The sequence below is a fragment of the Cervus elaphus genome, chromosome 11 (genome assembly GCF_910594005.1).
Source record: "Cervus elaphus chromosome 11, mCerEla1.1, whole genome shotgun sequence".
Lineage (NCBI taxonomy): Eukaryota > Metazoa > Chordata > Mammalia > Artiodactyla > Cervidae > Cervus > Cervus elaphus.
In genome coordinates, this window is record NC_057825.1 from 74791571 (window position 1) to 75791149 (window position 999579).

The 999579-nt window shown below is 43.9% G+C and overlaps 7 protein-coding genes and 1 non-coding gene across 15 annotated transcripts; 2 read left to right on the forward strand and 6 right to left on the reverse strand.

Moving 5' to 3' along the window:
• Positions 1-1227: 1227 nt before the first annotated feature.
• Positions 1228-11601, reverse strand: CRIPT (CXXC repeat containing interactor of PDZ3 domain). Its single transcript, XM_043918102.1, has 5 exons — positions 11465-11601; positions 9183-9248; positions 5412-5466; positions 2130-2233; positions 1228-1812 (listed from the first exon to the last, which is right to left on the reverse strand). Exons 1-5 carry the CDS (start codon positions 11478-11480, stop codon positions 1748-1750), a joined length of 306 nt encoding a protein of 101 aa, XP_043774037.1. The 5' UTR covers positions 11481-11601; the 3' UTR covers positions 1228-1747.
• Positions 11602-11677: 76 nt separating this feature from the next.
• Positions 11678-42071, forward strand: PIGF (phosphatidylinositol glycan anchor biosynthesis class F). Of its 3 annotated transcripts, none has more exons than XM_043918098.1 (6): positions 11678-11818; positions 13955-14203; positions 15339-15430; positions 16917-17033; positions 30689-30797; positions 41766-42071. In XM_043918098.1, exons 2-6 carry the CDS (start codon positions 13976-13978, stop codon positions 41877-41879), a joined length of 660 nt encoding a protein of 219 aa, XP_043774033.1. In that variant the 5' UTR covers positions 11678-11818; positions 13955-13975; the 3' UTR covers positions 41880-42071. The 3 variants fall into 3 exon arrangements, with proteins under 3 accessions (XP_043774033.1, XP_043774034.1, XP_043774032.1); XM_043918097.1 differs by lacking the exon at positions 11678-11818 and adding an exon at positions 11952-12141; XM_043918099.1 differs by lacking the exons at positions 11678-11818; positions 30689-30797; positions 41766-42071 and adding exons at positions 11859-12141; positions 17128-17398.
• RHOQ (ras homolog family member Q) lies at positions 39149-79421 on the reverse strand. Of its 2 annotated transcripts, none has more exons than XM_043918101.1 (5): positions 78988-79421; positions 78364-78422; positions 47022-47186; positions 46619-46714; positions 39149-42429 (listed from the first exon to the last, which is right to left on the reverse strand). In XM_043918101.1, the coding sequence occupies exons 1-5, from the start codon at positions 79127-79129 to the stop codon at positions 42397-42399; spliced, it is 495 nt and encodes a 164-aa protein (XP_043774036.1). In that variant the 5' UTR covers positions 79130-79421; the 3' UTR covers positions 39149-42396. The 2 variants fall into 2 exon arrangements, with proteins under 2 accessions (XP_043774036.1, XP_043774035.1); XM_043918100.1 differs by having other exon boundaries at positions 39149-42433; positions 78988-79414.
• ATP6V1E2 (ATPase H+ transporting V1 subunit E2) lies at positions 79259-103731 on the forward strand. 3 transcript variants are annotated; one of them, XM_043918096.1, is made up of 3 exons: positions 79662-79757; positions 95784-96097; positions 102860-103731. In XM_043918096.1, the coding sequence occupies exon 3, from the start codon at positions 102868-102870 to the stop codon at positions 103546-103548; it is 681 nt and encodes a 226-aa protein (XP_043774031.1). In that variant the 5' UTR covers positions 79662-79757; positions 95784-96097; positions 102860-102867; the 3' UTR covers positions 103549-103731. The 3 variants fall into 3 exon arrangements, with proteins under 3 accessions (XP_043774029.1, XP_043774030.1, XP_043774031.1); XM_043918094.1 differs by lacking the exon at positions 95784-96097 and having other exon boundaries at positions 79259-79757; XM_043918095.1 differs by lacking the exon at positions 95784-96097 and having other exon boundaries at positions 79657-79757; positions 102764-103731.
• A 37121-nt stretch (positions 103732-140852) lies between these two features.
• TMEM247 (transmembrane protein 247) lies at positions 140853-145321 on the reverse strand. The gene is made up of 3 exons (XM_043917194.1): positions 145158-145321; positions 143923-144276; positions 140853-141158 (listed from the first exon to the last, which is right to left on the reverse strand). Exons 1-3 carry the CDS (start codon positions 145272-145274, stop codon positions 140853-140855), a joined length of 777 nt encoding a protein of 258 aa, XP_043773129.1. The 5' UTR covers positions 145275-145321.
• A 95922-nt stretch (positions 145322-241243) lies between these two features.
• EPAS1 (endothelial PAS domain protein 1) lies at positions 241244-332415 on the reverse strand. Its single transcript, XM_043918103.1, has 16 exons — positions 332312-332415; positions 281427-281617; positions 272240-272391; positions 271741-271825; positions 268209-268327; positions 267915-268120; positions 258212-258318; positions 251787-251934; positions 250920-251134; positions 249663-249853; positions 249023-249133; positions 247280-247770; positions 246192-246318; positions 245877-245994; positions 245495-245668; positions 241244-243471 (listed from the first exon to the last, which is right to left on the reverse strand). The coding sequence occupies exons 1-16, from the start codon at positions 332335-332337 to the stop codon at positions 243320-243322; spliced, it is 2613 nt and encodes an 870-aa protein (XP_043774038.1). The 5' UTR covers positions 332338-332415; the 3' UTR covers positions 241244-243319.
• An 86656-nt stretch (positions 332416-419071) lies between these two features.
• On the reverse strand, positions 419072-961574 carry PRKCE (protein kinase C epsilon). Of its 3 annotated transcripts, XM_043918106.1 has the most exons (17): positions 960572-961164; positions 959825-960367; positions 753320-753383; positions 615844-616003; positions 613738-613772; positions 612315-612400; positions 609310-609439; positions 595821-595963; positions 592122-592218; positions 589289-589488; positions 586448-586621; positions 510516-510670; positions 456708-456846; positions 450148-450336; positions 446515-446661; positions 441257-441286; positions 422247-422362 (listed from the first exon to the last, which is right to left on the reverse strand). In XM_043918106.1, exons 2-16 carry the CDS (start codon positions 960170-960172, stop codon positions 441272-441274), a joined length of 2082 nt encoding a protein of 693 aa, XP_043774041.1. In that variant the 5' UTR covers positions 960173-960367; positions 960572-961164; the 3' UTR covers positions 422247-422362; positions 441257-441271. The 3 variants fall into 3 exon arrangements, with proteins under 3 accessions (XP_043774040.1, XP_043774039.1, XP_043774041.1); XM_043918105.1 differs by lacking the exons at positions 441257-441286; positions 960572-961164 and adding an exon at positions 961438-961574 and having other exon boundaries at positions 419072-422362; XM_043918104.1 differs by lacking the exon at positions 441257-441286 and having other exon boundaries at positions 419072-422362; positions 960572-961163.
• Positions 504403-504509, reverse strand: LOC122704099. The gene has a single exon (XR_006343730.1). It is a non-coding gene; the product is annotated as a U6 spliceosomal RNA (small nuclear RNA).
• Positions 961575-999579: the final 38005 nt, after the last annotated feature.

Below are 999579 nucleotides of genomic sequence, written 5' to 3' on the forward strand. Positions count from 1 at the left end.
GCTTTATTTCCAAAACACACAAACAGTTCACGTAATTCAACACAAAACCCAAACCACCCAACCAAAAAATGGGCAGAAGACCTAGACACTTCTCCAAAGAAGACATACAGATGGCCAACAGGCACATGAGAAGATGTTCAACGTCACTAATTATTAGAGAGAAGCAAATCAAAACTACAGTGAAGTACCACCTCACACCAGTCAGAAAGGCTATCATTGTAAAGTCTACCAATAACAAATGCTAGAGAGGGTATGGAGAAGAGGGAACCCCCTTACAGTGTAGGAATGTGAGTTGGTACAGTCACTATGGAAAACAGTATGAGTGTTCCTCAAAAAACTAAAAATTGAACTAACATATGATCCAGCAATCCAACTCCTGGGCATATATTCAGACAAAACTACAATTCAAAAGACTGACACATACAATGGAATATTACTCAGTCATAAAAAGAATGAAATAATGTCCAATTAACATGACGGCCTTAGAAATTACTGTACTAAGTGAGGTCAGAAAGACAGATACCATATGATTTCACTTAAAGGCAGAATCTAAAATATGACACAAACGAACCTATCTAAGAAACAGAAACAGACTCGTAGATAAAGAGAACAGCCTTGTGACTGCCGAGGGGGCTGTCAGGGTGGGGAGATGGATTGGGAGTTAGGGGTTAGCAGATGCACAGAATGGATAAACAACAGGGTCTTACTGCATAGCACAGGGAACTGTATTCAATGTCTTGCGATATACCATAATGGCAAAGAATTTAAAAAACAATGTATATATACGTATAACTGAATCATTATGTTGTCTACAGCAGAAATTAACACAACACTATAAATCAACTACACTATAGTTAAAAAAAAGAAACCTCAAAGCAGTCTTTTAGCAGTCTATATTAAATATATATTTAAAAAAAGAGTCAAAATGTTTGCTTTGTCCATTTATTTTTGGTGGGGGAGGGAAAAGAAGAGGTTAAAAAAATGTTTGGTGTCTGCTTCAAAGCACTTTCCCAAAGAATGGTGATTCATTCACTATACATCATTATGGATGCACAATGTTCTTCTGGCTTTCATGATGGTCTGAATTCAAGGTGATATGTGTTTTTCTGAAATCCAGTGTATTTTTTGGACATATGTGGGTTGTCCCTTGAGTTTCTGTTCTCATATGAAAGGTACTGGCACGTTGGCTTCACAAATGAATAAAAAATAACATAAAAACAACTTTTGTTTAATTTGGGTCTGGGATAATTTATTTAAGGAACTATTAAACAACAATGGGCTCAGATATTTAAATGTCCTATGATACTGCAATTAATTAAGGAACGGCTGATTCTAAAGTTACACAACCAACAGGGAATGAGGGAAGGATTACAAGTCCGAATGCCAAATTCAAAGCCATATATCAATAACTTCCTTCTTTTGCAATATCTATAATGTAGAGGGAAAAAGAATAAAAATTATGAGTAATGATAAATTAAAAAGTGCATACAGAACTAGGAAAATACTTTTGTTAGATTTGCTACTTACTCCAGTTAAATAAGATGTTTGTAAAGAAAATAAAAGCTTAAGGCAGAAAACTAGTTACATTGCTGCTGAATTTCTTAACAGCAAAAGAAAGAATACCAGTCTACTTCCCTGGTTTAATTGTCTTAAGACATGTTATTTTGTAACTTGAACATCTAAGTTGTGCCTTGAAAATTCAAAGCAAAAAGTAAAATTGTACAGAAAACCAGAAACTTCAGTACACTTAAACAGACGTTTGCTTGTAGTTTTTGGTATCCAAAACCTTTTTTCCACACATAGCACAGATGCCTAAAACAAACAAACAGAAAACTCATGTAAGCAATCAAATGTTAACAACAGCTAATTATATCAATCAAATATTTAACTAATACCAATGATTTGGTTTATTTAAGTCACTGCCAAAGGTAAAAAAAAGAAAAGCATCAGAAAAGAGAAAATGTATATATTTTTAACTATGATAAGTTCTATATATTTTGCCTTAGAAAAAAGAGCATTTATTTGACAAATAAGATTTATGAAGGGCTACTTTTTTACTGTGTTATCCAAATCAGTATCAAAAGAAGTACTTTGATATGAATATAAAAGTGGTATTAAGAGAAACTCACCCTTTTTGTAGGCACAGCCCTGGCAATAATGAGAACCCGGTTGGTGTACAGAACTTTTACAAATTCTGCAAGTGGAGAACTTATTCTTTCCATATGGATCAAATCTAGAGATTTTTTTTAAAAAAAGAAAAATGTACAATACAATAGAAATACTCTTAAATAACCTCACTTAAGCAACAAATGTGATTAATCTATGCTTTCTGCTCCCTCTATAAAACTCTACAAAATTGATAGGAATAGAACTCTTCTAACTGGCTACTCTCTTAACATACCTGCACACTTCTGCCCCTTCCATGTAAGCTGTATGCTTATAAAGAGTCATCTGTACTTAATCCCAAACCTGTTTGTAATAGTTGTATTTGTCAATCTATTCATGTGATACAATTAAATATTACGGAAACTCATGAAATGAAGAGTACAAAAAATGTAACTGATCTATTAAAAACTAAGTGAATACTTTAGGATGACCAGGAAAGAGTGAATCATTAAAACTGCTACAGCATTAGTCATGGGTAAGAAAACTTAAAAATTGAGAAAAAATTCTAAATGGAAGGACTTGGCCCTTGAAAAGTGTCAGTTCTTGAGCTACTTTAAAGATACTGAAAATATATATTCTGGTTATGATTTGTATAAGGCAAATGATAAAGTAGACTCATATTCAAAAAGTCTTATCTCAATGTAAAATGATTGATGAAATATATGTACAGCTATGTGCTTTGACTTAAAATAAGGTATGTGTATCTCTTCATGATTGCCTAGTTTAACTGATATTTTCAATTAACTGATGTAAACTTCTTTGTATAAAAAAGTTTCTATTAAACGAAAATGTCATCTTACTGTAACTGGAGTGCAAAATAACTTTAGAGGAAATACTTTCCATCAAATTGGCAATAACTTTTTGTAACTGAACTCATATACCAAATACCAACACTGTCCAGACCTGGTTTCTTCTCTTGGGTACAATACGAGAGCTCATTTTTCAAAGGTTAATTTTTCTAAATCCAAAAGAATGTCACTTTACTTCCCACAAGGGAAGTTAAAAGTGAACCTGATTCTTCCTTTGAATAATAAGCTCAATTTGTTTGGACCTACAAGTCTACAGATTACTTTTTCTTAGAATCATATTTTTTCCTAAAATGTACATTTTAATATATTAGAAATCTTACGTATACTTCCCAAAATGAGACATTTAAAATACCCCAAAGTAATAGCTACTTATTAATGATACTGAAGTCAGTTTGGGAGCATAAAGGAACTAGAAGGACCTAAAACTGTATGCTCTGTAAAAGAAACAACTTGGTCAATAATAACTGAATGATCTCAGAAGACATCAATACGTCAGTCAACAATACACAATGAGACAATGTACTGAAGTTTAAGTCTATTATGCTATTTTATACTCATTATTTAATAAACACCTCTATGTGTAAGGCACTTTATGTATTAGAAGCTTTATTATTAAAAGCCAAAGATGAACTTGACAAAGCTTCTGTCCTCATCCAGTTGACATTTGTGAGAGGAGACAGACAGTAAGTAAGGAGACAACCACACTTTTAAGATAGTAATACCTGTCGTAGAGAAAATTCAAAGAGGATAGTGTGGTGGACAGGAGGGGAAGGAAGGAAGGAAGGAAGACATTAGTTTAGATGCTGGTTAGGGACTGTCTCTGAAGAAATGACATTTCAGCTGCAACTCAAGTAACCAGAAGGAGCCGGCTATGTGAGCTCTTAGGGATGAGTTCTAGTAAGAGAGCACAGTAAGCAAAACCTCTTCCAATGAGAGTGGGCTTGGTAAATCTGATTCAAGAGCTGGCTCAATGGGAAGTCACAGAGGTAGGAGGGGCCAGACCATAAAGGACCCTGTGAGAATGTGGCACAGGGCCTGGATTTTACTCAATGTAAAAAGAAACTCAATGGACAGTTTTGACCAAAGGAGTTACATATCCTTTAAGGAACCACTCTGATTATTATGAGAATGAAGTATAGGGAATCAGAGAGGAAACAGGGAGACAGAAGCTATTACAGTATTCAATAAGAAATAATAATGATGGTTTAGAAGTGGATAATAGCAGTGAGATGAACAGAAGAAGGTGGATTCAGGTTACTTTTTGGTAGTAGAGCCATAGAACTCACTAATGGCTTTGGGAAGTGAATGAAATGAAGAAATCAATGAGGAATTTTGGTTTGTACAAGCAGGTTGAACCCCAGAGCCATGATGAGAAGACTATGATTAGACTGAAGGAAAAAGAGGATGCTTGTCAAACATCAAATTAGAAAAGTCAAGGAGGCAACTGGATATATGTCTGGAGTTCAGAAAAGTCAGGATGAGATATACATGTGGAAGTCATTAACATACAGTTTGAATTTAAAGGTGTTGGACTAAAGTCACTTGGGGAGAGATAGCAAATTTATAAATGGGGAAAAAAAGTCTAGGATTAAGTCTAGAAGCACTGGACTGAGAAGGAACAGTTAAGAGGAGTTAAGAGGAAAGGAGAATGTGGTATCTCAAAGCCAAGAGAATAAATGGTTGCAAAAAAAAAAAAAAAAGAGAGAGAGACAGCACACTTTTGAAAGGTTAAGAAAGGTAAGAACTGAGAAGCAGCCAACAGTTTCAAAGGTCATGTGTGATCTTGACAAGAGTAGGTTTATGAGTGTGGTAGAGAGGGAGGCCTGACTACAGTGGCTGAAGGCTGAATATAACTTAATGACACTGAGAAAGTACTCTCTAGATATGGCTTTTGAAAACTTCTGCTATAAAAGGAAGCAAGAAAATGGATGGCAGCTGGAAGAATTTATGGAGCTTTTAAAACTGAATATAGTAGAGCATGGTGTCAAAAATTGTTTTTATGGTAGGAGACATTTTTATCCCCATTCCTTGGTAAAAAAGCAATGTCCAGGAAAGTTAAGGAACTGTTTTGACTTGCTTAAGGTTATAGAACTAGACAGTAAAAAAGTCTAGATTCAAATTTATGTCTGACTTTAGAGCTCATGATCTGTCCACATTTGTCTGCTGCCTGTGATTCATAGAAAAACTAAGAACTAGAAAAAATAAGTACTATTTTCTGGTCAAATTATAAAAATAATATATATCTTCATATATTGATACAGTGAAAAGAACAGGGTAAAACCAATAGGATGTAACAGATAGCTTGGTTATACACCCTGGGAGGTACCTAAGTCTATGCTTTATTAAAACACAATGAGGCAAAACAAGTTCATTCCAATATACTTAATATTAAAGAGTGGAAATTTATGACTGCTTTACAGATGATCTTTTACTTACCTTGCTTTTTTTGAGGTCAAAGCCTTATTTTCGTTCAGCTTTCTTCCACCACTTTCTGCATTGAAATATACACACACTTTAGTGGGTTATTTCTACACATTTCACATAATAACATAGCCATGCAACATTTAACAATTAGAAAGTCATCTTTTGACTTCTAACCAATCAGTTCAGTTCAGTTGCTCAGTCGTGTCCAACTCTTTGCAACCCCAAGGACTGCAGCACGCCAGGCCTCCCTGTCCATCACCAACTCCCAGAGCCTACAGAAACTCATGTCCATTGAGTCAGTGATGCCATCCAACCATCTCATCCTCTGTTGTCCCCTTCTCCTCTTGTCTTCAATCTTTCCCAGCAGCAGGATCTTTGCATAATGCAGTTTTTCCCATCAGGTGGCCAAAGTAATGGAGTTTCAGCTTTAGCATCAGTCCTTTCAATGAATATTCAGGACTGATTTCCTTTAGGATGGACTGGTTGGATCTCCTTGCAGTCCAAGAGACTCTCAGAAGTCTTCTCCAACACCACAGTTCAAAAGTATCTATTCTTCTGTGCTCAGCTTTCTTTATAGTCCAACTCTCACATCCATACATGACTACTGGAAAAACCATAGCTTTGACTAGACAGACCTTTGTTGGCAAAGTAATGTCTCTGCTTTTTAATATGCTGTTTAGGTTGGTCATAACTTTTCTTCCAAAGAGTAAGCATCTTTTAACTTCACGGCTGCACTCACCATCTGCAGTGATTCTGGAGCCCCTAAAAATAAAGTCTCTCATTGTTTTCATTGTTTCCCCATCTATTTGCCATGAAGTGATGGGACCAGATGCCATGATCTTAGTTTTCTGAACGTTGAGTTTTAAGCCAACTTTTTCACTCTCCTCTTTCACTTTCATCAAGAGGCTCTCTAGTTCTTCTTCAGTTTTCGCCGTAAGGGTGGTGTCATCTGCATATCTGAGGTTATTGATATTTCTCCCGGCAATCTTGATTCCACCTTGTGCTTCATCCAGCCCAGTGTTTCTCATGATGTACTCTGCATATGAGCTAAAAAAACAGGGTGACAATATGCAGCCTTGACGTACTCCTTTCCTGATCTGGAACCAGTCTGTTGTTCCACGTCCAGTTCTAACCGTTGCTTCTTGACCTGCATACAGATTTCTCAAGAGACAGGTCAGGTGGTCTGGTATTTCCATGTCTTGAAGAACTTTCCAGTTTGTTGTGATCCACACAGTCAAAGGTTTTGGTGTAGTCAATAAAGCAGAAGTAGATGTTTTACTGGAACTCTCTTGCTTTTTCAATGATGCAACAGATGTTGGTAATTTGATCTCTGGTTCCTCTGCCTTTTCTAAAACCAGCTTGAACATCTGGAAGTTCATGGTTCACATACTGTTGAAGCCTGGCTTGGAGGATTTTGGGCATCACTTTGCTAGTGTGTGAGATGAGTGCAATTGTGCAGTAGTTTGAACATTCTTTGGCATTGCCTTTCTTTGGCATTGGAATGAAAACTGATCTTTTCCAGTCCTGTGGCCACTGCTGTGTTTTCCAAATTTGCTGGCATATTGAGTGCAGCACTTTCACAGCATCATCTTTTAGGATTTGAAATAGCTCACCTGGAATTCCATCACCTCCACTAGCTTTGTTCGTAGTGATGCTTTCTAAGGCCCACATGACTTCGCATTCCAGGAATTCTGGCTCTAGGTGAGTGATCACACCATCGTGGTTATCTGGGTCATGAATATCTTTTTTGTATAGTTCGTCTGTGTATTCTTGCTGCCTCTTCTTAATATCTTCTGCTTCTGTTAGGTCCATACCATTTCTGTCCTTTATTGTGCTCATCTTTGCTTGAAATGTTCCCTTGGTATCTCTAATTTTCTTGAAGAGATCTCTAGTCTTTCCCATTCTATTGTTTGCCTCTATTTCTTTGCACTGATCACTGAGGAAGGCTTTCTTATCTCTCCTTGCTATTCTTTGGAACTCTGCATTCAAATGGGTATGTCTTTCCTTTTCTCCTTTGCCTTTAGCTTCTCTTCTTTTCACAGCTATTGGTAAGGCCTCCTCAGACAGCCATTTTGCTTTTCTGCGTTTCTTTTTCTTGGGATTGTCTTTTCCCTGTCTCCTGTACAATGTCACAAACCTCCGTCCATAGTTCATCGGGCACTCTGTCAGATCTAGTCCCTTAAATCTCTTTCTCACTTCCACTGCATAATTGTAAGGGATGTGATTTAGGTCATACCTGAATGGTCTAGTGGCTTTCCCTACTTTCTTCAATTTAAGTCTGAATTTGGCAAGAAGGAGTTCATGATCTGAGCCACAGTCAGCTCCTGGTCTTGTTTTTGCTGACTGTATAGAGCTTCTCCATCTTTGGCTGCAAAGAATAAAATCAATCTGATTTGGGTGTTGATCATCTGGTGATGTCCATGTGTAGAGTCTCTCTTGTGTTGTTGGAAGAGGTTGTTTGCTATGACCAGTGCATTACCTTGGCAAAACTCTATTAGCCTTTGCCCAGCTTCATTCCGTACTCCAAGGCCAAATTTGCCTGTTACTCCAGGTGTTTCTTGACTTCCTACTTTTGAATTCCTGTCCTCTATAATGAAAAGGACATCTTTTTTGGGTGTTAGTTCTAGAAGGTCTTGTAGGTCTTCATAAAACCATTCAACTTTAGCTTCTTCAGCATTACTGGTTGGGGCACAGACCTGGATTACTGTGATACTGAACGGTTTGCCTTGCAAATGAACAAAGATCATTCTGTTGTTTTTGAGACTGCATCTAAGTACTGCATTTTGGACACTTTTTGTTGATTATGATGGCTATTCCATTTCTTGTAAGGAATTCTTGCCCACAGTAGTAGATATGATAGTCATCTGAGTTAAATTCACCCGTTCCAGTCCATTTTAGTTCACTGATTCATAAAATGTTGATGTTCACTCTTGCCATCTCCTGTTTGACCACTTCCAGTTTGCCTTAATTCATGGACCTAACCTTCCAGGTAGACTAGCCTATATCAACATTGTCAAAAATCTTCATTTAAAAGCCAAGTTTTCAAGACACTACTTAAAAATAAAAGAATTTTTTACTAAGAGAATAAAATTTGGATAAAAGGCAATCATTACAGGAACTCCCTGGCAGTCCACGGTTAAGACTCTGCGCTTTCACTGCCAAGAGGGTGGATCGATCCCTAATCAGGGAACTATGATCCTGCAAACTTCACAGCATGGTTGGGGATGGGGGACAGGGTGTGGTGGTAGAAAAAAAGCAATCATCTTATTCCTCAGACTCAATGTAGGACTTTGGGAATGGGTCTATATTTACTCTATCTAATGTAAAATCTAGACACCACTACTTTAGTGCCAATGACATTGAATAGCGAAAATATTTTTTTGTTTCCTCTGAAAAAATCCTCACTGTAATTAATGATTATAACAGTGAAAACATTTAAATAATTTGTTCAAGAATATAAAAATCAGGTGAAGAAAAGGGACTTTCAATACTAACCCTAATTAAGCTTAATCAAATCAATTATTAATACTATGATGCACTCGTTGCTTAAAATTCATTTTTTTGCTATTTCCTTTCTACCAAATCAGGAACCCTGATGTGTCACTGAAAGAACAAAATAGAAGAATATATTAAAACAGTTGGGAGATCTAGTATTCTTTAATGTCTAATAAATGAACTATGCTGTACATATAACAATATTTCATTTTACAAATAATGTGAAAATGGAAACATTACTTACAGGAATTATCTCATTCAATATCTATGTTCTAAAAGGAAAAATACCTGTGGTATTCCTTGCACCATCTTTCCATGTATCTGGAGTGATAACAGTACCAAGTTTCTTTTCACCTATTATAAAAAGACAGTAAAAACAAGGGGGATTAGTGTTTACTATCTAATAAATACACTACATTATGCCTAAAGTTCACAATGGTATCACCAGTCACAATGTACAAGCCTGTTAATGCTGGGGTCAGGGCCACTGAACTGAGACTTAAGGTATTAACTGTGGGCAATGGATAACTGACTCTCAAGTAAAATTTGTGGATAACAGGATGGCTTATAATAGGCTTCCTCTGTACATGTATAAACAGATCTGATAAATCTATTCATTCCATAAATATTTACTAAGCATCTCTGATGTATAAGCCATTGTACAAAGCATAGAGAAAAGTAAAATGAATTAGATAAAGGTCTAGATTTCAAGGAGTTTATAGCACACTGATTTCCCTAACAGTAGTCCTTAGTCTGAGTCTCACAGGTAGGCCACAGACAATATATGAGTAAGACGAAACCGTACAGAAACTTCTTGTATATTCATTTTTAAGTAGGCTATATTAAGTCCACAGCTTTCATCACATTCTCAAAGGGCTCAGAGAACCACCCCCAAAAGTTAAGAACTATTCAACTAAAATATAAGCTGGAAAATAAACAGTATAACAATTCAGAACTGTAGTACTAGGAGAAATCTCATGGAAGAAAAAATTAACCTTGATCAGGGAAATCCAGGAAACCTTTGTGGGGAAGGCAATAGAGAGGGTTAGTGGCAATGGGACTGGTAAGAGAGAGGAGAAAAGAGGATGAAGGTAACCTGGATAAAGGACACATCCTGGGGAAAGGCATGAAAAACTCAGGGTATGTACATACAGGCATACAAAACAGTTTGGTTTGGCTGAAGTGAAGAAAATAAGGAAAATAAGGGTTAGTGGAAATGAAGTTTAAAACGTAAGCTAAGGCTTTATTGTGGAGGGTCCTTCCGAATGCCAGGCTCCAAATATAAAAAGACCAAATTATTTTCTGTACTCTGAAAATTTAATAAAGAAACCATCCATGGTCATTCTTTCACCTAATACAAAAACTCTGATTCAAACTCATGGGTGTCTGTGTTCAAAGTTTTATATACTATGGGGATATAAACAAAATGGATCATGTTAATTATCAGGCTATGAGGACTTGAATCTTTTTTACAGAAGAGTCAAGACATACCTAACGGTAGGAAAAAGGTATTTGAGGATATGACAGCTCATTTTAAACCTATAAACAGTATGTGAAGTCAAAAAATCATATTTTCTAGAACTCTCAAGGGTTGGCATTAGAGTCACTGAATAGCAACTATAAGGAGGAAAGTGTTAGTTGCTCAGTCCTGTCTGACTCTTTGCGACCTCATGGACTGTAACCTGCCAAGCTGCTCTGTCCACGGAATTCTCCAGGCAAGAATACAGGAGTGGGTTGCCATTCCCTTCTCCAGGTGATCTTCTGGACCCTGGGATGGAACCCGGGTCTACCTGCATTGCAGGAAGATTCTATAGATTCTGAGCCATCAGGGAAGTCCCTAAGGAGGAAAGACTTCTCTAAAAGCCAGAGAAAACTACAGAGACTTCTTTGAAGATGGTAAGATTCTCCTAGCCCCATGCCTCAGTACTCTAGGCATTCATGCAAAGAGCACTTAAGCCATTGGGTGGGATCCTGATTTAGGCTTGTTAGATAAAGTACAGGACACCCAGTGAGATTTAAATTTCAGATAAACAAAGAATACATTTTCAGTAAAGAATATCGTAAAAGTGCGTGCTTTGGGACAAAACACTTAATAGTAGTAGGAGCAGCAAACAGGGCCAGGCCTCAAAAATAGCATAGGACATATTCACACTAAAAGTTATTCGTTGTTTACCTGAAATTCAAATTTAACTGGGCGTCCGATACTTTTATTTGCTAAATCCAGCAACTCCAGATGTTGTGGAAGTGATTTTTAAGATCCATTCCAACCCTGAGGGTCTGTGAAGCGAGGGAGCCTGTCAAGAAGCAGCACAGGATGATAGCCGGGGTCGAGGGGAAGCAACCGAAATAGACAAAACGGAGCAAAACTGGGACCACCCTGAATCCAACAGATACAGGACTATACGGTCATTGGGGAGGGGCCAGAATGGTCAAATAGCAAGACAGAAGGACAGAGACTTAAGAGTCAGAAGCCTGTGGCCGAAGGATAAACAAAAAAAGGGCAAAGTTCCCGGGGAGTTCGAATTAGGGTCTCCCAGCCTCTTTCTCCCGGAGAAGTCTCCTTAACTCACATTTTTCGCACACCATCCTTTCGCGACGATACCCTCAGCCGCAGTACAAGCAGCAGCTGGAAGATATCAACACTACAGCCAGGAAAGAACTCCTCTTCCGGGTTACTAAAACTCACTTCCGGCCCCACCCGCCCTTCGCCCCGCCTATCCTGCACCTGGAAAGCAGCGGGAGGAATAAACGCGAGAGCGAAGGCGGGGCTGCCTTCTTGGTCCGCCCCTCCACTTCTGCGATTGGCTGTGAGGCCTTGGGTCTCCGCCCCACAGGCTGCGCCTGCGCGAGGCTCAGGGCAGTGAGTGGCACCTGATGGTGGGAGGTAGTAATCCTCCCTTCCATTCCGCGGGTGGGAGAGATAGGTAAGCCCAGCCGAACGCCCCCCGCATGCAAGCCTCCCGAGGCTGCAGGCCACTTTCGCCAACTGGCCGGAAATCTCTGTCCCCGGCCAATTGACGCCTGCCTGCTCCTCGAGCGCCGCCCTTCCGGCGTTACCCAAGGGCTGCCCTGATGGACTGACCTCTTTCGGATACGTCTTTCTGTGTCTGTACCTCCTTTTCTCTTGGTCTCCGCCTCTGTGTTCTTTGATTATGCTTCTCAGCTCGTCCCTCGCTGCCCACACTCCGGTCGGCTGAGGCAGGCTTAGGCAGAGTCCGGAGCGATGCAATTTGGGATGAAGCTGCAGGTTAATGTCCCGCCAAGGCTCCTCTAGGAGTCGCTCAGAAGGGCCTTCTCTACCTCTGCAAGCCTTGAGTGCCTGGGTCAGGTCTGACAGCGGATTCCGGGTTCCTGGCCACCTGAGAGGGCACCTGACCAGAGTCGTCCTCGGCTGGCCAGGGCCTGACACAGGGCTGGTTTCTCAGAAGGGCAGCACTGGACCAACTCTTTGTTCACTCACTCATTCCGCAAGCCATCTGAGTTTGGGTGCCGCTCACTGTGTTAGGTCCAGATCTGCTCGGTTAGTTGGGATTCTGAGGGTGGCCCAGAAAAATATCTGAAGGGTTGTCTATTGAGAGAATATATTCTAGATTTCCCTCCCCGCCCCTCAGCTGAGCGTAGCACCTGTGAGAAACATTTCCTTTCTTGCCATTCATTCCCTTCTTGACCCCTTGGTGCGTATATATCAGCGAGGCTAGGTTTTGAAATGGCTTTAGCACTTGAGAGCTTGAGACCTTGGAGTATTTCTTAATCTGTTTTAGCCTGTTTCCTTATCAGTAAAGTATTAATGTTTGCATTTGAAAAGTGTAGTGTGAATTAGAATGTTGGGATAAGGTGTGGATTCGCCCTTTTGCCCTGTGGGCGCCCTGTGTGTGTGTGTGTGTGTTTATAAAATATATACATATATATATATATATAGGCTTCCCTGGTGTCTCAGTGGTAGGTAGAGTGCTCAGTCACTCAGTCCTGTTCGACTCTCTGTGACCCTGTGGGCTATAGCCTGTCAGGCTCCTCTATCCATGGGATTTTCTGGGCAAGAATACTGGAGTGGGTTGCCATTTCCTTCTCCACAGTGGTAAAGAATCTGCCTGCAAAGCAGGAAACTCAGGAGACCTGAGTTCAATTTTGGCTGGAACAATCCCTTGGACAGAGAAGCCTGGCAGGCTACACTGTGGGGTCACAAAGAATCTAACATGACTGTGTGAATGAGCACGTTGTCCATATCTATATGTATGTATATATAATTTTTTCTGGACTTTTCACCACAGTGTAACCTGTGGACTATTACTTTAATAAACTCCTTACTTAACATCAGTCCATACCATGTATAGGCTCTCTGTTAGATAATTTGTAAATATGTACATACATCAAATATGTGTTTCATAGAAAGAAAGTAAATATTTTTCTTCCTTTCATTCATACCCTGCTTTTGCTTGGAATCTGGCATCTGTAACAGACATTACCATTTTGGTATTTTTGCAGCACTGGGATTCCTTGGTTTAGCATAATGTTCTTTGAAGGCTCTTGATAACACTGGCCACCACTTGAGTATTCCAGTGTGTACCTGGTGTTACTTGGCACTTGATAGAAAATGTGAACTACTGTGATGTTAGACAAAGGTCCATAATGATAAAAAATGCCAACAGTCCAGCCAAAGTGTATTATGGGGTTCCTAGAATGCATAGCTTATAATTCCAAAAGGGCAAGTTATTAACCTATGCCCTTTGTTTTCACCTCTGATTTTGGCAAAGAAAAAAAGGAAAGGAAAAATACAATGGATTGCTTAAATAGTCCTAGCACATGACCATGTTGCAGAAACTAAACACAAATAATTAAGAAATTAGTTAATGTGTCCTTTTTTAGGCTGTGAGAACAGTTTGTATCCTCTTAGTCTACATGTATATTTCCATATATGCATCTCCCTCTATTCTAGCACTTAGACATTTTTGCCCATAGAAAACTGACTTTGGTTCATGGCTTATTTTTAGAAGTCGAAGCATTTAGGACAATGCAAAAAGTCATTATTGTCTATGCTCTTTTCTTAATTTGTTTTTCATTAGATAGCCACTCAAGAAAACACCATGAAAGATACTGACATCAAGAAACTACTGTATACCCATCTTTTATGCATATTTTCAATTATCCTAAGCATCTTCATTCCATCATTCTTCTTGGAGAACTTCTCAATATTGGAGACACACTTGACATGGTTATGCATCTGTTCTGTTTCTGTAACTGCCGTCAATTTAGTATTGTATTTAGTACTGAAACCAAATGTGTCTTCTAAAAGAAGTTCATTATCATACAAGGTAAGGCTTATTTCTTGATAAATGATTTTTAGATGTAGGTAATTTTCTTTTACTGGAAGGATAAAGTATTAGTCAAGCACTTATTAGGCTATTTACAGTAAATAAAGAAGCTGATATTTTCCCCCCAAATCAGTAGTGTATTGCTTGCTGAAAGATTGTCCATAATGTTTGATAGATTCTTGCCATGAGTTCATTGGATATCATAGCATTGTGAACCTATATAGTCATGTTTTACATCATCATAAAACATGATGAAGATAAAAACATGCAGCAATTGCACCTTTAAACCTTATAAGACATTTCAGTTTATTTTCATACGTCTTTTGCATTTCTGAAAGACACACTGAGTTTTTTAGACATTATAAAATAAACCACCTTGGTAGCTCTTGTTTCAAACATGGCCTTCCTTGACTAAATAGTAGTTGAAGTTTCAGATATTGGAATCTATTTTCTGGAGTATTTATTAAATGTAACACGACTATTATTTGAGAAGTCCTCACTCAACATTATTCAGTACTATATACATATGCTGTTAGGTAATTTAAAACATGTTTACTGCCCTTTGATATAAGAAGCTCAATGTGAGTTTTACCATTAGATCTTCTTGAAGTCAAGTAGGTCCCACGCACTGATTTTCAAACATGCAGGTCTTTTTTATAGTAACATAAATATGATTTGGGGAATTACTTAATATTGTAATTTTTTGTCCAGTTTTTCTAGGAATTTTGTTTTAAAATGAAAAAGATTTATCATAGTTATTTTCTGTAAATATTTCACGTGTAACATTATCACACAACAAGAACTGTATTTGTGTTTTTGTGTATCCTAGCACTCTTATCGGTAGATATTTCATAAATACTGCTTAACAGCATAATTCAGTACATAGCAGAGGAACAAAAATGTTTTCTGATTCTGCTGTTGGTTAGGTGTGTGGAATATGGGGGTGGATTCTTGTCTTTTAGGCTTTTTAAAAGTGTGTAAGGCATGTGTGATCTGACTTCAGGAGCAAATCCAAAGAATAGTCCCCCTGTACCACTCAATGTGGGACCAAGTTGTATTTGTAGATAAAATTCAAAGTATCTGCTGTCCTTCAGGCACTCTCTTGATTCATTATATTGTTCATTTCTTTTTTTAGGTAACCAGATTTTTGAAATGCTGTATCTACTTTCTTACATCTTGTTTCTTCTTTCATGTAATTTTTGTTCTGTATGGCGCACCACTAATAGAGTAAGTCTGAAATGTGTACCTTAAGCCAATTATATTTTATAACAGTCATTGGTAAAACCAAATGCTGATTCTGTTGGTTACTAGAGAAAAAAATGGTGTGTTCAGTTAATGGATCATGGAAGGATACTGACATCATTGCACGCTTCCTTGCCAGTGTATTTTTTTTTTATTAAAGACAGTGAAATAACTTAATTCACTAAATGCTCCTATTACCTAGCCTTCTGTTACCCAGTTGCCTGAGGAGGGAGGTACATGAGAAATTGTCCTATAGCAGTAAGTGTATGATACTGGTAATCATAATTCCTTAGAACCTCTAAGAAAACTAATTATAATGATACATATAAATTAGTTACAAACAGCATATCAGTTCCTAGTAAATGTGATTCTAAACTGCTCAAAAAGTTTGTTTTCTTAAAAGTCAGTAGATCGCTGCATTGGAGAAGGCAGTGGCACCCCACTCCAGTACTCTTGCCTGGAAAATCCCATGGACAGGGAGCCTGGTGGACTGCAGTCCATGGGGTCGCTAAGAGTCACACACAACTGAGTGACTTCACTTTCACTTTCATGTATTGGAGAAGGAAATGGCAACCCACTCCAGTGTTCTTGCCTGGAGAATCCCAGGGACGGGGTAGCCTGGTAGGCTGCCATCTATGGGGTCTCACAGAGTCAGACACAACTGAAGCGACTTAGCAGCAGCAGCAGATTGCTGTATTTAATTACATAATAAGCTAATGTTTATAGTTGAAAGGTAAAATTTGACTGAGTACCTTTTCTAAGCTGAAAAATTTTAAATTAGTGAAAGGCAGATTCATGAATATGTCTTATGCACACAGTAGTTGAAGAAAGTTCAGCTTAGCAGTGATAAATGATCATGGCGAAATGAGTGATGTAATACACACACACACACACACACAGCTGTGTGTGTGTATCTGGTTATATGTGCACACAATAAGTTAATAGGCAGTTATTTTCTAGAGCGGGGACAAGACCTTTATAACAGGAAATGGTAGTGTTCTATCTAATCCATTTAGAGTAGTGGATGTCTGGAGCAGTGGTTCTCCAAGTGTGGTTCTAAAACCAACAGCATCAGCATTTTATCAAAATGCAAATTCTCAGGCCTTAGTCAGAAACTAGTTTACTAGTTCTTCACATGCTTCCAGTATAAGCTAAATCAAACCATTGGTTGCATAGAAAGTTCCAGAGACTATTGAGGAAAAAGTTAATGATCTAGAAGTGGGTTTTCTTGCAATGGACAGTGTCAGTGTCACAGGGCATTTAACACTTCTGAAGTCTATAGTTAGAGCCAGATATCTGCTAGATTGTTTTTTTATAGTTTGCATTTCATTAGTAACATTTTTTATAGTCGTCATTTTGGTAGGACAATAGGTTTATATTATTAAATTTGTTTAAATAAAAATGACACAAAATGTGTACATGCACGTTTAACACTTCTTAAAAAGTTAATGAAGGTTTTCTTTTTTTCTAGGTTGGCACTGGAAACATTTTCACTTGCAGTTATTTTGTCCACTTTTACTACTGTACCTTGTTTATGTTTGTTAGGACCAAACTTCAAAGCCTGGCTAAGAATTTTCAGTAGAAATGGGTAAGTTTTAATTTTATATTCTAGAGATGTTTGAAGTATTAAAAGAAACTAGCTAGTTAGTATTAAAAAACTAACAAGGTACTTTTCTATTCAGGGCAACTGTTTCTCAGCCCCGGATGGTTCTCAGAGATGCTTTCCGGGCACACTGCAGCTGGGGACCGGGACCAGGGAAGGATTGTGTGCACTTGAAGGGAACCCAAGCAGGCAGAACTATAGGCCTCTCCCTCCACTTTAGCATGATTAGCTCTGCTTTTTTACCCCCTGTATGGTAGAATTTCACTTAGTCTTTTGTGTGAAAAAGAAAACTGCTACCGAAAGAAAACTTTGGAAACACTCCCTGGGGATACTTTTGTCACTGTGATAAAATTGCTGCAGATAAAATTGCTTCCATACATCTTTTAATGTAGAATTGGTGTTCATTAGCGAAAAATGTTTAGTGTTAACAACCATAGTTTCTTGTTCAGCCTCTTTTGTGGTGAGACATCCAAGTGCAGGTTTTACAGGATTTTATTCCCTTAGTAGCTGTATGTATTTTCAGCATCACTAAGTTAAAATTTTAGCTTCTTAAAAAGCGTTGAAATTACTTGTATCAGAAATGGTTGAGTCATAACTAAGTAAACTAAAAGTTAGTTGGTACCCATGATTTTGTCCTATTTATCATCCAGCAGCAAAAACTTCTTGAGCCTTTAACTCTGTTTAGAGTTTGTACAGAGTTTGTACAAACAGTTTGTGGAGTCTGAATCACCTGATTCTCTCCCTGAGGGGCTTGGATATTTGAGGGGCAGGGATGAGACAAGCAAAAACATAAGACTAAATTTGTGTAAAGTTTTAGAAACTCAGTAGTGGGGGAGATCCCTTAAGAGTGAGCTGGAATGGGGATCTATGAAAGACTTGGATCAGGAGTAAGAGATTTGGTGAGACTAAGGGGAAAAGGGAGACACTGCATGCTAGAGGAATGAATGAAATCATAGAAACTGAAATGAACGTGGTATTTTTGTGTGATTTGGAAGAGAACAGCCCAAGTAGAGCAAATACTTGCCATGTAGCTAGACTCCATACATTACTGACTTTTTCCTTTTGAAATGCATACTGTTTGTTCCCCTTCAGGACCATCTTCTAGTGTTCATAAAGTCTCTAGAAAACAAAAGTGTATCACCATTGAATACCTTTTCCCACATCATTACCATAGTATTCCAAATAGCACTGATTTCTTTTCACATTTTAGTTTGAACATTTTAAACAGTGAAAATCAGTTGAAATCTTATTGGTTTGGATTGCTGATTTATCCAGCTTTGATTTTGGTTTCTGATGATAGCACTGATGGTGCATTTAGGGTGATATTGTCATCTGATTGTACAGTCAGTTCTGCTGTATGATGGCATATGCATATCTAAAAATCCTTGCCTTATACAAAACTAAGCAGGAAGAAATACAGAGCTAGTGAAGAAAATGGATTTGAGGTGCAACACTCAGAAACTTCGTCAGTAACACATCATAAAAGATATTCAGTACTCAGAAGAGCATGTGCACGCATGCTTAGTTATGTCCGACTCTTTGCACCACCGTGGACTGTAGCCCACCAGGCTCCTCTGCCCATGGCGATTCTCCAGGCAAGAATACTGGAGTGGGTTGCCATATCCTCCTCCAGGGGATCCTCCCAGTCCTGGGATTGAACCCCTGTCTCTCGCATCGGCAGGTGGATTCATTAAAAAAGTAGGAACTTAATAAAAATGATAGGGCAGTTTAAGACATGTTAAATAGCTAAGAAATACATAAATATTGTAATCAGTTTGTCACTTTTCCTTGGGCTAAACCTGAAATTTGCTTTTGGAAGTAGATGTGGGAAGGGTTGCCTCTTGTAAGGAGAGTTGTTGACAAGTTAAGGCAGATGGTGGAAGGTGTGGCTCAGATACGTGAGGGGAGCTGAGATGGCTGGGAGACGGGTTTTTTTAAACAGTATGGAGATATAATTCAGACACCATATATGTCACCTATATAGTGTGGACACTATAGTGTGGACATTCATTGATTTTTAATGTATTCACAGATATGTGCAACAGATATGTCAGTTTTGAATATTTTCATTACCTTAAAAAGAAACTGTATCCTTTGGCTATAACTCCCTATTCCTCTCCGCTAGCTGTAAGCACCCTGGAGAAGGAAATGGCAACCCGCTCCAGTATTCTTGCCTGGCAGATTCCGTGGACAGAGGAGCCTGGTGGGATACCGCATGGGTCACAGACACTTAGCAACTGAACAAGCCCTCAGCAACCACTAATCTATTTACTGTCTGTAGATTTGCCTGTTTTGGACATCTCATAACAATGGAATCATATAATATGTGATGTTTTGTGATTGGCTTTTTCATTTATCATGATGTTTTTGAGGTTTATCCACGTTGTGTAGCATGTTGTTAAGTCATGTCTGACTCTTTTGCTACCCCATGGACTCTAGCCTGCCAGGCTGCTCTGTCCAGGGGATTTCCCAGACAAGAATTCTGGAGTGAGATGCCATTTTCTTCTCCAGGGTATCTTCCCTACACAGGGTTCAAACCCTGTCTCCTTCTTGGCTGGCGATTCTTTACCACTGAACCGCCTGGGAAGCCAGTTGTAGCATGTGTTAGTACTGTATTCCTTTCTATGGTTGAATAATAAGGATGGATATGTACCACGTTTTGTTTATCCATTCATCAGCTGATAGACATTTGAGTTTTCACTTTTTGCTGTTCTGAATAAGTTGCTGAAGGAGTCTGTGTGCAAGTTTTTGTGTGGATATATTTTTAAATATGGAACAGTTTTTTATTTTATGTTTTTAAACTTTACTGAGGAAAAACTGATGATATAAAATTATACATATTTAAAGTGATTTGATATACATTGCAGAATGATTCCAAGATCAAGATAAGTAACACATATGGATAAATGTTTTTATTTCACTTGAGTATATGCCGAGGAGTGGTGTTGTTGGGTCATATAGTAACTCCATGTTTAATCATTTGAACAACCGCCAGACTTTTTCAGTGTGGCTGTTCCATTTTACATGTCCATAGCAGTGTGTGAGGGTGCCAATCCCCCTACATCCTCACCAACAGTTGTTAGTATTTGACTTTTTAATTATTGCTATCCTTATGGGTGTGAAGTATTATCTCTTTGTGTTTTTCATTTGTATTTCCCTTTTGACTAGTAAGGTCAAGCATCTTTTCCTGCTCCTATTGGCTGTTATATGTTTTCCTTGAAGAAATATCTCTTTAGATCGTTTGCTCATTTTTCAATTGAGTTTTTTATGTTTTTATTACTAAGTTGTTAGAGTTCTTTATGTATTTTGGATACAAGTCCTTTATCAGATGTATGGTTTGCAAATATTATTTACTCTCTTTCTGTCTGTTGTTTTCTCACTTCCATGACAGTGTTCTTTGAGACACAAAGGTTTTAATTTTGATGAAATCTAATTTATTTTTTTCTTTGGTTGCTTGTACTTTTAGAGTCATATCTAAGAACCCATGGCCAAATCCAAGGTGTTAAAGATTTACTCCTGTGTTTCCTTCTAAGAGCTTTCTAATTTTAATCCTTAAATTTGGGTCTTTGATCCATTTTGTGTTAGTTTTTGTGTGTGGTGTGAAGTAAGGGTCTCCCACTTTATTCTTTTGCATGTGGCTTCCCAGTCGTCCTAGCATCATTTGTTGAAAAGCTGTTTATCCCTCTGAGTGATCTTGGCACCTCTGTTGAAAATCAATTGATCATAAGCACATGATTCCATTTCTGGACTTCCAGCTCTTATCCCATTAGTGTATATCCTGATGCCAGTACAACACTGTCTTGATTAGCTGCTAGATATTTGAGGGGTGTGCATGTTTTATGTATTCATACGCTGCTCAGTTCAACTGGGTGCAGTTTTTGTGTTCACTTAGTGTTCCTCACAGACCAAATCACTCCTATTGTTCTTTAATATATCAGTCAAATTGGAATAAATTCAAATTTTCAAAACAAGCATTATAGCAGAACTAAATATATAAATTCCTAATATTTTAAAATAGAAAAAAGTCAAACTTTAAAACTGAAGGGAAACAGTAACCATTCTTAGTTTCTCTTAGTAATTTATCATGAACTTATTATATAGACATTTTCTGAGCCTCTTTCTTTTGATAATTTGTTTGAAGTATAGTTGTATTATATGTTATATGTTACAAGTATATGTACAGTATAGTGATTCACAATTTTTAAAGGTTATATGCCATTTGCAGTTATTATAGAATATTGGTTGTATTCCCCCTGTTGTACAATATATCCTTGTAGCTTATTTTGTACATGATAGTTTGTACCTCTTAATTCCCTGCCCCTGTATTGCCCCTCCCACCCTGAGAGTCAAGTGAGATTATGAAATAGTAAGTGCTCAAGAAATGTGTGTCAACTGGGTTAACAGTTGTCAGGAGACATTTTTATACTTCATACTCCCAATCCTGACTGCCATTTGTCTTAGTACCTTTCTTGGTTTAGGTAACAGACCAAGGAGTGCTAAGCAGAGACAACCACAGGAAGGAGGGATGGTTTTTACAGGACATTAAATGTAAAGTTGGTTTGAACTTTGTCGTGGGGAACTTAAGTCGTCATGGCTCTACCATACATTGGTGATATTTCAGTTTCCTCCTATCACTTCCCTATCACTTTTATCATACTTCAAGGATTTAATATAAATATGTCACATGTCCAATTTTGAATGAGGGAGGAAATAATCTGATACAGTAACTTGTTTAATGTTAGAGTTAGCCTTAAATGTTCACTTTTATGCAAAAAATTTCAAAAATTCAAAGATCTGGTGATTCTGCAGTGGCTTCATATTAGTATGAAATACCTAAGAAAAACAATTACTTGTGTGTTATTTTGAAATTATTTGAATATATTGACTTTATTTATATTGAGTCACAACTTTAATTTAAAATAATGTTATTATAATTTAAGGAGGTTATATAGAACATATGAATAATACTTTTCTTTCTATCCAGTAATCATTTTCAACAGAAATTAAAGTTCTGATTTGAAGTACTTATGCTGTAGTTCTAATTCACTGAAAGTATTTAAAATACCTTAAAGTACTGATTGAAGATTTTAGAATTTTAAATTTTTATCATTCATCCTGTGTTTTAGTATAGAAGACATAGTAGAGTAGTTGAGGTTTTTTCCTTTTGTTTTGCTTATTTAAAGTTGGCCCTTGTATTATTTTTGAAATATAACTAGTTCAGGTGTTCAGTACGAATAGCTCAATTTTGAATTGGGCTGACATCTTGTTCAGTATTGAATCAATATTTTGTACTATTTTTAAGTGAAATATCATTATATCCTAATTTTTAGTGTATTTATTTGCATGTTTAACACTGAGTAGATGATAATCAAATAAAGACTGAAGACACCAAAGCTCTGAATTTGAGAACTGTGTAGGAGATGCGTCCCAAGAGTAAAGGGCCAGTTCTGACACTATTCAGATTGAATAGTAATTAAATGACTGTTTTAACAAGACTTTTTCTTAAAGTCATGTAAAGTTATTGTAACTTTTTTTTTTAAAGAATGCTATTTTAAAGAAGCTTGAAGATAGAAAAGCCATTTGGTTTCCTAAAAAATTCTAGCAACTTCTTTTTGGTATACTTTATTACTGAATATACTCAATTTGTACTAGTTTACTTCAATTTGTTGCTTTGGTGTTGTAATTATTGTGGGGCCTTTTTTTTTTTTTTCCATTTGTTGACTTCCTTATGAAGGAAAATAATAATTTGACTGTCTTCATCCTATATTTGTCATTCAAGCTTGCTTTTTCTTTTATCAGTTTATTTTATGCTTTTATTTGAATGTTTCAGAATCTGATCACTGTTCATGAAATGAAAAAATTTAATTTCTGAATACATTCCTGAATCTGTGATTATCTTGCCAAGCTAAAGACAGCCTATAAGCCCTATTTGTATAGTGAAAACAATAGGCCTCTTTTTGCCATCTTTGTGTTGAAATGGACTTTATATTGAAAAAACCACTGTGGACATTAAAAGTGAAAGGACAGTGAATGACCAGTTTTTATATGTATTAAAATTAGGTAATTTAGTCTTAATGTGGGTACAAAAATTTAGTAGCAAAGAGACATTGGTTTTAATATTTATTCAGTGGGGGAAGGGGAAGTTTATGTAAGACTTCTTTAAGTATCTTTAGCTACTAGGAGGAGTTGTTTAGTGCCTCTTTTTTAGATAGAGATCAACAGTTAAAAAGATCAACTCCATCTAAACAAGCACTGTTTTGATGACAGGCTGTCTGAGCCATAGTATTTATTGTTAACTATTTCAGATAACTGATACAGTGTCTGGAACATAGATAGTAGGTATTTGAAATGGTTTATTTCAATTAAGATTTCATAAAATGAATTTCAGTGGAGTCAAATAATGTGGACATTTACTTAGAATTCACTGTCATAAAGACTGATCTGTAATATTTAGTCACTTTTAGGTTTGTTTACAGAATAGTGCACTATGTATTCTGTTCTCATATATATATATAAAACTTAACTATGAAGAAATTAGCCATTAACCACTGAATTCCAATGGCTTTATGTGGAAATTTATAAAATGAAAATAAATCAATGTCAGTGCTGCTATAAATCAGTGAATATAAAGGAATTTATGCTTTTTGTTTTTTACAAAAGAATATTATAAGACTTCAAATAATAGAAAAATATCAAAAGTTAAAGATCTTAGAATGCTATGTAAGGAACAGCCGTTACTAACAGATTTTATATGTTCCAGATTTTATCTATACAAAAATATATGTAATTTAAAAACAAAACTGGTTATACTAGTCACTGCTTTATAATTTGCTTTGCTTTTCACTTATTGGGCTGGTAGGGAAATGGCAGCAACTTCTCTTCTCTCCTTAAATCTTCCTAAACTAATCGTTGGGAAAGAATGGGATCACCATGATTTAATTAGGCTAATCATCAGAGATGAGATGAATGTTGGCAACTAATCATCATTTTAAGTATTCCATGTACCATGATTTAACTAATTTCCTATTGAGGGTTATTATCAAATTTTCATGATATAAATAATGTTGTTATGAACATCTTTGTACAATTTTGTATACTTGTACACTGATTTCTGTATACCAGATTTCTGGAGTGGAATTCCTAGGTCAAAAGAAGTTGATAGACATCACCAAATTAAAATTCTAATTTGAAATACACACACACACATATATATACTTTATTATTTTACATATATATAGCTTCCCAGGTGGCACAGTGGTAAAGAATTGCCTGCCAATGCAGGAGACCCAGGTTCAATACCTGGGTTGGAAAGACCCCCTGGAGTAGGAAGTGGCAACCCACTCCAGTATTCTTGCCTGGAAAATTCCATGGACAGAGGAGGCTGGCGGGCTACAGTCCATGAGGTCGCAAAGAGTTGTAAGATCATCTGAGCACATCTGACCCACATCACACAACTAGGCACACACGTCATCATCAGAACTCACACACACAAACATACATACACCTCAGCAGAGTGCCAGTTTCCCTGAATCCCCATCAGTGCTGTTTATACTCTTTATCAGTCTCCCAGGGCTGCTGCCTACTGGGTTTTACCCAAGAAGCAGACTGTTCTCCTATAGTTTCATCTGATTCCTAATGGGATCCATAAGTCCTGGTCAGAAAATTTTTTTTAATTTATAGAACCACCATTCATTAAATTTCAGCTGAATATTTCTGATTAAATTGCAAAGACACCATTTCCCTTGCCTTGGCTCTCTGCCTCCATTCTTTCCTTCTGCCTCATGTCACCAAAAATTTGATAGAACATCCAGTCCTCAAAATGCAACTTCAAGACTTGAAAAATTGATGTTGGTTAAGATGGGAAGGCAGCTTCAAGTAACGCATTCATTTTATCCAAGCAAATGGGTAGTTTGGGCAGCCTGACCATATGAAGTATGGGCAAGTTGAAAAGAAATGGTCTGACAACGCCTAGAAACAAGCTGTAGAAGAAGAAAAAGGCATGTAGAAGACAAGGAACTCAGCCTGGAAGAAAATACTACCCAAGGAACACAAACACAAAAGCTCCACACAGTTTACCACAGAAAAAAATGTTATTAAGGATATTAATGCAATAAAATAAGAGTTCAAAGATGAGATAATTAAAATGAGGTGGAGAAGGAAATTGAAAAATTAATGAAATAAATTGAGGATCCAGATCATACTATTAGATCATAAATTAGAAACATAGATGAATTACAAAATCAAGTTGTAGCAGCAAGAAAGGTTTGAGCTAATCAAAATGAATGAAGGCTAACGGGGGTTGGGAAGAATAAAACAATTAGAGAAGAAATGATAAATATAGAGAACACACAAAGGAGGTCAACTTAAGACAAGTTAGTACCTCTAAAATACAAAGCAAAAAATAATTCAACGATATGATAGAAGAGAGTTTCCCCAGATGAAGGAATTACTGAGTGTGTATATAAGGGGGTTACTATATCAAGAAAATAGTTGAATGAATTGGAGTTCAGAACAGAATATAAATACTGTATAAATATCGTAGTAATGGAAGTTATACAGTGGGTGAAGGGAAGATGGAGAAAGATGCCCCCACAGCCACTCTGGCTACCCCCAGATCCTGAGCCTAGTTGCTACAGTGTCTTCAGGAACGCTTAAAATTCTACATACTAAGCAATGAGTCTTTACCTTATGCCTAGTCCTTTCTATCTTCTGGGCCCAGAACACTGAGAGCCAGGCTTGTACCATCTAGGCAGAATACTGAAATGACTTCTCTCTGGGAAGAATGGTACCAAACACCTATAGACACTGACATTTGAGATTTCTCTTAACGGGCAGGGTTCCGACCCATTTCCTGGAGCAGTGAAGCCCAGCAGTTGAATCATGCTACTCGTGTACAGTGATCATCCAGCCATCTGTTTATACAGCTTCACTTTTTTGTTGTCTTTTTAAAAAGCACATTATTGAGATATAACTTCAAGCCATAAAACTCACCCATTTAAAGTGTACAGTTCAAGGGGACTTCCCTGGTGGTCCAGTGGTTAAGACTCCACGCTTCCACTGCAGGGGACAGAGGTTCAATTCCTGGTTGGGTAACTAAGATCCCACATAACGGCCAAAAAATAAAGCAATAAAATGTATAACTCGATAGTGTTTTTGTATAGGTACTGTTTTGTAACCATCAGCACAATCTAAGAACATTGCATCACCCCAAAAGAAATACCTGTTAACAGTCGTTCTCCATTCCCATCCTTCTCTCCCACCCACCCCCTTACTCTCCATCCCAGGCAAACACTAAAGTACTTTCTGTCTCTATAAATTTGCCTTTTCTGGACATTTCATATATAGTGTTTTACATTTAAGTAGAATGGTAACTGAAGAATCACTAGACATTTGAAGGACACCTCTAAGCTGAAAACCAGAAATGCAAACAACAAAAAAGAAACTCAGTGGAAATAAAAGCAGTGTAAGAACCAGAAAATAACTTTAAAAATATATATTTTTACATCCATAAACATGAACAGGAGGTAATCAAAAGGAATATTCAGAGAAGAAAGCTTCTTGGGAATTAAAAAATTCAACAGAAGTAGGGACAAAGTTGAAAAGATCCTTTAGTCAAACAAAAAGGCAAAGATATGGGAAATGGGTTAAAAAGTAAGAAGATTAGAGAATTAATCCATAATGATAGTATCCCCAGCAAAAGAGTAAGAAAAACAAAATTCTTAAGGGATCTGGGCGTCAAAAGGCAAGTCTTTAAATAAATGAAAATTTCAAGAACTGAAAACCTGAGAGTCTAAATTAAGAAAGCCCATGTGTATTTCTGGCATAATGGATAAAAAGACCCACTCCAAGACATATTAATGTGAAATTTTAGATAACAAGAAATAAAGAGACGCTTCTAAAGGCTCCCAGAGAGGATGGTGGGAGGGTGGGGCGTAGAGAACATGTCACTTACAGAGAACTGGGAGCCAGATGGCCCTGAACTTTTCAAGCAGGAATCAGAAAACAGTGTAGCAATGCCTTCAACATTCTGAGACAAAATGATTGCCAACAGTTACAGTAAAGTTACTGTCAGACTTTAAACATCTCTAAACTCTGTTTTCCCCCTACATTTTCTCAGGAATGTATTAAAGGATGTGCTTTTTAAAAGGGGGGAAGTAGAAGGAAGAAGTCTTGAAATTCAGGAAAATGGAGACCCAGAAGCAGGGACAGAGGCCAAGGGAATTCACGAGATGGTGTAGGGCGCTCGCAGGAACACAGCCGCTCCTGAGGCTTAGACAGCAAGCAGGGCAGTTTAGAGCAGGTAAGGTGTCCCCCCAAGAGAGTGGGGGAGATCAGAGAGGGGAAGCACCAACAAGCATTTACAGGGACGTTTGGTTTCCTTGGAATATTTGAGAATGACTTAGTGACAGCTATGTAAACAAATGGAGGGTAAGAAAGAGAGGCATTCTTAATATCCAAGGAAAATGAAAATTTTACTCGAAGAAAGAGTGTAATTATGGTTAGCTGTGTGCTTCAGCTGTGATGAATGTTTCCATAATCATCATAATGCAGGTACAGCTGAGAGGAGGAGATATTACCGTCAAAGAGGATGAGGAGTCAGAGAGAAATGTGTATGCGGGGATGGGAGGCTTGTGGGTGAAGAGTTCTAAATCCTCTTCTCCCACTGTAGAGAGCAGAAAGTAAGTAAATCTTGAAAAACTAAACTAAATCTTGAAAAATCTTTAAATATGAGGTACATGGAAGAAACAGTGAAGAGCTGAAACTGTCTGCTATTTAGAAGCTGAAATCAGGAGTGAGAAGGGATCAGAGAGGGGTTATATTAGTCTAATTGTGATCTTTGATTTTAAAGATATTTATATATATTTTTGATAAATATAAATTTTTAATTTTAAAAAGATAGGCTACAGATTTCTTCTAATTTTTAAACTAGGTCTTGGTTCCATTTTTTTCTGCGTTTGTTGTAAGATCGTAAATACTCTTCATACATCAAACAAACAAAATAGAGGACGATCTCTTGGATATTTGCCCTTATTTTAACAAATATAAGATGACCACAAGTGTACTTATAACAATGAAAAACAAAGTGTGAAGACATGGATCTTGCCCCTTGAAATTCAGGAACTTGGAGCTTAGATTAGACATGTACATAAATCTTATTAGACATGTACATAAATCTTATTAGACTTACCTCATATTGCTGATTGGATTTAAAGCCTTCAGAGACTTCTCTTGACTTCTTTTGACTTAAAAAATTTGACTTTAAGGCTTTTATAAAATCCTAACCCTAAATCTACCACAATGAGATACCACTTCACCACTCACTAAGATGGCTATAATCAGTAGTAGCAAGTGTTAGCGAGGATCTGGAAATTGGAACCCACATACACTGCTGATGGGAATATAAAATAGCTCAGCTGCTTTGGATGATAGTCTGGCATTTCCTCAGAAGGTTAAGCACAGAGTTATCAGCAAGTCTATTTCTTAGTATATCCCCAAGAAAAACATATGTCCACACAAAACTTATATATGAATGTTTTTAGTAGCATTAGATGTAATAGCCAAAAAGTCAAAACAACTCAGGTGTCCATCAACTAATGTGTAGAAAAAATAAAATGTGATATATCTGTATAACAAAATGTTATTTGGCAATAAAAGGGAATGACATTTTTACCTGCTACAAAACTGATGAACCTTGGAAACTATGCTAAGTGAAATAATCCACTCACAGAAGACCACACATTGATTTCATTTGCATGAAATGTTCAGAATAGGCAAATCCATAGAGACAGAAAGTGGATTAGTGTCTAGAGGGAAGGGGAAATTGGGAGTGACTGCTAATGTAAAGGGTTTTGTTTTGTGGGTGATGATTGTGCATTTCTGTTAATATACTAAAAACATTGAGTTGTGCACTTTAAGTGAATCGTATGGCTGGAAAAGGTTTCTCTGTAGCATTTTTTTTTTTTTTTTTACTGTATTCAGTAAAGCCATTATTTTTTAAAAAATCCTACTCTAACCTACTTTTCCAGTGTTGTTACCCATTCTTCCACTTGGGCTCAACCAATTTTACTTATGTTCTTTTAACCTATAATATATCTCTTTCTCCATTTCTTCAAGACCAAATACTGCTCATTCTTCCAAATTCAGCTGAACTTCCTCTTTCATAAAAAAATTAAAAAAGTAAAACTCTTCTTAGCAGAAAGTAAACTCTGCTCTCAACTTTTGTTTCTCTTGGCAAATCACTTTACACATTGCAATACCAATAAGTGTATGTTTTGGTGAAAGGTAGTCAACATTTCTCAGCAACATAAAGTAAAAAATTACCTTAGACAAACCTTTTAAGCCTGAATCGTACAATTCTCTCTTTACATTCAACTCATCAGTTTTTTCACCTCTAAGACTAGAATAGATCCCTGTTCTGTTGAATGTTAGTTGAAGAAATTGACTTTTCTTTTTAAGTGTTACACAAAATAGAAAAGAACAATTAAGCCTAACAAGTAACACAGATGTGGATATATGGGGGTTGCTTCCGATCTTCTTCCCGCTCCAGTTTTCAACAGAAACAGGCTGAAGCTCTTAACTCATTGTAGGTGAGGGAAAGGTAGTAATGAGATGGATAGGTGATGGGACGTTGGTTTATGGACTGACTTGTCATTCTGGATGGTTTTAATTCAGTGTACTTTATGTGTATAGTAATTAACCTGTTTCTAAAGCAGTCATCTAACAAAGCAAATGTTTCCCCCCTTTACCACACTAACGGAAGAAACTGCTTTTCATAAACTTCAGAATAACTAAACACTGCATTTGAAACAGTTGAATATTTGGACTCCAGTTACTGCATTTTTGGGGAGTGGTTTACTCCACTGTAATGAGATTCTTATTCCACCCAGTTAAGTGATCACATTAGGGGCAGACTGAAGCCAAGACTTACTAAGAGACAGGCAGAATTATGTCTTTCCACCTTTACACTGTAAGATGTGCACTTAATAAATAAGAATGGTAGGCCACATCATTGGATCTTTTGTAATATTTTGTTCTCATTCTCTACTCCTTTCCCACCAAATAAGAGTTTATTTTCTTAAATGAAATGTGCCGTAAGGGACTAGTTGAATAAATGATGCTTCCTCAGGACAAAGGAATACTAGTAAAACTGTTAACGGGAAGATACACAGCAAAACCGTGTTTATGACATGGTACATTTGAGTTTTGTTTTGAAGGGTTTATACATACATGTGTGCATATAAGCAAATGTGCATATATCATTCTAAACAAAATTGTGTGGTTTTGTGTGTATAAAATATTTCTGGAAGGCTATGTACTAAGTTGGTAATAGTCATTTCTGGGAAAAGGAACCAAAGTTGATAATAAGGGTGAGAGGAGGATTTAGCATTCATTGCAAATACTCTTTTGTATTGTTTGACTTTCAGTATGTGTATATGTTACTTTTCCAACTGAAAACCACTTATATCTTCTTGCCAATTAATTGTTAATGATTCATGGCAAATATTTATGTGTCAATTTGAGATGCTTATTTGAAATGAACAAAACACGTACATATGTATGGTGTTAATATATGCTATTCGTTTGATTTCCCAGCAGCTGAGATCTGTTCCACCAATGATATATATATTTGTGTTTTACAGAGTTACGTCCGTTTGGGAGAATAGTCTTCAGATCACTACAATTTCTAGTTTTGTAGGAATATGGCTTGGTGCTTTTCCTATTCCACTGGATTGGGGAAGACCGTGGCAGGTTGGTTTCAACTCCTTAAAGCAGCAAAGTAAACGTTTGTACAGTGAGGGTAAAACTGATGATGCCAACGAGTGTATATATAACTTGTTTCATTGTTCAGTTAAGTAGGGATGTCGGTTCCCTCTGTCACTGTCATCCGGGTGACTTATTGGGGCCTCAGTGCTACAGGTATCCAGATTAGCCTGTTTCTGTCTTCCAGCACTATTTTAGCATATAGCAAAGTTGATTTTGAAATAAGTGTTTGTGAATTAGAGGAAACTTAGAAACATCAGATTTTTCATTTTCTATCACAATAGGGTATAGCTAATAAGCTAGGTGAAGCACCGTAAGTATTCTTTTTATCCGCATTTTACAGATGAGAAAACTGATACCTAGAGGACATGTGATATTTCCAAGGTCACTGAGCTAGTGATGAATACATCTTTGTCATAATTTTTAATGGCTTTGTAGTAAATCATTGTATAGTTATTCTAAAATTTAACAAATTTGCTATTGATCATTTAAATTATTGCTAATAATTTACCATTTTTACTATTTTATTGTTATAAACAATGTTATGATAAAGATCTTTTAATCTGTGTCTTAATGGATGTTTCCAATTATCAAGATAATTTCTCCCAAATCAATTTTAGTATTAAAAAATAAATATACTTTATTTTTTTAAAATGAAAAGTTTTCTCTTGATTACAAAGACAGTATACATTTATTTAGAAAACTTCAGCAGTACTAATAATTATAAAAAGTAAGTAAAAATGATCAAATATCCAGCCACCCAGAGGCAACTCCCATTTGTGTTTTGGTGACAGTTTTTGCAGCTCTCTCTTTGTGTAACTATTCATAGTACACATATTATTTTTAATCTGTTTCTTTCCCCTTCCACAGTATATTATGGAACTCATTCCATGTCAGTGAAAAGTTGCATGGGTGTAATACTGTATTATTTGGGTAAAATCATATATGAATTTCTTATGAATGGATATTTAGATTATTTACAGTTTTCACTATTATTATCATAATTATCATAAAACATACATCCTTGCAGTTTTGTCCAGTTTTCTCCTTAAATTTGTCTTAGTTTGTCCAGTTTTCTCTTTAAAATAAATTCCTAGGTAATGAATCTCTAATATGTGTCTCACTTTCCGAAGGCCATTGAGGGAGCTGGATTGTATGTCTTGCACTTAACTGCCTACTTTTTAAGGCCATTTTTTGTGGTTTCTATTAGATGTTGTGTCTCCCTAACAAATGAGTTGTTGTTTTACATTCCGTAAGTCTGGTCGGTTTGCCCTTCCCTGTAATAGTTCTTCACCTACTCATATGTTATAGAAATCCCTGGAGGTTTGGCATGCGTGGTGTCACTGATACCATTCCCAAGGTTATAGTATTAATAAAGGTTTCTTTTATATTCTCTTGGCCATCTCAGTGATTGCTGGGAAATAGAGATTCATCTGTACTCAAGTTACCATCTTATGAAACTTAATTTCATTCTATAGTGTCATAATTTCTGAATTGGAGGACAATCAAAATCACTGAAAAGTATACATAGGAAATTGTGTCTTAATCCCTTATTTCAGATATATGAAATTAAATCTAACACAAAGTATCAATACATAACGCACCATGGGCCATCAGCTTATGAGTTAGTAAGGTAACATGTAATTAGCTTGTTAGTTTGCATATAGATGGAACATTTTGGAGTATAAAAGTTTGATATCTTGTTGTTGTTTAGTCACTAAGTCGTGTCCAAGTCTTTGTGATCCCATAGACTAGCACACCAGGCTTCCTTGTCCTTCACTATCTCCTGGCATTTGGTCAAACTCATGTCCATCAAGTCAGTGATGCCATACAACCATCTCATCCTCTGTTGCCCCCTTCTCCTCCTGCCCTCAATCTTTCTCAGCATCAGGGTCTTTTCCAATGAGTTGACTCTTTGCATCTTACACCTGTATAAATCGTCTTAAGACTATGCAGGGACATCCCTGGTGGTCCAGTGGTTAAAACTTTGCCTTCTGGTGCAGGGGGCATGGGTTTGATCCCTGATTAGAAACTAAGATCCCACATACTATGTGGTGCAGCCAAAGATGGGGGGAACGACAGGCAAAAAAGACTGTGCAGAAGTAGATGTTGAATTATGGGGAGTAGGTGCATATTTCTAAAATCTGGGTTTAGGTTTGTGTAGAAAATATATATTTCAATTATTTACAATTCAATTATCCATTTTTGATTGTTTAGGCTTCTAGCTAGTGACTCTCATTTTTCTATCTCAATTCTTATTTACAGTAAGAGGTGAACTGGATCCAAATTAATGGTATCAGACTTTTAAAATTAATATAAATGTTCTATTTGAATTGTTGACTTAAAAAAAAATTCTAGCTAGCTAATTTAGTATGTAACAAATGTTGGTCTTCATTAGGAATGTTTCATTTGACTGGAATATTACTGGTTATTTAATAATCTTTACTGCTGGGTTGTTTTAAGAGTATTCCAAGTTAATGAGCCACTTATTTGCTATCATCTTTCAAAATTATGATAGATATATATTCACTATCATCTTTTAAAATTATGATAGATATATTAGAAGTGATGTATGTATAATTAATCATCTTTTATTCAAATAATAATTACCTGCCCCTCCCCAGTTTAGCAATTATTTACTAGTTTAACAATTATAAACTAGAGAAATGATGTCTTTTTTTTTCACTTTTTATTTTCATCAAAGTTTTCTGTTCTGTTGTGTTTTTTTCTTTGTAAACCTAACCACACAATAAGTACTCAGTGTGGCTCATGATGCTGACAGAATCTGCCAGAGAGACAATAAACCAGATAAAAGATTATGGCATTATTTCAGAATGGAGATTTTTCTAAAGTAGAATTTCAGAAGAAGAAAACTTCTGTCTATACTTTATTATTTAAACTTTAATATTAGGAAGAGATTTTATTTCTGTATTCCTTGTAGCCCAATAAAGATTTGATATGTTTGTGGTAAAGTAAGCTTTTCTGGGTTGTGATCTGATTTTACTTATGTTTAATAAAAATAAGTAAACTTGGAGAAGCAAGAGTATCTGGTTAAGCAATTACACTTTCTTTAAAAACACATACACACAAACCAACTCACAAAAACTTTCACATATTTTAGTTCCATTTTTCTACTTTGTACTCAATCTGTGTATAAAGTGCCCAGAGGCCAAGCATAAGATTATATACTGATGCGAGTTCTATATTGAACAAGTTCAAGAATATTTATAGTTTTTAAGTTGTTTCAGAATTTAGTGACTGGGAAGGCCCATTGAAAATACGTAACCTTAATGAAAAGGTTTTTCACTTACTAAAATAGAAATTTTAAATAATTTTAAGTAATGACAAATGACAAAAGATACCAGGCATCTTTATAATTGGAGGAAGCCTTCCATTTCTAGTAGGCAACAAGAGAATTTGGTGAAAGGGAATATTGTTGATGGCTGCCTGCTATGTTGTTGGTCATCTTTATTGTTTTCTTTGAAAGTAATTCAAAGTCATCTTGCTTCTCTTCCCTGCCTTAATTATTACATTATAAACATTGAATTGTCCATAATCCAGACTGCCTTCTTCACCCCCAGAGAAAACTTATAGCTGCAGTAACTAACAAAATTTTTGACTATGGAAAATCTTTTTACATTATAATTTGATGCTTCCATCTGCTGTAAAAATAGCTAATCAGTAAGTATTTGTTGAGTTCTTACTGTGTACAAAGTACATATTCTATATAAGTTATAACAGAAATATTACCAGGACTGGAATTTAATTGTTTGGTAATGATAATTTAGATCCAGATTGTGAGTTAGATTCTGATTCAGATTTAATATGCTCTATTAAATATTTTCAGAATATATGGTTATCAGCCTTTCATCTGGAAAATGTCTTAATTCTTTACTTATAAAAAATCGGCACTTCACATTATTAAAAAAATTAGTACAAAGTTAAGAATTGATCTTGGTCATTCTAAACAAAGGAAATTTACATGACGTTTTTAAACCCACATGTTTTATTAATAGGTAGACAGACAACAGGATTTTTAAGAGCTGAGGCATCCGATTACTGGGTTCAGACCCTGGCTCTGACACTTCCTAGTGAGGATTAAATAGTACAATTCTAAATTACTTAGCTCAGAACCCGACAGTTAACTGCTTAACTGGTGTTATAGGCATTTATGACCTATAAAAGGAGTAGGTTAATGACTGTTTTTTCTTAGCATTCCCAAAAAACTGCCAATTCATTATTTGAATTCTCCAGAGAATGTGCATTAGCTCAGCTTGTTTTATTCATTCTGCACAACAGTCCTTAAATTGGTAGAGTGGATTGTTAACTCATCTTTTTGTTTCTCTGGTATTTGGGTATTTAGGATATTTGGATTTCACGTAATTTTCAATCCTGTCTGACATTTCAGATGGCAGTAGAGGGAAAACACAGTATCTCTTTGTTTATGGACCAGACATGGGGCTTGGCACTGTCACACAAGTAACTTAATCCTGGTAACCATAGTGCAAGGCCGGTTTCATCCTCATTTCTACACATAAGAGAGCCAAGTGTGAGGAGAGGAGTATGCATCTTGTTCAGCATTTCTTGACGGATTAGAGGAAGACTCAGAATCTAGCGCTCCAGCACACCATGATTCTTTTTATCCCTGTTCTTTAACAATGGCCATGGCTTAGATTTTTTTGAAAAAGGTCGAGTAGTTATTATATTGTATTTCTTTCCCCACACGAGAATCTCATTTAAATGCCACAACCCCTCAGTTGGTAGTGTATGTTAGACCAAAAAATTTAATATATTTGTAGGAGAGTATTTGAAGCTAATACATGAGGATTTTGTACCTAGAAAACCAACAAATACCTTTAAACTCTGGACTTCCAGTGCTACTATCTCCAAAATGGAATTGAACACAAAATCAAATCTCTTCTGAGTGTATTTGTTTCTTATAAAGTTAAAAAGTGAAATGGAGGGAGATTGTCTTTAAAACAATTTAAAATTGTTAAATATTTGTACTTATTCCCATCAGATACAAGATAAATGAGGCATTGTTATATTTAAAAATTATTTTTTGTTTTCTCCGGTTTTATCAGATTTTAAAATTAATATCTGTGAGACATATATTCATTATTAAAAGTCACAGGTGCCACAGATAATACTTTAATAAATTGATGCTGGAGATCATTAGGAAAATTAAATGAATCACAGCAAATAATGGTAGAGAAAGGGATGAAGCCAAGATTATGGATTTAATTATTGAAAAAGTGCATATTTTTAGGTTAATTGGTGTTTCTGTTACTAAAGGTCTTACATAGTGTTTTAGACAAGCCAAAATAAAATATTAATTTATATGAATGTGAGTTACATACTTCAAGCATGGGAAAAATGTTAGTATTTAACTGATAGAAAGTGGTTTGGGATTTAAAAGGTAGGTTCATTGTAGGGCAATGATACTGAAGATGATATACTAGTAGGACTTTCATGTGATAGAGGAGTGCTGGCTAAGGTAAAACTCATTTGCATGGTCCTGGCAGGGACCTTATATCATCACTTTGACAAGAAGTTCCAGCCTGGAGACTGTGGCCCTCTCCACAAATAGCTCTTCCTAAATCTGTGTTCTTAGTCACGGGAGAGTGGTAGATATACATGGCTCAGGGCAGAGTTACAACCAACTCTGAACCAACCAACTCTGAGCTACAACCAACCAGAGAAACGTACCCAGATGAGTAGATCCATCTGGTCATGTATTCTCACACCAGACAGTAGCATCTACTTGAAGGACATCTGGAAAAACACATCATTTAAAATGAAATTCAGAGGAAAATATAAATGATCATTTAAAACCAGTTGAAGTTTGAAAGTAAGTAGGTTTTGAAAGATCAATTCTATCAGTCATGCAAATGTAAATCTATGGTAAGCATGATAAAACATATTAAAAAGCAGTTTGTGTGAAATTTAGAATTGCCTGGGTTTTATCTTCGTTGTTTATCTGAAAGAGTGGAGTTGTTCTAAGTATTTCTAGGTTTTCTGATCTGCAGATTAGTCAGTTTTCCCTTGAGATCTCTCATATCACATACCTCTCCAAAAATTATATTGCAACACATTTTTTAAAGTTTGTGTTATTAAAATTTATCTAAAAAATAATCTTAGTTTGCCCCTTAATTGCTTGATTTATAGTAGGGGCTCTCAATACATAATTTTGAATGAATAGAGCCATTCAAATGGAGACTCTTAAAAATGATAGAAATGTCTAGTATATATAGGTAGGTGTAGTTTTTTAGAAATACTTTAAAAAATAGCTGTAGAGATGGTGTATTTGAGGAATGATAGGGTTGCAGATTGTAATTACAGCTTACTTCATATGTGCCTATTTAAAAATATGAGCTGAAAGATTATCAGTTATAACTCATTGATTGGTCACTTGTCCTATGTGCCAGACCTATGTTTTAGGTATGATTGTAAGTACCACATAGGACATTACCTCATTTGGTCATTACAGTAACCCTGTGAGGTGCGTTTTACAGTGATCCTCATTTTGCAGATAAGAAACCAAGGCACAGAAAGGTTAGGCGACTTGCCTAGGGTCATAGTTTTGTTAACTTTTTTTTTAAGTATAGTTGATTTACAATGTTGTGTTACTTTCGGTGTAAGCAAAGTTATTCAGAATATATATATACACACACATATATACACAGAGAATACTATTCTCTACTACTTAGAACATGCTTTCAAACTCTGTATTAGTACATTTTCCTTTCCAAAAATGTAAAGCAGAGTTTTATAGCAGTGCCTGATCAGAAGAATGTAGTGTGGCCTTTGTGTAGAAATAAGCTTAATGTAATTTTGAAGTGTCTTTCAAGCAGCAATAATAGTCATTTTTCTAACAGAAAAACACATATCTGTATTATTTTAAAAGTTTTTTTAAAGCTTATTAGGGTGAAATTGTTTTCTTTCTAAGAGAAAAATAACCTATTGCTAGTACCATGTACTAAGATCCTATGTATCAGGCCTTTGTTAATGCTGATTATTTTAAGCGAACACTGACTTTTCAAGTGCTGAGACACATAAGGAATTATTTGATTTCGAGCAAGGATAATAGTAGTACTCTAAAGCAGGGTACTTTCTTCACATGATGTAGCTACTTATTTTTTTAGTTTTTCTTTTTGACAGTAACTATAGTAATTTTACCCAATTGCACTATATTATCTTTTGTTATGCGATAGAAAGTTTTCTTTTATTTAGTGATTTTTAAAAAAAAATTTTACATTTATAAAAAATTGGATAAAAAGATGGTCTTTTGGTGATAAACACTTGTGACTTTTACATGAATGTCTTTGAGTTTTCTACTTTCCTTAAACAAAACAAGATAATTATATAGCTCCATCTCAGACGACCATCATTTGGAGACATGTTTATAGCAACGGAGTTGAATTGTCTGTTCAATAGATACCGTGTGTGTGTTTTTAATCCTATTTGTAGTATGAGGAACGATAAACAGAAACATCTCCATATGTGAGATGATACTTTTAAATGGAAAACTTCAAAGTCTATTTATGAAAATACGTGACAAATCTAGGCTTGTTTGACAATTCAGTATGATCTGTTGCCACAGGATAGTTTTTAAATTGTTTTAAAGCAGTTACAAGAAGGTTAGTAGCAAACCGTTTGAGGAAAGGTTGTTTGTTGGCAGCCTCCCGCCCCTCCCCGACCTCAACTCCCTCCAATAGTCTCTGTGCCATCCCTATCTCAGTTTATAAAAATCAGGAAAGTTTGCCCTTATATAAAGAAAATCTCTTGTTAAAAATGACTGTGTTACAGATAAGGATTACTTACTTAAGGACAATCAAGCAGGAGAGTGTGACCTGTCACTAGCAAACAGTGTCCACAGCTAGTCCAACATTCTGATTTGTTGATGGCATGGATTCCTTGAGATGTTGAATAGCAAGTGTTTCAAACTTTAACCCCTCTTTAGGCAAAACTTTTAAACTTTTTCATATTTACTTCATTTCTGGCATTCCACTGGAGGTGAGGTATGGCAGCTATTTGAAGAATGTGTGTGTAAATCTATCTTTGTGTTTGGAAACAAAGAGCCACACTGAAATTACAAAGTGATTAAAATAGAACTTAGTAACCCAAATTGGAATCTGGCTGGATTCATGAGGGATTATGATTCTCCTTATACTTTGACAATGTGCTCTTTACCAAAGTGCAGGTGCTCACAATTGGCCGATGATGCATAAGCTCACAGCGATGAGAAACACAGGAAAATCGAGTGTTAGTCCAAATGTTTACATAGAGTGTTAAATAAAAACTACTAAGGTAAGAAGTTCAATACTTTACATAGGTAGTAAACTATGCATATTATTTTATTTGTAACCCCATGTGTTGAGATGGGACACTGTTAAAGTAACAATCACTTAAAAAGCAACAACCAACAAACGAGTATTCAATTTGGTACGTAAACTGAATAATTAAAATCAAATGGAAGCAATGCCTAAAGTAACTAAGATAGTTCACAATAAAAACCATTAGTTCAGGCTCTACTTATTGGAAATATGATAATTCAACATAGGCTAACCTAAAATGTACCTTTAGAGATTGAATAAGGATATAAGCAAAATATTAAATAAGATGTCAGGAAGTCCCTAAAACTATGTTTAAGGACTTCAAACTGATTACTTACATGCAAAAAAACTTAACTAAGTTTGAGTTCATTCATACATGATCTTATTTGAAGCACTGTATTTTCATTCACTAGCAAAATTCATGTCAGTAAGATATTTTTGAAGTATTTTATTTTCCAGATATTTCACTATGTTGTTCCAGTGATTAGCCTGAATTTCTGTGGAAACCTAAATTTTAAATGAAGACATGCTTCTGAAAATAAGGCAACTTTTCTATCATCTGTTTATAAACAGAAAAAAAGAAATCTTTGGTTTTAGTTAAAGTGGCTGAAAGGGTTTTGCAAAAAAAAAAAAAGAGAGAGAGAGAGAGAGATACTAAAGAACCAAAGCAATGAAAAGGCTCTTCATAAGCAATGGGAAACTCCAAACCCCATCAAGGTCAGTAGAGTACCTAAGGCACCTCAGGTTCAGATGATACAATCATCTTTGCTTAGAGTTCTAGTAATCTATATACAGGATTTTTACCATCTTAAGAACATGAAGCCGAAAAGGTAATGTCCAACAGTGATTACTGTAAGAAAGAAGAAAATCATAGCAGTTGATAGGAAGAGATATTAGAATCCATATTTAAAAGATGAGAAAAATGAGGCCCAATCAAGAAACAGATGACACTAGAGTTTGTGTTTCTAGATTCCTAGTCCATTTCTCTTAGGGCAGGGCAAATTCTAGATTTTAACTTTATTGGCTAGGAAACCAAGTGTGAAGAGTTTCAGATATGTGAACTGAGGAAGAAAAAATTCCCATCAAATCCCCAAAGGCAAGCTGGAAATAAATATATAATACTTTACTGTCTTAATTCCTTTATATCATGTGTTGGACAACTTGGCTAATATACTAATTGAGTTATACAATTCTTTCAGTTCTATCTAAAAATAGCAGACCAAAATTAAATGAGAAAGTTACATCAGATTCCATTTGAGCATACATAAGGCCATGATACTTAACACGAACCACTGCTTCTTGGGAAAAAGAAGATATCCACTGTCCAGTTCAGGAAAGAAAGCTCCTGACCAGTTATCCAGTAGATTCTCCACTCTTCAATGGGGAAGATGATGCTTGTATTTTTAAAAAAACCTCTACAAAGCTCACATACAAGACAATACATCCTAAATTTGTGACTGCTATGAGCATTTAAGGCTGTCATTTTCAAGTATAAAAGTTTAGTGTTCCATTACCCAATCTGTGCAATAGACATAGCTATAAGCTCAAATCATGGAAATTAACAGAAGCTCACCAAAGACATAAATCATAATTTAGACAACAGCAAGTTTAAATGTAGGAAAGACTGGGGGGGGTGAAATTATGTATTAGATTATGCTTCTCTGAACTGCATCAGTTGTTCACACTGAATCTTTGCCTAACACACTGTCTGTTGCATGGCATTTGGACTAAGGTAGATCAACAGCAGACCAAACAAGGAAGCTTAATTAGGTAACAGAACTATCATTAAGATGGTTCACCTCTAACACAGTTATACGGCCTGTTTCCCTAGAGAAAAATTAGAAATGGCTCCAGTATACCAAATGAGCTTCACAGATAAACATGAAAAAAAATTTTTTTTAAAGCAGGACCTTTCACCTTAGGACCACCATGCACTGCTCACGGATGATCAATAAATCAATGTTATTTACTTCTGGCTAGAGGTAATATTATGAAATGTAACATGACTGGAGAAAAATGGGTATTTGGAAGCCAGCACGTCATTTAACTTATACTGTAGATGTGTACGTTAAGTTGTAGTTCTGTAACTTCTACTGTGGTTTCAATATCTATGTCTGAAAGGTGACATCAGTTTTATTATGAAAGCAGGTGCTTTGTTATAAATTCCATGTAACATGCTTGAATTCTAGGTCATTTGTCTTTACATGATTTAAAGTTTCTTGTGGTTTGGTCAGCATACACACTTTTTGTCTCATTTGATATACAAGCCAATGTGGAAATTAAAAACCTACCAACTAGTTCAGAGAGCTGAGCTGAGTCCAGGATTATGACAAAGTCTGACCCAAAGTTTTTAATCTGTAATCTCAGCATGTATCTCATGCAGTCTGGGGAGCATCAAACTAAATCTACAATCGCCAGAAGCCTTGTTACAGTTGAACGCACATTAACTAAAATGTGTACATTTTTAGTGTTCATGATAAATGCAGTTATGACCTTATTACACTTTTGGCATTCTTTAAGAAAGCACGTTAAGCTTTAATATAGAAATATTTAGGTTACACTTGTGCTCAAGTAATAATAAAACATTTGTTCTTTTTGATCTCATACATTCTCTCCTCAGGAATGGCCCATCTCCTGCACGCTTGGAGCAACCTTTGGCTACGTGGCTGGCCTTGTTATTTCACCACTCTGGATATACTGGAATAGAAAGAAACTCACATACAAGAACAATTAATTGGAGCAAAGGGAGAAGAGATTTCTTTGTGCAGATTCCATAAAGACTGTGCAGAAATGTATATGGTCTAAGCCAGGCAGTTCCACTTAACAGCACTGTTTTTTACTGTTACATGATGTGATTGTAGCTTTTTAAACTATGAAACCCCTGAGAGATTGTACCTTCTAGTTGAAATAAAGTATTTATAATAGATTGTGGCTTCAGATGCTGTTTGCTGCTTCTTGGACCTTTAAGAAACATTCTTAATGAACTTTTATAGAATTCTGAGGACAGGGTTGGTTTTTTTTTTTCCTTTCAAGTTTTAAACTGCTTCATTATAAGAGGTCTGGGTACAGCTGTAGCATTTCATATGCTTTCTGAGAGAAATGTACAGTTTCCTTGGCCACTGAAGATGTTTCTCACGTAATCAAACAACAGTTTATACATCTTGATCCTATTCTTTTTTTTACTGTGTGTTTCTTTGGAGTTAAAATGGCTATGATAGCCTCATCAAAAACAGTCTTCAATCCCTTCTGTGTTAAAGCTGAACATTCCACATAGCAGCACGCACCTATCTGGGAGGGAGAAAAAAAAATCACAAATATATAAAATCTTTTTTTTTATAACTGGTACCACACAAACATACCATTATAAGGAAAATCATAAAATGCAAAAAGAATGAAATCATATTTATGATTCCCTAGAGATAGCTAACTGTTAAAATATTAGTGTATATCCTTTCAGACTTTCTCTGAAAAATTCTTTAAATCATCAGATGTTTACTGGATACCTATTATATGCCTCTGAGAAGGCGATGGCACCCCACTCTAGTACTCTTGCCTGGAAAATCCCAGGGACGGAGGAGCCTGGTAGGCTGCAGTCCGTGGGGTCTCTAAGAGTCGGACATGACTGACAACTTCACTTTCATTTTTCATTTTCATGCATTGGAGAAGGAAATGGCAACCCACTCCAGTGTTCTTGCCTGGAGAATCCCAGGGATGGAGGAGCCTGGTAGGCTGCTGTCCATGGGGTCGCACAGAGTCAGACACGACTGAAGCAACTTAGCAGCAGCAGCATTATATGCCTGGCACTGTTTTTAGGTGCTGGGAATCACCTATGAACTGAGCAAAAGAGCAAAACCCCTGCTGTGTGATGCTTACATTTGCTTAAGTTCTACTGGGGGAGGAACACATGAGGAATATAGAGGAGATGGTAGCACATGCTATGGGTTAAAAAAAAAGGGAGGGAGAGGGTGCAGATGACAGTGGTGGTGATGGTCAGTGAAAGCTGCTCAACAAGGTAAAGTCTGAGCAGTGAGGGATACCTGCTGGCAGGGTTTCCAGGCCTACAGAGCCACGGACGTAAAGATCCCTGATGGAGGAACATGCTTGGAACATTCAGGGGGCAGGACAGAAGCCAGAGTGCCAGGGGAGAGGGTGAGAAGGGGCAGTGGCAAGAGATGAGGTCAGTGAGGTAGCCTCAAGATAGTGACTTCGAGTAAGGACTTTGGCTTCTACTCTGAGAGGGGCCCCATCCATCCATCCGTCTATACGTTCACCGAAAACTTAACAGAGCACTGATTTGCCAAATCAGAGGAAGGAATTTGTTCCTTCCTACAACAAGAACAAAATTAAGTCCCTATGCAACTTTCAATGAAATGTATTTTAGAGGAAGAAGACCATGGATTAATAAATACAGAGGTAGAAGTGGTTTGGAGAAAAATGGGGAAGGAGATAGGGAGTGGAGACAGCTCAGGCAAGATCGCATTGAGAGAGTGATATTGGAGCAGAGATCTAAAAGGAAGTGCTTTCCTAGTAGCTCAGCTGGTAAAGAATCCGCCTGCGGTGTGGGAGACCTGGGTTTGATCCCTGGGTTGGGAAGATCCCCTGGAGAAGGGAACGGCTACCCACTCCAGTATTGTGGCCTGAAGAATCCCATGGACTGTATAAGTCCATGGGGATAGGGAGGGAGACAGGTCAGGCAAGATCTCATTGAGAGAGTGATACTGGATCAGACATCTAAAAGGAAAGGATGAACAATGTCTACATCAAGAAGACTCCCAGGCAGAGGAAGCAGTGAAAGGGCAAAGGCCTGGAGGCCGAAAACGGGAAACAGCATGGAGGCCGTGTGTCTGGAGCACAATGAAGGAGGCAGAGGTGGCTGGGCCTGGATGCCACAGTGGGGCTTTTATTTATTCAAAGTCAGCTGGGGAGCCACTGGAGGATTGTGCACAGAGCAGTGAGCTAATGCAGCTTCTATTTTTAAAGACTCAATGGCTGCTGTGTTGAGAACAGGTTGACAGACACAGACAGAAGCAGAAGGGTGAGTGAGAAGCTGTTCCAGTTAATCCAGGCAGAGAGGGAAGGAGCCTGGACCAGGCTGCCAAAGGAGGGGACAGTGAGGAACATAGGTATTCTGGATATATTCGAAAGCAAAAAAAAAAAAAAAACAAAACAAAACAGGTTTTGCTGAAGGGTTCACTGTATGGTATGAGAGGAAGAACAAGGTCAAGTGTGACTTCAAGGTTTTTAACCTGAGTAACTGGGAAGACAAGCCTGGAGGATAAAATTGGGAATTCTGTATTGGATGTGTTAATTTTGAGATGCTTACCACCAGGATGGACTTGTTGGAGGAAAAGTTGGACTACCAAGTCTAGAAGTCCAGGCTGCAGATGGGAATTTGGGAAGCTCAGTAGTAGATTGTTCAAACCACAAAACTGATAGAAGCTCAACAGTCCTAAAGGACTGAGTGTGGATATAGAAAGAAAGACATCCAAGAAGCTGAGGGCTGATCCCTGGACTCTCCAACATTCAGAGACAGGGAGACGAGGAGAAGGAGAAGAGGCCAACGAGAGAGCAGAAAGCCCAAGAGAGGGCGTTCAAGGAAGCCAAGTCAAAGCATTTCAGGAAGGGACCAATTGTGCCAAATGCTGCTGACAGGTCTAAAAATGGGGTCATAGTGTTCTGCAACCATTTTTCCCCCTTAAACTATATAATAAGCATGAACATTGTAATAGGTATATTAGTATAAAATTTTAATAGGTGCAGGATTTTGTGGTTTTTGCTGTTACAAACAATGCAGCAACTTTATGGCCATCTCTTTAAGCACATCCTATATAATTTTTTTAGGATACACTCTTACCTATGGAATTGCTTGATCAAAAGCATTCATGACTTTAAGGCTTTTGCATGTTGCTGGGGCTGCTTTTACTCAATGACCAATAAAACAACAGAGTACCTACTTCCTTGCCCCACTGTGTGTTAGTCGTTCAGTGGTGTCCGACTCTTTGCGACCCCATGGACTGTAGCCTGCCAGGCTCCTGTTCGTGGAATTCTCTAGGCAAGAATACTGGAGTGGGTTGCCATTTCCTTCTCCAGGCAATCTTCCCAACCCAGGAATTCAGCCCAGGTCTCCCTCATTGCAGGCAGATTCTTTACCGTCTGAGCCACCAGGGAAGCCCTTGTCCTGCTGGGACAGTGTTTTTGCCAGTTTTATAGATGGAAATTGAACTTACAGTTGACCACTAAGGAGTATGAACGTATATCTTATCATTGATGGCAATCTGCATTTTTTGAAGAATCTGAGACCCTTTTCCTATTGGAGTGTATGAATATATATATATTCATACACATATATATATGTATATATATAATATGAATATATATATATATAATATGAATATATATATCATACACACACACACATATATATATATATATAATTCCCAACATATGTATACTTGTCTTTTTCTGATTAATCCATATGCAATGGGGCTCCTGAACACTAAGGATATTAATCCATTTTTCTGCCATAAATGTCAAGTTTGTTAAATGACTTTTAACTTTATTTCTGACATTTTGATGTATTAAGTTTTTATGTAGTTAAATCATCAGTGTTTTCATTTATGACTTTTACCTTTATGACATTTAGAAATTCCTTCTCTCCCAAGATGACAGAATTTACTACTTGGAATTTCTAAAGTGACTTGTTAGTGAAACTATTTCTCTTTTGCTTTAGGAAACACTATCCTCCAAAAAGTTTTGTTGCTTTTTTCTGCCTCTTGATAGTGTTTTTAAAAAGACCTTGTTAGATTCCATTTCCACAAAAGTCCTATTAAAGTCATAACATCTAAAAATAGAATCCAATAACGTTATGGCCAAATGGAGAAAAAAGTATGCCTTTCTTTGGGGATAGGAAGACTCTAAGTTAGGAGGCATTTTGTGCATCAGAGTTATATTTTTAGAATGATAATATTTTCCACCTTTCATAAAAAGACTGCAACACATTTCCTCTCCTACCTAGCCATAATTTTTTGTTTTTTAACTGCAGATTTAAATTGCCCTCCAATTGCACTCCACAGCCTACTCCATGAGTCTTCACTGAAGACAGGGCCTGATTAAGAAGCCCTCTTTTCTGACACCTCTTTCTAGACATGACTTATTAGGAGAATATTGTTGGCAGTGTAGCACAGGTTTGAAGGCTGCAGTCAGGTCTTTACTGAACTCAACTCTGCCATTTATTACCTGCAGGACCTTACAAGCTACCTGACAAGTTATCTGACATTGCCATGCCTCTGTTTTCTCCTTCAGAGCAACTGGTCAATCGACCTCACCAAGCTGATGCAACAATTAAATGATTGAATGCATGTAAAACACTCAGCACAGTGCCTGGCATATGGTAAACGCACAATAAATATTTGCTTCTATTACTACCTTAGCTTCATTTACATTTATTTTTAAATTCCGTAAAGGTTGCATTACCTCTTTTGCTAGTTTCTGTCCTTGCTCCACACATATAGGTTTTTCCTTCATATCATTCAGTCTTGCTAAAGTTTTGGGGTCATCTCGGAGATCAATCTAGTTAAGAAAAGTTGATAACATCCCATAATAGCGTCAGTCTTTAAAGATAAAACATGTAGTACCATTTAACCCCCACATATAAAAAAAAAATTACAAAGGAACTTGATTTTTAAAATGGACTAATATAGTGATTGTTTTCTTTTGACACTACCTTTCCCAAAAGTGTGACAGAATTTATTATAACTAACAACTAAGATTAAACATGTATCTCATTTGCTAAACCTTGGGGCCATCATCTAAGAGCAACATCACGAGGCAGGCCAGAAAGGTTATTCTTGAACAGGTAAAATCAAAGCATACATACCTGAGTTCCTATTAATAAAAAGGGTACATTTGGTGCGTATTCTTTAAGTTCTGGTACCCACTCCTCTTTCACGTTTTGAAATGAGGCTGGATTCACCACAGAGAAGCATATAAGGAAGACATCAGTCATTGGGTAAGATAAAGGCCTCAGACGATCATAGTCTTCCTAAGGAAGAAAGAAAAACCTCATTATTTCCATCACTGTGAATTTACTAATAAATATGTACATTAGATTAGATGGTCAAAAAAGCATGGTCGGGACTATTCCACAAATGAAATGTATGGCATTCTACATCAAACAGCATAATTCCACTCATTTTTGCTGTTCTTCTTTTAGAAGTTCTGAACACCAGGGGGGTAAAAACATGACGATATCATTAACAACTACAGGAAAACTTTGAGAAAATACATTGTTATGACCACAGTTCTCACTGGAAGCATCTTTACCTGAAAAGTTTGCACACAGAATTGATTGTGGCTAAATATCTAGGTATAGTCATGTATAATAACTAATATTATATACTGAATGTTACTATGTAAACATACAAATATGCTCTCTCCTGTTACTTATTTAATTCTTGTAACAGCTACATGACAACTACAACCACTCTCTCTGTTGCATTTGCGTAAACTGAGGCGCCCAAGTTAAATGACTTGTGTAAGGAAGCATAATAAGCAAGTAAAGGAAACAGGATTCAAACACTGGCAGCTTCACTCTAGAATCCATGCCTTAACCACTATACATCTTCACTGAGACCTTAAATCTTTGTTTTCCCTGTTAATATAGTTTTCTTAATTGTGTGTATGTTACATGTGCATGTTTGTGTGAAAAATTAAAGATAGAAACATATGGAATAAATCTACAAAATCCTTCTTTCTCCCCAGTTTCCATTCCTTTCCTGAACTGTAGATTTTTCAGATGTGTCTTTTCTGTTGTTTTTTGTGCATGTATATGCCTACAGCTGTATGTATTTAAACATCTGTACATAGAAGAGACCATGCAATCCATGTTGTTCTGCACCTTTCAGCATGTCTTGGAGCTGGTGCCAGACTAGAACACACTAGACTGCCATATGATTTTAAACTGAAGTGTAGCTGACTTACAATGCTGTGTTAGTTTCAGGTGTATAACAAAGTGATTCACATATATATAATGAGTATACATGTGTGATTATATATATATGTGCATGTGTGTGTGTTAAGTCACTTCAGTGGTGTCTGACTCTCTGCGACCCTATGGACTGTAGCCTGCCAGACTCCTCTGTCCATGGGGTTCCCCAGGCAAGAATACTGGAGTGGGTTGCCATGCCCTCCTCCAGGGATCTTCCTAACCTAGGGATTGAACCCGCATCTCTTACATCTCCTGCATTGCCAGGTGGGTTCTTTACCACTAGCGCCACCTGGGAAGCACTATTTCCTGGGTTTGCTCAAATTTATGTCCATTGAGTCAGTGATACTATCTAACCATCTCAGTCTCTGCTGCTACCTTCTCCTTTTGCCTTCAACCTTTTGACAGACATACAATTTTAAACTGCTGCTTCATATTTTACAGAAGAGCTGCACTATCAATGGCTGTTTTAACATCTCTCCATCACGAAAGGCAGTGAATATCCTGTTTGCTTAGGTTATTTCCTAGGACACAAAATTCTGCTTGCTTACATTCCAGGGAGTGAGCAGAATCAGGATTCCATTTTTGTCACGGCGAGCCTCTCATCTGGTTTCAAGGAAATTTTATTTTTGGCCTAAGCTGCCACCCCTCTTAAATGACCCTTCACTACTAGAACTGCATGAATGTGGAACTAAAGGCGTATTAAAAATATCTTCCACTAGGAGTTTCAGTGGTAGTATTTCTCTCATGGGACGATTTTCCTTTCATGTCATCTTCTGACATTTTTCTTACTACAGTGTTACACTCAAGCATATTGTTATCTCAAACTCTTGACTTTGGAGTTAACCCTTCTGGTTTTTTGCAGTGCTTTCTAAGGGCACATGTGCAGTCTGGGGCCAAGGGTATTGAAAGATTTCTCAGGTGTTGGCTCGGGACAAGACGGGAAATGCCACCCCCAGTCTTCTTGAACATTTGTTTTTAAAAGTGGAGGCTTCTAACTGGTTTCAAAAGCAGAGCTCTAGTGTTAAGAAGTTACTAATGATGAGCTCAAGTAGAATGGGTGTGAAACCTGTTGGCACCCCAGTCAGTTACAAAAGGATGATTATAAAAAACATGTTTTAAAAATCAGTTTGAGTCCATTCACGTAGAATGGATAGCTAGTGGGAAGCTGCTATAGAGGGCAAGGAGCTCAGCTCAGGGCTCTGAGATGACCGAGAGGGTGGGATGGGGGTCCAATACGGAGGGGCTATGTGTATACACACAGCTGATTCACTTTGCTGAACAGCAGAAACACATACCCCAATAAAAAAACTAGGTAAGCAAGAACAAACATCAGTTTGAGTGTTAAATAGTACAATCTGTTGCATTAAGTATACTTTCTGTACTCTACTCCAATTTCAAACTGCATGTTAAGAAGGAGAATTAAAGGGACAGCATCTGATCTTAGCATTCTACCTAGCAGCTGTCTGTTCCTGAGCAAACTTGCCCACAGCATGGTCAGGGAAGGAGGGTGGGGTTCTTGCTACAAATTCTTCCTCCACCATATTTTGAGATCTAGTTTTCACAGAATTAGAAATGAGGATACTGTCTCATAGGATTATGAGGAATAAATGAGATAACGCAATTAAAGCACTCAGTAGAGTGCCAGGCACATAAAAAATTCTTTCAATGCTTTAACATAAATTCTTCAATCTCACGGGAAACTGGTTCTCCTACTCTCTGCCATCCACACAGGGTCCCATCAATCCCATATCAGTTCTGGCTCTGCATCTCTCTCTCCAACCACAGGGAAGAAACTCTTCTAGTGAGAAACACAAATTTTCTAGCCTGGCATCAAAACACACAAATGAAACTGAGGTCTCTTGAGGACAGTATAATTTTCAGATTACTATAAGAGAATGGTGTATTATTACTGTACTAATTAGTCATTTGGGGACTCAAGAGCCTTAAGACTATTTATAATGTAACCCCCCAAAAGAATTATATATTTTTCAAGAAAATCAAATTAGATTTTTAAAATGAGAAATGTATCTCATCAGGGAAACAGAACGTGCACTCTTTCTTGAGGAGGGTATTGAAAGTGAAAGTGAAAGTCGCTCAGTCATGTCCGACTCTTTGTGACCCCATGGACTATACAGTCCATGCAATTCTCCAGGGTTGGGTAGCCTTTTCCTTCTCCAGAGGATCTTCCCAATCCAGGGATCGAACCCAGGTCTCCCACATTACAGGCAGATTCTTTACCAACTGAGCTATGAGGGAAGACAAAAAGTAACTGAATGGAAAGTTCTCTAGAAATGCTAAACATTCATCCAAATATTCTATAGCACATAAGTCTACTGCAAGCATTCTTTTCATAACCTCAATGAGAGACGTGGGCACAAAGGAAGGAACCTAGACTAATCATTTCTAGATTTGCTAAATTCTAGATTTTTGTTACAAAAGTTAAAATATGAAGAACTGAGGTTGAAAAAAAAAAAAGACTACTGTGTTTAGAACTCCTTGGAAAGAAATGTTACTTAAGTCTGAACTATCTAATATAAACTTCTGCCTATAATCTCCAGCTAAACCATTGGTAGTGATTATCAGAATGAAATCTTTCTGCTTCCATCTAGCCTAAGTAATTAGAAGTCTAATAATAGATAACAAATTAAAAAAAAATGATTCCCTGTGCATACTGTACCATGCATCATATAAAATTGTTTACATCCACTGTGCAGTATCTTGAGAAAACACAATGTGCAATTTTAGATTTGGGGATAAATAAATTGATGCATGTAACCCTTTCCTCCCCAGCTATATATTTAAAATTTGACAACACAAAGAAAGTTAAATGCGGAACTGCCCTTTCTTTTAAAAGTCCTAATTCCTCAAAGTCCATTCTCGTGTCCTCCTAATTCACAAGTTAATCATATTTTAGTCCAAAAAAATTTTTTTTAAGGTAGATATTTAAATATTGCAGCCTGGTAATTGAAATATTCTCAGCGTATTAAAGACAAGTGTCTTACGTCAAAAGCTGAAAAACAATGGTGAACTTGGTCAACAGGATTGCCGAACTGCTTAGTCAAAGCTTTAGTTTCTTAGCAGCTGGCTGAGGACCAGTGGGATCCATTTCCTCACAGTGGGTTCTGGTAGCTCAGTGATGGGTTAGACTCTCCGTGCTCATCAAGAGCGCTCGACCTGTGAGGATGACAGGCTTCACCCTTCAACAGTACCACAGCTGACGATCTGACAAGAGCCCAAGACAGTGAGACCAGTGAAACATGCTCTGAGAGGACACAACAGAGAACTGGTGCACAACAATCAGGTGCAACAGAGAACTGGCCACCAGTCAGAAGACGCCTTTACCGCCCAGCTCAGCCAGCAGTGTTCTTCAGGGTGCCCACTTCTGCACCACCTTGGTTCCCTTTGTGGGGACCTGAGTGCTCCCTCCCACTTTAGTGAGTTCTCTTTAAAATACAAGTTTTTAGAATGTGTACACCTACTTAAACTACATATCCAAAATATGTACTTTAAGCAAACCACTCACATTGGGTGGTGTAGCCTCTGCCATGGTTTTTGTGGTATTCTATCATATACTGGTCACTGAAAATTAGCAAAGATGTTCCAAGGACATGTACACACAAATAAAAGAAAGAGTCATCCCCTCTGGAGCTCATATTTAGTTGGGAATTCAAGACATGAATACAGAAAAAGATAGATACAGCAATGGGAGAAAGAAAAGTGTAAACTGCAGCAGGTGAACATATAAATGCTTAATCAAAAAGACATTAGTAAGCACCTACATGTGTCCAGAATGTGCAACCATCAGGGAAATGAAGTAAGGACAAGAGCCAGCCATTTCTAACTTATAACACGCTTTATAAACATTTGCAAAATGCTCATAAGACATCTGCATGTTAAAAATGTCGCAACGAGCTTGAATGAGCAACAACACCCATGGTGTGCCCAGGTACCTCACTAGAACTTTGCATACCTCAAAGCCATAGCCTAGAACAGAAGAAACTGTGGTGCTGATGAGAGAACATGCTAAGGTTGGCACTGAGGAGGAAGAATTGATGGAGAAGAGACAAAAACGTTTATAACAGTTTTTGCTCTTAGGGAGTTCACAGCAAGGGAAACAAACCTATGCGGACATTATATTACAAGTCAGAAAGTGGTGAAAACCAAGGGCAGTAATTAGGAGGCGCTAAGAAAAGACTTCTTAGAAGAGGTGGCATTTGAGTTGGCCCTTACGCGGGGCGGGGGGGAGGGGGGGGGCGGGGGAGGATTGGAACATATGTGACGTGTTAGCATGTGCCCTTCGTCAAATCATTTATTTCTTAGAGCTTTCATCTATTAGTTTGTAAAATGGGAGATTATCAATGACAAGTGCTTTGAAGACTATAAAGTGCTATAAGAATATATTATGCTTCTGAATAATCCAGGATGTTACTTTGATTTAGAAAATAGTTATTTATCAAAACCTGTAAGCGTTTTCCTCTTCAACAATCTATAATGCGAAGTGGGACCACAATTGAATAATTCTTTTAACAGTCAAGTCCCAGACTTCTAAAGTCTAAAACAGCTTCTGACTACTTCAAGATATATAAAATGTAAGGCAACTGAGTAAGAATGTCCCTGACAACTGGTGGCTTGTGGTAAATGAAGGAGTAGTCATCTCCATCTGAAACATCTGTTTCTGGTGAGAAGCCCAAAATAGGTAGCAGGCATGGCTCCTGAACCACTCCATCCCCCAAAGGGTGCCACACTAAAGCCAGGAGGACACATGGACTGAAGCTAGCTTCTGAAGATGAAAAGTATTTTGTCAGAAATCTTACAAATTATCAACATTTCTATAATTCTTGGTAATAGCAGTCTATGAAACCTCATCTTCTTTGTGTCGTTCTTTTGTCGATTTCATGTCACTTTTTGAAATATCACTTTTCAGCCCCTTAAAAATAACTTTTTCAAGGAAGCTGGGTTGGGTTCTTTGGAGGAGTATTTTGGTAAGTTTGGTTCAGAATGCATTGACGATGAGTTTATTGGACTAAATAAAATTTAGGGAGAATTTTTTTTAAGTGCTAGAAATTCCTAAAAGGTCATTGTTTTTCAAAAACTTAAAAAAATTTTTTACTTCCTTAACATCGTTTTTCCTTCCTTTCTTCTTTTCTTCCACCCTCCCTACTTCCCTCCTTCCCTTTTTTAAAAACATCTTCTGTTCAGCTGTGAAATGGTGTTTACTTATCATAAGCCTGATTAGTTCCTGGCGAAAGAGTTCTTAAAATTGAAGGCTCAGCTTCTAACTTTAAGCAACTGTCATCTTCATATATTTTGATTAGAATAAATCCATTTCCCAGTTAATTTACTAATTATCTAGGAGCTAGTGAACTAGATCTTTGGCTTCTTTTCCATTATTATCTTGCTTTTGGCTGCCTGACTGGTTGTAATTCCTGTTTAGGTTAGCTGGAGAGAAAAAGAGAGAAATGTAAATATGTGGTAGCAGAAAGACAACCAGCTGAAGCATGGACTGTGCCGTTATCTAACCACGTCTCATGAACCTGTACTTCCTCATCTCTAGAAGGAGAGGACTGAACTAGATTGCCACATCACATGGTGAGACACGCTCACACTAACACTTTTTACCCTTGTGAGCAGCCCTAGTAACAGATTTCATGTGGGTGGAGGTTTAAACTACCGAATAAAAATTGAGTTTTAGGGTACTGTTTTTATCTAAGCTGACCCCCCAAGGCAGGGGATCAAGACTTAGCTAAATATGGCCCTTCGGCAAGCTTCATTTCCCCATCTGTGAGGGGAGAATAAATATAGCATACACATGTTAAGATAAATGAGAGAGCTGGTCAAGTGTTTTGAGCTCTTCAACAAGACAAGCCTGACTTTCCAAAAAAAGACAAACCACAACTTCAGAGGCAGTGCAATTTCTTTCGTGCGTGGTGAGATGACTTCCTTCATTGTAAAGGATTTAGAGCTGCAATTCTACATTGTCTGGAGCTATAATTGCAAGTCTCTTTCACTAAAACAGAGGTCAGCTGGCCTAAGGCAGGCAGAAGGATGGTCAATGTCAGGTCACACTTCTGGGCAGTGTGTTCCTTTTCTAACTTCTTTCGGTACAAATTTCACATTGATAGAATAGTCATGCATTCATCTATTCCAACAAATACTACCCACTAGGTGCTAAAACCCTGTGCTCCAACGAGAAACCGTCGTGTACCCGGCCCTCGTGGAGTTCACCGTACGGCAGAGGCAAGTGCTTCCCCACTAGGGCAGGACTCCTGCAGGTTCAGGGGACACTGGGAACATGCAGGAGTTATTTCTGATTGTCCACATGAATGTGGGAACCCTACCAGCATTTAGGGGTTGGGAGCCAGGGTGCTACCTGACCTGTGTAATGAAAACTGGTCCTGGGTCCCGCATGATTGATGAGTGCATCTTGCTAGGCACTGAGTGACTCTGGGACCTATCTCTGCTGCATGTGAGACAAAGGTAGATTTCCTTGGTGTTGTTCAAACATTACAGGAGTTGCTTACCACTACAGAAAATTGTGCACCACTGGCAATACTACTTCTAGTACCCTAACTGCCACTAAAACACAACCCTGTTAGTGAACTTTTGGCGTTATTGCTACAGTTGTTCACCTGATGACTTCATTATGATTTCTGAAGTACTCAGCCCTGGGAACTTAGGAATTTAATACTGACATAAATGCTTTTATTATGAATTACTTTCCTTTTATTTCTCCTTCTTACTACTGCCAGGTTGTAACACTGATTTAAAATTATGTATACAGAGAGGTTAGACTTCCCTGGTGGCTCAGACAGTAAAGCGTCTGCCTACAATGTGGGAGACCCGGGTTCGATCCCTGGGTGGGGAAGATCCTCTGGAGAAGGAAATGGCAACCCACTCCAGTATTCATTCTTACCTGGAAAATCCCATGGGAGAAGCCTGGTAGGCTACGGTCCATGGGGTCGCAGAGTCGGACACGACTGAGAGACTTTACTTACTTACAGAGTGGTTATGTTACCTATTCATTTGAAGATAAGTATAGGAGAACTCTATTTTAAAAATTGTTATCAAAAGGGGAGAAAGAGATTTCCCTGGTGGTCCAGTAGCCAAGACTGTTCTCCCAATGCAGGGGGCCCAGGTTTGATCCCTGGTCAGGAAACTATATTCCATATGCCACAACTAAAGATCCTGCATGCTGCAATGAAGATCAAAGATCCTGAGTGCTTCAATTAAGACATGGCACAGCCAAGTAAATAAATAAAAGGGTGGGGGGTGTGGATCCAATGTATCAATACCAAGGACTTCCCTGGTAGTCCAGTGGTTAAGAATCTGCCTTTCAATGCAGTGGATACGGGTTCGATCCCTGGTTGGAGAACTAAAATCCTACATGCCTTGGGGCAACTAAGCTGGCTCCCCACAACTAGAGAAAGACTGTGCACCACCAGGAAGACCCAGTGCAGCCAAAAAATTAATAAATAACCACTGGACTGGCAGTCCAGTGCTTAACAATCCACCTTGCAATGCAGGGGATGCAGGTCTGATCCCTGGTCAGGGAACTGAGACCCCACACGCAGCTGAGCACTAAGCCCAGCACACTGCAACTAACTGAGTTCGTGCCACAATTAAACAGTCCATTCGCCGCAATGAAAGTTCCTGGATGTTGCAACTAAGACCCAAGGCAGCCAGATTATATATAAATGAGAGGCACTGAGTCAGGTATTTAACAAATTGGGACAAAAATGATTATGAATGCAAACTGGGATATGCTGAGAAGGAAAAGAGCCAGGAGAGCGGGCAAGCAGGATGACCAGCTTTAGCCTGGTTGGTGTGAAAAGACCTCGTGGAGGGAGTGATGTCTAACCTGGGATCTGAGGGATGTGTTGAGGAGCCAGATACATGATTGCAGGGGCAGAAGGCCCACGGCAGGAAAGCCCTGACAGATGCTAACGCAGGAAAGGCCAGCAAGACAAGGTGAGATTGGAGAGGGAGCCCGCCTGGATCCGTGGAGCTTACTACAACGGAAAGTTATGGACTGAGTGTCTTGTAATTTGTTTTTTTTAAAAAAAGGCAATTCAGTCTGCTTTGTGGTGAATGAATGAGGTGGGCAGGAGTATAAGGAGAGACAGTATAATAATAATTTAGGTGAGAGAAGATGGTGGTTTAGATTAAGTGGAAGCAGCTGATAGCTAGAGAAATGGTGGATTCTACATAGATTCTGGAATTAGACTCAAGTTTGGGTGATGGATGTGGAGCTAACGGTTGGGGAGGCTTCTGGGATAATCCAGGGTTCAGTGTGTGCAGCTGGATAGGTAATGACTTTTACAAACGATGAGGAAGACTGAGGGTGGAGAAGCACATTAGGGAGAAAATGCATGAGACCAATTTTGGGCCCACTAAGTTCAAGATGTTGACAATGGAAAAGTGTATCTGGAGAAGTTCTCTGCCTCTGACTCAGCTCTGGAAGTCTCCTTTTGGCTGAACCAGATGCATCTGAAATTTCACATTTCTAAAATGAAGTCATTTCTTCTTCCTCAAATTTTCAAGTCCTCCTAGGTTCACCATCTCATGAAAAGACATCACAACTCAATCAGGATCAAACCAGAACTCTGGAAGGCCTCAGTATCAACATCAAACACAAAATAAGTCAACCACTTGCCCAGTCAGCCTGTTGTCCCTTCTCCACATCCCTCACCTGGGTACCTCACACTCACCTTTCAAACCTTGGTCTAAAAATCTCTTGGTCCAACAAACTTTCTTCAAACCCGCAATTCAGATTAAGGTCCCTCTGTAACACAATGTCATCCCATTGTCATCCCTGTTCTGTCATCCCATTTCTTACATTGTAATAGATTGCCTCTTTTCTTTTCATTTTAAATCTGTATCCTTCGCAGGACTCCCTGAGGGCAGAGGACAACTCTTCAAAGTCTGGCTTATAGTAGCTGCTTTTAAAGTCTCACTGAATGAATGAGGAAAGCATGTGGGAGGTGAAGTCAGAAGAGCCAATTGCAGCCAGATCACAGAGGCCTGCCCCTCCTTCACCAGCTACAAAGCTGGAGACAGTGGGTAAAGCATTTGAATTCTCCACTAACAGGTGAATTTTTCAAGTTGCTGTTACCACTTTCTGCCCAGAATCCAACTGCCTGTCCAACCCATCTTCCTAAACAATAAGGTGAGCTCTAAGGAGCAAAGCCTCAGACTGAGTGATTCTTCCAGTATTTTAGTTCCTGCTATTGTTTTTCACTGCCACCTTTTTTCCATTGTCTTGACACTTATTCTACTTATTCTACACTATTCTATCTATGGAGGATATCATTGACTGTCTACCCAACATCCTTTTCCTGCTTGTTCCCTCTTTCCAAAACTGGTTTAGTTCAGCACCTACCTCTCCTCTATGCAGACACACGACCCCATACTTAGCTTAAAGTAAGTCCTAGTTGGATTTAAGCCATACATGGAGTTTCACTCCTTACCCCCTGGCCAAAGTAAGTACAGAAGGATTTACCACTCACTGGCCCCATCTCCAATACTTTGGCCACCTGACGTGAAGAACTGACTCATTGGAAAAGACCCTGATGCTAGGAAAGACTGAAGGCAGGAGAAGGGGATGACCGAGGATGAGATGGCTGGATGGCATCACTGACTGGATGGACATGAGTTTGAGCAAGCTCCAGGAGTCGGTGATGGACAGGGAAGCCTGGCGTGCTGCAGTCCATGAGGTCGTAAAGAGTCAGACATGACTGTGCGACTGAATTGAACTGAACTGGCCCCATCTCTGCAGCCCCTGAAGACTGTTCAGGGACTCTGCCCAATGCTGTGGTCCCTCTATCACAGGGGACTAGTTTTTGCCCAGGGCTAACTATTTCTGTGCAGGCATGAATAATTTCAATGCAGGCCTGACACTTCCAGGGGAGCAGCCCTCCTACCCTTCCAACACCTGAGCTGCAGAGGACCCTTGGGCACTGTGGATGCAGGTCACCTGGGCTTCCCGTGGGTGAGGGTGCCAACGTAGAACTAGGAGTTATGGATGGGCCAAATCCAGAGGAAACACCATTTTCCTTGGCTGTGGACTAAGACCTACATTCTTTGCCTTTGAGGGTGAGAAAGAGGCTGCTGCTGCTGCTGCTGCTAAGTCACTTCAGTCGTGTCTGACTCTGTGTGACCCCATAGATGGCAGCCCACCAGGCTCCCCCGTCCCTAGGATTCTCTATGCAAGAACACTGGAGTGGGTTGCCATTTCCTTCTCCAGTGCCTGAAAGTGAAAAGTGAAAGTGAAGTAGCTCAGTCATGTCCAACTCTTAGCGTCCCCATGGACCGCAGCCCACCAGGCTTCTCTGTCCATGGGATTTTCCAGGCAAGAGTACTGGAGTGGTGTGCCATTGCCTTCTCCGGAGGAAGAGCCTGATGATGACTAAAGTCTCTCATTGGCAGACACCTTTACATACAGACTTCTAACATACTAGGGACAAACAGCAAGAGAAGACTCAGGAACTACCCTCTAATTAAGCCTGAAACGCTGGTTTTCTCCATGCCCACCTGAGGCAGCCACACTACACAGAGGAGTTAAATCATAACTAGCAAACATATTTAGAATCTGAATACTTGAACTACACTCCCTGGCCAAACACGCAATACAGGCAGATGGGGGAAGGAGGCTTCCGGGCAGGTAGGCAAAATCAGGATGACCTAAGGCCATTCACAAATACTGTCACAGAACAGACCCTTTAGGAAGTACACACAATATCTGTTGTAACTTGACGGAGGCGGTGGTTGTGCAACATTGTAAATGTACTGAAAAGAAGTCAAGTGTAAGTGTTAGTAATGTCTGACTCTGTGCGACCCCACGGACTGTAGCCGGCCAGGCTCCTCCATCCATGGAATTCTACAGGCAAGAATACTGGAGTGGAGGGCCATTCCCTTCTGCAGAGGATCTTCCCAACCTAGAGATTGAATGGGAGTCTCCTGCATTGCAGGCAAATTCTTTACCATCTGAGCCACCAGGGAAGCCCATAAAGGTACTACGTGCCACTAAATTGTACACTTAAAAATGATTAATGTTACATTGTGTGAATTTCACCTTAATTTAAGGAAAACACATGGGTTAACAAGTGTGCAAAGCCAGGTCCTTGTGGGCACCCCCACACATGTGTACACACACACACAGATTTCTATGAAATTCAGAGGGTTGCTTGCACATGGCAGAAATACTCTTCCCCTGCAGAGAGTCCCTGGCAGAAACTCCCAAGACATCCACTCCTCAGGAGGTGCGTTCATCACCATCATACGCTTCCACATTGTGGAGCACGACTTACCCTCCTTCAGGCACGTCTCAACCCCCTACTCTGCCTGTTCTGCATAACCTGCTTCATCTTCTCCCTCCATTTCTGGCCCCCTTGTTCTACAGGAGGCTCCCAGCAGAGCTCTTTGCCAGGCTTATTATGGAGTGACTGCACCACGCTACTTCAGCCTTATTTCACTTCACAGCAAGAACGACTTGCTTCTGCTACCACACTAGTCCAACCAGCCCACCAAACCTTTGGCTCCCAATATAGTGATGAGGAAACTGTGGCTCAGAGAAACTCATCATTTGTCCAAAGTCACAGTTGAGTTGGGCAGAAGTGAGGCAGGAAGGCAGTTTCTCCTATCAACTAGTTTAGGACCCTCATGGCCTCTTTGTTCTAAGCAAGCAGTAGATTTTAGACACAGACCTTTTAAATCTCTGAATCACAGTCTTACTGGCTATGTGGCCTCAGGCAAGTTACTTACTGTTTCCATTTCCTTCTTCTATAAAATGGACTCAACTGTTGGAAGATTAAATGACAGACACAGCCTGTGTGGTGGCTGCAAACTTATCACCCCACCCGATGGCACAACTTCTCTGCTCAGTTTCAGGAGAGTTGACGCAAAGGAATAAATTGGAGGAAATGAAGGATGGAGGGGAAAATCGACTTTGTGAAAAACACACTGAGAAATTTGGCTGCTTACGAAGTGTATGTTTACCACGGCAGGCAACAACTGAAATTGGAGGTTTTACTAAAATAACTGAAGATAGCTAAATCAATAGACCCCAAAAGTATTGTTTTAAAACAATGGTTAACGAGACCTGAGAAGTGAAAAAGAGTCAAGATGCGTGTGGACTTTGATGTGGCCGCCCGGCCCTGCACACAGCACAGGCAGTTCTCAGCTGCTGCCTGTAAAAGGTTCATTGGACCCACATTTGCACCAGCATCTTTGTGCTCCCAGAAACTCAGCCAATCCAGGAGCTGGATTGCCCACTACAGAGAACCTGTCTAGAAGAAAATGTGACACTGGCCAAAACACGCCAAGAGCCAGAGCAACAAGATCAAAAAGCAGCATTTGACAAAACAACATTTTTAAGAAAAACCTGTCACTTCTAGCAGTTTCGAATGTCCATTCTCTTTCATAGATCCTCTAAAACACTTGAAGGCAGCACTGGGACAGGAGCTGTCCCCCAAGTAGGGCAGAGAGCATCAGCCAAGCCCAGAGCAGTGGGTGAAGTGCTGGTGAGGCCGTGGCTGGAGCAGTTGGGCCAGTTAGCATGGGGGTGGAGGTGGTTTTCAACCGCAGAGGTGTGGACCCTAGTGTCTGGTCAAATCGCCAGGAACCTGTGAGGTTCCAGCTCTCAGCACCACCCTAAGTCACCGAGTAAGCTGAGTCCTGTCCAAGCTGACATGTCAACCCTTTTATGGAGTCTGTGTTATGTGCTTCCTGGAAAATCAAACAGCCTACATCTCCCTTCAGAGAGTCACTAGTTCAGTTAAGCAATCTAGTAAGTCCCTGGCAGCAGGGGAAGTCACTAATTAGAATAATGACTTACAGATATAATGTGGGCCTGGTCTGAGGTCCAGCATTGCTCTCCTGGGCTGTGCGTGTAACTCATACAAGTCATTTCAATGTGTCTGTTAATAGCAAAGGCAGGAGGAGGGGTAGATAATATCACCTACTTCAGAGGTTGTTGTTATGATCAAATGGGATACACAGGCCCAAAGATGGCCCCCTGAAGAGACATATATGCTAAGTGCCATGGGAATTCATATGCTGTCTACCGCCTGAGGACTAGAGAAGGCTGCATGGAATACCTTGTCCTACCCATATTCCCTCTGAACCTCAAACACACATGCTCCTGTCACCTCCTCACCTAAGAAAACTGTCCTGACCCTCCCTGTCCCCATCCTCAAAGTGGAATTGCTCCTTCCAGCTTCCCAATGTCAGCATCTGGGAATGCAGTTAATAAATATAGGGGAACTCTAGTAGGACACCCTAATAATTTGACATAACGCTACATGTTGAGAACTAAAGTCATGAAAATGAAACCATAATCATCATTAGTCATCTGCAATATGGGTCATTACTAAGAAATCACTGACATGCTTGAAAACACCCGAATCTAATCAAGGTGAATAAAATGTAACTAAAGGAAGCTGTAACCTAATAGAATATGTTTTAGCCTATCTGAAAAATGTTGACTTAAAAATCATTATCTATAGAGACTCTAAGTAGACTCTTGTTGTTGTTTATTTGCTAAGTCATATCCGCCTCTTTTGCAACCCCATGGACTGTAGCCAGCCAGGCTCCTCTGTCCATGGGATTTCCCAGGCAAGAATACTTAAGTGGGTTGCCATTTCCTTCTTCAGGGGATCTTCCCAACCCTAAGAAGAGTCTAGCAAAGGAGAAATTGCATAATCAGAAATATTCATGCCCATCCAGCTTTGCCCAACAGTAAGATGCTGGACCTGGTGGACAAACAGATCCTGGACACTAGAAAGCCAAGCTCTCACATGGAAGGGACAGTTAACCATATGGTTCCAGGATCCTGATGAAATTCATATAGCCTCTACCACCTTTTGTTCCAAACCCTGAATCCCAAGAAAGCTTCTAATGGATCCATTTCCCCCGGTACCTAAGGCTAAGGGAAGATACACTGGATAACAGGCACTGAAAAGGTATCTATCACTATAGCTTTGCTCTTCATATGTATGTTTTCTGACTATTAAAACAAATTCGAGAAGAATTCAGTTAAATCTTACCCAACTGAACACATGCATCTACCTTTGATCTTTCCCAAATCCTCTGACATATACAGTAATTAAAAAAAAAAAAAAAAGGAATAAAGCCACAGGACAAATTAAACAGTCACATAATTTTAGAAGGTAGAAAGCCAAAAAACAAGTAAGAACTGATATGCAGACCCTGGGAGCCAAATCCTGGATCCTGGGCCAGCAACAAGGGGAAGTTATAAAGCACCGTGTTCTGCTCAACAGAACCCCTTAAAGGTGTGGGAGCTCGCACAGTGTGTTCTGAAAGTGGGTTGAAAGCGGAGCCACGAACAAGGGGTGGGTTGATAGTCTGCTTGTAAAGCAGTTACACCCCAGATACCGTTCTCTATCATGATAAATGCTCTCCCCAACCCTGACAAAAGGCAGAGATATTTATTCCCAGGAAAGTGTAGAACAGAGGGTTCCCTGGGTGGGAAGACAACAGGGCCCAGTTGCACATACCTAATACACAAGGCCAGAACAGCGGAGCCTAGCAGGACCATCTCAGGCAGCAGAGTGGAAGATTCTTTTCTGGGGAACATGACCAGTGCAAGAGGAAGGACCAGGTTCCCCAGGGAAAAGGCCCAGACAGCTCACCCTCCAGCAGTGGTTCTCAAATGGGGAAACGGGAAGTAAGGGGTGGTGTTGCCCCAAGGGAACACTTGGCAATGTCTGGGACATTCTTGATCATCATGACTGGGGTGGGAAAGGCAATAGGGATGCGCTAAACATCCTACAATTCACATGACAGCACCACAGCAAGCTGACCAGCTCAAAATACAATGGTGCTAGGGTGGGAAACCCTGACCTTCAGTAAGGACCGGAGTCATCCAGCTCCACGTATACACACAGCATTCCACATCCTCTAGTGTCACTCCCATAAATATTATCAGACACTTGAGAAACTGCCACAAAAGGCAGAGACCACAACAAAAGACTGTGGGAAAACAAAAAGTTCAAAAACCTATCGTTAATACCCTCAGAGACTTCTGATGTTTGCTTTATGTAAATTTATCTTTGTTGTTAAAGTGTCTAATGGCTTATGATGTCTATCTTCTTTGGGAATTGTACCTTTTATCATTAAAAATATTCATCTTTATTTAAAATAAATAAATTTTTTAAAAAGACAAAAAAAAAAACCAAAAAAACCCTACCCTCAGAGAAATTAGAGAAGATATTCAAACCAAAAGCAAGCCAAGCCAAACTTAGAAGAAGCTAAAGAAAAAAAGAAAGGAACATCCAAAGAACAGGAAAAGGTTCTGCTAGAATGACATTAAACAAACAAACAATAGTAAGGGTAGATGATACAATTGAGGAACTCTCCCAAAATAGAGCAAAAAGACACTGAAAGGGCAAATATAAGACAATTGTGGCTCAGTTGGTAAAGACTCCACTTGCAGTACGGGAGACTTGGGTTTGATCCCTGGGTTGGGAAGATCCCCTGGAGAAGGGAAAGGCTACCGACTCCAGTACTCTGGCCTAGAGAATTCCATGGACTGTATACAGCCCATGGGGTCGCAAAGAGTCAGACATGACTGAGCGACTTTCACTTTCAGAGAACCACCCCAAAGCTCCAATATCTAAAACCTGGAAGTTCTAGTGTAACAGAAGAGATTAACTGGAAGTGAAGAAATCAAAGAAATAAACCAGGAAAATTTCTCAGAAGGACACGAATCTCTCGAGTGAAAGGGCGCACAACAGTTGGCTGGACCCTAACCCAAAGACCACGAGTGTGAAATTCCAGAGAGGAAAACCAGGTTCTTGACACTGAATCCAGGTCCAGATTGGGATCAGACTTTCCGACAGCAGAAACTGAAAGTGGAAGACAATGGAGCCATGCCTTTAAAGTTCTGAAGAAAAAATGATTTCTAATCTATTTTCAAAGCGTCAACCAGGTATGATGGAAATTAAAACACATTCAAACATACAGGCATCAAAAAATTTGCCTACGACGCACCTTTTCTCAGGAAAATAGATGCTTTACCAAAATGAGGAACTAGACTATGGAGACAAAAAAATAAAAATAAGGATGTAATACATAAGATAGAGTCAAAGGGAATCCCAATGATGATGAAGGAAAATCCCAGGATGACGGCTGTGCAGCCATCTAGAGGCAACTAGCCCAGTCTGAAGCAGAACAGTAGGCTCACGGCAAAAGTCTCCAAGCAGACACAGACAGAAGACTGGATACACTGGAATGCCTGGAAAGGCAAGTTCAGGATGAAACAGACATACAATGAAAACTAAGCAAGGGAAAAAGCAAAATAATTAGTAACTCCAGGGAAACAAAAAGTGGCACGAGGAAGGAAAAGTAAGTATAGTGCATTACATGGCTCAGCGGCGCTAACACAGCGCGTGCGTGCGTGCTTGGTCACTTCAATCGTGTCCGACTCTCCGTGACCCCATGCACCATGGCCCACCAGGCTCCTGTGTCCATGGGATTCTCCAGGCAAGAATACTGGAGTGGGTTGCCATTTCCTTCTCCAGCGATAAAGTACGAAGTGAGTGAAGTGAGTGAAGTAAGAGAAGTGAAGTCACTCAGTTGTGTCCGACTCTTTGTGACCCCATGGACTATAGCCTACCAGGCTCCTCCGTCCATGGGATTTTCCAGGCAAGAGTGCTGGAGTGGGTTGGTGCTAACACAGTAGTAAAGATATAACCATGGATCAATAATCAAACAAAAATTACCATATTGCTCCTGGGGATGGGTGGATGGGAAGTGGAAGATACTCTGATAGAGAGCTAAAGCCTCACCATTCACAGTGTGAAGGCAACAGGGGATTTCTTTTACCAAAATAAACTGCTAAGAATTGAAAGTGCTTGCCTTGGGGGAGTGGAAGAACTTTTCTGCAGAGAAGTTGAGAGCAATCTTGTTTTTTTCACAACAGGATCTTACAGAACTGTTGACTCTTTAAAACTTAAGCCATTTGCATATATAACTTCAACAAAATAAGCCAAACTTTTTTATAAATTGAAGGAAAACAGAATAAAGTATAAAGAAGTAAATTTCTAAAAATATTCACCATCACTACCTAGAGCCAACAGACTAACATTTTGACAATTCTGCACCAATTTTTCTTACACATTATACACATGCATATTTTTCAAAGTTGTAATCATGCTACAGTTTTGCTTCCTGCTTTTTCACACCTAACATACCACCAGCCTTTTCATATATCTTTAAATATCTGTTGAAAGCAGTTTTTAATGGCTGTGATTACTCTAATACACCTCATGCTATCATTTAACAAATCCCTTTTTACTATGCGTTAATGTGTTTATATTTATCACTAATATAAGTATCACTATGAATAACATTTTATGTAAATCTTGGTGTACACTGAATGTTTCCCTGGCATAAATTCATAGAAATGGATCACTGAAAATGTAACCATCTTTGCCAAATTAACTTCCAAATGGACTGTATCCGTTTTTACTGAACTGTACATAAAGCATCCTCTTCCCTGACTTCTGAATATCAATTTTTCTCATGTTCAATTTGATAAGTGAAAAAAAGGTTTTATTTTCATATCTCTGCATATTGTGTGTTCATTGGCTATTGGCTTTTCTTCCTTGTGAGCTACTGGTTTATGGCTTGTGTCCATTTTTTCCGATGAGACTACATGGTAAGTAAATCCCTCCACAGTCTTGTTTATATCTGGATGTCTATGAATTAACACAAATCAGACCCATGGAACTGATGATGTGTGAATGCCTCAGTGAAATCAGGTTTCTAAGTCTCAATGGCCCCACGGAGGGCTGAGCTCTCTGGGAGGCTTCAGGCAAGCAGCATGGCAGTCAGGCACCTCTGTGACACTCCTCACACTCCTACCCTTTCTTGGCACATTCCATTTTCTGCTTTCATTTTGATCATATGGACTTCCCTGGTGGCTCAGGTGGTAAAGAATCCACCTGCAATGTGGGAGACCTGGGTTCCATCCCTGGGTTGGGAAGGTCCTCTGGAGAAGGGAACGGCTGCCCACTCCAGTATTCTGGCCTGGAGAATGCCATAGACTGTATAGTCCATGGGGTCACAAAGAGTGGGACATGACTGAGCAACTTTCACTTTCTTTTTTTTTCTTTTTTTTTTTTTTGCAACTTTCACTTTCATAGTACACATCTTCTCTTTGCAATAGACTCTAAGCTCCTACAGAGGAAGAATCCTATCTGATGGATCTTTATGTTTCTCACATCACCTATATTTAACAGATACTCACGTACTTGAAGGATAAAGACAGAAGGGTGTGGATGATGGGAGGTGGGGGAGGTTCATGAACACAGGCAGCAGCAGAACTGGAACACTGAAAGAATGAGGGAGACCCGGCCCCAACCCCTTCTGGAGGCTGGGGTGAAGACTGCACCAGAAATACATGACCAGCAGAACTTCAGAAAGTGGTTTCCAGGGTTCAGGCAGAATGTTCATGTAATGAAGACTGATAAAAAGGAATAAAAACGACAGGCAAGGATTATTCGGCCACAAAAAGAAATGAAGTACTGGTATACTCTACAACATGAGTGAACTTTAAGAACATCATGCTAAGTGAAAGAAACCAGACACAGGGCCACATATTGTATGATTCCACTTGTATGAATGGCCAGAATAGGCAAATCCACAGGGACAAAAAGTAGGTTAGTGGTTGCTAAAAGCTAGGGGGAGAGAATGGAGTGTATTAGTAGGTACAGGGTTTCTTTGGGGAATGATGAGAATGTGTTCTGGAATTAAACAGTGGTGAGGGTTATACAATTTTGTGAATATATAAAACCTGCTGAATATGAATAATACCTCAACTTTTAAAAAGGAAAGAGGAGTAAACTTATACATCAAGCAGTCTGACCCATGAAAAACTTCTGAGGAATCACTTTGCTCATAATACCAGCTTGCCTAGAGTGATGCTTCCACAATGCCTGACCCAGCAGCAGGGTGTCCGGGCTCCCCACTAACCCCCTGCTTTTAAGAGAGGGATACCTAACATAAAACACACTGAAGGGATCCCAGAGATCCAGACTTGCTGGAGAACAGCAAACATCCTATCCAGTATGTTATCCAAATAGACCTGGAAGCCTTTCTGCTAATGGCATCCATGAGTTAAGAAATGAGTTTTACTGTGCTTCAGTGGACAACACATTGCAATGACCACCTATAATCTGATTTTAAAGAACTTCAATAACATCCAGACAGGCCAGGATCCCCTTTAAAATGAGCTGATGGAGGAGATGTAAAGTCAAGGGAAAAGTACTTTCCGTGATTATCCTTCTGACAGAGTCCCCTAAATCCAACACACATCTGGCTGTGACCTGTGCTCAGTGTATGTGCCACCTGCAGCCCGCTCCTCCCCCATTCCCAGGGCTTACAGTCTGGGGGCTGAGCAAAGATTTACACAGAATAAAATGAAATGCTAGACGACAGCCTATACATGATTTTTTCAGCTGAAATTCAAAGGAGTTCAATCCTTAAGAGGGCTGGAGCCTCAGAGGAGGAGCTCATGGGATGCCTGGGCCTCAGAAGGACCTTCCCACTTTCTGCAGGCTGGATAAAGACCACAAACTCCCTGCTGCCAGACAAGGCCCCTGTCTGAAGACTGCAAGAAACCCTCTCACCTCCAGCCCTTCCCCATTCCTCCAGGGCCAGGGAGGCCACGAGAAACACCTTAATTACGAACCCTTAATCAGCTAACTAAGAAGGACAGCTCTTTGAAAATTAAGCTGGGGTAAATGGAATTTTAATCAAGCTGGACAAAAAGAATTAAATGCTTCCTCTCAGTGGCAGCTCTTACAGGGGGCATACTTGAGCCAACTCATTTATAATCCCAACCATTAGCTCATTTGAAAGAGGATGGTCTTTCTACACTGGAACAAGTTTTGAAAAAAAGAAAGAGCAAGAGAGAAAAAAAAGAAGGAAGAAAGAGCAGAATGAAGGAGGAATTCAAAAGTGGGGGAAGGGAAGGGGAATGGAGGAGGAGGACACTTACACAGCCAGCCATGGTCAGCCCGAAAAGTAATTACAGCTGAGAAGAGTGAGTAATGGCCTGTCCCAGTGACCTGCCTGGGGAGTTTCAATACAAAAGGATGTCATGCCCACCTGTGGCTTTGTAACTAATTTAGCACAAACTGAACCAGCCTTGTCCTCAGGGGCGGGCCTGTCACCTCCCAGAGTGCTAACCTCAGCTATGGTGAACACAGCAGGGCCTGAGCCTCAAATCTATCTGACTGCTTACAGTACAGGGGAGAACATGGCTTGACACTTGGGTTTCATCAAAGTATACTCATGGAGCCTACTGTGTGCACACCCTGCGTCAGACAGCATACCACTGGAGCCAAGGGCAGCTTAAGGAGTTCTGCTTCCATTTTCTGCTGCTGATACTGCCTTGGCCCCATCTCCACCAGACAAGTGAGGAAGGCAGCACCACTGGCTGAATGATTCAATTCATTCCAACATATACAGAGCGTCCCAACCTCATGTAAAGAACTAGAGATGAGGGTGTGTGTAGGCGTGTTTGGATGGATAGGGGTTAAAAGATGAAGAAGTTATGTACTGCACTCTGGAGACAATGTGTAAGTATACCTGCGTATACTTACATATACATATACACATACATATACGTGCGTGTATGTGTGTGTGTATACACACGTGTTGGGGGAGGGGAGGTGGCTTGTTGTGAGGAGATACATGAGGTTCACAGTTATTCATTAATGGTGGCTCTGATATTTCAGTTGTATCAGAATCCCCTGGAAGGCCTGTTATACCAGAGTTGTCCCAGATTTTCTGATTCAGGAGGCCTGGGGTGAAGCCTAAGAGTCTGGATGGCTATCAGATTCCCAGGAGACACATGTTGGCTGCAGGACCACATTTGAGAATCAGTGTAGTTTAATTCAAGGGCTTGCCAAGTGGGGCTAGTGATAAAGAACCCACCTGCCAAAGCAGGAGACATAAGAGATTCGGGTTCGATCCCTGGGTCAGAAAGATCCCCTGGAGGAGGGCACGGCAACCCACTCCAGTATTCTTGCCTGGAGAACCCCATGGGCAGAGGAGCCTGGTGGCTATAATCCCTAGGGTTGCAAAGAGTCGGACATGACCGAAGCAACTTGGCATGCACGCACGTAGCAATTCAAACCCTTGCTGAGCATCGAGTACATGTACGAATCCAACCTGGCACTTTTCTTCACCTAAAATCGACCTGGAGAATCCTAGGCAGCTTAGCTGTTAGGGGCAGTTCATTGCTTGGGAAGGACAGAACCCAGCCCCCTCTGCGCCCCCTGATGAACAGGCACCTACTCCCGTGGCCCTTCTGCTGAACTGTGAGCTTCTGGCGGCAGGGCCTGACCTGTCTTGTAAGCCCCGCCCCTGGCAGAGGGACTGGTGGCCCAGACTGGTGCTCAAGAAATGTTTGCTGACTGAGTGAGTGAATGTTTTCATCCCGTCCTGGCAGCCTCAGTGGCGGGATGCAGCCCAGGTGGTGGGCTGTGGGAGCAGACGTGGTGTCAATGGGATACTCAGGAAGGCAGGCAAAATGAGGCGCAGGTGGTGGAGGGAGCCTCTGGGTGCACATCCAGGGCATACCCGATGGACGAGGGACAAACAGGTTGAAAACAGCAATTTTTACCTAAATAAGAAAACTGCTAAAGGGAGAAAAAGAAAAGCCTGGGGCAGCCCCTATGGGATGGAACAGACACCGGCCATGTGCTGGCTGTCACGGCTCTGCCCAGTAGCTGCCGCACACACACTCCAGGCAAGTCGGGGTGGCAGGCGAGCGGGGTGACAAGACGCAGGGGCGCCGCGCACAGCCCGGTCCCCCTTCCTGGGAAGGGGCAATGCAGGCCCCAGCCTCACTGGCCATGCAGCCGCCAGTGCCACGCCGAGGACGGCGTATTTTTCAGCAAGAGTGGAAGTTAATGAACACATGGACAAAATGCCCTTAACCTCCCAGGGTGGGGGAGCGGTGGGGGTCTCTTTAAGGGCCGTTTCAGCAGCAGCGCCTGGTGTCCCAACTATAGATACCATCCCACCCACTCTTCCATCCAGAAAAGCAACAGGCCTGGAATACACTGTTAAATGAAATAGCAAAGGAGTGATGTAAAGGAGACACATAACACCATCAAGCTGATTCGTGTGAGCGATTTAACATAAAGAACCCAGGCCTTGGAGTTGGGCAGTCCGCCCTGCAACCTTCATTTTGCCTTTTATCAGCTGTTGTGGTAAGAGCAAGTTACTTAACTTCCCTGAACCTGCACAGGAGACAATGGCAACTGGCTTTCTTTACTCACAGAGCAGGTGAGAGGCCTCATGGAGGCAGGACATGAAACATGCTTTGTACCCTGTAAGAACACCATTCCATGACGAGGGTGTCATTATTGAAGCCCAGAGTCCACCCTCAGTCTGGAAAGGGCTGGCTTGTGTGGGGATGGGGACGAGAGGTGGCCAGGCCTCTACTCAGGCACTTGAAATGAAACAGTAGCCCCTTTCCCCCATGTTCTGCTCTTTCTATTAAAATCAACAAGCAAAAAAAATAAATAAAAAAAATAAAATAAAATCAACAAGCAACGCAGCACCAGATTAATATCTAATTACTAAGCTGTCACTTACCAGGTAAAAAACTCCATAATTTAGGACTCATCCCTACTCCACATGTTGACACTGATAGCAGGGATCTGGGGTAGCATAAAAAGACACATTTGGGACACCTCATGCCTGCACGCCCCACGCTCTTCCTCTCTACCCAGAATACCAGTTCTCCATGCCCCTCTGCCTCTGTGACCTCATTTAGTCCCTTGCTTCTCAAGCTTTCACTCCTTGGGAGAGAAAAGAGATATGTGTTTAGCACACAGTGGGTCAGGTAGAGGGGCCCTGGGGTAAGTGACTGAGGTCAGGCTGATTGAGCTGGAAGGGACAACCTGAGCCCAGGGCTGTCCATCCTAGGCCCCACCCAGCTGCCTTGAGGCTGAGAAAAATCCCTTACTTGGGAGCTGGAAAGCTCTGATTTGATTTTATAATCCCCATTTTACAGATAAGGAAAATGAGGTTTTGAGAGGTCAAGACCCTTGTTGAGAAGTGGATCCTGGCAGTCCAATGTGGGGGCCCACCATAGTAACCAGCCTACTGTGCTGCCTTCTGTCTCTCCCTGCAAGCCAACAACTTCCAAAAGCTCGTCTGGACCACCTCCTCCCAGTTGGACCATGTGGCACGTGTTTCACATGAGGAGTGTTCCCTATTGCATAGGTGGACCTTTATGCCATCTGATCCCCCTTCTCTCCTCCCCCAGGAGACTGACACACAGAGCCAGCCCTGAACCAACACCAGCTGAACTGAACCGGGGTGAAACCCCCAAAGCTGGCCTGGACCATCGTCACAGACTGAGTGCCGGGCCATTTGGACCATCTCTAACCCTGATGGAACCCTGCAAGGTGCCCATTATCTCCCCACTTTATAGGGAGGGAAGAATCCGGGCTGCCTGATGCTCTCACAGAGAGAGGAGGAGCGCGATTCAAAGATGTTCCAGACAATCCAATACCCATACATTTACTGCCAAGCTGCCTTCTCCTCAGGGGATTTGAGACAGAAACCTCAGGAAAGATGCTTGAGACAGCATTGGGGGACGGACCCACAGATGATACTAAAGGCCCCCAGGGTCCAAAAGAGGGGATAACACTGTTGGCCTGATGCTTATCTACATACCTGTCACTCCTTTGAAACTTAAGACACTCTTAGAGAAAAAAAAAAAAAAAAAAAGACACTCTTACTAAATTTACAAAGCTTTTTTTTTTTTTCCCAAGAAAGGGGGTGTGCCAGAAGCTCTTATTTAAGAGCAATAACCCTAGTCTTTGGTTAACCTTTTAGCAGAAATGGGTTGGCAGCCAAATGGGAATCAACTCAATTTAAGAAATATTCACTGTAGGCTTACCACGCACCAGACACTGGGCTACCAGCTGGAAACACCGTAGAGAAAAAGAAACACAGTTGCCTGTCCTCACGGAGCTTAGAGCGGAATGGAGCCAGATCTGCAGGCAAAGGATCCGGAAGGACTGAACCCAGGAGGGCTGGGAGACCCGGGAGAAGGCCCGCGTGCCACCGTGTGCAGCCTCCCTGGCTGGGTCTCCCCTCGCTTCCTCCTGCAAAGCATCTGTCTGCCAGAAACTAAAAGAGGAACGGCAAACTGCTGAGGGCAAGGAAAGCTGCTCCTTGACCCAAGCATGCCAAATTAGGGCAAAACCAAGCCCTCTGACTGAAAAGAAATTCAGCTGAGGCGCACAAATTTTAAAGACATGTGTGGTCTCGGGCTTAGTTTCTTTGTAACAGCCTCTCTTTCCTCCTCCTTGTATATTGCTATTCTGTGTCTGAGGCTTCTCAGTAGTACCAGCTGCTGCCAACACATGTGTCAGCCCCGTGGAGAGCGGCTCCGTTTTGTGTTGTTTAATACCATTAGGGCTCGTCTCTTGAAACCCCCAATTCCACAACAAAACTGCAGACGCCCAGCTCCCCTTAAGGCCTCTGACCCATGAGCTTTAAAGCAGTGCTTCCCACCTTTTTCACATCCTGGCACACATAGAAAGGACCACATCTGCTCCGCTCCCTGGAGGCTGCACACTGCCCCCCGCCTCCCCGCCCAGAGCCGAGCGGATGGTATCTGGGCACACCTGTAACACCGTTCCTGATACACCTGCTGCGAAGCTTTGGTTCCCAGAGCGTAAATGTCACCAAACGTCAAGAGAATCATGACAGAAGTGAAGCCAGATGGATCAGAGGACCACATCCCAAACCTGTATCAGAGTCCCAAGACAGGGGACACAGGACCTTTGGCCACCACAAAGGCTTTGGAGCCAAAAAAGGCCATCCACCTTCCCCAGGCGGAGGAGGAAAGCAGCATTCCCTATGATGCAGTGCAGGCTAGAGATATAAATAGCTTCTAAAAAGGTTAGCAAAATGCAGAGATGACAAATCTACAGGAGGTTACTAAGGGAAACCAGGGTGCTCAGTGCCCGGATCTCACCTGTTGCGGCTGATGTCTGAAAGGAACACTGCAGCTCCTCTCAAACTCTGCTCCCCGGGTCCCTCAGGGTGAGTGAGGGGGTACAGGGACCTGGAGGCCTGGTGACGTGAGCAGGCACTTCCTGAGTCTCACTGATGTTCCCCGCAGACCCCTCCAAACTAAGGAAAACCTTTCTCTGGGTCTGCTTTTCACAAGCCCACTCCCTCCACTTCCTCAGCAGGGAGGAGTCCACCTTGGGAGGTTTCGTGAGGATGCTGGCCCGAAGGCAGGAGGTGTTCCATGAAATTCCCTGGGCTTTCCCCTCCCCCTTCCCATGACCCTGGGCCCTTGGGTGCTGCCCAAGGAAACACTGAAGGCGGGGCATTCCAGAAGGCGGGGCATTCCCAGGCTACTGGCCCTGGAGATTCCCTTCTGGAAGGGAAGTGCTTTCCTGGGTACCCAGAGAGTTTGCAAGGGAGCCACAGCTGCTGGGCTACGACAAGTAAGAAACAGACCTTGCCAGTCCCTGAACCAACCCCCGGGGACACCCAAGCTAAGGTATTCATAGCTCTCCTGTATGCATCCTTGAACTTGTGTGTGTTCAAGTTAACATATATAGCAACAGTACACCCCGAAGCACGCATATGGATGTGTACACACTGAGGCAGTGACTAAATGTGGAACTCCCGGGAACCCAAACTCAGCCCCAACACACACCCTCTTGAGTGTGGGTGTTCCGGGACCTGGGATAAACTGGGCGTCTGTCCTTCCCTCTTCAAGGTATCAAGTTCTGCCTTCCTGCCAAGGATTAAGAGATCAGCCGGGTGCTGGAGAGCAGCTTGCCAGGCAGCTCCCACCGGCTCATCTGCCAGAGCCCTTTCCACTTCCCCCAGGCTCCCTGCACAAAGGCAGGAGGGGAAAATCTCACCCTCTAGCCCCTCTGTGGGCAGACAGAGGGGCTGCAGAGCCGATCTCAGAGCCCTGAAAGCTGGGCAAGAAAGGAGAAGCACTGCAGAGGCCCAGGCCGGAAGCCAGACCCTCCAGCAGGCCCCAGGGAGCAGGAGGGAGTGTCCACAACTTCCACTCTGAAAAGCTTGGCAGTAAAATATTGGGCCTGCTCCTGGGCCACCCAGGGTCTTGGCCAAGACAGGGGGGCTTCCCTCTGGCCTAATGCTGGTGGTGGTGCGGGATGTGCCCAGGCAGACCACGTGACTGGACTAACACTGCCCATCACACTCATGTTTTCTCTCTCTCTGCCAGCAGCAGAGGTGAAGAGGGAAACTGCCTGCTCTGGAAGGCAAGAGGTCATCTGCTACAGCCACCTCTTGAATTGTTCCAATATGTTCTTTAATATATAAATTGGGCCATTGTTACATGGCTTTGAACTCGACTGGGGTCAAAGAGGGGACCCAATGGGACTTCCCTGGTGGTCCAGTACTTAGGACTCCATGCTGCCAATGCAGGGGGCTCAGGTTCGACCCCTGGTTGGAGAATCAAGATCCCACATGCCAAACAGGGCAGCTAAAAAATAAAAATTAATAAGTTTTTTTAAGAGGGAACCCAAGAGTAGGTGCCCAGACTAGAAGTCCCAACCAACCTGAGGAGGGTGTTGTTGCTATGAATCAAATACAGAGAGCACCCAAGTACACAAGGGAACATTGTACTTTATTTTTTAAAACTTTTTATATTTTTTTCTGGCCTCAGGTAGGATCTTAGTTCCCCAACCAGGGATCAAACCTATGCCCCCTGCATTGGAAGTGCAGAATCCAAACCACTGAACCATCAGGGAAGTACCCACAAGTGAATATCTGAAAGTGCTATGAGTTCCTTCCCCATCCCAACCTACCTCCCAAAGTAGCATCAACTGAAACCTACATAGCCCACTTGGTTCTCAACACTGAACTCTTCATTTTGCTAAGAGTTCTATCATTGGGGATGTAGGTTCTGATCGAGAAAGGAAAACCATCTGACACAACAGGGCATTTAGAGAAGGGAGCATTCAACTGTGTCCATGGGTAGTGATGGAGACTGTGGGAATTCTGAAGTACAAAGTTGGCACCATGGCTCCACTCAAAAGGCTCTAGGATCTGGCATCCTAGTTGAATTTCTATCAACTCCAAGTATAACACACTGCCCTCTTCCACCTGCGACCCCTTCACCCCACAAAACTGCCTACAGTGGAGCACAGTAATTTCTCCAAATATTTATTACACATCTACTACTATGAATGAAGAATAGTGTCAGCTGCTTTTCCACACATTAAACAATTTAAGTTGGCCTACAACACTGCAGTGCAGATTTTAATTATCTACATTTTTTACTAGATCACAAAGAAGGTTAATAATGTGGTAAGAATCACAAGAACAGTTCAGCCAAGTAGAGATCCGGGCCCAAGCTAATTTGGTTCCAAAGCCCATGGGCTTTTTTCTGGTGCCCTTTAGACTTTAACATTTCTCTACATATGTATATGTGTTTCTTGATCACTATTATTATTATAAGATTAATCTGATATCGATTCATAAAGGCATGAGGCCTTAATGCCCAAGTACAACACAAGTACCTCCTAGATAACACTCATGGCATCTAATTCAAACACTTCCACCTGTGCTGTCATTGGCCGTGGCAGATCCCTATCTTAAATTTATTCTTTGTAGCCCCCAGGTGCTTAGTGCAGGGCTAGGTACCACAGAGTTGCAAAGAGTCGGATATGACTGAAGCGACTTGAGCACAGACACACACAGGTACAAAGTGGGCACTCATTTAATCTCATTGAGGATTATGTTGCTAAGATTGCTTATTAGTAATAAACACTTGGATGCTGAAAGATGAATTATTGCTAAGAAAAGTCTTAGACACTGAGAGAAACACCAAGGGGGCCTAGTTCACCTCGTGGTCAACAGAAAAGCTGATCCACCACTGGGTAAAAAGAGTAAACTTTAATCACCAATAGGTTGATCCCACTAGGTATACAGCTTACAATCTCCACTGGAAAGAGCAGTTGACTCTTTGGACCTGGGTTCTTTCCTCTGCAGGACTGGCATATAACCCCCGCTCAGAATAGCTGTGAAGACTCCAGGGACCATGTCGACAGACATACAAGCAACCCAATCAACCCAGGTGTTACCTCAGCACCTCCCATGGCTTCCTGTGTATATAACCACCTCTATATTCAGACCCATGTCCTAACCCCAGCAACACCCTTCAGTAGCTGTGTGACCTTAGATCAGCGACCTAGCTTCTTTGAGCTCCTTTTCTCATCTGCAAAGATAGTGGACCACCTATCTCATGGGGTTGTTTAGTGAAGAAGATGATACAATGTTTGCATGTGGATGACCCTGGCTTGATATGTACAATAGAAGAAAGTCAGCAAATATTAGTCAGATACGAATGTGCACAGAACAGCTCTGACATACACACGTCCTGTTGAATAGGGCTCGTGGCCAAAACACAGTCATGGTGACAAGTAACAAAGAAAAGGGAAGAGGCACTAGTGAGAGAAGTTAAAATTAGAGACGATTCTTAAAAACCTCTCCTTTCAACCAATAATTTCAAACTGTTGTTTACCAGCTATACTGCTTAAACATTGGTCTTATTTGATTGAATGGGTTCTGCCTCTTGCCGTCCATGACAGAAGGAGTAGCTACAAGGCAGGTAATGAAAAGTGGCCCTGGAAAGCTAAGAACTGGTTATACTGGGACTTCCCCGGTGGTCCAGAGGTTAAGATTTTGCCTTCCAATGCAGGGAGTGCAGGTTCTATCTCTGACCAGGAGCTAAGACCCCATATGCCTCCGGGCAAAAAACCAAAATATAAAACAGAGCAATATTGTAACAAATTCAATAAAGACTTTAAAAATCGTCCACATCCAAAAAAAAAAAAAATCTAAAAAGAACCAGTTATACTGACCTGGGTCAGTTTGGTGAGAGGGGGTGGCCTTGGTCACCTCTCTCTGACAACAGTCTCCCTTTTGAGGCTACTCTATAGAGTCTGTTCTAACAGTCTCTCTCAGAGGCTCCTCTAACTTCACAGCACAGAAACCAGAGGTCACACTGAGGCCCCCAGAGAAGACATTTTCCAGAATCTAACCTGATACTACAATTCTGAAACCCAGAACTAGATGAGTTACAAAGAAAACCTCCTCTTTATTGACCTACCAAGTATGTGCCAGACTCAACGCTAAGCATCTAGCATATAATACATGCCCAGGGGAATGGTCTGAAATTTTTACACCCCATCTTACACATAAGGAAACTGCACTGTTGGCTATTCCCTACAGACACTCTCTAAGGCCCTCAACTGCCCACATGTCCTCAAGAACTCGTCAGGATGACACGTAGAAACTTCCGTCTGAACTTTCAGGTCTAATCACAGGGCTGGATTTTGCAAAACTTCATCACACATCTTAGGCCCACAGCAAAAGTGGGTTTGGGAAAAGGGTGGAGCTGGTACAGAGTCAGAAAGGAGACTTCAATCCTTCAGAAGCCACCTCTAATTTGCCAATAATGCTTAGAGGCTGACAGGAGGAGGGTGCATTTTCTTTCTGCACAGTGATCTCTACCAAAGAAAACCCAGACAAAGTCACCTGGCCTTCCTAGGGAACAACAACAACAAAAGCTCTTCCTCCAAGGTTCAGGCTGAACTCCTAACCCTTCCTTCCCCTCCCTGCCCCAGGGAGTGGCTGGATGGTTGTTGTTTCTTTTCTTTTTTTCCCTGTGGTCCTCGGTAACACCACAAATTACGTTTTCAGGGACTTGAGTCCCAGAGTGCAATGATGTTGTAATAAACATAACCAGGACCAAATGCCTTCCCATCATATTAGATGATGCCATTTCCCACCAATCAGGCTCCTCGGGCAGGCAGACCACTCACCAATGAGGGACCAGACAAAGGCTGTGAGGGGAGACCTGGTCATCTGCAACTAAAAATAAGGGCGCTTCAGGATTGGCTGCTGCCACTTTGCAACAGGAGTTGGGACCCACACACCAGCCACCACACAGAAGGCACACACAGGCAAAAACTTTCAGCCCAGGGGTTCCCGTGGGGTGGGCTGGTCTGCCTTTGTTGCTGAGGTTTTATCTTTTTCCCAATGTGCTGACTCCAAGAAATACTTGATCCAGAGGGACACACCCTCGCTCCTAGACACCTCAGTTTCTAAAGGCTCTTCGCGATCACCGTAAATTGGGGAAAGGGAGGGGGGTGTTGGCCGGGGCCAAGACACTCACCTGTCCCGCAGTATCATAGAGTCCCAGGAGGTACTGCTTGCCCCCTACGGTGACGCTGACTGCAAGGGCAGAAGTGGGGGCGGGGAAAAAAGCTCAATTACCTAGACTCTGGGGCCAATCTGTTCCCCACCAGAACCCTCCCCTCCCAAACCAGCGCTCGCAGGCGGGAGCTCCCAGGGAGATGCCACCCCTTTTCCCAGGCTCACGGTGAAGCGGGCGTGAGGCTGGGATGAAGTGGCCCCCGGCTGCCCACTCCCTTCTCCCAAGTCCCGTAGCCACGCTTCCCCTTCGGGGTTTGAGACGGTTGGGAAGGCGACTGTAGGAAGGTCAAGGAGGTCGGCCCGGAGCACCGAGGGGGTTGGGAAGTGCCGGGCGCCGGGACGCGGGACGCGGGACTGAGCACGGGGATTGGGGGGGGGGGCGGGGTGGGAAGAGGGGTGGGTCCAGTTGGCAAGGGGGCTGCCCGAGGGATAGCCTGGGGGTGGGGCCCGGCGCCCCGTGGAGGGCGCGGCGGGGGAGGGGGGAGGAGCGCACGCAGGGGAGGCGGCGAGGGGGCTCATCCAAAGTTGCTCCAAAGTTCCCGGCCTGGGGAGATGCCCCTTAGTCATCACTTCCGAAGCTTACCTGCGTAGTGGTCGAAGACGGTGGGCACGTACTCCTCCGGGAAGGCGTCGTTGGCATAGCTCATGAGTAGGCACGTCTTGCCCACCGCCCCGTCACCGACCACCACGCACTTGAGCATCAGCGCGCCGGGCCCGTGAGCCATGCTGCGGCCGGCCGGCCTCCGGGCATGGTCCCCCCGGAGCCCCCGCCCCGGCCCCGGGCTTAGCCCCAGCCCGCCTGGGGGGTCCGCCGCCGCCGCCGCTCAGCGCAGCAGGGCCGACCCCCCGGCCCCATGCAGCGGCTCCCCCCGCCCGAGGGGAGGGGGCGACGGGCCCGGGGCGCTGCCGCCGCCTCGGTCGCTGCCCGGATCCCCGCCCGGGCCCCGGTCGCCGCGCCCGCCCGCTGCCCCCGCCGTTCGGCGCCCGCGCCCTCTCCCCGGCCCGGCCTCCCCAGGAGGATCCACTGGATCATAAGACTGGCCGGCCCCGGGGGAGACGGCAACTTTGGGGAGGGCAGTGGAGGGGAGGGGCCAGGCGGCTCACCCCGCCCCGCGCCGGGCCGGGGCCCCCTCCCCGCTGGGCCCCGGAGGAGGGCGGGCCCAGGCGCCTCCCCCGATTGCGGGCAGCCAGCCTCGCGCCCCCGCCCGCCCGCCCGCCGGCTGGCTCCAGAGCCCCGCGCCCCGCCCGCAGCCGCCGCTCTGCCCTGCCGGCTCACCCTAGCTTGGCTCCGCGCGAGGGCTGCGGGGAGGGGGCGTGGAGGAGGAGCCGAGGAGCAGCGTAGCGGGGAGGAAGGTGAGACTGGGGGAGGGGGGCCGAGAGACCCGCGATGGGGCGGAGCCGAGGGCTCCTCGCGAAAGTGTCCGCAGCGCCCAGAAGCGTCCCAAGGCCCCGAAGCTGGGAGAAGACGTGGAGCCCTCTTGGGGGACCACAACGACTTTTATGATGACGCAATAGTCGTGCAAAATTATTCATATATATTTAAACTCCACCCGGAAGGCAGGATCCATTCTATTAGCCTCTAAATGCACAATAGAACTAGAAATCGGGAAGGAAGAAGGGCCATGAGAGTTTGAAAAAAAAAATTTTTTTTTTTTCAGGCGCACGGGGGTGACGGGGGAGGGGTGGCGTTAAAGTAGGAACTCCTACATTGAGACTTGGTTTCCACTCCTTCCCCTCCACCAACCCAACCCATGCTGTCCACATCAGAGCTTGAATCATTTGCTCTGAAACTGGTGACTAAGGGAGTTACAGCATCTTGAACCACTGACGCACTCTCCACCCCCCCAACTAGCCAGAAAAGGTAGACTGGGAGACTCTGGATGCTGCGGGTGTACCTGTGCTCCCCCTAGAGGCGACATCTCTGAGGCCCCTTTACAGTCCCAGTATCCCTCGAAGGTGTTAGGTTGGGATCCCTGAGGAGTGATACACCCCAGAGCTCAAAGACGTGGCCAGTGAGCCAGGCGACAACCCCTGCCCTCCCGCCTGGACGAAGCTTGGAAACACCCATCTGTTCACTGGCCAAAAGTGCTACTTCTAAGTTTAGGCCTTGGAGGAGAGGGGAGGCGGGGATGATACACTCCACGTTGACACCACACCCTCCCTCCCCTTGCTGACGCGAGATAAATCGCTTCCTGTCATCAGTTCACAGGATCAGAAAACGCTGTGTTGAGAGGCACAGCAGAGGTCAAACACACGGTCTCCCTGAGATCTCTCTCAGATTGTGGGTAAGCAAATTGAGACGCAGACAGGTGAAGTGGTTATCCCAAAGGTCTCCACCTCTTTCCAGCATTCAGGTTCTGGGAACACACCGTGGGAAATGCTCAGTTAGTTATGTCCTCACACCATGCTTCCGAGGCCTCAACTCTCAAATCCCAAATCTGATTTCCATTGTCCTGAAAGACATCCTGGCTTTTCAGAAGTCCTTGTGGAGTCCCACTGGATGTCTCACCAGACCCCTGCATCGTGTTTGAGTGTGAGTACTTACACTGCCCGCTGCTTTAGATTATGCAGTCAATCTGAAAGACACTTTGTATGTAGTGAATGATGGGTTAAAGAAAGCAGTTCGGTGTCTTGAAGTCAGATCTCGGTTCTGCCACTTCTTTCTAGAGGGGAAGAAAGGAGGACTTACCTCCTTTGCCTGCAGGACCACTTCTTCAGGCAGCACTTGCTGGGACTAGAATTCTGAAAGGAGTCTATTGAGAGAGGTTAAGGAGCTACTGCATACCGTCAGCCGAGAGAGGTCGTTTGGTTCCAACTCTGACAGTAGTCAATCCTAAAGGAAATCAACCCTGAATATTCACTGGAATGACTGATGCTGAAGCTGAAACTCCAATGCTTTGGCCACCCGATGTGAAGAGCTGACTCACTGGAAAAGACCCTGATGCTGAGAAAGACTGAAGGCAAGAGGAGAAGGGGACAGCAGAGGATGAGATGATTGGACTCAATGGACATGAGTTTGAGTAAGCTCCGGGAGTTGGTGATGAACAGCGAAGCCTGGCAGGCTGCAGTCCGTGGGGTCGCAATGAGTCGGACATGACTGAGCAACTGACTGACTGACAGTGGTTAGCAGTGTAACCTTGAGCATGCCACCCCTCTTCTCGGGGCCTCAGGTTTCTCATCTATAAATGTGAGCTCATCCATAGGGTGTGATCAAGGCTCACCTTTGACAGCTCTAGATCTCTTCACAACATGCTCTGAAAGATCCTGGTAGAGGCTTTGGGCCAGTTGCTAGAGATATGGGGAAGGCTTTTATGAGGAACAACGAGGTCTGTCCCAGGACTGGGAGGATGGACGCTTCCTCCATTCAAGACTCCAGCCTCTCAGTCCTTTTGCTGCTTTTCAGAAGGGCAGATACTTACTGGCGATCCGGGGAGCTGGATGATTAGCTCTAGAACCTTGACAGATGGAAGAGTCTCCAGGTTCTGGATCCTTTGGGAGAAGTTCTGGGAATATTTGGACATTCCAAGTGGGGAACTGAAGTCAGATGAATCATGCAATGGTGACTTCACTGATGATGGTGACCTCATCCCTTTGGCCCTAGAAAAGCCAAAACAGACTGCCAGGAGTACTTCAACCAAAGGGTTGATTCCACCAGTTGTATATGGAGTAGGAGGCAGAGGGGAATATTATCCCAGATGCCCAGGTCAGCCCACTGATAGGTTAACTAGAAGAACCAAACAGATCTCAACAGATAAGTACTATATAATGTGTTCAGTGCTGTGGTAGGGAATGAAGAACAGCCTTTGGGAAGTGCTGGGAGGCTGTTAGTACCTAGCTCTGGGTGTGCAGAAGGGTGCCATTGGCCTGGGGTTTAAGAGGCTAATAGGAGTAAGATAAGATATGCCTGGGAAAAGCAGCAAGAAGGAACAGCACACAACTTCTTGGGAATGGTGAGCCATGTAGGGTGGACAGAATGCAGGATTAGTGGTGTGAAAGAAGTGGTTTGTGTTTAATTGAGAACTGTGTGATACTACCAGGCCATGGGCCTCTGGATACCATGTTAAGGGCATGCAGGGCCAACCTGGGCTGGGCAGTCTGTGCACTGCACAAGGCAAAGAGAGAAATATGATACCCAGAAAGGCCCACATGATACCCGCAAAGCCATGACCCTGGCCTAAGACTGTGTACATGGGAAGAAGGGGTACTTTTTTCTTATCACGGAGGCAACTTCCACTTATCAGACCTGTGCCTGTGGGGTGGCATCCACCCACAGAGGGACATCTTTTTCTATTTGTTATTGTTGTTTATTCACTAAGTCGTGTCAGACTTTGAGACCCTGTGGACTGCAGCACACCTGGCTTCCCTGTCCTTCATTATCTCCCAGAGTTAGCTCAAACTCACGTTCATCAAGTTGGTGATGTCATCCAACCATCTCATCCCCTGTTATCCCCTTCTCCTCCTGTCTTCAGTGAGTTGGCTCAGGGTCTTTTTCCAATGAGTCATTTCTTTGCATCAGGTGGCCAAAGTATTGGAGCTTCAGCTTCAGCATCAGTCCTTCCAATGAATATTCAGGGTTGATTTCTTTTAGGATCCACTGGTTTGATCTCCTTGCTATCCAGACAAAGGAACTAGCTAGGTAAACAGTGGCTCTGGGAGTAAGGATGTGATGAAGGGAGGAAAGGAGGATTTGCTGTGAGCTGTCACTGTGTACTGTGCCCAGGCACTGTCCTGGGTATTTGCTGCTCATTTCATAGGTCATCCTATTACACCCCCAAAATAACCATACAAGATAAAATTCATAGAGAATACCTATTGGCTTCTCTATCCAAAACAACACCCTTTGCTTGTGTTACATGCTCTTTCTGTGAGCATGTGGTTTGTTTTCTTTTTCTTTTAGAAAACATTTACCTATTGATTTATTTGGCTGCTCCAGGTCTTAGTTGCGGCATGCAGGATCTTTTAGTTGTGGCATGCAATCAAACAAACCCAGGCTCCCTGCATTGGGAGCATGGAGCCTTAACCCCTGGACCACCAGGGATGTTCCAATCATATGGTTAAATGGTAGATGCCCTCTTCTTACACATCCTGTCCTTGATTAGCCCTGGGCACCTGACACAAGATGGGATGACCAGAACCCTTCTTGAGAAGTTTGAATTTGGGATTCAAAACTGGTACTAACTAAACTGGAAGATAAGAGCCTAAAGGTAGTGGGTCATTCCTGCTTCATGTTTCAGACATTTGCAAAATAGTCAACCCAAGGAAATGAAGCAACAACACACAGAGAGACAAATGGAGAGAGATGCTCTCCACCTGTCCCCCTGAAAAGTGGCAGGGATGACACAGGATATTTGTGAGTTCCTGATTCTGGGTATCCCTGAAACTCTGTTGTATACTCCTGGGCTTCAGTTGGTCACTTAATAAGTCCTCCCTTCTTTTTTGCCTAGACGGTGTAGATTGGTTTTCTGTCACTGGTAACTAAAGGAATCTTGTCTATGATAGTATTCTCACTACAGTCAAGATAGATGATGTGCAGAGAAATTAAGACATTTACTCAAAGTCACGTAGCTGCTAAGTGGCAGAGCTAGCTTTCAAAAGGATTGGTCTGAGCTCATGTTATTTCCCGTGTTCCCCAGGAAGGAGGCATTAAAAGTTTTCAGTTGGAAATGACAAGTTTAGAGCTATCTTTTGAGATGATCACTCTGGGAGTGGTGTAGAACATGGATTTAGAGGGGACCCAAGTGAAGGCAGAGAAAGTGAGGAGGAGAGAGGTCATGAAGGTCTGGATCAGGCTTGGCTGTGAAAATGAAGAGGAAGCAGGATGTTTAGATGACCAAGTTCACAGGGCTTGGTAACACAGAGAAGGGCTGGGATACTCTGAGGTGTCTATCTTATGATTCCATTGACATATCCCCTTCTCTCTCTTCCTTTTAAATCTTCTCTGTTTTATCCTCTTTACTTCTTTAGGTTTCTTCCTAACTTTTCAAAATTTACCAGTCTCCTCTTGGTGACTAAACATGTGACCCACTGCCTAAATCAAGCTGAGAGTAGAACTCCAGAAGGACACCAAGTTTCTAAAATGTATTCACTTTCTGTCATTTTGCTTGTGTCCCTTCACATTTACTCAGAAATGGACAACTGAATTCTAGTAGATCATTTGGTGTCATGACACTTTGGGTTTCAAGTAATAGGAAAGTCAACCCCAAATGGTTTCAACAGCACAGGGAGTGTATGGACTTCTTTGATTGAAACAACTAGAAGTAGCTCAGGCTTCAAGTATGGCTTGATCAAGACCCTGAAACTATTTTTTTCCTGCACTTCTCTCAGTTTTTCTCTTCTCTTTGGGTCAGCATCCTACTTAGGTTGCTTTCACTCTTGAAAACAAAATGGTTATACCAGGTCCAGGCATTACCTCCCATATACCACACTGCCCAGCAGGAGAGAGAGCTTCTCTTGACTCACTTAATACACAAAATTCTTGGACTTCCTCTCATCAGATTAGCTGAGTTCATCACGATGGCCAGCAGAATGTCAGATGCTCATTGCCTTAGGCCTGGGCTACTGGCTGTCCCAGAAACCAATGCTGGGACGGGGGCTTGGAACTATCCTTATTAGGCCTGTCAGGGCCCACCCCAAGGCCAGAGTTTTATTCCCCCTCAATTGTTTCTTGCACAGTGGACAGCAGACATAGGGGATAATATATGCTGGGGAGGCAACCAATAATACCTATTACCTCCGGATTGTTGCCAACAGTCAAAGTTTCAAGGTCTCCCCAAGCTATACTAGAAATAAAGAAAAAGTAAATTTCAAGGGATGAGGGAGGTGAGAAGAATCCAAGTCATATCTATGATTTGTTTTAAATTTCAGTCAGTTGATTTGTCAGTACATGAATCCAGGCTTGGTGTGAGTCCCTAATTCTTGGCTGATAGTAGGTACTCCTTTCCCCCTTCAAATTTCCTTCTTAGAGTTATTGCCAAGGAGGTAAAATGGTAATCATTCTTTTATCTAGTCCCTTCTGCTCTTTTATTTATTTGGCTGCAGTTGGTCTTAGTTGTAGCACACTGGATCTTTGATCTTTGTCGCAGCCCTCAGGATCTTTAGTTGGCAGTATGTGGGATCTAGTTCCCTGACCAGGGATTGAACCCGGGCCCCCTGCATTGGAAGCCCAGAGTCTTAGCCACTGGACCACAAAGAAAGTCCCTCCTCTGCTCTTCAATTATGCTTCTTTCCTCCATACTTGCCCAGTCTCTTCAGACTGCCGCCTCTTCACTCCCCAGGGCTCTCCTGCTTCCCAGACTCTACCTGCCCACCTTTGTAGCATCACACTGTGTGCCATACCTATTCCTCTTTTTCTTCCTACCACTAAGACCCCCCATCTGCATCCTTTTCTCTTAGGGCTCAGATGTAATGTATTATACAATTTTTTAGCTGAGATGTTAATGACTTAAACACTGCAGCAATTTCTTAAAGGTCACTGGTTCCTGATGATCAGGATGACTTAAAAAATCCAATACATCTGGTTTCATTAGTTATGTTTCTAGAATACATCTAGATCTCTTTTTTTTTTTTCCAGCTCGTTACATGCCAGAAACTCAGGAGTAAATCCCAGCCTCTGAGAATTTTAGCTCAAGCACCCTTAATAATGTTTTTCCATCTTTATTTCTAACCATCTTTTGCTGCAGCCTAGGTCAGGAGACCAGTCATTATAACAGATGGAATTGCCACCATTGTTGAATCATAGAAAAGGACACTTCTTAAAGGCTGCTGGTATGGAATACCTCTATGATCTGGGAGTGGCCACCTCCTGTAAGGTCCAAAGGAGGCTGGATCATAGATCCATCTTCCAGAAATGAAATTAATGATTTTATTCTAGGCTTCAGTTCTGACAGTGCCAGAAAAGGATCCAAGGTTTGTTGATGATTGTTTTTCCATAGTGGATCCTGTGGTCACTGAGTGTTATAAGCACATTTTGAATTTGGGGAATCTTCCACTTTGTAAGTCTTGGTGGGAAGGAAAAGATCACCCTTGTGGAAGCTGTTACAGACTCTTGCTTTCCTTGTCAGACTCAAGAGCTGGAGTGACTACAGTTAAATACAGAGCAGACTCTTGCAGCTTTGGTGCTGGGTCCACAACTCGGTGCTGAATACAGGAAGTGGCACATAGGGTGGGTGGTGGTGTTGGTTGTGGTGTAATTGAGTTCCTGGTGCAGAAGTGACTACTGTATAAACTGACTATCTAGAATTTGTTGGCAGCAACAATACCAGAAGTGGTTTTCTCATCGGAGCAGGTCCAGAGGCATATGTTGGGTATGGTTCCTGTAAAGATAGTCCTGAGCAGCTTTTCTAAGTTAAGTCAAGTCACTCAGTCGTGTCCGACTCTTTGCGACCCCTTGGACTGTAGCCCACCAGGCTCCTCCGTCCATGGGATTCTCCAGGCAAGAATACTGGAGTGGGTTGCCATTTCACTATCCTGTGAGCCATGCATGATCCTTAAAATTTCCTTTTCTGTTTTGTTAACCACGTCCAGCTTCTTTTCCTCACAACCACAGCCTCCTGAGAAGACATTGGAGGACTGGATTGCTGTATTCAATGTGCTTCATGCAGTGTGAGCAGAGATTCCAACTTCTACCATACCCAAATCCCTGTTTTCAGATATTGAATGTAGCACAGGACTGTGATTTTTGAAAGAAAGGAACGAATGAGGGAAACTCTACTATTACCCTTTCTGCTGGAAATATTTTCTGAATCGCAGTGCACAGTTGAACCAAAGCTGACCTTAGTGGTCTTGCTGAGTTGAGGAGACTTTTCAAGACTGAGTACCAGAGAGGAGGGAGTATTCTCTTGAGTCTGTTGCTTATGCTAAGTTGCTCGTTGTTCAGTTGCTAAGTGGTGTCCGACTCTGTGAACCCGTGAACTGCAGCATGCCAGGCTTCCCTGTCCTTCACTGTCTCCCAGAGTTTGCCCAAACTCTTATCCACTGAGTCGGTGATACCATCCAACGATCGCATCATCTGTTGCTCCCTTCTCCTCCCGTCCTCAATATTTCCCAGCATCAGGGTCTTTTTCCAACAAGTCAGCTCTTCGAATCAGATGGCCAAAGTATTGGACCTTCAGTTTCAGCATCAATCCTTCCAATGAATATTCAAGTGTTGATTTCCTTTAGGATTGACTGGTTTGATCTCCTTGTTGTCCAGAGGACTCTCAAGAGTCTTCTCCAGCACCACAGTTTGAAAGCATCACTTCTTCAGCACTCAGCCTTCTTTATGGTCCAACTCTCACACGACTACTGGAAATAGTATAGCTTTGACTATATGGGCCTTTTTCAGCCGAGTGATATCTCTGCTTTTTAGTATGCTATCTAGGTTCATCACTTTCCTTCCAAGGAGCAAGTGTCTTTTAATTTCATGGCTGCAGTCACGTGTCTGCAGTGACTTTGGACCCCAAGAAAAAAAAATCTGTCACTGTTGCCACTCATGTGCAGACACAGAGTGAAACGCCACAGGGAGTTAAATTCTTATTGAGCTCTATGTTCCAAGTACGTGGGTGGAACAGGAGAAGGTGTCTCCCTGGGGCAACCACTGCAGCACCTCTTCACATTCCTCTCTCCTCCATCTGAAAAAGAGCTGCAGATCCCTAGGATTGTGACAGTCTATACAGAAGACTCTTTCCTCACTATCCATCCATTTGTCTGTGAGTCCAACAGATAATGCTTAAATGTTATGTACTGGACTCTGTTGTTGTTCAGTCACTAAGTTGTGTCCGATTCTTTGCGACCACATGAACTGCAGCACACCAGGCTTTCCTGTCCTTCACTCTCTCCTAGAGTTTGGTTAAACTCATGTTCATTGAGTCGGTGATGCCATCCAACCGTCTCTTCCTCTGTCGCCTCCTTCTCCTCCTGCCCTCAATCTTTCCTAGCATCAGAGTCTTTTCCAGTGAGTCAGCTCTTTGCATCAGGTGGCTTGGAGCTTCAGCTTCAGCATCAGCATCAATCCTTCCAGAGAATATGCAGGATTGATTCCCGAGCACAGAGGGTGTCAGAAAGAGCATTTTTCCCAACTATGTCATATGGAAGTCCCTGTGAACGTGAGGGACACAGTTGAGTGGATACACTCTCTTCCTTGCAAGCCAGTAGCTTCCCTGCTTCTGGGCTTGAGCTGTGTCTCTTAGCAGAGGTGAAGCCTGTCAGGACCTATAGCAGCAAGCGTTAAGTCAATACTAGAGGAGCATTTGGCATCTGAATGCATCCCCTGAACTGGGGACTGGTAGCAAACATTGCTCCTAATGTTCCTAAACAAGCAAAGCATCTGCTCTTTCTAGGCTGTCCCTGACCGTGGCCCACCAGCTGGAGACTTGGCCAGCCGGCTCACCAGGAAAAACTTGTGTCCTGGGGCTCCTGGATGACCTCAAGACCACCCTCCACTTGCCTGGAGGCTTTCTAGAGTTCTGACTGCTGACCTGTACCTACCTCAAGGCAGCTTGAGGTTCTGGGAAGGGCAGGATGATTGGGGTGGTGTTTTATGAATGAGGACACCTGTGGTTCACCTAGCATTTAACACAGCTTTGTAACTCCTCACCGCATTTGGCTTTCACAGAATTCCTCATTAACATCTTTTCTGTAAACAGATGAGGCTTTGTGTCTTTATCCAGAGGGAATTCAAACAGATTGTGAGCCTTTATTCAGATCACCCAGCCTATGAGTGGCATCAGGATTGAATCTTTTACCTCTGATGCTCCATCCATAGCACTTCTCATGACACCAGTTATGGCCCATGGGGGCATCCAGGGCAGAGAGAGGCCTCTTCAGGGGCAGCCTGGTTCCTACCCTCAGTTACCATCCCATGATGTCCTGTGACCGCCCAGCCCCTGGGGGCATGCTCAGTAGATATTAGCCATGTAAATTGCTCATGCTTCCCAGGTGGCTCAGTGATAGACTCTGCCTGCCAATGCAGGAAGACACAGGAGACACAGGTTCAACCCCTGAGTCAGAAAGATTCCCTGGAGGAAGAAATGGCAACCCACTCCAGCATTCTTGCCTGGAAAATTCAATGGACAGAGGAGCCTGGCAGGCTACAGTACGTGGGCTCACAAAAAATTGGATACAACCGAGTGACCATGCTCCTCATACATCATGTAGCCAGAATCTCAGACCACTTCCACCCACCCCCATCCCCACCTAGAAGAGATGTGTTTTGGGGATGAATACTTTCATAAATCGATTGAGGGAGAATTTCTAGGGTCTGCTTGAGTGACACTGGTTGCTTTCTAAGGAGGTTGGATTCAATTAACTTGAGGTCAGAGTTTTTTGTTGTTGTTTTGTTTTTGAAACTAGTATTTATTTTGCTGCACCAGGTCTTAGTTGCAGTATGTGGGATCTAGTTCCCTGACCAGGAATCAAACCCAGGTCCCCTGCGTTGGGAGCACAGAGTTTAGCCACTAGACCATTAGGAAAGCCTGGAGGTCACTGTTGTTCAAATGTTTTGTATGTTAAATCACAGTTAACAAATACATTTTCATCGTGCACCAGAATACGTATGTACGTATGCATCATATATATGACAAAAATTTGATAAACAACACTTAAGCTCACTACCTGTAATGAATTTTGGATTTTCTATTCCTTTTGGTTTCACAGCCCACACTTTGAAAAACCCTATCTAGGAGCTTTGTTTGCTGGCTGGCTGGCTACCTGGCTGGCAGCTGGAGTGCTCAGGACCACAAAGTGATAAGAACTCCTACAACTAAACAACAAAAACAACCTGGCTTTTAAAATGGGCCTGAATAGACATTAATCCAAAGAAAACACACAAATGCCCAATAAGCACATGAAAAGATGTTCAACATCACTAATCATTAGGAAAATGCAAATCAAAACTATAATGAGTACCACCTCACAACCATTAGGAAGGCTTTTGTCAAAAACACAGAAAATAACAAATACTGGTGAAGATGTGGGGAAATTGAAACCCTTGTTGCATTGCTGGTGGGAATATAAAATGGTGGAGCCATTGTAGAAAATGGCAGAGTTTCCTCTAAAGAGTAGAGCATTGCCATGTGATCTAGCAACTCCCTTTCTAGGTAAATACCTATAATAATTGAAGGCAACGACTGGAACAGATATTTGTACACCCACACTCAGAGGAATGTTATTCATAATAGCAGAAAGGTAGATGCAACCCAAATGCCACTGACGACTGAGCAAAATGTGATAGGTACATACAATGAAATGTTATTCAGCCTTACAAAGAAAGGAAATTCTGACAAGTGCTACAACATGGATAAACCTTGAATACATTTTGCTAAGTGAAATAAGTCAGTCACAAAGGACAAATGATTCCACTTACAAGAGGTTTCAAGAGTGGTCAACTCTAGAAAAATGAGCGTCAAAGAACTGATGCTTTTGAACTGTGATGTTGAAAACTCTTGAGAGTCCCTTTGACTGCAAGGAGATCAAACCAGTCATTCTTAAAGGAAATCAGTCCTGAATATTCATTGGAATGACTGATGCTGAAGCTGAAACTCCAATACTTTGGCCACCTGATGTGAAGAACTGACTCCTTGGAAGAGATCCTGGTGCTGGGAAAGATTGAAGGCAGGAGGAGAAGGGGATGACAGAGGATGAGATGGCTGGGTGGCATCACCGACTTGATGGACTTGAGTTTGAGCATGCTCCGGGAGTTGGTGTTGGACAGGGAAGCCTGGTGTGCTGCAATCCATGTGGTTGCAAAGAGTCAGACATGCCTAAGCGACTGAACTGAACTGAACTGAGGGTGGCCAAATGCATAGAAACTCAAAGTAGCGTGGTGGTTGCCAGGAAATGTGGGAGGAAGGAATGAGGAGTTAGTGTTTGATGGGTACAGCATTCTGGAGATGATTGGTGATGTCTGTCACACAACAGTGTGAATGTATTTAATGCCACTGAACATTACTTAGTGGTTAAAATGACAAAGATTTGTTACGTATATTTTACCACAATAAGACAAAGAAAAAAGATAAAAGGATTTTACTTTTCAAATGGGATTTCCAGCTTCTCTAAAATATGAGAACTTGTGCCCCCAAGTCCCCATTTCCAAAAGACTCAGAAGCCTGGGCCCTTTAGGCAGGGATGAAATAGAGGGGTTTTGTTTTGGAGGTGGGGGGAGCCACCACTGAAAACCTTCAGCCATGCAACTTTGTAGCACATTGCTCTTGGGAGAACTTGACTCCTTTGAAGTAACCTTCCTGCAGATGTGTGAAAAGGAGACACTAAGTTGTAAATTCTTAAGGTACATTATTTGGGGAAGAAATATCTCTGACCCTCCCTGGGTCTCTCCTTTATATTACCTGCCTGCCTCTCGTGGGCACTAGCTTTCTCCAGTCCCAGCCACAGCCTGCTTTGCCTCTGGGATGGAGTTCTTGGATTAAAACTGTATGTGTCCCCTTAGTTATCAGCAACTGAGGCAGAGATAAAGCTTTGTGGACACTTCTGATTTCCTCTCTGGGGGGACGGGTCTTTTAATTCCTCTCCTTTCATTCCAAACCAGATGAACTCCCTGGCTGTTGCTTTCTCTACCCCCAGCTGGCTCTGGAAGGAGCAGGGTGCTTCACACCTGCTTTTCCACATCTTCACACTGAGTTGAGCAGCTCAGCCCTGTGGGTGGAGCTTCAGCAGGTGCTGCCAGGGTCAGACCCTGAGTCTTCAAACCTGCCAGCTCTTGTACCACATCTCCTTCCACCCCAAGCCTCTGTTCTCATGTTCTTGTCCAAGCCCTCATCCATGCAGTCTCAACCTGGCATTTACCTAAAGCCAGACTCTCCAGCTTTCACCACCACCAGGCTAATCTTTCTAAACCCGGGTTTGGCCAAGTTACATCCCTACTCAAAACCTGTAATGGGTCTCCTTAGCCTCATGTCCCAGCCCTCAGTCTGACATTTCAAATCTTCCCCAATTGAGCTCCGACTTTCTAGACATTGCTCACTCCCACTGCCACTGGAGGCCTGTCTGCTGCTGCTGATCCAATCTGTTCTCTGCGCTCAGACCTCCTACACATTCCCAGCACAGTGCCTCTGCCCACAGCGTTCTCCCTGTCTAAACACTCTCACTTTCTCTTCCTGCTTCTCAAAAGTATCTGTCCTTCAATGCCCATCTGTGCTTCTCCCTCCTAGGTTGACCCTTTGCCCAGAGGGCCACTCCTTCTACTGAAGTCTGCAGTCACTCAGCCTGTGTTTTCTCCTTTCTCTTATTCCTTCCTATGTTGGGTCCAGGTACCTTTCCATGTTTCTGAGCCAGAGTCCTTCTGGAAACCCCAAGGCATTGCTTCGAGTCAGGTATCCCTAACAACTTGATTGATTCTTATCTATTTGGAAAACCCTCCTTCGTGAATACTACCAACTTGCTACCTTTTCCAAGTGGTGGTGATGGTTTAGTCATTAAGTTGTGTGTGACTCTTACGACCGCATGGACTGTAGCCTGTCATGTTCCTCTGTCCATGGGGTTCTCAAGGCAAGAATACTGGAATGGCTTCTCTAGGGCATCTTCCCGACCCAGAGAGAGAACCTGGGTCTCTTACATTGCAAGTGGATTCTTTACCGATTGAGCTACCAGGGAAGTGACCTTCATCTAAAGCATTTGTTGTCACTAATGATGTGTCTCAAACCACCCACTACATAGTTTAATGGTTGCAGAGCAATTTATTATAAAAGAGCCCATGGTGAACTTGGGAGGGGGGCGTTTAGGCATTGGATCCCTTCATTTGCTAAGCCTTTTTTTTTTTTAATTTTTACTATATATTTATTTGGCCATGTCAGGCCTTAGTTGTGGCATGTGGGATCTTTAACTGCAGTGTATGGGATCTAGTTCCCTGATCTGGGATCGAACCCTGGCCCCCTGCATTGGGAGCTTGGAGTCTTAGCCAGTGGACCACCAGCGAAGTCCTCACCTAGCTGTCTTGGAGCTGCTGATTGCTCACAGGCCACCCTGTAGTGTGACTTCCTGTTGACCTGTTGGTTCCCACCCCCCACCCCCCCGATGACATCATGGGCTTGGGAGGCAGGGCTGGTGTTTGCTTGTTCTCTGTCTCTAGTGCCTACGTAGTGCCTGGCATGTAGTAGATGTTCAGCAAATATTTGTCCAAAGACAGAAAAAAGGACACCCCCTTTCCACATACTAAGTATTTTAACCACCCCCCCCCCCCCCACAAGAAGTGCTTATTTTTCTAAATTTCCTCACCCACTTCCTGGGCCCTGCAAGTTGCCCCATGCACCCTCCGGTTGCTCACTCTGTCATCTCTAAGTGTCTGGAGGCCCTGATTTGATGCTGCTTGTCTTTAAACCAGGGAGCCCAGACCTGGACACATGACCCCTCAGACTTACAAATCCCAGCTGGAATGAGGAACAGTGGCATCAGGGTCTGGACAGAGCTGCAGGTTGACAGACACATTTGGCCCCCCAAGCATGCCTACCTCCCCTCCTCCCTCTCGTGGTGACAAGGATTCTCCAAGGTGCACACAGGCTCCTGTAGGTGAGGACTGGCGAAGAGAAATTTCCAAGCCCACACATCCTCTAAGAACACCTCCTATGCCTTTGAATACAAAATCATCAGTTTTGAAATGTCTTCTTCCCCAAGATCATAAGGAGGGGTTTCTGGGGGTGCTGGTAATGTCCTTGTGCTTGACCTGGGTGCTGGTTACTGCATGTTTGCCTCATAATAATTCATTAAGCTATATACTTTTCTGAATGTGTGTTATAATTCATGATTAAAAAAAAAAAAGCACTCCCCCCACCCCAGCCTCAAGCCTTTAATCCAATCAATTCATGTTTGACGAGTGCCTGTCTGCATCCAACCCCTGCTAGAGAAGGTGATTTTTGTCCTCAAGGAATTTCCTGGAGGAAGCAAGGTAACTGGAGCATCAGAAGACTGTGAATTATATCTGGAAAATAGGCCATGCTGTCATTTTGAGGAGGAGTCCAGAGGTTGAGGAGGTAGTGGGACTCACAATGGGCCGAAGATGTAGATGTGATTTAGTTAAGTTGAGAGAAGCAGAGGAAGGCTCTTTAGCTGAGGGAACTGTGTGGTCACAAGCTACATGAGTTAGGTAGGGCTGAGCCTGCTGTGTCTGGGGGGGCAGTGAAGAGACCTCGGTATTGAATAGTTTATGGGAGTAAGACTGTCTTGAGAGCTCTAGGTGCTGTCCCCTACCAAGCATGGGCAGGACAGATGCCATTACAGTGCAAGCCTGCCTCGTGGGACGGGAGAGTCCTGTGCCCTTGTGCAAGAGCAGACATGTATGTTTCATATTTCTTAGCTCCTTTTCATTGTTTTGTTTGAGCCACAGACTCATGTGAGTTCATAATCCCCATCCCAGACAGACTGGAAGTTACATCAGCCAGATGCATTATACAGGCAGCCGCGTTCCTGTGGAGACACTTGCTCAATCCCTGACTTCTAGCCCTGCCCCACCCTGCAGCTGCTTTCAAGTCCCAGCACCGAGAGACTGATTAGAGGTGGGAGTCCCAGAGGAGGTATGAGAACTCAGGACTGCAGTTTCAGGGACTGTTACAGGCTGTGAGGTGACTCCACCTCACCCCCAGCCCAAGAGCCCTGAAATTCCGGGACTTTGCCTCCCATCATCAAGGATATGGCTGGCCACCTTAGACGAATTTTATGCTGTGAAGCGCTGGGAGGTTCTCAAGCTTCTTGCAGGGCTACTAAGTTTAATACAAGGAAGCAAGACTAGGATGTGTTTCTACTTACTTTTGAGAATGGAAATCAAAGCAGTCATAAGTACTCTGTACATACACAGAGTGACGATGATGAGGCTTAAAGCAGAGAATAGCTAGTTATAAAGTGGTAGCAGTAGTAAGAGTGATGCTGATGACGACGGTAACTACCAAGCATGATGATTAACTGTGCACTTAGCATTATGCTAAACACTCACTTCTTTCATTTAAGCCTCACAGTAATCCTATGATGTGCATGCTATTATTATTTCCATTATACAGATGAGGAAACTGAGCCTTCAAGGCATGAGCTGTTTCCCCGAAGTCATACAAATGTTAAGTGCAGAACTGGGATCTCAATTCCAGCAATCTTACTCCAGAGCCCATACTCGGAAGCCAGTGATGCCCCCTTTAAGCCCTGTCTGGACTTGGAGAGGATGTCCTCACTTGTGGACCAGAGCATGCCAGCGCCCGTGGCCACTGTGCCACTCTTAGAGACCATCTGGCACATTTTGTTTGCCCTGGTTTCTCACTAGACAACTTTTGCATTTGGCTTCCCATGTGACTCACATACAGAGAAAGAGGGCCATGACCTGCCAGCTTGACGGCTGTATTTTTCATTAGTAAATTAGTAAACTGGCTGCCTGGGTTCACTCACGTATCTGTTTCTGATGGTTTGGTTAAGGTGAGCGGCCCCCCGCCCCCCCCGAGTTGAAGCCCACCGTGTGCTAACTTAATTGAGATTCTGGGCGTGCAAGCGCAGCCCCCAGCCCAGGCCTGTGTGCCAGGGAAATTCCTCTTGGCCTCCTTTGGCTGGCTTGGCTCGCCTTCTCCAGTGACAGCCTGGCTCTTTCGATCCGAGCTGCCCGGTCAGACTGAGAGGGTCGTCTGCAGAAAGAGGGAAGCAACAGTGCCAGGTTCCAGTGGGTGTTCCAAGTTCCACATTCCGCCTGCAGACGCCCGGCGCCAGAGGAAGGCTGGCCCTTGGCAGGGGGGCTGGTAAGGATTTGTCTGGTACATTTTTTCCTCTACACACTTAACCTGCGACTTCCTGCGTCTCCCGCTCTCTGTCTTTCATTCACAGTGGCTATCAAAGCTGGTGATCAGCAGGGTTACCCAGAGAACCTTAAAAAAAAAATTTAATGGACTTGTCTTATTTAGGAACAGAGAATGTTTTTCTCTGTTTACAAAAGCGCAGTTTAAGGAAAATTACATCCTAAAATAATGGAGAATGGATGGGCTAAATTATTTTCGTTTTAACTTCCGATGACAGTTTGCAAAGTTGAACCCAAAGTCTTGGTCTTTGTCACGAACATGGGTGTGTTTTTCCAACAAGCTTGGTGAGTGGTACATCTTTCTGGGACAGCATTCTTTTATTTTTTTCTTTCAATTAAAAAAAAAAAAACAGGTAACATAAAGTCTACCCTCTTAACAAAAAACTTAAGTGTACAGTACAGTACTAGCTATATACACATTGTTTAGCCGATTTCTAGGACTTTTTCATCTTGCATGATTGAAACTCTATACCCATTAAACAGTAACTTCCTAATTCCCCTCCACTTAGCCCCTGGAAACCATCATTATACTTTCTGCTTCTATGAATTCGATTACTTAAGATACCTCATTTAAGTGTAATCATGTAGTATTTTTCCTGTGACTGACTTGTTTCACATTGCATATTAATGTCCTCAAGGTTCATCTATGATATAGCATAACAGAATTTCCTTGTCATATTAAGGCAAAATAATATTTCATTGAATGTATATACATTTCCTTTATCCATCCAATCATCAATAGACATTTAAGTTGCTTCTACCTCTTGGTTTTTGTGAGTAAAGCTCCAGTGAACATGGGAATGCAAATATCTCTTTTGAGATCCTATTTTCAATTCTTTTGGGTAAATATCCAGAGGTGAAATTGTTGGATTATATGGGATTCTTTAATCCATTTTGAGTTGATTTCTGTGTAAGATAAGGGTTCAATTTAATTCTTTTGCCTGAGGATATTTAGTTTTCCTAGTACCATTTGTTAAAGAGATTGTCCTTTCCCCATTGTGTAGTCATGGCACCCTTGTTGAAGATCATTGTATTGTGCTTGTGTGGGTTTATTTCTAGGATCTGTATCCTATCAGTCTATAGGTCTCTCTATCAGTACTATACTGTTTTGATTACTATAGGTTTGTAATATATTTTAAAGTTAGGGGTGTGAAGCCTCCAGCTTTGTTCTCTTTCAAGACTGTTTTTGCTATGAAGGATTCCTTGTGGTTTCATATTAATTTTAGGGTTGTTTTTTCTATTTCTTAAAAAAATGCCATTGGGCATTTGATAGAGATCACATTGAATTTGTAGATCAATTTGAGTAGTATGAACAGTATTAAGTCTTCTAATGAACATAGGTTATCTTTCCATTTTTTTGTTATTAAATTCTTCCAACAGTAATTTGTAGTTTTTAGTATTCAAGTGTTTAGCTTCTTTGGTATAATTTAGTAACGGTATTTTGTTCTTTTTGATGACATTGTAATTGGAATTGTTTTCTTAATTTTCTTTTTGGATTATTCATTTTAATATTATAGAAACAATTGATTTTTGTATGTTGATCTTATATGTTTCCAATTTTGATGTCTTTCTCTTGTCTAATTGCTGTAACTAGGACTTCCAATTCTATGTGGAATAAAAGGGGCAAGAGTGGGCATCCTTGCCTTATTCCTGATGTTAGAAAAATAGCTTTCAGTTTTTTACTGTTGAGTATGAATGATGTTGTATGTTAAGTCGATTCAGTCATGTCCGGCTCTTTGTGACCCCATGAACCATAGCCCTCCAGGCTTCTCTGTCCATGGGATTCTCTAGGCAAGAATATTGGAATGGGTTGCCATTTCCTTCTCTAGGGGATTTTCCCGACCCAGGGATTGAACTCATGTCCGTTATGTCCCCTACATTACAGGCAGGTTCTTTACCACTAGCGCCACCTGGGAAGCCAAGTGAATGATGTTAGTTGTGCACTTTTCATATATGACCTGCATTATATTGAGGTAATTTGATTCTATTCCTACTTTGCTGGTTGTTTTTTTATCATGAAAGGGTGTCTAGCTTTCTCAAATGCCTTTTCTGCATCTATTGAAATGATCATATGATTTTATCTTTCATTCTATTAATGTGGTATATTGCACTGATTGATTTTTGCATGTTGAATGATCATTTGTATCATCATTGATTTTTATATGTTGAACCATCCTTGCATTCTAGGGATAAATCCCACTTGGTCACAGTGTATAATTCTTCTAACGTGCTCTTGAATTTAGTTTGCTAATATTTTGTTGAGGATTTTTACATCTGTGTTCATCAAGGATATTGGGCTTCAGTTTTCTTTTCTTGTAGTGTCTTTGGCTTTGTTATCAGGGTAATTATTGTTGTTCAGTTGCTCAGTCATGTCCAACACTTTGTGACCCCATGGACTGCAGCACACCAGGCTTCTCTGTCCTTCACCATCTCCCCAAGCTTGCTCAAACTCATGTCCCTTGAGTCAGTGATGCCATCCAACCATCTCATCCTCTGTCATCCCCTTCTCCTCCTGCCTTCAATCTTTCCCACCTTCAGGGTCTTTTCCAGTGAGTCAGTTCTTCTCATCAGGTGGCCAGAATATTGGAGCTTTAGCTTCAGTCCTTCCAATGAATATTCAGGGTTGATTTCCTTTAGGATTGACTGGTTGGATCTCCTTGCAGTCCAAGGGACTCTCAAGAGTCTTCTCGAACACCACGTTCAAAAGCATCAATTGTTTGGTGCTCAGCTTTCTTTATGATGGTCCAGCTCTCACATCCATACATGACTACTGGAAAAGCCATAGCTTTGACTATATGGACCTTTGTTGGCAAAGTGCTTTTTAATATGCTGTCTAGGTTTGTCATAGCTTTTCTTCCTAGGAGCAAGCATCTTTTAATTTCATGGTTGCAGTCACTGTCTGCAGTGATTTTTGGAGTCCAAGAAAAAATGCTGACCTCTTAAAGTGAGTTTGGAGGGGCTCCCTCCTCTTCCATTTTTTGGAAGAGTTTGCAAGGAGTTGACATTAATTTTTAAATTTTTTTTGGTACGGTTCTCCTTTGAAGTTATCTGGTCCTGGGGTTTTTTCACTGGGAGATTTTGATTACTGATTCAGTCTCCTTACTTGTTATAGCTATGTTCAGATTTTCTATTTATATTTAGTCTTGGTAGGTTGTATGTATCTCGGAATTTATCCATGTCTTTTAGGTTTTCCAATTTGTTGGTATATGGTTGTTCATAGTAATCTCTTATAATCCTTTTTATTTCTGTGGCACCACTAGTAATGTCTTCTCTTTCATTTTTTATTTTACTTGAGTCTTCTCTTTTTTTCTTAGTCTAACTAAAGGTTGTCAGTTTTATCATTTCAAAAGCTCTTAGTTTTATTGATTCCACCCCCCCCCCCCATTTTTCTATTTCATTTATTTTTGCCCTAATTTTTATTATTTCCTTCTGCTAACTTTGGGCTTAGTTTTTGTTTTCCTAGTTCCTTAAATGTATAAAATTAGGCTGCTTATTTGAAATTTTTCTTCTTTTTTTAAAAAATATTCATTTTATTTTTGGCTGTGCTGGGTCTTTGTTGCTGTGAGCAGGCTTTCTCTAGTTGCAGTGTGCAGGCTTCTCATTGTGTTGGCTCCTCTGGTTGTGGAGCACAGTCTCCAGAGAGTGCAGACTTCAGTAGTTGTGGTGCATGGCCTAAGTCGTCATGAGGCATGTGGAATCTTCCTGAACCAGGGATTAAACCTGTGTCTCCTGCGTTGACAGGCAGTTTCTTAACCATTGGACCACTAGGGCAGTCCTTTCTTCTTTTTAATTGTAGGCTTGTAACACTATAAACTTCTTTCTCAACACTTTGCTACACTTCTTTGCTACATCCCAAGTTTTGGTATGTTGTATTTCATTTTCATTTGTCTCAATATTTTCTAATTTCCCTTTTGATGTCTTCTTTGAGCTATTGGTTGTTCAAGGGCATTTTAATTTCCACGTATTTGTGAAATGTCCATTTTTTCCTTCTGCTACTGATTTCTAGTTTCATTCCATTGTGGTCAGAAAAGATGCTTGGTATGATTTCAGTCTTTTTCAGTTTGTTGAGACTTGGTTTGTGACCTAACATGTAATCTATGCTGGAGAATGTTAAAATTGTGCTTGAGAAAAATGTGTATTTTGCTGCTGTTCGTGGAATATTTTGCTATGTCTGTTAGGTCTGTTTGATCTATATCATTGTTAAAGTCCTCTGTTTCCTTGTTGATCTTCTCTCTGGATATTTTATTCATTATTGAAAATGGGATATTGAACTCTCTTACTATTATTGTGTTTCCGTCTGTTACTCTTCAGTCCTGTCAATGTTTACTTCGTGTATTTGGGTAGTCTGATGTTGGGTACATATCTATTTATAGCTATTATATCTTCTTGTTGAATTGACCTTTATTATTATAAAATGTCTTTCTTTTACTCTTATGACAGTTTTTTACATGAAGTATATTTTATGTAACTTAAGTACGGCCATTCCTGCTCTCTTTTGGTTACCATTTGCACAGACTATCTTTCTCTATCTTTTCACTTGAAAGTAAAAGGATATGTGTTTCACAGCCTATGTGTGTTCTTAAAGTGAGTCTCTTGTAGACAGCATATGATTGGATCCTGTTTTGTTTTTAATTTCATTTAGCCACTCTATAGCTTTTGATTATGGAGTTTAATCTATTTACATTTAAAATAATGCTTATAAAAGAAAGATGTGCTATTTCCAGTTTGTTCATTGTTTTCTGTCTGTCTTCTAGCATTTTTTGTCCCTCTCTTGCTGTCTCCGTGTTTCACTGATTTGTTTTAGGGACATGATATGGTTACTTTGTCAGTTTTGTTTGTGAATCTGGATGTCCATTGCCTTCCTTAGACTTGGGGAGTTTGGAGTCATTCTTTCTTCAAATAAGCTTTCTGCTCCTTTCTTTCTTTATCCTCACCTTCTGGGACTTCCACAGTGCGTATATTAATCCATTTGATGGTGTTCCATATGTCCCTAGACTTTCTTCACTGAAAAAAAAATTTGCTTCTCCAACCATAATGGATAATTTCAAATGGCCTATCTTTGAATTTGCTGATTATTTCTTCTCCATAATCAAGTCTGTTGTTGAACACCTCTAGTGAATTTTACAATTCAGCTATTATATTCTTTAGCTTCAAATTTTCTGTTAGGTTCTTTTTAATATTTTCTGGCTCTTTATTGCTAGTCTTATTTTTTCATATGTCATTTTAAAATTTTCATGTATCATTTGCCTGGGCTCATTAAGCATCCCAGAGAGTCTTTATTTTTCTTTTCCATTATGGTTTATTACAGAATATTGAATATAGTTGCCTATGCTATACAATAGGACCTTGTTGTTTAACCATGTTATATATAATAGTTTGCATCTGCTAGTCCCAAACTCCCAATCCAGCCCTCCCCTGCATCCCATCCACCTTAGCAGCCACAAGTTTGTTCTCTGTGTCTGTGAGTTTGTTTCTTTTTTGTAGATAAGTTCATTTGTGTCATATTTTAGATTCCACAGATAAGTTATATATATGATATTTGTCTTTCTCTTTCTGACTTACTTTGCTTAGCATGATAATTTCTAAGTCCATCCATATAGCTGCAAATGGCATTATTTCATTCTTTTTTATGACTAATATTCCACTGTATATATGTGTGTGTGAATATATATATATACCACATCTTTTTTCCATGCATCTGTTCATGGACATTTAGATTGTTTCCATGTCTTGGCTTTTGTGAATAATGCTGAAATGAACGTAGAGTTGCAGGTATCTTTTCACATTACAGTTTTGTTTGGATGTATGCCCAGGAGTGGGATTGCTGGATCATCTGGCAACTCTAGTTTTTTTAAGAACCTCCATACTGTTCTTCACGGTGACTGCACTGATTTACAGACCCACCAACAGTGTAGGAGGGCCCAGAGAGACTTAAAGATATGGATTCCCACCCAGACCCTACTGGCAGAGATTCTGATTCAGTATTCTGGAGTGGGGCCTGGAAAGCTGAATTCCTGAAAGGTCCACAGGTGATTTATATGTACATCTAGGTTTGGAAACCACTTCCAGTTAAAGGATTACCATCAAGCTCTCCCACCTCCACTTCTCTCCAGGATGCCACCATCTGCCCACAAGTATTGTGTCTCTTCGTATCATTTGAGGCACTAAAGATATTTCTTTTTCCTGGGAACCTTCCTGGATTGAATCCTGTTTAACCACAAGTTTCTTATGACTGCCCCAGCCCTCACCAACCTGAAATGGGCCTACACTTTCCATTTTTTTATTAATTTGACCTTTCCATTCTCTCCACTTGTTATCTGTGATTGAGCCATTGCTGGCTAGAAATCTTTTGTCTTGATCATCTCATATTATTTGATGGCAAAAAGGTGGTGAGTGTAGTAGAAATGGACTCTGGGAACCCAAGTTTGAGTCTGATTCTACTAGGGTATGACCTTGGACAAGTTGCTTTCCCTGTCTGAACTTCAGTTTCCTCATCTGTGAAATGAGTTGTCAATAAATGGTCTCCGTGATCCTTCCCTTTGGACCCTACATCTATCCTTCCTCCCCTCGGATCCTAACTCTATCCTTCCTCCCCTCATACACTCCACAGCTCAGAAAGTGGAGCTCCGGAAACACACCTGAAATTCTGCCCAAAGTCAGAGAAACCAGAGGGTCCACCAGTTCTCCCTCTTACCTCCCTTTCCAGGAGCAGCCATGGCCCTGAGTGATTTCGATGTGCAAAAGCAGATTAAGCACATGATGGCTTTCATTGAGCAGGAAGCCAATGAGAAGGCAGAAGAAATAGATGCCAAGGCTGAGGAAGAGTTCAACATTGAGAAAGGACGCCTTGTGCAAACCCAACGACTGAAGATTATAGAGTATTATGAGAAGAAAGAGAAGCAGATAGAGCAGCAGAAGAAAATCCAGATGTCTGCCTTGAGGAATCAGGCAAGGCTGAAAGTCCTGCGAGCCCGAAATGACCTCATCTCAGAGTTGCTGAATGATGCAAAGCTGAGACTCAGCCGAATGGTGACAGACCGAAAATTTTACCAGGGGCTCCTGGATAAACTAGTGCTCCAGGGTCTGCTCCGACTGCTGGAGCCTGTGATGATTGTACGCTGCAAGCCACAGGACCACCTCCTGGTGGAGGCTGCAGTGCAGAGAGCCGTCCCCCAGTACACCACAGTCTCCCACAGATGTGTGGAAGTGCAAGTCGACAGAGAGGTGCAACTGGCTACAGACACAATTGGAGGTGTGGAGGTCTACAGTAGCGATCAGAGAATAATGGTTTCTAATACTCTGGAAAGCCGACTGGATCTCTTAGCCCAGCAAAAGATGCCAGAAATACGAAAGGCCTTGTTTGGAGCCAATGACAGCAGGAAGTTTTTTGTATAAGCCTCTGGAAAGTGAAGCTCCTGTTGAACTTCTAAGCCATAAAAGCATAACTCATTAGGGCAAAGCAAACTGGTAATATCTCCTCCTCTGTTTTGCTCTGGGATTAGTCTGTCTTTATGAAATACTCTCTGACTAGCTAAAGGCATTATACTTTGGAATAAAGCCTGACTTAATGCTTATAAATCTGATTCCATTTTATCTATACATTCTAGAGCTCCTGGTCAATTCTACAGTCTGGGCTGAAAGAAGTAGAGACATCTACATGGTCGCAAAGAGGGGGACACGACTGAAGTGACTTAGCATGCACGCCCACACAAAACTCTTTTTCTTGTGTAGAGGGTCAACTTCATGGGTGTAGGATGAGTGCAGTCACACAGAGCTCCATGCTCAGAATTGCCCAGCAGTTGGGGTCTACGACAGAGGATGAGATGGTTGGATGGCATCACCGACTCAATGGACATGAGTTTGAGTAAGCTCCAGGAGTTGGTGATGGACAGGGAATCCTGGTGTGCTGCAGACCATGGTGTCACAGAGGGTCGGACACAACTGAGTGACCGAACTGAACTGAAGTGGGGTCTAATGCTCTGTAGCTAACCGTCTTGAAGTTCTTAATTTTATCTTTGTATGTGTGATTTATAAGTGAAGTCCAGTAGGACTTCAGTGCATGTGCCAGGGGCTTGGGCCCTGGCTCATGTGTGCAAGTACTAACTCTTGAAGTCTACGCATCTCTCTGGGATGGGTTCTTGACCACCCACTTCTCAGCTCCCTGGTACTCCAAGATCCTGCCTTCCTCTCCCTCAACTAGTGAACACTAGTGCCCTCTGCCCCTGGTTAGGGCCCAGTGTATGCAGGGAAGGTCTGTATCCTTCATAGAAGCTTACGGCTGGATGTAACGGTGGCCATCTCTGCCCCAGGTTGGCAGCTCCATGGCACATCCAGCAGGCAACTTGGTGAGCGTGGGTTTCTTACCCACCAGATACCGAGCACATCTCAGTGTGGAGGTAATGACCCTGGGATTCACCTGCCTACTGTGAATTGGATCAGCCAGCTTATTGGAATGGGAGATTCGTGGCCTCACTTCCCTGACACTTGGCACAACACATAGATCTGGAGACTGGTGGGAAGGAGGGCATAACATTTGTTAGGGTTGCTGGACCTGAGTCTCAGGGTGGGACTTTCAGAAGCTTATGAGGGTCTGTACTTGCCTTGTAAAGTGTCCTGTGCCTGGTGGAATCCTCCATTAGACAACTCAGTGCATGGGGGAACTTGGGCTCATCTCATCTCTTGTTGCCAGTTGGATGCATCTTCTGGGAGAAGCCAAGAGATACAGTCATTTTGGTGATTCTCCATATGGGCATTGAACAATATAAAGGTAAATTATAAGATTCATGCTAAGTATTTTATACTGTAATTTTTATTTACCCAGACATTAAATAGCAAATAAACACCATGACAAGCTGAAAGAGAGACTGGAGAAATAAGTAAAAAGCTTTATAAGTATTTCTGTGCCTTTAACTGTACTTTGGGCTTCTCTGATAGCTCAGTTGGTAAAGAATCCGCCTGCAATGCAGGAGACCCTGGTTAAATTTCTGCATCAGGAAGATCCACTGGAGAATGAATAGGCTACCCACTCCAGTATTCTTGGGCTTCCCGTGTGGCTCAGCTGGTAAAGAATCTGCCAGCAATGCGGGAGACCTAGGTTCGATCCCTGGATTGGGAAGATTCTCTGGAGAAGGGAAAGGCTACCCACTCCAGTAGCATGGCCTGGAGAATTCCATGGACTACAGTCCATGGAGTTGCAAAGAGTCAGACACAACTGAGCGACTTTCACTCACTCAACTGTAATTTAAAATAAAAAAAAGTTTTTAACTTATTTTTTGTCTGTGGTATATCTTCATTGCTGCATTTGAGGGCTGCTTTCTAGTTGCAGTACGCAGGCTTCAGTAGTTGAAGAGTACAGGCTCAAGCGCACAGGCTCAGTAGTTGCAGCATGTGGGCTTAGTTGCCCCGTGGCATGTGAGATCTTCCCAGACCATGGATCGAACCCATGTCTCCTGCATTGCAAGGTGGATTCTTAACCACTGGACCATCAGGGAAGCCCTAATATACTTTTGAACAAAGGATCCCACAGTTTCATTTTACATTAGGCACCATAAATTATGCAGCTGGTTCTGCCTGTGTATGGTGATTTAAAGTCTAATTTATGCCTGAGTATGATTTTTGTATTAAAATAGAAGTTTTTTGAAGAAAAGAACCCTCAAGATATTCTACCAAGGGCAAAGCTTGGCTTGTGTGGTCAGGAATTTGTAAGTAACAAATCCCATGAAGCTCAAAAACAGAATAGGAGGCAGGCTATCCATAAACAGGGTCACCTCGCAGAAGCTTGCGACAGGTATCTGTCATAGTCTCAGGGGACGGCAAAACTGAGTATCAGAAAGCTTTATGAAGTCCTCTAGATGGTTACTTCATTCTCCTTTTTTAAAGAATGACATTTTATTGTCCATTTTAGGTGGTAGAGTTTGCATTCCCCATACACTTTATATCCCAGACTCTACATGATGTGGGCTTCCCTGGTGGCTCAGTGGTAAAGAATCTGCCTGCAATGCAGGAGATGCAGGTTTGATCTCTGGTTCAGGAAGATCCCCTGCAGAAGGGCATGGTAACCCGCTCCAGTATTCTTGCCTGGAGCACCTCCATGGACAGAGAAGCCTGGAGGGATCCATGGGGTCGCAAAAAGTCAGACACGACTCAGCAACTAAGCATGCATGCACTACATGTTGTAGTTTCAGAAACAAATTTGCTTTTCTTAGAGTCACTTCCTCTTTTCTGAGAAGGAGTCCATTTGGCCCAGCTCAGATCAGATGTCCGTCTCCAGTCCAGTTGATGTCTGGGGTCAGTTCTATGAAAAAAGGGTGTCTTTGTTAGCTGGACAGACTCCTTAAAAGATGTCATCTTTGTGGGCCCTTTTGAATTGCAAACTCAGTCATTCATTAAAATTTTCTGAATGCCAGGAATGAGCCAGGCACTGCGCTGGCTGCTCGGCTGCAAAGAATACCATCTGGCCCTGTTCTTTCACTAGTTACAGACACGTTCACAGATGATAACTTGGTGATGAAACAATGCAGAAGTGCCGTATACAGCATGCTGTGGAAATACAGTAGTAGGTGGAAGGAAAGGGTCACAGAAGGCTCTGGGGTGTTGGCAGTTGAACTGGGGAAAAGAACTTCAGGTAAAGGTGGGAGTGATGGGTGGGGAGAGCATTTGGAAAGTCCCTGACATGTGTAAAAGCAAATTATGTTTGAGAACCTGTGTGTAGTTCAGTGTGATGGAGTGTGGGAGTGACAGGAAGTGACATGGATGAGGCTGAAAAGATGGATGGAGCCTGATTACATGGTGCTGTGTGCCCTGCTCAGGAATTAGATGAAATCAGGTAGGTGAGGCAGGGTGTAGGTGATGAGGGGTCATTGAAGGACTTTATTTATTTTAAATATTTGACAGAGCTGCGTGGCATGCGAGATCTTAGTTCCCTCACCAGGCATTGAACCCACGCCCCCTGCACTGGAAGGGTCTTAACCACTGGTCCGCCAGGGAAATCCCAGAGAGCTGGACTTCCAAAAGATTCTTCTAGTGCCACAGTATGTGGAGGACACACTGCAGAAAGGGAGAGACTGCAGGCAGGGGCCCCCTTGGAAACTGTTCATCAGCCCAGGTGAGAGATAACAAATAATCTCCGCATCTTTTTGGTGAAGTAGCTTAAATTCTTTGATACACAGGCTGGAAGAGGTCAGAGTTAGTGACCTGTGTCCTACCCATTCTCACCCCCCTTCCTTCCATCCCAATAAATCCTTTCACTTGTCCAGGACTTGAGACTTTCCATCAGTTTCACACCATCTGACAAGTCCCACTGGACACCCCCCCAGCCCACCCGCTTCTCTCCCAGCCATCATTCCAGGCCCAGCAAAGAAAGCATTCCCTTCCCAGCTGCCTGAGCCCCCAGCCGCCTCCCCTTCTGGGGACTCTAACCCCACTTCAAGCTCTATAACCCAGGAGTGTCTGATCCCCTGGCCAACCCCAGTTCTGACCTTCTGAGTTGGCCTCAATCCATTATTGGGGCCCCAGCGATCATCCATATCCCCCAGATTGACATGAATTCATCTCCTCTGCAAACTCGTTTTAATGAAAGGTTTTGGGGAAAGTCGAGAGCTTTACAGAATTTCTGCCTGTCCCACTTCAATGTCTCTCTGTTTTCCAAAATGTCTCTTCCAGAGCTGCCTGATTCTCTCTCTCCCCCCAGCCTCCTTCTCAGCCTCTCAACCTGTGTGTTCCAGTCTACACCATCATAATGTTCCCCTCCACAAAACAAAAACTGGCGGTGGACCAAGCCTGCCCTCCCAGCCCCTGGTTGCCAGGAACCACAGCCCCGCTTGATGAGATCTTTCCCCTCATTGCCCTTATTTCCGGTCAGCAGCTTTGTCTGCTTGGCCCACCATCTTTTTCAACACGGCTCTTTGTGGGCAGGACTGTGTCTTCATCCTTCTCTGTGGTCCTTGCTGCCCTGTTGTTTTATTGCTGACACTGGGGGGTGCACGTTGTAGGGTCTGAACAGACATTTATGCTTGTCACAGTCTTCTGCCCTGGCCTGGCGCTGGTCTCTGGATGGAGGCTTCCAGCATCTGTCTCTTCTTCAACTATGGATTGTGTCATAGAAAGGGGTGCTTAGTTGAGGTGTGGGCCAGGCAAGGATGCCCACCCTGTAACACAGAGATGGTGTTTGATAAGAGAATCCTCCTCTCCTGTTCCTGGTGGGAAGGCTGTAGATGCGTGGAGACTGAACTCAATCAGGACTCACTTCAGTCAGGGTTGGTTCCTTCTGGACGAATCTGGGTTTTATTGCGTCCCTTCCCTCCCTGGGAAATAAACAGGGGGAGGGGCTTGCTTTGGACCTGGGTGCAAAGGTAGGGGGCTGTGGATGAGCTAGGTCCTCAGCCATGAAGGGGCACCTTTCTGTACCCCCCAAGCCTGCCCTCGACCTGCGGGTGTGGGTTGCTGGTCAACATCCTGTCCTTTCCCGCAGCTGCACTGCTGTCCAGATCTTTGCTTTAGAAATGTTTGCACTGGGCACTTTGTTTGATACCTGCTACAAACTGACACACATTATTAGCGTTAACCATCTTACCCTCAAGAAGGCGTGTTCCATGTATAAGTTCCTCAGTGCCTGTGAGCCAGAAGGAGCAAACTGTTACAACCACAAGCAGGCACAGCCCTTCCTCACTGCTCTCCTCATTAACACTTCCTGCTGAGGTGCGAGGGAAGCTGTTTGCTGCTGACGCAGTCCCAGACTGTGCTCCAGCGGAGGCTGTTCTGCAGGCTCACTCCCTGCTCTGGGAGAACTGGGGGGAGCTGAACACTGGGTGGCCAGGCCCCGCCCCTCATTTCCTGCTGCCCCAGGAAGGCAAGGATAACTTGGTGGATGGAGAGTGTGGATTTCATTCTGAGCCTGAGCTGCCTGGAGAGCCGGAAATGGAGAAGGAGCTTTGCACACTTGCTAGCATTTTGGAAAATTCTGCAGGGCTTCCTCTCTGTCTCTAGGGTTCCAGGGACCCCTGAAGGGATCAGCAGACCTACACTGGGCCAACCCCAACCCCCACACCTCCCGGGAGCCAGTGCAGCTCCTCGCTCGACTCGCCAGGGAGATGCTCAAGTCCTTGCCGCTTCCTCTCTTCTCTGCATCCTTTCCGTACCCTCCCAGCCCATTACTCTGACATTACGCCTGTTCATTGGCAACACTGCGTACTCAGTCACTTTATTCGTGCCCGACTCTTTGCGACCCCGTGGACTATAGCCTGTCAGGCTCCTCTGTCCATGGGATTCTCTAAGCAAGAATACTGGAGTGGGTTGCTATGCCTTTCTCCAGGGTCTACCGGATCCAGGGACCAAACCCTCATCTCTTATGTCTCCTGCATTGGCAGGCGGGTTCTTTACCACTAATGCCACCTGAGAAGCCCGTTGACAACACTAGGAAGGACTGAATCTCTCCTGCCACCCCCACCTTCCTAAGCTCTGTTCTTTTTTTTCTCCCCTTAAGCTCTATTCTAAAGCATGATAAACCCTCACTTTGTCACAGCACCCCAGCTTTCCTTCACAACCTCACAGCTCACCTTGTGGTCTTTTCCTGCAGTATGGGACCCCTTTCACTATAAGGCAAGCTACTGCATTCTCTTTGCAGATGCAGCAAAATAGATCCCCAATTCAGAGAGAGTCTTGGCAGACCTTGTCCCAGCTCACCACCCGCTCCTATACACCCTTGGAGTGATGGAATTGAGCACTTTCTTTTTTTTTGTCATTGGGAAATGAGCCCATAGAGAGTGATGTTTGACTCATCCTGGCTGCTACCAAGCCTGAGTGAATTTGTGTGCCAAAGATGACACAAGATCTAGAACTTGAAGGGATCTCAAAAGCCAAGTGTTCATTTGAATCTGAGGCTCAAAGGAAGCAAGAAAGTAGTCCTGGGTCATAGCTAATAAGACTCCTGGGGCTACAAGCAAAAAGCCTGATAAGACCAGGTTGTTGTCATTCATTTTTATGAAAAACAGTGTATAGGAACTCTAAAACTTTGACTCCCAAGAGGATAAATATATTAGCGAATACATGCCTGGAGTTAGCTGGTTCCTTGGGGAATCCTTCATTTTTCTTTCCCAGGGTGTCTGTCCTCAGAGCACAGAGGTCCAATGAAGGTCCAGGGAGAAGAGGTACCAAGGGTGGGGGTGCGTGTATAAGGGATGTGGCTTGAGGGGGCCTAGGGTTAGCTGGGGCCCTGGGTGAGGTCAGGGCACTGGGCACATGTTGGGGAGCACAGTGGGTGGGAAGCTGGGCTTATCACACAGAACCTAGCCAGAATAGGTGCTCATGAACCTCTGTAAAAGAAAGAAGCGAGGGAGGGAGGGAGGAGAGGAGAAAGTGGAAGCAAGCTGCCTGGGGCTCAGTTGAAAGGAGGGAGGGAAGCAATAGGGAATGTGTGAAGATTCTCATCTTTTCTCCTTTGGAATTTGAGCTCTGAGCGTTCACTCAGTTACATTCTGAGCAGCAGATCTCTTTTTCGTTCATTCATTCCACAAATATGTATTGGCTGGTTCCCAATGTCAGGCGCTCTGCCAGGCACCACATCCCTTTTAGTGAGCAGGGCAGTTAAACCCCAGGTTTTACAGAGGAACCTACGGAGGTGGAGGGAGGGGCACAAGTGTGAGGAGTCAGGGCTGGGGGTGGTGGTGGAGATACTGGCCTTGATGAGCAGGTAGACAACTGGTGACTGGGGTCTGATCTAAGTACTATGGAGAAGTAAAAGTTTATGCTCAGGTAGGGAGCAGAGGGAAGCAGGAGGCAGCCTAGCAAGGTGAGGGGAACGGGGCAGAAAGGATAGATGTTCTGAGCAGAGGGACCCACAGTGTAAGGCACCAGGCAGAGACAGCTCTGTTCCGTTGAGGAGCCGAGAGGAGGTCAGTGGGGCTTCCTTGAGTGAGTGAAGGTGAGAAAGGGGCAGGGCCAGATCCCATGTGACACTTATGGGATCTGAGTTTATTCTAGAGAAACTGGGAAGCCACTGAAGGTTTGCAAGCATGGAATGGACATGATTTCATTTTACCATCTCCCTGCTTCTCTGTTAGATCCCCAGCACAGCACTCGCACCTCTTCTTTACTCTAAAGAAATCCCACAGACCCCATGGAAATAGGAAAGCAAACACCGAGTTATCATCAGCTCAGATCAATGGACAGGTCTCTTTATAGGCAAGATTCCCCACCCCCACCCCCCCCACCCCCCCCCCCCCCCCCCCCCCGCCAAAGCCTCTTTGTAAATAGCACTTGGGGCCACTTGCTTCCCCTTTCTTTACAGAAAGTATCATTACCTTCACCTTTGTCTTCAGTACTGCTCACATTCAGGTGTTCCATACTTTCCGCTCCAGTTTGGGGACAAACACTTAAATGTGCTGTTTATAGAAATCACCCTATCCAAGCACTTCCGCCTCCCATTCTCCTGACTAGGGACCCTCCCCTGACGTCAGGATTGGTAAATCTAGGCCTTCCTCCCCCTCTTAACTTTTTGTGCCATGACCTTGCCCATGGAAATCCTTTGGTTTTCTTTTAGCTCTTTAGAGCACGTACATCCTCCTGGACCACTCGAGTCATGTCTGTCTGACTCTTCCTGCCTTCAGAAGCTTTCTCCACTGAGCCCTGGACTTGTCACGCCCCTGGACTCAGCCCATTGGTTTGTTTTCTGTGCTGTGGAGTTTGAATTTGTTTCTCTGGAGGAGTAATTGCCCCCTTGCCTGTGACATCCAGATTTCCCTCACCTTGAGTCATAGGGGTCACCTGATCCCCAAAGGAGAGGGGACTGGGGACAGGGTGCTGGCTCTGGACCCACGACAATAGGAAGATCTGATCAGCAGGAAAGGCACTGGGTATATCTTGAATGAATTAATGAAGCCTGGCTCTGTGGAGTTGTGGCCTGGTCTCTGACTAATTCCCTTGTGCTTTGGATTGGGCTTACTCTTGCTCAGCCTGACTGTGACCCTGGCAAGTCACATCTCCTTCTGTTACATGAGGGACCAGGACCTGCTTCCCTGGGGTTCTTCAGCCCCTCCGGTTCCCCACTGCTGGCTTGGCCCACCGTCGCTGAGACTTGAACTCTTCTGATCTTTCTCTCTCTTTTTTGATTGAAGTATAGTTGATTTACAATGTTGTTAGTTTCAGATATATAGTAAAGTGATTATATATATTTATTTATATATAAAAAGAAAAAATATGTTTGTATATGTATTTTTCTTTTTCAGGTTCTTTTCCATTATAGGCTAGTTATAAGATATTGAATATAATTCCCTGTGCTATACAGTAGGTTCTTGTTGTTTATCTATTTTATGTATAGTTTTGTGTATCTGCTAATCCCAAACTCATAATTCGTCCCCTCCTTCCCCACCTGTTTCCTGTTTGGTAACATAAGTTTGTTTTCTATGTCTGTGAGTCTATTTCTGTTTTGTAAATAAGTTCATTTGTATCTTTTTTTTCTTTTTAGGTTCCACATATAAATGATATCATATGATATTTGTCTTTGTCTGACTTACTTTACCTCAGTATGATAATCTCTAGATTCATCCATGTTGCTGCAAGTGGAATTATTTCATTCTTTTTTATGGCTGAGTAATATTCAATTGTATCTGTTATATATATATATATATATGATTGTCTGTATATATATGCCACATCTTCTTTATCCATTCTTCTGTTGATGGACATTTAGGTTACTTTCATGTCTTGGCTAATGTGAATAGTGTTGCTCTGAACACTGGGTATATGTATCTTTTTGAATTAGAGTTTTTGGTCTTCCACATACATGCCCAGGAGTGGGATTGCTAGATCGTATAGTAGCTCTGTTTTTAGCTTGAAGGAACCTCCATACTGTTTTCCATAGTGGCTGCTCCAATTTACATTCCCACCAACAGTATAGGAGGGTTCTCCTTTCTCCACACCTGCTCCAGCATTTGTTATTTGCAGACTTTTTAATGATGGCCATTTTGACCAGTGTGAGGGGGTACCTCATTATAGTTTTGATTTGCCGTTCTCTAATAATTAGCGATGTTGAGCATCCTTTACTGTGCCTGTGGGCAACCTGCATGTCCCGATGCTCTTCCCAGGCCTGTTTGTCTAGTGCCTATCTAGTTTGCAACTAACCTTTGACACATGCTGGTCTGTGGGGCCCCTGATCCTCCTCCTCTGGGGACTCTTGGTGAGACTGTACACCAGACGGTGTGGGGGAGGATAAACTACACATCTCTTGGCCTCTCTCTCCATCCGAGACCAAGGCATGTTCCCAGGGAGCCTGTTTTTGGGGACATGGCTGGCTGTGTGTGTTGGGGGTGGAGTTTGGAGTTTGGGGGGAAAGCCTTAGGCCTTAGACATTCCCACTCGGAAGACAGAGAGGAGCAACAAGGCATGCTCCCTGCCCCCTGGCTCTGGCTCACTGGAGAGAATCTACACTCAGATCTCAGAGGTGGCGGTCTTAATCATTGTTTTTATTCTCCAGGCAGCACCATCAGCCTTGGCATCAGGAAATTGGTGTGGTTTATAGGCCAGAGTTATGGGGTTGTAGGCTCTGGTCCCAGGGTTGCCATGCATTTAGTAGTTTACTCCAAGTAACTCATTTGCCATCTTAATGCCTTAACTTTTCTATAGGTAAAATGAGAAAGAGCCTAGTCTCATTGGGATGTTTTGGCAATGAAGTGAGATAAAACAGAAAGCATTCTGGAAAGGTAAAAAAGATTCCTGTGTGCTCTGTGCTAATTTTGATATGGAACCTTAACACAATAAAATATTATTTATAAAATAATAAGATAAAATATTAAAATAATAAAAATATTTTTATTAGTATAGAAGAAACAGAAGATATTATAGAAGTTCAAAAAACTTTTTAAAATCACACATAATTTTACCATCCTGATAGTTATCTTTTGATATTGTTTTTTCTTTCAGATTTTACAACAATATTTTCAAATAATTGTGTATAGTATGCCTACCATTTTGTACCTTGATTTTTCACATAGTGGTATCATTTGATCTCTGTACCTTCCATTTTCAGTGCCTGCAAATTATTGCACCTAATATGTTTTAAAATTCATTTAACTATTCAAAGAGTAATTGTCATGAACTACTTTGAAGTTTTCATTATATTAATAATAAACGATACCATAATTAAAACATGACTTTTTAGTGAAATCAATCTGCATATAACATTTTGTCTACTTGTTAAATGAATACATACACACTGCATTAATTTATAATACATACACACTGCATTAAAACATTTGGAATAGTATAAAGAGAACTTAAATCGCTGGTAATTGTGCCACTGGGGGATACCACTGTGAGAATGTGGGTGTCTGTCCTTCCATTCTTTTGCTATTCATATACTGTGTGTGTGTACACACTCCTGACCTGATGGTGTGTGTGCCGTATTCATACTGATTTCTTGCCAGTTATTACTGTGACAGGCAGTTAAGAGCATGGCAGTTAAAAGGCTGGACTCTAGCCTCAGATTTTGTGGGTTCAAATCCTGCCTCTGTCATTTATCTAGGGAAGCCCTTTGGATCACTGCTAAGCCTCAGTTTTCCCACTTTATTAGCTAGTCAGCCTTAGGCAGGTTCCTTCTCTAGGCCACAGTTTTTAGAAGAGGGGTAATAATGGTATCTGTCTCCTAAGGGTGTAAGTATCAATCCATAGAAAGCATTTAGCAGAACATCTGGCACATAGGAAGTGCTCAGCAAATACGCCCTGTGGTCATTGCTTCATACATTTTTCCGTGTCATGAAAGATTCTTGGAAATCATTTTAAACAACTGAACAATATTATATTGTTTTTTTATACGCTCATCTATTCACTTTCCTTATATGGTTTGTTAATTTCAATAACAAAGTGACTTTCATGTACCTAAACCTTTGCCCCAGTTTGAATTACTTCCCGTACAGGCACGCTAGAAATGGAATTAATAGGCCATACGAAGATTGTTAAAAGACCGTTTAACACATATGCCAAATTGCTTTGACAGAAAAGATTTTAAGGAGCCTTAAGCATAATTTTCAAACTGCAGCAGCAGGAAGTGCTATCTTGGACTTTTTTTCTCTCTCCCCTCCTTTCTTTCTAGCCCAGCCCTTTAAATTGTAACAGACGGAGCCAAATCCTTCAGGGTCCTACACTTTTGAGACGGTCCCTTGTTGTGAAAGGGCCCGGAGCCTGCGAGAGCGGGAGAGGGAGGGAACTGGTCTGAATGTCGCACGCCCAGACCGGCTTAGTAATTATATCACAGTTGACAGATGCGGGAGCGGTCACGTGACCCGTGCATGACCTCATAGCTCCCGGCTCCCCCCAACCCACTCTTCAAGTCCATGGTTCGGCCTCCGGCACCCAGAGCGGACTCGGGGGCGGCAGCGGTGGCGGGAGCGGGAGGGCCTTTCCATCACTCTTACTTGGCAAGCTGTCGAAAGGAGACCTGGGGTTTGGAAACTCTCTTTGGTTCCCTGGGCGTACAAGGAGGACGCTAGGAAGCCCAGACTTCTGTAATCACTGGCCAGAGGGAAAATTCTACTGCGCGATTAGCAAGTATTTGCTGAACGGAGCTGGGTACCCAGTTCTGGCTGCAGGCCAGGCTCCGTGCCAGTACGAATTTCATCTCGCTGAATTCTTTATATCCGCCTCTTCCTGCTGAGAAAAGAGTCTTGCAGACACAGATGAGAAAACGAATGGCTTAGCTGGGGAGTGAGGACACTCGCCCAAAGCAAGAGAAAACTGGAGGAAGCTGGGTGCAGCACGTTTCCGAGAGGTGTTAGACTGCCGTCAGCGAGTCTGGGGAGGGCAGGTGGGGGCACTGCCCACCTGAAAGCTTCTGGAAGAAAGGAACTGTGAGGCGGGATACAAACAAGCCGAAGAGATCTCACACTGACCGGACAGGGCATCTGTAGTGGAGAGAATGGGATTTGGGAGGAAAGCTGAAAATAAAACAAGCGAGAGAATAAAGAAGACGGAGCAAAGTGTTGATAGGATGAAGGGGGAGCGCCTCGGCCCAGTTTTGCACCAGTGAGAGGCCCCTACCCCCAGCCCAGCACTTTAAGGGTGCCCCCAGGCCCCTGGAGACTTAGGAAATCCTTAAAGGTGCTGATTTTGCATTCACTGAAGGCCATCCCCTTGCAGGCAAGAGCCAAGCTCTGTCACCCTGGTGCTCTAAACGTTTTTCTTGTGGACTCCATTTTTTTTTCCCGGAAAATCTGTGTACCCCTTTGCACATTTTTAGGAGCAAACGTTCAAAAATTTTCCATAGTTTAAATAGTTACATAGGGTGTACTTTCTGGTGTATGCAAATATTGACATTTAAAGATAAAACTGTTACAGTACTCTGAAAAATGTTTCTAAATGAAATAGTATAGTGATTGGATACCCAGCATAATCCTTTTAAAAAATACATGAAGTTCTCCCTTAACAGTTGGAAAAATTTCATCTCTTTTTTTTCTCCTTGAATTTATGTTTCCTTTTTCTTCCCCAACAGAATTTTATCCTAATACATTTTTATGATTGAATATCTTTTATTCACCGAATCATACTTCTCTCCAACAAAGCTACGTATATAAAAATGAATTTATTTTAAAATGTTCTTGTTACCATAGATTCTAGATATTAGAAAATATTTTGTCTGGACTTGTACCATGACAACTAATCACAATTAATCAAAACAAATGCTATTAGAAAATTTAATAGCTACTTAAGGAAGCATAAAAAATAAAGCTTAATTGAAGATGTTATCTCTTAATGAGGATGAAGTGCTTTTTTTCCCACCCCAATTAGATCATATATCCATAGATGAATATTACTCATTGCTAGGAGGAGTCAAGTTTCAGTATTTTTCTATTTTAAAAAATAGATGCAATAGCTGAGCTCAGAAAAGTTTTCACGTACGTAAATACTAAAGAATGTAACGAGTTTTGTTATAGCAGTGTCACTCAGTTTTATAAACTCTTTTTGAGTTATATGTCAAAAATCGTATGGGTAATCACTAAAAACCTATCAGTTGACAGACAACTAGAATAGATTCTCCTTCACTTTGAATGAAAGCAGAGAACCAGAAGCTAGTTGATCTGCCCAGTCATTTAGCCACCATTTTTCTCCACATGGATACAGGAATTTAGACTCTCACTTCGTTGTGCCATACATTTTCCCTCAAGCCAGTGCACCATGGGAAGATTCAGGATGGGTAAGAAGTATGCTGCTCTTTGGGAAAGTGGGAGAAGGGTGATGGTGTAAGGGAAGCAGGAGGGAGAACCAGCAGCCTCCCTCACATGTGTACTCAGATGAGACACTGTTTAACACAGTCCTTGTGAAAGGCGAGGACTTGTCACGTGAGGCTCTTAAAATGGCCCATGCCAAAATACCCTTTGGGAGGTTCTTCGTGTATGCCCAGGAGCACCGGTACCTTAGTTTTTGCCGGTCCATTGCTGGATGGATGAGCAAAGAAAGGGAAGGTGATGGGATGAGGGGTCACTGCAGGGTCTTAAGGTCTGTTTGTAGGAGGAAAGATGCTCTGGGCATTGGAGACATCCCTGAGGGGTGACCACCTGTCTGTAAGGCCTTTCTGAGGAAGGGACAGAAGCAACAATAATCTGAGTCCAGGCGCACTGACTGCTGTGTGTCTCAGATCCAGACTCTTTTCTTAGAGCTTTCCTTCTCCTTTTGGTTCAACCTACCTTGAGCTCTTGAAAGAACTTCCTTCTCATTCTTCCATGAAGGGCCTCTGCAGGAGGAGCGAAGGTGTCCCCACAGACCAGTCAGAGCAGAGAGGAGCTTAGCGGGGCCAACAAGAGGCCCGAGATGCTACAGTCCCCGTCGGACCCTGACGGAAGGCTGGCTGCTATGCTGGCTCTCTCCTCTCCATCCCAGGGCACGCTGATTCCTGGCTGGCCCCTGGTGCCTTTGTCACTAGGAAATGGTCTTCTTTGGGCAGATACAGCACCATGGGCATATGAGGTGGGGAGCACAAGACACCTTTGTACGAACAGCAGTCTCTCCTCCAGACTGATGCAGCCCAGTGCCAAGGGGCATGTCTTGGCCAGGAGAGGGGAGCTGTGTGTGAGTCCCTGCCTGTCCCCTCGGCTGGGCACCTTTTGACATTGCACAACCTCATAACCACGTGGGTCATGCTGCTTGTTCTGAGCACACCGTCCCCCATCTTGGAGGGCTGTCCTTCTAGCCGGATTCACCAGTTCCTACTCAGCCTTTGAGGCCCAGTTCTGGTGCCACTTTCTTCAAGAACTAGCTCTTCCAACCCACAATCATCTCCCCCTCATCTGTTGTTGTTCAGTCACTCAGTTGTGTCTGACTATGACCCCTTGGACAAAAGCATGCCAGGCTCTCCTGTCCTTCACGATCTCCCAGAGTTTGCTCAAACTCATGTCTGTTGAATCAGTGATGCCATCCAACCACCTCATCCTCTGTCATCCCTTTCTCCTCCTCCCTTCAATCTTTCCCAGCATCAAGTTCTTTTCCAGTGAGTCGGCTCTTCTCATCAGGTGGCCAAAGTATTGGAGCTTCAGCTTCAGCATCAGTCCTCCCAATGATTATTCAAGGTTGATTTCATTTAGGTTTGATTGGTTTGGTCTCCTTGCTGTCCAAGGGACTCTCAAGAGTCTTCTCCAGCACCAGTTCAAAAGCATCAATTCTTTAGCTCTCAGCCTTCTTTATGGTCCAACTCTCACATCCATACATGACTACTGGAAAAGCCATAGCTTTGACTAGATGGACCTTTGCCGGGAAAGTGATGTCTCTGCTTTTTAGTACGCTATCTAGGTTTGTCATACCTTTTCTTCCAAGCAGCAGGCGTCTTTTTATTTCATGGCTGCAGTCACCATCCACAGTGATTTTGGAGCACAAGAAAATAAAATCTGTCACTGTTTCCATTGTTTTCCCATCTGTTTGCCATGAAGTGATGAGATTAGATGCCATGATCTTAGTTTTTTAAATGTTGAGTTTTAAGCCAGTTTTTTCACTCTCTGCTTTCACCTTCATCAAGAGGCTCTTTAGTTCCTCTTCACTTTCTGCCATTAGGGTGGTGTCATCTGCATATCTGAGGTTATTGATATTTCTCCTGGCAGTTTGATTCCAGCTTGAGCTTCATCCAGTCTGGCATTTCTCATGATGTACTCTACATATAAGTTAAATAAGCAAGGTGACAATATACAGTCTTGACATATTACTTTCCCAATTTGGAACCAGTCCGTTGTTCCATGTCCAGTTCTAACTGTTGCTTCTTGACCTGCATACAGGTTTCTCAGAAGGCAGGTAAGGTGTTCTGGTATTCCCTTCTCTTTAAGAGTTTTCCACAGTTTGTTGTGATCCACACAGTCAAAGGCTTTGGTGTAGTCAATGAAACAGAAGTAGATGTTTTTCTGGAATTCCCTTGCTTTTTCTATGATCCAGTGGATGTTGGCAATTTGATCTCTGGTTCCTCTGCCTTTACTAAAGTCAGCTTGTTCTTGGTTCATGTACTGTTGAAGCCTACCTTGGAGGATTTTGAGCATTACCTTGCCAGCATGTGAAATGAGTGCAATTGTGTGGTAGTTTGAACATTCTTCCCTGGTGGCTCAGCTGGTAAAGAATCTGTCTGCGGTGTGGGAGACCTGGGTTTGATCCCTGGGTTGGGAAGATCCCCTGGAGAAGGGAAAGTCTACCCACTCTAGTATTCTGGCCTGGAGAATTCCATGGACTGTATAGTCCATGGGGTCGCAAAGAGCAACTTTCACTTTCACTTTGAACATTCTTTGGCACTGCCTTTTCATTGGGATCGGAATGAAAACTGATCCCCTCATCTGGCTTCCTGTAATTATCTGTCTATAAACATTAATTATACCGGAAATGATGGGGGGCTGTGTTTATACTAGAGCAACAGTTCTCAACTGGGGCAGTTTGGGCCCCTATGGGACATTTGGCAGTGTCTGGAGATACTTTTTGTTCTTACAATGGGGCAGGGAGCCTGTTACTGGCATCTAGTGGGTGAGAGGGCAGGGATGCTGTTAACATCCTGCAAAGCAGAGGACAGCTCCCCGTCTCTCCAAGCAAAGGGTGGTGGTGGTGAGAGTCACTCAGTCGTGTCCACCTCTTTGCAACCCCATGGACTATACAATCCACAGAATTCTCCAGGGCAGAACACTGAAGTGGGTAGCCTTTCCCTTTTCCAGGGGATCTTCCCAACCCAGGGATCGAACCCAGGTCTTCTGCATTGCAGGCGGATTCTTTACCAACTGAGCTATCAGGGAAGCCCAAGCAAAGGGTAATGTAGTCCAAAGGGTCAGCGTGCCTAAGAGAAACTGAATGAGATGATCTCTAGTCTTGAAAATGCTTTATGTCACATGCTGTTATATCATGGAGTTTTTATATTGTGTGTGTGTGTGTTTAATGTTGAGCATCTTTTCTTTCTTTGATATTTATTTTTATTTATTTGCTTGGCTGTGTTGGATGTGCAGGCTTCTCTTTAGTTATAGCACATGGGCTCTAGAGCAAACAGGCTCTCTAGTTGAGGCTTGGACTTAGTTGCCCCATCATGTGAGATCTTAGTTCCCTGGCCAGGGATGGAATCAGGGTCCCCTACAGTGGAAGGTGATTCTTAACCACTGGACCACCAGGGATCATTGTGTGTTAATGACCCACATCAGTGTTACTTTGTAGCCAGATGATACGTTCTTGGAGGACAGAGACCAAGTGTGTCTTGAAGGTCTCTCCTGCAAGGGCACTAGCTCACGATTCCTCAGAGTTTTTGGCCAACAGGAAGATGTAGGGGAAGGATGTATGGATACTTCCTGGCCAGCCTCAGTCCTGCTCTCAGACGTTTCCCATGAGCTTCTGCTGGGATCCTTTGCCAGTCGGACTCCTACTACATTATATCTTTTTTTTGTGTGTGTGTACATTTATTTATTTTTTTTTTAATTTTTTTTTTTATTCTTTGAATCAGCCATGGATTTACATGTATTCCCAATCCCGATCCCCACTCCCACCTCCCTCTCCACCCGATTCCTCTGGGTCTTCCCAGTGCACCAGGCCGGAGCACTTGTCTCATGCATCCCACCTGGGCTGGTGATCTGTTTCACCATAGATAGTATACATGCTGTTCTTTTGAAATATCCCACCCTCACCTTCTCCCACAGAGTTCAAAAGTCTGTTCTGTATTTCTGTGTCTCTTTTTCTGTTTTGCATATAGGGTTATCGTTATTACCTTTCTAAATTCCATATATATGTGTTAGTATGCTGTAATGGTCTTTATCTTTCTGGCTTACTTCACTCTGTATAATGGGCTCCAGTTTCATCCATCTCATTAGGACTGGTTCAAATGAATTCTTTTTAATGGCTGAGTAATATTCCATGGTGTATATGTACCACAGCTTCCTTATCCATTCATCTGCTGATGGGCATCTAGGTTGCTTCCATGTCCTGGCTATTATAAACAGTGCTGCGATGAACATTGGGGTGCACGTGTCTCTTTCAGATCTGGTTTCCTCAGTGTGTATGCCCAGAAGTGGGATTGCTGGGTCATATGGCAGTTCTATTTCCAGTTTTTTAAGAAATCTCCACACTGTTTTCCATAGTGGCTGTACTAGTTTGCATTCCCACCAACAGTGTAAAAGGGTTGCCTTTTCTCCACACCCTCTCCAGCATTTATTGCTTGTAGACTTTTGGATAGCAGCCATCCTGACTGGTGTGTAATGGTACCTCATTGTGGTTTTGATTTGCATTTCTCTAATTATGAGTGATGTTGAGCATCTTTTCATGTGTTTGTTAGCCATCTGTATGTCTTCTTTGGAGAAATGTCTGTTTAGTTCTTTGGCCCATTTTTTGATTGGGTCATTTATTTTTCTGGAATTGAGCTTCAGGAGTTGCTTGTATATTTTTGAGATTAATCCTTTGTCTGTTTCTTCACTTGCTATTATTTTCTCCCAATCTGAGGGCTGTCTTTTCACCTTACTTATAGTTTCCTTTGTAGTGCAAAAGCTTTTAAGTTTCATTAGGTCCCATTTGTTTATTTTTGCTTTTATTTCCAATATTCTGGGAGGTGGGTCATAGAGGATCTTGCTGTGGTTTATGTCGGAGAGTGTTTTGCCTATGTTCTCCTCTAGGAGTTTTATAGTTTCTGGTCTTACATTTAGATCTTTAATCCATTTTGAGTTTATTTTTGTGTATGGTGTTAGAAAGTGTTCTAGTTTCATTCTTTTACAAGTGGTTGACCAGTTTTCCCAGCACCACTTGTTAAAGAGGTTGTCTTTTTTCCATTGTATATCCTTGCCTCCTTTGTCAAAGATAAGGTGTCCATAGGTTCGTGGATTTATCTCTGGGCTTTCTATTCTGTTCCATTGGTCTATATTTCTGTCTTTGTGCCAGTACCATACTGTCTTGATGACTGTGGCTTTGTAGTAGAGTCTGAAGTCAGGCAGGTTGATTCCTCCAGTTCCATTCTTCTTTCTCAAGATTACTTTGGCTATTCGAGGTTTTTTGTATTTCCATACAAATTGTGAAATTATTTGTTCTAGTTCTGTGAAAAATACCGTTGGTAGCTTGATAGGGATTGCATTGAATCTATAGACTGCTTTGGGTAGAATAGCCATTTTGACAATATTGATTCTTCCAATCCATGAACACGGTATGTTTCTCCATCTGTTTGTGTCCTCTTTGATTTCTTTCATCAGTGTTTTATAGTTTTCTATGTATAGGTCTTTTGTTTCTTTAGGTAGGTATACTCCTAAGTATTTTATTCTTTTTGTTGCAATGGTGAATGGTATTGTTTCCTTAATTTCTCTTTCTGTTTTTTCATTGTTAGTATATAGGAATGCAAGGGATTTCTGTGTGTTAATTTTATATCCTGCAACTTTACTATATTCATTGATTAGCTCTAGTAATTTTCTGGTAGAGTCTTTAGGGTTTTCTATATAGAGGATCATGTCATCTGCAAACAGTGAGAGTTTTACTTCTTCTTTTCCTATCTGGATTCCTTTTACTTCTTTTTCTGCTCTGATTGCTGTGGCCAGAACTTCCAACACTATGTTGAATAGTAGTGGTGAGAGTGGGCACCCTTGTCTTGTTCCTGATTTCAGGGGAAATGCCTTCAATTTTTCACCATTGAGGGTGATGCTTGCTGTGGGTTTGTCATATATAGCTTTTATTATGTTGAGGTATGTTCCTTCTATTCCTGCTTTTTGGAGAGTTTTAATCATAAATGAGTGTTGAATTTTGTCAAAGGCTTTCTCTGCATCTATTGAGATAATCATATGGTTTTTATCTTTCAATTTGTTAATGTGGTGTATTACATTGATTGATTTACGGATATTAAAGAATCCTTGCATTCCTGGGATAAAGCCCACTTGGTCATGGTGTATGATTTTTTTAATATGTTGTTGGATTCTGTTTGCTAGAATTTTGTTAAGGATTTTTGCATCTATATTCATCAGTGATATTGGCCTGTAGTTTTCTTTTTTTGTGGCATCTTTGTCTGGTTTTGGAATTAGGGTGATGGTGGCCTCATAGAATGAGTTTGGAAGCTTACCTTCATCTGCAATTTTCTGGAAGAGTTTGAGTAAGATAGGTGTTAGCTCTTCTCTAAATTTTTGGTAGAATTCAGCTGTGAAGCCATCTGGTCCCGGGCTTTTGTTTGCTGGCAGATTTTTGATGACAGTTTCGATTTCCTTGCTTGTGATGGGTCTGTTAAGATCTTCTATTTCTTCCTGGTTCAGTTTTGGAAAGTTATACTTTTCTAAGAGTTTGTCCATTTCATCCAAGTTGTCCATTTTATTGGCATAGAGCTGCTGGTAGTAGTCTCTTATGATCCTTTGTATTTCAGTGTTGTCTGTTGTGATCTCTCCATTTTCATTTCTAATTTTGTTGATTTGGTTCTTCTCCCTTTGTTTCTTAATGAGTCTTGCTAATGGTTTGTCAATTTTGTTTATTTTTTCAAAAAACCAGCTTTTAGCTTTGTTGATTTTTGCTATGGTCTCTTTAGTTTCTTTTGCATTTATTTCTGCCCTGATTTTTAAGATTTCTTTCCTTCTGCTAACTCTGGGGTTCTTCATTTCTTCCTTCTCTAATTGCTTTAGGTGTAGAGTTAGGTCATTTATTTGGTTTTTTTCTTGTTTCTTGATGTAAGCCTGTAATGCTATGAACCTTCCCCTTAGCACTGCTTTTACAGTGTCCCACAGGTTTTGGGTTGTTGTGTTTTCATTTTCATTCATTTCTATACATATTTTGATTTCTTTTTTGATTTCTTCTATGATTTGTTGGTTATTCAGAAGCGTGTTATTTAGCCTCCATATGTTTGAAGTTTTAACAATTTTTTTCCTGTAATTGAGATCTAATCTTACTGCACTGTGGTCAGAAAAGATGACTGGAATGATTTCAATTTTTTTGAATTTTCCAAGACCAGATTTATGGCCCAGGATGTGATCTATTCTGGAGAACGTTCCGTGTGCACTTGAGAAAAAGGTGAAGTTGATTGTTTTGGGATGAAATGTCCTATAGATATCAATTAGGTCTAGCTGGTCCATTGTGTCATTTAAGGTTTGTGTTTCCTTGTTAATTTTCTGTTTAGTTGATCTATCCAAAGTTGTGAGTGGGGTATTAAAGTCTCCCACTATTATTGTGTTACTATTAATTTCCTCTTTCATACTCGTTAGTGTTTGCCGTACATATTGCGGTGCTCCTATGTTGGGTGCATATATATTTATAATTGTTATATCTTCTTCTTTGATTGATCCTTTGATCATTATGTAGTGTCCTTCTTTGTCTCTTTTCACATCCTTTATTTGAAAGTCTATTTTATCTGATATGAGTATTGCGACTCCTGCTTTCTTTTGGTCTCCGTTTGCATGAAATATTTTTTTCCAGCCCTTCACTTTTAGTCTGTATGTGTCTCTTGTTTTGAGGTGGGTCTCCTGTAGACAGCATATATAGGGGTCTTGTTTTTGTATCCATTCAGCCAATCTTTGTCTTTTGGTTGGGGCATTCAACCCATTTACATTTAAAGTAATTATTGATAGGTGTGGTCCCGTTGCCATTTACTTTGTTGTTTTGGGTTCACGTTTATACAACCTTTCTGCATTTCCTGTCTAGAGAAGATCCTTTAGCATTTGTTGAAGAGCTGGTTTGGTGGTGCTGAATTCTCTCAGCTTTTGCTTATCTGTAAAGCTTTTGAATTCTCCTTCATATCTGAATGAGATCCTTGCTGGATACAGTAATCTAGGTTGTAGGTTATTCTCTTTCATTACTTTCAGTACGTCCTGCCATTCCCTTCTGGCCTGGAGGGTTTCTATTGATAGATCAGCTGTTATCCTTATGGGAATTCCTTTGTGTGTTATTTGTTGTTTTTCCCTTGCTGCTTTTAATATTTGTTCTTTGTGTTTGATCTTTGTTAATTTGATTAATATGTGTCTTGGGGTGTTTCGCCTTGGGTTTATCCTGTTTGGGACTCTCTGGGTTTCTTGGACTTGGGTGGCTATTTCCTTCCCCATTTTAGGGAAGTTTTCAGCTATTATCTCCTCGAGTATTTTCTCATGGCCTTTCTTTTTGTCTTCTTCTTCTGGAACTCCTATGATTCGAATGTTGGGGCGTTTCACAGTGTCCCATAGGTCCCTGAGGTTGTCCTCATTTCTTTTGATCCTTTTTTCTTTTTTCTTCTCTGCTTCATTTATTTCCACCATTTTATCTTCTACCTCACTTATCCTATCTTCTGCCTCCGTTATTCTACTCTTGGTTCCCTCCAAAGTGTTTTTGATCTCATTCATTGCATTATTCATTTTTAATTGACTCTTTTTTATTTCTTCTAGGTCTTTATTAAACAGTTCTTGAATCTTTTCAATCTTTGTTTCCAGGCTATTTATCTGTAACTCCATTTTGTTTTCAAGATTTTGGATCATTTTTATTATCATTATTCTAAATTCTTTTTCAGGTAGATTCCCTATCTCCTCCTCTTTTGTTTGACTTGGTGGGCATTTTTCATGTTCCTTTACCTGTTGGGTATTTCTTTGCCTTTTCATCTTGTTTAGATTGCTGTATCTGGAGTGGGCTTTCTGTATTCTGGAGGTCTGTGGTTCCTTTTTGTTGTGGAGGATTAACCCAGTGGGTGGGGTTAGACGATTGGCTTGTCAAGATTTCCTGGTTAGGGAAGCGTGCGTCAGTGTTCTGGTGCGTGGAACTTGATTTCTTCTCTTTGGAGAGCAATGGAGTGCCCAGTAATGAGTTTTGAGATGGGTCTACGTGTTAGGTGTGACCTTGGGCAGCCTGTATGTTGATGTTCAGGGCTATGTTCCTGCGTTGCTGGAGAATTTGCGTGGTATGTCTTGCTCTAAAACTTATTGGCTCTTGGGTGGTGGTTGGTTTCAGTGTAGGTATGAAGGCTTTTGGACAGTCACTTATTACTTAAAGTTCCATGTAGTCAGGAGTTTTCTGGTGTTCTCAGGTTTTGGGCTTAAGTCTCCTGCCTCTGGATTTTAGTTTTATTCTTCCTGTAGTCTCAGGACTTCTCCAACTATACAGCCCTGATAAGAAAACTTCTAGGTTAATGGCTAAAAGATTCTCCCCAGTTAGGGACACCCAGAGAGGTTCACAGAGTTACATGAAGAAGAGGAGAGGGAGGAGGGAGATAGAGATGAGCAGGAGGAGAAAAAGGGGGACTCAAGAGGGGAGAGACAGATCTACGCAGCTGTCTGTTCCCAGAGTGTTCTCCGTAGCCCAGTCACCTACAAAGATTCATAGAATTGGATTGGGAAGAGAAGGGGAAAGGAGGAAATAGAGGTGTTCTGAGGTAGAAAACAGAGAGTCAAGATTGGGAGAGAATAATCTTCGGTTTAAAAATAGGGCTTCTCTTCTTTTTTTTTTTTTGTAAGGTTATAGTGTATTGAAAATGAAAATTAAGGAGTAGTAGAGGAGTACTAGAGGACTTTAAAAGAAATAAGAGAAAAAGAAAAATAGAAAATAGAAGAGAAAAAGGAAAGAAAAAAAAAAGAAAAAAGAAAAAAAAAAGAAAAAAAAAAAGAAAGAAAAATAAAATTTTTTTTTTTCCCCCCTAATTAAAAAATCGTAGAAGTCTATGGAAATGAAAGTTAAGGAGTAATGGGGGAGTAATAGGGGATTTTAAAGGAAAATAAAAGAGAAAAAATAAAAAATAAAAAAAGGAAAAAAAAGAAAAAAAAAAAAAAGGGGGGGGGGAAATGTAAAATTGTATCTAGGAGTTTCTCTGGAGCTGCTGCGGTCAGTGTGGGTTCGGCTCAGTTTCAGATAGCTCCTCGTTCCAGCTTACACTTCTCGATATCTACAGGCCTCTTCCGGTGTAGTCAATGTTTCCTCCTTTCGAAGACAATGGGCTGCTTTTCTGGGCGCCTGATGACCTCAGCTAGCGATCAGAAGTTGTTTCGCGAAGTTTGCTCTGTGTTCAGTTATTCTTTTGATGAATTTGTAGGAGAGAAAGTGATCTCCCCATCCTACTCCTCCGCCATCTTGGCTCCTCTACTACATTATATCTTAAAAGTAACAACAACAAAACTGAAAGACAAGAGAGCCTCTGAGAACCAGAGTCTCCAGCCTGCACCTCACTATGTGCCTAAGCTGTGGGCTCAGCTGAGAAGATGTTGAGAGACATCCTTAAACTTCAGGTTGTGGGCAGCTATGTATCAGCTTTCTCTGTAGCCTGGAGCAAAGAATCCATGAAGTTTCCTAAATCCGTAAATGCAGCCTGGGAAATCCCTTAGCAGGATTCTGTAGAAAGAAGAGCTCTGATAGATTTCTCTCAAGTGAAGCATCTCTCAGCGTCAGATCTCTGTGTTTGCGGGAATCCAGAGCATGAAGACAAATGGAGGTTCACAAGCCTGTGTTTACGTATCTTACACCTATAAAGCGTCACGAATTGTTAAATGTTCCAGCTTTCTGTCTTGAAAAATACATCTTCATGATGACCTGAAAGGTCAAGTTTGAATTGAGAATGCTCATATTTCTCTGATCACTTGCTGGAATACTTGGTGATTGTGGGGAGAGCGGGCCCCAGGCTCCCCCCTCCCCGACCCTGCACTCATGGCCCGTGGCCTGTCCCTTTATCCTTCACCCCCCAGCTCTGCCTCATTCTTCGAGGGGCCTGGTGTGGGCAACCAGCCTGCATATCCAAGTTCCAGTCACACCTCTTGTATGTGCAACACCCCGCCCCCCCTCCCCCAATTCAGTCTACCCTGTGGAGGATGAACCTGGGGAAGAGGACTGCAGGCTCGAGAAACAGGTTTGGGACCTTTTGGGCAAGGAGTTCCTGGGTGCTGTATGCCTATGGTATGTTCTCAGGAGGTGGGGCACATCCACGTGGCCCTACGGCCTTTCTACCCTGTGGGGAGGGGTGAGGCTAGATAAGAGTCAGAGGGGAGCCCTCTTACAGTGCTGGCCCAGAGCGAGGTCTCTCTTGTTAGATCTAAGGGCAAACTCCCTCCCAAAGTCTCAGCAGCTTCATCAAGTGCCCTGGGTCACCTGGAGTCTTCTGGAGGCTAACCTTTCACCTTTATCCCCACCCCACACAGGCTCAGCAGAAACCTCAAGAGCCATTTTGGAGGGTAAGAACTTTATTGAGATATAATTCATATACTGTACAATTTCCCATTTCAAGTGTGCAATTAGATGACTTTTAGCATTTCAGGTTTTGCAACCATCACCACAGTTAATTTTAGAACATTTCATCACCCTAAAGGAAACTGTGCACCCCTAGCTCTCATCTCCCAGTCCCTCTGCTCCCCTGGTCCTAAGCAACTACTAATCTACTTTGTTTCTGTAGAGATTTGCACATTCTGGACATTTTATGTAAATGGAATTACAACATTTGTAGTCTTTTATGTTTGGCTTCTTTCACTTAGCATGATGTTTTCAAGGTTCAACCATGTGGTAGCATGGATCAATGCTTTATTCTTTTTTACTGCCAAATAATATTCCACGGTATGGCTGGCCCACATGGTGATTATCTACCCATCAGTTGATGGACGCTTGGGTTGCTTCCAGACTGTTCATGGCCTTATCATGGAGCCTTTGTGATTGTACAGACTATGCTTGTCTATGGTTTTCCACTGGGCATCCCCTCTCAGCGATGCCCTGCCACCATTTCCATTGGCAGAGACATCAATACCTCAGCCCCTCATGGTGCCAGAGCAGGACTGTTTTCCCTCCAGAAGTGGAGTAATGACTCCCTTCCCACATGTGAGTTCTCATGTGTACCCCCCTAATAGCGCCACTTCTCCCCGTGTCTCTCAAACTCCCTTGTTTAGGTTTATCTGCTTAGCTTTCTCTATAGGACAGGCTGGAAACAGATGCCAAGTTTCCTCCATTAGCTATTGCTGAGCTCATGTTCCAACTCATATAATTCTCTTCTCCTTAGCCAAATGGGAAAGCCCTTGCATGCTTCAGAACTTTTGGTTCCAAGTGACAGAAACCCAATTTAAATCAAAGTTAATAGCAACTGAAAAGCTTAGGGATGTCTCTTATTTCAGGTGGATCCAGGAGCTCAAATCATGCCAACCAGGTCTCACTCTCTCTCCTTCTCCTCCCTCCCTCTCTTTCTCTGAGTCTTCTTATCCCTTCTTGGCTCTGCTTTTCTCCATGTAAGCTGTATTCTCAGGCCAGGCTTTCCCAAGTGGAACAAGACAGCCACCAATCACTCTGGACATTTATTCTGACTAATTAGTACCCAAAGGAGAGTTTATCTTTCCCAGGAATTCCAGCAAAAGTCCTAAGTCTGAGACTCATTGGTCAGACTTGGGTCATGTGTCCACACCAGAACCTATCATTTGGCCAAAAAGATGAAATACTGTGATTGGCCAGGTCTGGGTCTGGGGCCCACCCTCAACTGGAAGTCAGTCCACTGGAAATTTACAAAGATTGATGAACAGGGAGTTCCCCAAAAGAAAATCAATGGGGAATGAACACTGGGTACACATAGCAGATGTCACTGGAATCATGCTATAAACTGACCTGTCTGGGGTCTATCCTTCTAACTTATCATATATGTTTAGATATGCCTGAATCCTAGTGGTAGACAAACCTAGGCTGAAGCCAAGACCCCTGCTACATGTGATAAATTAAATTATGAGATTCTAGAAGTTAATATCCAAGACATTACTCTTCCTAAGGAGGGTTTGTAATTGAACATGAACAAATCCTTAGTCCAAGAATTTTTGCCCTGATAGTTGAATTACAGGCTTTCATAGCAGGACAGTGGAGAAAATATTTTTTAATTCAAGAGGCCTTTTGGAGGGACTTCCCTGTTGGCCCATTGGCTCAGACCCCATGCTCCCAATGTAGGGGGCCTGGGTTCAGTCCCTGGTAAGGGAATTAGATCCCACATGTTGCAATTAAGAGTTCTCATGTCATAATTAAAGATCCCATATGTTGCAACTAAGACCTAGTGCAGCCAAATAAACATTTTTTTTTAAAAATTTTAAAAAGAGGTCTTCTAGAGACTGATGTGAAGTACGTAGTTACACATATAGGATCTGAATGCCTTTGACATCAGTTCATAGTATTTTATCCATGCCAAGGTTGAGTGGAGTCAGGTGGGGGAGGTGGTGGAGGGCCCTGGAGTTATAGACAAGGTGCCTGGATGGAGGGGAGAGACCTGGCTGCAGCAGCACAATATAGCTCTTCTCTGAGATTCCCCTCTCCCTCCTTTTCTCCCCTCCCCTTTCCTTATTCCTTTGTTGCCATGGCAACTGATGATGTGCCCTCATCCTCTTCCCCTCTCTGGCTGGATCCGGTCCCCAGGCTCCATCTCGCTGTCTCACCAATCTCACAGGGCTGTTGCCAGCCTCTCTCCACATCCCTCAGTGAGGGCACCCAGCTTTGCCCTCTGCCTGCAATGCACTCTCTTGTCTCATTTCTCCACCCCAGGCCCCTGCCTTGCCCCTTCTTTAATCCTGATCCAGGCTTGAGTCAAATCCCCATTTTCCTTCAAGTTGTATGAAAATTAGATTTTTCCCATTCTAACTTGATTTGAAATGCATAAAGAGATCTGTCTCTTGAAACACCTCAAGGTGAGGTAATTTGTGAAGGGAAGAAACATCCTTTACTGCTGCTTCTCTGCTTAATGCAGGGCTAGAGTGAATCACATTCTATTTTTGTAACTAGGAGTATTTTTTGTTTAAAGAATCCCCCAGCATGTCTCTGAGTGAAACAGAAGACTGTATCATAAAGGAAATCACATCTCAAGTTCAAAGGTTGTGAGTTGGTGGGCCTGCAGACTTTTGTTAGGTCCATAGAGTGCATAAAAAGAGAGTCAACAGTTAAAAATCAGCGGGTATCACTTAAAAAGACTGGATTCCTGGCTGCCCTTGAACTAGACACAGGGTGAAAATGGGCAGGAGGTGGGGGGTGGGGGGTGGGGGGGTGCTGCCTCTTTTACACTGATTCTTCCTTTCTTGTTAGCTCCACCTGGCCAGCTCCCCTCTTTCACCTGCCCCACCTAAGCCAGTGAGTGAGGCCTGACATACTTCTCCCCTTTCAGAGATATTTCCCTCCACAACCTTTAGTGGGAGGAAGGGAGAGGATGGGTGGAATAAAAGGGCAGATTTTTCAGTCGAGTACCTTTGAAGCCGCCATCCCTAGGTGTGCACAATAGAGAGAGATACAGCGGCCCTCACAATAGCATTTGAAATACGGTAACATCACTCTTCACATTTATTATCAAAGCAGCTCTGAATCTCATTGACATCCAAAAAGACGAGATAGATTTCTCCGCATTCTTTAAAGGAACTTTCAGCTCCATGCTATACTTGGTCCCTGCCAGGCTTCCAGCTCAGGAAGCTCAGGCAACTCCTGAACCTGTCTGAGTCTCATTCTCATTTGCAGAGTGAGGATGGTTATAGTACTATCTCACGGGGTGGCCATGGGATGAGATGAGTTGACACGAAGTGTGTTGGACGGGGCAGAATATACAGTAGCTACTGGGTTAAGTGCGTGAGCCCTTCCCTTCTCTCCGGGACATCTTCACAGAAGGCTTGAGCTCAGAGTCCTCTCTCAGGCTGTTGACTGCATCCTTTTGTTCATCGACTTGTTCACTCATTTGCTCCTCAAGCATTGACTGAAGCCCCTGCAGTAGGGTGGTCCCTGCAGCACACAATTAGCTGGTCCAGCTGGGAGGAGAGTGGCTCCATAGTAGAGAATGTCTGGCATACGTCCTACCTAGGGGTGGGGGAAGCTCCCAAGGACACCCCCACCTCCCTCCCGCTGACCCCCACCTTCTCAACCAAGGGTTGCCTTGCTCAGCACTTTCTGCATGGCTTTCCGGTGGCTCTCTTCCAAGACCTGCTTTCTGCCCCAGGACCTTACAAAGCCTCCTTTGATGCAAAGTTTGAGGCAAAGTGACTGTGTCATTTGATACAAATGAGGCTCATGAGGGTAAAAAGTGTAGCTTTATTCTCTTATTTGGGGATTTTCTAGCCCAGAGAAAAGCTAGTTGCTGGATGGGGCCGGGGAGGAAGCCAGGAGGGAGAGGAAACGCCAAGAATTGGGGAACTCAGTGCTTGTGTTAGCCCTGAGATTAGCAGCTGCAAGCCCAAGGCGTGACCTGCACACCAAGAGGTGTCTCCCACTCAGCCAGACTCTGCTTCCAGAGCTGGTGGGCGTATGAGCTGCCCCCTCCCCACCCCGGACATTGCCTGTGTGGGGACCTTTCCTCCCCCTAGACCACCAGACTCAGCATCCTCGGCAGTTGGGTCTGCTCCCGTGGTCCCTACCCCCTTTCAAAATGCATAGCACCTGTTCCTCTTCCTCTGGCTGATGGGGTGTCAGGGATCAGAAGGGGATTTCAGAGGATCCACAAAAGCTCCCTACCCCAGAAGGTCTCCCACACTCACTCGAGGGCCAGGCTCATGGGTGGACCACCACAGCACTGGGGGGGGGGGTGGGGGGATAGCCTGCACTTAGCCAGACCCCACAGTTGGTTCCAGGATCCTCTGTCCCCACCTTGAAATCCTCAGTGGTTCTTGAACAAGGGACCCTCATTGTCCTTCTGCACTGGGCCCCGAAGATCCTGGAGCTGAGTTCTGATTGCTCCACATCTCTCGTTTCTTAAAGTCAGGTCTCTGACCCCTACATTCTCTGCCCTTCTCTTACTAACACCTCTCATTTGTACAGCTGAGCCTGCACCCTCTTATCACATTGTCACCTTGAGTCCCTAAATCACTGACTTTTGGCAGAGGCATTTGGGGGATTTGTCTCCTGACTCCAGGCCACACCTTTGATGCCACCCCTTTGTTCTTGAGGAACCAAAATGCTTGCCTCCTAAACCTCTCCAGGATCCCCTCTTTCTTAAAGTATAGGAAATTTGCAAGTCCAAAGCTCTTAAAGAGCAGCAGACCTAGCCCTCTGAGGGTGCTTAATAAATACCAACTAATGAACCTGCAGCTGCTACTCCTTTGGCTAATTAAATCTAAATGAGTCACAGACTTTAAATTATGCAACAAGGCTTGGCCAAAACAGCTTAAAATTGCGGGAGTCCCAGCTTTTCTGCTGTGCCCTGTGGAAAAAAAATCCCGTCTTTTAATCATGCTTAACCTTCCTGAAAGAACAGTGGCAACCTTTAAATAATGAATGAATGTATATTAGCAAGATTTCTCCCCAAGCTACAACAGAGCCAGATCATAAAAGGGACAGAGGCAGAGACAGGCCTGGGGGGATGCCGGAAGTTTCTGGTGAATTGCGGAGTGCTGGGAGCAATTATTTGGTTGCTCAGAAGCCCAGAGCAAGGACTGGTGAAGAGCATGGAGGGGAGGGGCAGAAGTATGGCCACTCAGCCTGTGCTTGCCAGCTATGAGGGGGGCTCCCACAGCCCTCCTAGGGGCTGCACGCTTGGTTATCCTCTCTTCTTTCTTTCCTGTCTTGCCTCCACACCCCCCCCCCCACCCCCGACTCTCCCCTTGCCCCCAGCCCAAGACCCTCCAGGCTGAGAGCACTGTCTTTGCAACTGAACAAAGGTTGAATCACTTCACCTAGAGCAGCGCTTTTGCGACGTCCACGTGTACAAGAGTCATTGAGAATATTGTCAAAAACAAATGATCAGTGGGTCCAGAGTGGGGCCTGGGATGCTGCATTTCTAAGATACCTGGAGCTGCTTGTCCTCAGATCATGTGTTGAGTCACAAGGATTTAGTTTTTGTAATGAAGCTGAAAATGTTACAATCAACTGGGGCAGTGTTCAAGTTACCAAATTCTCTGGACATGATCTCAGACCAATTAAATTGGAATTTCTGAAATCAGACCCAAGGCTTTTTGGTCCTATTCTCTCCACCCCCCCACCTTTTTCTTTTCTTCTTTTTTTTTTTTTAAACCTGAGCACCTAGGTAATTGGTAGGTCACCCAAATGAAGCCTAGAAAGCTTAACCAACTTGCTTGCCGTCGCCTGTTGAAGTGGGATTAGAAACTGAGATGGCAGGGAATTTGGAAGCCAAGCCTGCTCCTTCTTCCCTCCTTGCAGATCTGAGCATTTCCAGGATCCTAGCCTGTCCCTGGGCTCAGGGTTGCAATCTATGTGATTCCACTGTGACAGCAGGCAAGATTCTTCTATCTTTCTCTTCCTAAGACTGCTTGAAACTATTATTAGTGCTTAATTGCTTGGGCTGTAGTGGAGTGTCCTGTGTAGGATCTGTTTGGGTTCTATTCTGCGGGATCTGGGACTCAGGAAGGGGAGGGACTCTAGGGGCAGACTGGCCTCCTCCAGCAGCCTAGCACCAAGGGGTGTGCCCCCAGGCAAGGCTGAGGCCCTTGTTGTGTAAGATCCTGGGGCCTCAGGCAGAGGTCAAAAGGATGAAGGCAGAGCTGTTCCAGTCCAGTACTGGGAGAAAACTGTGACCTTCTTGCTGTGGTATGTGAGTGAGGCCTTAAGGCAGAAGTGCAGCCATGCGCCAGACCCAGTTTAGCCATAGCTGTGCTCCACCCAGTTGTCTCAACCCAGACAGGACTGTGATGCTGGCTTAGCACTGAGGCAGGGAGCAGGAGCTGGGCCTAAGAAAGCAGCAAGGTACTGTAGATACAGTTATTTGTTTATTCAATATCTGCCCCTCTCTTTCCCCTCCTCCCCATACTATCAGAATCTTAATTTTGTTCAAGGCTGGAACAGTGTCCAGGCAAAAAACTTACTATTCTAAAGATGTCTTGAAGTTAGGAGCAGCAACACGACCAGTCTGACCCATGAGATGCAAGCAGAAGTCTCTAAGTGGATCTTTCTGGAAAGCTTTTCAGAGGTGGCTTCATTTCTTTTCCCCCTTTGCTGAACAGGAGTTGATACCTGGAGCCACGGCAGGCATATTGAGATTATGAGGCTAAAAACCATGAAGTGAGCAGGATAAAAGTCATATGCTAAAGATGGTGGAATGAAAAGAAGGGTCCTTTATGACTGGGTTCTCTATGACTTCCTAGAGAAATTTCACCATCACGGAATTTCACCATCACATGCCTTACCAGGGATTTCTTAGTGTCTGAGACATGTAAACTCCTACTTTGTTAAGCCACTGTGACTGGGTTTCTTTTACAGCTAAATGCAATCTTCACATGGGGACGTTAGAGTGAATGTTCCTAGACTGGAAATGGGAAGAGAAGGTCAAGGCAAAAACATGGTCCCCAGGAGAGGGGATGGGTGAAGAATTTCCCCTTTTTGGGGGAGGGTCACTATTGTTGTTATTCATTCACTAGGTAGTATCTGACTCTTTGTGATCCCATGGACTGTAGCATGCCAAGCTCCTCTATCCTCTGCTATCTCCTGGAGTTTACTCAAATTCATGTCCATTGAGTCAGTGATGCTATCTAACCATCTCATCCTCTGCCACCCACTTCTCCTTTTGCCTTCAATCTTTCCCAGCATCAGAGGCTCTTCCACACAGGTGTTTCTTCTCATCAGGTGGCCAAAGTATTGAAGCTGCAGTGGCTGTCCTTCCAATGAATATTCAGGGTTGATTTCCTTTAGGATTGATTGATTTGATCTCTTTACAGTCCAAGGGACTCTCAAGAATCTTCTCCAGCACTACAATTTGAAAGCATCAATTCTTCAGCGCTCAGCCTTCTTTATAGTCCAACTCTCACATCTGTACATGACTACTGGAAAAACCATAGCTTTGACTATACAGACCTTTGTTGGCAAAGTGATGTCTCTGCTTTTTAATACACTGTCTAGGTTTGTCATAGCTTACTTCTAAGGAGCAAGCATCTTTTAATTTCATGGCTGCAGTCATTGTCCACAGTGATTTCGGAGCCCAAGAAAATGAAATCTGTCACTGCTTCAACTTTTTGCCCTTCTATTTGCCATAAAGTGATGGGACGAGATGCTATGATCTCACTTTTTTAAATGCTGAGTTTCAAGCCAGCTTTTTTCACTCTCCTCTTTCACACTCATCAAGAGGCTCTTTAGTTCTTTACTTTCTGCCTTTAGAGTGCTATTATCTGCATATCTGAGGGTGTTGATATTTCTCCCAGCAGATTTGATTCCAGTTTGTGATTCATTCAGCCTGGCATGTCACATGATGTACTCTGCATATAAATTAAATAAGCAGGGTGATAATATACAGACTTTCCCAGTTCTGAACCAGTCTATCATTTCATGTCTGGTTCTAACTTTTGCTTCTTGACCAGCATACAGATTTCTCAGGAGACAGGTGAGGTGGTCTGGTACTTCCATTTCTTTAAGAATTTTCCACAGTTCGTTGTGATCCACACAGTCAAAGGCTTTAGCATAGTCAATGAAGAAGTAAATGTTTTTCTAGAATTCCCTCGCTTTCTCCATGATCCAATGAATGTTGGCAATTTGATCTCCAGTTTCTCTGACTTTTCCAAATCCAACTTGTACATCTGGAAGTTCTTGGTTCATGTACTGCTGAAACCTAGCTTGAAGGATTTTGAGCATGTGAAATAAGTGCAACAGCACAGTAGTTTGAACATTTCTTATTTCCTAGGAGATTAAGTTCACATTCCTCAGACCAACATTCAAAACTATAAAATTTGGTTCCAAATCACTTTTCCAGGTCTGTTGTTATTCACCAGAGTGAGGATGAGCCTACTCCTTTCTTTGAATTAAGATCCCACACTGGTCTGAATTCAGGTGAGTTCTCCCTGCTCCTTTCTACCTGTCCCAGGCTTACCGGCCCCTGTGAGCTGCTCTTTTGAGAAGACTTCCGATCATCCTGTACTCCAGGGCCCTCTCGTTTAATCTCCTTCATCACTGAGATCTATGTGCCTGATAGTTTCTTTACACTTTAGTGTGTATCAGCTGCATCTCCCCAGCAAGGCTGTGAAATCCTCCGAGGCAGGATTTTAGGAGTGTGTAAGTATATAAAGATCATGTGTTTTGGAGTCAGACTTGAGATCTCAGATGGTTTGGGCGCATCACTTAACCTCTCTGAGCCTCAGTATCCTTGTCTGTGAAATGGGGATGATATACATGTCTACCTCCCAGGCCTCCATAAAGCATGTAACCAAGTACCAGGCACATTGGAGATGCTCTGGAAGGGCTTGTATGTTGCCTTGTTGCCTGCTTGGTAACTCTAGGCTGTGCCTTTTTCTATCCCTTTCATCTCTCTTCGTTTTTCTCTCTCGCTTCCTTCTGATTTCCTGCTTTGCAACTGAACTGGGAGGCCTATACCAAGTTTGGGGAGTGACCATGAGTTGCTCTCATTTTTACTGAGGGCACATCTTCTCTTACTGGCTCCGGTCTTCTATCAGAGTAGGAGGAGGGACAGAAGGGAGATTTCATGCACATTGCTAAGGGGGTGAGAAGAGATGCTAACAACTGAAAGTTTACTCAGTCTTTCTCTAAAGATTTATAAGGAAAATGGGTGTATTTAATCTAGTTTTACCTGGCAACAGGTTGATTAAATAAATGGTATTATAGCACTTGTTTTTTTGCAAACTCTCAATTCTATTTGCTCTGGCAGATTAAACACCTGGGCCCTAATCTTTTTGATATCCTGATCTCCTCCTTCAGTTCAGTTCAGTCACTCAGTCATGTCCTACTCTTTGTGACCTCATGGACTGCAGCATGCCAGGCTTCCCTGTCCTTCACCATCTCCCGGAGCTTGCTCAAACTCATGTCCATCAAGTCGGTGAAGCCATCCAACCATCTCATCCTCTGTCATCCCCTTTTCCTCCTGCCTTCAATCTTTCTCAGCATCAGGGTCTTTTCCAATGAGTCAGTTCTTCACATCAGGTGACCAAAGTATTGGAGTTTCAGCTTCAACATCAGTCCTTCCAATGAACATTCAGGACTGATTTCCTTTAGGACTGACTGATCTCCTTGCAGTCCAAGGGACTCTCAAGAGTCTTCTCCAACACCACAGTTCAAAAGCATCAATTCTTTGGCGCTCAGCTTTCTTTGTAGTCCAACTCTCACATCCATACACGACTACTGGAAAAACCATAGCTTTGACTAGATGGACCTTTGCCGGCAAAATAATGTCTCTTCTTTTTAATATGCTGTCTCGGTTTGTCATAGCTTTTCTTCCAAGGAGCAAACGTCTTTTAATTTCATGGCTGCAGTCACCATCTGCAGTGATTTTGGAGCTCCCCCAAAATAAACTCTGCCACTGTTTCCATTGTTTCCCCATCTATTTGCCATGAAGTGATGGGACCAGATGCCATGATCTTAGTTTTGTGAATGTTGAGTTTGAAGCCAGCCTTTTCACTTTCTTCTTTCACCTTCATCAAGAGGCTCTTTAGTTCTTCTTCACTTTTTGCCATTAGGGTGGTGTCATCTGCATATCTGAGGTTATTGATATTTCTCCTGGCAATCTTGATTCCAGCTTGTGCTTCATTCACAGGCCAGCGTTTCTCATGATGTACTGTGCACATAAGTTAAATAAGCAGGGTGATAATATACAGCCGTGACGTACTCCTTTTCCTATTTGCAACCAGTCTGCTGTTCCATGTCTGGGTTCTAATGTTGCTTCTTGACCTGCATACAGATTTCTCAGAAGGCAGGTAACATGGTCTGGTATTCCCATCTCTTTAAGAATTTTCCACAGTTTGTTGTGATCCACACAAAGGCTTTGGTATAGTCAATAAAGCAAGATTTTCTCCTTCTTTTGCCTCAATCCTTGCCCCCCAGCAACCCAGATCAAATTAAGAGATTGTGAGAAGTGACCCATAGCAAAAAAATTCTATTGAAAGTTTAATGAGAAATGACAGTTTTATTACCTTCAAGTAAATACCTGCCACAGGCAGCTATAAATGGGAATGGACACATTGAACTGGGTGGAAAATAAGAAGTCACTGTGGACTGGTGCATGATAATGTGTCCTGACATTGAATCCCAGAGTGGTCTTCTCTTTTCATGTATTTTCACTCAGCATCACTCAGAGAGCCCAACAAGACAGAAATGTATTCTTTTGTTCTTCTTAAAGCAGAGCCTCATGTCCAGGAAGAAGAGGGGTCAAAAAAAGAAAAAGACTTGACTGATTGCACAGCTGTGTCCATTCAGCTTGCTGTGTTATTCTTGAAGTCTCCTGCACTGACCATCATTCTCAGATGGGGCTGGTGGGGTTGGGCAGCTGACAACCTTCTGTGTGTTTTGGAGGGGGGCGGGGTAGGGGATAGGGGAGTTGAACACACACACACTGGGCCACTTCATTTGTGCCCTCTAGTGCCCAGAGTCTGTTCCTTTTAGTTGTTGCTGCCTGCTTATCTGTGTACCTGTCTATTGTAGACCGCTATTAGCTGTGTGTGTGTGTGTGTGTGATTTGAGGGTTGGACTGTGTGGCCTGTTTGGTTTTGTCCCCTCTCCTTCTACTTTTCCACGAGAGCAGCATTGCTGACTTGTTGTGGATCTAATCAGACATCAGTGCCTCCTTCCCAAGGCCCCTAGGAGTATGCCCAGATTTTGCCCCCACCTCACCCAGGCCTGTACTGCCCAATGATTAGGCTCCCTGGAGCTTCAGCATCTCTGTTCTTGGATCGCATGTGACTGAGGGCAGGCTCTGGGCCTGTGTGATGGACTGTGTGCTCAGGCCAGGGTTAAATGGGCCAGCGGCATGGTGATGCCATCTTGACATGTCTGCAGAGCTGGAAGGAGTTTACAGAGTTTTGGCTTTTGTGTTAGTTTCCTGTGTTAGTTTCGCTGCTGTCATAAATTATTACAAATGTAGTGGCTTAAAGCAACTTATTTATTCTCTTACAGTTCTGGAGGTCAGGAATTTAAAATGGCTTTGGCAGGGCTGCATTTTTTCTGGTGACTCTCGGAAAGAGTCCGTGTGCTTGCCTTTTCTGACTTCTATAGGCTGCCTGCATTTCTTGGCTCGTGGTCCCACATCACGCCCCACTCTGTTCCCGTGGCCACATGTTCTCTGCCTCTCACCCTCCTGCCTCCCTCTTATAGGAACCCTTTTGATTACACTGTGCTTATCTGGATAATCCAGGGTCACTTCTTCATTTCCAGGCCTTAATTTAATCCCAAAGTCTTTTTTTTTTTTTTAATCACATTAGGTAACATATGGGAACTGGGATGTGGACGTCTCTGGGGAACCTCCCTCAGCTCCCCACACCTCAGACAAGATCTGTCTAAATGAGCAGATTCAGTGGATCCCAAGTCAGCCCAGTCATGGTATAATTTCTGTGATTCTGGAAAGGCTTTCTAAACCCCTTCTCCCTACAGATGCCTCCTTAACCTACTACCTTCTGAAATCCTCCTCTTGGGAAACAAAGTGTCTTCACCCACAGTGAGAACTCAGGCTCAGTACAAGGCCTAAACACGTTTCTTCACACTAAGGTGTAAATGTTTGACAGCAAACCTTTCCTAACAGCAAGTTCTGACTGGGGGAGGGGGGCGCAGGTGAAGGAAGGAGGTGCCCAGTGATGGAGAGAGAGCGAAGGCACTTGGAAGTATGACCATAAAGTTTTAATCAAACAGAGCAAAATGGCCGCAATGCAGAACAGGTAGTGCTTGGAGAACAGAAAGAAGATCATCTCCTTGGTGACGTAGATTATGTGTATGAAGATGAAGCAGTACAGGAACATGGTGAACTGGTTCTGGGGAAGCAGGAGGTCCTGGAGGCCTCCCGAGAACTGTGGGGAAAGAAGAGAGTGGAAGCGACCAAGCAGGGCCGGGGCACCAGGCAGACCTGGGCTTCCTTCCTGCTCTTGTCCCTTCTGGAATGTGACCTCAGGCAGGCTGTCTTCCTCACCCAAGGTGAGGGTAATTGTGCCCACCTCACAAGACGGTGAGGAGGAAGCGTGAGACAAGAATGAAAAATTCCAGGCAAGGCTACTGGCACAGAGGGGACTCATCCTTTTCACTTCTTGAGCCTGGCCTTCGCCCTCCTTTCTCTGTACGCTCCATGCAGCCTCTGGGCCCCACACGTGGGCAGTCTCTCTCCTACTCAGAGATCCCCAGATCTGGACACTGGATCTTGGGCTAGCTTCCTAGACGGTCTCCCCTGACGCCCCACCATTTTTGCTGGATGGTGGCCCAATGAGAGGGCATCCCTTGGGCACAAATGCCTGTATCTGATTTTCTGGGTGCTGGCTTGTGTCACATCGGGACAGGCTGTGATCCTTCAGCCCAGGGTGTGTCTCTCCTGTGGACAGGTAGTAGACAGGTGATGGGGCCTCCCTAAACCCTCAGGGTCTTGGGTGTGGGGGAGGGTCAGTTTCTGCCTGTGTGTTGCTCTTTTCCAGGATCTATGTGATTAAGGTCAAACAGATCCCCAATTAAACTGTAGAAAGCATTAACATATAAGTGGAGTAAAAGCTGATGTAACTAGTATGATCTGCAGTTAAGAAGGCATCACACCTATGGTTCATTCTTTAAAATATCTTTTCAACTCATGCCGTATTTTTTGTAAGCGGGGTTGGTGATGCTCTGAATTCACTAGAAACATGAATATGTTTCAGAGGTATTTTTCAATACAATAACAACTGTCTACCTACTCACCCACCCACCCAGAAAAAGAGAGTTGGGAATTTAAAAATCAACTCAACTCCTCACGGAAATGCACAGGAAGTAAAACGCTTTTGTAAAATATTGTTAAAGGTGGGGTTTTGAACACAATACTGTTGAAACAACTACATAAAATGTGAGGGCAACTAAATAAAACTGAGGAGGGCAGAAATTGACTCCAGTAAAGCTGCCTCTAGAATGAATGGCAAGGAAGGCAGAAGACCAGAGGAAGAAACCAGGTGTTCTGGGGTGGGATTGGAGGGCTGGACGGATACTGTGTTTCTCTGCAGACCAGGTGTGGCTCTGTGTCCACAGACTCTTTGCCACTGTTGGTGGTCTGCACGCTAATGACTGACATCTGTGATTTTGATAACAAACTGTGCATTTGTGAAATCTTTTAGACTTTTCAAAACACTTCCAACGTCTCTTTTTTTTAAGTTAAGACAGAGAGCAGGTAGGACTATAAAGATTTCCATCTCCTCCAGCAAGGAGAAAGATTTTCAGACTAAAAAGCAAGTATTTCATGGGCAAGAAAAACAAAAGATAATTGTTAAGAAGCCAGCATGTATTCATTGAGAGCAAATCATGCAAAGCCAACCTAATTTTCTTTAAAAAGAACATGGACCAGACAGTTGGGGAAATGCTGTCATGTAATATCTTAATTCTGGGAAACTTAATTCTGATACTGTGTGTATCAGTACAGTTTTCTGGACAAGGTAGAGAAATGTGAGCTGGAGAAAATGTAACTCAAGGGTGCTGATTAATGGAACATTGCTAACCTGTAGGGAGATCTTTCAGTGGTATTTACTTTAGGTCATATCCTCCTCAACAATTATAGCAATGACTCGGATAAAGCCAGAAGGCACGTTTCTCAGAACTGAGGATGACTCAGAACTGGGAAGCATAGCTAATACATTACATCCCAATAAAATTAAAAAGTGATGAACATAGGTTGTTGCATTTGGGTCAAGAAGTGAATTGCGTGAGTACATAAAAATGGTAATAGCTAACATTTATTGAGTGCTTACCTCAATGTGCCAGGCTCATTTCAGAATGCCTCACATGTATTCTTTCATTTAATCCTCCCCACAACCCTATGAGGTAGGTATAGCCTTAGAGATGAGCAGACCAAGGTTCAAAGAGGATCAGTAATTTGCCCAGTGTCATGCAATTCATATGTTTCAGAGCCAGGATTTTAACCTAGAACTGTCTGATTTAAAGTTCAGACAGTGCTGCTTTAAACAATAACATCTTTCATTATTTAGCGCTTTATGATGGTCCAGCCACAGTGTTAGGAACTTCCCATCCCATTTAATCACACACAGGCTTTCTATCCACTTTTAGGTTAGGGGAGAGTGGCCCATTTCTTGCCAAAAGATATCTAAGTTTTAGTTGACAGCAAGGCAGTGTGATCCAATAGAACAAATGCAGCCCTGATCAGGGGAGGTGTGTGTCTGTGTGTGGTGGGGCGGGGGATGGTTCTATCAGAATCCACCGGCCAGGCAGCAGTGGTGGGGGGGTCAGGGCTGGGGGTGGGGGAGCGTTGGAGGGCACATGATGGGGAGGGGGCGCGAAGGGTGGGGGTGTCTGCAGTCTAGGCCCAGGCATCCTGTTTTAAGAGATGCCGAGAAGAGAGGAGGGGGGTGGGAATCCAGCCCGAGAAGAAATGTTGAGTTTTCCCTAAGGAGGACAACCGTAGACAAGGTGGTTCTGGGGTCAACCTTCCTGGAAGAGCTGGATCTGAGTTTAGCACGGAAGCGCTAAAGCCGCGAGCGGAGGTAGGGTGGGACGCAGCCGCCAGACGGATAAAGGCGGCTTCCTGTGCAGGTCCCGCCGGGCCCCCTCCGCCCGAGCGTCCCGCACCCTCGGCCCGGCGGGACCGTCACCTACCAGGCGGGGCGCCGCCTGCTGCCGCAGCTGCTCCATCACCTCCGCGTGCTGCCGCTGCCGCTCGTTCTCCTCGTGGAGGAACCTGAGCCGCGTGAGCTCGAACTCCATGCGCACCTTCTCCAGCTCCATCTCGGCGTTGCGCTCGCGCACCGGGGTCCCCGGCGCCGCCGCGGCTGGGACCGAGGGCAGCTCCGCGGGTTCGGGTCCATCGCCCGCCTGTCCTTTAGTGGCAGCCGGGCCAGCCTTGGAGGACAGTGACTTAGGAGGCCCCGGGCAGCCTGCGTCCTCACAAGTTTCCATCTCCTCCAGGTGGTCGTAGGAGGAGTCTGGCTTCGGGGTGTCTGCCTCCTGGGGCTGGGGAGACGGAAATGAGGGGATGGGAGGAGTCAGCCTGGGGCGGCCCCGTCTCCCACCCCACGTGCACCCGCAGCCCCAGACACCGTGCCCCGGGGGGCGCTTGAAAGTGTGTTGTGAGCTGTAAGCATCTAGACTGAATTCTTAGGAGAAACTTACAAGGAGTTATCGGGACCTTGGGAGTTAAGAAGATGGAGAGGGAAACTGACAGAGGAATGGCGCCCTAAATTTGCAGGTGGGTGTGGTGGGGGTATTGAGTAGAAGTCTGTCTTCCTGGTGATCTTCAAATCGCTGCTTGCAGGTGACTCACCCCACCCCCACAACTAGTTTGGGATCAGTTAGATACTAACTGACAGAGGTAGGAAGAAACCTAGGATCTGCATTGAGTACCCCTGTATAGGAGGACCCGGATCCCCATCTGTAGGAGGAAGAAAGCCACCCCCGCCCCCCACCCATGGAGAGGTAGATGTGTGTATGTGTGTGTGAAAGTCGAGTCTGACTCTTTGGGACCCCATGGAATTCTCCAGGCCAGAATACTGGAGTGGGTAGCCTTTCCCTTCTCCAGGGGATCTTCCCAACCCAGGGATCGAACCCAGGTCTCCCGCATTGGAGGCAGATTCTTTACCATCTGAGCCACCTGGGAAGTGGAGAGGTAGATGTGGGAGAGCAAAGGCAACTTCAGGTGACTTCACAATCTTACGAAAGCTCCCTGGTCCCTGGATACAGCCAGGTGCCAGTGTGGGACGGGGTGCATGTCAGCCCCCTCTTAGCTGCTCTCTGGAATCTCCTAGCACTCAGCCCCTAGCTCGTGGTGTCCCCATTGTGCTCTTCCTCCCCTCACTGGGACAGGCTGGGGAAGTGGGAAGAGGCATCCTCCTTACCAACGAAGCCCTTGGCTTTCCTTCAGACATGGGGTCATCAGGCGCCATCCTGGGGAAGGTTGGGCAACTTTCTCCTGCCCCTAGGCCTTCCATCATTTCCCTATCCTCCATTGCCATCCAGAAAACCACAACACTGCCAGTTGGGGCCAAAGGACATTTTCTGAGGCATTAACATTTGGCCTCACAAGATTCCACAGCCTGACCGCCATCACAATCGCCTGTCCTCATAATAACACACATTCCACCAGTCGCTAGGGCCCCTTTGGCAGAAGGTGGGATACCTTTGAGGTGCCTTTTAGGAAGAACTACAGGGTGGGCCTTCGGCACCCCTAGGGACCACTTTGAAAACTAGAATTCCCCCACTTGAAATCCAGAATTCCATCATTTGAAGTCTCTTCTTTTGAAGTTCCTCTTTTAAATGCAGGCTGCATTGAGATGAGTCACAGTTAGCTCCACAAACCTTGTTATGGGCCGGAGTTTGCCCTCTCACCCCCCACACTCATATGTTGAAGTCCTAGCCCCCAGTACCTTAGAATGTGACTTCATGAAGAGATAAGGGTCTTTACAGAGGTGATTATGTTAAAATGAGGTCATTAGGGTGGGTCCTTATCCAGTGTGACTGAGGAAACGGAAACACAGATGTGTACCTGAGGAGATGATGTGAAGATGAGGGAGAAGATGGCTGTCTGAAGACCAAAGAGAGAGGTCTCATATCAGAGTTCTCCAGAGAACCAACAGGAGCCCCATCTTACGTTTAAATAGAACTTATAAAGAAGGGGCTCAGGTGATTATGGAAGCTGAGAAGTGGCACGATCTGCTGTCAGAAAGTGGGAGACTCCTGAAGGCTGATGTATAACTTCCAGCCTGAGTCTGAAGGCCTAGTAACCGGGAGCGCTGCTGGTGTAAGTCCCGGTCCAAGACTGATATCTCAGGCAGAGAGAGTAAGTTCAGCTTTCCTCTGCCTTTTTCCTCCATTCAGGCCTTCAAAGGATGAGATGATGCCCATCCACACTGAAACAGAGTAGTCTATCTATCCAGTCCACCAATTCAAATACTGATCTCTTCTAGAAGCATCCTCACAGACATACTCAGATATAATGTCTAACCAGATATTTGGGTATCCCAGGGCCTAGTCAAGGTGACACAGAAAATCAACCATCAAAAGCCTGGGACAGATCCTTCCCTCACAGCCTTTAGCTGAAACCAACCCTGCTGACACCTTGACCTTGGACATCTAGCTTCCAGAACTGTGAGAAGATAAACCACTGTCATTTAAGCTACCCAGTCTATGGTGCTTTGCTATGGCAGTCCTAGCAAACTGATACAACCTCGATTATTCCTTGAACGCATTGAGTGGGAACAGTAGAGAGATTGGGTGCTGGGGAAGAGTCTTTGTTGTCTTCAGTTTTGTGGAAATGACAAAAAACATTGCTGGTAGCTGGAGGCAGGGTTGCATATGGAGAGAGAAAGGGGTGCGTTTGAATTCTCGCTTTGCTACTGTTTCTAGCTGGATGTCCAAGGGAAAGTTATTTCACATCTCTGATGTTCCGTGTACTCATTTGTGGAGGGGAATAAGGATATGCCCACTCGCCTGCCCTGTAGCTTTCCCAGTGACCCAGCGGGCAAAGAACCTGCCTACAATGCAGGAGACGCAGGAGATGTGGGTTCGATTTGTGGGTCAGGAAGATCCCCTGGAGGAGGACATGGCAACCCGCTCCAGTATTCTTGCCTGAAAAATCCCGTGGACAGAGGAGCCTGGTGGGCTACAGTCCACGGGGTTGCAAGCGTCAGATACGGGCACCACTCAGCGACTAAGTGCCGTGCTGCCCTGTAGCACTGATGTGAAACTAAGCTACTGCCTTTGCCCGTTACCTGCCTACACAGGGGCTGTGAAAATGATAACCACACCATCTCTATTACAAGAGGGTTTGTCACTGGAGAGAAGAAAGTGCTCAACAGCTACCTTCTTGAAAGGTGTTTTTTGGCCATGCCAGGCAGCTTGTAGTATCTTAGTTCCCCAACCAGGGATTGAACCCAGGCCACAACAGTGAAAGCCCCAAATACTAACCTCTAGGCCACCAGGGAACTCCCTGTTGCAAATCTTTATCTGAACCATGGCTTTCCTCTCCCAGAATTATGATGGTGACCATAGGAACTATCTCACAGTTATTGTGTAAGATGTTGATCCTGCTTCGAGCACTAGGAGTAGGATTGCCAGATAAATCTATTTAAGGATGTCCAGTTAAATTTGAATTTTAGATGAATAATTTTTAGTATAAATAAGTTCTGAAACTTGCATGGGACATATTTATATTATTCTTTGTTGTTTATCTGAAATTCAAATTTATTATAACTGGGGATCCTGTGTTTTCATTTGCTAAATCCGATGGTCTTAACTAGGAGAGACCTGCCCAGAGAAACAATTATGTATGACTAATGAGCTGCTATTAAAAATCACCAAGTACTCAAGTGTATAATAAGTGGTAAGTGTAGTTGTATCAGTTGTTTATCAAACAACCATAAAATCTCAGTGATGTAACAACAATAAACATTTATTTAACTCAGACATCTAAGAGTTGACTGATCTAGGCTAGGCTCCTCTGGGGGCTTGGTCAAGGCGGCTTCTTCCTCTTCTTGGGGCTAGTGGGCTGGCCTTGGCATGCTCTTTTCATGGCAATGGGAGAAGCACAAGAGGTCTTGGAATTGGCATACCATCACTTCCATCTTATGCTATTAGCTTTGGCTTTGACCAAACTCAAAGTCGAATGATGGGGAAATGTACTCCATCCTTTTAGTGGGAAGAACTGTGAAGACATAGTATAAAAAGTGTCGATATGAGGCAGGAAGAAGAGTTGGGGCCCATAATGCAATCTCTTGTTGCTGTCAGGAAGGTTGGTGCTGCTCTGATTGGAGCAGCTGGGGAAGGTTTGGTGGAAGAGGTGACATGAAGGGCAGGTGGGATTTGGGCAAAAGGATCAGCATGAGCAAAGTCTTGGCTGATAATTATTATCTATTTGTCTTTCCATTTCTGCTCTCTGCCCTTCCCCATCCTGCCCTTTCCCTAGGAGGTTGTCCTCCATGAAACTGCATGAATTCATTAAGGAAAGCAGTATATTCCAAGCAAGCCAGATGCACTTTCATTTCCCCTGTCCCAAGGTAAGAACTGCATATACCTGTCCTTAGGGGACTCTCTAGGAAGCTGGGGAGATAGCTCTCATGAGCCTTGGGTTGGTCTGGCACTTCTTCACCATAAAAAGAATCTCCCCTCCTCCACTGAGCCCAGAGAAAGGAGGTTATAGTAAAGCCTCTTGAGGGAATGAGGAGACAGGATCACATGGGCGCCCCCGGGGACTGTGCTGCCTTCAGCAGCGAGCACTGGTGTGCCTTCGTGTGCTTGGTCATTGTTACCTGGCTGGCTCTGATGTTTCTGCTTCTCTGTGTCCTCTCACTTTAATCAACACCCTTTCTCATTTTTCCCCCTATCTCATAGCTCTAATGTATGTAAGGTTTCTGCTTCCTCCCAATTGCAGCATATTGTAACTTGAGCTTCTAAAAACCCTTCACAGCCCTGACTGCATGACCTCTCTCTATGCATTCAGTGTTGTGTTTGTCTTAACTGTCTTAGTCATCATGATTTCCTAGTTGACTTTCCCAAGAGCAGGAATCAGAATGACCTACTTTATCTCTATGTGGGCAGAGCTTCTCATTCTAGTTGCTGGGCAGCCCATCGATTGGAAAGGTGTCCAGCCCGGCTGGGTGGGCAGTGGAAAAGTGGAGGGATGGGGAGGCAGGGCCATACAGAACAGTGTGCAGCAGCCTTGGGTGGTTCCTAAGCAGGAGCTGAGGGTGGGGGGCGGGGGGGTCAGCTTCCCTTAGAAGGCCCACTGGGTGCAGCAGGCACCATGCTGAAAGTTGGTGGACAGATTCTTATAGTGAAGTGTCAATTGTTTTGGCAAATAACCTGATGAGAGATGTGTATGTATATTAGTATGGCACTCACAAACTTCCATGCCCATTATCTCATTTGATTCTCAGAATGCCTGATGAGGCCATTTAAAGCAGGTGTAATTATTGCTTCCTGACAAGCAAGGAACCTGAGTCACACAGAGAGATGAAGTGATCAGTGTCTGAGTGCAGAGGATGTTAGTGGTTGAGCTAAGACTGGAATGCGGGCTTCCCGTCTCCTTCCCTGATGTGTTTATACTAGACCATAGGATGGTCTTTAGGGCTCCAACTCTGAGAGGTAAGACAATTTTCTACTTCAAATAAAAGAAAGACAGGTGTACACGGATGTGTATTACACACTGCTTATAATAGCAAAAGACCGGAAAAAAGTTAAATTTCCACTAGAAGCAATCTGGTTAGTGCTGTATCCATATCAAGAATACTATGCAGATTTTTAAAAGAATAAGACTAAAGAAAAAATAACAAATAAGGTAGATGCATTCACACAATTATGGAATGCTCTCCAAGATATATTACTCAGTGGAAAAGCAAAAGCAGTGCTTTCCTGTATATTAAAAATAGGAAAACATATTATACTGGTATATGCCTAGAATATGCCTGTAAAACCATAAAAGAAACTGGTTCCTGATGGCTGTGCCTGAGGTGGGAGGATGGGGGGATTGAAGGTTTGGGGTAGGACAGAGATATTCCTAACTGTATAGCGTTTTGTAAAAAGCAATGTGCATATATTATGTTTTCAGTTACAATTTTTAAAAAGTGTGTGGAAGAGAGAGGTTTGCTCAGTATGGGTCAAAGGAAGTTCAGGCTGTGTAATCTAGTTGAAGACAGGTAGGCATCTTTAAGCCACAGGGTCATACCCACCCCACATGCCATCCCCCCACCTCTGTGCCCCCTCTCCCATCTGGGGTTGCCTTTACTTTCACTGGGGACAGATGTCCAACTGCCAACATGTCCTCTTCCCTTTCTGGCTGCCTCAGCTGCAGACTGCTGGGATTTTGAGACATTTCAGCTCAGGTGTGCTAGAGCATTTAGGCGATTGTATGAGTTTGAGTGAGCTACAGGAGTTGCTGATGGACAGGGAAGCCTGGCATGCTGCAGTCCATGGGGTCTCAAAGAGTCGGACACGACTGAGCTACTGAACTGACTGAATAGTAACACCAACAATAGTTTACAATGATCGGGCACTAACCATCTACCAGGTACTGGGAACTTTTCATGGATCATTTTATGTAATTTTTCAGAGAAATCCTATGAGTTAGGTACTATGATTGTCTCTGTCTTCACAGAAGTAGTAACTGAGTTTCAGAAAGGCTAAGTCTCCTGCCCCTAGTGATGCAGGTAGGATCAGGTGAAGCCTGGACTTAAGCACCAGAGTCCCTGTATTAAATCCCTTCCTGCTGGAAATACTGAGAGCAGTTTCTATTTTCCTGATGGATCCCTGGCTGATATACAGTGAGTATGCAAAAGGAAAAGGAGACCTAAATGCCCAGAGGATTTGCTGCGCGTATCTGATGTAAGGACACACGCCCCCAGGGTGTATGCCATGATGTATATGAAGGCATGTATATGGCTTGCTGTCTGTATGACCCCTTCTCCACCAGTCCCCGCTTCACCTGCTTCCTCCTTACCTGACTATCCAAACCTCCTAATCATGGAACTTAACCAGTAACTGCCTACATGTTTGCCCCTTGCCCCAGCTAGGGATTGTTCTAATCCTTAGTTCAGAACAGATCTACCTGCTAGTTTATTAAAGGGAAATGTCCACCCTCATGATGCTTGCTAACCAAAGGAGCTGTGAGGGCTGTACCCTAGCAGCTGATTTCCCTGGTAACTGGTGAACCAACCTGACATCAATTCCCCCTATAAACAGTAGCCTCCCTGACTTCAGGCGTGTAAGATCCCCTATCCAACAAACCATTGATATTAACAGCTCTGTCGCTGTTTCCAGGCTCTTTCTTTGGCCTGCAGATTGGGCCATAACAAGACTTTCAGGCCTGAGGAGTGCAGTCCCACAGCATGTATATGAGCATTTTATCAGTCAGGGCCTGATCAGAAGACAGAAGCCACACAGAAATTCTAACAGGGAAGGCAGAATGTAAAGAATTATTAACTAGTGACAGGGAATTGGCTACTTAGGAATAAAGACAACTGTAAGTAATACGGGAATGAATTTGGGAGTGGTGCCTCTTAGAGGCTGAGATTCAGATCCCACTAAAAAGGGTGTGGCTGGAGTCATCAAGCCTTGTTCACTGAGGTCGATTCCAAGCTGGAAACTGACCATGGGGTGCCAACAGATCTCACCTGGAAGGTGCCTAGAAGCTGGTGTTAAACTTTCCAGGAAGTCATTGGAGAACCTTAGCTAGGAAACCTGTTGGGACAAGCTTCTCCAAAGGTGCCCCTGAGACTCTCTGGAGATGAGTACCATGCCCAGCATTGAGACAGGAAGAAGAAAGCGGAGTCCCAGAGCCAGAAGAGGAGCCCTTTCTTCCTCTGATGTCTCTTCAGTTCAATTCAGTCACTCAGTTGTGTCCAATTCTTTGCAACCCCATGGACTGCAGCACACCTCCCTGTCCATCACCAACTCCCAGAGTTTACCCAAGCTCATGTCCATTAAGTCAGTGATGCCATCCAACCATCTCATCCTCTGTCCTTCCCTTCTCCTCCTGCCTTCAATCTTTCCCAGCAAGGGTCTTTTCAAATGAGTCAGCTCTTCACATCAGGTGGCCAAAGTATTGGAGTTTCAGCTTCAGCATCAGTCCTTCCAATGAACACTCAGGACTGATCTTCTTTAGGATGGACCAGTTGGATCTCCTTGCAGTCCAAGGGACTCTCAAGAGTCTTCTCCAACACCACAGTTCAAAAGCATCAATTCTTCAGCGCTCAGTTTTCTTTGTAGTCCAACTCTCACATCCATACATGACTACTGGAAAAACCATAGCTTTGACTAGATGGACATTTGTTGGCAAAGTAATGTCTCTGCTTTTTAATATGCTATCTAGGTTGGTCATAACTTTCCTTCCAAGGAGTAAATGTCTTTTAATTTCATGGCTGCAGTCACCATCTGCAGTGATTTTGGAGCCCATAAAAATAAAGTCTGCCACTGTTTCCACTGTTTCTCCATCTATTTGCCATGAAGTGATGGGACCAGATGCCATGATCTTACTTTTCTGAATGTTGAACTTTAAGCCAACTTTTTCACTCTTCTCTTTGATTTTCATCAAGGGGCTCTTTAGTTCTTCACTTTTTGCCATTAGGGTGGTATCATCTGCATATTTGAGGTTATTGGTATTTTTCCAAGCAATCTTGATCCCAGTTTGTGCTTCATCCAGCCCAGTGTTTCTCATGATGTACTCTGCATATAAGTTAAATAAGCAGGGTGACAATATACAGCCTTGATGTACTCCTTTCCCTATTTGGAACCAGTCTGTTGTTCCCTGTCCAGTTCTAACTGTGGCTTCCTGATCTGCATACAGATTTCTCAAGAGGCAGGTCAGGTGGTCTGGTATTCCCATCTCTTTAAGAATTTTCCAGTTTATTGTGATCCACATAGTCAAAGGCTTTGGCATAGTCAATAAAGCAGAATAGATGTTTTTCTGGAACTCTCATGCTTTTTCGATGATCCAGCAAATGTTGGCAATTTGATCTCTGGTTCCTCTGCCTTTTCTAAAATCAGCTAGAACATCTGGAAGTTCACAGTTCACATATTGTTGAAGCCTGGCTTGGAGAATTTTGAGGATTACTTTATTAGCATGTGAGATGAGTGCAATTGTGTGGTAGTTTGAACATTCTTTGGCATTGCCTTTCTTAGGGACTGGAGTGAAAAGTGACCTTTTCCAGTCCTGTGGCCACTGCTGCGTTTTCCAAATTTGCTGGCATATTGAGTGCAGCACTTTCACAGCATCATCTTTTAGGTTTTGAAATAGCTCAACTGGAATTCCATCACCTCCACTAGCTTTGTAGTTAGTGATGCTAGGGCCCACTTGCCTTCACATTCCAGGATGTCTGGCTCTAGGTGAGTGATCATGCCATGGTGATTATCTGGGTCATGAAGATCTTTTTTGTACACTTCTTCTGTGTATTCTTGCCACCTCTTCTTAATATCTTCTGCTTCTCTTAGGTCCTTTATTTATATCAATTCTGTCCTTTATTGCCCTTCTTCGCATGAAATGTTCCCTTGGTATCTCTAATTTTCTTGAAGAGATCTCTAGTCTTTCCCATTCTATTGTTTTTCTCTATTTCTTTGCATTGATCACTGAGGAAGGCTTTCTTATCTCTCCTTGCTATTCTTTGGAACTCTGCATTAAAATGGGTATATCTTGCCTTTTCACTCTTCTTTTCACAGCTATTGGTAAGGCCTCCTCAGATAGCCATTTTGCTTTTTTGCATTTCTTTTTCTTGGGGATGGTCTTGATCCCTGTCTCCTGTACAATGTCACAAACCTCTGTCCATAGTTCATCAGGCACTCTGTCTATCAGATCTAGTCCCTTAAATCTATTTCTCACTTCCACTGTATAATTGTAAGGGATTTGATTTAGGTCATACCTGAATGGTCTAGTGGTTTTCCCTACTCTCTTCAGTTTAAGTCTGAATTTGGCAGTAAGGAGTTCATGATCTGAGCCACAGTCAGCTTCCGGTCTTGTTTTTGCTGACTGTATAGAGCTTCTCCATCTTTGGCTGCAAAGAATATAATCAGTCTGATTTAGGTGTTGACCATCTGGTGATGTCCATGTGTAGAGTCTTCTCTTATGTTGTTGGAAGAGGGTGTTTGCTATGACCAGTGTGTTCTCTTGGGAAAACTCTATTAGCCTTTGCCCTGTTTCATTCTTTACTCCAAGGCCAAATTTGCCTGTTACTTCAGGTGTTTCTTGACTTCCTACTTTTGCATTCCAGTCCCCTATGATGAAAAGGACATCTTTTTTTGGGTGTTAGTTCTAAAAGGTCTTGTAGGTCTTCATAGAACCATTCAATTTCAGGTTCTTCAGCATTACTGGTCGGGGCATAGACTTGGATTACCGTGATATTGAATGGTTTCCTTTGGAAACGAACAGAGATCATTCTGTCGTTTTTGAGATTGCATCCAAGTACTGCATTTCGGACTCTTCTGTTGACTATGATGGCTACTCTATTTCTTCTAAGGGATTCCTGCCCACAGTAGTAAGTATAATGGTCATCTGAGTTAAATTCACCCATTCCAGTCCATTTTAGTTCACTGATTCCTAAAATGTTGATGTTCACTCTTGCCATCTCCTCTTAGACCACTTCCAGTTTGCCTTGATTCATGGACCTAACATTCCAGCTCCAAAAGAAAATTGGATTAAAGATTTACTGAGCATGGCTCCACCCATCAGAGCAAGACCCAGTTTCCCCCTCAGTCAGTCTTTCCCATCAGGAAGGTTCCATAAGCCTCTTATCCTTCTCCATCAGAGGGCAGAGAGAGTGAAAACCACAATCACAGAAAACTATTCAATCTGATCACATGGACCACAGCCTTGTCTAACTCAGTGAAACTATGAGCCATGCTGTGTAGGCCACCCAAGACGGATGGGTCATGTTGGAGAGTTCTGACAAAATGTGGTCCACTGGAGAAGGGAATGGCAAACCATTTCAGTCTTCTTGCCTTGAGAACCCCATGAGCAGTATGATGTCTCTTCAGCGCCCTCTACTGACAAGGCTTAATATCAGGGGCTGGCAAGAGATGTTTACAGGGCTTTACTTCAGTATCAGGAGCTGGGCAATTAAGGGTGGATTTACAGTTGAGAGGCAATAAATTGATAACTGACATAGCATGGAGGTACTAGGAATTCAGTTCCCTGTCAACACAGCTGCCTCAGTACTCCAGGGGAAGGTGCTGCCTTTTGAGAAGTTCACCCAAAATGATACTTCACAAGCCCCTTCCAGGTTCATAACCCTGTGCTGGATACCGAGGCTCATCATATGTACTTCTCACCTTTGTGGAGCGTGTGATCTAACTGGAGAGGGACAATGCTTCTTGACATTCTCTAGGCACACTCAAGTTCACATGCCTTCCTGACTTTTTGCTGGCAGTTTTCTCAGATTACAAAACCCTCTCTCCTTTATCTCTACACATGAAAGTCCCTCCAGACTTCAAGGCCTGTCCCAGATACTGCCACCTGTGAAACTGTGTCCTTTGTGTGTCTCTAGCTGCCTTGTGTTAAGTGACCTGCCGCTTGTCTCATTCTCCCTCTAGAGCAGCAGTGGGATGAGGGCAGGACAAGCTGTCTCACTCACAGCAGGGGCAGTCCAGGGTCAGTGTGGCCGAGGGCCCTGGGCAGGCGGTGGCTCCCTTCGGCTAGTGAGTGGGAGGTAGGTAGGCCAGAGGGCAGGCCAGAGTGGCAGGCCAGAGGGTCAAAGAGCTGCATTTTTCCTTTTCGTCCTTACACCCTCCAAGGAGAACCAGAGGCCTCACTTCTGACCACTTTACTTGTTTGTTCTCTCTACTGTGATATAAGTAAATTAGCAGCAGATGAATCCCCACAAAAGTGGATATAAGTTAAATGCTTGAGAAGTAGGGTGATAGGTGTGGGAACCTTGCTATCTAAAAGACTTATATGTATCACTTCACGAAACTGCTCCCCCCCAATCTATAATTTCTATAAATCCAATGGCCATTTATATACTGGACTTAGTGAAGCAAAGCCCACCGGTGGTGAAGCCTGAATACAGGTGCCCTTATCCTCTAACCAGGTGGAAGCTCCTGATGGGAGGCCTACTCCAATGAAGAGTTGACATAAGGGTGAAATTCTAGACTTGCATCGTTCAGAGCTGGAAACAGGGCGTGGAGACCCTCCAGCGTGGGCCTCAGGGGCTTTCAGCACCAATTTCTGAATAAATCCTCTGGGGTGGCAGGAAGGGCCCAGTGGAGCACCGTGGAAAAAGTTCTGACCCAGGGATTGAGGTCCTGGGGTCCTGGGTCCAGCTCTGCCATTGGCTAAGCCAAGACCCTGGCAAGTTATTGGAACCCTCCAGGAACGCAGTTTCTGCACATAAGCACTGGGGCCATGAAACCTGCCCTGCTTCATGCAGGCCTGTTATCCTTGTTCCCCACATTACCACAGGTGAGCTGGGAGCTAGATGGTACAGCTGCTATTACCCTTGCCCTGAGCTGGTATTCTAGAATGTCCTGAATGAGGTATAGAATATCTCCCCTATGCTAACGCTGAAGTAGCCCCCCAAAAGCCTTGAGTGTTTCATCAGACACTCCTTTTTCATTTCATGTAACTTAACATAAACTTAAAGAACGTTCCATCCTTCCCTCACAGCTACAAGAGGAAGGCGACCTTAATTCAGTTGGCCGACACTGCCCCCTTGTGGTCCAGCTTGTCCTTACGGGGCAGCTTTCAACCTGGGAGTTTTTCTGGAGGTTCTTTTTTTTTTCTATTTCAAAAAACATTTATTTACTTATTTATGTTGACTGCATTGGGTCTTAGTTGCGGTACACAGGATCTTTAGCTGTGGCATGTGGGATCTAGTTCCCTGACCAGGTATAGAACCCACCTCCCGCCCTCCATTGGGAGCCCAGAATCTTAGCCACTGGACCAACAGGGAGATTCTTGTTCCTCCCTGTCATTTGCAGAATTCTGAGGTCACCCCAGAAAAGCTAAATCCACAAGCCCCCTGGGAGGGATTCCAGCTTGAAAGAACTCCTGATGGCAACCCAGATCTCCAGAACTGGCTGTGGAGTCTGTGTTCCAGAGGGGAGAGTAAGGTGGGGAGGAACATGTCATACTCAGGAATACTCATCAATTGATTATAAACAGAACCGTGGGAATGAGACCAGCAAAGGAAGGAGCCATTGGTGGGGGGTGGGTCTTTGTCCATGGGGACCTCTAGCAGGAAGGAGTCAAGAGCCATCCAGTAGGAGGGGGCATAGGAGAACTATTGTAGCAGCGTCTGGCTTTGTCCTGGGCCCTGGGGTACAACCCCTAACCCTTGCGGGGGTGAAGGGCTATGGGGCTGCAGGCCCCAAAGTGGAATGACAGGCAGAAAATTAAGATACAAGAAGGGGTGAGTGTGGCAGGGAATCAAATTCTGGGCTTGGGAAATAAGGTGATGGGGCAGGACCAAAGCACTAAGGTCTTGGACCTGGGGTAGCAGGTGGCTGGGTTTCCAGAACTGGGGGCTAGGTTGGAGCAGGCCTGGCCCTGAGTGTGACCTGTGCCTAAAAATGCTATGTCATCTCATAGGGACTAGAGGCCTCTGGATAGACAGAAGTCGCCAGAGGGGAGTCAAACCTGTGGGAAAGGATTAACAGCCTCTCGCTGCGAGTGAGGAGATATCATTACAGGCCAGTGTTTAGATTTTTACAGGGTTCCGGGTAAGCCGTGGGCTTGGCAAATTCTGAAGGAGCTTAGATTGTGTTTCTTCTCTGCTGGCCCGAGCAGGGCCCTGGCTCCCCTCTGACGGCTCAGGTCGGCTCCCTCCCACCCCCCGCCCCCAGCTTGTCTACCTGCTCTGAGACTCAGAGTAACTGCCCAGTCCAGAAAACAAGGGTACCACCTGTCACTCGAGAGGGGTCACATCTACCGACTCACGCCTTGTGCTGGTGGCTGACGGAGGCTCAGGAGCATATTTGCACTTGAAGTAGTGTCAAGGCCTCCACATGCTGACATGGAATTTTAGGTGCAGAAGCAGAATAATGGGAGAGATGGCTGGGAGTTTGGGGAAGGCCTTTGAAAATTCTGCGCTGTGCCACAAGATGACAAAAACCCCATCAGCTTAAAACCCCAGCATTCACAGTGGGAGCCTCCCTAAAAACCCACACGTGGGCCATGGCTGTGGTGTCTCTGCTGGTGAGCAGCCGCTTGCATTGCTGGCAGGATCAAAAACGGTTCACTCCGACAGGGACTGCTTAGCACCTGTGTCTCACCTGTGGTTTACAGGAGTTTTTGATGTAATTTTTGCTTTCAAGTGTCATCTTTGAGCAGTATTTCCTGGAAAGCCAAGACTAAGGGATGCATGTGAAGATCAAGTTCCCAGGACCAGATGGGACCTGGGAAGCACTGCAAACCTTCTCCCCCTCTCCTTCTAGAAACTCCCAGTTCACATCAGCATAATAAAGATCTAGCCTTGAAGGAACCTGTTTAACTGGCAAATTTATTTGATCTAGACTCACTTTGCCTTGTGTGCCCCGTGTTTCCTGCTCTTAGAACTAACTGCCTACAAAACTCAAGGGACCCCACCTTAGGGATGCTGGGTCATTATTAGAGGGTGGGCTGAAATGAGCTTTGACCTGCAGAAGTTGCCTGAAAATCTCTGACTCTGGTGTGCCTGAGTTCCCAGCAGCTTCTAGGGGTTTCCATAGCAGCGTCAAACTACTTCCATTATCTATCGTGGCTACTACCTTGGCTCATCCCCCAGGGGGATTGGAAGTAGGTTTGCCAGATTTAGCCACTGAAAATACAGGAGGACCAGCTAGGACTGATGGCAAAGCTCCAATCAGTTGGCCATCTGATGCGAAGAGCCAACTCACTGGAAAATACCCTGATGCTGGGAAAGACTGAGGGCAGGAGGAGAAAGTGGTGGCAGAGGATGAGATGGTTAAATAAAATCATTGACTCAGTGGACATGAGTTTGAGCAAACTCCAGGAGATAGTGGAGGACAGAGGAGCCGGGTGTGCTGCTGCAGTGCATGGGGTCACAAAGGGCTGGACACAACTTAGCGACTGAACAACAACAAAGCTAAACAAGTAATCGTGTTTTAGCATAAGTATATCTCATGAGGTGTGCCAACCCTATTTGGAAGATGCCTGAGAGGTGTGGGTGCCTCTGGGAACAAGTGGACACAGAGCTCTACAGAAGACCCAAACTGGGTCCTCAGTATCATGCCCCGAGGCCTCCACAGCCAGTCAGACAGGCCTTGGGCTAGGGCTCCACAGGCATCGCCTCATTTAACTCCCCTCAGCAGGGACTGTTCTCATCACTCCTGTTTATGCGTGAAGAAACCGCAGCTCAGAGAAGTTAAGTGGTTTGCACGTCACACAGCTGTGATGCAGCCAAGTTGAGATCCAAACCCACTTTCCTTGGACTCCAAAGTCTGGTGTTTTACTTCTTGGCCACAGCATTTACTGTCTGTCCCACACCTGCGGGCTGAACCGCGGGCTCTGCAGCATCCCCCTCCCCCAAATCATCTTCAAAAAGACCCCATGACCTTTCACCTCTTCACCTTCTCTAGACTCTCCAAGGTTCCCACCCAAGTTCAACACCCGCCAAGGTTCCCAGTGACCAGCTGCTAACAATGTTCCCATCTGCTAGCAATGTTGCTGGCCACTGTGGACAGGGGAGGAAGAAGGGGAGTGGCCGGTGACTCTGAGACTAACTTGAGCTTTCCCTGCCCTCCCTTTTTGGCTTCTCACCACCAGTCAAATGTCACCTTCTCTGTTCCCCTTGGACACTTTTCCTTTCTGCCCCAGGCAGACTTCCTCCTTCCCGGGCCTGATGGCACGTGGGACACCCCCTCGTGGCATGGATCACATTGCAATGTTACCCTTGCCTCACAGGTTTCTGGACCTCTCAGACTTTAGGTTTTTTGTTTTTTTTTAAGTTAATCTTCTAGAGAAATTTTTGGTTCGTCCAAAGAGACTCCAGACTTTTTATTTTTTAAACTGAATTTTAAGGAGAAGTTTTAGGTTCCTACGAAAAGACTCCAGGCTTTCTTTTAAAACAGGGACTGTGTGATTCATCTGCCCCCTGCACGTAGTATGGCCTCTGGCTCATAGCCGGGGTTCAAATGCATGCTTGTTTGGTGATCAGTGAGGCAAGACACACTGGGAATGATTTAAAAACAACAACAAGAACAACAAAGGGATGTATCTTTACACACATCTTTGCTGTTGAAAATGAAGTCCGTGAAAATAATAGCAAACGAAGCAACAGACAAAGGATTAATCTCAAAAATATACAAGCAACTCCTGCAGCTTAATTCCAGAAAAATAAATGACCCAATCAAAAAATGGTCCAAAGAACTAAACAGACATTTCTCCAAAGAAGATATACAGATGGCTAACAAACACATGAAAAGATGCTCAACATCACTCATTATCAGAGAAATGCAAATCAAAACCACAATGAGGTACCATTACACACCAGTCAGGATGGCTGCTATCCAAAAGTCTAAAAGCAATAAATGCTGGAGAGGGTGTGGAGAAAAGGGAACCCTCTTACACTGTTGGTGGGAATGCAAACTAGTACAGCCACTGTGGAGAACAGTGTGGAGATTTCTTAAAAAACTGGAAATAGAACTGCCATATGACCTAGCAATCCCACTTCTGGGCATACACACTGAGGAAACCAGATCTGAAAGAGACACGTGCACCCCAATGTTCATCGCAGCACTGTTTATAATAGCCAGGACATGGAAGCAACCTAGATGCCCATCAGCAGACGAATGGATAAGGAAGCTGTGGTACATATACACCATGGAATATTACTCAGCCATTAAAAAGAATTCATTTGAATCAGTTCTAATGAGATGGATGAAACTGGAGCCCCTTATACAGAGTGAAGTAAGCCAGAAAGATAAAGACCATTACAGTGTACTAACACATATATATGGAATTTAGAAAGATGATAATGATAACCCTATATGCAAAACAGAAAAATAGACAAAGATGTACAGAACAGACTTTTGGACTCTGTGGGAGAAGGCGAGGGTGGGATGTTTCAAGAGAACAGCATCGAAACATGTATATTATCTAGGGTGAAACAGATCACCAGCCCAGGTGGGATGCATGAGACAAGTGCTCGGGCCTGGTGCACTGGGAAGACCCAGAGGAATCGGGTGGAGAGGGAGGTAGGACGGGGGATCGGGATGGGGAATACGTGTAAATCTATTGCTGATTCATGTCAATGTATGACAAAACCCACTACAATATTGTAAAGTAATTAGCCTCCAACTAATAAAAATAAATGGAAAAAAAAGAAAACTTAAAAAAAAAAAGAAAAGAAAATGAAGTCCGTGACAGTTTTCTGGGAATTCAAGAGTAGTTCTTTTTCATGGGCCCTCCTTGGTTAGTTTTCAAGCTTGCCCTGGAAGCCTCTGCCGGAGCATCTTCCGTCCAAACAGCCTCTTGCTGGCAGCAGTTCTACTTTCGTCCAGAAGATGGCGGGCGAGGCCAGCGAGCGAGCTTCGCAAGGCAGCCAGGCGCCAGGCCTGCGCAGGTGACCCTTTTTTTAACAGAAGATGCTGGCACCTGAAGCCTATTTGCCAACCCTATAAATGCGCATGGGGGACACGCACTTCGGGATAGGTTCTCGGGCTGATCCCCGTGGAAAGGAGCCTTTTTGAAAGGGTGTTTCAGGGGGAACATGGCAGCAAGTGGTTAAAGGGCAGGTCCTCTAAAACTCCCCTTTGAATGGGGAAAACACAGTGGAAAATGAACTTGCTATAAAGCAGGCACAGCCCTCAAACTCTCCGTGACTCAGGACGACATGCTTTTTTGCTTCTTGAAGCTTACTTGCTTTGGAAATGGTTCCCGGCTCCCTGGCCACCTCCCCAGCTGACCGGAAGCTTCTCTTGGGCCACAATTCCTCCTCCTCACAGGTCTGCACAGTCCAAACAGGTAGGGGAAGAGCTTCTGACTTCAGCTCACTGGGAAGTGGTGACAACTGAACGAAATGGCAAAACGGGGAATTTCCAGCCCAGTGGGACTTTGCCGAAGAGCTGTTTTGCAGGGCGGATGGGGCCTACCCACATCTCCTCCTAGAGTCCGCAGTACTGGCTGAGGAAAGGCCAGCCGCCCCCTGCGCCTGCCGGAGGGGCACAGGTGTGACCGTGGGGACCGTCTCCATCTTGCGCTGGGCCAGATATGAAGGCTGCAGCCACCCCCCGCCCCCATTTTCCTTCTGACCTAAATCTTCCCTGAGGCTGAGCTGGGCTCCCAGCCAGGGTGTCAGCTGTGGACAAAAGCGCCCTGTTTGGAAGGCTTGGCCACTGTGTTTTCCTATACAGCCCAACAAACTGTGTCCAACTCCCCCAAGTCAATGTGATAACGCAAAAAGATGCAAAAATGGCAGTGGCCTCCGGGCTGCCTTCCAGGAGACCAGAAACACTGCCCCCTCGTGTTTTTACCACAAGGCAATGGGCTTGTTTATAGGAAGCGGCCCCCCGGCGCGGTCTCCGCCCCTGGCTGATCACGTGGCGGGTGCTGTGCTGGGTGCTCCGCAAGCTGAGCTTGCCCTATTTTTTTCTGGCTGACTGGGGGAGCCGACCATTACTCACTGCTTCTCCCCCACCCTCCACAACCATGGTCCGTACTCCCCTCCCCCTACCTCTTCCTCCTCCTCCCAGCTCTTCTGCCTCAGGCTTTGCAGGGGTCCCAGCAGAGGGCTGGACTAGGCTGGAGACCCAGGCGAGTTGTGCTGCAACTACCCGCTGTTGTGTGGACTTGGGGAGATGGCTCTTTCAGCTCTTTGCCTGCAGGCTCTGCTCCTGCTAAACGGCAGTAATGACATATGCCCTAACTTGTCAGTTGTTTGCAGGCTGTGTTAGTATGGCTGGTCCACAGGACAAATGGGGTGTGCAGTCAGGATGGGCACGGCTCTCTGCGGACCTGGCCGGTGGAAAGGATGAGAGGGACTTAGTTCACATTATGGGGGAGGGAGTGCCAGCTTGGGGAAGTGGTGGGAACAATGGCACAATGACAGGAATCCATGGAACATTTCCTAGGAACAGTGGGGACGTCATTCTGGCTTAATCAAAAGCTCTGCATATGTGTGTGTGTGTATACACACCCGTGCAAGCATGCCCATAATGGGGACACGATTCTGGAAATTTGGTTGGCAGCCCAGTTACGGGGGGCCTTGAAGTCGCAGCTCATTACCTTAGGCAGCATTGCAAGTTGATGAGCAAGGATCACATGCAAAGGAGTGTGAGGAAGAGAATGTGGCCGTTTGTGTGAGAGAGGATTAGGAGAGATCAACTGGAGGGACCCATTTTGGAGGCCCCTGTAAGTTCCAGGCCGCAGAGGATGGTGCGAGAGACCAGGATGGCACCCCAGGGGACATACATGAAAGCCATCATGTAGGAAGGGTCAACAGGACTTGACTGAGGTTAGGCCTCTGAGACGGGAGGCTGGTGGGACTGTGGAAGAAGCCAGCAAGGCTAGAGAAGGAAGCCTGGCGAGGGGAGAACAGTTCAGCTTCAAAGGCATTCCACCCAAAGTGACTGATTTTGTTTGGCCAAATACAAGCCATAAGCAGTGAGGAGGAGAGCGAAGGCCCTCAACTGATGGGACTCCTCTAGCAGGCTCTCCTCTTCTGGTCTCCCGGGCCTTTCAGAAAGTGCCTTCCAACCCTGCGCCTACATCCTGACTCGGCCTATAGCTACCAGTCAGTTGAAGAAATGGAAGGCAGATCTTGGCCTAAGTGGAAAGATCCAGGCTGTGCCTGGGCTTTGCTTCACCGGGGACTGTTGTTCCTCTTCCCGCTGAACCAGATTCAGCTGTTTTTGCTGGATAGGTTGACAGCTGAACCTCATCTGGCAGGCTCTGTTTTGGGAATAGAGACCAGGAGGTCTGCCTAAGAAGTGGGGAGAGAAACAAAGGTGGTAGATCCTTTTCTGGAAGGGCAAAAGGCAGCCGGAGGCGTTTTGTCAGAGTCATTCAGACAGCTGCTTGTATGATTGATGGAGATGTTTATTTGCCACAGTTTTCTTGGAATCGCTAATCTCTAGTAAATGCTCAGCACCCTGCAGGAGAACACTGGTAGCATTGTGAGGTGTGCATTTTCATTCTAACGGAGCCGCAGATGCAGGCAAGACATTGATTAAATATAGAACTGGCAGGAGCAGATAGGTGTAAGTGCCCACAAAAAGGAGCTGGGTGGGGGAGGGAGCACCTGGCTCTGTGGCTCACCAGCCCCTTCCTCCCTCTAGACCTCAGTTTTCTCACCTGTCAAGTGAGGGTATTGGGCTGGAGGGCCTCCAAGTTCCTGCTGTACCCGGAGATTCTACAGTTTATTTTGTGTCCTGGTCCTAGCCTGGACCTGGGTTCTGCGGGCAGTGGTGAAGAAAAACACACAGACTTTGGCATCTGGAAAAGGCCACCCCAGAATTGGCCCTCGTGAGCCTCTCGAAAGCTTTTGAATCCGTCTTGGTCAGCTGAACAGAATTCTGGTCTTGTGTGGGCCAGTGTCAGTTTTCACATTGTCTGCAGTTTGGCTCCTATCACGAACTGGTTGTAAGGAGTAACTTCTATGAGAGATGAGCAAAGATTAATTTTCAGAAAATTTTAAAAGCAATTAAACCCTTTTCTTCCAAGGGAATTTTGTGTGGACTTGAGATAGGACAGATAAAACTCTGGCTATTCTGGGAGGGGGTACTGAGAGACCCCAGGCTCCTCTGCAGACTCTGGAGCACAGTTTGCAAGTGACCAGCCTGAGGGTCAGACAGTCTAGTGACAGCTCTGTGGACAAGTGAGGTCCCTGATTCCATGTCCATGTCATACCTTTGCTTTTAGCAAAGGTAACTTAAGGACCAGCACATGAATGCCTCCTCTGTATCTGCTGTGAGGTTTCTGGTGAAGACACTGTACATTGGTTCATGCAGTGTCCTCCGTGGAATACTCCCATGTGAGAAATTTCCCTCAGCAGTTTGTATGAGGAAAAACTTTTTTTCCCTAGGAACTAAAATGCCCTTTGGGTCTTTGTTCGAAAACAAACAACCGACCAATGAGCAAACACGGTCTCCCCTGAGAGGAACTTTTCCATAAGAAGATGTGTGATTTCCTTTGTGCTGTGTGGGAGATGCCGTGGGTTGCCTCTTGGTGTCCATCTGAAGCTCATGTGTGTCTTCCTGTGCCCGAGAGACTGTAAAGTTAAAAATGCCATTTCGCAGGTTCCCCTGCTCCTAGGATTCTAGATTTACGTTCATTTCCACCACTAGATGGTCTAATGTAGTATGTGGAGGCAGAAGTGAAGGGAGGTCATTTTCATGCTGCACTGGCCCTTGCTGGTGACCGGGGTGATCCTGGCTCTGAGTGGTCCTGCAGTCATGACTTCATGTCCGGGTGTTAGTGCCTCCCAGATTTTGAAACTGGAGTCATGGCAGTGTGCTCTTGATTTCAATGATTCTATGTGTTGAGATTTGATTCTCTGCCATCCTGATTATGGCAGAGGTGGTAACTCCCCTGATGGGCCGGTTCTGATTGCTATTTCTGATGGCCTAGCCTAGAGCTCTCTTCTCACACTCTTTCCATGATCCATTCTGTAAGCACTGAATCCCCTATGTTACAACATGTTTCCTTAACAAGCAAGAGTGATTTCTGTTTTCTGTACTTGAACCCTGACTAATGTTCCATGGTTGTCAGGATGCTTAGATTCTAGTTTGTTGCTTCCTGTTGAAGACTGAAGGGTCTTTGAACCTCAGTTTTCATATCTGAAGCTCCACGGTAGTAGTAATCTACTTATTTGTATTGTAATTGTTTCCATGTATCTCTCACGATTGACTCCTGCCTCCCTTCATGACTAAGAGCTGTTTGAGGTTTTACAGCTTACCAAGCCCTTTCTCCTTTTATGACTTGACTCTTACAACTACCATGGGAGGTCAAAGGGAGGGTTTATTATAATCATCAATACAAGCCCACAAGGTAATTGGTAATGGTGGAGTCAGTTACATAATGTGGCTGAAGAATGAGTGGAATGATCTGGGTTGCTTGGAGGAATTGGTCAAGGCTTTAGGAGGACGTGGCACCTGACATTTGAAGAACTTGATGTCTAGAGAGAGAGAGGCAGGGTGAGGGAACAGCATGTGACAGACTTGGAAGCCCGCACAGGCGTGCATGTTCAGAGGAGGAGGCAGGCATGAGTTCAGTGAGTGGACAGTGGGAGGGCTGTGACGTGAGAGGCACTGGGACTCCGGCCTGCGGGAGTTCGTTTTCCCCCGTAGATGGCCAAGGGGCAGGAAGCAACCTGAATGATCATACTGAGGCTGGAAAGGGCTGGAGGGGCGAGTTTAGAAGCAGAAAGAGTGAGCAGTCTATAATGGCAGTTCAAGGAAGCAGTGACCAGAGATGGTGCTGGGAGGGGAAACAAGGGTATTGGATGTGGAGGGTGAGAGGGAGAGATCTAGGACGCCTCCTGGGTCTCTGGTTTGGACACCGGGGTGAGTGGTGCTCACTAAGAAAGGGAGCTCGGGAAGAGGAGCAGGTTTGGACTTACTGAGTTTCAGATTATCTGGTAACCAGATGCTTTTCATGGGTCTGAAGCTGGAGAGAGGTCTGTCTGGAGGGGTAAGTTTTAGGTCACATTCAGGTGGTGGTTGAAACCTCGAGTAGATGAGCTTGATTAGGGAGAATGTGAAGACTGGGGAGAAAGGAAGATTGAGAACCATCACTGCTTAAAGAAAGAAGAACCTGGAAACAGGAGTAGAGAAAGATATGGAAGGAAAATTAAGGGAGAGGAGAGAGGTTTGGGGAGATGCATGGGGGCACTGTGTTAGAATTACAGGGCTATCTACACAGGTGGAACTCGGAATGTTTCCGTTGGATCACTGGTGAACATGGTAATTCAGTTCAGTTTCCACAAATATATATTGAGTACCTACTATACTATTCCTAGAACGTGGGATTTCTTCAGCAAATAATTCCATTCTAGTGAGGGGAGACAGCTAATAAAGAATGAACAAGTATTTTTATAGCATGCTAGAAGGGTGTGTAAGTGCTATAGATAAAAAAGTCAGATGTATTAAGAGGAAAACCAGGAATGTTGGGTAGGGGTTGTGATTTTTAATCTGGTGGTTACATGTGAGCAAAGACTTGAAAGTGATGAGACCACATGAATATCTTGGCAAAAGCATGTCAGGCAAAAAGCATAGCCAGTGACAGGGCCTCAGGGTGGAATCTGCCTGGAATAACCAGGAAGCCAGCATGACTGAGGTGAGTGAAGGAGAGAAAACAGAAGGAGATAACATCAAGGAGGTAAGGGGTGGGGTGGAGGCAAACCTTCTAGGGCTTGGCAGACCCTTGGAAGGACTTTGACTTTGGGTAGCAATGGGATGTTTTGTTGAGGCAAGAAATGATAACAGTATAACTTATGCTATAAAAATACAGATTATTCTGGCTACTGCATTGAAGATAGACTATAGGTGGGGGTGAGGAGCAGCAGGAAGACCTGGGGAGTAATCCAGGCAAGAGGAGGTGATATCTTGAGTTAGGACAGTGGAGATAGTCAGAAGTGTCAAATTATGGATCTGTTTTGTTTTCTTTCTGTTTGTTTTTTTCCCCTTTTGAGTCCCCTCAGACTCTAAACTTTTTTATTTTGTGTTGGAATATATCTGATTTGGATCTGTTTTGAAGATATACACTACAGAATTCCTGGTGGATTGGAATGTAGGGTATGAGAGAAAGGATAAGAGGAGTGTTCTGAGTTTCTTAGCTTGAGCAGCTGGAAGGATGGCATTACCCTCAGCTGAGCTGGTGAGGATTGTGAGTGAAGATATGAGAAGTCTGGTTTTGGACATGTTGAGTTTGAGCTGTCCACGAGATACCTGAGTGTAGATATTGACTAGATATTTTCAGGGATGTGGGCGGGGTGGACTCCAGATTGTCCGTATTGAGGAGTGGATTGGAAGTGAGAAAGTGGAGACTGCTATAAGCTTGCCTGTGGAAGAAAGGTGAACTGTATGACTGCATAGTGAAAGTGAGAGGGAAGGGATGGACTGGGAAAATTTGTTTTTCAAAGGAGAAGCATGAGCTTGTTTACAGGAAGAAATAACAAGGAATTCATAGGCTGACAAGTACAGACAGAAGGGAAATTGTTCCCAATGGAGCCAGGTTCTTGAAGGAAGTCCATGATAATGGATATATCTGAACATCCAGAATGTCTTATGGCCCTTGAGGAAGGGCCATGTGAAAGGTAGACCTAGACAGTTTTCTAGGTAGAGGCAATGGAGGGGCAAAAAGTTGAGAGATTTCAGTGTATATCTCTCTGAGATAAGAATTAGAGTCAACGAAAAGAGAAGGGAACTGAGTATGGAAGTTGAGGAAAAACACAAAAGGGGAGTGGGAGAAGTTGAGTGGCTGAGAGTGGTGAGGGTGCAGTTGATGCTGTGAATTTGTGAAGCACAGTTCTTCACTGCAGTGAGCTCTTCTCTAGCAGTCCTGAAAGTAGCCTTGGTGAAGAAGGCAGAGACTTAGGTTAACCCAGGTTTAGGAGTTTATGGGGTAGATGTGATAGAAAGACAAGCAGATGATAGCGCTGGAGAGAACAATGGAAGTGAAACTATGTAGATGGGGAAGGAAGTGAGGTCAGGAGCTGCTGACAGAAGTGGAGAGCCAGGTAGAGTTAGGAGCTCAGCGGTCAAGATGAGGTCAGAGAGTAGGTGTAGTGGGAGGACCTGAGTGAGAGCTAGAGAAATCAAAGATGTGAGAGTGGATTATTAAGGTTAAGACTGTAAGGATGAAGTGGTTTTGGGTGGTTGTAGTATAGAAGGTGGGACCAAGGGGATGGGCAGCCCAATATGGAAAGGAGGTGAAGGTCCCTGGAGCTGAGAACGTGAAGGACCTGGAGACTGGGATGCTAGCTATTTGCGTGGATGCAAAATTCCCGAGATGATGCCGGGAATTAGGGTGAAAAGGAAATCAGTGGGTCTGGATGATCGACTCCTCAATCTAAGTTGGGGAGAATTCAGGCAGCTCCTAGAGAATCATGATAATAGGCAATTGGGGACAATGAGATGGTTGGCTTAGCCACCAAGAAGGGAGGAGATTTTTCCCAAAAGCTGAACAAGAATGGCCTCGTAAGCTCATTCCTCTTTCTGAAATTCATCTGCATATTTTTTGCAGCTCTGTGATAGCCTGTCCTTCATTTGGCCACCTCCTACTGCTGACCTTTCTCAGTCGTCGTCTTTTTCAACAGTGTTAGACCTTTGAGGGAAGGTATGATGTCTTCTCATATTGGAGGTACTTAATAAATGTTCATTTAGAAATGGGAAATTGGCCAGATTGTGACTGGTGTTGTTTGTTACTTGAAACAAATACAAAAATGCTTCATATTCTGTCCACCAGTGTGTTTTCAACACAAACACCCCATCCCCTAAACTCAAGGTCAGGATGGCTGGTCTCACATGGAAGATACAAGAGAGATGAGATTCCCATATGTGTCACCTCCTGGGACCTTGTGTCTGGAAGTGTCTCTGAAACCCAAGTGTGCTCAGGTTCCTGGTGACCTGACAACTGTTGAGGAAACACAAGGAACTGGAAAAGATGCCAAGCCCAGAAGTGGCTGCTGGAAACTGAAAACTCGACCAGAAGATCAGTTGTACAATGAACAGCAAACTACTCAAAGGAAAATATTTAATTTAAGGTGGGGCTTTATTTTCCTTATATCAGAATAATACAGACTTTGGATCAAAGCCTCTGGGACTAATGACAAAAAAATTAAATTAAGTGTAATTATATGCCACTCAAAGACTCCTGGGAAGCCATTCAAATATGCAAGTGTCCTGTGTGAAAGGTGGTGTTGGTTATTCCTGATTGAGAAAGGCAAGCTGAAGAGGAGGTGGGCTGAGTGGAGGTAATTTCATTTGATAAACTCAATTACCACTTCTCTGTGACTGTAATGGGTTCTGCTCAAACAATGGAAAAATGATTAGGTGTTTTACCCCTTTGATGATCCAAGTGAATAAAAGAAATAACAGTTTCTAGAACCTGGCAACTTTAAGACAAGACCAGATCCTAAATTGTGAAAGATACTACAGATGCATTAATAAGTATTGGACTGACCCATTTAGCTCCCTAGCCATAGCACATGTTTGAATGCGGGGGGCAGAGGAGTTTGGTTGCCCCTGAAGGCAGGTACCATGCTTAATACTCTTTAGTATCCTTTTACCCTTGGCACAGACAATGGCCATAGTTGGTTTGAGGAATGCTCTGTTTTGCTGTTTTTCTGATGCAGTTGGCTACCTAGTTTTCTCCTTAGAATGGTTGTAAAAGGCAGTTTTATTTCCCACCATGATTCCACGTTAGCCCTTAGCAACTTAGGTTTCCGTGTCCTCCAGGAAAAGCAAGTTGAGTGACTCCATTCAAGGGGGCAATAAAGTGATGCATAATAATTTCACTTGATTAAATTAGCAAACAAAACCATAACTTTCGCCAAAAACTAGTTATGAGTTGAGTTGGATTCGCCATATTCTTTTCATATCGCTATGCATGCTAACAAATGTTTGGCCTCCTCAAGTTTTAGCCCCTGTCTTTGTCCTAACAACCTTTGGACCCACATGCCCAGCAGTTTCCTGACTGTCCCACAGGCACTTCAGATTCCATCCTTCTCTCCTCCTCTCTACCCTGTCCCCTGCTCCCCTCCTCAGCTCCCCTGTCCAGCTCCTTGTAGTAGCCTAGCCTGTTGGTTCCTTCTCAAGCGCAGCGTACCTCTCCCAACTTTCCTTTAACTCTATCCTCTCTTCTCCAACTCCAGGAATACAGCCGTAACTCAGGTATTTGTTACCCATCACTTGGATGGGGGCAGCCGTTTCTCAGCTGGTTTCCCAGACTGTTTCCTGCTGGCCCATCCTCTGTATTGTTGCTGGAATACTCTTTGAAAGCAAAAGGCAAATAAAACCAAGCCTAACGGGATCCTACTGCACTTGGCATGGTTCTGGAAGGCACAGTCGCTGTATTAAGAGGCCTGATTTGAACCCCAGCTGTACCACTTCCTGGCTGTGAACCTTAGTGGCCTCACTGGTAAAACTAGGACTAAAAATAATCCCTACTTCAGAGGGTTATGGTGACAGTTCAGTGAGCAGACCAGCAAAGATCAGTGCCTGGTACAGAGTTCGTGTCCAATAAGGGTTAGTTGTCTTAGCCTTATGAAAACCCTTCAGTGTCTGCCCGCAGCTCACACCAAGAGTTTTCACACTGTGCTTTAGGAGGGCTGGGGTTTGCGGTGTCTGTGAGTTTTTTGTCATTCTGGAGGAAGGAGGGAGCATTAACACACAAAAGATTATTCAGGGTTTACTTTCACTTCAAAATTTACATTTACGTGTTAGACCAAAAACACTAGTTTTCCCCTGGGCTTTTAAGTTTAACCTGCAAATTTCATAATTAGTCTAGCAGATATTTAGAATCATGTTGAAGGGGGCCCATATAACATCCACTAGAATATTCAAACTGCCTTTAAAATTAAAATTCTATTAAGTGCTGCAACTATCCAACTAATCAACACTATCTTCTGAGGTATTTTGTAATTTTTAAAATATGTGAAATTAAACATATAAATAAGGTCATTTCTGATATTCTTTTTAAAAAATTCCTGACATTCTTTATAAACCTAATGTATCTTAGAATTTTCAACTTAAAATCATTAGTGTAAAAGTAATACGCACTATAAATTAGAATCACAAGTCTAATTTGATAGATACTATAATATGTAAATCCTCTTAAACATTATATGGACTTAGACTAACACATATTTTTTCTCAATTTAACATTTTACCTTTAGTATCGATTTGATTTATTTATTTCTGTACTTACTTACTTTTGGGTTTCTCTGGTAGCTCAGCTGGTAAAAAATCCACCTGCAGTGCAGGACACCCCAGTTCGATTCCTGGGTTGGGAAGTTCCCCTGGAGAAGGGATAGGCTACCCACTCCAGTATTCTTGGGCTTGTATGTTACCTTAAAGAATCCACCTGCAATGCAGGAGACCCTGGTTCGATTCCTGGGTTGGGAAGTTCCCCTGGAGAAAGGGATAGGCTACCCACTCCTATATTCTTGGGCTTCCCTGGTGGCTCAGATGGTAGAGTCCACCTGCAATATGGGAGACCTGGGTTTGATCCCTGGGTTGGGAAGATCCCCTGGAGGAGGGCCTGGCAACCCACTCCAGTATTCTTACCTGGAGAATTCCATGGACAGAGCAGCCTGGTGGGCTGTAGTCCATGGGGTCGCAAAGAATTGGGCGCAACTAAACACAGCACATATTTAATTTTATTATTAAAAAAAAACTTTTTTACCATGCCACTCAACATGCGGGATCTTAGTTCCCTGGCCAGTGTTCGAGCCTGTGATGGGACATGGGCACACATGTTGCTGGCGTGGTCATGGCAGCTGCTGGCCAGCTTTGGACCTTGAGACATCCTGGTGACCAGAACACCCTGGCAGCAAGAAGTCTGAGATGAGCGAAAGTCGATTCTTTCTTTCCCAGGCCATCTACTTATGCACATTTGAACCATTTTCCACACTCAGATCAACCCAAGCCTTGAGATTCTGGGTCACCTTTATGGATCCAAATCTTACAAGGGGAATGATGTCACTTAATTCTCTTGCAGTTAGATTTTCTGGGCTCAGGCAGAGGAGGTGTTTGTTTTGGAAAGGGACAAACTTTCACACACTTGAATTCCTTTGCCTCCAAAATTAGTGTTAGGGGATGACCACAAGCTTTCCATATTTCTTACCCTTTGTCTTGCCAAACAGATTGTAAATGCCCCCAGGGCCGCCTTTGACTTCTGTGTCCCTGGCAAAGCCAGCCTCCACAGGAGGTTCAGAGGAGCTCTCAGAAGCCTCTAGGACTAAGAGACTGTTCTAGATCTTTTCTGACTTGTGTGACTTAGGAAGGTAATTTAACCTCTTGTATGTTTCCCATTCCTAAATGGGGGTTACACACATTAACTGCTTTCTAAGAGTACTATTATTATAAGCTTGAAATGAGCTAGGATTTCAGTGAAACCATGCCTTTATTTATTTAAAAAAATTATTGTTTTTTGTCTGGGCTGCACGGCTTGCAGGATCTTAATCCCCCAACTAGGGGTTGAACCCGTGCCGCATGCAGTGGAATCGCAGAGTCTTAACCATGGGACCACCAGAGAAGTCCCTATAGTTAATTTTTAATCTCCTAGTGTTAGGGTTGGGAAGATCCCTTGGAGGAGGGCATGGCAACCCACTCCAGTATTCTTGTCTGTAGAATCCCCACGGACAGAGGGGCCTGGTGGGCTACAGTCCATGGGGTCGCAAAGAGTTGGACATGACTGAGTGACTAAGCACACAGTGTTAGAAAGGCACTTCTCCAATAGTATTCTTTGTGTTGTTGTATTATTTCAATTTGAGTGACTCAGGGCTTCTGACACAAGTTTCTCATCAATCAGAGAAAACCCTGACCAGGCCACAGGGCTTGATTCTTGCCTGTGATCCTGGAAGACAGGTCTGTTCCCTGACCTCCAACTGGGCACTGTAAGCCCATTCCTCTACATCTAGAAGCAAGTTACACATTGCCTAATTTTTGTGACAGTTTATTACTTTGCCAAGGTTACAACAAACTCTGCCACTCATTCTGTTAAAGTTTGCATTTTTAAACTGACTTGACATGTTTGAATGAATTTTGCTCCTGGCTCTTTATGCCCTTGCAAAATAATTTTATAACCTCTTTGAATTTTATCACCTGATTTAGGAGCTGATAAACCTTTTTATCCCCTGCATTTTTCACTGTGGCATGGCTTCCACTAGAGCAGAGAGTAAAATGACCCACAGTCCTGACTGCCACTTCTGCCCAATATGGAATATCAGGAACTTGATTGATCCTCCTGCCTAAAATTCCTTAAAAAACAAACGAACAAAAAACCCAGACAAAATACCTCTCAAGACTTTGGATATCAGGCAACAAAGAACAGTAATCCTTGAAGGACTGATAAATGAGTAAGTCCTATAATTTCCCCAGGTTACTGCCTGGGGAAGAATTTCAGGCTGTGGATTAGGGAAGGGGAACCTGGAAACTGGCAGTCTTGAGTTAAGGAGATAGAACTGAAGTCTAGGGAGGCCAAGATGGCTAGACTTTTTGGAACAGTAACCAGAAGACAACTGCGCACAGTTCCAGAGATCTGTAGAGGGTCCCCCTCAAATATGCTGCTGAGTATTGATCAATGCATGCATGTGAGGAAACTACCTGAGGCCTGGGAAAGAACCACCTGAAGGTTTAGAGGATCAGATAGTCACCAGACATCACATGTAGTTGAGCATAGTGCTTAGTCCCAGTGGCCAACTAGAAACCCCATAACTTACAGGGTATAGGTTAGAGTAACTGAGAAGGGTTTTCCCTTGGTAATGGGGAAAATGCACCCTAGACAAAATGCAGTTCTGGTTCATAAAGGAAAGGCCTGAATGAATCAGTGCTTTCAAGTAACTCCATCTTAGAACAAAGCTTGAAAATTTTTGTAAGGATACAAAACATTCAGTACCCAGCAAGATAGCATTCACAATGCCTGGCATCCAACCGAAATTTTCTAGGTGTGCAAAAGAAACAAATGGAAATACAGCACATAATTGGTAAGATCAATCAATTGAAACTGACAAAAAAATGATATGGATGATAGACCTTGTGAGCAGAAGTTAAAACATTTACTGTAACAACATCCAGTATGTTAAAAAGCTACATAAAAGGCGGGACATGTTAAGTAGACACCTGGAAAATATATTAAAAAAGACTTGAATTGAACTATTAAAGGTGAAAACTGTAATGTCTAAGGTGAAAAATACACTAGATGGAATTAACGGCAGGTTATAAATTGTAGAAGAAAAAATGAACTTGAGACAATAATGGAAACTATTCAAAATGAAATAGAGGGCAAAGAGACTGGAAAGGAGAAAAGAAAGCACAGAATCAGTGAACTGTGGGACAACTTCAGGAGTCAGTTATACATGCACTTAGTATAGTGCAAAAAAAAACATGAACACTAAATCAGTGCACATGATAATCAAATTGCTTACTACCTATAGCACAGAGAAAACCAACTGAGCAACCAGGGGAAAAGGACAGAGGAACAAAGATAAGAGGGATAACAGGATTTTCATTGGAAACAATGTAAGTAAGATGACAGTGGAACAATATCTTTAAAGTACTGAAGTTAAAAAAAATACATAGAATTCTTTGCCCAGTGATATATCCTTCACTGTGAAATAAAGATTTTATCAGACCTAAAAAAGCCTAAAAATATTCATTATCAGCAGACCTGCATGACAAGAAATGTTAAAGGAAGTTCTTCAAGTAGAAGGAAGATTGTATTAGATGTTTCCAGGCAAGAGTACCGGAGTGGGTTGCCATTTCCTTCTCCAGGGGATCTTCCTGACCGAGATCAAACCCAGGTCTCCCACATTGCAGGCAGACTCTTTACCGTCTGAGCCACCAGTGAAGCCCATATTAGATGTTATCCTGGATCAATATAAGAAATAAAGAGTACCAGATATAGTAGTAACTATGTGGGTAACTGTATAGGCTTTTTTCTTATTGTTTAAATATCTTTAAAAGATAGTAGAATTTTAAAGCAAAAATAATGTGTTTTATAACTTGTAGAATTAAAATGTATGACAATGATAGCGCAGAGGACTTTCACATTAAGAAAGCAGAATAAGAAGGGCAAATAAAACCCAAAATGTAAGCAGAAAAGGGGAACTGGTAGAGACCAAGGAGGAAATCAGTGAAAAAGTAAATATACTCAGACTCCATAAATGTAAAAATATCAAAAGCTGGTTCTGTGAGAAGATCAAGAGAAATGATAAACCCCTTGTCAGGCTTAGCAGGAAAAACAGCACAGATGATTCCAATATTGGGAATGAGAGGTGATGTCACTTTGAAGAGTAATAAGGAAATATTATAAACAACTTTATGTCAGTAAATTGATAATTTGGATGAAATGGAAAAAATTCTTTGAAAGATACAAAGTATCTTCTTTTGACTCAAATGAATAATTCAAGTATTAAATAAACTGAATTTAAATGTGCTTTAACTATATTAGAATTATGTTCTTAACCACATGCTGATTTTCACTAGGCTGGCTTTCTTTCCTGTTTTTCAAGCAAGCATGCATGCTTCTGTGTTCGTGTGCCTGTGTGTGTGCCCATGAGAAGTTTTGCACATGTTTTCTATAATTAAAGTATTTTAAAAGTTTTATGAAAAGGAAGCTTCCTTTCCGTGAATGCAAAGTGCTTGAGGGGAAAGGTCTGTCCTCCCCAAGGACTGAGTGTATGGATATATAAAACTTGAAACCACTCAGTTCCCTTCCTGTTTAGAATTCCAAGCTTCTGAGTGTTTGCAGGGATTAGGAGAGTGCTGTCCCCGGCTCTTGGCTGTGGGAAGTCACAAGTGCTCCTGGTGTAAGGAGCAAGACACGTGGGAGGGCCAGAGTCAGCTCACTGGGTCAGCTGGGTGCCTGGGAGCTCCCGTGTTTCCTGGGGCTCTGCTCCTGCCCCAAGAAAGGGCTTTCAGGGCTGAGGCTCCAGCGTGAGATGGGGTGCTTTCCCTGGAGTCCTGGACAACTTGAGTTTAGGGCATCTTAGACTGTCCCACTTTAATTAGTGCAGACTAAGCGTAGTGCCCTCCTCTCTCTTGAGGGTCACTGGCTGGAAGCTAGGTGACTGGGAAAAGGCTCACCCCTATTGCCTGAGAAATGTATAAACAGAAAAAAAACAACAAAAAAACAGGACCATTGGAGGACGGGGACTGAGGGAGACTCAAAAAGGACACTGGCAGTGAGAGAAGCAGGAGGACTGGAGACACTGGAGGGAGCTGGGGGCACAGAGTGGGCTCCAGGAGGGCTGAACCTCTGGCTCATGAGTGCCCCGGGCTGGGGAGAGAAGAGGGGGGTGCTTTCTGATGCACAGCCTGCGTGATATTCTCAGTTACTTAAACTTTTAACATTCCTCTGTGGTTAGAGGAGTTATTCTGTGTTTCAGATATTCATAGATGATTCTGGCAAAGGGGGCTATGGCTGCCAGCCACATTCCAGAAACTAATACCTTGAAGGATTTGAATGACAAATTACTTTGATTTGTGTGTTACAGATAAGCTTACGAATGGCATTCCTATTGGATTATTAAGGGCTACTTAGGCTGTTTGGGAATGCCTCTGTTTGGAGTTGAATTCCACAAGTCCCTGGGGAGCACACGCTATGGGTCCCCAGCCTGTGCTGGGTTCCCTGGGCCTGGGTTCCAGGCCCTGCCAGCGGGAGCTTACTGTCCAGTGAAGGAAATGGGGCAAATGAGAGGAGGATCAGAGACAAGATTGACAGAGTATGACTCACAGAGGCAGGGCCAGCGTCGGCTGGAGTTTGGGAAAGGATGGATCCTAAGCCAAGTGGAGGTAGGATGGATACCAGAGGGTGAACACTGGGCTCCATGGTCTATTTGGCCACCATACGATGACTTTCCCCCTGTTATGAAATGTTCAACAACTCCAATGAAATTGATGTGATTGATCAACCAAGTGAATAAAGGTTAGTGTCTAGGGGTTTAGGATTTAAGGGACTGGAAACGCCTATGTGGTTCCATCTGGGAAGACCCTTTAGGATCATTGTATGGGGGGGAATCAGGCCCAGTGGAGGGATGTGAGCGGTCCAGGGCCCCTGCACATGTATTCCTAGGCACTGTTTTCTCCAGGGAGATGGGAGAGGAGGGGGTGCATTGGCTTTGGTCTGCAACGTTGAGGTTATCAGTAAAAGTTCTTTAGCTTTCCTCAAAGGTGAGAGAGATCTCTTCAACTGTCAGATTGTGGGGAATGTTAGGTGATAACTCAGGAACACTTTGGGGAGAGGGTCCTATTTTGAATTCTTTGATTGTGTGCTCTTTTGTAAGAATTGAGGGTACCAGAAGACAGGGATGGGGTCCAGAGAGCATGACTTTCCAGCACACATTTCTTCATGGATTTCAAATAATTCTCTCTTCAGGCTGCATAGCATTGCAATGCATGAACAGTTCAAACTTTAACAAGATATTAATAGTGCCCTTGGATTGGAGAGCTGGGTTGTTACTGTTTATACACAGTAGGGCCATGTCAAATTTAATGATTTCTGGAAAGAGGAATGTCTTAGGTGCAAATTAGAAAACAATTTAAGAAAGGAAATCTGAGCCATGGACTCCGTAATTGGGCACAAAACTGGAAACCAGTGTAAGAATGGCTGCAGTCAGCTGTCCCGTCTTCCAGGATGCTCTGGAGTTTGTTCTGAACCTCTGCCACTGCCCTGTGTGAGGTTCACCCAGCTGCTGTGTACTTGCAGTGACTGCATTTTATTCTTCTCTGTACAGCACAAGAAGGGTGGGCCCCTCTCTATGATAGCCTGATCAGAGAAACGGAAACTAACAATGGTATTTTTCTACTTTGTAAAAGGACAGTTGACTTTGCAAAACCTTTAACTGATCATCTCTATGCATCAAAACTGTTATACTCGATCACACCCGTAAAGACTTCTGACTGGGAGAGGAGATGAAAATTAGGGGAAACTTTAAAGCAAAAGCCTGCAAGTCCCTGCCCCCTTAATGGAAAAAGCAATGAGCACAGTCAAAGCACAAGATTCAACTGTGGTTTGAACTCAGGCAAGTTAAAAAAAAAAAAAACACACAAAAAACCAGCTAGAAAGTAACGCAAACAGCATTTGCTGAGCTTCATTGTCAGTTCTAAGGTAGACCTGCAGAATGTCGGCCTTGACCCCTTGCCCTGCGGAGTGTTTGAGGCTCTCCTGGCAGATGGGCCCAGAGCCTTTGGGTCAAGAACATTTCCTGGGTCAGGGAGGTCACTACCCCTGTGAGATGCCTTTGGATGATTTTACTGTGGGCGAGCCCTTCTTCCAGCGGCGATGTCATCTGTCTCCCTCGGAGCTTCCTGTGGTGGCTGTCGGTTCTGCTCTGTGGAGTGACACCAACCAAACCTACCCTTTCTCTCCACCTTTCAGCTGCTTGTGGTCATCATTGTGCTTCTCTCGAGTCTGCTCCTGTTCAGCCTAAGTGCCCTCACTCCTGCTTGTTCATCAGACAAGGTGCCCAGACCCTTGCCATCTTATTCTGTGTCCCCCGGCAAAGGTCCATCTGTCGATACCTAGAAAGAAGTGTGAGGCTCATAATGATGTTTTGGTGACTAGGGCTTGATAAGCAATCCTACTTAAAGCCTCAGTGGGGAGGAGAAACCTCCCCACAGTGACTTTTTCTTCTTTGTGGGGGCAGTGAGAGTAACAAACAGAAAAAAGCAGACCTACGGATTCCACCTCACTTTAGTTATTCGTTGGCTATCTGAATAATGGGGCTGGTTACTTTCCCAGGTCATCAAGTGTTGTGAGGGGAAGCATCAGAAAAGAAGAGTTGGGCCTAACCTACCTCTGCGCAGATAGAAAATAGGATCTCTTTCATTCGCAGTCCTAGAATGTGAGAGTTGCAAGATTCTTGGAGGTCATTTCCATCAAACAACTGATTGTCATATGACAAAATGAATGCCCAGAGAGCTTCAGTGACTTGCCCAAGGTCACAGAGAGATTTAACAACAGGCCCTAACCTAGAGACCAAATCTCTAGGGTTCTTTCTATTAATTTCTGCTGCCTTTCTGTCTCTCCTCTGATGTTTTCAGACTCAACCTCTGTACTTCCCCCCTCAGGCCATGAAACCTCTGTCCCTCTGACCATTACTCTTACCTGAAAGCTTCATTTTGAAAACTCAAACACCCAAGTCAGAAGATGCCTTGGCACTTTTTTTTTTTTCCCATGAGAATATTTTGTGCTGTGGTTTGTGAAGGAAGCTGACTTTAGCAATCTAGGTGATGTGGTGGTTATCAAGAGAGAGCAGTGGCCGTTGAGATAATGTATGTGTCTAAATATGTCAGCAGGTACAAGAGCTGTCTTGTCCCTCTGGGGCTACAGGAAGTGTGTTCACCCAAATATACAGGTCACAGGTAGGTCAGAGGGACAGCCCAGGCCCCAGGGGTCAGACCAGCCCCAGCGTGCTTTCATAGACATGTGGCCTCTCTAGGGTGAGAGGGACAGTAATGCCCATCTCCAGAAAATTCCATAGTGTTCTTGTGGGCACCTGTAGAGAAAACTCATTGAAACAAAGTCCTGCAGAGTCAAGGGCCACTTTTAACCTCGGGCCTCTCACTGTCTCTAGAATGTGTCGTGGACATTCCCACTCGTTCTTTTGTTTCTCTATGCTTTCCATTCATTCACTCACTCAATAATTATTTTTGAGCTCCTGTTATGCCAGCAGCTTTCCCTACCTATCTGAATTCTTCTCTGATTCCATTAGGATTCAACTGGAATCACACATCCTTCGGGATGCCTCAGTTGTCCATCCTAGCCCACTGCTCTTGGAACTGCCTATTCCCATCATCTGCTTTGTACACAATGCTCTCAGTGGATAGGCTCTGCCTTACCAGTTGGATAAGCAACTGGTTTAGCTATGTATTTAAACATTTGGTTAGCCATTTGCTGTCAATCAGATTTATGTGTATTTTCACATTTCATTCTTATAACGTTAGGTTGGTATTGTCATTCTCCTTGCAAAAGGGAGAAAACCCAGGGCTCAGACAGATTAAGAAAGGTCCTACTGTATAGCACAGGGAACTCTGTTCAGTGTTATGTGGCAGCCTGGCTGGGAGGGGAGTTTGGGGGAGAAGGGGTACATGTGTATGTATGGCTGAGTCCCTTTGCTGTCTGCCTGCAACTATCACAGCATTGGTAACTGGCTACATGCCAATATAAAGTAAAAAGTTTTTTAAAAAAGAAACTTGCTTGTCACAGGACTGGTGGTAACACTGCAAAACTCAAAAACTCTGGTTTGCCCATCTGACTCTGAATCTCCTGCTTTTTCACCGCTTTATCCTTAAATTTCCTTTTATACCGTATTGAATTGTACACATTGTCAACGACATTCTCATTGATTTAATTGTTCTCAAGTTTTCTGTCCAGCTTGATAGTTACAGAAAGACATAGTCACTTGGAAGCCATTACAGAAATATGGAAATTTTGGACTGTATTGTGGCCATTTTTGTTTCTAATGTTATTCTAATTGCTTGGGTTGAGCCTGGAAGAAGATGGAGAAAAAGATGAGATAGATTTTAATACACTACCCTTACAATGCAGCTTATTAGTATACTACACAGCTATTGCATCATGCCTTACCCTCCAGAACAAGAAGTTTATTTCCAGGGTGAAGGAGGAGAGGGACAGTGCTACTGAGCTGGCCTAATCAGACAAATGACTAGATAGGTGGCATCTAGTGAAATTTCTAAGTGGCTGAGCATCAGTATCAATGCAGTTCAAGTTTGCTATTTAAATTGGGAATTTGGTGGTGGTTGCTTGTTTTTAATGTGGCCTCTGGCAAGACTCTACTCCAGCATGAGCTTAAGAAATTAGTTCCACTCTAATCTAAAACATGATAAAAGGAACTTATTTACAAAACAAACAGGCTCATAGATTTCAAAAACAAATTTATGGTTTTCAAAGGGGAAAGGTGAGGGGGCAGAATTAGGAGTTTGGGATTAACATATACATATTACTATACATATATATAAAAGATGGTAAAGTGTCTGCCTATAATGGCTCAGAGGTTAAAGCGTTTGCCTGTAATGTGGGAGAGCTGGGTTCTATCCCTGGGTCGGGAAGATCCCCTGGAGAAGGAAATGGCAACCTACTCCAGTATTCTTGCCTGGGAAATCCCATGGACAGAGAAGCCTGGTGGGCTACAGGCGACGGGGTTGCAGAGTTGGACACAACTGAGTGACTTAACTAACTACTGTATATAAAACAGATTATCAGTGAGGGCCTGCTATGTAGCACAGGGAACTCTACTCAATATTCTGTAATGACCTATATGGGAAAAGAGCCTGAAAAAAAATGGATATATGTATAACTGAATCACTTTGTTTAAACCTGGAATTAATACAGCATTGTAAATCAAGTATATTTCAATATGAAATAAAAATTAAACAACAACAAAAAAAGAGCCCTTCTTTATTTATGTGAAAAGAAGGTTATCTATGTGAAAAGAAGCAAAATAGACTTTAAATGCATTTAATTCTGTTTGTCACAGAACAGTATATAAACAGTAGATCTTTTCTTTTACAGGAGTTTAATTTTTGAAACACCCCCAATTTATTTTACCTTAATTTTTATTATTTATGTATTACATGTTTTGCAAAAAATAATGCATTTCAGCTGTAGAAAAGTTAAAAAATATAGAGACAGAGAAAAATGTCTCTACCTCATTGACTCTAAATGGCTATATCCTATTCCACTGTTTGATGTAGCATCTGTGTGATTCAACCATTAAGGGTTGGCTATTTCTCCCCTAGCTGTTAGCTTTTGTAAAGAATGTTATAATAAACATTTTGCTCAAGTTAAAAAAAAAAAAGACATTAGTTCTACTTTCTTGATTCAAAATTATTCCATGAAATTAGGATCCTTCCTATACTGGGTGCCAGATCAATCTGTTTTTCATAGGTAATCATACCATGCATGAACAAAGAGTTCCCTTCCTTTCTCATCAGTATACATTTTATTTCCTTTTCTTGTCTTACTGCAGTAGCTAGGACTTCCAGTATGCTGGTGAAGAAGAATGGTGAGAGTAGACATCTTTGCCTTGTTCCTGATCTTAGGGGAAAACCCACCCACTTCTCACCATTAAATATGTTAGCTGTAGTTATTTGTAGATGTTCTTTATCATGCAGATGAAGTTCCCTTCTTTTCCTAGTTTGCTGAGGGTTCTTACCATGAATGGATGTTAGATTTTGTCCAAAGCTTTTTATGAATCAATTAATATGATCATATGTTTTTTTTTTTTTTTTTTTGTAGCCTATTGATGTTGTGGGTTACACTGATTTTTTTTTTTTTTATATGTTGTTGGATTCTATTTGTGAATATTGTTTGAGGATTCAGATTAAACTGTTTCAGTCGCAGCCATGAATAAATCACCCCCTTGTTCAAAAGCTTCAATGGCTCTCAAGTGCAGTCAACTAAAATCCACATTCCTTAGTCATTTGAAGCCTTCTATTATCTGGCCTCATGTTACCTTTCTATGCCTCTCTCCCACTACTTTCTTGACATACCCTCTATTTCCCAAAACGTGTTCTATACTTTCTTACATCTTGTGTTTGAACATTCTGTTCTCTTCATTTGGAACTAGGCATGATATTCAACTTTCCTCCACTCCCATTTTCTGAAATTCAGCTTTTCTTCTGATACCCAGCTCAAATTATAACCTTTTTTCCATACTGGGAATTGTCTTTTTCATCTCTATCTCTTGAAACAGAATGTCTCATTTATAAGGTACTTATGAAAGGACCTGGAATTTAACTTTGACCTCATTTCTCTGAATCAGACTTTCAGTCTTTGTTTTTGTCTTGTTCCCCCCCGCCACCCCGCCCCGCCATATATTGAGATCATTTAGTCCAGCTTTTCAAGCAGAGTTTCAATCCCCTGTATATTATCTTAGAAAGAAAGTTGTTTCTGTGATGAAGCATTCACTGTCTCATGACCTATTCTGTTGCTGGATTTTGTAACTGTTAGGTTTATGTGGTATTTACCCAAGTTTTGCCTACCTCTGACTTCCATTATGGGCTTAGCAGTCACTGGAGAAACTTGTAGCTTTCATAATATGCTTTTAGGGAGGCTTCATGGTAGAGTGGAAAGATATTAGGCTTTAGATTTGGGCAGTCTTGGGATCAGAGTCCACTCTGCTACTTATTAACTGTACTGTCTTGGATGAGTCAGTGGATTTGTCAAAGCCTCTGTTTCCCCATCTTTAAAATGGGGACAATGATATCTTTCTAGGAGAATTGTTAAAATGAATGACAGAGTGTTTGCTTGAAATAAATTATGTAAAGCTTCAAGCATAGAACCTGGAATAGATAAAGTATTCATCAAATAAGAGCAATTATTGAACTCCCACTGTGTACACAATACTAGGTATCATGGGGAATCAGATAAGTGTATAAACTAATCCTGCCCTCTTAAGACACTTAAGGCTAGTTTCAATTGTGTCCTGAAGTTGTTGCTCCAGATGGAGTGAAGTGAAAATTTTGTCCCTTCACTTGCCCAGGCAATGAGTCCAGCTTGGCAGATGAGGGTTGTCATTCCTGGCGGGGACAATGTCACAGTTTTCTGGCATCAAGACTGGCCTGATATATGATCGATTCAGTTGAAGTTTCCAGTGGTGGTTTTCAAAGGCCAGACTGTGAGTGTGATGCTTGTGTGGGAAGGAAAAAGTGAAACAGACCCTCAGGGTTTACTGGTTGAACTGAGTGAGCTGTGGACAGTGGGCAGGAGGGGGTAAAACAAATTGGAATTCCTTAGAACTTTCTTTTCACGTCATCAGAAGACCTTGTGGGGACAAGTATCTATTTTCAAAGACAATAATTCACAGTGATATCCAAACCTTTTCTTTCTTTCTCTTTTAACACTGGTATACTCTTCTCCCTCTTTCTCACGCTAACACTCTCATTTTGTGACCTGTAAAGATAACAGTATGTAACTAATTTTGGTTGGGTCAATGCAGTGGTTTTTTTTTTTTTTTTTTTCCAAACTGTGAACTGGTATTAAGATTCTAAACACCCTGGGCATTTTATTAAATGTTTGGTGGACTTAATGGACAGTTGGTAATGGCTGCTTTGAACATTTCCTAGGCTAACATGCCAGTGGCTGATTTCTATGATGTATAGCCCTTGGGACTTTGCCACAGGTTGGAGTAGATGTAGAACTAATTCCTGTGGGAAACTTCACTGCTCTTCTTGGCCCCCTTCTGGGTGGAGGTTCAGTGGGTTTTCTTGCTGGCTCCAGTCCTGATTAGGCTCCTTAACTTGGCAAAAGAGGACATTGGCCCCACCTTCCACTTGGTTTGTGGCCAAAGCATATTCAGTCTTCCCTTAATGGGAACAATGGATTATCTTAAACCTCAGACTTTTGCCTGATAACTTCAAACCCTGCAGCTCTATTCTTATCAGAAGCTGATTTTAAAGAAATAATGCTCAAGGAGGATGACTTGAAGGATAAGCCATTCATCTGTTTCTCTATATTCTAAATATTATCCTAGAGCCAAAGGATATCATCTGATGGGGGCAGACTTGGACTGCGTTGTCTTGGTCTTTCAAGTAATTCATTTTGAGGAGTTGAATTTTGTCTATTCATCCATTTGGGTGATCAGTCTGTGGGCTTCCCAGGTGGTGCTAGTGGTAAAGAACCCACCTGCCAATACAGGAAATGTAATGAGATGTGGGTTCAATCCCTGGGTTGGAAAGATCCCTGAAGGAGGGCAGGGCATTCTTGCTTGGAGAATCCCATGGACAGAGGAGCCTGGTGGGCTGTATTCCAGAGGGTCACAAAGAGTTGGACACCGCTGAAGTGACTTAGCACACACGCATTAGTCTATACTGAAGAAGAGCCCTTTGAAACCTGCTGTTGTATTCACTGTGGGTCATTGCTACAGGTGGAATTCCTTCCAACGCACTATATTGGGGCCCGAAGAAAATACTCCCTGGTTTTAGTATCAATACAAGCTGTGCTTCATCTGGGGACCTATTTTTACCTTTTAGAAACCAGCAGACTTGTAACTAGTATTACCCTCTGTGTATTTGCCCTGGGAAGCATACTGTCAAATTTGTGTCTCTCTGCTTAGCATTGTGTCGTCTTGTTTAATCTCTAAGTCGTGTCTGACTCTTTGCTACCCCATTGACTGCAGCATACCAAGCTTCCCTGTCTTTCACTATCTCCTGGACTTTGCTCAAGCATTCTGTCTTACTCCCTGCTTTTCTCTCATTTGTCTGCTTTATTTTATCTTCAATTCAGTCTCCTCGTTGAAACAAAACTCTAGTTACACCATATGGATTTATATAACTGGCACAAATCCCTTTATAAGCAGATCAGGGCAGGTCTAAATTTGTAAAAGCCTCCTCTCCCTTGATGAAGGTCAGCATGGTATGTGGAAAATTCCAGAGGAAAAAGCAAAGGGGAGGTATTCTCCTTAGAGAACAAAGGTCAGCATCTGTTTGCATCTTAATTCCACAAAACTCTCCTCTCTTACTGGCTACATGCAATACCTCCCAGCCACAAAGTTTAGTTTTCTCAGGACATCATGGCAGATGTTCCTGAAATGGAAGATGGGGCTCGTTGACCAGAAATGCAGCCATACTGGGTGGAGATTGTGGTCACAAACAAAGCCAAACACATCTTTTGTCATGACCCTACGTTCCCAGTCTGTCGCACCACTTAGAAGACGAGCAGCTGTTTTGAACACCCCTCACCACCCACTCCCCCCACCCCACAGCATGACCCAGCCTCCAGAGTTCCATGTACCTCTGGGGCCCTGCTTGTATCTGATTTTACAGATCTCTATCTTTATTTCACCCACAAAGAGATAGAAGGGCCAGTGAGCTCTGTAAAATCTTGATGAAAATTGGGGGTGTACTTGGGATGACCCCTAGGAGAAGTCATGGACTCCTCAAGCCGAGAATGTCTTCCTTAGCCGTGGCCTGTCCTCTTGATGTGTCCTCACTCCTCACGCTCTGTGCCCTTTTCTCAGCCAATAGCAGTCTCCCCCTCAAGTGCTATCCATCCCTCAGGGCTCACCTGAGTCCTTGACATTCTGTCCACACCACTAACAGTTACCACTTCACACCTGGAATTATGGCAGCCTTAGGCCTGGAGCACGCTTGGCCCTTAAATTCTGCTATCCCTGTAGTTAGGCCATTTCATTTGTCCGTGGTTCCACTCCAGCTAGATTGTAAGCTTCTAGAGAACAGCACAGACCTCCTAACCTTGGTCTTTCATCTCTCTCAAACATTCACATGATTCTGAGCACCTTTGGGTACTCAAAAGTTTCTCCTCTCCTGTCCTACACTTCCTGTTCCTCCTGCTGTTCCTTCTGTTTGTGGAGCTCTGTTTTAATCAGTTCTATGGTGGTAACAAGTACCCTCCAAACCTCAGTGGCTTAGAAAACAGATTTGTTTCCATGTCATGAACACTGCAGGTCAGCTATGGCTCTGCTCCCTCTGCCTTCTCACTGGGGACCCCAGCCAAAGGCAAAGCCCTCGTTTGAGATGAACCGTGGCTGAAAGAAAGAGCAGGAGAACTGGGAGAAACTCTTGTTGTCCCTAAAGCTTTTCCTCTGTCATTTCCATTCACATCCCATTGACTCAAGAAAGTGACACAGGCCGCCCTGACATAGGTGATAGTGTGAACCAGACCTGTAGGAAAGCTCTTAAGCCTCCTGGCAATGGTGAGATGTGTGATCATGTTTCAAAAGGGAGCCAAGAGTTGGGAGCAGTGACTCCTTTTATCACCGATTGCTACTAGGTACTTGGTCCTGCTGATCACGTAAGGCAATGTGTGTCCATCTGCAGGTGTAGTAGTTTTCTGGCATGAAATGGTGTTAAGTCTAGAGCCACCTGTCCCTCTTTCTGTCCCCCATCTGCCTGAGGGGGCTGTATGCAGTAGAGAATAAGGGTCACCTTTAGAGAGAGAGTGTGTGGTGGTAGTTTGAGAGTCAGAGGGAGAGAGAGAGTAGAATACATACCAGGTTGAAGGGAGCACCGTTTGAGCTCTTGGATCCATCTGACCTAACGCCTGGTTCACCACTTGTTTCCCCAACATACTTCTTTTCTGGAATAAGCTAGTTTCAGTTTGATTTCTGTCCTTTTTTATCAGGAGTCCTGATCTTTGTGGTGGATATGACATTTGTGTGATTTTCTAAAAATGCCACTTCAGCTCTAGATCTGTTAACATAGCTTTAGTTTAAAAAAAAATTCCTTTCTTCTTTCCAAAAGTATTTATTGAGCAGGAAAATGTGCCAGGTACAATGTTAGATCTGGAAATAACAATTATAGCTCATTATCTGAAGCAAGTTGTCCTTCAAGTTTTTCCAATTTTTGTTTAGTGTAAAAAAAATATTACATTGGGTTTCTCTTTGAAAACTTTAACAATGTATTTTTTCTGTTTTGTTTTCACCTAGTGTTCCTTTAACATGCAAGATAGTTTTCCATGGTTATAATCATAGTTTAGCTCAAATTTAGAATTCTGCTTTTGCTCTTAACATGAAATTGTAAGGTCTTCATATTCATAATATTAAATTTCTGTTTCTTGGCATGATTGACATTTTGGGGCCCGTGTTATTCATCATAGAATGTTTAGCACGATCTCTGGCCTCTTCTCATTAGATCACATGGAATTCACCCTCCATCCCCAGCTCAGACAACAGAAGACTTCTTCGGACGCTGCCAAATGTTATTTGCAGGGGCAAAATTGTCCCCGCTTGATATCTAATGCTATGTAAGACTCCTTTGATTTTACACTTTTTTTTTTACTGTGCTGGGTCTTTGTTGATGCGTGTGGGCTTGTTCTAGCTATGGTAAACTAGAAGTTGTGGACTCGGGTTGTACTGTTTTGTGCTTTTTGCTCAGTCACGTCCAACTCTTTGCGACCCCGTGGACTATAGCCTGCCAGGGTTCTCTGTCCATGGGGATTCTCCAGGCAAGAATACTGGAGTGGGTTGCCATGCCCTCCTCCAGGGGATCTTCCTGACTCAGGAATTGAACCGGGGTTTCCTGCATTGCAGGCGATTCTTCACCAGCTGTGCTGCCTGGGAAGCCCGAACAGGGGCTGCTCTCTAGTTATGGTGTTTAGGCTTCTCATTGTGGTGGCCTCTCTTGTTGTCCAGCCTGGGCTTAGCTGTCCTGCGGCATGTGGGATCTTCTTGGACCAGGGATCAAATCCATGTTCCCTGCATTGGCAGGCAGATTCTTAACTACTGGACCACCAGGGAAGTTTGAAATGGTAATTTTCTTAATCAACTTTTATGTTTGGACCTTTAGATTACTCCCAATTTATTGATGATACAAATAATGCAGAAATAAATATTTTATACTGTACCTTCTTATTTTATAAATTTTTTTTCCTGAGAATAAATTCATCAAGGTCAAGAGGTGGTAACACTTTCAGGACTTTGATACTTATTGCCAAGTTGCTTTTCTAAAGAATCCTACCAATCTTCCCTATGAGGTACAATTAATGAATGTAATCGTTTCCCTGCCCTCTTGCTAATACATAGTCTAATATGCTGTAATTTCAATGCAATTTCAGCTTCATGTGAAGATAGGAATCTAGAATTTGGAGTCAAACTGGTCTGGATCAAAACCCAACATTAGCGCTGATAGCATGTTGACCTCAGTGAGTTTCTCAATCTCTCAGCCCTGATGGCTTCTTTGTGAAATCAGTAGAACAATCCATACCTTGCAGGGTTGTTATGTTCAAAAGAAACTATTAACTGTCATTGTCCATTATCGCCTTGGATGCTCAGAATACCTCTCCCTATGAAGTAGGCACTGGAAAGTATCATTCTTGTTTTATGAAGGCTGGAGAGGGGAAGGAATGTACCGGGATCACACAGGAGATTTGTGCTTCCCACAGAGGTGGAGGTTCATTGCATCAGCGAGGTTGTTGCTTCATTTTGACCATCTGTACCTGCTTCCCCAGTGCCTGCCCTGCTGGCGGCTGTGGGGGCCATCAGAGAAAGGGGTGGCAGAGATTACTGTCTGATACCTGAAATTATAGGAGGGGTAGGCAGAAACAACAAGACTGATGGCTGAGCTGGGTGGAAGCCTATAATAAAGGCTGTGGGTGCTGTGGGTGTACCCAGGAGGATGGGAGTACCAGGCCCCATAGGGTTAGGGGTAGAAAGCTTTATAGGGACTTAGGATGACTGCAGGTGAGCACTCTGGAGGTAGAGGGGAAGACAAGGAGGCTTGTGGTTAATGAGTGTGTCAGTTAACGGGGACAAGGAGGAGCCAGGACGAATGAGGAGCCCAAGCCAGCACCGAGGGTAGCAGGAGGGTGCTTAGGAGCAAGCAGTGAGGGGGTGAAGGAGGGCAGGGAGGGTGGAGCACAGGTAGAGTCAGGACACGGTGACAGGATGGGCCCTGCATCCTGTCCTGCTGCTGGTGCGGGGGTGTTTGGACGAGGCATTTGTAAAGGAATTGCCGGGTGGCTGAATGGACCAGAAATCTGATTTGAGCCCATCATAGCAGTATTATTTTTTTTTAAAACTATATTCCTCTGCATAATTAAAAATATTATTTTTTGGCTGTACGGGGTCTTCATTGCTGCATGTGGGCTTTCTCTAGTTGCAGCAAGCGAGGGCTGCTCTCCAGTTGCAGTGTGCGGGCTTCTGGTTGCGGTGGCTTCTCTTGTGGAGCACAGGCTCTAGGTGTGTGGTTTCAGCCGTTGAAGCACATGGGTTCAGTCGTTGCCATGCGGCATGTGGGATCTTAATTCCCAGACCAGGGATCGAACTTGTGTCCCCTGCACTGACAGGCAGATTTCTAACTGGACCACCAGGGAAGTTCACAGCAGTATTCTTGATGGAGGTGACAGAAATTCAACGTGTACAAGTTTTATCTAAATTGGAGTGTAGTTGATTTACAACGCTTCAGATGTACAAGAAAGTGGCTTCCCAGGTGGCACTAGTGGTACGGAATCTGCCTGTCAATACAGGACGCGTTAAGAGATGCGGGTTCGATCCCTGGGTCTGGAAGATTCCTTTGGAGGAAAGCACGGCAACCCACTCCAGTATTCTTGCCAGGAAAATCCTATGGACAGAGGAGCCTGGTGGGCTACAGTCCAGAGGGTCACAAAGCGTCTGACACTACTGAAGCAACTTAGCACGCACACATGCACATAAAACAGAGTAATTCAGTTACTTTTTAGGTTATTTTCCATTTTGGGTTATTATAAGATATTGAATATAGTTCCCTGTGCTATACAGTAGGTCCTTGATGGTATCTATTTTATATATGTGGTTTAGTTGCTGAGTAGTGTCCTGCTCTTGCTACTCCATGGACTGTAGCCTGCCAGGTTCCTCTGTCCGTGAGATTTCCCAGGCTAGAATACTGGAGTGGGTTGCCATTTCCTTCTCCAGGGCATCTTTCCAACCCAGGGATCAAAGCTGGGTCTCCTCCATTGCAGGCAGGTTCTTTATTGACTGAACCACCAGGGGAACCCATTTTTATATGTAGTAGTATGTATCTGTTAATCTTAAACTCCTAATTTGTGCCCGCCTTCAATGTGTAAAACCTTAAGCAAAAAGAAAATACTGCTATTCGTAGTTCCTTGAAGTTGGAAGGAATTGCCCTGTGACCCAGCAGTTCGACTCTTAGGTGTGTGGCCCTCAGAATGGAGAACAGAGGCTCAGACAAAAACTTGTATGTACTTGTTTATAGTAGCACTGCTCACAATAGCCACAAAGTGGAAATAACTCAGATGTCCGTTCATGGATGAATGGACAAACCAAATGTGGTATATACATATGATGGAATGTTATTCAGCCACAAGAAGGAAAGACTCTGATACACTCTATGTGGATGAACCTCGAAGACTTTATGCTAAGTGAAAGAAGACAGAGACAAAGTCACACGTTGTATGATTCTGTTTACACAACATTGTGAGTGTGCTAAATGCCACTAAAACATGTACTTTATAGTGGTTAATTCTATGTTGTGTGAATGTCACCTCATAAAGGGTCACTCCCGCAGCTTTAGGAAGGACAGGCACACGTCTGGTCCTTAGAAACAGCCAGAGACAGGGACCGCAAGGCCACTAGGAGGCTTTCCTGTGCTGCTCCCCATGCATCCATGGCATGCTCTCACCCCTTGTGCAGGGAATGTGGCAGTTGATGGCATCAAGGTGCCTGAGCATGGCAGCCTCCCTGTCTCTCCTCTGTGACGATGTTTCCTTATTGACCCAACATCCATCATCCGCTCACTCCTGAGTCATTCAAATGCAGCGGAGAGAGGGTCATAACAGCCTGCAGGGGGTGGTGAACAGGAAGCACCAACAATGCTGGGGTAAGACCAACTCTGGGGCCCATACATAGGTTAGAGTTCAAGGGAACATAAAAAGATCTTGCCAAATTAGGAATTATTCAGAGTAAGTATTAGGAATGTTCAGAGTAAGCACCGCCTTTCCGAGGAACTCTTGCTTCCCGGCTAAGTTATTAGGATGAGCGATCTTCCTCCCTGTGTGCATCCTGCTTTCCTGTGCCATCATTGTCCAGTGGGTTCCCTGCCAGAACCCCCTTTTCTGCTGTCATCTTCCCCCACAGTCCACGTTTCACAAAACATCAGCCCTAAAAGATAATCGGATCACGCCACACCTTTCCCCAGACCCTTCAATGCCTCCCCAGCATTTAGAATTAATTCAGACCGTGTACTAGGGTCTGCAACTCTCTACCTCAGTGGCTATCAACCGTGCGTAAGCTTTTGAATCACCTGGAATGTGTTTAAACATACTGATGCCCCAGCTCTCTGCAGACCAACTGTGAAGCAGAGTGAGAAGATGAGGGCCCTCGGCAGGAGTATTTTCTAGAAGCTGTGGAACTGACTGCATCTTTGCAGCCAGAGTTGAGAACTGCTCTTTATGTGGTCTCATAGCTGCCTGCCTGTCTGAATTCTTCTTCATCACCATCCCCTTCATTCCCACACTCCTGCCACATTGGCCCTCTTTCAGTTTCCCAAGCCCAGAAAAAACTCATCCAGACCCCAGGGCACTTAACTTGGAATGCCTTACCCTTCAGTCTTCTCTTGATTGGCTCCTCCTTGCGTTTCAGATCTCTGCTCAAATTTTACCTTCTCAGAAAGTTCTTCTAACCCTCTGATCATTTCTTTTTTTTTAAAGTTTTCTCCATAATTTTCTTCCCTGTTGCTTTCTAGCAAGTCACCTTATTTTCCTCTTTTCACAGCACTTGTCACCATCTGAAACTTAAAAGAAGCCTGTTCATATTCTGTCTCATAAGAATGTCAATTCCATGAGAAAAGGGATCTTTGAGAACAGTTTCTGAAATTTAAAGTACAGTGGAACCCTTGCATCCCAGTATCCATGTCATTTCTACCTGGGCTGTTCATATGGCTGTTGAGCACTTTATCCAAACGGTGGATAAAAAATGTGTGGGATGGAAAAAAACAGAAGCATGGAGGGTTCTCAAACCATGGTAATGAGGGTCATTAACTTGGCAACTCCATGGGATGTTGTCTGCAGAAATGGGAACCAGTGAGGGTCACTAAACATTCCTGGAACAGAAACTCCAAGAACAGGACTACCAAATTGTGTGGGCTAGTGGGGAACACATCACTGCAAAGTGAACTGCACTTTGTCCAACAGCGTAAAACAGCTTACAACAGTGTTATAAGTGTAAAATACACACCGATGTTTTAAAGACTTAGTATAAAAAAATAAATGTAAAATACCATTTTAATAGTTAGAGCTTTCTTAATTGAAGTAATTTACAAAGTTGTGTTTCAAGTGTACAGCAAAGTAATCCAGTTATATATGAATTACTTCTCAGGTGGCACAGTGGTAAAGAAGCCACCTGCCAATGCAAGAGATGCATGAGACATGGGTTTGAACCTTAGACTGGGAAGATCCCCTGAAGCAGGAAATGGTGAAATACTCCAGTGTTCTTGCCTGGAAAATTCCACGGACAGAGGAGCCTAGTGGGCTACAGTTCATGGCGTTCAAAGAGTTGGACATGGCTGAGTAACAGAGCATACACACACACACATGCACTTTTTCAGATTCTTTTCCATTATAGGTTATTACAAGACATTGAGTATAGTTTCCTGTGCTACACAGTAGGTCTTTGTTGGTTATCTTTTTTTATACATAGTAGTGTGTATATTTTAATCCCAAACTCCTAATTTATCCCTCTCTCCTCCTCCCGTTTGGTAACTCTAAGTTTGTTTTCTATGTCTGTGAGTCTATTTCTGTTTTGGAAATAAATTCATTTGTACTTTTAAAAAATTCCACATATAAGCAAATCATGTATTTGTCTTTTTCTGTCTGACTTGCTTCACTTTATGAGATAATCTCTAGGTCCTTCCATATTGCAGAAGATGTTATTATTTCATTCTTTATTATGGCTAAGTAATATTCCATTGTGTATGTATACCACATCTTATTCATCCATTCATCAGTAGTTTTAAAAATTTTACTACATGTTTAAATAATATTTTTATATATTAGATGAACTAAAACATTAAAATTAATTTCACATGTTTATATTTTGTGTAATGTGGTTATTAGAAAATTTAAAATTATGTGTGGGTCATATTAAATTTCTGTTGGACAAAGTGCAGTTCATTTTGCAGTGATGTGTTCCCCACTAGCCCACACAATTTGGTAGTCCTGTTCTTGGAGTTTCTGTTCCAGGAATGTTTAGTGACCCTCACTGGTTCCCATTTCTGCAGACAACATCCCATGGAGTTGCCAAGTTAATGACCCTCATTACCATGGTTTGAGAACCCTCCATGCTTCTGTTTTTCTCTGTCCCTTCCTTGCCATTCAGTTCAGGTCAGTCCAGTCACTCAGTCGTGTCCAACTCTGCAACCCCATGAATCGCAGCACGCCAGGCCTCCCTGTCCATCACCAACTCCTGGAGTTTACTCAAACTCATGCCCATTGAGTCGGTGATGCCATCCAGCCATCTCATCCTCTGTCGTCCCCTTCTCTTCCTGCCCTCAATCCCTCCCAGCATATTAGTTTATCATTATTTTCTCCTTGAGTTTGCTGTAATCTTTTCTATCAACAATTGAAACTGTGCTGTTTGGCAAAAAAAATTTTTTTTTCATTATATCTTTTCTAAGAGCCACAGAAACATTTCAGAAGCAACCAAGGAGTTGTTGAGAATTAGATGGAACCTTAGAGAATATTTTGTAAATTGTTGTGTGTTGTTGTCATTGTTCAGTTGCTAAGTTGTGTCCAACTCTTTGTGATTCCATGAACTGTAGCACACTAAGTTTCTCTGTCCTCCACTGTCTCCCAGAGTTTGCTCAAATTCATGTCCATTGAGTTGGTGATGCTAAACATCTCATTCTTTGTCACCTCCTCCTCTTTTGTCCTTTATTTTTTTCCAGCATCAGGGTCTTTTCCAGTGAGTCGACTGTCTCATCAGGTGGCCAAAGTATTGGAGCTTCAGCTTCAGCAACAGTCCTTCCAGTGAATATTCAGGGTTGATTTCTTTTAGGATTAACTGGTTTGATCTCCTTGCAGTCCATGGGACTCTCAAGAGTCTTCTCCAACACCACAGTTCAAAAGCATCAGTTCTTTGGTGCTCAGCTTTCCTTATGGTCCAACTCACATCCATACATGAATACTGGAAAAACCATAGCTTTGACTATATGGACCTTTGTCGGCAAGGTAATGTCTCTGCTTTTAATATGCTGTCTAGGTTGGTCGTAGCTCTTCATCCAAGGAGCAAGTGTCTTTTAGTTTCATGGCTGCAGTCACTGTCCTCAGTGATTTTGGAGCCCAAGAAAATAAAATCTGTCCCTGTTTCCACTTTCTCCCATTCTATTTGCCAGGAAGTGATGGGACTGGATGCCATGATCTTAGTTTTGTTAATGTTGAGTTTCAAGCCAGCTTTTTCATGCTCCTCTTTTACCCTCATCAAGAGACTCTTTGGTTTCTCTTCACTTTCTGCCATTAGAGTGGTGTCATCTGCATATCCGAGGTTGCTGATATTTCTTCCAGCAGTCTTGATTCCAGCTCCTGATTCATCCAGCTTGACATTTCGTATGATATAGCCTTGTCATACTCCTTTCCCATATCTGAACCAGCCAGTTGTCCCATGTCTGGTTCTGACATACAGGTTTCTCAAGAGACAGGTAAGGTGGTCTGGTATTCCCATCTCTTTAAGAATTTTCCAGTTTGTTGTGATCCACACAATCAAAGGTTTAGGTAGTCAATGAAGCAGAAGTAGATGTTTTCCTGGAACTTCCTTGCTTTCTCCATGATCTAACAGATGTTGGTGATTTGATGTCTGATTCTTCTGTCTCTTCAAAACCCAGCTGGTACATCTGGAAATTCTTGGTTCACATACTACTAAAACCTAGCTTGAAGAATTTTGAGCATTACCTTGCTAGCATGTGAAATGAGTGTAATTGTATGGTGGTTTGAACATTCTTTGGCATTGCCCTTCTTTAGGGATTGGGATGAAAACTGATCTTTTCAGTCCTGTGGCCACTGCTGAGTTTTCCAAATTTGCTGATATATTGAGTGCAGCACTTTCACAGCATCATCTTTTAAGATTTGAAATAGCTTAGGTAGAATTCCATCACCTCCACTATCTTTGATTGTAGTGATACTTCCTAAGCCTACTTGGCTTCACACTCTAGGATGTCTGACTCTAGATGGGTGACCACACCATCGTGATTATCCAGGTCATTAAGGTCTTTCTTGTATAGTTCTTCTATGTGTTCTTGCCACCTGCTCTTAATCTCTTCTGCTTCTGTTAGATCATTACTGTTTCTATCCTTTATCATGCCCATCCTTGCATGAAATCTTTGCTTGATATCTCCAATTTTCTTGACGAGATCTCTAGTCTTCCCCATTCTATTCTTTCCCTCTATTTCTTTTCACTGCTCATTTAAGAAAATTTTCTTATCTCTTCTTGCTATTCTCTGGAACTCTGTATTCATTTGGGTATATCTTTCCCTTTATCCCTTGCCTTTTGCTTCTCTCCTTTTCTCAGCTATTTATAAAGCCTCCTTAGACAACCACTTTGCCTTCTTGCATTTCTTTTTCTTTGGGATGGTTTTGTTCACTGCCTCCTGTACAATGTTACAAACCTCTGTTTGTAGTTTTTCAGGCACTCTGTCTACCAGATCTTATCAACTGAATCTATTTGTCACCTCCATTGTATAATTATAAGGGATTTAATTTAGGTCATACCTGAATGGTCTAGTGGTTTTCCCTACTTTCTTCAATTTAAGCCTGAATTTTGCAATAAGGAGCTCATGATCTGAGCCACAGTCAGCTCCAGGTCTTGTTTCTGCTGACCGTATAGAGCTTCTCCATCTTTGGCTGCAAAGAACATAATCAATCTGATTTTGGTATTGACCATCTGGTGATGTCCATATGTAGAACCATCTCTTGTGTTGTTGGAAAAGAGTGTTTTCTATGACAAGTGTGTTCTCTTGACAAAATTCTGCCCTGCTTCATTTGGTACTCCGAGGCCAAACTCACCTTTTATTCCAGCTATATCTCTTGACTTCCTACTTTTGCATTCCAATCCCCTATGATGAAAGGACATCTTTTTTTGTGTGTTAGTTCTAGAAAGTGTTGTAGGTCTTCATGGAGCTAGTCAACTTCAGCTTCTTCAGCACCAGTGGTTGGGGCATAGATTTGAATTACTGTGATGTTGAATGGTTTGCTTTGGAATCAGACTGAGATTATTCTGTTTTTTTGAAATTGTACCCACGTACTGCATTTCAGACTCTTTTGTTGATTATGAAGGCTACTCCATTTTTTCTAAGGGATTCTTGCCCACAGTAGTTAGATATTATGGTCATCTGAATTAAATTTTCTCATTCCTGTCCATTTTAGTTCACTGATTCCTAAAATGTCAGTGTTCAATGTTACCATCTGCTTGACTATGTGCAATTTACCCTGATTCATGGAAGTAACATTCCAGATTCCTATGCAAAATTATTCTTTACAGCATCAGACTTTACTTTCACCACCAGACACATTTACAACTGAGTGTTGTTCCCACTTTGTCCCAGCTGCTTCATTCTTACTGGAGCTATTAGTAATTGCCTTTCACTCTTCCCCAGTAGCACGTTGGACACCTTCTGACCTGTGGCTCTCATCTACAGGCATCGTATCTTTTTGCCTTTTCATACGTTCATGGGGTCCTCCAGGCAGAAATGCTGGAGTGGGTTGCCCTTCCTTTCTCCAGTGGGCTGTGTTTTGTCAGAACTCTTCGCTGTGACCTGTCTGTCTTGGGTGGCCCTGCCTAGCATGGCTCCTAGCTTCATTGAGTTACACAAGCCCTTTCACCATGGCAAGGCTGTGATCCATGAAGGGGTGTGTAGTGACTTTGTTTAAGATGACCAGGGAGGTAATTGGCAAGTCCACACTCAAATGCAAAAGTTAATAAGGTGTGTAAAATATGAAGTCATATACAAGTCACAACCCCTTTGTTCAGATGACCTACATTATCAGTGGGTAGACAAGGCATAAAAACAGATGAGGACGTTGCAATATGTATGCTTCATAACATGAGAGGAGGAGAGATCCCGGGGAGCTGTGGGCTGGGGCTGTTGCTTACAGTAGACTCACAGCTAGTAGGAGGCTTGAATGTAAGGAATGGAGAACTCTTTAAAGTAACTAATTTGTCATCCTCCCAAGCTTCATTGTGACCCAGAACTACAGGACAAGTGGTTTGTCCAGGTTTAGACAGCTCTCAGAGTTGGTCATCTTAGCATACGGATACTCCCAAGGATGTGAGTCAAGTCCAGTATTAAAATCCTTACATTGTCAGGCTGATTGGACTTGTATGTCTATGAAAAACCAGGAAATAAACCTATTCATTCATTTTATAAGGACACTTAGAGAACCTGCTCTGTATTAGGCACTGGAAATTTAAAGTTGACCAAGACACACGGTCACTTGGTACCACAAGGTGAAGTCCTCTGAGAACAAGATGGAGAGATGGAAAGGACCTGGGCCCTCCATGGAATTGCTAAGCCTCTGAATATGCCAATCTTGCAGTTTGCCCTGTGTTTGGATCTTATTATAAGGCATTATTAGTCAAGGTTCCTGTTGCTTGGAGCTGAAAATATCCTAATATTAGATAGGACCAGCATTCTTGAGGAGGCATTTCTACTCCTGACTGGTATCCTTGGGAGAGTTTATCGTATCACTTCAAGATCTCCACTGCCTCTGAATGAGACAAGCTATAGAAAGGTACAGAATTAGATGAGAAAGATGAAGATAAGGTTTTCCTTGGGACATTCACTTTCCACCAATCCCTTTCCTATCTCCCAGCTCCTTACCACCTCCATTCTTCCTGTCCTACCTTATCCAGCTTAGATACCATTTTCTGCCATTTCAGGATCACTCTTGCTAGTATCTTAAAACCCCATCCCACCTTAGTTTTACTGTCAGCTATCTTTGTATATTCATGCTTTCCAATATCAAATACATACTTGGGACTGGTCAGCAATTATACCATGTCTCTCTTGTCAACTGTTTTTCTCACATTCTCCAAGGATAATTTAAATCCTTTACTGTTACAAACTTCCATTTCACTTCTCAATATCTCCTATGTTGCTAAGAAAATTGATGTTGTCATTTGGGAACTCTCTTTAATTCCCATATAAAATCTATAAACTAACATATGTTTATACCCACCTGTTCCTTCAGTCTACACATTTTTATAGATGACATGCTCACTTTTCTTTCTAAAGCCATTCTTTCCACCTGGCTTGGGTCTCATCCCTTGCAACAATCAACCATTTCTCACTTTTAAGTCTCTCCCATCCTAAAAAAAATCCTTTCTTGATCCCATGGACTTTCCCAGCTATTGCCCTATTTTTTAATCTCCCTACACAGTCAGACTTCTAGAAGGAGTTGTCTATACTTGCTATAAGGCTGTTGGGATTTTGATTGGAATTGTATTAACTCTGTAGATCAATATTGGTAGAAATGATGGTATCTTTAAAATATTGTCTTCCTATCCCTGATCATGGTAAAGTCTTTCATTTGTTTTCATCTTTACTTTTTGTCAGTAATGTTTTATATTATTCTATGTGAAGGTCTTGCAGAACCTCTGTTAGATTAAGTCCTAGTTATTTGATACATCTTTTTGCTATTATAAGTGGTATTTAAAAAAAATTTTTTTTATTTGGCTGTGAGGGGTCTAAGTAGCAGCATGCGAGATCTTCAGTTGCAGCATGTGGGATTTAATTCCCTGACAAGGGATCGAACCTGGGCCCCCTGCATTGGGAACACGGAATCTTAGCCATTGGACTACCAGGGAAGTTGTAATGGTATTTTTTTTTCAATTTTAATTTTCTGTTTCTTGCTTGCATATAGAAGCATAATAAAAATTGTTTATTAAACTTGTAGCAGCAGCCTTGCCTGATTCACTTATTAATTGTAATTATATATCTATGTATTTTCCTGTGTGGGATTTATGTCATCTGCATGCTGTGCATTCTCAGTTGCTCAGTCATATCCGACTCTCTGCAGCCCTATGGACTGCAGCCCACCAGGCTTCTCTGTCCATGGGATTCTCCAGGCAAGAACACTGGAGTGGGTTGCCATGCCCTCCTCCAGGGGATCTTCCTGACCCAGGGATTGAACCCGCGTCTCCTGTATTCCAGGTGGATTCTTTACTGCTGAGCCACCAGGGAAGCCCTATATCATCTGCAAATAACATGTATTTCCAGTTCTGACTGGCTTATGTACTTGTTTAGTACCTCCAATACTATAATGGATAGAAGTAGCAATAATGTGAAAACTTGTCTCATTTCTGACTTTAGAGGGAAAGCTTTAAATGTTTCCCTATTAATTATAGTGTTTGCTATAGATTTTTATTTTTAGTTTTTTCAGATAACCTCTCTCAGATTAGAGAAGTTCTATTCTTGGTCACTTAGAAGGTGTTTTTTTCAATCATGTAGGAATTGATGTTAAATTTTATCAAATACTTTTTCATGATAGTATCTACTGATACATATTATTTTTCTCCTTTTATATTATTAAAGTGACAAATTATATTAATTAATTAATCAACTTCATAGTGAAACAAAATCAGTTTGCTTATAATTTATCTTTTTGTATACCGCTGGATTCTAGATTCAGTTCACTAATATATATTTTAAAATTTTTGTTTATTTTTATTTGTGGCTGTGCTGGGTCTTTGATGCCAGCGGGCTTTCTCAAGTTGTGGCGAGCAGGGGCTACTTTCTAGTTGCAGCGTGCAGGCTTCTCACTGCAGTGGCTTGTCTTACTGTGAAGCACAGGCTCTAGGGTACACAGGCTTCAGTAGTCGTGGCACACGGGATCAGTAGCTGTGGTGTACAGGGTTAGTTGCCCCACAGCATGAGGAATCTTTTTGGACCAGGGATCAAACCTTGGGCTCCTGCATTGGGCAGGCGGCCTGTTCACCACTGGACCACCAGGGAACTCTTCTAATATTTTATATAGGAAATGTTCATCTATGTTCATAGTGGGATTGGCCTGTAGTTTTCCTTCCTTAAAACATCCTAGTCAGGTTTTAGTATCAAGGTGATGCTGATCTTATAGAATCAGTTTGGAAGCTTGCCCTCGCTTTTGGGTCTATGAAAGAGTTTATGTACAACTGGTAAATATCTTCATTAAATGTTTGGTAGAATTCACTTGTAAGCATTTAGGCTTATAATTTCCTTGTGAGGTGGTTTATAGATTACATTTCTTTAATAGTAAAATGACTCATTAGATTTTCTATTTTGTTGTTTGTCAGTTTTGGTGTCAGTTTTGTCAGTTTCTTATTTTTCTAGGAATTTGTCCATTTCACCCAGACCTTCAAGTTTCTTGGTTTAAGTTGTTCAGAGTATCTTTTATAATCTTTGCAGTGCATACAGAATCAGTGGTGATGCTTCCCTGTTAATGCCCCTTTTTATTCATAATGTTAGGTATTTGAAATTTCTTTTTTTTAACTTCAGTAATGTCACCAGGATTTATCAGTTTTATTAGTATTTTCAAAGACTCAGCTTTTGGCTATATATATCCTCTCCTGTTGCAAATACCCATCCCAAACTTTTGTGGAGTCTAGGGCAAGAGTACAAATGAAGGCTTACATTGCATGTGTTTACAATATATATTTAAAATGACACCATATATTGCTTCTTAACAAGTAAAACTATACAACAATAAAACTGAAAACTATGTGAAAGCTGTGGCTTTTAGGGTTTGAGTTGGTAAAAGATCAAAGACAATTGAATTTAGTTTTTATTAGGTGTATCTAGGTGCTCTGACTAATAATGTTTTGATTAAGCATTTTTCTTGTTTTAAATAAAATTAATAATTATGGAGTTATAGGCAAGGCTTTCACATAATTTGTGTTTGACAGTAATGCCAAATTAGACATCCTTTCTTGAACCTTTATAGTTCTCAATCTTTAAAATTAATTTTAATTGGAGAAACTTCTCTCTGCTGAGGCAGTAGCAACTGAAATTTTCAATGAGCTACCTATAGCATAAATTCAATTTGGAATAAATAAAAATTTACATATAAGCACAATCATTGTAATAGGGTTGTTTAACATAACTTGTTACTGCAGAAATATAGCAATATATTTTTATTTCATTAAATAAATCCTTATAAACTAAAGCAATATCTGAATCCCTACATATATGTAAGTTCTTCTTTTCTCACACTTTTTAATGCTTAGACTTTACCAAAAAAACCTGAAAGCAGCATTGTTTGCTCATTTTTTTTTCAAATTTCTTTCAATCAAGATTATGTTTTGAACTGTAATTGTCAGAAGATAAATTGTAAAAATTATTTGGGAGCATATTTGTATGTGAATGCTTTTCTTCATATTCATGCAAGTAGTTTTATTATTTACATTTCTCATAACTTATTGGAATGTCACATTTTTGGATATTCTCATGTTTCTTTTGACTGAAAAATCATTTTCACTACAAATTTTTAAGAGTTTTTAATCCTTTCTTTTTATAAGTAAAATAGGCAAATGTTGGTTTGCCTGTTTTGTTTTTTTTTTGGTAAGTTTATCTACAGTATTAATAGCAAGTAAAAGTTTATGCCAACTAACTGTGGATTTGCAAATTAAAATCATCTTCCATCAGAGACCATAATGTACTTTTTATTTGAGGGTCTTGTATTGTTTTACTTAACTCACCTAGTGTATTTATTATCTTGTCTAAATTAACTATACTTATTCTAAGAACAGGCTTCCCTGGTAGCTCAGCTGGTAAAGAATCTACCTGCAATGCAGGAGACCCCGGTTCAATTCCTGGGTTGGAAAGATCCCCTGGAGGAGGGCATGGCAACCCACTCCAGTATTCTTGCCTGGAGAATCCCCATTGACAGAGGAGGCTGGTGGGCTATAGTCCATGGGGTGGCAAAGAGTTGGGCACGACCGAGCAACTAAGCGCAGAACAGCACCTTCTAAGAATTTTTAGTTTGTGTTTCCATCACGTGTCCTGTTGTTACCATGACATCAAATTTGATCTGTGTTTCATCAAGACTCTCCATATGTAATGCTATGTATACTCTTTGGATTTACCAAAAAAGTATCATTATTTATTGGCACAGTTGGACCTGTTTCTCCTAGAAAAAAATTCCATCCATGTACTCTATGTTAGCACAAAGAATGCTTCTAGGTTTTAGACCAAAATTCTAGCTTATATATCTTTTTATTTGCCAGACACACTGGTGCCATTGTCATCAGCTTGCCCCTTACAACCTTTTAAATCATTTCCTTCATTGAAAGCAATTTCTGTAGTTCTTTCCTCTGAGGCAAAATCTATACTTTTCATGATAGGTGAAAACTCATTCCTGGTTTGTTTCTTCTGTTAGCTCAACTATATAAATTAAAGATTGTTAAATGAACTTTTGTCTTTGCCAGAATCTAGTTGAATGAAATAAGCCTCAGTTTTATTATATGCATTTATTTTATGTATTTTTAAAAAACTTTATTAACTATTAACATAATCATCATCTTATTTTGATTTCTTCATCTTAGATGGTGATCATTTCTTTTAAACATCTCTCATATATCTTGTCAGTCTAGTAGCAAGTTTCAGAGTCGTTTCTACTAAACCTAAAAATTTTCCTTAGTTTGTTGTTTATTCAGCCTTTTAAAAAAGTTTTAGTAATTATATGTATACATTTTGTGTACAAAATATATTTTATTGTCTATTAACCAAGAACCTAAGTCTTACCAGTCACAAGTACTTTTATGGTCAATCTGATCTTGAATATTGATTGTAAAATGGTAGTTATGTAATTTTTTGTCTATAGTTTCTTTATTTGAAATAATTTAGTATTAAAAATTAATCTTCTACCATATTTTTCCAGTGGGAAACTGTAGACCTCAGTTTATATCAGATTGTGCTTTGTAAGAAGTATTCTCTTGCTGTGAGAAGATGAGTACCATTTCCTAGAGTCATTGTCCAGTAAGTACAGTAAAGTTATAGAGGATTCTTCTTTCATAGCTAATATCCCAAATTTATGAATGCAGCTTTTTCCCTTTTAATTGGTACGGCTAGAATTTAATTTGTTGCTTCTGAGTTGTGAATTGGATCAGTTCTTTTCATTGTCATTGTTTTGAACAGCAATCAAAATCTTTTTCTGTTACAAAAGGCTCATCTGATGTGTTTAGATTGTAGATTTGAGAAGAATCATTTTCTTGCTCATTTTTACTATCTTGGTAAAAAATGTAAGACTTCATTAAGTAAATTCTAATGTCTTTTTCTCATTCTGTTTTGGATCATATTTGACAGATGTTTGTTTAGTTTCATTGCTTCTGTTATTTAGAACTTTAAGCAGACCATCACTTTGGCTATTTTTCTGTGACTTTTTTCTTTTCAATTTTTTTTCCTTTCCTGAGTTCTAGTTTTCTATTTTTAGCATGATCTCCACTTCTACACATTCTCAAAGATTTAAAACACAAAAATTTAATGCATTTAAATGAAATATGTGTCCAGATATATACATATAAAATTGAATGTATTTTCATCAAAAATTATAGCTAATATTAAAAATTAAAATTACCTTTCATATATGTATTTAAAAAGTTACTTATTTTTTCTGAACTATGCTAAATTCTTTACTAAAGATAAAAAGTAAAATACAGAGAATAATTGAACTATCAATATTTTAAATTTTAAACAATTTAAAAATTGTTTAAATCTGACATATTGAAATATTTTACAATTTGTTTAGAACATTAAATTTTTATTAAAAGTTATGTACATTTCTAATATGTGATGTTTATCTAGTTGCTCAAAGGAAAACTCAGAATTACATTTTGTGCATATAGCATCTAGCCCTACATATATACAAATTTTAGAATAATATGAATGGCTTAAAACTGTAAAATGCTCCTCAGCCATTGTGATTACCTATTGTGAAATCTCTAGTAATTTGTGAGTACCTCCAAACTGCCAGTTGGAATATAAAAGAAGCAAGAAAATGTACACTCAGCGCTACTGGAAGATAATATTAATAAATTCAATGCAATAATCCATTGAATTCATCCTGAGAGTTAGGGTTTGACAAGTTAATTAGTTTGTGTTTCCTTTAGCCTAAGTGCTTTGTTACTTAAATCTTCCTTTCACTATAAAGGAGTATGCATCTTTGATACTGGCAGTGGCAAAGCCTATAAATCTTCCTGGTCGTCTGATGGGTGAAAGGAATTCTCTGAGAGCCTGAATGATGTTAGTCACGACAGTGGATGTTTAAATTATGCATTGTGTTGGTGCCAAGCAGCAGATTCTCGGTGACAGAAGTGACCATGCCTTCTTTAATAAATTGTGTGTGCGTGTGTTGGGTGGAAATTTGCTTTTTATGCATATGGATAGCCAATTGTTACAGCACCATTTGTTGAAGATATCCTTTCTCGACTAAATTACTTTTGCATTTTTGTCAAAAGTCAGCTGACCATATCTGTATGGACCCATTTATGGACTCTTATTTTGTCCCACTGGTCTATTTTTCTATCTTTACACTGCCTTGATTATTAGTGCTTTTTATTTTTATTTTTTACAACTTCTTTATTGCTGTAGCTTAATGATATCCTAAAATCATCTCATGTAGTTCTTCCAACTTTGTTCCTAGTTTTCAAGGACATTTGTATCACCATTTGATTTTTAGAATCAAATTCTATTAAAAAAAAAAAAAGGCAAGCTGGAATTTTTGGAATTGCATTGACTCTACATACCAATTTGGGAGAAATGGCATCTAAACCAATAGTGAGTCTTCTATTTATGAACATATCTGTTTATTTAGGTTTTCTCTATTTTTATTTCAGCATGTCAACACATTGCTTAGTCTTTAGGGTATAGGTCATAAGCATCTTTCGTCAAATATCTTTCTAAGTATTTATATACTTATATACTTATATTTATATTCTAAGTATAATTTTGATGTATTAAAATATTTTTAAAATTTTATAATTATTTATACTTTAATATATAAAAGTATAATACAACTGATTTCTTTCCTACAATCTTGATAAATTCATTTATTAGTACTAGTAGCTTTTTGATTGACTTTGAAGGATTTCCTACATAGATAATTATGTCATCTGTGAATAAAGATAGTCTTATGTCCTCTTTTGTACTTTGGAAGCTTTTTTTATTGTTGTTGTGGTTGTTGTTGCCTTATTACAGTGGCTAAAAGTCTAGTAAAATGTTGATTAGAAGTGATGAGAACACTCCTTTTTACATTACTAATATTCTTAGGGGGAAAGTATTCAATGTGTGCTATTAAGATGTTAGCTGCGGTTGTTGTGGCTAGGACTTTCAGAACTATGTTGAATTATAGTGGTGAGATTGGGCACCCTTGTCTTGTTCCTGATCTTGAAGGAAATGCTTTCAGTTTTCCACCATTGAGAATCATGTTTGCCACGGATTTGTCAAATGTTGCCTTTATTACGTTGAGGTAGTTCCATCTATGCCCACTTTCTGGGCAGTTTTTTATCATAAATGTATGTTGAATTTTGTGGAAAGCTTTTCCTGAATCTGTTGAGATTATCATATGGTTTTTATCCTTCAGTTTATTAATATGGTGTATTATAATGATTGATTTGCATGTACTGGAGAATCCTTGCATCCCTGGGATAAACTCCACTTGATTGTGGTGTATGATCCTTTTAATGTATTGGATTCTGTTTGCTAGAATTTTTGTATCCATGTTAATCAGTCATATTGGCCTGTCATTTTCCTTTTTTTATGATATCTTTGTCTGGTTTTGGTATCAGGGTGATGGTGGCCTTGTACAATGAATTTGGGAGTGTTCCTCCCTCTGCAGTTTTTTGAAAGAGTTTGAGAAGGATAGGCATTAGCTCTTCTCTATTGGATAAAATTTGATGTGAAGCCATCTGGCCCTGGGCTTTTGTTTGTTGGAAGATCTTTTATCACAGTTTTGATTTTAGTGTTTGACTGGTTTGTTTCCATTTTCAATTTCCTCCTGGTTCAGTCTTGGAAGATTGTACTTTTCTAAAAATTTGTCCATTTCTTCCAGGTTGTCCACTTTCTTGGCAGATAGTTTCTTATAGTAGTATCTTAGGATCCTTTGTATTTCTGTGGTGTCAGTTGTAAGTTCCCCTTTTTCATTTCTGATTTTACTGATTTGAGTCCTTTCCCTTTTTTTCTTGATGAGTCTGGCTAAAGGTTTATCAATTTTCTTTATTTTCTCAGAGAACCAACTTTTAGTTTTATTGATCTTTGCTATTGTTTTCTTCATTTCTTTTTCGTTTATTCCTGCTCTGTCCTTTATGATTTCTTTCCTTTTACTCACTTTGGAGTTTTTTTTTTTTTTTCTGTCATGTTGTTGTTGTTCTTCTTCCTCTAATTGCTTTAGGTGTAAGGTTAGATTGTTGATTTGAGATTTTTCTTGTTTCTTGAGGGAGGATTGTACTGCACTGTTGGTGGGAATGTAAATTGATACAGCCGCTATGGAGAAGAGTGTGGAGAATTCTTAAGAAACTAGGAATAAAACTACCATATGACCCAGAAATCCTACTGCTGGGCATATACCCTGAAAGTGAAAGTCACTCAGTCATGTCTGACTTTTTGCGACCCCAGTATTCTCCAGGCCAGAATACTGGAGTGGATAGCCTTTTCCTTCTCCAGGGGATCTTCCCAACCCAGGGATCAAACCCAGGTCTCCTGCATTGCAGGCAGATTCTTTACCAGCTGAGCCACAAGGGATATACCCTGAGAGAACCATAATTGAAAAAGACACATGTACGCCAATGTTCATTGCAATACTATTGATAGTATCCATGACATGAAAGCAACCTAGGTCTCTTAACAGATGAATAGATAAAGAAGATGTGGTACATATATACAATGGAATATTACTCAGTCATTAAAAAGGAACGAAACTGGGACATTTGTAGTGATGTGGCTGAACCTAGAGTCTCCTATACAGAATGAAATAAGTGAGAAAGAGAAAAACAAATATCATATATTAAAGCATATATGGACTCTAGAAAAAGGGTACTTATGAACCTATTTGCAGGGCAGGAATGGAGATACAGATGCACAGAATGGACTTGTGGACATGGCTGGGGAAAGAGAAGGTGGGACAAATTGAGCAAATAGCATTGACATATATACACTACCATGTATAAAATTGATAGCTACTGGGAAGCTACTGCATAACACAGGGAGCGTAGCTTGGTGCTGTGTGATGACCTGGAGGGGTGGAATGAGGGTGGTGGGAGGAAGGTTCAAGAGGGAGAGGAGATATATTTTATATATACACACACACACACACACACACACTTATAGCTGATTCATGTTGTTTATAGAAGAAACTAACACTGTAAAGCAATAACATTGTAAAGCAATTATTTTTCAATTAAAACAAGACGTTAGCTGTGGTTTTTCTTTTTCTTTTTTTAAGATGTAGATGCCCTTTGTCAGTTTAAAGATGATCTCTTCTACTACTGGTTTGCTTAGAGTTTTAAAATCAGGAATGGATGTTTAATTTTACAGAATGCTTTTTCTGTGTTACTTATATTATGGTTTTTCTTTTCAGTGTGTTAAATCAGGTGATTCTTTGGTCATCACGTGTTACCTTTTATATGCACCATTGGACTCAGTTTGCTGAAAGTTTTTAAAAGAATGTTTGCACCTTCATTTGTGAGAGATACTGATCTACGATTTTGTTTACTTGAGTATCTATCAGGTTTTGTGTAAGAATAACGCTGGATTCAGATAATAATTTGGGAAGTAGTCCCTTGTCTTTACTTGTTGAGAAGTTTGTATAGAATGGATAGTATTTATTCTTGTGTTTGGCAGAATTCATCAATAAAGCCATTGGAGCTGGGAGCGTCTTTGAAATATATAAAGCTGTCCAGGTTATTTATTTCTCTTTGAGTGAGCTCTGTATTTTGTCTTTCAAGGAATTTGTCCATTTCATCTAAGTTTTTGAAATTATTGGCATAAAACTGCTCATAATATTCACTGACTATCTTCTTAACACCTGTAGAATTTGTAGTGATATCACCTCTCTTCCTGATATTGGCCATCCCATCTTCTCTCTTTTACTCCCGATTTATTTGGCTAAGAGCTTACAAATTTTATTGCTCTTCTAAGAACTTCCTTTTGGTTTCATTGGTTTTTCACTATTGTTTTCTCTTTTTCTTATTTCATTGATTTCTGCTCTTTTTTTTTTCTTACTTTATTTGGCTTCTTTTTTTTTAGGTATGATCACCAAGTTCAAGCCATATCCTGTTTTCTAATAAAGACATTTCAGTACTATGAACTTTTCTTAAAGTACTGTTTACTGTACTCATAAACACTGGTATATCCCAATTAGTGGTTTGATATTTTGTGTTTTCATTTTCTTCAGTTAAAAATGCTTCATTTCCTTTTTAATTTCTTCTTTGATCCATGTTTCTGAATATTGGGGACTTTTCTAAATATTTTTTTGTTATTCCTTTCTGACATAATTCCACTGTAGTCAGAAAACATACTTTATATGACTTGAAGCCATTTAATATTCAGACTGGTCTTATGACCTAGAATATGTTCTTAGTGAATATTCTATATACATCTTAGAATAAATAGTATTTCAAGTATAGTAATATATCCTGTTATTGTTGAATGAACTGTTCTATAAACATCAGTTATAGTTGCTATTTTGTCAAGTTTCTTAAACGTGTTTTTCAAATATTCTGTGTCCCTGTTCTGTCTTCTTATTCTATCAGTTATGGAGAAAAGGGTGTTGATATTTCTGACTATAATTTGGATTTTTCTATTTACTGGTATACTTTTATGAATTTATACTTTTTGTATTTTGACTCTGTTATTAGCTCTATGTACATTTAGGATTATGTCTTCTTAATAAACTGACTCCTTTCTTATTATGAAATATCCCTGTTTATCCTTGGTATTATTCTTTCCGGTGGTTATTGTTAGCATGGTATATATATCCTTTTATTTTAAACCTATTATCGTCTTTATACATAAAGTGAATTTCTCGCAGGTCGGATATAGTTAGACCTTGCTTCTTTATCCAATCTGACATTTTCAGTCATTTAATTGGAAATTTTAGACCATTTACTTTTAAAAATAATTTTTATTGGACTATAGTTGATTTACAATGTTGTGTCAGTTTTAGGTGTACAGAAAAATGAATCTGATATTCATATACTTATATCTACTCTGTTTTTAGATTCTTTCCCCATATAGGCCATTACAGAGTATTGAGTAGAGTTCCCTGTTTTTTACAGTAGATCCTTATTATATATATCTTTATATAGTAGTGTGTATGTGTTAATCCCAGTCTTCCAGTTTTCCCTCTTCCACATTTATACCCATGGTAACCACAAGTTTATTTTCTACATCTGTAACTCTATTTCTGTTATGTAGATAAGTCCATTTGCAGCCTTTTTTTAGAGTCCACATAAAAGTGATGTCATGTGATGTTTTTCTGTCTCTGTGTGACTTGCTTCACTCAGTAGGACAATCTCTGGGTCCATCCGTGTTGCTGCAAATGGCATTATTTCATCCTTTTTTTATGGCTGAGTAACATTCCATTGTATAATATGCACAGTATTTTCTTTATCCATTTCTCTGTTGATTGAAGCAACATTTAGGTTGCTTCCATGTCTTTGGTATTGTAAATAGTGCTGCACTGAATATTAGGGTGCATGTATTTGTGCACCTAATTTATGGTTCTCTTTATGAATATATATATATATATACATCTCTCTCTCTCTCTCTCTCTCTATATATATATATATATATATATATATTTGGATATATGGGCTTCTCAGGTGGCTCAGTGGTAAAGAATCTGCCTGCCAGCGCAGGAGACATAGGAGACATGAGTTTGATACCCTGGATCCAGAAGATTCCCTGGAGTAGGAAATGGCAACCCATTTCAGTATTCTTGCCTGGAAAATTCCATGGACAGAGGAGTCTTGCAGGCTACAGTCTCCATGGGGTTGCAAAGAGTCAGACATCACTGAGCATGCTGGATATATGCCCAGAAGTGGGATTGCTGGATCATAAGTAGACCATTTACTTTTAATGGTATTAATAATACGGTTTGGCTCTCTTGTTATTTGTTTCTCTTTGCTCCATTTGTTCTGTCTTCCTTTTCCTCCTTTTCTACCATCTTTTAGATTTATTGCCCATTTTTTATTCTGTTTTCTTTGTTGGATTATAATTATAATGTTTTGTTTTGTTCATTTTGTGGTTTTAAGGTTTATGGTGTATATACCTGTTACAGTATACCTTCAAGTAATATTATACTGCTTCATGGATAGTATAAAAATGTACCATACTTACATTTCCCTCCTCCTGACCTTTGTACTATTGTCATACATTTTAATTCTACGTGTGTTGTAAACCTCATAACACATTGTTATTATTTTTGTTTTAATTTTTATTTATGTTTTAAAGACTCTAAATCTAAGAAAATAAAATTTTAAATGGTTACTTACATATTACTCCTTTCTTTATTTCTTTATTTGGTGTCATTTTTCTTCTGCCTAAAGTACTTCCTTTAACACTTTTTTCATAATAAAGATTTACTGCTCAATAATTATTTCAGCTTTTATATTTCTGAAAAAGTCTTTTTTTGTGTGTGTGTGTGTGTTGGTTTTTAAAAGATTTTCATTGGGTCTAGATTGCTAGGTTGATCGTTTTTTTTCCCCGTCATATTGTAAAGATTTTAGTCCACTGATTTCTAGCTGCCATTGTTTCTGATGAAAATTCTGTGTGGTCTCTCTGTTACTCTTTATATAGTGTGTCTGTTTTTTGTCTGCCTGATTTTCAGATGTTCTCTTTATTGCTGGCTTTAAGTAATTTAATTATGACACTCTTGGTGTAGTGTTCTTCACTTTTCTTTTGCTTGGGGCTTGTTGAGTCTGAATCTCTGGGTTTGTGGTGTGCATCACTTTGGGAGCGCTTTGGCCATTGTTTTTCCATTACTCTTGGTGTAGCGTTCTTCACTTTTCTTTTGCTTGGGGCTTGTTGAGTCTGAATCTCTGGGTTTGTGGTGTGCATCACTTTGGGAGCGCTTTGGCCATTGTTTTTCCAGTAGCATTTCTGCCCTCCCTCCGCCTCTCCAGTGTGTTTTTATTCACTCAGTTCACTGAGGCTCTATGTTTTTGTTTTCTCCCGGTCTTTTCTTCTGTTTCATTTTGGATACTTTCTGTTGCTCTGTCTTTAAGTTCACAAATCTTTTCTTTGGCAATGTGTAGTTTTTTCTGTTAAGTTTATCCAGTGTTTATTTTTATTTCAGACTTTGAATTTTTCATGTTTCGAGTTTGATTTTTTTTTTTTTTTTTTACATTTTCCATGTCTCTAACTTACCATACCCAATCTTTCCTCTACCTTCTTGGACGTATGATATATAGTTATACTAACTATGTTAATATTTTTGCCTACTAACTTTAATTTTTTTATTTTCATATGTTTTTACTGATATTTCCCCCTTTATGAGTCATACTTTCCTGTTTCTTTGCACACCTGCTATTTTGTTTTAATTAGATCTCAGGCATTATGAATTTTGCTTTATGGGTGCTGGATATTCTTGTATTCCAATCAGTATTTTTAAATTTTGTTCTGGAATGTAATTAAACTATTTGGAAAGAGTTCAATACCACTTAAGCTTGCTTTGAGTTAGGTGGCAATATCATACCTTTAGTCTAGGCTAGACTAAACTAATGTACATTACTGAGGCAATACCCTTCTGAGTGGGGCTTCCCTGATGGCTCAGTGGTAAAGAATTCACCTGCCAGTGCAGGAGACTTAGGTTCGATTCCTGGGTTGGGAAGATCCCCTGGAGATGGAAATGGCAACCTACTCCAGTATTCTTGCCTGGGAAATCATATAGACAGAGGAGCCTGGAGGGCTACTGTCCATGGGGTCGCAAGAGTCAGACATGACTTAGCAACTAAAAAACAAACAAAAACCCTCTGAGTCTGCTACCTTATGTATTGTAAATTATAAGGTTTTTATTCTAGCTGATGGGAATACAAAATACTCTTAGCCCTGTGTAAGCTCAAGTGGGAGAAGGCAAGGGACCCGACTCCAGTACTCTGGCCTGGAAAATCCCATGGACAGAGGAGCCTGGTTGGCTGCAGTCCATGGGGTCGCTAAGAGTCGGACATGACTGAGCGACTTCACTTTCACACATTGGAGAAGGAAATGGCAACCCACTCCAGTGTTCTTGCCTGGAGAATCCCAAAGACGGGGGAGCTTGGTGGGCTGCCGTCTGTGGGGTCGCACAGAGCCGGACACAACTGCAGCAGCAGCAGCAGCAAGCTCAAGTGATTCTTTTCCCTCTATTTTTTGAGTAGTCATTTCCTTAGCCTCAGTATGAATGCATGGATTTGTTCCCCGCTGAAGACTCAAGGGGGACCCTCTGCAGATCTTTGGATATCTCCCCAGCCTCCATATAGCTCTCTCCTCTGCCTTGTGACCTCTAGCTGTTTTAGGTTTCCCAGATTCCCAGCTCTGTCTCCTCAGATTCTCAGAAAGTCTACCAGACTCTGCCTGGGTTTCCCACCCCACGCTGTGGCTTGAAAATGCACTTTAGGCAGTAATCTGGGGCAATAATGGGATTCGCTTTGTTTCCCATCTCCCAGGGATCCCTGCCCTGCACTGTCTGGTATCCACTGTCTGAAAATTGTTGTTGTTTTTCCCCAGATTTTTGTTGTTGTGGAAGTTGGGAGAGTAAATTTAGTTTGTATTACTCCATCTTGGCCAGAAACAGCTCAACTGGATTTTAAGGCCTCAAAAACACTAACCACACTCTTTTGAACTCAGTGGATATTGCCTTTCTACTTCCTACAGTGAACTGTCCCAAACTTAGCTCAATACTCTAAATGACACACAGTAATGTGAGCTAAAGCCTGTTTTATTTATTTGGCCCCACCATGTGACATGTGGGATCTTAGTTCCCTGATCAGGGGTGGCACCTGTGCCCCCTGCAGTGGAAGCATGGAGTCTTAACCACTGGACTGCCAAAGAAGTCCTACGTGAAGTCACTCAGTTGTGTCCGACTCTTTGCGACCCCATCCATGGGATTTTCCAGGCAAGGGTACTGTAGTGGGTTGCCATTTCCTTCTCCAGAAGATCTTCCTGACCCAGGGATTGAACCCGGGTCTCCTGCATTGTAGGCAGACTCTTTACTGTCTGAGCCACCAGGGAAGCTCAAGGAAGTCCTAAGCCTCTTAAAATTCTCTTTGGTTCTAAAACTGTAGGTACAAAAAATCCAATTGGGTGTCTTAATATGCCTTTAGATTCATTCAGTGTTGATTTATTGCCTACTATGAGGCAGGACCGGTTCTAATTACTGGGAATACAGCAGTGAATAAGTCACATGAGACTTCTCGCCTTTCTGAAACTTACATGCTAGTGAAAGATTGATAGATTTAATCATGTGTTGTGTATTAGTTGCTCAGTTGTGTCCTACTCTTTGCAACCCCATGGACTGTAGCCTGCCAGGCTTCTCTGTCCAGGAAATTTTCTACACAAGTCATCTCAGAGCTACTCCAGTTTCTCCTGCCCTTTATGTCTCTGCAGGCAGTTCCATCTGGTGCTGCTGTGTCCCTGTTAGAAACTGCAACTCTCTACCTCAGCTCACACAAACCAGCTGACTGAGCATTGCTCCTAAAACAAAAGTCAGTTTTTGTGCAATGAATTATTAACTGGGGCTCCTCTGTTCAACGTTTTACAAGAGATGCAGGCAGGCGGCAGGTAGAGCTTTTTCATTTTAGACCTCAATTACCACACCTTGCGGGGAGGTCAGTTCAGAGTGTTAAAAAAAAAATGGGGCTGTTGGCATTTGATTCTGGACAGAAATCAGTAACGGGATTGGGCTGAGCTGCTAGCCATGACTGAAAAAAGATCCGTCCGAGTCATTGAGCTGGCAACTTTAAAGTTATTGGGCCTGTGCTATATTAGCTTTCTTTTTTTGGTTGTTTACTTAAAAAAATTTTTTTTAATTAATTAATTTTAGTTGAAGGCTAATTACTTTACAATATTGTGTTGGTTTTTGCCATACATTGACATGAATCAGCCATGGGTGTACATGTGTACCCCCTCCCACCTCCCTCCCCATCCCAGCCCTCTGGGTTGTCCCAGTGCACTGGCTTTGAGTGTCTTATTTCATGCCTCAAACTTGGACTGGTCATCTATTTCACATGTGGTAATATACATGCTTCAATGCTATTCTCTCAAATCATCCCATCCTCGCCTTCTCCCACAGAGTCCAAAAGTCTGTTCTTTATATCTGTGTCTCTCTTGCTGTCTCACATATAGGGTCATTGTTATCATCTTTCTAAATTCCATATATATGCATTAATATACTGTATTGGTATTTTTCTTTCTGACTTACTTCACTCTGTATAATAGGCTCCAGTTTCATTAGAACTGACTCAAATGTGTTCTTTTTAATAGCTGAGTAATATTCCATTGTGTGTATGTACCACAACTTTCTTATCCATTTGTCTGCCAATGGACGTAACCTAGATGTCCATCGGCAGACAAATATATTAGCTTTTATTTTGCTTAGTCTACCCAATTCAGACTAAGCTTCTTGGGAGATGAATCCTGTTAACATTCAGTTAAAGGAGAATTCTGGAAAGTGTATTTGTATTGCCTGCCATATCTATGACTACAGTTGGTCCATTCTTATCTGTTTAGACCAGCTGTTTAAAAACCCTAAATATAGGAACTTCCCTGGTGGTCCAGTGGTTAAGAATCTGCCTGCCAGTGCAGGGAACATGGATTCGATCCCTGATCTGGGAAGGTTCCACATGCCTTGGGGCAAGTAAGCCCATATTGCCATGATTGCTGAGCCTACAGTCTAGAGCCTGCAAGCCACAACTACTGAAGCCCGTGTGCCTAGAGCCTGTGCTCCACAACAAGAGAAGCCACCACAATGAGAAGTCCAAGCACTGAAATGAAGAGTAGCCCCTGCTTGCTGAAGCTAGAGAAAGCCCGCGTGTAGCAATGAAGACCCAGCATAGCCATTAACAAATAAATATTAAAAATCCTAAAAAAAATATAAGTAAATATTTGTATACATATAAATAATTAAAATTTTTGGCTTAATTATGAATTATATATAAATTATGTAGTTACAAATCAATCAAAATAACAAAATACTAAAGATAGTAAAACTATTTTGGACACTGTCATCAACATAATGTGGTGACGTGTTGGTCTGATGATTTATTTTATGAAATGTCAAAATAACTTTTGGGCTCAGAAAGTCATTCTAAATTTGTAACTTCTGTTTGAAAGTCCTAATTTTAATGGCCATATATGACTTCGAACAGCTTTTGGCCAATAACCACAAGTCTCTCCCTACCCAAGTTGTGGCTGTTTGAGCCAAAAACCTAAAGGAAATATCAATATTTGGCTGGAGAGTAAGGGTTGGTCTATTTGTTCTGTGCACAGTGGGTATATTTATTTTATTTTTTTGTTTTCAATCAGGAGCATGAGAACTCTGGGCTTTATTTCTTCCTGCCCATTTTGGGCTATTCACTTGTGTGCTTGGCAGAAAGAAGAACTTGGAGAAATTAGCTGCCCAAATGTATGATTTCTTGGTCTGCCATGCTGGTCACAAAGCAGATGCTCCCAGGACATTCATGGGCTGTCCAGGTGCTTGTCAGGGGCCAGGAAGGTGTATACTCTGTCTAGACAGTGCAATAGCTTCAGTGGCCAGCCAGCTCTGGCAACCTGGGCCAGTCCAGATTTTTCCAGTTCTCTGTGACAGTCAGTGGCTGCTGATGACATGTGGGGCCGACAGTGACCCCTAAAACTTGGAGATGAGGGAAACAAGGGCACAGGCAGTGCTGTAAGGCCCGTGGAGAGTACGGGAGAAGGGTGGATGTGGCTCTGGGACAGGTCTGGGAGCAGATGTGGGGTTAGGCTCAGGGCTATTGAAGCCACTTCCAGTCCTTCTTGTCTGGAGCCTGTGTGCTGCAGGGACAAGAATGCTGAGTGAACACTGAAGGCCCTGGATCTTGTGCCTAGCTTGTCATGGGACACATAGTTTCCTCATCTGCAAAACAAGAGGGTAGAATGAATGAATGACGCATCAGGTCCCTTTGAGGACACGTATTCTGTGTTCTATGATCCCCACTTCTCTCTTTTTTTTCTCTTTGCTGTCACCACTTTGGAGGCCAAAGATTGGTGCTGTATGTGAGTGGAAATAGGGAAAGGGTGGCAATGGAGGGTGGGGGCAATTTTTCCACCTTTTGACTCTCTTTCTTTCTCCTTTCCTCTCTCTTTTTGTGAAAATTGAAATATATTGAATAGTTGGTGCCCAGTGTTATGTTAGTTTCAGGTGTACTACATAGTGGTTTGACATTTGCATACATCATGAAATGACACCACTGTAGGTCTAGGAACCATCTGTCCCCATACAAAGTCACCATATTATTTACCATAGCCCTTACGTATGTGTGCTAAGTCGTTTCATTCGTGTCCAACTCTTTGTGACCCTGTGGACTGTAGCCCGCCAGGCTCCTTTGTCTATGGGATTCTGGGCAAGAATACTGGAGTGGGTTGCCATTTCTTCCTCCAGATAGTCCTTAGACTGTATGTTATATGTCCATGGCTTATTTATTTTATAACTGGAGGTTTGTACCTCTTAATTCCCTTTACCTATCTCGCATCCTTCCCACCTGCCACCCCCAACCACCTGTTTGTTCTCTGTATCTATGAATCTGGTTTCATTTTATTTTTTAAGAGTCTATATATAAGTGAAATGAGGTATTTGTCTTTCTCTGACTGACTTCACTTAGCATAATACACTGTATATTCATTCATGTTGTTGTAAATGGCAAAGTTTCACTTTTTATGGGTAGTACTCCATTGTGTATATATATCACATTTTTTATTTATTCATCTATCATTAGACCCTTATGTTGCTTCCATATTTTGACTATTGTAAATAATGCTGCAGTGAACATTGGGGTGTGTGTGTCTCTTTGAATCAGTGTGTGTGTGTGTGTGTTTTAGTGTATTTGTTTTCTTTGGGTAAATACCAAGAAGTGAAATTGTTAGGTCCTATGGTAGTTCTGTTACTAATTTTTTGAGGAACCTCCATACTTTTTTCCATAGTGGCTGCACCAGTTTACATTCCTAACCAACAGTGTGAAGGTCTCCCTTTTCTCTGCATCCTTGCCAACACTCTGTATTTGTTGGTTACTTGTCTTTTTTGATGACAGCCATTCTGACACGTAGTTCTTCCTACTTTCTTACTGTCTCCTTTTCCCCAAGGTGAAACTGCTGCAGGAATCTTAGAACTTGCAGCACCCCTAGGTAATTTTAGAAGCTCATTCTATGAATTTTTGAACCAGGCAAGACTCTTCTTAACTGACAGCTCTTAGCTAGATAACCTGTTGTGCCGTGGAGAGAGATGCCAGGTGCTTCAGGTGAATTTGGCTGGGGTTGAGGTGACTCAGGCAGCTGGCTCCTGGGGAGGGAGTAGGGTGTGTGTGTGTGTGACCTCACCTGGGCCCATGACACACCCAGACGGGACCTGGGCCAGCAGCTGTTGGGGCTGAGGTAAACATTTTGAGATGCTTTTGTCAACAGAGCCTCAGCCCTGTCTGCATGTCTGCAGCCCTTCTGCTTGCAGAAGCCCAGAGAGGCCTGGCGTGCTTCCACTGAGAAGACTCAGTTTTGAGTGGAGCCTGATCCTTTCAGCTCTCTGCTCCCAGTGCCTCTCGGGGAGGAAGGTAGTGCTGTCCTGGCCTCACTGGGCTCAGGGTGGTTATGCAACCCGCTCCAGGCCCCGGGAGAGGGCCAGGCCTGGCCATGTTCTCTGTGGGTTGTGGCGAAGATGGCAGGGCAAGAGGCCCAGTCCCCGGGCTGGATTCCCTTCCTGTGGTCTGGGGTGAAGGGAGAGGAGGATGTTTGCTGGCTCCTCCTGAGAAGCTCCTGGGCTCAACTGATTCTCCCAGGACCGTTGGCATGTCAGAAGCCCCTCTCCCCACATTCAGCCTATGCCCCTTTTCTCCTTCATTCTTATTCACTCCAGACCATCTCATCCCCCAACAACTCTGATGACTCCTGGCTCCCAACCCACGCCTTCCCACTAAGCAGTGGACATATAGCCAGCGTCTCAAGGTCAGTACGGAGCCGAGGAGTAGGACTGCAGACCCTGGGGGACACACCACGGCTCTGAAACAAGTTTTCAACCACTCTGTGCCTCGGTTTTCTCAGCTGTAAATGAGGGTGATAACAGTACTTTCTCAAAGTGTCCGTGTGAGGATTAAATGAAGTAATTCATCCACAGCTCCTAGTTCAGTTCCTAGCACCTCTTATTGTTGTTTCTCCTCTTTACCTTCCTCTCAAGCCCACCCTTGCTCCTGTCTTCCTCGTCCTGATGGTTGGCTCCGGGTTACCCAAGGCGTCCCGGCCTCAGCCCATCCTCCTGCACCCAGTCTCCTCCACGTCCCAGTGGCTCACCTCCCCCCTCTCTCTTCCTGCTGCCACCAATTTGGTTTCAGACCTCTTCACCTCTCTTTTCTTCCACTAGGCTGCCAGCTGGGCCTCTTACCTCCAATCTCACTTCTTCCAGCCTCGCAGCCTCATGACACAACCCCCAGTCACTCTCTGTCAGCTCCAAGGCCAAGTCCACCCTCCAAGGTGTGCACAGCCTGGCAGCTTCTGGCCCTTGCCCACCTTCCTGGCTTCGTTTCAGCACATGCTCCCCGGTAGCAGGCATGCCACCCCAGCCCATGCTTCCACATCTCTGCCTCTTCCTGTGGGTCCCGCTGCCTGGAACACCTCCTGGTGTTCTTCCTCATCTGCAGAATGCCTGCTTTTTCACAATCATATTAATAAATACATTTATAGACCCTCATAGTAGACACTGTTCTAAACATGCTTTAAATGTATTAATTTATTTCATCTTTTCAACAACCTTAGGAAGTAGATGCCAGTTCCAGAATGAGGAAACTGAGTCAGAGAGAGGTTAATAAATTGCCTGAGCTCACAGAACTAGTAACTGCGAGAAGTTGGGTGTAATCCCATGCAGCCAGCCTTAGAACCTGGGCCTGACCGCAGTACCACCTTCACGATCCTCATGGCAGTGCCCTCCCTGGAAGCCCCTCTGCCCCTGCCAGCCTCTCCTGGCTCAGTTAGGCGACTACTGTTCCTTTGTCACAGCGTTGTTCACAATGCTTTCCTGTGAGCCTCTGAAGAGCAAGGACCATGCTCTGTTCAGTTCCACATCCCTCTTGCCCACCGTCCTGGGCACTTGGTGGCCCATATTATTAAATAAACACCAAAGAGCCATAAGTAAAGTATCTCGTTTTCACCAAAGTTTGGCCCTTGCTTTCCACGACTTATTTGGGACTTGCCTCCTCGCCCACTTTCTTTCTCTTCTTTTGCTCAGAGTGTTCCTTCCCCTGCCCCAGGCCCTGGTGTGTGTGGTCAGCTCTTAGGTCTGCTGATGGCCCAGGAGTCACATGGAGCCAACAGACTCGAGGGAAGCCCTGGTTCTCTCTGCTTTGGGAGAAGGAGACTTGGCGGACTTGGGTCAGATCATGCCAAGCAGGAAGCGGGATGGAGTGAAGATGGGGGCTGGGGGCAGGAGACACAGACCAGCAGTGGGTCCTGTAAGGACGTCCCCCTGCTTCCATGGCCGCCTTCTGCCCCGTTCAAATGACAGAGTAGTGAGGAATCCAGATGCAGACGTTAGGGGGCCAGCCTGCTCCCACGTGACTGTAATCAAGGAATCCATATACAGAAGAAAGGAAATGTCTTTCTTGCAAAGTATTCATTCTGAAACCAAAACTGTGCGTCAGGGCCCAGGCAAGGTATTTTGAAGCCGATGTAAAGTTCCCACAGCACCCAGAAGCTTCCTTCGACGTCTGAGAGTCTGTGCTTCTGGGGTGGCTGGCAACATGGCGCTGAGACTGAAGGAGTTCCTCCTGTGTGCCAGGCCCTGGGCTGGGCACCCTTCACACTTACTAGTCCCATGCCATCCTCATGGAGACTCTCGGAGCCGACGCCTGCCCTGTGTGCAAGGCGGAAGCTGAGTCAACAGTTGGTTTGCCCACCCCAGGTGTCCATTACCCGGGAAATCTGGTGGCTCGGATGCCAGCCACTCAAGGTTTTAGACACGTCTCTCCAGTTTGTTCTGTCAGTGGAATGCCCGCCTTGCCCTTTGTCTCTCAGCTCCTGGGAGGAAGTGAGGTCTGTGAGCTTCGGCTCTTCCTCCAGGAGGCCTCCCATCCTTAAACATGTGTTTTTTTCTCAGATGCTCCTTTCAGCCTCTATCCCATGCTTCCTGTGGAAGCTGAAGCTCAGAGAAGGCGTGAATGCTCTCTTGGCTACCTAGATAAAGTCATTTTGGTTGTGCATGTGTGCTAAGTCGCTTCAGTCATGTCTGACTCTTTGTGACCCCATGGACAGTAGCCCGCCAGGCTCCTCTGTCCATAGCATTCTCCAGGCAAGAATACTGGAGTGGGTCACTCTGTCCTCCAGGGGATCTTCCTGACCAGGGATCAAACCCGCGTCTCTTACTTCTCCTGCATTGGCAGGTGGGTTTTTTTTGTTTTTTGTTTTGTTTTTTTAACCACTAGCACCACCTGGGAAGCAATAGGTTGTGTATGCATCCAAATGGCTGTGTCCAAATGTGAAGTCACTGGTTGTTTTTAAGTTACCAAATAATATGTCCCTCTCTCAGTCACCTCTCCCTCTGTTTGCACCTCATCTGTCCTCCCTGTATCTTGATCCCCACCCCATCCCTGACTTCCTCAGCATCCCTCAGCCCCCGCTTGACTCTCAGATCTCAGAGGATCCTGTAAGGGGTCAGGGAGAGAAGAGAGCATTTGCACATTACTTTGTATTTTTTCCAAATGCAAAAAGTTTAGGTTCGTGTTGCTGTATTGGTTTTAGGTGTTACTAAAATGTCCCTAACAAGGCTCTCTTACAGAGTCTTGAACCTTGGGGATTTCCCTGGACGTGTCCTTATAGATGGAGGGGCTCTCTGGTCACAGCTGGGTCTGATCAGAGATCAGGCTGGGCCACACACAGGTTGGCTGGGAAGTCAGTGTTCTCAGCCCCTGGGCCTGCTGGCTCCCTGGCTGACAACAAGAAGGGCGGGAGTGGTGCCAAGAAACCCGGAGGACACAGAGGAGGGCTCAGTGCGCAGGCAGACAAGCCGCCCCTGGGGCCCAAGTGGGGCCCTCGGGGCAAGTTCAGCCATTTCTGGTGGCAGCTGGAGGGAAAGCACTCAGTGAGCCAGGCCGGCTTTGCAGCCAGGCCGCTGAGCTCCAGCTTTGCCCCTTACTGCCTGGATGACCTGGGACCAGCTCCTCAACCACACTGGGGCTGTGTCCTTGTTCATAAAGGAGAGTGATAACACCTTTAAGTTGGCTGCGAGGGCTAAATACCAGTACATTGCTGCAGCTGTTTGCCCTTCAGGTCTCATAATTCCACTGACCTGTGTTACCTGCACACTTATGCTCGTTTCCTAGTGTTTATTCATCTTCCTTCACCCCAGACCTAACAGGACTGGCCTGAGAACATAGAAAAGTAATAACTGTGTTTCATATTTCCAAAAGGACTTTCTCTATAACAGTGGTGTTGCCTGGGAACAGGGATGGAAGAGGGGAGGGATTATATATATATTTTAAAAACTTTTTATTTTGTACTGTGTACAGCCAGTGAACAACGCTGTAATAGTTTCAGGTGAGCAGCGAAGGGACTCAGCATAACATTGAGCCGAGTTCCATGTGGTATACATTTGGTTATCCATTTTAAATATAGCAATGTGTACATGTCCATCCCAAAGAAGGGAAGGGTTATAAAGGGCACAAGGAAACTTTTGGGGTGACAGAAACATTCACAGTCTTGATTGTGGTGACGATTTGTAGGTGTACGTCAAAACCAGTTCACTTGTATACTTTAAATATGTGGAGTTTATTGTACTTCACTGATAAAATAAAATTTAGGGAGATTATTAAAAAGGTGTCTTAAATGAGCACAAAGGAGGAAAATATGCTTTAATGCTACTTTCATATTACATTGAACTACAACAATATTAAAAAAAATAAAAGCTTTGTCAGGGGTCAACTCAATAGAACATCACAGTTTATCTGTGAGCTGGGCTATTATGTGCTAAACTCAATCATTGCAGAACTGTGCTTATGCGTATATTCCTCATGCCTAGCCCAGAGCAGTGTGCCTAGTAAGCATGCAACAAGATTGATGGTTGACTGATTGTTGAATGAATGGCTGTGAAAACTAAGATTCAATTAAAAGAAGCTGGGCATACAACCAGCTCTTCTATATCAAGCCTACTTCAAAGCAGAATATTATCAGTAGTTCTCTCCTGTGTCCCCCGTCTCTGCTCTGCCCAGGGTGCCATGCAGGACCCTTGGTGATGGCCTTCCCCCCCTGCCTTGTCACTTGCACCCTGCCCCAGAAAACCTGCTTTTCCTGTATGTGTTTCCTGGGGCCTTAGCTGCTATCTGACAGCTTCATCTGCACACAGGTAGAAGGGTGACGTGGCCTCCCGGAGCATGTGTTTTCCATTCTGAAGGAATGCAAACCACAAGTGTCTTGGTCTCCTCATCTGCATGATGAGGAAGTGGACCTGATGGCCTCTGAACGCCTGCCCTTTGAGGCACGCTGTGGCGCTGTTACTCCTGGATGCCATCGTGGGGCCTGTGCCGCGTTCATTTGGATTGAGTTTACATTCTGACATGATACAAAAGTCAGATGGTACAATAGGGTAATGCTCCTCTCACCTCCGTGGTTCTGTCCCGTCGTGCCGGGTCACAGAGGTGACCACCGCTGCCAGTTCTTCCTGTGTCTTCAAGGGACATTCCAGCATATATAAATCTAGGATGAGGCCTGAGGACGTGGGCTGGGTTGGGTTGACATTCATTTGTTTCTAATGCTGAAATGCTACTATTTAGATGCCCCATAATTTATCCAAACATTTTCCAACCCCTGATCTGTAGGCCTGAAAATATTGCTGTACTATATATCCTTGTGCATGTATCTTTGTACACAAGTGGAAGTGTAACTGTAAAAAACACTAAAAGTAGAATTATTGGTTCAAAAGATAAATATGGCATTTCACTGTATAGATATGACTAGATTACCTTTCAAAGATATTTACATCTTCTACTTCCATCCACAGTACAGAGTGCTCATCTTCCCACACGCTTGTACCAATAATATTTACCCAATATCCAGGTAATAAAATTTTATTGAGGTATAAAGTTAATGTAGAAAAGCACACAACTTATAACTGTATAGTTAATTATCCCAAAGTGAAACTGCTTTCGAGGTCAGAGATAGAACATTAGTAGCATCCCGGAAAGCCCCACTCTTGTGCTTTTTCTTCACTAGGGTTCTGCCCAAAGGTGACCAATATCCAACTTTTACCACCATAGGTTAGTTTTACCTTTACCAAACTTTTGCGTGGAATCATATGCTTTGTAATCTGTTCCTTCTGGTTTCTAACACCCAGCACTTGTGAAATTCATCCACGTTCCTGCATGTGGCGGTAGTTCATTTTTGTTGCTGTACCATATTCCATATTTTAAATATATTGTGCTTCATTGCTCAGTCGTGTCCAACTCTTTGTGATCCCATGGACTGCAGCCCGCCAGGCTCCTGTGTCCTTGGGGATTCTCCAGGCAAGAATACTAGAGTAGGTTGCCATGCCCTCCTCCATGGGATCTTCTCAACCCAGGGATCAAACCCAGGTCTCCCACAATGCAGGCAGATTCTTTACTGACTTAGCCACCAGGGAAGCCCAAGAATACTGGAGTGGGTAGCCTATCCCTCCTCCAGGGGATCTTCTGACCCAGGAATCGAACCAGAGTCTCCTGCATTGCAGGAGATTCTTTACCAGCTGAGCTACCAGGGAAGCCCCTTACTACAACTTATTTGCTCTTTCTTTCTTTCTTTTTTTTTTTTATTGTCACCCTGCTTATTTAACTTTTTTTTTTTTTTATTAGTTGGAGGCTAATTACTTCACAACATTTCAGTGGGTTTTGTCATACATTGATATGAATCAGCCATAGATTTACACGTATTCCCCATCCCGATCCCCCCTCCCACCTCCCTCTCCACCCGATTCCTCTGGGTCTTCCCAGTGCACCGGGCCCGAGCACTTGTCTCATGCATCCCACCTGGGCTGGTGATCTGTTTCACCATAGATAGTATACATGCTGTTCTTTTGAAATATCCCACCCTCACCTTCTCCCACAGAGTTCAAAAGTCTGTTCTGTATTTCTGTGTCTCTTTTTCTGTTTTGCATATACGGTTATCGTTACCATCTTTCTAAATTCCATATATATGTGTTAGTATGCTGTAATGTTCTTTATCTTTCTGGCTTACTTCACTCTGTATAAGGGGCTCCAGTTTCATCCATCTTTCTTATATTTGGGAATGATATTTGGGTTATTTTCATCTGGGGCCATGGGAAATCATGCTGCTATGTATATTCTTAAACCTGTCTTGCAGGACAAATGAACTTATTTCTCCTGGGTAATTCTATGAGAATAGTTGAAGAGTATGCTTACATTCAGCTCCTCTAAGTGGCTGTATCAATTTACCAACAGCCAGCCAAGAGAGCCATCTTGGGCTTCAGCTCAGCTGGGCAAAGCAGTATGCCTTTCCAACTTAGTTATGGTGAGATTTAGGGGAATGGCTGGTAAAGGCAGACCTTTTTATCTTGTTAGCACTAGCTTATGCCTTAAAACATGACAGAAAGTTAAATATACTAATTTTTTTTTTTTTACTACCCTCTGGTTTATTTACTTCCACCAGTATTGTATGAGAATGGCAGTTGCTTCATGTCCTCTCCAGAGCTTAGTGTTGACAGCTTTTTTCAACTTTAGCTATTGTGGTGGGTGTGTAAGTGGCTTCTCATTAGGGTTTTTTTTTTTTCCCATTTATTTTTATTAGTTGGAGGCTAATTACTTTACAATATTGTGGTGGTTTTTGCCATACATTGACATGAATCAGTCAAGGGTTTACATGTGTTCCCCATCCCGATCCCCCCTCCCACCTCCCTCCCCATCCCATCCCTCTGCGTCTTCCCAGTGCACCAGCCCTGAGCACTTGTCTCGTGCATCCAACCTGGGCTGGTGATCTGTTTCACCCTTGATGTATACATTAGGTTTTTATTTCATTCTCCCGAATTTGAGCTCCATTTTATATTTTCATTGGCCATGAAAACATTTGTGAAGTGTCTATCCAAGTCTTTTGTTCATTTTTCTATTGTTTGCAAAACTGATCTGAGGAGTTCTTTCTGTATCCAAGACATGAGTGTTTGGGTCAGATGTAAATATTGCAGATATTGGCTCCCACTCTGTGGATGGTCTTTTCATGGACAAGATGTCTTGCTTACTTTGAGGTCATAAAGATATTCTCCTATATTACCTTCTAGAAGCTTTATTTATCTTCTACATTTAAATCTACATTTTATCTATGAAAAATTTAAATTTGGAGTGAAGTAGGAGTTAAGAATGTAATTACCCTCTGCCCCTGTGGATATCTTATTAACTCGGTACATTTGTTGAAAAGACCGTTCTTTCCTCTTTGGTCTGCAGTGTTAACTTTCATCATGGAGTGAGTGTCTAGATATGAGTGACTCAATTTCTGTACTGTCTTTTCTGTTTTATTGGTCTATTTGTATGTCCTTACATCATACCATACTGTCATAATTTTTTGTGATTTTAAAACAAGTTTTGATATTGGACAGTATAAGTCTTCCACTTTTGTTCCTCAGTATTGTTTTTTGATACTCTTGGTCTTAGCATTTCCACATAAATTTCAAAATATGTTTTTTAGACTATAAACACATACACAAACTAAATTCTAGTGTTTTCATTGGGATTGCATTTGATATATAACTAAATTTGATGAAAATTGACATCTTAGATATATTGACTCTTCCAATCCATGAACATGAGATAACCCTTAATTTATTTAAGTATTTTATCTTTTCAATATTTTTTGAGGTTTTATATTTAGCACTCATGTACATCTTTTATATCTGTTCATGGACATTTTGTTTTTAATTGATTTAGCTCATATTACCATTTAAAAATATAATTTTCCAGTTATTGATAAATAAGAATAGTTGATTTTTGTATATATACTGTTGAATTCTGTAATCTTGCTAAATTTACTAATAAACCATAATGGTTTATCTAAAGATCTATTTGTGTTTTTATTTATACAATCATGTACACTGTAAATAGTTATAGGGTTTTCTTCTGTTTTTTCTTCCTAATCCTCATAACTTTTATTTACTTTTCTTTTTTAATAATTTTATTTATCTATTGATTTATTTTTGGCTGTGCTGGTACTTTGTCGCTGCATGGGCTTTTCTCTAGTTGGGGGTGCGTGGAGGTTACTCTCTAGTTGCCCTGCACAGGCTTCTCATCATGGTGACTTCTCTTGTTGTAGAGCAGGGGCTTCTAGAGTGGGCAGGCTTCAAAAGTTGTGGCGCATGGGCTCATTCAGTAAAGAATCTCCCTGCAATGCAGGAGACCTCGGTTCAGTTCCTGGACTGGGAAGATCTCCTGGAGAAGGGAATGGCTACTCACTCCAGTATTCTTGCCTGGAGAATTCCATGGACAGAGGAGCCTGGCAGGCTACAGTCCATGGGGTCACAAAGATTCGGACTTGACTGAGCAGCTAAATATAAACATATATGGACTCAGTAGTTCTGGCTCCCAGGCTCTAGAGCACAGGCTCAATAGTTGTGGAGCGTGGGCTTAGTTGCTCTGCGGCATGTAGAATCTTCCTGCACCAGGGATTGAACTGGTGTGTCCTACATTGGCAGGCAGATTCTTTACCACTGAGCCACCACTTGTTGTTCAGTTGCTCAGTAGTGTCCCACTCTTTGCAACCCCATGGACTGCAACATGCCAGGCTTCCCTGTTCTTCACCATCTCCCAGCTGCTTGCTCAAACTCCTGTCCATTGAATCAGTGATGCCATCCAACCATCTCATCCTCTGTCATCCCCTTCTCCTCCTGCCCTCAGTCTTTCTCAGCATCAGAATCTTGTCCAGTGAGTCAGCTCTTCATATCAGGTGGCCAGAGTACTGGAGCTGCAGTGTCAGCATCAGTCCTTCTAATGAATATTCAGGATTGGTTTCCTTTAGGATTGACTGGTTGGATCTCTTTGCAGTCCAAGGGACTCTCAAGAGTCTTCTCCAACACCACAGTTCAAAAGCATCAATTTTTCGGCACTCAGCCTTCTTTATGGTCCAACTCTCACATTCATACGTGACAAATAGAAAAACCATAGTTTTGACTATATTGACATTTGTTGGCAAAGTACTGTCTCTGCTTTTTAATACACTGTCTAGGTTTGTTGTAGCTTTTTTCCCAAGGAGCAAGCATCTTTTAATTTTATGACTGCCATCACCATCTGCAGTAATTTTGGAGCCCAAGAAAATAGTCTGTCACTGTTTGCATTGTTTCCCCATCTATTTGCCATGAAGTGATGGGACCAGATGCCATGATCTTCATTTCTGAATGTTGAGTTTTAGCCAGCTTTTCCACTGTCCTCTTTCACCTTCATGAAAAGGCTCTTTATTTATTTTTTTTTTTCTTTTTTTTTTTTCTTTTTTTTTTTTTTTCTATAAGTATGTGAAGTGAAATTGCTCAGTCATGTCCGACTCCTTGCAACCCCATGGACTGTAGCCTACCACCCTCCTCCATCCGTAGGATTTTCCAGCCAAGAGTACTGGAGTGGGTTGCCATTTCCTTCTCCAGAAAAGGCTCTTTAGTTCCTCTTCACTTTCTGCTATCAGGATGGTGGCATCTGCATACCTGAGGTTATTAATATTTCTCCTGGCAATCTTGATTTTAGCTTGTGCTTCATCCAGCCTGGCATTTCGTATAATGTACACTGCATAAAAGCTAAATAAGCGGGGTGACAATATACAGACTTGACGTACTCCTTTCCCAATTTGGAACCAGTTGGTTGTTCCATGTCCAGTTCTAACTGTTGCTTCTTGACTTGCATACAAATTTCTTAGGAGGCAGGTCAGGTGGTCTGGTATTCCCATCTCTTTAAGAATTTTCCAGTTTGTTGAGATCCACACAGTCAAAGCCTTTAGCATAATCAATGAAGCAGAAGTAGATGTTTTTCTGCAATTCTCTTGGTTTTTCTATGATCCAGCAGATGTTGGCAATTTGATCTTGGGTTCCTCTGCCTTATCTAAACCCAGCTTGAATATCTGGAAGTTCTCAGTTCATATACTGTTGAAGCCTAGCTTGGAGAATTTTGAGTATAACTTTGCTAGCATGTGAAATGAGTGCAACCGTGCAGTAGTTTGAACATTCTTTGGCATTGCCTTTCTTTGGGATTAGAATGAAAACCGACCTTTTCCAGTCCTGTGGTCACTGCTGAGTTTTCCGTATTTGCTGGCATACTGAGTGCAGCACTTTCACAGCATCATCTTTTACAATTTGAAATAGCTCAACTGGAATTTCATCACCTCCACTAGCTTTATTCGTAGTGATGCTTCCTAAGGCCCACTTGACTTTGCACTCTAAGATGTCTGGCTCTAGGTGAGTGATCACACCATCACTGAGCCACCAGGGAAGCCTCTCTTTTTCTTCTTGATTATGCTGGTTAGGTTCTCAAATATACTGTTGAATATATATGATGATAATTGACCTCTTTTATCTTGTTTCTCCTGGGGGAAAAGCTTTTAGTATTAATTTTACCATTAAGTATAATATTTTTAACTCTTTTAATTAAAACCCTTTATCAGATTGAGGAAGCTACTCTGAATTCCTTTTCCCCCCAATAATGCACTTGAAACTTTATTAAATATCTTTTATGCATCTATTGAGTTTTTCTTTATTCAGTTAAAATGTTAAGTTACATGAATCAGTTTTTCAGTGGTAAATTAGCTTTGTATTCCTGTAATAAACCCACCTGCTCACAATGCAGTTTCCTTCCCATGTGTTATTGTTTGGGTAATATTTTGTTGAAGATATTTGAATTGATGTTTTTTAGAGAGAGTGGTCTCTTCTCAGTTTTCTTTCTGTTAAATGTTTGTTAGACATTGGTATCAAGGATATGTTGGCATCAGGAATGAGTTCAAAGTGTCCCCTCTATTTTCTTAATGTGTTTGAGAAAGGGTAATTTTCCTCAAACATCTGGAAGGATTTAATGGTGAAGCCATCTGGGACTGAAGTTTTCTTAGTGGGAAAGTTTTATTTAAGGATTTGATTTCTTTAATAAATATGGAATCATTCATATTTTCTATTTCTTCTTATGTCAGTGATTTTGAGTTTTCAAGAAGTTAGTCTATTTCATCTGGCTTGATGGTAAAGTTTTTTCTCATATCCCTTTATAATCTTTTATTTTCTGATATTAGAAATTTATATCAACTATCTCTTTTGCCTGATACATCTTGTAAGTTATTTGTAAATTTTGTCAATCTTTTCAAAGATTAATACAACATTAGCTTTGTTTGTTTTTCTTGCTTTTACATTTGTTTTCAGCTAGTTTTTCTCTCATATTTTTCTTTTTCTGTTAGGTTTAATTTGCCTTTGTTGCCTAAATTCTTGATAATACTTATATCATTGGTTTTCATCCTTTCTTCTTTTCTAATGTAATCTAATAAGGCTATAAATTTCTCTGTAAGCATGGTTCTAACTGAATCCCAGAAGCTTTGACACATTACTTTCATTAATATTCAAAATATAGTCTAACTTCGTGTGATTTTTTTTTTTGGACACATGAGTATTTCAGAAGTGTACAGCTTAAAATTCAACATGTGATTCATAAGTTTACATTTGGTTATAGCTTTCTTTTTTAAAATATGTTAATTTTTTCAGAAAAATTTTATTGTAGTTGATTTACAATGTTGTGTTAGCTTAAGGTGTACACAAACTGTAGCAGTTATACATATATCCAATCTTTTTTTAAAAAATTCTTTTCCCATGTGGGCCATAACAGAGTATCGAGTAGAGCCCCCTGTGCTATACTGCAGGTTTTATTAGTTATCTATTTTATAAATAATAGTGTTATATGTCACTCCCAATATCCCTATTTATCTCCCCACCCCTCCTTATCCCCTGGCAATCATGTTTGTTTTCTACATCCATGACTCTACTGTTTTGTACATAAGTTCATTTGTACCCATTTTAAGATTCCACATACAAGCGATGTTGTATATAATATTTGTCTTTCTGTGTCTCACTTACTGGTTATTGATTTCTAGTTTAATTTCAGTGTGGTCAGGAATATACTCTGAGTCATTTTAAACCTTTGAAATGTGCTAAGGCTTGCTGAGTACTAATACTATGACTTCTAGTACATGACTAATTTTAGTAAATTCTCTGTGTACACTTAAGAGTTCTGCATATGTCAATGAGGGCTTCTTAACTGTATACTTCAGTCTTTTATACCCTTGTCTACTTTCTTATTGATATATAATGCACAAACCATAATATTTACCCTTTAAGGTGTACAATTCAGTGGTTTTCAGTATATTAACAAAATTGTGCAACCATTACCACTATCTAATTTCAGAATGTTTCATCAGCCCCAAAAGAAACCTTCCCCATTTTTTCCTTCTTCCAGCCTTGGTAACCACTAATTTTCAGTATCTATGGATTTATCTGTTCTGAATATTTCTTATAAGTTGAATCCTTTTGCATAAGTTCTGGCCTTTTGCATTTGGCATCTTTCACTCAGCATGGTGTTTCCATGCTGTGGCACATATTAGTACTTCATTACTTTATATGGCTGAATAATAGTCCATTACATAGGTATTGTTTATGTATTCATCAGTTGATGGATGTTTGGGTTGTTTGTACTTTTTGGATGTCATGAATAATGCTGCTATAAACATTTGTGTAGAAGTTTTTCCATGAACATGCATTTTCAGTTTTCTTGGGTATATGCCTAGGCCTGGGTTTGCAGAGTCATATGGTAATTCTGTGTTTGAATTTTTGAGGAACTGCCAGATTGTTTTGTGAGGGGCTGTATCATTTTACCTTTCCACCAGAAATGCATGAGGGTTACAATTTCTCCACATATTTATGAACACTCATTGTTGTCTGTGTTTTAGATTTTAGCCATCCTAGAGGTGTATGAAGTGATATCTCATGGTTTTACTTGCATTTCCCAAATTGCTACAGACCCCGGACATCTTCTTTCTGTGTTTAGTTACATTTCTGTATCTTCTTGGGAGAAGTGCCTAAAATTTTGCCCATTTTAAGTTGGATTATTTTCCTTTCAATTATTGAATTATAAATGTCTTTCATATATGCTGAAATTAGTCTCTTATCAAACATATAATTTACAAGTATTTTCTTCTGTTTTCTGGGTTGTCTTTACTTTTTTTCTGCTTGTTCTATCAGTCACTGAGCGAGATGTGTTAAAATCCCCAACTATGATAATAGTTTTCTACTTTTTCTTGTATCTGTATCAATTTCTTAGGCTTATTAGGTGTATACAAATACATAATTATCTTCCAGTGGCATTTTATTATTACGAAATATCCCTCATTTTAGTAATGTGTCTTTCTTAAAGTATACCTGGCTAATATTAGTATGCTATAACACCTCTGTTTTGTTTAGTGTTTGTACTGTTTTTCTTCCTTTTACATTCTATCTGTATTCTTATTCAGAAGTCATGTTTCCTAAAAGCAGCTTATATTTATTTTTTAAACCCAGCCTGACCTTTTAAATTTAATTGAAATATTTAACCTACTTATATTTTATGTAATTACTGATATGGTTAGATTTAAACCTAGCATCTTATTTGTTTTCTATTTGTCCCACTTATCCTATATTCATTTTCCTGTCTTTTTTCATCTTCTTTTGGGATAATCAGATTTTTTAAAAAAAGATTTCATTTTCCTGTTCTTTTAGCTTGTTACACATTATTTTAAAACACACATCTTTGACTTATTAAAATCTAATATAAATCAGTACTTTTACCACTTAATTTCTAGGCAATGCAGAAGCTAAAAGTCATTTTACTACATTTACCTTTTCCTACCTCTTGTACTATTGCTTTCATATACAGTAATTTCACATTTATTTAAAACCCCACAATATATTATCATTATTATTGTTTTAACAGTCAATATTCACTTAGATTTATTCATTTATCCTTTTCTTTGCTTCTCCTTTCCTCCTGTATTTCTCTGTTTATATCTGCCATCATTTTTTAATTAAATATTTTTAAGAATAGTTTCAGGCTTATGGAAAAATTATAAAGATAACACAGAGAATTACCATTTGTCCTGCACCTACTTCCCCCTATTATTGGCATCTTACATTAGTGTGGTGTATTTCTTACTATTAATGAACCAATTCTGAAATACCATTATTAGCTAAAGTATATACTTTATTCAAATTTCCTTGATTCTTTACCTAATGTTCTTTTTTCCCCATCCGAGAAACCACATTATATTTAATCATTGTATCTGCTTAGGCTCCCCTGGGCTGTGACAATTTCTCCAGCTGACTTATTTTTGATGACCTTGACAGTTTTGAGCAGTACTGGTGAGGTATTTTGTAGAGTGTTCCTTGATTTGTCTGATATTTCCATGTGATTAGATTGGTGCTGTAAATTTTTGAGAGAAAGAACCACAAAGGTAAAGTGTCATTTTTATCATATCATGTCAAGGTTACCTACAGTTAACAGGTCTCTCAAAATCTGAATCTGCCGCCGAAGGTGGGTAACTATGCCCATTGACCAATTCCAAGAAATGACCACGTGCCCCTAGGATAGGGTGAGGAAGGAGTTGTGGGTTGGATGTTTCCTCAAGGAGTCTGTCACCACACCCCTCTCAAAGTGTGAGCTTCATTTAAAGATGTGTCTTTTCTTTACAACATGGCCCTGAGCTGGAAGCCAACTACTTCATCCGGTGCTCATCCAGAGAAACCACACTTGTTCCGACTGACCCTGGAGGGGGAGCTGGCTGTGCTGGGCTCAGAGGTGGGGTGCTGGCTTCCAGCATAGTCACACCTTCCATAGGGGTTCTTGAGGGCAATTTTGACGCCGGAGGTTTTTACTTTACTGACTTCAGATGTGACTCCCCAGTATCTCCCAAAGAGAAGCAGTACTTCTTAAGAGACCATACGCTATAAATCCATATGAAGAAAAATATTCTAAATATTTAAGTTCAACATAATTTGCACTTTCTTCTGCACAGACAGAAGATAAGAGTTAAGGTGCAGTGCTGGTCCCCCCTCTGCCTATCCTAGGTTTCATGCGCCACCTTCATGATCTGATGGCCAGACCTGAACAAAGATGTGAAATTAAGATTTTTCTTTATCTTCATCAGATATCCTTAGATGGCATTATCCTCTAAATAGCTCTCTTGGGTGAGCGAAGTAAATGTTACTTCCTGTTATACTGAGCAAACAGAAGCTGACACATTATAAGAGGAGTGAGGTTTACTTTTGAGTATACTTGCATTGAGCTGCTGTTTTCTGAATCTACAGGCCTAGTTCTCTATTGCTAAAAAACCAGTATTGCTCAAAACTGTCAAGGTCATCAAAAATAAGTCAGCTGGAGAAATTGTCACAGGCCAGGGGAGCCTAAGCAGATACAATGATTAAATATTATGTAGTTTCTTGGATGGGGAAAAAAGGACATTAGGTAAAAATCAAGGAAATTTGAATAAAGTGTATACTTTAACTAATAATGATACTAGGGGGCCATCCAGAAAGACTCTTCTCCAGATATTTGAAAGTGGTCATTTGAGCTCTCTCAAAGTGTCTAGGACAAACTGTCCCAACTTCTCCAGTCAGTTGTGCTGTGGTTGCAAGTCCCATCACTATTTTAGTGGTCCTTCTTTGAACAAATTCTTGTTTATGTGTATCTCTATTAGAGTATGGTGCCCAGAGAGGGACAGAATATATTGGGATTGCATCTCGCTCACGCTATTATAGAACTATCAGCTCAGCAATGCTGGTGCCTCCATCACGGCTCCTTGGAGAGTGGGATGGTGGGCATAATCTCCCCATGGCAGAGGCCACCTTGGTTAGCACGGCAGCCGCTCCATGTTTGAAGCCACAGCAGGAGTGGACACACATGTCCTGGATTCCCCACACCCATCCTGGCCATCCTGCCTTCCCCAGTCTGATTGCTCTCATCCAGATTTGAATCTTTTAGCTGGAGCCCTGCCTTGGCCTTTAAGCAAGGCCCCCAAATGATGTCAATGTTCATGCTCAGCTGCCCTCGCCTCCACCAGGCTAATGAGGACGGGAAAACATCACTTTGTTTCAGGCCACTGGGTCCTCCAACTGCACTGTCTTCCTTTGTTCCAGAAAATGCTGGGCACACCCACAGGGTTCAAAACCAAGGTCCCAACAGGCAGGAAGGTGGGGAGCCGCCCCCTGCACCCTCACACCTGACTCAGAAGCAAGCCCACCTTACGTTCAGTGAGTGCACTCATACAATGGTCCCTGGGTCTGCCCGAGATAAGTAGAGCCTACAAACCTCCATGAAGGTGGTGGAGAAGCTGCGTGCCTCCCCAAGGCTGCAGGAGGGGTCGGCCCCCAGCCTGCCTGCCGTGAATCTCCAAGAGGCCCTCAGGAGGATACACGATCTCTCCCACTCCCTGCCCCTCAGTCACCAGTGGCCGATCAAGGCTTCCAGGCTACGTGTCATCCCCAGATGACATCCCCAGAATCCTGAGGGTTCTGCACATCTATCATTTTCCCCATCTCCCACCCTCCCACTCTGCTCCTCTCATGCAGTCTCTGGAGCTCTGTCTGACATTAACCACCACCTAGGTTGCGCTTCTTCTCTGAACATATCATCAGTCCCCTCTTGAACCGGAGCCTGGCTCTCAGCTAACCCTAACCCTGTCCCCCTCCCACAAGCCCTTCTCCTCCCTCTTCCCTTCTGCTCATGTGACTGGATGCTCCTCACAGCTGTCAGCCTCGGCCTGCAGTGGCTTCATTCTCAGGGGCATGCCTCTCCTTTACCTTTATGAGCAGTGTCTCCATAACGCCCACCTCATAACCCTGACAACATCCTGTCTCCCTACTTCCTCTGACCGTCTCTGCTGTGTTATTTCAGCTGCCTCTAAAATCTCAAATTTTGCTTTTATTTTAAAAAGAAATTTACATACAGTAAATTTTTTTTTCTGATGTACAGTTCTATGATTTTTGCACATGCATGAATTCTCGTAATGACCACTATGGACAGGATACGCAACAGTTCCAATACTCCAAAGAATCCCTGTGCTCTCCCTTTATATTCAGACTTCTCCCACCCTTAGCCCCTGGCAACCAGTGATCTGTTCTCTGTTCCTATACTTTTTGCCTCTTCCAGAATGTCATATAAATGGAATTACATAGAATGAACCTTTTGATACTGGCTTCTTTACTCAACACAATACTTTTGCAATTCATGCATGTTGCTACCTGAATCAAATGTGTTAAAACTTTGGTTGCTGAGTGGTAGTCTATGCTATCAATGAAGTACAGTTTTTTGTTTTGTTTTTTTTTTAAATCCATACTTCTGTTGAAGGACATTTGGGTTGTTTCCAGTTTGTGGTGAATACAAATAATACTGCTCTAAATATTTGTGGGCAAATTTTTTTTTTAATTAAAAAATTTCATTTCTTTGATAAATACTTAGAAGTAGTATTGCTGGGTCATGTGTAAGTATACGTGATGCCCCAATTTTAAGTTTCCCCTCCTCTGACAATGACTGTCTGCATGATTCCTTCTCTCTACACCTCACTCTGACCTCTCTTTCACCTCATTAGGACCTCTAATTCACTGAGCTTACTTTTTTCACTGACCATCAACCTCTTCATATTTTTTATTCCCTTCTCACACAGTTTCATTTTCATGGTCTATCATAATAGTCACTCTCTTAGAAACATTCCTTTCTGCCATCACAACACAAACATTTCCTAATATAGCTCATCTTTAAAAAACTGCCCCTAAAAAATCAGTAACTTTGCAGTGGAGCACTCCGACAAACGTGACCTCAGCTGAATGATCAAGATTAACATCAACAGTGATAAGTCACATTGAGAGTATGTTACCCTTGATATGAGGTGATGACAATGGCACTGTTGTGGTCTTCCTCCCTCAAACCCACAATGTCTCTCTAACCATGAGAAAAGCATCAGACAAATCCAAGTCAAAGGATGCTATTCTATAAGAATATCTGACTAGCACTCCTCAAAACTGTCAAGGTCATCAACAACACAGATGGTCTGAATAACTATTATGATGGGCCATGAAACTGTCAGTCTAGGGAAGCTGAAGGACGCATGACAGTTGGATATGACATGGTCTCTTGGATGGGATCCTGGAATAGGAAAAAAAGGTAAAAACTAAAGTCTGAATAAAATACAGATTCTACATAATAAAAAACATAATACCAATATTGGTTCCTTAGTTGTAATATACGTGCCATAGAAAAGTTAGTGACAGGGGTAATTCATTGCAGGAACTCTGTCTAATATTCTTGCAATTTTTCTGTAAATCTAAAATGATTCTAAAATAAAAGTTCATTAAGTGTTTAAGAAAAACTTCCCCTGACCCCTTCTGCCCACTCCACTCCATTTCTCTACTTCCCTTCACAGGGAAATTTAAAAAAAAATTATTTTATTGATGTATAGTTGATTTACAATGTGTTAATTTCTGCTGTAGAGCGAAGTATTCAGTTATCCATATACATAGATATACGTTCTTTTTCATATTCTTTTCCATGATGGTTTATCAAAGGGTGTTGAAAGTAGTTCTCTGTGCTGTACGGTAGGCCTTTGCTGTTTATTTTTTTATACTTTAATTTTATTGTGGTTGATTTACAATGTTGTGTTAGTTTCAAGTGTATAGCAAAGTGATTCATTTTATACACTGACATATATCCATTCCTTTTTAAGATTCTTTTCTCATAGAGGTTATCACAGAATATTGGGTAGAGTTCCCCAGTATAGTAATACTGTGCTATACAGTAGGTCAAGATCAATGATGATCTCTGTATTGCCAAACCCCAGAGTCATTTTTTTCCTTCTCATTTTACCTGACCTTTCAAGTTTAGTATGTGACCCAGTTAACTATTCCTACTTGTTGAAAAAAACTGTCTTCTCTTGGCATATGGAATACTGGAATCCTGTTTCTTTTTTTTTTTTAATTAATTAATTTTTGGCTGTGCTGGGTCTTCATTGCTGTGTGGGCTTTTCTCTAGTTGTGGTGAGTGAGGGCTACTCTCTATTGCAATGTGCGGGCTTCTTATTGCGGTGGCTTCTCTTGTTGTGGAGCGTGGGCTTCTAGGGTGATCGGGCTTCTGTAGTTGCGGTGCGTGGGTTCAGTAGTTGTGACACACGGGCTTATTTGCTCCTCTCCACGTGGGATCTTCTTGGACCAGGGATTGAACCTGTGTCTCCTGCATGGACACATGGATTCTTTACCACTGAGCCACCAGGGAAGCCCTGAAATCTTATTTTTTTTTTCCCTACTTGTCGCTACTCCACCAGCCTCCCTGCTGGCTCCTCCTCTCCTGGACTTCTACCAGCACTGCCATGGTTAGGGCTCTGTCTTAAGGCTCTATTGTTTCTCTATGCTCTTACCTCCTAGGTATAGTGCATCCTGTCTCAGGGATTTAAGTACAGTTACCCTATGGGCAACCCCCAAATCCACATCTCCAGCCTCACCCCTACAAGGTAGGAACTGTTATCATACTCCTTTCACAGGAAAGCAGACACAGGCTATCAGACATGAAGGGGCTTCCCCAAGGTTACTCGGCTAGAAGCAGCAGAGCCAGGATTTGAATCCAGGTCTGTCTGACTCCAGACAGGTGCTGGGAGTGGCCAGGCTGCCCCCCACCCCCACCTCCTACCCTCCTTCCATCCCAGCTCCTGGTCCCACCTGATCCCAGGGTTTCCTGCAGGACTGCTCATTCTGACTTTGTGCCTTTGTCCCCCTTGTCCATCCACATCTCCTAGAATGACCCCCCACCTTCCTCTGCATCCTCTTTCTTCCCAGGTCTGACTGGGGGGATTCTCCAATTCTCAGGTCCACACTGATCTGTCCCGGCCTCCTCTGAACTTCCCCAGGACCTGGGGTTCACCCTAAAGCAACTGAAGGCTCATTTGTATCTATAAGATTCTTGTTTTCTGAACCCAAGATGGGGGTCAGTACCCAGTGTGTACAAGCACACTTGGGGGGACATTGAGACATGATGTCTGTGACTAGGACTGCCTGGGAAAATGTGGGCTGTGGGCTTCATCATACACAGGCATACAGGAATCTGAGTTAGCCAGGGTGGTTTCTTTTACTAGCTGGTAAACTCTGGAAGAGACCATGACTTTACCAAATAAGTATCATTAAAAAAAAAATAAAACCCTGCTGTGTATGTGGTAGGGTGTGGGTAGAGAAGTACCTCAAAACCCCTTTTTCCTGGGGTCTGGGAGGCCAAGGAAGCTTCAGTCTAGAAATGAAGGAGGTGGTTTAGTTTTCACCAAGGTCACAGAGAGGCCAAGCAGTTCCTCCAAGGGTCACTGAGCTCAACAGAATAGTTTAAAGAAATGGGGTGATGCCGTGATAGTGATCATTTTAGAGGAACTGAAAGTGCCCTGCGGGGGAGACAGAGGCTGGGGCCTGTGAGATGGCAGAGGGAAGGGCTGTGGGTGGGAAGGGCCTGTGCACTGGCTGGGAAATTGAGACCTGATGTCATGGGGCAAGGATGTGGTCCCTTTCGCGTATGGTGAAGTTGGCCTCAGTCCCTGTGATGCTGGCCTGGGTTCTGCACCCAGCCCTGCTGTTCACTCACATGTGACAGCAGGCAAGTCCCCTTTGTCTCTCTGGGCCTCAGTGTTCTCATCTCTAGAATGAAGAGGTTGCAAAAAATAGATGACAAGTTTGGGCTACATCATTTCCAGGCCTATTTTAGCACCTTGAGTCCATCTGGGACTAGTACATCCAGTACTGCTGTCTTACTGGGGATACCCCTGTCTCAAGACAGGAAGAACCTGGTTAACCTGCAGGCCTCCTGACAGAAGTTTTTTGGGGGACTTTCCTAGCAGTCCAGTGGTTGAGACTCTGTGCTCCCTGCAGCCCCGCCAAAAAAAAAAAAAAAAGATTCTGTGCTTCCAGTTCTGGAGGCATGGGTTCAGTCCGTGGTTGGGAAACTAAGATCCTATGTGTCATGCAGTGTGGCCAAAAAGAATAAAAATTTTTTAAAGTTCTTTCTCATATAAAGCAGAGGGTGGGCAGGGACTGAGGAGAACAGGGCTACAGAGGGTTGAATCTTGTATGTTATGAAGGAAATGGGCCTGTGGGGTGTCTCTAGGGAAACCCACACTTGACCCCTCAACTCCAGTTTGAAATCTTCATTAGAGACCATGCTTCAGGAGAGGGTAAATTCTGCCCTACTCGGATCACAGGGAGCCACGGCTGGCCCTTCTTCACCAAGTGGGGCTGCCTCCTTCCTCAGCTTTGGGTCTGCGTGTCCCTAGCCCTCAAAAGAGGGACTTCTCATCTGGAGGCTGTTAGGCAAGGTAAGCTCTGGGAAGGTGAGTTTTGCATGCCTGGAGGAGAATGTATCTAGAGTCAGGAGGAACCCCAGTGGCTGATCTATTGTTAATTCTTGCAGGCTGCTGCCCCTGAACACCTGGCCATGTACGCACACACCTGCTCGTAAGTGTTGGTCGCTCAGTTGTGTCTCTGTGACCCCATAGTGGTAAAGAACCCACCTGCCAATGCATAAGAGATATGAGAGACATAAGAGATGCAGGTTAGATCTCTGGGTTGGGAAGATCCCTTGGAGTAGGAAATGGCAACCCACTCCAGTATTCTTGCCTGGAGAATCCCATGGACAGAGGAGCCTGGTGGGCTATAGTCCATAGGGTTGCAAACAGTCGGACACAACTGAAATGACTGTGTGCAGACTGTAGCCCGCCAGGCTCCTCTGTCTGTGGGATTTTCCAGGCAGGAACAATGGAGTGGATTGTCATTTTCTCCTCCAGGGGATCTTCTTAACCCAGGGATCAAACCCAGGTCTCCTGCATTGCAGGCAGATTCTTTAGCACGGAAGCCCACCTACTCCTAAGCCACCTGCATTTAAAAATTTTTTATTTCTCAAAATCCTTCCCATAAATTTCTGAAGCCAGGGACCATGACTTCTTTTCTTGGTGCCCTTCCAGAATACAGAAAAAGAGGCCTGTGGCAGACAGAACGACACCTGCAGAAGTATGGACGATGTAGCATGGCTTCCTGGTCTTAGATAGTTGGAAAGGTTTAATAATAGCCTTTTTTTCTTCATCCAGCTTCCTGTCAGTTGTCTCACAAAGATCAGTGCCCATGTTCCTTTTCTGTAAACTACTCAATAGTTCACTTTATATCGGTGTAGCCCATGATCAATCCACCAGAAACAAGAGCCACCAGCAGTGGTAGGATCAGAATACTTTAATAAGATATCAGTGTCAAAATACATTTCCTTATAAAGTTAAGCTCCCATATAGTAATAACGTTGTCAGTAGGAATTTGACAAAATAATAATGTTCACGAAATCATTATGTTGATAGATAAGGTTAATATGAAGCTTGGAATATTTTTCAGAGTGTTTTAGTAAAACTGCAAGGGTAAAATGCCCTTAATGCTGAGGCAAACACAGAAAATCAAACACCAGCGCTTACACGTCAGTAGCCCTTCAGGTTGTGCAGCCCACTGTGCGTGAGGCAGGGCTGCGGTGCTAAAGTACAATTTGGGCAACACAGTGACTAGATAATTTTTCTTTTGAAACTTAAATATTATTTTGTTTTGGGCAATAAGCTCATCCAGCTTACCAGATTCTCGATTTGCTGTGTTTTGCTTTGTGTGTTTCTAGAAACTTCGTCGTTGTACCCATGATGGAAAAGTTCCATGTGGCTAGTATTTTGAAAACAAGTGATACTGTCCCTCTTACCTGGTGAGTTACAAGGCACTTTTAGGAGACTGTTTTCAGTGCTTCCTACCTATATATGTCACTTCTGGGAACAGACAGACTTCAAGGAGGCCCAGGGGCCATCCCCGGAGGTCTGCTTGCTGCACCCTGATATTGCAGGGTGATCTGAGGGCCTAGCCCCATGGGGAAGGGGCATGAGGATGAGGCTGGTCAGGACCAAGGGCCCCCTTTCTGCACCTTCACCCCACCCCCGGTTCAACTCCATGGGCTCCAAGGTGGTGAGCTGGACGTGCACTGGATCACTATACTATTTCTGAATCTGCACCGTTTCATGAATTCCCATCTAAACCACCTCATGGTAGTTCTGGAAGTATCCAAATGTGCCACATGAGAGACCACTAGAGTCACATAGCTCAGTGCACTTGAAGGGCTGGCAACAAAATCTTAAGAAGAGTTAAAGCACTTCCCCTCCCTTAGATCATCCCACCCCCACCCCTGACGTGCCATCAGACCCTCTTGGCAGTAATAATAATACATACATACATACATACAAAATACATATAGAACATGAGGAGAAGACAGCTCGCAATGCTCCCACTTAATGATTCCACTTTCTGGATTATTTGTCACGCCTATGGCATATCCCGAAAGCAAAAAGCCAACAGAGAGAGACCTTGAGCAAGGTTAGTACAGGCCCGTGGGAGTTCTGTACAATTCTGCAGTGTCAGCAACATCAGGAAAAAGATCAACAGCTTAAAAAAAGATTTTAAAGTGATTTTGTGAGCAGGATTCCATTTCCGTTTCTGATATTACAAAGTACCCATATATATGATAAACACTTAACCCAGATATAAATTTTCTTTCTTAAAAAACTCAGTTATGCTTTTGAATAATAATAATTAAAAAAAAATCCACCAAATGCAGGGGAAAAACACCAGTTTAAGAAAAGCCATACTGTGCAACTTTCATAGATAACCACACACAATGGAGTTTACCCTTCACATTTCTTTTTTTACCCCCAAAAGTCATATCAAAATTAGAGCAAAGAGTTGGCTTTAAAAAAAAAAAAAAGATGGAAATTTACAATACAGTGATTAGTCTTAAAAAAGAAAGGAGGGCTGAGAGATAGAGGCCAAAAATCAAGCTTAGAAAGCAAGATTATTTTGTTTCTCTTTGGCAACAACAACAAAATCTTTTTTAGTTAAATGAAGCCAAAGCTTTCCCGAAAGGAGAACAAACACACCAAACTTGTTAATATGAATATTGTTTGTGTTTGTGAGAGACAGACCCATGAATATTATAAATTAGAATTTGGGGAAAGAAAAATCTTATAAAATTTAAGAACATTTCCATTGACAGAGCAAAACATAGCAGGTAAAACAATTATATTTTAAAAATATGGATAATAAAGTGAGCATCTTCAGAAAAAGGCCACTACTCAGTGACCTGGACAAGTTTGCCAGGTAAGTATATCTTGTAAAAAGTGTGGTGGTGTTAGAAATACCTAGTTGCAAAAAACAGACGGAGAACGTGAAGCTGGTGGGACGGCGTGGGAAGGGTGCCTGTCGGTGGGCGGCCCCGGCTCAGGTGGCCTGGTCCAGGGCTCGGAGGAGATCCCCTCCTTGGAGGAGCGTGGAGGTTCCCGGAACAGGAACGTTCACCTCACAGTCATATCTGGTCAGTTCCGGCAGCAGGTAGGGCTCAAACGAGGGTCCGAGCAGCCGGCTTGCCATGCCTGAATAGAGAGTTAGTGCTGTCATTTAAAAACCCTGAGTCAACCGTGGGGGGAGCGTCTGTTCCTTAAAAGGCTAGCAGGGATGCAGTGGGTTCGCAGAGCAAGAGGCACTTCCAGTTTCCATGACTCCGGGGCACAGTGGGGCAGCCCTTATTTCACTCTTCAGGGTTGTCTTTCCCTAGTGACCTACCCTGTGCTCGGAGCAGGGACCCAGCAGACAGCATGTTCACCTCTCTCATCAGGTGAGGGGCTGAGACCCAAGGTGGGGACAGAGTGCGCAGTGCAGAGAGGACGGGGAGGGTGGGTGGAAGGAGTCCCCACGAAGGCTTCCTGGCCTGGGAGGTGGAGGCGTGAGCCAGTGCCTGGGCAAGGCGCGGAGCTGCTGACTGAGCCCTGCCCCCTGTGCCCTGGCAGCTGGAGGGAAGGCCGAGCAGAGAGATGGAGTTCTGAACCAGTTGGTGCCTGTACACACCTGCACACACATTTACACGCACTCACATCATACACAAATGCCACAAGCACATGGACACGTACATACATACATGCTTGCGCGCGCACACACACCCCCACGGGTCCTTCAAAGGCCTGACTTCCAGTTTCAGGATCCCCACCCTTGGCTGCTGCTCTCCTGCTGAGAAGGAAGATAAAGGGACATTCCCAGCTCAACCCCCACCTCCCACCTTCCGGGAAGAGAGGGCCTGGGTGCCTGGAGGCAGACCCAGAAGCCCTTCACCAGCCCCAGTGATGTGAGTCCCTGCTTCCCTTCCTGACTTACGTGAAGCATCTCAGCCCCGGGCCCTCTCTCCCTTCAGCCCGTATCTTAGCCACCTCCTAGGGTCCATGCCTGCCTCCCCCACTCATCCTTGCTCTCCTGTGGACTGGCTGTGTCTCATGGCTGTCTGCAGCCCCACAGTATAAAGGGGTACTTGCTCATCATCCTTTTCTAATCCCCTCTTCTTTTACTCACTCTCAGAACTGACCTAAATTTAAAAAATTATTTTCCCCTGAAAAGAATGAGTTTCTATTCAAGGAAACTCATGGGTTCACAGCAGGGATAATAATGCTGACTACCATTTCATGCAAACATATACACAAACATATACACTTTGCACAGGTGTGGGCATGGTCAGTCTTTGCAAACCCATGGATTGTAGCCCACCAGGCTCCTCTGTCCATGGGATTTCCCAGGCAAGAATACTGGAGTAGTTTGACATTCCCTTCTTCAGGGGATCTTCCTGACCCAGGGATCGAACCCGAGTCTCCTGCATTAGCAGGTGGATTCTTTACCCGCAGAGCCACCAAGGAAGCCCCCACTTTGCACGCAAGCCTCTAAATTAAATGTGTGGGCTGCTACTCCAACCTAAGGTAGGTAAGGAGCAAAGCTGGAATGTAAGCCCAGGACTATCTTGTGACTCTAAAGCCTGGACTCTGAAACACTGAACAGCGGTCTGTCCCAAACCATAGTGCTGAAGAAATGACCCTCTTTTAGGGCAGGAGTTTGGTATGTGTCACCCAAAGTATGAATTATGTTCCTGTTTACATAGCAACCTCTTCGTAACAATATATTTCATAGGATGCTGAAAGAATAAGGGGGTAAGAGGGAGGCATCAGGTGGCCAGTCCTCCCAGAAAGCAAGGTCCAGCAGAGGGACCCCTCCAAGGGCAAGCCTGGCCGTCCTCCCAGCAGTGCGTCCTCATCTCAGCATGATGCCCCAGCAGGTCACTGCATCAGGCATTACAGTAACGTGAAGAACTGAGCAAAAGGCACAGGCTCTGGGGCTCCGACAGTGGTATGGCCCTGAATGTCACCTAGTCACTGGAGGGCTCCTACAGCTCTGTGCACAGGTTGCCTTCCAGTCTGCTGTGGTCCCCCGGGGAGAGGAGGGCTCACCCCCTCAAGGCAGCTGCCTTGCATGAGCAAGTTCATCCTTGTGCTGAGACCTGCCACCTTCTCCACCCCTGGCTCCCACACTCCCACAGCCCCCAGGCCCTGGCACAGCAGTCCTGGTCCTGAGTGCACCCACCTGACATCTTGTGAGCCACTGGTAGGCTGTAGTCCTGGTACTGGGGGGCGTAACACTGCGGGGGGAACCCACTCTTGGTGGGCTCCCCCGGGCTAGGGGCAGACGGAGGCTGTGGTGGTGGTAAGTGTCTCAGGGGCTGGCTCCTGCCCCTCACGGGATTCTGGATGAACTCATCTGAAAAGGTCAATGTCAGAGTGAGGGGACAGACTGTGACACCCCCGGCATCCCTCTTCCTCCACGGGAGAAGCCCAGAGATTTCTGACAATGTCACCCTCAGGTGGTGAGAGACAGGAACTAGGGTGGGCCCGGAGCTAAAACCCTAGCTCCAGTGGCAAATGCCCCCTCCCAACCCCACCCCGCCACGGCCCAGGACTGCACTCACCATTAGGGACGTTTGCATTTGGCAGCTTGTCCGGCATCAAAGAGCAGGTCCCACCACCCCTGAGACTCTTCATCCTTTTCCACATCAAATGTGAGGTGCTGCCGCCTGGCGGATCCCCCTGCATGTGGAAGCGCAGACGTAGAGGGAGAGGCCAGAGAACCCAGTCCCAAACTGCGCTGGGGTGAGGTGGGCCCTGCTCGCTGTGAGAGACCCTCCCTGTCAGCCTGGGTTCTCTCCATTCAGCTCCGGCTCCCACCGAGCCTTCCCCAGGGCTGTGGAGGGAACCTGCGGCAATGCCCCCAGGAGATGGCTTACCCCACTCATGTCCTGGAAGGCTTGCTCCTCATGCTCCAGCTGTCGCTTCAGCTTCAGCTTGTTGGAGAGGGCAATCATGGCCGGGCTCATCACATCTGGACCCTGAGGCCCGAAGCCCTTGGCAGACCTGCCAAGCCGGAGAGAGTGGGCGTGAGAGAGTCTGGGGCGCCATGTGCCCAGGGTCCTCCCAGGAGGAGGATCCTGCCAGCGGTGGCTCTGGAGCCCCAAGGCAGAGTCCGGGAGGAGGGCAAGAGGGCCTGGGCTGGGGCTCTCCCCTTCCTCAGTGTCGTCTGCCTGGTGGACACTGGTGGTCCAGTTGTCTGCACCTCCCTCCACACGTGCCCATCTCCTGACTGGCCCCCGGTGGCCTTTGGTCCTGGCCTGGCTTGTGGCTGCCCAGCTCGGTGACAGCCGTCTTTGCGAGGGCCGCTTCTGCCCCATCTGCCCTGCTCTGCTCCCCACCAGGGACAAGGGAGGATGCCCTGTAAAAGGCAAGGGCCTCAGGGAAGCCTAACCAATGGGCCCTGGGAACTTGAAGTCTATTCCACCCATGTCACAGCCAGGGGAGCTCCCAGGGGTTGGAGGGGCCTTGTAGGGGTGGTGGGTACAGGCAGATGCTGGGAGGAGGCAGGACGGGGAGGGCGATGCTGGACTCTGGCAGCCGAAGTCAGGGGCATCGTTTCACTTTTTTCAACTAGACTTCCACCCTTGAACTGAGGAAATGGCCCTCCATGTTGTGTGTGTGGGTGGTCTGCGGCTCAGATAATGAAAAAGGCACTCTAAGGGGTAGTTCAGGAAGCCACTTCTTTCCCTTTCCCTGTCTGCAGGCCTCTCTTGGTCTCTTCCAGCTCTGATAAAACGTGTCCCACTCGAGGCCTCACATATCTTAGGGCCAGTCCCCTAAAGCCCAATCTCTCAGAGTTTAGAGAAGGGCTAAGCGGTATATCAGATCTCTGTCGAATGGAAACTGGTGATGGGGCAAGGGGCCTTTTGGAGCCCCATACCTGCCTCTAGTGGGCACCTGTCTGTACCTCCTCCCCCGTACAGCACAGCCTTAGCTGAAGCAGCCCAGGGTCTCTGTCACTGACCTCTTCTTGAACATGGCGAGATGGGGTGTGGCAATGGGAGGCCCCAAGGGTGCTGCCCCCAAGGCCTCTGCGTGCTGATCTTCACCAGGCCACTTCATGGGCCCCAACTGTAATGGTGGGTCAGGGGGCCACTGTGTGTTGGATATGCCTCCCATGGAGGAGAGAGGGGTGCAGGTCTGGCCACAGCACTGCAGCAGGGACACCTTGCTCCCACCGTCAAAGAAGGCGAAGGACACACGCCGCTGCTCAGGTTCCGTCTTCTTGCTTTCCAGCTGCTGCTGATACTTGTCCAGGAGGAAGGTGCTGTGAGAGGCCATCGGAGCCAGCGGCTGGAAGATGTTTGACATGGTGCTGAAGCAGTGCTGGGGGGTCGACTGGGGGGTCTCCGGCAGGAGGCTCTCCTCAGGACAGATGGGGCTGAGCTGGAAGTCCTCTCCGTCCATGGGGATGTAAGGCGCCAGGGTCTCCAAGTCCAGCTCGTTAAAGTCAGTCTAGAAGACAGAACAGGGGCAAAGCAGTTGAGCTGTGGGCGCTGCCTCAGGGACACTGTCTCATCTCAGCCCCTCGTTCTGCCACCCCTGCCCGGGGCATTCCTCCTGCACAGCCTGACAGTGCTAAGCTCTGGAGGGCCCACGAGAGGAAAACACAGATGTGTCCACAAAGTGTGGAAGGTCTTCTGACAAGTGCTTCCAGCCTTCCTGTGTCTCCTTCCATGCAGTCATTCTTCCACACACCCCACTGCCTACTCTGATGAGCACGATGGCTCCTGGGGGCCAAGGGCAGCTCTGTCCTCCTCTCCCTGTATCTGTGGACAACTCGTAGGGTAACCGTGGCCCAGTGCTCTCTGTGGGACCTTCATTCAGATCAACAAGGACTCAGAGATGGCCCCTCAGGTTCCCAGTATGGGCACCATAGGGAATTCTCATAAGCAGATGCAGCAAAACAAACATTTCAGCCCTCACTGGGGGCAGGTAGCTTGTTAAAGGTTACAACTACATGAAACAGTTGAAGAGAAGCAGCATCCAGTTGTACACGTTCTCTTTTCAAGGGATAAATCTTAGAGGAGTTCAGAGAAGAAAGTGCAGTGTTGAAGTAGGGAAAGATTGCAGAATGAAGACACAAACTGAGGAGGCAAGGCAGAAATTTGGATGAATAACCCAGAGTAAGACAAATAGGGATTAATAAATTTCCTTTAGGTTTTGTGATACACCTACCCATCCACCCACACCCTACCCTGTTTACACAGGTTTTACAAGACTGTTTAGCCTTATGTAATATGTTCCTGAAACGTTAAGTGTAAATAAAAATTTGTCAGTCAGATGTCATTTTAAAATTCATTTAATGTAAGTTATTTCAAAGAATCCTAAAATGAAAATGTTTGTAAAGGGAATTGTTCCCTGTGCTTAGAAAAGTCTTGTACATCTGGGTATGCTTTTTAAATGCAGGGCTCCTTAAAGAAAGGTTCAGTTGTGGTTTTGACTTTCTGAGCACTAATAAATATCCAAGTTAGTAGGACATAAATATATGGAGAGTTAAAAAGAGCTGGATTTGACGTGGGAGAAGCAGATGACCAGAGGCTCCATTTCCCTGCACTGTCACCCAGTTAAGGGACTAGGGCATTGGCCAAGCTTTCCCACCAGTCTTTGCAACAAAGGGCCAAGGCTGCAAGAATGGACGTAAGCCTTTACCACCAGCAGCTGGCAGGCCTGGCGCACCATCCTGATCTTCTCCATGACTACGTACCTGGGTGCCACACTGGTCCTTCGTCTCCGTGTCCATGGCAAAGAGCTTCTCGATTGCTTCAATCTTCAGATTGTCATCTAGAGATGTGTAATAGTCTCCAGGGCTACTGGGCTAGGGGCCAGGAAGGAAGGTGACCAAGTCAAGGCTATGGCACTGCTTTCCCCAGGAGTCCAAGGTGGAAGGAGAAATACACCTCTGGACAGAGTCAACTCCATTCCATGGAACAAGGGTTTGTAGACAGGCCACTCCACATGAGCTATGTGAACCTCTCTGAGCTCAGTCTCCTCACCATAAAATGAGGCTGTTTTGAAGAACAAGCCAGACAGGGGCATGGCTGGCCAGGCCCTTTGCGCCCAGCAGGATGGTTACTGTCCTGCATGGGGACCGCGCTCAGGGCTCACAGCTATGAGTGACTGAGCTCCTGTCTTCAAGGACCTTTTTCTGTAGGTGGGGGTGGAGTGAGTGCCAACAGCAAGCCTCTAATATGTTGGCAGGTAAGACTCACAGCCACCCGCGGGGTCTGCAGGAAACCTGAGGAAGAGGAGGGCAGTACTGGGGCCTGGTTTGTCCACTCAGCTATCCGGCAGCAGCCAGAGGAGCTCCCCTTCTCCACGACCTCAACCCAAGGCGGGGGGCTCACCGTGGAGCAGCTGCTGCTGCTGCTGCCACTGGGGGTGCTGTTCCCCAGGGCGGCCGCCTGGGGCACGGTGAAGGCGGGCAGGCTCCCGGCCTCGCTGTGGCTGCTGTGGCTCTTCAACTCTCCAGTCCACTGCTGGCCTGGGGGCAGGATGGCCTTGCCATAGGCTGAGGACTCCTCAAAGTTCGGGGTCCCTGTGGAGACAGGGCCTGGCTTGGTTAGCACCCACAAACACTGGGCTCAGCCCCAGGACCGAGGAAGCCCGAAGGATGCACAAGAGTTCCTAAAAGGGTCTGCAGCATGCCTGGGGCTAGGCCCTGGTTCACTGAGGCTAGGTGGGTTAAAGAGGCCTTCAACCCAGGCTCCGCTTCAGTGTAAAGACTCTGTTTAATGGGAACATCCTCTTGGAGCCGCTAACTTTCAGAGATTAAATGTATCAGTTGCCTCTCTTCCCTGGAGGGCCATCTAGAATGCAGAGGAGAAGGTTATGAGAACTGGGCAAGTTACCTCGTTATTGCCACAAAACTGGGACGCTGCATGACTCCTTGGCCCAGGTTTGCCCTTTGTGACTCTCTGCAGTCACGATTCCCCTGTGGCTTCTCAAGAACACGTCTAGCAGGGCCAAGCCAGTTCAGAGCAAGCACAGGGAGCTGTAGCTATTCCTTGAGTGGCCACAGTAAGGCTGGGGGTGATGGTGGTCAGTTGCCACATGGGGAGGAAGGGGCTTTGCAGGTACACAGCAAGGGTCAAGAGCTGGAAACCCTGCTGGGGCCACCAGGACTCGCATCCCCATGGGACAGGTAAACGTTTAAAGACGTGCATGTAAGGACTTACTGCTGGGCCTGAATCTGTTTCTCCATCCATGTTTCTGGGATGATTTCTCCCAACATTATTTCAACCTAGCAGCCTTCTGCCTAAACATGCAATCTGTCTCTCAAGGTGGAGACCTGCCGACTCTGCGAAAATATGCCCAGGGCCTCAGAGCAGACCCCTGAGACCTCTCGTCTCAGACTCCCACTGCCCATGATGGAGAATCGACCAGACCCCACCCGGATCAGTGCCTTGAGAGGTCAGACATAGGGCAGTCCTGAGCCATGGTGAGTGTGTATGCACAGCACAGGGTCTGGCCACACTAATGGATGATTAGCAAGACTCAGAGAAGGCACACGGCAGCTCTGCTTAAGGGAAATCTGTGCCAGGGAGGTCTCCCCTCATCCCCAAGAGGGTCTGATGGCCCCAGCCTAGCTAAGATGCACCCACCGAAATCCAGAGAAATGATGGTGTCTCCCGCAGTGGGTGCCAGCTGGGCCAGCTCCTCGGGCTCCTCCTTCAGCTTGGTAAACAGGAAGTTGCTCTTCTCAGACACAGCCACCTTGCCGCTGTTATCAAAGATGCTGTTCATGGTCAGGAGGTGCGGCTTAAACGGCGACTCCGTCTGGTCCATGGAGAACACCACGTCATTCTTCTCAATTTCACTGTTGAGATGAGAGGGAGCTTCAGACCCTCTACATTTTCCATCAAAACCCTTTTGCCCTCCCAGACACACCGAAGCCCTGACAGCTAAGCCTCTCAGACAAAACCATGGGGATGGACAGTGTGTTAGCATTTAGTAAAGAACTGCGCAGTGGTAGTTTGGAGTCCTGGAGCCTAGTGATGCCAAGAGCGCCTCACAATATGCATCTGTCTTGGATGCTGTTTTAATATTGTACGTGGGCTGCGTGGTATGCACAGACTTGAAGGCTTCTGCTTTTGTTTTACCCCAGTGCTGCCTTTCTCCAGCTGTCTTCCCAAGTTCTACATAGCTAGGGTGTTACATCTTCTCCCCAAAAGTATGAGCAGTTCTCTTCCCTTGATCCTCATTCAGAAAACAGGTTAGGTGATATCTATGTTCTAGTTGCCTCCCCCACATAGAGTGGAGGCATGACAGATGACAGACGAGAGGCAAGGGGCAGAAAAAGCGCTGTCAAAGGGAAATCCCAAAGTCCCATTGTTCCCAGGGTGCCCACTGTCAAGAACTCTAAGATGTGGTGCCCGGGTCCTGAGGGGCCTGGTGTCCCTGGGTTGCATCGTCAGTCTCAGGAACACCCCGCCCCCCAGCCTTGTGTCCCCCAACCCTCACACGCTCACCTCAGGACGTAGTTCACACACATGATACACTGGGGCTGCAGGTTGCGAGGGTTGTAGATCACCGTCCCCTGTGTCTCCAGCCACACGTAGCCCCCATGCTTGGCAAGCATCCGGTACTGGCCGCTCACCACCTGACCCTTGGTGCACACTAGGGGAGGAGAAATGGGGCCTGAGGTCAGGGAGGTGAGGGCAGTGCACGGGGAAAGATGCAGGAGGATGAGCTGGAAGGGCGCTGAGAGCGTGTTGCCCAACACTTCACGTTGACCATGGGGAAGGTGGTCCAGAGAGGATAGCTGACGTCCCTAGGCTGGCTGTGAGGGAGTGGCCATGGCCAAGCCCTTGACAGGTCAGCTCACACCGGCTCAGCTGGGAGCAGAAACCAAGAATAGTACCTGCCCTTTTTTCCCCTCAAGGTCAAGAGGAAGCCGCTCCACAGGGCACCAGCCAGATCCATGCATGCACCCAGGGTGCAGGAGTGCCTCCTCTGCCCCACACTGCAGGTGGGGGGAACCTGCAGGCAGCGTGCAGAGTGCCTGTTCTCGGCAGCCCCTGGTAGCAGACCCACCATCAACTATCTGCTTGTGAATAAAGGCAGTTTAAAAAAAAACAAAACAAAACAGATAGATTGTTTCAAGTCATTGGTCAGACCTGCCACCGTTAGGGCCACAGAAGGTTTGGGACCCAGAGCAAAGGCAGAAGGAAGCCTCCCAGGCTCCCACTGGGGGCTGAGGCAGTACTGGGCGCCCAGCCACCTCCACACAATGCCTCTTCAAAGCCTGAGAGTCCTCTGCACTTGGCCTCCCAGCTGCCCAGCTAGGCTACCTGCATATGACTTCTTTCCTCTCCCAGAATGTTCTAAATGTTCATTTAACATTTGCTTTTCTCTATAAAACACTGGAGAAAGGACCCTGCGTCCCAAGATGGTTCTCTTCCCCAGTCTAGAATGCTCTAACTGTTCCCATTAAAAAAGGAATCAGCAAGTCCCTTCAAATGAAAGTTTACTAATGTTAGGATTTCTGATAGTTTTCTGAACTGCCCACTTACTTTCATTCCTTGGGAATTCATTCTTCTGAATCCCAGCTCAGAAACCCCCAAATCACAGAGAACTAAGAAGAGGCATGCCAGCAGGATTAGGAAATCTTGGTTTTGGTTTATTCATCTGCAAAATGGGGTACTGATAATAATTAACAGTAATGATAATAGTTATTATTAGTACCCAGTATCCCACAGCTGTTTGTACTGAGGACCAAATCTGCCCACATGGTAGCAGGTATAAAAATGCTGGCTGAAAAAAAAAAAAAATGCTGGCTGAATGTCACTGACAAATGCTGTGAAGGAACAAGCACCTCTGCCCCACAGTTACTAACATGTACAGTGCTCAGGCCCTGCCGCATCTACAGGACACATCTACAGATAATGTCTTGAGGAGCCTAATGTGAGAACATGCGGACATTCTGTAAACACAGAGCATCTCTCCAGCTTTCCTTGTAGGCACCTGAACCACTCCCCATTCACCACTCCTGTGCGACTGAGGAATACAGCTTGGTTCACACTAATGCTGCTTGTAATCCTTTTACATTTATGTTTTTCTTGGCACATGTCACCCTGTTCAGAAATCTAATAAGCACTTCCAAGATATAGGAAGCACTATAACTTACATGTGTATAGTGCTTTGCAGGGTTCAAAACCATCTCATAAGATAAATTCATTTCTGCAAAGGAATTAGAACAGTGCTTGGCCCCTAAAGCATCCACAGGATTAGTGTCAGCACCACCTAACTTACTGTACAGTAACACCATAAACTGATTATTAATATTCCTGGTTTTCATCTGAAGAAACTGAGGCTTAGAAATACTGAATTATTTGCTAAAAGGCCCCCTCAGTGGAACTAGTACAGGACTGTAGCCCAAACTGAAGACTCCTAATCTAAGTTTTTTTTCTGGTTTGGTTTGTACTTTTTAAAAAAATCAACTTTGTGTGCTAAGTTGCTTCAGTTGTGTTTGATTCTTTGTGACCCTATGGACCATAGCCTGCCAGACTCCTCTGTCCGTGGGGTTCTCTAGACAAGAATACTGGAGTGGGTTGCCATGCCCTCCTCCAGGGGATCTTCATGACCCAGGGATTGAACCTGAGTCTCTTATGTCTTCTGCATTCGCAGGCAGATTTTTTACTGCTTGCGCCATGACCACCAATAGAAAATGCATCCATTTTAAGCATACATGTTTTGATGAATGTACTGACCCTTGTTAACAGTCACTACAATCAAAGAACTTTCCCTTATCCAACCTCCCAAATTTCTTATACCTCTTAACAGTCAATCCCCATTGCTCTACCCCAGTCCCAGGCAACCACTGATCTGTTCTCTGTTAACGATATATTGAAATCATCTTCTCTCCATTTGCATGGAAGTGGAATCATACAAGAGCATGCGCTGTTTTGCATCTGCCTTCTTTTTACCTAACATGTTTCCCAGAACCCTCAAGTTGTAGATATTTCTGGCTTGCCCCCTTTTTAATTGCTGAGTAATGTTCCACTGCACAGAGATACCATTATTAGTTTATCCGTTCACCTTTCAATGGATGTTTGAGTTGTTTTCAGTTTTTGGTTATGATGAATAAAGGTGCTATGAACATTTATGTACAAATCTTTGTATGGACATACAGTGTGGGTGTAGCTAGGGGTGCAGTGGGCAGGTCATATGGTTAAGTACACCTTTCCTTTATTAGATACTGCCAAGTTACTTTCCAAAGTGGTTATATCAGCATCGTCTAATCTTTTAAATAAAATCCTGTGCTGTAGGGAAGACAGATATTATTTATTTATTTTTAACATGAGGAAACTAAGGCCAGAGGGATTGTGACCTGCTTTACATCACACAGGACAACAGTCTGGGCTATGAGACAGCCTTTGTGGCCCGCAGTATGGTGCCCTCCTACTACATTCCCCTGGGCGACACTTCACTGGGAAGACTGAATTGGTGGTTGCTGCTGTCCTAAATCATCATGGACCCCTTGGCCAAAGAAATAACTCTGTCTTCCCTCATCTCCCTTTATCTGCCCCACTGAGGCTCCCTTGCTCTAGCGACATGATTCTTGCACAATTTCAAGTGCCTGGAGTGAACTTATTTATTAACTTATTAACTTGTTCTTAATACAGACAAGATTCAGGGCTCTTATTCTTTTTGATTAAACAGTGCAGTGAGCAAAGGTTTTTAACTGCATTTCTAGCGACTGCAGGCAAGGGCCTGCTCTGTCAATAGCATATAATTACACCAGCTTTCTAATCATCTGCTCATTAATGCCAGCCTGGGTGAGGGGCCTGCTACTTGGTAGATAGGCTTTTTATGGCCTTAATCTTGTTTTCCTAAGAGCACATACTGTCCTCACACAACAAAGAGAAATCAGCGCCCCCCCCAAACCCTTACCCTCCAAGGGTAACAAATGTATAAACTACTAATCCATTTGCAAATGATGGCTTTCAATTATCTAAATCTGGTATGAGGCTTGAACTTCCCCAGCAATTTCAATGGTAAACCTTCACAGGCTAAGATACACATACATGCCTAAATTCGGGATGCTGGTGTGTAACCCTGGACCAGCCTCAAGCCTGGGACTCCAACTATTCCATAGTATGAGCGTGGGTCTGTGGTGCAACTTTATCTGGATAAACTCAATGAGAAAGAGAGAGACAGAGTCAGACAAACAGAGAAACAGATTGAGATAGATGGAAAGATTGAAAGAGAAAGAGGAAAAGAACTATATAGCACATGGAACTCTACTCAGTTATGTGGCAGCCTGGATGGGAGGGGAGTTTCGGGTGAGAACGGATACATGTATATGTATGGTTGAGTCTCTTTGCTGTCTACCTGAAATTATCACAACATTATTAATCGGCTATACTCCAATATAAAATAAAAAGTTTTAAAAAAAGAGAGGGGGAAAGAGAGACAGAAATAGTTGCTTCTGTTTAGCTGGCATTAACCCAATTTCCAGGCAACCCATGCAGATTTCCTTTTGTGGGTTCAGGCTGATTGGGTAGAGGCCTCCAAACTCAGAGCTGCTTTGCTTGGCTCCATCAGGTAAAGAAGGGAACCTGTGATTTATATTTGGTCTGTGAATTATCTTTAAGTGTGCCTAAAGCTTAAAAACACAGAGTCAATGAAAAGCACCATACTGCCCTTGGATTTGGCAGAAAACTAAACTAGTATGACAATATTTTACCCCAGACCTTTTTTGAGGATCAAAGCTTTTCTAAGAGAAGGAAAAAAACCCTTTCATAGGCCTACTGAGAAGTCATCATTTTTGTTCTTTTTGACAGTAGCTTCCTCCCCTTTCCCACCCCAGAAGATACAGTCCAGTGCTGTCCTGCAAGAATTCTCAGAAACATTTGCTAGTGTCCCTACTTTGACTCACCCTTGGCTGATAAGGAAAGTTAGGCTTTTCTGCAGTTTTACATATAGAGGAGGGAAACCCCAGAAAGCCAAGCACTAGGGAATCAGTGGGTAAGCTGGGCCAGAGCCAGGTCTCCCAGTACCAGTATCAGGACAACTTAGGGAGCTGGAACCGCTATGGATCAGAAAAGCAAGGGGAATCCCAGAGTGGAGGCTGGTGCCACATCCTACAGTTTCAAACTGGGGCAGGTTAGCGCTGGGTCACGTCCATGGCACGTCCACCTCCCTCCCCCATCCCTGTGTCCCTGAATGTGGAATACGGATTTTGGATTTTTTTTCTTTTTTGCCAGAGACCACAATGAGAAACATCTTTGAGATATCATTAGGGGCCCTGCTGCACTGTCAGATTGAACACTAAAGCCATGAGGATGAAGCAAAGAAACCAATTAGAGAAGATCTTACTGTTTGAGAGAACAGTAACTGTGCTTCTGTACAGTTTATGGGCTGCTGACCTGTTAGCTGCTCTGAACCTCAGCTGTCCTAACCTCGGGATAGATGGATGGATTTAGGAGCAATGGGGAAATAGCTGCATTTCCATTTTCTTCATTGCCACTCCAAGCCACTCTAATCCTTGGATTCCAAGACCAGCAGGACCATTGGGAATCTTCTCAGACTAACCCATTTTAAGTCCTTCTGTAATCCTCTCAGCACCTCCATCTGCACTGGGGGCACATTTTTGAAGCATTCTTTCCAAAATATAGTTTTTGCCCTTGAGTTTATTATTCACTTAGTGCCTATACAGTACCAAACACTGTGCTAGATACTGAGGCTGAAGGTACCAGCCAACTGGCTCCCGGGAACACGTAGCCCTCCGTCTCCCTCAGAAATGAGGTCCTTTAGGGTAGAGATCAATCCTATACATTTCTATCTCCCCCAGTAGGCCAAGTGAGGAGGGTATGGCAACCCACTCCAGTATTCTTGCCTGGAGAATCCCCATGGACAGAGGAGCCTGGCGGGCTACAGTCCAGAGCGTCACAAAGAGCTGGACATGACTGAGCGACTAAGCACAGCACAGGCCAAGTACAGGGTTATGGACCCATAGACCTTGCATGCTGATAGGCTGTATGGATTCAAGAAAATTGTCTTGGATCATTTGCAAATGAGAAGACTTAACTGGGACTAAGGTCAACTGAAATGCAGTAGAACTGCTCTGTCTAATATGGTAGCCATTAGCCAAGTATGGCTACTTAAAGTTAATTAAAACTAAAATTAAAAAATTCAGTTCTTCAGTTGCATTACACATATTTCAAATACTGCAAAGGTTTTTGCATGGACTCTGCAGAGGAAGAACATTTCCACTGCAAAAAGTTCTTTTGGACAACCTTGCTCTAGAATCCTTTCATAATTCAGGTTTTTTTTGTAAGCTGCAAGGCACAATTTCCACATGCCATTATTGGGTTGCCTGGACATTCTCATCCAACTGAGTTCTCCTGATTCAGCAAGCAAGCTCTTGGAAAACCATGGCCTATCTCAACTAATCTAGTAAGTTGGTACTGTACAACCTGCACCTCTGTTTACCCCAATGTTCCCTCATCCTTCAAGTTCAACTAACGTGCCCTTCCTCTCTTTTCCTGAACTGTCTCAGCCCTCTTCTTCTCTGAATGGATGTACTTGCATCTAAAGCATATTACCCAAGCTGATCACACTCTATGGGGCTGTTCCATAAATTTTTGCAGTCTATTAACTGCAGAAATGTGCCCAGTGGAGGTGGTAAGGGGGGAATGAGATTCAGCCCACCCTCCATTCTCTAGGCAATATGCGTTGGTGTGTTGGTCCCCTTATCCTATTTGCATCAACATGCCATATAGGCTGGTGGCAATTTTGGTTTTCTAACTTTCCTGAGGACATGAGTCGTGTCTGTCACACAAGACAGTGGGCCCTGTGACAAAAGTGATTGGATTTTCTTCCTTCTCACCAGTCACATTTCACTCAAGGCCAGATTCCACAGATGTATGGGTGTACTCCTGGAACTTACAGTTCTGGTGGCTTTTGGTCATGTTCTCTGAGTCCAGTGCATGGTAGAACTCATAGGCTGAGCGGCCAAGTAGCTCTTCAGGGTGGTAGCCGACCAGTTCTGTGATTCTAAATTAAAAAAAAGAAAAAGCAAGGTGGGGAGATCATATGAATATGAACGGGGTGCAAGGACCTATATCCAGAATGTAAGTCAAATACACACATTCAGTGAAACACACTTCAAACTTCCTGGTCATATCATTCATCCAAACAAACAAAAATATGGTGATCAACTTGCAACTATGGGTCTACTGAACCTCACTCTTCTTGCCTTTCCTGAATTGTGTTTGGAGAAGAAGGAAAAACAGCTATCTAAGGGTTCCCTAACTCTCACACCTAGACAGACACACATGCATATTCTCCAGTGACCAGTGGAAGGGGCTCTCATCAGCCCCCTAACTCCTAGTTTTTGTAGACAAGTGAGCAGAAATGCAGAGATGGCAGACAATTTACTTGATGTTTACACAAGTGTCTGGGGACAGAGCAAGAATAAAAATGGGAACCTCCTGATTATTCAAGCTTATTCTAGTAGAAGTCATTATAAATGAAAAGTGAAAATTATGCGATCCTGAGTTAGAAAAGCCCAGAGGTGGCCTTTGCTTGTGTGTTAACCATGGGGCAAGAGGAACCCGGGCAGCAGAAGCTGGTCTGTGCTCAAGTCTTCACCCCTTAGGTCCTGCCTGGTGACCTGATACCTCTTAGACATCAGGTGTGCCACTGTGGGTTCTCCAATTTGTCCCTCCCTACCTCAAGGACAGGAGGGAGGGCATAAGGTGCCGAGAGGAACAAATATGAAATTATAGCTCTAGAAATGTGCCCCTTTGTTAACACTCTGATAAATAGGCAGCTCTGAAAGGACAGGGCTTGGCTGGGCCCTGTACAGTGTCTGCTTTTGATGGGAAGTGGGCAGAGAAAAGGCAGATGTGGAGAAGCATGTAGAATCAGGTACCTTTCCAAGAACCCTCTGCTCGGCACAGGAATCATTAAAATAAACAAAGCCCTACCCAAGAACCACAGATAAGCCGCTTTCCCACGTCATACCTAAACATATTTCTCATAATCTTTGTTCTCTTACATTTTTTCTAATGGGCTTGCTGTCTTGTTTACTTAGCCTATCACGAGCTAGAAGTGATGCTATCTCCTCATCATTACAAGCTCTGTTTTGGAACACATGGCTTCTGGAGCCTGGCCCGGTCACCTGTCCATGCTGGAGATGCACGACATGGAGAGGAAAGCAGAAGCTGTGACTCCTAGGTCTCCCGTCTATACTCCTCTCTCCCACTCCACTGGGGTTTTGTATAGGTCAGACTAAATCATCCTAGAATATTATTTCTGTTCTGTCCCTCCCCTCTACAAGCATCTCCAGCTCACCTATCACCAGCCACATCCAGAGGAAATAAACTCTGCCTAACTTCCAAGTTCCCCCAGTCTTATCTCCATCTTCCAAGCAGTTTAATTTGCAGCTGATCGGCAGCATGCCATGTCTCCTGCTCTGGTATATCCCCTTCCTCCCAGTTTCCATTGCTGGCAAAGCTAGGCTTGCTGCAGAGCCTCGGGGCCTTCTTTCTCCGAGCCCTGATGATGACAGGGCCAGTTCAAAACTGCATCTTTTTCACTGAGCTTTCTCCAAGTCCCCCTTCTTGAGCCTAATCAGTGAACACAGTATCACAAGAAATTATGTATTCTTCTGTCCACATCCTAGGCTGCCAACCCTGAATTCAGGGACCACGTTCTCCTTTGGCCTCCGCGACAACGAGTGCTCAGTAAATGCCACAGCAGCCGACCAACAGAACGATTTTCTCTGGGGGCCTAAAGTACAATCAGAGCCCTGTCTAAGCCAGCACTGCTAAGGATCCTGGGCACCAACAACCCGCTTTTCTTCCTAGAACACAACCACCTATCTTGGTGCATGACAATGCACACACACAGCCTTCAGCGCAGCCCTCGTGGTATAGAGTCCATCCTTCCTCCATTCCCCAAGGTGTGTCTGCTGTTGAAGTGGGCAGAGAAGAGGCAAATTTTCTGCCTAAGTGAGACTTGGGGGTGAAAGGCTTTGTCAAATAACAGGCAACACGGCAAAGCTGAGATGCTTAGGTCTCAGCTGATTTAGGCCCGCAGAGATTTCTCCCGTGAGATTTCAGCAGTTCACTTGCATCAGCCAACTGGTTTCAGATGGGGAGGACCTGTCCCCTCACTTGGCCCTGAGCAGAGAGGTCTTTGAAGCCATCAGCAACAGACATGTTCCTCAGTGGCCCAACTCTGGGACTGCCAATGGCACCTTAGCCAGAGTGGAGATTCAGGGAGAAGGAGATGGTTGAACAGAGCTGGCGCTTCCTTTCCTACAGCCAAGTAGCTTTTCTGATGGGTTCCATGTCTTTCAGGCTTAGCCTGGGAGTCAGAATTGCACCCGTAGGCTGTGCTGACAATGGGTTGGCTGACAATGGTAGGCTCACCAGTTTGCCACAAAAACTACTTCTGAGCCTGCACTAGTTGTAGATTTCCTAGAGACCCTCAAAAATGAGGCTGTCCTGGGAAAGTCTGATTCTAATCCATGAAGAGACTACATTTTCTTTCAAGATTAGAATCTTTAAAATGCTCAAAGTAAATGTTTATTATAATCAACCTCAAATAAAATATTTTCCGATCTAATTAGTATACTATCCATTCAGGGGACACAATGGGCATGTTTTGGAAGTGGACAAACAAGGGCTCAACTTCAGGATTGCCAGCTCTCTTCCCAGTAGCAGCCTTCATTTATCTTGTCAACTAAAATAAATATTTAACGTCTCCTTCTTCATGCCTTTAAACAGACGACTATAAAAACTGGGAAATACACATACTCCAAACACAATTGAAGAACATTCGAGTGGTTGAACTTCACAAAACCAGGAAACCCCAACTCAAAGCTAATGGTCGTTGCCCTCCTTCGGCAGGCACGCCGACGCCAGCAGGGAGGCTAACGAACCCGGTTTGTTTACAGGGTCAGCCTCCGCGGCACACAAGGGTCCTCCCTGCTCATTTCCCTCTGTCCCAGGGAAGTCTCCAGAGCTGGGCTGTGATAACATAATTTCATCTGCTCTCTTCATCAGAGGCAGGGGAACTTTTTTTTTTTCTTTCTAATTAAGGGTCCCTGACTCTCTGGAGGGGGGAAAAAGTCATTTTGGGGTCACCCATAAATTTCAAAAGTCAATTCAGTATGGCTGTTCTGTTTGTAGAGAAGAGGGACATGTAAAGGGGCTTAATTCACCAGACTTCAGAAGTGAAAAAGCACAGAGGTTCCTTTTTAATAATAGAGTAGGAAGAGAACCGGACCGAGGATGAGGCCAGGAGAGAGACATAGACATTGACAGGCAGCCACAGGAGGCAGAGGCAGGAGGAAGAGAGAAGAAAAGAAACTAGAAAATGGAGAGGGAAAGAACGATAGTTAAAATCTGAAGTTAGTGTCGCCCCAAGTTAATATGTGGGTCAGAAAGCTGGGCTGTCTGAATTTCAGAGTCAGGTTTGCCTCACAGCATAAAACGACAGTTACTGGTCATTCATTGCTCTCTACCCTTCATGCTGTGAGGCCCTTTCCACAGCGTGGCTGAGCGCTGGGAAGACATGGACTCTCTCGTGGTAGCAGGGTCAGGGCCGTGTGACTTTGAAGGCAGAAGAAACAGTGTGGGCCTGAGCCGGCTCGGCCGCCCACGAGCAATGGGGCAGCGAGCTCCCTGCTTCACACGCCACGCCTGGAGTCAAACAAGGTCTGGCTGCAGGTTTTACTCATTCCCTACACGGGCACAGAATTTGCTCAGTAAATTAATCATGTAAACAAGATGGTTAGAAGAGTATTTAAACTATTTGAGAGGATGAAAGTTTTAAGTACTTCATAACCACCTATTTGTTTTTGAAAGAATGCCTTTGCTAATAAAACCATCCTTCTATTCAGGTCTGCTTTCTTTCCTTCCCTCCTCTGGCCATGGCCTCTCTGAAGTAATACTGGGTTCACCTCATTTTGGTTCCTGTATGTGCTTTTTTTTTTTTTAGCTTTGAAACTGCATTTCCTTAATGCAGACTAATTTCCAGACTATTCACTACCACAGATTTCAATGTCATTTGTTTTAATGTATTTCAATCCAGATTCTCTTTGCTTTAAACAACACTCTTGCCTTGTGTTTTCCTCCAATAGTACATGGTTAAGTGAATATCCAACTGGCTCTGTAGTTAACAGATAATTAATTTGCATCCTGTCAGTGTTACGTGTTACAGGTGGGGTGAATATATACATAGTGTACATAGGAGGGTAGCCCTGGTTCAATCCTGAACTGACTCTGAGTGACACCAAATGCCGCAACGGCCTTTCATTACCTTGAAACCCACAAGCAGGAAGGGGAAAGTTGCCTTGAATTGTAGCAAGAGAGAAGCAAATCATGCAGATGAATAAATTTTGAATTATGAGGTCTATCACACTTGGAAATAAATTCCAAAGAGCTGCTTCTTCCAAGGAATATTTTGAACAGATTAGACAGGATGATATACGAGCATTTCTCATAAATATGCTCAGTCCTTCTTAGGACTGATTTAAGAACATTGTTTGGAAGAGACATAGATGCACAAGGAGAACATTTCAAGTGTCTTCTAAACTCAGGGGCTTAAAAAACACATTATATATACCCTGCTACATACGATCGGTAGAGAAAGACTACTATGTTTGCAAAAATATTTAGAACAGACTATGAAACTAAAAATGATATGTAACATATTAGGCTAAAAGATCACTTTGCATTTAAAGATGCTACCTAGCCTCTAAAAAAAAAAGTAAAATAATTTGTTAAATGTATCTCAGTATGCAATGAAACTGTATAATTTTTTACTATTAATTTGCCCAAAGTCAGTCTATTTTCTTCTTGGGCATTAACACTATCACTTTTCAGGTGTTTTGATGTGTGTGTGTTTTACATCTCATGGCTTGCTATAATTTTACTGACAGTCTCTTAAAGATTCTCAACTATCCCTCACTTTTATCATTACCATTCCCAACTTCTTTGTAGAAAAAGAGTTAATTATAAATCTGACCCACAGAATTTGAAATGTAGGCATCTTAATTCACTAAACTGTAACTTCTGGTATTATTACATCCTATGTTGCCCTAATTCAGTGACAAAAAGGGGTTGCCCTCAGATTCTTTAGGGATGGGATGGAGAGGGAGGCGGGATCGGGATGGGGAACACACGTAAATCCATGGCTGATTCATGTCAATGTATGGCAGAAACCACTACACTATTGTAAAGTAATTAGCCTCCAACTAATAAAAATAAATGGAAAAAAAAGAATGAAGTAGAATTTTAGAGCTGAAATATATGCTAACTGAAATCAAAGCTGAGTGGATGGTACTGAAGAATTTATTTACAGGGCAGCAGTGGAGAAACAGACATAGAGAATAGACTTATGGACATGGGGACAGGGGAGAGGGTGAGATGTATGGAAAGAGTAACATGGAAACTTACATTACCATTTGTAAAATAGAGAGCCAAGGGGAATTTGCTGTGTGGCTCAGGAAACTCAAACAGGGGCTCTGTATCAACCTAGAGGGGTGGGACGGGGAGGGAGACGGGAGGGAGTTTCAAAGGGGAGAGGATGTATGTATACCTATGGCTGATTCATGTTGAGGTTTGACAGAAAACAACAAAATTCTGTAAAGCAATTATCCTCCAATAAAAGCACAAATTAATTTAAAAAATAAAAATTACATGACCCTCTTTGTTAATCTGAAAATTTTACTGTTATGATAACTTTCTCCCCACTGATACTTCTATTATCCACATAATTTGCTTTTATAATTTATTTCTAAGATACAAAAAGACTCATAAAACACACAAAGTCACAGCGGGATTTTGTGTATTACAGATTTGCCCTGCTCTCCCTGATGACTTGGCTTCTTTCAGAGTTATTTTCTTTTTCCACTAGATGGCGCCTCCATGTGAATTTAAGAACCACCCCATCTTGAAGTTAAACTTGGCAACAACTTTTGCCTTCCTTTTGGGTGAATGGTTCTTAATGAACTCATGTCTCCAACTCCAGACTTTTGGAGATCAAGAATTATCTCTTTCCTTCTTTGATATAATCAGTCTCTGGCACTGAGTTAGATACATAGTAGATGTTCAATAAATAACACTTCATTAATTGGCTGCTCATTTTAGGAAACTATTTGAATTGTGAATGGAGACAAGTTCATCCATTACACTGATAATCAGGATATTCTTCTTTAAACTTGCTGCTCAGTTTTACTGTCTCCATTGAGAGCAATTGATTGTATATACAAATAAATGTGACTGACATAAACTGTCATGGAATTCTCTTCTAACAATATTTGCTGTTTCAGATAATACAGGGCTTGGTATGGTCTTGACTCACTATTAAGAGAAGCAGGATGAATGCATTTTGAACCATTTGCATTCCTTTATTCAATTTCAGATCTTTCAGGACAAGTTGCTTCTGGTTCAACGGATTTTGGAAACCTGAGAGTTAAGTACAAGATTACTCTTTTTTCTATTTTACTTCTCACTTTCCTGCTCCCTTTCTTCTCCCTTCTCTTTTTCTCCATGATCCTTTTTTTGTTTGTTTGTTTGATTATGCCTGTGGTCTCAATACAACTAAGAAAAAGTACCAAACAACCTTAAAAGTGATTTTGTGTATTCTAATTGCCTTACATTTTCACCAGATTCTTTCTAACTTTCCCACTGGAAAAAGAATCCCTTTGTGGGAAATCACAGCCTCTCATGTGTGCCAGATGTCATTAACTCTAGTGAATTCCCTGATTAAAATGAAATGGTCACCCTATGTAAGTGTTGGTTTTTGAAGCACTGATCTTGGAAGAGTTGTGTGTGTGTGTGTGTGTGTGTGTGTGTGTGTGTGCGCACACGTGCGTGCATACCTGTGAGAGAGCAAGCATGAATGTGTGTATACCTTTCCCCATCCCAATACAAAAAGTAAAAACAAGATAAGCTACCAAAACCAAAAAATCCTAGTCCTCATCAAAGCAACTGAGAAGTAACACATAGGTGTTAAGGACTTAAAATAGTCACTTTATAAACGTCTAAGCCATGTCTGTGCCCTTGTGAACTAATCTCCTAATCCGTTAAACACAACTTATGTGTGGCACAGCCTTCTGTGTCTTTAAATGCCTCTGCATCCATCTCTCCAGCACCATTGAATTCAGAGTTTGGCCCATGTAATTAGGTTTTTGAAAGACAAGATTTTGCTGAAAGTGCACTATATCCAGCAAACCTTACAAGTAATATCACCCTCCACACTCTTGAGTCACAAAGCCCTAAATCACAGGTTCCTTCAAGTCAGGATCAACTCTGCCTACCAGACCTGAAGCAAACTAAGAAGTCAGTGCAGGGTCCCTCTCCTTTCTGGGAGGAGGGTCTTCCACATTCTTAGGCCCCCAATTCCTCATGTTATTGCCCCTTCTTCCTTTCATCCAAAGATTAGAAGCTTTCAGGAAATGACCTGAAATTCATTCAAAACATGGTAAAGAGTGAGGAATAACTTCAAATTACTCTTTCCAGAGGAATTTTCCCTTCACTTTAACAAGGATCAAAGTCTTAGCATTTAAAAATTTCTTCTTTCCTGTTATCTAGGGATGAGAAGTTATTTTCTAGGACAGTAGGGTTTTCCCAGTGCTTCTGGGGTCACATTAGGGCTGTGCACATTACAAAACTGTATCTTCTGCCCAGAAGGGTTCTTTGAATACAAAGACTACATCTGATAAATAACCTTACACAGCACGGATTTCTTGGGTGCCTGCCTTTGCAATAGTCTTTCTCTCTAATTATCCTCATATCACAATAATGACAACATGAATAACCATAATAACTGCTGGCTGTGCCAAAGTTCCAGGACATAGTCTTCATATGGGATATTTTCTCCCTATGAGATTAGAGCACTTCTTTCTACATCTCAAACCACCCACTACCTGCAACAGCCTTGAATCCAGCGCTATGGTGGTCAGAACTAGGGGACAGGAATGACTCTAGGGCACTTTCACCAGAGTTCTTAAATCTGTCTTGGAGCCCAGTTCTAAGGAGTGGCAGCAGCAAACACCAGGTCAGTCCAGAATCAGGGGAGACAGGCTCGGCAGAGCCTGGAAAGTAGAGCCCCATCCATGAAGAAATCTGCACCCCTGGGACATCCAGCAGAGGAGAGGAAGGTGGGTGGGCCTGGGGGCTGCTAAGCAGGAGCTCCCTCCTGGGGTCTGTGGCTTCCTGCTGGCTGGGAAGGTGAGGCAGTTTCCTGCTGGCCTCTCCTCCTTCCAGGCCCCCAGCCTCTACATATCTCCAGAAGTGGTTTCGGCCCCTTAGAGTTTAGCAGGGAGACAAGCTTCAGGGGAGGACAAGGGCAGGGAGCAAGACGCCAGCAGGAACAAAAAACCTCCATCAGTGAGGGGCTTTGTGCTTTTCAAAGTGCTTCCATGGCCATCACTCATCTTACAGTGATCCTGTGAAACAGGAGGGAGTAAGTATGCATTTTAGAGAAGGGGAAGCCACAATCTCAGGGTTTCTGGAGAAAGCTAAAAGGTGAGAGTGGAGTGCCTGCCGCAGCAAAGAGCTGCTCCCAGAACTGTGACTCTGGACAAACATAGTGACTCTGGACACTGCTGAAAGCGGGAGTCGGGTGGGGAGATCCCCAAGGGCCCACCCCATCATGCACTAGATGGCGGGTGGCAGGGGCATCTCCTTGGGCCGGGCCTGCCGGGCCCAGCTCAGCCCCTGGCCTGTCCCTGCCTCCCTGATGGCAGCCATTGCCCATGGCATCCTTGCTTCTTCTACCTCCTGATCTGCCCACATCTCCAATGTCCCGGCACAGAGGGGAGGGCAGAGGCCAGGCAGTGGGGAGGAGTCAGAGCTGTTCTGCCCGCCCCTCCCATGACAACTCTGACCTTTTCCCTACCTGTTTCGATCCTCACCTTGAGCTAAAACTAGAGTGACATGGATTACATGTATAGCCTTGGGTACTCTTTCAACTACTTTAATAAAGAAATAATTTAGGGTGGGAATCATAGCTAATACTGAACACTTCCTATCGGATTGGAACTTAGGCCATCTCACTGCATTAAGGCTCTTAACCACTATACTCTCCCGTAAGAGAATTTTCCAGTTGGGCCTGGCTTCAGGGATTGGAGTCTGACTTAGTTTCCTTCATCAAAAAGCTTTCCAACCGGGGCTGGACACTGGCTGGAACGGAGGACATAGGAGGAGCAGAGGCTGAGGAAAGAGCTCACTAATGGAAGAGAACACACAGGAGTCACGTGACTACAGGGCAGCTTCCAGGCTCCCAGCGGGCCTCGGCACTGGCTGTGCCAATGGAGAGACCTCTAGACCTTCTTTTCCCAGGAAGCGGAGTGGAGAGAAGCTTGGAGATCTAGGAGTCTCTCTCTCTCTCTCTCACACACACACACACGTGTGGAGGAAGATGTACACACCACCTCCATCCACGACAACAGCTGCACTCTAGAACAGCTCTGGGGTGACAACAGGGGACAGTCCAGTATGACCCTTACCAGCACTGGCGGGATGAAACTGTGACCTGCCCCCAACAACACAACATGTCTGCCGCGGACCCGCCCCCTGACCACAGACACCACACGCGCATGCGCACACACGCTCCCCGCCGGGCCCCACCTGTCGTCGCAGTAGGTGAACTTCATGTCCATACTGTGGCGGCTCAGGAAGGTCTTGCTGTCCAGTGGGATGTCCATGTGGGACGGGTGCTGGATCGGCTCACACATGATGATGAGGCAGGACAGCAGCGGCTCCTTGCAGCCGCAGAGACTGCTGTGAGGGGGGCAGTTGTTGTAGACCTTCACCTGGCCCGTGCAGTGCAAGACCTGGAGACCAGCCGCGGAGGGTCAGACATGGGGTCGGGGGCGGGGTGGAGGGCACCCCGGGACTCCAAACCCAGAACTGACGTCCTACCTTCCAGGTGGCTGACTTGAGGTTGACCGTGCGGCCTCTGTTGGTGACCGTGCACTTCATCCTCATGAAGAAGTCCCGCTCTGTGGACATGTCTTTGCTTTTCTTCCCAAAACCAGAGCCTGGATGGAGAACATAAGCAGAGCCAGCTGAAGTTAGCTCTGTTTGTAGTCAGAAGCAGGGCAGTTTTTCAGGGGGGTGTGTGTGTGTCTGTGTGTGATCGCTGAGGAGCTGCTGTGAGCACCCGTAGCCTGCCCAGAGCGCTCTGTGCTGTCTTGGCTGTGGATCAAGGCTCCCTCATCTCCAGCCTGTCTCCCCTGCAGGGTGAGCTCCTGAAGGGTTGGGGCTATTCCACTGTTTTATTTCCCACCGCACCTCACAGCGCAGAGTGGTCAGGCGATGAGTGACCATCAGCCATGATCTCAGCAAACCTCTCCCCTGGGTGGGCCCCATAGAAGGAATTCCAAAAGGATCATCCAAGCAAGATCACAATCGCTCCAAGGGGATAAGCCTCTCAGGTGGGAAATTTCCCTTAGATGCCCCTGTCTTTTCCCCATTCCTGTCCCTCCCATGCCCTACTGTTAACCCACAGTGGCTACGTTCAGGATCCCACACCATGTGCTCCCTTCCCAAAGTGACACAGGTCAAGGCTCATGGAACACCGCTGGTCCAAATCTCCTGTGGTGAGCAAGTTCACCTTGAGGATTAACTCAGTATGGATCATATCCCTTCTCGGTCAGAATTTAAAAAATCACCAAGACAAACAAGATTGCTTCCTTCCTTATGGTCTCCAAATAACCTGCCCACTCAGGACTTCTCCCACTGAAAAAAAGAAAAGTGATGAATGCAGTAAACCCTAGAGGTGTCCCCCTGTCCATGTCTAAATTCTGCCATTCTGGACCTTCCAAGGTACACTCCCGCCCCACTACCCAGCATCTCAGAACAACCCAGAGCCTTGTTTCTAATAGTCACATCCTTCCTCTGGGCATAGCCTCAGGACTGAAACCCCCAGGGGTCAGTGGCTTGAGTGACACAGCCCCAAATCGCTGTGTCAAATGGGTTGTGGCACTTTTTAATCTGTCATAAACCTCAAATGAGAGGCCACTAAGTAACAGACCAGATGGTGAATCTTTTTCTTTTTCTTATGAGAGGGTATTCCTCCCCATCACAATCACAAAATCATCTCTCCCATACTCAATGATGTTTTTCACAATTCTGGCTTCCATAGGTGGCATTTGTACATCATGAGACATTCTTGTATCTTGGGGTCTGGACACACTACCAGGACCAGCTCAGGTGCTATGGAGCAGTGGGCAGGAGGGACTCATTTGTGGCTCTTGCATGGGTTATGGTTATAGTCTCCTAACCTGTTAACATCGGGATTTTCCCCATCCTGTCATTTGGTTAATCTCTCTGAACACAGCTCCAATCAGATTACCCCTATCTCTGCTCAAAAAATTCCAACAGCCCCCTCTGTCTACAGGAAGAAGTTCAAGGCTCAGTTGCCGGCCTTCAAAGCTTTCCACAAGCAGCCTCACAGCCTTATCTGCCTCTGGGTGATCACACTAACCCTTTGCTTATAGATCACGAGTCCACTCAGGTCGGCACCTTCAAAGCCTTGATGAGTCACTGATTTTGATCTCAAGTCCTCAACACAGGGACCGAGAGACCTAACGTTCAACTCAGATCAACAGAGCAGAGTCATGCTGAGTCACAGCCCTGGAGAGTGAAAGGTCCTAGACTTTGCCTGGTCCAACACTGTCACTTTGAAGAGAAAGATTCCCAGGAACAGAGCAATGAAGGGGCTTGGTTCAAGTTGTATGATCAGACTAAGACTAGGGTCAGAGGTTGAACTGAGACCGAGAACCCAAGGGTTTCCAGAGTAGAGAAGAAATAAGGGACGTTGGGGTTTTCTCAGGCTTCCAGTGCCTGTTTTAGAAAGGGATTCAGAAGATCTGGTAGCCTTTTTCTCACAGAACTAAACAAGACTTTCTCAACACAGAGAAGACAGTGAACAGCCCCGAGAGCTCCCCAGCCTGTGCCTGACCAGAGCCAGGTGGCCTTCAGGAGGGAAAGCAGAGGGGCTGGGGGAGGACGGGGTGGTGGGGTCGGGGAGGTGGTGGGAATCCTGCACTCTGCAGGCTCAGTTGGTAACATGGGTAGAAGTAGGCGAATGAAATGTGTGCTTTTTCAGCATGTGTGATAATAAGAGCAAAACCTTGTAGGGTGATACTACTGCCTTGCCTCTGCCATTCAGGCTGGATAAGTACACGCTCCATGTCAGTGACAGGTGAGAGCTGTAAAAAGGGATGTTAGACTCGGTACAGTCTGTCCAGGGCAGAGACTGACTCTCAGGTTCAGAAGGGACCTCGAAAGTCATTGAGTTCCCTTCTTCTTAAAGCTTCTGTCCACTTGACAATATGTCCATTAGAGCTTTTGCGCGGCTGTCCCCAGTTACAAGAGATGAAGCAGCCAGCTCTGACTGTCCCTGAAAAATGCTTTCTGTTTGTTTCGGCCCTTCCATCCCCTGGCACCTGCTGGAGCCCCCGCAGGTAAGAGTGTGGTGCACAAGACCTTTTAAACTTTCTCCATCAAAACCACCTGTTCCATGTTTTATTACCGGGGGACCAGACTCCTTCCTTGGCCCCGATGGTAGCAAGTCTCTAAAGGTGGCCCCAGTGAGCCACATTTCACAGTATTTAGGGCCTTGTATAGCCCCCTCCCACAGTGAATGGGCCAGGTCTGTAACTCACTTTAACCAAAGCGTGGTGCTGTACCAGTTTCAGGACTAAGCCTTCAGAGGGCTTCTGGCAGCTTCTACTTTTGCACTTTCGGGGAGCTAGCTCCCCAAAAGGGAGCTAAGAATATAAGAATAAGAAGTTTGGCTACCCTGGAGAGACCATGTGGAGAGGAAGAGGCTCCGATACCTTATGGAGTGACAGAGAGCTCCAGCCTCTAGTTACCGCCACAAGGTCCCAGAGTGTGGGTGAACCCTATGCTTATCCCATTGGGTTGAGCCCCCTACATCACATGGAGCATAAGAACCACCCATAGAACCCACTGAATCATGAGAGACAATAAAAGGACTGTTTAACCCACTATGTTTGGGCAGTCTGTTACACAACCATCACATGGACAGCTGCAACAGTTCCCATGAACATTTTGGCACAGACAAGCTGATTGGTTTGGATGGTGTCATTCGGAAAAGATGCTGGACACTCAGCATGAGTGATGAAACCTCCTGGAGATGGTGTCCTAACCCACAGGAGTGCCCTAGGAGTCTGATCTCAGGCACCACAAGAGCCAGCAAAAGATAATTCTGAGTACTAGGTACTCAGTCCTAGGTACTGAGTACTAGTCCTTCCAGGGCCCTTGATCTCATCTCCAAAGTCCTGTTGGATTTTCTATGGGTGTCTGTTTTTTCTGGATCGTGATGGCCATGATCTATCCGTCCTACGTTAGTACACAAAGGGGAGACAGGTTCCTTCCCCATGTAGTATTAAGAAAGAAAGAAACACACCCAAGAATACCTTACCATTTTTGAGACTCAAGTTCTCACGGATCTCCTCATGGTCACAGGGATGAGTGAAGTCAAAGATACTGTGTCCTGTTAACTCTACCTGTTTCAAAAAACAAGGTTGGGCTCATTATTCCTGACAGTGAAGAAGTCTCCGAGAGGAAGCTGGGCCCCCTTTCAGGTTTGGAGAGAGGGAGGAGGCTGAGTCAGATCTTCTCATATTCCACTCGGCAGATCCACAGACACACAGGTGTAATAGAGGTCATGACAGACATGACTGACAAGGGTGGGTCTGCAATCCAGTTGGCAGAGCTGTCTGCCAGGATGGCCACTGGCAATGCTAGCCCAATGCCAGGGGCTCTAAGTTATTTCTAAGGTTTGAGGCTTGAGATCAGAGAGGAGGAGGGTGGGTGCATGCAGGAAAAGGTCAGGAGGGAGGTGATCAGAATCTTCCACTAATTTCTACCCCCAAATGGAAACATTTTCCCTTTCTGAAGGAGCCCGAGGAGGGTGTCACCTGTGTGAGTCCCATGAACTTGCTGATGTTCTCCGACAGAAAGATCATGTCACCATCTTGGGTCACCACGGCAATGAAACCCTCCAAGGCTTTCAGGTACAAGTTGTCCATCTGCTGGTCAGCGTCGGCTTCAGATTCATTTTCAGAGCAAACTGGAAAGACAGGGGGTGGGATTGAACAGTTTGCATCAATGTGGGGTTAAAGCAGATGTGACTGGTGTGGATGGGTGTCTTCCAGGGATGGCTCAAAGGCATCAGATGGATTTTTCTGGAAACGCACACCACCAACCACCTAAGTGTCCGCCACATGCCCAAGGAGCAGGCATCTGATGAGCACCCCTGCACGGAGGACCCCCTGCTGGGGGCTTCACGGGCAGAACAGCTGTGGCACCGTACTTGTGGTACTGGCAGCAGTGGGGTCACCGACGTCAAGGCAGTTACAGGAGTAGTCAGGACTGTCATTTTCCCTAATGGATGTTGAGCAATGACAACATACCAGCCTATCACTGAGAATGCTATGTAATCTTCAAAACACCTGTGGGGTAGGCCCTACTTTTTTGTCTTATCTTACAGATGAGGCCCAGAGAGATTAAGTCATTTGCCCAAGGCTATAAAGGTTGTGGACTCAGGCAGCTGAATCCAGAAGCCACACTCCTAACCATTCATTGGCTCTGGAGTCAAATAACCACTGACTTTATTCCTCCTATTAGGTTATGGCGCTAACTGACATAACAAAGAGTAACTGAAAACCTCTTTGAATATCAGTTTCCTCGTCAGCTAAATGGAGGTAATAATTCCCATCTCTTGTGAGGATTAGGTAAGTATGGACAATGCCTAAAACATACCAACTAGCATAAATTCTCTCCCTCTCTGGCTCCTTCTACAACACTGTCACTGTCTTCAAATTGCTCAGAACCTGAATGGGGGCTGGGTGGTACAGCAAACCACAAATCTAAGTAAAAAGTTCAGGGTGACAGAGGTGGGCGCCCAAGAGGAATACAGACAGTGCGGAAGGGTTCCCAGGAAGAGGGGGTCGCTTTGAGGTGGTCACAGACAACTGTTCAAAGAAAGGCATTTGAAGAGACTCATGAAAAGCAAGGATCTCACTCTGTTAAATGAAAGTAGGACTTTCTGGGCCTACTGGCTTGGGCAGACACTGGAAAGCATGGAGGAGGCAGAGCCTGGAAGGAGCTGTCCAAAGATGAGAACAGGCCCACCCGGCAGAAGGAGGGTCTGTGCCCCAGGCTCATCGACTAGACTCGTGAGTCCAATGGCCTGGAGGAGCGGCATCTCAGACCATTGCTTTGGGGAGATTCATCCAGCAATGGCATGCAAGATGATTTGGAGAGAGTGAGGATCAGAGGTGTGAAGCCACAGGAGGAGGCTGCTGTGTTAGTGGCAGGCTGTGGAGGTGGTTGCTAGGGGCAATCGAGAAAGGCATCCTCTCCCCAACCACTTTGGGGGGCCCTGGCCTATCAAGTAGACCTCTGCTGTCTCCAAAATGTGGCCTCAGCTCTGGCCCCAGCGAATAAAGCTCTCAGGCCCCAGACCCTTGGTTGTTATCGCTCAGACCACAGACTTTAGTTCAGCCCTGCTTCTCCTAGCTCATTGTTTAACTCCAAACATACATTTACTTATAAAAACTTGTATTCATCCACTACAAACATCAAGTCAAGTATGCTTACCCTAATTTACAGAACGAGAGGATCATAGAATAATTTGTCACTTATGAAAGTTAATATTCACTTAACTAAAAAACAAGTCATTCAAACTGAGTCTATTGGAGGGAATGTAAAATGCAATTGAATTTATGGGCCACTTGGCAAGAGACATGTGGATGCTGTGCAATAAGGTTCAAGGGACTTCCTGCAAGGGCACTGGATTTATTTGATTCTCTTTTCCCTTAAGCCCCTAAATTTAAGCTCTGGGCCATACACTGTTATTCCTCCAGAAGAACAAGTCCAAATTAGGAGATGTTCCTACCAAGGGGCTTCAGTGGCACCCCTGGGGACCAGCCACCTTAAGGACACAGCATCAGTGAATGTGCCAGGGTCACTGATGCTGTCCAGGGACAGGCCACCCTTCAGAGCCAAGAGCTGGGCCATACAGAGTGTATCCTAGTGACTTCCCTGTGTTTTGATAAAATGGTAGAACAAAATGAGGGAAATTCTTTCATCTTCATACCCTGATTCAGGCAGCTAGCCTATGGGATGGGAGACTGGGAATGGCCTTTTTACCACACACATGCCCACACCTGATCCCTGCTTAGGGTCCCTGCCAACCAACTGGTTAGCCGAACTGATGATAATGAACCAGAGTTCTAGGTGTGGGGGGTGCTGCGGCCAATATTCATACTCCTGGTTAATACCTAAATTTAAACAGGGGCTTCAGAAGAGACCACGACTTGACCTAGTGCTTTCAAAGTGGAGCAAGCACCAGGACCATTAGAGGACTTGCTAAAACAAGGATTTCTGAGACCAGAGCAAAGTAAAAATGTGGGATCTCTCACTGAAACATCAAAGCATGCCCAGGGCCCTTCTAATGGTGGAAGTCCCCAGGGGACCGCAGAGTCACACAGAGTCGTACAGCCAGCCCCGGATGGGCCCTGTGAGCAGTGTTCCTGACTCAGTAGGTCTCAGGTTGGGGGCAGGGCTTCCCGGGCGGCTCAGTGGTGAAGAATCCACCTGCCAATGCAGGAGACACAGCTTCAGTCCCTGAGTTGGGAAGATCCCCTGAAGGAGGAAATGGCAACCTATTCTAGTATTTTTGCCTGGGAAATCCCATGGACAGAGGAGTCCAGCGGGCTACAGTCAAGGGGGTCACAGAGTCAGACACGATTGAGTGAGCATGCACTCAGGCAGGTTGGGGGCTGAGAATCTGCTTTTCTAACAAATTCTCATATGATGTGAATGCTGGTGACCACAGGTGGAGACCATCACTGCCTTAACTTCAAGTTCTATAAGCCACTCTAATGCTGGGAAACGGAGAAGGCAATGGCACCCCACTCCAGAACTCTTGCCTGGAAAATCCCATGGACAGAGGAGCCTGGTAGGCTGCAGTCCATGGGGTCGCTAGGAGTTGGACATCACTGAGCGACTTCACTTTCACTTTTCACTTTCATGCATTGGAGAAGTAAATGGCAACCCACTCCAGTGTTCTTGCCTGGAGAATCCGAGGGACGGAGCCTGGTGGGCTGCCGTCTATGGGGTTGCACAGAGTCGGACATGACTGAAGTGACTTAGAAGCAATGCTGGGAAAATCAACATGTTTTGGCAAGTGGTGACCTATTTGGGGGACATAAGAAGAGACTTTCAGCACTGTTAAAAATCACACTAGACAGGTGAGCGCCTTCTCCAGACAGCAGAGGCCAGTCCTGTGATTCCTGGCCTAGTGAAAAGATTTTTCTTCTCTTCAATTTCTTTGATCTCAGTGGCAACCCTGACTTCAAAATCTGGAGTCATCCCAAGACAACCTGATTTGGGTTAGCCAGGCCCAGAGGAAATAGTTCTGCTTAAAGTTTCCTGTTTTCAACAGTTCCAGCACAGCCAAACTGGTTTCCATCTGTGCCCAGTACACTTGCTTCCAGGAGGTGGTGAAATTGGCTACAACAGCTGGCCAGCTGGACTCCGGGAGGGAGGGAGAGGGGCGCACAGAGCCCACGAGTGGAAACAGAGCATCTTGGGACTGAAGTCACAATGGCTGGGGGACCAGGAAGCCAGCAGGCCAGCCCCATGGGGACCTGGAAACAACAGGGCCTCTTTCCTCTGTGGAACCATTTGCTCCCGCAGCACCTGCCTGTCCTCCTGGGGACTTCAGACGGAACCTGGCCAGCTTGCTGTCAGCTTGGAGCTGAGGGTAGAGGCTGGGGGCCGGAGGCAGCGCTTTACTCCAGGGGCTGGGGCTCCAGGCACATCACCTGGCTGAAGACGCCTCTGCCTTTCCCTTTTCCTCTCTCATGGGAGCATCAGGTCTCCTGAGGGGATCACTAATCTCTGACTCAGTGCTAGGCACACAGACAATTCACTCGCCCACAATGCAGCTATCACACTCCTGCCACATGTCTGCCCCATGCTGGGCATGAAGCCAGGCCACCTGTCAACAAGTGTCACTTACTGGGTGCTCAGCCCTGTCCTCGGGAAAGTCAGGTGTAAGAGCATCCTTTCCGCAGAGGAATCTACAGACCAGCGGGGAAAAGACAGATAAGCAGCTGTAAAGTTGCACAACAATCCGGAAGAAATCCTCAGTGCCCAGTGAAGAGGAGCACACAGTAGGTGCTTGATAAACCCTCAGCAGACTCTTTAAATAGCCCTGGGCTCCGGGTCTCAGTTACTTGCTTCCCAGGACCCTTCAGGGTCTGACCCCCAAGAAGAGGAGTGGGTCATGCAGATCAGAGGCACTCTGCAGAGACTCAATACAGTGCAACCGAGAGCACAACAAGATTCTTTCAAGCTAAAAATAGCCCCGGTAAACAGGCTTTGATGACTCCCCACAGCCAGGATATGCGCGGGCTGAGGTTTCGGAGCACTTTTTCCGGAGCACCGTGCATTTCCTTCAGGCAGCACCGCCTGGGTGGGGTTGGACCCGGGGCGGGGGTGGTGGGGGCAGCAGGAGCTGGGCATCTGGGGTGAGCAGGCAGCGGTGGGGCAGACGCTCCCGGCCGGGCCCCTGGGGCCAGGCCGTCACAGGTGCTGCTGCGCAGGGCACCAGGGTTATTTTCCCTCTGTTCCTACTCTGAGAAGTTCCGAGTGTTCTGACTGGTCTCCAGACCACTCTGATGTGATCCTCCCGGGGCATATGTGCTTGGCGGGTAGTCACCCCGTAGTTATCATCGAAGGGGCTTCCCTTTTACACTGGTTCTTTCCCTCGGGCTCTCCTGGGCCCAGAGACCCATGACTCCAGTGGGCCCTGGATGTGCTGACTGCAAAAGCAGCCCAGTCAAGCCACGAGGAAACTGTTTTTGAATGGCTTATCTGGCCATCAGTCCCACGTTGAAACGCCACCATCACCAGGTAGTAGGCTGAGGTTACCCTCGCATCTTTGGCAGAGGGCACTGTGTTTTATCTGACCTGTGGGCCTCCCAAAGGGCCTTGAAAGTCCACCATTAGACATGCATTTCTTTGGCCTGTACGTGCCTTACTGTCCTGTCTCACCTCTCTGTATGACCCCTCATAAAACACGGCACAGGGCTGGGGCAGCAAACACCCGCTGACGGACCAGACTTATCAAATCTAAGCTAAGGGAATGACTAGGGGCTCTCAGCGATCAAGATCCCGGCACGAATCAACCTTTCAGCTCTTCTCCAACAGGACGGAAAGAGGCCTTGGTTTGGAGGGTGGGTGGGACAAGACGGTGAGACAGAAAGAAAGCAGGGGTGAACACCTGGGAAAAGAAGTCTGAAAGAGGGGCATAAGAAGGCACCAGAAACCATAGCTGCCCCCACAATTTTACCTTTGCGTCTCACTTTTTCCTGCGTGGAAAGGTCATGGCAAAAAGCTAAAATCACTTGTCTCACATTTTAATGCCTTCCCCGTGGTAGTCTAGAGATGAGGAAATCATCATCTCTTATTAACAGCGATGGCTTCACTAAGCAAATGCCAATGAATTAATCATAAGCCTGACATTTGTCTTAGAAATCTTGCTTCACATTGATCTCTAGCTCTTGTGTAAAATGAATTTGATTTTTTCCTCACGAGTGTGTGTGGGGGGGGGGAGCCAAACATCGATTTCATAGTGAAAAGCCAATTTTGCATATTTACTGCTGTTGAAGGTCCTTCAAATGCAGGAGTGACCCTCATTTGCGTACAGTTTGTGGGGCTCCTCTTGAAAGAGGATTTAAGACAATCAAGTGGCATTTCCACTGATGTTCCCGTCAGAATGTGTTCTGTTCTCAGCCCAGCGTGGAAGCTAATATCATAAAGCTATTGTTTCAGTTTGCTTCCTGTGATACAAATCTCAATCGGCTGCCGAGACTCCCAGCCTGAATTTCTCAGCGCTGAGGTTTCCTCTCCAACATTCCCACACAGAACAGCCTACTGTGAAAATCAAAGGGAAACGTGTTACTAAGTAAAGAAGAAACTTTTCTAAAGCAAAACCTGGTCTTTTTTAGCCTTTTGAACTCTGAGGTATGCAACCAGCTATTTCCTATCATAAAGGGAGCCAACATCGACGCTCACCTTTGTTAGAAATGCTTCAATCATGGATCTGTGGTTTATTTTGACTTAGTAAGGCTTGGCGACTCTGCATTTTGCTAGAAATTGCTAGAAGGTAGTAAGAGGACAGTAAGGGTTTACACTGGGTTTTCATTTATATCATTTTCCCCCAAAAGCCTATACATATCAATCTATTTACTTGATCATAGCCAGTTTTTTTTTTAAATTTTTATTATTATTATTTTTTTGATCATAGCCAGTTTTATCTCTAGGCTGTAACTTATTGAGAACCTAATACATGGCAGCAAGAGAATAAGGGTTTTTATATCCAGCATCCTTGGACAGCACTGCAAGTGAGTACTGGCAGCCCCTTTGTGCAGCTGAGAAAGTGAGCTGGAGGGTGGTAAGGAGGTTTTCACAAGGCTGCAGAGAAGAAAGGCAGCCTGACTGAGGTTCTAGGGCAGGTCCAACTGCCCACAAATCCTGTACATCTTTTCATTGCACTGCATGTTTTAAACAAGCAAAATATGACTAAGATCGTCTCACATACAATTCCTAAAAACAACGTCAATAACTGGTCTAAAGAGTGTGCGGCAGCAATGTGGAAGAGGGGACACAGAGAGCCATCCATCACCTCCTCCCCTGGGTGATGCATGTTTTATGAGAACTGCTCCTTCAAGGACACCTAGATCAGATGACCAAATGTGGACACTTTTTATCCTTTTCTGTCATTTCTTTCCTTGGGACCGAGAGGATCATGCTGACATGCTGAGTGCTCTGGTGGGTCCCGGGAAAAGCCCAGCCAGAGGGCAGGCACTTTGTGTCCACAATTTGCAACAGGCCCTGGGCAGGGATATGTGAGGTCTTGCTGTGGCCACCCTGGTCCCATCTCCCCAGGTGTGTCTGGCCCACAGGGGGCTCTCGCCAGCACACACGCAGGCAGACATGCTCAGAGCCTCTGATACGTGTCCGGTCCAAGTCAACCCTGAACACTGAGGAGGGGGTGGCTATGCACGGGAGAGCTTGGAAACCCAGGGCCGTGCACCAAGAGCAAGCGTAGAAACAGTCACTGAGTGTGTAAGGACCTCCTATGGACCCCACTGCTTAGGACCAGCCCCCCACGCCTCCGTTTAACTTTGCTTCCCCACCAAGGGAGACCCCCTTTCTCCCCAGTCACCAGGCCCCATCCACATCTTCAGGCGATGACGACCAAGTCTGCAGAATGCTCCTGCCCTCCTGGATTGAGGATTGGATTCAAGAGGACGACTTGAGCTCCAGGTGCTAAATGTGTGACTTTGCAGCAAAGTTAACTTTTCTTTGCCTCACTTCTAATCATCCGTGAAATGAGCAGAAACATCCTCCAAGCCCAAATTCAATCAGAGAGCTGTCTCAGGATTAATGTATTACTCCTTTTGGGGACCCCTGTTGGTGGAGGAACAGGGGTGATGGTGGTGAAAGGAAGTAGTGATGAACCCAAAGAAATTAGTGTCTAAAAGTGGAATTTCATTTAGTGTCTCAGAGTGGAACTTCAAGTACTGGAACAGGGAAGACGAGATGCTTCTGGGTGTGGGGAAGGGGTCTTTGTTTAGCCCTTGAGTCCTCCACTCCCTGTTCTGTGCAAATGGAAAGATGATTCCAACACGGCCAGACACTGCCCTCACCTGTCCTAGAGGACATGCTTCTTTAAAGGAAAGAGGTACATCCCTGCCCTGTGATGGCATCTCCAGGCCTTTCTTACACTTCAGCCCATGGTTCCCTTTCTCTGTAGCATCTATGACACCATGCCTGCCATCGCCTTGCACTGTTTCTTTCAAAGTATTTTTAGAGGAAGTTTTCCCCCTGGGTTCTCTCCCTCCTGTCTGCTCTTTTCTGAGATGCTTTAGATTTTCAGGCCAGGGTTAGCCCTCTAACCCCTGGACCCACTGCACTGTCATCCTATTTTCTGAAAGTCTTCCCCCCATATCCTTCCTGTGCTCCCGGGCCCAGAATAGCACATGGCGCTCCGGCCTCCCCGCCTCACACTGGATTCCCTCTGTTCTGGGTTTCCTTCCCAGAATAGCCGCTGCATAACAGGATGGCAGAGTCTACCCCGCTCCAAGGTACACGGCTCACTCGGGAAAACTGAAACCCAAGCACGAGAGAACTCCCCCTGCCGCCCCGCTCTGCTCACCACCTCGGACGCGGCCGCTGACAGAGCCACGGCCGGGTGGGGGTGGTGGGCGCGGAGGGGCGCGGCCCCCTGCCCAGTTTCCTTACACAACTGGCAGACTAGAAAGGACTGACTCTCTATCTGTCAGATCTGATATTGGCAGAAGCCCCAGGCCTCCTCCTTCTGGTCAGGACTAACAGGAAATGGTATTCTGAAGAAGGTGAACTCTGAGCAGTGGGGAAAAAAGTTTTGTGACCTTGAGACCTGCAGAGATAGCAGGGAAGGTGAGAATTCGTGGGTTCTGAGGGGAGATGGTTATCTGTCCGGGGCTCCCCGGTGTGGCCGGGCCTGTGCTTCACAGACATTATCTCAGTTTATTCTTAAAGATACCCCGAGCAATAAGTATTCTAACCCCTTTTATGGATGAGGAACCGAAGGGCACAGACACTGAATAATCTGCCTGGCATCCCGGCTAGTAAGAGGGAAGGGTCATACGGGCACGCCTCTGCCGTCTGGAGAAGCTGGCCGGCAGACACACACTAAGATGTTCCCTAAAGGATTCATCCAGCCTGGACTGGAAACTGGATCTGCCAGCCGCGGGCATGGTAACTGGGAGCCAGCACCAGCGGCTCTCACCCCCCCAGCCCTCTGTGTCCCCTCAGCGGCCCAGGGCTTCAGCCCATGACTGTAATCACCTCCAAGGCCACTGCTGGAAAGAGGTTCAACAAAAGAGAACTAAGTGCTAATGATGGCATTGCTGTGGGTGGAAGGTGTGCAGAGTGGGGGTTCCTGGGGAGGAAAACCCTCCCTCTGTGCCTGTGGCTTTCCAACTCGGGCTCCTGTGTGTGAGAACATGGGGGAGGCGGGGAGCCCAGGGTTCGCGGCCTCACCGGAGGACAGGAGCTTGTGCGTGCGCAGGAAACTGATGGCCAGCCGCATGATGGAGGCCTTGTCCAGGTGTGAGCTCACGCTGTGGGGCAGGGGCAGCTCGTGCGCCAGCTCGTAGAAGACCTCTGTTTCCTTGCTCCGCCGGCACCTGGCTGCATCTCGGGACTTCTCCTTCCTCCTCTCTGAGCTGCTCCTGCGTTGAGAGACAGGGGTTAGTCTCCAGAACCTCAATGCCATCCCATCACACCCCCGGTCTTGGACACCCTCAGGACTCCCCCATCCAAGGCATGGCCAGACTCTCCCGCTGAGCTGATGTGGGCTCACATCGGTCACCTGAGCCACAGGGGACAAAGAGCTCTGCCCGTGTGCATCTCGTGTCTTCTCAGCAGCCCTCCCGTCCCGCACGCCATGGAGTCCACACCAGGGCTTCCAGTGGGTGAAGTCTGAGCAAAGACTTGCTGGTTGAGTCAATCCACTGGCAATGCCTGGGGCTATTTGGGGACTAAGGTGAACGCCCAGGACAGACAGGGAAGTGTAAGGAAGCTGTGGCCAGTGGCTTAGATGGCTGTGTCAAAGCCTCTGGAGAACAAGATGAAGAACTGCTTCTGGGTAAAATGCTTGAACAACTAAGCCCAGTACTGGACCTTAGGTTCCATTTCATATCAGTGATTTCCATCACAAAAATGGAAAACGCCACTAGAGCCCAGGAGCCATCAACCAGACGGACACCTATCAGTCTGATGTCCCAAAGCACACACCTGCCAAGGGTTAAAAAGGACCAAGCACAGACACGATTCCTCTCTGATCTACCAGCATAGGCTTCCAGTCAGTCTCATCTCCCTTCTCCTTGCAGGAGAAAGGTCCACTCGCCAGCTCTGTACATTTGTATTATTTAAACTGATTAGCCTCAGTCTTCTCACCTGTAAAATGATAATACAGTACTTGCCCCACAGAGTTAATGTTGAGGACTAAATGTGATAACATATGGAAAATCTTTAATGCCAGGTCTATCCCAATGGTAAAGCAGTGTTAGCTAATAGTAATAACAAAATTGTCCATGAAAAGATAAGCATGAGAGTAAAAATGTTACAAAAGAGTACAGCAGAATCCTATCTTCACGGAAATATATGTATTATACATAACATTTCTTATATAGGAAAAATCTAGAAATATAATAAAATACTAATGATTATTATTCTCACAGCTGCCCTGTATATGGTGCTTACTATATTCCAGGGATTATGTTAAGCACTACTGGACTGGCTTCTTTAATTCTCACAACTACCCTTGGAAGTAGTTACTATTATCCCTAATTTACAGATGAGGAAATGAGTCTATAGAGGTCAAGTATCATAGTCCCTCCTTTATTCACAGGGATTCATTCCAGGATCCCCAGTGGATGCCTGAAACCACCAACAGTCCAGGAACCCTCCATGTACTGTTTTTCCCTAGACTAATGGGCAGGTAGCATATACGGCACAAATACACTGGACAAAGGAATGATTCATGTCCTGGGTGGGACGGCAGGAGATTTCATCATGCTACTCAGAATGGCATGAGACGGAAAACTTATGAATTGTTTATTTCTAGAATTTTCCATTCAATATTTTCATCCTGGGGTTGACTGTGCGGAACTGAAATCGCAGAAAGTGAAACCATGGATAAGGGGGGGACTGCCATAATTCACCTGCAGCCTCTAAGACAGCCTCTAGGTAAGGAAGTGGGACCCTACACTAGGCATCTAGGCTCGTACCCACCAACGATGTCCTGCCTCCCTATCTTCAAAAATGTTCACAGTGTCAGGTCAGTGAGGTAGAGGAGATGTTTTATTAAGTGCTTATCCATATTTTCTTATGTTTCTATAAAATACCTATATTGCTTGTTTAATAAACAAGTGTCCAATGATGCTCATAGCTCTCATGGCCTCACCCAACCAGCTCCGGCTTGCTCTGTCTATCCTTATTTCTCCTGAGAGTTCTAAAACCAAAGGTTACTTCTCCTTTTGTTTGGCTTTGCACCCTGTTATCTGGACAGAAAAAAAAAATCAGTATTTTGGGGATTCCCCAAATGTTGACACGCCATCTCTCAAACCCCTCAAGATTTGGGGACGCCATCTCTCAAACACCTCAAGATTTGGGGCAGACTGTTTTGACTTTACAACATGCTTTATTTTAAAAAAAACAGAACATCCAGCTCCTTGGATGGATTAAGCATTGCAGATTCAGGATGCAAGAAGAAACTCTAGCAGCTCTCGAAGGTCTGGAAGAACCTTCTGAAAAATTGTGAAATGGGTGGGATTGTTTTTCTTGCCCTATCTATTTTCTGTTTCCTTTACCAAACCTGCTTCCTCCTCACCACCCTCCCTCCCCCACGCTGACTTTCAGCTGTTACACCTCTGGGCCTAGCACCCTGCCCATCCTCACACCCATCCCTCAGAGCCTGCCCATACGATCATCCTGCTCTTGCTCCAGCCAGTAGTGGCAGTTTGTATGCTAGTCCCTCCCATTTGCCTTTAAATCCTGACCTCTGACTGTGGAGCACAAGCAGCTGGTCAAGGTTTGTAGGCATCCTGACCCAGGAAGGGAGGGTGGGAAAGAGACAGGATGCTGTGACTGTACCCACTGCACCTGTGTGTCATGACAGCAGGTATCTTTAGGACATTGATTCCACTCTCCAGCACCTATGTTCACGCTTTCTGAAAAAAGCTTCATCAACACATGACCAACCATTAGGAGCCTCTAGAGAAAGCCTGGGCTTTCCTGGTGGCTCAGTGGTAAAGAACCCGCCTGCCAATGTAGGAGATGTGGGTTTGATCCCTGGGTTGGGACGATCCCTGAAGAAGGAAATGGCAACCCACTCCAGCATTCTTGCCTGGAAAATCCCATGGACAGAGGAACCTGGTGGGCTACAGTCCAGGGGTAGCAAAAAGCACTGGACACTACTTAGCAACTAAACAACAACAGCAACAAGAGAAGGTCTCCTGAGTGAAACAGACACCAGCACAGGCTGTGACCTTCATGCCAAGATCTGCACACACAGTGCTTCCCTTTGCCATCACCCTTTCCTTGAAGTGGAAGAGCAGACACAGAGGAAGAGCCAGGGAAAGAAAAGGTTGTCTGGAGTTGGCGCTCTGTCCGGCAATGGCCTTTGAGATTTGGCTCCTACTATGTTTCCTTGGCTGCACAAATGTTTACTGACACTTTTGTGTTGGATGCTGCACTGAGAACCTTACATATAGTACCTCATTATAATCCTCTTAGTGGGACAGTTATGGGAGGCATTGTGAGCATGATTTACACATGTGGGAACTGAGACTCAGACATCACATTTAACTTCTCAAGGTCACAAGCTAGTGCCTGTATAAGCCCCTGGAGATGGTACAGTCAGTGAGCAGATACATAGAAGTCCTGAGACACGTAGGTGCTCCCTGTCTAATTCCATCTGCATGTGAGATGGGCAAGGCAGGCACTGCTGTTGTCCCCATTTCACAGATCTGGAAACTGAGGCCTGGTCAGGTTAAGTTACTAGCCTAGAACAGTTCAGCTAATTAGCAGCAGGGCTAGGACTAGAACCCATCTCTTCCCAGTCCAAAACATACTCTTTCTACTGCTTAATGGTAGGAGATAGTGGCTTTAGCAAAAATAAACAGCAAAGTCTTAACACTGAGAAAAAGAAAGGTTGAGAATCTCACGCAGACTCTTGGTTTAAATGTCTGAGCTCTACTTCAGGTACCCTGTTTTTACAGTAGTGCTCTGGGACCAGCATGACTTTAATTGGATTATCTAGTTAACCTTGACACATCCCAGAGATATCTGTCTAATTTTGACTCTTGGAAGAACAGACAAACATGTGTAGCCCTGCCATCATTGAATCAGCAACACGAAGAATTACAGCTAAATGTGAAGGTAAGACCTGCCTTGACCCAACTGATGCACCCAGATGACCTCACCCCATCACCCACAGGTTGGGCCTCTCAAGCCAACAGACCAGGGGACGGGAAGTTAGGAGGACTGGTTTTAATACACTGGTTAATACACTGTATTAATACTGGTTTTAATACACTGGTAACCCATTTGTTTTGCTATCTGATGTTGAACAAGAAAATGCATTCTCAGTGCCCTGATGGCCTCGTCTGTGAAATGGGAGCCTTCTCCTGTCTTCTTTGTCAGGATCAAGTGAGATGAGTATAGACGGGATGGGAGTACTAGAAGGCTCTCCACCATGGCTGATGTTAATGATCCCGCTGCCAGGCTAATCTGAGCACTAGTCGAAGTCAGACTTTGGCCCTACAGCTGCTTGTCACCAAGTCACCACTGTGTCAGGGCTTCATCTGTTGGTCAGGCTGATTTTGACCAGTTTGTTGGGTCATGTTGCTGGTCCTTCTTAGGTCAACGAGGCTTCATGTCCTAAAGTACATATGCCTTATTTTCTCTCCCTAGATGGGTCCTAGAATTCACTGCAAAGACCAGATTTTTTTTTTAAATGATAATTCTAGACATGGCACATTACAATTCTCTGGTTTATTTATTTTTTAGTAAAAATATATTTTATGTAAGTTTTCCAGATCATCAGAAATGTATTTCTCACTCCGGTTTCTCTTTCTACAAAGTCCCTGCTCTTATCCTTCTTGGTGGCCTTCCTGTGACCATGGGGCGGTCCTGTACAATACGTGGTATATGGAATCTATAACTTGAACATGGCCCTGGTTAACTGTGTCCTCATGCAGACCCAGAAGTGTTTACTGAGCTCCCTTCTGGACCTTGTGGCTGAGATGCACATTCCTTGTTCTCAAGGAATATACAGTCTGATTGGGGTGTCAACTTGAAACATCCCCATTAACCAGACAAATAAATACAGACAAAAAGCACAATAGGTGGTTAAGATAAGAAACAAGCTGGTGGCAACAAGCAAGGTCAAGGCAGGCTACCCAGGAAGGCAGGATCCCAGCTGCTCCTAGAAGTACAAATGGCAATACCCTCATAGTATTTGAGGGGTGTATAAAGCACTTTTCTTTTTTTACATGTTATCTCATGTGAGTCTCATAAAATCCCTGAGAAATAGAAATCCCCATCCCCATTTAATAGAGGAAGAAGTGGAGATGTAGACAGATGAAGTGACTTGCTAAAAGACATGGTCTCAAACCTAGTTCTGGGTTCAAGGTCAAAGTTTTTCCACTGGCAGCAAGGAAGCTTCTATTTGCTGTCTACTTTCAATACGGACCAGGCTGTGTTAGGTATTTTCCGACCAACTGGATGTCCATGTACACTACAGGAAGGAGGAGGGGGATGATGTGGAAAAGACACAGTGACATAAAGATTCCTTGGTGGGGTGGGAAGAGAGGCTGCCTTAGGTGAGCATCCCACTCACCTTGGAAAAAGACCTGGAACCTTAGGAGTAGGATTAAGAACCAATTGTTGTTCAGTCGCTAAGTTGTGTTTGACTCATTGCGTCCCCTGACTGCAGCACACCAGGCTTCCCTGTCCTTCACTGTCTCCCATAGTTTTCTTAAATTCACGTCCATTGAGTCAGTGATGCCATCCAACCATCTCATCCTCTGTCGCCCCTTTCTCCTCCTGTCTTTAATCTTCCCCAGCCTCAGGGTCTTCTCTAATGTGCCAACTCTTCACATCAGGTGGCCAGAGCTCAAAAGGAGTGTGAGTAGGAAGAAGGGGAATTGGGGCAGGATGCAGGCTGCATCACTTAGGGCTGAGAGTCTGGTGCAGGGCTATCAGAAGTGGCTGCGTGGTGCTCTGTAGAAGCGGCAGGTCCAGCCTACATGAATGTCTCTCTTCACGCTGCAGCTGGAGAACAAATGGCATCTCTCTCTTTGGGGGGACATTTTCATATACACAAATGTATACTCTCTCCAAGTTAGAATCTCAAATTCTGAAACATTCGATTTCAACTAAGGGACACAACCAGGCGGCCAGTCAAAAGATAAAACAAAGATGACTGTCCTACAGCTTCAGCAGGTCCATGCTACAAGTTAAACAGGGAAAAACCTCTTTGCCCAGAGCTTCATTTTCTTAAAAAGTCTCTAACTTTGGAGTCATTGCTCTAAGCCTGGCTTAGGGATCCCTACTTAAGTCAGTAATGGAACCATTATTAGCTCTTGGTCAGCCTGGCCTGGGGCCCCGGAGATGTCACCCTCTACACCAAGGGGGTTGGTTGTTTAATGAGCCATAGTCTCCTGACCTTTAGCATGATTAGGGTTCCCATGACTAATGCCTGTAGGCCATCAGGGTATCAAAACAATACACCTGTTCCCTGTAAGGTTAGATGGCTTAGAGGCAGAATGGATTTTTAGCAGGTTAGGGGGAGAGAGAGACTGAAGCTAATTAAGCCAGCTTGGATCAGTCTATTGGCTGGTGGTGAAATTCTAAGCTGGTACCAATTTACAGGAGGCTGTAAATGGATGAAACAAAGGTCAAATGCAGTGGGGAGGGTGTCCTTTCACTGAGGCTCACTGCTGCTGCACGAGGGGGTGCCTGAAGGGAGGAATGCGCTCCAGATCCCAGCAATCAGGATCCCACCCAGGAGTGACTACCCTACACCGAGGGGTTGACGGCTTCGTGGATTAAATCAGAGCAGAACCAAAGCTGGTGCTACTCAATCTTGGCTGCTCATGGCAATCACTGGAGAAGCCTCAAAAAATGGATGCCTGACCTGGCATCAGGGAAGCATCACAAGCTTCCCCTGTGATTCTCCTCTGCAGCTAGGGCTGGGAACCACCACTGCAAAGCAGTGAGCTTTAAAAATAAAAAGGCTTTTTTTTTGGGGGGGGTGGTGGAAGAAAAAGAAAAAAAGGAAACTGATATTTATTCAGCTCCGGGGCTAGGTGCATTTCATAAACATTCTCCTCTGATCCTTACATTATGCAGTGGTACTGGTCCCAATTTTGTAGAGCAGTGGATCTCAACTTTAGCCTGCAGGAGAATCACTTGGAGGGCCTATTAACAGATTTCTGAGCCTGTGATCACGGGTCTTTGGAGGACTGAAATAAATGCAGATGTACTTAAACCTAACCACATCTCTTCTCCTATCATGGACTGTGTCCACACTCATTATGTACAACAAATCTGAGGTCACCATTGTAAACCAAAGTTATTTTATCTAGGAGCTCATGTGACCATCAGTGCCCCAGAGGTAAAACTGACCAAAAGAGGGAGGTGAAAATAAGGAGACAGATTTGAATCGAGGCTACAAACAAGGCAACAACCCTCCAATACTGCCACCTGAGGAGAAGGCACAAACTTTATTCTAGTGAAATGGCCATTTGTTGTTGTTGTTTAGTTGCTAAATGGTGTCCAACTCTTTGTGACCCCATGGACTGTAGCCCACCAGACTCCTCTGTCCATGTGATTTTCCAGGCAAGAATACTGGAGTGGGTTGCCATTTCCTCCTCCAGGGGATCTTCCCAACCCAGGGATCGAACCCACATCTCCTGCATTGGAAGGTGAATTATTTATCACTGAGCTACCTAGGAAGCCCGAAATGATCACTGCACTAAGTATTTTAGGAGGTCTTTTAGAAAGGACCTCAGAGCCACACAAATCCATCATAATACTTCAGAGAACTAACTTCATTTCAAACTGCAAACAGTATTATCCTGTTTAGCCACCCCTTTTAGTCACCAGACTTGGCTGTAGATGGATCTCAGTTGTTTGAAAGAATAAAATATGCCCTCAAAGATAAGGCCTTGCCACAATTGAAGGTATTGAAAAGAATGGTCTTTGGCTCTGAAGGCAATTCCAAAGGAGTGGCAAAAATGCTTTAGAAGAGGGGGGTGTGGCCAGCTTTCTGGATGTGTTCTGATGTTTGCCTAGAGGCAGTAGTGAAGTGTAGGGGACTCTATTACATAAGTTATATATTATATAGGGGAGGAAAAGGCATCAAAATTATCCAGGTGAAACAGAAGAAGTTAAACAAGCAAATTCAGTAGAAACTGGGCAGATCAGACGGAACTTTACAAGGGTGGAAGGCACCATTCACCCTGCAATATGCGTGCCTCAGGGAGAGGACTGGCCTCTGTCCTGAAAGAGAGCACAGGCCAGCTGGGAGATAAGACTAATACTCCAGACTGGGGCATCAAAAGCCCTGAAAGAAGGGATACAAAGAAGAGAGGAGGGCTGGAGAGGCAACAGATATCTTCACTCAGCCCTGCCCTTAAGGAGGGATCCTGGAAGTATCTCACTTCTCAACCTCCCCACCACCCCTTTCTTGAGGCTAAGCCCCCAGGCTGCCTGACCCCTCTGATGGTCTGTGCCTGGGAAGACAGGGCCTGGACTGCATTCAGTACTGACAGTAATGTCTGGGGCCTACCCAATATGGCCCTCTAATGGTGAGATCTGCTCAGGGCCCACTGGTGATGCTTATCTGGTGGCCTCCTAGGCCCCAGGCAGCCTTGGGGAAGAGAGCAGCAGACCCAATTACCAAGCAGCTCCGTAGGTACAGCCCATCTGGGGCTCCAGATAACCCAGCTCCTCACGTCTTCTGAGGACATGTGCAGTCCGCAGCCCAGCTGGGAAAAGCATGCATGCACAGGAGTTAACAGCTCTATGCTCAGCTTCACCAAGCCCAAGACTTAGCGTCATTCTCTATTCAACACATTGCACTGGTATCACTCATTATAGCTTACAGCACACTTTATACATTAATCTGTAAATCTTACCCAGCAGTGCACAAAGAGCAGGTACTGTTATTCCCATTTTACAGATGAGGAAAATAGAGGCTCAGAAAGGTACTGGAATGTGTGGAGCTGGAACCAAAGCCCTGAGCTCTGACTTTTTCCAGGACACCTAACAGAGCCCATTGCCAAGAAGCACTTGATGGTTTACACAATTGGAAACAGACCTTCATTATGCATTACCATCACAAAACCTAGTTTAAGATACCACTTTTTAAAAAGGCTTTGGTGGAAGTAAGGGTATTGCACATTTAGTGCCGGCAATTTTGAAAACACAAAAAGTACAGAGAAAAAAATTGGATACATGGCTTGTTACTTAACATTGTATCACATTTTGGAGAACTCTCTAAGGATAATCCTAACAGCCAGCAATGTCATACTGTATGGGTGGATCACAATGTGCTGGACTGTTGCTCAGAGTATGGCTTCTAATTTCTAGCTGTTATAAATAACACTATCATAACTACCTTTCTATCAGGTGTTGCCTTTTAATTTATATATATATTTTTATGATATAAGATGACACATATCCAGCTTGCTACCAGCTCCCCATGATTTTCTCACCATGGTCACCTGTGGAAGTTGAAGAGATGAGTTCGGGAGCAGCATCTTCAAGACCACGGCTGCCATTACTGAATGCACAGCCCCAGAGGAGGTGCTATCACAGGGAGATAGCCAGAGAAGGACAGCGGGGTGTGCACACTGTCTCAGCAACTTTCCCTGTCCTCTGACCAGCTCTCTCAGGCTTCCTCTTTCCCTCATGCCATGCCCAGGTTAAAACATCTGAAGAGGGATGACTAATTGAACTGAAACTGGAGAATCCAGTTCTGCAAAGATGGCCACTCCTGTTGGTCAGTAGGAACTCAGCCCCAGTGTAAAAATAAGGTGTCATTTCTGCCTGCCCTGATCACATCATGTCCCGTGCACTGAGAGAGGACTCCCCACAAGGAGGGAGGAAAGTGAGCAGGCACAGAGCATCTGCCTGGCTCCCTACTGGTCTCGCCGGCCTCCGATGCCCACTCCCGCCTGCCCTACTGCACCATACAGACTCCAGCTGGGGGACTAATCAATCCCAGCAAGCTGAGGGGCTGCTGCCGCTGCTAAGAAAGGACCACATGCAACACCTGTCCCTTGATAAAGAACTCTCACCGCCCTGCCTCTGATTTAATCCTGAAACAAGCTGATGAGGTAGGCATGTATCAGCCCCATTTCACACACGAGGAAACAGACTCCAAGGATGTTAGTGACATGCCCTCTGTCACCCAACAATGGAGCCAGCACTCAGACCTACCATCTGACCCCAAATCCCACACTGTGCTGTTGATGGCAATCGGGCAACCTTCCCCAGAATGCTCACAGGAAGATCCCACTCACGGGTTCAGAAGGTTTAGCTGTATTGGGGTGAAGCCCTCTAATGATATTTAATGTGATGAGTCTTGGTCGGGATGCAGCAGAGGGAACATCAGGTTCACCCTCTTGTCTTAGGTCAGTCTCACCAGTCCCACAATAACCAACCAGGCCCACTAAGATCCCCCTTCTCTGCTTGGAGACGTCTGTTTGACAAAGAAAAAAAGTTCCTACCTTGCTATCAGCATCTACAGACACCAGAAAAGACTAGGGCTTCCTTGGTGGCTCAGATGGTAAAGAACCTATCTGCCTGTAATGCGGAAACCCTGGGTTCAATCCCTGGGTCGGAAAGATCCCTTTCCGAGGGAAAGAGAAGGAAATGGCAACCCACTCCAGTACTCTTGCCTGGGAAATCCTATGGACACAGAAGCCTTGCAGGCTACAGCCCACGGGGTTGCAAAGAGTCAAACCACAACTGAGCAACTAACACTTTCCCTGGCTTTCTACACACACACAGGTTACACATTCCACTCTTGCTAAACGCTCTTCCTTGGTGCCATTTCCCTGGGCGTGAGGGTGTTGCCCCACAACCAAGCTAGTACCAGATCTGATCAAGGGTTTTCCCTAGGGCTTCTCTCTGTCAGCAGCCTACTTCCTCTGAATCCCACAAGCTTCCAACAGTACAATCTGTGGTTTGGCTCCAGCCATTCTGCCTAGGCAGCCATCCTGTTCCTACTACACTGCCTTCAACTAAAAGAACTGATAGAGAAATTGCACAGTAGAGGGATAAAGAAAAAAAAAAACAAAAACCCTGCCCCAGATGTAAAATGATTCCCTAGCAGGAGGCAAGCACTTACCCTGGAGGGAGCGGGAAGCAGCTTACTGTCCCCAGAGAGGCTAAGCCCTAGCCCTTCTCTTCTACTCCCCACACCTTTCCTGGAGGACATGCTCTTCATCCGTAGGTTTGTCTAATCGCACTCATCCTGCAGGACCGCCCCAGGTCCATTTTCTCCAGGAAGGCCTCACTTACGTTGACCTCTCCGCCTCCCAGTTCAGAGCCCCTGCATTGCACCATCGGGCCCTGTGTTGTCCTCCACTCACTTCACTTCTGTAGCTTTTGTCTCCTCGCTAGAACCCACCCATTCTGGAGGGAAAGGACCCACCGTCTGCTCCTCTGGTGTGCTCCAACGCATACATAGTACAGAGCGGGAGGAACTGGAGACATTAGATAAAAACCGCTGAAATTATTTCCATTCTGTGAATTCTTCAAAATTGCTTACTTTTCTAGACCATTCATGAAAATTCTAACCCAATTCTTAATTAGAATTAAAGATTTCCATCTAAGAAGAGCCCTAGTGCAGAGACAATTCAAGATGTTTGTGTGTTTCCCCAACTCTCTGAACCAGAGTTGAGGTCTGAACTAGTGCTGCTGACAGCTGCCCGTGGAGTCACACAGACCAGCACTTCCCAAACGTGGCTCTGCCCACAAAGCGCCCCCAGATCCTCTTACAATGCAGCTTTTGACTCGCAGGTCTGGGCTGGGGTCTGATGTTCTACCTTTCTAACCATCTCCCAGACGATGCTAATTCTACTGTCTGTGTCCACAATTTAAACAGAAAGAGACCCAGGGACACATGAGACCTGGAGACCAAGGACGTGAGGGAGATGCCAACGTCTGGCTGGGTCAGTGGTACCCAGAGATGCCGTCCTTATCCATCCATAGTCACCTGAAGTCTAACAAGTCAGGTTTCCTCTTCTGCCAGGAAGCATCTGACTTTTTCTGTTTTTTGATAGGATTTCACCAAGCCCTACTTTGGAGTTCCTCTGCTCCTTCACATCTTCACCACTATCATCTCATCCCTTCTTGTCTCTTAAAACTCCATCCCTTGGGGGGCAGTTCCAGTCCTACTCCCCCAGACACTTCCCTGGCCACTCTCATTCCCTCCTCCAAGGCACCTCCCACCCACATTTCTCACTGGCCCTCCTTAAAGGTTTCCCAGTCTTGCTGGCTTTTCTACACAAATCTCCTGCTGCTATAACTAGACTGTAAGAAAGTGCCTTGGGGGTAGGGCACAGACACAACATCATCTACTTCAGTGCATCCTTCAGGGAACCTTGGACCACGGCAGACAAATTAAGTAAATAGCTGCTACTCGACTTTTAAGGACAATTCAAGTGTGCCCTTTACTTATCTCGTTTCCCTCGCAGGGAGGAAAGAAAGTGATCCCGGCTGTCTTGGCCTCCATCCCCACACTCCTGGGCCTTGCTCCTCTCCCGGGAGCTGCAGCTGGGCCAGCCTAAACTGTGTTTTGTTCTCCGCGGCTCCTCTCCCCTTCAGGGAAGAGTTAAAGCACTGGGAAGGCTGCTTCCCACTTGGAAATCTCCATTTCCTCATGCAGTGTGAACAAGAGAACATCTATGATCAGAGGCCGAGCGAGCCAACTGCTCAGGGAGTGAACTCGCTCTGAATGGGGCTGCTCTGACGCCCGCCAAGTCAAGTCATTAAGATGCCATCCCTGAGGTGCGGCCCCCAGCGTCACCTCGACATAGTCCCTCAAATCTTGCTGGCAGAGGGGATGAATGGGGAGCCCAGAGCCTGCTGAAAGCAGGCTCTTTCATGAGCAGGGGGGGCCGGGACCTCTGCACTGATACCATCGGGGCTGGGGGGGCTGCGGTGCTGCAGAGGAGGCAAAGGAGAAGTCCTTTCGCCCCTCTACTTCCCCTCCTACTACACAGAACTAAAATTAAGCCCCTGCTCTACACTGAGTTGCCCAAATGATTGCTCCTCAAAAGGCAACCAAGGCGGGGGCGGTAGGGGTGGCGGGGGGAGGTAATAACATTAGAGAAAATATGCACAATGCCAAAAATAATCACTGTGTCATGAGAAAACAGAACTGGGCCGCCTCAGGGGCCAGCACTGGGTATATTCAGGAAGGAGGGGGCAGAAATTCCCCTGGCAGTGTCGTCAGACATTCTGGCTGAAAAAAAAAAAAACTTAAAAAGCCCCAAACTGGAACAGACAGTGGTCAGGGAGAACTCAAGCACAGAACATGATTTTAAGGGTCAGTTCTCTCCTCTTTATTTTAGACACTTTAATTTAAAGAAATTTTTTTTTGTTCAGACTTCTAATCAGAACTGATGCCTGATCATATGTTAATAGTGAAATACCCACAGGATCTGCCTTACTAATCCCAATTTGACAACAGAACTTGTGGTGCCTGGTATTTAAAGTATTTCAGAACAGCAAGGGTCAGGGTTGGGGGGAGGCACAGGTTCTCTCATTCCTTCTCTGATTCCATACCCCTTCTAGCCTCCCTGTTTATAGAAAGGAGAGAGCAAAGACCAAAAAAGAAAAAAAAAAAATGGAAAGACAGAGAAAGGAACCCAGAGAGAACCCAAGACCCTTTCTCTCCTTTAGAACCACAATTTTCAGCCTGTTTACATGGTCAAAGTTAAGTTCCTGCTTTGTTAATTTCTGCCTCCTCATACTATGATGTGAAGTGAGATAGATATTCATGCATGTTTAGGAAGCTACATTCCATTTTTTTGGTACCGAAGTCATCAAAAGCCATGGGAAATGCCAGAGTCTTCCTCACATTACTATCATGCTCTCAAGTGATAATATTGAGTAATTTGGGAAATACGTTGTGGTTTCCCACCCCCCCCCCAGCAACCACTTTTTCTCTCCACTCATTCAATAAATATTTGTGAATCCCTTTTCATGTGCTGGGGCTGTGAGCAATAGAATGAAAGATGGAATGACTATGCTAACCTCAGGGAGCTTACAGAGAAGTGAAGAGTCAAGTCCTGAAGGAACGGCCTGGGGGTCAGCAGATGCCATGGGAGGTTGAATGGAGAAAGTCTGTAAGGATGGACAATATGGGGAGGGCCCATCACTAAGGCGGAATTGGAAGGAGGAACAGATACAGGGAGGTAACCACGAGGGCAGGAGGGGTAAGAACAAGATGCTGCTGGGGAGTGAACAGGGGTACCAGGGGTCAGGAGACAGACTGGAGGCGAGTGCAAGGCAGGAAAAGTCCAAATGGATAGAATAACTTCACTCAGCATGCTTGGCTGAGCGGCCAAGCACGGAGGAGGGCTGTCAATGATAATAAAGCTGCTGAGTCGGTAACCACCTGCCCCACTGAGGAGTTAGCGGTTGACCTAGCGGGCGGTGGGCAGTGTAGAACCCAGCCTGGACCCCTCTTCTGCTGGTTGTGCTTCTGTCACAGTGGACAGCAAATATGAGAACCCTTCTTCCTTGGGAGCAGAGCCAGGAGAAACAAGTCCCTTTGTTAAGAGCTCTAAATATGGCCGCAACCCTTGGGCCACCATGAGCGGGAGCCTCGGTCCAGCCCGCAGAGACCTTGGCAAGGCATTCTTGCCGAACAGTTACTCAGACACTGCCCAGGAGGCAGAAAACAAACTTGAGCAAGGTCGCACGCCTCCTCGGGCTCCAGCGGTGTTGCATTTGTTTTCAGACTTTAGCCCCCATCCTCTAGCTGTTTTCCCTTGCCTCTCACCTCCTTGACCATTGATCAAGAAGAATACATTTCCAACCCGATCTCAGAGAGAGGACCAGCACACCAGCCCACCCCGGCTTCCCTCAAGCTATTTCAGCATGTCACTCCCCTATGTAAAAAAAGAGGGGCAGCTCCCTACTGCCCACACCGTGACGTTCAAGCTGTGGATGCCCCTCAAGATCTATGCAGCAAACCCCTCTGCTCCAACCAGACTACCCTCTGCACCACCGCCCACAACTCAGCTCCCTGCCTGCTGCCCAGTTCCTTTTTCCTTACCTGAAATGCAATCCCTCCTTTCCTACATTCCAAACCCTGTACCTTCAGAACCAACACAGGCCCATCAGCTCCACAGAGGTTTTCCTGGTCACACTACCCAGTCCACACTGATCTCCCCTCTCCTGCCAGCCCTGAACAACCAGAGAATTGAGCTGTTTCACTTAACTACAAGGGAGCATCACCTTAGTAATCCCTGTCTTAAGGATCTTCTCTGACGGCAGACGCAAAATGTCAAGAGTTAATGTATCAGAGGCTGGGGCTGCCTCTTACCCCAACAATAACGGCTTTGTCCAGCTCTTTCAGATACAGTATAGCGAGCTGGAGTGAAGGCTAAACCGGTGTGATCCCCCAGCAGTGTGATTAGGACGGCAGAACTATAATGCTCTGCTGCTTTCCAGGTAGAAAGTGGGTTACTGAAGAGGTGTGAGGGTGGCTGCATTCATCACCAGGTTACCTAATATCCAGTGACTCCTCGTGGTTCCCGGGAACCAGCTCCTCATACCCTCAGGACGTTTCCATAGGACGCTGCTGGCTGTGCCTGTGTCCACATCATGTTCAATGTGCCAGACGCCAGGCAGCTTTCATTAACACTGGTGAACAAGCCTGGACAGGGGCGGCCCGCTCCTTCCCCGCTCCCCCTGCCCCTCCCCTCCCTCCTCTTTCCTACCCTCCAGAGGAGCCCAGGGAGGCTTCTGCCTCTGACCCCACCTACCAGAGACGACAGAGTGATCTGTTGCCAACACCACCATCACCCAAAGCCCTCATGTCACATGTGGACATGCCCTTTCGGGAGTCAGATTTCTGGCAGGGAGGATGCTGGAGCTTGGGCAGGGTTCCACCCCTTTGGTGATGTAAAATCGAGGTGAGAGAATTGGCCAAGCCAAAAAAAAAAAAAAGAAAAAGAAAGCTACTAAACACAAAAACCTAAGGGGGACAAAAAACCCCATTAAAAACCCAATACAATCTTAAATGCAAGCAAGTAGGGTTGGAGAATGACCTACACTTTGAAATAAACCATTAGCCCACACTTCAATCTTTAAAAATCTAGTCCCCTAACCTCAACCCTGCCCCCTAATATACACACCTCCAACATACACATACACCCCAGACTAGGAGGGGTTAATAGAACCCAGCTGCTCCTCTTATCTGGCTAACCTGCTAATGGCAAATCTCTGGTACTGAGATTCTACAAGTGATTTCTGCAAATCACTTTAATTAGAGATAATGTCATTTTTACTTCATTATCCAGCCTAGCAGTCAAAGAGAAACAAGTCAATATTATTTCTGTGAAACACCAGTTCTGCCCTTTAATGCTGACAGGTGACAGGGAAGCGAAACTCCTGCCTTTTCAGGAGATTTTGGTCAAAAGACTGAAGGGTTAACCCTTGGTATCCTGGGTCGAGCAGAGTGCCCCCAGCAGCCTTTACCCCAGAGACTCTAAAGCAAAGGCTGGTTTCTGTGTTTGGGACGAGGGCCCCCTGACTGCAGCACCGTGTAACACCCAGGCAAGCGAGCGGGGCAGCGCTGCTAATTCCACTTTGTGGGAAGCAATCATTAACATGTGAGTCAGCAGTAAAGAAAAGACTTTAAGCCCAAGGAAAAAACAGCCCCAAGTCCCTGTAGCCTCAGAGGCCACACTGGGTTTGATTAAACCATTTAGAAGATTAGCCGTGTGTGGGAGACCTGAGTGGCTGTGCAGTCCTGGTAGCTCTCAAGACTTCTCTCAGCTCTGCCTGTGCGGAGTCCCTCAGTCGTGTCTGACTCTTTGCGACCCCGTGGACTGCAGTCCGCCAGGCTCCTCTGTCCATGGGAATTCTCTGGGCAAGAATACTGGAGTGGGTTGCCATTTCCTCCTCCAGGGGAATCTTCCCAACCAAGGGATTGAACCCAGGTCTCCCGCATTGCAGGCAGATTCTTTATGGTCTGAGCTACCAGGGAAGCCCAAGAATACTGGAGTGTGTAGCATATCCCTTCTCCAGGGGGGTCTTACTGACCCAGGAATTGAACCAGGGTCTCCTGCATTGCAGGCCTGGGACGTTTCAAATCCTGCTGCCACACTGGAGGAGAAGATTCATTTCTTCAGAATCAAGTAAGAAATGCTCTTTGCTGGGTCTCTGCTTACTAGTTTCTCCTAATTATTTAAAAAATGCCAGATGCAGCTCTGGTTTCATTGGAGTGACTTCTGATCGCCTTTGAGATTGTGAGAAACCTGCCTGCCCTACGCCCACCAAACTGTACAACTCTGGCACGTAGGGGAAGTCCTGAAGCAACCGGGGTTCTAAAAAGCACCATCACTGAGCTCAGAGAACAAGGACTCCTTTGCATTTTAGCCTTCTGTCAAGAAGTGTGGCTCTTTGGAATTTAAGTCCCATCTGGAGTTTACGTTTGGTGAGCTTTTGTTTTCATCGAGTCAACGTTTACTGAGTGCCTGCTCAGCACCAGGCCCAGGGGATACAGGAGGAAAGACGGGGCCCTGCCCGCAGTGAGCTGACGGTATAGTAAGGGAGACGGACAAGCAGGTCAGGGTCTAGGGCCAGACAAACAGCCTGGGCGTGGGGGCGCAGATGTTTCCTCTGTGACCCGGGGCAAGTCACTGAGGTTTCTCTAAACTCGTGTCTTGTAAAACAGTTCATCTCAAAGTCCCTGCCTCCTGGGCTCTTGTGCAGAATAAGTGTTACATATGTGCAGCACGCTTAGAATCACGCCTGACATGTAGGGTTGACTCTGTTGCTGCTGAAGTCAGTAATGAGAGCTCTGGGAGCACAGAGGGTGCCCTGACCTAGGTGAGGAGAAAGGGAGACCTTGGAAGGCTTCTCAAGGAGACAGTAAGGACAACAGGAGTGAGCCAGGACAAAGAAGGGGTGAAGGGGCTCCCGACAAGATGGGCCAGAACCAGGCCTGGTAAAGAGTGCTCAACTCAGGTTTGGGAGCACAGGTCTTAACCAATTGGGGTTGACCCAGAACGGCGCAGCAGGGGGGGTGGGGGGGAGCTTGTCCCTCCCGAGGTGTACCAAGGTGTCCTCAAAAAGGAGCAGAAGCCTGGGTTAGCGGAACCATGGGGCAACCCCGTTTGTGACATTTCTTCTATTTTTGCATTCCTAGTGCTTTGACAATGAGATGATTGTGTGGATATTACAAGAGGTGATTATCTCCATGGGTGCTGACCTTGTTCTGGCGCAAAGACCTTGCCTCTCCAGAGCCAAGACTTGTGAGGTCACTGCTAAGCTGTTGATTCTAGAGAACCTCGACAAACCTCAAAGCCACCAGGGGAACCTGCTCTTGGCAGGATGGCTTATTTTAAAAGATAAGCTGCAGTGAACAGCGCAGGACAGGAGGCAGCCTGTACATGGGGCACTTTCAATTCAAGGGCTGTGTACTAAACTTCCCCATGTGCAGGGGCCGGGGAGGGGTCAGAGGAAGGCTGCCTCTCCACGAATCGCTGACAGCTCAGCAACGGACATCCACACTGCTAGGTGCCATGAAGCCCTGGTCCCGCAGATCCTCTGTGGGACTGGGGGTGCCCAGGGCACTTCCTGCCATCACAGGGACGGGGGAGCACAGAGCTGATGGCCTCTGTCATGATTAAAGCCTGAAGATGGAAACTTGGAGGAAAAGTTTCAAGGAAAGAGAAACAAAATGTCACCGAGTCTTCTACATGTTACAACAAACCCAGGCGTCACAAATATTCCAGGACCTCAAGCAGAATATGTTGAGCAGTGACACATTTCTAGTTGGATTTAAGTCCTCCTGTGAATGATTCGTCTTGATGTCTAGTGATGAGCTTCTTGGCTGTGAGGAAAGAAGAGCTAAGGAAATGAAAATGTCTGATAATCCATGTGAGGCAAGTAGAGGTCATAGAGATAGCCAATAGTGTTTTACCTTTGGGAATGTTTAACAGACATCTCATTATTCTTTCTTGGAAACAAAAATGGAGAGGAGTGTAGGCCAGTGAACAGGAAAGTTCTTGGGGAGAAAAGCTCATCTTAGTGGGAGGTCTCCTCGGCCCTGTTACCTTTCAGCCATCAGGTTCTCTTGAACATCTTCCTGTTCTGCTCCATGCCTCCCCTTTCCTCACCCCGGGACAGCCTACATGCTCTGCTCCTGCCCAGAGAGGACCCAGAGTGGAGAGGCTGAGTCCTAGGAAAGTCAGCACATCCTGGAAACCACGTCTCCCATGCTGCTGTTGTCTAGCACCCAGATGACAATCCCCAAACCAGCGTCAGTAGCCAACTGTAGGTCTCCGCTTTTGGACATGGCCTAATCATCCAGGAAGGATTTCTGGAACTGCCCTTATTAAGGAAAAGAAATGTAATATGTAACTTGACTGAAAAAAACCCAGGAAACTCTAACACTCTATCGAGTTCTTAAGACATTTTCTTTCCCCCATAATCCTTGGCCAAGTTCAAAGGTGAGCACTTTCCCAGAGGCTCATTAGGAATAATGTTTATTTCATACATTTGGAGGTTGCAAAGTTTGATTCCATCTTGCTTATTTGGGGAAAAAATAACTTTTTTTATGAAAGGAAGTGGGGGGGAATGGGGAATGAGACAAGGGTACAACTGGCGAGAGAAGAAAGGTGCCTAGGGTACTGGCCTGGAAGGCAGACCCGGGTTCTGAACCGTTTTCATCTCTGATTTTCTCCAAAGGGTTATAACAGCAAGTCACCGCCCCCTCCACCCTTCTAGACCTCCTGACCCCATCTGTCCTCTTTACCTTGGTGGGTGCCTATGTTGAGGTGTGTTTTGATGGCAAACATGATACGTCCTTGTGCCTTCACATAGGGTGCCATATAAATGAAATGTACTGATGTGTTGTGAGGGTTTGTGGTCTGCTCATCTGAAACCAGGATGCCATGAACTGGCCTATCAAGCCAGGCCATCACTGACCACTTGGGTGATGAGCAGGAATTCTCAGTGACCATTTGTTGGCTGGGGGGTGTTCATGTTTGTGTCTCATCTATCTCGCTTCCTTTCCGCGCATCTAACTGGCTTTGCCACCTCCTGTGTTTGCTTAGCGAGGAGCAGTGGGGGAGGGGGTCACTGTGGGGGAATGGATGCACCTGGTATCTCTACCCATCTTATCTGCTGACCTGACCTGTCCTCCACTCATCCTCCCAGGCCCACTCAAGCCCCCAGCTCCACCCTTCCAGCAGGAGGTGCCCCTAGTTTCCTGGACAGGGTAACCTTGCTGTCTGTATCAGTCTTCTGGCACTATCAATATGCCAAGTATTGTTAAGCTTCCTGTCACCTGTGTAGGCCAGGGTCCCTAATGGTCTGGTCTGCATATCCACCTTGAGAAAGTACGAGAGTAGGGCTGCAGGAGGCAGTTTCCTCAAAACCTAAGTTTAAACACTGTTGCAGAGAGTGGACCTAGTCCAAGGCATGGAGTGAGGAACCTTAGGAGCAGAACTCATCTTTGATAAGGAAGCTTGAGGAATACCAAGCTGTACCAAAGCTGTGGCTGGGGAGCTCTGCAGGGCCCCCTCTGTGTGCTGCCCTCTAGAGGAGGGGCTGAGAACACCACTGGGATGCCCAGGCTGTTAGGCGCTGAGGAGTCAGATGAACTGACACAACGTTCTGCCAGAATGATGTTCTACTACAATGACCAACCAGGAACACACGGAAAATCAGTGTGAGCCTCTTTATAGTTTCAGAACATATTTTTTTCTTTGAGCAAGCAGTTTTACAGATCTTATTCCATCTAAATCCTAAATAGGTAATTTTTTTTTTTTTTTATTTTGCTGTGGACCATTTTTAAAGTCTTTACTGAATTTGTTGCAATACTGTTTCTGTTTTATTTGGTTTCTTGGCCATGAGGTATGTGGCATCTTAGCTCCCCAACCAGAGACTGAATCTGCACCCCCTTGCATTGGAAGTCCCAACTGTTGTTTTTCTACAGTTCAACTTTAACTTAAATATTAAGCAATTTAACTTAATTGTTTATTTAACTTAAATATGAAGCACTGTTTCAAGCTTCAGAATTCTGGGATTTGATAAGCAAGGCTGAGCTCTTGTCTATAGTCTTTGTGGTTCTACAGATTGAACTGATGGTTGCTGTGGAATCTCTTGACTATTTTGGTCTGCTCTAAACTCTCTATTTCTATTCTGTCACACCCGTATAACCAAGTTTTTAATTTCCAATATTCTCTAATACTCCAGTACTATCCTGAACATTAATGTCCTCTCCTCACATAGATTATGACTTCTTGAGGGTTATATTACCTTTTTTCTTTCCCACCGTGCTTAGCACAGTATTGGATACCCAGAAAGCTTTTTGTATATAATCACAGAATAATAGAATTTTAGAATAACTAAAATATTAGCATTTATTCAGTCTGAGCCAGTTCTTTTAATGTACAAATGAGGAAACTGAGACCTGGAGGCTGTCAGTCACTAACTCAAGGTCAGCACAGTCCCTCCATTTCTAGTCTTGGAGCTAAAACCAACTTTAGGAACATTAAAACATACCCTCTGGCATAGTACTAGAATGACTCTCAGTTTGCAGTTAAGGAAACGGAGGTACAGAGTGTTTAAGAACTTATCCCAAATGTCTCAATAAATAAGGGGAGACCCAGGGCTTGAATGCAGGCTATGTGGCTCCAGGACTGCTCTACTAACACCACTCTAACCCGCTTCTCCTCTACAAAAGCCTTAAAACCACTTCCCCCACTTCCCTGTCACGGCATTCACCATATCCTGCCTTGGCTGCAATCATCTCTATGCTTGTCCTCCCCATTCCTGGCCCCCACGAGACTGTAGCTCCTATGGGTAGAAACAGAGACATTTTCTTCTGCCTTGATCCTCTGGGGTCTCCGGCCCTGTGCCTTCGCTACAGTGGATGTTTGTTGACTAAAACTCTAAGAAAATACAACAAAAGTGTGCTAGACTAGATAAAGCAATTGATTTCTTCCTCTTAAAATGCTTAGCAGAACTTTAATACTTGTTTTCAGGGAGAAGATAGGAATCTATTAGGAGTGCAAATACTTTTGCCAAGCCCTCTCCACCCTGGCCAAATGTTGCTCAATTCTTGCACAACTATGAAGTCCTGTGGAAGGTTTATACCACCCCCCGCCCCCAGGCAGGTGACCCAGGCACTCCTTTCTGCAGCCTATTCATGGTTTTTATTCCCTTATCCTTTTAACTCTGTACAGAAAACTTCATCCTGGCCCACGACTGAAGTTAAACCTCTCCAAGAAGTCTTATTTCCCTGATATTAGGCAGTTGGGACTGGAAGCCAATGTGAAAAGCATATTTGCCACTTCTGGGCTCTTCCACTCCTCTGAGCTTCTCCCAGGAGCTGCGGGTGGGAGTCAATCAAACCCACACAGGAGAGGAAACTGGGCTATCCCCAGGGGCCACCAATGCCTGGAGGGAGCTGCCCCAATCCCAGCAGTGCAGAGTCATTCCTATTTCTCATTGAATGTCACTCTTTTCTCAAATATTCAAAATAGCATCCATGCTATTCCAAGGCTGCCCCTTATGAAGACTAACTGAGCCCCAATTTTATAGTTTTCTTTGCTGAAAATAATCACTAGAGCTCAGCTATTTTCTCTCTTCAGGATTAAAATGGGGGTGGAGATGAGAGGCTTTCATTAACCTTGTACAGAGCTGTTTTCTGTCTCTTCCATATTTGGTGTCCTTGTTTTAAAAGTCAAAGGCCCTAACACACATTCTGAAAATGATGATGGTAATAGTATTTTGCTTTTCACCCACGCAGTGGCTATGGATAACTATAAATAAGACATTCTGGGAGTGAAGGTGCACATCCTGATGGAGGTCTTCTGTAACAGGAGACCAAACAGAGAAAACAGTTATGGAACTTATCCTCCAATATCTTCCTGATGCCGCTGGTCCACAGACCAGGATGCTCTTGCTGAGAGATGGAAAGGCTGACCAGTGACTCCACAGCCACCCTCTACTGACCTGATTCACCTGGATTCTTAGATGGACTACCAGGAGGGTACCACCCAAGTGAATCATGTCATCCTTCACCTGCCTATCAGACATTCTTACATCGAGACTATGAGTGCTTTACCATAAAGGAAGCACACCCTCGGTGCCTCTCCCAGTTGCTTGCCACAACAAAACACCCACATCAGCAGAGTTTTTCTTTATGCTCTGTCTTGCATGCTCCTCTCCCACCTCCAGTGGATGGAGCAAAACAGGACCCCTCCTCAAATAACTATCTAAAAATATCAAGAAACAGCAATATTCTAATATAATATTGAGTTGGCCAAGAAGTTCAGCTGGGTTTTTCCATATGAACTTCTTGGCCAAGCCAATACAATGCTTATTTTTAAGAACCCTTTTTCATTTAAGACTCTTGACTTACAACATCCAGAGGCACTGATCACTGGACAGCAATGGGTCAAAGAAGTCACCTTCTTCTTTGTGCTTTCTGGTAGGGAAGTAGGTTCTTCCCAGGGGCCTGCCCTTAGGGGGCTTCACTGCTCCATTTGGAAGGGTTCATTGACCCTAAGGATTAACTGGATCATTTGTCTTCTCTTTCAATGTCAAACAAGCTATAGAACATACCTAAAATATTAAACAACTTCTCTATCAACGGGAATTTTCCAACCCAACACTGTAGCTAAAGCCTCTACCCACTCTAAGCAGGAGGGAAGTATGGCTCATGCAGACTGTGAGACTGGCTCCAGTTAAATCCATTTTCAGAGCAGAGCAGAAATATTAACGAGTTTTAGATTTCCCTGGTGGCTCAGATGGTAAAGTGTCTGTCTACAATGCGGGAGACCTGGGTTTGATCCCGGGTGGGGAAGATATCCTGGAAAAGGAAATGGCAACCCATTCCAGTATTCTTGCCTGGAAAATCCCATGGATGGAGGAGCCTGGTAGGCTACAGTCCATGGGGTCACAAAGAGTCGGATATGACTTCACTTTCACTTTCACCCTTGACATCTAACAAAAAAGCCTCCAAAAGAGGGCTCTGCCTGCACGTTAAACCTTTTATAAGGTGCAGTTAGTTCCCCACTATGTAGTTGGATTTAATACACGGCTTTAAAAATTCACTCTGGAAAAACCTTGGCATTAAGAAAGAAAGAAAGATAGCGTTAAGTCGTGTCCGACTCTTGCGATCCCAGTAACTCTAGCCTGCTAGGCTCTTCTGTCCATGGGATTCTCCAGGCAAGAATACCAGAGTGGGCTGCCATTTCCTTCTCCAGGGGAACTTCTCAATCCAGGAATTGAACCCCGGTCTCCCACATGGCGGGCAGATGCTTTACCGACTAAACTACACAGGAAGTCCCATTGGCATTAAGAAGCTTCCCAAAGATAAATAATTTTAATTCTAACCAACCCCAGTCTTGCCCACCACAGGCATCATCACAACCAAAGTGGGCAGAGATGATGCCATACCTTTCTGAGGACAATGTCTGTATGTTATTCTCAAACCAAGGTGGATTTCTCAGGGTGTGTATACTATTCAGCCAGGACAGCGGACAGACATCATGAAAGAACCCCCTTTTCCCCTCTGGAGGCCCTATGTTCAAGTTTTTTTTAACCATTAAATAACCTGTACTTACTAACCTATTTCATTTGATCTGCTTGGCCATGGTCACGGCTTTCAATGGCCAATTGAGTGATCCTCGTGTGATACATGAGACTAACTTCCAATCCCATTAATGGTTTCATCAGAGACCCACAGAGGGACTTCTCTGTGGTCCAGTGGTTAAGAATTCGTCTTCCAGTGCAAGGCATGTGGGTTCAATCCCTGGTTGGGAAACTAAGATCCCACATGCTGTGGAGCAACTAAACCCATGTGCCACAACTACTGAGATCACATGCTACAACTAGAGAGTCATGTGCCTGCAACGAAAGATCTTGCATGCCACAACTAAGATCCACGGCAGTCAAATGAGTAAACAAATAAAGTGAAAAAACACACATACAGCATCTTGGAAAGCTTTCTTTCCAACACAATGTTGAATGAAATATTCCTTCTTCCTTTACCAGCTGGGCTACAGATAATGATACAGAAAGTATCATTAAAAAAGAAAAAAAAAGAGCATGACTATAAGCATGCTCATGTAGAAACACAGGTATCAGGAATGTGCAGAGAGAGTTGAGTTTTCTATACAAAGGTGTGGATGCTAAAAACCATCAAGTCTTTCCTCTCAAAACAATCCAGAAGGCAAGACTCAGGAACACCCTTCAAGGCAATAAATATAAATGCTCCCTGTCACTGCGTACTGGTTTGGCCAGACAGCCCTGGACCAATCTGTTCTCAGGGTTATTTTTCCCCATTTCCAACGTACACCTTCCCTACTGATGTACTTTTCAGCCCTGCCACTTCATCTCTAATCCACCTCTCAACACCATCTTGTGCCCAATTCAGATTGAAATGCAAATCACTTAAAAATGCATACACACAAATGTCCAGACACCTGCTCCCTCTTGTTTCAGATATAGAGGGTAGACGCACATATAAGCACATCTTATATGTACACTTATGGACATTACACTCTTTTCCCAAGAGATTTTTTGAAAGAAGATCTGTAGCATTTTTAAATGATGAATGTGTGTTGAATATCTGCTATATACAGGTCTTGCTAAGTACTCTGGCACACTCAAAACTCATAAAAACATAATTAATCTCACCCTCACTTTGAAAAAACAGCAGGTGAGACAAGAGATCTCCCTGTACACACACGAGCAACAGACTAAATATTTGATGTTGGTAGTGATGCGGGTCAGACATTGTGTGGGCTGGCAGAAACAGGAAAGATAGTGATGGATTATTCTAGAAGACAGGAATCACACCTCACACAAGCGGCTTCCTTTGGTCACTCACATATAAAGTTTAGAAGACTCCTGACCTTTGTAAAACTCTTCTTTGGCGTCCATTGACTCCCTTTGGAAAAAAACATATCCAAGGGCTATAACAAAGGCAATGACTCAAATAATTCACAATTTTCAGAGGGAAAATTAATTATTCCCTTGATTGATCAGTTTAATCAGTTTTCCACCACTCTCTAGTTTCATAGAAATGCAGAAAGATATAAGTCTGTGGATGACTTTGGAAGCCCTAGAGGAGCTATGTAAATTCAAGATGTTATTCTGTTCAATCTTATTCATTCCTCCTGTCCATTTACTAAAAGATCTCATCAAGCAAGGATGCAATTGCCTGTGGCACCTACTTTGCCTTCCTTAATTATTTATTGAACACTGTTTTCTATTTATCACTAAACTTACTGCCAAATACTGGAATAACTCATTTTTAGAATAACGAATAGTAGATGTAAATTAGACAAATAATGGCAGCTTAAAAAAACTCCTTATTGACTTTATCTAGGTTTTAAACTTGGTAAGAGCCCCTAGTCAAGGATCCTGCCTTGCCTGGGTGCCGAACGAAGATTCTAGCTGATGGCCCACAAGGTCCCGGCATACTCTGGGACAGCTATACTTCCCATAGCTCCCAATCCACCAACTACTTCCCTCCTAGGCAGAGCAGACTTGAGCTCAGGTAAGGGCTCTTTTTCAATGTTAATAGACCTGTCTCTATTTTAGAGAGGATGCATTCATTGGTACAAGAATGACTCATTTCAGTTCCAGTGAAATGGGTAGGCCTAGCTATCAGGAGCAGAGTAGGAAGGATTCCAAAGCCACCTCTGGGTTAAGAAGTCCTGTGATCGATTAATACTGCCTATCCCCAGGGGTAGATTAGATGAGGGGTGCACAAGGGCTGTGCATCTACTACTCTTGATATGATGGGAATTATACCAATACAGCAGAGGCTTTGGAGTGAGGGCCCCCTGCTTCAAATCTAGGCTTTGGCACTCTGTCTGTAGGACCTGAGGCCAGTCACTTTGCCTCTCTACAACTCAGCTCTTCATCTGTAGATGGGAATAATTTCTATTTCATAGGGTCCATGTAAAGCAGTTAAACTCAAAGTGTAGTCTTCTGGCTAGCAGCATCAGTATCATCTGGAAACTTGTTAGCAAGGCAGAATCTCAGGCCCCAACCAGCCCTCCTGAATAAGAAATTCTGGGGATAAAGCAATCTGAATTTTAATGAGCCCTCCTAGTGGTGCTGATGCCTGCTAAAGTTTGGAAGCCCTGTTGTAGAAGTCCATATTAAATTATAAGACCTGTAACACTGTTTTAAGGACAAAAGTCAGGTCTTTCATCTGCTACACACTGACCAGCAAAGTGCCCAGCTTACCACAGGTACTCAATACATCCTAAGTCCTTTCCCTTTCTTGTCAAAATATAAGCTGCCAACACAAGAACTGAGTGGGTAGGGAAGAGCAGGGGGGTGTGTATGTTGTTTCAGGTGGAGAAATTAGACAGTGGGGTGGTTCAAAGAACTAAGCAAGCCTGTGGCAAGATGTCTGGGGGATTTCCTCCCCAGGGAGAGGAAGGAGGATGGGCCCAGGTCTCTGGAGCTGATGACAACAATGATTATTCTCAAGGACAAGGACTACTTATGTCTATACAACACACTAAAATGGGAAAGATCACACAGCAGGCTTGTCTTAGTTAAACCTCATCCAAAGAGATGACATTACTTCACCCCAAAGCCCTCTGTTTTGGGGGGTTTTTTTGAAGTATAAGTGACTTACAATTTTTTATCAGTTTCAGGTGTCAAGGGCCTCTATTTTAAAATTGCTTCACTTGTTCCCCAGTACAGACTTTGACAACAGGATTACTGAGGCGGCTGTACTGTGTGTAATAATCGCACAATGCTCCCCTTCCTCTCACCTCTCACTCCCAAGAAGCATTACCACACTGACAGTCTCACTTGCCTCACAGGTATAAACAATGGTGTGGAGATTTCCACCCCCACAGTCCGTTGTGTGTGTGTGGCAATGCATTTACAAAGACAAACTGTAAATCATTAGGGAAATGCAGATTAGAACCACAGTGAATTACCACCTCGCATCCATGAGGATGGCTTTTATGTGAAAACAACAACAAAAACAAAAGATGGCGAGGATGTGGAAATGTTGGAACCCTTGTATTTTGCTGGCGGGAATGTAAAATGGTACAGCTGTTATGGAAGACACTAAGGCAGTTCTGTAAAATATTAAACATAAAATTACCGTGAGTGTGCGTGCTAAGTTGCTTCAGCCCTGTTTGACATTTTGTGACCCTGTGGACTGTAGTCCCCCAGTCTTTCTGTCTATGGGATTCTCCAGGCAAGAATACCGGAGTGGGTTGCCATTTCCTACTCCAGGGGATCTTCCCAACCCAGGGATCAAACCCGCGTCTCTTGAGACTCCTGCATTGGCAGGCGGGTTCTTTGCCATAAGCACCATTGGGGAAGACCACACAATCCGGCAACTGCACTCCTAGGTGTATACCCTAAAGAATTGAAAGCAGGGACTCAAAAACAGATATTTGTATGCCCATGTTCCTAGTAGCATTACTCACAATAGCTGAAGATAGGAAAAAAGCAAATGTCCACTTAGGGAAGAATAATGTGGGGTGTGTGTGTGTGTGTGTGTGTTATTATATCAGTTCAGTTAAGTTGCTCAGTTGTGTCTGACTCTTTGCATCCCCATGGACTACAGCACGCCAGGCTTCCCTGTCCATCACCAACTCCCGGAGCTCAGACTCATGTCCATTGAGTTGGTGATGCCATCCAATCATCTCATCCTCTGTCGTCACATTCTCCTCCTGCCTTCAATTTTTCCCAGTATCAGGGTCTTTTCCAATGAGTCAGTTCTTCGCATCAGCTGGCCAAAGTACTGGAGTTTCAGCTTCAGCATCAGTCCTTCCAATGAATATTCAGGACTGATTTCCTTTAGGATGGACTGGTTTGATTTCCTTGCAGTGCAAGGGATTCTCAAGAGTCTTCTCTAGTACCACAGTTCAAAAGCATCAATTCATTGGCGCTCAGCTTTCTTTAGAGTCCAAGTCTCACATCCATACATGACCACTGGAAAAAACATAGCTTTGACTAGACAAGACCTTTGTCGGCAAAGTAATGTCTCTGTTTTTTAATATGCTGTCTAGGTTGGTCATAGTTTTTCTTCCAAGGAGCAAGCGTCTTTTAATTTCATGGCTGCAGTCACCATCTGCAGTGATTTTGGAGCCCAAGAAAAGAAAGTCTGTCACTGTTTCCATTATTTCTCCATCTATTTGCCATGGAGTAATGGGATTGGATGCCATAATCTTAGTTTTTTGAATGTTGAGTTTTAAGCCAACTTTTTCACTCTCCTCTTTCATCAAGAGGCTCTTTAGTTCTCCTTCACTTTCTGCCATAAGAGTGGTGTCATCTGCATATCTGAGGTTATTGATATTTCTCCTGGCCATCTTGATTCCAGCTTGTGCTTCATCCAGGCCAGTGCTTTGCATGATATTCTCTGCATATAAGCTAAATAAGCAGGGTGACAATATACAGCCTTGATGTACTCCTTTCCCAATTTGGAAGCAGTCTGTTGTTCCATGTCCAGTTCTAACTGTTGCTTCTTGACCTGCATTCATATTTCTCAGGAGGCAGGTAAGGTGGTCTGGTATTCCCATCTCTTGAAGAGTTTTCCAGTTTGTTGTGATCTACATAGTCAAAGGCTTTGGCATAGTCAATGAAGCAGATTTTTTTCTGGAATTCTCTTGCTTTTTCGATGATCCAGTGGATGTTGGCAATTTGATCTCTGGTTCCTCTGCCTTTTTGAAATTGAGCTTGAACATCTGAAAGTTCATAGTTCATATATTGTTGAAGCCTGGCTTGGAGAATTTTGAGCATTACTTTGCTAACGTGTCAGATGAGTGCATTGTGAGGTGTTTGAACATTCTTTGGCAGTGCCCTTCTTCAGGATTGGAATGAAAACTGACCTTTTCTAGTTCTGTGGCCACTGCTGAGTTTTCCACATTTGCTGGCGTATTGAGTGCAGCACTTTCACAGCATCATCTTTTAGGATTTGAAATAGCTCAACTGGAATTCCAAGACCTCCACTAGCTTTGTTCATAGTGATGCTTCCTAAGGCCCACTTGACTTCACATTCCAGGATATCTGGCTCTAGGTGAGTGATCACACCACTGTGGTTATCTGGGTCATTAAGATCTTTTTTGTACAGTTCTTCTGTGTATTCTTGCCACCTCTTCTTAATATCTTCTGCTTCTGTTAGGTCCATACCATTTCTGTCCTTTATTGCCCATCTTCACATTAAATGTTTCCTTGGTATCTCTAATTTTCTTGAAGAGATCTCTAGCCATCCCCATTCTATTGTTTTCTTTGCATTGATCACTGAGGAAGGCTTTCTTATCTCTCCTTGCTATTCTTTGGAACTCTGCATTCAAATGGGTTTATTTTTCCTTTTCTCCTTTGCCTTTCTCGCTTCTCTACTTTTCTCAGCTATTTGTAAGGCCTCCTCAGACAACCATTTTGAGTCATCCTGTCATTTTTGAGATTGCACCCAAATACTGCATTTCGGACTCTTTTGTTGACTATGAGGGCTACTCCATTTCTTCTAAGCGATTCTTGCCCACAGTAGTAGATATAATGGTCATCTAAATTAAATTTGCCCATTCCAGTTCATTTTAGTTCACTAAATATGTATATGTAAATATAAATGCATATATATATATATAATGTAATATTATTCAGCCTTAAAAAGCAATGAAATTCTGACACATGCAACAACATGAATGAAATTGGAAAACACTATATAGGCTAAGTGAAATAAGCAAGACAAGAAAGGATAAATAGTGAATGATTCCACTTATGAGATACCTATTGTAATCAAATTCATAGAGAAAAATAGAATGATGGTTACTAGTGGCTTGGGAGAGGGAGAAATGGGAGTTCTTGTTTAATGGATAGAGACTTTTCAACTTGGGATGATGGAAAAGTTCAAGAGATGAATAGAGAGGTGATGGTTGCCCAACAATGTGAGTATGCCTAATGCCAGTGAATTGTACACTTAAGAAATGGTTAAAATGGTAAATTTTTACAATAAAAGAGTACTTAACTAGCTTCATCCCATCATGACCACAAAAGGAACATCACGATGCAAACCTTTTACAGTCCTCCTAAACTCTGATTAAAATAAATACCCTAAATAAAAAGGACTTCAAAACCTCTGCATGCTTGGAAATCTAAACTGATTATGGCAGAAACACCATTTCAAGACAAACAGAATTCTCAACTTACTTTGGCTTGCCATGCTATGAGAATATTTAATGTAAAAAAGAGACACAGCTGAAAATGGAGATTTGGCTGTGGCTTTCCGATGTGTTCACTCAGAGGCTTCAAAATGCCCATCCTTCTTCCCATTAATGAAGGTTTGATTCAACCTTTCCATTAGCCCACAAACTACTATTAAAAAAGCCATTTATCAGATTAACACTGAGTACTGCAAAAGTCATCTGCAAGCGTCGTGCTCTTTTCCACGTAGGGGTTGCCATGCCAACGGCTGCTCCATGTTCACTGTACAGGAGTATCAACTTCAACAAAGTCCTGTTTCATGATTCTGAGGGCTAGCTCCATCCTGTTGTCCCTGACCACTTCCCAAATGTGCACACATGACAATGACCCCCTCCTCCCTGCCCCACCAAATCAGGGAACCAAGAAAGGGAGCAATGACAAAATCAGTTTGCTAAATGTCCACATATTGAAAATGTTGCAAGGCAGACATTATTATTTCCTCTAACTCTTATCCCCATCCTAAAGAAGTATAGACAAAGAATTTGATGTAATAACAGTTCAGATGTAATTCCTGAAAAAAGGGTGAAAAAAACTGGAGGCGAGATTATAATTACGCAAATTGTTGTAATAGACTGTGCCTGAAGAGTGGACAACTATAAATAAAATCGGGTAAGATATTCGGAATCTACTGGTGCTAAATTTTGTTGCAAACTTTGTTTTCAAGAAGGCCTGAAAACTTTTAAGTAAATGTGTTTAAATTGACTAGCAGTATCCAGCTTTTTGATTCAGAAGAAAGGCCTGAAACAGAGAGCCCTAGGAAACAATTTATCTTGACTCAAAACTAAATCTAACAAGTAATTACCAACCACAGTCAATGAGCCTAGCCTCATACCAAAAACTCATCAGTAAATCAAAGAAGTATCCAATCCAGTTTAAAAACGATTCACAGGAAACAAGCAAATGCTGTATAGACAATGGATTCCCAACTGAACAGGAGTCATATTATGTTGAAGTCTGCTGTAAATCTATGCCACACTTCCAACCACAATCAGCAATGGAAGAGAAAAAGGTCATTACAACTCTTAAACATATACAGTAAGCTCCCTCCAATATGAATGAGTTCCATTCTGAGAGTGTATTGCTAAATCCAATTTGTTCATAAGACCTGCTAAGTTAGCCTAGGTACCCAACTATTAATGACACAATTGGCTACATAGTACTGTACTGTAAAAGGTTTATGATACTTTTTTCACAAATAATACATAAAAAACACATAAAAAAATTAAACATTTTTGATCCTACAGTACAGTACCTTGAAAAGTACAGGAGGACAGTACAACAGCTGGTATACAGGGCCTGGCATTGAATGAACAGGCATGAAGAGTTACTGCCTGGAGGAGGGGGAGGAGTTGGGAGATGATATAGTTGAAGGACCCTCAGCAACAGGAGATGGAGGGTACACTGCAATTTCACTCATGCCTGATGTTTGCATCTTTGAAACTTTGCAACTTGAAGGTTCCTACCTACTGTATGGCTTTTAGGCATGAGATAGAAACATTGTATTGATAGCATCTACTTCAGCTAAAAAAAATTTTTACTTTTATTTGCTAGTTGTCACAAATCTGAAAGATATTGTATATGCATTAAAGTTTAATATTATGAACACACTACTGTGTAAAGAAGGAAGGATGTCTTGTAAAAAGATACAAATAGTGTTACAAAATTTCAGGAGGGCAATAATCAATCAAAATTTTAAATGACATTTGTTTGACATCTTGGGCACAGGAATAACATCACTGAAGAAAAACTTGTTCTTCTAGTTAGTGGCTCCTGGTTGAGAGCAGACATATAGGCCACGCGGGGTGATGATCTTACCCAAGAGACACCCAGCCCAGTCTTGACAGCCCTCATCGCCCCAGCCTCTTCTATGTAATCACAGGAATTATTCTAAGCCTAGAGAAAGGCCTACATGGATACAAAACCTTTTAATTTGTAGTTACTTCTGGGACACTAGAGCTTACACATCGGTCAGGCGTATACAAGAGATGCTGCCTTCTCAGTCTTTGAACATCTCTGGGCTGCTTAGAGCTTGTTTTCTGAACCTGGACATGTTGATGGATCGGTGTTGTGTTATGATACATCTGTAAGTGGAACTAAATACAGCTGTATTAAATCTATGTACTGTGATAGCAAGAGAGAATATTGATACTTTGCTGTATGAGAAATCCATTTTCCACAACCGTACATAGTATGATCATATTTGCAATTACATGTCCATAGTTACTGTATTGAAGAAAATATGTTCACCAAAGTGTTTACAGTCATTATCTCTGGAAGGTGGAATTCTGGTGATTTTTATTTTCATCTTGATGCCTTCCTGCACTATGACGTTTTACAGGGAACATATGTACTTTTTATAATCAGAAGGAAACAATAAACTAATTGTTTATTGATTAAACTAAATCATAATTTTACAGAAGAAACAACTTATAGGGTCTGGGGTGTGTGTTTGTGTGTACAGGCACACACACTTGCCCAGTCTCCCTAACTACCCTAATGCTAAAATCTCCTTCTAAACATTTTGGGGAGCACTGCCTTCCTCCCGTGGGGCCCAGGCACCCCTGGGTGATGTCTGCACATCCCCATCCTCCCTCCACATCCTGCTGTCCGTCCAGCAGCGTCGGGGAGCTGCCCCCGCACTGGGGGCAGCCATTCAAGAAGCAAGGAAATATTATGCAAGAACACAGGAAGTCAGAGGAGACAGGATTCTGGGCAGGCCTGGCAAGGAGTCTGTGTGAACTCCAGTGAACACGTGGACTGTGCTCAGCGGGGCTGAAGCCAGCAGAAAGCCTTCCCAGGGCGGCAAGAGAGAGCCGTCCACCTCAGGTCTCCAGCCAGAGGGCGGCCATCCAGAACTTGATGTACCTGATGTAAGGCAGATAAACCTAAGTCCCCACATTTCTATTTCTTGGCCCAAGTTCAAGGTGACTCCCCAGCACTCATGCACCATGACTCACCTCTGCCCCACATCACTCTCCCCACTACTCCCCCCAAATACAACATGACTCCATTCAGCAATTTCCAGGCCTGTTCCTCTCAAGGCCACCAGCTTTCTGACTCAGTCCTCTCACTGCCTCAGACTAAGGGACTCAGTACTTTCAGGTAGCTTACGTCCCTCATCTCACGTCAGTATCAACCCTGAGTACCCCAGATACGTTTATTTACACACACACACGAATCACAGAAGTAACAACCCCTTCTTTTGCAGTGGTTTATATTTTCCAAGCCCCAATCTAATTGGCAGAGCAGTGGTTACAGCAGCTATCTGACAGATGAAGAAACCGGGGCTCAGAGTGCGGTAGGAATGCTGTGTCTCTTGTTACCGGTGCTCTCCTTCACCCCAGAAGCCTGCCCCCTTCTTCCCTGGGATTAGGAGATGAGACAGCCTCACCTGGTAACACGGCTGCTCCCTTCTGTAGGAGCTGTGGGACAGAATGTAGACACACTCTGTCCCATCTCAACCACTTCCTCCTTAAGGAGGAGGGTCCGGTTGCTGCCAATGCAGTGAGTCCAGAACCTGCTCTCTGGCATCATGCCATGCCCAGGACTGACTCTCAAGGCTCTGGCCCTCTCCACTTTAACAGAACCTCCTCTTGGAGAGGGGGAAATTACAAGGGGACTGGGGAGGCTTTCGTCAAAACCCTCACTGATCACCTTTAACCTCCCATCTTCCTTCCCTAAGGAAGCACCTGGAAACAGGAGTTGGGACCAGGCTCCACCTGGATTTTACTTCACAATGGAACTGGGTCCCACCTACTGGCCCATTTTAAAGATGGAAAAACTGAGGCTCAGAGGTCACTTGGCTGGTTAGCACTCCTGTTTCCACCAGGTCACAGGAATTTCACTAGACATACAACAGGACATTTCCCAAGCAGAAAGGGCCTAGATGTAAGTGGCAGGATAGACAAGACTGGAGAGAAATCAGACTGAGGTCCTAGGCTCCTTTCAGTCTCCCTAATCCCCACTCCCCTACTCTCCCTTGCCTCTGTCAGGAGCAGACAGTGGTATTTTAGCACATAAAACCAGCCACACAGGGAACACCACCCACCCAGTCACTGCCCCTGGCCCGACAATTGCTAATTGTGGTGAGGACCGACAGTGGCATTCTCCTGGGACTCTCTTGTGTATTTCCAGTCGCCACCAACACACAATGGCCCCTACTTCTCTGGTGTAAACATTGCCAAATAAGACAAACAATAACATCACCATGACAGAAAAATAAGGTGCCCGCAGAGGCAGCACCAGCCAGGGGAGAGAAGGTTCTGCTCACACGGGCTCTTCTGCATTCTGGCTTTGCGATCACATTTTTGTGCCTCTGTTGTTTTGCCTGTATGATGAGAATGACAACTACTTCATCACGAGCTTTGGGGAAAAAAATTGAGCATTAAACAAATCTAAGAAGTGATGCCAGGTTGAGGACAAAGACCCAGCAACCCTGAAGTAATTATTTCACTTAACAAATATTCAAGGAGCACCTTATAGGTGTCCAGCACTGTCCCTAAACACTAAGGATACGGTGACAAAAAAGACAGAATGGCCCTGCCCTCAAGGACCTTGCAAACTAGTGGGGAGCCACAGAGAATAGACAGACAAGTGAATGACAGCACATTGGGGAGTGCTGTCTTTCAAAAAAAGAGAGCGAGAGAAGAGGGCTGGAGGTCAGCTGAGCGGGTCAGGGTAGGCTTCCCTGAGGACGTGATATTTAAGCGGAGCCCTAAGGCCCTGACAGCTGTCCACCTCAAAACAGGGCTGCAGGAAAGGCCAGCTCAGGCACGAGAGGTGTCAGGGATGTGGCAGATGACAGATCTGAGGCTGGAGCGCATGCCCTGCCAGGTTGCATGGTCACTGTGTGGCAGAGCCAGACTTGTCACATCCAAAGCCTCTTCCCACTACCAGGAAGACCACGAAGCACAGGCATCCCAAGGCATCAGCGTGTCCCTATTGCTATGTCTCTCGCAGCGAGCTGCCCGGCCTTTTAAACACCTTGGCCGCAGCACTCAGTCCCTCCAGCACTGTGCTTTGCTCAGCTCCTTAGTCACGTCTGACTCTTTGCCACCCCATGGACTGTAGCCCACCAGGCTCCTCTGTCCATAGGGATTCTCCACGCAAGAACACTGGAGTGGGTTGCCGTTCCCTTCTCCAGGGGATCTTCCCAACCCAGGTCTCCTGCACTGCAAGCGGATTCTATACTGTCTGAGCCACCGTGGGCCTACAATTAGGTATCACTTGTAAAACACAGAGCAACAAGTGGGACCCAAGCAGAGGTGGTGCAGACACAGCCCTGTAGGTCTAGAGATCTGGGGGTGCTGAATCAAAGGGCAAATTCCCACTGCATCAGGATGGCAGCAGCCCTGGACCCTGGACCCTGGACCCTCATCTTCGCAGATGAGGGGAGAACAGGCCAGGCAGAGAAAGGGGCATATGTAGGATCAGACCAATTTTTAGGAGTCCTGGAAGGTTCCTTAGTCTCTTGATGCTATCAGATTTTTCTCACATCTCAGGATATGGGAGAAATACAACTCAAATGTGGAAATCACTCTTGGCAAGAGCCCATAATCTTGGGGAAAGCTGGGGGTGAGGGCAGTTAAAAGCCCTTGAGAGGCTTGAGAGCAAGTGAGATATCTTCATTTAGAGTCGGCTAAAACTCCCTCCCAGTTGCAGTCAAATCCCTCCAACAGGCAGTGATGTGCCAAGTGATTATAAGGCTGTGCTTGTTAATAATGATGCCTTAATGGTTTGTACTTTATACTTTTCAAAGGTCTTTCTATTGAGATAATCATTGCAAAAATGACTTTCAAAGCATAAAAAAAGTCTTATTTGTCTTTTTTCAAAGTATTTTTTATTGAGGGAAAACTGCTTTGCAATGTTGTGTTGGTTTCGGCTGTACAACAACACAAATCAGCCATAATTATACCGACACCATCTCCCTCTTGGGCCTGCCGCTCCACCCCCATCTTACCCCTCTGGGTCAGCACAGAGTACCAGGCTGTGTTATGTAGCAATTTCTCACCAGCTATCTATTTTTACACATGCTTTTTAAAATGCTTTTAAAATGCATGGTTTTAGGGAATTCCCTGTAGATCCGGTGGTTAAGACTCTGAACTTCCACTGCAGGGAGGGTGGGTTCGATCCCTGCTTGGGGAATTAAGATCCTGCAAGCTGTGCGTCACAGACAAAAAAAAAAAAAAAAATTAAAAAATAAAAGGCATGGTTTTACTGAAATCCTAGCTCATTTCAAACTTATAATAATAGTACTCTTAGAAAGCAGGTAGTGTGTGTAACCCCCATTTAGGAATGGGAAACATATAAGAGGTCAAATTACCTTCCTAGGTCACACAAGTCAGAAAAGATCTAGAACAGTCTGTCAGTCCTAGAGGTTTCTGAGAGCTCATCTGAACCTCCTGTGGAGGCTGGCTTTGCCAGGGTTACAGAAGAAGTCAAAGTTGGCCCTGGGGGCATTTACAATCTGTTTGGCAAGACGAAGGGTAAGAAATATGGAATGCTTGTGGTCTTCCCCTGACACTAATTTTGGAGGCAAAGGAATTCAAGTGGGTGAAAGTTTGTCCCTTTCCAAAACAAACACGTCCTCTGCCTGGGCCCAGATCTAACTCCAGGAGAATTAAGTGACGTCATTCCCCTCGTAACATCTGGACCCATACAGGGAGCTACAGGTGACCAAGAATCTCAAGGCTTATGTTTATCTGAGCATGGAAAAGGTTCAAATGTGCACAAGTGGATAGTCTGGGAAAGAAAGAATTGACTTTCGCGGTCATCTCAGATTCCTTGCTGCCAGGGGGCTCTGGTCACCTGGATTTTCCAAGGCCCCATACTGGCCAGCAGCTGCCATGACCACACCAGTACCACGTGTGCCCATGACCCATCACCAAAATGACCCAAGTGGGAAAACAGCTTGCTAGGAGTTCAACAGTGGCAAAAATTGTCATTTTCAAAGGTAGTTTTACTTTGGAAAGGAAAAGAAAAGAAAAAAAAAAGAAAACCCCAGAGAGGAGTAGACACGGTGAGTGTCGTTACAGATCAGCCAGGTTAGATTTCCCTCCTTTCCCTTCCGGAGGCCTGTCTGGAGCTGTGGGCAGGCAGATGCTAGACTCAAATTCTAGCTCTAGCTAGACTAGGGTAAACACCACTTCCTGGGCTGTGGGGTGTCTTTGGCCGTTCCTTGAGGCTGCTTCCCAGGGACTGCCCAGGGCCCCAGACAGCCCCTGTGTCTGGGCTGCCTGCCCTGGGCTCTGTGGCTCTCTGCCACCTGCGGGCCTGGAGGACAAAGGCTCCGTCCACCTGGCTCCAGAGGGGGCCCTTCCTGGGCTGCTCAGGCCCACAGTTCAGCAGCCTGTACAGAGGAGGTATCAAATGTGAGCTCACCACTGAATAAGGCAATCCTCCCTGGGATGGGTGGCAATTTCCCAGTCCAACAACCATTTATGGATGACCGAGGGGCTGGGAAAGGAAGAAAAGACGAGGCACACAGTTGTCATGATGAGATTAAATTCCAACCCAAGGGCTTTCAGGAGCAGTGGCCTCCCTCAAGATACCCCTGGACATGGCACAGTAAAGTGACATGCTTGGCCTTTGCTGGTCCCTAGTGTGGGAACTCTCCCAGAGACTTGGGATCTCTGGCCAAGGCCCTGCTCACAAATGTCCAGCCCTGACCGCGAGTGCTTCTAAATACCTCCGGGAGAAGGTCATACCTGCTGGTGGAGGGAAGAACCCCAGCGACCCCACCAGGTGACTCCAAAAGATGGTCTTGGACTACACTTAGCCAAGAACACCAGAGTCCAGGCTTTAGGGAATGGTGCAGCCACACAACAGGAAAGGGGTAGGCCAAGGAACAGCTCAGTTGCCTCTTTGTGCAAGGGACACAATTCCCAGTGATGGGTACAGACTGCCAAAAAGCATGGATACCTCTCTCCCTTCAAACAGTGGAACACTGAATATCCTTTCACAGTGACCAGACTCAGAAACCTAAAATCTATGATGACAAAGGGCAAGAAGAAAGAGGATGAAAGCACCCATCAAATTATGAGGGGTAAGCAGGCTTCACATTCAAAATGAGAACATGAGATGAGCATCACACACTCAGCCACAGAGCCTGATGGAAGCTATTTAGAACACAGCAAGTTGTCCCCTTCTGGGCTCCCACTCTGGACCCCAAGAGGCATTTGTTACCCTCGGGCATGGTACAGTCCAAAAAGAAATACATTCTAGAGCAAACTGGGCACATTTGCAGATGACTGATTTCCTGAGATGCAGAGGGACATTCTCAGTCTCTGAGGTCATTCTTACAAAGGATAACCATGGTACCCTCCACCCACCCTTTGGTGCTTATGTTATAGTCAACTGGAAGATAATAGGTGTGCCCTGGGCATCTCCCTTAGGTTAAATAACCCAAGAGAAGCAGGCACTGCTCTTGTGGCCTCAAGGCAGCCCTAAGGTTCCATCACGTCATGACTCAGGTATCATGGTGTCCTCAACCTCTCAGCACCAGCCTGGGCCTCACCCCTTTCTCCCATACGTTTATACAGCTCCAGATTCAGTTCTGGAAGGAGCTGATTCACCAGTACTGGTCTGTACACCCTAATTATTCCTACCTCCTCATTTAACTCCAGCTGGTCACCCCACTGGAATGCCCAAAACCCATCTGCCTATCTAAATTCTACCTAATCTTCAAGACCTAGCTCTTAATGCTCCTCCATCAAACCTCCCTTTAAGACAGGCTGATCAGTTCCTTTTCTAACTATTCACAGTACACAATACTTACCCTTATTCACACTCAATTACTATCAATCTTCCAATTTGCTCAGTGTTTTGTCTGAGCTCTTTTTGACTTCCTAACAAGATAGCAACATCATAAAGATGGGGTGAGGACAACCATTAACATCAACCATTTTGCATGATTTTAAACAAATCAGTTTAGGAATTATTTGACTCACCAGCTAGACTCTAAGCCCCCTGAGTGCAAGGTCCATCTAAGCCTCTTTGAAACCTCACTGCATGGCATGGCACCTGAATTTAGTAGGTAACCTAGAATGTTTGTACACAGTGATGATGACAGTAGCCTCCCAAACTTCACTACATGCATGGTGGGGGATCCAGGAAGATGGGTAGGTTGATCTGAACAAAGGTTTCTGCCTAAATCGCTAACCCTCTGCATTAAGCCCAAAGTTCATGACATAAGATCAAGCTACTGAGCCTACAAGCAATTACTGGGCACCAAGTATGGGCCTCTGTTTTGAGTGCTGAGAACAGAAAAAGTTAACAGCACTTCTGTTCCTAAAGGGCTTACTTCCTAAGTGGTGATCAGAGAGATACACACACACACACACACACACACACACACAGAAAAGCAAACTGTAACAGCATCATCCTAGTAGCATGATACAGACTAAAGGCCATGTAAATGCAGGGGAAACCAATGTGCTGCAAACCAGGAAGGCTCCGTAGGGAAGATGATTTCTAAGAGAGAGTGGGTACTCCCCTACGTACCCTTTCCCGCCTGGCCATTTTAAACTTTCACCTGGAGTTAGTACTTTGCTGTTTGGCTTGCACTTGTCTTGGTGTATTGGGCATTCTTAAAGTGAAGCCCTGACTTCATAATACTTGCCTAATGCTTGCATTTGATGTAAAATCATGAGTCAGCCACATCTGTCTATGGTCTTCTGGGTTTTTTTTTTTTTTTTTCTTTCCTTTCTCCTCCTTTTTTTTCTTGTCAAGGAAAATTTAAAAAGGGCTCAAATCTACATGAACAAAAAAAGCACAGTCCAAGAGGCAGGCTTTCCTGCCCAAGTGACCCAAGAGACATCGATAAAGCAACTGTATGTTTTTTTAAATTAAGCATGATTTTAGGGACTCAAAATGTGCAAGATGTTTACAAGGCACATAAGAAAATCAGACATCCTTGCCCTTGAGCAACATGCAATGTTGTTGGAAAGACAAGACCACATGAAATGTCATTAGATAACAAGGAAATATAATCAGGCAGGCTCTGGCGAAAGCAACCAAGAGCTAGAAAGGAGTGGAGGGGGAGGTGCCCTACAGAAGGTTCTGTAGGACCTGGGGGACTCGGCCTCACACTAGGAAAGAGGAAGATACTCGAGCAGAGAGAGAAGTGGGGAGAACATCTGAGATGGAGAGACTGGGCTGAGGCAGCAGAGGTGGGAAGGAGTCCCATGACGTGGGGTGGGAAAGCCCCTAAGGCACAAGGAAGAGACTGGCATATTTGGGGTTCAGGAGGCTCACTGGGTGATGGTGAATGGGGTGCTGGGGCTGAAGTGGGGTCCCTTATTGCTAGTGAGATGAACTCCCACTGCTGTGTGGGCTGCCCTTGGGAAGAAAACTGGCCCAAGGATCCATGTCCTCATTCAGGCTTAGAGTGTGTCTGGCTAATCCTTGGAAATCTTTCAGAGAAACACACAAATCCATGAAAGGAACTCCCCTGCCGCCCTAAAGACTCTCTGTGCTCCAAGGACACGACAACCCTGCCTAAAACCGGGGCAGCAGCAGCACCTTGCAAACCGGTTCGGAGAGGCTAGGAAGGCTATTGTATCTTAGCAGCCAGGCTCCCTCCCAGCCAGTCACATAGCAGGGAAATGCATGCGGGCGGGCGGGGGATAATTTCCAGAGACTACCAGAAAGTTCGGGAAAGTGGGGCAGCCACACAGTGGACCAAGATTTCCCCCTGACATCCTGACCACCTCAAAGGGCCTTGCCAAATGGGAGGGACATGTCAGCTGCACCAGGACATGCAGAGCACAGGCAAGGAAGCCAGAAGACTGTGAAGGGGCTGGCTCCCAGGCCCCACCCACCACTCATTCCCCTAAATCCTTGGTACAAAAGAAAAGACAGACTCCTGCAGCATGGCGATAAGGTTACTTTTATAGAAGTTTCCTTGTCACCCGTGAAATGTGACCTTCATACTTCTCTTATCTTAATATCTGGATAAACACGTGTTGTGCAAGCACATAAATAAAGGTTCTAAAGGTGAAATGTGGTGTGTCCGGTAACACCACACAGCTCTTGAACCCAGGCACCAGAAAGCCCTTTCAGCTCCAGAGAGGACTTCTGTCTACCCCGGGCACCAAAATTAGCTTCATCAACCTCAGCCAGTGCTGGAGTGAAGGCTGCCATTCTAAAATAGCATCTGAGAACTCTTGGAAACACAGGAGAGAAACACAAGGGTATGGTCGTTTACAGACACCAAAGAAAGCAATTTCACTGGAGTGCTTCTTTAACCAACTACAGAGGAAGGAGGCAGTATTGTGGTTTATTCTGAAATCTTGATGGAGTGGATGATATTCTTCTAGTCCCTGAATTCCCCACATGGCATACTTTACATACTGTGATATACTTAATTAAGCTTGATTATCTTCATTCAGAAAAACAGCGCAGAGGTCATATGTTCTTTAAAAAGTAGTTATCAAGCGACCTGTGCTTTACTGGCACTGTCCTATAATTTCCAGAACACTCTGCAGAAACATCATGTGTCCCACTCCCCACACATCTGACCGTCCGGAACTGATTTTTCAAATTTTGTTTTCAAGTTCTGAAGAATGGGCCCTTGAACAGAAACCCTCCCAGGCACAATTTTCTGTTGTTTCCACATGGAATTCATAAACAGAGCGCCTGCATTTCACGTTAAAGCCATTCTTTCCTGCCACTGGGTATGACGTCCTTTCCAGGATCTTTCTCAATGCTCCAAAGTGCTTCGGCAACAGGAAGTCGTAAAGGTAGGAAGGAGGCCTGTAAATATTTGCTGTAATTACTCATTAGTAAGGAGAGTAGTTGGCCCTGAAGCTTGAGTCACCCCCTTTGTGCTCCTGCTCCTTTGCTACCCTGTAGCAGGAACCAAAGGGGACACCTGGGTCCAGTCCTGGCTTTCACTGCAGGTGGCATGGCTCTCTTCTTTTCACAGCTCAATTTGTCAAGCACAAAATTAGGATAACGTGTTGCCCTTCCTTCTCTCTGCTCTCCACACAGAGGCACTCAGAACAAATCTTCTTCAAAGTGGTAACAACATGAATTTTTGTTTTCGATCAAGAGTAAAATACACATCTTAAATTGATGGAAGTAGGGAAAACCACTAGGCCATTCAGATATGATCTAAATCACATCCATTATGATTATACAGTGGAGGTGACAAATAGATTCAAGGGGTTAGATCTGGCAGACAGAGTACCCGAAGGACTATGGATGGAGGTTCGTAACAGTGTACAGGAGGTGGTGACCAAAACCATCCCCAAGAAAAAGCAATGCGACAATTCAACGTGGTTGTCTGAGGATGCCTTACAAATAGCTGAGAAAAGAGGTGAAAATACACGTTTGTTAATACAAATACAACATTGAGAGAGAGACAGAACTGTCCGACTCGATACCCAGCACAGTGATTTAAATGATTATTACATAAACCCCCCCCCCACCAAAACCAAACATACACTTAGATGTATTTTTAAAGGATTTATAAAATGCTTCTGAATAGATTGAGACCATGTGCCCCCTTATTCATAGGGAACCACGGACTCCCCACAGTGATAGGTCATGAGCAAGGAGACTCAGACTGAAAATAAGACCAAAAGAGTCAACTAAAGCTGTTACAGAATTGATGAGCTTCTAAAAGACTCTCATACTGACTGTATCCCCAGCTATTGAAAGCAACCAACACCACAAGCAGGGTTAGTTAACCTCCAACATTACAACTATGACTGCAGAAAATGGACTCATTTCCTCACTCATGTATTTTAGTACATAGTCTCATCCAATAAAATCATTAATCTGTTGTGATTCCTAGCACTAACCTCTCAGGTTTGATTTTTTTTTTTTTTTTATCGGATGGTACCATGGAGGTGGGATGTAGAAAGTCACTGGAGGAATATAAGAAGAGATTTCTAACAATCCACTTCCTTGGTTTTGTAGAATTGGGAAAGTAAACCAGACACAGGCATGGCAAATCAATACACACATTTTTAACAGAGTTGTTTTCCTTACTGACATACCATCTTTTCTGAAATACCTTTCCACATGAGAAAAAGAACTGCTTCCCAGAGTGATTATCTCACATAGAAGTTACTTGTAACTTTAAAACCGAAGAATTTTTCCAAGCTGGTGGGGGGAGTGCGGAATGTTCCTAGGAATATGCAAAGGTTCTGATGGTCATGACAGATAAGCTTTGCTGATGTACAAGTGACCTCTGGAAAAAGTCTAAGGTGGTCAAGCTAACCGGTAGTCTTAAAAATTTAGAGGGAATTAAAAAAGACCACTTAGAAGTAGGTAACATTCTAGTCCATTCCACACCTGTCTTCTTGACTCCAGAGGGCTCATAGGGCCCTGTCACTCTTCTTGAGATCAGACCATTGGTGACAGATTGCACCCAACCCCTACCTGAAAGAGCTTCCCTATTGGCTCAGATGGTAAAGAACTTGCCTGCAATGCGGGAGACCTGAGTTTGATCCCTAGGTGGGGAAAATCCCTTAGAGAAGGGCATGGCATTTGGCACCGCATTCCAGTATTCTTGCCTGGAGAATTCCATGGACAGAGGAGCCTAGTGGGCTACAGTCCATGGAGTCACAAGAGTTGGACACGACTGAGTGACTAACATTTCATTTCATTTCTACCTGAAAACCACAGATACTGCAAAGGGCACGCCATGCATGGCTACCATACACAGAGTCATGTGCAACTGCCAACATGGCTTGCTTCTCTCCTTAATGACATGTTCACGCAATTGTGTTTTAGAGCACTGGGAAAACTCAAGAAGCCCTTCGGAGTTCACAGTGCAGAGGCCAATGGTGTGATGACTGTGAAAGCTTAGGACTCATCAGAAAAAGGCCCCTATAAAAATGCACTGTACTATTATTGTAATGATCATAGCTATTCTTTATTCTCCCCTCCATTCTCTCCTTCCTGTGATTACAATTTCAAAAGATCATTAGAGCCAGAGGCTGTTTTGTGCATCTTAATTTGGAGATGGCTCTTCAAAAGTTATAAAGAGCTTCTCACAGGTTCTTCTGCACAACGGCGTCCGAAGTTTGCAGTAATTACTGAATTACTGCCACCTGTTAAGAGTGGGACATGGAGGGCTTCCCTGGTGGTCTAGCGGTTAAGAATCTGCCTGCCAGTGCAGGGGACACGGTTCAATCCCTGGTCCAGGAAGATCCCACATGCCCTGGAGCAGCCTGGGCCTGTGTGCCACAACTATTGAGCCTGTGTTCTAGAACCCGAAAGCCAAAACTCCTGAGCCTGCGTGCTGCAACTAGCGCAACCCTCTTTCCCTAGAGCCTGTGCTCCACAACAAGAGAAGCAACGAGAAGCCTGTGCACTGCAAGTAGAGAGTAGCTCCTGGTCCTTGCCACTGGAGAAAAACCCGCACACCATTGAGGAAAACCTATGAAAAATAAAGAGCTTCCAGTGCTTCCAAGTCTGCCCTTCAGATCCCTGTCTGTGTGTCAGGGTCAAAACAAGTGATGAGTCACAAAAGAGAAAAGTAATTATAATAATTATAAATACAACAGCAAAAGCAGTTATCGTTTATAGACTACTTGCCACAGGTCCGGAATGGTATTTACAGACATCTTAGGTGAGGTAAGGTGGTGTGGATCACCGGTTAAGAGTAAAGGCTCCGAAGGCATTTTGCCCCATTTGAATCCGAGCCTTGACCATAGGCCATACTACCTATTTGACCTTTGGCATCTCGCTTTTCTCTGCTTCAGCTTTCCCATCAGGGAATTGGGGATAATAACAGGGCTTATCTTATGGGTGGTTATGAGGATTAAAAGAGCTCATGCATGGAAAATTCTGAGGATGGTGCCTACACAAACAAGACTGAGGGTTTTTTGTTTGTTTTGTCCTACTGCAGATATAATTAATATTAAGGACACACATTCCTAGTATGTAAAAAGACCTCCAATAAACTGTTTGAGGATGGTGGAAAATGTGAAGATAAAATTTCATGGCCATTTTAAGAAGCAGTAAAAAAATGAACCACACGAGAACTAAGCCTGTGCCGGGCACTGGGCTCCCCATCCCCCCATTACCAAGGGCAGACGTGTGGGTTGACAGACAGGTGGGTACAGGTAAGGTTAAGTCACACTACAGAATTTTAACTAGATGCACACGCCAACCTCCTCCCCCATCTCCAAGGGAGGGAGAAACACTGGCGGTGAAATGTGGACCTCTCTGAGACCTGAACAGTAAGACCCTGAAAGGTAGGGCAATCACCAAATCAGACATCCAAGAGCAAGGGCTCACCTTCTCCAGATCACAGAACTTACGAAAGGCTATCAGTGCTGAACTGACTTCCCCTGGGGGGAATAATACTTATATCCCTAACACTAGCAGCCATTCAGAGACTCACACACCACCCTCTGAAGCCCACTCACAAAGCCCAGATTAAGAAGTTCCCTCTCCCTTCTGGGTCTTCCTAGAATCTCGGCTGTCTCCACGATTACCCTTAATGGGACCAGAATCTCCACCCCATCACTCCCAGACCCCTACTAGGTGCCTCCCTTCATGCCCCTCACCAAAGCAAGTGTGCAAAAAATAGCAAACATTCAATTCTGGGGGCCCTTCTGTCTATGGTGTCGGAGAACACCCCAGGGATACTCTTGAACCCTCTACTCATCACTCCTGACACTATCTGTGTCTGACCTTCACTCAGAGCCAGTCTTTATGCTGGTATCAGGGCCTCTCCTGTGTGATTCCAGGGGAAACTAGGAACCCATTCTGCCACTCCCAAACACATAGTACTTTCAATAATTATGCTTATATGTGATTAAGAACTTCTTTAGCTTCAAAAGGTTTGATCTCGATAGAAAAGTGACAAGTAAGCTGCCAGCTGCCTATATTTTTAGGTAAGCTTCCTTGTGTGTCCTTCCCTCCCCCCAAACTACACAACTTGAAGACCAAGACCAAATCCCTTATTCCTTAATGTCTCAACATTTTATCCAGAGAGGGAGTAGGTGTTCCATACACATTCGCTTTCATATTGGTTTATATCATGGTATGAACAGCAGAGCTAATTTTCATCAAGATACTAGACATTAGTACTGGGCGAGTGAGGATAAAGGGTACTGGGAATCCTGGGGGCAAACACTGCCAACTTCACAATATTGGCAAAAGCCTTACCTGCTATGAACTATAAATGAAGGTCAGTACCAAACGCAAAAGGGAAGATTCATCAGGCTAAAACAAAAAGTCATGTTGGTATGAGCCAGAACTGAGGGGCGGAGGGGGGGGGTGCGGGGAGCCAGTACTACTGGAGAGATTTCCTGAGAAGTGGAAAAGCCTAAATCTTAAGATAATTAATGACAGCAAATATTTTCAAATGTATTGGGCTAAAATCCTGGAGTACTAAGAATTATCTAATTGGTTCTGTTCTATTTGTAAACATTTTACAGAATAGATTCCTAGAACATTGAGGATCCCCTATACACACACACATACAGAGAGAGAGAGAGACCGACTGATTTACATTTGAAGTGAATTAAACAGTTTTGTTTCATGGTTTTCACTCCTAGTGAAACTGCCAACTTATTCAGTACAGGAATCAACTTAGTACCCTCTTGGATGTCTCCACTGACAGGTAGTTCTCGACTTCACAAAGAAATCTTCTCCACTGGGGAATAGTCCTTACATAAAACTGTAAGATTCCCATAAGCAATATTGAAAAAACCTGTAGTCACAGCATTCTTTTGAACTTCACAAAAGCTGTGTGAGTTAAATTTTATTCACCTGAATCTAACTGTGTTACATCAATTTCTTATTACCTAGTAATGCAATTGGAAATAGAGATCAAATGTTAAAGGAATGTTTATAGAAAATATATTTACATTGAGAAAAACTGCCTTAGATTTGAATAAGAGGTGGACTTTGATTTTACTTTAGCAGAGGAACAACTACATCCAGGGGCAGGAGAGGAGATTTCTGATCCTCTTTCCACGGAGGCCCTACATTAAGCAATAGAAGCCTTCAGGGAAGGAGCTCTGAGCTGTCTAGCTCCGGGAATGGACTTTGATCCCTGAGCATCCAAGGATCTGATTTACATTTATCCAAACCACTCTCCAATCCCCATGTACCTAAGAACTTCCTGACTCTTTTGTCTTTCAGGGAAGGGACTCAAAAATTGTCTGATCAGGAAGTGAGTAGCCCAGACAGTTTCTAGTTCTTCACACCCAGGAATCCTGATTAAAGGGACCTTCACTTCACTCCTGACAGGTGAGTGCAGAAAGTGAGTGCAGCACCCTTAGCAAGTTTCGGGTTCCAGCCATCTCTGATGTCAGCAGGAATGCCCACTACCACTAAAAAAGCACACTTTGAAACCCTCTGTCAAGGCCAGCCAAACGTTTAGAAAGTAAACTCTTTATTATTAAACATTAACATCTCCATCGACGCATGAATGTTCTGGAACAAAACAATCCTGCCCACTTCTTGATCGACTGTTGTTAGAAGGAACACTGTGAATGTTCCGTGCATCTTGAATTTGGGGGAAGAAAAGACTGCTGAACCAGAAGAATCGCATCTTAAGAATCTATACACAGAATCCTAACCTGAAAGCCTCATACAGAACTTGTGAAGCACTCTGGCAAAGCTAAGGATCACCACTTAGATGACACACCAACTTTCAATGCTCTGGTTCACGTATTTTAATTATACCTTGGTCCTTCAAGGAGCCTGCCCCCAGCAAACAGAGCCAGACTAGAAAAGTAAATATATCTCAAAACACTTAGCCCAACATGAATTGGACAGCCTCTCACAGGACTCCGGATGATGAGAGACACAAATGTTTGTCCCGTCGGTCTGCGACATAAAAACCAAGGCAAGTCGCAAAGCAGACAGGCAGGGCCACCGGCTCTGGCCTCCTAGACATCTCACAGGCAATCCCCACAGTGGTTCTTAAACCTGAAGCTCTCGGGAATAATTCAGAGCCTGATTACCCAACTCTTTTCCAGCTCCGATTCTGGCTCCCTCTATCTCTAGCAAAAGAGGCACTACAGTCAGGTATGTCGAAATAACTTCTCCGCTGCTCCCAAGTTTCCTGAAACGATTAACATATGTAACAGCACAGAACCCGCGCACAGCCGCGCGGGAGAAACTGACGCCTCACACATCTGTCAAGACTACAGTCAGGCCCCACCTCCGCGATTGCAACATTCGCCGATAGGCATCACAGTTGTAAAATGTACAATAAGTTCCCTCACCGGCTCCGGAGCCCAGCGTGCGCGCAGAGGAGCTGACTATAACTTTGTTTTTTGACTGTTCAATCATTGTTATTGGCAGGCTATACTGGGCTTACAAAATGCGTTGGAACCTTAATGTCCCTTCCCTGCTTCGCTGCCCTTCAAAGACAGAAGACTCCAGGGCTGCTCCGAGGCCTCCGGGGGCGCGCGCCCGCTGCGGTCTCCGGGGCCCAGATCGGCCGGGGCAAGACTCCCTCAGCCATCTCAGGCCTGGGGGCGCCGCAGTGACGCGGGAGGGGCAGCTGCGGCCGTAAACTCGCAGTTAGACTCAATCCCCTCCCCTTCTCCCCTCCACCACCGGCAATCCGGGAGCGAAGGGCCCGGGCGCTCTGCCAGATAGGGCGCGATTTGCTCCCGTTTATCAAACCCTTATCGGTGCCCCGAGGTGGGAACCGCCGCTTTCGACCAGAGGATACACGGTTTCTGGCTCCGGTCCCGAAGTCGGAACACGAGTAAATCGACCCAAGCACTGAGCTCTTCGGGCTCCCGGGTTCGAGGCCGGTCACTCCCGCCCATCGCGGCTGGGTCCCACATCTCCGAACCACCGCACAGCCCCCCCGCCAGCGCCAGCAGTTGATCTCCGGAGGCTCAGATCCTTCAGCCGGCCCAGCACGCATTCAATTACAGTTCTCCGCACCCCAGCCCCGCCAGCCACGGTCGAACACCGGGCCGAGAGCTCCAGCCCGCTGGGGCGGCACGAGTGGAGGTTGAGAGGAGAGGGGAGCCAGGCTGCAAGCTGCGCACGACGGCAGGGGGCAAGGTGGTTCCCACGTCTGCGCGCCACGCCGCGCACTCTCACCCTCGCCGGGAGAGGGCAGGAGGGCAGAGAGAGTTGGCCCGCGATGCCTCTCACCCAGTGCCGAGAGGCTGGCGAGGGCAAGCGGGCAGATCGTGGCTGCCCTTCTCTGTCCTCTTGGGAGAGACACCGGGACCTGCCGCGAGTGCCCGGTGTCGCCATCCCCTCCCCACGCACGGAGACGGCTGCTTCCGCGAGGCAGCTGGGCCCACTACCCATTCCCCCGCCGAGGCAAGGTGCGGGATCAGGAAAGGGACTTCTCCCAACTTCCGTGGGGTCTGGAGCCCTGGAGTGGGTCCCTTCGCTGCGCCCTGGCCGCTCTGCCGGGGCCCCTGCCAGCGCCGCGTTCTGCCTCCGGCCCCTTGCCAGTTCTGGGAGGCAGCGCGGGCAGAGCTCATTTAGAAGGACCCCACGGGTCCCGAGGAAAAGAGTGGATGCTGCCCCTCAAGTGGGCCGTGAGAAAGTCGAAAAGTTGACTTGAGCGAGTCAACCAAGAAACGTTTCAAGTCGTTTCAAACGTTCACGCGAGTCGCGTGAGTTTGGTGCGGGGCTTGGAGGGGGATAGATATTGGAAGGTACCTCGGGAGCACCTCCGACCTCTAGGGCCATTTCCTGGCTTCGTTGTCAGATTCCCGGCGCGGATTCCCAACTCCTTCGGGCCACAGAACTCTCGACCGCGAAGCCCGAGCGGCGTGTCCCCAGACTGGACACTTGCGCTCCCCTGCCAAACCTTCCAAATCTATCCCTGGGTCTTCAAAGTCCCCTCTGCGCTCCTCTCCCAGCGGCGGTCTCGCGGGGAGCCCCGCCACCCCCACCCCGGACCAACTCCCCTGCCGGCTCGGACGCCTGCTTACCTTTTCTTCTCCTTGTCAGCTGTCATTGTCGCTGGGGCCCTTTGAGGTTCCGAGCACCTGAGCTCCAGGGCCGGTGGGGGCTGCAGCCGCTACTTTCGCTGTGGCCCTAGCCCACTCCTCGAGGCCCACGCCGGTGTGAAAGGTGCCAGGTGCTCGCAGGTCCCGAGCGTCCGCACGGTCAGGTGGAAGTTGCGGGCGGCAGGCTTGGTGCGGGGGAGGTGGGTGGAGAAAGGTGACAGGGAGGAACCTGCACCGGGAGGCGGGGTCGGGAAAGGAGTGGAAGGACGCTGTCAAACGCAAAAAGAAAAGTGGGGGGCGGGGGGCAGCGAGCAGGGGGCTGAAGTTTCTTTTTCCTTCGAAAAGGAGTCAGGAGTCGCTTTTCTGGGTTTTCGAAATACAAGAAGTGGCTTGAAAACGACGGGAGTTGGCAGAGTCCAGGGCCGGGCAGACGCGGAGGCTGAGATGACCATACAGTCTCAGGACACTGCCGAGGATTGTACGGCCGCCTCAGGAAAGCTGGGGCGGGAGGCGGCGGGCGCCGGAGCCGTGCGTCGGGCCGCTCCCGAATGTCGGGCTCGCGGGGCGGTCAGCCCACTTTAAAAACTCCGGCGGCCGGCGGGGGTGGGGAGGGCGCGAGGGGCGCGGGCGCAGCGGGCGGGGGGAGGGCACGCGCAAGCAAGCAGGCCCCGCCCCCGTCCGCCCCGCCCCGCCCGCGCCGCGCGCGGGGGCGGCCCACGGCGTCCCGGCCAATCGGGCGGCGCGGCCGCAGCCTGTGCCCTGACCCCGGCCCGCCCCGCTGCCCCCGCTCTAGGCTCGGCAGCGGCCCGCCCGCCCCGCCCCCGCCCTCTGCGGTTAGCGAAGTTGTTTATGAGGTCGGCGGGGTGGCGGGAGGTAGGCGGGACCCCGCACCGAGGAGGCGCACCTTGGTGGGGCTAAGCAGCAGCGAAGACTGGGTTTCGGGGGGCACTTGCAGGAGCGGCTGTGCCCCCGTAAGCCGGGGTCCTCCCACCTCTGCCCTGTCCTTGGGACCCGGGCTCAACCGCGAGCTCCCAGGGTGCCGCGCTTCGTGGAGCCGCTCGGCGATGCTGCGCTCCCGCGTCCCTCGCCCCGCTGCCTGTCACACCGGGCCCGGGGCGGGAGATAATTCAGATGCCCCCAAACGCTGCGCACTCGGTCTGGGCGATGTGTTTTTCTGGCAGAACACAGCTAGCTTAGCAGTCCCGAAAGAGAGAGGCAGGGAGACCGATCACTTGTGCCTGTCGGATCCGGGGAAACAGTGCAGTGAAATGGAGTTATTGCTGCCTCTGCTCTTCTTTTCTTCCTTCACCTGGCACGTCGGTTGCCTGCGGGGTTGCGCCGAGCTGGAGGGGATACCTGATCGAAGGTCCTAAGGGCGGTCTGGCTTGCCGCGCCCAGCTCCCAACTCCTGGCCACCGCCGCGCGGGTCCCGGCCAGTTCAGAATCGGAGAAGCAGTCTGGCTTTATAGCGTGATCTCGGGATAAGAGTTGACAGCGTGTCCTGAAATCGCATAATTTCAGGGCTGCTCATTGTATCTCCGCGGTCCAGTTGGTAACGAAAAGACTGCAGGTGTAGGGAGATCAGAGGTCCAGGGGCCGTCAGAGCCCAAGGTTTTCCAGCTGCTCTTGCGGCGCTGCCGGGGACCCGCGCCCGCTGGAGATCCCGTGCTCTGTGCTGCCGCTGACTCCTCTCCCAAGAATCCCACCCTATTCCCTACCTACATGGTGGCGATCCAGCAGGGATGTTTCTGGAAGGGACCGGGAGGATTTTAATCTTTGAAACTCATTTGAGAAGGGCGCACGGGTGTGAGTTGAAGAGAAAGCAAGGATGGCGGAACTGGTCCACCCTGGGACCCTAAGCCTTGCTGTTCCTTTCCCACCCTTAGCTTCCCCATATTTTATACAAAAACCATCTGGTAAGGTACCTTCAGTACTGTTAGGCTAAGTGAAATAAGCTAGTCACAAAAAGGCATATGCTATGTGATTCCACTTTTGAAGTTTCTAAATTAGTCAGATTCATAGAAGAAACAAACCAGAAGGGGGTGGTGTGAGGGATTCATGTTTAATATGCATAGAGGTTTAGTTTTGCAGGATGAAAAAGTTCTAGACGATGAACAATGTGAACATATTAACAATACTGAATTGTATGCTTAAAATGGTCAAGGGGGTGTTTATGCTTTTTAAAACATAATACAAAAGGAAATATCAAGAAATAAGATACATAAGAAGAGTTTGTTTGGTATAAGTTTCTGTCACCACCAAAATACAAAATAAACATGTGTTTTCCCCCTGGCAACCTGCAAGAGGGGCGGGAGCACCTTTCAGGAGCTTTTGGAAGGCACTGGCAAGCGGAATAGGAATAGGTGAAAAAACCAGCAGAGAACTGGGGAAACAGGCATATTTCCTCATTTTCCTAGGGTTGCTGAGCACTGTGCACACAGACTTTGAAATCAAATAGGCCCGACAGTTAGGAAATTCAAACAAAAAACTGCAAATCCCTCTAGGGAACATTTTCTTGGTGTTGGTGGGTGTTCAGTTTAGTTCAGTCACTCAGTCGTGTCCGACTCTTTGCAACCCCGTGAACCGCAGCACGCCAGGCCTCCCTGTCCATCACCAGCTCCCGGAGTTTACCCAAGCTTATGTCCATTGAGTCGGTGATGCCATCCAACCGTCTCATCCTCTGTCGTCACCTTCTCCTCCTGCCTTCAATCATTCCCAACAACAGGGTCTTTTCCAATGAGTCAGTTCTTCGCATCAGGTGGCCAAAGTATTGGAGTTTCAGCTTCAACATCAGTCCTTCCAATGAACACCCAGGACTGATCTCCTTTAGGATGGACTGGTTGGATCTCCTTGCAGTTCAAGGGACTCTCAAGAGTCTTCTCCAACACCACAGTTCAAAAGCATCAATTCCTCGGTGGGTTTTAGGAACGAGTTAATTTCATATTGGACTTCTCCAGCCAAAGGATTGGTGAGACACAGTTCTCCATTAATTAGCAGTAAGCTTACTCACCTCACTTGGGACTGGAGTGGGAAAAGAAACAGGTATTTTGACGACTTTCAGGTGCCCAAAGCCTTGCATTCCCAGAGTAAGGAGAAATCTCTAGGTCCTCAGCTGTGCTTGCCGGTAGCAAAGTGACACCTCCAACCCACAGAGAACATTTCAACAAGGTTGAGCTTAGGAAATTAACCTGTGTTAAAAAAAAAAAAAATCCAAGAAGAAAGGTAAAGCATCAGACAAAAACACATCAACCATATTAACAGATCCTTCTCATGGCCAGCCTGCCCATCTTTCTAATCAGGATTTTTGCCCTTTAAGTGAAAGGTCCCAAGTTAAGATAAACAATTATGCAGATTTTGTGGAAATCCCAGTGAGTAACATTGAAGAACCCAGGATTTTGGCAGTATGAGATTTGCCAAAGCCTATGTAATTCCCAGAAGGGTTGCAGCCAGTCTTGCTTAAAGCAGAGCTGAGGGACCCAATGACCTCTTAAGATTTCTTCCAGGATTCAGTTCAACAACCTTTGCAGGAAGAAGCTGAGAGTATAAACCAGATGCAGGCCTGTGGCTAGAGCGTCCCATTTTACTTTTAAAGCCTATGGAGAACTAAAGGAGAAAAGCTTCATGAGATGATGGCAGGGAGAGAGAGCGAGCGAGCCCGGAATTCAGTGTCTCTAGAGACCTTGAAGTTTTGGCCACAGAGGGCAGCAGAGGGCAGAGCTCCCAAGCTGCTTAAAATGGGAGCAAACTGCCCAGCTCCCAACAAATCCTGCCACCTTCCCCTTACTCCAGACGGAACTGCTCGGTGACAAAGGCTTCAGCAGCAGGGAAACACCCATCTTGTTTCAACACGTTCCAAGACCGGGTCTCTGGCTTCCTCTCCTCTATAGAGCACAGCCCTGAGGAGGATGAGATAGAGAAAAGGAGTTAAGTTACAACCTTGGTAGTTAGCTGGCCCCTGGGATGCTGTGTGCAGATGGCAGAAATAAGACCTCAGTAATCTGTTAAAGTAACAGTATGGTCCAGGATGTGGTTGGAAATTATGTTGGAATATCTCTTCCCAGAAGAAGAGATATTGGAAGGCAGGGCTGTTTCTTTTGTATTTTATGACTTTCAGCGCATTATCACACATCAGGGCTGAAACTAGAGTGAGGTAAGAGAGGCTGTCAGAGTCATGCAAGTCCCTACATGAGTCCTGGTGCTACCAGGTATGTTATCTCAAGGATGACCCATCTGGCCCTTGTCTGGACATTTAGTTGTTTTAGGGGTGGGAGAGCCCACAGATTCGGGAGCAGAGATGGGAGGAAGGGCAATCACAGAGGCCACGACTCCTTCCCTATGGAAATAACACTTGAAATAACAAGGAACACTTGCACGTTACTCCCTCCAAAAGAAACCAGCTCTTAAGTTGTGACTCTACAAAATCTATTCTCACACTTCCCGTCACTGAACTTCAGCACCAGTAAACCATACCCCCCATCCCCCGCATCTGGATTCAGGCCAAAGCTGTGGGATGGTTCACACAGACATTTGCTGTATCTAGTATTAAATGTTGTGTTTCTTGACACCCGTAGTCCAGAATTTGTCATCTTTCAAAGAGTTCTGTAATTTTTATTGAGGAAAGGATCAAGTTTTTTTGGATTGCTAAGTGCTTTTTGATAAGAAGGATCCAGTTTTAAAGAAGCACAGCCTTGCGACTTCCCTGACAGTCCAGTGGTCAAAACTCTGTGCTTCCAGTGCAGGGGGTGTGAGTGTGATCACTGGTCAGAGAACTAAGATTCCCATATGCTGTATAGCATAGTTTTAAAAAAAAATCTAAAAAAATATAATCAAGAACCTCAGCTTCCCCTATACCTCAACCTGGATAATCAATGACTTTCGAGACTAATGGCTTCCACTTTTAGGTCTAGGGATGAGGTTTTTGCTCATGAATGGTCTTGTCTGTCCATCATGCTGTCCTTCAACTAACAGTGAAGGAGTCGTTGGCCCATGGCTACCATGTATCCGGTTTTAAGACATCAACTTGATGGAAGAAGAAGAGGCAGAGGTTCCCTTCCCTCCAGAAGGAGACAATCTATTTGTGTATACCCCACATTTCCAAGATAATGACACACATTTACTCCCTTTTTAAGACTTCTGAAACCAGTAAGAATCGTTTAATGTGGTAATGATTCCCATTTTCTCCCCTAAACTGTTTTAAAATTGATATATACAATGTATATATTCTTAAATTTTTTGAATATAAGAATTGAGAGAAAAATCAGAATCTAAACAATGAGTGTTGTAAGAGTTTGGTGATGGAGGATGAGATAGTGCAAAGAGTGAGTGAAGAAGCAGGAAAAGCCCGAGTCCCAGCCATGTATTAATAAAAAAGCTAGGGCCCTGAGAAGCCCCACTTAGATTGACCGCTTGCCAGGCTGGTGGGTGCCATTGCAAGGTGGTAAAATCATACACACGCGGGAGGAATGGTCCACAGAAAGGACACACCAGCCCCACCTTAGAGAGAAAAAGGCACAAGCATAGGTGAAAGTGCTAATGTCCCTAAAAATGATGATACTGGACTCTGAGCAGCACTACCCTGGAGCCTGGACAATTAAGAAGGATACAGAACAGGGGTCACAGACACCCTCCTGACTGCTGTAGTGTGGGTTTGGTCTGTTAAAAATAAAGTGAGGTCTGTAACCAGCTGTTAAAATGGGACTTTTTCTAGTTCAGTTTCAACTGAGGTCCCAAGACAAGAGGAAACAATTACCCTTTTTTCCAAGATACAGACCTGGAGAAAGAGATTTTTGAAGATGGTTTTGCAGGCTTTAGCCAGTGCTTACCTCAGGGAGCGTGTGGATGGATATGGGCAAGGACTAGACATTTGGTCTTGAGGGCAGAGTTGTCAAAGTCATGGAGTTCCCCCTTCCCGGGCCATGGGGGAAGGGAGGACCCTCCCAGCCACTCTCTCCAGGTCTGGTGACTGGGGCTTACTAGCGACCATGTCCTGAGGTTGATGCCTGTTCCCTGAAGCTTGAGGAATACCTATGGGTAAGAGGCTGGCTGAAGTGGCTTGAGGCTATCAGGGGAAGGACGAGGTTCTAAAGTTACTCCCTCTCGCCTACATCATGATGATGGTGCCTGTTGCAGGTTGGATTCCCTGGGAGCCAACTTGAGGGGGAGATGAGTGTGCAGGGAGGTTTACTAGGGAGCACTCTTGGAATCAGCACCTGTGGGAGGAACAAGAATGAAGCTGGATTGGGCAGAAGAAGTGGAATCTCAACAAAGACCTTGCCCAATCCCCCCAGGAAGTTCTGAAACTGGAACAGCCCTCCAGAGTTGCGTTGGAGGGGATAGACCTGTGTACCTCTTTGCTGATCAACCTTTGGTTCTGGTCGCTCTCGGGGAAGACATCTGATCATGGGCACCGTGCCTGGGGGAGGATGCCCTTCATTTCTAAGGGGGATCTGGGCAGTAGTCACTAGGTCTGTACAATGTTTACAGATATTGTACAATGTTTACCAGATTGGAATCCAAAGGCTTACCTGTCTAGGATTTTAGGGAGGATCCTGTCCAAATGCACTTCTTCAAGGAGATCTCAGCAGAAAAAGTGAAGGTGCTGCTGGAGGAAGAAACCATGGGAAGATCACGAGTAGTCAGCTGAAGAAGCCATGAGGGCTGCAATTGGAGGGGACTGTTAGGGGAATATCCAGCAAACGCACAAAGATAACGAAGACAGAAATAGCTGCGATGGCCAGAGAAAACCAAAGAGATTGGTTTTCTATCTCTGGGCCTCAGTTCCTTTTCTTTAAAGTGAGAGGGCTAGATATTTAGAGTTCCTTTAAGCTCTGCTGTTTGAATACTCTGTGCATCACTGAATTACATGATGGTTTCTGACTCATTAGCCTAGGCTGGCAGGGGTGTCAGATTATCTCTGGGTGCCTTAAGGTCCAGCCATAGACTATACTTTTAGGGCTTCCATTTCCTACATGGGAAGAGAACTGCTTTGGGCATCTTGTCTAGGCAGACGCTCTGCGAAAGTGTGATTTGATAGGAGTTGGTCTCCAGCATCTTCATGTCTCACCTCCCCTTGATATCCTTGTCTTCCTGCCATCCTCAAAGCACTCCTGTGGCAGACAACAGAGCACCCAGCCACGTCGACGAGGGAGCTTAGAAATGGAGGGAAATTCTAGTCACATCTGGCCCACTCTCTAGGTTTCAGTCTCAGAAAAGGAGAATGGGAGGGAAGGGCCACACAACCTCAGAAATGGCTTTCATTCCAAGTCGTCATCACGTGTCCCCAGCAAACCCCCTGCAGATTTAAGAAGTGGTCAGGGACAGCAAGAGACAGTCATGGCGTGGGCCTAAGCTGAGTGAGAAGGATAGTTCCATGGCACTGGAGGGGCTTCCCTAGTGGCTCAGATGGTAAAGAATCTGCCTGCAATGCAGGAGACCTGGGTTTGATACCTGGGTTGTGAAGATCCCCTGGAGAAAGGCATGGCAACCCACCCTGGTATTCTTGCCTGTAGAATCCCATGGATAGTAGAGTCATTCGTGACTAAAGTGACTTAGCATGCACACATGGCACTGAAGGGGTCTGGATACTGCAGGAGTTTGATTATGAAACATATTAATAAACAAAGAATGGGGGAAATGTTTGCCCCTTTATGATTTGCAGTGGCTGGGCAAAGACCTTGTCTATCTGTGTAATTCTAGGGTCTGGAGTTGCATCCTTCTGCAGAGTTGGTGTTAGAAAGGAGAGTTTCAGGCGCACCTTCTAAAGTACTCATGAATGTGTCCCCAAATGTGCTCACACATACCCATGTATACATGCACATGTACCTCCCCCGGTGCCAAACCAAGAAATAAGTTTCCACACAGACCTCATTTTTAACGTTTTATTTCTCTCTACTGCATACCTCTGTCTTTGCCCTTTGAAGAAACCCAGGGATGTAATGCTGAGAATGTGCCTATAAATACTTGAGATTTTAAACTCTGAGGATTTCTCTTGGTTTCGCTCAGAGGCTAGTAGTCTCTGATGCATGAGTTGGGGTCATAAGCCCAGCTATGATCAACAGGCTCAACGATCTACCTCAATAGAATGAAGAGGAGGCATGGATGTTTCAAAACTTTTAGACAACGGGGCTTGGCAAGCTCTATCTTAATTGTTCATTTTTTATCATAGCAGATTAGCCCTCTTATTTATTCTATCTTAGGCTAAATTAAAGAGTCTCTCCATCAGACAGTAATTTATGGTAGAGAGATGCCTTCTGACCTAGAAATATGCTGATAGTAAAGTTCTAAGTAAATGACTCCAAGGCAGAGAGCCCAGAGTTCATTGTGTATGAGAGCATTACAAAGAGAAGTTCATCTGCCTGAGGTGTAATAATTAAGGCCAGAATTAGGCTTGTACTGGAAAGACCCAGAGACAATTCCACACTGACTTTACCTGTACAGTGTACAGTGATGAGTATTTCTCTGCAAATTCTAGGAGCATCTGTGGAATGGAACATGGGTGCCTTGACCTGGGCAGCCCCCGGCTCAGGTTACTAAATACTTTCTCCCAGTGCTTCATAAGAACAGTTTACCTTTCTTGTTCAGCCCAATTTTTACAAAACCTTCATGCCCTCTTTATACTGAAACTTTGTACAATTGGCATTAGCATCAGAGCAAAATTCCTGTGGATTCCAGAATCTCCTGCATATTCCCCCTCTAAATAAGGAGCCAGCTATTACAGCCTTGATGTTGGAGGGGATCTTGGTGTGTAGGTGTGTCATTGAAAGTACAGATGGGTGGCTGTGGCGGCCATAGCATCTTGGGGATTAAGCAGGGTTGAAGCAAATCGAATGCTTCCCCACTGTCCAGTTATTTAGGTGAAAGTAGCATGAGGAAATCCCTAGAGCTGGGAGGAGCAGATTTAGAGGGAGTCCCCGGCCCTACGAATTTTCACTAAATTTCTTGCCTGGGGCAATCCCATCCCCCACCTGCCCTCTGCGTCTGTTCCTTCTCCGCTTCTCCTCTCCATGCCTCCCTTTCTCTTTCCCTGTTTTTCTTTCCTAATGAATATATCTTTTTGCTCCAGAAGTTTCTACCGAATTTAAGAGAAGCTGTCAGGACAAATGGATCCCAAACTGAATCACTTTGCTATACACCTGAAAGTAACACAACATTGTAAATTAAGTATAGCTCAATTAAAAAAAAAACAAAAACCTAAGTCTTGCACACTACACATTCTGTACATTTAAAAATGTCGTTTCTATTTGATATCATTTTTTCAAAAATCAGATTATTTTAAATGTTTACTAGAAAATTACAATGAAGAGGCATTTTTTTCTACTTGATATCATTTAAAATCAGATGATTTTAAATCAGTTTCTATTCAAATGAAGAGGCATTTGCTTTTAAGAGTCAGGAAAGACCCCTCTCCCCTGCCCTTTGCGTTGCTAAAGTGGCCTACTTCAGGAGGGGGCCCACTACCCCCCTCCCCTCCCATTACTGTAGGGGTGCCCAGGTGAATTCCCTGCACCTGTCTGGAGTAGGTGGGTAGGGACAAGGGAAGCCTCTGGTTACATTTTTAAAATAGTGTTGGGAGAGAGGGAGGGAGCCAGGCAGGGAGGCCCACCTGACAGGAAGGGCAGGTTTTTCTGCCTCCCTCCCCGCCTTCCGCCTTCCATCTCAGCTAGCCCCACACCCTGTCACCTTGTCACCCCAGAGCAGCCACTAGTCCAGCCCCACACAGCCTTCCCACTGAGTTTCTCTGTTCCTGGGGGACCTCCCCTCACACAGAAAGGAATCCCTTCTCCTAGCTCAGTTCCTGCACAGAGGCCGGGGGTGGGGGTGGGGGGGCAGCCTCAGTCCCTCAGCCAGTTATCAGCTGGGAGCTGGAAATGCAGAGGATGGCTCTGTAGGGAAAATGGTCTGGGTCTGGCTCACTTGGGCAAAGCTGAGAGGTGGGTGCCAGGCACTCCCAGTGGCCCTTTCTTGGCCTCTTCTATGCCCCAGAGGGAGTCCCAGGCCGTGGAAGGGAAGCCACCAGGGCCTCTGGTTTCCCAACAGTGGCAACCTGCCTCACCCTCAGCCCCTGGTCAGCGCCTTCCTTGATGGGTGGCACCGCCCCTCCACTGGGCATAGATGTGGCTGCGTCTTTCTCTTGAATTAGTCTCAGGCTTGCACACCTTCTGCCTCCCCTGCCAGGCCTCTCACCCAGGCCCTCAATTAATACTTGCTGGCTGATTATTTGCCTCTTGGTGGATTGAATGACAAACCAGTCCCAAGGGGTCTGAGCTTGTCCTCAATCATCTCTGGCCTGACAGATTCCCAGGATGTCTGGATCACTGGCTGTCGTGGAAAGACTGATGGAGAGCATGACAGTGATGCTTTAGGATTGCAAAGCTCAAGGACTGGGGCACACAAGGCCTTGTAGTCAGGCTGACCTGGGCAGACTCCCAGCTCTGCAACTCACCTGATATCCACGGACAAATCCATTACTAGTTTCCTCATGTGTAAAACTGGGATGATGATACCCACTGGGAGGGATGATTGAAGATCAAGTGAACTTTAATATGTAGACAATGCTTAGGCACAAAAATTACCTACCTATTACCCAAAGTGTACGTGCAGATAGAGGCTGGCTTCTTGCATCTGTTTGTTTTTCACTTTGTGCACTTGTGTGTGTGTGTTTAAATGCTCTTTCATACAAACTCAGCCTGCAGGGCTGGGTGACACACCGGAGGAGCACTAAGATCTTTCTTGATGTGTCACAGGTCTTTTCCCAATCCACTGACAACAGAAGTAACTCTCCAGTAAAAGCAACAACACTACTGACACTTCCTAAGGGTTTCTGTTGCTTCTACTTCACGATGAGGAAGCCAGTACCAGATTCTTATCCCTCTTCTCCTTAAGGGGAAATTGCCTTGGAGGAAACATGAAGCGTTTTAGCAGTGACTGCAAGCTGATCATCAGCCCCAAGTGGGTGAGTTTCCACTGTATGGTAAATGAATCAGATCTATATACCTACCTATGTAGCCCCACGTTTTTGGATTTCCTTCCCATTTAGGTCCCCACAGAGCGCTGAGTAGAGTTCCCTGTGATGCACAGTCAGTTCTCACGAGCTGTCTATTCTACACATAGTACTGTATTTATGTCAACCCCAATCTCCCAGTTCATTCCCTGCCCCACCCCCCGCCCCCGCTTTTCCCCACTTGGTGTCCATATGTTTTTCTCTATGTCTGTGTCTGTTTCTGCTTTGCAAACAGGTTCACCTGTACCATTTTTCTAGGTTCCAAAAATATGCGTTAATATACGATATTTGTTTTTCTCTTTCTGACTTCACTCTGTATAACAGTCTGTAGGTGTATCCACATCTCTGCAAATGGCACACTTTTGTGCTTTATGGCCGAGTGATATTCCATTGTGTGCATGTACCAAATCTTTATCCATTCCTCTGTTGATGGATATTTAGGTTGCTTCCTTTCTTGGCTATGGTAAATAGTACTGCAGTGAACATTGGGTGCATGTATTTTTTGGAATTATGGTTTTCTCTGGAATGCAAATCAAAACTACAATGAGGTATCCCTTCGCACCCACCAGAATGGTCATCACCAAAAAATCTACAAATAATAAATGCTGGAGAGGGTGTGGAGAAAAGGGAACACTGTTGGTGGGAACAGTAAATTGATACAGCCACTATGGAGAACAGAATGGAGGTTCCTTAAAAAACTAAAAAAATAAAACTAGTATATGACCCAGCCATCCACTCCTGGGCATAAAAGTAACTTTTTAAATGATCTAGCACCTTCTTTATGTCATGATGGCATAAATAGCATAGATATCACTACTGGCGTTTCACAGACAGCAGGGGAGAGAGACCGTGAAGTGGCCAGCATCAAGCACAGCATGTCCAGGAATCCAGGTCTCCTGTCTCTTGGCTCTTTGTTTCATTTTGTTTGGTTTTCTCGTGTCACTGCTCCAGGCTATTCTTCACCCAGCAGCCCATGTTATCTTTTAGATCTCAAACAAGACCACTCAATCCCTGGTTTCCAGCCTCCAGTGGCTTCCATCAGAAGTAGAACACAACCTGGGAACTTACTAGGAACAGCTGCTGCTGCTTCTCCAAGCTCCTTTCCTGCCTGCCTCTCGCAGCGCACTGCCTTCTCTCCGCCGGTATCCAGAGCTCTGGCCCTGCTGCCCCTTCTCCCCAGCCATCACAGGATCTTTCCAGACTTCCAGACCACTCTGACCTACCGGCCTGGTTCTGCTCTCTGCAGTCAATTTGGTTTCTCGTCTCCCACAAGCAGAATATCAGCTTGGTGGAGTCAGGGGCTTTGTCTTGCTCATGCTGCCTTCCGAGCACCTAGCATGGTGCCTGATACACAGAAAGTAAACAAGAAAGGTTTTTTGAATCAATAGATGCTATACTGCATTCATAGAAGAAAGAGAGGAAAAAGTTATGGGAAAAAAAGTTCTGGAAGAAAGAGGTTCTTAACTATGAGAAAGTATATGCCTTGAATCACATGAAGACCTGCTGTGAGAGATTGCAGAAGGCTTGCTGGGTCAGCCCCGCCCCACCCATCTAATCTTCCTGAACCACAGTCCTCGCACACCCTACAGGTCTGACCACAGACCAAATCCAGCAGTAACTCCAAGCAGACTCCAGCTCTAAATCAGCCTTAACCCCAGGCCTACCTTGTAGAAGTAACATCTCTAAATTTAACCCTGCCCCTAATCATCTCCTGAATATAAGTAACCTTAACTAACTATGTCAAACTGTCAGCATAACTGGATGCTGACATGGAGATATGAACTAAAATCAGAGACACCAAAAGCAGGGATGGACCTTAGAGATCATTTAATTTCTTCCCTTTCTGGATAATATTACAATTAATACGTGCTACCATTTATTTTCTACTTGTCCTCTTGGTTTCTTTTTCATTTTCCTTGTCCTCTTTCAGATCGACTATTACTTAGTATTCCATCTTATTCCTTTTAGCTAACCCTCTTTTATTCTTGAAGTATTTGTTCTAGGGATCACAGTATGCATCCTTATCACATGTGTGTGTGTGTTAGTTTCTTTGTCATGTCCGACTCCTTGCAACCCCATGAACTGTGGCCTGCCAGGCCCTTCTGTCCATGGGATTTCCCAGGCAAGAATACTGGAGTGGGTTGCCACTTCCTTCTCCAGGGGATCTCCCTGACCTAGGGATCAAACCTAGGTCTCCTGCGTTGCAGGCAGATTCTTTACCATCTGAGTTATAGGGAAGTCCCCCCTTATCACATACAAGAATTTAAACCAGTGTAATTCTCTTTTACCACCCCCTTTCCTTGTTCCACTGCTCTCATATATTTTATTCCTTGAGGATATTGTTATAAGCCCCATGATACATTCTTGTTGTTGCTTTAGACAACTGTCTTTTAAAGGAATTAAGAACTGAAAGATTGTTCTTTTTAAGTACCTATCCTGTATAACAACAGCTTCTGGTGCTCTTCATCCTTTTCCATAGATCTCATAGAAACTTACAATTCTCTCCCCCCCACCAGCAATACTGTGACTTCTCTACCCTTCCACGCTTGCCTTCACAAAGACTTCAAAATCTTCAAGCTTCTACCCAGTTCCCAGACTGTGGTTGACTGCCAAGATAAAATTTTAAGCATTTTCAAGCTCCCTAAGGATGGGTCCAGATGTAGCCATGAGAGAGGAGAAGGCAAGTAACAAGGGGCCCCTCCTCTTTCTTCTTCCTTCTTCATCCCCTCCCTCTCTGCTTCTAACCTTACTCTACAGGGCATCAGTCTGATCCCAGGATGCAAGATTCAACTACTCCGTTTATTTATTGTTTTTATATCTGTTCCTTCCCAGGGGATGGCAGTCCATGTGCACCCATCCTAAGGAGACCAACAATCCAGTCTTCTTTCGTTTTCCTTCTTTTCCCTCCTCTTTCCCTTTCTTTTCCTGCCAATCAGCCAATATCAATAAAAATGTGGGTTGGAATAAATGCAACGAGGTAGGAAAAGAGGATCAAAGAAGTCCTCAGATTCTGGTCTCTGCTGAGGATGTTGCCTCCAAGGCCATCTAAATATCCATCTCTAAATATCATTTAAAGAGATAACAAGGGGCCCCTCAGAGCTTTGGGAATGTACAGGTAAGGACAAACCAAAGGCTATGCTGATATGCATGGATTTGAAGAGGATACAGGTAAACACTGGAGGAGTCCTCTGAAGGGTTATAAAGGAAGAAGGGATGCTAGGCACACGTCCCTCAACTTGTAGGCAATGAATGGAAAAATGCACAGCTGGCACCAGGCCAGGCTCCTTCCTGGCTTCCAATTCCCCTGGCACTTTATTCCTCCTCCTCCTCCATATGTGTCCCCAACCCCTCCAACAACTGACTTCTATTCATCCATCAGAACATACTCAAGTTCCACCACTAAGGCTTCCACACTTACTGTTACCATTTCCTTTCCTCTTCTTTCTTTCTTTTTTTTTCAGATCAGGAGTTGTGGAGTCAGAAAGACCTGTGTTTGAATCCCAACTAAACCACCTGCTGGTTGAGTGACACTGGATAATTCATTTTCCTTGTTGAGTTTTGGTATACTCATCTGTAAAAATGGACATATGTTTTTCTTTATTTGGAAAATTCATTATGAATGAATATAATGGACATACAATTAATATCCTAAAAATATAAAGATTTCATCTAAAACAACAAGAAATATGCAAAGAGAAAAACAATAAGTGGATGGGCTCATGAGCAGATGATTCTCAAAAAGTGAATTACAAGTAGCTAACAACATTTCTGGAGAAGGAAATGGTAACCCACTCCAGTATTCTTGCCTGGAGAATCCCAGGGATGGGGGAGCCTGGTGGGTTGCCGTCTATGGGGTCGCACAGAGTCGGACACGACTGAAGTGACTTAGCAGCAGTAGCAGCAACGAACATTTCAAAATATGTTAAATATCATTAATCATAAAAGTGAAAATTAAAGAAGTGAAGTATATTTTGCTCATGAAAAGCTACTGCAGTTTCAATCTAAATTAATATTGCAAGGACATGTGAAGATGGACACTCTCTGCCTGGTTATTAGCAATGATTTTGGAATACAGTTTGGCAATACATAAAACAGCTTTGACAAGGCTGGTACATTTTGACCTAGTAATTTCACTTCTAGGAATCTATTTGGAGGACATAACCAGAAAAGAGGTCAAAGATGAATATTCACAGATGTTTAGATATTCATCCCAGAGTTATTAATAGGAAGTTTTTGAAAACAGAAATCTAAATGGCCATTAGTAAAAGAATGCTTACATTTGTGTAGCGCATCCTTAAAGTGGAATTGCACAGCTATTAAAAATAGTATTTTCAAAAATAATTATAATGATTATATAATAATCATATAATATAATATTATATTATTATATAATGCTTGCTTATAACTAAAATATAGCATTGTGTAAGCTGTGAAATACCAATTTTATGCAGCTATATTTATTTACACTTATGTATGTATGTCATTGGAAAAAAAGACTGAGAAACAATCACACCAAAATGTTATAACAGCAATCTGAAAGGCTTTGGATGATATTATTTTCTTTTTTTTTAGTGTGTTCTATATTTTTTACAATAAGCAACTGTTACTTTTAAAGTCAGAAAATAAAACTATTATTTAAAAATCACAATTATGCAGTTTGTCCCAGTAACTTCTCTTCTTCAATCTATCCTAAAAAATAAACAGGAATCAGAGAAAGATATTGGCACATGATGTTATAGAACCATTATTTGTAATTTCAAAAGTTAGAAAAACAGATGTCCAGTAGTTGGGGAAACGCTAAAAAGCTAGTCTAGCTGTTTATCCATATAATGGGGCACTGTGAGGGCACTATAGATGCTTTTTAAGAATTTTAATGACATGAAAATATTTTTGCTATACAGGTTATTAAAAAAGAATAGAAAATATTATATACATGTGATGTCGCATGTTTAAAATGAATTTTAAAAACTGAATACACACACAAATGCTAATAATTGTATTTTTATTATTAGATGATAGATGATTTTTTCCTTTCTTGTACTTTATTATTTTCATATTCCAGGTCTATAACGAACACTAGTTACTTTATGACCAGAAAAGAAAAAAAAAAACAGGAAAACTAACAATGGAGAAAGGGTGTGAGAGGAAATAAACTCCTGTGTTGGAAAATGCAGCTAATGACAATTATTTCACAAGATCTCTGGGAAGATTAGATGAGGTAATGGACATGAGTTTGACTAGCACAGTGCCTGGCACACAACAGGTGCTCAATCAATGCAAGTTCATCCCCCCTTCTCCCCATATCCCCACACCCATCTTTCCCATTCTGCACCCTTTGTGCCCCTGGCAGCCTATCTCATCTCTTCTGCTTGAGTAACATTTGTCTCCCCAGTCGTTTGTTGGCCCAGCTCTTCCTGCCTTGCAAGGAGCTCCAGGCAGCCTTGCAGACCAGAGACAGAGGAAGAGGAATAACACCTGCTTCCCTCTACCCTCATGACCCACACATGAGGTCTCTTCTAAGGGATGACATCTAGGGAAGTCAGGTTTGCATGGAGTCAAGGTGTGAGAGGGGAATTTCCTTGAAAATGGATAGTTCCTTTCTCCTCTTTCTACTCCCCAGTCTAGAACTGGCAGAACACCCAGGTAAAGAAGCTAAGGTGAAAAGGGTATGGTCAAATGGCTCCAAGAAAGGTTCCCATGCCAACCTTTCCTCTCGCTGATAATGGTGTTCCATCATTAGAGCTAAACAACGGTTCAGTAGTGCTCTTTGCAGGTACCTTTCAAGATACAGATTCCCTTTGGGGGACTAATATGTTAAGTCTCTAATCCCCCAATATGCATATATGTATCAGCTTCCCTTCAGAAGGCATACGTCGGACAGCCCCTGCATATGGCAGTTGAGCAGGGAACTACTGAAGACAGGCGTATCTGGGGATAGGGGTCTGGAAACTTGCCATCAGCAAACCCATAATGGATTTCCTACCATGTGCCAGGGACGACTATACCCTAGAAGATACACAGTGACAAAGGCAAAGATCTGGTCTTCAAGTCTCTTACTCTAAAAATGAAGAACTAATGAGACAAACTTGTGGAATGTCAGCAAAAACACACGGTCAGAATTGAACTGTACCACGGACAGGACCCTCAAAGCTCTCAAGGCCGTCTCTCTAATCGGTAACTAAGTGACTAGAGGTAGAGAGCAGAAGTGATACAGGGCTCAGAGGTGGGTTGAGCGAGCTGGAAGGCTGTGTCAGCAGCCTTCACATGTGGAAGGAGGCGTATAGCACTGGATGGGAGGAGAGACTGGGCCTTCAGGACAGGAAGGCACAGAGCTGTGGCATTCTTGAGAGGAGGCTCTGTGAGCAGACTGTTGGCCGGAGGCTGGTGAAGAGGAAGAGGACGAAGTGTGCACAAGGGAGTTGGCGTCAATTTTCAGAGGGCCCAGGACACCAGGTGTGGGTGTGCGGACTTTGTGCTTGGACAGTGAGAGGTGACTTGGAAAACAGAAGTTTCTGAAGATGATTCTAACACTGGTGGCAGAGGGTAGGAACTGATAGAAGGTGGAGACTAGGTGATGAGCCAGAAGACATCCCAGGCCAAAGTGTGAAGACAAGGGGTGTGGATTAGGACTGTGGACGCCGGAGGGAGACAAGAAGGCTGGGGATGTTCAAGGGAAGACTGGCAGGCCTTTTGGGCTGGGGAATGGCAGGACAGACAGTCCACTGCACCCTTTGTAAGTGCCACTGCCCCGGGAGGACTCCGAGTCCCCAGGGGCCGGAGAGGAAGCACATTTTTGACCAGGGTTTCCGGGAGTTGTGTGGCCAGCCATAGACTGGTACCCAGGGCAGGGATGGAGTCAAGGAGAGGGGTGGCCTCTTTTATTCTCTGCGACAACAATACTCTTCAGCCAGCCATTCTCTATGGTTGAAATGAGGGCCTTTCTCCTGCCAGTCCCTCACCCACAGGAAGTCTGAGTCCCTCAGAAGCCTGCAGCTGTGACTACAGTCTGTTCAACATCCAAGGGCATATTTAACTCAGGCCCCCTGGGGCCTCTCAGGAGACGACCAAGGCAGCCAAGCACTGCTCACTCACCCAGTCAGCATGGATCATGAGCACCCACTCTGTGCCCAGCAGGTGCTGAACGCTGAGGGTACGGAGGTGAGTGAGACGGGCTATAACTGCGAGGCAGCCAGACACCTGCCAGTCAAGGTCTGTGCCAGCTGTCACATAAGCAGAAGACGGGGCTGGAACAGTCAAGTAGAAGTTTAAAAAAGGGCTCCATCATGGAGTAAGTGATGTTGAATAGATTCTTGAAGGAAGGGGAAGGGCTTGTCAGGTGGACATAGGTAGGAGGGAAGCGGATCACATTCCAGGAGATGCCCATGTGCCCAGACCAGAAGCAGCCAGGACGGGCATCTGGGGAACTGCCAGTCCTGGGTCAGCTGCAGGCTGCAGTGAAAGTATAAGGGACTGGAGAGAGGAACAAGGTTCAGGAATAGAGAATACCCACAGGCATCCCAACAAGTACATCAGGGTTATTCTGCAGGTCCAGGGAAGCCACTGGAGCATAGATGTGGCCACCTGTTCTTGGACTTCCTCTGGGAGATTTTTTTCCCCTCCGCTGAGCTCTGGAGTCCAGGGAAGGCCCAGGTGGCTGACGGACAAAACCCTCTCTGTTTAACTCCTGTCCTGCCAGACAGACTCCCACTGCAGGCTTTGCACTGCTGGCTTCTTCCACTAGAATGTTCTTCTTCCAGTGAAGTAACTTGGAAAACAGAAGTTTCTGATGATGCTAACACTAGCAGGAGAGGGTAGGAACTGATAGGAGGTGGAGACAAGGTGATGAGTGAGAAGACATCCCAGGCCAAAGTGTGAAGACAGGGATGTGGATTAGGACTGTGTACGTAGGAGGGAGAAGAGGACAGGGACGTTTAAGGGAAGACAGGGAGGCCCCCTCCCCTATTATTGATTTCCCCACCCCCCTACTCTTTTACAGCACTCGCCATCTCTCACACAATATACTTGTTTATCACACCTATTTTGTTGTTTTTGTTGCCTGTTTGCTAGAATACAAGCTCCAGGAGGCAAAGGTCTTTACTTACTTCGTTCCCAGGCTTATCCCAGTACAGTACATAGAACAGTGCCGGCACAGGCTCCTGCTCCACAACTGTATGTGGAATCAGCGAATGAGGGAAGGAATGAATGAAGGCAGAAACTATGTAATCCCAATACCCAACACAGAGCTTGGCAATAAGGACAGCTGTGATGATTAGGAGAAAGACGTAAGGAAGGAAGGGGCCAAGAGGTGAGTGCACCCGGGTTTCCACGGCAAACCCCGAAGGCGGGATTTGCACCCCAGCGTGGCGTCGACCCCCACCCCGGCCCAGCGGGGCACTTGGCAGGGCCCGAGGAGAACGTGCCACTCGGGAGAATCAAGGCTTCCTTGGCGGGGCCGCCCTGCCAGGCTGCCCAGTCTTGCGTCCCGGAAAAGCCCCTCCACCCCCGGCATGCTGGCCCAGCGGGTCCAAGCTCGGGCACAATGGCTCGCAGGAAGGCCACGGCTGCAGAAGCCTGGGCGGGGCTTTCAAGGAAGGGGCCCCGCCTCGGGGCCTCCTCCTGATCCCGCCCAGAGAAGGAGAATGAACTTGGGTCACCCACACCCCCTCCTCAGCCGCTGGGGACACCTCTCCGCAGGTCTCTTCCGGACCCCAGGGACCTCTTACATACGGCCCCGAAATATCACCGTGTCCGGGTCCGGTCCCCTTTTGTAACTTTAGAATTACATTATTTTAATTTAGATAAATTGAAATTTTCATAAATTAAACAAATGTAAGAAGAGACTTGGGGTGTGAAAACAAGGGCACTTAGCTCTATCTGAAATGATATTCTTTACAGAATAAAATGATTGAATACAAAGGTGAAAAAAATTAGCTTAATATGGGAGCTGCTTATATATTCTTTTCACTTTTCTGTAACTTTAAAATATCTCAAGATTCAAAATAAGGTAAACATAAAGAAGAGCAACAAGATCCATATATTCTTTTCCCTGATGACTCCTTGGAGGTTTGCTGAATTAATGAATCTCCTGGATTCCAGTCTTAGCCCAGCTGTTTCACCAATTGGGAAATCAAGGTCGCACCCCCCCACCCCCATCCCCACCCGCCCCTCCTCAGACAGTTTTGTGGGTAGAAGAGATTTGTGAGGGGTCTAAGGTATAGGAAGGGTGGAGGGTGGGAGGCCAAGGCACCCTCCTGTGGTCTCTCAAGTCTCCCCACCCAGGGAACTGTCCTGCTGTTCCCACAGAAAGGGCAGGCTTACTTTCTTGGCTTCTTGCATGTTTTATTTTCTGCCTCTGAGCTAGAGGTCAATTGTTGGGCACATGAATTAGAGGACAGAGGAGTTGGCTGAACAGAAAATGCCACCTCAGAGGCGGACTCTGCCAGGAGGGGTCCAGCCAGAGTCACCTGGTAACTCAGGTCTGTTTCTATTGCTGGAATCTCTGAGTGGGGATTTATGAGGGTGCTCATGGACTCCTAGGACACACTGAATCCCAGCACCCCTAAATAGCACCCTCCAGGTCCCAGGAAAACATATGAAAAAGTTGCAGATTCCTGTTTGTCCACCATCCAATCAAAGTACAAACCATAGGTTTTTTTCCTGCTTTTGTGAGGGAGAAATCTTTTCTTTTTTTTTTTTTTATCATGTTCTGAGACTCTCATAGGATCTCATAAGGTTGGTGTAGACTCAACCCCATCTCTTCTTTTTTTTTTTTTATACAGATTTATTTATCTTTAATTGAAGGATAATTGCTTTACAATATTGTATTGGTTTTTGCCATACATCAACATGAGTCAGCCATAGTCAACCCCATCTCTTAAATCTCCATGAGGTCAATGCCTCTCTGGTGGTGTCTTGTCAGTTTGGGCTGCTGTAACGCAATACCATAGAGAGTGTGGCTTAAAAAACAGAAGTGGATCTCTCATAGTTCTGGAGGCTGGGAAGTCCACGACCACGGTCCTGGCTGATTCAGTTCCTCCTGGGGAGGCCCACTTTCTGGTTTGTGAACAGCCACTTTCTTGCTTCATGGCAGACAGAAGCAGCTCTGGTATCCCCTGTCCGTCTTTAATGGCACTAAAGTTGTCACTAATAATGGCACTAATCCTAGTATGGGGGCTCTACCATCATGACCACTCTAAACCTAATTGCCTCCCAAAGGCCTTACCTCCTAATACCATCACATTGGAAATTAGGGCATCCACACATGAATTTGGGGGGACATAAACATTCAGTCCATAACAGATGGGAAGTGACTTGGTAGCCAACCCTCATGGGGACATAAACACCTCATCTGACTGATGCATATGTAGCCTCCCTCCAAACTTCCCCAGTGGCTGGACACTTACTACCTCTATCCACCAGACAAAATTCTGCTCTCTGGGATGTACTAAATCTGGCCTTTATCCACAAGGCATCCATTCCCATATTTATAGACCCAGTCTCACTTTCTCTAGGCTAAATGCCCTGATTCCTCCCATACAGTCTCCTATTCTCTGATCGATCAGATCTGTGCCATGTGAGTGATGCTTCCAGAGTACTCTGAAATCCCGAAAGATTGTTAAGTGATCAATCCACTAGCCATGGAAATGATGGCTTAAGATAAACCGAGTTATAAAATCACTCAGAGCTATTTATTTCCTGGTCAGCTGGGTTGGTTAAAGATAAAGTGACCTCCTAGAATTATTTAATTTGAGACCCACATTGGGCTCAGAAATTTCAGGACTTCTTTACAGGAGTATTCATCCAATTACTCTCCATGAAAGTTGTCAAGTGTCAACTCCTCAGGACAACAGAAGGCTAAGAAATCCTCCCCAATTAATTTTAAAAAAATGGACAATTTAGTCTGATCGGAATCCTTGAAATACATGTTCCATTTATGTTCAGATGGCCCTTCATATGGCCTCATTTTAGGGGTTGGACACAGAATTCAGTTGAAGTGATTGTTTGTTGTGAACTGGAGGTATTGGCCAGTACACTTGATCTCCAGGGAACTGAGCCAGAGAAGAGAGTTGCATGGGGGCTAAGGGGAAGCAGGGGGCAGGGGGCAGACTCCAAAGGAAGAGGAAAAATGAGTGCTGGAGGCCTTGACTTTTTTGTTGAGACACTTCATCATCCTTCTGGCCTCACTTAGACTTTAGCCCAGCTGGCCTCACTTAGACTTTAGTCCAGCTCCCTGGTGGTACCTTACTGTTTCCCCTCCCCTGACCACTCCATCTTCAGAGATTTCCTTCAGAAGACTGTGGGTAAGTGAATGAGGGCCTGAGTCAGGAGCCATAGTTTTTAATCTGGGTTGCCTGCTGACTCAGTTTGAAGATAATTACGCTGGGTTGGGCACAGTGCAGTTCCGTGGGCCAGTCAGGCGTCATACCTGTCAGGAAGCCCTAGGGACACAGAATAACAGGGAAGGGATTTAAAGACCCAAACAGCTACTCATTAAAATAGGGTGCTAGGCTCTGGGCACCTAACTTACCAAATGCCTCTAGGGCATGAGACACTTCTTGAAAATGCCTGGGTGGTTTCTTTCTGGGCTTGATGAGGCTTGAGGAGGTCCATATATAACACCCATGTATTCCCCATCCAAGTTCTGAAATGCAGACTCAGCAGATGGAAGTGGAAATGTCAGCTCCATTACCTTCCCCTCTTCCAAATTCTTCTCTCTATTCACACAGTTCCTCTGTGTGGGGAGGGCTGATAGGTGGGGACCAAGCCAGGAGGATACAGAGAACTAGTTATTTATTTCTAAGGAAAGAGGGTTGAGATTCAGGATAAAACATTTTGGTTAAGAATTGGCTGAAGAAGTTGGAGAGGAGTTGAGGGAGGCCAAAAAGTCTCCTGAGCAGAACAGGGTCAGAGCATTTGATTTAATTCCACTGCATTTTGTGAGCATCCACTTATAACAGGCACCATGCTTGGATCTGGGACAGACAAGAGGTTCAAGGTCCTGCCTTCTATGTTCCCCACTACCATACTATGCTGTCTGCTGGAATGCAGACATGAACAAGGTGCAGAAACAGAGGAAGGAGTAACATTTCTGCAGGGGAACAGTCTAAAGAAGGTGAGCAAATAAAGGGTGGCCCTGATCAATGGGAAAGCATGGAAACAAACCAACAAAAAACTCATACAGCATAAATGACATCCTATTCCAGAGGCAGGAGTCTACAGTAGTTAGAGCACCCCTTAAAATTCCAAATGAACCACAGGCGTGTTTATGCTGGGAGGAATAATCTACCAGGGAGAGAAAAAAACAATCCTAGAGAAGTCCCAAGTTGGCTAGTTTGCCTGACCTGCACCTCTGCCCCTGTCACAACTGCTTTCTGCTGGACTAGACCCTGCTCGTGTGCACACGGCCACTGAAATTCTAAGATAACCTTCTCCCCAGTGGTCCTTGCAAAAGCTTTGGCCCTTATGTCAACCTCCAAGAAGTCACGGTAGTTTTCCCAACCCCTTTACAAAACTGTTTCACACACATGATCTTGAAACCAAATGCCAGGTCAGGTTTAGAGAAATTTTGGTGTATTGATCTTCCCTGTGAGGATTAAAATTGTCTGCCCTTTGGGGCAACAAGTGCTTTCACCCTTAAGAGGGGACTGTCCTTTGTAGTAGCTTTCCTTCATCACAACAGTCCCACCTGTCTGACAGCACATCTGATCAGAGCTCCCAGGTCCTGACAGCTGCTCGGAGCTACCACGGCCACCACCATGCCCAGGCAAACCAAGGTGCTGGCTTGTGTACCCTGAACATGATTCTGCTCAGCTCTGCAAAGACATTACCTTTACCAGCACTCACAGGCCAATTACGGTCCATCTTGATTTAATAAGACATTAATGCCAAACAATAACAAAGGATTAACTAAAGCAAATAGAGAAGCCCACAAGCTCCAATGCTCCATGTGGCAGATTGGTTTGCCTCCTATGGGGCCAGGGCTGGGTCCCAGAGGCCACAGGGTAGGTTAAGGGAGTTGTATGTTTTAAGGATGACTTCTGAGGGGAGGTGTGCCAGGGAGGGAAAGAGAAAGGATTGTTTGCAGGGCTGGAGCAGCAACTGCAGCTTTTATGCACCCAGGGATTTGTCTGCTAGAATAAATCTGAAGTTGGCCATGAGGTGGTTTCAGCCAGGGGCATGTGGGGCAGGGCCAGAGGCCTGACCTCTGTGGGGAGAAATGCCTCCTCTTGGTCTTTGAGCAGAAGGATACACCAGAGAATGTCAAGCAAATGAATATGATCTTTTGGCCACACTGTAAACTCTTGACAGGCAGTAAAAGGTGCTAACCTCTCGTTGCCTCTTCTACACCACTTAGAGTATTCAGCTCTTAGAAGCCACTCAGTGAAACAGTATTTGTTAAACAAATGAATGAATCTGTTTCCTCCCTACTAGAAATTCCCCATCTCTAAAGGGAAGCAAGTTTTGGGTGAGTCACAAATATTCCGATTGTTGTATCCAAGACCTTCCATTTCCATATTGTCTCTAGTTCTAGGGATTTGCTGAGAAACATAAGCACAGCAAGGCTTTGCTTTATAAAGAGACAATGCTCCCGAAAAGTTGAGTGTTAAATCAGATTTTTGGAAAACAATAAGTAGTTTAAATGCACAGTGGGAATTGGCTATTTTAGGAATGCTGTGAATTTGTATAGAAAGTGATGTTAAATTATCTTAAGGTGAAATCAAGGTAAGTCACAGAAATCAGGCACACACGTGGATGCACTCTCACTACACCCTCCCACATCTTTCTTTATCTGTTCCTAAGGGACCAATCTTAAATAAAAATTACATTATTCAAGAAGAAAACTCAGTGGGACTATTGCTCTTTAAAGTACAAACAAGTGATAGGAATTCTCCTTATCTTCCAGGATTACGGCCACTGATTCCCAGTAGGGGAAGAGGGGAAAATAGGCTGGTACATCACTGATCACCAGTTGGCTGATTAGCTTCTGGGAAGCCAGTGAGTCACACTGTGGCCCCTGTGGGCAAGTCATATGTACTCCTCATCAATGACCATGAATCTGCTCTCAGAAGGGGAGGGTGGGGTCCTTGCAGGCCTCTGGACAGATGCAGCCTGGATTGTGGGAATGGAATAGGACATGAACAGGCATGGAGGGGACCAATCTCAAACCCCAAACAATCTCCTTTAACTGGCCTTTGTGGTCTCAGCTGCAGAAAGTGGAGGCCCTAAGGGTTCTTTCAGTGGGGGTATAATGTAGAGGGCTGGGATGGGGTTCTTGCCAGCACCCAGACTGCTTCCTCTAGAGGTGAGGGAAGTGCTGGGGGGCTCGGTGAGTGATAAACTAAATTATTCTCCCCTGATACTTAGTATTCCCCCTGAAGGAGGATTTTTAAGTAATGCTGCGCCATCCCACATGCTTTAGACAAAGAAATGTGAGCAGAAGTGACCTGGATCATTTCCAGGCAAAGGCTGTAAGAGCCAGCATCCACGGTCACCATCGAGTTCCCGATAGTGACTGTGGTATCAACCTGGATCCCAGAGGAACCATGACACAGAGAAGAGCCCCAGCCAACCTGTGCTAAATTCACAGAATGAGCAAGAAATAAACATCTGATGTCTTAAACCACTGAGGTTTAGTAAACCACTGTTTATTATCACAGCGTAGCCTTGCCTGTACAGATAGGTGTGTGTGCAGATACACATGGGCTGAGCATGAACCTGTAAGAAGATTCCATAGAACCAAGGGGCACGAGAACCAACTGGGCCGGCCCCTCAGGGAGGTGGGGAGGGAAGATGGAAGATGAGTGTGCATCTCCCAAGTTACTCCTGAGCCCCGAGGAACCAGGCCTCAGGGATATGAGGGCAGGCTTGTCTCTCTTTGAGAGATTAAGATAACGTTCAATGGAACCTTGTTAATAGTTCTCCCCAAGTGAACAGAATTTTCCTTTCTGCACTCTGACCTTTCCCAGCTGTCCATCCCTATCTGTGGATTAAGCATGAGCTAATACCCAGTCCCGTGGTTCTGTCTCTCAAAACAAGCTGTGTTCCAGATGCTGATCACGTGAAGCCCTGCTGGGAAGAGGAGCCTAACTTGCAAGAAATATGTAGGAGCAAGACATTGCAGAACCGAATGATAAACTCTGCAGTCCTTGTTTGGTTTTGAGCATGGCAAAATATACATTATGTAAAATGTACAATCTTTACCATTTTTAAGCATCTGGTTTGGTGGCATGAAGTTCATTCAGGTTTTTGTATGACCATCAGCACCATCATGATCACACCATCATTTCTGGAACTTTTTCATTTTGCATAACTGAACCTCTGAACCCATTAAACAGTAACTCCCCATCTCCCTCCTTGTACCCCTGGGAACCACCATTCTACTTTATCTCTCTGTGGTTTTGACTTCTCTTGGTATCCGCCATCTCTTTGCTTCAGGTTGAAGAACAGTGGTCTTCATATCTCTTTAACCACAAATTCCAATCCGTTAAGTAAGTTGGCATACATACCACCAATGTGTCTATCATCATTCATTTATACATTAGTACATTTATATCACTCTATGAATGCATTAGGTATATTTTTAAACATATGGAGAGCAGTAGAACTTTAAGTCCTTCTTTCTAAGAAAATATTTTACATTGAAAAAAATTCAGACTGACAGAAAAGTTGCAAAAATAGTACAGAGAGTTTCCACATCTCCTTCTCTCAGTTTCTCCTAATGCTACTATTTCTCACGATTGCAGGACAGCTATCAAAACTAAGATAGCAACAGGGGTACAATACCCATAGCCGAACTACAGACTTTATTTGGATTTTCACTAGCTTTTTTCACTAAAATGCTTTTTCTCTCCTGGGATCTAGTCTAGGACCTCACGCTGCATTTATTCATCCTGATTCCTTCATCTCCTGGTCCAGTCTGTGACAGTTTCTGTCTTTCTTTGTCTTTCATGCCAGGGACATTTTGTAGAATTTCCCACAATTTGAGTTTGCGTGAGATCTTTTGATGTTTAGATAAGTTATACGTTTTTGGCAGAGACACCAATATGCCCTTTTCCATGTAACCTGTCAAGGGGCTCTGTCAGATCCATGCATCTTACTCCTGGTAATGTTCGCATTGACCAGTTACTTAGGTGGGGCTGTCCCACTGTCAAGCTATGATTTTTCCCTCTGTAAATGATAAAAATCTTGGGAGAGATACTTGGGGATTATGCAAATACTCACTTTCTCCTGGAACTTTTGCCCACTGATATTAGCATCTGTGTGGATCCTACCTGCAGTAGTTATTACTGTGATGTTCCAATGGTGACTTTTCTCTTTCCTTCATTCTTTCTACATTTATTATTTGAAATTCTTCCAAAAGGAGGGGCTATCTTTTCATTTCCATTTATTTATATTTGATTATTTATTTAAATCAGAGCAAATTCATGCTTAGTATAATAATCTAGAATTATTTATGTATTTATTTAATTTCCCAAATTGTTCGGTTCTGGCTATTGGTAGTTCCTTCAGGCACTACCTGAAGTTCCTACGCACTCCACCCTTAAAAAATAAAAACAAAACAAACATGCTCCCAACATTTTGAAAGCATTCCTTGCTCTCTGACTCCATAAGATGCTTCAGGCTCACCTTTCATTTTCCCTGCCCCAGGCCTGGAGTCAACCATTTCTTCAAAAAGGCCTGACTCCTTTGACTGGAGAATGGGTGTCAGGTGTGTTCACTGCTGCTAGAGCGTCCTCACTTCTAGGCCCCCTCAGCTGACAGAGACCGGAAATAAATGTATACATACTAATACAGGGATACACATTTTCCTCTGTTTTTTCTGTATCTATTTGTACATGTATTTAAAAAACACGAGTGCCCACCTCCAAATGAATGGATCAACAAGATGTGATATAAACAGATAATGGAACATGATTCAGCCTCTAAAAGAAATGACATTCTGATAAGTGCTACAACAAGGATGAACTTAAAAAGCAATATGCTGAGTGAAATAAGACCCAGAAGAAGAAATACTGTATGATTCCACTAAGGTGAGGCACCTGGAACAGTCTTATCCATATAATCGAGATTAACAGGGACTGGAGGGAGTCGGGGATGGAGAATTATTTCATGTTACACCATTTCTGTTTAGGATGAAAAAAAAGTTCTGGAAATGGATAGTGGTTACGGTTGCATGACATTATAAATGTAGTTAATGTCACTGAATCTTACACTTAAAAATGATAAAAATGGTAAATGTTATGTTATATGTATTATACCACAAAAGCAAACAGAATTTGTACTGATACCTCTGAATCCAGTCCAACACCACAGAGTGCATTTGGGCCTTCCCCTTGTTTGTAACTTCTTCTCTGAATGTGAGAGCACAGGCTTTCCTTATCTACAATGTGTTTACTTATTTGTTCGACACAAGTATATCCATTTTCAGAATTGCTAATGCCGACCCCTGTGAGGAACAAATTTGCTAACCACATTACTTTGTGTAGTTTCTTTTTTCTTCAGGCTTATGACAGCCAAAGTACTATTTTCCAAAACTATGTAGGTTAGTTCTTTTCTTCTCCGCTCCCTTCAGTGTGCTGGTGTCATTCATCTGTAATATAGTTACATCACTTGTTACAATTTGTGTTTCATTTTGAGTCCCCCCACATCCTGGTTGGTTTTTTCTTAATTTAGATGCTATAAAATTCACTTTTTATAACATTCTCTGCTCTGGGTTTTGAAAAATGCATAAAGCAGTGTATCCATTACCACAAACACATGACACAAAACAACCCCATCACCTCCAAAGTCTCTCATCGACTCCTCCCAACCTCTGGAAGCCACTGATTTATTCTCTGCCCCCGTCATTTTGCCTTTTCTGGAATGTCATGTAAACATAATCATACTATATGGAGCCTCTTGGTTCTTGCTTCTTTCACTTATAAAATATGTTTAAGATTCATCCATATTATTGTTTGAATCAATACTTTGTCCTTTTCATAGTTCATTCACCAGGACTTCTGGGTTTTTCCAATTTGGGGCAATTATGAATAAAGCTGCTATGAGTATCCACAGACAGATTTTTTATGTGATAAGTTTTTGTTTCTCTTGAGTAAATACCCAGGAGAAGGATGTTTGCATCATATAAGTACATGTTTAACTTTATAAGAGATAGCCAAACTGTTTTTCAAAGTGGTTGTAACATTTGCATTCCAACTAGAAATACGTGAGGGTTTCAATTGTTCCAAGGTCTCACCAGTACTTAGCATGAATCAGGGTTTATGGGTGTTTACATGTTCTGTTTTTGTCTTGTTTTAGTCTAATGTGTGGTGGTATCTCATAATGGTTTTAATTTAATGGTGTTGAATTGAATTTCAGCAGTGAGGATTATGGAGCCAGGCAGAGACCAGCCCATTGCATTCTGAACCTCAGTTTCTGGGGCCCCTATTCAAAGTCCTTCAGGTAAACAGGGAAACAGAACAAACCTGAGAAACAGTCCTATGTCTTCCTCAATCCCTGTCTGATTTTAGCAACTAACTCCCCTCTGTACCATGCTTATGCATTTCATACTCATGAGCTTTAGTCTTCATAACCACCCTTCAAGGTAACTAGCCACTAGGATTGCCTCCACTTTACAAATGAGAAAACTGGCTTGGAGAGGCTAAGCCACTTGGCTGAGATTACCAGGACTCAAGTCTGGATCAGCTTCTTCTAGATCTTGGGCTTTTGCCATTAAATGTGCAGGATGGGGTGCCACTGTTTTCTCAATTCAGTTAAGCTTGACTTTATTTTCACAGACAAATACAGCCACATAGTCTATTAATATAAATATATACTGGGTCTCTACTACAGGTAGGCAAGCCACTCCTAGGTTAGATGGGCGTTCAGACATTAATAAGATGTAGTTTTGACCCTGATGGACCTACCCAAACACATATAAATTTCATGACTCTCAAGTTTAAGTCTTTGGCCTGGACCACTTCCCAAAACTGCACTCACATATCCAACTGCCTACCTGACATCCCCACCTGGATGTCTAATAGTTGGAAGCCAAACTCCTCCTCTTTCTCACTTCTTACCAGCCCTTCTTGTCTTTCCCCTCACTTCATGATGACCCCATTTTTCCAGTCGCCCAGTCCTAAAGCTTTGGAGTCATCCTCAACGTCATTCTTCTTTTTTAAAAAAACAAAAAACAAAAAACAAATTCATGTTCATCCTCAAGATCTGAGGGCTTTACTTTGGAACTTCTCCAGTAGCTGACCTTGTCTCACCAGCTACAACACAACTACTTTGGTCCAAATGGCTGTCATCTCTCCTTTTGCACTCTATAGTCTCTCTTGGGCACAAAGGACCTTGTTAAAATGGAGTCAGATACAGCCACTCCCCCTCTAAAAAATAAAAGCCAATGTTCCTACAATGGCCTCTGGGGCTCTGCACAATGTGGTTCCCTGTGGCCACGCTGACCTCATCTCTTACTAACCTACCCAACTCCACTCCAGTCACACTGGACCCCAATATTCTACTGGCTTTTCCTGCTTTGGAGGCTTTGTACTTGTGGTTGCCTTTGCCTGGGCCATTCTTTCTCCTAATGGCCATGTGGCTCCCTCTGCAACCTCCTCAGGGCTTTCTCGAACCCATCCTCACTGAGGCCCCTAGCCCTGGCCCCTGTCCTCCAGGCACACACATTTTTACTCTTCTTTCAACTTTGCATTTCTCCAGGGTACATACCACCATCTGGCACACGTTATAAGTAAAGATGCTTTCTTTCCTTCTTTCTTTCCTTTTCTTTCTTTCTTTGCCCGGTCCTTTCCCACTAGAATATAAGCTGTATCTGTTTTGTTTATAATCTATCCCCAGGCAGCAGAACTGCTGCTGCTGCTGCTGCTAAGTCACTTCAGTCGTGTCCGACTCTGTGTGACCCCATAGATGGTAGCCCACCAGGCTCCCCCATCCCTGGGATTCTCCAGGCAAGAACACTGGAGTGGGTTGCCATTTCCTTTTCCAATGCATGAAAGTGATAAGTGAAAGTGAAGTCGCTCAGTCATGTCCAGCTCTTAGTGACCCCATGGACCGCAGCCTACCAGGCTCCTCCAGCCATGGGATTTGTCAGGCAAGACTACTGGAGTGGGGTGCCATTGCCTTCTCCAAATGGTAAGACCTTCTGGCAAATGGTAAGACCTCAGTAAACAAACACTTGTCAAATGAAGGAAATAACTAATACGAGAAGAAAGAGATCCTTGTCACACATGAACGGCGGAATGGATGCTATAGTGTTGCCTCAGAGAAGTGATTCCATCAGAAGGGGTCAGGTGGAGAAGGGAGAATGATAACTACTTGAGGAGTAAAAGACTTATTTTGTAATTTTGCATGCATACCAACATAGCCTGCATTTTCTACTATGTCTTCCCAATTCTTTACTTGTTTTGAAGCACTTAAGATTTAGACATGTGGAATTTAAAGTACGACACAAATGACTGTATCTACAAAACAAAAACAGATTCACAGACATAGAGAAGAGACTTGTGGTTGCCAAGAGGGAGGGGCAATAGGGGAGAGAAATCTTGGGCATCTGGGATTAGCAGATGTAAAATATTATACATACGATAGATAAACAACAAAGTCCTACTGTATAGCACAGGGAACTATATTCAGGATCTTGTGATAAGCCATAATAGAAAAGAATATGAAAAAGAATATATACATGTGTAACTGAGTCACTTTGCTATCCAGTAGGAAATAGCACAACACTGTAAATCAACTATACTTCAATAAAATTCTCAAAAAATTAAAAAAGACTAGGATTTAGGAATAACAAAGGAAAATTATTCTCATCACAGCTGCGTGTTTACACACATGCAAAAAATTTCTTAAAAAGCTGATGTCAAATGACCACTGTCTAATGCTCTATCCCCCTTCTCTGCTGCTGCAGGAAACCCCGTGTGCCTGGGAGCAAGGTGGGTAGCTGGGTTAGGAGGGCCTCTGTCAGCACTCAGGGCGCCTGGTGCCACCCCCAGCCCCATGCTAGCCACTCATTGTCTCATCTGTTTCTCTTCCCTTTTCTGTCCCTGCAGTGCTTTGAGGGCTTTGGCAGTCTTTTTTCCTGTCCACATCTTTCCCATGCCAAAGAAATATCAAACAAACTCCAAGAGTGAAATTGGGTACCTTTAAGGTGAAACTTCTTTTTACAGCACCCGGGGAATTCAATAGTGGTGGAGGCAGAGGCCCCACCTATCAGGCCGCAGGGCAGGTGTGAGGCTAAACAGCCTGACTACAGACCATAATGAACCCACTCTACAATGCCCAGCTGCCTCTCAGGTCAGCAGGTGTGAGAGAGGGAAGCTGCTCAAACCAGAGGCTTCTCCACGCAACAGAGTGGAAAGTCTCTCTGTCCTCCAGCCCCAAATCCAGATCCTTCCTCTCTGTTCTCTGTGCCATTCTGCTATGCAGAGTGTGACTGCTGGTTTCTTTCCTGTCTCCTTCCTTCCCTAACTCAGGCAGGGCCCACCTACACCCCTGAGTCACTCACTCATTCAGTCAACAAACATGTAGTATGCTCCTACCTGGTGCCCAGTCCATCGCAGAGGACTGGCAGGCCCATCCCTGCTCCTGTGGAAGACCTGATCCTCAAGCATCCTGGCCTCATCTGTACATATCTTGGCGCTAGAGCCTTAAAAGAAAGCCGGAATTCCTGAAAGTTTTAGGAACCTCCAGTTTGTGGCAAAGAAAAGTTTGGAGTAAGGAGAGGATGGGGGTGAAAAGAGAAAGAAAAAGAATGAGATGACCTTGGAGTGGGGACAATGTCTCTAGGGGGAAATGTTTACAAAATATTCTCCAAGTAATAAATTAATACATTTCAGCACTCCTCTGTATTTTTCAAAACCATCCTACCTATTCTCTAATTCTCTTGTCACAACACCCTTGTGAAGTAGGCAAGGCACAGCAATTATCTCCAATTGATCGATGAGGCACGTGAGGCTCAGAGTGGGTAAGAGCCTCACCCGACCTTGTAGAGCAAGTCAGTGGTGAAGCTGAGACCAGCATTGGGGTTTTCTTTCTCTTCCACCAGTGTCAAGGACATTATCCTATTATGATGATGTCATGGGAGGCATGTATATATCTCCTAATTAGATTCATTTTAACCAATTAAGTATCATAATCATCTGTGGGGACACGAGGTGTAACTCTTGCCCTAGCCTGCTTTGATGTATGATTGGTCGGCCAAGACAATGGGCACCATGGTGATAGATTGGCTACCAATAATTCACAGACTTCTGAGCAAAATTTTTATTAGGAGTAGTCATTATGGATGTTGCTATGGTTGAGATTCCTAAAATGTTAGTTGGGAGCCTGCCCTCGTGGTTACATGCCCTTGTTTCTCTCAGTTCAGTTCAGTTCAATTAATTCACTTAGTTGTGTCCAACTCTTTGCAACCCCATGGCCTGCAGCACGCCAGGCCTCCCTGTCCACCACCAACTCCTGGAGTTTACTCAGATTCATGTCCATTGAGTCGGTGATGCCATCCAACCATCTCATTTCTCTAGAAATAACATAAGGCAGAAGCCTATGTCTCTGCTCTCATGAAAGCTCCTCATCTGATGAAGACAGGGCCCTGAGAGGGCCTCCAGTCTGAAGAAGGAGGCTCAGTCCCCATCTTCCATGAACCATTTATTTGGGAGGAGGGCCATGGTTATGCTGTTAGGGGCCTCCTGGTTTGACTGGCTGTGTTGGCAACCCAACCGGCTCTATAAGTTTCTGAGGGTTTCTGTTTCAGAACCCCTTCCTTCCTCCTTATATAGCTGGATGTGCAAATTCCCCATCATTGAGGGCTTTCCTGGTCAATGCCAGGGAGTGTAAGAGCCTAGGCTGCATCCTTGGAGTGGGGAGGCCCTTTAAGTAGAAAGAAGCCACGCAGCAGCACCAATTGCTGCCTTGTTGAGAATATGGGTTTAGTGTGACCAGATTTGATAGTTTTCTAAAAGAAACTGGAAGTAAAAATTTTAAGTGAAATTCCTCAATATTTAAATACTGGCTCAGGGATTTTCCCTGGTGGTCCAGTGGCTAAGATTCTGTGTTCCCATTGCAGGATTCCCCGGTTCCATCCCTGGCCAGGGAACTACTACATGCTGCAACTAAGATTTTACATGACACAACTAAGACCCAGCTCAGCCAAATAAATAAATAAATATTTTAAAATAAAATAGATAACTACTAGCTAAAAATTTCAAAAACACTGTAAAGTTCATTAATGTACATTTCTGTGGGGTAGATTGATTATTTTCTATTTTGCCTAATTTTACTATGTTGAAAAGTTCTAAATCCAGGCAAGCTGAGAGAATAAGATGAATACTTCACCAAGACCACCTATTGCTCATGTGTAGACCCACCTGTTGCTAGCACTTTAGATTTGTTTTATTTTGCTTTCTTTCACTTTACATACATACACACTTTCTAGTTTACTAAACGTTTGAGAGTAAATTGCAACCATATGATCCTTCATCCCTAAATACTACAGCAGGAATCTTCTAATAACAGGATATATTCCTATATAACCGTAATATGATTTCACATTCAAGAAATTACATATAATATTATCTAACATATGGTCCATATTCAAACTTCCCCAGTTATCATAATATCCTTTATGACTCTTTCTTTTTTTAATCCACAATCTAATCCAGACTCACACACATTTTTAGTGTCCTTTAGTCAACAAGCTTCCCTGGTAGCTCAGACGGTAAAGCATCTGCCTACCATGCAGGAGACCCAGGTTTGATCCCTGGGTCGGGAAGATCCCCTGGAGAAGGAAATGGCAACCCACTCCACTATTCTTGCCTGGAAAATCCCATGGACTGAGGATCCTGGTAGGCCACAGTCCATGGGGTCACAAAGAGTCGGACACGACTGAGCAACTTCACTTTAGTCAACAAGCCTTCTCTGTTCATGACATGACAGTGTAGAAGGATCCAAGGTCAGCCGTTTGGAGATTGTCTCTGGGTTTGTCTGATTATGTATCCTTGTGAGTGGAAGGTCAGACATTTTGGGCGAGAATCCTACCTGGATGCCACTGTATGCCCTTTTCACTACATCACATCAAGAGGCACACGATGTCAGTCTGTCCCACGCTTAGTGATGCCAAGCTTGACCATGTTGTTAAGGTGGTTTCAACCAGGTTTCTCCACTGTAAGGTTACCTTTCCCCCTTGTAACTAACAGGTAATCTGTGGAGTGATATTTTGAGAGTGCCATCTTTGGTTTATTGAGCACCTCTGCAGGTATCTTGGGAATACAAAAAGAGACAACGGTACAGCTGTAATCAGCTGCCTGGTCTGAGGCCTGATTCTGAGGATGAACAAGAGTAAGTAAACTCCTTACAGTCCCAAGGCTAGTCAGTGGGTGAATCAGGGTTTGAATCACGGCATTCCTGAGTACTAGGATAGTGTGCTTTAATCCATACAGGCAGAAAGCAGATTAGTGGTTGTAGAGATTGGGAGGAGTGGAGATGGGAAGTGGCTGAGTAACGGGTACAGAGTGTTGAGAATATTCTGGAATTAGGTAGTGGTGATAGCCACACAACATGTGCCTGTACTAAAAACCACTGATTCCACACTTTGAAATGGTTAAAATGGCTATGTAAATTCGTGTTTATGTACTCTAGGCATACAAGAATTAAAATTTGTGTTTAGTACTCCTATGTGTAGAGTACTCCATAAAAGTACTTTTATGTTATGTAAATTTGTCTTCAATAATAAAGAAAAAGAAAAGAAACAATCCTGTGGTTTTCTCCATACCGTGTTGACTTCCTGGTCAAAGATAAAACTAAAAATTTATCAGAAATGTGAGCAGATCTGTGGACAGTTGCTAGCCTCATTATTCTTCATTAAGATGAAAACTTGGAAATAACCTAAATATCCAACAATGGGACATCAGTTAAACAAATTGTGGACAGCCCATGAAGGAATGTTATGGATCTATTCCAAATTATGTCTTGAAAGAATTTTTGATGACATAGAAATGTGCTCATGATATAATGTTAAAGGAAAGAGAACAGGATGCAACACTATATATAATTACACACGGTGCACGTGTATGTGCTTAAAAAAGAGGTCTATATGGACATACGCCAAGCTCTTAACATTGCATAGCTCTGGGGTTATGGGTTATTTATTTTCTTCTCTATACTTTATTGCATATCCGAGTTTCCTTTAGTAAGCATTTGTTACTTTTATAATTTAAAAAAGTACAGTAAAAGTTATTAAAACAAATTTAGCGAAGTTTTCCCTGTACTCTTTCTGGCTCTGGGCATAGTTCCCAGGACCTCTCCTCTCCCCCGCACCCTGCCCAGATAAATAACAAGCAGATAAATATTTCAAAAGGTCCTGATCTCAGCTGCTGCCCAATTCCAGCAGCAAATTAAAGGGACACTGCCGCTGCTCCCAGGCCCAAAACTGGTTATGGCCCTGAAATGCCCTGTTTTTCTGGCTGGAGGGCCTGGAGTACTCCTCAGGAATCCAGACTTATGAGAGGCAACCACTACCTGGGTGGATACCGAAGGCCCCCAACTCACAAGGGCCATCCTGCGGACAGGCTAACTAACACTTGATTGCTATCAGTCACTGACATCTCAGTGTGACTGAATTTGCTAATTTCCTGAGCATGGGTGGATAAGAAGAGACATGCCCGCAAGAAAAATGACAAAATCCAACTTCAATTTTTTTAGCTTCTTGGACACTGACTCTGAGTGGTGACACTCATAAGTATACAAAATTAGCAAGGATTGAGGTCATTTCAAGGGCAGAGACACTCAGCCCTAGCTGCTCACAGAAACAACTGGGAAGTTTTTTAAAAAGTCCAATGCCCAGCACCATGCCATCCCAAGATTGCATGATTGGTCTCAAGTGGGACCAATCATCAGGATTTTCTTAAACTCCCCTAGTCTCCAACCAGGCTTGAGAAGCAGGAGACTTAGGGGCCTTCTTCCAATGACCGTTTGCTGTTAAAAATAATTTAAAGAGTGCTGCTAATAAAAGTATTCATAAGCACCTGACAATAAGTGATACCTTCTTTCCTGAGGAATATTTCAAGATGGGGGAAAAAAACCCAAACATCTGTTTTACACTTGGGCATAATCGGGATTCGTAGCCTTAGGACTCAATCATTCCGCTGTTAGGAAAAAAGCTATAGGATATGATCAGAGATGCAAAGAAAAATTTATTTGAAATGATGTTATCTGTAACATAAACATTTTGAGACAACATTATCATCTGTTGTTTCTGATTCCTTGAAACCTGGTACAAGTTGAGGTTGGTCAAGAAATAAAGCAGGCAAGTAATTTTAAACTTAATACTGAATTTTTAGACTTGGCATGAGGATGGATCTATACCTGTCTGTGTCTTTTGTTGTTTAGTCACTCAGCCATGTCCAGCTCTTTGTGACCCCATGGACTATAGCCCACCAGGCTCCTCTGTTCATGGGATTTCCCAGGCAAGAATACTGGAATGGGGAGCCATTTCCTGCTCCGGGGGATCTTCCTGACTCAGGGACCGAACCAACTTTCTTGCATTGCAGGTAGATTCTTTACCACCAAGCCACCAGGGAAGCCCCCTCTGTATGTTCATTCCTTCTATTTGCAAAGAGAGGAGACACATTTAGGCTTTTCAAAAAACCTAGCAGGAAATGACCTCAAATGTACCAAACAGTCAAATCTCAGGAGCCTGAACCATCCATTGGAAAATATTTCATTGTTTAGGATACAACACAGCTGTAGTGACATGGTCATTTAACCATCTCCTTAGCAAGGATGCTGAAGCTCCTTCTGTCACACTCCATCAACACAATGACTGGGCCATTGACTGTATTGACTTTCTCAACCTTGCCAGGGCAGATTTCCAGGAAGGAATCTAATTGGTTCTAACCCTTTTCTAACTCGTTAACTTGACAAATATTTATTAAATGCCTACTCTGTACCAGACTCTTTCTAGGCATCAGAGAAATAGCAGTAGGCAAAATACACAAAGTCCCTGTGTTCAGGGTGTTTACATTTTAGTGGAGGAAGCAAAAAAAAAAAAAAAAATAATTAAACACACATTCCCACAACACATACACATATATATGTATCAAATGTCAGACAGTGCTACGTGCAGAGATGAATAAAGCACTTAAAGGGAGAGAGAGTGGGAGGTGGTGCCAAGTTTCATAGAGCAGTAAGGAAGGACCTCTCTGACAAGGTGAACTTCAAGGTGAGATCTGAAGACAGCAGGAGAAGAGTTTTCCAGGCAATGGAAAGAGTAGTTACAATACAAAGTTCCTGGACTGGGGAGACAGTGAAGTGTGTTTGCAGGGGAGTGGAGGGAGGGGACAGGGATGCAGCGAGGAGGGCAATGGGGTGGCTGCTGCAGATCTCTGCGTGACCTGGGTCAGGGTTCTGGCTGTGATGGGTACAACGTGGCCAGGTAGAGTTGTCAAGAGTTGCTGATGGTTATAGGTACAGATGAGACGGAGAGAAGAACCGAGGATGATTGCAAGGTTTTAACTTGAGTAACTGAAAGAATAAAGTTGCTAGGATAGAAAAATACTCAAGAGAGGGAATGAAGGAATGTCAGGAGTTTGGTTTTGAACATATTTCATTTGGATGCTATCCAAGTGGATGTTTTGGATGGGGATTGAATATATGAGTGGCATTTAGGGGGATGGGCTTCCCTGGTGGCTCAGTTGGTAAAGAATCCACCTGCAATGCGGGAGACCTGGGTTCAATCCCTGGGTTGGGAAGATCTCCTGTAGAAAGAAAAGGCTACACACTCCAGTATTCTGACCTGGAGAAGTCTATGGACTGTATAGCTCATGGGGTTGCAGAGTCGGACACGACTGAGTGACGTTCATTTTTACTTTAGGGGGAAGGTGTGGACTGAAGTATATATTTGGGATTATCAGTATATTCATGGTTGATTATGGGACTGAATGAGCTCAGCTAGAGAGCAAATATAGAGGGTGAAGAGGAAACACTGAGAGTTAAACCCTGGGCTATTTCAACATTCAAAGATCAAGAAAATGAAGCAGATCCTACAAAAGAGATCAAGAAGGAGCAACCAGTGAAGTTGGAGATGAACCAAGAAAGAGCGATTTTGGACATCAAAAGAAGAAATACCTCAGGAAGAATGATCCACTGTGTCACAAGCTGTTGGGAGGTGGAGGAAGATGAGGACTGAGAATTGACCATCCGTTTTGCAACACAGTGGCCATTGGTGGTTTCTTCAAGAGTGGAAGTATGGGAGCAACCTCTGACTGGAATGAGTTTAAGAAAAAGGAGTTTATTCCTAGATATTTACTCTTTTTTATGTGATTTTAAACGAGATTATTTTCTGCTTTCTTTCTCTGGTAGTTCATTATTAGTGTATAGAAAAGCAAAAGATATCTGTATATTAATCTTGTTCCTGCATCTTTCCTGATTTCATTTATTAGTTCTAATAGTTTTTTTTTTGTGTGTGGAGACTTCATGGACTTCTATATAAACTATCATGTCATCAGCAAATTTTACAGGTTTACTGTGTCCCATTTTGGATGCCTTTCATTTCTCTTTCTTATCTGATTTTTATAGCTAAGACTTCCAATATTATGTTAAATAGAAGTGGCAAGAGTGGGCCCCTCTGTCTTGTTCCTGATTTTGAAGGAAAACCTCTTAGTTTTTCATCATTGAATATGATGTTAGCCATGGGTTTGTCATAAACGGCCTTTATTAGGTTGAGATGTGTATTCTCTATATCTGTTTTGATGAGAGGACAAGATCTCCTCCTTACAGGAGACAGCAAGTTTAGACAACTCTTTCAAGGTGTTTTGAAATAAAGTAGAGCAGAAGAATGAGACCATGGCTGAGTAGGGTTGTGGGCTGGAGGAAAGATTTTAAAGATGGGAGACAGACTTACATGTGTTGTGCATTGCACCTCTGTGGGGAAGAAATTTATACTTACTACTGTGCCAGCCTAGGGTTACTACACTTATTTCTTGTCCTTTTGGCTGTAGCCAAAAGGAATATCACATAGCACCAAGCCTTATGACCCCCTAGATGGGAAACTCTCAGGATGAGTACCTAGGTTTCCCTGCAGGGGACAGTATTTCTGACCAGTACCTTGTATGGCCAGTCTGCAATGATCTCTTTCTTTAAAGGAAATGGTATACTTTTAAATTAATATACAGAAAACACCTCTTCATTCACAAAACTGAGTTCCTATTCTTCTGAGATAATGTGGTCTTTTTTTCACAGCTGTATAGTCGTATCAGTAGTGATGACAATGCCTTCTCTTTTTAGTCTTTCAAGTCCCTTCAGAGTTATATGCTATTCAAATATCTCAACCTCCATGGCTCAGGCGGTAAAGCGTCTGCCTATAATGCAGGAGACCCGGGTTCAATCCCTGGGTCGGGAAGATCTCCTGGAGAAGGAAATGGCAACCCACTCCAGTATTCTTGCCTGGAAAATCCCATGGACGGTGGAACCTGGTAGGCTACAGTCCATGGGGTAACAAAGAGTCGGACACGACTGAGCAACTTCACTTCCATGGGGTTGAAAAGGTAAATACTATTTTCCTCATTTTACAGTTAAAGCCCAGAAACGTTGACTTGACTAAGGTCACACAGGAAGCTGGTATTAGGGACCAGGTGTCCTAATTCAAAGCCAATGATCTTGATCTTGCTGGAGTGGCCAGCCTACTCCAAACTCTGGTGTATAAAAGAAAAAGTCTTGTCTACACTGAGACCCTGGCAGAGTCTGGGTCTCAAGAACTCTGTGTATGATCCATGCCTGGTAGTATAATGGGTATTGTTGGGAGTCAAGTCAGTCATCATCAGGAAGCTTCAACCCAGGCAGAAGATCCTACCCAGGACCTGAAGAGCCTGAGAGCAACCAGATCAAAACCCCATCTGACACATGGGAACTCTGAGGCCATAGAGTACAGTGGTAGCCAGCCCAGTTCTTCATTCCCAACCCCCTTGCCTCTTTTCACAAATCCTCCTTGCTCTTCTGTGGGGTTTCTCAAAGTTTTGCGAGCAGTGATGCTGAGGTCTTGGCCATTTCTTTTTTGGTTCTTGGGACCCTGTCACCATCTCAGGCCTTGAATCCCACTCTAGGGAGGTTTTCTCCCTTACAGGGACCCAGCCTCCTTAACACTCTGATGAATGCAGTCTGACCTCTGGTGTTACCTTCATCCTCCTCCTCCTTTCTAGGCTTTTCCAGCTCGCTTCCCAGGACTCTGAGAACTCAGGACCTGCCTTGTGCCCTGAGGCCCTCCTGCCATAGCAAAGAGCAGCTGCTTTTTCTCTTGTGGGAAATCAGTGCTCAAAAGGGAAAAGCTCAAAAGGGCATACTTTCTAACGAGGGCACTTTGGCTAGCTCCCAGGGGCTCTTTGGGGACAGAAGGCCTTCACTGTAGGCTTGGACACTCTCTCTACCCGCAAGCCTTCTGTTCTGGGCTCTCCTTTTCAGTTACCCAGTTGCCCTTTCTGAGCACTCTGTCTCTCTCTCCCCTTTCTCAAACTTTCCCTGGCACATCAGCCATCAAACTAACTGCGTCACTTGGAAAATTTGAGAAATCACTTCATAAAGAACTGCCCTGGGGAAATGGACAGGTAAAAGGCTTTAAATAAATGATTTCATCTTATGCTTAATTTAAGAAGAACTATGCCCACAGTATCTCCACTGGTAAGGAAGATAGATGACAGATAAGTGGACGAGCTGGGCAAGCTGTCAGCACTGGGGTGAGTAACCTCCATGAGCCTAAGTTTCCTTCTTGGGATGCAAATGGGGCCGTGCCAAGGGAGGCAGTTCTCTGCCTGGCCCCGTGGAGGGACTGGGAATCAGGCCAACCTGATGTCATCTGACATCTGTGTGACTTTGGGTAAATCACTTAGCTTCTCTGAGTTACATCCAGGAAATGGGGGTGACAATACAAGTTTAATTTTTAATCTGTTGGCTTCCCTAGTGGCTCAGATGTTAAAGAATCTGCCTGCAATGTGGGAGACCCAGGTTTGATCTCTGGGTTGGGAAGATCACCTGGAGAAGGGAATGGCAACTTACTCTAGTATTCTTGCCTAGAGAATTCCATGGACAGTGGAGCCTGGTGGGCTACAGTCCATGGGATCACAAAGAGTTGGACAAGACTGAGCCACTAACACGCATGTGCAAACACACACACACACACACATTCCACATATATGCCAAGTGTCAGGCACCCTGCTAAATTTGAGGGATACTCTATAGGAGCAGTATGTTAGGAACACCACCGGCTGTGGTGAAATAGGGAGCAGACTGCCATAGTAGAGCAGGATCCAGTTCACAGGTGGGCTGGTCAGCCTTCACCATCAAGAGCAAAGAGGCGCTACTGGCATCTGCAGACACTGTGGTCAGGAATCCTGGAAAATCAGAATTTGACCCTGTTGATCATTTCTCCTTTCCTCCTTTCAGCCCCAGAAAGTTCCCACTGGAAAGAACAAGAGCCAAACAAGAATTAAAATGACAATTATAAGCTATACCAGTGAAGAACAAAGGCTCAGCTGAATTTTTTGAAAGCTCATTTAATTAAAGCTACTTAATAGAATCCATAAATGGTTTCTCCTAGAGAAGTTATAAAATGCAGCATATTCTAAGACACTGAGAATAAGTGGGCAAAGAATCTGAACAGATTTTTCCATCTGACATACAGATGACCAACAGGTATATGAAAAAGTGTACAACTGCACTAATCATTAGGGAAATACAAATCAAAACCACAGGAGAGACCACCTCACTCCTGTTAGGATGACTGTTATCAGAAAGAGGAAAGATGACAAGTGTTGGTGACAAGGTGTAGAAAAGGAAACCCTGGCACACATATTTGGGGACTGTAAACTGGTGCAGCCACTATGAAAAACAGTATGGAAGTTCCTCAAAAAATTAAAAATAGAACAACCATGTGATCCAGTAATTCCACTTCTGGAGTATATCCAGAAATATATATCCAAATGAAATGAATTCAGGATCTCAGAGATACCTGCACCCTCAAGTTCACTGCAGCATTATTTTCAGTACCCTAGATATGGAAACAACTTGAATGTCCACTAATGGATGAATGGACAAAGAAAGCGAAGTACCTACACACACACACATACACACACACACATATATGATGGGATGGTATTCAGTCTTGAAAAAGAATGAAATCCTGCCATTTGCAACAACATGAATGGCCCTGGAGGACATTATGCTAAGTGAAATAAGCCAGATGCAAAAAGACAAATATTGCATAATCTCACTTATATGTGGAATCTAAATCGTCCAAGTCATAGAAAGAATAGAATGGTAGTCACCGGGGGCTAGTGAATGAAGGAAATGCGGAGATGTTGGTCAAGGGGTGCAAAGTTCAGTTATGCAAGATGAGTAGATTCTAGAGCTCTAATGTACAACATTGTGACTATAGTTAACATTGTGCTGTATACGGAAATTGCTGAGGGTAAATTTTAAAGGGTTCTCACCACAAAAAAGGGTAACCAAATGGGTGATGGGTATGTTAATTAGTTTGATTGTTGTGGATATTTCACTAAGCGTATGTATATAAAACCATCAAATTGTACACTTTAAATATGTACAACTTGTAACCATCAATAGTGCTGGAAAAACAAACCAAAAAAGCTGGATTGAAGCGTGAAGCTTAGACTCTAAGCCGAAAAAGACTTCTTCTCCCCACACCCAAATCCAAAGTTTGTAAGCTCGCCAACTCTGTCTTCTGGGGCTGTATGGAGGCAGTCAAGGACCTAGAGGAGCAAATCACCCAGATCTGTAGAGTAAGACATGGCCAACTGGAAGTCAACTTCCCTACCCAGCTGGATGGGGAAAAGACAAGCAGGCTCACACAACCCATGAATGCACAGCACCTCTGCCCTCTTCTCTATGCAGCGAATCAGTGGCTCTCCACTCTAGGCATTCAGATTGGTAACTCTTCTCAGAGGAGAGCTAGGCAGAGGGTCGACATAGAGGTTGTAATTAATTCTCTCTTCTCCTAAATGAGTCAAGTTAGGAATCCAGAAGCCCAATGGGAAACCACTGAGTGATCTTTGGCCAGCTGAGTGACAAAGTAAGATTTGTATGTTACCACTGCTGATTCTCTTCCTCCAAGATCAACCCAGGAGGAACTGTGAGATAGAAAACAGTGACAACCCCCTGGGATGATAGGAGCTATTTTTATTTGTTGTGTCTGGTGGTGACTTAGGCCTGAGGCTACAAGCACTCTGGCTTCTAGCACTCCCTGGGAGGACCAAACAGAACCAGAATGGGTGGCTGTCTGCTATGGCTTCTCTACCACCATTTCCTTGAGTCAGACAGGGTTTGTCCCTGTCCGTGTACCACAGGGGTGAAATCAGGGCAAAGCAGGAGCCATGGGCTTAAAGGAGCTGACAAAACCAGGTGTAGACCAGCTGGCCTTCTTTCTCATCCCATCTCCTTCCAACCCAGAGCTGGTCTCATCCTAATGTGTCTCTTCCTAACGCACTTCTGGCTCTGGGGCTGGAGGGGAAAATGAAAGTCAGACCTCACCTGAGAATTGTTTTGTAGAATAAACATTGATTAACTGTGTTTTATGGACTGGAGATGGAGCTGCATTAAGACTTTAGTGGGTCCTGTGTACCCTTCCTTCATAAAATATAGTAAAAATTATTTGATGACCACATTAATATAAAGATTAATATAATCCAGACCAGATTCAATATTACAGTCATTACTATTGTATTCATTTTTTTCTTTATATTAAAGTGTGTGAAAGTGTTAGTCATTCAGTCATGTCTGACTCTTTGTAACCTGTCAGGCTCCTCTGTCCTGGGATTTCCCAGGCAAGAATACTGGAATGGGTTGCCATGCCCTTCTCCAGGGGATCTTCCTGATCCAGGGATCGAACTCAGGTCTCCCACATTGCAGGCAGATTATTTACCACCTGAGCCACATTAGAAATAACACATTTTTGTGGGCCCTCAAAAGTATCATGGACCATAGGCACGATAGAAGACCGTAGTCTTCTATAGCTAATAGATAGGGAATTGTGGTTTCCTGGTGACTGAAGCTCTCTCCACCTTAAGGTTTATTCACTGGCCATCCCCTGAGCCTTTTGGAATTTTCCTGGTCTAGGGTCTGGCCCACCCTCATAATTATTGCCTGACATAGTAGACAATACCCCAAGGGAAAAATGAACCCCAGTCAAAATAGCTGGCCATTTAAAGATCTCATTAAAAAGGAACCAAGTAGAAATATTAGTCATGAACATACAATGTTTAAACTAAAGAACACAATAGATGGATAAATAACAGGATGGTTACAATTGAGAAATGACTTCACAAACTAGAAAATGAAATTAAAAAAAAAAAAAAAGCCCAAACAGGCAAAGGAAAGAAATAGAAAATATGCAGAGCAAGTTAGGAGATAGAAATTTTAGAGGTGAAAATTTGAAGAACTGAATAATAGAAGTTATCAGAAAGACAGAGGTATAAATAGGAATAGAGAAAATACTTTGTAAAATAATAGAAATATATAACATGAAATTTAAAATAACAAAAAAAGAACTGAGAAACCTCAGATTAAAAGGACCTGGAGAGGGTCAAACAGACAAAAAAATGGAAAGGCTTAAATCTATTCAAGAGCAGCAAGTTTAAGATTATTAAAGACCAAAATTATAAAAGCCTAGAAAGTCAATCAAGGTGCCTGGACACAAAAGTAATACTCAAAAGTCAGTTGCATTTCTATATACTAACAGCAAATAACTAGAAAATGCAATTGAAGGGAGGGTATCATTCATAATAGCATTAAAAATTATCAAGTATTCAGGAATAAATCTAAAAATAATACTGTGTACTTATTTGTCAAAATAAAGATCCTCATAAAATGCTGGTTAAAAGAATACTGAGGACCAGGGAAATAATATTAAGAGATATTTAAAAACCATAAATGAATGGAAAAATATTATTTATTGACAGGAAAGCTGATTAACATAAAGATGTCAATTCCTCCCAATTTGATCTATAAATTAAATATAATTTCATTGAAAGTCCATTTGTAGATTTTTGTGGAACTTGACAAAATAATTCTATTTGGAATTTATTTGGGAACTATAGGGCCAAGAATAGCCAGAGACATGTTGAAGAAGATAATCAGGGAGAGAATTACCTTACTGAACATCAGGACTTATTTCGAAACTATCGTGGATGTGTGTGAAAGTCGCTCAGTTGTGTCCGGCTGTTTGCGACTCCATGGCCTTCTCTAGGCCAGAACACTGGAGTGGGTAGCCTTTCCCTTCTCCAGGCGATCTTCCCACCCCAGGGATCGGACTCACGTCTCCCGCATTGCAGGTGGATTATCAGCTGAGCTGGGACAGTGCAGTTCATCTGTGGTCCAGTTTGGAGAGACTGACCAAGGAGATAGAACAGAGAGATCAGAAACAGATCCATGCAATGTGGGACTCTGGTAAATGATAGAGCTCATACATCCAACTGATAGGGAAAGAGGGCTCATCAATTAATGAAACTGGAAAAGCATGTACTATAATCAGAATAGATGAAATCAGATCCCTTCTTTATAACTCATGTGGATTGAAGACTTTAAATGCTTAGCAGAAAATATATGTGAGTATGTTTTATACCTTGGGTAGGGAAGGATTCTTAAAACACAAAAAACATAGGCTAAAATATGAGAAATGAATCAGTTTGATTATACTAAAATTAAGAATTTCTGTTTTTCAAGAGATGACCTAAACAGAATAGAAAGACAAGCTGTAAACTGGGAGAAGGTATTTGCCATATACACAACTGACAAGCACTAGTATTATATTAAGAATATACTTATATATATATACACAACACAACCATTTAAAATAAGATGATGGACCCAGTAAACCTCATAGAAAGTTGGATAAAACACATGAATAGAGATTTTGTAGAAAAGAAGTATAAATGGCCAATAAACACATGAAAAGATGCTCAACATCACTGGTGGTTGGGAAAGCACAAATCAAGACTACAGTGTAACTCCATTTAGGACCTAATCAACTGGCAACATGCTGGTGAACCCATTTTTTAAAACAGTCTTGCGTTATTTCCTCAGGTTGAAAACTGACATAACCTATGCCCTAGATTTTCACTCACTCAACATGTACTCAGGAAACATGTGCAAGAGTATTCATAGCAGCCCTATTCACAATAGCAAAAACTTGGAAACAACCCAAATGTCCATCTACTCAGAGAAGATTATACTGTAGTATATTTTCACACAGGGGTTAAAATAAAGAAACTGCAGTGACAGACAATGATCTGTGTAAAAGTCAGCCATATGATATCAAATAAAAGAAGTAAGTTCCTCCAAATCACATACAGCGTGACTTTTCATAAAGTTACAATTTTTTTTTAAAAAAAATGCCATTTTAGGAATTAAATAGATACAGGAAGACTCTTATAAAAGACTACAAAGGAATGAAGAATGTAGGATTCAGGACTATTATTTACTGTGGGGGTAAGGAAAGAAAAGTTACTTGTTAGGACGGTTACCTAATGTGGGGGAAGGAAAGGAAGGTTATTTGTTAGAAGCAACCATATCATTAGACGTAAATTCATAGAGACAGAAGTAGATCAAGGCTCGCTAGGGACCTGGGGGGATGGGGAGGGATGAGGATGATTGCTAACACATACAGGATTTCTTTTTTGGGCAATGAAATGTTCTGGAATTAGATAGTGGTGGTAGTTGCACAACTTTGTGAATATATAAAATCCATGAAATTGAATATTTAAAAGAACAGGCTTTTGGACTCAGTGGGAGAGGGAAAGGGTGAGATGATGATTTGAGAGAATAGCATTGAAATATATACATTACCATATTAAAATAGATGGCCATTGGGAGTTTGACGTAAGATGCAGAGCACCCAAAGCTAGTGCTCTGTGACAACCTAGAGGGATGGGATGGGGAAGGAGATGGGAGGGGAGTACAGGATAGAGGGGACAAATGTATGCCTATGGCTGGTTTGTACTGATGTACGGCAAAAACCATCACAATATTGTAAAGTAATTATCCTCCAATTTGAATAAATAGATAAATTTTAAAAAGATAAATCCCCCCCCAAAAGAAAAATGCCCATAATTGTGGTAGATTTAAAGTATTTTCACAAATTCTTTGGTATTCCTCCCTTCCCTAGGTGAAGTCTAATTCCCCTTTCCCTTAAGTGCGGGCTACATCTAGAGACTGGCTTCTAATGAATGGGAACGGTGGACATGAAGGTGTGTCACGTCAGAGGCCAATGGCAAGGCAGTTTCCTCCTTGCTCTCTCTTCCTCGGACCACTCTCTTTGTGGGAAGCCAGCCACCACATTGTGAGGACACTCACAGGCACACGTAGTAAGGAACCGAGGCCTCAGGCTAATAGCAGGTGCAGAATGGAGTCCTCCTGCCAATAGTCATGGCAGTGAACTCAGAAGTGGATCCTCCAGCCCAATCAAACCTTCAGATCAGAGTGCAGTCCATGTCAATTTCATGAGCACTCAGAGCCAGAATGACCCAGCTAAACCACTGTAGATGTCAAGCCATTACATTTTGGCATTGCTAGTTAAACAATAGATAACTAATATACCAAAATAAAAATCAAAAGATAAGCAGAAAAATCAACTATAGGAAACATGATTGAAATCTTAACCAATCAAAACTTCCATTCAAGTGCCAACTTCTACAGCAAGTATCTCCTGGCTAATCTAGACCTTGATGGTGCCTCTGTGACAAGATGCTGCAGCCCCTGCTATCTGGGCCATGCAGTTAGTCCACATGGCCCTGGACTGTGCCAAGGCACAATCTTATCTTCCCAGAGCCAACCTTTGTATTTCTAGGTAGGCCTGACCATTCCGAAGGCCCTGTTTCCTTCAGGACACCCAACACTGGGGGGAGCCCATGGAAATAAATATATTTTGACAGAAGTCAGGGAATCCAAACAGTACTATTCTCCACCTCATTCAAATTAGAGAAAGAATAGACATCCCCTTGAGAATACTGTCTCAGTCCAAAGAATGATGAAACAAAAAGTCAACAACCTTCAAAGGTTAGAGTTTTCATCGCTGTCTTATAGATAAGGAAGCAGAGCCTCAGAGAAGTAAGTAACTATCCCAAGTTTGCACATCGAGAAAACGGCAGTATCAGTATTGGAGTTAATTCTGGGTATTGGCATCCTCTCTACATTGTTGGGGGCAGTAGAGCCCACCAGCTATAGACTAGTGTGTGCAGTATCATCCCACTGACCAGGCTGTCCCTCCCACCAAGGAGAACCTGCCGGCTCCTCTGAGCCTCTTCCTCCTAAACTGCCATCCCTCTCCTCTCACCACACCGCCTTCCCGGACCCCCTCTTCCCCACTGAATGCAATACAGCACCAGGGGTGTCCAGCACGGCTTTCTGAACATATTACCCCTTTTCCTTGTGTGAGCAGACTGGATATGTGTTGCCTCTCTATCCAAGGACCTGGAAATGCATCTCAGAGATTTCCCCTCCCTTGGCAAGTACTTCTTGTGTCGTTGGTCACTGGATAATACAGCCACACAGCCCCACCCCTGGTCTTCTCAGAGGTAGGACTCTGAGATCACGTGAGCTGAGACATCACAGCCACTTCCAAGGCAGCTGCCAGGTCCAGACCATCTGGCTAGGCTGCCTGCAGGGGATCGGCTCCACCTAGTCCATGCCTCTGTGGGGATGGGATTTCTTAACCTACTGGAAGGACCACATAGTTTTGCACCAGAGCTGAAGAGGCAGAGGGGCGGGGGAGGAGAGGAGGCCCTCTTCCTTCCTACTTCCTCCCCACCCAAGCCTGCGGAGCCCCTGGCGTTGGGGGGAGGGGGTGTCAATGGTGGGGGACTAGCCAGAGTGCAGGCTCCTGGGGGAGGGAGCAAGATGCTGTCTCTGCCACTGTCCCCAGGGCTGTAACAGCCCTTTGAGATACCCAGGCCAGAGGCACCAGATGCCCAGAGCTTCTCCTTTCAAACCAAGAAACGCTCCTACGGGGGACACAGTTCTTCCAGGTCACACAAAGGAGGAAACCACAAAACCGTCACTATAACCCTGAGTGGAGGAGAGGCTCCGGCCCAGGAGACAGGCTGGAAGGATCACTCACCATCATCATTATCGTTATGACCACCATAAAAAAAAAAGCATGTATTTTAAAGACACCAGCTGAGGGTATAAGTTCAGAAGGCCACTGTGCCCACAAGGACACCAGGAGCTCAGAGTAAGGAGGACTAAGAGGGGGCTGCCAAGGTCAGAGGCTGACCTGAGGTTATGAGCATGGGAGTCTGAGGGTCCAATCTGACGGTCTCAGTCAGCTGGTGAGGCAACGTGACCTTGGATTAGTTCATTTCTGAACCTTGGTTTCCTTATATTAAAAGCTGGGATGTTACTAATGCCTGCTTCACCACACCATGGTGAGGCTTCAGTGAGATTATGTATAATGGTAAGTATCTAAATACCAGGGTCCACAACAAGTGCAATTCACACTTCCACCATGGTTGTGCCAGGTGAGAGCTCCATGACGGGGCACTGCTGCTGATATTTAAAGCACAGGTGGCCCTCAGTCTTGAAGGATGGGAAAGCACATCCCAAAAGTGGTCTGAGCAAAAGTGCAGAGGCAGGATTCACCTAGTAAAGAACAAACAAGTCCATCATGTTCCATATGGGTAAGTCTTCAGGAGGGGTTAGGGATCTGGCTGGGGTCTCCCAGAGACTCCTAGGCAGAGGAAACCTAGACCTTCCATGTAACAGCCTTCCATGTAACCACTCCCCTGGTCCATGTTGATGCCACAGGGGCCTAGTTATTCCTTCTAGAGAAGAGAAAAGCAGATTAGGAGGAAGGCTGGGCCCAGCAATAGCTCACTCACTCCTCAGGCTCAGCTCCACCCTGTTCTGCTGAGGAAAGACTTAACAGAGCATAGGGTCCAGTTGGGAAGGCGAACAATCAGGTCAGCAGAGAAAGCCACCCAGAGGGACTTGCAGGATGGTGAGACAATGGCTGTCAGGGCTGTGGGTGTTGTGGGTACACATGAATCCAGGCTGATACCTCACATACATATCCCTCCCTCCCAGACACAGCTACAGAGAGCTCCACAAAGCTGCATGTTGGTGTCACATGTACACCCAAGCAGTGCAGAGATGCACACACATCTCTGGAGTTTCAGCACTACCTTCAAGGGTAGGAAGGGCCTTCCTGGGCTGCTGTCTTGAGAGGTGTGTTTTATTCAATGAAAAAGGGTGGTGGACTTAGCCAAGGGAGGGGCGTGAGGCTGAAGTCCAGCCCCTACCTCCACTTCCCAAGCTGAGGACCTTAATTTGGGGCTGTGTCCACCAGGAAAAAAAGGCTCCTTTTTCATTGTGTACAGACATCATTTTTTTTTTTTTTTTTTACCAAGTTACATACTCCTGGGATTGCATCAACTGCTGGGGATAGCTTTTTCTTATTTGCACAAGAGGCCCGATGGGCTAGTGATGGTCCTGCATTTGCCTAGTTCCTGGCTGAATCCCCACGACCCAGTGTGATGTCTGGCAGGTAGTAGATGTTCAATAATACTTGTTGAATGAACGAAAGGTACATTAGGAGGGCAAACCAAGTGCACACACGGGGCACACACAACACACAAACAGACTTACAACAAGGATCCTCATAGAAGCAGGAACAGAGAAGGAGACTTACAGGCAGAGGGGTGTTGAGTGAGGAAGCATGGGCAGACTTGATTATTCAGAGAAGAGGGGGGCAGCCAGAAATTGGCAATTTGGGGACAGCAGGAGGAGAGGCCCAAGTAGACTATGCTCCCCAAATCCAGGGAGTCACAGGAAACAATCTCTTGTGTGTCATGCTTTATAGTTTAAAGATGACTTGCTTTACATTTGTGAGAACGAGGCACAGAGGGGAAGAGACAAGCCCAGATCAATCTCTCACATCTGTGCCCAGTGAGAGCGGACAATTGTTCCAGAGAGGCCTCTGCGTGCCAGGTGTGGAGGATCTTGAACACCAGGCTAACATTTGCATTGAGAAACAGGGAGCCATGGGTGGCTTTGGGGCCCCATGGACACCATACCCCCAATTCACAACACAACCCTGGTGTCTCCAGATGCCTAGAGACCAAGGGACCCCATTTCCATGTAACAGGCACCGTAAATCCTAGACAACTCTCTAAGACACAGATGCCCTGTGACGTGGACATATACACAGACACAGATCCACATGAGCCCACGTGGAGGGACACATGTGCGGAGACTCCCAGAAGTCCAGGCTGTCACACAGAACCTCCCTGCCATCACAGAGGCCTCTGCCTCACCCCAGAGTGCAAGCAGGTGCTCACGGGCACCCACAGAGGCCCATAGACAGCATAGCCTGGGGTCCTCTGGTTTGGGTGGGTGGGGGAAAAGGGGCAGGCTGACTGTCCTTCTGTCTCAGAGGGGTCCATGGGAGGCTTACGAGGCAGTCTGCAAGCCAAGCCCTTGGCCTTGAGCTCCCTTGAGTGAGTCCAGGCCCTTCCCTGCGGCATAGTGAGCCTCAAACAATCCCTTGGGCTGAACTTCAGCTTGTGCTTTGCCAAGTCCTTTCCGCGTCTTGGTATCATCTGAGCCTCAGAGAAGCCCTGGGAGGCAGTAATATTATCTCCCCTGGCTGCAGAGAAGACAGGCCTCAGCCCAACCAAGGTCAAGCGGTGAACCAGCAGGCCTGTATCCCTTAACTAAACTCTCGAGTACAAGTTCTTTCTCCCAGAGGACTCCGCCGGACCCTCTGCTCTCCTGTCTCCCAACCCCTCCTTTGACAAGCCTTACAGAAATGCCGCAAGGATACAGGACGAAGCTAAGGATTCCCAAAAGAGGGAGCCAGACACAGGGGCCTCTGCGGGAGCTGAGAAGAGCAGAAAGGACTCAGCTCAGAAACCCCCTAGATCCCTCTGTCCCTTCTTTTTATTCCTTCATCCCCACAAAAACCCTAGGACTCGCATGCTTAGGACTGGAGGGAACTGTGGCCACCTGCCCGCCTCAGGCCTTAGCACTTCGGGGTGTCCTACGGGGCACATTGTATAAGGTCAGCTGAACTTGATGCTGGCTATGCTACAGCAGCCAAGACTGAAGTTAGACATGAAGAAGGACTTTCTGTCTCTGAAGCAGAAATGCAATAATCTGTGGGTCCAAGGAGAAGAGGCAGGAGTCAAGATTCTGAAATTTACGAGGACAGACCAACCAGGTTGGAGTGGGGGTGGAGTGAGGCCTGTGGACTGCCATCTGATTCTCTGGCTCTCTAAACCCGTTGATAGGGATGATAATGAGTAGCATTTGCATTGCCCATTTTTGTTTACAAACTACTGTCAGCTATAGCTCATTTTTTTTTTTGTCAATTAATGGGTTTATCTGGGAGGAAGACTGGTAGAGAGGATCAAGAGCCTGGAGCAGCTGCCTACAGGCAAATGTAACTCCATCTTGTTCTCACAAGATGAGAGAACATCTTGGCTTGGAGCTGGTCTTTGAATTCCTCTGAGCCCCAGTTTTCCTGTTTGTAGAATGGGGATAAAAAGTAGTACCCACCCCTGCTTGAGGGTTAAAGGAAGATGTTAGCGTGGTGTCTGGCCCTCAAGAGAGTTCAGTACACGTTGTTTACTGGGTCAGGCAATTAGCTGATGGATGCCCTGCCTCCATCTATAAAGTTGACTACAATATTGGTTTCAGTCCTCCCAGAGGCCCTGGGGATGTCGGGGTGGGGTCGGGGGGGTAACCATTACTGTCCCCATTGTATAGCTAAAGATTCCAAGACTCCAAAAGAGTGATTGCCTGCCCCAATCACATCGCAAAAACCCAGGGCCTTTGCCCAGATCCTCTGGCTCCAAGTCCTGTTTTATTTCCCTGCACTATTTCTTGATCCCGCCGTCCTGTCATACAGTGCCCACGGCAGGCGTGGAGTGGGGAATGCCCGGAAGGAGGGTGGGAGGAGCCCAGGGCCCCTTAGCCTTAGAGCTGGGTGCTGCTTAGCAGTTTCTACATTCACACAACACAGAGTCTGGTGAGATCTCCTCTGATGCAGATTTAAAAGGAATTAAAACTACAAGCTGATTTATGGTGACAGAAATCAGAAAGTGGTTGAAAGAGATGGGAATACTGCACAACTTGGATGGTAGTTGCACCCAAATTGTCAAACTGAGATATGCGTTTTATTGCATGTGAATTTATCAGATGATATCAAGTTTTGATACAGGGGTTGTTTGAGTCCAATAGGGGCCCAACTTGCTGTGCAGATCTCTGTGCGGCAGCCTCGGGGGACGGAGGACAGACCCCTGCCGAAGTAAAGATGTCACCTGCATCTGCTGGCAGAAAGCACACACAAGCACACCTTCATACACACACACAAACCCAGACGTGGGGAAAGTGTTGGGGACAGGGCAGGGGAGTGCTGGACCCTGGAAGCCAGCCTCAAAAGATCTGCTCCAGGCTCCTGTTTGCCCCGCAGCGCTGGGCACCTATGAGGGCGCCAGAAGAATGTGGGGTGGGAGTGGGGCAGAAAAGAACGTGCCCTGAGCTGCAGCTGGAGTGAACTGGCCGTCACTCTAACTTCACTGCCCCCCAGCCATTTTCTGGGCCTCCCCCTCCTGGGAGCCCTGCAGAAACCTGCTGGGCTGAATCGGCTCTCTGTCTAGGACCAGGGCATTCATCCACGAATTGAGAGGCTGGAGCTGAGTCAGAGGACAGGGGGAGCTTCAAGGACGTGAGGGAGAGCACGCTGGTGCTGTCCACGCCTCCCAGCCTGCCCAGGCCCAGCAGCCGTCTAGCCACACAGGCTCCTGGGTGGCTAATGTTGCCCTTACCGCAGCCTGCCCACTGTGTGGACAGAGGGAAGGACTCTGGGTCTGGCTGAGGAGGAGCTGGGCCAGGGTCAAATGCTGCAGGCAGGGGTGCGGGAGGGGTTGAACCCTCAGGATTTTAAGACCTGTTCTAGGTATTTCAAAAAATTTGTGAGATGCATCATGGGGAAAAAAAATTGGGGGATCATCTGCTATGCTGGCTTATCCAGACTGTTTATTCATTTATTTATCCAACAAAGTGTTTAACTGGGAGCTTACTATAAGCCCTTGGACTATACACAAAGAAGGATAATAGAATCTTCATTTTCAAGGTGTTTATAACCAAACTAAGGGACAGACAGGTAACAACTCACAATAATAAAAGAAAGAAGGACGTCTAGATGTTATAAGCAACTAGCAACAGAAGCCCACTATAGGGTGTCCATTTGGGCCTAAGGGGTTTAGAGAAAGCGGACATGGGAAGGTAGGGCTGAGTAGCAAGGATTGGGGTCACGAAAGCTGAGTGTACCTAGTGAGGGCACCAGAGCGAGCAAAGATGAGAAAGGTTGGAAGGGCACCACGAGATCTCACATATCTGAACCTCTGAAGATGGTAGGTCTGGGTCTGACTGATGAATGGGGCAGGCCAGACCTCAGGAAGCCCACCGGTCCACCCCACAATGAGGAGAACAGTTCACCTTGGGACCCCCATCTCCCTGCTCTCAGTTGATTGGATCAGGAGGTACCTGCTCCAAGTCCTGTCCACACGATGGTCTGGCAAGAACTCTCTGCCCAAAGAATACTGGGTCTGATCCTTGGGTCAATACTTGGGTCAATAGATCCTTGCCCTGGGCCAGGTGGTGGAGGATGTTAAAGTAGAGAAAGAAAAAGAAAGATTATTAGTTTGTGGTGAGAGTAAAAGGAAGAGGGCAGAGAGGGAAGAGAAAGAGTGCATGTCTTTCTGTGGCGAGCTGAGTGCAAGAGCTGAACGCGGTGGCCCAAGTTCTGAGCCCCTAGACTGTATTCCAGCCTCTAAGCCCTGACTGCTGTCCACTGTGGTCTTTCTTGGAGGCTCTTCCTAGCTTTTTCCCAGTCTAGCCATAGGGTTGAGGTCTGCATTGCCATCCTCCCCTGCCTCCCCACACCTGCTGCAGGAGACCACCTGCCCTGTGCACCCAACTCCATAAGGCCTCAAGCCCCTTGGCGGGCAGGCTGAGAAGCTAGAGTTCTAGTTTACAGGCAGTGGGGCACATGGAATATATTTTGAGCTGTTTAGGAAGCAGTATGGAGAGTGGGATAGAGCAGGGCAAGGCTGGAGGAGGGAACAGAGGTTGGGAGGCTCTCTCTGGATCCAGGAGAGAGGGCCTGAAACAGGAACTGGGTGGTGGCTGTGGGGTAGGGCACCACGAATGTTCTTCAGAGGCCTTACAGAGCTGAGGCTGATCTGATTTGGTGATAGGTAGATGGGGTTTGGGAGTGAGAGAACACAGTCAAAGACCCCTGGGTATAGAAACATGGGGAGGAACGGGTTTGGGAGAGAGACTGGATAAAGCTGAAGGAGCTTATATGACATTCAGGTGAGCTCAGGGTGGAGATTCGGGTCAGGACACTGAAAACTGGCCGGTGCAACAAGCATCTTTTCAACTACAAAGCATGACCAGCATCTTGGGCGGGATGAGATGAAGCCATAAGCTGAGGGATGCTGTCTAGAGCTCTGCCCTTCCTCTTGAGTCTAGATAAGGAATTTCCTGAAGGGTAGAGGCACCGAGACATCCAAATGTGATTGAGAAGACCCCATACAAAAGTGGGCAACAGGCTTGAACAGGAACGTCACACAAGAGGACATCCCAGCCAGCAATAAACACATATAAAATGTGCTCACCAGACTCATCTCCAACATTTATGGGGCCCAGAGCCTCTAAGTCTAGTGTCAGCCTAGTTAATGTAAATCTCAATATTTCAGGTATCAATTGAGTCAGCACACTATTAAGTGAAATCAATTTCATCCTCCCAACCCCACACATGCACATTCACAGTGATCTGGAAGGCCAGGTTCAAATGGACAACTTTCAGATTCCTGGGAGTTCAGGCCTGAATGAAGGTGGTGATTCTGGCAGATGAGGCCCCAGTCCTGGGCCCCCAGTGCACTCTCATCGTTTTCCCACTCCTAGCAACGTCTTGCATTGCAGAGGACCTCACACTTGTGTGGGTACACTCTAGCCTACATGTCCACAATCCACCACAGCCAGCAAACTTCTGCCCTGTGACCAGCCTTGAGACTAGAGATCATATCCACCCCTGGGATAGTACCCCCCCCCCCCCAAGAAGAAGAGCCTGGGAAAGTTGCCAGTTTAGGCTCTGGAATCTGTTCTGGGGACATTGGGGTAAGAAATTCCAGAGTCCCAAGTACCAGCTACATCCTTAACCTCTATGAGCCTCAGTTCGGTCATTATAAAGACTCAATAAAACCTCCTCTCCTAGGTCGTTATGAGGTAAGAACATTATGTAACTCTAAATCCTCATTCAAATGTTAGTCCAATAAATTTAACGGTGCTAGGCTGGGCACTAACCAGACAGCTTGGCCCAGCTGGGAGGTGTCACCCAGCATGGTGACCAACTCAGCAGGCCTGGGTTCCAGCCGAACCCCTCCTGCAGCCCCTGAGGAAGGGCAGGAGGCAGCTGACCAGCACCCGCCACAGCCTGAGGGCCGGATGGTGCCCCCAACCCCCCTCAGGCCTTAGACTGATGCACGGCCTTGGCTGGGAGGCCTGACTGGGCTTGGAGCGCTGGCACCGGCCCTTAGCTGGGTAACAGGACTCTGGCCCCCGCAGTGTATCTGCCAACTGGGCTGGCTTACAGCTTGGGTTGGGTGGTGTGTATGTGCCAGAGCGGGGAGACCTATTTTTGCTCCAGCCACAGGCCAGTGGGCCGAAAAAAAGGTTAAATTAAGATGACTGGTTTTTTTTTCTTCCTTAATGTCTGAAGAGTGCAACTCACCTACTTTTTAACAGAAGTGATTACAGAACCTCCTCAGGGAGAACAAGGAATCCTGAATGTGTGTAGGTCTGCATGAGGCAGGCAAAACAGGAGACAAGGTAAAAGAGTTGGGGATAGAAAGAGAAGCAGGCAGGGGAAGGGGAGGGAGAAGGATGGCTTGGGGTAAGTGGGGAGCGAAGCAGGAAGAGAAAGCCAGGACAGACAGATAGACAGAGACAGAAGGAAAGAGGCAGAGATGAAGAAAGACGCTGGGGAGAGGAAGGAAAGAATCAGTGGGTCTGAGGAGCACATTGAAGGAGGTCATGAGGTGATGTGTATTCAGATGCAACATCATCCTGGCTAAGCACTGTTCTAGCTCCTCAGTTACTCCTCTCTGCAACCCCGCAAAGGGTCCCTTCTCAGTGAACGAACCCAAGCAGCCCATCACAGAGGAAGCTATTCTCTATCATCCCAGATACATCTCAGGCCAAGAGCAGACACTCTTCTCCAATATCCCTGTCATTTCATGAACAAAGGCTGGAAGAATGTTAACCTGGGGAAGACCCTGGTAAACAGCACCCAGCCCACCTTAAGACATTTAGACCAGGAGAGGTATCTCTTTCCCAAGAACTTTCCAAAACAGCCAGGGTCCCCGGTCCAGCCAGGTCAGACCTGACACCAAGGCCCAGTGGGCAGCTGCTTCCAGAGATGAGATTTGAGAATGCCAGGGAGAGAGCCCTACCCCAGAGAAATTCCTTTGCTGCCAGTGAGGGCTTTGACCCTGACCTCCAGGTAACAGCCCCTAATGGAGCCAGAACCCGGAAGTCTAGCTGTGGGGTTCCCGGCAAAGTTTTCCAAGTCCCAATTTCCCATCCTAACTAGGGGTAATGTTCCTTCTTGCCCACTTCCCAGCATTGCTGTGAAAACTCAGCTGTGAATGGATGTACAAGACCATAGCCTGGAGTTTGAATTTGATTCTGCCACGAACCAGCCAGGTGATTCCGTTCTCTCACCAATAATAAGAGGGGAAACAGGGCTGTTATGCCAATGAGGAAAAGTAATTTGTAATGATCTTGCATGACTTGGTGGCCAATAAGAAGTCCTCAGTACTTCCCCTAATGTAAGCTCTGAAGCTAAAACATTGTTGTGATTCCTTTGTGTGTAGGTACTCATACCACCCTCTGGAACCCCAGTGCATGTACTCCTGAGAGGGAAACACATCTAACCCATGGTCATTATCTTTTCACAAATATTTTCCCATAGGATGGGCAAGGTGAGAGCAAGTTTCTGATTTGTTGGGGGGGTGGGGTGGGCAGTGGGGAGAATGAAAATAATCATAAAATATCAACTTGGTAGTGATTATCTGTATTGACTGGTAAATTAATTGTGTTATCCAAAAGCCCAACAAACTCTAACTAGTATAAACAGGATATTGAATTCATTAATGATTGTATGACTATTTTGAGCATACACATAATCTCTGGTTTTACACCCACAGCATTTCAGAATTCTGTAAACTGTGAGGTATTCAATGTGGCAGAAATTTGTACTATAACAGCACAGGAAAGATTTGGGAAAGATTGGCGAGAAATTGGTCCAAGGTTGGTCATTGCCTGGGTTCAACCAGGCAACGGGTCAACTGTTCAATTGACAGACTTGTGTTCACTGCGGCTTCCCAGGTGGCGTTAGTGGTAAAGAACCCACCTGCCAATGCAGGAGATGTAAGAGATGTGGGCTTGATCCCTGGGTCAGGAAGATCCCCTGGAGGAGGGCATAGCAACCCACTCCAGTATTCTTGTCTGGAGAATCCAATGGACAGAAGAGCCTGGTGGGCTACAGCCCATAGGGTGGCAAAGAGTGGGACATGACTGAAGCGACTTAGCACACGCACATGTTAAGATTCAAACCAAATATCACCTTTTCAGTGATGCCTTCCCAATCAGAGACAGCTGTAACATCACTCCTCATCTACAAACATTCTATTGCATTTCTCACATTTGATTGCAACTATTAGCTGCATCCTCTACCAAACTCTGAATTCTTTGAGAGCAAGAGTTGCATCACATTCGACTTTGGATCACCAGCCCCTGGCATGTTACCCAGTCCAGAAAGGCATTCAAGGTTTATTGAATAAATACCCAGGCTTGCCTCCTTTGTGAGAAAACCAGAGAACAGAAATACTTAACTTCTAAAAGGATCCTTCTCATTATCAAAATAAAAGCCCTTTCACTTTTGTAGACTTTACAGACTATGAGTTATACACTGATTACTTCATTTACTCCTCAAAATAATCCCATGCAGTAGATAAGAAAGGTACCGTGCCCCTTGTGACTGCTGAGGAAAAGAACTAAGAAAGGCAAAAGGATTTACTCAAGGTCATCCAACTAGTGAGGAGCTGAGCCAGGACTGGCGCCCAGGTCTCCTGAATTCTAGTCCAGGATAAATCTGCTGAGGTCTCATTGGGTCAGGGAAATCCAGGCCAGCTGGGGAAAGAAATGGGGGATATTAATTTCTAGGGCTTTTAAAATTGTTGTTGTTAAGGATTATATACTTTTTAAAAAGAAAGCTCGTTTTAAAAAAAAGCCTAATAGGTACAACATGCATAACATCTAAAAGCACATGAGAAGGTTACAGGAATTAATTTTTTTAAGTTCAAGTATATCCTATTTAATCATTATTAAGTTGATGAATGAGAACAACAAAGCTGTTGTAAATCACAGAAAAATGTAAAGTCAAGATTAGACATGACCTTTGCAGGCCATTGAGCCTCATTATCAAACAAATTTTGTGTTTTGTTTTGAATCACAGTCATTGTTTAATTTGATAGTTTACATTAGGGAAAGTAGCTAAGTACTTTCTAATGACTATCAAGTAGGTGCCAGATCATTACAAACATTACTTCTCTCCATTTGTCATACAATAGACTCACATTATAAATATTCTTAGAAACTTTTATTATATTAAGGTATCCTGCCCTCTTTGGTATGAACACAGACAGAGCAGTCTCTCTTTTTAATGGTGCAGAGTATTGCATGTGCTTATATAGACTGAATGTTTATGACCCTCCAAAAATTCACATCTTGAGACCTAATCCCCAATGTGATGATATTTGGACATGGGGCCTTTGTGAGGTGATCAGGTAATGAGGGTGGAAACTTGAATGGGACAAATGTCTTTGTGAAAGAGACCCCCAGAGAGGTCCCTTGTCCCTTCTACTATGTGAAGACCCAGAGAGAAGACAGCTGTCTAGGAACCAGGAAGCAGGCTCTCACCAGACTCAAAATCTGCCAGTGCCTTGATTTTGGACAGCTCAGTCTTCAACTTGTTAAAATAAATTTGTTTCTCATAAACCAATCTATGGTATTCTCTTAGGCAGCTCAAATAGACTAAGACACCATGAGAAGGATATATCATTATTTGTCATACTAGTCCTATTCTGAGAGACATCTGCAAGATTTCCAATGAAGACTTCTGAATATAGAATGTGTAGTTACGTTCATACATGAAGAATAAACTCCTAGGAGAGGAGATGCTCAAAGAGTGGGTGCATTGTACATTTTTATAGATATTTCCAAGTTGGCCTTCAACAAAGTCTGCCCCAATTTGCCTTTCCACCTACTGCTAATCTGCCCCCACCTTCACCAATGATTAGTATATTTTTGAAAATTCTGTACTAATATGCTGCAAAAATAAGCATGGCATTGCTTTAATTTGCATTTATTTAAATTATGGATGGGATAAACCATTTCTTCATGTATCTATTGAGGGTTACATTTCTTTTTTCTGCATTGTCTATTCCTACTCTTTGTCTGTTTTCCTTTCTTGGTTTTATCTTTTCTCCCTTTTATATTTATGTATCTCTTTGAATATTAAGGGTGTTTCCACCCATCCTGTCAACCAAGACTCCTATATCCAACAAAACTGACCTTCAAAAGTGAAGGAGCAATCAAGACATTCCTAGATAAACAAAAGCTAAGGAAGTTCAGTGACAATCTGAGGGACCATCTTGCAAGAAATATCTATATCAAATTCTGGCACAAGACGGATGCAACTTGGGCAGTGGCTGAATTCAGTAACCACTGGGTCAATGGATAGACGGGGCATGCCAGCTGTCTCCTGTCACTGACTTCAGGGAGTCATGCTGTCGGCAGATGGAGGAATGCACCTATGGTGGCTTCTATAACTTCATGCACTGCAATCCATCCCCTGGAACCTTTTGCTACAGTTTCAAGGGTAGGGACCCATGCATAGGTGCCTCAGGACTAGTCTTCCAAGACTTCTCTTGTCTTAAGGTCCTTATACCCAGAGGTGAATCTAATCCTATGCCCCAATAACAGTGTCTTAAACCTATTGTGCCCTAAGACTAGTCCTAAGATCCAACTCAAGACCAGCAACTAAGGCCAAATTTTAAAGAAACCCTTTTTAGGTTTTCTCTCTCTTTATTGATATTTCCATTTTGCTCATACATTGTTTTCTTGACTTTCTTCAAATATTCCTTCAGTTCCTTAGGTATCTTTAAGTTGGTTGTTTTAAAGTCTTTGTCTAGTAGATCTGCCTTCAAGACTTCCTCAGGTATGGTGTCTGTTGATGTAACGTTTTCCCTTTGAACAGGCTACATTTTTCTGTTTCTTTGTATGCCTTGTGCTTTAGTTGTTGTTGCTGAAAATTGGACATTTGAATCTAATAATGTGATAAGTCTGGAAATCAGATTCTCTCTCTTCCCTAGAGTTTGCTGTTTATTATTATTATTGTTTATTTGTTTAACTATCAAAGGCTGCCTGTGTGCCAGGGATCTGCCTGAGGTCTCAGCTTAAAGTCCTTTCAGTTCTCTTTTGAGCCTTCACCTTCATCTGAGCATGTGTGGTCACTGTCTAACTTTCCCCATTTACAAAGTTGCTTTTTAATATAATAGCCTTCAATATCTCTGGCTTACAAAAGGGGAAAAGAGAAAAATGGAAAGGAGGTAAAAGAATACATCAGCCCTTTAAATTTTTTGGAAGTCACTTCAGTAGGCGGAAGAGGGACTTGCAACTTATGGGGGAGATGCAGCAACCGTGGTTGGCAGCCTCCTCATCTGCACGTCTATGATCAGAAGCAGCAGCCAACTGTGGGACACAGAACTGGTATACTTGGAGGACGGGGTCTTTTTTTCTCACTCTGGTTCTCACAAACTCTATGTAGGCCTCTCCTGGGATATGTGGTCTGCTGCCTGCCTTAGGGCTGAGGGTGGGGGATAGGTCACTGCACCAGCCTTAAGAGTTGAACTTGACTGAAATTAACAACAATGTATGCATGCTGTGATAAGTTACTTCAGTTGTGTTCAACTCTGTGTGACCCTATGGACCATAGCCCACCAGGCTCCTCTGTCCATGGGATTCTCCAGGCAAGAGTACTGGAGTGGGTTGCCATACACTACTACAGGGGATCTTCCAAGCCTAGAGATAACAGCAATTTAATGTTCAACCTTTTCCTGGAAGTTGCATGCCTTCAATAGACTCCAGAGTTCCAAAATAGTTACGTTAGGCAGATTCTGCCTGTGCAATTATTGTCCAGGTGGGGAGACAGATTCCTGGCGCTCCCTACTCTGCCATCTTCTCAGAATCCTTTCTATTTAGTTTTATTTTGACTAAATTTACATGAACATATTTGGAAGATTACACTAGTTATACAAAATTTATTATGAAAATTAGCACCTATACCCCATACCTTTCACAAATTGCTGCTCCCCAGAGGCAACTAGTTTCAAACAAATTTAGTTGATTCATTTGGTATTTACTCCCACATTTCTAATACTGCTGTTTATTGATTTTCCAGTTCTAGGTATCACCTATTGATTTCCCACTATAGAAGATGAGGATTTAGCTCTTTTTTTAAAAAAAATCCCTGGCCTGTCCCATCATACTTTCCATTCTTTTCTCCTCCCAATATAGTTATATCATAATTTGGTTAGATCACTATTTGGTGTTTACATTCTCTGTGACTTTTAAATGCCAATTCCAATTGAGATATAGTAAACTTTGATTGCTTTACCTTTCCTTACATAGCATTTTGTTTTCTCTGGAATGAATACCTCTTTTATTTTCCTATTATTTTACTTTTTTATAAACTCAACTTCAAACTCTCTCCCAGCTGTGTAAATCTCTTATTACTGTGTTCAAACACATTTTGAGGTCTACAGACTTAATATTTTCATGGAATAATATTCTAAGTTTTCTGATGTGTTCAAGTCAGAAGTTCTCTTTGCCCTCTGGACTTGGCACATAGCTGTTGTTCTTGGAATTCCTTTCTCCATCGTTTTGGGGATTTCCTTCTCCTCTTCCTTGTATTGAATCCCTTGTTTCCTGGATCTTCTGTTTTCCCAAAGTTTCTGAGAAAGGGTGTGTGGGAGACAATCTTTTAAGCTTGGATATCTAAAAATGTCTCTGTTCTATACAAAAACTTGATTGATGGTTTATCTTGGATATAAAATTCTATGTTTAAAATATTTTAATAGAATTTTAAAACATGATATTATGATTTGTCTAACAAACTTGAGTTTGTGGATTTTGAAGTCATTATGTTTCTAAATGTTTCTACGTGACATATTTTTTTCTTCCTTTCCAGAATCTTGTGAGATTTTCTCTCTGATGTTGTGGTTGGAAATTTCATTACATGAATTGAAGAGGGTCTCTTTTAATCCAATGTGTTACAAACTTGAAGAGCCCTTTAATCTAGAATCTCATGAGTTTCTCATCTTTGGAATTTTCTTCTATTATTTATTTTATTTTATTTATTTTTTGCCCTTTCTCATTATCGTCATCTCTTGGTATTCATGCTCTTGTGTAGTCCCTCCAAAATTGAAAAGGATGACATGTGTGACCTGCTGGATGTTATAGAAGTGATGATAGATGATACCCAGAGTCAATCATGAAAGATGCTTTCCTCGATATCTTGGGTCACTTGCTTAGTGAAAACCAGCTGTCATCTCATGAAGAGACTCAAGCTACCCTATGGAGAGGCTCACATAGTGAGGAACTTTAATCTTCAACCAACAAAGATCACAAGCTTACTTATCCATCCTATCAGGGAGACACCTTGGAAGCAGATTCTCCAGCTATAGTCAAACCTTACGAAAACCACAACCCTGGGCAACATTTAGCAGAAGCTCATGAGAAACCCAGAGTTAGAACCATTCAGTTCCTGAACTCATGGCCATATAAACTAGGCAGTTCTCATTCATGAGATAAAGTCTGAAAATTCTCCATATTGGATATTTACTCTTTCACTTGTTCAGAATTTCCTCTTCTGATGAAAGAAAGATTCTCTGGGGAATCATCTATTGGGGTTAGAGGCCTTTCCCCCTCCCCTGACCCCAGCTCAAAAGATGAGTCAGATCTGATCAATGAGACTCATGGCCAGGACTTTGCTAGAACTATTGCATAGTGAATGATGACTCAACCCACAGAAGGTTAAAGCTTGGAGTTGCTGGTATTCACCCCAAACTGTGGAGAGAGCCTGCTTGAAAATGAAGTCAATAGAACAAAGAAGATTCAGTAGAGAGGCAGTGTCTTACTGAACTACAGGAGGTGTGGAATCTCGCATTGTATTTGTTGTTATTGCCGTTCAGTCTCTAAGTTGTGTCTAAATCTTTTGCATACTAATGTTACATCAGCTCTCTCCCAGGTACCTGAACCAATATGCTTATTTTTGTTTAAAAGAAACAGATAGAAGGAGATCTGTGTCTCTTCAGTGCTGTATCTGCCTCTTTCCTGCCTCATTCAAGTGTTTTTTTTTAAATCATAACTGATGTTTATTTTTAACAAATATTTTTCTGCATCTGTCAAAATTATGTTTGGCTTATAATTATTATGAATTGTATTGATTGATTCTGTAAAGTTAGTTCTCAACCATGGACAACTTTACAGGGCATATTTGGCGATGTCTGGAGCCATTTTTGCTTGTCGGAAATGCGGGTGGTGCTGCTGCTGCTAGTATGTAGTAGTGACTATAGGCCAACGATGCTGCTAAACGTTCTACGGGGAACAGGTTGGCTCCCCACAACAAAGGCTTACCCAGCTTCAAATGGCAATAGTGCCCAGGTTGAGAAACTCTGTTAAATTGATCTCACATTACCAGCATAACCCGAATTGCTTGATATTTTATTTGATATATGCTTTATTATATGTACTATGTGCTAAGTCCCTTTGGTCATGTCCGATTCTGCGACCCCACCAGGCTCCTCTGTCCATGGGATTCTTCAGGCAAGAATACTGGAGTGGGTTGCCATTTCCTATGGCAGGGGAATCTTCCCAATCCAGGGATCAAATCCATGTCTCGTACATCTCCTGTATTGGCAGGCTGCTTCTTTACCACTATCGCCACCTTGGAAGCCTTTATAACGTCTACAGAGTATGTAATGATGTGCCCTTTTTAATTTATAATATTTGTTATGTATGCTTTTTTAATTTTCCTCTTGACTGGCCTAGCTAGAGGTTTACTAGCTTTATTAATCTTTCCAAAGAACCACTTTTAAGTTTTTAATTCTTCTCTTTTGCATGTTTGTTTTCTATTTCATTAATTCCTTCTCTGATTCCCTGGTGGCTCACTGGTAAAGAACCTGCCTGCCCATGCAAGAGATGTGAGTTTGATCCCTGGGTTGTTAAGATCCCCAGGAGAAGGAAATGGCAGTATTCTTGTCTGGGAAATCCCATGGAGGAGCCTGGCGGGCTACAGTCCATGGAGTCACAAAAGAGTCAGTCACGACTTAGCGACTACACAACAACTGATATTATTCTTTCTCTCTTTTACATTTATTGTGTTATTTTACCATATTCCCCCCCTAACTTCTTGAGATAGTTTATTTCTGTTGTCTGTTGTTTCTGTAAGTTTTCACTCACTTGTTTCCTTGTACACCTGATTATTTTTTTTCACCTGATTATTTTTTATCAAACACTGGTAGATCACATGTAAAAATTATTTTGAGGAATAGTTTTACTCCTAGAATAATGCTCCCCTCCTCTACAAGGGATCTTTGCTTGTTGCTCCTGTCAAGGACCACCTTAATCCAAGTTAAAACCTGAGATACCCTATCCTCCAGACGATGGGAAGGAGGTTGCAACTTGGTGCCAGAGCTGATTTATTTCTGGTTTATTCCACTCTGAAGACATAGTGAGCACTGCTTTAACCAGAGCATCTGATAACTTCTGATAAGCTCTTGGCTCTGACTTTTGTCCCCTTCTCCTGACTCCATGAGGCAACTAGGAGTTTGGGCTGTCTCTATAGCTATTTACCCAAGTATATTATCTCAAGGCAAACACGGCTTAAAGTAGCTTGTCTTAACTCTCTGGGTTGTCCTTGTCTCCCAACAATTCTTTAGTATTTGTCAAATTCTTTGATGTTTCTAAGATAGTTTTTTCAAAAACATTATCTTGCTTCTTCAGCTGTTCTCAGCAGGAGGGTAGATTGGAGACACCTACTCCATTATCAGAGGGGAATTCTCATTATGTAACTCTTATACCTTTTGACTTTTAAGCTTTATAAATGCCTCAGCTACACAAAAAAACTTTTAAAAATAGAGATTGCCACTTCTGGTTTCCTATTCTGCATGTAAGGAGCTTGGAAATTGTCACTGAATCCTAACAACAAATAAAAAGCTGAACAAACTGAAAAACCAATTATTGGATCCATTAGAGAGATGAGGACACAGGGAAAACCACTGCCAACCGATTAGAGGGATGGACAGGTGAATACAGGGAATCTCTGCTGACCGGAATAAAGACTCAAGAATAGAAACCCAACACTATGAGACCCAACACTGGAGTAGGAAAACTGTAACCAACAAATTGCTAGAAGCTCTGCAGACAGATTTGAGGGTTAAAAAGTCCAGGGGGACTCAGTCATGGGATGGTCTCACGCTTCTGTAAATTTTACCTCTAAAAGTTCAACCAGGTTTTCACTGTAAATAAAAGAAAAAAATGTAAAGATTAGAAACTCTGATTTACATAATGGAAGTACACTGAAGAAGGGATAAGTGAAAGTAAAATTTTAAAAAGCTTCTTTTTTTTATTCTTAACTAAACTAACAGATAACACTTTGTTAAAAATAAAAGCAATTATATATATACATATGTGTAATATTGAACTGTGGTGCTGGAGAAGACTCTTGAGAGTCCCTTAGATTGCAAGATCAAACCAACCAATCTTAAAGGAAATCAACCCTGAATATTCATTGGAAGGACTGATGCTGAAGTTGAAGCTCCAGTACTCTGGCCACCTGATGCGAAGAGCCAACTCATTGGAAAAGACTCTGATGCTGGGAAAGGTTGAGGGCAGGAGGAGAAGGTGATGACAGAGGATGAGATGGTTGGATGGCATCACCGACTCAATGGATGTGAGTTTGAGCATCTGGGAGATGGTGGACAGGTAAGCCTGGTGTGCTGCAGTCCATGGGCTTGCAAAGAGTCGGACACCACTGAGCGACTAAACACAAAACAAATGTATGATATCCTGAGGTGGGGCCTGGGGACACGCTCCAGTATTCCTGCCTGGAGAATCCATGGACAGAGGAGCCTATGGTCCAGAGAGTCGCAAAGAGTCAGACAGGACTGAAGTGACTTAGCATGCACGTATAATATATATATTAATATATGAAATGAATAACAGCAATGATACAAGGGATAGGGAGGAGGAAATAGGACTACTTTGTTAAAATATGGTTCTCATATTACTTCTGGAGCATATAGTGTTCTTTAAAAGGTGGACAATTATTTAAATGTATTAATATATTGCAAACTCTAGGGTAACCAGTAAAAAAAAACACACATACGCAAAAGGACATGGTAGAAAGGGAGAGAAAATAAAATAATATAAAATTCTCAATTAAAAGCACAAAAGGTAGAAAATGAATAGCAGACAAAAATGGGAACAAAGGCAACAAATAGAAAATAGTAACAAATACGATAACTATCAAGCCAACTATATCAGTATTCACTTTGAACACTAATGATATAAATGCATCAATTAAAACAGATTGTCAGAGTGGATCAAGGCAATATGAATCAACTCTATGTTGTCCAAAAGAAATCCATTTAAAAATACAATGATACATATAGATTAATAATAAATGAATGGAGAAAAATATACTATGCTAATACTAATCAGAAGCAAGCAGGAGTAGCTGTATTAAGTTCAGACAGAGCACACGTCAAAGCATGAAAAGTTATCAGGGATAAGGAAGTGCATTACATAATGATAAAGTGGTCAGCTCTCTAAGAAAACGTAAATAACAATCCTTATTATGTATGCATCTAAAAACAGAGCAACAAATGATGTAAGGCAAAAATTAATAGAATGGAAAAGGGAAATGGGGGACTCCACTATTGTAGTTGAAGATTTTGACATCCCTCTATCAGAAATGGACAGAACCAGCAGGCAGAAAATCAGTAAGAATGTAATTAAATCTCAACAACACCATCAATTAACTGGGTGTTAACTGACATCTATAGCATACTTTATCCAACAATAGAATGTACAATCTTCTCAAGCTCACATGGAACATTCACTAAAGTGGATCACGTTCTGCATCATAAAGCACAACTTAACAAATTGAAAGGCATTTTTTATGGCTCAGCAACAACCTTTCAGAATCTGCCTGTAATACAGGAGACCTGGGTTCAATTCCTGGGTCTGGAAGATCCCCTGGAGAAGGAATGGGAACCCACTCCAGTAATCTTGCCTGGAGAATCCCCATGGACAGAGGAGCCTGGCAGGCTACAGTCCATAGGGTCGCAAGAGTTGGACACGATTTAGCAACTAAACTGTCACCACCAAATTGAAAGGAACAGAAATCATGTAATGTCTATTCTCACACCACAATGGAATTAAACTAGAAATCAACAACAGAAAGAAAACTGGAAAATCCCCACATACATAGCGATTAAACAACACACCTTTAAATAACACAGGAGTGAAAGAAGAAATCTCAAGGGAAATTTTATAATATTTTCAACTCAAGGAAAATAAAAACCCAGATATCAAAATTTATGATGCAGTGAAAACATTGCTTTGAGGAAAATTTATAGTACTGAATGCACATATTAGAAAGATTAGAAAATACTAAAATTTGAAAACTTGAATACATTTCTAAAACAATATCAATGGTAATAATTGATTCATGAAGAACATTTTAAAAATAAATAAATAAACCAATGAGACTAAAAGAAGGTAAATCAGTAACCAAAGCCTCCTTCTCTCAAAAGATACCAGCCCAAGGTGGCTTTATAAGGAAGCTTTGTTGCAAAGAAAAGAAAACATACAACTTGTCTCAGACAACAGAAAGAAAAGAAAAACTACTCAATCTATTTTACCAGGTGCATTAGTCAGATTTTGCTGTGATAGTGCTGTGCAACAAATCACTCAAATCCCAGTGATTTACAGTTATTTCTTACTCATTTGTCTATGGTTACTATACACCATAGTTGTATCAGTCTATGTACTATATCAGTACTATATCAGAACTATCAGATATAGTTCTATCAGTCAATATAGGAAACATATAAGTTCAACACTCACTCCTGGGAAAACAAACAAACAAACCAGAGCTCATAACAAACAGCTATTAGAAAGTAATATGAATAGAGACAACTTTCAAAAACCTATGGCAATCATTATATTTAATATGGAAGCTATAGACTTGTTGTTAAACCAGGAACAAATCCAGACTGTCCCCAAAATGAATTCTATACAAACTGGCCTAGTTGTCTTTACCACGGTGGATTTGAAGGTGGGAAGATAAGGGATTCTGTGACTGAAGGCTTTTACTTTCTCCATGGAGCATAAGGCAAAGTAAGTGGTGGAATGGGAAGAAGTTGTCAGGGGCTTGGTGAGAGGGGAAGGTAATTAATCATTTTCTAGAGTGAGAGAGCAAACCATCCAAAGATTTCCAGGAAGAGTTAAATGTCTACTATGTTTGCGGTCATGAAATAAAGAGAAACCTATGAAGTCTTTCCCGGCGGCTCAGACAGTAAAGAATCCACGTGCAACGCAGGAGACCCAGGTTGTTGGGAAGATCCTCTGGAGAAGGAAAGATCCCCTAGAGAAAGGAATGACTACCCACTCCAGTATTTTTGCCTGGAGAATTCCATGGACAGAGGGGCCTGATGGACTACAGTCCACGGGGTCACAAAGAGTCAGACATGACTGAGCAACTAACACTTTCACTTTTTCTGTGAGAGTCTGTGATTTTTCTCAACCAATTTTTAGCTGCCCAGGGGTAAGCTCAGTGACACTGTTGAATTTAACCAAGTTTGGGATTTTGCCAGACAAGAATCTAAGCCAGGTAGAGAGAAATGTGAAGACAACAGAAAAATGATAATGGAGAAATGATGGGTTCAGTGGATTGGAAGTCAAAGACTCCTTGAGGGGATATAAAAGTAGGTGGACTTAGGGCTAGAAGGTTGTGGTGAGGGTGTGAGGCTTGTTTGTAGTTGAGCTTCAGAAGTGCTGTAGTTGCTGGTGTTGAACAGGAATGGGGTGACCACAACGGTGCGGGTAGTGGCTGAGCTGGAGTAGAAGCAAGCTGGAGTTGGAAGCAAGGGGGACAGGGAGTGGGGAGGTCAGCATGTGAGATGTGGTGGCCACATGGATGTTAAAACCTCTTAGAATGAGGGCCAGGAATGAGAAACAGCCAGAAACAAGAATCTTCAGTGAATGCAGGGAAGAGCTGGGAGGTCTGCAGAAGGACAATGGTGGCAGACGATATGTTAAGATGAATTCGCTGTCAGAGAAGCTGGGATTTTGCAGGAAGGAATAAAAAGGCTTGGGAATGTCAGTGGAGGGCAAGGAAAACACCTCCCCCCATTCTAGACTGGAGGAGACCTGCGTCCACCTGAGAGGGCTGCAGGCGACAGGCAGCAATCTGGGAAGGGCTGAAGGTACAGAGGTTGAAAGCACAGTGGAGGTTTCTAAAGGTGGGGTTGAGGTGGTGGAGGTCCAATGGGTAGGCTTCAGAAGGAAGGATTAGCAGAGGACTGGATGAAACTGGACCCAGTTGTAAATAAAGCAGGAAGATTTGAGGACTCTGGTGATGGCTGAGATAAGCAGGGATTAGTCTTAGGAAGGACTAGGAGAAAAGAAAGCATTTTATTTTTTAAAATAGTTTTAGTATGGAGAAGGGATAGGCTACCTACTCCAGTATTCTTGGGCTTCCCGTGTGGCTCAGCTGGTAAAGAATCCACCTGCAATGTGGGAGACCTGGGTTTGATCCCTGGGTTGGGAAGATCCCCTGGAGAAGGGAAAGGCTACCCATTCCAGTATCCTGGCCTGGAGAATTCCATGGACTGTAGAGTCGATGGGATCGCAGAGTCAGACACAACTGAGTGACTTTCACTTTCAGTATACCTTTTAATTAATTTATTTAGTTTACCTGGCCTCACCATGTGGCATGCAGGATCTTAATTCCCGAGCAGGGATTGAACCCATGTCCCATGCAGTGGAAGCATGGAGTCTTAACCGTTGGACCACCAGGGAATTCCTGAGAAAAAACATTTTAGACTTCTATCTTGGCTCCTTGGCTTGGGAGGTTGGAGGCCTGAGGTGATGAGAGCTTTATCCATACAAATGAAGGTAGATGACAGAAGTTGAGCTGGTTTGGGGGGACCCATCCCTCAGTGGGTCCAGAAGGGGACTGTGGGGAGGAAGGGAAAGCCCCTTGAGGTGGGTGTGGGTCACAGGCTCACAGCCCAAACCACCTCTACGGGCTGCAGTGGCTTCAGAGGGCAGCAGCCTCAGGGGCAAAAGTGTCTGGGCTGGCTGTTTTTGAACATCCTGGGCCGAGACAAGCTCTAGAGGGGATGGTTTCCCCAGCAAGTGGTGTCCTATCCTCTTATCTCTGCTCACAAACAATAGATTCCAGGAATGCCGCTTGCTTGGGATGGGCCTAGAGGAGCAATCTTGGTGGGTTACATAAATAACAGTTTCAAGGATCTCTCTCAGGCCAGAGTTGGGGAGGGAAGGCACTAAGAAATGGCAGATGCTGGTCCTCCCTAGGTCTTGAAGGTAGGCCAAGAGGTTTCTCTTTGCACACTGTTCTCAGGGACGCTGCTGTGCCCTGTGAGGGACCATCCTAGGAACATTTGGCATCTCTACCATCCCAGCAACCCTGCAAGGCAGGGGTAAGTGTCTCTATTTGGTCAATGTAAGAAACATGCCCAGTGTCCCATAGAAAGGGGCAGAGCTCAGAACCTGCACTCCTTGCACTATCTCCCTGCCTCTCATTCATTTCTTTGAGCGTTTATGGGGTGACTTCCACAGCAGTCACCCAGCTAGAAGCCAGGACCCCCTGTCCACAGGAGGACAGTTTCACAGCCCTGGTTGTGCACCAGATCACCTTGAAAACGCTCAGCTCTGACTTCACAGGTTGAGGGGTGGAACCTGAGCATCCACATTTTCATTTGAATGATACTTGGAAGTGACAGTCTGTGTGGGATCCTCTTGGGTCACTAACTGGTGGAGAAGGCAGGTTTCCCTTTCTAGGCAGGCAAGAAAAGTGGAGGGGCCTGGCTTTGATCTATAGTTAAGCAGGGGTGAAAGAGGCAGCCACTGCACATCACCCCCCTCTCCTCCAAGGTGCCTGAAATCCCACAATCAGGTGTATTCCTTTCAGTTATGTTTTATCTCCAGCTAAAACGGTCATTTCTCTCTTTGGGGTTGCAGGCAGGAGTACATCAGCTATTATCAGTTAAATACAGGAGAGTTTGTTGAATCAATGCAATGGAAGAGTAAATAACAATAAGAAAAACAAATCCTTAGTCAAGACCAGTTGTGCCAGCTCACAACTTGGCAAGTTACAGCTTGGGCAAGAAACAGCGAGAAAACCAGGCTGGAACCTGCCCTGGGAACGTCTAGAGGAAAAGTAGGGAGAAAAAAGGAATAGGCTCAGAACCCAGGGCGCTGTGCTGGAGGAGCAGGCCTGGGGAGGGCCCCTGGGCATCTGGAGACCCGAGGGAGCACACAGGAGATCCAGGGGGTCAGAGCACAACAGCTCAACCCCTGGACTGGCTCCTGGGCAGGTAACGGGAGTCCCGAGGAGGGGTCCCTGAGGAACAGGTGCATTGTGGACAAAGCTCTCCCATCGGCTTGGCAGTACCAGGGAAGGCTTCCCAGGCGCCCTCTGAGGGCAACTTAAAACAAGACCCTGATGCAGTGGAGTGTGGCTGGGAAATGAAGGGCATGAGCAGAGGGCCAGTAAGGGCACAGACACCAGTCTCTGTAGAGGCACCTCCACTGGGGGAGGGGGCCCCCCGGGCATGAGGCTGGGGCCTTGCTGGGCCAAGCTGAGGTTGCCCTGGCAGTTGTCTGAATTCTTTGTCAGATCTATTCCCTTCTGCAGCTTCAGAGGTGGTGGGATAGGTAGGTGGAGGGCAGAACTGCTGAGTCACTGGGGCCTGCAAAGCAGGAACCCTGCCCTAGCTGGACCCTCACTGACCCCCAGAGAAGTCTGCCCCAAGACTGCAGGGGAGGGGCTCTTCTCCCTTCTACCCTTCTGGGCTCTGTGACTCGTCTTAAGAATGACATTGACGTAAGACAGATTAACAGGAGAAAAAACACAGCTTTAATTATGCTGGTTCCAACGCAAGGAGCCCCATAAAACTGCGAGAGGCTTATATACCACCCTGAGTTAAGGCCAGGGATAGGGCCCTGGGGCTGCTAGGGGGTGGACGCAGCCCCGGGGGGTGAGAGGGGGAAACGTAAGGAAAACTAAGTCTGTCTCTCAGGTGGCGAAAGTTTTCTCTGTAGAAGCTCTCTTCTGAGTCCTGAGAGAGACACCCTCATAAAGGCAGCTTTCCTTTGCAAATGTAAATCTCCCCACAAAACAATTACCTCTGTTCTGTTAATTTTAGAGCTTCTCTCATGTCTAAGTTTTTTAGGGCTTACCTGGTAGCTCAGCTGGTAAAGAATCTGCCTGCAATGCAGGAGATCCCGGTTTGATCCCTGGGTTGGGAAGATCCCCTGGAGGAGGGCATGGCAACCCACTCCAGTATTCTTGCCTGGAGAATCCCTATGGACAGAGGAGCCTGGTGGACTACAGTCCATGGGGTTGCAAAGGGTCAAAATAATTAGTTCAACATGATCCTTATGCCCAACAGGCAAATCTGGGGGAGGCTGAGTCCACTCCCCTCAGGCCTCCTTCCCTCCCACTACCCCTTGCCCTGAACACCTTCTACAAAACTAACAGGGGTGGGGGGAGGGTTAGAAGGATTCATTTTTCTTGATGGAAAGAGAAGTCGATTCCCCGGGCCCAATTCCTGGGCGCCTCTAACTCCAGCCAAGCACCTGCTCTGCCCTGGCAGGATATTTTCTCCCCTTCTTAGAGGTAACTGAGGCCACAAGTCCTCTCCAGGCAAAGTAAAAAGGCAGATTAAAGAATTACGACATTAAGAAAAAAAAAAAACTAAAAAAGAAAATTCCAAGAACAACAGGAAGCTGATCAGGAAGTTCCCATAGAAGATGAAAATATTTGAGAGTCATGCTGAGAGCAGAGGCTAAGGGCAGAGGGCGTTCCAGGGACACACAGCCGCCGTGTGATGGTCGTGCCACCCAACCTTCTGCCCACCCTTCTCCTTTTGCAGGGTGACCTCGGCCTGCTGGCCAGGCCCTGTCCACTCCCAGGGGCCCCAGGAACACCTCTGCTTAAACAGGCACATGCATGCAGCTATATGAACACGCACAACAACTTTTACACATGTTCCCCCAGATCTATCCGTGCATGCACACGCATACACGTGCTCATGTGGACTAATGCTTGTGCATGGGGAACCTGTCTATGCGCACAGAGGCAGAAAGGGCAAACTCTCAGAGACGTACTGTGTGCAGAACTGTAGAGAAAGTGAAAGTGAGACGGTAGGCCCTTCCTCTCACTGGCTGTCTTTAACCACCCCTTTTTCAGGTGTCCAGGCCTCTGATGGTGTTTGGCTGAAAGGCTTCTCACAGTATGTTCCCCACACCCTCCCCACCCAGGGCAACCCTCCTTGAGAAGTATCCTAGCGCTATAGTTCTCTAACTTTTTGATCTCATATCCTTTTTATAATCTTAAGAATTATAAGGATCCCAAAGAACTTTTGTTAATGTGTGTTATATCTGTCAATATAGTGGCATTGTTTTCTATTTGTACAAATCTCTCTGTTGTTGTTGTTTTAGTTACTTAGCTGTATCCAACTCTTTTGTAACACCACCGACTGTCACCTGCCAGGCTCCTCTGTCCATGGGATTTCCCAGGCAAGAGCACTGAAGTGGGTTGCCATTTCCTTCTCCAGTGGATCTTTCTGACACAGAGATTGAACCCTCGTCTCCTGCATTGGCAGGCAGGTTTTTTTTAACCACTGAGCCACCAGAGAAGCCCCATGAGTCTCTCTACTATGAGCTTAATATGGGACAGCTGGATAAGTGCTCCTGCATGAAATCTCTTAGGACATGCTTTGGTTGAAGCATAAGAAGAAAGCCAAGCATCCCAGAGATAGACAGCTGGAAAGAGATTCTTCGTGGATGCCCCGTATTCGGCAGCCTCTAAAGTGTCTCCCAGGGCATCCTCCCCACATCCCGATCTTCATACCCTGTGCAATCCCTCCCCTTGGGTGTGAGCTAGACCTGATGATTCACCTCCAAGGAAGTGAGTGGCACAAGAGGTATGGCAGGATGTGATGGCACCTCACTCGGAAGATTAAGACACAGAAGGACTGTGGCTTCCATCCTGAGGAGGCCTCTCTTGCTCCCTTGTTCTCAGGGAAATCAGCTCTAAGCTGCAGGATAGCAAGACCCATCCGGCAAGGAACAGAGAAAGACCTCTGGACAAAATCTGATGAAGAACTGAGGCCCCTAATAACAAACTAAATCCTTTCAAAAACCATGACCTTGAGCTTGGAGGCGGGTCCTCCCCCAGCTGGGCTGTCAGATGAGACTGCAGCCATAGCTGCCACCTCGACCAGAGCCTCTGAGACCTGGAGGAGGGGCATCCAGCTAAGTCATGCCCAGATTCCTGACTTACTGTGAGCTACTGTGGGATAATAAATGTTCGTTGTTTTAAGCTGCTGAGATTTAGGGTAACTCATGCCAAAGCAAGAGACAACTAACAACGTCCACAAAAAAATCCTGGAGCCCCCCAGGAGTCCACGGCCCTCCCTTTGAGCACTGCTACTCTAGACCCAACTGCCTTCAGCTGCTCTGGTGTGACTCTCCCAGCCAGCATCTGCTCTTCTCACAGGGGCCTGCTCTCTGCGATGTGAGGAAGAGGGCTGGTAAAGGAGGTAGGCCCCGTGCAGGTGACCAGTGACAGGTGATGCGCAAGTGATGGGCGCGTAGTTCCTGTTCTTGATGTCGCTCCTTCATAGCAGGAGGCTTTCAGGCAGTGGGCACTGCATGAGGGATCTGATGGCAGGTGGGGATAAGCTTTTAGGTAATAGTCTGTTCCCTCTGTAAGTGTCCACATTCTACACCCCCTCCCCCATCCCAGTGCTCTTTGGGGAAATCAAACCGTGCCAGGCCCTGGGTTCCTACTCACAAATCATCCTATTTCCTATTAACATTTAGGTTAACAAAGATGGCCAGAATCCTTATTTTCCAATCAGTGAAAAGTCTTCTATCTGAATCACCACAAGTTCATACAGGCCCATCGGTCTGCCTCCAAAGTTTCTGAGCTGCTGGTATCACAGCTCGTTTTATAGGCAGAAAAGCTAAGGCAGATGTCCAATCAGGGCCACACAGTCGATAGTGGAAGGAGATGTTCAAGTGGAGGAGGGATTCCTTGAGCTCTCATCTAGCAGGGAAAGTATCTGATGGCCAACATGTTCCTGAGGCTGACTTTCCCGTTCCCAAGAGTAACACCAACGCTAGTGATGACACCTCATGTCCTAGACACCCAGGGTGGTCTAGGCTTCCACCACCGGCATGTGCCATTGAGGACTGGAATCTCCGACACCAGCTAGGCACATTGGCTCACTGCAGAGGGAGGCAGAAGATCCAGCAAATTGGAGACAGTGCTGGGATTTCAGATAAGCCTCCCTTCTCTCCAACCCACAATCTGATTAAAGCTTTTGTGGGGTGCATCCCTCCCCCAGGCTGTATGTCTGTGAGGACTGGGCTGGGCTCACGGCACATGGCAATCCACAGAAGCTCAGTGATGACTGTGAATGGATGAGGAGGTGGGCAAACGTTTGAGTTAAGTCTGTGCCTGGCATTAGAAAGCGTGGCTGTGGTGAATATAAAGGCTAGTTTCTGATAAGTCAAGGTTAGAGACTCAATCTGGAGCAGGATGGGCAAGTCAACTTGGGAAGGGCTAGGAAGTCAGGCTTTGTTGGGGGTCAGCTTATCTCTGATAGGGTTTAGAGTTCCATCTGGTGGGTGTGAGAGGTCAGCCTTTGGCTGAGCTGAGAACTCCATCCACAGTCAGCATTTGCCCCTTGCAAGGCTGATGAGTCTCCGTGGTGCTTCCCGCAGCATCTCTATCACCTGACCCAGAATGTTCACTGTCCTGAGCAATGGGTGACGCCAGCCCTGGCTCCAGGAGTAGAGAGAGCTTCTGAGTAGCACCAAGGATCACATTCTTGGAGCTGGGGTTTAGGGTGACCTTGCTTCTAGGGCTTCCCTGGTGGCTCAGATGGTAAAGAATCTGCCTGCAATGCAGGAGACTCAGGTTCAATCCCTGGGGAAGGGAATGGCAACCCACTCCAGTATTCTTGCCTGGAGAATCCCATGAATAGAGGAGCCTGGCGGGCTGTAGTCCATGGGGTTGCAAAGAGCTGGACATGACTGAGCAACTAACATGACTTCTAGGGCGTCATCCTCAGCAGCTGGCTTGGGACGTAGACCCTGCATGAAGGGCGCAGGGAATAAAAAGACTTCAGGCCCTTGGAGGCATTTCCTGTTTTCCAGTGAACTGAAAACTCCGCTTCCTGCTTAGAATAGTCCATAGGGATGGTTTCTTTTTTTGGTGGTGGGAGGCGTGTCTGAGGGTGGAGGATACAGACTTTGCTGGGCTTGAGGACCAGCTCTCAGGACTCTGCTGGGAGGCGGCACAGGCAGAAAGGTGGGAAAGGAGAGCGGTAAGAGTCCCCAGGTGCCTCTGCCTGATGCCCTAGCCACGCCGTCTTCGGTGCTCACATTCAGTCTTTAGAGAGAGCAACACAGTCTAATTATATCAGACAAATTGTATCATTTCACAAGGATGTGAAATTTCTCCAGAAAAAGGAGGCCAAAGGCATGCAGGACCTATGTCTTTGGCCACGACTGGATGCAGATGTAAATCACAGGCTTGCATGCTAGATCTGCTAAGGGCTGCCTGGGCAGCTTGGAGAATTTCCTGACTTTGCAGCACCTCAGAGCCCTCATGTCTCAGATGGGGAACCAAATGACCACCTCGCCAGTGGAATGGTGCCCAGCTGGCCCAAGGCAGGCACATTGGCATCCAGTCTCCTTCCCTCCATCAGAGCACAGAGGGCAGAGGGGTACCTGGGCAAGAGAACAGAGGTACATCTGTGCCCACAGCAATCTCATCAGCTCCGTTTCCGCCGTAACAGTGCACCCAGCAGCTGCTGCTGACTCCGCTGCAGGGTCTCTCCACCCTTCTGCAGGCACATCCTGGTCTCTAGTTACCCGCCCCACTCTCGGTTCTTTCACTGTCTGTTAGGTAGTGATTGGGTGATTTGGGAGAACAGATTCTCCTGCTTGGCCAAACCTTGCTTTGCCTGTGGCAGCATTTATCCTCGCCAGGCTGGAGGACTCTGTTCTTCCTCTGCCAGGGATCAACCTTGAGCTCCCACCTCATCCCAACATCCACATGAGAGACAGATTAAACACCCCCAAGCACAGCTGCGATGGGTGGAGTGCAAAGCAGGGCTAATAAGGAAGGACATTCGTATGGACCATGATTCTGAAGGAGGTATTGGCCAGGACAAGGTCCTTTGATGCCACCCCCATGGTGGGACTGAGCTCTGGGGGAGGAACTGGTGTTGATTAAGTGGGAGGGCAACAAGGTGTGGGGGACTATCCAGTCCAGCCCTTGTCCACGTGCTGTGATAGTTCATGGACATCACCTTTTAGTGAGCAGTGCCCACTGGGATGGGCACGCAGGGGTGGGACCTCCTTCCATAGCTGGCATGGCTGGGGGCATGGAGTCACTGATTCATGTTACCAGGGCAGGGGCCATGCTGAGGCCCACAGCTCACCTGAGCAGCGAGCTGCCTCTCCCTGGCCACTGCCCTCTCTTCCCTCCTGGTCTTTCTCTTCCTTTGTGAATCTGTCTGCCTGTTCATTCTCACTTCCCACTCTCCAACTGGCCTTCCAGGTGGTTATGACGGTGTCTTTGTCAAGGGATGAGGCTAGACCATGTTCTTTAACAGCAGCTTGATTTACAACAAAAAATCTTTAGCCCTCTGGTCTGGACCTCCATTTGTACCCTTGCTTCAAATCTTAGGGGTGGCCTGGATCTTCTAACACATTATATAATTCACTTAATGGTCATGTTTATTGCTTATTGTCTGTCAATACCCCACCTCTGCATAAACTCAGTAAGGGTGCAGATTTTTGTCTGTTTACTGCTGTCTAGATGAATGACTGGCATGTAGTAGGAATTCTATGAACAACTGAGGGATAAATTTATGGAATGAATGAGTGACTAGTTCTGTCATCTGTCTTGTGTGTCAACACTGCATCCTGATCAAACAGCTTTTACTGGAACTGAGAATCTGGGCAATTGACTTTATGTAGAATGGTCATAAGAATACAACAGTTTCACGGAGTTTTAAGAACTAAAGAAGTCACACAATTTATAAGCCTCAGTTTCCTCATCTATAAAATGGGGATAACTGGAATATCTATTCCATGTGATTTTTGTGAGCTTTAAATAGATGATGTGTGAAATACTTAGCACAATGTCTGAAACAAAGAAGATAATATGCGTTACACTTAAACGATTAATAACCTAAAGAGGAAAGCATGAAGAATGAGTATCTATAATTTGTGCCTAGAAAGAGACCTTTCAGAGCCCCTCACAACAGCCCAAGGGGGTGGCGGTGCTGGTGGTTTAGTTGCTAAGTCTGACTCTTGCAACCCCTCAGACTGTAGTCTGCCAGGTTCCCCTGTCCATGGGATTTCTCAAGCCAGAATACTGGAGTGGATTGCCATTTCCTTCTCCAGGGAATCTGCCTGAACCAGACATCTAACCCATGTCTCCTATAATGCAGGTGGTCTCCTGCATTGCAGGCAGACTATTTACTGCTAAGCCAGCAGGGAGGCTGCCCCAAAGTGCAGAAGGCCTGAGAAGTAGCGAGGTTTACAATTGTTTCCTCAGCATTCGGGTCCTAGAACTGAGGCTGGCCTGATCTCAACCCTCAGGCAGTGTCTACCTGACCTCAAGAGAGAGCAGGCAGTGAAAGCTGAACCCCCTCATCCTTCACAAAGACAAGGAGCCTTTATTCAAGGTGAGGGCTGGGTCCTCTCAGAGACAGTACCACCTGCAGGGAGTATCACACTTTAAAGGATTCCATGACCTTGACAATTTTCTGCTGAGAAATAACGTGAGGGCTACTGCACTTCTCCATCAGAGTGTGGCCTGCAGGGAAGGGCAACTTGGTACAGACAGGAGCGACCTTTCCTTCTTCTCTCTGATTTCTGTTCCCCTCATTATCACAACATCTTGCCCCTCAGCACTCCTGGGGCACCTGACACATCCCAAAGCCATGAAGAGGCCGTGATGAGAGGGCGCTGAAGGGATAGGAAGATGTGGGGAGAAGAAGGCAGTGGTAGCAATGAGACAGGAGGGGAGGGGGCGGGGCACAACCTTGAAAAGAACCATCTAGCCATCGAGGACATGACATAAACTGGTTAGAAACAACTGGGTCCAGGATGGCAGAAGATTCAGCTTCCAGTAGATCTTGAGCCTCATTATATGCTCACTATAATATTAGGTTGGTGCAAAAGTAATTACAGTTTTACATCATTAAAATTTGCCTTTTGCTATTGGAATACATTCTTAAGTAAATGCAGTTACGTTATACATCACTTTAATGTGCATTTCTCGCTTCATGTTTTTTTGCTAATGACATTACTTGCTGCTTATTTTAAATTTATTTGAGACTATAGAAATGATTTAGATAAAAAGCAAATTTAAGCAATTTATTTCAGTTCAAAATGGGTCGTAAAGCAGCGGAAACAACTCTCAACATCAACAACTGGAACAACCAGGAACTGCTAACAAATGTACAGTGCAGTGGTGATTTAAGAAGTTTTGCAAAGGAGACAAGAGAGCCTTGAAGATGAGTGTTGTGGCTGGTCATTGGAAGTTGACCATAGATAATGATGAAAGAAATTAAAGATGACACAAAGAGCTGGAGATAGATATATCATGTTCTTGGACTGGAAGAATCATTATTGTGAAACTGTTTATACTAACCAAAGCAATCTACAGATTCAGTGCAATCCCTATCAAATTATCAATGGCACTTTTTTTTTTTCCCACAGAATTAGAACAAAAATTTTACAGTTTGTATGGAAACACAAAAGACTCCAAATAGCCAAAGTAAATTTGAGAAAGAAAAACGGAGCTGGAGGAATCAGGCTCCTTAACTTTGGACTATGCTACCAAGCTACAGTAATCAAGACTGTATGAGATTGAAACAGAAACATAGGTCAGTGGAACAGGGTAGAAAGCCCAGAGGTAAACCTATGCACATATGGGCCCCTAGTCTATGATAAAGGAGGCAAGAATATACAACGGAGAAAAGACACTCTCCTCAATAAGTAGTGCTGGCAAAACTGGACAGTTATGTGTAAAAGAATTAAATTAGAATACTTCCTAACACCACACACAAAAATAAACTCAAAATGGATTTAAAGACCTAAATATAAGACCACACACTATAAAGCTCTTAGAGGAAAACTTAGGAAGAACACTCTTTGACATAAATCAAAGCAAGATCTTTTTTGACTCACCTCCTAGGGTAATGAAAATAAAAACAAAAATAAACAAATGGGACCTAATTAAACTTAAAAGTTTTTGCCCACCAAAGGAAACCATAAACAAGACAGAAAGACCCACAGAATGGGAGATAATATTTGCAAATGAAGCAAGCAACAAGGGATTAATCTCCAAAATATACAAATACACTCTCGTAGCTCAATATCAGAAAAAAAAAACCCAAATGACCCAATTAAAAAATGGGCAGAAGACCTAAACAGACATTTTTTTGATGAAGACATACAGATGGCCAAGAGCCATATGAAAAGATGCTCAACATTGCTAATTATCAGAGAAATGCAGATCCAAACCACAATGAGGTATCACCTCACATTGGTCAGAATGGCCATCATCAAAATATCGACAGACACTAAATTCTGGAGAGGGTGTGGAGAAAAGGGAGCTCTTTTGCACTGTTGGTGGGAATGTATATTAATATAGCCACTATGGAGAACAGTATAGAGATACCTTAAAAGAAACCAAAGATAGAACTACGCTATTACCCAGCAAGTCCACTCCTGGGCATATACCCTGAGAAAACCATAATTCAAAAAGATACATGCACCCCATGTCCAATAGCCAGGACATGGAAACAAACTATATGTCCATCGACAGATGAATGGATAAAGATGATGTAGTACATATATACAATGGATTATTACTCAGCCATAAAGAGGAACAGAACTGTGCCATTTGTAGAGATGTGGATGTTTCTAGAGACTGTCATACAGAGTGAAGTCAGAAAGAGAAAAACCTTACATATTAATGCAGATATATGGAATCTAGAAAAACGGTACAGATGAACCTATTTGCAGGGTAGGAATAGAGATGCAGACATAGAGAACAGACATATGGACAAGGGGGGCAAGTAAGAGGGGATGGGATGAAATGGGAGATTGGGACCGACACATATGCCACCGTGTGTAAAGCAGATAGTGGGAGCCTGCTGTATGGCACAGGGAGCTCAGCTCTCTCGTAATCTGGGGAAGGGTGATGGAGGGCGTTGGTGGGTAGGAGGGAGGTCCAAGAGGGAGGCGATGTCTGTATACATGAAGCTGACTCACTTCATTGTACAGCAGAAACTAACACAAAATTGCAAAGCAACTATACCCCAATTAAATAAATAAAACAAAAATGAAAACAAAACTAAACCATCTCTCCAGAAGCCCTTTCATGCTGCCTCCTAGTCATTGCCTCCCCTCCCCTAAGGGCATCCACTAGCTTGACTTCTAGCAGCACAAACTATTTTGTACTTCACGTAAACGGAGTCATAGTCTGCACCATGCCTGACTTCTCAAACCCAACACTATGCTGTGAAGTTTGTCTATGACGTTGTCTGTAGTTGTAAATCATTCATTCTCATGTCTATCTAGTGTTCTATTGTGTTAATATAAAATTCCACAATTTATTTATCCAGCTGGTAAATTTTCTGTTAAGTCAAGGGTATTTGCTTCAATAGATACAGCCAAAGTTTTTCAAGGTAGTTGTACCACTTTATAGTCAAATCTGAGACACTAAAAGCTCCAATTGCTCCACATCCTTTAGTAAAACTTGGTAAGTCTGCCTTTTTAGGTTAGTCATTCTGGTGGGTGTGAAGTGGTATTGCAGTTTGATTTGAATTTGCATTTCCCTGATCTAAGGGAATTAAAGACCCTCTAGTTTCTTATATCCTCATTTTTTAAAAAACGGATATTTGTCTTAAAATATATTTGCCAATGTACTTATCTCAAACACCACTGATGTCATCTTTCTGACACCCTTTATGCTAATTAACAAGCTACTGGTTTCCTTGAGAATCCTTTTCTAGCATTCTTTACGTTAATAACAAAACTCCCAGGAGTTGGTGGGAGATGAAAAAGAGCTGAAGCACTTGTGGTGGTGGTGGTTTAGTTGCTAAGTCCTGTTCGACTCCTGTGACCCCATGGACTGTAGCTTGCCAGGCTCCTCTGTCCATAGTAAAGAAGCACTTGTAGTAACTTCTAAATAAACACTATCTATTTATCCAATCAGCTGGCCCCTAGAGGGTGTATTCCTGATTAGGACAGCTCCTCACCCTTCAGGTCTAGTTTCAAACATACCACCCAAGTTGTATCATTATCTAGGCTAAAGAACTTTAAATTGAAAACCCGACTTCATGATATGGCTTCTATGCTGTTTTCCCACTCCATCTCTCTGCTGCTGTAAGCACTATGACAGTGCACACTTTGTGGTTTAGTAATTTTGTTGCATGGAGATCTTCAGGCTCCTGGTAATCCAAGCACTGGACTGTACTCAGGTCCATGGAAATAGAGAAGGACTAGTCTTCCCATAGATTCCCTCTGCATGAAATCTGTTAGACCTGTTGTTTCTCAGTTCAGGGGCAAAGCCACACAGATAGGCTTTCTTGAAGCAGCTCTGGAGCCACCTAACCCTTGCCAGGGACCAGTGGCCATGGTTTTCTTGGAATAGGCATGGCATTGCTTGACTTCCTCTTCTAGAACATAGTTGGAGTTGAGGGAAGAGATTCTAAACCAGGTACTCTGATCACCAATTGACCTTTTTTATAGCTTCAAGGTGACTTATTGAGCACATGGATTTGGGGAGAATGAATTTCCTCATCTTCAGGACTCTGGAGCTGTCTCTTCTGGACCACTAGGCAAGGGAGGTGTAGACTGGTCATATTTCATTCAGTAATATGCTTGGAGATGTCTTCTGACCTTCTAAGAACAGCATCTTTTAATTTGATTTTCTTTTTATTTAAACTCAGACTTGCTGGTGGGAAGCTTGTTTCTCCTAGGATGGTCATTTACCTAGAAACAGCTGTCTGAATCAGAGAGGAAAATGGTGATTAATACAACCTTCTCCTTGCTTCGCTTGCTCCTTGGAAGAAAAATTATGACCAACCTAGACAGCATATTAAAAAGCAGAGACATTGCTTTGCCAATGAAGGTCCGTCTAGTCAAATCTATGGTTTTTCCAGTAGTCATGTATGGATGTGAGAGTTGGACTATAAAGAAAGCTGAGAACCAAAGAATTGATGCCTTTGAACTCTGGTGTTGGAGAAGACTTTTGAGAGCCCCTTGGACTGCAAGGAGATCCAACCAGTCTATCCTGAAGGAGATCAGTCCTGAATATTCATTGGAAGGACTGATGCTGAAGCTGAAACTCCAATACTTTGGCCACCTGATGTGAAGAACTGACTCATCGGAAAAGACCCCGATTCTGGAAAAGATTAAAGGCAGGAGAAGGGGACAACAGAGGATGAGATGGTTGGATGGCATCACCACTCAATGGACATGAGTTTGAGTAAACTCTGGGAGTTGGCGGTGGACAGGGAGGCCTGGCATGCTGCAGTCCATGGGGCTGCAAAGAGTCGGACACGACTAAGCGACTGAACTGAACTGAACAACCTTCTTCTTGGAGTGGGTCTGGAGGTCCATGCTTATATCTTCAGGTGGGCAGATGAGGTTGCTGGTGGGGAAGGGGGAAGGGACTGAGAGGCGAGTGTCTTCACGATAATATACCTAAGTCATGGGAGGTGTCCAGCCTTGTAGGGGCTTCTTGGATTCCTACGGCCTAAAGTTCTGAGCAGCTGGTCAGACACTGAGTCTTGAAGAGGTTGAATGAGTTGCAAGAAGACCCAGTCTTTTCTTCTCTAGAAAGTTGAAAATGAAGTGCTTCAGTGCTGCGTGGCCATCTCCCAGCACTCCAAGGCAGCTTCACGCCCAGGCAGCCCAGAGCCCATCCAGTCTTCTCAGGCCCCCTCCATGCTTCTGGTTGGCAGTCCCTGAAATGCAGAGGCCAGGCAGGGGTGGGCAAGGGGAGGATGCATATATGGTCATTTGCATCTTTGTTCATCTTCAAAGGATAAGAGAAAAGTTGAAACCTTGTCTAGGTTTGGGAATTTGGAATCTTTAATGTCTAAAAAGCAATAAGCTTCATTAGCACCACCTTGCCACTCACCAAGGAGATAAAATGGAGCCCAGAAGATAAAATGCTCAATTGGATCCAGAAATAAGATTTAACGTCATTGTATTTATTAGGTTCTGAAACAATACACATTCACATCCTTTTGAATACAGTACATTTGGCACAATAATGTTTACAATGAAATAACACTAATGAATGGCAAGAGATTAAAATTACATCCCAAAAGGAAAAAAATGTACAAATAAAGCATCACAATACAAAAAAAAAAAAATCCCTAAAGTTGAATACATTTTATATTTAGCCAGAATTATTTTGCACATAATTTAAAAAGAGGTAATTTTTTAGCCTTCTTTTTTTTTTTTTTTTAATGTAAGAAACGCATTTTTTTCACCTTTGGAGGAAAAAAAAATTATTTCCACTTCACAAAGTCCATAATGAGAGAACACAGGAGAATAGCTATCCTTCATATATTTTTTTGGCATTTTTTTACACTCCCTCCTTTTTTGTCTCAAAAAAAAAAAAAAAAGAGTGAGCAAGCTAGTTGGAAAGATTAGAAAGAATTAGCAGAAATGTAATAGTGTGTCTGCTTCCAAACTCATGTGAAAACCGAAATGAAACAATGATTATTCAAGGAACATACAAGCTCTATTCTACAGACTACATAGGATTTGAATCTGCCTGTGTGAGAACTTGACTAGCTTTCAAGCAGGAGGCATCCCAGTCAGCCCAGCTCTGGGGGCTGGAAGGGTGCATCTCTGAGCCAGGCAACCTGCTTGAGTGACTGCTTGGAGCTGCTGGGTAGAATGAATTATTATTGTCTTCCAACAAAAATGCCAGTTGTCTTGTAGGAAGGGCCCAACCCCTGCTGACATGGGAATACTTTGGACAAGGTCATTTGGCATGACAGTTTAAGAGCTTGCTTGGTCATTCAATCATCAGGGTGAAGGAAGCAGAGAAGAAAACAGAAAGCAGTAGTGATTCAGGAGTAAGACGGGCAGTATTGTCATGTTTTCCTAAAAAATGAGATGACGCCACCATGAAGATGTTTCTGTGCTTGTCCTCAACTCCGGAAGATAGTCTCCCCCTACTATGTCAAGTTACCGAAGATAAATTAAATTAATCTACTGTTCTTCATCTCTTCACTGGTATGCTGAACACACAAATTGATATAGCATAATATTTGAAATTATAACAAGAACAGATAATAATTACACCTGAGTTTTTTCAAAAATCAAAACAAAAGAGAAGTGAATGTCATCACTAATAACCAAGGCCATGACTAGCCAGATGCAAATATGGGCACCAGCTCTGTATGGGCTTGAGCTAGTCACTGTCCAAACTTTGAAACAACCATCCAGAACATTCCTTTCTCTTCCCCATCTCTATCAGGGCATAATAGAGTATAGGAGAACTATATGTGAGATTTAATATAGCTTAATACATGTTTACATCTTTTAAAATAAACCAAAATGAAATAAACAATACGAAGAACACCCCTTCTCCCGCCCCCCACCTCCCAGAAAAAGAAAGAAAAAAGGAAACACACCTTATCTCTCGGTAACTTGAACCAATACGCTTACAGAGTATTGCACCTGGACATTATTATAATTATTCTTTCATAGACTAAAGTTTATAATATGCCTGAACATGCAGCAGTTGATACCTCTAAATTCAATGAATTAATTCCACAGGCCTTGCAGCAAACACTATATACAAAAATCTCAAATGTACAAAAGGCAAAAAGCTTCATTAGTGCCACTTTGCCACTCACAAGTATATATATTTAGGGGCAGCTGGGAAATCCACGTGCAATCGTTGGAATGGATTCCATTCCCTGCTAAGTCAGTTCAGTGAAATAGATAATCCAACGACCTCCGGGAAACATAACACACAAAGCCACAGAGAATCCTTGGAAATCAAAGAATGTAACACTGGTAGCATATCTACAGGAGGTAACATCACATCCATTAAATAGCGTCCACATGAGTTGCCCTTGCATGTCACACAGAAACAACACTCTGAGAACATCTTGCCACCCTGTCAGTGTTCCAGTAAGTCGCTCTTCCATCTCCTGATACCCTCTACATAACCCATGTTTAGCCTCATGCTGCTTGTTCCAAAAGCAGATATTTTATATTTAACTTTACAGGTTTAATGTTTAAAAACCACAACACAGTAGTACTATCATTTGGTAGAAGTGCGCAAAAATCACACACTGCTGCAGAAAATAAATAGAGTTGATGCTGGGGATTCAGGATGAAACTGGAGAATCTGAGTTTTGCTAGAACCCAGGGTCTTGACCACTCTGCGGGGTAGCCATGGAGTTCAGGCAGAACTTGAACAACAAAGAGCTGTACTAGTTTTCTTTTCTCTCAATTCAGAGCCCCCAGGTGCCACACAAGCATTAAGAGCATACACCATGGATGATGATTTTCTCATTGTATATTAGCCCTTTAATATCTACCTGTATTAACACTGGAATTTATTTCTTTTGGCCAATTAGAAAGCAAATTTGATAATCTATTTTTGAAATGTTAATAGAGTTCAAATCAAATTTCTTTTTCTAAGGAGAGCAATTTCTTCCACAAGATACATGCTTATACAACTTTGGCATGCCCCAAATCTAAAACCAAAGCAAATGACAATGAGCCATTCCAGAGCAAACCAACACAGGGAGCCGATCAGGGTGTCTTCTAACCTCTCTCCTTCCTGGGCACACCTTGAGGGCGCTCACCCTTGGGCTGAAGAAGCACCAGTCTCTTCTTCTCTTCTGGACAGAATGGCAGAGGGTGGCAGGTGGTGGGTGGGGGACTGGAGTGAGGAGAAGCAAGAATTGTCAGGACTCTATGTTCAAAAACAGAGCCAGAGTCTTGCTTGCTTTTTTTCTTCCTTCTTTCCTTTGCAGTAAAAGACCTGAAGTTCCTTCCTTACCAGAAGCCCCCGAGGAGCAAAGCCAGGCTTGCCAACAGACCAAACTCAGCAGAGGGTCCAGTGAACTGCTGACCCTGCACAATTCTGCAGTACTGGTGAGACGAGAACCAAGAGTGCCTCTGGTCATCAGGTGGAAGGGGGGAGGAGCTGGCCCCGGGGTGAGGGAATGCAATAAATAGAGGATGGACAAGGGACTGGGGCTCCAGGGAGAAGTAGTTCAAGACCATCTGATGGGAAAATAGGAATCTTCCCAGTGCCCCTGCTTGCAGCATCACCAAACTTCACCGGGAGCGGCTGCTCAGGGCATCAGGTCTTCACCAAAGTAGGAGAAGCCTTTGAATTCCTCCTGGTTGATCTGCTTCACAATCGCTTCATCCACGAGTGTGAGTACTGGCTCTTCCCGGGTAAAGTCTTGGTCAAAATTATTGACATCTCTTTTGGTTTTCTGTGGGAAGATAAGAGAAAGCACTGATTCTAGGCTGACCTTCCTCCCCAAGGCCCCCCACAGGGAGTAGGCATTGCGCTGACCAGCCTCTTACCAAAGCAGACCTCTAGCTACTGAGAGCAGACATTGAGCTGTTTCAATGAGGTAACGATGAATGGCCCCAGGACCGCGAAGTGACGGAGGACTTGGAAAGGAAGAATGAGGGCAAGTGAGAAGGAAGAAGGTATGATGGAAAAGCAAGGAAGTGGGATTCCCATAGACTGTGTGTGTGTGCATGTTCGGACATTTTCCCTTTCAGCATCTGCCCTAACCCTCTGGCTCCACGGAGTCCTCCCTTCCTGTGATCCAGGGAATGAACTTGAATTGCCCTCCGACGAGGTCTCCAGTGGTCTTTCTTCCATAAAGGTAACCATCACCACCCCCATCACCTTACCATGTCTCCTCTAGATGACATCTTCTCTATACATAGGGGGATGCATGGAGTCGGGGGTGGGACCATCTTCTGGGAAGCCTGCCTTGATCCTCACCTGCTATCATCCTGAATCCTCTTTTGTGCTCCCACATTATTTCTATTATTATACTCAAGACACTGACTTGCAGTGAATTGTTAATGCTTCTGTCCTGTCCATGAGCTCCTAAAAGGCAGAATCCTTGTCTAACTCAACCTTGGGTTCCCAGCAGTCTACTAAACTAAGCATCTACTGAATGAATGAACACATCAGAAAGCCCACCACTGACTCTCTGGGTCAGAAGGACCCATAACTAGTTGGAAGTTCAAGTTGCCAAAATTGGGCTTATGGTCTGTGGAGGGGTGGAGGGCAGTGATCAAACAAACTCTGGGTTTTGGAGAAAATCAGGAAGTAAGAATAATTCTCTCTGCCTCTGGGGGCTCCCTGCTGGGCTGGGGTCAGTATTCCTTTCTAGCACACACTACAATGGTGAGAAAAACTTTCACAGAATAGTGGGACCTGGCTGAGACCTGAAGAATGAATTACCATTATGTTGGTAGAGATGGGAGGAAGGCACCTTGGCAGAGAGAGAGATGGGACAAAGGCAGGGGTGTGGGAACACGAAAGATGTGTATACAGGACAATGGGTTGGTCAAGCTGTTTGCGACAGAGTGCAGCGTGGGGATGGTGGGAAATAAGGGCGGAGTCCAACTGAGAGAACTTCAGTACCAAGTCCCCTCTCCTCTGCCTTCCACAACACAATACTGAGATGACTGAATGAGTTCTGGCAATATTTTTTCAGATATTGATTAATTGGCATTATCCAGGAGTAGTGCCCTGGATGATAGAATAACTCTTATGAAAAGGTGACTATTATTATTTGTAGAATAAATATTCACATATGCTATGTTCTGTGGAAATCAGTTACCTAAAAGGTTAATGATAGTCTGTGTAAAAAGTAGTCTTGAGACAAAGCTATATTTTGTACCCTGCTCTGGGAGAGTCACCATGCATGTCAGCAAATGAAAGGCTGTGGGACACCCAGAAGTCAAGAAAACCTGGCTGATTTGAATAAGGCCAGTCTTCCTCAGACTTGACATAAAACTTTTTTTTTTTTTTAAATACACACACACACACACACACACACATACACACACATATATTTTATTTTATTTTTTTTGCTGTGGACCATTTTATTTAAAGATTCTCTTAGATTCTTTTTTGATGTGGACCATTTTTAAAGTATTGAATTTGTTATCATATTGTTTCTGCTTTATGTTTTGGTTTTTTGGCCATGAGGCATGTGGGATCCTGGCTCCCAGACCAGGGGTCGAACCCACACCCCCTGTATTGGAAGGTGAAGTCTTAACTGTGGACTGCCAAGGAAGTCCTTTTTTTTTTTTTTTTTCCTAAATAGTTTCTCAATACCCGTCCTGGGAGCAAAGTTCTGCAGAATGTGGTTTGGGAAGTGCCACTTTACAGAGCATCTTCATGTTCACTTGCTCATTGATCTTGGAACAGGCAGGTGTTATTATCCTGATTTTACAGATGTGGAAACTGTGGCTTACAGAGGTTTGATCACTTGCCCAGAGTCACGCAACTGAGTTCAGAGTGGGGCCAGACTCAAGTCCAGCTCTCAGCATGATGCCTCTCATGGTGCAGAATATTTGGAAAGCTGGACACTGAAGACATGCGAAGACATGGCCAGGCTCAAATTCAACCAGGAGACCTTTAGGTCAAGCTACTAGGCTGAAGTAAAGCCAGAAAGACTTGTTAGTAAGTCAGCATGGTGGGAGAGGGCTGTGGATCAGGGAGAGAGTGGTACATGGTGAGGTGAACTTGGCAGGGAAGCTGTTTTCAAATTGTCCCAGATTGAGGTCCGAATCAGACAGACACCACGGAGAAGAGATGAGCTAATCTTTCCCGTGCTGCAGCCCCCATCGGTCCTGCTTGGCATCTTCTCTCTGGCCTTGAGCCACCAGAGCTCACTAGGGCTCAGAGACCTTGGAGGGGACGGAAAGGGGGCAGGGGAAAGCCGCAGGGACGGAAACAGTCCTTGCAGGACAAGGCCGTGTGTGCCGCCCCTGAGATGAGAAAACTGAGTGGCTCAGCTGTCCCTACAGCAGGGCTGGCTCCAGGCAAGAGGACGACTTGTTCTCCATCTCCACTGTGTACAGAGCAAAAGGAAAAGGGGGGCCCTGCGTGGAGAGAGACTTCAGGGGGAACCACAAAGCCCATCTCCACAGTGATGCATGTGGGACGCGGGAGGGCAGCCGCCTGGGGAGAGGGTGCGAAGACTCCTCTGCTGAAGGTCTCTATCACAGGAGCGAGGGGTTCACTTTGATTGAAGAGGGGTAACAGCTTGTGGCCTATGGTGCTGGGGGAGAAGCAGGATGTGGAAGAAGGCGCCAGAAGCATGGGAAGCACCAAGTATCATCCTGGATGGTGACCAAGAGGCATCCTCAGTGGTGGCAGGAGGAGAGGGAGTCAGTGAGGAAGACTGGCAGAGAATAGGGCAGAAGGGAAACTCAGTTTGAACACCACTGATGGTGGGCTAGATCCAGGACCTTTCAGGGGCAGAAGCCCCTCCTTCCGGCCTCCTCTGCACTGGTCACTAACGGGGGAGGGGGGCCGGTATATAGGGAACCTCAGGAAGTCTGTAAAGGCTTTGGCATTGACTCCCCTGTTTAACTTCTTGTGCTTCACCTTTCCATTTGAGTCCACTAGTTATGGAAGCTGGTTTCATTTCCTGAGGTCAACCAAGCATAGTGATGGAGCCAGGTTCCACAGGATGTCTGAATGTCCCAACTTGCTGACTGCCTACCAGGGAACTGGGCTCAGTCAACACAGCTAGAGACATCTTTTTCCGGTGCATGGTGGGCTGGCTTGGGGAGCAATCAAGCTCAGCTCTGGGCTTTCCAGGGGTCCCAGAATCATTGGTGGCATGGCAGCGAGTGTGCCATTCTTCAAGAACTCTATGGAAGAACCTACTTGGCTCATGCACCCCTTATGCTACCTGGTCCAGGCCTTATTTCCCTTGGAGACATCTTATATCCTTGTCAGTTATTCATTTCCATTCATATAACTAACAGTTCCTGACTATTTATTAACCTTAGAGGCTTGGGAGGTTTTCCAGAGCAAGTATCTCTGAGGAAACCCATCCCAGGTTAATAGCATGTAGGCAGCCTCCCATCCTCACATTTAGAGGATTGGGGACTATATCCTTTACTCACTGGTTTCATTCTCTGGAAAGCTGCTGTCTCCCTTACAGAGCAGGTATAGGACTCATCTCCAAGGTTCTGATGGACAAAGGCCCTGTCTACCTGGACCTGCAGTCATCCCATCTGCCTCCCTTCATGTCTACACACCTGACTCTTAGCACCCACCACACAGCCTGAGACGTGACACTGGGACTCAGAACAGCCTTCTAGCTCTTCACACCTTATCTCCTCCATGAAGCCCCTCCCGCATCCTCTGACCCACACGGAGGAGGAGAAAGAGCACTGGCTGACCTCCCACCTTGGTACCGTCCCCTTCCTGGTTTAATGACATTGTGAAGGAAACCTCTTTGAGCCTTGGTCTTTTCATCTGTAAAATGGGGGTGGTCCCAGGAGCCCTACAATAGCCTTGATGACTGGTTGGATGCCAGATGTGCGGTGCCTCAGTGCAAATCCTGACACAGAGTGGGCACCCAATAAATGTGAGCTCCTACCCTGCCTCTCAGCCTTAGCACCATGTGCCTTGCATGCCTCATGCTCAGCTTGGCTGGGTCTCCAGTGCAGCCCATGGGTGCCATGAGCTTTGGAGTGCAGGGCCTGAGCTCACACTTCTCTCTGTGCTTTCAAATCCTGAACTAGTGCTGAGCCAGGGCCTGCCTGCACATCCTGGTCTTCCTCCAGCCACTGAGATTCTCCCAGCGGTGCCCTACTGCTCTCAGAAAAAGCGCCAGTGTCTTAACCACTTCTAAGGCCCTTTGGGATCTGGTCCCTGCCCACTTACCCAGCTTCTTCTCCTAGGCCCTATGGAACCATGAAGTTCTTTGGACTCACTGGCGTCTTCCTGCAACCGAGCCTTTGATCAGCCAGTCCTCTGCCTGGAGCACCCTCTCCCCTCTCTGACTTCTGCCCTGTGTCCTCGTCACCTAGCTGACTTCTGCTCACCTTTTCCGTCTTGGCTTAGATATCTTGCCTTCAGGAAAACTTCTCTGTCTCTCCAGGTCTCTTCTTGGGGTCTTGTCATCTCCCCTAACTTTTATCACAGCACGTGCCGCCCTGGGTGTCCACCTCCTTTTGTGACTAATCTGTGAGCTCCTGGGGGCAGGGATCAGGTTGAATTCAATGTTCCATCCTCAGGCTGGTGCACTGCCTGGCACATAGTGAGTGCTCAATAAATAACCGAGAAAAGAGATTGGATGCGTGTCTCTTGCTACCACTTTATCTAAAGCCACTGAAGTGATCTGGGTTCAGGGCCTGAGGCACTCTTGTGCCAGTGGGTGTCTTTGTTTCGAGAAGGCTGAGGACTGACTGACAAAGAGCCCGGAGCAGGGTGCCCTAGCCCATGGCAGCTCCACCGGACCCTGAGAAAGCGGCCGGTGTAGGCCTGGTTAATAGGTTTCCTCTGCCATCAGCAGTCAGCCTGGGCCACTAAAGTTCTTCAGTTGCTGGTATGAGACAGAAATGGAATGAACCAGGGTTTGGGCAAATCCCACTGAGACAGATAGGCTAAGAGAAGTTTGGGGATTTTGTGGGTATGTCCCTAACTTCCGCTATAGGTGTCAGGGGAAAACAACACTCCTCTTCCCTTTGGCTTCCTACAGAAGTCAGGTCTTAGATCTGAGAGGTCTAGGGCTGACCTGGGGGAGGGCATACTTCTGGCATCTGCAGTGGGGGAGTGAGGCAGTGCTTATGGAGACAGAGTTATAGGTCACTCTAGAGTCTTCTGAGAAATTGCATCTGAGAGGCAAAGCTGGTGGACCTGTCTGTTAAATCACCCTGAGGCCGTGGAGGGCTGGAGGCTCAGCCAGCTGTGGCCGTGTTTGGACTCCAGTGCGGACATGGGCAGGCTGCCTGCATGCTTGCTTCCTGTCTGGCTGGCGCAGTTCTTTCAGAGCCCTCACTGAACTGAAATCATAAACACAAGCTTTCAGAGAAGCCAGTGATTTCTGCTTCTGTCTTCATCTGATTATGAGGAGATACCAGATGACTTTGTTCTAAAGTGCCCAGAAAAGTCCCTGGTCTTACAGGCCGGGGCATGGGGCAATAGTCACTGTGCTGGTCCCAGACCACCTCTTCATCTCTGTCTGGCATGACTGCAAGGGCACACAGGCAACAGAGTGACCACAAGCCAGGGTCCTGGCCCCACGAGTGTGACAAGAACCTGGGAGACAAACTATTCCTGGGGAGACACGCTGTCTCAATGTGGTGTCCAAGAACCCAGCTTTCAGGTTCTAGCTCCCTCTTGAGTCTCCCAGATTCCAGCCTCCCTCCAGCTCACCCTCCTTTCCCAGTCCCCACAACACTTCCTGGAACATGCATTTTTTCCCCCCTCCTTCTAATATTTTTATGTGTGTCACATTTTCCTCTCATATCCCTCAAGGTACCTGTTGCAAAGTAGGACACACAGCAATCCCTTCATATTCATTTGCTCAAAATCCTTTTACTCACCATAAAAGTCAAACTCAAAATGCTTCCTAGCTTTAAAATGTCCCAGTATGCTTATCTAAGCTCTATTTTGTTTGAAATGTCAATATGCTTATCTAAGCTCTATTTTCTTCTTTTAAATATCCTCAAAGAAAAAGGAAACATGTAAATAATTAGCATGCTTGCTCAATATCAATTAACTAGATCTTTAGATACAAATATGTATTCATTCAGTTCAGTTCAGTCGCTCAGTCGTGTCCAACTCTTTGTGACCCCATGAACCGCAGCACACCAGGCCTCCCTGTCCATCACCAACTCCCGGAGTCTACCCAAACCCATGTCCATTGAGTTGGTATTAATTAAACTCATATATTTTCAGAGTATATGTGTATATCTTTATACACACGTTCACCTGTGAAGTTAGATGAAATAGGAATGTAAAACTGCATAGCGTCTTGCCTGACAAATACAGGGTTGGGACACAAATTCAAGTTAACTATCATTTGCCTAGAAATTTCTCTCAACATATTCTTCGATCTCTTTCCCGATTTTCTTAATAGAAAACAGAGTGAGACACACAGAGGGCTGCCAGTGGAACCTTTCACAGCACCTATCTTGCCAGGGAGGTGTTTAACCATTCTTTAATCCATTTCCTTCTTAGAATGTGGTGGCCAGAACTGCTGGCTTGATCCTTGACTCTTGTGTTCTGAACAATGCTAAGGGCGGTCAGTTTCTACTTGGTGGAAACCCTCAAGTTAAACCATCGGCTAAGAGAGTGTCAGTGTTTTACTGTTTATGGAGTAACTGTGATGACAGTGATGCTCTTATAGCTTTACCAATCCAGTTTAACCTTGAATGAGTTGAACTGTGTCTCCCTCAAAAGCTATGTTGGCATTCAGAGCACCAGCACCTCAGCCTTATTTGGAAATAAAGTCTTTGAAAATGTAATCCAGTTGAGATGAGGTCATCAGCGTGGGGCCTAATTCAGCATGACTGGTGTCCTTATAAGAAGGGGAAACTTGGACACAGAGCTCAGACATGAACAGCGGGAGGACCTGATGAAGAGACACAGGGAGAATGCATGTGAAGAGTGGAGGGATGCGGCCACAAGCCAAGGGACATCTGGCACCACCAGAAGCTGACAGAGGCAAGGAAGTCTTCCTTCCCTTGCAGGTTTTAGGGGGAAACCCTATCTGCAGGCGCCTAGATCAAAGACTTCTCACCCAGAACGATCACATTTCTGTTGCTGTAAGCCACCAGTGTGTGGCTGGTAGCCCCTGGAAACTAACACAAACCCCAATCTTCTGAAATAAATTTTTCGCATCTGAATGTCACCTTTGACATTTAACCTTGATTTCTTCTTATGGTGGGGCTTATTTCTAGCCTGTCACGATTACCATAAATAACGATTCTGTGATTTACCTCTCTGGATCTCAGTTTCTTTACCAAGAAAGTGGGAGTAATAAATCTACCAAGCTTGCTGATTGCATGACAGCATAAAAGTAAATCTCATGTAAACTAGAGTTTACTTTAGAAAGTACTATATGAATGTCATTTTAATTCTGTCATCCAGCTCATTTGCCATATCCTTCAGCTTTGTTTTGTTTAAGTTGTTTTGATCTGGACCATTTTAAAAGTCTTTACTGAATTTCTTGCAATATTATTTCTGTTCCATGTTTTCTTTTTTTTTCTTTTTTTTTTTTTTTTGGCTGCAAGGCATCTGGGATCTTAGCTCCTCCACCAGGGATCGAACCCCTACCCCCTTCACCTGGAAGGCGAAGTCTTAACCACTGGACTGCCAGGGAAGCCCCCTCCTTCAGCTTTTTGTCATCCTAAAATTTGACTGCCATGCCTTCCATCTCTCTATCAAGATGCATATAAAAATATTGTATAAGGTAACTTCAGGCTCAGAACCCTCTGATCTGCCCTCTACAGACTGCCCTCTCATAAAGCTGACAGAACCAGTCTCACCAACATACTTTGTGGTTATGGTTGTTAAATGCATTGTTAATCAACCAGCCATGGTCACTTTTTCCATCTGGTTCAGGAAGATGATATTAGAGATTTTCAACTGTTTTGCTGGAATAAAGATACACAATGCCTGCAGCATTTCTCTGATCTATTAGTCTAGAAATGAAGTTAACTGGCTCCCGGCAATTATCATTTTCCCCTAAGTGTCCACAAACCATCTTCTCATAAAACCTTCTAGAAATCTGCTTTAATCACATCCATCTCAGAGTATCCCAAATGTCATTTTCTCTCTTTTTGAATACTGGGAGCCTGTTTGCCCATCTCCCATCATTTGGTACCACCGCTCTATTCCGTCAAATCCCAACCACCAAACAGTGGGCTAATTCTTTGGCTAATTCTTTGCCAACCTGAGAGGTAACTCACCTGGGCCTCTGAGATGCCTTTCAAACTTAGCTGCATAACAGAACCACCAGGGAAATTTAAATGAAAGTGATGCTACCCCCATCCCAGAGAACTGCTCTAGGACCTGGCCTGGGTGAGTTATAGCTCCCATCTGACATCATTAGATATAATTTATTAATCTACTTCACATGGGTTTTGGTTCACCCAACAGTGGCTTCTGCCCTAATCTCTGTACAATGAAGATATTTCTCTTTGGGAAAAAATTAGAGCCAAAATAATAGCCTTGCTATTTGTCCTTGTTTTCTCCCCCCTGCTGGTGCATCAGAAACAAACATGCATCTGTACGGATACCTGGGTTTCAACCCCTATCTCGAGAACTGGAATGTCCAGGGGTGGGGCCCAGACCTGTTTTTTTCTTTTCTTTTTTTAAGCTCTGTGAATGATTCTGATGAGCATCCTGGCCAAGTCCCTCTGTATAAAGATCAGTGGATCTTTCTTCCTTCTTTTTCTTAGTTTCAAAAGGCTACTTTGTTGTCCGAAAGCCTATTTAGGGGCCTAACTGGTCTGGATTCAGCTTCCCCTCAAGGTCACACAATATACTAGCATTCCTTCTCAATTTCATGCCATTCCTCACTTAGTTTATATTGATTGCTTTTTATAAAATCTGGACACACAAGAGTCTACTGGCAAGCCACACTAGTTTCTTTATATATTGCCCTCTGAGAGGCAGAAGAGCCTAGTGATTTAGCATGCATATTAAACTTTATGGTCTTGGGTAAATCATGTAGTCTCTCTTGTGCCTCGGTTTCCTCATCTGTAAAATGGGGATATTAGTAGTCCTCCTCATATACTTGTTATAAGGATAAGAGAAATAATGCATTTAAGTGATGAGAATGGTACCCAGCAGAGAGTAAATATAAATTATTAGTAATGCTTCTTTGTCAGTATTGATCCAACAGTATGATGAGAACAAACAGCATCATCTTTTGGATGATCCTTGATCTCAGGTCATAGAATAATCATCGTTTCACCAGGGCAACCAGTCTGCGTTTATCTCCTACATAATCCAAACACTAGAACTCACCAGTCTTCTCTCAAAAGCTAAAAGCCTGAAGTATGACCCACCCAAAAGGACCTTCCTCAATCTTTTATTGCTTTCCGACCCTTGTTTGTTTTTCCTCATTTTCACTGCATTCATATTTACAGTATGTGATTTTATACATCCTGGTGGGCTATCTTTAAACTTTCTAGATTAAAGTGAGATAAGAAAACAAAAAGGAAGAAAGAAGATGAATTTTACTTTCAGCACTGCTGGCTATGACATTATTTATCCTTTTCTCTGTGATGAGCAGGGGTGTGTGTGTGTCCACGGGGAGCTGTAGACAGGGGAAAGCGTGCAATGCATGCCTCACCCGCCGATGCTGCCTTCAAGAACACAGACCCTGCCTTTCCAGGTCTTCTGAATTCCCAACAAACGCCCCAGATACATTTTAATGCTAGATCTCCTAATTTTTGCCAACTAAGTCAATTAAAAAATAAAGTAGCCTGGCTGAATGGGTCAAACAGTCCTCCAGTTTGTGACCTCTATTTAGTAAAGTTGTTTCCACCTTTTAGGGGAAAAGAAGGTCAAGACCCATTTGCTTTTTAAGCACAAATGATTAGCTTCGTGGCATTTACAACTGGGAAGCCACTTGGTCCCTGGCCATTCTCTGGTCCACTGGAGACAGTCATGGCAGCATGCTGGCCTTTTGTCACCGGCACACAGAAGCGAGGAGCTACCCAAGTGCCCAGTCAACTGCCTCCACCCCCATAATCTGGTCCACAGCCTCATCTAAAATTTGCCTGAGGGAAAGTGGCTTCACTCCTGAGGAAATCTGCATATTTAAATGCATTTTTTACTTTTTTATTTATTTAAACTTTTTATTTTATATTGGAGTATAGCTGAGTAACAATGTTGTGATAGTTTTGGGTGAACTGCAGAGCAACTCAGCCATACTTATGCATGTATCCAATCTCCCCCCAAACTCCTCTCCCATCCAGGCTGCCACCTAACACTGAGCAGAGCTCCCTGTGTTACACAGTAGGTCCTTGCTGAGTATCGATTTTAAATATACAAATGTATTTTTTTTTTTTAAATGGACAAAGTCTCTCAGACCATCAGGCATTCTGAACAACCAACTACAGTTGAATTCTATCAAATCCACTGCACGATGGAATTCAACCATTTCCCCCTCTCCTCATTATTGTTTGCCAGACTATTAAAAAAAAATCCACATTTTTTACAAATTCTATTTGAAGAGTTGCATGGGAAACTCCTATCAGGTACCATTAACCTCCTCCCTCACACCTAGCTAATACCTCAGTGATCAAAGGAGTTTAGCCAACTACAATTTGTCTATAAACTGGTGGTTTATAGGGGTGTATAGACTCAGTCTATAGACTAATGCTGAAGTTCAAATACTTTGGCCATCTTATGTGATGAGCTGACTTATTGGAAAAGACCCTGATGCTAGGGAAGACTGAAGTTAAAAAGGAGAAGAAGGTGGCAGAGGATGAGAGGGTTAGATAGCATCACTAACACAATGGACATGAATTTGAGCAAACTCCAGGAGATAGTGAAGGAGAGGAAAGCCTGGCATGCTGCAGTCCATGGGGTCACAAAGTGTGGACATGACTTAGCAACTGAACAACAACAATAGACTCAGTCCTCTGTGATCGCCTTTACAGGGAAGGGCAGTTATCCCTGCTATAAAGAAGTTGTTACCAAACTTGGAACACTTGCTACAGTGCTTTTAAAACAAAATTTTGGGACAACTACTTTAAGGTTATTTGGAAGTCAGGGGCCAATTTAGAAACCTACAGAAGCTTGAAGGGGGACCCCAAGACACAACTCTCTGTACCCCTTGCTCCCACAGAAGCAGGGAACATGGTCCTTGATCAAGTGGGGAGTTTGTTGAGGTGACTTTCAAAGCTGCTTCTACCTGTAAATTCCACGGTTCAATCGTTTTAAGTAAAAGTAAGGTATTTCAAGCAAGACTTCCTGACCTGGGTCCCCACTCCCAGATCACGAGTGGCACATATTCTGTGAGGGGCCAGTTAGTGGACATTTCAGGCTCTGTGGGCCATGGGGCCTCCGTCACACCCGCCCGCCTCCGCTGTGTGTCTCAGAAGTGGCCCTAGACAAGGTGTCAGTGACTGGGCGTGGCTGCGTCCCAGGAACACTTTATTTATGGACACAGACATTTGAACTTCTTATAATGGTCAAGTGTCACCCAACATTCTTCCTTAACCACTGAAGAAAAATGTAACACCCATTCACAGTCTGAGGGTTGTACAGAAAGAGTCAGCGGTTGGATTTGGCCAGTGGGCCAGAGTTTGCCGACTGCTGTGCTAGAGAAGGGGCTTCAGGGCTTCCATGAACCTCCTAAAATACAGTCATGCATGTTGTGTAGATGGGCATATTTGGGTTTTCCTGGAGCAGTTCACTGTAGCAGGTTCTGGAAGGGGTGCTGACTTCACTGCTAAGTTAAGAACCACAGATTGAAAAGCTTCCCCTCATACAAGGCCTGAAATTCTCTGTGAAATAACTCTCTGAGGAACCACAGAGAGGAAAAAACCCTGAGAAGCAGTTTCAGGACTGAAAACGTCTCCACTTGCTCTAGGCCCTTGGACCATGGAGGCTCCAACATAGGGTGTCGCCTTTGGTCTCTTGGAGCTCCACGCGAAGGCTCCCCATGAAAACAGCCGGGAAAAGTCCTGGCACAGACTATGTATCCAAGGCTGTTCCAAGGCCAGGTGGAACCACAGTCACAGTATTTCTCTATTTCATTTAGGGAAGGAGATATTCCTGGCCAATTCTGGGGGTGGTGCTGACACCTGCCTCCTGAAACAGCCTTCCAACCTCCCAGGTTTGCCCAGGTCCACACGTGGGCACACTGTTGGCTGTGACTATTTGCCTTTAAAACTTGGTAATGAAAGTACAGAGCATACATTTCAGCCAGGATTCATTTTGGCCCATGTGGTTATATGCTGCTCATGTCTGCATCGTCTATACAGAACTCACTGGCCCTTGACGACATTCAGATTGGAGTTTTAAGTGGCCTACAGGTGTCTCCAAGTGCCCCAAGAATCTTGGCTCCCTAGCGAGGCAGGCAGGGTCTCGGGGCAGGGTGGGACACCTATACCATCCGTCACTAGTGATACCCGGCTCACAACCAGTGGACCCTGCTGAGTGCCCAGGTGATGGCCCAGAGGGAGAGCTCTTCTCACACTGGGGAGCCTGCCCCTCTCTAAGACCAGACATGAGAGGAAAGGAGTGTCTGTTTCCCTCCAAATGCTGCAAAGGGGCTTGAAACCATCCCTGAGCTCGGGAGGCCTCCATTCTGCTGCTAACAAGAAGGGTCTACGAGCTGCTAATGTGGGAAAGAAATGTCCCTTCCTAGGGCACTGTCCCCAACCCAGGCTTGTCCCCCTCACATAACTGACATCTCCCTGTGCCCCTCTTTCCCAGCCCTTCTTGTAACAAGGGCTAAAAAATGACTTATTTGTTAGCTGTCTCCTCCACAGGCTGGACATTTGGCTTCGGTGTCTGGCATGCATTTCCAGCACCAGCACAGAGCTTGGCATGGCCCAGTTCCTCCATGCTGCTAAGTCACTTCAGTCGTGTCCGACTCTGTGCAACCCCATAGACGGCAGCCCATCAGGCTCCTCCGTTCCTGGGTTCTCCAGGCAAGAACACTGGAGAGTGCCATTTCCTTCTCCAATGCATGAAAGTGAAAAGTGAAAGTGAAGTTGCTCAGTCATGTCCGACTCTTAGTGACCCCATGGACTGCAGCCTACCAGGCTCCTCCGTCCATGGGATTTTCCAGGCAAGAGTACTGGAGTGGGGTGCCAGTCACTCCATGTGGACAACATAATAAAGCACAGAAACGGAGCCTTCTCTAGGCTGTATTACAAAGCTTACCTGCCTGATTTGTTTAACCTCACACCTACCCTACGGGGAGGCAGTGCCGCCACAATGCCCACTGGAGACCAGCACACGGCTTGCCCAAGGTGTGCAAGGTGGGGGAGCCAGGATTAGGTTCAGCCTGTTCTGGCTCCGGGCTGTGTCCCTGGAGTGTGTTGTCCTGCCTCCCGCTGAGAGGCATCACTGTGGTCACCTGTGCAAGAGGCTGAGGCTCTGAGACCAGCCCAGTGGGCAGTCACTGGCTCTCACCAACAGTGTTGTTGCTGCATTAAGAACCAACCAACCAACCAACCAACCAACAAGCAAAAACTGCCTTCTGCTCTGAGTCTCTCATAGTGCATGAGGCTGCCATCCCCACTAGACCCTTTGGGGTCATTTCTTCGACCTGAAGGGTGAAGAAGAGTACAGTCCTTTTAAATTCTTTATTATGACCAAGAGTAGAAATACATTTTCTATGGAACCTAGTGAACATCACCTCACTCCACCACCCCCGAGTAAAGGTGCAGCTCGCTACACTTTACCTTCACTCTACGTGATTCAGTCTGTCTTCCAGTCTCTCTACTTAGTTCTTTTCTTTTCTACTGTACCTTACCCTAGTCAACCCGATCCTAGTCTTCACTAAAAATGTTTTCTGCCTTAACGCTCTAAATTGATTTTACAACCCACTGAGGGGAAGATCTGGAAGTCGGGTAAAGGGGCACCCAGCAGGGTGTCTGGAACTGAAAACGTGTAGGAAATACAAGGTCAATACCCAGGAATAAAAAGTCTTAGGAGGAGACTGCACGCTACCTGCCACGGCCTGCCCTAAGCCTGAGCCCCCGGGCCAGGCTCTGCAGTGAGCTGGCCCCATGCGGCAGGGCGTGCAGCGGCAGGACCCGTGGCCGCTCCTGCTGCAAGTGGGCAGACACAGTGGCAGAGCCAGCCCCGCTCTGCCTCTAACCGTGGGGCCCTTTTTCATTTATCATTAACTTTTCAGAGCAGTGTCATCATTGACAGCTGTTGAGTCTAGCTACTCTAGGGATGCTTTTTGGTACACAAAGAAGAAACTTTCCAATGGGTCCTGGCAAAAACCCTGATCCTCCACAGATCCGTCTTTTCTCCCCATATTTATGAAGATGCCTTGGATGGAGATCAAGTTCTCTTGGCCCAAGGGGAAGAGATGGTATTACAGCTCTGCCTACTGGCTTTAAAACGGCAACTGTAAACACTCTAATAGATGCCTCTCAAGTCAAGATGAGGTCACCCACCTTCTCTTACCATTCAAAAATTTCAGGTTTCCTAATGCAGGATCTTATCACCCCAAATTCCTAGGTGCACACTGGAACAGATCTTAGGCCATAAAAAGTGAGAAGAGAATTTAGAGATGGAACTGGGAGAGAAACATTCTCTGGAAAAAACACTTGTAGAGCTACAGAATTCATTCATTCATCCCACACAGACATACTGAATCCCTACTCTGTGCCAGGAGTTTTTGCTAAGAACACAGCTGTGAAAGAAATGGAAGCACATCCCTCCCCTAACACCTGGACCAGAGCTTGCTAATTGTCACTGTAGGGTGATGGGCACACGGGGATTCTGCTTTTCTTGCTACTTTTGTGCATGCTTGGAATTTTCCATAATGAAAAGTTAAACATATGAATCTCACATACTTGATGCTGGGTGGAAGAAGCCAGACATAAGACAGTACATACAACATGACTCCAGGCACATGAGACTCTAGGAAAAAGAGAAGTCTCCTCTCCAGGGACAGAAAGCAGATCAAGGGCTGCTGGTGGCAAAGGCATCTGGGAACTGCTCAGACACAGAGATGTTCATACCTTCATATACAAGTGGTTACATGGGTGTAGCCATTTGTTAAAACACATCAAAATGTACACTTTAAACAGGTAACTTTTAGGCTCTGTAAATGTAGTTATAATAAAGTTTAGAAACCACAAACCTCCCTGCCCTCATAGAGCATGTTTACGTGGAGTAGCTGGGGCTGGGAGAAATATTAGGGACCACGCAAGTCCCTCATTTTAAGGAAAGGAGCAGAGAGACTCAGTGTCTTGTGCAGGTCTCACAGAGTCTCACAGTGGGGACCTGGACCTAGCCCTGTCCAGCGACTTCTGTTTAGCTCACTGCCTGTGATACACAGCAGGGGCTAAGTTCTGGAATCCCCTGCTTTGGGGGTGATGGTATTCTGAGTCATCTGGTGAAACACCCACATCCCAGGCACCTGGGTACCTGTAGCCTGAATCTGTGATGTCTCCCTAGGAGGACCACCAATCTCCAGCAATAGCCATGTGCCAGCTGCTTATGGGGAGGAGGAAGGAGTGGCTGAAGTGTCCAGTCAAGGTCTGGTTTATTTTCCAGGTCACCTCAGCTGACAAGCCCCACTCCAGGCTTATCTGTCCATCTCCCTGCTTCAGGCAATGATCATATCTCACTGTCCCCATCATTTTGGACCCTCCTCCACACCTAGCTGGGCTCACACACCTGAAATACTCCACTGACACCCAAATTCCGTGCTCCAAGAAAACTTCTTTAGGGGTGGAGTAGGTCCCAGAAAGGAGGAGCCCAAATAACACGCAGGCTTGGAAAGATGCAGGCTGGTGATCCAGGCCTTCTCACTTTCTCACTTTAAAGAGACTGAGGTTGATGTGCAAACTTAACAAATCTTTACAAACCCAATGTGTGCTTGCTAGACCCCAGAACCCTAGGATAATGTTTTAGCAAATGCCAGTTTGAGGGCTGAAAGACAGAGCCCATCCATGAGAAAAGCTTAATGTTCTGCTGTTATTTAGATGCATGTTATCCAGCCTCTGACCACTGTGCCTCCACAGTGTGCAGGACAACCTGAAGCCTTGTCTGCAGAGATGGGCAGGTGGGCACTGCTCATCCACCTACGTGGCCCCCCTGGACGGGACCATCTACAAGAGGGTGGGTGGGAAGTGGCTCCCGTGACCCACACAGGCCTGATCGGGGCAGAGGCTGTCTTCTAAACCTCAAGACTCTGCTCCCAAAATTAAATCCTGGATTTTATCCTGTTGTGGTGGCTCAAATGGTAAAGCGTCTGCTTACGATGCGGGAGACCCGGGTTCGATCCCTGGGTTGGCAAGATCCTCTGGAGAAGGAAATGGCAACCCACTCCAGTACTCTTGCCTGGAAAATCCCATGGATGGAGGAGCGTGGTAGGCTACAGTCCCCGGGGTCACAAAGAGTCGGACATGACTGAGCAACTTCACTTTCACTTTTTTCACTTTTCGTAGTCCTCAGGCATTCCGTATTCAGTATCTCCTCCTGCCATCTCAGCTCCTTACGTCACATGGTGACATGAAAGTGTTCCATGTTCCTAGGGGGTTCTTTTCTTTGATGTTTACATTCCCCGCACCCAGGACATCCCACAGGACACAAACCACACACTCACTAAACACCAGCTGCAAAGAGCTGCTCTGAATCCTGCCCTTCTCTTTGCCCTGTCATGCCTTTTCCCAGGTAGCTCTCTCTTCCTAACCCTTCCTGGCTTTCTCTGCCAAGATCCAGCAACTCTCAAGAACCTTCCCTAATGCTCCTGCCCTTCCCCACTTCAGTCAGGAACAGCCTACTAGGTCCCATGCTCCCAAATAGGATGTGTGTGTGTTATCTTAAGTGCTCATGGGGTGGAAAGGAGATTAAATTCAATATGCACTAGTTTGGTGAATCTACGAAGATGAATCCCAATCTAACAGCTATCAAGTCATAAATAAAAACTTTAGAGCTTATGGAATGCCCTCCCCTGGGGTGGGGGGCTGGGAGGACCAGAGTGATACACACATGGGTCCTCCAGTCCCTGGACACAGGGATGCTCCTGCAGTCAGAACTCTCTGAGAGAAATTTACCGTGCAGAGTCAAAGACACCCCACTGAGGCTGTTTAGCTTAGAAATACTTGGGAAGCTGTGACTGCTACCATCTCAGGGCTGGGACACTGAAAGTCACACAGCCGTGCTCAGCAAAGGCACAGTAAAGGTTGGATGATGGCAGGAACAGTAAAGGTCATGGGCAAATTCACTGAATAAAAGGTGGGAAACCTTGGAATATTCCAAGGGGCAAAGGGCTTGAATACTGGTGTCCAGGGTGGATCGCTGTCTTGCAGCTCCTCCTTCTGAGAACTCCCCCAGCTCAGACCAGTGGCAACGCCAGCATTAAGCCCCAGGAGGCTTTCCGGCAGAGTCTAAATTGTGTTCTCTGCCAGTCTTTAGATGCCTTTCTGCTTGCAATGGATGGCTGCTCCCCTGCACACAAGGTGTTACCCTTCATCTGAATGCCTGGCACCTCCACCAGTTTAGATCAGAAATATGGTCCAGAGTTGCCTCCCTCAACTTAGACCCCTACTGTCTCCACCACCATCAGCATAAGCACCAGCCCCAGCACCCACTGCATATCAAGGACTGTCCTAATCACTTCACATCACCAGGTTTTTCCTTCCTGACATCAATCCAGTATGGCAGATTTTATCATCCCTGTTTCATGGATCAGCAGAAGTTCAGAGAAATGAGATGACTTTCTCAAGATGTGACAGCCCCAATTGGATCCTGGTTGTATCTGATTCCACATCCCAGCCTTCAAATATTAATATCACACCACCTCCTGCAATCCTGAACTCTTGATTCTTGGAATCTTGGGATAAGAGGAAGAAGGGCTATAACAGGCTGGGTTGTGGGTAGTGAATGGAGAGAGACAGGAACTAAAATTTATCGAGAATCTGTAGTACGCAAAGCATCTGAGGTTTGTAAGCTAATCCTATAGTAATTCTGTGAGCGGGTATTCTCAAGCCCATTATACAGATAAGGAGGTCAGGGTTCAAGAAGGCTAGAGGTGAATTCCTAGGTTCATATGGGTATCCGATGAGAGCAATTTTATTCCCACCCAAGTCCCTCTGGGGTGACAGCCAGTGCCCTGTCCACTGTACCATGCCACTACCTGGGCCAGCTACCAAAAACAGGTTCCTGGACTTTTCCCATGCCCTCAGCCCTGGGCCAGCATCCTGGGTCTTGGAGGGGCTCTGCAGCTTCTTGGAGGCTAAGGGTTGTCACTCTGGCGTGGACATAGGCCAGTGGGCTGTCCTCATTTGTCTGTGGGGACTGACTGGGCCCCGCTCCTGCCTGCCATGTGGAAGATGGGGACAGCCTCTCCTGGTCTCTGGGGCTCTGTCTTCAAGATTCACGCTTACAGGTCTTCAGCTGATGGGCTGGCTTTAGCGGAAAGGGTTGCCTGTTCAGCAGGGTCGCTGAGTTGGTGAGGGTGTGAGGGTCTCAGGCCCACTTCCCAGTTTTCTCTCAGCACAGCCTGGTCATGCAGGAGCATGCAGGAAGGGCCTCCCTTGAGGGTCCCGCCATGCAGTGTGGATGGCTGGATGGAACAGATCATGAGGTTGAAAGGGGCCTCCATGTCACCAGGCCTGAGGGCTCACCTACCTGGAGAGACTCCCCATTCTGGAGGCCTTACCTTAAAGAGGGACATTCACACTGAAGCAAACTTGAAAAGAGAGAACATGTACACAAAGAGAAGTTTACTTGGCTAGCATTTCCCTCATTGATTTTGGCTTTCACTGAGGACAGGTGGGCTGTTGGGAAGGCAGACCTTTCCCTCCTCCACTGGCTACCCCCCATTTCAGCACTGAAGCCATAATCTCAGAGCCTCCTGCTTTTGGGGGGCAGGGTGGGAGTAGGCAGGAGGAGTGCTAGGAGTGAGCAAAATACCTCCAAGATCTACAAGGTCAGATGATGCCCTTCAACCACACCAAACACATCACTCTGTCTTCTATGGTCCCCAAGGAAGGCAAGCCCGCTAGGAACACAAAAGCTAAATAGGCTGCTTTTAATGGCAGCAAATGATGCCACTGTCTTGGAATCAAATCCCCAGTAAGATAGATGGTGAATTCCATATTGGAGAGTTTTTCCAGCATCAAAGGTCACAGATCCAGCTTTGCTGGCTTTTCTATTCCCCCACCCACCCACTGCTGTATGCCCTTGGTTGGAAGCAAGCCACCCCAGGAAAACTGATTTGAGTGCATGATTGGCACCAAGTCTCCAGTTCGGTGTTAATGGCTCATCACTTGTACAACATCAGTAGAGCATGGGAGTGGAGAAAGGGTGGTCAGGAGGAGCATAAAAAGGAAAGTGGAGGAGGGAGAATATACAAGACAAGATGGCTGGGAGGAAAGATGAGAAGGAAAGCTCCACGCAGAAGCAAAGGCCACTGAAAAATGTCCTAGGGTGGGGTTACCGCAAAGGGGTGAAAACCTGAAGGGAGGAAACCCAGGAAATACTGACAGCTGGTGAGTCAGGGCAGGGTTTAGACAGGGAGGTTCAGGCGCCAGGGAGCAGAAATCTCAGTTCAGCAAACATCTCAGGAAGGCAAAGGCCTGGAGGGAATAGCAGCCAATCGAAGTATGTGATGGAACCTGACCAGAGGCCAAATTCCAGGTACAAATCTGGACAATCTCCCCGGTGATATCTTTAGAGGGGCGAGGCTTCCTGTGGAGGGGATGGAAACCAGTTCTGGAAGCTGTTCTCCTGCCATATCCTCAGCCCTGTGTGGGTGATCCAGGGACCCCAGCCTCAGCTGAGCCAGCATGGGCAGAGTGCAGTTTGCTGTGCCCACTCGTGTGTAGGGGCTCTGTCTGTGCGGGGGAGTGGGGATGGTTAGGAACTCTGAAACACAGGCTACTATGCTTTGTCTCTTCATAACTCCTAGACCGGATGACAGGACTTCACCCAGTCTGTTTCCCCAGCACCCACTACCAGACAAAACCAATTCCTTCCTGAATCAGACAGGCAGGATGCCTGCACCACCCCCCCCCCCCCCCAACCCCGCCACCAGCCCAGGGGGCTCAGATTCAGTAGGGCCAGCAGAGCAGTGGAAAGCAGCTCTTCAACAGGCTCCTGGGACTGGTGGCATCCTGGTGTGACATCAGCAGGGCATGGGCAGGGAGCAAGTAGAGCAAGCCCAGAACAGAGGAGTCCCAGAATTCCCTCTGGAGCCCCAGGCCCTTGACTGAACACCCTGGAGATCTTCAGCCTGATGACATGGGGAGTCCGTGCATAGCTTTCCTTGCTTTTGGAACGCATGCCCTGTGTCTTCTCTAGGCCACCACCAAGGTGCATAGCTGGAGATGCTTGATCACAAACTTGTCTCCTCCCTTCTCAGAGTGGCTTTTTGCCTTTGACTTGGAGTCTGTCCCTAAGATCTAAGACACTCACACTGCCCTTCGCCCACTTGTGATCAAACACCTTGGCCACTTGTTCCCAAAGTCAAACCAGTTTTTCTTCCTCTCTCTGTCAAAACCATTCTTCCGTGGTTCTCCTCAGAAGGTATCTGGCATGTCCTTAAGTTATGTGACACCTGAAGTCCAAGAAGAGCCTGTCTTGTGTTGGAACTCCCTGTCCCATGAGCAAAAGATGACGTCTATGGGGACACACTTCAGCTTCCCAGGGTCTCTCCAATGACTTCTCATGTGTAGCTCTGTCTGTGGGTTGTGCTGACTCAGCTTTTGGAACACAGAGCCCTGCTCACTGCTGGCATCTGAGCCAGGCAGGCCTCCACACCCCCAGGGAGAATCCTGAGATGGTTAGAGGGGATGATGGCTTATAAACACCTGTGTGAGTTTCCACACTGGTCCTACTAGGGCTTTCAATGATAAGATACAGTATATCCGTCATCGCAGTGGGCTTTAATTCAACTTAAAACTCGTTTCCATTACACACAGCCCACAGGTGACTCAGGATGATGCCATTAACATTTTTCAGAGAAGAGGTTTCAATCAAGGGACAGATTTGGGACACCTTTTCAACGTGCTAACTAGATGAAGACTGTTCTTTCCCCATTTTAATATTTCTCTGGAGAGAAATCTCTTGTCACAAGGATATAATTGTGATCAGAGATCTAAATAACTTGAATATATCTTGACTGCCCTATAGCTGAGAACTCAGTAAGGATCAACATCACTCAGCTCCAGATGTGACCAGAAGCACCTCTCGTACAATGTAAGTTTGAATTCAAACCAGCCAAATAAACGTCCTCTCTCCTGACCCCCAACAGTGTTGAGAGTGACTCTGGAAGCCTGTTGGGGGTGAGCAGGAACATGCCCAGAGGATCATTTCCAAGGCAATGATGACTCAGTCTTTAGGAATGCTAAACAGTTGTGAACTTGGTGGGAGCTCCTGGATGGCCCCCAGAAGCCTACTTGAGCCCCTCAGCAAAGGAAGCAAGCAGAGTCCTGCCCTCTGGTCCCAGGTTGGGGCTGTCGAGAGGCCCAGGGAAGGGAAGCACCGGGCTCTTGCATTCTACATGGATAGAAAGAACCCCTGACCCAGGATGGACTTCTACTGCTGCTTCCTGGGGAGCCATTACCCCCTGTCCACAGGAGCACCCACACCCCTTGCTAGGGCCAGGGCTAAGCTAGCAGACTGGGTCACATGCTCAGCCTTCTGGTTCATGCTCCGCTCCATGCCCACCCCCCACCCCCGCCACTTCCTCTGTCTGCATCCTTGCCCATCCTGTGGGCCATGGAAACTGCACATCTGTCCTTCCTGCCCTCCCCTCTCTCTGGGGAAGCCAGGGACTGCTCCAAGTGTCCCTGTTCTCAGGTGTGCACTTTCACTGCGCTCAGAGTTCAGACTGCAGGGTGGAAGCCCCAGGAATTGCTGGGAAGAGCTCCTGGAGACCAGCACCTCTTGGGGCTTCTTTGGCCATCTCAGAGCAATCACCTCCACTGGATCTGAGTGACAATCAGCCACCAGACCACTCCAGAAAAAGACTCTGCTTCATAAATTCATCCTTTAAAGCTTCCTTGTGCCTTTTACCACAAAGAGTTTCCTGAATTCCGTGCTTCCCTGTGGGCTCTCTGCAAAGATTCCCTGCCTGCCTCTGTCCCACCCCTGTTCCTTTCACACCCCTTGCTGATGATGGTCCCCTGGGGCTTGTCCCCTCCAGCCTGCACCCCCAGAAGGGGCTGCTCCTCCAGCCCTGCCCCTTTGCAAGCCTAGCATCAAGTCCTTTGTTTACCTGGCCTCTAGATTGGGGTTCAAGTCATTCTGCAGACCTGCACTGTTTGACTGGGCCCCGCGCTCATCCTGGCTTTCTCTTTGTTGGGCCTAGATTCCTTACTCAGGTCTATTTCCCAATTTTCTTTGGGTTTGATCAACTTAGATTAAACCTAAAATAAGTTTCTCCTCCTTTGCCTGGCCTCTGGTCTCCTGACCCCCTCATTTTGTCTGGGGAAACTTGTCAGTTCATCTGGTCCTAAAAGATCGCCTGCAGAGACCCTAGGGATGGGGTGGGGCAGCCTTTAGGCAGGCTGGCATGTGCCATAAGCCCTGCTCTGAGCTCCCATCACAGGCTTAGAGCAGCAGGCCCCAGAGCTGTGGGAGATGTTAACAAAGAAAGAAGGTAAACCTGAACTTAGCCTGTTCCAAGCTGTGTGTCAGCCAGAGAAAATCATAAACACCCAAGAAGGAAGCAAACAAAGAATGGTGATGGGACTATGTCCAGGGACCGTCCACCTGAATGCTCTTGTCTGGCTGAGGCCTGGATCACACCCTTCAGCTGAGTCTTACCCCCAACACGAAATATTTCTAAGATCCCCACACTGTCAACCACTGACCCCCAGAAAACCTCCTAGAAAATAGTGGATTTCCTCTCTGATGATTCCCAAGGCACAGGAGGGTCTTTTTTATACTTGGAAGTGATGGAGGAGAAGTCCTCTGGCAGAATGTGGGGTGATTGAGGGCTGACTGGATAATCACAAGTCTTCACTGCCTGAGACCCCAGCCCTACCACGCCGGGGCTCTGCCCCGTAACTTCATTACACAGCCCGCTTCATTCCCAGGACACTAGCCAGCTGGCTACCCAAAGTTTCATCTAAATGATAGCTTTATCATGCTAGGGTGCAAGAGAACTAAGAGTTTCCCCTTACACACACACACAAACACACATGGATATGTGCGCATGCACATGCACATGCATGCTTACACACACCCACTCTCTAACTTTAAGGAAAGCACCTCTGACCCCTTTCCCTTCCAGAGGCAGGTCACGGCCACAATGTGGTCTCTGCTCTCTGAGTCAAGCCTGGACTCGACAGGCCTATTCCTCTTTCTAACCTCTGAGCTTCAAACACAATGATTGCACCTTCCTCTGACTGGCATGGTCACAACAGGTGGAAGGACCTGGAAGAAGTGTGTGCTGAGGCTGGAGAGAAGGCAGAAGGGAGAGTGGGTCAAAGAAGGCAGAGACGCGGTCTAAAGAAATGGCATCTCACTGAACCAGGCTCCACGGGCCGCTCTGGGGACAGTCTTCCTCAAATGTCCACCTCTGAGTCTCAGCCTCAGGCCCTGTGCTAGCTCCAAACAATGACTGCGACTATCACTGAGTTAATATTTTTCTTTAAATTGACTCATAAAAAAAAAGGTGATTTATAAAGAAACCTTGTATCTCTACCACACATAGAAAACCAGTATCGCCTACAATTTTGGTCAAGATATATAAAATTTGATTAAAGTACAAAAGATTCCTCTATGTCCCATGTAAGTCATCCTCTTGGTTACAGCTATTGGTTATGTATCTTTGACGAGACTCTTTTAGGGTGTCTCTTGGCGACCTTCTGCCCTTGTCACCTTGGTTGTGAAATGTGCCCAGACCCTCATCTCTGTGCATGGATGCCAGACCCACCCTCGGTGTGTACAAGCGACAGGCCTACTTACAATGCGAGGTTTGAAGGGCGGCTTGATCTTCTTCTGCTCCAGCAGCAGCCAGTCAATCTCCTTGAAGAACGGGTGCTGCTTGATGGCGTCCTCACCGTTCTGTGCCGCCACGCAGCCCAGGCGCTTGTGGGGGTTCTTGGTCATGAACTGGGGGGATGAAGACAGAAAGAGAATCAGGAACAGCGGCCTGGCAGGCAGAGGCACTGGGGGGAAGGTGGAGCTCAGCCAAGGCAGCATCTTTGGCGTCACCTCCCAAGCCCACTTTCTGTACTTTCAGGAGCTTCGCCCCTCATTCTTAGGTAGGACTTACTATGCACTGGCCACCACTCTACATATATGATATACATGTACTGACTCATTCCATGGAACACAGTCTTCTGAGGGACTAACATGATCCCTACTTTATAAGTGAGGTAGTTGAGGCTCAGAGAAGTTAATTAACTTGGCCAAAGTCAAACAGCCAGCAAGGTATCAAGTCAAGATTAGGAACTTAGACTTTTTCTAACCCTCTGATTTCCCCTCAGATTCTTAAATCTTCTCATCAGGGATACTGAAGTCTGATAACCTCATACTAAGAGGTCAACAGTCCTTCTGGAGGTAAGGAAAGAAGACCAGATATTCATGTTAAGGTCAATTTTCAAAGACACCTCCTCCCTTTTCCTTTTCCTGGATATGGGCCCTCCTACTTAAAAAAATTTTTTTTTAATTTGTAATTGCTAACACAAAACTCAACATAGATTAACAGACAAAAAACAAGGAAAAGAAAGGCTTATTGCTTCCCAATGCTTGTCTGTAAAAACCACATTGATGTGTTTTGTACTTTTTGGCTGGTGTCTTGTGAACTCACACACCCAAGTGAAATTACTATTCCTACTAAATGAGTCAGTCCTGATGGCAAATGTGAATTTAATTGAGCAGATGTATAAAAATATAACCTTGAAAAAAAAATCAGTGCTGGTAGGTGGAAACATTTCTGACAGCCAACCAAAATAAAGGTAGTGGTGTGTGTTTGCATGTGTCTCAGAGGCTGAGTGTTACATCTCATGGGGTGAAGGCTAAGAGTTTAAACAAAGGACCTTAAGAGGACAACGTATAAATTAAATTCAGAGCGATAAATCTATAATGATGGCATTTCAGGCTTCAGCAAGGGAGAGTTTCCTGGGCAGCAAGAACTTCCTACTGACTCCTGCCTGGCACTGCTGAAACCAAAGAATCTTACCTGGGCAGAGATAAGAGGGTGAAGAGGTGCTGGGTAGATGCTTCTCGTTCATTTAAATTATAATTTGTCTGAATGTTTTTCTCCATGGTGAGCTCTATAATATAGGAATCAGTCCTATCTTCCCAGCATCTAGGTCCGTGCCTCGCTCCCACTGTGCACTCCGTCCAGTGAGATGAGGGAACAGCGGGCTGAAGGCTGGGCCTCAGGGCACAGGGCTGAGGAAGGGAGGAAGCAGGACCGATACTCACTGTTGCATAGGTGGTGCACTGCATAACTCTACGGTGCAAAAGGCTTCTGGAGAGTTCTGCACGTAGGCAGCAGCCCTCAAGAGACACGGCTCAGTGGCCAGAGTCATGGAAAACCTGGCCTGGCCCTAGAATCAAGCGACAATGTGAGGAAGTGAAGTGTTCCAAGGCCAAGGGAGTAGAAGACTTCTCCTTGCTTCCTCAGCTCTTCCTGTCCTCCCACTTCTGGGAGGGGAAGTATCAGGGCCATGGATAAACACACAGGTTTTAGCGTCTCAGGAAGCTGACCCCGAGCCAGAGTCTCGTCTTTTCCCAGACATTTCGCCCTCACCAACCAGCTGACACAGGCACAACCTCCTTCTTCTTGATATCTGCTTATGACAGTTTGGACTGGATACTTCTTAGCTGTGGGGGCTGTGCGGTGTAGGGTGTTTAGTTGTATCCCTAGCTTCACCTGCTAGATTCCAACAGCATCCCTCCCCTCCAAGTTGAGACAACTAAAACATCTCCAGACATTGCCAGATGTCTCTGGGGGATGATGGAAGTGTGGGGGGTGGGGAGGGAAAAGGGCAAAATCATCGCTAGATGAAGACCACTGCTCTGATCATTCATAATGAAATGGCCCCTCTAGGGTACTGGCAGGATGCTCACTGGAAGGTGTGTCCGGTTGGTGTCTGGGGCCCAGGGTGAGTGATCAGCTCTGCTGGGGGCATCCTCAGCTGCCTCAGGTGCTACAGGGTCTTCCTTTGCCAGCACCTGGCATAGTGACTGGCATATCCAAATGCCCAATAAATAGGTGTTGAATAAATGAGTAAATGAACATATTCTCTTTGCTTCCTTCACTGCTCGTAGCCCAATTGTGGTCACCTATGGATGTGTTTTTTTAACTTAATTCCCACCTTCTCCTGCTGGATCACAGGCTCCACAAGGCAAGAATGATGGCTGTTACACACTCATGCAGCATCTAGCACAATGCTAGAGGAAAACACTGCACAACGCATATAGGAAAACACTCAACAGATAGTTGTTCATTGAATCAAGGAATTGGAGGGAGACAGAGGAAGAGAAATAGATGTGGGAGGGAGGGAAGGAAGGAAGATGAGAGAAAGAAGGGAAGAGGAAGGGAAAAATGAACTGCAGAAAGAAGCAACATGTTCTGATGGAGCATTTTCCAAAACATGGTACGAGTCCCCTCCAGACAACTATGAAATGATTTTAGGCCTTTTTACTATTTTTATAGGATGATTTATGTTAATCAATTATGGCAAGTGATATTAATTTTCCATTTATGATAGTGATGTAATACTTCTGTATATATACAATTAGGTAAATATTGGGACTTGACTTGGAAAACAAGAAAAATAAACCATGATGGAGCAGGTATTTTGATATGGCAAATTTTGGGACTGTGGCATTCTGACTCTGAACTTTGGGGTGTTCTGATGGGTGAGAGAAGCCATGAATAGAAGTCAGGGTTGCTGGGCTGTCATGGCCTCAACCCAGTGAGGCGACCCTCCCTAGGTAAACTGGTCTGTTTACATTCCCTGCACCTCGCCTCCCCCAGCACTCCCAGGGGGACAGATAACTTCATTTCCTTGCCATAGTGCCAGCGTCTCAGTGTTGTAGCCATGATTACACTGAGCAAGTACTAAGCATTATCATCTGTAAGGGACTATTTGCGGCATGGGAAAGTCTGTTACATCTGAATCCATTGTGGTTACAGGGATCTTGAGAGGACACATCTTCTTTGATCAGTGTCGCTATTGTCGACACAGGGGTACAGCGTCTCCCCCTCCCCACCTTTCTCTCTTCCCCATCGCAAGCCCCAGAGGTAGACAGACATGGGTGGCAGATCAGGAAAGGGGGTACTGCCCCTAGACTGTGAGCAGTAGGGGTGACCCCAGCACCACTGGGGTTGGTCTCCCCCTCTGCAGCTCTGGAGGACACACAAGTGCACAGAGCTTTCCTCTGGGAATGCAGATGTGGTATCCCTTTACCACAAGAAGAGCAATCTGCCCCGGGCTCGATTTCTCAACAGCAGCCCCTGTAGTGAACCTGAACTCCCAGGGTGACTGCCCTCAACCCTTTCTGTTGGGCAGTGAGCAGAGGTGGGATGGGGAAAGGGGCGGGGGCGGGGGAGCAGAAAGAGGGCGAGGGTCGATGACTCACAGCTTTCAGGATGCTGACCGCCTCCTTGCTGAGCCAGACCGGGTAGAGCACGTCGTCGTGGAGGATGGACTCAAACAGATCGTCCTCGTTGTCAGCCTCGAAGGGGGGCTGCCCCGCCATCATCTCGTACATCAGTACCCCCAGGGCCCACCAGTCCACTGAGGGGCCGTACTCCAACTCCTGCAGGATCTGTTCGGGAGATGGGCAACGTCAGGGCCCCCCTGCAGGCTGCCCCCCGAGGCCACGCCTGCATCACAAGCGGCCTTGAGAAGACCTGGGTTTCTATTTCCAGCTTGTTCTTCCATAGAGTATGGCTGCCTTATAAAAACTTGGGTTCTAAATCAGCTAGCTGAGTGAAAATTGAGTTTGGGAGGCACAGTGTAGGTGCCAGCTTTCCAGAGTCAACACCCACAGTCTGCCTTCCAGTGGGAACAAATTACTGCTTCTTTGCTTGAGTACCAGATGAAGTTCCTGACTTGCATGGAGGGCCATGTGAAAAAACTGTGCATATTCTTGACACTAAAATCACAGTAAGTGAGTGCAGCAAATTTAGGTCTCCCCTCACTAAAGAAGGGTGATCAGAACCTCAGTCCTCTTTAGACAGTGACAACGCTGAATTCACCGAACCCTGGGCTCTTGGAAAAGAAACTACAGTTAATAAATCTCCCCACCCATTTGTGTTCTAATCATAAAGGACCACTATGCTCTTGCATATTCTGAGAAAAGACCCATTTCTATTATTCCCATGACTTTCCTAAGGCCTGCTGACAAATCATTTTCCTTACTTTATAAAGCCCCAGACCCGCTTTAAAAAATGATTGAGTGCTATTTTATCTTTATAACAGTTTTTACATAGATTATTTTCTTTTTTCTAATTTACTGGTGGAAAAAATCAAACATTTAATTAAGTGACTTGCAGGAAATAAAGCCAGATTTATGCAGTCGTTCCAATCTTACTTCAGATTTGATTAACTTCAAAGTTTATGTTTTACCCATTACTAAATATTGTTAAACATGACACTAATCTGCTTTGTGGTATATTCATTATAATTAGCTCACAATTTTGTGCTCAAACATACAATAAACTCCATCAATTTCTTACCATGTTATTTCACTTTTTGCTTGTTAGTTTCACACTGAGAACACTAAAGAGGTATGGATTTAAATTAGCTTAACATGTGGGTTTCTTTTGTCAGTGATCCTTGCATATTGAGTGGACTCCCTCCTTTTTATTTCAGGCAGTCCATAAAATTCTCCCTATTGCAAGAGCCCAAATCAAATCCTGGTTGTCTGGTGCATTTTGTCTTGGCACTTGTCTTTGGATTTGTCACTTCTCTTACCTATGTTCTCTTTGCCTCCTCCTCCAAGTATATGGAGTCAGAGTCACTCAGGTTACATGCACTTAGTACATGATGCTGAAGACATGCTGATGTCAGCTTCCTGCAGAATGGTGTGTGAGGACTGAAGTTTTACAAATGTAATCAGAATGTCAGTGCAGGAGAGGAACTCTGAGCCGAGAAGCTACAGAACTTTTGGAAAAGCAAGTAACTTCCCCCTCCTAATTTTTCTGCAGTGCTGGCCAGGTGCTAGAGATAGAAGGTCAACCAGGAGGTATCTAATTTCACCCCAAGTTTGGCATTACATTTCTGGGTGATCTCAAGCCAGACAGTTGACTTTCTCATTTATCAGATGAGGCTCAGATCCTCAGCTTAACCTCACAAGATTAATTAAGATGGAGGATTCCGAAAGCCTACTGCAAATAAAAAGCTCTATATAATTGGAAGGTGGTACTAAATCTAATTTTACTTCTACAAGGTTTCATCTCCATGTGTGTATAGTATGTAGCAGCTCAGTGATGTGTAATTGGCTCGGAGCAGAAAGAATGCTGGGTTGTCCCCACTGCTAAGGAAGTGATGTTCCTACCCCACAGTGATGTTTTCTTCTTATCAGTCAGCAGGACCAGGCATGGTGCTGCCCAGAGACAGCAGGGCAGGTGAGAGGTCATCTCTGATTGCTCAGTGCTATCATTCTATAAAGAATTCCAAAAAGTGAAGGGAGGAGAAGCACGACTGGAGTGCACATCCTCAAAGGGGGTATATTCTGAAGACACCTCCCCAAATGGCAACGGTCACTCCAGCCTGCAGGTCACCCCAGGCAGGTAGCTTCTCAGGTCACCTATTTCAGAATGAAGCTCCAGCTCAGTTCTCAGATTACCAGACAGAAGACGAGGTTGAACTCAGGTATCTGGACTGTCTGGGGTCTGCTCAAAATGCCCGTCTCAAGGCTGCAGGTTACTTGGGATTAAATCAAAAGGTGGGAGAAGCATTTTGACAACAGTAAAAAAAAAAAAAAAAATGCACATTTTAGGACTCTTTAGAACTTAGAATGAAAAGGAATGTGAGCAAATGCAGCCAACTTTAAATTATTTGAGGCTGGTAATCTGCTTGGTTAGGACCTTTGGTCTCTCAGTCCAGTGGTCAGTACGTGGTATCTGAAAGGTCAAAGCTATAGGCTCCACTGAGAAGCCAGTAAGGCTGCTCGGTGCCAAAGCCAAAGTCTGAGCCCCCTCAACCTCGAAAGGCCCAGAGCCCCAGCCTGGCTCACTGTGGCACCACATTCAAGGTCATGGTTTTCACCAAAAGCTTTCCTCCAAAAAGAGTTCCTGGATTTCTCCAACCTTTCTCCTAGTCTTTGGTATCCTAAGACCCCTGGCCTTAAGATTTGACAGACACTTTCCACGTACTATCATGATTTTAGCTATTTTTTTCATGGTCAACTGTCTCCCCAGGGCATCCATAAGCCACCAGAGGATAGGGGCTCTAGCAGTTTTCTGGATCTACTCATGACTAACCTGTTTCCAACACTCGGGGAGACTGGCTGCCAGGTGTGTCCACTCTGTGTATCTTCCAGGGCATGCTCCCTTCTCTCCTGGGCTCTGGGGACCCTGGTGCTAAGTCAGTCAGTCAGTTCAGTTCAGTCACTCAGTTGCGTCCGACCCTTTGCAACCCCACGAATCACAGCATGCCAGGCCTCCCTGTCCATCACAAACTCCCGGAGTTTACTCAGACTCATGCCCATTGAATCAGTGATGCAATCCAGCCATCTCATCCTCTGTTGTCCCCTTCTCCTCCTGCCCCCAATCCCTCCCAGCATCAGGGTCTTTTCCAATGAGTCAACTCTTCACATGAGGTAGCCACCCACTAATCTCAGGGCAGGGCGGGTACAGCTGGGTTCTGTGCCTTCTTGGTGTGGTGGGGAGGTAGCTTCCAGGTGACCCCGTTTGTGTTCAGACAGGATGGTGCTAGGGAAACCACCAGAGAAGCACTGTCCACCTTTCCCCAGGCCCCTCCAGAGGCTTCCTGTTTGGGGTGGCATCTTTATTAAAATCCTCCTCAGGTTTGACCCTAATTATCTGCTTCCAAATCACCTTGTCATGGATGGAGCTGGTGAGAGGGCAAGTCTTCACATGCCATGGGAGGGTACCTGGCATGGCAGCCAACCCCTAGATGGGTCAGAGCTGGGGAGGAAGAGCAGGCATTGGGCCTAATGACACCAGGCACTTCCTAGGGCTGGCCACCATTGTCTGGGGAGCGGGTGAGGAGATAGGGGAGGGGTTGCCATGAAGGTCAGCCCAGGGCATGTGGTGGAAAGCCTCAGGGCAGAGTCAGTGCCTCAGAAGGTGTCTCTGGTTTCAGGGTTAGCCAGGCACTTCACAACCCCTCCTATTTGGATATAGGCTTATGCTTTCTGAAGAATTTCCATGCTCTAACTGCATTAGATTCTCAAAATGCTTGATGAGGCGGCTAGGGCAGGAATTATCATTCCCATTTGAAAGATGAGGAATCTGAGGGTCAAAAACATTTTATGACTTGGTCAAGGTCACATGCGGGCATTAGTGGTTAAGTCCAGCCTGGATTCTCAACTCTTAGGACTGTGCTTTGCCCACCCCACTGTGTGACCTAACAACCATGATGATTGTGAGGGAGCCACTGCTGACCCAATACTTACTGTGGTCTGGGCACTGGGCTAAATGCCTCAGCGGTATAATTTCATTTAACCATCTCAGTGACCCTTTGATAAAGGTAGCAATACCCTTATCAGCTATAATTTGCCTACAGTAAGACCAGGAATCATTAGGCATTTCACATGGAGTGGTGATGCTGCATAGTTGACACAAGTGTAGAATGAGAAGGAACAGTGTCTGGGTCCCACTACAGAACAGAAACCAGAGTTATCCATTGTGAGTTTTGCCAATGGATTGCCTTTCATGAAAGTTGTGTGGGTGTTCTGTTCATCATAAAGTGAATGTTCATCTTGGGCTGGGTCCTTGACTACTACACTAGGCTGTCAACCCTTTGACTCTGACATCAATTCACAGAGGGCCTAGAACCAACCATTCTGATGATAAAGAGTGAATGAGGAAGGTGGTGGAAAAACAGGTTTCAACTGAGAGGCCTTGCTTTCAATTTCTCCTTGAAGGTTAAACTCCTAATGTTTCTGCTAAAAGAACTTACTTGTAGAGGCAGTCTGAAATCTGTACTCTTGAGATCTTTTAGAAGATAGAGGTTTCAGTGAGACTTTACCTATTACCATCCTCACTCTGCGAACCTCCTCAGGCCTCTCTGAGTCTTTTTATTTTTTATTTTTCTCCCTGAATCTTATCTGGTTTGTAAAAAACTCTCAACCAATCTTCTCTGGCCCTCTGGCTTCTGATCTACATTCCTGTTGCCTGTCTTCTTTCTGGGACAGGTCTGATGATGACCCTCCCTCCACTGGGAAACCTTCAGTGGATCCACAGATCCTATAGAATAAAGGCCATTTTCCTTGGTCCTTTTTCTTAATCATGTTCATTACTAAGAGCACTAAGAAATCCTCTGTTCTGGCCATACTATCTTCCTTTCTCAAAAAGGCCAAGAATGTTCTCATCCCCCAGGCTTTGCTCATGTTGGAGTATTACAAGTTCTTATTTATTTATTTATTCATTCAGCAAACCATTACTAAGAGACTGACATGTGTGCCAGAGTCTGGGGGTACCCAGATCAGAAACAAAGCCTCTGCCTTAAAGGATTCAGAGCCCAGGGATACTGGTTCTCCTCCCCTGCCCCACACCCACCCCAATCCTTCCTGCTGTTTTTGGGAATGCCCCCCACTGCATACCATCAAAGGAAATCCTGCAGACTCTCTGCAACTCAATTCATCCACCAGGTGCCCTAAGAAACCTTCCCTGAGTCCTGATGTTACCATCTTGTGTACCTATTTATTCTGCTTAACTAGCTGTTTACTTAACTAGCTGTCACTCTCTCGAGAACACAAAGGCCTTTTAGGAGAGCCACCAGGGTCTCAGTAATTCTTCATCCTCACATCACTTTGTGTCTAGCAGGTGCTCACACAGTGCCCACTGGAAGGAAATGAAATCCGGCTGTGCTAACTCCTACTCACCATGGACAATGCTTAAAGGGGACTAGTACTTCCTTCTTACCTCACATGTTTCAGAACCCTTGAGACCATTTTTATTAAGTATCTGTGACAGACTATGTCTTAAATCTGAATCATTCCACACTAGATATCTCTCAGTCTGGGCAGACTGACCTGGAGAAAACTCAGGGCAAAGAAAACACATTATGATGAACAAAATATCTAAGCAACTTCCATAAAAGGCAACCTACTGGTGAGGCTCACAGTGAACATCTCGGATCTCCACTAAAACGAGGCTCAGATGCTCTCCTCTTCCAGCTCAACCTTGTGTGCCTGCTACGCAGAATCCGTGATACATTAGAAATGGCAGCTAATTTTTGGTTTTACTGTAGGAAATTAAAGCTGTATAGCTAAACTCTGCCTTTATCAATGGTGCTCCTTTATTCTGATTACTAAAAAGTGAAAACAGGGCTTTCCTGGTGGATCAGTGGTAAAGAATCCTCCCATAAATGCAGGAGACACAGGTTAAATCCCTGACTGGGGAGGATCCCACATGCCATGAAGCAACTAAGCTTATGTGCCACAACTATTTAGCCTGTGCTCTAGAGCCCAGGAACTGCAACTACTGAAGCCCACGTGCCCTAGAACCTGTGCTCTGCGATGAGGAAGCCATCACAATGAGGGGGCACGCATCACAACTAGAGAGAGCCCCTGCTCCCTGCAACTAGGGAAAAGCCTGTGCAGCCACCAAGATCCAGGACAGCCAAAATAAATACATAATTAAAAAATAAAACACAGTACTACCTTAAGAAAAGTAAAAACAATAATACAAGTCAACAAGCATTGCTTGGTCCTAGCTTCGTGATGGTTCTGGACTGGAATGAGATGGGATGCTCAGTGAGGGCCTGGCCAGCTTCTGGGAATGGCCTGTTATTCTCAATTCACTGTTCTCTCCTCATCACCACTACTTCCTTATGGACAAATCAGTATGCCTTTTACCTTTCCTTTTTTCCCTCCTCCCTGGAATTCATCCTGGTTTTCCAGAGCCTTCACCTAGCACTGCTAGATGACCCCAACACATGAGAATGAACTCAGGCCTCAGCCCTGGCAGTGGGAGAAGGTAGCCCCCTCCTTCATGGTCTTACCTCGGGAGCGATGTAGTCGGGTGTCCCGCAGAAAGTGGTGGTTGTGACACCGTTCAGAATCCCTTCCTTACACATCCCAAAGTCAGCCAGCTTGCAATGACCTTCTGCATCCAGAAGGATGTTGTCCAGTTTCAAATCCCTATAAGACAGGGCAGAACCACATGATTAATGCTTCACTTATCCCAATATAACCTTTCTAGTTGGAGAGATATGCACATCTCAGGGAAATCTGCTACAGAAAGGAAGTCTTCAAGGAGGCTTTACCTGCCAACAACCGACCACAGTCCAGGGCTCTCACCCACATGGCCACCCCCCACCCCCAAAGATACCCCCCATTCACTCCAACATGAGGGAGGAATTTCTGTAACCTCAGGAATGTCTAAACCCTGCTTTGGTTTAAAAAAGTCAGCAGCTATTCATTGAAGCCCTACTATATGTGGAAATTTGTATTATTCAGATCATGAGTTAATCATAGGAATCAGCTGGAAGGACAAGACTGACATACTGGAACCAGGGAAGCAGATAAAACACATAAGAACCAAGTGCTGCTTTACAAGGCACTATGTGAGCTATTGTTTTCAGTAGGGAGATCATTGATGGCTGGTGTAGGTAGGGAGGGCTTCCAGGAAACCGACTCTCAAGAGAAAGGATAGAACATGAAGAGAAAAGTGGGAGGGAGGGGAGGGCCAACATGATAGATGCAAAAGGCAATGAAGAGACCAGAGAACTGGGTCCCCAGGATATAGTGAGGCAGGACAGGCATGTTGAAAACAACCATGAAGAGCCTAGAACACCAGGAAGAAGGAAGTGGAGATTCATGCTGAGGGGCTGAGGATAACTGAAGCCCAGCCTGCACAAGCAGGAAGCATTTGCAAGATCAGTCTCCTGGGGGCAGGCAGGCCGAGTGGGGGAAGGGTCTGAGTCCAGGAAAGAAGGCACAGTAGCTGCAATTCCCAGGACCCATAAAGCTGGGTGGTTCTCAGGCCTCAGCTGGTGCGGCTCCCACACGGCCAGTTCTACAGTTTGGGGTTCCACGTAAGATCTCACACATAATCTAGGATTCCGGGTGATAAATCCCCTACCAGGCAAGTCTGCAAATCCTAGACCCGTCTCATAGAAAGATCCAGATGGAGGTCCTCAGCCTGGGTCTCTCTCAGCAGTCACTCTGGGGTGGGGGTGGGGGGTCTTGCAGAGACAGCTGATTCCCCAGCACACAGGGCAAGAGGGACCTTTCTCACAGGCCTGCTGGCGTCTGGACTTGAACTCCAGCCACCGTCAGGAATCCAGGCCTGAGTGCAAAGGTGCAGCAGGAAGCACTCTGAGGCTGGCCTGTCCTGCACCCGTGGCCCCACTTCCTCGTACAGCTGGGACTTCTTGAGAAAAAAAGAAAGCACAGAAAATGTGCTGCCCTAAGCAAATGCCTGGGAACTACAGAAAGAAGAGTGTATCCGAGCAGCCGAGCCCCTGGGACCAGGGCTCACCAAGTCCGCTCCCTGGCCACTGTGTGCGGTCAAGGCTGCGTTCTAGCTGGCGCGATGGGGGTGGGAAACAGCGAGAGGAACACAACTTGGGCTCAGGTAGCCTGGGTGACAATCACTACAGGGGTTAGGTCCTGTGCAGGTCTGTAATCTCGTGTGCTGGTGGGAAGGACTACTGTGCGGAGTGTGTCAAAGTAGCCCATCTTTAACACCTTTACACATGAGGCAACACAGAGGGAGCTGGGAGTCCTGCAAACGTGTGAGTGGCTGAGGCTGACTCATGGCCCCACCGAGTTAGGGCCCCTACTTGCTCTCTAGACTGGAGCTGCCTTTCCAAGACCCACCCCTGCCCACCATGATCACCACGGCAACACTCAGGCTACTAAAAACTACAGCCTGCGGGAAGCGCACCTGATCATCGACAAACCATAGTCGTATTCTGAACAACCGACAGTTAGGAAGAGCACTCTCTGCATGACAGTGACAGAAACGAGCCAAGGGAAGACGGAAGAGGTAAGTGATTTCTATAAGGTGACAGGGTGCTGATGGAACTGGAACCTGAAGCTGGGGATCACTGCCTCTGGGTATGACACTTCCCCACCTTCCGGCCTTCTCAGTGACAGATTTTCAATGCCAGGCACCAACGCCAAATTTACAAGGAGCCCCGCATGCTATTGCTCAAAGCACTCTCTTTGAAAATGTTTGTTATGTCACAGGAAAGACTCGTTTGCTTCTGTGTGAATGGAATAAATTCAGTAGATTCTGAGCCAGCCTGAACCTTGCCCTCATTCTGAAAGTTGCGACTCAGCATTTCCGGTCCATCAAGCTCAGCCTTTCCTTCTGCTTGGGGCTCCTACTCAGAGTAAGAGAAGGTAAACCTTCAGTTCCCCACTGTCTCCCATTCTTCTCTGCCCACCCTCGCCCTGGCCCAGGTGCACACCATCCCTGGGCTCTCTGCTCCTCTGCTTCTGGGAGAGAGAAGCCACTCCTGATGAAGGCCAGGGTGGCCACCAGGGCGAAGCACATTTTGCTGGCAGCTGGCCCTCTGCTGTGGCAAAGGGCGGCCCCAGGCCAAAGCATTTCCTCCTGCTGTCTTCTCACTGGTGCCTGACATATTCCTCAGATTCCCCCTCCACCGTCTACATTTATCTAAACTTCAACTCCCCACACGAAACCAAGTCCCAGGGAAGACTTCATGATTTATGTTCCTTTCCTTTGTAACAGGAAAGATTAGCATAGCTTGAAAGACCCCTGGGTGCCTGAAAGGCCCTTAGTGAAACTCTATTTCTCTGGGGGGTCTTCTAGTCTCATTAAAAAGAGAAATACCACAGGGACCAAACATGTCCTGTCTCAGGCTCTCAGTGAGTCCCCAGGTGGGGTGTCAGGGGATGGCAGTGCTCAGAAAAGCCCAGGGCCAGGGTTGCTCAGGTGGAGAAAGACAGAGGAGGGAAGGGGATGAAGGCTGCCGGGGGAAGGGGGTAGCCTTGAAATTCTGCTTGTTGCGCAGCCGGTTGAAGACTGTGGTCCCCTCATGATCTCGCTCCTTCTCCAACCAGCATCGCTGTTCCAGAATCCCTGCCTTTCTACTTGCTCTTCCTGCCTCAGGATTTCTCTCCTTTGGGCTTCTAGCACTGCCTCTTTCTAGGGATCCCTAAGCTTCCCTGAGTAGCGGGGTGAGAAACAGTCCTTTCCCAGCCCTGCCTTCCCTGCAGTCCAGCTTGCATGGCAGAGTGACTGGGCTTTTCCTTTTGAGAGAAATTTCCCCTGGCCCTTAGGTACTTGCCAAACTTGTGGACTGACAGCTTTGCAAAGAGGGGCTCCGGCCTAGACATCAATCCTCTATTCAATCCCCAAATACAAGGTCAGGGCACTGTTGAGGACTGGAACATTGTTTATGGAGTTGTTGTTCAGTTGCTAAGTTATGTCTAACTCTTTGCCACCCTAGGTACTGCAGCGTGCCAGGCCTCCCTCTTTTTCACTATCTCCCAGAGTTTGCCCAAGTTCATGTCCATTGAATTGGTGATGCCATCCAACCATCTCATCCTTTGTCACCCTCTTCTTCTGCCTTTAATCTTTCCCAGCATCAGGGTCTTTACCAATGAGTCAGCTCTTTGCATCATGTGACCAAAGTACTGGAGCTTCAGCATCAGTCCTTCCAATGAGTATTCAGGGTTGATTTCTTTTAGGATTGACTGGTTTGATCTCCTTGCAGTCTAAAGGACTCTCAAGAGTCTTTTCCAACACCACAGTTCGAAATCATTGATCCTTTGGTTTAAGGAGTAGGTTTTTCTTCTTTTTTTTTAATAATGGAAACAAATACAGCAACATCCCTTCCCTTATATATAAGCCAATGTGACAGGCCTTTATTAAGCTGATCTATTAATAGTTTCACTCAATTTTTTTCAATAGGTAATACATTCATGTGTTCATAAAACTCAAAGTGTAAAGGGCATACAGGAAATATTCTCCCCTCTGCCTCTGTCCCTTCCCCGCTATAGGCAATTGCTTTTAACTTATTCCTTGTGCATCCTCTTGATCACACTTTAGACATAAATAAGAAAATGTGAATACACATTCATTTCCCCCCTTTAACTAACTGGGAACTTGTTATATGCACTCATTTGGACCTTGTATCTTTTACTTATTTACTGGATATATTGGAAATCTTTCTGTCTTGGTACATGAAGAGCCTCCAAATCCTTTTCTATGGTTGCATAATACTCCATCATATTTTTGGGGGGCCTGTTTAAGATGCTTCTAATATTGTGCTACTATAAACAGTGCTGCTGTGACTTAGCTTGTACATATGAAATCTTTACATATATGAAGGTAATTGTGCATATATCCTAGAAATTAGAGTCTAATAGTACAAAAATGTTGATTTTGATGAATGTTGTCAAACTGCTCTCCTTGGAGGTTGAACAATTTATACTTCCAGAAGCAAAGGTGATAGTTCCTGCTTGCTACCCTGGTGTGTTATCAGGTTTCTGGTAGTCTGATAGGTAAAAACAGTACTTCAGTATATATCCTTAGCTTTCTCTGTAAGTTTGAGCTATTTTCCTATATTTAAAAGTGATCTGTATTTTTTTTCCTCCGTGAATTGTCAGTTACCCATTTTCCTTTGGTGGTGTTTGTTTTTTGTTGATTGTCAGGAGTTCTTTCTATATTAGGAAACAGCCTTTGTGTGGGCTAAGAATTGCAAATGCTTGTCCCAGTTTACTCTTTGACTTTGACATTGCTTATGCCAGCTCTTGCCAGGCCAATATTATTTTTGATGTAAGTGAACTGATGTTTAATTTTATAGGTTTTATAGTTTATGTTTTCATTTGAAAAGCTTTGCTCTACCTATTTCAAAGTTATAAAAGCATTCTCCCAAGGTTTTTCACTAGTACTTTTATGCTTTCATTATATAAAGATAAGTCCGTGATATGCATGGAGTTTATCTTGATAAAACGTAGGAAGTATAGATCCAACTTTGTTTTCAGACTTCTAGTAAAGTGTCCCAATCCCATACGTTAAATAGTTCATCTTTTCCTCACTGATTGAAAAACTACCTTTATTAAATACTGGTATTAAATGTCCATCTATATTTGGATTTATTCCTTTACTCTTCACTCTATAACGCTGATCTGTACCACACTTTTTAAATTATTGTAGGTCTAAAATATATTTTAATTGACAGTAGGGCTGGTCCCCTCCTTCTCCTTTTTCAAAAGTTCCTGGCTACTCTTGCTTATTTATTTTTCCATTTGAACTTTAGAATCATCTGTCTAGTTAAAAAAAAAAATTCTTAGTGATGTTTTTATTGGAAACATGTTTAAAGTTATAAATTAACTCAGGGAGAATTGATCTTTCTATGATGTTGAGTCTTCCAATTCAATAACATTGTTTGTCTTTCCATTTGTTCAAGTCTCGTCTGTGTCCTGTCAGAGCATTTTAAAGTTCTCTCTTGTAGATCTTTTACCTTTTTGTTACATTTCATGGCAGCCTGCCCGTGGTCCCAATATTCACTCTCACTTTCTGCCACAGTGAGAGAATGTTGATTTCTTTTAAGCCAAGCACACAGTGATGCAGCTACAAACTAGGATTTATAGCCTTCTTTAGAGCTGGGCATGGTTATGTGACTAGGTTCTAGCCAATCAGATGTGTGAAAGTCTCCTTGAAAGGAAGAGCCTTACTCTTCTTTTTCATTTCTTCCTCTAGACTATTACTTGAATGCGGATATAATGTCTGGCAGCCACCTTCAATCCTGAAGATAAGGACCCTGCCCCTCCTTGCAGGGCCTCTGGTGGACAACTGTTTCTCAAATTTAAGTCTTAAACAGTGATCAAAAGCTCCAAGATGGCCTGACCCATATCATGAAGCCAAAGAGGGATTTGGAAGCCATGATCTGGCTACCAGGAAAGGGTGCATCTGCTTATGGTATTCTCTGCCATTTCATCCTGGGAGACAAGAACCCTGACCACAACAACCCTGCTGACATCTGGCATCAACAACCACCTTTTTAAATGTATGAAGAAATGAATGCTTAGAAAAGGCGAGTTACTTGCCCAAGGCCACAGGTTGGTGAGAAGCAATGCTATGCTAACTCCACACAGCTGCCTGTGACCACCTTATGCCAAATATGAGACCCACCTGTGAGCTGGAAATCTATCTGCTGCTTGGGCCCAGATCCCTTGGGCTAGGAAAAGAAGGCTTTGTGGTGAGAAGGGGACTACAGAGGCTGAGAGGTCACAGTGGCTGACAGGGATGGGCTGATTTAGAGGCAGGATGGTATGACCAAGGCTCCCTTGGGGAAGGAGCATAGCTCTCTTCCAGAAATTCCAAAGACAGCAAGAAAGGAAATTCCCTAAACAAGATACCTTAAAAAAATTCTATAAAACCTATGGGGATGGCAGGGAGGCCTAGCAGTTGGTTTTAAGGAGGGGAAAAAAACTAACTTTTCTTCTCTGATCAACTATACTAGTTTATTGTGTTGAAAAAAGGGAAAGGAACCTTTGAGTGAAAGCAAAGGTCCCTACAATGAGTTTGCTGTGAGCTGGGGAAGAAATGCTCTTGTGCTGAGGAGAAGTGAGGTCTTCCTACCACATCTGTTAGAGATGGGGCTAGATTAACAGTAGGTCGAATTATAGTTCTACTTTTAACAAAAGTATACTTTTAGCATGACATGGAATCAACTGTTGATATTTCTAGAAATGTATCCATGACAGTTTGAAATACATAATTTGGCTTCTTAGAATTGTATACCCCTACCCACCTTCCCCAAGGCTATTTATGCACCTAGTGACCAAAGAAACTGTGGATGGCTCTGTGTTGTGACCTGAGATGCCAGGGAGGTACCCCCACTTGTCTCTTCCTGACAGACAGTGAGACAGTTCTGTATCTAAATCCTAACTAGGCTACTTTTTAGTTGGATGGTGTTGGACTAGTCCAAAATATCTTTGGGACTCAGTGCTTTTATCTGTAAAATAAGCAGAACACTGTCATGGCTGAATGATGTAACCAATGTGAAAGCTCAGGCACAATGCCTGAGACACTGTAGTTACCCCAGTACTCTATGGGGATCTCTAACAGTCATTGCTTAAAACCCACTTGCCATGTGAGGGCAAGTCACTAGAATTTTTAAAAAATACTTACTACCTCCTATTGTGTAGAGGAGCCTGATGGGCTGCAGTCCATGGGGTCGCAAAAAGTCGGACAAAGCAACTAACATGCACATCCTACTGTGTATAAGCCACAGAGAGAGACACTGTGGGATGACAAATAGGAAGCCTATGCAACTGTAACACATGAGAGAAAGCAACAATTGACACTTAAAGGGGACAGAGACTGAAATTTTCAGTCTAGCCCAGTGAGAAAAATCACAGATTCCTTTCCCCTGGGCCTGAGGAATGACTCCTGATGGGAACACCTACAGCCCCAGGGGAGAAGACAATGGGAAGAAGGTAGGGACCAAGGGGGGCGGTGTGGGGTGGGGCAGCACAGGTGTTTCTAGTCAGGACTGACATGACAGCTTCCAGACCCTTAGTTAGCAAAATGCTCAGGCCCCGGGATCTCCACAGCTGGGAGTGGGGCCCACGGGGTGGCTGTGGTTCACAGCTGTAACCTGTTCCTAAGCTCTGGGCTTCCACATCCTTACGGCTATCACATGCCTTATCTTTCTTACTCACCACAACAGCCCTGGGCAGTGGGTAGCACCACCCCCAATTTATAGATAAAGAACCTGGGGAGCACAAGGCTTAGTGACGTGAGTTGGGGTTGGCACTTCAGAAGTTGGGTACAGCCCTCCTTTCCTCCCACAGCACCATCTCGACTGAAAATTTCATTCTTTGCCATTTGTAAAATTATAGTGCCCCAGTGTGATGGTTAGATTTCCCAGGAATAAACGCCAAGAAACTCTTCTGTAAACCACAGAGCATTTAGCAAAGGGTTGGCACCCATGAGACTCAGAAAAAAAAAGAAAAAAAATTTTTTTTTTCTTGACTTGAAAACGTGTCTTAAAGGAAGAGACCGATATGTGCCTGTCTCCTTCACCCTGGTTCCATTTATTTTAGTACCCTCACTTCCTGGTATGCGTACCCCACCAGCAGGCTAATTCCACAAAGCTCAGGCCTGAGTGCCACAGAAACTGACAGTAAATTCTTCCATTTATGTGAAGATAAGAGATGCAAAAGATTACTTCTTGGGATGCCAAGTATTTGGATCACCAGAGAACAGGCCCTCAGGGGGAGGTTATGAAGAAACTCTGCTTGTTTTTGGGCAAGTAGTGGAGACTTGCAAATGACTGTGGTTAATCAGATGGGAATCCAGGCTCTTCTGGCAGATGACGTCAAACACTTTCACAAACTTAATAATAAGCTCAACAAAAAGACCATTTGCCCCGTCAATGGAGACTCCCCTAAAGCTGGCAGCAAATGTTGGTGACCAGCTGTCATCCTTTCTCCTGGCTTTCTCTGCTGCAGCCACCTCCCATTTCTCCCAGAGAGGCCATGTCACTCAAGTATGACCCTATGCCAGACGGGATGGCACAGGAGAAGCCTAGGAGACTGCACCTCCTGCCTCTCTATCAAATAGAAAAGAATAATTTGCTCTCAGAACCAAGGTAAATAATTTTAAAAAAAACCTCCACTCCCTGAGAGTTAATGATAATATTTCACTCTGGGCCAGTCTGCAGAGAAATCTTTCTCCAAGTCTTTTCATAGGAAAAAGTTCATTCATTTAGGAACCAAGTCAAAACCAACTTTTTTTTTTTCAGATGCTTCTGTATTCTCGGGCTCAACGGTACATCTTTTACACATATTATCTCATTTAATCTCACAAATAGTCTACAAATCTTGTCAGATTATTATTCTCTTCTTCTTAAAGAGGAGGAAGAAGGGCCTCAGATGTCACTGACCTGGTCCAGAACACAGAGGTGGCGAGTGACAGAGTTGGTGCTGCCTGACATCAACTCCCATGTTCTTAATCATTTTGCTGTGTCATCTGGGGAGGAAAAAAAATGCTGTACCATGCTTTTGCCCTTTTTGTGGGATTGAAAACACAATTTTTGCTTTTGGGGTGGTGGTTGCTCTTGACTCATGGCAACATGGTTATAAGATGTAACTGATAAGCTACACACTGCAGTTTGGACCAAATAGAAGACCCCCTTCTGAAGACAGTGGACTTGAAGCTACTATACTGACAACTAGAAACCTGAGGTGTGAAAGAGCATCCCTGTTCATAGCCAAAATAAACAGCCTGGGGTTGTACCTGGGCATTAAGACTTGGAATCACTGTAGAATCACTTGTCTGATCGCATGATTCTCCAATTACTTTTTTTTTTTTCTCACCCACAGTAATGAAAGCAAATTCTTATCCTTAATACTCATGGATAATATCCTGACCTCCACTGATGGGAAATAGGCCTTGACTTGTGTCCTCAGCAAGGAGGATGGGCTGCCCTGACCTGACACTTAACACCTAGTCCTCTCATTCCTCTCCAGGTCATCAATCAACTTGGCTTTGAAATGGCTATCTGGGGTTCAGTGTACAGACTAGGACCAAGGACAATGGTGACCTCAAGCAAGCTGCTTTTCTCAGCTTTACTGTCCTCAACTATGAGGTGCAATGACTGGACACATTAATTCCCCAGGACTCTTGCTCTAACATTCTGGGAAGCTAAGGCAGCTGGAACACATGAATCTTGAACTTGCAATCCTGGCTGTTGGACACCAAATGTTTCCCTTTCTACTCCTGAGCAAACCTTTGCCAGCAGACATTTTGATACAAAATGTAAATCTGACCACTATCTCCTACTACTTGCGTTCTTCAAGGGCACCCCATGAACTCGCTTTCTGTTTTTTTATATTGTAGTGGGTTTTGTCATACATTGACATGAATCAGCCATGGATTTACATGTATTCCCCATCCCGATGCCCCCTCCCACCTCCCTCTCCACCCGATCCCTCTGGGTCTTCCCAGTGCACCAGGCCTGAGCACTTGTCTCATGCATTCAACCTGGGCTGGTGATCTGTTTCACCATAGATAGTATACATGTTTCGATGCTGTTCTCTCAAAACAACCCACCCTCGCCTTCTCCCACAGAGTCCAAAAGTCTGTTCTGTACATCCGCGTCTCTTTTTCTGTTTTGCATATAGGGTTATCGCTTTCTAACATGGTGTGCGAGACGCTGTGTGGTCTCCACCAGCCTGGCATTTTAGCCTCATCCCTCAACATACTCCCCTCAAAATCCAAATGTGGGGCCTGTGGGTGGTTTCCTAGATGTGTGAGACTACCTCCTGCCTTAATGTCTTGGCACAGGCCCCACTGGGAGTATCTGTCTTCCACAATGCCCCACTCCATGGGGGCAGGGCCTGGGAATCCCTCCAGTGCCTGAAGCACCCTAGCTTCCCAATACCCATTGGTCAGAGGAATGAAGAAAGGAATGAATAGAGAAGTGAATTTTGTGGATCATGGCTCCTCCAGTCAGATGATCCTATTTTCAGATAACATATGAAACAACTAAGATACATTGTTCTTTAAAAAAATACTAAAACTAAGGCCAAAACCCACAGAGGCAGCTGAATCTAATGTTCTCTTGCACCTTCCAGTCCATTCTCTGGTTTCACGCAGGAAGAACCCTTTGTTGACACCAGCAACTTCCATGGCAGTCAGAATGGCACCTAACAGCCTTACTCTGGCCTTGGGGCTGGCCCTTCCCTGTCTCATTTGGTGCCCGTCTCCCCTCTGTCCAGCCACAGGGTTTGTGTGACAGCTCCTCAAGCTCACTGAGCACTTTCCTGCCTTGATGCCTTTCCCACGTGGCTGTTCCCTCTCCCTAGAGAACAGGTTCCTTGGCATTCTGGTCTCCATCCCCTTTTCTCAAAGATGCCTTTCTTGGCCACCCTGTCTAAAGCAGCCCATCACCTCTTGCCCCTCCCTTTCCTTTATTTTCAGTCACCCTGCTAGTTTCCTAAGCAGCAATGATTACAACTTGCAATTACTTTGCTTGTTTACATCCTTGAGTTTACAGTTTCCCTCACATGAGCTCCATAAGAACTATGTCTTTGTGTCTGCATCTTGGTCCCTAGAGCCTTGCAAAATGCCTGGCCTTCAGTGTTTGTTGAGTTTGCCCATATAATGGGCAGGATCCATATTAAGCCCATTCTAAGGACAGTCTGCTTAGTGGCATGACAACAACTCCTAATATATCCATTGACTGCTTGGCCCTACTACATAATGCTCCAGACTATGTACTGAGATGCTACTCAGGGTCTGCTTTAGAGCTAGGCCCTGAGGATACTGAGAGAGGACATAGTCCCTCTCCTTACGGAAAGCTGTCTTTAAGACATAAGTGGACATGAGTCCAGAATACTTGGGATGGTAAGTTCTATACCAGAGGGACAAACAGGATACCATCACTGTCCTTAGAAGGCAAGGGTTGCTGGTCTCATCTTTTTTGGGCCCAGCTATTTGCAGCTCAGAACCCAGCCAGCACTCTGCCATCATAGAAAGGGCCACTCCAGCTAAAGGACCAAGAGTAACCTTTCTGGGGGCGTTCCTGGAGTCTGGCAGAAGTGGACTATGGAACCCTATTCAGGGCCCAGAATTCCCGGACAGGAAGGCCAGAAAACCACTCTTCAAACTCTTTTGTCAGGACGAGAAATTGCCATATTGTGAGTGAATGGCTTCCATGTCCAGCTACGCAAGGAGCCACGTGCTCAGAGAGTGATCAGTCCCTCACAGGTCAGCCCAACCCAGATAAAGAGCTGAGAAAACGCAAATGCAACTCCAACAAGTTGAGGAGGATGTAGGGCAAGCACGTCTTCCTGCAAAGTGGGGGTCACCCAAGTTACTTGGAGGATGTCAGAGGCCTCCGGCAAGGCCAGGGAGCTGGAAACGGACTGACCTCTGAAGGGACAGAAAACAGATTTTATTATTCTTAAAAAAAGAAGTTGTACATTTATATTTGTTTAATTTGGCCACAGTAGGTATTTGCTTTGAGACCGAGTGGTGCTTTTCAGCTGATCAGAGGTGTAGGTGTATGTGCATGTGTAGGCATACATGCTGCTAGGGACGGGTACATGCTGTGTTCATGCCACACGTGTGTTTGTGGGCTTGGGCTAAGGGGGATGCACAGGTCCATGAGGACGAGGCAGGTCAAAAACTTCCTCTCTTTTATCAGGGAGGACATAATCTTGCAGAGTTTATGAAACAAAGACAATTAGAACTGGGAGTGCTGGAGCACTCCCAGTGAAGAGTGCTTCACTTGATAAATATTTATGAGGCACCTACTATATATATATATACTGGGGAGGTCCAGGTTGTGGAGTGAGGGCAGGGGTTGACCAGTAGGTCAATTTGCATAGCCCAAGTCTGAGATGCCTCAGCAACACTTAACTGAACATGCTGACCAGGTGGTGATATAGGAAGGTTTGGGCTGGAGAATGAATGAGTGTGGGTGAGATGTTCTGAGAAGATAGATAGTACGGTGTGAGAAGAGAAGAAAGCTAAGATTGGTCTGTGAGTAAGCCTAGCATTTAATGGGTGGGACTTGCAACCGAACAACCAGAGAGGAAGCTCAGGAGGCTCAATGTCCAGGAAGCCCAAGGAGGAGGGACAGTCTACCAAAGGACCTGGCCAGTCACTGCCATGCTGCTGGGGGCCTCAAGTTTGGTGATCCAGCAGCTTCAAGTTCTTTCTATCCAACTTAGGCCCAGGGAGATACATTGCTTACCTTTATTTATATTTATTGATATTTTCTCTTTATGCTTTGTGACTCCAATTTAGAAATAATAATAATAGTAATGATAATACTACTAACAATAACCTACTCCAGTATTCTAACCCTTTCCAGTACTCTTGCCTAGAGAATCCCATGGACAGAGAAGCCTGGCAGGCTACAGTCCACAGGGTCACAGAGAGTTGAACACGACTAAAGTAACTTAGCATGCACTAATAATAAATTATACATTTCAAGAAATGACTTGCCAAATCAACAGAGGTATCAAGTGCCAGGGTTGGCCTGGTGAATAGTGTCAGTAAAGAAAAGAAAATGTCAAACCTGTCAATGGGAAAAAGAGAAGGAATTTCCAAAATTTCACTCAGGAAATGAAATAAAGCAACAATTCTGCTAGTGACACTGGGAGACATGTCCCTGCATAAGACAACCTAGTGTCCACATAGGAAGAATTTTCATTCAGAGAAAACACACTGGAGCTCCATGTTCTCCAGGAGGCTTCCAGGCTCTAACCGAGAAGGACCTAGCAGCTTCCCCTCCTTGTGAGTGGGTGCACCCAGCCGAACAACAGTCCAGTTTCCTGGGTCCCTCTCTCTAATCCACCAGCCTCACGGCCCTCTGGCTGACCTCCCTGGCACTCCCTACCTACTGCTCCACTGGAGCGGGAAACTGCATTCAGGATATATTTTTTACTCCCTTACCTTGAAAAACCACTCTCCCCTAAATGACAAGTCCTTCTGATGACTTGCAAATCTATTCAGTGTCATTAAGCTAAGATGGGCATTTGCAGCTTGATATATACAACTTCCCCCAGGAACCTCCATAGACTTGTCAGAAGACTGGAGAGTTGGTGGAGGAGATGGTGCAATACCACTTCCCAAATTCTGCCTGGAGGGGGCGGAGGTTCCCTCCAGGACTCTCCTAATGGCCGCCTCTTTATCCCACCTCCGAATCCAGCCTGAGTCAGCTACCTTTTTTTTTTCTTTTTTAAACCATAGGACCATTCTTGAAGCAGAATTTGGATTTTCCTGATGTCATTCAGCTAAAATTCAGAGTGACTTGGCTGGCAATCACCAGCTGAACATATCCTCACAGCAGAGCAGGTTGTTTGGGCATAGATATGGATAAGACCCATCTGAATATAGAGTTCCAAAGAGTAGCAAGGAGAAGTAAGAAAGCCTTCTTAAATGATCAATGCTAAGAAATAAAGGAAAACTTTGAATGGGAAAAACTAAAGATCTCTTCAAGAAAATTAGAGCTACCAAGGGGACATTTTGTGCAAAGATGGGCACATAAAAAGAACAGAAATGGTATAGACCTAACAGAAGCAGAAGATATTAAGAAAAGGTGGCAAGAATACACGAAGAACTATACAAAAAAGCTCTTAATGACCCAAAACACCTGATGGTGTGATCACTCACTTAGAGCCAGACATCCTGGAATCCGAAGTCAACTGGGCCTTAGGAAGCATCACTACGAACAAAGCTAGTGGACATGATGGAATTCCAGCTGAGCTATTTCAAGTCCTAAAAGATGATGCTGTGAAAGTGCTGCACTCAATATGCCAGCAAATTTGGAAAACTCAGCAGTGGCCACAGGACTGGAAAAGGTCAGTTTTCATTCCAATCCCAAAGAAAGGCAATGCCAAAGAATGTTCAAACTACTGCACAATTGCACTCATCTCACACACTAGCAAAGTAATGCTCAAAATTCTCCAAGTGAGGCTTCAACAGTATGTGAACCATGAACTTCCAGATGTTCAAGCTGGATTCAGAAAAGGCAGAGGAACCAGAGATCAAATTACCAACATCTGCTGGATCATAGAAAAAGCAAGAGAGTTCCAGAAAAACATCCACTTCTGCTTCATTGACTACGCCAAAGCCTTTGACTGTGTGGATCACAACAAACTGTGAAAAATTCTGGAAGAGATGGGAATACCAGAGCACCTTACCTGTCTCCTGAGAAATCTGTATGCAGGCCAAGAAGCAATAGTTAAAACTGGACATGGAACAATGGACTGGTTCCAAACTGGGAAAGGAATACGTCAAGACTGTATATTATCACCTTGGTTATTCAACTTATATGCAGAGTACATGATGTGAAATGCGGGGCTAGATGAAGCACAAGCTGGAATCAAGATTGCCGGGAGAAACATCAATAACTTCAGACATGCAGATGACACCACCCTTATGGCAGAAAGTGAAGAGGAATTGAGGAGTCTCTTGATGAAAGTGAAAGACGAGAGTGAAAAAGCTGGCTTAAAACTCAACATTCAAAAAACTAAGATCATGGCATCTGGTCCCATCACTTCATGGCAAATAGATGGGGAAACAATGGAAACAGTGATAGATTTTCTTTTCTTGGGCTCCAAAATCACTGCAGGTGGTGACTTCAGCCATGAAATTAAAAGACACTTGCTCCTTGGAAGAAAAGCTATGACCAACGTAGACAGCATATTAAAAATTAGAGGCATTACTTTGCTGACAAAGGTCCATCTAGTCAAAGTTATGGTTTTTCCAGTAGTCATGTATGGATGTGAGAGTTGGACCATAAAGAAGGCTGAGTGCCGAAGAATTGATGCTTTGAACTGTGGTGTTGGAGAAGACTCTTAAGAGTCCCTTGGACTGCAAGGAGATCAAACCAAGTCAATCTGGTGGTTTTATTTCCTATAAATACGTACTGAACACTTAACACAATTGGTTAAATCCGTGAATATGGAACCATGAGTATGAAGGGTTGATTGTAACTTATACATGAAGTTTTTACATGAAATTTGCATGAAGTTTATACATGAAGCTTGCATGTAACTTTTTGCTTGGTTCCTCTAATCCCTGTGCTGTTCAAGGGTCAACTGAACTGTACATATATATAATATACAGTAGGATTAATTCATACCAAATATAGAGAGATGTTTGGAGTTGTATGTTGCCTATATACACACACTAAGTATGTCTGTAATAAAGCATCTAGTATGATTAATGTATATAATGAATATTTAGTATAATAATTTGTATATATATTCATATTCTATATAATTATTATATATATATAGTATAATACATGTACCTATAGAATATGTTTTACATAAAATCAATAGAAGTTTTAGTAATGTCTTAGACTATATTCTGTCATTGGTCCCTTCCCAATTTTGCAACTTATTTTTACCTACTAGTTTATGTTAACAGGCTTAGAAACAACAATTACACTTAAAGCCTTCACTGTATGCAAATGTAAAATCTGTCACCTTATCAGGCTAAAAAAAAAAAATCACCATTTTCAGGCACTAAGAGCTTCAAATAGAACTTTATTAAACAAATGCTAATTTTTTAATCTGCTGATAGCTGTCAGTTTTTAATTGCCAGCGATCAGCTTTAAAGATATGTATATATATATATCTACAACCACATCAGCTCTTTTTTGAAACAATGTTCTGATTTAATGGAAAATTACTGCAGGGCACAAGTATAAACTATAAAACAATGAAAATCATAAACCCAAATGGCAGCAATTCTCAGTGAGTTTTACGACATCAGACTAAGCAGTTGCCAATCTGAAAAGCACTGCCCTGGGCCCCACAGGTGAGCTGGCTGGCTGGAGCCAGGGGCAGGCACAGGCAGCTTCCCGTGGGTGGCTGCCAGCAGGAACCCAAGTTGGCTGGAGTCTCCGTGGGACAGTGGGACGGCCTACTTAGGGCTAGGAGGTTACAGGGCAGAGACTACCCACAGGTTTCCAGCCAACCTATTTCCCTTTCATAGCAAAGACCATTTACTCACGCATTCAAATATTTTCCCAACAGCTACTGTACTGCTCTCATCATGGACGAAACAAACTCCCTGCCCTCATGGAGTTTACATTCTAATATGGAAATTGATAATCAATTAATAGAACAATAAATATATGTTAAGAAATGAAAGTGCTATCAATATTTTGTCGGGGATGAACTCTGGTCCATGTCCTTGCTTCTTTTCCATTAAGTGACAAGCATTTATTGAGCACCTTCTAAGTGCTTGGGCCTTTGTGAGATGACTTTCAAGAGACAGAATACTGATTTGGCTTCTGCCACCTGCAGGTGGAGCCAGGAGAAAATCCTAAAGCCACCGTGCTGCACCTCATGTAGAAGATCTCATCAACTTCTCCTCCAAATTCTCTGAAATGGGATTAACATCACTCCTGTTTTATGGATGGCAAAACTGAGACCTTGAGAGGGTAAACAGCCTGCCTAGAAGCCTATGGTTAGTGTCGAGGTAGGAACGAAGGCCTGTACCTTGCAGAGTGAGCTCCTAACCATACAGTCCACATGTGTCTACACTGGATGGTAGAGACATTGGCACTGAAGGACTTCCTGAGAAGCTATAAGCTGCTCAAAGAAGGACCCACATCTGCTCCACCATCCACATCCTTCCCAGGCCCACAATGCCTGCCCCAGTGCAAGTGCCAAGAGAGGTCATTAACCCTGACAGCCTGGTTGTTCTCTGGTGCTGTCACTTCAAGATCACCCACCCAAATTTTCAGACCAGAAGGTCTTTTGGTGTGTGGTCATCCAGCCCTGATTTCTAAATAATGACACTTCATTGGCTTGTCAATCTTATTTTTTTTTTTCAATCTTATTTTTAATGGTCAAAAGCAGTCTAGATTTGGGGTCCTTGGAAAACTGGTTAAAGGTCAATGACATAGGATTAGGAGATGTTCACCAAAACAGGGACTCTCTGTGATGCCATGGGAGGATTAGTAAGGCAGAGAACCAAAGATCAAGCAGGAGACTGTGATGTTTCACAGATATGAGTTTAAAGATTACTCTGACTGTATTATTATCAAGAATAATGTGAAGACAGTGACTGATGCTCACAGAGCCGCAGGCCCCTCACCTGTAAAATGGAGATAACAATACTCCTGCCAAAGGCTTACTGTGATGCTTAAATGAAATCATATGTGAAGAATTCATTATGGTTCCTGGCACAGAGTGGGTACTTGACAAAGATCAGTTTTAATTCCCTTTCATGAGCAATTTCCAAACATGATCATTCAAACCACTAGTTTCTTGCTCCTCTCTAACTAACCAAAAAATGACTATCTGTCAGAGAAACAGATTTGAAAGTCTGTTGGATTTTTTAGACTGACTACATTCTAAGTGACACTGTAAGGAAGCAACACAGTGGCAAACCACCACCACCAACAACAGAAGGGAAAATCAGAATGAGGAAATATAAATAGGAATTGTAGAATGTGGGCTGTGTTGCTTAGATTTTGCCTTAATTTACCACTCTAGTTGACTTTGTTATGGGAGGAGGGGGTGGGTACCTTGGGTGTGAGTTGTGGAAGGGCATGGGACACTCAGGCATGTCCATTTTGATACTTCTAGGACTTTTGAGGCATGAGGCATGAAGGGCCTGTGAGCTGTTCAGACTGCGGTGTGCCATGGTCAAGTTTAAGAGACATGGCTGTGTCCAGCCTCCTTGGTCCCTGCCCATTTTCCCCTTGATTTTCCAGCTTGCCTGTTGTGTCTATGATCTACTCTATCTCTGTCCAACAATTTCCTTTTCCGTACAAGTTAGCCAGAGCTGTGCTTACTATTAAGACCCTTGACTAACCCCCTCCCAGTCCCAGGCCAATCTAAATACCCCTCACTCACACGGGTTGCTCGTGATGACAGCTGCTCATTGTCAAAGGCTTACAAACTTGCTACCTAAGGAGCCAGGCCAATGATTTTGAGAGTGGAGAGGCCCTGCTGGTTACCATATATTCACAAATACCTGTTGACCACTTACTCTGTGCACAGTGCTGGTTGGGAGCTGAGACCGATATTAAGAAGAACAGTGAGGACCAGCAATACCAACTGCATTGGTCTTCATGCTCTAAGAGAAGGCTGAGGCAAATAACAGCTACTCAGTGAATGTTGACATGACCCAGCAGCTTAGAGGTTAGGACCAGATGCTGGTTTAAGGCTCTCTCCCTTAAAAAAAAAAAAAAAAAAAAAAAAAAGGTCTATACAGCTGTTTCTACTCCATCTTCAAAAAAAAAAAATAAATTAAGCATATTATAAAAACCTAGAGGAATCCTCCCGTAGGACACTATATTAAGAGATGAGGAATCCAGGGTTTTAGCAATATGTGAAAAAAATATCAATGATGAATTGTTTAAGGGCAAGGATCAACGAGTTTGAACTGAACAAACCTGAAAGATAAATAAAGAATCGAAACTAAAGCAGCAGAGCTACTGGGAAGGCCCAGATCTGTAGGTTTTTCTGGCCCCAAAGCCTTGCTTTTTTCCATACTCTGCCCTTCAACTCCTAGGCTAAGGGTCTGGAAGCTTAAAATAGCACAAATAGACTCTAGCTTTTAAAGCTCAAGGACAACACCCATGTTTCAAAAGAGCTCATCTAAGGTAAGCCTATTAATGCTGGGCCTTAAGAAAAATGTAAATGAGTGAAGTGTGTCTTCACCACCCAGGACTTTCCTCATCTCACCCTTGTCTGTCCTCAGTGCTGCCCGTCCCCTAGGCACAGGGTCTACTTCCTCTGTGCTGGCCCTGCTCTTGCCTCCCAGCTTCCCTGAGAACCTGGGACACCATTATTCACCCTCCAGGCAAGTGGGAAGGAAACTCACAATTGCCAAACTCTTGGGGAGACCCAAGGATACTAAAGAAAGTTTCTGTTGGGAAAAAAAGCTTCTACTCCAACACTACAATGGGAAATAACAGATTCAACTATCAAGAAGCATGAAATAAAAGGTATAAATAATAAGTGCTCATGTTTAAGTTTTTGCAGAAACTGTCTTCTCTGCCTAGAACACTCTTCCCCACTCCTCACTGGTCACCTCCCAGCATTTCCTGCGAGAAACTTTCATGAGCTCCTCCAATTAGGTTCAGTGCTCCTCCTAAGAAGTGCCAAGGTATTTGGACCTCCCCTACCATACTATTCATGACAATGAAGTGTGAGCACCTGTTTGTCTATCTCCCCCACTGGGCACAAGGAGGGAACAAAGCTACCCAGTAGAGTTCACCACTTCATCCCCACAGGACCTCTCACAGTGTCTGGGATATATTCGGCACCCACTAAAAGTGTAATGGCTGACTTCTTAAAAATGAACAGAGGTGCTCAGAGGAAAGCCAGAGATAGCTCTGTGGGCTGAAGGGGGTCAGCTTCCAAGACAGGTAGCACTTGGGAGTACTTACTAAAGAAAGATCCATGAAGTAACTTTCTTCTGGAAGCTTAGTGCTGGCTGTGCCACAGCTTGGATGCTAAGCTGATAAAATAACACTGCCTAATAGACGCACCCTACAAGAACCAACCTGCTGGGCTATTAGTACCATGGCTTGGCAGTCTCAATTCTGCTGCTTACATTTGCCCTGATGTTTGTACAGATTAACTTGCCTTGAATAATTTTTAATCATTTTAAACAAGTACTTCACTTAGATACAATGGAGACACGCACAACTGGATTTTGATTCACACTCCAGTTTATTATGGCAGTAATTATGTACGGAATGGACGTTGATTTTCATGCTTATTTAACCCTAATGTGAATTAGGAATGACTCATTGTCATAGGCTGAAACATTTGTTTTTCTCAGAGAGTGCTTACTTATGTACCTACTAAGTACCTTCACATGTTAATTTTTTTATTTTTGGTATGTGTTTATCAGCATGTGTGAACTTAGTAGAAGGAAATTACTTAAAGAGACTAAAAAGTTGAAAAATTTCACCGGTTACTTTGGCTAGATGAAGTGAATGACTAATTCATTTCCCTCCTGATGATATAGGAAACTGACTTCTGTCTCTCCTATCCTCTTTAAGCTCTGCATGGTAAGAGCCAAACTCTGGTCCAATATGCCAACTTCAGAAAAGATTCCTGTCTTCCAGATAAATTCTCATTAACTCAAACTAGTAAACCCAATCATTGCTACCTAAAATGTAACCCCAAAGTCACTGGGGACCATGCTAATTTTTCCTTTCTGTTAGAATATGGATCACTGAGTTCTATGGAATGTGTGAACTGTGTACAGAACATCAATTCATTTTCCAAAGACATTTTTACTAATATTTAGATAAATATAAATGCAAATTAACTGAATTCAAATTTTCTAAAGTTTGCATACATATATATGACTAAAGCCAGTGAAGTAGAATTTGAGAAATTGCTACAGAAAGTATTGGGCAACTAATGGCTAAAATGGGCCAAACAAATCATTACCAAAGTGTCTTATTTGTGTCCCAGTGAAAGAATCCAAGTGTGACCTTTTTTCTAGAAAAGATTTAACTGTGTGTAAGGAGTTCTTTTTGAGATTCACCATATTTACCAATTATGTGGAGGCTGCTAGTGGAGAAATATTTTTAATTGTTCAGGGTCATCTGACATTATATAAACATATAATACAATTATCCTTGTCATTTACCACAAGGACTATGTAAAGATCTTTGTTAGATATAATGGAAGATCAGAGAGATACAAGACTTGTTCCCAGTCTTTAAAGTGTTTAAGTCTATCAAAGTTAGATCAATGAATGAGTTACTAAGGACTCAGAATATGCCCTCTTTCCTCTACCCAGAGGCCCTAACATAAATGAAGAGCCATGGATTTACATGGTCATTTTTTTTTTTTAAACACAAATAGGGACTTCCAGTTGGGGAGTGAACATAGAATTATAGGGTAGTGTCAAGGGTACTGGTCAAATAAGGTTTCACAGAGGAGGAGGGACTTGAGTCTATTAATATCAGCTGATTAAATTGAACTATTCCTTAAGAGGTGGAGCAGGCAATGGCAACCCACTCCAGTATTCTTGCCTGGAGAATCCTATGGACAGAGGAGCCTGGTGGGCTACAGTCCATGGGGTTGCAAAGAGTTGGACATGACTGAAGAAACAGCACATTTCTTAAGAGGAAATTCTCCCCCGATGATTGTCTATTCATACTCCTCATGGCAGCAATGCCATTTTATTAGAAATAAAAATAGTGCCTTCATATCTTCATTTACAAGCAAACATTTAAAAATCAGGCTTCCCTGGTGACTCAGTTGATAAAGCATCTGCCTGCAATACAGGAGACGTGCGTTTGCTCCCTGGGTTGGGAAGATCCCCTGGAGAAGGGCATGGCAACCCACCCCAGCATTCTTGCTTGGAGACTGCCCAAGGACAGAGGAGCCTGACCGGCTGCAGTCCATGGGATTGCAAATATTCGGACATGATTGAGGGACCGAGCACACAGCATTTAAAAATCATGTTTCTAACTAGGAGACTCAGAGAAATCATTTGACCGCTGTCAGTTGCTTAAAATCAGCCATGCCTTGAGTTTGCTTCCCCTTGCATCAGTATGTACCTCATAAGTGTCTTCATTCATTACTGGGAACCTCATTACTCTGTGCTTGAAAAGGCTCTAATCCTCACCACCTAAGGGGGTCAGAGAAGACCTAAAACGTAATGTAATATAAAAACCAATATATGTGCTTTTGATCTCTGTGATACAAAACAGAACTCTTCAGGATAAACAGTAAGTTCAGTTCAGTTGGTCAGTCGTGTCTGACTCTTTGCGATCCCATGGACTGCAGCACGCCAGGCTTCCCTGTCCATCACCAACTCCCGGAGCTTGCTCAAACTCATGTCCATTGAGTCGGTGATGCTATCTACCATCTCATCCTCTGTCATCCCCTTCTCCTCCTGCCTTCAATCTTGCCCAGCATCAGAGTCTTTTCCAATGAGTCAGTTCTTTGCATCAGGTGGCCAAATAGTAAACGAGAGAAATTGTTCATTCCCCCAAGAGAAGTAATTCCTTGCTTTTTGGGTCTTGCTTTTGACTCTCCCAAATCTTTTATCTTCATTCTCTCATTGAACCTTATTCTAGTCTCACTACTCCCCAGTAACTTCCACAATTGAGAGGTAATAGTTTGAGACATTAAAGGGTGTGACTTGCTTATCTTTTTACTCTGAGTTTCCTATGAGCAGTGTGTTGACCAAAAAGAAGCGGGTGGGGGCTCAAGTGTTTTCCTTTGTAAAGCTTTTCCTTTCCTTGTATTTGCACATTTTTGCTAGTGAACTTGAGTAAACATATTTCTTAAACTTAAACATACATCACGAGAGAGGTTTCAGGCTATGACCACTGGGCAGTAAATATTGCCACAATGACCAACAGCAAGGTGGTCTGGTAAAGTTTTCTAGAATCTCTCCTCCAGTTTTACTAGGTAGTATTGAACTCAATTTAATAGGAAAAATAATTTGGCTTTGCTAGCTCTTCTAAGTATAATGGAGTAACATGCTTATTGGCATAGTGCTAAGGAATACAGACTGTGGTGTCAGCGGAGCCAGGTTCCAATGCTGCTCCCTCACTTCCTGGTTCTGGAACCTCTTGCTTCCTGTTATAACTTGAAGTCTCAGTTTCTTCATCTTTAAAATAGGGACAATACTATCTACCTCACAGGCTGTATTCCCAGGGGTTAAATGAAAGAACAGATGGAAAAACACTTATTGCTAGGCACGATTTAATTTCTCAATAATTATTATTAATAATTTTCAAAATGAGGAGCTTCACATACCAACCCAGACTTGGGCAAGATCAACCCAGACTTGGGCAATGTCAGAGGGATACAATAGGGCTATTTAGATTATTTTATCACTAAGGTCAGTTTTTAAGAGACCTAAATATAAAACTTATTTATGGTCAGAATGGTGGTAACCCCTGGGGTAAGAATGGTACTGACTGCGGAGGCATCAGCCTACTGGGCTGCAAGAAGCAGTCTCTATCTCAGTCTGGTTTACACAGGTGTACAATCATGTAAAAATTTGTTAACATTCGGGAAATGCATATTTTACTTTAGGCCTATTATACCTCAATAAGAAAAAAGAACTAGGAAGGAAGGGAGGGAAGGAGGGAGGAAAGAAGAAGGGGAATAAAACGGAGGCAGGCATAAATGTTTCCCTGGTCTACTTTGCTCTTAAGTGACCCACAAACCCAGTTTGGGAGAGGCCTATTCAATGAATGAACTGACTGATCAGAAAGGATTGTGCTCTTTCCTCCATGATCAGAGCCCAACTCCTGTTCGGAGGCATCTACAAGCACCATTTTTGGTGTGTGATCAAGTGCATGAGGACAGGGGGTATGTGCTCAGAGATTGCATGCTGGTCTGACTTCAGTCTGAATATGCCTCCTGACGTGTGCCAAACACCTACTGCTATATGATCCTTGTACTGAAATTGACAAGCCTGACCATCATCCCAGAATTTCACATCAACAAATTGATTGACATTCTCTAGCCAACCCCTATAAGCCCGACACAATTTCAGGTCCTGTAAATTCCCCATGGGCACCTATACTATCTCAGAGTCCACCATGCTGTGTGGTACAGACTGGGCAGGTGTTTGCAGGCATCCACAGATGGGTGTCAAAGATGGGGAGAGCATGCCCTGGGCACCTTGGTGTCAGAGAGAACAGACCTGGGAGACTTCTTTCAGCGTGTAGGGTGGGGCCTCCCTCATGCCATAAAATGTTCAAGACAGTCTGGTCCCAAGAGGCCATAAACAATGCAATGTTTACTTTACGATGGGTGCACCGAAGTGGAAATGAAAATTGTCTGTCTGTGTGTTCTTAATCCTTTTAATCCCTGGAACACCAAACCATTACTGGCATAAACTTCCCCATAAAAGACACTGAAAGGGTGGGGTAAGATGAAGGTGCTCCGGTTAGATCGAGTTGTAATGGCAAAATGACTTTTGAAAAAACGTGCTTTGTTTGAAATAAAATTTATCTAGAGAGAAGTGGTTTTCTTCTGGAAATGGATATTGCCACATGTTTATGGGAAACATGTAGAAGGATCACAGAGGTGGGAAATTAATAATAAGAGGAGATCATATTTAGGTTATTCTAGTTTTTATAATATGGATAGATTAACTATGTCTTGATTTGATATTTACCAAAAAAGAAGAAAAAGAAAAACAGCCCCAACCCAACAACCTTTGGTTTTTCTAACATGGGTGGTACCCTTTGAAAGAATATACAATACAGTCTAAGAAGTTAAATTGTAGAACCTTGCTGAGTGGAAAAAAGGAGAGGAAATGTCTTCCTCTGTCCTCAAAAGGATTCAAAAACCCTGATCTGGTTTCTTCAAGATCTGAAAAGTCTGCGATTCTGGCTGTACCCCACCTAAACTGCATAAGACTTCGCAGCCAAAACAAGGGTCCTGTTAACTCATGACCTCTCCAAGCTTTAGGGTTGCATAACCACAGAGCTCTGGAGCTGGGGCAGGGTTTATCTTCCTCATGCTACTCACATCTCGGGCTGGACAGTTTGCTGCGGGGGCGGCCCTGTGCGTGCGTCGCAGGACGTTTAGCAGCAGCCTCGGCCTCCAGCCACGCCAGCAACAGCACCCCCTTTCCAGCTGCACAACCAAAACTAACTCCAGACTCTGTCAAACGTCAGTACCAGCTGAGAGTCTTTGTGCCAGAGGAGCATCAGGGATCACCCGCTCTAATCTCATCAGGGGCGAAGAAACTAGAGCCAATGACAGTGTTCCCAGCCTGATTTCAACGCCTTTGCCCCAAACAGGGCTGCTGGGTAAGAGTCAAATCCTTCTTTCTAAGTAGAATCAAATCCTCCTTAGTGCCATGCTAATACGGAACTGAGTTTCTTGCTCCATTATCTAGAATGACAACACTTCTTGGAGCCTCAGGGACAAAGGGGCCTCATGGCTCTTCCTGCCGATTCTGCGAAGTGCCCAGTGAGTTTCCCATCTGCAAGCTCCCAGAGTCCTCCCAGCTGAAAGTCAGGGGAATCCACAAATTCCTTGGTGGTGCTTTAAAACACTTTGTAACTGCAGATTTCACCTATTTGATCCAAATTCCAGCAACAGAAATTGAGAACCCTGAAGCCAAAATCAAGATTTGCTAACTGACTTCCACTAACACACTGTGTGGGATGCTGCCTGATGGCCCCCGGTTGGTGAGAACCTAGCGCTGTCTCTGCTGATGGGACATTGTGTGTCTCTCAGTCCACAGGCTCAGAAGGTCTCACTGCAGGAGTCTTCAACTTGCTAAAAAGTGATGGTTTCCGGGAAAAGAAATCACTGGAAACAGTATTACCTCTCCTAGAACTAATATAAACCATACTGTAAAACCAGGCACTATACTAAAAACTTGGTTCATCCTGTTCAGCCTAGAGAGATTAGAAATTGGAGGAAATTCAGAAAACATGAGCCTCCAGAACCAATAAACCATATTTGGAACCCTTTAAATATATTTTATATTTACAGGAGTTATATTAAAGATAGAATTTGAATGTCTTCTTTGACCCATTCCATCCCTTATTTATAAAGATTAAATGACATCATTTAGGTAGAGTAAAGAATGCCCTAAAAAGAATAGGCTAAGTTGTTTCTACCATTTAGGAAAGGGAAAAAAAAAGGCAAAACCAAACCAAACCTAACAAACCCTGTTGTTTTTTTTTTTTTTTTCTTCACAAAAATAACAGAAGGAAAGCTGCTACTGTAATCAGCAGTGATTGCAGGCATTTCCTGTATTTTTATATCAAGCTGGTTGTTTTTTTTCCATTACATACCCAGTGAACTCCAGTTAGGTCAAGACTAGAGAAAAATAGGACCAATTATGCCTCCAAACCCACAAATCTGCCTACTTAACTCTGTTAATTTTATTGTGTTAACTCCATGGGTCCTGGTGAAAGAAAAAGCCCCGTTCACTCTCCTCCTCCAGTTCCATCCCAGGTAGTTTTCAGCATCCCAAGAAGCATCTGTCCCAGACTGGGGTTCAATCAGGTTGTTAAAATGAGAGGGTCCTGGGTCAAAAATCTGCTTTCTCAGAAGTTACCAGGCTCCCTGGGGCCCATGCTCCAGGCCTACTTTTGGACAGGCCAATGCCTAAACCTCCAGGCCCGTCACTCCTGTCCATCACTAAAATTTTCATTCTCATGTTTTATCCCCAAGAAGGTCAAAAATGTCTTCCTTCATATGCCTCACCTTATATCTCTTTGACTTTAAGTCACTTTCTTCCTGATTTGTGTTTTGTGGTTACAAGATTGCATTAGAAGCTTCCTTAGTGAAGTCTGTTATAATGCAGTAATAATTAAACAGTCTCATCGCCATTTTTCTTTTTTGTTACTTCAAGGATTTCTATGAATGGGGTACTCTACTGTGTCTCTGCCTTTCCTGCCATAATTTTAATATCTTGCTTATAATACTATACACACACTGGGTTTTTCAGTTAACATGCAGTCAACATAATGGCCAGTATCTATTCTCTCTTTCAAATCTTCTGAAAAGCTGTGAAAACCTTCTTTACCAACCTGAAAGCATTATAAAAAGGTTAAAAGCTCTCTGGCCAACCTTGGCACTCTTTCCCCATCCTGTCCCACAACTCCCCAAGTGCCCACTCTTCTTTGTTTGTGGAGTTTCAGGTAGGTTTTCTTCTTGGCAATGGCTCTCATGCCCAGGTTAAACAAATTACTTTATCATCTTAAGTGACGAGGTCACAGAGGAGTCTTCCCCGTTGACAATTCCATAAAAGTGGGCTAAGGTGGTTATTCAAGATATTTTCCCCTAAGCTGTACCTATAAAGTTACTTGACTCCCTGACAGTTTATTCTTCAATTATCCATGCTGTTTAACACTTTTTCTTATTGTTCATATTAATTCCATTATCTGATGTAATAGTCAATTTCACAGACTATCAGAGCTGGGGTGGACCTTCAAGGTAAATAAAAGCCCATTCTGGAATAGTTTTATGGGATTAAGGATTAGAAATGTTCTCCTAGCCTTTCTGCAGTTACCTTAGATGACCCCACACTTGAAAGTATAACTGTACTTTCAAGTCAAAATTTGACACATTTAGAATCAACGTTGTAACCAATTGACTAATATTTAGTGATTACTTACCATGTACTTGGCTCCACATTAAGGTATTATAAGCTAATAATAATAACAATAAATAATTATAAAGCCCTTCTTATGTGTTTTTCAAGCATTACTTCACTTCATAGTCACGATAATCATACACTATCCCGGGATTTCCACTCCAGTATTCTTGCCTGGGAAATCCCATGGACAGAGGAGTCTGGCGGGCTACAGTCCATGGGGTTTCAAGAATTGGACACAACTTAGCAACTAAACCAACACATCCCAGGATTTCAATGAGGACACTGAAGGTCAGAAGGGAAAACGAATTGGCTAGCATGCAGAGCCAGGATCTCATAACCTCAGATGTGTCTGGTTCACAGGTATATTATCACCCAGCCAGGCTGATGCGTGTTGGGGTCCCTGGAGTCTACTGGGAAAGGATTGCTGAGTTTGCTGCCACTGCCCCCTTGCTTCCTGGACCTTATGTAGAAGGTCTGTCAGAATCCATCATTTCACAGCCAATCAGAAAAATCAGGGCTTTTCTGTCATAGGCACACATTATTTTTGCTACAAAATGATGTTCAGAAACCAGATTTACTTCCAAAGGAGGATTGTTAGACACAAAAGAGATATTCAAAGTAAAATCTAGAGAGGGGTTTAAAAATATTCAGAGGAAAAGCAATATTTTTGCCCTGAGAATAAAGTCTCCCAGGAGGACTTTTTTAAAGCAGATGATAACACTCATTTGGATGTGTAAACTCCGCTCTGTTTGCTTAGGAAAAAAATCAGTCTGTTTCCTTATGGCAGAATTGAGAAACTCCCAGCCCCTGATGCCCTCACATGCTTTCTGGAGGAGCTAATTTGACAGGATTCCATAGCCCCTTTGGACAGTCCATTGTTGGTTGTTTTTTTTTTTTTTTTCCACTTTCCTTCAAACATTAAATTGGGTTCTTAGCTAATAAAGATAAAATCCTTTGTTTCATGTTCCTTCTTCTATGAAATTTGACCTATAATTTTCTTTACTGCTGGCTTCCTTTTAAGCAATAGCAAGAAAAACCACCAGAAATTCTTTAGATTCTCTAAGTGAAAGGTCTTTCTGCTACCCACAGTTTTGTTTCCCCCTCTTCAAATCTAACTACCGAAGTACATCCTCTTTTGCTACTTGTTTTTCTTCCTCTAATTTTAGTATAGGATGTTCATGTTTATTAAATTATTATTCTTGATGGTTAAATTATGGTCACTGGCCAACCACAGGGCAGAGTGGGGACAAACATATGGACCATAAAGCTGGCTGGTAGGCACATGAAGGCTCTGGGTTAGGGTCATTATTATTAGGACAGATCATCAGTAAAACGGTTCACTTGATTTCTTTTTTGTTATATGTATTCATTTATTTTTTAGATACCACATACAAGTGGCAACACACAGTATGTCTTTCTCTGTCTGACTTATTTCACTAAGCATAATACTCTCCAGGTTCACCCATGTTGTTGCCAATGGCAAAATTTCAGTATTTTCTATAGTGAAAATAGAGTAGTATTCCATTGTATATATATACCACATCTTCTTTATTCACTCTCTGTCAATGGACACTTAGGTTGCTTCCATATCTTGGCTATGGAAAACAATGCTGCTATGAACCCTGGGGTGCATGTGTCTTTTTGAATGACTGCTTTTGTTTTCTTCCATTGGTTTCTGCTAAGAGCAGAGGTGGGTGGGAAGAATACCATCAGAATATCCCAACTTTTTTATTTCATAATTGTTCCAAGGTGTCAACAGTACTGGGTCACCAACAGCTCACCAGTCTGGTCTCACAGTTTTCATCATCATCTTATTTTATTCGAAACTAGGATGAAAGCATCCAGGCAACTGTTACTGAATTGCTCAGTATTACTGAATGTTTTAATTATGATTATTTTTATATATTTTATATAAATTTATATATATAATAGATATTATATATATTTTATTTATTATAATTATAAATATAATTAATTAAAATTATATATTATTTAATTAAAATAATTAAAAATAATTAAGTTTTAATTATAATTACTGGATGTTTTAGATTAGAATCCGAGACTTCTCCTGTGGGTTGTGGTTGCAATTCATATCCATGTGGGTACACTGTTCTCTGAGAAGTTCTAAAAGGCACCTCTCATTTGACAATCTCTATGTGCAGGAACATGCCCACCTGTGGAACAGAGATAACCTTCTTAAACTGGCTTACCTCATATACAGCCCTTTCTGGGCAGCTTGGAGGACCCAAAAGGAGGAGAGGTCATGTTCCCAGACCTCCAACTGCTAACAATTTAAATTTGGAGACATGCGAACAAAAGTGAAACATTTCGAGACTGAGCAAGCTCTACCTGCTTAGCCACAGTCTGAAATCCCATAAGCCACTGTACAAATAAATGCCCATTCACTTTTGGGAAATCTTACCCTAATCCTCCCGAGCCTGTCATATAATGAAGCAAGTTTTTTCTTTCTGCAACTTTAGGCTTTTGGTTCCTCACTGTGAGAAATTTTAAGTCTTATAATGAAAAACAAAACAAAAATGGAGACTTATACACAAAGATGGCTCGGTGGCATCACTGATGCAATGGACATGACCTTGGGCAAACTTCGGGAGACAGCGAGGGCCAGGGAGGCCTGACACATTGCAGTCCACAGGGTTGCAGAGTCCGACAGGACTGGGCGACTGAACGACAACATTCACAAAGATAAAAGAAAAGAAGGCAAATGATGGGGAAACTCTCTCTAGGCTGCATTCCCTGGGGTACAGTCTGTAATGAGGTGCTAATTACAGAGGGGCAAAGGAGCCTGTGTCTGATTCTAAGTGGGTTCTAAATATAGCTCTGCATCTTGCTTCCACCCAAAATACTGATTTATAATTCAGACAAACACACAAATAGAACTCAGGAGCTATGAAGCAAGCACTGATGCACATACAGACAGCTCCTAAATCTGGCCTCCTGAGGGCAAAGGTGTATCTCTGATGGCTGGTACCCTGTTGTATGCACACAAATGCACCTTTGACAATAAAAGGTCCCCACTGGAGAATTCCATGACATCTGTAGGAAACTGGGGCTTCTGGGTTCCTTATACCCCTTGGTTTATTCTTCTAGCCATGTGCCCAGCGGCTCAGGTTTCTGGATAAGACACACTGGGTGGACATTTTTCACTGGGGCTTGGGGGTCTAATGAGATGTGGATTTCTTTGTGCAAAAAATAAGTTAGGTTTTCAGACTCTCACCAATAGGACACACTTCCACTATCTCACAGGAACCTGGAAAAGATGGGAAGCAGAGTCTGGGAACAGGTTCTATTTGTGGAAGCTTGCAAAGTCCAAGGTGACTGGCTAAAAACTTTGTTCGGTTTTGGGTAGTGGATAACTTGTGAAATAAGTTTCCCTGACCCCTTACCAAGTATAACCTTCCAGAGCTTAGGACTGATGCTTGAGTCCACTGTGGTCCAGGAGGGACATAGGATGGAGAAATGGCACTCCAGGGGTGCCATTCATATGGAGGCAAACTCATGAAATGTTGGAAACTTTGTGGAACTGCCCCTGCCTTTCCTCAGCAGCCCCTGGCAATAGGACAGGATTTCCTGGGATCTTCTATACCTTGGGAAAAGGGATACCCAAATATATATTATTGAGGCCTGAAATCCTTTTTCTCCAACTCCTGCCCTTATCTTGGTTTGGGTGATCCAGATAATTGCTCTAATTCCCCCCCCTCTTTTTTTTTTTAATTCATGTCAGTATATCACAAAATTCCCACTGAATCATAAAGTACAGCAAAGGGTCTCTCTTGAGGTTAAGAATTTTAGATTCTTCTAGAAATCTAGAAGGGCACTGTTGTTTCCAGCTGTATTGGCCAGGTGATGCCCAGCCTCTGGAAAGGTTGCAGCCTTGACTCAGAAAAGTCATGAACAAAAGTCCCCAACCACAGAAAACTATACAGATAGAGAAACTTCCTCTAGGCAGACCTAGCGCTTCTCATGTTTAATTCGAGGTTGACACATTCTCTACCACCATGAAACAGAGCCAAGCACTGTAGGATTCTTCTGTCAATGGATGTCCCCTGCTCATCTGGGTCCAAAGGCCCAGCCTGGTGTTATTCAGACTCTAAAGATGTAAAAGGTCTGTCTACTCAAAGCTATGGTTTTTCCAGTAGTCATGTATGGATATGAGAGTTGGACCATAAAGAAGGCTGAGCACAGAAGAATTGATACTTTTGAACTATGGTGTTGGAGAAGACTCTTGAGAGTCCCTTGGACCGCAAGGAGATCAAACCAGTTAATCCTACAGGAAATCAGTCCTGAATATTCATTGGAAGGACTGATGCTGCAGTGCCAATACTTTGGCCACCTGATATGAAGAACTGACTCATTGGAAAAGACCCTGATGCTGGGGAAGACTGAAGGCAGGAGGAGAAGGGGATGATGGAAGATGAGATGGTTGGATGGCATCACCGACTCAATGGACATGAGTTTGGGCAAACTCCAGGAGTTGGTGATAGACAGGGAGGCCTGGTGTGCTGCAGTCCATGGGTCGCAAAGAGACACGACTGAGTGACTGAACTGAACTGAACTGAGGAGTGAAGAGAAAGGCGGCAATTCATTCCCATTAAACCCGAACTGTGGATTCAGGAAACAAAATACAAGAGACAAATGAATAAGGAAGTAAAGGAAAATGAATAATTAGCATTATCTAGAATATTCCTGAGGAGGAAGCTGCAGAGTTTAAGCACAATCACCTATCTAGGGCCCCCACAACAGATCCAATGAATATGCAGCTGGTGTTCTATCAGGAGTCACTGCTTTATGATGGATGTGAGAAGGGTGGCTGCCCTCATGTGGCCCTGCTGCCTGTATCAATTGGGTTCTCTTTTAGCCCTAGAGCAGACCCTCTCCAGGGGTAGGAGGGAACCCTGCATGTGAGAAATGCTAGGAAGTAGCCCCTTTCCTCACTGCCAAATCTACCTGGAGAGTTTGGTCCCTATGTTTCAGGGCATTTCCCCTGCTAATGTTTAAATTCTTCTCTGTACCCATCAGGTCCTACCTAGAGTTTTCAGCTCAGAAAGGGATACTGAGGCACAGTAAGCTCTAATTTAGAGAAACTGATAGGATGACAACTGATAAAAATAATAGTTATGATTTGGGCACTTGCTGTGTCCTAATCATATTCTGCAAGGAAGGTACTGATATAAACATTTTACACATAAGGAAACTGAGACTTAGGTTAATAAATTTCTCAAGGTCATACCTCTGTAAGTGATGAAACTGGGATTCAAATACGGCACTATCTGACCTCAGAGTTCTGTACTTAAATATGGACTATAGAACAAACAGGCCAAGAGAACATATTTTCAGTAAGTGACCACAAAAAAACTCAATCCAGGACCATATGCTTATGCATTCAGTGTAGTTATTCTCAACTGTGATGCAGTGATGGAACTGGGGTGTCCAGGTTAACTCTGAGATCCATAGAGTAACTGGATAGGACTAATACAGTAATTATGATAATGGTAAATATTTATTGCCCACTGCCATACCAAACACTGCGCTAAGTACTTTGATGCACAGCCCTATTTAAGCCCCACAACCTCCTTATGGGGGGAGCAGGACTATGACTATGGTTGATAAATTCTAGAACACACTTTTTTTTTACACTTTAATAATTTTGAATTTAAGGTGCATCTTACAATTACAATTAGCAATTTTTCTTTTTAATTAAAAAAAAGCAACAGCAGGGGCAAGGGGAAACAAAAAACAAATGTAATTAATAAAAAATCATTAAAAATGATAGATATCAATCCTATTCTATCAATAATCACTTCATGTGTGAATGGTCTAAATACATTAATTAAAAGACAGATTGTCAGAGTGGATTAAGAAACAGCAAACAGGACCCAACTATATGTTGTCTATAAGAAACATACATTAAATAATAAAGATTCAGATAGATTAAAAGTGAAAGGATGGAGAAAGCAATACTATGCTGACATTAATCATAAGAAAGCTGAACTATCCATATTGATTTCAGACAAAGTAGACTTCACAATATGAGAAATTATCAGGAATAAGGTACATTATATAATGATGGCATCAATTCTTCAAGGTGACTTAAAAATCCTAAACATGAATGTACTGAACAACAGAATATCTAAATAGATAGAGGCAAAAACTGATAGAACTAGGAACCACAATTAGATATACACCACACCCAGTGGGATATATCATCAAAAAAGAGAGACAATGGTAAGTGTTGGTGAGGATGGGAAGAAACAGAACCTTCACTTGTTGCTGGTGGGAATGCAAAATGGTACAGACACTTTGGAAAACAGTTTGACAGTTCTTCAAAAACTTAAACCATTTGACCCAGCAATTCTATTCCTAGGTTGGATAAATGGAAACATATGTCCACTCAACGACTTGTATAGCAGTATTAACAGCAGCAGGTAGACAACCCAAGGGTCCATCAATTGATGAGTGAATAAACAAAATGTGGTATACCAATACAACATAACATTATTCAGCCATAAAAAGGAATGAAGGACTGATACATGCTACAATATGGATAAACCTTGAAAATATGCTAAATAAAAAAAAGCCAGTTACAAAACACTGCATACTGTGTGATTCCATTTATATGTAATGTCCAGAATAGGAAAATCTACAGAGAAAGTAGATTGCCTAGGGCTGCGGGGGAGGATAGCGGAGGACTGGGGGGTGGTGGTTAAAAAAAATGGAGTTTCTTTTTGGAGGAATGGAAATACTTTGGTGAGAGTTGCACAACTGTGTGAATATATTAAAAACTTATTTGTATACTTTCAGTGGGTGAACTGTATGGTATATAAATTAACTTGCAACAAAACTGTTAGAAAAAAGATTGAACTAAAAGGAGAAATGCACAAATACCCTCTTTTAGTGATAGATCAAGCAGACAGAAAGCCAACAAGGATATACTTGGCATGAACAGCACTGCCCAATTTAATCTATAGATTTCATTTTACAGCAGTGTACTGATAAATATGTAGAAATAGTTCTCCAGAGGAAATAAGCTTTGATCTTTAGCATTTGATGATTTCCATGGTACAAATACTCCCACGATGGCTGATATCAACCTACCAACAAAATGTCACTGACCATGAAGTGAGTTGGGAAGAGATGCTCATAGCTCTCCTTCTTTGGTGGTTTAGTTGCTAAGTCTTATTCGACTCTTTGTGACCCCCTGTACTGTAGCCCATCAGGCTCCTCTGTCCATGGAGTTTCCCAGGCAAGAATACTGGAGTGAGCTGCCATTTCCTTCTCCAGGGGATCTTTCAGACCCAGAGACTGAACCTGAGTCTCCTGCATTGGCAGACAGATTCTTTACTGCTGAGCCCCCAGGAAAGCCCCTTCCCCTTTGGTGCCAGCTCACAAATCAGATTGCTAAATTTTCAGGAGCTATGTGAGCTGATTGTGAAATGTGGGTAGCTTGAAATCCACCCCACCCCAGAGGGAATATTTACACTATGGAAATCAACTGCAGATCAGGTGTTTCTGCTTGTTTATTTGGAGTCAGTTTATCAGCCCATACTATCAAAATACACCAGAGCACCAGAGTCCCCACTCATGGCTCTTCCTACATTACCAAGAGATTGAATGACTTTGGACAAGTCACACCACCTCCCTGACTTTCAGTTTATTCATCTATAAAAGATGGAGCTGGAGTAGCTGACCTTCAAGTTTACTCACACCTCTGAAGTTCTGTTATATAGTCAGCCCCTCTTCCATAATTCCCACATATAACACAACCAAACAGCACATCAGTGTGAATTCATGTGACTTCAGACAGTCATTCTATGCCCCTCAGGATGGGGTGGGTCTATGCCCTCCCCTCAGGTCTCATTGTTCACCAAGAATTCCCTTTGTGTTTTGAGAAGCAGGCCTGTAGAAATTCTTTAGACCCACAAACCCTTCTGCTGTCCTGCCCACCCAAACCTTCAGACACCCTGTTCCCAATCTGTTCCACTCTCCTATGACCTCTCACTCTGGCCAACTCCTTCTGACTCTATAGGGGCCCTCCTGGAAGAAATCACTACCCCCAGAAAACCTTCCTTGATTTTCTTCATCCAGCCAAGGTATCTCTGCCATGTAGTTTCTGGCACTCTATCCTTTCCTGATCACCATCCTTATCAGTTTTTTAAAATTGTTATTGTCCATTTTGTTGTCTGGCATCCCCACCCAAACTTAAGGGCCAAGAGGGCAGAGAATGTATGTCTTTTTCTTTTCATGGTATCTGCATGAATACACCAATACAACTCCTGATACACTAAGGAGGCTTCACAATCACTGATGACTGAATAAATGAGTAGGACACCGTTCTCTTAACAACACAGCGGTACTCTTCAAGAAAAGGTACAAATTCAAACCAAAATCCCTTTTGGAAGAATGCTTTTGCATCAGCAGATTTCCAACAATGGAGTAAATTTCATCTGAGAGATCCCCCATTTCAGAGAGGGTTTGGAGTCATAGGGTGTGAGATGTTCAATCTTGATATGACCGTGACTTTCTAAGCAAACAGCCCTGATTCTCAGACTGAACTCCTACCCATATAGCGGTTACAGCCTCTGGAGCTACTTGTTTTAAGAGGGGGGAACTGTGGATACATTAGAGGGCAGAGCCACAGATTGTCATCTGATACTCAGAGTGCAAAGCACAGGATTACCTGTGTATGAAGTCTCATGTTCTAGGACCTCTAACCTCTCCAGCAGGCGCCAGACACTCTTGCTACTTAAATTCAGTTACCTCTGGAGACTCACTTAGGTAATCTGTAGATGCCATTTTTAGAGATTTATTTTCAGAATCTGTTGGAATTCCCAGAACAACAACCTTAGGATCTAGGCTCATAGAGCAAGACCCTCCAAAGCAGCCACTGTGTAGGGAGCTGAGGTTCAGAGAGAAGCAGTAATTTGCCTGAGGTCACCCAACTGAGGCAAAGCTTTATTAGAGTTCTGGCCCAATTCCTGGCCTCTTGTTCTTTCTACCGTAGCACTTCATTGACCAGACATTGTGAAAAACAAAAAGACCATGGAATGGGGCAGTGCACACAGAAAGGAAACCCAGGGAAATGTGGGTCTAGCAAGAGGTCCGTTAGAAAGCGCATCCCTGTGACCAAATATATTTAGAAAGTTGCCCCACCTCCCTGGAGGTGTTTTGCTTGATACATTTGAATAGGTTGAGCCATGAACTCACGGGCAATTGGGCTAAATCATAAGTTCAGCATAACCTGCAGAAACTCTGTAAGATCATTCAGTCAAGAAATAGTTTTAGTACAATGTGAGAAAAGCTAGAATATAATGGAAGAGATGCAGTGTTAATGAGAGTAAGAAAGGACTAACTTTGCTTGAAAGGGCCAGGGGAAAATAAACTGAAGCTGAATCTTAAAGGATGGGAAAGAGAAAAAAATAAAAAGTGAAGAAGAAAATCTGGTATTCTAGGAAAAGTTAGGTAAAGAGAGGAGTCGATGTTTGGGATCTGGGTGATAAATGCACAGTATGTGTGGCTGTGTTGTTAGGACACCTGCCAGGTTCACGCAGAGCTCCACAGGGGAATCTGGTGGGAGAAGAACTTGGGAAGGCAGGATAGGTAGGAACAGAACTGTGTGCAAAGCCTGGAGAATGAGCTAGTGAAAGAGTCAGCTTGGGGATGGCTTCAGGTAAGAGGCAGAAGTGTCTGGGCATTATCAGACTCCTGAGCACTGCAGGCTTCTGAGCAAGAAAATGCCCCAACTCCTTGTTTTATGACAATTAATCTGCAGGAATGGTGGGAGAAGAGAACCAGAAGCAAGGAGAGAGAAGATGGCAACAACCATCAGGATTAATCCATCAGCCTGTTACCACACAACCAAAATGAGAAGCAAAGCTAATTAAATGTGGCCCCTAATGCTTCCGAGGGCTGAAGAAACTCGCCCCCCCCCCCACCCCCACCGGCCCCTGACCAGCTTGAGTCATCTTGGACTCATCCAGGGCCCATTGAGACCTTGGGATCCACTCAAATGTCTGCATAGACTCTACATAACACGTGGCAGAGCTACCCATTGTTTGCTAAAACAATTTCCCCCCCTTTTTTTTGCAGTGCAAACATTAGCCAAAAGCATTGAAGAAACAAAATCAACAAACTAAGCCTAGGAGAATTCAAGTTCTACTGTTGAATACATTGATGATACATGTTCAAGGATGTCTACATTCTATAGACCACTGCATGGCCATAAAAGCTACAGATACTGAATTGTGCTTCATAAGACAGAACCCAGGTCCTCAAAGTAGCCTTTGTTTGGGAGACTCTAACCTGGCAAGATGTTTTCATCAGTTTACCAGCCAGCAAGATACACGGTGAAACTTACCGATTGTCTGCTTAACCACTTGTGAAACAGAATAACAATGCCAATACCAACAGCGAGCACTCAGTGCTTACACTGTAACTGGCACAATCACACAATCATAATGACTTTACACCTATTAACATGTATTTGATTCTCACAATCTCTCTTTGTGGGAGGTAATACCTCCATTTTACAGATGAAGAAACTGAGAGTTAGAGAAGTTAGCTGCCTAAATCATATATCTAATAAGCAGTGGAGACAGAATTTGAGCGAGGAGTCCTTAACCACTACATTGGGTCCTCAGCTCCGTGGTGAGTATCGTGAGAGACACAAAAGTAGTTGATAGCTCCCTGATCATTTTCTCTCACACATCACTATGCTGAAACACTCAGACGCATTTCATCAGGAATTTCCCTCTGGTTCTAAACTTCCTGTTTGCTCTGAACGTCCAATGCCAATGGAGTCAGAATCCTACTTCTGATCTGGTCAGCAATAACGTGGCTTCCTCAGAGGAATGTAAACTTGGCTTCTGTCCCAACCAGCCCTTTCTCCATTCACTTTTCCTCTCCCCTTTATCATATCATAATGACTTCACCTCACATGGTCATCAGCAGGTGACACTGTACGAAAGGAGTTCGGGGTGAAGACAGTCCCATCTCTAAGTAAACACAGACCCGCCAAAAAGTGACTACCCCTGGAAACTCCACAATAATACTTAATATTCCTTTATCAGAAGGACAAGCCCTTCAATTATACAACATGGTAGAGGGATGAAATAAGTCTCATTACCAAGACGCACATTTTTGAAGTCAGCTTTTTTGCTGAAGCAGATCATGTGAGGAACAGGGGGTGGGTGTAGGAGCTCATGAAGATGCTAGGTGCCAAGGGAGCCCATCAAGGAGGCTGAGGTACAGAAATTAGACTCTGTAGCATTCCAGTGCAGGCATACCTCAGGTGTTCCAGCCCCCGTTGGTCACTGTCTCATGCATTTCTTAGCACTCACTCATCCTGCCCTATGGTCCCTAGGTGCTCGCAGTATTGAAATAACGCCAAGAAAAGGCTCCCTTCCCTGAAACACTGCCTGACTCTGAGACCTAAGCCCTGTCCCAGTTGGGCCGTTATCTGGGCTCTGCACAGGGGCAAAGCCTCACACGTCCAATGTCCACCACCCTGGTGACAGGGTGTCATCACTGCCGGGATATTGGCACCTCCCCATGCCTCACTGGGCCCCAAACAACCTAGAGTCCTTTCTAGATCTATCAACTTATTTAAAGCAGGCCTGGCCATCTTATTTTGATATTTATTAGGATCTCCATTTTTATCAGCTCCACATTTTACAGAAAACTGTGGGCATTTGCCCAGGGCTACAAGGAGATTAGTCCTGGGTGTTCATTGGAAGGACTGATGTTGAAGCTGAAACTCCAATACTTTGGCCACTTGATGCGAAGAGCTGACTCATTTGAAAAGACCCTGATGCTGGGAAAGATAGAGGGCAGGAGGAGAAGGGGATGACAGAGGATGGGATGGTTGGATGGCATCACTGACTCGATGGACATGGGTTTGTGTGAACTCTGGGAGTTGGTGATGGACAGGGAGGCCTGGCGTGCTGCGGTTCATGGGGTCACAAAGAGTGGGAAACGACTGAGCGACTGAACTGAACTGAACACGGTTAGTGAGTGTCAATACTGGGACTGCACCCTGCGTTCTCTGTATTGGTTTGCTAGGGCTGCCAGAGCCCAGCACACACTCTGTTGGGAACGACAGAAACATATTTCTTCCAGTTCTGGAGGCCCCAGATTGAGGACTGGTTTCTTCTGAGATCTCTCTTCAGCCTATAAATGGATTTTCCCCTAGGGTCTTCATGGTCTCCCACTGTACATATCCGGGTCCTAATCTTATTAAAACACTGGTAATACTGGATTAGGGGTCACCCTTATGACCTTATTTTACCTTTTACCTCTTTACAGACCCTATCTCCAAGTACAGCCACATTCTGAGGTACTAGGAATTAGGACTTCAACGCATGAATTTGGAGGGGACACAGTTCAGTCCATAACATCCTCTGACTCCATAACTCTTCACTCTTCCATTCATCCAACCAATATTTATAGAGCTTCCTAGGTGCCAAGGACTGTGCTCAGCACTTCTGAAAAATGTTTTCTGATGTAATTCTCCAAACAGTCCAGGGAAGTTTTCATTCCAATTCCCATGGTACAGTGAGGAAGCTACACTTCAAACAGTTTAAGTATTCTGCTCAGGAAAACACAACAAAGATGCAGCATACGTGGGATCCAGTCCCAGTTCTCTGACTCCAACTCAGCACTGTCTCCAACATACAACTTTGCTTCCCACGCGAAGCAGCAATGGGACAGGGTGACCGGGCAGTAGGGGCAGCAGCGTGGGATCTGGCAGGATCTCCTTCTTTGGAAATGTCATAAATCCCATGAATAATAGCTGTGTCTACCACATAGGGTTACTGTGTGATGATTAAATGAGTAAATGGGTGCAAAGTGCTCAGAATAGAGTCTGGCTGGTAACGAAGCCTAACACGAGTGTCTTGCTATCATCGCTGTTGTTGCTGCTGCTACTGCTGCGGTCGTTATTATTTCTGTTATTATTTTTGACTTCTAGATAAATAGGCAGCTCGAATGCTCACAAATTATTTTTTCTCCTTCCCCAAATTACACACAAAAGCCTAAACACACAAAGATGGGGGAACAACAGAAGAAAGAACAGCAATGTAATTCTGGAAGCAGGAAAGCAAAGGGGTGAGTGGGAATGACTCAGTAGACCAGATAAAGAGCTGCATCCTGAGCCAGCAATGGGAGAGTAAAGGACAATCAAATTTATGCTGTAGAATCTCCTGTTTCCTGCTCTAACAAAGCTCAGGAATTTACAATAATCATTACGTCTGGAGATGAGGGTGATGTAGATAAAGATATGGTTGAAAAGCAACTATAAACTCAGATTCTCTTCTTACTCTGCACACCCCCTTCTCTGCCTCAGAGACTTACTCTCTGGAGAAGAGAAACAGAAAGTCTCAAGGACCAGGGTGGAATCAGGGAGAGGGCAGGCACCAGGGTACAGAACTAAAAATAGGGCAATTGGACTGATATATGTATTTTGGGAGCTGGGCCCTCCAATGCTCTTCTCTCATTTGGCTCATCTGGCTGCCAAGCTCTGTCTCTTCAGGCAGGACTCTGGAAGAGTCTTCCCAAGGTAAACTGAGGCCTCCAAGAGAAAAAACTCTAAAAATACTAATAGTCAAAAGTTCCCCAAATAAGTGGCAAGTCAGATGATTCATTGTAGTGATGCCCAAGTTGACTACTCCAGAATCTGAATGATAGTTCCATAAAGAAATAAGACATTTTCTTTAACTGAAGGACATGATTTTCCAAGTTAAAAAGGTTTACCCAGGGCCTAGTACAATGCATGAAAACAGGTCTATGACACATCATTAACATGTAATTAAACAAGATTCCAGAATAAAGAAATAGGTCCATAAGAAGGATCAAGAATAAAACAGTAGACTTCTTAATAGCAGCACTAGGAGCTGAAAGAAAATGGAATACCACCTTCACATTTTGAGTGAAAACAGTTTTCAGTCTAGAATTCTATACCTAGCCAAACTTTTTATCAAGTTTGAGAGTATGATAAAGATGGTATTAGGTAAAGAAGGAAGGTCTCAAAAATTTACTTCCCATACTTTTTCTTGGAAGGTACATCTCCACCTCAAGAAAGTGTATCAAGGAAGAGACAATGTGACTTAAGAGAGGAGTTCTCACATGGGAGAGGCAAAGACACCTAGACAATAGTGAAGGGAGATCCCAGAATGACAGCTCTGCAGCAGGGACTGAGGACAAGTGTTAGGATTGGAGCAGTTTAGAAGGCTCAGGAGAAGTGTATCCAAGAATATTGATAGAATGATTGTTGCACCTCACCATCTTGAAGGGAGATGTGGACAAGAGAGCATCTGTATTAACTCCAGGGAAAACAAACAAAGAAAATGTATTGGAAAGGAAAAGCAATTACAGCTTTTCACAGTCATAATAATGTATACAATGTACATTCATGTAACCAAAATTACAGTAACCTCTGTTGAGAAGATGGGAGGTTTGGAAGGTTATGTGGATGTGATGGGGTGGAGGGCAGGTAGTAGGCAGGGCAGAGAACTAAATTCTCCCTTGCCTAGTGGAAAGTCACTAGATAATGCCTAAAATAAAATTCAAAAAATAACATTAAACCATGCTATTTAGTACAATGAGGTTTCACTTCATATTGCTAAAACAGCCATCATTAAAAAGTCTACAAATAATGAATGCTAGAAATGATGTGGAGAAAAGGGAACCCTCCTACGCTGTTGGTAGGAATGCAAATTGGTGCATTCCTGGAAAACTATACAGTCAGTTCAGTTGCTCATTCATGTCCGACTCTTTGTGACACCACGGACTGCAGCATGCCAGCCTTCCCTGTCCATCACCAATTCCTAGAGCCTGCTCAAACTTGTGTCCATCGAGTTGGTGATGCCATCCAACCATCTCGTCCTCTGTCATCCCCTTCTACTCCTGCCTTCAATCTTTCCCAGCATCAGGGTCTTTTCCAATGAGTCAATTCTTTGCATCAGGTGGCCAAAGTATTGTAGTTTCAGTGTCAGCACCAGTCCTTCTAATGAATATTCAGGACTGATATCCTTTAGGATTGACTGGTTGGTTCTCTTTGCAGTCCAAGGGACTCTCAAGAGTCTTCTTCAACACCATATTTCAAAAGCATCAATTCTTTGGCACTCACCTTTCTTTAGAGTCCAAGTCTCACATCCATACATGACTACTGGAAAAAACATAGCTTTGACTAGAAGGACCTCTGTCAGCAAAGTAATGTCTTTACTTTTTAATATGCTGCCTAGGTTGGTCATAGCTTTTCTTCCAAGGAGCAAGTGTCTTTTAATTTCATGGCTGCAGTCACCATCTGCAGTGATTTTGGATTCCCCCCAAAATAAAGTCTCTCACTGCTTCCATTGTTTCCTCATCTATTTGCTATGAAGTGATGGGACCAGATGCCATGATCTTAGGTTTTTGAATATTGAGTTTTAAGCCAACTTTTTCACTCTCCTCATTCACTTTCCTCAAGAGGTTCTTTAGTTCTTCTTCGTTTTCTGCCATAAGGGTGGTATCATTTGTGTATCTGAAGTTATTGATATTTCTCCTGGCAATCTTGATTCCAGCTTGCGCTTCATCCAGCCTGGCATTTGCATAATATACTATGCATATAAGTTAAATAAGCAGGGTGACAATATACAGCCTTGACGTACTCCTTTCCTGATTTCAAACCAGTCTGTTGTTTCATGCCTGGTTCTAACCGTTGCTTCTTGACCTGCATACAGATTTCTCAGAAGGCAGGTCAGATGGTCTGCTATTCCTATCTCTTGAAGAAGTTTCCACAGTCTGTTGTGATCCACACAGTCAAAGGCTTTGGTGCAGTCAATAAAGCAGAAGTAGATGTTTTTCTGGAATTTTCTTGCTTTTTTGATGACCCAACGGATGTTGGCAATTTGACCTCTGGTTCCTCTGCCTTTCCTAATTCCAGCTTGAAAATCTGGAAGTTCATGTTCACGTACTGTTGAAGCCTGGCTTGGAGAATTTTGAGCATCACTTTGCTAGCGTGTGAGATGAGTGCAATTGTGCAGTAGTTTGAGCATTCTTTGGCATTGCCTTTCTTTGGGATTGGAATGAAAACTGACCTTTTCCCGTCCTGTGGCCACTGCTGAGTTTTCCAAATTTGCTGGCATATTGAGGGCAGCACTTTCACAGCATCATCTTTTAGGATTTGAAATAGTTCAACTGGAATTCCATCACCTCCACTAGCTTTGTTTGTAGTGATGCTTCCTAAGGCCCACTTGACTATGCATTCCAGGATGTATGGCTCTAGGTGAGTGATCACACCATCATGGTTATCTGGGTCATGAAGATCTTTTTAATATAGTTCTCTGTGTATTCTTGCTACCTCTTCTTAATATCTTCTGCTTCTGTTAGGTCCATACCAGTTCTGTCTTTTATTGTGCCCATCTTTCCATGAAATGACTCACTAGAAAAGACCTTGATGCTGGGAAAGATTGAAGGCAGGAGGATAAGGGAACAACAGAGGATAAGAAGGTTGGATGGCATCACTGACTCGGTGGACATGAGTTTGAGTAGCTCTGGGAGTTGGTGATGGACAGGGAAGCCTGGCATGCTGTAGTCTGTGCGGTTACAAAGAGTTGGACATGACAGAGTGACTGAACTGGAACTTTCATGAAATATTCCCTTGGTATCCCCAGTCTCTTGAAGAGATCTCTAGTCTTTCCTATTCTATTGTTTTCCTCTCTTTCTTTGCATTGATCACTGAGGCAGGCTTTCTTATCTCTCCTTGCTATTCTTTGGGCAAGAATCCCTTAGATACTACCGTGGACAGGAGTCCCTTAGAAGAAATGGAATAGCCCTCATAGTCAACAAAAGAGTCTGAAATGTAGTACTTGGGTGCAATCTCAAAAATGACAGAATGATATCTGTTTGTTTCCAAGGCAAACCATTCAATATCAGAGTAATCAAAGTCTATGCCTTGACCAGTAATGCTGAAAGCTGAAGTTGAATGGTTCTATGAAGACCTACAAGACCTTCTAGAACTAACATCCAAAAAAGATGTCCTTCTCATCACAGGGGATTGGAATGCAAAAGTAGGAAGTCAAGAGATACCTGGAGTAACAGGCAAATTGGCCTTGAAGTACAAAATGAAGCAGGACAAAAGCTCACAGAGTTTGGCCAAGAATGAAGCAGGGCAAAAGCTAATAGAGTTTTGCCAAGAGAATGCACTGGTCTTGGCAAACAGCCTCTTCCAACAACACAAGAGATGACTCTACACACGGACATGACCAAATTGTCAATACTGAAATCAGACTGATTATATTCTTTGCAGCCAAAGATGGAGAAGCTCTATACAGTCAGCAAAAACAAGACCAGAAGCTGACTGTGGCTCAGATCATGAACTCCTTATTGCCAAATTCAGACTTAAATTGAAGAAAGTAGGGAAAAACCACTGGACAATTCAGGTATGACCTAAATCCCTTATGATTATACAGTGGAAGTGAGAAATAGATTCGAGGGATTAGATCTGATAGACAGAGTGCCTGAAAAGAACTATGGACGGAGGTTCGTGATATTGTACAGGAGGCAGTGATCAAGACCATCCCCAAGAAAAACAACTGCAAAAAGGCAAAATGGTTGTCTGAGGAGGCCTTACAAATAGGTGAGAAAAGAAGAAAAACTAAAAGCAAAGGAGAAAAGGAAAGATATACCCATTTGAATGCAGAGTTCCAAAGAATAGCAAGGAGAAATAAGAAAGCCTTCCTCAGTGATCAATGCAAAGAAATAGAGGAAAACTGTACAGAGGCTCTTTAAAAACTAAAAATAGAGTTACCATATGCTCTAACAATCCCACTCTTGGGCACATGTATGAAGAAAAGTCTAATTCAAAAAGATACATAAACTCCAATGTTCATAGCAACACAATTTATAATAGCCAAGGCATGGAAGCAACTTAAATTCCATCAACAGATGAATAGATAAAGATCATTTGGTACATGTCACACACACACACACTCACACACACACACACACACACACACACACATGCTAGAATATTACTCAGTCATAAAAAAGAATGAAATCATGCCATTTGCAGCAACATGGATGGCCTAGAGATTATCAGACTAAGTGAAGTAGGACAGAGAAAGACAAATATCATATGACATCACTTATATGTGAAATCTAAATTATGATACAAATGAATTCGTTTACAAAACAGAAGTAGCCTCACAGGCAGAAAACAAACTTATGGGCACCCAAGAGGAAAGGGGTTGAAGACAGGACAAATTAGGAGTTTGGGATTAGCAGGTGCAAACTGTTATATTTAAAATATATAAACAACAAGGTCCTACTGTAAAGCACAGGGAAGTATATTTAATATCCTGTAATAAAGCATGATAGAAAAGAATATGGAAAAGACAAAATATATATATTTGGTCACTTTGAATCACTTTGCATATACCAGAATCCAATCAGCTCTAAGAAAGGAAAAAAACCCTTTTATTTAGAAATACTAGAAGGGTAAGGTAAAAGAATTGCAAGCAGGTATCTTTGTGGAAGGGGAAATTGTTGGAGAGGAAGGGCAGAAAACAGATTTTCATTTCTTTTCTTTTTTTTTTTCATTTATTTTTATTCGTTGGAGGCTGGAGAGGGTGTGGAGAAAAGGGAACCCTCTTATACTGTTGGTGGGAATGCAAACTAGTACAGCCACTATGAAGAACAGTGTGGAGATTCCTTAAAAAACTGGAAATAGAACTGCCATATGACCCAGCAATCCCACTCCTGGGCATACACACCGAGGAAACCAGATCTGAAAGAGACACGTGTACCCCAATGTTCATCGCAGATTTTCATTTCTTTAAGCACCTGGTAGAACTATATGAATCTTTATGTATATCTCTGATTAAAATAACACCTAAGCTTTACAACACCTCACTGTGTAAACCTGAGTAAGTTACTGCCTGGTTTCGGTTTCCAAGCTCTGTATCTATAAAATGGAGTTGGATGAGATAGCCTCTGAGGTTCCCTTTGATCTCACATTCACACCATGATTCCTGCCATGGGAACTGATATCATCTCATCACATACTCAACCCTTAGATCCTTAGGAGTTTTACACTAAAGCATTAAAGTATCATTTTCTACAATAGGTGGGAGAATGTTGACAGCTGAGAACAGTGCTCAGTGGGGACAAAGATCCCCACGAGATTTTCCAAGGGCCAGGTCTTAGGAAACTGAGTAGGAAAGAAGGAGGGATCTCCCCAATCCCTCCCCATCCTCTGTTTTGTATGAACATTAGCTACATTGGAAACACGGAAAGAAGACGAGACTCTAAATATTAGACCTTCCAGTTATTAACATAGCCTTTAACCAGAGACCTTCATCTCAGGAAACACCTACATGTGGCCATGGCAGGAAAGGTTTCCAAGGATCAAGGCAGGCTATCATTCCCCAAATTAGGCTCACAATCTCCCCCATAGACTACCAGGAAGGCAAGACTACAGAGCACATCACAACTCTGTATGCATTTCCTGGGTAGGCCAGACGTGGAGAGCATAGTCAGAGACTTTTGTCTCCAGCTCTTTCTAGGGAAATCCTTCCCAAGTTCCTCCTTTGGGCTTCTTCCCCCAGCCCTGGAGAGGACTAGACATTTCACATTCAGGATTATCTGAGTCTGAATTAAATCTTTGTTTCCTGCTCTTAATTCTTCACTGACTTTTATAAACATCATCATCAACATGAAAACCTTTTCTAAGCACCTCTTGAGTAGAGTGACCTAGACAGGGCCAAAGCAGAAACGCCCTTTTCTCTCCTGTCCACTATGGCCTCTCAGTTCTGGCATCAGGCATAGATCAACTCTTGGGGGGTGATGGTGACGACTCACTGAGGATTGACAATCTTGGAGAATTAAAGGAGCAGGAGAGCTTTATAACTTACAACTTCCTCTCCTGCTGGTTAAAGACCAAATTTTAGTGCTCAATGTGACAAAAGTTAATCATCAATGATACCTGACATAAATACCTCATCATTTCCCCTTCTTTTCACATCCTTCACTTTTACCTGTATAGTTCAACTTGTCATGACCACACTCAACTACCTTAGAGAGGAGACAAGGCAGGTATTATCTGAACCTCACATGGAAGCCACTCATAAAGAGATCCAATCACTTGCTCAAGATTTTTTTTTTTTTTTAATATGGAACGCTTCACGAATTTGCGTGTCATCCTTGCACAGGGGCCATGCTAATCTTCTCTGTATCGTTCCAATTTTAGTATATGTGCTGCCGAAGCGAGCACTGCTCAAGATTTTTTGAAGGATTCTCTAGTAACTCTTCATCTGTTTTGCCCTGGCTGGTTATGAGTTTGGTGAAGAGAAAACTGATTTTACTTTTCTGTTTAAATTTTGATTTTTCCTATAACTATTACTGCTGTAATATAGAAACACGGGAATTTAGTTCTATCAAAACAAAGGAAAGAATTCATTCTTCTAGTGTTAAGACACTTGGCCAGAGGGGCAGAAGCCATGTTCTTTACCACCCTCTGCTGCGGTAACTGACTGTGGAAGAAGATGCCTTTCTGTCTGCCAAGCCTCTGGTTCTCTTCCCAGGGCCCCCACTGCCCTCTGTGTCTGAGGCAGATCCCATCCTCTCGCTTCCTTGTCCCATGGACAGATGAGTATCCTGAGACTCAGCTGCTGTCCTGAGCAGCTCAGAGGAAAACAGATAAGCTCTGAGCATGGTGCACAGAAGGAGAAAGTTCCCTACATCAAATTTCAGAAGAATATCTGCCCCTTAAAACTTCCCCCATTATGGTGTGTGTGAAGGCATAAGGGAGGAGAAGAAATGTTTAAAAGCCATAGTTAGGAAGTGTGGACCCACAGTGAGCTAACGTCTACTCCCACTCCAGCACACAGAGAATTCCTAGGAGTGCTGAGCAGAGGAAACAGAAACAGCGCCCTGCGCCACCCACGTGGGGAACCTGACCAGAGAGACCCAGAGGAGAGTAGCCTGCTTGTCAGCCTGGACTCACCTTCTAGTGTGAGCCCTTGGCCAGAGGGACAACTTCTTCCCTTAGTTCCGGAACCCTGGCCAATTAGCCACTAATTAGTTTGTGTATAACCTCCAGCAGGAAGGCTGGAAAATTCTATGTCAACTTTGGCAATGAGGTTCCTCCTGCAAAATTTAGTCTTGCCAACCTCCCAGATAAACCCTTGCGCCACTCAAAATACGGTTGCCATCTGGGCCTCATAGGCGGACAGGCAGAGACACGTATCATACAACCCTTGTGCCGGCAGCTTCAAACAGAGGCGCATGGGACAGAGAGATCACGTGGTCCTAATTCATCTGTGAAATGAGAAACATGCAGGAATGGGGCAATTCAGGGTCAAGGAAGAAAAACTATGTGTTCCAACAGATGCTTCCAACACAGACTTTCAAAAGTGAACAGGTATGAGGTAGCAGATGGTGACTGCAGCCATGAAATTAAAAGACGTTTACTCCTTGGAAGGAAAGTTAGGACCAACCTAGACAACATATTAAAAAGCAGAGACATTACTTTGCCAACGAAGGTCCCTCTAGTCAAGGCTGTGGTTTTTCCAGAAGTCACGTATGGATATGAGAGTTGGACTATAAAGAAAGCTGAGTCCTGAAGAATTGATGCTTTTGAACTGTGGTGTTGGAGAAGACTCTTGAGAGTCCCTTGGACTGCAAGGAGATCCAACCAGTCCATCCTAAAGGAGATCAGTCCTGAGTGTTCCTTGGAAGGACTGATGTTGAAGCTGAAACTCCAATACTTCGGCCACCTCATGCAAATGGCTGACTCATTTTAAAAGACCCTGATGCTGGGAAAGACTGAAGGTGGGAGGAGAAAGGGACGACAAAGGATGAGATGGTTGGATGGCATCACTGACTCAATGGACATGAGTTTGGGTAAACTCTGGAAGTTGGTGATAGACAGGGAGGCCTGGCATGCTGCAGTCCATGGAGTTGCAAAGAGTTGGACATGACTGAGGGACTGAACTGAACTAAACTGATGAGGGAGCAACCCAGCTGGACTGCAGGGTTCTGGAGCATTAGAGATGAAAACAAGTATTTAGTGAACACTTACTACAAGCAGCATAACAACCTAGGCCGGCCAGGTAAGCATGCCTGCATGGAGTTTTCAATCACAAAATAGGCATCTTAAGTAAAAATACAAGGCTGGCAAAGGGAACCAGCTTGAACCAGAGAGATGCTGTCGCCCAGGGGAGGCATGATCCCCATGACAGGCTGAGTGGTCAGGGTAGCCTCCCAGAACAGGGGCATCTTACACAGTCCTGAAAGCAGAACAGAACTTTTCTATACCTGTGGTCCCCAAGTCACCTGAGGAATTCTTTAAGAAAGTACAGATTCCTGAATCCCATATCAGACCTAATGAATCAAAGACTCTAGGAATGTTACCCTGGAATTGCTATTCTTTAAGAAAAAAATTATGATTATTACGGCAAATTTAAAACATTCACAAAAGCAGACATAATAGTGAAGCCCCATGTACCCAACACCCAGTCTCAGCAATCATCAACTCATGGCCATTCTTTCCCCATCTATATCCTGCTCTAGTCCCCTCATCTAGTATTCTGAAATCTACCTTTTTTTTTTTTTTAAACCAGGGACTCTTAGACAGTCAGACCATAGATGTGACCTAGAAGCTCCTCACTGAGCAAGATGCAGATTGGGAACAAGGGAATTGTAGGGACAGTGGAGACAAAGACTTGGAGAAATGAAAGAGAAAGGCATTTGGGGGAGAATGGTCTCATCTGGAGGGCATAGAGGGTGGGCTACACAGTTGGGGGAATAGTGATAAGGATTAAAAGATCGTTGGGGGCCACCAGGGCCCTTTTAGCATGCATGGTGTCTTTGTGAAAAACAAAAAAAGGGGTCTCTTCTAGGTAGAGAAAGCATCTCTTCCTCAGGCTGAAGCCAGATGCACTAGCAGAACAGACCTGGGTGCCAGCTCCCACTCACCACCTGGGCCCCTCCCTCCCATGCCCAAGTCACGCAGCCATGCAGAGCAGCCCCAGGGCCAGGGCTGATGGATTCTGATGGCCAGCAAAAGGGGCTGTGCTTTATCTAGTGAAGGTAGAAGGATGCTAAGAAGGGCACCATGTGACCATCCGCCTGTACTTTGAAAGAACACTGGACTGCAATGGAGAGGGAGGTAGACAAGATAGGAGGGAGAAAAGCAAGAGGCAGTGAGTGACTCAGGTCAGTAAACTCTTGCAAACTACCTGAGAAGGCAAGTATAAAGCCTTGGAGATCATCTTGAGAGAGTAGTCTTGTGCAGGGATCTGGAGAGAACTGGGGGCTGGAGACAGTGATATGGGAGTCTTGGGCACACAGGTGTCATTTGGAGACAGGCAACTGCTGAAATTGCTCAGGGAGAGTATTTAGGGATGAAGGCCTTGGGAAAAGCCAGTATTTAGAGGATGGGGGTTGGAAGGGAGAAGGATCAGGCCATGTTATATAGAGATTAAGGAGAAATGGCCAGGGAAGTGGAAAGGAGAGAAAGAGAGGGGACAACTATGGCTCACAAAAGTCACTAGAACAAAAGTGTTCACAGGTGAGGTGAGAGGCAAGCATTCATCTAGGGAAGCAGAAAGGAAAAGAAACTAGAAATGTAAGGAAAAGTCAAGTTTTGGAGTACCAGGAATGACTAGCAAGAGTATGGACTTGGACTTGACAGGCCCATAACAAGTGTCATGATGTACAGCAGGAGCCTACTGATCAGTTACGCTTCCTAAGTCTGTCACTTACTGAACATGGCCTTGGGCAAATTATTGGGTTGGCCAAAAAGATTATTTGGGTTTTTCTGTAAGATGTTATGGCAAAACTGGAACAAACCTTTTGCCCCACCCACTATTTAAGGGGAATCTCTGAATCTCTGCTGGTAAACTGCGGGTGATTATACCCACTCTGATTTGGAGTAGATAGGGATGATATCTCAGTGAATGACAATTCTTGTAGTCACTGGCTCCTAAGAGTGCACTGCATTGTAATATGGGTGATATTTTCACATATCTAACTCTAGTATCTCTAACTAGTCGGCAAGCTGCTTTGGAGGCAGAGATTAGGAATTTAAACTGAAGCCAAGGGTCATTTCTTGATCATTTACTATGTGCAAGATAATAAGAGGATGTAAAATAAGAAGGTCAATGGGTTAATAAAGAAGCAGCCATGGTCCTAAGGGAGAAGGTGGGAGAAGGTGTGACATTCCCAAATTGTACATAAAGTGGTGGATGGAGAGACTTGCTCTGTCTGGTGGGACCAGGTTTCCAGCAGGCAGGCAGTATTGCATGAGGCTTCCAGGCTGGAAAGAGGAGGACAGAAGAACAAGAAAGTAGGGAATTGTCAGATGAGCTTGACGCAAGCTAAGAACCTTGGGTTCCCACGTGGCACTAGTGGTAAAGAACCTGCCTGCCAATGCAGGATATGTAAGAGATTCAGGTTCGATTCCTGGGTCAGGAAGATCCCCTGGATTAGGGCATGGCAACTCACTCCAGTATTCTTGCCTGGAGAATCCCTTGGAGAGAGGAGCCTGACAGGCTGCAGCCCATAACGTTGCACAGAGTTGGCCACGACTGAAGTGACTTAGCACATACACATGCAAGAACCTTGGTAGATTCAAGAGATCACGGGAAGTGAGGTGTACTGGGCTGTAGTAGACATAATCTAAGGTGACCCCCAATGTTTCACACTCTGGTATAATCCCATAACCCCTTCCCCTTGTGTATGGTGGAGAAACTGTGACTTACCTCCAACCAAAACAATGTGGAAAGGGATGTGACATCACTCGCAATTATAAGACATCATAGGGCAAGGGACAAGGGATCTGCAGGCATAATTACGGTCCCTAAATGATTCAACTTTGAGTTAAAAGGGAGATTAGCCTGGGTGGGCCCAAACTAATAAAGTGATCCTTTTCAAAGAGGGTCCAGGCCTCCCTGAAGTTAGAGACTCAAAGCAGAAAAGGCTTTCACTCCTGCTGACCATGAGGAAGGCACGTGTATTCTACATTTGCAAGGAAATGAATTCTGCCCATAACATGTGAGCCTGGAAGAGGAGCTCAAACTTCAACAAGAAAGCAGCCTGGCTGACACCTTGATCACAGCAGAGAGACCCAGGTACGCTGTGCCTAGACTTCTGCCCTGTGGGAACTGTGAAATAATCAATGCTTTAAGCCACTGCATTTGTGGTAATTTGTTACGCAGTAACAGCAAACAAATATGTGGGCCTGTGACGGGGAGGACCATAATAGCAGGCTAGAAAGTATGGGCTTTGTTATGCAGGCCATAGGGAGCCACTGACTATTTTTGAGCAGAGGGACTTAAGGAAGCTGAGGGTTGGTTTCATAAACCCTTGGAGAACATTTTTTTTTAGTTAGGGCATTGCTTCCAGAGCGGGGCCAGTGAAGTTCTGGTGAGGGATTAGTTTTGGGTTGAATCAAGCCAGCTATTCTTCAACCCAACTGAAGGAAAAAGGAGGACGCAAAATCTAAGTAAAGAAATTGACAATCATTGAAAAAAACCTGAAGGAACTTTAGTGTCCTTGTTGCTAATTATAAATATTTACTCCCCCCAGAATTCCTGACCTCACAGAAGAGCCTGCGTAAGTAGTACTGCTCTCTTACTGGAAAATTTGTGTGTGTATGTGTGTGTGTGTGTGTGTGTGTGTGTGTGTTCCATGTTTTCTTGGAAGGGGGACAAGGCAGTAACAAGGGACTGGATGATCTGCAGAGAGTCACTTCCTGTTAGATACTGTCTAGTTCCCCTCCCCTCTTCCCTCCTAGATCATAAACCCTGAGACCCCCCAAGGAACTCCTCCTCCTCTGATTCTATCTGCTGGAGACAACTAAGCCAAACAAACTCAGGAAGTGGCAAGAGGCTGGGAAGGGGAGGAAGTTCATGGCACAGAAGGAAAAAGTACAGAGAATGCCCTGATGTTCAAGGAAGAGGGTTGGGGTGGCAGGGGGGAGAGAAATGAAGGTCACCCCAAGGTTACTTGGCACTGGGCCTTTAAAATGTCCTGCTTAAGTTTTCAATCAAAACTGGCACAAACAGCGGATCAGATCTCCCAGGGCTATTCAAATATTAACATTTACAGTGATAAACAGCCCCCAAAAAGCCCTCTGTAAGCAAATTGAAACAAACAACTAATTTAAAGCGAGTTGCTAAGAGACCAGTTGGCTGGAAGCCAAAAGTCAGTTCAAGCATCCGGAGAACTCTCTATTTTTTCACTTCTAGGGAAGAGAGGAGGTGAGGAGAGGTACCTGTAGATGACTCCATGTTGGTGGAGGAACATGAGAGCTGACGTAACCTCTGCAGCATAGAACCGGGAACGAGGCTCATCGAATTTTCGGGAGCGCTGAATCTGGAACATGAGGTCCCCACCATTCACATACTCCATGACAAAAAAGAGGCGGTCCTGAAGGGAGAGGAGAAAATGCCATTTACTGAGTCCATTGCAGCTGCCCACACAGGCCAGCAAATGTACAGTGAGTTCAAAGTAATGGAACTGAGACTCCAGCGGGGCAGGGTGCACAGGTGGGGGAATTCTAGTAGCACGTGTTCCAGAGAGAAGACAAGGAATCAGAGTATGAAGTGTTATTCTAAGACCTTTGTCTTACTTTCACAGGAACCAGCATGGTCTAGTGGGAGGAGTCCAAGATTGACAGAAAGAAGACCGGGATCTCTGTCTAATTTCTGTTACAACCTTGAAGTGTGACCTTGGACAAGTCTCTGTCCCTTTGGAGGCTCCAGTTACGTTTGTCTGTGTGGTAGGTTACAACATGGCTGCTCCAAAGATATCCCAGTCCTAATCCCTTAATGTGTAAATGTTACCTGAGATGGCAAAAAAGAACAGTTGTGATGAAGTTAAGGATCTTGAGTTGGGGAGATTATTTTGGATCACCAGCATGGGCCTTAAATGCAGTCACAAATGTCCTTATAAGAGGGAGGGAGAGGGAGATTTGAGAAGGGAGGAGAAAGCGGTGTGACCAAGGAAGCAGAGATTGGAATGAAGTGGCCACAAGCCAAGGAAGGTGGTGCTGCCAGAAGCTGGAAGAGGCAGGGAAGGGTCTGTCCTGGAGCCTCTGGAGGGAGCATGGCTCCATCAGCACTTGGACTCTGGCTCAGTGACACTGGTCTCAGACGTCTGACCTCCAGAAATGTGAGAGGAGAGACTTCTGTTATTTTAAACCACCAAGTTTGTGGTGCTGCTAAGGCAGTCCTGGAACATAATACAAAACAACATGGACTAATGAGATGGTGAGAGCCCCTCCCGTGGAGGGGGCCACGTCTCACTTTGGAGGATGCTCCCTCTGGGATCTCCACCTTGGTGTGCTAACAAATGGATTTTGCCCTCAAGAATGGCCAAACCATAATCACATCTCATTGGGGGTGGTGCCTTCTTATCTGCACATCATGATGATGTGGGAAGAAGAGGGACTGAAATTCACTTTTTGTACAGTTTCTTGATTACTATTTCCTGAGCCTGTAGAGTATGGGGTGCTGTGCTGGGCAGGAGGCAAAAAGTTGTAAGTCATCACTGTCCTGAATGTTGGGGGTGGGGTTATAAGCCTTAAACATAAGGCTTATGATCCAGGGCCAGAGATGGGAAATGTGTAGAATGATGAAAACTAAATAGGACCAGAGGGCCTTAAAGATATTTGGTGCTAAAAGGATTAGGAGAAAGGGGAATTCTCTGAACTGGGGGTCCATGGAGGATTCTAGAAGGAGATAGGCCCTCCCTGAGAGGAGGAGGAGATAGGGGGAGGCACCAACACATACCAGGACATGGGAACAGTGTCACAGTGCTTGGGGACCGGTAAACTGACCAGGTCAGCCACGGAGGAAGGTCCATGGAGCAAAGAAGAAGCAGTGAGGTTTGAGAGGCCGGAGCGTCAGAGTACATTCTTAACATATAGACACAGTCTCAGCAAAGCTGCTAGGAGGGTGTCACATATTATCTTTGATTAAAATTAGTAGAATCATTTCAATTAAGACTGAGTAAAAATCACAATTAGCAAAGGCTAATAGAGTTTTGCCAAGAAAACTCACTGGTCATAGCAAACACCCTCTTCCAAAAACACAAGAGAAGACTATACACATGGACATCACCAGATGGTCAATACCGAAATCAGATTATAATAATGATTATATTCTTTGCAGCCAAAGATGGAGAAGCTCTATACAATCAGCAAAAACAAGACTGGGAACTGACTGTGGCTCAGATCATGAACTCCTTATTGCTAAATTCAAACTTAAATTGAAGAAAGTAGGGAAAACCACTAGACCATTCAGGTTTGACCTAAATCAAATCCCTTAAGATTATACAGTGGAAGTGAAAAATAGATTCAAGGGATTAGATCTGATAGACAGAGTGCCTGAAGAACTATGGACAGAGGTTCATGACATTGTACAGGAGGCAGTGATCAAGACCATCCCCGAGAAAAATAAATGCACAAAGGGAAAATGGTTGTCTGAGGAGGCATTACAAATAGCTGTGGAAAGAAGAGAAGAGAAGGCAAAGGAGGAAAGGGAAGATACATCCATTTGAATGCAGAGTTCCAAAGAATAGCAAGGAGATTTAAAAAAAAAAAAAGCCTTCCTCGGTGATCAGTGCAAAGAAATAGAGGAAAACAACAGAATGGGAAAGACTAGAGATCCCTTCAAGAAAATTAGAGATACCAAAGGAACTTTTCATGCAAAGATGGGCACAATAAAGGACAGAAATGGTATGGACTTAACAGAAACAGAAAATATTAAGAAGTGGCAAGAATACACAGCAGAACTATACAAAAAAGATCTTCATGACCCAGATAATCACGATGGTGTGATCACTCACCTAGAGCCATACATCCTGGAATGCATAGTCAAGTGGGCCTTAGGAAGCATCACTACAAACAAAGCTAGTGGAGGTGATGGAATTCCAGTTGAGCTATTTCAAATCTGAAAAGATGATGCTGTGAAAGTGCTGCCCTCAATATGCCAGCAAATTTGGAAAACTCAGCAGTGGCCACAGGACGGGAAAAGGTCAGTTTTCATTCCAATCCCAAAGAAAGGCAATGCCAAAGAATGCTCAAACTACTGCACAATTGTACTCATCTCACACGCTAGCAAAGTGATGCTCAAAATTCTCCAAGCCAGGCTTCAACAGTATGTGAACCGTGAACTTCCAGATTTTCAAGCTGGTTTTAGAAAAGTCAGAAGAACTAGAGATCAAATTGCCAGCATCCGTTGGATCATCAAAAAAGCAAGAAAATTCCAGAAAAACATCTACTTCTGCTTTATTGACTACACCAAAGCCTTTGACTGTGTGGATCACAACAGACTGTGGAAACTTCTTCAAGAGATAGGAATAGCAGACCACCTGACCTGCCTCCTGAGAAATCTGTATGCAGGTTAAGAATCAACAGTTAGAAATGGACATGGAACAGACTGGTTCCAAATAGGAAAAGGAGTATGTCAAGGCTGTATATTGTCACCCTGCTTATTTAACTTAAATGTAGAGTACCTCATGAGAAATGCTGGGCTGGATGAAGCACAAGATGGACTCAAGATTGCCGGGAGAAATATCAGTAACCTCAGATATGCAGATGACACCACTCTTATGGGAGAAAGCCAAGAGGAACTAAAGAGCCTCTTGAGGAAAGTGAAAGAGAAGAGTGAAAAAGTTGGCTTAAAGTTCAACATTCAGAAAACTAAGGTCATGGCATACAGTCCCATCATTTCATGGCAAATAGATGGGGAAGCAGTGGAAACAGCGACAGACTTTCTTTTGGGGGGCTCCAAAATCACTGCAGATGGTGACTACAGCCATGATATTATTAAAAGACACTTCTCCTTGGAAGAAAAGTTGTGACCAACCTAGACAGCTTATTAAAAAGCAGACATTACTTTGCAACAAAGGTCCATCTAGTCAAAGCTATGGTTTTTGGAGTAGTCATGTATGGATGTGAGAGCTGGACTATAAAGAAAGCTGAGCATCGAAGAATTGATGCTTTTGAACTGTGGTGTTGGAGAAGACTCTTGAGAGTCCCTTGGACTGCAAGGTGATCCAACCAGTCCATCCTAAAGGAAATCAGTCCTAAATATTCACTGGAAGGACAGATGCTGAGTTGAAACTCCAATACTTTGGCCAGTTGATGCGAAGAACTGACTCATTTGAAAAGACCCTGATGCTGGGAAAGATTGAAGGTGGGAGGATAAGGGGAAGACAGAGGATGACATGGTTGGATGGCATCACCGACTCAATGGACATGAGTTTGAGTAAACTCTGGGAGTGGGTGATGGACAGGGAGGCCTGGCGTGCTGCAGTCCATGGGGTCGCAAAGAGCCAGACATGACTGAGCAAGTGAACTGAACTGAACTGAAAAATAACAATATTTTATTCATGGAGCAGTCTTGACCACATATCTACTTTATAATTGGCATCTCTTTTAAACTAAGTCATCCTTTAGAATTGTTATAAATTCAGACTCTCTCCCCAGCACGACCTCCAGAATTATTCAAGCTTTACTGGTATTCACAAAGCGCCTAAGATCTAGCTTCCATTTGTATTGACCTTCCCCTTCAAAGCCTGCCTTGTTTTCTCCCCCAGGTCCAACCGGGTACTCAGAAGTGTTCAGAAGCCAACCATTCATTCGATCATCTATTCCCCATTCAAATCCTAATTTCAAATGATCAAGTCAATGCCAACCTAATGAAACCAGAATTTCTGAGGGTAGACTCCGGCAATATTAGTTCTCAAAGCTCCTCATGTGATTACAGTGGGCAGCCAGGGTTAAGAAATACTCTCCCATCTGGTTGCTGCCAAGGTGAGATATATGGATCATATGTTATTATGGTTTTCCTCTTTTTCAAGGGTCTCCTAAGAACAAGGTTCTCAAACTTGTGCATCAGAATCTCACAGAGGTTTGTTAGAACATGGATTCCTCCTCCGCTCCTTCTGCCCCGCAGAGTTTCTGGTTCAGACGGTCTCGGTTGGAGCCTGAGAATCTGCATCTCTTAGTTCCCAGGTGATGTTAGGCTGCTGGCCCGGAGCTCCCACTTTGAGAACCAATACCCTAGAGGACTTGGAGCAAGGCTTTCCCATGGCAAATATAGCCTTGTCACGCATCCAACACTGCCCTGATCTAGCTGAACCATCATCAGCAACAGTTGCTGCAATACCAGTTCCTGCTCACCAACTTGGACTTGGGCTTTAGCAACCATGGAACATTTTCTTGCCTTTGCTTGAAAGAATCCAAATTTCTAAATCTCCCCTCCCCACCCTGCCTCCCTGGCTGCTTTTTATTCCCCAACACCAGACACAAGGCATTTAAGGACAGGGGCCATGGAGTGAGAAAGAAGAGCTTCCACCCTGATTTCTTCACTCACTGGCTGTGTGACCTCAGGCAAATGACTTCAGCTCTCTGTGCTCAATGTTCTCTACTGTGAAAATGAGGATGATAACAGGACCTGCCTTACAAAATTCTTATGAGGATTAAATTATATGTTAAAGTGCCTGGCTCATAATTGGGGCTCCATAAAGACTGTCGATGATGATTATTACTATAGTATTAAAGCTTGTGGTATGATAGTTATTATTGCATTATTGAGTCTTCATTTCCCCTATCCTTTCAGCATTATTTTCCCCTGATGACCTCCTCTCCCAACAAATGCTTGCTTTCCTCGGCTTTCAGCTGCTATTCTCCCTGTGGTTCTGGCAGGTTTGTTCTGCCTGCTTTTGTAGGCTTCTCCCTTCCCCAGCCATTAGGTGTTGGAATCCCACAAGGCGAGGTTGGACGCCCTCCCTTCTCCTCCCCTTTCTGTACTCGCTGAGTGATCTCATCCACACCCACGGTGTCTAATGCACCTTGACACTGATGACTCACAAACATCTCCCTCCATCCTAGACCTCTCCTCCAATCTGGGAACCCATTTACCCAGTTGTGTTTCTGACATCTCTCTCTGATGCCTCAAAGGCACTCAAACCCAACATGTTCAAAACTGCTTCATAATCTTCCCCTGGCAAACTGGTCCTCATCCAGGGTGCCTGTCTCAGGGCAGGGCTTCACCATCCAGCCAAGTGTATAAGTCAGAAACCTGAAAAGCCATTCTCAATGCCCGCCTCCTCTTTATCCCTCATATCCATCACCAAGTCCTATTGCTTTTACCTTTTGTACCTTTGCACTTATTACCTTTGTACCTGTTACATTTGCCTGCTTCCTTCTGTTGCTGCCACCACTGTGGCCACCATTCTGGCCCAAGCAGTTATCATCTCTGGTTGAGATTCTTGCAAGTGCCTTCTCACTGGTGCTCCCTACATTGATTCCAATCCCCACTGTGGGCAGAGTTACCCTGCTGAAATGAAAATCTTATTACAGGGTATCCCCCTTCCTTTCCTCATTCTACTGATCCTTTCAAGGGTTTCATATTACTCTTGGAATAAATAGAAAACTCCCTAATATGCCTCATGGCTAGTGTGATCTGGCCCTATCTAATTCTCAGTCATTTTACTCCCAGCTGTTCCCTTCGCCTCAATGGAAAACTCCCTCCTGCCACAGGGCCTTTGCTCACGCTGCTCCCTCTGCTTGGCATGTGTCCCCCTGACCTTTCACCTAATTAATTCCTCCTCATCCTTCAGATTTCAGAGCAGCCATCTTTTCTTCTAGGAAGCTGTCCCTGACTTTTCTGACCAGGTCACAACCTCCTCTTACATGCTACACTCTCCAGTGGGGGGTTGCTTTGTGTCATTGATTTATGTCTTTCTCTCTCAGTAGTCTGTATACTTCATGAGGGTGGGAACTGTTGGTAACTCTACCCTGTTGGTTTCTAAGGGAATTAGCCTAACCCCAAAGAAAAGTGCCTATAATTCCCTTTAAAACAAGCATAATGTGGATAGAATAACTAAACAGCTCAGGGGGCTGTAAGAGAAACAAAATCAAAAGATGCTCTGATATTTGTATCTGCAGTCTCTTACTGCTTAGGGAGTTAAAGGCTTCAAGATGAGTCAGCCTACAGCAGTGAACCTCCTGCCTATAGAAAGTGCCCATGAGTGCCCAATCTGACCATTTCACCCTCAAGGGGTCTGTCTGTTTCAGCACCCAGTATTTGGGACAGCTTTGAACAGTTCTTTAGTTCCATGGATAGATGATTTCACCTCCCCATGAGACGGCCAGTTCCTTGAGGAACATAACCTTAGACTTCCCAGCAATGCCACGGCCACTACTAGCTCAGAGGTGCTCAGTAAAAATCTGCTCATCCAACATTCACTCCATGTTAGCACCTTAAGGGAGGGGTTCTCATTAGCTTCTCACTGTATCCCCAGCAACTAGAATGGAGCCTGAAACACAGTGGGTTCCTAGAGTGTCTTTGGTGAACGCATGAAGTCTTGAATGCCTACCATGGAGAAGACTCTGGTTACTAGAAATTCAATTGTTAAGAAGAGTTGATTTCCCCATATTATTTCTATTGTTAACCTCATTTCAAGTTATTCTAACTTTAGCCCATTTGAACTTCAGTTTTAATTACTTTTCTACTCAATACAGCTCAATGTGCATGGCCCCAAAGCATGGTCAACTCTTTTGACACAGGAGGGACTGCTTTTAGAGCAAGAGAAGTTTTTCACTCCTCCTCCCTCCATTCAGTGAGTCTGGATTATTTCTGGTCTCCACACCTAACCCATTTGAGAAGCATGTTTTGATGCAGAGTGAGAACCTGAAGTCATTCTGGGAACTGCTTAATTACATAAACTGAAATCAAAAGAAAGCTGGCAAACCCAGCAGCTACTCATTCATTAATCCCCTCTTGGCATGGGTAGAAAACACAACAAGACAAAAAACCCAACTTCCTGGTAAAGTAAGCAAATACGTTTTCTGAGGTAATCAAAGATTTTAAAAGCCTTATTCTATCTCCTCCTCCCTTAGTCACACCTGAATGCCTAAAAAGTTATGGTCTTGTGATAGTACGTAAACTAATAAAATTAGGAAAGAGATTATATGTCATGGCCATTTAGGGTAAGAATAGGTAATAACGACCTGCAAGCTAGAAGGGCCACACCATGTGTTTGAAATTCCCTTTGGGCTCCATTTTCCCAGAGTGCTAACCTTTCCTAACTTAGAAGGGAAAATCTGGCCCGCCCTGTTCATCTTTCAAGGTGTGATGGATAGCCAGAGGCTTCCTCTCAGCAGCACTGCATGTCCTGCCAACTGGATTTGTTTGGACACACATTCACCATAGTTTGTTAGCTGTTTACATGTGCAAAGATTCTATCGCATTTAAATCAATTTCACATGACTGCCCAACAAAAGACTGGACTTGGAACAGTCTGCCTTTGATGCACCAGTGACAGGATGAATGATTTCTTCAATGTACCACATCTAAGGGAATCAGGGAGCCTGACCTCACACTTGTAGCATCTCCTTTTCCTCTCCATGTCTCCATCTTATAACTTATCAACTCAACAGGTCTGTCCTGGGTGCCCAGACCTAGGGTAGGTGACTGGGGGATATGGAAGATGATATAAGCCATGGGCTTGGTTTCTAGGCACCAGGAATTGAACACAGTAAATCATACAAAGCAACATAAAATGCTCTGTCATTATACGCTAAACTGTCTTGTATCAAATCACACGTGAAACCTACGTATCTGCGCCCTTAGCTTCTTAGGCCCTTAGAGAAGAAATGTCTATCATCCAGGCCTTAGCACTTACAGAAGATCATTATAAGAAAACTCTTTCTGTATTTTATTTTCCATAATACAACTGGTATTGATGGAAATGGCCATTGCCTTGGGATTTGGTTGAGACAAATCTGAATTATGCGAAAGACCACAATTAAGGTCTTGAACAGCAGAAGGTGGGAGGAGTAGAGGGCCTGGCGAGTTAGAAGCACACACATGAAGGGCTGCTGCTGCTGCTGCTGCTAAGTCGCTTCAGTCGTGTCCGACTCTGTGCGACCCCACAGATGGCAGCCCACCAGGCTCCGCTGTCCCTGGGATTCTCCAGGCAAGAACTCTGGAGTGGGTTGCCATTGCCTTCTCCGCACATGAAGGGCAGAGGCAAGCAAAAGTGACCACTGCCTGTGGGGATGAGGAGGGTAGGAATGCGGCAGTGAAAAAACTTGGATATGGGTATGAAGGAGAGAGACTGGGTGGTAACGCAGGAAGAGAGATGGTTCTGAAAACACAGGTGAGAAATAAAGAACCTAGAAACCTTCTGAGTTATAAAATGGCATAATTAAAGCTGATTTAAAAACTGTTCTAAAAGTAGAGTTCATGATGGATTGATGGGAGATTGCTTGAAGTTATTATACCTTCTCCTCTCTATTTCCACTGTGTAAACTGTTTTATTATCTTTGAGAACGAACAGCAAGCAACCGTTCTTCTTCTCTATTATACTTCTTGGGTCAAAAGAAAGGAAAGATCCAACCACTTTGGGAAGCTTAACTATCAAACTAAACTATTAATCAATTTTATTTCCTCATCAAGAAAGCACAGCCATCATCACAATAAACTAAAAACAGACACTCATGAGTGGGATTCTCCAGCTCTCAGGCAGACATACCATATGTAGACTACAGGCAGAGCCTTGTTTAATTGGTGTCATAGACTTTCCACTGAGTTAGGTGAAAGAGAGGTATGGAGAAGAAAAAGAGAGGATCTTTCCTTTCACTGAAGACTTACCTGCCAACCAGCAGAGCATGAAAGTCTTATCTGAATAATAATTATGATTGATTATGTAAATTCTTATGCAACAATAATTATTATCACCAGAAACATGTTTAAAAAATTAATTTTCACACATTCTCAGTCCTTCTCAGCTTTCTCCCCTTTCACCTTCCATTGTGCAAGGCCTTACTCTAGAATAACAACCCTGTTGTAGTCTTTCCCCAAATTTAGATTTATCCCAACCAAATTCCTACAGCCACGGTCAATTCCATCAATGTCAAGAGTGGTACAGAAAATACAGAATGAGTTTTCACATTGCTATTTCTTATAACAATCTTCTACAGGCCACAGAGGGGTAGAGTCCACCCTTCTTTGGATAAAAATGGAGAAGTATTTTCTTGGGGGAAGGTATTAACCTAATCAGAATTAGCCAAAGAGCAAAAATGCCACACAAAAGCCTGCTAGCTGAGAAGGTATAAATTTCATTCATGTCCATCTGATACTTGTTTCCAACTGCTTTAAACTCTACTTATTTGAAGTACATAGGACACCCAAAGTTTAAAGTGACCTAAAAGTTATACTAAACGGACTCATTCGATTAAGCTCAAAATAAACATTTCCTGCCTCTGATTAGAGGGATTATTACACTTAGGCCAGGGAACAACTTCAAGTTACTGCCATCCTGCCCCAGGCACTCTCATCTGTGTGTGAAAGCCAGGAAAAGGGGAGGGCTTTGGGATCAGTCAGAGAATACTTGCCTTTCATACGGTCGTCAACATCTCAGGAAAAATGAAGTTTCTATCACGTGATGTGACAGGACATACAGGACAGCCCCCAAATAGGCTACATCTCAACGATGATGACACTAGAGTGACCCTGTGCTATGAATAAGAGCAACATCTGAAGGTAAGTAGGAATAATGACTTGTTAATTTTTCTCTTTGAAAATGACAGAGTCAGAGGGGTTTAGATGGGGAACGTGGCAATGAAATGTACAATGGTGTGGTTTTCCTGAGGCTCTTCCTTTTATTCCATTGTATCACCAGAGTGTCAGCATCACCTCATAGCACCAGGCTTTCTCCTGGTTCTTCACCCACGAACTGTTTTCTCCATGAAGTGCTGCTCCTGGGGTGTGGCTTCTGGCTATCATCCTCTGTCACTGGTTGTTGACCTGGACTCCAGGAAAGCAGCAAAGCATCAGGAAACTCTCCCCTGACTCATTTGCCCAACTTAGCAGTCTGGTCATCTTGCAGAGATTTCATGAGTCCCTGCTACCCACCTAGAATCTGGTCTTCCCATTCTGGGCAGGCCAGATCTCTCTTTAATGATACCAAGAGTCAGTTTAAAAAGAAAGAAAACACTGGTTGCTCACTGGAGTCCATTTTCACCACTGTCACCAGCAGTCAGCAGCTAAAGTTAAGAACTGAAAGAACACTCTTTGTGTTTTTAAGCACAGGAATGAAAGTATTCTTGTTCTAAGCCCATCTTCCCATCCAGCCAAGGCCCACATGTAGTCTTGTCCTTTATCAATGCTCTTTTCATGAGCTCAGGCTTCTCTTCCCGATCTGGTGTGTGATTGCATCAAACTCTGACTACCCCAGAATATACCTTCCTGTGTCTCCAGCAGAACGTAAGGCCCAACAGCTGGGGCTCAAGATGCCCTTTTCTGGTGTCTCCACATCCTCTCTAGGCTCATTGTATGTCTAGCTGGAAGAGAAGAACTAAATGAGTGTCTCTGGTCTCCAGCTCAAATGCTAGAGATGGAGCCCAGGCAGAACTGACTCAGTGGTAAAGAATCCGCCTGCTAACGCAGGAGACACAGGTTTGATCCCTAGGTCAGGAAGATCACCTGGAGAAGGGAAAGGCTACCCACTCCAGTATTCTGGCCTGGAGAATTCCATGGACTGTACAGTCCATGAGGTCACAAAGAGTCAGACACGGCTGAGCAACTTTCACTGTGAGGAAGCACTTTAGAGAACCCCCATCTTCTGCCTGGGTCCTGCTGCCTTGTTCTGCAGTAAGTTCCTTCCATCCTGAGGATGTCAGCCTTGGGTGGATCATCACTTTGCAGGGTTGTTAACAGAAACCCTCTTTGTTTATTAAGGGGACAGGTCAAGTGAGCTGGCCGAGCCACAGTATCCTGTGAGAGCATTTTAAAAGCATACAGATTTCCAGGACCCTTGATCAGAGTTTCTAATTCTGGCTGGGCCCTGGGAATATCCACTTCATTTTAAATTCCCCAGGTAACTCCTAATGCTCAGAGAGGTTCGGGAACAACTGGATCGGACAACTGCCCTGGCTTGTGACATCAAGATTAGGTGATTTCACTGCATTTGGTTCTGCACCTTTTTGTGAGAATTTTATGTACTGGTAAGTCCAACCAGAGTATAAATTCTTGGACCAGTGGCTTCTAGTCTTCCTCCAGCCCAGGACTCTGACAGACAAGGTACTCTTAGGAAAACCATGGCTTTCTACAACAGGAGGAATCTTCTGGAATGACTGGGGTCATGTCTCCTGCATCTGGCTGTGTTCTTACAATGCTTCACACCATGCTGGGTTCATCCACCCACTCCACTAATGCCATAATAAAGCACTTACTATATAGCTAATACCATGCTATACCATGGTTTTGTAACTATGGGGCCATATGACATCAAATCAAGGGCCTGAAATTCCCACCCACAGTTAAAGAGCTGTGGTTTCACCACATAATTGTATTTCTTGTCTTTTCCTTTTTATCAGTCCCACTTGGCTTGACTTTCAGTCCTATAGACACCTTGTTGGATTCATATGCATGGCTGCCCTGAACCAAAAAAACCATGTCACAGTGGCAAGCAAGCTCTGCTGACATCTCCACTGTGCTAAATCTCCTTTCATGTTCTGACTCCTTTAATAAAGCCAAAATTAAAATGTGCTAAGCTGGGGAAAATTGGCAACTTGGAAATAATACACTAACATATACATACCAACTCAGTCCTGTGGATTCTGAACACTTGGTCACATTGTTTTAAATATTAAGTGGCAAGGCTGGTGGCTGTAGGCAGGCTGGAGAGGATTTCCATACCACTTCACTAATACTTTCATTAGATGACAGAGCGTAAATAAAGGTTTTTGATTGTTAAATTCTTTGATCTCCGTACTTCCACCTAGGTTTACTCTGAACCCCAGGCAGTGTGGTGAAATAAACTTGTAAGTATTTGGTGTCATAGCACAGGGGCCTCTCCAAGGAACTGTTTAACCTCAGCTATGCTATTGTGAGAAGGTGTGGGATTCCGGCAAGTGTTGTTTTTTTAAAAAATCTATGAGCAGACTGCAATCAACACGATGCAGTCTGCGTTCAACAGGCGTAGGTGCTTGTAGAAGCAGAACAAAAACAGCCTGTGTTTAATCTGTTCACAGACCTTTTGTTCTTAATGACCTGAAAAGGTGGTGAAATAGACAAAGCAAGTGAGAGTTTCAGGACTGAGTCATAGCTCTTATACGAACCAAGGGCTGACAATTCAGAGAGGAGGCTGGTTTCTCTAACTGTAGAAATTCATGATCTAAATGATTTGTTAAATGACACAAATGAGAAAAAATGACATAGAGAACCTCAACTGAAAGGTTTATAACTTGGCTGTAGTCGGTCCGCATTTGCAGAACTCTGTCCGTGGGTGTTTCTGAATGTTCTGATAGCCTTCTCCACCCACATTCTCACCTGTGTGGTGCAGAGGTCCAAACTCAGCCTCTGGACCCAGACTGCTTGTGTTCAAATCCTAGCTCCTCTACTCACTGGCTGTATGAACTTGGACAATCAGGAGTGTTGGTTTCCCCATCTGTAAAATCAAGATTCAATAGCAGCTACTTCTTGGAAAATTATAATAGATTATCCTTAGCGTGGGTTCTTGGTCCCCAAAAAACTGCTCAGGAAAACATTAGTTCCCATTTTTCATTCATAAGACTCCATTTGGTGGCTGTATATGGCTTGGTGATGAATGTTATTTCAAATCAGTCCATTCATCTGTAGGTATAGAAGGCTTTCAAAAAGGCTACAATCTAGTTGGAAGAATGAGAAACTCTAATGAAATAAGGGTTAGCACCACAGGAGGGTATTTTATTATTTGTGGATTTGTGATGAAGAAAACAGTGAAGGAAGTCTCCATGGAAGAACTGGGACTTAAAAGGGGAAGGGAATCAGACCAAGCAGAGTTTGGGTTTTCCAGGTGCAGGAGAACCATGAAAGCACAGAGATGGGATGCGTTTGATAGACTTAAGGAACGCTGAGGAAGTCTAGCTGTTTGAAGCATCAAAGCTATCTTGGCCTTTTTGTTTTTCTTAGAAAACTACAATCTAAGGTTAATGTGAAGACACAATGAACAAGTGGGAAGTGGCAAGGGCTATAATGAGTACCTATTATATATGAAGCTACTTTTCCACTGATGCAGCAGTCTTGAAAGCTGGTATTAATATATTTATTTTCCACAAAGATACAGAGGCTCAGAGGAGTAATTTGACTTGCCTGAGGCCACAGACCTGGTAAGTAGTACAGCTAGAATTTGAACCCAGATCTGTCTGTCCCAAAGCTTGGGCTCTTTCTGTCATACCAGGAGTAACCCTCAGCATCATTCATGAAAGCTAACAGTAGAGCTCCCATTTTATATATCAAAAATATAGGGCTAGGGTTAGAGACTCTGAGTTAAGGTCTGCACCTTAAGCCTCTGCTCATTGTGTGTTTACAGAGGTGGTCTTGAATCTCTAGGACACAAACTGTTGATTTTAAAGGAGCATGACAGGGATCTGTTCCTCTCTCTGGGACCCTAGACATCTTGAGTCAACATGAAATCTAAGTGAATACAGGATCAAGCCTTCTATGCAATGGTCTGCTCTCTGACAAACTCCACCATCTGACAAACATCACTACAAACTCCACCTGTGAACCTGCAGGGGGGAAAATGTAACCTGAGTGGGCAAGGGAAAACACTGGTGCCAAGACCCACAGTATCCTTGATAATAGAAGCTAACATCACCCTCAAGTCCACGCGCCAAGGGCTACTCTATGACACTGCTGGCAAAATTAAGGTTAGGATTTTAATCTTAAGAAAACTCCATTCTTCCTAGCTTATTGGAGTAGTCAGTCAGTTCAGTCACTCAGTAGTGTCTGGCTCTTTGCGACCCCACGGACCACAGCATGCCAGGCTTCCCTGTCTATCACTAACTCCCGGAGCTTACTCAAACTCATGTCCATCGAGTCGGTGACACCATCCAACCATCTCATTCTCTGTCGTCCCCTTTTCCTCCCGCCCTCAAACTTTCCCAGCATCAGGGTCTTCTCCAAGGAGTCAGTTCTTTGCATCAGGTGGCCAAAGTATTGGGGTTTCAACTTCAGCATCAGTCCTTCCAATGGATATTCAGGATTGATTTCCTTTAGGATGGACTGGTTGGATCTCCTTGCAGTCCAAAGGACTCTCAAGAGTCTTCTCAGGGTGGGAATTAAAGATAAAAGAGACTGATAGAATTGATAAAAAAAATTGCCAGTCTGGGGCTATTTAAAGTGGGAACAACGGTCCTAACTTCTTACAGCCCTGAAGGTATTATTATATCAAAGTCACCAAGTAAAACTAACATTCAAAACGCTACCAACACTTAAAAATATGTGCTAATTTTATTATTATATAGTATTCCTACTAGTATTAATGATAATATAATGATAAAGTCTGGAAAAAATTTTCTATCAAAAAGGTTTAATGATTTACAAGAGCTCATATTACCTTTGTAACATGGATATCTGAATTTCCTGATAAATGCCAGATAAACAACCTGATTCAAAATAGTGGGAACTAATTTTTAAATGGTCAGAAATATACGAATGAGTATTATGTTTTAAACTATAAAGCACCATATAAATTTGCTATTGTTGCTGATTCATATAGTTCTTGCAAAGCACACACTTTAAAAAAATCCCAACTTATATAAAATACAATAGATGCATATCATACCATTACATAGACAAGATCTAGACTCAGCCTTCAGAAACCACTCCAAAGAACAGTTACATGACTGTACCAGTTACGTGACTGGGATTTGGAGAGATTTCATCTTGGTAAGCAGAAGGTAAGGGAGGATTATAAAGGAGGATGTCTTCCATGTAAAAGACAGTATCCCAAAGGCACTAACTTGTTTCCCCACTGAAAAACATGCTACTTCTCCATTCAAGAGCCTTCAATCATTTGGAACAAAACTCAAATCGCCAGTAGTCGTGCTGCTCAAACTATAGTATGCACAAGAGTCAACTGGACACTTTAAAAAAAAGAAAAACAAAACCCAGATTCCTGAACCACACACCCAAAAATACTGAGTCTGTAGGTCTAGGTTGGGACATGAGATTTCTGCATTTCTAAAAACTTCCCAGGAGATGCAGTGCTGCTAGTCTAGGAATCACACTTTGACTGATCTCACTTTGATTAATTCAGGTTAGAACTGCCCGTAGTATGGTGGTGATCTAAATTTCAGCCTATTTCACTACTCCCTTGGTGTCCCTGATGGCTTAGTGGATAAAGAATCTGCCTGCAAAGCAGGAGACAAAGGAGATGTGGGTTTGATCCCTGGGTCAGGAAGATCTCCTGGAGGAGGAAATGGCAACCCATTCCAGTATTCTTGTGTGAAAAATCCCATGGATGAAGAAGCCTGGCAGCTGTCCATGAGGCTGTAAGAGTCACACACAGCTAAGCACGTGCATAGCACTACTTCCTACTTGAGCTGATTTTTTTTCGTATGGCAACCACTCATTTTCCCTGTTCACTTCTGAAGAATCCTGGCAACTCTGCTCCAAGTTCCTCCTCTCCACCTGTCAAATACTTTCTATTCTCTTCTTCCTTGGTGATGCCTTTTCCAGTGAAGACAGTATTTAGAAAACTCTTCCTCCTGTGCATTCATGGCAGTACTTAAACCACCTATGTGATGACTAATCATACCCTGTACATTATAACCTTATACCATAGATTTACATTATTAAGGCAGAGAGGGTTATTTAACTCAGTTTTTTTTTTTTTTTTTTTAATCCTACTTCTTCAACTGGGCTTTCTCAGTCCTTGAGAGCAGGAATTATACTTTGCATATAATAGTCATTTGATTAATAATGACTGGTTAGACTTACCAATCAATGTAGTTAATTTTGGTTCTACTTTGGTAAGATTGTCCAAATTACTAAAATGGGTCAGTGCCATTACTCTAGACAAGCCAATTCAAGACCGTTTCATAGTCTTGCTTCTCAGAGTGGCCCCTGAGGTCTTTTCTTAAATCCTTTATTGGACCTAACAGAGCAGGCATGCTCGGGAGTTAGATGGCCGATTAACTAAGTGGCTTGCCCCAATGGAATACTTCTCTCCACCCTGGATACAAGCCAGCCTAGGTTTATAGCCGTTCATGACCCTGCTTTTAAGAATTCCTCAGGGGAAATCCACCCCCAATGATGTAAAGTACAAGCAAACCACCAGAGTCTCACATGGACAACAAAAAATTTTTTTCAATTGCCTTCTGACTAATTCCTTACTTAGAGAAATAATCAGTGAGCTGGTGAGGAAACCCTGCTTTCAACCACAGAATTATGTGAAAATGTGCATTCTCTTGCAATACTGACTTATAAACAATTCAATGCCAGGAAGCTCTAAACAAATGCTTGGAAAAGGGGTATATTTCCAGATTTGCATGACTTTTACTGTTCCTCTCTGTTGCATCAGATTCTTGGTTTACCAAGTGGGAGGAGAGCTAAGGAACTATTTTAAAGTGAACTGCCTCCATAAGGATGGGCAATCCTGAAACTTCGGGCTTCCAGGCCGCTAAACTAACTGGAAGTTTGGTACATTCATTTCATAAAACCAACTAATCTCTGGCAGATAATTTTTTAGCACTTACTAGACGCAAGACAGCTCAACACATAAATTGTTCCAAATTCCAAGATGTTGTCTACCCTTGAAATTAAACATGAGATTCCATTTTGTACCACGTAGGCTAGGTCGACATCTGAGTACCTGAACGTGTAGGCAAAGTGAGAAAGACTTTAAAACAGCAGAGTTTGCTCCCTTGGGCTGAGAGATACACTCTCACCTCTGCCTCCCAGGCATGGCTGAAACTGTTTCTCAGGCTCCAAATCACTACTTTAATACCATTCTTTTCTCGTGAAACCACTGCACCAAAATATTTTGATGGACAAGGACTCACTATCTAGTACATGTCATCAGTTTGGCATTTGCTCAAATATGAGACTGTGATAGTTTGAACAGGAACAAACGAAATATATTTTTATAAAGAAATACATTGCTTAGCCAATTCACAGCCAAGCCAAGTGTTCAAATGTACAAACTTTTCTGATTAATTTAAGAGCACATTTTTAAGCATATTGATAGTACCCAGCCATTTGGGAAGTGTGCTGATTACAATTAACCTTATTACTTTATCATGGAAGGTTCTGAGGAAACTGCCTGGCAACCATCTGTGAGCAGTTCTAACTCCTGTCATCTTTTTGAACACATTCCGTATATTTCAGAGTTACTACCAATTTTAATTGCCCATATTAGCTTTCTTTTGCTGTGTATCTGTCTGGATAATAGAAAATGCTGCCAACTTGGTTAAAACAGAAGCGCTGACAAAATATTCATTAGCAAGAGCTCTCCACCAACCCATGGGCTTTCCCGGTAGCTCAGCTGGTAAAGAATCCACCTGCAATGCAGGAGACCCCGGTTTGATTTCTGGGTCAGGCAGATCTGCTGGAGAAGGAATGGGCTATCCACTCCAGTATTCTTGGGCTTCCCCTGTGGCTCAGCTGGTTAAGAATTCACTTGCAATGCAGGAGACCTGGGTTTGATCCCTGGGTTGGGAAGATCCCCTGGAGAAGGGAAAGGCTCCCCACTCCAGTATTCTGGCCTGGAGAATTCCATGGACTGTATAGAGTCTGACTGTCCAACTGCAAAGAAGCAAACATGACTGAACAACTTTCACTTTCACTCCACCAACCCACAGGCAGACCTCACCACAGGACTAGCTCTCCTTTTCTCTGTGAAGCCTTCAACCAAGTTCCCAAATACCTACCACCCAGGGTCAACCAATGACAGCACTTGCCTGTAGCCTAACAGCACAGCGAGAAACTTCTGCCCTGTTCTGATCATCCAAATGGAAAGTTTACGAGAGATGACAGACCGGTTCACAAACTATGCCCTGAGCACTAGACATAACTTATTTTCACAATTTATTTGAACAAATTGTACTGGGGATCATAGAGTTGTTAAATGAATATAAGCCTAGGATTTTCAGCTGGAACAGATGGTTCCCTCTCTTCTTTCCCAGAGACCTCAAAATCAAGATGCAACCTGCAGACTTGGCCACTTCAACCTCGTCTTATCTGTTTTCATTCATAAATTTGCGGGAAAAGAATGGAAGGGCAGGAAAGCAAGATCTAGATAAAGGTAGGTGACTTTTTTTTTTTTTTTTTTGACTCTTATTACTTTAACATTTCCTTTGGGCTGACTTAAGCCAAGCCAGCATTCAGATGGGCGTGCTGGCAGAATCAGGGGAAACAGCAAGACATAGGAAAGGAAGTTTATGAATGCTTCCCCTTCACTCAATATGGCACTGGACTATTTCTTCTCCCTGAAGACCCCTGAAGCCCCTTACCACTTCCATGTTCTTCCTCTAGATCACAGTCTGTTACTGCTATATTCTCTTAAGGGAAATGTCAAGGTTAAAATGGCTGAGCTAGTGTCATCTAGCCCTTTGGAATGTCTGTGAAACAGTAATCTCTGGAGGGTTGCTGCTGGGTCTTTGCAAATGGGTTCCGGGGTGGAGCCGGGGGGCATGCAATACAGTCTCAGAAAAGAGAGTTAAGACAAATTAAGCAGCAGAACTCCACCAGCCCCATGTGCATAAGGCAAGAGTGCTTCAGCTTCCCAGGAGACAATACCATCAGCTAAAGCGTGAATCAACTGGTCTGTTCTATTTTCTAAAGTTGCGCAAATACTTTCTTGGAATCAGCCCCATGACTCAAAGCACCTGTGATCATTTATGGCTTGGAAATATAATGCAAATATTTCAGGATAATTTTCCAGTTGGAAAATATTTAAATTTTCCTTTTCGTATGTGTTTCTAACCTCTAGTGACATCAGATCTTAATCATTAAGATAAAGCCAACGCGTGTCAGAAGTAGCTAATTATAAAATAAGAAGGTTAAAAAGGGTTCTTCTAACATCTGAACAGTAATTTCTTCAGATTACAACAGATCTTATCTGAACTGTGGTCCTTACACACAAATAAGAGCTGGCTATCCAGATGGGAATAATAACAAATTATTCACCAAAACTGCTGTGTCCTTTTTTTTTTTTTGGATCGTGACGCTTAACTGGACAGACAGTAAGATAGAAGGACTGTTGATGGAATCAGAGAAGTCTGTGCGTGATATGACGTCTACTTTTGCTTGTTGGGAAAGAGACTATTTCAAGAGTATGTGAGAAACTATGACAAACCCCAAACACTTCTTATTGAGATTCTTGGAGGAGTTTAGTTCCCCCGTAGACACATTCTTTGCTCTGTGGATACTAGATAAACAGCATTCTTTGAAGGCACAGGTCTTAAACAGGTGCTTCCCGCCTTCCTTTTCCCCCTCTTAATAGTAGGATTTTAGGTTTAAATAAATGATAAATTATATCAACCTCCCACTCCTTTACCCATCTGAATACAAGACGCTTGGAGAACTATTATCAGACCCTCTAAGATCCTAGCTCTGAAGTGTGGAAGAAGTAAAAATATTTTGAAGGGTCAAGAACATGCAAGGGTAAAAATCAGTTAAGAGCGTGACCTTGCAAGTTAGAAAGTCAACACTTTCTCCTCCACACTCTGGTTAAAAACGAAGAATGACATCTGCATGCTGTCAGCAACAACCCTCTTCCCCGTCTCTACCCCCCACAGTTCCCCCCGCCCCCACAGTTTTAGGAGCCCAAAGAGAGAACCCAAGAGAATTAAAAAAAAAAAAAAAAATTATGCCCCTTGTAGTAGTTTATGTGCTACCAGGTTTTGACCCATGAGGCACTTTCCAGTTCCCACAGTTTGTCACCCCAATCAGAATATAATCAGCCTTAGAAATGTTTCCTTGAACCTCCCTAGTTCTTCCTTCTATCTAATTGCTGTAGGCTGCTGCTGATCATTTAAATCCCTTAGGCAACTGGTTAAGCACTTGTTGCCAAGACTATCCTTTCCATTATCATTTAATACCATGTTTTAAAGAAACCATCAGTGTCAGGAAATCTAATTAACTTGGGTTACCTATCAGTCAGAATTAAGAAACACATCATTAACTGAAATTCATGTGAACTTCATTTATATGATTTAGACGATTCATTTATACATTTAGATGATTTGGGGATATCAGAGGAACAACACTGTATCTTAAAGGCAGTTAGCCATTCTTACATACATAAAAATTAACAAGTTTGAGGACTAAAACCCCATTCCAGTCAACAGCTCTTGGGGTTCAGGGAGGAACTAGGATTCTGTGAAGTCACCAGGAATGAATCTTTCACCCTCTTCCTGAGTTACTGGATAATTTGGTTCTTAAATGAATTTGATAGGAAAATGCCACTCCAATTTAGAAGTCACTAGTAAGGCTTATTACAGAACAAAGAATGGAGATTGTTACTGCTTTGTCTGACAAAACTGTGCAAATCCTTTCCTGCCCCTTTCAAGACAGTCACAGTGGCAGAATCCTGTGTCCCGAGAGCATGCTTGACTTCCATCTTCAAATGCAAGGGAAAACAAACAAGCTTTAGCTGCTTCACAGAGCCTCAAAGAGCTCTTTTCGAAGATGGGGCTTCGTCTCTCATCAGGTGGATTTCTGAAGGCCCAGACCACAGAAACTGTCTGGGAGTCTGTGCTCAAAAGTCCAGAACAATTTAGAAATTATTTCAGCTGTTCTCAATTTAGAAGTAAAACAAAAACACCAAGTAGGAACAAACAAACACAGGCTTCTATGTATCTATTTTTAAAAGAAAAGCACAGCTCTGCCCCTGACTTTCTGTCCATTCTTTACTGCCTAACTTCAGGATCTTGCTCATAAAAAAAGTACATGGCAATTCCAAAGTCTTTTATTCTGGAATATCAGAAATTCCCTCATTCAGCTAAGCTGAAAGCATTTTATGTCTTCAGTCTGCTCTTTTTGGCCCTGGATCCACCAAACATAATAACCAGTTGCTATTTCATCAGTTTCCCCTGGCTCAGTATTGACATCTCAGCTCCACTTTTCTATGATCACCCTCTAGTGGCAAAAGCAGTTAACTCCAAGCTACTCAGCGACTGGATCACAGAGGGGCGGGGGGAGAGAAAAAGATGAGTTTTACCTCTCTGCTTTCTGATTTCCAAGAAAACATCAGTTAAATGAGACACATGTTTGAAGGATTGTATGCCATTGTTTTAAATGTAGGAAAACTTTCATTAATAAACTGAATTTTTATTCTTCAATTCCTAGCTAAAAGAATATGAGTGTTCAAGTGAGGGAAGAGGTAGTCAATCCAAAACAAAGAAAACTGAATGTTATTACAATACAGAGAACATCAGCCCTCATTTTGTCCAATTTTCCTATTTACCTCTTATTCCTCATAGTTTGTGTCCAGTCCCTACTTCCCAGGGAGAGTTTGAGAGTCACAGCAAGACTTTTTTGGCTTACTGGGCTTTTTGCGGCTTCCCAAGGGAAACACTTTGCTTGAGGAGGCTGACCAGATCAGGCAAGACACATTCGATGAGGGAGCACCTACAGGGATGGCCTGTCACCATAACACAACAACTAGTGGCACCTTGGGTCAGATTCTGTTCCTGAAATTCTAAAATCCTGCCTCTTGCTGAGGGCAGGAGCTGTGTCTATCTCACTCATGTCCATGTCACCAGCACCTGACACAGTGCTTTATACCTAGCAGAAGAGTGAGAAATATTTTGTTCATGCATGAATGAGAGGAAGATACTGAAAAAGTGCTCGAGAAAGTAAGTGTGATGCTAATATCCAGGAAACTCTGACTTCCAGTCCCAGTGTCCCCCAACAACTAAAACAGAGGACTTAAAACTCCCCTCCAGGAATTTTAGATGCCAAGGAGGTTCAGTAGGGGCCCAGGCAGCCAAGACCCATGGTGCCCTTGCATAAAAGGGGCTTCCCCTTGTGTAGTTTTATAGGGTCCTCTGTTCTGCAAGTTTCATTCCCTTATTATAAACAGCCTGAAACCACAGCTCCAGGACACGGACCTCAGCAGAACAATGTACCAGACAGAACTGGTTATCTGAACCAGGGAATAATGCTAAAACACTTACAGAAAAAATTGGAACAAATAGGACACAATTACAGAAAAAATTAAAATCTGAACACAAGATGGACAGGACTAGACTGAGTATTCTTTTGGACGCTGAGCTGGACACACAGATGCAGATACCTTCGATGTGAGCAGGTTGAACATCTCAGAAGCACACAGCACTTTTCCGGAGCCCGGCTCCCACTGGCCCACTGTAACTCGGCGGCACTGGGGGGAAGGACTGCTTTGCCCAGCTTGTGCCGCACACTGTGGGTACCGTTTGCCTTCACTGGCCTGGCCCATGTCCCTCAGGATGCTGGCTCTCTCTGTCTGTGTGTCCGTGGGCTGCGGAGGGGTGGCAGAGCTCTGAGACTTACCCTCTGCTGCTTGGCACCCAAAGTCTCATCTACAGCAGCGATCATGACACCTTGGACAGAGTCATGCAGGTTCTTGGACTGTCCAGACAGTATGCATGGAAGGGCAGGGCTGTCTGATTTTATGTGTAATGATTATACATGAACTTGCTTCCTCAGCCATTTATTTTGTTAAGCTCAATTCTGGGAGGGCTGGGGGCTGAAAATGAATTCCTAAATTGAAAGATGTAGTATGTTCTTTAGAGAAAAGATACACAGCAAAATCTCTCTCTTCCTAACATTTAAAAGCACACAATTCAAAGCCAAAAATAATGCTCTGAAGTTAGTAAAATACAGAAATCAAGTTCAATTAATTCAATACCTATTTTCCTTAGTCCTTCAAAGTTTTAAATTTTGTTAAGTTTTCATTTTTACCATATACATGGGAATAGTGCAAACACATGGCCTTAGCATAAAGCAATATAGAAATGTCAGGTTAGCAACAAGAAATACTTGCTGGCTAATCTCTGAAATGTCCAACATCTCTTGAATTTTAGTTTATTTAGAAAGTAATTCAGATACTGTCTTAAAGGATCACATCACAAGTGGTGAGCAGATGGCCCAAACCAGACACTGGGCTTAGAGAATATTAAGATGTAGACGCACAGCAGAGGATAACCGAAATGATGAAATGCCTCTCCCATTGACCAGGAACAATTAGCAAAATCACTAATCCCTGCAGAAGCAAGATGAAGCCCAACAGTCTTGAAGATGGTATTTTTTATGAATCAGATTCTGCGTCAGTCACTCCATAAGAACCAACTGATCACTTACAACCATGCTTCCTTGAAGAAGCTGAGTGACAAGGATCACCCTGGTTGATGGAATGATCTACAGACTGAGGTCACTATGCCCAAAAAGTTGCAGAAGAGAACTTTAGTGGCCAAAGGAAAACAAAGTGCAGGAAAATAGGCATCAACACTATTTTATTTCATTTAAAAGTATCATTTCAAATAATAAAGACTCCTTCCATGTGACTGAACTCACGGCAAGTGGTAAAGCTGTTGGAACATCTGGAAAACTGGCAGCGCCTCCGTCTGTCTTGCTGCGGTGGGGGCATAAGTCCCCTTTCACCACATGACGTGCAGACAGTGTCCTGCATTAGGATCTTTCCCACAGTTTTCTGACTGGAAACAACTCTCATCCCCTCTTCCCTATTCCCTCCAGGTCAGGTTTGTGGGACTTAAAATTCAGATCCTTTGGCTTCTTCAGTTGAAGATTGATTTGATCAAACAAATATTTAGCATCCTAAACAATGAGCTAGTTCCTCTGGAAACATTTCATTGCATCCCACACAATGAGTGCCTGGACCCCAGCCAGTCCTGGTCCAGCTTTCCAGAGACTCCTCCTCTTCTCTTGACCCACTGAAGGCCACTTAGCCCAGAACATTTGTGTCCTGTCAGAAGAGAAAGTTGAAGTCACCTGCTCCCTGCAGAAGCTGCAAAACCTGGCCCTCTCTCCAGCCACATCTCCCATCTGTATGAGCTCGAGAAGGCCACTAAACCTCACAGGAATTGAACTACATGGCATCTGAAGTTCCTTCTAGCTGGAACTGCAAAGCACTGAAAAAAAAAAAGAATTCACTCATTATTTGGCTGTTGCAAGACTCTGAGGGCAAAGAAGGAGCAGAGGAAAGGAAACTGAGTTAGGAAGTAACTCCTGAGGTCTGAATCTATTACATTTCATTGGTCAGTCAGCTGGTGAGTAGACTTTCGCTTCTCCTGTGTTTCAGCTACTACAACAAGAGCACTGTGAATGCTCCTAACACATATTTATCCTCAGATCTTTTGATAAGCCATTGCTCTTCTGATTCTCAGGGCCCCCAGGTACTTTAGTTCTGTCACCCGCTGTTCCAACCACCTCCTGACTTCCCTGAGCCAGAACCAAGCAGCTGAGCCTCCAAGTTTCAAGGTGATCTCTTGTAGCAACAGTAATCAAAACAGCTCCAAGTCCCAAGTTTCAGCCAGAGCAGAAGTGCTTTCATGTGTTTTATATATGTGGTTTTTCTCCTTGTGATTCCACCACTAAAATTGAAAAGGTTGAAAGCCACCTTTAAGAATGTGAGGAGGTGATTTCAGCCTGGTCACCACCCACTGGAAGGACGGTATGATGAGGACAGAATCTAACTCCAGGCTTAACTAGTATCCAATATTTATTTTTAGGTAAAGAGATAGTTACTCATAATACATAGCAAAGTTTCTAATGAATAGCAATTCAAAAGGGAAGGATCTAAAACCTGGAAACACCTAAATTTACTAATTGCTGCCAATTTCTATCTTAATACAATACCTTTTGAGAAAGGAAAGAGAGGATTTGAGGAAGGCAGGATGCAATCCCTCCAGATAACACTCATGAAACACAGCTTTATCAGAAGGCTTCATTAGGACAAACTAGCCCCATCCAAAAGTGACTCTATGCTCTGCTCACAAGTGGGTATGGTCAGGTGGGTCAAGGGTCACTGAGCTTGGTTCTGGCTTCAGTTTTTTGGGGACAGATATTTGAAGATAAAGTACACACAGAAGAGTAAGACCTAAAAGTGACTGGCCTGAAAGTCAAGAGATAAAATTTAAGAATAGGTTAAAGAATCAGGATACTGATAGTGAACAAGTAAGTCTGAGAAAGGATGTAATTATTGTTTCTAAATATGGTAATATAGAACAAGCTATTGAACTCCTGCTGATGGGGCTTATCTGATGCCTCCTCCAAACAGCTTATTTCTGTCTTACCGATGAAGAAACTAAGGCCTAAGTTTACAGAGCGTGTTTGTGTCAGAGTTAGGATTCAAACCCAGGTAATCAGACTCCTGAGTCCTGCTTTTAACTGTACAAAGGACTGGCATGTAAAATTAGACACGCTGAGCATTGTTCCAGAGGGCAGAACCAAAACTGAGGATGCAAGTCACAGCAGTGCCAATGCCAACCAGGGCTCCAAAAAGAGAGTTTTCTAGCTAGTAGGTATATCAAACGACTGACAGTTAGTTACAAGGTACTGGGTTTCCTACTATAGAAAATGCACAAGAAGCAGCTGCACAAGAGCTGTTGATGAAGTTTTAGCCCTGACGGAGAGACCAAACTAGAGGATTTCTAAGAGAAGTCTTTGAACCCCAGGATTCTGTGCATGGTTGAAAATGCAGAGGCTCTAAACTGGGACAGGAGTCACCCTAAAGGTTGAATGAATGAGTGAAGATTTTCATTCTGTAATTCCTGTCTACCTGACACCTTACCTCTGGGGTCTCTGTGCTCTTAGTGGGGGGTAGGGTGAGCACATGATGCAGAAAAAAAAAAAAAAAACACTAGATAAAGGGACATAGCACTTGATGTTCAATCCCAAGCAGTCACTTACCGTTCCTACACTACAATTTCCTCAATTATCAAACTTGAGTGATAGGAAGCGGCACTGGGTGTGGAAGAGTCGTTCCCCTAATCACACTGCCGGCATCTGTCTCCCAGCTCTACATCTGGCTAGCTGTGAGTCACAAAACCACTTTGGCCTCAATTTCCTCATCTGAAAAGTAGGAATGATTACAGGATTCACCTCCTAGGGCTGCTGCGAGAATTCAGTGTCTTAATAATCTATGAAGTGCTGGGAGCTGAGCTTGGCACATGGCAAGCCTGAGAGAACTGTTAGCTAAAATGAAGATAATGGTAACTCTTTTCCAACTTCACCAGGGCGTTGGGTAGGGGATGGGGAGACCTACACATAGGAAACAAGAAGAACTTGAAATAAGAAGCTGTTTTATACTAAAAAGTAAGCTCACATGGTGAGGTCCCTTATTGAGTCCAAATTTCTTAGGCTGCAAATGATTAGTGGAGTCTGAACAGTGACAGAAAGATTCTTCCCCTCAGAGCAGGACTTACTTCTCACCATGCAGTCACTGTCTTTTTTTTTCTCTCCTACATGCAGTTATTTGAAATCACTGAAGTTCTTGACAAAAAGATAACCTTATACTCCCACTGATTTCTCTTCTGCTGGTGCTCCCAGCCTTTGACATTCTCAGCCTTGTAACTTCACAGGAAGTTGTATGACAAACCCTTGTTTATAGGTTCACTGTGACTTAATTTTTGTGCGTGCTATTGGAAAACAATCTAAATGTTCATCATTTGTTGGAAAGACAACATTTTCTTTTCTCCATTCAATGGTCTTGTCACTACTGTTGAAAACCAATTGGCCATAAATGTAAAGACTTATTTCACTTCTCAATTCTGCTGCATTGAAATGTGTGTCTGTTTTTATGCTAGCAACACACTGTTTTGACTACTGTAGCTTTAGAGGAACTTTTGAAAACAGGGAACATGTATCTTTCAATTTTACTCTTCTTTTTCAAGATTGCTTTGGCTGTTTGAAGTCCTTTGTACTTCCATACAAATTTTAGGTTCAGACTGTCAATATCTGCAAATAGGTCTGCTGGGATTTTGATAGGAATTGTGTTGAATATGTAGACCAATTTGGGAAGAAATGCCATTTTAACAATGCTGAGTCTTTTAATCCATAGACATGAACTGTTTCTACATTTATTTATATCTTTCTTAATTTCTCTCAACAATGTTTTGTATTTTTTAGTATATAAGTCCCTGGCTCCTTTGGTTAAATTTATTCCTAAGCATTTAATTCTTTCTGATGCCACTGTGAATGGAACTCTTTTCTTAAATTTCACTTGTGGATTGCTCACTGCTAGTATATAGAAAGACAACAGTTTTTTACCCATTGATATCACATCCTATGGCCCTCCTCTAGTCATTTATTAGTTCTAGTAGGTTCTTTGTGTATGTGTGTGTGTGTGTGTGTGTGTGTTCATTAACATTTTCTACACACAGGATCATGTTATCTGTACACACTGCCTTTTCAAAAGAGGCTCAAACCATAGATATACTCAATGACCAAAGGGAAGAAGGGGTCATGCTGACACTAATAGCTCCTTAGATTATACAGCTTTTCTCTTTCCTCTCTCTTTCTGCACTGGAAATCATCCCTGAGTATTTGTCTCTCACTTTACACTTCAGTGGTGGCTCAGACAGTAAAGCGTCTGTCTACAATGCGGGAGACCTGGGTTCGATCCCTGGGTTGGGAAGACTCCCTGGAGAAGGAAATGGCAGCTCACTCCAGTACTCTTGCCTAGAAAATCCCATGGACGGAGAAGCCTGGTGCAGGCTACTGTCCCTGGGGTTGCAAAGAGTTGGACATGACTGAGCAACTTCACTTTCCTTTCACTTTAACTTCAGTGATGCCTGAAAAAAAAAAAAAAGAAAGAAAACAATGCCTACAAATGGTAAAGCACCAAAGAGATAGAACAGCCCCTAAGAAACTGATATGTAGCATGACTTCAAATATCAGAGCCACCTTAAAATCCATGGCTGGTGGGAAGAATAGCAAGGACAGTGCCTCACACTCAGGGGATGGGACCTCAGTTTCCTCATCTGTAAAAGCGAGGTGAAGACGCCTGCCCTGCTTGTGGCTTCCCAACCATCATGATCACGTGTGTGACACGCTGAGGAGTGTGGACAGCTCCCCACCACCAGGAATCCGCAGCCCAGGGTCGCACCACCCAGGGCTGCCCCAGTGCTGGCCCCAGAGCTGACAGGCAGAGCCGTGTCACAGCCTGTCTCTAATCCACTCCTGGTACCCTCGTTGGGAAGGTCAGATCTGAGGATCAAATGACATGAGCTGAAAGTGTTTTGAGAACTGCAGCAACAAAGAGAAGCTGTCACCGGCGTAGTTCTGGTGGGAGGACTTGAAATCATCTCCACATGTATTTGTGGGCTCACCTCAGACGATAACATCCAACCCAACAGGACACACAAGCTGTTCCCTGCCTTCCTCTCCCTGTGGGCACCAGGTAGAAGTGCAGGGAAGGGAGAAGAGGATCATTAAGATTCAGGGCCTTTGTGGGGCTTCTCAGAGGACAGCACAGGAGATGCTTCTGTCTGTGGTGGGCATTGAGAAAAATCAATGTTGTTTTTTTTGTTGGCTGGTTTTGTTTTTTGCTTTTTCCTAGAAAATAGTGAAGCTTTGATATAAAGAGAAAGGGAGAAGACACACAAAATACACCCGTGTGCCTCCCAGTTACTCCTGAGACATGGCTGGAAAAAAACCAAATATCTACCAAGTTATGTTTTTTCCAGGCCCTGGTGGCTGTGTCCTGAAATTGCCCCGTTACCTTTGGAACCTCATCAAGGGGCCCTCACTGGGGAAGTGGGAGGGAAGGGGGAAGCTGAAGCCTTTGTTCCTCCCCCAACCCCAAAGTCACACCTAACATTTTATAATCCATCAGCTCACACGGGAGGGGCAGGGAGAGACAGAGGAGGTGGGGAAGGCAGGAAAGGAAACCAAATGACCAGAAATGATGTTTTCTCTCGGCTGCAACCCATGTGGTTGAAAGCCATTAGACTCGGAGATTATTACAGAAATTAGACACCTTTTGATGGGTGGAACACCAGAGCTGAGGTGTGCCCTGGGACAGGCATGCAGGGACAGCAAACACTCCAACAGCTTCTCACGGCTCGGGGATTAGGAGGAGGACTGGTGACTTAGATTTCGTAAACTCGACAATCACAAAAGGCTCATAAGGAATGGCCAGTGCCAGAGTCCTGGTGGCAGTGCTTGTGTTAAGCCTTCCTGCTTTGGGTCTTTTCTTGTGAAAGGTAAACATGATCGAAGGGAAGTGGCGTTGTGGATTTGGGGCTGTGCATCCCTGGCCGTGAGCTCACCTGAGCCACCTCAGGAACAGGGCGGCAGAGGGGGCACCGGGAGGCCAGTGGAGAAGATGCCAGGCCCCAAGGACCTCTGCAAGGGCTCAGCATTTCCCCATCAGGCAGGGGCTCGGTTCTTACCCTCCAGCCTCTAGCTCCGGACTGTGCTTCATGGTTCCTTTCATGGGAGCCAGCAGACACCAGGGCCTGGGTCTGCCCCAGGGGTCTTCTAGGCATGATGGGGAATCAGAACTCATGGAACATAAAATGCTACATCCTCAAGAGCTAAATGGCACAAGGCAGGAGGAAAACCAATGAGAGGAGCTCAAGACAAATGTTCTAGAACAGGTAGGATTTATACAAGCTCACAGAAAAGTGGAGGCGAGGCCCCTGCACCCTTAGTGACCTACATGGAATCAGGTGAGGGTACTGTCCCACAGTGACAAGGAGAATAGAAGGTATTCCCTGAAGGCGTAAAACTCACTGATGCTCACCACTGACCAGAGGGCTTCTTGGAAACCACTCAAGCTTAAACCAGCCTGGCTCCTCACGACCTGGACTCTGATCTGGGCTTACAGTTTACTGCAAAATGTGTGTGTAAAGGGCTCTGCCCCAGTCTGGTGCATGCTCTGCCATCTCACTCTATCTCAGACCACTCTGAGTCAATAGAGGCTTAAAGGATCTGGAGGCCTGAGAGGGAGCTGGGCTGTGTGCACTGGCAGGGTTGGAAGGAAACCAGAGCAGTATGATCCAGGGGTGGGGGCTTCCATCACACTCTTCCCTCGTCGGGAACTAGTAACTGCTTGGGAAGCTTCTCAGCAGAAACTCTGTGGTCCTGGAGACCACTACAGAGCAAGGGGTGGGGTCAGTTAAACTCCAGGAAAGATGGGCTTGGACAGACAACCTTGCCCCAAGCTAGAGCCAGAGGAGAAAGAAAGAGCCTTGTTGTGTGCTTCTGTCTGTCTGACTCTGACATAAAGGTCAAGTCATCCCCATCAGGGGATTCTACGGAAGGCCCTGGGATGATACACTATAGGGACAAGCCAACTAAGTAGTTTTTAGAACCTCTGTTGAATTCCTCCTCTTAAACTCATACATGAAGCATCTTTGGAGAGTCATATAACCCACGGCCATAGGTCTGGTCTTTGCCATGTGGAGGTGTGGAAGGTAGAGTGCATTCTCTCTGGAAGGAAGAGAAAGAGGGCAAGAGTCATACTGAGTTGGGTCTTGCAGGATTGGCAGAATTTGCCCAGGTAGGGAAAGCACAACGTATTTTTTACCAAATGGAAAAGCTCACTGGTTTCCTTCACTGATACCAAAACCCCCATGCAGGGCCAATCACCTGACTCTCCCTGGAGAAAGGCCAAGCGTTAGGAAAAAAGTGATCAAGGATGACTGGGCAGATGTCTGTGCTGGGCAAACCTGCCCATCCCTCTGTGCTCCTTGCTCAGAAAGCCAGCTGTCTAGTGGGAGGTGCAAGGAGAGAGATGCTGGTGGGATACAGTGCAGTGAGCCCCATGTGGGTCCCTGTTGAAGATGAGGAAGTGAAAAAGTGGATGGGAGATCATAAAATATTAAAAGAACACAAGGTGGGAGCTTTCCCTTTTATGAATGCCCATAGAGCTTTTCAAAATGCTGCTGTTTAAACCTCAGGACAGCCTTGAATGGAATAGGCAAGGAATGTTGAACCCATTTCACAGATGAGGGAACTGAGGCACAAAAGGATCATCATCTAGCTATCCTACAGCTAGTCAGAAAAAACAGAACACAGAACTTAATCTTCCTCTTCCTCATTTTCCCCATGTGCCCTTAAGCAAGTCAGTAAACCCTGATGTAATGGACAGGTGGGCTTATCTGTGGAATTCTTGCCCACTCTGTAGAAATAAGATTTAAATTAAGAGACACTGATTTTATGACAGTTGATAATAGTTAACATAAGTATGCCAGCCTTCTAATTTTCAAAACACTTTTTACATTTAATGAGCCACCTCGCTGGTTTGGGTGAAACCAAAAAAGAGAATTGCATTTTAATATTTACTTTTCATATTAAATTGTCTAGGATTTGTTTGGTATTTGAGAGAAAACATCCCGTATGCAGGATGAGATTTTTTTTTTAGGCCATGATAGACCCTCTGACAAAAAATTTCCCCCAATTTTTTGCTTTTGAGTTATTCAGCTTTCTCACTTAAAAATAAATGAGCTAATTAATTAAGTTAGTAAGAGAAAGAAAGGGAACTGCTTTGATTTGAAGCTCTAAACAAGTGAAACAATAGACATTGCTGAGGTTTTGTCCTGAGCCACTTCAGTGTTTCGAAATGCACAGCTTCTCCAATATCTAACATCTAAAATGGGATTAATGGCCTGAGCTCTACACGATCTCTAACTCAGTACATTATCCAGAATGCAGCCCACAAAAGCCCTCCATGTGTGGGCGACACAGTACTGTGAGCTCTGGCGCTTGCAGATGGGGAGGTGACCTCCGAGGACCACATCTTCTTAGACATGTGTTTTACCTTCTTGTTCTAGCCACAAGTCTTCACTGCTCTATAAAAGTCCACCTGCATCACCAGATAATTGTATTTATCAGACCCTTGACAGACATCCTGGAATGTGAAGTCAAGTGGGCCTTAGGAAGCATCACTGCGAACAAAGCTAGTGGAAGTGATGGAATTCCAGTTGAGCTATTTCAAATCCTAAAAGATGATGCTGTGAAGTGCTGCACTCAATATGTCAGCAAATTTGGAAAATTCAGCAATGGCCACAGGACTGGAAAAGGTCAGTTTTCATTCCAATCCCAAAGAAAGGCAATGCCAAAGAATGCTCAAACTACCGCACAATTGCACTCATCTCACATGCTAGTAAAGTAATGCTCAAAATTCTCCAAGCCAGGCTTCAGCAATACATAAACGGTGAACTTCCAGATGTTCAAGCTGGTTTGAGAAAAGGCAGAGGAACCAGAGATCAAATTGCCAACATCCACTGGATCATCGAAAAAGAGAATTCCAGAAAAACATCTATTTCTGCTTTATTGACTATGCCAAAGCCTTTGACTGTGTGGATCACAATAAACTGTGGAAAATTCTGAAGGAGATGGGAATACCAGACCACCTGACTTGTCTCTTGAGAAACCTGTATGCAGGTCAGGAAGCAACAGTTAGAACTGGACATGGAACACAGACTGGTTCCAAATAGGAAAAGGAGTACGTCAAGGCTGTATATTGTCACCCTACTTATTTAACTTATATGCAGAGTACATCATGAGAAACGCTGGGCTGGATGAAGCACAAGCTGGAATCAAGATTGCCGGGAAAAATATCAATAACCTCAGATATGCAGATGACACCACCCTTATGGCAGAAAGTGAAGAGGAATTGAGGAGTCTCTTGATGAAAGTGAAAGAGGAGAGTGAAAAAGTTGGCTTAAAGCTCAACATTCAGAAAACTAAGATCATGGCATCTGGTCCCATCACTTCATGGCAAATAGATGGGGAAACAGTGGAAACAGGGGCTGACTTTATTTTGGGGGGGCTCCCAAATCACTGCAGATGGTGATTGCAGCCATGAAATTAAAAGATGCTTACTCCTTGGAAGAAAAGTTATGACCAACCTAGATAGCATATTAAAAAGCAGAGACATTACTTTACTGACAAAGGTCCGTCTAGTCAAGGCTATGGTTTTTTCAGTAGTCATGTATGGATGTGAGAGTTGGACTATAAAGAAAGCTGAGCGCTGAAGAATTGATGCTTTGAAGTGTGCTGTTGGAGAAGACTCTTGAGAGTCCCTTGGACTGCAAGGAGATCCAACCAGTCCATCCTAAAGGAAATTAGTCCTGGGTGTTCATTGGAAGGACTGATGTTGAAGCTGAAACTCCAATACTTTGGCCACCTGATGCGAAGAGCTGACTCATGTGAAAAGACCCTGACACTGGGAAAGATTGAGGGCAGGAGGAGAAAGGGACAACAGAGGATGAGATGGTTGGATGGCATCACTGACTCAGTGGACATGGGTTTAGGTAGACTCCGGGAGTTGGTGATGGACAGGGAGGCCTGGCATGCTGTGGTTCATGGGGTTGCAAAGAGTCAGACACAATTGAGTGACTGAACTGAAATGAATGAGATCTCATCAAAGTCAAGTGCCCTGCGTTCCCTTGGCCACCTAGAAATGAGATTTCTGTACACTTTCTCTGATGAGTTTTTAGAAAACAGCTTAGCAAAGAGTTATCAGATGTGGCCCAGCTCAGGGAGAGCCCATGGCTTGCCTGGCCTGGCCTCCTCTTAATCCTGTGCCTTTAAACTTCTCTAACTGGGGATAAATATGGCCAGGAAGGCCGAGTCTCCAGGAAAAAATAAATAAATAAAAAACCACAGGAGCTCTCCTTCAAATAGTCCTTGGACATCAGATACATCTCTCCTGACCTAGAAAGAATTCACTACAGGAGAAGGGACAAGAGAACAAGGCTGAGAATGGCCCTTCTATGCTAAGTTGAGGAAGGCAGAATGCTCAGTGTCAGACCCAGGAAGAGTTTTTAAGAGCTGCTTAGTGATTAACAGATGAAGATGGAAATAGGGCTCTTCCAACGATGTTCACTCATCATAGAAATAAATAAACAGAGAATGTGGAATACCTCTTGAATCCCATTCAACTCCGTGTTTATCAGAGGGTATTTTCAGGAGGATTCCTGAAGGGGTTGTGCCCAAGATATAGGCCTTCAGAGGAGAGCTATCCTGCAGCTGCAGTTAGATTAACAGTTGACTTTTTCACCCCATTTTAAGTTTTCAACCAGGTATGTAAAAACCCTGACCAAGAAGAAGAACCCCAAATTAAGCCATATCAAAAAAAAAAAAACCTCTCCAGGCTTAGGTTTTTCCATCTTTCAATGTGATATGTATATTAAAGAAATCCTAAGGCTGAGATTCTCAAACTTTCATGTGCAGGAGAGTCTTCTGGAAGATTTGTTGTTAACAAAATCACCTGGGACTCAGCCCAGAGGTTCTGTTTCAGCAGATGACACTGATGTGAAGCCAAAGTTCTTTGGTCTATTTTTTGAGAAACACTGCCCTGTGGAGCTCAGTGTCACCACAGATTGCTGGTAAACAGTCACATTTAGCCCTGGAGGCCAGACAAGGCCCAGAGCCCACACAGGGGTGCTGGAGAATGCCAAGCCAGCCTAGAGATGGGAGTCTGGCTGATCGGCCAACCTTTGAGTAGCCAATTTGCTTGGGACAAAGGATGGCAGCTGATCTTTTAGGAGTAGGATCTGCCCTGGGCCCTCACCCCACGACCTCCACTAGGATGGAATCCCAGCTACCACTTGCTAGGCTGGGATTTACCATCAGATACCATCTCCCCATGATAGCGGGGGAACCCTCTGTGAGTCAGACCTCCTTCCAGGAGTTGCCTTTGCCCTCTAGGGATGCTATTTTGGTCTCTCACCTGCTGGCTCAGTTCCCCTTGGCAGGGCCCCACACTGTAGGTCAAAACCCACGTATACATTGAAACCAGTAACTGAAATTGTTTCCCAATGCAACTCTTATCTTTACTACCTGTATAAGATATGGATGTACTCTCATATTTTCTATCCTATTTTTTTATTAAAGAAAAAATGCTCATAGAAACACACTAAGTGAATTTCATGACCCACTAGTCAAAAACATAACCTGGAGTTTGAAAAAAATGCTGCTTTAACTAGCCTGTAGTATATAGGAAATGTAATTTTGTGTATACTGTTCTGTAAAATAAAATAGTACAAATGTACAACATACACAGTACAGTACACCATAGGATAATCAGATACAAGCACAGGATCTAACATCCAACATATTGCTCAGCGTAGAGCCATGACCCTCCCCTCCTGAGGAGATCCTCCTGGTGGAGGCAGGGAGGAGCTGAGGACCCCTAAGTGTGAGCAGCTCCATGGCTCATCTGTCCTAATTTATTTGCCAACCACATTCATAATCAAATGAGCATAAACGAATGTTTTTGTATATGATGACTCTATGGCATTCCTATTGCTGTCAGGAGCTGCTGGGTGTTCCAGGTTTCTACAGGACTTTGCAGTGAAAACACTGAAAGACATAAATACTAAACTGAATAACCACATGCTAACTCAGCAACCCCCTCCACTCTAGAGAAAGACCATGAAGAGAAAATTCTGAGCACTGGCTGGCATCAGATAAGGGACTATGACAGGGAATTCCCTGCTGGTCCAGTGGTTTGGACTTGGCACTTTCACTGCCGAGGGTTCGGGATTCAATACTTGGTCGGGAAGCTAAGAACCCACAAGTCACGAGGCATGGCCAAAACAAAATGGGACTGCGTCACGGCTTAATACAATAGCATTTATTATATGGAATGTCTCCAGCCAAAAGTTAAGCTGTCACTCTGGAATCAAAACCCTGAAGCACCATGTGAGATTGGCTAAGACCATTGCTGGCCTTCTCTGAGATGTAACACAGTCTAGGGACTAGCAGACGCTGGAGGAGGGGGTTGGGGGGAAAACACAGCCATTGGCCTGAGTATTTTGCAAGGAAAGACGCTGGAACTCCTCCATGAGAATGACAAAACCATTACATTGTGCCATACACCCACGAAGATACATAGCTGTGGAGCAACCACTCAGAGATGGCACTCTGGACCTGCTGATGGGTTCACACCTGCTCCTCCAGCCAGGGGAAGCAGATGGAGCAAAGACGTTTCTGCTTTGTCATCCAGCGACACAGCCTCTTCTCACAGTGGGATCTATGGCCCTGCCATTGTCTCCATGGAGGTTGGCCTCTCCATGGTCCCAACTGCTCTACCCAAATTCTTCCTTCTGTTCCCCACCAACTGGAGAGGTGTCTGTCTTCACTGTCTCGTGGATTATTTACCATAATAATTAGAGGCAGCAATTGCCTTCAGACCCATGCATCTCTAGGAGTGTACTATGTAACCACCCACTGATTTAAAAATTTTTAAAGCAATATATTACAAAAAGATATCAACTGGGCATTTCTAACATTACTTTCAAAAAATTGGAATAATTACCTCACTCTTCCCCTTCATGGCTGAACTGAAAGTTGTTTTGTTTTGGTTTTTTTGCCATATAAGCATGGCTATAAGTCCAAACAAGCTCTGAGTTATATAACATATTTCACATTTTGGGGGGCTATCATTAGAGTGATAAGATTATGGCAATGATCCTAGAACAGATTAAGGACATAATCATGATGAACGAGGGCTTTGGGTCAGTAAAAGTACAGATCTGAAACTGTTTTATTTGACATGATTTTGGCACAAGGAGGAGTAATAATCCCATATTTACACAACACCTTTCAAAAACTGTTTTCCCAAAGGCCCCACCACAGAGTTTCCCCACTTCAAATGTTTAAGCTGGATGGGAAGTTGTGAGTTTAGAATGAAATTGTAAAACAAAGAGAGTCTCTCAGGAAATAACCACGATTTTAAAAGGCTTGAAAAGGTAGGAACTACAGACAGGACAATATGGTTTCTGAAAGTTTTCTATGCTCTCCTTCTATTAAAAAATTCTATGCACAAAACAACAGCAATGGATGGAATGATGTCTGAAAATCAAAATGCTGACCAGGGCAGTGCCTATGAATAGGAATATACATGAAGAGGCCCAGAGTCAGGCTGAAGTCACCAGGCTGATTGATCTGGAAGAACCAAGAGAGGGTCTCACAGCTGGGCTGTGGGAAATGAGGAGTCCCTGCCCTCGCCTCTGGGATTGTATAAGATGGAGAGAAGACTCCTGGAAAGGCCTGGAGGAGATTGCTCCTCTCACTGGTTACTTGACCGTACAGTGCTGAGGGCTCAGGTCACTGGTTGAAATGAAACAGAAAGACCAAGAGGTGGACATACCATGGGCTTCAAGGGGACAGGGAGGCTTTGGCCCTAGTCTCCAGAGGCAGAGGGAAGAAGAATCACAGACTGGCGTTTGTACCACTTAAGCCTGGCTGGCCCTTCTACTCTGTGGCTAGACCGTATTTAAATTTGGAACGGCATCTTGGACTCTAACCTCTCCCATTTACTTTTGTTTGCTCTTCTTACCAATGTTCCTTCTGAAAAAATTCCACTCATCTGGGTAGTAAATGAATGGGAAAAACTTTTTTTCTCACCTCAATAACAATAAAAGGGGGCAACATTATGCTTTTGTGGCTAGGACATTGGAGGAAAAATATGAACAGGAACAGGAAATTCAAAGAGACAGAATGTAGGTCAGCCATGGAATCTTCTTAGCTGGAGAATCAATGAGATCCACATGCTACAAAAGACCAGCAGGCATAGGCCCTTAATAAACAGCAAGCTGATCAATTTGGACTCTCCTTTCACACTAACTTACTATTTTCAATAATGTTAACTGGCTGGTACTTCCAAAGTCAGCTTTTGGAGTTTAGCTATATCTCATATATTAATAAATAAATAAACAAAAATATAATTCCTGGAAAGGGGACTGTCACATCAAACTGTATAGAAGTCATACATTTTGGTAACAATCAGCACAGAGAAGTTCAATGTCTTACAATGTCTTCAGTGTAGAAAATAAGAGTCTTCAAGCTAAAGTGTTAAAAATGGAGAGGCAAATGGAGACAATGGACTTGTGGATGCAGGGATGGGAAGGAGAGGGTGGGATGAATGGAGAAAACAGCACTGATACATATACACCATCATGTGTAAAACAGATAGCTGGTGGGAAGCTGCTATATAACAGGGAGCCCAGCCTGGCGCTCTTGATGACCTAGAGCGGTGGGTTGGGGGAGGAGAGCGAGGCTCAGGAAGGCGGGAAGGAGGGATGGATGTATAATTATGGCTGATTTGCTTTGCTGAACAGCAGAAACTAATACAACAGTGTAAAGCAATTTTCCTCCAATTAAAAAATAAATTTAAAAAAAGAAAAAAAAGTGGAACCTCGCTTTTCCCACATGAAATTGTTGGGAGTGTGGCGCAGTTTTAAGTGAAATTCCTCCAGCTCAAAGAATTCCGAATTGAACTAAACAATGTAATGTAAACTGATCTCTACTTTGCTATGATGCACATGAAAAAGTATTCACAAGGAAACACTTTGGTACTCTGTTGTTCATTCCTCTTTAAGCAGAAAAGCTCTTGTTTGTGACTTGGCAATTAGCTCGGTAAAAAAGTCACTGCCTTCATGGTTACTCAGGCTAGTATTTGCTTGTCCAAGACTATGTGTCAAGATTCCTATAATTCCTGCAAATGCAACTTTCTCATTGTAGTTTTCAGCCTTTCTTCTAGAAGCCAGGGTGGATGTGACCTGAATTTGGACAAGTGTAAGGAGAAACATGCTTATGTGATTTTCTTTTAAAATCCAGTATGCTCCCAAAGGAGCATGTGTGCTGTATTAAGTCTATGTGACTTAATAAAAGCCCAAGCATTAGGAGATAACTCATGGAAGAAAAGACAGATGAGTGCGTCCTTCCAGGAGAAGCATTTTGTTTTAATATTGCTTTAAAATTCTCACACAGGACATAGGTGTACCCAGGACTCCATAATCAAGGATGATTATTTGCTATCCTATGGCTCAATGACTGGTACCAACATAAGACACACTTGAGACTGAGTCCTTGCCATGAGCTTGAACACCTGGAAAACCTAAATTTACTTAGGAAATGAACACCTTCCGTCACTTACTCATGAACAGAAATGATTTTTGAAAAGTCAGGATATGACAAACAGAATGATTTATTCTGAATACTGCAAATATAAACAGCACCCTAATTAACTTGAAAACTTCTCATTCCTGGGACTTATAGCGACTTTTGCTGTGACCTAGATATAGGGTGACATTTGAACTACACTTAAACTTGAGATTCGTCAGTTCGCAAGCATTCAGAAATAAATCATGTTCAGAGTGCAAGGGTTACGATGACAGGAGAGAAGGGGCAGCGGGGTCTTCAGAAGTCTGTAGTACTGGCTGCCCTGATTTTAACTAGTCATTACCGATCGTTCTGCTGTGTCATCAACAGATCTCTTTCACTGATTTTTTACCCAATTCCTTCTAGAGTCACTCTAGAATTCTAAACTCCAGCCTGGAAGACTTAGAGACAGATTCTGCCATTTCCCCATGACTATTAGCAATTCATAGTAATAGAGCCCTCCTGGTGTGGGGCCCTCACCACAGTCTGAAGTCCCTAGGAGCCCTAAGTCAGAGTCAGTGGTTCTCAGCGTCCCCAGGCCTCACTCACAGGGATTCAATTTTAACTGAACTAGGGTGAGGCCAGGTGGGTGTATGGCTCTATTGTAGCCCATGTGATTCTAACCTGAAGCCAGAATAGACAACACTGTTCTAAGGTATTCAAAGCAAATGGCCATCTGTCTGCCCTCCAATTACTCTCATATGTAACTAAATTGCAGTACAATTACAGTTTGCCCCTTGTAATTCCTGCTTCCCACCTGTCTCTTCTTTCCTGTAGAAACCTCTCCCTAGAAGGCCCCAGCTCTCCAGTCCTTCCAGCTAAACTCTCATCATCCTTCAAGACCTGGTTCAGTTCAATTTAGTTAATGTTCCCTGGTCACCCATGGAAGCCAGACCCTGTGTACGGCTCAGATGCCCAAGACACAGGACTTGCCTTCAGGGAGCTTCTAGCCATGGCTAAGAAGTCAAACTTAGTTCTGAGATACCAGCTAAGATCAAATGTCCTACCCTCAGTAGGTGAAGAATGGCAATTCTAGAAACAGAACAGGCCTGCAAGCATAATAGCTGGGAAGCACAACCAATTCTAACGGAGGATGAATAAATCTAAGTTGCCATGGAGACCCACAAAGAACTGTTTCAGTGAGAGGAGATGGTGGTAGGAACCCCAGACATCTTTCTCCTAGAACAGTGGTGAATTAGCAAGCTGAGACTCAGGGCCTAATCAAGGCAGCTTTACCAAATGTCAGCATTGTCATCCTTAACTATTTCTTGAATAAATAAGAAAAGAGACACTTTAAGGAATACTAGACAGAGCAGTCTTCTAGAAAAGGAAGGCTGAACTAATCCAAAGGTTCAGCTTAGACCCCAGGAGCAAAATTAGTTTATGTTGTTTTTTTTTTAAATTAATAACATAAACCCATAATGCAGTCAGAGAAACATGGTCAGTAAGGATAAAAGGAATGGCCTAGGCCAAGGTTTATTTGAGGAGAAGGATTTTTTTTCCTACCGCCTAGCTAAGCAGTCTGGGGAGAGCATGGGTGTCATTTCTGGGTTGTGGGTATCTTGGTTGGGGTAAGATTCCCCTGGGGATATCTTTAATGTTTATTAGCTTCTAAGAAGTGCTATAAGCCCAATGGAAGAATTTGGAGATCTCAGTTCTGTTCCTAGCTTTTCATTCACTGTGACTAGTAAGACTGTTGTTTATTTAACAACGGTTTTTAGGAACATCTGTGTGGGGACATAAGGCTCTGATGAGGCAAGTGCAATTGTGAAAAGAAAATGGTGGCAAAACTGACAACTGGTTTCCAAGCTCCCTGGAAGTAATACTCTCACAGAAGGAAGGTATGAGAGGCACAGAGAAACTGGTAGAAGGTAAGAGAGCAAGAAATGGTAAACCTGAAGAGAACCATAATGAATATCACAGCAAATTATATGTGTTATATAGTTTACTGAAGATTTCACATTATTCATTCATTGAATCCTCAAAGGTAGCCTTATTAGTTACTGCTATCTTCATGTTGCTGATGAAGGAATAAGCACAGAGAAGTTAAGTCATTTGACCAAAATCACACAGCCAGTTAAAACAGAGATGGGATTTAAGACAAGGCCATGATCGATCTTACTATCACTAAACTGCATGTTAACAGTATATATGATGCCTAAGCAGCTACAAAAATTACACATGGAATCTGTGCTATAAGCCAGGAATCATGCTGACACTTCAAATGTCCATCAGTAAGACTAGGTCCTAACTTGAAGACATCATGATCACTACAGCAAAAAGTATGAAAATTCAAAAACTATGAAAATTCAAAAACATTTAAAAAAACAAATCAAAATAAATCTTCTATTTTTATCAATTCACTGTTTGGAGTTGGCAGAGCTTTGTTTATCATTATAAACTATGGCTAAGCCTGGAAGCTTGATGTAATGGAACAAGAACTTTACTCCCAAGGAAGTCTCTGGAAAAAGTGTTGAGAGCAGAGGCTATACTGGGGAGGGAGAGCGTTATCACCATGCCTTCATTCATCTTTCCAGATATTTAACACCCAGTTCCCCAGGACCGTGGCAAGTGTTGGGGAACATGTGTGAGGTGGGAACATTTGTGGGTCAGAGTATTTTTCGAGCCACTTCTGAAGCTGGTTCATTTTAAGTTCACACAACACTTGGGAGCTAACAGTAGTTTGAACTTTTGGCCTGCAAGATATCCTGCTCATTGGTAAGTAAACATGCAGTAGGGACAAATAGTTTTTATACAGCTCTTCATTACACAGTGATAAGATCTGGAGAAATGTTTTTCCCCCCCTAGTTTAGATTTCTTTATTCAAATTTCACACTCAGAAATTCCCCAAGCCACTTTGCCAAGACCCAACATTCACTCCTTCATCTGGGAACTTCAATAATTTGGCAATCACTGCCAAGATTTTTTTTTTTTTTAAGAATTTTAAATGCTATGTAGCCACAACTTTTTTCCTCAAAATTATACCAAAAGTATAATTGGCTTATAAAGAAGATAAATATAGAGGAAGGGCCTCTAGCCAATCAGTACCACACCCAACTACCTTCCTTCCTGAGTCGAGCTGAGGAAAGAGGAAAGTCCCAGCGCCAGGAAAGAAGAAAACTGGTATAATTATTCAGTCACTGTGGCAGGCACTTTCCCAGACGTTTTCACACCCAAACCTTGAAACAACTCTAGGAGATGGTCATTATCACCCTAACCTCATTTATTTGCCAGCTTTACTGAGATATAATTACCTCAAAACATCGCATACCGCCTGTTGATTAAATATACTTCCACACAAGATGATTACCTCCACAGCATTGCTAACACTTATTTTTTTATTTTTAAGACGAGAACACTAAGGCTCAAGGAGTTTCAACAATGTGCTCAGAGTCAACCAGCACCAAAAATAGAGGTCATGTGTGTCTGACTTTGAAGTCAGTGATAGTATACTCTTTGCTACAGCTAAGCTGCCATCTTTAAGACTTTCTCTCCAAGTCCTCAAAGTCTCCTAATACTCCCTATAATCTGATCATGACCCAGACCAGTTTCTGTAGGTGGAAAGGTGGCCTCTTGGAGGGAACAATAGCCCCACCACATCCTGCCCACAGAAGTAGGGTTTGAGAGTTGTGGTTGTTTCCTTCAAATGTATTATTATTCAACTGAATAATGGCTTGAGTATTTTTCTCCCTCTTTTGAAAAATGGCAAGTAAAACAATACTCAGCTATAGTGTTACCAATCTGAGGATGTAAGCATTAGCCTGGGGGACATTTGAACTCCTTCAGAGTATTTTATGCAACAATGCATCTCTAAACCAAATGGCATTAGCGCCTAATCCCTTTTTACCATGTCATATGGCAACAACACCTCCCTGCTTTTCTCATACTCAGGTCATTAGTGATGGACGGAAAGAGGTGAATAAGGCTCAGGGTTTGCTCACGGTTAAGCCTGACTTGGAATGGGGGATCCTTATCTTCAGCTCTCACATGCCTTTTTAATTCAGAAACTGTGCAACACTTTTCATAGGAAGAGCTATCCACCTCCGCTGCCTGTGGGAATCCAGCGGTTCCAGCAAGACACAAAGAGAATTCCGGAAGGACTCAAAGACTGTGGGTGGGAGGGGACCTGGTTTGTGCCCCTGGCAGAGTCATAGTCATCACTGGAAGGGATACAGGAAAGTATGAGTCAGCAGGGAAGGGATGAACCCGAGGCAGGAAGACAAGAACAGGCTGGGTTTCGGAAGCTTTTGAGAGCCGGCACCACCACTGGCCTGGGCCAGGCTGTCTGCGTGGGGGTACAGAACGTGGGACAGGCAGGCTTCTGCTGATTTTTCACAACTTTCCCGTCAGCCATCCAAGGCCCTCTAAACACAGCCATCACCTTTGTGCCTGGCTTTATCTTCACTAAGCCCCTACGCAAACTCTCTGAGCAGCCCTCACATTTCTCCTGTCAGGATCAGCCTCCACCTAGTTGCACTGTCCTTCCTCTTATCAGTTCAAGTCCTGGCTCCTGTCAGGGGCCTTCCTGGACTGCCTCCATCCCAGAGAGGACACTCTTCTGTTTTAAAATCACTGGGCCCCTTAGTCTGTCCTTACCACATCCTACCTTGTCCCATTATCTAAGCTTTTACAAGACTATGTTCTTTCTTTTCTAGGATGGTCAGGGGAGTGCCTGCCTTCCCTCTGGCCCATCTCCTCCTATCCTGTCCTTAGCTCACTCTGCTCCAGCCAGTTGGCTTCCTCAGTGTTCTTCAGGAATGCCAGGCACACGCCTGCTCAGGGTGTAGCCAGTAGCACTGGCTACTCCCTGTTTAGAACACTCCTCCCCCAGGTAAATGGCTCACACTTTAATAGCCCTGCTCGAACGTTATGAATATCATAGATTACAACAGACAAACAAACACCCTTTCTCAGAACTCTACTTCACCTGCCCTTGCTTTTGTTTCTTGCTTTGTTTTTGTCTTATCACCACTTAACATTGTGGGTTTTTTAACCTGTTTATTGCCGTTTCCCCCCACCCCCTTGAATATAAGTTCTATGAGGGCACAGATTTCCAGCTATTTTGTTCACTGCTGGATTCCCAATATTCAGTGTCTTGTATGTAGTGGCGACATAAAAAACAGGTGTTAAATGAATGAATGAATTTATAGTATTATAGCCCTTTTGCTTAGCATAGTGCTAGGCCATTTGTTCTGTGTGTGTATTTATTATATATATATGGTATATATCATATACATACAATTTACATTTACCCTTTACCCTTCATATATATACCAGCATCAATGCTCAACAGATACTTGCTATAAATGACAATATTATTCTGTCCTTGTGCTCAGACCCCTGTTGGTCTATTCATTTCACATGCTCCCTCCCCAAGGCTGGGAGGGCACAACTTGGTCTGAAGGTACTGGAGGAGGGGAGTGAACAAAGACCAAGTGTCCTGTTATTACACTGTCTCCAACATTACAGTCTTGCAGCCAGGTTGAGCTTGTACTCATAAAAGAACCATAGAGTCATCCACGTGATGCCTGGTTCAAGGATGAATTCCTGCCTGGCAACCCTGAAAAGTCAAGGGGGAACTTCTCAGGTTAGTCTGCGTCTTTCTATAAAGGGAGCCTCAGTGAGAGGCGTGGACAGTCATACTGAGCCCTGGCACTTGGTAGCTCTGTGCTTCCAGCCACCTGGGGGATCTGGACCTCATTTGTTCTCTGTGAGAAAGGAGCTCAGGTCCTTAGGGCCACAGAGAAGTCTCTGGGCTTTCAGTTCAGCTTAAATTCTGATGTTTCTACAGAGGTACTAAAAAGAAGCCCTCAAGTGTGGGCTTGTGAGGTGTGGGTGGGGACCTGGAAGGGCTGACCAATGGAGGCTGTGAGCACTCTCTGCTTGTGACCCCTGATTTTGCGGTCCTGATTTTGTTGAGTCAGAGGAAAGGAAACCCTGTCTGAGACAAGAGGATAGGTGAGAGCTTTGGCTCTAGGACGACAACTCAGGTGATCAAGGCTGCTTCTGAGACTAGCTCTTTGGATAAAATCCAGATTCATGGTCCCCTTCTCAGAACCAAGACCTGCAGAGATATGTAGTGATGCCACTGTGTGCTCACTCCAATGTCCAGACAGGGTGTGTGCCAATGAGACAGCAGCCCCTGAAGTTGCAAATCTCAGTTCGTGCCACCAGGAATTAATCAATGACTATGAGCTTCTAATATGTGCCTGGCACTATGCTAGAACAATGTCTCTAATCTTCCCAAAAATGCTCTAAGGTAAGTCAGAACAGTTTACTTGCCAAAGGACCCCCTGTGGTTAGGCAGCTGAGTCTGGATGGGAATCTTGGTCTGGGTTCTCTCAGCCCATGGCCTCAGAGTTCTCCCAAGACCAGCGGGGCAGGGGGCGGGTGCAGATTATGAGACTGAGCTGTGGTGGAGCTGCTCCAGATGTGAGAAGGACCAAGGGAGGTCTGTGGAGAGGAAGCAGCTGCTATTTCTTGACATTTGATGGAGCAGTTCCAAGAAACCTACAGATAATGTGCTCAGAACTAAGACCTGTGATGGGAGATACACTGACCAAGGAAGAACATAATACCACATACGTAGACACACAGGTCCCTCAAGGGAGAAGCAGGGGAAGCCCCCAATCAGTTCAGTTCAGTCGCTCAGTCGTGTCCAACTCTTTGCGACCCCATGGACTGCAGCATGCCAGGCTTCCCTATCCATCACTAATTCCTGGAGCCTGCTCAAACTCATGTCCATCAAGTTGGTGATGCCATCCAACCATCTCATCCTCTATGATCCTGTTCTCCACCCACCTTCAATCTTTCCCAACATCAGGGTCTTTTCACATGAGTCAGTTCTTTGTATCAGGTGGCCAAAGTATTGGAGTTTCAACTTCAGCATCTGTCCTTCCAATGAATATTCAGGACTGATTTCCTTAAAGGAAATCTTAAAGTCCATCTTAAAGATGGACTGGTTGGATCTCCTTGCAGTCCAATGGACTCTCAAGAGTCTTCTCCAACACCACAGCTCAAAAGCGTCAATTCTTAGGTGCTCAGCTTTCTTTATGGTCCAACTCTCACATCCATACATGACTAATGGAAAAACTACAGCTTTGACTATACAGACCTTTGTCAGTAGAGTAATGTCTCTGCTTTTTAATATGTTATCTAGGTTGGTCATAGCTTTTCTTCCAAGGAGCAAGTGTCTTTTAATTTCATGGCTGCTGTCACCATCTGCAGTGATTTTGGAGCCCAAGAAAATAATGTCTCTCACTGTTTCCATTGTTTCTCCATCTGTTTGCCATGAAGTGATGGGATCAGATGCCATGATCTTAGTTTTTCGAATGTTGAGTTTTAGGCCAGTTTTTTCACTTTCCTCTTTCACTTTCATCAAGACGCTCTTTAGTTCCTCTTCGCTTTCTGTCACAAGGGTGGTGCCATCTGCATATCTGAGGTTATTGATATTTCTCCTGGTAATCTTGATTCTAGCTTGTGCTTCATCCAGTCTGGCATTTCATATAATGTACTCTGCATATAAGTTAAATACGTAAAGTGACAATATACAGCCTTGACGTACTCCTTTCCCAATTTGGAACCAGTCCATTGTTCCATGTCCAGTTCTAACTGCTGCTTCTTGATCTGCATACAGATTTCTCAGGAGGCAGGTCAGGTGGTATGGTATCCCCATCCCTTTCAGAATTTTCCACAGTTTGTTGTGATCCACACAGTCAAAGGCTTTAGCACAGTCGACGTTCTTCTGGAACTCTCTTGCTTTTTCTATGATCCAGCACACATTGGCAATTTGACCTCTGGTTCCTCTGCCTTTTCTAAATCTAGCTTAATATCTGGAAGTTCTTGGTTCACGGATTGTCAGAGCCTAGCTTGGAGAATTTTGAGCATTATTTTGCTAGCGTGTGAGATTAGTACAATTGTGTGGTAGTTTGAGCATTCTTTGGCATTGCCTCTCTTTGGGATTGAAATGAAAACTGACCTTTTCCAGTCCTGTGGCCACTGCTGAGTTTTTCAAATTTGCTGGCATATTGGCACTTTCACAGCATCGTGTTTTTAGGATTTGAAATAGTTCAGCTGGAATTCCATCACCTCTACTAGCTTTGTTCGTAGTGATACTTCCTAGGGCCACTTGACTTTGCACTCCAGGATGTCTGGCTCTAGGTAAGTGATCACACCATGGTTGTTACCTGGGTCACTAATATCTTTTTTGTATAGTTCTTCTATGCATTCTTGCTACTTCTTCTTAATATCTTCTGCTTCTGTTAGGTTCATACTTTTTCTGTCCTTTATTGTGCCCATCTTTGCATGAAATGTTTCCTTGGTATCGCTAATTTTCTCTCTACTCTTCCCCATTCTATTGTTTTCCTCTATTTCTTTGCACTGATCACTTAGGAAGGCTTTCTTATAGTTACTATTATTCACTGAATACTCACCATAGACTGGAGCTATTCTCAGTGCTTTATCCAAGGTACTTCATCTACACCTCAATGCAGTAGGTATTAATATCTCCACTTTTCAAATGAAGAAACTCCAGCATGGAGAGGTGAAGAAACTTGCCCAAGGGTATTTACCTCATCAGAAACAGAGGGTCTGACTCCAGAGCCCAAAATCTTAACCTCCATGTAAGCTGCCAAACACCCTGGAATTCAGAGGACTGCTGTTGTGGTCTTGGCTGTCACACGGGGCGAATCACTTGGTCTCTGAACTTGGATGTCCCCATCTCTGAACATGGAAGTTGGATGGAAGATCTCTGAGGTACATTCTTTTACGTATATTAACCGAATATACTTCACTGACTGCACTGGGCTCCTCTAGGGTAAGCAGAAATGGACAACCACAGTTCTAGCTGTCAAGGAGCAGCCTGGAGGGATTCTCTCCAGCCAGAAAATCTGATTATTCATAACAAGAGGATCCTTCTAGGCGGCCTTAGGAAGTCTGAACTCCTTGATTGGCCCTCCCAGCTCTGTGGGGTCAGGACCCAGTCTATTCTCCAGCTGCTGGCTCCACTGGGGGGCACCAGTCTCTTCTGGCCTTCCTGCTAGGGCTCATGCTAATTCCTAGTCCCATGAATATTCCTAAGGATCAGCAGCTCATCCAAAGGACCCATCTTACTTACTTATTGGCTTATATTATTACTCAATACATATATTATCTTGTATATTTCAGTCTTATTTCCCAAATGTGGCTTATTCTTTTTGATTTCCCACAGCAAGTAATGTAAAGACAAGCACGTAAAAGAATTCAGAGTTTGTCTACAAGTTTCATCAAGGTTTCTCTTTGCCAAGAAGAGGTTCTAAATTAGATTACCTTGTCTCAAGTCCACTCCTCTTAAAGGAGAGCTGTGTCACTTTGGGAAAGTTACTTAATTTTTTCAAGCCTCAGTTTCTTTATTTAATATAAAAAGGACATAGTAATAGCACCTTCTTCTTAGAACTGTGTGAGGATTAAATGATAAAAAGCATAAAGATACTTGGCACATTACCTGACAATAGCGAAAGCTCAATATTGGTTGCCCTTATGACTGTGGTATATAGTCTACAAAGACGGCCCCATTAGCACCCCTTCCCTGATGGGCATGCTCCTCCTATCAAAAGACAGAATCTGCTTCCCTCCCCTTGGGTCTGGGCTGGCCTTGTGGCTTACTTTGAACAATTGGATACAAAGAAGTGATACTAATTATGCCAGTTTTCAGTCTACCTTTTAAGAGGCCTGGCAGCCTCTGGAACTCTCTGGGGGCAGCCAGTCACCATGCTGGAAAGAAGCTTGGGCTCAGCCACTGGAGGATGAGCACCAGACACCTCCTGACACCTCCTGGGTGACGCCTCCTGGCACCTTCCAGCCCAGCCCACCCACCAGCTGAATACAGCCAAGCAAGGGACACCAACTGATACCACTTGGAGCAGAAAAGCCACCTAGTCCAGTTTCTCAAGTTTCTGGTCCATAGAATAAGAGGAATAATTTAGTTTTAAAAGCCACTAAGTTTTGACGTGATTTGTTGCATAGCCTTAGAAAACTGAATCAATCAATATAAACATTGTAATTCAATGCTCAAAATTCTCCAAGGCAGGCTTCAGCAATACATGAACTGTGAACTTCCAGATGTTCAAGCTGGTTTTAGAAAAGGCAGAGGAACCAGAGATCAAATTGCCAACATCTGCTGGATCATTGAAAAAGCAAGAGAGTTCCAGAAAAACATCTATTTCTGCTTTATTGACTATGCCAAAGCCTTTGACTGTGTGGATCACAATAAACTGTGGAAAATTCTGAAGGAGATGGGAATACCAGACCACCAGACTTGTCTCTTGAGAAACCTGTATGCAGGTCAGGAAGCAACAGTTAGAACTGGACATGGAACAACAGACTGGTTCCAAATAGGAAAAAGAGTATATCAAGGCAGTATATTGTCACCCTGGTTATTTAACTTGTATGCAGAGTACATCATGAGAAATGCTGGGCTGGAAGAAGCACAAGCTGGAATCAAGATTGCCGGGAGGAATATCAATAACCTCAGATATGCAGATGACACCACCCTTATGGCAGAAAGTGAAGAAGAACTAAAGAGCCTCTTGATGAAAGTGAAAGAGGAGAGCGAAAAAGTTGACTTAAAGCTCAACATTCAGAAAACTAAGATCATGGCATCTGGTCCCATCACTTCATGGCAAATAGATGGGGAAACAGTCGAAACAGGGGCTGACTTTATTTTGGGGGGCTCCCAAATCACTGCAGATGGTGATTGCAGCCATGAAATTAAAAGATGCTTACTCCTTGGAAGAAAAGTTATGACCAACCTAGATAGCATATTAAAAAGCAGAGACATTACTTTACTGACAAAGGTCCGTCTAGTCAAGGCTATGGTTTTTCCAGTGGTTGTGTATGGATGTGAGAGTTGGACTATAAAGAAAGTTGAAGCCGAAGAAATGATGCTTTTGAATTGTGGTGTTGGAGAAGACTCTTGAGAGTCCCTTGGACTGCAGGGAGATCCAACCAGTCCATCCTAAAGGAGATCAGTCCTAGGTGTTCACTGGAAGGACTGATGTTGAAGCTGAAACTCCAATACTTTGGCCACCTGATGCGAAAAGCTGACTCATGTGAAAAGACCCTGATGCTGGGAAAGACTGAAGTCAGGAGGAGAAGGGGATGACAGAGGATGAGATGGTTGGATGGCATCACCGACTCAATGGACATGAATTTGGGTAAATTCCAGGAGCTGGTGATGGACAGGGAGGCCTGGCATGCTGTGGTTCATGGGGTCGCAAAGAATTGGACACAACTGAGTGACTGAACTGAACTGAATTCTTATGATTAGGCAAACTGAAATCAATCAGTAAGTTCACACTGAAGGGCTAATAAATGTAAGACAAGTATTTTTATCCATTTTATCCATGACCCTAAGAGCTAAAGCAGGGGAAAAAAGAAAAAAGTATGACTATTACCTAACTCCTTACCTCAAGGTTTTTATAGTCTAGCATAATGGGAAACACTATCACAGACATAATTACCATATAAAGTAGCAGAGGGGACATAGTACCATAGTGTAACAATCTTATTAAGAAAGGAGGAAGAAATTGGACTATGTTCAGAAGGACAGGATTTGGGGGGTGTCCCAGATAACACAGCTATTTGTGCGGAAAGAGACATTTTAGATGGATCTTGAAGGCTAATAAGACAGGAAATTATATATATATATATATATATATACACACACACACACACATATATATACACACACAGATTTTAAAGAGACAGAGACTGAAAAATGCCTCCAAGAGCTCTAGGTCCTCTCATGCAACTTTTCTCAGTGGGGCAGCAGGATGAAATCAGCTGGGGCGGGGGGTGGTGGTCACAGGGCCTGTACAAGAGACTCAATTCCACCCCATATCTCTCTGAGAATTTCAAGAACAGCCCACCTGTTTTCTTATCCTTTAGAAGATGTGACAGTCCTGTAAGTCCCACCACAGGATCACATAGAATTGAGTGCTTTGAAATCTAGAATACACTTTCCATGCAAACATCAAGGTATAAATACTGAGGCTCTGAACTCCCATAGACCACAGTCTATGGTGACCCAAGATACCCTCTATTTCTGAGCAAAGTCTTAAAAACCTTAGAGTGTTGTCATTTCCAGTGTGGTCTGGGCTAAATCCTCACTTGCTGATGGTGGGCTGGGCTGCTGCTCAGACCTGGTGCCTGTTCCAGGCTCACTAACACCAGGTTTCAGGGAGCCTCGGCCAATGCCCACTGACTTTCTTGAAATGGAGACACAGGCTTTTAGGCTGGCAATGTAACAAGCTCAAGGCTGCCTACACACTGGCAGCCACTCATCAGAAATGCCCTCTTTCGCTCTGAGCCATCAGTGCAAATCCTCCAGTCCTCCAGGCCCGGCAGAGCCCCATCAGCTCTGCCTAGCAGACCCTGACTCTCCAGCCCTCTTGGAACCCCAACAGTGGTCCAGCACCTAATTCTGGCCAGTCCTGCCCTGCTCACTCCATTCCCAATACACTCTTCTGAAGGATAAGGCTCACAGGGTATGAATCTTCTGCAAATCCCAACAGGCCTAGGACAGTGCCTGGGGCAGTCACTTAGTGATTAATTTTAAAGCCAGTTCTCTAAAAATAGGTGGCCATGCCACTACCAGGAAGTGCTTCTTAAAGTGCTGTCAGCAACCACCCTGCATTAAAAAAATGCTGGTCCAAGTAATCTAGATCTCCAGGCAGGGGGCCCTACCATCTGCCATTTAACCAGCTCCCTGGGAGATGCATACACCTTAGTATTGAGACCTCTGCCGTAAGGGTGATCCACTCAGACAGCAGGTCTATGTCCAACAGCACTCATAACACAGGGTGTGGGGTTCTGCTGCGGAGACCAAGGAGACCTCTCACCCTGGGGGGACTTCCCACCACCGTGCCTAATGAAAGTAACAAGGAGCAATGGCTCCCTGACCTCTGTCTTGCTCCCAAATGCCTATGTGGTGATGTGTTGTCGTTCCTTTCTCTAAAAGTGACTTGCCTAAGTCCATAACTAATGTCTGGTTCACCTTTACTCCTCTATAATCTTCCCAGAAATGACTGATCTCTGTAAATACTACATGTGGACCACTACATCAGGCCGTGAGTGGAGTCCATCTGATCCTTGCTTCTACACCCTTCATGCTGCCTGCAGACGAGAATGGGCCTTTCTCTTCGGGCTGGATGGCTCCAGTTCTGTAAATGAAACTGTGACCTTTAGCAGCAGCACTGATGATAACTGCTTCATTTTCCATACTTTCCTGTTTTCATTACATGATGAATTCTTGGCAAAGGGTTTCTTTCTCACCGCTGAAAGCACTGGCAGGCCACAGCTGTGAAAGCCTGAGCTGGGAAACCTGAAATTTCATTAATATCACAAGAAGCACACACCTTGGGAGAGAAACTTTACCCATGACTAATGAGAGTCACTTAATGAGGAGACTATACAGAGGATTAAAACGCTTCATCCTTTTCTCTTAGCCTCCTGATTAGGAGCTTCTAGGGTTACAGGGCTTTTTCAAAAATCACCCCTTGCTTAGCCATTCAGCATCCGAGCATCAACACCCGTCACTGCCTGGGTGTTTTCCAGCGGAGCCTATAAAATCTCCCAAGTCATCTGGAACTTTCCAGAATAACTGGGATGCAAGACAAATACACAATATTTTAACCTTTAATGAATCCTACTGCTGGCCACAAGCAGAGGCGAAGGTTCAGGAAGGCTGGGGGTAAGGAGGTGGCCCGACCATAACAAGGGTGAGTCCCCCAGACACGCTCAGGCTCACTTTTAGAGACAAATGGTAGTTTCCTCAGCACAAGTCAAGGGTGGGGATTCCTTCCATAGGCAAAGGCAGTCCTCTCTCCTGCCACCCCCACAAGGAATGTTGCCAGGAGGAGGAGCACTGGAGTGAAGCGGGCCGGGTGAGCCCTCAGATCCAGGCCTGGCTCTTCATGAATCACAGGCTCCAGGCAATTTCTCTCACTGACCTGTGCCTGTTTCCTCATCTATCAAAGGAAAATACACCAGCACCCGGCCTATCTAGCAGGTTCTGTGAAGATAAAGTGAGGCAATGACGCACAAAGGACCCCAGGACGCAATGTGAGATTGCGTGTGCTCCCTGCCAGGCGCTGTGCTAGAGGCATGCATGTCACCACTAACTCTCCCGGCAGCCCTTGGAGGGGAGCACTTACCACAGCTGTCCCTCGGCATCCAAAAGGGATTGCTTCTAGGACCACATAGATACCAAAACCTGCTGGTGCTCAAGTCCCTTATATAAAACGGTTAAGTATTTACATCTGACCTACACAGAAACTCCTGCATTTTTAAAATATTTATTTACTTGGCTGCTTCTGGTCTTAGTTGCGGCACACAGGATCTTTGCTGCGTCATTGGGATTTTTCTCTGTGGTGCAAGGACTCTGGTTGTGGCACAAAGGCTCCAGAGTGAGCAACCTTGGCAGCTGTGATGTGCAGGCTTAGTTGCTCCTAAGCATGTCCAACCAGTCCATCCTAAAGGAGATCAGTCCTGGGTGTTCATTGGAAGGACTGATGCTGAAGCTGAAACTCCAATAGTTTGGCCACCTCATGCGAAGAGTTGACTCATTGGAAAAGACCCTGATGCTGGGAGGGACTGGGGGCAGGAGGAGAAGGGGATGACAGGGGTTGAGATGACGGGATGGCATCACCGACTCGATGGGCATGAGTTTGAGTAAACTCCGTGAGTTGGTGATGGCCAGGGAGGCCTGGCGTGCTGCGATTCATGGGGTCGCAAACAGTCGGACACAACTGAGCGACTGAACTGAACTGAACTGAAGCATGTGGGATCTTAGTTTCCTAAGCAGGGATCTAACCCCGTTCCCCAGCATTGAAAGGTGGTTCTTAACCACTCGACCTTCAGGGAAGTCCCAGTCCTGCATTTTTAAAATCATCTCTAGATTACTTATGATACCTAAGACAATGTAAATGCTATGTAAATCGTTATGGGCATAGCAAATTCAAGTTTCCCTTTTTGGAAATTTTTTCCAAATATTTTCCATCTGTGGTTGGCTGAATCCATGGATGTGGAACCCAAGGATGTGGAACCCAAGGATGTGGAGGTACTTCTGCTTTGTGGAGGAAGAAACCAAGATTTGTGAGCTTTCTCAATATCTGGTGTAAGTTTTTTAAAAATCAGACAAAATAATAGGTCTCTGAAAACTAAATGGTTGTTGAAAATGAGATGCCCTGTCTCTAATAGGCTGAGAGATGAGTGTGTCTAAGGTGAGAGGTGGTTAAAAAAACAAAAAAGTTTGGATTCTCTCCCATGCTAATTGCAGTCAATTAGTAGGAGCTGTGAGGAGCAATGTGACTGGAATATAACAGAATCCTATTCAGGATTCTACAGCCATATGCTGAAAGGGGGAGAATGATGGATTAGCTGCAAGACACTGTTAAATCAGCTGATTTTAATTCCCCAAATGATTCCTGCTGAGCTTAATCACACTAGCTGTCACTACCATCCTTGCCACAGCATGCCTTTACTGAGCACTTACTCTCCTTAAGTGGGCTTCTCCTATACATACATACACATGCGTGCACATGCATGCACACACACACATGCAAATGGGCACATACGGGTAGAAAAGCCTTTGTTTTGGCCTTCAGATATTTATAATTGGCTTGGAGAGGTTAGTCGTTTGTGCATACAAATCTAAGAGCTAGTCACACTGTATATTTTCGGTGCCAAGTGAGAAGAGTCATTAATAAACACTAAAGGGGTTTGAATGAACTGAAGGATTCACAGAGGACATGGGATGTGAGTGCAGCAGCTGGAGATCTGGTTAACCAGAGAAGTGGGGCTTCGCCACCCCAAGCTAGGGGAACAGGTGGAAGGCAGGGATCTGCCCAGCAGCATCCAGAAAGTGGGCAGTGAAACTGAGGAGCTGACTGAGATCCAACAGAGGACATTTTATTCTACAGGCCACTGGCAGTGCCCAAAGTCCCAGAAGAGGGTGGCAAAGTGGGGAAGCGCTTTCCTTGTGTTTGTAAAATTCCTTCCAGGAGCGGTCCATTTCTAATAAAAATCAGAACAGCTACCCCATTAAAATCTGTTGTTTCTGTTACTACTCAAAATAGTGTTTACGGCAAGTCTGCTGAAATGCCCATTCCTACACACACGGAGTTTGCTACATCACAAGAAAAGCTGTTCAACAACAGGATGCTCTACAGGTAATGAAAGCGAGGACAAGTGCAAGACACACACCCCAGGGAAGTTCCTACCTAGCATACATAAAAGGAAACACAAAATGAAAACTACTCCTCTCAGGGAAAAGAAACTTACTTAATTTATGGATGACAAAGACAGCAGGGATCCTAAGGTTTGGAGAGCAGGAAGACAGGGACTGTCCCACATCACGCAGGACCAGTAGAAACCAGGGGGGAACTGGGAGATGAAAAGGGGCAAATTCATTTAAGTGGGTAATTCCTTTTTGCTGGGACATAATTACAGTGTGCTACAGAAAAGTGTTACTATAGCAGCAACCCTAGGAGACATTCATTCCAGCAATCCTAAAGGCAGCAGCTTTAGATCTTCTACATCCCCCAATCACCTCTGAAAGATGCAACCACTTTTGAGGAGTAACAGTGATGGAAGAGAAGGGACAGCACTTCACAACCTTTGGCATGGACACATGGTCAGAAAAGCCCACGGGTGATTTGGGTAACTGTATCTTCTGCCCTTCTAGTAACCCTCACTGTCACATATCACTGCTCTGAGTGATTCTGGGGTGACAGAAAAGCTAAAGTCAGACAGGCAACCAGGAAGACCCTTCAGAGAGGTCCAGTGTGGGTTTAAGGGATTCAGCCAATGACAAGGAGGTTTATGGCTAGAGCACCGGTGTTTTCTCTTTGAGTCTGCTATGCCTCTGACTGTATCCTTATCTGGAAGGTTCTCGAGTGCTGTAATCTCAGTGGCAAGCACATTGTCCATGTTCTTAGATGATGGAGACAGGTAAACATACATGTTCCATCCCCAGGATTCAAGGACCACAAAGAGCTGTCAGCTCCATCAACCCACTCAGCCACCCAGCAGCTTTACAAGTGAGGACTTTTCACCACTCCTTGATGGGAGGTAGTTTAACTTTCTAATGAGTTTATAGAGTCTTTTAGCCATGGTTTCTGGGTGGACTGTCTTCCTTACATCACAGCAAGGGCATAGAGGAAAAAAGCATGGTATGGGAAGCATTTATTCAAATATGTAGTTTGGGAAGGGGGCCATTAATCAGAGCCTTCTGTTACAAGGACCCCAGTAAATCCCCCTAAACATTATTTCCTTCACTTACATTTTTTTAAAAAAGACAGCGAGCTCAAGGAGTTTGATATTTTCTTACAGTTTCCTTTTTCCTGACTCTCTCTGTACAGGATGATGTAGTTGTTTACTTTAAGGCTCAGGAGTCAGCCAGCATTGTATAAAAAGCTTTCCCACATACAAACAAAAAAAAACCGTAATAAGACAAACTCCATGATGTTTAAGCAATTAGCAACACATGAACTAGCTTGCTCATGCTCTCACTCCAGGATCTACTCTTTTCTCCTGCTGCACAGGCCACGCACCCTGGGACTGGAGAAAAGGGAAGACTTTCCATTTCACAGGGAGATGGGTGGGGGTTGGTGTGAGGGGTGCAGGTGAAGGAGTGGGTGTGGGGACAGTGAATAAAGAAGCTCTTCATTGGTCCCATCACCAACCTTTTGTGAAATTAAATTCCAAACCTCAGTATGCCTATCCATAAAAGGGGGGGGGGGGGCGCGGAATAGGGGGATGTTAAAACTGCAAGAAATGTGGTCAGTCAGTCACACCTGAAAGCGGTTAACGTGTTATCTGAGGCAGCACAGCATGGTGAGCCCTAGGACAACAGGGTAGACACTGCTTGGGTCCAGATCCCAGTTCAGTTATTTATCAGCTGTGTGATTTTTGGAGAAGGTACTTTATCTCTCTGTGTCTCAGGATACGTCTACCTTATAAGGCCCTTGTGAGGATTATATTAATCAAAATATGTCAAGAGCTTTAAAAATGGTACATAGTAAATGCTGTAAAAATGTCAGCTGCCATTATTTTGGGCTTACAGAAAACATTCTATAAATCTTCGGTGCTGGTGATGGCAGCAAGGAAAGCTATTTTCCATCGGTGGAGGGTATGGGGGAAGGGGGCATGGGAAGGGGCATGTCCCCCACAGAGCATGTGTCAGGATCTGGAGAGAACATGTATGATCCATATAACTGAAAAGCAGTTCATTTATAATATAACTTTGTAGAGAGAAAATAAAGATTTCTATGGTTTTCATAACTCACCAATGAAATGTTTGATGACATCTTCTTGGCTATAAAACAAGATTTTAGAATGTTGAAAAACACCAAAGTAGTGGAGACTAGGAGAGATTTCTCCCCTAAGCAGAGCTGCGTGCTGAAAAGGTGAAGCTGGGTTGGGTTACTCCCTAAGAATTCCCATTCTGTGAAGGGGAGGAGGTCCTAGCCTGGGTTGAAGATGGGCCAGTGTTTCTGAGGACAACCTCGAGACTTCAGCCCCCTCTTGGCCTTGGTCTTGGGAAGGAGATAGGGTCTATGCTTTATCCTTTGAGTTAAACAGACCATGGGCCTAGTGGCTACACTTCCTGTCCTTGAGACAGAACTCACTGCCAAAGACAACAGGAAAAATGAGACTTTGGTGGCAAAATAATGATATGTAGACATTGTCCTCAAGATCATTTTTTACTACAACAAGAATTTTTTTTGAGGTGATATCATTTAAAATGCTAATATCTATAGCAGTTAAGATCTTTTTCACGATCTTGTTCTCCTCTCTTCCCTTTTATTATATACCTACAGAAGAATATACAAAATATATAGTTCAAAGAATAATCAAAACAAACTTTTAGTCATGATGTGTGTATGCATGTGTGCTCAGTCATGTCCAAATCTTTGGGACCCCATGGACTGTAGCCTGCCAGGCTCCTCTGTCCATGGGATTTTTCAGGCAAGAAAGCTGGAGTGCATTGCTATCTCCTTCTCCAGGGGATCTTCCCCACCCAGGGATCGGACCTATGTCTCCTGCATTGCAGGCAGATTCTTTACCCGCTGAGCCATCAGGGATAGGAGGTGGTTGCTGGTCTTCAGAAGCTGTTTTAACCCTCTCTGATTGCATCCCCTCCTCCACTTCCCACCAGGAGTAATCACCAGGTAGACTGTCCTGGTAATTATTGCCTTAAACTGTTTTTCTTTATAGTTTCATCACTCTACGTTTATCTCTAAACAATACATTGTTTAATGTTTCCTATTTGGGGACTTTATATAAATGCAGTTATGCTGCATAGCACTTTCTGGGACTGACTTCATCTTTGGTCTGTGTTTCCTTCTTTGTCATCACCAGCTCTTCTAGTTGACATCTTAGTTTTTAAAAGTGCCCTTTCTCTTAAAAGACATCCCTTTAGTCTCCCTAAAATATCATGACAGCAACTGAACTGATTCATTCTGTTCCCTTGGATGTGAACTGTCTGCCATAGTTTAGTAAGCTGTGGCCAGTCCCTCACCTTTTGTATTCAAATATTATTTCCACACATCAGAGTGACATTTTTGGTAGATTTAAAGATGGAAGAAATGCATTCAAACCTTCCAAATGATAACCATCCTCCAAAAGGAGGTATTTTCCCTTAAGCGCCATATTCTTCATATTTTTTGCAGTTTTCTGTTTCTTCCAGTTCTGTCCAACTGCTCACACTCTTCTCTACTCTTGTCTTTCCTTACCTATGAAGTCTAAATGTTCTTTTTTATGGAATTGGGATTTTAAGTTTCAGATCATTACCTTAACCTTTGAACAATTTGTGTAGATTTTGACAAAGCCCTCCAACTTAATACTTTTTCCTCCCACAAAAATGTCTCTTTGGATCAAATGGGATTTTTACTCATAATCCTACAAAGTATTAGGGCCACTTCCTACAGATGAGGAAGGAGCATCTGAATGTATGCATTTGGGGTTGAACTTAATGTCTTCAAGATCCAGGAATTAAGGAGTAGCTCAAAGAGCTAAAGAGAAGCTCTTCAGGGGATGTGGATGCACAGGAATCACATGGTTTTTGAGCTGGAAGCATCCATCTATCATTTTAAGTTTTTGGAGAACCCTGTTTGTTTCTGCCTGTGGCATCCACGAGATGCTGACTTCCTGTGTTTATCCAGTGCCGAGGACACTGGGCTCTCTTCAGTTCCCACGGTGATGGGCTGGTCCCATCCCCCTCCCATCCCTCCAGAGTGTAATGTGGTTTAAAGTTGCAGAGATCAGCAATGGGACAGGCAACTAGAGGGAAGAATCCAAACTAAGTAAACAAGCAGAACTGCCTCAGACAGGTCTTGCTCCTTGTCACACAATAATGAGACCAATGGAGCCAATCCCACAGGTGCTAATAGGCTGTCACCACTGTGCTCCTCAAAGATAGATGGGATCCAGGGTTCTTACTCCTGTGACAAAATCCTTCATATGTGAGTGTCCCTCCCACTTGTAGGAGTATGTGCTCTCCTCCAGCCCACTCACAGCACTTCTTCCTCTGACATTCTAAGCTAATTTCTGCACCACTCAATTTTACACAGAATATTACATTTTTTTTTCTGGCTCATCTGTGCTCATCTTACCTTCCTAGATAGACAAGAAATTCTTGGGATAAAGGCTGTGTCTTCTTTTTTTTTTTTTTTGTCCATCACTGGTGCACTCAGTAAGAGGCAAAAGACATACCAGGTACTGGGGAAATACTGTCTGCTGTTTACTAAAGCAGGATACTTGTTCCCTGGCTGATAGGATAGCTTCCTGTGTCTTCCTCTGCCTGTACTGCTCCTCCTGTGTGACCATTTTCAACACTTCAGGTCTCAATGACTCTGCCCAACACCTCTACTCCTCAGCCACTCCACCCAGCAAACCAAATGCATCTTGCCAACCCAAAGTTTTTTCCTAGTGAATTCTTTCAAAAACATTTTATAAAAGTAGTTGGCTTTTGCAAGATGAACAAATCACACCTGCATTTATAATGATTACTTTTTTAAGCCATATTTTATTTTCAAGTTTTCTTCTAGTGAACCTACTTATACTTCTTTGTTACATTCCCCTTCAATTTATACACACCAAGAAATATTTCCCATATCTCCAATCAACTCCATGCAAAGTACAAAACTCCAGGTGAATGAGATCATGGGAATATTTCAAAATGGATGGCAATGTGTTCCATTTGGTCGCATTTGTGTGGTTTTAGTGTTAATGTTGGTACATCCATAAACCTTTCATAAATTAGTGCTTGATAAAGGAGGTTGAATTTAAAAAAAAAAAAGGTTGAATTTAAGTTATTACTGGAAAAACAAAACCGGTGTTGGTTGGATAAATGGTGGAAGAAACACAGAGAACAAAGACATCAGCTTCTTCAACCACTTTCATCCTCAGATTGTTACTATGCTGTGCCTTTTGCAGGATGAGGCCATAGTCCCCATCACCACCCAATTCACTATCAGTGGGTCTGGCCCAAACCTATCTGTAGAGCCAGAAGGCTTCAGCTCTAAGAGCCAGGGCTGGGTAAAGAGCTTAGTTTCCTAGCAACCTGCATACAAGTGTTCCAGACAAAATGGATTACATACTGCTGATGAATTCCAAGTGAATATCCTATTGACCCAAGAAAGGAGTTAATTTGTACCTTCTGCCACACTACAGGCGTCAACTAAGAGAATTCTTTTTGTCTATGATCCCTCCTGGCATTCTCTTTGAATTGTCATGGTAAAATAAAAAGCTCTGATGGAGTCAAAAAGTGGATGGTTCAACTTTCAATTGCCTCGGAAAGAAAAGAGTCCTCATAATAGGAAGAAGAGGGCCTGTTTTTCCTCCTCTTGTTTTCTGAATACAATTTGTATTGCCTAAAATAATACCTCACCCAGGAAGAGTTATTCCAGAGACCCTGGGTAATAGACATAAATAATCTGATCACTTCACTATAAGATAACCAACTGCTGTTGTTTTTACACCTTGATCTCTTGAGATTTGGGTTTGTGTTCATTAATCCTCAGGAGCCTAATATCCCCTGGGAACTAGGACAAAATGAAATTTCTGGAAGCCAACTGCCTGGGTCTGTCACTTCCAGCTGTGTGACCTCTCTTTGGGACCTCTCTAGCACCTCCCACCTAGAAGGTTGATGTGAAGATTAAACAAGTTAATACATGTAAAATGCTTGACATTAAACCTGGCATTTAACAGGTACTACTAAACAACAGCAACAATAATATAAATTGTTGTTCTTTTTGTTATTATTGATCCAAGGATGACCCTGAAATGGAAGGTGATGTTATTATTGATCCAAGGACGACCTATCTCTCTCTCTCATTTCTTGAATTAGGATGGCAGCCTCCAAAGTGAAACCACCAAGGGAGCAGTTCTAAGATGTTCTTTACTGGAACCAGGAACTTTTCTTTTCATATTGGGGAGTCAGCCCTAATATGTGACATACATCTCTCCCCTTCTCCCAGTGGCAAGAAGGAGACAAAAGGTCCAGCGAGAACCCACTGGACTCTTGGATGAATAAAAGCACTCAGAGAAACCGCATGGAAGCTAATGTCAAGGTGGCCCACTTGCACCACCGCAGCTCAAGCCATGGGTCAGACAGTCAGAAGGACACGCTACCCAACTTCTAGAGACAAACAATTGCAGATGTGTTCTTCATGTTAAGCAGTCACACTTCTAAACTGACTAGCTTTTATAACTGAGAAATAAAAATGATATAACAAAGCATTCATCCTCTAGTTGGGCACAGACATTTGGGAGAAGAGATGGCTCTTGGTACTCTTTTGCTTGATGCCCTCCTGAAACACTTGTGAGATGACTAGACAGGTTAAGAGATTGGGCCCTAGCTGTAGTTAAGGACATCTGGACTCAGCTTAGGGGACAGGTAATGTATATTTTCTCCTTATGAAGCTAGGTACATAAGGGGGTTCAAATCTAACAACCATGGTTTCTCAGTTCTGTTTTGTGAACCTTTAGCCAGCTGGTCAGAAAAGGTCATCCCTATGGGCTAACTTGTCTGGAGAACCTGGTGGGTTACTGTCTATGGGGTCGCAAGAGTTGGACATGACTGAGTGACTAATAGGCTAACAGAAATGTGGCAAAGCTCAGTCCAGCTTGGGGGTGGAGGACTTACCTATATAAAGCATATTGAAACTGTTAACTGAACAAGACAGAAGTGGATAAGACAGAGGCTAAAATTTATCCTGCCTGCTGTGTGCTAGAAACTGTGCTGTGCTTTTATAAGACAATTGTAACACCTCATGTAGATCTCCTGATGTGGGACCGTTAGGCATTGAAAGTGGGTTTGAATTTGGAACCGTGATGCAAAACAATAGTCTTGTGAACATAAAGGCATTGATCAAGGTAGGATCATTTACCTAATTGAACTTTGAAAAATGAACACTAAATAGAGCACTTTTCATTTGATTTTATTGTTGTTCTTTTCTTGCTCATGTATCAGCAAGTTAGTTTGTAATGGTCTCATGTATGGTTCCCAATGAGTTCAGTTTTCACAGATCTTTAGAATCAGATTTAGGAATCTTGTACTGAAGATAATGTCATCTCCTCTCTTTGTGTCTTTTCCCAATCTTTTATTATGAGTGAGGAAATCAATGCCCAGAGAAACATCTCAATCAAGCATCAGCGGCAGGAGTCAGAGCTAGAACCAGAGTGTCTTTCCTCACAAAGCCCTCTTTCCCAGAACCCATGTTCCTTACCAATGAAGAGGGCACACATGAACACAAATAGCCAAATGGGACATAGCCACCCACTGGTAAAACCTTCAAAGTCAAAGAATCAAGGGCCAGCAGGGTTATCTGAAATACCTGAGACCATTGGAAGAAAAAGTTCAGGTTAAACGAGAAAATCCTATTGCTGGGCTTCTCTGGTGGACAGTGGTAAAGAATCTGCCTGCCAATGCAGGAGATAAGGGTTTGATCCCTGATCCGGGAAGATCCCACATGGCACAGAGCAAGTAAGCCTGTGCATCACCACTGTTGAGCCTGTGCTCTATAGCCCAGGAGCTAGAACTACTGAGCCCACATGCCGTACCGGTTGAAGCTCACACACCTGGATCCTGTGCTGCACAGAAAGACAGCCACCACAATGAGAAGCCCGTGTAACATGAGCACGTTGCTCCTGCAATTACAGAAAGCCCAAGCAGCAACAAAGACCCAGCACAGCAAAAATAAATAAAAATTATATATATAAAGAAAGCCCATTGCTTAAGCTGAGTAATCTCAAATAGACTGGGTAGAAGCTTCTCCACAAAATGCCCCACGTAGAAAACAACAGTCCACTATCAAAATTCAACTTGGATCTAAAAATAGGCACACACAAAAAAACAAAAATAATAAATTCTGAAATACAATAGATGAGGGGATATGGGAGGTCTTACATCAACCAATGAGGAAACTAGCTTTGTTTGGTGAACAGGTTAGATAAATTATACCTCTGGTTTTAGATTTCAAGCTGAAACTTTTAATTTAAATTCAAACATTATGAACCCATTGAACTGTGGGCAAATGACACCTTAGAAGTGTATAGGTCACTTAACCCAACTGGCTGCAACCTAAGTTCTTGTTGCTAACCAGTCTGGGGTTGTACAATTGATATTTTCCAGAGGATTAAATGCAGTGCTCCACTTCCTTCTCAAGCAGGCCCACCTTCCTGGATGCAGAGAGGAAACTGAACAGCCTATAGCAACTCTTCCTTCAGAAGTTCTCCTCCACCTCCTGACTCGCGGGTTGTTGAAGCAACCTCCACACAGGTAGATCAGCTTTTTATTTTCCCCTTTAATCCAAACCACACAGAGCTGCCCCGCTTTGCTTCAAGTTATCACTGCCTATAAAACCTTCAAGGAATCCTTTACTTTCAGGATAAGTTCAAGCTCCTTGTTTCACACTTTAAGAACTCCAGAACTTAGCCAAACTCTCCTTATGAAGTAGTCTTTCTCATATCCTCCCAAAGTGAGCCCATTTTTCCAACACAACACATCATCACTCTCCCTAAATTTGGGGTCAAACTCCTCCCTCCCTCAAACTTGCTATGTCCTGCTCCTCAAGTTCCCTGAAGTAATTCCTGCTAACTCCTCACAGATCACATTCCTCATCCATAGTAGTCCTTCTCTCCCATAGGAGGCAAGAGTAGGGATGGTTGGTCTAAATTCCAGCTCCATCACTAAACTATGACCCTGGCCAAATTGCTAAGGCTCCCCTAGTCTCAGCTTCTTCCCCTCCTCAGAGAAAGGACAATACCTATACTCCATGAGACTTGGGTAAAATTAAAGAAGATGGTTCTCACACAAGCCTTGCACTTAACAGGTACTCAGTAAGTTTTTCCTTCCTCTTTATCACATACTGCCTCTATTCTAAGTTACTGCTTATGTCTATTATACCATCTGGCCTTGAACGTAAGAGTCCTAGTCCCTGTTATCTCCCAATGGCACCTAATAAGGTTCTAGTACAGAGCCGGTTTTCATGGTCAACTTGCTTGTCACTGGAGTAATGTGATAACCCAGCTACATTCCCTCTATCTTTCTCTTTCTATGGTGGAAAACCTCAGTGAGCCAAAGTGGTTTCTATTAATGATTCAACCAAACTAGAGACAGCACTCATGGAGAACAAAAGAAATGTACAATAAGTTTTGAATCTGCTTCCAAAATTCTATCTCTGCCTAAGTTCCGGGAATGTGCCCATTTTAATAATGTAAGGACATATATAATGGAAATCTTCAAGAAATGATATCTGTGTATATGTATCTGATTCTACATAGATAGGTAAGAATCATCAAGACTTACTCCAAACTGTCAGCAGAAGTTGCAGTGGCTTTACACTTTTTTCTCCCCCAAAGTATAATAGTTTCTTCAAATGCTATCTTACTTGGAACACTAACATGAGAAGCAGCTGAAGGTATGACTTCTCTGGGTGGATAGGAGGAGGAATATGCAGGCCCTCTCTTCACAGCACACCCAGGGTCTATGTGTTCAGATGTGTGCGCATGTGTGAATGCACATACACACATACACAGAAACTCCTCTGGCACGTCCACAAAATCTAAGTCAGAAACTACAGCTTGGCAGAATAAGCAAATCATGTAGGAGGTGGGTAAACATACTCCACACTAGTGAAAAAAACATCTACTAAACAAACATATATACATGTATATGACGTCAAAGGAATTTAAATCTCGTTCTACAAGATGCCAATGTCAGAGGTTCAGCAAGTTGTACTCAATTTATGTTACAGAAAGAGAGAAACATAAACAGAAGGAGGCCGTTCTGCTGCATGGAGGTGAATGCTCTCTTTGGGCATCGCTGGGCAATGCTTTCTGGTTCACTTACCACTAACATCAGCTCCACGGGAAGCCAAGCATTTACTGGTGACCTGCAAGCCCCCAAATTCAGGATTTCTCTACGGGATGCCCTCGGAAACTGTGAACTTTAGAAATCATTTGGTTAAAGAATATTTCGTGACAACAGAAATAGCTTCAAAATACCATTTGGTGAGACAGTTGAAAATATGATACCAATTTAAAAATATATGTATAAACAGATATGTACTTTTAAACTGGAAATATATACACCAAAATGTTAGTAGTCATTAGAACAATTCTTCCTGTTCTTCTATAAATTTATCACAATTTGTATAATTAACAAATATTCTTTGTCATAAATAATAATAATAATTATTATTATTATTTGGTGACACCACACAGTATGTAGCATGTTAGTTCCCTGACCAGGGATCGAATCTGAGCACCCTGAAGTGGAAGCATGGAGTCTTCTCTGGGCCGCCAGGGAAATTCCTTACTATTATTTTTAAAGGCTAAGGCCAATGGTTTTTGGAGGAGAACAAAGCAATGAATTTACTACTAAATCTCTGGGCAGGTGGCAAGGTGCCCCATGATGGCCATAGCATGATACACAGGGTACCTAGTAGATGCTCAATAAACAGTGACTGAATGGGCAGGTGTGAGGGCCGCATCCTACTCCAGCCCATTTTGTATATATTCCCTGCACCCATGCCCCATTCCTCCTCTCTCTTCTCTCACAGTTTCAGAAAACAGAAACATTTCCAGAAACAGGCTGCAAGATTCAGCTACTCTCACCAGCTTAAGGGGCATTTTTTTTTTTTTTATTCCAATCTCACTAAATCTAGGTAAAACAGAGCTGTCACTCTTGAGACCCTTTCTCATGTGTGTGACAGCGCATGGGGACTGGGGAGGGGGTTCGGAGGTGAGGATATGTGAAGTAGGGAACCTGAATAGGAGGGAGGTGTTGGAGACAGAGTAACAGCAGGTGAACAATAAGGGTCAACGGGACACTTTGATGCCAAGCTGGGTTCCAATACAGACTTGCATGACTTCTCTGGGCCTCAGTTTTCTCATCCATAGAAGGAAGTGACCTTACTTATCTCACAGAGATGTAATCACAAATGTGTAGGATAGCTGAGCTAAATGAAATGAAGGCAAAAGTGACTGTCCCATTTAAATGCAAAGTTTCCTTGGAAGAAGGAAGTTGCCTGAGGTAGCGGCATCTTGGATTACCCGTGCATCACTTTACGTTCACACACACTCACACACAGGTATCCCTCTGCCCCAGGGGGTACATGAGCCAAGAGGAACGCTACAGCCTTTCCTCTCATCATGCAGAATGCATCCTGTTATGACACCTCTGTGAAGCCTTCCTTGATTATGAAAACCGTGATCTCTCCCTACCTGGGGTGGGCACCCCTGGGTCTGCTGCACACAGACATACCCCTCCCCATCACACACACACACACTCACTCTCCCTCTCCTCTCTCCTTCCTCCCCACTGCCTCCTCCATCTCAGTCCCCACCAGCCCTCCACAGGCTTCAAGTGGCCAGCAGCTATAACCCCACTACTCTGAAAGAAGACCTATCACAAAGTCTTGTAAGGCCCCATAGTGATGTGTACACTGCAGGCCCTCACTGAAGATGTTTTGTTGGCTGATTAAAAGCCATGGCTCTGTTGACCAGCTTGCTCTAGGGCAGGATGGTCTTCAGAAGTAAAGAGAGTTTGCTGGAGTCCCATCACTTTGGCAATAGACTCTGCCAACGCTAAGCCTGTACGCTCTACCATAGACCTCATTTCACTGAAATTTGTTAGAAACTATGGAGGCTCTCTCTTTTATTGGCAAACATATTGATTCCCAGGTGTCTGCCTGACCCACAGACCATCTCACAGTATTGAACCTCTCAACATACTCTTGCCAGACACTTGCCAATCCTATCAAAGCCTCTCCAGCCACTCTGATACCACACTGCCCTGGAAGGCATGCTCTAGTACAAAAGAGACCCATACTTCATTCTCAGCTCTTTTATATTTAATTTGACATAGTCACCTCTTTAAAAAGAAAATCTACCAGTGGCCTAATTCTTACTCTGCTTTTTGCTTTCGTGTTTGCTGCTCTTCAGAATTGACAGCCCGAGACAAGAGACATCCGAGTTCCTTGAAACCACAATTCTCCCCCTGCATCAACACTCCTTTCCCAGAAGTTTTCACCCCCTGCTCACACAGCTTATTAAAACTCATTTGAAAAATATCTCTGGTTGCTTTTTAAGGATTTTTCCATCCTGCTTTTCCCCCAGGGCAGCGAGGGAGGTTGGCTGAGGGAGATTATTTAGTTCACCCTCTGTTTCCTTCTTAGCGACTCATACTGACCAAGCCCTCCATGAGTCTTCTTCCCAGGCCTGGCAGGAAATGCCAAAGGATCGGGGATGGGGACAATTAGGTAGAGACTCTCATTTTGAATGAGAAAAAAATCATGACAAATTTACTCAAGTCAGGTTTCGTTGGAAGGGATGATTTCACAATGGAGATCATATTCAGCAGCTCAAAATACCTGAGAATTTTCTTTCTAATAACCAGAAAAAAAAAAAAAAGCAAAAACAAGCCTACCCCTCAGTGGCGCTCCCATCCCCAGCCTTCCATGGATGAGGGAAGGCAGAAGAGGCAATTCCTAAAATCATGCCTCCTCCTAAGCCCTGACACTAAGTAGCCCATAACTTTTAGAGCCCAAAGAAGCAGGCTCCCAGTATTGCCTTCCCCTCTCTACCAATGAACATCTGATTCTGCAGATGCAGGAACCCCCCTCTTCATTTCCCCAACATCCTCCCTTTCTTCCTCTCCTTCACTGCAGTTGTTAAGCCATCAGCATTTCCTTGGAAAAAGCAGGACACACACTGAGGTAGGAGTTCTAGTGTTGGAAAAATCATAATGAAAATGAGAGTAGGAGATCTTCATAAGCATCTTCGTAAGTAGTCATAAGCATCTCTTTTCCATCATCCTCTTTACAAATGCTACCCATGCTTAAAGGTCCAAGTTAGGTGCCACCTCTTCCAGGAAGCCTTCCCAACAGCCTTTGGCAGAGCTTCAAATGAATCACCTAAAGAGCTCCACTAGAAGAGTCACTATGCTGTAGAGTATCACTTGCTGCTTATCTATCTCCCCACTAAACAGCAACCTTTATGCATTCAGAGTTAGTATGTTTTGAGTTGTGTAGCCTCAGTAATGTCTAGCATACAACAGATGCCCAATAAATACTTGTATATTCACTGAATTAATTATCAGCTTTACTGCAGTGGGTTGTTATGCCCCCCTTCAGGGGATCTTCCCAACTCAGGGATTGAACCCAGGTCTCCTGCATTGCAGGCAGATTCTTTATTGACTGAGCCACCAGGGCAGCCATATATTCTTTAAGCAAGAAATTACTGTGTGTATGAAAATATTAAATGTGCTGTTAATCTAATATCAACCATTAAAAATAAGTAGAATATGAACATTTTAGTTTCTCATCCATATCAACAGCTAGTACAATGCTTATAATTCTTTATGGCTATGTCAAAGAAATGCAAAAAGGCAAAATGGTTGTGTGAGGAGGGCTTACAAATAGCTGAGAAAAGAAGACAAGCTAAAGGCAAAGGAGAAAAGGGAAAATATACCCAATTGAAAGCAGAATTCCAAAGAACAATAATGAGAGGTAAGAAAGCCTTCCTCAGTGATCAATGCAAAGAGACAGAGGAAAACAATAGAATGGGAAAGACCAGAGATCTCTTCAAGAAAATTAGAGATACCAAGGAAACATTTCATGCAAAGATGGGCACAATAAAGGACAGAAAAAGTATGGACCTAACAGAAGCAGAAGATATGAAGAAGAGGTGGCAAGAATACACAGAAGAACTATACAAAAAAGATCTTAATGACCCAGATAATGAGGATGCTGTAGTCACTCACCTAGAGCCAGACATCCTGGAATGTGAAGTCAAGTGGCTTTAGGAAGCATCACTATGAACAAAGCTAGTGGAGGTGATGGAATTCCAGCTGAGCTATTTAAAATCCTAAAAAAAGATGCTGTGAAAGTGCTGCCCTCAATATGCCAGCAAATTTGGAAAACTCAGCAGTGGCCACAGGACTGGAAAAGGTCAGTTTTCATTCCAAATCCAAAGAAAGGAAATGCCAAAAAATGATCAAACTACTGCACAACTGCACTCATCTCACATGTTAGCAAAGTAATGCTCAAAATTCTCCGAGCGAGGTTTCAACAGTACATGAACCAAGAACTTCCAGATGGTCAAGCCGGTTTTAGAAAAGGCAGACGAACCAGAGATCAAATTGCCAACATCTGTTGGATCATCAAAAAAGCAAGCGACTTCCAGAAAAACATCTACTTCTGATTTATTGACTATGCTAAAGCCTTTGACTGTGTGGATCACAACAAACTGTGGAAAATTCTTCAAGAGATGGGAATACCAAACCACCTTATGCCTCCTGAGAAATCTGTGTGCAGGTCAGGAAGCAACAGTTAGAACCAGACATGGAACAACAGACTGGTTCCAAATTGGGAAAGGAGTACGTCAAGGCTGTATATTGTCACCCTGCTTATTTAACTTCTATGCAGAGTACATCAGGTGAAATGCCAAACTGGATGAAGCACAAGCTGGAATCGAGATTGCAGGGAGAAATATCAATAACCTCAGATATGCAGATAACACCACCCTTATGACAGAAAGAGAAGAGGAACTAAAGAGCCTCTTAATGAAAGTGAAAGAGGAGACTGAAAAAGCTGGCTTAAAACTCAACATTCAGAAAACTAAGATCATGGCACCTGGTCCCATCAGTTCAGTTCAGTTCAGCTGCTCAGTCGTGTCCGAGTCTTTGCCACCCCATGAACCACAGCATGCCAGGCCTCCCTGTCCATCACCAACTCCCGGAGTTCACCCAAACCCATGTCCACTGAGTCAGTGATGCCATCCAACCATCTCATACTCTGTCACCCCCTTCTCCTCCTGCCCTCAATCTTTTCCAGCATCAGGGTCTTTTCACATGAGTCAGCTCTTTGCATCAGGTGGCCAAAGTATTGGAGTTTCAGCTTCAACATCAGTCCTTCCAATGAACACCCAGGACTGATCTCCTTTAGGATGGACTGGTTGGATCTCCTTGCAGTCCAAGGGACTCTCAAGAGTCTTCTCCAACACCACAGGTCAAAAGCATCAATTCTTCGGCACTGAGCTTTCTTTATAGTCCAACTCTCACATCCATACACAACCACGGGAAAAACCATAGCATTGACTAGATGGACCTTTGTTGACAAAGTAATGTCTCTGCTTTTTAATATGCTGTCTAGGTTGGTCATAACTTTCCTTCCAAGGAGTAAGTGTCTTTTAATTTCATGGCTGCAATCACCATCTGCAGTGATTTGGGAGCCCCCCAAAATAAAGTCAGCCACTATTTCCACTGTTTCTCCATCTATATGCCATGAAGTGATGGGACCGGATGCCATGATCTTAGTTTTTTGAATGTTGAGTTTTAAGCCAACTTTTTCACTCTCCTCTTTCACTTTCATCAAGAGGCTCTTTAGTTCTTCTTCACTTTCTGCCATAAGGGTGGTGTCATCTGCATATCTGAGGTTATTGATATTCCTCCCGGCAATCTTGATTCCAGCTTGTGCTTCATCCAGCCCAGCATTTCTCATGATGTACTCTACATATAAGTTAAATAAGCAGGGTGACAATATTCAGCCTTGACGTACTCCTTTTCCTATTTGGAACCAGTCTGTTGTTCCATGTCCAGTTCTAACTTGCTTCCTGACCTGCATACAGGTTTCTCAAGAGGCAGGTCAGGTGGACTGGTATGCCCATCTCTTTCAGAATTTTCCACAGTTTATTGTGATCCACACAGTCAAAGGCTTTGGCATAGTCAATAAAGCAGAAATAGATGTTTTTCTGGAACTCTCTTGCTTTTTCGATGATCCAGCAGATGTTGGCAATTTGATCTCTGGTTCCTCTGCCTCTTCTAAAACCAGCTTGAACATCTGGAAGTTCACGGTTCACGTACTGCTGAAGCCTGGCTTGGAGAATTTTGAGCATTACTTTACTAGCATGTGAGATGAGTGCAATTGTGCGATAGTTTGAGCATTCTTTGGCACTGCCTGCTTTGGGATTGGAATGAAAACCGACCTTTTCCCGTCCTGTGGCCACTGCTGAGTTTTCCAAATTTGCTGGCATATTGAGTGCAGCACCTCACAGGGTCATCTTTCAGGACTTGAAATAGCTCAACTGGAATTCCATCATCTCCACTAGCTTCGTTCAGAGTGATGCTTCCTAAGGCCCACTTGACTTCACATTCCAGGATGTCTGGCTCTAGGTGAGTGATCACACTATCGTGATTATCTGGGTCATGAAGATCTTTTTTGTACAGTTCTTCTGTGTATTCTTGCCAGCTCTTCTTAATATCTTCTGCTTCTGTTAGGTCCCTACCATTTCTGTCCTTTATTGTGCCCGTCTTTGCATGAAATGTTCCCTTGGTATCTGTAATTTTCTTGAAGAGATCTCTAGTCTTTCCCATTCTATTGTTTTCTTCTATTTCTTTGCATTGATCCCATCACTTCATGGCAAATAGATGGGGAAACAATGGAAACAGTGACAGATTTTATTGTCTTGGGTTCCAAAATCTCTGCAGATGGCGACTGCAGCCATGAAATTAAAAGACGCTTGCTCCTTGGAAGAAAAGCTATGGCAAACCTAGACCGCATATTAAAAAGCAGAGACATTACTTTGCTGACAAAGGTCCATCTAGTCAAAGCTATGGTTTTTCCAGTAGTCATGTATGGGTGTGAGATTTGGACCATAAAGAAAGCTGAGCACTGAAGAATTGATGCTTTTGAACTGTGGTGTTGGAGAAGACCCTGGAGAGTCCCTTGGACTGCAAGGAAATCAAACCAGTCAATTCTGAAGAAAATCAGTCCTGAATATTCATTGGAAGGACTGATGCTGAAGCTGAAGCTCCAATATTCGGCCACCTGATGTGAAGAACTGACTCATTTGAAAAGACCCTGATGCTAGGCAAGAATGAAGGCAGGAGGAGTAGGGGATGACAGAGGATAAGATGGTTGGATGACATCACCGACTCAATGGACATGAGTTTGAGCAGGCTTCGGGAATTAGTGATGGCCAGGGAAGCCTGGCATGCTGCAGTCCATGGGGTTGCAAAAGAGTTGGACATGACTGAGTGACTGAACTGAACTGAACTGATGTCAATCTTGAAGAGCATAATGCCCTTATAAAGTAAGAATTATGCCCAGGGACTTTTTTTTTTTTAGTTGTAAGAGGGAGGGCCTGAGAGAAATGAGGCTACTCTATCTCAACTGGAGTAGGAAGTCTCTTTACCTCCTTTTCATACTATATGTTTGCTACACAATTAAATACAGTTTTGTAGATTTTTCCAGCTGTTTCAGGTGACTCTAGCATCCCAAAGAGCATAGGGATAATTCCAGTCAAACACACTGGTGTGCATTTGATTGAAACTGAAGATACTGGCTTAATTTGAGGGCCCTCTGCCTTTTCTCACAAGCACTGGAGCCATTTCATTTGCTTTTTCCCTTTTAGATCCCATGGAGAATGATCAGAGCACAGGGGTCAAGGACAGGTGGGCTTGGCACAGAAAAGGCCACAACGGTATTTAACTGTAACTCGGTCATTTAGTGGGCTGTAGTAACCAGACTTGACGTCACAACTGGCGCCAGAGGGTTTACACAATCATTGCCATTGGTCACCATACCAGACCTGGGACCTTACACACTTCCAAGTCCTATCAGGCAATCTGTGTAGTGCATGGCCTGAAGCCATGTGCAGCCTCTCAGGAGCTTCTCAAAGGAATGCTTCCGTAGGGGCTGTTTCTTCTACATACCAAACAATAAAAGCTCACCTAAAAATAATTAAACCCGACTTAACACTATTTCTGCTCTCTGTGTCATAATTAAGCAAGAATGAAAGAAATCTTAATAGGATTGCAAGCAGGTCTTGTGTTCATTAATCATGTGTTAGAGACTTAGTCAAAAACAGGTTTATGAAGGCTCAGAAACACCATCCTTTCTTTTCAGGAAAAGCGAAACTAAAGCTGTACTGCACTATGGCCACTGAACTCAGTTCCATTCCCACCCAAGTCCTGTTCCCGTCCTCCCCACTCTGCAGGGCCTGGATCCAACTCCTTCCTCACCTCCAGACTCTAAGGATCACCCCCTCCTCTGAGTTTTCCTGGCTTGAACACCTCCACCCAGAATGTAACTACTCAAGGCTGTTTGCTGTGAAAGTTAGTATAACCCCCTCATGCCTTATTGAGTAAAGTCCTCCACTTGAGAATTTTTGCTGATAACTCCACACCCAGAACCTACCTCAGAGTCAGGTGAACATCAGTTATTCTTTAAAATCATGATGACTGGTTGCCATAGGAAAAGCCACATTTTCTAACCATTAAGCTGGGAGCTTATTCAGTGATTCCTCATAAGATTTTTTTCACTAGTAAGCTCAGGTCCTTCAGTGAGATTAAACTATGATTTGCTTTGGAAAAATTAGATGAACATACTATCTGTCATGTTAAGTGAGATGTGCCATGGTCAACTGCATGGTTTGGGAATTGCTCCCGTAACTGTGGCCACCTGACATTGGCCTAAGAAAAATCTCTGAACTACAGAGGAAAGCCCCTTCTCTCCCCAGCCTTACCCTCTAGCCACTCAGACACAAATCTCCATGTCATTTGGTCACTGTTCTGCCACAAAGGAAACCCATGGTATCATTAGATACTATTTTCTGCTTCAAGAGCAGTCGCATAATGAGGACCCTAGCGTTGATATTCTAAATGCACAGAGGAGAACACTGTTGACCCTAAAGACATCAATCCCACTCCTCATTCACCAACACTGCAAGGAAGCAGAGCCTCCGCTGAGGCTCCCCAGGTCTACCACGTACAGGTCCCCACACAAGGTCCCTACAGTTAGACTGGACCTCTCTTGGGATGTCGGACCTCTTGGCAATGTGTCCAAAGAAAGAAAGCTAATGTGGAGCCCTGCGAGGAAAGCAGCTCAGATAGTAAGAGATAAGGCACAGCTGCTGTGGGCAGGGGAAGATGGGGTAACACAGCGTGGTATCAGAGCAGTCCCCACTCAACTGGAAGTCCCAGAGACGAGACGGTAGCTCGACTGCCAATACCAAGTGTCTGTGGGCCAAAGACTTACTTCTCTGAAATCTGATTTTCACACTGGTGCAAAAAGAAGAATAGAGGAGAGAATTTTTAAAAAATCTCCCACCCCTCCATCTCTGAGAGTAACCAGCTACTATGTGTGAGGCCCTTGATAGGCACCATGGAAGATAAAGAAATACAGGAAAAGTTTCTCATTAATTCAGAATTATTCTCAGGCAGAGAAAAGAGGAAAGCTGACCTCATGACTGACTCTGTAATGTGCTTACAGATTATTTTCATTTCTTTACTGCCACCTTCTGGTCTCTAGGCACCTACATGGTAATTTTAAAATGCTACCTTAAATTTGTGATTCATGATGGATTTTTTTTTTGACCATGCCATGTGGCTTGCAGGATCTTAATTCCCTGACCAGGGATTGAACCCCTGGCCATGGTGGTGAAAGACCACTGGACCACCAGAGAATTTCCCATATGGCAGTTTTAGTACTTGTTCACGTCCTTTACCTCATATGATGGTACACAGATTAGACATAGTTCAGGGGGCCTTATTGTATTTTCATTTGATCTGAGGGCAACGACAAACTTAAGTGATTTGCCAAGTGACAAAAAGTTAGGAGCCGAGCAAGGATGAGCCATGCCTGCTGTTTTCTCCAAGGAGCAGACACCAGGGTTATTCATTTGACTTTCTTTGTCCAGCTACATCATAAAGACTTCCATCACCCTCTCATCCCTTCATAAGCACAGCCTTGAGTGGAAAACCTCTTACTCCTAAAAAAGAGAATGCTGTTCAAATATTCCCTGATCTTTTCAAGGGTAAAATTTATTCCATTGTACAAGGTCCTTGAGAAAAGAATGTAGGGGATCTAGGACTGATTTTTTAAATTTTATCTGACAGTCAAAATACTAGTATCCTCCTGCACAACCCTCAGACGGCAGTCCACCAGCTTCCTCTTAAACATACCTTGGTCTGGAAGCAGCAATAGAGTTGGGTTAGGTATGGATGTTTTCGAGCCAGAGCCAAAATCCGCTTCTCTGTCATCGTGCAGTCTACATCATCATCCTGAAGGATGACATCCTTCTTTAGGACCTTCACAGCATAGACTTCATCTTTGCCTTTGAGCTCCGCCAACATGACCTGTAATTAACCAAAACCACCCCATAAGTCTATTTATATAGGAAATGAAAATAAACCCAAGTCAACACCAAATGCTTTAAAAACTAAGTCATTTTATCTTTAATTTTAAATAGTATTGTAGTATTTGAAATGTAAAGACTATCCATCCCAATACAGCTACTATAATTTATTTGTTTTTAATCTCTAGCACTGTGTCCAGGCAAAGAAAAGTTCAATGCACATTTGTTAAACAAATTATATGAACATATTAATAATTTTTCCTATGTTCATATAATTTGTCATACTTGCAATGAGTACAGCAAATATAGCATAGATTTTTTAACTGAACATCATTTCATAAGCATTTCTCTATATAGTCTCCATCATATCATGGTTGCTGATACTCAATTCAAGTATATCTATAACAGTTTATTTAACCATGTACTTCAAACTAGTTTCATCCAATTATTGGTGGTTTAGTCGCTAAGTCATGTCTAATTCTTGCGACCCCATGGACTGTAGCCTGCCAGGCTCCTCTGTCCATGGGATTCTCCAGGCAAGAATACTGGAGTGGGTTGCCATTTCCTTCTCCAATCCAATTATTAAGTATTATATAAATAAATTGCTTCAGGTGCTTTATACATATAACTTTTCTTTCTTTTAGATCATAGCCTTAAGATAGAAAATCTTAAAAGTGAATTATAGAGCTAAATGTGTACGTTTCCTGACTTTCAAAAAGGAGATACTATATAATCTGCCACTAGTAATGTAGAAGTGCTTTAGTTTCATGTACATTCACTAATGTGGTGCTTTCACATAAAAAGCTTTGCTTATGTAATGAGTGTGAAATGTTTCCTCAATGCTGTTTTAACTTGTAATGAAACTAAAAATCTTTGTTTTCTAACTATAATTTCTTTTTGTGTGAATTATTATCCTCTGTCCAGTTATCTACTATTTTATACTACTATATTCTTTAGGAATCCTTATGAGCTTGGTATGTAAAGTTACTATCACTTTAATTTCTGCAAAGGTTTTTCTAAACCTGCCATATGATTTTCTGTTATTTTTTCTATTGAACAAGGTCCTCTATCTTTTTGTAGTTGAATCTGTCCTTATTTACCTTTATGATTTCTTTTACAGCTTTAAAGCCGGGAATGTGATTCCTTCTCCAGAGAGTGAATTAACAGCTCTATTTTCTTAAAGTTTTCCTATCATTTGATATTTTTGCACCCATTTCCCTACAAATGTGACAAGATTTTCTCCCATTAAATAACTTGTAAATACAGTATTTCAGTCATCAGAGCTAAAGAACAGTAACTCAGAAGCTTAATGATGGCATTCAGGATGTTACCCTGAAGACGTTTGTCACCCACATACAATACAAAGTCTTTAAAACTGGCTCAAACTTTGGTAGCAATTTTTCTGAAGAAGCAACCCAAATGCTCCCGAGTCATTGGGAGCTTACATCCTATGGAAACCTGGAGCCTCTGAACCTGCTTCTTTCCCCTTGAGTCTTGCTCAGAATTAAACCAGGTCTTGCTTACATTCCAGAGTTATGTCTCATCAGAGGACTGGGGTCTGCTTCTTACATAACCAGTCTCTGAAGAATTTGATTGCTTCAGCCTTTGCTATTAGAGTCAATCCCACCAATGACTTTTGCTATTAAATCAAAGCCACCCACAGTCTCAGGATGAAATGTGGCAGGTAAGATGGCTGGGAACCAGGTCTCATCCTCTGGGGGCTCCAGAAAGCCACTTCCTCTGTAGAGAAGTGGAGCAGGTCTATAGCTTAGCCTGCAAAAGTCCAGGATGCATGAGGGCATGGGGCCCCCGCAAGCTCCCAGAGCCAGGCGCCTGGCTCCAGAGCGTGGCCACCTTGCTCTAGGAGGTCCTAGAAAGGTGACTGCCATTGATCCCAGGCATGGCTTTGTGATAAGCAGGGAATAATCAGGGGTCTTAGCTGAAATGTTAACCAGTTTCCTATCTTCTAAGATAAACTGGGCTTATTTTGTCCCTCTCATCCCACCTTCAGAATGCTGGCTGGTCACCATGAAGGCTTTAGTGGGCACACTCTGCACCCATGCCCCAGATCGCTGCGGTGGGCTCAGGGGAGCAGGAGAGGAGAAGGGTCCCAAGGGCAGTGGCCCCTGATCCAAGACCTGAGATGACTGTGCCCATTCTCTCGCCACAGGCGGAGGATAAAAAAGACATTTAGCCAGTGTCAGAAAAGTCACTTAAAATAACATTTAATTTACAAAGTAATACACTCCTTTGAGCCTCAAGTTCACTCAGGGCAGAGATGCTAGAATTAATTTCCAAAATTTTTGTAATGAATTAAAAAAACAGAATTTCAGATGGATCTCTGAAAGGAAGAAAGCTCTCAGGACTATTATTGATAATGGGAGGTCAAGCACACGTAAAGCACTTTAGACTGCTCAGAGTGCTTTCTCGCTCGCTCTCTCACTGGGTTCCTGTTCCTATTTGACAAATGAGAAAAACTGAAACCCAGAGAGCTGGAATGACTACCCTGGAGTCCTGCAGCCCAGGAGCAGCAGAACCCTGGTTCCTGTCTGCTTGGCCTCAGGCCATTTTCACTCGACCAGGAAGGAAAACATAACCAGACCAGGCTGAAATGTTCATCACTTAATTTTGGATCAGACCGGCAGTTCTGCCCTTGCGTGCCACAGACCTTGCCGAAGCTGCCTTTGCCCAACACCTTGATGAAGTTGAACTCATCCAGGCCCAAGCGCTTGGCCTGGCCTTGCCGGATTTCACCATTTTCACCCAGGCTCGCCAGCTGACCATCGGTGGACGAGGCTGCCCTGTGCTCCTCCCCTCGATTGTCAAATGACAAGGCCTTCCGGATGTTGTTTTCAAGTTCTTTTATTTCTAGGACCAAGGGTGACAAGATATTGCATTAGTGTGCACCTCACAAGCCCTTCCTGTTAGGATCGGATATTCAAAATGTTCCCCCCTGCACATGACTCTCAACCCTTCCCTCTGGTTCTTCACAGCAACAGACCCAGCGAGGCATTCCTGTAAGTCCCTTCATCTGCGTTACACACTTTCACTGGCACCTAATTAATGTACAGCAAGGCCTAGGAACACAAAGAGGAGAACAACATGGTCCCCGCCAATCCTCTCCTTCAGATCTGCCTTTTATTCTGGGACTGGGCCACCTCTCTGAAAGCCCCCTTCTGCTGGTAGCCTGTTGCATTGTTTTAGGTGTAATGCAGGAATCCTGGCCTCCCAAAGGCAATAGGGACCCTTCAAGTTTCCTTTGAAAATTAAAACGATGACTAATGGAAAACTGCTGTCACAGTAATTATTGGTGAGGTAATTATTTCAATAACTGGGACTAAGAAGTCTTTACCTTCTAAGGGACTTTATTTGGCTTTATTGCTGGGTTTATTCTAAATACCCATATTCCATAAGGTTATTTAACCAAATGAGCAGTGGGCTTATTGTTAACAAAAGAATTGTGTCCCAAGAGTGACATGTTGCAAATTTATCTCGGATGGGGCAGGAATTCCTCAGCAGTTTCATAACTATGACACAGCCTTGCGCTGCTGCAGAGTATGTGACCTGAATTAACCTGGGGATGATAATGCTGGGTGACCCTTTGACCTTTTCTATTTGAGAAAACTTTGTTGTTAGCTATACATTCACCAAGACATACACTCCTTTGTGTAGAAGTGGACATCTCGAGCATAATCCAGTTTTAAAAGATGCTTGTGAATAACTGGGATCACAGGGGGGAAACACAAACTATTAACCTTTGGGAATCAGAATCAAGCAGGAGTGATCAGCTGCTGCTTGACATAAAGACAACTTTGGCTCCTTTACAGAAGGACTGAGGCCTATGAAAGCTCCATGATCTGAAGGCTTGACTTCTCTGAGATGTGTCGGGACAGAGTGCAGAGGAGAGGTGAGGACAGCTTCCAAGTCTACAGATATGCCCATGCCAGCTCTGCAGTTTTCTATCACTTACTCTTAACTAAGTATAACTTTTGCTCTCAGCATAGAGCTTCTGCTCACAACTTGCAAGCAAGTTATTAAACGAATTTTGGAAGACAGAACTTGGATATTAAAACTTGAAGAAAATATCTTTCTATGTGTTCTTACAACAGAGAGAAGAGGAGTTGTGCCTTATTTCAGTTCTGCGATAATGCACTGTCTTGCTAAGAAGGTTTTCACATCTATTTGTCCTCACAACATGGCTGGGAAATACTGTACCTTCACGGATGGGGGACAAAGAGAGGTCCTGAGGGGCATGGTGTCCTGCCGAGGCTGGACAGCAGGCTGGGCAGGAACCAGGCCTACAAATCCAGTTGCCTCATGCTTGCCTGGGGTTTCTTTATCATGTGACTCTGTCCCCTTGAAGCTCTCAAAGGAGCTCTCAGCCTTAAAAAAGCAAAACCTGAAAATACTCCCATTGGACGGGGACAGCATCTGCTTGTTTGGAGGCCCCGGGGAACCACTGGATTATTTACGAAGGGCTCAAACCTCTTTTGAAAGGAAGCAGAGTATAAAGGTGCAGAAAGTTAATCAGAGAAGCATGAAGAGGGACTCAGATCAATTATTTTGTGACCTCAGGACTGGCATACCCACTGCAGCTTTTTTATTTACTTCTGGGGAAGAAGGGCTGGGTTGCAGTGATGATCTCCACAGAGGGTTCCATGGCAAGGCTTCTGAGAATGGGGTCCCTAGGCCATAAGGGGTGACATCTCGCCTATACCACTGACTTAATTCCTGACCTTTGGACAAAACTTTTTAACTCTCTGCCTTCCACTTCTCACCCTATAACCTGGGGACAGTAAGGGAGCATAGACAGAGAGTTGGCTTGAGTGAAGAATGAGGATAAGGAAGACAAAAGGGGCTATAGAACATCAAGGCACTATTGTTCTGACTTGTTAATGATTATTCCTGTTCTGCAGATGCAAACATCCCTTCCCAGTGAGATCTGGTTCTGGTTACCAGAGGGGAAGGTCTAAAATGTATATATCCCTCCTCAGTCTTGGCAACCTTGGATGCTTGCAGAATTCAGAAACCTTTGATAACTTTCAGAATATTCTGATGGAGAAGGAGACATCCTGAGCTGAGCTCTAGAGGGGAGTCAGGTGCAGAGCTGGCTTCTAGCAGGCTCTGCCAGCGTTACCTTCCTATCCCCACCCACCCATCTCCAGACTCCTGCCCTGATCTCAAGTTTTGGGTATGATGGTGAAGTTCAGGGAGGAAGGAAGTCAGATTCAACTCAACTGAGCGGTGCTGAGGGGGCTGGGAGCAGAGCTGGGCAGTGTGGGGAGAGAAGGGCTGCGCTCTCTGCCTCTCCTGCACGTGGAAGCTGGAAGATAGGCGAGAGGAAAGAAAGAACCACAGCTCCCCATCTCTCTCTCTTCTATCCTGCCTGGGAGTGATGTCAGGGTGGTAGAGCCATTTAGTGCCACACTCTCAAGCCTTGGACTCCTTGGCCTTTCCAAGGACAGAGCTCAGAGGTAAAGAAGCAAATCTGAGGGTCTCACCCTGGTCACAGGGGGAGGTGGGGGCCGACTTGGATCGATCTTCCTCAGACGGTGAGCTTCCAGAAGCAGGCTGTGGGGACTCAGCACCAGCAATGAGCTAGAGAGAGGGAGAGAACAAGGGGAGAAAGGGTTCAGAAAGGAGATGGGGAGTTTCCCTAAAGTCAAAAGCATCAAGATACGATGCCAGGGGCTATAGCAGTCCCTGGTGCCCAGTAGCTCTTGCTGAATTGATCATCTGAAAGCAGAGACTCAAGGGTTCCTTTGTCAATTAAAGGAAAGAAAACAAGTGATGTCAGCTTGTTTAATTTTTATTCTACCCAAATACAACTGACCTTTCCAAGAAAAACTCAACCTCACCCCTTCCATGAAACTTCTCTTGCCTACCCAAGCAATGCTAATTGTCTCATCCAGAGCAACTTGACAGCTGCTTGGTATTTATTCCCTACCTTGTTCAGCTTTACTTAATTTGGGATCTCTACTCAGGTAGACTGTAGGTTCTCTGAAGGTTAAGAGCCTATCTAGTATTTGTACTGCCCCTGGGGATCGCACAGAGTAAGGCACATAACAGAAGCTCAATAAGCATTTTCAGATGTGTCAATATTTGTCGGCAATCAGTAAATCTTTAGCAGGACATCCTCCATGAAGTCTATTTCTTGGCATAGATGCTGGTATATTCATACTAAGTTCCCATTAAAGGCAGAAGTTTGCACTCAAGAGATCACAAGCACTTCTGTTCCCCTTTACTCTTGATCTACCCGCTGTGCACACACATCATTTCTGGATGATCAGCTGCTTGCAAGGGGCACTATGAAGGTAACTCAGGCTCCAGAAAGCCTGACGATCCCACGTAGAAGCTTCCTCAGCTTCTGGCCAAGGGCACTTATCTCCCATCCTCTCGTACTAACTCAAGGTACTACTTGGTTTGCTTGACTTTTTCCAGCTTTTGCATCAGGAGCAACACAGCAGTAAAACTCTCAGGACTGAAGTCTCTTAGTCTCTGACTCTGCTCCTTCCTTATTTTCTCCATGTTGGCTTCTTAGCACCAGGATCTCCCAAATCCAAGACAGGCAGACAATGCCTGGTTACTCTCATTACAGGCCATGTAAATACAGGGGAGGGGGCAGGTACTGAGTTTTCTCTGAAATGTTCCATGACAGTAAAGATTCCAACTCAGTTTACTTCTCAGTTTAGTTCAGTCACTCAGTCGGGTCTGACTCTTTGCAACCCCATGAACTGCAGCACGCCAGGCCTCCCTGTCCATCACCAACTCCCAGAGTTTACCCAAACCCATGTCCATTAAGTCAGTGATGCCATCCAACCATCTCATCCTCTGCCGTCCCCTCCTCCTCCTGCCCCCAATCCCTCCCAGCATCAGGGTCTTTTCCAATGAGTCAACTCTTCGCATGAGGTGGCCAAAGTATTGGAGTTTCAGCTTCAACATCAGTCCTTCCAATGAACACCCAGGACTGATCTCCTTTAGGATGGACTGGTTGGATCTCCTTGCAGTCCAAGGGACTCTCAAGAGTCTTCTCCAACACCACAGTTCAAAAGCATCAATTCTTCGGTGCTCAGCTTTCTTTATAGTCCAACTCTCACATCCATACACGACTACTGGAAAAATCATAGCCTTGACTAGACAGACCTTTGTTGACAAAGTAATGTCTCTGCTTTTTAATATGCTGTCTAGGTTGGTCATAACTTTCCTTCCAAGGAGTAAGCGTCTTTTAATTTCATGGCTGCAATCACCATCTGCAGTGATTTTGGAGCCCAAAAAAATAAAGTCTGCCACTGTCTCCACTATTTCCCTATCTATCTGCCATGAAGTGATGGGACCGGATGCCATGATCTTAGTTTTCTGAATGTTGAGCTTTAAGCCAACTTTTTCACTCTCCTCTTTCACTTTCATCAAGAGGCTCTTTAGCTCTTCTTCGCTTTCTGCCATAAGGGTGGTGTCATCTGCATACCTGAGGTGACTGATATTTCTCCCGGCAATCCTGATTCCAGCTTCCTCCAGCCCAGCATTTCTCATGATGTACTCTGCATATAAGTTAAATAAGTAGGGTGACAATATACAGCCTTGACATACTCCTTTTCCTATTTGGAACCAGTCTGTTGTTTCATGTCCAGTTCTAACTGTTGCTTCCTGACCTGCATACAGGTTTCTCAAAAGGCAGGTCAGGTGGTCTGGTACTCCCATCTTCTTCAGAATTTTCCACAGTTTATTGTGATCCACATAGTCAAAGGCTTTGGCATAGTCAATAAAGCAGAAATAGATGTTTTTCTGGAACTCTCTTGCCTTTTCGATGATTCAGCAGATGTTGGCAATTTGATCTCTGGTTCCTCTGCCTTTTCTAAAACCAGTTTACTTCTGGCAAGGAGCAAAATCGTGTCTGCTGAACAGGACTCTCTGCAGAGCCTGTACATATGTGGGTTCAGCACTGTCATCACAGGGTGTCTGTCTAACCTGCCTTCTGGGTGGGGCCTCGGCATTAGGGGTTCTGACATTCTGCTTGTAGCTTCAATGTCCTGGGTCAGTAACTGAAGTCCTGCTTCTACCAGTGGGACTGTCAAGAGCTGAGAAGAGCCACCAGAAGCACAAAAATCTCACGTTAGTCAGGAGGAGAGGGTGTTTTTTCCTCTAACCCTTACAAAATAGCTCTGTTTATTGGAAAGGTAAAGAAGAAAATGCTTAAGAAGATGGAAACAACCAAACCTTCCCATTCAAGGGAAAAGCCTCCTCTGAGAGGCAGCAGGGAAAAGGCATGGGCAGCTTCTAGAACAAGAAGGGAAACACAAAGCCCTTCAGAAAGTATTTCAAGGGAAAATTTAGAGACAACATTTAGGAGCTAAGACTGTTGAAGCACCCAGAGTCAGGCTTGTTTTTTAGTTAAAAAAAAAAAAAAGTACTGGGCAATGAGAGCCACTTGCCCGTACCACCCCACCAGGATTTCTTGCCCAGTTAACATGGTTCTCATTTTTTCATTAAGTTACTCTTTCAGAGCCTTCTTACATTTTTTAGGCTAGGAGCCAAGGCTAGGACGAGCCTTCAAACAAAATGCTAGAGATATCTTTAGCACTGTTTACATCTGTGGGCCCTGACTTACCAAAATAACATTTTAGCAAATGGATCTTTTCCTACTGACATTCGGAATGTCACACAGATAGAGACAGGGCTTTGGTCACCAAAGACAGGCCCAGATGTTTCATGTCGTGGGACATTAACAATATTCCTCGGGCAGCCAAGTGCCAGCACTATCACAAATCTTCTTGGCTTGCTCCCTAGAAAAGAATGTGTTTCCAGCTCTTCATCCATTTATCCTCATTATAGTGATACCAGAGGCAAAGTTCAAATGTGAACATTGCTCTCATGCCAGTCTTGGAGGCAGATAAGGCTACTTCCCTGTCTAGAACTGAGTCTTTTCTGGAGGGAATTCCAGAATGCTTACCTCAAAGGTGACGTACCCCTAAGAAACACAACACTTGAGACTTGCTTGGCTTTTCCTCACCTCTGGAATCAAAGGAGACTTTTGTGTTACCTGCATGACTTTTCCTTCTTTGTTTTCTTTAAGCACATGCTGTTTCAAGTCCAGCATCTCAACCCAGCAGTCTCAGAACTATACTCCAAGGGACTCTCAGGAAGATAGCACGGAGATGCTGCCTCACATGGAGCTCCAGAAACATCACCCAAGAACCACTTACCTTTTTCCTCCTCTGGCCACTATTGGTGATCTTGTCTGGAGTAACACCCAGGTCAGCCAACACTTTAGCGATACCCCTGGCATCCACGCCACAGTTGGGAGCCACGTTGGTCTCACAGCGCCGGTGAACGTTCATCTTGCAGACTGTAAGGAGACACGGAGGAGAGGCTTCCAAAGGGTCATGGCCTAAAATGTTACCTTATTGTGCTCTGATTGTAAAAGGAACACACGTTCATTTGTTAGAATTTGGCAAATGCAGGAAGACAAAAAAAGAAAAATAAAAAAATCACCCATCATCCCCTCACACAGATCTAAAATCAATCACCTCACAGAGATAATCAGGCTACGGATAAATAAAAATCACGCTGAAATTTCCTTTCAGGGAGCAGAACACTGACCGTAGAATTTAATTGGTTTCTCTGAAGAAAGTTCATTTGGATGCTGAACCCGAATGGGTCCCCTGTATACAGTGCACTATATTACTCTGCTGTAATGTGGGAATGTTCCCAAGAGAGGAATACTCACAGTAGACAGCCTATAAAGAAGCTCATCTCTAAAAATGAGGAGCCTGAATAAGGTGACCTCCAAGGTCCCTTTCAGATCCAAAATCTGGATTCAAAGGAACAAAGGCCATGCTTGAATTTTGTTTTTTGTTTCATCTGCATCACTTAAGCTGACCTTGGTGCAGGACATCCAAGGTGAAAACATGAACTGTTTTGGTCTCCAGTCCAGCATGTGAGGAGCTTGGAAGTTGTTGCTCTGTCCTGACGAGTAAAAAGCTGAACAAACTGGAAAATCAACAACTCTTCTTAAGATTTAACAGAGAAGTAACATCACAGGGCAAACCGCTGCCCTGTGGGAGAGACAGATACAGATCATAACTCAGTGGAACAGAAACTCCCTAGCAGCAACCCAGTGGAAAACCAGCACAGGGAAGGGAAGCCTGCCCTAAATGGTGAACCGTCGGGTCCCAGTGTGGGCGATCTGTCAAAGACTCTAGGCTGACCCCGTCACAGGGTCCCCCCACTTTTGTGAGTTTTACCTCTAGTTGTTTGACCATGTTCTCACAGTGAATATTGGAGAAAGAAATCCCTCACGCTGATCACAGGGAGAGAGGGAAGGAATTCTGAACCACAGCAGAGCTCCCTGTTCTTAACGCGGCTGGCTCTGAGAAGACGCTATTTCATCAGAGACTAAACCACCGTAGCTTTATCAGCTCCTAAGCAACCTAGGGGGAGGAAAATACCCAACTCCAACCTGTGTTAGCTATCCAGTCCTATATAAGGTGGGGGGAACCCTGAGAAACATGTATAATGCTCATAGTTCAGAGAAACAGGTTCACACACAGACTGAGACCTAATCTCAGGACTACAGAATGCTTCCCCTCCCCCAGCACCTTACCACCATGTTACTAGAGGCCTGTTACTGCTGTTCCTGTTACTTGACATTTCATGTCTGACTATCCCGCTCTCACACACACAAACATGACGCACATTAAAAGGCAAAAAAACAAGGCAAGAAGCAGAACCAGACTCAGACATGGCAGGGTTGCTGGAATAACCAGGCCAGGAATTTAAAACAACTATGATTAATATGCTAAGGGTATATGTCAATAGAAATTTTTAAAACAGAAAAACAAAAGGAGAAATACTGGAAAAAAAGATATCGAATATCTAAGAAATATAGAACAGTTGCAAAAGGTGTAACATGTGTATGGGAATACTAGAAGGAGAAAAAAAAGGGAAAAGTGAAAAAAAAAATTTGAAGTAAAAATGACTGAGAATGCCCTCAAATTGAATTCAGATACCAAACTACAGACCCAGGAAGCTTAGAGAACACCAACAAATGACAGGAAAGAACAGGATAAATGAAAAAGAACAAAACCAATATCAAGCTACATCTAGGCATATCATATACAGGCTGCAGAAAATCAAAGATAAAGAAAAATAATCTTGAAAGAAGTCAGAAGGAAATAACACCTTACCCAAAGGGAAGCAAAGACAAGCATTACATCTGACTTCTTGGAAACCACATAAGCAAGAAGAGAGTAGAGTGAAATATTTAAAGTACAATAAATCCCCTTCATATGAACTAGCTCTGTTCTAAGAGCATGTTCATAAATCTAATTAAGGCCAATAAAGTTAGCCTAGGTACTCAACTAACACAACTGGCTATGTAGCACTGTACTGTAATAGATTTATAATATTTGCTTATAAAAAACAAATATAAAAATAAAGAAAACATTTTTAATCTTACAGTACAGTATCTTTTACTCTTGTAGTGCCATAGTACCTTGAAAAGTATAATAGTGAAGTACAACAGCTGGTGATTCTTAGCAGTGACAGTTACACCAACACTGCCTGTACACTTGCTCCTAGACATCCTGGGCTTGAAATAAAGTTACTGAACTACTGTACTTTATACAGGACACTAAAGCACAACACTTATAGAGGAAGCACACACGTGACAATGTATACCAGGCATGTGACTCACTTACACGACTGGTCATGTGAACACAGATTCACATCTTTGAAAGTTAGCAACCTCAAGGTTCATATGTAGCAGACTTACTGCATTGAGAGGGGGGAAAAATGCAGAATTCTGTACCCTGTGACATTATCCTTCAAAAGTGAAGGAGAAATAAAGACTTCCTCAGACAAATAAAAGTTGAGGAACTTTATTGCCAATAGACCTGCCTAGCAAGAAGTGTTAAAAGAAGCTCTTCAGAAAGAAGGAAAGAGCTATCAGTCACTTTCCTTCCTTCAGTCATCAGAAACTCAGATCTACATAAAGAAAGGAAGAGCATCAGAGAAGGAATAAGTGATGGTAAAATACAAACTTTTATTTTTTAAATTCTTACTTGACCTAACAGATAATTTTTCAAGATAACAATAGCAACGATGTTTTCAATTATTATGCTTATATATATCATATGTATAGAAAATATATGCTTATGTATAAGTGAAATGAATGACAACAATGATATGAGAAGGAGGACAGAAGAATAAGAAATACTTTGTTATTATAAGGTATTAATACTTGCACCTGGGGCTTCCCAGGTGGCACGAGAAGTAATGAACCTGCCTGCCAGTGCAGGAGACATAAGAGATGCTGTTTCAATTCCTGGGTCAGGTAGATCCCCTGGAGTAGGAAATGGCAACCCACTCCAGTATTCTTACCTGGAGAATCCCATGGACAGAGGAGCCTGGAGGGCTACAGTCCATGGGGTTGCAAAGAGTCGGATACGACTAAAGCAACTTAGCACACATGCAGTACTTTGGCTATCTGTGAAGTATTAGAGCATTATTTGAAAGTGGACTTGGATTAGTTATAAATGTATGTTGCAAACTCTAGGGCAACCATGAAAATAAGTTTTAAAAAATAACAGAAGAATGGATATGCTAAGAAAAGAGAAAAAATGGAATCTTATAAATTGTTCAATTAAAACCACAAAAGGTGGAAAAATGTGAAAGGCAAAAATAGAAACAAAGAGCAAGGGCATCAAATGGAAAACAATAACAAAAAGATTGTTATTAATCCAAATATATCGAAAATCACTTTAAATGTCAATGGTCTAAATACTTTGAGTAGAAGACAGAGATTGTCAGAGTGGATCAAGAAAGAAAACCCAGTACATATTATCTAGAATAAACACACTTTAAATATGTAAGATACATATAGATTAAAATTAATGTCTGGAGAAAGATACACCATGCTAATGCTAATTAAAAGAAAGCAGGAGTAGCTACATTAATTTCTGATAGAGCAGACTTCAGAGCAAGGAAAGTTATCAGAGATATCAAAGGGCACAACAAGGGACAATTTTCCAAGAAGACATTAAAATCACACTCCTGGTATTTACTCAAATGAGTTGAAAATGTAGGTCTACACAAAAACCAGCATATGGATGTGTACAACAACTGTATTCATAATTATGAAAACTTCAAAGCAACTAAGATGTCCTTCAGTAGCTGAACAACTAAATTGTGGTACATGCATATAACTGAATATATGTCAGTACTAAAAATACATTAGCTATTAAACCATGAAAAGACATAAAAGAACCTTAATTGCATATTACTAAGTGAAAGAAGCCAATCTGAAAAAAAAAACTACACATTGTATATAGCTCTTACTACATGACATCCTCCTCCATGACAGAAAAGCAAGACTGTGGACTTGTAAAAGGATCAGGGACTGTCAGTGGCTGCAGGGGAGCAGGGAAGAATAAATAGCTAAAGCCCAGAGGATTTTCAGGACAGTGAAACTACTATGTATAAATACTATAAGGATGGATAAACCATGTTGTACATTTGTCCAAACCCACAGGATGTCTAGTACGAAGAGTGATCCCTAATGTAAACTGAGGGATAATGATGCGTCAATGCAAGTTCATTGATTTAACAAATGCATCACTCTGGTGTGGATACTGATAGTGAGGAAGGCTGTCTGTGGGGCGGGGTAGGGGGGTATGCTGGAAATCTTTGTACTTGCTCCTCAAATTTGCTCTGAACCTAAAACTACTCCAAAAGCTAAAGTCTATTAACACACATACACACACACAGACTTTCTGGAATAAAACCACGCAGGATGACCAGACCTAAGGGTTCTGCACTACCTGACCACTGACCTGGAGGAGGGACAGCACTGACCCTACTCTCCTTCATCTCCAACCCAGGCTTGAAGAGCTCAAGTGAATTACATGGCTGAAGATGCCCACAGAGCCAAAGGCAGGAATATGGGGGTAGGGGAGCTGATGGGAGGGGAGCTTTCTCAGGCAATATAAACAAAAAGAAAGCTCCATCACAGCCTGGCCATGGTGCCACCTACATTAATTGAGTTATTACTAAAAATGCTCAAAAATCCTCAGACCCATGCCAGACTCCAGGCAACAGCACTCTGAATTCTCTGTCCCACTGCCCTTAGCAAAGCTACTTTCTGACACTCAGCTCAGCTCATCTGCACCTGTCCAGCCATCCTATCTCATACAAGTTCTCTTCTGTCTCTTCTTGAGGTGACAGAATGGACAAGAATGAAGCAACCGAATGAAGAAAGAATTTTGTAGCACAGGTAGTTTATCTATGTGATTTAGCCGCTGGCGCCCTCTGGTGTTGTAACACCAGACCTGTCCATCCTAATGAAACAAATTCGCTCAGGTTGACTGGTCAGCAACACAAGAAAGATTTTGGGGGACTTCATTTTTCATTTTTAAAAATTCTGTTATTTCTTTGAGAGAACTGTGTAGTTGTCTTAATATGTAAGGTTAAAAAAAAAAACCCAGTGATTGTCAGTTAATATGAACCACATGAAAAAGAGACTTTGAAGGCGCTTTGAAAAGTCTGGAAACATGAGGGCAAAGCTGGCTGAGAGAAGGGAACTTGACATAATTTAAGCAGCCACAGTGGGGTTCCCAGAAGCTGGAAGTAACATCTGGAGGCCGCAGATCAGGAAGAGAACGTAAATGTTAGAACCAAAGAAGCTCGTTTATAGTAACACAAGGCAGTCAAACCAGTTGAATCACCCACTTCTGTCCGTCATCCGGACTGGTGAGCACCCAGCTGCCAGTTCCCTGAGGATTCCCGTTCTAGGCTGCTTCATATTGTTCATTTTTCAACCGCTTCACCGGGATGAGCTGCACTGCTGGGGCTCTTCAAAAAGGAAGATCATTATTCTACTTCTGCCCAGGGTCTCATCACACATTTGTTGAGCTCCTACTCGGTGCTTTAGGTGGTGCTGTGGCAGCCGTGCTGTCCTCAGGACAGACGGGGGCTGGGGCATGCTGACCTTCATTTTGGTTTCCATGTTCCCACCCTCTCCATAGCTGAGATTAAAGCTGGGGTTGCAGTGGGGTGGGTTAGGCTGTTGGGACTCCTCCCAAAGCAGGCAGAAGACCTTGTGAGAGAACAGTGACAAAGGGAGACGGGCAGGCCTAAGTGTTCTCCGGAAATCTCTCTACATGAGGGTGGTCTGGCCCTTGGGGGTGAGCCAGAGCGGTGGTTTGATAGCATAACGGGTTACAGCCAGCCGCACCACGCGCAGGGGCAAGACACACACAGCTGTGAGCAGGAAGTGGTATGCTGTGTCATGGAGGTTAGCAGGGGTGGGAGAGTGCTTGATGCAGAGTCCCGGGCAGGAGACAAGACTGGGAGTAGCAAATGTACACAAAAAGGCTTAAAAGGACCCCAACAAATTGTTAGTAGTGGTTAGGGCTGGAGATAGACATGGTAAGAGAATATAACAGACTTTAATATTTTCATACGTATACTTAAGTCTTGCTAGAATCTTTCAAAGTGAGAATTATTTGTGTATTATTTGTGTTTTTTTAATTGTAAAAATACAAATAAAAGTTGAAGATATGACAAGGAAAAGTGAAAGTCGCTCAGTTGTGTCCAACTGTTTGTGACCCAATGGGCTATACAGTCCATGGAATTCTCCAGGCTAGAAAACTGAAGCGGGTAGCCTTTCCCTTCTCCAGGGGATCTTCCCAACCCAGGGATCGAACCCAGGTCTCCCGCGTTGCAGGCAGATTCTTTACCAGCTGAGCCACCAGGGAAGCCCTATGACAAGGAAACTGTTAAAAAATAATAGTAAAGGGCTGATATTTTCAAAACTGATGAGAATAAAAATTCTTTTTCATAACTTTACTGATTTTTTTTTTAATATCCACTTTTTTAAAATGGAAGGAAGGAAGAAAGGAAGGGAAGGGAAGGGAGAGAGAAAACCTTCCCTTCCTCCTATCTGCAGTGGCAGAACCAGCACAGACCAGTATCCTGGACTCCCAATCTGGGATCTTCACTGCTTCCAGCTCTCTGCCTAGGGGGTTTGCCCCAATAGATGGCCTGTTCTTCATTACCTGCAGGAATGGGAGTGACTCTCTATCCCTTAGTCCACAAAAGTAGCCTTGGCTCACAGCTACTATTAGGATAAGATCTCAGAGAGAGTCAAGAAGCCAGGAAGGAGACTCTTCAGGACTCTCCAGGCCAGACCTTTTCCAGCTGTACCTCGTTCCCTACCTTGGCACAGGGCTGCAGTCAGGGTGGACAGGCAGGAGCAGGGGCCTCACCCCAGAGGAGGACAGGAAAGCCAGGGCTGCTGCAGGCCCTGCAGGGCAGACAGAATTGTGTAAAGAGGTCTGGCTTTCTGTTAAACTGCCCCAGATGCTGGGTGATGTCAAGGCGGCTGTGCTGGAGACGTGTGAGCTCACAGGCAGAAGAGAAGTGGGGAGTGGGGTGGGTGGCCAGGGCAGGTGAGAACCCCACATCTTCTTTAGAGAAGGAAACAAAAATCATAAGGTATTGGGAGTCTTTCCCTCTGGGGAAGCTGACTCCATAAGTCAATGGAGAAATACAGCACATGTGAGAGGACCCTGGAGGCATTCACTGTGCAGGTGAAGGTCAGGTTAAGGAAGCAGTAGACTTAAAATAAAATGAAGAACAAAAAGAGTTCAAATGCCTCAGTGACGCTAGTATTTGAACATTTGAAGCTCATTTTCGCACCGTCTAATAGTGGCTGAGGTGCTCAGACAGACCCTCAATGAGTCTATAGAGAGGTACAGCACAACGGTGCCAGCACTTAAATCGTAAGATAAAGGACAGGAGGAAATCCCCTGGTGGTCCAGTGGTTAGGACTCTGCACTTTCACTGCCAAGGGCACAGGTTCAATCCCTGGTTGAGAAGCTAGGGCCCTGCTAGGTGGCCAAAAAAATAAAAAAAGACAGCAACGAAATATCTTGCTTTAGTGCTGGTGTCTTTCTACCCTGATAAAGGAGCTCGGTTACTCAAACACAGCCTGTGAGCATTCTCCAAGTGACTGGCCCCTCTTGGGTGGTGGGAGGGAGGAGGCTGCCCAGAGGACAGTGGTGGGTTCCCACAGGTCCCTGGTTGTATCCCTCTGTGCACACTGGTCTCCAGTTTCCGCCAGTAAAAGGGGGTGATTATGCTCTCTCTCCCTGGCTGACAGAGGGACAGTCTCTGGAAGAGTATATCCAGCACCTTTGTACCCATGTGGCTCAGGCAACTTCAGGCTGAAGGGAGAGTGACCAGGACCATCTCATGGATCCTTCCCTATAGACGCAAGCTCGAGAAAAACCCATTTCATTGAAAACACCTAAATGTTTTATCCCCAGGAGTGGGATGGGCAAGAAAGCTGAAGCCACAGACCAGCAGGTCAAGTGGCTTGTATCCCACCATGACCAGGGGATGGGGGCTCCAGCCCAGGAGGCCAAGCCAGCCTGATTCAACAAAGGTGCAGACCTGATGGAGTCTCCATAGATGGGAGAGGGTGGGGATCACAGACCAGAGGCAGCGCAGGAGCCAGCTGCCTGGGTGTAACTCTAGCTCCCTGGGGACTTGCTCTGAGACACCAGGCAGGTCAGTAATTTTTTATTTCTTTTTCTTAGCAATCAAAGGAGTGGAACCAGACTTAGACCCAGATAAGAGGGGCCCCTTCCCAGGACCCTTTCAGCCTCTTCTGGCCATCACCCTCTCCACAGGATAAGGGGCCTGCAGGGACAAAAAGACTTGAGGCTGAAAAAGGATAAAAAGCGAGAAGAAAACATAGGTGGTTGGGGGGCAGTGAAACCACTCTGTATGGTACTGTAAGGTAGATACATGTCATTATACATTTGTCAAAACCCGCAGAGTGTCCAACACCAAGAGTGAAATTAATGTAAATTATGGATATTGGGTGATTATGATGTGTCAGTGTAAGCTCAGCAACTGTTTAACAAATGCATCTCTCTGGCTGGGGATGTTGATGGTGGGAGAGGCTGGGTATATGTGGGGGCAGGCTATATACAGGAAATCTCTGTACCTTCTGCTCAGTTTTACTGTGAATCTAAAAAATAAATTGAGAGAGAAAAGCGCAGCAGGAGGAGAAAAGGAACAAGAGGGAAAAGGCCAAATCATGGTAACAGAGGACAGGACAGGAGTATCTGTAAACCTTTGTTGGGGCCCTAAGTTCTGAATGGCCTCTACCTTCTCATCTCTGTGTAGCCTGTTCCTCTCATGTCCCACTGGGCTCCAGTGACCAGGAATCCTCACTTGAGACAGCCTCATTCTCCCCATCTTTTACTTGAGGCGCTTCCTGCCAAAACAGAGCTGAACACACCGTCCCCCGGCCCTGCCTTCTCCCAGGGTCATCCAGGGACCCACAGCCCTGGCAGCCACGTCTGGGTGTCTGGGCTGCCTCCTTAAGTTATCAATATTTATGAGATGATGGTGCCTTCATTTAGATTCCCTAGATAGATCAATAATTAATAGAGTTACTTAAAACCAGACATGGCCTCATCAGAGTCCCATCCAAAGCAGGCGCTCTGCTTCCTGGCAACCACTACTCAACTTTCCAAAAATGCATCACTCCTCTGCTGAAAGCATTCAAGACTCATGCTGCATTGTTTTCTTTCTCTTCTTTTTGTTTCCATGTCACTTAATGGCAAAAAAGATTTTGGACAGGCCCTGTTTCTTTCAGGTCATCTGCTGGAATTCTAGAAAGGGAAACAACATCTGGGAAGCTCACAGAGAACATAAGATGTGTCAGCGGCCAGCACTTCCTCCTGTCCTATTCTTCCTCACTTCTTACCACTGCTATTTCCAACCCTCCTCCCAACCCTCCTCGTGCCTTCCACAGCCCCCTTACTTCTCACGTCAACTCTGAAAAGGATCTCGAATTTCAGAAGTAAGGGAACTCTCTTCCCCCGCTGCCCGACCCGGTAACTCAGAAGTCTGGCCAAAGTCTGTATTGATCAAAGTTGGGGAAATTAACAAGGGTTAGGTAATGAAATGGCGTGCTATTTATTGTCTTTCATCACCGATAACACTCTAATTAATACCATCACTATCTAATCTTCTTTATTATCAACATCAGAAACAGAGTAATTAAAAAGACTTTTCTGCTCTCATGTTAGAAGTGCCACAGTCTGGGGTTGTCTTCTATCTGCTGACCTTTTTTTTTTATTATTATTGTTGGAGCATAGTTGTTTTACAATATCCTGCTTGCAATGTGGTACAGCAAAGTGAATCAGCCATACATATACGTGTGTGTTAGTCACTCAGTCGTGTCCAACTCTTTGCAAACCCATGGACTATAGCCTGCCAGGCTCCTCTGTCCATGGCATTTGCCAGGCAAGAATAGTGGAGTGGATAGACATTCCCTTCTCCAGGGGATCTTTCCAACCCAGGGATCGAACCTGAGTCTCCTTCATTACAAGCAGATTCTTCACAGTCTGAGCCACCAGGGAAGCCGTATACATATATCCCCTCTTTTTTGGACTTCCTTCCCATTTAGGTCACCACAGTTTCAAGTAGTGTTCCCTGTGCTATAAAGTAGTTCTCCTTAGTGATCTATTTTATACATAAATGCTGGAGAGGGTGTGAGAGCAGGGAATCCTCTTACACTGTAGGAAGGAATGTAAATTAATGCAGCCACTATGGAGAACAGTAAGGAGTTTCCTATAAAAACTTAATTAAAAAAGGAACTTATTTTTAGCTGCAGTGCCCTCAGAAGATTCAGAACTTAAATGACCATTCTGCCAGTCATCTCCTCCTGGACTCCCTTCCCTGACACAGGACATGCCAGGCCTGGCTTTGAGTCTTTCCTTTTACTAGGAGGAGGGGTATCCATCTCTTTATCCCTGTTCTATCAGCAATCCCCTGTCTCTCCTGGCTCATTAATGGTCTCTTTTTCCACTGTCTTTTTTCTGATTATATAAAATATCCTGAAAATACTTCACATTCTGTTTTCACTCCAGCCTCTGCACTTGGGTGCTCATCCCCATCAAGATAGCCCCTGCTGAGTGCACCAGTGATCTCCTTATTGTTAAATCCAACCCCATGTCCCACCTTTTTTTTTCAGTTTTATTGAAGCATAACTGACCTATAATACCATGCTTGTTCCAGGTGCACAAACATAGTGATTCAATATTTCTATACATTACAAAATGAGCACCACAATAAGTCTAGTTACCATCTGTCACCATGCAAAGATACTACAGTATTGTTCAGTCTATGCCCCACGTTGTACGTTTCATCTCTGTAACATTTATTTTGTAACTGGAAGTTTGTACCTCTTAATCTCCCTCATCCCCCACCCACCTCCCCTCCAGCAAACCACCTGTTTGTTCTTTATATCTATGAGTCTGTTTCTGTTTTATGTATTGTGGTGCTGGAGAAGATTCTTGAAAGTCCCTTGGACTGCAAGGAGATCAAACCAGTCAAACCTAAAGGAAATCAACCCTGAATATTCATTGGAAGGACTGATTCTGAAGCTGAAGCTCCAAGACTTTGGCCATCTGATGTGAAGAGCCGACTCCCTGGAAAAGACCTTGATGCTGGAAAAGAATGAAGCCAAAACGAGAAGAGGGCCGCAGAGGATGAGACAGTTAGACTCAATGACTCAGTGGACATGAATTTGAGCAAGCTCAGGGAGATAGTTAAGGACAGGGAAGCCTGGTGTGCAGCAGTCCATGGGGTCACAAAGAGTTGGATGCAACTTAGCAACTGAACAACAATAACAACAACAAGATTCTATGCACCATTTGTCTTTCCCTGTCTGACTTATTTAACTAAGCATAATACCTCTAGGTCTACTCAGTCACAAATGTCAAGATTTAATCAATTTTTATGGCTGAGTACTATTACACTGTGCATGTGTGTGTGTGTGTGCGCGTGTGCACGCAACACCTCTTCTTTACCCATTCATCTGTTGATGGATACTTAGGTTGCTTCCATATCTTGGCTATTGTAAATAATGTTGCAATGAACACAGGGGGTATGTGTATCTTTTTAAATTAGTGTTTCTATTTCTTCAAGAAAATAGCCAGAAGTGGAGTTGCTGGATTATATGTAGTTCTATTTTCCCATGTGACACTTTTTACTTTAAATAACTTTTTAGAAGCATTTGGCACTATCCATCACTCCCTTTTTAAATTTTTTAAAAAGTACTCTCAGCTCTTTTGGCTTCTATGATTCCATTCCCTGCCACTTTCCCTCCTATCTCTGAGGCCCTCCCCTCAGAGCATGCAGCTCCATTGCACACTCATCCTAGGATGCTGATACCCTACCTCATCCCCAGATTCCCAAGCTGTCTTCTTCTTTCTTCACTCAAGGTACTTATCCTGGGGATGACATCTACTTCATAGGTTAACTACTACTCAAACACTGACAAATCCAAATCTAAAAGCTCCATCTAGACATCTTTCCTGAGTTTCAATGAGAATTTCCAATAGTCAGACAGCTTCATGTACTTTCCACTGGCGCCTCAAAGTTAACACGTCCCCAGCTCAACTCCACCATCTCTACCTCCAACCCTGCCCTCTCTCCTGGGTTCCCTGTCTCAGCGAGTGGTGCCACCATCCTCCCAGTTGGATCTGATCACTACAGACAATAAATCACTCATCAACACCTCCTAGGTTATTTTCCTTCTCTATTCCCACTACAGCCAATACCTTATTTCCAATCTTCATACTTTCTCACTGGGATCATTTCAGTGACCAATCGGTTCACAGCTTCAATTTCCTTCTTAAACTTTAGCTCTTTCTCTAATTTTTTCATAACGGGAATTTATTAATGATGCATTCAGTAATAATAAAATACTGCTTTTATAACAAACTAATTTAACAGTTTAATACATTTTCATTTTTAAGCTTAAATTTACTTAAATAATAAAATTTTAATATTTAATAAAATAATAAAAAAGTGTTTTTAAATAGTGTCTGTGAGATATCCCTGGCCAATAGTTCATGGTTGTCCAACTCTGTGAGCAAGTTAGACTAGCTTGTGACACTGGACTTCTATTAGACCCCAGAGTGTGAACCCACCTCCCCATATTATGTGGTATTACCTGTGTCACTTAGCACACTCATTTGAGCAGAAGTCAATTCAAAGGCAGAACAGCAGGAAATAAAGGAAGAAACTCAGACCCAGAGGTCAAGGTTCAAACCCTACTTCTGCTCATGAGCTACATGAAGAGGTTAAATTAGTCTCTGAGCCTATTTCCTCATGGGGCCAGGGGATAATATAACATCCATCACAGGTCTATGAAGGAGCAATCTGTTTTATGTGACAGCATTTTAGCAGGTGTTTTTCCAAAAGTAAACTCTGAACCACGGATGGAGACAGAAAAATGTCTATGACTTATTTCACAGTCTAACTCCAAAAGCTTTTCTTCTCTTATACTCCAGTGTATCTTTTCCTTAATTTTTTCCTGCACTTTTTCAGACTCATCTTGTGGCCCCAGCTTGTTCACTGTCTTAGAAGGTGGAGTCACACTTTCTCTCTTCTGATTCCCTCTACAGAGTCCGCTGGAAGGCCTCTGCACACAGACTGCCTGCAAATGCTCAGAGTAACTAACAACGGCTTAGCAAGGGCTTGGGCCCAGTCCTTTGGTCAGCCCTGGAAAGCACTCTCGAGGCTCCAAGAAGAAAGGTTCTTTAAGGGGAGCACAGCAGGGGCTCAGGTGCAAGGGCAGGGGGAGAGCAGGACCCAGCACCTTACCTTTGCACTGCAGACCCTGCCGCAAGAGGCCCCACAGCAAGGAGCCACAGTGGTCGCAGAAGGTGGGGACCTTGTAGTTGTGGATCCCGAACTTGTGAGGCATGTTGACACTGAACCGCTGGGAGCCCACCTGCAGGAACGGCAAAGCACAGGGTCAAAGCCAAGCTCCTTGCTCTGAAGCTTCCCTGGGAACATGGTGAAGACAGCCTTCCTCCCAGGGCCCTGACCCCACTTTCTCTGTGGACTCTGACCCCCTACCAGTCCCATCCGGGACTCCAGACCTCCAAATCCCATGGCACACAGCAGTCAATCTGCACCTCACATTTTGGCCTTGAAGAGTTGTCATTAGGTGACAGGATTGTGGGATCAATGAGACCCTGGGGGTAGAAGAGGCAGGAAACATATTACTGTAGGTACTGAAGACATGCTGGGTTGATACTAAGAGGAGAGTCGTGGTCTCCCAGGACTAGCCCCAAAGGGATGTGGGGACAACCAAGGTGAAGAGGTCGGGAAGCATCCCAGGTGACTAGGAGGTCTGTGGGGGCAGGAAAGCTGTGTGACCCTCAGCTGCAGCCACTAAGGACTCTAAAGTATCAGACGATGGGGGGTGAGAATGATGACCGACACATAAGACTGTGCTGCAGGATCAGGGAGACTGCGAGCACCCAGGGAGGCGGCCCAGGTGTAGTTCCGAAGCACACAGCACTCAGAGGAAGATACAGCCGGAGAGCGGTGAGTGAGGCCAACAGGAAGGACTCGGGGAGGGAGAACAGGGAGAAAGATAGAACCGGAAGACTAAAAGCCAAAGAGGAAGAGAAGGAAGGAAGATGACACAAAGAGAGAGCATTCTTGGTTAGTCGGGGAACGGCAAGAGTCCTAAGTGTGAGCTCAGAGACACAAGACAGGATGAGGGCATCGGCCGAGTGCTTGTGGCCAAAAGTTCCAGGGAGCCCATTGGCAGAGCCCCCTTTTAATGGGAGGGCATTAGATGCTTGGTGTTTAGAGCCATGTGGGTGTGGGGTGTATATGTATGATGAGTGTGTACATGTCTCACCCTGCAGGTGGTTACACAAAAGGATGAAATTGAAGGTTCGCCCCCCGAGGGCTGTGCCCAGCAGAGGGCACAGTCACCACCCTGATGGGTCAGGAATATAGTAACTAAGAGACTGGCCTCAGGGAGCAGCAGGACAGGCAACCAATTCCACTAAGAAACCCAGTCAATCCCTGGCAATTGATCTCCCTTGGGACATGTACCAAGTTTGGGAACACGCCTCATTGGTAACTTCTTTTCAGTGTTCAATATGCCAGAAAATACAATCAGAAAAACTAGGTCACAGATTAAAGCTGGGTTCTGTGCATTTCAAATCTCAACCCTCTAGCCTGCATGGCATGAAGTCATAGGGTCTTCTTCCAAGGAGGTGTGAAAGAGGTTTAGACATCTGCAGAGGTTCACAATTGATAAAACTTATGAGATCACTTTTTAAAAACTTATTGAGAGTTATGATCTCAAGAGCAGGAATCATGTATTCCTCTTTGTTTCTGTGGGCCATGGAGCAATCATCTGGCATACAGGAAGTGCTCAATAAATGCTCAATAAAATGTCCCTAAGAAGAAAGACACATAGCAAGGAAATTATCTTTTTCTTTCATTCACTTAAAAATCTAATGAGAGTAGCAGCATACTTATGGTTACAATCCTAGAACAGGAGTCAGGAGAGCCAGGTGACAGTGACTTGCGATTTCCTACCGTGACTGTAGGACCTCAGTAAACGACTTTGGTGCTTTGGGCCGTCTGCTTTCCAGGGACATGGGATGCTCAGTCTAAGCCTCGTCCCTTCCTGCTTTCCAGAGATGGTGTGAAATCAAAAGGAGATGGAAATGCTTTCCATAAAGATGGAAAATGTTTTGGGTGTCAAGGTGTCACTTTGTTGAACTGTTTTTAAGAAGCAGGTAGAAACCCTGCTTCTCAAAAATAGAAGGGACTCCTTTTGGAAGCCTAATTATAAACCTATCTGATTGTAATCCCACCCAGGGTCTCTCTCACACTAATGGCCTATGATTATATGATATTTATTTATTTCACCAAGAATTAAAAGTATATCTTTGAAATCAACTGTCGTGAACACAGATAACTCCTCTACTCACATTCACACCTGTCATTTTCTCTAAGAGGTTTTTTTTTTTTTTACCTCTGTTAGTGGATCCACTCTTCTCTCAATTACTCAGTTAAGAGAAACCTGGCTTCAAGTCAAATTTTCTTGCTTCTTTACCCCTAACAACTTTTGTAACAGTCAATCTGACACTAGTTTCTAAGATGAAGGGAACATAGTACTGTCGTCAAGGACTCAGACTCTGGAACAGACTGGCTGGCTTTTTCACATACTGGGATGTGAGGTTTAAGGCAAGTTAATTTGACCTCTCTACGCTTCTATTCTTTCTGTTGGAAAATGAAGATAGATCTCATTAAGGTTGTTATGGCTTTAAATAATATACGATAAAGTGCTTAAATCAGGGCACAGTGAGTACCCAATGAATGTCAGCTATTGTTATTACTGTGGTTCTTCCAGCCTCTTAAGTGTTTCTTAGATTCGCTAATCCCTCTCCATTCCTCCATCACCTCATAAAGATAAGATTCCTGCTGTGTGTTCTGTCTCTCACTGTTTATGAGCTGTGTGGAGCCCTTGACATGTCAGTGAGTCCTTTCACTGTTTCGATGAGATAATGACATAAAACAACTCAAATTTTCCCCTGGGCTTTCTTCTGGGGACCATACAACCCTTGGCATCATATCCACACACACAAGCCTGACTTTGAGCTGCACTCATTCTGTAGATTGTACCTCATGCCGGAAGGCTGTGGACAACTCCCTTCGTTTTTGATCAACACAATGAAGAAAGCAACAGGACCTCAGAGAGATAAGGTTTTTCCTGGGGACCACAGAGGAGGCAGTGGAGGGTGGGGATGGCAGGGAAGAAAGCCCAGAATTTCAATGTTATAAATATTTACCTCGTCGGGAGTTTCCTGTTTCTTTAATCCAGCACACTTCGTAATTATGAGCTCATGGCATCGCTTGTGGACCACGCAAGTGCAGACTGCAAACAGCAAAACATGAGAGAGCTGAGCAACAAGCAGGGAAGAAAGGTTCCATGCCAGGATTCAGTGAGGTCTCTGCGGAGGAGCGAGGGGAGCCCTGCCCCTTCTGTCTCCGACGCAGAGACTTATTGTAATGCCCTACCTGAAGCCCTTTATGCAATCACTTCAAAGCACTCTGCCATCAGAACCATTAGGCTCTCCTAAATGCTCTGGAGAAGAATGGACCATTTATATCCAAAGGGCATCAGCAGTTTTCTCCAGTTCCAGGAGTACCAATCAATTTTCTTGCTTCTCCATGCCAGCGTCAGGAAACAATCGCCCAGTTGGAAGGCACCCCTGTGTTCCATTCAAGGTCCCACCAGGGCTGGCTGGGGTGGTAGGGAGGCCAGCAGCACGTGAGTGGGTATTCTGTGACATAGAAGTTCTCTAGCTCCTTGATCTGGATATACCTTTTGTGCCAAATTTAAAATTTTTCATTTTATGTAACACTTCCCCAAGAAATGGCTGATGCTCTGTCTGTAGTGTCATGGGCCAGTGTGGGCAGTAGGTGATACAAAGAATCTAAGAACTGTCACATGTGTAACTGTGCACACATTACCCCCAGGACACAGCCACATCCCACAGAAGCTACCCCAGTCCCCCAGGGGTGAGACTCAAGTCAACCAGTGGCTGGGCTCCCAGTTCCAACCACAGAGAAGCCTCAGCATGACCTCATCACATACCACCCTCCAGTTCTAGATAACTTAACCTTGCATTTGTAGTCAATTAACTGGGGAAGAAGCAAACCCTCTCATACTTTCAGGCAACTGTTAAATGTTTAAGAGCTAATGATGGTATAGAAGAGACAAAAAAAAAAAAGAGAGAGAGAGAGAGAGGGAGAGAGAGCAAAGCAGCAAGAATCATGAGTGAGACAGAATAAAACAAGCAGGGGAGGAAGCTTCTTCAGGGAGTGGGAGAGTGGGGAGCTAACACAACACACAGAACCCAGTTCAGGACACAAGGGGCTCCAAAGGGCATCTTCCTGAAGCTTTCCATTTCACAGGAGAAAGAAGAAGGTGCACCAGAAACACTGCACCAAAACGCTGAGCCCCCTGGTCACCTGCAGATGGTGGTCCCCACAGGCGCTCCTATACATCTACTCCCACACAGCTATGGTGGAGTGAGGCCAGGCAGGGACAAAAGAAAATCAGGGTCTCACCTTACAGAGAGAAAGCGTGACCATGCAGGGCCTACCTAGCTCTGAGTCTCATCCCACCCAGCCCCCGTTTCCAGAGGCAGTCGTGATCTGAATTGACCTGTGGTTCCCAGGGATTTACTTCATACAACACCCTCTTACCTTGACACTGGTATCCTTGCTTTCCTATGACACCCCTGAAAAGAAGAAAACAGCTCTTTAAGAAAATGAATTCCAGTAGGTCAAAAGTCACACAAAGCGACCCCATTCTGGCCACTGCCCACAAATGCTGAGTGGAGTCCACTCAGCAGAGGGGTAGTATCTCGCTCCCACTTGAAGGGTGCCTTAAAATGACTCCTGATGGCCATCAAGGACAGCCCCAGGGCTTGGAATGGGTGCAAGGTTTGGTCAGTGTTAGGGCTCGGTCTCCTATACAAACAGCCACTCCAGGGGCCCAGCTGTGTTCTGGAAAGCCCCAGAGACCCTGCTTGCTCTCCATGGGCCTCAAGTCATTGAGCATGCCTTTCTTTGCAGATAGTTGTGGAGAAGGGTTCTCACTGGCAAGCATATTCCCTGAGCATTCCAGGAGTAGTCAAGGTTTATGGGGCAGAGTGTGGCCAGGACTGGGAGTGCAATCTACCATTTGGGTAAAGGCCAACACCACAGATTCCTTCCATGGCCAGCATAGGGTCCCCTAGGGCAGGTTTAGGGTCAGCCTGGACACAGGACAATCCAGCCAACCTGGCCTGAGCCCTGTCCTCAGGACATCGCCAGCAACTGGTCAGCTCCCTGCAGTACCCAGTCCAGTGAGAGGAGCCAGAAGTCACTGGGGCTACAGCTAAGGGAACCTAGAGTTCAGTGGTACTGGCCATGGGCTTAGAGGAGACCTGAATCTCTAAGGCTAAGCTTTCAGAACCTGTTCCCCAATTCTTGACCAAAATACAGAGGTACAGGTCAGATGGCTATCAGACCCAGGAATGAGACGTGTCCGTGGATGGAGCTGGGCATTATTTCTGCTTTAATCAGGTTGACTTTGCTCTAAGCTGTGTCACCTTGGATGTCCATGCCAACCTCTGTGACTAGTTCCAGAACACCACAAGGATGAGACGAGGTGTTCCTGGACACCATGGGAATCCAGGGTGTCCTCAGAGTGCAATTTGAATGTTCCCCTTCTGCATTCATGTTGCAGGATGGCCTTGCTCACTCTCCTCCAAGGGATTGCCAGCATGTGAACTCCACATCAGCTCCAGAGAGCTAAGAGAGGTGGCTAGGAAAGCTGAGCATGAGCTATTAGATGTGCTCACCAGGGTGGAATCAGGTCTCTGACACATCCTAGCTGGAGGGCTATAGGCTGGTCTCATTTCTGAGCCTCAGTATTGTTGTTAGTGGAATGGTGTTCATAATACATAGCTCATAGGATGCTGGGAAGATTTAGAGATTTCCAGAGCCAAAGAGAGACCCTGACACAAGGTAGGTACTCATCAAAAGTTCCCCTCTAATCCCCAAGGCCAATATTCCTTGTCCTTCTCCACCTGCCAAAAAGGCCTACTACTTACCTGTTTCTGCCTATCAAAATCCTAGTCATCATAAAAAGAGAATTGCCACCTCCTCCAGGAAGCCTTCCCTGAGTACTCCAGCCAATGCTTCTCTCTCTTTTCTGAAATCTCAGCATCCTATCAGCACCAGTGTTGTGACAGTTACTAAAAATTGTTTTGTATTATAAATATTGGCAATGGAATATTTTTAACCTTTCTATGGAAACATTTAAATGTATAAAAAAAATAGAGAGATGAATATAGTAGACCCTCAGGTACCTGTGAGTACCTCCAACAATGATAAATTCATGGCCAGCCTTGTTTCATCTCTACCCTAGACCCTCACCCCTCCTTCCAGTTATTTTTTTAAAACAAATCTAAGAAATCCATCATTCTGTTGGTAAATAATTCAGAGTCCCTCTCTAAAAGTTATGAGTTCTTTAAAAAAAAAAAACCACAATACCATTACTGGTTATAAAATCTTAACTCCTTAAATATGAGATATGATATGATCCTACATATCTCCATATGTAGGAACCAGGATTCATAGTTTCTTCTTCCCATCTAGCCCCCCAGGCACCACTCAGCCTTGCAGAAAAGTCTTCTGTAGTCAAATAAAGAATTAAAGCACATAAGCATTTTTTACATAAAGTGTCCAATCTCCTGACCCATTCCCCCCACCTCTTGCTGCTGAGAAGTCTAACTGAGAGGTTTCCAGAAAAGAGGACCTTACCAGATAAAATCTCGGCAGTGGGAACAGTAGGTGGGCTGCCGAAGGTAGGTAGCCATGAACTTGTGGCCGTTGACCTGGTGGACCCTGCGCCTGACAGCCCCCTGCCGCTTCCTGGGCCGCATGCGCTCCCGAAACACACGTTCTTCATTGTCTTTAGGGGCTGAGGAGGGACAAGAGCACAGAAGAAAATACAGTTTGGGTTAGCAGCCCTTGAAAATAACCTCCTGTGGGAGAGCTACTCCAGCCTGGGAGATCTGGAGGTTGAGGGGGGGCCGCCTCCGCTGGTGGAGAGATTCAGGGGTCTAAGGAGCCTCACTACTTAGCTCCAGCCAGTACGCACCATGTGACTGCAAGGCCCAGCCTGTGCACTTTCACACAACAGCTGCACTCGGCCCCCATCCCAACCCTTCTCCTGCTCCAGGCATGGCCGCTTCACTCCTCCCCACACCAGCTCCATGTTGCGAGGGTGTGGGGTCAGGGGCTCAGGTTCAACTCTTACGGGAACTTCTGAGGAGTGACCTAGGACTGCTTGTGTTCCTCATCTGGAGCCTCTGCAGGCACTGTCCTCTGTCAATGGGGATGATGGTGATGGTCCTAAGGGGTGTGGCTTGGAGTCAATGGTGTTGACTTCCCTTCCCACCCAGATGCCAAGCTCAGAGAAGTAGCTGTCTAATAAACCTGACTTTTCTTCCTCTTCCCTTTTCTCTAGAGTAAAGCAAAAAAGAGCCTTTCCCTAAAGGTTAAAAGGAGAGGGAAATAGAACACTATGAAAGCAGACAGTTTCCAGAAGGTTCAAGACCACCACCATGAGCTTTAAGACCTACTGGAGACAGAAAGATCTTCCCCACTTTTTACTTCCCTCCCTTTCAAAGACTGCCCCAAACCTAAGAACACCCTGCAAACGGACAATACAAATAATAATGACCATTAAGTATTGAATGTGCCACCACACACACCAATACATACATTAACGCCCTAATCCCCAATGTGATAGTTGGGGGGCCTTTAGGAAGTAATAATGATTAAATATAGGCATGAGGATGTGCCCTCATAATGGGATTAGTGCTCTTAAAAGAAGAGAAAAAGACCTGAGCCAGCCTGCTCTCTGCCATGAAAGGATATAACGAGAAGGTGGTTGTAAACCAGCCCAGCAGAAAGTCCTCACCAGAACACAAAGATACTGATTTCAAACTTTCAGCCTCCAGAACTGTGAAAGGTAAATTTCTCGAAACATCCCGAGAGAACAGCATCGAAACATGTATATTATCTATGGTGAAACAGATCACCAGCCCAGGTTGGATGCATGAAACAAGTGCTCGGGCCTGGTGCACTGGGAAGACCCAGAGGGATCGGGTAGAGAGGGAGGTGGGAGGGGGGATTGGGATGGGGAATACATGTAACTCCATGGCTGAATCATGTCAGTGTATGACAAAACCCACTACAATATTGTAAAGTAATTAGCCTCCAACTAATAAAAATAAATGAAAAAAAAAAAGACAAATATAGCAGCTTTATACAAATGAAACAAGAACTTGTGAAGAACACTCACACATGTAAGCACATTATATGTTTACAGGTGAATTCTCAAATATATTCACACCCTAAACATTATTCTTGTATGAAAAAAATAAACATAGTATCTTCGAAACTTCATTTTGAGTTGTGCAACAGAGGAAGAAAAAAATAAATGTTTTATAGCATTCAAAAAAAAAAAGAAAAGTAACTTTCTGCTGTCTAAGCCTGTATTCTATGGTATTTTGTTAAAGCCTGAGCAGACTAACACACTGACAATGCTAGCTAACGTCTGTCAAGGGCTTACATTCTGGAAAGTGTTAGTCACTCAGTTGTGTCCAACTCTTTGTGACCCCATGGACTGTAGCCCACCAGGCTCCTTTGTCCATGGGATTCTCCAGGCAAGAATACTGGAGGGGGTTGCTATTTCCTTCTCCAGGGGATCTTCCTGACCCAGGGATCAAACCTGGGTTTCCCACATTGCAGGCAGATTCTTTACCATCTGAGCCACCTTAGCTATCTATGCACTCTGGTGGGTGCCGTGCTAAATTCATTATGTGTGATAACTCATTGAAGCATTACAACCCCAACTGAAGGGTACCGCTATTACCCCCATGTCTTGGATTTGCAAACTGAAGAATGAAGAGTTCAAGTAACCTTTTCTGTTAATACAGCTATCTAGTGGTAGAGCCCTAGAGAGGGGAATGGCAACCCACTCCAGTGTTCTTGCCTGGAGAATTCCATGGACAGAGAAGCCTGGCAGGCTACAGTTCGTGGGGTGGCAAAGAGTCGGACATGACTGAGTGACTAACACACACACAGTGGTAGAGCCCAGATTCTATACCAGAGAGGGAGAGAGAGGTCCTGGGTCCACTGGCCACCTGCTGCTCTGAGGGACAGCCCACTCTCCCTACAGCAAGTCTCCAAAGCTCTCACTTGGTGGCTCTCTTTAGGGAAGAGCTGGGCTGCCTGAGGCTTCCTCTAGCACAGAGAAGGCAGGCTATGGTCTCCTGCCAGGCTCTTGACACTCTCAAGCAGCCCTGGAAGGTGGGCAAAATTACATTGGGAAGGCTCCATCCCCTCGACAGCCCCCTTGCACCAGCCAGCGCCCATCACCCCAGCCTAATAGTGTTAGTCCTGAGGGGAATAAGCTCTGCTCCGCATGGACCTCTCTGAACACAAGGTTCCCTGACGTGGTGGTCACATGTGTCAGTCAAACATCTGTTTAATCCAAGAGCATCTTGTCAGTCCAGAGAGGGTAGGGGTGGACAGAACATCAAACTGAAGGAGGAAAAGAACAATGGGGAGCAAACATCCAGTGTGTGCTTTTAGAGGGAAGCAGCCTCCAGGCAAATGTGCAGAACTGCTGACTGGAGGCTGCCCACAGGGCTCCCAGGCTGTATTCTCAGGATTGCCCCTTGGTGACCCGGAAGGGGGTCTGCCTGTGGACCTCCTGCTTCATACCCCCCAAGCTGCAGGGGTTTCCTTTTTACCTGGTGCCTATTGTTTCACAAAGTCTCTGACAGTGATTACCTTCTGGGTATAGAAAGCCCACACCACCTCCTACTTTCTACAACCCAGGGGGTAAGACCCAGCTGAGCAAATTTGCAAGGAAAGGTTTTGCTTCTAACTAGAGATGTCTACATATGCACACGCATGCATAAATATGACAATCATCACTCAGTTGTGAAATTAGAGGTGACTTTCATTTCTGCTTCACACTTTTCAGTATATTTAGAAAAAATTCAATTTGTATAAGCTGGAAAAACATGGTATTTTAAAAAACAAATCTTTTCAATAGCCCTTAGTTGCTACAAACCTAATCGACAAAAAATCCAAACCCCCCAAACTCAACCTTGGGTAGCTCAGGCCAGGGGATGGGAATTCTCTTTGTACAAAAGCATCCTTCAAATTCTTTCACAGAAGGCTTTACCATGGAATATATATCAATAGTAAGCTCTAATGTGTTTAAGATGCAATTTGATTTACAAATTTCTCAGATTTTCTATTCATCTTGACTCTGGAAATTGTGTTTTCAGTCAAAATGGTGAGGAGTTTAATCTAGTTTTCTCAAGGAAGTGCTGTCATATGGGGGGTTCATGGGGTCCCCGAGGGCCTTATTTCTCAACTTTTTATAGAAATGACCACAGTAACCAAACTGGACGTTCTAAACTGTGTTTAACTGATTTAATAGATAAATGCAGCAACCAGTTAACTCTACTTGCTTTTTAAAAATTTACTTATTCTTTAATTGAAGAATAATTGCTTTAAAGAATTGCGTTGGTTTCTGCCAAACCCCACTTACTTTTGAAAACCTGTTTGTGGGGTGCACTGATGCTGTGAGAAAAGCTGCTTAAAATTTGAAAGGGGTGGGAGGTGGGGGGTGGGGGGAGGGGAGGGTCTTGGGTGCAGGTTAGAAAGAGAGCCAAGGATAACCCCATGCTAAGGCGGGGTCCGTCTGATCTAACTTCTCCAAAACGTTCTGTTCTCCTGCCCCAGAACACATTGTGCATGGCCTGTTAAAAGTCAGCTTCTCTGTTCAGTAAGTGGGGAGACTAAAGGCAACAGAAGGAACAGGTAAATAAACTTCGTGTTCCAAGGAGGTTTGCACACGAGGCTGCAGGAGAAAGGGGATGGGACTCCTGGCTGATGAGAACACCTGCCTTCCACACACTTCTGGACAGGGGAGCCACAAGGCTCCTCAGTCCCATAGAATCTCCTTGTTGGGCCTAGAGAAACTGCTAGAAATGGATTACCTTCAGCATTTCCCCTGATGTGAAGGGTCTCTATTAAAACGCAGCTTCCATGGGGTAGGGGGTAATGCATGGCATATGCATGCAGGAGCACAGGCACCTGTGTGGGTAAGAGAGCGTGCACGGTGTGAGAGTGAAAGAATAGATTTATAAATGTAAGTGTATATATACATTTATGTGTACAATAGCAATATATATCAAACATGCATAATCTATTATATATTCATATATAATACAGCATGATATGTTAGTGTCATTAACATAATTATATTATGACATGATTATGTTATAATTATATTAGTAGCAATATATTATTATATAAGATGAATGTATGATATATAGTTTTGCTGAACCATTTGAAGCAACACTTCACTCCTAAATACTTCAGGGTTTATCTCCTAAGAATAAAAACATTCTCTGACATAATCACAATATCAAAGTCAAGAAATTTAACATTGATATAACCATCCAATAGACAGTTCATATTTAAATCTCCCTGACTGTCCCCTGTACGTGTGCGTATGCAAAGTTGCTTCAGTTGTGTCCAACTCTTTGCAACCCTCTGGACCGTAGCCTGCCAGGCTCCTCTGGCCATGGGACTCTCCAGGCAAGATTACTGGAGTGGGTTGCTATGCCCTCCTCCAGGGGATCTTCCAGACCCAGGGATCGATTATATCTGCTGCATTGGCAGGTGTGTTCTTTACCACTAGCGCCACTTGGAAAACCCAATTGTCCCCTAAATGTCCTTTATTGCTGTTGTTTTTTTTTTTTTTTTTTTATACTCACTTTTTATTTTTTTATTTTTTTTCCCAGTGGGTTTTGTCATACATTGATATGAATCAGCCATGGATTTACATGTATTCCCAATCCCGATCCCCCCTCCCACCTCCCTCTCCACCTGATTCCTCTGGGTCTTCCCAGTGCACCAGGCCGGAGCACTTGTCTCATGCATCCCACCTGGGCTGGTGATCTGTTTCACCATAGATAGTATACATGCTGTTCTTTTGAAATATCCCACCCTCACATTCTCCCACAAAGTTCAAAAGTCTGTTCTGTATTTCTGTGTCTCTTTTTCTGTTTTGCATATAGGGTTATCGTTATCACCTTTCTAAATTCCATATATATGTGTTAGTATGCTGTAATGATCTTTATCTTTCTGGCTTACTTCACTCTGTATAATGGGCTCCAGCTTCATCCATCTCATTAGGACTGGTTCAAATGAATTCTTTTTAATGGCTGAGTAATATTCCATGGTGTATATGTACCACAGCTTCCTTATCCATTCATCTGCTGATGGGCATCTAGGTTGCTTCCATGTCCTGGCTATTATAAACAGTGCTGCGATGAACATTGGGGTGCACGTGTCTCTTTCAGATCTGGTTTCCTCAGTGTGTATGCCCAGAAGTGGGATTGCTGGGTCATATGGCAGTTCTATTTCCAGTTTTTTAAGAAATCTCCACATAGCGGCTGTACTAGTTTGCATTCCCACCAACAGTGTAAGAGGGTTCCCTTTTCTCCACACCCTCTCCAGCATTTATTGCTTGCAGACTTTTGGATAGCAGCCATCCTGACTGGCGTGTAATGGTACCTCATTGTGGTTTTGATTTGCATTTCTCTAATAATGAGTGATGTTGAGCATCTTTTCATGTGTTTGTTAGCCATCTGTATGTCTTCTTTGGAGAAATGTCTGTTTAGTTCTTTGGCCCATTTTTTGATTGGGTCATTTATTTTTCTGGAATTGAGCTGCAGGAGTTGCTTGTATATTTTTGAGATTAATCCTTTGTCTGTTTCTTCATTTGCTATTATTTTCTCCCAATCTGAGGGCTGTCTTTTCACCTTGCTTATAGTTTCCTTTGTAGTGCAAAAGCTTTTAAGTTTCATTAGGTCCCATTTGTTTAGTTTTGCTTTTATTTCCAATATTCTGGGAGGTGGGTCATAGAGGATCTTACTGTGATTTATGTCGGAGAGTGTTTTGACTATGTTCTCCTCTAGGAGTTTTATAGTTTCTGGTCTTACATTTAGATCTTTAATCCATTTTGAGTTTATTTTTGTGTATGGTGTTAGAAAGTGTTCTAGTTTCATTCTTTTACAAGTGGTTGACCAGTTTTCCCAGCACCACTTGTTAAAGAGGTTGTCTTTTTTCCATTGTATATCCTTGCCTCCTTTGTCAAAGATAAGGTGTCCATAGGTTCGTGGATTTATCTCTGGGCTTTCTATTCTGTTCCATTGATCTATATTTCTGTCTTTGTGCCAGTACCATACTGTCTTGATGACTGTGGCTTTGTAGTAGAGTCTGAAGTCAGGCAGGTTGATTCCTCCAGTTCCATTCTTCTTTCTCAAGATTATTTTGGCTATTCGAGGTTTTTTGTATTTCCATACAAATTGTGAAATTCTTTGGTCTAGTTCTGTGAAAAATACCGTTGGTAGCTTGATAGGGATTGCATTGAATCTATAGACTGCTTTGGGTAGAATAGCCATTTTGACAATATTGATTCTTCCAATCCATGAACACGGTATGTTTCTCCATCTGTTTGTGTCCTCTTTGATTTCTTTCATCAGTGTTTTATAGTTTTCTATGTATAGGTCCTTTGTTTCTTTAGGTAGATATACTCCTAAGTATTTTATTCTTTTTGTTGCAATGGTGAATGGTATTGTTTCCTTAATTTCTCTTTCTGTTTTTTCATTGTTGGTATATAGGAATGCAAGGGATTTCTGTGTGTTAATTTTATATCCTGCAACTTTACTATATTCATTGATTAGCTCTAGTAATTTTCTGGTAGAGTCTTTAGGGTTTTCTATATAGAGGATCATGTCATCTGCAAACAGTGAGAGTTTTACTTCTTCTTTTCCTATCTGGATTCCTTTTACTTCTTTTTCTGCTCTGATTGCTGTGTCCAGAACTTCCAACACTATGTTGAATAGTAGTGGTGAGAGTCGGCACCCTTGTCTTGTTCCTGATTTCAGGGGAAATGCCTTCAATTTTTCACCATTGAGTGTGATGCTTGCTGTGGGTTTGTCATATATAGCTTTTATTATGTTGAGGTATGTTCCTTCTATTCCTGCTTTTTGGAGAGTTTTAATCATAAATGAGTGTTGAATTTTGTCAAAGGCTTTCTCTGCATCTATTGAGATAATCATATGGTTTTTATCTTTCAATTTGTTAATGTGGTGTATTACATTGATTGATTTGCGGATATTAAAGAATCCTTGCATTCCTGGGATAAAGCCCACTTGGTCATGGTGTATGATTTTTTTAATATGTTGTCGGATTCTGTTTGCTAGAATTTTGTTAAGGATTTTTGCATCTATGTTCATCAGTGATATTGGCCTGTAGTTTTCTTTTTTTGTGGCATCTTTGTCTGGTTTTGGAATTAGGGTGATGGTGGCCTCATAGAATGAGTTTGGAAGCTTATCTTCATCTGCAATTTTCTGGAAGAGTTTGAGTAAGATAGGTGTTAGCTCCTCTCTAAATTTTTGGTAGAATTCAGCTGTGAAGCCATCTGGTCCTGGGCTTTTGTTTGCTGGAAGATTTTTGATGACAGTTTCGATTTCCTTGCTTGTGATGGGTCTGTTAAGATCTTCTATTTCTTCCTGGTTCAGTTTTGGAAAGTTATACTTTTCTAAGAATTTGTCCATTTCATCCAAGTTGTCCATTTTATTGGCATAGAGCTGCTGGTAGTAGTCTCTTATGATCCTTTGTATTTCAGTGTTGTCTGTTGTGATCTCTCCATTTTCATTTCTAATTTTGTTAATTTGGTTTTTCTCTCTTTGTTTCTTAATGAGTCTTGCTAATGGTTTGTCAATTTTGTTTATTTTTTCAAAAAACCAGCTTTTAGCTTTGTTGATTTTTGCTATGGTCTCTTTAGTTTCTTTTGCATTTATTTCTGCCCTGATTTTTAAGATTTCTTTCCTTCTGCTAACTCTGGGGTTCTTCATTTCTTCCTTCTCTAATTGCTTTAGGTGTAGAGTTAGGTTATTTATTTGGTTTTTTTCTTGTTTCTTGATGTAAGCCTGTAATGCTATGAACCTTCCCCTTAGCACTGCTTTTACAGTGTCCCATAGGTTTTGGGTTGTTGTGTTTTCATTTTCATTCATTTCTATACATATTTTGATTTCTTTTTTGATTTCTTCTATGATTTGTTGGTTATTCAGAAGCGTGTTATTTAGCCTCCATATGTTTGAAGTTTTAACAATTTTTTTCCTGTAATTGAGATCTAATCTTACTGCACTGTGGTCAGAAAAGATGACTGGAATGATTTCAATTTTTTTGAATTTTCCAAGACCAGATTTATGGCCCAGGATGTGATCTATTCTGGAGAAGGTTCCGTGTGCACTTGAGAAAAAGGTGAAGTTGATTGTTTTGGGGTGAAATGTCCTATAGATATCAATTAGGTCTAGCTGGTCCATTGTGTCATTTAAGGTTTGTGTTTCCTTGTTAATTTTCTGTTTAGTTGATCTATCCATAGTTGTGAGTGGGGTATTAAAGTCTCCCACTATTATTGTGTTACTATTAATTTCCTCTTTCATACTCGTTAGCGTTTGCCGTACATATTGCGGTGCTCCTATGTTGGGTGCATATATATTTATAATTGTTATATCTTCTTCTTTGATTGATCCTTTGATCATTATGTAGTGTCCTTCTTTGTTACTTTTCACATCCTTTATTTGAAAGTCTATTTTATCTGATATGAGTATTGCGACTCCTGCTTTCTTTTGGTCTCCGTTTGCATGAAATATTTTTTTCCAGCCCTTCACTTTTAGTCTGTATGTGTCTCTTGTTTTGAGGTGGGTCTCTTGTAGACAGCATATATAGGGGTCTTGTTTTTGTATTCATTCAGCCAATCTTTGTCTTTTGGTTGGGGCATTCAACCCATTTACATTTAGGGTAATTATTGATAGGTGTGGTCCCGTTGCCATTTACTTTGTTGTTTTGGGTTCACGTTTATACAACCTTTCTGTATTTCCTGTCTAGAGAAGATCCTTTAGCATTTGTTGAAGAGCTGGTTTGGTGGTGCTGAATTCTCTCAGCTTTTGCTTATCTGTAAAGCTTTTGAATTCTCCTTCATATCTGAATGAGATCCTTGCTGGATACAGTAATCTAGGTTGTAGGTTATTCTCTTTCATTACTTTCAGTACGTCCTGCCATTCCCTTCTGGCCTGGAGGGTTTCTATCGATAGATCAGCTGTTATCCTTATGGGAATCCCTTTGTGTGTTATTTGTTGTTTTTCCCTTGCTGCTTTTAATATTTGTTCTTTGTGTTTGATCTTTGTTAATTTGATTAATATGTGTCTTGGGGTGTTTCGCCTTGGGTTTATCCTGTTTGGGACTCTCTGGGTTTCTTGGATTTGGGTGGCTATTTCCTTCCCCATTTTAGGGAAGTTTTCAGCTATTATCTCCTCGAGTATTTTCTCATGGCCTTTCTTTTTGTCTTCTTCTTCTGGAACTCCTATGATTCGAATGTTGGGGCATTTCACAGTGTCCCAGAGGTCCCTGAGGTTGTCCTCATTTCTTTTGATCCTTTTTTCTTTTTTCCTCTCTGCTTCATTTATTTCCACCATTTTATCTTCTACCTCACTTATCCTATCTTCTGCCTCCGTTATTCTACTCTTGGTTCCCTCCAAAGTGTTTTTGATCTCATTCATTGCATTATTCATTTTTAATTGACTCTTTTTTATTTCTTCTAGGTCTTTATTAAACAGTTCTTGAATCTTTTCAATCTTTTTTTCCAGGCTATTTATCTGTAACTCCATTTTGTTTTCAAGATTTTGGATCATTTTTATTATCATTATTCTAAATTCTTTTTCAGGTAGATTCCCTATCTCCTCCTCTTTTGTTTGACTTGGTGGGCATTTTTCATGTTCCTTTACCTGTTGGGTATTTCTTTGCCTTTTCATCTTGTTTAGATTGCTGTATCTGGAGTGGGCTTTCTGTATTCTGGAGGTCTGTGGTTCCTTTTTATTGTGGAGGATTAACCCAGTGGGTGGGGTTAGACGATTGGCTTGTCAAGATTTCCTGGTTAGGGGAGCTTGTGTCAGTGTTCTGGTGCGTGGAACTTGATTTCTTCTCTTTGGAGAGCAATGGAGTGCCCAGTAATGAGTTTTGAGATGGGTCTATGTGTTAGGTGTGTCCTTGGGCAGCCTGTATGTTGATGTTCAGGGCTATGTTCCTGCCTTGCTGGAGAATTTGCGTGGTATGTCTTGCTCTAAAACTTATTGGCTCTTGGGTGGTGGTTGGTTTCAGTGTAGGTATGGAGGCTTTTGGACGGTCACTTATTACTTAAAGTTCCATGTAGTCAGGAGTTTTCTGGTGTTCTCAGGTTTTGGGCTTAAGTCTCCTGCCTCTGGATTTCAGTTTTATTCTTCCTGTAGTCTCAGGACTTCTCCAACTATACAGCCCTCCTTTCGAAGACAATGGGCTGCTTTTCTGGGCGCCTGATGACCTCAGCTAGCGATCCGAAGTTGTTTTGCGAAGTTTGCTCTGCGTTCAGTTATTCTTTTGATGAATTTGTAGGAGAGAAAGTGGTCTCCCCGTCCTACTCCTCCGCCATCTTGGCTCCTCCCCTATTGCTGTTGTTTTTAAATGTTTAATCTAGAAGCTAGTTAGAACTCAAGGAAGTTATCTGCTTGCCGTGTCTCTTTAATCTCCTAATCTAGAACAATTTTCTTGACTTATTTCCTTCTTATGACAAAGTTATGGAAAATATAGGATGTTGTCTTATAGAACATTCTACAGCCTGGATTTGTTTGTTCCCGTTTGATTAGTTTCCAATTCAATGGCAAACATACCACGGAGATGTACATATCAATAAATCTTTAGCTATAGATAAGTGTGTAAATGACATAAATATAAAATTTATAGGAGGAGAAATATAAAATATTCACTCTTACTAGGAATTCTTAAAATGCAGAGCTGTCTTGACCTACCATTGACATACCATTTAATGCCTAATAAAGAAACAAATTTGTTTTTAAATGGTATTATCAGCTGTTTGGAAGGCTGCTATGAAACTGATTTATTCATTCACTGCTAGAGGCAATGTCGCATAATATTTTCAGAAGCAATATTACCGTACATGGCAAACATCACAAAAAGATTCATATCCTCTGACTAGGCAATTCCTTAGTAAGTAACTATAAGTCAATAATTCAACAGAAACTAAAAGTTATACACTTATAACTTATACATGTTCCCCAAGGCATGTCTAATCAGCCTTCAAACAAATAACTTGATAGTCTCACATCAGAAGAATGATCTAATGAATTATACTACATCTATATAAATTTTAAAATGTTGAGAGAAGACTAGGTAGGCACATGGGGAGATGTGATCCAAAACTGTGAAAACAGGAGGCCCAAAAACACAAAACATATCTACAGGTTGAAGGTAATATGAAGGAATTATTGTGTTATACTAGGATGGTGGGACTATGTATTTGTATATTTGGAAAATGTTCTCTAACTCTCTTTAATGACGTTTTTTGGCTGCAGTGCACAGCATATCTGATCTTAGTTCCCCAACCAAGGATCAAACTGTACCCCTTCATTGGAAGCTTGGAGTCATAACAACTAGACTCCCAGAGAAGTCCTTTAATCATTTTTAATAGCAGTTCTTTCCACCTAAAGCATTAGGTAAGGGAAGGGTCGCTCATGTTGCAGGAGTAGGGGACTACATAGCATGAATGAGGAGGAAAGGGCACCAGATGTTGGCCTGGAGATCAGGAGAGACAAGATACATTTTATCAGCTTCCCCAGTTGCCTGCGGTTCTGAGCTGGGTCACCCCGCTTGCCCCCACGTCTGTGACTTGCTCTGAAGCATGCGCTTCACATCACTTCACTGGATGTACTCAGCCATACCCACCGAGGGTGATGGCTCATTTGCCACAGCCCACAAGGCAAAACCAGCACTGGTTTTCCTTTCTTTCTTTCCTTTCCTTTACTCCCTTTCCTTTCTGCCTACACAAATCTTTTGTTTTATGGCTGCATCTACCAAACAGCAGAAGGGATGACCCAAGTCAGGGAGAGGCCAACACAAAGTTGGATAACTCTTGTGAAACTTTCTGTGTAAATGAAGATCTTGGCTGCTCAGATATAACAACAAGAATTCACAAAGGCATGAAGCTAAGGAGACAGCCTGTGAAGCAGCTATGAGATCTTCGGTAAGCTTAATGTCTAACAACATTGCAAGAGTGTTTTATGCTGGCTTCGGTTTGCCTATAAGCTCAAATTCCTAGGGTCTTCTATACCAATGAGTATCTTACAGCCCCAAAGCTCAGAAGAATCTCTGACAGGCTGTAGGCAAGTGGCAGAAGAAGCACAGAGAACCCACACCTCACAGTTCTTGCTCTGTTGATCAGCCTCACCCAGCCCCTTTTCCTTGGGCTGAGACTTCTCAGTCTAGGCCAGAAGGACATTCACAATCACAGGGAGAGGCAGCCCCTGGCACCAAACCCTCTGCTACCACTTCTGGTCTGTCTGATTATTGAAGGTCCCACTGCTTCATCATCACCTCCCTCACCTCATCTCATGTGCTCCTGCACAAAAAGGGGGCTCAAATGACAGGACTGAACTCTATCTCCCACACAAGGTCACTGGCATCCTTAAACTCAGTGCTCTTTGAATGCCTCTAGCAGGGAATTCCTAATAGGCTGATGGTTATGAATCCCCATATGCTGACACTTCCTTCGAGGGCATGTGTAAAAAGGACTGCCAAGCCCAAAGTTCCAGCTTGCCCAAGACCCCTGCCCTTGGAGCCTGGACCAGTCAGAAGGACCAATATGCTTGGCTGGCCACCTCTGGGCACCACCATCATTCCTCACTGCAGGTGATCCCTCAATCAATCACCTACTCTTGATTTTGAGTGCACACAGGGGTCTTCTCCACAAGCAACTGTGCCATGGGTGGTCTTCTTGATCTCTTCTCACCTCCTTCTTTTGACCTTCTCTTTCTACCACTGTGGTTGAACTAGGTGCTGGGAGATGGGACAAATGTTGCCTTTACCCCAGATTTGCGTTATAATCTAGAACAAGTCATCTAATCTCTTCAGGCGTCTGTTTTCTTATCCATCAGGAAGAAGTACTACAACGACTCTGTCTAAACACCAGGCTGGCGTGTTCTCTCCCCCAGGTGCCAACACAACATCTCCTGATTGAGGGAAAGTGGAATACTCTCACCCACCCCACTACAAAACCTCCCCTGGCTGGGGTCCGACTGTCTCCAGATAGCTCAGCCCCGCCACTGTGAATAAAAGGGGGTCGGCCCTGTCTTTTCCCACCCCGCGCATCAGGGGCTCTGAAGGAGCACATTCCACCTCCAGAGTGGAGTAGTCCTGGGAAGACTGGGCTGGGTAAAAACACTGACTCAGCTATAGGACAAGAGCAGTAAGAAATGTGACCAGTTTGAGAAAAGACTGGGAACATCCTCAGAAGGCTTGTGTCGGAAGCCAAGCAAAGAGTGAATCCAGTTTTCAAGGCAGATTATTTCACAACACAAAGAAAACAACTCAAACATCCTGATAGTTTTATCTAAATAACTGTCAAATCTTGGATGATTCAGAAGCTGAAAAATAACAGCTACCATGTATGAGCCCCTATCACGTGGTGAGCACCATTCTAAGTATTTTATATCCATGAGGTGCTATTTTATATGTAAGATACTGTTATACATCCATAAGGTGCTATTAAAAATACACGAGGTATTATGACATATACACAAGATATTGTAAGCAACTTACATCTGACATCATGAGGTGCTACTATCCTCAACTTACAAACGAAGAAACCAAGAGCTCAAGAGGTTAAGTGATTTGTTCAAGGTCACACAGCTAACAGTGAGTGTCAAGTTCAAGAATTCCCACCCTGACCCATCCACCCATATTTCACAAGGATGGCAGAATAGCTTGAGTCCCCAGAACCCAACTTTGTGTATGGAAGTCTCCTGCTGGCTGCTGCCCATTCACCTCTCCACACACTCATCCTGCTCTCAACTGGAGACTTAGAGAGTCAGAGGGGACTGATTAATTCACAATGCACACACATAAATGGAATTTAATGCAGTGGTTTCAAAAAGCAGACATGCCTAGTCCACCAAGAAACAATATGTAGAAAAAAGAACTAAGAAATATGTCTATAGTGTATATCTATATAAAATGAGAAAGAGAAAAGGATAAATATCCTCAAAGAATATAACAGAAAAACACATCGAGACTTTCTGAAGGGTTAAAAATTGTACATTCTAAAAAATGTTTATTAGGTGGATATTGGATGCTGGGCAGTATTCTGGGCACAGACTCTTAGCCACAGGGGATGGTCCATAGCCACTCTCTAAATTATTCTTCTCAGATATTTTGGATTTGATCCTTAATAGGTGGGTCTCCACTAACAAAGCAAGGAATTGCCGTCATTGTCCAGACAACAGTGGTTATGACTGGGGGGTGGGGAAAGCCCCTGAAGAGACTAGATGGAATTTTTCCCACTCAGTATCTGAGGAATTTATTCAATAAATCTCTGGCTTAACTTTATGGACTTACTGTGAAAAATGCAAGATCAACGGAAACAAAACAAAATGAAAAAAACCTAGGCACTGAAAATCAAAGGAGCAGTGCCTTTTCATTTTATTTTCCATGAGGAAAATAGCTTATAATATTTTCAAGCTGAAATAAATGCTACATGACAGTGAGTTTTAACGATTAAGTAAATATTTATGTGATACCAAAGACTACGTTCTACATGTTGTACTCACACAATACATTAAAGAAAATTTCTGTTCAAAACAGGAAAGAGGAAACAGCAATTAATTCCCCGAGAGAGATTAGTCTGAACTATCTATGTCTTCCCAGAAAGCCACACGATGTGAAGCAGAAATGTCTAGGAGGAGAGGTTTGGAATTGTCCACATATGTTATTCTGTGTGTAATCTAATCAGAGGAGCGCTGGTGGCATTTCAAGATTAGCATCTCAAATTTACTACAAATCACTTTCTTCTTTCTCATCTTTCCTTTCCGAATGACCCGTTCTGTATCCATGGCAGGGCATAAGCTCTGTCCACTTATTTAAAATAAAGCGTAAGCTAGTTTATGCTTTGTTAGGAAAAAAAAAAAGTGAAAAATTTGGATACTTGACAGGCTAGAGGGAGTAGCACTAGGGTAAACTGAGGTCAAACACAGGGATGGTAGGACAATCAGATGGTCACTGAGGGAAGGCACCTCAGGGAGAAAAGGGGAGGGCAGCCCCCCCCAATCCCACCACCCAGGCTCTGATATACATGGGGACATGGAGAACCACTGGAGAACAATGATCATCCTTAAGTAGGAAGTCTCCTTGCTTCCTGCCTATCAGCATTTATTCATTCCCTCCCTTCTCCAGTCATTCAAAATTAAACACTGGAGTTACACTGGAACTACCACATGCTTCTGGGACCCAGGAAAAGTTACTGCTTGCCAGGAGAAAAGCCGCAGAGCAAAATCCCTTCAGGCAGACCTGCTAAATGCTCAAAGAGCCTTCTCATCCCGGGAAATCAGCCAAGTGGGGCACCAGCCAAGGGTGGGGCCAGAGTCCTTGCTGCTGCCAGTGATGGTCCTGTGATTCATATCACAGCAAACTGAGCCGTTGCTGAATTACTGGGCACCTGAGCCCCGAGGACCTCATGTCCATGAGGTCATGTCCGTGGTTCATGTGTCTAAAATGCTCTATTAAAAAATGCCTGTGGGAGAGCAAAGGCAGAAGTCAGCAGGACGTCTGTCCATTCCCAGCATGAAGAGGGGGGAGTGTCAATGCCCAGTGAAGGTTGACAACCCCCTTTCCAAATACATTACAAGTCTCTTAATGCCAAGGCAGGCAGGCCAAAAAGGTTATGGGATTATTTACTGAAAACCCACATCCATCAGTGCTGTTGCTATCAGCTGTTCCACAACATCCAATCAGTGGCAGGCAGGATTCAAAAAGGTTCGAGCAGAGTGAGCTAAAAATCACCCTTTAATATCAAGTGGTCCCTTTACCATCTCATCCCAGCCTCCACAGACCTCCTCCCAGCCTCCATAGACCTCCTCCCAGCCTCCATAGACCTCCTCAAAATTAAGTATGTGCACAGGTACCCAAATTACCACGACAGACTCACCTGTTTATTTTCCCCAAACTCCTCTGTTTGCTAAGGTAGTTCCATACTGTTGCTAATACTTTAAAGTTAAAATTAAAAAGAAAAACCATAGCCTTTCCCAGAGAGATCTTAAGTCCTGAGCAGGATTCCAAGGAAGATGGCCAGGTGGGTATTTATCAGACTACCTGAGAAAGAAGACAAATTTCAGGGAGTCAGAAGATAAAAGCAAAAAAATAACAGGCAATGAAAGACTTGTTAAGACAAAGGAGCTGGTGAAAGAAGATAAAAAGAAGTAAGGATGATTATTAAGTCATGAAGTCCAGGCTGGTGATTGGCCAAATGAACTCCACACCTTCCCAAAAAGCAGATGGGTTTGTCTTACTCTCTGCATCCCTTCCTCCACACTGACCAAGAAGCAAGGTCACCTTCCTTCCACCCTCCCTCCCAGCTAGTTTCCAGAGCAGGGTACTGGGGGGATGGACCTTCCTTAGGAAGCTTATCAGAGGTTAAAAAAGCCCTGGATCATCCTACAGAAACAGCTATCAGGGCTATCAGGCCTTGGGCAGCCACAAGATCAAACCAATCAATCCTAAATAAAATCAACTCTGAATAGTCATTGAAAGGGCTGATGCTGAAGCTGAAGCTCCAATACTTTGGCCACCTGATGCAAAGAGCCGACTCATTGGAAAAATCCCTCATGCTGCAAAAGATTGAGGGCAGGAGGAGAAGGGGATGACAGAGGATAAGGTGGTTGGATGGCATCATTGACTCAATGGACATGAGTTTGAGCAAACTCCAGGAGATAGTAAAGGGCAGGGAAGCCTGGTGTGCCACAGTCCACGGGGTTGCAAAGAGTCAGACACGACTTAGCGAGTGAACAACAATCAAGACCATAGTGCCCATGGAACTTATATCTTTCCACTTGACTTCAAAAACTTGCTTAAACTTTTTCTGACAAGTTTTATGTTCCACTGAGATAGTGATCACAATTCTGTATGTAGAAAGAGGGATAAGGAGATCAAAAACAATAATGCTTTTAATAACTGAAAACAAAGCCAGAATCCAGCCCTGTGCCCCTTCAAGGCTCACAGGCTCTGATTACACACACACACACACACACACACACGGTGTGACCCAGCCCCTGCTGCTGGCATCTCTTTCAATACAGGGGACACTGCAGTCTGGAAAAACCAATGACATTCCCAGGATTGCTTCTCAGGGTCTTGGAAACTCCTGTCTCTCCATAAGTTGTCATCTATAGTGGTAGAACATTGTGGAAAGAACAGCCACTATGTGACAAGGAAAATGTATTTCTAATAGCCCTACAAAACAACAGAGACATCTGCTAAATTTGGAGTCTCATATCTAGAAACTCCTATACACAGAAAATTAAAACCATCAAGAACAAAAGATGGAGTAGGGGCAAGGGAAATTTTTTTTAAATTTCCAGTTTAATGAAACTAAGAAAATATTCTAAGGCCTCAAACGCTTAAGGGAGATCCAGTCAGCTTGGGTCTTAGTGCTAATGAAGTACAAGAGGAGATTAAATTCCCCAAGTGAGTAAGTTACCTCTGTCCAGAGGGAAAATATTACCAGTCACAGACCCTGCCTTGAATCTCAGCAAGCTTCTTGCAGATACACATTCTTGGTCACCAGGACTCTCAGGAAGAAATATTGATACTTACAGCTACCATAAGTCAATTTCTCTCTGAAAAACCCAGCTCCCATCCTATACCTTATGACCTCAGGGCAGTAGAGAGCCATGTCTTTACTTACAAAAGAGAGCACTTTCCTAATCTGGAAATCTGGGCCCTGAACACAGTGCAGATACCTGCCTTGCCCTTTTAGGAGGTCTTGGTTTAAGCGTTAACAGGGCTAGTCAACAAAGGTTAAGCTAAGGTTAAGATCTACCACAGTCTTAAGAGTCTCAAGAATCCTGAGTAGTGGAGGAGCACTGCTCTGGCCAAAGCACATCTCTGTCACATCTTAGCCATGCTTGTGAGACTGGCTATCCCTAGTAGGTGTGAGATGTTCAAGAGAAGAGAAGTGAAATTCTTCTAGAGGAAAAACTTGAAACTTCATTTTCTGGGAGAAAAAAAAAAAGGATTGAATGAGAGGTGTGGTGGCCAATCTCCAAGATGACCCTCAGGGATCCGAGCCTCCTGGGACTCACACCTCTGTGCAGGCCCCTCCTACAATGACTAGAGTTGCCCCGCTGACTCGTGGAACTAAACAGACTTTGCAGAAATGACAAAGGGGGACTGCTGAGGCTAGGTCATAAAAGACACTAAAGTTCCACCTTGCTCACTCTTGGCTCTCTCTTGGAAAGCCAGCTTCTGTGTCCTGGCATACAAGCAGCCTGATGGAGAGGTCCATTTTGGTGGAAACTGACTGGGAGAGACCTCCTCTGTCAGTCAACACTGACTCATGAGCCATGAGTGTCAGCCATCTTGGAACTGGATCCTCCAGCCCCAGCTGAGCTTTTTTGGTTGGCCAGAGCCCTAGCCAACAATCTTGACTGCAACCTCATGAGAGACTATGGGTTAGAACCATCCAGCTAAAGCTGCTCCTGAATTCCTAGCCCACAGAACAGTATGGGATAATACTATTTCTTATTGTCTTAAACTGCTAAATTTAGGATAATTTGTTACTCAGCAATAGATATCTATAATTCAGGAGGTAATAGATAAACCAAGCAGGAAGAGACTTAGGGTAAACATTGGAAGGAAAATGTTTTCACTGTGACAATTGTTCATTCACTTGGCCAATATTTACTAAGCGCCTCCAGGATGCTAGGTACCAGGCCTCTGAGTTATACATTTATCCCTCCTCTGGAGAGGGACAAAGGAAAACAAACACTGGCTATATTAAAAGCATGATCACATGGATCGCAGTGCCTATGAAAAAGTGAGTTAGGCTGACCCGGCTCCTGAGAGCTGGGAATTCAGAGATAGTGGCATCCTAAAAAGCAAATGATCCCTGCTACTTTGAGCTCCACTGTGTCAGTTTTTCTCTTAAGCTTGAGGCTTTAAGCCCTGTTAAAACACAGATCCTCTGGGAGGGCCATTATGAGTTTAGTGTGGATGAATTTCAGATTCTTTTTGAGAGGTTGTACTGGGAAGGTAGAAAAAATCATGTAGAACCTGCAGGAAGAGTGGTGTTAGGAGATAAATTTTGGAAATTTTACATTCTAAAGTAAGAGACAAATTCCATTTGTAAACAAATCTAGTAATAGAAATAATAGGTACAATTTACCATACAGTCTGTGATTAAAACATACCTTTGCTTCTTGAAGGCAGCCTACAAGATTGGTATTATTCTCCCCATTATGCAAATGAGGAAACTGGGGCTAAATAAATCTAGGTGACTCACCCAGGGATACATCTTACTAAGTGGTAGAACCTGATTTTGTACCAAGGATTATCTTCCTTCAAAGTTCACTGGTTCTCCACCATACTACGAACATTAAAGAACACAAATGACCATTCTCTACCCTTTTCTTCCTATATAGAAACTGGAAAAAAAAAACACTCAAGAAATTCAAGCATGCTGTTTCTATTAGTCTAACAAGTAGTTTATAGATTTTCTAAAAAAAATGAACTTTGCTCCTCTAATGCTGTAAATGAAAAAACTGTGTGAAAAAATTAATAGCAGGCTGGAAAGAGAGAGGCCCATTTCTTTCAAGTGAATGTAGGGTTTGATGAGAAGTTCTGAAAGTTGTTTTGGAAACCAGACGTCTGGCAAAGCAGCAGAAAATGTAAACTCATAGAGATGTAGCACTCTCATCACACAGCACACACGCCGGGGGAGCTCAGGGGAGTGACAGGAATGCGACCATAACCCACACTTTGCTCATTTGTACCACTTCCAGGCATTTCCTACAGAACTGTGAAAGGCAGGAGGAGACACGAGGTATGATGCAAAAACAGATATACTCGTCACATAGGCCACAACCTCCCAAAACAAAAAGTTTCTATCTGCTCAAGCCAAGCAGGGAAGAAAGCTTTAGGTCAAGGTGTTCCCTAAACCTGCCCCAAGCCAGCTTGTGGTCAGCAGGAACACTGGGCCTTGAAGGAAAAGTCACTTTTTCCTCTTCTTCAGGTCAGTCCCCCTTTCACTCCTGAAGCTACAAAGATGAAAATTAATGCTGCTATTTTTTTTTAAATAAACATTATCCACTGTCTCCAAAGAGAGCAGTAGGCAAAGGCCCAGACCAAACCTAGAAAATTAGAAGTGAGAAGCTAAAGTAGTGTGTGCGTTTAAGGTAGGACGACTAAAATGATGCTATAACATTATACCTTTGGCTCCTTCAAATCACCTTCCTGAGAAAAAAAGACTGTAGTATTGAAGAGACAAGGCATCCTTCCTTTATTCTGGAGCTACTCTGGCCAGAGCTCTTATTGCATCTACTGCCAAATGGGTAGAACAGGGCAACAATTTTGTTCTGGCACTGGGGAAGGTTGGGGCTTTTTACAAGCTCTTACAATATTCTCCCCCCGCCCCTTATATGCAGCTCAAGAGGACAGCCATTTGATTTCTGGGTGACGGTGACCTGCAACTTGGTAAATCATTAATTAGAACTTCTGGTTGATTCTCAACCTATCAACCTGAATTGTACACCCATTAGACTCCTGACTTGGCACTCTCTCACGTTGATGCTCTGCTTGAAATCCGCTCTGTGCTCAGTCACTCAGTCGTGTCCAACTCTTTACAATCCCATGGCTGTAGCCCACCAGGCTCCTCTGTCCATGGGGATTCTCCAGACAAGAATACTGGAGTAGGTTGCTATCCCTCCTGCAGGGGATCTTCCCAACTCAGGGCTCGAACCCAGGCCTCCCATATTGCAGGCAGATTCTTTACTATCTGAGCCACCTAGGAAGCCCATGAATACTGGAGTAGGTAGCCTATCCCTTCTCCAGGGGATCTTTCCAACTCAGGAATTGAACTGGAGTCTTCTGCATGGTAGGTGGATTATTTACCAGCTGAGCTACCAGAGAAGGCTCTCTAGGTATCAGAAATGGCTTCTCACTCCTCAAGGGGAGGAGTTTGATGTTGAAATATGATGGCAAAGGAGTTCAGAAAAATGTTTTAAAGGCCAGAATAAATGGAAAAAAGGTCCTTCTCTCTTTCAGATAATAGCCAGTCAATGGTCATTGTCAGAAATAGCCACAGTTTCTTATCAAATCTGAATTAGAAAACAGAAGACCCTAAATTAAGTCCATTAACACAATTCCATCACAATTTTCTTCTAAACAACTTAAATGTTGAAGTCTTCACCTTTGCATAGTCTCAAACTCCACCATGCACCAGAAGTGTTTGGAGGACTTGATGAAACATACACTACTGGACCTATTTCCAATTTCTAATTCAGCAAGGCTGAGAATTTCATTTCTAACAAGTTCACAGATGATCCTAATGTTGCTGATCCAGGACCAAATTGTGAGGATAGTCTGGACCACATTATCCCTTACCTGAATCAACTAAGAGTGATATACTTATTTTTTCAAAATAAATTAGGGTCTGGCTTAGGATGTAGAAAAAACTAGAAAGACCATCACTTCGACCATTACAACAAAAAAACGGACAGCTAGATCAATGGACCAGAATAGAATCCAGAAATCAGCCCACATATATATCTAAAATTGATTTTCAACAAGGGAGAAAGGCAACTCAAAGGAGAAATTATAGTCTTTTCAACAAATGATGCTGGAATAATTGAATATCCAAATGCAAAAAATAAGTTTGGGGCTTCTCAGGTGGCTAAGATGGTAGAGAATCTGCCTGCAGAGACCCAGGTTTGATCTCTGGGTCGGGAAGATCCCCTGCAGAAGGGAATGGCTACCCACTCCAGTTTTCTCGCCTGGAGAATACCATGGACAGAGGAGTCTGACGGGCTATAGTCCATGGAGTCTCAAAGAGTCAGACACAACTTAGTGACTAACACACTTCATACCTTGCATCTTATACAAAAATTAACTCAGAATAGATAATAGAAAAACATGTGAAACCTAAACATTGGAGAAAAGTTTCATGACCTCGAAGTTAGATAGAGTTTTATTGGCTACGACTGAAAGTACAATTCATAAAAGATGGATAAATTGAACATCAAGATTAATAACTGCTATTTAAAAGACATTGTTAATAGAATAAAAAGATAAGTCACAAAATGAGGAAAATATTTGCAAAATACATAGCTGGTAAAGCACTAACATCTAGAATTTATAGAACTCTCAAAACTCATTTATAAGGAAACAAGCCAATTTTTTAAAATAAGCCAAATATTTGAAAGACAGCTCACCGAAAAAGATACATGGATAATAATTAAGCATGAAAAGATGCTGAACATTAGTTTTAGGAAAATGGAAATTAAAACCACAGTGAAACCACAACATTCCTGTTAGAATGACAAAAACATTAAAATAACAACAACAATAACATAAAACTTGAAAATATCAAGAGCTGCTGAGGATGCAAACTAACTAGAACTTTCATTACTGGTGCGAAAACAAAATAGTCTCTCCACTTCAGAAAACACTGCAGTTTCTTATAAAATCAAATATATGCTTACCATGCACGATCCAGCAGTCCCATCCCTAGGTATCTACTCAAATGAAATGAAAACATATTCACACAAAAACCTATATTCGAATATCTTTAGCAGCTTTGTTTGTAATCATCAAAAACTGGAAATGATCCGTAAGTACTTGAACTGGGGGATGAGTAAACAAATTGGTTTACATCCATACAGTGGAATTCTATTCAGCAAAGGAAGGAATTATTGATACAATCATCAACATGAATGAATCTCAGACATAACATGCTAAAGGAAAAAAAAAAAAAAAGTCAAGCCCAAAAGGCTAAATACTGTATGTTCCATCCACATGACATTCTAGAAAGGGCAAAACTATAGGTGCTGAAAAGGGATCAGTGATTGCCAGGTGCTTTGGGGGGTGGGGGGTGGGGAGGGCAGTGAGCAAAAAATTTCACTATGAAATGGGAAGATAATGTGAGAACTTTGGAAGGTGGTGAAACTGTTCTATATTTTGATCATGGTAGAGGTTACCCAACTTATGTATTTGTCAAAACCCACAAAACTATACACTAGAACAAGCGAATCTTACTGTACATAATGGCAACCCACTCCAGTATTTCTGCCTGAAAAATCCCATGGACAGAGGAGCCTGGCAGGGTATAGTCCAAGGGGTCGCAAATAGTCGGACGTGACTGAAGCGACTTAGCACATATGCACACAATACCTTAATTTATAAAAAAGTGGCGGGGCAGAGGGTAGTAATTAGGAAAGATTTATGATAGCTTCAGCCCTGTGTCAACAGCTACAAAGAACTGCCTTGAGGATGGTTTAAAACGCACATCTGCCTGAAGCATTTAACCAGCCTTCACTACTGAGACCTCAGGTGAACAGAACAGATTGCAAACATTAGTCTAAAGAAAGCTGGGGTGTCAAGTAAAAACCAGGTCCTCTCTGTCTCTGCCTTCCCTGCTCTGACCACCCGAACCAGGTGGATCTCCTGACTGCCCCCCCACAGAAGTCACACTTATTCCTCCCAAGCTTCTCATTTCATCAGCCCTCCTGCCTAGGAACAGCTTTCTCCCCTCTTCTAATCTCAATCTTTCCCACACTTATAGATCTAAATCTTCCATGAAACTTTCCTTATCAGAGCAGCATCTTAGGACTCGGGGTCTTAACCATTCAATTTGATATTCATCCATTAAACATTTAATTACACACTTTGAGTGTTTGATGTTCTGTTCTCATTGTTCCCTCAACTACACTGCTAGCTACTTTAGAAGTAGAAGCTCTTAAGATTTCTCTTGAATCCATCTCCCCAACTATCACCTCCAACACCTCTACTGCCTAGTTCAAACTATGATTAATTGAATGAAATGCTGAGGTATCAACCACAGCAGGCAAGAGAAGCAATGTGGTATCAAACACATTGCAATTCATCTGCTTATAGCTCAAAATCCTTGTAAATTCTTTCTTTGCATACAAGGTGATTAAAATGTCTTTTCATAAAATAAATCCATCCCGGGTTCTAGACAATTTAACAATCCCTAAAGGACCCACGATAGCACAGTAAATACATGCATTTCTTGATGTGTAACTGTTTCCACTGTACTCAATTCCTTTCATAACAGCACATTAAAATAAGGATTGCATTCTTTTCTTCTTTTTTTTTTTTTTGTCAATAACGAAATGAATTCTATACATTGTTTTCTTCTAGAAGTCTTTGGCCAAGCATCTTGAGTTAATAGATCCCCGCCACAGATGTTTCCAATTTTCATGCATGCCTGTGTTTAAATTAGATAGGCCAATTTAATTAGTCTTTTAATCCTGCAGAACAGTGATGCAAGAAGAACACCATGCTGGGTTACTGCCATCATATTCCGAGTCTCGAGTTACATTTCATTATTTGTTCTTTGCTTAGTTTATGGTAAACCACAAATGGAAAATGAAATATTGATAAGAAAATTATTTTTTTCTTCAGAAATATTCCAACTGACATTTAAATTCTTTTGACTCTGTATTGAATTTTTAGTGATAAGGACACCATCAGCCTTCATTTCATTTGGATATATAGACTCTATTACAAGAATATCACAGAGTCATGTGTGTGGGTGAGTTGAAGAACTGTTTTTGTCCCTGCCCGAAATCACTGGGGCTGCAGGAAGATCCCGTGACCCTCTGAGGCCCCGTTCAAAGTGAAGGGAGTATTGAAAAGGCTCGGAAAGTTGACAAGATCATCATCCAAGCTCATGATTTTGCCAAAGTCCAGCCCTTTCTAGTTATAGCCTAAAGGTACACGTTTAGGTATTATGCGCAGGTAGACAAAATAAAATAGACATGCAAACGCTACTATACCAGTGAATATAAAACAAAACCACTAGGCCAGTGGTTCTCAAACTATAGCCTGCCTCAGAATTCTGGGAGGTTTGTTAAAGTACAGGTTTCTGGGCCCCACCTGGGTTTCTATTCAGGGGCTCTGGGTTGAGACCTGAGACCATGCATTCTAACAAACTCCCAGGTGATGCTGACGCTCTGGGTCATCAGGAGAGGGCACTTTAAGAATCAAAGACTGCCCGAAGCTATCTATGGTCCTGTGGGTCACCACAATCAGCAGAGAATTCTGGACTGAGAGATAGGAAATAGCCCCAGAGAAAAGAGGAGCAACAGAGACTTCTTTAATCCATCAGTGCTCTGAACCATCCTTTCATCAAGACAGCCTCAGGTGGTTCCAGGGAGGGAGGCTCCCAAGGCTATTTTTTAATTGAAGTATTACTGATTTACAATGTTAGTTTCAGGCATACAGCAGTGATTTTTGGGGGCAGATTATATTCCACTATAGGCAACTACAAGATATTGAGCATAATTCCCTGTGCTGTAGAGTAAATCCTTGTTGTCTACCTACATGATGTAGCTTATATCTTTTAATTCCATCCTCCTAATTTCTCCTTCCCTCTCCCCTTTGGTAAGCATAAGTTTGGTTTCTACGTCTGAGTCTGTTTCTGTTTTGTATATAGGTTCATTTGTGTTATCTTTTTGATTCCACCTATAAGTAATATCTCAGAATGGCCATCAAAAAGTCTACAAATAATAAACGCCAAGGCATTCTCATCAGCTGTCTTTAGCGTGTTCTCAGGGAGTCTGCAGCCTTCACATCTCCTGAAGCTCTGATAGAAACGTTTAGGGGCAGAACCACTGGGGCAGCATGGAAGTATCTCCTGTGAGCAGGTGACTAAGACTAGGGATGAGACTGGCCAATGAGTAAATGGAGGGTGAATGGTCGTGTGAAAGATGTAAATTCAAAAGGGAGAATGGCACTGCAATTCCACATCCACGCTTGGAGCACCCATTGTGCCAAGGACTGAGCCCTGCTCTTCCAGGAGCTGGAGGGGCTGTGGGCAATGCACTTCACCCCCAGGAGAGGGCGCTGAAGACCTTGGAGAAGCCCTCATGTATGATTTTGTGTGTGTTAGTTGCTCAGGTGAGTCTGACTCTTCGCGACCCCATGGACTATAGCCCACTAGGCTCCTCTGTCCATGGAATTCTCCAGGCAAGAATATTGGAGTGAGTTGCCATTTCCTTTGCCAGGGGATCTTCCTGACCCAGAGATTGGACCTGGGTCTCCTGCATTACAGGCAGATTCTTTACCACCTGAGATACAGGGAAGTCCATATGATTAGCTTCTTCCTATGTTCTTCCAGAGAGAAGAACATAGGAAGTGGGGAAAAGTGTGGAAAAGGAAGTAGGAAATGTGGGGCCCTCCACTTTTAAAACACATAGAAGCCTTGGCTCCACCCTCAGAGACTCCCATCTAAATGGGGACTGGCCCTCCATGGGGGATTTTTTTTTTTTTTTTAAGTTTCCCAGGTGATCAAAACTGGAAATCAAAGCTGAGAACCACTGGTGAACCAGATCTGGGCTTCTTGGCCCAAAAGAAGCCTGAGTTCTTCCTTTCCTTGACCTGCATCTGGTGATGACAGCATTTCCACAACCAAGGGATTTGTTCTATTCCCCAAACTGAAAGTTACAGAAAATGGCATTTCAATACGTCCCTTTCATTTTTCCAAAAAGGCAAAGGCACTAGGTAAAATTGCAGGGGAGGAGTGGGACAGCTTCTGTGCCTTATTAGGAAAGTAGAAAGCTACAGGGAATCCATTCACTTCCCTAAATATGCTACACCCACATCGGCTGGCAAATAAGGGTTAGCAGGTACACAAAAATAACTAGACCTAATCCTGAATGACATGCACCCTCAGACTCACCTGGAGAGGCCTGAGATGCGCTGGTGCTCACAGCTTACCCCAGACAACTGATTCACAATCTCTGCGGGTGGAGCCCAGGCACTGGCACTTTAAAGCCCACCAGAGGATTCTCATGTGCAGCCAGAGTGGAGAAGCACTGACAGTAAGGGTAGGCGGTGGGGCCATTAAAAATCAGGAGAGGCCCAGGGGGACATGGGGGACACTGATCAAGCCAGAGGCATGTGACTCAGCAGCTGCCAGTGACACTGAATGAGCGTTTGGGTTCAATGTTTTGGGGCCATGACTCAGAGTTGGGTATTGAAGGGAGGTATTCCAAGAGGAAGAGAGAGGGCGGGGGAGGGAAGGAGAGGGGAAGATGTTACATACTAATTGAAAAGTGCCCTGAACTGAAAGCCTGGCGATGGAGGATAAAGTCTTGGTTCTGGGGACTTTCCTGGTGGCCATTGGCTAAGACTCCATGCTCCCAACGCAGGGGGCTCGGGTTTGATCTCTGGTCAAGAAACTAGATCCTGCATGCCACAACCAAGTGTTTGCATGCCACAGCTGAGACCTTGTACAGCCAAGTAAAAATAAATAATAAAAAAATAAAGCCTTGGTTCTGACACTAACCATATACATGACCCCAGGTGAGTCACTTAGCTAGCCTTGGCCTCAGAGTCTCCCATGTTACATGGATAGCTGTGTGTTCTCAGGTCCCTTCAGCTTCTGAGATTTTCCAGGTGTTATATGAACATCACCTGAGTGTTCAATAGACATGAGGTTGGACCTCATAGCAAAGGGGAAAAAGAGGTATCAGAGCTGAGTCTCTCCCAGGCAACTGAACGTAAATGCTTAAGTTTGAGGAGAGGTGGCAGAGGGTTATTTTGGCGCTCTCAATTATTTGAGAATTTCATCCTCTCAAACATCACTCAGAGATGTCAAAAAAAAAAAAAGGCAGCTGACTTGATCTTCCTGTCCAGTTTTCAGGATGAACTCAGCTTCCCAAGTAAAACAAATTCTCATCCTGAAATATACAGGTTTACTTGGCTACTGTGTTTTGTCCTGTTAGTTTATAAGCTCCTTGAAATAGGAACTGGTTATCTAATTGAACCTTCATGTTGTGGGGCATGGCTTAAACAAAGCACTTTCAGTGTTCTTACATTTTCTACAAAAGTTATGTTCCTGGAAAGCTGTATATCAATGGAATTTCCATCAATCAAACCCAGTTTTAAATGTACATTATGTGCTCCTGTGGTGAGTGCTTTTGAAGAGTGACTTAATTTCTTGGGTAATGCTAATAATTGTACTTAATTCAACTGTTTGGTAAAGCTAAATTTTAACATAGCAATTTTGATATAGAGGTTGTTTTATGTTCCCTTAATTTGAACCCTTAAGGGGCTTGGGGTGTGTTATAATAAATTCTGCTGTAGCCTATACTCCTTCAGAATATTTGCAGCAAAAGGAGGGGTGTTATATTGGTTTAAACTTTACTGTGCTTCTGTGTGTTGAGCCACTTGCATACACAGAACAGTGATGACTTGCCTGTGCTTACAAAGGCCCAGGAGCTGCACGGTGCAATGAAATAAGTAGAATCACTGTGGGCTGAGCACGGAGGTCCTTCCTTCTGCTCACCGCCAGCCAGCTCTGTGCCGTTGATAGAGTCTCTTTCCTTTTCTGGGCTTTAGCTTACTTATTGCTGTGTCAGAAACATTGGACTAGCTGGTTTCTAAAGTTCTCTTCAGCTCTGGCATTTTAGGATTTGGGGCTTCTTTGAAGAGTCTGGATCATCTGAGGTTATCAAATTTTATGGTCTTAGAACCACTCAGTCAGTGCTTTGATTCAGTGTGGCACAAACGTGGAGGATGAGCTGTAGGAGGACCAAGCTCACTGTGTGCAGTTATGCAGGTTGTACACTACAAGTATTCGGCCTTGGCTACACCTGCCCCCAGCACAGCATTGTGTTACCTCAGCTGCCTCCCCCACCCCGTTGTGTTAGGCGCTGCACGGTCTAGCCTGGCCCTAGTGAGAGCAGGACCTTTAAACCTAAGGGCAAGAAAGCATAAATCTTGTGGTTAAAATCAAAGTCGGCAGGGGGCGGGCGGGGGGTCCCATGACCCCAGGCTATACCCTTCTGGGACCATGGGAGGTGTGGCTCAAGTGTGGAGATCATGTACACATAAATATCACCTAGCTTCATGAGGAAGTCAGGGTAAAGGAGGATTTATGGAAGCCCAAGGACTTGCAAGGCAGAGGGACATACTTGGTTGACTAAAACATTCTTTCAGATTTTTCCATAAGAGGTTCCATAAGAGGAAAAATCCAAATGAAATTTCCGGCCAGCCCAGTATCTAAAGACATGACTGTGATTGGAAACATTAGTTACTGATCAGTCTTCATGAAACTGTTTCCTAGATGACCTGGTTCCTTCCTAGAGTCCTAGGTTAAAGTTACAAAGAGGAGTAGTTCTCCAAACCTGGATGCTTTTTGGAGTGACCTGTGAAGCTGGTACAGTCATAGAATCCTGAACCATTCTCCAATCCCACTGAGTGAGGCTTACAAACCTGTAATTTCAATCAGCTCCCTGGTGAATCTAGTGCCACCGACACAGCACAGACAACAGGACAGTGTTTGGAGAACACAGGTGAGAGCCATTGTCTGAGTATTAGTTGAGGAAGGACTGCAGAATAATTTAAAATCACAACCAAGGGTAGATGATACCAGAAGAAGAGAGGGGACACCATTTAGGGCCTTCTGTCATGGTGGCCAAGTGAATATGGTCCCAGGCAGACAATCTGGGCCACCCAGTGGGCAAAGATAGACCAAAAAAATTAGCCCAGTAGTCTGAGGACATTTAACTGGGGGAGCTGAGTTCTCAAGAGGTATAGAACTGCCATATGACTCAGCAATACCACTCTTGGGCATACACACTGAGGAAACCAGATCTGAAAGAGACACGTGCACCCCAATGTTCATCGCAGCACTGTTTATAATAGCCAGGACATGGAAGCAACCTAGATGCCCATCAGCAGACGAATGGATAAGGAAGCTGTGGTACATATACACCATGGAATATTACTCAGCCATAAAAAAGAATTCATTTGAATCAGTTCTAATGAGATGGATGAAACTGGAGCCCATTATACAGAGTGAAGTAAGCCAGAAAGATAAAGATCATTACAGCATACTAACACATATATATGGAATTTAGAAAGATGGTAATGATAACCCTATATGCAAAACAGAAAAAGAGACACAGATGTACAGAACAGACTTTTGGACTCTGTGGGAGAAGGCGAGGGTGGGATGTTTCGAGAGAACAGCATGTATATTATCTATGGTGAAACAGACCACCAGCCCAGGTGGGATGCATGAGACAGGTGCTCGGGCCAGGTGCACTGGGAGGACCCAGGGGGAATCGGGTGGCGGGCGGGGGGGGGGGGGGGGTGGGGGGGGGTGTGGGGGGTGGGAGGGGGGATCACGATGGGGAATACATGTAACTCCATGGCTGATTCATGTCAATGTATGACAAAACCCACTGCAATGTTGTGAAGTAATTAGCCTCCAACTAATAAAAATAATTGAAAAAAAAAAAAAAAAAAAAAGGTATTTACTGAATGCCAGTCCTCCCACTTACCCTTCAGCTGCTACTCATCTCTGAACACCTGACACCTTGAGGCCAATCAGAGTATGAGCCATGAAGATGGGGCAGACACTGTGCTGATCTGCATCCCACCCCCTCAGCATGCATCTCTCTCAGCCCTCCATGTGCCTGCAGTAATCTTCTTTACTCCATTGCTTACTAGACACTTGGCCTTGGGCATCATCAAACCAGGCATCTGGTGGTCCCTGGAGAAACTGGGGCAGAGTCAAGAAGAAAGCCTGGTGATGACCTTGAAAGCTATTTCCCACTTACCCAGCCAGAGTTCCTATCCCCAGAGAATGATCACAATCTGAACCTAGGTCTGTGTGTGCTAAGTTGCCTCAGTCGTGTCCAACTCTTTGCAATCTCATGGACTGTATGTAGCCCGCAAGTTTCCTCTGGTTCATGGGATTCTCCAGGCATAAATACTAGAGTGGCTTGTCGTCTCCTTCTCCAGAGGAATTTCATGATCCAGGGATTGAAGTTTTATTTTAAAAATAGGAAAATAGGGACTTCCTATTGGTGGTCCAATGGCTAAGACTTCATACCTCCAGTGCAGGGGACCTGGATTCCATCCCTGATCAGGTAGCTAGATCCCTCAATGCAACTAAAGATCCTGAGTGCCACAACTAAGGCCTGGCACAGCCAAATAAATAAATAAATATTTTTTTTAATCTTAAAACATAAGAAAATATTTCTGTCATTTAGATAGAGAAGCATTTATTCATAATGCAAAAAGCACAAACTTACGATAAAAATATAATCATATTAAAGCATAAAACTGCAAGAAGACACCAGAAATAAGTTATAATGACAAGCCAGAGACAGGTTGAGAAGATATTTGCCACACATAATAGACTCAGATTTGGTAGTTGAGTATGCATCAAAAACTTCTACCATTAAGAAAAGGATGACCAATAGAAAAAAATAATAGCAAAGGATATGAATAGTTTCTTCTCAGGAGACATACAGCTGTCCATTACAGAATCCTTAACCTTACAGATAATCAGGGAAATTCCGATTAAAACAACGAGGTACCATGTTTTATTTATTGATCGGCTAAAATTAAAAATCTGACATTCCTAAGTTTTGAAGAAGAGGTAAAGAAGCAAACTCTTACATACTGTCCCAAGGTGGTACAAATTAATATAACCATGTTGAAGAATAACCTGGCAATAACGAGCTAAGCTGATAATGTACATACCCTACAACTTAGCAGTTCTTTCATAAGTACATGTGTATGCTCAGTTGCTCAGTTATGTCCAACTCTTTGTGACCCCAAGGACTGCAGTCTGCCAGGCTCCTCTGTCCATGGGATTTTTCAGGGAAGAATACTAGAGTGGGTTGCCATTCCCTTCTCTAGGGGATCTTCATGATCCAGGGATCGAACCCACATCTCCTGCATTGGCAGGTAGGTTCTTTACCACTGAGCCACCTAGGAAGCCAAAGTATATACCCTAGGGAAATTTGCACATATGTCAAAGAAATTCACACAAAGATGGTCACTGGAACACTGTGGTAGTTAAAACAAAACAACTAAAAACAACTTGAATATCTTACCAATAAATGAATGAATAAAAACTCTGATACTATCATACAAGAACTATCATTTGGTAGTTAAAATGAGTGAACTAGATATGTTAACACAAATATTCAAAACATATTCCCTTAAAAAAACATATTACAAAAGAAAATGTACAGAATGATACCATTTATATAAAATCAAATTTACAAAAAATTTATGGACACACATATATGTCTTTTATACAGACACATACATGCACACACATGAATGGGCTAAACACCATCTTCATCCTAGTGGTTACCTCTGGGAAAGAGGAGGAGCAGAAATATCTTCTCAAGGGAATTCCAACCGTATCTCATGTCTTTAACAATGAAAAAGATCTGAAGAAAATATTACATTTTTATACTTGCAAACTAGCGGCAGTAAAGTTGCCACTAAATTATTCCTGCTTTTTCACATGTGTTTGAAGTATCTCCAATATCTGTAAAGGTTCTGTGTGCCCGTGTGCCAGCAAGCATTCATTCTGAATGTGACATTATCTCACATCAAGGACTTGAACTCAGTCCGCTGAATTTGGGGATGTAACACAGGAACACTTGTGACTGTCCGGCACAGCGCAACTTTGAACCAGATCCACTGGACAGATGACCTGCTCCCCAAGCTGGAGTTACTAGCCTGGGAGTAACATGCACACAGCAGGCACTTACATGCGAGCACTGCCTGAACAGTGTCTAGGATGGGGGTGGGAAAGGGAGTTTCACTGCTGCTCAGAGAGAACACTGCTGACCGCACATGTCCACTGTGCTCCGACTTCTTCCTCCTTCTCAGCCATTTTTATATCTCCAAGTTTTATTGGGTAAAGCAGACTAGAAAAGGAACAGAAATCTCATTGAAAGGAATGGTGACCGAATAGTCCATCTCCAAAGAGATAATCCTAAAGACATTTTTAGTTCTATAGAAACACTATCATCATCCCTACTGCCACAACAAATCTGGAATTATAAATGCCACCACTGCCACAACAGATCTAGAAACATAAATGCCTACCAACTGGAAAATAATTAAATGAGATTTCAAACTGATAGAATACAAATAATAATTATAAAGACTACATAATAAAATGGACAAATGTTTGCTAAAAAGAGCATGGAAAGAGTACACTGAAGCTATAATCACATAAAAAGATGTTTTCAAGTAGCTGAAGAACTGAAGATAGATAAAAACTAAAACAGCTATGCTAGCATTGTATTATCAACATTATTTTAACCTTTTAACATTTATTCCTTAACTATTTTTTTTGGTAACAGCTTTATGGGGACAGAATGTCTCCATGTTGTGGGTCACTATACCACTGACCTACTTGGAGCAGGTCATCAATGGTCTTTAGTATATTCACGGGTGTGCTACCATCTCTACATATAATCTTAGGACATTTTCATCATGCCAAAAAGAAACCCCCATGCCCTTTAGCAGGCATTCTGCATTTCCCTCCCTCTTCCCCTGGCAATCACTAATGAAATTTCTATTTCTATGAATTTGCCTATTCTGGACATGTCATATAAATGGAATCGTACAATATGTGGCCTTTTGTGGCTGGCTGCTTTCACTTAGCATAAAATTTTTAAGGTTCATCCATATCATAGCACCTTATTTCTTTTTATTGCCAAATAATATTCCATTGAATGGATATACCATACTTTATTTCTGTGGTCCTATCTTCACAATACCCTGGAGGAGAGCATGGCAACCCACTCCAGTATTCTTGCCTGGAGAATCTCATGGACAGAGGAGTCTGGCAGGCTACAGTCCACGGGGTCACAAAGAGTCAGACACGACTGAAGCGACTGAGCAGGCATACACATCTTTACAGTAAGAACAATGGAGAGAGGTTTGGAGAGTCTTCCTTCTACCCTATTCTAACGTGAATTACTTTGGGGGCTGATTGATGACCTTGGGGGGAGTGAATGTCTTATAGAGCCGAGGTCTCCTGTGTCATAACTGGGACTTGGCTGTTGGGTAGGACAGGCCAGACTGGAGGTCTGGATCCAGGGACCAGAGTCTCTAGAGGGGAGAGTTGACATCTGGTGCAATCTGGGAAAAAAGAAAAGGAAGCGGGGTGGAGGGCAGGGGGGCAAGGAGGGAGGGGCTTAGCACAGGTAGGAGGTGCTGGACAGGAGGAAGTTAGGAAGGAGATTGCAGGACAGAGGAGAGGCAGAGGGGCTCACAGGCAACCAGCTTCCCAAGGAAGACCCAGCCACAGGAGGAGTGGCCCAGGACTAGGCTCGAGGGCAGGTCCGGGTACACGGACCGTCCTGGGACACTGAGCAGGAGGCCAGACCGTGGACTTGACTATGGGGTCAGAGCAGCTCTCTGCTGCAGAAAGCCCAGTCAAGGTAGAGCTGGGGCTACTCAACCAGGAATTTGAGGCCAGAGAAGGACAGGGGGAAGCAGAACTAAGAGGATGCTGTCCCTTGGATCCTATAGACTGAACCTGACTTAGGGACTACAGAAGTCATGCAATGCAAATAGCTAGGAGGAAGGAAACAACTCAGTCATCATCATAAGAGCAAGCACCATTGATTATGCACCAAGCATGGTGATAGGTGGTTTGTGTATATTATCAATAATCCTCACAACCACTTACAAGGAAAGTACCACTACTACCCTAATTTACAGACAAGACCAAAACTTCTGGAGGTACAACCATGATACAATAAAAAGTGACAAAGCAGGCTGAGAACCCAAGTCTGATTCCAAAGCCTACCTCTCCAATTCTGAGGGTGGCAGATGACTATTTGCTGAATCCACAGCAGAGAAAATGTCCTGGAGCACTGGCCACTGCATAATCAACACAAGTTCACTTTGTCATCCATGGCGTATGGATGTCACCCCCAGAGGGTGGTGAGAACCAAGGTGTGCCCGGGGAAGCATTCTGAACTACTCAAGAGGGTGGTCACACACCCTCCTTCATCTGGGCTTTCTCTCCTGGGAAATTCCATGCAGCAAGCAAAGGAGGATGAATCCCACAAATCACAGTGGTACCTTTATCACAATCTGTTCTACTGACCTTTAATTCATCTCTTCCTCCACAGCACTCCAGTAAGAACCTCTTACAACTATGACTGGATATTTCCCAGGGCACTGGCAGGGATCTCAAAAAGATTAAGGGGCAGTGAGCTGGCAGGATGACTCCCCCATCTCTCACCATTGTTGACCTTCTTCTTTTAACAAGAGCTTGAGGCTGCTGTCTCTGGGATTAGACAGCTCTGTTCTCTAGTCCCTCGCCTTTTCTCCGCTCAAGTGAACAGACGTGACAGCTGTCCCTGCAAACCCTGGGAACAGCTGAGCCGGCATGTCCCAGGGTTCTGAGTTGGGTAACTTACAATTCAATTCATTTCCATTAAATTTAAATGGAAAATAGATTCAGGTAAAGCGAGCCAGAAGACAAATGAGAAGACAACTAGGCCAAGTGGCCTTACTGCATGGTCAGCCACAGAGTGACCGTGTATGACTCACAGCCAGAGATGATCTGATCAAGGGTCCTAAGGGTGTGGAGCCCAGGGGTGGGCAAGGATGTGAGAGACACAGGGCTCCTTGGGGCTCCTTTGCAGAAGGGTTCTGCAAACTCTGGTCACTTTGGTTGATATTCAGTCAACATTCTGTACTCCAGGAGGCCCTCTGTCAACTTCACAATCCATCTTGGCCTTGCAGATGGGGGGTTAACAGCAGACCTAGTTGTTTTGTGTTTACTAATGGCTTACATGTACAGAGTACTGAATTCAGTTCATTTCTGGGCTTATCATCACTGCCATCCAGTCGGCCACACTCATAGGTATAAGTGGCCATTCATGTAGTTTCCTTGAAGGAGAAGAAAAAGCCGTTCACCGTATCAGTACCTTATGTTCTACTGTGAGCAAGTCATTCTTTTGAGCACAGGGCCTGGCACATAGTACATGCTCAACCAGGGACAGCTGTGCAGTGTGGGCCTCCCTGGTCCTCCTCTAGGACTAGAGTTCTCCCAGAGCACACCCTACACTTAGTGCTCTGGTGTGGTAGTCATTTCCCTGCCTGATGGGACCAACCTAGGGCAGCTGGAGGCCCATGGGAAGTACATAGGGGGTTGGAAGTACAGCAGGAAATGGGAAAACCATTCCTGGAGAGGGAAAGGGCAATGAGAGGGATGGCTGGAAGCAGACCAGCATCCTCACTTTACCGAGTGCCACTTCTGTATCCACCCCAAAGTGGCTTCGTAGGCAGAATTTACCCACCTAATATCCAAGCATTTAGAAGTGAAGTCATCTGAGTGGCTTTTTTCTTTTGCAATTAAGTATTCATTTACATAAAGTAGAATACAGAGATCCTAAGTGTCAAGTCAGTGAGTTCTTACAAACTTATACACCAGTGCAGCCACCACCCTGAGCTAAGCTGTCTTCTCTGTACTGGCTGCAAGGAGTCCCACACACAGCTCACACATCAGGAACGCCCATTGGGGAGACACGTCCTTCCCCTGCAGCCTGATGCCTGTGGCCATACACAAGAAACAGAACAAAATGGCGACCAAGAAGCCTAAAAGGAGTAAATGGAACTAGAACAGTGAGGCAGAATGCGGGTGGGTAGAACTGAATCACCAACTCAGTGATTCAATTCTAAAGGCTGTGGTGTCAATGAATCCGGGCAAGAATCTACAAGCAATGGCCCTTTAGTGCGCAGGGCGGGAGGGCGGGGCGGGGGGCGGGGGCGGTCCACAGTGACTGAGCATTGGAACTGACTCATGACACCTAGGTTCTTCCCACACCTGACTCAGCTTCTCCCCACCATCTCACTGCCTTGGAGTAAATCACATCACCGCTCCATGCCCGAGTCTCCAAACTCTGGAAAATGATGCTCTTGTGGACTGAATGCTCTTTCGTGTCTTCTCTGGCTCCAGCAACTTAGTTCTGTGTCAGTGATCTAGACAGGACAGTTTCATTGCATGGGGCCTACAAATTCTCCCTTGTTGACTTAACACAGACACAGCCTCTTGGGCAGCTATCTGGTGCCCTCTGCAAACAGGGACTCTTCATGAAGAGGACCCAGGAAAGCAGGTGTGGAGGCTGGGTTTATACCAAGAGAGTGTAACTCAGCTGACACATTTTTATACTTTTTTGTCGTCTGGTGAGAACTTTATCTTCCTGGATCCTCCTCAAGAGTATTTGGGACAGTGGAACTCAAAAACATTTAAGAAATAAAAAAGAGCTCTGGAAAGAAGAAATTCTGGTTTGTGTAATTTCACAGATTTCCAGTTTTTATAGGAAAACTAGTTCTCATCTTGTATGTCTCAGCTGTAACTTATCTGCAAGCCCCAGGTCAAACGCCACATCCTGAGAAACCCCTGGTTAGCAAGGTCCATGGACGATTACTACGACTTCTACTCACAGTCCTCTTAATGCCTATATACCCTGTTCTATATAAATATATAGATGACTATGGTCCTTTTAATTTTTCATAGGCTGGTTAAGTACTTTCTACATGGTAAGTGCAAAAATTCCCTTTTTTAAAAAAAAATGGAGGAATAAGTAAAGGAGTGTTAAGTTTAGGAGAAACTGAATGATGTCCTTTAACAAAGGAATTATCCTCCTATAATAAAAGTAGACAAGTAGAAAATTACCTACAATGAGCTCTTAAATCCTCCTGAATCTTCAAGGCTGTGTCCTAGTTCATGGGATGCAATTATTCTCTTTGGCTAAAATGATTTGTCAATTTACAAAATACTACAAAAGGTGAAAGATTATCTGAAATAAATCATTGCAAGTATTTGTGTAGCACTTTGATCACTACCTACTCCAGTATTCTTGCCTGGAGAATTCCATGGACAGAGGAACATGGTGGGCTACAGTCCATGGGGTCACAAAGAATCTATAAAAAAAAGAAATGGACAGCAGCAGGCTTCCAGGGAGGGGAACTGAGAGGTCAGGCAACTTTTATTTCACTCCCTAAAGCACTCCTCCATATTATTCAGTCTTTTCCTTTAAGCACATGCAGTATTTATTATTTAAATAATGTTTAATCAAGACTGAAGTTGACAGAGAGTTTTGACATCAATACACTCATTTAATTATGTGTGTATTATAATACACACAATGTATTTTATTGTAAAAAAAAAATTGAATCTCAAGGAGATTGAATGACTTGCCCAAGAATTAATTGTAGAATCAGAAAACAGCATGCTTCTGTAACAAAGCACAGGGAAGAAGGGAATTCATAATCTATTCACGTTCTAAGCCTTTCTAAGAGGACCTCATCATCAGGCCAACATAATTTACTAAGTGCATGGCCTGTGCCAGTCTCTGCCGGTCCCCTCCTGAGAACTGTATCAGGAGCTTTCACATCACAGAGGCTGCCTGTTCCTCCGTATATGACACACACACAGAATGTACACAAGACTTGCTCAGTTATAGCACCTAAATGGATTCTAAGAAAGAAATGTTGCCTAAATTGTTATTTTTACTCTCACCCGTACAATTTGGAAACCATCAGCCAAATGGTGTTATCACGATTATCATCCCACCACAGGTAGATCTTCTCCAGGCATCTCAGGATATACTCAGATAGGCACTGTCTTTGGCCAAAATGTTTCTTTAATTGGTGTCTTTGGAACTTAACTAACACAACGATTCATTCTGTCAAGATTTAACAGATAGAATCCTTACTGGATTTGCCTCAGATGAAAAGGAAAAGTAAAAAATATTTGTTTTTAATGCCTGGCTCCTATACTTCTCCCTCTAAGCAAGAGTACTCACATTCCACGGACTAAGCTAGGGTGTCGTGCCACAAGAAGAAGTGACAAATTCAAAACAGCAATTAGGTTTGGTTTCTAAGAGTTTGCTTTGATAGCTATTTGGAAAGACAGACCCCACTGAGACAGAACTTCCAGCTAACCACAGCAGCCTCTTGCCTGAACCTCTTGTTTCAATCACTGTAGAAGAGGTTTCAACCCCTCCGGCAACGGGGTCTTTCATCCCCAAGAATAATCTCCCCATAATCAGTAAATTTATCACCTTCTTAGCCAGAGTGTGCAGGAAAGGCTGTCATATCATAAAGGCCCAGGGCTCAAGTGAATCTTAAAGGTCGTCTAGCTCAGTAACTTTCCACCATTTGAAATCCCTCTAGGCTCCCCCAGTGCATGCCTGAACTGCCTGATGATCAGGGGGCTACTCCAGAATAAGTGATTTAAGCTCCCCTGATCCTCAGCCCCTTACAGATAGAACTGTGCTGCCTGAATCTTCCTTTCCCTCTCCCTTTTTAATTCAACCACCCATCCTTCAAGGCCCAGCAGAAGTCCTACTTCTTCCTCAAACTCCTCCCACTGACCTCTGTCCCTCCTTTCCCTCAAATGCTGCCCCGTCATAAACACCTGTCAGTGCCTAGTTGACACAGGTCTGTATTATCTCCCAATCCAGATATCAAGTGTCTCGAGGCTGGAGACCATGTCTTTGCCTCTTACCTACCCTCATGTCACCTGATCTGCAGATGGCTACGCTGATGGTGTTGAGCATGCAGAAGACATCCTGGACACAAAGTGTCAGTGTGTGCACTCTGGACACTGACTTCCTAAGGTTCAGGTCTGATGCCAGCCATCAGAAGGGGCTAAGTTAGACAGCAAGTGGCCAGTAGTGCATTTCAAGGGCTGAATCATGCTACTGCTTCCCCTTGGGAATAGGTGTCTATTAAGTTTATTAGTCAAAAGGTGCATTGTGTTTGAGACCATGTGGTGTGTATGTATGTGTGTGTGAGTTGGGGGGAAGCATGGGAGTGTCTGTGTTTGTGAATGAATGCAATTGGCAGTGAGTGTGTGCAGTAAGTGAAGCAGTGTGTGTGTGTATGATATGCATGTGGTATGTTGGTGTAGTAAATATGAGTAATGTGTGTGTGTCAATACAATCAGGTATCATGTGAGTGTGATCACATGTGTGAGTGTACACAGGCATACTATGTGTATATCTTGGGTGAGTGCATGAGTGTGCATGCACAAGTGTTTGTACATGGCCCTGGACAGAAGAAACCAACTTCACTTTTGCTCTGATTAACATGCTTTCTGCTTCTTCCATTCCTTGGATCTATTTGGAATGACTAAGCCAAAGGTTTCCAAGTATTTTTGACTGTAAGTATAGGTAAAAACTTTCTGACATATAGGCTTATTTTCTTATAGATTATAAACATGTAGTACTGGCAGTCTATATGCTGAGTATTAAAATGAAATCATTCTCTCGTTTCTTAGGTAAGAAAATAGAAGCAAATGGAAGTGCTCTTGTTTATTTCCTATTTCCTAGTGGCTCACATGGTCCAGGTGTGAGCTGTAAGCAGGTTCTACTTCAGATGCCATGCCCCTAAACCATATGACCCCTAACCTGACTTCTTACCTCTCCCTTAGATACACACACGCACACACTCACACACTCACACATACCTCCTGATATGGGTTAACATTGGATTATTCAAAGCAAATGCCAGGAGATGGGCTGGAAATGGAGTCTATGTTCATCTGCACATGAGGACAACCTCCAATTTGCACTGCTGATGCCAGTCTCTAGCAGCCATTACAAGAGGGACTAAAAGCAGCAGCCAGGAAGATGCAGAGATGAGCTCTAGAACAGGAAATCAACTGAGCAAGGAGACTCTCTGAGGTTATATGGGGGCAAGTGGGTGTGTGGGTGCCTGTTTTCTGAATGTACTTGCCAGCCCAGCATGGTGAGGGGATGGGTTACACCCACATCTCAGAAATGACAGCGGATTCCCACAACAATTTACAGCAAGCATGACTTAACAGTGCATTAGCTAACGGCTGCTGGAATCACTTAAGCAAAACACTTTTTTTTTTTAGTCAATGCATTTTTCTGTTAATGACACAGAGTTGGAAATGTCTGAAAGCCTTAGTAATCTAATGAAAGAGTGCTCAGATGCTAGTCTCCGGGACAGTAGGGTATAAAATGATGACAGAGCAGCAAAAAGGTCAGCTCCAGGGCCTGACCACCTGATAGCAGGGCTGCTTATGAGGGAATGTAAATGGTGAGCCCTGAGGAAGGCAGTGGAGCTGGCTTTAACAAGCCTGTCTCCTGTCTGTCAGTACTGGGGTGCTACCAAGACAAACTCTTAAGATGTTTAATAATAACATTTCACATTTCCATCAAATTGCTCTTTCTTCAGACTAATACCCATTTCTTTTACTAAGGACCCACAGTGACCGTAAGAAGGAAGCTCAGAGGAGTATGATGTATAGAGGTCTGTTTTCACTTGCCTTTTTTTTTTTTTTTTTTTTTGACATTTTCCAGGAGAAGAAATCACTTGGTAAGTGACAGGTCAGCACCTCCTCTGCCCTGGATCTCCCTGGGGTTGGATGAGGCTGGAGCCAGTGGGGAATTAGCCTACTGCGCTGAATTCCTGAGTGCTGACTCAGCCACAGAACTCCAAGAGCAGAGTTACAAGCAGCGGTCCATGCAGTACCCACCATGCCTAGCTAGGCAAGAGGACCAGTCTCTGCCCCTGGAGGTTTACAATGTCAAATATCATGCATGGGGCTGATGTATCTGAGATAGTAAACGAGTGAGAAAAGTGTCATGAATTTGTATATATACATTTAAGCAGTTTAAGCAAATGTGTACATTTTTCCCTTTTGTTCCAAAAGTTGCTGAAAAAAGCACGACACAATGAATTTATGGTCAAATAATCAAGAAACAGCCAAGTTTAGGCAAAAGAGAAGGGGGTCCTCAGTTAGAAAAGAACGGAAACTGAAGGCCAGAAAGAGTTTGCTCCCTGAATAAATGGCTTTTTTAAGGACTGACAATGGTGAGAGGGGTAGGTACCAAAATATTAAAAAGGGATGCAGAGGTCAATCATAAAAACATGGGAAACTCAGGACAGGTATTTGGAGCAGAAAGGGAGAACACAGGTTCCACTTCACCCGGGAGAGTCCTGGAATTTGCCTGTTTTCCCAGAGTCATCATGAATAGTACCACCTCCCGCTCTCAACGGTGTCCTTTCTTGGAGGATAAACTACTCATCCTGGTTCTAAAGAGCCCACAGGATGCACTGAATTGCCAGACCGCACCTTCTTTGGCCAAACCACCTACAATGGTGTCTACCTTTGTAAGTCTCTCCAAGGGGCTGAAAATCTCCCTCTCAGCCTGCCCTGAGGTAGGCAAAGCTCCTGTTTCCTCCTGAGCGGATGGTTATCATATGAGGTTCCAACTCTTCACTTCTGGGGCCACACTGGCTCCTGATGAGGCTAGAGGAATAGGGCGGAGATGGCGGGGGAGGGAGGTGAGGAGGAGAGAGAGAAGAGGTGAGAAGGGAGGGAGACAGTGAGAATCTGGGGGCTGGAGCCCTGGGAGGGACATGACTGGAGCTCCCTGTCACCTTGGGGAAGCCGGCAAGGGTTGGGGGAGGACAGGGCCCAGTGAGACCTGTGTTCAGCTCCAAATCCTGCAGCCTTTTGCTAAGGCTGTTTCCTCATCTCCAAGTAAGAGTTAGTAACATCTACTTCCAAAGTCTGTGCGACCTTTACAAAACAATCATTTTAAAGCATCAGGCACACAGTAGGCACTCAAGGAATGATGCGTACCTAAGAGCATTTTTCCTAAAATCAAACCACCTAAAACAGGGGACCATCAAGTGTTAGTCCCTATCCCATAAGACTGTGGCTTACCTAGATCACCTCGGGCAGAGACATGTGGGATGTTTCTGGGTATTCTGCAGATGACCTCGGTGGTGGACCAAGGAATAGGGCTGTGCTGGGGCACCAAGAGCATCTACTGCCCACTCCCAGCTATTTTTATTGAATTACTACTGTAAGCTTACACACAAAAAGAAAAAAGAAATAAGGCAGATTTTAAAAAGTGATGGGATTTGAATCTCTTCCCAAAGGGATTCACATTGCTCATCCCTTAGGGCATCAGTCCCCAACCTTTTTGGCACCAGGGATCAATTTCAAGGAAGACAATTTTTCCATGGACTGGGGGCAGGGCAGAGCAGGGTGGTGGATGGTTTCGGGATGATTTAAGTTCATTACATTTATTGAGCACTTTATTTCTATTATTATTACATCCGTTCTACCTCAGATCGTCAGTCATTAGATCCCAGAGGTTGGAGAACCCTGCTGTCGGGAGCACATCTCCTCTTTCATATCACTGCCCGAAGGACCCATAAAAGAAAATCCAAGCACCTGTAGGATTCAAAATACAAGCACCAGAAGCCTTGTACCTAATACCAGGCCCTAGTCTCCGTGCTGGGGATTCACTAGCTAGCCCCACTGATTGATTAATAATAGCCTGAAAGTGGAAAAAGGACAGGCAGAGCTATAGCTTTTGTTTCTATTCCTTTTGATAAAAACATGTACCAGTAAGAGGCTGTGGGTTGGAGGAAGTCTCCCAGAACTGGGAGGGGGCACTGATTACAACTGCAGAAAAATCTATGGGTTCCAAAAACCATGCCTTGTAACTTGAGCTGAATAAGACCATAGGATGCTTAACTGTTAATAACAGCAATAAAAATAACATTTAAAAATAACAGCAATAGTAGCCTGAAACTAACACAACATTGTAAATCAACTATACGTCAATTAAAAAGCTCTAAAAAACAAAGCTCACCTTGACAATACTATGACCAAGTCATGATTATAATAAAATCACATAATTTTCCATAAGAATCAACATGTTCACTAAATTAACTACTGTAATTAAAATGTACAAATAATTTTTTGAAAAAAATAACAGAAATAAGCAATTGAAGATTATGGAAAATGTTTCAAGGTGGATCAGGGGCTGCCGGCTGCAGGCTGAGGGCTGCGGGCTGCCTTCTCTGGCCTTGGGCAAAGAAAAATCTGGTCGCATTTTTTCAAACCGCCCACCATGGCCACACGGGGGCGCACGAGTCAACGCCTTTATCTGGGCTTCCCACAGGCTTCCTCTCCGGAAAGAAACGACGTTGCAGGAGGAGGACATCGGTGAACAGAGAAACCTACTGGCTAATTCCTTGCTTGGCCCACTTCCGCCAAGGCAGTGACTCAGGCTGATTGCTCCCCGGGTGTTTCAGAACTGTGTGGGTGCCTACCAAAAGGTTTCCCCTGTCTTCTAAGCACTTTCCCAGCACCGTGGCCTGGGGCACTGGTTGTTGTTGTTACACCCCAGGAGCCGGCAGGGTGGAGTGGAGAAGAATTGAATTAATAAACGAAATCCACTGGTAAAACAACCACCTGACCCAGCACAGGAGGGAGAAGATGAATACCCCCAAAGGAGACTCTTGGAGTTTGGGGGAGGGGGGGTTGGGGTTGGGAGTGGGGGTGTGGAACAACAGACTGTCAATATGAACTGAGAATCTTTAAAGCTTTATTATCTTTCCCTTTCCCCACTTCAGGATCCTACTGTTTTTCCCTCCCACGCATAATTCAACAGAGATTTTATTAGCAATTTATCTTCAGTGACTTTCCAACACATTCAACTTAGTTTTCATAGAAACGTTTTCTTTTCATGCTCTAATTTCATTAGATTAACTGTGATTGGATCAAAATTATGTAATTAGAAGAAAAACAAACACAAGTAACTTTTGATAAGTATACAACTGAAAGGATGGAGACAGGCCACTGAGCCACTAATGAGAGTCTTCAAGTGTACTCTTGGGTGTCAGAAGGAATGGGAGGCAGAGTGAGTTAGGCAAGTCTGTAGAGGGGAAGTAGTTTAAGAGAATACCTTCTAACCTTTGGTGTAAAGGTCTGAAAAGCTGCAGACTCGGCATTTATAACATGGCCAAATTTGCTAGACAGACATGCGACTCTTAGAAGCACACCTGATGTCCAAGCAAGGAATACCTTCACAGTGTAGGCTTGTATCAGTCACTGAGTTGGCTACCGCTCGCCCAGGTTAATTTGGTTTCACTACAGTGCTGCCCACATCCTAGGAGTACTTGCAAATCCCTGTTTCCCTAGGATTGAAAATTACTACTAACTGAAAAGGCAGACACATTACGTGAAAAGGAAAACAATAAAGTTTTCGGAAGAAAACAGATGGATATATCATAATCTTCAGGTAGACAGCAGTTTCTTGAATAGAACACACACAAAAAAGTGTTACCCATAAAGAAAAAATATTGGATAAACTGAACTGCCTCATTGAGGACTTCTAGTCACCAAAATATATTCTTAAGGACTGAAAAGGCAAGCAACAGATTAGAAGAAGGGACTTGGAATTCATATATTCAACAAAGACTCAGATCTAGAATATATAAAGATCTCCCACAAATTATAAAGAAAAAGGCAGACAATCCAATAGGAAAATGGGCAAAAGACTTGAGTAGGTACTTCTAAAGGAAGTTATCCAAACAGCTACTGATCATATAAAAGGTGCTCAAGAGAAACATAAAATTGTAAGAAATGTAAGCTAAAATCAGAATAAAATCAAAAGATGAATGGGTCAACAGATATAGTAGATATATACAGTGGAATACCATTCAGTCTTAAAAATAAAGGAATTTCTGATACATGCTATAACATGGATGAGCCTTGAGAACATTATGCAAGTAAAATATACCTGTCACAGAAGGATAAATATTACACAATTTCACTTACATGAAGTACTTAGAACAGTCAGATTCAAGAGAGAGAGAGAGCAGAGTGGTGTTTGTCAGCCGTGAAGGCCCAGGAAATGAAGACTTGGTGTTTAACGGGTACAAAGTGTCAATCTGTAAAACGAGGAAAGTTCTGCAGTTGGATAGTGGTGATGATTGCACAAAAGCGTGAATGTACTTAATGCTGATGAACTATACACTATAAAATGGTCAAAATGGTAAATCTGAATGTTACGTATGTTTTACCACAATAAAAAAAAGAAGAAAAATTACAATGAAACACATCCGCTAGAAATGCTGAAAGTGGATTAGGGATGTGTTAAAAATACCAACTTTTGGCAGAGTCATGGAGCAACTAGAACTCTTCATACACTGTTGGTGGGAGAGTAAGTTGGTACAGCCATTTAGGGACACTGACAGAATCTACTAAAGTTGACAGTGGCCACCTCATGACTCAACAATCATACTCCTAGGTATGCGTGGAACACCACAGTGTATATTTGTTCACCAAAGATGCAAACTAGGATGTTCACAGCGGCATTATTTATATTGCTTCTAAACTGGAAATGACCACGTGCCCATCAATGGTAGAACAGATATTCCCAGAATTCCATGGCAATGAAAATGAACAAACTACACACAACAGATGAACCATAAAGAAGGCTGAGTATCGAAGAATTGATACTTTCGAATTGTGGTGCTAGAGAAGACTCTTGAGAGACCCTTGGACTGCAAGAGATCAAACCAGTCAATCCTGAGGGAAAGCAACCCCGAATACTCATTGGTAGAACTGATGCTGAAGCTGCAATACTTTGGCTACCTGATGTGAAGAGCTGACTCATTGGAAAAGACTCTGATGCTCAGAAAGACTGAAGGCAAAAGGGGAAGAGGGCAACAGAGGATTAGATGGTTAGGAGCATCACTGACTCAGTGGACATGAGTTTGAGCAAACTCAGGGAGACAGGGAAGGACAGGGAAGCCTAGCATGCTGCAATCCATGGGTTGTAAAGAGTCAGACACAACTTCATGACTAAACAACAGCACACAACAGCATGGATGAATCTCATAAACAGAATGCTAAATGAAAGAAACCAGATACAAAAGAATGTACAGTCATTATTTGGTATCAGCAGAGGTGATTGGTTCCAGGACCCAGGCAGATACTAAAATCTGAGGATGCTCAAAACCCTCCATTACCCATGGTTCCACATTCACAAGTTTAACCAACTGTTCATCAGTGAAAGTGAAAGGTGCTCAGTTGTGTCCAACTCTTTGTGACCCCATGGACTATACACAGTCCATGGGATCCTCTAGGCCAGGATACTGGAGTGGGTAGTCTTTTCTTTCTCCAGAGGATCTTCCTGACCCAGGAATCAAACCGGGATTTCCTGCATTGCAGGCTAATTTTTTACCAGCTGAGCTACCAGGGAAGCCCAGTAGATAGTAGTACCATAGTATTTATTGGGGAAAAAAAAAAAAAAACACATATAAGTGGGCCCATGAAGTGCAAACCCATGTTGTTCAAGGGTTAACTTCGTTATCATATGAATCCACCTTTTTAAAGTTCAAAACCAAGTAAAACTATTCTATGCCCTTGGAAGGCAACATGGAGGGAGAAGGGGGGCAGTGACAGGAAGAGGCATCAGGAGGCTGGTCATATTCTGTTTCTTCATCTGGATGCTGATCACTTGGTGTATTCACTTTGTGAAAATTCACTGAGCTGTACACTTATGTGCTAGGCATTTTTCTGTGTGTATATGTCACTTTAAAAGTTGACATAAAATAACAAAATCAGACACATGTAGCATTGCATATAATGAATCATTCAATTCAAATCCTAAAAAATGATGCTGTTAAAGTGCTGCACTCAATATGCCAGCAAATTTGGAAAACTCAGCAGTGGCCACAGGACTGGGAAAGTTCAGTTTTCATTCCAGTCCCAAAGAAAGGCAATGCCAAAAAAGGTTCAAACTGCAGCACAATTGCACTCATTTCACATGCTAGCAAAATAATGCTCAAAATTCTCCAAGTGAGGCTTCAACAGTATGTTAACTGAGAACTTCCAGATGTTCAAGCTGGATTTAGAAAAGGCAGAAGAACCAGAGATCAAATTGCCAACATCCGTTGGATCATAGAAAAAGCAAGAGAGTTCCAGAAAAAACATGTACTTCTGCTTCATTGACTACACCAAACCTTTGACTGTGTGGATCACAACAAACTGTGGAAAATTCTGAAAGAGATGGGAATACCAGACCACCTTACCTGCCTCCTGAGACATCTGTATGCAGGTCAGGAAGCAACAGTTAGAATCGGACATGGAACAACAGACTGGCTCCAAATTGGGAAAGAAGTACGTCAACGCTGTATATTGTCACCCTGCTTATTTAACTTCTATGCAGAGTACATCATGCAAAATGCTGGGCTGGATGAAGCACAAGCTGCAATCAAGGTTGCCGGGTGAAATATCAATAACCTCAGATATGCAGATAATACCACCCTTAAGGCAGAAATCAAAGAAGAACTAAAAAGCCTCTTGATGAAAGTGAAAGAGGTGAGTAAAAATGTTAGCTTAAAACAATATTCAAAACACGAAGATCATGGCATCCAGTCCCATCACTTCATGGCAAATAGATAGGGGAACAGTGGAAACAGTGACAGACTTTTATTTTCTTGGGCTCCAAAATCACTGCAGATGGTGATTGCAGCCATGAAATTAAAAGATGCTTGCTTCTTGGAAGAAAAGCTATGACAAACCTAGACAGAATATTAAAACGCAGAGACATTACTTTGTCAACAAAAGTCCATCTAGTCAAAGCTATGGTTTTTCCAGTAGTCATGTATGGATGTGGGAGTTGGACTGTAAAGAAAGCTGAGCACCAAAGAATTGATGCTTTTGATCTGTGGTGTTGGAGAAGACTCTTGAGAGTCCCTTGGACTGTAAGGAGATTCAGCCAGTCAATCCTAAAGGAAATCAGTACTGAATAGTCATTGAAAGGACTGATGCTGAAGCTTAAACTCCAATACTTTAGCCACCTGATGCAAAGAACTGACTCACTGGAAAAGACCCTGATATTGGGAAAGACTGAAGGCAGGAGGAGAAGGGGACGACAGAGGATGAGATGGTTGGATGGCATCACCGACTCGATGGACGAGAGTTTGAGCAAGCTCCGGGAGTTGGTGAGGGACAGGAAAGGCTGGCGTGATGCAGTCCATGGGGTTGCAAAGAGTTAGACACGACTAAGTGACTGAACTGAAAGCATTCAATTATGGAATATTTAGGACACAAGAATGTGGGAAAGTCAAGACCTAATGGAACACTGGTGGAGCAAAATAATGTACCTGGCTTCAACTAGAATGTAATTCACCATCAGGGAGTCATTCAGGACTGGGGAAAATTGAGGTCAACAAGCTGATGGCACCAGAAGGTGCTGTTAGGGCATTTACCACCTGTGTCTTTCATCCTAGCATCTAATCACACGGTGTCTCATTTTGTTATATAAAGGTCTGGTGAGTGTTCACCTTAACTGTAAGCTCCCTGAAAGCAGAGACTCTGGTGCTGTTTCTCTAAAATAAACCAGAACCTAGCACAGGGTTAGGCATCCCACAAGAATGAAGACCACTTGTTCAGTATTAATATACAACACTAGAATTATGTAACAGTGATATAATAAATTAAATGTGTTGTCTGCTAATGCAGGGAACTAGAAATGTTAGACTATCTATCCAGGGGCAACTTCATAATAAACAAAGAGCTTTGGCTTTGAAGCATGACAGATCTTGGGCATGTTTATATAATATCCTTGACCTCTGCTTTGCAACCTCCAAGTGAGGAGAGTTGTGCCCTTATAATGTTGGTGTAAGGATGAGATAAATTATATGAGATAAAGCTGAGGAAGTGGGGGATCTAGGACACAATTATGCACCTAGCAGCATACACGCAAGTACGGTAGTTGTCTTCTCCCAAAGTCTGTGTAGACTTCTGATCTTAAGCAGAAAAGAAGGTGAAATCTGGATCCTTCCTTGTCCTAAATTTCCTCAAACCTTCCAGAAGGTGGCTCCTGGGGTAGGGGCACTCCACATCATGCCTTTCTGATCTATGTCCAGGAACCCCTTTTGCAGCTACATTTTTTTTTTTCATGAATCAGATGCTACTTTAATGATTTTACAGTTCCAGTCTTGATGAAGGCCCATAACTCGTGAATAATTTGATATACTAGTTAGGGCAGGGGTTGGTTATAAAAAGCCTTACAAATTTCTTAGTACAGCCATACTGATGCCACACTTAGTGTTATCTTTGTCCTAGGTCTCCCTCCATCAAGCTCTTTCCTTTCCCTGACCCAGCACCCACTGAGAGCCCCCTACTGTTGGAGGAGCAGGTGCTGGGATCCCACAGAGGGGGACACTGTGGACTGGGGCGTGGGGAGTTCAGGCACAAAGATCCTATCCAGTTTCTGCCATCCTCTGCCTGTGAGATGGGGGGACCACTGAACTCCCCTCTTTGGACCTCAGTTCTCCTAGTTAAAAAGTGAGGAAGGAACTGGATACCCTGCTTCCTTTCTGCTCCAATACTGGATCAGTTCAGGTTCTTTCATTCACAAGTAATAGAGACTAAAAGAAGCTGCTTCTGCACAAAGGGGAATTTGTTGGGAAGACCCTGGACCATCTCACAGACTCCAAGGAGGACCTGAATCCCAAGCCACAGGATGAAGAAAACAGGGCTGCCCAGGACACCCCAACAATGGGAGTCTGTGGGGTTGCCCTCTCAACATGACTCAGACCTAGGCAGGCACAAATTTTTGAATCAACCAAAGATGGCTGAAGTAGATTCTAGGTGGAATAAATTACGTGAGTGATGGTGATTGGCTCCCAATGACAAGGCAGCAGAGTTCATTACGGAGTAACTGGTGTGCCTTCTGCAGAGAGAAGACAGGCATTCAGATTGGAAGGTGTGCAGCAAGAGCCTTCCCTGGATCTGCCTGTGTAGCAGGGAAGCCGCTGGGCATACGAATCAATGAATGTTCCCATTCTCCCCAGTAAGTGGAATGGTGGTATCTAGGGAAAGAGCTGAAATCAGGTTCTAAAGACTAACTCTATGCTTATTTGTAAGATTTATTGAGCATCCAACATGAGCCAGCAGGCACTGGCCTGGATCTGCCACTCACACAAACTGTGTTCTTTTGGCCAAATTTTCTGAACTCGCTAAGCCTCCATTCCCTCATTTTAAAACTGATGAGTAGTACCAGGTCACCTCCAAATCTTTTATCAACCATGTGCTCTCCAAACACTACATCTTACTCAGCTATCTTTAGAGTCCTCATGTCCTCACTGTGGAGTGTCACACAGAAGAGTCATGAGGTGACTGATGAGCTGCAGAGATGTGTAGTCTGACTGCCAAAGAGACCATCATCAGACCAGAATAGGAAGAGCCGGGTTCATATCTTTCACATGGTACTTTTCAGAAACCATAACATGTCTCCTTTGGTTTGCCCATTCATTGATCCACTGAATGACTGATTTACTCAACAAATTATTTGGTGCTCACTTTGGACCAGACTTAGAGCTCAGTTCAGTTCAGTCGCTCAGTCGTGTCTGACTCTTTGCGACCCCATGAAGTGTAGCACGCCAGGTCTCCCTGTCCATCACCAACTCCCGGAGGCTACCCAAACCCAGGCATGAGTTAGACCAAGACCCTTCCCTCAGGGTGCTTTGCTCTATATGAAATGCACAACCTAATCACTAATCACACACATAATGAAAGTGAAAGTGAAGGCTGCTCAGTCATGCCCAACTCTTTGCAATCCCATGGACTGAACAGTCCATGGAATTCTCCAGGCCAGAATACTGGAGTGGGTAGCCTTTCCCTTCTCCAGGGGATCTTCCCAACCCAGGAGTCAAGCTGAGGTTTCCTGCATTGCAGGAGGATTCTTTACCAACTGAGCTACCAGAGAAGCCCCTATCACACACACAATAAGTCACAATAAGGGAGAACAGAGCATATTGTAGGTAGAGGAGAAGAAGCCAAGAGAAAAAGCAATGAACAATGCAAGAGAAAGAGAGGAGATAATTGACAGAGAGAAGACCTGGGGGGTAGGGGGAGGCAGATGAGGATGGAGCTGGAAGAAAGCAGTATTTTCTTCAGTTCTAGAAAAATCACTAATGTTAAACAATTTTCAGGGCAGAAAGAACCCTTTGATAAGATAAGTCTTCTGTTTGGTTTTGGAAGCAGTCAGAAGTGGGAGCTCTACTTACCATCTTAACATCTGGCCACACCCCCAGACACCACCTCCTTCTGCTCTGCAGGGGCAGAAGCTCTCTGCATTTTTTTTTTTTTTTTTTTTGCTTTATGCTCCCTTAGTCTTGGTATCACCTGCCTGAATTTAGTTCCATGGGGGTATGAGTGGGAATTGAACATGGTTGAAAAACCACAAGGAGAGTATGTCTGCACAGAGTAAAGAGGTTTCTATATGGGCATCTTCCGCTGGGAGAAACTGCTTCCCCTCACTCTTTGGTGTCTCAGACTCAGGCACGACTCATTTCACTTTTCCATTCCAATTAGCTGCATATTTTTAGCACGTGTTATATAAGGCTCATCTGCCCGAATTTGTTGGCTCAGGGCCTCTCCTTCCTTTCATTCCACTGGTGGACTGACCCGCGTGGTGGGATGACAAGTCTGTAAATAGCCTGCCCGAGGAGGGGTGGACGGAAAGAGCTCTGGAGATGAAGTGAGGGTTTGTATTTGGCATGCCAGGGCTAAATCCAGCCCTTCTAAAAGGGGAAGCAGCAAGAACGCACAATTCCGAACTAAACGGCAACACGTTAGAAAGGGCTGCTCCGCCTACAACGAGCATGAAGAAGCCTGGCTCAGACAGATGGGGCTGGGATCTCACAGACAGGTCCCCCCGACTGCCTCTAAACCAGGCTTAGAGGAGGCCGGCCGCAGGTCCCGAGTGCACCGAGGGCTCTGTCCGAATAATAATATGCAGAATAATCCTCTATAATTCTACGCATGGGTTGCAGGCCTTTCTAGGAAAAATAAAAGCTCGTCAGCACTGTCAGTGGGCGGCAGGAAAAAGCATGAAGTGGGCCTGAGAAAAGCCGGCCCTCAACCCTTGTCATTCTAGGGAAGGTGCTTCACCTCTCTTGGGGTCAGGATCATGTGCTAAAAATATCCACATCACTTTTATACATGAGGTTGGGAAGGACTAAAATGGAACAATGAACATGTACAGAAAAGTAAAAGGTTGCATTCAAACATAAAGCATTATTGCTATGAGTATGACATGTAATCCATGATTACACACCCTGAGTTACATTTGCAGAGGGCACTAGGGCTAAGCCATCTCCTCCCAGGGATCACAGTATAGGACAAGCTCCTCTAGAAACCAGAGCCCAGAGAGAAGAGAGGATACCCTGGAAGTCAAGGGGTGTGGTGCTGGGGTATGACTTTAGTGTCCCCAAAGAACACAGAAAAGTTAGGTCCTGGCTCAAAGGTAAGTCTCCACGTCCACTGAGATCTTTCAGTTCATCCATCCATCCTCCTCCTTCAGGACATGTAACGGGCAACAGGTATCATGGAAGTCGCACATCTGAATGAAGCCTTGGATCAAAGACTTTCCAGAGCTAAAGAAAAATAAAGCTGTATTCTTCCTCAGCCTGTACCAACAGGTGGCAGTTATACATTTACCTATTTAATGAGAAGACATTAAATAGGTAAACATATAAATATTCAAATCCACCACTGGAATGAATATCAGCGTCTTTGAAAAAGAAGTGACCTCCTGCTGATTCGAGGATCTGGAAATGAAACCCCTTCTCCAATATCCCTGGACTGTAGATATCAGTAACATACCATTGGACCAGCAGCTACACACCATGTAGAAAGTTAGGATCCTTGGGTCAGAGAGGTCTGAATTCACGTGGCTTTTCTTGGTGGCACTGGGGAAAGTATTTATTTTGTTTATCTATCAGTTTTCAATGTGTAAAATGGAAACAATATCTGCTTCACATGAGGATTAAATTTAAATAATGTATATAAAAGAACACATTTTTGAAAAGACAGATTAAAAGCTTGGGGCCTGGCACATTGAACAGCGGTCACTGAGTGTTAACTTCCTTCTCTTCTCCAGGTTCCAATCCCAGAGAAAGCCAACAAGATTTGTTAGTTCACCAATTATATCTTTACTCTCTAATCTTCTTTTTCTTGGATGTATACACTCAGATGTGCACATATAAACTTTCTAACACCTTTGACTCTCCTGTGTCCTACTTTTCAGCTGAAACTTCTAAGTTCAAATTCTATTTCCAGTAACCCTTTCTAGTGGCTCTGGCCCACAGAAACCCTTCTCTAACACTTCTGTCTGTAACTGTCATTACTACTCGTTGACACTCATTGGAAAGAAACATAGTGACGTAAAACAGACAAAACAACCCTGGGTTTAAAAAAACTCTCTGAATCCCAGCCTGCATCTTTCAACTGGTATAACAATACCTGCTCTGCCTACCTCACAGTTTTGCTTTAGACTCAAGCAAAATTACCTGTACAGAAGAGCTATCTAATCTGCCATAACTATGTAAGTACAAGGTTTCCACCTCTTCAGCCCCACGCCTGTCACCGCCACTCCAACAACTACCATCATAATCATTACCACCAGCATGACTATCACCATCCCCAGCATCTCCATAATCAGCACCTTCATCATCATAACTCCTGCCACCCCCATCATCACCATCATCACCATATTACTGCTCCCACCATCACTGCCACCGTTATCATCACTGCCGTCACCATCGTGATCACTACTGCCACCACCATCACTACTGCCAACATCACTGCAACTCCCATCACCATCACCATCATCACGACACACAAACAATCCTTAGGATGTAGGTACTCATTAACTCACTGAATGCACTAACTCCTTCCTGACTTAATATGCAATAGAAATGTGTGTCAGGCTTTGAAGAAAGTGGTTATGTACATCAGCTGCCCTGAAACAAGGAGAAACACTGCTTGCCCACACATCCTTGGCCAGGGCTCTGGAGAAAGGAGAATTCAAAATTAGCCAGCTGAGTTCCCATGCATATCATTGCAAGCCCCAGCAACTCAGTCAGCTGCCTGCTGAGCCGTCGACTGAAAATCCATGCCTGTCAACCCTGACATTTCTCAAAATTTCTGAGTTATTCATACGGTACCAGTCTGTGAGATTCAAGTCCCCAGTTTCTTGGGGTGTAGGTGTGCTCAGTTGCTCAGTTGTGTCTGACTCTCTGCGACTCTTTGGACTATGGCCTGCCAGGTTCCTTTGTCCAAGGGATTTTTTCAAGCAAGAATACTGGAGTGGGTTGCCATTTTCTTCTCCAAGGGATCTTCCAAACCCAGGGGTTGAACCCACATCTCCTGTGTCTCTTGCATTGCAGGCAGATTCTTTACCCACTGAGTCACTGGGGAAGCCCCTGGGATGTAGGAGAATCTGGTAAAATGCTCTTCTAGAAATTTCCAACCCAAAGTGGATGGCAATGAGGTTTCTAATATTCTGCCCACTGAATTCTCCTAATCTGATCCTACACACTTAAATTAGCCTTGACTACCCTCTGCACTGAACCCCACTCTCAGGGTACCCTGACTTGGGGGTCAAGAATGTCTACCCCATCATTCTGTCTGCTTATGAAGACCCTGACATCCATGCTGAAGTCCCACCTTGGCTGGAAATTGGCACAGGTTTTTCCAGTCCTCAACGATTGATAGCAGCTTTCTCTCATCAACATCACAGATCCTAGCTCTTGAGAAAAGTAACCTCAGACTAAGTGATCCTTGACCAGCCTGTGAGTTCCCTGAACTTGTGCTCCAGAATTATTCCTTGGGTTCATTGCTGAGCTGACTGTACCTAAGGAAGTGAATACCTGCTGATAATAACTGATGTTAGAAAGGCAGGAGGCTTAACAGGGCCAGGTGAAATAAGTTAGCATGACAATTTGTCTACAAGAAAGGCTAAAAACCCCACCCTTCAGTACATGTCAGATGTCTTAAAAATGAGAAACTAGACATCTTAAAGAATAGCCCTGAGGTCCTTGTTGTCTGATATCAGGCTCCAGATAGTCCTTGCTCCTTCAGGATTTTAGCAAGCTTACCCTTAAGGCAAGGTTGCACACCTTAGAGACACCCTGCCCAGCATTACCTGTCTTGATCCTCTTCAGTGTTCTCAGTTTCAGCTTACTGGGCAACCCAAGAGCTCCAGCTGCTCAGCCCTGGCTGCCATGGGCCCTCAGGTTGGTCCCTTATCCTCTGTGCTCAGAGCTGTCTATACCCCAGTTGGCTGAGGCATCCAGGGCTCTGCTGGTTTCTGCACAGCCCAGGCCAGGCCTGGCTTTGGTCCCTGGCCTATGCTGTCCACCATGTCTGCCCTCAGTCCACGCTCTGCATTCAGCCTTCCATCTCCCATCAATCAATTTCTGTGGAACTCTTTGCTGCAACTGATACAGAATGAAACACCCATTTTTCTCAGTGCTGTGTTTGAGGTCAGTAATAAAGTGGCATCTCTAACTAACATTTACTTGAGCACATACTATTTGCCAAGCATGCTTCTAAACCCTCCATATGTGTGTTCAACCCTGTAAGTATTACAACTACTCTATGAAGGGGGTGGGGGTGAGTACTAGCATTTTTCCCTAGTGAGTTAAACAACCAGCCCAAGGTCCCCTGCTGCTGGGAAGTGGCACAGCCCAGTCCAATCTGGGCGGGAGGCTGCACTCCCAGCCTCTCTGCCATTCTGTCTCCATAGGACACCCATCACAGGGAAGAATGCTTCCTTCCAACTGACCCCAGCAATCACGGTTTCCTTAATGTCTCCCCTGCTTTCAGTCCTTCCTATTCAAAAACAATTGTTCTGGTGAAGAAAGCCTCAAATTTGGCATGAGGATTTCTTTCTTCTGGCAGTGGACATATTTGCTCTAGCTCTCCCCAAACAGAATTTGTTTTCCTTTTGCTACAATGATCAAGAAACCAATTACTTACCAACTAAATGGCCAGGCATAAAAGTCAACTCCACTGCCTTTTTCCACCTACAAGGAGAGGCTCCATGGAAGTTTCCGTAAACTTAAGTCCCAGGAGAGAAGGGAGAATGTGGTCCAGTGGGTTGGGTCCCGTTGTTTATCGGGAATCAAGGCTTGCGGAGGGAATGTTCACACCCGTCTCAACATCTCCAAGGAGCCAGGACATAGCAAACTCATGTTTACATGTTAATTTATTCATGCTACTCTTCTCGATGCTTCCAATAACCCCCCTCCCGCTGCCCTGAGAACATTCAGCTCAGGTGAGCTAGTTCGCACACATCCCTGCCTCATTCCAAGCTCATTCCAACCACTGTACCTTTGCTTACCAGGTTCCTCCTGCCTGGAATTTCCTCCCTCACTCCCCTCTGATCATACAAATCCATCCTTCGTGGCCAGCTTGCACGTCCCATGGAGCCTCCTGAACCCCTCAAATTCTGAGGGTGAGCTCCCTGCTCTGTGTTCCTACCTCATAAAGTCTGTGCGACAGAAGTCAGCGCTTCACTGTACACCATCACAGGGTATTTCACATGTCTTCTCAACTACTCTGGGAGCAGAAAGCATGTGTCTTGTGCTCCTATATCTACCACTGATTCTGAAATGGGGCTGGGAATACACACTGGTGATGAACACACTTGGCTGGCTGATGAAAACTGGATGAGGGGGCTTCCCTGGTGGCTCAGTGGTAAAGAATCCACCTGCCAATGCAGGAGACATGGGTTCCATCCCTGGTCTGGGAAGATCCCACATGCTGAGGAGCAACCAAGCCCTTGTGCCACAGCTACTGAAGCCCGTGAGCCCTGGAGCTCATGCTCCACAACAAGAGAAGCCACTGCAGTGAGAAGCCTGAGCACCACAACTAAAAGAGTAGCCCCTGCTCATCACAACTAGAGAAAAGCCACAGGAGCAATGAAGACCCAGTGAAGCTCAAAACAAAACCAAACTGGAGGAGGCTCTGGGCTTCAGCTGCTCTACCTCCAAGGCCAGTGTCAAAAATGACTGATTGCAGGCCAGAGTCCTAGATCCTACTGACCCCAGCTCCCCCATGGCATCTTCTCCCCAGACCTCTAGAGACGCCATGCTGTGAGCCCAGGGTGGGGTGGAGGGCTCTCGGTGGCTCCTCCTGGCTACTGTTCCATGCACGTGTGCACACTACGGGTTAAATCCTCCCAATTCATCCAGCACTCCTATCTCTGAATCTGAACACTGAAAAAACCTCAAGAAGAGGTAAACTGTGTCGTATCCTCAGTCCAGGGATCCAGGCACCTATAATCTTTGCATTTCTTAAAAAACTTTAGTGCCAAAGTCTCTCCCCCAGGGACTTTCTGAAATGGTCTCCCCTCAGCAAGGCCTACTCCTCCAATTATTGCTCCCTATACAAATAAAGGGGAAAGTTCAAAAACACCGTTTCCCCCCCCCCCCCCCCCCATTATAAGCACAAAGGCTCAAGGTCTGTTCCTTCTCTTTATCCTGCTTTACAGAAGGTGTGTGGTACTTTCCCGCCTCTTGCATCCTAAAGAATTGCCAATCCCTACAAGTCCGGGATATCAGAACATGATCTTTTGTGTGCTTATTATTTCCATAACTAACATGTGGATGTAGCCTCAAGTTCCAGAGATTTAATGTAAAATCAGAGTTGCAAAAGAAAGGATTGGTGTTTCTTAGGCGCCCAAGAACATCCTAGTGCAGAATGAGACACACATTTCCACTGTGCGGTCTTGGCTCCATGATAATCTCCAGGCAACCAAAAGTCAGCTGCTTAGCGACACAAGCAGGAGGATCAGCCTGCATGTCTCTATTAAAGAGCGGCTATGGCCTGGTGGGAAGCACGGATATGAGCCGGAGTCACCCTGGGCAGCCAGATGTCAGGCAGAGACCAGCCACATGGGCTTGGGGTGAGGGCAGCCCAGGAGGAAGGGGTTTAATAAAGATGGTTGATGAGAGGGGAGTTGGCGGCAGGGTGTCCAGACATAAGAGGGGCAATTAAAAATGAGACACAGAGAGGGCAGTTAACACCCTGGAGGGCAGGGGGCTGAAGCATCCTGGGTTCCTCTCTAAATGCTATGCCCCTTAAGGGTCTGAGGGGGCTTGGCTTCAGAAAGGTTCATGGTCAGCTAGTAGCTTAGTCAATACAAAGAATTTGGGGACCTCTAGCCCAGCTCTTTCCCACTGAATCACACTAAATATAATAGGAAAGCTAACAGGGATTCTTTTTTTTTTTTTTTTTTTTTTTTTTTTTTTTTTTTTAATTTTTTTATTAGTTGGAGGCTAATTACTTCACAACATTTCAGTGGGTTTTGTCATACATTGATATGAATCAGCCATAGATTTACACTTATTCCCCATCCCGATCCCCCCTCCCACCTCCCTCTTCACCCGACTCCTCTGGGTCTTCCCAGTGCACCAGGCCCGAGCACTTGTCTCATGCATCCCACCTGGGCTGGTGATCTGTTTCACCATAGATAGTATACATGCTGTTCTTTTGAAACATCCCACCCTCACATTCTCCCACAGAGTTCAAAAGTCTGTTCTGTATTTCTGTGTCTCTTTTTCTGTTTTGCATATAGGGTTATCATTACCATCTTTCTAAATTCCATATATATGTGTTAGTATGCTGTAATGTTCTTTATCTTTCTGGCTTACTTCACTCTGTATAATGGGCTCCAGTTTCATCCATCTCATTAGGACTGATTCAAATGAATTCTTTTTGACAGCTGAGTAATATTCCATGGTGTATATGTACCACAGCTTCCTTATCCATTCATCTGCTGATGGGCATCTAGGTTGCTTCCATGTCCTGGCTATTATAAACAGTGCTGCAATGAACATTGGGGTGCACGTGTCTCTTTCAGATCTGGTTTCCTCAGTGTGTATGCCCAAAAGTGGGATTCCTGGGTCATATGGCAGTTCTATTTCCAGTTTTTTAAGGAATCTCCACACTGTTTTCCATAGTGGCTGTACTAGTTTGCATTCCCACCAACAGTGTAAGAGGGTTCCCTTTTCTCCACACCCTCTCCAGCATTTATTGCTTGTAGTCTTTTGGATAGCAGCCATCCTGACTGGCGTGTAATGGTACCTCATTGTGGTTTTGATTTGCATTTCTCTAATAATGAGTGATGTTGAGCACCTTTTCATGTGTTTGTTAGCCATCTGTATGTCTTCTTTGGAGAAATGTCTGTTTAGTTCTTTGGCCCATTTTTTGATTGGGTCATTTATTTTTCTGGAATTGAGCTTCAGGAGTTGCTTGTATATTTTTGAGATTAATCCTTTGTCTGTTTCTTCATTTGCTATTATTTTCTCCCAATCTGACGGCTGTCTTTTCACCTTACTTATAGTTTCCTTTGTAGTGCAAAAGCTTTTAAGTTTCATTAGATCCCATTTGTTTAGTTTTGCTTTTATTTCCAATATTCTGGGAGGTGGGTCATAGAGGATCTTGCTGTGATTTATGTCAGAGAGTGTTTTGCCTATGTTCTCCTCTAGGAGTTTTATAGTTTCTGGTCTTACATTTAGATCTTTAATCCATTTTGAGTTTATTTTTGTGTATGGTGTTAGAAAGTGTTCTAGTTTCATTCTTTTACAAGTGGTTGACCAGTTTTCCCAGCACCACTTGTTAAAGAGGTTGTCTTTTTTCCATTGTATATCCTTGCCTCCTTTGTCAAAGATAAGGTGTCCATAGGTTCGTGGATTTATCTCTGGGCTTTCTATTCTGTTCCATTGATCTATATTTCTGTCTTTGTGCCAGTACCATACTGTCTTGATGACTGTGGCTTTGTAGTAGAGTCTGAAGTCAGGCAGGTTGATTCCTCCAGTTCCATTCTTCTTTCTCAAGATTACTTTGGCTGTTCGAGGTTTTTTGTATTTCCATACAAATTGTGAAATTCTTTGGTCTAGTTCTGTGAAAAATACCGTTGGTAGCTTGATAGGGATTGCATTGAATCTATAGATTGCTTTGGGTAGAATAGCCATTTTGACAATATTGATTCTTCCAATCCATGAACACGGTATGTTTCTCCATCTGTTTGTGTCCTCTTTGATTTCTTTCATCAGTGTTTTATAGTTTTCTATGTATAGGTCTTTTGTTTCTTTAGGTAGATATACTCCTAAGTATTTTATTCTTTTTGTTGCAATGGTGAATGGTATTGTTTCCTTAATTTCTCTTTCTGTTTTTTCATTGTTAGTATATAGGAATGCAAGGGATTTCTGTGTGTTAATTTTATATCCTGCAACTTTACTATATTCATTGATTAGTTCTAGTAATTTTCTGGTAGAGTCTTTAGGGTTTTCTATGTAGAGGATCATGTCATCTGCAAACAGTGAGAGTTTCACTTCTTCTTTTCCTATCTGGATTCCTTTTACTTCTTTTTCTGCTCTGATTGCTGTGGCCAAAACTTCCAACACTATGTTGAACAGTAGTGGTGACAGTGGGCACCCTTGTCTTGTTCCTGATTTCAGGGGGAATGCTTTCAATTTTTCACCATTGAGGGTGATGCTTGCTGTGGGTTTGTCATATATGGCTTTTATAATGTTGAGGTATGTTCCTTCTATTCCTGCTTTTTGGAGAGTTTTAATCATAAATGAGTGTTGAATTTTGTCAAAGGCTTTCTCTGCATCTATTGAGATAATCATATGGTTTTTATCTTTCAATTTGTTAATGTGGTGTATTACATTGATTGATTTGCGGATATTGAAGAATCCTTGCATTCCTGGGATAAAGCCCACTTGGTCGTGGTGTATGATTTTTTTAATATGTTGTTGGATTCTGTTTGCTAGAATTTTGTTAAGGATTTTTGCATCTATGTTCATCAGTGATATTGGCCTGTAGTTTTCTTTTTTTGTGGCATCTTTGTCTGGTTTTGGAATTAGGGTGATGGTGGCCTCATAGAATGAGTTTGGAAGTTTACCTTCTTCTGCAATTTTCTGGAAGAGTTTGAGTAAGGTAGGTGTTAGCTCTTCTCTAAATTTTTGGTAGAATTCAGCTGTGAAGCCATCTGGTCCTGGGCTTTTGTTTGCTGGAAGATTTTTGATTACACTTTCGATTTCCTTGCCTGTGATGGGTCTGTTAAGATCTTCTATTTCTTCCTGGTTCAGTTTTGGAAAGTTATACTTTTCTAAGAATTTGTCCATTTCATCCAAGTTGTCCATTTTATTGGCATAGAGCTGCTGGTAGTAGTCTCTTATGATCCTTTGTATTTCAGTGTTGTCTGTTGTGATCTCTCCATTTTCATTTCTAATTTTGTTAATTTGGTTCTTCTCTCTTTGCTTCTTAATGAGTCTTGCTAATGGTTTGTCAATTTTGTTTATTTTTTCAAAAAACCAGCTTTTAGCTTTGTTGATTTTTGCTATGGTCTCTTTAGTTTCTTTTGCATTTATTTCTGCCCTGATTTTTAAGATTTCTTTCCTTCTGCTAACCCTGGGGTTCTTCATTTCTTCCTTCTCTAATTGCTTTAGGTGTAGAGTTAGGTTATTTATTTGGCTTTTTTCTTGTTTCTTGATGTAAGCCTGTAATGCTATGAACTTTCCCCTTGGAAAGCTAACAGGGATTCTTAAAATCATGATTTGACAGATTTTTATGGAGCTTGAGCTCTACCAGATGCTCTTAGGGACAGAAATAAGAATCCAGGATCAGAGAGCATGTGGTAATTTCAGACCTAGATACATGGGCTGGTGAGCGTTTCTACCACTAACCAACTCAGGAACAGGAAAAAAAAAAAAAAAAAAAAGTGCTTCACAAGCCTCAGCCATGAAAGAGGGATAATCGTACTTGCCCTATTACCCCTGGGGTGTTGTGAACATCAGATGAGAAAATTGTATGTCTGGAAGAATTTTGGCCATTCCATGGAGCCAGTATAATAATACAGCTACCCTAGGAAGGAGCTACACTGCATAGAGAGAGAGGTCAATATATCAAACAAAACAAAGCAGTAAGCAGGTGCAGGGAAGCTGCAGGGCAAGGGAACTGACAGATGAGACTCTCTTTCTCTTATTTCCCAGTCTACTCACCTCCGGCCTGAAAGCTGGGCAATGCAAAGTGCAGGAAAAGCAATTCACACTGATCCGAGGGTTCCTTGGGGACAGCAGCTTTGCAGTAGGTCTTAACTGGTCTATGTCCTGAAGAAACTCCATGGATTTTTATTATTCAGGCCACAGCAATCCCCCAGGATCAGACACAACCTCAAACTGATGTCAACAGAGAGACACTCATGCCATCTCCACCCCAGATCTTTCAACTTGACCTCCCAAAGGAACATCGGCTCATTAGCAACCACATTCACACCATGGAGTACCCTGAAGAAAATCAAGTCCCAAAGAGGAAGAAGTCCCCAATGTTGAAACAGTTTGTTTTAGAGATCTCAGAGCACCTATCCACCTCTAACCTCATTTGGATCTTAGTCATTTCCTCCAAGTAAGGGCATAGATGGATAAATATTTATAATAATTCTATGCCCACTACTAAACCAAATATCAAAACAATACAGACATCAGTTAACTGCTCTATTTATTATATATGCAAATTAACTCATTCCCCAGGCAATAAATATGTATTGAGTGCTTTCTGTAAGTCAGTGGGCATCACACCAGGAGAAGATATCAGAATGAAGACAACCCTAGGTCTCCCCTCAAAGGTCTCACAGAAGGGCTGGGGCCTGGTGGTATTCTATAAGTCCTCCTTTTTTATAGAACGAGGTGTGGGAAAAGTGATGATATTTGATTAGCACACAGAGGTAACTGAATGGACCTGCTCACAATGGGTCCAGGGGTTCTGGCCACTAGGACCACTGTGGCAATTTCACCCTTAACCCTCCCATTCCCCACCTCTAGCCCAGGCAACCACCTGTCTGCTTTCTGTATATATAGACCTTGCTACTCAGGACATTCCATGTGAGCAAAATCATATAACATATGGTCTTCTGTGTCTGGTTTCTTTTATTTACACACATTATTTTCAAGGTTCATCCATGGTGTTGTATGTACCAGTACTTCATTCCTTTTTACAGCTCCATAATATTCCCTTGAATGACTATTTCACATTTTATTTCTCTACTCAGTTGTTGGAACATTTGAGTCATCTGTTGTTTTTCTTTTCTTTTCTTACTATTATGAAGAATGTTACTGTGAACATTAGAAGTTTTTATGTGAATGTATATTCTCATTCCTATTGGGATTATACCTAGGAGTGGAACTGCTGGGTCACATGGTAACTCTATGTATAATCATTTGAGAATGTTTTCCAAAACAGCTGCACCATTTTACATTCCCCTCTTTGGTTAGAGGTGAAGTTAGAAAGTCTCAAGCTGAGGCCTTAGTGTATACTCATCTTCTAAATGTTTAGCCTCAAGCTAAGTCACTTCACTCTCCTCCATGAGATCTCAGGAGCAAAGTTTTTCTCTTGTCAAAGAGAAACTTGACTGTGAGGTTGCTCTGTCCTGCTTGACCATTGAAGAGCAAAGCTGTGTCCTCACCTTCCAGGGGAACTATTAGTTCTTGCCCTAGCAGCCTCAGGGCTGCAGGAGATTAACATGGCAGGGTTGTATCTGCACTGGCTGGGTCCACTGTGCCTGCACCTGGAAACAAAGACGCAGGAGATGCACCGGCCAGCCTGAGGTCACTTGGCGCGCAGCAGGGTCAGGATGCACCGAGCCAGGTCCTGAGTCTGAGTTCTTCCTCTCCCACTGCACAGGGTCCTCCCTTCACCTCCTTTCCACACCTACTGGGAGCACTTATGCTCGCCTGAGCAGTGAGGACTCCACACATGTGTTTGTTTACCTCTTTTGGAGAAGTTCTCTCATTTATTTCCTCTGCTTTCCTTTGTCAGAAGGCCCCATGCATACTGAGACAAATGTCTGCAGGCTCTTTACTGTGTGTTTTTCTCCCCACACTAGTCACAGAAGGCCTGGATTTGGAAAAAGAAAGGTGGCTCCTGACAACAGCCTACATTCTCTTGAGCTGCCTCCTTACTTTTCCATGGCCTGTGTCTCCTGGTGGCCTTGCCCACTCCAGATTTTCCCAGCATTATCCAAAGTGTGAACCCGACCTCACTGAGCACCCCTGGGTGCCAGCTTATCCCAGGAAACAGGGACCGAAGGAGAGGCGTGGGCTCCCCAGAGGAGGAGGGTCCCCCATTTTAAGCCAGAAATGGGGCATCAATACACACTTCAGTGGAAAAATATCAAATCAAGTGAGACAGGAGGGTAGAGGCAAACACCTTCACAAACACGGGCTTTCCTGTGGTCTCCATGGCCAAGTAATGTGCAGATCATGAGCTTTGGAAGGGAAGGGGATCTCTCAGGCCAAGCCAGGCCTGAAGGATCCAGCTCAGCCTGCCCCCCACCTGGTCCTCTCAGCTAAACTGATGCTGACACCTGTCCACCTGCCTTCACTCCCTGGTCAGGCTGCCTGCCTGCACCACCTCATCCCATGAGCCCAACTCATCCTGTCTCTGTCCACCCACCTCCCCTCTTGTCTCCCCACCCCTGATGTGCTCTTGTTTTCCATTAAACTAAAGTGAAACCAGCTGTTTCCGTGTAACAACCTTGATTTACATAAACTGCCTTATCAAGCCAAAATGGGCTGGCTCCAGGCCTAACTGTTCTGACACGCTCTCTGGGTGGCTGTCCAGCTCAACTGTGACACTCCGGCCACTGCCATATCCTGCAGTTCTGTGCGGGGGGGCACCTCCACACCCCTGAAGCAGCTCTGCTCTCCGCCCTCCACACTTTCTGCCCAGCCTGCATTTCCCATGCACAGCTGCCTCCCAGTATCCTTGGTCCACAACAACCCCACACCACACACTGTCCATGTCACCTCCCCTGGCGTTTGTTTTCATCTGTTGTGACATCTCTTGAATAGCTACCTTTTAATATTCTTTTCATCATAAACACTATACAAGATTATTAAAGAAAATCTGGCAAATTGAACCAGAATGAAAGAAAAATTATTCAAAACTCCACCATCCAAACAGAACATTATGTATTCTGAAGTATTTCCTCTGGTGGGTGGGGTGGGTGTGTGTGTGTGTGTGTTCATATCATACATCTTGCCTTGTTGTTCAGCTTTTCAGCTCTGCCTCCCCCACCATATTCTCATTTAAATAGGAAACCCCTTGAAGACAATGACTGTTTGACAAGAAAAGGGAACATAACTTGAGCCCTAAAATGAGTTGTGAAAACTTCCAAGCTCCAAGATGTTTTGTATGACAGTCTGCAAAACACAGATGAACTCATGGCCAGGCACTGAGGTCTTGGCTTCTCCTTTTCCTCTCCTGCCCCCTTGTCAACCTCAGCCCCTACCACCCTTCTGTGCTCCTCCCCGCTCCCCCCAGCTTTTGCCTGCCCACTACGAGGGACTCAAGCTGGCAATAAACCTGGTCCATGAAAAATAATTCCTACAAGTGCCTTGACTTTCCAGCTGGTGGACAGATTGGTTTACTATACACAGCCATGAAAGCTTCAGGGATTTGAGCTGAATTTGAATCATCTGGTTTTAAAGGAACTATAGAAACCTTAAAATGATTTATATGGTGACTTTTCCCTCCTCCAATTGCATTTATTGTCTGAGCCCTTTGCTGGTCTTTAATCCTACGTGGTCTTTTATGACTGTCATCCAAGTCTGAGTTTTGCAAGCATAAGCCTTAATAACATCAATAATAACAGTTACCTTTACCTTGACCCTTAGACAAGTCTCGGTGCTTCTTGATTCTGGTCCTATTTTCTTCCACCATCCTTGAAAAATGTTAGTTGAATAGTAGAGACTTAACCTCCAAAGTATGTTGTTGATAATCACTGACTGACACAAAGATCAAAGTTTAACTAAAAATAAATGAGTTATAATTTTGAAAAAGTTAAGAGTAAAGCGCTGTTAGAGACTAGACATTCAGAGATAAATATAAAGCCACCCTCAGAAACTTCCCACTCATGATAGAGAAGGAAGTGCACCACCTACCCTTTTTACATCTAGCATGTGAAATTTTTCCACAATATTAAGTCAATTAATGAATAACAGACACTCTTTAATGAGGCTTTACTGTGTTTGGATATTATGCTTCTTTAAAAGAATAGAGCATCTAAGATTCTCTATTTGGCTAAAGAAATCCTCAGTGTGAGAGGATGTGAAAATTGCCCAAATAAAACAATATTCCTCCAGACTTACCTTTCTAAGGTACGAAATTTCTTCAATACAAAGGAATCTATTGCTCTCTCTTGTCCTAAGAACTCTACACCCTAGACAACTTTAAAGAAAAAATAAGTATAGATAGCCAAGACCAACTAATCTTGATGTCATTCTCAAAAACCACCTGATCCCACATTGGTCCTTGGCATCCGTAGAGCTCCTTCTCAACATAACCATGTCCTCTCACATAAGTCCCAGAACTATGCCTTCCAAATTCTGCCCTCTTCACTGCAAGCAGTAAGCTCCCTCAAACAAATTCAGAAATTGTCCCTGCTTCTTCCTGGCTGATGACAATTCTCTTTTAAGGGGGTTTAGATGCTACAGAAGTTACCACAGCAGGTGGGGTGCGGGGGCGCGGTGGCCATACCCTCCGGGTGCTCTCAGATTTCTGTAGTCTGCTCACATCTCTTGCCATTTCCTATTGCGACCAAGGTCAGACATAACTGAGTCACATCAAAACCAAGCCACCACTTGCTAATCTGCAAACTCAGAAAGGATTATATGGGTTTGGTAAAACTTCAGGGAGGTTTGAAAGTCTATATCCATCCCTAGGAAGCTCAAATGCCTTTCATTTATCCTTTGTTCACTCTTCAGGTGGCAAGTACTTGCTCCTAGAAAGGCCCCCTGGGAACCTCACTCTCTAATGACAAGAAGCCGAGTTCTTCAGGGTTCACTGGCACTTTAGTGAATTCTAAAACGCTCATACAAAAGAGCCAATTCCCAATCTTATTAATATTTAAAACCTTCCTTCTTGCAAATTCATGCCATGGATCCCTAAGATGTGCTTAGAGGCCAACAATAACAGATGCTCTGGCTGGACATTTTTTTAAAAAATCTAATTATTTTTAAAACAAAATAATAAAGAAAAAACGAAGACTCTCACTAGGCTGAAAGGACAAGCTGCCCTACTCCTCTAGTATTTTAAATTATTTTGCCTAAAACTTTGGGGTAAGGAAAAGACAATAATCTCTTCAGTCTAAAGCACACTATGGCAAATTCTAGTAAAAGGATACTTTTTCAGTGGCTGATAATAAGGGAAAATAGAAATTTGAGGCAGGAAGCCCAAGAAAGGGTTCTCTGTTGTGTGTACATGTGTAATCCCCACGAGCTGGGTGCTTCTGGAGAGAAATGCATGGTATTCATTCCTTTCCATATATGCCAAGCCAATAAAAGCAACACACAATTAATTCACCATCAATGAAAGACTGTACGGACTCTCAAAAGATTTCTAATCAGATTATGGCTCGTCAACTTCAATGTGAAATGAGCATCATATTTGTTGTTGAGAGCCACATGCTCTCCTCCCAGTTCCTCCCAGTGCAGGCTAAAACCAGAACTTGAGAAAGTGGGTCATTCAATCAAGCAGGCTCACTAGACAAACAAGAAACCCAGGACTGGAGAGATGAGATGGCTTGCCCAGGGTCATGTCACTGGTTCTAAGAGCAGTGGAACTCCTGGCTCACAGTGCTGTTTACACTGTGTTCAGTGAACTGTGTTCTCCTTTCGACAAAAGAGTAGTTCAGAGATACTAAAGTTGGATGAGGAAGAGAGTTGCCACCGTAACTGATAAAGGACGCTTTGCTGCTGCTGCTGCTAAGTCACTTCAGTCGTGTCCGACTATGTGCGACCCCATAGACAGCAGCCCACCAGGCTCCCCCGTCCCTGGGATTCTCCAGGCAGGAACACTGGAGTGGGTTGCCATTTCCTTCTCCAGCGCATGAAAGTGAAAAGTGAAAGTGAAGTCGCTCAGTCGTGTTCGACTCTTAGCGACCCCATGGACTGCAGCCTACCAGGCTCCTCCGTCCATGGGATTTTCCAGGCAAGAGTACTGGAGTGGGGTGCCACTGCCTTCTCTGAAAGGACGCTTTAAGACCCTAGAATTGCTTCGTTTGAGAAGAAGAAGCTATAGAAGGAAATAAAAGCTGCTCGTTAGTCTCTAAAGGGCTGTCAGTGTGGAGGACATGACAGATGTGCTCTGTAGAGCTCCAGGGGATTGACCAAAGCCTGCAAGGGTGAAAGCTGTGCACAAACAGGGTTTGGGTCAGCTTCCAGGAGACGTTTCTTACGAGAAGCCGAATCCCACAAGGCCCGGGCTACGTGCTCCTCTGTGGGGAGGTATGCTCACCAACTAAGATCCTCATACGTATGACTGGCGTGAGAAGGGAGAGAATACTGCACCCAGAGGTTTGGGTGTCACCTGCCAGAAATAACATTAATGGGAATCCTCCTTGGGGTGGGAGTGTGAACCAGGCCAGCAGATCTAAAATATTGTTGATGGTTGCAATCTCTAAAAATGCTTTCAGATACAGATTCCTGAAACCAATGGGTGGAAATAGGCCTGGAAATGGGTAATTTAAAAAACATTCTATGTTTCAGTGATTCTGTAAATAGGGAACCACTGAAATGGATCAGTGGCTCTCATACCTTTCAACCATAACTCATAGCATGGAAATCATCTTTGCACGGAAACTGGGGATATGCACATTTACATAACCAAGACAGAAGTTTCACAAACAACGGTTGCCCCTATTATATATGAGGCACTTTGATATTTTCTATTTCATTTTGTATATTTTTTTAAATGTGGGTTAAGATTCACCTAATTCATTTTATGATCAACTCAAGAAAACACTATATAACTTTCAAGAAACAGAAAGTAAAGGTGAGAAAAAGAAAGTGTGCCCATAGGAAGAAGGAAACATGGGTTTAGACTCTCTTGGCATTTGGCATGTGGTTTGGTTGTTTTAGGTACAGATGAGGAGGGACCAAAGAGAACCTTGAAGGGAGCACTCATTCAAAAACAAGTAGTCAAAGAGGTGGTTGCTGTAATTAAAAAACATCACAGGTAGGCAGTTACCAAATCTTTGAGAAGCAAAAACATCTGAACAAATCTCCATATACATGAGTTATCTTCCCTTGGAGAGCTTTGGAGAGGCAGCAAAGATCAGACTAACCTATGCAGCTTAATTATGTTAGCCTCTGAAAAGGTGTTTTCTTCCTTTGCATTTGCATTATGTGAAGAAAATGGCTGTTAATTAAAAATGTAGCAAAGCTTGTCCAGAGCCCAATGTACTCTATCATCCTATGGTGAAGAAGGCCCCTCCCAGGCTCGCTGGAAGGCCTTACGGGCCAGTGGATACCCTTCATGGTGAAGATGAACACTTGAGATCAGCTAAGGACATGCAGATGTCTTGTGCGACTACAGGGAAAGATGGGAGTTGCATGTCTCTCCCACCCATTTCTCTGCTTTTATGTCAACTTCATAACTTGGGTCCTCCTTACCTGATACCTAGATTACTAAACATGGTATAGCAGAAAGCCCTAGTGATGCTTCTCACATGTGCATGTGCATCACCTGGATCTTGTTAAGATGCAGCGTCTGAGTTGGTCTGAGTGCGATCTGAGAATCTGCATTTCTAACTGGGTCCCAGGTGATGCCCATGTTAGTGGCCCCTGAACCACCACTTTGATTAGCAAAGACCTAGACTTTGGAGTCAGGTATATTAGGATCTGCATCCCTACTCTGCCACTTTCTTTTTTGCAAATGTTTTGGAAACATTTTAAAATAATAACCTTTATTGGGGTGGAGGGGGGTTTCTGTTTATAATAGTAATATAGAAGAGGGCAAATTATTTTACTTCTTTGAACTCAGTCTCCTCTGTAACCAGAAAATAACAACCCCCACCTTTGGGCTGGCTATGGGGGGATATTGAAAGCTCTCACCCATGCTCTCCGCTGCCCTACAGTCCTGAACGTAGGGTCTCCCTGCACTTTCCACTCCTCCACTGCCCCTCTTTCCTAGTGCACTCTGCCCTCTGCCCTTGACTTCCTCTTGAGACTGTTCTCCCCAAGGATCCAACAACCGTTGGATGTTGTTCACTTTGATCACTCTTGAAGACATGAAACTGTTAACAACCCTCTCTGTTCTCTAAATGCTCTTTGGTTTGGGGACCAGCCCCCACCTCATTATACCATCTCACACCCACTCCTCTGGTCAGTCTCCCTCTGTTCATTCCATGTACTTGGGATTTCTTCAGGTCCCTGTCCTGGGCTTGGTTTTCTGTTGGATTCTTTCTACACATACTTCCTTGACCACCATGGCATTGCATCCTCCAAATGCTAATCCCCAAATCAAGATCTACAGCCTGCAGCACTCCTAAGCCCCAGATTCAGAGAGCCCCCAGCCCTCTGATTACAATGTCTCCAAGACATATCCAACTCCACGTGTCCAAACAGAACTCATCACTTCCTCCTATGTTCCCATAGGTAGCCCCAGGCTCTACCATCCACTCATCTTATTAGCCAGTCTAGGCACTCGGGTACTTACCCTCCACTGCGCTAGCACCATTATTTTTTTAATTCACATATGGATGTATTATCTCCCTAACATTATGTAGCAAATGTCTTAATGTCCTCACAGCACTGAGCATGATGCCATATGCATATCTGTAATTTAAGTCACCAATAAGTTATTTCAGGAACCAGAACGTGAATTACACTTTGTTACACATGCAGAGAAAACTGCATCCACTAACAGCTCTTGGCATTGTTACTGGTTTCCACTCAAGGAGAAAAGTACTTCCATTAAATTCGTAGGCCGCAAATTAAATCTCCACAAATTCTGCACACACCCCCCATCCCCCAAAATGGGACAAGAGGAGGAATCCTTGTTTTCCTAGGACTTGAGGAATAGATACTCAAGTTTTGGCTGGCTGGCTGGCATTATGAGGAAAGTCCTGGAACCATCATAGATGAAAGATAAATGACACTATAACTCTTATACATCTGGTTCCTCTCCTTGACTATACACGGAACCCTTGGATGGCAGGGGTAATGCCTGCAGGTTATACCCCTAGAAGTCGGGCTGTGCTCACTCAATACATTAGAGCTGTTGAGTGAGTGAGTGGGTGGATGAGTGAATGAGTGAGAAAATGGATAGGTAGATAGAAAAAAAATAGTGATGCTGAAGTAGGTCTTTCAGCCACAAGTCCTGAAAACTGGGACTGGTGAGAGCAGGGTGGTCCTCAAAGACTATAAGCAGCTCTCAACAAGAATCACTTAATCCAAGGAACACTGGAACCCCAATGTTCTACTGAGCAGAGAGTCTGGACCAGAAGCCAAGGCTTTTGCCTCAATGAATAAAAGGAACTCCATCTCAGCAGCACCCCTGTTGGTTTCTGACTGGACCTTCACTTACACAGTGTGTTCACAGGCTCTGTTTTACTTCTGCCTGCATCTGGGGGTTAGACAAGACAACTATGATGGAGAATCTAGCTGTCTCATTAAGGTAAGCAGCTCCTAAACACCAATTCTGTACATTTCAACAATGCCATCATGTCACTGCTGTGTCCCCAGTGTGGCCCAGTGAAGTGTGGGCTTGAACTTCATCAGGACACTCATTCCGGGCTCTGGCACTGGTTGGCTAGTGGCCCCCAGAAGGCTTCCGGGAAGCAGACCGCAGACGTCTGTAGGGCTCCTTTCCAGATTCCTAAGCGAAGTCAGCCTATTCTGTTATTTCCAAACCCCATTCTGTCACTTCCAAACCCTTCCTCTCACACAGACTCTTTTCCCTTCAAAGCTTTTCCTTTGAAATCTACTCTGTGTTAGAAGCCTTCAAGTTCTATCTGGCTGAAGCCAGGGGGCCAAGAAGGGATCCTGGCTGCTCAAGTGGTGATTTCTGCCAAGAGATTCCTCTAAGCTGCATTTCTGAGGCCACTCCATGCTGCCTGCAAAGCCTCTGCCCCAGAGAGGCTGCCCTCAGCCTCCTGAATTGTCCCTACTCCCAGGAGCTGTCACACACCTTCTCCCTAACAATGGCTTAGATTCACCCTTCGAAGTCAGGGTCCTGCAGCACGTGGCACCCGTCCACCAGCTATACTCCTAAGGCGGAGCCCCTCCTCCACACAACTGAGGCAGAGCTGGTCCACGGTGATGGTCCCGTGTGACATCCTTCCTATTTCTCCCTTCTCCTCCACCACCTGCAGCTCACTCAGAAAGAAGTATCATTGCCCTGCAGCTGAGGAGGCATGGATTACAGGCCCTCCATCTGTCACGAACTAGTTGTATGGCTCCCGGCAGGGTACTGACCTGTCATCTGCTCTCTGATCCAGGATCACACCCTCCCTATCTTCCAGAGTACTGTAAATATCCAACAATACAAAAGTACTTTGGAAAATGCAAGGTTTTATTACTGGTATTATTCTAATACTATGACCAATATGTGCGACTTTCCAGGTGGCTTAGCCTGCAATGCAAGAGACCCAGAGTTCAGGATACCTGGGGGTCAGGAAGATCCCCTGGAGAAGGAATGGCAACCCCTTCGAGTATCTTGCCTGGGAAATCCCATGGACAAAGAAGCCTGCAGGGCTACAGTCCATGGGGTTACAAAAGAGTTGGACACAACTAAGTGACTGCTCAAGTAAACAACAACAACCAATACATGGACCTCTCTCTCCCCCCGGAAGCTCTCTCTGGTGGAGAGAGAAAGATCCCCAAGCACACTCAGTCCCTTAAACTCAGTTACCGAAAGGTTTGGGCAGGATTCTCCTGGCTGCCTGGCAAACCAGAAATTCTCTACTTTTCTCGTTTGTCAACTCTCTCATCTGTAACCACTGCACCACATTGTTTCAGTTATCCTTTGGCCTGGAGGATTTCTGAAGTCTCAGGAAACAGGCTGACAGAGACTCTAAGTGGTCATCTCATTAATCCATTCTTTGCCTCCAGGCAGAGCTTGCAAAGAGTACTCCTGCAAAGCAACTTCTCTTCAGGTCTCCAGGATTTAGGGGAAATGAGACCATGTGCAGCACAGGGGCATGGCCTCTTAAACATGGAGAGCCCCAGTCCCTCAGGCCACATTTGGGATCTGCTGACCCATCATCCTGAGAGATGTCCACACTCCGGGCACACAACATGGTGCATATGGACAGGCGATACTCGCCCTCCGGTGCTGGGCAGGCATCGGCCACTCTACAGCTCCTTTCCTCAACCAGTCATGTTCTGAGAAACGTTGGGGAAGGTTGCATAGTGGGGGGCTAGAGATGGTGTTTATGGGAAAAGGCAGCTTTTTCTTGCTTGTTGGTTTTAAATGACCCATGCCTTCTTCATGTTGATTGAGAAGCATTTTCCTTGGATTCCAGTCCAAGGAAATTCATAAAGAAAAAACCCTTTAGGCTGAAAATGCCGGTGGTCAATATCTCTTGGGACACTGAGGTGGAAGACGCAAGCCTTTCCTTAAGTCTGAGCCATGGCACACAGATGTGAGCAGCCTATAGTCATCAGCCCAGCTCTCCAACCCAGAGAACGTTCACCTGTGAAGAGCAGTTTCAGTTTTTTTTCATTTTGTGCCATCACTTCTTGCCTTAGTCTCCATCCCTGACTTTCATTTCCCTTCACAGTGTGACCCTCAACAAGCTGCCTTCAGTACACACTCCCCACACGGCCCGCTGGTGTGCCGGGCATGCAGCTCGGGGCTCTGTCCAGCATCTGCTCACTGCTCCATCCACACTCACAGCTCTGACCCCCAAGCACTGACTTTGCTCTTGCCCAGCCTCAGGAGGCTCCTCCCCAGCTCCTCCACCCCTCCACCCTGGCCCATCCTCATTAGTAGGGTAGTGATGAGGAGAGGACTGAGCTAGTGTCCACTGAGTACTTGCTTCGCGCTAGGCTCTTCAACACACACGGGTCATGTGATGCTTGCAATTGCCTTCCTGAGGAAGGAGAAAGAAGTTGGGGCTCTGAGATATTAAGAAACTCCGCCAAAGACCCTGAGCTGGTAAGTGGGAGAGTTAAGATCTGACCCGCAGCCACCTCTGTGCCCAGTAGCCTGGGTCCCTGCCCGCCCAGTGACTGGAAGCCCAAGGCAGCACTAGGACCTGAGGGTGCGTTGGGACCCCTGCTTCCGCACTCTCGAGATTCCTCACTGCCACCTCCTCCCACTTCCCAGTTGTTCCCAGACCAGGACTAAGCACACAGCCCTCAGGACTCCAGGACAGCCAGTCCATGAAGACAACAACAATCGTCAGAGACTACTTTGTGGGGAGGCTCCAGCTGTGCATGGGTACATGTTTTTTTAAAACAGCAGCTTAGCAGTGGCATTCCTAGAATCATTAACTACACATGGAACTTAGAAGTGATTATTTTCGGGTGTTTTATTTTTTAAATGCCCTTCAGCGTGAGTTTGGGTGCCCTGCTCACACATTCCTGGGCACTTGACTGGGTGGAGGCAGGTGGAGGGAATTTACTGGAAAGGGTCGTTGACAGAAATGCTGCCGTATCGCTTCTACCTTGCACAGAAGCAGCAGTGAGATTCCACTTCTATTTGAGGGAGGAGGCAGTAGGCTGTCTCCATGGCAACCCTGGAGGAATAAGGACCTAAAGAAGGTTTGGGGGAAATTAAGCTGTCGTTGTCCATGTGTTTGGCCTTGTCACGGGCAGTGGCTTGGAATGCCTGCCTGAAGGAAGGACACAGGTATGGTGATACAGAGGGGACATTCCAGGAATGACTCCAACGAGCACGGCACGACTGACTGACTCCTACCTGGGTGGTTTTTCTAAATGCTTCACTGTGGATGGTTAACCCTGCCAGGAAAGCTAAGCGCGAGTGTGTGTGTGTGTGTGTGTGTGTGTGTGTAAGACAGAGAGAGAAAGGGAGAGAAAGAAGGAGGGAAGGAGAGGTTGAATAATTTAAAACATGTTTTCTAGCTTATTTCCCTATGGTTTTATTTGTTTTGCTAATTTTATTTGCTCTAGTTTCTATTTTAATACTTTTTAAACTTCAGAGCCTTCTCAGCTATGCACTTTAGGATTATTTTAGGAACAGTCTTAATATCCAGCTACAGGTTGATGACACCTTGACAGTCTTCCTTAATATGGAATCACAATGTTTTGTATGAGGCAAAATTATGACCTACAATGTCAGCAAGTCTATGGAACTGTCAATATCACTCTAGTAAGATGTGAGCGCATCCCAGTTCTGTTAGCCACTGCTACTGTGACCTTTGGCAAGCTCCTAAGCCAATGTGAGCCATTGGCCCCAGTTTCCTGGGGACAATGATCTTCTATCCATCTCATAATGGCAGTTTGACTATCAACCAAGATAATGGCTATGAACATGCTTTGTAAAACAATCTACAAATGGAAGGGAGTGGTATTATTATAGTATTAATAACTATAGGATTTAATGCAAAGAGGTCACTTTACTAATGACAACAATTTTTTGGCAAAGCAGTTTGCTGTTTTTCTTCCCTCACCTTTTTCTAAGTTCAAAGAGCCAGTGAGAGACAGAAGCCTGCCTGCATGGCCTGCCAGCGTCAAGGTCAAAACTCAGTCATGCATTTTCATGGGGCACAAAGAGGAGCCAATCGATTAGACACAGAAATCAGAGTGTTAAGTAGAAAGCTGCCTGAACAGATCACCGCAGGGCTCAGAGGAGGGAGGAGGGAGCCACAGCCTGCCTGCTCCCCTCTTTCCAGGGTTTTGCTGACCGTGGAGGATAGTTCATTCCTCACGGGGTAAGCAGAGCAACGCTCACTCAGGGAGGTCCTCCGCTCTGCCCCGGTGGGACCTCATTAGCTTCCCTCAGGCTTGCTCCCATCTGGCTGGTGCTGAGAAACCTGTGAGCATGAGAAGGAAAACAGAGCCTGTGCACAGTGCTCTCACCGGAAAGACATCCAGGCCCAGCAGCATGCCTTCTAGATCCTCACTTCTCACACAGGGTCCCTGAATAGCAGCCTCAGCAAGACTGGCCGCTGAGCAGACATATAGAATCGCAGTCATGCCCTGACCCACTGAGTCAGAATCTGCATCAGTCTGCGATGCCCAGGTTACTTTTGTGCACTTAGCATTTGAGGAAGTGCTTTTCTGGTACCCACGAGCCAGGGAGTGGGGTGGTGGTGACAAGGGTGAGACTCCTTGGTGGGGTATCTGGTGAACTGCTTCCACCTGCCTTAATCCTGATGAGGCCCCACATTGTCTGGTAAGGAGCAGGATCCCCATGCAGACCATGTCAGTTTTCAGCAAGAAGCCAACAGGCTAGATGAGCCCCTTCAGAGGACAGCTCTCTCCTTCTCTCCACCCAGGCCAACCTGGGCCAGCCCCTTTGGTGCTGTGGGAAATGCATCTTTCCAGTTGCTAGGCCTTTGTCCAAAGGGCACTGAGAGGCTGGCGTGGCCACTTCCGGTCACACTCCCTTAGCACTCAGAAGCAGACTGCACTCTGAGCCTTCAGGCCGAGACCCTCGAGCCCTCCCCAGGCTTCCTCCCCACAGGCTGCAATAGCAGCCAGCCTGCCAGCCTGCTCCCACAGCCCGGGGCTGGGCTGCCTCCTCAGGACGTGTTTCTTCCCAGTGCCTAGGACTTGCTTTACCATCCTCATCCTGTGTCTGGGAAGCAGGCCCCTGTGGCCAAGGACACAACTGGAAAGTGGAGGGGAAACTGAAGGGACATGGAGAGATAGTCAGGGCCACTCAGCTTGAAAGCAGTTCTTTCCCCTTCTGAACCAAGTTCTTGAGTTCTTGGTTTTTCCATCCATTAACCAACCACCTGCACTCAGAAAACATACCCAAAGTCTCTCTGTGCTTTTCCTATCTCCCAAATAAGGTTATAATTACCCTCCTCACTTAGAGGTTTAAGAACATGAAACAGAATTATAAGAAGTGAAAACGGAGTGACAAGAGAGATCATTCTGGACAAGGTTTTCTTTACTAATATAGATACCAGGCACTGTTCTCAGCACTTTATAAATCCTAACCCACCTAACCGGCACAAGGCTAGAAGCATATACTAATAGTGTGTCCGGTTTAGGACAATGCACAGGGACCCGAGAAGCAAGGAGTTTGCTGACAGCCACCCATGTGGGGAAGTGCAAAAGGGATGCTGGGATGAGAGCAGGCTTGGATCTGCTCTGCTTGGCTTGGGAGAGGAGGCCCAGGGCAGCTCTGGGCCTTGGAACCAAGCCTCCCACTTGCTCCAGGCTATTCCACTGTCTTCAGGATAGAACAGTCTGTGGAGCAATCAAGGCCTTGCAGACTGACTGTGGAGGAAAACATGAGATGTGTGCGTGACAAGTCAGCCACACCCTTGAGGGCCACCTCCAAAGCAGGAAAACATCTAGCAAGACAATTGGGGAAGGCCTCAGGGGAATGTGTTCTAATGTGGCTACCTTCCCGCCAGGGATAAACCCAGTCTAGTCCAGTTCTTTCCTAATTCTGCAGAAGAGTAGCCCCCGAAGCTCTTCAGAAAACACAGAATGGTCTCGAAGACATTCTTAGCCTCCGAACCCAAACATTATCCAGTCCCTTCAAGTATTTCCTCAATATCCAATTGGCCTGCCTCTAATTCCTGAAAGTCGCTCAACAGGGGGCCAATTATTTCTCCCTTTGCTAACTGCCAGTGCAATTAAAACCCATTCACTCCCAGTCAGATGCTCCATGATATTTAAGACTCAATTTTCCTCTCTTCCAGGCTCTCTCCTCCATTGCTGATCCAATCACTTCAAGGATTTTAATCTTTGTTCTTCAGATCCTGCTGACCCTCTTTCTCTCCTCTTCACCACACTTAACCCTCCCTTCCCTTGTTCTGGAGCCCACCAGGGGCACCACCCACAGCAGTGCCTGCAGGGGCTGTGAGGAGGATGCCATCTGTGCCCCTTATTCACCCAGGGCCCCAACCAGGACCTCTGGGCCTGGACTGATGAGTAAAGGCCCAGTGCTGCCTTGCAAGCAGACCCCCTGCCAAACATTGGCTCAGCCAAGTTGGAGTGGGGTGGCATGGCCAATCTCCAACAGTGCTGCCCCCCTGCCCCGGTCTCAGCAGGCCTTGCTCACGCAGTCAGGCATCTCAGAAACTGTTGGAACACAGATACCCAGAGCTCCCACCTGAGAGGTAGTGGAAGGCCAACAGCAACAGATCACAGCCCCTGCTCCCACTGCCCCTTAATCGGGGAACATGTGGAGGGATGCAGCACCATGCAGAGGCAGAGGAAACTGCCCCACACATAACCAGGAATGACCCGGGATCACACCAGCCAGACCTGTGCTCAGAATCAGATGACAGATATTCAGAGGGAATATAGGAAACACTAAACTTCCCCCGACCCAAATTAAACTGCACCAAGCCAAACACTGCACCACAGGGAGAAGAGGCTCAACTTGTTTTAATTTTGGGTGTGTTTAGGCTTTGCTTTAGTAAAGGCACAATTGTAAATCTCCAGAGTATCTCAGAGCAGTTCTCCAGCTGGAGAGGTGTAAGGGTTTAATTAACCTAAATACCTGTGACTTCCTGCCTCCAAAAACCTGTTCTCCAAAACTTGGCAGTGACCTGGCCCAGGCTATGTCCGTTGAACAGCACTAGAACCTCAGACTCGGCATTTCTACACCCAGCAGTGGCCCAAATGAGCAGGAAGGATGCTCAACAGACCAGGAGCTCAAAACTCTTCAACTTGGACTTAGTGACCAGCTTTTGTTTTATAGTCGCTCAGCTGTGTCCGACTCTGCGACCACATGGACTGCCACATGCCAGGATTCCCTGTCCTTCACCATCTCCTGGAGCTTGCTCAAACTCATGTCCATCAAGTAGGTGAGGACATCCAACCATCTCGTCCTCTGTCGTCCCCTTCTCCTCCTGCCTTCAATCTTTCCCAGCATCAGGGTCTTTTCCAATGAATCAGTTCTTCACATCAGGTGGCCAAAGTATTGGAGTTTCAGCTTCAGCATCAGTCCTTCCAATGAATATTCAGGACTGATTTCTTTTAGGATTGACTGGTTTAATTTCCTTGTAGTCCAAGGGACTCTCAAGAGTCTTCTCCAACACCACAGTTTGAAAGCATCAATTCTTTGACGCTCAGCCTTCTTTATGGTCCAACTCTCACATCCACACTTGGCTATTGGAAAAGCCATAGCTTCGACTATACAGACCTTTGTAGGCAAAGTAATGTCTCTGTTTTTTAATATGCTATCTAGGTTTATCATAGCTTTTCTTCCAAGGAACAAGTGTCTTTTAATTTCATGGCTTCAATTACCATCTGCAGTGATTTTGGAGCCCAAGAAATAAAGTCTCTCACCATTTTCATTGTTTCCCCATCTATCTGCCATGAAGTGATGGGACCAGATGCTATGATCTTTGTTTTTTGAATGTCGAGTTTTAAGCCAGCTTTTTCACTCTCCTCTTTCACCTTCATCAAGAGGCTCTTTAGTTCCTCTTCGTTTTCTGCCATAAGAGTGGTGTCCTCTGCATATCTGAGGTTATTGATATTTCTCCCAGCAATCTTGATTCCAGCTTGTGCTTCATCCAGCCTGACATTCTACAATATGTACTCTGCATATAAGTTAAATAAATGATAGTTGCTCAGTAATGCCTGACTCTTTGCAACCCCATGGACTGTAGCCTGCCATGCTCCTCTGTCCATGGAATTCTCCAGGCAAAATTACTGGAGTGGGTTGCTATTTCCTTCTCCAAAGTTAAGTAAGCAGGGTGACAATATACAGCCTTCATGTATTCCTTTCCCAATTTTGATCCAGTCCTTTGTTTCATGTCCCATTCTAACTGTTGCTTCTTGACCTGCAAACAGGTTTCTCAGGAGACAAGTAAGGTGGTCTGGTATTCCTATCTTTTTAAGAATTTTCCAGTTTGTTGTGATCCACACAGTCAAAGGTTTTAGCCTAGTCAATGAAGCAGAAGTAGATGTTTTTCTGGAATTCTCCTGCTTTTTCTATGATCCAATGAAGTGCTGGCAACTTGATCTCTGTTTCCTCTTTAGCCCAGCTCATTACAAGGAGAATTTATATTAGATTCCAGTGTGTTCCAGGAAACCATGTCATGTACCATACCTGGGATGTGTGGGTGGGGAAGGAAGGCTGAATTGCTTCAGTGAAAGCAGCCCTCCCCCACAACAAACACATCCATGGGTACATGCACACTTGAGCCTCACACTATTCATAAATACAGCCTTCCACCACGGAGCCTCTTGGACAAAAAGACCATAAAGGGAACTCCTTCCCATTGTGGGAACTGCATCTCACTCTGTGGCCTGCATGTCCCAAGAACAGAGCTGGGTCAGCAGTGTAGGTCAGGCTGTGTAAACATGGACCACAACGGCCAAGATCCAGTCCTCACACACCCTTCGGAACAGGTCGGTGCTTTCGTATCACAGCTGAAAGGTTTACCTCCTTGCCTCCACCCTACCTGCCTGTCTCCCTCTGTTCATCCCAGCACCAGTGGAGGCTTCCTCGGGAGCCTCGGTCAGCTCATCTATCTCTTAGAAAGAGCCTGCAGGGCCATGATGCAGGGCCCAGTGAAGGCCCGGCCTTGCCTGGCTTTCAGGGAAGCACTCAGGGGTTCCAACGTGCTGAACTGTGTTTTACTGGATGACAGGACATTTTTAGCTGATTGTTAAAGTCACAGTCTACTATAGCCCATCAACAACCAATTTGGCCCCAGTAAAATGGATTCCAATTCCCTTAGCACTAGTCTCCTAGCAGTCAGCTCATCAATATACATAATGTTTAGAAGCTGGATATTGATTGTGGAGTCTAATGGACTCATTATTCAGGGTTCTGCCTGACCCCTGGAAGAACATTTTATTGGAGCTTCCCTCTCCACTCACTACCAAATTCCAAATGGGGGTGGGGGAAGGGTAGCAGGGATGATGGAGAGGAAGCAAAGAGGTTCCTGGGGTTTGGCCACAAATCAAGTATGCTCATGACCTGGGGTTTTGCCCAGCCAATGTGAAATAGCCTGTAATACTGTCAGCCCCCAACATCACTGAATTAACAAGGAGCTACTGTTGCCGTAGGAAACAGCAAGCACCCATGGTGTGATTTACTTTGGGGGCAGCCGGCGATCCTCTGGGTCACAAATGCTAGCAGAGGCACCTTAGAGTCCCTGCCAGTGTCTGTACAATGATCAGCAGCAGCAGCAAGCCCTGGCCCTCAAACACAGCCCCCACAGCCCAGCGCCACAGCATCCCTGACTCCTCCCCCAGGCCTGGGGACACGTATTCACAGCACAGGGGCCGCCCCATTGTTCCTCCCAGGTCCCTGCTCTCAGAAGCATGTCTCGTGCAGGGCTGGGGGAAAGGTGAGCTTCTGAGGCACAGAGCAGGGGGCTGAGGCACAGAAAAGAAGAATGCTGATGCGACAGGCAGTCTGGCCTCCCAGTGGGTCATGGGGAGACTTTCTCCACAAAGAGATTAGCTAGATTCTTTTTCCTCCTGATAAGACCCCGAGCAGACTCTGCTGGTAAGCCCTGACCATTTAGTAATCATCACTGAGTGTGGAGCTAAGACATTTCACTTCTTGGCAGGGAAATGAACACACAGAGCCGCCCGTACACCAAATAAGCCCATCTCTCCCTCGCAAAACTCTCATCTCATCTAGAGTCAATACAAAAACACATTTCCAAACCATTGCTTTGTTTGCACATGTGAGAATTCAGTGTCCCCAATTACACTTGAAATTCCACAATTGGAGGGTAGGAGCATTCAGTAACCCCACCTTCTCTTCTCCTCTACCCCAAGGTTTGCCCTGGACTACACTGGGCCCACCTACACCATGTTCACTGCAGGCAGGGAATTTGTAGTCTTTGTGGTTTCAAGAGTTCGAGGTTCAGACACAACTCGCTTCATTCTATGAAACTATATACTATACTTTTTGCATTTTCCAAAGAAGCTGAAAATCTATGCTATTTTTTTTTTACCCGAAGGAAAAGTTTTAGATCTTACATTTGCTTGTTTTTTAAAAGTGTGTGAGCCAAATAAAATACCTTCCAGCCTGCAACCTCTCATGTATAAAATCTCCCAAACTGTGGGAGATGTAATAAAAGGGAACAGGAGAGAGGGAGCTTGAGGATGGAGTAATCCATCTCCCAGGAGAAGGCTCCAGGGTCTCCAAAACTTGGAGCAGATTCTTGCTACCTTGCCTTTACATTTTAAGTCACTTTCTGGTCCACATGTCTAGATTTCCCAGACATCTCGTGGAAGGGTGTCAGATTTAGAAATCAAAAACACAGGATATCCAGTTAAATTTCAACTTCAGGTAAACAATGAATACTTTTTTGTATTAGTATGTCCAGTGCAATATTTGGGACATACTTAACTTTAAAATTATGCAGAGCTAGTGTGAAGTTCAATGTGACTAGACAGCCTGTACTTTTTCTACAACCCCAATCCTGCCAGCTCTTGGAGTTTTATCTTCACTCACAGCCCCAACTACCATGACCCAGGGTTCTGCCCCATGGTGGGGCTGTACTGCTGATGCAAAATCATTTCTCATATTGCAAGAGAAGAAAAGGAATGACATTAACAAAAACAGTAGTTTTTAAAGCTTACGTTAAGTATCTCACGTGTACCCCAATGTTCATCGCAGCACTGTTTATAATAGCCAGGACATGGAAGCAACCTAGATCCCATCAGCAGACAAATGGATAAGAAAGCTATGGTACATATACACAATGGAATATTACTCAGGCATTAAAAAGAATTCATTTGAATCAGTTCTAATGAGATGGATACAACTGAAGCCCACTATACAGAGTGAAGTAAGCCAGAAAGATAAACACCAATACAGTATACTAATGCATATATATGGAATTTAGAAAGATGGTAACAATAACGCTATATGCAAGACAGGAAAAGAGACACAGATGTATAGAACAGACTCTTAGACTCTATGGGAGAAGGCGAGGGTGGGGTGATCTGAGAGAACAGCATTGAAACATGTATATTATCAAGTGTGAAACAGATTGCCAGTCCAGGTTGGATGCATGAGACAAGTGCTCGGGGCTGGTGCACTGGGAAGACCCAGAGGGATGGGATGGGGAGGGAGGTGGGAGGGGGGATCAGGATGGGGAACACATGTAAATCCATGGCTGATTCATGTCAATGTATGGCAAAAACCACTACAATACTGTAAAGCAATTAGCCTCCAACTAATAAAAATAAATGAAAAAAAATAAATAAAGCTTACGTTAAGTGTCTCAATATATCAAATAACTTCTGAATTTGGAGAACCCCGTGGTATTTTACTGTAGGCTGGGTTCTCTTGGAGGAGCACTCATTCACTGGTGGTTTCTTTAAATGAAGTCCTTCTAACTTCTTTCTAGTCAATACCCTTGGGCTTTCAGACCACTGAAAACATGACTCTATTGCGAGTGACTTGCACTAAAAACCATACTGAAATAAAACCATTTAGGCTAGTATTTCCCCAACTCAATTATATTCTTTGGAACTCTATTCCTGTAGGATCCTCCTGGAAAAAAAAAATGGTTCTGTGGTTGAATAAGCAGGAAACTGGGAAACTGCACACTGCCTATGCCCAGCTGGAAAGTCACCATGAACATCGGCATACGAGAGGCTTGAGGAAGCTTGTGGGGGAAACTCTGAGCTGCTTACTCCAACATGAACCAAACTCATCTGACCACAGATCACAAAGGCTGCCACCTCCCCCATCTAATCCCTCTTAACCCTACAGATAACACTTGGGATGCTAGAAACGATGAATGTTTCTCAAACACAACTAACCCTTTAGACAGTATTTTTTCCTATGCCCTGGTTTAGGGCTGGGTTTCTGAGCTCTTCAGAAGTGTTCCTGGCCCTGACCCCAGACTGTTCCATCACGGTCTTCTTTCAAAGCCTACCAAGGCTCCACCTGCTCAACAAGCCCCCTTGACCTCCTGGTCTCTCCAGTCACACTGACCACCTCCTACTTTCTTTCTCTTTTTGTTCAGCAACTAATCCCAGCACATCGATTCACACAGCCCATGTCCTCAAGACATTAATCCAGGTATGCTGATTTGATTCTTCTGCTATTGTTTTCTGATTCTATTTCTTTATTTGTTGTCTCCTCAACGGGGTTTGAAGCTACTTGGGCTGAAACTTCTGCTTCACAACAGCCCCTATTTCAAGATGTGCCAAGCATCCAATAGGCCTTTGTTAAACTGTTTTTGACAGAAGTGTGTCTATTCATGTACCCATGTTCTAATCATTGCTGATTTCCAAAACAAAGGATGGCTCTCCTAAAGGAATCAGGAGCTGACTTCTCTCAGGCATCATTAAAGATGAAGACTTAATCCCAGAGTTGCCTTCTGAGCCATGCGTTGTGCACACCCTGGCATCAGTCATCACTGCCCAGCAGACAACCCAACCCCAACCCAAACCAGCAGAGGAGGGTAAGACCTGAGAAGACCAGAGATTTCCATGACACTGAAATAATTTCCCGGTTAGTTCATAGGTCAAAATTTCCAAGAATGATAGGTCATCTACAGCCTTGAAATTCAAATGATTTCAATTCTTCTGTTCTGGGGAATACTATTTCATTATCCTAAAGCAAAGATAGCCATGTACTCTGATAAAGAACAGATTGCAAAATGACCTGCTCTCCAATGCTGAAGTCACAGGACTCTCTTACTTAACGGGCCTGGAGGGGCTTCAGGGTTTTACAGACGTGCTGTGAGCACCATCACAAATCAAGGCCTGTGTGATGCAGACTTCTAACAATTCCACTGTATTTCCAAGGTCTTCAGGGAGCTCTCATCTTTACCCTGAGATTCCGATTTAAAAAGAAAAATCTGGGCAACAACAGAGGAGTCTCTAAAACACATAATTGGAAATCTAAACACATCGTACAAATCAACTGTACACACACTTCATTGTCCCAGAAGCATATTTCTTTCCATCTTAAGCCAATTACAAAAAAAAAAAAAAAAGAAAAGAAATCAAATTCCACACTCAAAGTTTTAAATAGCCCTAGTTTCCAAGGTGAAATAGAATCTCCTTTTGAATGATAACAACTGATAAAAATATCAGTTATAAACCAATTTTTGTAAATCAATTATTTTCTAAAATGCATAAAGGGCTTTCCAAGAAGGCTCACGGCAAACTTCACTGGATTCAGTTCCTGGAAAAATATGCAACTGGCTAACACATTTCCTAGGTGAAAATACTGCCAGGTCTGAGCACTTGGTAGTCAGTAAGAAACACTTTAACATTCTAGACTGCTAATGCCTTGTTTGTCCCCCTCTCAGTCCCCAAGCAATCAATTAAGAATATGCAACACAGACACTCATGCTTTGCAAGCACAATTAATAAGATTTAGATTTTGTAGACGTTTCTATGTCTCGGAAATCTCAATGAGATTTCAGGTAAAATGGGGCCCAAACATATTCAGTTAAGATTTGGTTGATCAAAAAAAAAAAAAAAAAGATTTGGTCGATCAAATCACTTCTCATCATTCAGAACTTACTCAAAGTGTCAACTCTTCAGCATCCTTCCTGGGCCACACCAGCTAAAGCACATCCCACCCCATGCACAGGTATAATACAGTTTTCTACCACATTCCTGATTTTACATTTCCCAAAGTCCTTATAGTACCTGTGTCACCTTCTTCATCTGTTAAATGTTTACTGTCCATCCACCATCAGTAGAAAACAATGTAAGAGATCACCTTTGTCATCAGGTCCTCTGCCTGGCTCAATGTTAAATCCCTGGAGCCTCTTTTAGGGCTGGTGATGGCTGTTCAACTCTCACTACCATCCATTTCCAGGACTTTCATATTTCCAAACTGAAACTCTGTGCCATTAAACACTGACCCCCCTCAGCCTCTCCACCCCGCAACCTCCTAGCAATTGTTATTCTACTTTGTCTCTATGAATTTGACTACTCTAGGACCTCATATAAGTGGAATCATGTGAGTTGACCATGTTGTACCATGTGTCAGAATTCCATTGCACGGATACACCACATTTTGTTAATCCATTCATCTATTCATCGGCATCTGAGTTGTTTCCACCTTTAGGCTATCATAAATAATATTTCACTGAACACTGGTATACAAATATTTGAGTCCTTGCTTTCAGATTTTTGGAGTATATACCCAACAGCAGAATTTCTTGATCATATGGTAATTCCACATTTAGTTTTTTGAGGAATTGCCATATTGTTTTCCACAATGGCTGCACTATTATACATCCCTGCTGATAGAGCACAAGGTTCCAATTTCTCCACATCCTCATCAACATTTGTTATTTTTTGTCTTTGTTTGTTTGGGTTATGTTTTTTTGTTTCTCTTTGCTAATTACACTTTATCTGAAGCAACAGTTCCCATTTATGTCCGTTATAGATGAATGGATCTAATGAGAAAAAAACTTTTGACTTGGTTTACTACCCAATGCACAGAGGTCATGAACAGCTAAATAATTTACCTTTCACAGTTCAGCCTGGGCTAACAGCACAAGGATTATTTCTGAATATTTGGAAGCCGCCTCCCACTAGAAACATAAGCAAGTAAAGAGAACCAACTGCTGGGGAGCTTTCTCCCCATACTGGGATTAACGTATTCTGCAAACAGCCCCAGCTGACAGCAAGTGGAATCTCAGGCAGGAACTGCTCTATGCAGCACTAACTATAGGCCCTGCCACTTCTGGAAGTGCATAAAAGGGACTTTGGAAACTGTGTGGTGTTGGTCATTAAGACTTGGAAGGAAGGAGGAGTGGAAATTACAGCCATCTGAATGCAATTGCTGGCTTTATCTTTGCCCAACACTCCAAGAGCCTATAAACATCAGTGGAGGGAAAAGGGTTTAATCTCCGAAGACATAAAATTTTCAGAGCTATGTGACCTCTGAAAGAATAAGGCCATCTGAGAAAACTATTTCCTGAAACTCAAATCCAGGCTTGGGGAATGAGGCCACCAGCCAAGGCTCAGTCTTTCACTTTTCAAAATGTTTGCACATCAGTCTTTCCCACTGGATTTGGATATTGGGGAGAAAAAGCTGTGGCCAATTTAACTGTATCTCCCTGACCCTTAGCACAGGGATTGTCACCCAGCTGGGAATGAATACATAGTTCTTAAAACAATAAATGAACGCATGGCACCAATCTAGAAGAGTGAGGATTTTCTGATTCCAGAGACAGGAGAAGGTTGTCTTCCTGATACATTCTAGGCCTAACAAGATCTCATGGACTAGGCTTTGTGTCCTGTGAAGACCCAAGACAGCAGTCCTTCACAGAAATCCCTATAATTGTCATGTGGGTTCATGTGTAAAATAAGCTTTCTCTACCCGGCCCTGGAGCCAGCCCTAGGGAATAATAATCTGGGTAGAATAGCTTTCAATTCCCTTTCTCTACTCCCTAACCCAAGGATTCCCAATCTCCAGGATCTAATGCCTGATGATCTGAGGTAGAGCTGATATAATAATAACAGAAATAAAGTCCACAATAAATGTAATATGTTTGAATCAGCCTGAAACTCCCCCAACCCTCAGTCCTTGGTAAAGTTGTTCCACAGAAGTGGTCCCTGGTGCCCAAAAGGTTGGGGACCACTGCTAACCCATATCTGTGTCCTACTCTTCTGACTCCCACATGGGTACCCCTTTCCAACAACAACAGTGGAGGTAATAGGGTCAGCAAGAGTCGGCTTTCTTTACTGCTTTACAGTTTTCATGTGGCTCTCAACTGCATTAGTTTATTTGACCCCCAGCACAACCTTGGGAAAACCAAGGAGAGTGGTTTTCAGTCATCTGATTTACCAAAGGTATGTGAGCAACATGTGGTAGAATCAAGTCTCTCCAGGTTCCAAAGACGCAGTCTTTCTGTGAGTGTCTTTCTGTTCCTTAAATATTACCAAGCACATATTAATCTCAAAATCAAAACTCTCACCCCTTTAGGGCTGTTCTCAATTACCCACTGAGAGGAAAGATGGCTCCTAATGGACAGATTCTAATCATGCTGATATGTTAATGATTGCAAGTGATTTCATGTGTTTGTGGTTGTATTAAAATATGTCTACAAATTTGTGCATACTCCTGTCTTCAAGAGGTGAAGCTTAATTCACCTCTGTTTGAGCTTGAACTGGACTAAGTAACATGCCTCTAAGGAATAAAAAAGGTGAAGTGATGATGTGTAATTTCAGAGACTAGTTCATATGAGCTAGTGGTCACTGTGGCATCTTCCTTGCTCTCTCCAATCACTGTTGAGGAAGCCAGCTGCCATAATGTGAGGACACTCAATAGCTCTATGGAAAGACTCAGGTAGCAAGACTGAGGCCACCTGCCAACAGTCGTATGACAGAATCATTTTGGAAGCAGGTCTTCCAGCTTCAGTGAAACCTTTGGATAACTTCAGTACCAGTCAGAAGATTGACTGGAGTCTCATGAGAGTCCTTGAGCCAGAACCACAAAGTTAAGCTTCTCCTGAATTCTTGACCCACAGAAAATGAAAGCTAACATTTATTATATAAAGCAACTAAATTTGTGGGGTAATCTGTTACTCCTCAACAGGAACCTAAGACAGTTTTCTACCACTTAGGAAATATATATATAGTTAAAGAAAGTTTACCTTTAAGAAAACTTTATTTTTATACCACTAATCTACACTTAATTAAAATTTTAAATATATATATAAGAACTTTTTAAATTACTCATAGTCTCATTTACTTAACTAATTTTATCATTTTGATATAACGTTTCATGTTTCCTACGTGTGTGTGTGTGTGTATTGGTCGTCTTTATTTTTCTTACAAAAATGAGCTCGTATTACTTAGAATCTTTTTGTCATTCAACAATATTGAATTCTATTTCAAGTCATTAAAGTTAAAATTACAATAGTATTTTGAATAGTCACATAGTATTTTATTAATTATATCAAAATATACTTAACCAATTTTTTAAAATAAGTGATTTAGCTATTGCCAATTAGCATGAATGAGGCTGCAGTGGGAAACTGTCCATATGTCTTCTGTGGGCTGGTCGGCTGTGTCCTTAGCATAAATTGATACATGTGGAACTGCTGAATGAAAAAAGGTATATACTTCTTAAATGAGTGCCAGACACACTAACAGATTATACCAAAGACTGGGAAAATTTATATCTTCCCAACAGTTTATTATTTATTGTCCCTCTCTGATAAACTCTGGACAACCAATTAAAAACCAACTCTTAACTCAAAGAACTGAATCTCTAGTGATGGAGTTGCCAGCAGCTGGCAGACCAACGGAAAGATACTTGGGTGGGTGAGGGTGCTTTCCCCTCAAGCTATGCACCATCTTGAGAAGTTCCCTCCATCTAAGTCACCACAGAACTGACTCTGATTCCTCTTTCTTCAGCCTGACAAACCAGGAAAGAAGACAGAGATTGGCTTTGCCACAAAAGGCATCAAATGCACTTGTAGAAAATGTGGCACCATCTCCTGGTACAGTGCATTGAGGTAGTCATATTGTCCTTGTAGAAGGACTGAGAGATACAACTTCCAGAAGACAGGGTGGAGCAAAAAGCTCTTTCTCTCATGGCCACTTAGAGTCAGGCTCCCCTGGAGCCTGTGTAGACCACCTGTAAGCAGAGTGGGGATGGCCAGGACCATCGAACCAACCTACAGAGAGCTATGTGTCCCTCAAAGAGGTTAAGTGACTTGGACAAGGTAACAAAACCAGGTTGAAAGCGAGAATCAGAACCCAGATCCTCCCACACCCATGCCCCTATGTGGATGACCACCCTGGTTTAGACACATCCAGGACAAGAATCATAAAGAACTGGGATTCCACCTGAAGTACCCTCCTCCACCTTCCTCAGTGAGCTGTAGCCCACACCCCCACTCCTTTGGATCCCCTGATCCGTGCCTCACCCTTCTCTATTAGTGTCTCCTCCCTCTTGGCCCCAAGAGGGTCTCCTTCCTCTACACCTGAGAGATCTCACCTTGCTGAGATGACCTTTGTGTTCCTAACAAACTGGTTTGGGCACCATGCCCTCTTCCTCTTGATTTCCCCAGTCCCTAACACAGCATACAGAAGGGCTTGATCAAATTCGACTCAGCTGACAGGAAAAGCGGGCATCATCAACCCTGAATACCTCGAGAGTGACTTAAACCAAATGAATAAAATGTGATCGCTTTGCATAAACTCCTAAAAGCATTTTTCCCCTAGCCAAATTAGAGAACTAAAGAATGAATTACGCTTCTCCCGGTGTCCTGTTAGTCCCTTTAAAATCATCACATGGCTGTCTTGCTTAGTTGGCTGTACCATTTATCACCACAATCCAGAGTCCAGCCAAGGGACATTGGGATGCAAAGTGACAACCAGACCTCTGCACAGCAAAGGCTTTTTTTTTTTTTCATTTGAGAAAGTCCCTCTTCTATTCATTGAAAAGTTAACAGTTTATGAGTGTCAGGCTCACCACCGCTGGGAGATACTGTTATTACAGCTGTCTATGTTCCAGGGAAACACACCTAGTGACCATGAGTGAAAAAAAAGCAGAAATCAGTTTATGAAAATGTACCTGATCAACACCATTTATCCTGGAAAAAACTTATTTCTCAGCCAAGTATCTGTTTGGCATGTAGCGAAATCCTTACAACTAACATCCTCAACAAGCACCTCTATCTGCCTAAGTCCCTAGTTTACCCAGGTAGAAATGGAAGAAAAGATGACACTGAGATCACTTTTTAAAATGAACATTTTTTCTCCTTTAGGGGGAAATGGAAAGGGCCTACTGTGTACCAGGCAACACAAAATGTTTCATATATACTGTCAAGTCCCACCTTCACAAATGGAGCAGACTACGTCCAACAAGAATGATTCTTAAAAGACTTCATAAGTGACAAAAACCAGCCACAAGAGAATATGTTCTCTATGATGCCATTTTTATGAAATCTTATAAAATGTAAAGTTTTAGATTTATCAAGCAGATAAATAACTGTCACTGGCCAGAGGTGAAATGAGGGAATTGACTGCCAAGGAAGACTTAAGGGAACTTTGAGAATGATGGCAATGTTCATATCATAATTGTGGTGGTGGCTAGAGGATTGTATACATTTGTCAAAACTTAAATTTACACCTAAAATTGCTAAATTTTATTATATGTACACTATACTGCAATAAAACTGATCATAAATTTTTTTAATCCCATCTTGACATCAACTCTGTGAAACTCAAACACACTAAGTGACTTGAAGAAATCTGCCCTCCCTGACATACTGCCAGGCTGCCTCCACTTAGAAGATCCTTCAGTATTATTATAACACTTTCTCACTCCATGGCATTCATCTATTTTTTCTCCTTAAGTTTCCCCCCTTCATTTTTACTGTTCCTGTTATTGGATGCTTAACTTCCTCTCAGTTAAGATGTCTCTATCGGGCATTAGCCAGATATTCACTGCTCAGCAAAGTAATTAGTTGCCTTAATCTTCCTTTATCAAACAACCTGTTTCCTTAATCACTCTGAAGAAGACAAGTTCCAGGCTCTCCCTCAGTAGTTCTAGTTGTAAGTGCTTGCAGGTTAAAAGCAGAGCTCTAAAAGAGACCTTCAGAACTGATATCATGACAACTCTCATCATCTTTAATCCACAGACATGTGTTAATGAAACAACTATTACATACTGATCTTGTGTGGCAATATGGATGGACTGCAGGGTGGGGGAGGGTGGTCATCCAGACAGAGCTTGCTGGATACTGAAGGCCTGCTATGTCCAGGGACATCACACGTCACGCTTAATCTGATATATGTCTGTAAATTTTACAAATGAGCAGACTTAGAGAAATTGGAAGTCTTTCACCAAGAAACGGGAAGGAAGGATTATGGCCTCAGAGCCTCAGACCCTCTGGAGGTCTCCCACTGCTGGTGGGGGCACTGCTAAGGACCCTAGGGCCTACAGAGAATGAACAAGCCCTGGGCTTGGACAGCCAGCCTAGCTGTTCAAAAGGAAAACAACTTACACTTCAAGCAAGTGTTTGCAGCAGGATGGATGTGTGTCTGAGCAAGGGTGGCACTTGCAGTGGGAGGTGGTAGCACTTAGGGAAACCCCCAGTGGGACATGAGTCAGGCCGTGATAAGGGAGAGAGAGGCTGATCCCAATGACCAGCCTCTCCTCCAAGCACCCTACATGCTGATCGCACCAGACAGCAGTCATCTTCACGGGCATTTCCTTCTCTCAGCAACTCTCCACACAGCTTCTGAAGGCACAGGGTCACTTCCTTCTTTGTTTCCACCACACTGACTCCAGGTGTTCAGCCGGGCAGTTCACCTTGCCAACGTTCTCTTCTCATTCTTCTGCAGTTGAATCTATAGGCACAGCATTCAAGGTTCTGTGAACCCTGCAGAGAGGCAAACAGTCGGCCCAACTGGGGGCCCCTTGCAACATTTCTCTGAACAGCTGAACAAGGCTGATGGTTTTAATGGGCAGGAGGCCTGGGCTGACTTTCACGGTGATGCCCTGAGCCACCTTGGGATGCTGCCCTCGAGAAGTCATCAGCCAAGAGAAGTCCCAAGGGGTACATCATTGACTGTTATGCATTTCTGCTCCCTCTTCCTGCAAAGAGCATAAGGATATATATCAAAGTACCATGCGGTACAAGCTGTGAGGACAATCCATCAGCCATCCGTGAGTGCTAGGAAATCCATACCTCATCAGCAGCCAAGGGTGCTCCTGCACCCTTACTTCTGTTTATACAGATACATGCTTTAGTCTGCAGAAATCCTTGCTGTTGGGCTGTTAGCACCTCCAGAGCATCCTTTTAAACCAGGTGGGCACTCATACACCCAGGAGAATAGAACCAAAGAGTCTCCATATGACTTATGTCGTAGAGCAAATACATAGCCAACCACCCCATCTTCCCAAACTAGCCTCCCACACTGGCTGGCCTCCATTCTCAAGTCCTCAGCCTGCTGACCTAAACTTCTGACATAAGCATTTCTTTCTGTATTTTGCATTTAGGGTTTCCCTGGTGACTCAGATGGTAAAGAATCCGCCCACAATGTGGGAGACCTGGATTCGATCCCTGGGTTGGGAAGATCCCCTGGAGGAGGACATGGCAACCCACTCCAGGGTTCTTGCCTGGGGAATCCCCATGGACAGAGGAGCCTGGCGGGCTACAGTCCATGGGGTCACAGAGAGTCGGACATGACTAAGTAACTAAGCACAGCATAGCATTTTGCATTTAACTTTCCCTATTTCTAATTTTCCTCCCTGTTCTCTCCTCCTATGGAAAAGGAAAACCTCAGATATCTAGTGAGCTCCTGTATGCCCAGCCCTGTGCTGGCACAAGAGAGAAGCACACAGGTGCAGTTTGCAGCACAGTGAGTTCAAGGGCCTCCATGGACAGATGTGAGGGCTCAAAGGGCCTTGCAGCAAAGCATGCACGTGCCACAGGAGTGAAAGAAAGCAGTCACCTCTCTCCAGGAAGGTCAGCAGAATGCGAGCAGAACAGGCATTCTGTTAGCAGAGGGGAAGGCCTCTGGACAACAGAACTACCGATGAGCAATGCACGGAGCTGGCGAGGCACAGTGTGTGCCTGGGGACCTGCTCAGCCAGAGAGGAGAGTTTCTGGAATGACAGATAAGGCTGGAAATGGAGACCAGATGTCTACTTGTGGAAGCCAGGACCAATGTAAAAAGTTAGCCTTTGTCTTCCAGGCAACAGGAGGATATCAAAGGTTTTCTGACCCACCGTGCTGTTTCAGTGGTGATGAAAGCAGCAGCGGCAGCCTATGCAGGAAGAACTGGAGGTGGGAGTGACTAGAAGCTGGAAACCTGCACAGGAGATGCTCTGTGGCACCTGGGCGCTCGCAGTTGCCATGGGGATAGGAAGCCGGGAGCAACAGATGCAAAGGGCTTTTTTAAGGAAAAGGAAGACTTTGTGCTGGAAACAATGGAGAGGAAATAGTCCAAGATGATGGGGATGTTCAAAGCGAACCCTTATCTTTTTGGGTGCTTAGCATTTAAAACCCCTTTATATCTGGGAAGATCACATCCCCCCATGACATTCTTCTTGCTATAAGGCAGAGCCCATGTCTTCCAGAGAAGCTAAAGGAGCCAGATCCCCGCTTCTAGCCTCCCTCTCCCTGGGTAGCCACTGTTCCAGTACATGACCTACTTCACCAATCAGACAGTCCCACAGGGACTTTGAAACTTGATGGTGACCACCCTAAACCTCCAGACCACACAGCTCCTTGCTCTGCTGAGCCACACTAGCATGTCTGAACAGAGGTGCTCATCAGGCACATAACCTGTGTTGTTACTCTGTTAGCCTGCATTCCGATGACTGGACTGCAAGGGTTATCAGAGCAGAGCCCACAGCTTCTCTGGAATATGAGCACATCAGCTGTCTCACTGCCACCCACCACCCACCCAACAAAACCTGACCTGTTCCCATACTGATCACACCACCTTGGGCAGGGGAGCCGCTCTGTTTATGCCTGTAGATCCATTTGGATTGCATTTTTCGTATTCACAACTTTTTGCCTTTTCATACTGTTCATGAGGTTCATGGCCAATACTTTGGCCACCTGATGTGAAGGACCAACTCACTGGACAAGACCCTGATGCCGGGAAAGATTGAGGGCAGGAGGAGAAGGGGACAACAGAGGATGAGATGGTTGGATGGCATTACCGACACAATGGACATGAGTTTGAGTAGGCTCTGGGAGTTGGTGATAGACAGGGAAGCCTGGCATGCTGCAGTCCACGGGGTCGCAAAGAGTCAGACATGACTAAGCAACTGAACTGAACTTGCATATTCAAGGCAAAATCGGAAAAGCCCCTCATGTGAGTTAAAAGTCCTTATTGCTGCAGTGTTTAGAAGATTGTGTAAAAATATTGAGAAACAGAGAAATAAAAAGGGTAGAATAACATAAAATATTTTTACAATTTTTTGTTATAATGGGGAAGAGGAAACAAGGCTGGCCAGGCATGAGCATTAAACTCTTAAGCTAGGAAGAGGCACATGGGGATTTATTATACTATTTTATTTTGACACTAAAATTTCCCATCATTAAAACTTTAAAGATTAAATAATAACTATCAAAAATTTAATTTTATAGTCATTTAAGATTATCTTTGGAAAAGATCAGTTTTCATTCCAATCCCAAACAAGGGCAATGCCAAAGAATATTCAAACTACAGTACAATTGTGCTCATTTCCCATGCTAGCAAGGTAATACTCAAAATCCTTCAATCTAGGCTTCAGTAATACGTGAACTAAGAACTTCCAGATGTACAAGTTGGATTTAGAAAAGGCAGAGGAACCAGAGATCAAGTTGCCAACATTCACTGAATCATAAAGCAAAGGAATTCCAGAAAAACACCTACTTCTGCTTCATTGACTAGTCAGATAAAGCCTTTGACTGTGTGGATCACAACAAACTGTGGAAAATTCTTAAAGAGATGGGAATAACAGACCACCTCATCTGTCTCCTGAGAAACCTGTATACAGATCAAGAAGCAACAGTTAGAACTGGACATGGAACAACAGACTGGATCAAAATTGGGAAAGGAGTATGACAAGCTCGTATACTGTCACTCTGTTTATTTAACTTATATGCAGAGGACATCATGCAAAATGCCAGGCTGGATGAAGCACAAGCTGGAATCAAGGTTGCCAGGAGAAATAATAGCCTAAGATATACAGATGATACTATTCTACTGGCAGAAAGTGAAGAGGAACTAAAAAGCATCTTGAGGAGGGCGAAAGACGAGAGTGAGAAGGCTGGCTTAAAACTCAACATTCACAAAACTAAGATCATGGCATCTGGTCCCACTGCTCCATGGCAAATAGAAGGGGAAAAAGTAGAAACAGTGATTGATTTTCAGTTCTTGGGCTCCAAAATCACTGCAATAGTGACTGGAGCCACAGAATTAAAAGATGTTTGCTTCTTGGAAGGAAAGCTATGACAACCTAGAAAGCATATTTAAAAGCAGAGACATCACTTTGCCAACAAAGGTCCATATAGTCAAATCTATTGTTTTTCCAATAGTCATGTATGGATGTGCGAGTGAGACCATAAAGAAGACTGAGCACCAAGGAACTGATGCTTTCAAACTGTGGTGCTATAGAAGGCTCTTTGAGAGTCCCTTGGACAGCAAGGAGATCAAATCAGTCAATCCTGAAGGAAATAAACCCTGAATATTCCTTGGAAAGACTGATGCTAAAGCTGAAGCTCCAATACTGCAATACTCTGGCCACCTGATGTGAAGAGCAGACTGATTGGAAAAGACCCTGATGCTGGGAAAGACTGAGGGCAGGAGGAGAAGGGGATGACAGAGGATAAGATGGTTGGATGGCATCACTGACTCTGTGGACATGAGTTTGACCAAACTCCAGGAGATAGTGAAGGACAGGGAAACCTGGCATATTACAGTTCATGAGGTCACAAAGAGTTGGGCACAACTTAGTGACTGAACAACAACAAAAGATTATCCTTGAGAGCTGAAGAACCGATGGAGAGGGGATTGAAATCTCTGCTGACTGTGTGGTAATTGCTTAGGACAAATAGGAAGCACTGAACTCCATGTTTTTAGGAAAATCTGGGATTTAATAATGTGAAACCTCCATTTAATAAAGTACTTACAGAGAAAACAAAAGGCACTCCAGTAAGGGAATCGGAACAAAGGGATTTGAACCCAAAGAGCACAGTAGTGGTGGTGGTGCGGTGGGGGGTGGGGGTGGGGGTGATGCCCTCCACTGCACAGCTCTTGTGTTCCCACCCCTGTCCTGTTCTGGATGGGAACTGGAGAAGGAGAAGTGGTCGACACTATGAAATGCCTTCATATACACAGGACACTGGTCAGTTCAGTTCAGTCATTCAGTCGTGTCCAACTCTTGGTGACCCCATGAACCACAGCACGCCAGGCCTCACTGTCCATCACCAACTCCCAGAGTCCACCCAAACCCGTGTCCATTGAGTTGGTGATGTCATCCAACCATCTCATCCTCTGTCATCCCCTTCTCCTGCCCTCAATCTTTCCCAGCATCAGGGTCTTTTCCAATGAGTCAGTTCTTCGCATCAGGTGGCCAAAGTATTGGAGTTTCAGCTTCAACATCAGTCTTTCCAATGAACACCCAGGACTGATCTCCTTTAGGATGGACTGGTTGGATCTCCTTGCAGTCCAAGAGACTCTCAAGAGTCTTCTCCAACACCACAATTCAAAAGCATCAATTCTTCGGTGCTCAGCTTTCTTTATAGTCCAACTCTCACATCCATACATGACCAATGGAAAAACTATAGCCTTGACCAGACGAAACTTTGTTGGCAAAGTAATGTCTCTGCTTTTTAATATGCTATCTAGGTTGGTCATAACTTTCCTTCCAAGGAGTAAGTGTCTTTTAATTTCATGGCTGCAATCACCATCTGCAGTGATTTTGGAGCCCAGAAAAATAAAGTCAGCCACTGTTTGCATTGTTTCCCCACCTATTTGCCATGAAGTGATGGGACTGGATGCCATGATCTTAGTTTTCTGAATGTTGAGCTTTAAGTCAACTTTTTCACTCTCCTTTTTCACTTTCATCAAGAGGCTCTTTAGTTCTAGCCAGAGCATAACTTCAGGTTCAGTCAATCAGAACATGGAAAAACTTAGGGAGTCAGAAACATGCTTGTGATTCTGTACAGTCATAACTTCCACCTTTCAGCAAACTAATTTAATCGTCTAACTCCCATTTCCTGTTCCCAGGAAGGCTGCACATAAATCCACTTAAGGCACGTCTGATTGCCTTCCTAGTGTTAAGAAGAGGTGCACACCCCGATGTGAGTGCTTTATCAAACTGCCAGCATTTTTTCAATGCTTAAACTCGACCTTCAAAAAAATTTGCTTGAGAATGACACACACATGCTACAAATACTTTGTTAGATGGTTGAGGTAGAAAGTTAAATTTGATGAATGTATAGATAACTAATAACCTACTGTATAGCACAGAGAATTCTACTCAATACTCTGTAATGGCCTTATTGGGAAAAGAATCCCCCCAAAAAAGAGTGGATATATGTATATGCATTACCGTATTAAAGATTGAAGGCAAAAGGAGAAGAGGATGAGATGGTTGGATAGCATCACCGAATCAATGGACATGAACTTGGGCAAACTCCGGGAGATGGTAAGGGACAGGGAGGCCTTGCATGCTCTAGAACATGGAGTCACAAAGAATCGGACCCAACTTAGCAACTGAACAACAACAACATTACTGATTCACTTTGCAGTACACCTGAAACTAACACAGCATAGTAAATCACTAAACTCCAGTAAAAATTTCTTAAAAATAAAATCAATGAACCATGCACTATAAAATCTAAGTTCACCTCTGAAGTTGTCTTCTCTTGCCTTCCTCTGCAGCATCTGATTTCTGAAAGGTGTTAACTACTGGCCCAATTCTCATCACTATCTCTAGGCCTTTGCCGTCATGGCTGCAAATCCTTCTAAGCAGGAATACGCCTTCTCCTGTCCTCATGCATTTCATGCCTTGCTGCACTGCACACAGAAGTCATTCACACAGAAGTCTTCTGCCCTCACACCCCCCACAGGCCCCTCCTCCACTCAGGACACCCTCACTAGAGACTCTGAGTTCCCTATCCTGCTGCCCTTGTTTTCCTTAAACTAAACGCAATTCATTTTCTGTTTCTTTAACAGATCAACACACATGAGATGTGGTCCACAACTGATTAATATTTTGTTATTGTTGTAACCTCTACCAGTGATTACAAAGCTTCCTCCTTAGGGGTCTCCCTAAGGATGATTCTCAGGCCATCCGGATTCCTAAGCAAACCCTCTCCGTCCACACAGGCTCACTTCTCTGGGCAGTGTTTTTTTGGTCCTTCTTGAAGGGCACAGTGCCATCCTCACTTTAAAAAGCCCTATCATGTCAATGGTCTGTGATGTGCCCTATAAAGGTCATTGGAAAGGTCAATTCCTTGGAAGCAAAACAAACTATTTTCTCAAAGGTGCTCCTTGACTTCCTCTTTAAAATAGCATTTCTTGCATATATTGGGAAATAGTACTTCTGCATCTTTTAAAAGTGGGGCTTCCCTGTGGCCAAGTAAGTTTGAGGAACCCCTGCATGCTGTATCCCCATTGGGAGATTCATACACACATGAGCATGGTAAAGACTCTACAATTGAGACATGTATATTTTTATCATCTCATTTCCCCTAATAACATCCAGTGAGAGTGGAGTTCTCTAGAACTCCCCCTTGAGATGCTGCAACTATAGCTAAACAGTCCCAAGAAAGCTAAGCAGAAGCCAGAGGGCAAACCCATGGCCTTTTGCTACTCTTAACTCTTTGCTGCCTATTACCTGGGGTCATCAACACACAACCCCAAAAAGATTCCCAACCATTCCGTGCTCTAGCTATAACCTCAGTTCTGGGCTCTTCAGCTGACTCTGAAAATTAAGGTCTACTTCTACAAACCACTGGGCCTAGAGGATATGAAGGACTGGTTTTCAAGAATTTCTGGTGTGTCCTGCACATCCTCAGATTCCTTACAGTGAAGGTTCCAGGTGTGAGTTAGGTTTGGCCACTCCAATGTACTTTTGTGAAATTTGGAAAGAAACATGAGACAGAGATCACGCTTCTGTGGTTGCTGCTCTTTTCCTTCCTCAACAAACAAAGTCCAGGAGGCACCTGGTTCTTCTGTGACAGTTTTAGCCAAGGTGCCAGCTTCATGGGTAGCAGAAGGCAGAACCAGGACACCTGCTTGCAGGTCTGGATCATAGCAGTGCAGCATGGTTCTGATCATGGGAGCCTCTCCATCCTGGCCATCCCAACATGGTTGTGGAGAAGCTGCTTGCTGATTGTGGAAGAGGCAGCGTCTTCCTTGGTGCTCCAGTTTCTTGGAGCAGTCATCATCTCCAGTGATTTTGCAGCCCCCCAAAATAAAGTCTCTCACTGTTTCCATTGTTTCCCCATCTGTTTGCCATGAAGTAATGGACTGGATGCCATCATCTTAGTTTTCTGAATGTTGAGTTTTTTAAATTAATTAACTTATTTATTTTACTTTATAATATTGTAGTGGTTTTGCCATACATTGACTTGAATCCACCATGAGTGTACATGCATTCCCCATCCTGAAAGCCCCTCCCACCTCCCTCCCCATCCCATCCCTCTGGGTCATCCCATTGCACCAGCCCTGAGCACCTGTATCATGCATCAAACCTGGACTGGCGATTCATTTCACATATGATATTTTACATGTTCCAATGCCATTCTCCCATAACATCCCACCCTCGCCCTCTCCCACAGAGTCCAAAAGACTGTTCAACACATCTGTGTCTCTTTTGCTGTCTCACACACAGGGTTATCATTACCTTCTTTCTAAATTCCATATATATGCGTTAGTATACTGTATTGGTGTTTTTCTTTCTGGCTTACTTCACTCTGTATAATAGGCTCCAGTTTCATCCACCTCATTAGAACTGATTCAAATGTATTCTTTTTAATGGCTGAGTAATATTCCATTGTGTATATGTACCACAGCTTTCTTATCCATTTGTCTGCTGATGGCCATCTAGGTTGCTTTCGTGTCCTGGCTATTATAAACAGTGCTGCGATGAACATTGGGGCACACGTGTCTCTTTCGATTCTGGTTTCCTCAGTGTGTACGCCCAGCAGTGGGATTGCTGGGTCATATGGCAGACTACTAGTACAGCCACTATGGAGAATAGAATGTTGAATTTTAAGTGAAATTTTTCACTCTCTTCTTTCACTTTCATCAAGCGGCTCTTTAGTTCTTCACTTTCTGCCACTGTACATAGAAAGCATGTAAAATCCAGACAGAAGAGTTTACAGGAAGAAACAAGACAAACCCATGTCACTTAAACTTCTAATTTCAACCCATGTTACTTAAACTCTGAACAGCAGACCTCTGTTCTGCCAGGTGGGGACCGCAACATCGTTTAACTCATAAGAAGGAAGAGAATAGACCTGAAATGTATTTGAGGGGAAAAAAGGTATTCTATTAAAAGGATGGCACTTACTACTATGAATTAATATTGCCACTAGCATCCAGAAATCATAAGCAAGAAAACAATGCCCTTCTTTCCATACTTTAAAAGAAACTTGTTAAATCTTTAATACATAACATTTTAGCACACTGCATTTAGAGACAAAGTATTATGAGCATCATAAAAAAAATCCGAGCACTGAAAATGAAATGCTTGCTTTAGGTTATAGCCAAGCACAGAAAAGGTTTTTAAAAATCATTTCACTGCAACAGGATTATCAAGACTCATTGCAGGGTTATTGTTTTCATGTCAGTTGTCTTGTGCCATCCTGCAATTGTCTGGAAGATTTCCTATATCCACATAGTTCTGAGTTTTTGTTGTTGCTATTGTTGTTTTTGTTTTTAAGCAAGCATCACTCCTATTTCTTCAGTTTTCTGACACCACAGGAAATCAATGTGTCAGGTTAGTTTCACTGCTAGCCTTAAAATGCCATGTCCCTTGGAAGCAAACCCTCTTGACACAATCTCTAAGTGCTGCTGTAAGTTAACAGACAGCCATTAGGGAGGGGTTCTCAGGAAGAAATGGTCTAAACAGGCAGGGAAGAAGGCAGCAGCCAGACCAGAGGGAGAAGCCCAGAGCTCTCAAAGTGCAGAGGGGGAGTGGGTTAGGAACTGCGGTAAGCACAGGAGGGGAGTAAGAGTCACCAACAGCCAGAGCTCCTGGGACTGTGGACAGCTCTGTAATCAACACACCATGCATTCCAGGGCCCAGAACAGAAGACTGCCAGCATGGGGCGCCCGGAGCCAATGGGTCAGGCAACGTAAGGGTTACACCTGTCAGCAAGAGCTGGGTCTGTGGCAAGAGGCCCAAGCAAGCCTCTCAAAGAGGAGGAAGAAGAGGATGGGTGAGGGAGGAGGGAGAGGCCACTGATCTGGGAGCCCTGACAGGAGGATTCAGACCCTGAAGAGTGCTGGGGTCAACATCCCTTCCACACCTGATTCTCGGATTTATAGAACACAAATACCGTCATTCAAACAAAACAAAGTACTTAACTTCACAAGATTCATTTAAGGCTTCCTAGTCTCTGGGGTCTCACGGAGTTGGACACGACTGAAGTGACTTAGCATGCATGCATGGGAGAAGGAAATGGCAACCCATTCCAGTATTCTTGCCTGGAGAATTCCAGGGATGGAGGAGCCTGGTGGGCTGCCATCTATGGGGTCACACAGAGTCAGACACGACTGAAATGACTCTTCATGCATGCAATGCATTTAAAATTTAGCTTTCTAAATTGTCTGATGCATAACATTTTGGGAAAATGGCAATATAAGTACCCAAACCCCACAGATCTGCGACTTTTCTTTTAGCCATAGGAAAAACCATTTCACACTACACCATGAAATCAGAGGAGTTGCTCTAACCCCTAAACATTCACTTTAAGATGTCTGAAGTGTTTGTTTTAACTAGAGAACTAAACCACATTTGTCATCAACAACAGGGAAAAAAAGTTGGTCATAGTATAATGTTGCACTGCCAATACAGCAAAGAGATGTATGAATTCACGTAGGTGAGCTGCTTTTTAAAATAAAGTTGGCTGCCCTTTTTTGTGTGTAGGAAGACATATTTGGAAATACACATAGCTACCCTTTGCAACCCGATTAATGGCAACAGCTTCCCCCATGGACAGTAAAGAGTGAGCTGCAAATACAAACATCCCAGGCAGGAGGGCTCTGAAAGCAGGGCCTTCGAAAGAGAGCTTTGCTGTATTCTCTAGGATCTAAAAAAAGGGAAGCTTTGTCAGGTCCCTTCCCTCCAGACACACACATCATTTTATTTGGAAGTCACATGGTGTGATTAAATTTAACTGGGTGGAGTAGTGGAAAACCACAGTATTAACAACATAATTCTTTTTGAGGAGAGAGTCTGCCAAGTGCAAAAGAGATAATTCTGAAAGCTTTGAGCCGCTAGGCACTGGCTTTCAACATTTGTTTTAAATCCAGGGGCACCAAGACAGAAGCATCTCTCTGCTCACTGTGGCATGGCATCTATAACTGAAACGCTAGAAACTACCTGGATCTTCGTCATTTGGGCTCCTGGTGAAAGAAATTATGACCCATATAGAACTGATTACATGCAGCATATATATGGATATAAGTACCCATTATATGTATCCATGTGTCCAGGTAATTACTGGAAGGTTACACAATAAGTAAACAGAAGTCATCTCTGGGGAATAGAACTGATTGGGGAGGGGTGTCTTTCACTCTACACTCCACACTCTTCTGTCCTAGTAGAATTTTCACCATGAATATCATTTTTTTAATTAGAAAAACTAGCCATGAATACATCACTTCAAGAGCTCACAGGCCAGGAACTTTGAAAAGCTCAGTGTCAGCCCTGCTCATCACCAAGAAACTGTAAAGGTAGAAATGTTTCATAGCTGTTAAGATTTCTTACAGTTTATAAGGCATGGACTGCCTCCCTTTATTCCCATAACACTGTCAAAGATATCAAGGCAAGGCACTCCCGAGACTGCAACTACTCCCATTTTACTTCTATAAAACAAAGGTTCTGGAGGCTAAGTGTCCTGCCAGGGGCCACTGGGGCTGTAGCGAAGGCAGCTGGACTTGATCCTAGGCCTCGTTCTTGATCACTATCCTGTCTTCATACTGTGAATGTTGGTCAGGCCACTTCTGAGTCTCTCCATCAATAAAAAGGAGACACTATCACAGGCATCCTTTCAACAAATGAGTAAATAGTGTTCTATTTTACCAAAGAGGAAACTGAAATCAGAAAGGTCAAGTAACCTGCCTGTGACACATAGGACTTGAATCCAGAAATCCTCTCACTCCACTTCTTGGCTGCTATTCCAGGCCACCTCTCTAGGCTGTCCCCTCCACCTAACACAGTGCTGGTTTCAGACCTCCAGATGCTCACAGAAGTCTTGATTTGTGACAATTTGCAAAAACACGTGTACTAGAAACTGCGCGGTGGGAACAAGGGCCCACGGGCAGTCCACAGAGCCACCCACTCTCAAGGCATTTGCCAAAACACAGCTCCTGTGCCCCAGAAGGCCTTGAGCAGCCTTGCAGATTCCAAGCTGCTCTGCAGAGAAGATTAAAAAACAAAACTAAACCCGCAGCTCTGCAGACACTGACAGCTAGGAAAGCAACTTTCAAGGAAAGATTCCCAGGCCCTTTCCCCAAAGTTTGAGCCTAAGCACCTCTCAGGGCTTGACATGGACCATCTCCCACCAACCCCCTGGCTGTGCTGTGACATCACCCTGTCCCCACACTAGCTGTGCAAAGTGGACGTGCCAGCCCAGCCTGCCCTTCTTTTCAGCAGAGAAGAGGACAACTCCTTTCTCAGGAGCTTCTGACGCCATCCGCACTGGGGCAGTGGAGTAGCTCTGCGGGTGTGAGAGCTCCCTTTCAGGGCTTGCACAAAAATAACTATAAATATGTGAAAGAAAAAAAGAAAAAAAACCCACAGTGTAAATTTAACTCCTCCCACCCAGACAAAGCAACACCCCACAGGACCAAGCAGGGAGGAAGAGCTGATCTGAACAGCAGATACAGCCCTAGCATGGGGAGGGTGGGTACCTCGCCCCAGGAGCCTTCCACAAAGGACTGGCTCCCACAGGAGCCAGGGATGGAGGTAACAAGCCTTGGGGACTCAGCCACATCCCACAGGAGGCCGGCCAGCAGTCATCCCTGCAGAGCCCTCAGAGTCCACTCTGTAATGCTCTGCAGCTTTCAATCAATGCAAACTCAATGACCAGTTAATCTCTGCAAAATCAAAATCCATACTTGGCTCTGCTCAGGAGCAATCTGCTGAGGGTAGCCTCACATGGCAGGGTTCAAGTGCCGTGGACACACACAGCGGACACACACGATGCTGGCTGGAGGGTAAATACCTAAGAACAGTATTAAAATACGAACTTGAATATGTGTGGATTTTTGTTTTAACTCCACGAAGATTTAAAGCCCAGAGAGCCAAATATTTCAGCAGTGACTGGTCCCCACCACACACTGCTATAAAGTGTGGTTTTAGACCAGTATTGCCAAATGAACCAATGGAAACCCTTTACACTTCCAAGTAGTGGCCAGTCTATTTACAAGTTCTAAGCCCTTCTGAATGGAGCCTGCCTATGTGCACACAGGGTCATTCTGCTGGCCACAATGACAGAAGCCAGACTTGCCCTGGAATCAGTGGACTTAGAGGGGCCACGTGAAGATTTAAAAACAAAAGTCCAGCACAGACCGAAAGGTGCAGGTGGGAATCAAGAATTCCAGTTTGTCAGGACAACTCTTTCTATTCACTTTCTTCTTCATCCTTCTCCTCCATTTGCAGACAGGTCCTCAGAGTCAGGGAGTCATTGAGAGTTAGGCCAATCCTCTAGGTAATTCTGGAAAGAAAAATATCCTCCAAATATCGAAGAGAAAGCATTTGGGAGGAGACCAATCAACACGTTATTCTGCAATGATAACTTTCCAAACATCATATTCCCCCGAGTCCTTGAAAGCAAGACCCTAACATCTCTTTGTATTCTTCAATCCCAGCAGCTGACCTGAGAGCACAAGACAACCGAACAATGAAGCAAATCCCAAGAGGTCAATGCCTCAGACTACGGTATGACTGAGAGCAACGGGTAAGGGGTCACATCAACCCTGAGGCTCCCCCTCACAGCTTCTACGAGGAGGTAAACCGACAGGACAGTCTCTCCCTGAAATTCAGAGCCTGCTCTCCATATGTTATCAAGGGTGTCACCATGAAATAGGAAGAAAGCAGGTGAGACAAGTCACCAAAGAGGAGAAACAGATATAATAGAGCAATCTCATCTCTAAGCTCGAAAAGCTATTTCCTTATGTTTGGGTTTTTGTCTTTCCATGAAAACACGTTTCCCCTTCGCCAGTCAAATCTGGCGCACAGCTTTCTAGAAATAATTCATAAATCCAACAGAAGGCAGGAGAATAGTCCCTATGGAGGCTGTGGGAGAATGATGCATGGAGCTCCCTCCACCCAGAGGTCTGCAAGCTAACACCAAGCTTCTGGTTGACCTGCACAGCTGCACGTAGCCCTGGGTAGCCTGGAAAAACCACTTATCACTCAATCTTGTTCCTGCAACAGGACAGCAATTAAGATTAAGAACACAGACATCAGAACCGGGAGGGCTGTGTTGAAATCTTGGCTCTGCCTCCCACTGTGTGACCTAGCTATTCCATCACTTCAGGCCTCAGTGTCTTCATCTATAAAAACAGGGATGATAACAGGACCCACCATATAGTGCTACTGAAATGAGTACATGAATCACTATACATAACATGGCTAAAATAATTACAGGAATGCAGTAAGTGCCATATAAGAGTTGCTATTATTATTAATTATAGCTACTTAATGCACATTTACTGAAGACTGACTAAGCACTGTGACTAAAAGATTTTTAAATTGCAATAACAATAATTACATTCATGAATTTCTGACAGGTACTTAAAGGGTATCTGTACTATATATTATCAAGAATAAGAAGGCCTGGGAATTCTATCAATTGAAAATATACACACTTAGACATTTTTCAACGTGTATACCTAGATTACAACACTGACTTCATCCTTGGTTTTTCAGTACGTATAGGACAAAGTTGAAACACAGCACGTTTTATGTATGATTGCCTTAAATTCCTGTTCTGCTTCTTCCAACAGATACAGCACAGAGCAGGGGAAGGTGAACACATTAAGATGGAAGCTGCAGTCGGTGAAGGCAAACACACCTTGAAATCTTAAAAAAGCTGTGGTAAGCCCTTAATATCTAGTTCATACATACTGACCTATAAAAATGAGACAAGTTGTGTGCTTCTTTGCAAAACTGCATTTAAACCACCCTAGTCCTTTGCATCTAGCCAGTACCTAGCTACTTATCAACAAGTACTCTGCTGCATTTATTTTTCAAGGGACAAGATATTGATTGTGCCCCAACTGAGAACTAGCTGCTGTGCTAGGCACTTCTCCACGTACACTTCCTGACCTCACATAGTCATAGGGGCAATAAACAGAGTCTTTAATCATAAAGTTATAAATTGAGATAAATGTCATGAAGGAAAAATCCAGGGTTATGAAAGTATATAACAAGGAGTCCTAATAAAGACTGGGCTCAGCCAAGTCTCAACCCAAGATGTGGCATTCAAAGTGAGATCTCCAGTTCTGGCAATCAGACTACATTATTTGAACCAAATGTACCACTAAAAATAACAACCAAAAATGCTGCATAAAATTGTTAAAATTCTTCTCTGAAGTATCAAAAGTGTAGACAAGACAGTAGTAAATAGCTAGGGAAATAGAAGAAAAATAGGAACACAGGGAGGCACTTTGGACATTTGTGAATCCTGGAAAATGAAAATTTAGAAGATTTTTCAAGATTTTGAAGGACAAAAATAAAAGATTAGGGCATGCTCAAAGAAGAGGTTCAAATGACAGACTCTCACCCTCAGTATGCTAGGACTCAAAAGATCCCAAGCCTTAGAACAAAGGTATGACTGGAAATAAATCCTCATATAGATCTATGAGACTGGGGAGACAGTTATAGACTGCAAGTTTGTGCTGTTCCCCCGCTCCACCAAAATTCAAATATTAAATCCTAAGCCCAGAGTGATGGTATGTGGAGGTGAGGACTTAGGAGGTTATTCAGTCATGATGGTGGAACTGTCATGAATGAGATTAGTGCCCTTATAAAAGAGATCTCAGAGAGATCCCTTGCCCTTTCTACCATGTGAGAACACAGCAAAAGAACCAAGGAGAAGGCTCTTAGCAAACACTGAATCTGCTAGCACCTTGATCTTTTACTTCCCAGCCTCCAGAATTGTAAGAAAATAAATGTCTGCTGTTTATAAGCAACCCAGCCTATGGTATTTTCTTATAGCAGCCCAAACAGACTAAGACAGAAATAGCAGGCTGGATGGACTAAGACAGCCTGAAGCCCTAAATTTGGCTTAAGCTGGACTGAGATACTAGGCACCTGCAGAAGCAAACGCTGGAGGAAGGTTCCTTCATAACAGGTCACAAATAAAAATGTCAGCACAATGAGTTTGCAAACCCATGTAGTTCAACGTCCCAGGGATTGCTGGAATCCCTTTAAGACAGAATGTAAGCCGACATCTGTATGAACACTTAGGGTGATGAGAGCTTACCACCTCCACAAAGCAGCCAGTTTAGTTGTGGGAAATCTTTATCATGACCTTACATTTACCCCACTTGTCTTTACTGTTTTTCTGATCAATACAGAACATGATGAACCTATATTTATATAACCACCATTCCCATGGATGACACCTGACTTGAGGGGCTTGATACATGCAAGGTGAAGGTGAAGTCGCTCAGTCGTGTCCGACTCTTTGCGACCCCACGGACTGTAGCCTACCAGGCTCTTCCATCCATGGGATTTTCCAGGCAAGAGTACTGGAGTGGGTTGCCATTTCCTTCTCCAGAGGATCTTCCTGACCCAGAGATCAAACCCAGGTCTCCCGCATTGTAGGCAGACGCTTTACCATCTGAGCCACCAGGGAAGTCTTGATATATGCAAGATATCTCTTTTATCAACCCTCCTCCAACAGAGCCTCTGGACACCTCTCCCGCTTCCTCCAGAGCTGGGCTCCGGTGTGCCAACATCCTCCTTAGCAAGCAATACCAGAACCAACCTCCAACTTGAAGAGTCTTTAACACAGTTGTGAACACAGAATCAGCAGGCTTTAAATCATAGCACCTTGAAGCAATGGATGAAAATGCTGAATTGTACCACAAATCTCGGTGGTTGAACCTTGGACTCAACAGATAAGGAAATCTGCTTTTGTCTTTTCTTTCCTCCCAGACTCTGCTGTACCATTTCAGTTCTAGGTCTCACCTGGAGGAGTTGGTCAAAGGTCTGTATATTCCCATCCCTCAAGCCTCTGTCATCCACAAGCTATATCTTACAGTATCTGTGAGTGATAGTTGCTCAGTCACGCCTGACTCTTTGCAACCCCATGGACTGTAGCCTGCAGGCTCCTCTGTCCATGGAATTCTCCCGGCAAGATTACTGGAGTGGGTTGCCATAAAGACCATGTGCACCTGTTAGAGATGTGTTCTCTCTCTCCATACACACACATATATTTCACAGTTAATTCATATATCTATGTGTATATATATTATATATATATATATATATATCCTCTCACTGAAATAAGAAAAACAGGATACTGGAAACATAGGCCAAATAGATTTGAGCTATATCCTCAAATTAAAATGGGCCAGAACCAGAGAAACAGAACGAGGCACTTAATTCCCAAATATCCCCAGTTGCCATCTGTTCAGTGGCATATTCTGAAATCTGAGATCCAGGGCCAGCAGGGAGCAGAAAGCAGGAATCCTTCATCTCTGTAAACAGTGGAATGTAGTGTTGGGAATGATAAGCCACCAGCTGCATATTAATCATCGGGAATTTAGAACCTGTCACTTAAAAACAAGTGAGGCCCCCAACCTTGATATTTGACACACCCTGTGGCCATGCCCTGTCCAATGTGTCTCTTCCAAAGACCCAAATCAGAGTTAAAATAAAGAAAGCAGGGGGTCCTGGAAAAGTGGTAACTGTCAACCATCTCAGAGGCAAGTGACAAGTGGGAAAGACAGCTCCAGGAGGCTTTGCCCAACTGGAGGGAGTTCATATCTGATTGCTGACAGCCCCCTCTAGGCTGAGGAGCCTTTTCCTCCATTCAGCCTTGAAGATAGTAGGGTGGGAGGCGAGAGGACAGGTACAAGGTCAGGGCAAGACAAGGCAATCACCAAAGCCCCTCCAGCTTCCTCCTTTGGTCACCAGGAGGAATGAAGCCCTCTGGAGTTGTGGGTGAAGATCCTACATGGAAGTCTGTCCAGAACCTTGGGATCCAGCATTTTGACCAAAATATCTTATAGGCAGAAAAGGGAGGGAAAGGGAAAGAAGGGTCCCAGAGGAAAGAGTTTGAGAGATGCAAGATTGGAACAAGTCTGGATCCTAAGGAAGAAGTTATCCACATGGTGTGATTTGACAGAACTTTTATTATTCTCTTTAGCAACAATTCCTCTACTAGGCATCTTATACCACTATTTCATCTAACCTCCCAATATTGCTCTGAGTTGCAGATTATTGCCCCATGTATAGAGGGAAGGGTTAAGATGCAGAAAGGTTAACAGTGTCATCTGTCCAAGGTTTCTCTCTCTCCAAAACTCCTTTCTACAATAGTTTAGTGTCTCCCTCTAGACCAAAGCCAAAATATATATCCTCCCTTGAAATGCCAAGGTGAGAGACTCATTTCTTGTGGGTAACAGGCATGCTGTGGTGCACAATGCTGGGGTCATGCTAAGAGTAAGGTGTTGTTGGGAGAACTGCTCTCAAGGAAGATTGATGGACAGGGAACTGAGTGGCATGTAGTCTCCAGGGAGACAGCACAGTGGAGCCAAAGGCCCTCCAGGAGGAGAGAGAAAAAAGCTGAGATGCCTTGAGGGCAAAGATAAACTGCTGACTTTCATTTGGCAAAAGGGACACCCTGAGCCTTAGACAACAGAAAAAGGCACACAAGATTCTGAACTTCCATCCAACAAGTATGAACTGCTTTCCTCAGCAGGTATCATGCTGGGGCCAAGCTCCTCAAACTAGCTATGGTCATAATATATCTGTGTTTCTGATTCATTTGTTCACAATCTAACACATGGTTCTATTATGCGCAACTAACAGGTAGCCTGTATCATGAACAAGATATTATCTGAGATTAGTAACACAAACCTGTCCCCACCTTGTTCAATAAGGTGAGTCCATGGTGTTGTCCTTGGATGCTGTGGTGATGTTGAGCTGTCATGAACTTCTAATGCTTTCCAGTCTCATCTTTTCACCAGCTCAGCAGCCCTGAACAACACTCTAGGGATTAGGTAGGGAGCCTGAGGGGTGGCCATCCCACATGAAGACAGTGGGGTGTGCCATAAATAGGAGGGCTGCCTCCTGCAGTCCAACTCCAGCAATCACTGCTGGTTCTACAGCTCCAGCCAAAAACCCTGTAAAGAGGTATAGCTGGGTGGACCTTAGCACAGTGGTCCACAACCTTTTTGGCACCGGGGACTGGTTTCATGGAAGACATTTTTCCCAGGGACAGAAGGGGGGTGAGGACGGTTTTAGGATGATTCAATCACATTACATTTACTGTGCACTTTATTTCTATTATCATTACATCAGCTCCACCTCAGATCATCAGACATTAGATCCCAGAGGTTGGGAACTCCTATTTTAGCAGTTCAGTTCAGTTGCTCAGTCGTGTCCAACTCTCTGTGACCCCATGGATTCTCTGTCACCAACTCTTGGAGCCTGCTCAAACTCATGTCCATTGAGTCCATGATGCTTAAAAGACCCGGGTTCTAATCCAGATTTCCGAACTTACTATAACCCTGGGTATAACACTTTACTTCCAGGTGATTGAGCTTCCCTTGAGAAGAAGACAACCTTGAACCAGGCAGCCACTAAGGACCCTTCCAGCTCTCCAGATGGCATGCTCTCCTCTAGACTCACAGCTCCATAGACCACCCACATGCTTAGGATACATGGATTTATGTCTCCAGCCTAGTCTTCTTCCTTAAACGTCAGAGCCATCCATCCAGCTGCCTGCTTGACATCCACCCTCAATAACTCCCAGACATCTCAAATTAAATATGACCAGCACAGAGCTCTGAAACCCCACCCCTTACAGTCTCACCCCATCAGTTAAGGGCAACTCCATCCTTCCAGCTGCTCAGACCAAAGATCTTGAAGTCATCCCTGAATTCTCCCTTTATTTCACAACTTACTTCAAACAAATCTATAAAATTCTCAACTTACCTGCTCAAGTATAGCCAAAATCCAACTTCTTATTATCCAGCTACCACAATCCAGGCCACTGCCATCTCATTGCTGGCCTGGTTCATGGCAGTGGCTCCTAACAGACCCCTCCACTGTCCACTTTTAGGCAGTAGCCTGAATGAGCCTCCTAAAACTCAGACTGGCCACTCCTCTGCTCAGAACCCTCTGGGGGCCCCGCCTTTCTTGAGAGCAAAGGCCAGTGTCCTATCTGTAACCTGCCCTGCACGTCTGGGCCGGCTCCCTGCCGCCTCTCTGACCTGCTTTCTGCCCTTTGCCTCCCTATCCTCTCAGCTTCAGTCACATTTCCACACCAGCAGGGCCTCTGCACTTGCTCTTTTCTCTGCCCAGAATGTTCTTTCATTTCTGCATGGCTCATTCCCTCATTTCCTTCAGGTCTTTAATCAAAGTTATCCCTGGTCCCCTAATATCTCAGAGTCCTCAACCCCTACATTTCATATCCCCCTTTTCTGCTTAACTTTCTCCCTAACAGTGACAATGATACAGCAATTACTTATCTTGTCTATGACAGGTCTCCCCCAGCAGGAGAGCCACAAGGGCACAGATTTTTGTGCATTTTGGCCATACGGCAGCCTCAGTGTCTGCTCCAGTGCCTGGCACACAGTAGGTGTTCAGTACATTTGTGGAATGAGGGAGGAGTTCTGTGGGTCACTGTCTGGCTGGTCTGAGGTCCTCCTGTTGCCCCTTCTCCACTTGGTCATCAGACTCAAATAGAAAACATCTCAGCATCTAAGGGGATAATTCCACCAGGTGTGGAAGGTGTGTCCCATCTCTGGGCACAGTCTCTGGAGGGGACCATAGAAAAGTATGCTCTTCAAAACTGACCTGCCTTTCAGAGCCACTACTTTGCACTCTCATCTCTGCAAAGGAAAGTACCCACTAGGAGGGTTTTTTTTTTTTTTTAATTAATCCCATGTAAACCCTTCAGCTGTTTACCTGAATTCCGTTTAACCTCCTATAGAGATGTGAAGAAAGCTGAGTGCCGAAAAATTGATGCTTTTGAACTGTGGTGTTGGAGAAGACTCTGGAGAGTCCCTTGGACTGCAAGGAGATCCACCCAGTCCATCCTAAAGGAGATCAGTCCTGGGTGTTCATTGGACGGACTGATGCTAAAGCTGAAACTCCAATACTTTGGCCACCTCATGCGAAGAGTTGACTCGTTTGAAAAGACCCTGATGCTGGGAGGGATTGTGGGCAGGAGGAGAAGGGGATGACAGAGGATGAGATGGCTGGATGGCATCACCGACTCAATGGGCATGAGTTTGAGTAAACTCCAGGAGTTGGTGATGGACAGGGAGGCCTGGCGTGCTGCGATTCATGGGGTCGCAAAGAGTCGGACACGACTGAGTGACTGAACTGACTGTCTGACTGACTGAGAGATGTTTCTCAACCATTTGCTCTCCAAAAGTTAGGAAAAAACTAACTCCCCCTCTAAGATGGTTTTATCACCCTTGCTGCTGAGAAAACACAATTTCTATCAAGAGAAGCAGCACAAAGCAACAGAGCAATTATTTATCATTTTTTCCCTCAGTGCTGGATTATCTAACCACAGGTCTCACAGGGTGTTTAATAGGTTAAGGATTTGGGCCATTTAAATGCACCTTCACACAAAGATCCTGGGTCCCAGCTGTGGGTGCACATGGCAACCTGCTGGAACTTCCATTTGTCCCACCAGGGAGGGCATAAAATGCTCTTTAAGCCAGAGCCGTACACAAATAAGATTCTCCTGACAGGGACAGGGGCAGGGGGTGGGGTGATGCCCACAGGCCAGACCAGCCACATGGGGGTCTGAGAAAGAGGGTGTCTTCCCAAATGGGTGGCTAGCTGAGGAGTCCACTTTATCGTCCCACATCCAACTGCAGTCCCTCTGAAGAAACAGGACACCTCTGATTCTTTGAAGACGAGAAGTATCTGGAGGTCCCTGGAGCATGCCACTCTCTGAGAAGTCCCTTCCAGAGTGTCCCTGACGGCCAGCCCCCACCGTCTGCCCAAATGCTTCTGGGGACCGAGCACCACCTCACTGTCTTCTGTGAAGCATGCTCCTCCCAAGGGCCACTGGTTCCCTGGGTTTATTCTCTATGAAGATCTAGGGTCTTTATAACCACTGAATCTTACTACGCACCCAGTATTCAACATGCTTTCCCTCATTGAATCACCATGGCCCAGGGAGAAAAGGACATTATTATTATTTCCCAGATGAGGAAACAGAGGTTTCCACCCCTTCCCACTCCTTCAGAGCCACACTCCCTTGAGATACAGAGACTACCGTGGCATATAACTGTGTGAATGTCGTAACCATTACCTGAACCCACTTCATTCTTATTCCAGGAACAGGTTACCACCTTAAAAAGCACAGATCTACTCAGGGCCTCAAGGACACAGAGGAAAAAGTATGGCATGTTTAGCCTAAACACAAAGAAAAAAACTAAGAAACATCTCGGTTCATCACATGATCAAATCATCAGGCAAGTCATTCTCTCAGCTGAGAAAAGATTCAAAATATGCAAGCATGCCCTGGGCATCTTCTTTTCACCAAGGTCCCTCTATCAGTGGTTTTTAAATTAACTTTAAAATAAATAAATTAATCAATTAATTAACTTTAGAGCAGTTTTAAGTTTATAGAAAAATTGACCAGGAAGTACAAAATTCCCAAACACCCCTTGCTTTCCACAAACACAGGTCCCTCTATTATCTACATCTTGTATTAGTGTGGTATGTTTGTTACAATTGATGAACCAATACTGATATATTAACATCCATAGTCAATATTAGGAATCACTCTGAATCATATGTTCTAAGAGTTTTGACATGTAATGACGCATATCCATCATTACTGTATACAGAATAGTTTCACTGCCGTAAAAATCCCCTATGCTCTACATATTCATTTCTCTCTCTCTCCCCTCCCATAACTGCAGCCTCTGGCAACTGCTGATCCCAAATAATTGACAAAAAAGTCCTGTATCTAATAAGAAACTGGAGCAAGGTTGCTGAATACAAGGTTAATATACAAAAGTCATTTGTTGATCTATATACCAGCCATGACAATGAGTTTGAACTTAAAAACACATCAGCACCAAAAAAAAGAAGCTCACACAGGTACATGATCTTCATGAGTAAAACTACAGACCTCTGACGAAAAGAAATCAAAGACGATCTAAGTAAATGGGCATCCCCCCACTGAACTCTGTTAACCTGATCTCAAGTCAGAGGTTTAGAAATAATAATACCTTCCTTCACAGTGACGGTTATCAGAAAAAGCCCTAAGTGAAGGCAGTAGTCCCACAGATGTACCGCTACAAATAAAACTCAGGGCCTCTATCCACTGTCGGTGGGAAAAGAGGTGCCAACTTACAGTTTCCAGATAAAATACAATAAGTATTTAGTGTACTTATGTCCCAAATATTGCATGGAACACACTAAAGAATTTAAAATGTGTTTGTAGTTTAACTAAAATTCAAATTGAACTAGGTACCCTTTATTTTTCTTTGCACTATCTGGCAACCCTACTCCAAGGCCTCGCTCCACTCCAAGACTTTGGACATGGAAAAACAACATACCTCTTAGGTATATTCAGTGGCTGACATTTTTCGAAGTTTTTTCGATACTCTAGATTTTACTATGTCTGAGAGGAAAGCAGGACAAATCTCTCTCCACCCTCATTAACCAGATGAGAGGAAGGAAAGCAGGTAGCAAACAATTGAGTGAAGATCAGGCAGATCAGGAACACAGCTGCGCTAATCATTCTTAAGCCTACCTGTTGAATTAGCCCAGGAGACTTTAACCCTGGCTCAGCCTTGGAGTCACCTGGGCAGCTACCAAAATCCCACTGATGCCTGCGTACTCCTAATGCTTGGGCATCGTTTTAAAAACATTTTACCAAAAAAAGTAAAGATATATAAAAATAGACAAGAAAGGATGGCGAACCCCCAGGTGACCAATCACCCAGCTTCAGCAAATATCAACTCTGGCCAATCTCATTTCATACACCAGCCCTGCCCAATAGAATTTTCTGCAGTGATGGAAATGTTCTACATCCACGTTGTCCAATATAGCTGCTAGCCACACGTGCCTAATGAGTACTTGAAATGTGCCTGGGGTCACAGAGGAACTGCATTTTCAGTTTTTAAAAAATTTTAATTAATTTCGATTTAAATGGCCACAGGTGGCTGACGGCTACACGCTGGAGAGCACAGATCAATATTCTCAGCCGGTTCTCTTCCCACCGTGTTATTCTGAAGCAAATCCTAAACATCATATTATTCCATCCATGTATCAATATCTTTTAAACCACATTGGAGGCCAATGACTAGCCCATCAAATATTCAATACTATGACACTATTTACTTAGAAGACAGACTTTCAGCAACTTCACAACCCTGAGAACAAGGTTCTCAACCTTGAGTGCACATCCAGTTACCTGGGGATCCGAGCCCAGGCTTCACTTCCAGAAATTCAGGGTTTTCTGTCTGAAGTTAAAACTTTTTTTCTTTCCCTCCCCCTCCCTCATTTTTCCACAAGCTCTTCACGTGATTTGAATGTGTGGTCAGAATAGAGATCCACTGCTTTAATATCTTTCTATAGAAAGATGGCTCCACAGATCAGCAGTATCAGCCTCACCTGGGAGTCAGTTAAAACAGCAGAATCCCAGGCCCACCCCAGACCATCTGCATCAGAAGTTATATTTTGACCAGCTTCCCCAGGTGACTTGTATGCACATTAAACTTGATAAGGGCTATTTTAAAATAGTGGTACTCAAAGTGCAGAACTAACTAGGAAGGTAAATTATTGGGCTTCACCCCAGACATAGAGAATCAGAAACACTAGGGCTAAGGTCCAGCAGGCTGCTTGCACATTAACCAGTCCTTCCAGCAACACTGATACATGCTTAGATTCAAGGCCAACTAGTATGGAGTCTAGAACACAATACTGTATTGCCCAAGCAGCAAGTAGTAGTTATATACACAGCAATTCACTTCCACAGAGAAGCTGAAGCCATCCTCAGGCTCCCATGCAAGCAAGTACACATCAATTAAGATCTCTCTTTATAACCTATGACACTGGACACGTAAGTAGGACTGGTAGGGAGGAATTAAAAACAAAGTCACCTGGGGTCCTCAGAAAACAGGCCAGTAATAGGTGTTCATAAAAATGTCCAAAATACTAAACATGTCAGTTGTGTTCAGTACATTCTCCTTAAGGAGGCAACTAAGTTTACATTTTAGAAATATTTCTATTACAATGTTTTACATTTCAAGGGGAAAATGATTGCTAAGAACAATCTTTTGCGTGAAGTATTTCTATCTAGGGGATGAGGGCAGAGACGAGAAGAAAGATTACACCAGGGTAGCATGGCAGGACCCAAGACTGTTGCCCAGAGCGATTTCTGTGAAGCTTTTCGAGGGCCTAAATTCTTCTGGCACTGGAGCAAAGCTATAAACCTTCTGCTCTTAAAATTCACATCCAGAAAATACAGAAAACACTGCACTCTATGTCAGAGGATTCAAGGCCTCTCAGCCAACAGGCTTGAGGCTGAGGACGCCATCCTTGACTTGGAAAGCAGGCCTGGAGAATACAACACAGCTCTTTTAGGGGTCCTATCTTTAGGTAGGAAGTGGCAAGAGGCACATTATAGAGGCAACTTGGTGGGTGGCCCTGAGAGCTTCCATTCTGAGTCAAGTTCTTCCAAACAAAGTAGTCAGTAGAGGGCCTAGGCCCAAGGCTAATGGGGTGTCAGGAAATGGGGAGCCTAATTCAGTATACCCTCCTTTCCAGAACCCCAAACCCACACTGATAGAACAAACCATGCATCTGGCTGCCTTTTCCCACAGCTTCACAGACCCTCAAAGCCATATACTGTCCCCAGCTGCTTCCTTTCCCTCTAGCAGGGTCCCAACAAACTCCAGACAGGGGTCTATGGAGCCTTTGGTATCAGGGACTAGACTAGAGAACCAGAAAGGTTATTTTTCAAAATGGTTCTGTCAGAACACTCAGATGTGGAGCAGGAGGGTACCTGAGCTTCCAGCACTGATGGAGCATCTGTTGAGCTAGGAGTCTAGGAGCAACCAAACAAGTGATTATGATCACACTTGTATGTGTGAGCATGCGCATACATGCGTGAGTACTGGTGCCGCACAGGCCCACACTCAGGCCTGGGGCAGAACAGAGTTAACTTTGCTAATAAGCTGCCTGCTGTGAGTCTGAGCAGCAGCCAATGCCCTGAGCCTTGCACCCTTATTCACACCACCAGTGGGATGACGTGGAACCATGTTTCCTAGCACTGCAGCCCTTGGGAAGGAGCCATAAAGTCATTGACTCAGAGTCCAGCTCCAGGGACACAGGAAGCCGAATGAGCCAGGCTAAGACCTTGCCTCTCAGACTGCCCAGGGGGGTCGTACTGATGCCTTCTTGTACTTGGTACAGTCTTCCCTCCTGACAGACTGGTTGAAGGTAGTTGACACCACAAAACAAGGCAGAGAACAACCTCAGAGAGGCCTAATGCATGGCTGAGTTGTATGACCAGGGAGTTCTGTGGGTTTCAGAGAGGAGAGCAAATCCTGCCAGGGATGGTGCAGGACGTCATATGCAGGTGCTAAGAACTGGAAGGGAGAGAGAGGAACAAACTACTGGGGGAAAGAGGAGGTAGTTATGTATAGTAGGAGGCAACGTAATGAGGAATTCAGATGAACAGATTTAAAATATTTATAAGCTCAAGGCAAGAATGTCAATGAGTTAAAAGGTATGGAGGGAACAGAAAAAGTCTTTTGGTCCCCCTTCCCATTATTCAGAGGTAAATTTTGTGTGTACACAGACCTAGCGTGTGTGTATGTATGTGTGTTTCTTGTAGCACAAATGACATTACACATATGATTCCAAGTTACTTTATTAATTTAACCATTTATTTTGAGAATATTTCCCCATTAATATAATCAGCCTAAAAATTTGTAATGGTTGCTTACTATTCCATTATAGGAAGGTACAAAATGCTCCTTAGCTGCAGACATTTACCTTGTTTTCCTACATTTCTTTGTTTCAGATCTGCTGATTTGTCTCTACATTACCTGAGCAGGTTTGCCAATGGGATAAACCTACAGCTGGATTTCTGGGTCAAGGGAAATTCTAATTACATTCCTATCAACAGTTTAAGTGGCACTTACTGAATACCTACCATATGCAATAAAAAAAGAATAAAGGAGCTCTTATTTTAATGACACTGAAGGTAAACTGATCTTGGGCACCTGACCTTGAGTAGGAAGAGGCCATTTATTAAGGGATAGGTTTGAGGGCATTTCTACTCTTCCTATATTTTTTTTTCTGTTGTGTGTACATGTATTTTTTATGATAAATAATAAATGTGCAACCTAACACATGGGTTATAAAACATTACTGCAGAACAGGTAATTACATGGCATATTTACCCAAATCTATTATATATCATAAATTCTTTTCACTGTCTTTGCCACAACCCAGTAGGTGATAAATTATATACATATTAATTTTTAAAAATCACCCTGTGCTTTTACAGAATTACCACCCAAGGTTGCAAGGATTGCCTTTGGGAGTCAGAACCAAATCAGTCTCTTGCCTCAAGCCCACACCCACCCTAATATGAGCCCCATCATGAAGGAGCATTCAGTTCAGTTCTGTTCAGCCACTCAGTCATGTCCGACTCTTTGCGACCCCATGGACTGCAGTACGCCAGTCTTCCCTGTCCATCACCAACTCCCGGAGCTTACTCAAACTCATGTCCATTGAGTCAGTGATGCCATCCAACCATCTCATCCTCTGTCGTCTCCTCCTCCTGCCTTCAATCATTCCCAGCATTAACATTAGGCATTAGCTCAGCTTGCTGCTTTCTCAGCCAGAAAACCAGTGAGTAGGAAGCAGGGCTCCCCACTTGGGCTCTGATTTCCTGAAAAGCCAAATCCTCATTGCTTTCCCTACCCAGACCCTTGCTCTGCTCCCACCCTTTTTAGCAGAAGTGAAAGTCTTTCTGCGACAGCCCACAAGACTTGGCATCAAAGACCTGCGTTACTCACTGGTTCCTGCCTACCCCTCTTAAAACAAAACAAAACAAAACAAACAAACAAAAAAAAAACGCTTGTCCGGGACACGGGTTAAGGAGCAGCCAAGAGGAGGTCATTGATCTCTGTCTCCAGGGCTCAGCGGCTTTGGCACAGGGAGGGGCCAAAGCTTTCCAGATGTTCCACTGAAGGGCTGGACTGGAGCCAGGGGAGCCCTGCAGATCTACAAAGAGATGCCTGTTCCCCAAGTGTGCACCATGCGAAACCAAAAGCTCTCTGAAGAGAGTCACTGCCCAAGTGGGCAGGGCCTTCCCAAAGCTTTCTGACTGTTCCTGCTGTCCTCACTCACTGCATGTCCATGGCCGCCACCCAGCTCTGGTTCTCCACCACTTCCACGACACACCCTCCCCCAGCCCTCTCAAGCACACACATTCCCCCCAAACTACCAGCTCTGGTTTCCATAGCAACAAAGCAAAAGCCAATTGGGTTTGTAAAAGCAGCAAATTTGACAGCGACCATGCAGAAGGAGGGAAAAAAATAGCCTGGGAAATTCTGGTCTCACCCTAGAAATCTGCCCTCACAGAAGTGCCAGCCCATCAGGGGGCCCCAGTTACAAGTCTAAAAACTGAGCTCTCGGATCCCCAGGGTGCAATTCTTTTTCTCCAGCTCCACCCACCCTCTCTGGAAAGGAAAAGGCCAGAGATACACTGAACAATATTCTGCATCAGTTTGAAAGTTATTTGAATAGGAAGCAAATCATGAATACAGCATTTGGATGATTACATAGCAATGATATTATGACTACTACTAACACCACTGGCTTAGTAATTCACAGAACAAATATTTTCTGAGCACCTACTATGTGCCAGGTACTATTCCGAGTTGTTAGACATACAATGATGAACAAGATAAAATTCTTGCCCTCTGGAGTGTACATTCTAGAGGGACACACATAACAAGTGAACAAACAAATTATAAGTTCAAAAGGCACCAAGTGCAATTTAAAAAACAGCTGAAAACCAAAATAAATAAATAAATAATTCAGAGAGTATGTTTTGGTATAAAAATGGAGGCAGTAGGATAATGTAAAAAGAAAACTAGATTTTCTATAAGCATGTATGGTGTTTTACTTTCAAAATGTGCTTTCATGAATGTCAACGCATTTTGCCATCATTCACTGTAGGCATGCATCAGGATGCTCATTTACCCAAGTAGAAACAAGCACAGATGTGAAAAATGAGTTGTTTCAAGGTCCAGCAAGTTTCATTCTTTGGATTTCCATTTATCAGCTGGCCACAGAGAAACTGAAAAGATTACCACAAATTAGTCATAGATATTTGCTTCCCAGGTGGTGCAATGGTATAGAATCCACCTGCCAATGCAGGAGATGCAAGAGATGCAGGTTTTACCCCTAGGTCAGGAAGATCCCCTGGAAAAGGAAATGGAACCCACTCCAGTATTCTTGCCTGGAGAATTCCATGGACAGAGGAGCCTGATAGGCTGTGTTGCAAAGAGTCAGACACAACTAAGTGACTGAGCACATACACACATTTGCAACAAGCATAACTGCCTCTGAAACAATAAGAAACAGACCAAAAGCATAATAGAAAAATGCACCAAAGGAATGAATAGATATTTCTCAGGAAAGATAAAAAACCTATAGGTACATGAAAAGATTCTCAATTTCATTAACAATCAGAGAAATACAAATTTAAAGTATAATGACATACCTACCACCCACCACACTAGCAGAAATTTGAAAGTCTGATAACACCAAGTATTTGTGAAGATGTAAATTAACTGGAAATTGCAAACAAGTACATTTATGTCTGGTGGTAGCATCCATTGCTACAGTCACTTTGGAAAACAATTCATCATTACCTAGTAAATAACTTATCATTACCTATTGGACATACAAAGACCTTTTGAACTATCAGCTCCACACCTAAGTATATAATCAAAAGAAATTATAGGTGCAATGTGCCCCAGAACAGCAAAAACTTGAAAACAACCCAGATGTCCATGAATAGGAGAATGGATAGGAGAATTTTGCTATTAATAAATGGGATAACATGAACTATAGTCACAGTCACATCAATATGGATAAATCATAAAGAATATATAGGATAGTACTATTTAAATAAAACTAAAAAGTAGAGAAGAGAAAACAATATACTATGTAAGGAAATAAGCATATAGGTGGTAAAAATCACTAAAAATTCAAAAACAAATTAGCACAACATTCAGAATAGTATTGGGTTGGCTAAAAAGATGTTACAGAAAAACCCAAAAGAACTTTTTGGCCAAAACCAAATAGTTACCTTTGGGGAAGAAAAGGCAAAGACAAGGTCAGTGAGGGGCCCTGAAGACTGCAAAGGTACTGGAAATGTTCTTCTTTTTTCAATTTGGCTCATAGGTACATATGACCATAGTGGAAAGGAGGGAGGGTAAGATTGATTTAAATTAATCCCAAGACAGATTGATTCAAGGGAAACAATGACAGAAGATATTTTTTTCTTATGTCAAACAAAAACATTATCACTTGTTGGTTTTCTAAGGCAAGGAAGCCTGGTGAAGGCCTCACGCAGTATAGGAAATGAGTGTTAAATCCGAAGGACACTGGTTTGATTTCTGCTTTAAAAAATTAAAAATAAAAGCAAAATAGGTCCCTCTTCAGGCAGAACCAGGTGATTCTAGTTGGCCTGGCAGAGTGGCTACAAGGGCCATAATTACAGCCAGGGAGAGGTCAGGCAGCTAGATGGCCATCTATAATTAAGCAGGTGAAGTCTGTTTTCCATGCTCCAGGCACACTGCCGATAGCCCCAATGACCCCAAACCCCCCATTACAGGCAGTTCTTAATTTTCATAAGTTTTGCCTTCAAACAATACACTGGCCAAACAGAGACAGTTGCCATCAGACAGCAATGACATTTCACAACAGTGCTCTCTGCCTGCAGAGACTCGGAGCCACCTCCACACATTTGTCACATACACCTGGACAGCGGTCACTCACTAATTCCAGGAACAAGTATTTCCTAAGCACCCCTGTTCACTGGCACTGAGGCCATAAAAGAACAACAGAGACCAAAATAGACACAGTCCTGGCCTGCTCAGTGTTTAGAGTCTAAAGAAAGCATTTGTGCATTTATTGAATATTTTATTGCTCCTGCCCCTTTTTGTTAAGTAAGAATGATGGATAAGGGGAAAAGGAAAAAGACTGGCTCTTGTGATAAGATGCATCTTTTCTCCTTTAGAGAATACAGCAAATCAGCAAAGGGTCCTATTTTGCCTCAGCTGTACCCTTCTAGCATTTAAGGAGGTTGACGGGTGACCAAACGAGAAAAGAAAAAATAATAAGATGCTGGAATTATTACTAAAAAATTGTGCCTACACAATGGGACATTATGAGAGGATTTTATAATATACTTTTGTTTTCCGGGAATGGAATCTTCTATTATAACATTTAACTCAGTTATTCAGACTTTCAATTCTTTGCCCTTCAGACATGTGTTTTCTTTTTAGAAAGGTATCATGCACAAAATTAGGGGACTGCAAACCTGACTGTTGGTCCTTCATGCATGAGAAGGTTAATAAGGCTTATGATTTCATCTTTCTAAAAGGGTTGATCTTTTCTTTTCTTTGGGGGGAAGAAAGAGCTATGTGATGGCATCAAAACCACCATCTATGTGAAAGCTCTAAAGGTAATTTCAAGCATTAGACAAAAGGTAGGTCAATACTGGGGGAAGGCAGTCAACCACCTTCCTGGTGCCCTGACCTCACGTAGGCAGTAAATGGTTCAACCTGTTCACAGCAATCATCAGCCACCATAGTGAGAAGCTATCTACCCAAAATCAAACCCTTTCTTGGGGCAAGAGGCTAAAGAGGCAAAGAATCCTCCATTCCTTTCCACTTCTGTAGCTTCCATGTAACACCCTCATAAGTCTGAGGAGAAAACCATTACCTCTCAGCGGACACGACAAGCATGATGAAATGATGTTCTCCTTTGAGTCAGGGATCTCTGTTGCTCTTTTTCCTTCTCGCAGATGGGGCTGCTCACAGACACACACCAATGGACCACTTTTTAAGTGAACTCCACGTTCATCTCCATATGAGAGAGAATTAAGGAGCAAAATTGGTGTTACAAGAGGTTATTCCTCTTAAAAGCAAGGCTTCCAGGATAGGTTCACACAATTTGGGGTCGAATCAAATAGAATCCTTCCTTAGATCTTTGGAAATAAGATTCAAATTTCAACATTTCCATTTTTGACTAAATTTTTCAGAAATAGAACTATTCTGTATATCAATGTTGAGGTCCAACTTATTCTCTTTTCTCATCATTTCATTCTTTTTCTCTACCTCTTTTTCCATGTAGACCTTGGGTTTTTTTTTTTTTTCAAATAAAATAAAGTTGTTTTATTATCCTCCATTTGTAGATACTTAATGGAAGTTATGTTACAGATAATCTGATCTTCAAACTGGGGCTCTGTAATAACCTAGAGGGGTTGGAATGGGCAGGAGGTAGGAGAGAGATTCAAAAGGGAGGGGACATAAGTACACCTATGGTTAATTCATGTTGATGTATGACAGAAATCAAACCAAGATAGTAAACCAATCATCAATCAATTAAAAATAAATAGATATTTTTAAAAAGAGAAATCTTTTCTACAATTTTTTTTTTAAACGCTCACTCGGTTTCTATTTGAATACCTACAGAGATTGAGAGCTCCCTATTTACTGCTGAAATGTACTTAACTGCTAATGAGTAGTTACTAAACTAAGCTTAAAGTTCCTCCCTGTAACTGCTACCCCTCTGGTCCCTGAGCTGCCCAAGAGCCACGGGATAAGCCTTTCCCCTATTCCTCTTTGCCACACTTTAAGTTCTTAAGATACCCAATCATGTCTCACCAACTACTCAGGATCCCATGCTTCACCGAGGAATGATTGAGTCTTGCTCCTTGGTGTCAAGTATAGATAGAGATGAGGAAACACTGTCAATGACTCACACCTGTATTTAGAAAGTCTTCAATCTGAGACTCCAAAATCCCAAGCATCCACTGAATAACAGCATCTTAATACCTTTGATGCAATCCAGTTGAGGGCCAGAAAATTCAATCACCTTCAACTGACTGGTTAGAAGCAGGGCCCGGAACAGAATCCAAGCTTCTGATTTCAGTAAAGGGATTGCTCACACTGCACTTCATCATAGAGCTGCTTATGCTGAATGTATTATAACTAACCAGGGGCCATGCGCCCAGCATGATGAGGCCCTGTGATGATGAAGACTCCTGTGGACTTGCTTGGAGCCGCCACGATAGCTAGTCTCACAACGGCTTTGGGTGATCTGAGTCCCCAGCACACAAAAAGGTCCAACTACAGAGATGGCCCTTGTCCCCAGTCTGGCTGTGTGTGGTCCAGATGGCAGGACAGCGCCCTGGGCTCAGCACTGCTGTATCAAAGGGCCAGCCAGGAACCTCATGTGCACCGGGCCGGCTCTCAGCTCGAAGCCTGTGTTCCAGAAGCCTCTGCCCTTGGATAATTTGTGGCTTACTGGGGTAGGCAGGGTACAACCAGGACTCTAGTTATAGATACAATATAAATATCTGAGCACTTGCTTGTATGGAAAGACACAGAAGAGTGTGGGAGCAAAAACAGTGTGTGAACCGGTGGGTTGGAGTGGTACAGCTGGCGTGGGAAGGTCCCCAGGAGGAGGCAAACTTGAAATCAAATTTTGAAAGAACACAGAAGTAGTTGAATTAAAAGGGAGGGGATAGGATATTATAATTGGGGACTTGGCGTGTGTGGAGGCCCTGAGGTGGCCTCAGAGCACCCCTAATAAGTACCAGGCATAGTTTAACCATGCAGGTTCACTCCCACCCGTGAAATTGATTGTATACTGGAATACAAAACAGCCGATTATCCAAAGCAAGGTCACACCAAACACCTCGCTTATCTCCATAGTTTCCTTTTAAAGTGACACTTTCTCCTGTTATTTCATTTAGGCACACATTCATTTGTGCGACAAGTTAAAAATTATGCCCCTACTGTGTACCCAGCACCTAACAGAACTCCCCCTGCATTTCCACCTCCATTACAGGCAGGTGCAACTTGCCTGCCCCAGAGAAGGATCACAGAGAGGTAAGTTCTAGCAAGGTCCCTGGGTGAGTTACTTTAATTAAAGCCCCAGGAACCGGGAGAAAATTAGCACAGTGGGGTCAAATTCAAGCCCCATTCAATACTTGAGGGTATTTATAGACAAGCAAACACAAAAACAAAAAATCCAATATCCTGACTGGTTGCTTTTTGTTTTCGTGGTATAAATTTGTGCCTGTTCTCCTAGCTAAAGAACACCGATGCTATCCATTTTGACCTTCTGCAGGTGATTAAAGCTGGGACTGGAATACCAGCACCCAGGGAATTGCCTACCTCCCTAAGAATAGGCCAAGTGCCTTTCCAGCCCTTTTCCAGAAGAAAGGAGAAGGTAGGGGGAAGGATACTAAACAAAAAAGGATTGCAAGTTCTTGATTTTGAGGACAAAATGATTGGAAGTTGGGGAAGAAAAAAGCAGATTTCTCTTAATTTTTAATCCTATAGAAACTGAATCACAGGTCTTAGAGTCTCTCACTACTCAAAGTGTTGTCCAAGGACACGTGGCAGGGGCATCTCCTAGGACCTAATGAGAAATGCAGCAACTCAGGCCCCACCCCAGGCCCACTGAACCAAATCTGCATCTTTATAGGATCCAGGGGATTCACAGTCTTAAAACTCCTTAAGCCTCAGTTTTTCCATCTGTAAGATAGGGATAATGAAATGGCAGATCCATTTAGGCTTTAAAATAATCTCTGTACAGAGATTTGGCTTAAAATTTTTTGTCCTCTCTCCCTTCCTCCTTCTAGGTGCCCAGCTCTGAGCAAACTTATCTTGGTTTTAATTCAGCCCTGCAGAGGGCCATAGTGTCATTAGTCCCATTTCTCTTTCTCTTTGTATACCAAGGAGGCCACGGAGGTCCAAGTGAAGCAGCTGACTTGTTGCCAGACACACCCTAGCTTGGGAGTTCTTTGAGGGCAAGACCTACATCTTTTACATCTTGGTTTCTCCAGCTCTTGGCAAGGTGCCAGGCAGGCAACAGACTCCATATACATCTGTTGAATCAGCAGTATATCCAGTAATTAACTAACTGTGGAAGAAAAGCTAAAGTGCAGGTGTCTATGAAATCCTAGTCCCAGTAACACACAGACACCTAAAAGTGGACTTACCTTCTAACTTCATTCTTTCTGACAGTTGCCAAAGAATTTACACCTGGCTATTAGTTGAAGCCATGAGTTCCTGCTGCAGAGAACAGTTCTCTGAACTAAACACCACTATTAATTTTCAGGAAACGGGCAAACTTGAGTGTCTGTAGAGTATAAATAACCCACTGGCAGCCAATGTGCTCTACTTAGCTAGGCAGAAGGGACCTCAGCTAGCGAAGTGTCCCAGTCTGTGGAGATGACTAAACTTGGAACAAGAAGCAGCTGGCCCTAAACTCTGGAGAGCGCTGCCTGGTGCTAATAAAAAAATACCTGCATGGCCACTCCAATATTCTTGCCTGGGGAATCCCAGGGCTGGGGGAGCCTGGTGGGCTGCCATCTATGGGGTCGCACAGAGTCGGACACGACTGAAGCGACTTAGCACCAGTAGCAGCTGCAGCTTATATAAAGTAGCTACCATAGTGAAAAAAAAAAAAAAATACCTGCATGGGACTGTCCATTCAGAGGTGTGCAGCCTCTCAGCAGCAGGAGTGGGCATGAAGAGGCCAGAAGCTTCCTGGAATGAACGCTCTGGGAGCATCACTCATCCATCACTTGTTCCATGGAGTCTGGCTACTTGGCCCACCTGCCTCTACATGTCAGAAGCACATAGTCCTTGGAGACAGGCACACGCTGACAGCGTCCTTAATTTCAGCATATCCCACTCCAGATCAGAGATGTCTTGAGTGACATGAAGTGGGTGTCATGCATTATTTCTGAGCTCGCTGCCCTTAGACATTCATGCTGTGAATTAAGCAGGTCATTCCTCTCTACCTAGGTCTTGTGAAACCTGCCGCAGCCTGTGTTCATGGGCAAGTCTCAGTCTCCATGTATATGGGCATGGTAACATTTCTACCTAATTTGTTTTTTTTTTTTTTTTTCAAATTTTCTAATTGTTTTAACAGCTCATGCACATCACATGGGAAAGAAAACCAAGATTATAGATATTGACAAGAATGGTTCCCCCTTTTCAAAATTCACCCTTTCCCAAACTCACCCTTTCCCAAATTCACCCTTTCCCTTCTCCAGAGACAACTCTGGTTCCCAGTATGTGGTAGATCATGCAGAGACAGCCCACACACCCCCAAGCATGTCCATTAGAAGGGGCCCAGGTGCCAGGATTTCTGTTTTCACTACACTTCTTGGTTCCTGGTATAGGGCTTCCCTGGTGGCTCAGAGGGTAAAGAATCTGCCTGCATTGTGGGAGACCAGGGGTCGATCCCTGAATCGGGAAGATCCCCTGGAGAAGAGAATAGCAACCCACTCTCACATTCTGGCCTGGAGAATTCCATGGATAGAGGAACCTGAAGAGCTGAGTCCATGGGGTCACAAAGAGCTGGACACGACTGAGTGACTAACACACTTTCTGTGTCCCTGGTACTGAGAAGAGTAACTGCTAAAGGTGCCCAAATGGTTCTATGTTGAATGAATTAATGTGTAAGTCATAGGTATGCCCGAAAGGTTCACATTTTGGTAAAACTATTCATGCATGCATGTGTGCTAAGTTGCTTCAGTTGTGTCTGACTCTTTGCAACCCTATGGACTGTAGCCCACCAGGTTCCTCTGTCCATGGGATTCTCCAAGCAAGAACACTGGAGTGAGTTGCCATGCCCTCCTCCAGGGGATCTTCCCAACCCAGGGACTGAACTCGCATCTCTTACGTCTCCTGCATTGGCAGGGGGGTTCTTTACCACTAGTGCCACCTGGGAAGCCCTAAATCAAGTACTACTCTGCCTTTATTTTATCTTCTGATTGGACGTGCCTTCAGTGGACAGCGGCTCTGTTTCTTCAACCAAGAAAAGAGGATAACTGTTATTACCTGCCTTTTAGGGCTACCATGGAGCTGACGAGAGCATGTGGAAGTACTGGAGATTGTCATTTATTGACCGCATACTCCAGAAAGAGCAGTCCCACTATACCCTGTTCTCCCAGTAGCTACCCAAATGATCAAACACATCACAGTGCTTACTGGTGTAGTACTTGCCTTATTGTGTAAGAGTACAGATGCCCTAGAGCAGGGACCATCTTCATTAACTCTATACTCCTAGGGCCTAGCATTTCTTAGATAAGTAAATAAGAGATGCTTCAAATGAGGGTCACTGAGGAAGAAGGGGAGATAGGAGATTCACAGACATTCATTTTCAGCTATATGTACGTGCACAAAAAAACACATCTTCCCAGGCCCCCTAAAGCTCACACCAAAGGTTTATAATCCAGGAGGAAGATAAAAGGCCCAGTGTGAGCAGCTTGAATAAGATGGTGAATGCACTTGATTGTGAGAATGTGAATGTTTCAATGAAGCTAGGTAATAAGAAAAATCAATAAAACTGTCAGCACTGGCCAATTTCAACTAGATAAAAGAATAAAGTAATTGGTCTTGAAAGACAACTCTCTAAATTAAGTTAGATGAATGGAAATACCCTTTTGTTTTAAGCCAAATCACAAGGACATCAACAGCAGTAAATGATTAAATTATAAGCCACTTTGACCCAGTATGATCTGAGCTGCAAACATGAATTTTCCAAAACGATCTTCTTTGTAAGACACAGAACCGATGTCTAGCAAGACAACAAAGACAGAATCGGAGGCCACACCAGGATACCCGGCGCTTGCTTCTTGATTAAGGATCTATTATAAACCTACTCTTTCTATTAAACTTATTTATTCAACATGACTATTCCTCCTTCAATTACTTCATTAGTAAAACAGGCACACAAGTCAATAGAAAATAGAAAATGCACATCTACGCTCCCATAATGGCCGAGAGGAAGGATGCTTTGGTAGTGATCCTAAAGAGCTCTGCTCTCCACACACTCAGGATTCAATTCTGTTTTTCATCTGCTAATGGTTGGCATTTGGTGTTGTTAACTGTGGATGATTCATTTCAGAGGAACTGCTGTGCATCTCGAGCCTGTCTGGAAGGAAATGAGGGTTTCTTGGCTTATTTCTCATCAAGCATTTTAGCATTGTCTCTCTTTGTGACATTATAAACCCCTTAATGGGAGTTTGGTCCTCATTGCTTTCAAGCTGACTCTCCCTGTCTCATCTGGTGCATATGGCCACTTCCAGGAACAAGCATTTATTCCATCAGGACAAAGGAGGGAGCCAAAAATCTGGAAATTAATAGGCCCATTCTCTGAGTCTTGAGTTGCAATAGTAAGTGAATATGTGGGGGTGGGGGTGGGGTGGGGTGCACATTGCAAGAATAATGTTTTTGAACATCTGGCTTGGTTAATATTCACTCTTATCAAATGCTGAGGCTGTTTTCTGTTCTCCACATGCTACTGGAGAATCCAACTTGTCCACGAATGTGTGGGGACCCTGTGGGGTGAGCAGGATCACAACCTTATTGCCAGAGGCACCTCACAGGAGGGAGACCCATCAGCTCCTTGGTGCAGTGCCTGACTTTGAAGTCCCTTTTTCGGTGGGTAAGGGGTCCCTTTAACATATAAAGCAATGTTTCTCATTAGAGACTGAACAGAACTTGAAAAGGGTGAGAGTGTCAGGGCTTGATGCAGGGACACCAGCTAGATAGGCTGGAGAGAAGGAGAAGGCTTAGGGTGGTAGCAGGCTTACCGTGGGACTCCATGAGATTGCTGAAAAGGCCACAGAAGACCACAAAGAAAAGATCACAAAGAGATGCCTGTACTGGTCTTGTCCTTTAAATCACCTAAGTCCCATGCTTAAAAATGTGCTCTCTGCCATAACCCAGACGTGACCATACTTGGCCTAGAATATCCCTCCTCCTTAGTGGCCAAGGTGAGTGAGAGGCCTTGACCATGAAGACACATCCAGAAAGAGCTGCCTTCCATCTTCAAACACAACTTAATCATTTATTTCATTTCCTTGTTTGAAAATTTCTCTCTGCCACATTGATGACTGTCTTTGTTTGGAAGCTCCTTGAGAATACAAATGGCATCTATTTAATTTATAGTGTCTATTGAGCCTTACCAAAAAAACAGAGCTTCAAAGCTGTCTTTGATAATGATGACATGATGCTCTCTACACAGAATGACCTTCCCACTTCTTCCTTGTCAATCTGGTATACCTAACTTTTTCTTTTCAGCCTTCAAGCTTTGCTTCTTTCTTGAGTTTCTCTGGGTTATTCTAAAGCTTCAACTTATTCCCATTTGGAGAACTCCTGGTAACACCAATTAAGCACTCAATGTGATATTATCTTGCATTTGTTCTCTAATGCTTTTGTCCTGCAGGTGTCATGGATTCCTAATAGAATTGCAAGTCCCTTGAAGGCAAGGGCCATGTGCTCTTACAAATGCTATTTCTCATTTTCCACTTCCCAGTCCCCAAATTCAGCATGGACACCAAACTTGTCATATTCACTAAAATGCATTAGTGAATACTCTTCATCTGAATGGATGGTCCTGCTTAATGATCATCAGAAGGCACTGGATTAAAAAATGCAGAAATTCTAAGAAAAACAGTAGAATTCTTATAAGCTAAAGATTCAGTGGGACTCTGGAATTGGAAAGATGTTATCTAGATAAAAACCACCAGTGGCAGAGTGTCAAGAGGAAAGCCTGCCTCTCTATTTCAACCCTGAAGGCAGTGTTCTAACCCCTACCATGGACACAAGGTAAGAAAGATTATTAATCTGCTGGGATTTGAGTCCGACCAAGACTTAGTTATGAATGCATCTTACAGACAGCCTGAAAAGGAGCTGACCATTCCTAAACTGGGACCATGTAAGTTTTCATTTCATTTCACTGGGAAAAAGATCTGCTTATTTATAAAAGGGATTCTTTGGGTCACCTTTGGATTCAAAACTAAAAACTTTACCTTCCTCTTTCTATAAAAAGCTTCCTGAAGAAAAGAACTAAACTGTTAAAAGCAGTGAGGAGGTTTTGCCACATAGACACAAGGGGGTTCATTATTGGGGCCCTAATCCAGGCAAGGCCCTGAATCATAGCCAGGAATCAGAACCAACAGGGTCTTGTGGTAAACTCTTCGGCCTTGGGCACATCACTTGACCTCTCAATGTCACCATCTCCCTCCAGGAGATGTATGTAGTTGCTCTACACACATTATCATCTTAGAAAGAAGCAAAGCACGTTTGATCATGTCTACCAGTCTGTGCAACTTGAAAAAAGCCTAGAAGAGAGTTGCAAAGATGAGATAAGATTTCTAAACTCTCTCTTCAGAAAGGTGAAGGAATTTGATTGATTCAACCTGAAGAAGAGAGATTTAATAACCATCTTCAAATATATGCAGGGCTTTTCACCCAGGGCTGATGAGAGTGTGGGGACCACATGTTCTGTCTGCACTGAGCAGAGAAGGTAGAAGCCCAGGCTTAGGAAAACAGACATTTATAGCATTAAGGGCGACAAGACACAGACAAGCTAATGAATGTTCTTCTGGGGAATACTTCAGTGGGAGAAGGGTGGTGACGAAAGAGAAAGAAAATGGGACAAAACTATGGGAAAGTCCAAACTCTGCAAAAAGCAATCTCATAGCCCCTGAAAGATATACATATTACTCTATGAATTCCTCTTTGGCACCTTGCTCTATTCTTGGACCTTTTGCTTATGCCATGCCCCAGAGTCAGAAACGTGCCCTCAAACTGTTTCCCTGGATACCCTGCCTGCTGCTCCTTCCAGAGCACTGGGTTGGAGCGTTGCTCACCCCTCTGCCTTCAGGTCTCCAGGGCCTTGACGATATTGTCAAGCAGCCCCTTCATGTGAGTACTCTGTCCTTAAAGCAGTCCTATCACAGTATCAAAACCTACTATACATCCTATTAGCCCCATTGATGGCTGAGAAATCTGAAGCTCTAAGCTAGTAAACACTGGAGCTAGGATTTAGGAGTCCATCAGTCAGTGCAGTCCACCGGTCCACTGACTGATAGATTTCTAAGGCTCTCTTTTTACTCTCTCCTCTCCCAGAGATGAGACTGAATGCTTTCTGAAGCCTATGGCAACAGAAAAAAGAAAACAGGGCTTGCTTTTTCACCCACCTCTTCATCTTCCACTTCCACAATATGTACTAATTTCCCAACCTGATCTAACTGCAGTATTTATGACGGATATGCTGCAAAAATCTTTCCAATTGCTTTTATCTTCATCATTTTATTGGAGAAACAGTTTGGGGACCCAAACATACCACTGAGATCCACTTCCTGTCCTTTCTATTATTGTCTAAACTCTGAAAAACTCTCCTGGGTGAACATGACACCTGGATGGAAGGTGGGAGAAGAAGAGCCTAGAAATCTCTAGGTCAGACTCTGATTGCCCCTCCTCTGGGAGTCTGCAAATGATGGCTCATTATCATATTACTATAAAGAATAGAAATAATATACAAATTACATCACAACAAAGGGAAAATATTAACTAATGTCCACAACAGGAAATAATTATTTGCACAATTGAGAATTACATACATTGTTTTTTATGCTTCTGTTGCCTAGGCTAATTATGCTCTGATTTAAGTATCTGGTGAGTCTGTAGTGCTGTGTTTACCAGGAAGCCCCATGGTCATTACCTATGACAAAAGCAAACACTAAAGAGGCACCGGTGCTTCTCCAATGATTCAGTGGGTAAAGAATCTGCCTGCAATACGGGAGACACAGGAGAAGTGGGTTGGATCCTTGGGTCGGGAAGATCTCCTAGAGGAAGTAATGGCAACCCACTCCAGTATTCCTGCCTGGAAAATTCCATGGACAGAGGAGCCTGATGGGCTAGAGTCCATGAGGTTGCAAAGAGTCAGACACGACTGAACAACTAACGCACAAGAGGCACCCAAGTCTACAGCAACACATAAAACATTCTGAGAAGGTTTACTGCATGGGATAATGTAGGTAAAGTCCTTGGCACAGTACCTGTCAACCCCTTCTACTGGTTACAGATATTTCAGCTTGAGCTTTGACAGATGTCTATTCAAATTATACCAAAGATCAAAACTGCATGACCAGAAATGACCCTAACTGTTATCCAGCCTGACCCCATACGTCTGAGGTTAGGTCGCCTGGTTTAGCTAAAGCTCATACCAGTCAAATCCCATTACGATGAACTACACAGGACAAGCAAGCAATGGAATTTTATTAGACAGTTAGAAATCACATTAACTCCAGCTCTAGCAGACGTAAATGTCCAGGCTTTCCACAGTGTGTTAGCAAGAAAAAAGAATCCTTTGGCACATCCCAGAAGAAGGGGGTGTATTCACACAGCCTCACCCCCACATCTTTCCCTGAGCTCTTTGCTATTTGCATGTGGTGTAAAGTTTGTGCAATTGCTATGAATATCTTTTTTTCCATTGATGGGACTGACTGGAGCACTTGAAACAGGCAAGCTGAAGGGATGCTTGATGGCAGAATAATAGAGCAGTGACAATGTCAGCTGTGCCTCATTGCAGCTCTCTTTTTCACCTTTTCTCAGAATACAGAGTCAGGAATTTTCACTAAAGAGAAGGACTTATAAAAGAATCAATGAATGTCCGCAGTCTGGGTGTGACAAACCTGGTTTTCCCTGGACCCTTACCATGCAATCAAGGTAGCAAAGGTTGTGGCTACTTATTCTCCATTCCTCTTCTCACCCTCCCAACCTTTCCAAAAACAAAACCCCCTTTGGACCACGAGTCCTCAACATCCCAGAGCAGGACTGGGAGAACAGATGCATAGAACACAAACAGAATGCACCAAGATCAGCTTCTAGGAAGAGATTGCTGGAAGTCCCTCCCACTATCCAGAGAAAGAATTCCAAATCCAGGAACAGCAAGAAAAAAGAGGAGAAAACTTCTCCTTTTCTTCAGAGCAACACATGCTAGCACTTTACTGAGTCTGGCATGTGTCAGCATTTCCAAAGTAAACTCTGTTTTCTCTAGATGAAAGAGATAAAAAAAAATAGACTAAGAATTCAGTCCAATGAAAACTGCTTTGGTCATTCACATGCAATAAGCTGTAGAAGCAAGAAGAAAAAAAACAATTGCCTCTGATTTATTTATTCGTTCATTTGTCCATATCCTTTCCTGCTAATGTAAAAAAAGGACATCTTCTATAATTTGCAAGTCATTAATTTTTTCAAAGGAAAAAATAACCAAGCCTCCCACTGATTGCCCAGCATATTGGCACAGGAAGTACATATTTAATTAATTATCCTGTTGCATATAGAATTATGTAAGGGAAAGGGGGGATTGATTTTTCCCATCAAATGTTTCACCCATATTTCTAACCAGGAGACCACTGTAATACTGTGAAGTATGGTAAATTTGGGATCAGTCATTATGTTAAAAGTAACACAAGGCTTTACCTTACTGGGTGCTTTATTTCTTAATCTCATTTTATTATTTTTTTGCCCTTTTGCACATCTTGAATATTTCAAACTAAATATTGTTAAATCTTCAAATCTTCTACAATAGTTTTCTATTCTGGGCTGTTCAGAGCTGAGAGTAGAGAAGGAAAGTTGGAAATGCTAAAATGTAATTGCAATAAAGAGCAGAAAATGTAAGAGACCAATTTTGGAAGGATGTTTAAAGTTTTAAACCTATGCCAAATAATTGAGATCTATTATAAGAGAACTGACTTCTATTATGAGCTCCATATACACACAATTACTGAATTATTCTGAACACCTGTTGAAATCAGGTGTTAACAGTCAAATAAAAATCACCAGGCACACCTGTCAAGTGCATCATTTGACCAGCTCCTTTGAATTTGCTTGCATAATCCCCCTCCATTAGAGAACCTTAAACTAGAGCTTTGTCCCTAAAATTTGGGGGTTGTGGCTTTGGCTTATATTCCCCAGGATTCCAGGGAGATGCTGTAAAAGGCCCAAGTCTTCCAGCCAGGAGCTGTGCCTTTCCCTGCGAACCACAACCTCTAACCTCTATCTTTTCCCATTGCCAAGAGGAACCTGCCTTGCCCATCCCATCTTTCTGCCGTGACATTAAAGCCAACCATTCTGTCCCCTGCCCTCAGAGAGAAGAGAAGAAAGATGGTCCCTATCACTAAATTTCAGTCCTAATTCCCAACCTCCTTAGAGCCCAAGTCTGCCACCACCTCCCTGTTCTTAAGTGCATATGTTCATCCCAGACTCCTAATTTATCCCTCTTTATAGAAGTAACATTTCTATTAAAGCTCCAAGAAATAGGATTCTGAAATTTGACACCTCATTTATTTCATTTCTGACTACCCTTAGACCAACTGGCTTTACTTCCGTCCCACTGCACACACACAAACCCCATGCGAGCTTCCCAGGAGAGGCGGCCGCCCTTCCAAAGCCTGCCTGGGCATCTGCGCCTGGGAATGCCTGCTTTACTGGTCTGACTCTGTAAGACGAAAATCTTCCCTCTGTTCCACCAGAGCTAACAGATGGCTGGTCTCTTTTGGTACATAGGCGTAAACATCTTCAAAATAACCTTTTCCTTTAAACGGTGCCAATTAATTACATGTCACTGTAATATGTCCCAGCCAAAGATGGAAGGGAGAGACCAAAAGACAGAAGGGTCAATGGACGAGAACAATGACGAGAGGTCACACTCTCCTACCTTCACCCGACGACCCCGAGAGATCAATGATCACATACACTCTTCCTTCTGGCTCCAGATCAATCTGCAATTAAGAAAATGACAGTAACTCTGTTAGTGCATCGTGGGGGCAACCTGAGAGTTCATGACATTTCCAACCCAAACTGCTAAAACCTAGGGTCACAGCTCCATTCAGTCCATCAACCTGCACCATGGAGAGTGCTGGGTGACTTAGGGGTGAGGGAGAATCGGCATTTACGGGACGTCTAGTATGTTCCAGACGCACTAATGGTGAGGCTTGATGCATCCCCAACAGGCAGTGCCATCCCATGGGCTCCCAGCTGGAGGCGGTTTTGCTGCATAAGCAAAACGTGACAACACAGGGAACTGCACGGGGACACTTGACACAAGGAACACTTATGGGGAGGACACAAAAATATCTGGAGACATTTTTGATTGTCATGACTGAAGAGGGAGTGGTGCTATTGGCATCTAGTAGGTGGAGGCCAGGGATGCTACTAAACCTCCTGCAGCAGACAGGACAGCCCCCACAACAAAGGATTACCCAGCCCCAAGTGCTGACAAAGTCAGGGTTAACAAACTGTGTTATCCTGTTTCACAGATAAGGAAACTGACCTCACCACTCCAGGGTAAATGGCAATGCTGAGATTCAATGCCAAGACCGTCTCCAGAAGCCCCTGTCCTTTATATGACACGAATTGCTCATGGGAGATTTAAAAAAAAAAAAAAAAGCAAAAGACATTATTCCCACTCTCAAGGTGCTTATAATCTCACTGGGAAGTTAAAAACAACAACAACAACAACAGAGAACAATGCCAAACCCAGCTTAATGATGAGGAAAAGAATTAACTGATAAAAGATATTCTGGTGAATCTGAAATCAGTATAAAAGAGCAGCCTGGGCAAAAAAGGGAAGGCATTCCAGATGAAAGCAACATCATAGGCAAATGCTGGGCATCTGAGTGGTGCATGTGCAGAACTGAAGGGCCCCATGCTTAAGGATGTGCTGGCACCTGTGTTTGGCAAACCCCAGCCTCTACCAGGGTTGGGATAAAGCCAATCCTACTAAATTCTTACCACCAACCTTCTCCACCCACCCTCATACCCTCCCTCCCCACCTCCCAATCCAGCAAGCTACTTCTATACAGAAGCAGGGTGATGAGCAAGGTCAGAGGAGCTGGGCCTTTTGTAGTCAATATCCTTCTGAGGTCTGAGCTGTCCTTAGAGAGAGTGTGTTCTCCACGAGAGTAGTGACTCCGGAAACCCTGGATCACCAAGTAGCCCTGGTACCCACCCTCGCCTTCCACCTGCCTGTGCAGAGTTCCAGTTGGCTCAGTCGTGCCAGGCTGGACTCCTCAACAAGCTGTGAGTCTCTTGAGGGAAGGAACTACTAGCCCCTCCCTTTCTTTTCCATAGTCCAGCAAAGAGCAGGCACATATTTAGCAAGTACTACTTAGGAAGGGTCAGTCTGGTGAACACCTCCTCCTCCTCCAAGGTCAAGGTCAGTTATTGCCTCCTTTCTGAAGCTTTTCCAGATATTCCCAAGTCAGAATGAATTACTCTTCACTTGTGTTCTCATAGCACACACACGTATCTCAATCACAGCCCCTACCAAGCTATAATACACTGCAGTGTGTCTCTATCGTCAGCCTGACAGAAACTATGACAATCCTATTTGCACCCCCCAGTGTTTAGCTTACTGTCTGCTGGTCAGGAGACACGCCCATTAAGCCTCTGCGGAAGTGGGGAAAGGCTCTGTGTTCCAGAGCCTATTCTGGGATTATTCACTCCTTCAAGCCCCTTCCCTAGGCAGGAAGGAAGGTAGGTGCTTTGTACTAAAATGGTATTCCAAAGAGGCACGAGGGGAAGAAGAGGTAGCTATACCTGGAGCACCAGAGACTGTGAGGAAAAAACTCACGGTGAACTGATGCTGTTTGGGTCCCTGCCCCCAACATCTCGCTCCACTCCTAATCCACATTCCCTGAGCCATGTGTGAGCCCCACTTTCTTTCCTGACTCAGCCTTTCAGTGGTTGAGAGGGCTGATAGTTTCCCTCAGAATTTTAGTTCCACCCACAGTGGTCTTTGACGCCCCTCCCCGCCCCAGATGAGGCCCCAGTGATCTTTTAGGCACATTCTCAGGGCAGGGAGGGAGGGAGGGCAGAAAGCTCTCAGGTAGCTCCACAGGGGCCACTCACCTGAGCTTGAGATCGAGTTTGGGGTCCAAATGGGAGCCAAATAACACACTGATGATGCCAGGAGATGACTCTCTGCACCCCTTCTGCCCCAAGAGCCCATGATTTTTAGGTTTTTAGAGAAAGAAAATGTTCTCCAGCATTCTTACCACTAGTACTGTCCCCTGCCACAAGCATAACCTGGCCCCTGCACTGAATTACAAACAGGAAAACCATCAGTCGACTCTACTGAACAGAGCCCAACCAAAATCCCGTCCCTGCCACAGTTCAAAAGTCTCAGGGGCCCCCTTGTCCAAAAGCATGGAATTTAAATAATGCATGCCTCTTAGAGATTAGATCATTCCTATTAAACCCTGCCGGCAAAATGAAACACTTTCTCATATCCTCCAAGTCAAAGATTTCCCATGACTGTGGATTTCATTGGCAAAGTACAATGGTATCTGAGAAAAGCAGGGAGGGAGACAGCAAAGGAATGAGATGGGCCGCGTGGCCTATCGGAAGGCAGGCTGCATGCCTATCTTTGCAAAAGGGGAGTGAGAACTTGTGTCAAGGGGGAACAGGTCATTGATGATAAAATGTATTAGGATATTAACATTCAAGATAGCAATCAGAAACCATTTTAGCATCCACTGCTGCCTCAATGCCGATGAACTGCATTTCCAAACAGAAAAATAGAAATTAAGCTATTAAACATGCCAAGAGCAACAAAGAGCTTTGCAGCCTGGGCAGATGGCCGCGGAGTGCTGGCTGAGCCCCAAGCAAGCTGAGTGAGGAGGCTCTGAGAATCCATCCAGTGTGGTGTGACTTCGACGTGGATGACTAGAAAGGTTATCAGGTACAAAAAGGGGTGGAATGCGTTGCAACTTCATGGCCAAATTAGCTTAATCACAAATTCTGCTCACAATTACGTGGTCCGGATAATGAAGCAATGTAGGTGCCCAGCCCTGCAAAACCCCTGCAAGCTGAAAGCCAGCATCACCACCAGGCAACTGGCGCTACATAAAAGCAGGCCTCCTCCCTCCTCCCAACCATCCCCAGAGTTTATTCTCAGTTTCTTCTCCCAGACTTCAGGTTCCTCCCAATTCTCCCAGAGGCAACCCCATTTGTCAAATCAGCTCGAATCTCATGCCTTTATTTGATGCACTTTCCCAGATACTATCTCCATTTTTGACTATGATTCTCTTTCAACCTTCAGCTGAGGCCAGAAGCAAAGCAGTAGAACTGTGGGGGAGATAAACACAACCTTTAGAGTCAGACCAGGACTGAATTCCAGTTTTGTCACTTGCAGGTCAGTCAATTATGTATTCTATTTGAACTTCAACCTCTGTCTCTTCATCTGTGAAACAGGTTACTGTGAAAATTCCACGAGACACACATACAAAGCACTTGGCACTTAGGAGCTACTCAGTATATAGTGGTTAAGAGTGAATTTGCTGGCTCTCCGGCCAGAAGCAAGAAACTATCTCTTCTAAGCTTCAGAGCGCTCCTCAGTGAAATGGAACCAATAACGGGTCCTGTGACACTGGGGCTGTCCTGATGTAAAATGCAAAATCTATGTACAGTGCATAGCATGGTGCCTGGCACAGAACACTCAGTAATTGTTGCTGCTATTGTTACTAAAGGCTTCCCAGCTGGCTCAGTGGTAAAGAATCTAGCTACCAATGCAAGATATGCAGGAGACTCAGGTTTGATCCCTGGGTCAGGAAGATCCCCTGAAGAGGAAATGGCAACCCACTCCAGTATTCTTGTCTTGGAAATCCCATGGACAGAGAAGCCTGGTGGGCTAGAGTCCATGGGGTCACAAAACAGTCAGACACAACTTAGTGACTGAGCCCGATGACAGTTGTTATATTAAAAAGTCAAGTATTTAAATTCGCTACTTAATACGATGTAATGTTTCTTCCACTGTATCGAACTCTCCCCACCCTCCCCCACCACAAAGCATTTTCTTGCCCAAAGTTGAAGTTACTTTATATACTCCAGTACATTTGATGACTTTACAGTGCTTTGAGTATCAGATGTAGAACCAAGGTGAGAATGCTGCACTCTCCCCTGGCAGGAAACCCAGGGGCAAAAAATGGCTATAGCCCCTGTTCATCAGAGGGTCATGAGGTGATTATTAGATAAGAAGTGGAGGATGACAACATACTGTCTCTACTAGGCCTGGGACACTGTACTGAGTTTTTCACCTGAATTAGTTCACCCAAACTCTTGTGAGGGCTTCCCTAGTGGCTCAAATGGTAAAGAATCTGCCTGCAATGCAGGAGGCCCAGGCTTGAGCCCTGGGTCAGGAAGATCCCCTGGAGAAGGGAATGGCAACCCACTCCAGTATTCTTGCCTGAAGAATCCCATGGACAGAGGAGCCTGGCAGGCTACAGTCCATGGGGTTGCAAAGAGTCAGACACAGTTGAGCAACTAAACAACAACAACAATCTCCCATGAGGCCAGTAGTACATATTCCCCACTTTTCAGATTGAAAAACTTGGGTTCAGAAAACTTTCCGTGGGATTCCCACACAGTGCTGCTGCCTAGAGCACACAGGAGAGATGACTCTGATAGGGTTCCCATCTCAAGCCCCATCCAGCCAGGATGGGCAGCCTCTGGCTGTCCTCTGTGGGTTCACTGTCCTTCTCAGGTGCAACTGACTGGCTCCCCAGCCAGGTCAGTTTAAGGCACAACAGTGCCCTGAATGCCTTGCCTATCCTCCTTTTCCCCCACTTGGGGAAGGTCTGGGCATAAACAAGATCTCCATTCCTGCAAATTCAGTACAAAGCAATAGGGAAAGAGCTCAAACCATCGAAACCAGCAAAAAGCCATCTCTGGAAAGCAAAAAGACCTACAGGCACTTTTTTGGATGGTGCCTGACCCTTCACAAAGTCCTTCACAAGCATTATTCATTGATTCCTCACAATTAACCTGTAAGGTAACAAGTATTATTAGCAACATTGTAAGGATGAGAAAACTGAAGTTAAGGAAGATAAACAGACTAGTGAGAGCACACACAACTGCAGGGGCAGCATTCACACGGTGGTCTCTGGGGACCAGTCCTCTGGTGCTGAGCAGTCAGGGAAGAGTGGCAGAGTCAGAACCTGCCCCCTCAGTTCCCAGCTCTCAGCAACCTCTGTTCCTCCCACCACACCACACCTGTCCAGCAAGAACTCTGACCACCGGACTAGCACCCCACCCATGCAGCCGGTTTAGCTGTCACTGCTGTGTGTCACTGTGCATGCCTGTGTTTGGGGGTAATGGGGTTTGAGACAAAGGAGGTAAAAAATTCATAGTCAAGCTTCCCCCAACCATAGGCTCCACTTTCACTGAAGACCTCGAGGCAAACCTCTCCTCAGAACAGCCCACAAAGGTCACAGAGGACCCATCTGAGTTTCACTTCCTTTTCCATCTGTTGTCAGGCACTAGGGCCTGGAAAGAAGCAAAAGGGAGAGAGTGGGTCAGAAAAAGATGACTCCAGAAAGGAGAAGGAGGAAAAGAGGCTGCACCGCCCCTGTTACACCAAATAAGTCCTAAATAATAGCCTGTTTCTTTTATTTCCTGGAGGAGGGTGGGAAGTGAGGGAGGAGGAAGTGGGAAGAAGGAGGGAGAAGACTCGGGGCTTCTTTCCAAGGCAGAGGACCCACTTCCCAAGGCCCGCATCCTCTTTATTGCTGGCTCTTCTCCCCTGGAGACCCCTTGGGCACACTACCATCCCCAGAGGCGCTGGGCATGGAAGAGGCAAGCCAGACCTAGCAGGAGCCCTTCAAGCAGCAGGTGGCCTGCCTCCTAGCCACTGCTTCTGGAAGGCAGTAAATGTGGAGACCGCAATGGCTGCTCTTGAGCAGCTGCTGGGTGCTGATTTTGGAGTTAGCAGCCAATTAAACTAAAGACTCTTCATTAGAGGAGTTTGCTGCTAGCTTGATGGGTAGAGTGCACTGGCTGGTTAAAAAGCAGAGGGTGCACATGTAATTAAATAATTTAATAAGAGTTCCACTCAGTTCACAGGCTTCCAACAGTACTTACTTTCATGAAATAAGGGGAGAGGAGGATGGCTTCTATCTCAAACGCCTTCCGTGGTAGTGCAAAGATATTATGAAGACTTTCGTGTATATCCTGCAGGGCAAAACTCTGCCTATCCAGCACACTGGAGGGATTTAATAGTATTTATAAATGTTGGCGCAGTGGATGAAAAGAGGATCTGCACAACTGAATTATGGAGATTATTTACTTGGGAAGCCATCACATAACCACGTTCATGCGTGCTCTGTTGTGTCTGACCCTTTGCGACCCCATGGACTATAGCCTGCCAGACTCTGCTGCCCATGGAATTTTCCTGGCAAGAATATTGGAGTGGGTGGCCATTTCCCACTCCAATATTCCCCACTCCAGGGAATCTGCCCAACCCAGGGACCGAACTGATGTCTCCTGCACTGGAAAGCCATCAACCTGGACACGATGTTCCCAGTGGCTTCATTCGTAACAATCAAATGCTGGGAACGGCCCAAATGTCCAAGAACAGATCAATGAATAGGTAAACCAGGCTGCATCCATAAGATAGACTTTTCCTCAGCAGTAAAGAATGAACTCCTGGTATACACAACAAACCGAATGCTATGGGAAAGAAGCCAAATACAAAAGTGTACATACTATATGGTTCAATTTACATAATGTTCTAGAACAGGCAAAACGAATCTATCATGACAAAAAGACTATCAGTGATCTCCTGGAGGTGGAAATGAGAATTGGATTCAATGAGGCATAGAGGATGACTGAATGATTTTGAGTTTTGTATTTTACAATGGTAAAGTAAATATTCAATTTTTTAAAAAGAAGCACAGAAGAACTTTTGGGGAAGATGAAACTTTTCTGTATGTTGATTAGGTGGTGGTGACATGAATGTATACGTTTGTTAAACCACATCAAGCCACACACTTAAAATGGATGCATTTCTTGCATGTAAATTATACCCCAATAAAGTCGTTTTCAAAAAAGGAAAAAAAGAAGACATCATTCCACATAAGGATTGCTCTACAATTTTCCTTTAAATAATAAATCATCTTCCCACCCTCAGGGCATTTAAAATTTCATATTCCATTTTTAAAAATAAAAGGGTTCATTCAGAGTTTTTCAAGAACACATCTGTCACCCAACATAATGTACACCTACCTGTGTAGGCATATATTCACACACCCACCCACGTGTGCAAAACACTCACAGCCACCTTCTCTTGTCTTTCTGTGATCAAAATACAGTAAAAGCAAGAAAAACATCCAAAATGTAGGTTCTCTGCTGAATTATTTAAACCTGTCTTTCGGTGTGTGGATCTCAATTTCCTCATATGCAAAACAAAACAAAACAAAAAAAATAGGCCAAATGTTCTAGAATGGCTTTTAATGACCTCAAGGACCTAAATATCCATGACCAGGAGACACTTGAATAAATCATGGGAAATCATTCGGTAGGTCACTACGCAAGTCCTATAAAAAGAAGGAAAAGATCTAAATGTATTGACCTATATGAAACTATCTCTGGGTTATAGCAAGTGGGAAAAAAGTATAGTGTAATGGATATATTATGCCAGGCTATCATGTGAATAAAATGGGTGAGCATATGGGTATACAAACACACACACACTCATACTCGTTAGGCAGAGATTCTCTCTAGAAAGAGTCTTAATCAACAGGAATAGAAACTGTAGGATTGAGGGGCCAGAAATCAGAAAAGGAGCACTATTCCTTACTCTATGCTCTTTTGAACCATTTGACTTTTAAAATCATGTTCCTAACCTGTTTGCAGGGCAGGAACAGAGATGCGGCCCTAGAGAATGGACTTGTGGACACCGTGGGGGAAGGGGAGGGTGGGACCAGCTGAGACAGCAGCATTGATATATGTATATACCACCACGTGTGAAATAGACAGCTCCAGGAAGCAGCTGTGCAGCACAGGGAGAGCGGGCTCAGGGCTCTGTGATGATTTAGAGGGGTGAGACGGGGGACAGGAGGGAGGCTTAAGACGGAGGGGATGTATGTACACACGATTGATTCACAATTTGTACAGCAGAAAGTAACACCACATTGTACAGCAATTTTACTCCAACTGAAAAAAATCGTGTCCTTGTGTGAACTTGCCACAATATTTAAGTCAACACCTTTTTTCACTACCTATTTCTAACCTCCCATCCCCCAGAGAGTAGCTTGCTTCCGTTCCCAGACACATCTTAAATAAACGCCCCTCAAAACTGGCTTACACATTGCTTGCCCATCCCCCGTAACCAGGTCCCAGATACCAACAGAGCAGCAGCCAACATCTCCGTGTGGAAGCCCTGTTGGCTGAACTGGAGGCCTGTTACAGATTCCAGCTCCCCACAGGCCACAAATGGAGTCAACTCAGCTAGCACCTGCTTCCTCTTTTCAACAGGCTCAGAAATAGACCCAGAGAGCTGGCTCCCTCTGATGACAGAGGTGGCTAAAAGCAAATAAGTCTGTGTATATAGACGCTTTCCTGAGCTGAGAAAACATCCAAAAGTGCCAAACCTAATGCCAAGGGTGTGCAATGGCTTACAAAGTATCGCCAGGTCAGGGTGTCATTTTCCTCTCTTCTTTCAGGGATGACAGTATGTGTGTAATCCATGAGAAGCTGCTGAGTGCAAACAGTAGGAAATGCGACCACGTACTTCCAGTGTTTTGATATGAAAAATACTCACTACCCATCTGCACTTTGCATTTTGCTTTACAATGCTCTCTCTCACTGCATAAACTTGTATCCATGTGTTTTATTCCATGTTTCCTAATTTTTACACTAAGCCAATCACAGTGAATGAGTGTCAACGCTCTGAAGCTAGCCTAACCCCAGCTCTGCCTGTCACAAGCTGTGTGGCCCCTGCTTCAATTTCTTCACCTACACATTTAGAATGTCAGTGCGACCTGTTTCAGAGTGTTGTGAGGATCAAATGAGAGGGTAAAGCACTTGGAGCTGGGCCTGACACACCGCTAGAATCCTCTCAATGTCAGCTGTCAAGTCATTAGGGTTATTGCCTGCCTAGACTTTGAGACCTTCTGGGGAAGAGTCACATGTCCCTTTTTGGGGGAGGAGGGGTCCACAGTTCTTGATCCAGGACTGGGCACATGGCAGGGAATCAGTAGAGACTCCACGCATAATTCAATGGACCCACGTGGAACAGAGCCAAGCCTCAGTCAGGAGCTCAAGATTGTGCAACCAGAAAATTTATCTCCAGACCAGGAACTCTTCTGTCTCTGTAATATCATAACTTAGCAGGACCTTCACCAATGGCTCACAAAGGTGTTCGGTTCCTGACTCCCTTCAAAACCTAAGACATTAGAACTGTATCTAACACTTTGAGCATCTCAAAAAGAGAGGCTCATTTATTCATGCTAATAATCACAAGTCTAATAAACACCCTTTACTGAGCACTTTGCACATGTTATCTGGATGAGAGAGAGTCTTATCTTAACCATTTCAGGAATGAGAAAACTGAGGCTCAGGGATTTCAGTGGCTTGCCCACATCCTCACAGCTTGAAGAAGGGGAGCCTGCACTAAGGTAGGGCTCTCCAACTCCCTATCCAATGCTCCTGTTACCTTGGGCCAAATCAAAGGTAAGGACTCAAGGAGATCTTGGAGAAAGAACACATTGTGAGCTGTTCATGGAGCCCATGCTGTGTGCATGAAGGCAGAGTTGCTTCTTGGGAACAAGAATAATGAAAGTAAAGCTTTCTCATTGTCCTCTTGGAGTTCATAGTTGAAGGAACACCAATCCCACAGCAAAACCACTAGGAGGTTTGGACTATAAAACACAAACACAGGGCAGGATGCCCAGGTTCAGGAAGTAAGTGCCGTCCTAGAAATATTGCTGTATTGAAATTTTCTGTATAACAAGTCCTATTTGCCACTGTTTTGCATCATATCATCATTAAGCGACTTCCCTGGTGGCTTAGAGGGTTTGCCTGCCTACAATGCGGGAGACCTGGGTTCGATCCCTGGGTTGGGAAGATCCGCTGGAGAAGGAAATGGCAACCCATTCCAGTACTCTTTCCTGGAAAATCCCACTGATAGAGAAGCCTTGTAGGCTACAGTCCTTGGGGTCACAAAGAGTCTGACACGACTAAGCAACTTCACTTGCGTCATATAGTTGGAACCATGCCTGATGAGGAAAAGAAGGGTTTTATAAAAATCACAGAGGCATTAAAGCTAAGAATCATAAGCTACTTTGAAAACACTTGGTTCAAATAAGCAAAGTAATGCAAATTTAACTAAGGGTAAGATTTTTTTCTTTTGCCTATCAAATTAGGCAAAATTTCTTCAGGGCTATGTATTCTTGAGTTATTTGTTTATTAAAATATAAACAAAACTAAGTACCATGATGTGTTCAGTTTTTAAAAATCAAAGCTACATGTGAACTTACAATGAGAGGCAGCAGTCTCTTGCCCCATACTCCCCAGAGGAAGCCAATTTTAATAATTTCTATTTGGGTTTTTCTAGCCCTCCCTACAGTGTCCTTAAATAATATGTTTATACCTCAATTTCCGGATTTCTTACTTTAGACATTTGCTCTTGCCTTGCTGTTGTGATAGATGAGGATTTAGTTCACTCACCACCTCACTTCACTTTCCTACCTCTACAAAATAATTACACACTGCAATTCTCAATTCCTTCTCTATTCTTGTCTACAACTGCAAAAAAGCAATCTAAATGTCAATTTCTTGTTTCATCAACTATAGACCACATCCCTTGACCTTCCATATTCTAACTGGAGACCATGAATACTTCCAGCCTCACCCCCATCCTTCACATCTTTACCATTCGACTATCAGTGTTGACAGGCACCCCAGGTGGCTCAGTGGTAAAGAAGCCAACACAAGAGACACGGGTTTGATCCCTGGAGGAGCAAATGGCAATCTACTCCAGTATTCTTGCCTGGAAAATCTCATGGACAGAGAAGCCCGTGGGCTGCAGTCCAGAGAGTCACAAAGAGCTGGACACGACTGAGTCACTAAGTATGCACACATCAGTGTTAACAATACTGACATTTTTTCTAACTGTAGTTGAGTCCCATGTTTTGTGTATATGTTGGTTCCAACATTTGAAAATGAATTAATAGTATTTACATAAAATTATAACTTTGTTAATGATATCACATATACTTTCTTTTCCATGAGTTCAATGTGACAACCCATATGCCACTCAATGAAGAATATACCTGGCATCAAATTCAAATAGGTTGCTTTTTTTTTTTTTTTTCACTCTACCAATTGCCTTTCTCAGATCCTTAAGTTTCCCCTGGGCTCCCTTTTTTTCAGGGTCTGCCCTTCTGGCGACCTTCACTGTCCAGTTCTCCCTAATCTGGGCTGACTGCTCTCTGGTCTCCTGCACAGTTGTAGTACCATGATTCATTTTCACTGCTCTACTGGATGCAGTCACTGTTGCTGGAATCCATCATCTTCCTTGTTCTGAGTTATTCCCTTGTTTTTGCCAGTAAAGTACATTCTGATTGATATATTGATTAAGAGTGCATAGAAAGCCAGCTTTCTAAGACCTTGCATGCCTGTCTTCACACATGATTGATAGTTTAGAGGTTGGATATAGAGTTCTAGGTAAAAAAAAAAATCATTATCAGAACTTTTTCTAACATTAATATTGCCAGTGGACTCTAATATCAGCATGGTTGCTTTTGTTTAGTAGGTGACATTGTTTTGTCTTCATTCTCTGAAAGTTTTAGGATCTTACACCATGATTATTAATGTGTGGTTAGTAGTCTGCATTGTGGAAGTTTTAGGATCTCTTTTTTATCTTCAAAGTTCTGAAATTCCATGATATGCCACAGGGTATCTTTTTTTTGTTGTTGTTCATTGTACTTGTTCTTTGGATTTATTGAATTTGTGGGATAGGTTCTTCTATGTGTCCTTTGCTATTGACTTCTTCATTTTCTCTATGAAATTCCTATTATTTGGCATATTCTACATATAGACCTTCAAACAGTCACTTGCTTTCAGCTGCACATCTCACTCCTGCCTCTGGGGTGACTGAGTCTCCATGCCTGAGCTCCTTGAGAGTTCTGTAGAACAGCTAGCTCTAGGTGGGGCTCTGGTACCCCTCCACACATGCTCTGGGCTATGGCTCCTTTGTATCTCTATTCCATCCCATGGTTGCCACCTGCCCACTCCTTTCCCAGAAATTCACTGAAATAGTTTGTTGATGGAATCTTTCTGCTCACTTATTGTTATAAAATTGTATCTCCCATCATTTTACTTTCCCATTATTTAATTGGGACCTTGAGAAGGCAAAGCAATCAACGTATTTGCTCACCTTGAATGAAAATTCCAAAGACATATCATCTTAAATGATATCCAAGAGCAGAGGAGAAATAGGCCCCCTTATACACTGTTAATGAAGTACAAATTGGCACAAAATTTGTAGGGCGGTTTGCCATTATATCCTTTGACCTAGCAATTCCATTTCTGGGAATTTATCCCAAATCACACATGTGCAAGAAGATTTAAATACAAGGATCATTATTACAACATTTTGAAGAGTATAAAATTAGAAACTAATTGTCCAATAATAGCAAACTATTTAAATAAATTGTAGCATATTCAAATCATTAGATACCATGCCATTGCAAAAAAAAAAAAAACTTTGTAGAATTATACTTAATGACATGGAAAGATATGCAAAATACAGTATTAAAAATGGGAAGAAAATGAAATGACAAAGGAATATGTATACTGTGACCCAATTTTTTAAAAATAAAATGTTATCCACAGAGAGTGAAATAATGCATGATTTTTCTTTGTGCATATTCATAGCTTTCTAAACTTCATCTTTTCTTCTACTTTCTACTACAACCTTTGTGATTTAAAAAGTCAAACAATAAACTTGTTGCTTGAATGATATTGTGTGGCTCAGTCCCTTCATTTACAGGTAAGGAAACTGAGGCACAGTAAGGTCAAGTGATCCAGTCAGACATCTCAATAAATTATCTATAGCTGAAAATAAAGACACTCAGTTATCCCGATTTTCACTGCAGAATTCCTTAAGGTGCAAGCTAAAAATGGGACAAATTATGTTCACTTTACATGCTTCTATAAAAGTATAATTTTCTGGTCAAATGTTTCACAGCACTACTCAATCCTAATCACTAGTTACAAGGGGTTAGTAGCTAGGCATATTCCTCATTTGGGGACTGTTAGAACATCTAAAGAGAAGCTTCAGTAGTTCAGCCAAATAGAATGTACTAGTTTCATTTTTACACCTTATATACAGTTAACTTTTAAACTACTTTCCATGTAACAAACTTTCCTACCAGCATAGACTTTGTCAACCAGGTAATGACCAAACACTTCTGCTATGATATAACCATACTGGGCTAACATCTAGCCATGTGATATTACTATCTTTGTTTTTACAGGAGTTCTTAGGAATATATTCTCTCATTTGTCCTCACTGTCCTATAATTTTTTAAAGAAAATTTATAAAAAATGTAAAATGCTGGTTCTAAAAAAACCAAGCATAGACCTCAAACACATAATACAGAGGAAAATGGAATTTAATAGGCAGGTCAACATCAGTAAAATCTTATCCTCGATTAGATATTCATCAGTTGACTCTGTTTAATTTTGAAGGAAAACATTAAATTTTTAAAATTTTTAGATTTTGTGCCAAAATAGTAAAGAAGATAAAATAAGTTTGATACAATTTCTAGTTTTTTGGAATAAAGTCTATCTTAACATGTAACCTAACAAGCATGTGTGAATGTTCAACTGGGCTTTTTCTATAAATAAATGATTATGTTGGTTTTCAGATACAAAGAATACATGAAAGCAGGGACTATATATTCTCTGAAAATGAGCAACTCTCCTTAAAATTCTGCTTGTTTTCTACACATTTATGTAGTTGCAGGCCTTGTAAAATGAACAGGCAAATACAGTTGGACTCACAAATCAGATATGTGTGTGCTGAAGTCCCACCAACATCTGAACTAGAAGGAAAGATATTTCCTGAAGTTCATAGCAAAGGGGATCAGAAAGTTGTCCAAACTTTGAATGCTGGAATAGTTCTGAACCTATGAGTTTCTCACGGGGACAACAGATTTCCATATATTTTGGACAAGTACAGAAAAGACCTATATCACAAGTATATTGTATTACAGACCATATGAGAGGGACGCTCAATTCCGTCTTATTTGTGAGGATAGTGTAGGGCTATCTTCAATCACTAATTAACAGAGGCAGGGATTGAAATAAGTAGAAGAAAGCACACAAAAAGTCCAAGCACAAAAAAGTCCTCAGATTTTCAAAGGCATCAAAGGAAAATAAAGTTAAATTTTTTTAAGTCTATCCATAGAATAGTCAATGCTTTGTTCATTGCCCAGAGTAGATGTAACAGAAAAAAAGTTTCAGTTAATAGATCTTTTCTAACCTGTTAAACCTTTTGTTGGTTTCCCTTCAGAGTATTTCATGTCTTATTTGTCAAAAGGTGAGTAAAAAGTTTGGGTTTGGTGACTGAGTGTCCATTTATCTAAGGTCATCAAGAAAGGCCTTCTTGACATTTAAGGAGTCAGGCCTGCAAATTTCTAGCAGGGAAACAGCAGTGTAACAAGCAGAGGGAAGAGCAGGTGCAAAGGCTGGGAGGTGGTAGAGAACTTAGCCTTCGTCAGGGTGAGAGATGGGGTGACAGGAGCAGAGTGAGGAAGGTAATCAGTGACAAGGTCCCAGAGGGGGGCGGTGTGGTGAGGACTGGGCTTTGCTGCTGAGTGAGATGGGAAGCCAGAGGCAAGTCTGAGCAGAGCAGTGATGTGCTGTGACTTGCACTTTGACAGGATCACTCTGGCTATTGTGTGGAGAATAAACCTTGGGGGCAAGCGAGGAAGCAGGAAGGCCAGTTCAGAGGCTATCATGATAATCCAGTTGAGAGGTGGAGGCTATCATGATAATCCAGGGAAGATGATAGCATGACTAGGAAGGGATGGGACACTGGAGGTAAGGGGAAGTGGTCAGTTTCTGAATATATTTTGAAGGTGGAGCCAAAAGGATTCCTAACGGATTAGATGCAGTGTGTGAGATAAAGAGAGGGCTTGAGGCTAGCATGGAATTGTGGAGCCTGAGCAAAACATGAAGCTGTTCTTGACCAAGCAGGAGAGGACTGGGAAGCGGGCAGGGCAGGAGTGGACATCCGGGGCAGAGTTTGGACAGATATGGCTGGAGACACCTCTGAGACAGCCAAGGGCGAGGGAAAGTCCACGCTTAAGATCTGAATTCAGAAGTCACTAGCAGAGAGGCAGTACAGAGCTAAAACCCCCGACCCACAATCCTAACATCCAAAATGCTCTAAAAATTAGACTCTTGAAATTTGAGTCAAAATCCTTTGGCCACAAACCTTGACCCAAGCTGATACATGGCTATTTATTGTCTCTGCATATTCCACTTAGTGTGATTATTTATACAATTGTTATAGAAATATTAATTTGTTCGATCATAAAGGACTGCCCCAGAATCTGCTGGGGTTATTATGGAATATACAGAATAAATTCTAGAAAACACAAAATTCTGAATTTCTAAATAAATCTGGGCCTTGAGAGGGTTGGATAAGGGATGAGGATCTGTAGTTTGGGCCATAAGAAAAGAGAGATTGGGAAGATGAGAAGGACCAGCCCAGATGCCTGAAAGACCTCCACACAGAGGTCCAGCCTCACCTGCCCTGGGTGGATTCTGCTTTGATTTCGTTCCTTCCTTCCTCCAAACCACCACACCAAACATACACATTCATCCCAGACTTGTGGCAGATTTTTAGGCCTTTATTTTTAGCTTTCGCTGTGTCTTCAGAAGAGAGGGCCAAAACTCTTTCTATCCACCATCCCCGCCCTGTGTCCCCCCACACAGTAGTTTTTTTTTAAAGCCTGATGTGATGTTGACTTCATGTATCACTGAACTTGCTGTATCTGTTACAAGGTGGGGTTCGTGTGGGGGGCCTCACAAGTGGCTCAGTGGTAAAGAACCTACCTGCCAATGCAGGAGACACAGGAGATAAGGGTTCAATCCCTGGGTCAGGAAGATCCCCTGTAGGAGGAAATGGCGACCCACTCCAGTATTCTTGCCAGGATAATCCCATGGACAGAGGAGACTGGAGGGCTACAGTTCACGGGGTCACAAAAGAGACAGACACAGCTGAATGACTGAGCAGGCACACACACATGGGGTTCATGTGGTAAGAAAAATAATGTAGAAAAATTGAAATAATGCTTGAAGTTAGCATAAAGGCATTTCCTGTTTCTGGGAAGCCTATCTGCCTGCTGCTGTTTCTCTAACAGATTGAGTATCCCTCCCCCGACCATTAAACACCCTGACTCCAAATTCAGCCAGGACGTAGTGGAAGAGGAGTTGCAATGGGGCCCCGCAACTCCCCGCCCTGTTGCAAGAAAACAATGGAGCAAGATGCTGGGTGCTGGAACCCCCTGAGCAACGTGCTCTCCTGGACTGCAGACAAGCAAGATCCCCACGGGGAACTCTCATATGTTCTGAGGCAAGACACAGGAAAAGGTTAAAAAGATTTAGAATCGCAGCCAGGTAAAGTTGAGGCTGACATAGCTACTGTTACGGAAGCTATTATTCCCATGTTCATTCTTGTGTATAAATGTACAGCTCAGCTGGAGATAAGTAAACTGTCAGCAATTAAAAACAAAAATGAAAAGGTATTCCCACTCACCAGTGCATCTAGCCCACCAATGGACCCAGATTCTGTTGCCTTTGCAGGCCCCATGACTCAACCTCCTTCACCTACTTTTCCTGCCCTGGATGCAGCTTCCTAGGAAAACCTCTATATTGACCTAAATTGTTGGTCCATTCAACTTCTAAGGAAGGAGAAAAAAAGAAAAAGAGGCAAGAACTCTCCACCAGAAATTCCAGGAGCCCCATCATTCATAAACAGATGAGCAACATCCAGTGAATAAGAAATCCCCATAGAGCAGGGGGTGCTGATAATTAAATATCAACTGGAAAATTGGTCATTGGTTATGATGACTGTTGAAACTGGGTGGTGCATATAAGAGAATCCATTATTCTATGCTGTCTACTTCTATATGTGTTTGATATGTTCCATAACAAGAGATAAAGAAGAGGAAAAGGAGAAGGGAAGAAAAGAGGGAAAGAAGGAGGGAGGGAGGAAGTAGAGAACTTCAATAAACAACCTGGGCTTGTGGTTCACAGCTCATCCTAGCCTTTCTTACAGACCTTATCTGAGGAGCAGGGTACCTCATTTAACCCAAGTCTTTCCCACTTACTGTCCCAACCAATCTAACCCAATGCCCTACTGCAGACACAGGATGATTAAACCCAAGCCATAGCTGTCCATCTGGTCTTCGGCCCACCCCCTCTGAAGAGACTCCCCAAGCCCTTTCCCTGATCCCTGCATGCATACACGGTAGGCGGTGGGTGTTTTTAATGTTTTGGTCAGGATTCACATTGATAAGTGCTTTGAAGAAAAAAGAAGCTGATCACTTCATCCTTTCCTTACTTCATAGAGATATTTTCCCTGACTTCAAAGGCCGTCTGTTTATCTTAGATGATTAGGGAGCATTAATGGAACTAATTGTGTTAACAATGTGACTGTCTTGCTAAAGCCTGCAAATTATCCATGATTTACTTTGATTGCCTCAAGATTACCTCACCACCACCAAACCCAGTAAGCTACCATATGACCACACTAGGCTGTGCCCCAGTAGCAAGCCAGAGTGCAAAGTCAGCCCTCTGCAGGGACTGAGGCTGTGGCAGCTTCCAGAGTGTGAAGTAAGCCTGCTAACCCCTTGGCAGTGCCAGGAAAAGCCAGTGATCTGATGGGCATCTACCCTGGTAGTGCAAAGCTTGTGCCATGTCAGCCAGGCCAGATGCCCTGCCCTCACGCATCCCCGGGGCTGTGACCCTTTGGCTGGCATCTTGTACAAACACTCCACCAGCATAAGAACAGAAACAGCTGCCCAGAACACACACATTTCAGATGCCTCTGTAACTGTTGACAGCAGAGCTGGGTGAGCCCTCAGAGGTAGAACTGGGCTCACGGAACAAACTGGGAAATAAACAGAATGCAGCCAGAAGAAGGGCTGGAAAACCTGACGTTCTCTGTCACAGACGGAAGATGCCCCCCTTGGAAGCCTGCAAGGAGCATCAAACCAAGCAGTGGGGGTTGGTGGGGTGGGTGGGGAGGTGCCGCCAGGGCCCACTCACGGCTGCCTTTTTGTCACCTTCACCCCTGTGACTTTATCACTGTGAGTGAAACTCCTGGAGTGTAACACAGACCCTAGTACCCAATTACCTAAACATGAGAAAATTCACCACTTGCTTCTTGAAATCAAGTTACTCTGATTCTTTCGTTCACAAAGCTATGGGTGAATCACACATTTCTTAAGGGGACCCAAAGCTTGCTAGAGCCTCCCTGAGAAAGTGATTTCAATAGCTCAGCCACTTGGAGTGAATAATTTTCCAACAAATTCCCACTATTTTTCATCCAAAAAGCAGGTGACAAACCTGGCATCCCCAGGTGTGTTATCTGAGGCAGTGGGAAGGATGTGATTGTCAGGCCAACTTCTCAAGCCTTAAGAATTGAAGATTTGGGAATTCACTCCAATGCTCAGAGACCTAATGGAGATCACTTCACTCTATGCCACGCCACCTGGGGTACAGGGCTTGATGACTGGGAGCCACCTCAGCAGGAAACTGGGCTCTTCCGGGACAGCTTCCCATTCATCTTTGTCTCCCCAGACAACTGGGGTAGGGTGGCAGGAACAGGCATCAGTTACAGGGAAGTGACTACCAGGACTCAATCAGAAGAGTGAAGAAAAAAAGAAAAACTTCATATACCTGGTGTTATGCTTTGTTTGGGCCATTAAGTATCAATCATAGGACCTCACAGAGGACAGAGGTCCCCAACCTTTTTGGCGCCAGGGACCACTTTTGTGCAAGACAATTTTTCCATGGATGGGGGCAATGGGGATGGTTCTGGGATGATTCAAGCATGTTACATTTATTGTGCACTTTATTTCTATTATTATTGTATCAGCTCCACCTCAAGTCATCAGGCATTAGATCCCAGAGGTTGGGGACCCCTGTCATAGGGGATAATATAATTATTAACATGAGCTTATGTTCTGCATAAGGGAATCACTGCCAAAATTAAAAGAAGCAACTCTCTTCACAAAGAGAGAACGTTAAAAAACAAATGCTCTTAACCAAGGAAAAGAAAAAGAAGTTAGTCTTATGAGAAAGATTTAGCCCCTGGTTATGCAACTCACTCAGTGAATGACACTGATCTGTAACTCTAAACCCACGGCATCCCCAACTGCACCCCTACCACCACCTCAATGGTCAAGCCACCTGAATTAACCAAGTCGAAGGTGCAAAGCCTCCCTTGGCACAAAGCTCTCTACCGCCCAGAGTCCTTATAGGGTGTGCAAAAAGGAAAGGAAAAAGGAAGAAAGTAGCCATCCACGATGGGGATCCTTGGAAGTTACTGTCCACTTCCAACAACAAACTCATCCACAGACAACCCCAGGAGGTGGGGAGCTCCAGCAATGCTTACATACAACCTTATCTACTGGGGTCACTTGTGGGTTCACAATTTTGGCTGCCTTCTCATTTTTCCCAAGAGCCACAGCACTTCTCTCCAGAGTTGGCTCAAGTTTCATCCTCTGGAAACCAGCTGCTCTAAAAATGCCATGTGTGTGTGTGCATGCGTGCGTGTGCACATGCGCATGTACGTTTCAGTGGTGTCCAACTCTTTGTGACCCAACTCTATGGACCATAGCCCGCCTGGCTCCTCTGTCCATGGGGATTCTCCAGGCAAGAATACTGAGATGGGTTATTAAGACCCTCCTCCAGGGAATCTTCCTGACTCAGAAATCGAACAATACAGGTGGATTTTTTACTGGCTGAGCCATCGAGGAAGCCCCTAAAATGCCATCTGCCTTCTCCAAACTACAAAACTACTCTGCTCCCTTCTGGAGATGACAGGAACATGTGTTTTCCTGTCTCCCTGTGCCTTTGCATACACACATATTTGATATGCACAATAACTGATACATACTGACTTAACACAATACCTTCTGAAAAGATATATACAAAGAACTTGCAAAGAGAGGGCCCTGGACAACCACCAGACTCTTCTGCAGCCTGTTCTCCCAGGCCCTTCACTTGGAGCCATCCCAGGTCCTCCCACACTCTGCCCCTCTAATCTCATCAGTCACTGAGCCCCTGAATCCTTCTTCATAACCTTCTGCGCCTACCCTTTGGTTCCCTGCCCACACTTGGCGCCAGTCCTCATAAAATCTGCCTGATCACCTAGATCTTCCTCATTCTCAGCACTCATCTACCCTACTGGAATCATGACCCATCAATGTACAATACAGTTGTCATCATGCTACTTTCACCAAACTGCCCTGTGCCCACAGGGTGACATTCAGTTCCTCAAGATGGCAGCCCACTTCTTCTAAACTGCCCCTGTGTTCCTCCTAGTCCTTATTTCCCACGGCAAATGCCCAGTGCTGCAGCCAGGTTCACATAACCACTATCCTGCAAGCTCCCCTGGGCATGCCTTACACTGGGGTCCAATGCTTCACTTCCTGGGGTCTAGTCTGTCTCCTGCCTCCTCCAGCATCTTCCATCTGAGTCACTCCTTTGGCATGAAGCATTGTTTAAATGGTCAGGAACTGTCTTCTCACTTGTTATCATCAGTCCGCAAAAGTACTTTTTCAAGGTACTTGATCCTATATTCTTCCTTCCCCAACCCCACCCCCATCCCTCAACTTCTAGGATTTAGAAAACATCCCACAATAAACACGTGTTTGCTGTTTGCTTCCACTCCACACTGTGATGCTACAGCTTTTCCTTTAGTATCTGTAACTTAGAAGAGATAATCACTTCAACTTCTAGGTGTTCAGTGTGGAGTAAAATGACTCTAGCGACAAACAATAATTTTTAAATGCTATATCTCCTGGAACTTCCGTGGTGGTCTAGTGGTTAAGACTCCAAGCTATCAATGCAGGGGGTCCAGGTTCAATCACTGGCTTCGGAATTAGATCCTGTATGTGGCAACCAAGACCCAGGGCAGCCAGTAAATAAATAAATATGTTTTTAAAAAACTATACCACCTTTCCATATATTAACCAGCTTCTTTTTAAATTTATTTTTAATTGAAGGATAATTGCTTTACAGTATTGCATTGTCAACCAGTCTCTAAATAGTACAAAAAGGTTGTGTGCCTACAGCCTATGAGGTTACCATAGGGCATGGGTTGGTAGCGGGGAGCTTGAAGGGAGGGGGGGAATTAGCCCAGACTTGAAGGGGGGAATTAGCCCAGAAAGCCTTCTTAAATGAAAAATGCAAATAAATAGAGGAAAACAATAGAATGGGGCAGACTAGAGATCTCAAGAAAATTGGATATACCAAGGGAACATTTCATGCAAAGATGGACAGAAAAAAGGGACAAGGATCTAACAGAAGCAGAAGATATTAAGAAGAGGTGGCAAGAATACATGGAAGAACTATACAAGAAAGGTATTAATGACCCAGATAACTATGATGGTGTGGTCACTCATCTAGAGCCAGACATCCTGGAGTGTGAAGTCAAGTGGGCCTCAGGAAGCATTACTACAAACAAAGTTAGTGGAGGTGAAGGAATTTCAGCTGAGTTACTTAAAATCCTAAAAGATGATGCTGTTAAAGTGCTACACTCAATATTCCAACAAATTTGGAAAACAGCAGTGGCCACAGGACTGGAAAAGGTCAGTTTTCACTCCAATCCTAAAGGAAGGCAATACCAAAGAATGTTTAAACTACCATAAAATTGTGCTTATTTCACATGCTAGCAAGGTAATATTTAAAATCCTTCAAGCTAGGCGTCAACAATACATGAACTGAGAATTTCCCGATGTACAAGCTAGGTTTACAAAAGGCAGAGGAATCAGAGGCCAAATTGTCAGCATTCACTGGATCATAGAGGAAGCAAGAGAATTCCAGAAAAACATCTACTTCTGCTTTGTTGACTATGTGAAAGTCTTTGTGTGGATCACAAAGTGTGGAAAACTTATTAAAGAGATGGGAATACCAGATCACCTCACCAGTCTCCTGAGAAACCTATAATCAGGTCAAGAAGCAACAGTTAGAATCTTACATGGAACAACTAACTGGTTCAAAATTGGAAAAGGAGCACGTCAAGGCTATATATTGTTCCCCAGATTACTTAACGCATATGCAGAGTATATCATGCAAAATGCTGGACTGGATGAATCACAAACTAGAATCAAGATTGTGGGGAGAAATATTAATAACCTCCAATATGAAGATGATACCACCCTTATGGCAGAAAGCAAAGAGGAACTAAAGAGCCTCTTGATGAAGGTGAAAGAGGAAAGAGCTGGCTTAAAATTCAACACTCAGAAAACAAAGATCATGGGATCTGGTCCTATCACTTCATGGCAAAAAGTGGAAAGAGTGACAGATTGTCTTTTCTTGAGCTCCAAAATCACTGTGGATGGTGACTGCAGCCCCAAAATTAAAAGATGCTTACTCTTTGGAAGAAAATCTATGGCAAACCTAGACAGTTTATTAAAAAGCAGAGACTTTGCTGACAAAGGTTCATGCTATGGTTTTTCCAGTTGTCATGTATGGATGTGAGAGTTGGGCCATAAAGAAGGCTGAGTGCCTAAAGAATGGATGGATTCAAATTGTGGCGCTGTAGAAGACTCTTGAGAGTCCCTTTTACAGCAAGGAGATCAAACCAGTCAGTCCTGAAGGAAATCAACTCTGAATACTCATTGGAAGGACTGATGATGAAGCTGAAGCTCCAATACTATGGCCACCTGATGCGAAGAGCCAACTCATTGGAAAAGACCCTCATGCTGGGAAAGACTAAAGGCAGGAGGAGAAGGGGATGACAGAGGATGATATGGTTGGATAGCATCACTGACTCAATGGCCATGAGTTTGAGCAAACTCCAGGAGATAGTGAAGAACAGGAAAGCCTGGCGTGCCTCAGTCCGTGGGGTCGCAAAGAGTCAGATACAACTTAGCGACTGAACTTGTTGCTCAAAAAGCCTTAAAAGTCCTGAACACAGAGTCTCCCTGACTTCCCTACCCTAAGCCGGGCTCCCCCAACCCCTGAGGCTCAGAGATGCTAGCTTTGTGCAGTCCCATGTAAGGTGATCTGTTACCAGATCTAAATGAGCTGTCTGGAAGTGAGGGAGCTAGACCTCATAGGATTTCAGCTCTTTGTCATGGGGGAGAAGAGCCTAGGCCAAGATTCTAACCCTGGCCTCTGCCACTAACACCCACACGACCCAGAACAATCTCTCAGAGCCTTAATTGTCTTAACCGTGAACTCCCACAGGGGCATGGAAGAGACCTGCCACAGTCATGCATAAACCAGAATGTTTAGAATAATCAAGAACTCAACAAATAAAGAGACTGAAGCTCTCAGTTTGAAAACCCAAAATTTGGCCTTTAGATTCTGAATCAAGACTTAAGGACAGGAGGACCCCTAGGCACCTCACTTTCAAATAACAAAGTTAAAATCCTCAGTTCTGTAATTCCTATTGCCACAAGTCACAACTTCTCTTGCTGGCATTTAATATTCTTTAAAACTCGGCCCCAACTGGAATTTCCAGCTCTTTCTCCCACCCCCTTATGCTTCAGCCATATTGTCCTCCTACTGTACCAGGCCTTTTGCATCCTACCCTCCCTTCTTCAGCACACTTTGTCCCTTCCAAACCATCCCCTGCCGAAAGCCCAAGTAAAATCTACCTAAACTTTCAGGCCTATCTCCACCCGAATCTGCTCTCCCTCTCAACACTGGGGTCCATCAACAGCAGGTCCTCTCCTATATTCTGAGTCCCCTCTCCCCACTGGGAAAAAAAGTGCTCAGTAAACCCTGATTACAAATGGTGTGATATCCAGAAAAACGGAGACTCCCTGATGCTTCCATTACTTTCAGCTGGAGGATCCCATTGAAGATTTAGCCTTGGGTCCAACCCCCTGAAAACATCCTCCTTTATTTTGCTGCTGAGCTCATCTCAGTCCTATAAAAGTGCTACATCCGACTTCCATCTGCACTCCTCAGGCCAGTGATCACTTCCAACCCTCATTAGACTCCCTATTACTTTTCAAAGCAGCAGCCACCACAGACCCATACATTATGAAGACAGGGGGCTGTGCAATGACGTGGCCCACACCCATCTTGATGCAATTCTGTCCTTGTGCTGTTGCTTCCCTGCAGTCTTACTACTGTTCTCCATCTACCCAGAGAGCTAGGTCTGAAGTTTTATAGGAAAAATGAATTAGGACTTGCTTTATATGCCACACTTCTCAGCTCACCAACATGATTTTCAAAGCTTTTGCTGGTGACTCTCAAGGCTCTGTGGTGAACAATTTCACAAACCAGCTTGCTATACAGTGTCACCCAGAACTAATCTCCATCCTCCCCCTTCCAAAATCTCATCAATACTATGCGAATGCTGCCTTGGCATCACCTGGACTCTAATCCCCAGCCCAGGAACAGGGAAAACCACAAGCTGACAACCAGCCAGCCTGGCAGACAGTGAGCTGGAAGAAAAGAACCATCCCTGAAACCGCAGGCTCGGAAGGACAGAGCATCTCCAGGACACTCATCTCCAGGGCTGTAACTGACAGTGTGTCCTCTGGAATTAACTTTATACCTGAACTCATAAGAGTGGTGTTCTCCCTGACCACCCCAGAGGAAAAAACAGTGCTCTGAGCCAGGTGAGTTCTTAAGAGGAAAACCCATATTACATAGTGCAGAAAGTGGATCCGGGAGTCAGACTTTCTGAGCACCACCTCCACTAAACAGCAGAGTGACCTTGGCAGTCAATTATTCCTCATTCTCAATCTGCAGACTAGGGATAACAATAGTACCTACCTCATAGCATTTTTCTTAATTTATATAAAATGCATAGAAACTATGTCTGACAGAGTAAATATTTATTATTATCATCATCAGCATCATTATGGTTATTATTATTACTTCCTCTCCTTTGCTTTCTTTAGGCAGGAAAGCAAATGCCTCGCCCTCAGCACAGATCTTCCTGTCACTGGACACTATACTCCAAACCCTTTCTCCCCCCACCTCCTTCTTTCACCTCCCACACCTCAAACATTAAACACCCATTCAAGCACGCAAACCATCACAGTGAGCTGCTCTCACTTGCTTCCTTTCCTCAGCCACCACCCCAGATTTCTTACAAGCTGCTGGATCCACTTGGTGGCAAATTCAAGAATGTTTATACAGGTTTTTATCATTACATGTGTTTCAGAAACAGGCATGGTGAGTGCTAAAGCAGGGAAGAGGAGAAAGCAGGGCATTAAAAAGATCAAAAACAAGTCTCCACCTCCTCATCTTAAAATTTCAGTGGTAGATCTCCACCAAAGCCAGAGGCTCAATGAGACTTCTGTCCATCTGAATTCAAATTGTCGGCTCCCAGAGCTGGTCTAGGAAGGAGATAAGGTAGATGGGAAAAATTGAGGATGAAAGCAGGGTAAAAAGTTGAACCCCAAAGTGTGAGATGAACCCTTTAGATTCATTTCATAACATAGTTTCTGAGATGTGCCTACCAGAGTGCTGTCCTTTCTGACAAACATCTGTTATGGTGACTGAGACCCAGCGTAGTTTATTCATTCTTTGCTAAAACTTCCGTTGGGGTGTTGATCTCATAAATGTTATCCTTAAGCCTCAGATGAAAGTCAACGTTCAAATCCAAAACAGGGTGTGGAGCAGCCAGACTATCTATCCATATTCCGAAGCCAAAGAGATAGAAATCTACAAGTCACAGGATTGATTTTTGTTTATGCCTTTAATCCCAAACATTTGGAATGACCACTTTGATGTAACAGAAACATGTCCCATAAATGCCAAAAAATAAAAACAGAACCTCAAATTCTATGTAACAGACAATAAAGGTTACATTATGGAGCAACTGATAATGTAAAGTGATTGTGAAATTCCTACAGCACCCAAAGGAATAAAGGCACCAAATCAATACCTGACTGAGGTTTTTCCTTTCATACTTGAAAGACCAAACTGATTTAAACTCTGTAGGACTTCAGGGTTAACAAGGAGAAAGTCCAAGGAAACTGAGCCTCTCCTGACTCCTACCACAGATAGATGAAACCCTGCCTCTTGTTTGCCCAGAACCCTGAGAGCAGGCAGGCCTCAGGTGCCCCTCCTCCTGGCTCTCGGCGGGCAGGTAGAGCAAACACTGCCCTTTCCTTAAGACTCAAGGACTCCATTCCTGGCTTCTCCTTTGTTAACTGGGTGGTGTCAGACAAGCCACTAAACCAAGTTAAGCCTCAAGAGCGGCACAGTTTGAGGGTTATTTGAGGAATTTAAAAGATAAAGATATTTGAAATTTGGTGCTCCACAAACATATAGTCCTATTACATAACCTGCAACACCCAGTAAGAAGTTAGCTACGTACTGCTATTATTCAAAAGGGTAGGGTTGCAGCTGTTGGCAGAGAGGAATGCCAGAGGGAGGCCTGTCCCTTCCCTGGGGCATATACCTACCCAAAATACACACACACACACACCCTGCAGAGATTCTGTCACTTGAGTAATTTCCTCACAGAACAATCATTTTCCTCCACTCTGGATTTTTAGTAATACTTTACAAAAGTTCACAGTAGTAACTGTAAAAAAGAGACATTTTTTAAAGTTACCATAATCTCATAACCCATAAATAATTTGCAATATATTTCTTCCAGCCTTTCATAGCCATTTGTGTTAGATTTATACATATGTTTGTATGTATATGTATTTATGAGTGATTTTTAATAATAATAGCAAACATCACAAATACTCACTATATGCCAGGTATGGGATTAACTATGTGATTTTAGTCATATAATCCTCTCAACAACCCCTGAGTAGGTACCATTCATCCTCCATTTTACAGATGAGGAAACTGAAACTCAGAGAAGTTAAGAAACATGCCCAAGGTCATAGCTTTTAAGTAGCAGAGCCTCAGTTCAAACCCAGGCAGAGTCTGCTGAGTCACCAAACCAAACATAAAACATAACCTGCAAATGTTGCCACTTAATATATCTTGAAAATCTTTACATTTTATTCATTATGTTTTCTATTATCATGATTACATAAGTCTTCCACAGTATCAATGAGCCAAGTTTCAATCAGCTGTTAAACTTGACTAATATATGTGTACCCACAATATACTCCAATTGGGGATATTTATTTTCTAGTGTTTCAATAATTTAAACAACACTAAAAAGCACAGCCTTTATACATATCTATGATCATTCTTACCATTTTTAGAAATGGAATTGCTGGGTCAAGAGAACTGCATGTTTTTAAAGTCCTTGATATTTTTTGCCATATTGCCCTCCCGAAAGATTTCATCAGTTGCACTCCTGTTTGCTGCATCTGAATAAATTCTTACATCTTCATCAACAGTAGTGGTATCCTTATTTCATTCTCAGAAACATTTTCAAGTGTAACAACTCTGAAGTAAATTACCCTTACCCCCTTCTTCTGACCTAGGACCAGTTCACCCTCTACCACTTAGGAAATGGAGGCTCACAGGAGGACCAGGGAGGCAAGGGGAAAACGAGCAGGCAGGGAAGGGGCATCGGATGCAGCGGATGGGGAGGCAGTACAACATGGGGAGGAGCCAGGGGCCAGAGCAAGGTTGAGGATGATATGACAGAAGGGAAAGCAAAAGCATGCCAAAAATGAAGTCCTGGCACTTAAAAAATAATTATAATAATAAAATGGCAGGAGCTTAAGAATAGGGAAAAAAAGATTAATTGAAAACAAAACAATCAAAAGCCAGAAGTTTCACAAGAAGGTTGGAGTTGGACCAGCACTGAACTGCTTCCGTCTGGTTGACACAGAAAGTCAAGTACGCCTCTAGGTGTAAGGGATAATGAGGTCCCAAATTTTATACCTGTGTGCTACATGCTGGAGAAAGTGCACCTGGCCTCATCCCCAGGAAAAATCACTGAGTGATTTCCTAGGTCCCCAGGGCACCCCCAAAACATTAAACCTCACTGAAGTCCAGAGGATAGTCAGCAAATTCCATTCAGTCTGGTCATGTAGGGCAGATTGTCCTTCCCCATTCACAAGTCAGTCTGGGACTCAGGGAAGAGGGAAATGGGGCCTTGAAAGCAGAATCCAGAGATCATATACTCATCAAGGAAGGCCACACAGCAAACCTCCAGATTATGCAGTGTCAGGCAATGACAGTAGTAGGAATTTCGGTAGTTGTGATAACAGGCATACAGATGAATAAATACAAATGTAAATAAAGATGTGCCTTTTCAGTACTCCTCACGGGCCAAGAGAAAATGGTTAAATGAGAGACTCATCTCCATCCAGGATGTGTCTTGTCTTGCCTTAATTGCCAGACTCATGGACGTGCCCATGTTAACACTTTTATATCACGTGGACTGCAAACGTTCACATTCATCAAGCCAGTATAGCCACTGGATTGGTGGGGTGGATACCATCACTCCCATTTTTTTTTTTTTTTTCACTCCCATCTTTTCAGAAGAGAAATTGAAACTTGAGGATGATTTACCCAAGATCATCTAACCAGAAGGTGACAGAGGCACAAGTTCTAATAGTAGTAACAACCGGGAGTGCTGATTTTCTACTCTAATTCTATGGCATTCCTTAACCATACCTCCTAGTTCTTTCTTATAAATGAAATAGAGAAAGTGGTATATTTGAAGGAATACTCTATCAATAAAACAGTCTCCCTGTGTGGGGATTGGAGACGCTGACTGTAAACTTCAGGTTATTTACCTGATGATTTTCATTCACTTAGGCCACCTCCCCTCTGAAGTGACTAATCAGGACATGCTTTGGCCCATGGAGGGAGCCCAGGAAGAAAACGACAGAGATCCAGGGTTGGAAAGCTGAAAGGAGGCAATGAAATACAAAGTAAGAAGAGGATTCCTTAAGACTTGTGTCCAGGGAGGGGATGGATCTGGGGCAGAGGATTCAAAACACCTGGGATCACAGCCCACCTGCTATGGTCACAATTCAAAGAACACAGTGCTTCTTTTTGGCTCTAGAACCAGCACTTTACCAAATGCATTTCTTGTCAAACACTGTGTGTGTGTGTGTGTGTGTGTGTCAGTCAGTTCAGTTCAGTCGCTCAGTCGTGTTCGACCCTTTTATATATATATATAAATGATATTTTTGATCCTGAATCACCAAAGAGTGAAGAGAAAGGGGTGGGAGTGGGGGAGGGAAACTGCTGTATCATATTTCCTGCATAATCCTCTTATGAGATTAGAGCCTTCTTAAATGGTAATGAGGTTCTGGCTTGGGAACTAAATTATACCACTGGGTAATTCTCCTCTGGGGGAGAGGGGCATGCTTGAGTACATGAAGCAGCAGGGAAGCACAGACTTGTGATCCCTTGCACTAAATGGGTGCAAATCGAGCCATTTCAAACCAGGAGCATGGAGCTTTATAGCTGAAAGGAAATTAGAACTTAACCCAATGCCCTTTAGGTTCATTTGTGGTGAAGTTATACTGCCACAGCCTCCAAGCCTGGGACATGGGATGGTGTTCCCCACAGCCCTTCTTGGGTCTCTTCTCCTTTCAGGGGCCATCCAAACAAGCACGGCTTGTGACTGAGGTGCTTCGAAACTCTCCTCCCTCCTCCTCCTCCTCCCTCTCCACTCCTCCCTCCTCCCCCTCCTCCCTCTCCACTCCTCCCTCCAGAGTATAAAGTGCCCCGCAAGACACTGTCCAGGGCTAGGATATTTCAGCAACTCTGTTGCACCAAATATTCTTGGCGCCGAAGTCCCTCCTTCAGGCCTGAGGCCTGAAAGAATCAAAATGCCTGGCTCGCACCCTCAAGCAGCCCAGACCCCAGGAAAATTGGGACTGGACATTTCATTTCAAACTAGTAGGGATGCAGGATTATCCATCTCTCCTTTTGCACATACAACTACATATTTTGTCTATAAGTTTTGTCTTCCTGGTTTTCAGCATGAAAGATGCCTAAAATCCCACTGGAGGAGGAGTAAGCTCAGACCCCTGCAGCGGTGCCAGGAATGAAACTGGAGATCTGAACAGAGGCAGGGCTCTGACCTCCCTAGCTGTCCCCTGGAAAGGCTGCCTTCCTCATGGGAGCACTTCTGCAGAGTTACCTGGCAGCCCTCGGCTGCAGGGCTGGGGGCCAGGGACCACCAGTTACTCTGGTCTGCAGGCTCTATCCTTCTTGGCGGGTTGAATTTGATCAAACCCAACCAGTTTACCATTTCCAATCTTCAGCTCTGGCTTCAGGATTCTTCTCAATCTGGCAGCAAAGTCACACTTGGGTTCTCAGCCACCCACCACAAGCCTGGTCACCATTGCTGGGAGGGGTTGTTACCCCATGCTAATCTGCAATAGACTCACTTATATCTCATCTTTTTCTCAAATTAATCTGGGGACAGGGGCTGGGAAGGGCCTTTTCTGATTATTCTGCTGACCCTAGGCGCTCTGTTTCCTGTTAAGTGTCAATTTAAATGGCTTGTGTTGAATTCTCCGAAACTATACTCATTTTTGAGTTATTGTACATGCTCTTGGAGGCTTAGATTTCACATATATGCAGTTAAACTCACCTATATTTATGCCCTAACAGTAGAGAACCAATGCAAACATTCTGGGGTGCATGGGCCGTGGGCCATATCAGGTACTTTACTGCATCGCAAAGATTCCTGACATACACTCTACAGAGTTATTTCTACTTACAGAGGAAAGCTCCTGACAGGCCACAATCTGGACCCTGCTCTGCCTGCTCCCCACCCCCACCCTTTGCTGTGCTCTGTGGCCTTGAGTGCTGGGCCTGAATTTCCAGATGACCACCTCACACCTCACTGAGGGCAAATTTTCTCTTCTATGAAACGGAAAGAGAGGCTCCTGAGGTCCCTTCAAGTCCCCACATCCATTTAGCAGGGAGTTGGACACAGGGGAAAAAAAGAATAAAACTGCCCCTCCCCCTGTCTCTGCTCAGGGACAAACCGTGTCCTCATTAGCACCTGCACTTGCTTTGTGCCCGAGAGTTGCCAGTGAGAGCCATCTGCACGCTCCAAAGCCATTAACCCTGTGAACCTCCTCCTGCTCATGCAGCCGGGGGTTCACTTTTAGGTCCTTTTAAAAAATGACCCATGACTGGCCAACCCTAAGGCCCTGGCAGAGAGAGAAGCCTGGGAGCCCAGCCCAGGACCTCAGAGAGATGCCTCAGGGAAGGCGCAGTGGCCTCCTGGCTGGGGATCATGGTGCTGCATGAGATAATAACAAATTCCCTGAAGTTTAGCAGCCTGAAACTAGATGCCAGAGCTTATTAACTCCATCTCCAACAAGGCTCATTCCTGGGCTGCAAGTGGAGCCAGGAAACCCAGAAATGGAATTTCCAACAGCCATTTTCTTCTAATTGTCCGTGTTTTTTGCAACCAAACTAAGAACTCTCCTTAAGGTACTTGTCACCCTGCCAAAGCGCCACGACCTTCATATGCCCACTGGACACTGAAACATTCACCTGGTATATTGTTATTTTGCTAGTGTGTGCTGTTTCACATGCATCTTTCCACCCCTAGATTATAGGTCACACAAAAGCAGAGAACAATGCTACTAACACTTCTGCGTCTTCATTCCCACCACCTCACCTACTGTGAGGCCACCTGTGGGCTCCAGGCCCTGTGCTGGGGACTTTACAAAAGACACAGCACATTTCATGGCTCTCACTTGCTGAGGTACTACTGCTATCATCTCATTGCACTGACCATGTTCCAGGCATGTTTGTTACGTGTTTCGCACCTACTAATTCATTTACTCCTCAAAACAAGCCTCTGTGATGGGCACTAATATTACCCCCTCTGTACAGCAGAGGACACTGAGAAACAGAGAGGCTGAGTCACCAGCCTGAGATTACCCAGCAGGTGACAGGAGAGCCAGCAGTCCTGGAGTTGGAGCCCTTCACCATCACAGCACATTGCCTCATGCCCTGCTGTCCTTGGCACAGGGCTGACACACACCAGTGCTCCATAAATACTGGCTTTACCGGCAGACAGTTAGTTCCTCAGTTCACTCTTCAGTTTCATGTTTCAGACAGCCTCTCTGCTGCCTGTGGTAGAATTTCCTGTATGAGATCTGAGATCCATGGCTTCTTCTCTCAGTGGGTAATAATAATCCTTTGCATTTGAACAATGCTTTACATTTTTTTCAAGTGCCAACAGATCACCTCTCTCCGAAACACAAATCTGAGGATGTTCTTGGAAGGTAAGCAGAATAAGTGCATGCAAGCCTCTTTTACAGAGGCAGAACCTTTACCCAGAGAGGTGGCATGACTCACCCAAAGTCACATAGGTTTTCAGGGCTGAGGCTGAGGTTAAGGCTAAAACCCAGGCTTCCTACATCTTGGTTCACTCTTCTTCCCACCTTGGGAAGAAATAACTACAAACACTGTCAGGAGATTTGCCCTGTAGTGGAATCCCTCAGACAGGAATATGCGGCTACGGATATGAATGGGGGCTGGGGGATGGGGCTAGAGATCAAGAAAGAGGTAAATACAAGAGGATGTGCAGAATTGTGGAGATATCTGTAACAGCTATCATAATTTTTATTTTTTAATTTTTTTTGGCCACACCACACAGCATTGGGATCTTAAGTCCCCAACCAGGGATCAAACCCATGCCAACTGCAGTGGGAGCACGGACTCATAATCCTGGACCATCAGAGAAGTCCCAGCTACTACAATTTTAAAATGTTATTTAAAACATTTTAAATAGCACTGATGGGAGTCAAAAACTTAATTTTTTTTTAATTTTAAAAATAGTATCAACATTTTAAAATAATATTAAATCCCAGTGATTCAGAATTCAAGAATCACAAAAGGCTATGTAGTTAAAAATCTCTGTATCACGGGTTTTGATCCCAGGGCCCATCTTCTCCAGGCCCTTCTCTTTTCTCCATACTTGGATGACCCTACTGTAACAATTCAGAAAGCTTACCTAAAGCCACAGATGATGTCCATTTTTTCCTCAAGCCATACATGATGGTGACTTTTATTTCACTGACAATAGATAATACATGAATACTGTTCAGGTTTCCATTCAGTTCAGTTCAGTCGCTCAGTCGTGTCCGACTCTTTGTGACCCCATGAATCGCAGCACGCCAGGCCTCCCTGTCCATCACCAACTCCTGGAGTTTACTCAAACTCATGCCCATCGAGTCGGTGATGCCATCCAGCCATCTCATCCTCTGTCGTCCCCTTCTCCTCCTGCCCCCAATCCCTCCCAGCATCACGGTCTTTTCCAATGAGTCAACTCTTCGCACAACGTGGCCAAAGCACTGGAGTTTCAGCATCAGTCCTTCCAATGAACACCCAGGACTGATCTCCTTTAGGATGGACTGGTTGGATCTCCTTGCAGTCCAAGGGACTCTCCAGAGTCTTCTCCAACACCACAGTTTAAAAGCATTAATTTTTCAGCACTCAGCTTTCTTCACAGTCCAAATCTCACATCCCTACATGACTACTGTAAAAACCATAGCCTCGACTAGACTGACCTTTGTTGGCAAAGTAGTGCTTTTTAATATACTATCTAGGTTGGTCATAACTTTCTTTCCAAGGAGTAAGCATCTTTTAATTTCATGGCTGCAATCACCATCTGTAGTGATTTTGGAGCCCCCCCCAAAAATAAAGTCTGACACTGTTTCCACTGTTTCCCCATCTATTTCCCACGAAGTGATGGGACCAGATGCCATGATCTTAGTCTTCTGAATGTTGAGCTTTAGGTCAACATTTCACTCTCCTCTTTCACTTTCATCAAGAGGCTCTTTAGTTCCTCTTCACTCTGCCATAAGGGTGGTGTCATCTGCATATCTGAGGTTATTGATATTTCTCCCGGCAATCTTGATTCCAGCTTGTGCTTCTTCCAGCCCAGCGTTTCTCATGATGTACTCTGCATATAAGTTAAATAAGCAGGGTGACAATATACAGCCTTGACATACTCCTTTTCCTATTTGGAAATTAAATAATTAATTTAATAATTAATTTTTAATTAATAAATAATAATTAATTAATAAAAAAATAAATAATTAATTTTTAATTAATAAAAATTAATGCTTTTAAACTGTGGTGTTGGAGAAGACTCTGGAGAGTCCCTTGGACTGCAAGGAGATCCAGTCTGTTGGTCCATATCCAGTTCTAACTGTTGCTTCCCGACCTGCATATAGGTCTCTCAAGAGGCAGGTCAGGTAGTCTGCTATTTCCATCTCTTTCAGAATTTTCCACAGTTTATTGTGATCCACACAGTGAAAGGCTTTGGCATAGTCAATAAAGCAGGTTTAGAAAGTACCAAAAAAAAAAACCAATTATAATGAAAAATTAGCGTCCTTTTACCCCCTGGCCTCCAGTTACCCAAAAACTGTTACTTCTTTCCCTTATTCTTTTCAGTGAGAATTTATGTATTTACAAGCATATCCACACATTTTTCAAACTCAGATTGTAGACTGTTATGCATACTTTTCTGCATGTGTTTTTTTCAGTGAACAATCTATCTTAGAGATCTTTACATCTGTACTTACAGAGCTCCTTCCTTTTAATGGTTACATATTTCATTGTATGGACATACCACAAATTATCTGATAGATCTTTAGTTGCCTCCAACTGTCTGCTATTAAGAACAATGCTGCAATAACCATAGATCATGGCTGCACAGAGGCTGCTAGGTCTCCCCAGTATCTGTGGTCCCTTTCTTCCATACAAGAGAATTTTTAAAGGCCACAGTTCCCAACCTCTCTTGCAAATAAGTATGGCCACGTGAGTAAATTCTGGCCATGAATGTAAGCAAATGCATTATTTGGCAATTTTTAGGAATTTTCTTGTGAGAAAGCAGATGTATTCCCTTTATTTGCTTCATCTTTATCTCACCAGGAAAATTTGTGAAATGAACAAAAATAGTTACTGGTGTCCTATCCAGAGCCCACTTCTGTATTATATCAGACTTAGGTTGTCTTTGAACTACTTTACAACTCTGTGAGTAGTAGAATACTGTTAATAATATGAATGATTTCCATTCATAAAAATACAAACTATGTCAGTAGAAATGAAGTTGATATCGCAGTAAATATTGGCCCAATTTGCATCTAATTATAAGCTCATTTCAGCACTCTTGGTGGCCTATATATGTGTATGTTCAGTTCTCCTTTAAACCAACTATGACATCTTACTAGTCCCCTCATTGAGTTAAAGAAAATATTTACAACGCTTTTATTTTTACATTTGCATGACAGCTATGATTTTATCTTTAAAAATTATCTTTTAATAATCCTTTACTCCATCCTGCTGCTTGGAATACAGATGGTTCCATCTTGGACAATGAGATTAAGAACAACCCTAAACAAAAAGAGCCCAAGTCCAAGACCTGGGAGTACTCCACCTATTTTAGACTTCACCTAGACTTTTATGTGCAAGAAAAACACATGTCTATCTTCAGTGACTATTATTCAGAGTTTTCTGTTAGAGTGAAATCTAACAATGAAATGATTTCTAAGAGAAATTTTTACTAATAGAATATGTCATGATTTCATCTCTGTGCAGCAAATTTTACTTCAGACTATCTTGGCAGACATCATTAATCAATCACCCCAGAGCCCTTACTCAAACTGCTTCTTAAGGTCACAATCTAAGTGGTCATTAGTATCAAAAAGCTTTCAATGACATTTAATTACCATTCTTGCTACAGGATAACAAATCAGCACAATTTTCTCAATTGTCCATATTCTAACACAAACTTACTGATTTAGATCCCATCTTACTCCTAAGAAGATTGAGATCAGAAAACCATAGGGATCTATGTGAAGGCCTGTAGAATTTCAGAACAGGGGGTAAGGAATGTCTCAGCCATTCCCATCAGCCCAGGATACACCCCCAGTCCAAGGTCCCAGTCTCACAACAAGTTCACTCAAAATCTCATACCCACAAAAGTCACAGAGGGAACAGGTGACCTGGATGGATGAGTACCACTTGGTGCTAGATTCTGAGCCAGGGTACAGTCGTGATTTAGAAATACTGGCCTGCCAGTGCATAGGACACAGGATATACAAAAAGATTCCCAAGCAGCATGTCTACACGTGCCCATCCCAAGTACAGCTGGAGACAAAGCACTAAGCTAGGATCAGGGCAGAAGCACCCCTTCCAGCTCTGCTCCCAGTGAGCTCTCCTTCACTGGGTCTCAGATAACTCAGCAGAGATGGCACTAGATGATTCCCAGGCCTAAAAGTGTTTACAATGTTCTGCCTAAAACAAAACACAGTCTCAGCAGCCTTGAGAGCATCTTTAGCCCAGCAGGGCCAGGTACAGAGACAATCTTCACATCCACCCCCACCCCCAGGCTGTGGGGGCTTCCAATCCTGGCGATTCCTTGGCCGCTAGCTCAGTGGCAGAGGAAGGGCTGGCAGAACTAGTGACTTTGATGTCCTCTACAGTCTAGAGACTGTACACAAACAGGAAACCAGGAGAGGTGATAATTGTTTAATCAGCTCTCCAGCAACACCTGTTGTGTTGAGTTCCTCTAATGTGAAAAGCCAGGCATACAGGGAATAACACTTCCTTGTGGTGGTTAGTGTTGATCTCGATGTACCATCAAAGATGACAGGAACAGTATTCCCCTGACAATTTTCTACAGTTCCTTTTCTCAAACTTCCAAGCCTACAAATGTCCTTTGATAAAGTGGGTACTCATCAGGGTAAGGCACACATTGAAAGTTGAAAGGGAAAGAAAGAACTGGAAGGCTCATTGCTTGCCAGCCAAGCACCTACAACTCAAGTTTCAGACTGGACCAACTTCCAGAGAAGTTAACTAGTGATAAAAGCTGTGGCAAGCAGGTGGGATCCTAAGAGTTATAAATGATCAGAGAGGGAGTGACCATGGGCTGGGGTGACCCAGAGTACTCTGGGTAAGCTGAGTTATGAGGGCAGCCTTGTAGGATGGATAAGACCCCAATTAAGTAAAAGAAAGAACATTTCAGGTGCAGGGGGTATTACAGTGAGAGAGTGAGAGTAGAAATGTCCCCTGTATTTTCAAAAGGGAGACTAGTCTGGCTAGAGCAGAGTTTGTATTAAATACAGGGAAGAAAAAGCAGAAACAGAGGTGGGAGCTGGAGCATTGGTCCTCAAACTTGTGTGTATACTAAAGGGTTTGTGGAAGTGTAGCTTGCTGGGCTCCACCCCTAGGGTTTCTGATTTAGGACTTCTGGGGTGGAACCTCAGAATTTGCACTTCTAACAAAGTATCAGGTGATCCTGATGCTGCTGGTCCAAGGACCATACTTCTGAGAATCACTGGACCAGACTGTAGAGGGTCATGAATCCTGAACAGCTGGGAACTCCAGAAGGTCTTTCCCCAGGGGAGAGATGGAATGGGAGTGGTGCTTTGTTTAATTTGCACCCTGCTCTTTTCCATTTCTATGAATAGCTTTCTGCCCTTTTCTATTGTCTGTTTTTATAGAAATGGGATCAGTAGACATCAACCACTACCTATCACCTCTACCACACTCCCACTTCTCATTTCTATGTGAAACACATTGCTTTAAACAGAAATTAGCAGTCATGATTCTGCACCATAAGCATAAACCAAAAAACATGGTTTGGTTGAAGATTTCACTTTCTTTAAAAATGCCAAGTGAGTGTAAGAAGCCCAGCTGGGATCATTCCAGTGTTACGATTTGTGAACACCTACATGCCAGACATAATGCTTCATACTTTATGTACATTATTGCAAGGTAGGGATTATCATTCTCATTTTATAGATGAAAACCCTGAGGCTGAGACCAGGTAAGTGGCTGGCTCAAGATCACATCTGATAAAAGATGGAGTCAGTACACAGAACCAAGGTCTACCTCCTCCCCAGCCCATGCCAAGCCGGCACCCTGTGGCCTGTCCTGCTCCATCCACCCAGACCTGCAGAGAGCTCTTAGATGCTGCTTCAGCCCTCTCATCAGTCTCAGTGAGGAATGTCTATAGGGGATCTCTAGGCAAAATGTGCACAGGGACTCGACTTCTAAACCAACCTCTCAGAAGTTCTGAGTGTCAAGCCCCCATCCCTCTGCAAAAGCTCCTGAGGTTTCAGGGCTTCACCAACCTCTCTCCTTAAGCCCCTGACATATACACACGGTCTCTCCTGGTACACTCTCTTTGCCTCCCTCAGGTCCACCCTCATCTGCACTCAACCTGAGAACAATCAAGTCATCTGAGTCAAATAAGCCAGTCACAAAAGGAAAAATACAGTGTGATTCCAATTATACAAGGTACTTGAGTACTCAAATTCATAGAGTCAGAAAGCAGAATGGTGGTTTCTAGGGGCTGGAGGGAGGGGGAATGGGAGTCAGTGTTTAATGCATACAGAGTTTCCTTTGGGGACAATGAAGAATTCTGGAGGTGATGGTGGTGATGACTGTACAATGATAGGAACATACTTAATGCCACTGAACTGTGCACTTAAAAATGGCTAAGACTGTAAATTTTATACTATGTGTATTTTACCATAACTTAATAAATGAATGAATGGAGAATCCAATGGTAGAAGACAACTAGATCTCCTGAGTTCTGTTCCAGCTACCCTCAGTTCAGTTCAGATCAGTCGCTCAGTCATGTCCAACTCTTCGCAACCCCATGGAGTGCAGCATGCCAGGCTTCCCTGTCGATCACCAACTCCCAGAACTTACTCAAACTAATGTCCATCAAGCTGGTAATGCCATCCAACCATCTCATCCTCTGTCATCCCCTTTTCCTCCTGCCTTCAATCTTTCCCAGCATCAGGGTCTTTTCCAATGAATCAGTTCTTCCTATCAGGTGGTTGAAGTATTGGAATTTCAGCTTCAGCATCAGTTCTTCCAAAGAATATTCAGGACTGATTTCCTTTAGGATGGACTGGTTGGATCTCCTTGCAGTCCAAGGGCTCTCAAGAGTCTTCTCCAACACCACAGGTCAAAAGCATCAATTTTGGGGGGCTTAGCTTTCTTTATAGTGTAATTCTCACATCCATACATGATTACTGGAAAAACCATAGCTTTAACTAGATGGACCTTCGTTGGCAAAGTAATGTCTCTGCTTTTTAATATGCTGTCTAGGTAGGTCATAGCTTTTCTTCCAAGGAACAAGCACCTTTTAATTTCATGGCTGCAGTCACCAACTGCACTGATTTTGGAGCCCAAAAATGTAAAGTCTGTCACTGTTTCCACTGTTTCCCCATCTTTTTGCCATGAAGTGATGGAACCAGATACCATGATCTTAGTTTTCTGAATGTTGAGTTTTAAGCCAACTTTTTCACTCTCCTCTTTCACTTTCATCAAGAGGCTCTTTAGTTCTTCTTCACGTTCTGCCATAACAGTGGTGGCATCTGTGTATCTGAGGTTATTGATATTTCTCCAGGCAATCTCAATTCCAGCTTGTGCTTCATCCAGCCCAGCATTTCGCATGATGTACTCTGCATATAAGTTAAATAAGCAGGATGACAATATAAACAGCCTTGACATACTCCTTTCCCAATTTGGAACCAGTCCATTGTTCTATGTCCAGTTCTAACTGCTGCTTCCTGACCTGCATACAGATTTCTCAGGAGGCAGGTCAGGTGGTCTAGTATTCCCATCACTTTAAGAATTTTTCACAGTTTGTTGTTATTCACACAGTCAAAGGCTTTGGCAAAGTCAATAAAGCAGAAGTAGATGCTTTACTGGTATTCTCTTGCTTTTTAGATGATCCAATGCTTGTTGGCAATTCGATCTCTGATTCCTCTGCCTTTTTTAAATCCAGCTTGAACATCTGGAAGTTCATGGTTCATGTACTGTTGAAGCCTGGCTTGGAGAATTTTGAGCATTATTTGCTAGTGTGTGAGATGAGTGCAATTGTGCGGTAGTTTGAGCATTCTCTGGCCAGCTAGGCTACATTTTCTACAAATACTGTTCACAGAGATGCAGCAGGAGGGGGAAGTGAACATGAGCTGAGGGAGAGACGGACATGCTTGGGCATGGTTGGGGGGCAGTCCCGCTGATGTGCCAATCACAGAGTAACAGCGCTGTATATGTGTTGGGTGCTCTTCAGTCCCCAAGCTTTCTCACACACGTGGACTAGTCTGGTTGATGACCTGAGGACCTGGCCAGGGTCCCCAGAGCAAAACATTTCTAGAATATACTTTCTCAATGAGATACATGTGTTAAAAGAATTCTCCCCATGAAGCTTGGAATGACAGCCCCAGCCTCACTTTGTATTTCATGGTCTGCTAAAAGCCCTTGAACTCAGTTTAAGAAATACTGATGGAGTAGGACCTGGGAACCCAAGGGCATTGGCGTGGACATGCTGGATGGTGGTGTGACCTTGGGCAAGTTCCTTGGCTTTGCTGAGGGTCATTTCTTTCCATGTGACACAGGAATGCTGTGTGATAGGAGCAACAAGATAGTGCATGCAAAAACTTAGCACAGGTTCTAGACAAGTGAAAGTTCTTTGAGGAGCTTTAATTACAAGGTCTGTTCTTTTGAGACCACGTCCTGTCCTCCAGAAGTCATGGCCCAGGAAGACAGATGAGGAAAGGGAAGAGGCAAGTAAACAGCAGCGTGGTGGGCTGAGTCAGCATGGATGCTAAACCCAGCCAAGAAAGGAGGACTCATTTCAAATTGTGTCACTTTTCCCCACCAGGCTCTACATTCTTATTAAGAGGCCGTATGCATAGCGGTGAAGAGCTTACAACCATGCAGCTAGCCTGGATCTGAATCTGTGTGTGATCTTGAGCAAATTACTTACCCTCTCTGTGCCTCCTTTTTCTCATCTATAAAATAGTGATCATAAAAACAAGGTCTAACTCATAGCATTCCTATAAATATTTGGATAAATATCAATGCTCAAAATGCTCAAAAGAGTATCTAATAAGGAAATAGAGATATTTATGGCTTAGCTAGTCTAATTATTAGGTCTTTGACTTTTCTTTTGTATTCTCTTCTCCTTTGCTTCCAAATATTTAACCTCATTCTAGAAGGATTTAGACAGCAGACCTGGGAATATATAATAAGTACTCAAAAAAATATAAAATTTAAAAAAAATTGATGACATTAACTGAACAGCGAATTTAAAGGCTTAATACAAAATCTCCCAATGAAGCAAACAAATAGTGACAGCTTTTGAAGCAATCAAATCTGATTCCTGGTCAGACTTCCTGAGCTAATTTGCCCTAATCTCTGATTTCTGACATCCAGACACCAACACAATGGAGCCTCCTGCCAGAGATTTAAATCCCTGGGTTTCCATATTCATTGGGTTGATAGGGAGGCAGAAGAGCCATCTTTTCTCTCAATATGAGAGCTGAATTGTTTTCCAAGTGGAACCATTGTCCCCCTCCACCACTGCATTGACCAACTCCAAAGCCCATAGAGTTTTAGGTTTCCCCAATGCTTGGTCCTTCCCCTACCCACAGCCTTCAGGAACTTGGTGTAGGAGAAGTTGTTACTAATCAGGATAAAGTACTGAAAGACAATTAGAATATCCTGAAGCTGCTGCTGCTGTTAAGTCGCTTCAGTCGTGTCCGACTCTGTGCGACTCCATGGACTGCAGCCCACCAGGCCCCTCCATCCATGGGATTTTCCAAGCAAGAGTACTGGAATGGGTTGCCATTGCCTTCTCCATCCTGAAGCTACCTGGATGCAATTCTTTGGAAAGAATAGCAAGGAGAGATAAGAAAGCCTTCCTCAGTGATCAATGCAAAGAAATAGAGGAAAACAACAGAATGGGAAAGACTAGAGATCTCTTCAAGAAAATTAGAGATACCAAGGGAACATTTCATGCAAAGATGGGCACAATAAAGGACACAAATGGTATAGACCTAACAGAAGCAGAAGATTTTAAGAAGAGATGGCAAGAACACACAGAAAAACTATACAAAAAAGATCTTCATGACCCAGATAACCACAATGGTGTGATCACTCACCTAGAGCCAGACATCCTGGAATGCAAAGTCAAGTGGGCCTTAGGAAGCATCAGTACAAACAAAGCCAGTGGAGGTGATGGAATTCCAGGTGAGCTATTTCAAATCCTAAAAGATGATGCTGTGAAAGTGCTGCACTCAACATGCCAGTGAATCTGGAAAACTCAGCAGTGGCCACAGAACTGGAAAAGGTCAGTTTTCATTCCAATCCCAAAGAAAGGCAATGTGGAAAAATGCTCAAACTACCACACAATTGCACTCATCTCACAGGCTAGCAACGTAATGCTCAAAATTCTCCAAGCCAGACTTCAATAATACATGAATCATGAACTTCTAGATGTTCAAGCTGGACTTAGAAAATGCAGAGGAACCAGAGATCAAATTGCCAACATCCATTGGATCATAGAAAAAGCAAGAGAATTCCAGAAAAGCATATACTTCTGCTTCATTGACTAGGCTAAAACCTTTGACTGTGTGGATCACAACAAACTGTGGAAAATTCTTAAAGAGATGGGAATACCAGACCACTTTACCTGTCTCCTGAGAAATCTGTATGCAGGTCAAGAAGCAACAGTTAGAACGAGACATGGAACAACAGACGGGTTCCAAATTGGGAAAGGAGTACATCAAGGCTGTATATTTATAGCCACCCTGCTTATTTAACTTATATAAGAGCACATCATGTGAAATGCTGGGCTGGATGAAGCACAAGCTGGAATTAGATTGTTGAAAGAAGTATCAATAACCTCACCAACACAGATGATACCACCCTTAGGGCAGAAAGTAAAGAGGAACTAAAGAGCTTCTTGATGAAAGTGAAAGAGGAGAGTGAAAAAGGTGGCTTAAAACTCAACATTCAAAAAACTAAGATCATGGCATCTGGTCCCATCACTTCATGGCAAATAGATAGGGAAACAATGGAAACAGTGACAGACTTTATTTTCTTGGGCTCAAAAATTATTACAGATGGTGAATGCAGCCATGAAATTAAAAGATGTTTACTCCTTGGAAGAAAAGCTATGACTGATCTAGACAGCATATTTAAAAAGCAGAGACATGACTTTGCCAACAAAGGTCCATCTAGTCAAAGCTATGGTTTTCCAGTAATCATGTATGGATGTGAGAGTTGGACAATATCAAGAGAGCTGAGTGCCAAAGAATTGATGTTTTTGAACTGTTGTATTGAGAAGACTCTTGAGAGCCCTTGGACTGCAAGAAGATCCAACCAGTCAATCCTAAAGGAAATCAGTCCTGAGTAGTCATTGAAAGGACTGATGCTGAAGCTATAACTCCAATACTTTGGCCACCTGATGTGAAGAACTGACTCATTTGGAAAAACCCTGATGCTGGGAAAGACTGAAGGCAGGAGGAGAAGGGGATGACAGAGGATGAGATGGTTGGATAGCATCACTGACTTGATGGACATGAGTTTGAGCAAAGTCTGGGAGCTGGTGATGGACAGGGCAGCCTGGCATGCTGCAGTCCATGGGGTCACAAAGGGTCAGATACGACTGAGTAACTGAACTGAACTGACCTGGATGCAATACGCCCAGGTCTTTTCCTCCAGCTTTGGGTCAGCAGGTCTGGGGTGGGGCCTGAGCATCTGTAGGTTTTAATGCTGCTCCAGATCATCCTGATGCTTAGCCAGGGTTGAGACCCACTCTGCTGTTTTCCCTAACAGCTCTTGGCTTTGGCTACACTGCATTAAGCTTGCTGTACTGGATGCAGCTCTTTCATAAAGCTCTCATGTGGGTCATACACTGAGCACTCATGGCAAGCAAGACATTGAACTGAATGGCATGTCAGCAGAAACAAAGATGAATCAGCCACAGACAGCACACCGGGACACCCCGCCCCCACTCTCCTCCCACCCACTCCATCCGGTAATGGAGAAATGAGTGAATCTGAGGCTGCGCTGAAACTTGTGATCAAAGCCCCTCTCCCAGGATAGGGTAAAGATAAGGACCAAGAATACTGACTTCAAGCTTTGTTCATTTAAACAACATTCTCCCTGCAGAATCTCTGCAAGTTTAGACAGATAATTTTATGGAACTACCCTCCAAAAAGCAAAATACATTGTTTAAAAGTAACTAAATTTATAGTGTATACAATATTTTGGGGGGAAGCACTTCGTTACTAAAACACTTCAGAAACAATTTACTAAACATTTATTCTATTGGCCTTAATTCAGTGTAGCCCACAGTGGCTGAGCCAGCACTCATAACTGCTAAGGATGGTGACAAGTCCAGGACTGTCTAAATCTAAGCCATCAACAAATATTAAAGGCCAGCTTACAGCTGGAAGCAGAGAGAGATTAAAGTTAAAAGTCTCCCAGTGACTACTCTCTTAAGTCAAATGTTATAAGCAGGGCCAAAGGGATTCTAGCAAATCCTTTTCTCTGACCACACCAGTGGGAAAAACATAGCCACAGGCCACCTTGTGATGATAATTCATGGCCAAAGAAACACTGCCCATGGTACAAAATCCCAGAGGGGAAGACATACTGAAACTGGTTAGTGCCAAGTCTTACAGTCCCACACAGATCCCAAAGTGCTATACAACATTCCTGACCCGGGATTTCATTTCAGATGTCTTATTTTGTAGTGCAAAATGGTCCAACCTAAAGGGCCACATCATCTTTACAATTCTGACACCTGGGCCTACACCAAATCTTGTTCTTTTGATTCTAAACACTCTCCCTTTTCTCCAGGACTTGTAATAGTGATTAATAAAATTTCCCTAAGATCCATCACTGTCTTAAGTGAAAGGGAAAGTTGCTCAGTCAGGTCCAACTCTTTGAGACCCCATGGACTATACAGTCCATGGAATTCTCCAGGCCAAAATACTGGAGTGGGTAGGCTTTCCCTTCTCCAGGGGATCTTCCTGACCTAGGAATCAAACCAGGGTCTCCTGCATTGCAGGCAGGTTCTTTACCAACTGAAACATCACTGTTTGAGACATTTAAAATTTTGAATTTTTCATCAAAATAGCTTTGGCATACTGTTTAGAAATCAGATTCAAACGTTCAAGCCATATTTTATTTTTATTTTAAAAAACATTCATCTTTGTCCATGATCTACATTTTGTAATATTTGTCATAAAATTAGTTGATTTCCACTCTAGTTTGGTTATAGTTCATGTAACACTTGAGCCTACTCCAGTAAACAGGTGAAAATAGTGACATGACATCTTATAAAGATAAACAGTTGTGTTTTCAAGTTAGGAACTCAAAAAAGTTAGAGTCAAAATTGTCCTCAATTCAGTTCAGTCACTCAGTCACGTCTGACTATTTGCAACCACATGGACTGCAGCACACCAGGCCTCCCTGTCCATCACCAATTCCCAGAGCTTACTCAAACTCATGTCCATCGCATTGGTGATAACATCCAACCATCTCATCCTCTGTTGTCCCCTTCTCCTCCCACCTTCAATCTTTCCCAGCATCAGAGTCTTTTCAAATGAGTCGGTTCTTCCCATCAGGTGGCCAAAGTATTGGAGTTTCAGCTTCAGCATCAGTCCTTCCAATGAATAATCAGGACTGATTTTCTTTAGGATAGACTGGTTGGATCTTCTTGCAGTCCAAGGGACTTTTAAGAGTTTTCTCAACACCACAGTTCAAAAGCATCAATTCTTCGGTGCTCAGCTTTCTTTATAGTCTAACTCTCACATCCATACATGATTACTGGAAAAACCATAGCTTTGACTAGATGGACCTTTGTCAGCAAAGTAATGACTCTGCTTTTTAATATGCTGTCTAGGTTGATCATAGCTTTTCTTCCAAGGAACAAGCGTCTTTTACATGGCTGCAGTCACCATCTGCAGTGATTTTGGAGCCCCCCAAAATAAAGTCTGTCACTGTTTCCACTGTTTCCCCATCTATTTGCCATGAAGTGATGTGGCCTGATGCCATGATCTTAGTTTTCTGAATGTTGAGCTTTAAGCCAACATTTTCACTCTCCTCTTTCACTTTCATCAAGAGGTTCTTTAGTTCTTCTTCACTTTCTGCCATAAGGGTGGTGTCATCTGCATATCTGAGGTTATTGATATTTCTCCCAGCAATCTTGATTCCAGCTTGTGCTTCATCCAGCCCAGCTTTCTCATGATGTACTCTGCATATAATTTAAATAAGCAGGGTGACAATATACAGCCTTGGCGTACTCCTTTTCCTATTTGGAACCAGTCTGTTGTTTCATGTCCAGTTCTAACTGTTGCTTCCTGACGTGATTATAGGTTTCTCAAGAGGCAGGTCAGGTGGTCTGGTATTCCCATTTCTTTAAGAATTTTCCACAGTTTATTGTGATCCACACAGTCAAAGGCTTTAGCATAGTCAATAAAGCAGAAATAGAAGTTTTTCTGGAACTCTCTTGCTTTTTCTATGATCAAACGGATGTTGACAATTTGATGTGTGGTTCCTCTGCCATTTCTAAATCCAGCTTGAACATCTGGAAATTCACGATTCACATATTGTTGAAGCTTGGCTTGGAGAATTTTGAGCATCACTTTACTAGATGAGTGCAATTGTGTGGTAGTTTGAGCATTTTTCCACATTGCCTTTCTTTGGGATTGGAATGAAAACTGACCTTTTCCAGTCCTGTGGCCACTGCTGAGTTTTCCAGATTCGCTGGCATGTTGAGTGCAGCACTTTCACAGCATCATCTTTTAGGATTTGAAATAGCTCACCTGGAATTCCATCACCTCCACTGGCTTTGTTTGTACTGATGCTTCCTAAGGCCCACTTGACTTTGCATTCCAGGATGTCTGGCTCTAGGTGAGTGATCACACCATTGTGGTTATCTGGGTCATGAAGATCTTTTTTGTATAGTTTTTCTGTGTGTTCTTGCCATCTCTTCTTAAAATCTTCTGCTTCTGTTAGGTCCATACCATTTGTGTCCTTTATTGTGCCCATCTTTGCATGAAATGTTCCCTTGGTATCTCTAATTTTCTTGAAGAGATCTCTAGTCTTTCCCATTCTGTTGTTTTCCTCTATTTCTTTGCATTGATCGCTTAGGAAGGCTTTCTTATTTCTCCTTGCTATTCTTTGGAACTCTGCATTCAGATGGGGTTATCTTTCCTTTTCTCCTTTGCCTTTAGCTTCTCTTCTTTTCTCAGCTATTTGTAAGGCCTGGTCAGACAACCATTTTGCCTTTTTGCATTTCTTTTTCTTGGGAATGGTCTTGATCCTTGTCTCCTGTACAATGTCATCAACCTCCATCCACAGTTCTTCAGGCACTGTCTATCAGATCTAATGCCTTGAATCTAGTTATCTCTTCTACAGTATAATCATAAGGGATTGGGAGAAGCCCCAGCAAGACAGTAGGAGGGGCAAATTCACTTTTCGAATCAAACCCCATTCCTGCCAGAGACACTCAGAGGGCACAAACACAACCTTGTGTGCACCAGGACCCAGGAGAAAGGAGCAGTGACCCCACAGGAGACCGACCCAGACTTGCCGAGGAGTGTCCAGGAGTCTCCAGTGGAGGCGTGGGTCGGTGGTGGCCTGCTGCAGGGTTGGGGGCACTGAGTATAGCAATATATACATGGAGGAGGTCACCTCCTTTTGAAGGAGGTCACCATTATCTTCATTACCTCCACCATAGTTTGGCCCCAGGTAAATAGCAGGGAGGGAACACAGCTCCACCCATCAACAGAAAATTGGATTAAAGATTTACTGAGCATGACCCCGCCCATCAGAACAGGATCCAGTTTCCCCCTCAGTCTGTCTCTCCCATCAGGAAGCTTCGATAAGCCTCTTATCCCTCTCTATCAGAGGGCAGACAGACTGAAAAAGAAAGTCACAGAAAACTAATCAATCTGATCACATGGACCACAGCCTTGTCGAACTCAATGAAACTATGAGCCATGCTGTGTAGGGCCACCCACGATGGACAGCTCATGATGGAGAGTTCTGACAAAATGTGGTCCACTGGAGAAGGGAATGGCAAACCACTTCAGTATTCTTGCCTTGAGAACCCCATGAACAGTATGAAAAGGCAAAAAAATAGGACACTGGAAGATGAACTCCCCAGGTCGGTAGGTGCCCAATATGCTACTGGAGAAGGGTGGAGAAATAACTCCAGAAAGAATGAAGAGACAGAGCCAAAGCAAAAACAACACACAGTTGTGGATGTGACTGGTGATAGAAGCAAAGTCCGATGCTATAAACAGCAATATTGCATAGGAGCCTGGAATGTTAGGTCCATGAATCAAGGCAAATTGGAAGTGGTCAAACAGGAGATGGCAAGAGTGAACGTCGACATTTTAGGAATCAGTGAACTAAAATGGACTGGAATGGGTGAATTTAACTCAGATGACCATTATATCTACTACTATGGGCAAGAATCCCTTAGAAGAAATGGAGTAGTCATCATAGTCAACAAAGGAGTCCAAAATGCAGTACTTGGATGCAATGTCAAAAATGACAGAATGATCTCTGTTTGTTTCAAAGGCAAACCATTCAATATCAAGTAATCCAAGTCTATGCCCCAACTAGTAATGCTGAAGAAGCTGAAGTTAAACAGTTCTATGAAGACCTACAAGACCTTCTAGAACTAACACCCAAAAAAGATGTCCTTTTCATTATAGGGGACTGGAATGCAAAAGTAGGAAGTAAAAAAACACCTGGAGTAACAGGCAAATTTGGCCTTGGAGTACAGAATGAAGCAGGGCAAAGGCTAGCAGAGTTTTGCCAAGAGAATGCACTGGTCATAGCAAACACCCTCTTCCAACAACACAAGAGAAGACTCTACACATGGAGATCACCAGATGGTCAATATTGAAATCAGATTGTTTATATTCTTCACAGCCAAAGATGGAGAAGTTCTATACAGTCAGCAAAAACAAGACTGGGAGCTGACTGTGGCTCAGATCATGAACTCCTTATTGCCAAATTCAGACTTAAATTGAAGGAAGTAGGGAAAACCACTAGACCATTCAGGTATGACCTAAATCAAAATTGTCCTAGAAAATCTTAAATCACCCACACCATAAAGTGTGTATACTGTGTATGCTCATGTTTCTGTGTCCAATGAACTTAATTCACCTTGAAGTTTGAGAACCACTGAATTGGATCTTTATGGAAGGAACACAAGGCAAGCCCCTATGTATTCACAAACCTTTCTGCTTTTAGAGATTTATATAATCCGCTGAGACGAAAGGGGGTTGGGTGAAGCATTCTAAAGTGTTTCAGGTTCCCTGGAGGGTTTACTCCATTTGGTTAGAATTATGCCTTAATACATTTTAATTTGTTTGTCATTGTGAAGATTAAGTCAGAAGACAGCCTCATCCTCAGTGGGAGGTAGGTTGTCAAGGGCCTTATAACAGTCTTAACTCTGTTGAGATTTTCAAAAACATACTCACATTAATGGCAGTTGTTCATCTAACCTCATATATCATCATTTTTAATATGAACCATTATTTTATCTATCATTAAGAAAGAAAAATAATGTTGCCAATTAAAGTATAACAGACATTTATACAATGTATCTGGAATTCATATATGCTAAGGCACAAAACTGCATCTCAGATGCAATAAAACATCATATTGCTTTTAAACCTGAGCCTAGATGGTAGGTATTATCATCCTACCATCATGGAGGCTGGAGTAGGTCAGCCACACCTGGGGGCCCAGCTTGCTAGGTTCAGGTGTCCGCTCATTGATCTCAGAGGCCATGATGGAAGGATATGAACCTGAAGAGTGGCCTTTTTTAGTGCCTCATTAGAGCTTGGATTTTGAAATGAATTTGTCAGAGGGAAAGACCAGAGGAGGGAAACAATTCAAGGGTTCTTCTAGAATCCAGGCAAAAGGTGGCAAGAACTGAAACTGGGGCATGTTCATTGGAATGAAGAGGGAGGACTTACTGGTCAGGGTTAGGGCTGATGGCGGGGAGATGAAGGGTACAGTTTGTGAGCTATTGGAGAAAGGTCTGTGGAAGGCCTGGGGGGCACAGTGAGAGTGGAGATTCTGGAGGAAAGGAAGTGAGGACTCAGGGAGGACGTCCTTCCCTTGTATCTCTTGGCAGTCACCAGGCAAGTTGAGAGAGGGAGGCCACTGTGGGTCCTAGGATGGTGCTTGGAACTGGTCTGGAAATTGAGTCAGGGTCCCAGCTTTGCTGCCGGTATCAGACCTGGGACTGGGGTCAATCTAGCACTTCTCCTTCTTTCCTTTTCTGCAAAATGTGGATGATAATACCTACCATCTAGGCTCAGGTTTAAAAGCAATATGATGTTTTATTGCATCTGAGATGCAGTTTTGTGCCTTAGCATATATGAATTCCAGATACATTGTATAAATGTCTGTTATACTTTAATTGGCAACATTTTCTTTCTTAATGATAGATAAAATAATGGTTCATATTAAAAATGATGATATATGAGGTTAGATGAACAACTGCCATTAATGTGAGTGTGTTTTGAAAATCTCAACAAAGTAAGACTGTTATAAGGCCCTTGACAACCTACCTCCCACTGAGGATGAGGCTGTCTTCTGACTTAATCTTCACAATGACAAACAAATTAAAATGTATTAAGGCATAATTCTAACCAAATGGAGTAAACCCTCCAGGGAACCTGAAACACTTCAGAGTGTTCCACCCAACCCCCTTTGATGCCATAGGAGATCCTAGAGCAGTCCAACAACATCGTCCACCTTGCTTGTGCTCTTCTCCCTTCCTGAAATCCCTTTCCCAGCTCATTCTTATCCATCTACTGAGACTTGCTGAGGAATCTTCTCTGACATAGGTCAGCACTGGTGTCTGTGTACTGTAATGATCTCTTCTGTCTACCTGTTAGGGTAGATCTGAATCACTTGGTGGGAAGGAGCTGGGACCCTGGCCCATTCATACTTGTGTGTGAATGGATAGCGCAGTGCATGGTGCACATAACCCTAAACTTCACTTTTGTGCCAACAATTCAGGCCCAAAAGATATGTTTCTCCTACATCTCCTGGCCCAGGTCCTCAAAACCAAAGATGACTATATCCATACGCCAGGAGGATGTGTGGCTTGTGCTGCTTCAGACATGGAGACCAATCCGGCCTTGGAGAGGGGGGAGATTCAGGAAATCTAAATGACTAAGAGAAGTGGCAAACTAATTAATTTGAACAAGTCTTTTTTTCACATGACATAACTGAATACAATAGAGTCTTGCATAACCAAGTATATTTTTCATCAGTGTTAAGCAATCACTTTCTCACTTCTTTGCATCCCAACTCCTAGTTCAAAAGATACTCACAAATTCGTGTGGAATTGATGGTTGCAATGGCAGCTGAGGAACATTTTGCAATATCAATTTACATTACTCTTAAATGTGTGTAGACTCAGGTCTAGACATAGCAAGAAAAAAGTGATACTGACTGTATATTGATAACTAAATGGATTAGAATCCTAACATTGTGAATACTATTATTTTTATAGAAACATTTAACGTGATTTATTTTTAAAGTTAAAATTTTAACCTTACTTAAGTACTTTTAATTAACATTTAATAGTCACTAATTATACTGACATTTTTGCCTTTTCATTTCATGGATAATTTTGAATATTTTGGAAGAAAAATAATTTTTTGAAAATAATTAAATTTTAAAAATTTTTATTTATTCCAATTTATATAGCTGATTAGAAATATAATCAAGTTTTATACTATAACCAAGTATGTAATAAAGTTTTATTTTTATATTAAAAATATAATCAAGTTGAATATCATTATAATTTACTCTGTAATTCTTTAGATCACAGAGTATGAGATCACAGCAGAAACAGACAAGAAAGTGGAGCTTGGAGAAAAGAAAAAAAGAATAGAAAACCAGTAATGAAGGAAAATGTTACATTTTTAAAAACTGAAAACACTGAAAGAAGAGACTTCTGTTGAGCATGGCCTGCATACAACTTGAAACAGAATATCACAAATTCTTGACTTAGTAAAGATTCAAGACTTAATTACTGATCAAAATGATGAAAATTAGGCAGAAAAATATCCACATGAAACATGCAAGCTGAACTTGACATTTTACTAATAACTTTCAATCATATAAAACTCTGGCTTTACACATTTTTAAATTTTGTTATTCTGCAGGTATATTTATCAAGCTAGGAAGCTAGACTATATTTAACAGTTAATTTGTTTCAATATTTAGATACATGGTATGCAGCTGGTCCCATGTAAGGCTGCAGGCAATGGTGTGTATGAGCCTAAGCAGGAAGCAGTGTGTCTCAGTGGTAAGAGCATGGACCTTCAAGTTCAAATCACAGCTCTATACTTACTAGCTAGATGACTTAACCTCTGGCAACCTCAGTTTCCATGTCTGTAAAATGGACATGGTAAAATCTAGCATGTATTACATGTTTCATAATCCCCCTCTCATAGTCTTTAATTCTTTATTCATATTTCTCATCTGCCTTTTACAATCTCATTTAACCTAAACCAGAGCAACAGTAGTTTCAGCCATGCACTTCATCTGCACAAATGACTCTGCTGCTCTGCTCCTTGATCTCCAGCTGGGGCAGAGTACATAGAGAATGGCCCTGGAAACTTCATTAAACTTGGCCTCACCAAGGATACCAAGGAGCTGGCTCTCAGGTTTATCACATTATACATCTCCAAGACTTCTTCATGGAAATGAAGATTAGGAAGTGGGAATGAGGCTATATACCTGTCTTCCCCCCGCCCCCAAATCCAGGGGCTCAATAAGCCCAGCACATGGTTTTGCTTGACAATTTGCATTCTCCTTCCAGCTAAAATCTAGCCGAATAGCAAAGCCACATACAGAGGCGTAGACCCCCTCAGCTGAGGTAGAGCATGGCAGCTCTTACGCTAAAAGCAGAACACCAAAGGTGCCATGACAGTTCCGGTTCCACAGGACAGTGAATTGCAAGGCAGCCCCTCCTGAGTGTACAGAGTCCCGGCTGTCTGTTCCAACAGGGCTCTGCTCCAGATATGAGACCCTCTGAAGGGCCAAGGTGCAGGGCCTGTTCAAATGCTCAGTCTCTCTGAGGGGCCCCACCACCTTCTAAAGCCATCCACAGGCTCAACTGGTTTGCACAGGGAATAAACTGAGAAGGATGGTGATTTCAGCCCTGGGCCCAGAAGAAGCCTACTGGGAGGTTACAAATAAGGCATAAGATATGGCCCCCAAGCTCTGGAAAAGACACTTGTGAGAGTCAACAGGTGTGCTATGCATCACTTAACTGGGTTCACAGGTGTAAATGGGACTGTTGAGGCAAGCTGTCATCCCAATCATGGAGAGTTGAGTCACTCCAATGAGGACATAGGGATCCATGGCTCTCCCTCCCTCACCCACCCAGCCAGCTGCATTTGGTCTGGGTTTGGCTCAAAGAAGACTGAGTAATGTGGCAGAAGGAGTAAGGTGACCAGGTCTTGACCTTCACCGGTGGCCAGCTGTGTGATGTCAGCTAGCATGGGTATAGAGGAGCTTTCTCCACATGGACAATGAGGCTAAGAATACCCACCCCAACCTATTTCACAGAGGAGCTAACAGGGAGTGTGAAAATATCACACACTCCATTCTGTCCCCTCTCCCCTCTCTGCAAGTCTTCGTTGTCTGAAACACCTCGGACCCTCCTAGGCACACTCTTTCCTGCATTGTTATATCTCAAATACATAGCAAATAGAGCTATGTGACCTTGAATAATTTTTTTTTAGCTACTTTATTATCTTTGTCAAGTTAAAAAAAGAAGAAAAAAAAAAAACAACCCTCATGACCGTTCCAGCTGTACAATTCTTGACCCAAGCCCGGGCAAAACACACAACAGCTAATAACAATGGCTTGGCCTATTGATCTAGGCACGCCAGGCACTATTCTCAGCACTTTACCACTATTTACTCATTTTATCTCCCCAGCCACCCAGTGAAGTAGATATTGTAGTGACCCCATTTAGCAAATGGAAAAGCTGAGGCCAGAAATGTTAAGTTGACTTGCCAGGAATTAGACTGCCCAAGTTAAAGCAATGCCTCCTCTCAAGTTCAAGGTCAGTGATAATTTCAGTTTGGTAAATATTAAATGCTATCATAAGAAATCAGTAATAGCCAACACTTATGTATGTGGCACTTAATACATACCAGACATTGCTCTCAGTAAATATTAACTCATTATCACTTTGTTTACACACCAGGACATAAGCATAGAGAATTAACTTCCCAAGATCCCATCTAGTAAGGAAGCTAGGATTTGAATCCACGCAGTCTGGTTCCAGGGCCTGTGTTATCAAGCAGATTACACTAACTCCACCTGGACATTTTGTGAACATAGAGAGGGATGACTAACCTGAGGCAGGGGTTGGGATGGAGACCCTGGAGAAGATGTCTAAGAATTAGCTGGAGTCAGGCAAGTAGAGCAGGGAAAGGCATTCCACACTGAAGGAACATCAGGGGCAAATGCACAGAGGTATGAAGAATAATGGCATTCAAAGAAATGCAAATAAGACTGGAGTGAAGGGAGATGAGGATGGGAGAATTCCTTAGAGAAGATGAACTGTGTTTCCTTATTTTTTTCAACTTTCCTGAATGCCTGAAATTGTTTGAAATAAGAAAAAATGTTAAAGCACTGTCATGCATCAGTGAAGATCATAAACAAAGAAAAGCATAAATCTGCAATGGATAGATGCATGGAGTCCAAGGGCGCTGCCCAGCTCTGCTCTGCTCCTGGCCCCCTGAGTGGTACTGGCAGACAATGAAGTGAGAAAGGGCTCAGAGCACAGGGGCTGGTTGCCAGGAAGCCCCTGGGGAGGGAATCAGAGCCCAAAGAGCCAGGGTGTGTGGTTCTGAAGTTCAAGCCAGGCAGGGAACCCGGCGAGGCCAAGTAGCAGATAACAGGCTGGGTAAATTGAAAATGTTCAAGCATTTAAGGTTCAAGGGAGAGCCATAGGTGTGCAGGAAGAGGTGGAAGACTGGGGTTAAGAAGCCTGAGGTCAGAAAAGGCCAGTGCCAAGATGTCTCAAGAGTAGAAGCTCCAGGTGCAAGCTCTAGTCCCTGAGGCAGACACACCTGCCCAAGCAGGACCAGGAATGCTGAGGCCAGGGGCCCGGCTGGCTCACAAGCATGGGGCTGAGGTCTCTGGAAACCTCAGTGGGGTAGGACCTGGAGGGGAGGGAGAGGGACTGACCTCACCTCCCTAAGGTGGAAACAGGTTCCTCACCTGGCAGCAGTGTTGGAAGGGTAGGTGGAACACAGAATAAAGAGAAGAGTTTGGAAAGCAATGACAACAAACCAACAATAAAAACTGGATCTGAATTTCTCTGCTCTCATTACCTCTGTAACCTTGAAATTTCTTCTTTGAGGTTCAATTTCTTGAAAAAGAAATAGGGCAATAACAGCCTCTCCCCCAGTATGGTTCCATGAGAATTCACTGACGCTGCACCACCCGGCACAGTGACCAAGCACAGAGCATGTGAGCAGAACACAACAGCTTCAGTTATGGTCACTATACAAGTGATTAGAAAAGGAGGATGACGGTGGCACTCCAACCACCCAAAACTGGCACCACAGGAGGAAGACAGGAAGTCAGAGGCCGGCAAAAGGGAATGAACAAAGCTGTGAACTCTCAGAGATCAGTCACACTTCTCCCCTCAGGGACGGTGTTGTTGGGCAATTGTCACACTCTTCCTAAGATTTCTAGTAACAGCAAGACCCAGGTTCTTCCCCAGGCACTTTGAACCACAGAAAAGCTTTGCACCAGGGACTGTGCTAGAATAAGGCAGGAGCTGGGAAGATGAGCTTCTAACTTCATTTGGGATGATTAACCCTTCCCTAAAAGATAAGAAGTAACCCAACCCCAAGTGGAATCCCTTCCTGTCTGTCCTGGCAATGCATTTGCCATTTTCAAAAACAAAAACCATTCCCTGAATAATTCATTATTCAAAGGAAACATCAGCCCAGAGTGCTCTACTCCATTTATTCTGGCATAAGCACTAATCTTGATCCCTGTGTATGTTTCTGAAAAGGATCCACATGAGAAATCACTTTTTAAAACGTCAATATCCGAGAAGGCAAGCAGAGCTTAAAAGGGCCATAATTCATAAATCAATGATGCCACACTTGAGGAAATGTTCTGCATCGACTGGTCAACAATTCCATTTGCAGCAAGTTGAAACATCTGCGGCTCCCTGGGTCTCCAGCCAGGGTCCCAGGGCTGCTGCCCCTCAATAATGAGGCAAAGTTTCAGCGACAGTTAGAATCATGTTCTTTGGGATTCAGGCACTGAGGTGTGGGATTACTGTGGGTTTTATCTAAATCTATTAGTTTCTGTTAATGCACCAATAACCAATCTGAAGCAGGCAAAACCCCAATGATTTACAGTCATGACTCAGCACCCTTTTTGCCTGGCTGTTAAGCAAGACTGTTCATAAGTCCTCATCCTTCACAGGCACCTGCATAGGTTTTGGCTGAGCCCAAATCCTGGATGCAAACCTAGTGTTCCCTCAGTATCCATCAAGGGAGTTGGTCCCAGGACCCATCCCCGCCTCACCCAGGGGACAGCACAACCCACACCTGCTCGAACCCCATCATCAGCCCTGTGTACCCACATCTGCAGACTCAATCAACTGCAGGCCATGCACTGTGCTTCCAATCTGCAGTTGGGTGAGTCTGCAGATGCAGAACCCACAGATACCGATCCTATGGATACTGGGGGCCAACTGTATCTGTGGGGAAATTTAAACAATTGTTGCTATTATTGATGGTTCCTAATGGCCTCAACCAAAACGGATCGTCGTTGGCGTTGATCAGAACTGTGGAAACAGAACCACACACCTGGCATTGGCTAGCTGCCCCACATATACTTATTCAGAAGTAAAAGGAAGAGCATTAGGCAGAAAATCAGTAAGTGGAGGCGGCCTTGTAAGAGTTGCTTTTTGACACAAACCCCACACTGCTGGAGGAAAACAGCTTGAAGCTATTGATCAGGAATTCTGTGGCACAGAAACCAAAGAAGAACACCTGTGAGCTCTCAGGGTGCCCAAAGTGCAAGGCTTGGGGGAAGTTGAGATACAATTTCTTCTTCCTTCTTCCTCTCTCAGCTTGCTTCCCTTCCCCAGGGCTGTCTAACCAAACACAGAACACAGGCTCGCAATGGACAAAAGAGATCAAGCGAGAAAGAAGAGAAGCAGCCCAGGAAACAGACCAAGAGCCAATGGGATTCAGAGTTGCACCTCTTCACTGCTCATCCAAACAACAAAGAGGAAGGATCCCTCATAGCTCTCTCACAGTCATCAAAGAGCTTTCAAGTACATTTTAGGTATTGAATACCTTGTCGGTGACCTGTTCTAAATCTATTCTGGAACAAGGAAAGGTAAATTATACCACACACTATTTATCATTGTTTATGATGGATGGATGGATATATTAATAAGAGTTATCTCATGCAATCCTAAAAAGAATTATGGGATTATTGGAAGATAACCCTGTTTTACAAGTGGAAAGCCTAGGCACAGAAATTTCCCAAGAAAACACAGTGAGCAAGTGGTAGAAGTGGGACATGAACTTGGTAGTCTAGTCCACTCTCCAGTGGAATAAGCTAAATAGAGGTGAAGAGATGTGAGGGGGTGTTTCTCTAGCTTTGTGTTTAGGATAGTGAAGGGAAGTACTAGTGACAATAACACATAACATTCACTGAGTCCTTATAGTGAGTCAACTGAGCCCCTTCAGGTATGTGGTCATTTATAACCCCTATGGGGTAGGAACCCTTATCTTCATTTTATGGATGAGAAAACTAAGACCCAGAAAGGTCCTCCAGTGGGTTTGTATGACAACCAGGATTCCCATCCATACAGCTGGGGTGGGAGTCTACGCTCTCAACCAGGATGCTCTGCTGGAATTGGCACTGGCCATAAGTATCTGAGTTTTAGCACTGCTCTGATATCAGCAAGGACAGACCTGAGCACAGGTACCTCACACCTAGACCAGGCTGCCTTCAAGGAAAGTACAACTGCTCTGCAAAGCTACCCATAAAGATGTGGAGTTAAATTAGCTATCAGGATTTAATTCAGCAGGTATTTTTTGGGGGTTTCTATTTGGTTACTTAATTGACTCCATTCTTCAAGAAAGAAATTAAAGAAACAAAGGACTTAGAGAAATTAGGGCATTATAAAAATACTGTGTATGTGGATCCTAATGAGCCAAAGGGGTACTTGAAAGAAGGAAGCAAGACCTCTTGGGCTCAAAACTGGGCTGACAGGCTGCTATATGGGCTCCACTGGGCAAAGGGCTCTGAACTGGTTCCTCCACCTGCTCAGTTGTGGCATTTCCCCTATTGGAAGCCTGAGAGCCAGACTTATGGCTCCTGGGGTCTTTTCCATATCTAGGGTGAGTTATTCCAAGTAGTGGATTTCAGTCTTTCAGTAGCAGGATCCTCTTTATCGGAAAATCCAATATCTACTAAAATGGAAAGAGGGAACAGATCTGGAGGGAATGGGGGATGAGGGCCAGCAGAGTGTAGGCCACCATGACCTACCCCAGCTATTCCCATAATAGGTCATGGGCATTTCTACCAGCCAATTTATAAACATCCCCTTGTCAACAAATTGAGCTGACTGTGGATGACAAAAGGGGAGAGAGGTTAACTTGGCCTACTCAGAAGGCCAGATGCTTTTATTGTTGCTGTTGTTCAGTCATTAAGTCATGCCCAACTCTTCCTGACCTCATAGAATGCAACACGCCAGGCTTTCCTGTCCTTCACTATCTCCTGGAGTTTGCTCAGATTCATGTCCATTGAGTCAGCAATGCTATCTAACCATTTCAGCTTCTGCACCCCTCTTCTCCTTTTCCCTTCAGTCTTTCCCAGCATCCACATCTTTTCCAATGAGTTGGTTCTTCACATGAGGTGGCCAGAGTATTGGAGCTTCAGCTTTACCATCAGTCCTTCCAATGAATATTCAGGGTTGATTTCCTTTAGGATTAACTGGTTTGATTCCCTTGCTGTCCATGGGACCCTCAAGAGTCTTCTTCAGCACCACAATTTGAAAGCATCAAATCTTTGGACACTCAGGCTTCTTTATGGCCCAACTTCCACATCTGTACATGACTACTGGAAAAACGACAGCTTTGACTATATGAAATATAGTCAAATACATATTTGTTTTTAATAGATGCTTTTATAGTGGTCTTAAATTTAGTACAGGTCTCATGTCTTCTGGGATTGTCCCCCAATCCCTTCCCCACCCCCACCCCTCAACCACCATCACCACCATCTGGGCGAGAGGAGTCAGTCAGCTGCTTGGCTAAAAAATCAGAAACCTTGAAAACTTCCAAGGAAGGCACGGAGAGAGATACAAAGTGTGTTCACAAATCAATTTCCCAATGCCCAAAGCTTAGTACATCCCTCCTCAAGCATGATAGCCTTCAAAGTCTGCATAAGATTAAAAAGGAACAGAAAAAAGTAGAAGGTTACCCAAGGTTGCAAGCACAATGGCCAGAATGTGTGTAAATACTGGAGTGGCCCTGTGCTGCTTTGGATCCCCTGATATAATGGCCATTTCCTGGAGCCCCATTTCCTCTCATTGTGTTTCAGTGGAACAACAACGTTATAGTGAGAAGCTGCTCAGTCACATAGGTTATTTTAATAGATACATCCTACAAGCCTTGAAAACCTGTTCTAGGCACTGATAACAGGGCTAAATATATCACAAGCTCAACAGTGAATATGAGAATCAAAAACTGTGAGATTGGAACACACACGTGTGTGTTTTTTCTCAGCGCATCCTGCAAGTTTTCTCACATTCTGGCTCCCTCACACAGGATCCTTCCTGCTGAAGCCTGGTTTAAACCACTGCTCTCCAGCAACACTGGAGAATTTTGTTGCGTTGATTTATCTCTTTAGCATCGCTCATTCAGCTACACATCTGAACTGAAGGCTGAAGGACAGTGCTGTCATTTATGGATATGTGTATTTTTGCAAATATAAACACACACAGGCGAAAACATTGAAGACCTAGTTACAACGCGGCCATCACAAAGGCTGATCCACAAACGATTTGGGAGCCCTGCCCACATCTATAATTCATGGCTGCTCTTGGGATTTTCACTTTCAAGATCAGAGACGCATTTGTGGCATCCCAGGTGGTTGATCAAAGTTCTCCTTTCCTTCCTATCCCTCTAACATGAGCAAATGCTACCATTTGGGTGTTGGATTTGTAAAGCTAAAGACAAAGGTTGTCACTGCCTTCAGAAAGACAATGATACATTAAAATATATATATATCCAAGCCTTTTAGAAAACACAGATTTATAAACAGCAATATTGCTGGCAAAATATCTCAAAGCAGTGATTCTTAACACTGACTGCTCATTAGAAATATCTGGCAGTAGGGGTACCCTTAACTGTTCCTGCCTCCTCCAGGTGGTTCTCATGGGCAGATGGGTCTTAAGTGAACACAGGTCTTCGGTGTGATGCTTTTGCAGAAATTTAAGTCAGTGGTTCTTCATCTGGGTTGCATGTTAGAATCCGAAGAAAAAATTTTAAAACATCAATGCCTGGGACTCACCTCCCCAATGATCCCAAATTAATACGGGATGGGGCTGAGCCTTGACATTTGAAAACTGTTTTGAGAATTCAGTCAGGGTTGAGGACCACTAGTCCAAGTCACTGCACCTCTCTGATTCAGTTATCCTTAAACACACAAAGATAGAGAACTCAGGAAATCTATCCTCAGACATTTCTCCAGGCCTAAAAATCCAAAGAACAGCAATACTTTGCCTACCTTATATAGGAAATAAGTAATCACAGCATCTGAGTGAACAATTGAATTTGATGTCATGATGCCCACATATATCCCTTTCAGGCTGAGTATCCCTTGGGTCCTCATGGGCAGCTTGTTCATTTCATTTCACACACTGTTGAAACAAAATCATTTATCTGGTTTCTAAACCAACAGCAGATTAGAATCACACAAATTAGAAGTGATAGAGGGGGCAGGTAGAAAAGAGGAGAGAGACCATTAGAAGCAGGTCCCCTGACTGCAGTGAGAAGTGAGTGCTAATAGGGAAGGGACAGAAAAACTGAAATCAGTAGACACAGCACAAAAAAAAGCATGAAAGTCAGGGTTCATTAATGAAAGGACACTGTGGACATCAAGGTGCCACATCACTGATAATCCTAAGAATAGTCCAGAGTCACTCAGAACAAGTTAAATTATGCTCATGATAACCTGGTTATAGAAGCTGAAATATAGGTGATGACCTCCCTCAAAAATAGTAATAATAAACAGCAAGTATGATAGAAGGGATAAATCTTGAGCTATTCGGAAATTGCTGCCACCCAGAATAACTCATTTCCTGAAGCTCCCAAGTAGCCACAGACTTCTGTAGGAGACCTTTTAGCAGGAAGAGCTTCAGCTTGACCAAGAAGAGATCTGCCTCCCTATGGGAGTCAGGAGACAGTGAGATCTGAGACAGGGAAATGGTCATGGATGTCCCTGATGCTTGCGCTTTCTAGGAACCAGGGCACAGACACAGTCCTCTGAGCTTTCACTGTAAACAGGCACAGCTGAGCCCTCGGGCATCCTTCCTGGCTGGTAGGACCTGATTGCTCTAGGTGGGCCTCCCATTAAATGTACCTCCAATGCACAGGGTCTCCATGCCTGCCATTCGTTGCTGAGAATGTCCACACTAACCACAATCCAGACAGTTCTTTTAAATGCAAAGTCCTGGGATGGATAATACCCGAATCCCGACCACTCAGCCAATTCATCAGCCCACTTCTGTTTATACTGTAAGGCCCTGGTTTTCACATTCCCCCCCAATCCCCCGACAATGAAATATGGAACACAAATATATTACAAAGATAAAATGGGACACCCATGACCGAAGGACTCTTGGTAGCTGAAGCCTTGTTACTACTCCCTCCCATCAAAATTCCATGAAACACCCAGTTAGGAAGCCACTGGGCAAGGACCCTCCAGGCCCCCCACCCCAGACCCCCACCCAGAGGCTCAGTCCTGCCCTGTGGCCAACAGTGCCCAGTGTGGATTGCTAGTGTGGAGCCCCCGGCGGCTATTCTGGTACAGGAGAGAACCCCCTCCCAACATTTTATTCTACTATGCTTTTCATTTGTTCCCCACATTCATCCTCAATCCTATCTGTGTCTGCTAATTGAGCTCTTGTACCTTGAATCTCATTTTGACCAGCTCCTAAGTCTAGGCCTATTAGCACACAGACATCAAGAAGCGCCCGCCAGCAGCTTTGCTCCCAGCAAAGTGTACAAACCACAGCCGGACTCCTCCCAGCTAGGGGGGGACAGCACCTCACTTCCAAATGACCTGATGCAGAATTTTCTAAACCCATCAGTGGGTAATTCACTAAAGGCCTGCCTCTATTGGATGTGCAGGTTCCCAAACCCATGGGGTCCTAGTTCCTGTTGAAATCACCTGGGTTTTATCACGTGAACCAAAGCCTCAAGTGAACAGATGAGTTCACCTATGAACAGATGAGTTTGAGGTAAAATTGCCTCATGGTTACCATGAGGCTCAGAAACCAGAATGCCTGGGCTTGAATCCTGCTCTACTATCACGATGTCATTTTGTTCAAGTGACTTAAGCTGTCTGAGCCCTCAGTTTCCACACCTGTAAAGCAGAGGAGATGGCAGTGGCTGCCTTGCTGGATTGTTGGAAGATTAGGAAGACTAGAGGGTGCACAAAACACTTCAAGCCCACCTGGCACATGGTAACCCCCCAGGAAGGTTTGCTGCTATTGATAATGAACTTAGACATTTGCCACAAGCCCCCACCTTTGACTTCTCACATTAAATACTCTGCCTTCCCCATTGAACCTCCAGCACCCAAGATTACCCAGATCATGCCCTGAAGACCTGTCCCATTCCTGGGAGCAGCCTCCTTGGATCTACCTAGTTTTACTGCAGTGAAGTGGGTCATGAGCAGATGAAATCTAAAAATAAAATGGCTAAAAGGAGATAAAAGCAGTAGGCAGAGAGAGACAGAGTGGGGAGTGATGATTGTGTACAGAACAGAAGATGTGGTAGGGACACACACTTCACTGATGTCACAGTTTTCTAGGAACCCCTGGAAGGTGGTTAAACAGCACCTATCACTTGAACTGTCTCTTCACTGTGATCCCCCTCCCACCCTCAGGGATGTGGGATGAATTCTACCATATGGCCAGATACACAGAGACACTGGGCAGTCCTGGAGAGCCCAGACTCCCTGGAATCCAGGGGACAGGAGCAGCACAGGGCATAAATAAATCACTGGAGGACCATAAGCCATGTTCCCTGTACATTATTTATTTCGACAAAGATCCCAGCAGGTGTCAGTGGAGGCCTCAGCTCGCTGGAGAGAAAGGGTATCTATTTGGCCCTGTGATGACCCAGCAGGGCTGTGAGACTCTCAGTCGCTGGGCAGCACCAAGGCAGCTTGGCCCCTACAGCCGATCCCTAGAAGGTACCAGGCACAGTCACAGGTGAGCAGGGAGATGACTCAAGGAAACTTCATGGCACTGTCTCTATATTCATTATTCCAACAGACAGCATGGCCAGGACTCCCAGCTACTCCCAGGTACCAGGTGCAGCTTGTGAAGCAGAGGTCAGGGTTTTGTTTCTGGTTGAACCACTGACATCTGCTGTTCCTCCAACTTCCCACAGATGCCCCAACCCCCCGCCCCCAACACCCCGCCGATGTCAATGGCTGTCTCTCCATGCCACTGGCTCTGCAGGAAATTAACACCTGGAGTTCAGAAAACAAAATCAAAATCAACAAGTAATGTCTAAGTGACAATGAATAAGTATAGAGCACTTTTCCCCCCCAGGAAGGGGACCCTGACACTGTGACTCCACATCCCATCAGTGGTCCTCAAATGTCTGCCAGTCACCTCCACCCATGGTTTTCACTCTCCATCCTTACCACTTATCTCTTTTTCTTAAATATTTTATTTCTGAAGAACAACATTATCATACTACTTAGGAAGACTAGTATCATTGACTATAAATAATTATTTTTTATGCAATGAACACAAAACAATATTCTTCCAAGGACTTCCTAAGTTTTCAAAGGGAGATAAATATTAGAGAGGTGTTACTGACAATGAAACTATGAGCTATGCTGTGTGGGGCCACCCAAGACAGATGGGTCATGGCAAAGAGTTCTGGCAAAACATGGTCCACTGGAGAAGGGAATGGCAAACCACTTCAGTATTCTTGCCTTGAGAACCCCATGAACAGTATGAAAAAGGTATGACACTGAAAGATGAAATCCCCAGGTCAGTAGGTGCCCAATATGCTACTGGAGAAGGGTGGAGAAATAACTCCAGAAAGAATGAAGAGACAGAGCCAAAGCAAAAAGAGCACCCACGTGTGGATGTAACAGGTGATGGAAGTAAAGTCCGATGCTGTAAAGAGCAATATTGCATAGGAGCCTGGAATGTTAGGTCCATGAATCAAGGCAAATTGGAAGTGGTCAAACAGGAGATCGCAAGAGTGAACGTTGACATTTTAGGAATCAGTGAACTAAAATGGACTGGAATGGGTGAATTTAACTCAGATGACCTATGGGCAAGAATCCCTTAGAAGAAATGGAGTAGTCATCATAGTCAACAAAGGAGTCCAAAATGCAGTACTTGGATGCAATGTCAAAAACGACAGAATGATCTCTGTTCGTTTCCAAGGCAAACCATTCAATATCACAGTAATCCAAGTCTATGCCCCAGCCAGTAATGTTGAAGAAGCTGAAGTTGAACAGTTCTATGAAGACCTACAAGACCTTCTAGAACTAACACCCAAAAAAGATGTCCTTTTCATTATAGGGGACTGGAATGCAAAAGTAGGAAGTAAAGAGCTACCTGGCGTAACAGGCAAATTTGGCCTTGGAGTACAAAACAAAGCAGGGCAAAGGCTAGCAGAGTTTTGCCAAGAGAATGCACTGGTCATGGCAAACACCCTCTTCCAACAACACAAGAAAAGACTCTATACATGGACATCACCAGATGGTCAATATTGAAATCAGATTGATTATATTCTTTGCAGCGAAAGATGGAGAAGCTCTATACAGTCAGCAAAAAGAAGACTGGGAGCTGACTGTGGCTCAGATCATGAACTCCTTATTGCCAAATTCAGACTTTAGTTGAAGAAAGTAGGGAAAACCACTAGACCATTCAGGTTTGACCTAAATCAAATCCCTTATGATTACAAAGTAGAAGTGACAAATAGATTCAAGGGATTAAATCTGATAGACAGAGTGCCCTGAAGAACTATGGATGGAGGCTCATGACATTGTACAGGAGGCAGTGATCAAGACCATCCCAAAGAGAAAGAAATGCAAAAATGCAAAATGAATATCTGACCAGGCCTTACAAATAGCTGAGAAGAGAAGCTAAAGGCAAAGGAGAAAAGGAAAGATAGCCCCATCTGAATGCAGAGTTCCAAAGAATAGCAAGGAGAAATAAGAAAGCCTTCCTAAGCAATCAATGCAAAGAAATAGAGGAAAACAACAGAATGGGAAAGACTAGAGATCTCTTCAAGAAAATTAGAGATACCAAGGGAACATTTCATGCAAAGATGGGCACAATAAAGGACACAAATGGTATGGACCTAACAGAAGCAGAAGATTTTAAGAAGAGGTGGCAAGAATACACAGAAGAACTATACAAAAAAGATCTTCATGACCCAGATAACCACGGTGGTGTGATCACTCACCTAGAGCCAGACATCCTGGAATGCAAAGTCAAGTGGGCCTTAGGAAGCAACAGTACAAACAAAGCCAGTGGAGGTGATGGAATTCCAGGTGAGCTATTTCAAATCCTAAAAGATGATGCTGTGAAAGTGCTGCACTCAACATGCCAGCAAATCTGGAAAACTCAGCAGTGGCCACAGGACTGGAAAAGTTCAGTTTTCATTCCAATCCCAAAGAAAGGCAATGCCAAAGAATGTTCAAACTACTGCATAATTGCACTTATCTCACAGGCTAGCAAAGTAATGCTCAAAATTCTCCAAGCCAGGCTTCAACAGTACATGAACCGTGAACTTCCAGATGTTCAAGATGAAAAGGCAGAAGAACCAGAGATCAAATTGCCAGCATCCACTGGATCATCGAAAAAGCAAGAGACTTCCAGAAAAACACCTACTTTTGCTACTATGCCAAACCTTTGACTGTGTGGATCACAACAAACTGTGGAAAATTAAAGAGATGGGAATACCAGACAACCTTACCTGACTCCTAAGAAATTTATATGCAGGTCAAGAAGCAACAATTAGAACTGGACATGGAACAACAGACTGGTTCCAAATCAGGAAAGGAGTACGTCAAGGCTATATATTGTCACCCTGCTTATTTAACTTATATGCAGAGTACATCACATGCAATACCAGGCTAGATGAAGCACAAGCTGGAATCAAGACTGCTGGAAGAAATATCAATAACCTCAGATATGCAGATGACACCACCATTATGGCAGAAAGAGAAGAACTAAAGAACCTCTTGATGAAAGTGAAAGAGAAAGTGAAAAATGTCACTTAAATTTCAACATTCAGAAAACTAAGATCCTGGCATCAGGTCCCATCACTTCATAGCACACAGATGGGGAAACAATGGAAACAGTGACGGACTTTATTTTCTTGGGCTCCAAAATCATTGCAGGTGGTGAATGCGGCTATGAATTTAAAAGACGCTTGCTTTTAGGAAGAAAAGCTATGACCAACCTAGACAGCATTATTAAAAAGCACACACATTACTTTGCCAACAAAGGTCCATCCAGTCAAAGCTTTGGTTTTTGCAGTAGTCATGTATGGATAAGAGAGTTGGACTACAAAGCACCGAAGAATTGATGCTTTTGAACTGTGGTTTTGGAGAAGACTCGAGAATCCCTTGGACAGCAAGGAGATCCAAACAGTCCATCCTAAAGGAAATCAGTCCTGAATATTCATTGGAAGGACTGATGTTGAAGCCGAAACTCCAATACTTTGTCCACCTGATGTGAAGAATTTACTCATTTGAAAAGACCTTGATGCTAGGAAAGATTAAAGGTGGGAGGAGAAGGAAATGACAGAGGATGAGATGGTTGGATGGCATCACCGACATGATGGACATGAGTTTGAGTAAACTCCGGGAGTTGGTGATGGACAAGGAAGCCTGGTGTACTGCAGTCCATGGGGTCGCAAAGAGTCAGACATGACTGAGTGACCAAACTGAACTAAACTGACACTCTGGGGGCTTCTCAGGTGGCGCCAGTGGTAAAAAAACAAAAAAACAAAAAAAAACAAAAAAAAACCCTGCCTGCCAATGCAGGAGACCGAAGAGATGTAGCTTTGATCCCTGGATCTGGAAGATCCCCTGGAGGAGGGCATGTCAGCCCACTATAGTATTCTTTCCTGGAGAATTCCATGGACAGGGTCGCGCAGAGTCAGACATGATTGAAGCAACTCAGCACACACGCATCACTGAGAGTGTCGCCAACCTGAGAGTATCTCCTTGATATGATCAGAAGGACTGAAAGAACATTAGGAGAAAAGAAGAAAAATTATTTTTTGGAGTTAGAATTATATGCAGTGCAATGCCCAGGTGTTAAGTGTACAGTTGGCTGTTTTACAAATGGATACACCATGTCACCAATGGCCCAGTTAAGGCAAAAAACATTATCATTATCCCAGAAAATTCTCTCATGCCCCTTCCACTCAACCTCTCCTGATGACCAGAGGCACCTACCATTTTCAGTTCCATCCTCATAGATTAGTTTTTTCTATTCTTGAACTTCATGTTGATGGCTTTTTCATTGTTAAATAAAAGTTTATTAGATAATGTTATTCTTTTGTATGTGTTTGAAACTTTTCATAATAAAAGGAATTTTTTCAGTCATGGAACACCCTGCCTTTATCTACAATCTTCTCCAGAACTTCCAATGGAATGAGACCTACAATTCGGGGCACCCTGAACTAATGAAAGAGGAAGATGCCAAATTAGGAAATTGGGCTCTGACTTTGCAAATCCCAACATGATGCTGATTATAGCACTTCTCTGCCAAATTTTCTCCCCTAAATCCCAGCTAATCTGATTATTTTTTAAGCTCCCCATAAAAAGTCTTCTCCTAGACCAGCATTCCTTCACAATCAGCCAATTCTTCCTCCTTCTTTGGTCAGGCTCAGTGGCCCTCCCCATCCCCAGTGTGGGTCCGCTGTTCACGTGGCCTTCTGAGGGACTTCCCGCCTACCTCTTGCCCCGTACCACCCTTCCTCAGGACCCCACACAAGGCCAGTAATTCTCCTCTCCTGTAAAATCAAGTTTATGCGGCACATTTGCACTTAGCCTTCCTTGCCTTCTGCTGTTACCTATCTTTTAATATGAACACACCTCATCTCTCCAACTAGACCCTAAGCTCCTTAAGGGCAAGTGCAGAATTATCTTGGCATCAAAGAAAAGATAGTAGAGATAGACGTAATCATGTGGATGAATGTGTAAGTGACTGCCTACAGATTCAAAGTGAAAGTGAAAGTCACTCAGTCTTGTCCAACTCTTTGCAACCCCATGGACTATACAGTCCATGGCTAGGCCAGAATACTGGAGTGGGTAGCCTTTCCCTTCTCCAGGGGATCTTCCCAACCCAGGGATCAAACCCAGGTCTCCCACATTGCAGGCAGATTCTTTACCAGCTGAGCCACCAGGGAAGCCCAAGAATACTGGAGTGGGTAGCCTATCCCTTCTGCCGTGGATCTTCCCAACCCAGGAATCAAACCAGGGTCTCCTGCATTGCAGGCTGATTCTTTACCAACTGAGCTATAAGGGAAGCCCACAGATTCAAAGTCACAGCCTTAAAGGTAAAGAAAGAAAGAAATGGTGGCAGCCCCAGTATCTTCAATGATGGCATTTTATATACAGACAAACATTGTTTCTATGAATTTTTATCACAGATCCTGGGTCCCATTCTTAGAAGCTCAGACTTAACAAGTCTGAATAGAGCTCAAGAGTTTGTACCTTCCCAAGCTCCTGGAAGACAATGCCAGTGGTTCTGGACCACTTCAAGAGACATACCATCTGTGAACACAGAACAGGATGGGTTACTGAACATCCTTATATCTAGAAGACCAAGAAAAATGGTGTCCCAGCTGGCAGAGCCTAACTTAAGTTCTATTAATTCTACCTCTGTCTCTGGAGGTGGGAATAAACAGCAAGGAAACTACTTCCAAACAATCAAAGATGACACAAAGTGAAATAAATGCAGATAGAAGTAGATTCCCAATGAGCGCAAAGCTGAACCCCAGGAAAGGAAACCACAATTCCTGACCTGGGTCCTTGTCCTGTTTCCCTTATAAAATTACACAGTGGTGTTTTCCTATGCCTGGAAGAAAAACCAACAGTAAGGTAAACTTCAGGGTGCAGATTTCAGGATGCAGCAAATGTGTGCAAAAATGCATGTAATGATTAGAAAATCTTTTAAATAAAAAGGACAGCAACCAGCAGGATGATGCTGAGGAAACTGGCATTCTTACCACAACTACTGAAAACCCCAAGTATTTGTCCTCTGCAACCAGGGAACAAAGGAGGTGTTGACACGGCTGTGTGTGAAGGAGGGGGAAGACATTCCAGCACTTAGAGTTTCAATTGAAAATAAACAAACAGCCCAGGCTGCCTGAGGACCAATGCTGCCCAACCACCAGCCTGGGAGCACAAGCCGGCCACCAGGGCCAGCACACAGCTATTTATACTTGTAATCCAATTTGGATGGGGAAGGCGCATGAAAATAAATTGATTATCTTGAAACTGTAAGAGCAAAATTTGCCGGGACAAAAAGTAATGAAATAATAAAGAGGAAGTACCCAAGTAGGTCTACCGAGGGCATACTTCTTATGAACTGTTTCCTATCTAGTTTGCTTTCTGGATTCAGACTCAAGAAAACCATGGCTAACACATCGCCTGAAATCACATGCCAGGGGCTTCCCTGGTGGTCCAGTGGTTAAGAATCCACCTGCCAATGCAGGGGACATAGGTTCAATCCTTGGTCCAGGAGGATTCCACATCCCACAGGGCAACTAAGCCCATGTGCCGCAACCACTGAGCCCGCACTTCGCAACAAGAGAAGCCACAGCAATGAGAAGCCTGTGCACCTCAACTAGAGGGTGGCCCCCACTTGCTACAACTGGAGAAACTCCACACAGTAACAAAGACCCAGCACACCAAAAAATAAGTAAGGAAAGAAAGAAACTAAAAAAAAAAAAAAAACGAAATCACATGCCAACCTGCAGGTGAAAGTTTGCTGAGTTTTCCCTCTCTGTGTATGTGTGTGTGTGTGTGTGTGTGTGTGTGAGCATGTGTACAAATGTGTGTACATGTAATCAAACAAAATAATTCAAGAGGTTATATGACAGAGAGCTGATTATCTCAATTCAGTTTTCAGCTTGTGAAGAAAATAGTGGGTAGTTCATAAAAAAACAACCATCTTTCCCACATCTCAGGGTCAAACAAAAGCATATATTATGCTGAAAACACTGGCCTTCTATCTTTGATCTCTCTCATCCCCACTTCCCTGAAGGCTGGATTCATCTCTGCCTCTCCACAGTTACAATGGCAACCATTTATTAAGCATGTGGTATATGACAAGGACTGGAGGTGCACAGCCGGGAATGACCACACCAGTCCTGGGATTGGGACTGTCCGCCCATTTTAGAGATAAAGAAACTGAGGTTCATGACCTAAGTGACTTGCTCAGATACCACACTGCTACCAAGGAGGGACTCAGAACTTGAACCTAAGTCTGTCTTGGGCTTGTTTCATTAAAACACACTGCCACCATGCAAGGATGTGAAGACAGCCCCCCAAATCAGCACAGATTCCCAGGGAGTGGGCAGCTGAGCCTGTGAGTGGTTGTCAGGCTAGACTCAGAAGAAGGATAAGAACAAAAAGACAATAAGAAGAGGCCTGGGGAAGCATTGGTAACCTAGTCAAAGAAGCATCCCTCCCTTAATTCAGCTCAAAGAGTTTCTACAGTGGGACCTCCCTGGCAGTCCAGTGGTTAAGATTCCATGCTTCCAATGCAGGAGACATGGGTTCAATCCCTGGGCACAGAGATTGATTATGTGTACACATGCTCACGCACACAAACACAGACACACATATACACAGAGAGGGAAAACAGCAAACCCTCACCCGCAGGTTGGCATGTGATTTCTTTAAAAAAAAAAAATTTTATTTCCTTATTTATTTTTCTGTGTGCTGGGTCTTTGTTGCTATTCGGGCTTTCTCCAGTTGTGGCTAAGGTTCCACATGCCATGTGAGGAGGTCAGGGAACAAAAAGTTTCTATGGCATATTTAACGGGGAATAATCCCGAATTCATAAGCTGCACATATGAAAGATGTCCTTTACTATGGACTTTACCTTGTGGGTCCCATGCTATGCTAAGTCACTTCAGTCACGTCCCATTCTTTGCAATCCTGTGGACTGCAGCCCGCCAGACTCCTCTGTCCACAGGATTCTCCAGGCAAGAATACTGGAATGGGTTGTCATTTCTTCCTCCAGGGGATCTTCTCAACTCAGGGATCGAACCCGGGTCTCCTGCACTGCAGGCAGATTCTTTACCACTAGCACCACCTGTGAAGCTGGTTACTTGTGGGTAAACCTAACAAAGTGTAAGGATTTTTGTAACACTCAAACAGATGTAATCAAAGCCTAGCCACAAACCTCATCTTCAGTTCAGTCAGTTCAGTTCAGTCGCTCAGTCGTGTCCGACTCTTTGCAACCCCATGAATCGCAGCACGCCAGGCCTCCCTGTCCATCACCAACTCCCGGAGTTTACTCAAACTCATGCCCATCGAGTTGGTGATGCCATCCAGCCATCTCATCCTCTGTTGTCCCCTTCTCCTCCTGCCCCCAAGCCCTCCCAGCATCAGGGTCTTTTCCAATGAGTCAACTCTTCGCACAAGGTGGCCAAAGTATTTGAGTTTCAGCTTCAGCATCAGTCCTTCCAATGAACACCCAAGACTGATCTCCTTTAGGATGGACTGGTTGGATCTCCTTGCAGTCCAAGGGACTCTCAAGAGTCTTCTCCAACACCACAGGTCAAAAGCATCAATTCTTTGGTGCTCAGCTTTCTTCACTGTCCAACGCTCACATCCATACATGACCAGTGGAAAAACCATAGCCTTGACTAGATGGACCTTTGTTGGCAAAGTAGTATCTCTGCTTTTTAATATGCTATCTAGGTTGGTCATAACTTTCCTTCCAAGGAGTAAGCGTCTTTTAATTTCATGGCTGCAATCACCATCTGCAGTGATTTGGGAGCCCAGAAAAATAAAGTCAGCCACTGTTTCTACTGTCTCCCCATCTATTTGCCATGAAGTGATGGGACCGGATGCCATGATCTTAGTTTTCTGAATGTTGAGCTTTAAGCCAACTTTCTCACTCTCCTCTTTCACTTTCATCAGGAGGCTCTTTAGTTCTTCTTCACCTTCTGCCTTGTTTAGTTGCTTTAATACTATGTCATTGTGAAAGCCCCACATTAATTGCTGGTGGTGAGCTGCTGTGCTCCCATGCCCTTGATGAATAGAAAATAGCAAACAGTCTTTAAGAAAAGGAGTTGATTTCCATGGTAGAGGGAGGGGAAGCTGATCAAAGGTATTAAAAAGCTGGGAATGATCATTTAAGAAAAATGTGGCTAGGGACTTCCTTGGCAGTCCAGTGGTTAATAGGCCATGCTTCCACTACAGGGGGCAGGGGTCCAACTCCTGGTGGAAGAACTAAGATCCCACATGCTGTGTGGTGTTGCCAAAAAAAAGGAAAGAAAAATGTGGCCAAAGATGGGCTTCTGGGGATGAGGTGGGAAGGAGGATTCAGGGATTGTCATTTAACTTCTAAATTAAGTGATTCTTCTGTAGGAGTTTGTGATGTGATGTGTAAAGCATTTCAAGAGCACGAGCAATGTCTGCAAACACTTCCAGATTTTTCCCAGCTCTGAGCTGAGACAGTTAAGCTGTCCTCAGTGGCTCAGCAGTGTCAACTGGATGATCGGGTTGAGAAGAGGAAAGAAATTTGTGTTTATGGTGGTGTGTGTGTGTGTGTTTAAGTGGTGACCTGTTACATATAGGAAGAAGGGAAGAAAGCCAGGGCAAAACCATGGGAGGAGGAAGCCATAAACTTCCATAGATGATGGTCTACTCCATCATCTGAGAGCCAGCTGCTAGTCAGATGATGGGATGTGATGGCCCCCGATTCCCCCACGGAAGGTGCTGATGAAATGCAAACCACACCCCTGCCAGCAACTGAGCATCCTGGAAGCCAGCCCTGCAGAAGTTCAGGGGCACCCTTGCCCTTTGTCTCCCACCTGCATCTAGGGAGAGCAAAACAAGGGGTTGAATTTGGGAGGCCCTTCTTTCCTAAAGCCGCCACTTTTGCTCCTAGTCATTTCCCTACCTAAGGAGCTCCAGCTCTTTTGCCAAGAAATCAAATCTGATCCTGCCCCATCCCCTAAAACTAACCACCTATTAAGAAATATAGATTCATGTGAATGTATGGCAAAAACCACCACAATATTGTAAAGTAATTAGCCTCCAATTAAAATAAATAAATTTAAAAAAAAAAGAAACATAGGAACAGAGGAACAGGTTAAAAGACACCTTGGGGATATAATCAGCAGAGTTCAGAATGCAAGAAACTTTACAGGGCAAATCCATTTCATTCTCCAGGGGATCTTCCCAAACCCAGGGATCCAACCTGTGTCTCCTGGATTGGCAGTTGGATTCTTTATCACTGAGCTACCAAGGAAGCCCCATTTCTTCAACAAATACATGGCAAAAGCCAAAAAAGGAAAAGAATACAATAGAAATCTATGAATGAAAAGAGACTATAAAAAAATCAACCAAATGCAATATATGGACCTTATTTGAATCATGATTCAAACACATTAGTTCCTAAAAAGAAGTTTATAAGACAATTGGAAAAATTTGAACATTGACTAGATATTTGATGATATAAAGGAGTTCATATTTTCTTTAATGTCGATAATGGCATCTTGATTACTTTTTTTAAGTGCTCTTGTCTTTTGCGATAGATACAGACATATTTACAGATGAAATGTATGATGTATGGAAAATTCTTTAAAATAATTCAGGTTGACCAAAGCTAAGACAGCATCTCTCTGGCTTCAGTCTCTATCTTCATATGTGGACACAGTAAGGGCATAAAATGTCATTAATAGGCTATGAGTGAGCTATACATTTGCACCCAGAAGATTACACTAAAACCCTCACATCATCAATGTTTTTCAGGCTAATGAACTTCTGGCAAACATAAATGTACATTATGTCTCCTCCAAAGTAAAGAAGGACACAAGAAGAGCTAATTTAGTTCCATATTTGACTGAAAGATAGAAACCTAGACCATATTATCCAAAAAGAAATTGCTTTTCAAATAATGCTGGAAATTTGTATAAGAAATAAAATGCTCAGAATACACACCCTGGGTCTCTGACCAAGAAAAGCTGTGCCCTGAGTCAAGAGCTGAGCAACTCAGGGATCCCTTCCTCTCATGTGGTGGGCTTATCACACTGACCTTAGCACCACTCCAGTGGGCCTGACACATCCGTGCATTCCACAGAAACTTGTTTTAAACTATATTAAATTGCATCTTTCAGCTAAACTCTAAGATAGAGTTAAACCCTCTACCTTAGAAATAGAAACAGAAAGGAAACAGAAAGCTCTGTTCCTTTAGAGACTAAAAGTCTGACCTTCAGTGAATTGATGCACTTCTGCTTTTGTGTTAAATGTATGTATGCTCAAAGATATGGCTCCATCATATTTAATATATGTCATTCCAGTGTAAAATGTTCTCTTCTACCCAAGGGTATCCTGGCCATGATTATTATAAATCAATAATATGTAAAGTTACATTATTAAAAAGCCACTTCTGGCATTCCACCACGTGCTTTTCAAAGATGGATGGCTAAACTACAAAAAAAAGATAAATCGTCCATTTGGTCCTCATCTTATTCCCTGGTGGCTCAGATGGTAAAGTGTCTGCCTACGATGTGGGAGACCCGGGTTCAATCCTTGGGTGGGGAAGATCTCCTGGAGAAGGAAATGGCAACCCACTCCAGTATCCTTGACTGGAAAATCCCATGGATGGAGGAAACTGGTAGGTTACAGTCCATGGGGTCCCAAAGAGTCGGACATGACTGAGCGACTTCACTTTCACTTTTATTCCGACCATGTAAGTCATTTTTACCTGGACTCAGTGTTGTAGGTATGGTGGGATACAAGTGGTAAATTTGGAGATTCAAAAAATTACAAACCCCAAGAAAAGTAGGTTTGTCTCTTTGAGCCATTTACTTTGGGTCTGTTGCTGGGAATCTATTTCCTGTGCCATAACTAAGTAGACTTAATATGCTGTGGAATCTTGAGCTCCCAACACCACATTGTTTGATACAATGACTTTGAGGCCCTTAAATAAAATACGATATATGTAAGTACAGTTCAGTTCAGTCGCTCAGTCATGTCTGACTCTGTGAAATATGTTGCTACTACTTTTATAGGAATATAAGTAATAAAAGACTATTAGTATTAAAAAAATTAAAACATAAAATAATCCAGTTGTAAGGAAACTTTGGAGAGAGGTAGAGGTAAAACAAGATTGGCCATACATTGACAAATATTGAAGCTGGCAGAGTGCATTCATTATACTGCTTTATTTTTATATACATTTAAAATCTTCCATTGTAAAAGGCTTTTTTAAAATGCTAAAAAATGAGTTACAGTCATGAGTAATATTCCCATGGGATAATACAGAGTTTTTAATGAGATTTTAAAACTGTAGTTAAAATAATCCAATTTAAAATAACTCATACTACATACACATGTATTAATTATGTGTATATGAATAGCATATTTATCTATATAAGTTTACAAATATAGGAAATCTACTGAAATCATATACACCAAGCTCTTATCAATTCTGTTTTGTGGGGAGGATGGAACTAGAGGGAGATACTCATTTTTTTACTTTACATACTTCTGCACTGTTTCAGTTTCTTCCATCAAATATGTCCTACTTCTCAATTTGCAAATGCAGTGTGGGAGTAGACACAGTGGCTCCCTGGAGCCCCCAGCCTAGCTCTCAAGGGCTCTGTATCCTGGACCCCCATTCAGGACACAAGGCTCAGCTCTGGACTGGCTGCCATTCCTTACCTGTGGACAGCCCCCTTCCAGCGCCCCTCCTGTGCCCTCACTCGCCAAACGTTCTCCTCCCGTTCAGACTTTCAAATCCGAGCTCCAGACCTGCCTCCTCTATCCAGGCTGCCCTGCTGGACTACCTCAGGGCTCAAGGGCCTCCCTCTCTGCGAGATGGCCAGGACCTGACAACACTTTGCCACTTGTGTATAGACAGTACACTTACAGAGGAAAATAAACCATATAGCACATGCTACCTAGGAGGCCTACTACACAGTTAGGTTACTTAACCTTTCCGAACCTTGATTTCCTCATCTGTCTGTGGGGACTCAGGTACCTACCTCACTAGACTGCTGTAAAGATCAGCCACGGGAAAGTAGGTTGAGCGCCCTGCACCTGTTTCAAAGGCTCGGTTTTGTGTAACAAAACAAAGCCTCTGAGACGAAGCTGCAAGCTTTAGGAGAATGGAAAGGGGACCTGTAAATACACTTGGATCCATACACTGGAAAGAACATTACTCAGAACTGCTCCTTAGTTAAAATTTTAATAACAGAAATAATGTGCTGGGGTCAGGAGGAGGAGCACCGAAGGTCACACTCTGAAGTCCCACTAGGTGGCAGTAATGTTTTCTTGCTGTTATGCAAACAGAAGGAGGGCCATCCGGAGGGGAAAACATTCCTCTAAGGAGAACACTTCCCTATCAATGTCCCCACAATACTGAAACAGAGGTTAGCAGAAGAAAATGCACCGACTTAGAAGAATATCTGTCAGTACCAATGATGAAACCCCATCCAGGATCCCTTGGTAGGGGTGGGTAGGAATGTTAGGAATACTGGGGGGAGGGGCAGCAGAGGGGATGATGAGCAGAACTGGAGGTACCATTGCAAAGACAGAACTCCAGTTGAGAGTGAGAACTTCCTAGGAGTTCAAATGATGACTCAACCTTCCTCATCTGAAGAGGAACTTGAATGCAACCAAAGGCAATAAGTTCCCCTGTGGACCTCAGTGACCAGGTGTGTCCTCTTGGGAGATCAGTCTCCAGAGAAACATGGTTGGAAGAAAAAAGCCTCTCAGGTTTTCATTCGTCATGTCCCACTGCCTAGAACCTTATACTGACCCCCACCACCACCCCGAACCAATCAAGACCAAGTCTGAACTTCTCTGCCTGGTGACAGTCATCAGCTATCGGTCTGAAGTCCAGCCAGTGACCTACCAGCCAGCAGTGCACTTCAGAGAACATTACTTCACCAATGAAGAAAATGAATCCCAAGAGGTGAACTGGCAGGCTACTCCCTAAGCCAACCCTTCCCTCAGCTGGGCTTTCCTATGTGTGTTGTACTGAAGCCATCTTTTCTCTCCGAAAAGACAGTAGCTCTGTAAGGGTAGGAAAAATGTCAAGGTAGCAGAAATACTGCAAATTGAGGTTCTGGTAGGAGTGAGTGTAGGGTAGTAATTAGGAATGTGGAGAGGGGGTAGTCTCTGCAGTCAGGCTAGGTTCAAATCCTCTCTCCTGAGCTAGCTGTGTGACCTTGTGGGGTGGGGGGATTAATCTCTCTGGAGATCAGTTTCCTCATCTGTAAAGAAATAATATCACAGATAGTATATAGTGTGTTAGTCGCTCAGTTGTGTCTGACTCTTTGCAACCCCATAGACATAGTGTCCTGCCAGGCTCCTCCATCCATGGGATTTCCCAGGCAAGCACACTGGAGTGGGTTGCCATTTTCTTCTCCAGGTGATCTTCCTGACCCAGGAATTGACCCTGTCTCCCGCATTGCAGGCAGACTCTTTACCATCTAAGCCACCAGGGAAGCAGCTCTAGTACATAGAGATGTTAATAAAGATTAAATATCAAGTATGTAAAGCACTGGAACTGTGTCTGGCAAGTAACAGGGGCAAAAGAGGTGTGTGTTCCAGTTCAGGTCCTGCTCTTTATCAGTTGAGGGGCCTGGGCAAATCACATTAGTTCTTGAACTTCATTTTCTTCACTGGCAAAATCAAGGAAGAGAGAGGGCAGGCGATAGAGGATTATGTAATCCTCTGAAATCCACTGTGGGTTTGAAGTTCCATGCTTCTCTGGAATCCTTATCCCCCACTTGCCACAGGACGTATCTAGTGTATGAATATGAGGGGAGAGAAATCCAGGTACTGATTTTGTGTACTTAAAACTAGCCCAGTATCAACACCTAGCTCAAACATAACCTTCTCAAGGAAATCTTCCATGACAACCCCACTCCTACCCCATTCCCCTTTAACTAGGTTAGCTCCCATTGTTTTATGCTCTCATAACACCCTACACTTCCCTATGTAATACACAGCCTAAATAGAACTGGATTCTTGGTTGTGGATTGCAATCCTCATTTTGCAGATGGGCAAATTGAGAGTCTGGAAGCTTTTGTTGTTCATTCAAGATCCCCAAACCAGTAAGTGGCAAGACAAGATTCAAACCTGGTCTGTTTTACCATAAAAGCTGTAAGATCTTTTCTCTAAAGCCCATGTAGATTAATATTTAATTCTTGATATCTATAAAAGAGTATTTATATGTGTGAGTTATGGAGAATTCTAAGGAACCTAATATCCAAAGTAAACACTGGAAAGGAGGCTCAAAGCTGCCCATGCATGGCTTTCCAATGCCCTCCTCCTGTCACGCCCTACCCCAAGGGGGCACAATGCTAAATTTGTGTTTGTTGTCCTCTTGCTTATTTTCTCTTCTTAACTTTGGATTAAGAAATGGAATATATTTATAGAAAAGTGCACAAGGTGACGGCACCTGTGTGACCAGTGACCAGCTCAAGAAACAGAATGAGTCTGTAGCACCCAGAGGTCCCTGGGGCCCCATGGTCCCAAGACCTGCACACTTCTCCCTAAGCCATGCTGCTCCTAAGGGCTCCCTACAAAATAAGATAATAAAGTGAAATTGCTATTTCTAATTTCTACAGTTTAATTTCTAATACATTTCTAACCCAACGAACAATCTTATATTAAGGCTGGGATCTATCTCATAAGCAAGATATTCGATCGGTTGGAAAGGGTTAACATTTTGAGCTCTTGGGAGGAGTGTGCCTGGAGAATTCTGGTCCAGAAAAGAACCAGAAACAGTCATCTATGAAAAAAGGCCACATGAGGCTGGCCTCCTCCAGCAGTTTTCTCCAAGGCACTGGAACCAGCCTTGGACTTCTTTAAACAAGATTAGAGTGCCACAGGGGGTGGGGTGGAGGATGAGGAGCGGCAGACAGAGTAGCATCATTAAAGCCTCATGTGTGGTTTTGATTAGATCATCTGAATTAAGTGTTCTCACACAGGCATGGCTCAAGTCAAAGTAAATAAGTTTGCAAGCAGACCACCTACTGGAAAATATCAAGCATGGTGGTAGAGTTAAGAATGAAGTCCCCTGAGGAAAATCCGGCCAGATTATGTGGATGAAAATCTAGGCTTGGTCAGTTCAGTGGGATGCCCTGAGAAAAGTCGCTCTTTGTCCTCCAATCTGCAAGTTCCTGGTTAATCATTCTCCTCAGTGGGCAAAGGCAGTTTTTGTTCCTCTCAAGTCGGCCGGCATTTATTGAGGGTGTGTGAGGATGAATGCCTCGTATAATGTCTGATCCCTGACCTCAAGGAAAATGCCAAAGGAATGGCTCAGAAAATAAGAAGAGTCTAAGTATGGCGGAGCTGGTGGCCAGGAAACAACGTCTCTAGAAAAAGGGTTGAGTGGGGGAGGTTGGAACCAGGCCTTAAGTGGGGTGGGGAGGGGGGTGTCATCATCAGATTGTCTCTTCTCAGAAGTTTCATTCTACTCCCATAGTAAGTGCCGAATCCACTAACTAAAATATGAAAAAGCACAATTATAATTCTATAACACTCCAGTGGTAAATGAAATCCAAAAGCTCCAAGAACTAGTTCAATCCTACTAGGCTCTATTATAACCCTTCAAACTTTCTCCACAGTCCATGAGATTATGAGGTTGAGGAAAGAGAAGCAGCTTGGGTCCCTTGTTACCTTAGAGTAGGCAGAGAGGAAATGCCCTTAAGTTACCACATGAAACCCAAGTGAAGCCTTCCTGTTTCCATGGAAACTGCCAAAGCCTTCACTTCATTGGAACTCAATGTTCTGAAAGGTGCATTCAGTGTTCCTAATTATTGTCCTCTCAGTAGCCAACAGCAAGATTCTTTTATGGCCATTTTGGACAAAATGGATATCTTTTTGCAATGAATATGAGCTGTTACTATAACCCAAGGCCTAGCTTGGGGTATCTGGCCCTTCCATGTTCAAAGATGATGCTACCTCTGTCACAAAAACCTACAGCAATGTGTGCCCCTCACTGTGTGGGGACTAACTCTCTGTTTGCTGTATTTCCACACTTCATTCTCCATTTTAAGAACACATTATGGTTATAGGTTATATAGTGTTTTTCACTTCCAGACTACCAACTGAAGAAGCACTCACAGCACACAACTTATGGATTATATTTACATTTCTGATTTGTGGATTTATCACATTAGTTATTTTATATAGTACATATATCTAACCTCCATGAGTAGAACAGAAACTTCTTGAGTAAGAAGAATGACTTCACTTCTCACTGTATCCTTCTCAGCCCCCAACATGATCTGGATTGTGAGTCCTTCTGAAATAGACAGGTGCATGACACAGCATGCTCATCCTGGATGGCTTTCAAACCTTTTCCAAGTTGGTTTTCAAAAGCTCAGAACCCCAGCCTGGAGGACGGGGGAGGAGACTGCAGGGAGACAAGAATGCAAGTCGCAAGTCACAAGTTGGTCTAGATCACACTTCCCTGAAGGCTTCCTTCAGGGAACCTACAATCAAGCTCAGCTGGAGAGGGGAGGGCTGCAGCCGTGCCCAGGCCCTGGAAATCAGCCACCAATGTGCTCTTCGGTGAGTGGCCAAACTCCGCCATTGCTTTTTTGCAACCTCCTGGCTTGCTTTAGCTGACACATGGTCAAACACTAGGACCTGATGACTGAGGTCTGCATGATGACCAGGACGGCATACGGATACAGTCCTGGCTACCCAAGACTTCCCAGGAAAGGAAGAGCAAGACAGGAACCAGTCCACAGGATATTGGGGGAGAGGGGTAGGACCCAGAGAGGTGGGCTCAGCATCAAGTCTGATTCTCTGCGCAGCTGGCAGGAACATGAGGCCCAGACAGCTAGATTATCAGTGCTGCTTTCTCCAGGAAAGAAGAGGAAAGAGGCTCTGAGGCAGACAGAGCTGATGTTAAACAGTGCATAGCTGCGACATGGGCACATTTTTTATCTTCTGTGAGTGTCACTGTTCTCCTGGAAGAGATATGCAGATGTGTGAGATAACATATACACAGTATCTGGCAGATAATAACATACACAGTACCTAGCACATGTCTCACACATGGTACATATTGGTGCTCTTCTGTCTTCTATGCCTAGGTTGAGTTTTTATTTATCTTAAAAAAATAGAATTGTTCTAATACAAAGCACTTGGGGGGAATCCTTATCTTGGGAGTAAAAAACCAGTTTTACTGGTGAGGTTTACTCTAGTCATAAGTTCCAGGCTAACCTGATATGTGATTTCATTCATTCATCAAATATTTATTAAAGTGCCTACTATGTGCCAGGTATTGTTCTAGACGATTAAGATCTATCAGTGAATATAAGAGGGAAAGAAGTCATTGCTCTTGGGAAGTCTACGTATTAACAGTAAAGAAAGTAAACTGTATGACATTTTAGAATGTGATAAGTACTCTGGACAAAAAAAAAAAAAAAAGTAGGATAAGCGGGATTAGGGTGGAGAAGGAGGTAGCAGTTTTAAGTTGGGTACTCAGGATTGCCCCATTTTGCCCAGTCATTGGAGCCAAGAAATGAAGGGAGAGGTTCTGATATTACAAGTGATCCAGGCAGAGTGAATGGCCAGTGCAAACAGGAAAGGTCTGTTCTAGGACCAGCACAAAGGCCAGTAGAATGAGTTGGGAGAGAAAAATATAAAATGAAACCAGAGAGGTAGGGGTAGGGTATACACAGAACACACAGAGACTCACAGGCTATTAGAAGGATTGGGGTTTTCACCCATGACGAAGACCCATCATGAAATTCCAAGCAGAGGAATAACATAACCTGAAGACCATATGGGCTGGAACAGCAAGGGTAGATGCAGAGATATCAATGAAGAGGCCACTAGGATTGATGACCCTGGCAGGAGATAGCGGGGGCTCAGAACAGGGGGTGGAAATGCAAAAGAGGGGTCAGATCCTGGATTTTTTTCCTAATTTGACCTTGAATTTTCCATTCTGTAATAGTCTTAGCATCCCCTTTCCATATTCCAGGGAGGTATAAAAATAAGTGGAAAACAATAACTATCTGGAAATGTTTAGGGCTACTTCAATTTAAAATGCCCCTGGAAACTTATGGTGGGAAGAGCAAATTCTTGCTGGTGGAAGGATTTCAGGAGCCTCAAATGTACTACATGAAGCATGAGGCTGAGGATGGATGGGGAGGGGGTTCCTCAAGGAGTCCATCTTTCCATGTGTCTGCCCACACACACACATACACTCACTCTCTCTCTCTCTCTCTCTCTCAGGGTAGGAAGACACAACCCCTGAAGCAAGTCAGGAAACCAGCTAGGACGCTTTTCAACCATGTGACCATAAGCAACTTATTTAAAGTCCACAAGACTTAGTTCCTCCCGAGCAAACGGGATAAAACAGGGACAAATGAGGCTTAAGGGACAATGACAAGAACAGATGTGGTTTAGGTGCCTGTCACAATGCCTGACACATAGTACAATCTTAATAAAGCTTAAATTCTTCTTTACTGCTAACCGCCCTTAGGGATCAATCCCACCTTGGGAAGAGAAAGCTGTGGATTATCCAGAATGCAGACGAATCCACCGGTAAATAACTGAGAAGCATCTACACTGCTATTGTTATTTTACTATCCTGTTTACCATGAATAAAAACAACTTCCTTCACCACACCCTGCTGGGACCCTGTCGCTGTGCTTCCTCGGGTCAGCATGATACCCTGAACTCAGAGACAGCCTTCAGAATGGGAGGAGCAAGGTTGCTGCTCAGAGGCACATGGGGAAGGGTGTACTGGCTCGGCCCTCCAGGAATGGGTCAAAGTCAGGGTGACCAGACCTTTCAGCTTGGATCATCTGTCAGCAGGCAAAGATGGAGAGAAGATGGTCCCTGAGGCCTGTCTGTCTCCCAAGACCTGTGGCTCCAGAACAACTCTGGGATAGAACACCACTCTCCCCTCTGCCCGGCTCTGGAGGGTCACACAAAAACACACACCTGACTCCTAACATCGACTGCTTCCAAGGCAGATAACCACGTGCTTTGATATCATGGAGGAAAAAACACAGGAGAGATGGGAAGGAAAGGGATTCAGTGAAAAGAAAGAAAACGCAGCACTCAGCCTCTAAAGATGAGGTTGCCGTGGTAGCCCTGCTGGGATCCTGCCCGGTTCTGTGTTCATAACTCAAGTCCAACACGGATTCAGAGAGGCCCTTCACAAGCACAAGGCTGGAAGCCGCAGGTGGCGGGGTGAGCCAAACTGCCAGGCCAGCATCAAATCACCTTCCAAAAGCTTGAGAAGCAGCTGCTGAGAGAGGGGAGGCCTGGAGGCTGTGAGTCAGTCGCAGGCTGGGCTGGCCCTGGAGCTCCAAGGCTGACACATCCCTGACTTCTTCCAGTTCCCTGCTCCTCTGAGAGAGGTCTCACCAACTGAGACAGCACAGGGGGCCCCCAGATGAGCAGCAGCAGCAGGAGGGATGGCTGGGGGCCCAGCAGGGAGTTTCTATTTCTAACCTGATGTGGCAGTCAGCAGCAGCTGCAGCTGAAAGCGGCAGACAGCTCTGACTGGTGAGGAGCATTCTCAGTGGGGATGGTGCTAAGGACCAGTCTGAAAGGTGCGGGGGGAGTGCCTCAATGCACTTCGGCCCCCAACGCACGTTCTCCAGAGATGCGTGGCTCTGGGACAGTGAGTGCTCCCAGCAGGGCAGGAGTGCTCAGGGCAACCAGGGGAGAAAGAACTGGGAAATTGGCCTTAAGCTGCTATGGAGCAAAAAGGGGCTCAGCAACTTGGGTTTCCTCCTCATCATTTCAGAAGCACCATCATTCCTAAGGCCATTTGCCTTTGCCTACTTGAGGACATCCTTCCCTAAATATTCTAGAATGACAGTGCCCAGAGGGGCCCAAGCAATCAGCTCGTTCAAATCCTTACCTTGAGAAAAAAGAGAGGCCTGGGCTAATAGGTAAGGAGGTGGTGTGCCCTAATCATCAGGGCAGCACCTCTGGAGTCATGAAGAGTGAGCATGAATCCCAACTCTGCCTCCCAGTGCCTGTAGAGTTCCATGAGCCTCCATTTCCTCATTTGCAGGAGGAGGGTGATGATAGCACCCCCTTCACACAGCCACTAGGAAGATCAGCTGAGTTGTGTCTCTGATGTACTACTCAGTCTGGGCACAGGAGTGGTGACTATTGCTACTTTCATCATTGGCATCTTCAGCCAAGCCACACAGCTGCCTAGGAGTAAACCTAGATCTGGGTCTCCCTTGCCCACCACTCCCACCTCACCCCATGCTCCTGCAACCCTTTTCCTGGGAGCATCCTGGGGACAGTGACATAGCCTCTCTGCCTGGTTCATCCATCAATGGCCAGCACTGGAGGGCTGTGGGTCACAGGAGCTAAGGTAGTTTCTTGGACTTTGATAGTCTGGAAAGGAAACCCCTTCCAGGGGCCAGGCAGCCAATACCCAAGGAAGCCTGAAAAGGAGGGGACAGAGGAGCCAGGGGAGACCATTGAGCAGGGCTTTTGCCTTCTCAGGAATAACAAAGCTCCCTGTTTCCAGAAAGCCTTGGTACTCAGCCCAGACATCACACCAGCCACCTGCCATCACCACCCAAATTAAAACAAGCTTGATTCTCAACACCCAACAAATAGGGCACCCAGTAGGCTGTCAAAGGTGCAGAGGGCCATCTCAGGTATGACCCCAGCACTGCCCACTTTACATTTCTCCAGCATCTTTCCCCGTGAGGACAGGAGAGGCCCATTCTCCAGCTCAAGCTCCTGCCCCTGAGACACCTTCCCTGATGGCCTTTCCCATTCAGAGTCTGCTCCTCAGAACCCACAGCTTGGGCCTGAATGGAGCTAACCACACAGCAGATGTTCAAATCACGTTTCCTCATCAACAACCTTTGGCTCCATCACTTAGTGCTTTGGGGCATGTTGGTCCGGCACAGGCTGCAAGTTCCCTGAAGGAAGAGCCTGTCTCTCCTCTACCTCATATGTCCCAGAGGGCCCAGGGCTAGGCAAGGTGACCAGAAGATAGTCAATAAGCTGTTTTTAAAACTGATAAGTGGAAATGGTCAAGAAACAATTGGGCAAGTGAACAAAATCTGCATTTACTGGGAGATGAGTCTACTGCATTTCCTTCTTACTGTGACCCTTGGAGGCAGACAGGGGCACATCACTCACTAATTTAAAAGAGTCCTAACAGGCTCCCGGTTCCACCAGCTCCCTTTTCTCTTTCTCATAAGTCTCTCTGTTTCCCTTTTACCTTAGTTACTTTTACTGCCCTGGCTTTTCATTTGCACTCAAGCTTTAAGCAAAAGCTCTAACTTAGGCACCAGCATGTCTGGGAGCTAATTCTGACTCTACTGCTTAACCTGGTTGAAGAAGTCACTCAGTCTCTCTGGGCCTCAGTTTCCTCCTCTGTCAAATGGAAACATATTTCCAAGAACAGCTGGGAGAATGAAATGAGACAAGGAGGGATTGCCCTCCCTTCCTGCCCTCTCTGGCCATCTACCGCATGCTTTCAGAAAGGAGTGGGCAGTGGTTGGCCCCTCAAGGCAATGACCGAGGACCCCAATCAGGCGGCTGGAGTTTTATACATGTGGTTCTAGCTCCACTCTCTTCCTCTCCACCCCCGGCAGCCTGTGTAAGATCTGAGACTCTTGGAAAGGTTTCCAGCAGGGGCAGAAGTGGGCTGGGGGCATTCAGAGAGGAAGCGACACAGCCTGCCTGTCCCTGGTGGTGGGCAGCTCCCCCCACACACCCATTTCCAGAATCACCCCAATAGGACCACCCCACTTCCTCTGGGTCTCAGGCAAGTGCAAAACCGGAACAAAAGTTCTGAGAAAAGACAAAGGAGGAGGAAGAGGAAGATGGCCAGGATTCAGTCCACGTCACAAAGGGCAGCTGGCACAAGGAGGAGAAACCTGGGCGGCAGGGCACACACAGCAGCATCGCGCCGGCAGCTGCAGGAGAGGTCAACCTGGGGCCGGCAGGTTCCCCATCTCTGCCTGCTCCCTGGGCAGGGAGCGGCAGCACCAGGGAGAACAACCTCTCATTTGCTGTCTGCAAGGCTCTTCCCCAGCCCACTGTGAACAACAGCATCTGCCAGGAAAAGGACCTGCTTAATGCAAGCCCTATATAAACAGATCCCGCTCATTCCTTTTGCTTTGTCTTCTTCCTCAGTCCTTCCCTTTGTTTTCCCTTTCACTTCAGATCTTCTAGGTCATCTCCGTATTGGCCAATACGGGACAAGACAGGATGTCAGCCTGGGAAAGTCTGAAATGACCATCCTCTCCCACCCTCATGCTCCCTATTCACCAAGGCCCCCCCAAACATTCCAGTGGCCCCTCCTCATCCCTGAATTTAGGGGTGGCCTGATCCAGTCCTGGAGTACTCCATAACTAAGAGGACTGCCTAGAGAGAGCAGTATAGTGGTTTCGAAGTCAATTCCTAATACAGCCAAACTGGCCAGCCCAATGACCAAACTTAAATATTTTCCACCCACATTAATCAGCTCAATAATTCCTTAATGACTTCCTAAGAAGTGTTAAAAAAAAAAAGCCCTTGTTTGTTTTTATTTCATTGGTCTTTTTCACCCGTGGTTAAGGATTTCATTGTCTTCGCATGGCAAGAAGCAGCCTGGATTTTTAGGAAGGAAGAAATAATTGGCTGCGGATGGGGCCAGTCCTGGCAACCCACAGGTCAAGAGGGAGAGTGTGGTTATAGGGCTGGCATCGTGGTCCCTGGGCTTCTCACTGTCTCAATTTCATCATCCACCTATGAAGTAAAGATAACCATAGCCGCCGCCTGCCTAAATCACAGGGTGTTTTTGTGGGTTTGGGGGTGGGACCATGGCTGTGCCAAGCCTGGTCCTCCTGTGAAGGTATAAAGCTAAAAAGAAATTCAGGCTGCTGAGAAAACAGAAATTCATACTCTCGCTGCACTGCAGAAGGGACGGCATACACCTGACATCTCAGAATCTACCTTCAATGTTACCATCTCTGTGACTGAATAGAACTCAAACACTACAATCTCACGAACTTTGGGGCAATACTCTTACTTTGGCAACAGAAGAGCGACATCATGTCCCTAAAATAAAAAAGCCACAGCCAAGGTTGTGTTTTCCAGACAGAGGAAGCAGAATTTCCACCTTCTGGATGCATCTGGATAGTAATTCCAGCTTGTGCCTGACTGCTCTGCACTTGACCCCAGGGAAGAGAAGTGGGTGGGAAGCAGAATATCGCCTGCCCAAGAGGGCCATCCTGAGAACAAACTGGAACTCACTTTGAAGCTAATGCTTCATGTCCACTATACAAGAACCAGCAAGGAGAAGTGATGGGAGTCCTGTGAGCACAAGAGGACCGTGTTTCCTAGCCTTACTTCTTGCTGAATTGCATATCCTTGGTGGCGATCATGTGTGAGTATTTACTCGGACATGCAGGAGTGAGGATGTGACTGAGTAGGAGGTGGTCACAAGCCTGCTGCACTCTGATACGAGCAAGGAACCATGGAGACAGGGGCTATATGTCCATGCTTCTGTCCATCTGTCCCTCCCTTCTCCTCCTACAGTTTTATCCAGGGTGCTGGAATTTGAGGGTTTGGAGACAAGTACACACTTAGCAAAGGCTAACCATCCACATGTTAATCTACATATGATTGATCCTAGATCCTTGGTATGGCCCCAACTAGCAAAGCACACCGAAGCACACCATACATGAGCACAAGAAGACAAATTTCATGCTAAAGGCAGCTGGCTTAAGCCCAGAGAAAAGAGAATAATTTACAAACTCAGGAAACAGAATCCCTCCACAATTCTGCACCGTTAAACAAACTTAATGTCAGTGAGAGATAAACTGTCTTTGGAAAGAAAAAAAAAACTATTTTTTTCTTCATTTTGTTGGGGCCCTAGATCCTACTCATTCCATGTTAGTCAGGCAGGGGCTATTCACCAGCAAATATGAGTGACTATGTGCACACATGACACTTACATGCACACACTAAAACCCACACGTGTGTACCAATAGGTGTGTACAGATACACGTGCATATACACATACATACATGTGCCTGAGTACCCACACAAACCCACACAGACATACACCTGTGCGCGTGTGCGCATTCCCTCCAGCTGAGCTAAAGGGGAAGCATCATGATGTGCAGCCATAAAACCCAACAAATGTGGTGGAAGAGAAAATGGCAGCTAAAAAATACCCGTGAGGAGGAAGGAGAAAAAAAGCTCCTCGAAACGCAGCTTGACTCATAGTTTTGAAGGCACAAGGTGGGCGAGGATAAAAAGACCTTCGTCAGGAGCGACAAAGAAGTCAGTGCAACAGTTGGGGCTTGCTGGCTCCCACACAGCACAAACCCAGCCAGACTCCATATGATTAAAAATGAGCTAATCTGATTAGGGAATTGTAAATGTGGATGGATTGCCCAGTTCACTGATAAATAGGAACAAATAACTTAAATCTTGCCCCACGGCTCTGCTGCCAAAATTGCCCACAATCTGCTAGACACAGAAACCAGGGTTTGACAAGATGAATGTGTCCGCAGGAGAACAATCAGATGATCGACAAATATTGGTGGCTAAGCCCTAACCTGGCAATGTGGTTGTATAAAGATGTCCAATGAGTTCCAAGCCACCAATAACCTACTGCAAGGCAAACACACACCATTTGGATATAAGAAACAGTGTCCATGGGTGTAAAATTTGTGCCAGGCTTTGTGGTAATGACCATAATTGCTGCTGATATTCAGAGAAGGGACAGATAACTAGAGGCAAGAGCGGGCTTTCCTTCACCTGGCATGGGAAACACACAGAGGATTTGGATAACAGAGGGAAGTTATTCAGATTGTTATCCAGAGATTACAGTATCTCTTGTTCAATATCCATTCTCTTGTCTATCTGTTTGGAGCATTATTCAGGTGGGGGTCCATGTAAAAAGGAAAAGAATTATCTACTATTATCTCCCAACTCTGAACTGTCCTCTTCAAACTCTGCCATATTCTCCCATCCTTCCAGCCAACTATCAGTTGCCTAAGCTTTTGTGGAAGGAAAAGAGGGAAGGAAATGCTGAAACATCTTTCATTTCTCAACCAAATTGGATAGCACCTGCAAGAAGGGATCCAGCTAATGAAATGCGATATGGCTCCTTCCAAAACTCATCCCCAAAGGGATTCACACATAGACCATGTCATTTGGGGTTAATTGGATGTCTCTACAGATAATTACAATCAGGCCAGGACAGGACCAAGGAAAACAGCACTTCACAATGTACATTTAGCAATGTAATGGCTTTTAGAGGTTCTGTCCTTGTTTCGACTTTCTGCTACCAACACAGTTGTCAAACATCTTCAGAGGTGGTCTCAACCCATAAGAAAGCATCTGAGTGAAAAGAATGCAAAAAGCTCAGCTCCCTCAGATTTCCTTATCCATGACCTTAGATATCTGGGTTTGGGTAACAATCCACAGGGCCTGGCCAGTATTTTTGCTTCTCACCAGGGCATTGGCACTGCTGCCATGGAATAACCTCTCTCCAGAAAGCTTTTGGGAGCTTGGCTCTCAGAATTTTAACTCCTCTGCTTGGTACCATGCTAAATTTTGCTCTTTGGGTTATTTCTGCATGAATCCACTATTCCCCAAATAAAGTTTCCTATCCCTCAGTGTTTCTAGTTTACCAAGCTCTGAGAGGCAAACGCCTGTGACAACTGGAAGGGTAGGATAAGAGATGTTCTTAACTCCTAAAATAAGTCTTCCTCCAGTAAAATCATACAGTAAGGAATCCAACTCAAGGGTCCTTCCCAGCAGATGCCCATGCCAAGTGGCTAGCAAGTCAACAGAACTTCTGCTGAGAATGAATGCACATTTTCTTTAAGGCAGTTTCTTTGATCCTTAATAGAACCTGAGAGCAATGATTAGAGAAAAAGTATGCTCCAGTAGCTTGTGTGCTGAACTAGAAAATTATTCTGTATGTATAGCCCTCAGTATCACAAAGGCTATGCTAGAGTCTTCCTGTATAAACTCTCTGTAATAGGCACTTGGTTGATAACATACTCTCTTTCTACATAAATGAGAAGACACAGGAAGTCTTCTCAGAATGAGAAGATGCAGGAAGATCAAGACTTTGGGATAAATACAAGGATGCTGAGATGATACATATTCATGACATCAACACTCTTCCAAATTCTGAAAGTGCTTAAAATGGCCCATTAAGAGGCTAATGAAAAGGGGACAATGTTGTACAGACATTTTACTTCCCTCTTCCTTTAAAAAAACAAGTAAAGAGAATCAATGTATTAAGTAATTCCACACTCCTTCCAGAAGGGAAGTATTTGAGAAAACTGTTGCCTTCATCTTTTTCTTGCGATTATCTGTGCAGATCCTATTCAAGTAAAAAGTACATCTCCATGGAAGGTAAGCATAAAGACCAAAGTAGGAGGTGTTCATGCTTAGTCACTTCAGTCATATCTGACTCTTTGCGACCTTATGGACTGTAGCCAGCCAAGATCCTCTGTCCATAGGCTTCTCCAGGCAAGAATACTGAAGTGAGTTGCTATGCCCTCCTCCACAGGGCCATATTATTTTTACAAATTTACTCACAAGAAGTCAGACCTTCTGTTTTGTCCCACCACCAGGAACCTGAATGTAAGTGAAAGAGGTGCCTCTTGATGTAAGAGGCTCAGGATATGCCATTCAAAAAACTTCCCCCATCCATCAGCCCATTCTGGCATCTAAAACTCCACCATTAAGATTCATTATTGGGGGTTAAACAGTTACACCCCAGGCTTTTTATTGGCTAACTGTGATTTGTTAATCAAACTTCCCTCAACACTTTTTCTCTGCCTCTCTCGGGTATCTCCATTAATTCTCTGAGAATTTCTCTGATTTTATTCAAAGTAGACTAGAAGGTGTGCAGACTGCAGGAAAAAAAAGAGAGTGGGACAAACCTGAAAGAAGCCACAGGGCTTTCTCTCTTACTCAAGTGAGAAAGTGCTAGAATGGCCTCTCAATTCTTCTTTCAGAATCAACAGAGATCTACACAGCATCCTGAACCAAAAGGTAATAGAACATTGGTGTAAATCCTTCAGATTAATAAACAACCTCCTCTTTCCTTCTCCCAGTTGATTGTCTTGGCTGGAAGTCTGGGGATGAGCAGGAAATTTAATTGACTATGGAGCCTGCAGAACTACACACTTCTATCCACTGCAGCTCAACACTGCAAATCCCCATAAACATGGATAAACTTGGGTAGCTTCCAGCAACACAAGGGAACTACCATGCTTGCCAGAGTCCTGAAAGAATTTCTCCCATCTCCAGCATCTCTTTTAAGTTTCCTAGTTGCCACTTGGAAATAGGTGGTTGGGGGGCAGGGCAGTGGGTGGGTGGTGATGTTAGGTTGGAACCAACCTCCAGACTTGCAAGTTCACTACAATAAGTTTCTTGGTTATTTCAGCTACCTACATTTACCCAATGTAATTCACTTTTCCTAAACTTAGTCAAGACTGGCTCTTCTGACTTTAAGTGGAAGGGGGGAGGGTGGCAGGAAAAAGGGGAAATCCCCTTCCATGCAGTAATGCTCTGTGTTCTAAAAGGCAAAGTCTGCCAAGAGCCCAGTTCTGGGAAGCAGCTCTGTGGGCAGCCCAGGATCCTGCTGGGTGGTCTCATCTTTGGGCCTGGGATGTGGGGGTCAATGGTCCAGAGTTCTATTTCCAGCACCATCAAAACTTCAGCCAAGATACTTGATCTCTTTTCATAAGCCCTTTCCCCCAAATGAAAGGGAGAGAGAAGAGGAGAGAAAAAGAAATAGAAGAGGATGACCACAGTATGGTGGAGAGAAATACCAGGTATTCAATAAAGACTTTAGCTGCAAACTGTAAAAGGTACTGCTACACAGCATAGTGGTCCTCTAAGGAAGAAACAGAGTTTGAGAATGAGGCCAGGTTGAAGCTGGGTACCCTGTGAATTTGATGCAAATGAAGCATCTCCTCAGAACTCCATCCACAGGTCACACCTGAGAACCCAACCTGCCTATCCCATAGACTTCTTTCTGTAAATGTACTGTTTATGTTGTCAATAAACCTCTTCATAGAGTTTAATCTCCAGGCTTTACTCATCATGTGACTTTTTCTCTTTTAAAAAAATGAAGAGAAAAAAACCCACTGAAGAATAAAGTACAAATTAATTAGAAGCACATGGCTAAATTTCTCAGAAAGTTATACATGGCTTAAGAACATATTAAGAGTGAAACATTTCCTCCATCCAGGCTTGAGGATTTGCTGAGAACAAGGTCCAAGTTGATGGGTGGGTTTTAAGGATCTGGCATCCAGAACCACTTCAGGCCAAGGTCACAGGGAGGAAGGCCGGGGCTCAAGTGGGGCCCAGGTTCTTCAGCATGTCTGCTCCTGACAGCAACAGAACCAAGAGATACCAGAGGTTCCTTTTTCTCTAAAGCATTTAAGTCAACCCATTCTTCATGATACAAGGGTAAGATCACACAGAATAAAGGAAGGAATAATGGATATTTTTGATATATGATTTCAACTTTTTTTAATGTAGTCTAAGGCTATGGTTTTTCCAGTGGTCATGTATGGATGTGAGAGTTGGACGGTAAAGAAAGCTGAGCACCGAAAAATTGATGCTTTTGATCTGTGGTGTTGGAGAAGACTCTTGAGAGTACCTTGGACTACAAGGAGATCCAACCAGTCCATCCTAAAGGAGATCAGTCTTGGGTGTTCACTGGAAGGACTGATGCTGAAGCTGAAACTCCAATACTTTGGCCACCTCATGCGAAAAGTTGATTCATTGGAAAAGACCCTGATGCTGGGAGGGCTTGGGGGCAGGAGGAGAAGGGGACAACAGAGGATGAGATGGCTGGATGGCATCACCGACTCGATGGGCATGAGTTTGAGTAAACTCCGGGAGTTGGTGATGGACAGGGAGGCCTGGCGTGCTGCAATTCATGGGGTTGCAAAGAGTCGGACACAACTGAGTGACTGAACTGAACTGAATTCATCTCCAACATAACAGATGGCAATTTCTTTCCACTCCAAAGATAACAGAACCCCTTCCTTTAGCCTCTGCCATGGACATAATTTGAATTTACTTCTAGGTGGGCTTCTAAATGAACAGCTGAATAGTTCTCAATTTGTATAGGTTTTCAGAAAATGGATAAAAACATTTGGAGAATTTAAACTTGCTGACACCCCCCTCTTTCACTCAGCTTTAGATCAGCATTTCCCTGTGTTTAAGGGTTTTGACTTTCACACTACACTCATCTGAGCTGCAGATATTAACTCTCATACATGCATATACATACAGGTCAAGCCTAAAGAGTGAACCCTGTTGATCGTAGATTAATTAGTTTATCATTTAACTATTCCTTAAATAAGGACCTATTTTGGCTATCATTGTCAACTATAATCATTTATTTCTTTGAACTAAAATCTTCTATCTCCATTTACAGGCTCTTAGTAAAACATGTGCTTAAATTTCCTCAAGTAGATTAAAATTTAACCCATCTAATACTGCACAAGTGTAATTTACATGAGTCAACAGTTTCAGCTATTGACATGCACACAGGTGGGTTCTACTTTAAGGAACTCAAAATAAGAAAGTCAGCATTTTTTAAAAAAAGATAAAAAGATGACTATTCTTGGTGTGGAAGTCCTCTTGTTTCCTCCAAAGAGGAGGTTCCTCCAAAAAGTCACCAAAAACAAGACCTCCTGGGGTACTGAAGCACTGGCCTCAGTCTAGTGGTGAGTGCCCACAAGCCTTTCTTAAGAATGAGAACTCTGTAAACAATCATCTATAGCATTGCTCTGAAGAGATCACAATTCATGACCTCAAAGAGTCCTCCCAGCTCTGAGGGTCTGTGACTTGATACTAAAAATCAAAACCAATCTAGAACATAAGCAGTATGGAGGGATAGGGGAAGAACACAGTCGATTCAGTAAAAGATTTCAGATCTAAGTGGGAAAAAAAATAGCAGGCATGCAGGAAAGCATCCATCAAAAGAAACAATACACAATCTTTTCACTTTGGTTTGGGATTCTTTCAACAAGAGGGTATAATTCTTCCCTCTGCCATAAAAGACACACTAGAGCTGGCCTTTCTGCTCACTGATGATATGAGTAGATTAAACTACATGGCCCTTAGGTCTTTCCTGACTCTGGGGTTCACTGAGTCTGGACCAAAGGGTGGCAAAAGAGTCTGGGGGGACCCCAATGACTGAAGCAACATTAGGGAGTGCTGCCAAGTGAGGCTGGAGAATCAAGCCCTAGGTTGGATATTACAGAATCCAAACGCTCAGACTTTGAGAGACTAAGGGGAGTCAGTGAGGGCTATGGTCATCTCTAGAGGACATCAGGGGAAAGAGATAGGATGTGGCCAAAGACTTGACATTTCCCTTACTTGGCTGTATAGCACTGAGTCTGGGTTCGAATGACGGGGATGAAGGATAATATGAAATCATTTCAGCCCCTACCCTTTGGCATAAGCTTCTACCAGACAGATCTCTGCTGTTTTGTACTGCAAGGGAGTCTCATCTGAGGAGAAAACACCTCTCCCATCCACATGCCCAAACCAAAGCACATCCAAGATCTCCAGGGGCCAAAGAGAGAAAGCGCCTGAAAGGGCTCTAAAACTACTCTGGGCCTAACAGCCTGAAAGCCTCCTATAACACAGGGCTTCCCATCTCATCTGTAAAATGGGCTGATAGGTATCTGTTTGGTTGCTGTGCAAATTAAAGAAGTAATACACTTAAAGCACTTAGTGAGTACTCAATAAATGGCAGCTATTGTAGTGATGGAGAAATTAAGTCATCAGTATACTTTCACATATAGAGTCCCAGGTGAGAGCTGATTATAATATATCTTTTATTTATATATTTATTTTCATGGAAGTGGAACTTTATTTGAAAGACTAACCAATACACAAATGACGGTTACTTAGACTTGGATATTTAATCAATATTTTATCCAAATTTAATGAAGTAACTTTGCCATACAATATATCTTTTAGACATCCACTTTCTTTGTCTTCCCGGACCAGCCCTTCCAGAGACAGCCAAACACAAGAGGACAAGTGGATCCCACTGATAATACTGTCCTTCAAAAGCTTCAAAAAATAAAAATCAATCCTGGTGTTCCAAAAGTTTCCCTCTGAGCCTCCAAAGACGTGTGTTTGAGGCCACTCAGTTCATCTCACCCTGTTCCCAGTGACAGAGGTCAACGGGAGCCGAAGAGAGAGCGAGCAGGGGCAGGAATTTAAGCCGAAACCCAACTTAGCTGGTCACCAGCCTTCCCTGTACAGGGGGAGCAACTTGGCGTCACCCCCAAATACACAATCACTTTGCATAGAAATAAACGCACACTGATCCAGAGGTCCAAAGGCAGCAAGAATCCCAAATCTTTCCGAAGTAAAAGAGTGTATCAAAACGTGTTCCTCCTCCATTCATGAGAATGAAATTCTTTGTGTAGTTTTCAAGTATTTTTGATATGATAAAATGGCAATGGTACATGGCAGCTATGCCCCTTGGGAGCAGCAGAGCAGAACGTCAACCAGGGGAGCTCAAGTGAAGGGGTGGAATATAAACAAGAGCTGGCTTGACCCTCCCCTCAGTCTCTTATCTGCAGTATTCCTGATGGGTAGTAAGAACTCGCTGGAAGGTCCTGAAAGGAATACAGGCTGTCAAAACAAGGAGATTTAGATACTGCTTTTATGGGACTGATGGGACACAGAACTGGTTCAGGTAGAAAAGGGGGGAAAGGGTGTGACTCCAGGGACAGACATAGTAGCATGAGGCTCAGAAGAAAAACCTTCGGGATCAGGTGGGAAAGTCCCTATCTCATACAAATGGCCAGGGACTAGCAGGAGGCCCAGGACAAACTGAAAAATGAAAATCCCAACAGGCACAATATGGGAGAGGGAGAGATCTGTGGCCAGGGATTGGACAGGCAGCCAAGACTCAATCCACCAGATCCCAAAATAAGGCCAGCTGGAATCTTCCTCAACCATTTAAATCTTCACAAGCTCCAGTCTTTCCAATAAAATGGAGATAATAACAGCACACACTTCTGGAAACTGTTTTGAGGATGACATAAACAGAATGTAGGTAAAATGCTAGGGACAGTCAACACTTAACAAACGGCAGCTCTTGATAGTAGGAAAAGTTATAAAGCTAATCTACTAGTGTGCAATCTCTTCTGAACTTGTGCCTATCTTGGATTCATTTTTTAAAGTAAAACTACCCCTTCTAGACTTCAAACTGCTTGAAAAAGCGTCAGAGTAAAGAACAGGTACTTTAAGGCCTCTGTTAACATAGATCAAGGGATACTGTACTATAGGGTTGCTGGTGACAGAGACAAGACCAGCTCCAGACTCTGGAATCAGATGTGTGTCTCCTTTTGTGCCTCTGGCTGCCAGGACACTCAGCACCAAATCTGATCCCCAGACAGGGTAATTATATGCTGGACAGTGGGAACCTGGGGAGACAGGATCCACATTCTTTCCCTGGGTATAATCTCACCAAGACCAAAGAGGTTTCCCCTCTGAATTTCCACTAGAGAGGCTCCATCAGGATTTCTCTTCTGTCTACTCTTCCAGCAAATGATTCCAAGTTCCTTTTGCATCAAGTCAGAGCCCCCCAAAATCACATACTTGGATCTTGCCAGCTTAGCCACTGGCCTGATTACCTTCACCATGTCACAACTTGGCACTCAATCCTCCCAATTCATAAAGGTTTTCGTGGCTGATGAATCAATGTCCACTATACCCCTGAATCTTTTGTATAAACTCCTACATGAGAAAATTATTTTGGGAAAATGTGCCAGGAAGAATTTTGCCTCCCCTCAGGAGCTGGTAGATTTTCCCCTTTCTGATCAAGAGAGCTATGTAATTAACCTGGTTTTCATTTTGGCTTGGCTGCCAAGAAGGTCAAAACCAAATGTAGGGCTCCATCAGAGCAACTAGATTAGCCACTTCTTTCTTTTTCATGCCTCAATTTTATATTTATGTTTGTTAACTTTCTTGTATAAGGTGCTTTCACCCTTCATAAACAACAGCAGGACGGGGATCAAGTAAAATCAAAATGTTCTATACCTAATATTTTCACCTTTTCACACCCTGCCTTCTCTAGGAAAAATTCCATGAGCATCCCAGTCCACAGGGATACTTCCCTGCCTAAATTCTAACAGCTCTCACAGCCCCTTCATGCAGTGCTTTCAAATAAATGCAGCCTCTTACCTGTGCATTTAACTGGCACCTAAGCTAGGACCCAAGGACTGTGTCCTGCACTTTTTAGCAACTCCCATAAAATCCAACTAGAGTCACACATTGAGGACTAAAAAATATCAAGTGCTTGGTGGACCATCCAATTCAGACACTCTGAAGGGTTTAACCCAGGATTTCCCTAAGATTATCCACCTCCCCACCCCTAACTCAAAATGCTGAACGCCTGACATTCACTCAGACTTTGAAGAGTACATGATGCCATGGCAAAGATGATCCCTGCGAATGCTTTTAGAAGATTACTCACCCACACTGACTAGCTATTTCTGTCTTACTCCTAAGAGCATAACCAAGGCGCTTCTATACTTAAATCAAACGAGTGTGATAACTGACATTTCAGATTACAGCAAAGAGGAGGCCTGCCCTGAAACAGCAGGAGCTAATTGCTGAACTTGAGGAGGAACAACAGGCCTTCTCCCAGCCGCTGCCACCCCTGCTTCCCCAGGAAGCTCAGGTGCGAGGGCAGAGGCCCAGCCTCCCAAGGGCTTAGCAGCGTGGAAGTCTCCAGGCACCAAGCGCCCAGCCAGCCTGGGCTCCTTCCAACCCGGTCCTGACATGATAAATCAGAGCCATCTGGCTGGCCCCTCTTCTGACACACGTGTCAGCGCCTCCCTCCATCTCCATGCCCCATCTGCCTAACGAGTTCCTTCTGAAGAAGGAGTTCTCTCCCTTTCAAAACAGAACAGCTCATGTCAGAGTAAATGGATGTACTTTACTCCCCAAGAGGTACTTGGGGAAGTACCTCTCAGCTGGCACTGACTGACACTGTCTCATTCCAAAATATTCATCTCCTGCATGTGTCTAGAGCTGGGACCCTCACTGTGAGGCCCAAACAGGAAGGGGCACTGTATCCAATGGGAAAAGGAGAGTTTGGAAAATCACAAAGTTTCCCTTATTTACGTATCAATTTTTTTTAAGAGCATATGCTTATTTGCTTTAAAACCTTCAATTTTCAAAACTGGCCTGAAATTATTTATAAAGTTATCATGCAATAGTTGGAATAATTCTGTAAGTTTCTTTGTCCAAACATTGTAATGGGGGTAACACTAAAAATTAACACTTCACAGATATTATTTCAAAAACATATCATTTAAATATATAATTGTATATTACTGATACCAAGATTTGTATAATTTCATAATGCAATCTCTAGAACCATACATGTGTCTTTGATTCGTTTCATTGCCAGGATATTATAAAGAATATTGAAGGTAGCAATATGCCTTGCTCAATTTACTCAACTCTAGTCCATCAAGAACATACCTTGAATTTCTAACAGCCAGAAAATGTTACCGAAATGCAAGTCCATGTTTCTGACACAGTGAGGCCAAATGATACCAAAACGTTGGAGTTTGGAACGAGAAATGTTTATCATAGGGCCATGCAAGGAAACTAGTGGCTCATGCCATAAAAACCCCAAATGCCCCTGAAAGGTTTCAGCAAAGCCCTTTTGTAGGAAAGGTGAGGGTGGGGTGTGGTTAGCTGTTGCAAACTTGGTGTCAAATCCTTTGTTCTTAAAGTCAGGTCACGGTCAGGTAAGGATGTTCCTGTAAATCTTGACCTAACAAATGTTATTCCCTGTTCTGGTAAGAACGGGCCAGGTCCCAAGGCACAACTGCCACCGTCTGAGGTCCAGGTCGTGGCTGAGAGGAAGCAGATCTCAGTCGGCAGCTCCCTCAGGGTCAGGTCCCCAGATTCTGCCCAGCAGTCATCGCTGAGGGAGCCAGGTACCCAACCCAACTAGCCCTCCGGCTCCTCAGGCCACCCAAATGGAGGAGGTCAGGTCCCGCAGTCTATGACCCAAGCAGACTGCCGCTGCTATTAGGCTGCAGAGACAGAGATAGCGGAGAGGTACACCACTGCCTCAAGGCCTGGACCCAGCCAGTGGATAACCTTGATGAGGGCTCTGGAGCCCTTCAGGACACAGCCCCCAGCCTGTTAACTGGGCGCTCCAGCTCATCTGCTGGTCCAAGACCAGGTAAACTGAGGGACCCCTGGAGAGCCGGCCGAGATATGCCTCTTACCTCACTTTCCACCTGAAGACCACCATTCTACCAACCGTTGGCTGAATTACCTCATTAAGGGTTGCTCTTTGACAGTTGGTGGTTTGTGGGCGGGGCCCACTGCAGTACCAACCAATGGCTCAGCAGGACCACTAACGGTCTCTCATTGGCAGTTGGTCTCTTGGGGGCAGGGCCCACTGTGGCACTAACCAATGGCTGAGCAGGACCACTAACGGTCTCTCACTGACAGTTGGTCTCTTGGGGGCAGGGCCCTCTGTGGCACTGACCAATGGCTGAGCAGGACCACTAACGGTCTCTCACTGACAGTTGGTTACTTGAAGGCAGGGCCACTGCAACACCAACCAACAGCAAAGCGGGACCAGTAAAGGTCCAGGGGTAACTGTTGCCTGGTAATGGGGTGTGGGGTAATGGTGCACAGTGACGGCACTGTGCTAAGGGCTGCACTTGCCTGCATTCTATTACAAGAATACTACTTATACAAATTAGTTTCAGTATTAGTTGTATGTGAATCTTCTTTATAGTTATGTAAATATTTTAATTTTCTTAATTTCTTCATATTTTATTAGAAATTAAATTTTGTTACATATCTCACATGATTTTTTAAAATTAGAGAAACACTTTTCTCTAAATTTTGAAATAGTATATTTTAAGCTGACTAAAAGCATCCAAATTAGGTTGTTTACCATTTTTTAATTGAAGTATAGTTTATTTACACTATCATGTTAGTTTCGAGTATAGAATACAGCAACCCAGTTATTTACATATATACATATATATGTTCTTTTTCAGATTCTTTTCCCTTATAGGTAACCACAAAATACTGAGTATAGTTCCCTGTGCTATACAATAAATCCCTGGTTGTGATTTTCTAAGCTTCCTTTAAATGACTGAATTCACTTTGTCATTTCAAACAACATGTAAGAGGCAGGAGATGCTTAAATCTCAAAAATTACAAGCTTTAATGACAAGGAGGGGGGCAAAAACTTGTACATAAATGTTCAAAGCAGTATTATTCATAATAGCCCAAAGGTGGAAAGAACTCCATTAACTGTCCATAAATTGCTGAAATGATGAACAAAATGTATTATTGTATTATACCCATTATGACGGAAAAGTATTCAACCATAAAAAGGAACAAAGCTTTCTTGATACATGCTACAACATAAATGAACCTCAAACACAACATACTAAGTAAAAGAAGCCATCAGCTAAAAGTTAGTATTCAAGGTCCTGCCCAAAAGCAGATAATGATGATGATGATGATGATACAGCAGTAACAATAACATTTATTGAGCACTTAATATATGCCAGGCATGATTCCAAATACTTCTGGTACATTAATTCATTTCACGTTCACTGTAATCCTATGAGATCTGGACTACCTCTCAAATGAGAGAACTTAGGCACAGAGAAGTTAGGTAATTTGTCCAAAGTTGCCCAGTTTCTAAGTGTTGTGTATTCAAGAAACATAGCCAGGCTGTCTGGTTCCATCACCTATGCCCTGGCCCACCAGCCCATCCAGCCTTACTTCTTGATATTAGCCCTTCTTAAACTACACCCTCAGCCTTACCTACATGGCCTCTCCTTTGAAGTTCAACACAGCTTGTGGATTCTATCTTTTAGGCCGTCCTCATTTGGCACCTCTGTGCTTTCAACATTCTCTCCTTTCAGTGAAGTCCATCTTCGGTCCTACATCCACCCGGAGCTTTCCCTGACACCTCTCAAAGGCAGTTCCTTTTGTTTTCACCAGTATTAGCATCCATCAGAGCGTCCCTCCATTGTGCTCAATTTCAACAGTGGCCCTTCCTTGCCACCCTAACCTCTTTGAAGAAAAAAGGATTGATTTACCTCCTTTATAACTGATTCACTGAAATGAATCCATTCTAGTTCAGGAATGGGTAAGCTTGCAATTATGGATTGTTTGATTGAACTGCAGTGAAACTCTCAATCACCACTTTTATTTATTTGTAGCAACTTTATTGAGGTATAATTAATAGACAATAAATTGAATACCTTTGAAGAGTAAATTTTGTAAGTTTTGACATATATATCTATTCCTGTAAAACCATCACTATAATCAAGATAATGAACATATCCTGAAGCCCCAAAACCTTCATCCACCTCTATGATATCTTCCTCTTGCCCCTTCTGCTGTTTTGCTTTCTGTCACTATAGATTACTTTGCATTTTTAAGATTTTTGTAAGAGTGGTATCATAAGACATATTCCTTAATCTAGCTCTTTCCACCCAGTATAATTATTTTGGGAATCAGCCATTTCTCCTTCTTTACTGCTCAATAGTATTCCATTATATGGGCATACCACAATCTGTTTATCCATTCATCTCCTGATGGACATTTGAGTTGTTTCCAGTTTGGGAGTATTATAAATAAAGTTGCTATGAATGTTCCTGTACAAGATCTTATATGCACATATGTTTCATTTCTCTTGAATAAAATACCTATGAGTGGAGTGACTGGATCATATGATAGGTTTATGTTTGACTTTTTAAGAAACTCTTGAACTGGTTTCCAAAGCAACTGTATAATCACCACTTTTCTAAGCCTGAAACTTTACATCTTTCTGTCATCTCAAACCCACCTCAGTATTTCTTTTCTAGCTAAACCATCAAAGCCCTGGGCCAGAAGCCTCTTTACCCTCTTCTTTCATCCTGCTCCATTATCTGGTATTTGAAGACATGTTCTTTTTCAAAATCCAAAAACGTAGATAATAGGGTGGCTCTCCATCTGATAAGTAAATATATATCTCGGCTTCAACCTGACTCATCCCCATCAGTCTCACCAGGAACTTGGAGTGAGCATCATGCTTTAAGAATTTTGAAGCCACCCTTCCCTGTGGTCAGTCTACATAATTCTTGACAGTTCACTGTATGTCTAGTAAACACCCAGAAGCTGACGGTTCCAAACTAATTAGCCACACCTTTTTATTCCACCCAGCAGTGGAAATCCAAAGTCTCCCTTGATCTTTCTACCACCAAACCTGTTCTCTCCCTTCCTCCTTTTCCTCCTGCTCCTCTTTACCCTTCCCAATTCTCCACATGCCAATCACTTCCAACTCCCTATAGGAGGATTCTCCAGATGACTCCACTGCCCAAGGAGCTCTCCCTCCCCGAATTCAAAAAAAAGTCACTGTGTGAGCCATTCCTTTAGCACTCCCAAAACATAGTCTCGCATTTCACTGGGCAACTAGATTTGAGTCCCTGTTAGTATGTGTAAACCACAGTGCCAGGGCTAAGGAGGAAAAGAAAAACCAAATGTAATTGCTATCCTCATGCACCATAAAGTACAGGTCAGGGATAAGACATAGTTACAATTGAAATATTTCTAAGCAGCATGGTAACTGCCATAAGATATTTAAGCCAAATATCGTGGTGGTCTGCAAGGCAGGAAAAGGTGAGGAACAAGATGTGGACAAGAGTGTCCCGGGAAGACACCAGCCAGAAGAAGTCATGGTAGAATGAAGCACCCTATCTCGGGCAGGTTAGATGTACTGACTTTCAGAACCATTTCTGAGCTTTTGTATTGTGTGCTTAACCTAACTCACCACAAAGATACCCCCCTTCTCTCCATTTCCTGGGCTACAGTAATGTATCTGCTGCATAATTACTGAGTGCCACTGTGTGCTAAATAGCAAGATGGTGAACATCACTGCCCTGAGGCCCTTCCTGTCCAGAGGAGGATAAGAGAGAGGCAATAGCCCTTTATAATCCAGTGTGGTAAGTGTTCTGATGGAGCATGCTGGATAGATGCACAGAGGGGGCTGTCAGGGAGTTGGTGAGGCAGCACAGGAAACTGTGCGGGGCTAAAACGAGGCCGACAGTCAAGCTTTCTCCTCTCTCTTCCAGGCCTTCCTTGTGGGTCACCTAGGGCATCTCCATGCACTGTGGGGCACAGTGTTGCCGCTTGGTCCTGAAGCTTGAACTAGTAGTCCAAAGCCCCCAGAAGCCCTTGACAATCAGGTCCCTGTCCAGAAAGGCCCTCCCCTCCGGGCAGCCTCATGAGCCTATCCTCAGCCCAGCTTGAAGTTGGCAGCCCCTCTTTGCACCACGCTGTGGCCCATATGGTGGTACAGCTGATGCTGCGTGACGCAGAACAGCTCTGCTTTCCAATCCACGTCAGCCCCAGCCACCGGTACACTGTGGCATTTAAATTGTAGCAAGGGACCTTTGATTTCGATGGGGAAGCTAAATTAGAAACTGTAACATGTTTGAAACACCTACGTGAAGAATAAGCACGGAGGCAGGGCTGAGAGGGAGCCAGGCACAGCACATCAATATTTATTCATCATACCTCTGGCAAGAAACCAGGCCACCCAAGGGGACTAGGTGTGTGTGAGCTCCCAGAGCCTGGAGCTCCAAGGAGCACTTCTCCCCGCAAAGCCTGGATGGAGGCTGGATTATTAAGAGAGGGAGAAAGAAAAGCCTGTGGAGAATAAAACACACATCCCAGACACTCTAGAACACCCACAGTCAAGAGGCCTTGGGGCCAAGACTCCCTTGCTGACCCTGGGCAACTAAGCTGCTTTATAAACATCTTCTAACAGATACATACTCCCACATGAAAGCAACTCACGGATCTAGAAGTCACACGCCTGGCCTCCTTGCCTCTGCAGATCAAAGAAAAGAGAGGAAAGTAAAAGAGCATCTGTTTCTAAGACAGAGACGTCTCTAAGTCCCTGCAAGAGGAGGCACTCTTCTCACAAACTAACTCAAAATTCTCTTTCTCGCCTTTAGATGTACTTCATCAGCTTTTGGTAACCAACAGCAGCTATCTATCCCCAACCCCCTGAAGATCCCCTGACACCACCCCCCCCCCCCCCACCGCAAATAGCAAATTCCAAGGGAAAGGTACCTACTAGTCAATGGCAATGTGGACACAGACCTTTTTTGCATCCTGATTCAACATGAAAGACTTTCTGGAACAAGTGGGGAAAATATGAATATGGTTTCAGCATTAGATGATATTGAGGCATTACTATTGGGTTTGTGAGTTGTGATAATGGTCTTACGATTATGCAAGAAGTGTCTTTATTTTTTAGAGATGCAGTTGGAAATATCTGGGAGGGAAATGTTATGATGTCTGGGTTTGGTTTTAGAATACTTCCACCAAAAGCAAGATGAAGCAAAAATGCTAAAAATCTAGATGATGGGTAAATGGAAGTTTGTTGTTCTACTTTCCAAACTTTTAAAGGTGCAAATGTTTTAATAAGAAAGTTTTTAAAAAAGAAAACAGTCAGAAAAGAATTCCACAGGCACAGCAGCCAGTGTGAGGCAGACCACCAGACCTCAAGGGAAGAGATGGAAAATGTCAAACGCAAACCAATAACTCAAATAGCCTGGACAAGCCACCAAAGGGTCTTGGACATCCCAAATAATAGCCAACCACAATAATGAATACTCATAATTATGACTATCAACATCAAGAAGATATTCAATTATTTTTTAGTATACTAGAATACAAGTAAAGAATGTTTACCTAAAAATATGGACAGAAATATTTCTGTTTCAGTTAAGTGCTTACACGTAAAGTTTCAATCTTCCAGTACAGTTAGTTGTCAAAGTGTGGTCCTAGGACCAGCAGCTTCAGCATCACCTGGAAACTTGTTAGAAATGCACATTATCAGGCTCCACCCTAGACCTCCTGAATCAGAAATTCTGGGGTGGGGCCCAGAAACCAGCACTGTAACAAGCCTTCAGGTGATTCTGATTTAACCTGTGGTGATTTAACTTGTGGTACAAGGTCGACCCAGCATTACTCTGAACCTGTTATACAGACATCAGAGACGTGCACATGCACACTTGTGCTCAGACAAACCCTGCTCTGCAGCCACCACCAGGGCCAGGAAGCTGGTAGTGGGGGAGAAACAAAACAACACAGCCCCAATTAAATGCCTGCACCCTGGGAAGCCCTATAAACCCTGAGGAGCCTCCCTCAAGTTGGTGCTCCAGAAAGCCCCATAAACAGCAGGCGTCCCATCTGCAGTTCAAAGGATGCACACTCTATTAAAACGGATCGTAAACGGCTTACATAACCCACTAAATCCCAACCTCTGGGCAAACCCCACTGACAGCGCTGGGGCTGGCTGGCAGCTTCTGCAGACACACAGAAGTGGGGGGAGGTACCCGGGTCAGGGTGACCCGACTGCCTGCCTGCATGGACAGGGATGGAAGATAACAGGCCTGCAGGTGTGCAGATGAGGAGGCGGGGAAGGACACACATGAAAAGCAAGTCCCAGCTTCAGTATTTAATTCATAAAATCACAGAATGTTCCAGCTGAATAACAGAGATTGTTGAGGCCAGCGCCAGGAGATTTATAGGTGAGGAAACTGAGGCTCAACGAGTCCTTACAACTAGTGAGTGCATGGAAGAAGGAAAATCTTGAGTCCCAGTGCTGATTTGTGTCATTAAACATGAAGGAGGGGAGACGGAGGAACATCTCAAAGGATATGGGGAGGTGGCTGGGCAGTTTTGCACAGAGTTTAGTATAGACCCTAAAGCCAAAGTGCTTGAGTTTCAAACTCAGCTCCTCTACTTACAAGCCTGTGACTTTAGATAAATTGATTTCTTTGTGCCTCAGTTTCCTAGTCTGTAAAATAGGGATAATAATAACACCTGCCTCACAAGGGAAACAAATGTGTTAAATCAGATGGAGACCTAGCAAACGACTCAGTACATAAGAGCACTCGTTAATTATGTCAGTTATTACACATGATATTAACTTCTTTTAATGGTAGCAGTGGTAGCATTAGGGGTGGGATTATAGGAACGGTTTCTTTCTTTTTTGTGTTTTCAAAAACTTCCAAGGCATATACATGTTGCTTCGGTAATTTTTTTCAAGTTAATTAAACTCATTTTTTCTGCACAACCTGGTACTAAATGCTGTGGAGGATTGGAGAATAGAAGCCAAAGGCTCTCTTTCAGAGACCTGATTTCTCACATGTGATTAGAGAAACAAGAGAAAATGCTGAGGAACAAAATCAGTATATGATGTTAAGTGAAGATTATATATAAATCAGTATATGATGTTAAGTGAAGATTATATATAATAGATACATTTATATCTACATAAATCTAATTACTTACAATTTATATATAAAAGATTACATATATGTATCTATATTGTATATAAATATGCCAGAAAATTTTGAAAACTCAGCAGTGGCCACAGGACTGGAAAACGTCAGTTTTCATTCCAATCCCAAAGAAGGGCAATGCCAAAGAACATTCAAACTACCACACAATTGCACTCATTTCACATGCTAGCAAAGTAATGCTCAAAATTCTCCAAACTAGATTTAAACAGTACGTGAACTAAGAACCTCCAGATATTCAAGTTGGATTTAGAAAAAGCAGAGGAATCAGAGACTAAGTTGCCAACATCTGTTGGATCATAGAAAAAGCAAGAAAATTCCAGAAAAACATCTATTTCTGCTTCATTGAATACACCAAAGACTTTGACTGTGTAGGTCACAACAAACTGTGGAAAATTCTTTAAGAGATGGGAACACCAGACCACCTGACCTGCCTCCTGAGAAATCTGTATGCAGGTCAAGAAGCAAAAGTTAGAACTGGACATGGAACAATGGACTAGTTCCAAATTGGGAAAGGAGTACGTCAAGGCAGTATATTGTCACCTTGCTTATTTAACTTATATGCAGAGTACATCATGTGAAATGCTGGGCTGGATGAAGCACAAGCTGGAATCAAGATTGCTGGGAGAAATATCAATAACCTCAGATATGCAGATGACACTACCCTTATGGCAGAAAGCAAAGAGGAACTAAAGGGCCTCTTAATGAAGGTGAAAAAAGAGAGTGGAAAAAGTTGGCTTAAAACTCAGCATTCAAAAAACAAAGATCATGGCATCTGGTCCCACTACTTCATGGCAAATAGATGTAGAAACAATGGAAACAGTGACAGACTATTTTCCTGGGCTCCAAAATCACTGCAGATGGTGACTGCAGCTATGAAATTAAAAGATGCTTGCTCCTTGGAAGCAAAGCTATGACCAATGTAGGCAGCATATTAAAAAGCAGAGACATTATTTTGCCAACAAAGATCCATACGTATAGTCAATGCTATGGTTTTTCCAGTAGTCAGGTATGAATGTGAGAGTTGGACCATAAAGAAGGCTGAGAACTGAAAAATAGATGCTTTTGAACTGTGGTGTTGGAGAAGACTCCTGAAAGTCCCATGGACTGCAAGAAGATCAAACCAGTCAATCCTAAAGGAAATCAACCCTGAATATTCATTGGAATATTGAAGCTGAAACTCCAAAATTTTGGCTACTAACTCACTGGAAAAGACCCTGATGCTGGGAAACACTGAAGGCAGGGAGGAGGAGAAGGGGATGACAGAGGATGAGATGGTTGGATGGCATCACTGACTCAAGGAACATAAGTTTGAGCAAGCTCTGGGAGATGGTGAAGGACCGGGAAGCCTGGCATGCTGCTATCCATGGGTCGCAAAGAGTTGGACACACCTGAGTGACTGAACTACAAAATATTGTGTATGTATACGTATATATATTGTGTATATAATTTATAAATATATTGTATACATATATATATATGTTGTAGGTATGTATGTATATACATACATACATAGTTGTCCCTTGGTGTCTGCAGGAAACTGTTTCCAGGAACCCAGCAATTACCAAAACCCCATATGCTCAAGTCCATTGTATAAAATGGTCTAATACAGTCTTCCCTCCATATTCACTGATTTCACATCCACATATTCAACCAGCGGCAGAATGCAAACACAGCAGAGGATCCTGGTTGGTTGAATATGTGGATGTGGAATCCATAGACACAAAGAGCCACCTGTATACATGTATACATGTAGATACACACACACACACACACACACACACACACACAGGCATGAAAAGAGCGAATCAAGGACAGTGATAAAACCCAGATGTCTCCATGAAGTATTCCACTCAGGGAAGAGAGTAAACAAAAGCACAGATGGAGGGTGCGAGGAAGCCCAGGACAGGGCAGGCTTACTTCCTGGAGGAAGCTCCAGGAGCAACACCTGAGAGCACTTTGGGATCCAAATGATGAAGGGGCTTGCTAAAGATCACACATTGACTCTGTGGCACAGTCGGCCCCTCTTCAACAAGGTGACATTAATCAGTGTCAGACTAATGAGCCATTCACCTACCAAAAACCTGGACGAGTAAAGGGGCACAGTATGAGTATGTTCTGAAGTGTGGAAGTTAGGAGGGAAAGGCCTAGATCTGGAAAAGGGGGCCTGGCCAGGGCAGCCCTGTAAGGCGGTCACTGGAAACCCAGAGGCAACATGGGAACACTGGGTACCAAAGGCACCAGGGTAATGCTGGGTCCGCCTCATATCACAGGTTTAAAAGGCATCAGAATCACCTGAAGGCTTGTTAAAGCACTGGTTGCTGGGCTCCACCCCGCAGTTTCTGATGCAGGAGGTCCAGGGTGGAGTCTGAATGGTCAAAGCAAACAAACTCAGCCTGTTTCCCCAACTGGCTCTGACTTCATTGTCAACTAAAGAAAACAGGGGTTGGGAAGAACCACAGAGACCTCTCATTTCAATATAGTTAAATACACGATTATGGAAACTCTATATGCAGACCTCCATCTAGGCACCAGTGGGGATATAAACATAAGATATGGCTCTGTTCTCAAGGAATGTGCCGTCTCGCTTAGAAAGCAGGTGTATATAAACAGTCCTCATAGAATAATGATATGATACGAAGACAATTAACTAATTAACACAAACTGAACAATTACCAGATGTCTCCCACACATGTGTGCTCTTTATCTCAGTTACCGTTACTACATACCTGTGTCATCTTGGTCATGTTTGTGTCAGGTGATCTCAAAACAACCCTGCAATGTACATACAATTACGATGCATGAAAGAGCTGAGAGGAGGACAGGAGCATGGCCGGATGATGATGATGATGATGGAAGGTCACTCTCAGAAGAGGGAAGAGTAGGAGCAAAGGCACAGACGCTGGAGAGTCCAGGGAGCCCACGTGAACTGAGGATGGTCCAGCATGGGGGCAGGGAAAGGGTTCATGGGGAAAAGGGTGGGAAGAGAAACCAGAAAGGAAGGAAGCAAGAGGCAAAGCTAAGGAATCTGAACTCTCCAGGTAGTAGAGAGTCTCGGAAGTTCCCTGAGACGAAGACTGAGTGACCAGTGAGGCTCTGGTGACAACATTCAGGCTGCGTCTGCGGGCAGACAGGCCATTGAGGGGTCTCCATTATTTTTCAGCAAATATGTCAGGCCTGGTCTAACTCATGCCACCAACCAAGCATGTGATACTGACACACGTGAAGCCATTTCCATACGCAAGCGTCCTATGTACTTCCATGTATTGCCTCATTTACTCCTCAGAATCGCCCCATGATGTAGATATCAATGCATCTCCATCTTACAGGGAGAGAAAACTGAGGCAAAGAAGTGTTGAATAACTTGTCTAAGGTCGAGAACAAGGAGCTCTACATCATTTCACTTAATCCAACAACCTGACCAGCTCAAAGAAGTCAAAGAACTTGCCCAGCTCAATCACTCCGATTACCAAGCTGTACCCACCTTCTGATACAGTCCCCGACTAGGGCAGTGGGGCTGCAAATGGTGGGTGGAAAGGAGGAACCCTGATGGTAAAAGTGACAGGACACACACAAGGCCACATATTGTATGTTTCCATTTATATGAAATATCCAGAATCAGAAAATCTACAGAGACAGAGAACAGATGATTATTTGCCAGGAGTTGGAAGTGGTAGGAATGAGGAGTGACCGCTTAATGGCTACAGGGCTTCCTTTTCGGGGTGATGAAAATATCCTGGAACTACACAGCGGTGATGGTTGCACAGCCCTGTGACTTTACCAAACATCACTAATGGGATGTTGTATATTACGTGTGTTTTACCACAAAAAGGGTTCTTTAAAAAAGAACCCTAACCAGAAAGAAAAACCCTTGGGGTGTAGGGACAAGGAAATTGTGGAAGCTGACACATTATTCACTACTTAGCCAAGAAAACATCAGCCATGCTGAAAGAACTCAGGCTGCAGACAAAGTTTCCTTTTAATACAGCTTAAATATTCTGCCCCCCACAAAAGTCCTCATTTTTTAACATGATTTTTGACACCTACAAATATCTCTGGAAGAATGTTAAGTGTGGGCAAAGGTAACAGGCATTTCTAATGACTTCCTTTTTTTCAACTGATGTCCTAATTTCCAGGAGCACATGTGATGGACAGGTGGTTTAGTGCAGCCTTTGAAAGCAAAGACTTTAGAAACAAAGCAGAATCATGTTCAAGTCTAGGTTCCATCATCTACCAGTTGTGAGAGTCTGGAGAATTCTTTGCCTCACTAATAATAGTACCTGTATTTCATAGGATTTTTATAAAAAAAAAATGTGAGATTGCATTCATAAAGTAGTTAAGTGCTCATTATGTGGGTTATAATTTTATAAGTGCTAAAATATGCAATTCACATCTTATGAAAGCCATTCCATATCTGGAACTGTGGAATCCCTCTTAGAGACTGGTGAAACCCTCTTGGAACAACGACTTGCCTTCATTTTTGTCAGTTGTTCAGCTGAATGGTTGGTCTGTGTCCTGCAGCATGCTGCTGCTGCTAAGTCACTTCAGTTGTGTCCGACCCTGTTCAACCCCATAGACAGCAGCCCACCAGGCTCCCCTGTCCCTGGGATTCTCCAGGCAAGAATACTGGAATGGGTTGCCCTTTCCTTCTCCAATGCATGAAAGTGAAAAATGAGAGTGAAGCCGCTCAGTCATGTCCAACTCTTAGCGACCCCATGGACTGCAGCCTACCAGGCTCCTCTGTCCATGGGATTTTCCAGGCAAGAGTACTGGAGTGGGGTGCCATTGCCTTCTGCGGTCCTGCAGCATAACTGCACCCAATAAGCTTTGAGTCCCATGCCAATGACACTGTGGTGGACACTCAATCCCAACTCAGCTGAGACCCAGGGAGCTAAAAATTGCATAATCCAAAGATTGCATCTCTCAGTTTTGGACTGTGCTGTGTAATCTGTGTGTAGCATATTTCCTTCCTGAACATATTTTGTTCAGTCTGACATTGACAGGTTGGCTTTTCTGAGCACATTCCCACAGTGGGTCAGGGAAGATGATTCCAGAACACATTAAAATTGTGTTCCCTCTGTGTTTTTGGCATCCAGACAGAGTGCACTGCACTCAGCTTCCAAAGGCACAATATCTCTCCTTATTCCAGAGTTACATTTGCTGTCCAGTCCAGCCCCTGCAGTGAGACTGTCTTCCCATCCATCCCCCTGTCCCAGCACAAAGCCTCCCCTGCTCAGCACTAACTTCCTGTCAAATCGAGTTGATTAATACATGTGAGCAACTCTGAAAAGTCCTAGGTTAGAAGCAGGATAGGGGAGATAACAGACTGGAAAAGCCAGAGGATCTGCCCTCCCAATGAAAGCTGGGTAAAGGAACACCAGGGATTTGAGTCACGCCGAGACCCAAACATAAGGAGGGATAACATTTTGCAGAGTCAGGGGTGCTGGCAGTGGCTTGCTTGCCAGGCACAGGGGTTTCTTTAATGAAATCCAGAGAACACGAGTGATGAGCAACACATGTGTGAAGCTCGCTCGCACGCTCTCACACATACTGCCTGAAGGCACAGGAGGTGTGGGGAGGCAGGCAGGCAAGGTTTCACAACCTGATTGTGCCACTCACTAGGTTAGAGCACCTTGAGTAAATTATTTGACCTCTCTGAGCCTCAGTCTCTTCATCTATCACATGAAAGTGATCTTACATTCCTTACAGGATGGCTGTGAGTTCTGCCTGAGATCAAGAATGGGCAATGTCTGGCATAGGTCAGAAGAGTTCTTTCAAATTACCTGCCAGCTGGCATTTTAGGACCTAGAAATGCAGACACCTAGAATACTGGGTTGGAGAAGGAAATGGCAACCCCCTCCAGTATTCTTGCCTGGAGAATCCCATGGACAGAGAAGCCTGGTGGGCTACAGTCCACAGGGTCACAAAGAGTCGGACACAACTTCACGACTTCACGACGAGAATACTGGGTGAATGATTAGCAATGAGTTCCTGGTCAAAATTACCCAGTTGTTGCAAATCACATATTTGATAAGGGGTTAATATCCAGAATATGTAGAGAACGCTTCTTTTGACTCAACAACCAAAACCAAAGAAATCACCTGATTAAAAAATGGGCAAAATGTGTAAACAGACAGTCCTCGAAAGAAGATAAACAAATGGTTGATAAGCACATGAAAAGATACTCAATATCACTAGTCATTCTGTGTTGTGTGTGTGTGTGTGTGTGTGTGTGTGCGCGCGCGCGCGCTCAGTTGTGTCTGATTCTTTGTCACCCCACGGACTCTGTAGCCTGCCAGACTCCTTTGTCTGGGGAATTTTTCAGATAAGACTACTGGAGCGAGTTGCCATTTCCTACTTCAGGGGATCTTCCCAACCCAGGGATTGAACCTGTGTCTCTTGAGCCTCCTGCATTGGCAGGCGGATTCTTTACCACTGTGTCATCTGGGTTCTGACCCACTAGTCATTAGGGAAATGTAAACAGTGGCTACTATCAAAATAACAAAGTATTAGCAAGGATGTGGAGAAATTGGAACCCTTGAGCACTGTTATAAATGTAACATAAAACGATCCGGACACTATGGAAAACAGTATGGGGGCTCCTCAGAAACTGAAACATAGAATTACCATATGATCCAGCAATTTGCCTTCTGGGTAAATACACACAAGAACTGAAAGCAGGGTTTTGAAGAGATATTTGTACACCCATGTTCATTCACAGCAGCATTATTCACAAGAGCCAAAAGGTGGAAGCAACCCAAGTATCCTTTGATAAATGAATGGATAAACTCAATGTGGTATACATACAATGAAATATTACTCAGCCTTAAAAAAGTAGGAAATTCTGACACATGCAGCAGCATGGATGAACCTTGAGGATTTTATGTTCAGTGAAATAACCAGTCACAAAAAGACAAATAATGTATGATTCCACTTATATGAGATATTTAGGGTAGTAAAAAATCATAAAGATAAAAAGTATCATGGTGGTTGTCAGGGGCTGGGATAGAAGAGAATGGGGAGTTATTGTTTAACAGGTACAGAGTTTCAGTTTTACAAGATGAAAAGAACTGCAAAGATGGAAGGTGGTGATGGTTGTCCAACAATGTGAATGTATTTAATACCACTGAACTGTACACTTAAAAATAGTTAAGATGGTCAGTTTCACATTATGTGTATTTTACCACTACTTTTTTTAACTTGCCAAAAATAAAAAAATAAAAGTACACAGTCATTTCACGCTGTGTACTATAAGGATGAAAGCAAATGAGAAATAAATTGTCCTGGCCTCAAGGGGTTACAATCTTAAGGAACGAAGATAAACGCATACAGTGTGAGTCAAGGTACCATCCAATGTGGGTCAGTATTGGAGAAATCAGAGAAGCCAGTAATCAGTGCAGTTGCAGAGTCGGGCAGGGTGGGGCTCAGATGATGGGAACTGAAGCCTTAAATGGTAGGGAGAGTCTGGAAAGGCTTGGAGATAGAGGAGGGCATCCAGACCTGGAATTGGGAGAGGAGATTTCAGAGCAGCAACGTGATGACATGTTCCCCGAGACGATGAAGAAATCTGTCTCCTTAGACAGAAGGAGTTGTATTGAGAAATCACTTGGGCAGACAGGTTTCAAAAGAGATGTATAAAGCAGTCTTGAATAAAAACCAGGTTAAATGTCCATGTGATGCTGCAGGGGGAAAAAAGGGAGGGCATTGAATGCTCTGGGGAAGGTGTGTGATACAATGTCTAGCATTTACCCAGGACCACTTTCTCATTATGTTCCAGTATGTCCATAACAGATGGTAACATCATCCACATTTTAGGGGGATACGTCCATAACAGATGGTAACACCATCCACATTTTAGGGGATAGAAGCTGCAGTAGGGAGGTGAGCAGCTCCTTTGGTGATACATACTTCATTAGCTTCAGAGTTTGGAATGAATCCATCCATTCCAAACTGCAAGCACAAAGGTGTAAACTCTTCATTTTCTTGTTCTTTGGTCTATAAATATCTATCAGTATTTAGTAAGCACCAACTGCATGCCAGGCACTCACTCTTCTTGACATGGAAGATAGGAGAGACTACAGAAGGAGCTGACTTGGGGAGAAAATCCAGGAGCTCAGGTTTGGACATCTGAAATGTGAGAAGCCTAGTGGATACCTAGGCAGTGGATAAAGTCTTAGAAATGAGTCTAAGTCTTAGAGGGAAAATTTTAAGAACTGTCTGTATATAGGAGATATTTGAAGCCATAGAACTGGATATAGCTGACAGCTTTCTCTACAAACAAAAGCTTGAGAGAAAGAAAGTTGAGGGGCTGGAAAGAGAAATCCTCAGTAATGAGAGGCAGGCATACTTGGGATTGCTGCCTAATCTCCTTCAGTTCCACTGCCTGGTTTCTCTTAACTATCACACGTGAGCACACAATCATTAATATTAATTTACAAAAGAGATAAAGCATAATGCATCTTAGTACAGTAAAAATCCATAGGTTTATGGCTTGAGGTATAATGACCTCTTAGGCTATCCACTTAAATAAGCCCAGTGACTCAGGGCTAGAGAGAATTGAGACAAGGTGGATGAAAAAATTAGATGCCAACCAGAACGAGCCAAACTACAGAAACTTAGACTCTGATTCTCAGAAAGAATGCTAATACTGTTTTGGTTTCCCCATTTCACTTATGTCCAGATAGTGGGGATATTCTAAGGGGCTGGTCCACATCCATGGGCTCCCTGGGAGACTAATCAGGCAGTATCTCCACCCCCTAGGTATCCTATTAACCACCAGAAATAAAAGTGACTGGAATTAGAAGTGAGATTAGAATTTTCTTAATGCCATACCCACTTCTCTTCAGAGGAAGTTATCTATACAGTCCCTAAACAGAGAAAAACAAAATCTTCACATCTCTCAGTGTAAATGAGAAAGCTTCCTCAAATTACAGCAAGATCCAGAGGTCAGATACCTGCAGGGCAGGGTGAAGAATGTGGACAGGGCATGAGAAATAAAAATTGTTTAGAACAGGGATGAGAAAGGTAAACACACCAGAGCAGATGGGGAAAGGAAGCCTCGAAGACTGTGATTCTAAGCACAAGTTCTGAGGCCTGGGCAGGGAGGGGGCAGCAGACCTCAGAGCCCAGTGAGACACAGGGAGGGTACCAGGGCTCCCCTGTCCCCGCCCGACCACTCCCACCACCATCTACCTCCATCACTGCAGGAACGGACAGAATACTCAGAATGGAGTGGTTTATAAAACCCTCGAAGAACAGACAAGGACAATTATAAGAAGTGATTGATTTCAGAATCCCCAGAAAGTCGTTGTCCTCACCCTCCAAACCTTCCCTCTTTAGCCAACTACACTTCACCCTGCAGCAACATCTAAAATTCTACTCTGGGCAATTCATTCCTTTTGGTTCAACAAGAAAGCACATCAAAATCACCTGGAGAATGTTGAAAAATATAGTTTCTAGGGTACAACATGAGGATCACAAATCATCCTCTATTTTTCCTCATATCAAAAAACACAGTTAGTATCTCTATTCCCATTTTACAGATGAGGAAACTAAGCTCAGAAACATTAAGCAAGCAGCCCAAGGTTACCCAGCTTGAGATGGTTCGGGACTTGAACCCAGGGCTATCTGCCTCTTTCCATACGTTATTTATTAGATGCACTATCTGAAAAAAAATTAACGGCTAAATCCACAATCAACTTAGCTCTCAGGAGTCAGGCTCCTTCCTGTACATTCAGGTCTCCGCACCCTTCACCAGGGCCCAGCGATGAGGTCATTCTGGCACTCGGACTGTCTCTGGCCAGGCCAGCTTCCTATTTTGATGGCCCAGAAGCTGAAAGAACATCTGTAGGGACCAGGGCCGGAATCGAGCTCTCTGCAGAATCTGCTCATGTGGGTGTGCTGGCTCAAACTACTTGGACTAAACAGAATCTAAGACTTCATGCTTGGGGCAAGGTTTTGAAAAGAAACAGTGGGGAGAAGGGAGGGGGGATGCCCACGCCCACAATACGGATGTGAGGAATAAGTAAATGTACACAGTTGCAGTCAGGCAGGGCGGGATCTGAAAGATAAACCAGAACTGGCTCAGTAGGAAGGGATGAGCTAACTTCCGACATCAGCTACTCCTGGTTGCTTTCTCCAAAGCAACTTCAAAGGCAGAAAAGTCTAGTCTGGAAGGCTCCTGGACCTGTCTGTGAGGAGTGGGAAAGAGCAGGAGAGGAGAAAGACTTCCATTAACTTGCCTTTGGCTGACTCTTTATCCCCAGTTCTTAGAATTTTAACCTGGCTAGACTTCCCAGGTGGCTCAGTGGTAAAGAATCTGCCTGGCAATGCAGGAAACATGGATGGGTTCAATTCCCTGGGTCAGGAAGATCCCCTGGAGAAGGAAATGGCAACCTACTCCAGTATTCTTGCCTGGAAAACTCCATAGACAGAGCCTGGGGGTCTACAGTTGATGGGGTCACAAAAGAGCTGGACACAACTAAACAACAAGCATTAATAAAGAGAAAAAACATAAGGATGTTTAGGCTGTTGAACTCCACCCTCTTTCATGGAAAACTCTAAGGCTGTCTCTCTGAGACCAGCCTTGGCTATGTCCCCAGGTTCCAGCTCTCAGTCTCCTCCCTCTCAGACCCCTTCTGGCGCCTGAGTTTATACCTCCTTCAAGGAGGCAGATCCAGAGGTTCACTCAGATCTGTCAGTGCCACAGGTCCAATACAGGCCTTAAGGCACCTGCTTCCATCTCTGAGAGGAAGTGGGGAGTACCCGGAAGCTGGGGCACACGATTCCTCTGCACTCTGACCATAGGCTGTCTTCCCAACATCACTACAGCACAGCGCACCCCCAGCTGCTGTCGGAGGCCAAGGAGGTAACAGTCATTTGGGGGATTAACTGGGAGACCCTCATGTCTCACAGCCTCAAGCTTGGTGCTGGAGGCGCAGAGCCTGCCTGCACTCTCTGGCTGCAGTGGCAGTCACCTGGCAGCCTTCCCCGCTAATCCTGCGCAGGCTGTATTAGCATCGAGCTCCCTCCTGAACCTGCCCTTTGAGACCACAGCCCACAGCCCATCAGCGCTGCCATCCAGCCCAGGCACGAGCCCAAAACATGCACAAGTCCATCTACTGGGCTGGGCTGGCAAGATCTCCAACCTGACTGGAGGACACTGGGCGGGGACCCACAGTGTCAGAGCCGGAGAGCAGGCCTCATTCCACCAGAGCAGCGCTGGCTTCCCCCAGAGGAGACCCTGCTCTCTCTCTGCCAAAGCCAGGCCCCATTCTCCTGGCACTATTTGCCCCAGGAATACCCTGATGCTCACTCCTAACGGGCCCAAACTCCTGTCCCACTCCCTAAAACTGATTGAGCCTTTTTGTGAAACTTAAAGCTGGGCATGTCAGACCAGTTTAGCTAAAAGCAAACTATAAACAACTGCCGAGAAATGTTTCTCAGGAGCTTTATTACAACTAGAGTCTCAGGTTCAACCTTGTTTCCCAAGTATGTATTTCAATCTGATTTCCAACTCATCAAAAATATCCATTAGGTACAGTACTGGAATTCCCAAGGCATGAGCATTGGCATGTATCGTTCAGGGTGGCTGGCATGTAGTTGGACACAAAGAGGAGTTAGAAAACAAAGGTGAAAAGGCAGACCTTTCCATTAATTTGTTTACCTGGGTCATGACCACACCAGCTAACTAACTACTGCTTTACGCAGCAGGGTATAGATCTTGGTATGTGGTAGGGTGAGTTCACACATACTGTTCTTCAAAACTATTTGGTTCCTCTTGCCCTTTATGCTTCCATGTCCCTTTTTTTTTTTTTTTTTTTTCTTCCATGTCCCTTTTATAATCAGATTGTCTAATGCTGTAAAAAAATACTAGTTTAGAGTCTGATTAAAAAATTGTATTACTGGCCTTATCAGATTCATTTGGGGAGAATTTCTATCCTTATGTCTTCCCATTCAAAATCATGGTACTTCTCTCCATTTATATAGCTCTTACATTGTTCAATAAAGTTGTACAATATTTTTTCCGTAAAGGACTTGCACATCTAAAAATATATACGTATAAACATATATATATATATATATATATATATATATATATATATATATATATATATATATCCTTTAGAGGCTGAACACACAAAGGTTTACTCTGACCCCTGCTTTTACCTGCAGCTTAGCACAAACCTGCTTCCAGAACCAGTGACTTCTTGACAGACACAGATAGAAGGGTTCCCAGTGGGACAGCTGAAGCCAGCTTCCTAATCCTCAAATTCCACCATTAGAGCTTTCTCTATTTTAGTTTGTAATCGGTAGGCAACTTTTTTTCGGTAAAAGCATTATTTCAGAAAAAATAAAAATGTTTGCTGCTTATGTATATCTTTAATGAGATGCTTTCAATCAGAAAATGTGATAGGGTTCTACAACTGAATGTATTTCTAACTTCCTGTCAGTAGAGACTTCTGTGAAGCAGAAGGCTACCAAACCTTCAGAAGCCACTCTGTCATCTGTATATTCGATAGTGTCTCCTGGTGGTGCTGCACCTTTGGACACCTGTGGTGTGAGAGGGGGCCACGTAGAGTTGGGGTGGGGCAGGGAGAAATCAGGACTTTTAGGGGTGCAGAAGGGGATAATCAGACAGGAACAAAAAAGCAAAATGCCCCAACTGTAATGAAATGAGCTAGAAGGGACTGGGGAGGAGTTTGGGAGAATAAGAAAGACAGAGACTGGCCTGAGACAGTCCCCTGGGGGAGACTCCTGGTGCCAAGGACAGGAAGGCTATGTGGGGAGGACTCACAATGGAGAAGGGGAGGAGGCATCTGAGTGGATCCTAAAGAAAAAATAAAGTGACCAGGATGAAGGAGCAGGGGGAGGGGGTGGGCGATAGATGTTAAACATTGTGAATGATCATACTTTCCCAGCCTACCAGCCTCTGTCACCCACGCTGTGCCCTAAGCCCTCTGCACCGATCCTAGATTCCCCCTACTCCCTAGAAAGCCTCCACCCCTGACTCGGTCAAAGGGAGGGGAGCTGGGACACAGACTCCCTGTGTCAGTCAGATGCTGGCGGCAGCAGAAGAGCCACTGAGTCACTCATCTCGGAGAAGGATCGTTCACTTCTCAGGGAATGAGAGTAAGTATTCTTGAATGACGAGTACTTTGTGGGTCTTCATTCTTGCTATTCGATTGTGGTGGTCTCTCAAAGCTACGTAGTTCATCACAACCTAAAATTTGGTGCTCATTAAGATGCAGATCTCATGGTCACTCATACTTGAACAGGATATAAGATTAGGAGTTTTTTGCTGTTGTGTTTATTAAAGTATCATTCACATGCTATAAAATTCACCCTTTCTTGTGTATGGTTCTATGAATTTTGACAAATATATACAGTCTTGTAAATACCACCAGAGTCAAGATATAAAACAGTCTATTACCTCAAAAACTTTCGCAATGCACCTTTGTAGTCAATCCCCAACCCCTACCCCATTCATGGCATCTGTTTTCCAAACCTGTAGTTGTGCCTTTTCCAGATACACAGGATCACACAGTATGCAGCCTTGTGTGTCTGGTTTCTTTCACTCGACATAATCCTTTTGAGTGCAATGTCAGGTTTTTAAAGAAGATAGGAAGAAAAAGAATTAGAAGGAACTGGGCATTAGCCGAGTCCTCAGATAGACCCCAGAAGGTCCAAACAAAAGCAAGCAGGAACAGCCAAAATACAAACCTTGGCAGCTAAGGGCTGCCCCTAAATAGAAAGGGCTCACATTTGTTGTTGTTATGTAGTTGCTCAGTTGTGTCTGACTCTTTCCAACCCTATGGACTATAGTCCCCCAGGCTCCTCTGTCCTTGGGATTTCCCAGGCAAGCGTGGGTTGCCATTTTCTTCTCCAAAATAAAAACGGCTCACATACACAGACATGAAAAGACACTAGCTGCCCAGGAACAAGGGAGGGTAATCCAAGGAACAGGAAGTGTGGTCAGAAGACACACTCTTCAGTGCACTGTGTGATCTTGGGTAAGTTACTTAGCCCTTCTAAGAGTCACAATGTCCTTCTCTGCCCAGTGAGGCCCAGACCCACTCCATCAGAGTACCACATCTCCCTGGCCACAGTACTGAACTCAGGGACAGACCCTCCCAGGGACCTCTGCTGGAAAGATACCTCCTCTTGTCATGCCGTGGGTTCCTAAAATATTAACAATTGAATTTAAGCCTGGGACTGCAGGTAATCATTTCTGCCACCACACAGAAAGAACTTGTCTGCGAACAGAGTCAGCCAGAAGACCACAGCCTAGAAGGACAAGACAGCAATGTGATTAAATCAATGTGTAAGTACCCCAATCTGACTTTGTTTCCATCTATCGTGGACCAGACTGAACCAATACAGTTCCTTATTTGCTTAATAAAAGTAATGCATATGCAGTCTCCCTGCTCAGAGACAGGGCCACAGACACATGATATTAAAATTCATCTATTTCAAACTGTAGAAACATGATTCCCAATCCTATGCCTTTAAAAGAACTATCACATCCTAATTCCCAATAACCCTAAGGCCTAAGGCAAAGCATTTGTTAGGCTACACATGGCAACCAAACATCCAAGACCTCGCAGCGTCAATTAGGCCTTCTAAGAGACTTAGGCTATCTCTTCCTAAGATGCCCAAATCCAGTACAGTTCAGCCAATGCTTCCTGAGAACAAGGTACAAGGCTAGGATCTGTGGCCATATAAGGGTTAATGAGAAACAGTCTCCATCACAATTCAAAGAAAAGAAAAGAAATTTGCTTGGGTTGGGAAAGTTAGAGTAAGATCCTTGAAGACATGCAATTTGAGAAGGGATGGGATTTCAAACAGTGGAGAAGAGAAGGAAGGGCAGAAGCAAAAGAAGGCACAGAAGAAGGAAATTCTCAGCTCATTCAGAAAACAGCAAATGTGCCCTTTGCTTGAGGTGTAGTTTATCCACAGGTATAAAGGAATTAAGTCAGAAAGACTGAGTAAATACTAAAGAAGATTCTAGTTGCTAAGCAAGAAGTCATTATTTAATCCTAAAGCAAAGAGAGAACACTGAAAGATTTGAGCAGGAAAATAACATAATTAAAATGGTGCTAATTAATGATTTTAATTAACATCATTAAAACTGTAAATTTGGTAATAGTGTGGAGGCTGAGATGGAGATGAGAGAGACTGGCAGCAGGGAGGCCAGTTAGGAGGAAAGCCCAGGAGTGCAGGCAACAAGTCACATCCGCCCGCCCCAGGACTGCGGATCAGAGGATTTGGGTACCAGAAGCTCTCAGCACCAACAGATAGGACTTTCAAAGAGCTATTGAGGGAGAATAAGGTGAGGGTGGCGGAAGAAGAATAAAAAGGGCACAAACCAGGGAGACCAAAATAATGGAAGTGTGGTTATCATCAGGAAAGGAGGCTAAGTTTATTAAATGCACTCCTGGATTTGTTGAATTTGGGATGCTGGGGTAATGCCCGGGTTGAGATGTTCAAGGAACATTTGGAAATACAGACAAGTTAGCAGATGGGAAATGCCTCAGGCCCCAGAGGGTGAAGAGGAAGAGCTGTGGGGCAGATGGGGTCCCCGAGCAGAACATGGAGAGCCTTTAAGAGAGGATGGTGGGGAGAATCAGCAGCGGGCACCTGGCTGGACTTGACTCTCCCAGTCCTGACTTTCTACAGCTTATAGCTCCAGGGGAGAAAGGGACCAGTAATGGCAAATGCTGGGGAACATCTACATGTTAGGGATGAAAGGAAAGGTGCCTGTGAAAGAGGCAGAAAAGGAGCTGAGAAATCAGAGAACCAGTATGACTGCCAGGCAGCTGAGAGGAGCCATGAGCCTTGGACAAATGGGCCTCCACTTTGGGCCTCAATTTCTAGCCATGTGGATAGACATACTTCTTCCCACCCTGCCTCTCAGCCCACCTGTGTGGAAGGTAGAAAGGCAAGTAGTGCGTGAGTGTTCCATGGAAGAATATATAGTGGCCCAGGACTGGCAGGCCTTAATTCCAACAAGGCGAGAAGGGGGAGAGGGGATGACTCTCTGAGGAGTGTTTGGGGGCTCCTGATTCATCTAAAAGATAAGAGAAAGCTCAACCAAGCAGCAGGCAGTCTATAAGCAAGCCAAGATGTGGGCCAGGGGTAATTCATGCTCGCTTGCTCACCCACCTCTCATCAGGATTTCATCTTGAAGATAGCTGTGTCGGAGGAACATTTGGTCTTAGGTTGGCAGCGCTGCATATCCACATGCCCCAGGGGGAACCTCCAGCCCCGGTGCTGCAGGAGAGACACTGGTCACCAGGTTCAGTCCTGACAGCACACAGCAGGAGAGGCACCCATGACTGACCACTGCCCATCCCCCAAAGGTGACAGCTCCCCCTCTTCCCTACCCAACCCTCCACTGTTTCCATTCTCCAATATCTGGGTTTGAGCCTCACCTCCTCAGAGAAGTTCCTGACTCCCCGTCTCCAAAATGATCCTTATTTCTGTCGGATTTCTAAATGCCTGAGGCTGCAGGGCCTAGTCACTTCTCACCACTGTCTAGTGTTCCTACTCGTTCATTCTTTCCATGAAACTGCTGCATACTATGGAGGATGCTAGGGGAAAGGCAATGTGTGGAGAAATGGAAGGAAAGAGGTTCAGCCTCTCACATTCTCGAGAAGCTAGATGGTGAAGCGGGACTGAGAACAGCCCTCGGTCACCACGACACCCTGTAGGAAGTGAGAGGAGCTGTAGAGCGAAGAGTGATGCCTGCAGCATCAGAGAAGTCAGAGCAAGGGGCTGCAGCATCAGAGAAGTCAGAGCAAGGGGCTGCAGCATCAGAGAAGTCAGAGCAAGGGGCTGCAGCATCAGAGAAGTCAGAGCAAGGGGCAGACTCCAGGGCAGGGCACCCTGGAGGAGGTGGCCTCTCTCTGTGATTTGCCTAACACATTGAATTATCTGTAAGTAACTGATTTCTTCCTCTGCCCCTCTGCTCCTGACCCATGACAGCACTGAAGCAAAATGCCTTAGGCAGTGTGATCTAGCCACAAGAACATGGCCCCACTGTCACACAGACCTGCCTATCACATAACAGCTCTCTGGTGTGGGGCAAGCAACTTAATCTCTCACAACCTCAGTTTCTCACCTATGAAACAGGAATGAACATATGTATGTCAAATGGATACAGTAAGGACTAAATGGGACATATATGGAAGGGCTGAGCACAGTAGGTGCCCAATTAGTGTCACTTCCCTTTTCTATTTCCCCCTTCCCCCAACTTGAGAATATGAGCTCTGGTTTTCACAAGAAGAATCTCCTGTCCTTGCTCCCATCCTCCCAAGGATAAGGGGATGGCCTGCCTTCCTCATTCATTCCCATGTGCATCTTCAGACAAAATGCACGAAATGGTCATGTTCTAAGACTTATTTTTCTCTTTGATGAATCCTTTACTTTTTTGTCACCTCCTACCTCCCCTGAGCTCCTTTCCCTTCTTATAATCTTCCAAGAGCCAACACTTACACAGGTACGTGCCAAGCACCTCCATAACGGCTTTAGAGTCACTACTTCACTTAATCTGCAAAACCCACTGAGGTGAGCACCATCATTAACCCCGTTTTTTAGACAATGAAGATGGATACAGAGAGGTTAAGGCCTTGCCCATGGTCACTGAAGCTAATATGGAAGGGGGCTGAAATGCAAACCCAAACAATCCCCATCCAAAGTCTATGTCCTTAGCCCCAAACTGCACTGCCTCCGTGTCTTACAGTTTCCTTAGGTTGTTCTTGTTGTTGTCGTTTAGTCACTAAGTCATGTCCGATTCTTTTGTGACCCCATGGACTGCAGCCTGCCAGGCTTCTGTCCATGGGATTTCCCAGGCAAGAATACTGGAGTGGGTTGCCATTTCCTTCACCAGGGGATCTTCTTGACCCAGGGATTGAACCCCTGTGTCCTGCATCGCAGGCGAATTCTTTACTGCTGAGCCACTAGGGAAGCTTAGGTTGCTCTTAGTAGGGACTAAAGCACTCTGAGATATTAACTCATGTTGAGGTGACAGTCCCCGAGGAATGTATGGAGCCACAGGAGAGCCTGCAGCAAGGAGCATATTTAACTCAAAGATACCAACCTCGAGTGGAGAGTATGATGGTGGACAGCCTTGTCATAGACCCTGGCCACCCCACAGGGTGGCAGAGCACAGACAGTGTTGCAGCTATGTATGTCCAGTGATCTGTCCACATCAGCGGCAACTGTTTCTACCAGAGGCTGGCCTGGCCTAGTGTCACAGGTTGGGTCCCCGGGAAGCAGACTCTGAGATGGAGATTTCTGTGCAAGAGGTTTACTGGGGACTACTCTCAGCGTCCACCACTGAGGGAGGAGTGATGATGTGGGATGGGGCCCCCTGGACCGTGATGCAGCCATAAAGGTCTCAGTCAGGTTTCAAAGGAGCTCTGCAGGGAGGACGGCCTTACAGAGTCGGAGTTGTCCCACAGTGGGGAAAGGGGGCGGGGCCTTGTGCCTTCCCAGAAGCAGGTCATTTCATGGGGGCTATCCCCAGGGAGGGGCGGACCTGAGGCCAGAAGGCTCTCCCCTGAAGGCAACAGCCTGGGGAAGAAGGGACTGTAGTGACTCTGAGCCATCAGTCATCCCTCCCAGCAGTTGGGAGCATGAGCGCCTCAGGCACACAGGAGGTCTGTTCACCTGCGACCCATCACTAACGCTGAGGCTCAAGGGTTATCTTGACCCTGAAGGCTCGGGCCAAAGTCCTCTGCTCCCAGGAAGGCGGGAGCACAGACCCGGGCACTCCCCTCCTCTCCTGCGTGCCTGGCTCCAAAGGTGCACCAAGAGCCGGCCGCTCCCCAGACACTCGGCACTTCCAAAAACCAAGCCACGCAACCTGGGCGACTGCACGCTTGCACACAGAAACACGCTGCCTTTCGGGATGGCACTCCTTACCTAAGATGAGGGTCAACTGTCAACGTGGAACTGAACTTCCGTCAAATGTTTTCCAACAGCCTGTACTTCCAACCCAAACAACCGAAACTGGGCACTTTTGAACCAATTCACGATTACCCAGCCTTGATGGCACATTCCAAACTGTGCCATCTGTCATATGAAAACTCTTGTTTTATGGTTCAGTTCAGTTCAGTCGCTCAGTCGTGTCCGACTCTTTGCGACTCCATGAACTGCAGTACGCCAGGCTTCCCTGTCCATCACCAACTCCCAGAGCTTACTCAAATTCATGTCCATTGAGTCGGTGATGCCATCCAACCATCTCATCCTCTGTCATCCCCTTCTCCTCCTGCCTTCAATCATTCCCAGCATCAGGGTCTTTTCAAATCAGTCAGTTCTTCACATCAGATGGCCAAAGTATTGGAGTTTCAGCTTCAACATCAGGCCTTCCAATGAACACCCAGATCACTTCCAATAATCTGCTTTAGATGGACTGGTTGGATCTCCTTGCTATCCATGGGACTCTCAAGAGTCTTCTCCAACACCACAGTTCAAAAGCATCAATTCTTTGGCACTCAGCTTTCTTTATAGTCCAACTCTCACATCCATACATGACCACTGGAAAAACCACAGCTTTGACTAGACCCACTCCAGTACTCTTGCCTGGAAAATCCCATGGATGGAGGAGCCTGGTAGGCTACAGTCCATGAGGTTGCAAAGAGTCAGACACGACTAAGTGACTTCACTTTCTTTCTTTTCTTTGACTAGATGGACCTCTGTCAGCAAAATAATGTCTCTGCTTTTTAATATGCTGTCCAGGTTGGTCATGACTGTTCTTCCAAGGAGCAAGCGTCTTTTAATTTCATGGCTGCATGTGATTTTGGAGCCCCCCAAAACAAAGTCTGTCACTGTTTCCATTGTTTTCCCATCTATGTGCCATGAAGTGATAGGACCTGATGCCTGATGCCACACAGTCAAAGGCTTTGGCATAGTCAATAAAGCAGAAGTAGATGTTTTCTGGAACTCTCTAGCTTTTTCGATGATCCAGCGGATGTTGGCAATTTGATCTCTGGTTCCTCTGTTTTATGGTATAAGTCCATAAAAAGTAGGGGATAGCACTGCCTTTAAGGAGATTTTCTTGCGAAGCTGAGACCACCCCAAGAACTATTAACACACTGGATGGCATGAGACTCTGACTCCACGTGAAATCAGAGTTCTGAGAAGGCAGGGTTCTACAGGCCTCAGGCGGCTCATGACTCAGCAGATGGACAGAGACCACAGGGTGACCAGCAGAGCCATCTGGAATCCACATCTCTCTAAGACCTGAGCCCTACCTACCAACTGCCTGGGGACCTGTTGTCTGCCCTGGGGTGACCAGAAACCCTATATTATCTTCTCCCCTTCAATGACAGTCTGTCCCAGGGAAAACAAAAATTTCATTTATGTCTATGTTAGTTGCTCAGCTGTGTTTGACTCTTTGCAACCCCATGGACTACAGCCCACCACGCTCCTCTGTCCATGGAATTCTCCAAGCAAGAATACTGGCGTGGATTGCCAAGCCCTCCTCCAGGGAATCTTCCCGAACCCAGGTTTCCTGCATTGCAGGCAGATTCTTTACCGTCTGAGCCATCAGGGAAGCCCAAAAAAACAAAGCATAGTGCTCACTAATCACAGTAATCAACTCGCCTTGAAATACTTTACCAATCCCTAGACTATCCCCAGGATTTACCTTCTGCCTCAGAGTCCTTCCTGATTCAAAAGCACCCAAGCTTTCACTATTTTCCACATTCCTATTTCCTTAATCTCAAAATTGTCATTAGCAGTCTCTGTATGTCATTTCACACCAGTGGGATTTGGTTCAGAAAAATCTGGGGAATATCATTTTCAAGGCCCATGAATGTAAAAAATTATTTTTAAAACATTTTACAAATAATAGCTCTCTGGCGTCCATGATCTGTCGGGTATACATACAAAGTTGATTTCCGTTTCATGGGAGAAGTATCTCTTAAAAGACAGAAAACAAACTAGCAGTGATGAAAGTTATTGACAGTTAAAACTGTGGTGCTTTGTAAAGCCCCAAACGGCAATTTAGGTTCCATGTCCTGGACAACACGACGGCACTACCAGTGCTGTTCTTCCAACATGTGGTTTCCATTTTCTCCCTCCCTTTTAATCCAAAGTTAACAAGGGGACTCAAGAACATCAGTGTTGGTCAGTGTTGTTGAACTATAAAAATATAACCCTATATCCTTTAAAAAATGCAAAATATACCAGTGACCCAAAACCTCCTTCATAGGGATGTGTTTCTCTCCTAAGAGCCCAGAAGGGTCTAAAACCCTGTCTCCACTTTGGTAGATTCCTAAGCCATTCTGGGGCACATAAAGGGGCTGACACACATCACTGATACTAGGAATCCTGGTCTGGTTAAGTGAGATAATTAGGGCAGCGGAGGGCATAATGCAGTCCCTTTTTGCCTTGGCTTTTTATTTAAAAGTAACTCTACCCACCTTGGGGAGAGATGAAGGTACCAGTCTTATCCCTGTGAAGGATGACCAGAGCATCTCTCAGCCCCACCTCTGCATCAAAGTCAGTATGCAGGCTTAGCAGTTAGACTACCAATATCCCTTGGACTATTTTCTGCTCAAACTTGACAAATATGCCCCATGGAGGATGAAGCCTCTGGCACATCCTCAAATCTCTAGTAAAGATTCAAAAACTGCTGCATTCTTGAGTATACCAGTCCCTCCAATACTGTATAAAAATTCATATAAGCCAGAGGTCACTGACTATAACCTTATGGAGCCTGAGTAATATAATGTCAGGCTACTATTATATGACAGGGAGAAGGAAGACAGAAAAGAGAATGAGAGGGAGAGACACAGATGCATCCGGTGGAAAATGCAGGCAGGAGCCCCTCAGCCAGCGTGGAACCACATCTATGTCACTATGTCCACGTTGGGAACATACTCTTTGACAATAAAAGTGATGCAACTGACTCCTGCTAGGAGGGCATGTGCTTGAGTTGGGGGTGAGTTCCATGGAGTCTTTCATCCACTTTCTCTTTACTCTATTTTGCTCAATCTTTCACAAGCCAATTCAGGGACTTCTGTGGTGTTCCAGTGGTTAAGAATCTGCCTGCCAATGCAGGGAACGTGGGTTCAATCCCTGGTTAGGGAACTAAGATCCCACATGCCACAGGGCAACCGAGGCCACACCCTACAACTACTGTACTTGTACACCACAACTAGAGAGACGGCGAGCTGCAAGAAAAGATCCTGAGTGCCACAACTAAGACCCGACGCAGCCAAAATAAACAGACAAATAATAAAAATTTTTAAAAATAGTGTTACTTTTAAAATAAAAAGCCAAGGCAATAAGGGACTGCATTATGCCCTCCGCTGCCCTAATTATCTCACTTAACCAGACCAGGATTCCTAGTATCAGTGATGTGTGTCAGCCCCTTTATGTGCCCCAGAATGAGGAATCTGAACCATTGAAATGGCTCTAAAGCAAGGAATGGAGGGACTATCCCAGTGGAGCAATGGATAGGAATCTGCCTACCAGTGCAGGGGCCATGGGTCTGATCCTTCATCTGGGAAAATTCCACATGCTTCAGAGCAACTGAGCCTGTGCACCACAACTACTGAAGTCCATGAGCTCTAGGGTTCATGAGCCACAGCTAGTGAACCTGAGTGCTGCAACTGCGGAAGCCCAAGCACCTACAGCCCCTGATCCGCAACAAGAGAAGGCACCGCAATGAAGAGAGCTTCAGCTCACTGCAACTAGAGAAAGCCCACATACAGCAATAAAGATCCAGTGCAACCAAAAATAAACAAATAAAAAGAAGGGGTCCAGGCTCCTGAGTCATCGTGGCAGTCACATACCTTTGTACCATAGTAGAGACGGAGGTCCCTGGTGGGAAGGGGAAAGGAGAAGGGGGTAGAAGTAGGAGAGAAATGAGAACAGAGGGAAAACCTCCGGGAAACAGGGCAGCACAGCCTGATGGTTAAGAGCTAGTGTTCTACGGTCACTGCATCTTGAGTTCACATCTCTGCACCACTACCCATTAACATCAGACTCCAACCACTTACTCGGCCTCTCTAACCTTAAAGGAGGAATGATAATAATACCCCCTCACACAATCATTACAAGAAATACATGACGTGAGGCATGAAAATCACTTAATACAGAGCCGCAATAAGTCATAGTTGTCGCTATTCCTTTCTCAGATACTGAAAAAAAAACATGAACTGGTGAAGAAGGACTTGGACTTGAGTTGGATCATCTGGACTTTTCAGTTCCCTGATGGTCAAATAAGGGGCTTATCATTAAGGTTTCTTCCAGAGTGGATATTCCAGAAGTCTATGACTAAGAGGTAAGACTAAAATGTGAACGTTACAATTCTAATATAAGATGCCATCCCATCACTCACTTGCCACCATCAAAGGAGGCTACGTGCATAACAGGGTCGTGTGAAGAGTGAGTGAGTGTGTCTGGTGTGGGAGTGTTGAGAGAGGGGTGTGGCGGGGGTGGGGTGCCACTGGTTAACCACAACTGAAACTGTTTGCGTTGTTATTCTTGGGTTTTCCAGACCAGCATCTAGAGAAGTTTCTGGTCCCCTAGGTACCAAGCAGGCAATTAGGGCCTGGTTAAAAACTGTTTCCCCAGAAATCAGGAGGGAGAGATGTCTCTTTACCCTAACTTTGATTCTTTGCCCTTTGAAGCAAAAACCCAAAGTGCCTTTAATCTATATAGAAAAGCTTCTCATCCATCATCTCACTCCCTTGATGGACTACAAAAGGCTTTCAGAAAGGATATGAAGTCACACTTTAAAAAATATACTCAGAGCACAAGACATGGTGTTTACATAATACACCTCCCTTAGCCTAGTTTAGACCAATCAGGGATTTACCATCAATAGTGCATCCTTCTCGGCTTCCCAGAGTTCTGATACAGTGTCAAAATGCATGCTCAAAGCATGGAGCCAAGGAGAAAAGACCACTGTAAAGGCAAGGAAGCAGCAGCATCACGGCTCCACTAACAACCCACGCATCTGGACGGACTGACAGATGTTGCACAAAAGCCTGGCCAAATCCTCTAAGCTCCTGGGAATGCCCTCCCTCCCAGTCCAAATCCTCTTATCCCCTAAGGCAGGGCTCAACACCCCTCCCCGCTCCTCCTAGAAGCCTCCACTGGTAATAATGCACCAGTGATCTTTCCCATTAGAGACACCCGCTCACATTTACTGCCAAGCTTTCACTGGCCATACAAAGCAATCTGCCATTGCTTGTTTTCTGTCCTTGACACACAGCTCATGCTCATGAAAGGACTTCCAAACAGTTTTATTTTATCTCCCATTTCACCTTGCACTTGGCACACACTGAATAAATAACTGGAGCCTACATGTGTAAGTAAACCATTCTTAATATACACATACCTCTCTTCTCAGGAGAAGATAGCACTACCGGCCTAATAAAGATCAACCATGTCCAGTCATAGAAAATTAATTTCGCCTTAGGCAGGTAAGTAACTGTACAATGATATGCATCCAGGCATACATCGTCACCTAGAAAGTTCTCCCAGTGAATGGCAGGTTAACAATAATAAGAAATAAGGCCAAATTTTAAACTGAATAGAGCTTGACAATACTAAGCCTTCACATGCATTCTTAAACCTGTCTCCCATCAGGAAAGTGAGGCTCAGGAAGGTGAAGTGACTTGCCCAACGTGACCCAGACAACACACAGGAAAATCAGCATTGGTATCCAGTTCCAATTCCCTTTCCACTGCCCTACAGCAGCCCTACAAGGACTCCCCATGTCACCTGGGGAAACAGGGCTGAAGTACAAGGCACCACTGTCAGAAGCCAAAGGCTGCCAGGACACATCTGATTCATTAAATCAGTAGTATTTTGTGTAAGAAAATAGATCTGAGAAGCAAAACTAGGCAGTGGAGATCCCAGCACACTGTCCAGTAGCTGAAGCCAGGCAGTGGTAACTGGAGATTCTAGACTGTTTAAACTGCTCACAAAACAGAAATGAAAATCAGGATCTCCTAAAAGAATATAAGAACAGGCCATGTCATCACAGCATGAGAAAATTAAAAGAACACATGCTGGAATGTTCAGCTCAAAACCAGTAAGCTGTCCTGAATAGCAGAAAATCCACAGTGGGCAGAAGTGAATGGTAAATTGTAACCAACCACAGAGCAAACCAGTTAGGAAAAAGGACAGTCCCTTCCCAGAGGATAGCAATAAGCAACACACACTTCACCTAGAGCCCAGAAGCCCAGAAGCACATCTGTGTTGAAAATTAACACTTAAACCTCAGACCCTGAAAGATTCCTGGGGCTCATGCAGGTACCCTCTAATGACTACCGTGAAAACACATGTGAACTGAGTTCTGGGCTCACAGGGACCTCTCTCTCCTTATTGCATATTTTAACAGGGAGGATTCACAGCATTTTCTCCCAAGAGTCTCCAGGAGTGGGAAACCACATGTGTAAACCAAGTGGACTAAAAGCTCCAAGAAGGTACAAGTCGCCTCTCATACATGGCTTGTTTCCCACTGTCAGGAAATGGAGAAGATATGCTGTGAACTTAGCTTCTCACCAACGACAGTGCATTCCTGGGCTTCTATGAAGAAAGCCAAGAGGTGCCTTTGTTACACACAAAAGGTGAGATTAGAACTCCAAGTGGAAACAGGCCAAATCTGTCATCAGCACTGAGTCACACCTGGTTAGTACACTCAGACTCAAGAGTCAGACCATGCAATCATTCCAGGAAGTGAAAGGATGTTTTCCCATCTGCTTTCTGGCCTCTTCCTGTTTCCTAAGGGAGAACCACCAAAACCATCATCCTGAGTTCAGCACCCTCTTCTGCCCACATGTAAGTTTTCTTGGTTCCTTAGCAGTGGTTACCAAAGTGTGTTCTGGGGACCCTTAAGGGTACCTGGGGCTTCCCAGATGGCATTAGTGATAAAGGACCTACCTGTCAATGCAGGAGATATAAGAGACGCGGGTTCAATGCCAGGTCTGGTAGATCCCCTGGAGGAAGGCATGGGGGCAACCCACTCCAGTATTCTTGCCTGGGAAATCCCATGGACAGAGGAACCTGGCAGGCTACAGTCCATAACGTCACAAAAGAGTCAGACACGACTTAGCAACGAACACAAAAAGGGTCCCTGAGACCTTTTCAGTTGATGTGCAAGGTCAAAATTATCTTTGGAATAATACAAACACATCCTTTTTAGTCTCTTTCACTCTCCTACTCTCAGGAGTGTCCAGTAGAGTTTCCAGGGATGATGTGACATGTGATATGGCAACAATGTAGAAGCAGATAGAAGAATCCAGCTGACTTTTATTAAGTCAGTCATTGAAGAGACTGGCAAAACTGTAAAACAATGCCATGCTGCTAAGATTTTTGTTGTGGAAAATGCAGTTAATATTTCACAAAAATGTGCTCTTATGTTAACATGTAATGAGTTTCTTTTTAATTAATTAATTTTAAAGTGCATTGGTTTTAATTTTCATGTGGTAAATACTGACAGATCTAACCCACAAAAACAAAAAAACTCTCTGGAGTCCTCAGTAATTTTAAAATATTTAAATTGAAATCATTTAAATTTTACTCTTGAGACCTAAAAGTTTGAGAACCACTAGTTCATAAAAAAGAAGTTCTCATCCCATCTGTATAACCCTGTTGCTTTCAGTCCTTCAGACCCTACCCATTCTTCAGGGTCTAGTTCAAACTCCATACCCTCCTCCAAATCTCCCAGATGACCCAGACCTCTAAGAAAAATTCCACCCTCTGATCTCCCCTGACAACTAGTTTTTCCATGCCATCTCGCATTTCATCATTCTCTGCCCCGTGACATCCCCTGCATTACTGTCCTGGGTTATGTAACTCCTGTTGTTATTTAACTTTCCCCGAGGGTGTGTCTTGCTTCCCAAGGCAATGCGGAACTGTGAAAATGGGTCCCAATCCTAGCTCTGCCTCTTAACTAGCAGGTTGACCTTGGGCAAGTTACAAAGCCTCAGTTTCCTCATTTCAAAAATGCAGAGTAAGCAAACTACCAATACCACTTAGGATTTTTCTGAGAACGAACAGCTGGAACAATCCTGAGCTCCATGCAAGGTGCTGGTGTGCAGGAGGCCGAGCAGTTTTCTTCATAACTGCGCTGCCATGACAGACAGAAATGGCCTGAACTATCACCCACACTTATTGAGTGAATGAATGAATGACGCATGAATCAATGCACAAAGCTGAAGTCTTATCGGGGTACATTATGTCCTTCCCAGAGGGACACTAGGAAACAAGGGAGGGGAAAGAGGGCTACCGGCTTTTAGAGATGGTGAATTATTGGCACTTGGTGGGCAGGGCCCTACCGAAGACATCATCCACCCAAATGCCACAGATTTCTATCTCAGATGTGAGCTTCATTTTCTCAGCATCCTTCTCAGATACCTCTCAGGATCATAAGCTTCTCACTCACTCACAGAAGAAGGTTCCCCAGTGTTTCTTCCCAAGCCACTCCTGGCGGGAGGGGGTCTTCGGGGTATCCTTAAATCCCTAGGAGGAATGCCAGCTCTGCCAGCTTCCCAGGTAGGCAGTTCCCTAAGCAACCAACAGGCTGAAATGACGGTGCATCACTTCGCTTACTCTGAACTCCCAGAGGAGTGAGGAAGGGGCTGCTCCCGGCTTTGGCGGTGTACCTCCTTCACCTAGAGCACCTCACCACAGGTCTCAGCCCGCCAGCCCCACTCCTCACTCACTCTCTGGCAGGCAGCCCACAGCCATCAGAGAGACCAGGAGGCAGCCAAGGAATGCTGTTACTGTGTGAATTCAGATCCCACTGCCTTGGACTGGATCCCTGCGAAGGGACTTCAGCAAACAAGCCCTGTGTGCGCTCAGGACAGTCAACTTGAGTATTTTAATTGTTTTCCAGGGAGTCATGATTTGTTTGATCTAAAGCGCAAAGGAGGAAGAGGAAACTTCTTCCAAGCCATCACCACATGCTACATGTGTATAACAACTAAGTATTGTGCACATATATTTCAGATGTACCACACTTTGAAATATTTGTTAGACAAAACCCTGACCCCTGTCTTTCAAATGCAACCCACCATCAGCTCATCCATCTATACATCCATTCAGAACACATTTCCCAACTGCCCAGTGCTGCTTTCCCAAGAATGGGAAAGAGCTGATGAAACAAATATGAGCAGATGCCTAAACAGCTCTTCCTGTGGTCCACAGGACACCCTGGGGATATGGCTTAGAGGGATGTCAGCACTCCAACCTCCGCTGATAGCCTCCTTACGAAAAAAATTTAAAATAAGAAGCACAGTTTACCCTCTGACAATGAAACTGTAAGATCAACACAATAATGAATCGGCACAAAAATTTAAAAGTCAATCACTTAGCTAGTGGGAACCTGAGCACAGACAGCTTGGTGACCGAGACTGTGAGATGGGGTGGGGTGTGACGGGAGGGAGGTCCAAGAGGGACAGGGTATATGTATGTGTACATGTATGTGTATATGTATGTATATACAGCTAATTCATTTCATTGTACAGCAGAAAATAACACAACATTGTAAAGCAACTATGCACCAATTAAAAAAAGTCAATCACTTAGAATAGATTCAATCAGATTCAATGTTTTAACATAAGCTCAAAAAAGTAAGTGGCTGGGAGAGGCAACAAAGAGAGCAAGGAAAGAGGGACATCTCAAAGCATATGATGACCGTGCCCAGCTCAGCCCTGCCTGCAGGTCAGGATATCCTTTGGTGGGAATTGATTCCTCAGGCCTTCTCCACCTGTTGCTAATAAACCCTTTTGTCAAAATTTAGACTAACATCCAATTCTTGTAACAGGATGAACTGGCATCCCAACATTATATATCCATTGTAAGCACTCAGTTACCATTAGCTCCCCCATATGCCTGGAACCTCTCTCGTGTTCTAACCTAGAGGGTCCCAACTAGGGGTGTTCTGCCCTGGAGATGGGGGGTGGGAGGTATCTGGTAATATCTGAAGACATTTTTAGTCATCACAACCCGCATTGACATTTTATTAGCATCTCATGGGTAGAGGCCAGGAATGCCACTAAACATTCTATAACGCACAGAACAGCCCCCAAAATAAAGAGTTGTCTGGTCTAAAACACCAGTAGTGCTGAAACTGGGAACCCTATAAACCCACAGCCTTGATTTGCAGGTCTGAGAATCTTGGTAGGTTGGCCAAACAATGAATGCTGTCCTAAAAGCGTTGTTGACAACCAGCCATCAGCCTCTGCAGGCTCTGCAGAGAAGATGCCTGTTCTTCAATGTCCACAATATATACAGCCTGGAGCTGGGCACAAAGGCCAGTCACCATAGACTGACCCTGTGATAATGGGCATCCTCAGCCCTGTCCTCCACTTACTTAGTTAACAGACACATTTACACAGTTGGAATGTCATTTGCTCAAAAAGTAATGACCAGCTTGTGGGAGCAGCCAAGCTAGTGTGTACTGAGCCCCTCAGCTGCCTCCTTTCCCATCACAGAAGAAGAAGCAAAAGATGTGACTATCAGTCACAGACAACTTCCCCAGACTGAACAGTGTCATCACCACCGAAAACACAAGACATTAGGAAACAAGACTCAGGATCCTCCTCCCAAAGTCGAGACAGATTAAAGATCTCAGACAGAAGGGACATACTGTGTTCTATGGGACCTATAAGTATGCACAAAGACCATTACACTTTAAGGGGAACCCAACACTGCTTTTCTTACACAAGCAAAATGCTCCAAACTATGGATGCACCTGTGTTGACACATATGTGCCACGGGAAGACAAATAGATAGAAAAAAATAGATGACAAATAGGTAGATAGATGGTTGATGAATGGACTGAGATTCCAGTGTCTGGGGTCTTAGGGTTGCTCCCTAAATCACAGGACCTGCTCTCCTTCCAGTCCAATGACGCTGGAAGTGCTAACTTGCTTCAGTCCTATCCGATTCTTTGTGACCCCACGGACTGTAGCCTGCCAGGCTCCTCTCCCCATGTGATTCTCCAGGCAAGAATACTAGAGTAGGTTGCCATGCCCTCCTCCAGGGGATCTTCCCAACCCAGAGATCAAACCCTCATCTACCGTTGCAGGCAGATTCTTTACCACTGGGCCCAATGACACAGACACACCCACAACCGGAAGCCAGAGAAGCTGCCCTCCAGATGGCAAACCAGAGGATTAAGCTCCTCCTCCCTCAAGCAGCAACGTCATCCTCATCTGGGTCTAGTCTGCGCTGGGGGAGTGGAGGACACACTGGGAGCCCCATCTGTTCCCTCGAGGACCTTGAACAGGTTGGAGCAGCCAAACTATCACCATGGCATTGGCCTTGACCTTTGAAAACTAGAGAAATGACCCTTCCTGAGGATTCTAATGCTGTCTCTATGTAAAGGAGGGTTTTGCACTTTCCAGATGAAAAACGGAAAACTGGATTTGAACAGGTGGAACTCTGCTGAGAATGTGGGGCACGGCCTTGAGAGGAGAGGTCTGTATGCCTCCTCCCAGCAGAGAGGGGTTCAGGGGTGCCTTGAGGTGAGAGGCTCCAGGGACAAAGTGCACTGAGGGAGGACGGGCAATAAAGACAGGTTTTATGGACTTCAGTTTGCCGTCAGCTAACACTGCTTGACCTGTCCCAAACCATCAGACCCCATCCTGTCTCAAAAATAGGAGCAAGAGGAAATAACTGAGTCACCAGAGAAAGGCAGTGTATGTGGTGAGGAAAGACAGCAAGAAGGAAGGAAAGTTGAACTAGAAGGCAAGAGTTAGCAGTAGGAGAACAATATGGCTTAGGCCACGCTGATAAAAAAGTAAGCAACCTCCTCCCACTCCCAACATACACACACACTCACACTCACACACACACACAATGCCATTATTCATCAGGAACCAGCGAGAGCTCTCAGCTCAGTAAAGGAGGCACCATGGTGTGATATACACACAAGGGCTCCAGAACCCAAGAGACCCAGCTCAAAGCCTGGTTCCACCACAGCGAAGCTGAGTGATCTGAGGAGATGTGGTTCACTTCCTGAGACACAGTTTCCTGTTTTTTAAGATGGCAACAAGAGCTGTGAAGCCCAGGGGTGTGAGTCAAGCAGGGGGCACTCAGAATCCGTCTATGCATGGTCCTTCTTCTCCATCCCATCTTTATCCCCTCACCATTCAGACTTTATTTCTGAAAGAGATGCCAACTCCTTAGAATATACTAGTCTGTTTCTATGGAGACAGTTGACTGACACTCCTAGAAAATTCCAGAAGATGCCAAGTCTTTGTGAGAGACAGCAGGCTCCCCTCACTCCCCAGAAGCTCCGTGACAGCGAGGGACAATGGATAGATGAAAGCAGGAGGTGAGGCTTTTCCTCCAAGAGTTGGAGGAATTGATCAGAGAGAAAATCCACCATGTACTTAAGGACACTGATTTCCCTGAGGATCTGAAAGCAGGTGACATAATTTAAGCTTCTCCAACTCCTCCTGGCGGTGTCAAAGGGCACCAGGTGCTGAGGGAGTCAGAGCAGACGGTCAAGAGAAGCTTCCTCCTGGCAGAGTTTACGTCTGGCAGCCCATACACGAGGAAAGTCCACGGCAAAGGACAACAGAGTGCAGATCAAGGGAGGCCAATGAAGTCACACACACGACTGCATCCAGTCAGCACTCAAAAATACTTGTTAACTGAGTGAATGAGTTCTTCATTCAATTCACAGCTCAGTGAAGCCCAGTCTCCTTTTCTGCCAGGGAACAATTCCAGCCTGTTTCAGGGAAAACAACAAAACCTGGGGAGGAAGCTGAAAGGGCTGGAAACCCTGAGGCCGAGAGGTGAATTGCCTAGTGGTTGTCAGTCAGCGCCACCCAAACACACAGACCATGAGGCAGCCACCCGCTGACTCACAGATGTGACAGATATTAACACTCTCAGTCCAATGGCAGTGCTTCAGGTCTGCCTTGGTTTTAGGGACACAGAAATTAGACTCCAAGAATGCCACAAGATTCCAGGACAGACTCAACAGCCTCAAGGCCCATCCCCAGAGTCAGGGAGGTCATCTGTTAAGTTTAACCTGGATTCTGCCAGGCTCCTCCCCATATAGTCTGCACTCCCCACCTGGAAAGCACATCACCTCTTTAACAGTGGCTAGCCAAGAAAACTTTTTACTAGGCCACAGTAAAACTAGGCAGGGAGGGAGGGACAAAGACAGACAGTCAGATATGGTTTTGAGTTTTTCATAACGTTGAATATATTTAACTTAAAGAGCCATCCTTTATTCTGTGATATGTCTTACTTTTTCATTTTTTAGTTATTTATTTTTGGCTACGTTGGGTCTTTGTAGCTGCAAGAGGCCTTTCTCTAGTTGTGGCGAGCAGGCTACTCTTTGTTTCTGTGCTTGGGCTTCTCATTGTGGTGGTTTCTCTTGTTGCAACATGAGGGCTCTAGAGCTCACGGGCTCAGAGTTGCGGAGCACGGGCTTAGTTGTCCCAAAGCATATGGGATCTTCCTGGACCAGGGATTGAACCTGTGTCCCCTGCATTGGTAGGTGGATTCTTAAGCACTGGACCACCAGGGAAGTCCTCCTGTCTTTTTTTGATTTTCTATCTTGAAACCATAAAGTCCTTTCCTACCTCAGGGCCTTTGCACATGCAGTTTCCTCTGCCTGGAACACATCGTCCATTCCACTTCCAGCTCCTTCTCTCCCTCTGTGTCTCAGTTTCATTGTCCCTTCCAGAAGGGAGGACAGAGAGGCCCTCAGAACATACTACTGGAAGGCAACCTCCTCTCTTCACCTCAATCTTAGCCCCTTGTGTTTCTTCAAACCCCTTCTGAGAACATGTTATTTATTTACTGGCTTCTTTTATGTCAATCCCCCACTCAACTTTAAGTCCGATTAGATCAGGGGCCATTTCTGTCTCATTTGCCATTAAACAGCCACTACTTAGCACAACACTACTCAGCACAGCTCTAAATAAATGCTTATCCAATCACTGAATGAAAATGCTATGTTTGCTTATGAACTAATTACAATGGTAAATTTATTTTTTAAATCATTGCTTGGTAAAATTAAAAGAGCATAACTTGAGCATGAGGCATTCCCCTTTGGGGGGCGGGGGAGAGAAAAGTTGAGGGAGAGGAGTCATTTTATTGTTTCAAGGAATGCAAAAATTCGCAAACCAGGACTTCCCTGGTGGTCCAGTGGTCAAAGCTCCACACTGCCAATGCCGGGGGCAGGGTTCGATCCCCAGTCTGGGGAGCTAAGATCATACATGCTCTGCAGTGCAACCAAATTAAAAGAAAAGTTTACAAATCAATGCTTTATAGAATAACTCGTTTCGTGAAATGAACATAGTTTGGGGTCCCTCTGTTAAAATCACAGACCTGCTTCTGAAACAGGTACCTGTAAACAAAATGTGTGCAAATTCAGATCAATTTGCAGAGAGACTCACTTTCTCAGACATGTTTTATTGTTCACTTCTCATTACCCCAACAGGGAACACTGACATCACAGCTTTAGGGTCTTCTGCCTTCCCCTTTCCTTAGCAAGCTCTTTATTATGTATGTGTTAATTTTTCAACCCATAAACATTCCTGGGTTCCTACTTAAGGGAATGCTGATGGATCCTTTCTTTGGAAGAATCTTTTTGATTACAGTAATGATCCCCCACTATTGTGCTGATTTAGATGTTCGGTTACTGAGTCATCTCACAACAGGGTTTACCTGTGTACTGGATGGCTCCTCGGGGGGCCTAGCCTCACAATCAGTGATCAGTAACGCAGGAAGAGGACACTTCTCCCTGCGGACACACAGGACATGATAAGTCTTTACAGCTCTCCATGTCCACCACGCATTACACAACCTTGTAGGGCACGCACTATCAGTCACCCCCAGGCTTGTGCTCTCCTGTAGCTGTTCCCATCTGGCCAGGCGATGGGCTGCAGAGGCCAAGGGCAAGATGTGCAAAACAATGATGCCCTTTGTATGTGTAGAGCTCCCTCCCAAACACATTCTTCAAAAAGTAAGCACTCACTTCTACAAGATCCGTGGGATAAGGATGACTGCAGGTCCTTTACAGGTAGAGAAACTGAGGTCCAGGAGATGAGCAAGCTTATTGAAGACAGCTCTGTGAGTCAGCACCAGATTAGGACTAGAGTGAGCAAAGGTGTGAGAGCCTTGAAATCATGATGTACACTGGAGACGCAAGGCAACAGTGCTGTCATTCTCATCATCATGCCTCCATTCAAGATCTCTGAGTATTTACCAAGTGTCACCTGTTCTCCCAGGCTCAAGAAGGCAGGCCTGTGGGGAAGGGGGGATACCAAGATAAATGACACATGGTTCCTTCCCATCAAGGAAAGAGAAGTGGCCTGGACAAGTTGACCGTCTCTTAAACAAATCTGTAATACATTTGGAATTCTAGAGCCATGCGGCTGGGAGCCCAGAGACGGACAGCCTGACTCTCTAGGAGCAAGGAGGAGGGGGCATTTGAGCTATAATTTGAAGGAGGGCGTCGATGGATGGAGAAGAAGTGAAGGGTCATTCTGGGCTGAGGGAACAGTGTACCCAGGCCATAGCAGTGCAGCATACCATGAAGGGACTACAGACATAAAGTGAGAGCAGCGAGGGCCAGCTAGCCAAGAGCCTCACAGGGGTCACTAAGGAGGGAAGACTTTTCTGATGGCCACCCACAGGAGCCACCTCCATCAGAGCCATGAAACAGGAGAACGGCATGAATAGATTTCGCTAGCAGTTAACAGGAGCACCTGGGGACACAACTCAGTGAGAAAGTGTAACTGTTCAGACAAGTGACAGAGGGGGAGCTAAACAGGAGACTTGCCCTTCTCACTTAACCTTTCACCTGCAAAATGAAATAATAGCGTTTGCCCTGCCTCCTTTGTGGGGCTATGATAAAGTTGTTAATAATAATGAAAACAGAATAAAAATGATAGCCAACATAAATTGAGAACTTATATATTTTATTTAACAAATACTTAGGGAATTCTCTGGCAGTCCAGTGGCTAGGACTCTGCACTCCCACTGCAGAGGCACAAGTTCAATCCCTTGTCGGGGAACTATGATCCTGAAAGATGCATGGTGTGGCCAAAAAAAAAAAATTGATTTAAATTCTTAGATAGCATTTGATAGGTATAAGGCGTTATTCTAGGTATTTTACAAATACTAGTCCATTTAATCCTCAAAACAATGCTATAAAATAATGATTTTAATTATCCCCACTTTGCCAATGAGGAAACTGAGGCAGAGAGACGTTAAATGATTTACACCAGGTCACACAGGCAGTAAGTAATGGAGCTGTGATTTCGATCCAAGCAGTCTGACCCCAGTCCCTTCTTTGTCTTCCGCTTGTCATGTCTCAGCCCTGCGGTAAGTTACCTTACAGCCACTGTGTATTACTTTGGTCCTCAAAATGACTCTAGGAAGTAGGCACTCTCTGTGCCTGCTTTGCAGATAACGAAACCGAGGCAAAGAGAGAACCTGCACTGTGCCCAAAGTCACACATCTATGACGGTACATGGTAGACATGCAAACTGCATCCTGGTCTGTGACACTGCTTTTAACTGCTCTCCCCTCTCCCTTCATTCTCAAAGTGTGAAAAACAAAGGGAGCGGCAACCTGGAGGAAGGCTGAACGCTGAGAGCCGTGGGCAAGAAGCCGGAATAGGATTTCCCACCAAATGTTAAGCAGAGAAGAGAGAAGACACACTCCCCCCTCTCTCCCAGCACCCCCACTCAGCCTGGCAGACAAGTCAGGCCTGTTAGCTGGGCAATAAAGCACCCCAACTCCCTTGGGGGTAAGGGTCTGCAGGCCACAGTGCTGGGAACAAGGGGATGGCAAACAATGATACCTCAGTCAGGCCTGGGCTTCACTGATCGGTCTTGACAAAAACAAGATGTCAGTTAGCAACAGCTGTAAATCCCGGTGACAGCGGCTCCCCAGGCCCCGGGCACACTCTGGGCCAGGCTGGAGCCACAGAGTCCAGAGCCTTCTGCTGTCACTTCTCAGGACTGGGAGTCCTGGCCAGGGGCCTGGCCGTGTAACCGTTTGTCTATGGACAGGCTTCCGAAGGAGGAAAACATGTGGGAAACTTTACAGAAGGAAACAGCTAAAACTTATATTCAGAGGGGTTTAGCCAAGACGAGGCCATTTAGGGCAGTGATTCTGAAGCAGGAGGGCAAAACCACCACGAGCAAGGGTTACAGGTTCTGACGGACTTTGAAGGAGCACATAAAAGGGGCTGCATGTCACAGGCTGTGGACTTCAAAGTCAGACTCCCTGGGTTCAAATCCCAGCTTGGCCACTTACTAGCTAAGAGACTTGGGGCGTGTTCCTTAATCTTTCTAGACCTCAATGTTCCCCCTAGTTATATGAGGATAATGACAGTACCTGTCTCATCAGGTTATGAGGATTCAGTGCGTTAATACACAGAAGGTTCTGAGAACAGTGCATCCCACCTAGGCAGTGCTGTGTGTATGCTTGCTAACTAAGATACATAGGCTGGGGAAACATGAGACATCTGTCCTCTCACAGTTGAGGACACCATCATATCCAAGTCCATGGAGGCCCGGGCTGGGGACGAGAAGCTTCTATTTCTTTTAAAAAGGGTGTAGATATTTTAAAAGCTGGCAGTTACTGATCTGGCATCACAGGAAAAGTTGCAGCGCTATTCAACTACTGCCACAGCAGCTATCCTAAGGCAGGGCATCAGAATCCAGGATGGAGTGGCATGGCCCAAGAACTCTTCAAATTCCTGGGGTATGGTTACACTAAAGCGTTCAAAATTCACACTCAGAAATATCCAAAATCATCTAGTGCACACCCAGCACACTGCGCAGGAAAAGAATCATTCTGAGGGCTAGAGAAGGGCCTTGTCCAAGCTGGCTAGTGTGGGAAAGGAGGAAGAGCCAAGGGCTTTTGGATCTGGGGCATCTTTGACCACCTCAGCCTGCTGGCCATGCCCCAGGGAGGCTGGGAGCCCAGCATCTAGGTCTCGGCAAGGCTGAAGCAGCTGCCACCCAGGCTTGGCAGGGTCTGAAATGCACTGGCCCCAGCCTAGACTATTCCAGACCAGCACCTGCCACCAAGCGCTGGCTGTCCTCAGAGACCTCAGGCTCAACTTCCTCCCTCTCGGAAGTGGGGACTACAGGTCCTCACCACCTACATATTCACACTGCAAGTGGCTCCAGGCCCGAGCACGAGTCTAGAAGAAGAGCCCAAGAAACTCCACAGCCTCACTTGTCTCATCCAGACTGATTCTGTGTTCCTGACTCAAGCCAGCAACTCTGTTCATAAAACTGGCTTATTAGGGAAACAAGAGAAAACCCAGATCTTCAGGGGCTCAAGGCAATTTTCAGTCCCACTGTGTACGCCCATCCACATGGGGTGTGGAGACCACAGCTCCTTCCTCCTTGTGACTCTGACACCTTCAACCCACGGTCCCCATGATGACCATAACTGGCTGATTCAAGCCAAAAGAGGGCGAAGGCACATGGGGCGTGGTCCCAGAGGTTTCACAGGCCAGCCTTGAAGAGTCACTTATCCCTTTCATCCATCTTCTACTGGCCAGAATTCAGCCACCTGGCCACACCATCCATAAGGGAAGCTGAGAGGTACAGTCTAGGTGTTTGCCCAGGGAATGGAAGAAACTGGCTTCGGTGGACACAAAGGCCACCTGCTGTCATCAACCTCACACCTTTGCTCTGTGGCACTTGATAGTCCTGGTCTGGAGCCCCAGCTTAAAGCGGCGAATTACTCTGCCCAGGTGACTATAGCGGGAATGCGATGGCCTCAATGCCCAGGCTATGACACGCAGGAAGGAGTGACAGCAACAGATTGTACCAGATCAGGAACTCATCGAGGACAGGAACCGTGTGGTGGCGGTGCAGAGCGGTCCTCGCATGTGGCCTGTCACTGAGCAAGGCTCCCTTACGTATGCGCCTGCTGAACGCGGGGCTGGGTGAAGGGAGGCCTGGGGCCGGCAGGGGTGCCAGGCACCAGCCGTCTTGCAGGAACACCATGGTGTGACTCACCAGAGCTTCACGCCCGGGATTCCCTGAACCACTTTGCAAGGGGAGCGGGAGGAGCAAGGAGAAGGGGACAGCCAGAGCCACCCCCCCTCCCGCCCCCATTCCCAGCTCTCACGTCAGAGGCAGACTCTCACCTCATCTGTGTGGGAAGGAAGCAGGAGCTGTTTCCATTTTATTTCATATTCATCATGCACTGTGTCCCACAGACGTGAGAAGCCCCAGGAGATGCATTCTTCCTCCCCCACTGAAGCATTTCAAAAGCAGGGGGCCAGGAAAAACGTCCGGTGAGAACACTCTTGACTTCAGGGGAGAAACCAAGCCCCCCCACCAGCCAAGGGGCCAACAGAGGGGAAAGATCAAAAAGCAAGCATGGCTATTAGCTGGCTTCATGACCTTGAGCAAGTGACAGATTCTCTGTGTCTCCATTTTTTTCCCCATCTGTCAAATGGAGATAATAAAAGCTGTTCTGAAGTTAGAACGAGATAATCAACGTGTAAATGGCTCTGGAAAGTACACCACTTTATATGGGATATAAGGTGTTATTATCCACTCACCCTTCCTGCCTCTCTAGCAAATTCAGATGTTTGATAACAATTACAATCTGGAGAAGGCTCCATCTCAATGAGTTGAAGCAGTGCAACAGCCTCCATATTTAAGAAATGGGTCCTGAGGCTGGAACCTGTGCCAGACATAGGCCTGGTGTGTTCTGGGACACACGCTCTAATCAAGAAATATGTGCACGTGAAAGAGTGAACCGTGATACATGAGGCACTTCCACTGCATAGAAGCCAACTCTCACAGACTCAGGTGCTGTTTATCTTTGAACTGTGAGGAATACACAGTCAAAAAAAAAATCAGACTTCTACACTTGGCCTGGACCCCAGTCCTTGGGGGAAAGAAGCTATTTCCCAAGCAAAAGTGAAAAACCGACTCAACTTTCCACTGACCCATGAAAGGCAAAACAGGTTTCTGTCTCTCATCACTTACTTGGTTGGGGATCTTCTGCATATTTAACCACCCTGATATGCCTGTTTCTTCCTCACAAGAGTACAGAATGAGGAAGCACTTTGGCAACTAAAAGATACAGATTAGATGAAAGGTATTTCTTGCTATCGATCATCAAATTTCTTCCCTATGAATCCCCTGCAGCATTCTCAGATCCTCTCACACACAAAAGACAGGGGTCCCCATTCTCTTTCTGCTGGAATTTAACATGGTGGTGGCACCCACCTAGCCTGCAGCCAGCATAAAATGCTATCTTGAAATGAAAAAAAGAGAAGACGCTGCTAGAGTGAGGCAGCAACCAACTGACACCTGCAAACTGTTCATTCAAAGCAAAAGCAAAGATCATTCTATATTCCAGGCTGGCTCCTGCCAGGGCTGAGCCCAGATTTCCAAATACCTTTCCAGACTGGTTGACAGATTGGATGAGGCCTGAAACAAGGGCAGAGAGGGAAAAGAAGGGAAGGATGAGAATGAAGAAAAACAGGACACTTTCCACGGCTTATTTTCTCATTACCATCACCATGCATTTATTTCCTCTGTTTGAAGGGGAAAAAAGTTTTCCATTGAGAGTCCAGGGCAATTCTGTGTAATATTTCACTTCATAGCCTACTTTTCTTGCCAACTATGACAGCAGCTGTTAAGTCCTAGCCTCCCCGCCAGCCCTGTGGCATTTCTACCCTGGCATCAATTCAGAATCCTCCCCCACCCTATCCCCTAATTCCCCGGGCTTCCATTTCTTCTTCTCCTAACTCACTCCACCCCCAAACCTTCACCTTGACACACTTCTATCCAGGTGAAATCCCTGGAAGAAATAGTTTCCTGTCCTCAAACAATGGCAAATTCAAGGAGGACCAGAGATTCCTTTATCTGCAAAATGTCCTATGGAACAGAGTGAACAGAGCATAGGAAGCCAGACACAGAGCTCCAAAGTGTACATCTAACTTGACACATCTGATGGTTACACAGGCTGGCTCAACATCCAATCTCAGAACCATCTTCAAAAAGCCCCAGGTCCCACCAGCCACTGAGCCAGACAAACTGATTATCCTCTGCCTCAAGGCAAGACAGGAGGCTTAATCAGGTCAGTAGCATCTGATCTGAAAATAAGCACCTTCTTTTGACACTCCATGGATAGGAATTATGCCTGGTAAAGCCACCAATACCACCATCATGTCAGGGGTAGTCAGCTGAGAGGAATAATTAGACTCAAATGCTATCAAAGCCACAAAATGAAAGCAAGCCACCCATCAGTCCAGAAGCCAGAACCGTGAGATTGACCTGACAGGAAAAAAAAAGACGGTTTTTGAGATTTTTCCCTGCCTTCCTCCTTCCATGGAGCCTGTAACCTATACAGTGAGACTCAGGGGAAGGGCAGAGGATGGTATGGTTGAGATTACACCCAGCCTACCCTGATGGGTACATATGCCCCAGCTTGCAGTCACTCCTGTTTTCCGACAAGCCATCGTTTCCAGCTAAAATTTTCCACTCCTGGACTCGATTCAAAGGTGAATTTATTTTGGAAAGTCTGGGCCAATTTTTTTTGCAACTTAGAGTTTTAAGAAGGTGAAAGGAAAGGCTGCTACTCCCCCCAACCCCACATAAAATTGTGTCCTGTGAATATAGCAATAATAGTTCAGGTCCCTAGGGCTACAGCAGGCCAATCTTCACAGATCCAGAGACAAAGTGTGCATTAAATGTGGTGTGAAAAGATACTCCTCCAAAAGTAACAGTGAATGAGGGACTCAAATTTCATTTCAACCTATCCAAATAGTGATGATATCAAGTTGTAGACACTTGTATGCTTTAGACTTCTCAAAATACTTGATCCCACGATTTCATCCATACCACATGGCTTCCCTGGGGCTAAGAAAGAGCCAGCCCTCCTGGATCCCATCTGACAGATGGTAAAATGGGAGTAAAAGAGGGGCTGAGAATGATGAAAGATCATCTTATATTACCGTTGGTAAGTTTAAGACCATCCTCTTGAACCCTGGTCCTCCCAGGCCAAGTTTTATAGCTTTTAATGGTAAGTATAGGAGTTACAACAGAATCTTGAAATATGGCACTGAACTATGTTATCACAGTTTCTTAAAACTTGATTATCTGGTTTGGTATGTTCACAAATTAGTAGGAAGAGACGAACATTTACTCAGCATCCACACTTGCCAGACACAATACCAGGTATCTCATTTTCACAAAACTTCTACAACACTGGGAGCACGACACCCACCCATGCTTCAGAGCAAGTGGGTGAGATAACCCAGGTAGTGCACGCAGATCTCGGAGATAATGCAGGTTTAGTTCCAACCCATCACAATAAAGCAAATATTGCAATAAAGCAAGTCACACGAATTTTTTGGTTTCCCACTGCATATGAAAGTTATGTTTATACTATATTGCAGTCTATTGATTGTGCATAGCATTATGTCTAAACAATAATGGATATATACCTTAATTTAAAAGCACTTTAGTGATTAAAAAATGCTAAGCACCATCTGAGCCTTCAGATGTTCATAGTTATTTTGCTGGTGGAAGATCTCACCTCCATATTGCTGGCTTCTGACTGATCAGAGTGGTGGAGGCTGAAGGCTGGAGAGATTGTGGCAATTTCTTAAAATAAATTAATAATGAAATCTGCCATATTGATTAATTATTCCTTTCACTTAAACATAGGGAGGTCACTATAGGGTTACTAATTGGCCTGATATCAATATTGTTGACAATAGATTCTCAGAGAATAATTCTCAGAGAATAAGGAGGCCTGAAAAGAGGGAGCAAGACAGGGGGAATAACCAGTCAGTGGAGCAGTCAGAACACACAGATTTATTGGTAAAGTTCACTCTCTTATATGGACATGGTTCATGGCTCCCCAAAACAATTACAGCAGTCACATCAAAGATCACTGATCACAGATCACATAACCAACTAATAATCATGAAAAAGTTTGAAATATTGTGAGAGTTACCAAAATGTGACACAAAGACAGGAAGTGAGCAAACGTTGTTGGAAAAATGCCACCCATAGACTTGCTCAATGCAGGGTTGCCACAAATCTTCAATTTGTAAAAAAAAAAAAAAAAAAAAAGAAAGAAAGAAAAACTTATCTGGGAAGTGCAGTAGAGCAAAGTGCAATAAAACAAGGTGTGCCTGTAACTGGCAGAATGAGTACTTCCCAGTGGGTACTTAAGTAGCAAAGGCCACCTCTTCACATCAGAATGCCAGGCTCAGGAAAACTCAAAGACCTCAAGTAATATTTTACATAGAAAAATCACTTTAGGATTTACAAACAAAATCTAAAGACTTGTCCCTCCTTTCCTATCCTTTTCCAATGGCCCAGTCTCTGAAAAGAGACAGTCATGGTCCAAAAGTACAGAACATTCAGGGGATGAGGAACAAATGATGTGGAACCATCTATAAGCCAGAAAACTATCTCCTACATAGTAATCCAGTAGTGGCCTTCAGATATACTACACTGAAGAGATACATATAGTGGTTTTTCCTATATTTAATTCTAAAAACAATAAAATGGAGATAAAATGCTAATAATCTCAAGTATTAAACACTGCTCCCTGCCATGATTTCCTTGGCCTTTTTCTATGCAAATCTGTATCACCCATGAATCTCGGGACCTGCACCAAATAAATGCTCAGTAAGTGTTGGCTGGATGGGTGGATGAATGGATGGAATAATACTGTTGTCAGTAATAATGCCTCCCAATCTAAGTGGAATTTAAATCTGTGCTATTCCAGTCATTTGATATTTGGAGACATATTTGTCATTTTAATACTTGTAATATAACTCAAGCTATTTTAGCTTTATCTTCTGTGAACATATGGAGGAAAGAATATGAATGTTCTGTTGCAAGTGAACAGGCTGCAGAGTTAAAGATAGTTTTCCAAAGATTGTGACAGAAGCCCAATTATTGTCTTTTTTAAAAACAAAACAAAATAAATGTTCTAGGAAAGAATCTTTACAAGCACAAGTGGAGCTTTCTATTTAGGACAATAAAAGAAAATCCAAAGAAGAATCAGTTCCATAGACAGCGGGTCTCTGTGTGTCCTTCAAGCGGGAGGTACTCACAAGATTCCACATGAGCCCTGCCCTCCAGGAGCTTCTAATTGAATTGTTCATTTATGGGCTGAAGAATACAACTTAGGGGGAAAGGAAACGGTGTTGTGTTCTCTAACTCAGTTAGGGGGACGTAACAATAATTACCAGGAATGCAAAAAAGAATTACACAGATGCTGAGGTGCAACACATTCCATCCTTACTAAGGATGGCTAAATTTTAAGATTTCTTAGTTAGCAATAAGGACCGACTTCCTGAACAAGCAAAAATCCTTTCCAGTTGTAGCGGAGTTTTCCATTCTTCCATCAGTGTAAGGTTTTCAGATGGCTCCTTCGAGGGTGTTTCCAAGGGAGGATGAAGGAAAGGGAATGGGGTCAGAGAGAGGTAGCCCTTGTCTGCATTCAATAAGAGAAGCTCCTCTTGGATTTACTGTGTGTGGGGGGGTTACCCTAGAGCTTTATTTAGGAAAAAGGGGGAGGGGGATTCTTGCTACTGAAAAAATAATAATTTGGATACCACTGTTGTAGAACATTCGCTAAATCTCATTCATTAGTGATTCAATAAATATTTATGGAACCATATACAAAGCTAGGTGCTTTAAATAGCCAAGATATGGAAACAACCTAAGTACCCATTAAAGGATACTGATATAAAAATGATATGTAAATGAAATGACTGATAAGAGGTTAATATCTAAAATACACAAACTGCTCATACAACTCAACATCAAAAAAACAAACAACCTGATTAAAAGATGGGAAGAAGACCTCAACAGACAATTTTCCAAAGAAGTCAAGGCAGATGGCAACAGGCACATGAAAAAATGTTCAACATCACTAATCATCAAGGAAATACAAATCAAAACCACAATTAGATATCACCTCACACCTGTCAGAATGGTTGTCATCAAAAAGAACACAACAAATGTTGGCAAGGATGTGGAGGAAACAGAACTCTTGTACACTGCTGGTGGGAATGTAAACTGATGCAACCACTATGGAAAACGGTATGAAGGTCTCTTAAAAAACTAAAACTAGAACTATCATATGACACATCAATTCCACTCCTGGGTATACATATGCAAGAAAACTAAAACACTAATTTGGAAAGACATGTGCACATCAACATTCACAGCAGCATTATTTACAATTGCCAAGATATGGAAGCAATCTAAGTGTCCATCAACATAAGAATGGAGAAAGATGTGGGGGGTGTGTGTGTGTGTATGTATATGTGTGTGTGTATGTGTATATATATGTATATATATATAATTATATGGAGTACTACTCAGCCATAAAAAGAATAAAACTTTGCTATTTTCAGCAACATAGATGGACTTAGAGGGTATTACGCTTAGCGAAATAAGTCAAAGAAAGAAAAACAAATACTATATGATATCACTGATATGTGGTATCTAAAAATTACAACAAACTAGTGAATACAACAAAAAAGAAGTAGACTCACTGATGCAGAGAACAAACTGGTGTTTACCAGTGAGGAGAGGGAAGGGGGTAAAAGGGGTAGGGTGATTAACAAGTACAAACTATTATGTATAAAATAAACTAGAAAGCTATACTGTTCAACATGGGAACATGGCTAATATTTTATAATCACAGTAACTTTTAAAATTATGAATCACTATATTGCACACCTATAACTTATATAATATTGTACATCAACTATATGTGTATTTAAAAAAAGAAAAAAGCAGCATTCTCTCATTAGCCATGGTTTCACTTTCTGCAGTTTCAGTTACCTGTGGTCATCTGTGCTCCAAAAATATTAAATGGAAAATTCCCCTAAACAACTCATAAGTTTTAAATTGCACACTATTCTGAATAGGATGACAACGTCTCATGCTATCCCACTCCATACTGCCTGTCTGTCCAGTGTATCATGCCCCTTAGTCACTGAGTAGCCGTCTTGGTTATCAGATCAACTGCGGCAGTATCTCAGTGCTTATGTTCAAGTCACCCTTATTTCACTTCATACTGGCCCCAAAGCCAGCAAGAATAATGATGCTAATAATTCAGATATGCCAAAGAAGGTCATAAAGCTCTTCTTTAAGTGAAAAGGTGAAAGTTCTCAACTTAATGAGGAAAAAACATTGTATGCTGAGGTTGCTAAGACCTATGATAAGAATGAAACTTCCATTTGTGTGAAACTGTGAAGAAAAAAATTTTTGTGTTAGTTTTGCTGTCACACCTCAAACTGCAAAAACTATAGCCATCGTGTGTGTTATGGTTTATTTCCAATGCAAAAGCCTTAAATTTGCTCAAGAAATTTTGAGAAAGAGACTACATTCATATAACTTTTATTACAGTGTATTGCTATAATTGGAGCTTCCCTCGTGGCTCAGATGATAAAGAATCTGCCTGCAATGCAGGAGACATGGGTTCAGTCCCTGGGTTGGGAAGATCCCCTGGAGAAGGGAATGGCTACCCACTCCAGTATTCTTGCCTGGAAAATTTCATGGACAGAGGAGCTTGCCATGGGATTGCAAAGAGTTGGACACAACTGAGTGACTAACACTTCACTTTACATTGCTGTAATTGTTCTATTTTATTACTAGCTATTGTTGTTAATCTCTTACTATGCCTAATTATAAATTGAACTCTATCATAGATATGTATGTATCAAAAAAACAGTATACCTAGGGTTTGATACTGTCTAAAGTTTCGGGTACCCACTGGGGGTTTTGGGACATATCCCCTGTATAAAAGGAAGACATATACATAATGGAATATTATTCAGACACAAAAAAGAAGGAAATCTTGCCATTTGCGACAACATGGACAAACCTGGAAGACATTATGCTAAATAAAATAAGCCACAGAAAGACAAATACTGTATGGGCTCTCTCATATATGGAATCTAAAAAAGTCAGACTCATAGAAGCAGAGAGTTAAACTGTGGTGCCAAGGGCTGGGGGTGGGTTGGCAGAAAGATGAGGATGTTGGTCAAAGGATACAAACTCCCAGTTATAAAATGAATAAATGCGGGGGATCTAATGTACAACATGGTGACTAGAGTTAATAACACTGTATCATATACTTGGTATTAGATAAGAGAGTAAATCCTAAGTGTTTTCACCATAAAAAAAAAAAGGTAACTATGTAAGGTCTGGAGATGGGCACTCTCCATCTCCAGATGGGCACTCCAGCAGCCCATTCCAGTATTCTTGCTTTGAGAATCCCATGGACAGAGGAGCCTAGCAGGCTACAGTCCATAGGGTCGTAGAGTCAGACACGACTGAATCGACTTAGCACAGACATGTGAGGTAATATATACGTTAATTAATTTGATTGCAGTAATCATTTCACAATCATTTCAGAATGATCACAATGTATACGTATATTAAATCATTATACTGTACACCTTTAAAAAAATCACATTGCATAACCTAAATACAGACAGACCTGACTTAAAATTTTTCAACTTTATGATGGTGTGTATATGATATGTACTCAGTAGATGCTGTACTTTGAATTTTGATCTTTTTCCAGACTGTCGGTATGCAGTATATACTCTCTCGTGATCCTGGGCAGAGAAGCAAGTGGCAGCTCCCAGTCAACCACTCAATCACATGGGGAGAAAACTGATAAACTTACAACGATTCTTTGCCCAGACAGCCATTCTGTTTTTCACATTCAGTACAGTAGTCAACAGATGATATGAGAGTCAATCCTAAAGGAAATCAATCCTGAATATTCATTGGAAAGACTGAGGCTGAAGCTGAAGTGCCAATACTCTGGCCACCTGGTGTAAACAGCAGACTCATTGGAAAAGACTCTGATGCTGGGAAAGATTGAGGGCAGGAGGAGAAGGGGCAGAGAGAGGACGAGATGGTTGGACGGCATCACTGACTCAATGGACAGGGGTCTGAGCAAACTCCTGGAGACAGAGAACAGAGAAGCCTGGCGTGCTGTCGTCCATGCGGTCGCAAAGAGTCAGACACGACTTAGTGACTGAACAGCAACAAAGCTTTGGTTAGATGATTTTGCCCAACTTCAGGCTAGTGTAAGTGTTCTGAGCACCTTTAAGGATGGCAAGGCTAATTACAATGTTTGGTAGGTGAGGTATATTAAAAGCATTTCAACTTGATACTTTCAACTTATGGGTTTATCAGATGGAACCACATCGTAAGTCAAGAAATACCTGTATGTACAATTTTTGTCAACTATACCTTAACAAAACTGTAAAAAAAAAAAAAAAAATAGAGAAAAAAAAGAAAAACTAGATCCCAGAGATCGGCCTACAGGAGGCATAAATCCCACAGCTCAGAATAGTTACAGCAACAACCAACAGACACCTTACAGATGTTCTCATTTGATCAGCAGCACAAGGACTATATGTAGGGTATGTACTACCATCCTTATGTTACAGATGAGGACATTAACACTGACAAAAGGAAATAACTTGTCCAAGGGCTGGGACTAGAGCCCCAGGCCACCAAACACTTCTCACCAGCTACTAAAACCAGGTTGATTCAGACTTTAGTGGATAACTCCCCATTTCAGGTTCGCTCATCTTTGTGTTTGCTTTGTGATTTTATATTGTGAGGTGATTCCTAAATTTCAGATACGAAGGAAGGAAGAAAATAATCCAGACCCATCAATGTCTCTAAGAATCCAGGTGTTTAATAAAACACCCATGTAAAAGATGCATCTTTATCATCCTGGAATATAAGTGGGAATGGGAAGCTGCATGGACCAATATGAAGAATTCTGCCTTCACCCGGGGCCATGCCTGGGTTAACCCAAAATAAGGTGAACAACATTTGCTCTCTTCACTGTGTTATCCCTTCTGGTATGGCCTCTTCTGCAGTGCAGGCCTTTATTGCCCTAGCAAGCTCTGCACTCTCCCTCTCCAGATCAAAACTGTCCCCCAAAGATCTGAGGAATTATTTACCCCTTAGTGCCTCTGCAAGTCATTGAGACTTACTTCCCAGGACAGATGCATTTTAAAGTTCTGTCCTTTTATAAAGGGCTGGAGATCTGACCATAGGTGGACTGACTGGGGCATTTTTCTTAGCATAAGGAAGTAAAAGATTCTCTATAGTAGCTACCATCCATATCTGTGTAGTTGCTAAGTCGTGTCCAACTCTTTGCGACCCCATGGACTGTAGCCTGCCAGGATCCCTTGTCCATGGGATTCTCCAGGCAAGAATACTGGAGTGGGTTGCCATTTCCTCCTCCAGGGGATCATCCTGACCCAGGATCGAACCCACATCTCCCGCATTGGCAGGCAGGTTCTTTATCAGTGAGCCACCAATGAAGCCCCTAAACCTGAGTTTGTTTCTGTTTTGCATGTGTATTCATTTGTATTGTTTTAAAATTGCACATAAGAGATATCATACAGTATCATACAAGTCTCTTCTCCACTCTTGGCTGCCCTAAACCCACTGCAATGTTATGGCATGGAGGTGGTGGGAACAGAGCATTACCAGGTAGATAATGGGATCATTCACAGGAATGCCGTGAATCTTGCTTCCCAGTGGATAGATGTGACCACTGAGCATGAAGTGCAGTGTATGAGCAGGACTCTTGAGGAGCGGGGCAGGGACAGAAAGTGAACAAGGTATTCTTTGAGTTCGCAAAGCTGGGTTGGAAAGGAAAGAGGATTGCAATGACCAGACTCCCCTTGTCCTGAAATAGACAACCTGACACTGAATCCCAAACATCTGTCCATTGCTGGGAGGTAACAATTAGAAGACACACCCTCTCTGTGCCTCAAATTTCTCCCTAGAAATGGTCCACTTGCTCCCTGATGATTGCACTTGTGTCCTCCCACGCTGTTGCCACTCCAGACTCCACTAACGCCAGTGCTGTCCTCGTTAGCTGCACTCACAAGGCCCCTTCTCCAGTGTGAACTCTCTGATAACCAAACAGACCCAGTCTACTATTAGATTTCCCACATTCACTGCACTCAAAAGGCCTTTCTCCAGTGTGAATTCTCTGATGATCAAAAAGACTAGATTACAAGGCAGCCCAATTTGACTTCAGTTCTGCCGGTTTTTACAAAAAGAAACACAGAGCACACGTGTGTGTGCACACACCCAGACACACACACACAAACCTGAAAAGCAAAATGGAATCCACTCCATAAGATAACAATAGTTCCTGGAATGTAATATTTTACAGTATATACTTTATTAATACTATGATAATATTAATAATACATAATATTATATATTAATCTTCAACACAAACTTTCATTTTTCTTTATCCCTTACTATATTAATTTCCGAGGGCTGCCACAACAAAGAACCACACATTAGGTGGCTTAAAACAACAAAAACATATTCTCTTGCAGTTCTAGAAGTTACAAGTCTGACATAAAAGTGTTGGCAGAGCCATGCACCCTCCTTCTCTGCCTCTTCCAGCTTCGGGTAGCCCCAGATGTTCCTTGGCTGTGGTAGCACCACACCAATCCCTGCCTCTGTCCTCATGTAGCCCACTTCTCCCTGGGTCTTCCTATGTGTCCAATTGTCCTCTTTTTATAAGGACACCAATCATATTGGGTTGGAACTCACTCTAACAACCTCACCATAAGTTGATTACCTCTGTGAGGACCCTACCTCCAAACAAGGTCATATTCTGACATACTAGGGGTTAGAACTGCAACATATCTTTATTGGGGTGGGGGGAACACAATTCAACTCATAATACCCACCTATGAGAGAGTGATGACCTCAAGGTCCTACAAGGTTCTGGTCAAAGCATGGTTCAGTTTCACGTCCTAGATCATCTGCAGGCAGCGGAAGCACAGAGTCAAATACCATGAAGAAGTCCATCCCTTCAAAGACAGACAGCACCGTGCTTCTCCTGCTGCTCCCCAAGCTTCAGACCTCTTCTCTTCTGTCTTTACTCAACTGCTCCAAGGAGCTCAAACACCTGACCCCAAGCAGCCTTTTCTGACCTCCCAAGTCAAAATCTCCTACTCCAAACTGTCTTCATACCATGTCTCCTGCCCTCATCGCCCTCATCGCTGGTGCAATTTTCCATTTGTTTGGGGATTATTTGGTAGGTGTCTCTCCCCACCATCTGAGTAGGAGCACCTCCCTGCTTCACTCACAGCTGAACTCCTGACTCTTAGCACAGCCCCTGGTTCTTAGTGGGGCCTCAGAGCTTAGTCCTCTGTCCTTGCAAAGAAACCTCAGTTAACCATTTCACCTTGAGCCCCAAGCAGCCTGGTTAGCTGAGGGCAGTCATTAGCCTTGTGACCTAAGCCTTCCTCCTTCAGAGGCTGGCCCAGACAGCCTCCCCACTCCAGCCCAGCCTATGGCTGCCAACCACTGCAACCCTCATCCAGTGCAACCCTCTTGACTCCACAGCTCCCCCCACCCTGCGCCCAGCCCTCATCAGTGTGAAAAACAAGTGTCTTCCCTCCCACCAGACACACGAGGCAACATTGGTACTAGAGCTTTCCAGGGCCTAAAGGGTGTTTCCACTTCACACCTTCCTCATCATCAGGCAGCCACACATATCTCCTCAAAGCCACTACCTTCTAAGGAATCAATTTCATACTTTTAACAGCCTGCTCAACCCTGAGCACTACATACACCAATCTGCTTCTGAAATTATCCAGGACTGTCAAAATCATGGCAGGTTTCCTTGAGATCAGTTTTAAAAAGTCACCATGGGACCTCTCTTGTGGTCCAGTGGATAAGAATCAACTTGTCAATGCAGGGGACACAGATTGGATTCCTGGTCTGGGAAGATTCCATGTGCCACAGGGCAACTAAGCCCATGCCCCATAACTATTGAAGACTGTGAGCCCTAGAGTCTTGCTCTGCAACAAGAGAAGCCACCGCAATGAGAAGCCAAGCATACCATAAGTAGAGAGGAGCCCCTGTCCACTGCAACTAGAGAAAGCCTGCAGGTAGCAAGAAAGACCCAACACAGTCAAAATGGATTGAAAAAAAAGGTCACTATGGTTGAAGGAAACTTGGCCTGTGTATTGATAAGGACAGCAGAGCTATGCCTAGAGGAACCCAGCTCGGGGCCCAACAGCAGCCTGTCAACCCAAAGGTCTCTGTGTGGTACCATTAAGGAAGACCACCTGGTCCTTGCTCCACTCTTTCACTCTATAACTCATAACTCATTCACACCTCACCGCTGACTCAGCCAACCTTTTTCAGTTCTTATAGTATCAAAGGAACAATTTAAGACAATGGGATTGATGGGGGGGGGGGGCGGGGAAGAGGTCTATCTTGTTCCTATATTTCAGCATCTTAGAGATGCTAGAGCGATACAGACAAGGAATCAAATAATGAAAAGACAGTGGGGTGAATGCCCCAACAGAGGTAAGAGCAAAAGGACTATGGGGGTGAGTCTCTGGGGCTTTGGGGAAGCCCCTCCTTTGCTTACCAGGGTTTCCCTGGTAGCTCAGCTAGTAAAGAATATGCTTGCAATGAAGGAGACCCTGGTTCAATTCCTGGGTCAGGAAGATCCACTGGAGAAGGGATAAGTTACCCACTCTAGTATTCTTGGGCTTCCCTGGTGGCTCAGCTGGTAAAGAATCCATCTGCAATGCGGGATACCTGGGTTCGATTCCTGGGTCAGGAAGATCCCCTGGAGAAGGGAAAGGCTGCCCACTCCAGTATTCTGGCCTGGAGAATTCCACGGACTGTATTGCCCATGGGGTCGCAAAGAGGCGGTCATGACTGAGCAACTTTCACTTTCACGCTTTTACTTGCAAAGGCCAGTAAGACAGGGAGGAGGGTGGGAAGGGGTAGGGGTCTTAAGGCAGAGTTTCCAAGGGAAAGAATAAGATGTTACGGCAACAGTAAACCACACCACTTGCCTGTGGTGTAGGGTATCCAGTAAAAACAGAAATAGATGAAGCTAAAAAGATAAAACAGAGGGGCAGTTTATAAAGGATCTTATAATTAACTGACAAGGCATAATTTTTTACCACTCCTTAGACAACACATAAATCTTATCCCAAGACTAATGGTGAATTTTGAAGGTTATGAATGTTCATTTTTTCAAAAGGGGTATAAGCACCCATGCCTCCCAATATGACGCCTATTCTGTTCACCTCTATGTGCACAACCTGATCCTAAGAAATCCAGGACTCCCGGCCACACGGCTGCCCTTGGTTGCCCTCAGGGACTTTCTCAGATTGATGGATTTTCCAGATGGATTCCTAAGCTCCACGCATCTGCAATCATGCCCAGATATAAGAATTTGGATCTGAAAGACGGAACCTCATCCTTGTTGTTTCCTGCTCACATTGCTGACCTCCCTCCCCTCCTTTTCCCCTCTTTCCTCTTCCCTGCTCTCTTCCTCTATAGTTTTTTTTTTTTTCTCCCCGTACTCACTGCTGTTTGCAACAGCTGCTGAATTTCACATATCTGGGAAGTCCATTAACGTGCTGTTTACTTGAGCACCACATCGTTAGCAGAGATGTCGGGCAAAATCAAAGCTGTCACCCCCTCTCCCACCTCCAGGGAGCCATATCCCTGTGCCAACTTGAGGAGGAAGGAGAAGGAGCACACTCCCTCCAAACAGCCCCTTCCCTTCACTCCCAGCCTCCAACTGGAGATTTATGTTTTATATCAAGCCAGATTATATTAACTCTACTAAATTCGAAATACAATTTGGGATTCTGATAGAAAAAAGGTTCCATCAAATTCATCTACCCATAGTCTAGGTATTTTCTGCATATCTGTGAAGTAGATAATCACACACAAAATCCTATTGTAACCACTTGTCCAGAAGCTTGCCCACAAAACGAGAGTGGACTGCCCACATGTGCACGTGGCACCCAATGGAGCACCTGTGGAAAATAAACCCAGCATAGGCTTGATGTCCACGCTAATTGCAGCTGCCTGGAAATTAAAAATAAGTCTACAGGGAGATGACACACGCTCATAGCTCTTTGGAAACTTGTCTCTTTCTTCTGTCAAAAAGCTGCACTCCACTCACAGTGGCAGAGAATGAAATGCTCAAGAGTTTCAATGTTCTCAGCTTCTTTCAATGTAGAAAACAAACAGATATACAATTAAACGAAACGGGGACAAATTCTATCAACCATCAGGAGTATCTGGGTGCCAGTTCATCAAAAAAAAAAAAAAAAACTTGCTGGCAACTGGGGTGGCCAGCTGGGCTGGTCTGGAAATTCATTCAGTCTGGAAATGGGACCCTCAAGGGAAGGGCTGGGCTGGGAAACAGGAAGTTCCTTCCGGTCAGCTCCTGGGAATGGAGGTAGGTGAGGTCCCAGGACCTCCAGGTGAGGGTGGCACCTGCAGGAAGCTGCCTAAGGTGTGATGTAACCAGTGCTGGAGTGAAAAAAAGGGAGGCTGGAGATGCCCCATCCATGTGCCAACCAGGCCACATGGAGCAAAGAGCAGGAACCTGTACTATGTTGGACCCAAACTCTTTGCTTTGGTTGGGAGGTTCCAGTTGTCATTTCCACTCTGGTTTGGTTTTGTTTGTTCGGTTGGTTTGGTTTTGTCTGTTTGATTTTGGTATATGGTTTTGTTTTTGACTATAGAAGTCCTTATCTGCCCTGGTTAAATGAAGAAAATGGATTTATACCCATATTTTTATTAATATTAAGACAAATAGAGAATCAGAACCCCATTAGGAGGCAGAAAGGGCAATAGTGTGAGCCAGACCAGAATTTTCTGAACCTCAAAAATAAAAACAAAACAAAACCCTCAGGATCAAAGCCAAGCAGAATGTAAGCAGGTGGGCAGCCAGGAGGACAGGGCAGTAGTGACACTCCCATCCCCACCTTCCAGGCTTTGAAAGGAGAAAGTAATCACTTGTAAGCTACACCAGAACATTTCATTTTATACAGAGGCATCTTCCTGAGCATTAGAGCAAAATCCACGTTTGATCTCAGGGGATAATCCTCGGCATCACCCTGGGCATGAAGGGAAGAGCAGTCATAAAAGAGTTTGCCTCCAGCTCTGCACCAAGCATGGCCCTTTTTGGCAGGTACAGAAGCCAAGGGAGTTTAAAAGGAATTAAATTAAATTAATTTAAAGAAATAAAAGGAAGTGGGGTTCAGATTTCCAAGAGGAGAGCAGGAGATCTGTGACCAGGGAGCAGTGGTCACATGATCAGTCACATGACCAAACCACGTCCTGAGCAACCACTTCCTGGTCCTACCTGCAAAATCAAGATTTTAAATTATTAGAGCTCTTCAAGTTTCGTGATGAGTCTAAAAATGTTACAAAAGGCCTGATACTTGAACAAGAAGCCACTTCGTGGCCAGATTTCACTGCATGGAACAATCTGACAATCAGCATTCTCAGCTTCCGGTGAGAAGATACTAGCTGGATGGGAAAACTGAGATCCGAGCCTCAGGTCTGCACTCACCCTGACTGTCTTAGCAGCGTGCTGTCACACTGGTTATTCCAGAAAAGGCCTCAATTTTTCAAAGAAAAGGATAAAGGATGCCAAGTGGCACCTTCCTCTGCCCTGCAGCCCTGTGGCTTCTCTCCTGAGAGCAGTGAGAACTTGGAGAAGCAGCAGCAAACTCAAGATGGGAGATGGAGAAATTGAAGAAACCCTCAGGAGAGTGAAGACACACAAAGCATTGCAACCAAAATCCAAAATGTGAGGGCAGGAAGAGGGTGGGCGTTCTTTGCTGCCTCCTGCCAAAATTCCCATAGACATCTGAAAAAGCAAGGTGTCTCTTTTGTGGCCCCAGCAACTCAACTGTGAGGAACTGCAGCTGATATTTAACAGGGCCCCCAGAAAGCCTTTTTCATAATTTAAAAAAGTAATTATTTTAACCACTGATGTGTATAATAAACTCTTGTCAGCCTGACATTAAAATCTGTTTCTTTTCTCTGCTCCCCACCCCCTTCCCCACAAAGCCCTTGCTTCCCACAAGTGTGGGACATGCTCTATTATTGTTATTTTAGGATTTCTTCAAGGAGCTCTGTGATGGGCAGCTATTTTGTTAAGTGGAGGTACGTTTATCTGACACACATACCATCTCCCTGTAGGAAAGGAGAGAAAGACTGGAATGCAATTGGCCTCTCCACCTCCAGTCTGGGTTGGGGTTCTCTTCTAGGAGTGGTGAAGCTTTTAGAAAACTCATTATGGGAATAGGAAAAATCCAAAGTGGAATGATGTCAAGATCCTCAAAGGCTAAGGCAGAAGACCAATGTTGGGGGAGGGGGAGGAAGAAGAGAAAAACTGAAAAACAGGTTTTTCCCCTCTAGCTTTACAGTAACTTGCATTCTGCACTTTGAAAGAATAAACCCAAGCTCTGGGGGATGTTTCCTAACAGAGTGAGAAGAAATATAATCGAAGAAGTGCCCTTCTTGTAGGTGAGTTCCACGAGGACAGGGAACATGGCCAAGCCTCTTGCATGAGCAAGTTAGCTCTACAGCCAAACTGAAGGAGAAAGGAGAGGCGATTCTCTCTTCAAAACACCAACTTGCCCACGTGACCCCTGCTCTATAACTTTCTGTAGCTCCCACTCACTCTGAGGGTGAAGTCCACAATCTTCAGCCTTTCTTTCAAAGCCCTCCACACTTCAGCCTCCCTCCTGATCACATCCACACCCAGATATAATCCTGTCTAGTCTGACCTTTGTCTTCCCTTTGTCTCATGGACACATTATGTTGTTTCCAGTACACTGACCATCAACCTAGGATGCTACTGCATTTCTTATCTATCTATGCAGATATTCCATCATTCAAAGTCCCACTCTTGTTTTCATGAAGCCTTCCTCAACCACTCCAGCCAACACCAACCTTGCCTCTCCCCTCAGAACCACAAAACTAGCATACATGCATTTCTCATATAACTCTTGTCTCTTTTACTTTCACTCCATTCCCTAGATCCAGATCCAGAGGTTGAGATCTAGAGAGAGGGAAGGTGAGGAAAAACACATAATTGTTCCCCTGGATACTAACAGAGGGGAAATAGTTCTTTTCAGGCCATTCTCCTATAGCCATTCTATTTACCCAGATGACACTTCAGCCCTTAGGTCAGAGAAAGCCAATTTGGGATGGTAGAACTATCCCTTAGTTTTGGAAACAGCCATAAAATGACAAATCTCGGGACTTTCCCAACAGTCCAGTGGTTAAGACTCCATGCTTCCAGTACAGGAGATGTAGGTTCAATCCCTGGTTGATGAACTAAGATCCTGCATACCATGCAGTGTGGCAAAAAAATGACATCAATCTATACATTCTCTAGGAGAAGCTTCCAGAACTGAATGTGAGCTTGCAGTTCCATGGCAGTAGGGCACAGCAGAGGCCAACAGTCACAAAATTCTGTGTCCACAGGTCAACTCGTCCAGTCTTTAGTCTTCAGGGAGGGCTGTGAATGATCCTCATGAATTAAAAATCCCCACAAGATTCATGCTGCATTCATACAATGAAACTTACATGATTCCCTTGAGAATCTCAGTTAAACTTCTCTCTTGGCTACCCACCCCACAGCCTGCCATCTCTTCCAGAACTCGTTTCATCCAATAATGATCCTCTCTCCTATCTTCCTGACTATTCCTTCTCTTTACCCTGCTTCCTCACGTGACCTGCCTTCTTGACTTATCCTGCGAAGAAGTGACAGTCTACCCTTCTCTCCTTTTCCAGAGTGGCAGTCCACCCTTGCTGCCTCCCTGCCGCATCTCCCATTCATCTCCTCAACCTCCTACAAGTTGGATCCTGCCCCTAATCACCTCCCTGAGAGCATTTTCTCCAAATCAGTCTTCAGACAGAACACCCGCTGTCAGCTCTGACAATCTCCCCAGCTAATGTGAGGCCGACAAAGCCCTGCTGGGTTCCCTGTCCGCTCTGAACTCTCCACTCTCTGCCTGTCAACCTGCACTGTCTCCTAACCCTGTCCCTCTCCTGGGCATTCCCCAAGGCATGGGCCTTGCCCCACTGCTCCTCTGCCTCTGTCCCCTCTCTCCAGGTCACTGCATCCACTCCCATGGTTCTAATCAGCATGCTGGCATTCTTGCTTCCAACTTGGACCTCTTCTTCCAGAATGCCTCAAGTTTTAACATTTGTGCTGAGCGCCTCCACGTAGAGCTGCAAGGACCTCAAACTCAACATATTTACAAATTTACCTTCCTTTTCTAATGTGCTTTCTTCCTAAGCTCCCCCTCCTGTTGAAAGGCATCACCCTCCCTCTAGTCGACCCTACCAGAACACTGAAAGCCATCTCTCCCCTGACCATCTCCCTGTAACCATCCATTGCTACCTTCTACCAATGCCCCCACCCTCACCGCAGTCCTTATAATCTGTCCCTGACTTCTCACCCCATGACTATTTCCAAGTTCAGGCCTTCTGGTGAGCCTGAGGCTCGTAGAGAATCTCCCATTAGGCCTCTAGCCTCCAGATCTCCAATCTTGTCCTCATATTTCTGTCAGAAGCATCTTTCTTCCCAGGTTGAAACAAGGGTGCTTTCAGAACTTTGCTTACACTCAGTTTGAAATTCCCTTCACTGCCTGCTTCTCTAGTACTAAACCCCATCCTTCAAGGCCACATGCCCAGGAAAACTTCTCCAAGAGAGTCTTTATAACTTACCATTCTGCCACAGTCGCATGTTTAGTATTGGAGTGTGTGTGTGTTGTGTGTGTTTCCTTCCTTGGACTCTTACAACACAATGCTTAGGTCTCTTTTAGTACTAAGGACACCATCCTTTTCCAACACTTTTCCCCATGAATTAAAAGATACCTATGGACAAGTGGAGTCGTGGATTGAATTGTGTCCCCAGAAAGGTATACTGAAGTTCTAAACCCTGACACCTGTGAATATGACCTTATTTGGAAATAGAGCCTTTGCAGATGTAATCAAGCAAAAATGAGGTCATTAGGGTGGGCCCTCTATCCAATGACTGTTGTCCTTATAAGAAGAGAAAACAGACGGAGGGAGACAGCCATGGAAAGACAGAGCCAGAGCCTGGAGTTCTGCTGACACAAGCCAAGGAATGCCCAGGGCTACCAGAAGCTGGAAGAGGAGGGATTCCCCTCCAGGGTTCAGAGGAAGCCTGACCCTGCCAACACCCTGACTTCAGACTTATAGCATGCAGAACAGCAAGAGAATACATTTCTGCTGTTGTAAGCCACCCAGTTTGTGGCACTCAGTTCCAGCAGCCCTGGGAAACTAACATCGGTGGGAACTATGTCTTAACTCTCAGTATCCACAGAGTCCTGGAAACTCATTAACTTCAAGAACAAAAATGGACCATGCACACTGAGGAACTCTGGCCATGAGTGCAAATTTTTCCAAACATTAATCCCTGAGACTTGAGTGTCAATGCATACTTAAACCACCATTTCCTAAGACAGAATTACAGACCTACAATCACGAGAACCTCAGCTCTGTATTTTGTGTCCAGAAAGAAAAAGATATGGACTGAGTTTAAGCCACCTGTACCCTCTTCATGGCCTCCTCGAACCTGATGGAAACATGGGCAAGGCAGCTGGCAGTGTATTGCAAGGGAGAGCAAGGCTTCCCTCTATGCAAAGTTGTGACCTGGGACTCATTAGCACAGGGCCCTGTGCCACTAAGCTTGTTGTTACTGTTATTATTATTGTTCAGTCGCTAAGTTGTGTCCGAGTCTTTTGCAACCCCGTGGACTGTAGCCTCCAGGCTCCTCTGTCCATGAGATTTCCCAGGCAAGAATACTGGAATAGGTTGTCATTTCCTTCTCCAGGGGATCTTCCCAACCCAGGGATGGAACCCACATCTCCTGTATTGGCAGGCAGATTCTTTAACACTGAGCCACCACCCAAGCCCAGTTTCACTAAGCTAACGACCTCAAATACCAGCCGGCAGAGACAAGATTTACTAAAAGGGGTGTGAGGAGTGGAGGCTGATAAGAACCCTGGCTCTCCTCAAGCACAAAGTGAAGTGAAGCATAATTATCAAGATGTCCATGCTGACACCAAAATGCTTGGAATTCAACTAAGTGGACCCCTAAACCAAAGGCCTTTTGTGAATAAACAGGGTGAGAATAAGGTGGCTGAATTTGCCCAATAATGAGTTTTTCTCTTTTTTCTTTCTTGAATGCTGAAAACCAGCATGCTGGGGTGTTCCAGAAAAATCTCTGAATGGAAAGAGGGGAATCACTCTCTGAGACTGTGTCACTCTGTCTGTCTGTCTCCACCAGCGCGGTGGTCATAAATAAGACTCGTGAGTCACAATGAAAACCCACAACCTCTCTGGAGACACAGCAGGTGTGTGCAGTCCCGCTCCTGTGAGGAAATCAGGTCTAGGGGAGGCTGTACAATTGCCCCTCATCCCACCACACAAATGCAAACCGTCCAGCTTGGAAAGGAGAACCACCCAGCCTGGCCATGGCAGAGGGAAACAGATTGCTGATTGCCAAAAGCTCCCTCTTAGGGCTGAGTGTGGCCTTTAGATCTTCAGTCCTAAAAACTTAGTACTTCCCTCGTGTGTGATTTTAAACAAAACAAGTACCAAGCCATAAGAGAAGGAAGTTCAACATAGTTCAGGCTTTTCCCATGATGACTACTTTGAAGCTTTTCGGTAAATACCCGGGCAGTCCACGATTGCCTTTCCCCTGTCCCCTCTCCAACCCTGAGAGCGCAGGGGTATTGTCACTTAATCATTAGACACCGAGAAAAAAATCACCCTGCCCCACCCCCACCAACCCTAACTCTGAACGCCCTTATTTCCAGCTCCCACTCTATCCACTCAACCGTCTTTGCCAAAGAACCTCTTCTTCAGCAACCACAGATTATCCTTTTAACTTTCTGATATGCAAAATCGCTAACATGTATACATCATTTAAAAGGCAGTGAAGCTTTGGTCTCCAATCTGATTCACGCTTTTACCAATAATCTAGCCCACAACAGGAACAGAGGTTCTCACTTGGGTAAAAATGAAGGTGCAGGGACTTCCCTCGTGGTCCGGTGGTTAAGACGCCCTCTGCCAACACAGAGGGGGTGGGTTCCATCCCTGGTAGGAGAACGAAGATCCGACATGCCAGGGAGCACTGCAGAAAGATTAAAAAAAAAAGACGGTGCAGGAGGCCCACCCTGTGAGATCCCACATGCTTCCTCCACCTCCTGCCTCCAATGATGTAAGAACTAGCGTTTCACCCGCCATCTCATTCTATACATGGCTGTGGTCAAGGACTGATAACGGGTGGGCTTTTATCTCCCAAGAGGAGCAGCACATGTGATTTGTAACAGCTGTATTTCTTCTTACCCAGATATCTTCCCCCAAGATGTTAAAAGTCACAGAAATTTAGAGCTATAGGGAGCTGAAGGAAAGATCTTTGAATATAATCTGACTCTTCACCAACAAGACATTAGTTCAACTAATGACTGAACTATGGATTATCAATTGGAGAAGGAAATGGCAACCCACTCCAGTGTCCTTGCCTGGAGAATCCCAGGGATGGGGTCGCACAGAGTCGGACACGACTGAAGTGACTTAGCAGTAGCAGTATGGATTATCATACCGCCCAGTCTGCAAGCGAAAATAAATAGATTGAGCTTATAATTACAACTTCCAAAATTATAAAGTAAAAAGTTTTCAAAATTGTTAAGCAAAAAAGGGAAGAAGCAGGACAGTGTGCATGACAATTAAATCTCATTCACTTTCAAAAGATACATACATAATATGCCTATAAAGATATTTCTGGAAGGATCTGGTACAAAGGGTGCCTCTGCAGAGGGAGATGGGAGTCTGGGATAAGAGGAAGGTCGTTTTTTGCCATGTGCCTTTTTACTGTTTGAATTCTTTACAAAGTACATTTTTTAAACTTTTTAAAAATATTATAAATACATAAATGGGCTTCCCTGGTGGCTCAGTGGTAAAGAACCCTCCTGCCAAAGCATGAAATGTAGGGTTCGATCCCTGAGTTGGGAAGATCCTCTAGAGAAGGAAATGGCAACTCACTCCAGTATTCTTGCCTTGGAAATCCCATGGGCAGAGGAGCCTGGTGGGTTACAGTCCATGGGGTCACAAAGGAGTTGGATACAACTTAGCCACTAATCACAACAAACAATAAACACAAATAATACAAAGATTGCACATTTTCAAAAAATTTTTAACAGGGAGAGAGATCTTCAAACTGTCTAATGCATTCATTTCAACAATGAGGAAACCAAGGTCCAGAGAATAGCCAGAGGGTCGCTGAGGCTGGACCTCTGGCCCTTGAGTTCTTTCTGCTCTTCCATAATATTTCCATATTCATGGACCTGTTCCAGTTCCCAGAGTGACCTGAAATCTACTCCCTGGTAAATGAGGCCTCACTGTTCTTTATTTCATTCATAAGACATGCTTAAAACAGGGAATCTGAGATCTAAAATTCTGTAATCAAATTCTATTCCCAAGGTGTTACAAGAGTTGTGCTTAAATCTCTCCCTTCGTGAAAAGCAAAGCAATGATCCCTAATTCATTTAGGTTTCTTTCACCCTGTTTTTCCTTTATGAGGTTTACTTTAAACAGCACACAGATGGTTCATCAGCGCTGCAACATTTGGTTCATTTTTCTTGTGTTCTTAGGTTCTGGCCACATCAGCAGGATCTGCTTTGAAACATGAGCTCCCAAAAGGTCATCACCAATTCGCTTATGTTGTTGATGCTCAACTAATGAATTATGCTTCATGCAGGCATTTCAGAAGCCTTTGGCTATGACAGCCTTTTCAGCTAATGCACTTGACCCCAGGCCCAAGGTGCATTTGCTATAGGTGCAATTTATAAAGTGATCATAACAAATCATTAGGGTGTTATTCTTCCAACCCAGATAGGAAGCTCTATTGGAAATCCCATTCTGCATGCCTTATTTTTCTTGACTTAACCAATACACTAGCTGAAGTATTATGCAAGTCCGAGAGATGTTAAATGTTTGATCTCTTTCAAGAAACCCACAAAATCAACACAATCATTTGGTGGTTTAGGCATTTGCCATTAAGAAAGCCCAGACTGAGGCTCTATTTCTTATGCATAATGTATTCATCCAAGTTAAATTCTCTTCATTTTGCTAAAGTCTAGCCTCTCAGAATGGTTATTTTATTAGGCCTTATCTAGGAGTTAAGGGGGAAAAAACCAAGGAAATATAACAAGGGAGTTTTACAATTTTAAAGAAGAAAAGGAATTAAAACCAAAGTTTCTGCATCCATGAATTTCAGCTTCTTCTTGTTGATATGCTTTTCTGGACAAATATGAGCTATAACATCCTATTCTAGGACTTTCCTATTTTTTTAAATAATAAAAATCTTTACCTATCCACCCATTAATTACTTGAAAATATTTCTTTCTGGCCTCCAACTACTCAGGGACGTCCCTTAGCAATCTCCTTACCTGTAATTATGTAGACAGGCTGTGTAACAGGTTGCATCATTATCTGAGTCAAATTAACGTTGGTATTAAAATTATGTCAAATCTGAAGGCTCCCCACATGCTGGACCCAGGAAGATGGTCCCAGCAGATCTTCCATCTTGAGGCATATGAGAAGGTCAGACTGGATGTGGTGAGGGGTGCTCTGACCCACTGCTCCATCTCTCGGGGCTCTGTGCCAAAAAGGCTACCAGCCACCCCCATCACACTGGCCTCCAAAAGCCTTCCAGGTGCATCCAAACACAACTCTTGATGCCAGAGTAGAAAAGCAGGTGTAAGTTTAGCCCTGGCATTTCAAAGCACAGGGCAATTGCCTTATAATTAGGACCCCTTTTCTGAAACACCAGAATGATGTCTTAAAATTAAAAACTACCTTTCTTCTCCTTTCAGGCAGCCTCGCTTTTTTCTGAGGTACTCTTATACCAGCCACTTCAAGCATCAGGAAACTAGAATTATTATTCCCACCACATGCATGCATTTGTGCTCAGCCTCTTCAGTCATGTCTGACTTTCTGTGACCCCATGGACTGTAGCCCACCTGGCTCCTCTGTCCATGGGATTCTCCAAGCAAGAATACTGGAGTGGGTTGCCATGCCTTGCCCTAGGCAGTCTTCCCAACCCAGGGATCAAACCCGCATCTCCTGCATTGCAGGTGGATTCTTTACTTACTGAGCCACCTGAGAAGCCCTTATTGCCACTTCAAAGATGAGCAAAATGAAGCACAGAGTAATGAAGACATTGAGATGTAGCGATGAATCTTCTAAAAATGTTTCTGAAGGATAACATTTCTGGAAGTGGAATTATTGAGTTAATGTGTACTTTTCATTTTGATAAAGATTAATCAAAATACCCACCATGGAAGTTGTTCCAATTTACACAGCTATTATGCATGAATGTCTGGTTCCCTTCACCCTCAATGATAAATTTTTATCATTATGATAGTTTAAAAAAATTTAACTACCATTCAGATAGTCTAAAAAAAAAACTTTGTTTCAGGTTGAGTATCTTTCTGTACATGAGTCATTTTTATTTCTTTTTTCTGTCAATACTCTATTCTTGTTTTTCCCCATTTTTTCATTATGTTATTGATCTTCTATTAATTTATTAGAGCCCTTTATAAAGGATATTAGTCCTTGGGTTTTATATGTAATTCTCCGTTCATTGTTTCTTGACTTTCTGGTGGTCCATGAACCATGATTTCTAGGATTTGTGTTGTACATAGGAAGACTGTGTTACCACAAGATTTTTTAAAACTTCTGTCTTCCACTACTTTTAATATTTAAATTTTTATCCATCTGGCATTTATGTTGGCATAAGAACTGAAGTATTGATCCAAATTTTGTTTTTCCAGATGGCTACCCAGTTGTCTCAAACTGTTTTATTAAAAAATCTATCATTTTATTTTCTGATACAAAATGCCACCTTCATTTATAGACAAAGTTTTAATATAATATTGGTATCTTGTTCTGGATTCTATACTATTGATCTTCCTGTCCATTCAATTGTCAGTATTATGCTATTTAAATACATATAAGATATACATATTTAAAACACGTAATGTCCTACAAAACAATTCATCTTAATTATTCTCACATTTCCTTGCTATGAATGGAGTCTGCTTCTATTGATCTACTATTTTTACCAGTTTGTTCGTCTCTAAAGTTTTTTTGTCTATTAATTTCATGTCAAACTACCTTACTGTATTCTCTTGTTTTTTAATAATAAATAGTATGTGTGTGCATGCTAAGTTGCTTCAGTCATGTCCAACTCTTTGTGACTTTATGGACTGTAGCGTGCCAGGGTCCTCTGTCCATGGGATTCTCCAGGCAAGAATACTGGAGTGGGTTGCTGTGTCCTCCTCCAGGGGATCTTCCCAACCCAGGGATCAAACCCATGTCCTGTGCGGCTCCTGCATTGCATGTGGATTCTTTACCACTGAGCCATCAGGGAAGCCTGATAAACAGCATATCATTTAATATATAAGCATATCATATGCACATAATTATAATTCCACCTCTTGCTTTCCATTTGTATACTTTGTCTTATCCAAGTGCATCAGCTAGTACCTATAGAACAATCTTTAATACAGGCAATTGGTAGTAGACATCCTTAATTTGTTGGCAGCACGACACTTAACAACTCATGTAATCCTGCTTGTCTGTATTCTGCAAACCTTAGAGGAGAAGAAAAAGGGAGAAAATCAAATTGCCAGTTTCTACTCTGGGATGTGGGTGAAACAGAAGCAAGGGAATTATGAAGAAGGAAAAGCTTTTCTCTAGGACCATCCAACTGCACTGCCCCACTGAGTGTCTCTGGATTTCAGCTTGTATTCTTCTCCCCTTTATTTATTTTTTTAACTTTATTTTTTTTTTCCTTTTGCTGCTCCACACAGCATGTTGGATCTTAGTTCCCCAACCAGGAACCAAACCCTTGTCCCCTGCAATGGAAGCTTGGAGTCTTAACCTCAGCTCCTCCAGGGAAGTCCCCTCCCTCCCCTTTATTTGCCATGCTTTATAGGGTCAGGTGTATGTTTTGTGGATGAAAAACAAAAACAAAAAAACTAGTAACTAAGATTCCATTCTAAGAACTTCCAGGTATGATTTCCTACAAAATCTCCTATACTTAAAATTTTAAATAACAATAATAATTAAAACCTGCTAAGCTACAACTTGACTCTTGGAGCTACTGGGTGGTCAGGGCTCTTTCAATGGAAAGGTAGCAACCAAGCTGCCAGGGCAGGACCTTCACAAGTCCTATTTTATCTGCCACAGCAGAGGGGTCTAGTGTCGAGTGAACAGGGTGTCAGCTAATCTTCAAATACTACCCAGCCCATGAAAGCCTGAGTCACATCCCATCTCCTTTACAAAGCTTTCCCTCACCCCTGTACCCCATGCCTGAGATGTTGTTAGCTGCCTACCTTAATACCATCCCCCCTTCTTCTTTAGTAATAAACCTCCTGAATTTAGCTGTGCATATGACTGGCTAGAATAAAGAATATATTTCCTAACCTTCCTTAAAAGGGAGAAGGTATGCCCTTCTTCTCTTTCTCCTGGAATGACTATGTGATAGCTGGAGCTCTAGCAGCCACACTGGAGCACGTGAATGAGGACCACACACTAGGGATGACGGAGTGGTGAGATGAGTGAAGCCTAAGTCCCTGAAAGCATCATGGAATACCACATCAGTTCTGAGCAAAACTCCTAACCTTTGAGAAAATAAAACCGAGTGTCTTTAAGCCACTGTATTTTTAGGTTTTCTATCACATGCAGACACACTTATTCCTAAATGGTACACATTGAGTAGGACCCTTAGTGACCACCATATAAGGGTGTCTCAGGCCCTTTCTTGCTCATGTGTAAGCCTTACCTTCCCCTCAACTCAGCTCCCTGAGGTCAGGGATTTCTCCATCCTGCATAATGCTAAGTGCCCAGTCAGTGTCTGAGACACAGTGCATAGTCAATAAGTATTTCCTGAATGAGAAACTCCGAGTGACAAAAAAGAAATGCTTCTTAGTTGTCTATGTTTTCCATAGGGTTATCAAGAACACAGGGGTAAAGAAAACTTTTTCTTAATCTAGGAAACCTGGCAATGGTTTTCTTAGCTTTAATTAACTCCCCAATACTCCCTCCTGGCAACATGGTCATTATTTGAATAACAGTAGTTGAGTCTCTTCTATTTTCAGGATATTTATGCTTAGTGACTAGCTAGAAGTGAAGAAAAATCACAGAATTCAAATGAGGGCACTCATGCAGATGGGTTCATTTTTTAAAAAGTTAATCCACGGTGAAAGTAAGAAACTATTTAAACAATGTAGTATCTGATTCAGTCTCTGGTACAGAGAAAGTTTTCAACAGACATTTGTTGAATGTATTGTTTACTTTCGTTTTTTAATTGCATTTATTTTTTCCTTATTGCTCTTTCCTTATTTCCTTATTACATTTAATTTTTCCATCACAGACAGAAATTCAGCTCCTCCCTTCAGAGAAATCTAAGAAGCAGTGGCCAGTGTCTAAATTACATCGGCTCTTTCCCCTTTGTCTTGGTTTAGCACCTTCCAGATCACAAAACGAAGGGGATGTGAGGAAGAAGCTGAGAGCGGATACAGTTAGAAGCTCCATATCTATGAATTCAACATCTAAGGATTCAACCAACCATGGATAGAAAACGTTAAAGAAAAATATTCCAGAAAGTTCCAAAAAGCAAACCATGAACTTGCTGCATGCTGGCAAAGCATCTACACACAGCCTTTACATTGTGTTAATGACTATTTACATGTCATTCATATTGTATTAGGTATTACAAGCAATCTAGAGAGACTTGAAGTGTGCAGGAGGATGTGCGTAGATTACATACTGCAAATACTTCACCGCTTTGTACAGGGGACTTGAGCACCCAGCAATTTTGGTATCTCTGGGGGCCGGAGCCAGTCCCCCTCAACTCTTCTCCCACTGGTGCCCGAGCCGTATCTGGCATCCTTTCTCACTCTGGATCTAGCCTCTCCTGACCTGCAATTTCCTACTCTCTCTCTCTCTTCTGCAAGGTGCCTACTGACAGGACACTACCAGCCACATAGATCTTATTTGCAAATTACAAATGGTGCTGGGTGGAGCACACAAGTACCATGCATAAAGTCTTGGGCACATGGATCACTTCATGAATACATTCTATAATGTACCCCTTCTTCTGGGAGACCCAGTGTCAAGTTCGGGCACCTGCTAGGCAAGAGCAATGAGAGTCAAGGTTTAGCCCCCACCAATCTCCTGACTATGCACCCTGGTACAGAAAACCCAAAACACAGCCTGGCTTGGCCCTTTAACTCACATGTGGGTTGTGAAATCAGTTTAGTAGGTCCAATCAACATTATTTAAATTAAGCCATAGGTTATTAAAATGACCAGGTACCTCTCACAGAGTGAAGATAGGTATTAATCTATTCCTCCTCCTGTGTGCACCCTGTGTCACAAGACAGAAAGTATTTCCTCCTGTGGGTCCAGCTCAAATCCTTGAAAACCCCAGGCAGATGCTTGCCTGCGGTGGTCTTCTGAGTGCACAAGAGGCAGGCCTTCTCCCTCCACACGAAATCTCAAAAGCAGGCCTGCCCACGCCTCAACTCCTTATGATTCCTTCACCTGAAGCCCAGGCCTCTCAGTTCACCAAAAAGACCCAGTTTCAAAAGCAAATTTCCTGAATATGGGAACCCACAGACGTACAGTCATACTGGGGTCTAAACGGTTGACAGCAGATGTGTCTAAGACCAAGTTCTGATTTCCTCAGATCATCGCATTACGGAAAGGAGGGGAGGGAAATGAAGCTATCCCGCCTTAGTTCACAATGCTGTCCAGCGCTGGCGTAACTTCTCATGTCCTTCCACCCCTCCACGCCCCAAAAGACCAAGTCAGTTGTACCCTGAAGTCATTTATGGTGCTGCATAGCACGGAAGGCTGAAATTTCTGACTAATAAGGCCTCTGGTTGACTGGGGGCTCTAGCTTCCCACGTTACCTCTGTCCCCAGAACACCACACATGATTGACAACTGGCTGCAAATTGAGCTGCCCATCAATGGAAACCATATGCCTGGCCAAGAGATGGGAAAACAGGAGCAACTACTCCTATAGGCAGGCACTGGGTCCCTGTAGAGTGCAGCTAAGAGGGGAGGGAGTACTGGGGACTGTCTGTGCACTGTTCATTTTCTTACACTTATTCTTTTGACAGCAGCTCTAATGACTCATTCAAGGTAAGAAAATCCTTTCTGAAATGTCCATAAATACTGCTCCCAAGAACCATTTCCCTAGCTCACAAGAAACATTAAGGCTTGATTACATCTCATCTCTCATTCTTTCCAACTCAACTGGAAGGTACTTGAGTGCAAAGACCTGAAGCATCTTCTTCCTGCTGTACTAAGCCCACTGCTGGGTTTAGAGTGAATAAATATTTCCCAGCATCTTGCTCCTCAGGTATTTCTTTTCCTTATCTCACTTCCTCCCTATTCCTGAGAAAGGCAGGACTTGCAGAGACAGAGCCTGAAAATAGTTTTGCCTCTTCCTTGCTTCCACAGAAAGATGTCTCACCTTTCATAATGCTACTTGGCTGACTGCTTCAAGAAAAAAAAAAAAATTGCGACAGTCTATGGGGGTGCTAATTAGAATCAATTAAAACTCAGCTGGCCTGCCCTGGCACTCAATTCTCTTACAGGACTCGCTCAGCCCTTATGGAAATCAAAGAGGGCTCCAGAGAGTAAAAGATTCTGCAACCACAAAAATATCCACATACTTTCTGGCTGTATCTTCCCACAAAGCCTTGGCCAGCCAGCATCACTGCACTCAGGAAGTAAAATCATTGCTGGATTTGTTAGAAGGACAAAATGCCCTAAGTTGCTGAGGGCATTATAAACTATCCTCCATTTAAAAAAAAGTAACTATGTGAGGTGACAATTATATTAATTATGGTGGTGATCATTTCACAGTATATATCAAACCATCCTTTTGTACACTTTAAATAAATATATGTGTGTGTGCGTTTAGTCAGTCACGTCTGACTCTTTGTGGCCCCATGGACTGTAGCCCACCAGGTGCCTCTGCCCAGGCTATTTTCCAGGCAAGAATGTTGGAGTAGGGTGCCATTTCCTACACCAGGGAATCTTCCTGACCCAGGGATCGAAACTGGGTCTCTTGTGTCTCCTGCATTGGCAGGCAAGTTTTTTTTATCACCAGCGCCACCTGGGAAGAACTGTTTTTGTCAATTTACCTCAATACAGTTGGGAAAAAAAATTTTTTAACTATCCTTTATTAAAAAATAAGCAAATAAAAGATGGAAACTATTGCTTTTTAAAGGGCAGGCACAGGGATAAACTTTACAGCTATATACACATGACCAGCAAGAAGATTTATCACATGTCCCCTGAGTGTCAGAAGCTCAACTCACTAAGGCAGAAAACTACACTAGGAAAGTCATCTGGGAGCCAAATCACCGTTTCCCACCACACAAGTGTCATTTTGAAAATTCCTAACTCACACTTGTAGATCAGCAACCTACACAAAGTCGGTGCCCATTGAATTTTTTTTTTTAAATAAGGCTATGGGGCCCAAACTTATCAAATGGTACATTTATCAACTGTATACGTGCAGTTTATCATAAGTTAACAATGCCTCAAGAAATCTGTTTTTTTTAAAAGAGGTTCAGTTAGCCAATTTATAATTGTTTGAAAAAAATACTTATATTTTAATAAATGGAAACACTTCTATTTCATAACAAAAACAACCATCAAGTGTGTTGCCCATAAAGAATGCTGGTTAGGAATTTGAATAAGGAGGAAAGCCTGTATCCACAATGATGGAGTAGTATAACTGGAGAGAAAAAAAAAAACAGATACATGCAATGGTTACTAATAACCCAAGACAGGATGTAGCAAGTGCCAAATGAGTGACCCAGACAATACACATTATAGGAGTAGTGCCGCTGACTGTATTCACAGGGGGAGCCAGCCGCTCGGCGGTTTTAAACACAGGCTGTGCATTCCTTTCACAGTCCCGGCGTTTGGATTCCCGCAGGCACTATCCATTCCTGTCCACTCGCGGGCCTGGCAGCTGTGTCACCAAGAAGTGACCCCAGCTTCTGGCATTCCTGGTCTTGCCCCCAGGCCAATGGAGGGAGAGCCAACACAACTCAATAAATTTTGGCATATAATAACACAGGTGAAATTGCCCAAACAATCTAAAGGGGCATTAACCCTAAGTATAAACACTAAAACCAAAACAGATCTGATTGGCCTCTAGTTAGGCACATAAATGCCCACTCGGCCACTCTGAAAACTCCAAGACTTGGTTTACAGATAAATATAACAGGACCCATTTCTAAATGACAATTTAAAAAACCACGTGGCTAAAATCCAAAATAACTACATAGTCCGAGGTATTCAGTCACAATTATTTCCTATCATGAGACAAATGAACAGTGGTTATAAAAAGCATAGGAAGAAAATACTCTCCCTTTAAATTACATTTTATAGGCTGTCGTATCTAAGTTACTAGATGTTTAAAATCTCTAACCTCTAACACTGTGCCTGGAACACAGTACGTAGTCAATAAAGACTTGTTGAGTGAAGAACAAATATGATATATAAGAACTTTAGAGCGTCTAGGACAAAACTCTGCTTTCTGTGTATTAGTCAGATTTTTGTTATAAGCACCTGGAGACAGCTATATCTTGTTTATTTTCACAAGCTGAAATGTAGAAGACTGTTGAAAAAATCTCTACAATACGGCCATTTGTACAAAGGTTTTTCTATTCTCCTGAAAAATCACTCAACAGCAAGGTGCCTTAGTTACGGATGTGTGTATATATCTGAGTGCGTGAGTTCTGGTCTAATGGCAGAAGCGGGCCATGCTTTATCAGCCTGCTTTATTTTACTTTCCCAGTTTGTGTCTCCGTGTCCTGTGCATGTAAATAGCTTGACTTTAACGGTTAACTCTGGGCACCATAAAACTATTAGTCAAAGGAACTGGTTTGAGCCTAAAGGGCAAGGGTGAACATCCCTGACATATATTAGCTTGTATCTGGGATATCAGAAGTATAAGCCTTCTTTTCCATTCTCCCTCCCAGTGAGGGGAGAGAGGGGGTATACAGAGTCTATTCTATCAGCCTGAACACACAAGGATCTCCTGACTTGGAAAGAACAAATCCTGCAGTTAGGTCTCCTGTGATGACTAGCACTCACATTCAAACTCAACAACGCTGGCAGCTTCTAGAGATTTACAGTTCCAATATCAACCCACCCCTCCTTATTTGTCTAGTGACTTTTATTGTTTCTAGAACAGCCATCATCACATCTGTGAACGCTTGCTTCAAATCTGTAAGCTCACTCTTCATCTCAACACATACCTGTTGTGATTCTTGCTCTTTGCCTCTCTCTCTCAACAGTTATTACAATCTCTCTTAAAGTGCTCTATTACCATGGAGAGACGCTCAACCTCTTCCCAGATCTAATAACAAGAAATAAAAGTGCAGGAAACAGGCAGAGCTTGGATTTGCAAAATAGACTTCTCATGACCTCTGCCCTGTAAGGATTTAACCTTCATGTCCCATAGTCCTTAGGTCAGACCTGGAAGAGCTGAGATGAGCTGGCCTCTCTGTCCCAGGTGGCAGGAACCCAGATAAAAGCGGGGGCAGAGTGCCTATTCAAGTCAATCAACAAACCCATAGCAGGGTCCCACATACATCTGCAGGCTCCAGGCTCCCAGCTCTTGGTGGTCATCTGCTTCCCACACTGCTTCTTCATGTAAATACCACATTTGTGCCTCAATCCACCCCATCTTTCAACCTATCACTCGAGTTCCACTTCTCCCAGGAGGACTTTCCCGACTATTACAGCCCATATACCCATGAGCTTGATCTTCTTAAATTGACAATGCTTCCTTACAGAAATATGCTTGGCACTTAATACAAACTGACTTAGATTTTTATATAGGTGCACTTTATTTTCCTAATTGGATTTCAAATGCTGAGGGCAGAGTTTTCCCTGGCAAAACTACCTTTCGCATAGTAGACATGCTCTAAAAATGTATGAATTAATGTGGAATAAAAACAAAATTGGGGCCTGCGCCTACCCCAACTTGGGTCCCAGAGGAAGAAGTCTCAATCCCAGTGGAAAAGGATAATTAGGCTTCCAATACTGCAGTGTTTTTTTTCTTTTTTTGGACCTAATATGTGTGCCTGAGGTTGAGTGTTTACAGCAAGAGATTGTCTATGGAAATCCAGGGGTGGATTCTATTGTAGTCACATTGCCATTTGCTGCTTGCATATTTATGAAAAATTATCCTTTTGGGATGAAATTTTCCATGACTGGCTTCTGACCCAAAATGAGAGTGTTTCTCTCTTTCCTTTTTCTCTTTTGGAAAATTTGAACAATATCCAGTCAGCCATGTAGAAGTTGGGCATGGGTGAAAAAAACAATGACATGTTTTGTCTTTCAAAATCAATGTAAGCCTTTCTTTAGCGTGACCAATTAGAAAACAACTAAACTTCAAAAGGAGAAACTTTCCATTTGTCTAGGCTTTATCAAGGATGAACCTTGTTGATAATGAGATAATGGAATGAGAAACAAGCAATGGAATGAGAAACAATTGAAATATGTATCTATTCATTTTATTTGCACTGACTCACAAATGCCTAGAGATACACGACTTCTGAAATTTAAAAAGACATTGTATTTGTGAGATCTGCATCCACTGAGCCTGAGCTTACACTCAGAGAAATGAAGAAAATTTCCAGATAATTCCAGAATAAATTTCTGGATGGTAAATAATTTAATTATCTTGGAAGAAGAGTTCCCTCCAAATTTCCCTCAATATAAACTTTTTTGCCTTCTAACTTCACATCTGTAGAATTTCCTCATATAATACTTGTTTAACACTTGATTTACCCAAGTTCATTTTGTACCCTTAAAACCAGAAAAGTTTAGAAACAACAGGTCCCCTTAACTAACATGTGCATTTTTTTTTAATTTGGCAAGAGTTGTTGCACGCATTTGCAATCGGCAGAACGTGATAACATTGGAGAGATTTTTAAAACCTGATCCCTCAGTAATGCTACCAAAATTATCCATCACACTACTAACAGACACCAAAATAAAATTTAATGTTAACTTTGGTTTCTTCTATTTTTTAACTTAAAAGACATTTTAAGAACATTCTGCACTATATAATTCAAAAAATTATATTGTATATTCTGAATGCATTTGAACACAGGTAGAATGGTAAAGAATCTGCCTGCAATGCAAGAGACCCAGGTTCAATCCCTGGGTTGGGAAGATCCTTTGGAGAAGGGAATGGCAATCCACTCCACTATTCTTCCCTGGAATATCCCACGCACAAAGAAGCCTGGCGAGCTACAGTCCATGAGGTTGCAAAGAGTCAGACATGACTGAGCGTTACATGCCAGGTGCCAGAATACTGAAAGTTTAAGCAAAAAAAAAAAAAACCCAAAATTTCAATATGAAGTATTTGCATATACACAGAATCCAAGAAAACTAAAAAGAGATAAGGGAGGCATAAAAGTCAGGTAAGTGGAAATTCCCTCATTACAACAAAGATGCAAAGCTTTTCTCCTGGATCAGTGGATGAACCACCACCTTGATTGATTTGGTCCTAAAAGATTTTTCTGACTCCTGTAAAATCAGGTTGATAGTCACATTGTACGGCAGGAGAAGTTAGTGATATGCTCATCTCTGTTCCCACTATCTCTTCAGACTTTCCATCACTTAATTGACCTTTCAGTTGTCCTCATGTTCACTATTTAAACGGCCCTATCTATTCTGAAATGAAATTCCCCAAGGCAGATCCAAAGCAGCCATCAAAGACCCACAAAGACACCTGTTCCTCTGAATTACCCATCTCAGGAGAGACCACCCAGAGCCACCTCACTGCTCAAGTCAGAAACATGAGGTTCATCCTAGATCCTAGCCACCCTCACTCCCCACAGTCCACCCACCACCAGTTCTGCCTTCTCCAATCATTAGCAGCCCTGCCAGTTCCCACTCCAGGCCACCAGCATCTCTAACCTGCTAACTAACTACCCCAGTCCCCTGATTTTCTGGTCCATTCTTCAGGATGATAAATAGCAAATCTGGTCAAGCTATTTCTCAGCTTAAAACCCTTTCCATGGGTCCCCTGTTACCCCAGAACAGAATCCAAACTCACAAATTGCTATGCACCCAAAGCAGCCTGTCATGGTCCAAAGTTAACTCTCAAGGAAAGAAGGGAGAGAAGGAGGGAGAAAGGGAGGGAGGGAGACACCAAGAGAGGGAGGGTGGTGGAGGGAGGGGCCAGCTGACAAAAAAACGACTCTAGGCCACACCTCCAACCCACTCCCACCCGCCACCCATCTCACAACACAAGCATGTTTTCGGTTTCTCATTTCAGGCCTCTGCTAAAATGTCACCTTCTCCCAAAAGCCTCCCCCTACCCCATAATCTAGATTGAGGTCCCTTTCAAGTATCCCCACAGCCAACATCACAACACTTTTCATACTATATAACTGCCCATTTGCTTATCTGTTCCCCAACTGAGTAGAAGCCCTCAGAGGTCAATGTACGTATATCAGTCATATAGTACGTATATAGGTCCTAGTGATACCCCCAGGACCTAGCTTGATGCCTGGCCCAAGGCAGGGGCTCTCTGATGATTTACTGAATGAACAAGTGAATGATCTAATGATCTAGAAATAAGGACGAGAAAAGGAAAGAACGGAGATGCTTGATACCTCCCTCCTTCAACAGCTAGCAGTGACTGACCACAGAAGGATGGGCAAATGCTGCCTTTACTCGAAACCTCTTGAGAACCTGGACTAAGCTTTTCACTGCCCTCCACATTAAAACAAATCTGCCATCACAACAGAACAATGTGGGTGTCAGACAGAGAATGCAGAAGGTGATGGTATCTGCACCTACCAGCACCACTTCCCAGCTTTCCTTGGGTGGGTAGGTCAGAATTTACTTCAAGCAGAACCATTCCTCTCTCTGTCCACACTCCAGCCTGGAACGGAGTTCTCCTCTTAATGTAAAAATATGGTCTTCATGGATGTCATTCTGAACTGCATGTGTTACGGAAGGAAAGGGCTCTGCACTGTTAAACTGTTTCAGTGGTTTAAATGGTTTTGCTGTACTTGGGTTTGGTTTTTAAAAACCTTCACAGGAATGTTTCAATCCCTGTATTGCTTTCCCTGTGAGGCAAACAATTATCAAAACCCAGGCTACTGGGGGAACCTGCACAGGTGAGCTATAAAACATCCACAGGGCTGAACATCCAGCAGAGAAGGGAGGGGAGGGGCAGACACCCTGAGATGGGGGATGATTCTAGTAATGATCCTCTCCATTGAAGCTGTCTCGGGGCTCCCTGAACTTCCCCATAGCCCAGAAGATTTCACTCTGATAATAAATAATTTCTCACCACCCCCACCAAACACACACACACACACACACACACACACACACCCCTGGCATCCATTAACCACCATGATAATAGAGCCAAGGCAGAAAATCAATGTGGATAGGCCAGCTAAAGCTGCTCATGCCTGGAGTGGAGGCAGTGACTTTGATGCAAAGCAAAATGCTGAGATACTTTCATTTCCACAATCAGAGTTTTGCCCCCTCTCCGGCTCCATCTGCCAGCTGGGAGCCTCCTGGTAAGTGGTGGTCTTTCACCTAGTGGTCTCTGGGAGCTGAAGGCCCGCTCCAAGAGACCCCTGGGAATTCCCAGCGATGCTGGCTCACAAGAGAGGCCTGAATGCTTCTTGCATGACCTTCAGCTCAGCCCCTCCCCAGCCTCCCCTCCTCTCAACCTCAGATGATCAAAGATAACCAAGCCAAGTAGATCAGCTTGCTGAAAATGAACGAGACTGGAGGGAAATAAGGGGTGACCAAATGAGGAAATGCACCAATGAATTTCCCCAAACCACATGGACCTTAAAACTTGTCAGACCGGTTTAAAATTAGCCAATACCCAAGAGAATTTATTAAATGCAACTGTTATGATTCATTTAGATTCACTCCAATTCTGAACCAAAAAACGACAGTGAAACGATTGTATTTACCATCCCCCACCCAATACGAGTCACAATCTCCCCACCACTTCTGAGATGGGATGAAGGCATGAAAGCAAAGACAGTGTCATGTGTAGCCACTGTCAGAAAAGCTCAGCTGAGACGAGTTGAAGGCCTAGGTTTGCTGGGTCTTCCTGGTTTGGGGAACAGTTTCTGGAAAGGACACTGCTTTATGTATGTATATGATGCACTTTCTCGTACTTGTCCTCTTTTGTTTTGCAACATACAGTGCTCTAGACTGTTCTGTTTGTCTGTAATTTATAAGGAGGTCAAGCCTGCAGGATCTGTTCCCTTTCCCCCTGATTGGCCAGCCTCAGAAAACTGCCATGCCACTCTTTCTTTTCCCTCTCCAATACTTAATGAACCTCGAATTAGAAGCAGGTGTATGAATGACCTGGGGAATTCTTTGCCTTACTAAGGCACATGTAAATTAAGATACTGGATCTATAACAGGCACAATCCACACGCAAAAATCTTGCTACCAAAAATAATCACTCCTCTCACCCGCTTTCCAAACAGTTCAAACACCTGCTTCCCTTTGCCTTCAAATCGTTTTGAGGTCCAGAGTTCTCATAAACTCATCGGGGCACCAGAAGAGGAGTTCCTACAGACTAAGTTCAAGTCTCTTATCCCTCCACTCCCGCAAGGCAGTGCCTCCCTCTTTTCAGGAAGCAATCTCTCTTTTCCATTTGATTTTCCATGAAGAAGCTGGAGTTTTATTTTCCCTTGGCTTCCAGTCTGTGCTTTGGACAGTCCCATAAAATTCCTCAGTAATTTATGGTCTGTTTTTCCTTTAAAGTGGAAAAGCACTAATCCCTCACAGACGCGTGAGACAAGCGTTTCAAATGTGAAGTAATCTAGAAATATGTCCATTCAGCACAGGTGAGTTGGATCCTCACCCACAGCTGAAGGCTTACATGAAGTATTGACATAGTCTCAGTAATAGCCTGGTCACAGGTGAGTCCCTGGTTTGAAAGACTCCTCTTGGCCAAAAAAGCTCATCTTCACCTATCACTGACATCTGAAAATTCCAGAGGCGAGGATGTCGCCCTCTGGGTGAAGGATCGCTTCCTCTGCAATCTGTGTAACTCATTATGTGAGGACAGCCCAGTGTAAATGGCTTTGTCAGCTAAGAGGAACCCAGGAACGCTGACTGGGCCCCAGGCTTGGAGGGACCCTCAAAAACATGAAAACCTGGAAACAATCTTTGCCTCCCTCACGTTTTTTAACGGCAGGTCAGCTCCCAGGATCACACTCAGATCTTTGCATGTAGCTTTCCCCCAATCTCTTCTAATAGACACAAGAAAATGAAAAATTAAAATATGCCTCCACCATAGAGTTAATTGGGAGCAATAACCCAGTGACAAATAATTTCTGAAGAGAAGGAGCAAGAGTTAAATTGCACTTGGATACTATTAATCCTGACCTGAGTCAGGAAGGAGGAGGAACCATGGGCCTCTGATCTCAGCCCATGTAATTCTATATGAACAATCTCAGAAACCATAACATTAGCTTGGCGACTGCTTTATAAATGTCACTGTCTAAAGACAGAAAACCCTGATGCTGGGAGGGATTGGGGGCAGGAGGAGAAGGGGACGACAGAGGATGAGATGGCTGGATTGCATCACCGACTCAATGGACATGAGTTTGAGTAAACTCCGGGAGTTGGTGACGGACAGGGAGGCCTGGCGTGCTGCAATTCATGGGGTCGCAAAGAGTCGGACGCAACTGAGCAACTGAACTGAACTGAACTGAAATACAGAACAAGGATGAACTACTAGAATATCATGTAGAAAATCCTATGAATGAGATCCCTATTTGCACTCCTTTTTTCATGTAAAAACAACTGTCCAGCCTCAGCTTTTCTCCCTTCTTTAGGGTAAGAGGCCTATAAATAACACTTGGGGTTCTATTTTTAAAAACTAAGGTTTAGACTTAATTATTAAAAGATCAACAGAAACTAATAAGGATCCATCCCTTCCTGCTCTCCATATCAGTCTCCCTTGGTCAAGAGCCCCAAATATGTAGTATTTGCTTTAAATATAGAGGCCAGATATCAGTTAGTACTTCCTAAATGACAGTACTCCAAGAGATATAAGGACTGGCCCCAAAAGAGTGGTGCATAATCAAATGAGTTTGGGAACACTATTCATTCAATTGCCACCCTGAAGATTAATGGAAATCAGCCTATTAAAGGCTCTGAAAAGTCCTGCAATAAATGTTACAGCTTTATTTAATCCATTGTTTGCCAAATCTACTTGACATGGCATTCCTTTTTTGAATGTATATATTCTATTAACTTCTCCTATTCTGGAGAACATATTTTGGGAAATCCTACTCCAACTTGAAAGGAAGGATCCTGTCAGTACAGCAAGCTGAATTACAAAGTCAATGCATCCTGACACTCTAGAGAATTTTGGAAGTAAGAGGAAGACAAAGGGAACTCATTTGCTTTACAACTACCCCTCATTGCAGTTTTTAACATCCCCTTGACATGTAAAGACCAACTCCAGAGAGACAGGCAAATGGTCAGCTCACTAAACAGGCAATGGTCCAATGGTGGTCTGATCATCTACCCCAACCTCAGTCAGTAGCTGAAGAACAAATTGAAAAGATAAATAAATTAATCAACCTCCCTTACTAAAAGTTTGAGACACATGGTACTGGCATTAACTTATGACCAGTAAACGGGACAGATGTATAATGATGCATGATGGAAGCCTGGTAGTGGATGATGGTTGGATCCAATATGGTATAACTGTGCAATCACCTTGACAGGAATCAGGAAGCCTGTTTTCTCATATTTTCTCTGTCTCTACTGGAGTTTTTACCTTGATCATATCACTTATGTTATAGTTTTCCATCTATATATAAGAATTAAGTGGGTATCTATTATTAAAGGGCAGTTTTTGCAAAATTTCAATTAGAGGAAAAATGTTCCATGAACCTTTCCTCCATCTGCTCATTTCTAAGAAAGACAGGAGGTGGTAAAGCAAGAAGAGAGGGGGAAAGGAAGGTAGAAAGGAATTTTCATTCATTCAAATGCCTTTTGAATAGAGCTTCAATGTACAAATACATAATGGTATAAAATGTATAATGGTGGTAACTTCCCTGGTGGTCCAGTGGTTAAGACTCTGAGCTCCCAACGCAGGGGGCCCGGGTTCCACCCCTAGTCAGGAAATTAGATCCCACAGGCCCCAACTAAGATTTCGCATGTTATAACTAAAGATCCCATGGGCCGAAAAAAATATCAAACATCCCACATGCCAAATAAGTAAATTAATGAATAAATAAATCAAATGTATAATGGTATTGATATCAATACCTTCTCAACCAGGCCCTGGGCCTCTAAGACCAGTGTGTTTGGGAGACAATATACCTGCACATGTGCACTAAAGAGCCTTCTCTGAAAAACCAAGAGACCCAGGTACTCTTTTCATCTGCCCCAGTCTCCGATTCATCATTTAACTTCCCTGGGTCTTTTCCTCAAATGTCAAATTAAGATGGAGAACATGTATTTACTACTATACATGTTTGATGGAAGAATAAAGAGGAAAAGTACAGGTTTTTTAATAAATGTATTAACCTTATGCAGTGTCACCCAAGGCCCCACACTCCTGATCAAAAAGTGTAAAACTGTCCTGTGCTGGCTGAAGCCAGTCCTGGAGAAACCCATCATGTGTCACAGGGCACGAACTGAGCTCTCTAACATTGAACTCCAGATGATTCCAAGTCATGAACCCTGATGCACCACTATCTGATACTGAATGCCATTCGCAGGGGTGTCAGGAGACGGGAACTCTTGGAGAACTCAAGATATTTCAGTTCATCAGGTCACTTTTGCATCCTACACAGTTGTGAATTTTTGTTCACTGAGGAACCAGTAAAGCAGGATTTTCAGAAGCAGTCTATCCCACTCTTCAATAGTCACCACCTTTATGGAATTTTGGAGGTGAGAAAACTGGAAGCTTATTGAATAGAGAGAACCCTACCTTCTTTCCTTTTCATCTCCCTCTTATTGGTACTCATCACAAGTCTATTAAATCAGAAATCGTGCTCTAGACCAATGTTTTAAAAAATTTTTACTAGGACCCACAGTAAGAATTGGGCTTCCCTGTAGCTCAGTCGGTAAAGAACCTGCTAACAGCACAGGAGACCCCAGTTTGATTCGTGGGTCGGGAAGATGCCCTGGAAAAAAGATAGGCTACTCACTCCAGTATTCCTGCTGGAGAATTCCATGGACAGAGGAGACTGGCAAGCTACAATCCGCAGGGTTGCAAAGAGTCAAACACAACTGAGCGACTTTCACAGCCTAACAGTAAGAATTAAGATCATCATATAAATAAAACTCACATAAAACTGAAGCAGAGGTTTTCTAAAGTAATATTTACCTTTACTGCCTGTGATGCATTCTGATCAGTTTGATATTGTCCTATTTCCAACTCTAAAATTGCTGTTTGAGAGCCATCTAAGTGATCTCATCACCTCAATGGACGGGGCCTGACCCTTAGTTTGAAAAACTCAACAAGACAACATCAAGAGGTGTTATCCTCTTATCTCAGGTCTTTTCCCATTAAAAGCAAAAACAGATCCTCCTGTGAAAGATAGATAAAAGTTCTCAAAGTTCTTAATCAATTTAAGTTTAGAAAGCATCAAATGATGCTTGCTTGCCTAAAATTCAAATCCCATCAGAGAAGACATACAGCAGTCTCAAGGATATGTGCACACCCACAGGACCACCCCTTCAGCCATCAGAGACAAGCTATGATCTGGATCTCAAATAGTGTCAATGTAATGTATCCATATGATTGATAACTATCAATGGAGTTAAGTATACACATTACCTGGATTATATCTTGTAGTATACATTTTTGTTTTTACTGATCCCACCTGCCAGGTTGCTCTCTAAAAAGAAGACTTCACTAATTTATACCTCTACCAAAAAGGTTAGGACAAGACCCAGTTTCCTTTCACTCTGAAACTTATGTGATCAGTCTTTCGAAGTGGGCATTTCTTCCCCCTTTCTATTCCTGGGGGCAGGTGCCAAGACCTCTCCTTGGAGTCCCCACTGCACCTAGCACGCACAGACACAGCAGGTCACCCACGTGTGGTTCGTGAGCTCTGTCTGGGCTCTGAATCTCTCCTAACAGGGAAGGGCTTGAAAATGCACTCTCAGCAGCACCTAATTTACTCTCCAGGCATTCAGGAGGCCTTCTCAGTCTTAAAAACTGAGGCACATCTTACCCACAGGGGACGACCACGTGACTCCACTTCGCTGATCCTTTCTGAATCACTGTCTTATCTGTCTCCCTCCCCTTTTCCCCTTAAAATAGTTGGCGTTATGGTTGTCTGTGCCCAGTCATATGATAAGCAGTGATAAAGACAAAAATTTAAAGAGCCAAGAAGGGATAAGGAAGCAAAGAAAAAGAGACATGTTCTCTTGCTTGTGGGGGTGGGCTTCCAAGACGCCCGTTTCCTAGAAACAAAGCCAGAAGATCAATTTTAAATCTTCAGCCCCAACAACTTGAGAGCGAGGCAGACTGTTTGGCTCAGAAACTCAAACGCTGCTCACCACTCAGTGTTATCAGGGACTTGGGGAGATAAGACCCACTTTAGTCCCTGCCAGAGGACAACCTCTATCCTCAGTTATCCCATCTGTAAATTTCCCAAGAAATGCCACACCCCTCCCCCAATCCCAAAGTGGCTCATCACTGCTTAACATGTGTGTGACATGTTTCACTTTTCAGAGGTAGAGTAAATGAGTCTTTCAACCCCACAAGGTAAGCAGAGACAATAAGACTATTCCTGTTTGACAACAGAGGAAACTGAAGTTCAGAGAGGTTACATTTCTTCCCCAAGGTCACACAGCTCATTAGTGGCGGAGCTGAGTTGATAAAGGACAAATAAGCCGCTGTGAATACAGCATTTTGTGAACATATGCTGGTCTGTAAATGCTTGAAAGCAGACAGCAAGTACAAACTTGGCAAACCACTGTCATTTTCCTCGTCACTCATTACAACGAAAACTACCATCTATTTGAACATAACCCTCATATAAAAAGCAACCCCACATCGAAGCTACCCTCTAACAAACAGAATCAAATCAGCTGGACTCTGACAACATCATAAGTCCCAAGCCACACAATCTACAATGTATTTTTTTATAATAGAATTAGAATAACAATAATAACTAACATTTTTAAGTGCTTATCATGTGACAAGCAATTTTCTAAGCACTTTCCATGCATTATATGACTTATTCCAAACAATACAATTAAATACATATTACTGAGTTTATTTTACAGATGAAGCATCAAAGGCTCAGACAGTTTACCCAATTTGTCAAAAGGTCACACAGCTGGTTCAGTGGTACAACCAGGATTAGAACCCACCTCCCTCTAATGCAAACCCTCTGCATTTAACCATGACACCACCTGCTTCAATGTGCAGTAGCTATGTTGCATCTTGCCCCCTTTTTCTTAAAGTCAAAATATATATAAAATAATAGGACCATTGCAACAAAAAGAATAAAATACTTAGGAGTATATCTACCTAAAGAAACAAAAGACCTATACATAGAAAACTATAAAACACTGATGAAAGAAATCAAAGAGGACACAAACAGATGGAGAAACATATCGTGTTCATGGATTGGAAGAATCAATATTGTCAAAATGGCTATTCTACCCAAAGCAATCTATAGATTCAATGCAATCCCTATCAAGCTACCAACAGTATTCTTCACAGAACTAGAACAAATAATTTCACAATTTTTATGGAAATACAAAACACCTTGAATAGCCAAAGTAATCTTGAGAAAGAAGAATGGAACTGAGGAATCAACCTGTCTGACTTCAGACTCTACTACAAAGCCACAGTCATCAAGACAGTATGGTACTGGCACAAAGACAGAAATATAGATCAATGGAACAAAATAGAAAGCCCAGAGATAAATCCACGAACCTATCAACACCTTATCTTCGACAAAGGAGGCAAGGATATACAATGGAAAAAAGACAACCTCTTTAACAAGTGGTGCTGGGAAAACTGGTCAACCACTTGTAAAAGAATGAAACTAGAACACTTTCTAACACCATACACAAAAATAAAGTCAAAATGGATTAAAGATCTAAATGTAAGACCAGAAACTATAAAATTCCTAGAGGAGAACATAGGCAAAACACTCTCCGACATAAATCACAGCAGGATCCTCTATGACCCACCTCCCAGAATATTGGAAATAAAAGCAAAAATAAACAAATGGGACCTAACGAAACTTAAAAGCTTTTGCACAACAAAGGAAACTATAAGCAAGGTGAAAAGACAGCCTTCAGAATGGGAGAAAATAATAGCAAACGAAGAAACAGACAAAGGATTAATCTCAAAAATATACAAGCAACTCCTGAAGCTCAATTCCAGAAAAATAAATGACCCAATCAAAAAATGGGCCAAAGATCTAAACAGACATTTCTCCAAAGAAGACATACAGATGGCTAACAAACACATGAAAAGATGCTCAACATCACTCATTATCAGAGAAATGCAAATCAAAACCACAATGAGGTACCATTACACGCCAGTCAGGATGGCTGCTATCCAAAAGTCTACAAGCAATAAATGCTGGAGAGGGTGTGGAGAAAAGGGAACCCTCTTACACTGTTGGTGGGAATGCAAACTAGTACAGCCACTATGGAGAACAGTGTGGAGATTCCTTAAAAAACTGGAAATAGAACTGCCATATGACCAAGCAATCCCACTCCTGGGCATACACACTGAGGAAACCAGATCTGAAAGAGACATGTGCACCCCAATGTTCATCGCAGCACTGTTTATAATAGCCAGGACATGGAAACAACCTAGATGCCCATCAGCAGACGAATGGATAAGGAAGCTGTGGTACATATACACCATGGAATATTACTCAGCCGTTAAAAGAATTCATTTGAATCAGTTCTAGTGAGATGGATGAAACTGGAGCCCATTATACAGAGTGAAGTAAGTCAGAAAGATAAAGAACATTACAGCATACTAACACATATATATGGAATTTAGAAAGATGATAATGATAACCCTATATGCAAAACAGCAAGAGACACAGATGTACAGAATAGACTTTTGGACTCTGTGGGAGAAGGTGAGGGTGGGATGTTTCGAGAGAACAGCATGTATATTATCTATAGTGAAACAGATCACCAGCCCAGGTGGGATGCACGAGCCAAGTGCTCGGGCCTGGTGCACTGGGAAGACCCAGAGGAATTGGGTCGAGAGGGAGGTGGGAGGGGGGATCGGGATGGGGAATACATGTAACTCCATGGCTGATTCATGTCAATGTATGACAAAACCCACTGCAATGTTGTGAAGTAATTAGCCTCCAACTAATAAAAATAAATGAAAAAAAAAGTGAAAAAAATAAAATAAAATAAAATAATAAGGTAAACTTGGGGTTGGAGGTCAGAGGGGTTTTACGGGACTCTTGGTACTGCCTTTTCAATTTTTCTAGAAACCTAAAACTGCTCCAGAGCTTCCCTGGTGTCTCAGTGGTGAAGAATCTGCCTGCCAATCAGGAAACTTGGGTTCAATCCTTGGATCGGGAAGATCCTCTGGAGAAGGAAATGGCAACCAACTCCAGTATTCTTGCCTGGGAAATCTCATGAACAGAGGAGCCTGGCAGGCTACAGTCCATGGGGTCGCAAAAGAGTCAGATACAACTTAGTGGCTAAACAACAACAAAACTGCGCTAGAAAATAAAGTTTATTAATATTTTAAATGCTGAATAAAAGTAAAAGATAAAAATCTTCCCCATGTATCAGCACCCCCTCTTGCTTTTTTCTTTTTTAAAGCACATGCAGATGTGTGTGTGTGTGATTCTTTAAATATTACATTCTTTTCTGTCACAGGAAAGAGAACACTCCAGAACAAGTATCTAAAGAGCATCTATTTTTTAGGTAAGTCTCATTGTATTTAATGTTAAAATGTTTCGACCCAGCAAGTATTTATTATATTCAAGGCAACATGCCAAGCATTAACACAAAATGCCGCGTGTTTTTCCTCTCCTCCGGGACCTTGGCTACCTCTGTAAGAGAACATAGAGAGTATGGGATCGTCAGTGCCAGACAGCAATACTTGGAACTGGGGGGCACAGGTGGAAAATGTTACCAGGATTCCAAAGGCCAAAAGGGAGCCTGGAGAGTTCTAGAAACAATGGCCCAAAAAGGACAAGACTTGGCTGGGTGGTGAGACCATCACAGGAAGATGGACTTGGGGGATCAGAGCACCATGAAACATCGGGCATGAAGGACAGAAACAAGCCCTCGTGGAGGCAGTTCCCAGCACAGGGGATGTGGGATCCTTTAAACAGGGCAGAGAGAGGGAGGGAACCATGCAGGGCTTTTAATGTCTGGCAGGATAATGGGGCTGGACTCTATCCTATAAGCTGCTGGGGTGGAGGGAGACTGTCCTTGGTTCTGAGCACCCTGAAAGGGGATTTAGTGCCACTGTACAACCCTCACACAAATCCTCTGGATTCCAGAGACCCAGACTAATAAAGACACAAAACCAATTCTAACGCTATCACCATGAGTTAGTACTCAGGCACCTGGAACTTAAAGGCTATCGTCTTCTCTAAGATGAAAAATAATATTAATGCTTTTCATAAACTAGGAAACTAAAGGTTGAGGCTGTTAAGTGAATTTTCACAAAGTCACAAAGCCACAAAAGAACCAGACCTCCTGCACCTGGGTGAAGTCTGAAGAAAGACTTGAAGGAAGGAAAGAACTTCTCTGACTGAGGAGAAGAAAAAGGCAGTTTCTGAAAACTGATTCATAAAGAAGGGAAGATGAGCTATCTGCCTCATTTATTTTTGTTACTTCAATATAAGTTATCTGAAATGAAATCTGAGCTTAAAGACCAGGGTCTTAGAAAATTAACAAGTAAATGTTCCTTACAAGTATGTAAGTATATATACAGTCTTTTCAAAAGACTGGCTATTCTTCAACTCTTTGTAAGTAAGTAAGTGAAAGTCACTCAGTCATGTCCGACTCTTTGAGACTCCATGGACTATGCAGCCCAAAGAATTCTCCAGGTCAGAATATTGGAGTAGGTAGCCATTCCCTTCTCCAGGGGTTCTTCCCAACCCAGGGGTCAAACCCAAGTCTCCCACATTGCAGGCAGATTCTTTACCAGCTGAGCCAGCAGGGAAGCCCAAGAATACTGGAATGGGTAACCTATCCCTTTCTCCACTGGATAGTCCCGACCCAGGAATTGAACTGGGGTCTCCTGCATTGCAGGTATATTCTTTACCAGCTAATTACCAGGCAAGCCCAGCAATTCCAGTGTCTGGGTCAAAAGCAAAGTCCTACACTCTAAGTGGAGTAGCTTTGGGTGCTGCCTATGAGCTGGGACAGCAGAGCAGTCGGTGTGCACTGCACTGAAGGCTGGGTTTACAGAAGAGACACACAGTAGGGCAAAGAAGGCAGTTGCCTTGGCCCAGAGAAACGGGGGGTATACCTGAAAGTGAAAGTTGCTCAGTCGTGTGGGACTCTTTGCAACCCCATGGACTGTATAGTGCATGGAATTCTCCAGGCCAGAATACTGGAGTAGGCAGTCTTTCCTTTCTCCAGGGGATCTTCCCAACCTAGGGATCGAACCCAGGTCTCCTGCATTGAAGGCAGATTCTTTACCAACTGAGCTATGAGGGAAGCCCTGGACCACAGCAAATCTGGCTGTTAAAAAACCCTCAAGACTCAGTTACTACATTAAGCCCAAAAGCTAAAGCAGGTGATGTTCAGATCAAAATGCAATGCTGTGTCTGCTTTTTAGAAAGGTAAGAGGGGGACTTCTCTGGTGGCCCAATGGCTAAGACTCTGCCCTTCCAATGCAGGGGGTAGAGGTTCGATCCCTGGTTGGGGAACTAAAATCCCCCATGCTGTGTGGCATGGCCAAAAAAAACAAAAAGACAAGAGGGAGCAATGCGTTGGGAAGGTCCATCCATCAGGACCAAAGAGAGTCCAAGGGCAGGTCATCTATGTTCCTGCACCTCCCACCCCAAGGGGGTCGCCTATAGAAGGGCCAAGAGTGGGGTTCTAGTTCTGCACGCGTGGAATTAGCAAACCTCAAATTCCTATTGCTAGCTCATTTCAGAGAGGGAGGGAAGCAAGGATAGAAAAAAGGTTTTGCTTAAGACTACTTAGTTGAGAATTACTGAGCAAAATCTTAGGACAGAAGTACAATTTTACCTTTATCTGGTAATAAATATTAATTGCAGATATTTACCAATAATAATTAACTACTTGTTTTTAAATTTGCTAGAAGTTGGGCACTTTTATTGGGTTGGCCAACAAGTTCAGTCAGGATTTTCCATAAGATCTTATGAAAAAAATCTGAACTTATTGGCCAACCCAATATACTGCTCATCTAATGTTACAATAACTCTACAAGATAGCTGTTATTTCCCTTTCATAGATAATGAAACTGGTACAGAGAGGTTAAATAATTTGCCCAATAGCATGCAGCCAAAACTGATAAAACTAGAATTCGGTCTAGGATGGACTGACTCCAAAGACCACACTAGTTTTTAACATTCATGAATTTGGACAAGTCACTATTCAATTACATGAAGGATGCTACAAAGCTATTCTCCATCTCTGTTAAGTCTATCAAGAAATAAGCAATAGAAAATTAACTGGAAATATGGCATAAGAGATTGAGGTTAGCCCTCTGGATAGATTTCCTTGATAATAAACAGTTCAATACATCACGAGCGATTTTGTCAACACTTTGCTCTGAGCAAAATTCCTGGAACATAGAAAGTATTCAACATATATTAATATTTGTTGAGTGGCTGGCTGGCTAGTTGGCTGGCGGGCTAGATGGATGGATAGATTAATGAATGAAAACCAGGTTCTATGCACTGTTACCTCTCTTTGGCTATCTTATTGTTTGAGTTTTGTGTGCATATTTTTTTTAGCAAGGCAATTATTTTTGGATTGCATTCTTACTTTAATCTCACCAATTTCCTGACTTCCCTCATAACCCAAAATGCTAGAAATGGCCTAACTTCTTTATGCTCTTCTTTCAACTTAGAGAGACTTCCTTGCATATCTATTCAGATTCCATTTTCTATGAGGACTAGATCCAAATCTTGCCAAGAAGCCCTTGCCATCTATTAGAAGAATCGACAGTGATTCCCTCTCTCCTTCAAAGTCCCACAGTTCTTTGACTTCACTGTTTCATAATAGGGTATTACTTTTGAATCCCCAAATGACCCACTTGAAGAAAGTCCATTCCTTCTTTTTTCTAACTATAATGTTTTACAAATTTGTCCACAAAACACTAGATCTATGGTGCTAATAAATTTTGACAAATAAGAGCATTCTATGACAAAATAATTTGGGGACTAGGTGATTACATACAGAGTTATATATCCAGAGTTATGCTATAGGTCATCTTGGGGTCTTTAATATAACTAATGTATATTTGACTCTGTAACATTTCCCAAATTCTTTGATCACAACAACCTGAAAATATTACAAGACTCCTATATTTTGGAAAACACGCTAGCAAATACTGGCCGATCACATGCTCCATCCATGCCAGCTAATTGATGATTCTATTAGCTTACCAAAATGGTCTAAAGGCTCATTAGTCTGGAAGGTAGAGAGATGGATTCACAGACCCTGCATTCTATAAATTCTGCTTGCTTTATTTGTTTACAGAATATCTTTCAAATGGCTCAAGGATACAGAGAGAGGGCTCCATTTTAAAAATATTAATAAATGTATTTTTGTGGGCCTTGAACACTAGGCAAAGAAGCGAGCTTTCAAAATACATTTGTGCTTTTGATCACAACAACAAAGAAAGATGAGAAGGGGAAAAAGCAGACACTGACGGTTTCTCAGAGGAGATGAGAGTTAGCTTCATGGACAACAATAAAGATAAAATATCATCCTGCACTAGTTGAACATAGTCAAAGCCCCAAATGCAGAAAGCCAAGTCAGGACCATTGTTTACAGAGGCCTTACAAAGTCTCTAGCCTATGCTCTCTTGCTCTCATACATGTGGAATCTAAGGTCCAATGCTACTGCGTAACAGAAGTCACCTGAATCACCATCCAGTGAATTTCTCGGGGAAAGGAAAGGTGTTAGTCAATCCAACCCTGAAGAGGTGAGGTTTAGGTGTCCCCAGACTCTGAAAGGCTTGTGAACAACTCTCCTTCTTAGCTGTAACTTTCCATACCAGTATATTTATGTTATTCTTTGATTAATATTGTATCTTCTACTAGACCATATGCTCCATGAGATCAGGGATCAGCTTCTAGCAAGGTGCCTGGCATATAAAGTATTCAATGAATATTTGCTAACTGGCTGAAAGGATGGCTGGAACAATGAAGGAATACTCCTCTTTGTCCACTGGTTAGAATCTTTTGTGAGTTCCACTATCTTTCTGTTCAGTACTGGACTGGAAGATGAGTTTCTAAGAGGTGCAGAATCTAAGTTAGTCTGATTAAAGAGTGCTGTCTATTTGAGACTCCAAACAGGCAGCCTTTTACTCAACCCATGGATGAGTGAGTACGTTAACCTGCTCCTTCTGAGTGGCTCACATTCTGACTGGTGGGGAAGACGCCTGCTTAAGATACTTACATCTGAAAGACAATGGGCACCAAGAGATGCTCTCATCTGAAAAAAACAAACACATCTATTCAAGAAGGTCATAAGCAAGCTCCAAGTCTATTTTTTCCTCAATAATTAATCATAAGTGCACCCGCCATGATTTTTCCAAACTCTTCTTGAATCTGATTACATCTGGAACCTGGGTCAGTAGCTCAATGAGTTTACTCCTTGCAGGCAATGGACAGTGACCTTTCAGTAGCTTCAAAACTACCTCTCTGAGACTTCAAGGTGAGGTTGACAGGACCAGGAGGGGAGATGAGGCCCTCCCTAGGTCCTCATTCCTGAAGTTGGATCTGGTGACAGTCTTGTGCCCTCCTCCTCCCAGGCAATAGATACTACAGAGATCAATCATACCCTGTCCGGAATTTCCATTCTGCTTAGAGGTCAGCAAAGTTCAAACACAATAGTCTGTCCCTGTCCTCTCTGTTCTCCCAGCACAATGCAGACTTTTGCCCACTTTTCATGAGTTCCTGCCAGAAAATTAGATTTCAAACAGGTGCAGCCTGCTGATTAGCATTATAATAGATTGTAATTACTTAACAAGCCCATATATACCCAGAGGGACTTGGAGAGAAATACAATGTTTTGCCAAATGTAGCTTTTATTTATGTAAAATACTGCAGGCTGCTCCAGAGTTCTAAGTGAAGACTCTGGAAGCTCTGTCTGCGTGTGCTTCAATGAGCTCTGAGTTCAGGCACCAGAAAGTAAAATTTCACTTCTTGTTGCTGCCAATTACAAAAGGTGTTGTCTCTAAAGCCCTAAGGAGAATTTAAACTTGATTTTAAACTCTGCAAAGGGAGAACAAGTGGGTCTTTCCCTTCTCCCCCTATCACAGCACTCTGCAGGGGTCCTGAGTACCCAGAGGGTACACAATTCCCTCCTTCAGAGACCTCAGACCATCATTTTGCTCTGTAATGGTTATTCAGCATTTGGAACCTTTATTTTTGTGTGTGACAGTTCCCACTTGTAAAAGTGGTTTGACAAAGACCTACTGTATAGCACAGGAAATTATATTCCATATTTTGTAATAACCGATAATGGAAAAGAATCTGAAAAAGAACATATATAAAACTGAGTAAATCTGTACACCTGAAAAAAATAAATAATGCTTTGAGCTTTTACAATGTGTGTGTGTATATATATATAAAATCATCATATTGTACACCCTAAAAGTATACAATTTTTATTTGTCAATTATGCTTCCCTGGTGGCTCAGATGGTAAAGAATCCACCTGCAATGCAGGAGTCCTGGGTTGGGAAGATTCCCTGAAGAAGGGAATAGAAACCCACTCCAGTATTCTTGCCTGGAAAATCCCCATGGACAGAGGAGCCTGGTGGGCTACAGTCCATGGAGTCTCAAAGATTCAGACACAACTGGGCAAATTTCACACACACATACTTCAGTAGGCTGAGGAAAAAAATCGAAAAAGAAAAAAGAAACCTCACACCTGATGGAGATGCGTCAGCTTGGTGCAAACTGCCTCATGGAAATAATACAGCATTCTCTCATAAAAACATCTTCCAGGATCCCATAGATTTTTATAAAATAAAATATCCCTTTCTTCTACCATTTCTTTACTTCTTTCAACCATACAGAAAGATTGTTTGAGGAATTCACTCAACTGCTTACCCTACTGGTCTTCCCAACTAGATTTCCTGCTCTTCAGAGTCAGGAGTGATACTATCCACCACTTTCTTTTCCCAAGCCCCTACTGTCTACCACAGCACTAGACCATAGTCGATGCTAGGGGAATACACCTTTGTTTGATTAAAAGCTTTCTTTAATTCAACAATGTGCCAGGAATTGAACACCAAGATCAGAGCAGTGAACAAAAACCTCTGCATTTATCTAACCTCTGTTCTGGTGTTAGAGATGATCAGTGAGGATAAATAAGGAAAATATATACTCTATAAGATAGATAAGAGCTAAAAAGTAAAAATAAAGCAGGAGAAGAGCATATAAAGTGTCAAGGAGAAGGGTAAAATTTTAGATGAGATTGCCAGGAAAGGCCTTACTGAGAATGTACCAATAATATTTGAGTAAAGATTTAAACTATCTAAGGAAGGAATATTCTGGAAAGATGGAATAGCAGATGCAAAGACTGAGGTGCAAAGCAGGTGCAAAGAATACAGTAAGTGTAAGGGTGCAAGTGGGTGAATATGACTGGGAGAGAACCAAACAGGTGAGGAATACTTGGTGGTGGGGTCAGAGAGGTTGTAACAGGAGGCCTGGCCATGGTGGTCTTACAGATGGTGACAAGGACTTGGGTTTTTACCCTGAGAAGTTTGTGAGCAGAGTGACATGATCTGATAGAGTTGGGGTAGGGCCGGGAGCCAGTTAGAAGGCTGTTGAAATAATCTTGGTGTGAGATGGCTGGGACTTGGGCCAGAGCAGCGTCAGCAGAGGTATGGAAAGATGATCAGACTTGAGAATTATTTTGAAGGCAGAGCAAACAGACACTGCTGAGGGATTGCATACGAGAATGTGAGGTGTCAGGAATGGCCTGGGCAATTGGAAGGGTGGAACTGCTGTTTCTTGAGATGAGGAAAATTATGAGAGGCTTAAAATGGGGAGAGGAGACATCACATATACAATTTGGGACATAATTGAGTTTGAGATGCCCTTTACACTCAGACGGTAAAGCGTCTGCCCTCAATGTGGGAGACCCGGATTTAATCCCTGGGTCGAGAAGAGCCTCTGGAGAAGGAAGTGGCAACCCACTCCAATACTCTTGCCTAGAAAATTTCATGGACAGAGGAGCCTGATGGGCTACAGTCCATGGGGTCGCAAAGAGTCGGACACGACTGAGTGACTTCACTTTACACAATCAACTGGCCATGACAAGAAGGCTGTCACCTACACGAGTTCTGAATCTCAAGGGCAGATATGGGATGGAATTAGGAACTTGGAGTCAACAGCATTGAGAATGTATTTAAATTCATGAAACTAGATTTTTCAGTACAGCAAAACCAAAACAGCAGCTCCCAAATATTCCTATTTCCAATTAATCATATGCTTCAATAAATACTTAACCTTTGACTCCAGCAGCCACAGTTCTAGACTTGCCAAAACAATTTCATTTCAAGTAATTCTATTATTAAATTTCCAAAAAGCCAATTGTTAAGTATAACTAAGTTAACATTATTTTTAGACAATGTGAGACTTCTCATATAAATACATTTTATATGTATATTTTTAGACCATGTGAGACTTCTCATATAAATACAAAGGGGAAAATATCTTTCCCTGGACCATATGTTCTGATTAAAGATTCTAAAACTATGAACACACACACACACCCCTTTAAATATTAATAAAACTGTTAGAATGTACAGTAGCCTGACCCCTTGCTAAGAACTTTACACAGATTCCGTTGCGTCGCATAACAACCCTAAGAGGTAAGAACTATTATATTCCCATTGTACAAAGGAAGAAACAGATTTCAAGAGTGTTAAGTCACGTGCCCAAAGACACACAACTAGTGAGTGATCCAGGCATCCTGCAATTAGAGCTCATGGGTTCAGGGCCAGAGGCCTACTGAGGAGCTAGGGAGCTGAGGGTTTCAAATATTCACTAAATCTGCTGCTGGTCAAAGACACAGAGAAAGGAACAGGACAGGAAGCCAAGGCCCAACAGCATATGAGGCCTCCGGCCCTTTAACTTCAGGGACCCACTGTCAAACTGTTCTGTGGGAGCACTGGGGCAAGAACTGCATCGTTAAATAACCAATTATGTACCATGGGAAGCAATGTTTCATTAGATATTAAGTATTATAGGCTTTTCCCGGTGACTCCGTGGTAAAGAATCCACCTGCCAATGCAGGAAGTGGGTTCGATCCCTGGGTCGGGAAGATTCCCTGGAGGAGGGCACAGCAACCCACTCTAGTATTCTTGCCTGGGAAATCCCATGGACAGAGAAGCCTGGCGGGCTGCAGTCCATGGGGTCGCAAAGAGTCAGACAAGATCAGCAACTAAACAACAACAACAATATAGGGGTCGGCAGGGAATCAGCAGGGAGATACCTGGAGCCCCAGGTGCTGGGAGAGTTCCAGGCATAGGTGCCCACAAAGTGGGTGTGGACTCTTCCCAGTCCTTCCACACTGCTTTCTGGACAATCCCACCTCACTCTGTCTAAATGATAATAGAGGTCTCAGAGATCCTCTGAAAGACTGCCTTACAAAATCCCTGAAGACAGAGACGGGCCTTTAAGCTGTTTATATCCACATGTGCTCCGGCCACCACCAGAACAGACTTGAGTAATTTCCTAGGGTAATTTCACTAGAACACGTGTATGTCCTCAGCATCTGGGCCAGTAGGCTCCTCTCCTTGGCTTCTGCATTGGAAGACTCCCCCCAAGGGCTTTGGGGCCCAGGGAGGACCCCATCCCCCTGAGTCCAACCTCTCCAAAAGGGGCATCAGCCTATCTCCCAGTGTCAGCAGGCTGAGATAATTTTTTTTTTTTTTTGCCACTTTATTTTTTTAATTGAAGGGTAATTGCTTTACAGAATTTTGTGGTTTTCTGTCAAACATCAACAAGAATCAGCCATAGGGACACCCATGTCCCTTCCCACCCATCTCTCTCCCCATCCCACCCTTCTAGATTGTCACAGAGTCCCTGTTTGAGTTTCCTGGGTCATACAGAAAATTCCCATTGGCTATCTATTTTACATATGGTATTGTAAATTTCCATGCTACTCTCTCTATACATCTCACCATCTCCCTACTCCCCTCAATTTTTAAGATTCTTTTTTCATGTGAACCATTTTTAATGGCCTTTACAGAACTTGCTACAATATTGCTTCCGTTGTTTATGTTCTGGTATTCTGGCTATGAGGCATGTAAGATCTTAGCTCCCCAATTAGGGATCGAACCCACATCCTCTGCATTGGAAGCAGAAGTCTTAAACACTGGACCACCATGGAAGTTCCATGGGTGGGATAGTTTTGAGAGACCCTGTCAATGGGCTACCTTGGAAAAATGAAACAGAAACACTAGTGCCCCATTCCTTGCCAAATGAGACTCCCTGAATGAAAAACATTATGGAGGCTATGAAAAACTGGCTTCCTTAGATCCTGTATAATATTCAGCTCAATAAAGACCCCCTCTCTAGGGCCTACCCATGGTAGGTTTAGGGGGACATAACAACAATAGCTACAGTTGTTAAACATTCACAGAGCCCTTGGCTGATGTGCTTTACCTGTTCCTTCCATTCCCAGGACAAGCCCGGTGCATTATAGGTGGAGACTTGTACCACTGCCCACTTCTTACAGAGGCAGAAACAGAAACACGGGTTAAATGGCTCCCTAAAGGTCTCGCAAGTGGTTGGTGATAGAGATGAGATTCAAGCCCACGCAGCCAGGCTCCAGAGCTCTTCCCTCGGGTGCTCCACCAAACCACCTGTCAGAAAATGACTTTCTGTCATTGCCACTGTGATGAGGGCCTCTTCCATTGCATGAAGCATGGGAGAGACACCAACCAAAGATAATCAGAGCCTGGGGACAGGGAGGAGAGAACTGAGCAAAGGATATAGAGAGCAAACTCCAGAGTATGACAGGACCAGACAGTTGTAACCCACACATTCTACCCACACTCTCTGCCATCTTTCTGCTCCCCTAGCACCCCACCATCTGTCCTAAATGCGAGTGCTGCTCCAACCAGCATCCATTCAGGAATCCCCACACTTCTAGTTTACCCAATCCTGCTTACAAATCTTTCTTTATCCAGGTGAGCCTGGGTGGAGTGGGTTGCTGTTTCCTTCTCCAGGGGATCTCTCCAATGCAGGAATCAAACCTGGGTCTCCTTCACTGCAGGCAGATTCTTTACCAACTGAGCTACGAGGAATTATAAAAGTCTATTCACGGGTGAAGAAGAGAGGGGTACAAATTAAGAGAGTACCACTGACATATGTAGACCACCACATGTAAAATAGATAACTGCTGTATGGACAGAGGGATCTCAACCCGGTGCTCTGTAACAGCTTAGAGCGGTGGGGAGGAGATTCAAGAGGGACGGGACACATGGGTACTTGTGGCTGATTCACGTGGTTGTATGGCAGAAGTCGATACAATATCGTAAAGCAATTGTCCTCCAATTAAAAATAAAATTTAAAAAATTGGACGAATGTAAAAAACAAATCTATTCAAAAATCTCAGGACATTTCTATGCACAAAATCTTGGTATATTCATTATCTGGAGCTTTCCCCTGCCTGCAATTTCTATTCTAGTTCAGTGTTTCTCAAGGCATGGGCTAATCAGAATCTCCAGAACAGCTTGTTAGAAATGAGTATTCTGTCCTAAACAACAGAATGAAAAGCTCTGAAAGTGGGGCAGGAGGACCTGTATTTTTCATGACCCCACCCGGTGACTCTTCTGCACACCAGAGTCTGAGGAGAGTTATCACCTCTAACAGTTTTGGGGAAGCGAGCTATAGCAATTGTGTTTCATGGGATTCTGCTTCAAGTATAGGTGAAATCTTCCCATATCTATGTAATGAGCTTTCTCTAAAGCAACCCCTTTTGTCATCATAACAGATATGCCTCTCACTGTCTGGAGAATAACAATCTCAGTCTGGTTTTAAACATTCTAGAATCCACCTCAATTTTCTAAACTTTATCCCACAGTTTCCAAAGGGTGGAATCATTAGCCCCCATAGCACTAATGATTTTAAGAGGCACCTGAGGTAAACTTTTCATTTTCATTTTAGAGACAAACATTTAGTTTAATGTCAATAAAGAAAAATTGTAACTACCATATCCAAGCCTGTGATTTCACAAATACTGGGGCTTAAGTGGGAAATCAAAGAGTTACTGTTTTAAAATATTAAGTAAATACATACTAGCACTGGCAGTACTCAGATAAAAGTCTTAAATTTGGGAAACCTCGCCTTGTCTGGCCCTTTTCTGATGGCACCCTCAATTTCAGCCATGCATTTCTGACCACAGGCATTCTCTGCCTTTATCCCAGCATGTCCGTGCCCATGGAATACTGTCTTCTCCCATAAATACCTCTTTAAATGTTACCCATCGTTTCATGCCCAATTCAAGCCTCCTTCCAGGAACCTCGAGATTCTTCCAGCCATCCCAGCATACTCCCTTTTTGAACTCCTGTAACATACTTAAGGTACCACTCATTTAGTCTAATTGCTACTTAAGTGTCTATGAGTACCTATTCAGTGTTATTTCCCTAGTGAAATGAAGCCTCCTGAGAGTAACCCATGGTCTCTTTTACTCCTGGATTACACAAAGAGCTAAATGTTCCTGGCTGGATCTAAGCGCAAAACAGGAACTTGGTGAATACATGGGAATTCATCATGCAGCTGAATGAAATGTTCCACAGTGATGAGAAAGGTGGCTGTTGCATGCCCTCTGCATCTCCTTACTCCAGGCCAGAATTCTCAGCCACACCTCTTCATTACTGCCAGGTGAAGAGCACAGAGGCTGGAGCCCAGGAAATTCTACCCAAAGGTGGGATTCTGTGGGTGTCCCCTGGCTGACGGGGATAGGAGAGGTGACCTTAGCCAGCCCAGGTGCAACCTGTCTGCTTCCACAGTCTGGTCACCTCTGCTGCTGCGTCCTCACCCTCAGTTGGAAGAACCAGTGTGGCCAGAGCATCCTCATGAAAACAACCCCAGACAACAGAACCAGCTCCACTATTTGGTTCATCCATCCTGTGACTCTAGCCTTTCTGTATCTCAAGTTTTTTAATCTACCAACATCTAATTCACACTTGCTATAAGGCAAAAGAGACACTGATTCTAAAAGCACTTTAAATTATCACGTACAATAAAAACTCGGGGACACAGCACGTGAATCTGCAGAAAGACTTAGACTAGGAGACCAGAGGGCCTAGTTCTCCACTGAGCAAGCCGTGAGCAATAGGAGCTGTGGTCCCTCCTTCCAACTCTGCCCCGTCTGCTTGTCTTGTGACCTCAGGAACCCACTTAGCTGCCCTGGGACTCAGGATCCTTGGCTGTGAAAACTGCCTATCACTAGATGATCTGGTCTAGGGCCAAGTCCAATGTGAGTTTGAGCACCTTAGAGAGTGACAGACAAACAAGTCTAGTGTCCACTGCACACTTCACTGGACATGCTCCAAAGTGGGGATCATGCGCCAATGTACTCAGGATTTGGGTGGGCCCCAGCAAAGCATCATCAGAGACACTCAGACACCTTTCCCTCCAACTAGCATCTGTTTTGTGGAAAATAGCAGACGTGCTGTTCACCCTACCTGTTCTCCGCCTCACTGTCCAACTCCATCTGAATACACGGCAAAAAGCCTCATTTCCTCACTACCATAGTCATGTTTTTTTCTTCCCCTTCCTGTCCTAAAACAACAAGTTGAAAACCACAGGTTTTGGTGTTAAGATCTGGCTTTGAAATTAGTTATCCCTTCAGCTCCCCCTCCGACACGCACCACTTTCATGAGTGAAAGGACTGAAGGCCAGTGGACAGGAAATGGGAAACGAGTGGGAACTCTGGTGGTGGGAGGGGGGCAGTGGCCAGGGCCATTGGTGAACTGGAATGGAATGGAATGACACTGTGTTCTTTGGGATTCCATAAAGGTTTGCCTGCTTCCCAAAGTGTAAGCCACAAATCTCCCAGGGTTGTACTTGGTGTGGTTTGTTGGAGCTTCCTTGTAAGCCCTGTAACCATGGTTTTGGGGAGACTACATCACAGCCAGGAGCATCAAGGGAAGACAAAAAGCTTTTTCCTATTTTCCCCTAAAATTCCATCCCCTTAAAAAAAGTGTGTGTGTGTATACATATGTGGGGGGGGGTATATATATATATACACACACACATATATGTATATATACATATACGTATTTATATGTAAGGTGATATGCCAAGGTGATTCATGTGCACTTTGACCATAGGACATCATGAAGTTATTTGTTTTCAATAATTAAACATCTCTCCATGAGGATCAGGTATTTCTCTGTGTAGACCAAAGAACCCTAAAACCATATACACCCAGAGTCACACCTGCTCTCCCTGGAAACATGTAACAAACATAAAAATAAAGAACATCATTTCCTAATTTAACACCTTCCCTCTGAAAAAGGGCTAAAACAAGGTTGCTTCTCCCTGCTTCTCTGAGTGCCAAGGTTGAATGCATTTGGTTTAGAGAGTGTGCAGAAGGCCTATTACCGAGTCCCTAATATTTTGACAGTGTAATCAATTAACTTGGTCTCAAAAATAGTATCTCATAGCACAGTGTCTTGAAAATCAAAACAGAGAAACAATGTAACTTTAAGTCGATTCAAAGCACTGACTGCCAATTAATCACAAGCAGAACCGTTTGTAAAATACAGCGCTAGTTCCGGATGGATGGACAATGCATTGGGCAAAACCAGCTCGGCCCATGTTTCTGGGATCCTGGAGGGGACGAGAGGAGAAGAAATTTTTCTTCCCGCATGTCAGAAGATGAGCTAACTGCCCGACAACAAAATAGAAATGAGCCAGCTTCATCCCGGAGGGAAAAATAAAACAGCTCCTCACTCGGCTACTCAGGACAAAGCCAGGACGTGCGAGAAGCCTTCAGTGTAGGGCTCCACGTGCCTCTCCAAGGACCGAGGAACCCACCCACACACAACCAGCCCACCACGCGCCTGGCGGAAGAAGGCGCCGGCTTCTCCGCCAACCTTCAGCACCGGCAGCTTGGGGTTCCCAGCTTTCGAGCTCCCTGTAGCGCCCGCTGTCTGGACAGGGCAGAGGACCATACCCTCTTTCCAAGACTCATCTTCCATGCCCCAATGGCTACTTCTCCCCGACTACTGAGTGTGCTTCCCCAAGCTAATTGACACACACACACACTCCAAATGGCAAGAAATCCCTGAGCCCCACGACCAAAGCCAAGGTCGTGAGTTCTGCCCCTGGAACCCCACAGTCTGGTTCCTGGACCGGGAGGCGCCCAACTCACCCAGTCCTCGAAGTGACGGCTCCCGTTCTGCAGCAGCTCCTCAAACTGGATGGTGCAGTTGGCCACGAAGTCATCGTAGCCGATGGGGGCATCGTGGAAGACAGCCAACTCAATCTTGCGTCCGTTGCACACATCGGTGACGAACTCGTCGTGCCAGGCCGGGCTGTTGGTCTTCTGCTTGGTGGCCGTTTGGCCGATGCGCGAGTCGTCCACGTTGAGGGCGATGTAGGGGTCGAGAAGGAAAGTCTGCGGCCGGGGTCCCACCGCATGGCGCAGCGACCAGGCTGTGGGCTTCAAGCTCACGGCCTCGCAGATTTTGATCTTAAGAAGGCCATTGAACACTACCATGGTCGGGGCGGGGAGTGGGGGCCGGGGTCACTCCGTCCGCCCCGAGGGCAGGAACGAAGAACCGACGCCGCGGCGCTCCGAGCACGGGACTCTTGGGTCCCCTCTCGCCCCACCCCACACTCTCCCTACACCTTGTAGCGTTGCGCCCTGGCGCGGGCGATTCTCAGCCAGCGCATGTATTTCCTCGCCGGGTTCCTAACGGAAAACAGGGAGGGGGGAGAGCTGGGGGACGTCCGTGTTTGGAGAAGTCTCTCCCCCCCCCCCCAACCAGCAGCACCTCCAGAAGAGGAGACGAGCTGTCGGCTCCGCTGCAAAAGCCGCGGGGGCTGTCTCGTCGCCTCGCTGGCTCTCCGGGTTGGGGCTGCGGGGAAGTGGGCGCCGCGCCGGGCGCTTACCTACCTTTCCGAAACATAATCCCCGGGAAATTTCGACTCCAGGAGGGGGAGGGGGCGGTGAGACGGGGCGGGGACCAGAACGGGGGCGCAGATTTCCACCCGGATCCTCTTCGCACACCCAGCGCCTGCCTCTGACCGCGCAGGGCGGGGGATGAACCCAGGGATGTGCAGTCTACCCGGAGGGATGCATGTCCAGAGGAAATGGTCCTCCTCGGAGCCAAATTTAAAAAAAAAAAATCCACAAGCCACACGGCCAGCCCGGCCGCCTCCTCCTGGGCGAAGCCGCGCCGCGCCGCAGTCGGCGATCAGGAGGCGCCAGGAGTCGGGAATCTCACATCCGCGCGGGCTCGGGAGTCGGGGTGGCCGCGGCTCCGGCTGGGGCGCAGGCCGGCACCGGGCGGTGCGCAGCGCGGCGGGGCCGGGACTGCGACTCGGCGCGGCCCCACCTCCCGGGCGCCGGCGCCCGCCCGCCGCGCTCCCCGCGTCCCGGCTTTCAGCTGCCGCTCGCTCGCTGCCCGCCCGCTCTCCCCCTCGGTCTCTTCTCCCTCCGTCGGTGTGCGAGCGAGCCTCCCTCCCTCTAATGCAGGAAATGCGCAAAAGACGTCAGTGTGTATGTGTGTGTGTGTGTGTATGTGTGTGTGTGTGCACGCGCGCGCGCCCGCGCGCGCGCCCTGGTGTTTGGGGAAATAGAAAGTTTTGCCAGTTGGGGGAGCAATACGGGAAAAGTGAGCCCAGCAGGGGACTGTCGAGGACCCGCGAGCCTTTCGGGGTCGCGGCGGCCTGCCGGGGAGCGGAACTCGGATCCCGCGCGGGACCCGGGGGAGTGGCGGCCTTGGCGGGGGGGGATGCGAGCCCGCTGGATGTGGATACCTGGTCTGTGGTCTCCCGCAGGAGACGAGAAGGCCACGCATCTTTCCAGGCTCTGCGGCCAGCACTGTCTTTTACAGCCGGGAGTGGAGAGGTGGCAGGGGTCGCGCTGCTGCAGAGGACTCGAGACCCTCCCCCGGCCCCACCCCTACTCTGACCGTGGCTGGCCAGGGCAGCCTGCGGAGTATTGGTCGGTCTGTCTGTCATTCTGTCCGGAGACGTTCTGCTCCGTGGTGGTGGTGGGGGAAGGGGGAAAGGGAGGGGCGTGCACGGCTCTGTGTGAGTTTTAAAACACTTATTCTTTCTTCCCTTTCTTTGGGGGCATTCTCCCTTTTGGGGGTCTGTCCCAAACTTCTCGGGCTGCGAGAACTTGTTGACAAGCGAAAGCTTAGTAATACCCCGACTCGGTTCGTGTGTTTGTTTATATTTCACAAAGTGACTTCATATTTACTCTAGACCTTGCCTGTGTCCTTTGGGGGGACAGTGTTCTGATCAGCGCGCTGACAGGGGCCGTCCCAGCGGCGCGAAAACGGGGCGCGCGTCCTCCGGCGGGGACTGGGGGTTGTGGGCTGTGTCCGTGTTAATTTCCTCCGTAACCTTTAAACTCTCGCTGGAAGCCGCGGCGGCAGCTGATCACGTGAGGCGGGCCCTGGGCTGCTGGGGAAGAATTTCCTCCGCGGGGAGCCGGGGACGGGGAAGGCGGCCGGGCGAGGGACGGCCTGGCGCCTGGGGACGCGAACCTGGGAGGGCGGGGCGGAGAGCGCGGAGGTCCGGGGCGCGGCCCTGCCTGGAACTGCAGGAGGACAGCCCTGGGAAGAGGTCGTCTCCGCAACCTGCGAGGCGGGGGGCGGGGGGTGGGGTGTTGTGCAAACGGAAAAAGAAAACCTCGGCCCTCGCCCGCGTGCCAAGCCAAGTCAGGGAGTTTGTAGGAATCGTGGTAAGCTGTGTTTATCTTTCGACTCTGGTTAGCCCAAGTTTAAAACCCACCTCTCGATCACTTTTTCTCAGTGGAAAAAAAAGAAAAAAGTAAAGTTATCATTGTCTGGGGCTTAGAGGCTTAAAACGGCTTAAAGGCGCAGAAGGAGGCAGACCCCTGGAACGAAAGGCTACCAAGTGCCGCAGACAGGTTGCAAAACTGATCAGAAAAGTCCCGGGCAGATCCCCTCCGAAGGCCTGTAGCTACTGCGCTCTCCCGAGCTTACCAGTAATTTCTCGCAGCCCTCCAAGTTAGATGGAGCAGCAGGGTAGAGAGAGCTAGCATGCAGTCTTAGAGCCAGAAGAGTCCCGTTCCCATGGAAAAAGTCGGGATGTAAAAGTTTTGCCTTCCAGGGCCACTCCCACCAGCTGGAGGCATATTTTAAAATTTGTCAGCTTGACAAAGCACAGGTGGGATATATCATCGCTGTTAACTTTATTTCTTTGATCATCAGAACTTTTCCCTCCTCGCTTCTTACTACCACCATTCTATTCTTATTAAGCATGTTTCCCCCTTCATGGTGCATGTGATGGGCTTGATCTTCTACAAATGCATTCGGAAGCCCAGCAAGAGCTAGAGAGAGATTCATAAGATGCCTGACAAAGAGGCAAAATTGAAGGGCTACCAACAAACTGGCCATCAAGATAAATAATATTTTAATATGATATTTTGAAAAAATAAAAATGAATATAGAGTTCCAAGAGGAACACAATATCCACATTTTTAAATAGTTTTAGATATTACACTAAAATAGTATTTGTATTGCTGAGTTTCTGGGCATCCCTGAAATTTCGTGCCGGAGAAGAGGGCTTCCTTTGCCTTGCCCCAGCTCCAGCTCTGTGAGGAACTGGAGAACGGCATAGATTTCATGAAGGAGGAATTCTTGAGTGTTTCATACCTTTTCTCTACTCTTTTCTGAGTGAGTCCTATCTTACCAGCAAACAGACAAGTACCGGGATTGAAGACAGTGGTCAAAATCCCTCCTCTTCTATGTCTGTAACAGGAAATATATTTAGAATTAAAGACACACTAAACTTGAACTTTTGGCATCTTCTTATGTTCCCCCCCCTCCTCCCCAGGCAAGAACCCCAGTGTTATTAAATAGGCCTGTTGCTGTCTCAGGGACTAGGCTTTCTTAAAACCAATAACCTACAAGTTTCTAATACCATTTCCCTGGACCTGGGTAGGGATACAGAAAGGCTGCATCTGCCTCTTAACAGACTGCTTGTTGCACCATGTGAATAAATCATACTGCAATCCTCAGATGTGACCAATCCCAGGGTGACCTTTCCTTTCAATTACAAGTCTTTCTGCCTGGGGGTGGAGGAAGGTGGGGTAACTCAAAGACTTGGCCAAACAAACTTTCTGTTTTGTGTTGGAAGAATATTTAAATAAAAAGAGAATATTGGTTGTCTATATAAAAACATTGCTAATTTCCTGACAATTATTACATCCTTATTTCTAAATCAATCTCTCACCATTCTCCTCTCATACTTGGCTAAATGAAAATATATATCCTCTAGGGGCACCATGGAGATGCCAGATGTGAGTCTGTTTAGGGAAAAACCTTTAAATTTACCTGTGGGTGGGCGTTTGGATCTAAAATAAGCCCACTCCTCCAGATTTCATATGAAGAGAAAAACAAGCCCTTGCAGGGCAGAGGTTTTAGAATGTAAAATTCCAATCAATAATTACTGCCTACTTCATCCTTCTCTTGGCCCCTGTATAGTCCTGAAAGCCCTGGGTAGAGCCATCAGTAAAAAACATCCTTCTCAGACTACAGCCCACGGGGTGGCCAAGAGTCAGATACGTCTTAGCAACTGAACCTACACAAAACACACTTTAGAGTCCAACTGTGGCCTGGTGGTTTTGTTATCTTTGGGAGAGGGAAGAGGAAGAGAAGAAAAATGATAGAAGAGTTTGACAAGGACGGTGACTCTCTCCTTTTAAAATTAAGGATCTTAGGGACTTTCCTGGCGGTGCAATGGTTAAGAATCCACCTGCCACTTCAGGGGACATGGGTTTAATCCCTGGTCCAAGAAGATCCCACATGCCTCAGAGCAACTAAGCCCATGCACCCCAACTACTGAGCCTGCTTGCCACAAATACTAAAGCTGGGCGCCTAGCATCTGTGCGCTGCAACAAGAGAAGCCACCACCCACTGCATCTAGAGAAAGCTTATACACAGCAATAAAGACCCAGCACAGCCAAAAATATAAAATAAAAGTTTTAAAATAAATTGATAAATTAAGGCTCATGAAAAAAGACTGGTGGAGCAAGCGTTCCCAGGGCAATATTGTAAGTTGCAAGTGGAGGGCTGTACCAGCCTCTGGGAGTACATGAAAGAAGAGTCAACGCTTCACCTGAGGTTGCCTGGGAAGGCATCACCCAGCAGGCCTAGGCTTTTCAACAGGAGTTTCTTCAGAAGCAAAGAGGAGAGAAAAGGGCATTGGAGGCAACAGGAACAGAGTGTAGAGAGCTCAGGTAGGTAAGAGCATGGCTGTTGGGATGAGTAAGGAACCGGGTATACCTGGCCTTTGAGGTGAGAGGAGGTGAGCTAGGTTGGACTGGATAACTAAGGCCTTGTAGAGCCTACAAAGGAAGCTGGAACTTCCTCCTTGAGAGACACTGATCCTTCTAAGGTGGAGAAGCAGCATAATGGGAGTTAATACTTTTTAAAAAGCCATTTTTCAGGGATAGGTACTTTCTCTTCTGTAATTTTCCTCTAGAAGACTCACCCCAAAACAGGATGTCAGGGAGACAGAAGATCCAAGTCTGAGGACACTTTACCCTCCATCTGATCAAAAAGGAAACAGTCTGTGGATATTGTTGAGCTGAGTAGAAGGAATCAAGGAGGGGTGTCTGAACCTTAGACTAGCACATTCAGATTCACAGCCTTGTTGCTCTGCTGGTCCTTGCCATTCGCAGGATGTTAATGGCTTCTGCAAAGATCTGCCTGGTTAGGGTCTCTCATAGATTCCACATGTGCTCTGTGGAGCAGATTCAACCACCTGAGCCCTGTGATGAGAATATGCAGTAGCACGACAAAGCAAAACCATGCAGAGTTTGGTTGGCCCTGCCCTGGCCTAACTCCCACCTGAGTTCCAGCCTGGCTTCTAATCCCCTCACCCACCCTCTTGTTGTTGGCCCATGTCCGGCCTGCCATGTCTGCTTATTTTGGCCCTGTCTCTGCTCTGAACTCTGATGCGGTGACCCAGAGACGAGCTTCCATCTACAAAGAGATGGAAGGATCAGAGGGAACTCTATAGAACTTAAAAGTGCATAATGGGTAGGAGATGACCTGGTATCCCTCCCTCCTCAGTTCCCTTGACCCTGAGCCCTACTCGTCTCAGGAGCCATATGGAAAATAATATCACATACTACATTGTCTTTGGCTCTGATGTTGGGCTGCATCTTGGGACTCTGAAATCCATAAATTCATCCATCCATCTTTACTGAGAACTGCTATGTTCAGAATACTGGGGCAGGTGCTCAGTCGTGTCTGACTCTTTGCAACCCCGTGGACTGCAGCACGCCAGGCTTCCCTGTCCATCACCAACTCCCAGAGCTTACTCAAACTCATGTGCATCGAGTCAGTGATGCCATTCAACCATTTTATCCTCTGTCATCCCCTTCTCCTCCCGCCTTCAATCTTTCCCAGCATCAGGGTCTTTTCCAGTGTGTCAGCTCTTCACATCAGGTGGCCAGAGTATTGGAGCTTCAGCTTCAGCACCAGTCTTTCCAATGAATATTCAGGACTGATTTCCTTTAGGATTGACTGCTCTAGGGAGGACAAATAAATACTCCTGCTCCTTGATGATTGCTGCTCTGGCTGGGGAGATAGGAAGATCAATTCAGGTAGCCATTCGTTTATTCAGCAGTCAGTATTGAATACCATGTCATTTAGACCGCTGGAGAAACAAAGATGATGACATATAATGACACTTTATTAGTTGGGATGGGCCAGTTCACATTGCTGTAATAAGCAGTCCCCAAACCCCAAAGTCTAAAACTAACAAAGACCTCTTCTCACATGGCTGTACATCCATGGTGGGGTTGTCCACATCAGCGTCTTTCCCACTCCTGCATGTAGACCAACAGAAAAGTCACTTTCTGGAACCTCGCTGGTCACAGGCAGAGAGCAAAAGAACCCCAAGAGGGTGTTAGGCAGTTAAATAGCCCACTCGAAGTGCTAACCTCTATTTCTACTCACTAGTTGTTGGCTAGAACCAGTCACATGGCCTCTTTTCCTCATACACACGTGAGTTGAGAAGTTCTCCCACCTGCAGGGTGAGGCGCCTGGAATATTTGATGAATAGCACTGAAGACTGTCTTAGACACTGTCTTCAAATAATGGGTACACAGAGATAATTCAAGGTAGCACATGGTAAATGGCAGATAAATGGCACAGTCAGAAAGTTCTGTGATCATTTAAGGGAACATGAGCATCACAATCAGAGTGAGACTAAACCTGATGGCCCTGGGTCACTGCATACAGAGTCTTCCAGTAACTGGAGAATCCGACTACCAGACTAGCAACCACCTAAGCTCCTTTTCTTCTTCCCTCAATACATCTGACTTCTCAGAATCTGCAGGTCCTTCAAGTGACTTCAGACCCGAGTCAGCACTAAGGAGGCATTTGGACTCAACAGAACTAAGACTTGTTTGCTTTACTCTGCAAGATTTGGGAGATCACCTGGCCTATATTCTAAATTCTTATTAAATTCCTCTATTAAATGAGGAAACTCAGTCCTAGAGAGGTTAACTGCCTTGCCACACAAGAAATTTTTAAAAAATAATAGTAATAACCAAAACACTACTTAGAGGTCAAAACAAATGCTTGAACTTCCTAGTTTAAGTTCACTTTTCTTCTACATTGTCATACTGGAACCAATGCAGTGCCATGTAATGATAATAACCCCAATCCCATTTTAATTCCTTGGAAACAAAATTTCTATAAACCTAACATCCAAGTTTATTTTAACATACTGACTTGCAGTTTAACTGGCCTTGGTGAAATACAACATTTAGATAACAATAATTCTCAGAGAACTATGATATTGATAGAGTTCTTACTGAAGTTGTTTTGGTGACACATCTTAAAAACAAAAGGACTCTATTATTCCTCAACTTCTCTATTTTTACGTCTTCTCTGGTAACAGCAATCACATGTATTTTCAGCATATGATTTTATGATACCTGCATCAAGTGTAAAAACTGTTTCCTGAGGCTCCCTGTGGCTATTTTATCAATTAGCAGAATGATGGATCTGACTGCTCAGATTAGGTTATAGATCGCTAACATGTTCTGGACATTTGGTCTGCAAATCTGTCTCCCTTGGACTGCAGGGAGATCAAACCAGTCAGTCCTAAAGGAAATCAGTCCTGGAAGGACTGATGCTGAAGCTGAAGCTCCAGTACTCTGGCCACCTCATGTGAAGAATCAACTCATTGGAAAAGACCCTGATGCTGGGAAAGATTGAAGGCAGGAGGAGAAGGGGATGACAGAGGATGAGAGGGTTGGATGGCATCACCAACTCGATGGACATGAGTTTGAGCAAGCTCCAGGAGTTGGTGAAGGGCAGGAAAGCCTGGTGTGCTGCAGTCCATGGGGTCGCAAAGAGTCAGATACCACTGAGTGACTGAACTGAACTGAACTTCGAATTTACTTTTCAGGATCAAGGAGTTGGGGCTCCATGGCAGGGAATATTGCCTCTCATCACCGATAAGGATAACAAATGTATAGATATAACAAATGTAAAATGAGAGCTAGTTAAGCTCACAGGTTCTTTTGCAACTGATATGCAATGCATAATTGGCAATTCCTTCTCTCCTTCAATACCCAAACCCTCTCTGAACTCAGACCTTATTCCCCCAGCCAAAACTATGAATTCTCCTCCCTGATCTGCCGCTCCCCTCCTCCTCACTTCTCATTGCCAGGCCAGCACCGCAGTCTCGTGTCTGGTATCTGTCTTAACTCTGTTCCTTCTCTAAAAAGTCTTTAAGTTTGGAAATGCAGTTTGGGGAGCAAGCATCTCATACTTGCTTCCCAGTATCTTGGACATAGTAGGCACAACTTTGCACTCTGCAAGTATTTGTCCCAAAGATGGCCTTTTGAAATAAGAAGAGTGTCACAAATCTTGTTAGCCTCACCCCTTCTTACCCAGATAAGGTCCTTGGCCAAGGTTGGGTCTCTCCGCTCCAAAGCAACCAGGGACTGTAGTGATGAAGTTCCCGGGATGCTGGGCGGGTCGCGGTGGCAACTCAGAGCCTGCGGTTACGGGCCCGGGCTCCGCGAGCCGACAGCGCCCTCTGGCGGAAGTAAGTGTGCCTAGCCCGGTTTCTCCCGCGCTTTGATGGCCTTTGCTTCCTCACAATCCGCGGGGCTGGGATTCCAAATGTTGGGAGCACTAGGAGATCTTTTAAAGTTGAAGGGATAGGTCAAGGGGCAGACAACATGGTATGTGACCCTTGGCTTTATCCACATGCCCATCGGGAGCAGGGGAGCGATCCAGTCACTAGCTGTATGAAGATGCTGTGAATATTGTGCTTTTTTTTTTTTAAAAAAACGACTAGTTCTCAAAGGAAAGAATTCTGTTCCTATAGCTGCGTTAGAACAATAGGCCATCAGTTGCCAGTTAAACCCATGTTAGGTCCAGGAAAAACAGAAATGAAGGAGATGGGGGTCCAGATTTTTAGGAGCAGGAACTCAAAGGGCCTCCTGACTGGCCAAAGACCAACCCTGCTTTTCTTTTCTTAAGACAGCAAGTCAGTTCCTGAAGCTGAGGTGAGGGTCAGGAGAAATGGCCAGGGAACTGCACATAAAAAGTCATGTCCACAATGGGAAACACTGGGAGCTGCAGATCATTGAGGTCCCCTCAGAGGTTACTCCCCTCATTCCAGCACATAACTTGGTTTCCTTTTATGAAAAAACACAGATGTCTTCAGCTGAGGGCTGACTTGACTTTGCCACTTAACCCAAAACCATTTAGGAAGCAAGAAAGGTATCTGGTCATTTCTCCATCCCACCAGTTGTCATGGAAATGGGTCCCTCCAGCTCAAGCCCCCACTTGTGTTGGACCCATTACACACTCCTCTGTTTCAGAGACTGCTGTTGGTCACCCCTTGCTCCTCTCCTTCTCCACCATTCTTTCCCCTCAGTAAGTCTCACCCATCCTAAAAAATATGTTGCACTCTTCATAACCTCACATCTCTCTCCAGCTAGCTCTCAGACTTCTTCTGCCCCCTCCCTAAAGTTAAGCGTTACATACTCTCACATTCTCTACTTCCTTACAATCCACTCCCTCAGCCCATGCCATACGAGTCACCGAGCCCTCTCTCATGGAGGATTCCAATCATTTCTACCCTGCTCAGCCTCGTTTTGGAATCTACCTGGTTTGGCCACTCTCTTGGCAGCATAGGATGCTGTTTTCTCCTCCCTCCTTAAAATGCTCTCTTCCCCTGGAAATGCTCTCTTTCCATGATGTCTGAGCTCTCCAAAATGTTCTCCTTACCTCCATGGCTTCTCCTTTTTAGTTTCTTTTGTTCTTCTCTTCCTCTGCTTACCTCTTAAATGAATTATTGCTGTGCTATGCTTAGTCGCTCAGTTGTGTCCAACTCTTTGGGATCCCATGAACTGTAGCCCACCAGGCTCCTCTGTCTGTGGGGATTCTCCAGGCAAGAATACTGGAGTGGGTTGCCATGCTCTCCTCCAAGGGATCTTCCCAACCCAGGGATCAAACCTAGGTCTCCCACATTGCAGGCAGATTCTTTACCATCTGAAGCAGAATGCTAAACCAATGCAAATATTTTATTGATGAAAATGTCAGGTGAGTGACCAAAGGTGCTATAAACCTTGAAAGACGAAAAGATTACTATGACCTAGAGTGGTAAGGGAAGCCCCCTTGGAGGAAGAGAGATGGAAAGTGAGCACAGACATGGGGTACATTATCAAAGAGAAAGGCCATTCCTGGTGGAGGAACATGTCACTAAATGCATGAGGAAAGAAAAAATTTAATCCAAAATTATTAAGCATCTCTTTGTGACGCATGATGTAAAATTAAAGAAGGAGAAAGATATGAGTCCCTAGCTTAAATTTTAGTGTACGTTCCTGTGAAATGATTAAGAAGCTACATAAGATAGCCTTTGATAGAGGTCTAAGCGGTAGAAAGAAGGAAGAAATCAGGACGGGCTTCCTGGAGGTGGCAGGACTTGTGGGCTATATTCTATTTGAATATAATTATATAATTCTGTTTAAATTAGGGTAGGCTAACTACTCTCACAGATATGCCCTCAAATGCACAAAAACTCAAACACAATAGATGTTTATGTTTTGTTCACCCAACAGTAGTAAGTAGGAGAACAGGTCAGAGGGGTGGCCCTGTTCTTCCCAGGCTGCAACAGTCACTCTGGGGATTGTAGCCAATGGACCCATCCAAAAAGAGAAAAGATCATGAAGGATCATGGAGCCGGAAAGGCCAGGTTGCTCTCATCCCATTGTTTACGACTTAGTCACGTGGCCACGTGTTAACTGAAAGGGAGTCTGGGAACCAGTCCAAGATGAGGAGAGCATGTCTCTTTGGTGAGCAAAGAGCTGTATTTCCCACTTGGTTCTTCCCCCTTTACTGGAGATTAGGAGGATCCCTTTGGATTAACCTCTGTGCAAATTTCATCCATTCTTCATTTTGAGAGGATGTCGCCTTCTAGAATAGTGGCCCCTCCCTGCCCATTAGCAGTCCAAGTCGCCCTCAACTTCAGTGCATGGTGGGAGACATCACCCACTGTTTCCTGGTGGGGGCGCATCGAGTCAACCCCCAAGTGAACTTGGTCAAGGTCTTCCCTCTAGTTGACCTTGGAGATGCTGCAGTGCAGCGTGCGATGAAAGTGTGGGGTGGTGAGCAAGTCACCAGGCACAGACGTCAGCTGTAATGCTATTCTGTACTTGGAATTTTTAAGGATGCTTTTATATCTATCTTTCCCATTACTCTGCAATTCCCTGATTCAGGGACTGTGTGTCAGATTCCCTGGCGGCGGAGGGTGGGGGGTATTCCTAGGTCCAGGACAAGACTAAGCTCTCAATAAATGTTTGTTAAGTGAAAAGATGAAAGGAAGAAAGGATCCTTAGTTATTGCTTGGCAGATCAGGGGTTCTCATTAAAAGCCCTCAGCCCTGTCATCTGGGCAATCTGGCTGGTCCTTTCAGCACAGTACAGAGTGGAAAGTGAAAGTGTGAAAGTCATTCAGTTGTGTCCGACTCTTTGTGACCCCATGGACTATGCAGTCCATGGAATTCTCCAGGCCAGAATCTTCCCAACCCAGGGATTGAACCCAGGTCTCCCACATAGTGGGCAGATTCTCTACCAGCTGAGTCACAAGGGAAGCCATACAGAGTGGGGTGGAGTCCAGTTCGGAAACTCAGTTCTAGGATCTTGGGCAAATTATCTGCCTCTCAGTGGGCCCTGCTTGATTCAAAGGTAACAGGGGTTTGCAGAATGACAATGGGCATTGTGTTACAGCAGGTACAGTGCCTGCCTCTGAGTAGGTCTCCGGAAATTCCTTTATAGACTGACTCCCTAAGGAACATTAAAAAAAAAAAAAAAAGTCCTTTCACTCTCTAGCACTGACAGACCTGGCCACTGGATAGTGGGGTTTTGGTGTGAAGGGTCCAGGCACAAAAGAGGTTTGCCCTGGGCCCAGCACTCCACTAAAACGGCCCTGAGGTCAGATCTGGAGTGCCCCTTCTCCGCTGCTCCTCCCTACAGTAAGACAGAGGACTGCAGGAAACACTCAGGAACTTGAAGAAAAATACAAATAATAAGGAAACAAATCATGCGACTGACCGGCTTCCACTTGCAGCTGCGGTTGAGCTTTCCAGCCATTGAACCCAACTGGAACTTTCGATGGCTGAAAGTAGTAATTATTTTTCTGTGTCTCTCAGAGAAACAGAGTTGGGCTATCTGCAGAGCTGAGCTTCTGGAACCCGGGGCGTGGTGGGGCAGGTGGCAGAGCTCAAGGTGCAGAGCAGGTGCATGCTCCTCCTGCCACCCTGGACGTGGCCTCCCCTCGCCTGTCCATCAGCATAGTTGACACGCACCCTGCTCAATTCGTTCAGGCTCCCTCTCTGACTCCCTCGTCTGGTGAGAACCAGGGTACCTGCCGGTGCAAGAACTGACCTTGCCAACACAGCACAGAGCGTGTCGTTGTGGTTTCTCTCGAGCAAGAATGGAGAAGTGGTAAATGTTTCTCATGTTTTCCTCTGGTGAGTCCACGCATTCTGGGTTTGTTTGTGCCAGAACTTGAAAATTCAACAGCAAAGAGGGTAGGGCATGTGAAAAGGCAGGATGAAACAGGAGGGGTAAGTGACCATTTATTGCAAGGTGAGTCCCACTATTCACTTCTTAATGTAGTGGTAGTAGTAGTAACAATAGTAGCAATATTAATAATAATAATGGTTCTCTCTCTACTGGTTGAGAACTCTGAGCCAGGCATTAACATATAACAACTCTTTAAATCATTAAAACAACCCAATGAAATAGATACTACCATTTTTCTCCAGTTCTAAGACATGGTTTTAAAGTTACATTTTAACATTTTAAAATCCATGATAAGAGAATACTATGTTGTATTATAATGGCTAGTGAAAAAATTTTTTATCTCATAGTAGCTAAAACTCCAATATTTTGGCTACCTCATGCAAAGAGTTGACTCATTGGAAAAGACCCTGATGCTGGGAGGGATTGGGGGCAGGAGGAGAAGGGGACGGCAGAGGATGAGATGGCTGGATTGCATCACCGACTCGATGGACATGAGCTTGAGTAAACTCCAGGAGTTGGTGATGGACAGGGAGGCCTGGTGTGCTGCGATTCATGGGGTCACAAAGAGTCGGACACGACTGAGCGACTGAACTGAACTGAACTGACTAAGCACATTAAATTGGGCTTCCCTGTTGGCTCAGTTGATGAAGAATCTACCTGCAATGCAGCACATTAAATTAGGGTGCATTTTAAAGATGAAGCAAGTAAACTGGAGAAAAACTAAGCGATGCAACCAGGATCCCACTGCTAGTAGGTTGCAGAGCCTGATTTCAGACACAAGTGGCCCAGAGTCTATCTGTGTGTTTATTGTTTTTGCAACCTCAGACATCCTGCAAACATTTCCCCTTAGGTCTGTCTACCAGGAACCAAGCTCATGATGACTACATACTCTGTAAAACAAGATATATATGTTTTTTCATTCAGATTGATTTTGTTTTACTTTTCATATAACCATGATTCTGTTCTGTCTCCCACAGGAAACTCTGAATTTTGTTCTTGTTGTTCAGTTGCTAAGTTGTGTCCAACTCTTTGGGACCCCTCTTTGCAGCACACTAGGCTTCTCTGTCCTACAGTATCTCCCATAGTTTGCTCAAACTCATGTCCATTGAGTCAATGATGCCATACAATCATCTCATCCTCTGTCACCCCCTTCTCCTCCTGCCCTCAGTCTTTTCCAGGATCAATGTCTTTTCCAATGAGTTGGCTATTTGCATCAGGTGGCCAAAGTATTGGAGTTCTGGGCCTCAGCTCCGGTCCTTTCAATGAATATTCAAGGTTGATTTCCTTTAGGATTGACCGGTTTGATCTCCTTGCTATCCAAGGGACTCTCAAAAGTCTTCACCAGCACCACAGTTTGAAAGCATCAATTATTCAGCACTCAGCCTTCTTTATTGTCCAACTCTCACATCCATATGTGACTACTGGAAAAACCATAGCTTTGACTATATGGACCTTTGTTGGTAAAGTGATGTCTCTCACAGAAAACTCTGAATTTAGAAACTGCATGAAGAAAAACAGAAGCCCATTTAAACCTGCCTGGGTGGGCCTGCAGTAAGGGATAGGCATCAGAGATATTTCCCAAGAGAAAATCCACCCCTGTAGTTGATTTGTATTTGGACTTATGTTACTTTTGCCTTCGTGCCTCAGTTTTCCCAGCTGGAAAATGAGGGGCCTGCACCAGTTCCAAACTTTTTTGCTGGTGCATCCTTAGCATTTTAAACATTTGAGCACAATATTTTCAATATTTGTAACCTCTTTTTTATTTTAAAAGAGTGAGGTGTACTTCTGTGTGTGTGTATGCTTCTATGAGTTTAACACATGTATAGATGTGTACAACCACCACCCTGATCAATACAGAGCAGTTCTATCATCACCACCCTCCAAAAAACATTCCCTTGTTTTAACACTGTTGAAATTCTGCTTCCCATGAAGCCTCTTTCAACCCATGATCAGTCTTCATCCTAATAGTGTTGCCTTAACCCCCCTGCCAGTGCAAGAGACATGAGAGACATGGGTTTGATCCCTGGGTCTGGAGGATCCCCTGGAGGAGGGCATGGCAACCCTCTCCAGTATTCTTGCCTGGAGAATCCCATGGACAGAGGAGCCTGGTGAGCTATAGTCCTTGGGGTTGCAACTAGTCAGACATGACTAAGAGAGACTTAGCACCAGCACTAGCATGTAAATGGAACCGTATAATACGAACCTTTGGAGACTGGTTTCATTTACTTAGGAAACTGAGCTTATCCATGTTGTTGACCACATCAATAATTTGTTCCTTTTATTGAGCAGAGAGTCATTGAATAGATGACTATGTTTTACTTAGCCATTCATTCACTGAAGGGCATTTAGAGTGTTTCCAGGTTGGGTTTTGTTTTTGGTTTTTTTTTGGTAATTATGAACAAAGCTGCTATAAACATTCATGTATCGGTTTTTGTATGAACATAAGTTTTCATTTTTTAAGGGTAAATATCTAGGAGTGGTATTGCCAGATTATATAGTAAATACATACTTAACTTTATAAGAAAGTGTCAAGCTGTTTTCAGAGTGTCTGTGCCATTTTGCGTTCGTATAAGCAATGTACGAAGATTCCAGTTATTCTGCATCCTCACTAATACTTTATATTTTCAGTTGGGTTTTTGTTGTTGTTGTTTTACTTTAATCATTCTAATAGATGTATAGTAATATCTGTGATTTAATTTACATTTTCATAATGACCAATGAAGTTGCATCTTTTCTTGTTTAAAATTTTTATTAAAATATAATTGATTTACAATGTTGTGTTAGTTTCAGATGTATAGCAAAATGATTCATATATATATATTTAGATTATTCTCCATTATAGGTTATTACAAGATATTGAACATAGGTCCCTGTGCTTTATAGTAGGTTCTTGTTGGTTATATACTCTATATATAGTAGTGTGTTTATTTTAATCCCAAACTCCTAATTTATCACTCCCACCCCAATGTTGAGCAGCTCTTCAATGTGCTTATCAGCCATTTATATATCTTCTTTGGTGAAGTGTTTATTCAGATCTTTTGCCTATTTTTAAACTAGATTGTTGTTCTCTTACTGTTAATTTTTGAATGTTATTTACATATTCTGAATGCAAGTCCTTTGTTGGATATATAATTTATTAATATTATCTCCCAGTTTATAACTTGCCTTTTAATTCTCTTAACAATGTCTTTTGCAAAAAAAAACCTTTTAATTTGGTGATGTCAAGTTTTCCTTTGTATTTCTTTTATGGATTGTTTTTTTCTCTTTTGTCAGACATAAGCCAGTGAAGAATCTACCTGCAATGTGAGAGACCCAGGTTCGATTCCTGTGTCAGAAAGATCGTCTGGAGAAGGGAACTGCAGCCCACTCCAGTATTCTTGCCTCGAGAATTCCATGGACAGAGGAGTCTGGTGGGCTACATTCCATGGGCTCACAAGAGCTGGACACAGCTAAGGGACAAACACTTTCACTCTTTCTCAAGAACTCTTTGCCTAACTTTTTCTCACATAATTTTAAATAAAAATGTATACTTTTTGGTTTACATTCAGATCTATGATCCACTTGAAGTTGATTTTCCTGTGAATTATATTCTGATGTCTTGATTGAAGTTCTTTCCTTTTTTTGTAAGTGGATGTCTTTTTGTTTCATTTGATGAAAGGACTGTCCTTTATCCACTGACTTGCCTTCAAACCTTCATTAAAAATCAATTAATCATGAATTATAAACTTTAAAATGATTAAAATGGTAAATTTTGTGCTATGTGAATTTTGTCTTAACAAAACAATATCTTAAAAAACAAATTGATCATACTTGTGAGGATCTAAGACTGTTATTTTGTTCCATTGATCTACCTGTTTAAACTTTCACCAGTACCACATTGTTTCATCATTAAGCTTTAGGATAAGTTTCAAAAGTAAGTAATGTGAGTCCTTTAACTTTTTTCTTTTTCAAAGGTCCTTTGCCTTTCCACATATATCTTAGAGTCAGCTTGCCTATATCTGCCTAAAATTCTGCTGAAATTTTGATTGTTCATCCAATAAAAAATTACCAAGTATGCAAAGCAGCAAAAAAATACGTTCCATGGTGAAGAGAGAAACAAATCAATTGAAACTGATCCAGAACTAGCAGAGATGTTAGCATTACCAGATGAAGACATTAAAATGGTTGTTATAACTGAATGCCATATATTCAAAAACTTAAATAGAGAGAGGAATATTAAAAAAGACGCAAGACAAACATCTATATGCAAGTCAAGGAACAACAGTTAGAACTGGATATGAAACAACAGACTGGTTCCAAATCAGGAAAGGAGTATGTCAAGGCTGTATATTGTCACCCTGCTGATTTAACTTATATGCAGAGTACATCATGAGAAACACTGAGCTGGATGAAGCCCAAGCTGGAATCAAGATTGCCAGGAGAAATATTAATAACCTCAGATATGCAGATGATACCACCTCATGGCAGAAAGTGAAGAAGAACTTAAGAGCCTCTTGATGAAAGTGAAAGAAGAGAGTGAAAAAGTTGACTTAAAACTCAACATTCAGAAAACTAAGATCATGACCTCTGGTCCCACCACTTCATGGCAAATAGATGGGCAAACAATGGAAACAGTGAAATACTTTATTTTGGGGGACTCCAAAATCACTGCAGATGGTGACTGCAGCCATGAAATTAAAAGATGCTTGCTCCTTGGAAGAAAAGTTATGACCCACCTAGGCAGCATATTAAAAAGCAAAGACGTTACTTTGCCAACAATGGTCCATCTAGTCAAAGCTATGGTTTTTCCAGTAGTCATGTATGGATGTGAGAGTTGGACTGAAAAGAAAGCTGAGCGCTGAAGAATTGATGCTTTTGAACTGTGGTGTTGGAGAAGACTCTTGAGAGTCCCTTGGACTGCAAGGAGAGCCAACCAGTCCATCCTAAAGGAAATCAGTCCTAAATATTCATTGGAAGGACTGATGCTGAGCTGAAACTCCAATACTTTAGCCACCTGATGTGAAGAACTGACTCATTTGAAAAGACCCTGATGCTGGGAAAGATTGAAGGCAGGAGGGGAAGACGACAACAGAGGATGAGATGATTAGATGGCATCATCGACTCGATGGACATGAGTTTGAGTAGGCTCCGGGAGTTGGTGATGGACAGGGAGGCCTGGTGTGCTGCAGTCTATGGGGGCACAAAGAGTCAGACACGACTGACTGACTGAACTGAACTGAACAAGACACATATCTAGAGATATAAACTACGGTATCTGAGGAGAAAAACACATCAGATGGAATTAATGTCAATGAAGACATTGCAAAAGAAAAGAGTGAGTGAATTTGAAGACATAGCAATAGAAATAACCTAAAATGAAACACCAAGAGAAAAAAATTATTTTTAATGAAAAGGTAATCACTGAATAGCCAAAAATAAATGAATAAAATTATTTTTTTAAAGTTCCAAAAAACTATACAGTGAGAGTTGGGAGTGAGGGGGGTCTTCTGGGGCACTTCCTGAGGAGAAAATGATGAAAAGAAACAGTTCTTTGATAGTACCTGAAATACTACTGCTAGTGATTATTTTTCCTTTATGAATTAATCATTGCCCATTTCTTTTAGGTTAATACGTTTATAATGCAAAGACCCCAAGAAGGATTAATACTTGGAGTCACATTGTTGTGAATTAGTTGGGCAGCTCTCTAAAAGGGCTTGTGTGGTGTAATGAATTACATAAGCGAAAAGCGAAGTTGCTCAGTCCTGTCTGACTCTTGGCAACCCCATGGACTGTAGCCTACCATGCTCCTCTGTCCATGGAATTTTCCAGGCAAGAGTACTGGAGTGTGTTGCCATTTCCTGAGTTACACAGTGGCCCCCTAATATGTCTACATCCTAACCTCTGGAACCTGATTCTTACAACTGTGACTGTTACCTTATTTGGGAAGAATGGTCATTGCAATGTAATTAAGTCAAAGATCTTGAGATAAGAAGATCATCCTGTAATGCCAATGACAAATACCCTTCTATAAGGGAAGCAGAGGGAGATTGACTGAAACAGAGGAGAAGGTGATGTGAAGACAGAGGCAGAGATTGGAGTGATGAAGTCACAAGCCAAGAAAGCTAAAGGATGCTGACGCCACTAGAAGCTGGAATAGGTGGGGAAGGATTCTCCCCTAGAGCCCCTGGAGGGAATAAGAGACTGTGGTTATCTTGATTTCATACTTCTGGCCTCCAGACTGTGAGAGAGTGAAATGTCTGGTGCGTGAAACCTCCTGATTTATGGTAATTTGTTGCAGTAGCCGCAGGAAACCAAGCTAAGTGGCACACACTTCCTGGGCATTTAAATGAAATCAAGACCGAGGGACGACGCCCGCAGGTCATGAAGAGGAATCCACTGCCTCTCCAGAGTCAACCTTTCTTCAGAGTCCCAGCCTCAACCCTAAGTGAGCCAGTTAGCCTGTGCCCTGTCCATATTCAGAGATGAAGTCAGGACTTCTCTGGTGGGCCAGTGGGTGGGGAATCTGCCTGCCGATGAGGGTCAGGGATTTGATCCCTGGTCCGGAAGAGCCCACATGCCACAGAACTAAGCCCATGCCCACAACTACTGAGCCCAAGCTCCAGAGCCCACAAGCTGTATCTGCTGAAGCCCAGGAGCCTAGAGCCTGTGCTCTGCAACACGCGAAGCCATGGCAAGAAGTCCACACACTGCAACTAGAGAGACCCCTGCACATAGCACCTAGAGAAAGGATGCATGCAGCAATGAAGACCCAGTGCAACCAAGATAAATAAATTAATGATAAGATAAATTTTGAAAAAGAAGAGGAATTCAGAACTCCTTCTAGTCACATGTTTCATTCCTACCCTGGCTGTAGATATTGTTCCTCACCTTGGCTGTTCATCTTTCACACACACACACCCTTGGGCATAAGGGACTAAATCGTTCAGTACCAACTTTCCTTCTTCACAGGGGTACCACTCAGAGGGCCCTGTCTCTCTAAGGGCCTTCCAGTTTCTACAAGAAGAACACATTTGGAAGATTCATACCCCACCTCCGAGGGGAACCTGCCCAGTTACCTGACATAGTTGGAGATTCTGGCAGCTGGAAATGGAAGCTGGGAGCAAAGGCACTCATGTTTATTGTGTAGGTCCTGTGATCTTGGCCTTGTGCTAGGTGCTTTACATGTATGACCTCATTCAATCCTCATGAGCATTACATGAGGTAAGTAGTAGTATCTTTCCCAGTTTTATACAGGGAAATTGATGCTCAGAGGGGAATGATGTCACACTGTTTCTAAGTGATGGAAACAGGATATGGTGGTCTGTTTGGCTCCAACGCCTGTTTTCCATACAAGAAAATGCTGCCTCCCAGTGGAAGTCAGGAAAGGCTCAAGACTGAGGGCCAAAGAATGAGTGGGAGATGCCTTAGATGCCCGCTTCTCTGTCACTCCCTTCACATTAAGAGCAGAATGTGTTCAGAAGGGAGCAATGAACTCTCTGATGAAATGGGCCTGGGCTCATTGCTTAAGGAAGACATGCCACGTTGCATATGAAATGACAGAGCTTTAACGTCATTCTCTAGAGACCTGAGCTGCTCAGTAAACCCCGGGACCATGGATCACTCAAAACTGAAACAATAAGGGCAGTTGCCTATCTCAGGCTTTGGAGCTTGTTTCAACCCAGGTTTAGTGAACAGGAGAGTGAACCAAAAGTCTATTTGAAAAAGGAGACAGTTCTATTGACTTCTCTTCCACTTCCCCTGTGCTCCAATCCACCTACCCTCAGCCTGCAGAACACATTGCCCTGGAAGAGGTGTATTCACCCTGTTTGATCTGGGCTTTTAACTTTCAGGTAGTATCACTGGCACTAGAGCCAGAGTCTCCATTTCCCTCCAGTTCTTACAAGAAATTTCCCAGTAAGCACCAGCTATACTTCCAAGAGAAGAGGGGTTAAGCCTACCATGAAGAATATATGTTTTTAAACCCTCCAATTTCTTGATAATGGTCACCAATTTCCCTCTTGCACCCCACGGTCTGGGAAATGATGCTTCCTTTTCACACTCATCTCACTTAGGAGGTAATTGCCCTTTTCCAGGAAAGGAAACTGTTCAACTATCTGATTTTCACGCCAGCAACCACACACTTGTTCCTTTGGGTAATTTGATTGGTTTAGAAGAGGCAGGTAGAAGACTGTCTCTTGAAAACATTCTGGGAACACACGGTAAAATTGGTCTGTCCTTCACTGGTCTGCTTGCTCAATATATTTAGATTTAGAGTTTACCAAATCTCCCCTGAACACCGCCCAGCAGGATCTGTTTCTCTGCAGCTCAACTTTTCTTGTGACAGTTCTCTTAGAACTTGGACTGGATCCGGGTTCTGAGCCCCTGCCTGACCAGTTACCAGCTGTGTGCTTCTGAGTGAGTCACTTAATGGCTTTGTGCCTTCTCTGTACAAAAGAGGCGAGTCATCCCTGCCACCTACTCGCAGTGTTGATCTTAAATGAGAGATCAAACAATGTAAAAGCACGCTGAAAACTCTAGAAGCCTGTGCAGAAGTAAATAATACTTTTGTGAAGTATCACCTTAGCCATCTCCTCATGCTCAGCGTTCAGCACTGGTCAGAGATCCTGAACTCCAATAGCTTATGATTTGATGTAGAGAAGACAGCTCTTTATACCCATTTATACTAATGGCTGAGCTGTGGTCCACTCTGAGTTGCAAGTGAATATCCTAAAACAGGATAGTATACAGTCGGGGGGTGGTGGTGCTTTCAGATGTCCCCAAGGAGATATCCCGTGTTCCCATGAGGGGACCCACACAGCAACATTCTGTGGGACCCTCCTGTTAACTCTTTAAGAGTCCCCTGCTCATGTGGATCAGTTATGACTGTAAGCAAATGCTTCATTAGTAAGAACTCTAATCCACATCTACCTTTGTTTGTTTGTTTGTTTGGCTGCCAGAGTCACATAGAGAAAGGCTGCTCATTCCTTCATAGGCTGCATTAAAAATTTCTTTCTTTTTTTCCCCCAGATATCTCAGTGTTAGTATATAGAAGTGCAACCGATTTCTTTATATCTTACAACTTTACTGAATTCACTGATTAGTTCTCAGGTTTTTGATGGCATCTTTAGGATTTTCTACACGTAAGATCAGAACGTCTGCAGAGAAAATTTTACTTCTTTTCTAGTTTGGATGCCTTTATTTCTTTGTCTTGGCTAACTGTCCTGGCTAAGATTTCCAGTACCATGTTGAACAGGAGCAGTGGGAGTGGGAACCCTTGCTTTTTACCTAACCTTAGAGGAAAAGCTTTCAACCTTCTACCTTTGAGTACAATGTTAGCTGTAAGGTTGTCACACATGGCCTTTATTATGTTGAGGTACGTCCCTTCTATACGCAATTTATTGAGAGCTTTTATCATGAAAGAGGTTGTATTTTGTCAAGTGCTTTCTTTGGTATCTACTGAAATGATCATATAAAGTTTATCTTTAATTATGTTAATGTGTTATATCCCATGTATTGATTTGCATATATTGAAATATTTAAATCCTAGGGGTAAGTTCCACTTGGTCATGGTGTACTTTTAATGTGTTGTTGAATCTAGTTTGTTAATATTTTATTGAGAATTTTTGCACCTATATTCATCAGGGATACTGGCCTATAGTTTTCTTTCCTTGTAGCGTCCTTATCTGGCTTTGGTATTAGGGTAATGGTGGTCTCGTAAAATGAGTTTGGAAGTAGTCCTTCCTCTTCAATTTTTTGGAAGAGTTTGACAAGGATTGGTATTAATTCTTCTTTAATGTTTGATATAATTCACTAGGGATAGCATCTGGTCCTTGGTTTTTCTTTGTTGGGAGATTTTTGATTGCTGATTTAATTCCCTTACTCATTATGGTTTGTGCAGATTTTCTATTTCCTCATGATTCAGTCTTAGTAGATTATGTGTTTCTAGAAATTTATCCATTTCTTCTATATTGTCCAATTTGGTGATGTATAACTATTCATAGTCTCTTATGATTCCTTCTGTTTTTGTGATATCATCTGTAATGTTTCTTCTTTTATTTTTTATTTATATATTTGAATATCCTCTTTTATTCTTAGTCTTCCTAAAGGTGTGTCAAATTTGTTCATCTTTTCAGAAAAACAGCTCTTAGTTTTGTTGAGCTTCTTTAAGAGAGCTATTCTGAATTCTTTGTTGGGTAAATCATAGATCTCCATATCACTGGGGTCAGTTACTAGAAAATTATCATGAGCTTGTGGTGGTGTCATGTTTCCATGATTTTTCATGTTCTGTGAAATTCTGCATTGTTAACTTGGTATTTGAAGTAACACTCATCTCCTCCAGTCTTTACTAATCTCTTCCAGTGTGTCCAAACTCATTTACTTTGTTCCAACTGTTTGCTGATACACCTCCTCTGGAAATCTGGACTTCCACAAAGGATCTCTCATCCATAGGTGTTTGTCTAAGACAGAGTTTTCCAGGGGCTCTCAGTCCATGGTCAAGAAAGGTTGAGCCCATTCATGGCTTTGAGGTTTATATGCTTATTACTTGATGCACAAGTGTGCACAATTCCTCCCAGATCCCTTGTCATGACGCTGGATCCCACAACTCCCACAAGGCACTTTTGTCCATGGATGGATACTGAATTGTTGCTGTTGAGGGGATACAATGAGGGGGCGTCTTATTCAGGCTTGATGCTAGTGTCACCCTCCTGGAAGATATTTGCATACAGAAGCCATCCCCTAGGGGAGTCATCACAAAAATACCTCAAGTGCATTCCACATATAATAGAGCTTTTACCCTAGGGAACTCCTGGTTGTCCTTTTTGGGAAACATTTAGGTTTTTCAGTGTCCCTTAAAGTTATGTATCGCTATGAAACTAATGACTCTAAAACTTAGCTGTTTGAAGCTTTAACTGTATATTATTTTACACCATTTCTGAGTGTACAATTCAGGGATTTTTAATATATTCACTAAAGATTGTGCAACCATCATTACAATGTAATTCCAGAACATTTTCACCATTTCAAAAAGAAAGTCCGGAATCCACAAATAGCTTAGGTGGGTGGTTCTGGGCTCTGGGTCTCTCATAAGGTCCCAATCAAGGGTCAATCATCTAAGGTTGGACTGGGACAGGAAGGTCTGCTTCTAAGAAGGCCCATTCACATGGTTGGCAAGATATTTGCTGCTTTTTGGCAGGAGGCCTGAGTTCCTAAAGGGCTCAACTCCTCACTGTGTGGACCACTCCATAGGACTGCTTGAGTGTCCTCAACATATGGCAGTTTGCTTCCTCTAGAGGTACTGATCCAAAAGAGAAAGCAAGGGGGAAGCTATAATAGGTTTTATGTGCTAATATTAGAATCACACACTATTATTTCTTTCTTATTCTATAGAAGCCAGTTCCAAAGCACAGCCCACACTCAAGGAGGGAAGTTTGGCTTCACCTTTTGAAGGGAGCAGCATCAAAGAGCTTGTGCGCGTAATCTAAAACCGTGGTTTTCAGACCTGGCCACAGTGGCCAAGATGAGGTGTGATTAGTGTCATTGGCTATCAGGCTATCACCTCCCTTGATCTGGATTTTCATCTTTTCTTAACACAAGTATAGTGCAGTTGTCACATGCATAAGTATGTAGGCCCTGGAAGCCTGCCCCTCTCTTTCCTACCTGATTGCTCTCTGGCAAGTCACTTAACCTCCAGGTTCGTTTTCTGTAAAATGAAGATAACAGCAGCCATTTACAGAATTGTTCTGATGATCCTGGAAATGCTTGGCTAATTCCCAATATATTCTCAGGAAGTGTTAACAAAATTCAAGGTGGCATAGTTTCTTAAGCAGCCATTTCAGCCTGATGATTCAATTAAGAGCTCATACCCAACTCAAAATTACAGTTTTCTTTTCATCTTGTTAAACTACAAAGTCTATTCTCTCATACTGATTTTCTGTAAATACATTTTAAATTAATTTTTTATATTAAGATAAAATTCACATGCCATACAATTTATCATTTTCAAAGGTACAACTCAGTGGTGTGGAGTTTATTCACAAGATTGCGTAACTATCATCACGATCTAATTCCAGAACACTTTCATTATCACCCAAAGAAACCTCATACCTCTCAGCAGTCATTTCTCATTGCCTCCATTCCTACCCATGACAATCACTAATCTCCTTTTGTCTCTTTGGATTTGCCTATTCTGGACATTTTATATAAATGTATTTATACAACATGTGGCCTTTTGTGTTTGTTTTATTTCACTGAGGATAATTTATCTTGAGGTTAAAAAGAAAATAATGAAAGGAAAAGATAGAAGAACACAAATGGGGAAAAAATGTCAGTGATACGGAAGACTAGAAAAGGCCACAAAACAATCTGATCTAATTAGCCCTCTCTGGCAGTAAAAAGGAATTCACATGATCTAAATCAATTGTTAAGTGATTGCCTAATTTATTCATAGACTCCTCCAATTAGGAAATAAAGTACACAACCCTGAGGATAATGTTTTTAAGGTTCATCTATCTTGTAGTATATATCAGTACTTCATTCCTTTTAGTGGCTGATTAATATTCCATTGTCTGGATATACTACATTTTACTCACCTATTTGTCAACTGATAGTCAATTGGGTTGTTTCCCTTTTCTTTATTACAAATGCTGCTATAAACTTTCATGTACATGTCTTTGTATGAACACATGTCTTCATTTCTCATGGGTATATATCTAGGGGTGGAATTGCTGGGTCATATGGCAAGTCTAATGTTTACATTTTTGAGGAACTGTTTTCCACAGCATCTGCACCATTTTTTACATTTCTGCCAGCAACATATGAGGGTTCTAATTTCTCCACATCATAAATAGCTTTTTTAAAAACAATCAAAATAGAGGAGGGACTTCTCTGGTGGTCCAGTGGTTAAAATTACATGTTTCCAATGCAGGGGGCTTGGGTTCAGTCCTTGGGCAGGGAACTAAGATCCCACATGCCAACAAGTACAGCAAAAAACAAAACAAAATACAGGAGTTTAGGATCAACTTTATTAAATTTCCCTTTATTGAATTCAGGTACTTTTTCAGAAATTTGAGGTGATTTTGAACCCTGGTTTTCCCAATCTTATGTCTTTATTTGATTTATTAACCACCCTGTTGTGTAGAAACATTAGCTTAGTTGGAACTAGATGGGAACCTAACCCATATTTCTTTATCATTTCCACAAAGGTACCATGAAAGACACCAGACATTTTGCTTACAGCAACAAACTCTGATCTTACAAATTTTCTAGATTATAGTGATAATATATAGCTATTTGTAATATAGTTATAGCTTCCCTGGTAGCTCAGCAGCAAAGAATCTGCTTGCCCATTCAGGAGACAGGAGTTTGATCCCTGGGTCAGGAAGATCCCATGGAGAAGGGAATGGCCACCCTAGTATTCTTGCCTGGAAAATCCCATGGAGAGAGGAATCTGGTGGGTTATAGTCTATGGAGTCGCAAAGAGTCAGACACGAGTTAGTGATTAAACAACAACAACAACAATATAGTTATAACCAGATTATAGTTAAAAAAGAATTCACAGAAAGAAATTTAGGAATTAACAAATGCAGTCTTATTTTAGATAAGCAAAAATAAAATGAGTGACTTTGCCGAGGTTACTAGGCAGTGCCAGCAGCAGGCCTTGAATCCAGTCCCATTTTTCACCTTCTTGTTCTTCATGTCACTCAGAGCAGAGCGGTAGGGCACGGTCACTTGTCTGCTGGCAAGGCAATTGTTTAGTTTGTTTGCACAGCAAGCTTCTCCAGTTCTTTCCCCCTCACCAGAGTCACAACCTAGCTGTGGCATAACAGTTCAGCGAATCTCCTCTGGTTCCTTTTAATCACCTCTTTTTTTTTTTATTTTAAAAATAAGTATGACATTTTTGGGTTTCCCTGGTGGCTCAGATGGTAAAGAATCTGCCAGCAATGTGGGAGACCTGGGTTAGATCCCTGGGTTGAGAAAATCCCCTGGAGGAGGGTGTGGCAACTCACTCCAGTATTCTTGCCTGGAGAATCCCCATGGATGGAGCGGCCTGGCGGGCTGCAGTTCATGGGGTCGCAAAGAGTCGGACATGACTGAGCGACTAAGCACGCATGACAGTTTTACTTCTTAAGTGCTAATAAATCATATTTTCATTGTGTATTTTAAATCTTGTGAAGAGAAAAATTTACTAGCCTGTATTTCCTGTAACTTATATTTTTCCCCTTTTGTAAAAATCCTTTACTGCATCTTTAGTCACCTCTTCTTTCATTTATTATTTCATGGAATTACCCAAAATGATTTTATCACCTCTATGTGTTTCTTTTAGTACTGTGGTTTATATTTGTTCAGGCTCAAATGCCTTAACTCCTGTAAACTATTTAGATATCGTCTTACTATTTTTTTCTTTTCTTTTATGGCAAACTTGAGTCCTTTTTCATTTAACTTTCCAATTTGTTTATCCTTGTTTATCCTATCCAACTTTCCAATATCTTTATCCTTGGAGAAGAAACAAGCAAAACAAGGGTTGTTATGTGTTTTCTTTCAGTCATCTGCCATTTATTCACTATCTTTTCCAAAGAATGTCCTATTCCTTTCTTTTTCACCTTCTGTATTAAAACATATTTGTTAAAGTCTTCTTTTCACAGATCTCCCACATAAAAAAGGAGGAGAAAATACCTTAGGTACTGATATGAAATAAGCTCCAGGATATATTGTTGAGTGAAGCAAGACAGTACAGAATCATAAACATAGGCTACAATCTTTTGTGTAAAATTTGGAATAAAGAATATAGGGCATATTTCATTGATTCTAAAATGCATGTATTTTCACACTTTGGATGTCTCTGAAATTAGAATTCATTGTATTGATGGCAAATAGTAATTTATTTCATAGTGCTTTTTAATTTTTTTCTTTTCTATTAGTATAACATACTGTAATTATAGTGTATGCATAATATATGCCACATAATATAGCATACCATATAATATATATATACATATATAGTATTTTGTGCTATGCTCAGTCGCTCAGCTGTGTCCAACTCTGCAACCCCATGGACTGCATCCTGTCAGGCTCCTCGTTCATGAGATACTCCAGGCAAGAATACTGGAGTGGGTTTCCATATTCTCCTCCACAGGATCTTCCTGATGCAGGGATCAAACTCGCATCTCCTGTGCCTCCTGCATTGGCAGGCAGATTCTTTACAACTAGTGCCACTGGGGAAGCTCCATATTATATATATATATAGCATATGAGCATAATAACGGTACATCTTGTAATCAACGGAAGTGTAGGTTTGGTAAAGTATACTATTTCTTTTGATTGCATATGCAAACAAGTTTCTCTAGGAGAATTTGTAAGAAACTGGTAAAAAAAAAATATTGCTCAAAGGGAGGAAAACTAAGTGACTGGGGAGCAGAGGTGACAGGATTTCTCTTGCATTCCCTTTTGTATCCTTCACTATTTGAATCACATAATTATGTTAATAAATGAAACAATTGAACAATAATTCAAATTCTGAAAGTGCAACAGGACTTGAGTCCTCCTGCCACCATTACATTTGTTCAGATTTGTGCAGTTTTGTGTTTGTTCCTAGTCATGACTGTGCCATCATATACCCCACTCTCAACCCAAGTTCAGCATTGAGCCTGGCCAGGCACTCTCCAACTGACATCATCCCTTTCCCCCAAGTTTTTTGTCACTTTTAAATCACCAACCAGATCTTTATTGGTTAAAATTGAGTTCACTATAGCTGTTCCTCTCATTGCTACCTTCACATTTCTACTGATTAAATTGTTCCATAAGGCAAAGCATAAATATATCAGATGCTCAGCTTTTATGAGATGTTGACTTTCAGCAGAACCATCTAGCAGCATCTAGGGAGAGGAGGAGAGAAATATCTTGAAAGGAAACAACAATTTTTAATTGGCATCAAAGCACTTGGCAACCATTAGATTACCATGATAGCTCATACATGGTGTTTGCTAAATAAGCCAGGAGGCAGATGCAACGAATGACTCTAAAATGCTAGCAGTTATGCCTGTCACTAAACCAGCATTGCTGATTCATTCTGATTGATGATGATATTTAGAAATTCGAATAGCCACTTCCCAGACCACTCTGAATGTTTTCTACACACAAAAGTAGTATTAAATCTCAAGTAAGCAAAATCAGTTCTAGCAATCCTGGATGGCAAATAGTAGCTACCAGAGCTATTCTGAGATGTCAGGCCTATTAAAGAAAAAAAATACTCGATACAGAATCAGTTCAGTTCAGTCGCTCAGTCATGTCCGACTCTTTGCGACCCCATGAATCGCAGCACACCAGGCCTCCCTGTCCATCACCAACTCCTGGAGTCTACCCAAACTGATGTCCTTCGAGTTGGTGATGCCATCCAACCATCTCATCCTCTGTCGTCCCCTTCTCCTCCTGCCCCCAATCCTTCCCAGCATTATGGTCTTTTCCAATGAGTCAGCTCTTCACATAGGGTGGCCAAAGGATTGGAGTTTCAGCTTCAACATCAGTCCTTCCAATGAACACCCAGGACTGATATCCTTTAGAATGGACTGGTTGGATCTTCTTGCAATCCAAGGGAGGAAGAATTTTCAGGGCCAGAGCTTTCCAGTTTGATGCAGATAGGATTCAACTAGTGCTGGTTGGGTGTGGATAACAACAGATTCCATGGTGATTACCATCAGTTCTTATTGGCGTTTGTGGTTCCCTCTTATCAACAGGCTGGTGCAAGGTGAAGAAAGTTTAAAGGCCCATTAGTAAAAGGAACAATTTTCAGTGGTTTGTGTCCTGGGGTACAGAAAAAATACTTGCTAGAATTAGGAAGACCTACTTTTATATAAATTTATTTTTAAGAAGGTTAATTATTTAACCTGCAACTGACATAAAACATTTCCTTGTGATGAGAACTTTTAAGATCTACTCAATCATTTTATTTTTTTTCCATTTGTTTTTATTAGTTGGAGGCTAATTACTTTACAATATTGTAGTGGTTTTTGCCATACATTGACATGAATCAGCCATGGATTTACATGTGTTCCCCATCCCGATCCCCTCTCCTGCCTCCCTCTCCATCCCATCCCTCTGGGTCTTCCCAGTGCACCAGCCCTGAGCACTTGTCTCATGCATCCAACCTGGGCTGGTGATCTGTTTCACCCTTGATAGTATACTTGTTTCAATGCTATTCTCTCAGAACATCCCACCCTCGCCTTCTCCCACAGAGTCTAAAAGTCTGTTCTGTCCATCTGTGTCTCTTTTGCTGTCTCGCATACAGGGTTATCGTTACCATCTTTTTAAATTCCATATATATGCGTTAGTATACTGTATTGGTGTTTATCTTTCTGGCTTACTTCACTCTGTATAATGGGCTCCAGTTTCATCCATCTAATTAGAACTGATTCAAATGAATTCATTTTAATGGCTGAGTAATATTCCATGGTGTATATGTACCACAGCTTCCTTATCCATTCGTCTGCTGATGGGCATCTAGGTTGTTTCCATGTCCTGGCTATTATAAACAGTGCTGCGATGAACACTGGGGTACACGTGTCTCTTTCAGATCTGGTTTCCTGGGTGTGTATGCCCAGAAGTGGGATTGCTGGGTCATATGGCAGTTCTATTTCCAGTTTTTTAAGGAATCTCCACACTGTTCTCCATAGTGGCTGTACTAGTTTGCATTCCCACCAACAGTGTAAGAGGGTTCCCTTTTCTTCACACCCTCTCCAGCATTTATTGCTTGTAGGCTTTTGGATAGCAGCCATCCTGACTGGCGTGTAGTGGTACCTCATTGTGGTTTTGATTTGCATTTCTCTGATAATGAGTGATGTTGAGCATCTTTTCATGTGTTTGTTAGCCATCTGTATGTCTTCTTTGGAGAAATGTCTGTTTAGATCTTTGGCCCATTTTTTGATTGGGTCATTTATTTTTCTGGAATTGAGCTTCAGGAGTTGCTTGTATATTTTTGAGATTAATCCTTTGTCTGTTGCTTCGTTTGCTATTATTTTCTCCCATTCTGAAGGCTGTCTTTTCACCTTGCTTATAGTTTCCTTTGTTGTGCAAAAGCTTTTAAGTTTCGTTAGGTCCCATTTGTTTATTTTTGCTTTTATTTCCAATATTCTGGGAGGTGGGTCATAGAGGATCCTGCTGTGATTTATGTCGGAGAGTGTTTTGCCTATGTTCTCCTCTAGGAGTTTTATAGTTTCTGGTCTTACATTTAGATCTTTAACCCATTTTGACTTTATTTTTGTGTATGGTGTTAGAAAGTGTTCTAGTTTCATTCTTTTACAAGTGATTGACCAGTTTTCCCAGCACCACTTGTTAGGAGGTTGTCTTTTTTCCATTGTATATTCTTACCAATGCTATGTTATGAAGTAGTCTGGGAACATTATTTTTAACATGTCATTTGATTTGATTGACAAATATAGTCTTTGAATATGCACTCTTACTCATCCAGACTCTCTTTCTGAACTCCAGTTCATCCAGTTTATTTACCAAGAGGTTATTTAAAACATTTACAGAATGAAAAAAAATATTATCGGGTAATGTGCTATGCAGCAATAGATAACTAATGTATAAGGGTTTAGTTGTAGATATAAAGCTAGTTTGCATAAAACTAATGTTTTTTTTAGTTTGTGATAGATTTATTTAATAGCGCTGTATATTTTGGGTGAATTTGGGTGAGTGTGCTACGTTTCAGTTTTATCATCTTAAAATGGAAATAAATATATCGTCCAACTGCCTCAAAATTATTTTGAAAACAAAATGAAAAAGTTTATAAAGTAATTACCACAATATTTTACAAATATTAAGCAATCCCTAAGTGAAAGCTATTTTCAATTAATAAACTATACCACAATAGTCAGGCTTCCCAGGTGGGGCTACTGGTAAAGAACCACCTGCCAATGCAGGAGACTTAAGAAATGTAGGTTCGATCTCTAGATAGGGAAGATCCCCTGGAGGAGGGCATGGCAATTCACTCCAGTATTCTTGCCTGGAGAATTCCATGGAGAGAGGAACCTTGCAGACCAGTCCATGGGGTTGCCCAGAGTCCAACACCACTGAAGTGACTTAGCACACATGCACACACCACAACAGTCAGTGTGGCTAGCAGGAGCTATTTGGTCCACCTTTAGGATGGCCGTATTTAAGGTTAAGCACCATAAAACATTATATTTAGAAAGTATACTACTATAGCTCAGTCCTCTAAGTTTTCTAAATTAAGTACACGTTAAGAATTAGGCCAGTTTTTCTGGTAATGTATAAACATCTTCATCAGGCAAATTTACTCAGTTGGGATCTTGGGTGCTAGATTGTTGTTGTTCAGTTGCTAAGTTGTGTCTAACACTTTGTGACCCCATGGCCTGCAGCATACCAGGCTCCTCTATCCTCACTATCTCCTGGAGTTTGCTCAAATTTATGTCCATCAAGTCGGTGATGTCATCTAGCCATCTCACCCTCTGCCACCCCCTTCTCTTTTTGCCTTTGATCTTTCCCAGCATCAAGGTATTTTCCAATGTGTCAGCTCTTTTCATCTAGTGGCCAAAGTTTTGGAACTTCAGCTTCAGCATCAGTCCCCCCAGTGAATATTCAGGGTTGATTTCCTTTAGGATTGACCGGTTTTCTCTCCTTACAGTACAAGGGACTCTCAAGAATCTGTTCCAGCACCACCACAAAGACTGGGAATCACTGTTTTAAAGAAGTTCTGCTCATGATTCTAATGTGCATAAAATTTTGAGAAATACTAGCTAATGATTTCTAGAAACAGGCCTAAAATTTATAGGAATTATAAATATGGGTTCCCCAACTAACAAAAAACTCAAAGTTATGAAAGATCCTTATATATGCAACACCTACTTCTGCTAAACTCTCTAACTTTCAGAATCCAACAGGAGTTTCTCAGTAAACTGTCTGTATTTTCTTATACTCAGGTCATGGTCCAGTCTAAACAAAACACCCAATTTTGTTGTATGAACATTATGGTTTAGCTAACTTTCACATTATTTGCTAAAGCTTGTGGGTGGCACTTTCTCAATTTTAAAGCATTCCTTTAGGGTAACAAATACTTAGGGTATTTTAAGCTCATACTTTGATCATCTTTCACTGTGAAGTTAGGCCATTTTTCTACAAAGAATGTTTTCAGTCTGTGGTAATGGTGGTTTCAGGAAAATTTATGTATGTAAAAAGACTGGTGGTTTTGATACCATCTGTTAGTTAGTCTCTTGAAAAACTCTTGGCTGTGGTAGAGTTTTCCTCATAATCAGAGAAGGAATTATTTTTCTATGTGCCATTATGATGGCAGTTGCCTACAATAACTCACAGCTCTTAAAGCTAAGTGTTACATTTAAACAAGGATTAGTATCCACAATATGTAAAGAGCACTCATAATTCAACAATAAAAAATCCAACTTGAAAATGTCAAAATATTTGAAAAGACACTTCATCAAAGAGGATATGTGTGTGGCAAATAAACATATTACCAATAAGTGTTATTAGACATTAAACAAATGCAAATTAAAATTCAAATCAGATACTCCTATACACCTATTAAATGGTTACATGACTGTATATGTTTGTCAAAATTTAAAAGTTGAGTTTTCCTATATGTAGCTTATACTCAATAAATCCGACTTAAAAACAGGGCTTCCCTGGTGGCTCAATCATAAAGAATCCGCCTGCTAATGCAGGAGATGCCAGTCCCATCGCTGGGTTGGGAAGATCCCCTGAGGAAGAAAAATGGCAACCCACTCCATTATTCTCACCTGGGAAATTTCATGGACAGAGGAGCCTGGCAGGCTACAGTCCATGGGGTCGAAAGAGCACTGGATACAACTTAGCAACTAAACAACAACAAAAATACACGAATTTGGACATAGACTGGTCTGACACATGATACTTTTCTAAATTTGCATTTCAGTTCATCTATGAAGCTTCCAGTATTAAAACTCTGACTATAGGGTTCTGAATGAAAGTTTCAAATAAGCACCTTGCAGGATACTTCCAGCTCATTCAGCTGCAGGATGAACTCAGGTACTGGAAATCAAGTACTGGTTCTGATGTATAGAGTTTTCAAACATGGCTTCCTGTGGTGAAAAACAAACTAAATCTGGCCCCACTATACTGCCTTTCATTCCTTCCCCACAACTCAACCAGCCATGCCATAATTAGGATCCTAAAGAGTTCTCTGGGGTGTCTGTTTGGATCTCAGGCTATTCAATGGATATTTTAGGTCTTCGAGATGGTCTCTGGACACTACTAGAGGATGAGAAACTCACCAGGAGAAAAATTTGCAATATGTCTGCGCGTGGAAGCAACTGATTGAGTGTCAGTGATTGAGCTAGTGAATTTGCCAGGCAAGTGAAGATGGGACAGTGGGCCATGCAATAGATACAGTATTTTGTCTATGATTCAGGCTTTTTTCCCTCTTAATATTGCTTTTAATTACATTTATTACAAAAATTACTTTGAGGATTTGTAAAAGATTAAGTGAACAAAACACTGCAAAATTCAGTTTTCAGGATTAAAATTATATTTTAGTGTAATAAGTAAAGCCCACAATTTTACTTCATGTAAAATAAAATTAAATGTATGTAATTCTTTTGAATGACGCCTGAATAACCATTTCTTTGAAAAATCTGTACAATTAATTTCCACAGGCTTAACTGATGCCTTCTCAAGGATCAACTTAATATTTTTCAAAACTCAGGATTTTACCTTTTCCCTTTTTTCTCTTACACAAAAGAAAGACTGACAAACTCACTCTGGGCTAGAACAATGTCTTCATTACCAGACTAGCACTCTGGAACTATGCTGCTGTTCTCAGTCAGAATGAAAGGCTAACAGGGAAGTCTAAATTTGGGAACTTATCTACCAGCCTAGTCTACCTCACTTGACAAGAAACCCCTTTCTCATCTGGGAAACAGAGGCAGTTCCCTCTCGGGAACTGCTTCCCAATCTCTTAGATCTTGCAGGAAATTTCTAAGTTACTGACTGAGTTATTGAGAGGAGCTCATTGAAGCCAACCTGTTTTTTTTTTTTTTCTTTTTAATATATATTCAGGTATTTTTTTGACTGCACCGGGTCTCTGTTACAGCCTGTGAGATTACATTGTGGCATACGAACTCTTATTTGCAGCATGTGGGATCTAGTTCCCTGGCTAGAGATGGAAGCCGGGTCTCCTGCATTGGGAGTGCAGAGTCTTAGCCGCTGGACCCACCAGGAAAGTCCTGAAGCCAGTTAGTTTTAGTGTTTAGAAATGAGAACTTCCGACAGTGGGAGAGTGGATGGGCAGGAAGCAACACACAAATTTATGAAATAAGGCTCAGTTTCAGTTTGTTCATTCTCTAATCTGAAACAGTCCCTTTTTTTGCCTTTGTTGGGTGACTGACTCTAAGTAACAAAATCCAAAAGTACACCTGATTTTTAAAATGGTAACCCACTTTCAGTGTGGCAGGAACTTTAGACTAGTTTTCTAGTACAAGGAAGGGTTTTTCTTTATTCCAGGCACATTCTTGAGTCCAAGAGCTAGTCTACTATTTTATTGAGTACATATTATTTGTCAATATTATTAGACCCTGTGTCAGGAGGGAGAAAATGGAGAAAGGGAGACCAAAATGATTAAGACTTAGTTCCAGGACTTAGATCCAAGTATCTTACAGTTTAGTGGGTGAAAAGGTTGCATCTATATTAAATTTTTTTTTTCTCATGGAACTTAAATTAGTTTGAAGTTAATAGGGAGAATGGCTTTGTTCTATTTTAGGTGGGAAGATAGTAAGTTATTTAGTGCATTTAGAGATTCAGTGGTTCTTGAGCATCTCAAAGATTCTGAGTCTTACACTGGCCACCATCATGGAGAAAGAAAAGACCTTTGCTTCAAGTTGGTGGTAGTATTTGGATATCTTTAATAAAGAGTACTGGATAGGAGTATGGCAGATCACTGGGTCTGAATTCCAGATCGGCAATTTAATAGTTGACATGACTTTAGAAAAGTTATGTAACTTACCCATACCTTGGCCTTCTTATTTTATAAAAAGAGGATAATAGCAACATCTCATTGAACTGATATGTTAATAAAATACACAAATAATGTAAAAGTATAAACTTAGTGCCTGGAACATGGTAGATGAGGAATGACTAAGTTATTACTATTATTATTACAGTAATGCATACCAATGAATATCATACAAAGAGCTATTTGCTTTGGAACAAGAAAATAAACAACCTCCAAGAAAATTCAAGACATGTTTTCATTACTCCTAAACTCTACTGCATTAGTCTCAGGTGGGTGTTCAGATTATTCCAGACTGTGAATCTAAATCCATGAATTTCTTGGAATTCAGCACTTAAGATCCAAAGTTAAATAACACACTGGGTAAGGTCCTAGAGAGAAAAGGCAGTTTTTGCAGTGGAGTCTGGTTTATACTTAATGATTACAAATTTCCCTTGACAGTTTTTAGTGGAAGTGGCTTTCTTGCAAAATTCCAAGGGAAATATGTTCTGGACTGTCTTATTTGCCTTTGGAGTAAGTCAACACCTACATTAATTTTAGAGGACTCTGCCCTAGCTTTTATTTTCCCCATATGGCTGATGTCTGATGTCTAAAACCTTACCAGGTTATTTACTTTAGCTTAGTAATCTTTTTTCTTTCCCAGCTGAAAGACAAATATCCCTGTTGGAGGAGAGGAGAGTCAAGGTCCAACACTATGGGGGCTAAGCCCTACTCTTTTTCTTACTGATTATGTGGCTACTACCATGCACAACCTAGCCCTTGAATCTAGACTGTTTTTTCTGGGTCTCTATCTCTTGTGACTATCTCTAGTCCTCAGTTTTGTTTGAAAATTCCTTCAGGGCAGAACTTATGTCAAAAGATTTTGTAGACTATTGATTCAGCTTATTCACCCCACCTTAAACCTGTGTAGCACAATTCAACATCAAAATTAGGTGAATGATAAATAGGAAATTGTTGTTGTTGATTATGACCCGGCTTCACTTCCCCCAAACCTAAACTGTAATGTGTTCTCTAGTAGTCTTTTAAAACTAGAAATTGTGGAGCCTACCGTAATTGTAGCAGAGTTCCAGATCTCCTGGAACCATTGTAAAAGGCAACCTAGGGCTTCAAATTAAGAAAAAAAATCCCTAATCAATCTCAGAAATGGATCCTTATTGCCAAGGATCTTAGATATAGAAGAATGGGCCTGAATAATGTTAGAGTCCTGTTTTCCTCCCCATTGCAAAAATTATCCAATAAAATTTATGTTCACTTAGCACCCAAAGGATCTGAAGCTTGCTTAGCTCTTCAGTATGTTAGAGTTCCTGGAAATCATTGAGTAGCATGGAAGGCCGCTCTTAGAGTCTTCTAAGACAAATCCATGGGGTTTTGATTTGCTAAATTCTAATTTAGACTAACAGCAGTCTTATTTCCTTAATTTTACAGTTTAAGTTCTCAGGCTCTTTCTGTGCACTTAAGAGTTTAATGTACCTAGTAAAAAAAATACAATAACAACAACGACAACCAAAAACGTCATTTTTCATTTCTAATGAGGACTAATTATGAGAAAATATATTCAAGGTAAGATGAAATAAGAAATTCTGGGGAGGCCTTTATAATAACTTTTATTATAAATTCAGTTAATAAAAAGAAGTGAGGTTTAGAGTATAAAAGTGGGGTTAAGATACTTGGCCTCATGAAAATAAAAAGCAGGAGCTGTTTTTGTGTTTTGTGGGAAGGAAAATGATGGTGGATCTGGAGGACAGCTCACCTACGATACTAGGTTATCAGGACTTAACACACAGTACTTCTCAAGAATCTAAAAATGAAAGGGATTTTTCTATTCTTGCCCAAGTAAGTTAGATAACTGGGACCTGCCTTTGCCTCAGGTAAATTAATTCACGAGTGCTCACCCCTCGTATATGCAGAGTACCTTATCAGGTAAGGAGTGAGATAGAGAGGTAGACTGTGGGGGGGGGGGGGGGGAACTCCAGAGACATAAAGCATTTCCCCTGAACACTAGGAAGTTCTTGAGTAAACTGAGTTTCCAAATTCATGTGCCTGGCAGTGTACCTGGAATTCCTCTTTTTTTTTTTTTCTTTTTGTCCTACCTGGTCATGTGGAGATCTTTCTTTCGATTTTGGGTGTTTGAATTATTGTGTCAGCGTTCAGTAGGTATTCTGTGAGAACTGTTCCAGATATAGATGTATTTGGGCTTCTCAGGTTGTGCACTGGTAAAGAATTCGTCTGCCAATGCAGCTACGTGGGTTCGATCCCTTGGTCAGGAAGATCCCCTGGGGTAGGAAATGATAATCTACTCCAGTACTCTTGCCTGGAAAATTCCATGGGCAGAAAAGCCTGGCTATGGTCCATGGGGTCACAAAGTGTTAGACATGACTGAGCACATACATACACATAAAAAAAATTTTTTTTAAAAACTTATTTATTTTTTACTGTGCTGGGTCTTTGTTGCTGTTCATGGGCTTTCTCTAGTTGCCTCCAGTAGTGGCTATGCTTAAGTTAATGTGCACAGGCTTCTCATTGCAGTGACTTCTGTTGCGAAGCAGGGTCTCTAAAGTGTACGGGCTTCGGTAGTTGTGGCACGGCAGCTTAGCTGCACGTGGAATCTTCACCAGTCAGGGACTGAACCTGTGTCTGCTGCATTCACAGGCAGATTCTTAACCAGTGGACCACCAGGGAAATCCTAGATGTATTTTTCTTTTCCTAGATGTATTTTTGATGTACTTGTGGGAAGAGGTGCTCTCACTGACCATTCTACCATCTTGATAGGTGTCTCCCCTAAGCTGCCTAAGACACCTAAGTAAGATAGTAATGATGCTAGATCTAAAGTGTGTTAGTTGCTCAGTAGTGTCTGACTCTCTTCAAGCCCATGGACTGTGGCCTGCCACAAGAATACTGGAGTGGGTAGCCATTCCCTTCTCCAGAGGATCTTCCCAAACCAGGGATCCAACCCAGGTCTCCTGAATTGCAGGCAGATTCTTCAGCGTCTGAGTTACCAGGAACGCCCCACTAGGGCTAAGTTCAGTTCAGTTCAGTTGCTCAGTCGTGTCCGACTCTTTGCGACCCCATGAGTCGCAGCATGCCAGGCCTCCCTGTCCATCACAAACTCCCGGAGTTGACTCAAACTCATGCCCATCGAGTCGGTGATGCCATCCAGCCATCTCATCCTCTGTTGTCCCCTTCTCCTCCTGCCCCCAATCCCTCTCAGCATCAGGGTCTTTTCCAATGAGTCAACTCTTCGCATGAGGTGGCCAAAGTATTGGAGTTTCAGCTTCAGCATCAGTCCTTCCAATGAACACCCAGGACTTATCTCCTTTAGGATGGACTGGTTGGATCTCCTTGCAGTCCAAGGGACTCTCAAGAGTCTTCTCCAACACATGAAGCACGGCCGTGAGGAGCTACCCCTCGCCCAAGGTCAGGGGTAGCAACCAAGAGCGCCAGACTGCAACAGCGCAGGAGCGGTGGCAGAGAGGAGCTTCCCTACGTCCGAGGTCAGGGGCGGTGGCCGAGAGGAACTACTCCACCCCGGAGGTCAGGGGCCCCGCCCAAGAGGAGCTACCCCACCTCCAAGGAGCGGCTGCTGCGCAGGCGCAGGAGGGCCGCGAGGAGCTACTCCACGTTCAAGGTCAGGCAGGAGCGGTGGTAGTGAGAAGATACCTCTCATCCAAGGTAAGGAGCAGCGGCTGCACTTTGCTGGAGCAGCCGTGAAGAGATACCCCACGTCCAAGGTAAGAGAAACCCAAGTAAGACCGTAGGTGTTGCAAGAGGGCATCAGAGGGCAGACACACTAAAACCATAATCACAGAAAACCAACCAATCTGATCACAGGACCACAGTCTTGTCTAACTCAATGAAACTAAGCCATGCC

What these genes read in the sequence shown, in the direction of transcription:
- ATP6V1E2 (XM_043918094.1), top strand. Translation starts at nt 79,259, where the DNA reads ATGCAGCGGCTCCCCCCGCCCGAGGGGAGGGGGCGACGGGCCCGGGGC. An exon ending in GCAGCGTAGCGGGGAGGAAG is followed by an intron (nt 79,758 to 102,859) that starts GTGAGACTGGGG and finishes CTCCCTTTCCAG; the next exon opens with GAGCAGCCATGGCCCTGAGT.
- RHOQ (XM_043918100.1), bottom strand. Translation starts at nt 79,129, where the DNA reads ATGGCTCACGGGCCCGGCGCGCTGATGCTCAAGTGCGTGGTGGTCGGT. An exon ending in CGTCTTCGACCACTACGCAG is followed by an intron (nt 78,423 to 78,987) that starts GTAAGCTTCGGA and finishes CTGCCCTTGCAG; the next exon opens with TCAGCGTCACCGTAGGGGGC. An exon ending in TCTATGATACTGCGGGACAG is followed by an intron (nt 47,187 to 78,363) that starts GTGAGTGTCTTG and finishes TTTCTTCCTTAG; the next exon opens with GAAGACTATGATCGTCTGAG.
- CRIPT (XM_043918102.1), bottom strand. An exon ending in TTGACCTCAAAAAAAGCAAG is followed by an intron (nt 2,234 to 5,411) that starts GTAAGTAAAAGA and finishes AAAAATCTCTAG; the next exon opens with ATTTGATCCATATGGAAAGA. An exon ending in GGGCTGTGCCTACAAAAAGG is followed by an intron (nt 1,813 to 2,129) that starts GTGAGTTTCTCT and finishes TGTTTGTTTTAG; the next exon opens with GCATCTGTGCTATGTGTGGA.
- EPAS1 (XM_043918103.1), bottom strand. Translation starts at nt 332,337, where the DNA reads ATGACAGCTGACAAGGAGAAGAAAAG. An exon ending in GACCAAAAGCCACCAGAACT is followed by an intron (nt 251,935 to 258,211) that starts GTAAGTTCCAGG and finishes CTCCTCCCCTAG; the next exon opens with TGTGCACCAAGGGTCAGGTG. An exon ending in CTCGCCATGTTCAAGAAGAG is followed by an intron (nt 246,319 to 247,279) that starts GTCAGTGACAGA and finishes CCGGCTTGGCAG; the next exon opens with GTCTGCCAAGGGCTTCGGGC.
- TMEM247 (XM_043917194.1), bottom strand. Translation starts at nt 145,274, where the DNA reads ATGGCAATGGAGGATAGGGAAATGATGGAAGGCCTAGGGGCAGGAGAA. An exon ending in GAAAGCCAAGGGCTTCGTTG is followed by an intron (nt 144,277 to 145,157) that starts GTAAGGAGGATG and finishes CCGTCTCCCCAG; the next exon opens with CCCCAGGAGGCAGACACCCC. An exon ending in AGCAGGCGGCGCCCCGCCTG is followed by an intron (nt 141,159 to 143,922) that starts GTAGGTGACGGT and finishes CTTTCCCCACAG; the next exon opens with TTCTCGGGAGGCCTCCAGGA.
- PRKCE (XM_043918105.1), bottom strand. Translation starts at nt 960,172, where the DNA reads ATGGTAGTGTTCAATGGCCTTCTTAAGATCAAAATCTGCGAGGCCGTG. An exon ending in GCAAGGATACCAGTGTCAAG is followed by an intron (nt 612,401 to 613,737) that starts GTAAGAGGGTGT and finishes TGCTGTTTGCAG; the next exon opens with TCTGCACTTGCGTGGTCCAC. An exon ending in GCAAAGGCAGCTTCGGCAAG is followed by an intron (nt 586,622 to 589,288) that starts GTCTGTGGCACG and finishes GGTTAATTACAG; the next exon opens with GTCATGTTGGCGGAGCTCAA.
- PIGF (XM_043918097.1), top strand. Translation starts at nt 12,118, where the DNA reads ATGCAATTTGGGATGAAGCTGCAG. An exon ending in TATGGCGCACCACTAATAGA is followed by an intron (nt 15,431 to 16,916) that starts GTAAGTCTGAAA and finishes CTTTTTTTCTAG; the next exon opens with GTTGGCACTGGAAACATTTT. An exon ending in AGAATTTTCAGTAGAAATGG is followed by an intron (nt 17,034 to 30,688) that starts GTAAGTTTTAAT and finishes TGTGTTTTACAG; the next exon opens with AGTTACGTCCGTTTGGGAGA.